The 1,153,433-nt window shown below is 43.1% G+C and overlaps 3 protein-coding genes and 2 long non-coding RNA genes across 28 annotated transcripts; 2 read left to right on the forward strand and 3 right to left on the reverse strand.

Moving 5' to 3' along the window:
* Positions 1–13,725: 13,725 nt before the first annotated feature.
* On the forward strand, positions 13,726–96,172 carry LOC130273368 (uncharacterized). The gene is made up of 7 exons (XR_008843970.1): positions 13,726–13,863; positions 22,997–23,066; positions 23,146–23,226; positions 25,283–25,310; positions 32,198–32,248; positions 52,654–52,754; positions 96,049–96,172. It is a non-coding gene; the product is annotated as an uncharacterized LOC130273368 (long non-coding RNA).
* A 26,315-nt stretch (positions 96,173–122,487) lies between these two features.
* NEK10 (NIMA related kinase 10) lies at positions 122,488–454,869 on the reverse strand. Of its 9 annotated transcripts, none has more exons than XM_056520053.1 (37): positions 454,818–454,869; positions 430,603–430,715; positions 411,398–411,458; positions 379,859–379,974; positions 379,175–379,273; positions 378,522–378,606; positions 368,080–368,121; positions 363,600–363,678; positions 344,741–344,808; positions 343,557–343,636; positions 343,255–343,341; positions 339,959–340,183; positions 336,474–336,613; positions 334,970–335,031; positions 309,484–309,567; positions 302,319–302,383; positions 291,739–291,841; positions 291,514–291,642; positions 288,928–289,065; positions 284,341–284,386; positions 282,140–282,261; positions 269,233–269,335; positions 258,448–258,523; positions 230,449–230,578; positions 227,881–227,951; positions 224,225–224,438; positions 187,429–187,606; positions 184,394–184,456; positions 154,472–154,523; positions 151,238–151,275; positions 151,010–151,150; positions 133,609–133,709; positions 131,841–131,951; positions 127,563–127,662; positions 126,778–126,830; positions 126,640–126,695; positions 122,488–123,063 (listed from the first exon to the last, which is right to left on the reverse strand). In XM_056520053.1, exons 2-37 carry the CDS (start codon positions 430,674–430,676, stop codon positions 123,012–123,014), a joined length of 3,444 nt encoding a protein of 1,147 aa, XP_056376028.1. In that variant the 5' UTR covers positions 430,677–430,715; positions 454,818–454,869; the 3' UTR covers positions 122,488–123,011. The 9 variants fall into 9 exon arrangements, with proteins under 9 accessions (XP_056376028.1, XP_056376026.1, XP_056376027.1 ...); XM_056520051.1 differs by lacking the exon at positions 454,818–454,869 and adding an exon at positions 454,630–454,778; XM_056520052.1 differs by lacking the exon at positions 454,818–454,869 and adding an exon at positions 454,429–454,556.
* On the forward strand, positions 454,590–505,585 carry LOC130273367 (uncharacterized). The gene is made up of 4 exons (XR_008843969.1): positions 454,590–454,687; positions 469,801–469,871; positions 484,718–484,763; positions 505,449–505,585. It is a non-coding gene; the product is annotated as an uncharacterized LOC130273367 (long non-coding RNA).
* Positions 480,399–634,481, reverse strand: SLC4A7 (solute carrier family 4 member 7). Of its 16 annotated transcripts, none has more exons than XM_056520039.1 (28): positions 634,318–634,481; positions 562,862–562,943; positions 547,665–547,808; positions 545,654–545,792; positions 543,937–544,097; positions 542,208–542,357; positions 535,980–536,297; positions 532,689–532,804; positions 530,429–530,491; positions 529,617–529,774; positions 525,818–525,905; positions 525,176–525,322; positions 522,335–522,438; positions 518,997–519,171; positions 517,240–517,373; positions 506,767–507,012; positions 506,043–506,148; positions 505,410–505,571; positions 505,026–505,139; positions 504,551–504,712; positions 495,341–495,592; positions 494,974–495,042; positions 488,570–488,743; positions 488,357–488,488; positions 488,135–488,155; positions 486,984–487,084; positions 484,496–484,603; positions 480,399–480,876 (listed from the first exon to the last, which is right to left on the reverse strand). In XM_056520039.1, the coding sequence occupies exons 1-28, from the start codon at positions 634,363–634,365 to the stop codon at positions 480,795–480,797; spliced, it is 3,756 nt and encodes a 1,251-aa protein (XP_056376014.1). In that variant the 5' UTR covers positions 634,366–634,481; the 3' UTR covers positions 480,399–480,794. The 16 variants fall into 16 exon arrangements, with proteins under 16 accessions (XP_056376014.1, XP_056376009.1, XP_056376008.1 ...); XM_056520034.1 differs by having other exon boundaries at positions 530,429–530,488; positions 542,169–542,357; XM_056520033.1 differs by having other exon boundaries at positions 542,169–542,357.
* Positions 634,482–830,726: 196,245 nt separating this feature from the next.
* EOMES (eomesodermin) lies at positions 830,727–838,399 on the reverse strand. Its single transcript, XM_056520061.1, has 6 exons — positions 837,390–838,399; positions 836,521–836,675; positions 835,471–835,592; positions 832,410–832,568; positions 832,260–832,321; positions 830,727–832,079 (listed from the first exon to the last, which is right to left on the reverse strand). Exons 1-6 carry the CDS (start codon positions 838,151–838,153, stop codon positions 831,341–831,343), a joined length of 2,001 nt encoding a protein of 666 aa, XP_056376036.1. The 5' UTR covers positions 838,154–838,399; the 3' UTR covers positions 830,727–831,340.
* Positions 838,400–1,153,433: the final 315,034 nt, after the last annotated feature.

Genomic DNA, 1,153,433 nt, shown 5'->3' on the forward strand with positions numbered 1-1,153,433 from the left:
CCAGAGGGGGAGGTGGCTTGTAATACAAGATAATGCAGTTAAAAACATAAACAGTAAATCCATCATAACTAGTTACATGGAGTGCTACAAAGAATTACAAAACACACTAAGATCTAAGCGGTCATTTAACCCTAAATTTCCCTGGGTGTTCAATTTCAGAATTAGCCTGGCTTCTCGTTGTAAAAGGGCTCTATAGCGATCTACTCCTTAAAATTAACCCTTTCTATGTCTAAAAAGTTTAGACTGGTAGGGTCTCCATTATGCTGTTCTAAAACATGTTCTATTAATCTGGGGCTACCATGACCGTTTTTTAATGAATGTACATGCTCCCTAAAACGGATGTTTAATGATCTTTTTATACAGCCTACATAAAACCTTTTACAGGGACATATTATGGTGTACACGAATAAACTGGTTCTACAACACATAGTGTCTTTAAACTGTATAAATGTGCCACCTATATTTACGCTTTTATCTGTGCATAAATATCTGCACCAGTTGCATGTATTACACTTGTAATTTCCTTGTGGCAAAGTTTTACACAGCCAATCACTATTAGGTTTCTTTTCTACAAACTTACTTTGAACCAGTTCGTCCTTAAGGTTTCTGGATTTTCTAAACGCTATTAAGGGTTTATTTTTAGTAAATTCCCTCAGATTCACATTATTTTGCACCAGGAAATAGTTATCAATTTGCCTAAATTGCCTTTTTAATTTTCTCTGCCATGGGGCTGAAACGGAAAGAAAAAGCAAAAGAGGGGGTATCAGCTTGTTGTTTTTGCTTTTTATAGTGTTTTTTCCCCTTTAACAAATCCTTCCTCTGCTGTTTAGAGGCTCTATCTAGAGCCTGATCCAAAACTTTTGCTGGGTAACCCCTGGCTATAAGGCGTCATTTTAAGTCTAGTGCCTGCAATTTAAAGTCCTCATCTTTACTGTTCACTCTTCTTAGTCGCAAGAACTGTCCAATAACTATTGGAAGGATTAAGATTTTTTTAATAGAAGTAGTTTACAAATCTGTTTAACTTTCCGGAGCCAGTTGATATTTAAAAAAAAAGTTTTTGCCTGGAATACCCCTTAAAGGACGAACTGGTTCAAAGTAAGTTTGTAGAAAAGAAACCTAATAGTGATTAGCTGTGTAAAACTTTGCCACCAGGAAATTACAAGTGTAATACGTTTAACTGGTGTAGATATTTATGCACAGATAAAAGCGTAAATATGTGTGGCAAATTTATACAGTTTAAAGACACTATGTGTTGTAGAACCAGTTTCGTCATGTACACCATAATATGTCCCTGTAAAAGGTTTTATGTAGCTGTACAAAAAGAGCATTAAACATCCGTTTTAGGGAGCTTGTACATTCATTAAAAACCGGTCATGGTAGCCCCAGATTAATAGAACATGTTTTAGAACAGCATAATGGAGACCCTAGCAGTCTAAACTTTTTAGGCATAGAAAGGGTTAATTTTAAAGAAGGCGTAGATCGCCATCGAGCCCCTTTACAACGAGAAGCCAGGCTTATTCTGGAATTGAACGCCCAGGGAAATTTAGGGTTAAATGACAGCTTAGATCTTAGTGTGTTTTTGTAATTCTTTGTAGCACTCTATGTAACTAGTTATGATGGATTTACTGTTTATGTTTTTAACTGCATTATCTTGTATTACAAGCCACCTCCCCCTCTGGTGACGTCACGCAAGGTGAAGGTACTTACCTGTGTGAAGATCCAGAGGCGGGTTAGTCTGAAGAAATGCCCGGAGGGGTGTGAAACAATTGTCACTAACAGCTTTGCATCCACCGCTCTGGCGTCCCACGCCGCTGTCAGCAGACTGCCGCATCCACAATAAAGAAGCCGTGATCCACAAACTAAATGTGAGTGCCTCCTGATTTCTTCTTTCCTTATGCATTATATGTCCTGATTTGGAGAGGATTGAGCTCCGCAGAGATTAGTGGACACATGGGTGTGAACACTGCCTAAGCTCCTGTTGTCAGTGCACATAGTGCACTTAATTGCTATACACAGCAGCTGTGCCGGTTCTGTGTCTCGGTTTCAGTCAAAATTTACATTATAGTTTATAGTACACGTCATTTCGGACGTGGCAATACCTATTATGTATATGATTTGTGTTTTTGATTATTTTTTACACTTCATACTTTTATTGAAGAACTTTTTATTTTATTTTTAAACAGTTTTTACAGGTTATACTATGCTGCAATACATTTGTACTGCAGCACAGTATAACCTGATGAGCTGCAGACATTACAGCCTGTGCAATCCAGCCCCTGGCTGGATCTCACAGGTTTCCGTAGCAGGCAGACAGGAGGTCACGATGTGACCTCCTGCTGCCATAGATTGTATCGCGGCGCTGCCGTTGGAGGGGGGGAGAGTGTTCCCCCTGTCAACACCATAGATGCCGTGATCAGGATTGCTCACGGCATCTAGGGGGTTAATGCTGCCGGGACCAGCACGATCGCGGCTCTGGCCGCTGCGACGGGACTCCGGCTGTGATTAACAGCCGGGTCCCGTGGCCGATCTCCTGCACTGCCCGCGGCAGTGCCGGAGTTCGATAGGACGTATGCATACATCCAAATGCGCGAGCATGTCGGATGATTGGACGTATGTATACGTCCTATAGCGGGAAGGGGTTAAGGATCTGTCTGCCAATCAGAACATAATTATTAAGCCAGCTGATAAAGGCGGCACGGTAGTCGTGATGGACACCGCAAAATTTGTTGCTGAAATTATGCGCCAACTGGCAGACAGAGATAAGTTCAAGAAATTGGAAAGAAACTCATTTCTAGAGATGAGCAAATTTTTAAAAAATTTGATTCGGCCTATTCGTCGAACTTTCCGGATAAAATTTGGTTCGATCCAAATTTATTCGGGGTGAATCGCTGTAAAAAATGGCTATTTCTGGCCTACAGAGAAGCTCAATAGGGGTGAAGAACACTTTGCCTTGTCCTACAAAGCATAGGGAGTGTGCTGTGTTAGTAAAATAATACTGTTATTCAGTATGACATGCAGATTACAGTCATCGCTATTAGAATCACTAACTCAGAGGGTCTGGATGTGGTAGATTTTTAATGTAATTTTTATCTAATTTTTTATCTTACTCTGGCGCTTAGACATCTTATCCCCTATCCAAAGGATAGGGTATAAGATGCCTGATCGCGGGGGTCCTGCCGCTGGGGACCGCAGTGATCTTGCACGCAGCACCCCAGTTAAAATCAGTCCCTGGTGCATGTTCGCTCCGGGATTGATTACCGGCGAGCATGGGGCAGGCAGCGTGTGATGTCACGCCTCCGCCCCCGTGTGATGTCACACTCCGCCCCTCAATGCAAGCCTTTGGGAGGGGGCGTGACCGCTGTCACGCCTCCTCCCATAGGCTTGCATTGGGGGCGAAGCGTGACATCACACGGGGGCGGAGAGGTGACGTTACACGGGGCGGAGGCGTGACGTCACACACCGCCTGCCCCTTGGTCACCGGAAATCAGACCCGGAGTGAAGATGCTCTGGGGACTGATTTTAACTGGGGTGCTGCGTGAAAGATCACGGGGGTCCCCAGCGGCGGGACCTCCACGATCAGGCATCTTATCCCCTATCCTTTGGATAGGGGATAAGATGTCTAAGCACCGGAGTACCCATTTAATTTAATTTTCATTTATTTTAATTTTTTGATTACTCATTCTGGTGAGCATCGTGCTGGCGGGCCACCATGAGGCGAGCTACCACCTGTTCCACCCCCTGCTTCTCATTGCACCCCCATACTCTGAGTGTCCACTTGAAAAGGGAAGGATTGCAGTACCAGAAACTTGGACAGGAGAACATTCAGCTTCTGTGCCATTGGATAAGTGGGCGCAGAAAGCTAGAAGTGGCTGCAGTGAAAAAGCTTTACATGTATCTTAAAATCAAGCTGGAGGTCCTCCGCCAGGCGAAATACCACCTGTTCCAGCCCCTGCCTTTCAGCGCCCCCCTGACTGTGAAAGTGCGAATGTTTCATTTAATCAGTTATGCTTCATTGTTATCGCTCTATCGATTTTTTGAAATTTTTATTTACATTTAACCCCTTAAGGACCATGCCATTTTACACCTTAGGACCAGAGCGTTTTATGCACATCTGACCACTTTCACTTTAAACATCAACAATTCTGGGATGCTTTTACCTTTCATTCTGATTCCGAGATTGTTTTTTCGTGACATATTCTACTTTATGTTAGTGGTAAAATTTTGTCAATACTTGCATCATTTCTTTGTGAAAAATTAAAAAATTTGATGAAAAATTTGAAAATTTTGCATTTTTCTAACTTTGAAGCTCTCTGCTTGTAAGGAAAATAAACATTCCAAATAAATTATATATTGATTCACAAATACAATATGTCTACTCTATGTTTGCATCATAAAGTTGCCAAGTTTTTACTTTTGGAAGACATCAGAGGGCTTTAAAGTTCGGCAGCAATTTTCCAATTTTTCACAAAATTTTCAAAATCTGAATTTTTCATGGCCCAGTTCAGGTTTGAAGTGGATTTGAAGGGTCTTCTTATTAGAAATACCCCACAAATGACCCCTTTATAAAAACTGCACCCCTCAAAGTATTCAAAATGACATTCAGTAAGTGTGTTAACCCTTTAGGTGTTTCACAGGAATAGCAGCAAAGTGAAGGAGAAAATTCAAAATCTTCATTTTTTACACTCGCATGTTCTTGTACACCCAGTTTTTGAATTTTTACAAGGGGTAAAAGGAGAAAAATCATCTCAAAATTTGTAAACCAATTTCCCTCCCTTCTACAATGCTCAGAAGAGGAGGAGCGCCATTGAGCTTTTGAAGAATAAATTTGTTTGGAATGGTAGTCAGGGGCCATGTGCGTTTACAAAGCCCCCCATGGTGCCAGAACAGTGGACCCCCCTCATGTGACCCCATTTTGGAAACTACACCCCTCACAGAATTTAAAAAGGGGTACAGTGAGTATTTACACCCCACTGGCATTTGACAGATCTTTGAAACAGTGGGCTGAGCAAATGAAAAATTTAATTTTTCATTTTCACGGACCACTGTTCCAAAAATCTGTCAGGCACCTGTGGGGTGTAAATGCTCACTGTACCCCTTATAACATTACGTGAGGGGTGTAGTTTCCATAATGGGGTCACATGTTGGCACTATGGGGGCTTTGTAAACACACGTGGCCTTCAATTCCAGACACATTTTCTCTTCAAAATCCCAATGGCGCTCCTTCTCTTCTGAGCATTGAAGTTCTCCCACCGAGCACTTTATATCCACATTTGGGGTATTTTTCTTACTCAGAAGAAATGGGGTTACAAATTTTGGGGGGCTTTTTTCCTATTTTCCCTATTTAGGGTAACACCAGCATTTTTGTGAAAAAAAAAATATTTTTTTCATTTTCCCATCCAACTTTAATGAAAAATTGTCAAACACCTGTGGGGTGTTAAGGCTCACTATACCCCTTGTTACATTCCGTGAGGGGTGTAGTTTCCAAAATGGGGTCACATGTCGGTATTTATTTTTTATGCGTTTATGTCAGAACCGCTGTAAAATTAGCCACCCCTGTGCAAATCACCAATTTAGGCTTCAAATGTACATGGTGCGCTCTCACTCCTGAGCCTTGTTATGCACCCGCAGATCATTTTATGCCAACATATGGGGTATTTCCGTACTCATGAGAAATTGCGTTACAAATTTTGGGGGTCTTTTTTTCCTTTTACCTCTTGTGAAAATAAAAAGTAAAGGGCAACACCAGCATGTTAGTGTAAAAAAAAATTTTTTTACACTAACAGGCTGGTGTAGACCCCAACTTTTCCTTTTCATAAGGGGTAAAAGGAGAAAAAGCCCCCCAACATTTGTAGTGTAATTTCACCCGAGTACGGAGATACCCCATATGTGGCCCTAAACTGTTTCCTTGAAATACGACAGGGCTCCGAAGTGAGAGAGCACCATGCGCATTTGAGGACTAAATTAGGGATTGCATAGGGGTGGACATAGGGGTATTCTACACCAGTAATTCCCAAACAGGGTGCCTTCAGCTGTTGCTAAACTCCCAGTCTGTGGCTGTCCAGAAATGCTGGGAGTTGTTGTTTTGCAACAGCTGGAGTCTCCGTTTTGGAAACACTGCCGTACAATACGTTTTTAATTTTTATTGGGGGGGACAGTGTGAGGGGGTGTATATGTAGTGTTTTACCCTTTATTTTGTGTTAGCGTAGTGTTTTTAGGGTACATTCGCACTGGCGGAGGTTTACAGTGAGTTCCCTGCTAGGAGTTTGCACTGCGGAGAAAAATATTCAAACCTCCAGCTGTTTCAAAACTACAACTCCCAGCATGTACTGACAGACTATGCAGGCTGGGAGTTGTACTTTTGCAACAGCTGGAGGCACACTGGTTGGAAAACCTTCAGTTAGGTTCTGTTATCTAACTCAATATTTTCCAATCAGTGTGCCTCCAGCTGTTGCAAAACTACAACTCCCAGCATGTACTGATCACCGAAGGGCATGCTGGGAGATGTAGTTATGCAACAGCTCGAGGGATCGCAACTACAACTCGCAGCATGCTGGGATTTGCAGTTTTGCAACATCTGGAGAGCTGCAGTATAGAGACCACTGCAAACTGTGGCCCTCCAGATGCTGCAAAACTACAAATCCCAGCATGCCCAGACAGCAAACAGTTGTGTGGGCATGCTAGAAGTTGTAGTTTTGCAAGATCTGGAGGGCTATAGTTCAGAGACTACCATATAGTGGTCTCAAACTGTAGCCCTCCAGCTGTTGCAAAACTACAACTCCCAGCATGCCCAAACAGCTGTCTGGGCATGCTGGGAGTTGTAGTTTTGCAACATCTGGAGTGCTACAGTATAGAGACCACTATATAGTGGTCTAGGACTGCAGCCCTCCAGATGTTGCTAGGCAACTTACCGACCTCCGTCGGATCCAGCGAGCCTGCTGCAAGTCATCGCCACCCGCCAATCTCCGACACCGATCATCGCCCGCAGCCTCCGCAGATCGGTAAGTGGACTCCGGCTCCGGTCCTCTGTCGTTTCCCTGGCACCGGACGGTGAAAACGAAAGGTAACCCCCCCCCGCCCCCGATCTGCTATTGGTGGTCGCGTCTAGACCACCAATAGCCAGGATAGGAGGGGTGGCACCCCTGCCACCTCACTCCTATCTCTTCAGGGGGATTGTGGGTGTCTTAGACACCCGCGATCCCCCTTATATTCCGGGTCACCGGGTCACCATAGACCCGTAATGACAATTTTTATGAAGCCCTGGGGTCTCTTCATGCTTCAGCCAACTCCAGGGTGTGCCATTCAGACACTATATGGTCTCCTCCTGCTGATGTCACCTCCAGGCTCTGTCATTGTGCTGACATGTGACATGGGACTCCCAGGCCACTAAAACTTGGGAGTTAAAAGTTCTATTTAAAAATCATCAATTTCAATTTAAAGATCTTAGATTTCTATTAAAAATTCTTGTATTTCAATGGTCTCCTCATGCTTCAGCCACCTTCAGGCTGTACCATTCAGACACTACATGGGCTCCTTATGGTTTCCCCACCTCCAGGCTGTGTCATTCAGCCAATATATATAGTTTTCTGATGCTACTGGGACTGGGATATTAACTCCAAATATGTTCTGGTAGTACTAGCTAACATAAATGCTTAATTGAGATTTCAAGATTGATCTTTCAATATAAGGGGTTATGAAACCCTCTGGTGTACTGTGGATGCCTGCTCCTGACTGCTCCTGCGTCTTTCAGGAATTACTTGGCTTACTGCTGCTTCTGGGCTTGGGCCTTACATTTTTGGATGTTTAGCACTAGCTAAATAAATGCTTAAAGGGGTATTCCAGGCAAAAAAAAATGTTTTTATATATCAACTGGCTCCAGAAAGTTAAACAGATTTGTAAATTACTTCTATTCAAAAATCTTTATCCTTCCAATAGTCATTAGCTTCTGAAGTTTTCTGTCTAACTTCTCAATGATGATGTCACGTCACGGGAGCTGTGCATGATGGGAGAATATCCCTTGCATGATGGGAGAATATCCCCATAGGAGCTGGACAGCTCCCGGGACGTGAGTCATCAGAAAGCAGTTAGACAGAAAACAGCAACTCAACTTCAGAAGCTAATGACTATTGGAAGGATTAAGATTTTTTAATAGAAGTAATTTACAAATCTGTTTAACTTTCCGGAGCCAGTTGTTATGTAACATGCATCTTCAATAGAGATTTCAACATTCACCTTTTAATGTTAGGGGTTATGAATCCCTCTTGTATACTCATGCCACTGCCTGCTCCTGTATGTGTCATGGTTTAGTGATGCTGCTGAGCCTAGGACATTACCTATATATGTTTATGGTAGCACTAATACAATACAGGAATATGGGTGCACTACTGTGTTAGATGTATACAATGACATTGGCTATCCCTCAACACTGATGTTAAAATTGAGACATTCGCCAGTATATCCTCATATGAAGGACATACCAGAGCCCGCACACCAACGCCAAGGTTTCTCAAAATGGTGCGGGACCTATCGCTGATCCTACCTGTGCGTGATAAGCAAAACAGGGGCCGGTGGGCAATTACGGCAGCATTCGGACGACTCACAGCCTGCTCCCAGGTACCCTCCAGTGTGACTGAGAACACATATAATGGGAGGGGGAGGCAAGCCCCACCTGAGTTAGCTAATATAGGTGCATAGTCTCACAGGTGCTACCCTAATGCTGCCTGGAAGATATTCAAGGCGCATCAACTATGGAGTTTACACACCTCCAAGTATAACATTTAAACAAACAACAAAAAACGTGGTCTCAAATGGCTGGAGGTGCTCAACCCCAAATGCGGTTGTGCATTTATACTGGGGGAGCAGATCCTGCCCTTGTAGTCCGTTGCTAGGGGTGATCCCCAGCATAAAAATGCATACAATGGAGGATGCCTGCAGTGGACTACAAGTGCCACAATAGAATCCTACACCAGATAGACAGTGTGGATGTGTAACAATTAGAATAATACAATACAGGAATATGGGTGCACTACTGTGTTAGATGTATACAATGACATTGGCTATCCCTCAACACTGATGTTAAAATTGAGACATTCGCCAGTATATCCTCATATGAAGGACATACCAGAGCCCACACACCAACGCCAAGGTTTCTCAAAATGGCGCGGGACCTATCGCTAATCCTACCTGTGTGTGATAAAAGCAAAACAGGGGCCAGTGGGCAATTACGGCAGCATTCGGTTGACTCACAGCCTGCTCCCAGGTACCCTCCAGCGTGACTGAGCACACATAAAATGGGAGGGGGGAGGCAAGCTGCAAGCTCCACCTGAGTTGGCTAATATAGGTGCATGGCCTCACAGGTGCTACCCTAATGCTGCCTGTAAGATATTCAAGGCGCATTAACTATGGAGTTTACACACCTCCAAGTATAAAATTTAAACAAACAACAAAAAACGTGGTCTCAAATGGCTGTAGGTGCTCAACCCCAAATGCGGTTTTGCATTTATACTAGGGTAGCAGATCCTGCCCTTGTAGTCCGTTGCTAGGGGTGATCACCAGCATAAAAATGCATACAATGGAGGATGCCTGCAGCGGACTACAAGTGCCACAATAGAATCCTACACCAGTTAGACGGTGTGGATGTGTAACAATTAGAATAATACAATACAGAAATATGGGTGCACTACTGTGTTAGATGTATACAATGACATCGGCTATCCGTCAACACTGATGTTAAAATTGAGACATTCACCAGTATATCCTCATATGAAGGACATACCAGAGCCCGCACACCAACGCCAAGGTTTCTCAAAATGGCGGGGGAGTATAAATGCACAACCACATTTGGGGTTGAGCACCTCCAGCCATTTGAGACCACGTTTTTTGTTGTTTGTTTAAATTTTATACTTGGAGGTGTGTAAACTGCATAGTTAATGTGCCTTGAATATCTTCCAGGCAGCATTAGGGCAGCACCTATTAGCCAACTCAGGTGGGGCTTGCAGCTTGCCTCCCCCTCCCATTGTATGTGTGCTCAGTCACGCTGGAGGGTACCTGGGAGCAGGCTGTGAGTCGACCGAATGCTGCCGTAATTGCCCATTGGCCCCTGTGTTGCTTATCACGCACAGGTAGGATTAGCTATAGGTCTCGCTCCATTTTGAGAAACCTTGGCGTTGGTGTCCGGGCTCTGGTATGTCCTTCATATGAGGATATACTGGTGAATGTCTCAATTTTAACATCAGTGTTGAGGGATAGCCAATGTCATTGTATACATCTAACACAGTAGTGCACCCATATTCCTGTATTGTATTATTCTAATTGTTACACATCCACACCGTCTATCTGGTGTAGGATTATATTGTGGCACTTGTAGTCCGCTGCAGGCATCCTCCATTGTATGCATTTTTATGCTGGGAATCGCCCCTAGCAACGGACTACAAGGGCAGGATCTGCTCCCCCAATATAAATGCACAGCCGCATTTGGGGTTGAGCACCTCCAGCCATTTGAGACCATGTTTTTTGTTGTTTGTTCATGGTAGCACTAGGTACCATACATCTTCAATTGAAATTTCAAAATTCATCTTTTATTAATTAGAGATTGTGAGGCCCTATTGTCTCCTCATCTGCCATCACCTCCAGGCTGTGCCATTCAGACACTATATGGTTTACTGATGCTGCTGGGCCTGGGTCTGGGAATAAAAATGTTGTTATGGTAGCACTAGATACCCAAAATCTTTGGTTTAAAATTCTGAATTCATTTTATAATCTTAGGTGTGAAGACCTAGTGTCTACTCATGCTGCTGCCAACTCATGGCTGTGCCATTCAGACACTATATGGTCTCCTCATGCTGCTAACACCTCCACACTGTGTCATTGAGCCACTATAGGGTCTCCTGATGATGCCAACACCTCCATGCTGTGTCATTCAGCCACTATATGGTCTCCTCATTCTTCAGCCTCATCCAAGCTGTGTGATCCAGCCACTATATGGTCTCCCCATGCTGCCACCACCTCCATGCTGTGTCATTCAGCCACTATATGGTCTCCTCACGCTGCCAACACCTCCGCACTGTGTCATTCAGCTACTATATGGTCTCCTCATGCTGCCAACACATCTACGCTGTGTGATTCAGCCACTATATGGTCTCCTCATGCTGCCAATACCTCCACGCTGTGTCATTCAGCCACTATATGATCACCTCATGCTGCCAACACCTCCACACTGTGTCATTCAGCCACTATATGGTCTCCTCATGCTTCAGCCTCATCCAAGCTGTGTCATCCAGCCACTATATGGTCCACTCATGCTGCCACTGCCTCCACGCTGTGTCATTCAGCCACTATATGGTCTCCTCATACTGATGCCACCTCCAGGCTCTGTCATTGTGCCGCTCTCCGGCAGTGATTCTAAAAGCGATGCCGGTAATCTACATGTTATTCTGAATAACAGTATTATTTCATTACCCCATCACACTCCATATGCGTGTTAGAACACAGCAAAGTGTTCTACACCCCTATTGAGGCTCTCTGTGGCCAGAAATAGCTGTTTTTAATATAGATTCACAGCAAATAAATTTGTATCGAAACACATTTTTTCGAAAAATTCGGCGAATTGGCAGAATCAAATTTTTCAAAAGTTCGCTCATCTCTAATTATGAAGAGGAGTAAGTTGAACAGGGACTGCAGTGACTATGACCACCAAGATGTCTACAGGTGGCAACATAGGGGTAATCGCAGGTATTGGAAGAGAGGTCATTCTAGCAACAATAGAAGTGAAGAACAGGGAGAGAGGAAGTTAGCAGTAGTGATTTTTTATCAACAGAGGCAAGCGACACAGACGGAGGACCAGGCAAAAGCAAACCCCATAAAGAGAGGCCCCAGACATCAGGGACCTACTCCCACATACCGCAAGAAACACAAGTGAATATTACAGAAGTGGGTAATGAATCACCCTGTCCGTCTACCTCACAGGAACAGCAGAATTCATTACAAATCATTAATGTTTCTATGCACATACTTACGGACACAGAAAAGTTAGTACTCAGTAGACTTGTGCACAAGAAAAATTTTCGTTTCGTTTTTTCGTTTTGGACAAAATTTTCGGTTCGGTAATATTTTCGGTTTTGATTTTTCGGATACATTCGGTATTCGGGTGTTTGGTTTGATTTTTCGGATACATTCGGTATTCAGGTTTTTATTTTCTTTAGGATACATTTGGTATTCGGGTAAATCTTTTTTAAGCAGAGGACCATTATCGGGAGTGTGTTAGTGCAGGAAAAGAGGGCAGCCGCAGAGATCGGAACATTGGAAGACAGGTAAGATGATATAATTTTATGTGATTTATTATTAATACATAATGTAATGTTGAATGAATGAGTAAATGAATGAATGAATGCTGTATGAATGATTGATGTGTTTGATCGATGTGTTTGATTATCGGGTGATTTATGTATAACATGTCCTGTCACTTGCGCTAACACTGTTACTGTTACCAGGGTGCCTCCAGCTGTTGCAAAACTACAACACCCACCCAGCATGCTCTGACAGCCAAAGGCTGTCTGGGCATGCTGGGAGTTGCAATTTTGCAACAGCTGGAGGCACACTTTGGCAAACATGCGCAAAACTTTTTAATTCATTTTCAAATTCCGCTCGCTTTTTTCAGAAACGGTTAGTAGGTCAATGACATGCATAGTAATTGCCTTGGGAACATTTTTTATTCATAAAACCGCAGGCTTAATTGGATAATTGGTGGTCCCAACGTTCTAAACGGCAATTATCCAATTAAGCTTGCGGTTTTATGAATGAAAAATGTTCCCACGGCAATTACTATGCATGTCATTGACCTACTAACCCATTTCTGAAAAACGCGAGCGGAATTTGAAAATGAATTAAAAAGCTTTGTGCGTGTTTGCCAAAGTGTGCCTCCAGCTGTTGCAGCCTTTGGCTGTCAGGGCATGCTGGGTGGGTGTTGTAGTTTTGCTACAGCTGGAGGCACCCTGGTAACAGTAACAGAAAGAGTGTGTAGCGCAACAATGTTAGCGCAAGGACCAGTAAAAAAATTAGAATTAATTCTTTACTTTCGTTTACGGATAACGAATGCATTCGTTATTTACCACATGCATTCGGTAAATAATGAATGCATTCATCATTTTGCTATTGATATTATTGTGGCTATTCGGGAATGTTCAAAATATGTTTTCGTGCATTCGGATCGGTCTGAATGCCCGAAAACTGTAAATTTGACATTCGTGCCGAAACTAATTGCACATGTCTAGTACTCAGCAGAGGACTCACTTTTTCACCTATGAGGACTCTTGACAATTTGAATTTGTTAAGGATACTTATCTATTTTGCAGGAAGATAGTCTTGAAACTTCTACATGAACAAACCCCTACAGTCACCAACCAGGAACAGACCGACCAGAACATCATACGGGACCTCATGGCATTATTGGAGGAAAATTAATCAGATACGTCACCTCAGAATCGATGCCCATGTAGAACTCCTTCTACCACGGCCCCCCCCCCCCCTCTCTCTCTCCACAGTACAGGCATTTTTCCAGACAGTCATGCACGCTATGCATGAACTACCTCCGAACTCTGTTTCAGGACAGAATCTTACGCATGCAGAAAAAAGACAGATCAGTGACTTAAAAACAGCAAAGAATTTATAATAAAAGAAGCAGATAAAGGAAGGAATGTCATACTGTGGCCAGTTGAACAATATATACAAGAAGCAATGAGACAGCTGAATGACCGCAAATGTTACCAAAAATTGCCGTCTCACCCCACAAACTATTTTCAGCGGAAATTCTTTTTGGACTCAGCCCTGGAGTTGTGGATTATCTCCAAGAAGGAACAGAACTACCTAAAGGTAAAAGACCCATGTACTGCTACTTTTTACATGTTACCCAAGGTCCACAAAAATAGGGTGGACCCACCAGGACGACCAATCATTTCTGGGATTGGAAGTCTTTGTGAAAAAGCCAGTACTTATGTTGATTTTGCATTACAGCCTTTGGTAATTACCTTCCCTTCATACGTACAGGACTCCATGCACTTGATGAAAGAGATACAGTATATGATAATACCAGCGAGAACGCTACTTGTGACTTGTGATGTGCAGTCACTTAATTCTAACATCAGTCATGGAGATGGCAAGTGAACAAGGATACCAATTTTGACTCTTTTGTTGTTAAACTACTGGATTTTGTTTTACATCATAACTTTTTTACTTTTGACAATTATTTTTATTTACAGGTCTCCGGTACGGCGATGAGTGCGCGTTGCACCCCCCTCCTATGCCAACCTTTTTTTAGGTTGGTCGGAGGCGCTGCATGTGTATCCATCACCGTATTTAAACAAGGTTCTTAAATGATTTCACAGTATCTAGGCCCTTGAGACTTTAACAGGAACAAAATAGTACACAACTTAGTTGCATGTATGTGGTATGCACTTATGAGGGCAGAAAAAAATGATACAGTACACTTAAAAAAGTATTTGTGTATAATAGTAATAAGCGGCAAAGGCCATATTCAAATTCACAATATTTTTGCGAATATATGGACGAACATTTGTCTTATGTTCGTGAAATTTGCATTTTCGCTATGTTCATTCTCTTTCTCTTTTTTCCATGCAAATATTTGTAATGAAATTTGCATAGTGCTTATGTGCAATTATATGTTTCACCTAAAAGAAACGAGGGATCAGTGTACAGTCTGGAAGTGCCGATATTCGCATAAATATTCGCAAAAAAGAAATGAATGTTCGTGATTACAAATATATCACTATATTCTAAATATTTGCGAAATCACAAAGTGCTGATATTCACGGCAAAAATTCGAATTTCTAATATTCGCGCTCAACATTAGTGTATAACACCGGCGGTGTGTCCTTTCGCCTGGCCTTTCACACTATCTAGGCCCTTGAGACTTTAACAGGAACAAAATAATACACCACTTAGTTGTATGTAAGTGGCATACATTTATGAGGGCAGAAAAATGCGCTACAGTATGCTTAAAAAGTATTTGTGTATAACACCGGCTGGTAAGTACTTTTGCCTGGCCTTTCACAGTATCTAGGCCCTTGAGACTTTACCAGGAACAAAATAGTACACCACTTAGATGTACATATAGGCTATGTACTTATGAGGGGAGAAAAATGAGCTACAGTACGCTTAAAAAAGTATTTGTGCACAATACCAGCAGCAGACACCAGTGCTGCAGCACACAGTCGCTGTATACTACACCCAAAATTGCGTGGCTGTCATGCCCCCTCCCATAGATTTGCATTGAGGGGGTGGGGTGTGACATCATTAGGGGGCAGGGCTATGATGTCACGAGCTCCCGGCGCCGGCTCCAGCGTTCGGAACAGTTTGTTCCAAATGCTGAGCAGCAGAGTAACCCTTTAAGGTTTCAGGTATTGGATGAAGTGTTACCACCCAGAAATTAATAAATTACTGACGTGCAAAGAAGCTTTCTGGAACCATTGTTTAAATATCCTGGAACTATGGGGTCTTACTTGGGTTTATGAGCTTGCACAATTGTCGTGATTATTGTATTCTGCCATAGGGCTGAATCATTTTTAACAGCTGAAGTTGCTGGCTGATTTAGTTTTTAGTTTTTTTACTTTTATATTAAGACTTCTTTGTTTTAGCAGGTCTATAATGCTGAGTTTCTGTTCATATGTTTTTTTCTTCCTACTGGATTTACCTCCTATGTGTATGTGCATGTGCATCCGGTGGCTCTGCCATCCATCTGCATAGCTATGCTCCTGTTGGTGGCAGTTTTTTTTCCTGTCAGTCGCTTGACTGACGGTAGCCTATCAGCTTACTTCAGCTATGCCGAGTCTAGAGTTGCACGCTAGTGACATCACTTCCCTTACCTCTCCACTCGGTCCCTGCTTAAAATAAGGATTTTCTTTTTAGAACCGAGCAGTGGAGGCATTCTCATGCAGTTACCTCAATTCAGTATACTTTTAGTGGAATTTTAACTCCATTACATTTATTTTTCTTTGTTCAGTGTGATCTCCGACTGGACTGGGCGAAGTCTATACTTTGGTGCCAAATTTGTATTTAAGCGTCTTCTATGTTGCACTCTTTCTCTTAGAGCGCAGTTCTGGAGATCGCTCCCAGCTCTGTTCCTTAGAATAGCCTTGTTAATATTTCCAGTTACTTTGCTAGTCTGTTTTCTTACGAAAACTCCTTGCCTTATTTCTCTGGTATTCTGCTAAAGTTTGCTATCAATCCAGTTTCGACCATGTCTACCAGTGAAGGCCTAGATAGCTCAGTAAGTAGAGCATCATTATAGAGCTTTATAAGGATTCAAACGCCATGATGATTTTAAAGTCCACTGACCGTGATGCTGCTGGAGAGAGAGTAAGACATGCGCCCCCTCAGAAACCCATGCAGACATCGGTGGATCCTGAAGGCACTCGGAAGGAATCTAAATCTTCCTCCTCTGATGATGAGGAGCCTTACTCCAATTTTTTCCCACTGGAGAAAACTCAGCGCTTATTGAATAACATCCAGTCAGCGGACTAGAATGTTGACACCCCATCTGCAGGACCCCATGGATAGAAAGGCCGATTGTGCTTTTAGACGCACTTATTTGGTGGCTTTGCCATCTGCCTCAGTGGCAATAGCTTCCTCGGAAGTAGCTAACTTCCTTAAAGCCCGTCTTAATATAATCCAGACGAATACAGATCAGGGGGTCTCTAGGACTAATATTTTGGCTTCATTCAAAACTGCCAATTTAACCATGGATTTCCAGAGTGATGCTGCCCCTCAGCAGCTCAAGTTAGCATCTAAACCTGGCCCTAGCCTCCGCTCGCCAACGACCTCTATGGGTGAATCCATGGAAGGTGGATACTTAGTTCAAACATAGCCTGTGAAGTTTTACCTTTGAGCCCAGCAAAATATTCGGCACAGTGCTTAACCGCATCATAGAGAGCATTTCGGACAAGAAGGGAAAGTCCTCCCCAACAGTCCATTCACGGTCGGGGCATTTTGGGGACAGGTCTGCTCCCCATTCTAGACCCAAAAGAGATTGGGGCAACCAACACTGAGGCGCAAAACACTCCAGTGGCTCCAAGGACATAAAATTGCTCTGACTTTTGACCTCCTTGGGGCTTTTGGATTCCAGCCAGTGTGACCCTACCTGTTTTTCATCCTGCCCCTCTATTACCAGTAGGCAGTCGCCTGCACCACTTTCTAGATGCCTGGACTCTGCAACTTTAGGCCCCTTGCATCCTGAGAATAATTTCGTATGGCTCGTCGATCTTGAATTAATCCCGCCAACAAATTTGTGGAGACAAGAGTTCTTCCTACAGTCAAACAGAGGGCGCTAGAATCTTATTTTCTGGAGTTCCTCTATCCGAACGGGGCAGGGATCTATTCCCCAGTATTCCTGGTTCCCGAGGTAACAGGGACTGGAGGATGATTATAGATCTGAGATTTTTCAATCAGTACATAAAGCACAAACACTTTTGAATGGAAACCATCCAATCTGTGGCAACATCTTATCACCAGGGCATTACCTGTCTACTCTGGATTTGAAGGATGCATATCTCCATATTCCAATCCATCCTGCTTCCAGAAAATATCTTAGGATTGCAGTACAGGTTGAGGGAGTCCTTAAACATCTCCAGTTTGTAGCCTCCCATTTTATATTTCTTCGGCCCCACATATTTTTATCAAAGTTGTGGCAGCAGTAGTAGCTACTCTAAGGCTTCAAAGGCTAAGCATTGTACCTTATGTGGACGATTGGCTTCTGAGTGCTCCGTCCCAGGCGATCCTGTTTCAACATCTGCAGCTAGCAGTGTCCTTTCTCTATCAGCTAGGATGGATAATCTATTGAAACAAATCCAATATTCTTCCAACAACCTCAGTCAGGTTTCTTGATTTCATAGTCGATTCAGTCAAAATGACTCTTCACCTCACTCCCGAGAGGAAAGCTCGGGTCATGGAATCGGTTCATTACCTTTCTGTACCCTGAAGGGTAACCATTCACACTCTCATGTGGATGTTGGGACTTATGTCCGCTACCACGGAAGGGGTTCCTTGGGCTTTCTGGCATCTACGCCCTTTTTAAACAGAGGTTCTTTCCAATTGGAATCACCGGCCCTCAGACCTAAACAAGTGGCACTCCCTGTCTTATCCAACCAGGTCCTCTCACAGTTGGGGGTCCCATCTAGAGGATAGGAAGTCCTTTATACAGCCTTCTTGGATCATACTTACTGCCAACGCTTCCCTTGTAGGTTGGGGAGCACTTCTTCTGAACCAGACAATACAAGGCTCCTGGTCTCCTCAGGAGAGATTAACAATTTCCTAGAGATCCAAGCTATTAAGCTAGCCCTGCTTAACTTTGCTCCCCTTATTCAAGGAAAAGCAGTGAAGTTTCAATCTGACAGCATGAGAGCTGTCCTCTTCATCAACAAACAGGGAGGCACACGATCACAAAGTCTCTTCAGAGAGATAGGTCTGATCTTGGACTGGGCAGAGAAAAACCTCCCCCATCTCCCTCAACATGATTTCTGATCACCTGAGCCAAGGACATCCAATGGGAGAGTGGTCTCTCCGCCCAGATGTATTCAAGGAAATTACGCTCGGGTAGGGTCATTCAGAGATCCATCTCAAGGCTATGAGGTTCAACACCAAGTTGGAGACATTCTGCTCTCTGTACAGGTAGGACAATCTGGTGGCAATAGATGCTCTCTAAATCACATGGAGGTTCAGGCTGGCCTACATCTTCCCCCCAATTTCCCTGATACCGAGGGTCTTGATGAAAATCAGGAAAGACCAAGCATCAGTCATAGCCATAATACCATTTTGGCCCAAAAGAGCTGTGTTCATCCAACTCATTCTGAGTCAGGGGCAATATTGGAGGCTTCCCCAAGAGAAAGCACTAGTGTTGGGGAACACTCACAGCTGCTCGATTCTTCAAATGTTCAACCTGACAACCTGGAGGTTGATCAGTCCCTTCCACAGTTAGAAGGGTTTTCTAGGGTCTTGAGAACTATGTTGCATTCTATGGCTGACTCTACCAACAGAGCATATTCAAGAATCTAGAAGATCTTCCAAGCATGGTGTGCCAGAAGACAGGTATCCGAAACCGATTCATCTCTTTCTACTATTCTAAACTTTCTTCAGGATGGTCTGGATAAGAATTTATCCCCTTCTACCCTGAGTGCAGACATCGGCCATCTCTGCCTATATGAATAGGTCAATACTCAAAAGAAAAAATGTCCCTGAGAGTGTTCAGGGCAAAATTGGCAATAAACAACCTATAAGGGGTGACCCCCTTATGGGGACAACCCTCACTAGAACCCTCCCTATAAAATTAATACTTTATTTGGCATTAGTTAAAATATGTGACCCCAAGATAGTTAAAATCTGCAGTGGTATGGGAATATTTACAGTCAGGTGTAAAAGAATTCACACACTAGGGGGTGTTCTGGGCAGCTGCGCATTAATTTGATTTCACTCTGTGGACCACTGGTGATTCCGGTGTCCACTAGTGCACAGCTATCCCTCACTCCTTTATTACTAGAATTCCCCTGTAACCACGTTAACTAAAACGTAGACCGTAGGCCTCCCCGACATTTCGGTGACGAATCACCTTTGTCAAGGGTTGCGAGGCTACTGTGCTTCCAAACGCCCGACAAGTGTTTATATAAGCTCGGGTGGCCGATACTTCCTGTCCCTGGAGTAGCCAATCAGCGGGCGGAACGTCATATTCACAATTCTCGCGGTATTGCCACAGCCAATCCTATGCCAATCTTGGCATATGACTGTTGTTTACTTCCCATATCTCGCGAGAGCTCTATCCTTAGTCCCGCACTTGTGCGTTGTTTCGCGCATGTAGGAAAGCTTCACCGGCAGTACCCGTTCAAACCTACTCTGCGCATGTCAGAGGACTCCACTCCCGTGACAGGGTAAGTGGGACTAATTGTTTGCAGTTGCCATGTGAACCGCTGGGTTAATTCTGCATATGCCGGTCAGGCTGATCTCTAAGGCTATGCCTGGTATGAGGTGGTAATCAGTTCTGCCGATCTGGCTGTTATTGAGACCTGTATCTGGTGCAGGCTACATGAAGCTTCTAATCATACAGTTGAACCAGGTAAATATGTGGTCCTGATGATGTATCCTCACCATAGGTGCATACCTACATATGTCAACTACTTGTCTAATTGATTACCATTCTATCTATTATTTGATTCCTATGGTAATTCAACAACCTAAAAAAGAGTCCAAAAAAGGGCTCCTCAAAATAAGTAGAAAAGGGGTCTAAAAAGACAGAAGACCAAATATGTAAACCTACAATACGCTACAGAAGAGCGTAAACCTTGTGCCCCAATAATGAAGTACAAACAGTATAAAAATATATATGTAAATTTTATTAAGTACCGAAACATAAATTAAAAAAATATAATATAACATATATTATATAATATAACATTGCCGTGCCCTGGAGCTGTAGGTAGAAGGCATCCTTAAAAGTAAAATAATTGTGTGACAAAATGAACCTGAGAGCGACAATCAAAAAATCACACAGTGCTGGGTCCAGGGAGCTAGAAGAAAGAAAAAAACTTACCGCTTCAATACCATCGCAGTGTCTTATGGAGGTATATAGAGCCTCGACGTCGCAGGTAGCCAAGATCATGTCAGGTTCCAATTGGAGGTGATCTAATTTTTTCAAAATGTCATTTGTGTCCTTAAGGTAAGAAGGTAGCGTCTCTACAAAAGATGACAAGTAGTGGTCAATAAAGTGGCACAATGATTCGCATAGATTTCCACAGCCTGAAACTATCGGTCTACCAGGTGGGCAAATAGCATTTTTATGCACCTTCCTTTTTTCTTCCTTTTTTCTTCTTTTTTTTTCTTTTTTACTTTGTATCCACATCTGCCCCACATATTTTCTATGTATATTCCTTTTTGTTTGGTACATCTATATTCTAATTATCCAAGTGCACAATATTATATATATTTGAATTATTAATCATTGTTCTAATTATAATATGATAATTGATTTTTTTGTGTTCGCCTCTCCGCTGTTATTCTATATACCTCTTTAGTTCTACATTCATATATTATGTGTTGTATACACATTTTTTTGCTTGTGTTTCCAATATTAATTTTTTAATGTGTATTCATACACATTATTCTTCCCACATATTTTTCAAATTTTCTCCACTTCCATGTCTTGGTTCTTTCTTCACCCTTTTTTCACTTTTTCACCATTCATTCTTCATATCCTTTTCATCTCTGGTTACATTGTGGTTTGTTTTCTTTTCTTCTCTATTGTATTAATCCACTATTATTATTTTTCATTTGTATATTGTTGTATCTATACAATTTTTGCCCCTGTCTTTCACCATTCTTTTTGTCTTTGCAGTTACTTAGAACCTCCGCCTATATTGATTGATGTCTATTCACCATTCTTCGGACTATAATTTTTCTTCCTTCCCCCCCCCCCCCTCCTTTCCCCCCCCCTTTTTTCTTTTTTATATGTTTGTCATTATTACTACTTTTATCTGTCTTTTACCTATATATATAATTCTTAGTTCTGTATGCCTGTCATGTGTGCAATGACTTTTGCGCACATGTACGTGCTATGATATTATTATTACTCTCTGTATTTCATTGGGGGGCCCCCCTAATTATGTATGAATATATGGATTTGTTTGCACATTTCCCTATTGTATGTGCACTTATGTATTGTATTACACATCTTTTGTGGTGTATTACCTTCAATTATGGGACACACACATTTTTCTATTATGTCACCATGTATACTTGTCAGTATCTTCACTATTTTCATTTCCTATTCACACATCCCTTTTCCTTTTATTTTTCTCAACCAGTCCATTTTCCCCCACTTTCACTTACATTCACTCTTCCACTCACATATTTTTTTCCCCCCTTTCTCAATATATACAGGCGGGTGGTTCCGTTTATATACTTTTATATATATGTATATTTTATTTTTCTGTTTAGTTACGATCGCGGCCATCTTTGTGTAGCCTTATTCCCCTCTTGTGCCGAAATCGCCGGTGCACATGCGCAGTATGCGCTGAGGCAGCCATTTTTAAAGAGTTTATTATCCTTTGACAGAGGCGCCATTTTTATGTAGCCCTGCACTCTAGAACTTAGACTATTAGCCTCGTTCTTTACATCTCCAGCGCCGCGGCGTCCTACCTCACTTCCGGTTCACGGCACTTCCCCTTTATACATAACAGGTGCGTTACTCTGTTTTTATTGGTTTACATCCATATAAATAAACTAGTTTTTGATCACAAACCACACTCCTCGAGAAAGCCCGGTTGCGGGCGAAACGCGTCGGAGACTCATAGCAGGTGTAGGGTCCAGTCCGGTATCTATATGTCTTCTGCCTTCTATTTCATCTAACTGTCACTTCTATTGTGCTCTTTTGTTTTTGTATTTAACACATTACATGTTATGTTGCTTAAGCACCACTGCTTTCCTAGCACGTTGCACTTTGCTTAGTTATTCACTGTGTGATATATTTTTTCACTATGTAAGAAGTGTTTACAGTTTTTTAGCACTTGCACTTTATTCTTAGTTCCTTCTGTACACTTATCCTATCCCCTGTATGTACATATAGATTTAATACATATATATATATATATATATATATATATAAATATATATATTTTAATCTATCTACCGGACCCAACTCTCCCTTTATATATACCTTTTTTATCCTGCTTTTATTACTATCAATTATTACATGCTGTAAATTGAGATTAATTTTTTATATTAACTTATATCTATGGATTTATATTGATTGTGTACGAATTTTCCTGTTCCTATTTGATATTATATTTTTTTTAATTTATGTTTCGGTACTTAATAAAATTTACATATATATTTTTATACTGTTTGTACTTCATTATTGGGGCACAAGGTTTACGCTCTTCTGTAGCGTATTGTAGGTTCCTATGGTAATTCGTAGGTTCTAATCTCCTACATGCTCTTTTCCTTGCAGTCAGTATGATGCTCCGGTGGTCTCCATCTCCGCCCCATCCCCCAATATCCCACCTCCAGAAGCCACCAGGGTAAGTATTGGTCAGCTGTAGTGGGACTATACGGTTAGCTCCAAGATTCTATAACCAGCCAATGATATTGTCTCTACAGGTATCAGAGCAACTAACTATGCTCCAACCATGACGCTCCACTCCAACCCACCATTCCACCCCAACGGACGGCCATCCACAGGTAAGTAACTATGTAGTTGTCAGTGTCACAAGATTTGTTTAATTAAAGTATCATTATAAGAAAATTGTATCCAATAAGGATATCTAACCTATATACCTAAATAGTATTGGGGCGTCTGGAAGCGTCCATCCAACGGGGTTTCCTAAATAACACAGTGTTGCTATTCATAATATCACTCAAGGAACGCTGTATATGTAAAGTCCTCATTCAGACCGAATGGATTCTTAGTATTGAGGCGGTAAATCCACCTCGCCTCCTCTTGTAGCAATAATCTATCAACGCTCCCCTTGCGTGGGCCAAGCTTGAGTTGGCGAAGGCCCCAAAATTTCACTATGTCAGGTTTGTTCGCATGTCTCAGCCTAATATGGAGGGCTAATGGGCTATCAGCCCCCGTCCTGATTGTACTGATATGTTTGCCAACTCGTTTTCTTAGCTCTTGTGTAGTCTTCCCTACATATAACATAGGGCAAGTGCACGTAGCTACATAGACTACATTGCGGCTGCTGCAATTTAGAAACTGCCTCATGTCATATTCCCTACCATCGCTCGGGTTGCGAAATTTCTTAATCCTGGGCATGTATCTGCACATGGTACAATGACCAAATGGGTATGAACCAGGGGGCGGACTCGGTATCCAGGTTTGACTTGTTACTGTCTCCTCTTTCTTATGATGACTATGAACTAGTATGTCGTTGATGTTAGCCCCTCTCCTATACGTGATACTTGGTCTGGTGCCAATGACCTCTTGTAGGTCGGCATCGAGCCTTAGCACATGCCAGTGCCGATTGAGTATCTCTGTAACCCGTGAGGCATAGCCATCAAAAGTGCCAATGCATCTTATCACTTTAGGTGTGAGATCAGCGCTCTTCTGTGAGTTTAACAGTTCAGTCCTATTCAGAACTCTGACTCTATTATATGCTCGTCGCATGTGTTTCTTAGGGTAGCCCCTATGAATGAACCGTTGCATAAGATTCTTACTCTCAGCTTGAAAGTCTGCCTCTCGTGAGCAGTTCCTTTTTGCTCGTAAGTACTGGCCATACGGTATACTCTACTTCAGAGGTCCTGGATGCCAGCTATTCCACTGAAGGAAGCTGTTGGTTGAAGTAGGCTTCCTATATATGTTGGTCTGGATCCTCCAATTGTCATCAATGGATATCGTGATATCCAAAAAATTGATACTCTTGCCACCTTCCTCCGAGGTAAACTTCATTCCTATGCTGTTTTCATTGAGTTTGCCTACAAATTCCCTAAATAAGGTAATGTCCCCATCCCAAAAAATCAAAATGTCGTCAATATACCTCCCCCAAAATAAGATGTGCTCAGTGAAGTGTTGATGATGTTCCCACCACCCCAAAAAAAGATTAGCAAAAGAAGGTGCACATGTGGTCCCCATGGCGGGACCCTTCACCTGTCGGTAAAGGGTACACCCAAAGAGAAAAAAATTGTGAGTGAGTACAAAATCTAAAAGTGAGGTGACAAAGTCATTATGCCTCTGAAAGTGTGTACTCCATGTGGTTAAGAAAGTGCTAACTGCTGTGATACCCAATTGGTGCTCAATATTGGTGTATAAACTTTCAACATCGAGGCTCATTAGTAAGGTGCCAGGTGTGACACTCAAATCATTAATCTTAGTCACCGTGTCCTTCGTGTCCTTTAAATACGATGGGAGGGAGGTAACAAATGGGGCCAGGATCCTATCCACGTATACACTGGCTCCCTGTGTAAGATTATTCGTGCCTGAAACTATCGGGCGTCCTTTTACTGGATTAATTGGCTTATGGGTTTTGGGGAGGGCATAAAAGGTGGAAATCACAGGATGAGGGTTGAAGATGTATTTCATTTCATTCTCAGTGATCAATTCCTCTGCTCTGGCTCTATCGAGCAAGGACTTCAGATCCGAGAGGTACTGTTGAGTCGGATCACTGGGTAGAATGTTGAATGTTTCCCAATCGTCTAACAAACGATGGACCATGTGCTCATAGGTCTCTCTGTCTAGCAACACAGCATTACCACCCTTATCTGATGGTTTAATAATCAAGTTATCATTCCTTTGCAGGTTCTGCAGGGCTTCCTGTTCTTCAGAGGTAAGGTTGGAATGAATACGTTTTCTCTGTGGTCTAATGCACTTAATGTCATTGGTCACTAAGTTAACAAACGTGGCGATGTTGGGGTATTGTGCCAGAGATGGAGTCATTACTGATCTCGGTATCAAATTTGTAAAAGGTGCATTTACCGACACCTCTTCTCCTTCATTCTTACATAAGAGATCGTACAATGTCTCAACCGTGGCTGAGTCTCTCCTTCTCTCTTCAAATGCCACTTATGGAGGGCCAATTTCCTCGCGAAGAGGTTAATGTCCTTCACCCACCCAAATTCATCGAACCTGGGTGTAGGGGTGAAGGCCCTAATGCTATCTGGGTATCTCCCCCCTGATAGGAGGAAGCTGCAGAGAAGGAAGAACCAGGTCCAGGGTTCATTTCCCATCCTTGTGTATGTTTGTTAGGTCTAGGATTATATGAGCGTTGGTAGGGGTTTTTCTTGTTGCCTGTACTGTTGTAGTTGGCTTTTTTAAGTTTTCTTTTAGTACCAGCACCCCGATTACCGGAGTCTGACAGGTATCCTTCTGTCCCTGAAGTTTCCGTTTCTGAGTTATCCCTCGTCTCTGTGTTGTACGGTGAATACCTTGCTCTAAGGTTCTGTTCCTTATATATATAAACCTTCCCTGTTGAGAAATCAGTATAATCACAAATGTACTTTTTGTGTTTCCTTTCCTTGATCTCATTCTTATAGGTTTCTAAATTCTTCTGTAATTTAACTTCCAGGTTTTGATACTCCTGGTTATTCGTGAACCTTTGGATCTGTTGGATTTCTGATTCTAACCGGGTACTCGTTTTTTGCAGGAAACCTTTTTCGTACTCTAATAGGTAACAGAGGAGACGTAGGGAATTCTCTGTCTGGAGGGCTCCCACCCTCTCATAAAATTCTCGTCCTCACTATGAGAGTTGGAGAACACGTGGGTGGCCTCTGTCATGAAACCATCCGTGTTAATTGGCTGAGACAAAAAACCTGACATAGTTGTGCGTGGGACAAATAATGCTGTTACCAGCTGCCATATATGGTCACTACTCAAAAGAGAAAATGTCCCTGAGAGTGTTCAGGGCAAAATTGGCAATAAACAACCTATAAGGGGTGACCCCCTTATGGGGACAACCCTCACTAGAACCCTCCCTATAAAATGAATACTTTATTTGGCATTAGTTAAAATATGTGACCCCAGGATAGTTAAAATCTGCAGTGGTATGGGAATATTTATAGTCAGGTGTAAAAGAATTCACACACTAGGGGGTGTTCTGGGCAGCTGATTACCACCTCATACCAGGCATAGCCTTAGAAATCAGCCTGACCGGCATATGCAGAGTTAACCCAGCGGTTCACATGGCAACTGCAAACAATTAGACCCACTTACCCTGTCACGGGAGTAGAGTCCTCTGACATGCGCAGAGTAGGTTTGAACGGGTGCTGCCGGTGAAGCTTTCCCGCATGCGCGAAACAACGCACAAGTGCGGGACTAAGGATAGAGCTCTCGCGAGATATGGGAAGTAAACAACAGTCACATGCCAAGATTGGCATAGGATTGGCTGCGGCAATACCGCGAGAATTGTGAATATGATGTTCCGCCCGCTGATTGGCTACTCCAGGGACAGGAAGTATCGGCCACCTGAGCTTATATAAACACTTGTCGGGCGTTTGGAAGCACGGTAGCCTCGCAACCCTTGACAAAGGTGATTCGTCACCGAAACGTCGGGAAGGCCTATGGTCTAAGTTTTAGTTAGCATGGTTACAGGGGAATTCTAGTAATAAAGGAGTGAGGGATAGCTGTGCACTAGTGGACACCGGAATCACCAGTGGTCCACAGAGTGAAATCAAATTAATGCGCAGCTGCCCAGAACACCCCCTAGTGTGTGAATTCTTTTACACCTGACTGTATATATTCCCATACCACTGCAGATTTGAACTATCTTGGGGTCACATATTTTAACTAATGCCAAATAAAGTATTAATTTTATAGGGAGGGTTCTAGTGAGGGTTGTCCCCATAAGGGGGTCACCCCTTATAGGTTGTTTATATGAATAGGTATCTGTCTCAAATCTAAAACCTACAGTTGTACAAACAGTCCCTGCGTGGGACCTTTCTATTGTGCTCAAGGGGTTATCATCTCCCCCTTTTGAGCCTATGGAGGACATGGATATGAAGTATGTTACTATCAAGATTACTTTTTTTGCTGGCAATAACATCTGCAAAAAGAATTGGGGAATTGCAAGCGTTGTCTGCTTACGAACCTTACAAGCATGATCGAGCAGTCTGAGTTGGTAAGAGCTCACTCAACCAGGTATGTATCTACTTCCTTTGCGGAAAGGAATTTAGTTCCTTTGAAACATATCGGTAAATAACAACAAGAGAGAAATGTAGCCAGCACTACTACACCCCTCTTCCTCTGGCAATATTACTAGTTACTCTCGATGCTCAATAAACAGCTTCCGCTAGATCCGCTAATGCCCTGCCGCTGTGCTCAGTCCTCCACAAGCATAGGAGATATACACAACAGTAGAAGCAAGAATGGACGGCAGCTCATTGTAAAAAAGAAAAGTCAGATGCTTCTTCATTTTCACGGAACAAGTGCAAATACAGACAGGTGCATTCAAACAGATCGATGTTTCACGTAATATGCTTCTTCCGGTGCGGCTGAAATACGTCAACAGTGCTCGGCACCATGACAGCCAGCATACAAATTCTGGCGCTTGTGCAATTCAGCGCCGCCGCCGGGTAGGTAAGTGAAACATATAAATACCTAAAAATAATAGAAAAGAGGAAAGAGAGCACACTAATGTAGTAGTGAAAAAGACACGGATCATAAAAAGACACTAAAATCATTTAACTCTGACAGGCCGAGGGCATTCGTTCTCAGGAACCAGGCTGAGTCTTTTTGTAATAGCGGCTTATGGCGATCTCTGCCATCTTTGGGTATATGCACTACCTCCAATCCTGAGAACGGTAGCAAATCTGCATTACCTTACCTGCATGGACGCTCCTGACATGCTCAATCAGTCGGGGGCAACCTTGCCCCGTTCTGATGGAGCGTATATGCTCTTGAACCCTGACATACAAACAACAGATTGTCTTCCCAATGTAAAAAGACCCACATGGGCACAGGATCACAAAAATAACAAATTTATTTCTGCAGGTAATGAGATGAGGAACTTTCCACTCCACCCCTCCTAATTTACAATATTTTACTTTACCATTGAGTCTACATACCGAACATTGCCTACATTTGAAATTACCTGTAGGGGGCACCTTATCTAACCACTTCTCATTATGCTCTGTTTCCTCTTTTCTTTTGTTTTTCGGTATTTATATGTTTCACTTACCTACCCCGCGACGGCACAGAATTGCGCACGCGCTAGAATTTGTATTCTGGTTGTCATGGTGCCAAGCGCTGCTGATGTATTTCCGCAGGTACCGCGTCACAGCATGTGAGCTGGAAGAAGCTTATAACGCGAAATGCCGCTCTGTTTGAATGCAATTGTCCCAGAAAGTTAAAGAAGCATCAGACCTTTTACAATGAGTTGCCATCCGTTCTTACTTCTACTGTTGGGTATATCTGTAAATAGGCATCTTGGAGTTCTCACTCCACACTAACTAACGATATATAGTTTTGCTTTAGTCCTAACAGCAGCACACAAATATCCCTTCCTAAGTTATATCTATTATAATTTTTGTTGTTATTATTATTATTACGTTTATTTTACACAAGGGCTGAGGGTGTTCCCCTCATTTATAGGGGCTAATGTGGTTGTGTTTTCACTTTAATTCAATTTATCATTCAATAAAAATTCCATCAGTCCTACCAGTTTTTGGGGGGTGGAATACCCCATCTGTGCTGCTGTTAGGACTAAGGGAAAACAAATCATCATTAGAAATTAATGACTCCACACTATTCCTGAGGAAGTAGTCTTAGGATGAAAGCTTGGAGGTTTCAGCTGGGCGCTCACCTACTGGTGCACTTTTTGAACTCCCCGTACTGGTCTGATGTCTACTATTTTGTGACCCCCTGCAATTGTGAGGTTGCATATCATTAGTAGTTATTTAACTGTGACTGGGTTCTAATAGGCAGGAATTGGATTTACATAGAACTGCATAATAAACAGGCAGTTTATTGGGGACAGTTGCACACACAGTATTGGGGTTTGAGCACCCAGTAGGTGGGATCTATGGCCCCCATCCCATGTGGAGTTTTTTGCCTTTCATGGGCATATTTTAACCCCACCAGGACGAAGGCTGTACAGGTATGCCCTCACGTCCAGGTACTGGGTTCTCCGGTGCTTAGACATCTTATCCCCTATCCAAAGGATAGGGGATAAGATGCCTGATTGCGGGAGTCCCACCTCTGGGGACCCACGTGATCTTGCACACGGCACCCCGTGTGTAATCAGTCCCCGAAGCGTGTTCACTCCGGGACTGATTACCGCCGACCACAGGGCGGGCGGCGTGTGACGACACGCCCCCTCCCCTGTGTGATGTCACGCTCCACCCCTCAATGCAAGCCTACGGGAGGGGGCGTGACAGCTATCCTTTAGATAGGGGATAAGATGTCTAAGCACCGGAGAACCCCTTTAAGGACCAAGGGCATACCTGTATGCCCTGGTCCAGTTAACAGGGTTTAAACTGTTCCCATGAGCAAATAACTTTTAAAACCCGGTGGGTCCCGGTTGCTAAGGGCAGGCACCGCCGATCGGGCCAATGCACAGTATTAATCCTTTAGATGCCGCAATCAAAGTTGATCGTGGTGTCTAAAATGCAGGTTTAACTGTGTCGGTAGCTCAATGGAGCTGATCGGGACATCCACGGTGACATTAGTATATGTAATCAGTAGATTGCATGTTATAGCCCCCTATGGGGGCTAAAAAATAAAAAGTGAAAAAATAAGTTATAAAAGTGGAGAATGTTTAGAAATGGAAGCCCCCAAAAGTTACAAAATGGCATTTGTTTTTTTTTTTATTCACCCCACAAATATATTTTTTTGGTTTTGCGGTAGATTTTGTTATTAAATAATTGGTGCTGCAAAAAACAAGCCCTTATAGGGGTCTGTAGGTGCAAAATTGAAAGTGTTATGATTTTTTAGAAGGGGAGGAAGAAAAAAAAGAAATAGCAAAAATGAAAATTGGCCTGGTCCTTAAAGGGGTACTCCGGTGAAAACATTTTTTCTTTTAAATCAACTGGTGCCAGAAAGTTAAACAGATTTGTAAATTACTTCTATTAAAAAAATCTTAATCCTTCCTGTACTAATTAGCTGCTGAATACTACAGAGGAAATTATTTTCTTTTTGGAATGCTCTCTTATGACATCACGAGCACAGTGCTCTTTGCTGACGTCTTTATAATAATACTAACTCTTTATTTATTGTTGTCCTTAGTGGGATTTGAACCCAAGGCCCCAGCACTGCAAGGCAGCAGTGCTAACCACTGAGCCACCATGCTGCCCTCAGTGTACATCTGCTATGCACGGTTGCTAAAATGGACAGAGATGTCAGCAGAGAGCACTGTGCTCCTGATGTCATCAGTGTTCCAAAAAGAAAGGAATTTCCTCTGTAGCATTCAGCAGCTAATAAGTACTGGAAGGATTAAGATTTTTTAATAGAAGTAATTTACAAATATGTTTAACTTTCTGGAACCAGTTGATTTAAAAGAAAAAAGGTTTTCACCAGAGTACCCCTTTAAGGGGTTAATTGATTTTAGAGGGTTTTACGTGTATTGTGTAGTGTTAGGATTCGGCAGGCTGGATGTGGATCCTCTGTGTCAGCGAGGGATTGGCGTGGACCGTGTCGGTGGACCGGTTCTAGGTTGCTAATGGTATTCACCAGAGCCCACCGCAAAGCGGGATGGTCTTGCTGCGGCGGTAGCAACCAGGTCGTATCCACCGGCAACGGCTCAACCTCGCTGACTGCTGAGAAGGTGTGGGACAGAAGGACTAGACAGAGGCAAGGTCAGACGTAGCAGAAGGTCGGGGCAGGCGGCAAGGTTCGTAGTCAAGGGATATAGCAAGAGGTCAGGAACACAGTAATGGCAAACACAATAAACTCTTTCTCCAGGCACAATGGCAACAAGATCCGGCAAGGAAGTGAAGGGGAAGTGAGGTAAAATAGACAGGGAGCAGATGGAGGCTAATTAGACTGATTGGGCCAGGCACCAATCATTGGTGCACTGGCCCTTTAAATCTTAGAGAGCTGGCGCGAGCGCGCCCTAAGGAGCGGAGCCGCGCGCGCCAGGACGAGACAGCCGGGGACCGGGACAGGTGAGTTACCTGGGATGCAATTTGCGAGCGGGCGGGTCCCGCTATGCGAATCGCATCCCCGCCGGCAGTGTCAGTGCAACGCTCCCGGTCAGCGGGTCTGACCGGGGCGCTGCAGAGAGAGGAACACCGCGAGCGCTCCGAGGAGGAGCAGGGACTCGGAGCGCTCGGCGTAACATGTAGTAAGTGCAATTAATAAGGTATTGCATTTTTTTATTATAATTATTTGCCCCATTCACTTCAATGGAACTGAGCTGCAGAACCACACCCAACCTGGAGACAGACGGGGAGTGGTTTTTAAAAGAAAGTAGCTCTGTTTTTTTTCATTCCAGGATTTTATTCCTTTATGTATAAATCATGTATACAAAGCCTGTGATGTCACAGATTTTAATGGAAAATATCTGGATTTTTTCCTCCAGAATAAGGTATTTTGCTTGGTGTTATACCTAGACTAGATTGATGTTTGCTGCTCAGTTTTCCTGCTATTGCATGTTTGCATACAGATGCTGTATCATTTTTCTATTTTTTTACATCAAACAATTTCTGTTTTCTGCCAATGTAATAGCCTGCCAAACTGCTATAAAAAAAGCATGGTTCATGAATTCATTTTGTGCTTCCACAGATTTCTCATGGGAAAGAAGAAACAAAGCTGTATGTTCTATACCAAGAAGGGGTCAGTGCACTACAATACAGCTCTCTGTTTTATCTAAGCACACTCTTTAAGATCTGACATATTGGCTATAATAACGTGTATGTAATTATTACATTTACATCAAGAAAATATCTCCAAAAAGTACAGAACAGATGGAGTGACATATATATTGAAATGCCTAGTAACAGCTAAAAAGTTAAAGAATTCTATAGAAATAAAAAAAAAAGATCCTCCTCCTATCCTACCCCTCCTTGGCAATCTCCTAGGTATGACAATTTGTGGAAGTGAGAGAATAAAAGACTGCACGCCTACGCCTCGTGTATTACCCAAGAGTACAGTAGAAAATAGATGGCCGCTTACCTTAAGTGAGTGATAAATGCGCTTATCACCCCTATGTCCATGTTGAGGTACTCAGTGGAGGAGTAGCTGCTAAGCCTGGAGGTTAACAGGAAAACAGGAGCAACCTGTCCTGTAGAAATTCATAATTAATAATGCAAAAGGACTGCTACTTATGGTTGATGAAAGGAGGATTCAAAGGCTCCAGATGAAGTTCTAAAGGGACTTATTTAAAGACAATAATGAATAATGAGCACAATGACGTGTCTCAGGGGACAATACCTCCTTCTTCAGATTGATGAGGTACAAACAGTAAAACAGTACAATATATGTGGTAGATGTGCACGTGTAGTAACTCGACAGCTCCACTCTCCCGCACCTGCTCTCGGACGGGCCAGCAGCGTACCTGGCCGAATGGAACCAACAGGAAATAATGGAAATGTCCAGCACTTTAGGATGCAAAAATTCTTCGGCTTTATTAAGTCATAAAAACATGCAGCATAGGGACAAGAACGCAGATGCGTTTCGGATCTGTGCGAGCCTTAGTCATGGCATCAACATTATGTCAGGATCACATATATATAGTAGTTAATGTATCAGCTCTATCCAGGCATTTTAGATCCATTCAAAATAGGAATACATCTACACTACGCGTTAATGCCATAGAGAGAGTGGTTAAAAATGTTAGAGGAGGAGATATGAAGAGGCTGTTATTCAATAGAGAATCCTATTGGATTTTTGTGTTGAATACGAGAGAACCGAATGGGATTAATCAAAGACATGATCTTATCTGCACATATTAAATTTAATTACAGATACATACACATATATTTCTTTATCTGCATTGTTTTGTTCTGCATTGCTGCCACCGCATCTCTCTAACTACTTGTACTGTATATATGCCTTTGCTTGTTATATAAAAGAACTTGTCTTGTAACATACTGTTCAGCTTCCGGAGCTCTTCTGTTGTTACCCACTTCCAGTGGTATCTCCAGGTTTTTAAGATTACCTGTTTTTATGCATGATGTCATGTGGTCATGTGATGTAAAAAAAACAAAAAAAAACTACTATATATATGTGATCCTGACATAATGTTGATGCCATGACTAAGGATCGCACAGATCCGAAACGCGTCGGCGTTCTTGTCCCTATGCTGCATGTTTTTATGACTAAGGCTGGGTTCACACCACGTTTTCTTAAATACGGTTCCCGTATACGGTTTGGAGGAGGGGGTCGGCTCATAGACTTGCATTAAATACGGTTCTCAAATATGGCTGAGTGCGGGCGCCGCAATTAAGCCCCGCCCCCCTCCTCCAAACCGTATACGGGAACCGTATTTAAGAAAACGTGGTGTGAACCCAGCCTTAATAAAGCCGAAGAATTTTTGCATCCTAAAGCGTTGGACATTTCCATTATTTCCATATGTGGTAGATGCCACCAAACAAGCTAGTGGGTGGAGTCACACAAGTCACAAGTACATCAAAACATACTACAGATGCATAAAATAAGAATGTAATGAGATGTCATATAAGATGAAACTAGCATAAATAAAAAAATGATGTATATGCAGACAAGAAATGAACACAATCCTGCTAGATACTAAACATGCCCAGGTTATATTCAAAGAAAGGCTTGGAATAGGTGAGAACAAGGTTTTGCCCGCAGTAGCAATAGAGGGGAAAAAAAACTCTACAATCCCACTGAAAAACGGAAAAACAAAATATTATATTGAAAAAGAGGCTTAGAATAGGTAAGAATGAGGCTTGGTTCGCAGTAGCAATAAACAAAAAATAAAAAGGGCTGAACAGCATGTGTAGATAAATACAGCAGAAATAAAAAGGCTAAAACAGCGTCTGCACTTGCAAACTAATTATTAAGCATATGACCATAATATACATAAAAGGTCCTACACAAACATACAAATACTATAAGGTAAAAATAATATGTATAATTATAGTGGAAGGTTCAGAAAAATAAGAATATGGTAGACATGGTAATCCATAATATCATTATAGAATGCATTTAATTAGCTCATTCAGACCAGAGGGGGCTAAAGTCAGTAGCTTATTTATCCAGCATTTCTCAATCTTCCTTAAAGGGGTTATCCCGGAATCAAAATTTCTTTCAAAGACCGCAACTTGTCTGTCCCCACTTTGGGTGTGGTATTACAACTTGGCTCCCTTCACTACAATGGAACTGAGCTGCAGAACCACACCCAACCTGGAGACAGACAGGGAGCGGTCTTTGAAAGAAATTACCTCTTTTTTCGATTCCTGGATAACCCCTTTAACCTGTTGGGGACCAAGGCCATATGCATACGCCCTTGCGTCCTGGTACTTAAGGACGAAGGGCGTATCCATACGCCCATGGGAATTTCGGTTCCCGCCGCGCGCCAGGCGGGGACCGGGGTGACCCCGTGCACCCCGTGCAAATGCCCAGGGGGGTCATTAGACACCCCCCCATGTTGGCGATCAGCGCAAATCGCAAGTGAATTCACGCTTGCGATTTGCACCGATTCCGGGTCATTACGGGTCTATGGTGACCCGGTGACCCAGAATTTAAGGGGGATCGCGGTTGTCTAAGACACCCACGATCCCCCTGAAACGATAGGAGTGAGGTGGCAGGGGTGCCACCCATCCTATCCCTGCTATTGGTGGTCTAGACGCGACCACCAATAGCAGATCGGGGGCGTGGGGCCTTTACTTTCGTTTTCCCCGTCCTGCCCACCCACAATAGCCGGGGCAGAATGGGGAAAACGAAGAGGACCGGGCGCCGATGTCAACTTACCGGTCCGAAGGCTGCGGAGCGATGGTGATCGGCGGGCGGCGACGGAGATCTGGCGGCGTCGTGCGGCAGAAGAGGACGGCTCCCTGGATGCGACGGAAGCCCTCCAGACTGTAGCCCACTGAACAGTGATCTCCAAACTGTGGACCTCCAGATGTTGCAAAACTACAACTCCCAGCATGCCCAGACAGCAATCAGCTGTGTGGGTATGCTAGGAGTTGTAGTTTTTCAAGATCTAGAGGGCAGTATAGAGATCACTGTGCAGTGGTCTCTAAACTGTAACCCTCCAGATGTTGCAAAAATACAACTCCCAGCATGCCCAGACAGCTGTTTGCTGTGTGGGCATGCTGGGATTTGTAGTTTTGCAACATCTGGAGGTCCACAGTTTGGAGATCACTGTTCAGTGGTCTCTAAATTGTAGCACTCCAGATGTTGCAAAACTGCAAATCCCAGCAAGCGCCAACAGCTGTCTCGGCATGCTGGGAGTTGTAGTTGCATACCTCCAGCTGTTGCATAACTACATCTCCCAGCATGCCCTTCTGTGATCAGTACATGCTGGGAATTGTAGTTTTGCAACAGCTGGAGGCACACTGGTTGGAAAATACTGAGTTAGGTAACAGAACCTAACTGAAGGTTGTCCAACCAGTGTGCCTCCAGCTGTTGCAAAACTACAACTCCCAGCATGCACGGTCTGTCAGTACATGCTGGGAGTTGTAGTTTTGCAACAGCTGGAGGCACACTGGTTGGAAAATACTGAGTTAGGTGACAGAACCTAACTGAAGGGTTTCCAACCAGTGTGCCTCGAGCTGTTGCAAAACTACAACTGCCAGCATGCTCAGTCTGTCAGTGCATGCTGGGAGTTGTAGTTTTGAAACAGCTGGAGGCACACTGGTTGGAAAATACTGAGTTAGGTGACAGAACCTAACTGAAGGGTTTCCAACCAGTGTGCCTCCAGCTGTTGCAAAACTACAACTGCCAGCATGCTCAGTCTGTCAGTGCATGCTGGAAGTTGTAGTTTTGAAACAGCTGGAGGTTTGCCCCCCCCCCCCCCCATGTGAGGGTACAGGGTTTACAGTAAGTTTCCTGCTTCAAGTATAAGCTGCGGCAACTTTTTTGCCGCAGCGCAAATTCCTAGCGGGAAACTCACCTTAACCCACCAGTGTGAATGTACCCTAAAAACGCTACACTACACTAACACCTAATAAAGAGTAAAAAACTACAAATACACCCCCTTACACTGTCCCCCCCCCCCCCCCAATAACAATGAAAAACGTATTGTACGGCAGTGTTTCCAAAACGGAGCATCCAGCTGTTGCAAAACAACAACTCCACGCATTTCTGGACAGCCACTGACTGTCCAGGCATGCTCGGAGTTTAGCAACAGCTGGAGGCACCCTGTTTGGGAATCACTGGTGTAGAATACCCCTATGTCCACCCCTATGCAATCTCTAATTTAGTCCTCAAATGCGCATGGCGCTCTCTCACTTCGGAGCCCTGTCGTATTTCAAGGAAACAGTTTAAGGCCACATATGGGGTATTTCTGTACTCGGGAGAAATTGCACTACAAATTTTGTGGGGCTTTTTCTCCTTTTACCCCTTAAGAAAAGGAAAAGTTGGGGGCTACACCAGCCTGTTAGTGTGAAAAAAAAATTCCACTAACATGCTGGTGTTGCCATTTACTTTTTATTTTCACAAGAGGTAAAAGGAAAAAAAGACCCCCAAAATTTGTAATGCAATTTCTCCTGAGTACGGAAATACCCCATATGTAAGCGTAAAATGCTCTGCGGACGCACAACAAGGATCAGGACTGAAAGCGCACCATGTACATTTGAGGCCTAAATTGGTGATTTGCAAAGGGGTGGCTGATTTTACAGCGGTTTTGACATAAACGCAAAAAAATAAATACCCACATGTGACCCCATTTTGGAAACTACACCCCTCACGGAATGTAACAAGGGGTACAGTGAGCATTTACGCCCCACAGGTGTCTGACAGATTTTTGGAACAGTGGTCCGTGACAATGAAAAATTTAATTTTTTTGTTTGCACAGCCCACTGCTCCAAAGATCTGTCAAACGCCAGTAGGGTGTAAATGCTCACTGTACCCCTTATTATATTCCGTGAGGGGTGTAGCTTTCAAAATGGGGTCACATGTGGGGGGGGGGTCCACTGTTCTGGCACCACGGGGGGCTTTGTAAATGCACATGGCCCCCGACTTCCATTCCAAACAAATCATCTCTCTAAAAGCTCAATGGTGCTCCTTCTCTTCTGAGCATTGTAGTTCGCTCGCAGTGCACTTTATGTCCAAACGTGGGGTATTTCCATACTCAGAAGAAATGGGGTTACAAATTTTGGGGGGCATTTCTCCTATTACCCCTTGTAAAAAAAAAGTAACATTTGGGGAAAAACCAGCATTTTAGTGAAAAAAATATTTTTTTCATTTACACATCCAACTTTAACAAAAAGTTGTCAAACACCTGTGGAGTGTTAAGGCTCACCATACCCCTTGTTACGTTCCTTGAGGGGTGTAGTTTCCATAATAGTATGCGATGTGGGGGGGGGCTTTGCTATCCTGGCACCATAGGGGCTTCCTAAATGTGACATGCCCCCCAAAAAACATTTCAGAAAAACTCACTCTCCAAAATCCCATTGTTGCTCCTTCCCTTCTGCGCCCTCTACTGCGCTTGCCAAACACTTGACATACACATATGAGATATTTTCTTACTCGAGAGAAATTGGGTTACAAATTTTGAGAGGATTTTTTTCCTTTCACCCCTTGTAAAAATTCAAAAACTGGGTCTACAAGAACATGCGAGTGTAAAAAATGAAGATTTTGAATTTTCTCCTTCACTTTGCTGCTATTCCTGTGAAACACCTAAAGGGTTAACACACTTACTGAATGTCATTTTGAATACTTTGAGGGGTGCAGTTTTTATAATGGGGTCATTTATGGGGTGTTTCTAATATGAAGACCCTTCAAATTCACTTCAAACCTGGTCCCTGAAAAATTCCGATTTTGAAAATTTAGCGAAAAATTGAAAAATTGCTGCTGAACTTTGAAGCCCTCTGTCTTCCAAAAGTAAAAACATATTAACTTTATGATGCAAATATAAAGTAGACATATTGTATATGTGAATAAAAATATAATGTATTTGGAATGTCTATTTTCCTTTCAAGCAGAGAGCTTCAAAGTTAGAAAAATGCTAAATTTTCAAATTTTTCATCAAATTTTTTAATTTTTCACCAAGAAATGATGCAAGTATCGACGAAAATTTACCACTTACATAAAGTAGAATATGTCAAGAAAAAGCAGTCTCGGAATCAAATTTATAAGTAAAAGCATCCCAGAGTTATTAATGCTTAAAGTGACAGTGATCAGATTTGCAAAAAATGCTCCCGTCCTTAAGGTCATAATGGGCTCCGTCCCCAAGGGGTTAAAGGTACTGAACCTTGCGTTATCCTTGGCTATAAATTCAATAGGGATTACGGTCACACAACTAAAATATAATTTATGATATCAACTGAAATGACGGGACACGGTGTGCAAAAGAAAATCATTTATAGCATTATGCCTGTTTGTTGATCTACTCCCTCAGACAATGTATCGTGCAACCAATATACTGCAGTCCACAGGGACAATCTAACAGTTATATATGGCATATTATGAGGCACAATTTAGGAGGGATTTAATATTAAAGAATTCAAGTGTTTTATTTGAGGTAAATTGTTTACACCGGTAAATAGGGATCCTTCAGTAAGATCGTCCAGTGTTTCAATAAAAATTCCCAGATTTATCAATAATCCTGAAACCCTAATTGTCTTTTTTTTCCCATAACAACCAATCACAGCTCAACTTTCATATCTTAATGATCACCTATAAAGTGAAAGTTGAGCTGTGATTGGTTGTTATGGGAAAAAAACAGAAAATTAGGGTTTCAGGTTTATAAATAAATCTGGTACAATATGTATAATCTGTTTATTTTTCCTGGAGAAGATAGTAATACAATTTTAAACATACTAATTTTGGTGCATGTAGTTATAATTTTTTTAAAGTAGTAAAATAAATAAAACCTACAGACACATTCCAGCCAATCAGCAGCAGACCCTCCCTCCCAGACCCTCCCATCTCCTGGACAGCATTTTAGCATTTTAGCATTTTAGATTCATTCGGAAGCTGCATTCTTAGTGAGAGGAGGGACACTGTATCTGCTGCTGATTTAATAGGGAAATCGATTGCTAGGCTAGTGTATTCAGTGTCCACTACAGTCCTGAAGGACTCATCTGATTTCTGCTGTAAGGACAGCACCCCAAAAAGCCTTTTTTAGGGCAAGAACATCAGCGTGTGTGTCAGGCTCCCAGCGTATACTGTGCCAACTTGCCCAGTGCCACCACTCATATCTGGTGTCACAATAGCTTGCATTAAAAAAAAATAATAATAATAATAATTTTTGGACTGTAATATAATAGCAGTCAGTTTCCTTCACACGTGTGCGTTTCAGGGCCTGCTAGGGCACAGTGTCACACCAGTGCAACTCATATCTGGTGTAACAGTAGTGTACATTAAAAAAAAAAAAACACTTGGTGACAGGGGAGAAGTTAGAAATTGCAGGAACCTACCTAAAAAGTAAGAACATTGCTTCTCTCATTAGAAGTTTAAAGGGTTGTTCTGGTTCCTGCAAATAATTATTCTGTATTGTACAATTATAAGTTGCTATTGATTTTTAAAAATAAGTTGTGTATCAATTTACATGGTTACCAAGATTTCTGCATATTAAAATAAGTAAAACAAAATATAGCCTTTTTAATTTGGGTATCGCTTTAATCATATCGACCTCATTTACTAAGCTAAAACTGACTAGTTTTTGTTATTCTGGCGCATAGAGTCTGCAACATGTCTGCTCCAGTCTGTAACAGTGTGCGCCAGGAAAACTTGACAAATCCAACTGTGCATTGTAAAAAGCTGAAAAAGGGGAGTGATCCGTCACAAATGGGGTGGGGTTCCACAACTCAACCTATTGACTATTGAATTCACAGAAAATTCTGTGAATAAATGGCTGGATATTTCAACCTAGAAAAAGCTGGTCAGAAAATGTTCCTGACTTGTAAATTTGTTAATCCCCATAGTAAATAGAGTATAATCCTGCAATTCAAAAACAAAATTTCCCACTAGTAAAAACTCAACACTCTTAGTAAATGAGGGCCTGTGTGTAATTTTTTCCAAAAAGGGCACTCAAACTGAAGCCCCAAAAGTTACAAAATGGCGTGCTCTCATAGATTTTGTGGTGAAGGGATTGATGTCATTACAATGAAAAATTGGTGGCCCAAAGCCCTCATATGGGTTTGTAGGTAGAACATTTTAAGCGTTATGTTTTTTGGAAGGACAGGAGGAAAAAACGAAAGTGCAAAAATCCCTGAGTTCTCCCAGGGTTATCCTGTTCATGGCATCAGAAATATGTGGTGGTTGTAACAAGGACTGATCATACCTAAGGTTGAGCGAATCAAATCTGGTGAATCCAAATTTCTTCCCTCATAAGTGCATACCACATACGTACATCTAAGTGGAGTACTATTTTGTATGTGTTAAACTCTCAAGGGCCTAGATACTGTGAAGGGCCAGGCAAAAGTACTCACCGGCTAGTGTTGTACATAAATACTTTTTTAATCGTACTGTAGCGCATTTTTCTCCCCTCATAAGTGCAAACCACATACGTACATCTAAGTGGTGTACTCATTTTTACCTGTTAAACCCTCAAGGGCCTAGATACTGTGAAAGGCCAGGCAAAAGTACTTATCAGCTGGTGTTGTACACAAATACCTTTTTAAGCATACTGTAGCACATTTTTCTCCCCTCATAAGTGCAAACCACATACGTACATCTAAGTCGTGTACTATTTTGTACCTGTTAAACTCTCAAGGGCCTAGATACTGTGAAAGGCCAGGCAAAAGTACTCACTGGCTGGTTTTGTACACAAATACTTTTTTAAGCGTACTTTAGTGCATTTTTCTCCAGTATAAGCACATACCCCTCATAAGTGCATACCACATGCGTACATCTAAGTGGTGTACTATTTTGTACATGTTAAACTCTCAAGGGCCTCGATACTGTGAAAGGCTAGGCAAAAGTACTCACTGGCTGGTGTACACAAATACTTTTTTAAGTGTACTATATTGCATTTTTCTCCCCTCATAAGTGCATACCACATACGTACATCTAAGTGGTGTACTATTTTGTACCTGTTAAACTATCAAGAGCCTAGATACTGTGAAAGGCCAGGCAAAAGTACTTACCAGCTGGTGTTGTACACAAATACTTTTTTTAAGCGTACTGTAGCTCATTGTACTCCTGTCATATACGCACTAAGTATGTCAGGCAGAGAAGTGCCAGGACGTGCACAGAGGAGTGGCAGAGGCCTAAATTTATCAAGCAGAGTTCACAGCAGACTAGGGCCGAGTGGCAGCAGAAGTCGAAGCAAGAGGCCTGAGCTCCCGGTATTAGCTAGCGATCGTATCTTGATCAGCAACCCATCTGCCGTCATCACAAGTGACATCTGACACCCCCAGTCAACAGTAGCAATCAATTAGTGTGGACTGTTGATCGCAAAATCAGCTACTCGGCGGTGTGGCAGTTTTTCATCAAGCATCCGGAGGAGGTTAACCTGGCCACATGCAAGATGTGTCAGCAGAAGGGGAAGCGTGGCCAGGGTCCCAATTTTGGCACCATGGCCCTGTGTCAACATATGCAGTTTCACCATAAAGCGGCCTGGGAGAACCGTGGCTCCGATGTGTTGGTACAGCCTGCTGCATCCCCCAGTGGCATGCCGCCCCCTGTTTCAGCTAGCCAAGGCTTCACCATCTCAGCCAAAGGGAGCTGTGTGTCATACCCATCTTATGTCACTCCAGATGATCCTGCTCCTCCAACTCATCCAACGGCGCAGAAACTGAATGTGCTCCTGTCCAAGTTGCTGGTGCCGCAGTCCCTCCCTTTTCAAGTGGTGGACTCTGCACCTTTCCGACAACTGATGGCTTGTGCCGAGCCGAGGTGGAGCCGTCATTTCTTTGCAAAGAAGGCAGCACAGGCCCTGCACAATTTTGTGGAAGAGAAGGTGGGCCAATTCTTGAGCCTGTTGGTGTGTACCAAAGTGCACGGCAGCGCCGACATGTGAAGCTGTAACTACGGTCAGGGACAGTACATGTCCATTACAACCCACTGGGTGAATGGGGTTTCTGCACAGACACAACAACAGCAACTTGGACAGGTCATGCCGCTTCTGCCTCCACCTTCTCAGGTCATTGGTCTTGTGACAGTGTACGACTTGGCCTCCTCATCCTCCACCGTGTCCTCAGCCTCAACTGCACGGACAAGTCTTAGTACCCCTCCAACATACCATGCGTGCAGGGCACGGCAGTTTCACGCTATTCTTCACATGGTTTGCCTTGGCAAGTCGCACAGGGGAGGAACTGCTAAAAGTCATTCATCAAGCAATTGAATCATGGCTTACTCCACGAAAACTGGAAATGGGAACCATGGTGACCGACAACGGTAAGAACATCTTGTTTGCGCTGCAACGAGGAAGCCTGAGACATGCGCCCTGCATGGCACATGTTCAATATGGTTGTCAAGCGGTTCCTGAAGTGATCCCCCCCATTTCCAAGATATCCTAACAATGGGAAGGAAACTTTACATGCATGTCAGCCACTCGTAAACCGCAAAGCACACCCTCCTTGAGCTGAAGCGTCAGAACGGCAGCCCCCAACACAGTCTGATTTGCGACGTTTCCACATGTTGGAATTCCACCCTCTATATATTGGACCGTCTAAACAGAGAAAAGCCATCACCGATTTCTTGATGATCCAAGCGAATAGGGGGACTCCCATGTGTAACTTCAATGTCAATCAGTGGCGGCTCATATGTGACACCTGCTGTTTGCTCAGGCCCTTTGAGGAAGCCACATTATTAGTCAGGCGCCAGGATTACAGGAGGAATGACGTCATTCCACTGCTTCATCTACTAAACACGTGTTGGAAATGATGGCTGGTCAGGGCACTGGAGACATGGCGCCAACATCTCACAGCCACATGAACCCTATGGGGGCTGAACTGGAGGAGGAGGAGGTGGGGGAGGGGCACAGTGGAGCACAGTTTTGGTTTCGTGAGATGGGCGGTTTTTCTAGTCATCTGACAGGAGAGGAGAAGCAGGAGCAGCTAGAGGAACTAGAGGTTTATGAGGAAGGTGAGACACAGGACCAAAACACACTGTGGCAGTATGCAGTGGAGATGGAGGCAGGGAGTCCCTCAAAATCACTTGCACAAATGGCACGATGCATGCTCGCTTGCATGTGTAGTCACAATTTAGCAGCGGGATGACTTCTGGCTCTCCACCTTATTGGACCCTCGCTACCGGCACAAAATGAGAGGGAGGACAAACTGACCTACTGCAGAGACATCCTACGTAGTCAGTTGGCCAATGCCTATCTGCTCCATCGTCCATCCTCTCGCAGGTCTGACTCAGGGGGCCCTCTGCGCTCACCTTCCACTGCCATGGCTACTGGGGAGGGGTAGGTTGGCAGAAGCACCTAATGCCACACATCTGATGCCAAGTTCTTCTTTTTTCACCCACCTTCATCACCGGGTACTGGTATTTCCACCCACCGCACCACTCTGTCACCGGGTCACTTTCAGGATCTTGATGCTGCTGCTGCCACCTCCAAGTTATCTTATTCTGCCACCATATGTTCTCCTCATGCTGCTGCCAACACCAAGCTGTGTCATTCAGCCACTATATGTTCTCCTCATGCTGCCGCCACCTCCATGCTGTGTCATTCAGCCACTATATGGTCTCCTCATACTGCCGCCACCTCCACGCTGTGTCATTCAGCCACTATATGTTCTCCTCATGCTGCCGCCACTTCCACGCTGCTTCATTCAGGCACTATATGGTCTCCTCATACTGCCGCCACCTCCACGCTGTGACACATGCTGCCGCCAACACCAGGCTGTGTCATTCAGCCACTATATGTTCTCCTCATGCTGCCGCACCTCCACACTGTGTCATTCAGCCACTATATGTTCTCCTCTTGCTTCCGCCACCTCCACGCTGTGTCATTCAGCCACTATATGTTCTCCTCATGCTGCCGCCACCTCTACGCTGTGTCATTCAGCCACTATATGTTCTCCTCATGCTGCCGCAAACTTCAGGCTGTGTCATTCAGCCACGATATGCTGCCACCAACTCCAGGCAGTGTTATTCAGCCACTATGTGGTCACCTCATGCTGCCGCCAACTCCACGTTGTGTCATTCAGCCACTATATGGGCTCCTCATGCTTCCGTTACCTACAAGCTGTGTCATTCAGCCACTATATGGTCTCCTCATACTGATGCCACCTCCAGGCTCTGTCATTGTGCTGCTCTGTGACAGTGATTTTAATAGCAAAGCCTCTGATCTGCATGTCGTACTGAATAACAGTATTATTTCACTAACCCAGCACACACCCTGTGTGTGTTACAGCAAGGCAAAGTGTGTTACACCTCTATTGAGGCTCTCTGTAGGCCAGAAATATCAATATATCATTTTAACCCCTTAAGGACCGGGGGGTTTTCCGTTTTTGCACTTCGGTTTTTTGCTCCTTGCCTTTAAAAAATCATAACTCTTTCAATTTTGCACCTAAAAATCCATATGATTGCTTATTTTTTGCGCCACCAATTCTACTTTGTAATGACGTCAGTCATTTTGCCCAAAAATCTACGTTGAAACGGAAAATAAATCATTGTGAGACAAAATTGAAAAAAACAAAATGCCATTTTGTAACTTTTGGGGGCTTCCGTTTCTACGTAGTACATTTTTCGGTAAAAATGACACCTTATCTTTATTCTGTAGGTTCATATGATTAAAATGATACCCTACTTATATAGGTTTGATTTTGTCGTACTTCTGGAAAAAATCATAACTTCATGCAGGAAAATTAATACGTTTAAAATTGTCATTTCTGACCCCTATAACTTTTTTATTTTTCCGCATATGGGGCGGCATGAGGGCTAATTTTTTGCGCCATGATCTGAAGTTTTTAACGGTACCATTTTTGCATTGATAGGACTTATTGATCGGACTTATTGATTTTTTCATGATATAAAAAGTGACCAAAAATGCACTATTTTGGATTTTTTTTGTGCGTACGCCATTGACCGTGCGGTTAAATTAACAATATATTTTTATAATTTGGACATTTTTGCATGCGGCGATAGCATATATATTTATTTTTATTTTTATTTACACTGTATTTTTTTATGGGAAAAGGGGGGGGATTCAAACTTTGAATAGGGGAGGGGTTAAATGATCTTTATTCACTTTTTCTTTTTCACTTTTTTTTGCAGTGTTATAGCTCCCATAGGGACCTATAACACTGCACACACTGATCTTTTACATTGATCACTGGTTTCTCATAGGAAACCCGTGATCGATGATTCTGCCGCTTGACTGCTCATGCCTGGATCTCAAGCACTGAGCAGTCATTCGGCGATCGGACAGCGAGGAGGCAGGTAGGGACCCTCCTGCTGTCCTGCAAGCTGTTCGGGATGCCGCGATTTCGCCGCGGGTATCCCGAACAGCCCACTGAGCTAACCGTCACTTTTTAATTTCACTTTTAGCCGCGTGGCTCAGCTTTGAGCGCACGGCTAAAGGGTTAATAGCGCGTGGCACCCCGATCAGTGCCGCGCGATATTAACGGCGGGTCCTGGCTTCACTATGACACCGGGCCCGCCGTGATATGATGCGGGGTCAACGTGGAACCCCACGTTATATCATGGGAGCGGGACCAAGGACGTACTCATACGTCTTTGGTCCTTAACAGGTTAATAGTGATTTTGCGCAAATAAATTCAGATAAAAAAAATTGGGGGGAAAACTCAGTAAATCAGCAGAATCAATTTTTTTTTTAAATGTGCTTATCTCTAATCATTCCATCTGCGAAATTGTTGTGGTCTGATCGGTAAAAATGGCTGCCAGAGCTCCACTTACCAGCTCCTAACTGGCTTCTGCAGTCTTCTTTTCTGGTCTGCCTTCTAGTAGACCAAGGAAGCAGATCTCAGAGAGCACTGATCAGTGCTATGTCTATGCATAGCACTGATTAGTATTGGCATTCTAAAGATTGCATCAAATAGTACAAGACCAGAGAAGCAGATCTCAGTATTTTCAAACTAAAGATTGCATTCAATAGTCCCCTGTGAGCACAAAAAAAAGTGTAAAATAAAAAAGTGATGAACGGTTTTACTATTAAAAATTTTTAAATTCCCTTCTTTTCCTATTTAAAAAAAAATAATAATAAAAAGTAATCAAAAAGTCCCATATACGCAGGGGAACCAATCAAAACAACAGTTCGCGGTAAACGGAAAAATAAAAAAGTTATAGGGTGTCAGAATAGGGCAATTTTAACCCCTTGGGGACAGAGCCCATTATGACCGTAAGGACGGGAGCATTTTTGCAAATCTGACCACTGTCACTTTAAGCATTAATAACTCTGGGATGCTTTTACTTATAAATTTGATTCCGAGATAGTTTTTTCGTGACATATTCTACTTTATGTTGGTAAATTTTGTGGTAAATTTTCGTCGATACTTGCATTCTTTCTTGGTGAAAAATTCAAAAATGTCATGAAAAATTTGAACATTTTGCATTTTTTTTAACTTTGAAGCTCTCTGCTTATAAGGAATATGGATATCCCAAATAAATTATATATTGATTCACACATACAATATGTCTACTTTATGTTTGCATCATAAAATTGATGAGTTTTTACTTTTGGAAAACATCAGAGGGCTTGAAAGTTCAGCAGCAATTTTCAAATTTTTCACAAAATTTTCAAAATCTGAATTTTTCAGGGACCAGTTCAGATTTGAAGTGGATTTGAAGGGTCTTCTGGTTAGAAATACCCCATAAATGACCCCATTATAAAAACTGCACCCCTCAAAGTATTCAAAATGACATTCAGTAAGTGTTTTAACCCTTTAGGTGTTTCACAGGAATAGCAGCAAAGTGAAGGAGAAAATTCTAAATCTTCATTTTTTACACTCGCATGTTCTTGTAGACCCAGTTTTTGAATTTTTACAAGGGGTAAACGGAAAAAAATCCTCTCAAAATTTGTAACCCAATTTCTCTCGAGTAAGAAAATACCTCATATGTATATGTCAAGTGTTCAGCGGGTGCACTAGAGGGCTCAGAAGCGAAGGAGCAACAATGGGATTTAGGAGAGTGAGTTTTTCTGAAATGGTTTTTGGGGGGCATGTCCCATTTAGGAAGCCCCTATGGTGCCAGGACAGCAAAAAAAACACATTTCACACTATTATGGAAACGACACCCCTCAAGGAATGTAACAAGGGGTACGGTGAGCCTTAACACCCCACAGGTGTTTGACAACTTTTTGTTAAAGTTGGATGTGTAAATGAAAAAAATATATTTTCCACTTAAATGCTGTTTTTTCCCCAAATTTTACTTTTTTTTACAAAGGGTAATAGGAGAAAATGCCCCCCAAAATTTGTAACCCCATTTCTTCTGAGTAAGGAAATACCCCATGTTTAGACATGAAGTGCACTGCGAGCGAACTACAATGCTCAGAAGAGAAGGAGCGCCATTGAGCTTTTAGAGAGATAATTTGTTTGGAATGGAAGTCGGGGGCCATGTGCATTTACAAAGCCCCCCGTGGTGCCAGAACAGTGGACCCCCCACATGTGACCCCATTTTGGAAACTTCACCCCTCACGGAATGTAATAAGGGGTACAGTGAGCATTTACACCCTACTGGCGTTTGACAGATCTTTGGAACAGTGGGCTGTGCAAACAAAAAAAATTTACATTTTTCATTTTCATGTTCCACTGTTCCAAAAATCTGTCAGACACTTGTGGGGTGTAAATGCTCACTATACCCCTTATTACATTCCGTGAGGGGTGTAGTTTCCAAAATGGGATCACATGTGGGTATTTATTTTTTTGGGTTTATGTCATAACAGCTGTAAAATCAGCCACCGCTGTGCAAATCACCAAATTAGGCCTCAAATCTACATGGTGTGCTCTCACTCCTGAGCCTTGTTGTGCGCCCGCAGAGCATTTTACGCCCACATATGGGGTATTTCCGTACTCAGGAGAAATTGCGTTACAAATTTTGGGGGTCTTTTTTTCCTTTTGTGAAAATAAAAAGTAAAGGGCAACACCAGCATGTTACTGTAAAAAAATTTTTTTTTACACTAACAGGCTGGTGTAGACCCCAACTTTTCCTTTTCATAAGGCGTAAAAGGAGAACAAGCCCCCCAAAATTTGTAGTGCAATATCTCCCGAGTACGGAGATACCCCATATGTGTCCCTAAACTGTTTCCTTGAAATACGACAGGGCTCCGAAGTGAGAGAGCACCATGCGCATTTGAGGACTAAATTAGGGATTGCATAGGGGTGGACATAGGGGTATTATACACCAGTGATTCCCAAACAGGGTACCTCATGCTGTTGCTAAACTCCCAGCATGCCTGGACAGTCAGTGGCTGTCCAGAAATGCGTGGAGTTGTTGTTTTGCAACAGCTGGATGCTCCGTTTTGGAAACACTGCCGTATAATACGTTTTTCATTGTTATTGGGGGGGGGGGTTAGTGTAGTGTAGTGTTTTTAGGGTACATTCACACTGGCGGGTTAAGGTGAGTTTCCCGCTAGGAATTTGCGCTGCGGCAAAAAAGTTGCCGCAGCTTATACTTGAAGCAGGAAACTTACTGTAAACCCGTCCCTGTGAGTGTACCCTGTACGTTCACATGGGGGGGGGGGGCAAACCTCCAGCTGTTTCAAAACTACAACTTCCAGCATGCACTGACAGACTGAGCAGAAATGCTGGGAGTTGTTGTTTTGCAACAGCTGGAGGCTCCGTTTTGGAAACACTGCCGTACAATACGTTTTTCATTTTTATTGGGGGGGGGGACAGTGTAAGGGGGTGTTTATATAGTGTTTTACTCTTTATTAGGTGTTAGTGTAGTGTAGTGTAGTGTTTTTAGGGTACATTCACACTGGCGGGTTACGGTGAGTTTCCCACTAGGAATTTGTGCTGCGGCGAAAAATTTGCCGCAGCTCATACTTGAAGCAGGAAACTTGCTGTAAACCCGCCAGTGTGAATGTACCCTGTACGTTCACATGGGGGGGGGGGGGCAAACCTCCAGCTGTTTCAAAACTACAACTCCCAGCAGCATGTACTGACAGACTCTGCATGTACAGTCAGTACATGCTGGGAGTTGTAGTTTTGCAACAGCTGGAGGCACACTGGTTGGAAAACCTTCAGTTAGGTTCTGTTACCTAACTCAGTATTTCCCAACCAGTGTGCCTCCAGCTGTTGCAAAACTACAACTCCCAGCATGCACGGTCTGTCAGTACATGCTGGGAGTTGTAGTTTTGCAACTGCTGGAGGCACACTGGTTGGAAAACCTTCAGTTAGGTTCTGTTACCTAACTCAGTATTGTCCAACCAGTGGGCCTCCAGCTGTTGCAAAACTACAATTCCCAGCATGTACTGATCACCGAAGGGCATGCTGGGAGATGTAGTTATGCAACAGCTGGAGGTACGCAACTACACCTCCCAGCATGCCGAGACAGCTGTTTTCTGTGTGGGCATGCTGGAATTTGTAGTTTTGCAACATCTGGAGTGCTACAATTTAGAGACCACTGAACCACTGAACAGCAAACAGCTGTGTGGGTAGGCTAGGAGTTGTAGTTTTGCAAGATCTAGAGGGCAGTATAGAGATCACTGTGCAGTGGTCTCTAAACTGTAGACCTCCAGCTGTTGCAAAACTACAAATTCCAGCATGCCCACACAGCAAACAGCTGTCTGGGCATGCTGGGAGTTGTAGTTTTGCAACATCTGGAGGGCTGCAGTCTAGAGACCACTATAGTGGTCTCAGACTGTAGCCCTCCGGATGTTGCTATGCAACTCACCGACTTCCGTCGCATCCAGGGAGCCGTCCTCTTCTGCCGCACGCCGCCGCAGATCTCCGTCGCCGATCGCCGTCGCTCCGCTGCCTCCAGACGGGTAAGTGCCTCCGGACGGGTAAGAGGCGCCGCTCCTCTTCGTTTTCCCCGTTCTGCCCCGCCTATTGTGGGAGGGCAGGACGGGGAAAACAAAAGTAAACCCCCCCCCCCCCCCGCCCCAGATCTGCTATTGGTGGTCCCGTCTAGACCACCAATAACAGGGATTGGAGGGATGGCACCCGTGCCACCTCACTCCTATCGCTTTAGGGGGATCGTGGGTGTCGATCCCCCTTCTATTCCGGGTCACCGGGTCACCATAGACCCGTAATGACCCGGAATCGGCGCAAATCGCAAGTGTGAATTCACTTGCGATTTGCGCTGATCGCCGACATGGGGGGGTCTAATCTCTCCCCCTGGGCATTTGCACGGGGTGCTGGCTGAGATATATCAGCAGTCACCCCGGCCCGGTCCCCGTCCGGCGCGCAGCGGGGACCGAAATTCCCACGGGCGTATGGATACGCCCTTTGGCCTTAAGTACCAGGACGCAAGGGCGTATGCATACGTCCTTCGTCCCCAACAGGTTAAACATACTAATTTTGTTAAAAATGTTTGACTTTTTTAAAAGTAGTACAATAATAGAAAAGCATGGAAAAATAAGCATAATTTTAGTTGTATTAACCCACAGAATAATGAGAACATTTCAGTTTTACCATACAGTTTTACAGCGTAAAAACAAAAAACCCCTACAAGTTGCAAAATTAGTTTTCTTTTCAATTTCCCATTATAAATAATAATTTTGTGCCATAGATTTTATGGTAAAACGAAAGGTGTCTTTACAAAGACAATTGGCCGTGCAAAAAACAAGCCTCCATATGGGTCTGTGGATAGAAAAAGAAAAGAGTTATGGCAAAGAGGAAAAAACAAAAGCAAAAATGAAAATTTTCTGTGTCCTCAAAATGGGCTGTGTCTTTAAGGGGTTAAAGGGATATTCCAGGGAACACAATTTAGGCAATGTAATCTGCACAAAATGATTTAACGCTTGCGAGAAGGTAGTGATTTAAGCACGGGCACACAGTCACGCTGAATCTTTGTAGAGGCGTGCACCTATACAAAGATCCAGAAATCATGTGCACTAGCAGGAGATTTAGATATCCGAGAAGCTGGTCTTGGTAATTCCCCTACTTTTGTGTGCTTCAATATTATATGTTTCTATTGATTAACTAAATATATAGGTTACCAAGATAAATAAACATTTCCATTAGGGCAGGGTCACACGTGTCATATTTTGCTGCATATTTTCTGCAGCTAATTTTGCTGCCTATTGATTTCAATGGGTAGCAAAATATGTGGCAGCAAATACGCAGCAAAATATGGCACGTGTGACCCTACCCTTACAGTATATTTAATTCTGCTGTATTCAAAAACATTGACAACTTAATTATTGTTTACTGTGAAAAAGAAAAACTAGCACATTGCAATTCCGTTTTTTTTTTATGTAATGTCAATGGAAAAGGATTCTACTATATAGCATACAGCAGCATGTCTTTTTTGCAGCCGTTAATGTATAATTTATTTAAAATATTTTTCAAGTGTATAGAGTGTATCACTTAAACAAAAAAATGCAGTTTGACCCCACCCTAAGATAAATTTGAAAAATATATATATATATATTAAATAAAACTTACAGATTTTCTATTCCTTCTGAACACTTCCTCTCACTTGATGCATGGTAATAGGGATATTATGGCGGGAAAGCCAGCACGTACTTAAAATGTTAATGTAACAAATTGTAGATTTATGTTATATTACGATTTCTAACTGTCGTGGACGGTACCTTGACAGAAATGTCCTCTTAGTGCAGCACCGCTATAATGGAAACAGTGCACAGACAGTTATACATTAGCTTATGGCAGATATTTTGCATACTGGAGAAGATTGTGATTTGTACCTGGAGAGGTATTATATGAATTTAATTTGAGAATGCTGCTCTAAGCATGAATTTAGTATGCAGTGTCATAGAAGCAATTTAACTTTTGTGTTGATTTCATTTGTGAGATAACTAAATGTCATTCGAGAGCCTTATCATTTGGAATTCATTTGCACACTCTTCTGTTTCCAGCCAGAGCTCCTATGTTTTCTTACCTGAAGTCAAACTTTTTCCTGTTGAAATTAATTAGCTGTCTTTTTGTTTAACTTTCTTTAATTAAAACAGGATTCCACAAAATGTTATCAAATGTGTTCTAAAAAGAGGCATTGGGAATTACTTTGTATAGCAGACATTTCTATTCAAGAAGGCTCATAATATCCTTTACTTTCTTCTTTAATAGGATGTCCTTTTAAAAGAGAACTTATCTTTACATGGTATGAAGTGAGACAGTCTTCATTTTCAACAGATTTTTGGAATAATTAAATTTGACTGTGAGACAAAGTAAGTTAAAGGCTGTGTTTTTCTCTTTTTATTGTCTCCTTGTATCTTAAATGACAAAAGAAGCAACTTTGCAAATAATCGGAATTAACAATGTTCACTTTTTAATCATTGGTATATTCAGCTCAAACATAGGCTTTCATATTTTAGTAACAATGCCGTGTCTGATCCTGCAGTTATATTGCCTGAATACGACTGGATGATGGTCATTGTAGTCCCACGATTTTACTGCAATGTGCATAACTGCAAAAAGCTGTTTATCCAGGGCCTTGTCATACTAATAAAATAAACAGAAATTATAATCAGTACATTGAAATGTATACACTTTTTCTCATCCCTTGTGAATCCCAGGATAATTATCAATTATCAATGTCCTTCGGAGGGAATCCCCCCTCAGGAACAAGCCCTCTTAATGGGGGAATCACTAAAAGTTAACTTTTATTATTTGTAAAATGTAAATGATAGAAAAACACACACGTGAATTTTAAAACTTTCAGCACTGCTCACTTTCTTGAGTATGCACTCAGTTGGGTTACAACTTATATGGGTATTTTGTCCAGTAGATGGAGGTCTCTCACACCTTCCTCATATGTGCACTCTGTGTACTTTTTCACTGGACACTCATCAAGTGTATCCCACTGTGTCTTTATCTGTGGTATGTCTCTGATGATATCGCTATGAAAATTTTAGGATGCTTTTCTCACACACTGTCACGATGCCGGCTGGCAGGAGGTGGATCCTCTGTGCCAGAGAGGGATTGGCGAGGACCGTGCTAGTGGACCGGTTCTAAGTCACTACTGGTTTTCACCAGAGCCCGCCGCAAAGCGGGATGGTCTTGCTGCGGCGGTAGTGACCAGGTCGTATCCACTAGCAACGGCTCAACCTCTCTGACTGCTGAAGATAGGCGCGGTACAAGGGAGTAGACAGAAGCAAGGTCGGACGTAGCAGAAGGTCGGGGGCAGGCGGCAAGGTTCGTAGTCAGGGTGGATAGCAGAAGTTCTGGTACACAGGCTTTGGACACACAAAACGCTTTCACTGGCACAAGGCAACAAGATCCGGCGAGGGAGTGCAAGGGAGGAGATCAGATATAGCCAGGGAGCAGGTGGAAGCCAATTAAGCTAATTGGGCCAGGCACCAATCATTGGTGCACTGGCCCTTTAAGTCTCAGGGAGCTGGCGCGCGCGCGCCCTAGAGAGCGGAGCCGCGCGCGCCAGCACATGACAGCAGGGGACGGGAACGGGTAAGTGACCTGGGATGCGATTCGCGAGCGGGCGCGTCCCGCTGTGCGAATCGCATCCCCGACGGCCATGACATTGCAGCGCTCCCGGTCAGCGGGACCGACCGGGGCGCTGCGGAGAGAGAGACGCCGTACGCGCTCCGGGGAGGAGCGGGGACCCGGAGCGCTAGGCGTAACAGTACCCCCCCCCCTTAGGTCTCCCCTTCTCTTTGTCCGGTAACTGCCTCCCCTGGGATGAGGACACCGGGAAAGGATGGAGGGATTCCTCAACGGCAGGCAGTACAGCAGGAGTGGGAATGGGGAGGGAGGGCAGAGGGCGAGGCCTGGCAAGGGGCAGTGTGACACCAGGACGAGGGCCATGAGGAGGCACCGAGGCTTGCCTGACTGGACTGGGAGGGGGGGAGAGGCACTTCTTATGGCAGGCAGAGTCCATAAAGACCTTAGGGAGACCGGATACAGGGGGAACCACAGGGTCACGGCAGGGAGTACTGGGAACCGGTTTAAGGCAGTCCTTGAAGCAAGAGGTACCCCAACTCTTGATCTCCCCTGTGGACCAATCCAGGGTTGGGGAATGGTGTTGAAGCCAGGGTAGTCCAAGGAGAATTTCGGAAGTGCAATTGGAGAGGACCAAAAACTCAATTTTTTCGTGATGAGTTCCGATGCACATTAGAAGGGGCTCCGTGCGGTAACGCACGGTGCAATCCAACCTGGCTCCGTTGACCGCGGAAATGTGGAGTGGCTTGACGAGACGGGTCACCGGGATGCGGAATTTATTCACCAAGGACTCCCGAATAAAATTCCCAGAGGCACCAGAGTCCAGGCAGGCCACGGCTGAGAGGGAAGAGCTGGCTGAAGGAGAAATCCGTACAGGCACCGTGAGACGTGGAGAAGCCGACTTAGCATCAAGAGACGCCACACCCACGAGAGCTGGGTGCGAGCGTGCGTTTCCCAGACGTGGAGGACGGATAGGGCAATCCACCAAAAAATGTTCGGTACTGGCACAGTACAGACAAAGATTCTCTTCCTTACGGCGATTCCTCTCTTCCAGGGTCAGGCGAGACCGATCCACTTGCATGGCCTCCTCGGCGGGAGGCCTAGGCGCAGATTGCAATGGAGACTGTGGGAGAGGTGTCCAGAGATCTAAGTCTTTTTCCTGGCGGAGCTCTTGATGCCTCTCAGAAAAACGCATGTCAATGCGAGTGGCTAGATGAATGAGTTCATGCAGGTTAGCAGGAGTTTCTCGTGCGGCCAGAACATCTTTAATGTTGCTGGATAGGCCTTTTTTAAAGGTCGCGCAGAGGGCCTCATTATTCCAGGATAGTTCAGAAGCAAGAGTACGGAATTGTATGGCGTACTCGCCAACGGAAGAATTACCCTGGACCAGGTTCAGCAGGGCAGTCTCAGCAGAAGAGGCTCGGGCAGGTTCCTCAAAGACACTTCGAATTTCCGAGAAGAAGGAGTGTACAGAGGCAGTGACGGGGTCATTGCGGTCCCAGAGCGGTGTGGCCCATGACAGGGCTTTTCCAGACAGAAGGCTGACTACGAAAGCCACCTTAGACCTTTCAGTAGGAAACTGGTCCGACATCATCTCCAAGTGCAGGGAACATTGCGAAAGAAAGCCACGGCAAAACTTAGAGTCCCCATTAAATTTGTCCGGCAAGGACAGGCGGAGGCTAGGAGTGGCCACTCGCTGCGGAAGGGGTGCAGGAGCTGGCGGAGGAGATGGTTGCTGCTGTAGCAGAGGCAGAAGTTGCGACTGAAGTTGCTGCACCATGGTGGACACTTCCGACAGCTGGTGGGTTAGATGGGCGATCTGTCGGGATTGCTGGGCGACCACCGTGGTGATATCAGAGATATAAGGCAGAGGGACCTCAGCGGGATCCATGGCCGGATCTACTGTCACGATGCCGGCTGGCAGGAGGTGGATCCTCTGTGCCAGAGAGGGATTGGCGAGGACCGTGCTAGTGGACCGGTTCTAAGTCACTACTGGTTTTCACCAGAGCCCGCCGCAAAGCGGGATGGTCTTGCTGCGGCGGTAGTGACCAGGTCGTATCCACTAGCAACGGCTCAACCTCTCTGACTGCTGAAGATAGGCGCGGTACAAGGGAGTAGACAGAAGCAAGGTCGGACGTAGCAGAAGGTCGGGGGCAGGCGGCAAGGTTCATAGTCAGGGTGGATAGCAGAAGTTCTGGTACACAGGCTTTGGACACACAAAACGCTTTCACTGGCACAAGGCAACAAGATCCGGCGAGGGAGTGCAAGGGAGGAGATCAGATATAGCCAGGGAGCAGGTGGAAGCCAATTAAGCTAATTGGGCCAGGCACCAATCATTGGTGCACTGGCCCTTTAAGTCTCAGGGAGCTGGCGCGCGCGCGCCCTAGAGAGCGGAGCCGCGCGCGCCAGCACATGACAGCAGGGGACGGGAACGGGTAAGTGACCTGGGATGCGATTCGCGAGCGGGCGCGTCCCGCTGTGCGAATCGCATCCCCGACGGCCATGACATTGCAGCGCTCCCGGTCAGCGGGACCGACCGGAGCGCTGCGGAGAGAGAGACGCCGTACGCGCTCCGGGGAGGAGCGGGGACCCGGAGCGCTAGGCGTAACACACACCTTCCTTTTATGGTGGCAAACCTATGGACTTTCCATGCATTTTTTGGATGCTCATCAGTTATTTACATTTTCCTTTTGCAATTCTATTCTTTTAGATTAGTGACAGCACTGTCTAATATCCTAACACCAGCCTCCCCGATGTTTCACCACTTAGTGGCTTTGTCAAGGGATACTGAGGCTTATGGCAGCTTGAATGCTTGTTTGATACTTCCAGTTTCGGAATTCTCTAATACTAACCAATAGGTCTTCTGTTTACAGTTTCTTACTCCTATCTACCAATGGGCTTCTATTTACTATTTCGTTCTTGCTGTCAAGTGACCATCACATGACTGCCTCCATCTTCATATGATTTGCTCTCTTACGTCTGCGGTCTCGTGATCTCCGTACTGTCTCTCACAATATTTTGTGCATCTTCCTCACTTCCGTGCATGAACACGGACTTTAACTATTCATCCCGTGCCTTGCTGTCTGTGCATGCCCACGGTCTTAAACTTTGGGGATTCATTCTTCCTTGATTTGCGCATGAACATATACCAATCTCTTTTCTATGCAGGCTTCTGTATGGAAATCTCTTTCTGTGTATCCTATCTTGGATTGGGTTCTTTATGTCTACCTTTTAAACCTATGCCCTTTCCGTGCATTTTTTGGATGCTAATCAGTTATTTACATTTTCCTTTTGCAATTCTAGTCTTTTAGATTAGTGACAGCACTGTCTAATATCCTAACACCAGCCTCCCCGACGTTTTGCAACTAAGTGACTTTGTCAAGGGTTACTGAAGCTTATGGCAGCTTGAATGCTTGTTTGGCACTTCCAGTTTTTGGATTCTCTAATACTAACCAATAGGTCTTCTGTTTACAGTTTCTTACTCCTATCTACCAATGGGCTTCTATTAAATATTTTGTTCTTACTGTCATGTGACCATCACATGACTGCCTCCATCTTCACATGATTTGCTCTCTTACGTCTGTGGTCTCGTGATCTCCGTACTGTCTCTCACAATATTTTGCGCATCTTCCTCACTTCCGCGCATGAACGCGGACTTTAACTATTCATCCCGTGCCTTGCTGTCTGCGCATGCCCATGGACTTAAACTTTGGGAATTCATTCTTCCTTGATTTGCGCATGAACGTATTTGCAGGCTTCTGTATGCCAATCTCTTTTCTATGCAGGCTTCTGTATGCCAATCTCTTTCTGTGTATCCTATCTTGGATTGTTTTCTTTATTTCTACCTTTTTGAAAGTTCTCCTTTTCTTCTGTGTGGCAATCTCTTTTCTATATGTACTTTATCTTAGATTGCATTCTTTGCATCTACCTTTTTGATTATTCTCCTTTCCTTTGTGTCACAAAAATATCACATGCATATTTGCTTGTATGTTGGTAAATGTGTAACCCCATATCTAAATTATTGATATAACTGCACATTTCTTTGCCATTGTATGGGCTATGTATATTCTATATATGGGGGTAAATGGGTTGTTATATATTTACATGATTGCCTCCTAATATATAAACAAATGTTTTATTGCAGGTTTTCCTGCCTCTATAGGAGCCATACATGATTCTTTTTTATAGCTATGCACATTGTATACCAGTTAGTGATTTCCTATGCTATTAGTGTGTTATACTCCTATTCATATCTTTTTCCTAAAGCCTGTATGTTATGTTAATTATATTAGTAGTTCTTCAGTTTCTAAAGCTTATATGCTCATAGGAGCATAGGACGATGTTCTGTAAGGATATGCATTATCTGTGCTGGGCCATTCAGTTCGGGATGAACATTATTCATCCATTTACTAGCGATTATTATAACCTGCTTGTTATTATATTACTGGAGCAATTTTTGGATGGGGCTATATTAATCTTTTCTTGTTTTAATTTTTTCATTTAGGAGTCATCGTCTCATCTCCTCCGTTGAAGCCTCCATCTTGGTATCAAGTCTCCAATTTCCCTGATATCTCCATAGGTGAGTATTAGAGATGAGCGAACTTACAGTAAATTCGATTCGTCACAAACTTCTCGGCTCGGCAGTTGATGACTTATCCTGCATAAATTAGTTCGGCTTTCAGGTGCTCCCGTGGGCTGGAAAAGGTGGATTCAGTCCTAGGAAAGAGTCTCCTAGGACTGTATCCACCTTTTCCAGCCCACGGGAGCATCTGAAAGCTGAACTAATTTATGCAGGATAAGTCATCAACTGCCGAGCCGAGAAGTTTGTGACGAATCGAATTTACTGTAAGTTCGCTCATCTCTAGTGAGTATTTATTCTTGATCTTACTGTACATTTATTTGTAGCTTAAGTTTTTCTCTGTTTTTTGAGCGTTCTCGTATATTTATATTTTTCTATCCTCTTCTTCTTCATTCTTATTCTTGTCTTACGTCAGGAATGCAGAGCATGAAAAGCCTTCGTTCGTTCCAAGTGGTTGCTTGCAATTTAGTCTGAATATCCATTTCTTTAATGGGATACGGCAGGGGGTGGATCCTTTAGGCCTGTGTGGATGATGACGTGAGCCGTGCCAGGGAGTCTAAGGTGCCATTGGTTTTTACAGAGCCCACAGCAAAGCGGGATGGTCTTGCTTTGGCAGGCGGCCCCCAGGTCACTACACCTGACACGACTCGTCCACACAGGACAGGAGACTGGCAGGACGTGGCAAGATGGCAGTAGGTCAGGGCAGGTGGCACAGGTGCAGGGTCAGGGCAGGTAGCAAGGAACAGGTACACAATAACAGGGACACAGGACTTTCACTATGGCAATAGACAATTAAAGATCTGGCAGGGAACTAAGGGAGGAGCTGATATTTAAGGACCAGGGTGCAGGTGTAGACACTTGATTAAATGAGCACTGGCCCTATAAGAGTGAGATCTCTGGCGTGCCCTAGGAGGCGGGGGCACGCGCGTCGGGGCTGCGAGGACACAGAGAGTGGAAGATGAGGCAGATGAGTGACGGGCTGGGATTCACATGTGGGCACGTCCCGCGATGCAAATCCCAGCCCCACCAGCAGCGGGGACATGAGCAAAGAGCACTCACTGTCAGCGTGTCCGGTCGGAGCGCAGGCGTTACACATTTTGCTTCTTCTTGCAATAGGACCTTATCTAGGTCTCCTTTTCTGGTGCCTATTTTCAGTTGACATAGCCCCCGAAATTACATTGCCTCTATGCTACTATTATGAAAGGTATTTGCATGTCTTGCTATAGTTGTATCCGCAATGTTTTGAATGGTACTAAGATGTTTATTTACTCTTTCACTTAATTCTTGAGTAGTTTTTCCCACATAAATCCTGGGACAGGGACATTGTGCTATGCAGACCACATTCCGACTACTACAGTTAATAAACTGTCTTATTGTGTATTTCCGTTTGTCAACTGGATTTTGGAAAGTCTTAATTTTTGGCACCACTTTACATATAGAACAATGCCCACATGGGAATGATCCTGTAGGAGGTTTAGGTAACCAGGTCTCACCTTGTTCTTGATCCATCTTCAGGTGACTATGTACCAAGATGTCTCTTAGTCATAGTTACATAGTTACATAGTTAGTATGGTTGAAAAAAGACATACGTCCATCAAGTCCAACCAGGGGATTGAAGGGAAGGATGTAAGGGGATAAGGGAAAGGGATGTAGTTTTATAATTCTGCATAAGCTTTAATGTTATTTTGTTCCAGGAATGTATCTAACCCTGTTTTAAAGCTGTTAATTGTTCCTGCTGTGACCAGTTCCTGAGGTAGACTGTTCCATAAATTCACAGTCCTCACGGTAAAGAAGGCGTGCCGCCCCTTTAGACTAAACCTTTTCTTCTCCAGACGGAGGGAGTGCCCCCTCGTCCTTTGGGGGGGTTTAACCTGGAACAGTTTTTCTCCATATTTTTTGTATGGGCCATTAATATACTTATATACGTTTATCATATCCCCCCTTAAACGTCTCTTCTCAAGACTAAACAATTGTAACTCCTTTAATCGCTCCTCATAGCTAAGATGTTCCATGCCCCATATTAGTTTAGTCGCGCGTCTCTGCACCCTTTCCAACTCTGCAGTGTCCCTTTTATGAACAGGCGACCAAAACTGAACAGCATATTCCAGGTGAGGCCGTACCAATGCTTTATAAAGGGGGAGTATTATGTCCCTGTCCCTTGAGTCCATGCCTCTTTTGATACATGACAATATCCTGCTGGCTTTGGAAGCAGCAGCCTGACATTGCATGCTATTCTGAAGTCTGTGATCTATAAGTACACCCAGATCCTTCTCTACCAGTGACTCTGCCAGTTTAATCCCCCCTAAGACATACGACGCATGCAGGTTATTAGTACCCAGATGCATAACTTTACATTTATCCACATTGAACCTCATTTGCCAAGTGGATGCCCAGACACTTAGTCTATCCAAGTCATCTTGTAACTTATGCACATCCTCTATAAAGCTTGGTGTCATCTGCAAAGATAGAAACAGAGCTGTTAATACCATCCTCTATATCATTGATAAATAAATTAAACAGCAGCGGGCCCAGTACTGAACCTTGGGGTACACCACTAATAACCGGGGACCAATCAGAGTACGAATCATTGACCACCACTCTCTGGGTACGATCCATGAGCCAGTGTTCAATCCAGTTACAAACTAAAGTTTCCAAGCCCAAGGACCTTAACTTACCTGTCAGACGTCTGTGAGGGACAGTATCAAACGCTTTGGCAAAATCCAGAAACACTATATCCACAGCCATTCCTCTGTCAAGGCTTCTACTCACCTCTTCATAAAAGCAAATTAGATTGGTTTGACAACTTCTATCCTTAGTAAACCCATGCTGGCTATCACTTATAATACTATTATCCCCTATGTATTCCTGTATGTAATCCCTTATAAGTCCTTCAAACAATTTACCCACAATGCACGTTAGACTTACCGGTCTATAATTGCCTGGCGAAGACCTAGAGCCCTTCTTGAAGATTGGTACCACATTAGCCTTGCGCCAGTCCCTTGGCACAATACCAGACACCAGATAATCTCTAAATATCATGAACAAGGGTACAGATATTACTGAACTTACCTCTCTAAGAACTCTTGGGTGTAGTCCATCCGGCCCTGGAGATTTGCTCACATTTACTTTACTTAACTTACCTTGTACCATCTCTACATTAAGCCAGTTCAGTACATTATATGATGTGTTACCAGCACTGACCTTGCCAATGTCAGCTCCTTCTTCCATAGTATATACAGAACTAAAGAACCCATTCAGTAGCTCCGCCTTCTCTTGATCGCCCGTGACAACCTCCCCATTATCATTATTAAGGGGTCCTACATGCTCTGTCCTTGGTTTTTTTGTATTTATATATCTAAAAAAATATTTAGGATTAGTTTTGCTTTCTTCGGCCACCTGTCTCTCATTTTGAATTTTTGCTGTTTTTATTACATTTTTACAGATTTTATTAAGCTCCTTGTACTGTTTAAATGTTATAGCTGACCCATCAGATTTGTATTTTTTGAAGGCTATTTTTTTGTTGTTTATTGCTCTTTTAACCTCATTTGTCAGCCATGTAGGATTTAGTTTTAATCGTTTATATTTGTTCCCCTTTGGTATATATTTAGCTGTATAGTTATTTAGAGTTGATTTAAAGATGTCCCAGTTACCTTCTGTATCAGTATTTGAGAACACCTCCCCCCAGTCTATGTCCTGTAGTGCAGCCCTCAACCCAGGGAAGTTTGCCTTTTTAAAGTTATATGTTTTTGCTTTCCCCGTCTGTCTTTGTTTTCTACATTTTAAGTCAAAAGTAACTATATTGTGGTCGCTATTACCAAGGTTTTCCCGCACAGTTACATTACCAACCAGCTCTGCGTTGTTGGAAATGATCAGATCCAACAAGGCATCACTTCTTGTTGGGTCCTCCACAAACTGGCCCATAAAATTATCCTGCAATAAATTTAGGAATTTTCTCCCCTTTGTAGTTTTAGCCAACCCCCGGCCCCAATCTATATCTGGATAGTTAAAATCTCCCATTATTACCACTGTACCTGCCCGGGCGGCCCTCTCTATTTGTTTATACAGCCGACCTTCTATCTCTTCAGTGATATTAGGGGGTCTGTAGATTACACCAAATATTATTTTTTCAGTATTTCCCTCCTTTTGTAATTCTACCCACAATGATTCCACATCCTCAGAATCATCACACACTATGGCATCGTTCACATTGACTTTTATACCACTTCTTACATACAGACAGACTCCACCACCTTTTCTGTTCATTCTATCCTTGCGAAACAATGTAAACCCCTGCAGATTGACAGCCCAGTCATGCGAGGAGTCCAGCCATGTCTCAGTGACCCCAACTATATCAATATGTTCCTCCAGTATCAAGGCCTCAAGCTCCCCCATTTTATTTGCTAGGCTTCTGGCATTTGTGAACATACACTTTACATTTCCATTAAGTTTTACACATGTAGTCTCACTAATGGGATTTTCAGAGTTATTGGGGTTAATGTCATTTTTTGAGTTATAAGGGCTAATTGTACTATTTAAGTTATTGGGGCTAATGGGATTTTTTGAGTTATTGGGTCTAACGTTATTATTTAAGTTATTGGGGCTAATGGGGTTTTTTGCGTTATTGCGTCTAACGTTGTTATTTAAGTTATTGGGGCTAACGGTATTTTTTGAGTTAATGGGGCTTATTGTAGTTATTGAGTTATTGGGGCTAATGGAATTTTTTGAATTATTGGGATTACAATTTTTCGGGCTACATTTATTTTTACAGCTGGTTTGTAACGCATGAATCTCCTTATCCACTGCTCTTAACCTCCCCCCACAGGACTCCTCTCCACCCGCCATTATGTCCTGACCCCTCTCTAACCTATCCATCCCACTGTCTGCTTTCTTTGCTTTATTATCCTCCCCCCACTCACCTAGTTTAAATACTCAGCCACCCCTTCCAGGATTCTCTCCCCCAGCACAGCATACCCCCTTCCATTCAGGTGCAAATTATCCGTAGAATAGAGTTTGTACCCCAATGAAAAGTCAGCCCAGTGCTCTAAAAACCCAAACCCTTCCCCCTCACACCACGACTTAAGCCATGCATTTAACTCCCTAAGCTCCCGCTGTCTTTCCTGCGATGCGCATGGCACAGGAAGTATTCCAGAGAACACAACCTTAGAGGTCCTTCCCTTCAGCTTGGCACCTAGTTCCTTGTAATTATTCTTCAAGGACCTCCACCTACCATGTATTCTGTCGTTGGTTCCCACATGGACCACGACAGCTGGGTCATCCCCAGCCCCCCCTAGTAATTTGTCCACCCTTTCCACCACATGCCGAACCCTGGCACCAGGGAGACAGCAAACCATTCGGTTGAGGTGGTCTTGGCGACAAATTATTCTATCCGTCTTCCTGATTATAGAATCCCCTACCACAACTAACTGTCTTGGCCTACCTGCGTTACCATCCCCCACACTACTAGTTGAGCTGTTCCCCCGGCTGTTAGGGAGAACAGTATCCACTAGGGTTGCCATCTCTGATACTGAGGCCCTCGCATCATCGCCCAACTTGGCAATTTTACTTGGGAGATCAGAAGCAGAAGTGACCTTCCTTTTCCTTGCCCCCTTTCCAGTCCCTCTAACTACATTAACCCAGCTCCCTACTTGGGCCTCCTGGCTAGTTTCTCCAACCTCCATTTCTACCCCACTAACTGCTTGCTCTGTAAGATTGTCAATCGCCCAAACAAGTGCCGATGCATCTTATTATTTTGTTGCATTCTTCTTGTGGTTTTACTGCATTACCTAATAACATGTGACGCTCACTGTGTTTTTCTCTATGGAAGGCTTTATTCATCCATTTCTTTGGGTACCCTCTTTAATGATTTCTTGTCATCAGATTACTGCTTTCTTTCATAAAATTATTATCTTCTGAACAGTTCCTCCTGGCTCTCAGATATTGTCCTATTGGAATACTACGTTTTAGAGGAGTAGGATGCCAGCTCTTCCAGTGTAGGAAGCTGTTTGTCGCTGTCAGTTTTCGATAAATGTCCATTTTTATATGATTGTCATTGTCTACTGTATATTGTTAGATCCAGAAAGTTCAAAGCTCTCCTACCAATTTCTGCTGTAAATTTCATGCCAATAGTATTGTTATTCAATACTTCCACAAAATCATGAAATAATGTGCCCCCTATCCCAAAAAATGTAAATATCATCAATGAATCCATCCCAATGAAGAATGTGCTGTGTGAAGTGCCAAAAATCCTCACCAAAAACATTTGTGTTTTCCCACCACCCTAAAAAAGCTTCACAAACGTAGGTGCACACTCTGTCCCCATTGCCGTACCATTTATCTATCAATATAAGGTACCCCCAAACAAGAAGACATTTTGAATGAGTATACAATTAAGTAGAGTGATTACAAAATTATTGTGCGCTAGAAAGTGTTTACTGCGTGTCTTCAGGAAGGTGCCAATTGCTTTAGTGCCCAATTCATGTGAAATATTACTGTAGCTAAACTCATAAGTTGTGTCTCTTCATTTGCAATCAAATCGCGGATTTTGTGAACAGTGTCCTTAGTATCTTTTAAGTGGGATGGAAGGGTAGATACAAAGGGTGTCAGTATTCTGTCTATGTAATTACTCGCTCCTTCTGTCAAGTTGTTATTTCCAGAGACGATGGGGTGATCCTTCTATGGGATTTGTCTTTTTATGCGTTTTTGGGAAAGTATAAAAAGTTGCTATTGTTGGGTGTGCATTGAATATATATTTCTGTTCTTCCTCTGAGATTAGGTTTTTGCTTTTTGCTTCACTTAGAATGCCTTGCAATTCCTGTAGATATTAATTTGTTGGATCTTTACTTAAGACATCATAAGTATCTATGTAGTCTAGAAATCTTCTTACCATTGCTGTGTATTATTGAGTATCTAACAAAGCTATATTTCCGCCCTTATCCGAGGGCTTTATTACTTTAGTTTTGTCTTCTTGTAATTTTTAAGGGCCTGTTGTTCATCCGAAGATAAATTCGAATAAATAGTGGTTTGCTTTGGTTTCAATTTCCTCAGGTCTTGTGCTACTACATTGACAAAGGTTTCTATATTAGCGAACTGCAAAAATGGTGGGGTTGTTTTTGACCGAGGTTTCAAGTTGGTAAATGGTCCTTTCATTTCTACTTCATTCCTCTCATTTTCATCCAATAAACCACAAAGTGTCTCTAAGATGGTTGGCTCTTGAATTTTGGATGCTTTTCCCTCTCTTTCCCTAATCGCATGTACCTTATGCAGTGCCAACTTTCTGGCGAACAGATTTACATCTATGGCCCATTCAAAAGAATCAAATCTTGGTGTTGGCGTAAACATGAGGCCCTTCAGTAGTAGGGATCTTTCTGCTTCTGTTAGTATATGTGATGCGAAGTTAAATATTTCCATGCTTGGATTCATTCTTCTGCATGGACTCTCTCATCACTATTGAGGTATTCTCTCTCAGGAGTTCATTGTCAACGATCCTGTTATCGGATTCGGTACTGATTGCGTCATCATTGCTTGGGACCCTAAAAAAAGGGAGGGAGTAGGAGCCGAAAAAATTGGCATTGTTGTGGTACTGGTGTGTGTTGGCATCCTATGCTGTACGGAGAAATTGAGATTCGTACCCATATGGGTAGCACTTGGTTGACTCGTAAGAGGTTTCGTCATACTCATTATTGAACCTTTTTGGAAAGTCTGGGGTCCTGGAGGTAACTTCCCAGAGGATTGTACATATTGTTGTCCATATTGCATATTGCATTTTGTTGTGTTCAGGTGTTCTCTCGACTCTAATTGAGGTTTCTCATAAGGTGTTTTTTTTTGTTGGGTATATCTTCCTCCTTTCCCTTTTCTCTTTGTATCAGTTTCTGCTGTATGGGATTTTGTAGAAGTATTGAATAACAATACTATTGGCATGAAATTTACAGCAGAGATTGGTGGGAGAGCATTGCAGTTTCTGGATTTAACAATATACATTGACAATTAAAATCATATACAGACGGACATTTATCGAAAATCGACAGCGACCAACAGCTTCCTACACTGGAAGAGCTGGCATCCTACTCCTCTAAAACGTAGTATTCCAATAGGACAATATCTAGGAGCCAGGAGGAACTGTTCAGAAGATAACAATTTTATGAAAGAAAGCAGTAATCTGATGATGAGAAATCATCAAAGAGGGTACCCAAAGAAATGGATGAATAAAGCCTTCCATAGAGCAAAACACAGTGAGCGTCACATGTTATTAGGTAATGCAGTAAAACCACAAGAAGAATGCAACAAAATAATGATATGCATCGGCATTTGTGATGCTTATGCATCACAGGTGATGAGAATTCTTAGATCTCACTGGCATCTACTGATACTAGATCCAGATCTAGAAGAAGTATTAGGAGAAAGGCCAAACATATCATATTGGAGAGGACAAAACCTAAGAGACATCTTAGTACATAGTCACCAGGAGATGGATCAAGAACAAGGTGAGACCTGGTTACCTAAACCTCCTACTGGATCATTCCCATGTGGGCATTGTTCTATATGTAAAGTGATGCCAACAATGACGACTTTCCAAAATCCAGTTGATAAATGGAAATACACAATAAGACAGTTTATTAACTGTAGAAGTCGGAATGTGGTCTGCATAGCACAATGTCCCTGTCCCAGGATTTACATGGGGGAAAATTACTCAAGAATTAAGGAAAAAAGTAAATAAACATCTTAGTACCTGTAATTTCACTTTATTTGTTTTTGCATTTTTCTGTATTTTTGTGTTTTTGCATTCTGGTGCTGATTATTGAGTCCAATACCACTACGCATGTTTGTACTATATTCTGACTATGTCTGCTTGAGCATTTACCTTGTATTTATCTTGCCATTTTATCTGGGTTTTTAGCCATGTTTATATAGCATGCTCCTTGTATTTTAATTTGTGTTACATTAGTTTTAGGGTTTTAGGATTATGTTTGTTCATTCTGCTCGGTCTGTGTTCACACTGTGTCTGAGTCTAGCTTGTACCCTGCGCTCTGTATGTTATATTCTTGTCCGGTATTCTGGAGTCTGTTTAGACTCATCCGGTTCTAGTCTAGTGTTTCATGTATTATATTACCGTTTCCTACTGGGTCAGCATTTTGTCCACACGGTGGAGTGTGTCCGCCGGCCAGTAGCCAATTTGGCTTTATTATTAATGGCTACTCCTATAGTGAAGTAGGGAGTCCAGTTTGTATGTTCTGTGTCACAGTGTGAACAGTGTCCTATATTTATATCCTGTTTGGTTCATCTGATCTTTGTCCTTTGTACTTGTACCTGTTTGTGAACAGTGTTCTATGTTACCTGTTCAGTTTAGTGTTTTTAGTGCTCTCAGTTCTTCTGTTTATCCCCTTTATCTCCTGGATTTTGCTGTATCATGCCTAGTCTTGTTCATTTTTTCATGTCAGCCGTTTATCTGATATCCGGTTTATGAACTGTTTGTTAATTCACTATATTCTGCTCTTTTTGTGAGTTTATATTCTGCCCTATTAGTATGTTTATTCTGTCTGGTATATCTGGTTGTCTAGTAGTTTAATGTTTCTGTTCTGGTTTGTGACCGACTATATATATTATGTGTTTTTACGTCACTGCACTTTAGCGCAGGAAGGGACCAGCACCCAGTTGTCGATCCATCGTTTAGATTGGACGGGCAAGTAGGCAGGGAGAGTTTTTTAGGGTCCTTGACAGTACCATTCGGACCAGAGCATATACACCAATAGCGAGACATGTAAATACCATTCATAATATTAACATAGAGGCAATGCAATTTTGGGGGCTGTGTCAACTGAAAATAGGCCCCAGAAAAGGAGACCTAGATAAGGTCTTATTGCAAGAAGAAGCAAAATGGATATTCAGAATAAATAGAATGCAACCATTTGGACTGAACGAAGGCTTTTCATACTCTGCATTCCTGATGTAAGAAAAGAATAAGAAGGAAAAAGAAGGAGAGGATGGAAAAATATAAACATTCCAGAATGCACAAAAAACTGAGAAAAACTTAAGCTACAAATAAATGTACAGTAAAATCAAGAATAAATACTCACCTATGGAGATGTCGGGGAGATTGGAGACTTGGGGGGAGATTCACCAAGCTGTTCCCGTCGTTATTCTTACTGTGAATGGGCGCATCTGTGCGATTCTCTTCATTTTGCAAATTTTTTCGCGCCTTTTTCTTATATGCCATTTTAGCAAAAATGACTGTGAGAAGGCGAATTCCGTTTTGACTTAGGCCATGGAAGATATTTACTATATGCGCCTTTTTAAATAAAGCACATTAATCGGCGTATATCATTAAAAAAATGAGCAAATATAGACCAGGGTAGAGGCAATCTTTTGAAAATGTTGGCAGACCCTTCCTACAATTTAGTCCCTTGCTACGTGCTATTGAGACCTGTTCTAACGACCGCCATTTTAACACTTCTGCTTACAGACTCCCACAGCTGGGACTACTACTACTCCCATCATGGAAAATACTTGTTTCTATGATGGGAGTTGTAATTCCCTGGCTGCCGGAGTCTGCAGACAGCTAGGGAGGCTACATTAGTGTTTGTACTACAACCCCCATCATGGATCAACTGATGGGGGTTGTAGTACAGGGGCCGAGGGATTTCTGAGACCCGATCTGATCAGAAGTTATTAAGCAGGGAATCGGGCGGCATGGTCCGCAACCCTGCGATCATGATGTATTTTTTACTTTCACTTTCAAATTCCCTGCGGGGAGCTCTGAGTGGCCGGTGCTGAGGAGCCAATCAGGGCTCCCTGCGGAGATTTTAAAAATGAATGATGTGAGGGGACATATGTATATTAAAAGTGTTGTGGGGGGACATAGTGCGCTATATATCTAGCCCCCCAGCGCATTAATAAAAATATGACCCTCGCCAGCGCATATAAATGTATATATCTATAACCCCTGCCAGCGCATAATATGACCCCGCCAGCGCATATAAATGTATATATCTATACCCCCGCCAGCACATAATGTGACCCCTGCATAATGCATAATTTTCTATTGCAGTGCTATAGGTGACAAGTGTATCTATCAGATCGCATCCAGCAGCCGCCGGCCAGATGATCCTGATAGAAATACTATTCATTCATAGCGCGGCAGCTGTATATGTATATGGATGTGCTGGGGGGGGGGTAGACATATAGCATTATCTGCCCCTCACAGTGCTTTTCTATATATGCAGCAGCCTTGCTATGAATGAATAGTATATCTGTCAGCATCATCGGCCGGGCGGCTGCTGGATGCGCTGCTGACAGACATACTTGTCACATATAGCGCATTTGCGCAGCGCTATATGTGATATCTGTCAGATCGTATCCAGCAGCCGCCCGGCCGATGATGCTGACAGATATACAATTCATTCATAGCACGGCTGCGGCATATGTATATAGAAGCGCTGTGGGGGGCAGATAACGCTATATGTCTGCCCCCCCAGCACATCTATATATATATGCAGCCTCTGGCACTATGAATGAATAGTATATCTATCAGGATCATCTGGCCGGCGGCTGCTGGATGCGATCTGATAAACCATTCCCATATAGCTGCAATGTAAAATTAAGACAAATGCGCCGGCGGGGTCACATTATGCGCTGGCGGGGGGTATAGATATATACATATTGATAGGATCCGGACTGGTAGCAGGTAGCGGGTACTGGTGGTGGATCCGCTGTACTAGAGAGGTGATGACGTGGGCCGTACCAGGGGAACGAAGTCTAAGGGATTACTGGTTTTCACCAGAGCCCGCCGCAAAGCGGGATGGACTTGCTGCGGCGGTAATCCCCAGGTCATTCCACCCGGTAGCAACTCAACCTCTCTGGTAGCTGAGATGGGCACGGTACAGAAGGGTCAGGCAGAGGCGTATTCAGACGTAGCAAAAGGTCAGGGCTGGCAGCAACAGTTCACAGGCGGTAGTCGTTAGCAACAGGTTCGGCAACAGGCAGGGAATACACTATAAACGCTTTCTCAAGGGCACTATGGCAACAAAGATCCGGCAAGGACAGGAAGGGGCTAGACAAATTTATAATTTGGCGCTTAATTAACACTTTGGGCCAGGCACCAATCATTGGTGCCCTGGCCCTTTAACTTGATGCAGCCAGGGCGCACGCACCCTAGAGAGCAGGGACGCGCGCGCCGGGACACATGGCCGGCTTCCACCGGAGCGGGGAGCGGTAAATGAGACTGGGATGCGGATCGCGTGCGGGGACGAGCCGCCACGCGACCCAGGAACACTGCGCCCCCGGTCAGGTTGAAGGACCGGGGCGCGCAAGGGAGCAGCAGAGGGCGAGCGCTCCGGTCCAGAGGCAGAGACCAGAGCGCTCGTCATGACACATGTAAATTCACTGGCGGGGGTCATATTTTTAGTAATGCACTGGCGGGGGTATATATATATATATATATATATATATATATATATATATAAGCACCAGCAGGGGTATATACATATATATAAGCGCCAGCGGGGGTATATATAAGCGCCAGCCGGGGTCATTACTTTATTAATGCGCTGGCGGGGGTAATACTTTATTAATGCGCTGGCGGGGGTATATATATATATATATATATATATAAGCGCCAGCGGGGGTCATAACTTTATTAATGCGCTGCTTTACATTTACTAAATTCTTCCATCTTTTTACCAAATTAAATGTAAAAAATCTTGTTTATTTCTAATTTACAAATCTGCATTTTTGTTAAAGAACAGTTTTGCTTTAATATCTCCACCTGGCCGCAGCTTTTTAAATTGAATCAAATTTTCCATGTAAAAAGCCAAACCCTTTTTTGTTGTTTTTTTTTCCTATAAATAGCAACATGTGGCTGAATTATCTAACCCTTTGACAAGGAAAAATTGCTGTGTTGCCCATACTGTTTCCTTATTTTAGATTGTGGTGTCCTTTAAAAAAAATGCTATGTGGAAAATGCCTGTGCTTTTGGCGTCTCCAATCGCTTTCTTAGGTAATAAAAAAAAATGCAATATTTATCAAGTCTGTGCGCCTTTTTTGTAAATAAGGCGCACAGCCGTCGAAAAGAATGCAAAAAAACTGCATAAAAAGCTGCTTCTCACAGACAATATTGATGAATCCCCCCTTGATACCAAGATGGAGGCTTCAATGGAGGAGATGAGATGATGACTCCTAAACAAATTTTTTTTTATTAAGATTAATATAGCCCCATCCAAAAATTGCTCCAATAATGTAATAACAAGGAGATTATAATAATCGCTAAATGGACGAATAACGTTCATCCCGAACTGAATGGCCCAGCACAGATAATGCATATCCTTACAGAACATCGTCCTATGCTCCTATGAGCATATAAGCTTTAGAAAATGGAAAACTACTAATATAATTAACATAACATACAGGCTTTAGGAAATAAAGGGAAAAAATATGAATAAGAGAAGAACACACTAATAACATAGGAAATCACTGACAGGTATGCAATGTGCATAGATATAAAAAAAACAATCATTTATGGCTTCTATAGAGGCAGGAAAACCTGCAATAAAACATTTGTTTATATATTAGGATGCAATCACGTAAATATATAACAACCCATTTACCCCCATATATAGAATATACATAGCCCATACAATGGCAAAGACATGTGCAGTTATATCAATAATAAGTAGTGATGAGTGGCATAGGTCATATTCGAATTCACGATAGTTTGCAAATATATTCGCGAAATTCGCATATTCGTTATATTTGCTTTTCCCGTATATTCCCGAATATTGAGCCCTCACTTCTTTATAGGGAACATATGGGCTAGTGCATTAACACTGTGATTTTTTGCCTGTTGAAACCAATAGGCCTATTGTGGTCTATGGGGATCTCACGGTATGTAAAACTGTAAGATAAGCAGGCGGGTCTTGGCAGTACAGTGTATGGGAGACCGTGCGGTGAGTCGAGTCCCGGGTTGGGACGGAGTGTTACAGTGTTGTGGTTAAACTTTACTTTCCAGGAAAATCTCCTGAGTTGCCCATAGCAACCAATCAGATCGCTTCTTTCATTTTTCACAAGGCGTCTGCATAATTAAAGAAGCAATCTGATTGGTTGCTATGGGCAACTCAGCAGATTTTTCTGGAAAAGATGATGAGTTGCCAATAGTAACCAATCAGATCGCTTCTTTCATTTTTCACAAGGCGTCTGCAAAATCAAAGAAGCAATCTGATTGGTTTCTATGGGCAATTGGACAACTTTTTATTTGCACAAGTTTTGATAAATCTCCCCCTATGGGGAAGATTTATCAAAACCTGTCCAGAGGAAAAGCTTCTGGGTTGCCCAATCAGATTGCTTCTTTCATTTTTGAAAAGGCCTCTGAAAAATGAAGGAAGCGATCTGATTGGTTGCTATGGGCAACTCAGAAACTTCTCCTCTGGACAGGTTTTGATGAATACCCAGCCTTACACATTACATCCAGTTTCAATTAACCCCAATACCCATATTTGGTACCCCATTAACCTAGTTCCCACGGTTCAAACATTCAGTTAATTGCCAATTGATCTAGTTCCCACAGTTCAAAGGCTTTCCTAAATACCAATTGACCTGCATTTGTCAATCACGAGTGAAAAAGTTAAACCACAACACTGTAACACTCCGTCCCACGAACCATTTCACAGTCTCCCATACACTGTACTGCCGAGACCCTCCTGCTTATCTTACAGTTTTACATACCGTGAGATCCCCATAGGCCACAATGAGCCTATTGGTTTCAACAGGCAAAAAAATCACCAAGTTAATGCACTAGTGCAGTGGTCTCCAACCTGCGGACCTCCGGATGTTGCAAAACTACAACTCCCAGCATGCCCGGACAGCCAACGGCTGTCTGGGCATGCTGGTAGTTGTAGTTTTTCAATATCTCGAGGTCTGCAGGTTGGAGACCATTGCACTAGCCCATTAGTTCACTATACCATTAAAGAAGGGAGGGCTCAATATTCGCAAATATGCGCATATGCGAAAAGCAGCGAGGGATGATTGTGATCACTGTGATGTGTACTGTGAACAAAAAAAAAAGCAAATATTCATAATTGTGAATATATAGTGCTATATTCGCAATATTCGGGAATTTGCGAATATGCGATATTCGCGATTAAAATTTTAATTGCCAATATTCGCGAGCAACACTAATAATAAGATATGGGGTTACACGTTTACCAACGTTCAAGTGAATATGCATGTGATATTTATGTGGATATATCATGTGACTACATGATATATCCATATAAAAATATAACACAGAATACTCACATCCATGTAACAATTGGATGACAAATGAGGAAATATAAGCAAACTCCCATGTAGATATAATGAATGTATATATAATCAGAAATAAGACATAAAGGAAAGGAGAATAATCAAAAAGGTAGATGCAAAGAATACAATCTAAGATAAAGTACATATAGAAAAGAGATTGCCACACAGAAGAAAAGGAGAACGTTCAAAAAGGTAGAAATAAAGAACACAATCCAAGATAGGATACACACAAAGAGATTGCCAGATAGAAGCCTGCATAGAAAAGAGATTGGTATACGTTCATGCGCAAATCAAGGAAGAATGAATCCCCAAAGTTTAAGTCCGTGGGCATGCACAGACAGCAAGGCACGGGATGAATAGTTAAAGTCCGTGTTCATGCACGGAAGTGAGGAAGATGCACAAAATATTGTGAGAGACAGTACGGAGATCACGAGACCGCAGACGTAAGAGAGCAAATCATATGATAATGGAGGCAGTCATGTGATGGTCACATGACAGCAAGAACGAAATAGTAAATAGAAGCCCATTGGTAGATAGGAGTAAGAAACTGTAAACAGAAGACCTATTGGTTAGTATTAGAGAATCCCGAAACTGGAAGTGTCAAGCAAGCATTCAAGCAGCCATAAGCCTCAGTATCCTTTGACAAAGCCACTTAGTGGTGAAACATCGGGGAGGCTGGTGTTAGGATATTAGACAGTGCTGTCACTAATCTAAAAGAAAAGAATTGCAAAAGGAAAATGTAAATAACTGATGAGCATCCAAAAAATGCATGGAAAGTGCATAGGTTTACCACCATAAAAGGAAGGTGTGTGAGAAAAGCATCCTAAAATTTGGATAGCTATATCATCAGAGACATACCACAGATAAAGACACAGTGGGATACACTTGAAGAGTGTCCAGTGAAAAAGTACACAGAGTGCACATATGAGGAAGGTGTGAGAGACCTCCATCTACTGGACAAAATACCCATATAAGTTGTATCCCAACTGAGTGCATACTCAAGAAAGTGAGCGGTGCTGAAAGTTTTAAAATTCACGTGTGTGTTTTTCTATAATTTACATTTTACAAATAATAAAAGTTACGTTTAGTGATTCCCCCATTAAGGGAGCTTGTTCCTGAGGGGGGATTCACTCTGAAGGACTTTAATACAATGAAATGTAGACTTATGAGGATGTCCCCTGCCATGAGAAGCCAGATGTGGAGAAAAGCGCTTCTAGCACTTTGTTCTAGAGATTGATGGGGGTCTGCCTTATTCATCATTATCCCTGTTCTACCCACCAAGTTTTACTTTTATTCTTGTATAAAAATCCATTACAGCTTTACAAATGCTTCAGCTTTACAAGCTGTTAGAATTCTTTCTAGTGTTTATTTGCTGTGCATGTTGGCAAAAGCTCCTGACACATAAGGAAAACATATCCATAGACCTTGTCACCCGGCAGAGGTCAAAAGAATGTCATTTTGGCTTCTTTATGAGTGGTTTCCTTCAAAGTTTCCATACTCCATAGAGCAGGATGCAGAGAAATGAAAGTGTGAAAAGTCAACATTTAAAACTTTACATGGGATAGCACAGCATCTCTACTTTTCTCCACAGGCCATATAGTAAAACATTACTGTTTACTGTACAGAAGCCCAGCCTCCTGTCAAAATGACAGAAGTCCCAACTCTTTACAGGGTTTTCCCCTCAAGAGCAGATGGTGTTACAGATTTAAGCTGGGCCCGTGGTTACAGAGCAGCTGGACCGCCTGGTTCTGAGCAGTTGGCATAGGTATACAGTATATGTCCAGGAACAAGTTAAGTATTTGGGGTCAGACACTTAGCAGAGATCTATATACATCACTGCTTACTGCCCCCCCTGGTGCTGAGTGCTCTGCACCCATTACACAAAGGGAGTTGTTAAATGTTGATGCACAGCATTGCCATTTAACTCTTTCAGAGAAAGACAGTAAACATTAATCTATTGAAATCGCTGCTTACTGTAGAGAAGCAGAACACCAGTCAGAATGATGAGTGTTCTGCTCCTCTATGAGCATTAACACTTACTCCTCCCTGCTCCTGGCTTAGTCCTGGCTGATATCTTCATCTGTACTGCAGCCTCTAGGGTTCACCTACAAAAGAAAATACTAGCCAGGAATGGGAATGCTTGAGTGTTAAGGCTATGTTCCCACACTGTGTTTGTAGTTTAAAATGTGTTTTTCAGAAAACACACACTAAGTACACATTGTGTGAGGACAGCCTTCCAGCACTTTTTGAGCACCCTTCCCTGCTCCGCTAGTATATGCAGTAGTTCTTATGAACAGCAGGAGGGACCTGTACTTGTCACTGGTTAAATCAGCAAGCCAAGGTCCCCCCTGCAGTTCACAATCTCATGTGCTAGTTGTGGTGGCAATTGCAGCAGGGAAGAGTGCCCCTCATTTACAACATATTTAACTTTTTACTCTTTTTTAGTTTTTTAGATTACTACATGCAGAGGACATGTCAGATTCTTGTACCACAAGTCTTTAGGTTTTTTTCCCCAAGCTAGTAATGTAAAAAGAAAGGGGACCCCACACATGTTTTAAATATTTATTTATTTACCTGAAATATTATCACATTTCTCATAAAGAGGGGGACCCCAGTGACAACAATGGGTGGCAAATCTGCAGCAGATTTCACAAATCTGTGTCTTTGAGTGTCGGAGAGTGAGGTTGGGGAACACCATTCAGCTGTTGTACTTGCACTTTGGTTGGTATAGTTGGATACATGTTTTGTTCAATTCTGCAACATAGATGTGTGAATTCATTATTATGTGCACCATTGCACTAAGTTGCAAGCGGCTATATGAAGTGTTTTGTCCTGTTCATTCTCATGTTATTTATAATCACTGCTTGCATCATCTCTTTACTATTTTTGTAATCTGCATGTTATTTATTTATACCCTTTTTTCATGTACATTAGATCACATCCCCTACTTAGCATTTTTTATTGCACATGTATCATTTCTTTGGTCTTTATTAACCCCTTAAGGACCAAGCCATTTTACACCTTAGGACCCGTCCATTTTTTGCACATCTGACCACTGTCACTTTAAACATTAATAACTCTGGAATGCTTTTAGTTATTATTCTGATTCCGAGATTGTTTTTTCGTGACATATTTTACTTTAACTTAGTGGTAAAATTTTTTGGTAACTTGGATCCTTTCTTGGTGAAAAATCCCAAAATTTGATGAAAAATGTGAACATTTTGCATTTTTCTAACTTTGAAGCTCTCTGCTTGTAAGGAAAATGGATATTCCAAATATTATTTTATTTTATTCACATATACAATATGTCTACTTTATATTTGCATCAGAAAATTGATGAGTTTTTACTTTTGGAAGACATCAGAGGGCTTCAAAGTTCAGCAGCAATTTTCCAATTTTTCACAAAATTTCCAAAATCACAATTTTTCAGGGACCAGTTCAGGTTTGAAGTGGATTTGAAGGGTCTTCATCTTAGAAATACTCCACAAATGACCCCATTATAAAAACTGCACCCCCCCCCCCAAAGTATTCAAAATGACATTCAGTCAGCATTTTAACCCTTTAGGTGTTTCACAGGAATAGCAGCAAAGTGAAGGAGAAAATTCACAATCTTCATTTTTTACACTCGCATGTTCTTGTAGACCCAATTTTTACAAGGGGTAAAAGGAGAAAATGTATACTTATATTTGTAGCTCAATTTCTCTCGAGTAAGCACATACCTCATATGTCTATGTAAAGTGTTCGGCGGGCACAGTAGAGGGCTCAGAAGGGAAGGAGCGACAAGGGGATTTTGGAGCGTACGTTTTTCTGAAATGGTTTTTGGGGGGCATGTTGCATTTAGGAAGCCCTTATGGTGCCAGAACAGGAAAAAAAAAACACATGGCATACCATTTTGGAAACTATACCCCTTGAGGAACGTAACAAGGAATAAAGTGAGCCTTAATACCCCACAGGTGTGTCACAACTTTTGCATATGTAAAAAAAATTTAAAAAAATGTCAATAAAATGTGTGTTTCCGCCCAAATTTCACATTTTTGCAAGGGTTAATAGCAGAAAATACCCCCCAAAATTTGTAACTCCATCTCTTCTGAGTATGGAGGTACCCCATAAGTTGACATGAAGTGCACTATGGGCGAACTACAATGCTCAGAAGAGAAGGAGTCATATTTGGCTTTTTGAGAGCAAATTTTGCTCGGGGGCATGTCGCATTTAGGAAGCCCCTATGGTGCCAGACAGCAAAAAATACCCACATGCCATACCATTTTGGAAACTAGACCCCTTGAGGAACGTAACAAGGAATAAGGTGAGCCTTAATACCCAAAAGGGGTTTCATGACTTTTGCATACGTAAAAAAAAAAATTTTTTTCACTAAAATGTGTGTTTCCCCCCAAAATTTCACATTTTTGCAAGGGTTAATAGCAGAAAATACCCCCCAAAATTTCTAACCCCATCTCTTCCGAGTATGGAGGTACCCCATAAGTTGACCTGAAGCGCACTACGGGCGAACTACAATGCTCAGAAGAGAAGGAGTCATATTTGGCTTTTTGACAGCAAAATAACCCCCACATGGCATACCATTTTGGAAACTAGACCCCTTGAGATACGTAACAAGGGGTACAGTGAGCATTTACCCCCCACTGGTGTCTGTCAGATCTTTGGAACAGTGGGCTATACAAAATTTTTAATTTGCGCAGCCCACTGTTCCAAAGATCTGTCAGACACCAGTGAGGTGTAAATTCTCACTGCACTCCTCATTACATTACATGAGGGGTGTAGTTTCCGAAATGGGGTCACGTGTTTTTTTGTTTTTTTTTGCGTTTGTCAAAACCGCGGTAACAACAGGCAACCAAGTGCAAATCGCCTCAAATGTACATGGTGCACTCTCCCTTCTGAGCCTTGTTGTGCACCCCCAGAGCACTTTGTGCCCACATATGGGGTATCTCCGTAGTCAGGAGAAGTTGCATTACAAATTTTGGGGGGCTTTTTTCCCTTTTACCTCTTGTCAAAATGAAAAGTATAGGGCAACACCAGCATGTTAGTGTAAAAATTTTTTTTTTTTTACACTAACATGCTGGTGTAGACCCCAACTTCACCTTTTCATAAGGGGTGAAAGGAGAAAAGCCCCCCAGAATTTGTAAGGCAATTTCTCCCGAGTACGGCGATACCCCATATGTGACCCTAAACTGTTGCCTTGAAATACGACAGTGCTCCGAAGTGAGAGCGCCATGCGCATTTGAGGCCTGAATTAGGGATTTGCATAGGGGTGGACATAGGGGTATTCTACGCCAGTGATTCCCAAACAGGGTGCCTCTAGCTGTTGCAAAACTCCCAGCATGCTTGGACAGTCAACGGCTCTCCGGCAATTCTGGGAGTTGTTGTTTTGCAACAGCTGGAGGCTCCATTTTGAAAACAGTGGCGTACCAGACGTTTTTCATTTTTATTGGGGAGGGGAGGGGGGCTGTGTAGGGGTATGTGTATATGTAGTGTTTTTTACTTTTTATTTTATTTTGTGTTAGTGTAGTGTAGTGTTTTTAGGGTACAGTCACACGGGCGGGGGATTACAGCGATTTTCCCGCTGCGAATTTGAGCTGCCGCGCAAAATTTGATGCATCGCAAACTTGCAGCCTGATACTCACTGTAAGCCCCTGCCCATGTGAATGTACCCTGTACATTCACAAGGGGGGGACCTCCAGCTGTTGCAAAACTACAACTCCCAGCATGCACAGTCTATCAGTGCATGCTGGTAGTTATAGTTTTGCAACAGCTGGAGGCACACGGGTTGGGAAACACTGAGTTAGGAAACAGACAATGTTTCCCAACCAGTGTGCCTCCAGTTGTTGCAAAACCATAACTCCCAAACATTCTCAGGCATGCTAGGAGTAGTAGTTCGGCAACATCTTTAGAGCCAGATGTTGCCGAACTACAACTCCCAGCATGCTTGGAGTTGTAGTTTGCAACATCTGGAGGACTACAGTTTGCAGACCACTAATACAGTGTTTCCCAATCTGTGCCCTTCCAGATGTTGCAAAACTACAACTCCCAGTATGCCAAAACTGTCCAGGCATGCTGGGAGTTGTAGTTCTGCAACATCTGAAGGGCCAGATGTTACAGAACTACAACTCCCAGCATGCCTGGACAGTAAGGGCATGCTGAGAATGTGTAGTTTTGCAACATCTGGAAGGGCACAGTGGTCTCCAAACTGTGGACCTCCAGATGTTGCAAAACTGCAACTCCCAGCATGCCCAGATGCCAAGGGCTGTCTGGGCATGCTGGGAGTTGTAGTATACAGGGTCCCAATACAGCAATGCATGTCGCTTTACGGCGACGTGCATTGCTGTAAAGGGCGCGACCGCGGCTGAAGATCTACTCACCTGTCGCCGCCGCCATCTTCCTCGCCGGGATCCGCATCTTCAGGGACAAGGTAAGTACCGGGGCCGGTCCCCAGCACTCCCCCGTCCCCTGCCGCGTCCTCCGGTCTTCCTCCCGTCCTCTCCGGACATCCAGGGGCTGGGCAGGACGGTAGGAAGTAACCGCCCCCCCCCCCCCTGCGATTGGTCGGTTAACTAACCGAAGAATCGCAGGGGATCGGAGGAGGTGGCAGGCTTGCCACCTCGTTCCTAGTCTTCAGCATGGTCCTGGCTGTCTGTGACAACTGGGATCATGCAAAATTACCGGGCGGTCGGGTCCCAGAGACCCGATCAGCCCGGTATCGCCACAGATCGCAAGGGCGATTTCCCTTGCGATTTGCGGCGATCGCCGACATGGGGGGCCTACATGGCCCCCCTCGGCGTTTGCCCTGGATCCCTGCTGAAGGATTTCAGCAGGGATCCGCTTCCGATCTCCGCCGGGTGAGCGGCGGAGACCAGGAAAAGACATGACGCATGCATACGTCATGGGTCCTTAAGACCCAGGGTGTGATGACGTATGCATACGTCATGGGTCCTGAAGAGGTTAAAGGGGAATTCCAGGATTTTTTTTTATTTGACTATGCTACACGGGTTGTAAAGTTAGTGTAGTTCATAATATAATGTCTGTACCTTTGTGTGACGGTTTTCTCACTATTCTTCTGGGATTTTCACTCCAATATTTATTTTTACCAGCATACAAAATTATTGTTGTCTCAGATTTTTCCCAGGTTGCAATGCGGCCGTGACCTAACTCACTAGTCAGATGATGACAGGGAGCCTGTCTGCTTCAGTGGGTGGATCGCTTGGTGGGAGAGAGATAAATCTGCAACTAATGTCCCAGCTATAGGCACCTTGATTGAAAACCACAGGTTTTTGAATGGATGTAGCTCATTTATGTTTCAATGGGTGGGGTGGCTGATGTGTGGGAGGGAGGAAAATGGAATTGTGGGATTTGTAGTCAAAAAAAGAAAAGTCAAACAGGAAATACCAGTTCACAAAAAGCTAGCCACAGTGTTATGGTAATCTCACAACATAGCCATTTAGCCCCAAGACAAGCGCAGATCCTTCCTAAGCATGTCCATTACTGTCTGGCAGGTACATACTAAAATCACCTTATGGTGAATAACCTCTTTAATTTTCATCAGCTTCCTATAGGTGGCAGTGCATTAGGCTGCAATTTAATATCACTTTCAATTTGTGGGTACATATTCATGACAGGTGGTTTTCCCCCACTAGGTAGTTTTTAAAGTGTCCTATGTTTTGATGTGTTTAGGGGGGATTCCTTAGTTGCTTTATGTATATCATGATTTTTTTCAATAAAATGTATTAATTATTTACTATTGGTGACTTTGTGCATTTGTTGGTTAAGAGACTAAAGAAAGTGGCTGAGAAAGTTAGGCTGCGCTCCACTTTTCTATTTGTCAGGTGACAGCCCTGGGTCCAGACAACTGGCATCTATGGTCTGGATTCAGAAGACTGCCATCTGCTAGTTGAGAACCCCTACTCCACATTTTTTTTTCTAATAACAGCTTATGCTGCAGTGTACAAGCAAAGAAGCATCCCCATGTTAAGACCCCCACCGATCGCTAGTGTGGTGTTCCAGTTCAGAATGTTGTTCTGTCTAGCAAACGTTGCCTTAGGCACTTCTAGTGTCTCTGTTCTGGGCTCACTACTCTGGGGTATATCTTGTTGTGTTGTAATTTGATTTTGTGTGATGTGATAATGATCAGTGTTACTGTCACCTTAAGGGAAACCCTTCAGAGTAGACCAGGCGATCCTGTTGCCCCAATGGGATGCCCCTACCTTAGCCCTATATGGAGTAAGGGGGAGGAGCTGTTCAGTGTTGTGGGAGGAGTTGGAGGAGAGGAGAAGTATGAAGCTCCGGGGGAATATTCTTCAGTCAGATAGTCTAAAAGTCAGCGTGGGTTTCAATCGGTCACAAATCCCAATTCAGCTAAATTCAAGTGACTACAAGTCCAACAAGGCAAAAGGCTCCTCAAGGTTACTCTGCACTTCCCCTTCTCTAATCTGTACTGCAAATGAATAACCATCTATCCTACCTCAGTAAAGACAGTGTACCGTAACCCTGCGTCTGTGGTCATTATTGTCCACAGTGCTTGGCCCAGGTGAATTGTCTAAACCTTGGAACATGGTTGGTTAACATTTCCCCGGCATCACAAACTGTGCATTACATCATTCACAACGCACCCACCACACTAGGCTAAGTGCTTCTCACCCCATATGCGATATGTAAGACAGGCGCCATAGACTTTCTTTAAAGTATTTTCCTTTCTTTTCTTTAGAGTATTATTTGTTAAATGAAAGAAGAAAAGTAGGGATTCACTAAAAAAAATTCAAAAATAATTTTCCTTTAGAATGTAGTATTCCAAAATGGGAAATTGTGTGCAATGAAAAAATGTTCATGAAAGGGTTAACAATATATCCCAGATTTCATAGTCATCTTTTTTTTCTGTTGCAAAAAAACACATGGAGGTATGTCCTGCTATTTAGGGAAGCTGCCCACTCAGGACCTGTAAGACATCTTTTTCTTAAATTGCAAACTTTGACCTCTTTTGTAGTTGCACATCTGTGCCTTCCGCTTCCATTCTTATGCTAGTTAGATCCAGCATCCTATCTTCTTTTAAGACATTAATGGAAACCTTTAGATAAAATCTTCACTTTCTTGGCAATCTGACACATAGAATATTTGTCATTTCAATTTCACGAGCCAACAATAGACTCATGTGGTTATTAAGAAGTCTGTTTTGTTTGGGTCACTTTTGAAGCTGGGATAAAGCTAAGCTGAGAGGTGCAGGACCTACTGGTTTTCTCCTTGCCTGACATTTCACTTTATCTTTAATAATACCCAAGTAGAACAGGTATACAGACAATAATGTTGCTTTCTTAGCCCCAGGATGACTATTATAAACATAAAGATTAAATCATGAAGAAGTGCTATGATTAGTCAGACTCCCAGCATTAGCTCCTTGATGATGAGGCAGGTCGCTTTTCCTCTGATGCCCAGAGCAGTGTCCTATTTCGGCCAATGATCGTTTTAATGGGTCAGTCCTGTTCTAGGCATTTAGCTTGGAAGCAGCCAGAATACAGGAGCAGCGGAGGACCAGAAGCAGAGCATAAGGGAGCTGTAGCTGCACTTGAGGGGGACCAGAGGTAAGTCTGATTTTCTTTATTTATACAGTCCTAGCACTGTAACAATGTTTTTTAAACTCTGGTATACCCTCTAAATTTGTTTCTCTAGCCCAGACGCTTGGGGGACCAAGCATATCTGCCAGTACTTTTTGCTTGGGGGACCAAGCATATCTGCCAGTATTTATCAGCTGCATTATACCACAGAGGAAGTATTTTTCTTTTTACATTTCCTTTCTGTATGACCACAGTGCTCTCTGCTGATACCTCTGTCCTGGTTAGGAACTGTCCAGAGCAGGAGAGGTTTGCTATGGGGATTTGTTCCTGCTCTGGACAGTTCCTGACATGGACAGAGGTGTCAGGAGACAGCACTGTGGTCAGACAGAAAATAAATTTGAAAAGAAAATAACTTCTTGTGAAGCATACAGCAAAGTACAAAAGGATTAAGATTTTATTTTTAATAGAAGTAATTTACAAATCTGTTTTACTTTCTGTCACCAGTTGATTTGATAAAAAATAAAAAAATAAATTCCACCGGAGTACCCCCTTTCACCCTGTACAATAATAGTGACCCTTAATAGCCTCTTTACAGTAATAGGGCTCCCTTACTGCTCCTCTTCAGCAATAGTGCACTACTCAAAGTAATAATGCTATCTTAGTGCCACACACATACTTCCCCATTTTTTACCCTCCTAACATTAATATTGCCCCCCTGAGTAGAAGTTACTCTGCACAGTTAAGGTTCACTCTAAGTACCCCACACATTGTTGAAATACCCTCTTAGAATCACCATACAGGAAGGGGTGGCACCCCAAAAAACACTTATCAAACCTCAATTTCATGAAGAGAGAAGCAATTTAGGCTATAGGTCCATTCTGGCTTGTTTCCTGTATTGTAAGTTGCACATCATAGATAGGTGTAATGACATCTCTGCATTGTGCTATTCTTCATTGAGTCTTACTCCACAATAGTATTGAACTGTATTAGTGTTGTCAGGACAGTAATATAGTTAAAAAGATTGCAAGGGGGGGGGGGTAGATTTACCTGTGTAACATCTCCTTGAACATTCCCCTGATACCAGCCCATCAGTAACTTAAACTGAGTATTCTTTTAGGCACTGCAGATGGAAGCCTTCGCAGCCTGTTCCCAAAAATGTTTTCGCTGTGTCAAGGAAATTTGGGTATACAGAACCTCCTCCCAGCAGCTCATGTACTTATGATAGGGAGCAGCGCCATCCACAGCTGAGTTTAAAAAAGAGAATTCCCTTGGCCATCAGGCTGTTAAATCTGGTTGGCACCGACAGAACAGTTGAGCATAATTTGGAGACACCTAATTTGGAAACACCGTTTTGTCAATTCATTCTTAAAATTCAAGGAGGAATAGCTGAGGAACAGCACAACAAATTATTCTATGAATAGGTGCTCCTGAATTATTTTATGAGCAATAAAATGATTTACTAATAAAAAAAATGTTTATTTATATAGTATCTTCATATTACGCAGAACTCTGCAATGTTGAGGGGACATGTACAAGCATAAATCAGACGTCACAGAACTAATTATTCATACAAAAGGAGTGGGAGCCCAGCTTCCAAGAGCTTACAATCTATGCCAATTAACAAATATCCAGTGACTACAACAGCCTCCCTTAATCCCTTAAGGATGCAGGGTGTACAGGTACACCTCCATTCCCCAGTCCTTTAGGACGGAGGGCGTACCTGTATGCCCTGATCCCGCTAATGGGGTTTAAACCATTCTCAGGAGCAGAGAACGGGTTAAACCCCATGGATCCCGGTTGCTACTGGCAGCCAGGACCCAGGACTAATGCCGGGCACTGCCGATCGGGCCAATGCCCGGCATTAACCCTTCAGATGCCGAGATCAAAGTTGATTGTGGCGTCTAAACTGAAAGTGAAACTATCCCAGCAGCTCAGCAGAGCTGATCGGGACTATCGCGACAGAATTGCGATGTCCTGATCAGCTTACTGGACAACGGGAGGGTCCTCACCTTCCTCCTCTTCCGATCGTCAATCTACTGCTCCATGCCCTAGCAGGCTAGAGCAGCAGAGCACCAGTACCACTAATCAATGCTATACCATGACCTAGCATTGAGCAGTGTATGTCATCAAAAGATTGCATGGTATAGCCTCCTAAGGGGGCTAAAAAAAAAAGTAAAAAGTGGTTAAAAAAAATAAGAGAATAAATGTGAATAAGCCCCCCCCCCCCCCCCACAATAAGAATTTAAATCACCCCCTTTTCCTATTTTTTTAATAGAATAATGTAATAGAAAAAATAATCATGGTACCGCCGCGTGCGTAAATGTCTGAACTATTAAAATATAAGGTCAGCTAAAGCGCACGGTCGATGGCGTACACGTAAAAAAATACCAAAGTCCAAAATTGAGAATTTTTGGTCACATCATATACAATAAAAATATTAATAAAAAGTGATCAAAAAGTTCCACCAAAGCTAAAATTTTACCGATAAAAACTACAGACCATGAAGCAAAAAATAAGCCCTCACATAGCCCCATACGTGGATTTTTTTTTTTTTTATAGGGGTCGGAAGATGACAATTTTAAACATACTAATTTTGGTACATGTAGTTATAATTTTTTTTAAAGTAGTAAAATTAATCAAACCTTCATAAATATGGTATCCCTGTAACTGTATGGACCTACAGAATAAAGATAATGTGTCATTTTTACAGAAAAGTGCACTGCGTAGAAACGGAAGCCCTAAAAATTAGCAAAATGACATTTTTCTTTTCATTTCCCGCCACAAATGTATATATTTTTTTCGCAGATTATGTTATAAAATAAGTTATATCATTACAAAGTACAATTGGTGATGCAAAAAACAAGCCCTTATATGGGTACATGAGTCCTGAAAGGAGAACTCCAGAATATAAAAATTGTCCCCCATACTGCCGGCAGTAAAAAAATAAAGATGTACATACCTTCCTCCGCTCCCCCGGGGCCTCCGGTAACCCGCTCCGGCCTCCCGTGATCCTCTTCCTGGTTGTCGGTGGTCGGAGAGTCTTACTGTGCTCAGCCAATCACCGGCCGCAGTGAAGTCCCGACTCGGCCGGCGATAGGCTGAGTGGCAGTGTGACGTTTTCGGCCCCGGCAGCAGGTGCCGGTGTAGTGAAGAATTTTGTGTCCTGAAGCGTTTTCACACTGCCGCTCAGCCTATCGCCGGCCGAGTCTGACTTCGCTGCGGCTGGTGATTGGCTGAGCGCAGTATGATTCATCCGACCACCGGCAACAAGGAAGTGGATCGCGGCGGAGACCGGAGCCGGCTACCGGAGGTATGTACATCTTAATTTTTTTACTGCCGGCACAATGGGCGACAATTTTTATACTCCGGAGTTCTCCTTTAAGGTGAAAATGGGCTGAGTCCTGAAGGGGCCTGACAGTCTGACAGTGGAGCTTTGTATGCCATATTTCTCTGTGCAGTAAGGGCTCTGGCTGTTTGTTATCAAGGTAAAAAAAAAAAAAGCCCTGCCTGAAAAGGCTCAGACGTTCATAGGAGCCCATGATAATGAATCATTCTTCCTCTTATTATTTTTTTACATAAAGGATGTCTTTGACTTTTGTTTATATCTAAATGTTAAAATACTGAAAGCACTCTAAATTCCAAGCAGAGATGACTTATTACATTGGAGAGTTTTTAAAGTAAATAGTGATACATCCAGGTCTGATTATACATGTAATAAACAAAACATGATGAAGCAACAAATCTTAGGCAGCCTTTCTAAGAACCATCAGGGTGTCATGAATTAGAACATGGCTAAGCAATTCTACACATCACACAAAAATAACTTTCAAGACAAATTGTCAAAACCTGTCAGCAGTAAAACTAAAATAAGATAAGTGCTATGTACAGAAGAAATAATCCTGTTGAAAGGTTTCTTGTTAGTGCTTCCTTAGAAGATATATCACCACTAGAGTTGAGCGAACTTTTGAAAAGTTCGATTCGCCAGACTCGCCAAACTTTTCGGAAATCTCAAGTTCGGGTCGGCTTGGTCTGACTCAAATCAGCAATGAAATAAGCCCCTAAACACATTTATAACACTGCCTAAGAGCTCTAAACCCATCTTACACTGTTAGGAGTGCATTCTTGTAGTTTTAAAGTGTTTTTAAGGCTGTTATAGCCACATGCGGTAACCCATGGTAACTATTCCAGCTTGCCTATTTTTTAGGCTTATTCACACTAAAATAAAGTGGCATAAAGTATCCCTGGTTGTTGGTAGATGTATGCCAGTGTTAATATGCACATGGAGGCATGGGTAGACGCCATGGCTTTATCCCAGCATGCCAAAAATGATCCCTTTTTTGGCAGTAGTAATAGGTTCTTAGTTTAGCAAGTGAAGAAAATGGCATGGGTTTTTTCCCAGCATGCCAAAAATTATCCCTTTTTTTGGGAGTTGTAATAGGTTCTCAGTCTAGCAAGTAAAGGAGATGGCATGAATTTTTCTAAACATGCCAAAAAAATATTTTTGGGAGTAGTAACAGAATTGGCATTCTAAAATAGTGCAGACTAAAGAAGAAATAGCGGAAAAAATTATCCAATTTCTGAGGATGATTGGTTGTGTATGTGTAGGGCACATGTTAGAAAGGTAAAAGTAAGCTGGCTGAAAGTAGAGTGATGGTGGATTGGTGTTACCAGTAGCAGCCTGCATACAACAGGTGGTGGCTGACTGATATAATAGCATACAACATGAGATGGCGGACAGATGTCACTAGTGTACAGTATGAGATGGCGGACATATGTCACTAGCGTACAGCAAGAGATGGCGGACTGCTAGTGGCAGGAAGGTGGTGGAGTGGTGGCTAACTGATGTTACTATTGTACAGCATGGGATGATGGACAGATGTCGCTAGCGTTCAGCATGAAAGGGCAGACACATATTACTAGCATACAGCATGCGATGGCAGACAGATGTCACTAGCGTACAGCATGAGATGGCAGACACATGTCCCTAGCATACAGCATGAGATGGCTGACAGATGTCACTAGCGTACAGCATGAGATAGCGTACTGGTAATGGCAGGAAGGTGTTGGGCTAGTGGCTAACTGATGTTACTATTGTACAGCATGTGATGGTGGACAGATTTCGCTAGCGTTCAGCATGAAATGGCAGACAGATGTCACTAGCATACAGCATGAGATGGCAGACACATGTTACTATTGTACAGCATGAGATGGCTCACAGGTGTCACTAGTGTACAGCATGAGATGGCGAACTGATGTTACTAGCATCCAGCAGGAGTGGTGGTAGGATTACCTAATCAGTAGCATCTAGCAAAGGAGGTTTAAACTCCTCACTGATCCATGCCTGATTCATTTTAGTAAAAGTCAGTTTTTCCACACTGCTGGCTGACAATCTCGTTCGCTTCGGGGTGACCAAGCCGCGTACTGCGCTGAACACTCTCTCCAAAGCTGCACTAGAGGATGGACAAGACAGAACACTCATGGCAAACTGGGCAATTTCTGGCCAATGGTCTTATCTAGTGAGCCAGAAGTCCATGGGGTCTGGGCTTATGGTGTCTGTCAGAGAAAGGGCACTGCTCAGGTAGGCCTCAACCTTGTTGTCAAGGTGTTGGTTTACATCCCTTTCATGTCAGGGAAGCATACAGGATACAAAAAGTTTGCCATCATGTGCTCAAACGTCAAGATGCCATCACTTCTACTGCTGCTGCTCCTGCCTCTTGCTGGGGTTGTTACGCCGAGCGCTCCGGGTCCCCGCTCCTCCCCGGAGCGCTCGCTACACTCTCGCTACTGCAGCGCTCCGGTCAGATCCACTGACCCGGTGCGCTGCGATACCGCCTCCAGCCGGGATGCGATTCGCGATGCGGGTGGCGCCCGCTCGCGATGCGCACCCCGGCTCCCGTACCTGACTCACTCTCCGTCGGTCCTGTCCCGGCGCGCGCGGCCCCGCTCCCTAGGGCGCGCGCGCGCCGGGTCTCTGCGATTTAAAGGGCCACTGCGCCGCTGATTGGCGCAGTGGTTCTAATTAGTGTGTTCACCTGTGCACTCCCTATTTATACCTCACTTCCCCTGCACTCCCTCGCCGGATCTTGTTGCCATTGTGCCAGTGAAAGCGTTTCCTTGTGTGTTCCTAGCCTGTGTTCCAGACCTCCTGCCGTTGCCCCCGACTACGATCCTTGCTGCCTGCCCCGACCTTCTGCTACGTCCGACCTTGCTTCTGTCTACTCCCTTGTACCGCGCCTATCTTCAGCAGTCAGAGAGGTTGAGCCGTTGCTAGTGGATACGACCTGGTCACTACCGCCGCAGCAAGACCATCCCGCTTTGCGGCGGGCTCTGGTGAAAACCAGTAGTGACTTAGAACCGGTCCACTAGCACGGTCCACGCCAATCCCTCTCTGGCACAGAGGATCCACCTCCTGCCAGCCGGCATCGTGACAGGGGTAGTGTTGGCAGAGGTAGTGGAGCATTGACTCTGTGGAGAGCAGGTGTTTGTTGCTGGAAAGCTGTGGAAAGCTGACTGCATAGTTTCTCCTTTTACAAATCCAATTTATCCTCCTTCTCTGAAGGTGCGAAAAATTCCCCCATTTTGGGTTTATACCAAGGGTCTGAGAGTGTGGCTATCCAGTACTCCTCTCTTCCCTTCAAACCCACAATATGTTTGTTATCGTGCAAGATGGAAGGCATACCTAGCTTGTTCCACCTCCGTTCCATACTGCCAAGGTTGCTCATACTCCTCCTTGTCCTCATCAGTGTTGCCCTGAGTAAGGTCCTCGTCCTCTCTCTCTTCCATAGAGTCTCTCTCTAAATCCTCCTCCTCAGGCCCTATTACCTCCCCATCCACCTCCTCCTCAAGGAGAACATCCATACTGCTGGCATCAAGATGTAAAGTATTCTCTTTCCATCCTTCTACCATCATCGCCTTCAGCGTCTGCTCCAAAAGGAATATCAGAGGCATGAAAGTTTGACCACAAGGTTAAGCACATATGCCACACAGGGAGAGTGTGTCATGCCACCTACATGCAGAGTTTTGACGATGATTGTGCAGTTATCAGCGACAACGTGTCTCAATTTAAGGCTTTTCATGCCCAGGCTCAGCAGGTGTAACACAGCTTGATTTTTGCAGCAATAAAAGAAGGGAGGCGAAGGAGGAGAATAAGCTAAACTCATCCCAGTGGGGTGCAAGATGTCCTTGGAGGAGGATAGGCGGGGGGTGTCTGCAGTTGAACCTGATTGGCTCGGCTGTGGAGGTCTGACAACAATTTCAAGGCCTTGTCACGGTGGAGCCTCATTCTGCAGGATGTTGACCCAGTGGGCCGTAAAAGACATGTATTGCCCCTAGCCGTAGCTACTACTCCCTGTATCAACCGTGGAATGCACTGCACTCCACACAGCCAAGTTCCTAGAGTGGCCCACCCTCTCTGCCACATGATTGTGCAAAGCGGAGACAGCTTTCTTTGCAAAGTAATGTTGACAAGGTACTCTCCACCTGGGCTTGGCACACCCAATTAGTTACCTGAAGACCATGGAGTCAACAAGATAGTATGGGAGAGCTTGTGCCACCAACAACTTGGACAGGTAGGAATTGAGGCTCACTACAACAGGGTGACTGGTATAATACTGTTGTCTGGAGGACATGGATTCCCCAATACAGAGCTGACGGGATCGAGGAATGGGAGAGCACGACACAGATGAGGCAAGTCCCGAAAATGTGCTGCCTGTGGAAGAGGCCTGGCTGTTAGACAGTTGGGAGGGATTTGGAGGAGCATCAGTAGCAGCAGCACTTTCTTCTCATTGTGGGGTGTCTTGACTGTCCTAATCTGCCTTGGGGTGATGCTTCCTATGTCTGCGTAGAAACATAGGGGGAGATTTATCAAAACCTGTCCAGAGGAAAAGTTGATGAGTTGCTCATAGCAATCAATCAGATTGCTTCTTTCATTTTTCAGAGAACTTTTCAAAAATGAAAGAAGTGATCTGATTGGTTTCTATGGGCAACTCAGCAACTTTTCTTCTGGACAGGTTTTGATAAATCTCCCCCGTAGTCCCTACACTCAGACCCAAAGCTTACTTTCTGTTTGCAGATTCGATATATTGCAACGTTCTCCGCATCAGATAAGGTGGAGAAGTTTAATACATCAGAATATCGGACAGAGACTGCGCCACCTGACTGAGCCCCTCCTCGGGATAGTTTCTCATTAGAACAGTGTCGCTGTCATCTGAGCTCATCAGACCAGCAGCCCTATGCCTGTCATGTTTCACAGGTTTTCTTCCCCTACCTCGGCTATGCTCTTCTTTGCTGACAGTGCCACTACCCTCCTGCTCTGAACACGTTGGGTCATGCTAAGGTGGTTCCCACATCCTGTCCAACACCACATCATTGTAAACGTCAAACTCCTCATCCTCCATGCCACTCCTCTCTGCATGGACTTCTTGGGCTCCTTGCTCCACTCAGCATAGCCACCTTGACATCTTACAGTTTCTACACCACACCTACCACCACCAATCCTGCTTGTGCTGGGTTCAACCACTGATTTGACTTCAACCACAACCATCTCGCCAAAACACTCCAAATCTTGACTGTCCCCACACAACTCCTCGTGGCTAGTACTATCCTTCTGCGTAGCAGTAGGGAGGGGGAAGGCAAAGCTAGAGACGAGGAAGCACAGCGTCTAGGTTGAACCTTTCCACTTCCACATGTGAGTGTAGACGCACAGGAATCCACTGACCAGTGGCTCACTATTATATTGTCTTCCTCCTAAGAAGTCGTATGACAGAAATATTGCAGTAAAGCCGATCATCCTGTGAAACCACATAACCTCTCGGAGGCAGTGAGAACACTACTACCAAACAACACCTGGCTGCTGTATCCACTAACTGTACTAGGGTTGCCACGAACATTCTTACTGGCAGAGAACATGGCAGGGATCTTCTGCCCTCTACCCTGCCCACCAACTCCTTTTTCAGACATGGTTTTTGGGTTACTTTTATCCTCTTTGGGTGATTTTTCACCAACCTACTTGTCAAATCTAAGTTTTAATGCTTTGAACGCTTTTTGTGTTGCAGAGTTGACAGCACAATGAGTACTGACTGTGTTTGCAGAACAATATGAAATGCAACAGACCTGTATTAATACTACAGGCTGCATACGTGTAACTTCAACACGCTTTTTGACTGGCAGAGATGACTGCACAATTAGTACTGACAGTGTTTGTGTAACAATATTAGATGCACCACAATACTACATGCTAGATACGTGCAACTTCAACACGCTTTTTGGGTGGCATAGGAGACAGCACAATGAGTACTAAAGGTATTTGCGGAACAATATTAAATGCATCAAAACCGTATAACACTACAGGCTAGATACGTGTAACTTCAACATGTTTTTTGGGTGACAGAGGAAACAGCTTAATGAGTACTGAAGATGTTTGTGGAACAATGTTAAATGCACCAGAACCGTATAATAATACAGGCTAGATACATGTAACTTAAACATGCTTTTTGGGTGGCAGGGGTGACAGCATAATGCATACTAAAGGTGTTTGTGGAAATCTATTATATTCACTACTGTGTTGACAGGCCCTATAGGTATATAGGTTCCACTTGAACATGCTTTGTGGGTGGGTGGCACAGATCAATGCACCTCACTGGAGCTGGTTCAGGAACACTATTCAATTCAGGTATATGCAGGTATGAGCCTTGAGAAAGGATTTGTGGTAGCAAAATATTAGCCCTTCCTTCAGAGGCTGTGAATAAGGAGTCCCCTCCTTATATGCTGTTTTGGTGTAGAGGAGCCCATATAGGATGATTCTTGTATGGGGATTGAATCCTGTTCACACACACATACACACACACACAAAAGGTCTCTCTTTCTAATCTTTATTTTTCTTTTCTAATCGCTTACTGTCCCTATGTCTCCTCTCTTTGTAATCTGTATATCAGTCTCTATCTTTCTAACCACTATATGTCATAGGGGATAAGATGTCAGATCGCCGGGGTACCGCTGCTGGGGACCCCTGGGATCGCTGCTGCGGCACCCCACTATCATTACTGCATAGAGCGAGTTCGCTCTGCGCGTAATGACGGGTGATTCAGGGGCCGGAGCATCGTGATGTCACGGCTCCGCCCCTCGTGATGTCATGGCCCGCCCCCTTAATACAAATCTATGGGAGGGGGCGTGGTGGTCGTCACGTCCCCTGCCATAGACTTGCATTAATGGACCGGGCCATAATGTCATGAGGGGTGGAGCCATGATCTCACGCTGCTCCGGCCCCTATATCGCCCGTCATTACTCGCAGAGCTAACTCTCTCTGTGCAGTAATGATCCAGGGGGTCCCCAGCAGCAGGACCGCGGCGATCTGACATCTTATCACCTATCCTTTGGATAGAGGATAAGATGTCTAGGGGCGGAGTACCCTTTTAAGGGGTTAAAAGTCTCCATGGTTTCCTTGGTGTGGTCTTCCACTGGTCACTAGTTCGTATCATTAAGAAGAATCCAAAACAACGGACCAATATTCACATAAAAATCCTCTTTATTACATATCTACAAACTACAAATGCAACATTTTGGCCTATATGGCCTTTGTTAAGCAAAGGGAAAATTACTAGGAGAAGGATAAAGAAGAATTTTAAGCAGAAATCCTAATAGTTCAGAATTTACAAATAATAGTCCAGAATGTTTTTCATCCGAATTGCCCCTATTTTTATTGTCTAAAAGCCTGAAACAAAAAAGGGTAATTATAGGGAATATTGTATAAAACAAATAATAATGCATTTATGGTATTTTTGTTTTTTTTTAAATACTTCTAAATTATTTGTTTTGTTGTAATTCTGTTTTTGTATATATATTTTTTTTAGTTGGTAGTGTAATCGCCTTATAACTGCAGGGCACCAAATCATAATGCAAAGGAGGCTACTAAAATTGAAATTATGGGCTAGACTGCTAATAAGGCCCGACTAAGTAATGTTTTCAAAATGAAACAGTTTTTTTTTTTCCTGTGGAGAATTGTGTAGATATTACTGTTAAAAATAATTGGCTGCAGATAAAAGGAGCTGAGTTCACCAAGTTCAATTTATTTGCTGTTTGCTTGTTACAGTGTCATGTACCACAGAGATCATTAAACAGAAAACAACACACATTGCCTTATCAGTATTAAATGTATGCACAATGTTCCCAAAACATAAATGTATCCAGTTTGGATCCACTTTTTTTTTATTTATGAGTATATGCTTCATATTCAGCATGTTGTATATAACTCATAGGAAAAAGTGACACTTCAGGGAGTTGTGTTGCCTTTCATCAGGCACATTGTAAGTCTCCTTTGAACTAGACCAAACAGATACCTCGGCACCACTGTAGCTACCATTTCCGGACCCACAGTGTCCTGTCTGGCTGCTTACCCAACATTAAATAACCTTTACTGGGTGCTCATGTGAAAGGCAGGTAATCTTCAATAATGTAGACAGTAGAAAATACGGAGCACTCACTCGGTTACTTGCTTGAATCACTTGAAGCACCACATCACATGATATGGTCCGTTGGCCACCCACACTACCGCTTCTGTCCGCTCCCTTGCATGAATGTATGTTAATATGAAATAAAGCATCAAGTGATTCAAGCAAGTAACCAGAGGAGTGCTCCGTATTTTCTATTGTCTACATTTTTAAGAAAAGTAAGTCTCATTTACCGTATTTTTTGTCCTATAGAACGCACCGGCGTATAATACGCACCCAATTTATAGGTGCAAAATCTAAAAAAATAAAGATTTTGAACCCAATAGTGGTCTTCAACCTGCAAACCTCCAGATGTTGCAAAACTTCAACTCCCAGCATGCCCAGACAGCCGTTGGCTGTCCGGCCATGCTGGAAGTTGTAGTTTTGCAACATCTGGAGGTTCGCAGATTGAAGACCACTGCATAGGAGGTAATACTCACGTGTCCCCGCCGCTCCGGACCCATCACCGCCGCCCTGGATGTCGCTCCATCGTTGTCGCCGTGTCCCCGTCGCTCCCGAACATCTCTGCTGCTGGCCTGGTATCCTCGCTCTCCGTCGCAGCCATCACGAAGTTACGCACGCCGACGCACGTATGCGACGACGTGATGACGAGGAAGGAGAGCGCCGGCCATACAGGGGATCCCTGAATGGAGAAGACACCGAGTAGGCAGGTAAGGTCCCTCCCGGTGTCCTGTAAGCACTAACCCGGCTATTCAGTCTGGCTGTTCGGGACCGCCACGGTGAAACCGCGGCGGTCCCGAACAGCCCGACTGAACAGCCAGGTTAGTGTCACTTTCCCTTCAGACGCGGCGGTCAGCTTTGATTGCCGCATCTGAAGGGTTAATACAGGGCATCACCGCGATCGGTGATGTCCTGTATTAGCCGCGGGTTCCGGCCGTTGATGGCCGCAGGGACCGCCGCGATAGGGGTGTATTCGGCGTATAAGATGCACCAACTTTTTCCCCCCAGTTTTGGGGAAGAAAAAGTGCGTCTTATACGGCGAAAAATACGGTAACTTCCTGTAACTGCTTTCACCCAAAAATTACGGTGTAAAACAAGGCACAAATTTGTGCTTGCTCAAAAACCTACACAAAACTTTTGAAATAATTTTTCCCATTTACATTTTCTGGAGACAATAATTCCTTTTTCTTAAATCTATCTTTAGATCATGTTGATACCTACTGGAGGAGAGTGTCTGATTTATTTTCCTGCATCATTTTGGTTGTGCATTTGTTGCCACTGGACATAAAAGTAGAAAGATAGACACCTGCCTTTCCCCTTTGTGACCGATCGTGTCTAGATTGTGGCATAACCATGTGAGGTGAGTGATCACCCCCTTTTATAAGCATCTGACCATTTCATACTGAGTTTCATGTAAACATAGCAACTTGACTATGGCTTCAGCCTGAGTTACATTAATCTACTTTGAAGCATCTATTATCATATAAACCAATAGGATAAATTGTATTTCATACCAAAAAAACATGGCCCAAGCATAGTCACTAGTTAACTAGATTAAGGCCACTAGTGCATGGGGCAAATGCCATTACATGCCAATAAAACAAGTGGACAAACTGTCATATAAAAACCAAACCTTACCTTAACCATATAGGATAATCTGTTAGCACTTTTTGCACTGCTGGGCTTGATAAGTCTGAAACAGCTGAACTCGAGCAGGCCCCTTGACATAACAATGTGAACCTGGTAAGGTAATGACCTATAGGGAGTGTTATAAGTACGCTGTGTGCTATGTTCAATATAAAAAGGGAAGGGAGGAGGAGGTAAATTGTAGCTACCACCTATTGTGAATGGTGTGATCTTGTGCTATCTGCCTGCAGCTTTATAACAGAGATTCCTTTTCATTGTAATCCTGATGTCAGATGACAATGATGTGACAGCTGGCCCAGACCTCTAACTTACTGCTCTCTGCAAAATACAATACAGAAGGCCTATTACTATATGTATGCTTACTTCTCTACATGTCTACTAAGTATGTTTAAAGGGTAGCTCCCACCATCCTATTTTTTTTTTTTGCTAGCCCGTTTCCCCCACCCCGCTACGACACTATCCAGTTCACTCCTCCCCCCCCCCGCTACGGCACTAGCCCGTTCACTCCTCCCCCCCCAACCCCCCCCCCCGCCCCGCATACCCCGTTCCCTCATTACACTTGCAGTTACTGCGGAGTCCGGCAGCGGGCGTGCAGGGACAGCGGCGGCAACGAGGCGGCGGCGGCGATGTGCGGGAGGAGTGGCCTTCCAGCCAGTGGCCGGGGAGCCAATGCGCTCGCTCCCGCCTGTCTGATTGACAGGCAGGGAGCGAGTGCAGCCTAACTGAAAAAGAACTGATTGCCACTCCAAAATCAGTACTTTTTCAGTGGCCTGTTTTTAAATGTAAATTAAACCTTTTTAATGAAAAAATATATATAAAAGTATATTAGAGATATGTTGTAGTACATAAGTACTACAACATATCAAAAAATAAAGTTGGTGACAGTGCCCATTTAACAAATATTTGAATGAGACAACATTTTTCATTTATAGACTCCCTTTAAAAACCTAGCATAATCCAGTCATTACAAAAAGTTGACAGAACACATAAAAGATAATCTAACTGAAAAGTGAAAACTACTACTTATTTGTCCCCAAATATTTTAAACATCAAGATTGCTTTAGCTTTTACATCTTACACATTAAACAGTGGTTACAGTTTCTCATGTCTGGAGAAATCAATGTTAATTGTATTAGCTTGAGCGCTTACCATTTTGAAAAGGAGATGGATATAGCATTACAATGCATAATATGTTCTACTGTAAAGCAATATTCAATATACACTGTATGTGGTATCCTGTATAACTGAGCTATTACAACATTGCAAATTGACTGGGAATGTTGTGTGGTTTTGAAATCTCTTTGGCTTTCATGACGATGTTTAGAAATAATGATACATTCATCAGAATATTTTATTTTGCCGTTGTCAAGCTGTGCTGTGGAATGGAGGACACAAAAGCATACAAATCAAGAAACTATACTGCTAAAGTCAAAATGTGGAATAAGCAGAAGTCATGGAAGCCAAATGAGATTCTAAAGGGGAAAAAATGTGAGACAGTCTGTGAAATAAAAATAAAATTAACACATATGGGCAAAACTTATTGTCATCTATAATAGCAGTACTTATAATAATGGGCAATAATTATTGTCAACTATAATAGCAGTGCTAATAATAAATATACATTAGGGTGTTTCATTTTGTAAGGCAAAAAATGTAATGTAACATTTTTGCAGACTTTGCTTACACCCCGAGTCTCAGTGATGTAAAAGATATATATTATATATATATATATATATGCCAAATTTCAAGAAGATTGGATAATATTTAGAGGTTGCACATTTTGATCAGTTTTGTAAAAGTTGGCAACAAATATGATTTTTCAATGTTAATAACTTTTATTGGGAGAACTAGAAATCACAAACTTAAAATAATATTAAAACCAGACACTAAGATTAAGATCCTCCATAAGGTGATTTTAGTACGTACCTGGAAGACAGTAATGGACATGCTTAGGAAGGATCTGTGCTTGTCTTGGGGCTAAATGGCTATGTTGTGAGATTACCTAAACACTGTGGCTAGCTTTTTGTGAACTGGTATTTCCTGTTTGACTTCAGTTTTTTTTACTACAAATGCCACAATGCCATTTTCCTCCCTCTCACACATCAGCCACCCCACCCATTGAAACACAAATGAACTGCAGACCTGTGGTTTTCAATCAGGGTGCCTCCAGCTGTTGCATTGTTGAAGATTGATCCCTCCACCCATTGAAGCAGACAGGCTCCCTGTCATCAGCTGACTAGTGAGTCCGGTTTTGGCTGCATTGCAAGCTGGAAAAAATCTGAGACAACAGTCATTTTGTATGCTGGTAAAAATAAATAGTGAGGTGAAAATCACAGAAGGATTGTGAGAAAACCGTCACACACAGGTACACTATATTATGAACTACACTAACTTTACAGCCCCTGTAGCATAGTCAAATAAAAAAAAAAATCCGGAATACCCCTTTAATAGGTAGTATGATAAGCAAAACATGAGTTGATTAATCAACTTTGAATGATGCGATCCCTTCTTTTGCTCGCTTGGTGACGATTTTTCTGTGATGCTCGACTACCCTCAACAAGAATTGTTTTTGTTGTTCGTCCCTGACCGATTTGTTAAACTTTTTTTATCAGAGCAATTCCTCTTTCTGTGGTATCATTGACCACTTAAAAGTGTTCACATGGCTGTTCTCGATCCCAAGTAGACGTGAGTGTCCGATCAAGAGGTTTTAATCTAGGATTTCAACATAATTTTTTTGTTGCTGGAAGCGAAAACTCGGCCTCTTCGTCACTAGGTGCTGATGATGATGGAGATGAGTCTTCCAGTATAACTGTCTTTTTTATGTTTATTTTTAAATGAATCATTTCTTCTTTTGAACACTTAGGGCGAGATTTATCAAAACCTGTCCAGAGGAAAAGTTGCTGAGTTGCCCATAGCAACCAATCAGATTGCTTCTTTCATTTTTAACAAGGCCTTTGAAAAATGAAAGCAGCAATCTGATTGGTTGCTATGGACAACTGGGCAACTTTTTCTCTGGACAGATTTTGATAAATCTCCTCCTTAGTTCTTATCTTCAAGGCAAAAGCCGTGTCTACTCCACTCATTGAGGCACTCGTACGATTGTCTTATTGAGACCTTAGAAATTCTTTATCTTCTTGTGATACACAAGTCATGTCCATCACATTTTGCCCAGAAATGTCAAATAACTCGACGAGATCACCTTTCCAAATCTGCCGTTTCACATTTGCTTTATCCATGTTTCTCGATTTCTCTTTACCCAGATTTTGGTACTCTATGTGCAGCTTCTGTATACCAGAACAGATATTCTTCTCCGTCTTAACAGGGATATTTGCTTTCCTCCACACTTCCTGTAGTTTAGTACTGGTTGATTTAGCAGCATCCAAAAGTGTTTCTTTCATTTCTTTGTATAACTAAAGTAACTAAAAGTACTTGTTCCTTTGAAGGGAGCAGAGTACCTAAAAACTCCCCACTAGGCACCTTTTCTAGCAGTCAAATTCCTCTTTTGGTTCCCATTGGTTTGGTTGAAAGAAATACATGAGAAGCCCATTAGTACAAAGCATTTCAATATTAGAAATGTCACTAGTTTGAGATAAAAGTGATCAATGTGTGCAACCCCTAAATATTATTCAATCTTCTTGAAATTTGGCATATATATCTTTGACATCACTGAGACTCAGGGCGTAAGCAAAGTCATATGAAAATCACATCTTTGGAAAAATGAAACACCCTAATATACATGCACACACTTTATAATTATATTGATTATATATCTAACATTCATGAAAGATAATATTAGTAACCAACCATATGTGTTTACATGCCGACCCCTTAAGGGACTTGGGCTATACTGCCACTCTTTCATGGCCTATGATTGCAGGGCTCCAATGCTGCCAGGACCAGAGAATCCTCCAATCCTGGCAGTTTAAGTCCTTACATATCATGGTCAAATTGTGATTGCAGCTGTAATGTCTCCTCTGGTCACTTTGTGCATGTTGCACTCTGGCCAGCTTTCTGTCAATTATTCTGGCCAATATCAGGCCTCCAGCTTCCTGCTGATTTGATATGAATTCACTTCGCATTTTGTCTCTGTGTGTACACATGCACTTTGTATTGCCATGGTTTTCCGTCCTGTTATGTTTTTGCTCTGTTATATATATTCTGCAATTCTTGTTATTATGTGTACCTGTCCCATTAGTATCTTGTTTAGTAATCTCTGTTGATATGTGTTCAGGGTACCTATCATTAGTGTTGCTCGCGAATATTCGCAATTCGAATATTATTCGCGAATATCGCATATTCGCGAATTCGCGAATTTTGCGAATATAGCGCTATATATTCGTAATTACGAATATTCATTTTTTTTTTTTTTTTTTTCTTCACAGTACACATCACAGTGATCACCCCTCTCTGCTTCCAGCTTGTGTGGTGTAAAGAAGGCTATAATACTACTGTGTGAGAGTGGCGTGCGAAAATTCGCATATAAGAAAATTAGCATATGTTAATTTTCGCATATGCGAATTTTCTCATATGTTAATTTTCGCACGCGCGAATTTTTGCGTGCGCGAAAATAAAACGAGAATATAACGAATATGCGAATATTCGCAAATATATGACAAATATTCGTCCATATATTCGCGAATATTCGCGAATTCGAATATGGCCTATGCCGCTCAACACTACCTATCATATAAGGTAGACAAAGAATATGTCAGCCAGCACTTTAGTTGATACCAAACTATAATATGGACCTGGCCTGCAGGTGCACGCTACTAGGCTAGATATACAGCAACAGAAGAATGCAGCAGCACACTGCCAGCACAAGGACATAGGTGAAACATGAACATGCAGATAAAACATGGAGAGCTATACAGCTATGGTGTAATAGATGCAAATGTGAAACTATGAGATAGTGAGGCACTTAGCTCGCAAATTTGTCTCTGCCGGCGTTCAAATAGCTTGGACCGTCCCACCGCGATAAGGTGGCCTCATTGGGACGGACCCTACACTGTGAATATGCCTCTGTGTGAACAGTTCAGTAAGCATGGCAGGATCTGGAACATCCAAGACACCTTATATACACACCTGATAGAGGTGGGTGGGGTGCAAAGCCAACATGGGGGTAGCCACTCCCCCGTATGTGTAATACAGACAAAGAATAAGTCAGCCAGCACTTTAGTTGATGCGATTTAGTTGTTATCATATAAGGTAGCTATGAGGAAAAATCTGACATATTATAGTAACCTCAGTTGCTTGTACCACTGGGGTTCTGAGTGTTGAGACAAAAAAATATCAAAAACTCATTAAATGTACCTGGTATTAAAAAAAAATAATAATTATGATGTCTCACAGATACATTTTGATTTGCCAGGGTAACAGTGCTTAGATCTCCTCTGGTAAACAGAATGTGTAGGGAAAAAGTGTTTCTTAACACTTTACTCTCCGGCTCATAGCGATCTCTGTTTAGCTTCACTGGAAGATCATTAGACTTATAATAAGAGCTGTTTTGCGAAGCTGGAAGGAGATCACTGCCAGTTCATTTCTCTTTGCTCATTCTAATGGTCAGTGGTGGTCCCAACCTTCTCTATGACATGTCAAGGGTTTTGGTAAATAAAATGGATCTTTGGCTTGGATTTTCTTAAAGGGGTATTTTTTTTTTTTTTTATCAACTGATGCCAAAAAGTTAAACAGGTTTGTAAATTACTTCAGTTAAAAAAATCTTTACCCTTCCAGTACTTTTAAGCAGCTGTATGCTACAGAGGAAATTCTTTTTGAATTTCTTTTTTGTCTTGTCCACAGTGCTCTCTACTGACATATCAGGAACTGTCCAGAGCAGTATAGGTTTGCTATGGGGATTTTCTCCTGTTTTTGACAGTTCCTGTCACCGGCATCAGGTGTCAGCAGAGAGCACTGTGGCCAAAACAAAAAATAAATTAAAAAATAAAATAATTTCCTCTGTAGCATACAGCTGCTTAAAAGTACTGGAAGGGTAAAGATTTTTTCATAGCAATAATTTACACATCTGTTTACGTTTCTGGCACCAGTTTATTTAAAAAAAAAAATGTTTTCCACCAGAATACCCCTTTAAACCCTTAAGGACGCAGGGTTTTTCAGTTTTTGCACTTTTGTTTTTTCCTCATCACCTTCTAAAAATCATAACACTTTCAATTTTGCACATACAGACCCATTATAAGGGCTTTTTTTTTTTGCACTAGCAATTTTACTTTATAATGACATCAATCATTTCACCACAAAATTTACAGCAAAATCAGAAAAAAAATATTTGTGGGGCAGCATTGGGAAAAAAAAAAAAACACCATTTCGTGACTTTTGGGGCCTTCTGATTCTATGCAGTGCACTTTCTGTAAAAATGACACATATCTTTATTCTGTAGGTCCATACGGTTACAAAAGAAACAAAAGAGACCAACAAAAACAATCAGTGAGGATGTGACAGGAGGCGTCACCAGACACAGAGTGCCCTTAAGTAGTGGCCGCTTACCAGAAGCAAATAGGACATTCGAATATCAACCCACACAGGGGTTTCTCAAGGGGGTGAAGAGCCAGCTGCAGAGCCCAGGTCACAGGAAACGGAATGATCCAATCCTGATGAGAATCAATGTTAGAAGCAGAAAAAAACGACCCTTCTGATGGCGCTGCTGGTTCAAATAAGAAGTGGATCCAAGCCAGGAGTATAATAAAAAATAATAAAACATGCAGGGATGATGCGTTTCGGGAGAGCCACCCCCTTCCTCAGATCAGTCTGGGGACATCAGGTACATACAGAGTTTAAATAGAAGGACAATTGGCGCCAAAAACTAAATAAGGGGGCAGAGCCAGAGTCCCACAACATAGGCAATATTCACAGTAATTGGTGTTGAATTGGTGTTGAATTACTGTGAATATTACCTATGTTGTGGGACTCTGGCTCCGCCCCATTTTTAGTTTTTGGCGCCAATTGTCCTTCTATTTAAACTCTGTATGTACCTGATGTCCCCAGACTGATCTGAGGAAGGGGGTGGCTCCCCGAAAAGCGTCATACCTGCATGTTTTATTATTTTTGTTTATGTTAATAAACCACCACAGTGTTTTCTAATACTCCTGGCTTGGATCCACTCCTTATTTGAACCAGCAGCGCTATCAGAAGGGTCATTTTTTTCTGCTCCTAACATTCATACGGTTACAAGGATACCTAACTTACATAGGTTTTATTTTATTTTACTACTTTAAAACATTTTTTACTGCATGCACCAAAATTAGTATGTGTAAAATTGTCTGACCCCTATAACTTTTTTATTTTTCCGGTTTGAGAGACCATTTTTTTTTTTGCCGTGATCTGAAGTTTTTATCAGTACCATTCTTGTTTGAATGGGACTTTTTGATCGCTTACACATTTTTTTAGGGTATACAAAGTGAACAAAATTACACAATTTTAGACTTTGGATCTTTTTTTTTACGTGTACGCCATTGACCGTGTGGTTTAACTAATTCAGACATTTACGCACGTGGCGATACCACATATGTTTATTTCATTATGTTTACATATTCTTTATATGGAATTTGGGAAAAGGGTGGTGATTCACACTTTTACTATGGAAGGGGCTAATGGGTGTTTTTATAAACCTTTTATTTCACTCTTGTTTTAGGGGACTTTTAGGAGGAATCAATAGATTCCTCATACAGATCAATGTGCTTCCAAAAAACCACATTGATCTGCATGCTCTGCGCCTGATTGATAAAGCCTGGTTCAGCCAGGCTCTATTAATCACAGAGGACAGCAGCAGCAGGAGAGGTAAGCCCTCTGTCTACCTCCACAGTGGGGAGGGGATCCACCACACTGGACCACCAGGTATGGTTTAAATGTCCTTTTAGACGCCGCTGTCAACTTTGACATCGATGATCTAAAGGGTTCATAGCTGGTCGTGGCGTTTGCCGCATGTCGGCTGTTAACGCCGGCCCCGAGCTACAGGAATCAGCTGGTTGCCGGCCGATATGGTGTGGGCACGAGTCGGGAGCCCGCACCATACACTGCTTGCTGTGTCAGAACGAGCTGGCTCATCCCTAGACAACAATCGGTTAACCTCTTCGGTACGCCGGGCGTATGCATATGCCCTGCATCCTGAGTCCTTAAGGACGTGGGGTGTATGCATACGCCCGTGGGAATTTCGGTCCCCACCGCTAGCCGGTTGGGGACTGGACCTGGATGCCTGCTGAAAACATTCAGCAGGCATCCCTGCACATCGCCCAGGGAGGTCCTATGTCGGCGATCGCAGAAAATCGCATGCCAATTCAGACATGCGATTTTCTGCTATTCCGGGCTGATCGGGTCTCTGGTGACCCGATCACCTGGAAAATAGGGATGATCGGAGCTGTCAGTGACAGCCCCGATCATCCTGAGGGCTAGGAGCGAGGTCGCAGTGCTACGATCTCCTCCTATTCCCTGCCATTGGTCAGAACTGATTCTGACCAATGGCAGCACAGGATATCGTGGCATGCCTGGATATCGTGGGAAACGTGGGGAGAAGATAGAGGCCGGCACCTGGAGGAGAAAATGCCTGGGGACCCTTGACCATCGCTGGAGACAGGCACGGGTATGGAAACGACGCGGGGGGGGGGGGGGGGAATGAAAGTGAAAGTAAAGTGATCTTTACTGTGGCAACCCTAGGAAGGCCAAACTGGGCATGCTGGGAGTTGTAGTTTTGCAACATCTGGAGGGACACAGTTTGGAGACCACTGTTACAGTGGTACCCAAATGGTAGCCCTCCAGATGTTGCCAAACTACAACTCTCAGCATGCCTAGACTGCCCAGGCATGTTGGGAGTTGTAGTTCTGTAACATCTGTCCCTTCAGATTTAGCAATTTTCATGAAATTTTTGAAAATTGCTGCTCTACTTTGAAGCCCTCTAATTTTTTCAAAAAGCAAAAATATGGCCATTTTATGATGCCAACATAAAGTGGAGATATTGTATTTGTGAATAATTTTTTTTTTTTATTGGGAATATCCATTTTCCTTACAAGTAGAGAGCTTCAAAGTTAGAAAAATGCAAAATTTTCAAAATTTTCATGACATTTTGGGATTTTTCACCAAAAAAGGATGCAAGTAACACCGAAAATTTACCACCAAAATAAAGTAGAATATGTCACGAAAAAACAATCTCAGAATCAAAATATTTGGTAAAAGCGTTTTCGAGTTATTCATTCGTAAAGCGATGGTGGTCAGAATTGCGAAAAAGGGCTCAGTCCTTAAGGTGAATAAGGGCTGCGTCCTTAAGGGGTTAAAGAACCAATCCATTTTAAAGGGGTTCTCCGGTGCTTAAACATCTTATCCCCTATCCAAAGGATAGGGGATAAGATGCCTGATCGCGGGAGTCCCGCCGCTGGGGACCCCCGGGATCATGCTCGCTGCACCCCGTTTGTAATCAATCCCCGGAGCGTGTTCGCTCCGGGAATGATTACCGGCGACTACAGGGCGGGCGGCGTGTGACGTCACGCTCCGCCCCTCAATGCAAGTCTACGGGAGGGGGCGTGATAGCTATCAGACCCGGAGTGAACACACTCTGGGGACTGATTAGAAACGGGGTGCCGTGTGCATGATCCCGGGGGTCCCCAGCGGCGGGACTCCCGCGATCAGGCATCTTATCCCCTGTCCTTTGGATAGGGGATAAGATGTTTAAGCACCGGAGAACCCCTTTAAAGAAAGAAGATTGTACCACAACACAGGAACCACAACCATACATGAAAGTATAAAGTGAATGTCAACCTTTTAACACTATTATGTTTAAGGCCCAAAATTCTGTGATGATTGATTTCATAATACATTTTTATAAAGGTCAAAGCTTTATGTTTCTAACAGATCTACAAATCACTTGTTTCGCTTCCCAAACAGTCATTGAGCCATATGCATTATATTTCTAAACCATGTATAACAACACTTACCACGCTCCTCTGCTGCTTCTTCCTCTGCCTGTTAGCTCCGGTGTGCGCGTTCCCTAGGGCACGCGCGCCGGAGCTCTGAAATTTAAAGGGCCAGTATGCCCATAATTATGGAAAACACTTGACACTATTCTATAAGTCCCTGCACCTCCCACTCTTCCCTGCCGGATATTCAGTGCCATTTGCCTCAGATTAAGCATTCCATACTGTCTGTTTACCTTGCCCGTGTTCTGACCCTTCTGCTACGTTATTTGACTACACACCTTTGCCACCTGCCATGACCGTCTGCTAAGTCCAACTACACCTCTGCCTCATCCTACTGTACTTCGCCTCGCTCAGCTACCTGTGTGGTCGAGTCATATCAGGGGTAGTGACCTGGGTGTCGCCTGCCGCTCCCCGATACAGCCCGTGTCAACAGACACTCAGGTCAGTGGATCCCCATCCAGCATCGTTACACCCATTTTTATAACACTACAGACACTATTTAATGTAATGTACATCTTCCTATAAATCACAATTTTTTTTATCATCTTTACCTTTATGACGTTATTTTGGCTTTTGATAACATTACAGAAAAACTAATTGTGTCATGAAAACATTCACTAGGTACCAGATTATTGTATATTCTGGGTTATTTGACAGTCAGAGAAAAGCATATTAAACTCCTGTAAGAATTGTAAATGTTTTGGTAGACAACTCAAAATAAAATGTGTTAGTCCTGTCTTTGAACCATAGGAAATCTTCTTAATGGTTTGCTCCTCTTGGTCTGAAATACCACTTTCTTGGTTATTGGTTTATGGAATATTACTGAAGGTAAATTTTCTAATAATGTGTTTTATTTATTTCTCAATTCTGTGATAAGTAAACAATGGAGAAAATGAATATAAAGTAAACTATGGCAAAAAACAAGCACCATATTATAAGGATAAACAGTTATGTACCATTAATTTTACTAGAAATATTATCTAAACGACAATCACTGGTTCAATTCCCCAAGTAGAAAATGTCAGCATGATTTTAGAACGAGAGGTCATTAAACTGCCCGTGCAGGATCAGTCAAGAGGAAATGAATACTGCCAAATAATTCCGATCAAACTGGCATGCAGACTGTGCACGACACAGGCATCCAGATCATTAGGGAAGCGTTAAATTGGTTTTATAGAGAAACAATGCACTTAGAAACAAAAGATGCTACCAGCATAAATGCCCAACATATGACCCAGGGGTAACAGAAGCCACTTATGTCTGATGCAGCATAAAACACTAGTGGTTTGGTGATTTGTGTAAAAAATTACATTATACATTCACTGCTCATTGTGTAAAGAGATATAACAAAATGCATAATAAAACTGTGGCATTAGAAACAAAGGGGCTGATATATCAGTTGGTGCACAGTGGTGGTTTAGGCTGTCTTACATGTGTGCACCTCATGTAAGAAGCAAATTTTACTGGTGTAGATGCCTTTCCTTGCCAAGTATGCAAGTGGTGTGTTTGGGGTGTGGTTTCACTGGCTTATTGATTTTTACATCATGTATGCTTTGCAAAAGTCACACAGTTTTTAACAAAGGCCAATCCTACCAAGCCACTGCAGCTGCCCGTGCCATGCTAACTTAAAGTGGTATTCCGGCTTTTTACATCTTATCCCCAAAGGATAGGGGATAAGATGAATGATCGCAGGGGTCCCACCACTAGGTACCCCCGTGATCTTGGTGCAGCCCCCCGGCATTCTTTGCCAGGCATTGCCTTCGAGACAGGGACGTGACTTCACGGCCATGCCCCCTAGTGATGTCCCACCACGCCCCTCCATTTATGTCTATTGGAGGGGGCGTGGCGGCCATCATGCCCCTCCCATAGACATGAATAGAGGGGCATGGCGTCACGTCCCCGTTTCGGAGGCAACGCCTGACACAGAATGCCTGGGGCTGCACCGAGATCACTGGGGTGCCCAGCGGCTGGGCCCCTGTGATCATACATCTTATCCCCTATCCTTTGGATAGGGGATAAGATATATAAAGCTGGAATACCCCTTTAAAGTGCACACCAAATGTATCATGTCTCACATGATACAGCGCACCCAGCTCACAAAGTGTTTGTAAATAAATAGTGATCAGTAGAATTGCTATTTATTTACTATGCATAGAATGCATAGAGCAGGAATACTATAAAGCCACTCTAAAAGAATACCTCTTTTAAAACATCAACAACATTGGATGTGTATTTATGTCCATTGCTGGCTCTCGCTGTATGACGCGCGTTTAAGAGCTGACCGTGCTTCATACCCGGTGGGTCTCAGTTGCTTTCAGCAACCAGGACCCACGGCTGATGTCCAACATTAACCCTTTAGACAACACGATCAAAGCTGATCATGGCGTCTAAACGTGGGACAGTGTTGCTTAATAGCTCAGTGGGCCAATTAGGATAACCGCTGTAAAATCGCAGGGTCCCAATCAGCTGAGAGGATGGTGGGAGATCTATTACCTGGCTCCCTGAATTCTGATTGGCACTCCAAAGCTCCAATCAGCCATGGCAAGCTGGAGCAATGGAGCTCTGATAACCCTGATCAATGCTGTGCAACGGCATAGCCTTGAACAGTGCATGGAATCCAATGATTGCATGTAATAGTCCCCTATGGGGTCTTAAAACAAAAAAAAAAAGGAAATAATTGTGAATTAAACCCTTAACTAATAAAAGTTTGAATCACCCCCCTTTTCCAAATTTTTTAAATAAAATATTGTGAACAAAAATAAACATGAACATATGTGGTGTTGCCAAGTGCATAAATGTCTGAACTATAAAAATATCATGTTAATGAAACCATGGTCAATTAAGTACATGTAAAGAAATACCAAAGTCAAGAATTGTGCATTTTTGGTCACTAAATCTATCATAAAAAATTAATAAAAAGGGTCAAAAAGTCCCATCACAACAAAAATGGTATAGATAAAAACTAAAGATCAAATAATGAGTCCTCATATAGCCCTATATACAGTAAAAAAAAAAAAAAGTCATAGGGGTCAGCAGAGGACAATTTTAACCCCTTAACTCCTTGGGGACGGAGCCCATTATAACCCTAGGGACGGGAGCATTTTTTGCAATTCTGACCACTGTCACTTTAAGCATTAATAACTCTGGGATGCTTTTACTTTTCATTGTGATTCCAAGATTGTTTTTTCGTGACATATTCTACTTCATGTTAGTGGTACATTTTTGTCGATACCTGCATCATTTCTTGGTGAAAAATTCCAAAATTTCATAAAAAATTGAAAATTTAGCATTTTTCTAACTTTGAAGCTCTCTGCTTGTAAGGAAAACAGGCATTTCAAATAAATGATATATTGATTCACAAATACAATATGTCTACTTTATGTTTGCATCATAAAGTTGACATGTTTTTACTTTTGGAAGACATCAGACGGCTTCAAAGTTCAGCAGCAATTTTCCAATTTTTCACAAAATTTTCTAAATCTGAATTTTTAAGGGGCCAGTTCAGTTTTGAAGTGGATTTGAAGGGCCTTTATATTAGAAATACCCCATATATGACCCCATTATAAACACTGCACCCCTCAAAGTATTCAAAATGTCATTAAGAAAGTTTGTTAACCCTTTAGATGTTTCACAGGAATAGCAGCAAAGTAAAGGAGAAAATTCAAAATCTTCATTTTTTACACTCGCATGTTCTTGTAGACCCAGTTTTTGAATTTTTACAAGGGGTAATATTAGAAACCCCCCCAAAAAAATTTGTAACCCAATTTCTCTCCAGTAAGGAAATACCTCATATGTGGAAGTCAAGTGCTCTGTGGGTGCACTATAAGGCTCAGAAGGGAAGGAGCGACAATGGGATTTTGGAGAGTGAGTTTTTCTGAAATGGTTTTTGGGGGGTATGTCACATTTAGGAAGCCCCTATGGTGCCAGAACAGCAGAAAAAACCCACATGGCCTACTATTTAGGAAACTACACCCCTCAAGGAACGAAACAAGGGGTCCGCTGAGCCTTAACACCCCTCAGGTGTTTGGCGACTTTTCGTTAAATTCAGATGTGTAAATTTAATTTTTTTTTTCACTAAATGCTGGTTTCCCCCCAAATATTACATTTTTACAAATGCCCCCCAAAATTTGAAAACCCCATCTCTTCTGAATATGGAAATACCCCATGTGTGGACATCAAGGGCTCTGCTGGCGCACTACAATGCTCAGAAGTCACATTTGGCTTTTGGAAAGCAAATTTTGCTGAAATTGTTTTTGGGGGGCATGTCGCATTTTGGAAGCCCCTATGGTGCCAGAATAGCAAAAAAGAAAACACATGGCATACTATTTTGAAAACTGCACCCCTCAAGGAACGTAACAAGGCCTACAGTGAGCCTTAACACCCCACAGGTTCTTGACAAATTTCTACTAAAGTTGGATGTGAAAATGAAAAATTAGATTTTTTTTCACTAAAATGCTTGTGTTACCCCAATTTTTTCATTTTCACAAGGGGTAATTGGAGAAAAAGCCCCCCAAAATTTGTAACCCCATTTTTTCAGCGGCATACCCCATATGTGGATGTAAAGTGCTCTGCGGGTGAAGTACAATGCTCAGAAGAGGAGGAGCGCCATTGGGCTTTTGGTGAGAGAATTTGGTTGGAATAGAAGTGGGAGGCCATGTGTGTTTACAAAGGCCACCGTGGTGCCAGAACTGTGAACCCCCCCCCCCACATGTGACCCCATTTTGGAAACTAATTTACACTGTTCCAAAAATCTGTCAGACACCTGTGGGGCGTAAATGCTCATTGTACCCCTTATTACATTATGTGAGGGGTGTAGTTTCCAAAATGGGGTCACATGTGGGGGGAAAGGGGGTTCACAGTTCTGGCACCACGGTGGCCTTTGTAAACACACATGGCCTCCCACTTCTATTCCAACCAAATTCTCTCACCAAAAGCCCAATGGCGCTCCTCCTATTCTGAGCATTGTAGTTCACCCACAGAGCACTTTACATCCACATATGGGGTATGCCGCTGTCTCCTACACTTGTGCCTGCCGCCGGTCCCCACTGCCGTGCCGGTGCAAGGTATGTGCCGCAGTCTCCCCCCCCCCCTCTGTAGCTCTCGGGATCCCCTTCCCCCCCTATACCCCTTGTTACATTCAGTGAGGGGTGTAGTTTCCAAAATAGGGTCAGAACCGCTGTAAAATCAGCCACCCCTGTGCAAATCACCAATTTAGACATCAAATCTACATGGCACGCTCTCACTTCTGAGCCATGTTGTGTGCCCACAGAGCACTTTACGCTCACATATGGGGTATTTCTGTACTCAGGAGAAATTGTATTACAAATTTTGGGGGTCTTTTTTTTCCTTTTACTGCTTGTGAATATTGAAAGTATGGGGCAACACCAGCATGTAAGAAACTCCTAGAAGCAGCAGTGAAGATCACTTTACAGCGATCTCCACTGCTGCTTCTGATGCCGCCGCCGCTGCCCTCTCCACTTGCCTGCCGCTGTCTCCTACACTTGTGCCTGCCGCCGGTCCCCACTGCCGTACCGATGCAAGGTATGTGCCGCAGTCTCCCCCCCCCCCTCTGCAGCTCTCGGGATCCCCTTCCCCCGCTCTGCCCAACTTCTAGCCCCCCCCAGTCAGCTGAGACACTGTGACTGGTCTACAGGGACCATTCACAGTGATTGCTGACCAGGACCATCCACAAGTGGTCCTGGAGGGGCTTGCAGAAGTTGTCTCCTGCTGGTAACAGCAGGACTTCTGCCAGTTAACCCGTGTGATGCCGCGCATCGCCGGGTTAACTGAATGACTTATATAAACGTCATGATGCCAACTACCAACATAACATGACATTTATATAAGTCATTCTGCGGGAAGGGGTTAAGCATACTCATTTTCAGACAAAAAGCTATAATTATTGAGTATCATTATAATCGTATTGACCTACAGAATAAAGATAATGTGTAATTTTTACAAAAAAGTGCACTGCGTAGAAACAGAAATCCACCAAGTGGCAAAATGTTTTTGTTTTTTTATATTTTGACCGCTCTTTTTTGTTTTAACATAGATTTTGTGGTAAAATGAGTGATGACATTGCAAAGTACAATCAGTGGCGCAAAAAACAAAGCCTCACATGGGTCTGTAGGTGGAAAATTGATAGCGTTATAATTTTTAGAAGGGAAAGAGGAGAAATAAAAAGTGTAAAAATAAAAAAAGTCCTTAAAGGGGTATCAGAAAGTTAAACAAATTAGTAAATTACTTCTATTAAAAAATCTTAATCCTTCCAGTACTTATCAGCTGCTGTATTATCCAAAGGAAAATTTTTTTCTGTCTGACCACAGTGCTCTCTGCTGACACTTCTGTCCATGTCAGGAACTGCCCCGAGCAGGCTAGGTTGCTATGGGGATTTGCTCCTGCTCTGGACAATTCCTCACATGGACAGAGGTGTCAGCAGAGAGCACTGTGGTCGGACAGAAAAGAAATTCAAAAAGAAAAGAACTTCCTCTGGATCATACAGCAGCTGATACAATGGAAAAATTTAGATTTTTTTTTAAATAGAATAATTTATAAATCTGTTTATCTTTCTTGCACCAGTTGATTAAAAAAAATTGTTTTCCACCAGAGTAACCCTTTTAAGACAACCCCTGATCTAGACCAGATACTTAAAATATTCTCCTTTCAGAGGGCCAACCTCCTGGAACTATTTCACTGGGATTTTAGGTGATTATCTTTATTTTAAGTGGCTTTAACATATATTTATTATAACAAATCAAATATTAGGCAGATTTATAATAAAGTGAGGCACTTAAAAACATGGCTTCTCCTGCTGTGAGGTGCTTAGATGCTATGCTGTAAAGTTGCCAATACAGTTTTATGGTTTCTTCACTTAGGAGGAGGGCTACCAATGGTTGGCCAATGAGCACATGCAGAGGTATCCAAAATTACCAACAATATAACCCTGAGGGGTTAGAAAAAACCTCTAAATAAAACATGTGCTCGATTAAAATATAACTTTTAATGTAAACCATATAAAAGGTGAGAAACACAAGACTAAAAACACTATCTCAATTGCATCACTGTAGTGCCCAATTCTGACTTATCACTCTCACATAACCACAGGTCTGTACACTGGTCAGATGATTATACACTAGTCGGGTGGTATATTGCCAACCCTAGTGTGTTTATGTAAACACACGTCTGATTATAAGTGCGGAATGCCAACTCAAGTGCTGCCAAAAGATTGACTCTAGGGGGACACAGACACCAGGGTCTGTGCTCGACTATTAGTACTGTTTACTGGAGTGACCCTGTATACTGCTGGTGGCTCACTACACTATCTGTTATTTCCAGCCCACTACAGAGGGTAAAGCCACCAGTGAACAGACCATGTAGTTCATACAGTAATATGGCCAAAATATGTCTCTTATCTCTGGCCGCTGCCACGCTGTGCACTACAGGTGTGGACCTGTACCCTGGGCTAAACAGCATCCGTATAGCGATACATATTAAATACACTAATATTGGATGCAATGGAAAAGCTATTTAAAAGGTTAAACTGTCACACCCGACATGTTTCACCACTCAGTATGACTTTATCAAGGAGAATACAGACAGCATCGAATGCGGTTCCAAAATACGCCCCTTTTATATGCAATCAGAATGACCTCAACATCAGGTTAGCCAATAAGGGATATTCCGTGTAATTCCTGGCCAATCCTGATTCAGCATGATACCACCTTCATTATAAGATCCAATCCAGTATCCAGATATTCAATGACATCACCCGTTACATACTAGTGTACTCACCCCAATAAGAATAGTCTATTTATAGACCAATAAGCTGCTCCAATGATGTAGCTGTGATAGCCTGGGGGAGTAGGGTATATGGGGTGTAGCTGTGCAGTGACTAAAGGGTGTCTGGTTAACCCTTTCTATTCGTGAGGCCAGGGTGAGGGCTCCTCTGTAATGCATGTCCTACCGCCACCCTTCCCAAGAGCGATAGGGAGGTATAGAATAATTGAATGTCCACAACTGGAGAGTTTGCTGAAAACAGTTGGAACGTTTACTGAAGATTTTATGCAAGCTTCATAACAGGAACTGTCTCTATACTATGTAACTATGTAACTATGTAACTATACAGGCAAAGTCTCTCGGAGATTGACAAAGGTTGGGACCTCAAGCGTTTTAGAGTCCTTATTCGCTGTTCCACTGGATTTAGGGGAATTAGTTACGGCGGGGTGTGTGGCGGATGCGCGGCAATCCGGGTGTCCGGCAGAGGCGATCCGGAGGTCTGGCAGCGGCGATAGTGGGGGTAAGTGCCCCCGCCATTGCCGCTGCCGGACCTCCGCCCACATGTGTGAGTCCGGGGAGAGCGGGGCACAGCGGGGTGAGGGGGAATAAGAAGTCCTTGCTTACCCGGTGGCGGTGGCGGATCCTGCAGGCTGCGGCGGGATCTGACTGGCCGGTGAGTGATGCTCCAGATGTTTCAAAACTACAACTCCCGTCATGCCCAGACAGCCCTCTGATGTCTTCCAAAAGTAACAACATGTCAACTTAATGATGCAAACACAAAGTAGACATATTGTATATGTGAATCAATATATAATTTATTTGGGATTTCCATTTTCCTTATAAGCAGAGAGTTTCAAAGTAAAAAAAAAATGCAAAATTTTCAAATTTTTCATGAAATTTTGGACTTTTTTTTACTAAGAAATTATGCAAGTATCAACGAAATTTTACCACTAACATAAAGTAGAATATGTCACGAAAAAACAATCTCAGAATCAGAATGAAAGGTAAAAGCACCCCAGAGTTATTAATGTTTAAAGTGACAGTGGTCAGATTTGCAAAAAAGGCCTGCGTCCTTAAGGTGAAAATGAGCTGTGTCCTTAAGGCTAGGTTCACACTGTGGAATTTCTGGGCAGAATTTCTGCCGGAGATCGAGCCGACGGCACTAGGACCAAGCGGACTACATTGCCATCCCCATAGATGGCAATGCATATCTGAGCAGATCTCCCAAAAGATCCACCCAGAAATGCATTGCAGTCTATGGGGGCAGCAATGCAGTCTGCTTGGTCCTAGCGCTGCCTGCTCGATCTCTGGCAGAAATTCTGCCCAGAAATTCTGCAGTGTGAACCTAGCCTAAGGGGTTAAAAATACACATTATTATTAAATATGTATATATATACACATCACAGAATTAGAATAGAGGAGAGGCGACTAGGGGCTGTCCCACCTGGGGGACCTTACCTGAGCGTAGTTACTCTGACTTTGGGGACCACCATACAAGGTACCGTATGCAATACGGTACCGGGACACCACATAAACATCCGTCTACGTCATCTCAGACATGTGCTGACAGTAACCTCCTTTTCAGTCGCTCCATCTGGATTAATGTAAAGCATCTGAATGGTTTACATTAAAAGTTTTATTTTAATACAGCACATGTTTATATACAGTGGGGATCAAAAGTTTGGGCACCCCAGGTAAAAATTTGTATTAATGTGCATAAAGAAGCCAAGGAAAGATGGAAAAATCCCCAAAAGGCATCAAATTACAGATTAGACATTCTTATAATATGTCAACAAAAGTTAGATTTTATTTCCATTATTTACACTTTCAAAATAACAGAAAACCCAAAAAATTATGTCTGCAAAAGTTTGGGTACCCTGCAGAGTTAATATCTTGTACTGCCCCCTTTGGCAAGTATCACTGCTTGTAAACACTTTTTGTAGCCAGCCAAGAGTCTTTCAATTCTTCTTTGAGGTATCTTTGCCCATTCTTCCTTACCAAAGTCTTCCAGTTCTTTGAGATGTCTGGGCTGTCTGTCACACACTGCTCTTTTAAGGTCTATCCATAGATTTTCAATTATGTTGAGGTCAGGAGATTGTGAAGGCCATGGCAAAACCTTCAGTTTACTCCTCTTGATTTAATCCCCCGTGGATTTCGAGGTGTGTTTGGGATCGTTATCCATTTGTAGAAGCCATCCTCTCTTTAACTTCAGATTTTTCACAGATGGCATCAAGTTAACATCCAAAATTTGCTGAAATGTTATTGAATCCATTTTTCCTTCTTCTCGTGAGATGTTCCCTGTGCCACTGGCTGCAATACAACCCCAAAGCATGATTGATTCACCCCCATGCTTAACAGTTGGACAGAGGTTCTTTTCATTAAATTCTACTCCCCTTCTTCTCTAAACATACCTATACTCATTCCAGCCAAAATGTTAAATTTTAACCTCATCGGTTCACGACTTGTTTCCAAAATGCATCAGGCTTGTCTATATGTCCATTTGCAAAGTTCAAATGCTGATTTTTGTGGTGAGGACGTAGAAGAGGTTTTCTTCCGATTACTCTTCCATGAAGACCATATTTGTACTAGTATCTCTTTATAGTGGAATAGTGTACCACAACTCCAGTGTCTGCCAGATCTTTCTGGAGGGATTGTGCAGTCAAACGTGGGTTTTTAGTTGTTTTTCTCACAATCTTGCGAGCTGTTCTGTCTGATATTTTTCTTGGTCTTCCAGATCTTGCTTTAACTTCCACTGTTCCTGATGACTGCCATTTCTAAATTACATTCCGAACAGAGGATATTGACATCTGAAAACGTTTTGCTATCTTCTAATAGCCTTTTCCAGCTTTGTAAGCGTCAACTATTTTCAGTTTCAGATTTCTAGACAACTGCTTAGAAGAACCCATGGTGCTGATTGTTGGGGCAAGGTCAGATGAGTCTGGGCATTTAAAACCTTTGAGATTGACTAACCTGGTCTTCCCAGATCATGATTGAGAACAATCCATGACACTGGCAGGTCTCAACTTTTCAAAGGGGACAGTGCATGCTATGAATTCTGCAGGGTGCCCAAACTTTTGCAGACATCATTCTTTTATTTTCTACTATTTTGAAAGTGTAAATGATGGAAATAAAATCTAACTTTTGTTGACATATTCTAAGAATGCCAAATCTGTAATTTGATGCCTTTTGAAGATTTTTCATCTTTCCTTGGCTTCTTTATGCACATTAATACAAATTTTTACCTGGGGTGCCCAAACTTTTGATCCCCACTGTAGAGTTTTTTTCTAACCCCTCAGGTTATATTGTTGGCCACTTAAATAAATGTGGCACTATGTGCACAATTTCTAATATAATGTAAAGACATACTCCCTAATAACACAAATGTAGAACATGCACATTTTTTGCATCCATACTACTAAAGTACTGGCTTGGTCAGCTTGGGTCATCAGAGCCACAGTTCCCTTATAAACCAGCCTTAGGTATACAAAAAAGGGATGTTACACATGTACAAATCTAATAAGACCACCAAACAAAAACACATATCAGTGTGCACACCCCAAATAGAGTAAAACATTATTTAATGGTTTACAGTCTATACATTTAAACAGTAAACCATAATTTAAATAATAATGGTACCAATGTGGCACAAAACCCCTGGCACAAAGGGCCAAAATAGAGGGGACTTTAATAAAAACAAATTACACGTACTAATATTATCAAATGTATCCCCCACAGGGTGATAGACATCCCCAAAGACAGTGTGTGTTATATTTAGATAAAAAGTAAAGAGAAATACATGTGTGTGCAAAATATCACTTAAAAGAAAATATAAGCCATAACTGTTTGTCTATCATTTCTGTAGGACATGTTTACTTATTAATTCAATACCAAAACCTTTATGAAATGCTATAAAATTTTAAACACAAAAAATATGTGTACATGACCAATAAAGCATATGACATAACAGTTAATCCTGCAATATCCAAATGTATTACACAAGAGTTATAATTAGGAACATGTGAAAAAACTGTGGAAAGATGGGTTATCCCGTCAGTACCAGAGAAAAGTAATCTTCATGTGTACAGTATCCTACATAAATGAATACATCCCTCACATTTTTGTAAATATTTGATTACAATCTTTCCTGTGCCAAACTGAAGAAATTACACTGCTAGGAATGTTAAGTAGTGAGTGCACAGCCTGTATAACAGTATTTAATGTTGTGTTCCCTCTAAATAAATCAACACACAGCGATTAATGTCTAAACCTTGTTAACTCTTCTGTAAGTGGAAATGTCCAAATTGGGCCCAAAGTGTCAATATTTTGTGCGGCCATTATTATTTTTCAGCACTGCCTTAAAGGGTACCTCTCATCAATAAAACTTTTGATATATTATAGATTAATGTATGCAGAATAACTTTACAATTGCATGTTATTAAAAAATATGCTTCTTTCTATTTAATTATCCACTTTGAAGAAATGACCACTAGGGGTCTCCCTACCAGTCCTGGCAGCAAGCATTTCAGACTCATGCTGGAGTCCTAAACACTACGAGCTGCCAGCCTGCTTTGTTCCCAGCCTGTTTGGCTGTTAACAAAGCAGGCTGGCAGCTCTGAGTGTTTAGGACTCCAGCATGAGTCAGAAATGCTTGCTGACAGGACTGATCGGGAAAAATACAACAGAAAGAAGCATATTTTTCATTAACATGCTATTGGAAAGTTATTCAACATTCATTAATCTAAAATATATCAAAAGTTTATTTGATGAGAGGTACCCTTTAAGCCTCTTAGGCATGGAGTTCATCATTGCTTCACAGGTTGCCACTGAAGTCTTCTTCCACTCCTCCTTGACGAGATCCGGAACATTTATGGCATATCCACAGGATATGCCATAAATGTTCCCTAGATGTGTGTTCCAAATCTGGGACCCCCCATCTATCCTCAGATCAAGGGCTGTCTGGCTCTCTCTGACCTGCTTGCTGTTGCAGTTTGCAAAACTCTTACCGACTATTAGGAGTTGCAACAACAGCGCAGCATTGTAAGTTACATTGTTTATGTCATTCAAGATATTATGGAAACCGCGTAGCATCTGGTGCTTCCTAAGCAGGACAGAGGGGGCCAATAAGCCCTTATTCCCAGATATAAATACCCCTTAAAAAATAGACAAAAGAAGGAACAATGCATGCAGGCAATTTTATTTCTTTTCACAAAGTCAACAAATGTAAAAAAAATAAAAGGGAAATAACATTTAAAAACATAAAAGCACCTCCACCCCCTTCCCCTATATGAGCTTTGGGTTTAACACTGCTACATATGTCAATTACTAAACCATGAACATCCCCTTTGCATTGACATCAGGCACTACACTAGGAAAGTTTATAGAAGAACATCATAGCTACCGTGCAAAATGTATAAATGTAGACATTTGTAAGGACACAAAACAATCATGTTTTTCTTTTTAGCACAAATATAATACAAAAAAATATATATTAGCAAAGGGTAATAGGATTGAGGAACACAACTTTTTTGATTTTGAATATATACATTTATATATATATATATATATATATATATATATATATATTATAGTTAAACCTCTTTGAGAAGACCATCCAAAATTGTATAGATATGTGGTCTTCTAGGGGGTAGTCTTCTCTAAATAGGCACTATGCATTATATCTGGTGGACTGAAAATCCATCATACACAAAATGTGGTCTAGATAAGGGGGTGGTCTTCTCAAAAAGTTCGTTTTTTGGGAAGGTTTCACTGTATGTATATGAGTATTCAATATCATAATGGCGGGTGGATATCACCTGAGAGAGGTAGGAAAGACAACACTTCCCACGAGTAAGGGAAAAATGCCAAACTGGTCTCACAGATGTAGGAATAGTTTTAAACTAAATAAAATATTCAGAATGCTTATTATGATTTCATTTTTTTGTTTCACATAAATTAGTAGAACATGTGAATACAATACAACCTATCCAGCAGCTTGTACGTTTCTTGCAGGAGCTATAAAAATGTTCTGAAACCTTTTCAGTCAGTAAAAAGATGCAGGGTGCAGGCACAAAATGCAAGTTAGACATAATAAAAAAAGGGGAAGGGAGAAGAAGGTAATCATGTCTTTCAAACTGTCTTTCTGCCACAGCCTGTGCGTGTGGGGCTTCTGTTGTGAGGGGGAGGGGCAACAAGGGGTGGCATATTGACTGGCTAGAGCAATGGTTCTTAACCTTGTTGGAGGTACTGAACCCCACCATTTTCTTATGAGCATTCACTGAACCACTCTTAATTGGAAAAATAAAATATGCTTTTTTCAAATTCAAAACATAGATATATATTTAAGTATATATTTATACATAAGTGCACAAAATGAACAAAACCATTAAGAACATAGAACAAAACCATGAAAACATGATTTTCACACAAAAACAAAATGAATATTTACTGCAAATCAGTGTGACTTCTGCTGTTGTCTTTCAGAGACCAGTTCAGAAATGCGCAGCTTTACCTTGGCAAGTGCCACTCTCGCAACAATGGCAGTGTTCCCCCACATTAAGCAGGCAGTGTTCCCTCACATTAGGCAGGCAGTGTTCCCCCACATTAGGCAGACAGAGTTCCCCCCACATTAGGCAGGCAGTGTTCCCCCCACATTAGGCAGGCAGTGTTGCCCCATATTAGGCAGACAGAGTTCCCCCACATTAGGCAGGCAGTGTTCCCCCACATTAGGCAGGCAGTGTTCCCCCACAGTAAGCAGGCAGTGTTCCCCCACATTAGGCAGACAGAGTTCCCCCACATTAGGCAGACAGTGTTCCCCCACATTAGGCAGGCAGTGTTCCCCCACATTAGGCAGGCAGTGTTCCCCCACATTAGGCAGGCAGTGTTCCCGCACATTATGTAGGCCAGTGGTCTTCAATCTGCGGACCTCCAGATGTTGCAAAACTACAACTCCCAGCATGCCCGGACAGCCGTTGACTGTTCGGGCATGCTGGGAGTTGTAGTTTTGCAACATCTGGAGGTCCACAGGTTGAAGACCACTGATGTAGGCAGTGTTCCCCCACAGACATACAGCCTCCAGCTATATACAGTGTATGGCTGGAGGCTGTATGCCTGTGTACTGCCCACTTCAGTGCTCCGACCACCGCTATGGCTATAGCAGTAGGTCTCGGAACCGGTGGTCAGAGCACCGAGGATGACGTGCCGCTGGTCACTTACCAAGCTGGCCAGTGCGCGTCTTCCTCCTTCTCTATCCTCCGGTCCTCAGCGCCTTTGTTTCCATGGGCGCACGCACGGGACATCAGTGACATCCCGGCGTGCGCTATGTCCCGGCGGCCCTGAGTTAAGTTTAAAAACGCAGGGCCGCCGGGACATAGCACACGCCGGGACGTCACTGATGTCCCGTGCGTGCGCCCATGGAAACAAAGGCGCTAGAGAGTTAATAGTGATTGGGGAATTGCCCCGTCGCTACAGGACGGACAAACAACGGCTCTGCTCGGGGTCCCAAGCAATTGCTTGGTTTGCCTGTCCTGTTGCGACCACCCCCGCCGAACCCCTGGGACTGACTCACCGAACCCCTGAGGTTCGATCGAACCCAGGTTAAGAACCACTGGGCTAGAGCATACATCTCTACACCAGGAAGATATTGCTCATTCATAAAGAAAATAAACATTTCCACAAATGATGCACAAGTATTAAAAAAAACTTAAATATACAGGGTAGACAGATTTCCTGTTCCACTATATCTAATACACAGTGGCCACAAGAAAATTAAATGATGAAATGATGATTGAAATTAAGAGTAAGAGGAGGAGCTCACAAAGGAGGTGTCAAATCTGCAGGAGGTGCTACTCCATGCAATTGTATGAGAGAGACAGTATCAGCCATAGGAAGCGAGAGGTGATTTTGCAGTGGTAAAATAGCGTCCATCTAACATTTACAAACTATGCCGTGAAATTGGCTTTAATACACCTTAAAAAATAGAGAATTAACAAAAATAGCAGAAATCTACTTGATGTCTACTCAACTGATGTCTACTCAACTAAGTCATGTGCCATTATACCTTCTATATAAAGTTTAAAATTATTGCTTAGGAAAAGTTGGTAAATCTTTACCTACCTGTTGGTAATTTTTTACCTACCTGTACTTTGCCCCTCTTCACTTTGTGACAATTGCTAAAAACTTAGTACAGCAGATCTTTCATCCATTTACTAATGGTAAACTGCAGCCACACATTATCACACAATACACAAGACAGCATATAAATAAAAACATACCACATTCCAATAAAAATAATGTAATATTTTATTTGCATTGTTCTTCTGTGCAAAATATTTGTTCAGATACCATCAATTTGCAGTAAAGCTGTATTGTACGTTATCACAGCGGGCAAAGAGTAAAATAAAGGAAGTCTTTACATTATAATATAAAAGATATAGGGAGGAGGGGTTATTCAAAACCTGTGCAAAGTAAAAGTGGAACAGCTACCCATGGCAACCAATCAGATTGTGCCTTTTATTAAATTTTTTGGTTAATTTTTACAAATTTGAGAAACAATCTGATTAGTTGCCATGGACAACTGGTCAAATTTTCTCTGCTCAGGTTTTGATACATCTTCCCCATATTATTCTAGTTATAGAGCATTTCAAAATGCAAGCATCTCATAACAAGTTCAGCTCCTCTGATAATACAGTCACTTGCATCTTCAGAAGTTTTCTCCTGAGATTTACATAGTCCTTATTATCTTATTTTGTGTATGTTAAGCAGCTTTCAGTTAACCAACGATTACAGTTGGGAGAAAACACAGCAACATTGAGTCTAGCAAAGGTTAAAGCCATCATCGTTTTATTGTTAGAAGGTTCTTGACTCCCACTGGGAATGAGTAGTATCTAGAAAAAGACAGATATGATAACGACAAAATATAATTAAGTGTCTTTGTAAACAGGATAAGCCATGCGTTCAATAGTCAGGCTCCTCTCAAATGGCAGAACTAAGTTTGCAATGACCTCTGTCAGATGTAAGCTATCTACTTTGGCTGATTGATTGATAACAGAAAAAGCTATATGTTACTAAATGAAGCCACCATCAGCTTTATTTCCATGATACAAGATGTCAGCTCCATTGCAGGTTGCAGAACATTTAAAGATTGCTATAATAAAGGAGTGGAAAAATTATTCTTTGTCATGCTTCTGCAGATAAAGAATAAAGAAGGTTTCACACACGCCCTTTCATACTGTAGCCAGTCAGATGTATCCTCCATAGGATTAATGGCTGTCCATGTAATACAAAGATGGCTTGAGTACACTAAATTGCCTACCCCCCTGACCTCAGGGTAGTCCAGCACACCTTGCAGCTATCAGAAAGATCACATGACCCCAGGTTACCTAATCTATGCATTACATTTTTTGCCGTACAGCTACCAGGCGAAGGACGGCACTGAATAGGGGTGGGTTTAAGATGCTAATAATGGTCTATTTACTGCATTGCAGCCACCATTTTGGAGAGAGAAAGAGAGAAAGAGCAAGAACTATTGATTACAGTATGCCCTCAAAAATCAAACTAAATTTCAAAGCAAGCTGAACAGAGCAATAATCCGTGGGCTGACCTCAGACTTTTATCCCCTGCAGTGCTGTGTCCAATTGGTGCACTACAAATTCATGCTAGAATTGAAAAAGTTCATAAAAGTTCATAAAAGCTATCTATGCATTTAAAGAGAAGTTACATGTATTCTTTGGGTTTTATCAAACATACAGTATTTTTACCTGGGTTTAACATAAGTATGAATTTAAAAGCATTGAAAGTGAGTGTAGCATAGCAATCTTAAGACAAGTTATTTGTAATTCCTGGGTTTAATTGAACCTAAAGTATTTCTACCTGGGTATAACATAACTACGCATTTAGAAAAATTGAGAGACAACACGGCATAGCCATCTAAGGACCAGTTACATGTATTTTCTGGGTGACATCGAACATAAAAGTATTTCTGTATAAGAGGGAGAGAAAACAGCTCACCTGTCCAAGCAAATGGACATATCCAGCTTCCAAAAAAGTCCACGCAGTAAGTCCACAAGCTTTATTATAATCTATTAAAATCAACATGATTTTGTCTTAGCTGTCTACACCCTTAGTCCTATCTACCTACTAAGGAAGAATATCCTACATTTATATTAGAAACATGGATGGATACCTACACCCATGTTCCTAATAAAAATGTAGGCTTTTTGCCACCCATGTTTTTTCAATAGTTTATAATAAAGCTCATAATTTTAACCAATGCTTTATTACTGGATTATATACCTTATTGGATTTACTGCATGAAGTATTTAACCTGTTAAGGACCCAGGGCGTATGGGTACGTCCCGACACCCTGGTACTTAAGGACCCAGGACGTACCTGTATGCCCGCGTGAATTCACACCGGCGATTTGCGCTGATCCTGGGTCATACGGGTCTATGGTGACCCAGAAAATAAAGGGGATTGGGGTTGTCCAAGACACCCACGATCCCCCTGAAGGGATAGGAGGTGGCAGGTGTGCCACCCCTCCTATACCTGCTATTGCTTGTATAGACCCGACGACCAACAGCAGATCAGGGGCAGGGGGGTTAACTTTTGGTTTCCCCGTTCTGCCCACCCACAATAGGCAGGGCAGAACGGGGAAACCAACAGGGACCAGCGTTGACGTCCACTTACCCATCGGCGGAGGCTGCGGGCGGCGATCGGTGGGCGGCGATATCGTGCGGCTGGCTCCCTGGATCCTACAGAAGCTGGTGAGTTGCCTAGCAACATCTGGAGGGCTACAGTTTGAGACCACTATACAGTGGTCTCTAAACTGTAGTCCTCCAGATGTTGCAAAACTACAACTCCCAGCATGCCCAGACAGCTGTTTGGGCATGCTGGGATTTGTAGTTTTGCAACAGCTGGACGTCTAAAGTTTAGAGACCACTGCACAGTGATCTCTAAACTGTGGCCCTCCAGATGTTTCAAAACTACAACTCCCAGCATGCCCAGACAGCTGTTTGGGCATGCTGGGATTTGTAGTTTTGCAACAGTCCTTAAGGGGTTAAACCATAACTATGCATTTAAGAACATTTGTGAAGATGGCATAGCCTTCTACGAACAAGTTACATGTACTTTGTGGGTTTAAACAAACATATAGTACTTCTACCTGGGTTTAACATTACTACGCATTTGAAAGTGTTGAACCTGGAATAGCTATCTAAAGCTAAGTTAAATTTATTTTCTAAATGTAATTTAAAAAAATATAGTATTTGTAGCTGGGTTTAACAAAAATACGCATTGATAGCATTGGGAATTAAAGTTGACTAGTAGATGAGTGACAAATCACCCCCAAAACATAGAAACGATCTCTCAATCTTTTTCAATAGAAAATACGTCTGGTAAAAGACTTGTTGAACAGGGTAGAGGACAAAGCACCCCTGTGATGCCCTCCGCCATTAAGAATTTTGTGGCAGTATCAGCACCAGTACAGATGGCATAAGCAGTCAAGTGCCTGGTGGTAGTAGTAGCAGCCACATGAGCAAGTAAAAGTCCTCACTGTCTTCCAGGATTTGTGTGGTTTTAGAGGAAAGTATGGCCCTTGTGGCCTGGTTTACTTGTTTGAGGTTTTCTCAGTAGAAGAAAAAAGAATCTGACAATATAATCTTTAGCCCAGTGTCAGAGGATTCCTCCTCATCTAGAGTTACATTGCCCAGTGGCCCAGGTGACAGTGACATTGCTGCATCTGAAGGCTCAAGATAAACACCTTCCAGAGGGGGCCCATAGGTGGTGGTAAAACTGTCCAGTATTCTGATATGTGAAAATTCTTTTCTACCTTATCAGATACAGAAAATGTGGAACGGTTCTGTCTTTGTTAACATATAGTAAGCTGTGGCCAGGCTACGAGTATTGGAACTACGTGTGTACATAGGCCCATGGAGCAACATCACAGGCTACATGGGACAGTGTAGACGCCCCATATTTTGAGGAAAACCTTACCCTTGCTGTTATTGCAGATCCCACTAAGCTGTCTAGCAGCCAGGCCATATCCACAGGCAGTGCATTCTCTGTATTGTCCTCATTCATTTTGCATCCTATCTATTGGGCAATGTATGTCATCCAAACAACAGTATTCCCCCAGACACCCTGTTGTAGTGGGCCTTAATGTGCACTTGGCAAAGTTATTGGTGGTGCAAGCTACCATACCATCTTGTTAATTCCACAGCCTTAAGGCAACTTATGTGGTGTGCCGAAGCCAGGTGGTGCATGCCTAGCTGCCATTATTTTGCTGAAAAAGATCCCTCCCCCACACACACTTCATGCAGTTGACAGTGTGCAACAGATTGCATACCATGGTAGATACTTGAAGTATTAGCAATGGACAGGGCCAATACATGTATTTTTTACAGCCCACTTGGTCAATACCCTGCAGAGTTCAAATTATTTAGATTCGCCTATAAGGAACTTACCTGTCTGAAGTTAAATTATAGTAGCCACTGTCCTCTAAAATGTCTTCAATGATTGTCTATATAATAGGAACAACATAACTTTAGAATATATTTTGGACATGGCCTTACACTTAATCAAGAAACAAATTATTAACAAACCTGCAGTTGCTCGTAGGTTATTCCCCCATCAAATTCAAAGGTGTTGGCATTACCTAAAACCATGAAAACAAATATGTTTTACTCACATGCATGTTTGCTGCATGTTTTTCCAATTACAATTTTTTAAAACCTCAATTTTTACAATTTCAGAAAACATCGCCACTCAAATTGTATTCAGGTACAAACAAGACAAGCAACAGCCAGCTGTCATATTGGTACCCATTCTAATAGAAGATGCATTTAGTTAGATTATTTGGCCTTGTAGTGGGAACACAAATAGGCTATGTACGCAAGAACAGCAGATCAAAGCATTCATGATTGTGTGCATACACACAGACCTCCCTGACAGAGTATTCTTTCAAAACTACTGCTTTATGCCATCATTTATGATTTCCATTTTTATTGTGCCTTTCTTATATAGCGGCACTTTGATCTGCTCAGCTTTGATTATGACAAATCTGCAAATAAAATGTTATATGAGCACTAATAGCTTTCAATCTAATATTTTTCACATTTTATCTTGAGCATGATAGCTTAGGCTTTTTATGAGATTATGAGTCCCCTATCCCTGTTAATACCTGTGTATGTATATCATCTCAGTGGCTTTATCAGATCAACTAAGAGGTAAGAAATTTTCCCTGAATTGTTAACCTTGTGGATAATTTAATAACCATAATTTAATCATCAAGGGGCCAGGAACCTTAAATAAGTTACAATTTACTTTAAATGGAGGTAAGCAAAGTTCAAGATGCTATTTTATGAGGATCTATTTCTTTTAAGCAAACCTGTCCTGTCGTCAGACATCAGTGACTTTCCATACGACTGCAGCAATCCATGGCAGTCATCAGCAAAGAATTCTATTATCTCAGGAGATCCCTGTACAACCTAAAAATACAGAAATTACCCAGCTAAATATATAAAAACAGATTTGTATCATGACTAAATAGAGGATTAATGCACTGTTGACATTCTAAGGCATTATGAATTCTCACATCACTGCCATAAAACAAACAACAACAACAAAAAAAACATAGAAACAGGGTTTGTGGCATCTGTTGGAGCATAGAAAAATATAGCAACAGTGTTTGTGGCATCTGTTGGAGCATAGGAAAACAACATCAGGATGCTGTTCTCCACATCTGAGGCAAGTGTGAGGGGGTCCAGGGACTTCACAAATTCCCTTTAACCCCTTCCTTATATTGACGGTTTAAAGAGCAGGTTCAATAGCGTTTATGGCATCTAGGCGGTTAGGTGTCAGGCGCCACACCCGTCCATCCAGCATAATATGATATAATATAATTAAAAGGTACAACGTGTCCCACAAGCAATAACCCCTCATGATGGGGTTAATGTAAAACATTGTTACAGTTTACAAAAAGAACAATCAGTGGAGACCAGGCACCACTGGGACAGCAGTGGCAGGGAACCTGGCAGGTAAGTATCACATATTTAACTATTCGTTTTTTAAACCAGCCAGAGACCTTAAAAATGTTTTTAGCACTGTAAAAACCCTATAATAAAGAGAAAAGTTCTTGTAAAATGCAGATCCTTTAATAAAGCTTTCCTTTAACTGCATCTCCCCAGCAGGCAGAGTATCAGGTTCTAGATTAAGGTAGGAAAGCGGTAGGCTTAGAAATAGAGATTTACTGTGTAAACTACTGCTTTTGGTGCTCAAGCTCTATGTTACCCTGCAACATAAATTAATGAAACCTGCCTATAGGTATAATATCAACATTTTCAGACTGAGGAAAGGGAAATTAGGTGAGCATTTAATTTTTAGAACTGTAACATGCCTCTGTAAAATGTGTTTATTATATTTATATTTATTTTTTTTCAAAGAAAATCAATCTTTTTAAAGGTTCAGAGATAGAAGAATAATATATGAAGAGCAGCTACTTGGGACAGCGAGAGGAAGCTGTCATTAATAATGAAGGTGTTGCTGACTTTGCTAATGGAGTGACTAATGGTGTCAAATTGATTGAGTATGTTCTTCATAGGACAACCGGATGATATTAATTATGGAAGCTGAATATTTAGCACTACATGGCACAAAGGATGCTGATGTGAGTAAATACTATTGGAACAGTATCACAGGGTCACACGTTTTATAGCTGATGTTACACTTGGGAAGTTATAGTTTTTTTGTTTTATAACATTTCTAACTGAAAAAATATTAAGGATTCTATAAGTGTGAAATATAAATGAATATTATATATTTATTATAACATGTATGCCCAAAGAGTTTCCCAATTTTTATATAACAGAAAAACTGTCTAATTTGCTCATAGCAACCGTTCATACATTCTTAACAAGTTCTGGGACAAAGAAAGCTGAGTTGTGACTCATTGCTACAGGCATAACCAGACTTTTTTCAGTTTCATATACATATTATTTTGATATATATAGTATAAAGACCTATAAGGTGCTATGTATATTGGTTCAAAAGAGTAAAAAATAGATTTGTATATCAATGCATTATTAAATGAAAAATAAACGGTGCGGTAAAACAAATCGCAACTGACCAGAAGGTGATGTATGAACACGATTTAGAGAAAAAAATGAACTACAATAACTAGTGCGGTATTGAATACAGCACCCGGCGAAAACGCAGGGTGTGAATATTCGTAAAGATCCAAATATACAAACATTATATAAATAAAAAATGCAAAAGTTTCTGTATGCAGAAAGCAAGGAAAAGCAAAAAGCGGAACATGAATAATAAAACATAAAAAATAAAAAATGAATACACAGTGGGGCGCTCTAGGGTGAACAGCACAGAAGGAACAACGAAAAAAATATATCAAGATATAATATTTTGGTAATTAGTCCATTGAAAGAAATGGAAAGTTTTTTAGACCCTAATTTATCAGATTATTTAACTGTATCGATACATTCATTAAAACCTTGAGGGTGCAAAGTATGTAGTTTGTGGATCCAGAAGGATTCACGATTATTTAATCTTTGTATTCTGTTAGGTAAATGAATGGGGATAGTTTCTAAAATAATTAATTTCAAAGTTTCATTAATTAATGAAATTAATTATTTTAGAAACTATGTCCATTCATTTACCTAACAGAATACAAAGATTAAATAATCGTGAATCCTTCTGGATCCACAAACTACATACTTTGCACCCTCAAGGTTTTAATGAATGTATCGATACAGTTAAATAATCTGATAAATTAGGGTCTAAAAAACTTTCCATTTCTTTCAATGGACTAATTACCAAAATATTATATCTTGATATATTTTTTTCGTTGTTCCTTCTGTGCTGTTCACCCTAGAGCGCCCCACTGTGTATTCATTTTTTATTTTTTATGTTTTATTATTCATGTTCCGCTTTTTGCTTTTCCTTGCTTTCTGCATACAGAAACTTTCGCATTTTTTATTTATATAATGTTTGTATATTTGGATCTTTACGAATATTCACACCCTGCGTTTTCGCCGGGTGCTGTATTCAATACCGCACTAGTTATTTTAGTTCATTTTTTTCTCTAAATTGTGTTCATACATCACCTTCTGGTCAGTTGCGATTTGTTTTACCGCACCGTTTATTTTTCATTTAATAATGCATTGATATACAAATCTATTTTTTACTCTTTTGAACCAATATACATAGCACCTTATAGGTCTTTATACTATATATATCAAAATAATATCCAACTTGCGTTGTTGAATGCCGCACCGGAGACTAGGCGGTGTGATTGCTTGAGTCGCTTGTGGTGGTATATTCACACCACATGCGATAATTATATTATATATATATATATATATATATTTGTTTATATGATTACATTGTGTTATTATTGTTTCATTATTATTGTTGTGATTTTTGTCTGTCTATTTATATTTATTTATATCTATTTATATATTTTTTACACATTGTCACATTTTTATGTGGATTTGTAATTTTATGTAACAACCCTTTCAAAAAGTACTCTAATGGTTAATTCCTGGATGTATATATACCTGTTACAAGCCTTCTCTTGTCATGCCTGATGAAGCTGCGCATGCGCAGCGAAACGCGTTGCATCTAATAAATCCATTGATTTTACTTGGCTGCCTGATGGTTCCTCTCTGCGCCAGACAAACTCCTGACTCCCTGGTCTTTTGGTTTTGATTTTACTCTTACCCAGGAGGGCTGCAGTGGACCTTCTTCCTTACTCCTTCTGCACTTTACCTTGTTGTGTGTGGGCGCACAACCAACTTTGGTAAGCGGCTTGGGAATTACCGTCCCCTACCCCCACCAACAAGATCTGCTGATCCCGCACATGAGGCGCCTTCCTCCCTCTCTCTTGATTGACAGCTGTGAAAAATCCTCCCACTGTCAGCTTGTGTCCCGCTACTGTCAGGGAGGACAAGCTGGGAGTTGTAGTTTTGCTAATGCTAGGGGAGATGTGAGCAGACAGCATACTGAGGGAGGGGGCGAAGACCTGCACAGTGAGGCCTCACCCCCTCTGAGAGGAATTCAGACTAGTGAGCTAAATTAAAAGTGTAATAAAAAAAAAAAAAAAAGGTGCTAGACACATAAAAAGTAGATGTACATGGTCAGGATAAGGTACTGAGTGATATATTAAAATAAATGTTTTTTTGTTGGATCTGACGGGTACGGCTTTAAACAGGAATGCAATACTATAAGTGCATACAGTTTTCTGTGCATACTAGAGGCTCAAAACATAGTTGTCCAGAAAGCTGAGATATGGTGTTAATAATTTAAACACATCAAATGAAAGGAAATCCTTTTGAAAGATCTACAAGTACATGGGGGGAGGGGGGGGTCTAGGAAAGTGCTGTAGGTGAACGTCTTTTTACATTAATTATTACTTTAACATTAATTATTGTGGTGGAAACTGTGCACCTGCACCAAATTTATTACATGGAGCAGGAAATGTGATAAACATGGGGCTGATCACATTTCTTACTTCATTTATCAACTGAAATCACAACTTCATATGTTCTTTTTAAAAAGCCTTCTAATGCCTTCTAAACAGCATCTGAGACAAACTCGGCACTATGCCTCTCACTAACCAGAAAATCTATAAATATCATGAACAATGGCATACCTTTTGAATTTCTGCTTTAAGGTTGTAAGGATTGCTCTGGAGGCTGAAAAGAGATTTCTTGTATCGCTCGACAACCCTCCTTTTCAGGTTATCATGAAGAGCAGGCGGAAGCTGTAGAACACACATGAAAAATGTTTATGCTTTACACCATTATGATAGAACCTAGGAAATCACTAGATGGAATACTGACTTCTGTTTCTCATGATCTAACATCTTCATATTGTGAACCATAATTTATAACAATTAAATTACAATAAAAATAATAATACATATGTTAAATACAATATTATTTTGATAGTTTGTCATCCACTAGACCAATGTGATATTGTGCTCCTAGATTAACTGGAATTGTTAAAATACAGGAAAGTTAGATTTCTTTGGCCATCACCTTTAGAGAAGAGAAGTCTCAAGCTAAATGTTATTAAAAAATGTATCCCCTAGAGCGGCGCGTCACAACCCACGCCCATAGAGGGTGCCGCCACATCCCCTCCATATATCTCTATTAGAGAGATGAAGATTACCAAAGGGATCTCCCATAGAGATATATGGAGGAGGCGTGACGGCCCCCGATTCGGACGGGGATCGTGACGCGCCGCTCTGGGGGAGAGCCAGGGCTCTGTACAGGTGATCGTGGGGGGACCCAGCGGTCGGACCCCCCGCAATCTAAAACTTATCCCCTATCCTGCGGCTTCTCCTTTAAAGGGGTACTCCGGTGAAAAACTTTTTTATTTTAAATCAACTGGGGCCAGAAAGTTAAACAGATTTGTAAATTACTTCTATTAAAAAATCTTAATCCTTCCTGCACTTATTAGCTGCTGAACACTACAGTGGGAATTCTTTTCCGTTTGAAACACAGATCTATCTGCTGACATCATGAGCACAGTGCTCTCTGCTGACATCTCTGTCCATTTTAGGAACTGTCCAGGGTAAAAGGAAATCCCCATATCAAACATATGCTGTTCTGGACAGTTCATAAAATGGACAGAGATGTCAGCAGAGAGCACTGTGCTCGTGATGTCAGCAGACAGTTCTGTGTTTCAAAAAGAAAAGAATTTCTGCTGTAGCATTCAACAGCTAATAAGTACAGGAAGGATTAAGGTTTTTTAATAGAAGTAATTTACAAATCTGTTTAACTTTCTGGCATCAGTTGATTTAAAAAAAAAATTAAAAAAAAATTTCACCGGAGTACCCTGAAGTTCCATGTTGGCCAACTTGAGGTCTTTGGAAGGAACTTTACATGGACGCTGTACTTTTAGGAGACAAGTCCTGGATTAAAAGAATTACTGACCCATAATTATAATCATCAAGATGTACTTGAACTGAAAATGTAGTACTTCTTAAAGAGGTACTCCGGTGGGAAACAATTTTTTTCATATCAACTGGCTCCAGAAAGTTAAACAGATTTGTAAATTACTTCTATTAAAAAATCTTAATCCTTCCAGTAATTATCAGGAAGTTGAGTTGTTCTTTTCTGTCTGATCACAGAGCTCTCTGTCCAGAGTAGGAGCAAATCCTCATAGCAAACCTCTCCTGCTCTGGACAGTTCCTGACACAAACAGAGGTGTCAGCAGAGAGCACTGTGGACAGACAGAAAAGAACAACTCAACTTCCTCTGTAGTATACAGCAGCTGATAAGTACTAGAAGGATTAAGATGTTTTAATAGTAATTTACAAATCTGTTTAACTTTCTGGCACCAGTTGATCTGAAAAATTGCTTTCCACCGGAGTACCCCTTTAAATACATAAAATGAATCATGACAATCCGTACCTGTGTAATGTAGATAATTTTGTGGAGCTGGATTAATATCTGTTGAATAGGGTCACTGATCTGTCGAACTTTTCTCTGTGACACTGCAATGCCTGCAGATGCTGTTGTGTGGGAAACAAAAAGTTACCACAGGAGGTGAATAGAAACAAAATACACCATTTTAAAAATATACATTCTTTTTAAATTAGTAGCTATGTTTTTTGTTATGTATGTACTGTACAACCACTGATACATGGTCATGTGTAATTACCACAAAATTACATAGATTTGTTTAGTAATTTAAAGACTCATGAACAAAGTCTTGACAATTCTGGTAGAATCTACATTCATCAAATGTTTTAAGCATCATCATTGCAATAAATACATGCTGTATTGTTGTTCAAAATATGTACCTACTACATTAGTTTCCAATGTTTGTAGCAAATACTGGTTTTCAGTAAATACACAGTATAAAAGTGCACCCACTCTATAGATAATAAACATTGTACTATATCCTGCTATTACTGTCTCTTCCTCTATACCTGGACACTGCATTCAATGCAAACAACTTCTAGAAGACCTTTAGTGATCCATCTAGTGATTTCATAGGTTCTATCATAATGGTGTTACACAAGACACATTAAAGGGGTACTCTCTTGCTCAGCATTTGGAACAAACCGGGAGCCCTCCTTATGACATCACCCCCTGCCCTCTCAATGCAAGTTTATGGGAGTACTGTAGTAGCGGAGTACCCCTTTAAGATGTAAAAGGCCATGCAGGTATTGATAAAGACCTGGGTATACAGTCCACAGTGAGACAAGTTGTCTATAAATTTAGGATTATTTGTAAAGAAGACTCTATATACTACAATAAAAATCTCTGTTTATGTTTTCACTTTTAGCAAAACATTAAGAAAGACTTGATGTTCATAGACGAACAATATAATGGAAGCTGCTGCAGTATAAAAAAAAAAAAAGAAATACATTGCAGTAATCTCAAGTTTCCAATCTTCATGTTTAATGCTTGCAGGAAAATATACTCTGGATAGATGAGACAACAGTTAAACTTGCACAAAAAAATAAAATACTATGGTTTGGAGGAAGACAACCAACACCAAAAGTTTCTGTGAATGGTGGAAAGAACATCACAGTTAGGGGCTGCTTTTCTGCCACAGGGCCTGTAAGCCGTGCGACCATTAGGGTAAAAAAAAAAAGTTGTATAAAAACATTTTACAAGAGAATGCAAGGCCAGCATTCTGTGACCTGAAGCTGAAGTTAATTGACTAAACGAGATGAATGCCAAAAGTACATCAATTAAAGAATGGTTGGAAATATGTTATGTGTTTTGGAATGGCTTAGGTAGAGTCCTGACTCTATCCAGATGCTATGGCACTAGCTGAAGAGGGCTCCACACATAAAACATCCCAGAAATTATAATGATCTAAAAACACATTTTCAAGGAGAAATGGTCTAAAAATCCTCCTTAGGCTATATTCACACAGCAAAATTTCCGCATGCGGAATTCCACATGCGGATTCCGCATCAAATTAAAGCCCAATAGACTTCAATGGGATTCCGCACTACCATTCAGACTTCAGAAATTCAGCATGCGGATACCACACGGTCCGCACCGATTACACGTGAAATCCACACAAGCCAGAAACCACCCAAATTAATGCGGACTCTGAATTGGTGCGGAAAGCCTGCTGTTTGAATATAAACTTAAAGGGGTACTCCGCCCCTAGACATCTTATCCCCTATCCAAAGTAAAGGACATAAGATGTCTGATGGCGGGGGTCCTGCCACTGGGGACCCTCACGATCTTGGCTGCGGCACCCCGCTGTCATCACTGCACAGAGCAAACTTGCTCTGTGCGTAATGACGGGCTATACAGGGGCCGGAGCATCGTGATGTCAAGGCTCCGCCCCCTCAATACAAGTCTATTGGAGGGGGAGTGACGGTCACCATGCTCACTCCCATAGACTTGTATTGAGGGGGCGGGCTGTGGCGTCATGAGGGGGCAGAGCCATGACATCACGATGCTCCGGCCCCTCTATCGCCCGTCACTACGCACAAAGCGAGTTTGCTCTGTGCAGCGATGACAGCGGGGTGCCGCAGCTGAGATCGCAGGTTAACAAGTTTATAAAATTGCCTTTTTATTTCTCAGCCAGGTATCAAGGAGGTATCAAGGGCCAAGCTGCTAAAGTGCTGCAGCATAGCACACCTCCACACTTAGGCTAGGTTCAGACTACGGAATTTCCGCCTGCAATTCCGCTTTGAAATTGCAGGTGGAAATTCCACTTTCTAAAATGCATAGTGTAGTAGTTCACAAATTCACACTTCGAAATTTGTGAAGCGGAATTGGAAAATCCGCTTGGAAATTTGTGCCTGAAGAATGGCGGTGCTCTTTCTTCAGGCGGAAATCCGCCTGGTTCAGTCAGCGCTGGCCGCACTCGAAATCTCCGGGCGGAAATTTTCTGCCCGGAGATTCCATAGTCTGAACCTAGCCTTATACTTACTTTCCTAGACGCTCCTTGATCAACATTAAAGGACATATGCAGCCTAAATACACTTATCCCCTATCCGCAGGATAGGGTATAAGTGTTTGATTGCAGGGGGTCCCACTGCTGGGACCCCCCACAATCTCCTGTAAGGGGCCCCGGGTCTGCTGAGGCTCTTCCGTGCAGGAGGCGTGCTGGCCACAGTTGGTGTGTAAAATTCATCATTCACCAGTCAGTTATTGAAGTACACCATATTTGCGCAAATGATATATTCAGCACACTAACCAGCACATCTGCACATGCACAGCAGGAAAAATTGCAAAGCCAGTGCAGACAACATGAAAATAGAGCAAAATATAACCTGATGGTGCAAGTCAATGCATAAAATAAAAACAGCTCACGCAATTTAGCAGGTGTATGCCAGTTGATCCCTCCCATTGTAAATAAGCAAAGACCAAATCCTAATGAATTTGAGTGTGGGTTATATCACCAAACTGTAAACCATAGTTATATTAATTCACCCTGGTTGTCAGTGCTGATACTATGTACAATAAGTAAAATAAAATATAGTAGTGTAGTGTGTGTAGTGTTCAGTCTTTTAGGCACTTCATGCTGATTTGTTTGGAATGTACAGGTAGAATAAAGATCAATTTAGTAAAGCACTTTTGAGTGATTAGTATTCTGTAGTGAATGAAGGACAGTGCAGAGGTAAGGAGAAGGTTAAGCACGAAAGTTCATTTTACCCTGCTAGTATGCTTTAGTTAATTACCACCACCATACAAGTGCTTGCTTGGAGAAGAAATACCACTGCATTTCTTAATCACTGCAGTGTTGTAACTGTTCACTGGCCCCCATTTATAAAAGAATTTATACCAGTTTTTGGAATAAACGGTTTTGCTGAAGTTAATCCGTGTGACATTTTAGTGACGTTTCTCGCCCGTAATTATAGATAAGAGGAATATAAAAAAAAAATGTGGCTCTCCCCCTCCCTTTTCCCCCACTCCTTCCCTCCCCTCTCCAGTGCTACCTGGTGTGGTCTCATAGGCCTAAGGGGACATGCCGCCATGCAGTACTAGTGGACTGTCTAATATGATTGTTATGTGATGCTCTGAACCTTGATTCCTAAAAGTGGTACTGCTCCCCTGCTGCATCAGGGAATAATCTGCCTTTCTCTGCACACCATATCCTTGTGCATTGGACTGCCTATCCCTTGCCCCTGTTGTTTGTATCCCCTGGTTTTGCATAATAAAATATGCTTGAATAATAAATAAAAAAAATGTGGCTCTCTAAGCACCCAAACTTTGTTTGGCTTGGCTCACACGGGCCTGGCAATGCCCCTATTATTAGCAAAAAGTATAAGAAAACAGGGCGTTTTGGCACCTGAATGAATGAAGTACTAGGAACTCTGAGATAATGTCAGGGTAGCCCAGCATACCTAGCAGCTAGCAGCAAGATCACATGACCCCAGGTTAGCCAATCATTACTTGCGTTATGCCAATCATTACCGCATTACTGTTAGCCAATCATTACTGAATCCAGTTGGTGCATTACAAGTCCCAGTAGTGTCACTGCAAAAGGAGCCCATAAAAGCAATCATATTACAATACAAAGTAAGCCGAGCTAAGCAGTAGGCAGCTTGCCTGTATTTTAATATAAATATGCATTAAAAGTGTTAAAAGTTAAAGGGGTATTCCAGGCAAAAACTTGTCTCAGGAACTGCACAGAGTAGAAGAGGATTGCTATGGGAATTTGCTTCTACTCTAGACACTTCCCAAGACAGGGGTCATCAGAGAGCACTTAGACAGAAAAGAACAACTCAACTTCAGCAGCTCATAACTCCTGAAAGAATTAAGATTTTTTAATAGAAGTAATTTACAAATCTGTTTAAGTTTCTGGAGCCAGTTGATATATAAAAAAAAGTTTTCCCTGGATAATCCCTGTAAAATGGAATACGCATTGTAGGCCAAGTTGCCTGTATTTTCTGGTTTTAGTCAAACAGATGTAATTTCTACCTGGGTATAATAACAGAGATCTGCATAAAAATTATTTTTATAGTGAACGTAGAACAAATTTTTGGCCAAGTTGCCTGTATTTTCTGGAATTAATCAAACAGATAGCAGTTGTACCTGTGTTTACCATAGATACGCATTAAGATCTTAACGATGCAGGACTTACATGTTTGTCTTGTGTCCGCTCCCGCCATATGAAGCAAGCTCAGCAGTTAAGCATGCTTCATACCACGTAGGTTCCGGTTGCAATCAGCACCATGATCTGTCCGACATTAACCCTTTACACGTCACTATCAAAGTTGATGCAGGGTCTACATGCAGTAAATGTTGCTCCCTGCTAGCTAAGGGAGTTGATCAGGACCAATGCAACAAAATCATGGAGTACCAATCAGCTGAGAGGGCGACGGGAGGGCCCTTTCCTGCCTCCTTGCTGTCCGATCAGCGCTCCAATGCTGCAGGAAGCCATGGCAGCCTGAAGCAATGTTACACCGATAACACTGATCAATGCATGTAATAGTCCCCTAGGCAGACAAAAAGATAGCGGAAAACAAGGTTAAAAAATTTTCATAAAATTTAAATTAACCACTTGCCTAATAGAGGTTAGAATCACTTCCTTTTTCCATTTTTCAATTAAAATAATGTAAACAAAAAAAATGTGGTATCGCCGCATGCGTAAATGTCCAAATTATTAAAATATTTAAGTAAACAGTCAATGGCGTAAACTTAAAAAATCCGAAGTCAAGAAATCTGTATTTTTGGTCACTTCATATACTAGAAAAAAGATTAACCCCTTAACGACGCAGGATGTAAATGTACGTCCTGTGAGCTGGTATTTAACGCACCAGGACGCACATTTACGTCCTATGCTGATAGGGACCCGCCCATAATGTCCGCCATTAACACCTCAGATGTCGTGATCAATACAGACCACGGCATCTGCAGCATCGCGGTACTTTGAATGGATGATCGGATCGCCCGCAGGGATCGGAGGGCGTCTCCCGGTCGTGTCCCGGGTTCTTCTGCTCTGGTCTGCGATCAAGATGACCGATAATGCTGATCAGTGCTGTGTCCTATACATAGCACTGAACAGTATTGAATGATTGCTATTAATAGTCCCTTATAGTCCCTTATATAAAGTGTAAAAATAAAAGTAAAAAAAGGAAAAGATAAAAGTAAAAAAATGTGAAAAACCCCCTCCCCCAATAAAAACGTAAATTGTCCCATTTTCCCTATTTCTACCCCAAAAAAAGTGTAAAAAAAACCCATATATTATATACATATTTGGTATCACCGCATGCGTAAATATCCCAACGATTAAAATAAAATGTTAATGATACCGTACGGTGAACGGCGTGAACGTAAAAAAAAAAATCCAAAATGGCTGCTTTTTTTTATAACATTTTATTTTAAAAAAAGTTAATTAAAAAAGTATTAAAAGTTTTATATAAGCAAATATGGTATCAATAAAAAGTACAGATTACGGCGCAAAAAATGAGCCCTCATACTGCCGCTTATATGGAAAAATGATAAAGTTATAGGTCTTCAAAATAGGGGGGGTTTAAATTTGCTAAATTGCGGTTTTCTTTTTAATTTCTCCACACAAATAGTAGTTTTTTGGTTGTGCCATACATTTTATGGTAAAGTAAGTGATGGCATTACAACGGACAACTGGTCACACAAAAAACAAGCCCTCATAATAGTCTGTGGATGAAAATATAAAAGAGTTATGATTTTTTTGAAGGCGAGGAGGAAAAAACGAAAACGTAAAAATAAAATTGTCTGAGTCCTTAAGGCCAAAATGGGCTGAGTCCTTAAGGGGTTAAGGACACAGTCCATTTTGGCCTTAAGGACTCAGACAAATTAGTTTTAATGCATTTTCGTTCTCCCCTCCCCCTCATTTTCTAACATTCCCACAGACCTATATGAGGGCTTGTTTTTTGCGCTACCAGTTGCACTTTGTAATTTCAAAATTTATTTTATCATAAAATGTATGGCGCAATCAAAAAATTATTTGTGTGGAAAAACCACAAGTTTTTACACTGTACACTTTATGGTAAACAGACATGTTTTCTTTATTCTGTAGGTCAATACGATAAAAAAAATGCCCATGGTTACATGCTTTGCTATTATTGTACTGCTTTAAAAAATCAATATGTTTAAAATCACTCTATTCTGACAACCTGTAACTTTCTCATGTTTCCGTATACAGGGATGTATGATGGCTCATTTTTTGCGCCATGATCTGGTGTTTTTATTGGCACATATATGTGACTTTGTGATCACTTTTTATTCCATTTTTTTAGGATGTGATGTGACTAAAAGCAGCAATTTTTCACTTTTTTCTTTTCTTTTTACGTTTATGCCATTCACTGTACGGGAGCATTAACACGCAAGGTCACTTCCGGTTCAGGTCCAAAAATGATAGAAGGAGAAAATACGTCAAAGTTAGAGCGAGAGGCCGAATATAGGGGAAAAGTATAGGCAAGAATGCGAGGAAGTGACATAAGAAGGTAGAAATCAGTGAAGGAGTAAGTAGGGAGAACAGGAAGTGGATGTGATGTGTTCCACTGTGGCGTGGTGACGTCACGTGGAATGCAACGTTGGATTCATTGGGGGCTAATGGCCAATGGCTGAAAGGAAAACAGATTAGGTCACAAAAAGGGATAGTGTGGGGAATAATAAATGAATGACATAAGGAAAACCTGTATGGAAATGAATGATGATTAGGCATAATGGATATAATGGGAAAACAGAGAATATGAATGTGTCACAATGAAAGGGGCAACAGAGAGTAGGATGTTATAAAGGAGCCAGAGATGGGATCTATAGATGATAGAAAAGGAGGCAAAAAGGGAAAATAAAGGTGGAGAAAAGAACAAGATAGTTTCAAAGGGGCCAAATGAAAAGGGGGTAGGGGCAAGAATATATAGCATAATCTTAGGGTGGAAAAAGAGAAAGGATCTAAAATGGAGGGTAGTACTGAGAAAAGGCATCACCATTAACCATGAGGTCCCGGCTGCTGATAACAGGAGCCGACTGGTTCCGATCACCTTGTTGGGCAAAGGACTGATCGCGCAACAGTGCAGCATTCACGTATGCCCCTATGCGCTAAGTACCAGGGCACCAGGATGTACATGTGCCGCGTGCCCTCTAGGGGTTAAAAAAATGTGATCAAAAAGACTCAAAACAAAAATTTGTACCAATAAAAATGATTCACCATGCAAAAAAATGAGCACTCATAGATCCCTGTATAAGGGGGGGGGGGGGGAGGGGAAGGGTTATAGGGGTCAGAAGAAGTCAATTTTAAGAATACTAATTATCGCACATAAAGTTATAATTTTTAAAAGGAGTAAAATGAAAAAAAAAAACTATATAAGTTGCACTGCATAGAAAAGGAAGCATCCAAAAAGTAGCAAAATAGCTTTTTTTTTTATTTTGCTCCACAAATATTATTATTTTTTGTTTCACAGTAGAATTGATGGTAAAATAAGTGCTGTAATTGCAAAGAACAATTGGTAGTGCAAAAGAAAAACCATATGGGTCTGTAGATGGAACATTGTAAGTTTTATGAGTTCCTCTTACCAGGCGAGGAAGAAAAAACAAAAGTGCAAAAATAAAATAAAAAATTTGTCCTCAAGGGGTTAAAAGCATTTATAGTGAATGTCGAATAAGCATTTTAGGAAGATGTTGGCTGTATTTTCTGGGTTTAACCAAACAGATAGCATTTCTGCCTGTGCAAAAGTGCAAAAATTAGTCCTCAAGGGGTTAAAAAGCATTTATAGTGAATTTGGAATAAGCATTTTAGGCAGATGTTGGCTGTATTTTCTGGATTTAATCAAACAGATAGCATTTCTGCCTCTGTTTAACATAAATACACATTAAAAGCATTGAGAGAGAACGTAAAATAGGCATTGTACACCAAGGTACGGTATATGTTTTATCAAACATATAGCATTTGTAGCCAGGATTAACATAAATCCAAATTTCTAGCATTGAGAGGGTTCACTGGCAGTTTCTCTGCTACCTGACCAGCTGGGGAGTAATAAATGACGCCAATATAACAATAACCACATTTTTTATTTAAAAAAAACAAACAAAAACGGTTGGCCAAAGACGGAGTAGAGGAATGAGCTACCCTGCCATGTCCTCTGCCAGTAAGCATGTTGGTGGCAGTACCAGCACTGTGGGCAGCACCCATTGGCTCAGGCCCAGTACATGTAGCAACAGCAGCCCATGCCTTGTGGTAGTAGTAGCAGCAGCAAGCAAAAGTTGTCCGTGTCTCCCAGGGGTTGTATTGTTTCAGATGATAATGCAGCCATTTTGGACTGGTTGGCTGCAATATCCTTACTATAGAGCAGGAAGGTAATGGTAGGGTCAGCAAAGAAGAGCAGTAGGCCAGAACATCTGCCAAAAATACCAGGCATAGATCTTTTGGTTTGATCAGCTCAGGTGATAGCATCCCTGCTGCATTTGTTGGCTCAAGAACAAAACCAGAGGAAGGCCAGTGTCAGGTGGTGGTGAACCTGTACAGCATTCTAATAAGTGGAAATTCTTTTCTACTTTACCAGATGCAGAAAACGTGGCACTGTAGTTTCTCTGCAAACAAAGTAAGCCTCGGCCAGGGTACCTGTCTAAGAACTATGTCTCTACATAGGCACTTGAAGCCACATCACAAGGCCAGTTGGGACAGTTGAGGCGCCCTGCAATGTAAAGAAACCTGTGTGCCTGCTTCTGCTGCTCCTCCAAATCCCTCTTATCTGTCTAGCAGCCATGCCTCTTCCATGTCTTGTGCCCATCACTGTTGTGTCCTCGTCCTCTATCTCGTCAGTTATCGGTTGGCGAATATATATTATACATCAAACAGTATTTGCCCATTCCCCCTGCTTTAGTGCACCTTAATTTACCCCTGTTCAAATTGTTGGTGGTGTAGGCACTACTGTATCATCTTGTTGACTACACAGCCTTTAGGCATCTAATGGTGTGTGTGCTCAACCCAGGTGGCACATACCTAGTCTATATTATTTTGCCAAAAAATGCTGTTCCTGCTTTGTACAATGATGTGGCAGAGAGGGAAGGCCACTCCATGCAGTTGCCGATGTGTAGCACAGTGCACACCATGGTAGATACTTGGAGAAGTAGCTATAGCCAAGGCCAATACAGGTCTTTTAAGGCCTAATGGCTCAAGATCTTGCAGAATGAGGCCAGGAAATAGTAGTGACTCCTCCACGGTTGCACTGATCCAGTTCAGATTTAATACCTTCTGCCTAACCTCCTCCTACCCAAGATCTCCTCAATGCACCGGGAAAATAGAAAAAGGAGTACGCGTCCCTAGTGAAGTACATCAGAATTCACTATGTGGTGTCCCGGTACTGTATTGCATCCAATACTTAGTGCAGAGGTCCCCAAAATCAGAGTAACTACGTTCAGGTAGGGTTCCTCAGGTGGGACAGCCCCTAGTCACCTCTCCTTAAGTCTAACTTTAATATTGGTAAATGTATATATTTACTAATTATAGCTATATTCTATAGAAATGTATAGTACTTACCTTGTTCAGCGTCGCAGGAACTTCGGTCATGTGACCATGCAAGTAACCGCTATGGTATGTTGCAGGACCTTAGGAGGTCCTTGGGTCACATGTTACCCACAAATCTCTGTAATGGCAATTGACATCCGTATGGCCCAATTAGCTTTAGTCCAGCCCCTGCCCATATAAGGGAGCTGCATCCAATTATCGCTCAACCATTGTCAATCTCCAAAAGAAGCTGTTGTTATGATAAGAGACTGTTGTGTTGATGAAGTGTACAGAAAATCTTCAGTAAAAGTTAACGCTGTTTACAGAAGCTTTCCAGTTGTGGAAAATCCATTATTATCTACCTCAAACCTATTATCATCTACCTCCCTATGGTTCCTGGGTAGGTCGGCGGTAGGAAAAGCTTTATTGAGGGGCCCCACCCTGGCATCACGAATAGCAAGGTTTAACAAGCACCCTTAAATGCCCGCACAGCTACACCCCTTAGGCTACCCTACACCCCTTAGGCTATCACAACAATATATATGATAAGTGGAATTACACTCACCGAGTAGGGTTGCACTCAGAGCACAACACCTCAGAAGACATCTAGTAAAAGCAATAGCAGCTTAGGACCTGCAGCTGTGGCTCATCTGGTGTTAGCACTGCTAGTCCGGTAAATAGACACTGGTAGAAAACAGGAAAAATTCCAGCTTCTAGGCGCTGGTCCAATTGGTGTAAAATAGTTAGGACACAAGGTTCACGTCCTAAAATATGATTTATTAGCACTGCAGCGATGTATTTCTGGTCCGTAATGGACCCTTTATCAGGCAAGGTGCATACACATAGACAGCAAGACTGACAATAAATATCCTCATGGTGTATGACATTAGTACTGTGGACCCTATTAAGTGATGTAGCTGGTTAATTCAGTTTCTCTGTGAAGAGAGGCTACGCCTGCTAATGCCGTAGTCAGCAGAAGTTCTGCAGCTGGAAGATGCCGGGCAGGAGTAGTTCAGATGGTGTTCAAAAGCGATATAGAGCCGGCGCGATGTTGCAAAGGGGCGGGACTCATATACACAGATGTTGATGACTTAGAATACTCTCAATGGTAATTGGAGTAGCGTGGATGGGAAGAGAAACAAGGGAAGCCTCAGCTCCCCGTAGTAAGATTCCATCTGCTTGCACACAGTAGCGATATGTAGCAGTGGCGATGTTGAGAAGGGGCAGAGCTAACTCCCATTGAGATGTTAGACTCAAGCGATCTCAGGCAGTGGCAATGTTAAGAAGGGGTGGGGTTAACTCCCTTTAGGAAGTTGGACCTAAGTGATATGCAGCAGTGGCGATGTTTAAAGGAGGCAGGGCCAGCTCCCATTAGGAAGTTGGACTGATCAATATGCAGTAGTGGCAATACTGAGAGAGAGTGGAACTAACTCCTGTTAAGAGGTTAGACCAGTATGGTCAGGGGTCACTAAAGGCTCATCGCAAGCCTCTAACTACCTGCATGTAGGAGTGATACAGGGCAGTAACATTGTTTATAAGGGGCAGACCCAACCCCTTTTCGGAAGCTGGACCAGTATAATTGTGCGGTATATTGTGGATTCAAGTGATTCAGGTACATTTAGTGGATCGGTATCTGGCCAGGATCATTCAATTGTATGGGTGGTTATCAAATCAGGACATTATATAATGTAATTTGTTTTAGAATCTTATGTGCAGAGGAGAGTGTAGCATTTAAAATATGGGCTGCATGGCATACAGTTATGGCTTAAAAAGGGTTAATAATATATAAATATAAATGTACATAATTTTAATATAAATAATAATGTGCCCACACATATAATGTGGGATAGTTTACCCTCCTCCTTCTCCTCCAGTGATACCATGCTGTTTTATATCTGCTAAGCCTGGGTGAGAAAAGCAAGACAGCGGAGGACTTGCTGCCTTGCCTAGAGCAGGAAGTTTTACAATGGTTCTCTGCATGCAATCTGAGATTGGTAAACGTGATCACCAATAACTACGCATCATGGCTGCCCTAAGTCTAGGTCAGGACACTCTCCCTGTATGGCAAATGTGCTAAATCTTGTCGTCAAATGTTTCATGAAAAATCGTGTCGTGTCAGTGATGTGCTGGCTATGTGCAGGAAAGTTTGCGCTTGGATAAACTGTTTTTCATATTTTTAAACATACCCTCCTAGACCTGCAGTGCCAAAATAATCTTCCGCAACACTATCTCATTTGCAACGTTTCAACAAGATTGAACCTAAAATTACAAATGTTGGCCCACCTGTACCAGCAGCACAAATGGGTGACAAACTATCTAATGATACAGACAGACAGTTTTTGGAGCCAGTGTAACTTTCAGCTTATGCATTGGCAGTTAATCAGAGACACCTGTTACATATACCATTGTTATCCTCGTCAGCAAGGATAACAATGGAATTAGTGATGTTCTGCTGATATTCCTTCTGGAACAAATGCTCACGGTGATGGAGGAAGATTTACATCAGGCTGGCAGCAGTATGGATGTTCTTCTTCAGGAGGGGCTGGATAAAAAAGTGGGACCTGAGGAGGATTTGGAGATGGAATCTCCAAGGAACCTATTCATGTACAGTACAGATCAAAAGTTTGGACACACCTTCTCATTCAGAGTTTTCTTTATTTTCATGACTATGAAAACTGTAGATTCACATTGAAGGCATAAAAACTATGAATTAACACATGTGGAATTATGTACATAAAAAAGTGTGAAACAACTGAAAATATGTCATATTCTAGGTTCTTGAAAGTAGCCACCTTTTGCTTTGATTACTGCTTTGCACACTCTTGGCATTCTCTTGTTGAGATTCAAGAGGTAGTCACCTGAAATTGTTTTCACTTCACAGGTGTGCTGGTGAGGAGGAGGAGGTGTGATGGTGTGGGGGTGCTTTGCTGGTGACACTGTTGGGGATTTATTCAAAATTGAAGGCATACTGAACCAGCATGGCTACCACAGCATCTTGCAGCAGCATGCTATTCCATCCGGTTTGCGTTTAGTTGGACCATCATTTATTTTTCAACAGGAAAATGACCCCAAACACACCTCCAGGCTGTGTAAGGGCTAATTTACCAAGAAGGAGAGTGATGGGGTGCTGCGCCAGATGACCTGGCCTCCACAGTCACCGGACCTGAACCCAATCGAGATGGTTTGGGGTGAGCTGGACCGCAGAGTGAAGGCAAAAAGGGCCAACAAGTGCTAAGCATCTCTGGGAACTCCTTCAAGACTGTTGGAAGACCATTTCAGGTGGCTACCTCTTGAAGCTCATCAAGAGAATGCCAAGAGTGTGCAAAGCAGTAATCAAATCAAAAGGTGTCTAGAACCTAGAATATGACATATTTTCACACTTTTTTGTTATGTATATAATTCCACATGGGTTAATTCATAGTTTTGATGCCTTCAGTGTGAATCTACAATTTTCATAGTCATGAAAATAAAGAAAACTCTGAATGAGAAGGTGTGTCCAAACTTTTGGTCTGTACTGTATGTTTTCTTGCTTGTGCAGTGACAAGCATATTGCATGCTTGTAGGAAAGAGAAAAGTATTGGATAGCCACACTCTTAGACCATTGGTATAATGCCAGAATGGAGGATTTTTTTCACCTCCTGAGAAGTAGTCAATGCTCCACTCCCTCTGCCAGCACTACCCCTGCCATAGGCAGGAGCAGCATCTTCCCATTGGAGTACATGATGTTGAAGTTCTTACATCTGGTATTCCACTCTCACATGAATCATCACTAGTGATGAGCGGCATTGGCCATATTCGAATTTGCGATATTTCGTGAATATATAGACAAATATTCGTCCTATATTCGTGAATTTCGCGTATTCATTATATTCGCCTATTTGCATTTGTGAATATTTGCATATTCGCGTATTCGAGGAAGAAAACAGTGAGGGGGTGGGCAACTTTACTATTGGTTGCTAGGGATGTTGTTGATAACCTCTGACAAGTGTATTTGCATCATTCTAATTGTCCCACAAGTGAAAAGAAGGAATATGTGAATATAGGCATATGCGAATATTCACATATGCGAATATGCGCATGTGCAAATATTCACATATGCGAATATGAGCGTATGTGGAAAAAACAAATATTCACAATTTCGAATATATAGCGAATATGAACACCATGAGCTAAGATCCTATGGACTTCTGGGTCATCAGATTAGACAATTGGCCAGAACTTTCCCAGTTTATCATGGATGTTCTGTCTTGTTCACCCTCCAGTGTAGTATCAGAGAGAGTATTCAGCGCAAGAGATGGCATCCCCCCTAAGCAAAGAAGATGGTCTGCCAGCAACATGAAAAAACTCACGTTAGCTTAAATGAATCAGGTATAGATCAGTGAGAAATGAACCACAAACCCTTGCTGTCCACTAGCTCCAAAGTCTTCCAGTCCACCACTGCCTGCTGTCTACTACAACTCCCACCAGTCCAACACTGCCTGCTGTCTGCTGGCTACTGCAACTCCCCCCAGTTCAACACTGCCTGCTGTATACTACGACTCCCACCAGTCCCCCACTGGCTGCTGTACACTGGATGCTACAACTGTCACAACTCCACCACTGCCTGCTGTCTACTACAAATTCCTCCAGTCCACCACTGCCTGCTGTCTACTGGATACTACAACTTTCACAACTCCACCACAACCTGCTGCCACTGGCTACTACAACCATCTCTAGTCCACCACTTTTTGCTGTCCACTGGCTACTACAACTACCACCAGTCCCCCACAGCCTGTTGTCTGCTGGCTACAACTACTACCATACATCACCCTTGCTGCTGCTGCTGCTACTATAAGCCAGGCCCACACATATACAACTTTTAACCCCCCTCCCCCCCCCCCCCCCCCAAAAAAAAAGAATTATATTTTTGGCTTTTTATACAAAAGCTTATTCTTTTTCACTATTTATGGAAAGCATCCAGAAGGGATACTTTTTGGAATGCTTGGAAAAATTCATGCTATCTTCACTTGCCACACTCAAAACCGATTGCTAGTCCCAAAAAGAGGGAATTTTTGGAATACTTAGAAAAAGCCATTACTTCTTCTAATACTTCTGTGTGCATTTTAACAACAGCAGGAATCTGCCAACAAAAAGGGATACTTTATGCACCTTTATTTTAGTGTTTAAAAGCATATAAAATCTGTGTGGTGTGTTTTAAACAAGCTGTTAGTTACCATGGGTTACAGCATGTTGTAACTTTGACATTAACTTAGCATTTAAACGACTTTAAAAATACTTGAATACATTCCTTGGCGACCCTAGCAGTGTTACACGTGTGTTTTAAGGCTTATTGCACTGCCAGTTGATGATGAACCTGTTTACTGCAAAATAAACTTTTTCAAAAAGTTTCTCGGGCCCGCCTAGCCAAACTTTTGAAAAGTTTGCTCAACTCTTATTCTAATATACCTAATTTACATTTTTCCTGTTGGGAGCACCATAGATATTTCTGTCACTCAAAGCAATATTCCTTCCTAGGCAGGGAAAACAATTGTGTTGTATTCTGACTTTATAAATAATGATTTAGGTTTTAAATAAACCTTTATCCAAATACTTTAAGCCTCAACCAAGTATAACTTGTATATACTTGAAGAATGTGAAATATATATATATATATATATATATATATATATATATATATATATATATATATATATATTTATATATACGTCATGGCCGTAAATGTTGGCACCCCTGAAATTTTTCTAGAAAATGAACTATTGCTCACAGAAAAGGATTGCAGTAACACATGTTTTGCTATACACATGTTTAGTCCCTCTGTGTGTATTGGAACTAAACCAAAAAAAGGGAGGAGAAGCAGCAAATTGGACATTAATGTCACACCAAACTCCAAAAATGGGCTGGACAAAATTATTGGCACCCTTTCAAAATTGTGGATAAAAAAGATTGTTTCAAGCATTTGATGCTCCTTTAAACTCACCTGGGGCAAGTAACAGGTGTGGGCAATATATATATATATATCATGCCTGAAAGCAGATAAAAAGGAGAGAAGTGCCACACTAGGCATGGACAACAGAAAGAGGAGAAGAGAACTGTCTGAGGACTTGAGAACCAAAATTGTAAAAAAAATATCAACAATCTCAAGGTTACAAGTCCATCTCCAGATGCACTGTGCCTTTGTCCACAGTGCACAACATTATCCAGAAGTTTGCAACCCATGGCACTGTAGTTAATCTCCCTGGGTGTGGAGGGAAGAGAAAAATTGATGAAAAGTGTCAACACAGGATAGCCCGGTTGGTGGATAAGGAGCCCCAAACAAGTTCCAAAGATATTCAAGTTGTCTTGCAGGCTCAGGGAACATCTGTGTCAGTGCGAACTATCCGTCGACATTTTAGTGAAATGAAACGCTATGGCAGGAGACACAGGAGGACCCCACTGCTGACACTGAGACATAAAAAAGCAAGACTACATTTTGCCAAAATGAACTTGAGTAAGCCAAAATCCTTCTGGGAAAATGTCTTGTGGACAAGATAGAGCTTTTTGGTAAAACAAATCATTCTACTGTTTACCAAAAACGGAATGAGGCCTACAAAGAAAAGAACACAGTACCTACAGTGAAATATGGTAGAGGGTCAATTATGTTTTGAGTTGTTTTGCTGCCTCTGGCACTGGGAGCCTTGAATGTGTGCAAGGCATCATGAAATCTGAAGATTACCAACGGATTTTGGGTTGCACTGTACAGCCCAGTGTCAGAAAGCTGGTTTTGCGTCCGAGATCTTGGGTCTTCCAGCAGGACAATGACCCCAAACATATGTCAAAAAGCACCCAGAAATGGATGGTAACGCTGGAGAGTTCTGAAGTGGCCAGCAAGGAGTCCAGATGTAAATACCATTCAACACCTGTGGAGTGATCTTAAAATTGCTGTTGGCAAAAGGCGCCCTTCCAATAAGAGAGACCTGGAGCAGTTTGCAAAGGAAGAGTGGTCCAACATTTCAGTTGAGAGGTGTAAGAAGTTTATTGATGGTTTTAGGAAGCAACTGATTTCAGTTATTTGTTCCAACGGGTGTGCAACCAAATATTAAGTTAAGGGTGCCAATAATTTTATCCAGCCCATTTTTGGCATTTCGTGTGACATTATTCCCAATTTGCTTTTTTTCCTCCCTTCTTTTTGGTTTAGTTCCAATAGACGCAAAGGGAATAAACATGTATATAGCAAAACATGTGTTACTGCAATCCTTTTCTGTGAGAAATACTTAATTTTTTATTTTCTTGGAAAATTTCAGGGGTGCCAACATTTACGGCCATCGCTGTATATATATATATATATATATATATATATATATATATATATATATTATGTTCAAAAGCAAAAAGAAGAAAATTTTATTTTACTAAAACATATACCAGAATGTTTCAGACTGTGAAGAACCACAGTAGAAAAACTGTGTGCAGGCCATTCTGCCCCTAACGAAGTCGCTAGCTTCCTACTTTGAGACCTGTACACCAGTGAAGGAACTTTCAGAAGAAGATCAATAGGCAGCAAAGCTGAAGGAAGAAAGGAAGAGATAGTATTTCATGTAATATCCTAAAAGAAATGTTCAAGCTGCAATGTTTAAAAAGAAAAAAAGTTACCTGGTCTTGGTTTAGAACCTGTGCTGCCTGTATGCTCTCTGAAAAATATATAGTGCAACATTTTTGAGTAAAACCAAGATGAAAGCAAGATGAAAGTTTTATTAAACATAATAGAAAAATAGTGCTTAAAAAGACAAGATTGATTTAGCAACCTTATTTAATGTATATGTTCCACTTTGGATACAGTTTTCCAATACACTTTCTAAATCAACTGCTCACAGTTTTCAACATCTCTGCTTGCAGTCATTTAATAGTAAGTTTCACTGTTTAATTCCAGGGGTAAGAAATCTGTCATAGACATGTAATGGACACACAGATGCACAGCTGGTTAAATTTACAAATAACAGAGCTGTGTCCTCTATCAAGCAATGCCATTGGATGACTAGAAAAGACTATTGGGTAAAATGAAAAATTATGCTATATACAGCAACTTCAGGGTGTGTTTCCCGATACAGGTTTTTTTCATTTCTATTTTGATGCCAAAGCATGGAGGTCAAGTATAAAGAAAAGGTAGGTAAAGGAATCCCGGCACTCACGGATAAATGCTGAATCACTTTGTGTTTTATTCACACATAAAGCAAAGTATTGCGACTCGCAGGACGCGTTTCGACCAACAAATGGGCTTTGTCAACTGATCAGTCGCAATACTTTGCTTTATGTGGGAATATAACACAAAGTGATTCAGCATTTATCCGTGAGTGCCGGGATTCCTTTACCTACCTGTATTGATTATTGATCCGCTGGCACCACAATACAAGGACGAGTGCCAACTCTCCGCTACCTTTACTGGAAAGTATAAAGCAAAGACTGGGATGTCCACACTTTTTTATTTTTTTGTCTATTCTGGATCTGGCTTCATAAACAACACCACAAAACCTGAATGAGTGATAATACTTATCATCTCTGTGGCTATTATCTATTGTATTCATCCAGTTTACAGCAACTAGTATTACCTACCCTTCTTGCCTCTGGTTCTTCTTAGATGTAGGTGTCACAGCACTGGGTACCGATGTTGTATGCCCAGAACCCTGTGTGCGTCAGTGCCTAAAGATGGAGACAATTCCCAGAGTTCTACAATAGCTAGGGTAAGGGGCCTGATTTATTTATGAAGCCAAGTCTGTGGTCTGTATTCATTTAAGAGTCTGAGCTGACATTTAAATACAATACAATATTTTGTACTCCACCCGCCCATCAAACTTTGATACATTCTTTCTATACAGTAGAAGTAAACAATGAAGGTTCCTATTGAATGACTACAAGTAAACACCTTGAAAACTTTAAATTAATTTAATACAAAAAAAAAATTTGCAACTTTTCAGAATACAATACACTTTATTCACCCACAATATTCTTATTTTGTTGTGAAAGTTTCACTATCTATCTATCTATCTATCTATCTATCTAATGGTTGTTATATTTCCTTTTATCAGGGGTCAGGTCCTGGGAAGAAAGTGCGGGAACTTAAGAAAGTGTGGGAACCCAATATTTCCACTCAAGGGCTGGTCCTGCAGGACTCCTGCAAATGGGAACAGTGTTCCTTCTGTGGATAAAGTCCATGACTTGAGCCCTGCCTATTATCAATGCATTTATTCTTTTCCACATTCCACAGAACTTGGCAACACACATTTTAACACAAGAACCCAATTTGGATTGTCTACCATAATCTTTCGTTACTCCAGGGAGCATCTTCTTACCAAGGCAAACACAAAAGATTGTATCAAATGTGTACACTGGCTAATAGACCTACAGACAATGAATAACAAGGTGCATTGTTCAATCAACAGAATGGAGTGATAAATGATCAATAACAAGCTTAATCCAATGTTCCCATTGCGTGATGGAATGTCTAAAGTCATGGGTTGCTCCCTCTTGGCCTCATTAGTTGCTACATAAATAATTTATTTTCAGAGTTCTGTCAGCAAATATGTAAAGACAAACATAGGCAGCAAAAAATTGTGAAAAATGTTTATAATTTTCAAAGAATTGTGGCTCACTGGGTGTTGAATGACAATGCACATTTAATTATTTATTATTGTTTTATTTCCATATTATTAGGGCTTTTGGCATGAAATGTGAACTATTGTGCAGCCCCTTATCATAAGTACATGAATTATAAAAAAAAGAAAAATAAATAATAAAAATTAAAAAACAAAAACAATAGGAAATTCAGTTACACTAATTAAAACAAAAACTGTTTACATTAGGAAAAACAAATGAAATTGAATTGTCTATACCTGAACCTGATTCTAGATTGATTAGAAAATCATCCTTACAATGCCAGATAATTGTTACAGAAGACTGGTTCAGTGTAGGAATATGTATTCTTAAACGGATATTAGAGATTTTACAAATACTGGAATTAATTTTATATATTGCAGGGGCCGCTAAAGAAAATAAAGCAAAAAAAAAACTCAACATACTATACTACCTCATTCCTTTGGGGCTCCTCCAACAACATCTTCCAATCCCTTGCTGATCTCTATGGCTGCTATTTTTGAGTCATATTGGCAGTGACAACCTGCTCAGCCAATCACTGCAATGGCCAGTGATTGACTGAGGTTAGTCTGTTATGAGAAGAAGCAGCCAGAGCGACCAGTGGTGGATTAGAAGACATCACAGCCCTGAGGAAGCGAGGTAGGTTTTTGGTTGTGGAATCTGAAACCTACACACATAATAGGGGGATATTTATCAAAACCTGTCCAGAGGAAAAGTTGCTGAGTTGCCCATAGCAACCAATCAGATCACTTCTTTCATTTTTGAAAAGGCCTCTGAAAAATGAAAGAAGCGATCTGATTGGTTGCTATGGGCAACTCAGCAACTTTTACTCTGGACAGGTTTTCATAAACCTCCCTAATACATTATATATCTTTGCAGCCGATTCTAGAGATGCTGTGGGTTTTTCAATTCACCAAATGTTGTGTAAATGTCATAGGTTGCCATTATGGGTTTCATGTCGGATTTTTTGTAGGCAATTAAAATAGCACACATTTTACTTTCTGGGGGAAATATATATAGGGGCGTATGCAGACAGATAACACGGAATATATTTAGAGGTGACTGCTGAAGTTGAAGCAAAGGTCTGCCATCTTGCAACTAGCCATCTTTGCTATACTGATATCACATTCAGAAACGTCATTGCCATCTAACATTAATAGAAGCAAGTTTTTAGAAAATATAAGCAGGTATAATAAAAAAAAGTTAATATGTCTGCTATACCAAAAACAATATGCCTACCCTGTTTGAGATATTTCACCTCCAGAAGCACTGATACTTCGTTTTAGTGTTCCTGCAAAAAAAAATGTTATGAGTTACCTCGCTGTGCAAACCAACTTTAACCCCTTAAGGACCAGGCCATTTTTCACTGTAGGACCAGAGCGTTTTTTGCACATCTGACCACTTTCACTTTAAGCATTAATAACTCTAGGATCCTATTACCTTTCATTCTGATTCCGAGATAGTTTTTTCATGACATATTTTACTTAATGTTAGTGGTAAAATTTTGTCGATACTTGCATCATTTCTTGGAGAAAAATTCCAAAATTTAATGAAAAAATTTAAAATTTAGCATTTTTCTAACTTTGAAGCTCTCTGCTTGTAAGGAAAATAGACATTCCAAATAAATTATATATTGATTCACAAATACAATATGTCTACTTTATGTTTGCATCATTAAGTTGACATGTTTTTACTTTTGGAAGAGATCAGAGGGCTTCAAAGTTCAGCAGCAATTTTCCTAAAAATTTTCTAAATCAGAATTTTTCATGGACCAGTTCAGGTTTGAAGTGAATTTGAAGGGCTTTCTTATTAGAAATACCCCACAAATGACCCCATTATAAAACTGCACCCCTCAAAGTATTCAAAATGACATTCAGTAAGTGTGTTAACCCTTTAGGTGTTTCACAGGAATAGCAGCAAAGTGAAGGAGAAAATTCAGAATCTTCATTTTTTACACTCGCATGTTCTTGTAGACCCAGTTTTATTTTTATTTTATAAGGGTTAAAAGGAGAAAAATCCTCTCAAAATTTGTAACCCAACTTCTCTCGAGTAAGGAAATACCTCATATGTGTATGTCAAGTGTTCGGCAGGTGCAGTAGAGGGCTCAGAAGGGAAGGAGCCACAGTGGGTTTTTGGAGAGTGAGTTTTTCTGAAATGGTTTTTGGGGGGCATGTCACATTTAGGAAGCCCCTATGGTGCCAGAACAGCAGAAAACCCCCCACATGGCATACCATTTTGGAAACTAAACCCCTCAAGGAACGTAACAAGGGGTCCAGTGAGCCTTAATAACCCACAGGTGTTTGATGACTTTTCGTTAAAGTTGGATGTGTAAATGAAAAAAAAAATTTTTTCACTAAAGTGAATATTTTTTCCCAAATTTACCATTTTTATAAAGGGTAATGGGAGAAAATGCCCCCCAAAATTTGTAACCCCATCTCTTCTGAGTATGGAAATACCCCATGTTAGGACGTAAAATGCTCTGCGGGCGAACTACAATGCTCAGAAGAGAAGGAGACACATTTAACTTTTGGAAAGCAAATTTTGCTGAAATGGTTTTGGGGGGGGGGCATGTCAAATTTAGGAAGCCCCTATGGTGCCAGAACAGCAAAAATACCCACATGGCATTCTATTTTGGAAACTACACCCCTCAAGGAACGTAACAAGGGGTACAGTGAGCCTTAACACCTCACAGGTATTTCACAACTTTTTGTTAAAGTTGGATGTGTAAATGAAAAAAAAATTTCACTAAAAGGCTGGTTTTTCCCCAAATTTTACATTTTTACAAGAGGTAATAGGAGAAAATTACCCCCAAAATTTCTAACCCCATTTCTTCTGAGTATGGAAATACCCCATGTGTGGACGTCAAGTGCTCTGCGGTCGAACTACAATGCTCAGAAGAGAAGGAGCGCCATTGAGCTTTTGAAGAGTGAATTTGTTTGGAATGGAAGTCAGTGGCCATGTGCGTTTACAAAGCCCCCCGTGGTGCTAGAACTGTGGACCTCCCCACATGTGACCCCATTTTGGAAACTACACCCCTCACAGAATCTAATAAGGGGTGCAGTGAGCATTTACACCCCACTGGCATTAGACAGATCTTTGGAAGAGTGGGCTGAGCAAACGAAAAATTAAATTTTTCATTTTCACAGACCACTGTTCCAAAAATCTGTCAGACACCTGTGGGGCGTAAATGCTCACTGTACCCCTTATTACATTACATGAGGGGTGTAGTTTCCAAAATGGGGTCACATGTTGGGGTATCCATTGTTCTGGCACTATGGGGGCTTTGTAAACACACGTGGCCTTCAATTCCGGACACATTTTCTCTTCAAAATCCCAATAGCGATCCTTCTCTTCTGAGCATTGTAGTGCGCCAGCAGAGCACTTTACATCCACATATGGGGTATGTTCTTACTCAGAAGAAATGGGACTACAAATTTTGGGGGGCTTTTTTCCTATTTTCCCTTGTGAAAATGAAAAATTTAGGGTAACACCAGCATTTTAGTGCAAAAAAATATTTTTTTTTCATTTTCCCATCCAACTTTAACGAAAATTTGTCAAACACCTGTGGGGTGTTAAGGCTCACTATACCCCTTGTTGCATTCCGTGAAGGGTGTAGTTTCCAAATTGGGGTCACATGTCGGTATTTATTTTTTTGCGTTTATGTCAGAACCGCTGTAAAATCAGCCACCCCTGTGTAAATCACCAATTTAGGCCTCAAATGTACATAGTGCGCTCTCACTCTTGAGCCTTGTTATGCGTCCGCAGATCATTTTAAGCCCACATTTGGGGTATTTCCGTACTCAGGAGACATTGCGCTACAAATTTTGGGGGTCTTTTTTTCCTTATAAAAAGTATGGGGCAACACCAGCATGTTAGTGTAAAACATTTTTTTTTACACTAACAGGCTGGTGTAGACCCCAACTTTTCCTTTTCATAAGGGGTAAAAGGAGAAAAAGCCCCGAAAAATTTATAGTGTAATTTCTCCCGAGTACGGAAATACCCCATATGTGGCCCTAAACTGTTTCCTTGAAATACGACAGGGCTCTAAAGTGAGAGAGCGCCATGCACATTTGAGGACTAACTTAGGGATTGCATAGGGGTGGACATAGGGGTATTCTACGCCAGTGATTCCCCAACAGGGTGCCTCCAGCTGTTGCTAAACTCCCAACATGCCGGAACAGTCAGTGGTTGTCCAGAAATGCTGGGAGTTGTTGTTTTGCAACAGCTAGAGGCTCAGTTTTGGAAACACTGCCGTACAAGACGTTTTAAATTTTTATTGGGGGGGGGGGGAGACAGTGTAAGGGGGTGTATATGTAGTGTTTTACCCTTTATTTTGCGTTAGTGTAGTGTAGTGTAGTGTTTTTAGGGTACATTCGCACTGGCGGAGGTTTACAGTGAGTTCCTGCTAGGAGTTTGCGCTGTGGCGAACAATTTGCCCCAGCTCATACTTGAAGCAGAAAACTTACTGTAAACCTGCCCGTGTGAATGTACCCTGTACATTCACATGGGGGGTCAAACCTACAGCAGTTTCAAAACTACAACTCCCAGCATGTACTGACAGACCGTGCATGCTGGGAGTTGTACTTTTGCAACAGCTGGAGACACACTGGTTGGAAAACCTTCAGTTAGGTTCTGTTATCTAACTCAATATTTTCCAACCAGTGTGCCTCCAGCTGTTGCAAAACTACAACTCCCAGCATGTACTGATCGCCGAAGGGCATGCTGGGAGATGTAGTTATGCAATAGCTGGAGGGATCGCAACTACAACTTGCAGTTTTGCAACATTTGGAGAGCTACAGTATAGAGACCACTGCAAACTGTGGCCCTCCAGATTTTGCAAAATTACAAATCCCAGCATGCCCAGACAGCAAACAGTTGTGTGGGCATGCTAGGAGTTGCAGTTTTGCAAGATCTGGAGGGCTATAGTTCAGAGACTACCATATAATGGTTTCAAACTGTAGACCTCCAGCTGTTGCAAAACTACAAATCCCAGCATGCCCAAACAGCTGTCAGGGCATGCTGGGAGTTGTAGTTTTGGAACATCTGGAGTGCTACAGTATAGAGACAGTATAGAGTATGGTCTCGGACTGTAGCCCTCCAGATGTTGCTAGGAAAATTACCGGCTTCTGTCGGATCCAGGGAGCCTGCTGCACGACATCGCCGTTCTCCGACACCGATCGTCGCCCGCAGCCTCCGGAGGGGTAAGTGGAACTTCGCCGCCCGGTCCCCTTCGGTTCCCCATTCTGCCCCGCCTACTGTGGGTGGGCAGGACGTGGAAAACAAAAGTTAACCCCCCTGCCCCCGATCTGCTATTGGTGGTCACGTCTAGACCACTAATAGCAGGGATAGAAGGGGTGGCACCCCTGCCACCTCACTCCTATCCCTTCAGGAGGATCGTGGGTGTCTTGGACAACCGCGATCCCCCTTATATTCCGGATTACCGGGTCACCATAGACCCGTAATGACCCGGAATCGCGCAAATCGCAAGTGTGAATTAACTTGCGATTTGCGCCGATCGCCGGTATGGGGGGGTCTGATGACCCCCTGGGCATTTGCGCGGTGAATGCTAATCGATATCAGCAGTCACCCCGGTCCCCGCCCGGCGCGGGATACGCCCTTGGTCCTTAAGTACCAGGGAGCAAAGGCGTACCTGTACGCCCTTGGTCCTTAAGGGGTTAAAAAGTCTAATTGTATATTTCTGTCATTGAATGAGTGTGTCAGGCACAAGCATTTATCACTTATCCACTAATCCGTAGTGATGAGGGGCATACGTTATATTCAAATTCACTATATTTCGCGAACATATGGGCGAATATTTGTCCTATATTCGCAAAAATCGCATATTCGCAATATTTGCGGCCTTTTTTTTCCTATGCGAAAATTCATCATAAAATTTGCATGCGCACTCGACATAAAATTTGCATGTACAATATCGTGTGATCACAAATACCACCACAAGAAACTGCAAGGAGCTGCTACTGGGAGGAATCCTATATAGTGAAGGGGTGGGACACTTTCCTATTGGTTGCTAGGGATGGTGCTAACCTCTGACAATTGTATCTGCATCATTCTTATTGGCCCACAAGCTAACAGAAGGGAGGCATCAACAATATTAGTGAATATTCGCATATGTGAATATTCGCGTGTCAGTCTTTCTCAGTAAATAGTATTGGAGCCTTCTTTAGACCACAAGCTGGAAGCAGGAGGGATGATCACTGTGATGTGTACTGTGAAAAAAAATTTGAATATTTGTAATTGCGAATACATAGCGCTATATTCGCGAATCCGTGAAGTTACGATATTTGAATTGCGAATATTCGCACGCACCACTACTAATCAGATGACAAATATTAGATCGGAAGGGCTTGACCACAGGGATCCCCATGGATTGCTAAAAAAAAATCCGTGCAGCTGGGAAAAACAGAAATTAGTTTCCAATAATCCGTTAAAGGGGTACGCCGGTGGAAAACTTTTTTTTAAATTAAAACTGGTGCCAGAAAGTCAAACAGATTTGTAAATTACTTCTATTAAAAAAAAAGCTTAATCCTTCTAGTAATTATTAGCTGCTGAAATTCTTTTCATTTTGGAACACAGAGCTCTCTGCTGACATCACAGTATTCAGCAGCTAATGAGTACTAGAAGGATTAAGATTTTTTAATAGAAGTAATTTACAAATCTGTTTAACTTTCTGGCACCAGTTGATTAAAAAAATAAAAAGTTTTCCACCGGAGTACCCCTTTAGGGTCCCGGCAATTAGACCAACACCAATCTAAGATTTATCATTGGGTGGCCAATAAATGCTTATGGCTTAAATATATACATGTAGCTAACCTTTAACCCCTTAATGACCAAGGAGGTATATTTATGTGACCCCGTGTCATATCGGGTCAGTCCCGGCATGTAACTGAAGCCGGGACCCGGGGCTAATAGCGCGCGGCAGTGATTGCGGTGCCGCACGCTATTAACCCTTTAGGCGCGGCGTTCAAAGTTGAATGCTGGGTCTAGAACGAATGTAAAAGCTTCCTGGCTGCTCAGTGGGGCTGATCGGGACTACCGCAGTGAAAATGCGGTGTCCCGATCAGCTAGGACGCGAGCAGAGGTCCTCTTACCTTCCTCCGGCGCGTCCAATCGGCGATTTATTGCTCCAAGCCTGAGATGCAGGCTTGAGCAATCGACCACCGATAACACTGATCAATGCAAAGCTATGGCTTTGCAGTGATCATTGTAAAAGATCAGTGTGTGCAGTGTTATAGGCCCATATGGGAGCTATAACACTGCAAAAAAAGTGTAAATAAAAAGTTAATAAATGTGATTTAACCCTTTCCCTAATAAAAGTCCAAATCACCCCTCTTTTCCCATTAAGAAAACATGTAAATAAAAATAAATATAAACATATGTGGTATGGCTGCCTGTGTAAATGTCCGAACTATAAAAATATATAATTAATTAAACCGCATGGTCAATGGCGTATTATATAACGCATTTTTGGTCACAAATAACGTATTTTTGGTCACTTTTTATAGCATGAAAAAATTAATAAAAAGTGATCAAAAAGTCTGATCAATACAAAAACATCAGATCAGTGCGCAAAAAATGAGCCCTCATACCTCCCCATATGCAGTAAAATAAAAAAGTTATAGGGGTCAGAAGATGACAATTTTAAACATATACATTTTCCTGCATGTACCGTAGTTATGATTTTTTCCAGAAGTACGACAAAATCAAACCTATATAAGTAGGGTATCAGTTTAATCATATGGACCTACAGAATAAAGATAAGGTGTCATTTTTGCCGAAAAATGTACTGTGTAGAAACGGAAGTTACAAAATGGAGTTTTTTCTTCAATTTCATCTCGCACAATGATTTTTTTTCCCATTTTGCCATAGATTTTTGGGTAAAATTACTGATGTCCCTGCAAAGTAGAATTGGTGGCGCACAAAAATAAGCCATCATATGGATTTTTAGGTGCAAAATTGGAAGGTTTATGATTTTTAAAAGGTGAGGAGGAAAAAACGAAAGTGCAAAAACGGAAAAAAACGTGGTCCGGGGTAAAAATTATTTTTTATTATTATTAATATTATTATTATTTTGAAATTTTTGGCTTGAAAATGATGCATTGAGATGTTATCTGAAAGTAAAACAATGGTTTTCATTTTTTTATGTTTTTTTTGTGGGGGGGGAGGGTTTTTCTACACTTGAGGTGCATTTTTTTGAGTAATTTTTTTTCAAAATGTAGCATGCTCAAGAAGAGTCTCTTTTTTTAAAGGCCTCTGCAAATAAAAGAAGCAATCTGATTGCTATGGGCAACTTGTCAACTTTTTCTCAGTACAGGTCTCCCCCATAATTCTTAAATTTTTAATCCACATGATCCACATGAGGGCTTGTTCTTTGCAAGGCCAACTGTACTGATACCTTTCATTCATTAAATGTACAGCAAAAAAAAACTAAAAAAAAATTTCAAGGAAAATTGAAAAATGGAAAATATTTTTTGCACTATGAGGTTTTAACTATACCATTTTTTGTTGTGAAGGAACTTTTTGATCACTATATGATGCGACTAGGGTTGAGCGAATCGAATCTGACTAATTCGAATTCATTACAAATTTCAGGAAAAATTCAATTTGGCAACGAATGCGAATATCGCTGCGATTCGCTTAAACTGGTGGATCCATATGTGAAGACATGGGGCAAGGAATCTTGGGAAGGTGAAAAAAAGGGTAGGCGGGATGACCCTGGATCACATGCAGCATGCCAGTCACCCCTGTGATGCTACAGCCCTATATAATCGGAAGCCATATTGCAGCCAGTCGCTTCAGCCTTTCACTGCAGAGAGAAAGACAGCACTGTGTGTTGCACAGAAAAGCTTTTTTCGAGCAGCGGTTCACCTCCTAGTCAAGTCAGCGTTCTGTTGCACAAAGAGAGGGACAGAGAGCAGTGTATTTTGCACAGAAAAACATTCCTACTGCAGGGATTCCCCTCCCAGTCACTGTCTACAGCGTTTTATTACAGAGAGGGACAGAGAGCAGTGTGTTGAACAGAACAGCAGCGATTCAGCTCAAGCACAAATCCTGCCTTTAAGCACTGAAAGGGAAGGGAGTGAGTTTGAGAGAGAAAGTGCAATTGTGGGTGTAGTACACAGCGAGTGTGTGCTGCAGCACTGGCGTGTACTGCTGGTGTTATGCATAAATACTTTTTTAAGTGTACTGTAGCGCATTGTTTTCCCCCTAATAAGTGCATACCCCATACATACATCTAAGTGGTGTACTATTTTGTACCTGTTAAAGTCTCAAGGGCCTAGATACTGTGAAAGGCCAGGCAAAAGTACTCGCCGGCATGTGTTCAACACAAATACTTTTTAAAGCTTACTGTAGTGCACTTTTCTTCTCTCATAAGTGCATACCACATACGTACATCTAAGTGGTGTACTATTTTGTACCTGTTAAAGTCTCAAGGACCTAGATACTGTGAAAGGCCAGCCAAAAGTACCGGCTGGTTTTGGACACAAATACTTTTTTCAGTGTAGTGGAGCGTATTGTCCTCCCCTCATATACACACTAAGTATGTTAGGCAGAGAAGTACCAGGAAGTGCACAGAGTGGCAGAGGCCTAAATTCATCAGGTAGAGGTCACAGCAGACTAGGGGCGAGTGGCAGCAGGAGTCGCAGAGATAGGCCTGAGCTCCCAATATCAGCTAACGGTAGTGTCTCGACCAGCAACCCATCTGCCGTCATCGATTGGTTACCACGGTCATTCACTTCATCACAAGTGACATCTGACACCCTCAGTCAACAGTCGGTGGGTTCCTCAATTGGAATGGCCCGTGAGCAGTCCCAGTCATTGCCTCTGTCATATGCTGTTCCCTCCCCCACAGAAGTATCTTATGCTGTGGGTTCAGCTCCACTATTTAGTGAGGACGATCTAGAGGACAGTCAGTAGCTACTGCCCATCCAAGAATTGGAGGAGACATCCGCCGCTTCCTAAGCTAGGCGAGCAAGTAGTGATGAGGATAATAGCATGGGAGATGGTGTCGCGAGCATTCAGGCTCCTGGAGCAGACACTGTTGAGGAACCTGAGGAAGACATCAGCGACGTGCAGACACAACACGATGATGATGAAGCCGATTGCACTTGGGAGCCGGGTGCAGAAGGGGCTTCATCATCATCAGAAGAGGGTTGCAGTTTGCCCATGAGGCAGCAGCTGAGCCAGCAAGGTGGTAGCATGGTTGGCAGTCAGCATGGTGGCAGAAGTGGAAAGTCTGGAGGTAAACGTGAACAGAGTAGAACACCTGCTTTGTGGCAGCCTACCTTCCCATGAAGTTGTGAAACAGGTGTTCCTAGAGTCGGCGGCAGTAGCATTCAAACAGTGCAGATTGTTGGTGGGAAAATCAGCTACTCGGCGGTGTAGCAGTTTTTCATCAAGCATCCGGAAGAGGTTAAACTGGCCACATGCAAGATGTGTTGGCAGAAGTTGAAGCATGGCCAGGGTCCCAATATTAGCACCACGGCCCTGCGTCAACATATGCAGCGTCACCATAAAGCAGCCTTGGAGAACCGTGGCTCCTAAGTGGTGGTCAAGTCTGCTGCATCACCCTGTGGCACGCCACTCTCTGTTTCAGCCAGCCAAGGCTCCACCACCTCAGCCGAAGGAAGCTGTGTGTCATACCCATCTTCTGTCGCTCCAGATGCTCGTGCTCCTCCTACTTGTAGTCATTCCGCCAGCAATCCATCGGCGAAGCCATGTCCAGGAGACAACAGTATGTGCCCACCCATTTAACGGCGCAGAAGCTGAATGTGTTCCTGTCCAAGTTGCTGGTGCTGCAGTCCCTCCCTTTTCAAGTGGTGGACTCTGCACCTTTCAGAGAACTGATGGCTTGTGACAAGCGGAGGTGGAGAGTGCCAAGCCGTCATTTCTTTGCGAAGAAGGCAGTACCAGCCCTGCACAATATTGTAGAACAGAAGGTGGGCCAGTCCTTGAGCCTGTCAGCTTTTTTACGCCCACTGAGAGGGAGGACAAACTGACCTACTACAGAGACGTCCTACGTAGGCAGTTGGACGATGCCCATCTGCGCCATCATCCATTCTCTCGCAGTAACACTTGCCAAGAAGGGAATTAATAGGGCGAGAGTAGGGCCTTACAGGGGAAGTGTTTACCCCCACCAGTTACAATGGACCATATGTTGTTCCCTTCCACATTTTAGAAGTGTTTGCATCACATCAATACTTGGTGGTGTAGGTTGCACATGGTGATTTTTGCACACCTTTCCTTTGGTTTGATAAAAAAAACAAAACACTTTTGGGACCATACATTTTATCCTAAGCATATTATTAAAAGTTAAGTTTTACGTAAGGCAGATCCTCATTACTTACTTGTGCACACTAACACGTTTACAAAAGAGACATTTTCTTCTGCCTACCTGCCTCAACTACTATTCTGATCCTGCCAACCACCTGATGCCACACATCTGATGCCAAGTCCTCCTTTTTTCACCCACTTTCGTCACCGGGTACTGGTATTGTCACCCACCGCACCACTCTGTCACAGGGTCACTTTCAGGACTCCTGATGCTGCTGCTGCCACCTCCAGGCTGTCTCATTCTGCCACCATATGTTCTCCTCATGCTGTTGCTACCTCCATGCTCTGTCAATAAGCCACTATATGTTCACCTCATGCTGCCGTCATCTCCACGCTGTGTCATTGAGCCACTATGTGGTCTCCTCATGCTGCCACCAACTCCAGGCTGTGTCATTCAGTCACTATATGTTATCCTCATGCTGCCGCCACCTCCATGCTGTGTCATTCAGCCACTATATGGTCTCCTCATGCTGTCGCCAACTCCAGGCTGTGTCATTCAGCCACTATGTGGTATCCTGATTCTGCCGCCAACTCCATGCTGTGTCATTCAGCCACCATATGTTCTCCTCATGCGGCCGCCACCTCTACGCTGTGTCATTCAGCCACTATATGGTCTCCTCATGCTGCTACCCACTCCAGACTGTGTCATTCAGCCACTTTGTGGTCTCCTCATGCTGCCGCCAACTCCTGGCTGTGTCATTCAGCCACTATGTGGTCTCCTCATGCTGCTGCCACCTCCAGGCTGTGTCATTCATCCACTATATGTTCTCTTCATGCTGCCGCCACCTCCACGTTGTGTCATTCAGCTACTATACGGTCTCCTCATGCTGTCGCCAACTCCAGGCGGTGTCATTCAGCCACTATATGTTCTCCACATGCTGCCGCCAACTCCCGGCTGTGTCATTCAGCCACTATATGTTCTCCACATGCTGCCGCCATCTCCACGCTGTGTCATTCAACCACTATATGTTCTCCTCATGCTGCCGCCACCTCCACGCTGTGTCATTCAGCCACTATATGGTCTCCTCATGCTGCCGACACCTCCAGGCTGTGTCATTCACCCACCATGTGGTCTCCTCATGCTGCCAACAACTCCAGGCTGTATCATTAAGCCACTATGTGGTCTCCTCATGCTGCTGCCAACTCCAGTCTTTGTCATTCATACACTATATGTTCTCCTCATGCTGCCTCTCACTCCCGGCTGTGTCATTCAGCCACTATGTGGTCTCCTCATGCTGCCGCCACCTGCAGGCTGTGTCATTCACCCACTATGTGATCTCCTCATGCTGCCGACAACTCCAGGCTGTGTCATTCAGCCACTATGTGGTCTCCTCATGCTGCTGCCCACTCCAGACTGTGTCATTCAGCCATTTTGTGGTCTCATGCTGTCACCAACTCCTGGCTGTGTCATTCAGCCACTATGTGGTCTCCTCATGCTGCTGCCACCTCCACGCTGTGTCATTCATCCACTATATGTTCTCCTCATGCTGTCGCCACCTCCATGCTGTGCCATTAAGCCACTAAATGGTATCCTCATGCTGCCGCCACCTCCACGATGTGTCATTCATCTACTAAATGGTCTCCTCATGCTCTCACCAACTCCAGGCGGTGTCATTCAGCCACTATATGGTTTCCTGATGCTGCCGCCAACTCCACGCTGTCATTCAGCCACTATATGTTCTCCTCATGCTGCTGCCAACTCTCGGCTGTATCATTCAGCCACTATATGTTCTCCACATGCTGCCGCCATCTCCACGCTGTGTCATTCAGCCACTATATGTTCTCCTCATGCTGCCTCTCACTCCCGGCTGTGTCATTCAACCACTATGTGGTCTCCTCATGCTGCCGCCACCTGCAGGCTGTTTCATTCACCCACTATGTGATCTCCTCATGCTGCCGACAACTCCAGGCTGTGTCATTCAGCCACTATGTGGTCTCCTCATGCTGCTGCCAACTCCAGTCTTTGTCATTCAAACACTATGGGGGACATTTATCAATGTTGGCTTATGTATTCCTTTTTTAGTTATTTTTTTCTTACAATTTTTTTTGCCTATGTGTGACTTATTTATCAACTGCTTTCAGCCTGTTGATAAATTTCTTTCACGTAAGCAATTTTTCTTTTTCTGCTTTGGTAGTGGCTTTTTCTGCTCCATGTCTGAGCTGGAGTAAATTTAGTAGCTTTTTTCATGTGATGCGACTTTTTTTGCGACTTTCGCATTTGATAAATCTCTGACCATTGCAAGTCAAACATAATTTTTTGCTTTGGTAAGGTATTTTTTGCTTAGGACACTGAACAAGTAAAAAGTATCAGAAAAAAGAGCATAGGCACACGTGCGACTTTTTTACGACAATTTTAAGCTAAAAAAAACTACTAAATGCTTTGATAAATGTCCCCCTTTATGTTCTCCGTATGCTGCCTCTCACTCCCGGCTGTGTCATTCAGCCAGTATGTGGTCTCCTCATGCTATCGCCAACTCCAGGCTGTGTCATTCAGCAACTATATGGTCTCCTCATGCTGCTGCCATCTCCACGCTGTGTCAGTCACTATATGTTCTCCTCATTCTGCCTCCAACTCCAAGCTTTCATTCAGCGACTACATGGTCTCCCCTAGAGACTAGGAAACTTTTGAAAAATTCGATTTGGCCGATTCGCCAAATTTATTGAAAAAATTTGGTTGGATCTGAATTTATTTGTGGTAAATCTATATTGAAAACTACTATTTCTGGACTACAATAGGGGTGTAGAACACTTTGCTTTGTTCTAACACGCATATGGAGTGTGCTGGGGTAGTGAAATAATACTGTTATTCAGTATGACATGCAGATTACAGGCATCATTTTTAGAATCACTGCCACAGAACTGCAAAATGAGACCATATAGTCGCTGAATGACACAGCGTGGAGGTTTTTTTTTTATTTAAATTGAAGATTTATGGTAGCTAGTACTACCATAAACCCTTTAAGATAAGGCCCCAGGCCCAGCAGCATCATTAAACCATATAGTTGCTGAATGTAACAGCCTGGAGCTGGCAGCAGCATGAGTAGACACTAGGGCTTCACAAACCCTTAGATTAAAAAATGAATTTTGAAATTTAAATTAAAGATTTATGGTATCTAGTGCTAGCATAAAAATTTTTAAGCCCAGCAGCATCAGTAAACCATATATTGGCTGAATGACACAGCCTGCAGGTGGCTGAATCATGAGGAGACCCTATAGTGGCTGAATGGCACAACCTAGAGTTGGCTGAAGCATGAGGAGACCATATAGTGTCTGAATGGCACAGCCTGGAGGTGGCTGAAGCATGAGGATACCATATAGTGGCTGAATGAGACAGCCTGGAGGTGGCAGCAGCAGCATGAGGAGTCCTGAAAATGACCCTAATGCAGAGGAATTTCTAAAACTTGGGACCAGCACCTTAATTATGTTTTGCAGTATCCATGGCAGCAAAATTAGACAGCCTGGAGGTGGCAGCATCAACATGAGGAGACCATATAGTGGCACAATGACAGAGCCTTGAGGTGGCAGCAGCAGCATGAGGGCCATGCCAATTTAGGGTTGAGTCTGAGGAACCCACCGACTGGGCATGTCGGATGTCAATTGGCATGAAGTGGATGACCGAGTGAACCGATCAATCATGGCTGCTGAGTTGCTGGTCGAGACATCACCGCTAGCTGACACCGGGAACTCAGACCTCTTGCTGCGACTCCGGCTGCCACACGCCCCTACACTGCTGCGACCTCTGCCTGCGACTAATGAATTTAGGTCTCTCCCACTCCACTGTGCATGTCCTGGCAATACTCTGCCTGACATACTTATTGCGTATATCAGGGGAGTACAATACGGTTCACTACACTTAAAACAGTATTTGTCTAGAAGAGAAGCAGGTGTGTACTATTAGCTGTCCTTTCACAGTATATAGGCCCTTGACAAATTAACAGGTACAAAATAGTACACTACTTAGATGTAGGTATGTGGTATCAGGTATGAACTTATTAGGGCAGAAAAATGCAGTACAGTACGCTAAAAAAAAGTATTGTAGTAAATTGCCAGCCGGTGATTACTTTTGCCTGGACTTTTACAGTATCTAGGCCCTTGACAGATTAACAGATACAAAATAGTACTCTACTTAGATGTACGTATGTGGTATGCACTTATGAGGGGAGAAGAATGCGCTACAGTACACTTAAAGTATCTGAGTAAAAACACAAGCTAGTGAATACTTTTGCCTGGTCTTTCACAGTATCTAGGTCCTTGACAGATTAGCAGGTTTAAAATAGTACACTACTTTATTGTAGGTATGTGGTATGCACTTATGAGGGCAGAAAAAATGCGCTACTGTACGCTCCAAAAATTATTTGAGTAAAACACCAGCCGGTGATTACTTTTGCCTGGACTTTCACAGTATGTAGGCCCTTGACAGATTAACATGCACAAAATAGTACACCACTTAGATGTAGGTATGTGGTACGCACTCATGAGAGCAGAAAAATGCGGTAGAGTACGCTTAAAAAATGTATTTTAGTAAAACACCAGCCGGTGATTACTTTTGCCTGGACTTTCACAGTATCTAGGTCCTTGACAGATTAACAGGTACAAAATAGTACACTACTTAGATGTACGTATGTGGTATGCACTTATGAGGGCAGAAAAATGCGGTACAGTACGCTTAAAAAAAACTTATTTTTGCACAACACCAGCAGTACACAACAGTGCTGCAGCACAAAAAAGCAGTGTACTAAACACAAAATTGCACTCTGTCAAAGTATATTAGGAATGGACTGTTGGGTATTATACCGCCTACAGACTAGTATAACCAGCAGATGATTTGTTGTGGAACAGACACAGAATTGCGCTGAAAAATGATTCCTGGCTCCTCTGCTAAAGTTTATGAAGTTGAGGCAGCTTGTTGAAATGTATGAGGCAACAGACAGCTATCTGTCCCTTTCTGTAATACAATGCTGAAGAAAGTGACATGGAGGTTAATGGCTGCAGTGAAAATCCTTTTCAAACAAAATAAAAACACTGCTCTCTGTCCACCAGAACGCTGATGTGACTAGGATGTAAAACGCTGCTGGAATGAGCTTTTCTGTGTAACACACAGCGATGTCCTTCCTATCTCTATGCAGTGTAATGAATGATATGACGAGCCGCAAAATGGCTGCCGAATATACAGGACATCACATGGGTGACTGGCTGCTGATAGGCTGCATCCTGAATGTGATTCAGGGTCATCCCGCCTACTTCCTTTCCCGCCTTCCCAGCATTCTTTGCTCCATGTACTGACATGTGGATCCGCCATTTTAGATGCCCTGGAGCTTGGGACATAGTAAATGGAGTTTAATGAAGCGATTTGCCCGATAGAATTGCGGCGATATTTGCATTCGTTGCAAATTGAATATTTCATGGAATTCGTAACAAATTCGGGTCCGTCAGCTTCAATTCGCTCATCTCTAGTCTCCTCATACTGTTGTCACCTCCAGGCTCTGTCATTGTGCCACCATGTGACATGCGACTCCTTGTTAGATTTGGTCTTTTGTAACCACACTATTTATTCAAAGTAAACACCGAGGCCAAAGACATTAAACTTGAGAGTGTAATATTAACTTAAAATTTCAAAATCTTAAATTAAAATTTCAAAAAATCGATGTAGTCTTTTCAAGACTGAGGCCCTATGGTCGTCAACATCATATATTAGCTGTGGAATTACCACAAGAATCCAATAAAACAGGTTGGAGCGATAACAATGAACCATAACTGATTAAATGAAACATTTGCTGTTCCACAAAGAGTAAGACAGTGGTGGGGGGGCAGGGTCGATGAGAGGTACGGGTTGAATCTCTTTATTCTCTTCAATTTTGACGCCATATGGTCTCCCTGCTGCCACATCCAGACGCTCTGCAGCAGTGATTATAATAGCAATGCCTGTAATCTGCATGTCATACAGAATAACAGTATTATTTCACTAACAGAGCACACTTCCTACGCATGCTAGGACAAGGTAAAGTGTTCTACACCTCTATTGAGGCTCTTTGTAGGCCAGAAATAGCCATTTTTAATAGCAATTCGCTGTAAATAAATGTGGAACAAAAAATTGTGGGGGGGGGGGGGGATTTGGCGAATCGGCCAAATCGAATGTTTCAAAAATTCGCTCGTCTCTAGATGCAACCAAAAATCTGCAATTCTGGCATCTGGAATTTTTTACTTTTACGGCATTCACTGTGTGGGATCATAAACTATGGGGGAGATTTTATCTAAACCTGTCCAGAGGAAAAGTTACTGACTTTCCCATAGCAACCAATCAGATTGTTTCTTTCATTTTTGAAAAGGCCTGTGAAAAATGAAAAAAGCAATCGGACTGGTTGCTATGGGCAACTCAGCAACTTTTCCTCTGGGCAGGTTTTGATAAATCTCCCCCATTATATTTTAATAGTTCAGACATTTCTGTATGCAGCAATACTAAATATGTTGTGGTGTGGTGTGGTGTTTTTATTTATTTATTTATTTTCCCCCATCTTTTATGAGAAAAATTGAGCTAATTTATATTTTTATTAGGGTGGAAGCTTTTATATATATTTTAAGTTTTTTTTATTTATTTTACAACTTTAATATTTATTTACACCTTTTAAAGAAGTACTCCAGTGCAAAATAACTTATCCCCTATCCAAAGGATAGGGGATAAGTTATAGATCACGGGGGGTCCGAGCGCTGGGGCCCCCCGGGATCTCCTGGACTGGGCCGTGACACGCTTTCTCCATGTATCTCTATGGGGTACATGGAGGGGGCGTGTCGGCTGCCGCGTCATGCGGGGACGGAACGCCCCCTTTCCTGTACATTGCCGAGGCCCTGTACCGAAGATTGCGGGGGTCCCCAGCGCTCGAACCCCCCGCGATCTATAACTTATCCCCTATCCGAAGGATAAGTTATTTTGCACTATAGATGTCCTATAAGTCTATTAATAGTAATTGCTATGTACAGTTCAGTACTATCGTCAATCCTCTTGTATAGTCTAGCTATGTGGGCTGCACGAAAAGATCAGCCATCCTGCATGGGGAGGTGCGTAGCAGACCTCCGGACGCCATTTGAGCTCATTAGACCTCCATGATCACATAACAGGAATCTGTTATTAGGGTTGCTGATGTATCGCTAATAGCCACCAAAATCCACCAGCTATGAAGCAGGTGCAGATTTTGCATTCTCTACATAGCTGCACCATAAATGTACATCGTTGTGCACAAAGTTACTTGCCATAGCACTGTACGGGATGCACGGCGCTTGTCCATAAGGGGTTTAAATAAACATGCTTTTTTGTGCCATCTTCCCACATTCTTTAAGAGGAATGCTTAAATCAGATGTTTTGTAATAGGAAAAATGTGACAGAAAAAAAGGCAACCAAAAAACGCAGATACCATAAAACACACATAAGCAATGCCAGATTAAGGCTGCCTGGAAGACGGAGCACTTCATTACGATGGGCGCCCCCCCCCCCCCGACAGTTCCCCCACATTAGGTGCAGTATAGTTCCCCCACATTAGGTGCAGTATAGTTCCCCCACATTAGGTGCAGTATAGTTCCCCACATTAGGTGCAGTACAGTTCCTCAACATTAGGTGGAGTATAGTTCCCCCACATTAGGTGCAGTATAGTTCACTGCATTAGGTGCAGTATAGTTCCCCCACATTAGGTGCCGTATAGTTCCCCCACATTAGGTGCAGTATAGTTCCCCACCTTAGGTGCAGTATAGTTCCCCCACATTAGGTGCCATATAGTCCCCCTCATTAGGTGCCGTATAGTTCCCCCACATTAGGTGTAATATAGTTCCCCAGATTAAGTGCAGTATAGTTCCCCGCCATTAGGTGCAGTACAGTTCCCCCAAAGACATACAGCCTTCAGCCATATACAGTGTATGGCTGGAGGCTGTATGCCTGTTTACTGCCCCACCTCAGTGTTCCGACCACCGCTCCCCCGGTCCGGGGACCGGGGTCACGATCTACTGCTATGGCCTATGGGCCATAGCGTAGGTCCCGGGACCGTAGGAGCGGAGGTCGGAACACTGGAGATTACGTGCCACCGGTCACTTACCATGCGCGCACGTCCTCCTCGATGCTCCTCTCTGCTTTTCATCTATGGGTGCATGCACCGGACGTCAGTGACGTCCCTGCGTGCGCCACCTCTCGGCGCCCCTTGCGTTTTTAAAGTTGAGGCGGGGGCCGCCGCAGAGAGGTAACCGCCGGAACATCCTTGTGTCCTGAAAAGATTTTTTGAGACACAAGAATGTCCCATGAGCGCCAATGATGATCCGGCCCTGCACATGAGGGAAATTTAATTTACAGAAAAACACGATTTACTATTAAATGGGTATTCCAGGAATTTTTTTTATTTGACAATGCTACAGGGGCTGTAAAGTTAGTGTAGTTAATAATATAGTGTCTGTACCTGTGTGTGACGGTTTTCTCACAATTCTTCTGTGATTTTCACTCCAATATTTATTTTTATCAGCATACAAAATAACTGTTGTCTCAGATTTTTCCCAGCCTGCAATGCGGCTGAGACCTGACTCACTAGTCAGCTGATGACAGGGAGCCTGTCTGCTTCAATGGGTGGAGGGATTGCTTTGTGGGAGAGAGATCAAACTGCAACTAATGCAACAGCTGTAGGCACCCTGATTGAAAACCACACTGATTTGAAGGGATGCTGCTCATTTTTGTTTCAATGGGTGGGGTGGCTGATGTGTGGGAGGGTGGGAGGGAGGAAGATGGAATTGTGGGATTTGTAGTCAAAAAAAGAAAAGTCAAACAGGAAATACCAGTTCACAAACAGCTAGCCACAGTGTTAAGGTAATCTCACAACATAGCCATTTAGCCCCAAGACAAGCGCAGATCCTTCCTAAGGATGTCCATTACTGTCTGCCAGGCACATACTAAAATCACTTTATGGTGGATAACCCCTTTAATGTACACTGGGTGACACTTTTTGGTGTCCTATATTGGGTGTCCATATTTGGAGTTTAGTTCTAGAGGGGTGTAGCTAGAGGGTGTTTGTTTAATTAATAAATTTATTGATGAAAAAGGCTCATTTCTGGTGCAATTTTTGGCACAAGCTACATAAAACGTTGAAGGCATAAATTACTGTGCATGCTGCACCCCTTCCCTTCAATTCCTTGGTTGAACTTGATGGACGCATGTCTTTTTCAACCATACTAACTATGTAACTATGCATCTCGTCAGGGGTTTACTTACCAACGTGAACCAAAACTGTAAATACCACATAAATATACCTCACATAATGCAGTTGGCATGTGGGACACTCAGTAAACAATGGAAAATTCGCCCTCAGTAAGCAATGGAAAATTCGCCCTCAGTAAGCAATGGAAAATTTGCCCCACTATTTTAGAAAAAAAAACATCACAAAAACTCACCAAAAAAGTGTGTGCAAAGGAAGCCTTACAATTAAAATTATTAAAATTAATTATTATTTACCCTTAATACTTATTATAGTAATCAATGTATGATTATTTTCACATACAAAGAGGGATATTAAAGCTGTGTTCACATGTGTTGAAGCAGCCACCTGGTACCATTAAGGGTTTGGCACGATTTTCCGACATTGCAGCACAAAACGATGCCATTCTTCAGAACATTACAAAAGAGGTGGACCCAAAACACAACTTATGAATACAGCCTTAGTGATTGAACAATTTGGCAGTGGTGAGTGGTTGTATAGAGACAGCCCCTGGGTCCCAGTCCTCTTTTGACGTTGCCTCATTCACCAAGTGATCACCCATTCAAATTTATCTCCAGGCTAGTACATATATGAAGTAACATGTCTCTGTTTACTATATAAACTCACAGCAATTATAGTGCTAACACAGGCATCGAAAAAGGATTTGTTCATCATAGAGATATGGTTTTTATAAACAAACAAATTTGGTTCCATTTCTAATAGCAAGTGTACAGAACTGGTTAGTAAGGTTAGAGAACATAGCATGAGAAGCCAGGAAACCTTTGGAACTGTGATAATGCATCTATTACAAAAAGATATACTATATTACTACACACAAAATAAGTTTCTTCACTATGTGGCAGAGGGAGACTCTTGATGCATTTGTAAAAGCAGTTATATTCCTCAACCGATTACTCTCCATCTAATTAAACAGTCACAGTTGATAAATTGGATTGTATTATTGTGTTCTGATGCCTCCATTTAAATAATGGGCCTCATGGTGTTTTAGCTTTAGAAACCTATTCATTTGCACACTCTTCTGCTTATTTCTCCTTTTTAGAGGAATCTGCATCAGTGTCTAACTATCTGTAAATACTGCACAGTGTCGGTCATTTCATAAAAAACTAGTAAACAAAATAGCAATTGGAGCTTTAGCTGCCACTGGACAGGTTATGACTAACAACAGTTTCAGTCTGAAACAAGTTAGTCCATTATATGAGCATTTCTCCAGTACCTTTTGGAATATTCTTCATGTTTTAAGGATGTGCTGACTCAAGTATCCCTTTGTTAACGATAACTGGCCCATTTAAAAGGGCCAGTGATCAGCTGACAAACAAGAAAACACTTGTTTTCCAGCTGATCGGATCTTTTAAGCAGGCATTAAAGAAAATTTGTCATCAGTTATACCTGCACTAACCTGTCTATACAGAGAGGTAATGCATGTGACACTGATGACAACCATACTTACCTGGTCCCGTTCTGTGCTCTGGTTCTCCCGCACTCTTTAACCATATCTTCCATTCAGGGGCCAACTGGGAGAATGGGCAGAGCTTCGTAATGTCACTGCTGCTGTTTGCTAGCAGCTGGACCCAGCAGAAAGCAGCAGCGGTGACGTCACTGATGACAGCCATACTTACCTGATCCCGTTCTGTGCTCTGGTTCTCACGCACTCTTCAACCATATCTTCCATTCAGGGGCCAACTGGGAGAATGGGCAGAGCTTCGTAATGTCACTGCTGCTGTTTGCTAGCAGCTGGCCCCACAGAAAGCAGCAGCGGTGACGTCACTGATGACAACCATGCTTACCTGATCCCGTTCTGTGCTCTGGTTCTCCCGCATCTCCCGCATTCTTTCACCATATCTTCCATTCCAGAGCCGACTTGGAGAATGGGTGGAGCTTCTTGATGCCAGCAGGACCCAGCAGAGAAGCAGCAGCGGTGACATTACGAAGCTCCACCATATCTTCCATTCCAGAGCCAACTTGGAGAATGGGTGTAGCTTTGTGATGCCAGCAGGACCCTGCAGAGAAGCAGCAGCAGTGACATTATGAAGCTCTGCCCACGCTCCAAGTAAGCCCACTGAGGAAGATACAGCGGAAGATTGAAGGAGAACCAGGGCATGGAACGGGACCAGGTAAGTATGGTTGTCATCAGTGTCACCTGTACTACCTGTCTGTACCAACAGGGTAGTGCAGGTGAAACTGATGACTGATGACAGATTTCCTTTCATACCGTCATTATGACAATATGTGTTGGACAATGATAACATGGATCAACAATGGATGGTTTGTGTGGCCCAGCATGCAGATAACTGAGCTATTTGAAGGATCATGTATATTTTCTAAACTAAATAACCCTAATTCTGATAATCTTTCTGGATACCGTAGCCCTCCCATTCCCCGTATTACCCTGGTTGCCCATCTTTGAAACCTCTACAGCTCTACTATATCTTTCTTGTACACTGGTGCCCAGTACTGTACACCATATTCTATGTGTGGTCTGATTAGTGATTTGTACAGTGGTATAATTTCCTTGTCGTGGGCATCTATTGATGCACCCCATGATTTTATTTGACTTGGCAGCATCTGCCTGACACTGGTCACTACAGCTAAATTTACTATTAACTAAGACTCCTAAGTCCTTTTCCCCGTCAGTCGTCCCAAGTGTGTTCCCATTTAATACATAATCCTCCCCATGTGCATTACCTTACATTTATCAGTGTTGAACCTCATCTGCCACTTCCCAGCCCAAACCTCCAACCTATCCAGATCCATTTGTAATAGTGCACTGTCCTCTATTGTGTTTACCACTTTACAGAGTTTAGTATCATCTGCAAAGATTGCTACTTTACTATTCAACCCCTCTACAAGGTCATTAACCACTTAAAGGGGTATTCCGCCCCTAGACATTTTATCCCCTATCCGAAGGATAGGGGATAAGATGTCAGATCGCCGCGGTCCCGCTGCTGGGGACCCCTGGGATCCCCGCTGCGGCACCGTGCTATCATTACAGCACAGAGCGAGTTCGCTCTGCACGTAATGATGGGCGGTACAGGGGCCGGAGCATCGTTACGTTACGGCTCCGCCCCTCGTGACATCACGGCCCACCCCTTTCAATACAAGTATATGGGAAGGGGTGTGGCAGCCATCACGCCCCCTCCCATAGACTTGCATTAAGGGGACGGGCCGTGCTGTCACGAGGGGCGGCGCCATGACGTCACGTGGCTCCATCCCCTGTATCGCCCGTCATTACGCACAGAGCGAACTCGCTCTGTGCTGTAATGAAAGCGCGGTGCCGCAGCGGGGATCCCGGGGGTCCCCAGCAGCGGGACCGTGGCGATCTGACATCTTATCCCCTATCCTTTGGATAGGGGATAAAATGTCTAGGGGCGGAATACCCCTTTAAGGACTCAGGACATACCTGTACGCCCTGTGTCCGCTCCCTTTCTATAACGCGGGGCCACAGCGGGTCCGCCCTGGCCTCTAACAACGGCCGGAACCCGTGGACAATAGAGTGCGGCACTACGATCAATTAACCCTTTAGATGTGGCGTTCAAAGTTGATCGCGGGGTCTAAAGTGAAAGTAAACTACTCCCGGCTTGCTCAGTCGGCTGTTTGGGAACGCCATGGCGAAATCTCGGCATTCTGAACAGCTGAAACACACAAGGAGGACCCCTAACTATAACCTTGCAAAAAAAAAGTAAAAAAAAAAGTTAATGATGATCATTTAACCCCTTCCGTAATAAAAGTTTGAATCACCCCCTTTTCCCATTTAAAAATAAAAATAAACATATGTGGTATTGCCGCATGTGGAAATGTCCGAATTATAAAAATATATAGTTAATTAAACCGCACGGTCAATGGCGTATGCGCAAAAAATTTTCAAACTCCAAAATAGCATATTTTTGGTCACTTTTTATATCATGAAAAAATGAATAAAAAGTGATCAATATAAAAATGGTACTGCTAAAAACTTCAGATCACGGCACAGAAAATGAGCCATAATACCGCCCAGTACGCGGAAAAATAAAAAAGTTATAGGGGTCAGAATATGACAATTTTAAACGTATAAATTTTTGTGCATGTAGTTATAATTTTTTCCAGAAGTACGACAAAATCAAACCTATATAAGTAGGATATCATTTTCATTGTATGGACCTACAGAATAAAGAGAGGGTGTCATTTTTACCAAAAAATTTACTGCGTAGAGACGGAAGTCGCAAAATTTACAAAATGGTGTTTTTTTTCTTCAATTTTGTTGCACAATGATTTTTTTTTCCGTTTTGCTGTAAAATTTGGGGTAAAATGACTGATGTCATTACAAATTAGTATTGATGGCGCAAAAAAAAAGGGCCATCAAATGGATTTTTAGGTGCAAAATTGAAAGAATTATGATTTTTTTAAAGGTAAGGAGGGAAAAAACGAAAGTGCAAAGGAAATTCCCTGAGTCCTTAAAGGGGTATTCCAGGCTAAAACTATTTTTATATATAAACTGGCTCCGGAAAGTTAAACAGATTTGTAAATTACTTCTATTAAAAAATCTTAATCCTTCCAATAGTTATTAGCTTCTGAAGTTGAGTTGTTGTTTTCTGTCTAACTGCTCTGTGATGACTCACGTCCCGGACATCATTGAGCAGTTAGACAGAAAACTTCAGAAGCTAATAACTATTGGAAGGATTAAGCTTTTTTAATAGAAGTAAATTACAAATCTGTTTAACTTTCCGGAGCCATTTGATGTATAAAAAAAGGTTTTGCCTGGAATACCCCTTTAAGCATTATTTATGAATTTGATTCAGAGATTTTTTTTCGGGACATATTCTACTTTATGTAAGTGGTATATATATGACGCCACATCTCACCGCACTAGGTGAGAGTGTCCGGACACTTCCGGCACCCAGCGGAGAGCGGGGACACGTCTAAGCACTCTGCTTACAACTAACCGTGGAGATCACGGAGGCAGATTGCCCCAGACCGCAACTTTATACCACGTGTGACTGTTAGGGAAAGCCTATGTTATTTCTCCCCACAGGTTTTTAAGCTGTATAAGCTCCGAATGAGCAAATACTGTAGGGATAAAAGAAACATTCTTTTTTACAGGCACCCAGGTCAATTTATGTGGTATTATTGTCTATCATGATAACGGTCTGATTATTGAGCTATAATTTTCTTTTAGCTGTGATTGTGGAGCTAGAAGGGATATGATAATCCTCTAGCCAACTATTTACTTGATCACTTTCTATACCTCCTGAGGACACCTGCTCAGTACCAGCAGGTAGAAACGCGTTGTGGTTTAAAACTATTATCACCTTGTGGTGTGCATCTGCCGCCTAGGGTGATTGGTTGCACTGGACTGGCTGGGCCTTGCAGAGGCCAGTGTAAACCAATGATACTAGTGATCTAACAAATATCATTTATTCATCACTAAACACAATTATATCTTTTTTATTAGTATTTTGATAAATTAAAAGCTAAGTTTTATATGCACATCCCTGGCACTAAGTAACTGCCCTTTATACTTTATGTAAGTGGCAAATTTTCGTCGTTAATTTTACATTTTTATAACTTTGAAGCTCTCTGCTTGTAAGGAAAATAGACATACCAAATAAATTATATATTGATTCACACATACAATATGTTTACTTTATGTTGGCATCATAAAGCTGACATGTTTTTACTTTATGAAGACACCAGAGGGCTTCAAAGCTCAGTCAATTTTTCAAGTAAATTTCAAAATCTGAATTTTTCAGGGACCAGTTCAGTTTTGAAGTGAATTTGAGGCTCTTTATGTTAGAAATACCCCATAATGGACCCCATTATGAAAACTGTGCCCCTCAACGTATTCAAAATGACATTCAGAAAGTTTGTCGACCCTTTAAGTGTTTCACAGGAATAGCAGCAAATTGGAGGTGAAAATTCTAAATCTTCATTTTTTACACTAACATATTCTTGTAGACCCATATTTTTTATTTTTACAAGGGGTAAAAGGAGAAAGAGCCCCCAAAATATGTAACCCAATTTCTTTCAAGTAAGGAAATACCTCACATGTGGATGTAAAGTGCTTTGTGGGTGCACCAGAGGGCTCAGAAGAGAAGGACCGACAATGGGATTTTGGAAAGCAAATTTTGCTGAAACGGTTTTTGGTGGGCATGTCACATTTAGGAAGCCCCCATGGTGCCAGAACAGCGAAAAACACCCCACATGGCATACTATTTGGGAAACTACCCCCTTTAAGAAATGTAACAAGTGGTACAGTGAGCCTTAACACCCCAAAGGTGTTTGCCGAATTTTCAATAAAGTTGGACGTGAAAATTAAAAATCTTATTTTTTCACTAAAATGCAGATGTTACCCCAAATTTTGCATTTTCACAAGGGGTAATAGGTGAAAATGTCCCCCAAAATTTGAAACACCATTTCTCTCTAGTAAGGAAATATATCATATGTGGATGTAAAGTGATCTGCAGGTGCACTAGAGGGCTCAGAAGGGAAGGAGCGACATTGGGCTTTTGGAAAGCGAATTTTGCTGAAATGGTTTTTGCGGGGTATGTCTCATTTAGGAAGCCCCCATGGTGCTAGAACAGCATAAAACTCCCCACATGGTATACTATTTGGGAAACTACACCCCTCAAGGAACGTAACAAGAGGTACAGTGAGCCTTAACATGCCACAGGTGTTTGACGACTTTGTGTTGAAGTTGGATGTGAAATGCTGATGTTACCCCAAATTTTTCATTTTTACAAGGAGTAATAGGTGAAAATGTCCCCCAAAATTTGAAACCCCATTTCTCTCGAGTAAGGAAATACCACATATGTGAATGTATAGTGATCTGCGGGTGCACTAGAGGGCTCAGAAGGGAAGGAGCGACATTGGGCTTTTGGAAAGCGAATTTTGGTGAAATGGTTTTTGGGGGGCATGTCACATTTAGGAAGCCCCCATGGTGCCAGAACAGCGAAAAACACCTCACATGGCACACTATTTAGGAAACTACACCCCTCAAGGAACGTAACAAGGGGTGCAATGAGCATTTAAACCCCACTGGCGTTTGACAGATCTTTGTATCAGTGGGCTGTGCAAAAGAAAAATTACATTCTTCATTTTCACGGACCACTGTTTAAAAAATCTGTCAGTCACCTGTGGGGTGATAAGGCTCACTATACCCCTTGTTACGTTCCATGAGGGGTGTAGTTTCAAAACTGGTGTCACATTTATTTTGTGTTTATGCCAGAACCGCTGTAATCAGCAGCCACCCCTGTGCAAATCACCAGTTTAGGCCTCAAATGTACATGGCGCTCTCACTCCTGAGCCTTGTTGTGCGTCTGCAGAGCATTTTACGTCCACATGTGGGGCATTTACGTACTTGGGAGAAATTGTGTTACAAATTTTGTCTCCTTTTACTTTTTATGAAAATGAAAAGAATGGGGCAACGCCAGCATGTTAGAGTAAAAAAATAATAATTTTTTACACTAACATGCTGTTGTAGACCCCAACTTTACCTTTTCATAAGGGGTGAAAGGAGAAAAAGGCCCCTAAAATTTGTAGCGCAATTTCTCCCGAGTACGGAGATACCCCATGTGTGGCCCTAAACTGTTGCCTTGAAATATGACAGGGCTCTGAATTGAGAGAGAGTGTCATGCGAATTTGAGGCCTAAATTAGGGATTTTCATAGGGGTGTACCCTGATGCAAGCGTGACACTTGCCTCCTACACCAAAAATACTGTACGTTAGGTTTCCCCAAACAGGGTGCCTCCAGCTGTTGCAAAACTCCCAATATGCCTGGACAGTCAATGGTTGTCCGGCAATACTGGGAGTTGTTATTTTGCAACAGCTGGAGGCTTTGTTTTGGAAAAACTGACGTTTAAGATGTTTGTTTGTTTTATTGGGGGGGGGGCGACAGTGTAAGGGTGTAGTGTATATGTAGTGTTTTACTCTTTATTTAGGGTTAGTGTAGTGTAGTGTAGTGTTTTTAGGGTACATTCACACGGGCTGAGATTTACAGTGAGTTTCCCGCTGCAGCGGAAAATTTGCCGCATCTCGAACTTGAAGCGAGAACCTTACTGTAAACCCCCGCCCGTGTGAATGTACCCTGTTCATGTGGGGGAAGGGGTGGGGGACAAAACTACAGTAGTAGTATGTAGTATGCAACAGCTGGAGGCACACTGGTTGGGATTGGGAAACACTGAGTTAGGTAACAGACTACCGCAGTGTTTCTGCACAACTGTCGGTTTCCTAACTCAGTGTTTCCCAACCCATGTGCCTCCAGCTGTTGCAAAACTACAACTCCCAGCATGAATGGTCTGTCAGTGCATGCTGGGAGTTATTGTTTTGCAACAAGATGCACAAAATGAGTTAGGAAACAATGTTTCCCAACCAGTCCGCTTCCAGATGTTGAAATACTACAACTCCCAGCATGCCCAGACAGCCAAAGGGCATGTTGGGAGTTGTAGTTATGCAACAACTGGAGGAGAACAGTTTGGAGACCACTGTGTAGTGGTCTCCAAACTGTAGCCTTCCAGATGTTGCAAGACTTCAACTCCAAGCATGCCCAGACATGCTGGGAGTTGTAGTTCGGCAAATTCTGAAGGGCAAGATGTTGCCGAACTACAACTTCCAGCATGCCTGGACAGTCTCGGCATGCTTTGAATTGACATCTTGAGCGCTACAGTTTGGGCACCACTGTATAGTGGTCTCCAAACTGTGCCCATCCAGATGTTGCAAAACTACAATTCCCAGCATGCCGAGACTGTCCAAGCATGCTGAGAGTTGTAGTTCTGCAACATCTGAAGGGCCAGATGTTACAGAACTACAACTCCCAGCATGCCTGGACAGTCTGGGCATGCTGAGAGTTGTAGTTTTGCAACATCTGGAAGGACAGTGGTCTCCAAACTGTGGCCCTCCAAATGTTGCAAAACTACAACTCCCAGCATGCCCAGACAGCCAAAGTTGTAGTTTTGAAACTCAGATATAGCAGTGAAGATCACTTTACGGCGATCTTCACAGCTGTATCTGGGAAACCGCCGCCGCCTCCACTTTGCCTGCGCCTTCTGTCAGCCGCTGGTCCCTGGTCCTTGGTCGTTGCGTGAGCCCAGGTAATCGGCACTGGTGGTCCCTGTAATACCCCCCCCCCCCCCACACACACATAGCCGCCATCTTCCCCTGCTCTGCCCTGAAATCCAGGGGTGGGCAGAGCAGGGGAAATTAACCTTCCCCCCTCGCCCCTGCCTTGCGATTCGCCGATTGGCCGCATCGGCCATTCCCAGGGGATAGGAGGAGGTGGCACCCCTGCCACCTCACTCCTATCCTTAAGGATGATCGGGGCTGTCTCTGACAGCTCCAATCATCCCTATTTTCCGGGCTATCGGGTCATCAGAGACCCGATCAGCCCGGAATAGCCACGTATTGCCAATCTGAAATGATCGGCGATTTGTGGCGATCGCTGACATGGTCTCAGGACCTCCCCAGGCATTTGCACGGGATGACTGTGTACAGGTACGCCCTTGGTCCTTGAGTACCAGGACGCAAGGACGTATCCATATGCCCGTGGTCCCCAACAGGTTAATAACCACCCTCTGTTTCCTATCACTGAGCCAGTTACTTTCCCATTTACACACATTCTCCCCCAGCCCCATCCTTTTTGATTTATGCACCAACCTTTTATGTGGCACCTTATCAAATGCTTTGGAAAAATCCAGATATACGACATCCAGCGATTGCCCCTGGTCCAGTTTGGAGCTCACCTCCTCATAAAAACTGATCAGATTAGTTTGACAGGACCGATCCCTCATAAAGCCATGCTGATATGGAGTCATACATTTATTTTTATCAAGATACTCCAAAATAGCATCTCTTAGAAAACCCTCAAACAATTTACATACAACTGAGGTTAAACTAGCAGGTCTATAATTCCCGGGGTCACATTTTGACCCCATTTTAAATATTGGCACCACATTTGCCATGCACCAGTCCAAGGGAACAGTCCCTGTTACTATAGAGTCCCTGAATAATAAAAATAGGGATCTGTCTATTACATCACTTAATTCCTTTTGAACACAGGGGTGAATGCCATCTGGAACATTTTGGGGTTAGTTTTACTCTCTTTGGCAATGAGTCTTTCTGTCTCTATTTTTGGGCCTTTATCTGTTTTTTTTTTACATATTTTACATTTTTCTCTATAGCTTTTTAATGCTTCTTCACTGCCGTCCTTTTTTTAGTAGTTTAAAGGCTTTATTTTTGTCATTTATTTGCCCCCTTAACATTTTTATATATTTAGCAAATATATAAGCCAATTTGGGTCTTGATAAATGACCCCCTATCTATGTGCATAGAAGTTTCTGGTGAAACACACATGGTTTTGCCATGTTTTAATAGGCTGTACAGTACACTACCACTACATTTGGTTTCAGCCTTACCTCTTCTTCACTTTTACCACAAGTCGACCATGCTGGATTGTCAGTAAGGTAGCTCTACATGGTCAGAACAATATATGTCTGACAACTGATGGTCGGAATTGTATTATGATCACAGTAGAAATGTAAGTCTACATATTTTACATTCGAAGTAATACTTTTATAGATTGTCAAATGTATTATACTGCTTATACCTGTAGTTGGTGCTTTAAAATAGATTGAATTATCTAGTTCATCTTCAACTTCAGAAAACACATCTGTCAGAAAGAAAAGACATTGTAGACTAAGCATGCAATAATTTAAAATTTATAGTAGTGACAGGATACATATATCAACAAGGGACTCTATCAGGTTAGAACATCTTAAATGGGCACTATCAGATATAAAAACTTTTTATATGTTGTACATCTTTTTATATGTTGTACATCTTTCTAATATACTTCTTTAAAAAAATATTCACATTTTATTAAAGAAAACTGCCTTTGAAAAAAAAAAATCTCACCACTAGGGGTCCCCATACCTCCCAGGACACTGATGAGTCCCACGGCAGCATGAATGTGTCTAAAGGTTATGGACACAAGATGGCTGATTGACAAGGCTGCAGGAGGAACACTGCTGTAACACAGAGTTTTACCAAACATGTGCCTCCAGCTGTTGCAAAACTACAAGTCAAAGTCAAAGAATGTCTGGGAATTCTAGGAGTTCTAGTCTTGCAAGAGCTGTAGACACACAGCTGAAGGCAACACTGCTGCAAAAAAAGAGTTATCCAAACACTGTACCACCAATTATTGCAAAACAAATACAAGTCCCAGCATTAAAGGACTGGCAAAGGTGCAGACTATTCCTAAGGGGTAAAAGGAGAAAAAGCCCCCTAAAATTTGTAGTGCAATTTCTCCCGAAATACACAATATGTGGTCCTAAAATGTTTCCTTGAAATACGACAGGACTCCAAAGTGAGAGAGAGCGCCATGCGCATTTGACGACTAAATTGGGGATTTCATATGGGTGGACATAGGGGTATTCTACGCCAGTGACTCCCAAACAGGGTGCCTCCAGCTGTTGATAAACTCCCAGCATGTCTGGACAGTCAGTGGCAGACCTCCAGCTGTTGCAAAACTATAACTGACCGACTGTGCATGCTGGGAATTGTAGTTTTGCAAAAGCTGGACGCACACTGTTTGGAAAACCTTCAGTTAGGTTCTGTTACTTAACTCAGTATTTTCCAACCAGTGCGCCTCCAGCTGTTGCAAAACTACAACTCCCAGCATGTACTGATTGCCAAAGGGCATGCTGGGAGATGTAGATATACAACAGGTGGTGGTACGCAACTACAACTCCCAGCATGGCGAGACAGCCGTTTGCTGTTCGTGCATGCTGGGAGTTGTAGTTTTGCAAGATTGCACAGTGATCTCCAAACTGTGGCCCTCCAGATGTTGCAAAACTACAAATCCCAGCATGCCCAGTTGGATTTGTAGTTGTGCAACATCTGGAGGGCTACAGTTTGGAGACCACTGTATAGTGGTCTCAAAACTGTAGCCCTCCAGATGTTGCTAGGCAACTCACCGGCTTCTGTAGTCTGCAGGATCGCCGCACGCCGCACCAGGGAGAGGAGCGCCGCAAGCCACCACCGATCGCCGCCGTTAAGTGAGCTCCACCGCCGCCACAGGGCACACTACAGTTCCCCCGTTCTGTCCCTACCACCATGGGTGGGCAGAACGAGGGAACCAAACTTTAACCCCCCCGCCCCCGATCTGCTATTGGTCGGTCACTATCCCTTCAGAGGATAGGCGATTTGCGGCGATCGCCGACATGGGGGAGTCTCAGGACCCCCCTCGGTGATGTGCCAGGATGCCTGCTGAATAATTTCAGCAGGCATCCTGGTCCCCGACTGGCTATGGGCGGGGACTGGAATTCCCATGAGCGTACCTGTACGCCCTACGTCCTTAAGGACTCATGATACATGGCATATGCGTTGCATCCTGAAGATGTTAAAAAAAATTATGTTTGTAAGTCGCCATATTCTGTGAGCCATTTTGTTTTTTCTCTGACGCAATTGTGTGAGGACTCTTGTTTACATGTTGATGTTTTTTGGGGGAATACTTTTGGGTCTGTTTTGGGGGTATATAACATATATACATATATATATATATATATATATATATATATATATATATATTTTTTTTTTTTTTTTTCATTATTTTTTTTTCTATTTATAATTTTATCATTATTTTATAATTTTTTTTTATAAATGCAAATTTTTTTTTTCACATTTTTTACACTTTACATTTCTTTTTTATTATGATACACATAATTAAATGGAGTACACATCTGTATTACATTGAATCATACCTATGTTTGACACTATGTTTGACAGATCAGTCTCTACCTTAGGTAAAGACTCATCTGCTCCTGTTGCCATGACAACGGAGGCCACTGTCAGGCCTCTGGTTGCCATGCCCTTTGCAGAGCGCCGATCGGTGACAGAGGGAGCTCCCTCCCTCTATAATCCTAATAGACCCTGCGGTCTGTATTGATGGACCAATAGCAGGGATCGCTGGCTGGGGACTGCTGCGATTGGTCCCTGGCTGGCTTCAGGGAGGCTTGGCTGTGCACACATCCAAGCTCAATAAACTGTCACAGCGCCCGACGGCGCTGTGAGATTTTATTTCTATAAGGTACATGTACGTGGTGATGCGGGAAGTCAGCCCTAATCACCACGTACATGTACCTCCCTTTGGGTAAAGAGGTTAATGTTTGCATCTGCTTCAGTTTTTTGCAGTCTGGAGAAGGCAGCCTTCAAACCTGAGACAGCTGCAGCAGTATCAGATGAGAACTGGGCCAGTATATCTGTAGACAAGTACAGCAGTCTCATCGAGAACTACAGAAATTGCTTGATAATAGTGACTGTGATAAATGGTAACAAAATAATAAGCTTAAGGTACCATGATTTTTCTCCAGGCCAGTTTCAATAATTTGGTTTTCTAAATGATTCTGTTGAACCAAAATTCTAAAGCAATGTCTGATTTTCATTTTCAATATTTTTGAAATTAATTATTACTTTTGTCAATGTGGGTTTTTCTGTATTTCTGTAAATAATTATTTTGACTACAGCTGCCTTTTAGTAAATTTACCTTAATTCAGTTTAACAAATGTCTATGTTAATAGATTCAATCTCTCAAAATAGCCATTGCTTGACCAACAGCAAAAAAAAAAAAAAAAAAACAATTACCTTTGCCAAGGCTGTCTAAGGAGTAGCTATGGTCTGGAAGAAAGACATCAGAACCTTTATCATTGTTTGTTTGCAATAGCCCCATGGGAATGAAAGCACTCTCTGAAATGTCACTCTTGCAGCTTGCAATTCCACTGCTACTACTGCTACTGCTCATGCTGGATTTCTCATATTGGTCCTGGGACAAAATGGAAAAAATAAGGTAAACACAAATCACTAAATAAATGAATAATAAAAACAATATTAATAATCATTGTGAAGACAATCTAAATAAAGTTTATCACAGAATGTGTCTCCGGTACTGCTCTAGTTTAACTGCATGTTATGCTTAAACTATGGGTTTAACCGCTTTTAAGCCTGCTTGCTGCAAGATTTGTGGTGCTCATCCGATTGCTGCAAACAGTGTCCATATAGCAAAACAATCTCAAGGAGGTGAGGAGTAAATTGTGGCACTCACCATCGAAATGTAGTAAAAATCTTCTTTATTAATAGAACATATCTTTCACTGCAGGTAATGCCGACAGCAGGGAAGTGATATGTGCAGGGGTGCTCAGGAGACACCCACACATATCACTACCCTGCTGTCGGCATTACCCGCAATGAAAGATATGTTCTATTAATGAAGAAAATTTTTACCGCATTTCGATGGTGAGTGCCACAATATACTCCTTACCTTCGGGATTGTTTTACAACATAAATAAAACTGATGTTTGTATACAGTCAATGGCCATTGGAAACAAATTTTGGGGAAATAATCCAGGCAAAATTAACAGATTTTGCCACCCATATAAATCAATGGGTAGAAAACCTGCTGCAAAACACGCACAAATGAACATACCCAGAGCAGTTTTGCATACATAATGTAATTTAACATACTCAGTGTATATTATACAGTGACCCCCCCGACCTCCGATGACCCCGACATACGATAATTTCAACATACGATGGCCTCTCAGAGGCCATCGTATGTTGAAGGCAGCATCAACATACAATGCTTTTGTATGTCGGGGCCATCGCATAAACGGCTATCTGGCAGCGCAGACTGCTTCAGCTGCTGCCGCATAGCCGTTTAAGGTGCCCCGTGTGGTCTGGTGATGGTCACTCACCTGTCCCCGGTGCTCCGGACCATTCTGTTTAGGATCCCCTGCATCGCCGTCGCTCTCCTTCATCGTCATCACGTCGCCGCGCACGCCGTCCCGTCATCCAATAGGAGCGGCGTGCGCAGCGACGTGATGACGGCAATGAAGAGCGACGATCCCAGGCAGCGGTGACGGCCCAAGCGGCGGGGACAGGTGAGTATAATTTCCTATACTTAACATTGCACGGATCCCTTAACATATGATGGTTTCAACTAACGATGGATCATTTGGAACAAATTACCATCGTATGTTGAGGGACCACTGTATACCATTTCCTCTGCATTACTTTAGAAATATTTCCCTTTCCCAATGAATGTATTTCTACAACATCACATACAATATATGATCCAACATGTAAAGGTCATTTTTATTGGAAACAAATACACAATGCTGTGGCTGGAAAGTACTCAGGTATCAAAGTGCCTCAAGATTTTTTTGTACCTTACATCTGCAATTGTTTGTATATCTATATAACACATTACTATTTTGCTCTATGTACAGTCAGGCGACCTCACCTTGTAATGGTACCTCAGGTTTGAGCTACGGTTAGCACTCCTTTAAATTCTTTAGTTATTTGCTAACAAAAAACACTTTCATGTACAACAAGGCATAACATCAGCACTTTTTCATTGTGTTTACAGTACAATGCAAACACTTACTAAGAACTGCGAAAGTAAGTGGATTATTTGATGTCCTAAAGGAACTAACTGTTTAACATGGCAAACCATACACCTTATAGTTGAAAGTTTACATACACTATATAAAAAGACACATATGCCTGCTTTTCTCACTGGCTGACATGTTATCAGAATAAACCTTACTCATTTTAGGTCAATTAGGATAACCAAAACTATTTATATTTGCCAAATGCCAGAATAATGAGAGAGATCATTTTTAAGGCATTTTTTTTTCTTTCTGCAAAGTTTACAAACATTTCATTAGTATTTGGTAGCATAGCCCTTAACCCCTTAAGGACCCAGCCATTTTACACCTTAGGACCAGAGCGTTTTTTGAACATCTGACCACTGTCACTTTAAACATTAATAACTCTGGAATGCTTTTAGTTATCATTCTGATTCCGAGACAGTTTTTTCGTGACATATTCTACTTTAACATAGTGGTAATTTTTTGTGGTAAATTGCATCCTTTCTTGGTGAAAAATTCCAAAATTTGATGAAAAAATTGAAAATGTTGCATCTTTCTAACTTTGAAGCTCTCTGCTTGTAAGGAAAATGGATATTCCAAATAAATTGTATTTTTATTTACAAATACAATATGTCTACTTTATGTTTGCATCATAAAATGTATGAGTTTTTACTTTTGGAAGACACCAGAGGGCTTCAAAGTTCAGCAGCAATTTTCAAATTTTTCACAAAATTTTCAAACTCACTATTTTTCAGTGACCAGTTCAGTTTTGAAGTGGATTTGAAGGGTCTTCATATTAGAAATACCCCACAAATGACCCCATTTTAAAATTGCACCCCCAAAAGTATTCAACATGACATTCAGTAAGTGTTTTAACCCTTTAGGTGTTTCATAGGAATAGCAGCAAAGTGAAGGAGAAAATTCTAAATCTTAATTTTTTACACTCACATGTTCTTGTATACCCAAATTTTGAATTTTTGCAAGGGGTAAAAAGGAGAAAATTTTTACTTGTATTTGAAACCCAATTTCTCTTGAGTAAGGACATACCTCATATGTCTATGTTAATTGTTCGGCGGGCGCAGTAGAGGGCTCAGAAGGGAAGGAGCAACAAATGGTTTTTGGGGGGCATGTCACCTTTAGGAAGCCCCTATGGTGCCAGAACACCAAAAAAAAAAAAAAAAAAAAACAACATGGCATACCATTTTGGAAACTAGACCCCTCCCTCGGGGAACATAACAAGGGATAAAGTGAACCTTAATACCCCACAGGTGATTCACGACTTTTGCATATGTAAAAAAAATGTAAACAAATTTTTACCTAAAATGCTTGGTTTCCCAAAAATTTAACATTTTTAAATAGGGTAATAGCAGAAAATAACTCCCAAAATTTGAAGCCCAATTTTTCCAATTCAGAAAACACCCCATATGGGGGTGAAAAGTGCTCTGCTGGCGCACTACAGGTCTCAGAAGAGAAGGAGTCACATTTGGCTATTTGAAAGCAAATTTTGCTCTGGGGGCATGCCGCATTTAGGAAGCCCCTATGGTGCCAGAACAGCAAAAAAAAAAAACCCCACATGGCATACCATTTTGGAAAGTAGACCCCTCGGGGAACTTAACAAGGGGTAATGTGAACCTTAATACCCCACAGGTGTTTCACGACTTTTGCATATGTAAAAAAAAAAAAAAAAAGTTTTTACCTAAAATGCTTGGTTTCTCAAAAATGTTACATTTTTAAAAAGGGTAATAGCAGAAAATACTAGGGATCGACCGATTATCGGTTTGGCCGATATTATCGGCTGATAATCACGATTTTGGGCATTATCGGTATCGGCAATTATCGGTACCGACCCCCCCCCCCCCCGACCCGCCGCACCGCGACCGCCCCCCCGACCCGCCGTACCCCCCACCGCACTGCCCCGGCCCCATTGCCTCCCCCATCCCCATTTTTCCAATTACCTGTTCCCGGGGCCCGCGCTACTTCTGGCTCCTGCTGCGTCCTGCGTTACGCTGTGCGCAATGACGAGTGACGTGCGCGACGTGACGTCACCGTCAGTGCGCACAGTGACAGCTCAGGAGGACGCCACCGGAGCCAGATGTAGAGTGGACCCCGGGAACAGGTAATTATAAAACCGGGGATGGGGAAGGCAATGGGGCCGGGGCGGTGCGGTGGGGGGTGCGACACGGCGGACGCGGTGCGGCGGGTCACGAGGGCGGTCGCAGTGCGGTGCGGCGGTCGCGGAGGGGCAGTCGCAGCGCGTTGCGGCGGTGGGGGGAGCGGTGGCAGTGATAGGACTCAGGACCCCCGGACAGGCAGAGGGAGAGAAGCGGGTGGCGGCAGCGGCCTATGGCACCACAAAAGCCACTGCAGTGCATTGATTTAAAGTGCCCGCTTTAAATCAATGATCTGCAGCGGTGTCGCAGGAGGATAAATAGCCGATAACTTATACCGGAATATCGGTATAAGTTATCGGCTATCGGCCCTAACCTCCACCGATTATCGGTATCGGCCCTATAAAAAACGATATCAGTCGATCCCTAGAAAATACCCCCCAAAATTTGTAACACAATTTCTCCCGAGAACGGGGATAGCGCATAAGTGACCCTAAACTGTTGCCTTGAAATACGACAGGACTCCAAAGTGAGAGCGCCATGCGCATTTGAGGCCTAAATTAGGGACTTGCATAGGGATGGACATAGGGGTATTCTATGCCAGTGATTCCCAAACAGGGTGCCTCCAGCTGTTGTAAAACTCCCAGCATGCCTGGATAATCAGTGGCTGTCTGGCAATACTGGGAGTAGTTGCTTTGCACCAGCTGGAGGCTCCGTTTTGGAAACAGTGGCGTACCAGATGTTTTTCATTTTTATTGGGGAGGGGAGGGGGGCTGTGTAGAGGTATGTGTATATGTAGTGTTTTTTACTTTTTCTTCTATTTTGTGTTAGTGTAGTGTAGTGTTTTTAGGGTACAGTCACATGGGCGGGGGTTCACAGTAGTTTCTCGCTGGCAGTTTGAGCTGCGACAGAAAATTTGCCGCAGCTCAAACTTGCAGACGGATACTTACTGTAAACCTCCGCCCATGTGAGTGTACCCTGTACATTCACATTGGGGGGGGGGAACATCCAGCTGTTGCAAAACTAGAACTCCCAGCATGTATCAGTGCATGCTGGGAGTTGTAGTTTTGCAACAGCTGGAGGCCTACTACTTTGGCTGGGAATGTTGGGGATTGTAGTTATGCAACAGCTGGAGACACACTGGTTTGCTACTTAACTCAGTGTTTCACAATCAGTGTGCCTCCAGCTGTTGCAAAACTACAACTCCCAGCATGTACGGTGCATGCTGGGAGTTGTAGTTTGCAACAGCTGGAGGCACACCGGTCGTGAAACAACTCTCAGCAGTCACCGACAGCCAACGGGCATGCTGGAAGTTGTAGTTATGCAACCAGCAGATGCACCACTACAACTCCCAGCATGCACTTTAGCTGACTGTGCAAGCTGGGAGTTGTAGTTATACAACAGCTGAAGGTACACTTTTCAATAGAAAAAATGTGCCTTCAGCTGTTACAAAACTATAAGTCCCAGCATGCCCATAAGGGAATGCTGTGAGTTGTGGTGGTCTGCCTCCTGCTGTTGCATAACTACAGCTCCCAGCATGCCCTTTTTGCATGCTGGGAGCTGTTGCTAAGCAACAGCAGGAGGCTGTCACTCACGTCCAACTGCTGATCCACGCCGCCACTGCAGGTCAGTCCCTCGTTGTCGCCGCCGCCGCTCCTGGGGCCCCGATCCCAACAGGGATGCCGGGGATCGGGGTCCCCAGCTGCCAGCGTCCACGTCCCGCACCCGCTCACGTCCTCCAGAAGAGGGGCGGAGCGGGTTGCGGGAGTGACACCCGCAGCAGGTGCCCTGATTGGTCGGCCGGTAAACCGGCCGACGAATCAGGGCGATCGTGTGGTGGCACCAGTGCCTCCTCTCTCCTGCTGGCTATGGTTGTTCGGGGCCGTCAGAGACCCGATTGACCCGGAATCCGCTTAAGATCACTGGGCTGAATTGTACATCATCATGACCACCGTGGGTGATATGCCGCGATGCCTGCTGAACGATTTCAGCAGACATCTGGCACCGGCTCCGCTCCAATTGGCTGCGGGGGGCTGGGAAAGCACATGACGTTCTCATACGTCATGTGTCCTTAAGGACTCAGAAATGGAGATGTATGAGAACGTCATGTGTCCTTAAGGGGTTAAACTGTATGACTTGGGTCAGCCTCTCTTTGCCCATAAATTTTCAATAGGATTGAGATCAGGGCTTTGTGATGGCCACTCCAAAACATTGACTTTGTTATCCTTAAGACACTTTGTATTGGCAGTATGCTTCGGGTCATTGTCCATTTGAAAGACCCATTTCTGCCCAAGCTTTAACTTCCTGGCTGATGTCTTGAGATGTTGCTTTAGTATTGCCACATATTCTTCTTTTCTCATGATGCCATCTATATTGTGAAGTGCACCAATCCCTCCTGCACCAAAACAACCCCACAACATGATGCTGCCACCCCCGTGTTTCACAATTGGGATGGTGTTTTTAGGCTTTCAAGCTTCTTCCTTTTTCCTCCAAACATATTGATGGTCATTACGGCCAGACAGGACAAGTCTCCAAAAATGTAGGTCTTTGTTTCTGTGTGCATTTGCAAACAAGAATCTAGCTTTTATATGTTTCTTTTGGAGTAGTGGCTTCTTCCTGGAAGAGTGGCCTTTCAGCTCATGTTGATACAGTACTCGTTTCACTGTGGATAATGACACAATCTTACCAGCTTCCGCCAGCATCTTCACAAGGTCTTTTGCTTTTGTTATTTGGTTGATATGCACATGCTGGACCAAAGCACATTCATCTCTGAGACACAGAACCCTTCTCCTTCCTGAGCGATAAGATGGCTGGTCAATCCCATCTTGTTTGTATTTGCGTATAATTGTTTGTACAGATGAATGAGGCATCTGCAGGTATCTGGAAATTGCACCCAAGGATGATCCAGACTTGAGCAAGTCCACAATTCTCTTCCTGATAGCTTGGCCGATTTCGTTCCCATGATGTTACATACAGAAGCAGTGTGTTTCTGGCATGCATTAAAATACATCCACAGGCTTGTCTCTAATTAACTCTAATTAAGATGTTGCCAATAAACCTCTCAGAAGCTTATTTGGTATCCTGGATGAGGAGGTGTGGCCCCATCATGTCCGTACCTTTCTTAGGGACACTCTGGGTCCACTCTTCCTTTGCAAACTGCTCCAGGTCTCTCTTATTGGAAGGGTGCCTTTTCCCAACAGCAATTTTAAGATCCTTCCACAAGTGTTCAATGGGATTTAGATCTGTTGCTTCTCCCCCCTGTTGCTTCTCTCCCCCCCCCCCTAGCTCCTGTGGCGACATACTAATCCATATTGTATTACTAGTCTTCTTTTTCATTTTACTCAGTGATAGTGTTTGCTTGATACAGCTGTATGTGACGGGATGGCGGGCCTATTTTGCTGTTCTTTTGGCACAGGGTGCATGTTCTTTGTTAATGGTTCTGTTATCGGCTAGATTTTGATTATATGCTTACTCTGATGCTAGTTAGACTGGTACTTTCTAGTACATTTCTTTTATTTTCTGAAGTGATATTGTACCATTGTATGTCTTTCTTGTAATGCAAATAAAAAAACAAATAAAATAAATAAATAAAAAACTGATCAGAAAAAATCTAAGGATTTTTAAGAAATCAATGAAATTGCATCATCATATGGGCTGTCCCAAATTGACACTATCACTGACAAAAGGGACTCTTGTGTCCAACCTAGCTAGTTCAATCCTATAATAATTACCAAAAAAGTAGCTAAAAGTTCAAATCTTTATTACAAAATCTTGTTAAAACCCTATTACATAAGGTACATATTCCAAAAGCAATATTTACAAATACATATAGATCGATAAGTATACACAAAAAGGAGGGCTCCAACTTGGAGATCCTCCCAAAAGTCAATCCCAAAATACCCAATGCATTTCCTCGTATGTCTGATTATACTACGGTTCATAAGGGGATTCTCTAGGGTGTGTGGAGATATTAAATGTACATGCATAAGATTATTTCCAATTATGCAAGCATAGGCAAAATTACAGACAGCAAATTGTTAATTAGAAACAAGGCATAACAGTTCAATACAATACAATGCAGTGGTACAGAGCCTCAAAGACACTTCATGGTAGATAATATAAACAAAGCTTGAGGTGTGTCTTCATATTGATGTAGTAATTCCTTACAATATTATGCAGATGAATGCAAGATTTTATAAAATAAGGAGCAAGTGTCTGATTGAGATCACAATGAGAAGTTTTCCATATGAATATTCTTCCTGATGTGCCAACCATAGTAATTAGACACAAGATGATTTTAGGTCTGTAAATATACCAAAAGATCCCTTGTCCTAAGATAGCTCACATCCAGGAGCACCTCACTTGATAAACAGAAAAATTCCAATGCCCCCCCCCCCTCATGTCTTTCAACAGATAAATAAATCCATGAGGATGGCCAATAGATTATCTTGTACAAGCAAACAGCCGACTCTCCACTGCTGAAATCACAACACTAATGGTGAGGACAACTACTGATCCATGTTGCTGGCCAGCAACATGACACCACAACTACCGATCCATGTTGCTGACCAGCAACATGACACAACAACTACCGATCCATGTTGCTGGCCAGCAACATGACTCAACAACTACTGATCCATGTTGCTGGGCACAACACTAACGACCACGACAACTACCGATCCATGTTGCTGACCAGTGTTGTGAATAGAGCAGTGGAGAGTCGGTTGTTTTCTTGTACAAGATTATATATCTATTAGCCATCCTTATGGATTTATTTATCTGTTGAAAGAAATGAAGTAGAGCATTGGAATTTTTCTGTTTATCAAGTGAGTTGCTTATCAAGTGATGTGCTCCTGAAAGTGAGATATCTTAGAACAAGGGATCTTTTGGTATATTTACAGACCTAGTATCATCTTGTGTCTAATAACTGTGGTTGGCCCATAAGGAAGAATACTCAGTAAGGACTCAGTAGGGACTCATTAAGGTTATAGGTTGAACCTGATGGACTCTTTTTTCAACCCTCTGAACTATGTAACTATATGGAAAACTTCTCATTGTGATCTCCATCACTTGCTCCTTATTTTATAAAATCTTGCATTCATCTGCATGACATTGTAAGGAATTACTACATCAATATGAAGACACATCTCAAGCTTTGTTTATATGATCTACCATGAAGTGTCTTTGAGGCTTTGTACCACTGCAATGTATTGTATTGTACTGTTATGCTTTGTTTCTAATTAACAATTTGCTGTCTGTAATTTTGCCTATGCTTGAATAATTGGAAATAATATCTACACATACACACCATAGAATCCCCTGATGAACCATAGTATAATCAGACATACAGGGAAACGCGTCAGGAATTTTGCGATTGACTTTTGGGAGGATCTCCAAATTGGAGCCCTCCTTTTTGCGTATACTTATCGATCTACTGTACATGTATTTGTAAATATTGCTTTTGGAATATGTACCTTATGTAATAGGGTTTTAATGAGATTTTGAAATAAAGATTTGAACTTTTAGATACTTTTTGGTAATTATTATAGGGCTGTCCAAAATTTTTAAGGGCATAGTAATCCTAGTGTATGTAAAAGTTTTGACTTTGCAGAAGGTAATAAAAATGCCTTAAAAATTCTCTCTCTCTCATTATTCTGGAATTTGCCAAATATAAATGATTTTGGTAGTCCTAACTGACCTAAAATGGGTAAGGTTTATTCTGATTCTGAAAGATGCATATGACCTAAAATAAAAAAAAAATAAAAAAAAATCTAAACATGTGTGGTATTGCCACATGCGTAACTGTCCGAACTATTAAAATATAATTGCATATTTTAATAGGCCATCGTATGTTGAAATTTTCATATGTCGGGGCCATCGTAGGTCAGGGGGGGGGGGTCTCTGTACTAGAAAAAATATATATAAACCCAATCAAAAGGTGCCATCAAAATAAAAATGGTCTCATTAAAAACTTCTGATCAAAAATGAAGCCCTCATAATCAATATATATGGAAAAATAAAAAAGTTATAGGGGTCAGAAGTGGACAATTTTAAACATACTAATTTCGGTGCAAGTAGTTATAATTTAGAAAATTATACTAAATTTAGTCAAATTAAAAAAAGTAAAATAAAAAAAAGTTAAATAAAAAAAACTATATAAATTAGGTATCCTTGTAACCATATGGACCTACAGAATAAAGATAAGGTATCATTTGTACTTAAAAGTGCACTGTATAGAATCGGAAGCCCCCAAATTTTACAAAACGGTGTGTTTTTTATTTTAAATTTTGCCCCACAAATATTTATTTTCTGGTTTTGCCGTAAATTTTGCCCCACAAATATTTATTTTCGGGTTTTGCTGTAGATTTTGTGGTGAAATTATTAATGGTATTACAAAGTAAAATTGTTGCCCACAAAACAAGCCCTCATATGGATTTGTAGGTGGAAAATTTAAAAGTGTTATGATTTTTAGATGGTAAGGAGGAAAAAACAAAAAGTGCAAAAAGGAAAATTGTCCCGGGAGGGAAGGGGTTAAAAAAACAAACAAAGGCAGTGTAACCATCTAAAATGAATTCTCTAATTTGGGAATTTTTTAATTATTAGCCTAATATTAAAAACATGTTCACAAAATGTGGTAAAGATAACTGTGGATATGAATACTTTTCATGTAATGCTGGTCATAAAGATTTTCTATTGGTTTTACAAGCATTTATTTACAAATAAACTGATGTATTGAAATACATTTCTATGAGGGGCTGCTAACTTGAACAAAGCATAATTACTTCAAAATAATGTCATACAAATTGTGCTATATTATTACATTTAGATGATGGGCAAAGTGATATGTGAATTCTCTTCAATAAAAAAAAAAAAACTATCCAAACTAGTTAAATGCTTTCAATAATAGTGACAAAATCTATTTCTTGTTATAGAGGGTCTTATTTTATTAAAAATATGCAGTACCATCCTCTGCATGAGCAGGATACATTATTGGCCCAGTGTTTTTTCAGGTTAGCCCTTTCTTTGTGGTAAGTGGCTTCTGGGCATTTATGTTATCCATTTTCTGTGGCTTATTTGATTTTTCTTGTAGTTACTGAAGGATATCTTCATATATATATATATATATATATATATATATATCTTCAGGTTCTTGTATCTGTATTTACGGTCTCTATCATGGGCCCATCAGGCCTTTGCCTGATAGAATTTTGAGTTTGGTTGCCATATCCAAAACAGCTTGCGACGATGGGTAAGCCCCCTTCTCCTGTCACATTATTTCATCTGCAGTTATATATTAGTCTTGTGACATTGGTGCTTATTTTTCTACAGTGGGCATGAACATATCTCAGGAATCCAATCAGGGCTACGACTACACAAGGCTCCACTATATACACTACTTTTTTGTCTGTCTACTATGCTATAAAATTATTGATATTTGTGAATATATGTAAACAACCCTACTCTGCTCCTGATGACCTACTTTTGTGACCCAGTGACATACCCTGACAAAATACTGACTCTGACTGTAGTCTACATCTTAATAGACTGGCTGACACCTACTAACCCAGCATTCTAACGCTGCATTAAAATCATTAATATTAGTATCTTGTGTGCTATTATATTTTGTGCTCTGTAAAGTCACTGTCTTGTGTACCCCATTGTAGTCTCCTCTTACTCCCTGATGATCACTTGCAACCAACGGGCGAAACGTGCTGGCAAGAGAGGTCCGCCACTTTAATTGTGTATATATGTATTAACGTTTGTAAATCAGATTTTCCTACCCTCATCCACACTTAGTGATAGGAGTTCCCTCCCCTATTCAGGCAGGGTCACTAGTGTAGGTACTCACCTGTACCCTTCTTCCCCATCCCAGCACTTTTTGTTGTACACTATATCATTTTTGTACCAGTCTATCCCTTTGAAGTAAAGGCTAAGTTTTAATATATCAAGAGCCTAATTGGTGACTTTCTACTATTATTGATATTGAAATTGTCTCACCAAAGGACACCTTATCAAACTAGCTTTGGGCACCTGACATCACTTACCCAAAGGTTGTGTTATTTGTTTAATTTAAGGCCTTTAAGGCCTTTCTCTGTTTGTATCTGCTTTATTTGGATATGGCAAGCAATTTTCTGGACTCACTCAACACGGATAGTTGGATTGAAGAAGCCAGGGAGGTGTTCTCTGATAGGGAGCTCATCCAGACCAACAAAATTATTCACACCATCACTACTGTATTTAAGGAACTGCATACTACCTACAAAGACCAGGTCAAATCCTGGTGGGAAGTCAAGTCTTTAGAAAACTACATCTCAAATAATATTTTCCCGAAAGTATCACTATGATACCTGCCGCACGCTCAAGAACCCCACAATTAATGACGAGGTGGGAGAAAGAGGCAACTAATTCTTCTATCAGGTTTATGCAACTCCTTCTATAAGAAGAAAAAAATTATTTGGAAAGCATTACCAATAAACTGCAGGAACTCATTAAAACAGCAAACACCCTGAGAAGCTAATCTGCTTTCACCAAAAAAGAGAGTGACAAAATAATATTAAACAATACAAATTCTTCCTAAAAGAAAGGAAGCATAAGCAATTCAAGAAGGACTTCACTGAATTAAAAGATAATAAAGCATACACCTTCATAGGACAAGATACAGACAGGGTTACTGACACAGACATCTCTTCTTCTGAAACTGAATTCTTGGACTCAGATAAATCTAGGAACCAGGGCCACAGGTCAGCATACCAAACCAGACATGGGGGACAAAGATGGAACAACAATCCATGTGGCAGGGGCAGAAAAACACGAGGAAGAGGGAGAGGAAGAGGATAAGAAAATCAAATTGGGTCTGGTCCTTACTTACCTTCCTCCTCTTCGCAAACTCACTCGGCTGCTCAGCCCCCATCTTTTTTACACAGGGGACCACAGGAACAAGCACCCCAGAATAAGTAACCGCTATACAAGACAACCAAATTATTAAAGGGGTATTCCAGGCCAAAACTTTTTTTATATATCAACTGGCTCCGGAAAGTTAAACAGATTAGTAAATTACTTCTATTAAAAAATCTTAATCCTTCCAATAGTTATTAGCTTCTGAAGTTGAGTTGTTGTTTTCTGTCTAACTGCTCTGTGATGACTCACGTCCCGGGAGCTGTGCAGTTCCTATGGGGATATTCTCCCATCATGCACAGCTCCCGGGACGTGACATCATCATTGAGCAGTTAGACTGAAAACTTCAGAAGCTAATAACTATTGGAAGGATTAAGATTTTTAATAGAAGTAAATTAATATATAAAAAAACGTTTTTGCCTGGAATACCCCTTTAACCTTTCTAACCATACTTTAACCGAATGTGAATTATCCCTTCTTAAGAAAGGACTAGATATGAGCAAACTTTTCAAAAATTCGATTCGGCCGATTCGCCGAATTTTCCAATAAAGTTTGTTTCGTTCCGAATTTTTTCGCGGCGAATCTATATTAAAAAAGGCTATTTCTAGCCTACATACAGCCTCTATAGGGGTATAGAACACTTTGCTGTGTTCTAAAACACATATGGAGTGTGCTGGGTTAGTGAAATAATACTGTTATTCAGAATAACATGCAGATTACCGGCATCGCTTTTAGAATCACTGCCGCACAGCAGCACAATGACAGAGCCTGGTGGTGGCATCAGTGTCAGGAGACCATATAGTGACTGAATGACACAGCGTGGAGGTGTTGGCAGCATGAGGACACCATATAGTGGCTGAATGACACAGCGTGGAGGTGTTGGCAGCATGAGGAGACCATATAGTGGATGAATGGCACAGCCCGGAGTTGCCAGCAGCATGAGTAGGCACTAGGCCTTCACAGTCCCTAAGATTAAAAGATGACTTAAGAAATTTAAACAGAAGATTTTGGATAGCGGGTGCTACCTATGAGAAAATTAAAATTCCCAGACCCAGGCCCCATAGCGGCATCAGTAACCCATATATTGCCTGAATGACACAGCCTGGAGTTGGCTGATGCACGAGTACACACCAGGGCTTCACAATCCCCCCCAAAAAACACCACAATTTTAGAAATTTTAGAAAAAGATTTTGGATAGCGGGTGCTACCTAAGAGAAAATTTGAAATTCCCAGACCCAGGCCCCACAGCGGCATCAGTAACCCATATATTGCCTGAATGACACAGCCTGGAGTTGGCTGATGCATGAGTACACACCAGGGCTTCACAATCCCCCCCCCCCCCCCACCAAAAAAACACCACAATTTTAGAAATTTTTGAAAAAGATTTTGGATAGCGGGTGCTACCTATGAGAAAATTTGAAATTACCAGACCCAGGCCCCACAGCGGCATCAGTAACCCATTTATTGCCTGAATGACACAGCCTGGAGTTGGCTGATGCACGAGTACACACCAGGGCTTCACAATCCCCCCCAAAAAAACACCACAATTTTAGAAATTTTTGAAAAAGATTTTGGATAGCGGGTGCTACCTATGAGAAAATTAGAAATTACCAGGCCCCACAGCGGCATCAGTAACCCATATATTGCCTGAATGACACAGCCTGGAGTTGGCTGATGCTTAGCAGCGCCATCATTTTTTGAATTGAAATTTAAAACAACCTTTGCGTGTCCCGGACCCCAGCGTGTGGTTACGAAGGACCAAATCCAACAAGCCCCCACAGGGCTCATGTGGCCGTGAGATTTAGGCGCAACGTCTCCATTGCCCTGACCGGCCATTGTTTCCAAGACTTCTCGCCAAGGCAAACCATGTGAAGAACAACGTGACACCGCCGTGACCTGCACACATGGTATGCTGAAGGGCCACTGAGACTTGTCCGGGCAGTGGAGGCTTAAGACACAGTGGAGAATGTGGAGGCGGAGTAGCACACTGTCGTAGGACCAACGGGCTGACAGAGTGTAGCAGGAAGCAGCATTGAGTACACACCAGGGCTTCAGAATCCCAAAGAAAAAACAAAAAATTTTAAAATAATTTTAAGAATATTTAGGACAGCGGGTGCTACCTATATATTGCCTGAATGACACAGCCTGGAGTTGTATGTATGTATTTCAAAAATCCTAAAATTAAAGGCCCAAGCCCAGAAGCATCATGAAGTCAAGTAGTTCCTGAAAGACACAGGAGCAGTCAGGACTAGGCATCAGCAGTACCCAAGAGGCTTTAATAACCCCTTACATTGCACGATCACTTGCGAGATCGAGCAATAACAGGTGTGTTATGCCCTCAGATGTCCGGGGCTGCACGCGCGCTACACTGACGGACCAGCTTGTGTCTATCTTTCACCGGCAGGTGCGGGTAACCCGCAGAACCCCGTTCGCGATAGGGATCAGGGATTGGAATTATTTGCCAGAAAAGCGCGGGTCATAAGCTTGGGTTCATTAAGTCCCTGCCCTTTGTACACACCACATGTCTCTACTACCGATTGGATGGTTTAGTGAGGTCCTCGGATCGGCCCCGGCGGGGTAGGAGAAGGCCCTAGCAGAGCGCCGAGAATTTAAAGATCATAGTTGAAATTTGCATTAAGCATGTATAACCTACTGCTAAACTTCCAAAAATTGAAGGCCCAAGGCCTGAGGCATCAGGGAGGCAATTATTTCCTGAAAGACAAAGAATGAGTCAGGAGCAGTCAGGAGCAGTACCCAAGAGGGTTTCATAACCATCCCCTTACATTTAAAGATCAATGTTGAAATTTGCATTAAGCATGTATTTAGCTACTGAAAAACATCCAAAAATTGAAGGCCCAAGGCCTGTGGCATCGGGGAGGCAAGTAGTTCCTGAAAGACATAGGATGAGCCAGGAGCAGGCAATCGCAATACCCAAGAGGGTTTCATAACCAACCCCTTTCATTTAAAGATGAATGTTGAAATTTGCATTAAGCATGTATTTAGCTACTGCTAAACATCCAAAAATTGAAGGCCCAAGGCCAGAAGCATCAGTGAGGCAAGTAGTTCCTGAAAGACACAGGATAAGCCAAGAGCAGGCAATCGCAGTACCCAAGAGGGTTTCATAACCAACCCCTTACATTAAAGATGAATGTTGAAATTTGCATTAAGCATGTATTTAGCTACTGCTAAACATCCAAAAATTGAAGGCCAAGGCCTGAGGGCAGGGAGGCAAGTAGTTCCTGAAAGACACAGAATGAGTATGGAGCAGGCATTCGCAGTACCCAAGAGGGTTTCATAACCCCTTACATTTAAAGATCAATGTTGACATTTGCATTAAGCATATATTTAGCTACTGCTAAACATCCAAAAATTAAAGGCCCAAGGCCAGAAGCATCAGTGAGGCAAGAAGTTCCTGAAAGACACAGGATGAGCCAGGAGCAGGCAATCGCAGTACCAAAGAGGGTTTCATAACCCTAATTGATAACCCAAGAGGGTTTCATAACCAACCATAATTGGGAAATGTTGGTGTAGCAGTATGGTCAATCTACTCTGAGGCATCTGGCATTGGTGGCTGGAAATCCTGGCTGATCCATCCCTGATACATCTTGACAAACGTCAGTCTCCCCACATTTTTAGTGGACAGACGAGTTCGCCTTGGTGTGACTATGGCCCCGGCCGCACTAAACACCCGCTCTGATGGTACACTGGCCGGGCAGGACAGCTTTTCCAGGGCAAACTCTGCTAGTTGTGGCCATAAATCAAGTTTGGCTGCACAGAAGTCCAGCGGATCTTCAATGGTTGTTGGCATGGCCATGTCAAGGTATACCACAACCTGCTGGTTCAGGTCCTGCTCCATGTCTACCTGCTGCTGATGAGTTGCTTCACTATGCGGGTGAAGAAAGCTACTCATCAGCGACTGTAGACTCAGGCTGCTGCTGCTTTAGCTGGTACTGCTCCTGCCACCCCTCCCCTCCCCAGCCGCCATGGCAGTGGAAGGTGAGCGCAGAGGGCCCCCCGAGTCAGACCTGCGAGTGGATGGACCATGTGGCAGATAGGCATCAGCCAACTGACTACGTAGAATCTATCTGTAGTAGGTCAGTTTGTCCTCCCTCTCAGTGGGTGTAAAAAAGGCCCCCATTTTGGGACGGTAGCGAGGGTCTAATAAGGTGGAGATCCAGAAGTCATCCCGCTGACGAATTTTGACAATTCGGGGGTCACTACGCAAGCAACTGAGCATGCATCGTGCCATTTGCGCCAGTGACTTGGAGTGACTACCTGCCTCCATCTCCCCTGCAAACTTCCACAGTGTGTCTGGGTCCTCTGTCTCAACTTCCTCATAACCCTCCAGCTCCTCTGGCTGCTCCTGCTCCTCCTCTCCTGTCTGAAGACTAGAAACACCGGCCATCTCATCCAGCCTAAATTGTGCTCCGCTCTGCCCCTCATCATCCTCCTCCTCCAGTTCTGCCCCCACAGGGCTCATGTAGCCTTGAGATGTAAGTGCAATGTCTCCATTGCTGTGACCAGCCATGGTTTCAATCATTTGTTGTAGGAAAAGTAGGAGTGGAATTACGTCGTTCATCGCGTAATCCAGGCAACTCACAAATAATGTGGCTTACTCAAAGGGCCTCAGCAAACGGCAGGTGTCACGTATGAGCTGCCACTGGTTCACATTGAAGTTACACAGGGGAGTACTCCTATCTGCTTGGATCATCAAGAAATCGGTGATGGCTTTTCTTTGTTCGTATAGTCTGTCCAACATATGGAGGGTGGAATTCCAACGTGTGGCAATATCACAAATAAGACTATGTTGTGGGATACCGTTCTGACGCTGCAGCTCAAGGAAGGTGTGCTTGGTGGTGTACGAGTGGCTGAAGTGCATGCACAGTTTCCTTGCCATTTTCAGGATGTTTTGCAAATGGGGTGAAGACTTGAGGAAGTGCTTGACAACCAGATTCAACACGTGTGCCATGCAGGGCACATGTTTCACACTTCCTTGTCGCAGCGCGGACACAATGTTCTTCCCGTTGTCGGTCACCATGGTTCCCATTTCCAGATTTCGTGGAGTAAGCCATACTCGGATTTCTTTACGAATTAACTTTAGCAGTTCCTCCCCTGTGTGACTCCGTTCGGCAAGGCAAACCATGTGAAGAACAGCTTGACCCTGCCGTGCCCTACACACATGGTACGATGAAGGGCCGCCGAGATTTGGACGTGCAGTGGAGGCCGAAGACACGTTGGAGGATGAGGAGGCAGCGACGCATGCTGTAACAGGACCAACTGCCTGGGAGCGAGATCGTGGAGGAGGAAGCGGTGTGACCTGTCCAAGTTGCTGTTGTGGCTGTGCAGGAACCACATTTACCCAGTGGGCCGTAAAAGACAAGTATTGTCCCTGCCTGTAGTTACAGCTCCACACGTCGGTGCTGCCGTGCACTTTTGAACACACCGACAGGCTCAAGGACTGGCCCACCTTCTCTTGTACAAACTTATGCAGGGCTGGTACTGCCTTCTTCGCAAAGAAATGACGGCTTGGGACTCTCCACCTCGGCTCGGCACAAGCCATCAATTCTCTGAAAGGTGCAGAGTCCACCACTTGAAAAGGCAGGGACTGCAACAATAGCAACTTGGACAGTAGCACATTCAACTTCTGCGCCGTTGGATGAGTGGGCGCATACTGTTGTCTCTTGGACTTGGCTTCGCCGATGGATTGTTGGCAGAATGGTTGACTAAAAGCGGGAGAAGCAGGAGCGACAGAAGGAGGGTTTGACACACAGCTCCCTTCGGCTGAGGTGGTGGAGCCTTGGCTGGATGAAGGAGGGAGCGGATGGCCACTGGGTGATGCAGCAGGCTGGACCACTACATCGGAGCCACGGTTCTCCCAGGCCGCTTCATGGTGGTGAAGCATGTGTGGACGCAGGGCCGTGGTGCCGACATTGGGACCCTGGCCACGCTTCACCTTCTGCCGACAGATCTTGCATGTGGCTACGTGAACCTCCTCCGGATGCCTTATGAAAAACTTCCACACCGCCGAGTAGCTGATTTTCCCGCCCGCAGTCTGCACTAATTGACTGCTACTGGCGCCATCTCCAGGAACCCCTGTTCCACTACCTCCCGGAAAGGTAGGCTGCCGCGAAGCAGGTGGTCTTCCCCGGGCACGTTTGGCTCCTGAATTTCCACTACTGCCACCACGCTGACTGCCAACTGTGCTACCGCCTTGCTGCCTCAAGGGCAACCTGCAACTCTCTTCTCCTGATGATGATGAAGCCCCTTCTGCACCCGGCTCCCAATTGCGATCGGCTTCATCATCATCAACAGTTGTGTGCACGTCACTGATGTCCTCCTCAGGTTCCCCAACAGTGTCTGCTTCAGGACCCTGAACACTTGCAACACCGCCTCCCACGTCACTCTCCGCATCACTACTTGGCCGCCTAGCGGAGCAAGCAGCGCATGTCTCCTCCCCTTCTTGGCTGTCCAGTAGCTGCTGACTGTCCTCTATTAGATCGTCCTCAGTAAATAGTGGAGCTGAACCCACAGCATAAGATACTTCTCTAGGAGAGGGAACAGCATAGGACAAAGGCAATGGGAGGACAGGGACTGCTCCCGGGCCATGCCAACTGAGAGTTGTGTCTGAGGAACCCACCGACTGTTGACTGGGGGTGTCAGATGTCACTTGTGATGATGTGGATGAGCGTGTTAACCAATCGACGACGGCAGATGGGTTGCTGGTGGAGACACGACCGCTGGCTGATAACGGGAGCTCAGGCCTCTCACTGCGACTCCTGCTGCCCCTCGCCCCAAGTCTGCTGCCAACTCTGCCTGAAGTATTTAGGCCTCTGCCTCTCCTCTGTGCACGTCCTGGCACTTCTCTGCCTGACATACTTAGTGCGTTTATGAGGGTATTACAATACGCTACACTACTCTTGTCTTGTATTTGTCTAGAACAGCAGCAGGTGATTACTTACGCCTGTCCTTTGACAGTATGTAGGCCCTTGACAGATTAACAGGTACTAGATGTTACAATACTTGGATGTACCTATGCAGTCTACACTGATGAGGGCAGTAATAAGCGTAACTATACGTAGAAAAAACTCAGTATTTTTGTAAAACACCAGCCGGTGAATGCTATTGTTTGGACTTTGACGGTATGGAGCACCTTGACAGCTTAACAGGTACTAAATGGTACAATACTTGGATGTACCTATGCGGTATGCACTGATGAGGGCAGTAATATGCGTAACTATACGCAGAAAAAACTCTGCATTTTTGTAAAACACCAGCCGGTGGATACTATTGTTTGGACTTTGACGGTATGGAGCACCTTGACAGATTAACAGGTACTAAATGGTACAATAATTGGATGTACCTATGCGGTATGCACTGATGAGGGCAGTAATATGCCTAACTATTAGCAGAAAAAAATCTTAACAGGTACTAAATGGTACAAATGCACTACAGTCCACTGAAAAATCACGTATTTCTGAACAGCAGGAGGACCCAACAGTGCAGCACCACCCAAAAAAAAAAAAAAACGAGGGATTAAACCCTAAATTGCACTCTGTCACACAATTCTGAGCAGCAGAAGATTTGTGGAGCAAAAAAAAAAAACTCAATTGGGCTGAGAAATGTGGAGATAAGATGCTTCAGAAAGTTCAAGCAGCTTGGAGATCTGTATGAGGCAGCTGACAGCTATCTGCCCCTCTCTGCTGCAATGCTCAATAACGTGAATAGGAGGTTTATCTATCAATGATCCTTCTCAGAGTAACAGCACAGCACTCTGCACTCCTGTCTTTCCCTAATGCTGATGCGACTAGCAGTTGCAGTGTAACGCTGTGGTATGAGCTATTCACACACACAGTACCGTCCTCTCCATCTGAGTGCATAGATGAAATGAAGAGAGGCAAGATGGCCGCCGATCATATAGGGGCTGTGACATCACAGGGGTCAGTGAACACTGATAGACTGCATCTCACATGTGATTCAGGGTCAGCCCGCCTACCTTCATTCCCGCCGCTGTTTCCCACCCTCCCATAATCCCCTTCCCCATGTACTCACATGTGGATCCACCATCTTAGGTCTCCAATAGCCTGGAACGCTGTAAAATGGAGTTTAATGAAGCGATCCCGAGCGATCAAAGCGATATTCGCATTCGTCGCAAATCGAATTTTTCATGAAATTCGTAACGAATTCGGGTTTGTCAACTTCGATTCACTCATCTCTAGAAAGGACTGTCTTTCGTCCCCAGATCCACACCAAAATCTTTTGATCGGATCAAAGATATCCACCTCTTTGGTCGCAAGCTAAAATGGAAAAGAAAATCAAATCACAGGACACACACACTTGATCCATCTTCATTACTCCTGAAGACCTAGAAGGTGTTTCAGCTCTGAGTTCCCTCCTCTCAGACAACGAAAGGAACCCAGAAAAAGGTCCCTTTACCCCCCTTAAACCCCAAAATATCGATGTTGAGGCCCTATCTAAAAAGCAGAAGTGTTCACTTAGTGAATTTACCATGTCACTACTCACGTTCATCTAATAGCACAATTTCTTTGTCTTTAAGGACGCAGCTTATTTTCACCTTAGGGACGCAGCCCTTTTTTGAAAATCTGACCACTGTCACTTTATATATTAATAACTCTGGGATGCTTTTATCTTTCATTCTGATTCCGAGAATGTTTTTTCATGACATATTCTACTTTAACATAGTGGTAATTTCTTTTCGTTACTTGCATCCTTTCTTGCATTTTTCTAACTTTGAAATTCTCTGCTTGTAAGGAAAATGGATATTCTAAATAAATTATATATTGATTCAAATATATAAATATGTCTACTTTAAGTTGGCATCATAAAGTTGACATGTTTTTACTTTTTGAAGACATTAGAGGGCTTCAAAGTTCAGCAGCAACTTTCCAATTTTTCACGAATTTCAGTTTAAAGTGGATTTGAGGGGATTTCATGTTGAAAATACCCCATAAATTACCCCATTAGAAAAACTGCACCCTCAAAGCATTCAAAATTACATTCAGAAAGTTAATTAAGCCAGAAATAGTACCAAAGTTAAGGAGAAAATTCAAAATCTTCATTTTTTACACTCGCATGTTCTTGTAGACCCAGTTTTCAGAATTTTTACAAGGGGTAAAAGGAGAGAAATCCCCCCAAAATTTGTAACCCCATTTCTCTCGAGTAAGGAAATACCTCATATGTGTATGTCAAGTGTTCGGCGGGTGCACTAGAGAGCTCAGAAGGGAAGGAGTGACAATGGGATTTTGGAGAGTGAATTTTGCTGAATTAGTTTTTGGGGGGCATGTCACATTTAGGAAGCCCCTATGGTGCCAGAAAAGCAAAAAAATAAAATAAAAAAAGAATACTATTTTTGAAACTACACCCCTTAAGGAACTTAACAAGGGGTCCAGTGAGCTTTAAAACCCCACAGGTGTTTGACGACTTTTCGTTAAAGTCAGATGTGTAAATGAAAAAAAAAAAATTTGCTCACTAAGATGCAGTTTTTTCCCCAAATTTTACATTTTTTACAAGGGGTAATAGGAGAAAATGCCCCCCAAAATATGTAACCCCATTTCTTCTGAGTATGGAAATACCCCATGTGTGGACATCAAGTGCTCTGCTGGCGAACTACAAAGCTCAGAAGAGAAGGAGTCACATTTGGGTTTTGGAAAGCAAATTTTGCTGAAATGGTTCTTGGGGGGCATGTCACATTTAGGAAGCATAAGAGACATGGAGCTCACATTAAAAGGCATGAGGTTAACTGATTACCTTCACTCAAAGGATAGACAAAAATAGAAACAATGTAAAAAGATCAGTCCTCAGTGTCTCACTCACAATAGTGAGTGTGTAATGGATATTTGGTAAATTAATTCTTGAAATGCCAGTTACTAATTAAATATGTGTTATTTATTACACAATAGCCAAAAGTACATATAATAAAAGTATCTCTAGAAGTCTGCCTCTGCAGGGCCCTTGCGGTGTGTAGGCTGGCTTCAGAGAAAAATTCAAATTAAAAGTAACAATTAAAACTATATAGTATAGCGGTTCACCCCTATCACATTAATTATAATGTGACTGAATAGACATACATATGGTCCTAAAAAATCCCGCAACAAAAAAATCCTGCTACAGAAAATAATCCTGTAACATAAGATGATCCTAAAACAAAAGTCATATAGCAAGGATAATGTCCTGCAATGCAAATCCTAAAACCGACAAAATATAATATAATAAAGAAATATAATATAATAAAGAAAAACTGATCCGAAGTATATCCTATAAATGATGAATATTATGTGAAGTCCGATTTTTGACAGAATGAAAAATTTGTGGATCCTGTAAAAATATAGATTCCTTCAAACACTCCCATTGTATCTGTCAATCAAGTTATATGTACTTTCAAGTCTCTAGTCAGATGTTACCATGTAGTTGATCAAGTGATACAAGGTAGTTCATGCAATATAGTTCATGCCAAGCAGAACCTATGTTGTAAATGTAACGTATTTATATTTGTAGTGGAAGTCCTGTTGGGAAAGAGGTTTTGGCACACTATGCCACTCACTGCCCTTTGATGGTTTGATAACTCTCCGGGATGATGGCTTTCTGGCTGGAGGTGGTGACACCCGGTATCGGGGTCTAGCCCCTTCTTACAGCCTGGAATCGCTGCCCGCCGTTAGTTGCCATGAATGCTCGCTCCGATGTAGAAATGTATGGCGATCGGCATAAACAGCGTGTGATGCTGGCGGCGTGTGATGTAATCGGTCAGCTGATTGCAGGTCAGCTGACCTTGACTGTGTTAAGTCCAAATATGCCTCAGAGTTTTCAGATTCACTTGGCGGGAGACTTGGAAATAATGCAGAGTCCGGTCATGATCATACAACTCACGCCCCGGACAAAATGAACCACAAAGGTCTGCTGGCAGTTATAGTCCTTGTTTAGAAGTTATCCAAGGTATTTTGCATATGGATATTCCTTTTGATCTGGATATAGTATATGTATAGTCCTTTTTGCAATGCTGAGACAGAAAAAATAATATATAAAAAATATATTTAGAAAACGCAGGTGAACCGCAGGCTAAATGTGAACTTGTAGCAATCCCAAACGCATTTCGGGGTACCCGTAGGTGGTGTCCTGACCCCTTCCTCAGTGGTACATACAAGAAACTGAATACCTGTGAGGTTACAATACTGGCTATTTATGTGTTTGTGATTAGAACACCTGTGGGCTTTCAATAGTCATCAGAAAATGTGGTCTGGATCGATGTGATCCAGTATTTATAGTGGGAAAAACAGAAATCTAATATGTTAGGGCCAGTATCCACAATGTGAACACTGACATTGAATTATAATTAGTGGTTTATACATATTTGCTACCTAGTATGTATTAGTTAAGAGTGATAAGTGTCTATCTATACAATTGTGTATATTAAATAAATAATAATAGTGAAGACAGAAAATATCTATATGATAAAAAGACAATTGAGAAAATAAAATGTAATAAAATAAAAATAGATAGAATAAATGAAAATAGATGAAGATAAAAATGAAAATACAAAAATAAAAATAAAAATAGAAATAGAGATGAAATAAAGAATGAAAATGAAAATAAAAATGGAAATAAAATTGAAAATACATTTAGGAAGCCCCTATGGTGCCAGAACAGCAAAAAAAAAAAAAAAACACAAGGCACACTATTTTGGAAACTACAGCCCTCGAGGAACGTAAAAAGGGGTAAAAAAGGGGAGCCTTAACACCCCACAGATGTTTGACGACTTTTCGTCGGATGTGTTTTTTTCCGCAAATTTTACATTTTTACAAGGGGTAATAGGAGAAAATGCCCCCCAAAATTTGTGTATGGAAATACCCCATGTGTGGACATCAAGTGCTCTGCTGGCGCACTACAATGCTCAGAAGAGAAGGAGCGCCATTGGGCTTTTGGAGAGAGAATTTGTTTGGAATGGAAGTCGGGGGCCATGTGCATTTACAAAGCCCCCATGGTGCCAGAACAGTGGACCCAACCCCATGGGAACCCCATTTTGGAAACTACACCCCTCACAGAATTTAATAAGGGGTGCAGTGAGCATTTACACCTCACTGGCGTTTGACAGATCTTTGGAACAGTAAAATTACATTTTTAATTTTCACAGACCACTGTTCCAAAAATCTGTCAGAAACCTGTGGGGCGTAAATGCTCACTGTGCCCTTTATTACATTATGTGAGGGTGTACTTTCCAAAACAGGGTCACATGTTGGGGGGGGAGGGACCATTGTTCTGGCACACTGGGGGTTTGTAAACACACGTGGCTTTCAATTCCGGACAAGTTTTCTCTCCAAAAGCCCAATTGCGCTCTTTCTCTTCGGAGCATTGTAGTTTGCCCGCAGAGCACTTTACATCCACATATGGGGTATGTTCATTCTCAGAAGAAATGGAGCTACAAATTTTGGGGGGCTTTTTTCCTATTTTCCTTGTGAAAAATTTGAGTAACACCAGCATTTTAGTGTAAACATTTTTTTTTTTTCTTTTTTGTCAAAATTCGTCAAACACCTGTGAGGTGTTAAGGCTTACTATACCCCTTGTAGTTGTGGGTGTAGTTTCCAAAATGGGGTCACATGTGGATATTTATTGTTTTGCGTTTATGTCAGAACCACTGTAAAATCAGCCACCCCTGTGAAAATTGCCTATTTACACCTCAAATAGTGCACTCTCACTCCTGAGCCATGTTGTGCTCCCGCAGAGAATTTTACGTCCACATATGGGGTATTTCCATACTCAGGAGGAATTGTAGTACAAATTTTGGGGGCTCTTTTTATTTTCTTTTACCTCTTGTGGAAATGAAAAGTATGGGGCAATACCAGCATGTTAGTGTAAAATTATTAATTTTTTTACACTAACAGGCTGGTGTAGAACTCAACTTTTCATTTTCATATGGGGTAAATAGAGAAAAAGCCCCCCAAAATTTGTAAAGCAATTGCTCCCGAGTATGGAAACACCCCATATGTGGCCCTAAACTATTTTGTTGAAATACGACAGAGCTCCGAAGTGAGAGAGCGCCATGCGCATTTGAGGACTAACTTAGGGATTGCATAGGAGTGGACATAGGGGTATTCTGCTCCAGTGATTCCCAACCTGGGTGCCTCCAGCTGTTGCTAAACTCCCAGCATGCCTGGACAGTCAATGGCTGTCTGGAAATGCTGGGAGTTGTTGTTTTGCAACAGCTGGAGTCTCTGTTTTGAAAACACTGGCGTACGATACGTTTTTCATTTTTATTGGGGGGGGGCAGTGTAAAGGGGTGTATATGTAGTGTTTTACCCTTTAATATGTGTCAGTGTAGTGTAGTGTTTTTAGGGTAAATTTGCACTGGCAGGGGGTTACGGTGAGTTTCCCGCTAGGATTTTCTGCTATGGCGGAAAATTTGCCGCAGCTCAAACTTGAAGAAGGAAACTCACTGTAAACCCGCCCATGTGAATGTACCCTGTACATTCACATGGGGGGCAAACATCCAGCTGTTGCAAAGCTACAACTCCAAGCATGCACTGATCGCTGAAGGGCATGCTGGGAGTTGTAGTTATGCAACAGCTGGAGGCACACCAGCAGTTTGCGGTTCATGCATGCTGGGAGTTGTAGTTCTTCAAGATTTAGAGTGCCACGGTTTAGAGACCACTGCACAGTGATCTCCAAACTGTGGCCCTCCAGATGTTGCAAAACTACAAATCCCAGCATGCCCAGACAGCAAACTGCTGTTTGTGCATGCTAGGAGTAGTAATTTTTGCAAGATCTAAGGGGCCATAGTTTAGAGACCACTGCACAGTGATCTCCAAACTGTACCCCTCTAAATTTTGCAAAACTACAAATCCTAGAATGCCCAAAGAGCTGTCTGGGCATGCTGGGAGTTGTAGTTTTGTGACATCTTGAGGGCTACAGTTTAGAGACCACTGCCCACCGATCGCCGCCCGGTAAGGGACCTCCACCGCAGCTCACATCACAGTTCCCCTGCTCTGCCCGGACTACCGTGGGGGGGCAAAGCGGGGAAACTGAACTTTAACCCCCCCCCCCCCTGCCCCTGATCTGCTATAGGCTTTTTCAGCACCGGACATGCGGCATGCTTTCAGCGGCCATCTTCCTGTGATTCCTCCCTCCTCTTCAGCACCAGGTAAGTACAATGCGATCTAGCAACACGTGGGCTGTACTTATGCTAGTATCATTAATCTAACGGCATTATATTAATGGTCGTTCCATTATTTCCAGCCTATCAGACCCAGTCTATTGGTCTGCTGGATGCCCCGGCTGTATCTGTATCCTCATCACCCTCTCCACACCAGGTCAGTAAGCCCTAGTTGTCTACTTATGACACCTCAAACTACATCTATTGTTATAGAGGGCTTTCCTCTGTTGTTTTAGAAGGTCTTATTTTATTACAGTCTGCAGTACCATCCTCTGCATGAGCCGGATACATTATTATACTCTTTTCATGTTAGCCCTTTCTTTGAGGTAAGTGGCTTCGGGACATTTATGTTATCCATTTTCTGTGGCTTATTTGATTTTTCTTGGAGTTACTGAAGAATATCTTCTCTGAGATATATATATATATATATATATATATATATATATATATATATATAGATAGATAGATAGATATATATCTTCAGGTTCCTGTATCTGTATTTACAGTCTCTATCATGGACCATTGCCTGATAGAATATTGAGGAACAGGTTTGGTTGCCACATCCAAAACAGCTTGCCACGATCGGTAAGCCCCTTTTTCCCGTCACATTATTTCATCTGCAGTTATATATTAGTCTATCTTGTGACATTGGTGTTTATTTATTTTTCTACAGTGAGCATGAACATATCTCAGGAGTCCAATCAGGGCTAAGAATACACAAGGTTCCACTATATATACTACTTTTTGATCTGGCTACCATGCTATAAAATTACAAATATTTGTGAATGTATGTAACAACCCTACTCTGCTCCTGATTACCTACTTTTGTGACCCAGCGACATACCCTTACAAAATACTGACTCTGACTGTGGTCTACATCTTAATAGACTGTCTGACACCTATGAACCCAGCATACTAACGCTGGATTAACCCCTTAAGGACCAAGCCCATTTTCACCTTAAGGACCAGGCCAATTTTATTTTTGCGTTTTCGTTTTTTCCACCTCACCTTCTAAAATCCATAACTCTTTTATATTTTCATCTACAGACCCATATAAGGGCTTGTTTTTTGCGTGACCAATTGTAATTTGTAATGAAACCTCTCATTTTACAATAAAATGTACGGCGAACTCCCCCCCCAAAAAATTTTTAGGGAGGAAATTTAAATGAAAACTACAATTTTGCACATTTTGAGGGTTTTGTTTTCACACTGTACACTTTATGGTAAAAATGATATGTGGTCTTTTTTCTGTGGGTCAATACGATTAAAATGATACCCATGTCTAGATACTGTGTACTGCTTAAAAAAAATCTAAAACTTTTTGTACAAAAACAGCAATCTAAAATCGCCCTATTTTGACCACCTATAACTTTTTTATTTTTCGATATATAGAGCGGTATGAGGGCTCATTATTTGTGCCATCATCTGTACTTTTTTTTATCAATACCACATTTGCATATATAAAACTTTTAGATAATTTTTTATTAATAATTTTTTTTATAAAATGTGACAAAAAAGCATTTTTGGAATTATTTCATTTTTAACGTTTATGCCATTCACCGTACATGATCATTAACATTATATTTTGATAGTTTGGACATTTACACACGCGGTGATACCAAATATGGTTTTAAAAAAATTATGCTTTTTGGGGGTAAAATGGGAAAAATTGACAATTTTAATTTTTATTGGGGGAGGGGATTTTTCCCTTTTTTTTACATTTTATTTTTACATTTTTCAACTTTTTTTTACAGCGGCAGCGCTGCGGGTGATCTGATCATCCATTTTAACTTGCAAATTGCCGCAGATGCCGTGATCTGTATCACGGCATCTAAGGGGTTAATGCAGTGTATGACGCGAGCACCGTTCCAATGCTCGCGGTCATACACAGGACGTAAATGTACGTCCTGGTGCGGGAAGTACCGCCAAACCAGGACATACATTAATATTAGTATCTTTTGTGTGCTTTTATATATTGTATTCTGTAAAATCACTGTCTTATTTACCCCATTGTGGTCTCCTCTTACTCCCTGATGAGCCCTTGCAACCAACAGTCGAAACACGTTGACAAGAGAGCTCCGCCACTTTGATTGTGTATATATGTATTAACTATTGTAAGTCACAGATTTTCCTACCACCATCCACACTTAGTGATAGGAGTTCCCTCCTCTATTCAGGCAGGGTCTCAAGTGTAGGTACTCACCTGTACCCTTCTTCCCTATCCCAGCACTTTTTGTTGTACACTATATCATTTTTGTACCAGTCTATCCCTTTTGAAGTAAAAGCTAAATTTTAATATATCAAGAACCAAATTGGTGATTTTCTACTATTATTAATATTGAAATCTCTCATCAAGGGACACCTTATAAAATTGGCTCTGTGTACCAGACATCACTTACCCAACGGTTGTGTTATATATTTTTTTTTTAAATCAATTTGACAGATTCCTAAGGTCAAACACTTCTTGTAACACTTCTTGTAACATGGAAAAAAAAGTGTAAAAGTAATACACTGTTCAAAAAAATAAAGGGAACACTAAGATAACACATCCTATATCTGAATGAATGAACTAATCATATGAAATACTTTCGTCTTTACATAGTTGAATGTGCTGACAACAAAATCACACAAAAATTATCAATGGAAATAAAATGTATCAACCCATGGAGTTCTAGATATGGAGTCACACTTAAAATCAAAGTTGAAAACCACAATACAGGCTTATCCAACTTTGATGTAATGTCCTTGAAACAAGTCAAAATGAGGCTCAGAAGTGGTGTGGCCTCCACGTGACCGTATGACCTCCCTTCAATGCCTGGCATGCTCCTGATGAGGTAGTGGATGGTCTCCTGAGGGATGTCCTCCCAGACCTGGACTAAAGCATTTGCAAACTCCTAAACAGTCTGTGGTGCAACGTGGCATTGGTAGATGGAGCGAGACATAATGTCCCAGATGTGCTCAATCGGATTCAAGTATGGTGAACGGGCGGGCAAGTCCATAACATCGATGCATTCCTCTTGCAGGAACTGCTGACACACTCCAGCCACATGAGGTCTATCATTATCTTGCATTAGGAGGAACCCAGGGCCAACCACACCAGCATATAATCTCACAAGGGGTCTGAGGATCTCATCTCAATACCTAATGGCAGTCAAGCTACTTCTGGCAGGCACATGGAGGGCTGTGCGGCCCTCAAAGTAATGCCACCCCACACCATTACTGACCCATCGCCAAACCGGTCATGATGCTGGAGGATGTTGCAGGCAGCAGAACGTTCTCCACGGTGTCTCCAGACTCTGTCACATCAGTCACATATGCTCAATGTGAACCTGCTTTCATCTGTGAAGAGCACAGGGCGCCAGTGGCGAATTTGCCAATCTTGGTGTTCTCTGGCAAATGCCAAACGCCCTGCACGGTGTTGGGATGTAAGCACAATCCCCACCTGTGGACGTCGTTTCCTCATACCACCCTCATGGAGTCTATTTCTGACGTCTGAGTGGACACATGCACATTTGCGGCCTGCTGGAGGTCATTTTGCAGGGCTCTGGCAGTGCTCCTCCTGATCCTCCTTGCACAAAGGCAGAAGCAGTGGTCCTGCTGCTTGGTTGTTGCCCTCGTACGGCCTCCTCCACATCTCCTGATGTGCTGGCCTGTCTCCTGGTAGCGCCTCCATGCTCTGACACTACTCTGACAGACAAAGCAAACCTTCTTGCCACAACTCGCATTGATGTGCCATCCTGGATGAGCTACACTACTTGAGCCACTTGTGTGGGTTGTAGACTCCGTTTCACTAGAGTAAAAGCACTGCCAGCATTCAAAAGTGACCAAATCATCAGCAGGGAAGCATAGGGACTGATAAGTTGTCTGTGGTCCCCACCTGCAGAACCACTCCTTTATTGGGGTTGTCTTGCTAATTGCCTATAATTTCCACCTGTTATCTGTTCCATTTGCACAACAGCATATGAAAGTGATTGTCAATCAGTATTGCTTCCTGAGTGGACAGTTGATTTCACAGAAGTGTGATTGACTTGAAGTTACATTGCTTTGTTTAAGTGTTCCCTTTATTTTTTTGAGCAGTGTACTATAACTATTCAAGCAGAAAAGTTAAAATGACAAATGGCACCTTATTGAACTAACATTAAAGTCCACTTTTTAGATGAAAAATGTGAAAATCTGAACTGTGGAGCCTCTTCCCCTAGAGAAAACTTGATAACGTACATCAACTCTGGCATCACCTTTGTGTTGTATAAAAAGGTTTCAGTGCTTTCTTACATTAGATTTCACTTTACACATTTGCCCAGACTTCTCTATCAGCCTGAAACCCTAATTGTCTGGTTTCTCCAATAGCAACCAATCACGGCTCAACGTTCTAATCTTAACAAGCTCTTATGGATTGAAAGTTGAGCTGTGATTGAATGCTTTGGGAAAAACCAAACAATTAGGTTTTTAGGCTGACTGATACATATGGGCCATTATCTAAGTATCCTGGATTTAGAAAACCTTCCTTAATTCTCAGCATTGTCCCATGCTTTGTTAACAAGCATTTGTCTTTAAATATGGACTTATAGGGAATGTGTCAAAAGAAAATGACCTATAGTTTAAATCAAGTTTTCATATTAAACGTCTTTTTTTTTTTTCTTAATTTTCGGAGATAATCCTGCAGAAACTTTCGCAGAAAGGTACCATTAAAAGTAACTGTGCATAAAACTAAAGCAAAAATAAATCACAAAGAAACAATGTTAACCTACAAATATGTATGGGTAAGCAAGAGGTATACCAAAACACACTTCAAGGAGGAAGGACAGACCTGAATAGGCAAACAAGAGAAAGTCATACCTGTGTGCTAAACAATACCACAAACCAAAGATACAATAGGGTAGATTCAACAAAACTTGAACAGAGGAAAAGTTGACCAATTGCCCATAGCAGCCAATCAGATTGCCTCTTTCATTTTTAAAAGGCTTCTGAAAAATGCAATAAGCAATCTGATTGGTTGCTATGGGCAACTGGTCAACTTTTCCTCTGCACAGGTCTTAGTGAATCTCCCCCAATGTGACAAATAGTACACCAATCAGCAAGAGCAACATAACTAAAGTGACAAGCTACCTTTAAAGTAGCAGTGCCACCTTATCTGCAGATCCCTGTGTAACTGATATATGTCATGTCTGCATTTGGTGTAAGTGCTGTTGATATGAGTAAACTGTGACTGCCAGTTCCACAATAAAAGATTGAAAGGAATATTATGAAGTGTTGTATTTGTTTCATTGAAATTTATTATTGGAATGACGTTGCGGTTAACCAAATAGGGGGGAATAAAACATTTGAGAGCAAATTGACTCTGAAACAAATAATGCTCTAAACCATGAAAATACATTAGAATGATGGACTTGTGCCTTTCATACAGCAAGCATCTGGGTAACACTATATAAGTACAAATCAAATATGCGGATTTTGTTACTCATTGACTTTAGTGGGTAGGACAATACATATTGGCAAATACGCAGAAAAATACGGCATGTGTGACCCTATCCTTAGGGTATATTTACACACACACCAGATCCGCAATTACGGATCAGCAGTTGTAAAATTTGCAGTTGTGGATTTTACAAAGCAGTGAAAAAAACATAAGAATTGCCTTGTAAAATCTGCAGCTGCGGATCTGCAATTGCATATTTCAGACTTCAAATAAACAGTGAATCCTGTGTGTGTGTGTGTGTGTGTGTGTGTGAATGCACCCTTAATAACTATTGCAACGCCATCTCCTGCCTGTCCCACCCGCCCCTCCATTAATATCATTAACTCCTTTCTCTGGTGATGTTGCTCTCAGCAGCCAACAGAGAGATGCCTCATGGCTCCTGCTGTTACATTTGCGGCTTCACGGCTGAATCGCTAGACACTTCTTAGGTGTGGTGGTGTGTCTCCTTCTTGGCTGCCGAGAGTAGCGTCACCAGAAGGATTAAAAAAAATTAAAGGGTCTAGAAGTGCTGTGGTCATTACAGAGGGTGTCAGTTTCCCTTTAACTTCTTCTAAATATCGTTAATTGGGCACTGTAACTTATTTAAAAAAACAACACTGTTGTGATGGCTATGGGAGACAGATGATATCCATCATGGCATCTGTTGGACATATACATTTTTCCAATTGTACTATGCAGATCAGGATACGCCGCTCTACATACATACACATACAACTTTCTGGCACCAGTTGACTAAAAAAAAAAAGTTTTCCACCGAAGTACCCCTTTAGCAACCTCCTAGTCACATCAGCGTTCTCGTGGATGGAGAGTATTTTTTTTTTTTCACTGAAAAGGATTTTTACTGCAGCTGCAGGCATTAACCTCCCAGTCACTTTCTTCAGCATAGTGTTACAGAGAGGGGCAGATAGCTGTGTGTTGCCTCATACATTTCAACAAGCTGCCTCAACTTCATAAACCTTAGCAGAGGAGGCAGGAATAATTTTTCAGTGCAATTCAGTGTCTTTGTTCAACAAAAAATCATCTACTGGTTATATTAGTCTGTATATGGTATTATACCCAGCAGTCCATTCCTAATAGTCTTTGACAGAGTGCTATTTTGTGTTTAGTACACAGCTTTTTTTGGCTGCAGCACTGTTGTGTACTGCTGGGTTTTTACAAAAAAATTTTGTTTAGGCGTACTGTAGCGCATGTTTCTGCCCTCATAAGTGCATACCGCATATGCACATCTAAGTAGTATACAATTTTTTTACCTGTTAATCTGTCAAGGGCCTATATACTGTGAAAGTCCAGGCAAAAGTACTCACTGGGTGGTGTTGTACTCAGATACTTTTTTAAGTGTACTGTAGAGCATTTTTGTGCCCTCGTCAGTGCATACCACATACCTGCATCTAAGTAGTGCACTATTTTGTTCCTGTTAATCCGTAAAGGGCCTAGATACTGTGAAAGGCCAGCCAAAAGAGCACACCTGCTGCTGTTCTAGACAAATAATGTTTTAAGTGTAGTGAAGCGTATTGTACTCCCCTCATACTAAGTATGTCAGGCAGAGAAGTGCAAGGACGTGCACAAAGGAGTGGCAGAGGCCTAAATCCTTCAGGCAGAGGTCACAGCAGACTAGAGGCGAGTGGCAGCAGGAGTCGCAGCGAGAGGCCTGAGCTCCTGTTATCAGCTAGCGGTCGCGTCTCGACCAGCAACCCATCTGCCGTCATCGATTGGTTAACATGGTCATCCACTTCAGTGGTGTTCTGAATAGCCTTTTCAATGTCTATGTATACTTGATACACTTTTAACTTACATACTGGGAACATAAGTAGTCATGTTTTAAATACTGCATGACACAAAATGGGATAAAAGTACACACTTCATATGCCATATTTACTGTCATATTACTTTATTTCTTCCGTCTGATACAGACAGGTGGTGTGTCATGCTAAAACTTCTCTCATTCAATCACACAGTAATAAGAAATAGAAGCAGGAAAAACTTCCGACTGAAGTTCCTTTTTACTTCAAAATCTAAAAGCTAACATTTAAAAAGAAACATGATTGCAAAACTGAAGAAAAAGATACATTTAGTTCCGCTTGTTAATTTCATTGAGTGTAAAAGCAGAGCACAATTTTTATTACAATAAAAAGTGTGATGGACTGCAGTGAAAACTAATGGCAAAAGAAGAACAGAGTAGAGATGAGCGAGCCGAATCCGGAGAAGCCGGATTCGACCTGAACTTTAGGATTTTTCCCTCTCGGCAAATTCCCGAGCTTTTCCAGTTTGGCTTGCGCAAGCCTGTAAATAGACCATGAAAGCATGTTTTTTGGGCGGATGGAAGAAGCAGGACGGCCAGGGGGTGGTGAGATGATGTAGGGAAAGCAGCAGATCACATGATAACCAGGTCTATTATGTGATTGGCTGCTTTCATGTGTCAATCAGCACAAAGGCCAATAGGACACAGCCACAGTTAAAAGGCCAGTGACATCACTCAAGGTGTTAACAGCACTAGGAAGTTGTGCAGCGAGCAGGCACAGAGAGGGAGAGAGACACAGAATATATTAGCCAAAAAGGATAAAAGTAACCGAAAAAAATGTGTGAAAAAGGAGTTGGTGGACAGGGTAGAGGGCAGAAGACCCCTGCTATGTTCTCTGCCAGTAAGAATGTTCGTGGCAGTACTAGCACAGGTAGCAGCAACAGCAGCCAGGTGTCCTGTGGTAGCCACGTCAGCCATCCCAAGCCTCAGAGAGGTTATGTGGTTTCACAGGATGATCCAATTTTATTCTGTCATATGACTTCTGAGGAGGAAGACTCTGACAGTATGAGCCACCAGTGGATTCCTTGGCATCTACACTCATATGGGGAAGTGGAAAGGTCCATTCTAGATGCTGTGCTTCCTCATCTCTGGCTTTGCCTCCCCCCTACTGCTACACAGAAGGATAGGACTAGCTTTGGAGTGTGTTGGCAAGGTGGTGGAGGTAGAATCAGTGGTCGAGCCCAGCACAAGTGGGACTGGTGGTGGAAGGCATGGTTGGGATACTGTAAGGTGTCGAAATGGCTATGCCGAGGGGGAGCAAGAAACCAAGAATTTCATTCAGAGAGGAGTAGCGTGGAGGATGAGGCATTTGATATTGATGATGATGTGGTGTTGGACAGGTTATGCTGCGGTGCTAGTTTACAGGGTATGTTTAGGTGACAGATGCTCTTTAACCCTTTACATCCCAGGTCGGTAGATTGCAAATGGGTACCAAACAGATGTGGCCTAGGCTACCCCTTTTGTTTAGTGAGCTAGTGCAGCATTGAGCTAAAAATGGTACACTGAAGGGGAGAATTTTTTAAGGCCAATTTTTCACTCGCTTACAAAAGATTTACCAGATGCAACTGAAGCTGCCAAAGATTTAGGCCATACCCCCTTCTCATTCACACCAAGCCTCCTTCGAGGATGGCACATTTTTCTATTCTTTTTTGGGCACACAGAACAGAAAACTGCTGTTCGCCCAAAATTTGCCATATGTGGAGCCAAAATTCTGGCACATTAGGTATAGTTAATGGTCTGTTTGATTATTCCCTTATTGTAGGCAACAGTCAATGATGACATTCAGATTTTGCTATAAATAGTGTTGCCCTGATGGCTCTGTTAATAAAGCCTTCTGGCAGCACTCTAAATGGAAACACCCTGATGGTATTCTTACCTACAGAACTCTACAACTACTATTGGTGGTACTTTAAAAGGATAGTAAAACGTAAAAATAAACTGGTCGATGTGGAAATTTTGTTGGTACAGATTATGACTGAGAAGTGCTAGTTTGCTGAAAATACTTTTTATAATGGTAGATCTTCAGAACCTTCCATAAATCTCTGCATCTGCAGGATTGTAATCAAAGCTTGATTCAGAACTCTGAAAGTGCATCCTATAAATAACTATGCTAGTGTGAACATGGGATTCATTGGACAAATCCATAATTAGTCACATGACTCATAGCAGAAGCTTACCATGTCCCATACCAAATACGCAATGACAAAAGTGTGAACTATGGTTCAATCCGCTGCTATCTCAGTTCTGTTAAGATGGGCTTACACAATAAATGAATGTCAGGGACCTGAGAACCATCTGATGTGTATAGGGTAGTTCTGATTCACCCCCACTGGTAGATGCCAGGGGAATGTAGAATCACACAGTTTGATTTCAATATGCAGTTGATTCTCTGGCATGTTTGGAAAAAAATCATCACATAAAAAATAATAAGTAAGCTAAACACGACAGGCCCCTAAAAAACCCCAGAAGCCCGGAATTTTTTTTTTAAAGAAATATTCTAGCCCAAGTACACATATTAGGAACATACCCATAAAACAATGCATACCCACAAGTGTTATAGTCCCCAATTATACTTACATAAGGTAGTGATGCATGGCGATGACCATATTTCACAGTATTTTTGTTAGCTTCTATGAAATATTTTTGGGCACGTTTTCTTTCTCTTTCCAGTTTTTTCTCCAAAGCAATCTGACAAGAAGATAAGCTGTCCATGTATCTCATCATAACATCTGAAATTAAAGCGCAAACTTCTACTATGTCAGGCCGTAGATCTGCATCTGAAGTCAAGCACCTGTGGGTAAGTATATTGAGTTAGTGATATGTATAATAATTAGATTGTTCCTGTATTTTGTTAATGGTATAAGATTCAATAAATTTGATTTCCAAGCCATTGCTATGCACTTTATTGGAATCTTTGACATTAGAACCCTTTCCCACTAATGGATACCATTATATCCCAACTTTGATCTGAAAAAGAAAGCCTGAAGGCATAATTATTGGATTCCAATGGATTACCGAGAAAGGCCCTCAGGTGCACCATTGGTATATGCCTATTACATCCAAAGCATAATAATTTTCACACAGCAATCACAACTTTAAATCCCTTGGTGTGCCTTAAATAAAATTGCTATCTCCACAATTATAACCACTCGTAAAATAAAGTTAATATATAATTATGCACGTGTAAAAAAGAAACACACAAAGGGGTACGTCAAAAGAAAAGCTAACATTGGATCCAATCAATAAGCCACTATTCTTTCATTGCTGTTCAAATTTAAAGGGGCAACTCTATGTTAATCTCCAACAATATATGTCATAATCTGCACCAACCCAAAATAAAACTCTATTGGACCAAAAAGCCCAGAGTCTGATAACAGTATTTACACCAAATTAATTTAATCAGGGTTTCAATGGGGGTTTTAAAAATATGTCTCTGAGTTTCAAATTACAAAAACTTATTTTGAGGTTTATTAAAAATCAATAAGAATACAATAAAAAATGAACAATGCATTTCAACTTGGTTCACACATCTGAATCAGGTTCTTAAGTACTCTTGGTGGGGATCCTAAATACCAAGACACAGAAAAGAGAAACCAGAGGAGCAATATTAGAATTTCATTACACCTAGTTATTTCTATTTAATGAAAAATAACTAACTACATTACTTTATTGAATTGTTTTTCATTTCCATTAGAACATCTCTAATTTTAATTTAGAGATCATTTTTCATGAAACAATAATTGTGGCAATTTTACAGAGTAGCCTGTTACAGAAAGGACCCATGTAAATGAAACACCACCTGATTATTGAATTAGCATGTAAACACTTTCAATAACTCAGGTACTCGAACACATTCTTGTTCTAATGGCATATGCTTAGCCACAATAAAAAAAAGTCATTAGGATAATGGTAGCCAGCACTGCTAAACAATTAATTGAGAAGTTAAATATAATAGGTATTATCAGGAAAAATACTATGGCTAAAGTATGAAACAGAAAGTTGACATGTACATGGCAAATAATATCAGTTTTATAGTGCTGCTTTCCATTGCTCTACTTTGTTATATGTTAATATATTAATTGGGGTGAGCAATAGGGCCTTTGGAGCTTTTTAGTGTGGTACTTTCGCTGTTAGGTAGAGTCAGCTAGCAGGGTGGAAATTTGAGGGAAATAATTTATTGCTTGGGGATGTTATATCAGCCAAAGTTTTCCCCCAAACAACTGTTTGCTGCTGCTTGGAGATAGATATCCAATACTCTTCTATTGTTCCTACACCTCTGATATGCGAGTGACCAATGGTTATTACACTAGAAAATCATTGCTGCTGTTTGGCATATTAAATGCATTGGCTGTATTGATTATAAATGATTGGACTCTATATGCATTTAACAGAGTAGGATAATTTACCCATAATTCCCTGGAGGTAGCAGTATTTCATGACTTCGCTATTCATACTTTGTCGATTCACACTTCGTTATTCACACTTTTTCATTGTATTTACCTTACAACATAGTAACATAGTCCATAAGGTTGAAAAAAGACCAGAGTCCATCAAGTTCAACCTATTATCCTAATAAGTCCCTAGTGAGTTGAGTTGATCCAGAGGAAGGTAAAAAACCCTCATACTAGAGGTAAAAATTCCTTCCTGACTGCAAATATAGCAGTCAGAACAAATCCCTGGATTTGTACACTACTTTGTATACTTTGTTCTGTCCCTATAAATATAGTATACATAAAGAGCGATGTTATTATTCTCCAAAAATACATCTAGCGCCTTTTTGAACTCTTTTACAGAGTTCACCATGACCACTTCCTCTGGCAGAGAGTTCCATAGTCTCACTGCTCTTACAGTAAAGAACCCCCGTCTGTGCTGGTGTAGAAACCTTCTTTCCTCAAGACGTAGAGGATGCCCCCTTGTTATAGATACAGTCCTGGGTATGAATAGATTATGGGAGAGATCTCTGCATAAGTTTACTTCAAAGCATATCCAGCAAACCTTACATTTTGAGAAGGTGTTTTTGCTTTGTTGTATAAGACACATATGGCAATACATTACAATAATGTCTTAATATTGGTCAGAATTCTTTTTTGTACAACAGAATCCCCTGCATTGTAATAAACTTGAATGATAAACTTCTGGTTACCTGAGAACACCATTGGGAAGAGCCAGAAGTCTACAATTTATGGTTATGCAGGTTGATATAGAGCAGATTTGGAAATGAATAGTGTTACAAGATATATTTAAAAAATACGACAAAATTTAGCACATTTATAAAGGAATAACTGAACTCGGTCCTCTAGAAAGTGTTTGTCAGCTAGCATGTGTCTATTTTCACGGTAGAGCTACAAAAAAAAAGCTAAATCACAGCAGTCAGCTCTTTTTGTAACTTGCATAGATTTAATTGGTGTAAACTGTATGCAGCCATAACCATTACTCCTTTTAAACCATAGGGCAAAAGCAGACAGTGCTAACCTTGTTTCTTTATTCCTGTGACCCCCCCTTCCCCATAAAGATCAAACAGGTTACACCTGTACCTTTTTTGACATACCAAGCATATGTGCAATAAACACTGAAGAATGGAATACCTATTTAAAGTAACACTCTGGCTAAAAGGTTATTCAATTCTTCCAGCATAAGAATGATGAGGATAGATGGCTGCACTGCTCCCCCCTCGCGCTTGCTATGTGGACCATAAGTAACATTGTCAGTGTAATTCTATGGGACTCAGCGAGTTTTTCACAGGGTACGTTCACACATGCAGGATCCTGCGAAGATTTGATGTGCAGGATTTGTAACTGCCAATTAGAAGCTGTGCTCAGTCATTTAGTTTACATTGAAATCTGCAGCAGAAAATCCTGCGCATCAAATCCTGCGCATCAAATCTGCGTACGTGTGAACGTACCCTTAAGAAAGTGACTGCCGGTACACACACAAACCCCAGAATTGGCTGCTCACACTTTGGAGCATCAGGGACTGTAAAATATGTCCTATCGGGAAAGGTGGAGTGGGTTAGTGGTTTACCATCACCATGCTTATGCTGGTAAGGGAATATAACTTTTTGCTGGAGTGGTCCTTAAATTGTTTTACAATAAAACTATTTTATACAAATACTTTTGTAAAATATGCTAAGACATGGCTTTATCCCTTCAATTAGCTGTTGCTTGCTTAGTATTAATGGTGCTACCACGTTACCTACTTGTTAGTTAAACATACATTTTAGATAATGAAATTACCTTTTAATTGTATTTGAAACTTTTTCTGAATACAAACCATCAGGGACTGGAACATACACAGCTTCCACTATCTAAAATAAAAACCCAAAAAAATTACTGTAGCTTTACTTTTGATATGGTAGTGGGAAAATTCTGATGGTGTTAAGTATAAATGACTAGCACATAGGACACAATGTATAGAAGCTGAAACAAATGTGTTCAAACATTTAATTCTGTAGACTTATATGTACTGTGCATATATATATATATATATATATATATATATATATATATATATACAGAACTGAGATCAAAGTTGATAAACTGTAATTTGGTACAGTATGCTGCAGCTAGAAAAGCTGGAACATAATGCTGTATTTTAAACTCTCCTAAAATAAATATTGTCACTTATATGTTACTCTTTTTTGCTTAGATGCATTTAAAGGGAATCTGTCATCTATATATTATGCTCAGAGCTGCAGACATGGTCAAATAGCTAATAAAATGAGAGAGCTAAAATAAATGATACCTTTATCAGAACCCTGAACGGGACTGTTTTCTTAATCCCACTCTCGCTGGATTTCTGATCCTCACTGCCCGCTCCCGCAAGGTGTGTGTTCCACTCCCGCCTGGTCCCGCAACATATGTGTCCAACTCCACCCACTCCTACAAACATTTTGTTACATCTTTTTTTTTATTACCCTGTGCCATTTTATCACCCCTTGTGCAATTTAATCACCCCCTTGTGCCATTTCATTTACCCCTTGTGCCATTTCATCACCTCCTAGTGCCATTTCATCAGCCTCCTGTGGCATTTTAGAGGTCTGCAGGACAGCACAGGATTTTGCAGGACCCTTTGTTTGTGCTGTGATGGCCTGCAACAATCTCATTACCACCCGCAAGTTTTTTATTAGGTCCCGCAGGATCCCAATCTCGATGCAGGGCTCTAACCTGTGTCTTAGCTGATGGCTATTGGCAAACTTAGAAAATCCTTGTTTTCCTTCTAAGCTCCAGGTTGTAGATGCTAGGTTGAATTGCAGCATGCATATCTAATCGATTTAGAGGGTTTAACCTCCAGCACTGAAGCTTGTATATGAATTGAGCAAGGCAAAAAAGGGTAGGGGAGGAAGGAGGCAGAGCTCTGCCTGGCCTCTATGACTCTTGAGATTAGTAATAAAACCTGATTTTATACAGAGCCCTCCCATGCGTAACTCATTTAGAAATTGCCATAAAAACTAGATACCGATGGTACTATACCCCAGCAAAACTAAATACTACATATTCAGACGCCTCATCAAATTGCTGGAGAAAGTGTGGTAAAGTAGGCACAATAACGCATATTATGTGGAGCTGTCCTAAATTAATATCTTACTGGTCTCAAGTTGAGACGCTACTAGTTCGATTAACGGGCATTCCGATCCAACTTACTTTCCAGAGGGCTTTGTTATTACTAGATACCCACATATATTTGGGTACATCACGACTATTAATATTCAAAATTTTAACGATGGCCAAGTTGGCCATTACCAAGCAGTGGAAATCTGAGAACATTCCTAAATTCGAAGATCTTATCAACCTTATTAAGCAATCATATGTTTGTGAAAAAACCTTAGCTTATAATAAAGGCAAAATAGCTCTTTTTGATAAGATATGGAATCCGTGGATAAATGTAATAGAACATAAACAATAGGTAGTAGAAATAGATATAAATAACCTTTATAAAAAGATCAGGAATAAAAAGGAGACCAGAAATAAGGACTTTCACAGACGAAATGTAATGCTCTTTTCCCTTTGTGCTTGTTTATGTGTATGTTTTTATTTTTTATTTTTATTTTTTTATTTTTTATTTTTTTATTTCCATGTTTCCTTTTCTGTTGTTTATGTTGCTGTTTGATGTGAATATAAAATCAAATAAAAAATAATGAAACGAAAACCTGATTTTAGAATTTTGCAAACATCCATCAGCTAAGAGACAGGTATAGTTTGTCTGATTTCCCTTTTACCTATCTGTCCATGTTTGCAGCTCTGAGTGTGATATAGAGCAGAAAGATGAATACATGAACATGTATTGTATTCATAGCAGGTAATTAGTTTATAGTCAAGGGGAAAATAAGTCAAATTAGTCTATTTAAGCCATTTCAAAAATAGTAGCATTTTTTATTGTCTCATACAAGACTACAATTCTATACAGTAAAGTTGTGTGGGATATGTGACAAAAGACAATATTTTTTTAATTTGTTTGATGGGCCAGAGGGAATCTAACAATAGGACAGAATTTAGGCATCTAATGGGTGTCTGAAGGAAGCACAACAATGCTGGTATTCTTATGCCCAATTAGTAACCCCCATCTGCTTAGCTGAGTTAGACTGTATTGCTGCATCCATACATTACACCTTACATACTAGCCCAGTGGATGTAGCCACATGGTCCTGTTCAACTGAGCACTAAGTGTACTATATAGGGCACTCTTTCTTGCAGTGTCTTGCATTTGTGGGCCACTAGGTGGGTGCAAGAGGATTTACTGTCTTGTTTTTTAAAGGTTTTTCTAGGTGAAAAAAACACAATGGTTAACCATGCAAACCTGCGTACTTTGGTTGCTAGGGACAGCATGTTGGTGCTGTGGAAAGGGGGATTCAGAGTTGCCATCTGATAGAGTATACAGCCTGCTGCCCACACATCAGCCTTTTCTCCATATGGTACACTTTTTACAACTTCTGGGCTGTTAATAAAACAAATAAAATAAAATATTACAATATTACAAAATTGATTGATTTTCAAACTAGCATTGGCACAGCCATGGCAAAGCTCTTCTAGACTTTTTCTGTATTTCAAGTGTTATGGCAGAAGTATAAGGATGTCACAAAAATGGGAGGTTTAAGACCGAGGAAAACTTAGAGGTAAGAGCACTACATTAAAATATATGGTATTGATGAACAAATTAGGGAGTCATGTAATAATTCCAATAGTTAATAATTTAGTAGAATTCCATATCCAGCTTGCATTCTTTTTAACAGTAGTGCTCATACTGTACAGATCTTGTGCATCAGATGTAACCACTGGCTATTCACGTGTCACTTCATACCTCTTTGTGAAATACAGCAATGAGGGAGAATACATAGCAGTCACTTTCCTATTCTGCTATTATGCTGCAATGGTTATATTAAGTCATGAAGCCAATTGCGATCATGGATAAATGTAGATTACATGTAAATTCTCTAAGACATTTAATAGGCAAATAATTTACAGTTCTTTTCCAGCTTCTTCATAAGCTTGTGCTTTAAATATACCATGATTGATTGTTTCAGTAACTACTTTATGAGGAACAGTATGATCAGGTCAGGTTAAAAAGTACTTGGAGAACACTGTCCTGTCAGTAAGTATGTAAATTACCATGTTAAATCTCTTTAGTGGATTGCTTTGAAAGCAATGAGGTTCCTATAAATTTCTAGGTTTGAAGAAGCATCTGGCAACTCTCTATAAGCTGAAAATTATTTATTAAATGTGTTGTGTGGCACTGCCAACTCTTGTAATACATTTAATAAATAATTTTAAGCTTGTAAAGGGTTGCCAGATGCTTCATCCAACATGCTTCATCCAAATTATAATTCCATGGCCACCTCAATAAAAAAATTTAAAAAAAAAGAGAAAAAAGAAAAAAAGCTTTACACATAGTTCAACAAAAAATGTTGAATTGCAGAGTGATTTGTGCATACATTGCAAAGCTCTATTGGCAATAACTTCTACAGACAACATTGCTTAAAAATTGTTATTCATAATCAATGTTCAATTACTGGAATTTAATAAGTGTATTATGAATTATGCTCAATTACTAGGAATGAGCGAATCGAATCTGAGGAATCCGAATTCGTTATGAATTTCCGGAAAAATTGGATTCGCAACTAATGCGAATATTGCCGCGATTCTATCGCTTCATTAAACTCCATTTAGTGTGGTGCAGGCTCCAGGGCATCTAAAATGGCGGATCCACATGTGAGGACATGGGGCAAGGAATCCTGGGAAGGCGGGAACAAGGGTAGACGGGATGACCCTGAATCACATGCAGAATGCAGCCTATCAGCAGCCAGTAACCCTTGTGATGTTACAGCCCTATATAATCGGCAGCCATATTGTGGCCAGTCACTTCAGCCTTTCACTGCACAGCGACAAATAGGGACAGACAGCGCTGTGTGTTGCACAGAAAAGTTTTTTCCAGCAACGATTCACCTCAAGTCAGCATTCTGTTGCACAGAGAGAGGGACAGAGAGCAGTGTGTGTTTCACAGAAAAGCATTCTTACTGCAACAATTTACCTCCCAGACACTGTCTACAGCATTCTATTACAGAGAGCAGTGTGTTGCACAGAAGAACAGCAGCGATTCAGCTCAAGCAAAAATCTTTCCTAGAAGGACTGATAGGGAAGGGAGTGAGATTGTGCAATTTTGGGTGTAGTACACAGCGACTGTGTGCTGCAGCACTGGTGTGTACTGCTGGTGTTGTGCACAAATACTTTTTTAAGCGTACTGTAGCGCATTTTTCTTCCCTCATAAGTGCATATCACACATGTACATCTAAGTGGTGTAATATTTTGTTCCTGTTAAAGTCTCAAGGGCCTAGATACTGTGAAAGGCCAGGCAAAATTACTCACTGGCTGGTGTTATACACAAATACTTTTTTAAGTGCACTGTAGCACATTTTTCTGCCCTCATAAGTGCATACCACATACGTACATCTAAGTGGTGTTCTATTTTGTTCTTGTTAAAGTCTCAAGGGCATAGATACTGTGAAAGAACAGCCAAAAGTACACACCTGCTGCTGTTCTAGAAAAATACTGTTAAGCGTAGTGGAGCGCATTCTACTGCCCTTATAAGTGCATACCACATACGTACATCTAAGTGTTGTAACATTGTGTTCCTGATAAAGTCTTAAGGGCCTAGTCACTGTAAAAGGCCAGCCAAAAGTACACACCTGTTGCTGTTCTAGACAAATACTGTTTTAAGCGTAGTGAAGCATATTGTACTCCCCTCATATACACACTAAGCATGTCAGGCAGAGAAGTGCCAGGACATGCATAGAGGAGTGGCAGAGGCCTAAATTCATCAGGCGCAGGCAGAGGTTGCAGCATGCTAGGGGCAAGTGGCAGCAGGAGTCGCAGCAAGAGGCCTGATCTCCCGGTATCAGCTAGCGGTCTTGTCTCGACAAGCAATATATCTGCAGTCATCGATTGGTTAATACGGTCATCCACTTTATCACAAGTGACATCTGATACCCCCAGTCAATAGTTGATGGGTTCCTCAGACACAACCCTTAGTTGGCATGGCCCGGGAGCAGTCCCTGTCCTCCCATTGCCTTTGTTCTATGCTGTTCCCTCCCCTACAGAAGTATTTTCTGCTGTGGGTTCAGCTCCACTATTCAGTGTGGACGATCTAATAGAGGACAGTCAGCAGCTACTGCCCAGCCAAGAAGTGGAGGAGACATCCGCCACTTCCTCTGCTAGGCGGGCAAGTAGTGATGAGTAGAGTGGTGTGGGAGGTGCTGTTGCCAGCATTCAGGGTCCTGAAGCAGAGACTGTTGAGGAACCTGCGGAGGACATCAGTGACGTGCAGACACTTGTTGATGATGATGAAGACGATCGCAATTGGGAGCTGGGTGCAGAAGGGGCTTCATCATCATCAGGAGAAGGTTGCAGGTTGCCTGTGAGGCAGCAGCTGAGCCAGCAAGTTGGTAGCATGGTTGGCAGCCAGCATAGTGGCAGAAGTGTAAATTCTGGAGCCAAGTGTGGGGGAGACCACCTGCTTTGAGGCAGCCTACCTTCCCGGGAGGTAGTGGAACAGGGGTTCCTGGAGACAGCAGCAGTAGCAAATTAGTGCAGACTGTTGGTGGAAAAATCAGCTACTCAGCGTTGTGGCAATTTTTGATCAAGCATCCGGAGCATCCACAAGATGTATCGGCAGAAGGTGAAGCGTGGCCAGGGTCCCAATGTTGGCACCATGGCCCTTCGTCAACATATGCTGCACTACCATAAATCTGCCTTGGAGATTCGTGGCTCCGATGTGGTAGTCCAGCCTGCTGCATCACCCAGTGACATGCCACTCCATGTTTCAGCCAACCAAGGTTCCTCCTCCATGCTCTCAGGCCGTTTGTCCTGTGACAGTGTGCGATTCTGCCTCGTCATCTTCTAGCGTGTCCTCAGCCTCCACTGCATGAACAAGTCTCAGTGTCCCTTCAGCATACCATGTGTGCAGGGCACGGCGGTGTAACGCTGTTCTTCACATGGTTTGCCTTGGTAAACGGAGTCACACAGGGGAGGAACTGCTAAAAGTCATTCATAAAGAAATCGGAGCATGGCTTACTTCACGAAAACTGGAAATGGGAACCATGGTGACTGACAATGGGAAGAACATCTTGTCTGCGCTGCAACAAGCAAGGCTGAGCCATGCGCCCTGCATGGCACACGTGTTCAATCTGGTTGTCAAGTGGTTCCTGAAGTGTTCCCCGATTTGCAAGACATCATAACTATGCGAAGGAAACTTTTCATGCATTTCTGCGACTCGTACACCGCGAAAGCACGTTATCCCCCCAACATAGTCTGTTTGCGACGTTGCCACACGTTGGAATTCTACCATCCATATGTTGGACCGACTATATGAACAGAGAAAAGTCATCACCGATTTCTTGATGATCCAAGCGGATAGGGGGCTACCCTGTGTAACTTTGATGTCAACCAGTGGCAGCTCATACATGGCACCTGCCGTTTGCGGAAGCCTCGTTATTAGCCATTCCACTGTTTCATTTCCTACAACACGTGTTGGAAACAATGGCTGGTCAGGGAACAGGAGAGGAGGAGCCAGAGCAACCAGAGGAGCTAGATGGTTATGAGGAAGGCAATATTTGATTTGTGGCCGCAACTAGCAGAGTTTACCCTGGAAAAGCTGTCCTGCCCGGCCAGTAGTGTGCCATGAGTGGGTGTTTAGTGCGACAGGGGCCATAGTCACCCCAAGGAAAAGTTGTATGTCCACGAAAATGTGGAGAGACTGACCTTTGTGAAGATGAATCAGGCATGGATCAGCAAGGATTTCAACTCATCTATACCTGATGCATCAGAGTAGATTGACCATGGTGCCACACCAACACTTCACAAATATGGATAGTACAAAACAGATTTAAGGTACTGCTCCCTAATTACAAACATTCCTCCGCATCAGACCTTTTTTCACCCACCTTCGTCACCCGTTACTGGTATTGCCACCCACTGGACCACTCTGTCACGGGGTCACTTACAGGATTCCTGATGGTGCTGCTGCCAACTCCAGGCTGTTTCATTCTGCCACCATATGTTCTCCTTATGCTGCTGCCATTTCCAGGCAATTAGTTGTCCTTTATCACATTTTGTAGACCTTTTTTTTTTACAGCAATATGTATGTCTCTTACCTTCATATCTCAGAGATTCCACCCAGCTCCTTTATGATTTACAATTATTTATGAGTGAGCAATTATTTATTTTTAACCCTGGATGTTAATGCATTATATTCCAACATTTTGAAGGACAAGGGCATTTGTGCAATTAAACACTATCTAGAAAGTGATGAAGCTACCAGTTCCACACAACTTGAGTTTTTATTAAAATGTATTGATTTTATCTTGGAGCACAACATTTTCTCCTTTAATTGACACATTTTTAGGCAGACACGTGGTTGCGCAATGGGGACTCGTTTTGCCCCAAATTATGAAAATTTATATGAGTCCTTATATATTATGAACCCTCACATCAGGTTTTTTAAGCATTATATAGATGGCTTTTTAATCCTTTGGAGTGGCACTGAGAAGGAGGCTTTGGAGTTCGAAGATAAATTGCAATGATTGGGGATTAGTTTTTACACCCAATATTTCCTCCACCGCATGCGTGTTTTTAGATTTGGAGATTTTTTAAAACAACACCAAGCACCTTCAAACATGCACCCATTTTAAGAAAGTTGGTGTTAATAGTTTCCTTAATTTGAATAGTTGCCGTTTTGCTAAATGATTTTTTAATGTCCCTTATGGGCAATATCAACGCATCAGAAAAAACTGCAGCAATGAATCAGATTTTTGTGAACAATCTAGGATCCTTCAAGAAAGGTTCCTGGAAAAAGGATATCCTATAAGAGTCCTAACTACAGCATCGGCTTATACTCGAGTGAACTCTCCGTCCTCAGTGGTTTTCAACCTGCGGACCTCCAGATGTTTCAAAACTACAACTCCCAGCATGCTGGGAGTTGTAGTTTTCAAACATCTGGAAGTCCGCAGGTTGAAGACCACTGCGGCCTTTGTCATCATCCAGACCCCCCTCCACCCCCTTTAGTTTTGTACTCACCTCCCCTCGGCGGGATGGAAGGGTGAGCTAGTCCGGGCCATCTGTGCTGCAGTGCTGCAGAGACCGTCCGGTGGGGAGGGATAGTCGTTCCGGGCTGTCCATCTTTACCTATAGGGAAGGGGGGGAGAGGGGGGGTGCTCTGCATTTACCTATAGGGAAGGGGGGAGAGGGGGGTTGCTCTGCATTTACCTATAGGGAAGGGGGAGGGGGGGTGCTCTGCATTTACCTATAGGGAAGGGGGGAGAGGGGGATGCTTTGCATTTACCTATAGCGAAGGGGGGGAGAGGGGGGTGCTCTGCATTTACCTATAGGGAAGGGGGAGAGGGAGGGGTGCTCTGCATTTACCTATAGGGAAGGGGGGGAGAGGGGGGGGGGTGCTCTGCATTTACCTATAGGGAAGGGGGGAGAGGGGGGTGCTCTGCATTTACCTATAGGGAATGGGGGAGAGGGGGGTGCTCTGCATTTACCTATAGGGAAGGGGGGGGGAAGAAGGAGGGGGTGCTCTGCATTTACCTATAGGGAAGGGGGGAGAGGGGGGGTGCTCTGCATTTACCTATAGGGAAGGGGGGAGGGGGGGGTGCTCTGCATTTACCTATAGGGAAGAAGGGGAGCTCTGCATTTACCTATAGGGAAGGGGGGAGAGGGAGGGGGTGCTCTGCATTTACCTATAGGGAAGGGGGGGAGAGGGGGGGTGCTCTACATTTACCTATAGGGAAGGGGGGAGAGGGGGGTGCTCTGCATTTACCTATAGGGAAGGGGGGGTGCTCTGCATTTACCTATAGGGAAGGGGGGAGAGGGGGGTGCTCTGCATATACCTATAGGGAAGGGGGGAGAGGGGGGTGCTCTGCATTTACCTATAGGGAAGGGGGGGAGAGGGAGGGGGGTGCTCTGCATTTACCTATAGGGAAGGGGGGAGAGGGGGGTGCTCTGCATTTACCTATAGGGAAGGGGGAGGTGGGGTGCTCTGCATTTACCTATAGGGAAGGGGGAAGAGGGGGGTGCTCTGCATTTACCTATAGGGAAGGGGGGAGAGGGGGGTGCTCTGCATTTACCTATAGGGAAGGGGGGAGGGAGGGGGTGCTCTGCATTTACATATAGGGAAGGGGGGGAGAGGGGGGTGCTCTGCATTTACCTATAGGGAAGGGGGAGAGGGGGGTGCTCTGCATTTACCTATAGGGAAGGGGGGAGAGGGGGGTGCTCTGCATTTACCTATAGGGAAGGGGGGGAGGGGGTGCTCTGCATTTACCTATAGGGAAGGGGGGAGAGGGGGGGTGCTCTGCATTTACCTATAGGGAAGGGGGGAGAGGGGGGTGCTCTGCATTTACCTATAGGGAAGGGGAGGGGGGGTGCTCTGCATTTACCTATAGGGAAGGGGGAGAGGGGGTGCTCTGCATTTACCTATAGGGAAGGGGGGAGAGGGGGGGTGCTCTGCATTTACCTATAGGGAAGGGGGAGAGGGGGGGTACTCTGCATTTACCTATAGGGAAGGGGGGGAGAGGGGGGTGCTCTGCATTTACCTATAGGGGAGGGGGGTGCTCTGCATTTACCTATAGGGGAGAGGGGGGTGCTCTGCATTTACCTATAGGGAAGGAGGGGAGGGGGGTGCTCTGCATATACCTATAGGGAAAGGGGAGGGGGGTGCTCTGCATTTACCTATAGGGAAGGGGGGGAGAGGGGGGTGCTCTGCATATACCTAGGGCTGGGCGGTATGACCATATATGTGTATCACGGTATTTTTTTTAACTTACGGCGGTTCCACGGTATATAACGGTATTCCCACCCCTATCATGTGACCCGCGTGCGGTGTTCGGCTCCCCCCCCCCCCCCCCCAAAATCATGTGACCCGCCAGCACTGTTCTGCTCCCCCCAATTAATGTTCAGCCCAGCGGGGTACTACTCACATATATCAAGCACTGCCCTCCTCCTCTTTGTTGGGGGCCGCCGGCGATGGAACTCACTGTACGCCAGTGGTCTCCAACCTGCGGACCTCCAGTTGTTGCAAAACTACAACTCCCAGGATGCCCGGACAGCCGTTGGCTGTCCGGGCATGCTGGGAGTTGTAGTTTTGCAACAGCTGGAGGTCCGCAGGTTTGAGACCACAGCTGTACGCTCTATACCTATGCCCGGGCTGCAAAAGATACAGAAAATAAACTCTAAACTCACCCATGTCGGCCGCACGCTGGGGACGGGAACGCCGGACAGCCGTCAGCCTATCACCTGCCAGAGCGATGCCCCACCCCTGCCAGTGATAGGCTGAGCCCATTGTCATGTAAGAAGCCGGCTTCATACATGACAGTGGGCTCAGCCTATCACTGGCCAGTGCGGGGCATCGCTCTGGCCGGTGATAGGCTGGCGGCTGTCCGGCATTCCCGTCCCCAGCGTGCGGCCGACGTGGGTGAGTTAAGTTTATTTTCTGTATCTTTTGCAGACCGGGCATAGGTATACAGCGTATAGCAGTGGTCTCAAACCTGCGGACCTCCAGCTGTTGCAAAACTACAACTCCCAGCATGCCCGGGAGTTGTAGCTTTGCAACAACTGGAGGTCCGCAGGTTGGAGACCACTGGCGTACAGTGAGCTCCATCGCCGGCTGTCCAGGCATGCTGGGAGTTGTAGTTTTGCAACATCTGGAGGTCTACAGGTTGGAGACCACTGGCGCACAGTATAGAGTTCCAGCTCTCGGCAGCCCCCAACAAAGAGGAGGAGGGCAGTGCTTGACATATGTGAGTAGTACCCAGCTGGGCTGATCATTAATTGGGGGGAGCAGAACAGTGATGGTGGGTAACATAGAATTAGTTCCCCTATGTGGGGACAGCGCTGTGCTAGGCTGATAATACATTCCCGAGGGGGAGGGGCCCAACCGGTATTGCGGTATGGGGGAAAATTCATATCATGCAGCCCAAAAAATTTGGTATTCGGTATGAACCATTATACCGTCCAGCCCTAGATATACCTATGGGAAGGAGGGGGGTGTAGCTCTGCATATACCTATGGGAAAAAGGGGGGGTGTAGCTCTGCATATACCTATGGGGAAGAGGGGGTGGGAGGTTTTAGCTCTGCATATACCTATGGGAAAGAGGGGGGGGTGTAACTCTGCATATACCTATAGGAAAGATGGGGGGTGTAGCTCTGCATATACCTATGGGAAAGAGGCGGTGGTGGTGTAGCTCTGCATATACCTATGGGAAAGAGGGGGTGTAAATCTGCATATACCTATGGGAAAGAGGGGGGGTGTAGCATAGCTCTGCATATACCTATGGGAAAGAGAGGGGGGTGTAACTCTGCATATACCTATGGGAAAGAAGGGGGTGTAACTCTGCATATACCTATGGGAAAGAGGGGGTTACCTGGCTACCTACCTACCTGCCCTTTAACTGTGCAGGACACCAAGGAGGGCATTATTACAGTTCGTGGGTCTATAGATGGAAAGATTGTGTAGAGGAGGGGGGGGGGCACTGAATATATGCAGAGTCTGACATGTTTTTCCTGCAGATGTTAAGAGATCCACATGGCGGTCTTATTCGGACGGAGAAAAAAAGAAAAGAGGACGCCGCTGATCAGAAAAGACGTAATTGTGAGTCCCAAAATGTAACTGTTATCACTTATATGGTATACACATCCTGTGTGCAGCTCATATCTACCGCCATATGGTCTTGTATATAATCACTTATATTGCATACAGATTCTTTATAGTATACTGGTCTATATATAGTGGTTTTATTCAGTACAGTATGTCAGTATTATCCAGTTATTGTGTGGTGGTATATATTTACTCCTTGTATACCAGTATTATTGGTATTAGAAATGTACCTACGTTAAAGTGTTTCTTACATATATAAATTTTAGTTTATTGTGTGTGGGATTTGGGTGGAATAGGAGCGTGGCCGAAGATTGACGAGCTGCAGAGCCTAGCAGGGGCCCTTGCCTTTTTTTTGGTCCAGGGCCCCGAGTGTTGTCAGTCCACTCCTGGGGGGAGGGGAGGGGGTGTAATTAAGGGGGGGGGGGAGTGCGTGTGTGTTTGTGTTGCCAACAAACAAAGGGTCCGCCCCAGGTGCCAAATGCTCTAGGTACGCCCCTGCTCAAGGCTGTGTCATTCATCCACTATATGTTCTCATCATGCTGCCACCACCTCCACGCTGTGTCATTCTGCCACTGTATGTTCTCTTCATGCTGCCGCCACCTCCACGCTGTGTCATTACGCCACTATATGGTCTCCTCTTGCTGCCGCCAACTCCAGGCTGTGGCATTCAGCCACTATATGGTCTACTCATGCTCCTGCCAACTCCAGGCTGTGTCTTTCAGCCATTATATGTTCTCCTCATGCTGCCGCCAAGTCCAGGCTGTGTCATTCAGCCACTATATGGTCTTCTCATGCTGCCGCCAACTCCAGGCTGTGTCATTCAGCCACTATGGTCTCCTCTTGCTGCCGACAACTCCAGGCTGTGCCATTCAGCCACTATATGGTCTCCTCATGCCGCTTGTACATTTCTTAAAAAATTTTAAGGTAGCACTTGCTACCATAAAACTTCAATAAGAAATTGAAAATTCTTCTTTTAAGCTTTGGGATTGTGAAGCCCTATTGTCTCCTCATGCTGTCACCAACTCCAGGCTGTGTCATTTAGCCCCTGTATGGTTTGCTCTTGCTGACGCCAACTTTAGGCTGTGTCATTCAGCCATTAAATATGGTCTTCTCATGCTGCCGCCATCTACCAGCTGTGTCTTTCAGCCATTATATGTTCTCCTCATGCTGCCACCACCTCCAGGCTGTGCCATTCTGCCACTATATGTTCTCCTCATGCTGCCGCCACCTCCACACTGTGTCATTACGCCACTATATGGTCTTCTCCTGCTGCCGCCAACTCCAGGCTGTGTCATTCAGCCACTATCTGATCTCCTCATGCTGCGGCCAACTCCAGGCTGTGTCATTCAGCCACTATATGGTCTCCTCTTGCTGCCGCCAACTCCAGGCTGTGGCATTCAGCCACTATATGGTCTACTCATGCTTCTGCCAACTCCAGGCTGTGTCATTCAGCCACTATATGTTCTCCTCATGCTGCCGCCACCTCCACGCTGTGTCATTCACCCACTATATGTTCTCCTCATGCTGCCGCCAACTCCAGACTGTGTCATTCAGCCACTATGTGGTCTCCTCTTGCATGACGACAACTCCAGAATGTGCCAATCAGCCACTATATGGTCTCCTCATGCTGCCGCCACCTCCACGCTGTGTCATTCAGCCACTATATGTTCTCCTCTTGCTGCTGCCAACTCCAGGATGTGCCATTCAGCCACTATATGGTCTCCTCATGCTGCTTGTACATTACTTAAAAAATTTTAACGTAGCACTTGCTACCATAAAACTTCAATAAGAAATAGAAAATTCTTCTTTTAAGCTTTGGGATTGTGAAGCCCTATTGTCTCCTCATGCTGTCACCAACTCCAGGCTGTGTCATTCTGCCCCTATATGGTTTGCTCTTGCTGACGCCAACTTTAGGCTGTGTCATTCAGCCATTATATATGGTCTTATCATGCTGCCGCCAACTACCAGCTGTGTCTTTCAGCCACTATATGTTCTCCTCATGCTGCCACCACCTCCACACTGTGTCATTACGCCACTTTATGGTCTCCTCATGCTGCCGCCAACTCCAGGCTGTGTCATTCAGCCACTATCTGGTCTCCTCATGCTGCTGCCAACTCCAGGCTGTGTCATTACGATACTATATGGTCTCCTCTTGCTGCCGCCAACTCCAGGCTGTGGCATTCAGCCACTATATGGTCTATTCATGCTTCTGCCAACTCCAGGCTGTGTCATTCAGCCACTATATGTTCTCCTCATGCTGCCGCCAACTTCAGGCTGTGTCATTCAGCCACTATATGGTCTCATCTTGCTGCCGCCAACTCCAGGCTGTGTCCTTCAGCCACTATGTGGTCTCCTCTTGCGTGACGACAACTCCAGAATGTGCCATTCAGCCACCATATGGTCTCCTCATGCTGCCGCCACCTCCACGCTGTGTCATTCAGCCACTATATGTTCTCCTCTTGCTGCTGCCAACTCCACACTGTGGCATTAAGCCACTATATGGTCTACTCATGTTTCTGCCAACTCCAGGATGTGCCATTCAGCCACTATATGGTCTCCTCATGCTGCTTGTACATTACTTAAAAAATGTTTACGTAGCATTTGCTAACATAAAACTTCAATATGAAATTGAAAATTCATCTTTTAAGCTTTGGGATTGTGAAGCCCTATTGTCTCCTCATGCTGTTGCCAACTCCACGCTGTGTCATTTAAACCCTATATGGTTTGCTCTTGCTGACGCCAACGTCAGGCTGTGTCATTAAGCCACTATATGGTCTTCTCATGCTGCAGCCAACTACAAGCTGTGTCATTCAGCCACTATTTGGTCTCCTCATGCTGCTTGTACATTACTTAAACATTTTTAAGGTAGCACTAGCTACCATAAAACTTCAATTTAAAATTCATCTTTTAATCTTAGGGATTGTGAGGCCCTAGGATCTCCTCATGCTGCTGCCAACTCCAGGCTGTGTCATTCAGCCACTATATGGTCTCCTCCTGCTGCTGGGACATTACCTAAACATTTTTATGGTAGCACTAGCTACCATAAATCTTCCATTTAAATTTGAAAATTCATCTTTTAATCTTAGGGATTGTGAGGCCCTATGGTCTCCTCATGCTGTCACCAACTCCAGGCTGTGTCATTCAGCCACTATATGGTCTCCTCTTGCTGCCACCAATTCCAGGCTGTGTCATTCTGCCAGATTATGGTCTCCTTATGCTGCTAACACCTCTAGGCTTTGTCATTGTGCCGCCATGTGACATGTGAGTCCTTGTTGGATTTGGTCTTTTGTAACCACACATTTTATTATTAAATCTTAAATTTCAATTTAAAGAAACCGATAGAGCAATAACAATGAACCATAACTGATTAAATGAAACATTTCACTTTCACAGTCAGGGGGGCGCTGAGAGGCATGGGCTGGACCAGGTGGTATTTCACCTGTTCCACCTGGGGCTGGGGGAGAATGCGTGCAAGTGGGTAACTGGCTCAATGATAGGAAACAGAGGGTGGTTATTAATGATACTTATTCTGATTGGGTGACTGTTACTAGTGGGGTACCACAGGGGTCCATCTTGGGTCCTGTTCTATTTAATATATTTATTAATGACCTTGTAGAGGGGTAGAATAGTAAAGTAGAAATCTTTGCAGATGATACTAAACTCTGTAAAGCGGTAAACACTATAGAGGACAGTGCACTGTTACAAATGGATCTGGATAGGTTGGAGGTTTGGGCAGAGAAGTGGCAGATGAGTTTCAACACTGATCAATGCAAGGTAATGCACATGGGGAAGAAAAATCCGGGCTGGGATTATGTATTAAATGGGAGAACACTTGGGACAACTGACATGGAAAAGGATTTAGGAGTCTTAGTTAATAGTAAATTTAGCTGTAGTGACCAGTGTCGGGCAGCTGCTGCCAAGGCATATAAAATCATAGGGTGCATCAATAGGGGCATATATGCCCACGACAAGGAAATAATTCTACCGCTGTACAAATCACTAGTCAGACCACATATAGAATACTGGGTACAGTACTGGGCACCAGTGTACAAGAAAGATATAGGGGAGCTGGAGAGGGTTCAAAGACGGGCAACCAGAGTAATACGGGGACTGGAAGGACTACAGTACCCCGAAAGATTATCAGAATTAGGGTTATTTAGTTTAGAAAAAAGAAGGCTTAGGGGAGACCTAATAACTATGTATAAGGGGACCGTACAGTGATCTCTCCCATGATCTATTTATACCCAGGACTGTATCTACAGTATAACAAGGGGGCATCCTCTATGTTTAGAAGAAAGAATGTTTCTACACCAGCACAGACGGGGGTTCTTTACTGTAAGAGCAGTGAGATTGTGGAATTCTCTGCCTGAGGAGGTGGTCACAGTGAACTCTGTAAAAGAGTTCACAAGGGATCTGGATGCATTTTTGGAGAGTAATAACAGTACAGGTTATGGATTCTAGATCTATAGGGACAGAACATTGATCCAGGGATTTATTCTGACTGCCATATTTGGAGTCGGGAAGGAATTTTCACCTCTAGAGGAGGTGGTCATGGTGAACTCTGTATAAGAATTTAAAAGGGTTCTGGATGCATTTTTGGAGAATAATAACATTACAGGTTATGGATTCTAGATCTATATCAACTCAGTAGGGACAATTAGGGTTATAGGTTGAACTTGATGGACTCTGGTCTTTTTTCAACCTTATGAACTATGTTACTATGTTAAAAACAAATAAAAAATAAAAACATGTTTGTCAGTATCTGATCAGTAAAAAAAAAGAATAGTTACATAGTTTATACGGTTGATAAAAGTCCATCAAGTTCAAGCTGCCCCCCTACTTTATTAATCCAAGGAAAGGCAAAAAAAACAAAACAATGAGGCAGATGCCTATTGTCCCATAACAGGAACATTTCTTTCTGACTCCAATATGGCAATCAGAATAAATCCCTGGATCAACATTATATCTCCATAAATCTAGTATTCATAGCTTTTAATATTTATGGGAATAGAACAAATCAAATAAATTAAATAAAAGTTAAAAATTTTCTTGAAAGTAAAGGTTGTTTTACAATTAAAAATGAAATCTTTGGGGGGTAGGTTAAAAAATAACTAGACTTTTAACAAGTGCATTAGTTGCAATCTTTTTCAAGATAGTTCCTCAAAAAATTCAAAAATTACAGTTTTGTTGGTGTTCATTTCTATGGTATGTGTCACAAACATATCCCTCCCCATGTTGTGTGGTAACTGTCTCATCACAGCTAATTGTTTTCTGCCATATGCTGCACAGCCTATGGAAGACAACTGACAGTAAACAGTAAATTTAACAGTAGATTTAGCAGTAGTGACCAGTGTCGGGCAGCTGCTGCCAAGGCATATAAAATCATGGGGTGCATCAATAGGGGCATAGATGCACACGACAAGGAAATAATTCTACCACTGTACAAATCACTAGTCAGACCACACATGGAATACTGTGTACAGTACTGAGCACCAGTGTACAAGAAAGAAATAGTGGAGCTGGAGAGGGTTCAAAGACGGGAAACCAGGGTAATACGGGGAATGGGAGGACTACAGTACCCAGAAAGATTATCAGAATTAGGGTTATTTAGTTTAGAAAAAAGAAAGCTTAGGGGCGACCTAATAACTATGTATAAATATATCAGGGGGCAGTACAGAGATCTCTCCCATGATCTATTTATACCCAGGACTGTATCTATAACAAGGGGGCATCCTCTACGTTTAGAGGAAAGAAGGTTTCTACACCAGCACAGACGGGGGTTCTTTACTGTAAGAGCAGTGAGACTGTGGAATTCTCTCCCGGAGGAGGTGGTCATGGTGAACTCTGTAAAAGAGTTCAAAACGGGTCTGGATGCATTTTTGGAGAGTAATAACATCGCTGGTTATGTATACTAGATTTATAGGGACAGAACTTTGAACCAGTGATTTATTCTGACTGCCATATTTGGAGAAGGAATTTTTGCCTCTAGTATGAGGGTTTTTGCCTTCCTCTGGATCAACTCAGCAGGGCTCAGTAGGGATATAGGTTGAACTTGATGGACTCTAGTCTTTTTTCAACCTCATGAACTATGTTACTATGTTACAACTGATGTGCAGGCTTAACATTAACGTCAATTCTGACTGGCGAATAATGGCTTTTCCGGGCCAATCGGGTCTCTGGCGACCCGATAGCCTGGAAAAATACGGTAATTGGTGCTTTCCGAGGCAATCGAGGGTGCCACCTCACAATCGCCCTGATTGGTTGGTCGGGATAGGCCTACCAAATGAGGGCTCCTGCTGGGAGGTGTTATGACGGCACCCGCTCCGTCCCTAGTTAGACGGGAAAGAGCAGGTGCCTCTCAGTGTGGTGGGGCGGTGGGAGCACCTTATCTGTGGCAGCAGAGTCCTGGCAACGGCGGGATCGTGACCACGGCAGGACCCATTGGCAGCGGAAGCAGAAGGAGGTGAGGCCTGTTTGCCTCCTGCTGTTGCATAAGTACCACTCCCAGCATGCACTGCCAAAGGACATGCTGGGAGTTGTAGTTATGCAACAGCTGGAGGCATACAACTACAACTCCCAGCATGTCCTTTGGCTTTCTGTGCATGCTGGGAGTTGTAGTTATGCAACAGCCAGTGGCCCTCTTTTTCGTGTGGCTGGCGCATAACTACAACTCCCAGCATGTACCCACAGCCAAAGGGCAGGCAGGGAGCTAAAGCTGTATGCCTCCAGCTGTTGCATAACTACAATTCATTCGGCTGTCCGTGTATGTTGGAAGTTGTAGTTATGAAACAGCTGGAGGCAAACAATGCCTCCAGCTAATGAATAACTACAACTCCCAGCATGCACAGAAAGTAAAATGACATGATGGTTGTTGCTGTTATGCAACAGTTGGAGGCAAAAAGCTACAACTCCCAGCATGCCCTTTGGCTGTATGCTGGGAGTTGTAGTTAGGCACTAGCTAGTGGCACTTTTTTCCTCTGGCTGTTGCATAACTACAACTCCAAGCATGCACCGAGAGCCAAAGGGCATAATGGGAGTTATAGTTGTGTGCCTCCAGCTGTTGCATAACTACAACTCCCAACATGCCCTTTGGCTGACCGTGCATGCTGGCAGTTGTAGTTATGCAACAGCTAGAGCACACGGGCGGGTTTACAGTAATTTTACCTCTCATGCTCAGAGTGTGAGTTCTGGAAAATCCACCATGGCTCAGATTTGTAGCAGGAAACTTGTTGTAAACCTGATCGTGTGTATTACAGTTAAAGCACCAAATACTGCACAAAACTAGTCTCATACATCACTGTTTCCTAAACGGTACCTCCAACTGTTGCAAAACAACAGCTCCCAGCATGACCGAACAGGTATTCTGCTGTAGGGTATTTTTGGTGGAGGAGGCAAATGCGATGTTTGCATCCTAGTCTGTCCGTCCCTATGCAAATTCCTAATTTAAGCCTCAAATGAGCATGGCACTCTCCCTCCTGAGCCCTGTCGTATTTCAAGGCAACAGTTTACGTCTACATATGGGGTATCTCCGTACTCGGGAGGAATTGTGTTACAAATTTTGGGGGGCTTTTGCTTCTTTTACCCCTTATGAAAAAGAAAAGTTGGGGGCTATTCCAGCATGTTAGTGACTGCATGGGTGCAGTGAGCATTTACACCCTACATTTGTCTAGAAGATTTTTGGAATAGTGGTCCGTGAAAATGAAAAATTTAAAAACCACTGCCCCCCCTGTTACATTCCTCGAGGGGTTTAATTTCCAAAATGGGGTCGCTTGTGGGGGGTTTCCACTAGCACCATGAGGGCTGTGTAAAGATGACATGGCCCCTGACCAATTCCAGCCAAATCCTCTCTCCAAAATCCCAAAGTTCCTCCTTCCCTCCTGAGCCCTGTTGTGCCCGAATGACACTTTAGGTCCACAAATGGTGTATTTCCAGAATCGGAAGAAATTGGGTCACAAATTTTTTGGTGCTTTTTCTCAGTTAAAAATTAGGGGTTACACCATCATTTTAGTGTAAAAATTAAAATTTTTCATTTTTATGACCCACTGTAACCAGAAATTGGCAAACACCCTGGGGGTGTTAATACTCACTGTTACATTCCTTGAGGGGTGTATTTTCCAAAATAGTGCAACATGTGGTGTTGCCGCTGTTCTGGCCCCAACAAAATACGCTCTCCAAAATCCCAGTTGTTGCTTCTTCCCTCTTGACCCCTGTTGTATGCCCACATTTTATGTCCACAAATGGGGTATTTCCACAATCAGGAGAAATTGGGTTACAAATGTTGTGGTGCTTTTTCTCTGTTAATCCCCTGTTGCCCCAAAATGAAAAATTTGGGGCAACAATGACATGCTAGTGTAAAAATGGAGGTTTTGACTTTTCTCCTCCAATTTGCTGCTATTACTGTAAAAACACATAACAAGCTTTATGAATGTTTACTTTAAGGGGTGCAGTTTTTATAATGGGGTCATTTATTGGGGATTTCTAACAAAAAGCACCCTCAAATCTACTTCAAACTGAACTGGTACTTGAAAAATTCAATTTTCGTGAAAATTAAAGTACTCTAATGTATATTTTATGATGCCAACATAAAGTAGACGTATTGTATATGTGAATCAATATGTAGTTTATTTTGCATGTCCATTTTCCTTATAAGCAGAGCATGTCAAATTTAGGAGATGCTAATTTTTCAATTTTTTTCACAAAGAAATTAAGCAAGTATCAACAAATTTTTACCACTATCCTAATAGCGGTACAAAAAAAAACAAATCTCAGAATGATAAGTAAAAGCATCTCAGTTATTAATGCATAAAGAGACACAGGTCAGATTGATTTAAAAAAAATATGGCTGTGTCCTTAACGGAAATCTGCAGCGGAAAACAACTTATCCCCTATCCACAGGACAGGGGATAAGTGTTTGATCGCGGGGGTCCAACCGCCAGGACCCCCCTTTATCTCCTGCACGGGGCCCCCGTATTAGAGCTCAGTGTGAGTGCTAATGCGCGTAGCGTCGACCTAGAGAGGTCGACTATTACGCCTCCTCCCCATACAGTTCTATGGGAGAGGCGGGGAGGCGCAGACGCTGCCTCCCCACCTCTCCCATAGGACTGCATGGAGGAGGCGTGTCGGCCGGCACGCCTCCTGCAAGGGATAGCCGCGGCCCCATGCAGGAGTTCGTGGGGGTACCAGCGTTCAGATCTGTGGATATGGGATAAGTTGTTTTTGGCCGCAGATGGCCTTTAAAGGGGTACTCCGCCCCTAGACATCTAATGATGTCTGATCGCAGGGGTCCCACCGCTGGGGACCCCTGCAATCTCGGCTGCAGCACCCCAGACATCCGATGCACGGAGCAAACTTTTCTCTGTGCCGGATGACTGGCGATGCGGGGCAGAGGCTCGTGACGTCAAGGTCACGCCCCGCTCGTGACGCCACGGCCATGCCCCCTCCACAGCCGCCATGGGACGTGACCGTGACATCAAGAGCGAGGCACGGCCGTGACGTCACAAACCTCTGGCGCTGCACCCGATGCTCTAAACCAGGGGTCCTCAAACTTTTTAAACAGGGGGCCAGTTCACGATCCCTCAGACTGTTGGAGGGACGGACTATAGATAAAGGAAAAAAAAACTACGAACAAATTCCTATGCACACTTATATATCTTATTAGTGGACTACCCCTTTAAGTACGCAGCACAGTTCCCCCCACATTAGGTAGGCAGCATAGTTCCCCTCACATTTGGTTGGCAGAATAGATCCCCCACATTAGGTTGTAGTTCCCCTACATTAGGTTGGCAGTATAGTTCCCCCACATTAGGTTGTAGTTCCCCCACATTAGCTTGGCATTATAGTTCCCCCACATTAGGTTTGCCGTATAGTTCCCCCACATTAGGCTGGCAGTATAGTCCCCCCCCCACATTAGGTTGGCAGTATGGTTCCCCCCACATTAGGTTGGCAGTATAGTTCCCCCAAATTAGGCTGTAGTTCCCCCACATTTAGTTGGCAGTATAGTTCCCCCACATTAGATTGGCAGTATAGTTCCCCCACATTAGATTGGCAGTATAGTTCCCCCACATTAGGTGAAGGTAGTTTCCCTACATTAGGTGCAGTATAGTTCCCCACATTAGGTGCAGTATAGTTCCCCACATTAGGTGCAGTATAGTTCCCCCACATTAGGTTGGCAGTATAGTTCCCCCCACATTAGGTTGTAGTTCCCCCACATTTAGTTGGCAGTGTAGTTTCCCACATTAGGTGCAGTATAGTTCCCCACATTAGGTAGGCAGTATAGTTTCCCCACATTAGGTTGTGGTTCCCCCACATTAGGTGCAGTATAGTTCCCCCCCACATTAGGTTGTAGTTTCCCCATATTTAGTTGGCAGTATAGCTCCCCCACATTAGGTGCAGTATAGTCCCCCACATTAGGTGCAGTATAGTTCCCCACATTAGGTGCAGTACAGTTCCCGCACATTAGGTTGGCAGTATAGTTCCCCCCACATTAGGTTGGCAGTATAGTTCCCCCCACATTAGGTTGTAGTTCCCCCACATTTAGTTGGCAGTGTAGTTTCTCACATTAGGTGCAGTATAACTATACAGCTAAATATATACCAAAGGGGAACAAATATAAACAATTAAAACTAAATCCTACATGGCTGACAAAAAAAGCAATAAACAACAAAAAAATAGCCTTCAAAAAATTCAAATCTGATGGGTCAGCTATAACATTTAAACAGTACAAGGAGCTTAATAAAATCTGTAAAAATGTAATAAAAACAGCAAAAATTCAAAATGAGAGACAGGTGGCCAAAGAAAGCAAAACTAATCCTAAATATTTTTTTAGATATATAAATGCAAAAAAAACAAGGACAGCACATGTAGGACCCCTTAATAATGATAATGGGGAGGTTGTCACGGGCAATCAAGAGAAGGCGGAGCTACTGAATGGGTTCTTTAGTTCTGTATATACTATGGAAGAAGGAGCTGACATTGGACAGGTCAGTGCTGTTAACACATCATGTAATGTACTGAACTGGCTTAATGTAGAGATGGTACAAGGGAAGTTAAGTAAAGTAAATGTAAGCAAATCTCCAGGACCAGATCGACTACACCCAAGAGTTCTTAGAGAGGTAAGTTCAGTAATATCTGTACCCTTGTTCATGATATTTAGAGATTCTCTGGTGTCTGGTATTGTGCCAAGGGACTGGCACAAGGCGAATGTGGTGCAAATCTTCAAGAAGGGATCTAGGTCTTCACCAGGCAATTATAGACCGGTAAGTTTAACGTGCATTTTGGGTAAATTGTTTGAAGGACTTATACGGGATTACATACAGGAATACATAGGGGATAATAGTATTATAAGTGATAGCCAGCATGGGTTTACTGGAGGATAGAAGTTGTCAAACCAATCTAATGTGCTTTTATGAAGAGGTGAGTAGAAGCCTTGACAGAGGAATGGCTGTGCATATAGTGTTTTTGGATTTTGCTAAAGCATTTGATACTGTCCCTCATAGACGTCTGACAGGTAAGTTAAGGTCTTTGGGCTTGGAAACTTTAGTTTGTAACAGGATTGAACACTGGCTCATGGATCGTACCCAGAGAGTGGTGGTCAATGATTCGTACTCTGATTGGTCCCCGGTTATTAGTGGTGTACCCCAAGGTTCTGTACTGGGCCCGCTGTTGTTTAATTTATATATCAATGATATAGAGGATAGTATCAACAGCTCTGTTTCTATCTTTGCAGATGACACCAAGCTTTGTAGCACAGTACAGTCTATAGAGGATGTGCATAAGTTACAAGATGACTTGGATAGACTAAGTGTCTGGGCATCCACTTGGCAAATGAGGTTCAATGTGGATAAATGTAAAGTTATGCATCTGGGTACTAATAACATGCATGCGTCGTATGTCTTAGGGGGGATTAAACTGGCAGAGTCACTGGTAGAGAAGGATCTGGGTGAACTTGTAGATCACAGACTTCAGAATAGCATGCAATGTCAGGCTGCTGCTTCCAAAGCCAGCAGGGTATTGTCATGTATAAAAAGAGGCATGGACTCGAGGGACAGGGACATAATACTCCCCCTTTATAAAGCATTGGTATGGCCTCCCCTGGAATATGCTGTTCAGTTTTGGTCGCCTGTACATAAAAGGGACACTGCGGAGTTGGAAAGGGTGCAGAGACGTGCGACTAAACTAATATGGGGCATGGAACATCTTAGCTATGAGGAGCGATTAAAGGAGTTACAATTGTTTAGTCTTAAGAAGAGATGTTTAAGGGGGGATATGATAAACGTATATAAGTATATAAATGGCCCATACAAAAAATATGGAGAAAAACTATTCCAGGTTAAACCCCCCCCAAAGGACGAGGGGGCACTCCCTCCGTCTGGAGAAGAAAAGGTTTAGTCTAAAGGGGCGACACGCCTTCTTTACCATAAGAACTGTGAATTTATGGAACAGTCTACCTCAGGAACTGGTCACAGCAGGAACAATTAATAGCTTTAAAACAGGGTTAGATACATTCCTGGAACAAAATAACATTAATGCTTATGCAGAATTATAAAAGAATTATAAAACTACATCCCTTCCCCTTATCCCCTTACAATTCCCTGGTTGGACTTGATGGACGTATGTCTTTTTTCAACCATACTAACTATGTAACTATGTAACTATAGTCCTCCACATTAGGTGCAGTATATTTCCCCACATTAGGTGCAATATAGTTCCACCACATTAGGTTGACAGTATAGTTCCCCCCACATGGCTGTTTGCCTGTGCACTGCCCCACTTCAGTGCTCCGACCACCACTCCTCCAGTCTGGCCATAGCAGTAGGTCCCGGGACCAGAGGAGCGGTGGTCGGAGCAACGAAGCTGACGTGACGGTGGTAACACTTACCAACTGGCCAGTGCACTTCCTGCTCACTGTTCCGCTCCTCCACGCTCCGTTGCTATGGGCGAACGCACAGGACGTCAGTGACGTCCCTGCGTGCGCTACCTCCCGGAGGTCCTCACGTTTTTAAAGTAAATGCAGGGCTGCAGAGAGCGCATCCTTGTGTCTCGAAAACATCTTTCGGGACACAGGGATGTCCTTAGGCAGCGGCAGGCCGGATAAATGTCCTCGGCGGGCTGCATGTGGCCCGTGGGGCGTATTTTGAGGACCCCTGCTCTAAACGAACGTTGGGTGCCGCAAAGAGATCGCAGGGGGGCGCCAACGGCGGGACCCCCACGATCTGACAATTTATTCAGAATTTAATTTGATCAGAATTTAAAAGAAATATATTCAAAAATAAAAAATAAACATATATTCATGAAACTGTTCTTTTAATAGCAGGATAATACATGGTGCTTATAAAAAGAAACCTAATTCAAGGGCAATTACTCAGAAAAGAAGGAGCACAATTTATTAGACATTCTGGGAAAGCTCTTATTTAAACTGTTCAATCTCATTTCAAGTAGTTCATCTGAAGCTAATAATCAAAGTTGAGATGTTAAGTGGAGTTGCTTTTGTCCCAAGGTTTATTTTTGTACAAAATTTTATATATCACATATTTATGATTGCGACCATAAAGGTTAAAGCATATTTCAAGTGAAAAATAAAAACTTCATGGATGTGCAGTACCTTTGTAAAGACTTTGGGGGAGATATATCAATCTTGTGAAAACAGAAAAAGTTGCAAAATCTTTGCGCGAACACCAGTCTGGCGCAAATATTTTGCCACTTTTTGTCACTTTGTGCAATGCTTGCTAAGTAGGCTGGAGCACAGGACAAAGTAGGCCCCCTGTGTGTGGTGTCATGGACACGCCTGAGTTATTTCAGTTTACTGAGATATGTCCTTCAGTGCATGCTCGTGTCATCTGCATCTCAAAAATATCTCCAAGATCTGCTCTTTCATTACTGCTGAATCAGCTAAACTGTTACTCTTGCCCCGATTCATTCTCTCATCTTGACTACTGCAACTCTTTACTAATCGGCTTTCCCGTTTCCTAATTCTCCATTCTTCAGTCTATTCTGAATGCAACAGCCATGCTTAACTTTCAGTCCAGCTGCTACAGCTTCAAACCCCCCCCATGTGTTTCCCTACGATGGTCGGCCATTCAGCTTAAAATACAACTATACTCCATGGGGGACATTTATCAAAACCTGTGCAGAGGAAAACTTGAACAGGTTCCCAAACAACCAATTGGCTTCTTCCATTTTTAAAAATGCCTCTGAAAAAAAGAACTGACTAATTGCTGTGGGCAACTGGTCAACTTTTCCTATGCTCAGGTATCAATAAATATTATTCTGAACCACAAAGGTATCTACAGCACCCTTCTACATCTGCTCCCTCTGTCCATCACTATACCCAGTTTGCACATGCTGCTCTTGAGCTAAGATTAATATCTTCCATAATTCAAACCTGTCAATCTAATCTCCAATACTTTTCTTGTACCCTTGTACCACACCATTTCTCTGGAATGCAATACCCCAATCACACTTATTACCAACATGATGTAAAAACAAATATTTGTAGGCAAGCATACCACATTTCCTATTTGATGTCTCTTTCTGTTATCATCCCCCCTGTAATTCTGCATTGTTCCCATTCTCCATGCACTTCATATCCGCACATACACATATTTCGGCATCAAGTTATTATTTTTAAGTCTACTAGCTCACATGGCTGTGCCCACCCCCACACCCCTTTAACCCTCTTTCAGTTCAGAAAGGCCCAGTTGCTAGCTGCTGTGATCACAGGACTTTGTTCCTTCAGAGAACACAGACAAACTTTCACAAAACATTTCTAAGGCCACAAGTGATTAAGAGGCCACACATAAGTCCATAAAACAAAAATATAATAATGTATGGAGTTAATATACTGTATCATGATAAGGACCCAGCCATGGAATGCAAGACATTACTTTTTCATGACTGAAAGTCAACAAACAACTTCAATGGGGTAATGGAGGATAATCATAAATCTAATATTTCATCTGAAATCATAATTCTAATATTTCATCTGAAATCATAAATCTAATATTCTTGCTAATATGTTAAAACTATATAAAATATTAGGAGGCTTATTTTCAACTGTATATAAAGCAAACTATACATTAAAGGAGTCAAAAAAGCCTAAGCCCAAGAAATCCATTGTTACTCTATTAAACAGGCAAAGTCACCAGAATGTTATTTGTATATTATTAGGGTAAAAACATTTAAGCTGTAGTAAAATATGATAAAGTAACATCTTGGAAGAAAGAAGTTTTGGATTTGCACTTAATAGAATATATACCTATAGATATTTAAGAAGTGAATTATGTAATTATAAGACTCTTACTTTGAAATGTATATAACAAAGATTTTGCTTACATCATTTTCCATTTTGTCTTTGAGTTTATGATGTCCCATTATTGCTTTTAAATGTGATAATGTATTTTCCATGTCAGCAATCTGGCACAGAGTCACATAAGTGTTATTGGAGGTCAGCATCATCCGACCTTCATTACTATCTGTTATTTTGTGTTTTATTTACCTTTTTGAGCAAAGAGTTCTAACAGCAGAAATCAAAGGAAAAAACACTCAAATAAAGCTGAGGTAATATAACTAAAACCAACTGAGCATCAGGCATATGATCAGAATGCTGGGATAAAATAATATTTATCATTAAAATAAAAAGGGGACTCTTTTTCCCACTCCATATGTATGCCACAAAAAAAAAAGAGTACAAGTGAAGTATAAGAATCTTTGTAATATATTACCAGAGAAAACTGCAGATTTGTTCCCTTATCAGTCTCCTTTCGCTGTGCTGCCTCCACCCTAAATCATTATTTACTCTAAAAAAGTTCTCAAAGTCAAATCCAGACAGATCAGCTCACTATGGGATCAATTTACAACTGATTCCATAGTAAGCTGATCTGTCTGGATTTGACCTTAAAGGGGTACTCCGGTGGCGAACACATTTTTTTTTTTAAATCACCTGGCTCCAGGAAGTTATACAGATTTTACTTCTATATAAAAATCTTAAATCTTCCAGTAATTATCAGCTGCTGTATGCTTCACAGGAAGTTGTATTTCTTTCTGGAGTTATTTTCAATCTGACCACAGTGCTCTCTGCTGACACCTCTGTTCATGTCAGGAACTGTCCAGAGTACAAGCAGTCCTCATAGCAAACCTATGCTGCTCTGGACTGTTCCTGATATGGACAGATGTTTCAGCAGAGAGCACAGTGGTCAGACTGAAAAGAACTCCAGAAAGAAATACAACTTCCTGTGAAGCAGAGCTTCCTCTGTAGTTTACAGCAGCTGATTTTTAAATAGAAGTAATTTACAAATCTGTTTAACTTTCTGGCACCAGTTGATTAAAGTATTCCTTTAAGATCTTTTGAAAGAATAATGATTTAGGAGGGATGTAGCAAAGGGTGGAAGAAAGGGAATTGCTGGAGGGAAACAGATGCCGAGAGATGTCTTACCCTAGTGCTTAATTTACTGCCTAAACTTCTATAATGTCCTCCATTCTGCTGTTGCTTCTGAGGGTGTGCTATACAGATATAGGGGAACAGGATTCCCTCTGCTGTGGTGCTGTATGGGTAACATTATAGAGGCAATGCTCCTCCCACTAACTCAGAGACAAACAAAAATGGATGAAGCCTAGAGGTATGTAACAGAAAGTCCCATCTCCTAACACTAGTTTTAAAGTGCCAGCATATAGTATTCTGCATCACTGTACAGAGCCTGTTATCACTTTGTACAGTTCCCAATGGGGCTTACAATCTAAATTCCAAATTAACCCATTAATATGTGTGATGTCCCGGTACCGTATTGCATACCGTACCTTGGTTAGTGGTCCCCAAAGTCAGAGTTCCTAGTAACTGTGGGATTCCGCTTATTTAGTCATCCCCTAGTCACCCCTCATATAGTTAATATATTACTAAAATAAATGTAAATAATGTATAGAAAGTGTATACTTACCTTGCATAATGTCGCAGGGCCTGCGGGTCATGTGACTGTAGTTTAGTCTCTATGGTAGGTAAAAGGACCTTTGGAGGTTCTGGGTGATGTGATACCCACAATGCCTTGTAAAGCTGATTGACAGATGGTTTGGACCAATCCTAAAACGGCCAGCCCCTGCCTATATAAGGGAGCTGCAGCCGATAGATGCTCTCTTCTCTTCTCTTGTTCCTGCGCTGCAGAGCAAGCAGCACATCTCTTCTGCTCTTGGGTTGCTGACACTTCATGAGGTAGGACCACCGCAACTTGCAAAGACAAATACTAGGCCAAAGCCTGCCGGCCTTGACCTGAAACGAAACAGTGAGTTCTTACAAACTTCCCCGCTTATGCTAGCGAGACCTCTGGACCTAAACATAACCCTAAACCCAGCGGATCTACGCATACTAAATCCTACTAAGCTAAAGAACTTACAAAAGTCCCAACCATACGTCAATCTCAGCTAAGCTGTACATAGACTCTGTTATAAAGACTGTTCCTGTATTGGCATGTTACAGAAAATCTTCTGTAAAGTTAACGCAAGTTTTCAGCAAAGCTCTGGTTGTGGACAATACTTTATTCTACATCTACCTATCGCTCTTGGGAAGGGTCAAGCCATACAGTATTTAACCATCACCCTGGCGTCACGACTGACAAGAGTCAATTATAATCGTGATATACCTCACAGCAACACCACAACTGCCATACATCCCCCAAGGCACCACATATGCTCTTAGAGTGAGGAAGATAACCAGAGTGCCTAGAGGAAACCCACACAAATATAGGACATGCAAACCAACACAAATATAGAACATGCAAACTCTCTGCAGATGTTGCTTTTGGTTTTGACTGCAATGTTTCAAGGCAAAAGCCAATGTGCTGCCTCAGGTAACCATGAAATCCCATTTTAGTAGACAATTTCACAAAGTTATGTAGTTAACACGTTATCACTGTAACTTTATAATGCACATTGGCCGTAAAAACCCAAGGCCAGAGTATAGAATATGTGACACAGTCCTAACCTCAGTCATTATTTCAAAAGACTTAAAGGTAGGCAGACAATGTCATAGAGCTGCAGGAAATGCTAGCAGAATGTATAGGGAGAGGTATTAGCAGTAGAAACTGGGAAGTGTTCATGCCGCTGTGCAGAGCACTGGTGTGACCTCACTTGGAATATTGTGTGCAGTACCTCCAGAAGGATATAGATATTTTGGAGAGGGTTCAGAAAAGAGCCACTAAACTAGTTCATGGATTGCCGAATAAAACTTATCAGGAAAAGTTAAACGACTTGTATACACTAACATGTATAGCTTAGATGAAAGAAGAGACAGAGGGGATATGATGGAAAGTTTTAAATACATAAAGAATGTAGACACGGTAGAGGAGGAGAGCATGTTTAAAAGAAGAAAAATTACCCCAAAAGGACATAGTTTTAAATTAGAGGGGCAAAGGTTTATAAGTAACATCGGAAGTATTACTTTACTGAGAGAGTAGTGGATGCAGGGAATAGCCTTCCTGCAGAAGTGATAGCCACAAATACAGTGAAGGAGTTTAAGCATGCCTGGGATAGGCATAAGACAATCCTTCATATAAGATCGGGCCAGGGAATATTCATAGTATTTAGGATATTGGGCAGACTTGATGGGCCAAATGGTTATTATCTGCTGACACATTCTATGTTTCTATGTTTTCAAAACTGTTAAACAACAGTGAGCTTACCACGAGTACAGTATAGTTCCAACAATAGATGTTAGCTTGCTGTTTTCTTGCTTCTGTTTGGCAAGTCCAAAATCCGCTGCAAAATAACAAAAGTAGTTAACTTTGATATATACCCACCAAAAAGTCTGTCATCTATTTATAGAGTAAAACAATTTATTTACATTCCAGTAGCTGTGGAGTCTTGTCTGTTCCATTTGCACGTTTTACTAAAGCGCCATCTGTGTATTTTTTACACCTATTAATGCACCAGTTGCCATGCATTTTAATAAGCATTTCCCATATTAATAAGAAAAAAGAAATCCCAGTCAGTTCTTCAGCTTTCTGCACCAGCCTGTTTAGCTCTATATGTTTTGATAGTTGGCTATAATTAGTTGTTTTCAAATTAGTCAGCAACTAATAACTAACAGCAAATATAGCAGTTTATAGAAATGATACACAGATGCATAAGACCTGCATATCTCACAATCAGAACTAGTGATTAAAAACAAACTATGCATCTGTCTGTGAGAAAAAGCATAATTACACCGGCCTAAACCCAGTCTTCCTAATATAACCATCTGTCTAGTATTTATATAAAAAAATATCTTGCTGTATTTCAGCCTTAATTGGGTTATTAGAGCTTCGATACCTTAAGCTGCTTTCTTGCACTGTTGTTCATAAGTCACTTTTAGAATTGCAGGCACAGCTCAATGCCAGATACAGACTAGGGATATGAGTGACACTATTTCCAAAAGAAAGCAGCCATGTTTATGGTGGTAGAACAAGATGCTAGGGTGGAAAAAGAAAACACCATCACACCACAAATCTCAGGTGATGATGGATGACAAAATCCACCCTTGCAGAAGAAAATGTTAGCAGGTAGTTTGCTATTTGCTAAAGTTTTGTTTAAGATAATGTAACAAATTAATCTAAACATTGGCAGTTTCAACTTAGTTAGCTCATGTCTATGGCAAGCAAAACAAAGTAGATCAATACCCTGAAAGAGGCATGTCCTTTTATTTAGGGTGAGTATCTACATTCAGGTTTTTTTGATGCAGTTCCTAAAGCCAAAGTTAGAAAAGGATCTGGCGGGTGCAAGGAGCGCTCAGAAATGCGCAGTGTCATTGACGGCAATGTATTTCCGAGGAGAATCCACAGAAAGAATAGGCAAATTGGAATTACCGTGTCAAAAACATCTGCTGTGGAAACCTTACCATGTGCACAGAGCAGCAGAATCCCATTGAAATCAATGGGACTCTGCTGGAGCAGAATGTCCGTGCGGAATATTCTGTGTAAACATAGCCTCAGACTTCACCTCTTTTCAAATTAATTCCTGGCCTAGCTTAAGGGTTTAGGGTTTGGATTTGGGTCATCCCAGAATTTAAAAACAGACCTATTTTCTTTCAAAGACCGCTCCCTGTCTGTCTCCACTTTGGGTGTGGTATTACAACCTGGCTCCATTCACTTCAATGGAACTGAGCTGCATTACCTCACCCAACCTGGAGACAGACAGGAAGCGGTCTTTGAAAGAAAATTATCTGTTTTTGGAAGTAGTGAAGAGGGCATACCTTTCTTCAAACCACCCATCGGAAGAAAGGTGACAGGTGCCACGCCCCCTTTTCTAACAGAGCTTCACTAGGCCACACCCCTTCCAATCACTAGTTAATGCGCCCTTCCCTCCATAGCTTCGCCCCCTTTTCTCCCACATTCACTGACATAGTCTCCTAAATGGCAGTAAATGTTAATAAGTATAATACGTTGACATGTCCAGCAGCAGACTAAAATGCTTCTACGGCAGCTGTTCTCGCTTCTGTCATTTTTCACAGTATACAATGAATGCTTGATGCTATACTACGCGCCTTGTGCTAGAATTAACAAACATCTGGTATGCATTTAGCTCTCTGTCATATCTTACCATACATTTTACAATATGCCCCAATCCTAAAACTAGATAAAAAGTTAAAGAAGGTAAACATTGCATTTATACTATAGAGCCCTAATTGAAAAAGAGATTTGCGGCACGTTGCATCTCTTGATTTCTATAATACGTTATAACACTTCCTATTCAAGTTTCAACCTGCAATTTACTGTTTACAGGAGATTCAAGCCACTAAAGAACGTTTGTATATATTCGATAATCTAGGTTTTCAGGCAGCATATCATGCTATGGGTACTAATTATTCAAGTGGCGTCAGCGTCCTGGTTCACCAGAACATACCGTTCAATTGTCTTAACGTATATATTGATGTCCGAGGTAGATATATATGTTTGTTGTGCACTATATACAATGACAAAAGTTTTCTAATTAATATATTTATCCCTCCACCTTATACTTTACTTATAATTCATAACATAATGGCTATAATATCACTGTACCCAGATATTCCAATAGTGATGCTCGGTGACTTCAATAATGTAGTAAATTTAGGTTTAGATAGATGTTCACCGAAACAAACTGGTATGGGGACAAAAAATATGCCATTTGGGGATTTAATGGAGAAGACAGGCTTGTTGGATTTATGGAGACTGAAACATCCAAATGTAGTTGGTTTTTCGTGTTATTCCCCTACCTTTAACTTCTTATCCAGAATAGATTTGGCATTTGGGAATACTTTGGCACTTCCATATGTAAAGGAAATTGCCTATAATGTCAGAGGTCTATCAGATCATTCTCCATTACGTTTAAAATGTTGCTGTTATAATGATGGACCCACAAAACCAGGTTCGAAACTAAACCCAAATTGGCTCTCAATTCTGGATGAGGAAGTTAGTTAATCTTCAGACACAACTTGCAGAATATTTTTTATTTAATGAAAATAGCGCCCCCATTTGTACTGTATGGGAAGCTATGAAAGCTTTCCTCAGAGATATACAGATAAAATATATTGCAGTAAAAAAAGCAAAATATCTGAGGTTAAAATTAGATTAACTAAGGAGGTAGTGAGGTTGGAAGGGCTGTTTATTGAAAATGCTTCGGTACAAACAGGCGAGAAGTTGCATTAAGCGCAGAATAACTTACGACTTCACCTGCTGGAAGATGCCAAGAATAGAAGGATTCAACAGAAACAGGCTTTCTTTGTAGAAGGGGAATCTGTGGGAAATATGTTGTCAAAAATGTAAAAGGCTCAGGACCCCCCCCCCCCCCCCCTCCTACATTGTGTAATTGAAAAATTAACAGGGTGAGGTTGTATATTCTGACACTGATATCCTCAATGTATTACAAAGGTTTTATTCTTCTTTATATATGTCAGGCTCCAACTCATCTACTGATGAAATATTGGCTTTTCTGAGAGAGGCGGACCTACCCAAATTATCTAGAGTGGATAGTGATACATTGGAAGCACCATTGTCGATAGATGAGTTGGAGATTGCTGTGGCCTCAACTTCCAATAATAAAGCACCTGGAGTGGATGGCCTCCCTTCAGAAACCTCTAAATTTTTCACTAAGTTACTTTTAACTAAACTATTAAAGGTTTTTAATAATGCTCTGGAGATGTGGATATTTCCTCCCTCAATGAGAGAGGCAATAATTGTTGTCATACCCAAAAAAGGCAAGGATCCGCAGGTTCCGGATTCATATAGACCCATCTCTCTATTATGTAGTGATGTTAAACTCCTTGCCAAAATATTAGCTGTCAGGTTAAATAAAGTCATTATTTCTGTAATTCACCCTGACCCAGGCAAGGTTTATGCCCTTCAGATCTACCTTGATTAATATTCGAAGATTGTTTTTGAGTCTCTAGGTTCCGTCGGATTCTGACGGAGAAAGGGCCATCTTCTCACTGGATGCTCAAAAAGCATTCGATTGTGTGGAATGGCCCTATGGCTGACTCTGAGAGAAATGGGTTTTGGCCCTAAATTTATATCTTGGATTCAATTCTTATATGTTAATCCTACAGCAAAAAATTTGAGCGAATGTAGTATTATCAGAAGGTTTTTCATTATATAGAGGAACTAGACAGGGGTGTCCACTATCGCCACTTTTATTTGCGGTGGCGATGGAACCCCTTGCAGCACGTGTTCGAGCTACTGCAAATATAAGAGGTTTTGAGTACGGTCAATATTCTAACAAGATCGCTCTATATGCTGACGATGCTTTGATTTTCTTAACCAATTAAGGACCAAGGGCATACAGGTACGCCTTCCTCCCTGGTACTTAAAGGGGTATTCCAGGCCAAAACTTTTTTTTATATATCAACTGGCTCCGGAAAGATTTGTAAATTACTTTTATTAAAAAATGTTAATCCTTCCAATAGTTATTAGCTTCTGAAGTTGAGTTGCTGTTTTCTGTCTAACTGCTTTCTGATGACTCACATCCCAGGAGCTGTGCAGCTCCTATGGGGATATTTTCCCATCATGCACAGCTCCCGGGACGTGACATCATCATTGAGCAGTTAGACAGAAAACTTCAGAAGCTAATAACTATTGGAAGGATTAAGATTTTTTAATAGAAGTAATATACAAATCTGTTTAACTTTCCGGAGCCAGTTGTTATATAAAAAAAAGTTTTGGCCTGGAATACCCCTTTAAGGACCAGGGGCGTACCGGACTGAAACTGGACTGGGGTGACTGCTGATATCTATCAAAAGCAAAGGGGGTCCTAAGAATTCACACTGGCGATTTGCGGCGATTCCGGGTCATACGGGTCTCCGGTGACCCCGAAAATAAGGGTGATTGGGAGTTTCCAAGACACCCACGGTCCCCCTGAAGGGATGGGAGTGAGGTGGCAGGGGTGCCACCCCTCCTATCCCTGCTATTGGTCGTACAGAAGCGACGACCAATAGCAGATCGGGGGCGGGGGGGTTAGCGTTTGGTTCCCCCGTTCTGCCCGCCCACAATAGGCTGGGCAGAACGGGGAAACCAATGGGGACCGGCGCCAAAGACCACTTACCCATCGGCGGCAGCGGGCGGCGGCAGCAGAGGACAGCAATGTAGCTCCCTGGATCCTACGGAAGCCGGTGAGTTACCTAGCAACATCTGGAGGGCTACAGTTTGGAGACCACTAGCAACATCTGGAGGGCTACAGTTTGGAGACCACTATGCAGTGGTCTCTAAACTGTAACCCTCCAGATGTTGCAAAACTACTACTCCCAGCATGCCCAGACAGCTGTTTTCTGTCTGGGCATGCTGGGATTTGTAGTTTTAGAACATCTGGAGGGCCACAGTTTGGAGATCACTGTGCAGTGGTCTCTAAACTGTAGCCCTCCAGATGTTGCAAAACTGCAAATCCCAGCATGCCCATACAGCAAACAGCTGTCTCGGCATGCTGGGAGTTGTAGTTGCGTACCTCCAGCTGTTGCATAACTACATCTCCCAGCATGCCCTCCGGCGATCAGTACATGCTGGGAGCTGTAGTTTTGCAACAGCTGGAAGCACACTGGCCGAAAAATACTGTGTTAGGTAACAGAACCTAACTGAAGGTTTTCCAACCAGTGTGCCTCCAGCTGTTGCAAAAGTAGAACTCCCAGCATGCACGGTCTATCAGTACATGCTGGGAGTTGTAGTTTTGAAACAGCTGGAGGTTTGCCCCCCCCACCCCCAGTGTGAACGTACAGGGTACCTTCACACGGGTGGTTTACAGCGAGTTTCCTGCTTCAAGTTTGAGCTGTGGCAAATTTTTCACCACAGCGTATCGTATAGTGTTTTCAAAACGGAGCCTCAAACAACAACTCCCAGCACAGCCACTGACATCCACTGACTGTCCAGGCATGCTGGGAGTTTAGCAACAGCTGGAGGCACCCTGTTTGGGAATCACTGGCATAGATACCCCTATGTTCACCCCTATGCAATCCCTAATTTAGTCCTCAAATACGCATGGCGCTATCTCACTTTGGAGCCCTGTCGTATTTCAAGGAAACAGCTTAGGGCCACATATGGGGTATTTCCGGTCTCGGGAGAAATTGCCCTACAAATTTTGGGGGACCTTTTTCTCCTTTAACCCCTTACGAAAAGGAAAAGTTGGGGTCTACACCAGCCTGTTAGTGTAAAAAAAAAAAAATTTTACATTAACATGCTGGTGTTGCCCCATACTTTTTATTTTCACAAGAGGTAAAAGGAAAAAAAAGAACCCCATAATTTGTAACACAATTTCTCCTGAGTACGGAAATACCCCATATGTGAGTGTAAAATGCTCTGTGGGCGCACAACAAGGCCCAAGAGTGAGAGTGCACTATGTACAGTTGAGGCCTAAATTGGTGATTTGCACAGGGGTGGCTGATTTTACAGCGGTTCTCACAAAAACACAAAAAAATAAATTCCCACATGTGACCCCATTTTGGAAACTACACCCCTCATGGAACTTAACAAGGGGTATAGTGCGCCTTAACACCCCACAGGTATTTGACGAATTTTCGTTAAAGTTGGATGGGAAAATGAAGAAAAAATTTTTTTTTCACAAAAATGCTGGTGTTACCATAAATTTTTCATTTTCACAAGGGAAAATAGGAAGAAAAAGCCCCCCAAAATTTGCAACCCCATTTCTTCTGAGTAAGATCATAGCCCATATGTGGATGTAAAGTGCTCTGCGGGTGCACTACAATGCTCAGAAGAGAAGGAGCACCATTGGAATTTTGGAGAGAGAATTTGCCCAGAATTGAAGGCCACGTGTGTTTACAAAGCTTCCATAGTGCCAGAACAATGGACCCCCCCCCCCCACATGTGACCCCATTTTAGAAACTACACCCCTCACAGAATGTCATAAGGGGTGCAGTGAGCATTTACACCCCCCACAGGTGTCTGACAGATTTTTGGAACAGTGGTCCATGAAAATGAAAAATGTAATTTTACATTTGCACAGCCCACTGTTCCGAAGATCTGTCAAACACCAGTGGGGAGTAAATGCTCACTGCACCTCTTCTTAAATTCTGTGAGTTGTGCAGTTTGTAAAATGGGGTCACATGTGGGGGCACCATGGGGGGTGTAGTTTCCAAAATAGTAGGCCATGTGTTTTTTTTTTTTTTTTGCTGTTCTGGCACCATAGGGGCTTTCTAAATGCGACATGCAACATGCCCCCAAAAACCATTTCAGCAAAATTTGCTCTCCAAAAGCCAAACTGGGTTACAAATTTTGGGGGGCATTTTCTTCCATTACCCTTTGTAAAAATGGTAAATTTGGGGGGGAAAAAACAGCAATTTTTTTTTTTTCTTTTTACACATCCGACTTTAATGAAAAGTCGTTAAATACGTGTGGGGTGTTAAGGCTCACTGGACCCCTTGTTACGTTCCTTGAGGGGTATAGTTTCCAAATAAGTATGCCATGTTTTTTTTTTTTTTTGCTGTTCTGGCACCATAGGGGCTTCCTAAATGTGACATGTCCCTCAAAAACCATTTCAGAAAAACTCCCTCTCCAAAATCCCATTGTTGCTCCTTCCCTTCTGAGCCCTCTACTGCGCTCACCGAGCACTTCACATACACGTATGAGGTATTTCCTTACTCAAAACTGGGTCTAAAAGAACATGCGAGTGTAAGATTTTGAATTTTCTCCTTCACTTTGCTGCTATTCCTGTGAAACACCTAAAGGGTTAACAAACTTTCTGAATGTCATTTTGAATACTTTGAGGGGTGCAGTTTTTATAATGGGGTCATTTATTGGGTATTTCTAATATGAAGGCCCTTCAAATCCACTTAAAAACTGAACTGGTCCCTGAAAAATTCTGATTTTGAAAATGTTGTGAAATATTTGAAAATTGATGCTGAACTTTGAAGCCCTCTGATGTCTTCCAAAAGTAAAAACATGTTAACTTTATGATGCAAACATAAAGTATATGTTGTATTGTATATGTGAATCAATATATAATTTATTTGGAATGTCTATTTTACAAGCAGAGAGCTTCAAAGTTGGAAAAATGCAAAATTTTCTATTTTTTCATCAAATTTTGGAATTTTTCACCAAGAAATTATGCAAGTATCGACAAAAATTTACCACTAACATAAAGTAGAATATGTCACGAAAAAACTGCCTAAGAATCAGAATGAAAAGTAAAAGCATCCCAGAGTTATTAATGCTTAAAGTGACAGTGGTCAGAATTGAAAGAAATGCTCCCGTCCTTAGGATTATAATCGGCTCTGTCCCCAAGGGGTTAAGGAGGTGTCTTTAGAAAATAACCAATGTTTTTTTCTAATTTTCAATTTTACTTTTTATCCTTTAAAATAATCATGAAATCTTTTCCCTCCATTTCATCACAGACAGGATTACAGTAAAAGGTGGCATCAGTATACACCTAAGACACCATTCATAACAGTTAAAGCTTAGTGTCCCCACCCTCATAAAATGACCTCTGCACATGTCACAGAGCATGTGAAGAAAACTCTTCCAGTCTACTGAATAGGTTCTGCTCCAAACCACTGTGTCTTTGTCTGTGTCATATTTCTAAATGTTGTTAAACAAAGCACAGGCAATATGGATGACCTTATAATAATATGCTTAAAATAAAACAAAAAATCAGTTAGAAAATAGATTTAAAAAGAAAGAACATGTTTCAGTATCTAATTCTAATCAGTAAAAAAAATCTAGGCACATTATTCACTTTAAACATATTGAGAATATTCTAAATAACCACATAACATTGTTCAGTGTTACATATGTAGAACAACAGCACCATACAGTGGCAACATAAGAGAACTGTCTCTATTACTTTAGATCAGTGCTTCCCAATCAGGGTGTCTCCAGCTGTTGAAAAATTACAGCTCCCAACAGGCTGGGAGTTGTAGTTTTACAACACCTAGAGTCACCCTGGTTGCAAAAAACAGCTTGAGACACTAGACCTTCATGACAGATTGGTCACATTGTGGGATCCAGTAAAAGAGGCTAACACTGATCTACACAATGAAAACATGTTATTCCATATTTTTAAGGGAGATGTAGCTCTACATTTAAGTATATGGCTGTGAATCACAGTCAAATGTACCTGAAAAATCAGGAGGTACACTCATGTATTGTTAAAGGGGTTATCTGGGTACTAGAAAAAATATATATTTCGCTGGGCAGTATGACAAAGAAAAAAAAATACTATCCTATCCTTGGTTCCCTGCAGCTTCCAGTGTGACATCATCCTGTTCTCTGCAGCTTCTGTTACTTTATGCTGTCAAAACAGCAGTGACATCCCACGTAGCCAATTAATGAGGGGGACAGGATGTGTCTTCAGTCAGTGATTGGCTGAGCAGGATGCAAATGCTATGAGCACTCCATTTACGAAGTAGGAAGTAGCAGGAGCTTTGTAGGATCGGATGACATCACACCAGGAGCTGCAGAGGACCAAGGTAGGTATGTCTTTTTTTCTATGCTCCCTCCATCCACCAAAATACAGTTTGTATATTTTGTTTACTGCCCGGATAATCCCTTTGAGATCAGTAGTAGTCTGGCATCCTTGTTCATATCTAATTATAATAAATGTAATGATGTACTTCTTGCAAATTTGACCTACAATTATACTGATATGTCAATTTCATATTCTAGCATGGGATGATATTGCTACAGACAACTGCATTACAGCCCAATGTAGAGTACTGTCAAAATAAGATCAGATTTTTCTGGCTGGAATTTCCCTTCTCAAAATTAGGAACAGCTGTGAAATATCAATAAGGGCCCTGATGAGTGATATATTTTCTACCGAGCGTTCGTTGTCAGTAGATGAATGTTGGTGTTGCTGTTTTCTAAGTATTGTAACTCAATTTTAGGAGAGCTAAATATTAGTCTGTTACACTCAGCTGTGAATTATAGATAAAACGTTGTTGGGGGCAGTAGATTGCAGGAAGGGCGTGATCAGTTGCACGCAGTACTTACTGGCAGAAACCCCATAGGAGTGGTAGTGCATTCTTGCAAGAGTTGCTCACATTCTGTCTCGGATTCTGCCTGAAGACTGAACATGTTCAAGTTTCTGCAAGAATTTAGTTCCTCATCAAAAACTCTGTGATGGGACTTCCATCATTTGAACTTAGCGGTAGAACTGGGGCAGATGCAAGCGGAATGCGTGTGGAATTTCCATTGTGTTTACCAGACACATTGGCCCTGATTTGCTATTGTAAACCTGACATGTTTTGTCGGGTTGTGCGCCAGATTGTGGCGTATTGTGCCAGAATTTCTGTCTGCGCAAGAATTTGTGCCAGAATTGGGAACACCGGACCAACTCTCCATTTTACTTAGAAAACCGTCAGGGCGTGGCCATCAGGAAAATGGGCGTGGTCAACAGGGAAGGGGCATGTCCACTGAAAAGGAGAATGTCTCCGGCATTTTCACAAAAACCCAACATATTTACTAATGTTTCCACAGAAAATGTGTTGGATTTGAGCTGAGGAAAACCAGACAGATCAGACCATGTGGGAAAGAAAGCAAAATGTAGGGAAAAGTGTAAAATGTAGGGAAACCTTAGTAAATACCGTGGAAAAAAAAATGTAGAGAATTGAAATCCACAAAGAAAACTCCACTCCACTGTTAGTAAATCAGGGCCCTTTTGTACATTCTGTAATGACTGCCTGATACTGTATATCTCTGCAGCTCACTCCAATTCAAGGGAATGAGACTAAGCTGCCGTACTAGATACAGCCCCTACAGAGCATGGGGAACTGTGCCTAATAAACAGAGGCCACAACACTTTCAGTAAGCTGATTGGTAGGAAGTTCCTAGAGTCAGGCCCCACCGATCATAATACTAAGGCTAGGTTTCCACTTGTTTTTTTTTCTGGCAGTTTTTGAGCCAAAGTCTGAGCCTTAAGCCTATTATAGTTATGTAAGGATGATATTTGTATGTGTTTCATTTTCTGCTGCTAGGTTAGAAAATAAATAAAATAGTAGATTTTGTAAAAATACTTACTGACTGTTACTTTATCTTTTTCTCCCAGCATGATGTTGTTTGGTGATAAGTCTCTGTGAACAATTCTTTTTTCTTTATGTAAATATCTCAGTGCTAAGCATAACTGAAAGAAAAATGGAGAGTATAGTGTAAGACATACACTAACAAGAACACATGAGCTGTGTAGACTTGTAAAGGAAGATGGATAATAAGAAAATACAGTGACCCCCCGACCTACGATGGCTCCGACATATGATGAAATCGACATACGATGGCCTCTCAGAGGCCATCGCATGTCGATGTCAGCATCGTCATACGATGCTTTTTTATGTCAGGGCCATCGCATTAAGTGCTATACGGCAGCGCCAAATGCTTAAGCTACTGCCGGATAGCAGCTTAATGTTCCCCGTGTGGTGCGGTAAGTATTACTTACCCCTCCACGATGCTCCGGGGTGCCCTCCGGGTCCAGCGCTGGTCTTCCGGTGTCTTCTCGGCCCTCTCTGATGACGTCAATACGCTGCTGCGCACGTCATCCAATAGGAATGGCGTACGCAGCGGCGTAATGACGTCGCTACGCAGGCCCAGTAAGGCCTTGCGGAAGAAAGCAGAGGACCGGAGAAGACAGTAGAGGACCGGAGAAGACAGCAGAGGACCGGAGAAGACAGCGGAGAGCCCAGCGGAGGCCCGGCGACACCATCTCGAGCGGCGGGGACAGGTGAGTACAGCTTCCTATACTTTACATTGCACGAATCCCTCAACACACGATGGATTCGACAAACGATGGCTCGTTTGGAACGAATTACCATCGTATGTTGAGGAACCACTGTATTGGTAGTAAAATTGGGGCATTTTTCAACTGTTTGGGGCAATTGGGGCATTTTTCAGTCCATGATTGCTTATTGTTCATTTTTTTTATCAGAGATTGATAGCCTATCAAACATTCCAGTTTGGAAAACCACATTGAAGGATATTTATCATTGTTGCTTTGGTAAGTGAGTTCTGTAGTCATTTTTATAGTTTTTTGCTTTAGGTTTTGCTTATATGTGACATATTTATCATACTATCACAGGGGGTTGATAAATTCCATAAGCAAAAAACAATAAATCTTTTTTGAATACCATTTTTATTTTTTTTTGCAAACATAAGCAAAAAAAATCATAAATGACTTCAGAACACCAATTTGTAACCCCCACCTCAAGTCGCAGCTGTCAAAAAAAATGTGCGAAATATATGTGTCTACAATTTTCTTATCACTTTTTTCACACTAAATGTACTAACCCATTTTTTTGTTTGTTTGTTTTTTTTCTTCTCATTTCAGATCCGTGTATCCTGTGGACTACTTCAGATTCGGTGAAAGGGCCAGTTTTAGGCTTAGCGTGGCCCTAGGCAAAATCAAAAGAGGGGCCCCAAAAGTCGAAATAGTACACTAACCAGATTTGCACATTTTTGGTCACTTTTATATACCATAAAAAATATCTAAAAAGCAATTGAAAAGTCCCATCAAAACAAAAATGGTGCCGATTAAAAATTACAAATCACAGCGCAAAAAATGACCCTAATACATCCCCATATACAGACAAATAAAAGAGTTATAGGGATCAGGATACTACAATTTTATATTTTTGTATAGTTCCCCCACATTAGGTTGGCAGTATAGTTCCCCCCACATTAGGTTGGCCGTATAGTTTCCCCACATTAGGTTGGCAGTATAGTTCCCCCACATTAGGTTGGCAGTATATTTCCCCCACATTAGGTTGGCAGTATAGTTCCCCCACATTAGGTTGGCAGTATTGTTCCCCCACATTAGGTTGGCAGTATAGTTCCCCCCACATTAGGTCGGCCGTATAGTTCCCCCACATTAGGTTGGCAGTATAGTTCCCCCACATTAGGTTGGCAGTATAGTTCCCCCACGTTAGGTTGGCAGTATAGTTTCCCCACATTAGGTGCAGTATAATCTCCCCCCACATTAGGTAGGCAGTATAGTTTCCCCACATTAGGTTGGCAGTATAGTTCCCCCACATTAGGTGCAGTATAGTTTCCCCACATTAGGTTGGCAGTATAGTTTTCCCACATTAGTTTGTAGTTCCTCCACATTAAGATGGCAGTATGTTCCCCCACATTAGTTTGCAGTATAGTTGCCCAACATTAGGTCCCTTCTTTTCTATTTTTCATATTTCCTTACCTGGCTGTGCACGGCAGGCTCAGGTAATGTGGCGGGTCTTGTGGGCTGTGTGGATAATATGATGATTGACGTCCTCTGTGGGCATCAGGGACGTCACCCATCTATTCCTGCGGCTGCGGCCGGACTGCTAAACTTAAGCAGCCGCGGCTGCAGGAAATGATGAGTGATGTCCCTGATGCCGTGCAGAGGAGCCGCAGGAAACGTCACTCGTCATATTATCCACACAGCCCACAAGACCCGCCGCATTACCTGAGCCTGCCGAGAGTGTCCAGGTAAGGAAATATGAAAAATAGATAAATCAGGATGCTGGTCACTGTTTTAAAGTGGCCGCGGCCGGGCTGCTGATGTTTAACAAGCAGCCAGCGCTGTGGTCACTTTAAAAGCAGCCGGCAGGGGGCCCCCTGGGGGATGGGGGCCCTAGGCAATTGCCTGGTTTGCCCTGCCCAAACGCCGGCCCTGTTTGGTGACTACCGTGATAATCAGCGTTTAAAAAAAATAAATTTTATTAGTATTAATAAAATGGTTCCCGAGGGCTTGATGGGGAGTGTTGTTTTTTTTTAAATAAAAGTTTTATAAACGTATTACTTTTTTTAAAATTTACTTAACAGGCTTTGTAGTGGAAGCTGTCTTATAGAAGGAATCCATTACTACAACTCCCAGCATGCCCTTGCAGTAAGTATATGCTGGGAGTTGTAGTCGTAAGGCGTGGGCGGGAGATGTGCAGACGGGTGACAAGCTTTTCACCTGGCCCGCCACATAACTATAACTCCCAGAATGCCTTTACAATAAGGACATGCTGGGAGTTGTAGTCTTGTGACACAGGCAGGCTAGAGATGTGTCTGTCACCCACCACGCCGCACGACTTCAACTCCCAGCGCTGGGAGTTGTAGTCGTGCAGTGGGGGCAGGTGACAAGCTTGTCACCCACCTGCCGCATGACTACAACTCCCAGCATGTCCTTACAATAAGGGCATGCTGGGAGCTTTAGTGGTGCAGCGCGGGCAGAAGATGTGCGGGTGGGTGACAAGCTTGTCGCCCGCACATCACACGCCCACCCGCCGCACAGGTGACAAGGAAGCCAGCTTGTCACCCGCCCGCACATCACCCATCTGTGCCGCAGGACTACAACCCCCAGCATGCCCTTACATTAAGGGCATGCTGGGAGTTGTAGTGGTGCAGCGCGGGCAGGAGATGACCCGCCCGCACATCTTCCGCCCGCCCTGCACCACTACAGCTCCCAGCATATCCTTACTGTAAGGGCATGCTGGGAGTTGTAGTAGTGCGGGGGGGGGGGGGCAGGTGACAAGGAAGCCAGGGAAGCGGGTAGCTTGTGCTCTGCTCCCTGGCTTCCCAGCGGGGAAAATGAAGTTACAGCACTGTAACTTCATGTTTCCCTCTGGCAGCTGTGATTGGCCATGAGGCCTGGACCAATCACAGGTCTGCCCAGGAAATATGAAATTACAGTGCTGTAATTTCATATTCCTGTTGGCCAGCTCTGCTCCCCGGCCATCTGCCCGCAAGCTGTTCAGACTACAACTCCCAGCATGTCCTCATTGTAAGGGCATGCTGGGAGTTGTAGTCCTGTAGTAGCTAGCGGGTGGGTGGTAGATGCGGGCGGGTGACCTGGGAGCTGAACTTTACAAAAAGTTGCACGAAAAATCGCACCTGCGACTTTTTGTGCGACTTTTTAAAAATGTTGTCTAAGGGTACGTTCAGACGCGTGGATTTTCGCAGAGTATTTATCTGCGGATCCGCTGGTGAAGGCCCCGCTCTATGCTGGCTTTACATGTGCCTAATGGTAGCTACGAGCAGACACAATGCAGCGATGTGCGCGGCGTACTCGCACATCGTGGCCGCTCTCCATGCTCTGAGCTAGGCAGAGAGCTCCCGTGATGTGCGAGTATACTGTGACTCGCACATCGCAGTGTGTATGCTGGTAGCAGCGTATTGCCACTACGAGCAGGCACATATAAAGACAGCATAGAGCGGGCCTTCACCAGCGGATTTGCAGCGTAAAATACGCTGCAAATCCGCGCGTGTGAATGTACCCAAAAAAAAGTTTGTAAGCCAGGTCTGACCTAGCTTACACTTGCGACTTTTAGAAGGGGGTTTGCAACTTTTTTTTTGCTTACGTGCGACTTTCGTACTTAAATTCCCGACCACTGCAAAGTGAAAATTTGAATACTGTATTTCCCCAAAATTACTATATTTGGTAGCTCGTTAATGGGCTTCTGACATCAAGTCCATAATATATCAGATATTTCTGAAGCTGAAGAGCATGGGTAGTATGTTGTCTTTTATGTCTTTTTTTTTCCCCATCATTTTCCATACTGAGCTGCCACAATGGGGCTTCTCTTTTATACACTTTGGCCCTAATTTACTAAGAGTGGAGTGTAGTTTTCTTTGTGTGTTTTAATTCCCTACAATTTTTTCCCATGGTATTTACTAAGGTTTCCCTACACTTTGCACTTTTCCCAACATTTTTTTTTTTTTTTACACATGCTCTAGTCTAGGCTTTCTTTCACACATGCTCTATTTTGGGTTTTCCTCAACTCATATCCACCAAATTTTCTGTGGAAACCTTAGTAAATATGTTGGGATTTTGTGAAAATGTTGCGGACAAGCCCCCTTTTTGGGTTTTCTCAGTAAAATGGAGAGTTAGTCGGGTTTATTCAGTTCTGGTGCAAATTGTGACACAAATTCTGGCGCAGAATCTGGTACACAACTCGACAAAACATGTCTGGTTTACAATAGTTTATCAGGGCCTTTATCTGCTGCTTACTGGTGTAATGTGTGTATTTCTGACATTTTTTTAGAGCCCAGCACTAGCGGCTCAATATATGCATTAAAAACAACCAAGAAGAAGTTCTGAGAGTTTATTCTACTGCACTTGATTTTATATTGAGATGTCTCATACTTTCTCTCTCTCTTTTCACATGTTTTGTACTTGCCACAGCAGCATGCACCCGTGTATTGGGTTTAGGTGCTGGCAGCATTTTAGTTTTTTTGTTTTCACTGTGCAATTTGGGGGGAGTGGCTCCTTCTGTAGCCGTGCATCCCCTCCTCTATTTCACAGGAGGTGGTTTGGATTGATAGTGGATCTAACATGTCACCCAGTCAGAGGCTGTATGCCCAGCAGAGGTGAGTTAGTGTTAGGGTCCCATCCGATATGAGGCCACCTCCGCGTGGTGGATGGGGGGACACGTTTTGATCAAAAAGTGTGCAAAGAGCCTCTATTTTGTTGACCAAGTGTGCTGCTGCCATTTTCTTTTTTTACATGTTTTGTACTTGTCACAGCAGCGTGCACCCGTGTATTGTGTTTAGGTGCTGGCTACATTTTAGTTTTTTTGTTTTTGCTCATGCTTTAAGAAGTATTAGTCGAGACCATTAAGTAAAGCTATAGTGCACAGATAAATATACTGTGTGCTGCAAACATATATGGACAACAGCTAGTATTAAGTTTAACTATAGTTAAATGTGATGTCCCAGTTCGGGATGTGGCCCCGTACTGTCATTCTCCCCAGTCAGGCAGAGTCTCTGAGTGTCCCCAGGGCTCCCCTGCAGCATAACCCCATAGTGTATATAGGTTTGCCTCATTTAATGTACTGTTGTTTTAATGTTTGTACCACATGATTGTTACCCAGAGGGCTCCAGTGACCAGGTGACTAGTGTTGCTCGCGAATTTTATTCGCGAATATCACATATTCGCGAAATCGCGAATATTCGCGAATATAGCACTATATATTTGGAATTACGAATATTCGTATTTTTTATTTTTTTTTTATCCTTTTTTTTTTTTTTTTTTTTTTACAGTTCACATCACAGTGATCATCCCTTCCTGCTTCCAGCTTATGTGGTGTAAAGAAGGCTCTAATACTATTGTGTGAGACCGGTGGCATATGTTAATTTTCGCATATGTGAATTTTCGCTTATGTTAATGTATATGCTAATTTTCGCATATGTCAATTTTCGCATATGCGAATGTGCGCATATGCGAAAATAAATCGCGAATATTACGAATATGATGAATATTCGTCCATATATTCGCGAATATTCGCGAATTCGAATATGGCCTATGCCGCTCAACACTACAGGTGACCCCCCAAGTAACCTATGGGCTCCTTGCACAGCCCCACTATATAACCAGCTGCAATCTCTCTCTTTCCTGCGGAGGTCCAGTGCAGTCAAGTTGTTCCAGTGTCTGTGTCCAGAGCATTGGAGGCCTCAAGCCTAAAATCCTGCAGCCACAAGTTGGTCATCAGTAAGTCAAGTCATCTTATTGTCAGTTACCATCTTTGTCAAGTAAAATTCATCTGAAGTCACCATGGCCTGCACTAAAGTCAGTCTAACTACTGCAAGTCTCAGCAAGCCTGTGGGGTCCCCCTGTGTCAATGGTCACCTCCCTGGGATATTTGGCTGTACTGCAAATACTAGATCACCTGTCATGCCTTAGTAAAGATGCTGTTATCCTTAATGGAGCGTTGGTGACTTAATTGCCCCTGCCTAACCCAGGGTCAGTGGTATTACCTTCAGGTTTAAGGCTAAACCACACCCTGGTGTCCTGACAAGAAGGGGTTAATACCATCTCTGCCCCTTGGGCCATAACATCTGCCCTGCATCTACCCTGCATTGCACCCCAACTCCACAACTTTTTGGCATCCTACAAACAGGATAAGGGTGTGTGCCATATGCCACAAGTCCTCCCCCCTAGTCTGAACCGTGTCCGAGACTGTCTGTAATAGTCACATGTCGTTGCGACAGAAAAGTGTACGGAACTGTTGTTCCGCCCCATGTAATCCCAGTTCAGTTACTGTGCTCCTTCACCCACTAGATATTCTGGGAGCAATATACCCTTCTGTACCCGTTGTAACAAGTCTGGGCACTGGACAATGCACTGGTGGGGTTTAAATGGAATTCCCTTTGATGTCAAGGACCGGCCCCCAGGAAAACAGCCAGCAGTCACAACTCCCAAACACCCTAAGTGAGGACTATCACTTTATGTCGCCTCTTGCCCCTATGTAAAAATTATTGTGGAAGATGTACAGTTGGAGTCATTGATAGATAATGTGTCACAAGTGTCTACTATACCTAAAAATGTTTTCTATAAGTATTGGGGTGCTTCGTGTATTGTGTGAGCCTGATGACATTGACCTGAGAGTAGTGGCGGGTAACGGGCAACCAATACTCAGATATGGATATTGGGAGCCAATCATTCAGTTGGGAGAGCACGAGGGCAGGGAGTGATTGTAACTAACGTGTCAAATAAGGGGTCTGCTGAGTTTATATTGGGGATGAATACCATGAAAAACTGTTTTGCTGAGATAGTAGATTCCTTGCATGCCTCTCTCCCCTACATGTCCCCCTCAGGCCAGGGGGCTGCGCAGCACCACTTGAAAATTCTACAGGCGGAGCAGAGTACGAGTCCAAGATATCAGGTCGGTGACACTACAACCCAATACAGACACCATCATATGGTGCCGTGCACGTCCTATAGTAAGGAACAAGGACTATCAAGCCCTGCTGGAGCTTATGCAGCTGGAAGATCATCCCCTTGTACAAGCTACAAGAAGCCTGGTCACAGTTACCAACGGGAGAGTCCCAGTCCGGTTAGTCAATCTGTCAGATGTTGCTGCTATATTGCCTAAATACACCTAGTCGCCCAGCTGGATCTTCTAGAGTCAAGGGACATCCTAACAAAATGCAAGGTGGCCCAACAGCGTGCAGCCAAAGTAGCGGAAGGATCCGGTGCGAGTACTCCTGAGCCCTGGTGGGCACAACTCCAAGCAGGAGACGAGACTACCCCAAGGGATCAAGTCAAGGGAGTCGTCAACATTGCCAGAAAGTACCACAAGGCTTAACACCCCACTGACTTTGGGCGTACGTCCATGATCCAGCCCAGAATTCTCACTGGCGACAGCGCACCTATTAAAGAAAGACACCGTCCGGTCGCGCCAGGCATGTATAAGACTGTTAAGAAGATGCTGGCCAACATGAAAGAGGCAGATGTCATTCAAGTGAGTCAGAGTCTCTGGACAATACCCCTCGTGTTGATCAAGAAAAAAGATGGAACTATTCACTTTTGTGTCAACTACAAGAAATTGAACAATGTCACCCACAAAGATGCTTATCCTCTATACAGAATTGAAGAGTCACTTACAGCCCTCGGGTCAGGTGCTTACTTCTCCACTCTGGACTTAACCAGCGGATACTGGCAAGTTCCTATGGCCGTGGAGGACCATGAGAAGACCGCCTTTGCGATACCCTTGGGACTGTTTGAGTTTAAGAGTATGCCGTTTGGGCTATGTAATATCCCTGCTACATTCCAGCGTCTGATGGAGCTATTTGAATTTTCAAAGTGTCCTATTTTACCTGGACGATGTCCTCGTGTATTCCAAGTCCTACCAGGAGCACCTCAGTCATCTCTCAGACATCTTCCAAGTCCTGATCAAGCATGGGCTGAAGATCAAACCGTCAAAGTGCCATCTGCTTAAACCTCAAGTACACTACCTAGGTCATGTTGTCAGCGCTGATCCAGTCTAATCCTGCAAAGGTGGAGACTGTCAAGAACTGGCCTACCTTGCGCACAGTGATAGATGTCAGGAACTTCCTGGAATTTGCTGGCTACTACCGCCGCTTCGTTCCCCACTTCGCTTAGAAGTGGAGAACGATGCTCTCAATGCTCTCCTCAGAGGTACGGCAAAGGAGAACTACAGTGGAAGACTACCTTTTGAATGGGCTGAAGAGCAAGAGAGCTCTTAAACATCTGTTGACAGAACCACCCATCCTGGCGACTGCAGATTACAGTCAGCCGTTCCGGTTGAATACTGATGCCAGCTTTGAAGGTCTGGGAGCTGTCCTGTCCCAAGTCAAAGAAGGGCAAGAGCAAGTGAGAGCCTATGCTAGTCGTAACCTGAGAGGAGCAGAGAAGAACAATACAAACTACAGCTCCTTCAAGCTGGAACTCCTCACCCTTGTATGGGCCGTGACTGAAAAGTTTAAGGACTATTTGGCTACCACGCCATTCACCGTCTACATGCATAATAACCCATTGGCCCATCTCAATACTGCCAAATTGGGTGCCATCGACCAGTGTTGGGCCTCCAGATTGGCCAACTACAACTTCATCATCAAGTACAGAAGCGTAAAGTCAAATGCCAACGCCAATGCACTCGGATGACCCCCGGCGAAGAACCATCTGTCGAAGACGAGTAGGGAGACATGGAGATGCCCCAATTTTACCAGAAGTTTGTGTTTCAGAATGTTGTGACCACCCTAGAGAACGGTGAACCAGGTCCAAGAAGGTCGGAGAAGACCTATATACCTGGAAGACTCTACAAGATGAAAGTCGAGTCATGGGGAACTGTTGGACTACCTTCTGATGAAAAAGGTACCAACCCGTCTACTCCGGGCCCTGTGTGATTACGAGTTGAAGTGTCTGTGGCAACAGAAAAAGCGACTGTTCGTGAACAAGGGACTGTTGTGGCAGAATTCTTTGGTTCCGGTCTCTGGTGACAGACTTCATCAGATTCTGGTTCCCCGAAGAGACGCAGTGATGGAGTCCACAAGACTGAGGCTACTGTCAGATGAAGGTTCTACTGGATTGGGATACAGAGCGACATCGAGAAATGGTGCAGGGAGTGTGCAGTCTGCAACGTCACCAAGAACGTGTGCAAAGACACATCCATTCCATCCAGAGTGAAAGGCCTAACCAGTTGGTCACGCTAGACCATGTCAAGTTGTCTCCTACCTGGTCCGGGTACACATATGCTTTCACTCTAAGTGAGTTGTTGTAGTGCCTGTCAAAGACCTTACAGCCAGAACAGCAACTCAGATATTCTATTCCAATTAGGTGCAAACCCTTGGCTGCCCGGAGTCTGTTCTGACGGACCGAGGAACGGCCTTCAAGGCCCAACTCTTCCAGGAGCTGTGTCATTTCCACGTCTGTAAGAAGCTCTGGACTACCACCCTTAAGGGAACAGACTGTGAGTGCATCAATCAAGTTTTTATCCACATGCTGCGATCAACGTCTGTGTCAAAACACGAAGAGTGACCTCGATTGTTGCCAGAGTTGCTGGAAATTTATAACAATATGGTCCATTTTTCCACAGGATACACCCCTTTCTACCTGATGATTGGGTGGCATGGGCAGCTGCCAAAGGACCGAACGTTTGGACTTCAAACTCCCATCAATAACTCTCTGCAAACTTCCGTGGAGTGGGTCTCTGACCATCAAAGAAGAATCCAGGAAGCAAAAGAGATTGTCAACAGAAAGATGGACGAGGCTCAGCAAAAGCAACAGCAAGACTATAACCATCATGCCAAACCCCTTCAGTTAGGTGACAATGTCTGGCTGCGGAAATTTCCGAGGTCCCACAAGCTGGACTCCATCTGGGAAATGGAGCCATACACAATAACGTCCATACCCTACCCAGACTCTGATGTGTACGAAAAAACTGGGTAATAATGTCATGTCTCAAGGAAGACCTGCCTGAACCTCCTGTACCTCCTCCACCAGCTGTCAGACCTGCGAGGGAATACGTGCCAGGAGAGGGGATCCACCCATCCATGGATGTCCCCATGTTCTCTCCCAGCAAACATGCAGTCTTTTGTGTCGTGCCATCCCAGGGGCTGATGCAACCAACCCTAGTCACCTCAGCAGCTCCAGTTTTGTCACCATTGGCACCAGTCTACACTTCGGTTTTCAGGTCTCCAGTGTCTCTGCCAACCAGCCCGTGTCGTAATAGTCGAGAATAAGCTCCAACTCTGGAATTTTCTCATCAAGAATTCCCTACAACTCCAGTCATGACAAGAACTCCCGAAGAGGGAAGTGTTCCTGGTTCACAAGAAATGGTGCTGCATAGGTCCCAAAGGTTTACACAGGGCTGAGTCACTGAGTACATTTATATATATATATATATATATATATATATATATATATATACATGTGTGTGTGTGTGTACATATACTTGTCATTTCACTAGGGCTGTAGCACTAACTATTAAACAGTCCATACTAATGTCTCTATAAATTGTCATATGTCTAATGTATTTTCTCGTGTATCCATGTGCTCAGGATACTTTCCTGGCCAGAAGGTATTCCTGTAAACTGCTACACATGTACCTAAAGTAAAGGTAACAAGTGTCAAGTGTTAGCTAGTAATGTCTAGTCTAATTTACCTCTATAGTGTTCTGGGGAGAAGTGTGATATGCCAAGGGACCCCAGTAGCCAAGGCATTTGGAAGAAAGCCTCAGGCAACTCAATTTGCCACTATTTTGTGTCTAAGGTCATAGTCATATGTATAAAAGTTGTTGTCATATGCATAGTCATAGTCAAGTGATATGTTAGTAAGTTCCTAAAATAGTCATTAGTATGTTGCTATAAGCATATAGCCTTATTTTCCAGTAGTTCTAAAGTTACTAAGTTTTCATAAGTCTTCAGAGCATGTATGGACATTTATACAAGGACTCTTTTCATCATTGTCTTCTCTACAGCCTAGATATGGACGTTAAGTGTAATGCCCCAGGACTGCATGCGGCCCCGTGGCCATTTTGCTCCTCCCGCCATCCAGGACTAGGATTTGAGGACAACTTCATTTAAGTGGGGTAGTTTGTGATGTTTCATTACGGAATGTGGCCCCATACTGTCATTCTGTCCTGTCAGGCATTAGTCCCTGCATGTCCCCAGGGCTCCCCTGAAGCATACCCGCATTATGTATATAGGTTTGCCTCATTTAATGTACTGTTGCTTTAATGTTTGTACCATATGATTGTTAATCAGAGGGCTACGGTGACCAGATGACCCCCCAAGTGATCTATGGGCTCCTTGCAAAGCCCCCTATATAACAAGGGGAGGGGCTGCAACCTCTCTTTTTCCTGCTGAGGTCCAGTGCAGTCAAGTTGCTCCAGTGTCTGTGTCCAGAGCATTGGAGGCTAGGAAGGGGTTAATACCATCTGCCCCTTGGGCCATAACATCTGCCCTGCATCTACTCTGCATTGCACCCTGACTCCACATAAACAAATGCAATGCCACACTTGCTGCATGATGCTAAAACACAATACATTATCAGACATCTAATGTCTATGTTACTGTACCCATAGATATAAGTATATCAGGGGACATTTATCATGGTATTTAGAGCCTTTTTTTGCGTACTCAGAACACACAAAAAGTCGCATGTGAGCCTAAGTGCTTTTTTTGCGATTTTTGTGGGTATGCATAAAGTTAAAAACAGCCTTACCTAAGCAACTTTCAGTTTGAAATGTACGCAAATTAATGATGTGTGAATGTTGCACATACGCAAAAAAAAAAAAATGCAAACCCCAACAAAATGTTGCACGTTAAAGTCAGGTCAGACCTGGCATATAAAAATGGCTTTTGTGAACACTTTTAAAAAGTCGCAAAAAAGTCGCAAAAAGACTCAACTGCGGCTTTCATGTTTTGCTCATGTGCTCCAAATTTATTAGCCCCCTGTCTAAGTATGATAAATATGAAGCACATAAGCAAAACTACAGCAAAAAAAAAAAAATTACTTCAGAATGCACTTACTAAAGACAACAATGGTGGAGACAAAAACCTGTGCAGAGGAAACATAGACCAGTTACCCATAGCAACCAATCAGATCGCTTCTTTTATTTTTCAGTCCTGAAAGAAGCGATCTGATCGGATGCTATGGGCAACTGGTCAACTTTTTCTCTGCACAGGTTTTGATAAATCTCTCTTTATGATAAATGCCCCCCAAAGTGTTTACCTGTATAAAAATGTTCCAAAGCCGTTCCTCTGTAAACTGTTGCTGTTTTTCCTTAAGAGACTTTAAATGTTCTCCCAGAGGTGCACCTTCAATGAGCTCCATAACAATATACAGTTTGTCATCTGAAACATACATAGGAAAACATAACTTTTTAACCATCATACATTAGTTCAAGACAGTGTATATGGAAGATGCTTTGTAGTAAGTGTAGATCAGTTGTGGTTGTCATAAATTGTTGTTATTATTCATGCGCTTTTCAACGCCCTGTCTTAACCATTTTATACCCAGTTACATTCTGTGTCTCAATGAATTGCTTTTGCAAATGAATTGACCAAGCAAAATGCTATAAAGGCAATCTTATTGTGTTGGTAAAATACCAGTTTCCGGAGCGCTGTGGCCAGCTTCTTACAATTACTGATGGTGGCGAGCTGGCTGGTGGGCAGCCCTGTGGGGGGTTCCGGAGTGCTGCGTCCGGCTTCTTACAATCATTGGTGGTGTGGTTCCATAGCACCAGATGTTAAAATCACTGGTGGCAGGGGGGGGGTGCGGGGGGGGGATTGATGGGATGCAGGGCAGCGCTGCACTGACATGTGGCCATGTCAGCATTGCACCCTGCTGTGGTATGAGCACAGCGCTCGATCCCACCTATCTGATTGAGCTGCGCTGGGCTGGTACGTACGTGGCTGCAGTGTGATTTCGAACTCATGCCATGAGTCTGAAATCAATAGAAAGGCTTGCGCCCAGGACTGCTAGGGAGACCCCTAGTGGTGACTTTTTTAAAGTGAAAATACACATTAAATAAAGCAAACTTTTGAATTACAACCACTTACAAAGTGATTCATTAGGCATTTATCTTTAACCCCTTAAGGACCAAGGACGTACCGATACGTCCTTGGTCCTGCTCTCCTGATATAACGCGGGGTTACACAATAACCCTGCGTTATATCACGGCGGGCCCGGCGTCATAGTGAAGCCGGGACCCGCCTCTAATAGCGTGCATCGCCGATCGCGGCGCCGCGCGCTATTAACCCTTTAGCCGCGCGCTCAGAGCTGAGCCGCGCGGCTAAAAGTGAAAGTTGCCGGCTAACTCAGTCGGGCTGTTCGGGATAGCCGCGGCTAATCGCGGCATCCCGAACAGCTTACAGGACAGCGGGAGGGCCCCTACCTGCCTCCTCGCTGTCCGATCGCCGAATGACTGCTCAGTGCCTGAGATCCAGGCATGAGCAGTCATGCGGCAGAATCGTTGATCACTGGTTTCTTATGAGAAACCAGTGATCAATGATGAAGATCAGTGTGTGCAGTGTTATAGGTCCCTATGGGACCTATAACACTGCAAGAAAAAAGTGAAAAAAAAAGTGAATAAAGATCATTTAACTCCTCCCCTATTAAAAGTTTGCATCACCCCCCTTTTCCAATAAAAAAAAAACACAGTGTAAATAAAAATAAAAATATATGGTATCAACGCGTGCGGAAATGTCCAAATTATAAAAATATATCATTAATTAAACCGCTCGGTCAATGGCGTGCGCGCAAAAAAATTCCAAAGTCCAAAATAGTGCATCAATAAGTCCTATCAATGCAAAAATGGTACCGTTAAAAACTTCAGATCACGGCGCAAAAAATTAGCCCTCATACTGCCCCATACACGGAAAAATAAAAAAGTTATAGGGGTCAGAAGATGACAATTTTAAACGTATTAATTTTCCTGCATGTAGTTATGATTTTTTCCAGAAGTCCGACAAAATCAAACCTATATAAGTAGGGTATCATTTTAATCGTATGGACCTACAGAATAAAGATAAGGTGTCATTTTTACCGAAAAATGTACTACGTAGAAACGGAAGCCCCCAAAAGTTACAAAACTGCGGTTTTTTTTTCATTTTGTCGCACAATGATTTTTTTTTCCTTTTCACCGTAGATTTTTGGCAAAATTACTGACGGCATTACAAAGTAGAATTGGTGGCGCAAAAAATAAGCCATCATATGGATTTTTAGGTGCAAAATTGAAAGAGTTATGATTTTTTAAGGCAAGGAGCAAAAAACGAAAATGCAAAAACGGAAAAACCCCCGATCCTTAAGGGGTTAAAATATAAAAAGTTTTTTTGATGATAGGTACCCTTTAATTTTTTTCTTTGACACAATTTCTTACAATGAGTCAATTGACATACTATTTACTATTGTCTTTAATGGGAGTTACTTACTTTCTAAAAAAGTCCTATAATAGTGCACAATGTTTGGATGGCAAAGCTGTAAGACAAAACAAGATGAATACAACCAATTGCTTGCATAGTAGCTACTGCAACAGTGTCACAATCATGAAAATATCCTGGAAGATGGAATAAGCATTAATGGGAAGAAAAAAAAAAGATGAATTAGAAAGAAAAAAAAAAGAAGGTATTAAAGTGAAAAGATACATAGAAAGATCACATGTTATGGGGGCTAAGTACCATATGGGGGCACTATTAAGGGGTAAACTACTGTGTGGGGCACTACTAAGGGCACTAATGTCCTATTCAAAAGGCATTATCATCAATTGGGGCACTATGAATGGGGAGTTCATACAGAAATGGGGGGTTGTAAAAGTGAAAAGCCTTCGATTTTTGTTTAACAAATTGTGATAAGATGAGTTTTGACTGGAGAAGTCATCATGGTGGCCTGGAACGAATTGGAAAGCTGTCAAAAGAGGATGCCTTAATGTAACTGCACTGTAATCACAATGAAGTCACTGTGTGGGGGTAATGTTAACTTGTTTTGTATGCGATATGGTGGTATTATTCAGTTATTGGCACAAGGTAATAGGTGGTCATAGTGTAACTGCACTATTTGTCTCTTATTTAGTGGATATATTGGTAATAGTGGGCATGGTAATACTTGGTTTTATTTAGTAAGAGTATGGTGGTAATACAGTCATGTAATTTTTCAAGAAAATTAAGTATTTCTCACAGAAAAGGATTGCAGTAACACATGTTTTTCTATACACATTTATTCCCTTTGTTTGTATTGGAACTAAACCAAAGAAAGGGAGGAAGAAAAGCAAATTGGACATAATGTCACCAAACTCCAAAAATGGGCTGGACAAAATTATTGGCACCCTTTCACAGTTGTGGAAAAATAAGATTTTTTCAAGCATGTGATGCTCTTTTAAACTCACCTGGGGCAAGTAACAGGTGTAGGCAATATAAAAATCACACCTGAAAGCAGATAAAATGGAAAGTTCACTTAGTCTTTGCATTGTGTGTCTGTTTGTTCCACACTAAGCATGGACAACAGAAAGAGGAAAAGAGAACTGTCTGTGGACTTGAGAACCAAAATTGTGGAAAAATATCAACAATCTCAAGGTTACAAGTCCATCTCCAGAGATCTAGATTTCGTGCGCAACATTATCAAGAAGTTTGCAACCCATGGCACTGTAGCTAATCTCCCTGGGCGTGGACGGAAGAGAAAAATTGATGAAAGGTGTCAACGCAGGATAGTCCAGATGGTAGATAAGCAGCCCCAAACAAATTCCAAAGATATTAAAGCTTCCTGCAGGCTCAGGGAGCATCAGTGTCAGCGCGAACTATCTATCGACATTTAAATGAAATGAAACACTATGGCAGGAGACCCAGGAGGACCCCACTGCTTACACAGAGACATAAAAAAGCAAGACTACATTTTGCCAAAATGAACTTGAGTAAGCCAAAATCCTTCTGGGAAAACATCTTGTGGACAGATGAGATCAAGATAGAGCTTTTTGGTAAAGCATATCATTCTACTGTTTACCGAAAATGGAATGAGGCCAACAAAGAAAAGAACACAGTACCTACAGTGAAATATGGTGGAAGTTCAATGATGTTTTGGGGTTATTGTGCTACATCTGGCACTGGGTGCCTTTAATGTGTGCAAAGGCATCATGAAATCTGAGGATTACGAACGGATTTTGGGTCGGATTTACAGACCAGTGTCAGAAAGTTGGGTTTGCGTCCGAGATCTTGGGTCTTCCTGCAGGACAATGACCCCAAACATACGTCAAAAAGCACCCAGAAATAGATAACAACAAAGCGCTGGAGAGTTCTGAAGTGGCCAGCAATGGGTCCAAATCTAAATCCCATTGAACACTTGTGGAAGGATCTTAAAATTGCTGTTGGGAAAAGGCACCCTTCCAATAAGAGAGACCTGGAGCAGTTTGCAAAGGAAGAGTGGACCAACATTCCAGCTGAGAGGTGTAAGAAGCTTATTGATGGTTATAGGAAGCGACTAATTTCATTTATTTTTTCCAAAGCGTGTGCAACCAAATTTTAAATTAAGGGTGCCAATAATTTTGTCCAGACCAGAGTTGGAGGGATAAACATGTATATAGCAAAACATGTCTTACTGCAATCCAAATACTTAATTTTCTAGAAAAATTTCAGGGGTGCCAACATTTACGGCCATGACTGTATGGTCTGATTATGTCCAGAATGTGATTACATGTGCAATTCTTTTAGAAGAAAAAACACCCCCACTAAATGTAACAACCAAAGGGCACCTATCTTAAATGAGCCTGCCCCACTCCCTTCCCCCAGCTTTACTTGAAGCTGTACAAGGTGAGAGATAACAGTAAGGGTAAGTGAGGAAATTCAGCAAGGAAAATTCCCTCACTGAACTCTTCTGTGGATCAGTGATTTTTCTGCTCCAGCAGAAATGATCCTGAATCAGTGCTTATTGCCATGGACATAAGCACAGTCCCATTAACAAATGGGATTTCTCTGGCAAATTCTGTGGGAAGACTGAACAGATTCAATCTCTCGCCAGAATCTAATTCCTAATTGGAAGTTCCGTCAAGTGCCAAGTGAAATCCATAACGCATTCCACACTGATTCTCTGTAGTGTGAACAGGGCTTAAATGGGTACTCTGCCCCTAAACATCTTATGCCCTATCCAAATGTTAGGGGACAAGATGTCTGATCGCAGGGTTCCTGGGGCTGGGACCCCCCACAATCTATGTGCAGCACCCAGCATTCTAAACAGTATGTTTAGAACACTGGGTTCCCGCGGCTGGAGACGTGATGTCACACCATGCCACCTCCATTCATGTCTATGGGAGGGGGCATGACGGCTGGACCACAGCGATCAGATATATCATATATATCTCCTATCCTTTGGATAGGGGATAAGATGTCTAGGGGCGGTGTACCCCTTTAACTTGTACCCCTTTTTTCCTGTTATCACTTGCAGTTTTCCTCCTGCTACCGAATGATTATACAACCAGAAAAACAAGAAGTAAAACTTTTCATGTTGCTTCCAGAGTTAACGCATTGAACGCATGATGGCATGTACAGATGGGCCGTACACGGCTTGTCAAGGAAAACAAGAAGAATCCAAGCCCCCTATGATCAGCTGTTGTCTCGGGCTGCACAGGAAGAAAGGAAAGGCTGGAGATGACAGTAATCCATAGGGCACAAGAATGCTGAACCCATAGAGGCCATAAAGATCCATGCCATGCAAGCAATTCACGTACAGTGACACCCTACATAACTTAGCATCCGGGGCACATAGGTTTAAAGTTCCAAAATCCCAGAATACCCATTTAAGATTCTGGGTAAAGATCAAAGCTCTAGCCCTAGTATTCTACTTACAATAAGCATAAAGTAATGATGAATTACACACACCTAGCCAATAAAGAGTTAATTTTATCCTATTATTATTATTGTTAGAAAAATGTGTAATATTTTTCTTGGTGTGGTGAACAGAAATAAGCTTATAGGTTAGGTTCCTTGATGGAATATGGTGGTTGTAGATATTAGTCACATCTTGCAAATTTCATTTATACTGTGTTCAAATATTAATCGATTTATATTCATTTTAGGAAAGGTCACAATTAAAATGCAATTAAGTGAAAAAGTAGCTTAAGGAGAAGTAGATTTTCAGTAATAGAAGAAACATACAACATTAGCCATAACAGTAATTTCTCGCTACATAATTTTTGCCCCCAACATTCAAGTGAGATATTGGCCCTCGTTTACTAAAGTCCAACCGACTCTTTTTCTCGGTTATTGCACCTAAATTTTAATCGCAACGTCTGTGCGACTATTTATGCGACCAAATTTTTGTCGCACAACCAACACTTTTTATGCAAAAATGGGTGTTTTACCGACAAAAACTCAAAATTACTCGGAGTACTTCCAAAATCACTCTAGAAAAAGTGTGAGTTTGCCTCACACAATAACCGACAGCCAAGAGGCCGATTGAAATTCAAAGAATTGAGTGATTTCTAACAAGGGATTGTTTTCCATTGTGTTTTGTGTGAAAGTAACTTGTTTTATAACCTGAAAACATTTTGTACAGTTCAACACTTTTATGAATAAATATATTGAATGCTTTTATGATAGTTAATGCTTATTTTTTTTTTATTTTTAACACAATTGCAATATTAGGTTTAAATCAATTTAACTCCAAAGCTGATAAACAAGGATAATTGTTGTAATGTTTTAAAAATTATAACACATGAATACTTTTGATTCATGAAAACATTTTTAAACAGTCTAAACCATTTTGACTCACACAACTAATTTATTTAGCTCTGAGTTTGTGCGACACAATTGACTAGTGCGACACAAAAAAACGTGCGACACAAAAAAAATGTGTGACAGAATAGTAAATAAGCCTGAAAAAAAAAAAGACGAGTGATATTGAAATCACTCCAGAATAAACACTCCACTACATCAGGGCCATTGTGTTGCTATAATTGATCAATTACTTTTTGTATCTCCTTGACTAGTGCAGCGATGGAAAGTGAATCATAGGTCATAAACCTAAAGGCAAGTTACCTGCTCCCTGATTATTGTTAGTTCAGACACAATGTTCTCAGCACTGCTATCCCGGTCTCTTTTGTCTTTACCAAATGCTGGGTTGTGTAAATTAATTTCTTTCATTGCAAAGAGATTCTGTCCGCTACGTTTCTTGACCTACATAGAATATTATTATACATGATTAATGAATTAAACCTAAAAAGGCTAAAAAATGGTGAGTGTACATTTAACAATAAATTGTATCAATACCTCACAGAAATGAATTTAGAGAAAATGTTATTAAAAGCCTTAATGGGATATTCTAGCCTATCCACAGGATAAAGTTTGAGCATCTTCTCACGTGGGGTCCGACTACTGGGCTGGGGCCCAGGCAAGGGCGGACACAGACAGCAGAGGGGCCCTGTGCAAAGAATCTGCCTGGGCCCCCCTCCCCTCATAGGTCAATTGTTCAGGAACCCCCCTCCCCTTCATATGTCACATACTCAGGTGGACCAGTTGCTCAGAAGGACCCCCCCTAATATCAGTTGTTAATAATTTATTAAGGACCCCCATATGCTGCAGCTCCCGGGATGTCCCGAAGTGAGCGCCTTCCCTGCTGGTCTCCAACAGCCCGTGCTGCACAGTCACATGACCTAACTGCGTACAGCGTGAGGTCATAGTGCGCACTGTACGCAGTCAGTCTGGAGGGGTAAGTAGCACTTCTCAGAGCTGTAGTTAGTTCCTTTTGCAGGCAAGCCCAGAAAAATGCGGGGAAAAGTGGGGGAAGGAAGGTAGGTGGCTGTTCTGTGGAGATCCTAAGCTTTCCACTTTTTACTGTTTAAATACCTACAGTATATGGTGGCACTGGCAGGTGTTAGCAAAAAAAAAAACAGAGGCCTAGAGCATCATGCGACATTCAGCAGCACATGCAGTCAGACAGTTACACCACTATACAAGGGACAGATAATACCGCAACACTATGACCACTACCATTAACACCATATAATGACGGGATAATATTACCATACTTATACTAAATAAAATTACAACACAGAGACATTAGCGCCACTTTACAAGGAACAAATAGTTTCACCATACCATGAACATTATCATTACAACCAGAGGGGCTGATGCAGGGCCGGATTTTTGTCTACGCAGCAGTTGGCATTATTTTAGTAGGCCACACCAAAGCACTAAGATGGACATTTATCAATGGGTTTAGCGACTACGTGTGTTTTCGTGTGACAATTTACATGAAGAACAAGAAAAGCAAGAAAATTCAAACTTGCTTACGTAGTAAATTTTTCAAAATGGATTTGCTTTAGTCGGGTATTTATCAACTGCGACAGTCACAACTGCGCAAAAAAAGGTCGCAACAAGGTTAAAAATTGACTAAATTTACTCCAGCTCAAACATGGAGCAGAAAAAGCTACTACCAAAGTAAAAAAGGAAAAATTGCTTACGTGAAAGAAAATTATCAACAGGCTGAAACCAGTTGATAAATAAGTCAAACATAAGCAAAAAAAAGTAAGGAAAAATTTACTTAAAAAAAAGAATACATAAGCAAACATTGATAAATGTCCCTCTAAGTGAGTACCATCGGAGCACAAAATAAGTTTTCAGCCCACATTTTTTTTATCCAAATCAGAGGTGGCGAATGTAAGATAACGGTGATGCGTACAATGTATATATCACCACTCACCAGGTATGATGCGAGAGGATTTTCTCAGGGATTGGGGTTTATTAGCATAAATTAATGCCTCCATAACAGGACAACAAATTATTACTGCAGTGAATAAATAATAACAACCACTTTACACAGATTTAGATCACAATTTCACCACAAGTAGTTGCACCACACTATGACCACTACAATCACCACCATAAAGTGATAGGATAACACTAAAATACGGATACTGAATAAAGCTGCTGTACACAGACCAATTTCCCACATGCAGATCTCATTAGTGTTTCTCAAGCTGGGTGCCCCAGCTGTTGCAAAACTACACCTCCCAGCATGCCCAGACAGAGAACTGTAGTTTTGCAACAGCTTGAGGCACTCTGGTTGGTAAACACTGTTTAACAACCAGGGTGATAAAATTGCACATTGTATCTCTGACAGAACCAGTGATGGAGGCACTTGATGCAAGTGTGAACCCAGCTTTGAAATTATAGTACCATGGATGTTCAAAAAACAATTACATGTTTTCTCAAAGACACACACATCCATGTGCTTGTATGTATATACATATACACACACCTATACACAAGATACACACACAAACCTATACACAAGATACACACACACCTATACACAAGTTTTGAGCTTGCAGAAGCAAAGTACATAAACTTATTTGTTGATCACAATGGGGGAGATTTATGAAAACCTGTGCAAAAAAAAAGTTGCCCAGTTGCCCATAGCAACCAATCAGATTGCTTTTTTTTTATTTTGTAGAGGCCTTGTTAAAAATGAAAGAAGCTGATTGGTTGCTATGGGCAACTGGACAAATTTTTCTCTGCACAGGTTTTGATAAATCTCCCTCAATATCTCTCCATAAGGAAAAGAGTAGGTTATATAGCAACATTGTGCTTCAACTGGCAGATCAAAAACTGTACAAATATTACCTTATATACACTCCCAAATGCTCCACTCCCCAGGTGGTCTAAAATTGCATAGTTGCCGATAAATTTTGTGGGTGTTTTATTTTGATTGATGCTTTCAATACTATCGGCAACTTGTTTCATATTATCTTCCTGGAAACAAAAAAAAAAAAAAAAACTATCAACATTTGCCCACATTATAAACAAATTAGATGTTTTTATTAATAGGATTTTAAATAAAGTACTTACTGGTAAAGAATTTAATTTAGACACAAGGTCTTCATAGGCACTGATCTCTCGAATATAATGCCCAATATCAATAAACATCTCAAATAAATCTGGAGGAAAAAATCTGTAACAAATGCAAATGATATACAGTGAATGAAAACTTGAATCACAAAATGAATCTAAAAAGGAGTAGTTTAACCCACATCCATAAATTAGGACAGGCATAGGCAACCTTCGGCACTACAAATGTTTTGGACTAAATCTCCTGTGATGCTCTGGCAGCATTTTGGCTGTAGGTGTATCATGGGAGATGTAGTCCTAAACATCTGCAGTGCCGAAGCTTGCCTATGCCTGAATTAGTATATCAAAAGTTACAACAGTATGCAAAGTTTAGTTATCATGTTTTTTGTTTTTTTTTATTACAGAGCTTTATCAATTACAGCAATTCTTTATCAAAGGTGACAACAGAGAGTAAAGCCATATTGGTCATCACTTTTCAATTAGCTTGTCAGCTATGAATGTTAGAACCTTGTCATTGATAGAACATACATAATAAATGTCATTTTGTCATCAGTTACTGAGAAGTTAATTATAAGAGACAACCAATATGGCTGCACTTTCTGATATTATAAAATGTACACACAAGTATTATAACCAGGTATATTTATATACATATATTTATTTATACAGTCATATACACACACATATATATATATATATATATATATATATACACACACACACATTGGGGCAAAAAAGTATTTAATCAGCCACCAATTGTGCAAGTTCTCCCACGTAAAAAGATGAGAGAGGCCTGTAATTTTCATCATAGGTATACCTCAACTATGAGAGACATAATGAGAAAACAAAAACCATAAAATCATTGTCTGATTTTTAAAGAATGTATTTGCAAATTATGGTGGAAAATAAGTATTTGGTCACCTACAAACAAGCAAGATTTCTGGCTCTCACAGACCTGTAACTTCTTCTTTAATCTCTTAAGAACCCAGGGCGTACCTGTACGCCTTGAGTCTGCTCCCTTTCCATAATGCGAAGTCAACGGCCGGGACCCGTGGCTAATAGCATGCAGGACCCTATGGGGGCTATAACATTGCCCAAAAAAAAAGTAAAAAAGAGAAGTTAATAAAAATCATTTAACCCCTCCCCTAATAAAAGTTTGAATCACCCCCCTTTTCCCATAAAAAAAAAAGGTGTAAATAAAAATAAGTATAAGTGGTATTGCCGCATGCAGAAATGTCCGAATTATAAAAATATATCATTAATTAAACCGCATGTCAATGGCGTACACGCAAAAAAATTACAAGTACAAAGTACAAAATAGCGTATTTTTGGTCACTTTTTATATCATGAAAAAATGAATAACAAGTGATCAAAAAGTCCAATCATTACAAAAAAATGGTAAGTAGGGTATCATTTTAATCGTAGTGACCTACAGAATAAAGAGAAGGTGTCAATCATTTTTACCGAAAAATGTACTGCATAGAAATGGAAGCCCCAAAAAGTTACAAAATGGCGTTTTTTCTTCAATTTTGTCGCACAATGATTTTTGTTCCCGTTTCGCCATAGATTTTGGGGTAAAATGACTAATGTCAATACAAAGTAGAATTGGTGGCGCAAAAAATAAGCCATCATATGGATTTTTAGGTGCAACATTTTTAAGAATTATGATTTTTTTAAAGGTAAGGAGGAAAAAAACGAAAGTGCAAAAACGGAATAAATCTCTGGTCCTTAAGGGGTTAAGAGTCTCCTCTGTCCTCCACTCATAATGATTGTATTATGTATTAATGTCCCCTGTTTCAGTATAAAAGACACCTGTCCACAACCTCAAGCAACACAGGACTTTCGGCGCTGACCATAGAGAAGGTATCAGAGCCCAGGTAGGAGAATGAGGTTTATTAGCAACGCGTTTCACCGAGCTTGCGCGGCTTCTTCAGGCTTAACACACGGCAGTTGTACCAGGGTTATATACCCACACGGGATTAACCCATGAAGTGCATAATTCAAATATATTACAAACCATAACAAATGGACAATATAAAATGTATAAATAAGAATAATCATACATATACATTTATAACACTTAGCACTGATCATAGAAACATATTAATTACAACCGTAAATATCAGAGAACATGTAAATAAAACAAAAATAATAATAAAAAATCCGATTTAACCAGACGATTTATAAAGTGAGCTGCATGGTTTGAACAGGGAACATCAGACAGGGGAGAAAATGTTTTATAGGAGTCAACAAGAAAACATAAGCAGGCCAGAAAAACGCACAGTATGAACAGGTTCCCAAAAGCAAAATTCATCATTAACCTGTATATCCAATTTTAACCAGAGGGTGTAAAAATAATAATAATCTGTACGGTTTGGATAAGAATTATCAAAAAGAAACAAGTAATATATTAAATATAGATAAAAATATTACAAAAAATATATAATGAAAATGATTAATAAAGTCAACGAGTATTTTCAATTGTCTCATTCAAACCGTACGGAAATAAAGTCGCTAACTTATGAATCCAAAAACTCTCACGGTTAATTAAACATTGGAACCTATTTGAAGTACCTTTAGGAATCGATTCCAAAATGATCAAATTTAGAGAATCTATGCAGCTATTGTGTTTTAATAAAAAATGTTTAGAAATACTGTGCAGCATATACCCATGTCTGATATTCCATCTGTGACGATTCATACGTGCCCGAACTGTTTGTACAGTGCGGCCCACGTATTGCAAACCGCACTGACAAGACAGTAGATATATGGCAAAATTGGTGTCGCAGGTGAGATTACCTTTGACTTTCTATTCTTTAAGTGTATACGTTGATTTGAATATAGTTGTAGGTTTAATTAAATCATAGCACATGCAGCGAGATCTGCCGCATGGAGAGCTGATAGCCACCGTCTGAACTGTGTCCATAAATCTAGATTTCAATTTACCAGGGGCAATTAAATTCTGTAAATTACGGGATCTTCTGAATGTGATGTTAGGAGTGGTGGGGAGGACATTTTTAAGTATTGGGTCATTACACAAAATGGGCCAATGTTTAGATAATATTTTTCTAATGTTAGTGGCTTCATTATTAAAATTGGTAATAAAATTACATTTATGGTTAAATGTTTTGGAAGATGATATATTATTTGTGAACGGTAATTTAGGAGTGACCAATTCCACTTGAGTTTTTCTTTTAACTTTTTTGTAGGCATCGGAGAGCAATTTATTGGGGTAACCTTTTTCTCGAAATCGCCCCCTAAGGACAGCAGCCTGGCCGTAAGGGACACGACGGAACCAGATGGGATAATATGCACTTTCATAGCTCAGAAAACTATTAATATCTACTTTTTTTTTTAAAAAGTTTTAGTACTTATGTGTCCAAGATCCGATCTGGATATTTCCAGATCCAAAAATTGCATTACGTCCGTCGAATATTGCATAGTAAAATTGAGCCCCCAAGAATTTTGATTTAATTCACCAACAAATTGTTCTGCCTGTGAGAAAGAGCCACTCCAAATTATGAATAAATCATCAATATATCTCCGAAAAAAACAAACAAACTCAATAAATGCAGGGGACTGTGCCATAACTAGGGACTCGGGAGTGTGTTTGTTTTTTTCGGAGATATATTGATGATTTATTCATAATTTGGAGTGGCTCTTTCTCACAGGCAGAACAATTTGTTGGTGAATTAAATCAAAATTCTTGGGGGCTCAATTTTACTATGCAATATTCGACGGACGTAATCCAATTTTTGGATCTGGAAATATCCAGATCGGATCTTGGACACATAAGTACTAAAACTTTTTTTTTTAAAGTAGATATTAATAGTTTTCGGAGCTATGAAAGTGCACATTATCCCATCTGGCTCCGTGGTGTCCCTTACGGCCAGTACCTGCGAATCAGAATGAACTGTACATCAGATGACAGTTTTGATGCGCAGGCTGCAGTTCTTAGGGGGCGATTTCGAGAAAAAGGTTACCGCAATAAATTGCTCTCCGATGCCTACAAAAAAGTTAAAAGAAAAACTCAAGTGGAATTGGTCACTCCTAAATTACCATTCACAAATAATATATCATCTTCCAAAACATTTAACCATAAATATAATTTTATGACCAATTTTAATAATGAAGCCACTAACATTAGAAAAATATTATCTAAACATTGGCCCATTTTGTGTAATGACCCAATACTTAAAAATTTCCTCCCCACCACTCCTAACATCAAATTCAGAAGATCCCGTAATTTACAGAATTTAATTGCCCCTGGTAAATTGAAATCTAGATTTATGGACACAGTTCAGACGGTGGCTATCAGCTCTCCATGCGGCAGATCTCGCTGCATGTGCTGTGACTTAATTAAACCTACAACTATATTCAAATCAACGTATACACTTAAAGAATATAAAGTCAAGGGTAATCTCACCTGCGACACCAATTTTGCCATATATCTACTGTCTTGTCAGTGCGGTTTGCAATACGTGGGCCGCACTGTACAAACAGTTCGGGCACGTATGAATCGTCACAGATGGAATATCAGACATGGGTATATGCTGCACAGTATTTCTAAACATTTTTTATTAAAACACAATAGCTGCATAGATTCTCTGAATTTGATCATTTTGGAATCGATTCCTAAAGGTACTTCAAATAGGTTCCAATGTTTAATTAACCGTGAGAGTTTTTGGATTCATAAGTTAGCGACTTTATTTCTGCACGGTTTGAATGAGACAATTGAAAATACTCGTTGACTTTATTAATCATTTTCATTATATATTTTTTGTAATATTTTCATCTATATTTAATATATTACTTGTTTCTATTTGATAATTCTTATCCAAACCGTACAGATTATTATTATTTTTACACCCTCTGGTTAAAATTGGATATACAGGTTGATGATGAATTTTGCTTTTGGGAACCTGTTCATACTGTGCGTTTTTCTGGCCTGTTTATGTTTCCTTGTTGACTCCTATAAAAAATTTTCTCCGCTGTCTGATGTTCCCTGTTCAAACCATGCAGCTCACTTTATAAATCATCTGGTTAAATCGGATACGCCCTGTTGGAACCTTATTCTCAGTCTAGATTTATTACCTAACCCACACCATGCGGTTATTGGATTTTTTATTATTATTTTTGTTTTATTTACATGTCCTATGATATTTACGGTTGTAATTAATATTTTTCTATGATCAGTGCTAAGTGGTATAAATGTATATGTATGATTATTGTTATTTATACATTTTATATTGTCCATTTGTTATGGTTTGTAATATATTTGAATTATGCACTTCATGGGTTAATCCCGTGTGGGTATATAACCCTGGTACAACTGTCGTGTGTTACGCGTTACTAATAAACCTCATTCTCTTACCTGGGCTCCGATACCTTCTCTATGGTCAGCGCCGAAAATCCTGGCTTCTCTTTGAAGTCCTGTTTTATTCCACATATTCCCCAGGATCCTTAAAATCACATGCATTCAGCATAGTTGTGTATGTCCTCACACAACTCAGCAGGGTGAGCACAGATATTTTGGTTTTCCTCCTCCCCACCCTCGTGCTGGCTTTACTCCACAGGGAGCGCCTTTCCTCTTTTCTTTTACAACCTCAAACAGTCACACTCCAAACTCCACTATGGCCAAGACCAAAGAGCTGTTGAAGGACACCAGAAACAAAACTGTAGACCTGCACCAGGCTGGGAAGACTGAATCTGCAATAGACAAGCAGCTTGGTGTGAAGAAATCATAGTTACCTAGTTAGTAAGGTTGAAAAAAGACATATGTCCATCATGTCCAACCAAGGAATTGATGGGAAGTGGTGTGGTGGGATGAAGGGGAAGGGATGATATTTTACATTTCTGCATAAGCATTAATGTTATTTTTTTCCAGGAATTTATCTAACCCTGTTTTAAAGCTTTCAACTGTTCCTGCAGTGACCAGTTCCTGAGGTAGACTGTTCCATAAGTTCACAGTTCTTATGGTAAAGAAGGCGTGAGACCAAACCTTCTCTTCTCAGGATGAAGGGAGTGCCCCCTTGTCCATTGAGGGGGTTTAACCTGGAACAGTTTTCCTCCATATTTTTTGTATGGGCCATTTAGATACATTGATCATATCCCCCTTTAACGTCTCTTTACAAGACTAAACAAATGTAATTCTTTTAACCTTTCCTCAAAGCTGAGATGTTCCATGCCCCATATTAGTTTATTTGCGCGCCTCTGCACTCTTTCCAGCTCCATAATGTCCCCTTTATGGACTGGTGACTAAAACTGAACAGCATATTCCAGGTGAGGCCGTACCAATGCTTTATAGAGGGGTAGTATTATGTCCCTGTCCCTTGAGTCAATGCCTTTTTTAATACATGACAATATCCTGCTGGCCTTAGAAGCAGCTGCCTGACATTGCATGCTATTCTGTAGTCTATGATCTACAAGTACACCCAGATCCTTTTCTACCAGTGACTCTCCCAGTTGAACCCCCCCCCCCGTGCGGCAGCATTATATTCAGGGGTACAGCATGTGTCAGTATTGTATTCAGGGGTACAGCGTGTGTCAGTATTATATTCAGGGGTACCGCGTGTGGCGGTATTATATTCAGGGGTACAGCGCTTGCCAATATTATATTCAGGGGTACAGCGCGTGGCAGTATTTTATTCAGGGGTACAGCGCGTGGCAATATTATATTCGGGGGTACAGCATGTGGCAGTATTATATTCATGGGTACAGCGTGTCGCAGTATTATACTCAGGGGTACAGCGTGTCGCAGTATTATATTCAGGGGTACAGCGTGTGGCAGTATTATATTCAGAGGTACAGCATGTGGCAATGTTATATTAAAGGGTACAGCGTGTGGCTGTAATATATTCAGGGGTACAGTCTCTGGCAGCATTCAGAAAATACAGGAAACAGTACATTTACATCCTCCAGACTTCAGTCATTTGCTATTTCCTTCATGGCAATGCGGCCAATAGGTGTGAATCATGCCTCAGTGCTTTGCCTGGACCTTTACCAGTAGCATACCTAGATAAGTGGACCCTCACTAAGAATAGTTGAGTAACCCTACTTTATATCATTAATAAATAAAATAAAGAAGAGCAGGCCCAGTAATGAACCTTGGGGTACACAACTAATAACCAGGGACCAGTACTCTCTTGGTACGATCCTTAAGCCAGTTTTCAATCAAGTTACAAACTAAAGTTTCCAAACCCAAAGACTTTAACTTGACATCTCAGACATCTATGAGGGACAGTGTCAAATGCTTTTGCAAAATTCAAAAATACTATATCCACAGCCATTCCTCTGTCAAGGCTTCTACTCACATCTTCATAAAAGCAAATTAGGTTGGTTTGACAACTGTGGGAGATTATTAGAAAATGAGAGAAATATAAGACCACTGATAATCTCCCTCGATCTGGGGTTCCACGTAAGATCTCAGCCTGTGGTGTCAAAATGATCACAAGAATGGTGAGCAGAAATCCCAGAACCACACGGGGGACCTAGTGAATGACCTGCAGAGAGCTGGGACTAAAGTAACAAAGGCTACCATCAGTAGAACACTACTCCGCCAGGGACTAAAATCATGCAGTGCAAGACGTGTCCCCCTTCTTAAGCCAGTACATGTCAGGGCCTGTCTGAAGTTTGCTAGAGAGCATTTGGATGATCCAGAAAAGTATTGAGAGAATGTCATATGGTCAGATGAAACCAAAGTAAAACTTTTTGGTAAAAACTCAACTCGTTGTGTTTGGAGGAGAAATAATGCTGAGTTGCATACAAAGAACACCATACCTACTGTGAAGCATGGGGGTGGAAACATCATGCTTTTGGGGCTGTTTTTCTGCTACGGGACCAGGACGACTGATTTGTGTAAAAGAAAGAATGAATGGGGCCATGTATCGTAAGATTTTGAGTGAAAACCTCTTTCCATCAGCAAGGGCATTGAAGATGAAACGTGGCTGGGTCTTTCAGCATGACAATGATCCCAAACACACCGCCCAGGCAACAAAGGAGTGGCTTTGTAAGAAGCATTTCAAGGTCTTGAAGTGGCTTAGCCAGTCTCCAGATCTCAACCCCATAGAAAACCTTTGGAGGGAGTAGGTATACCTATGATGAAAATGACAGGCCTCTCTCATCTTTTTAAGTGGGAGAACTTGCACAATTGGTGGCTGACTAAATACTTTTTTGCCCTACTGTGTGTGTTTGTGTGTATATATATATATATATATATATATATATATATATATACACATATATATATATATATATATATATATATATACATATACAATTTACTCTACACTGGCACTCCTGACGAAGCCACTGGTGGGTGGCGGTACGCATGGAGTCCTGACCCCCCTGTTCTTTTGGAATTTTACGCCACTCTCAAAACTATGCTTACCAATGCCTTCCTTACCATTTGGATGTAGGTATATTGTTTACAGACATTATTTTCTCACTTTTGTAATGTGCAACTATTTTTTTTAATGGAAAGAAATGGAGTTGTCCAGAGCAGGATGTCAAGCAATACGATGTTTATTCAGCGGTAACTGTGGGTGATGACAAGGTGACGCGTTTCAGCCGCACTCAGCAACCTTAGTCATACATACTGTATGACTAAGGCTGCTGAGTGCGGCTGAAACGCGTCACCTTGTCATCACCCACAGTTACCGCTGAATAAACATCGTATTGCTTGACATCCTGCTCTGGACAACTCCATTTCTTTCCACTATTATATGGACTGAGGTCCGGTCCGGTCCGTGAGCGGGAGGGGCGATCGAGTGAGCTGTGCCGCACCTGTTGCACCTATTTTTTTTAATATATAATACTTTGGCATGTGGTGTCTCACATTAGTGTCAAGCTCTTATTTAACTCAATACAAGCTTATACCCAGAAATCAAAAATTTATTTCACTACACAAGTAAATAAAACTAATTACAAAATCAATTATGTAAATCTAAATATATCCATTCAACATGTACATGTAGATTTAAAAATGTATAAAATTTATTTTGGCTATTCAAAAAAATGCTAGCATGTTTTGGTCTGAGTTTTATTCTGTGATATAAGTATATTTTTATGGAATAAAAAAAAAGTGTATTTAAAGTTGTATTCATAGTGTAATTTAAGTTTTAAATTATCTTTTTAATAGGTAGGGTCATACAGGGCACATCCACAGCATATTTCACGCTGTGGATGTGCTGACGGCAGTCACAGAGGGATTGCAGATTGGGCTCCTAGCTGCGGCCGAGTAGCTCTGTGTGTCTGCTCATCACTGCAGATTTCTAATTCCGTCAGCACATCCATAGTCTGAAATGGGCTGCAGATGCGCCCCATATGACCCTGTCCTAAAGGGGTATTCTGGGACTTTTATTTTTAACTTGACTGTGCTACAGGGGCTGAAAAGTTAGTATTGTTTATAATATAGTGTCTGTACTTGTGTTTGATGGCTGGTTTTGCAATTCTTAAGTGATTTTTGCCCCGTATGTTCATTTTTAACAGCATACAAAATTAGTGTTGTCTCAGGATTTTCCTGGATTGCAGTGCAGCCTGAGATAATGCATTACTACCACTGGGTAGGAGGGAGATTATTCTCCACAGGGCTGCATGGAATTGTAGTTTTAAGCACAGTATGTAAGGGAGCCTAACTGTTCTGCAATAGGTGGGGTGGTTGCTGTGTGGAAGGGATATAGTCACATCCCACCTAGAAACAGGAAATAGCCAGTTCACACCAACAAGCAAGCAGCTTGATGGAGGAAACAGGACATGACCATTTACCACCAACACAAGCACAGATCCTTGGTAAGCGTGTCCATTTCTGGTTGACAGGTCATTAGTAAAGTCACCTTATGTTGGATAACATCCTTAACCAGCACAAATCGCCACTAAAATACTTTTTAACAATTTGTATCCTTTTCATTATGGTTGTTTCCATATAAGGGATACATAGCGAGTGGGGCCAGAAGCTGTTGCTTGAGCAATATGTTTGTTTTTTATATTTAATTTATTTTTTTATTGCCTTATTTATTTTGTATTCACTCTATTTTTTAAATGGCCACTGTCATTTGGAAGAACTTTTGACATGTCCTAGCAACATGTCAAAAGTTTTAATCAGTGGGGTCTGAGTGTTTAGACCTCCACCGATCATGAGGTAAGTCTATGAGCGTGTCTTGATCAAGTGACACAGAGGCAGGGAGAGAAGTGTGCGGCAGTGCAGACTTTCCTAGTTCGCTCTCCTGATCGGCAGAGGTCTGAACACTCGGCCCCCTGACAATCAAAACTTTTGAAATGTTGCTAGGACATGTCAAAAGTTTTTCCAAATTAGAGGTTCTCTTAAAGTTTAAATACTGTACTGAAGTCAATCACAGTGACTCTTAAAGCATAGGCGTCCATGCAGAGTTACATTGAAGGCTGTCCGGTCTTTCAACAGTACAGTATCACTTTCCACATGGAACCCTGACTGGGCTCCATGAAACTGCAAGGTTTTTGTAAATCACAGTTGTGCATAATTCTACACAGATTTTACATTTGATACTGATTTCCTCTTCATTATTACCTTTCTTGTAACTATATTTTAAGTATGCATACTATACCTTTTAAACAGATCTCGATTCCTTTCCATGCTAAACAGAAATCTTAATGCTCTGAATGCATAACACTGTAGGACAAAAAAAAAGGCAGAGAAGCTAAAATATTTATGCCTCAATAACGAATGCTATCACCCAGCAGGATCATGCATAATAATTCATTGCTGCCAAGTATGGCTTTCATTTCCCATAGACTATGATCTTAGGCCATCTGGCTGTACATCCTTATTTTAGAGATCTGCTACCATCTGGAAGTATGTACTACAACTATCATATTTAGTAAAATTAAATTACATGCTAAATATTTTGAAATGTCTGTGGCTATGATGAATTTAATGTGAACAGCTTTTCCTGCTTGTACTCTCATGAGACTATCCATGAAATGTAAAACTGTTGTAGAATTACAAACATTGTCTAATGAAATAAAAGTAGTATACTCTAAAAAAAGCTTTGTTCCTTAAAAATGAACCTAATGTGTCAAGACTTCTACAAAACACCTCAAACCCGTGGACAACAAAGAAAAAACCCAAAAGGAGGCATTAATTTAGGGTGACACGATTGTGCAAAACTTTTACTGCATTCACAGTTCTGTTGAAAACAGCCAAAAACTTTACATATAGGAAGAGGCAACTGAGGCCACTGATTGCCCTAGAGCATTCCGTTCACAGTTTACAGGGACGTCACCACAGCACTTTTGGAAGGGTCTCTGGAATACCCCTTAAATAACACCCACACCTACTCCTATTAACTTACACCACCGCACATGTGCATAAGCTACTAAAACCATTAAATACATTACATTAAATGTACATTGTATGAAACTGCTATAACTCCCATGCTCACACTTGGCCCTGGCACTAGTTTAAAGGAAATCTGTCATCAGTCTCACCTGCACTAGCCTGTCGGTACAGACAAGTAGGGCAGGTGACGCTGATGACAACCATACATATCTGATCCCATTCCACGCCCCGGTTCTTCTGCTATTTTCTTCTGTTTCTTCTGTTCCGAGGCCAACTTGGAACTTGAGTGGAGCTTCGTGATGTCACCAGCGGAGAACAGGAGTGGTGACATCATGAAGCTCCGCCCATGGTCCAAGTCAGCCCCGAAACGGAATATACCAAAGAAGAGAGCGGGAGAATCTGAGCACAGAACATCAGGTAAGTATTGTTGTCATCAGTGTCACCTGCACTACCTGTCTGTACCGACAGGTTAGTGCAGGGGAAACTGATGACAGGTCTCCTTTAAACTAGTGCCAGGGCTAAGTGTGAGCATGGGAGTTGAGTTATGGCAGTTTCAGTATTTTTGGGTGTGATGTTTTTGATGTATATTATAAAAAGCGTTTGGTGTGATATTGTACATAAAAAATCTATATACATATATATATATATATATATATATATATATATATATATATGTTTACATTTGTATTTAGTAGCCTATGCACATGTGTGGTGGTGTAGGTTAACAGAATTAGGTGTGGGTGTTATTTAAGGGGTATTCCAGAGCCCCTTCCAGAAGTGCTGTGATGACGTCCCTGTATGAATAAAGTATTGTATGGATCCAAATCACATGAATGTAAAAACAAATCTGCTAATGTCGGCTACTATTATAGCTAGTTGATGTAGATGATGACACCTTTTATTAACCCCTTAGGGACCAAGCCCATTTTGACCTTAATGACCAGGCCAATTTTTGTTTTTGCACTTTCATTTTTACCTCCTCCCCTTCTAAAAATCATAACTCTTTCAATTTTGCACCTACAGACCCATATAATGGCTTGTTGTTTGCGCCACCAATTGTATTTTGTAATGACATCAATCATTTAAAGGAGATCTGTAGTGCTCTGAACTTTATCCCTTATCCGAAGGATAGGGGATAAGTTTTAGATTGCGGGGGGGGCCGAGCGCTGGTACCTTCCGCGATCTCCTGTACTGGGCCGGGGCAATGTATAGGAAAGGGGGCATTCTGTCCCTGCATGACGCAGGAGCCAGCACGCCCCTCCATGTATCTCTATGGGACTCATGGAGGGGCGTGCCGGCTGCCGCATCATTCGGGGACGGAATGCCCCCTTTCCTGTACATTGCCGCGGCCCCGTACAAAAGATCGTGGGGGGCCACAGCGCTCGGACCCCTCACGATCTAAAACTTATCCCCAATGCTTCGGATAGGGGATAAAGTTCAGAGCACTACAGATCTCCTTTAATAATGATATCTACTGCAAAACCCAAAAATATATATTTGTGGGTTAAAATTGAAAGAAAAAAAATGCCATTTTGTAAATTTTGGGGGCTCCCATTTCTACGCAGTGCACTTTTTTTTGTAAAAATGACACCTTGTCTTTATTCTGTAGGTTTATTTATATAGGTTATATTTTATTTTAATACTTTAAAAAAAATTATAACTACATGCACCAAAATTAGTATGTTTAAAATTGTCATCTTCTGACCCCTATAACTTTTTTAATTTTCTGCATACGGGGCTATATGGGGCTCATTTTTTGTGCTGTGGTCTGTAGTTTTTATCAGTACCATTTTTGTTTTGATGGGACTTTTTGATCGCTTTTTATTAGTTTTTTATGGTATATTAAGTGACCAAAAATGTACAATTTTGAACTTTGTTTTTTTTTTTTACGTGTACGCCATCAACCGTGCGGTTTAGCTAACCTTATATTTTAATAGTTCGGACATTTTACGCATGCAACGGTACCACATTTTATAATTAAAGTATGCATTGGTCTCTAAGTAGGTTCTACAAACTAACTGTAGTAAAGCAATATTTTTTTGCAGTGGTCCGGTCTGGTTTTTCTTACATTACTTACATTTTTGCAAAATCAACAGTCTTCTAACATTGTGTAGGACACCCTCAAATATTATTTTATAACAGAAGACATGCAACCATCTTTCCAGTTTGCCAAAGACCACCCTCTTAAAAAAGATCAAAGCAAGCCTTCAACAGAAGAATTGTTATGACTTGAGTGGATCTATAATTCTTGTTTTCAACTGGTCATTATTGTTAAAAATATATACGGTAATCTATATATATATAAAACTCAATGTGTGTGTGTATGTATGTATGTGTGTATATATGTTCCAGCATCACGTCCAAACGGCTAAAGATATTAACATGAAACCTGGCACATATGTTACTTATATGTCAACAACAAACATAGGATAGGTGATTTAGCTCTTACTCACCCCCATTTGTCAGGGTCGGGATAGGAGGTCGAGATAGGAGGACGGGAAAGGAGGTCGGGATAGGAGGTCAAGATAGGAGGTCGGGATAAGAGGTTGGGATAGGAGGTCGAGACAGTAGGTCGGGATAGGAGGTCGGAATAGGAGGTCGATATAGAAGGACAGGATAGGAGGATAGGATAGGAGGTCGAGATAGGAGGTCAAGATAGGAGGACGGGATAGGAGGACGGGATAGGAGGTCGGGATAGGATGGCAGGATAGGAGGGTCGAATTAGGAGGTCGTGATAGGAGGTCGAGATAGGAGGTCGGGATAGGAGGACGGGATAGGAGGTCAGGATACTAGGTCGGGACAGGAGGTCGGGATATGAGGTCAGGATATGAGGACGAGATATGGGGTTGGGATATGACAACAATATATGAGGTCGGGATATGAAGTCAAAAGCTTCCTCTGTTGATTTTCCTCCACAACAAGGATTAGGAAGGAAAAACCGGGCAACGCCGGGTACTCAGCTAGTATATATATATATATATATATATATATATATATATATACACTGTATATAAAACTCAACGTGTATATATGTGTGTATGTTACACAAAAACTTCCAAACGGCTAAAGATATTAACATGAAACTTGGCACACATGTTTTTTATATGTCAACAACAAACATAGGATAGGTGATTTAACCCTTACTCACCCCCATTTGCCAGGGGCGGGGTTTATGTTTAAAGTCCTATACAAGTCTATAAGAAATATATGTTACTGCATAACTTCCAAACGGCTGGAAATATTTCGATAATACTTGGTCACATGTTACTTATATGTCCACTTAAAATATAGGATAGTTAATTTAACCCTTAACTACCCCCATTTTTTAGGGTCGGGGTTTTTGTTTAAAGTCCCATGCAAACCAATGGGAAATGTATGTTGTCACATAACTTCTGTACGGCTGGAGTTATTTCAATACCTGGTACACATATTACAGGTCGGGATATGAGGACGCGATGGGAGGTCGAGAGAGGAGGTCAAGATAGGAGGATGGGAGGGTCGGGATACGAGGTCGGGATAGGAGGACGGGATAGGAGGACGGGATAGAAGGTCGGGATAGGAGGTCGGTAAAGGCAGTCGGGATAGGAGGACGGGATAGGAGGTTAAGATAGGAGAACAGGATAGGAGGGATGAGATAGGAGGACGGGATAGGAGGACGGGATAGGAGGACGGGATAGGAGGACGGGATAGGACGACGGGATAGGAGGTTGGGATTGGAGGTCGGGATAGGGGGTTGGCATAGAAGGACAAGATAGGAGGAAGGGATAAGTTGTCGGGATAGGAGGATGGGATAGGACGGGATAGGAGGTCGAGATAGGAGGTTGAGATAGGAGTTCGGGATAGGAGGTCGAGATAGGAGGTCGAGATAGGAGGTCGAGATAGGAGGACGGGATAGGAAGATGGGATAGAAGGACGGGATAGGAGGTCGGGATATGTGGTCGAGATAGGAGGTCGGGATGGGAGGTCGGGATAGGAGGTCGAGATAGGAGGACGGGATAGGGGTCGGGATAGGAGAACGGGATAGGAGGGATGAGATAGGAGGACGGGATAGGAGGACGGGATAGGAGAACGGGATAGGAGGTCGGGATAGGGGGTCGGGATAGGGGGTCGAGATAGGAGGACGAGATAAGAGGACGGGATAGGTCGTCAGGATAGGAGGTCGGGATAAGAGGATGGGATAGGAGGTCGAGATAGGAGGTCGAGATAGGAGGACGGGATAGGAGGTCGGGATAGGAGGTTGGGATAGGAAGTTGAGATAGGAGGACGAGATAGGAGGACGGGATAGGAGGACGGGATAGGAGGACGGGGTATGAGGAATGGGATATGGGGTTGGGATATGACAACAATATATGGGGATGGGATTTGAAGTAAAAAGCTTCCTCCTTTGTTGATTTTCCTCCCCAACAAGGATGAGGAAGGAAAAAAACGGGCAACGCCGGGTATTCAGCTAGTATATACATATATATATATATATATAAAACTCAATGTGTGTATGTATGCATGTGTGTGTGTATGTTCCAGCATCATGTCCAAACGGCTGAAGATATTAACATGAAACTTGGCACACATGTTACTTATCTGTCAACAACAAACATAGGATAGGTAATTTAACACTTACTCACCCCCATTTGCCAGGGTCAGGGTTTTTGTTTAAAGTCCCATACAATTCTATGGGAAATATATGTTACTGAATAAATTCTAAACGGCTGGAGATATTTCGATAATACTTGGTCACATGTTACTTATATGTCCACTTAAAATATAGGATAGTTAATTTAACCCTTAACTATTTGTGAGGGTTGGGGTTTTTGTCCCATGCAAATCAATGGGAAATGTATGTTCCCAAATAACTTCTGTATGGCTGGAGATATTTCAATAATACCTGGTACACATATTACTTATTAACCCTTACCTACACCCTTACATAAAAGATGGGTTTTTGTTTCAAGTCCCATGCGAGTATATGGGACTTCCAGTACCTTACTCCACAAGCTCCGCTCTGCATCTCCTGGTGAATGTGACAAACCGGCTTACAAGCCACACCCCATCTCACAAAGAGAGGAGGTCAGGATAGGAGGTCGAAATATGAAGATGGGATATGAGGACAGGATATGAGGACGGGATAGGAGGATGGGATAGGAGGACGGTATAAGAGGTCGGGATAGGAGGAAGGGATATAAGGTCGGGATATAAGGTCAGGATATGATGACGGGATATGAGGATGGGATATGAGGACGAGATATGAGGACAGGATATGAGGTCAAGATATGAGGATGGGATGTGAGGACGAGATATGAGGACAGGATAGAAGGATGGAATATGAAGACGGGATAGGAGGTCGGGATAGGAGGTCGAGATATGAGGACGGGATAGGAGGTCGAGAAATGAGGACGGGATAGGAGGACAGGATAGGAGGTCGATATATGAGGTCGGGATAGGAGGACGGGATATGAGGTTGAGATATGCAGACGGAATAGGAAGATGGGATAGGAGGATGGGATATGAGGATGGGATAGGAGGACAGGATATGAGGTTGAGATATGAGGTCGAGATATGAGAACGTGATAGGAGGTCGGGATAGGAGGACGAGATAGATATGAGGTCAGGATATGAGAACGGGATAGGAGGACGGGATAGGAGGTCGGGATATGAGGACGGGATATAAATAAATAAAGGGAATCAACACGATAAAGGAGGAGAGCATATTTAAAAGAAGAGTGTGAGAGTGAGAGAGTAATGGATGCACTGAATAGCCTTCCTGCAGAAGTGGTTGCTGCAAATACAGTGAAGGAGTTTAAACATGCCTGGGATAGGCATAAGGCTATCCTTCATAAAAGATATGGCCAGGGACTATTCATAGTATTCAGATTATTGGGCAGACTAGATGAGCCAAATGGTTCTTATCTGCCGACACATTCTATGTTTCTATGGGATGTGGGGTTGGGATATGACAACAATATATGGGGATGGGATTATGAAGTCAAAAGCTTCCTCCTTTGTTGATTTTCCTCCCCAACAAGGATGAGGAAGGAAAAACCAGGCAACGCCGGGTACTCTGCTAGTAATAAATAAATTCAGGTGAAAGTCAGGCAGAGAGAGAGTGAGGAACCTATTGGAGTAATACTAAGGGTTTGTGGATTCTAACCAAAATTTGTAGTGGATGATATATAGAAAAGTTTTCCTTTAACCATATATCAATACACCCTATAATTGAACCATATGCCTATACACCCTATGATTGACTTTGGGAAAAAGAAGGGGGCTTTAGGCTTTTACTATTGCTTGTTTTGCAGGATATGTGTTCAGAATTTTTGTTTCCCAGTCATTCTTCATTCTATTAAGACCTGTCTAAACCCAAATCATTTAAAAGACTCAATCTAAATTGTTAGGACAGTACAGCCACTAAGTGTCAAAAGGAATGACAATCTTACCTGTAACATAGTACTTTTGCTTTTAATACAGTCGTTTTGTCTGCTTGGTAAAATCAGCATACCAATAATGTAAACACCATTCTCCTACATAGAGTACACAATCACAAACATATTCGCTTAGAAACCAATATTTTTTATTGTAACATGAAGCACTATACTGTGTTAACTAAAATAAATATTCACTGATCATTAGAATAAAGGAGTTGCAGCACAAGCCTATTTTGTAACCCTTTCCTTCATTTAAGGAGAACTCCAGACTTTTTTTCTAACTATGGTCATTGTGAGGGACATAAAAAAATAAATATCTACTTACCTTCAGTGCTCCAGCGGTGCCTCCAGTGTCCTGCTTCAGTCCCCTGATGCGATCTTCTTCATAAGCTGCAGCATGGAAGCACCAGGGCCCAATGCATACTGCAACTCAGGGAATCGCTTGCTACAGCAATGTCCCGCCGCGACCAGCAATATAATGAGCTGCATTTCGTGGGTAACAGCCACGCTGTGCTCAGGAAGGCGATTGCATTTAGGGACCAGAGCAGGACACTAGAGGCACCAAGGGAGCACTGGAGGTATGAAGATGTTTATTGTTTTAAATCCCACATAATGCCCATTGTAAGGAAAAAACAACCTCTTGCCAGAGTTCTACTTTAAGCCATTAAACTTTATCACTTCAGCAACATTTTGATCCTTTTCTTAGCAAATCAATAATTTGTAATAAATCTCAGCTCAATGTGCTACTATTTGAACAATAATTCTGATAACTGAGCATTTAGGCTTGACTTATCTACCTATGCGGCAATACACTGGTGGAAACTAAGTCTTGTATAAAGTAACCTGCAGATTTAGGTTCTAAACTGTATATTAAAACAAAAAAGCAAGAAAATGTCAACTATGGACAACACTAGTATTTCTCATAAGCACAGTAAAACAAGGCACACAACATACAGTATAGGAATGTCCTGGTAGGATCTTTATACGAGAAGATATTTGGGATCTCCTTATAACTTCTTTTAGTTCTTTCTCTTTTTATAGTTTGGTAAATGTATGGTCCAGTTTATGGTTTGGTAAAAATAAAATGATAGGTAAACATAAACTCTAAATTGCCAGAAAGATATTTTCAGGCTAATCTCCTAATATATTTGAACAGGGAGTCAGAGATCATTCAAAGGAGTGCTCCAGATTAAAACTTTTTTGTTCCATTATCCCCGAGCTGAAAATAATCTAGCGCAATAAATTTGTTTGGTTTATGCGTATGAACCAGGTTTTTAAGAACTCACCAAAGCATCAAATTATAGTAATAAAGCAACTATCATGTGCTCAAAAAATGGTGTGCCTAATACTTAACTTTTACTCACAAATTAAGATAAAATTAGATCCAAAGAAAATGTGTCTGTGTGAACAATCACCAATAAAAATTATATTGTGAAAGTCATAAAGTCATCACTATTAGTAACCACACAGGTAGAGCTCTGCTGGGCCCTGCCAGCTCACCCGTGTTAAACAAGTAAACCGCCGACGTGTTTCTACCGCACTTTTTAGAGCGGAGTCATCAGGGAGGTAATAACAATGGTATATCCAATAATATGACCACAAACAAAGACTTAGAACTGCATATACATTTGCCGTTTCTTATAGCATTATACAGGTTTTATCCATAGATAGAGATTTCACTAAAACAGACATATACTGTCCCTAGTATTCCTGTAGGAAAAAAGAGCGGTCCCATCTGGTGTACTGTAAGAAATGCTATCCCTTTTTCCGGTCCAACTGTCAAGCGGTTCCACCTGTAAAATACAGAAGACAGGCAAAAGAACCTGTTCAGTATATATTCCTGCAAAGCAAACCAGGGAACAGTTTACTCCCTGTGGTGTACTTACGGTTTGGAGTATACTAGGTCGGGCTCTGTAAACCTGCTAGTGCGCAGGGAGCCGGAGACTGGTCTGGCTCAACTCGCCTGGTGCGGCGAGGTGCCGGTGTCTGACGTCACTACCGGAACTGAGCGGAAGTCTTATGCGCGATCAGGCCCGGCGCTACAGGACAGGCAAACCAAGCAATTGCTTGGGGCCCCAAGCTGGCTGGGGGGCCCCGAGCACAGCCAGTGCTTGCCTGTCCTGTAGTGACGGGGCAATTCCTCCCATTACCAGGGCCAGATTAACAATCGTGCTCTTGGAATTTGAGCTCCGGGCCCCAGGCACCCAGTCAAAAAGAGGGCCCCGAATGTCTGACATTTTTTTTTAAATAAACTCATTTGCAGCTTTGGAGTTCTTCTAACCTCACTACAATCATGCTCCCCCCACTCCCACTGCCCTTGGTATGTTCCCTCAGCCCGGACTCTTCTCTCAGCCTTCAGAGCAGGAGGAGGGGGAGGGGGGATGAGAGAGCTGTGAGGAGAGGACATCACCGCAGAGGCTGTATAACATGGGGCCTGACTAAAGTAGGTGTCCTGCATGTATTTATATGTGTATAAGCATGCGTGTGTGGATATATATATATATATATATATATATATATATGTGTGTGTACATATATGTATGTCTATGTACTGTGCCTGTGTGTGTGTTACTACTGTGGATGACTATATGTAAAGTGCATGTGTGTATCTATATCAGTGTTTCCGAACCAGGGTGCCTCCAGTTGTTGCACAACTACAACTCCCAGCATGCCCAGACAGCCAATGGCTGTCTGGGCATGCTGGGAGTTGTAGTTTTGCAACCTCTGTAGGCATCCTGGTTGGGAAACACTGATCTATTCTATCTGTGTGTGTATGATGCATGTATAGTATGTAATGTGTACAGTATGTGTGTGTATGAAGCATGCATGTACAGTATGTAATGAGTACAGTATGTGTGTGTGTATGAAGCATGTACTGTATGTAATGTGTACAGTGTGTGTGTGTGTGTGTATGAAGCATGCATGTACAGTATGTAATGTGTACAGCATATGTGTGTATATAATGCATGTACAGTATGTAATGTGTACAGTATATGTGTATGAAGCATGCATGTACAGTATGTAATGTGTACAGTGTGTGTATATGAAGCATGCATGTACAGTATGTGTGTATACAATGTATGTACAGTATGTAATGTGTACAGTATGTGTGTGTATAATTCATGTACAGTATGTAATGTGTACAATATGTGTGTATATAATGCATGTACAGTATGTCATGTGTACAGTATGTGTGTGTGTATGAAGCATGTACACTATGTAATGTGTACAGTGTGTGTGTGAGTGTGTGTGTGAAGCATGCATGTATAGTATGTAATGTGTACAGTATCTGTGTGTATGAAGCATGCATGTACAGTATGTAATGTGTACAGTGTGTGTGTATGAAGCATGCATGTACAGTATGTGTGTATACAATGCATGTACAGTATGTAATGCGTACAGAATGTGTGTGTATAATTCATGTACAGTATGTAATGTGTACAGTATGTGTGTATATAATGCATGTACAGTATGTAATGTGTACAGTATGTGTGTGTGTGTATGAAGCATGTACAGTATGTAATGTGTACAGTGTTTGTGTGTGTGTGTGTGTGTGTGTGTGAAGCATGCATGTATAGTATGTAATGTGTACAGTATCTGTGTGTATGAAGCATGCATGTACAGTATGTAATGTGTACAGTGTGTGTGTGTGTATGAAGCATGCATGTACAGTATGTAATGTGTACAGTGTGTGTGTGTGTAGCATGCATGTACAGTATGTAATGTGTACAGTGTGTGTATGAAGCATGCATGTACAGTACGTAATGTGTACAGTATCTGTGTGTATGAAGCATGCATGTACAGTATGTAATGTGTAAAGTGTGTTGTGTGTATATGATGCATGCATGATGATGATGCAATCGCCCTGTCCCGTGCGTGCGCCCATTGGAAAGCAACGCGGAGGAGCGGAGCAGCGAACAGGACTTGCGCTGGCCAGCATGGTAAGTGACCAGCGGCACATCAGCTTCAGTGCTCCGACGACCACTCCTCCAGTCCCGGGACCTACTGCTATGGTGACCGAACCAGATGAGCAGTGGTCGGAGCACTGAAGTAGGGCAGTAAACAGGCATACAGCCTTCAGCCATACACTGTATGGCTGGAGGCTGTATGTCTGTGGGGGAACATACTACACCTAATGTGGGGGGACTATACTGCACCTAATGTGGGGGGACTATACTGAACCTAATGTGGGGGAACTATTGCCTAATGTAGGGAGAACTATACTGCACCTAATGTGGGGGGACTATTCTGCACCCAATGTGGGGGAACTATAGCCAAATGTAGGGAGAACTATACTGCACCTAATGTGGGGAACTATACTGCACCTAATGTGGGGAACTATACTGCACCTAATGTGGGGAACTATACTGCACCTAATGTGGGGAGAACTATACTGCACCTAATGTGGAGAACTATACTGCACCTAATGTGGGGGAACTATACTGCACCTAATGTTGGGGGACTATACTGCACCTAATGTGGGGGAACTAGAGCCTAATGTGGGGGAACAGTACAGCGCCTAATGTGGGGAACTATACTGCCTAATGTGGGGGAACTATACTGCACCTAATGTGGGGGACTATACTGCACCTAATTTGGGGAGCTATACTGCACCTAATGTGGGGAACTATACTGCACCACCTAATGTGGGGAACTATACTGCACCTAATGTGGGGACCTATACTGCACCTAATGTGGGGGAACTATACTGCACCTAATGTGGGGGAACTATACTGCACCTAATGTGGGGGAACTATACTGCACCTAATGTGGGGGAACTATACTGCACCTAATGTGGGGAGAACTCTGCTGCACCTAATGTGGGGGGAACTCTGCTGCACCTAATGTGGGGGGAACTCTGCTGCACCTAATGTGGGGGGAACTGTGCCGCACCTAACGTGGGTGGAACTGTGCCGCACCTAACGTGGGGGGAACTGTGCCGCACCTAACGTGGGGGGAACTGTGCCGCACCTAACGTGGCGGGAACTGTGCCGCACCTAACGTGGGGGGAACTGTGCCGCACCTAACGTGGGGGGAACTGTGCCGCACCTAGCGTGGGGGCCTCGTATCGACGTTCGCTCACGTTGAGCTCCCAGCATTCAAGGGCCGGCGATACTACATTGTGACGCCGGGGGGGGCTCCATGTCCATTTTGCTTGGGGCCCCCAAATTCCTTCAAACGGCCCTGTGCGCGATGGTGCCGCCATGCTCTACGACGCCCTCCAAACAGAGCGGGATGCTATGCGCCGCCGCGCATGCGTACAGGCTCCGCTCAACAATGCCGGTGTGTTGAAGTAAACAGGGTTTGATTGACAGGTAAGGGACTTAACGTGTGCAGATTAGACATGACTTTTACAGTGTACCAGGGTATGTATATTACAACTATTCATCATCCATGAGGTATGTGTATCAAAAATCACACTTTGTGTAGTTATTTGTTACAATTCAGGGGATCTCAATATATTGCGCAGATTCAAATACACATTGTCCCACCAAGAGACCCTATAAATATAAAAAGAATTCTTGATAAAACAAAAAATATTGATAGCTTATAGGGTGGGGAGCCTCAGAGGAGATAAAAGGAGGGGGGAGTTGAAGAAAATGGGGAGTTAACCCTAAAGGGGATAGTGGCAGGGGTATGACAAGGCTCTAGGGATACCTGTCCTGTCCCTATTATGCCCTAGAGATTAGATCCCTAATCCTAGGCGGGGGGGGCGCACTGAAAAGGGCAGTCCCGCTCTGGAACCTCCTGTTATTATCTATTAACCCTAGATAGGGTGACCTCTTGTCTAGTTCAGGTCGACTACGACATCCCCATTCTGCCTAGATGGTCACCTGTCTTCAAAACCCCCCATTCCTCCGAGGCCTACCCCATGCAGCAATGGTCATTAAAAAAAGCCGAAATTCAGCTATTCGTTTAGACCCTGTGGTGACACTGTCCCTAATTTGTGAATCCACCTACACTCTACTAGTGTTGAGCGGCATAGGCCATATTCGAATTCGCGAATATTCGCGAATATATGGACGAATATTCGTCATATATTCGCGAATATTCGCATATTCGTTATATTCCCGTTTTATTTTCGCATATGCGAACATTCACGTATGCGAAAATTATCATGTAAAAATTAGCGTATACAAAATTTACATTTGCGAAAATTCGTATATGCGAAAATTAGCATATGCTAATTTTCGCATATGCGAATTTCTGCATGGCAGTCTCACACAGTAGTATTACAGCCTTCTTTACACCACACAAGCTGGAAGCAGAGAGGGGTGATCACTGTGATGTGTACTGTGAAGAAAAAAAAAAAAAAAAAAAAAAAACGAATATTCGTAATTACGAATATATAGCGCTATATTCGCGAAATTCGCGAATTCGCGAATATGCGATATTCGCGAATAATATTCGAATTGCGAATATTCGCGAGCAACACTACACTCTACATTGTAACAGTATTCTGTCCAAATTGCCCCCCTTTTGAGAGGGCATAAGACATTCTATTCCAACAAATCGTATGTCAGATAAATTGCCATTATGTTGACCATTAATGTGGTTGCCCAAAGATGTATCTCTGTGATTCCTTACATCTCCAATGTGTTCTAATACTCTGCGTTTTAACTCCCTCAGTTTTTCCCACATAGAGGAGCGGGCAGGTACAGACACCAATATAAATAACCCACCGAGATGAACAATTAATGAATTGTCTAATCTGCATAGATTGTTGTTGACATGGAATGGTGTAGGTTTTCATAATATATTGACAAGCACGGCATTTTCCACATTTGAAACAGCCAGAGATATTAGTAAGCCTGTCAAGCCAGTTCTGAGAGGATGTGTTGTCAGATGGAAGGTGACTTTGAACTACAGTGTCCCCAATGCTTCGTCCCCTTCTAAACGTAATTTGAGGGGAGGCACCAACAAATTCTTTGATATCAGGGTCCATTCTTAAGATATCCCAATGTTGGGAAACTATTTCATGTATTTTCCTCAACTGTCTATCGAATGTGCCTAATATTCTTGCTAGTTGGGGGGGATGTGTCTCTTGGTTTTGGTATCAGTAGGTCATCTCTTGGCTGGGTCAATGTGCTATGATACGCCTGCGACAATATATCATCGGGGTATCCCCTGTTCTTAAATCTTTCCCTCATATTCATAGCCTCTTGTCTAAATTCCCAGACAGATGAACAGTTCCTCCTGAGGCGGAGGTATTGGCCTTTTGGATCCCCCTTTTTAGGGGGCCCGGGTGGCAACTCTCTCACCTCAGGAGGCTGTTCGTAGCAGTTTTCTTCCAGAAAATCGTACTCTGTAGGGTTCCTTCCCTATCCTTGTAAATCTTAATGTCCAGAAAACTTAATTCATTTGCATGGGTTTCAAACGTAAAAAACAACCCCAGGTTATTAGTGTTAATGGCCTTTACCAACTCCTCAAATTCAGTTTTACTTCCGCTCCAGAGTACAAAAACGTAATCTATGAAGCGGAGCCATATCATGGCTTTTTCACAGAAGTACTCCCTTTCATCATTAAATAGTTGTGTCGCCTCCCACCAGCCCAGGGTGAGGTTTGCATAGCTGGGCGCACAGGGGGACCCATTTCGGTCCCTTTGAGCTGGTGGAAAAGGCAACCATTAAAAAGGAAGTAGTTCTTAGTCAGAATGAAATTGAGAATTTGTAAAACAAAGTTTGTAAAGCATTTGTAAAGCATTGTGTTCACAGAATTCCAATCCCCTGGTTTTCAGGTAGTATTCTACTGCTCCCAAACCAACCTGGTGGCGTATTGAGGAGTAGAGTGCCTCCACATCAATACTTGCGAAGATCGTATCCTCGCTGACACTCATGCCCTCAATACGCCATAACAGGTCCACGGTGTCGCACAGGTATGAGGGTAGGGCAAGTACAAATTGTCGCAGTATTCTGTCAACATATATATCTAGGTTTTGGATAATTCCAGAATAATGTAGGGACAAAGGTTAGACCCTTTAACAATACTGATTTCTGTGTGTCTGTGAGATCAAAACCTGAGAGGTTTATGATCTGAGAATTTTCAGAGTTCACCGGTTCTGGGGATTGCCTGGGTTGGTATTTAAGTTGTGAGGTGGTAGGCGAAGTTGGAATGGATCCCTCTGCCCCCCCTCTAAAAAAGGAGAAGAATAGGAGGATGAGGGTGCACTACATGATGTGGTTTGGTTATTGTTCGCACCCCTATATTTCCCTCTTCCTCTTCTTCTTTTGTTTCTCCCGGTTCCTCTATTACCCCCTCTTGTGGAAGGGAGAACTCTGTCTGACACGTCCATGTCGGACGAGGAGATCTCAATTTCCGTTTCCTTTAGGGGGGGACCTTTTTCCTAAACACTGCATACTCTGTTTTCTTTGAAATCGGCCAAGTCCCTAATGAACTGGTTATGTTTACGTAGTTTTAGTTGATACTGGAATTTCTCCACCTGGCTTTGAAACTCTGAAAACTCTCAGATCATAAACCTCTCAGGTTTTGACCTCACAGACACACAGAAATCAGTATTGTTAAAGGGTCTAACATTTGTCCCTACGGTCAATTTTGATTTATTTACTTGGATTAAAGACTTGAATTTATTTGTGCGGAAACTAAAGTGGCACAAGTTCTTCAAATTGAGAGACAGACGTGAAGGCCAACAATTCGGTCTCTCGGATGAAGAACTTGAGGCTACTAGAGACTTAGTCTCATTACTGGACGACAGTGAATGCCTGGTGGGAGAAGGCCCTTTTACGACCTTGGACCCACTAGCAAATCTTTCCCTCTATTAGGGGATGCTTCTTGCATAGATGTATTTTTGGAATTGACCACTAAGGACCTTGGGCTACTAGATAAGTCTCGGCATGGCCTACCAGATAATTTGACATATGGAGAAATACAAGCCCTCACACAATTACAAAACACTAAACAACTAATTATTAAGGCCTCTGATAAGGGCGGAAAAATTGTATTGATGGAAAGACAGAAATACATACGGATGTGTAAGAGGCTGTTGGACGATGCCGATACTTATGAAACTTTATAAGCAGTATGTAAAATACTGTATAGACCTACAAGGGGTCAATTTGCCTCCCAGCATAAACAATATGAAAAAAACCTCTAAATAAATATAAGGTGTAAGGGAAGTGCTATTTAAGACATAACTTTTAATATATGCTTACTAAAACACACCAATATGTGCCAAGTGATTATACCCACATAAGAATAAGATCATGCGACACAGGATCTGTTAGGATCACCACCCATCTGGTGGATTTATCATGAATCTAATGTGTAGATACACATATTCAGATATGCATCTCTAATAGAAAATATAATTCTCAACGCGTTTCTACTCCAATCAAGAGTGTCCTCAGGAGAATATCAGAATAATAGAGATAATAGAAGTATCACATTTAAATAAACATGGTATTACTGAGTGACCCACGATACGGGGTATCACTCAGAGGGTGTGATCTTTCCCAGCTGTAACAGGAGAATGTCGGCACGACCTAAAAAGAAAACCAACAGTACAGTCAGCCCAATATACAGACTTGCACTAAATGTAGTTTTTGTAGGGCTGAAAGACTCACAGTCCTTGCCGTGGTTCCGGACACCTATAAATAAAATAATACATTCCTATCAATAAACAAGGTTCCGCTGTACCTGTAATATAAATCTAGCATATTGCCGCTAGTGTGCTGTACTCACTGTCAGCTGGTCTAGGTTGCGATCACAGGATCCCGGGAGGTGCGCAACCCGCAGTGGCGGGGAGCCGGAATGATTCAAACCGGCTGCGATGCGCTCACCTTCCGGGTCCCTCGGCGTCTGGCGTCATATCCTGGCGCCTACGTGTGACGTCGGCAGTACCCGCCCCGCTCTGACGCCCACAGGGGGCGGGCAGAATGCCGAACTCACTACTATAGTTCAGGGCCGGATTCAGGTATGTATGGGAGTGATTTATTGCTAGTAATAGAGTATACTAACTCTCGTGTGACTGGTTATATATTATTGAATGAACCAATGGGAATAGTAACAATAATTGGTGTAAAAACACTAAAATTGCAAAGAATTCCTAAGAAGGGGTATATAAACAATAATGATCGTGAGCATACCGCAGTGTAAACGTGCCATTTAGAAATGAAATAGGCACATGGTCCCTAAAGATAAGGGTACACATGCCGAATGATCACGACCGTATAAACCCCAAATAAAGGACCACATTATGCATGATTAAAATGCCCTAATTGGTCATATCTGATATAAATAAATTAATCCCAAAGGTTAGAATAGGATAACCCCCAACCAAGAGCAGCCCATATACTCCTATATTGTACTTCTTATTATATGTATTTACATGTATATGAAATAAGCAGACGGATGTAGGGGACAACGCCCGAGAGAGAATATATATATGAAATATATAATTAATGGTCCCCCTTCCGACACAGGAGTGGTCCCCCTGGGATTCTAACAGAAAATACGGAGGGATAAGGGTAATGATAGGGGCCTAGGGATCCTAAACTTGCCCTGCACTAACTCAGGCCCTATGTCCTAGGCGGTGTTATCTCCCTAATAAGGGCGGCCCCGCTCACGTACCTCCTACTTGGCCTAGCTCTTACTAAGTAAGTATGGTGACACTAACTAGAAGACCCACTAGGGTCTCACCTAACTACCTATTCGTCACCAATGGGGGGGACCACATCACTTGCTGTAAGGGGACATCACAAAAAGGGAGCAAAACTTAATTGGTCATTGAGACCTCTAGGGTTCAATGTACCCATCTCAAAAATCCATCTACTCTCCCTTTGAAGGAAGAGTCTATCAAAGTTACCCCCTCTCGGGGACGGACGAATGAGCTCCAGTCCTAGGAACCTGAGTTGTGTGCAACAACCACTATGGACCAAATTCATGTGGCGGGCCAGGGATGTGTCCCTCTTATGTTTGACATCGCCAAGATGTTCCAATATCCGTTTTTTAAAAGGACGAAACGTTTTCCCAATGTATCTCATATGACATGGACAAATAACAAGGTAGATAACACCACTAGTATTACAATTAATTAAGTCACGAATCCTGTGCATCTTTCCTGTTCTCTCATTGAGAATCTCCCTAACTCTCAAAATGTTAGGACAGGCCTTACATCGTCCACAAGCATAAGTACCCTTCAAATTCGCCCTGTCCAACCAGGTGTTTCCTCCAGCGGTAGTTGGTGATAAGTAGCTGTGTGTAACCAGATCACCTATATTTCGCCCCCTCCGATAGGTGATCTGTGGTCCAAGTGGTATAGAATCACTCAAATCAGGGTCCATATGTAGGATCCTCCAATGTTTTACGAGAATGCTCCGTATTAACGGGGCTGCATGATCAAATGTAGCAATAACTCTTAAGGGCTGTGCCCCCTCATCCGTCTGCTTCGGTGTCAATAAACTTTCCCTAGGAGTATGCAAAGCATGTTGATAGGCTGATCTTAATATGTGATCAGGGTATCCCCTGTTTCTAAATCTCTTTCTTAGGTCTTGTGCTTCTCGTAGGAAGTCCTGTCTGTCAGAACAGTTCCTCCTGAGGCGGAGATACTGCCCCCGCGGGATACCCCTTTTAAGGGGTCCCGGGTGGCAGCTCTCCCACCTCAGGAGGCTGTTCGTGGACGTACCCTTCCTATGAATAGTGGTACGTAAGTTACCTCCAGTTGTCTTATGAATAGAAATATCCAAAAAAGGAATATGTGCCTCATGGTACTCATGTGTAAATGATAATCCTAAATTATTCCGGTTGAGCAATCTCAAGAATTCCTCGAATTCATTGGCAGAGCCCTGCCACAGGATGAAAATATCATCGATGAATCGTGCCCAGATAAGGGCACGTTCACTGAACCATTCCCTCTCCTCGACAAAAACCTGGGTGGCCTCCCACCAGCCCAGAGTGAGATTCGCATAGCTGGGGGCACTAGGGCTCCCCATAGCGGTCCCTCTGAGCTGGTGGAAGTATTTTATGTCGAAGAGGAAATAGTTGTGTGTCAATATAAAGCGCAAAAGTTCCAAAACAAACTCGTTATGAGGTCTCAGCTGTATACCCCTCTGTGATAAAAAAAATACGAGACTGCTGCCAAGCCGATGTCATGTGGAATAGAAGAATATAGTTATATAGTTCTATACTTGACAATAGTACACCAGTCTCAACCTGCACCCCCTCAATTTTGTTGAGGAGATCCATTGTATCACGTGTGTAGGACGGTAGCGTTAATACAAACTGCACACAACTCAGGTTCCTAGGACTGGAGCTCATTCGTCCGTCCCCGAGAGGGGGTAACTTTGATAGACTCCTCCTTCAAAGGGAGAGTAGATGGATTTTTGAGGTCTCAATGACCAATTAAGTTTTGCTCCCTTTTTGTGATGTCCCCTTACAGCAAGTGATGTGGTCCCCCCCATTGGTGACGAATAGGTAGTTAGGTGAGACCCTAGTGGGTCTTCTAGTTAGTGTCACCATACTTACTTAGTAAGAGCTAGGCCAAGCAGGAGGTACGTGAGCGGGGCCGCCCTTATTAGGGCAATAACACCGCCTAGGACATAGGGCCTGAGTTAGTGCAGGGCAAGTTTAGGATCCCTAGGCCCCTATCATTACCCTTATCCCTCCGTATTTTCTGTTAGAATCCCAGGGGGACCACTCCTGTGTCGGAAGGGGGACCATTAATTATATATTTCATATATATATTCTCTCTCGGGCGTTGTCCCCTACATCCGTCTGCTTATTTCATATACATGTAAATACATATAATAAGAAGTACAATATAGGAGTATATGGGCTGCTCTTGGTTGGGGGTTATCCTATTCTAACCTTTGGGATTAATTTATTTATATCAGATATGACCAATTAGGGCATTTTAATCATGCATAATGTGGTCCTTTATTTGGGGTTTATACGGTCGTGATCATTCGGCATGTGTACCCTTATCTTTAGGGACCATGTGCCTATTTCATTTCTAAATGGCACGTTTACACTGCGGTATGCTCACGATCATTATCGTTTATATACCCCTTCTTAGGAATTCTTTGCAATTTTAGTGTTTTTACACCAATTATTGTTACTATTCCCATTGGTTCATTCAATAATATATAACCAGTCACACGAGAGTTAGTATACTCTATTACTAGCAATAAATCACTCCCATACATACCTGAATCCGGCCCTGAACTATAGTAGTGAGTTCGGCATTCTGCCCGCCCCCTGTGGGCGTCAGAGTGGGGCGGGTACTGCCGACGTCACACGTAGGCGTCAGGATATGACGCCAGACGCCGAGGGACCCGGAAGGTGAGCGCATCGCAGCCGGTTTGAATCATTCCGGCTCCCCGCCACTGCGGGTTGCGCACCTCCCGGGATCCTGTGATCGGCACCTAGACCAGCTGACAGTGAGTACAGCACACTAGCGGCAATATGCTAGATTTATATTACAGGTACAGCGGAACCTTGTTTATTGATAGGAATGTATTATTTTATTTATAGGTGTCCGGAACCACGGCAAGGACTGTGAGTCTTTCAGCCCTACAAAAACTACATTTAGTGCAAGTCTGTATATTGGGCTGACTGTACTGTTGGTTTTCTTTTTAGGTCGTGCCGACATTCTCCTGTTACAGCTGGGAAAGATCACACCCTCTGAGTGATACCCCGTATCGTGGGTCACTCAGTAATACCATGTTTATTTAAATGTGATACTTCTATTATCTCTATTATTCTGATATTCTCCTGAGGACACTCTTGATTGGAGTAGAAACGCGTTGAGAATTATATTTTCTATTAGAGATGCATATCTGAATATGTGTATCTACACATTAGATTCATGATAAATCCACCAGATGGGTGGTGATCCTAACAGATCCTGTGTCGCATGAACTTATGAAACTTTGCCAAATGATCCAACTTCCAAATACATTCAAGAATTGACACACATTCTAAAACAAGCTTTGGACAAAAGATTGATAAGCAAGAAGGAGCTTCAATTTCTCATGCCTACCACACCGACTATACCAACCTTTTATGCCTTACCCAAGATACACAAAGGCCTGGTACCTCTGAAGGGCCGCTCTATAGTCTCCGGCATTGGTGGAATTATCCAGAACCTAGGTATATATGTTGACAGAATACTGCGACAATCTGTATTTGAATTAGAATTTCGGCTGTTTTTTATGACCATTGCTGCATGGGGTAGGCCTCGGAGGAATGGGGGGTTTTGAAGACAGGTGACCATCTAGGCAGATAGGGGAGGTCGTAGTCGACCTGAACTAGACAAGAGGTCACCCTATCTAGGGTTAATAGATAATAACAGGCGGTTCCAGAGCGGGACCGCCCTTTTTAGGGCGGCCCCCCCGCCTAGGATTAGGGATCTAATCTCTAGGGCATAATAGGGACAGGACAGGTATCCCTAGAGCCTTGTCATACCCCTGCCACTATCCCCTTTAGGGTTAACTCCCCATTTTCTTCAATTCCCCCCTCCTTTTATCTCCTCTGAGGCTCCCTGCCCTATAAGCTATTAATATTTTTTGTTTTATCAAGAATTCTTTTTATATTTATAGGGTCTCTTGGTGGGACAATGTGTATCTTAATCTGCGCAATATATGGAGATCCCCTGAATTGTAACATATAACTACACAAAGTGTGATTTTTGATACACATACGTCATGGATGATGAATAGTTGTGATATACATACCCTGGTACATTGTAAAAACCATGTCTAATCTGCACACGTTAACTCTCTTACCTGTCAATCAAACCCTGTTTACTCCAACACACCGGCATTGTTGAGCGGAGCCTGTACGAATGCACGGTGGCGCATAGCATCCCGCTCTGTTTGGAGGGCGCCGTTGAGCGGGGCGGCGCCATCGCGCATAAGACTTACGCTCAGTTCCGGTAGTGACGTCAGACTCCAAACCTCGCCGCACCAGGCGAGTTGAGCCAGACCAGTCTCCAGCTCCCTGCGCACTAGCAGGTTTACAGAGCCCAACCTACGAGAATCCGAACCGTAAGTACACCACATGGAGTAAACTGTTCCCTGGTTTGCTTTGCAGGAATATATACTGAACAGGCTCTTTTGCCTGTCTTCTGTATTTTACAGGTGGAACCGCTTGACAGTTGGACCAGAAAAAAGGGATAGCATTTCTTTTACAGGACACCAGACGGGACCGCTCTTTTTTCCTACAGGAATACTAGGGACAGTATATGTCTGTTTTAGCGAAATCCCTATCTATGGATAAAAACTGTATAATGCTATAAGAAACGGCCAATGTATATGCGGTTCTAAGCGTTTATTTGTAGTTATGTTATTGGATATACCATTGTAATTACCTCCCTGATGATGCCGCTCTAAAAAGTGCGGTAGAAATGCGTCGGCGGTTTACTTGTTAAACACGGGTGAGCTGGCAGGGCCCAGCAGAGCACTACCTGTGTGGTTACTAATAGTGATGACTTTAGGACTTTCACAATATAATTTTTATTGGCGATTGTTCACACAGGCAGATTTTCTTTGGATATAATTCTATCTTAATTTGTGAATAAAAGTTAAGTATTAGGCACACCATTTTTTGAGCACATGATAGTTGCTTTATTACTATAATTATCCCCGAGCTGCCAACATTTAAAACAACAAACTGGACTTACCTGCTGCCGCTCCCTTGGTGTCCCGGTATCGCCGCTCCAGTCCTCCAGGACTGCTTCGGTGGTCAACGTGTCACACTGCTGATCAGCTAATTGTCGACTGAGGCAATGTCCGGACTCGGCCAGTGAAAGGATGAGAGGCAGTGTGATGCATTAAGCTCAGCCACTGGTCTTCTTCCTGGTGCCAGGTTTGAGACATCACACTGCCATTTGCCGGTTGAGGTGGGACATCGCTGTGGTCGGTAATTAGCTAGTCAGCAGTGTGAGGCATCAACCACCGGCAAATAGAATAGAAGACGGGACTGGAGCTGCGATTTTGAGCACCGAGGGAGTGGCAGCAGGTAAGTCTATTTATTTTTTTTTATATGATGGCAGGCCAGGGATGATGGCACAAAAGAGTTCTAAGTTGGAGTGCTCCTTTAACAAGCACCAAACTCCCAGTTGCACTGTATGTGCATTTTTCTAACCAATTTTTCTTCAGTTACATAAATATACATGTTTGAATAGCTGTATCATAAATGAAGCCTTATTAACATACTATGAAATTATTCAGAATGAAAGTTTGGACATTTTGTGCACTTTAACCCCTTAAGGACCCAGACAATTTTCACTGTAGGACCCGGCCATTTTTTGCACATCTGACCACTGTCAGTTTATGCATTAATAACTCTGGGATGCTTTTACTTTTCATTCTCATTCCGAGATTGTTTTTTCGTGACATATTCTACTTTATGTTAGTGGTAAAATTTTGTCGATACTTGCATCATTTCTAGGTGAAAAATTCCAAAATGTTATGAAAAAGTTTGAAGCTCTCTGCTTATAAGGAAAATGGATATTCTAAATAAATGATATATTGATTCACATAAACAATATGTCTACTTTATGTTGGCATCATAAAGTTGACATATTTTTACTTTTGGAAGACATCAGAGGGCTCCAAATTTCAGGAGCAATTTTCCAATTTTTCAGAAAATTTTCAAAAATCGAAATTTTTCAGGGACCAGTTCAGTTTGAAGTGGATTTAAAGAACCTTCTTATTAGAAATACCCCATAAATGACCCCATTATAAAAACTGCACCCCTCAAATAATTCAAAATGACATTCAAAAGGTTTGTTAACCCTTTAGGTGTTTCACAGGAATAGCAGCAAATTGAAGGAGAAAATTCAAAATCTTCATTGTTTTACACTGACATGTTCTTGTAGACAAAGTTTTTGAATTTCTATAAGAGGTAAAAGGAGAGGAATCTTTCTAAAATGTGTAACCCAATTTCTCTCGAGTAAGGAAATGCCTCATATGTGTATGTCAAGTGCTCTATGGGTGCAGGGAAGGAGCAACAGTGGGATTTTGGAGAGTGAGTTTTTCTGATATTTTTTTGGGGGGTCATGTCACATTTAAGAAGCCCCTATGGTGCCAGAACAGCTAAAAAAAAAATACACATGGCATACTGTTTTGGAAACTACACCCCTCAAGGAAAGTAACAAGGAGTACAGTGAGCCTTAAGACCCCACAGGTGTTTGACAACTTTTTGTTAAAGTTGAATGGGTAAATGATTTTTTTTTTCACTAAAATGCTAGTTTTCCCCCAAATTTTACATTTTTACAACGGGTAATAGGAGAAAATCCCCTCCCCCCAACATTTTTTAACCCCATCTCTTCTGAGTATGGAAATACCCCATGTATGGACGTAAAGTGCTCTGCTGGCGCACTGCAATGCTCAGAAGAGAAGGAGTCACATTTGGCTTTTGGAAAGCAAATTTTTCTGAAATGGTTGTTGGGGGGCATGTCGCATTTAGGAAGCCCCTATGGTGCCAGAACAGCAAAAAAACACATGGCATACTATTTTGGAAACTACACCCCTCAAGGAACGTAACAAGGGGTACAGTGAGCATGAACTCCTCACAGGTGTTTGACGGCTTTTTGTTAAAGTTGGATGTGTGAATGAAAAAAAAAACTTTTTTCACTAAAATGCAGTTTTTTCCCCAAATTTTACATTTTTACAAGGGGTAATAGGAGAAAATGATCCCATAATTTGAAACCCTATGTGTGTATGTCAAGTGCTCTGCTGGCACACTACAATGCTCAGAAGAGGAGAAGCGCCATTGAGCTTTTGGAGAGAGAATTTGTTTGGAATGGAAACCAGGGACCATGTGTGCTTACCCCCCGTGGTGCCCAGTGGACCCCTCCCCCCACATGTGACCCCATTTTGGAAACAACATCCCACACAGAATTTAATAAGGGGTGCAGTGGGTATTTAAACCCCACTGGCATTTGACAGATCATTGGAACAGTGGGCTGTGCAAATCAAAAATAAAATTTTTCATTTTCACGAACCACTGTTCCAAAAATCTGTCAGACACCTGTGGGGCATAAATGCTCACTGTATCCCTTATTACATTACATGAAGGGTGTAGTTTCCAAAATGGGGGGGGGTCCATTGTTCTGGTGGCACTATGAGGGCTTTGTAAACACACGTGCCCTTCAATTCCGGACTAATTTTCTATTCAAAAGCCCAATGGCGCTCCTTCCCTTCTGAGCATTGTAGTTCGCCAGCAGAGCACTTTACATCCACATATGGGGTATGTTCTAACTCAGAAGAAATGGGGTTGCAAATTTTGGGGGGCTTTTTTTTTCCTATTTTCCCTTGTGAAAATGAAAGATTTTGGGTAACACCAGCATTTTAGTGAAAATTCTTCAAACATCTGTGGGGTGACAAGGCTCACTATACCCCTTGTTACATTCCGTGAGAGGTGTAGTTTTCAAAATGGGGTCACATGTAGGTATTTATTTTTTTGCATTTATGTCAGAACATGTGTAAAATCAGCCACCCCTGTGCAAATCACCAATTTAGGCCTCTCACTTTAGTGCGTTCTCACTCCTGAGCCTTGTTGTGCACCCACAGAGCATTATACGCCCACATATGGGGTATTTACATACTCAGGAGAAATTGCGTTACAAATTTTGGGGGTCTTTTTGGGGCAACACCAGCATGGTAGTGTAAAACTTTTTATTATTTTTACACTAACAAACTGGTGTAGCCCCCAACTTTTCCTTTTTATAAGGGGGTAAAAGGAGAAAAAGACCCACAAAATTTGTAGTGCAATTTCTCCCGAGTACGGAAATACCCCATATGTGGCCCTAAACTTTTTCCTTGAAATATGACAGGGCTCTGAAGTGAGAAAGCGCCATGCGCATTTGAGGACTAAATTAGGGATTGCATAGGGGTATTCTATGCCAGTGATTCCCAAACAGGGTGCCTCCAGCTGTTACTAAACTCCCAGCATGCCTGGATAGTCAGTGGCTGTCCGGAAATGCTGGGAGTTGTTGTTTTGCAACATCTGGAGGCTCCGTTTTGGAAACACTGCCGTACGATACGTTTTTCATTTTTATTGGGGGGGACAGTGTAAGGGGTGTATATGTAGTGTTTTACCCTTTATTATGTGTTAGTGTAGTGTTTTTAGGGTACATTCGCACTGGCGGGGGTTTACAGTGAGTTTCCCGCTAGGAGTTCGCGCTGTGGCGAAAAATTTGCCGCAGCTCAAACTTGAAGCAGGATACTCACTGTAAACCCTGCACATTCACATTGGGGGGGGGGGGGGGGCAAACCTCCAGCTGTTTCAAAGCTACAACTCCCAGCATGCACTGACAGACCGTGCATTCTGGGAATTGTAGTTTTGCAACAGCTGGAGGCACACTGGTTGGAAAACCTTCAGTTAGGTTCTGTTACCTAACTCAGTATTTTCCAACCAGTGTGCCTCCAGCTGTCGCAAAACTACAACTCCCAGCATGTACTGATCGCCGGAGGGCATACTGGGAGATGTAGTCATGCAACAGCTGGAGGTACGCAACTACAACTCCCAGCATGTCGAGACAGCTGTTTGCTGTTTGGGCATGCAGGGATTTGAAGTTTTGCAACATCTGGAGGGCTACAGTTTAGAGACCACTGCACAGTGATCTCCAAACTGTGGCCCTCCAAATGTTGCAAAACTACAAATCCCAGTATGCCCAGACAACAAACAGCTGTCTGGGCATGCTGGGAGTTGTAGTTTTGCAACATCTGGGGGGCTACAGTTTAGAGACCACTGTCTCCAAACTGTAGCCCTCCAGATGATGCTAGGCAACTCACCGGCTTCCGTAGGATCCAGGGAGCCATATCGCCATCCTCTGCTGCCGCCAATCGCCTCCGCCGATGGTTAAGTGAACTTCAGCGCCGGTCCCTGTCGGTTTCCCCGTTCTGCCCAGCCTACTGTGGGTGGGCACAACGGGACACCGAAAGTTAACCCCCTGGCCCCGATCTGCTATTGGTCGTCGCTTCTTAACAATCAATAGCAGGGATAGGAGGGGTGGCACCCCTGCCACCTCACTCCTATCCCTTCAGGGGGATTGTGGGTGTCTTGGACAACCCCGATCTCCCTTATTTCCCGAGTCACCGGAGACCGGTATGACCCAGAATCGGCGCAAATCACTGGAGTGAATTCACAGGACCCCCCTGGGCATTTGCACGGGGCCCATACAAAAATAGAGTGATAAACCATATTAGCACTGGGGTAATATGTGTGAGTAAACGGAGGCTCCACTCCGTCTCAAATAGTGTCCATATAAGAAGTAATTCACACTTGACAAGCATATGCGTTTTTTAGAAAGTGCTTTAGTAATTTACAACTTTTTGTACAAAATCAGAGAAATCTCCACTTTTCGAAAGCATAAAACACAAAAAGTTCAGCCACAGTGCTCGCTAATAAACGTCCAACATTTCCTGATCCAGCAAACGATGCAATTTCCCCCTTTCACGGGCATAATGGAGCTGAACCTCCTTCCTCTCACGCAGGAGTAGCGAGCACTGTGGGTGAAGTAACTTTTTGCATCTTATGCTTTCGAAAAGTGGAGATTACTCTGATTTTGTACGAAAAATTTGAAAATTACTAAAGCCCTTTCTAAAAAACCCATATGCTTGTCAAGTGTGAATTACTTCTTATATCGACACCATTCTCTCAGGGTGCCTGCTGATAGATATCAGCAGTCACCCTGGTCCGGTCCCCACCCGGCGCGCAGCGGGGACCGAAATTCCCACGGGCATACAGGTACATCATGGGTCCTTAAGTACCAGGGCGTCATGGCGTACCTGTATGTCCTGGGTCCTTAAGAGGTTAAATTGAAAATAGTTAAAGGGGTTCTCCGGTGCTTAAACATCTTATCCCCTATCCAAAGGATAGGGATAAGATGCCTGATCCCGGGGGTCCCCAGCGGGGGTCTTTTGGATAGGGGATAAGATGTTTAACCTCTTAAGGACCAATGACGTCTTGGGACGTCATGGCACCCTGGGCCTTATGGACCAATGACGTCCCAGGACGTCATGGCGTTTTCCGGTCCCTGCCGCTCGCCGGGCAGAGATCAGAACCGGATGCCTGCTGAAATGCTTCAGCAGGCATCCAGGGCAAACGCCGAGGGGGGCCATGTAGGAAATCGCCCTTGCGATCTGCGGCGATACCGGGCTGATCGGGTCTCTGGGACACTGATCGGGTCTCTGGGTCGCAGACAGCCAGGACCATGCAGAAGACCAGGAGCGAGTTAACCGACCAATCGCAGGGGGGGGGGGGGGGGGGGGGCGGTTACTTCCTCCCGCCCTGCCCGGCCCCTGGAAGTCCGGAGAGGACGGGAGGAAAACCGGAGGACGTAAAGCGACATGCATTGCTGTATTGGGACCCTGTATACTACAACTCCAAGCATGCCCAGACAGCCCTTGGCGTCTGGGCATGCTGGGAGTTGTAGTTTTGCAACATCTGGAGGTCCACAGTTTGGAGACCACTGTGCCCTTCCAGATGTTGCAAAACTACACATCCTCAGCATGCCCTTACTGTCCAGGCATGCTGGGAGTTGTAGTTCTGGAACATCTGGCCCTTCAGATGTTGCAGAACTACAACTCCCAGCATGCCTGGACAGTTTTGGCATACTGGGAGTTGTAGTTTTGCAACATCTGGAAGGGCACAGATTGGGAACCACTGTATTAGTGGTCTGCAAACTGTAGTCCTCCAGATGTTGCAAAACTACAACTCCAAGCATGCTGGGAGTTGTAGTTCGGCAACATTGTCTGTTTCCTAACTCAGTGTTTCCCAACCCGTGTGCCTCCAGCTGTTGCAAAACTATAACTACCAGCATGCACTGATAGACTGTGCATGCTGGGAGTTGTAGTTTTGCAACAGCTGGAGGTTCCCCCCCCCCCTGTGAATGTACAGGGTACATTCACATGGACAGGGGGCTTACAGTGAGTATCAGGCTGCAAGTTTGCAATGCAGCAAATTTTGCACGATAGCTCAAACTCACAGCGGGAAACTCGCTGTAATCCCCCGCCCGTGTGACTGTACCCTAAAAACACTACACTACACTAACACAAAATAAAATAAAAAGTAAAAAACACTACATATACACATACCCCTACACAGCCCCCCTCCCCTCCCCAATAAAAATGAAAAACTACTGGTACGCCACTGTTTTCAAAATGGAGCCTCCAGCTGTTGCAAAACAACAACTCCCAGTATTGCCGGACAGCCGTTGACTGTCCAGGCATGCTGGGAGTTTTGCAACAGCTGGAGGCACCCTGTTTGGGAATCACTGGCGTAGAATACCCCTATGCAAATCCCTAATTCAGGCCTCAAATGCACATGGCGCTCTCACTTCGGAGCCCTGTCGTATTTCAAGGCAACAGTTTAGGGTCACATATGGGGTATCGCCGTACTCGGTAGAAATTGCCTAACAAATTTTGGGGGGCTTTTTCTCCTTTCACCCCTTATGAAAAGGTGAAGTTGGGGTCTACACCAGCATGTTAGTGTAAAAAAATAAATTTTTTACACTAACATGCTGGTGTTGCCCTATACTTTTTATTTAGACAAGAGGTAAAAGGGGAAAAAAAAAAACCAAAATTTGTAATGCAACTTCTCCCGACTACGGAGATACCCCATATGTGGGCGCAAAGTGCTCTGGGGGCCCACAACAAGGCCCAGAAGGGAGGGTGCACCATGTACATTTGAGATGATTTGCACAGGGGTGGCTGATTGTTACAGCAGTTTTGACAAACGCAAAAAAAAAATCCACATGTGACCCCATTTCGGAAACTACACCCCTCATGGAATGTAATGAGGGGTGCAGTGAGAATTTACACCCCACTGGTGTCTGTCAGATCTTTGGAACAGTAGTCTGTGCAAATAAAAAATGTTGTACAGCCCACTGTTCCAAAGATTTGACAGACACCAGTGGGGGGTAAATGCTCACTGTACCCCTTGTTACGTTCCTCAAGGGGTCTAGTTTCCAAAATGGTATACCATGTGTTTTTTTTTTTTGCTGTCCTGGCACCATAGGTTCTTCCTAAATGCGACATGCCCCTGAGCAAAATTTGCTCTCAAAAAGCCAAATATGACTCCTTCTTTTCTGAGCATTGTTGTTCGCCCGTAGTGCGCTTCAGGTCACCTTATGGGGTACCTCCATACCCAGAAGAGATGGGGTTACAAATTTTGGGGGGTATTTTCTGCTATTAACCCTTGCATAAATGTGAAATTTGGAGGGAAACACACATTTTAGTGAAATTTTTTTTACATATGCAAAAGTCGTGAAACACCTGTGGGGTATTAAGGCTCACTTTATTCCTTGTTACGTTCCTAAAGGGGTCTAGTTTCCAAAATAGTATGCCATGTGGTTTTTTTTTCCTGTTCTGGCACCATAGGGGCTTCCTAAATGCAACATGCCCCCCAAAAACCATTTCAGAAAAACGTACTCTCCAAAATCCCCTTGTCGCTCCTTCGCTTCTGAGCCCTCTACTGCGCCCGCCGAACAATTTACATAGACATATGAGGTATGTGCTTACTCGAGAGACATTGGGCTACAAATATAAGTATACATTTTCTCCTTTTACCTCTTGTAAAAATGCAAAAATTGGGTCTACAAGAACACGCGAGTGTAAAAAATGAAGATTGTGAATTTTCTCCTTCACTTTGCTGCTATTCCTGTGAAACACCTAAAGGGTTAAAATGCTGACTGAATGTCATTTTGAATACTTTAGGGGGTGCAGTTTTTATAATGGGGTCATTTGTGGGGTATTTATAAGATGAAGACCCTTCAAATCCACTTCAAACCTGAACTGGTCCCTGAAAAATTGTGATTTTGGAAATTTTGTGAAAAATTGGAAAATTGCTGCTGAACTTTGAAGCCCTCTGGTGTCTTCCAAAAGTAAAAACATGTCAACTTTATGATGCAAACATAAAGTGGACATATTGTATATGTGAATAAAAAAAATGATTTGGAATATCCATTTTCCTTACAAGCAGAGAGCTTCAAAGTTAGAAAAATGCAAATTTTTCCATTTTTTCATCAAATTTTGGGATTTTTCACTAAGAAACTATGCAAGTATCGACAAAATTTTACCAATAACATAAAGTAGAATATGTCACGAAAAAACAATCTCGGAATCAGAATGATAGGTAAAAGCATTCTACAGTTATTAATGTTTAAAGTGACAGTGGTCAGATGTTCAAAAAACGCTCTGGTCCTAAGGTGTAAAATGGCCTGGTCCTTAAGGGGTTAAGCACCGGAGAACCCCTTTAAACATGATAAAATAACATTCCTAGGATACGCCATTACTATCAGATTGGTAGGCATTTGATTGGATTAACTGAGCCAATGACCCTCTTGAATTGAACTAAGCAGCAAGAAGCTACAAAATCTATAGAGCTGTGTCTGGTACACAATGAAAGGGTGGTGGCAAGTTCCTGAGTATCATGGCCCCTTCAATCAGCTAATATTGATTTATGGTCTATTCACACGTACAGTATTTTGCGCATCAGATTTGATGCGCAGGATTTTCCTCTGCAGATTTCAATGTACACTGATTGACTAAAAACAACTTGAAATCCTGCGCATCAAATCTGCGCATAATATTGTACGTGTGAATAAGGGTGAATTCATACGTACGGTATTCTGTGCATATCTGATGCACAAGATTCGAAGCTGCAGATTTAATGCAGTGTTCAGTCATTTAGTTTACAATGAAATCTGTGACATAAAATCTGCAGCTTCAAATCCTGTGCATTAAATGTGTGCAAGATACTGTATGTTTAGACCCTAAAAAGGATATCCGTTCCTGAGATATAGGGATTTTATTAACTGGTTAACTGCATCTGCGCTTTTCTCTGAATAGTCAGATAGGTGTGAACTTCAAAATGGGGTGTAAATGCTACACTCAGGGGGGGACATGTATCAAAGATTTTACCCCTGTTTTGTGAGTATTTTTTAGCGCAAAATTTTGCGCAAGCCCTTTTTTTCCGCATTTTTTTGCGCACGTTTTGGTAGAGCATGTCCTCCAGATGTGGCTGAATCAGGGTACCTTGGAGTGACATCTATAGTACACATGGATTTATTAACTGCGTACTTTTTTTTTACACCCAAAATTTTGCCGCAAGAGCTGTTTTTTTGGCGCAAATATAAGCCATCTTGGACTTAACGTAGCAAGATGCTCTAAATCATTGATTCTATTTTCCAAAGAGTGGATTTAGGAGATGACTATATTTACCCGCAATTTATGAAGCTCATTGCGCTTAAATTTAGTGCTTCTGCTCATAATTTAGAGTTCGGGAAAAGGGGTAAACTGCTTCTACCATACACAAATAATGATACATGTCCCCCAGGGAGTGTGAGCCACATCACACCCCATCGGCCTAATACTCCAATCTTCCAGAGCCTGATTAATGCTCTAAGTCTTGCATTCGCACACACACACACCCCTTTGGACAGGAAAAAAGTAAAGAATGTGCTGTGTTTATAGAGAGAAATAAAATATATTAGTCTTCCTTCCTGTAAACATACAAAGAAATATAACTGTACCTGAACTACTTGATGAGCATTTGTGTCATTGAGCACAAGCTCAGTAAGAGCTGCACAGCAAGCTAGAATGAAAAAGACGGTACAAATCATTTACATTCAGCATTGTTGTAATATGGCTCAGTATTTTGGCAGGGAGACAATAACACATATCACTTAGACAGACTTATATATATTTAGATCAATGTTATAAAAAAAATTCACAGCAGCTGATCAGATATAGGTGATAAATTCTCTACATTTGGCAATAAAATACCTATTAATAAAACCACAATTAATGATCACAGTGCTTTACTATATGAATCAATATAAAGTAATGTCAGAGCTCAAAGGGGGACATTTATCAATGTTTGCTTATGTATTCCTTTTTTTAGTTATTTTTTTCTTATTTATCAACTGCTTTCAGCCTGTTGATAAATTTCTTTGACGTAAGCAATCTTTCTTTTTTTTGCTTTTGTAGTGGCTTTTTCTGCTCCATGTCTGAGCTGGAGTAAATTTAGTAGGTTTTCTTATGTGATGCGATTTTTTTGCGACTTTCGCACTTGATAAATCTCTGACCACTGCAAGTCAAAAATAACTTTTTGCTTTGGTAAGCAAGATTTTTATTTTTTGCTTAGGACACTGAACAAGCAAAAAGTCACAGAAAAAAGAGCGTAGGCGCACGTGTGTCTTTTTTGCGACAATTTAAAGCAAAAAAAACCTACTAACTGCTTTGATAAATGTCCCCCAAAGAGGTTATCCAGCAAAAAAAAACAAAAAACTTTTGACTAATTTGCCTAGGCTGTGTTTTAACATAAAAGGTGCAGCGAAGATCGGGCATCGATACCAGAGGCTTCAGGGTGGATCATGGAAGGTAAGTAGAGGCTTTTTTTTTTATTATTTATTTAAAAACACAGCCTAGGCATATTAGTTTAAATTATTTTGCTGGATAATCCTTTTATCTATAGGGGACAGAGGAGGTTTTGTTTCTTTACAACTGTCCAATAATGCACATTTCATTTTGGCAATATACTTATTTAAAGAAGAAGTCTATGGATGTCTTCAATATGTCGCGCGATGCCCACCATCTGATTAATATTCTAAATTATTTACTCTCATGTTCTAGTGACATTGTATAGGTGAGGCAGGGGAGCTAGGCAAGCCGGCTCCCTACCTCCTTTGTGCATAGCAGCAATATAACAATGACACTACCGGGGGGACAGTTTTTTATCTGCTGGACAGAACTATGTAAGTAACCCCTCTTTTTAATGTTGGTCATTTGTACTATAAGCCAGTTTATTGGGTTTAGTGTGGGTGAACAGGATGTCAGTTTCCCTTTAAGATCTAGGCAGGCAAATGACAGCTTCAATCGTGACTCTAAAGTGTTATTTAACTTATACTGCCACTTACTACATAGATTTCTTAATTGTTAGTTTGTGTAAATTATGTTATAAACTGAAAACAAGAATGTTTATTTAGTGCCAATAATATTATTTACTGACAATTTAAAATAGGCTAGTGATAATACCTGCTTGGAGTGAAATGGTATTCTCTTGTATTTCCCTTGGGCTCAAATCTTCAGATAAATAAAGATGCCGAATCCGGCCTGCAGCATTTGCACTTGACAAGCTCCCGATGGAGGAACGATCAGAAACTAAATACTGTTCCCTGGAAGTATGCAAAAGTGAAACAGTCATGGCCGTAAATGTTGGCACCCCTAAAATTTTTCAAGAAAATGAAGTATTTCTCATAGAAAAGGATCGCAGTAACACATATTTTGCTATACACGTTTATTCCCTTTGTGTGTATTGGAACTAAAGCAAAAAAGGGAGGGAAAAAAAGTAAATTGGACATAATGTCACCCCAAACTCCAAAAATGGGCTGGACAAAATTATTGGCACCCTTAACTTAATAATTGGTTGCACACCCTTTGGAAAAAATAACTGAAATCAGTTGCTTCCTATTACCATCAATAAGCTTCTTACACTTCTCAGCCTGAATGTAGGACCACTCTTCCTTAGCAAACTGCTCCAGGTCTCTCTTATTGGAAGGGCGCCTTTTCCCAACAGCAATTTTAAGATCTCTCCACAGGTGTTCAATGGGATATTGATCTGGACTCATTGCTGGACACTTCAGAACTCTCCAGCTCTTTGTTGCCATCCATTTCTGGGTGCTTTTTGACGTATATTTGGGGTCATTGTCCTGCTGGAAGACCCAAGATCGCGGAAGCAAACCCAGCATTCTGACACTGGGCTGTACAGTACGACCCAAAATCCATTGGTAATCCTCAGATTTCATGATGCCTTGCACACATTTAAGGCACCCAGTGCCAGAGGCAGCAAAACTACCCCAAAACATCATTGAACCTCCACCATATTTCACTGTAGGTAGGCCTCATTCCATTTTTGGTAAACAGTAGAATGATGTGCCTTACCAAAAATCTCTATCTTGGTCTCATCAGTCCACAAGATGTTTTCCCAGAAGAATTTTGGCATACTCAAGTTCATTTTGGCAAAATGTAGTATTGCTTTTTTATGTCTCTGAGTCAGCAGTGGGGTCCTCCTGGGTCTCCTGCCATAGCGTTTCATTTCATTTAAATGTGGATGGATGGATAGTTCGCTCTGACACTGATGCTCCCTGAGCCTGCAGGACAGCCTGATCATCTTTGGAACTTGTTTGGGGCTGCTTATCCACCATTGTAACCTTGAGATTGTTTATATTGTTTCCACAATTTTGGTTCTCAAGTCCTCGGACAGTTTTCTTCTCCTCTTTCTGTTGTCCATGCTTAGTGTGGCATACACAGACACACAATGCAAAGACTAAGTGAACTTCTCTCCTTTGTATCTGCTTTCAGGTGTGATTGTTATATGGCCCACACGTTACTTGCCCCAGGTGAGTTTAAAGGAGCAGCACATGCTTGAAACAATCTTCTTATTTCCACAATTTTGAAATGTGCCAATAATTTTGTCCAGCCCATTTTTGGAGTTTGGTGTAACATTATGTCAAATTTGCTTTTTTTCCTCCTTTTTTGGATTAGTTCCAATACACACAAAGGGAATAAATATGTGTATAGCAAAACGTGTTTTTGCAATCCTTTTCTGTGAGAAATGTTTCAGGGGTGCCAACATTTACGGCCATGACTGTGTATTACAAATCTTATGTTAAGTAAAAGCTTTCACATATACCATTATGAATAACTGTGCAGAAGTAAAATTTTAGTTTTTAGTGTATTGTTAAATTTTGAAAAGTCAGAATACGTATGCTTACTTTAGTATATTGGATAACTTTGCATCTTGTGATATTCTATGTAACTGCTTAAAGGGGTTATCCAGGAATAGAAAAACAGAGCTACTTCCTATAAAAAAACGCTCCCCGTCTGTCTCCAGGTTGGGTGTGGTTCTGCAGCTCAAATTTACTGAAATGAATGGAGCCATGTTGTAAAACCACACCAAACCTGGAGACATGGAGCTGTTTTTGAAAGAAATTAGCTGTGTTTTTCTATTCCTGGATGACCCCTTTAACACAATAACAGCAAGTAAGGTAGAAATTTGTCACGTGCAGTAGGGAGGGTAATTCTGAACCATGATTCCTATTATTGTTAATTCTCTTCTTTTTAACTTTTAAGCTTTTATTTTTCACTTTTATTTCAGGTACACATTCCACTCTCTCTCTCTCTCTCTCTCTCCTGCACATAGCACTAGATAAGCCCCGCCCCCAGCTCCTGTGTTCAGCATTGGTCACCCTCTGTTACTAAAGACAGACAAAATCTAACAACAGACAGTGAACAGCAGATTGCTGTTGGCACCTAGTTAACAAGATATTAGAGCTTTTTTGGGTTAAGGAGTCATTTTGGTATATTCAATGATTTACAAGTATGTTAGGAATCACATAGGTTAGGAATCAAATCAATAGGAGGGAAATTGATTAAAACGAGAGTGATCACTTAAAGGCTATGGACACCTTTTTATTATTGCAATGCACTAATTATGATGTAAAACATATTTCCAGAACAATTTTTGACCAGATTTTCTTCTGCAGCCTGCATGTTTTCATATACAGTGCAGGTTTTTTTTGTCAGGATCACAGTGAAATCCATGATGGCTCAGTCGGCAGACGCTTTTTTTTTGTCTGGATCACAATGAAATCCATGATGGCTCAGTCTGCAGATGCTTTTTTTGCTCTCCTGGATGATCTAAGCTAATTTAGAATTAGAATAAAGGTCACATTTGATCTGTTCATCAGTTTAGAAGATCATTCAGGAGAGCAGAGAGCAAGGCAGAGCAGCCTTTACTATGTGCAGCAAAATTTTTAATTAAGACCTATATAAAAATATTTTTAGATATAAACTGCAACAAATACTAAATAAGGGTTTAGTGTTATGTTAAAATGGCAAAGGCTAAACACCCATTTTAACCCAGTACCCCCCAGCACTGGGGGTACTTGGAAGAGACAGTTACCAGCAGGCCCAGACTAAGAAAAATGACGGTCTAGGGCAGTAGCAGGCTGGTATATTTAGGTTGGGAAAGGCAATATAAATTACCCTTGCCACCCTTGTAGACTGCTGCTTTGTTTTGTACCTGGCTGGTTATGAAAATTGTGGGGAATCCTAATAATTTTATTCATAAATAAATAATCTTAAAACAAAAAGCATGAAGCCCCACCTTTTTTATATATAATCCACCAAGGGCCCTTCATCAACCCTTTTTCTCCCTTAGCTTACAGACCCTGCTGTGCAAACTGTACAGAGCTGTGAACTAACCAGAAGAAAAGATGTTGCGGTGGTGCGCTGTAGCAACAAACTGTTGTGCCAGTACAACATCTTTAACATTGGCTACATCAGTTTAAGTTTTTTCTCTTTAAAGTCTAAAGTTTAAAATTAAATTGCCAGAGCTGCAGATGCAAATAAAATTTACTATAATGTAGAAAATAACTCAAGTTCCCAAAGTGTCTTGAGTATTTTCACCTGAACACACTGTATTGCAGTTTGACGATTGTGAAACAAGATGGACATACCCTTTCAAAATATGGAGCAGCTGTTTGATTCCTCCCCATATCCGAATTTCCACACTGATTTCTGGGTCTGAACAGATCTGAACCAATATCCATGCAACACTCCATAGCAGCTTTAGGTGGTCAGAGTGAAGCAAGCTAAGCAAAGTGGGAACACCATCATAAATCTTCACTTGTTCCTTTACATCAGACTCTGAACAGAGAAGACGTAGGAGCTCTGCTGAAAGCCTGGAGAATAAATAAACATATTAATCATGCCATGATTGCAATTATTATTTCCATAGTCTCAGAAGTAAAGCTAATATGTAATGTTTACATTTCTTGACACAAAAAAATGGAGATATAAAAAGGTAATACTATGATAATCCATACATACAAGTAAGGATCATGTAGATACAAAACACATCAGATTATGTGTTTCTCCTGCAGTTTTTATTGAATTTGCTATGTGAGGTTTCTGTGTGTCAAAACACTGTTTTAATGGATATTTAATAAAGAAAATTTTATAATCAAGCTCTGCCTATTGAAAGCATTTGTCTATCCATCTGGAGGATTTGCCGTGCACCACGTCCAAGGTGAGCCGACATAAACTTTGTCTTTTGAAATAATTTTTTACCATGATACATTGGTCCCTCATGTAACAATATTAATTGGCTCCAGGACGACCATTGTATGTTGAAACCATTGTATGTTGAGACCATAACTCTATGGAAACCTGGTAATTGGTTCTGAAGCCCCAAAATGTCATCCAAAAATTGGCAAAAGTGAGTGATTGAAAGTGATTAAAGAAAAATAAGTAGATAAATAATATAGAAATGCAAATCCTTACATATAAAAATAAGAAAAAACTGCTGGGAGCTGTAAATCACTGTCTATGTAGAGGACAGGAGCTTCTTCAGGGCCCGGTACAGTACACGCAATGTCCTAAAAAAAATAAAACGGAGCCGCCCTCACCTGGTGTCTAAAGGAGCAGCTAACTGTGGCATAGGTTAAGAGTAGTATACAACATGTAATAACTCCTTGAACTGTAGGGGGCGCTACCAGAGAGCCAGTCAGTGCATGCACTTCAGTAATACAGGGGTTTTACCAGTGAAATGCCCATTCTAATTCTTCCAGCCAGTGACACGTTTTGCAGATCTGGACAGTCTGTGCCATTTTATGTTGAGCATGGTTTCAAGTTACAAAGATCCAGAAAAGACCATTGTATGTTGAAACTATTGTATGTTGAGACCATTGTAAGTTGAGGGATCACTGTATAGAGTAAAACATTGTGTGTCACCTAAATGGTATCTTGTTGTAAAGTCTAGTTTGGAACACTGTTGTTAGAAGGCAAAGCGCAGGGCTGTTGTTAAAGGGGTACTCCGGCCCTAATACATCTTATTCCCTGGGTACCGCCGTTGGGGACCCCCTGCAATCTATCATTCAACACCCACCTTTGCGAGCTCTGAGCAGCGCTGGAGGGCAGCGCTGGAGGCTCCGAGTGTGCAGCATGATGACCACACGGCCGGAGTATTGTGACGTCACGCCTAACCCCCTCAATGCAAGTCTATGGGAGGGGGCGTGACACCCATCATGCCCCCTCCCATAGACTTGCATTGAGGAGGCGGGGCATGATGTCACACAGGGGCGGAGTCGTGATGTCACGATACTCCAGCCCCGTGGTCGTCACACTGCACACTAGGAGCCTCCAGTGCTGCGAAGAGCTCGCAAAGGTGGGTGCTGAATGACAGATTTGGATAGGAGATTAGATGTATTAGGGCCGGAGTACCCCTTTAAAGGGGGACATGGGCAACCATGACAATTTCCCAGGGCCACCATCCCCAAGGGGGCCCTGTAAACAGCTAAAGGACCAAAGGCATACAGTTGCAAGAAAAAGTATGTGAACCCTTATTATATGGATTTCTGCACAAATTGGTCATAAAATGGGATCTGATCTTCATCTAAGTCACAACAAAAGACTATCACAGTCTGCTTAAACTAATAACTCACAAAAAATTTAATGTTACCATGTTTTTATTGAACACACCATGTAAACATTCTCATGGTCCTGTAAAGATGACTGCAAGAGCACAGCACAGACTGCTCAATGAGGTGAAGAAGAATCCTAGAGTGTCTGCTAAAGACTTACAAAAGTGTTTGGCATATGCTAACATCCCTGTTAGCGAATCTATGATACATAAAACACTAAACAAGAATGGATTTCACGGGAGGATACCACAGAGGAAGCCACTGCTCTCCAAAAAAACATTGCTGCACGTTTACAGTTTGCTCAAGAGCACCTGGATGTTCCACAGCAGTACTGGCAAAATATTCTGTGGACAGATGAAACCAAAGTTGAGTTGTTTGGAAGAAACACACAACACTGTGTGGAGAAAAAGAGGCACAGCACACCAACATCAAAACCTCATCCCAACTGTGAGGTATGGTGGTTGGGGCATCATAGTTTGGGGCTGCTTTGCTGCGTCAGGGCCTGGACGGATTGCTATCATCGAAAGAAAAATGAATTCCCAAGTTTATCAAGACAATTTGCAGGAGAACTTAAGGCCATCTGTCCACGAGCTGAAGCTCAACAGAAGATGGGTGTTGCAACAGGACAACGACCCAATGCATAGAAATAAGTCCACAACAGAATGGCTTAAACAAAAGAAAATACACTCATTCAGGAGACAATGTGGCCAGCACTAATGGAACTAAGCCCCAGGGAGGAACGCAGAGATGCAGCAAGGCGGACACTGACAGTATAGACATGTAGCGGTAATTCCAAAGGGTTCACATACTTTTTCTTGCAACTGTATTACTGCAATCTGCTGAGATTTTGCACAAAACTGAGTTAAAAAAAAATTACACCATGACTTGTTGCACATTGTGGAAGACTGCAGTAATGTGATTGTTGTGCCACATAAAGGTAGGGTGATAAGGTTACCTAATCTATTTATTGACAGTAAAATCTAAATTTTGGGGGGATTGGCCACAGGTCCTCTTTCCATGAACTGGCAGCCATGAAATACATGATTTTTCATTGTCCTTTATACGCTTTCTAGCAACTCTCCACTCTACAGGAGGTTAGAAGCAGGGGAGCTTCTGTCAGAAAGCGAGTGTTCAGTGACTCACCTAGCATTGGGGAGGGGGGTTGACCCAGACCCCCCAACAACAGCGTTTTTTTTTTTTTTTTTTTAAGTAGAGCAAATGATAGTGTTCTATATTATATACACACACATACACACACACACACACACACACAGAACCCCCGAATTCAGGGTCTATAGGGTAATCTTTCTGCTCATGATCAACAAACTTACCTTTTGGAGAGCAGATCATATTCTTGCAGTATCATCATCAGACTTTCTACAATGCTGAGTCTACTAATTGTAGTTCTGCTTTCTGGGCTGAAAAAAAGGGAGTTTGTTTTGTACTGATTCATACTGTGCCATACATGTCTATGTACGTGTCTGCAGCTGATTAGTCCATTCATGTGAATGAGGTTTTTTCTGCAGCATGTTTCCCACCATTCAAAACAGGACACAGTTGCATAAAATAATGATACTAGAAGAAAAAAAATATTAGTCTCAAGGACTCAGATTCGCTGTTACCAGTAACCCACCTTTCGGCCAAACTTGTAAGAGCAAGGAGAGTGCCCAGTAATACGTTACTGTCTCTTGCAGCTAAGAGTTTCACTAGGGTCTGAAAGTACAAAAAAAACAAATAAAGATTGTACATAAAGGTAACAGGGGAAAGTGAAAGTCAAATACCAAAGATAATGAATATCTTAAGCAGTTTCTGGCAGTTAACCTGTTATATGACACGGTCAAAAAATTACCCCCTGGCAGGTAACGGAACTGAAGGGTCTTCTGTCTTATCTGTAGTTCAGCGACAAGATCGCCGGTTGTAGACAGGTCTCCATGGCCGATTCTTCCTAAATGACCCCAGCCTTGCATGGCTGTACAGATTGCCTTTCAAGATAGTGCTGCACTGTAATACACTGCACTACAGTAGTTTCTGCACAGCGTATCGGGTAAAAAATATTTCTCCATTGACGGACGTAAGCTTGTTTCTTCTTTAAATATCAAAGACGTGCGACTTTTTGATAAATACGATGCACAAAATTGTAGCCCTAAAAAACCTCACAAAAAATCACATACGTGGGGGACTTTTGATAAATCCCTGTCTACAAGTTTTTCTGCAAAAAAAACAAGCCCCCAATCAGCTCTAAAAAAATTTAAGTTATGGGTCTTGAATTGTGGCAACACTTTTTTCTTTTTTAATATATAGTGTTTCTATTGTGCCAAAGGAATAAAACTTAAAAAAAGACCTATGTAAATTTGGTAATGCTGTAATCGTAATATTTAAACAGTAAAATATTAGTGTTATTTTTAGAGCACAGTGAATAGTGTAAATTTAAAACACAAAAAAGAAAAGACAAAACTTCCTTTTTTCTTTTTATTCTCCCCTTAAAAAAATGTTTATAAAATAAAATCAATTAGTTATATGGACCCCAAAATAGTTTAATCAAAAAGTACAACTTGTGCCACAAAAAAAAACTTATGTGACCATATCGACAGCAAAAATGAACAGTTTTAGTTCTTACAATCTGACAATAAAAAAATTATTTGAACAGTACAGTAAAAGCTGGCTTCGTCACTAAAGGATTAAGAATTACACTCAGTTAGTAAAAACACAAAAAATCATGGTTGTAAACTAAAGTAAATAAATTATTTTTGTCCCTAGACAACCCTTTTAGACGTCTATGGATTCATGATACATATATTGCTGTCCATCATCTCTTACTTCATGTGCTCCACTCTGTATCACCCACTCTCTTTGGTCTTTAGCGGCAGCAAGTTTTTGAAAGATATCTGTAAGATGAAAAAAGTTTGTGTTTTAGTTACAGTACTACATTGAAAATCCTTTTGATAACTTTGTTCCCCAAAACTGTAAACATTATAAATAAAAGTCTTCTCATACAAAAGGTGTCAATGTTACCCCTAGCAACCAATCAGATCCTGCTCATGCACCAAACCTGCTTAGAAAAACAAGAACCAATTGGTTGGATACACAGCAAAACTATAGAAAGACCCTATCTATGCTACTTTTTGTCAACTAGTATTTAAATTCTTAGTTATAAAATTATGTACATATAGGAATACATAAACACTCCAATTTGTTCAGGAACAAGACCCCTGTTATGTATAACAGAAAAAGGTACATAAAAATGAAATATGTCACATACGTACAAGACACTATGCTTAGAGGTGATTTAAGGGTTACTATTATTCCAAAAAAGTTTGACTTGTTGCCCATACATGCCCAAATATTTGATCGCACTTACACCTGAAACCCGATATGATCATTAGATATAGGCCAGGGAAGTGTGTGGCATCGTGCTCGACTTCCCGATTTGCCGTCAGATCGGACCTTTTCACTGCATAGACATATATAGTGAAAAGGTCAATACCTTTTTGATATACACTTAACAACACAGGGTGTAAATGAACATCCTGTTTGCGCTGGAACTTTTAAGCGAGCTCAGGAGCTGAGCTTGTTTCATACTTGGTGAGTACTGGCTTCTATCATTCGCCAATGTCTGTCATTAACCCTTTAGATGTGGATCAATAACAGTGGTTGGCTAGCTCAGTCAACCCATTGCCCCAACACCCAGTTAAAATGGTGTCTGATGACAGACTGATTGCATAAGCAGAGCACCAATATCACTGATCTAGTGATTGCCTTTGGTGGAAGTGTAAATTATATATATATATATATATATATATATATATATATATATATATATATATATATAGATAGATACATACACAGTCATGGCCGTAAATGTTGGCACCCCTGAAATTTTTCAATAAAATGAAGTATTTCTTAAAGAAAAGGATTGCACAAACACATGTTTTGCTATACACGTCTATTCCCTTTGTGTGTATTGGAACTAAACAAAAAAAGGGAGGAAAAAAGAAAATTGGACATAATGTCCACTAAACTGGGCTGGACAAAATTATTGGCACCCGTAACTTAAAGGGGTATTCCAGGCAAAACCTTTTTTTATATATATCAACTGGCTCCGGAAAGTTAAACAGATTTGTAAATTACTTCTATTAAAAATCTTAATCCTTCCAATAGTTATTAGCTTCTAAAGTTTTCTGTCTAACTGCTCAATGATGATGTCACGTCCCGGGAGCTGTGCATGATGGGAGAATATCCCCATAGGAACTGCACAGCTCCCGGGTCGTGAGTCATCAGAGAGCAGTTAGACAGAAAACCACAACAACTCAACTTCAGAAGTTAATAACTATTGGAAGGATTAAGATTTTTTAATAGAAGAAATTTACAAATCTGTTTAACTTTCCGGAGCCAGTAGATGTATAAAAAAAAGTTTTGGCCTGGAATACCCCTTTAACCCCTTCCCGACCTATGACATACCTGTACGTCATGGGTGGCAAGGTGTTCCCGACCCATGACATACAGGTACGTCATGAACATTACTGCCGCTACTCGCGGCACCCCGCAGCGCCCGGAAAGATGGTGGCTATCACTGATAGCCAGCCATCTTACCGTGCTACCACGGGGGGTTTCATCCCCCACCCCCAGCGATCGCTGCTATCAGCTTGTCAAATCTGACTAGCTGATAGCAGCGTTTCGCTATCAGAATACTTAGCAGCGCGGTGTGTGAGTCCGGATCACGGGGATCGGGACACACACCGCTCTGCTAAGTGTCGCTGATCCGTCCCCCGGCGTCACTTACCCGTCCGAGCGGTGTCCCGAGCGGTCCCTGCGGTCCCGGCGTCCTCCATGCGGTCCTGGCTGCGCTGCGTCCCGGAGGTGAGTTTCCGGCAGCAGTGCGGCATCTTCATTGGCAGCAGTGAGATCGCCGTAAAGCGATCTCACTGCTGCCTCTGAGAGTTTCAAAACTGCAACTCCCAGCATGCCCAGACAGCCTTTGGCTTTTTGGGCATGCTGGGAGTTGTAGTTTTGCAACATCTGGAGGTCCACAGTTTGGAGACCACTGTATAATGGTCTCCAATCTGTGCTCTTCCAGATGTTGCAAAACTACAAATCTCAGCATGCTCAGTCTGTCCAGGCATGCTGGGAGTTGTAGTTCTCTAACATCTGGAAGAGCACAGATTGGAGACCATTATACAGTGGTCTCCAAACTGTGGACCTCCAGATGTTGCAAAACTACAACTCCCAGCATGCCCAGACTGCCCAAGCATGCTGGAAGTTGTAGTTCGGCAACATCTGATCCTTCATGCTGGGAGTTGTAGTTTTGCAACAACTGGAGGCACACTAGTTGGGAAACATTGTCCGTTTCCTACCTCAGTGCCTCCAGCTGTTGCGATTGTTGCAAAACTATAACTCCCAGCATGCACTGGCAGACCATGCATGCTGGGAGTTGTAGTTTTGCAACAGCTGGAGGCACACTGGTTTGGAAACACTAAGTTTGGTTGCAAAACACTTGAAAGTTTATTACTTAACTTAGTGTTTCCAAACCAGCGTTCCTACAGCTGTTGCAAAACTACAACTCCCAGCATGCACGGACAGCCAAAGGGCATGCTCGGAGTTTGCAACAGCTGGATGTTTGCCCCCTCCCCCCAATGTGAATGTACAGGGTACACTCACATGGGCGGAGGTTTACAGTGAGTGCTGCAAGTTTGAGATGGCGCAAATTTTGCGCTGCAGCTCAAACTTCCAGCGGCAAACTTGCTGTGAACCTCTGCCCATGTGACTGTACCCTAAAAACACTACACTGCACTAACACTAACCTAAAATAAAAAGTAAAAAACACTACATATACACATACCCCTACACAGCCCCCCTCCCCCCAAAAAATGAAAAACGTCTGGTACGCTACTGTTTCCAAAACGGAGCCTCCAGCTGTTGCAAAATAATAACTCCCAGTATTGCCGGACAGCCATTGACTGTCCAGGCATGCTGGGAGTTTTGCAACAGCTGGAGGCACCCTGTTTGGGAATCATTGGCATAGAATACCCCTATGCAAATCCCTAATTCAGGCCTCAAATGCGCATGGCGCTCTCTCACTTTGGAGCCCTGTCGTATTTCAGGGCAACAGTTTTGGGACACATATGGGGTATCGCCGTACTCGGGAGAAATTGCCTTACAAATTTTGGGGGGCTTTTTCTTCTTTAACCCCTTATGAAAAGGTGAAGTTGGGGTCTACACCAGCATGTTAGTGTAAAAAATTAATTTTTTACACTGACATGCTGGTGTTGCCCTATACTTTTCATTTTCACAAGAGGTAAAAGGGAAAAAAGACCCCCAAAATTTGTAACGCAATTTCTCCCGACTACGGAGATACCCCATATGTGGGCGCAAAGTGCTCTGGGGGCGCACAACAAGGCCCAGAAGGGAGAGTGCGCCATGTACATTTGAGGCGATTTGCACAGGGGTGGCTGATTGTTACAGCAGTTCTGACAAACGCAAAACAATAAATATCCATGTGTGACCACATTTTGGAAACTACACCCCTCACGGAATTTAATAAGGGGTGCAGTGAGCATTTACACCCCACTGGTGTATGACAGATTTTTGGAACAGTGGACTGTGAAAATGAAAAATAAATTTTTTGATTTGCACAGTCCACTGTTTCAAATATCGGTCAAACGCCAGTGGGGTGTAAATGCTCACTGCACCCCTTATTAAATTCCATGAGGGGTATAGTTTCCAAAATGGGGTCACATGTGGGGGGGGTCCACTGTTCTGGCACCATAGGGGCTTCCTAAATGGGACATGCCCCCCAAAAACCCTTTCAGAAAAACTCACTCTCCAAAATCCCATTGTCGCTCCTTCCCTTCTGAGCCCTCTACTGCGCCCGCCGAACACTTTACATACGCATATGAGGTATTTCCTTACTCGAGAGAAATTGGGTTACAAATTTTAGGGTGATTTCTCTCCTTTTACCCCTTGTAAATATTCAAAAATTGGGTCTACAAGAAAATGCGAGTGTAAAAAATGAAGATTTAGAATTTTCTCCTTCACTTTGCTGCTATTCCTGTGAAACACCTAAAGGGTTAAAAAACTTACTGAATGTCATTTTGAATACTTTGGGGGGTGCAGTTTTTATAATGGGGTCATTTATGGGGTATTTCTAATATGAAGACCCTTAAAATCCACTTCCAACCTGAACTGGGCCCTGAAAAATTACGATTTTGAAAATCTTGAGAAAAATTTGAAAATTGCTGCGGAACTTTGAAGCCCTCTGGTGTCTTCCAAAAGTAAAAACTTGTCAATTTTTTTATGCAAACACAAAGTAGACATATTGTATATGTGAATCAATATGTAATTTATTTGGAATATCCATTTTCCTTTCAAGCAGAGACTTTCAAAATTAGAAAAATGCTAAATTTTCAAAATTTTCATGAAATTTTTTGATTTTTTACCAAGAAAGGATACAAATATCAGTGAAATTTTACCAATAACATAAAGTAGAATATGTCACGAAAAAACAATCTCGGAATCAGAATGATAAGTAAAAGCATTCCAAATTTATTAATGTTTAAAGTGACAGTGGTCAGATTTTCAAAAAATGCCCAGGTCATGAAGGTGAAAATGGGCTGGGTCATGAAGGGGTTAATATTTGGTTGCACACACTTTGGAAAATATAACTGAAATCACTTGCTTCCTTTACCATCAAAAAGCTTCTTACACCTCTCAGCTGGAATGTTTGACCACTCTTCCTTTGCAAACTGCTCCAGGTCTCTCTTATTGGAAGGGCGCCTTTTCCCAACACAAATTTTAAGATCTCTCCACAGGTGTTCAATGGGATTTAGATCTCTCCAGAGCTTTGTTGCCATCCATTTCTGGGTGCTTTTTGACGTATGTTTGGGGTCATTGTTCTGCTGGAAGACCATAGATCTCGGAAGCAAACCCAGCATTCTGACACTTGGCTGTACAGTACGACCCAAAATGCATTGGTAATCCTCAGATTTCATGATGCCTTGCACACATTCAATGCACCCAGTGCCAGAGGCAGCAAAATAACCTCAAAACATCATTGAACCTCCACCATATTTCACTGCAGGTACTGTGTTCTTTTCTTTGTAGGCCTCATTCCATTTTTGTTAAACAGTAGAATGATGCGCTTTACCAAAAAACTCTATCTTGGTCTCATCTGTCCACAAGACGTTTTCCCAGAAGGATATTGGCTTACTCAAGTTCATTTTGGCAAAATGTAGTCTTGCTTTTTGATGTCTCTGTGTCAGCACTGGGGTCATACTGGGTCTCCTGCCATAGCGTATTATTTCATTTAAATGTCGACAGATAGTTCGCGCTGACACTAAGGGTGCGTTCACACGGAGTAAATGAAGAGTAATTCACGCAGAAAAATTTACGGGCGGAAAAAATAAAAAACAAAACTTTGCACGCAATTCGCGCGCAAATTGCGCAGAATTGCATGCGGACATGGGGGATAAAGAAGTGAAGTGTTTTTCAGCCATTTCTGTGCAAATTGCGCACAAATTGTGCGCAAATTGCCTGCAAATTCCGCAAGAAAACTATGTCGGGCGGAATTTTTTTTTACCATTGACTTCAATTGATTTCTGCTAGCGGATTCCGCTTGAAGAATGAACATGTTCTTTCTTCAAGCGGAACAGAATTCAGTGTCGGAATTCTGCTAGCAGAATTTCCACAGTGTGAACAGGCCAGCAGAAATAACATTAAAGTCAATGGGCAGAGGAGATGTGCATTAGCTTGTAGCGGAGAATTCAAGAGGAATTACTCGAGTAAATTCCTCTTGAATTACTCCGTGTGAATGCACCCTAATGCTTCCTGAGCCTGCAGGACATCTTGAATATATTTGGAACTTGTTTGGGGCTGCTTATTCACCATCCAGACTATCCTGTGTTGACAACTTTCATCAATTTTTATCTTCCGTCCACGCCCAGGGAGATTAACTACAGTGCCATGGGTTGCAAACTTTTTGATAATGTTGCACACTGTGGACAAAGGCAAATCTAGATATCTGGAGATGGACTTGTAACCTTGAGATTGTTGTGACAATTTTGGTTCTCAAGTCCTCAGACAGTTCTGTTCTCCTCTTTCTGTTGTCCATGCTTAGTGGGGCATACACAGACACACAATGCAAAGACTAAGTGAACTTCTCTCCTTTTTATCTGCTTTCAGGTGTGCTTTTTTATATAGCCCACACCTGTTACTCGCCCCAGGTGAGTTTAAAGGAGCATCACATGCTTGAAACAATCTTATTTTCCCACAATTTTGAAAGGGTGCCAATATTTTTGTCCAGCCCATTTTTGGAGTTTTGTGTGACATTATGTCCAATTTGCTTTTTTCCTCCCTTTTTTGGTTTAGTTACAATACACACAAAGGGAATAAAGTGTATAGCAAAACATGTGTTACTGCAATCCTTTTCTGAGAAATACTTCAGGGGTGCCAACATTTACGGCCATGACTGTATTATATATATATATATATATATATATATATATATATATATATATATACATATATAAGCCCCCTCCCCTAATATAATTTAAATCACCCCCTTTTCCCATTCACAAATAAAAAGAAAATGAAATTAAAAAAACAAACATGCATATTTAGTATTGCTGCATGAGGAAATGTCCGAACTATTAAAATATAATAATGACCCTGTGCGGTAAATAACATAAACGTAACAAAAATATAAATAAATACCAAAACTGCTGATTTTCGGTCCCATCACATCAAAAAGATGAAATAAAAAGTAATTAAAGGGGTATTCTGGCTTTATACATCTTATCCCCTATACAAAGGATAGGGGATAAAATGTATGATCGAAGGGGTCCCACCACTGGGGCCCCCCGCAATCTCTGTGCAGCCCCCTCCGAGACGGGGACGTGATGTCATGGCCACGCTCCCTAGTGACGTCATGCCATTCATGTCTATGGGAGGAGGCATAACAGCCATCACGTCCCCTCCCTTAGACATGAATGGAGGAGGCGTGGCTTGTCTTCACTAGGGGATGTGGCTATGACGTCACGTCATCGTCTCAGAGGCAGAGTCCAGCACAGAATGTCGGGGGCTGCGCCAAGATTGCATGGGTCCCCATTGGTGGGACCCCTGCGATCATACTTCTTATCCCCTATCCTTTGGATGTATAAAGCTGGAATACCCCTTTAAAAGGTTTTATATATATATATATATATATATATATATATATATATATATATAAAAGCAAAAGTAATGATACAAAATATAGATCATGACCCAAAACACAAGCGTATTATTTTTAGTAGTACATCAATAGAAAAGCTATGTAAATAAAGGTATTGTTTTAATCGTATTGACCTAGAGAATAAGGCTTTCCGAGTTTTTTCTAGAAATTGCTGCAAGCTGCATTTCTCAGTCCGAAACAAATCTTGTATAGGCTCAGAAAATTAGCCTATACGTACATTTTATGATAAAAGGAGTCATTTTAAAGTACAATTGGTCATGCAAAAAAATAAGCCCTCTGTGGTCTGTGGACGAAAAAAAGAGTTATGGCTACTAAAATGCAAGGAGGAAAAAAAGAAATTGCTAAAATGAAAATTGGTCGAGTATTTAAAGGGGAACTTCGCTACTACACATCTAATCCCCTATACACAGGATACCAGATAACATGTCTGATTGCGAGGGATCTGACCACTGGGACCCCCGTGATCTCCGGGTCGGCACCAAGGCATTCTGAAAATTTATGTTATGAATGCTAGGCTTCAGAGCAGCCATAGTCGACACGCCCCTTCATAGGAGAGACGGAGATACAGCGTTCGTGGGGAGATATATAACGTATTGGGCGTATTGACCACAGCTTTGTGCTGTGGTCCACAGTAATCTAGCAAGGAAATTGCTTAGTGCACGCAGATTAGCGATGAGCCGGGCAGGAGATTACAGGGGATCCCAGTGGTAAGACTCTCCGTGATCAGACACTTATCCCCTATGTTTGAATAGGGGATGAGATGTCTGGTACCTGAGTTCCCCTTTAAGACTAAAACCCACTGAGTCCTTAAAGGATTAAATATATTGGTCTGGTCATAACAGAATGCTAATAAATTTATATAAAAGCCTACCCTGGATCTCAATTTTCTTTCCCCACCAACATCATCATTCTAGGACAGAAGGTTTAATTCACCCCAATTCTTAATTAGGAAAATAACATTGTAACCCATGTGAAGACAGCAAAGGTATTGGAAAATGCCGGGATATGTAGGCGCGATCCGCATGAACATATGACAATATGGTTCTAGCAGTGTTCAGTTGCTTCTTTATTCAGCCAACAAATGCGTTTCGGGACACATGTCCCTTTCTCAGTGACACAATGGTTTGACAAACACAAGTAACATGTCCACTATTTAAAACTGATAAAAGGCGCACAAACTAATTCTGATTGACAGGTCGCCTAGTGTGAATGACGCTTCTACACAGGAAGCATATGTCATTGATCTGTATACAGAAACATAATATAGAAACATCGATAAAAAAAATAACGTTACAAAAGTGCACAAAGCAAGCTAATAAAATTCCATGTTTGTCTGTCTTCTTACTATGTAGCATCGGTACATTGCTATTCATTACGTATATGGTTGCTCTTAATAACCTCAGTGAATGGAGACTTCGTAATCTCTGTTTTCTTTGTTCTAATATGCAATGAACCTGTGTTTTTCTGCAGGAAAGGTTGGATAAAATAAAATATTTATAATGTTTCAATGTTACCTTGTACAGTATGTTGGAAGACCTCGGCTGCGGTCTGTCTGGAAGATAGTGGGGCACACGCAGTGAAAGCGCGAGGTCCGGGACTATGACAGTTCGTACAGGCTACGCGCAAGCGTGTTATGCTGCTACTGTGATGTGATACTCAGGGCATATGATGAAGCAATCTCTTAGAGGTAATGCATACTAATAGTATAGGGGATGGTATGGAGCGGTATAGGAATTCTGAGCAGTACTTGTAGCTAGAATGCAGTCTCACATCCTCCCATGTGTGGGACATAATATATAGGACTATATCCACGAAAACATGAAGGATGGGGATTCATAAAAATGTGATATGTAATGTAATTTCCATTGCTTCTGGAGAGTGACTATGACAGTTCGTACTGGCTGTGCACATGCGCATTATGTTGCGATAGCTGTGATGCGATATTCAGGGGTAGTGATGAAGCAATCTTATAAAGGTAATGTATAGTAATGGTATAGGGGATGATGTAGAGTGGTTTAGGAATTCTGGATGATAACTAATAGTTAGAATGCAGTCTCAAATTCTCTCATGTGTGGGCCACTGTATAAAAATGTGATGTGTAATGTAGTCTCCATTGCTTTTAGGAAGAGAAGGGGGGGGGGCAGATGGAGGTAGTATGCTATTATGAGGTTTAAATTATAGTAGGATGTTCAGGAATAATATCATTGTATGAGTTTCAGAAATTATTAGAATGGTGTAATGGGAGATATTATGTGTTGATTAATAGATAGCTGATATATGAAGGTAATAAATTAGGTCTGAATGGGTATGTGGACTGGTGGTGCATATATTGTTAAATAGTGTGAAAAGATAATGCAGAGTGATAGTGAAATGCAGAGTGTTCAAATAGGTAGGTCAGCTGGTATTAACTATACATTATCCAGACATTCATTCAATCCTGACGGGTATAAAGTATCCATCTTGTATATCCAGTAGGATTCGCGTTTGCAGAGTTCGCTGAAGCGATCATCCGTGTCAGCGGATATTTGTTCTATTGCGGTCACAGTGAAATCTTGGATCGTGCTATTATGTCTCACCATCGCATGTCGTGAAACACTGTGTTTTATAAATTGATGAGTGATATTATATCTGTGTCCATTTATCCTGCTTCTCAGCTGTTGTGTGGTGCGTCCAATGTACTGTTGTTGACAGGTACATTCTATTAAGTATATTACATATGCAGAACTGCAATCCATTCATGTTTTGATTTGGAAGGTTTCGCCGGTCTGTTTACTGGTAAAGGTGTTTGTATCATTTTTTATGTTATTACATAACTTGCAGGTTTTGTTACGGCATTTAAAGCATCCTTTGGGCAGAGATGTGACAGTTTTTTTCTGTTGGATTTCCTTCTTTAGACGACTCTGGGCTACACAATTTTTTAAGGTTTTAGCCCTTCTATATAGGAACCCAGGTTTAGAGGGTAATACTTTTTTCAGGATTGGATCATGTTTCAGTATGCTCCAGTGATAAAGATCTGTCTGATGGTTTTGTAGCCAACTAAATAGTACATTATAAAATTGTATTTATATTCAACAGTTTTTTTCTTCTTTTCTTTCACTTCAGTTGGTTCTGCTGTGCGGGATGTTAGTGCTCTTGTATATGCTGAGTCTACAATTGGTTTTGTGTACCCTTTCTCAGCCAACCTCTTCTTTATCTACTTTATCTACTTTGCGTTTTAAAATTCGTAGTTTTTGTACAGTTGCAGCTCACTCTGTGGGATTGGCCGTATGGAACACTCTTCTTCCACTTTTGTTCTTCTGTTCCATCCCAGATGAACAGAAGGTCGTCAATGTATCTTTTATATAAGACAATGCACTGACTCCAAGGATGGGTATTGTAGACATGTTCCTTTTCAAATGCCCCCATATATAAATTACCGAAGGCCGAAGCGAATTGCATGCCCATCGCAGTCCTGGTGGCCCGCAAGTAGATTTTCTGTTCGAAATTGAAATAATTATAGGACAGAATTAATGTGATGCTATTGATAATAAAATCATCTTGTTCTATTGGCATTGAGGTGTTGGTGGTAAGAACGGATGAGATCACTTTGATTCCAAGTTGGTGCGGGATGTTCAAGTAGAGTGCAAATATGTCATGTGTTTCGCATTTGTAGCTGGATTTCCAGATGAGGGATTAAAGCAATTCTATGAGGGTAGGTGTATCCTTAAGGTAAGATGAAAGCTGTACAACATATTTCTGCAGGAGTATGTTGACATAATGGAAATTCCTTTGTACTATTGTTGTTTTTTTGGACCAATTAGAGTGTCAGCACTCAAAATGGTGTTGGCAGTCTTTTCTTGACCTTGAGGGTTCTTCTTAGTTCTGTTGGGGGTCACTGTAGCTCTGTTGTTGTTATTGGGTATTTTGAATGTACTGTCATGAAGAATCGTCCATTCTGGGATCTGGCTGACCCTCTCTCATTTTTCCTTCCTGGAGCGGTCTCTTTATTTGTAGGTACTATAGGTAGCTGTTTGCCTGTGACAGGGATTTCTGATTTCTCTTTCCTCCAGTATTTGACATTATCAGTGAGATAATAATTTTTGTCCCTGTTTAGTTTCTGAGTCTTTTTCCCCAGTGTGTCCTTTTCCAGATCCATCTGGATAAAGTCATGGCTATTTTTGTAGTTGTTCAATACTGCAGTTGCCTGTGCAATCCTATCATCCAGGGAGACACACAGTTCCCCACATTCTACCCCACACACCATAAAGGGGAGTTTGTAAAAACTGTTTATGCCCTAGTGGCAGGGGAATTTCGTAACATTAACAACAACAGTCGTTACAAACGAAATCTCACAATAACTCAAGAAAAAGCTATGAAGGGGCTGGCAGAAAACACAAAAATTGTTATAAGAAGTACAGACAAGGGGAAGGGATAGTCATCCAGGATCATTCTGTGTATATAGCTAAAGCACTCAAAATCATATCCGACCAAGACTACTACATCCAACTACCCACTGATCCTACTGACAGTTATATGTGTGAATGCAACACTCTTATTGATCATGCATTCGATTTGGGAGTCCTGAACAAGGATGAATGCAACCCAAGAATACCGACATTTTATCATTTATCCAAGATTCATAAAGATCCCGTCAATCCCCCTGGCCGTCCAATTATTTTCGGAATCAATTCAATTACCATCAATCTCTCAAATGATGTCGACATACTCCTGCAGAAATACATTGTACAATTTTCATCTTACCTTAAGGATACACCTATCCTCATAGAATTGCCTAAACCCCTCATCTGGAAATCCACCTACAAATGGGCAACACTTGACGTATCTGCCCTCTACTCGAACATCCCGAACAAATGTGGAATGGAAGAGATCTCATCCGTTCTTACCACCGACACCTCCATGCCAATAAAACAAAAGGATTTTATTATCAATAGCATGACATTCATTCTTTACCATAAGAATTTCAATTTCGAAAAGAAAATCTACTTGCAGGCCACCGGGACCGTGATGGGCATGCGATTCGCTCCAGCCTTCGCTAATTTATATATAGGGCATTTGAAAATGAACATGTCTACAATAACCATCCTTGGAGTCAATGCATTGTCTTATACAAAAGAAACATTGATGGCCTTCTGTTCATCTGGGATGGAACAGAAGAACAATTTACCGTCTTCACAGATTACCTAAATACTAACAACTGGAATCTGACACTGACTGGGAAATGCAGAGGACAGAATCGAATACTTGGACCTGGAGCTCACCTCAGAAGACAAATCGATTATCAATAGAACGTACTTTAACCCCTTAAGGACGCAGGACGTAAATGTACGTCCTGGTGAGGTGGTACTTAACGCACCAGGACGTACATTTACGTCCTAAGCATAACCGCGGGCATCGGAGCGATGCCCGTGTCATGCGCGGCTGATCCCGGCTGCTGATCGCAGCCAGGGACCCGCCGGCAATGGCCGACGCCCGCGATCTCGCGGGCGTCCGCCATTAACCCCTCAGGTGCCGGGATCAATACAGATCCCGGCATCTGCGGCAGTTCGCGATTAAAATGAACGATCGGATCGCCCGCAGCGCTGCTGCGGGGATCCGATCATTCATAACGCCGCACGGAGGTCCCCTCTCCTTCCTCCGTGCGGCTCCCGGCGTCTCCTGCTCTGGTCTGTGATCGAGCAGACCAGAGCAGGAGATGACCGATAATACTGATCTGTTCTATGTCCTATACATAGAACAGATCAGTATTAGCAATCATGGTATTGCTATGAATAGTCCCCTATGGGGACTATTCAAGTGTAAAAAAAAATGTAAAAAAATGTAAAAGTAAAAGTAAAAAAAAGTGAAAAATCCCCTCCCCCAATAAAAAAGTAAAACGTCCGTTTTTTCCTATTTTACCCCCAAAAAGCGTAAAAAACATTTTTTATAGACATATTTGGTATCGCCGCGTGCGTAAATGTCCGAATTATTAAAATAAAATGTTAATGATCCCGTACGGTGAACGGCGTGAACGAAAAAAAATTTAAAAAGTCCAAAATTCCTACTTTTTTAATACATTTTATTAAAAAAAAATTATAAAAAATGTATTAAAAGTTTTTTATATGCAAATGTGGTATCAAAAAAAAGTACAGATCATGGCGCAAAAAAATGAGCCCCCATACCGCCGCTTATACGGAAAAATAAAAAAGTTATAGGTCATCAAAATAAAGGGATTATAAACGTACTAATTTGGTTAAAAAGTTTGTGATTTTTTTAAGCGCAACAATAATATAAAAGTATATAATAATGGGTATCATTTTAATCGTATTGACCCCCAGAATAAAGAACACATGTCATTTTTACCAGAAATTGTACGGCGTGAAAACAAAACCTTCCAAAATTAGCAAAATTGCGTTTTTCGTTTTAATTTCCCCACAAAAATAGTGTTTTTTGGTTGCGCCATACATTTTATGATATAATGAGTGATGTCATTACAAAGGACAACTGGTCGCGCAAAAAATAAGCCCTCATACTAGTCTGTGGATGAAAATATAAAAGAGTTATGATTTTTAGAAGGCGAGGAGGAAAAAATGAAAACGTAAAAATTAAATTGTCTGAGTCCTTAAGGCCAAAATGGGCTGAGTCCTTAAGGGGTTAAGACTGTAGACTGCAACAGTCTGTTAGACTTCAACAGCTGCCACTTCCAAAAGTGGAAGAAGAGTGTTCCATACGGCCAATTCCACAGAGTGAGCCGCAACTGTACAAAAACTATGATGTAGAATTATAAAGAAGAGGTTGGCTGAGAAAGGGTACCCAAACCTATTGTAGACTCAAGCATATACAAGAGCACTAACATCCCGCACAGCAGATCCAACTGAAGTGAAAGAGAAAAAGGAAAAAACTGTTGAATATAAATACAATTTTATAACTGAATATTCAGTTGGCTACAAAACCATCATACAGATCTTTAACACCCACTGGAGCATACTGAAACATGATCCAATCCTGAAAAAAGCATTACCCTCTAAACCTGGTTCCCATATAGAAGGGCTAAAATAATAAAAAATTGTGTAGCCCAGAGTCGTCTAAAGAAGGAAATCCAACAGCAAAAAACAGTCACCTCTCTGCCCAAAGGATGCTTTAAATGCCGTAAAAAAAAAACCTGCAAGTTATGTAATAACATAAAAAATGATATAAACACCTTTTCCAGTAAACAGACCGGCGAAACCTTCCAAATCAAAACAAGAATGGATTGAAGTTCTGCATATGTAATGGAATAGAATGTACCTGTCAACTACAGTACATTGGATGCACCACGCAACAGCTGAGAAGCAGGATAAATGGACACAGATATAATATCACTCATCAATTTATAAAACATAGTGTTTCGCGACATACGATGGAGAGACATAATAGCAGGATCCAATATTTCATTGTGACCGCAATAGAACAAATATCTGCTGACACAGATGATCGCTTCAGCAACCTCTGCAAACGCGAATCCTATTGGATATACAAGATGGATACTTTATACCTTTCAGGATTGAATGAATGTCTGGATAATGTATAGCCAATACCAGCTGACCTACCTATTTGAGCACACTGCATTTCCCTCTGCATTATCTTTTCACACCTCAAAACAATATTTAACAATATATGCACCATCAGTCCACATTCAGACCTAATTTATTTCCTTCAAATATCAGCTGTCTATTAATCAACACATAATATCTCCCATTACACCATACTAATCATTTCTGAACCTCATACAATAATATTATTCCTGAACATCCTACTATAATTAAAACCTCATAATTGCATACTACCTCCATCTGCCCCCTCCCTCCCCCCCTCTTTCCCTTCCTAAAAGCAATGGAGACTATGTTACACATCACATTTTTATTCAATGCCCCACACATGAGAGAATGTGAGACCGCATTCTAAGTATCAGTTATTGTCCAGAATTTCTATACCACTCTACATCATCCCCTATACCATTATTATACATTACCTTTATGAGATTGCTTCATCACTACCCCGCATCACAGCTATCGCAACATAATGTGCCTGCGCACAGGCAGTACAAACTGTCATAGTAACTCTCCAGAAGCAACCCGCTTTCTCAGGCGATGCTCTAGGTGTGCTGAATGTCTGTGGAGGAAAACTAAGACTTCTTCAGACTATCTGCACTATAAATTCATGTTTAAATCCTATTACTCCGCTATTCATCTCGCCAAACAAACATATTTTACCTCCCTCATCTCCTCTCTGTCTAACAACCCAAAACGCCTTTTTGACAAGTTCAACTCTCTCCTTCGGCCTAAAGTACAGACCCCAATCACTGATCTCTGTGCTGAAGACCTGGCCAAATACTTCAAAACTAAAATCGATGACATTCATGATTAAATCCTCTCCCAGACCCCTAAAAGTTCTGATCCAATTCCCAGCCACATCTCCACTTCATCACTCTCAGGTTTTGAGCCTGTAACAGAGGATGAGGTTTCCAGGCTCCTCTCCTCCGCCTGCCCCACTACCTGCTCTAGTGACCCCATGCTTTCACACCTCATCCGGTCTCTCTTTCCTGCTATCAGCTGTCACCTAACTAAAATCATTAACCTCTCCCTCTCTTCTGGGGTCTTTCCCTCCTCTTTCAAACACTCTATCATAACCCCACTATTGAAAAAAACATCTCTGAACCCATCCTGTGCAGCCAACTATCGACCCGTGTCAAATATCCCCTTTATCTCCAAACTCCTGGAACGCTTGGACTACTCCCGCCTTATCTGCTATCTCTCCGAGAACTCTCTCCTTGACCCCTTACAGTCTGGTTTCCGCTCCCTTCACTCCACAGAAACCGCCCTAACCAAAGTCACTAACAATCTTCTGACGGCCAAATCAAATGGCAATTTCTCTTTACTGATTCTCTTGGACCTCTCTGCGGCTTTTGACACTGTGGATCACCAGCTCCTCCTCAGTAGTCTCCGCTCCATCGGTCTCAAGGACTCTGCTCTCACCTGGTTTTCCTCCTATCTCTCTGACCGCTCCTTTAGCGTATTGTTTTCTGGCTCTACTTCTTCTCCTCTTCCAATTGACGTCGGGGTTCCCCAGGGATCGGTCCTGGGTCCTCTACTCTTTTCACTCTACACATCCCCCATTGGAAAAACAATAAGTAGATTTGGTTTCCAGTACCACCTCTATGCTGATGACACCCAACTCTATACCTCTTCCTCCAACATCACCCCTGCACTCCTACAGAATACCAGTGACTGTCTCTCTGCTGTCTCAGACATCATGTCCTCTTTATATCTGAAACTAAATCTTTCGAAAACAGAACTTCTTGTTTTTTCTCCATCAACTGATACTGTACCTAACCCTGACATTTCCATCTCGGTATGTGGTACTACCATAACTCCCGGGCAGCAGGCTCGCTGTCTTGGAGTTATACTTGACTCTGATCTGTCTTTCACTCCCCATATTCAGTCTCTTTCACGTTCTTGTCACCTGCATCTCAAAAACATTTCCAGAATCCGCCCGTTTCTCTCTACTGAAACTGCTAAAACTCTCATTATTGCTTTGATTCACTCCCACCTCGACTACTGTAACTCTTTACTAATAGGCCTTCCTTTCTCCAAACTCTCTCCTCTTCAGTCCAACCTTAATGCCGCAGCCAGGCTCATCTTCCTCTCCAGCCACTACACCGACGCCTCCTCTATGTGCCAGTCACTACACTGGTTACCAATTCAGTCCAGAATACAGCACAAAATCCTCAGTCTCACACACAAAGTTCTCCACAATGCTGCACCTCCCTACATCTCCTCGCTCATCTCCGTCTACCATCCTACACGTTCTCTCCAATCTGCTAATGATCTCACACTAACATCTTCTATAATCCAAACTTCTCACTCCCGTCTCCAAGACTTCACTCATGCTGCACCGGTTCTCTGGAATGCTATCCCTCAATCCCTCAGACTCAACAACAACATCCATAGTTTCAAATGTGGCCTGAAAACACATCTCTTCAGACAGGCCTATAACATTCTCTAACTGGCCTCAACATATCCTCAACATATCCCCACACCTCTTGTTTGAATAGTTATTGTGTAATATTATGTCTGATACTTGTCTTTGTTTGTACCCCATAATTGTAAGCGCTGCGGAATCTGTAGGCGCTATATAAATAAAATTATTTTTATTATTATTAATAATGGAAATTACATTACACATCACATTTTTGTGAATCCCCATCCTTCATGTTTTCGTCCTATATATTATGCCCCACACATGAGAGGATGTGAGACCGCATTCTAGGTACCAGTACCGCTCCATACCATGCCCTATAATATCAGTATGCATTACCTCTAAGTGATTGCTCCATCATAAACTCTGAGTATCATATCACGGCTATCGCAACATAACACGCATGCGCGTAGCCAGTACGAATTGTCATAGTCCCGGACCTCGTGGCTTCACTGCATGTGCACCACCCTCCTCCAGCACCCGTGACAGCCTGCGGCTGAGGTCCTCCAACATACTGTACAAGGTAACATTGAAACATTACAAATATTGTATCCAACCTTTCCTGCAGAAAAACGCAGGTTCAATTGCATATTAGAACAATGGAAATGGAGGTTACGGAGTCTCCATTCACCGAGGTTATTTAGGGCAACCATGTACGTAATGAATAGCAATGTACCAATGCTACATAGTAAGAAGACAGACAAACATGGAATTTTATTAGCTTGCTTTATTCAATTTTATCAGATGTAACATTATAATTTTATCAATGTTTCTATTTTATGTCTGTGTATACACGTCATTGAAATGCACTTCCTGTGTAGAAGCGTCTTTCATACTAAGCGGCCTGTCAATCAGAATTAGTTTGTGCGCCTTTTATCAGTTTTAAATAGTGAACATGTTACTTGTGTTTGTCAAGCCATTGTGTCATTGAGAAAGGGACGTGTGTACCGAAACGCGTTTGATGTTGGATGAATAAAGAAGCAACTGTACAACACTGGAACCGTATTGTCATATGTTCATGCGGCTCGCACCTACACATCCCGGCATTTTCCAATAGCTTTGCTATCTTCATATGAACCTTGATCAGCTGGGACTATCCAGGACCTGATTCCCAGGTGGCTGCACAGCATACTACATCTAAGGCGTTATAAAGTGGTTGTGTCTCTTTACACAACCCGGAGAGGTAAGCATAAAATCTCACCATCCTGCTATAACTTATCGGCTTATATATTGGTTTGGACGTACTGTCCCATGGAAGGCTCTGCTTTTTATTGTTTTTTCTATTAGTGTTGAAACCCATGTATTAGTTCTCTACCTGTTGTTTACATATGGTGATTCTAGAGAGCCCAGTGCAAGTCAATTGGGCAATAGAGCAGTGTCAACAACTGCAACTATACATGCACCCACCTACACACTGCAGTTACAATAAAATATTCCTTAGCAAATATTGATACTTACATGTCATATTGACCAACTTGTCAACATTAAATTCATCCTCTCCAGATGAAAGGTAAGTATTACATGTTGTCTGCATGTACTAAAAATAAAAATTGTTATTCAACAAATGTCCAGCAGATGGCACCCCAGCATTAAAATAAAAATAGTACTTGTGTAAATCTAAAGAAAAGTTTGGTCACTTCAAAACTTACATGTGTGAACTTAGATCAAGTTTATTTTGTACATGTTTAAAGTCACAAAATGCCTTTTTCTAATGTTGTTTTTTCTTTTTTCTTTTTAAACAAAAAGGCAACAACACCTGTGTGTCAAAATTTATTTGAATGAAATGCATAAACAGTAGATAAAAAAAAGTTCTCATTGCTTTTATTTCAGGTAGTTTGCTTCTCAAAGTCTGTCCTGTAAGCTGAATTAGTTGAACACCCTCAACTCTTAAGTGATGTGACAAGTTTAGACACAAATTTTTTTCACAATACATCATTGCAATGACAAAAGGGCACAGAATGGGTGATTAGTGGCATGAGAAAAGCTCCAAATTTAAAGAGGTTATCAAGAAATAGAAAAACAGAGCTACCGTATATACTCAAGTATAAGCCGAGTTTTTCAGCACGATTTTTCGTGCTGAAAACGCCCCCCTCGGCTTATACTCGAGTGAACTCTCCGCCTGTCAATCCCTTCTCAGTGGTCTTAAACCTGCGGACCTCCAGATGTTGCAAAACTACGACTCCCAGCATGCCCGGACAGCCATCGGCTGTCCGGGCATGCTGGGAGTGGTAGTTTTGAAACATCTGGAGGTCCGCAGGTTGAAGACCACTACGGCTTTCATCATCATCCAGACCCCCCTTTAGTTTTCTACTCACCTCCCCTCGGTGGGAAGGAAGGGTGAGCTGGTCCGGGCAATCTATGCTGTAGGGACCGTCCGGTGGGGAGGGTTAGTCGTTCCGGGCTGTCCATCTTCACCGGGAGGCCCTCTTCTCCACTCCGGGCTGGCCCCAGACTAGTGACGTTGCCTTGACGACGAAGAACAGGGACGTCCGTGCGCATGAACGTCCCTGTGCGTCGTCATCAAGGCAATGTCACCAGTCAGGAGCCGGCCAAGAGCGGAGAAGAGGGCCTCCCAGTGAAAATGGAAAGCCCGGAACGACTAACCCTCCCCACCAGACGGTGCCTGAAGCATAGATGGCCTGGACCAGCTCACCCTTCCTTCCCACCGAGGGGAGGTGGGTAGAAAACTAAAGGGGGGTCTGGATGATGACAAAGGCCACAGATGGCTGTCCAGGCACGCTGGGAGTTGTAGTTTTGCAACATCTGGAGGTTCGCAAGTTGAAGACCACTGATGAAGGGATTGACAGGCAGTGATGATGAAGGGGGGGGATGATGACGAGGGGGATGACAGGGTGATGATGACGGGGGGGGTTAATGACAGGGGTCTGGAAGATGACAGGGGGGATGATGACATGGGGGGATGATGTATTTCCCACCCTAGGCTTATAGTCGAGTCAATAACTTTTCCTGGGTTTTTGGGGTGAAATTAGAGGTCTCGGCTTATATTCGGGTCGGCTTATACTCGAGTATATACGGTACTTTTCCGAATAACAGCTCCAATACCTGTCCTTGAGTTGTGTGTGGTATTACAATTTGGCTCTATTCTCTTTACTGGAAACAGGCTTAAACAAGACAAACAAACCGGGGAAAGGTGTAGTGCTGTTTCTGGAATTTCTTGTATTCTAGAGAGCACTTTTTTTTTTTTTTTTTTAATTGTGCACCATTTATACTCCCGGGAATATCCCTTCAAATTATTAAAGGTGCACTCCACTGGAAAACATTTTTCTTTTAAATCAACTGGTGCCAGAAAGTTAAACAGATTTGTAAATTACTTCTATTCTATTAAAAAATCCCAATCCTTTCAGTATTTATCAGCTGCTATATACTACAGAGGAAGTTCTTTTCTTTTTGAATTTTCTTTCTGTCTGACCACAGTGCTTTCTGCTGACACCTCTGTCCATTTTAGGAATTGTCCAGAGCAGGAGCAAATCCCCACAGCAAACCTATTTTGCTATGGGCAGTTCCTGACACAGACAGAGGTATCAGCAGAGAGCATGTTGTCAGGCAGAAAGGACATTCGAAAAGAACTTCCTCTGTAGTTTACATTATCTAAAAAGTACTAGAAGGATTGGGATTTTTTAATAGAAGTAATTTACAAATCTGTTTAACTTTCTGGCACCAGTTGATTTAAAAGAAAATGCTCTCCAGTGGAGTACCCCTTTAAAGGGTTACTGTCATTAGTCTGACAGAGAAAATGTGATCATACAATGGATTTGGGTACCAACAGGCTAACACAGTCGTTAGCCCGTTACTGTCAGTAGTAAAAACTTTTGACACGTTGTCCACACACACATTAAAAGTTTTGAACGCATCGGGTCTCACTCGATAATTATCAGGAAGTAAGCGAAACCGCACTACTCACACCATGGTCAGCGAGCAGATCCGACCTTTCTTCTGTACGAGTTTATATGCAGACTTATACAGAGAAAAGGTTGGATCAGCCAGCTGGCCGGGGAGTAGGTGGCACACTGCCGTTCACTTGCACGGCTAATAAACTAGCCATCGTAGTGGGTCTCAGGAGTGAAACCCAGTGCATTCAAAACTTTTGACATGTGTGAGCAACATGTCAAAAGTTTTTACTAATAACAGTCATCTTTAAATGTGCACTGTCAGATATAAAAACTTTTTATATGTCGTACATCTTGGCAAAACATTAACCTTCCTAATATACTTCATAAGAAATTTTATTTCCTTTTTATATAAATCATGGCTTATAAAATCATGGCTTTGTCCAAGCTGAAGTAGAGGCATGGACAAACTCCAGTAAGTGAGGGGGCTAGCACTCATCTGTGCTCTCTCCCATCTGATAGTACTCCTCTGTGGACTCTCCTGTCTGATAGTACTCCTCTGTGCTCTCTCCTGTCTGATTGTACTCCTATGTGGTCACTACTATAGGATAGGACTCCTAAGTGCTCACTCCTGTCTGATAGGACTCCTCTGTGCGCTCTCCTGTCTGATAGCACTCCTCTGTGCTCACTCCTGTCTGATAGGACTCCTCTGTGCGCTCTCCTGTCTGATAGTACTCCTCTGTGCTCTCTCCTGACTCTTCTGTGTCTGATAGAACAGAGGAGTGCTATCAGACAGGAGAGAGCACAGAGGAGTACTATCAGACAGGAGAGAGCACAGAGGAGTACTACCAGACAGGAGAGAGCACAGAGATGTACTACCAGACAGGAGAGAGCACAGAGGAGTACTATCAGACAGCATTCCTCTGTGCTCTCTCCTGTCTGAGAGTACTACTTTGTGCTCTCTTCTGACTCTTCTGTGTCTCATAGAACAGAGGAGTGCTATCAGACAGGAGAGAGCACAGAGGAGTACTATCAGACAGGAGAGAGCACAGAGGAGTACTATCAGACAGGAGAGAGCACAGAGGAGTACTATCAGACAGGAAAGAGCACAGAGGAGTACTATCAGACAGGAGAGAGCACAGAGAAGTACTATCAGACAGGAGAGAGCACAGAGGTGTACTATCAGACAGGAAAGAGCACAGAGGAGTACTACCAGACAGGAGAGAGCACAGAGACGTACTACCAGACAGGAGAGAGCACAGAGGAGTACTATCAGACAGGAGAGAGCACAGAGGATTACTATCAGACAGGAGAGAGCACAGAGGAGTACTATCAGACAGGAGAGAGCACAGAGGTGTACTATCAGACAGGAGAGAGCACAGAGACGTACTACCAGACAGGAGAGAGCACAGAGACATACTACCAGACAGTAGAGAGCAAAGAGGAGTACTATCAGACAGGAGAGAGCACAAAGGAGTACTATCAGACAGGAGAGAGCACAGAGGAGTACTATCAGACAAGGGAGAGCACAGAGGAGTGCTAGCCCACCCTCACTTACTGAACTTTGTCCATGCCTGTGCTTCAGCTTGGACATAACCATGATTTTGTAAGCCATGATTTCTATAAAAAGGAAATAAAATTTTCTTATGAAGTATATTACAAAGGTTAATGTTTTGCCAAGATGTACAACATACAAAAAAGGTTTGAATCTGACAGTGCCCATTTAAATATACCCTTGTCGGAATACCCAGTGATTCCCATCCCCTTAATAGCAGATGTATGGTCTGCCTCTGGACGGTAACCCACTGATATAAACTTTCAAGGCTTGTGAAATTGCCGAACAGCAAATACCACATACCCACAAAAGAATTCAGATACATGTACATACTTTTAGGGTGAATTCACACAAAACAGATTTTGTTGCAGAAATTTTTGTGACAAATTCAGTTCCATTCGTCTGAATGAGGCTGTTTGACATCAAGCTCATAGATATCTGCAGGTTCCTTTTACATAAATGAGACAGCTGCAGAAATTTTTGCCACAAAATTAGTGATTTGAATTTTAAGCTGTAAAAAAAAAAAAACAAGTACCTGTGCAAGAATGTCAACTCCTTTAATTTGTTGAAGAACCCCCTATTTATAAAAAAAAATTAATAATAATACATTACATTTAATAATTAGAACAATAACAACAAATAAAAGAAAAATAGCTAGTATAAGGGTGGATTTATATGTGGTATAAGGCCCCGTTCCCTCTCGTCTGGCAGTCCGATTTAGTTTCTCTCTGGTGTAGTACTAAAATGCAGATTTCTAAAAGGGTTATCTGCCACTGTGTGAATTCATGCTGTGCAAAATCTGCAGAAGCAGCGGAAAATACGCTGCGTATCCCTCACTCACCATTCACACAGGGCTTTCCGGCGGCAGCCCTATGTGTGCAGTGAGTTTTGGAGGCGGGGCCGTGAATGTGACGCGCGGCTCCACCTCCAAAACTCACTACACACATATGGCTCCTGCCGGAAAGCCCTGTGTGAATGGTGAGCGAGGGATACGCAACATATTTCCTGCTGCTTCTGCAGATTTTGTGCAGCGTGAAATATGCTTCGTATACGCCAAGTGGGAACGTGCCCTTAATGTATCATTTAATTTGGTGCAAGAATAGGCATTTCAAAGCAAGGCTAAGAGAGGTCTGCCACGATTATATTTTATTCACTTGTATATAATTTTCCTTTCCCCAGTCCACACTTAAGTCAGGGAGGGTTATGTCCGTCAGGTAGGGACAGAATCATTGTTAGATTAGGTACTCACCTGTACCCTATTTCCCTTTCCCCCTCACTGTTTTTGGTGAAGTCATTATTTGTATACTATACACTTTTTTCAATTTTGTAATATCAATCTTAAATTATCGAAGTAAAGGTTAAGTTTTATTTTATAAAATACCTTATTGGTGTGTTCTTTATGTGATCTAATTTTAATTCAACTGGTGCTAGAAACAGATTTGTATATTACTTCTATTAAAAAATCTTCATTCTTCTAGTACTAAGCTTCTGTATGCTCCAGAAAAAAGTTATTTTCTTTTTGAATGTCTTTTCTGTCTGACCACAGTGCTCTCTGCTGACACCTCTGTCCATTTTAGGAACTTTTTGGAATAACAAAAACAGGGGACAACAACACCTTGTGTATTACCCAGGGTACCGGTGCCCCAGCAGGGACAGGACAAGGTCGTCTCTTCAAGATGGCTGCTCATCTGGTCAAGAAGATAATGCACACATCAACCTAATAATGGGGTATCGAAGATCCTCTGGAAACAAACTGCTGAGCCCAAGGTAGGAAATGGGAAGGAAGGAAACTTCTCCCATATAGGACGTGAAGAGTATAATGAAGAAAAAAAAAGAAAGAAAAAATACCTTTTCTGCAGGCACTGTTCTTGATTCCAGAGATATCAGACCGCATGCTGAAGTATGGTTAAAGTGCAATATAGCACTATCACATGTAAAAGGAAAATTACTTCTACCAGGCACTGCTGAGTGTGAATTGACTCCAAAGGAAAAGTCTAACGGTAGGACACCTGCTGCAGAATGTGGGATGAAGGGAGGTGCGGCTTCAGCACGGCATGTGCTAACAAACACAGTGGTAACTTTAATGGCAATAGAAGTAAGAAAGAATCGCACTCACCACAGCAATGATCCCAAGAATGACGTTCTTTATTCCAAAGAGCAGACAAAGCAGCAGAATATAGGAATAAGGCTATTCCAAAGTGCGGAGAGTGAGAGCAACCGCTCTTAGGACGCAGGTGCACACAGTAGGAGTGGCAACTAGTTTCGCGTCAGCCGACGCTTCGTCCGGCCAGGTGTATGCGTCTCCTCTCACAGGTAGTAACCATTTTACAGACAGAAAATACACATCATGTGAACAGTGTCTTAAAAAAACACAGTGCACAAAAAAGTGAAAAAATTTGATTAAAATAATTAAAACCAAAGTAGAATGAAAGAGAAAATACACATAAAATACAGATTCACAAAAAAGCAGAAAAGTAATTTTGTTCATTCAGCCCGAGAGGACCAGTAGCATCCAACTTAATAATCCATAATGCTTTTTGGCATAAAAGATAAGTATGGAGATCTACTCCCTCTGTGGCTGTTTCTATGCTCTCCAAGCATGCAAATTTAACTCCTTCGGTTATACCTCCATGATATTCAATCATATGAGCGATAAACCGTGGGGAACCTTTTTTAGTTTTTAACTAATAAAAATGTTCACGAATACCATAGAACAATTTTCTTTTAGTCTTTCCGACATAAAAAATTTGCAAGGACAAATGATGCAATAGATAATTAATGTAGACTGACAAGTGATAAATTGGTCAAGGAAGGTGTTCATGCCACCCAATACAAAGTTTCTCTTTGATATATTGTAATTGTAAAATTGCAATTTTTGCAAGGGAAATTTCCCTTCAGTAAACATCCCTTTAACCAAGTTGTATTTTTCTTTTGTAGCTTGCATTTACCTTTCTTTATAAAGTCACCGATAGTTCGGGATTTACGAAAAGTGATAATCAGCTTCTCCTTTGCAAATGCCCCCAAATCAGCATCCTGTTCGATCATGAACCAATTTTCTAGTATTACTTTTTTGATCATGTCGTTCATGGGGGAATTTGCAAAGGAGAAGACGAAACGGGAATCGGCTGAGTTTCTGGTTTGTTTCTTTTTATTACTATATCTAAGTAATTCCTCACAGGATTTTTTCGTTGCCCTAGTGAGAGCTTTGTCGAGAATAGTGGGAGGATACCCACGTTCGAGAAACCGAGCGGTGAGTGTTTTAGCTTCTTCAAGAAAATTATTGTTATCACTACTAGCTCGTTTTAATCTCAAGTATTGACTAAAAGGTATGTTATCTTTAATGTAATTGGGATGCGAGCTCTGATAGTGCAAGGAGTTAGTTTCTAAACGACTGTCTAAGAACTCAAGCGTTTTGCCACCAAAGTGGCTAGTAAAGAGCATATTAACAGTATTAATATTGTTTAGGAAAGTCACAAATTCATCAAAAGCGTCAGGTGTGCCCTCCCATACAATTAAGACGTCGTCGACATATCTCAAGTAATATTTAATACATTTAATGAAAGGATTAATTGAGGAAAAAATATACTCCTGTTCAAAAATAGAAAGAAACACATTTGCATAGGTGCATGATAGAGGTGTGCCCATGGCCGTGCCATGGGCCTGTCTGTACCAATGCTCCCCATGCAAAAAAGTGTTATTCTGTAAAACAAAATATAGGGATTCACTGACTAAATCGATGAGGTCACGAGACTTATTGGGGCCACGTAGGAAAGTAGACATCGAAAGCCTGCGGGTGTACAGGCTTTCGATGTCCAGAGATACCAATTGGAAGGAATCCTGCCAGTGAAAATCATTGAAGGCAGTAAGGAGTTCACTAGTGTCCTTTAATAAAGTGGGTATGCCTCTTAACAGGGGGAAATGAGCCACTCTAAGTAACTAGAAAGTGCTTCAGTCGGTGAAGCAATGCCAGCAATAATTGGCCTGCCGGTTGGATTAATCAGGTTTTTATGCACCTTGGGTAGAACATATATTTTGGCTGGCTTTAGATTAGGGATCGACCGACTATCGGTTTGGCCAATATTATCGGCCGATATTCATGATTTTGGACGTTATCGGTATAGGCAATTACCTTGCCAATAATCTGATAATGACCCTCCACCCCCCCCCCCCCCGCCTCCCGCACAGCCCCCCACCGCACCGCCCCCCCCGACCTCCCAGGCCTGAGACCGCCACTGCCCCATTGCCTCCCCCATCCCCGGTTTTATAATTACCTGTTCCCGGGGCCCGGGGTCCGCGATACTTCTAGCTCCTGCGGCGTCCTGTGTTACAGCGCAGGACGCCGCCGGAGCCAGAAGTAGTGCGGACCCCGGGAACAGGTAATTATAAAACCAGGGATAATGGGGCAGCAGTGGTGGTTGGACTAAGGACTGGCAGGGGGAGAGAAACGGGCGGCGGTCTCTGGCTAGAGGATAGGGGGCGGTTGGGTTGGACTTAGGAGGACCCCAGGACAGGCAGGGGGAGAGAAGCGGGTGGCAGCAGGCTCTGGCCCCGCAAAAGCCGCTGCAGTTCATTGAGTTAAAGGACCCGCTTTTAATCAATGATCTGCAGCCGCTTCTTCGGGGACAGGGGGGGGGGGTGGAGAAATAGCCGATAAGTTATACCAGAATATCGGTATAAGTTATCGGCTATCGGCCTGAAAGGCCACAGATTATCAGTATCAGCGCTAAAAAAATCGATATCGGTCGATGCCTACTTTGGATGGGTAGGAAGGAGTTTTTTTGCCGTTTAAAAACTGATGATGGATTTCTCAGCATGATCTAAAATACGTTTAGTGGGATTAGAAGAAAGTTTAGTATAAGTAGAACTATCGTTGAATTATCACTGTAACTATTATTGTAAGCTGTGCTGGACCAAACTACAGTAGCACCCCCCTTGTCAGCCTTTGTTATATGCAGGACTTCATTAGAACTAAGCCATTTTATGGCTTAAATTTCCTTGTCGGTTAAATTAATAGTAGGAGCTGGATAAATTAGGGCTTGCATTTAGGGCTTGCAAGCCCTAATTTATCCGGCTCCTACTGTTAATTTAACCGACAAGGAAATTTCAGCCATGAAATGGCTTAGTTCTAATGAAGCCCTGCATATAATAAAGGCTGACAAGGGGGGTGCTACTATCGTTTGGTCCAGCACAGCTTATAATAATGATTTACAGCGACACCTCAACGATAGTTCAACTCATACTAAACTTTCTTCCAATCCCACTAAGCGTATTTTAGATCATCTTAGATCCCTGTTACAGCGCCATGCTGCGAAATCCATCATCAGTTTTAAAACGGCAGAAAAACTCCGTCCTACCCATCCAAAGCCCGCCAAAATATATCTTCTACCCAAGGTGCATAAAAACCTGATTAATCCAACCGGCAGGCCCATTATTGCTGGCATTGCTTCACCGACTGAAGCACTGTCCAGCTACTTAGACTGGCTCATTTCCCCCCTGTTAAGAGGCATACCCACTTTATTAAAGGACACTAGTGAACTCCTTACTGCCTTTAATGATTTTCACTGGCAGGATTCCTTCCAATTTGTATCTCTGGACATCGAAAGCCTGTACACCTGCATTCCACACGATGCGGGTGTACAGGCTATGTCTAATTTCCTACGTGGCACCAATAAGTCTCGCAACTTCATCGATTTAGTCCATGAATCCCTATATTTTGTTTACAGAATAACACATTTTTGCATGGGGAGCATTGGTACAGACAGGCCCATGGCATGCCTGTATCATGCACCTATGCAAATGTGTTTCTTTCTATTTTTGAACAGGAGTATATTTTTTCTTCAATTAATCCTTTCATTAAATTTATTAAATATTACTTGAGATACGTCGATGACGTCTTAATTGTATGGGAGGGCACACCTGACGCTTTTGATGAATTTGTGACTTTCCTAAACAATATTAATACTGTTAATATGCTCTTTACTAGCCACTTTGGTGGCAAAACGCTTGAGTTCTTAGACATTCGTTTAGAAATTATCTCCAATAATTTACATACATCTAGTTTTCGGAAAAGTACAGCCAACCATTCTCTCTTGCACTATCAGAGCGCGCATCCCAATTACATTAAAGATAACATACCTTATAGTCAATACTTGAGATTAAAACGAGGCAATAGTGATAACAATAATTTTCTTGAAGAAGCTAAAACACTTACCGCTCGGTTTCTCGAACATGGGTATCCTCCCACTGTTCTCGACAAAGCTCTCACTAGGGCAACGAAAAAATCCCGTGAGGAATTACTTAGGTCTAGTAATAAAAAGAAACAAACCAGAAACTCAGCCGATTCCCGTTTCGTCTTCTCCTTTGCAAATTCCCCCATGAACGACACGGTCAAAAAATGAATACGAGAAAATAGGTTCATGATTGAACAGGATGCTGATTTGGGGGCATTTGCAAAGGAGAAGCCGATTATCACTTTTCGGAAATCCCGAACTATCGGTGACTTTCTAAAGAAAGGTAAACGCAAGCTACAAGAGAAAAATAAAACTTGGTTAAGGGGATGTATACCGAAGGGAAATTTCCCTTGCAAAAATTGCAATTTTTGCCACTACAATATATCAAAGAGAAACTTTGTATTGGGTGGCACGAACATCTTCCTTGACCAATTTATCACTTGTCAGTCTACATTCATTATCTATTGCACCATTTGTCCTTGCAAATTTTTTTATATCGGAAAGACTAAAAGAAAATTGTTCTATCGTATACGTTAACATTTTTATTAGTTAAAAACTAAAAAAAAGGTTCCCCACGGTTTATCTCCCATATGATTGAATATCATGGTGGTATAACCGAAGGAGTTACATTTGCTTGGAGAGCATAGAAACAGCCCCAGAGGGAGTAGATCTCCATACTTATCTTTTACGCCGAGAAGCATCATGGATTGTTAAGTTGGATGCTACGGGTCCTCTCGGGCTGAATGAACGAAATTACTTTTTTGCTTTTTTTGTGAATCTGCATTTTATGTGTATTTTCTCCTTCATTCTACTTTTGTTTTAATTATTTTAATCAAATTTTTTCTCTTTTTTGTACGCTATGTTTTTTATGACACTGGTCACATGATGTGTATTTTCTGTCTATAAAATGGTTACTACCTGTGGGAGGAGACGCATACACATGGCCGGAAGAAGCGTCGGCTGACGCGAAACTAGTTGCCACTCCTACTGTGTGCCCCTGTGTCCTGAGAGCGGCTGCTCTCACTCTCCGCACTTTGGAATTGCCTTCTTCCTATATTCTGCTGCTTTATCTGCTCTTTGGAATAAAGAACGTCATTCTTGGGATCATTGCTGTGGTGAGTGCGATTCTTTCTTACTTCTATTGCCATTGAAGATATATAGCACTATGTTTATTGAAAGTACATAAAACCAAGGACGCATTTTGGAGGGACAATCAATGGCATCAATTGGCATTTTTTTTCTTCATTATACTCTTCACATTATAGGAACTATGCAGAGTAGGAGCAAATCCCCATAGCAAACATATCCTGCTCTGGACAGTTCCTGAAATGGTCAGCAGAGAGCACTGTGGTCAGGCAGAAAGGAAATTCAAAAAGAAGAGAACTTCCTGTGGAGCATACAGAAGCTTACAAGTACTAGAAGATTTTAAGATTTTTGAATAGAAGTTATTTACAAATCTGTTTAACTTTCTGTCATCAGTTGATTTAAAAAAAAAAAGTGTTTTCCAGTGGAGTACCCCTTTAATGTTATAGTTTTATATATATATATATATATATATATATATATATATATATATATATATACATAGTGTTTTTTAAATTAAGAACCCGTTTTAAAGGGTTATATGAGTAGTATTGCATATTTGCTTCCATTTGCAGCTTGAATAGAACAGCCGAGTGGAATGTTGTGAGGCCTACTTAGAGGGCGGAGAGTGAGAGTTGCCCACGAAGTAAATTCAAATGTGGGGATACTATATACCTATTTATGTTGATTGAAAGTTGTTTATTCTCGAGCATTTGCTATTTGTTTTTTCCTTTTCATGCCTAAAACTGTCAAGATGATACACACAAATAACTAAGATCGGTTTGGCAGGTTTACTAAACTTTGGTCTAAACCTGAACTTCATTAATAAGGGAGTATGGTGCGCGTTATGGAGCCGTATCCCCGACATTCCCACAAGTGCTGGCTTCTATTTAAAGTCAGCACCAGATTGGTAGTGACAGACATCGGAGATAACTCCTATGCTGGTCATTTAACTGATTTATGAGCCATGCATCAATCACTAGATCAGGGCAGCCTAAGGCCTGTACTAGGCTTTGTGCCTGCTGTGACTCGGATATTGATATAGCTTGCCTATGGAAGGCTGTATGAATCAATGTAATGCATATGCATTACAATGAGCTATATAAGCAATCAAATGATAACTTACAAAAAGCCTCATGAAGGCAAAATAGTGTTAAAATAAACAGAAATAATATTTTAAAAAAATCTCCCCAAAAGCAAGATCCATTAACGTATAGTTATGCAATGAATATCACAATCTTTATTACATAATGCACATAGTAAACATAATACAGTCACATAAAAGTATACAAAAACCACAGCAAAGATATACTGAAAAGACAGACACTGGGGTGAAAAAGACCTGGCTTATAATAAATAGCAGTTCACACTGTGTGCATAGGTTGCAAATACATGGCCAAAAAAGAACCCTTTAAGGGTAATGTCCCACATGCCGTATATTGCTGTGTATTTTTTTCTGCCATTTTTTTGACCAGAGTATTAGTGCAGATTTTACAAAAAAAGCGAGTCATGCCATTTATTTTTCTTTGCCACTATTCCCCTGCATTTTTATCATGACAGGTCATGATTCTTCCAACATGTAACAGGTTTTTTCTATTGAGGAAATGAGGGGAAAAGACCAGGAAATGGCAATGCTAAATCCACATAGTGTTTTTATGGCTTTTTTTGTTCCCATAGACATTTATGGGAAAGAAACGCCAAGATTTTGTCCCAAAAAAATGCCATAGTCTCAACATGCTGTGAATTTGGAAAACTGCCACTGAGCCCAAAACTGCATAAAAACACCAAAGATGAGCAAATAAATGCCACAATAAGCTTTTTCATCAAAAAATCTCTGTGCAGCATTTTTGCAAAGTTACAACATTTATGGCTATGGGAAAACTAATGGTACCTGGCATGACAAATATACTACTCCAAGCAAACCTGTAACCTAATGTGGGTGATATGGCAATTTCTGAGGTCACTATTGGTCTACACTAGACTGGAAATAATAACAAAAATTTCCATTTACACAACTTAAATATTGCTACCACTACCGGCCATTTCTGCAGACAGGACGCCACTAATCCAATATGGATTACAATTTCCCAACATAATCTACTATCCCCAATATAACCTACTATACCCAGTAGCTTAAACACTTAAAGGGGTACTCCGGTGGAAAACCATTATTATTATTATTTATTTTTTTATCAACTGGTGCCAGAAAGTTAAACAGATTTGTAAATTACTTTAAAAAAAAAAAAAAAAACTCATCCTTTCAGGTACTTACCAGCTGCTGTATGCTACAGAGGAAGTTCTTTTCTTTTTAAATTCCATTTCTATCTGACCACAGTGGTCTCTGCTGACACCTCTGTCCATGTCAGAAACTGTCCAGAGCAGGAGCAAATCCCCATAGCAAACCTATCCTGCTCTGGAGAGTTCCTGACATTGACAGAGGTGTCAGCAGAGAGCACTGTGGTCAGACAGAAAATAAATTAAAAAAGAAAATAACTTCCTGTGGAACATACAGCAGCTGATAAGTACTGCAAGGATTAAGATTTTAAATAGAAGTAATTTACAAATCTGACTCCCCCCTTATTTGGTGTAGATACGGATATAATAGGAGATATCTTCCTGGCCCCATATATTGCTAGATATGGCATTTTTAAGCAATTCAAACACATTTCTTTTATCTCGAGGTAGCATAGCTCTAGAGATTGTGTGGCTAAAACAGTGTCACATTTACAACCAAGGAAAACAGCATTCTCTGTGTAGTGTTAACAACCTACTGCTCAGCTGTGTTAACAACCTACTGCCATAACTATCCTCACCTATATAGCTGTATTCATTGTTCTCAACTGGCCAACTATACACAACAGGCCACTTACAGAAAAAAATACTTAAATGGCATCTCATTCTTTCTGAAGTCTTAGTTCATGAAATATCATGATATCCATCTCATATATGGAAATTAATTCTTAACTGTACTAGGGATGGGTTTGAAGACTATCTGCACCTCAGACGCTGTCCCCTGGGTCCAGTTCATGTTGCCCCGCTTATCATCTCATCAGTAGATGAATATTGATAAGCAGTGCAGATAGTATTTAAACCCCGCCCCTGGAGAAGTTAAGAGTTAATTTTCAGAATGCAAGATTGGGCTTCATCTTTAAAGCAGCTGAACGTAAGGAACACAGTAACTGTCACTGTAACACACAGTAACACGGACAATAACAGAGGCAGAACATTGCTGCTTTTATTACAAATTGTGGTCCTACTCCTATCTTTGTTGTTCACTGCTCTGTTCCTCACAGAGATATTCACCTGCTATCTTGAAAATAACTGCTAAAGCTACTTGCATAGGCTTTTATAATGGGTCTGACAACACCTCTATACTGCCTTCTGACTGGCTTTGTAATGTCACTCGCCCACTCATTCAATCCCAAGCCTTTTGAGACCACAGTGCTCTCTGCTGACACCTCTGTATAACTTTCTGGCAGCAGTTGATTTAAAAAAATATATTTTCCACCGGAGTACCCCTTTAAGTACTATTTTTTTGAAGTCTCAAAACCTGCTACTCTGCGAGTGTGAATGCCTAAAATAATCTTAATAACTATGAGATCAATAGTCCTTGATGTGTTTACACGAAGTGATATGTATAGCTATTGAAAAGGTAAGTCCATACCTGATAATATGGGTCCCGGATTAATAATCTCAAACAGATCAATACTCGCAATAAGTGAACAGATGTAGCTCTATCAATCCATTCTCTGTGTTGAAAAAAAAAATAAAGAAAACAATAACTGTGAGTAGCAACATATTTCTGAACAAGAAGCCTTGATCTAATTGTTAAACTTCCATATTTAATTAGATCATTATGCATTAATGGTCTTCTGTGTAATATTTTGCTGCTACATTGCCAGCTGATGCTTTGTGGAACATACCGTGTGTGGGAGATCAGCGTGGGCTATTTTACTGTTTGTCTATGGTTATTAACGTCTGAGCTGGGAGTGAGGCCAAAAAGGATAATAAAATTTACTTAGGCTTGAAAGAAATGAAAGACTGTCACACAGTAAAACTTGACAATAATGTCTGGAATCCCAGCTCTTTAGAAATAAAGAGATTTTTGCAATTCCATGCAGTTGCACTTTTTTTTATTGGGGGGGGGGGGGGGGGGAATAAGATATTTGAAAAGACAAATGGTGCAATGTTATATGAAATGAATCTTATAACAATCATACACTTGTTATTAATATTAATAATTACTCAATAGCAAAAATAATGATTGTCTAAAGTTACAAAGTATATAAAAACATAACTAAATAAAATGAGTTTTACCTGCATCCAAGCCTGTTCTTTACCAGTGCCGTAAATACGTCAAGGAATAAGTTATGTTGAGAGTGCTGGCTAAAATTTCTTTCATTTTTGTAATTAATGCTAAAAGAACAAAAAACAGTGTACACTTTGGTGATAAACAGTAATACAAGTATTATGTAAAACACAACATTAGTCATGCATCCTGTTCACAAAGTAAAAAAAAATTATAATTTAAAGGGGTATTCCGGGCAAAATCATCTTATCCCCTATCGAAAGGATATGAGGACAGGATACGAGGATGGGATACGAGGACGAGATATGAGGTCGGGATACGAGGACAGGATATGAGGTTGAGATAGGAGGATGGGATATGAGGACGGGACATGAGGTCGGGATATGAGGTCGAGATAGGAGGATGGAATATAAGGACGGAATATGAGGACAGGATGTGAGGTCGAGATATGAGGATGGGATAGGAGGTCAGGATAGGAGGTCGGGATATGAGGTAAAAATATGAGGACGGGATATGAGGTCGGGATATGGGGTTGGGATATAACAACAATATATGAGGATAGGATATAAAGTCAAAAGCTTCCTCCTTTGTTGATTCTCCTCTCCAACAAGGATTATGAAGGAAGAACCGGGCAACGCCGGGTACTCCGCTAGTACTTTATAAGTACAAGAGTTAAAGATTGTTTTACTTACCTAAACTTTTCAAGTTCTACTGATTCAGTAGATTCTTGCCACTGATTTTTAGGCATGTGGTTTCTTCCAAACTTCTGCTGAGTCTTTGGCGTGCCAATGGGTTTTAAAGCCGGGAGCTTTAAATTAAAAATTAAAAATCTGATGAAAGATTTGATCCACAGAATCATTGAGCAAATTGTGGCATGCAAGAGAATTGTTGACTAGTTTCATCTTTCTTTCATGCTTTTTTCATATCCTTATTTGCACTATAGGGCTGGAATCCTACCTACACAGCAGTAGCAAGCACTTATCAGTAGTATTATGCTACAGTCACATTTGCAATGAGGATTCCAAAATTCTCTGCTTGATATATCATATTGATTTAAATTAGTGAGTGGCTGCTTTATTGAACAAAAAACTGTAACAACCTGTTTTGTAGACATGTGATCTTGCGCTGAAAGTTCTCAACTAACATGTTAAAAGGGGTTGTCAGGTAAGAAAAAAATGATATTAATCTGAAGGATTTTTTTTTTTAAGTTATCCAATTAGACATTGCCTTAAAATCTGCCATTACAGCCCCCTTCCCCCTTAATACAACTGTTAATACATTAATATATATTTTTATACCTAAATTATTATACCTATATGGTCAGTATAAAAATGGTTTTACCAAAGAAATTTGTAGCATATCCACTGGACCCAAAGAACTTATGCATGTAAGCAAAGTGTCAGTCTCATTGAGATTTCTTACATGCTATTCAAAATTCTATAATGTGTTCTTTAGTTTCTCCTTAGCAATGGACTAATAACTGAAATATTGTCAGATTTCAGTGCTATTGGTAATATTTAGAAAATTTAGCAAAGCGCATGTGTAATTATTGTTAATATATTTTCTAAATGAAGCAATCGTGGAGGCAGTAGAAATGTTCCAATTCAGGCTTCAAAATAAAAATAGTAAATATTTTAGATTATGAAAATTGTATCATTTATTTATGAAACACATAGTTTGTTGCATACTTACCATTATAGGAGTTTAGTCAACTTTAGACATGTTAAAGGGATTGTTCTACCATAACAACTTACCCCTTATTCACAGTACAGCGCTTGGTATATGCGTGAACACCATCAATCCATTCTGATGGGAGACTTGGATACCGGTAGAAAGATTGCATGGGGTCCCAGCAGTCAGATCCCCCGTCATCAGATACACATCCCGTATCCTTTGCGTAAGGGTTTAAATGAGCACTGTCAGATCCAAAAACTGAAGTCCGTCATTCACCCCTCAGATGTCGTGATCAATACTGATCATGGCATCTGAGGCAATGCGGGCGCTCTAATGGAGGATCGGATCGCCCTCAGTAGAGATGAGCGAAGTTACAGTGATTCTATTCGTCACAAACTTCTCGGCTCGGCAGTTGCTGACTTTAGCCTGCATAAATTAGTTCAGCTTTCAGGTGCTTCAGTGGGCTGGAAAAGGTGGATAGAGTCCTAGGAGAGAGTCTCCAGCCCACTGCAGCACCTGAAAGCTGAACTAAATTATGTAGGCTAAAGTCAGCAACTGCCGAGCCGAGAAGTTTGTGACAAATCTAATCACTGTAACTTCGCTCATCTCTAGCCCTCAGAAATGCCGCAGGGATTAAATCATCCAAGATGGGGGACAGAGGTCCCCTCACCTGCTCCGGCCGTCATCCCGGGGTCTTCCTTTCTGGTCTGACATCGAGCAGACCAGAGAAGATTGACAATAATACTGACCAATTAGTGCCTAGAAGTAAACAGTATTAGCATAGCACTGAACAGTATTCGCAGAGTGCAATTTTGTATTTAGTACACAGCTTTTTTTGTGCAGCAGCACTGTTGTGTACTGCTGGTGTTGTGCAAAAATAAAAAAATTTCAAGCGTACTGTACCGCCTAGATACTGTGAAAGTCCAGGCAAAAGTAATCACTGGCTGGGGTTTTACTAAAATAAGTTTTTTTAAGCGTACTGTACCGCATTTTCCTGCCCTCATAAGTGCATAACTATATACCACATACGTACATCTAAGTAGTGTACTATTTTGTACCTGTTAATTTGTCAATGGCCTAGATACTGTGAAAGTCCACGCAGAAGTAATCAACTGATGTTTAACTAAAATATGTTTTTTTAAGCGTACTGTACCGCCCTCATAAGTGCATACCACATATGCACATTTAATTTGTGTACGATGTTGTACCGGTTAATCTGTCAAGGGCCTAGATACTGTGAAAGGACAGCTAATAGTACACACCTGCTGCTGTTCTAGACAAATACAGTTTTAAGCGTAGTAAAGCATATTGTACTCTGATATACGCAATAAGTATGTCAGGCAGAGTAGTGCCAGGATGTGCACAGTGGAGTGGAAGAGGCCTAAATTAATCAGGCGCAGGCAGAGGTCGCAGCAGTGTAGGGGCGTGTGGCAGCTGAGTCGCCGAGAGAGGTCTAAGCTCCCGGTGTCGTCTCGACCAGCAACCCAGCGGCCGTGATTGATCGGTTCACTTGGTCATTCACTTCACTGCTCTGTCATTGTGCCACCATATGCTCTCCTCATGCTGATGCTACACCTCCAGGCACTTTCCCTGTGCTGCTATATGGTCTCCTCATGTTGATGCTGCCACCTCCAGGCTCTTTAATTGTGCTGCTATGGTGTCCTCATGCTCATGCTACACACAAAATAATTATTAGACCTAAAACCAAACCCCATAGTTATCACTCCTTAGACCAGACCCCATCATTATCAGAACAAAGACCAGACCCAGTACTTTTCAGACCTAAGACTAGATCCCATAATTATTTGACCTAAGACGAAACCTCACAATTATAAGACCTAAGATGAGACCTCATAATTATCAAAACTAAGACCAGACCCCATTATTATCAGAACTAAGACCAGACCTCATAAGTATCAGACCTAAGACTAGACCCCATGATTATAAGACCTAAGACCAGACTTTATAATTATCAGACCTAAGACTAGACCCCATGATTATCAGACCTAAGACCAGACTTTATAATTATCATAACTAAGACCAGACCCCATAATTATAAGATCTTAGATAAGATTTCATAATTATCAGACCTCATACCATACCTCATAATTATCAGAACTCAAACCAGACCTCATAATTATCAGACCTAAGGCTAGACCTTATAATTATCAGTCCTAAGACCAGACCCCATAATTATGAGACTTAAATTACAGTTAGCAAACAGATCAGACCTGGTTTGCGCTGCCCAGCTCATTAATATTAATCTCCTTATGAGATGATGCGTAGGGTCGCACAAGCAGGACCCAGGGGGATGGCGTCAGAAGTGCAGATAGTCTTTAACCCTGCCTCCAGTGCAGTTAAGAGTTAATTTGCATGTTGCAAGATTGTGCTATATCTTGGGAAAAGATGAACAGATTGGGGTAAGGAATACATTATTTTACTCAGGATCAACCACACTACTCACCTTTATATTCTGGTTAGTGGAGTTGGGGAGGAAATCTACAACAAAGAAGGGATAGATAGTGTAGACAGAGATCAGGGGATAGGTAATAAAACCGGGGGTGGAGCGGAGGGAGGGGTTAGAACAGTCATAAGTGATAAAAGGAAAATTAAATGCATGTATACTAATGCCAGAAGCCTCAATAATATGATGGAGGAACTGGAACTATTAATGTTGGAGAAAGACTATGATATAGTGGGGATAAGTGAGACATGGCTGGATGCAATCTAAGACTGGGCAGTTAATGTACAGGGCTACATTCTGTTCAGGAATGACTGTACAAGTAGGAAAGGGGGAGGGGTTTACTTATACGTAAAATCTTAACAAGAGGTGGGGTGCTTCTGGACCTTATACTAACCAATTGGCCAGACAAAGAATCTGAAGTAGAGTAGAGCTTGGCGGCCCGACCGGTATTGTTGTAAATGAAAAATTGATATTGTAAAGAAGAGACAAACTGGTATGAACCGGTATACCGCCCAGCACTAGGTAGGGGTCATCTTGGCAATAGTGACCATAACATAATAAGTTTTTTTCATCCTATAACTATAAAACCAAGTATATCTAGTGATTGTGAGAGTGATTGTGTGTCTGTATACAAGAGTGTGATGTATACAAGTGAGTGTAAGTATAAAAGTGAGAGAAACTTAAAATTTAAAGGACTTAAGGGGGAGGGAACCTACAATGTAGAAGGGGAAGATAGTGTAGATAGAGAGGGGGGACTTAGTAATATACCTGAGGGTGGAGCGGAGGGAGGGGTTAGAATAGTTAATAGGTATAGGCTTCATAGGAAGAAAAATCATACAATTGTATTGCATGATGACTAATGCCAGAAGTCTGTCCAATAAAACAGAGGAACTGGATTGGTTGATGTCTGAAGAAAATTATGATATAGTGGGTATAACAGAGACTTGGTTGGACGATAGCTGTGACTGGGTGGTCAACATACAGGGATATAGTCTATTCAGGAAGGATCGGACAAAATGGAAAGGGGAAGAAGTTTGTCTTTATGTGAAATCGAGTCTGAAAGCCGCACTGCGGGAGGATATATGGGAGGGAAACGATAATGTGCAGTTATTATGGGTAGAAATATATGGAGATACAAATAAAAAAATTCTGGTAGGGGTTTGTTATAAGCCACCAAACATAATGGAAGAGGCAGAAGATACACTACTGAGGCAAATAAACAAGGCAGCAAATCAAAATGAGGTGATAAGAATGGGGGACTTTAACTATCCTGATATAAACTGGGAGACTGAGACCTGTGAATCTCATAAAGGAAACAGGTTTCTGACTAGGGATCGATAGATTATCGGTTTGGACGATATTATCGACCAATAATCACGATTTTGGGCATTATCGGTATCGGCAATTACCTTGCCGATAATCCGATAATGCCCCGCACCGCCCCCACCGCACCGTGACCGCCCCCCCACCGACCCGCCGCACCGCATCGCACCCCCCAGCGCACCGCCCCGGCCCCATTGCCTCCCCCATCCCCGGTTTTATAATTACCTTTTCCCAGGGTCCACGCTACTTCTGGCTCCTGCTGCGTCCTGCGTTACGCTGTGCACAATGACGAGTGACGTGACGCGACGTCACCGTCAGTGCGCACAGTGACAGCTCAGGAGGACGCCACCGGAGCCAGAAGTAGAGTGGACCCCGGGCCCCGGGAACAGGTAATTATAAAACCGGGGATGGGGGAGGCAATGGGGCCAGGGTGGTGCGGTGGGGAGTGTGACGCAGTGCGGTGGGGCGGTAGGTGGCACGGTGCGGAGCGGTGCAGCGGTGGGGCAGTCGCGGTGATAGGACTCAGGAGGATCCCCGGACAGGCAGGGGGAGAGAAGCGGGTGGCGGCGGCAGCCTATGGCACCGCAAAAGCCGCTGCAGTTCATTGATTTAAAGCGCCAGCTTTAAATCAATGATTTGCAGCGGTGTCGCAGGGGGATAAATAGCCGATAACTTATACCGGAATATCGGTATAAATTATCGGCTATCGGCCCTAACCTCCACAGATTATCGGTATCGGTCGATCCCTATTTCTGACTATAGCTAAAGACAAATATCTGTCCCAAATGGTACAGTGTCCGACCAGAGGGGGTGCCCTACTAGACTTATTATTAACCAACAGACCTGACAGAGTAACTAATGTGCAAGTAGAAGGACACCTAGGAAAAAGTGATCATAATTTAATACATTATAATTTGTTCTTCAATAAGGGAATCTCTCGAGGGGCCACAAAAACAATGAACTTTAGGAAGGCAAAGTTCGATCAACTAAGAGAAGCCCTTAACAATATAAAATGGGATAATGTCCTCAAAAATATGAACACTGACACTAAATGGGAGACTTTTAGGAATATCTTAAATTCTCACTGTAAGATGTACATACCCTATGGGAATATAAGGGTCAGAAATAAAAGAAAACCAGAATGGATGAATAAAAATGTTAAGGGGGCAATAAATGACAAACATGAAGCGTTTATACTACTAAAACTGGATGGCAGTGAAGAAGCATTAAAAAGCTATAGAAAAAAAGTTAAAATATGTAAAATACAGATAAAAGTAGAGACAGAAAGACTCATTGCCAAAGAGAGTAAAACTAACCCCAAAATATTATTTAACTATATAAATAGCAAAAAGGTCAAAAGTGAAAGTGTAGGCCCTTTAAAAAATGTGGAAGAAATTATAGACGGGGATCAGGAAAAAGCAAATATACTAAACAAATTCTTCTCCACTGTATTCACCAAGGAAAATGAAATGCCAGGTGAAATACAGTGTGATAAGGTAAACTCCCCAGTACAGGTCACCTTTCTAACCCAGGAAGAAGTACAATGCCGCGTACAAAAAATCAAAATAGAAAAATCACCAGGTCCAGATGGCATTCACCCCCAAGTTCTGAAGGAATTAAGTATTGTGTGGTGTCCCGGTAGCATATTGCATCCAGTACCTAGTGTAGAGTCAGAGTAACTACATTCAGGTAGGGTTCCTCGGGTGGGACAGCCCCTAGTCGCCTCTCCTTAAGTTTAACTTGTATATTAATAAATGTATATATTAGTAATTCTATCTATATTATATAGGAATGTATAGTACTTACCTTGTTCAGCGTCGCAGGACCTTCGGTCATGTGACCAAGCTAGTGACCTCTATAGTATGTTGCAGGACCTTAGGAGGTCCTTGGGTCACGTGTTACCCAGCATTCTCTGTAATGGTGATTGACATCCGTATGGACCAATTAGCTTTAGTCCAGCCTCTGCCCATAGAAGGGAGCTGCACTCTCTTGGGTTGCTGCTCTCCTGGATACCGGACTAACAGGACGGTGTGCTACGCAACTTTCAATGACACGCTAGGCCTCAAAACCTACGGCCTTAGCTGAACCAAAAATCGTGAGTCTTATACTAATTCCTGCTAATACTAGCCTGACTACTGGACCGCAACTAATTCTCTAAATCCAGTGGAGCAGCACAATAGTCTAGAGACTCTTAAAGCTAAAGTCCCAACCATTGTCAATCTCCAAAAGGAAGCTGTATTGATGAGAGACTGTTATGTTGATGAAGTGTACAGAAAATCTTCAGTATAGTTAACGTTGTTTACAGAAGCTTTCCAGTTGTGGACAATCCATTATTACTCACTACTTAAACTAAGTATCATCTACCTCCCTATCCTTCCTGGGAAGGGCGGCGGTAGGAAAAGCTTTATTGAGGAGCCCCTCACCCTGGCGTCACGAATAGCAAGGGTTAACAAACACCCCTTATTACCTGCACAGCTACACTGCCCATACCCTACACCCCCCAAGCTACCACAATTGTAATAGACAGACCTCTATTTTAAATATTCTCGGACTCTATAGTAACAGGGACTGTTCCCCAGGACTGGTGCATGGCAAATGTGGTGCCAATATTTAAAAATGGAACAAAAGGTGACCTCGGGAATTACAGACCTGTTAGTTTAACCTCCGTTGTATGTAAATTGTTTGAGGGTTTTCTAAGAGATGCTATTTTGGTATATTGATAAAAATAAATGTATGACACCATATCAGCATGGCTTTATGAGGTCCTGTCAAACCAACCTGATCAGCTTTTATGAGGAGGTGAGCTCCAGACTGGACCAGGGGCAATCACTGGATTTCGAATATCTGGATTTTTCCAAAGCATTTAATACGGTGCCACATAAAAGATTGGTGCATAAAATGAGAATGCACAAGCTGGGGGAGAATGTGTGTAAGTGGGTAAGTAACTGGCTCAGTGATAGGAAACAGAGGGTGGTTATTAATGGTACTTATTCTGATTGAGTGACTGCTACTAGTGGGGTACCACAGGGGTCAGTCTTGGGTCCTGTTCTATTTAATGTATTTATTAATGACCTTGTAGAGGGGTTGAATAGTAAAGTAGCAATCTTTGCAGATGATACTAAACTCTGTAAAGCGGTAAACACAATAGAGGACAGTGGACTGTTACAAATGGATCTGGATAGGTTGGAGGTTTGGGCTGAGAAGTGGCAGATGAGGTTCAACACTGATAAATGTAAGGTAATGCACATGGGGAGGAAAAATCCGGGACGAGGTTATATATTAAAAGGGAGAACACTTGGGACGACTGACGTGGAAAAGGACTTAGGGGTCTTAGTTAATAGTAAACTTAGCTGTAGTGACCAGTGTCGGGCAGCTGCTGCCAAGGCAAATAAAAATGAATCAATAGGGGCATAGATGCCCATAACAAGGAAATAATTCTACCATTATACAAATCACTAGTCAGACCACACATAGAATACTGTGTACAGTACTGGGCACCAGTGTACAAGAAAGATATAGTGGAGCTGGAGAGGGTTCAAAGACGGACAGCCAGAGTAATACGGGGAATGGGAGGACTACAGTACCCAGAAAGATTATCAGAATTGGGGTTATTTATTTTAGAAAAATGAAGGCTTAGGAAAGACCTAATAACTATGTATAAATATATCAGTGGACAGCACAGTGATCTCTCCCATGATCTATTTATACCCAGGACTGTATCTATAACAAGGGGGCATCCTCTACGTTTAGAGGAAGGAAGGTTTCTACACCACCACAGACGGGGTTCTTTACTGTAAGAGGGAGGGGACAAAGTAAATTCTTCTTCAATTCTCACCTTTTTAAACCAAGAAATAGTAACAGTAACATAAAAACACACAAATCACCAGGCCCACAGACCTTTATTTCTAATATTAATATCAAAGATTCTATAATGACATGGATTGTTCCACAGGACTGGCGCTTAGTTAATGTTGTACAAATATTAAAAAAGGGGTCAAAAATAAATCCTGGGAATTATAGGTCAGTAAATTTAACATCAGTCAGGGTAAGATTTTGGGGGTTTTTCTGAGAAATGCTATTCTGGAATATCTTAATAAAAATAACCTTCTGACACAGCACCAACATGGGTGTTACGCCGAGCGCTCCGGGTCCCTGCTCCTCCCCGGAGCGCTCATGGCGTTCTCCCTTCTGCAGCGCCCCGGTCAGACCCGCTGACCGGGAGCGCTGCACTGACATTCGCGATGGGGATGCGATTCGCATAGCGGGACGCGCCCGCTCGCGAATCGCATCCCCAGCCACTTACCCGTCCCCGGCTGTCATGTTCTGGCGCGCGCGGCTCCGCTCTCTAGGGCACGCGCGTGCCAGCGCTCTAAGATTTAAAGGGCCAGTGCACCAGTGATTGGTGCCTGGCCCAATCAGCCTAATTAGCTTCCACCTGCTCCCTGTGTATATTACCTCACTTCCCCTGCACTTCCTTGCCGGATCTTGTTGCCTTGTGCCAGAGAAAGCGTTAGTGTGTCCAAAGCCTGTGTTCCAGATCTTCTGCTATCCACTTTGACTACGAACCTTGCCGCCTGCCCCGACCTTCTGCTACGTCTGACCTTGCCTCTGTCTAGTCCTTCTGTCCCACGTCTTCTCAGCAGTCAGTGAGGTTCAGCCGTTGCTGGTGGATACGACCTGGTTGCTACCGCCACAGCAAGACCATCCCGCTTTGCGGCGGGCTCTGGTGAAAACCAGTAGCAACCCTAGAACCGGTCCACCGACACGGTCCACGCCAATCCCTCGCTGACACAGTGGATCCACATCCAGCTAGCCGAATCATAACAGTAGATCCGGCCATGGATCTCGCTGAGGTGCCGCTGCCAAGTCTCGCTGACCTATCCACGGTGGTCGCCCAGCAATCGCAGCAAATTGCCCAACAAGGACAGCAGCTGTCGCAGTTGACCGCCACGTTACAGCAACTTCTTCCACTGCTACAGCAGCAACCATCTCCTCCGCCAGCTCCTGCACCTCCTCCGCAGCGAGTGGCCGCTCCTAGCCTCCGCTTGTCCCTGCCGGACAAATTTGATGGGGACTCTAGACTCTGCCATGGCTTCTTGTCTCAATGTTCCCTACATATGGAGATGTTGTCGGACCAATTTCCTGCAGAACGGTCTAAGTTCGTAGTGAGTCTTCTGTCTGGAAAGGCCTTGTCTTGGGCCACACCGCTCTGGGACCGCAATGATCCTGCCACAGCCACAGTCCAGTCCTTCTTCGCTAAAGTCCGTAGTGTCTTCGAGGAACCAGCCCGAGCTTCTTCTGCCGAGACTGCCCTGCTGAACCTGGTCCAGGGTAATTCTTCAGTAGGCGAGTACGCCATCCAATTTCGTACTCTCGCCTCCAAATTATCTTGGAATAACGAGGCTCTCTGCGCGACCTTTAAAAAAGGCCTATCCAGTAACATCAAGGATGTGCTGGCCGCACGAGAGATTCCTGCCAACCTGCAAGAACTTATCCATTTGGCCACCCGCATTGACATGCGTTTTTCTGAAAGACACCAGGAGCTCCGCCAGGAAAAAGACCTTGATCTCTGGGCGCCTCTCTCACAGTATCCTTTGCAATCTACCCCTGTGCCTCCCGCCAAGGAGGCTATGCAAGTGGATCGGTCTCGCCTAACCCATGAAGAGAGAACTCGCCGTAGGGATAAAAATGTATTTCTGCACTGCGCCAGTACCGAACATTTCTTGGTGGATTGCCCTATTCGTCCTCCACATCTGGGAAACGCATGCACGCACCCAGCTCACGTGGGTGTGGCGTCTCTTGGTACAAAGTCTGCTTCTCCACGTCTCACTGTGCCCGTGCGGATTTCTCCTTCTGCCAACTCCTCCTTCTCAGCCGTGGCCTGCTTGGACTCTGGTGCTTCTGGAAATTTTATTCTGGCCTCTTTGATGAATAGGTTCTGCATCCCGGTGACCCCTCTCGTCAAGCCGCTCTACATTTCTTCGGTCAACGGAGTGAAGTTGGACTGCACTGTGCGTTACCGCACAGAGCCCTTGCTTATGAGCATTGGACTGCATCACGAAAAAATAGAATTTTTCGTCCTTCCCAACTGCACCTCTGAAGTCCTCCTCGGTCTGCCATGGCTCCAGCATCATTCTCCTACGCTTGACTGGACCACCTGGGAGATCAAGAATTGGGGAAATGCCTCACGTCTGCTCCCAGTCCTGTCTGTCGGGCCTCAGTGTCTCCTCCTGTGCCTGGTCTCCCCAAGGCCTATGAGGACTGTGCAGTGCCTCCTCATAGCCCCCGTCCTGGTGACACTCTGCCCCGTGACAAGCTTCACCCTCTGCCCCCCCTCCCCATTCCCACTTCTTCCGGATTACCGGCCGCTGATGTAGCTACCCAGGACTGTTTTTTGTTCCGGAAGGAAACTCAAGAGACGCCCCCTATGTTCTCTTCTCAGTTAAAGGGACAAGGAGACAAAGAGAGGGGGAGACCTAAGGGGGGGGTCCCTGCTCGTCCCCGGAGCGCTCGCGGAGTTCTCCCTTCTGCAGCGCCCCGGTCAGACCCGCTGACCGGGAGCGCTGCACTGACATTCGCGATGGGGATGCGATTTGCATAGAGGGACGCGCCCGCTCGCGAATTGCATCCCAAGCCACTTACCCGTCCCGGTCCCTGGCTGTCATGTTCTGGCACGCGCGGCTCCGCTCTTCAGGGCGCGCGCGCGACAGAGCTCTAAGATTTAAAGGGCCAGTGCACCAGTGATTGGTGCCTGGCCCAATCAGTCTAATTAGCTTCCACCTGCTCCCTGTGTATATTACCTCACTTCCCCTGCACTTCCTTGCCGGATCTTGTTGCCTTGTGCAAGAGAAAGCGTTAGTGTTGTCCAAAGCCTGTGTTCTAGATCTTCTGCTATCCACTTTGACTACGAACCTTGCCGCCTGCCCCGACCTTCTGCTACGTCTGACTTTGCCTCTGTCTAGTCCTTCTGTCCCACGTCTTCTCAGCAGTCAGTGAGGTTGAGCCGTTGCCGGTGGATACGACCTGGTTGCTACCGCCGCAGCAAGACCATCCCGCTTTGCGGCGGGCTCTGGTGAAAACCAGTAGCAACCCTAGAACCGGTCCACCGACACGGTCCACGCCAATCCCTCGCTGACACAGTGGATCCACATCCAGCTAGCCGAATCATAACAATGGGTTTATGCAAGATCGGTCCTGTCAGAAAAATCTGATCAGCTTCTATGAGGAGGTCAGTTATATATTGGACCGGGGTGAAGCTGTAGATGTTATATATCTGGATTTTTCTAAGGTGTTTGATACACACAAAAGGTTAGCACTTAAAATGAGGATTCTGGGACTACGGTAGGATATATGTAAATGGCTTGGCAACTGGCTCAGTGATAGGAAGCAGAGGGCAAGTATCAATAGAACTTACTCTGGTTGGGTGACAGTGACAAGTGGGGTACCACAGGGGTCAGTAGTTGGTTCACTTCTTTTAAATATGTTTATTAATGACCTTGTAGAGGGATTACGAAGTAGAATTTCTATATTTTCAGATTACACTAAACTGGGTAAGGTGATCACCACAGAGGATGATAACATAATATTACAGATGGATCTGGGAAAGCTAGAAGCTGGGGAAAGCTAGAAAGCTTTCTCATGTCCCCCTGAAGTTAATGCCCAGTAGTTTGGCCTTGTGATCCGCCCTTATGACCTGGGCCTACACCGGAACCTCCTTTTTGTTCCTTGGCTAGGTCAAGGATACAGATAATGGGTCTAGCGCGCAGGTATAGCTTGGCTGCATAAATTAACAATTCCATAGATTGACAAATATTCATACAAAACGCACAAGGTAGATTGCATACAAGACAGTAACATGTCATAGATATAATGACAAACAAAACCTGTGGGTGTTCCCCAGGGGTAATATCCAGTATTCATTAATATAGACATACATGTATATATATATATATCAGTGCATAACCTTGGATACCATTTATGCATGTACAGGTAATACCATACACATCCAACGCGTTTCGCTACTCTGTAACATTACAGGTAGCTCCTCAGGCATTCGTAGGAATACTTAGAGGGGGGGTCATAGATGGACCCATGCACAGTAGTCAGTGTGTGTTCACATGTATAGCTAGAAGATACTTGGATGGTGTGCGTATAGAAGGTAGTCCTCACTTTGGTTATAGAAGAGGACAAGTGGAAGACATATGGACAGTTGCTAATAAGATGAGTATCATAGGGATCTAGAATGAGAAATATAGGTCTAGTGAGTGTATTTATATTAACCCCTTAAGGACCAGGCCATTTTACACCTTAAGGACCAGAGCTTTTTTTGCAATTCTGACCACTGTCACTTTAAACATTAATAACTCTGGAATGCTTTTAGTTATCATTCTGATTCCGAGCTTGTTTTTTCGTGACATATTCTACTTTAACATAGTGGTAAAATTTTATGGTAACTTGCATCCTTTCTTGGTGAAAAATCCCAAAATTTGATGAAAAAAATGAAAATTTGGCATTTTTCTAACTTTGAAGCTCTCTGCTTGTAAGGAAAATGGATGTTCAAAATATATATTTTTTGGGTTCACATATACAATATGTCTACTTTATGTTTGCATCATAAAATGTATGAGTTTTTACTTTTGGAAGACACCAGAGGGCTTCAAAGTTCAGCAGCAATTTTGAAATTTTTCCCAAAATTTTCAAACTCACTATTTTTCAGGGACCAGTTCAGTTTTGAAGTGGATTTGAAGGGTCTTCATATTAGAAATACCCCATAAAAGACCCCATTATAAAAACTACACCCCCCAAAGTATTCAAAATGACATTCAGTAAGTGTATTAACCCTTTAGGTGTTTCACAGGAATAGCAGCAAAGTGAAGGAGAAAATTCAAAATCTTCATTTTTTACACTCGCATGTTCTTGTAGACCCAATTTTAGAATTTTTGCAAGGGGTAAAAAGGAGAAAATTTTTACTTGTATTTGAAACCCAATTTCTCTCGAGTAAGCACATACCTCATATGTCTATGTTAATTGTTCAGTGGGCGCAGTAGAGGGCTCAGAAGGGAAGGAGCGACAAATGGTTTTTGGGGGGCATGCCGCATTTAGGAAGCCCCTATGGTGCCAGGACAGCAAAAAAAAAAAAAACACATGGCATACCATTTTGGAAACTAGACCCCTCAGGGAATGTAACAAGGGGTAAAGTGAACCTTAATACCCTACAGGTGATTCACGACTTTTGCATATGTAAAAAAATATATATTTTTTTTTTACCTAAAATGCTTGGTTTCCCAAAAATTTTACATTTTTAAAAAAGTAATAGCAGAAAATGCCCCCCAAAATTTGAAGCCCAATTTCTCCCGATACAGAAAACACCCCATATGGGGGTGAAAAGTGCTCTGCTGGCGCACTACAGGTCTCAGAAGAGAAGGAGTCACATTTGGCTTTTTGAAAGCGAATTTTGCTCTGGGGGCATGCCGCATTTAGGAAGTCCCTATGGTGCCAGGATAGCAAAAAAAAACCACATGGCATACCATTTTGGAAACTAGACCCCTAGGGGAACGTAACAAGGGGTAATTTGAACCTTAATACCCTACAGGTGTTTCACGACTTTTGCATATGTAAAAAAATATATATTTTTTTTACCTAAAATGCTTGTTTTCCCAAAAATTTTACATTTTTAAAAAGGGTAATAGCAGAAAATACCCGACAAAATTTGTTAGGCAATTTCTCCCGAGTTCGGCGATACCCCATATGTGGCCCTAAACTGTTGCCTTGAAATACGACAGGGCTCCAAAGTGAGAGCGCCATGCGCATTTGAGGCCTAAATTAGGGACTTGCACAGGGGTGGACATAGGGGTATTCTACGCCAGTGATTACCAAACAGGGTGCCTCCAGCTGTTGTAAAACTCCCAGCATGCCTAGACAGTCAACGGCTATCTGGCAATACTGGGAGTAGTTGTTTTGCAACAGCTGAAGGCTCCGTTTTGGAAACAGTGGCATACCAGACGTTTTTCATTTTTATTGGGGAGGGTAGGGGGGTTGTGTAGGGGTATGTGTATATGTAGTGTTTTTTACTTTTTATTTTATTGTGTGTTAGTGTAGTGTAGTGTTTTTAGGGTACAGTCACACGGGCGGGGGTTCACAGTAGTTTCTCGCTGGCAGTTTGAGCTGCGGCAGAAAATTTGACGCAGCTCAAACTTGCAGCCGGATACTTACTGTAATCCTCCGCCCATGTGAGTGTACCCTGTACGTTCACATTGGGGGGGGGGGGGGAACAATCCAGCTGTTGCAAAACTACAACTCCCAGCATGTACGGTCTATCAGTGCATGCTGGGAGTTGTAGTTTTGCAACCGCTGGAGGCTCCGTTTTGGAAACAGTGGCGTACCAGACCTTTTTCATTTTTATTGGGGAGGGGGGCTGTGTAGGGGTATGTGTATATGTAGTGTTTTTTACTTTTTATTTTATTGTGTGTTAGTGTAGTGTTTTTAGGGTACAGTCGCACGGGCGGGGGTTCACAGTAGTTTCTCGCTGGCAGTTTGAGCTGCGGCAGAAATTTTGCCGCACCTCAAACTTGCAGCCGGATACTTACTGTAATCCTCCGCCCATGTGAGTGTACCCTGTACATTCACATTGGGGGGGGACATCCAGCTGTTGCAAAACTACAACTCCCAGCATGTACGGTCTATCAGTGCATGCTGGGAGTTGTAGTTTTGCAACAGCTGGAGGCACACTGGTTGTGAAACAACGAGTTTGGTAACAAACTCAGTGTTTTGCAACCAGTGTGCCTTCAGCTGTTGCAAAAGCTACAACCCCCAGCATGTACGGACAGCGGAAGGGCATGCTGGGTCTTGTAGTTATGCAACAGCTGGAGGCATACTACTTTGGCTGGGGATGCTGGGGATTGTAGTTATGCAACAGCTGGAGACACACTGGTTTGCTACTTAACTCAGTGTGCCTTCAGCTGTTGCAAAACTACAACTCTCAGCAGTCACCGACAGCCAACGGGCATGCTGGGAGTTGTAGTTATGCAACCACCAGATGCACCACTACAACTCCCAGCATACACTTTAGCTGATTGTGCATGCTGGGAGTTGTAGTTATACAACAGCTGAAGGTACACTTTTCCATAGAAAGAATGTGCCTCCAGCTGTTGCAAAACTACAAGTCCCAGCATGCCCATAAGGGAATGCTGGGAGTTGTGGTGGTCTGCCTCCTGCTGTTGCATAACTACAGCTTCCAGCATGCCCTTTTTGCATGCTGGGAGCTTTTGCTAAGCAACAGCAGGAGGCTGTCACTCACCTCCAACGATCCTTGACGCACAGGTCAGTCCCTCGTCGTCGCCGTCGCTCCTGGGGCCCCGATCCCAACAGGGATGCCGGGGATCGGGGTCCCCAGCACCCGGGGTGCACGTCCCGCACCCGCTCACGTCCTCCGGAAGAGGGGCGGAGCGGGTTGCGGGAGTGACACCCGCAGCAGGCGCCCTGATTGGTCGGCTGGTAATCCGGCCGACGAATCAGGGCGATCGTCAGGTGGCACCAGTGCCACCTCACCCCTGCTGGCTATGACTGTTCGGCCCCGATCAGCCAATAATTCTGGGTCACCGGGTCACTGGAGACCTGATTGACCCGGAATCCGCCGCAGATCGCTGGACTGAATTGTCCAGCGATCTGCGGCCATCGCCGACATGGGGGGTCATAATGACCCCCCTGGGCGATATGCCCCGATGTCTGCTGAACGATTTCAGCAGGCATCGGGCACCGGCTCCGCTCCAGATGGTTGCGGGGGGCCGGTAAAACACATGACATTCTCATACGTCATGTGTCCTTAAGGACTCGGAAATGGAGACGTATGAGAACGTCATGTGTCCTTAAGGGGTTAAATAATATGGTAGGGGTGCAGGGACATAAGGGATATAGATGGTGATTACCTTGTAGATAGGGTAGATAGCCCCTACATTATCCAAAGATATAGGTACTGGGTAGAGGTATAGGCAGATAATCTGCAATAGGATAGAGAAGAGGGGAATAATGTCATAGAATACAAGACAGAGTGTAAGGGTGGGTCTATCTGCATCGGTGTAGGTAGTGATACCTTATGGTAGCGTCTCCTGAATGTAGGCACTTGGTCTGGCCGGGTGTTCCCTGGGGATGATCAGGGAAAAGATCCCACCCTAAAACTGGTATAATGAAATTATTCATGAGAAAATATCCCTGAGTACTGTTAGCAGTTAACTAAGGCAGTTTAAGTAAACGTGGTTAAGTGTGTCAACATAGAAGTATTAGGATAGTCACTAGAACAGTGTACCATTGTCACGATGCCGGCTGGCAGGAGGTGGATCCTCTGTGCCAGAGAGGGATTGGCGTGGACCGTGCTAGTGGACCGGTTCTAAGTCACTACTGGTTTTCACCAGAGCCCGCCGCAAAGCGGGATGGTCTTGCTGCGGCGGTAGTGACCAGGTCGTATCCACTAGCAACGGCTCAACCTCTCTGGCTGCTGAAGATAGGCGCGGTACAAGGGAGTAGACAGAAGCAAGGTCGGACGTAGCAGAAGGTCGGGGCAGGCAGCAAGGTTCGTAGTCAGGGTGGATAGCAGAAGTTCTGGTACACAGGCTTTGGACACACAAAACGCTTTCACTAGGCACAAGGGCAACAAGATCCGGCAAGGGAGTGCATGGGAGGAGGTCAGATATAGTCAGGGACCAGGTGGAAGCCAATTAAGCTAATTGGGCCAGGCACCAATCATTGGTGCACTGGCCCTTTAAGTCTCAGGGAGCTGGCGCGCGCGCGCCCTAGAGAGCGGAGCCGCGCGCGCCAGCACATGACAGCAGGGGACGGGAACGGGTAAGTGACCTGGGATGCGATTCGCGAGCGGGCGCGTCCCACTGTGCGAATCGCATCCCCGACGGCCATGACAGTGCAGCGCTCCTGGTCAGCGGGACCGACCGGGGCGCTGCGGAGAGAGAGACGCCGTACGCGCTCCGGGGAGGAGCGGGGACCCGGAGCGCTAGGCGTAACAGTACCCCCCCCCTTAGGTCTCCCCTTCTCTTTGTCCGGTAACTGCCCCCCCTGGGATGAGGACACCGGGAAAGGATGGAGGGATTCCTCAACGGCAGGCAGTACAGCAGGAGTGGGAATGGGGAGGGAGGGCAGAGGGCGAGGCCTGGCACGGGGCAGTGTGACACCAGGACGAGGGCCATGAGGAAGCACCGAGGCTTGCCCGACTGGACTGGGAGGGGGGGAGAGGCACTTCTTAAGGCGGGCAGAGTCCATAACGACCTTAGGGAGACCGGATACAGGAGGAACCACAGGGTCACGGCAGGGAGCACTGGGAACCGGTTTAAGGCAGTCCTTGAAGCAAGAGGTACCCCAGCTCTTGATCTCCCCTGTGGACCAATCCAGGGTTGGGGAATGGTGTTGAAGCCAGGGTAGTCCAAGGAGAATTTCAGAAGTGCAATTGGAGAGGACCAAAAACTCAATTTTCTCATGATGAGGTCCGATGCACATTAGGAGGGGCTTCGTGCGGAAACGCACGGTGCAATCCAACCTGGCTCCGTTGACCGCGGAAATGTGGAGTGGCTTGACAAGACGGGTCACCGGGATGCGGAATTTATTCACCAAGGACTCCCGAATAAAATTCCCAGAGGCACCAGAGTCCAGGCAGGCCACGGCTGAGAGGGAAGAGCTGGCTGAAGGCGAAATCCGTACAGGCACCGTGAGACGTGGAGAAGCCGACTTAGCATCAAGAGACGCCACACCCACGAGAGCTGGGTGCGAGCGTGCGTTTCCCAGACGTGGAGGACGGATGGGGCAATCCACCAAAAAATGTTCGGTACTGGCACAGTACAGACAAAGATTCTCTTCCTTACGGCGATTCCTCTCTTCCAGGGTCAGGCGAGACCGGTCCACTTGCATGGCCTCCTCGGCGGGAGGCCTAGGCGCAGATTGCAATGGAGACTGTGGGAGAGGTGTCCAGAGATCTAAGTCTTTTTCCTGGCGGAGCTCTTGATGCCTCTCAGAAAAACGCATGTCAATGCGAGTGGCTAGATGAATGAGTTCATGCAGGTTAGCAGGAGTATCTCGTGCGGCCAGAACATCTTTAATGTTGCTGGATAGGCCTTTTTTAAAGGTCGCGCAGAGGGCCTCATTATTCCAGGAAAGTTCAGAAGCAAGAGTACGGAATTGTATGGCGTACTCGCCAACGGAAGAATTACCCTGGACCAGGTTCAGCAGGGCAGTCTCAGCAGAAGAGGCTCGGGCAGGTTCCTCAAAGACACTTCGAATTTCCGAGAAGAAGGAGTGTACAGAGGCAGTGACGGGGTCATCGCGGTCCCAGAGCGGTGTGGCCCATGACAGGGCTTTTCCAGACAGAAGGCTGACTACGAAAGCCACCTTAGACCTTTCAGTAGGAAACTGATCCGACATCATCTCCAGGTGCAGGGAACATTGCGAAAGAAAGCCACGGCAAAACTTAGAGTCCCCATTAAATTTGTCCGGCAAGGACAGGCGGAGGCTAGGAGTGGCCACTCGCTGCGGAAGAGGTGCAGGAGCTGGCGGAGGAGATGGTTGCTGCTGCTGTAGCTGAGACTGAATCTGCTGTAGCTGCGACTGGAGTTGCTGAGTCATGGTGGTCAAGTACGACAGCTGGTGGTCTTGTTGGGCAATCTGTTGGGCTTGCTGGGCGATCTGTCGGGCTTGCTGGGCGACCAGTGTGGGAAGGTCGGCGACAACTGGCAGAGGAACTTCAGCGGAATCCATGGCCGGATCTACAGTCACGATGCCGGCTGGCAGGAGGTGGATCCTCTGTGCCAGAGAGGGATTGGCGTGGACCGTGCTAGTGGACCGGTTCTAAGTCACTACTGGTTTTCACCAGAGCCCGCCGCAAAGCGGGATGGTCTTGCTGCGGCGGTAGTGACCAGGTCGTATCCACTAGCAACGGCTCAACCTCTCTGGCTGCTGAAGATAGGCGCGGTACAAGGGAGTAGACAGAAGCAAGGTCGGACGTAGCAGAAGGTCGGGGCAGGCAGCAAGGTTCGTAGTCAGGGTGGATAGCAGAAGTTCTGGTACACAGGCTTTGGACACACAAAACGCTTTCACTAGGCACAAGGGCAACAAGATCCGGCAAGGGAGTGCATGGGAGGAGGTCAGATATAGTCAGGGACCAGGTGGAAGCCAATTAAGCTAATTGGGCCAGGCACCAATCATTGGTGCACTGGCCCTTTAAGTCTCAGGGAGCTGGCGCGCGCGCGCCCTAGAGAGCGGAGCCACGCGCGCCAGCACATGACAGCAGGGGACGGGAACGGGTAAGTGACCTGGGATGCGATTCGCGAGCGGGCGCGTCCCGCTGTGCGAATCGCATCCCCGACGGCCATGACAGTGCAGCGCTCCTGGTCAGCGGGACCGACCGGGGCGCTGCGGAGAGAGAGACGCCGTACGCGCTCCAGGGAGGAGCGGGGACCCGGAGCGCTAGGCGTAACAACCATATTTAGTGATATACATTGGAATCATGTGGTTGGTATATTTCTATAAGCGTGTAAACACTATAGTATTAGGATAGTAGTGTACTGATGTTTAAGACCTAGTGGTATTAAGTGTGACCATGTCTACTTAAATAGGGTGACAATTTATGCATACTGTAATTAATCACTAACCAAATTAGGACCAGGCTATGTTGGTGGTATAATGTGTAAGCCTGTCTGGTGCCCCTATCATAGGGATAAGGTGCCGGGGGTAAGTGCAAGATAATTACGAGTGCGTGACACAGGGTCTGTTGAAGAAAAGAGGTACCATAGCATTGATGGTTCAGTGTACTTACAGTTATGGAAGGAGTAGTCTGTTAGGGGACTGTCCGCAATCTGTGCAGGGAATATGGGCGAGTGGGCGCATTAAATGGGCCGAAACTGGAAGTGCGTCACAGGACGGCGCGTCGGTCATGTGTGTGTATCACTGGGGAATGCAGGCCGATGCCTGCGCTACTGAGGTGGTGCCATTATCTTTGGATAATGTAGGGGCTATCTACCCTATCTACAAGGTAATCACCATCTATATTCTGTATATCCCTGCAACCCTACCATATTATTTAGTATAAATACACTCACTGGACCTATATTTCTCATTCTAGATCCCTATGATACTCATCTTATCAGCAACTGTCCATATGTCTACCACTTGTCCTCTTCTATAACCAAAGTGAGGACTACCCTCTATACACACATTATGCAAGTATCTTCTAGCTATACATGTGAACACACTGTCTTCTGTGCATGGGTCTGTCTAAGACCCCCCCCCCCCCCCCTAAGTATTCCTACGAATAATTGCAAGACTGATTTTTTTTTCTCTCCGAGAGATTTTTTTTTTTTCATCTGGCTAACACTTTTTGACCATCTCAGTGAATGCCCTAATATGAATGCATCCAAGGGCAACAGGACAAAACAAAGCAGGCACATGGGGATTAGTATATCTCTCAAATAGTACATTTTCGAAACTGCCTGTACATTTTGTTTAATTTCCCATAATACATCAGTTTAGACCTATTTATGTTCGTGGTAATTCCACTTTAAAAGGGGACCTGTCAAGTTGAAAATGCAGTCCAATCCACGTTCAAGTGACAAGCGATAGTGATATATTTTAATCCACTCCTCCCCTCCTGCTCTATAACATACTGCCTACACATTGGACTGCATTTTTAATGTGGCAGGTTCCCATTAAGTTACCGCCCATCTGACGATTCCCAGAATCTTCAGACAAATTATAAATTCACATAGCTCAGGAACGGGGAAGCATATTAAGAAACTGTAAAAGGTGTGTGATCAGGGCACCATAAGCTATTTCAGGACTGTAAAATCTAATTGGCTTGGGATGCCCACAGGTCCTCTGTAAATATTAAACATGTGTAAAGATAATTGGCAAAAATAGTATAAATAACAAACTAGGCAAAATTGGCAACTTCCTAGAAAGTATAGAAAAAAATTATACAATTTGAATGTGAATTCTAATTTTTTTAATAACAGTAATTATTGTCAGCACAGAAATATACAAATCGGGGAACAGCTGATTAGCTCCCAGGTTCTAGCAGACTATGTTGTCTGTGCAAGGATGCCAAGAACATTTTTAACAGGTAAACAATGTACAAACTAATTCTTAGGTGAATAACACCAGGCTGTTGTGTTTACTAGCTAATTTGTCCCTGAAGTATAATTTACTTGTACAATCTTAATGGTCTTTAAAATTTGGGGTTTCACAAAAACTAATTAAAGCATTAACAAGAATAAAGCCACAACAGTAAGAGCAAAGGAATTGGTCCTACATAGCTTTAAACATATATGTATATATATATATATATATATATATATATATATATATATATATATATATAAATATATATATATATATATATATATATATATAATGTACAAAACCAAAGGGAGACTGTCACCAAGACACCAATGCATTCCGCTGCTTACCTTAGCCGAGCTATACGCTCAGTTCCTCCTCCCTGCTGCAGACTCTGTACTGTCGCAGCCTGCGACAGTTTCTGGCACACCCCATAGAGCCCACATAGAGGATCACTTTAAGGATCCGCGGGTGCCCCCGATTCCTGTCCTCCTCCAATCCCTACCAGGCACCATCTTTATTAGAGCACTCCTATCTGCTGCTCAACTGCTGTATTCCTGCATTCCAGACCCAGTTTGTACCTGACTCTGCCACTGTCTGATCCTGTTTGTATCTTGCTGATTCACCAGTGCATGACCCGGACTCTCAACCATGCCTCTATATACTGAGCTAGCTAAAACACTACCTGGCTGGTTCAGAGCTACTCAGCTCTGCTGCTAACACCAGCTCAGCTTACTGTAGTTGTCAGTTACAAAAACAACTACAGAAAAATAAACTGGGGAAAAAAATGCAATAAAGAGAAAAGGAGGAAATACAGATTAAGTTAGGGCTCTGCCTGAATAAAAATATACTTTTATGTGTGCTTAATTAAACCCTTAAGGACTGCAAACATAAAGTAGACATATTGTATATGTGAATCAATATATAATTTATTTGGGATGCCCATTTTCCTTATAAGCAGAGAGTTTCAAAGTTAAAGGGGTACTACCGTGCTGACAACTTATCCCCTATCTAAAGGATAGGGGATAAGTTGCCTGATCACGCGGGGTCCCGCCGCTGGGGACCCCCGTGATCTCGCACGCAGCAGCCCGCTCTCATCAGGCCCCGGTGATTGTGACATCACAGCTCCGCCCCCGTGTGACATCACGCTCCGCCTCCTCAATGCACATCTATGGCAGGGGCGAGACAGCTGTCTCGCCCCCTGCCATTGACTTACATTGAGGGAGCGGAGCGTGATGTCACATAGGGGGAGGGGCCGTGACGTCACTATACTCCGGCCCCGTGATCGGCAGTCATCAGACCCGGAGCCATGTTCGCTCCGGGGCCTGATGAGAGCGGGGTGCTGCGTGCGAGATCGCGGGGGTCCCAAGCGGCGGGACCCAGCGCGATCAGGCAACTTATCCCCTATCCTTTAGATAGGGGATAAGTTGTCAGCACGGTAGTACCCCTTTAACTTTGAAACTCTCTGCTTATAAGGAAAATGGACATCCCAAATAAATTATATATTGATTCACATATACAATATGTGTACTTTATGTTTGCATCATAAAGTTCACATGTTTTTACTTTTGGAAGACATCAGAGGACTTCAAAGTTCTGCAGCAATTTTCCAATTTTTTACAAAATTTTCCAAATCTGAATTTTTCAGAGACCAGTTCAGTTTTGAAGTGGATTTCAGGGGCCTTCATATTAGAAATACCCCATAAATGACCCCACTATAAAAACTGCACCCCTCAAAGTATTCAAAATGACATTCAGTAAGTGTGTTAACCCTTTAGGTGTTTCACAGGAATAGCAGCAAAGTGAAGGAGAAAATTAAAAATCTTAATTTTTTTACACTCGCATGTTCTTGTAGACCCAGTTTTTTTAATTTTTACAAGGGGTAAAATTTGTAACCCAATTTCTCAAGCAAGGAAATATCTCATATGTGTATATCAAGTGCTCTGTGGGTGCACTAGAGGACTCAGAAGGGAAGAAGCGACAATGGGATTTTGGAGAGTGAGTTTTTCTGAAATGGTTTTTGGGGGGCATGTCACATTTCGGAAGCCTCTATGGTGCCAGAACAGCCAAAAAAAAACACATGGCATACTATTTTGGAAACTACATCCCTAAAGGAACATAGCAAGGGTAACAGTGAGCCTTAACACCCCACAGGTGTTTGAGGACTTCTCGTTAAAGTTGGATGTGTAAATAAAAAAAAAATTTCACTAAAACACAGTTTTTTCCCCAAATTTTAAATTTTTACAAGGGGTAATCAGAGAAAATGTCCCATAAAATTTTAACCCCATCTCTTCTGAGTATGGAAATACCCCATATGTGGATGTCAAGTGCACTGCGGGCGCACTACAATGCTCAGAAGAGAAGGAGTCACATTGGGCTTTTGGAAAGCAAATTTTGCTGAAATGGTTTTTGGGGGGAATGTCACATTTCGGAAGCCCCTATGGTGCCAGAACAGAAAAAAAAAATAACCATATGGCATACTATTTTGGAAACTATACCTCTCAAGGAACATAACAAGGGGTACAGTGAGCCTTAACACCCCACAGGTGTTTGACGACTTTTCGTTAAAGTCAGAAGTGTAAAGGAAAAAATTTTTAAATTTTTACAAGGCGTAATAGGGGATTATGCCCCACAAAATTTGTAACCCCATTTCTTCTGAGTATGGAAATACCCCATGTGTGGATGTCAAGTGCTCTGCTGGCGCACTACAATGATTAGAAGGGAAGGAGCTCCATTGAGCTTTTGGAGAGAGAATTTGGGTGGAATGGAAGTTGGGGGCTTTGTGCGTTTACAAAGCCTGCAATGGTGCCAAAACAGTGGAACCCCCCCCACATGTGACCCCATTTTGGAAACTACACCCCTCACAGAATGTAGTAAGGGGTGCAGTGACCATTTACACTCCACTGGCGTTTGACAGATCTTTGGAACAGTGGGCTGTGCAAATGAAAAATAAAATTTTTCATTTTCACGGACCACTGTTCCAAAAAATCTGTCAGACACTTGTAGGGTGTAAATGCTCACTGTACCCTTTATTACACTAACTAGGGGTGTAGTTTCCAAAATGGGGTCACATGTGGGGGAGGGGTTCATTGTTCTGGCACTATGGGGGCTTTGTAAACACATGTGGCCTTCAATTCCGGACAAATTTTCTCTCCAAAAGCCCAATAACACTCCTTCTCTTCTGAGCATTGTAGTTTGCTCGCAGAGCACTTTACATCCACATATGGGGTATGTTGTTACTCAGAAGAAATGGGGTTACAAATTTAGAGGGGCTTTTTTTCCCCTATTTTCCCTTGTGAAAATGAAATATTTAGGGTACCACCAACATTTTAGTAAAAATGATTATTTCTTTTTTTTCCCCATCCAACTTTAACGAAAATTCGTCAAACACCTGTGGGGTGTTAAGGCTCACTATACCCCTTGTTACTTTCCGTGAGGGGTGTAGTTTCCAAAATGGGGTCACACGTGGGTATTTATTTATTTTTTGCGTTTATTTCAGAACCACTGTAAAATCAGCCACCCCTGTGCAAATCACCAATTTAGGCCTCAAATGTACATAGTGTGCTCTCACTGCTGAGCCTTGTTGTGCGTCCACAGAGCATTTTATGGGGCATATGGGGTATTTCCGTACTCAGGAGAAATGCGTTACAAATTTTGTTTTTTGTTTTTTTTCCTTTTACCTCTTGTGAAAATAAAGAGCATAGGACAACACCAGCATGTTATTGCAAATTTTTTTTTTTTTTACACTAACAGGCTGGTGTAGATCCCAACTTTTCCTTTTCATAAGGGGTAAAAGGAGAAAAAGGTCCCCAAAATTTGTAACGCAATTGCTCCCGAGTACGGAAATACCCCATATGTGGCTCTAAACTGTTTACTTGAAATACGGCAGGGCTCCGAAGTGAGAGAGCACCATGTGCATTTGAGACTAAATTAGGGATTGCATAGGGCTGGAGGCTCCGTTTTGGAAACACTGACGCATGATACGTTTTTCATTTTTGTTGGGGGGACAGTGTAAGGGGGGTGTATATGTAGAGTTTTACCCTTTATTTTGTGTTAGTGTAGTGTAGTGTTTTTAGGATACATTCACACTAGCGAGGGTTTATGTATTTTCCAACCAGTGTGCCTCCAGCTGTTGCAAAACTACAACTCCCAGCATGTACTGATCGCCGAAGGGCATGCTGGGAGATGTAGTTATACCACAGCTGGAGGTAGCAACTACATCTCCCAACATGGTGAGACAGCTGTTTGCTGTTCATGCATGCTGGGAGTTGTAGTTTTGCAAGATTTAGAGGGCCACGGTTTATAAATCACTGGACTGTGATCTTCAAACTGTGGCCCTCCAGCTGTTGCAAAACTACAAATCCCAGCATGCCCAAACAGCAAACAGCTGTCTGGGCATGCTAGGAGTTGTAGTTTTGCAACATCTAGAGGGTTACAGTTTAGAGACCACTGTATTGTGGTCTCCAAACTGTAGCCCTCCAGATGTTGCTAGGCAACAACTCACCAGCTTCAGTAGGATCGCCGCACCAGGGAACCGCATGTCATCGCCGCCCGCCGCTGGTAAGTGACCTCCGGTGTTGGTCACTGCCGGTTACCCCATTCTGCCCGGACTACAGTGGGTGGGCAGAGCGGGGGAACCGAACTTTAACCCCCCCGCCCCTGATCTGATATTGGTCGGTCACTTCTGACCAACCAATAGCAGGAAAAGGAGGGGTGGCACCCCTTCCACCTCACTCCTATTCCTTCAGGGGGATCAGGGGTGTCTTGGACACCCCCGATCCCCCTTATTTTCCAGGTCACCGGAGCCCCGTATGACCCGGAATCGCCGCAGGGGGGGTCGCCGACATTCAGCAGGAATCCCGGTCCGGTCCCCGACCGGCGAGCTGCGGTGACCGGAGAAACGCAGGGTGTACCTGTACGCCCTGAGTCCTTATGGACTCTGGAACGGGGGCGTGGTTAAGTGGTTAAGATGTCACTATGGCAACTCCAGCAAGGATAATTGATCACTAACTATTGAACTGACCATATACACTACATTTTTGTTTATGGTGTTGTTAATTTCGATATGATATAAATGTTGCCTAGCAAGTTCCTAGTATTTGGAATGCAAGTAATATATTCAGTCCAGATATTCAACTTGTGCAGTATCAATAACATTACAGAAAGCATTTATTTTATTTTAAAACCTAATTAAATCATGTTTTACTTCAGAATTTACTTACAAACTACCAGGACTGCAATGGGGACACAGTTCCCTTCCTCATTTTCAAACTTATATGTATGGGCTTTTAAAAAAGGTTTGTTACGTACAAGAGATACATCGACAATTTGCTATTTTTAGGAGTCTGAATGGGAAAAAAAAGTGAGAAATTCACTTTCTACTCCAATGGGTGGAATTTATTATTTTCCAGTAAATGTTCTGAATACTCTGCTTTGTAGAATATCTAGATTTGGAACTATCTGCAGAGAGTAACATTTTTTAAACCGGTAGACTGTAACAGTCCATTGGACTATGGGATTTACTTCTATGTCCCTTAGGCCTGTTTCATAGATTGCGGCGCAACTGCTCTAAGATATCAGACTTTAACATGAGGAGTTGTATCGTAAGAAAATGATTGAAAGAGAAAGAATAACCCTATAAGATAATACACTCTGCATACAAAAAGGCACTAATAAATCTCAACAAAGATGTAAGAGAAAAACCAATAGTGAAGCACTCTTGTTCATATCAATTTAATTTAATCACGGTATACCCTAACTCCCATAACAAAATTTGAGAAATATTACGTAAACACTAGAATGTGCTTTTACACAACAAAATTTAGAAAAAAGTTATACCTAGAATTACATTAAAATGGGCACACACTTTAAAAACACCTTAGCCCCTAATCACTGATGTGACACCAACTCAAATAACAATAATATCCCATAAAAAGTGTGCTATAGGTGTAATAATTGGCCATGTAAATGTTGTTCGAGTATAGTAAATGGTTCTTGCAATTTTACCAGTCATAGAACAGGAGAGTCTCTTTCCATCAAATTAAGAATGGATTGTTCATCTGCATACATAATTTATTTGATGGAATGCAAATGTAAACTGCAGTATAGAAGAACTATGCAACAGCTAAGGAGCAATACGAACATAAGTTCAATGTCAACCATAGCTTTGATAAACATAGTACCACTGCTGCCAATGACAGAGATTTTTTGGAATTAAAAATATTGGCGTATCGAGTAGACATTAGATAAGGTTCATGACAGGTTTAAATGGGTACTCCGCTGGAAAACAACTTTTTAAAAATCAACTGGTGCCAGTAAGTCAAACAGATTTATAAATGACTTCTTTTTAAATAAAATGTATCCTTCTAGTACTAATCAGCTGCTGTATGCTCCACAGGAAGTTCTGCACAGGGTGCCTCCAGCTGTTTCACCACTACAACTCCCAACATGCCCTGACAACCAATAGATGTCAGTGCAAGCTGGGAGTTGTAGTGGTGAAACAGCTGGAGGCACCCTGTGTAGATGAACTAAGGGTGGAAGTTCCCCCCCCCCCCCCCCCCTCCAGCAGGCATCAGTGACGTCTGCCTGCTGGGGAAGTCTGCCTGGTAGTGAGCACACTACCAGGCAGACAAAAAGGCATTTTTATATAGTAAAAAAAATAAATTAAAAGCAGGGAGGGGGTTAGGGAGAGATGGACAATAGGCAGGGACAGAAGGAAGAAAAGGGTGGTGGGATCTACCCTTTAACCTTCTGGCCTCAGTTGATTTAAAAAAAAAAAATTCCAGCGGAGTACCCCTTTAAGGCGTGAATCCTATTAGATTTTTAAGCTTAATACAATGGTTTCCCTATACCATTGAGCAAAGACAACATTTCAAGTTAGTTTCTTTTCAAGGAAACAAATATATACAAATGTGTTGTATAACACATTTTTAAATAAATGATCTAGGTGTTACCTACAACCGTTTTAACACCACAACACTTCACATCCACCAGTTTGCCAGTTTATAAATTTGCATAAGATCCTAAATACTAAAGATACTACCCACCCGTTTGTGTCTTTATATAAGATCACAATATTATTTGCATTAATAGGTTAACCTCAGGGGCACTGTCCAGACATTGAACTGCATATTATTTAACCCATGAGGCATATGCAGGCACTTCAAACACACACTTGGTTACCGGGCAACCTGTTCATTTGGTAGAATTTCTTATTAGAAATAAGTCACAGTGTAATCATAAATATGGCAAATACAACTGACAGTCACCCAGCTTGGCGTAAAAGTGCCCTTAGTGACGATATTCCCAGCTCAGCTACTATGGTCTTTATATAGGTCAACAGGTAGAGCGCATGTGCTCATTTTCTACAGCACCCACACATATCCAGCTTGGCTTAGTGACTACGCCATTTGCGTGGCTCAGTATGAACTAGTAGAAGCTTAAGCTTGTGCATAAGTATTGATGCAGTTATAACCTTTAGCGTATATAGTAGGGATCGACCGATATCGGTTTTTTAGGGCCGATACCGATAATCGGTGCAGGTTAGGGCCGATAGCCGATAACTTATACCGATATTCCGGTATAAGTTATCGACTATTTAACCCCCTGCGACACCGCTGCAGATCATTGATTTAAAGCGGGCGCATTAAATCAATGATCTGCAGTGGCTTTTGCGGGGTCATAGGCCGCCGCCGCCGCCACCCGCTTCTCTCCCCCTACCTGTCAGGGTGGTCCGGGCCATCCATCGTTCCTGTAGTGTCAGGGGGCGTTCCGGGTGGAGGGTGAACCGGTCCGGGCTGTCCTTCTTCTCCGGCGGTCATCTTCTCCACTCCGGGCAGGCTCCGGCCTAGTACGCTGCATAGACGCCGCTGCGCAGTGACGCCCGTGCGCAGCGACGCACCTGACGTCTATGCAGTGTACTAGGCCGGAGCCTGCCCGGAGTGGAGAAGATGACCGCCGGAGAAGAAGGACAGCCTGGACCGGTTCACTCTTCACCCGGAACGCCCCCGGACACTACAGGAAAGAAGGATGGATGGCCCGGACCACCCACATTACGGGTAAGTTAAATTTTTTTATTGACTCGGAGGGTGGGGGAGGGGCCCGACCGGTATAGCGGTATGGGCAAAAATCGATACAGGTATACCGCCCAGCATCACGGTGGGGGGTGCGACGCGATGCGGTGGGTCGGGGGTGCGGTGCGGCGGGTCGGGGGGGTGGCGGTCGCGGTGCGGTGGGGGCAGTGCGGGGGGCGGGGCATTATCGGCTTATCGGCAAGATAATGCCCAAAATCGTGATTATCGGCCGATAATATCGGCCATACCGATAATCAGTCGATCCCTAGTATATAGTAACAATTATGAACACACAGCAAACACTTACACCTAGTATATTGGTGTTGAAATGTGCTTAGTTTACATGTTTGTATTCATGTACCAAGGTTTTGCTGTTTTAAAGCCCCATTGTGTAAGATACATTTAGAATTTGGGCTTAACTCCACCCCCTTTTTTCTATGTAACAGGAAGCTGTGGAATGTTTCCAGATGTTGGAAAAAATACAACACCCAGCATGCCCGGACAGCCATTGGCTGTCCGGGCATGCTGGGTGTTGTAGTTTTGCATCATCTGGAGGTCCACAGGTTGTAGACCACTGTTAGAGAAAGTTGCACTCATGTGTCCCCACGGCTCCGGACCATCACCGCTCGTCACCGCTGCCTGGGATGTCGCCGTCCATCGCTGTCGCCGCGTCTCCGAGGTGTCCCTGACGCTCCGGCAAGGCCTCTGTTTCCCCGGCAACCGCGCTCTCCATCGCCGCCATCACGTCGCTATGCACGCCGCTCCTATTGGATGACGGGACGTGATGACGTCGATGGAGAGCGCCGGCGATGCAGAGGATCCCGAAGAGGACGCTCCGGAGCCCCGAGGACAGGTAAGAGACAACACCGGAGCTCACGGGGCACCGTAAACGGCTATCCGGCGGCAGCTGAAGCAGTCAGCGCTGCCGGATAGCCATTTATGCGATGGCCCCGACATAAAAAAGCATCGTATGTTGATGCTGCCTTCAACATGCGATGGCCTCTGAGAGGCCATGGCATGTTGAAATTATCGTATGTCGGGGCCATCATAGGTCGAGAGGTCACTGTACTCATTGGTGGAGTTCTAGAGGAGGATTTTTCTTTTATAACTCTGTATTCATTTGCTCCTTTGTTATTCCCCCTGAAATTGAATGAGTAAACTGACAACTGGACATGCTATCAACTTCCTTTATCAATCCGAATTACCAACAGTAAATGTTGTCATAGTATATAGAGGTGAGTCTTAATGCAATTATAGTATAGTAATAATAAGTAAGTAATAATAACAAGGATTTTCTGCTGCACATTTCAATGTAAACTAAATGACTGAACACAGCTTCTAATCAGCAGTTACAAATCCTGTACATCAAATCTGCGCAGGATCCTGTACGTGTGAAAACACCCTTTCAGGAACATTGACACAGGAAAGAGGCAGTGCAGAACCGTGTGATGCTCAACAATTGTTATTTCACACAAATATTTACTAAACAGCGATCTCAAAAGAGCTGATTCTTTTTAAAGTTAATTTTACAGAATAATATGAAAAAAAAAGACCAGACCAGAAGAAAGAACTTCAAATGAAATTCATTTTACCTGCTGTTTGCTACCTTGCACATTTAAGAGGGACCAAAGTCTTTTGACGTCAGAACATTTCCTGCAAATGAATAATTACAGATGTAAAAATGTAGATTGAAAGAACATTTCATGAAGACCACTCTATTTGTTAGTCACCTGCACATTTTATAATAATCATTTTTGAGTATCTTGAAGGCATTTTAGAAAACATTATTTCTTGTGAGACATACTAAAGAAATGTTAGCTCATAGTGAGAAATAAGTAAGACTATACAGTCCAGCGGTGGGATTAAAATTTTTAAAAACAGTTTCCCTTTGCATGACAGATTCTAGCAGTGCCGCATGTCACTGGGATAATTTATTTTCAAATAATCAAATAAATATACCATACCAATTGCCAGATCAGCTACGATGGTTACAACCATTTCAACAAACTTTGAAAAGCATAAAGCAATAGTATAATTGAATGTAAGAAACTGAGGAATTTATGTTATCAGAGAAAAATACTTCTTTTATTCTCTTTCCCCGTTAAGCTGTCATTCACTTTGAAAATCCAGCTCAATTCTGTATGATGTTTAAAATAAAAACCCACAGCTCATTTATATAGGTCTCTCTTTCCTAGATGAGGTAACCATTACAATAAATAGAGCATTATAGTTGGGGTTCCTGTTACAAATTGTGCATAAGTTGCTTCTACAAGCTGCCAATTCAAGTCTATGGAGAGGAAGATAGAAATGGAAATGGAGTCAGCAAAGAGATTACACAGGAGCTACTGTAAATAGCAGATCTCAATCCATGGCTTGTTTCATGTCTTAGACTATTTACTAGGTCTCTACAATGTCCTCCATGGTGCTGCTACTTCTTAGAGTGTGTATACAGACAAAAGAGAGCAGGATCCCCTTTTCTGTTTTATGTAGTGTATGGAACACATCATAGAGGTTAGGCGTCACCCACTAGCTGAGGGACAACTGAAAATTACAGATCTACAAATGCCACATACATGTTATATAGCGATCAAAATGAGTTTATCCTGAAATGGTACCTGAAACAACAGCAATGATAAGGATATGTTGGGAGTGGTTGTTTCAACCATCATTGCTGCAGACTTTAAAGGAAATCTGTCTTAAGTGTTACCTGCCCTAACCTGCGGAGGTAAGAAAAAAAAAATACCGCACAACAGCGCCTTGTGTATTATGTAAGGATACAGTAAAAAAAAGACATAGACATCCGTCTCTAATAGATCGTCACTCACCTCCAGTGAGTGATAAATGCGCTTATCACCCCTATGTCCATATTGGGGTACTCAGTGGAGGTATAGCTGCTTAGCCTGGAGGGTGACAGGAAGACAGGAGCAACCTGTTCTGTAGAAATACCATCTAGTAATGTAAAAAGACCCTTATACCTGATGCTAATACTTCTAGTTGATAAAAGGAGGATTCAAATGCTCCAGATGAAGTTCCAAGGGATTTATTCAAATAAAATAATGAATAAAAAGCACAAATTACGATTTTCAAGGGGACACCTTCCCCTTCTTCAGATTGATGAAACATGTCATTGTGCTTGTTATTTATTATTTTGATTAAATTAGGTATTACCCGATACTATTTTTTTAAGACCCAGTACGAGTACCGATACTTTAATTCTAGTACTCGCCGATCCCAATTACGAGTACTTTTATTTTAAAGGGAATCTGACACCAGGGTGATCGGGTTTCTGTCGCTGCTTACCGTGCTAGTATGTGGGTTCCTTGTTGTTTGCAGCTGAGGTGGGATCAAGCAAAGATAAGCAAAGATTTCTCTCTTCTCCACTGGGCAGAAAAGGGAATTTGCATTGGCGGCGAGATCGATGTCTCCGGAGCGATTGCGCTCATGTTCACATGGTGAGAAGTGTTAGAAACCGGGTCATCTGTACTATCTACCTATAAATTCAACTTAGTGGAGGTGACTCTGCTGTAAGATTGTCTTTAATAGTAGGTAGTATCCCCTTGTAGGTAGTATCGATAGTTGCAGACATTAGCAGCAGCCCCCTGTAGACCACAGCCCACCCTGTAGACCGCAGCCCCCCTTGTAGACAGCAACCCCCCTTGTAGACAGCAGCCCACACCTTGTAGACAGCAGCCCCCACCTTGTAGACAGCAGCCCCCACCTTGTAGACAGCTACCCCCCCTTGTAGACAGCTACCCTTCCCCTTGTAGACAGCGCCCCCCCCCCTTGTAGACAGCAGCCCCACCACCTCACTCTCGGTAGTGCCCCTGGGATGTGCTCACCTGCGGCTGTCCTATGTCGGGTGTTGCTGCTCCGCTGCCCTGTTCTCCTGTCCATCTCATGGCATCCTATGGAGGAGCATGTGACATAAACGTCACTCTGCTTCCTCCATAGTGTTACACTGGACGCAGTGGAGGAGGTGGAGTGACATGTGTGTCACATGCTCCTCCTTAGGACATCATGATGCAAAGGGGAGAACAGGGCAGCGGAGCGGGGCATTTCATTTGACAGGGAGATGGCACTGCAACAGGTATCGAATTTGGTATCGGGGACATTAAACGAGACCATGCAAATGTCTGGTAACGGCCCCAATACCTATACTAGCATTGGTATCGGGACATTCCTAGTTTAAATACATCCCTTGGAACTTCATCTGGAGCATTGGAATTTTCCTTACATTGACCAGAAGTAGCTGCGCCCTATATAAGGGTCTTATTACATTACTAGTTTGGACCTGAACACAGCATTTCTAGGTAATTCTACTTCGTTTGTGTATTTCTTTATCTGGTCCAGACTACCAAGATGTCTTTCACCTACCTCTTACCTTTGCAGAGTTTGCAGCTCAAATATCTATGGTTCCTTATCTTTGAATGCTTTTAAGATTGTGTGACTGGCTGCCATAGGTCATAGCATGATGTGCAGGAGCATGGGCACGGTGCAAGGCGAGGTAGTTAATGAAGGGCAGTGTGTTGGGCAGAACCACCTGCTGAGGTTACATCAAGCACCAAAGCAGGAAAGGGGGCAGTACAGAGAAGTCTACTGGAGTGGTGAGTAATTGGATGCATGGGATATACCATACTCCCTGAAATTCCATATAAAACTCACCATACCTCCTGAAATTCATTATGATGCACACTGTTTCCTAAGGCATTGAATACAATACACATTGTGCCCCCTGAACCTCATTACATTACACTCCATGCCCTTGAAAATGTATTAAAATAAACACCATGCCCCCTGAAATGCATTATAATAAAAACACTGCCCCCTGAAATGCATTACAATACACACTGTGCCACAAGAAGGCGAATACAATACAAACCATGCTCCCTGAAATTCATAGCAATATACATTGTGCTCCCTGAAATTCATTACAATTACAATTCATTATACTACATTGTGGCTTCTGAAATTAAGTATATTGGACACTATTTCCCCCAAAATACTTTATAATACATACCATTCCCCTTGAAATTCATTACAATGCAAACTGTGCACCATGCCACCTAAAATTCACACAAATACACACTGTGCCTCGAGAAATTGATTGGAATACATACCATGCCCACTAAGATGTATTATAATACACACCATGCCCCCTGAAATTAACTGCAATGCACTCCTTACCCCAAATATCTGTCACACACTGTACCCTGAAATTTATAATGAACACCATGTCCCCTAAAAATCATTACCCACTGTACCCCCAGAAATGTATTACAATACTGATTGTGCCTACAAAATCTGTTTAATACAAAGTGTCCTTTTGAATTAATTACAATACAATTACACACCATTCCCCCTAGAAATGTACTATGTTTCACCCCCTGTGATACGATTCTGACAAGTCTGTGTGAGTGTCTGATTTAGCATAGCTAGAATCATGATGAATTGTATAAAGAATAGTAATGGCTCTTGTTCTTGTCTGAAACTGTATAAAAATAAGGGTTACTAAGTTCAGAATAACGAGTTCCATATCTTATCTGCACATGAGGAGGATGGATGGTGATTGGTTTAACAGTACTGTTCACACGCCACTCCTTCTGGTAAACAACTACTGAGCATGCGTGATATGTCACACTTATATAACGTGTATATATGTTGTGTACAAGCCGCATAACCATAAGCGGGCACAAACGAGACTTAACCCTAACTAGTAGCACACGTGATCACCACGTGAATGCGCAGTGGGTACGTGAACCAATTATTGAGCATATACGGGACTGCGCAAGGCGAGGTAAATCAGGGACAAAAACTCTGGTAACTCCCCGAATCATTGGGATTTTCCAGCCACAGCGGATGCGTTGAGTGATGCAGACATAGACGGGTACCTCCTACGATCGATGATGAGTCCCCCGATCACGGAGTGATGATACAATATCCGGTAAATGTATTGTTTCTTACTTCCAAGATTCATTGTTTATATTTCTTTATGTTTAGATTTTAGCAAATAGGTAAATAAAATATGTCTCATGCTTAGAAGTGTGCCTGTTTTGTATAATATTGAGGGTTTTGAGGAGTTTCAAACTAGTTAGCAAGACATTAAATTGGTGTAGTCTGCATTTTTCTGATATGTGATGGTTACTTTTGAACGGGGATAACTTTTTCTAGGAAAGTCCTTCAATTATAATATTTTAAAAGGCAGGTATACTGATCCCCTGTGTTAGTTTCGCAAATTGGCAGTTTGCTCAAATTTACGATCATATTTAAGAAAAAAGACAAATTAAAATCTGAAAAGAAAGTGGAAGTTCCCGACTGGACTGAGGCTCCATATAATATTTTGGCTCATGAATTGGCCACTCATGGGTTAGCTGAATCATGAGAAGGTAAGCTTAAGGATTGTGAACCCCTTAATGTTGTTAAAGTACTTGGATCCCTGCAAAGGCAGGTGATGTAGTTACTCTAGCTAGGCGTAGCTGGGTGCTGTTGTACGCATATCGCGGAATACAACAGACTTTACAGAAAGTTATCAGCGATCGTCTCAAAGCAGAAAAATTACTGCTTGAGTCTGAAGGACGTCGTCTGGTATTAGAATGTAACAGTAAATTGCTAAAGGATAAATTATAACATTATCAAGGAGTTGCAGAAAAGGCGGCAGTGAAAGTAGCCCAAATGAAATATAAAAAGAGAAAAGGGCGTATAAACAAAGGGAAGGTTCACAAAGTAATTGCCACTGCTTCTGTAAACTGGGATCTGGATGTATGGGATGGGGATGTATGGGACACTTCTTCATCTGAAGGGGAGGATTTTGATGATCTTCCTCCTGACCCTCCGATAGATCCTCCCACCAGACATGCCCAGCCAGTCACTAGAAGAAAATAAACCACTAAATACGGCCCTGATGTAAGGGAAAAAGTGGGTCCAGATGGGAAGCGCATTCCAGTTCTGGACAGTGATGGGAACCCTTTTTTGCGGGATAATGGTGATCCAATATATGAGACAGAATTGGTCCCACATGTGGAAGGGCGTACAAATATAGAGGATTTCACACAAACCGAAGTAGACGATATCCTTAAAAGGTTTCATCAGAAACCTGGGGAATCGGATATGAAATGGTTGTATGAGACGGGAGCAGCTGGGGTACAGTTGGATAAACAAGACGTTACGCGTTTCATAACCATCAGTAGGGATGCTCAAATTGTTCGAACTTTCAGGCATTATTTCTCTGATCATCCAGAGCAGGGTTATATCTCCCTGTTGGGGTTAGTTGCATACGGTTTACAAGAAAAATGCCTCAGTGAGGAAGATATACCTACTAATGACAAGCCTTGGTTTGCTCTACGGGATGGGATAGAACGAGTAAAAGAGGACGCTATGAAACATAGTTTGGGTTTTTTGGAAGCTTTTGATGATCCTTTTATGATAAAAATATCACCTAGTATTCGGAATCGAATACTGAAATATACTCCTCAGGCATATAAGGCAGTAATGATGACATTGCTTTTGTCCCTTATGGATCAACCTATATCCACTTTGATAGATCGAATGAATGAGTTGCAGGATATGGGGGAATGGGGGCCATGGGAAAAGAGAGAGAGAGGAGAATCACGGACTAAGCGTCCTCCTCCGTATAATGATAATCAAGGATCATCAGGACAGGAGAATCCTCGGGTATCTAGGAAAGATATGTTTCAGGCATTACTCAAAGCAGGAGTTTCCAAGGAACAGATAGATGGGAAGAATACAAGTGTGTTGTGGAAACTATACAAACAGAAAGTGTTGTCTAATAGAAAGGTGAGCAAGGGAAAGGAAAGAGAAAAGAAAGTGACTGAAGAAATCACTCCCAAAAAGGAAAAAGAAGGTTATCTGGGATGGGAGGATTATCAGAAGTTGTATCCTTGCGATGGTAGCTACTCAGGTCAAGGAGAGCCTCCGTCCTACTGCCCCACCAGATGATAGTGATTCAGCATAGGTAGCCAGCCAAGCCCCCATATGGATAAAAAAAGATGAAAGATCGTATGTACAATTAGGTATCCATTGGAAAGGGGGCAATGTTCAAAGAGTCCCTGTTCTAATCTATACGGGGGCAGAGGCTACATTGATTTATGGAAATCCTAACAAATTTAAAGGACCCAGAGTTCAAATAGCAGGATTAGGAGGAAAAGTGACAGAAGGTGTACAGGCCATGATCACTTTAAAAACAGGAAATTTACCTTTGCGAAAATACTCAGTGTTGATTGTCCCCATTCCAGAATATATTATTGGCATAGATATATTAAAGGGGATGACATTAAACTTGAAAGGGCGAAAATTTGCTTATGGAGTTAAGAAAACACAAATAGAATGTTTTCCTGTAGTGGTAGGTAAAGTAAAAATGCCACCAGTACACATTGCTCCAGCTAAAAAATTGGTTGCTATGAAGCAATATCGGATACCTGGAGGACATAAGGAGATAGGAGATACAATCAGAGACTTAGTGGAGGCGGGTGTGGTGAGGCCTGTGACCACTGCCAGGAATAACCCTGTCTGGCCAGTAAAAAAAAGTGACGGGTCCTGGAGAATGACAGTGGATTACAGGGAGCTAAATAAACACACTCCACCGCTTACAGCTGCAATACAGGACACGATTCAGATCACAGAGCAGATTCAGGTACATAAAGGCACATGTTATAAGCTTCATGTCTCTGATGTGGGGTCTTCCCCGGATACTCACAGAGCCGACCTGAAATAATCTGGACTATACAACATCTTTACAGCCGGATCATATTGTAACCTGGTCTTATTAATATGTAATGACTCTGTTTATTATTCTATGTACTTTTATTTTCTTTTTATATCTGTTTTAAAGAAAAATTATTTAATAAAAAAACAGTTATCAAAAAAAAGGCACATGGTATGCAGTCATTGACTTAACCAATGCCTTTTTCACCATTCCCATAGAAGAAAAGGCTCAAGATCAATTTGCCTTTTCTTGGTTGGGAAGACAGTACACCTTTACAAAACTACCTCAGGGTTGGTTGCATAGTCCCACGATCTGTCACCGGACGGTGGCAGCACATTTAGATGAATTTCATCTACCATCAGATATGCAAAATGCTCATTATATCGATGATATAATGATACAAGGGTCGTCAGAAGAACAAGTAAAGGAACAATTAGCAAAACTTCTCACTCACATGAGATCAAAAGGGTGGGAAATTAATGAAAACAAAATTCAAGGACCGGCTCAGACAGTGAAGTTCCCGGGGATCCAGTGGAACAAAGGTCATAGGGAGGTGCTCCCAAAAGCTAAGCAGAAAATACTGAATTTTATAACACCAAGGTCTAAACAGATAACTCAATCTTACATTGGACTGTTTGGGTTCTGGAGACAACACATTCCCCTTTTAGGACAATTGCTAGCGCCCTTGTACAAAGTGACTAGGAAAAAGTATGAGTTTACCTGGGGAGAGGAACAGCAAACAGCTTTTGAACAAGCAAAAGAAGCTATACAGCAAGCGGAAGTTCTCTGGCCGCTTAACCCCTTAAGGACGCAGGACGTAAATGTACGTCCTGGTGCGGTGGTACTTAACGCACCAGGACGTACATTAACGTCCTGTGCATAACCGCGGGCATTGGAGAGATGCCCGTGTCATGCGCAGCTGATCCCGGCTGCTGATCGCAGCCAGGGACCCACCGGCAATGGCCGACGCCCGCGATCTTGCGGGCGTCCGCCATTAACCCCTCAGGTGCCGGGATCAATACAGATCCCGGCATCTGCGGCAGTGCGCGATTTAAATGAACGATCGGATCGCCAGCAGCGCTGCTGCGGGGATCCGATCATTCAGAACGCCACACGGAGGTCCCCTCACCTTCCTGCTTTCGGCTCCCGGCGTCTTCTGCTCTGGTCTGTGATCGAGCAGACCAGAACAGAAGATAGCCGATAACACTGATCTGTTCTATGTCCTATACATAGAACAGATCAGTATTAGCAATCATGGTATTGCTACGAATAGTCCCCTATGGGGACTATTCAAGTGTAAAAAAAAATGTAAAAAAGGTAAGAGTAAAAAAAAGTGAAAAATCCCCTCCCCCAATAAAAAAGTAAAACGTCATTTTTTTCCTATTTTACCCCCAAAAAGCGTAAAAAATAAATTTTATAGACATATTTGGTATCGCCGCGTGCGTAAATGTCCGAACTTTTAAAATAAAATGTTAATGATCCCGTACGGTGAACGGCATGAACGTAAAAAAAAAAAAAAATCAAAAATTGCTACTTTTTTAATACATTTCATAAAAAAAAATTATAAAAAATGTATTAAAAGTTTTTATATGCAAATGTGGTATCAAAAAAAAGTACAGATCATGGCGCAAAAAATGAGCCCTCATACCGCCGCTAATACAGAAAAATAAAGTTATAGGTCATCAAAATAAAGGGATTATAAACGTACTAATTTGGTTAAAAAGTTTGTGATTTTTTTAAGCACAACAATAATATAAAAGTAGGTAATAATAATATCATTCTAATCGTTTTGACCCTCAGAATAAAGAACACATGTCATTTTTACCGTAAATTGTACGGCGTGAAAACGAAACCTTCCAAAATTAGCAAAATTGCATTTTTCTTTTTAATTTCCCCACAAAAATTGTGTTTTTTGGTTGCGCCATACATTTTATGATATAATGAGTTATGTCATTACAAAGGACAACTGGTCGCGCAAAAAACAAGCCATCATACTAGTCTGTGGATGAAAATATAAAAGAGTTATGATTTTTAGAAGGCGAGGAGGAAAAAATGAAAACGTAAAAATTTAATTTTCTGAGTCCTTAACCCCTTAACGACGCAGGACGTATATTTACGTCCTGCGCCGGCTCCCGCGATATGAAGCGGGATCGCGCCGCGATCCCGCATCATATCGCGTCGGTCCCGGCGCTAATCAACGGCCGGGACCCGCGGCTAATACCACACATCGCCGATCGCGGCGATGTGCGGTATTAACCCTTTAGAAGCGGCGGTCAAAGCTGACCGCCGCTTCTAAAGTGAAAGTGAAAGTGACCCGGCTGCTCAGTCGGGCTGTTCGGGACCGCCGCGGTGAAATCGCGGCGTCCCGAACAGCTGATCGGACACCGGGAGGGCTCTTACCTGCCTCCCCGGTGTCCGATCGACGAATGACTGCTCCGTGCCTGAGATCCAGGCAGGAGCAGTCAAGCGCCGATAATGCTGATCACAGGCGTGTTAATGCACGCCAGTGATCAGCATTAGAGATCAGTGTGTGCAGTGTTATAGGTCCCTATGGGACCTATAACACTGCAAAAAAAATGTAAAAAAAAAGTGTTAATAAAGGTCATTTAACCCCTTCCCTAATAAAAGTTTGAATCACCCCCCTTTTCCCATAAAAAAAATAAAACAGTGTAAAAAAAATAAAAAATAAACATATGTGGTATCGCCGCGTGCGTAAATGTCCGAACTATAAAAATATATAATTAATTAAGCCGTACGGTCAATGGCGTACGCGCAAAAAAATTCCAAAGTCCAAAAAAGCGTATTTTGGTCACTTTTTATATCATTAAAAAATGAATAAAAAGTGATCAAAAAGTCCGATCAAAACAAAAATCATACCGATAAAAACTTCAGATCACGGCGCAAAAAATGAGTCCTCATACCACCCCATACGTGGAAAAATAAAAAAGTTATAGGGGTCGGAAGATGACATTTTTAAACGTATAAATTTTCCTGCATGTAGTTATGATTTTTTCCAGAAGTGCGACAAAATCAAACCTATATAAGTAGGGTATCATTTTAACCGTATGGACCTACAGAATAAAGATAAGGTGTAATTTTTACCGAAATATGCACTGCGTAGAAACGAAAGCCCCCAAAAGTTACAAAATGGCGTTTTTTTTTTCGATTTTGTCGCACAATGATTTTTATTTCCGTTTCGCCGTGCATTTTTGGGTAAAATGACTAATGTCACTGCAAAGTAGAATTGGCGACGCAAAAAATAAGCCATAATATGGATTTTTAGGTGGAAAATTGAAAGGGTTATGATTTTTAAAAGGTAAGGAGGAAAAAACGAAAGTGCAAAAACGGAAAAACCCTGAGTCCTTAAGGGGTTAAGGCCAAAATGGGCTGAATCCTTAAGGGGTTAAAACAGGTGAAGTGGAACTACATGTTTCGGTACAACATAATTATGCTAACTGGTCTTTGTGGCAAAAACAAGATGGGAAAAGAGTGCCCCTGGGGTTTTGGAATAGAAAACTCCCTGATGCAGGTCAAATGTATTTGCCATTGGAGCAACAGCTACTGGGCTTTAGTAGAAACAGAACAATTGACCAATGGTCATATCTTCTTGTTAAGGCCACAAATACCTATCATGCAGTGGGTCCTGTCAACACCTAAATCTAATAAGATAGGACATGCACAGGAACAGAGCATTATCAAATGGAAGTGGTACATTGGAGAGAGAGCAAAAAAGGGAGAGGGAGGAGTTGCTACACTACATGAGAAGATAGCAGACATCCCTCCCGAAGAGGTCAGTCCTCTTGAGTGGACACCAAATGGAGGAATCACCAGTGAAGTGGGGAAAACCTTATGCAGAGTTGACAAATGAGGAAAAGAAACATGCATGGTTTACCGATGGGTCTGCCAAATATGTCAGTGGTCACCGGAAATGGAAAAGTGTAGCGTTTAACCCAAAACTGGAGAAAACATTGGTGATGGAAGGAGATGGCAAGAGTAGTCAATACGCTGAGTTGAATGCCGTTTTTCTTGCCCTCAGACAAGAACAGAGTAGTGAATGCCATCTGTATACCGACTCATGGTCGGTGGCTAATGGCTTGGCTACTTGGATCATGGGCTGGAAAAAACATGATTGGTTGATTCACGGTAAAGAAGTCTGGGGTAAAGAGATATGGCAAGACATCGAGTCTATTGTACACAATACAAAATGCGCTGTTTTTCATGTTGATGCACATGTACCTCTTGACTCATTGGAACGATTGTTTAAATCTCAAGCAGATGCGGCAGCAGCCATATCCGTATCATCTACTGAGTCGTATGCCTCAAAAGAAGAGCAGCAGTCATGGCTTCAAGGTACAGACATTTCGGCTCACCAAAAAAGTGGACATCTTGGAGAAAAGGCCACTTACAGGTGGGCACAAGAAAGAGGCATCCCAATAACTACAGATATGGTTAAACAAATAATAGCAAAATGTCCAGTATGTCAACACATTCAAAAATGAGAAGTACCACACACAGTAATGGGACATATTGGTAGAGGTAAACTTCCTGCACAAATCTGGCAGATGGATTTCATAGGCCCTCTTCCAGAGAGCAGATGCTGTAAGTATGTATGTACGGCCGTGGATACATACTCAGGACTGATGGTTGGCTTCCCGTGTCGTTCAGCGACTCAGTGGAGTAGGCTGAGGACATTGGAAATCATCATCCAATACCCATGGGATGCCTTTACAAATTAAGACAGACAACGGTTCACATTTTACTGGCCAACAAGTCAAAAATTATGCCCTGGAGCATAACATTGAGTGGGTATATCATATGCCCTTTTATCCACAAGCCGCAGGGTTAGTGGAAAGGATGAATGGCATCCTAAAGAGCACACTGAAAAAACTAACAGGTACAGATGGGTATGGGCAGTGGAGAGATAATCTCACAGAAACATTACAAATAATCAATAATAGACAGAGTCCACCACCTAATTTATAGGTAGGAGTAGTCAAAATTGACACAATTGTTTTTTGGAAAACACACCCAGATGCAGTAGCACCATACAGAGGCACGCCTGCCTCAGCTGGTTTAGATCTACACTCTTTGGAGGTGACTGTAATTAATCACAATCAGGTATCTATCTTAAATACGGGAATAGGGTGTAGGATACCTGATAAGCACTATGGGCAAATTGCTTCCAGATCAAGTCTTGCTCAGAAGGGAGCTGTGGTTATTGGAGGGGTGATTGATTCAGATTACCAAGGAGAGTTAAAGGTAATCATGATAAATTTAGGCCCAAATGATATAATCATTGGTAAAGGGGAACGTATGGCCCAATTGATTCTAATACCCATCTACCTTGCTGAATTAAAAGAGGAATCCCCACCTACCGAATTAACAGTCAGGGGGATAAAGGGTTTGGTTCCACTAACACTCTAAATGTAGGGGCCAAAATATGGATACAGAATGTCCAAGGACAGCCTTTTCCTGCTGAAGTGATAGCAGTAGGGAAGGATAGAACTCTGCTGGTAATGAGGCCAGGGCAGGAAAAATTAGAATATATCCCACAGGAAAAATGTTACTTACGAGAATAAGTCACACTGTTTTGGGTTTATTCACAGATCAGAAACGTAATTATCCTTGGAATCCTTGGTATCGTGTTATTGGTTGCTTCTGGTAGTGAAGGTACCTGTTACGCCGAGCGCTCCGGGTCCCCGCTCCTCCCCGGAGCGCTCACGGCGTCTCTCTCCCTGCAGCGCTCCGGTCAGACCCGCTGACCGGGAGCGCTGCACTGACATGGCCGTCGGGGATGCGATTCGCACAGCGGGACGCGCCTGCTCGCGAATCGCATCCCAAGTCACTTACCCGTCCCGGTCCCCTGCTGTCATGTGCTGGCGCGCGCGGCTCCGCTCTCTAGGGCGCGCGCGCCAGCTCTCTGAGACTTAAAGGGCCAGTGCACCAATGATTGGTGCCTGGCCCAATTAGCTTAATTGGCTTCCACCTGCTCCCTGGCTATATCACATCACTTCCCCTGCACTCCCTGGCCGGATCTTGTTGCCTTGTGCCAGTGAAAGCATTTAGTGTTGTCCAAGCCTGTGTTACCTGATCTCCTGCTATCCATCTTGACTACGAACCTTGCCGCCTGCCCCGACCTTCTGCTACGTCTGACCTTGCCTCTGCCTAGTCCTTCTGTCCCACGCCTTCTCAGCAGTCAGCGAGGTTGAGCCGTTGCTAGTGGATACGACCTGGTTGCTACTGCCGCAGCAAGACCATCCCGCTTTGCGGCGGGCTCTGGTGAACACCAGTAGCCTCTTAGAACCGGTCCACCAGCACGGTCCACGCCAATCCCTCGCTGACACAGAGGATCCACAACCTGTAAGCCAAATCGTGACAGTAGATCCGGCCATGGATCCCGCTGAGGTGCCACTGCCAAGTCTCGCTGACCTTCCCACGGTGGTCGCTCAGCAATCGCAGCAGATTGCCCAACAAGGACAGCAGCTGTCGCAGTTGACCGCCATGTTACAGCAACTTCTGCCTCTGCTACAGCAGCAACCATCTCCTCCGCCAGCTCCTGCACCTCCTCCGCAGCGAGTGGCTGCTCCTAGCCTCCGCTTGTCCCTGCCGGACAAATTTGATGGGGACTCTAGACTCTGCCGTGGATTTTTGTCTCAATGTTCCCTGCATATGGAGATGTTGTCGGACTTGTTTCCTACAGAACGGTCTAAGGTGGCGTTCGTAGTGAGCCTTCTTTCAGGAAAGGCCTTGTCTTGGGCCACACCGCTCTGGGACCGCAATGATCCAGCCACAGCCACAGTCCAGTCCTTCTTCGCTGAAGTCCGGAGTGTCTTCGAGGAACCAGCCCGAGCTTCTTCTGCCGAGACTGCCCTGCTGAACCTGGTCCAGGGTAATTCTTCAGTGGGCGAGTACGCCATCCAATTTCGTACTCTTGCTTCCGAATTATCATGGAATAACGAGGCTCTCTGCGCGACCTTTAAAAAAGGCCTATCCAGTAGCATCAAGGATGTGCTGGCTGCACGAGAGATTCCTGCCAACCTGCAAGAACTTATCCATTTGGCCACCCGCATTGACATGCGTTTTTCTGAGAGACATCAGGAGCTCCGCCAGGAAAAAGACTTAGATCTCTGGGCACCTCTCCCACAGTATCCTTTGCAATCTACGCCTGGGCCTCCCGCCGAGGAGGCCATGCAAGTGGATCGGTCTCGCCTGACCCAGGAAGAGAGGAATCGCCGTAGGAAAGAAAATCTTTGTCTGTACTGTGCCAGTACCGAGCATTTCTTGGTGGATTGCCCTATTCGTCCTCCACGTCTGGGAAACGCACGCACGCACCCAAGCTCACGTGGGTGTGGCGTCTCTTGGTTCAAAGTCTGCATCTCCACGTCTCACGGTGCCCGTGCGGATTTCTCCTTCAGCCAACTCCTCCCTCTCAGCCGTGGCCTGCTTGGACTCTGGTGCCTCTGGGAATTTCATTTTGGATTCTTTGGTGAATAAATTCTGCATCCTGGTGACCCGTCTCGTCAAGCCACTCTACATTGCCGCGGTCAACGGAGTTAGATTGGATTGCACCGTGCGTTACCGCACAAAACCCCTCTTAATGTGCATTGGACCCCATCACGAAAGGATTGAATTTTTCGTCCTTCCCGACTGCACCTCTGAGGTCCTCCTCGGTCTGCCATGGCTTCAGCTTCATTCTCCCACCCTTGACTGGACCACCGGGGAGATCAAGAACTGGGACTCTGCTTGCCACAAGAAATGCCTCTCCCCCCCTCCCAGTCCCGTCAGGCAAGCCTCAGTGCCTCCTCCTACACCTGGTTCCCCCAAGGCTTATCAGGACTGTACCTTGCCTCCTCATGGCCCCCGTCCTGGTGACACACTGCCCCGTGCCAAGCTTCACCCTCTGCCCTCCCTCCCCATTCCCACTCCTGCTGTACTGCCTGCCTTTGAGGAAACCCTTCAATCACTCCCGGTGTCCTCATCCCATGGGAAGCAGTTGCCGGACAAAGAAAGGGGGAGACCTAAGGGGGGGGGGTACTGTTACGCCGAGCGCTCCGGGTCCCCGCTCCTCCCCGGAGCGCTCACGGCGTCTCTCTCCCTGCAGCGCTCCGGTCAGACCCGCTGACCGGGAGCGCTGCACTGACATGGCCGTCGGGGATGCGATTCGCACAGCGGGACGCGCCCGCTCGCGAATCGCATCCCAAGTCACTTACCCGTCCCGGTCCCCTGCTGTCATGTGCTGGCGCGCGCGGCTCCGCTCTCTAGGGCGCGCGCGCGCCAGCTCTCTGAGACTTAAAGGGCCAGTGCACCAATGATTGGTGCCTGGCCCAATTAGCTTAATTGGCTTCCACCTGCTCCCTGGCTATATCACATCACTTCCCCTGCACTCCCTGGCCGGATCTTGTTGCCTTGTGCCAGTGAAAGCGTTTAGTGTTGTCCAAGCCTGTGTTACCTGATCTCCTGCTATCCATCTTGACTACGAACCTTGCCGCCTGCCCCGACCTTCTGCTACGTCTGACCTTGCCTCTGCCTAGTCCTTCTGTCCCACGCCTTCTCAGCAGTCAGCGAGGTTGAGCCGTTGCTAGTGGATACGACCTGGTTGCTACTGCCGCAGCAAGACCATCCCGCTTTGCGGCGGGCTCTGGTGAACACCAGTAGCCTCTTAGAACCGGTCCACCAGCACGGTCCACGCCAATCCCTCGCTGACACAGAGGATCCACAACCTGTAAGCCGAATCGTGATAGTACCACGCCTGGAATTCGGGTTACCAACACAGGAAATTCAACGACACAATGGGGATGGAAAAATGCCAATATCGAGCGGAGTAAAGATAATTACACATGCCAAGCAAACAACATTTGTCCTTTTTTTAACTTGACCATAAATGGTACATTATGGTCTGGGTATCCTATTGAAAAAGGAGGGTACCGACCTACCTATGGAATGAGCTTGGGGCGAGGAAAAGTTGTAATTTCTTCAGAAGTAAAGGTGAAATGTTATGCCCAAGAAGCAAACTTCCCTTATTTAGAACGGCTAACTAGAGCAAGGATCATTAAGAACTGCTCGGCAGAAGCTAATCTCACATTCCAATTTGATTTGGCAAATCTTAATGTTCTCACCTGTGCCAATGGTTCAGACATTACAGGCCGACCCGCTTGGGGTCAATTTCTGATCTTTGAAAATATAAACACTGCACGGTTAGACTCGGGACATATCAAAAGACTCCCTTCTACTTGTGAGAGGGTTGGACAACATGCACAAAAAACTATTATTCATGCCCACGTGATGTTCCCTTCGACTAAGAACTGTCCTATGAGTCGAGTAAAAAGGGCATGGTATGATACGTTGTTGGGGGGATATGGAACTATCACAGTATTAAATGGCTTTGATATTGAAACTTTGGCAAATAGATTGCATAGTGCTGGTAGTAAGATTAATGATGCCCTGACTTTGCAAGCCCGGTGGATGCCCACAATTTGGACACCATTGAGAATGCAGGTCAGAGAAGATGAAATAATGCTCAATTTAGTTAATGCTTCAAATAATTTTAATTTAGGGTTTGATAAAAAAAAGTAATTACATTTATAAATTGGACTATCTGTTCATTGCAAACCATTTACCAGCAACAACAAAAGTCGACATTCCAGACGATGTTGATGACTGGGAATGAACAAGTGTGGAGGAATGTGTTAATTCCATCCACGACTTGGTTGCATTTAGAGCCTCAGAAAATGGTTTGTAATGATACAGTTTGTTCTGGAATGATAGTCATGTATAATGTCACTAAATCAAGTATTATGTGTAAATTTGTGGTATTGCCTTTACTAGTGGGACCACCCAATCAACAGCATTTTTGGGTCCGACAGTTTAAAGGTCAATATGTGGATGAACAAAATAAGACTCATGATCTCACATTTTGTCATTCTACTCTAGAAGGAAAAATATGTAAATTGCAGTCTTCTGTCTATGAACCTTGTTTATTACAGAACACTGTAAGTCAATGTGAGTGGGTCGTTATGCCCATAGACTACCGATGGATGGTAGAAATTGAACCACAGGTGGTCTGTATGGCAACAAACATACCCGCTGTTCCAAAAATGAAGGTGCCTTTCTCTGGTTGCTTACACAACGTCTCGGTATTAACATGGGAGAATTAAATATTTGTGTTATCACGAGACAAATTTGTGTCCACAAATGTAAATTGGAGTCCAGAATACTTAAATGTACCAAATTGGGATTTCAATTTAACTCAACTGCACAAATTGCTCAATGATTCTAATGAAGTGAAAAAATTGATTACACAATTGAATAGGAGTGTGAATATGCACATGCTCAGTACTACTGTGGTGGCAGGAAAACTGGTAAAGGTGGGTTCTGCTATAGCAGATGCCACCTCCCATCATTGGTGGGATGTGCTTATGGGATGGTCGCCTTCTGCGACTCAAGCCCTGAACTTCTTTATCCATCCTCTTCTAGTGGTGATGTGCATAGTGGCAATTTTATCTGTATGGAATTGTTATATGGCCTACAGAATATGCTGTAAAAAGCAAAAGGTTGTTATGGTTTCATATGTGAATAAGAGTCATTAAGGACCGATTGTAATACGATTCTGACAAGTCTGTGTGAGTGTCTGATTTAGCATAGCTAGAATCATGATGAATTGTATAAAGAATAGTAATGGCTCTTGTTCTTGTTTGAAACTGTATAAAAATAAGGGTTACTTAAGTTCAGAATAACGAGTTCCATATCTTATCTGCACATGAGGAGGATGGATGGTGATTGGTTTAACAGTACTGTTCACACGCCACCCCTTCTGGTAAACAACTACTGAGCATGTGTGATATGTCACACTTAAATAACATGTTGTGTACAAGGCGCATAACCGTAAGCGCGCGCAAACAAGACTTAACCCTAACTAGTAGCACACGTAATCACAACGTGAATGTGCAGTGGGTACGTGAACCAATTATTGAGCATATACGGGACTGCGCAAGGCGGGGTAAATCAGGGACAAAAACTCTGGAAACTCCCCGAATCATTGGGATTTTCCAGCCACAGCGGAGTGATGATACAATATCCGGTAAATGTATTGATTCTTACTTCCATGATTCATTGTTTATATTTCTTTATGTTTAGATTTTAGCAAATAGGTAAATAAAATATGTCTTATGCTTAGAAGTGTGCCTGTTTTGTATAACAGTGAGTGTTTTGAGGCGTTTCAAAGTAGTTAGCAAGACACCCCCTAAAATTTATAACGCACACGATATCCCTTAAAATTCATGACAATACACAGTCATCCAGAAATGTATTATAATACACACCATGCCTCCCAAAATTCATTATAATGCAAATCACACCTCCCAAAATCTATTATAATACACATAGTGCTCCATAAAATGAATTATAATACACAACGTGCCCCCTGAAATACATTATAACACACACCATGCCACCTAAAATTTATTGTAATACACACCATGCCCCCTGAAATTCAGAACACCAGAGGGACAACCAGATATGACAGCTGTAGCTCTACAAAAGCGGATAAGTGTGCAGGCTTTTGTTGTTTTAAAGCACTGGAAGGCCACGGGTTACCTATTGTATTTTCTTGGCAAACACTTTTATGTCCAGTTTCACACTAACCTCATACAGATGCATTTCTATGTCCATAATAGGTCCACAAGTGAGACCTAAACAAGGGTGTAATTATACAAACAGACAGCATCATAGAGATCTATCATATATAGGGATCTATAATGCTGTTACTTCAGGACATAAGGCTGGGACTTTTCACTATAAAATAACTATAGAAATGGACATTAATACGTTTGCGTGAAATTTGATAACTTGAAGTAACTACATGCATCAATGCATTTCAATGGTAAGATAACACAAAGTTTAATACGATATCACTGTAAATTCCGCTCTTCATCCCTAGACCACCAAAGTTCATGACATTGATCCATCCACCTACTTGGACCACCATGGGAGTTTATTAGTATAAAAGATTTTCTGTCTTCAGTCTAAACCAGGGGTGCGTTATCTATGTTAAAAAATTATTTAAAAATCAAAATTACAAACCTTGAAGCTGCTCCTTGACCTTTCTTTTCAGAACTTTTTTCAGCTTTTTTGCCTTTCTCATCCTGATCCGGCATTATAAAATAACTCAGTTCAGGGAACTGAATTTTCTATTCCTGAAACAAAAATGATTTATTTCAGTCATGAAGATTATGCAAAATGATTAATAAAAGATGCCTGAGCCCATTCAATGCCTATACATTTCATTCAAACTGTTCTGTCAGTTTGCCTCTCTGTAACAAAAAACTACAAACTGTAATTTTAGCATTGACAGTGTGAGAGATTGGTTGCTATGGACATCGTGAGGATGCTCTGACAGAGTATTAAATATCATGCAGCAAACCTCAATCAGTCTATGTCTGAAGATGGCAGATGTACATCTGCAGTCATCTTACACATCTTTAGACTTCCTAATGAGAAAGTACTCATTTGCACTCAAGTTCCAGAAGGAAAAATATGACATTACTTCACAGCATTGAGACAGGGGTATCTTAGAGCATTCATGTTTCATTTTCCTCAAAGGTGGAATATCAATTTAAATTTACAGAAACTATGGCAGATTTTGCAGATGTTTCACACTTAGGAGAAGTGTAATGTATCACAAGCTTGTCACATGACCTTAGTCTAAGTTTATTCTTCTGCTGTTTATACCTTTAGATATGGTAATGAGATGTCTGCTGAAAAGGGATAGGCATTGTGTACACAGTATAGCCATGCTGAGATCCTGAGCAACTATTTATTTAAGGTGGAATTGTTTATTTAAATGGGAAATAAAATATGTTTATGTAAGGCGGTCCAGTAAAAGCTTATGGACATTGTTGGTCAGTGAGTAACTTCTATAGGGTCCGCTCAGCTTGGAACAAAAGGGTCAATGTGAACAGTTGAGAACTCCAGTAATGAGAGTCAAAGACCGCTCTTGCCATGGAGTTAAGAGATACCAGATAGTTATCATGTTTTTAATATGTGGAAGATGCAGCTCTGAAACATGTTGTATATAATACAGGTGGAAGCTCCAATCTCTACTTAAAGAAAATATGTAAGCCGTTTTGGGCTATTAAAACTGCTGACAACCAATCAAGACACCAGAGTGAAGAGTGACAGCTCCCAGTGAGGGCTCTTGCAGTCTTCTGATTCAAGATGAGAGGAGTGGCTGTGAAGACTCTTAATGCAGAGAATTATCTTGGCCATGCGAGCTGCATGACTGAGATCCAAAGTCTGATTCCACTACTTTTCCCGGTGTGCATCAGCAGTTTTGATTCCCTTTTAAGAGAATCTGACAGCTGGTTCACCCTCACTAAACCCAATGAACTGGGTAATAGTGCGATGAAGGGTCACTTACTCAATTTGGTGGCTTCTGTGCTCATCATCCTCTATTGCGCTCCAGCCGGGGTTGGATGATGAGCAATCTGCTCCTTGCTACACCTGACTTCCAGACTCTCGGAGCAGAGGGCTCATCATCCCCTCCCACTACCCAGGCTCTTACGTCAAGGAAGGGGGCAGTGTAACTTTTATTAATATGGAGCATGTCTCCTGCATTAAAGGGATATTTCTGTGTTTGCTAAAAAAAAAAAAACTATATGCTGCTGTGGGGGGGGGGGGGGGGGTATAGGAAAAAAAGGCATACTTGCTAAGCTACAATCCCCAGCAACTCCCATTTACTTCTTCCAGCAGAGACACCACTGCAGCAAGTGATTGGCTGAGAAGGCAGGTCCCGTACCAAGCTCTCATCTCAGAAGCAGAAATTAGAGAGAAGATCGGGGGACTGGGCAGACGTGAACCAGGGCAGTGGGGGACTAGCAGAGGACTGGGGCTAGATAAGAATTACTTTTTTCTAGTTTCATACGGCCCTAGCAGCACATTTTAAAAAATTTTTTTTTTTCAAAAAAATGCTGGAATACACCAATGGCACCAAGCCAGGGAGTGAAGTGCATTTTTACAGCATTATTGGTAATTTAAAGGATAATAATGCTTAAAGGAAAACATTTAAAAAAGTTATAATTTACAGAACTCAAAGATAGCAAACAGAATGTCTCCAGCTTTTAACTTATTAATATGGTTCAACTTAAAGGGAATGCTTAATCAGAAAATGACCTATAGTTTAAATCAAGTTTTTATGTTAAATGTATTTTTTTGAGAATTTGTTGTGATATTTTTTTCTAATTTTTCATTTTACTATATAGAAATATATATATTACAAAATAAGCTTGCAGTCTTCATTCTGGCCACTAGTCCTAAAACTAAGATGAGATGTATTGTTCTTCTGTTCTGTACAGATTACATTCCGGAGGGGGGGCCTTGTCATCACCACATACAGGATTACAATGAAAGGTGACCTGTAGATAGATCCATACGGCTTGCTGTAAAGAATTTCTCTGAAGGTTGTTAAAAACAGCTCAGGCAAGATGACTTCCCTTATAATAATGTACTAAAGATGAAAAACTTATGCTCAGAAAATTATAACAGATAAAAAAAATGAAATCGTGTTTCAATATTTGTCTCCAACCAGTAAAAATAAAAATAAAAATCTAGGCAATGCACTCACTTTTAACCCCTTAAGGACCCAGCCAATTTTCACTGTAGGAACCGGACATTTTTTGAACATCTGACCACTGTCACTTTAAGCATTAGTAACTCTGGAATGCTTTTACCTTTCATTCTGATTCCGAGATAGTTTTTTCGTGACATATTCTACTTTACGTTAGTGGTAAAATTTTGTCGATACTTGCATCGTTTTTTGGTGAAAAATTCAAAAAATTTGATGAAAAATTTAGCATTTTTTTTTAACTTTGAAGCTCTCTGCTTATAAGGAAAATTAATATTCCAAATAAATTATATATTGATTCACATATACAACATGTCTACTTTATGATTGCATCATAACGTTGACATGTTTTTACTTTTGGAAGACATCAAAGGGCTTCAAAGTTCAGCAGCAATTTTCCAATTTTTCACTAAATTTTCAAAATCAAAATTTTTCAGGGACCAGTTCTGTTTTGAAGTGGATTTGAAGGGCTTTAATATTAGAAATGCCCCACAAATGACCCCATTATAAAAACTGCACCCCCCAAAGTATTCGAAATGACATTCAAAAGGTTTGTTAACCCTTTAGGTGTTTCACAGGAATAGCAGCAAATTGAGGGAGAAAATTCAAAATCTTCATTTTTTACACTGGCATGTTCTTGTAGACCCAGTTTTTGAATTTTTACAAGGGGTAAAAGGAGAGAAATCTTCCTAAAATGTGTAGCCCAATTTCTCTCGAGTAAGGAAATACCTCATAGGTGTATGTCAAGTGTACGGCGGGCGCAGTAGAGGGCTCAGAAGGGAAGGAGCGACAATGGGATTTTGGAGAGTGAGTTTTTCTGAAATGGTTTTTGTGGGGCATGTCGCATTTAGGAAGCCCCTATGGTGCCAGAACAGCAAAAAAAAAAAAAAAACACATGGCATACTATTTTGGAAACTACACCCCTCAAGGCACGTAACAAGGGGTCCAGTGAGCCTTAACACCCCACAGGTGTTTGACGACTTTTTGTTAAAGTTGGATGTGTAAATGATTTATTTATTTTTTTCCACTAAAATGCTAGTTTTCCCCAAAATTTTACATTTTTACAAGGGATAATAGGACAAAATGCCCCCCAAAATTTGTAACCCCATCTCTTCTGAGTATGGAAATACCCCAAGTGTGGACATCAAGTGCTCTGCTGGCGCACTACAATGCTCAGAAGAGAAGGAGTCACATTTGGCTTTTGAAAAGCGAATTTAGCTGAAATGGTTTTTGGAGGGCATGTCGCATTTAGGAAGCCCCTATGGTGCCAGAACAGCAAAAAAAAAAAAAAAACACATGGCATACTATTTTAGAAACTACACCCCTCAAGGAACACATCAAGGGGTACAGTGAGCCTTAAAACCTCACAGGTGTTTGACGACTTTATGCTAAAGTCGGATGTGTAAATGAAAAAAAAAATGTTTCACTAAAATGCTGGTTTTCCCCCACATTTTATATTTTTACAAGGGGTAATAGGAGAAAATGACCCCCAAAATTTGTAACCCCATTTCTTCTGAGTATGGAAATACCCAATGTGTGGACATCAAGTGATCTGCTGGTGCACTACAATGCTCAGAAGAGAAGGAGCACCATTGAGCTTTTGAAGACAGAATTTGGTTGGAAAGCGTTTACAAAGCCCCCTGTGGTGCCAGAACAGTGGACCCCCCCCCCACGTGACCCCATTTTGGAAACTAAACCCCCCACAGAATTTAATAAGGGGTGCAGTGAGTATTTACATCCCACTGGCGTTTGACAGATCTTTGGAACAGTGGGCTGTGCAAATGAAAAATTACATTTTTCATTTTCACGGACCACTGTTCCAAAAATCTGTCAGATACCTGTGGGGCGTAAATGCTCACTGTACCTCTTATTACTGTTACGCCGAGCGTTCCGGGTCCCTGTTCCTCCCCGGAGCGCTCGCGGCGTTCTCCTCTATGCAGCACCCCGGTCGGGCCCGCTGACCGGGAGCGCTGCACTGACATTCATGATGGGGATGCGATTCGCATAGCGGGACGCGCCCGCTCGCGAATCGCATCCCAAGCCACTTACCCGTCCCGGTCCCCGGCTATCATGTTCTGCCGCGCGCGGCTCCGCTCTCTAGGGCGCGGGCGCGCCAGCTCTCTGAGATTTAAAGGGCCAGTGCACCAATGATTGGTGCCTGGCCCAATCAGCCTAATTAGCTTCCACCTGCTCCCTGTCCATATAACCTCACTTCCCCTGCATTTCCTTGCCGGATCTTGTTGCCTTAGTGCCTAGAGAAAGCTTCTACTGTGTTTACCATTACTGTGTTCCTGACCTCATGCTATTACTATTGACTACGAACCTTGCCGCCTGCCCCGACCTTCTGCTACGTCTGACCTTGCTTCTGCCTAGTCCTTCTGTCCTACGCCTTCTCAGCAGTCAGCGAGGTTGAGCCGTTGCCGGTGGATACGACCTGGTTGCTACCGCCGCAGCAAGACCATCCCGCTTTGCGGCGGGCTCTGGTGAAAACCAGTAGCAACCCTAGAACCGGTCCACCGACACGGTCCACGCCAATCCCTCGCAGACACAGAGGATCCACATCCAGCTAGCCGAATCATAACAGTAGATCCGGCCATGGATCCCGCTGACGTGCCGCTGCCAAGTATCGCTGACATATCCACGGTGGTCGCCCAGCAAACCCGACAGATCGTCCAACAAGCTCACCAGCTGTCGCACATGACCACCATGTTACAGCAACTTCAGTCGCAGCTACAGCAGCTGCAACAGCAGCTATCATCTCCTCTGCCAGCTCCTGCACCTCCTCCGCAGCGAGTGGCAACTCCTAACCTCCGCTTGTCCCTGCCGGACAAATTTGATGGGGACTCTAGACTCTGCCGTGGTTTCCTGTCACAATGTTCCCTACATTTGGAGATGTTGTCGGACCAATTTCCTACAGAACGGTCGAAGGTGGCTTTCGTGGTTAGTCTCCTGTCTGGGAAGGCTTTGTCATGGGCCACACCGCTCTGGGACTGCGATGATCCTGTCACCGCCACTGTACAGTCCTTCTTCTCTGAGGTTCGCAGTGTCTTCGAGGACACTTGTTAAACCTGGTCCAGGGTAGTTCTTCTGTAGGCGAATACGCCATCCAATTTCGTCCCCTCGCCTCTAAATTATCCTGGAACAACGAGGCTCTCTGCGCGACCTTTAAAAAAGGCCTATCCAGTAATATCAAAGATGTGCTGGCCGCACGAGAAATTCCTGCCAACCTGCATGAACTTATCTATTTGGCCACCCGCATTGACATGCGTTTTTCTGAAAGACACCAAGAACTCTGCCAGGAAAAAGACCTTAATCCCTGGGCACCTCTCTCACGCTATCCTTTGCAATCTACCCCTGTGCCTCCCGCCGAGGAGGCTATGCAAGTGGATCGGTCTCGCCTGACTCTTGAAGAGAGGTCTCGCCGTAGGGATAAAAATCTATGTCTGTACTGCGCTAGTACCGAACATTTCTTGGTGTATTGCCCTATTCGTCCTCCACGTCTGGAAAATGCACGCACCCAGCTCACGTGGGTGTGGCGTCTCTTGGTACGAAGTCTGCTTCTCCATGTCTCACTGTGCCCGTGCGGATTTCTCCTTCTGCCAACTCCTCCTTCTCAGCCGTGGCCGTCTTGGACTCTGGTTCTTCTGGAAATTTTATTCTGGCCTCTTTGCTTGATAGGTACTGCATCCCGGTGACCCGTCTCGTCAAGCCGCTCTACATTTCTTCGATCAACGGAGTGAAGTTGCACTGCACTGTGCGTTACCGCACAGAGCCCCTGCTTATGAACATTGGACTGCATCACGAGAAAATAGAATTTTTGGTCCTGCCCAACTGCACCTCTGAAGTCCTCCTCGGTCTGCCATGGCTCCAGCATCATTCTCCCACCCTTGACTGGACCACCGGGGAGATCAAGAATTGGGGTCCTGCTTGCCGCAAGGAATGCCTCACGTCTGCTCCCAGCCCCGTCTGTCGGGCCTCTGTGTTTCCTCCTGTGCCTGGTCTCCCCAAGGCCTATCAGGACTGTGCCGTGCCTCCTCATAGCCCCCGTCCTGGTGACACTCTACCCTGTGACATGCTTCTCCCTCTGCCCCACCTCCCCATTCCTTCTGAACTCTCTGCCGCTAGTGTAGCTACCCAGGACTTCTTTTTCCAGAAGGAGACTCAAGGGACAAGGGACAAGAAGGGGGGGAGACCTAAGGGGGGGTACTGTTACGCCGAGCGCTCCGGGTCCCTGCTCCTCCCCGGAGCGCTCGCGGCGTTCTCCTCTATGCAGCGCCCCGGTCGGGCCCGCTGACCGGGAGCGCTGCACTGACATTCATGATGAGGATGCGATTCGCATAGCGGGATGCGCCCGCTCGCGAATCGCATCCCAAGCCACTTACCCGTCCCGGTCCCCGGCTATCATGTTCTAGCGCGCGTGGCTCCGCTCTCTAGGGCGCGCGCGCGCCAGCTCTCTGAGATTTAAAGGGCCAGTGCACCAATGATTGGTGCCTGGCCCAATCAGCCTAATTAGCTTCCACCTGCTCCCTGTCCATATAACCTCACTTCCCCTGCACTTCCTTGCCGGATCTTGTTGCCTTAGTGCCTAGAGAAAGCTTCTACTGTGTTTACCATTACTGTGTTCCTGACCTCCTACTATTACTATTGACTACGAACCTTGCCGCCTGCCCCGATCTTCTGCTACGTCTGACCTTGCTTCTGCCTAGTCCTTCTGTCCTACGCTTCTCAGCAGTCAGCGAGGTTGAGCCGTTGCCGGTGGATACGACCTGGTTGCTACCACCGCAGCAAGACCATCCCGCTTTGCGGCGGGCTCTGGTGAAAACCAGTAGCAACCCTAGAACCGGTCCACCGACACGGTCCACGCCAATCCCTCGCAGACACAGAGGATCCACATCCAGCTAGCCGAATCATAACAATTACATTACGTGAGGGGTGTAGTTTCCAAAATTGGGTCATATGTGGTCCATTGTTCTGGCTCTATGGGGGCTTTGTAAACACACGTAGCCTTCAATTCCGGACAAATTTTATCTTCAAAATCCCAATGGCACTCCTTCTCTTCTGAGCATTGTAGTTCGCCCGCCAAGCACTTTACATCCACATATGGGGTATGTTCTTACTCAGAAAAAATGGGGTTACAAATTTTGGGGGGCTTTTTTCCTATGTTTCCTTGTGAAAATGAAAAATTTTGGGTAACACCAGCATTTTTGTGAAATTTTATTTTATTTTTTTCATTTTTCCATCCAACTTTAATGAAAATTTGTCAATTACCTGTGGGGTGTAAAGGCTCACTATACCCCTTGTTACTTTCCGTGAGGGGTGTAGTTTCCAAAATGGGGTCACATGTGGGTATTTATTTTTTTGCGTTTATGTCAGAAGCGCTGTAAAATCAGCCACCCCTGTGCAAATCACCAATTTAGGCCTCAAATGTACATAGTGCGCTCTCACTCTTGAGCCTTGTTATGCGCCCACAGAGCATTTTACGCCCACATATGGGATATTTCCGTACTCAGGAGAAATTGCGTTACAAATTATTTTTTTTTTTTTTCCTTTTAACACTTGTGAAAATAAAAAGTAAAGGACAACACCAGCATGTTAGTGTAAAATTTTAAATTTTTTTACACTGACAGGCTGGTGTAGCCCCCAACTTTTCCTTTTCATAAGGGGTAAAAGGAGAAAAAGCCCCCCAAAATTTGTAATGCAATTTCTCCCGATTACGGAGATACCCCATATGTGGCCCTAAACTGTTTCCTTGAAATACGACAGTGCTCTGAAGTGAGAGAGCGCCATGCGCATTTGAGGACTAAATTAGGGATTGCATAGGGGTGTACATAGGGGTATTCTACGCCAGTGATGTTGTTATAAATGTTATAAAAGTCCCCTAGAGGGACTAAAAAGGGGTTAAAAACTGTTTTAATTGATACAAATTACTACCCTAAAAAACTTCAAATTACCCTGTCTTTCCCATTTTTTTATAAAAAAAATTGTAATACACTGCAAAAAATGAGCCCTTGAAAAGCTCAGTAGGAGGAAAATTTAAAAAAAAGTACTAGAGGTTAGAACATCACACAGCACAGATTTATTTTTTATTAAAAATATTTTAAATTACGGTATTCAAATTTGGAACCATACTGATCCCCAGAATAAATTTACCATGTCAGTTTTACTTAATGGTAAGCTCCCCAAATTATTGCCCCACAACATTGCGCACTTCAATTTATTTATTGAGTTGGTACTTTCTCTAGAAATCGATGTAGATTGTTTCCTAGCAAAATCCTTGTATTATAGCAGGGTGCCTGCTACTGTCATCCAGGCACCCCATGTGTGATGCTAAAAACTGTGTTATTTCTTTCTTACTTTGTCATTCATTAAAATAGAATTCAATGAAAATATATAGCAGTGTTAAATATAGCTGTGCCTATATAACTAAATTGTATCATCCTTGGACAAATATAAAAGAAGATTTTAAAAAAGTGTGCACACAATGATCTGTATGCAGCGGTTTTATTTTTGACAATCTAATCTCAGAGGGTGTCACACTGCCTCTTGTAAACTGCCATCACATCTCATCCTGATTTCACACCACGCATCCTACTTTACACATTGCATCTGTGCTCTATTTTTACACATTTCATTTGAGACATGACATCAGTCCATACTGTATATATATCACATTCCCCTGCATAATACAATGGAAGTCACATTACAGACAGGTGTTAGATCAGATTCCAACACAGGTTCGTATTCCTGGCGCAGCATACCTTGGATATCCTGTAGACATAGGCAAAGCACAGAAATGGACACATCAGAGTGTCACGCCTCATTCTGTATAACATGCAGAGAAGAATTTCTCCATCATCCGGGGGGTGTAATCTCCTGCCGCGTGCTAATCCCTTATTAGTTGCAATCACATTTTCATGTATTTAAAGCAGTGCCTGGGTGTTGTATTGTGTAAGTAATTGCACTGGATTATTGGTGACAGAACACATTACAATACTTTTAATCCTTTGACATGTTTTATGGGCAATCATCTGGTCCGATATTTTCCAATACAGTGCATTTGGAAAGTTTTAAAAACCCTTTCATTTTTTTCATATTTTGTTATGTTGCAGACTTGAGGTAAAATAAAAATCAGTTTTTGTCCATGATTCTGCACTCAATACCCCATAATGACAAAGTGAAAAAAGAATGGTAGAAATCTTTGTCAATTTATTAAAAAGGGAAAACTAAATATTGCAGTAACATAAGTATGTACTCCACGATTTGGGAGGTTTCTTCAATTCTTCTCTGCATTTCCTCTTAAAGGGGTTATCCACCATAAGGTGATTTTAGTATGTACCTGGCAGGCAGTAATCGACATGCTTAGGAAGGATCTGCACTTGTCTTGGGGCTAAATGGCTATGTTGTGAGATTACACTGTGGCTAGTTGTTTGTGAACTGGTATTTCCTGTTTGACTTTTCTTTTTTTGACTAAAAATCTAACAACTCCATCTTCCTCCCTCCCACACATCAGCCACCCCACCCACTGAAACATAAATGAGCTGCATCCATTCAAATCAGTGTGGTTTTCAATAAGGGTGCCTACAGATGTTGCATTAGTTACAGATTGATCTCGCTCCATCCATTGAAGCAGACAGGCTCCCTCTCATCAGCTGACTAGTGAGTCAGGTCTGAGCCGCATTGCAAGCTGGGAAAAATCTGAGACAATAGTCATTTTGTATGCTGGTAAAAATAAATATTGGAGTGAAAATCACAGAAGAATTGTGAGAAAACCGTCACACACAGGTACATACACTATATTATGAACTACACTAACTTTACAGCCCTTGTAGCATAGACAAATAAAAAAAAATCCTGGAATACCACTTTAAGCTCTGTCGGGATAGATGGGGACTGTCGGTGGAAGCCATTTCCAGGTCTCTCCAGAGATATTCAATTGGGTTCAAGTCAGGGACTTGGCTGGGCCACTCAAAAACATTCACAAAGTTTTCCGAAGGCCACTCCAGTGTTGTCTTGGCTGTACTTGGGGTCATGGCCTTGCTGGAAGGTAAATTTTCAGCCTAGTCTGAGGTCCAGAGCACTTTAGATTTCATTTCATTAAAGGAGATGTCAGGTACGGACTATTCTTATTCCATCCTGCTCGGGCTGCAAAAAAAGAGTAAACAAACTTTCATTTACCTTCCTACGTTCCCCCGGAGCTCAGCTGCAGCTGATCGGTCAGCCAGGCTGCCTGCTTCCTACTTCCTTTAGCCCAGGACGTCACACGGCACTTCAGCCTATCACCGGCCGCAGCGACGTCCCGCCTCGGCCAGTGATAGGCTGAAGCGTCGTGTGACGTCTCGGGCTAAAGGAAGTAGGAAGCAGGCAGCCTGGCTGACCGATCACCTGTAGCAGAGCTCCGGGTGAACCTAGGAAGGTAAGTGAAAGTTTTTTTTCCCTTTTTTTTTGCAGCCCGGGCCGGATGGAATAGGAATAGTCCGTACCGGACATCTTCTTTAAAGGGAACCTATCATTTGTTTATACCCTTTACACCTGGTGGCAACATGTTATAAAGTTTCTTACCAGGTCCTGATGTCTTCCAGCCAGTCCTCTATAGTGTAGAATTTTTTTTTAAACTGTCCCGCACCAAATGCCAATGCCCCATAAGTAGTCATCGGGGCATGCAGCATACTGAGGTAGTCACAGCACTCTGGGCTCTAATCATGCCTAATCACGTGTAAATACAGTGGGGCAAAAAAGTATTTAGTCAGCCACCAATTGTGCAAGTTCTCCCACTTAAAAAGATGAGAGAGGCCTGTAATTTTCATCATAGGTATACCTCAGCTATGAGAGAATGAAAAATAATGAGAACAAAAATCCATTAAATCACAATGTCTGATTTCTAAAGAATTTATTTGCAAATTATGGTGGAAAATAAGTATTTGGTCACCTACAAACAAGCAAGATTTCTGCCTTTCACAGACCTGTAACTTCTTCTTTAAGAGTCTCATCTGTCCTCCGTTACCTGTATTAATGGCACCTGTTTGAACTTGTTATGAGTATAAAAGACACCTGTCCACAACCTCAAACAGTCACATTCCAAACTCCACTATGGCCAAGACCAAAGAGCTGTCGATGGACACCAGAAACAAAATTTTAGACCTGCACCAGGCTGGGAAGACTGAATCAACAATAGGCAAACAGCTTGGTGTGAAGAAATCAACTGTGGGAGCAATTATTAGAAAATGGAAGACATACAAGACCACTGATAATCTCTCCACACAAGATCTCACCCCGTGGTGTTAAAATGATCACAAGAACGGTAAGCAAAGATCCCAGAACCAAACAGGGGGACCTAGTGAATTACCTGCAGAGAGCAAGGAACTCAAGTCATGCAGTGCTAGACGTGTCCCCCTGCTTAAGCCAGTACATGTCCGGGCCTGTCTGAAATTTGCTAGAGAGCATTTGGATGATCCAGAAGAGTACTGGCAGAATGTCATATGGTATACAAGATGTGGTAATTAGTGAGAGGTCCACACTGCCTCAAATATAAACCCCACAGACAGAATTAATCAAAAAGAATATTGGGATTGTCGCTAAAAAAGACAATTTATTTCATATTATGAAAAACCACCAGAGAGAAGAAGTGCTTCCCAACCCAGTGTGTAAGCAACAAAAATGCTGACAGACAGCCGAGGAGTGACATCCAAAAAATATTTCTGTCATGAGTCACAAGTCCTCAATACATGTACAAAACGTGTATGCACTCCTGTGAGATACACGTGTGGTATACAGTAATATTTTCCCCAAATTCTGTTCATACAGTCTATAGATACAAAAGAGCATATATATATACATATCTCACATACTCACAATCTACGCCGAGCAGCTCGCCGACTTCACCACGAGCCAAACCAGCACGCCGGGAGCATCTCCCGTCCTCCTGCCACTGCAGGAGCGCTTTTGCTAATACCACTCGGCGTAGATTGTGAGTATACACCGGAGCGGTTATTCTGATCTGTAAGTTACAATATAAATGCTATATCACCCCGCTATTTTCGTTCCAGGGCTACACTCCACACTTATGTTTTGTGAGTATAACCTTCCATTACTATGAGAGAAAAATAGCCTCTGGAGGGGTAAGAATATTTACTATCTTACTTTATTCCCTTTTGTTGCAGGGGCTTTGGCCTGTGTAGAATATCTATACATAACTGCATTGGGCTATTGTGTCTATCTACAAGAACTTTACACTTTGACCAGTATACTATGTGATATAGGTTCCCCTGAGGACGTCCATGCATAGTATTTAGCATGTAGGACAGAAACCAGTTGGGAACGCATGTGTATATATATGCTCTTTTGTATCTATAGACTGTATGAAGAGAATTTGTGGAAAATATTCCTGTATATTACACGTTGTGTATGCACCCGTATATCCATCAGGAGTGCATACACATTTTGTACATGTATTGAGGACTTGTGACTCATGACAGAAATATTTTTTGCAAGTCACTCCTCGGCTGTCTGTCATCATTTTTGTTGCTTACACACTGTGTTGGGAAGCACTTCTTCTCTCTGGTGGTTTTTAATAATATGAAATAAATTGTCTTTTTTAGCGACACTCCTAGTATTCTTTTTGAAAATGTCATATGGTCAGATGAAACTAAAGTAGAACTTTTTGGTAAAAACTCAACTTGTCGTGTTTGGAGGAGAAAGAATGCCGAGTTGCATCCAAAGAACATAATACCTACTGTGAAGCATGGGGGTGGAAACATCATGCTTTGGGGCTGTTTTTCTGCTAAAGGACCAGGACGACTGATCCGTGTAAAGGAAAGAATGAATGGGGCCATGTATGATGAGATTTTGATTGAAAACCTCCTTCTGTCAGCAAGGGCATTGAAGATGAAACCTGGCTGGGTCTTTCAGCATAACAATGATCCGACAATGTGATTTTTTTCTCATTATGTCTCTCATAGTTGAGGTATACCTATGATGAAAATTACAGGCCTTATCTTTTTAAGTGGGAGAACTTGTACAATTGTTGGCTGACTAAATACTTTTTTGCCCCACTGAAAAAGCCTGAGCACAACCCGATGTCACTGCTCTTCTCCCTCTGCTCACTGAAGTCTTGCACATGCCCAGAAGCAGCGCTATTCCCTGGACTCAAAGCTGCTTTTGGGCCTGCGAGAGTTCAGTGAATCGCACATGAGTAGGCCTTATTAGAGCACGGATCGCTATGACTTCCTCAGGATGATCCTAACTTTTGTACACTATACAGGACTGGCTAGAGGACATCGGGACTAGGGATCGACCGATTATCGGTTTGGCCGATATTATCGGCCGATATTCACGATTTTCTAAGTTATCAGTATCGGCAATTACCATGCCGATAATCAAGGCGCTTTAAATCAATGAACTACAGCAGCTTTTGCGGGGCCATAGACCGTCGCCCGCTTTTCTCCCCCTGTCTGTCCTGGGGTCCTGAGTCCAACCACCGCCGCTGCCCGAATGCCTCCCCTCTGGCCAGAGACCGCCGCTGCCCCATTGCCTCCCGCATCCCCAGTTTTATAATTACCTGTTCCCTGGGTTCGTGCTACTTCTGGCTCTGGCGGCGTCCTGAGCTGTAAATGTGCTACTAACAGTGACGTCGCAATGAGGACGTCACTCGTCATTGCGCAGCGCACAGCAACAGCGCAGGACGCCGCAGGAGCCAGAAGTAGCGCGGACCCCGGGAACAGGTAATTAGAATTATATCCCCAGGCCGGTGAGTCTGGGCAGCAGAGTGCAGGGCCGGGGCAGGGCTGTGGAGGGGCGGCTGGGGCTGAACTCACTCAGCAGCTTCTCCATCTCCATTGTGCAAAGCGGTGGGGTTGGGCTCAGGACCCCAGGACAGACAGGGGGAGAGAAGCGGGTGGTGGCGGCAGGGGTCTCTGGCCCCGCAAAACCCTCTGCAGTTCATTGATTGAAATCGCCCGGGGGGGGATTGAAATGCACGGAATATCGGTATAAGTTATTGGCTATCGGCCTGAAAGTTCACAGGTTATCAGTATCGGGTCAAAAAAATCAATATCGATTGATCCCTAATCGGGACCTAGTAGAAAACATTATTTTACCCTATATATAACATTTTGCCACCGGATATACAGCTTTATTGAGCTTTCCCGCAACCCTGACCAGCCTCCCTGTCCCAGCCAGAGAAAAAAAAAAACACAGCCTGCCACCACCATGCATTCATGAAAGGATGGTAGTGAGCAGGTCATGAGTAGTGCCAGAAGAGATTTGCTATGGGGATTTGCTCCTACTCTGGACAGTTCCTGAAATGGACAGAGGCGTCAGCAGAGAGCACTGTAGTCAGACAGAAAAGAACCATACAACTTTCTCTGTAGTATACAGCAGCTGAAAAGTACTGAAAGGATTAAGATTTTTTAATAGAAGTGGAAAACATTTTTTTTTTTTTTTATCAACTGGTGGCAGAAAGTTAAACAAATTTGTAAATTAAACTAAAAAAGTAGCCAACCCCTCTAGGCTAGCATCAGTTGTCTGATACAGTGATGTAATGGTAAAAATGACTGGATCGTGCTTCAATTATAATATGAAAGTGCAAATTTATTACACAATATAAAATACATATAAAATATAAACAATAACTCCTCGAAACACAAGGGCCCTTGTGCCGAGGAAAATTACAATATAAAACTTATAAAACTTATACACACACCAATAGCTAGCATTGAGAATTTTTTGAGAATTTTTTAACAATGCAATAGTACTTTAAATCCGGCCTCCGATATTTCAAATGGGTTAAATGTCCCTTAAAAGGTATGGATTCCAATTATACGTAAGGTAAAGTCCCATATAGGATATAGATTCCAAATTTTAAACGTAGAATAGGTAAATTATAGTTACCAGTCTGCAATACATCCCGATAGAAAGTCACCTTGAGTTGAAAATGTGGAGTCCGCACGGTTAGGTGGTACCAGACGCTGGCATGCGTCCTCGCGGCGGTCTGCCTGCCACAGACCAGCTGTAATAATAACCGCTTGCTGATGTTTCGCTGCAGATGGTAACCACACGATGAAGCAGGTGCGGACTTCTAGGTAACTAGATGGTGGGTGACGTCACAGGCGCTTGGGCAATGCTGCCTGGAAGATGATTCCAGGAATGGTGTACTGCTTAGCAGAACTGGATCGGAGTTCGCCTTTGAATAGTCAGGTAGCGGTGATGTATAATATTCTTATCACCGCTACCTGGCTATTCAAAGGCGAACTCCGATCCAGTTCTGCTAAGCAGTACACCATTCCCGGAATCGTCTTCCAGGCAGCATTGCCCAAGCGCCTGTGACGTCACCCACCATCCAGTTACCTAGAAGTCCGCATCTGCTTCATCGTGTGGTTACCATCTGCAGCGAAACATCAGCAAGCGGTTATTATTACAGCTGGTCTGTGGCAGGCAGACCGCCGCGAGGACGCATGCCAGCGTCTGGTACCACCTGACCGTGCGGACTCCACATTTTCAACTCAAGGTGACTTTCTATCGGGATGTATTGCAGACTGGTAACTATAATTTACCTATTCTACGTTTAAAATTTGGAATCTATATCCTATATGGGACTTTACCTTACGTATAATTGGAATCCATACCTTTTAAGGGACATTTAACCCTTTTGAAATATCGGAGGCCGGATTTAAAGTACTATTGCATTGTTAAAAAATTCTCAATGCTAGCTATTGGTGTGTGTATAAGTTTTATAAGTTTTATATTGTAATTTTCCTCGGCACAAGGGCCCTTGTGTTTCGAGGAGTTATTGTTTATTTTTTATATGTATTTTATATTGTGTAATAAATTTGCACTTTCATATTATAATTGAAGCACGATCCAGTCATTTTTACCATTACATCATTGTATCAGGCAACTGATGCTAGCCTAGAGGGATTGGCTACTTTTTTAGTTTTGTTTCCCTTATCACAACACCAGGTGTAGGTGTACAGCCCTCTTACCTCGGCTAGTTAATTGTGAGCTGCACATCCCCAGTTTTTTTTACAAATTTGTAAATTACTTCTGTTAAAAAATCTTCCAGTACTTATCAGCTGCTGTATAATACAGAGGAAGTTCTTTTCTTTTTGAATTTCTTTTCTGTCAGTCCACGGTGCTCTCTGTGGACACCTCTGTCCATGTCAGGAACTGTCCAGCAGGATAGGTTTGCTATGGGGAATTGTTCCTGCTCTGGACAGTTTCTGACATGGACAAAGGTTTCAGCAGAGTACCATGGACAGACAGAAAAGAAATTCAAAAAGAAATGAACTTCCTCTGTGGTGGGAGTGTAGAGAAATGTGAGGCCCCCATTTTAATTTAATTTGTTTAAATTAAAATTCTAACACTTTACTTCTACTTCTCATTATGCAATACATTTTTTTAGATTTATTTTTGAACAAGTCCACATGATAAAGTGAGAATAAAGTGGTTTGAAAACATCTTTTTTTAAATTATGCAAAAGGATCATTTTGGCTTTCATTTTCCAGCCTTGGACCTTGATCCAGATAGGATATTACAATGTTCCAAATGCAAAATACTAGCAGCTGACTTTTGCCATGGTATTTGGACCTGTAGCTCCTCTCAGGCCTTTTGTTCTTTGGTGCTTGACTATACTGCTAGGCACTGGGGAGTGAGTCTACCTCTGACACCATTACCTCTACTTTTTATTGATGTGTTTTTTTGAGGCTCTAGCTCCTACCAACAGCTCTGACCATAGATCAAATCATTGGTGATCTTAAGTTATTCTTTGGGGTAGACAGGCGTGACATTGAGCCCCAGAAAGAATGTTTTGCTGTACGTTTTTTCCTTAGAGGAAGACTTTCTTGGTGGCCCACTATTCGCTTGCTCATCTGCAGGATTTAATCTATCCATTCCAGCACAAGACATGGTATATGTGGGCGACCCTTAGGGGGTCTTTGGGACCATTGCAACTGAGGACATAATATGGGGTTTTCCTTTTCCTACTATTCTACCTTTCTCTTTCTTATGTTTCTTTATCTTTGTGTTTCTGGTTTTCCAGTTTCTATTTAATTGAGTCCTTGAAATTGAGCTATGGCCTTGTTGTTCTTATCTCTGTGTTTGATAATGCATAAAGTGTTACTATGTGTTTACACTGGTTCCTTATACTTTATATTGTGGTGCTGTGCCACCCAGATTTACTTTCATAAAAACTATAAAACTGCTGATTCGGCAAAATAAACCAAGTGGAGAAATGGAAGGGAACTACCTACTAGGGTGGAACCTACCTAATAGGGGAACTGTCTATCTACTAGAGTGACCTACCTACCTACCCAATACAATACACAGCATGTTCTAGGTATGGTGGTGTGTTTCAGGAATTTTTCTGTATGTTTTTCTCTGGAAAAAAAAAAAGTTAAAAATGTTTGTCTAAAAAACATTTAGCATGTTTTCCATGCAAAAAATACAAAAGTGCCCAAAAAAATGTGAAGGAGGTTTTCGATTCTGAAAAGTAAATAAAAAAATGCTAAACTACCTCCTCAATAACTTTGTGGTGACCCAACTTGGGGGCAATATTTGCTTGTCAACATGTGACCAGAAAGCAGTGAGTTCCAACAGAACAACAGTGGCAGTAACTATTGAATATTTTTTATTTATCATTAGGGTACACTGACATGTTAAAAAAAAAAAAAAGGAATCCCTCCCAAGAAAAGCCCTGTGTGTTTGTTATTTTTTTTTTCCTTCGGTTTTTCTCTTACATGCATTTTAGTGGCATTCTTATTTTGTGTTATTGTTATTTAGGCTGGGTTCACAGACAATATTTTGGTTAGTATTTTGCTCATTATAATGAATAGACTATAATGGAAAGATTTGCACCTTTTGGACCTACTTCTGATTTTGGTTTAAAGGGGTTATCCAGGAATCAAAAAACAGAGATAATTTCTTTAAAAGACCACTCCCTGTCTGTCTCCAGGTTGGGTGTGGTTCTGCAGCTCAGTTTTCAATGGATAAAAAAAAAAACAAGCCACTTAAATGACACGAGTTAAACGTACAGTAAGCGTACAGTATTTAGAAATTCTACTTTATTACGATATACTAGCAACTAGCATCTGACTGCAGGGTAAGAAATTTCTTATAACAGCACCTCATTTCTCCTCAGGTTGTATGTGGTATTACAACTCAGTTTCATTCACTTCAATGGAACTGAGCTACAAAAAAAAAAAATCAGCTTTGTTTTTGTAATCCTGGATAACCCCTTTAACCCCATAAGGACCCGTGCTATAAATGTACAGAACTGCAGCGAGTAACTGCACAGTGCCGCAAATTTAAAGGCGTGGCTATGAAGAGAGTGTAGGAGCAGCGCTCGCTATATAGCACATGAGTTCCGGCTGCTATCACCAATAATGTTGGATATTGGTGATCCTGCTGATGACCACCATTAACCTCTCAGATGCCGTGATGAATGCTAAACACAGCATCTGAAGTATCTGCGGGGCTCGGGGGGATTTATTAGACCATCCACAGTGCAATCTTGGGTGAATGATGATTTAAGATGGCCACCGGAGCGTTTCTTACTTGCCTCCAGCTGTCATCACAGAGTGTTGTCCTCTGGTCTGTCTTCCAGCAGACCAAAGAAGTAGATCACTGATAATGCTGATCGGTGCTATGCATATGCATAGCACTGAATGGTAAATGCAATCAAAAAATAAATAAATAAATAGTCCCCTGTGAAGAATAAAAAAGTGCAAAAGTTCTATGAAACTAAATTAATCTGTATGAGAAATCAAATGATTCCTTCTAAAAGTCCCCTAAGGGGACTAAAAGTGTAAAAAATAAAAAATAAAATAGTTTAAAAACACACACATTTACCTGTTCCTTTCCTTTAAATCCCCCCCCCCTTTCCCAAATTCCATGTAAAAAAAAATGTATAAACATAATAAATATAAACATATGTGGTATCGCTGTGTGTGTAAATGTCCGAACTATACAAATATTAGTTCATTTAACTGCACGGTCAATGGCGTATAATTAAAAAGTCCAAAATAGCGTATTTTTGGTCACTTTTATACTATTAAAAAAAAGGAATAAAAAGCGATCAAAAAGTCTGATCAAAACAAATATGGTACCAATGAAAACTTCAGATCACGGCGCAAAAAAAGAGCACTCAAACCACCCCGTACGCGGAAAAATATATAAAGTATAGGGGTGAGAAGAGGACAATTTTAAATGTATAAATTTTCACGCATGTATTCATGATTTTTTCAAAAGTACGACAATATCAAACCTAGGGTATCATTTTAATCTTATGGACCTACAGAATAAAGATAAAGGGCCTCATTTACTACGCTGAAACCGTTTTGGTCTGGTTACTTTGGCGCAGAGTGCCTGCGACATGTCTGCGCCAGTGTGCGCCTGGAAAATCCGACAAACCCAACATTGCACTGTGAAAAGCCGAAAAGGGGCGTGGTATGTCACAAAGGGGAGTGGTCAGACCAACAAGGGGAGTGGTTTCGCAGCTAGACCGATTTACTATTGAATTCACAGAAAATCCTGTGGATAAATAGCTGGAAATATCCACCTAGAAAAAGCTGGTCAGAAAATGTTCCCGACTTTTCCCAATAGTAAATAGAGAGGAATCCTGCAAGTCTGAAATAACTTTTCTCACTAGTAAAAACCCAAAGTGTCATTTTTACCGAAAAAATTTACTGCGTAGAAACAGAAGCCCCCAAAATTTACAGAATGGTGTTTTTCTTCATTTTTGTTGCACAATGATTTTTTTTCCTGTTTTGCCGTAGATTTTTGGGTAAAATGACTGATGTCATTACAAAGTAGAATTGGTGGCGCAAAAAATAAGCCCTCATATGGATTTTTAGGTGCAAAATTGAAAGGTTTTGATTTTTAAAAGGTAAGGAGGAAAAAATGAAAGTGCAAAAACAGAAAAACGCTTTGTCCTTAAGGGATTAAAGAAGATATCCAGCGGTAATTAACTTATCCCCTATCCGCGGGGCCCTGACTCTGCTCTGTTAGATCGCATTTAATACCCAGCACAAATACACCTCCTCTATTCATCTCTATGGGAGAGGCGGAGACACACAAACACTGTGGGGGTGATTTATCAAAACCTGTGCAAAGGAATATTTACCCAGTTGCCCATAGCAACCAATCAGATTACTTCTTTCATTTTGCAGAGGCCTTGTTAAAAATGAAGGAAGCAAGGGGGGGGGGTCCCAGGGGGGGGGGGGGTCCCAGCAGTCGGACCCCCCACGATCAAACACTTATGCCCTATCCTGCTGATAGGGGATAAGTTGATCACCGCTAGACATCTTCTTTAAGGGGTTAAAACCCTTTCTCCCGCCATGAAAAACGAAAACATAGCCTAAAACATGTGAGAGGAACGAATAGCCATCTGATCTTAGGATTAGCAGGGGGAATTCAGACAATGTAGCATAAGATGTCATTACTGACCACTTCAGCTGACGCAGAACTAACTATGTACAAAGAACAAAATTATTTCTCCTGGCGTTTCATTGAGACCTTTTTAAGGATTTATCAGCGTCTTTATTGTACTGTATTGTAACTATAGTGTTAATGACAGAAATATATATCTTTTGCTTGTGAGGACCCTTAAAGTAGAACACTAGTACTTTTCTTATCCACTAACCAAAGGATATGGGATAGGTGTTTGACTGTGGTGGGTCCAACCGCCTGGACCTCCCGCAATCTCCTGCCCTGCACCCCAGTGTTCTGAACACCGGCTATCTTTGCGCGACACGTCCCCTCCATGTACGGTCTATTGGAGAGCAAGATACACAAGCCAGTCAATATGTAAATGACAGGTATAGCATACAGCAGTACAGATCATGGAGATCAGACAATCACAGGTTCAAGTTCCCTAAGCGGACTACAAAAGGAAAAAAAAAAGGTTTTTTTATACAACAAATAAATGAATAGTAAAAAAAATGTCATCCTGCAAGGCTGCTTGGTCAGCCTGCAAATAAAAAAACATTATAGCTGTCAGAATATGGCAACATAAAAAAGTCAAAATATGTTAACTTAAAACGGAAGAAAAAAAAAAAAAAAAAAAAACATAAATTGGGCATTGCCATAACTGTACTGACCCATAGAATACAGGGGCATTTATCATTGTATGTGTAGGTGAAACATATTTGTACACCTTTTTTGTGTGATGGTAATGCCTACGGGCAGCAAATGTATTAAATGGTCGCAGGGCAGGGTACACATTTTCTGAAATTTCACCCCACACACACCAAAAACTAATCTAAATCTGGGCTGGTGTATTTTTGGTGGTTTTGCTCTAAAATGTTGCTCTAAAAAAAACATGATAGCGCTCCCCATCTCTACCCGCCCGAGCCCTGATAATGCTGGAGAAGCGTGGCATCCCCCCCCCCCCCTGCTGCATTCTACCCTACTGGAGGAGCGCTGCTTGCACTGCATTGACTGATACATCCTCCCCCCGTTCTCATACTGGAGGAGTGCAGCACTGCTTGCGCTCCCCTGACAGACACCCCCCCCCCCCCCATCTCCTCATCATACTGGTGTGTCTGCTCCTAGGGCCTGAGGTGATGGGCGCCGAGTGGCCATACCTCACTGGGGTGAAGAAATGGAGGCTGGAGAGGAGTCGGCGCACTTTAGTTGTAAGCGCTGCCTCTGGCCTCTGGGCATGCCCAGCACCTCACCAGCAGCAGGCCGTGAGGGAAGAGGTAAGGAGACTGAGGATACTTAGCGCTACTTTCACTCAGGGACACCACCCCTCTCCCTCCACCTGGGCTGGTAAAAGAGCGCTCCACCCTACTACTTTTAATAATGCGCCAGAGTGCCGACACCCCCAGACTGGCCAGGCTGGGCTAGATTCTGGATACCGCGAGCAGGGCCCCCACACAGTGCCAACACATCCACCCTCTGGTATGGTGGTATTGTTCTGTTCTGGTATGGTGGTGCTTCTCAGTCACAGCATGGCGGTATTGTTCTGTTATAACATTGTTATTCAGTCATGGTATGGCATTATTGTTATGCTCTGGTATGGCATTGTTATTCTCTCACAGTATGGGGGTATTGTTTTTTTCTGGTATGGCGTTGTTGTTCAGTTATGGTATGGCGGTATTGTTTTGTTCTGGTATGGTGTTGTTATTCAGTTATGGTATGGCGGTATTGTTTTGTTCTAATATGGCGTTGTTATTCAGTCATGGTATGGTGGTATTGTTTTGTTCTGGTATGGCGTTGTTATTCAGTCAAGGTATGGCGGTATTGTCTTGTTCTGGTATGGTGGCTTTATTCAGTCACGGTATGGCGGTGTTGTTCTGGTATATGGCATTGTTATTCATTCACGGTATGGCAATATTGGTCTGTTCTGGTATACCCTAGATATGATATATATATATATATATATATATATACATACATATATCTTATTACAATATTACAGCAGGGGGGGGGGGGGGGGACTGGGGAAAACTGTTATTCAGTCACAGTATGGGGGTATTGTTCTGGTATGGTACGGGGGTGTTAATCATTCATGGTATGGGGGTATTGTTCTGTTCTGTTATGGCGTTGTTATATAGTCACAGTATGGGGGTATTGTTCTGATATGGTACGGGGGTATTAATCATTCATGGTATGGGGGTATTGTTCTTCTCTGTTATGGCGTTATTTAGTCACAGTATGGGGGTATTGTTCTGGTATGGTATGGTGGTGTTTTCAGTCATGGTTTGGGGGTATTGTTGTTCAGTCATGGTCCCATAGACTTGCACTGAGGGGGCGTTGCGTGACATCATGAGGGGCATGGCCGTGACATCACGCCCCCCGAAGCCCGCACCCAGCGTTCGGAACAAAACATTCTGGACACTGGGGCAGAGGAGAACCCCTTTAACAGTGGAAGACTATGTACCATCCCTTCTATTAGGCTAGACTCACACGAAGGACATTTTGATTTGGAATTTCTGCACAGAATTTTAAGTGTATTGCATTTTGTACCAGTTTCAATGGGGATTCTGCTTTGTCATGCAAACTGTGGAAACTTTGCCATCATTCTGCACGGAAACCCAAAAATTCCAATAAAAATGCAATGCACCCGGAATTCTGTGCAGAACCTCTGTCCTGTGAACCCAGCATTGGGAGGGGTATATCCCCTTTAATTCCAATATAATATATGACATAAACCAGGGCAATGGCGGGAGGGACCAAATAAATGTAGAGGGACTTACTGGACATAATTCCCATGGGTGACCATTCACACTAATATTCTGCTGCTGAACATTTTGCAGATCTATAACATATAAGCTCCTTGTATTATTACTCACAAATGTTCCTAATGTCCCCTGTATGAAGGGCAGGAAGGTCCTGTCATTCCTGAGGAGTCTACAAGTGATCGCCCAGAAACTGGTATGAGGGCACGTGACAGGTACTGTGCACTACAACGCCCAGCATACACCAGGACAGCCAGAGGTTGTGAAGGGTATAGCTCTCACCCACTCCCGCCCGGTAAACCCCCGTGTACTCACATTCTGCGGTGCCGGTGCTCGGTGGCCGCGCTGCGGGTCCCGGCTGCCGGTCTCCCAGGTAACGGTGTAAACAGTGATGACGGGACGAGAGGAACAAAAAAAAAAAAAAAGGCAAAATGACGCAGAGGAGAGGGCGGGGCGAGACAGGAGCACCCCGCCCACACACAGAGCACCTGCAGTCTCCTCACCTGGGTCCCGCTGTATCAGTGCTGCCCTCTAGAGGGAATGTCCTGACACACAATTCATCACTACACCGGTCGTCCCCCTATGTGAAGCTGGAAATCAGTCAGGGAAAGCTGTGTGACAACTCCAGAGGAATAGTGTGCAGCAGTCTGCCCAACCTGTTGCTATCCAGCTGTTGAAAAACTCCCTGTCTGGCTGGTCAAGGCATGATGGGAGATGTAGTTCTCAACAGCTGGAGAGCCACAGGCTGGGGAACACTGGTATAAGATAATGCCTACCTTCTGGGTCTAGCAAGATATAACAAATCTATCCCTCACCATGGGCTCTGTAGGTAGGGTGCCAATGGGTGGGGATTATCATCATCTGTATCAATCAAGTTCTTATTACCCTTTTCCTGGGCATAAGTACAGTAACCCCCTGACATGCGATGGCCCCGACATATGATGAAATAGACATACGATGGCATCTCAGAGGCTATCGCATGTCGATGTCAGCATCGACATACGATGCTTTTATTTGTCGGGGCCATCGCATTAACTGCTATCCGACAGCGCAAAATGCTTAAGCTGCTGTTGGATAGCAGTTTAAGCATCCCGGACAGGTTCACTTACCTATTGCCGCTGCTCCGGGTCCACTTCGCGATCTTCCGCATCTTCTCCAGGGTCTGGGCCTCGCTTTCCGGCGTCATAATTACGTCGTGTGCACGCCATCCCTGCGCACCAACGTAATAACGTCACCAGAAAGCGAGACGGAAGGAGCCGGAGGATCTCGAAGAAGACGCCAGAGCAGCGGGACAGCATCGGGAGCCCCTGGGACAGCATCGGGAGCCCCTGGGACAGCATCGGGAGCGGTGAGGACGCGGTCCGGAGCAGCGGGGACAGGTGAGTATTAAATGCACTTTTTATGTTGCACGAAGCCCTCAACATACGATGGATTCGACAAACGATGGGTCGTTTGGAGCAAATTACCATCGTATGTTGAGGGACCACTGTATCTTGTGCTTCCCCCAAGTTTATCAAAGAGATGTGTTCATAAATAGCTAACAGTTCAATTTTTTACTTACTGAAATTCTGTGAATGGCTTCTTCTTAAAGGACAAGGATGTAGCTCTGTCCTGATTCCTACATCTTGGTTGCTGTGCTCTTGTACCTCATTGCCTAAACAGTCTTCCTGTAGGCGGCTGGCCATCTTGATTCCTTAATCCATAGGTCCCTTCTGGCAGTGGTATTCAAGAGTATCTCTCATTAAGCTAAACTTTTAATATATTGTTCCTTATGTAATTATAAGACACTTTGCTATTTACTTGCTGTTAAAATTCCCAGCCTTTATATGTTTTTAATGTGATTGAAAAAAATGGCCACTAGGTGGCTCTGCTCTGTTTTCTGCACAAGTCAAACAGTTAGTTTGGTCTCCACCCGGCCTGGCAGGAGACCAAACTCAGGAAGTGCATGGCGAGGCACAGCTGTCAGTGATGTCACGCCTGCTGGGGAACGTCCATTTTCTCCTGCTGGGAGCTCACACAATGTAAGTAGGGGGAAAGGTATAATACAGAGCTTTTTAATGCTCGGAATTTTTTTTTTAAAGCGTACCTGTCAGATCACACACAAAAAAAACTCTTATATGTTACTCAGTGCCTCATCCAGATCATGTACATGAAATTTTTATGTCCCTATCAGGGCCAAACTGGCCATCGGGCATTTTCCTGGTAGGCCGGACTGTCGCTCTGCATAACCAGGAGCTGCAGCCCAAGGCTGCTGCCTTAAGAGCTCCGCACAGAGAGTGAGGGAGAGGCCTAATCTCCACGTTCCTCAGTGAGCACAGAGCTGACAGAGAGGGAAAGACAGCCCGCCGCTGAGGAAGCAGGGCCGTAAGTTATATCTTAACTTTTTTTTTCTACTTGGAGAGAATCGTTAATTCCTAACGATAATTTGTTTTTCCTTAGTCCTAACAGTAGCACAGATGGGGTATTCTACCCCCCACGAACTGGTAGGACAGATGGAACGTTATTGATAAATAAACTAATTGATTTATGAAGCACACCCACAATACCAAGTATAAGGGAGGGGTCACCTTCTGTCCCCTTGTGTTATAATAAGAAGAACTAATGGAAAAAAATAATAAAATAACTAATAGGGAGGGAAAGTTGTGCTACTGTTAGGACTAAGGGAAAACAAATTATCCTTAGAAATTAATGAATCCCTTACGTCCTAACCAGTAGCACAAATGGTGATATGGCAAGCAGAATATCCTATGAGGGAGGGCTCTCATGCCTGGCGGTGGATAATACTGGCCGCCCAAAGGAAGAGTAATCGGCAACTTTACTATCAAGTTTGTAGTGGGTGATGAAAGGGGAGAGAACTCCAGGACGCAGCCTTGCATATATGTTCCAAAGGAACTGAACTCCTTTCCGCAAAGGAGGTGGATACAGACCTGGTTGAATGAGCTCTTACAAACTCAGGACGCTTCATATTCTAAGATACCATGGCTTGACGAATGGCATCTTTTACCCATCTACTGATGGAGGGTTTAGAGGCCTTGTGACCCTTCTGGGTCCTGCAAAAAGACTTCTTTCCTCAGAGTTCTCACCTTAGTAGTGAACGTTGCTCTCTTCGCCTTAGGTGCATGATCTGCTTGATAGATGGCAAATTTCAGATCTTCTCTAAGGCCTTGGGTCCTGCAAAAAGAATTAGAAGATTTTCATCCTTCCTGAACTCCTTAGATGTTTCTAGGTAGATCCAGAGACATCTCGAGATATCGAGGCACCTTTCTTCGTCAGTGGATGGACGTGGAGCCAGGACTGGAAGAGATATTACTTGATTTATATTCTGGAAAGATGGTACTTTAGGGATAAAATATGGAATAAATCTTAACAATACCCTATCTGGTATTTTGTGTACAGTCCAAACGCAGAGAGCACTTGCAATTCACCAATCCTTTTAGCAGATGTTATAGCCAATAAAAAAGTAATTTTTATGGTAATGAACTTCATTTCCACGTCTTCCATAGGCTCAAAGGGAGGAGATGATAGTCCCTTGACCACAACTGACAAAGTCGGGACAGCTTGCAAGACTGTAGGTTTCAACCTTGAGGCACCTCTCAAGAATGTTTGGTTCAGCGGGTCTTGAGAAAAAGGCTTATTAATATAAGTAGAAATGGCCGATGCTTGAACCTTTAGAGTGGAAGGAGATAGATTCTTGTCTAGTCCATCTTGTAGAAAGCTGAGGATGGTAGGAACAGCTGAATTCTGTCCGAAAATTTGTTTTCTGGAGCACCAAGATTTGAAAATTGTCCAAATTATCTTATAAGCTTTGTTCGTTGATTCTGCTCTAGAATGTGAAAGTGTTCTCAAGGCCGCACTGGAAAGCACTTCTAAATGTGGTAGGGGCAGATCAACCTCCAGGCTGTCAGGTTGAACATTTGAAGATTCGAGCAGCTGTGAGTGTCCCCCGACACTAGTGCTTGCTCTGGGGGAAGCCTCCAATATTGTCCCCGACTGATCTGAAAAAATTGGGTGAACCAAGCTCTCTTGGGCCAAAGTGGGATGATGGCTATGACTGACGCTTGGTTTTGCCTGATTTTCATCAATACCCTCGGGATCAATGAAAATTGGAGGGAAGATGTAGGCCAGCCTGAAACTCCAAGGGATTGAGAAAGCATTGAATTCCACCGGGTTGTCTTCCCTGTAGAGGGAGCAGAACCTCTCCAATTTGGTGTTGAACCTTATCGCCATGAGATCTATCTCTGGCACACCCCACTTGAGCGTTATCTCTTGGAATATGTCTGGGTGGAGAGACCACTCTGCGGTTAGAAGTCCTCTGCTCAGGCGGTCGGCTATCATATTGAGGGACCCCCAAATATGAACTGCGGACAGATGGGTGAGGTTCCTCTCTGCCCAATCCAAGATCAGATCCACCTCTCTGAGGAGGTTTTGTGATCGAGTGCCTCCCTGCTTGTTGATACAGCAGTCATGCTGTCGGATTGGATCTTGACATTTGAACATTTTGTTACCTTCCACTTTTTGTTGTGTGCTTTTGTGGGTAACAGGAATACCTTCTGGCCAGCAAAGTATCCTGAGCAAGAGGACACAAGCGATATCACATTTGACATTTTAGACATATGATAAGCAATTTGACCGTGTAGTAGGAGATGTCGGCGCTGGATAGAGGAACCAGGAGGAGTGCAGCATAAAATCAAGTTGGGTTTATTAGATGCAACGCGTTTCGCTGCGCATGCGCAGCTTCATCAGGCATGGCAAGATGAGGACACAAGCATTTACAGGCGCTTCCCATTGTTGTGTGTGTGCACACAACCAACTCTGGTAAGCGGCGTGGGATAGATCGTTTCCCTTCCCTATGGGCCTGACCTGCTGATCCCGCACATGGAGCGCCTTCTGCTTTCCTTTTAGATTATTTTAGACATATGACATTTGTATGGACTGTGTGGTTGTGAGTGTTACAGTCCTACTGTACATGAAACGTGTACATGACTTCATGTGTACTTTATGGGTACTTATGACTGTGTAGTACACGACTTTACTGTTTACTGTACTTGATGTTGGTGATGGGGTAAAATGTTGCTTCTCCTGATTAGTGCAGGACAACCCCTACAAGAAAACTACCAAATATCAGAGAATACGGTACAGTATGACTGTTTGGTGTACAACAAATTATATACATTTTATTACACTGCAACAATTATAGGGCAGGACCGCAAATATTTCCTTTGCGCATAACGGTGAGCAAAATATATTACTATGGCATAGTTACACAAATGTCCATGTATCACTCAGTAGTCCAGATACACTATAGAGTTCAGGTTCCTGAGAATCAAGGCCGTAGCCAGGCACAACACTTACAAGAATTGTTATTGCAAAAACTTTCTTGATAAGTTTGTCAGGCACTGTGCTTAAATGTTGCTGTAGAAACCTGTAACAAGAAAAATTGTGCTCGCACACAGCAGTCAGTCATACGACCAAGTCTGGTGAAGTTACTGCACACGAGTACACAAATAGGACAGTTTTCACATAGGTACTGTTCCACTCCAACCTCGTCGGTCAAACCGCTTTCTAGGCTGTGACATAAGCCTAGGACCACGAGACTGGGCCCCCTCCATGGGGTTGAAATGTGTGTTCCATGAGACATGGGACAAATGGGAGTCAGTGATGGTCGGATTCACAGTGACCACCACTTGTACAGCAGCAGCTTGTGCCACTGGGAAATGAACTGTTGGTGCCTGTTGGTCCGGCGAAACCTCCACAGCAGTTGGAGTAGGCCGAGGCACTTTGGGTGGTACCTGCTGGTTAGGCTAAACCTCCTCAACAGCAGGAGTAGGCCTGGTTACATCTGTTGGTGCCCGATGGTCAGGCCAAACCTCCTCAACAGCAGGAATAGGCCTGGGCACATCTGTGGGCGCCTGTGGACCTGGCCACAGCTCTGTGGCTGCAAGAGTGGGCCGGGTGGAGGCTTCAGGCAAATTTAACTTTGAGTCTTTCAGCATCTTGACCCTTGGAACATATGCGCCGTGGAGAGGATAGATAGATTGAAAGGCCTTTTCAATATCTTGGCCTATGGTGCCAATAGTACTAAATTAGGGTGGTGCTAGCTTCTCTCTCTTGGAGCTTAGAGCTCTTGCTTCCTGCTGAGGTCCAGTGCAGTCGTGCCTAGTGTGTGTGTGTCTCCAGAGTGTTGGAGGCCTCAAAGTCAAGTCCTTCAGCCACCATCAATTCAAGTAAGCTAGTCACAGCTTTACGTGTCAAGTCAGTCCCTGTCATCTGTCAAGTCAGCGTGGTCTGCATTCAATTGTCCAGTCCTACTACAAGTCTCAGCAAGCCCTTAAGGTCTCTGAAGTCACTGGTCACTGGGTTTGGCTACACTGTATAGACTGTACCATCTGTCACTCAGTAAAGCTACCATTGTCCGTAACTTGGCATCGGAGTCATAATTGCTCCCGTGCCTAGCCCAGGATCCAGCAGTATACCTTCGGGTGGTATTGAGGATAAACCACACCCTGGCGTCACGAATACAATGGGTTAATGCTATCTGTCCCTAGGGTAATTCCATCTGCCCTGCATGTCACATCCTCTACCACAACTTGTTTTAAGGACATTACATCAAAGTTGGATTAGCCTGTAGTGTGGTTTTCCACTTTGATTTTGAGTGTAACTCCATATTCAGACCTCCATGGGTTGATAAATTTGATTTCCATTAATAATTTTTGTGTGATTTTGTTGTCAGCACATTCAACTATGTGAAGACAAAAGTATTTCATACGATTAGTTCATTTATTCAGATCTAGGATGTGTTATCTTAGTGTTCCCTTTGTTTTTTTGAGCAGTGTATATTACATTACTTATCCTGTACTGATCCAGAATTATATGCTGTATTACACTCCAGAGCTGTACTCACTAATCTGCTGGTAGGGTCAGTGTGTACATACATTACTTATGCTGTACTGATCTTGAGTTATATCCTGTATTATACTCCAGAGCTGTACTGCTGGTGGGGTCACTGTGAATATACGCCACACTGTGGTCCACTTTGCTGTTACAATGTGCTCCGCTGACTGCCAGAGCTGCCACTGACGTAACAAGGAAGGGGAGAGAGCTTGCAGCAAGCACAGATTTTGAGGTACCACTACTAGATAGAAGTGTAACTTTGTTGTAGAATGGTGTGCAGGACACTGCTGCTATACACTTTCTGCACTGACTAAAAAACTATGAAGGTAATATATTTGGTGATAATATTCCTCCTTGTATACTGATAATATTGGTAATATTCATCTCAGTATACAGGATTTGGTCAGTAAGAATATGATGGTAATATGTATGGTGAAGTCACCGAAGAAAACACATACATAACTTTTATTAGATTTAATCTAAAAATGGGGAAAATGTGCCCCAAGACCATCAAAAAAAGCAATAGAAAAAAATACACACATCAAAAATATGAAGTGACAAATATGACCCCGGTGCAGGTTCAAGTCGGTTCATACAAAAATTATGATAAGTAAAATATTAAATCCCTATCAACATCACACTCGGTTATAAATTTAAATATCCACAACTCCTAGATAAAGGAGGGGGTATAGGTGGGGGTAGAAAAGGGGAAGGACCTAGGGAGACAATAGGCCGATTGTGGTGGTAGGCCACTACCTGTCATAACCCTGATAACCCCTGTTCTATACCTAACCCTAGGCGGAGTAGACACCCTGATAAGGGCGGCCCGCTCCGGAACCTAGTCTATTCTGTCACTTAATCACCCTGATATAAGACAATAAGGGAAGGTGCTAACTGTCTCACTGGGGAGCCCTGTGTAGCTAAAAGGAAAGGGATGGATGGCCCTACCTTTTGTATAGTAGATATTCACATTTAATGTGAGACTTCACCCTAGGGTGAAAGGAATAATAGACAGTCTCTATCAGATTGATGTTAGACTTAATATAGTATAGATGGTACTGCTTCACACCAAAATATCTGTGTTTCTTATATATACAACTATATCTCTATAGTCGAGACATACTCAATGTACTGTATATACAGTGGCCCGCAGGGCCTAGTGGATGGCAACACAATTGGAGCAGTTGTAGTACCTCCGGAGGATACATATAAACCACAGCTTATTCACTACAATCCGTCCACAGAATGAATAATATCAAAAAAGATACATCTTAGTTGTAGATGCACACATATAGAAAGTCACACATGAATCTGAGTACAGATAAAAATGTACTTATCCGATAGGAGTTGAATAGGGACATCCCTTGGATGTCCAAGAGACAACAGTATGCGCCCACTCATCCAACAGCACAGAAGTGGAGTGTGCTCCTGTCCAAGTTGCTGATGCTGCAGTCCCTCCCTTTTCAAGTGGTGGACTCTGCACCTTTCAGAAAACTATTGGCTTGTGCCGAGCCGAGGTGAAGAGTGCCAAGCCATCATTTCTTTGCGAAAAAACCAGTACAAGCCCTGCACAATTTTGTGGAAGAGAAGGTGGGCCAGTCCTTGAGCCTGTTGGTGTGTACCAAAGTGCACGGCAGCGCCGACGTCTGGAGCTGTAACTATGGTCAGGGAAAATACATGTCCTTTACAGCTCACTGGGTGCCTGTGGTTCCTGTACAGCCACAACAACAACAACTTGGATAGGTCACGCCGCTTCCTCCTCCACGATGTTAAGCCATTGGTCCTGTTACAGTGTGCGACTCCGCCTCCTCATCCTCCACCGTGTCATCAGCTTCCACTGCCCAGACAAGTCTCAGTGCCCCTTCAGCACACCATGTGTGCAGGGCATGGAGGTGTCATGCTGTTCTTCACATGGTTTGCCCTGGCAAACGGAGTCACACAGGGGAGGAACTGCTAAAAGACATTTGTAAAGAAATCGGAGCATGGCTTACTCCACGAAACCTGGAAACCATGGTGACTGGCAATGGGAAGAACATCTTGTCTGCACTGCAACTGGGAAGGCTGAGCCATGCACCCTGCATGGCACACGTGTTCAATCTGGTTGTCAAAGTGGTTCCTGAAGTGTCCCCCCCCATTTACTAGACATCCTAACAATGGGAAGGAAACTTTGCATGCACTTCAGACACTCTTACACCGCAAAGCACACCCTTCCTTGAGTTGCAGCGTCAGAACAGTATCCCCAAACATAGTCTGATTTGCAACGTTGCCACACGTTGGAATTCCACCCTCCCGACTATACGAACAGAGAAAAGCCATCACCGATTTCTTGATGATCCAAGCGGATAGGGGTACTCCCATGTAACTTCAATGTCAACCAGTGGCAGCTCATACGTGACACCTGCCGTTTGCTCAGGCCCTTTGAGGAAACCACATTATTAGTAAGCCGCCAGGATTACAGGATAAAAAAAAAGTCATTCCACTGCTTGATTTATTGCAACACGTGTTGAAAACTATGGCTGGTCAGGGCAATGGAGACGCGGCACCTACATCTCTCGACCACATGAGCCCTGTGGGGGCTGAACTGGAGGAGGAGGGGGAGGGGCACAGCGGAGCACAGTTTAGGTTTCGCAAGATGTGCGGTTTTTCTAGTCATCTGACAGGAGAGGAGGAGCAGGAGCCGCCAGAGGAGCTAGAGGGTTATGAGGAGGGCGAGACAAAGGACCCAGACACACCGTGGCAGTATGCAGTGAAGATGGAGACAGGGAGTCCCTCTGAGTCACTTGCACAAATGGCACGATGCATGCTCACTTGCTTGCGTATTGACAGCCGAATTGTCACCATTCAGCAGCGGGATGACTTCTGGCTCTCCAGGCCAATTTTCACTGTAGGACCGGAGCGTTTTTTGCACATCTGACGACTTTCACTTTAAGCATTAATAACTCTGGGATGCTTTTCCTTTCATTCTGATTCAGAGATTATTTTTTCATGACATATTCTACTTTATGTTAGTGGTAAAATTTTGTCGATACTTGCATCATTTCTTGGTGAAAAATTCCGAAATTTTATGAAAAAATTGAAAATGAAGCATTTTTCTAAATTTGAAGCTCTCTGCTTGTAAGGAAAATAGACATTCCAAATAAATTTTATTTTGATTCACAAATACAATATGTCTTCTTTATTTTTGCATCAAAAAGTTGACATGTTTTTACTTTTGGAAGACAGCAGAGGGCTTCAGAGTTCAGCAGCAATTTTCCAATTTTTCACAAAATTTTCTAAATCTTAATTTTTCATCGACCAGTTTAGGTTTGAATAGATTTGAAGGGCTTTCTTATTAGAAATACCCCACAAATGACCCCATCATAAAAACTGCACCCCTCAAAGTATTCAAAATGACATTCAGTAAGTGTGTTAACCCTTTAGGTGTTTCACTAGGAATAGCAGCAAAATGAAGGAGAAAATTCAAAATCTTTTTTTTTTTTTTACACTCGCATGTTCTTGTAGACCCAGTTTTTTTTATTTTTACAAGGGGCAAAAGGACAAAAATCCCCTCAAAATTTGTAACCCAATTTCTCTTGAATAAGGAAATACCTCATATGTATATGTCAAGTGTTCGGCGGGCACAGTAGAGGGCTCAGAAGGCAAGGAGCGACAATGGGATTTTGGAGAGTTGAGTTTTTCTGAAATGGTTTTTGGTGGGCATGTCACATTTAGCAAGCCCCTATGGTGCCAGAACAGCAAAAAAAAAAACACATGGCATACCATTTTGGAAACAACACCCATCAAGGCACGTAACAAGGGATCCATTGAGCCTTAAGACCCCACAGGTTTTTGACAACCTTTCGTTAAAGTCGGATGTGTAAATGAAAAAAAAAATTTTCACTAAAGTGCAGATTTTTCACCAAATTTACCATTTTTATAAAGGGTAATGGGAGAAAATGCCCCCCAAAATTTGTAACCCCATCTCTTCTGTGTATGGAAATACCCCATGTTAGGACGTAAAATGCTCTGCGGGCGAACTACAATGCTCAGAAGAGAAAGAGTCACATTTGGCTTTAGGAAAGCAAATTTTGCTGAAATGGTTTATGGGGGGCATGTCGCATTTAGGAAGCCCCTATGGTGCCAGAACAGCAAAAAAAACTAACATGGCATACTATTTTGGAAATTACACCCCTCAAGGAACGTAACAAGGGGTTTAGTGAGCTTTAACACCTCACAGATATTTCACAACTTTTTGTTAAAGTTGGATGTGTAAATGAAAAAAAAAAATTCACTAAAATGCTGTTTTTTCCCAAAATTTTACATTCTTACAAGGGGTAATAGAAGAAATGGAGTTACAAATTTTGGGTGTAATTTTCTCCTGAGTATGAAAATACCCCATGTGTGGACGTCAAGTGCTCTGCTGGAGCACTACAATGATCAGAAGAGGAGGAGCGCCATTGAGCTTATGGGAGAGAGAATGTTTGGAATGGAAGTCGGGGGCCATGTGTGTTTACAAAGCCCCCTATGGTGCCAGAACCGGAGTCCCTTTAAATGTTTTACTGTTATACAGTCATGGCCGTAAATGTTGGCACCCCTGAAATTTTTCAAGAAATTTAACTATTACTCACAGAAAAGGATTGCAGTAACACATGTTTTGCTATACACGTTTATTCCCTTTGTGTGTATTGGAATTAACCCAAAAAAGCAAATTGGACATCATATCACACAAAACCAAACACCAAATGGGCTGGACAAAATCTTTGGCACCCTTTCAAAATTGTAGAAAAATAAGATTGTTTGATGTGATGCCCCTTTAAACTCACCTGGGGCAAGTAACAGGTGTGGGCAATATAAAAATCACACCTGAAAGCAGATAAAAAGGAGAGAAGTTCACTTAGTTTGCTAGTCTGCATTGTGTGTCTGTGTGTGCCACACTAAGCATGGACAACAGAAAGAGAAGAGAACTGTCTGGAGATGGAATTGTAGCCTCTTCAGAGATCTATATTTGCCTTTGTCCAATGTGCGCAACATTATCAAGAAGTTTGCAACCCATGGCACTGCAGCTAATCTCCCTGGGCATGGACGGAAGAGAAAAATTGATGAAAGGTGTCAACGTAGGATAGTCGAGATGGTGGATAAGCAACCCCAAACAAGTTCCAAAGATATTCAAACTGTCCTGCAGGCTCAGGGAGCATCAGTGTCAGCACGAACTATCCATCGACATTTAAAAGGAAAACTGTCAGCTTGCTCCTAGTGAACTAACCAGTGGTACTGGCTGGTAGTGCGGGGGACACAGATCAGTTTGATGCTTACCGTTCCCGGATCTGCCGCACCGTTCGGACGTAGTGTTGGATTTTCAGTATTTGCTAATGAGGTGCTAACTGGCATCGGCCGGGCTAACTGGCACTCTGACGTCAGATCATCAATATTCCTCCGCCTCTCCCCGCTCAGTAATGAAGAGAGAGGTGAGGAATATTGATGAGCTGGGCGTCGCTGCGGACCTGATGTCAGAGTGCCAGTTAGCACCTCATTAGCACATAACGATAATTGAAGATTACGGCGGATCCGGGCACAGTGAGCATCAGTTTTCCTTTAAATGAAATGAAACGCTATGGCAGGAGACTCCGTAGGACCCCACTGCTGACACAGACATAAAAAAAGCAAGACTACATATTGCCTAAATGAACATGAGTAAGCCAAAATCCTTCTGGGAAAACGTCTTGTGGACAGATGAGAGCAAGATAGAGCTTTTTGGTAAAGCACATGTTTCTACTGTTTACCGAAAGCGGAATGAGGCCTACAAAGAAAAGAACAGTACCTACAGTGAAATATGGTGGAGGTTCAATGATGTTTTGCTGCCTCTTCCACTGGGTGCCTGGAATGTGTGCAAGCCATCATGAAATCTGAGAACTACCAATGGATTTTGGGTCGCACTGTACAGCCAGTGTCAGAAAGCTGTGTTTGCGTCCAAGCTCTTGGGTCTTCCAGCAGGACAATGACCCCAAATATAGGTCAAAAAGCACCCAGAAATGGATGGCAACAATGCTCTGGAGAGTTCTGAAGTGGTCAGCAATGAGTCCAGATCTAAATCCCATTGAACACTTGAGGAGAGATCTTAAAATTGCTGTTGGGAAAAGGCACCCTTCCAATAAGAGAGACCTGGAGCAGTTTGCAAAGGAAGAGTGGTCCAACATTCCGGCTGAGAGGTGTAAGAAGCTTATCGATAGTTATAGGAAGCGACTGATTTCAGTTATTTTTTCCAAAGGGTATGCAACCAAATATTAAGTCAAGGGTGCCAATAATTTTGTCCAGCCCGTTTTTGGAGTTTGGTGTGACATTATGTCCAATTTGCTTTTTTCCTTCCTTTTTTGGTTTAGTTCCATTACACACAAAGGTAATAAACATGTGTATAGCAAAACATGTGTTACTGCAATCCTTTTCTGTGAGAAATACTACATTTTCTTGAACAATTTCAGGGGTGCCAACATTTACGGCCATGACTGTTGGTACATACCTTATAGAAATAAAGCGTTCGAAAACAGGAGAAAACAAATGTGGTTGAAAAAAAATTGGCACTGAAGGCACACAAAAAAGTTGTAGGGGAAATTTTTTTATATGTTTAAAAAACAAACAAAAAAAACAAAACAAAAAAAAGCCACATAGCAGCAAAACTGGAGACAGAGACTTATTGCCAAAGAGTAAAACTAACCCCAAAATGTTCTTGAAGTTGTACTCCAGGGGAAAACTAATTTTTCTAATAAACTGGTGGCAAAAAGTTAAAACAGATTTGTAAATTACTTCTATTTAAAAATCTTAATCCTTCCAGTACTTATCAGCTACTGTATGCTCCAGAAGTAGTAGTTCTTTTCTGTCTGATCACAATGTTCTCTGCGGACACCTCTGTCCTGGTCAGAAACTGTCCAGAGCAGGAGAGGTTTGCTGTGGGGATTTGCTCTCTTTCTCTGGACAGTTCCCGATATGGACAGAGGTGCCAGCAGAGAGCACTGTGGTCAGAAAGAAAAACTATACAACTTCCTCTGGAGCATACAGAAGCTGATAAATACTGGGAGGATTAAGATTTTTTTTAAATAGAAGTAAATTTACTAATCTGTATAAAACTTTTTGGCACCAGTTGATTTAAAAAAATGTATTTTCCACTAGGGTACCCCTTTAAAATTGATAGTAAAAGTAATGAGGTAGGAATTATATAGAGGGAGATGAGGAGAAGAAAAATATATTAAACATTTTTCTCCACTGTATTCAAATTAAACTACAGTAGGATAAAGGTAAACTCTGCCTTTACATGCCATCTGTCTGTCTAACCCAGGAAGAAGAAGTGCAGCACTACCTAAAAAGGAGTTAAGTAACGTAGACAGACCCTAATTTATAATATTTAAGTGACAGGGTCTGTTCCCCATGACTGGTGCATAGCAAATGTGGTGTCAATCAAAAGGGGTCAAAAATGACTCTGGTAACAATAGGCCTGTTTATTTACCCCCTAAGGATTTGTTTAGCTTTAAAAATCTTAATCTTTCCAGTACTTAGCTGCTGTATACTACAGAGGAAGTTCTTTTGTTTTCTAATTTCTGTCTGTCTGACCACAGTGCTCTCTGCTGACACCTCTGTCCATGTCAGGAACTGTCCAGAGCAGAATAGGTTTGCTATGGGGATTTCCTCCTACTCTGAACAGTTCCTGAAAAGGACAGAGGTCAGCTGAGAGCACTGTAGTCAGGCAGAAAATAAATTAAAGAAAATAACTTCCTGTGGAGTATACAGCAGTTGATAAGAATTGGAAGGATTAAGATTTTTTAATAGAAGTAATTTACAAATCTGTTTAACTTTCTGGCACCAGTTGATTAAAAAAAAAAAAATAAAATAAAAAAGGGGGTTTTCACCGGAGTAATCCTTTAAGGACCAGGCCAATTTTCGCTTTTGAACTTTTTTTTTTCTCCTCCTGTTCTAAAAATCATAACTCTTTAAATTCTGAACCTACAGACCCATATAAGGGATTGTTTTTTGCGTCAACCGTACTTTATAACTTTATAATGACATCACTTATTTTATAACAATCTGTGGCGAAACAAAAAAAAATTAATAAAATTGTTGGGTCAAATAAAAAAAAAAACAACAATTGGGGGGGGGGGGGGCTTCCGTTTCTACGCAGTGGACACCATATCTTTAGGTCCATATGATTACAAAGATACCCTATTTATTTAGGTTTTATTTTATTGCTTTAAAAAAGTTAGTATGTTTAAAATTGTCATCTTCTGACGCCTATAATTTATTTTTATTTTTTCGCCTACAGGGCTATATGAGGGCTCATTTTTTGCGCCATGGTCTGCAGTTATTATTGGTACAATTTTTTGCTTTTTATCGCACAATTTTGGACTTTGGAATTTTTTTTACATGTACGCCTTTGAATGTGCGGCTTAACTAACCTTATATTTTAATAGTTCTGACATTTACGCATGCAGAAATACCACATTTAATTTTTATTACATAATTTTATTTAAAAATGGAGGGTGATTTAAACTTTAATTAGGTGAGCAGCTTATTCACATTTATTAACTTATTTGTTAACTTTTTTGTTTTTACTTTTTTTTTTAGTCCCCATAGGGAGCTATACCATGCAAGCTTGCAGAGCCCGCTGGGGACATCAGAGCATCAATCGGACAGCAAGGAGGCAGGTAAGCAGGCCTGGCTCTATAACTAGGCGGCCAGGTCCGCAGACCGGGGTGGGGGTTTTGAAAATTTGCTGCCCTCTCCGGTCTGTGTCCGCCCGCTCTGTCTGACACCCATCCCCCCCCCCCCCCCCTGGCGGCGGGCACGGCAGAGTACCTTGGTGGGTGCATCTGGTCAGGTGGCAGCGGGATTGGCCGCAGCAGCACAGCAATCATCTTCATTGCTGCCTGCGGCTGTACTGCTTCTCCGTAGCCCTTGGAGCGCAGGGGAGTCACGTGTGATGTCATGTGCGGCGTCATTCCCCCTGCGTCTTCACGCTGTAAAGCTGGGAGCCCGGCACTGCTGCTGAGCGCGGGACGGATCTGCGTGTGATTAAGGTAAGCATGGGCTGCGGAGTGTAGGCTGAGGAGAACAAAAGAATAAAATTGGCGTGCGGGGGGGGGGGGGGGTTAGGAGACTGAGGAGAGGTGGGTGTTGTATATGTATTATTGATGGGGGGGTAGGCTGGGGGTGACCAACAAGGAGGAAGGGGTGTATAATTATGATTGATGGGGGAGGCTGGGGGGTTACGACCAAGGATGAGGAGGGGGGTGTGTGTATATTTATGATTGATGGGGGGGGCCTGGGGGGTTAGGACCAATGATGAGGAGGGGGGTGTATATTTACGATTGATGGGGGAAGGCTGGGGGGGGGGGTTGGGACCAAGGATGAGGGGGGGTGTATGTTTATGATTGATGGGGGGGAGGCTGGGGGGTTAGGACCAAGGATGAGGGGTGGGGTATATATTTATGATTGAAGGGGGGGAGGCTGGGGGGTGTTTGTGAGGATAACAAGGATGGGGGGGGGGGGTTTGGGGAGGTGTGAGGCTGAGGAAACCAAGGATAAGGGGGAGGTGCATATGCATGATTGATAGATGCAGGGTCCAAAGAATATGGTATAAGTTATAGATTGTGGGGGGGGTCCGAGCGCTGGGACCCCCGCGATCTCCAGTACAGGCCTTGGCAGTCAGCTGGAAAAGAGGTATGCCGACCCCGCACGAAGTGCCGGTCGACACACCCCTCCGTATACTCCATAGAGATACATTGAGGGAGCGTGCCGACCATGGCTTCCTGTGGGGGTCAGACGTTGGCTTCTGGCATACTGACTGGGCCCCCGTGCAGGAGATCGTGGGGGGTCTCAATGCTTGGACCCCCCCCGCAATCTATAACTTATCCCCTATCCAAAGGCTAATCCAAAGACTAATGGCAGTATTATGTTTAGGGCATAGTGCATGGTAGAATTATATTCAGGGCACAGTGTATGGCAGTATTATATTCAGGGCAAAGTGTATGGCAGTATTATATTCAGGGCGCAGTGTATGGCATTATTATATTCAGGGCAAAGTGTATGGCAGTATTATATTCAGGGCGCAGTGTATGGCAGTATTATATTCAGGGCGCAGTGCATGGCATTATTATATTCAGGGCGCAGTGCACGGCAGTATTATATTCAGGGTGCAGTGTATGGCAGTGTTATATTCAGGACGCAGTGTATGGCACTAATATATTCAGGGCACAGTGCATGGCATTATTATATTCAGGGCACAGTGCATGGCATTATTATATGCAGGGCACAGTGTATGCCAGTATTATATTCAGGGCGCAGTGTATGCCAGTATTATATTCAGGGCGCAGTGTATGGCACTAATATATTCAGGGCACAGTGCATAGCATTATTATATTCAGGGCACAGTGCATGGCATTATTATATTCAGGGCGCAGTGTATGCCAGTATTATATTCAGGGCGCAGTGTATGCCAGTATTATATTCAGGGCACAGTGCATGGCATTATTATATTCAGGGCACAGTGTATGCCAGTATTATATTCAGGGCACAGTGTATGCCAGTATTATATTCAGGGCGTAGTGTATGGCAGTATTATATTCAGGGCAAAGTGTATGGCAATATTATATTCAGGGCAAAGTGTATGGCAGTATTATATTCAGGGTGCAGTGTATGGCAGTATTATATTCAGGGCGCAGTGCATGGCATTATTATATTCAGGGCACAGTGCATGGCATTATTATATTCAGGGCAAAGTGTATGGCAGTATTATATTCAGGGCGCAGTGTATGGCAGTATTAAATTCGGGGCGCAGTGTATGGCATTATTATATTCGGGGCAAAGTGTATGGCAGTATTATATTCAGGGCAAAGTGTATGGCAGTATTATATTCAGGGCGCAGTGCATGGCAGTATTATATTCAGGGCGCAGTGCATGGCAGTATTATATTCAGGGCACAGTGTATGGCAGTATTATATTCAGGGCGCAGTGTATGGCACTAATATATTCAGGGCACAGTGCATGGCATTATTATATTCAGGGCACAGTGTATGCCAGTATTATATTCGGGGCACAGTGTATGCGAGTATTATATTTGGGGCGCAGTGTATGCCAGTATTATATTCAGGGCTCAGTGTATGGCAGTATTATATTCAGGGCTCAGTGTATGGCAGTATTATATTTGGAGCTCAGTGTATGGCAGTATTATATTCGGGGCGCAGTGTATGGCTGTATTATATTCAGTGGGTTCAGTGTGTGGCAGTATTACATTTAGTGGGTGCAGCGTGTGGCAGTATTTTATTTAGGGCACAGTATATGGCAGTATTATAATGATTATTGTTGTCATACAGAGGATGAGGATCTGCTGACATAGTGAGGAGACAATGAAGTTTGGGCCTCAGACTCTGCAGAGAAGATGGAGTTGGAAGAAGACCTGGCGTCTGGACCAGAGAAAAAGGAACGGCAACAGAGAAGACATCACTCAGGTCAGTGTTATCATTGTGTATTCTCCTGACTGTCCCATCACTGCTGTAATTTGTAAGTTCTGCAGTGATGATGGGGACACCGTACTCCAATCTGTGGCCTTCAGCTGTTACAAAACTGCATACTATAATGCCTGAGGCTCCAGTCATGATGGGAGTTGTAGCTTTTCAACAGCTGGAGAGCAACTTGAAGCGAGGTGATTGGTGGAGGTCCCAGCATTCAGACCCCACCAAAAAAAAAAAAAAGATGGACTGCGCATTCTTAAATGTCAGGGTGTATTTTTGGCCCTAGTCCAAACCCCCTTAAAAAAAGTCGCAAATTAAAGCCAGGTCAGACCTGGCTTACAAAACGTGCTGTAGCATTTTAAGAAAGGTGCGCAAAAAGTCGCAAACTGCTACTTTTTGTACAACTCTTTGTGAAGCTCCGCTCCCCGGCCAGCTGCCTGCATCTACCTCCCACTGGCTAGCTGGTAGAACTAAAACTCCTAGCATGTACTCACTGTGAGAGCATGCTGGGAGTTTAGTCTTCCAACAGCTAGCTGGCAGGTGGGAGATGCGGGCGGGGGGGTGTGGCTTTGTTTTTCTACTTGAGGATTGGGGGGGCGCCAAAATGGAGCTTCGCTTGTGTAGCAAGAATTCCTTGCACCGGCCCTGCAGGTAAGGGCCCCCCCCTTCAGCTGATCGGGACATTGAGATTTCAATGCAATGGTCCAGTGATTTTTTTTTTTTTATATTTCAGACTCAACGATCCACTGATTGTGGCATCTAAAGGGTTAATGCCAGGCATCTGCCCAATCAGCGATGTCCGGCATTAACCCTGGGTCCTGGCTGCTGATAGCAGTCAGGACAACTGCATATGTTGCATATGCAACAGCGGTAAACGGACCAGGGTGTACAGGTAAGCCCTGCGTCCTGAACGGGTTAACCTTTATCGTATGTAAATTGAGTGTTTTCTAAAAGATGCTATATCGTAGGACTATGGCAATACAGATTTTTTTTTTTTATATATTTATCAAAAAAGGTCATATGTAAAGAGAACCTACAGCTTGTCCCACAAAAAAATACAAGCCCTCACACAACATGGTTGGCCGAAAAATAAAAGCATTATGGCAATCAAAATATGGCAACACAAGTTGTGAAAAGGAATAAAAACAATAAAAATTGTGTGATCTACATAATTGTACCAAACTGCAACTGCAAAAATGTATAAAAACTGATCAACAAGTCATATGTACCCCACAATAGTATCAATACAGCTCGTTCCGCATAAAACAAGACCTAACACCAAATATGGTGCTTGATAAGCAACCTAATAATAATAATTAAAAAAAAGCCCCAAAATCTATGTAGCGCTCCTTTTGCTGAATTTGAATATTCATTGGTGCTGGTCACGTGAGCGCTTGCGCCTGCTGAGCGCTCACATGACCAGTGCCAATGAATATTCAAATTCACCCGGTGCGCGTGCCTCCTGTGTGCAATTCAGCGGGGACAGAAGAGGATCTTCGGAGGGACACAGCTCCAGACTACAGGTACGTATTTAACTTATTGTTCCCTCATCAGTCTCTTGTTCACCCACACTGTAACCCAGTGTATTGGGTTAAGCGTTGGTGAACAGAATGATTGTTTTCCTTTAAATCATCATTACTGTATGCCTTTTTCATAAGTCATTTTGTACCTTATGATCTGTTGTAATTAAAGCGGTATTCTTCCTTCCGAAAGTTGTGTTTAAAGGGGTTGTGTGCTGCCCTGACTTTCGGAGCTCCGCTCACAGCGTCCGGAAGTTCATTACTCCGAACGCTGTGTGCGGGCCTCCGTGTTCTCGGCCGCCAGGCGTGACGTCACGCCCGGCCCCTCGTGACGTCTCGCCCGCCCCCTCTACCAAAGTCTATGGGAAGTGGGCGGGCCTCTGAGGCCGGATGAAGTGGGTTGATCCCGCGAAACTACCGATGTAGCCTCCAAGCGCTCCTAGAAGATGCCGATCCCACCCGTGTCCCCGGACTCCAAGGATGAATGACCGTAGCCCAGCGATGAGTGCATACTACCTTTTTTCTTTGTATAATAAATTTAACATTTAACAATGGAAACGGATGACCCTTTAATGTCATCCGTTTGCATCTGTATGTTTTTCAATCCGTTTTAGATTTTTTGACCCATTATTACTTCTGAGCATGCTCAGAAGAGGTGTAAGCCACCAGGAAGTAGCCAGACAAAAATAAAAAACAGACAGTAAAGGACACAAAGGAATGAAAAACTGATGCAAAAGAATGACACTTAAATGGCATCCTTTTGTTAATATTGTCCGTTTAGCAGCAATGACAGGAGATTAACCTAGCCTCAGTAAGCAAACCCCTGTAAGGTTTTGAAATGCAAACCCACCCCCGACACCCTGTTAACTGTGGCATATCATTATGGTGTATGTAAAATAAGATCCTATCCACAACACCTCTCTACCACTCTATGTTAGTGCTAACAGAAAAACAGAGGCACGACCAAGAGAAATTTCAGTAGACTTTTATTGCTTTCAATTAACTTTTTTCTTTTTAACATTACAAAATATAGTTTGTATTTGTTTCTAAGTTTTAAAACAGATTATAAAGGCAGGGTTTTCACATCCCGGAACAAGAAACTCACATATTTGTCATAAAAACTAACAAAATATAATTTATGGTTTTGGAACTTGCTTTGGATTTTGTTACAAAAAGAAAGAAAAAAAAAAAAAAAAAAAACTTTTTTCAATACAAAAAAACAGGCATAAAAACCTGGTACTGTGCTTTGATAAAGTTCATCAGTATAATAATTACTAAAAAATATCTGGCTATGTTCAGTTAAGTTAACCAAACAATGGAAGATAACACAGTCATATTCAAAATATTAAAGAGAAAAATGGGGGGGGGGGGGGGGGGGGGAAAGGAAATTGTCTTGTTTTTACTGTTATGTGAAATAGACAGAAGCTGCAAATAAATTCTTACATGTTTCAAGTTCAGAACATATTAAATGCATCAAGTCTCGTACAAACTCATATATATCACCCATTTAATCTGTATGCTAAAAATATAAAAAATACTTAAAATAAAAACCGTCTTTAGTCTCCTAACATACAAGGGGCGTTGTAAAGTGTAAACATAACACATTATGTATTATTCCAACCAGGAAAGAGTACAGCCATTCACCTACTTCATGTAACCATTAGGGACCATTAACTTTAGATTGGATGTCTAAATATAGGAACATAAATGCAAATACTTCTACATATGAATGACTGAAGTCAGCAGCCTTTTTGGCTTACATTTTATATACGATATTGCAAAACAAAATGCCCATCTAGCAATCTTGTGAACCTTGTGAATATTATTTTGTTTTGGGCATCAGTGGAGCACAATATATTAGATCCATGTCTCAAGTTACAAAAAGGAAATAACTTCACTTACTGAGTTGAAAGGTTAAAAAAAATAATATCACAAAGCCAACATAAAACCTTACAATATAACAACAATTATAGCAAAGATACATAATCAACTATTTTCCTGCACAAAGTACAGAACATTTATATGGACAGAAGAAAAAGAAAAGAACTCTAACTGAACAAAATAAAAAGTCATTACACTCATTATAATGGAGAATAATCACTGAAAAACGTTATTGTATTTTACAGATCAGTTATGTCATTAATTTTACCATTGTTACTTTTTCATCAATAAGACAGTGGCTGAGGTGCAGTATGTAGGTTACAAAAATAATTAAAAAACTTTGCTACTTTTCTAGGAAATTGCATAAACTTCTATGAGTGAGATGTGATGGAAACAGACAACGTGGTTTGTCCACAATAGCACTAGCCCAAAACCTTTTTAAACCGGGTTACAGTGAATGTCCAATATAAGACCATTATTCCTTGCATCTGAATAGGTCCATAACTATGTGCTGAATAATTTCTTTATATCTTAATAGTGAATAATATACAGAGGGAGCGACGAAGGCTCTGTTTTGCGGTATCACCAATCGGTCATGCCAGGCTTGACTAAGCAGTGATACCGCGAAACAGAGCAGTCGTTGCTCCTTTGGTTCTGGAGGAACCCTGGTTTGTTTCTGTCTCCACGTACCTGATGTTTGCCCCAAGATGTACAGTAAATAATCGCACAAGAACTGGGGTGAGTGCTATGTTCATTTTTGTCCTCTCTGCCATATGTTTCAAGCTGCCGAACTGTACTTTTGAACACCTCGCAGGTATTGTTTCACAAGGACCAAGCTGACATCAAATGTATGTGTCTCCCAACTCTTATCCCTAGTGCCCAGAAGCTGTCATCTGTCTTTTTGGTATTTATAGTGAATAAAGTGGTCTTTTTTCCCCCCCAAGATAAAGCACTACAATTTATCTGCATTGACAAAGAATGAAATGACAAAATTCTGTCGGCATGTATGTGAATTCCAAGAACTTACAAGATATCATTTATACAATAAGCTCCATAATAAGACGAGAGGTAGTAAGTGCCAAATCTTCCCTTATATGACGGCTGCAGACCGCCAGAATGGTATCATAATCTATGTCTATGCAGAGAAGTTAAAAAGTTGTTCAGCACTAAATGTTGGACCTTAAAAAATGACAATGATAAATGGTGGAGCTTACCTTTTGCTGACCATAGACATATCATGGTTGTCAGACAAAAAGAGCTGGGTTCAGCAACTAATGTCAATGAGCCCCTTAACCAATAAGCATACTTCTACAGTTTTGCCTCATCCACAGCTGCAAGATACCTCTTTTGCCAGTTATACAGAAGGGAATTTATTTAACAATTTACTTTAGTTTTGTGTGTTAAGTGTAGGGTCACACGTAGCGCATGTCACAGTTCGCAAAATCCACTGCACAGTAGGAAATACGCTGCATATTCTCCTATGAACAGACACACAGAACTACCCGGTGGCAGACCTGTATGCGCAATGAGGTTTGGAGGCGAGACAGCGCGTCAGTCACATTGGAACGATGGCCCTGCCTCCTAACCTCACTGCGTACACAGGGCTGCCGTAGCACTGTATCTACTTATAGGAGAATACGCAGCGTATTTTCCACTGCACAGCATTGCACTGCACAGGTGTGTGTGACCCATCCCTAAAAAGTCACAACATTTCCTGCATCTAACATTTTGCAACCTTTTGTAACTTTTTATAACTTTTAAATAGTGATGTGAAAAGTAGATGATTAACTCTGAGGCAAGTGAATGGGATAAAGAAATTAGATTCCATCTTCATTAAATAGCTTAGGGTACCCTAATAACCCACCTTTTTTGCAGTATCTTGATACAACCTTCCATTCCTGATATATGAGTGTTTATAATTTGTCTGACAATTGAGGGAACCTGTGAGATGGGCGTGAACTCAATTTTAATAAAGGGAGTGAAGGGCGGGATTATACAATCAGGGGGTGTGTATTAGGCATATGTGCTCCTCAATGTACAACATTCACACCCCCTGACTGCATAATCCCACCTCTCATTCAAACAAGTTGATACTCATTTGACTGATTCCCAGAATGGTCAGAAAAACTATTATCCCTCATCTCTCAGGGACAGATCGGTTTGTCAAGAAACTGCAAAAAGGTGTGTGATCAGGTCACCCTAAGCTATTTAATGATATTTTACTGCACACTAAAAGGTACAATGCAATAATTAAATAATCAAAATGTCATTCATAAGGTGTCCACAGCCATTCATTTCTACAGTCACATGTGGGGAAAATGCAACAGAATTGCTGTGCAGAAGATCGTCAGCATTTACAGTACCAGCAAAGTGGATGATAGTCCATAAATCTCAACCATACACTGCGAACAAACCTGCAGCAGAAAGTGATCTGCAGAAAAAGTATCATCCACAGGTTAGGAGGAGATGAGTTTAGATCAGGGGGGGGGGGGGGGGGGGGTGGCGGGGGGTGGAGAGCCGGAGATCATCAAAAAATTACCTATTATTTCAATAAAGATTTTCCCCCCTAATTTTCCATATTCCATCTATATTTTAAAATAGTCTAAAAACTGGCAGTTTTATTTTTGCTACTACTTTTTATACTTGCATATACTTCCTGTTCCCATAAAAATGTACCGAAATAAGAAAAGAAAAAAAAATATATAAAAAAAGGAAAGAAAAAACAAAAAAGGAAAACAAAACAAAACACAAAAATTTTTGAATCCCTTTTAAATCATCACAATGTCAATTGTAGTATAATTTCTGCTGCAGATTTATCAAAGATTCAAAATCTACAATTTCTGCAGAAAAACTGGATCTGCATCACAATCTGCAAACGGATTACTATTTGTTTCCCCCCAAAAACTTAAAGTAACGCACATACAGTAGCAGGGATTGTATGCATCACTGCTCATTACTATACAGGATCAGATAATTTATTCCTGTATTTCCTTTATCTAGTGCGCTTTTCCACCAGGTGTGGCTGTAGCCTAATGTTAAGCTGCAACATGTCCCCATAATGTGTTTGGAAAGGAGGGAGCCCACTGTTTAATACACGGGCACGTCTTTTACACAACCTACAAGACACATGATAACACTTATTCACGAACATGTAAATAGCCCTCTAAAAGCAACAAGATTTTCTGAGCAAAAGTCTCTATAGATGCATTGTTGACAGGAAAACTACAATTAAACTATTGAATGCATAGTAACCTGATAGCCACATCCTGAATCCATACAGATAACACTGTCAAATCAGTAAAGGAAATAAGGATTCACCTATGTAGAGTGTGTGTTCTTTTTTTAAACACAGAGTTAAGTGCCAGTAAGGTCCAGCATTGATTGTTTTGTTACAAACATGCTTTCATCTTTGTCCTCCAAATTGGAGAAAACAAGATAGAATGAAAAGTGAAACCACTGCTCCAATGCCATTAGAGGTTTCGCTCTTAAATTGTTACTTATAAGACATTTGGAAAAGGAAGATCTCGTTGTCCACAGAAGTACCAGCATAATTGCTAAAGCATCAGAGTTTCTTCAACTCTGAGTTCAGAATGCAGCCAAACTCACGAAAAGGTGCAGTGGAGTTTTCAGATTGAAACGCAAATTTTATCATGTTACTTCAAGACTAACTAAGGGTTGCACTATACAATGCCCATCATCTCCGCATCCTGTGAAAGCATTACACATGAGCAGCTGAAATTAAATGGCCACATCATTTCTTTGTAGCAAATTTGGCAAAAAGAAAGATTATAGGTCATAAAATGGGACCTACGAAGCACTGATGTGGCTTATTGCACAAACATCCTGAGTTAACCGACTCATGTCAAACATTGGGATATAGCAAAGTGTGTGCGCCTGCCTACCCATTAGTTGTATCAGACATACAGGGAAAGGCTGCTTTATTACAGCTATTCTATCAAAGGCAGGAAACTAAAGAATGAGAAATATTCTGCATCTCAAATACTTCTTATGGCACTAATTCACAGAGTGACCAGGTGGTGATTATCATGTGTCTGAGGTAACTGGCATCTTACAAATGTGTGTACGGGTGTGGAACGCCAAAGCGTGTTTTATAGGCAGTGACTTCTACTTTGTCAGGAACCATTTTTTTTTTCTCCAAGTGGGGAGAAATTAATTTTCCTATTATGAAGACTACTTGCTAATGACATGAAAATATTAAAATATTGAAAAAAAAAAAATATATATATATATAAATATATATATATATATATATATATATATATATATATATATATATATATATATATATATTTAAAAAAGTAAAAAGCAAACAGATTTGCATTATTTTTCAACATAGTAAAATGGGATTTCTTTAGGGAACGTATGGGAATGACAAATGGAGAACTTTCTGATGGCTTTGTTCTAATACTATTGCTTGATGACAGGTTATTAAATATACAATAAAATCAATTAAAATAGGTTTATAAAATTCCTATTGAATAAATAATTGCAGAGTGATCATCCTGTGCCATATTACAACTGAGACAGTTGCTTTAGATCCTATACAGTATTTACAGTGCTAATAATTTAGGAGGTGCACGTACAGTATTCTGGAAATGTCTTTGCACTCTGATGGTCTGATATACACGTGTGGTACCATTCATACACATGTCACACACACACACACACACACTCTCTTCTTCTTCTTGACACAGCTCTATAGGGAGGTTTCAGCATCCACGTATTTTCGGAAACTTTCATCTTCTAGGGTGATTTTCACACTAACTGGTTTGTCAGGACTGAAAAAAACAAGAAAATATAAAGTATAATACATTTCCATGACAAAAAAAAAAAGTCTGTCAGTTAAGTTGTCACTATTAAAAGGGGGTGTTCCCATTTGGAAACAAGGACCGCCATCCGCCTAATGGTCTGTCTGTGGCTGCTGGAAGTGGTCAAGCTGAAAACAGCAGTTTAGCAGCCCTATACAATTTGCATAACTCAGATTGACTTTAATGCAGGTTGCAGAAACTGGGTAGCAACAATATTTATGCTGTTTACGTAACTCCTATTGAGTCCGGGAATTACAGAAACTGTGTAGAACAGCTGTTCAGACTGTTTTTGGCTTCCTGACCACCTTTAGCAGCCATAAACAAGCCAGAGGGGTCCAGTAAGCCCTTAAAGGGATACTCCGCCCCTAGATATCTTATCCCCTATCCAAAGGGGACCCCCGGGATCTCCGCTGCGGCACCCACCTGTCATTACTGCACACGACATACTACATACAGGGGCCGGAGCATTGTCACGGCCCGCCCCCTTAATGCAAGTCTATGGGAGGGGGCGTGATGGCCACCACGCCCCCTCCCATAGACTTGTATTGAGGGGGCGGGCTGTGACAGCTCGATGGGGTGGAGCAGTGACATAACGGCAGCAGGAACCCAGCGATCTGACATCTTATTCCCTATCCTTTGGATAGGAGATAAGATGCTAGGGGCCGAGTACCCCTTTCACCTAAAGGTAAATGAGAATCTCAGAAGTGGGACCTGCCTAGAGCAGTGTTTCCCACGTGCAGTCCTTAAGTATCCCCAACAGGTCATGCTTTAAGGGTTTCATTAGGTGAAATAATTGTGCTGATGCATTGACCTGTGAAAGACTAAGGATATCCTGAAAACATGACCTGTTGGGGGTGCTTGTGGACCACGCTTGAGAAACACTGCTCTAAAGGATATTTATGGCATATCCTATGGACATTCCATAAATGTCCCAGATGGGAATACCCTGTTAACACAATAACCAGTGTGACCAAATATAATCAGTGTCCTTCATATACAAACGGACCATGTATCGTATTACATTAGAAATAAAGACAGTACTGAATAGATCATTAACGGTTAAAAGTCACAGTATAGTGGCACATGCAATATTTATTTTATTTTTAGGTTGAGAAAAAAGTTACCTTTAAGAAAACATCAGAAAATTACCCATTGTTTAAATCTTATGTTAAAATATTAAACCTGTTTTGGTTAAAAATACTGACCAAAATGAGGACCAAATACTGACTGAATTATTATGTGTACACCCAGCTTGACAAAGAATTTTTGCTTCCAACTTCCTGGCAACAGGTTGGAAAAGTTCCTTTCCTTCAGTAACACAAAGCCCTTGTGCAAAAAGCAAGGTACAATAGCCTCCCAAGCTTTGTGTTAAAGAACTGCACAAACAAAACTGCATAAAATCAGGAGTGCAAGACAATAAGAACCATTGTTACGTATCTTAGTAGAGAAAGCCTTTTTCTCCACTTACTCACCATGTTCACAAAGCAGAATTTCTAAGTGAAATTCCTCCGCAGCAGTGTCCCATTAATTTCAATGGGATTCTGCTATGCCATGCAGAAACCTCTGCCCCCAAAATCCCAATTTCAGCATCCGCCGAAACGTGTTCAATGTTTTTGCAAGTTCCACTTTGGTAAGCATTGCCATCTATGAAGACTGCGCATTCCTGAGCAGTCCTAGTGCTGCCAGACAATGCAAATGTGCAGAATGTCCGCCTTGAAAACAGGGCAGACAGATGGCCTTTCTCCACCATGGCAGCCAAAATATAATCCTCAGAAAGACAATCGATAATAACTTCATATAGTGTCATGGGCAAGTACTATATATATTTTTCATACGGTAGGAATAAAACATGTTTTAATATGACCGTGAAGGGTAGTGTATTTAAAACTAGATCTCATAAGATTTTTGTATGCACAAAGAATGTTTTAAATACACTACACAGCTGGTTAACACATGTGGCATTGTTAGAGAAGTTTTGTTAGTTGTGAAGAACACATACATTTCATGCATAAATAGGTTTTTGGCTATAAAACCCAGTGTTTCATATGTGGAAGGCTACTAAGCCATACTATGAACATACAGAGAAACACAGCAATATTTGCCTTCAATGACATGAAAGTCCATGCCAGTGCAAACAGGTACTCTGCATGCTAAGAACAATTGTATCGATGTAGAACACTGAGGAACATGTATATAATTTCCTATACCATAAAATAGGTGCGTTCGACCTTATACGTCATGCTGTATTTGGTGTATTTAAGATAATTGTACAGGTTTACGCACGTACGTACTTAACGATCCCAAATCCAATGACACTCTACATTCCACTGCAGAAAGATTGCTTTTATGTACAGACATGCAGTATTTTATGGACAGTTAAGGGCCCATGGAATTGTGTGTGCTGTGGGCACCACCAAAATAAATTGGCGCTGTAACCGGGCAAAATAAATTGGCGCTGTAACCGTGCAATGTTCCCACAGACGTCAATGTTGTCCACACAGAATTTGAAAGAATGAAGAATTCTTCTGGTGAATCTTGGAATCTGAAATTTCTGCAGTCGGCACAGTACAACAGAATCCCACAAATGGGAGGATGCTGCAATGAAATTTCCAGAAATTCTAATGGGAATGGGCCCTAAGAGTATGTTCAAACACTGATTTTCCACCATGAATTTCAGCAGCAAAATAAGCATGATTTATATGCACAGATTTATACATGTCCCTTTGTGTTCAACAAACGGTTTCACTTACCCATACTTTACATCATTGACAACACATGAAGATTTTACATTACTTTGACAACCTGTCAGAGACAATTTTTTGTTAGCCTAACTGTCGGGGTGATCAATATAGGAACCAAACTAATCTGCAATAAAAATGTAATATACCATGTGGTTTTCCATAATGTAAAATCTTGTCAAAATCAGTTTTATCCTCAAAACAGATTTATCTGTATCAGAGTAACTCATACTTGTGAGTTTTGTTAACCTCTCATGAACACTGCTTTCAGTAGCCACACAAGCCTTTTATGCAGTGTGCATGCAGAGAAACAGTTTTTTTTGGACTTTATCTCCACTTATAAAAATGTATTTAGGTACAGTACCTATTAAAAATAATAGAAATAATAAAAGTCTGATAATATAAACAACAAGGCAGGAACAGTGCTCGGCACAGCTGAACATCAGCAACACTTGTGCAGGCAAGATAAATGGATACCGATGAGTAGGTTCATGCCAGTGTGGGGAGCTCAATTCTGGAGTGTAAGTCCATCAGTACAACAAATGAAAGAAAGTTCAAGAATGGCACTCACCCATGGGGCGAAACAACGGTGAAGTTTATTGTGCAAAAGTAGACATACAGCGATGCAGCATTGTGGGAGAGGGATGCCGAGAGGGACGCCGTGGCAGAGGGACGCTGTATATCTACGTTTGCACAATAAACTAAGAGTGCCATTCTTGAACTTTCTTTCATTTGTTAAAAGTCTGATAATGATTGCACATCATATATATGACTCGATCATGATCCTGTGCCTCAACATTTGCTGCCCTACTAATAAGAAGAGCTGTTATTAATGGATAGGTGATAGCTACCTCTGGTTAGGCCTGGTTACTTTGGCATTTTCAGGATTCATTGAAAGAGCCTTCCATTGTGCAGTTTTTGCCATCTCATCTGATATGTTTACAACCGACGGGTCAAGGCTAAAGAATAAACATAGGTTGTGGTTAGTCGCTGCTTCTGCAAAAGCATTAATGTAGTTACTTGGTCATCCTAACTGAAAGCAACATTGGTTTTTTTCTGCTTCACTTTTTCAGTAGCAAAGAAAATAATTAGAAGAATTTTCCAGCATAACAAGGAAAGGTAAAAAAGATTATGCAAAATGAAACAAATGCTTAGTATTGGTCAATTTGAATGTATGAACTTTCCCACAATATACCTTAAAGGGGTATTCCGCCCCTAGACATCTTATCCCCTATCAAATGATAGGGGATAAGTTTTCAGATCGCTGCGGTCCCGCTGCTGATCGCTCTGCACGTAATGATGGGCAGTACAGAGGCCGGAGCATCGTTACATCACAGCCCCACCCCTCGTGACGTCACGGCCCGCCCCTTTCAATACAAGTCTATGGGAGGGGGCGTGGCGGTCGTCACGCCCCCTCCCATAGACTTGCATTAAGGGGACGGGCCGTGATGTCACGAGGGGCGGCGCCATGACGTCTCGCTGCTCCGTCCCCCGTATCGCCCGTCATTACGCACAGAGCGAACTCGCTCTGTGCCGAAGCGGGGATCCCGGGGGTCCCCAGCAGCGGGACCGCGGCGTACTGACATCTTATCCCCTATCCTTTGGATAGGGGATAAGATGTCTAGGGGCGGAGTACCCCTTTAATAGTGTATTCAAAACACACAGGATCAGCTGGAAATTTGAAGTTGTAAAATTTGCAGTTACGAATCCGCAATTTCTGATTTTACTAGGCGATTCTTATGTTTTTTTGACTGCTTTGTAAAATCAGCAACTGCGAATCTGTGTGAATACACCCTTAAAGGGGTATTCCGCCCCTGGCATCTTATCCCCTATCCAAAGGATAGGGGATAAGATGTTAGATCGCCGGAGTCCCACTGCTGGGGACCCCGGGGATTGACGCTGCGGCACCCCGCCATTATTACTGCACAGAGCAAGTTCGCTCTGTGCGTAATGACGGGCGATACAGGGGCCGGAGCAGCGTGACGTCATGGCTCCGCCCCTCATGACATCACGGCCCGTCCCCTTAATGCAAGTCTATGGCAGGGGGCGTGACGCCCGCCATGCCCCCTTCCCATAGACTTGTATTGATGGGGGCGGGCCGTGACGTCACGAGGGGCGGAGCCGTGACGTAACGATGCTCCGGCCCCTGTATTGCCCGTCATTACGTGCAGAGCGATCTCGCTCTGCGCAGTAATGATAGCGGGGTGCTGCAGCAGCGATCCCCGGGGTCCCCGGCGATCTGACATCTTATCCCCTATCCTTTGGATAGGGGATAAGATGTCTAGGGGCGGAATACCCCTTTAAGGCATATCAGGCTTATTTATGAGAAAAAAAAATGGAATAGATGACAATCAGTCAGGTCACTGCAACTATCTGATGTCTGCACTGAAATCATGTTCATAGGAATCTGTTTACTGGAATAGAGCTGGCATGTTTCCTTGCTTTACATGTTGGAAATCAGCTGTATTTTTGTATAAAGAGCTGGATAACACAAAGAACATCTTTTTCGTCGTGAAAATTAGCAAAGATCAAGTCTTATTAATCTTGTATTAGCTAAAATGTATCGGACGCCATAAGCTGAATTCAGCATGCAATACAGTCCTATGTGTCAGCAGACTGAAGATTTGTCTGTGAGCTAATACCAAAAACCAGTCAACTTTACTTACACCATACAAAGATTTCATCATCACTCAAAGTTTATATTGAAAGATGACAAATTCCATCAAGTGCAATATGCAGTACTAACATAGGAATGACAATTTGTACACGAGAGTGAACATCCACAATTTAACCAATAAAATCCTGCAATTAAAAGGGAATCTGTTAGCTTTAGATCATGCTCTGAGCTAAAGAGTCAAAGAGGCTGTGCTGAGCTGCAGGATGCATGACACCTCCCTCTCCCACCCCTCCATGCCTTGATTGATTGACATGCCACTGCTCATTGCTGAAAGACTAATCCTGCACGTCAAATCTGTTAAAGCAGGGAGGGGTGGGGGAGGAGTCAACATCCTGCAACTCCGCACAGCACAGCCTCTTTGACTCTTGAGCTCTGAGCATGACCTAAAGCTATGGATTTCTGAGAGAGCTTCAAAGCTACTACATGGACAGGGTTAAATCATAAATGCGGTGGCTTTAGAGATTTGGATCTCTATTAAAACACAAAGCTTTAATGTTAAAATCTAGAATATAATATTGAACGTATAACAGCATGGCCTCAAAGCTCGTTTTATAGACTTGTACAGGTATTATTACAATACCCGCAACATGGAGTACCAAAAACATGTTTTTTGTAATATTTATATTAAAATGCACTCCCACAAAGACCATTACACTTCATACCTGTATTTCAAGCTCTTCACTGGGATCTGGAGAAGGTTTCTGCCCTCATAGGCAAGCTGTACATTTTCACCATCATCGACTTCAAGCATTCGCTCAGCTTCCTAAAAACCAAGGACATGAAACTTACCATTTCTTTAGATTTCTCAGCCCAGTAGCATTGCAGATATTTTAGCATGACAATGCATTGGTTTGTCTAACACAGCTTGTTGTGGCATGCTTTAATGCAAAATGTTCAAAAACATGCTTTAAAAAAAAATGTGAACATCGAAAACCAGGAACATACAAACCCCAAACATAAATCAAAAACAGACTAAACATACCATGATTCCTAAGGTCTTCCTATAAGATGCCATACTCATTATATAAATTAACAATTACCACTTAAATAATCTAATTTTGCGCTACATTAATGATTGCTGTGCTACATAAGTTACAAGAGTTTTCTGGAATTTAGTACAGAACTTTTCCTAACCCCAGCAGCCACCTTACTCCAGAGAAAAGTGCTATTCCTGACAGTGCAGCTTTAAATAATACTGCACCTGAATGCCATTCACTTAACCCTTTAAAGGGAACCTGACAGAGTTTACCATATATAATGTGTGGCAAAATTCTATGTATGGTAAAATCTTCTTCCTTAACATGCCTGGGAGACTTTCCTGCCGGCATTGATGGTAAAGATATGAAAGTAGACAAAAGATGTATTCCAAAATATATGTATGTAAATTTACAACAAAAAGAATTATATGAGGCTAAGTCGCTTTATTATAATATATTTATTATAAGCCCTTCAGTCATTTTTTATTTTTTTTGCTAAAAAGGGAGTGTGGCCTTTTACAATTGGTATTCTGTCAGCCTTTTAATGACTACTTGACTTAATGCTGCACCAAAACTTGCATACTGCACATTGATATGTGAAAATTGGTACATACAACCCAAAGTGTCTAAATGACAAGTTTTATGGCTTTAACAGACCAAAAAGGTTTAGGCTAAAAACCCACAGATTATAATAATAATGATTCGCAAAGCACATTTACCCAAAGTACTCAAAATTACAAAAATCATACATTTTTTAAAGTACATTAAGAAAGCAAGTTAATTATCCACGACTACTTAGCAATTCTCACACATTACTTGTCATTCATATTACATACCTCGGCTGAATCATCTTCAATCTTCAAGTTTTGTAAAGGAGAGAGGAAAAGGAAGGTCAAAGCCAAATCACTCCTTTGCAAAACTAATAAAATACCTATAGTACAGATGCAGCATACTAGACCGCACAATATCCTAGGGAATTACAGCTAACAACTTCAGAGGAAAGCCCGGTTTTTAGTATGGGGCACACAAGTTAATGTTTTCATTATTTAGATTTGTACCTCCTTCTCTTTTTTCTTCTTATCATCTTCTTTCTTTTTCTTACTTTCTGGCATCAGATCATCCAGCCAGCTCAATTCACGCTTAGTAAAACAGAAATCTAAAAGTTTGCGGATAAAGACCAGCGCAAGAACCTTGCAAGGAAAAAAAAATAAATGGAAAATTAGAGAAAAAATTATAAATAAAGTAGTTAAAATACTGAAAACAACACTTACCATCATAGGGAATACTACAGCCGCTGCAGATGCTTTGATCACCCACAACAACACAAGACATGTCAGCTGTATGACAGTAAACACGTGGACTTTCCAAAGGGGAACATAACGCAGATAGATCAGGTCTGGCTGATGTTTGGCAGGCATTGCAAACAGCTTGATACGATCGAAAAACTGCAAGTCAAATGTTGACAGATTGGTTTAGTATTCAACAGATAGATTAAGAGAACTTTGTTTCATCATGTACATTATATGGCCAACATGGGTCCTTAGTATTATGGCACAAGAAGTACAGTAGTCCCTCAAGTTACAATATTAATTGGTTCCAGGACGACCATTGTATGTTGAAACCATTGTATGAGACCATAACTCTATGGAAACCTGGTAATTGGTTCTGAAGCCACCAAAATGTCATCAAAAAATAGGAAAAAGTGAGGATTAAAAGATAAATAAGTAGATAACTAATATAGATAAAGCAAATCCTTACATATAAAAGAAAGAAAGATCTGCTGGGAGCTGTAAATCATTGTCTATTTCAGTGTTTCCCAACCAGGGTTCCTCCAGCTGTTGCAAAACTACAACTCCCAGCATGCCCAGACAGCCGAAGGCTGTCCGGGCATGCTGGGAGTTGTAGTTTTGCAACAGCTGGAGGCAACCTCTTTGGGAAACACTGGTCTATGTAGAGGACAGAAGCTTCTTCAGAGACCTGTACAGAACACGCAATGTCCTAAAAAAAAAAAAAAAGGAAAATGGAGCCGCCCTCACCTGATGCCCAAAGGAGCAGCTAACCCTGGCACAGGTAAAGAGTACAGAACATTTAATACCTCCCTGTACTGTAGGGGGCGCTACCAGACACCAGTCAGTGCATGCACTTTAGGAATACACAGGTTTTACCAGTGAAATATCCATTCTGATTAATCAATTCTTCCAGCCATTGATACATTTCGCAGATTCCATAGCATTGTATGTGGAGTCTGGTTTCAAGTTACAATGGTCCAAAAAAGACCATTGTGTGTTGAAACTATTGTATGTTGAGGCCATTGTAAGCTGAGGGATCACTGTATAGCTGTGTTCCCATATTTGTGTTTTTACTGTGTTTCATTGTTTACATAATGATATCCTGAACTGTCTGTACGGGCTTTACAATGTGTTAGCATTGCCTGACCGCATCAAGTCGTTTATAACAAATGCAGACAAAATCATGTTGTGCTGGCTGCTGCTCATAAATCTAAAAAACGCATGCACTTTTCTAACTGCATTTATGACTGCAGTTCACAAACGCAAAAGCGAAAACACAGCCTTGAAATAGATGATGGAATTAAAAACACTTATGCTCTGTCAATTTAAATGCTAAAAATAAAGATCTAGTAATAGATTTGCCAATTATGCACTGGCGGCAGCAGCTTCTGTTGGCAGGTGATGTTAGGAACCAAAGCTCAACAAGAACAGGAGAAACACAGAACATCCCTCACTTTGTAAGAACTGCTGAACAACATTACTAAACAGTAGTAACTCGTATATAACCTGCTCCTTTCTTACATTAAAGTTTTTTTTTTACAATAAGCCTAATGGAGGGACAGCATACCCCAAGGTTGCCCTCTGAAAAACACTGAGACCTTAAGGGGTTAACAGTTTTTGCACTTTCGTTTTTTCCTCCTTTTTAAAAATCATAACCCTTCAAATTTTCCACCTAAAAATCCATATGAGGGCTTATTGTTTGCACCACCAATTCTACTTCGTAATGACAGTCATTTTACCCAAAAATCTAGGGCAAAAAAAAAATAAAATCATTGTGCGACAAAATTGAAGAAAAAACGCAATTTTGTAATTTATGGGGGCTTCTGTTTCTACGCAGCGCATTTTTTGGTAATAATGACACCATCTCTCTTTATTCTGTAGGTCCATACGTTTAAAATGATACCCTACTTATATAGGTTTGATTTTGTCTTACTTCTGGAAAAAAATCATAACTACATGCAGGAAAATGTATATGTTTAAAAAATTGTCATTTTCTGACCCCTATAACTTTTTTATTTTTCCGCGTATGGAGCAGTATGAGTGCTCATTTTTTTGCGCCGTGATCTGAAGATTTTAGTGGTACAATTTTTGTATTAAATCAGGCTTTTTGATGGTTTTTTTATAAATTTTTTCAGGATATAAAAAGTGACAAAAAAATACGCTATTTTGGAATTAGGAATTTTTTTTCGCGTACGCCAGTGACCGTGCGGTTTAATTGTCGATATATTTTTAGAATTCGGAAATTTCCGCATGCGGCAATGCCACATGTTTATTTTTACTTACAGGGTTTTTTTTTTTTTTTAAATCCCTTAAGGACGCAGTCATTTTTTGCAAATCTGACCACTGTCACTTTAAGCATTAATAACTCTGCGATGCCTTTACTTTTCATTCTGATTCCGCGATTGTTTTTTCGAGACATATTCTACTTTATGTTAGTGGTAAATTTTCGTCGATGCTTGCAACATTTGTTGGTGAAATTTGATCAAAAATTTGAAAATGTAGTATTTTTTTTTACTTTGAAACTCTCTGCTTATAAGGAAAATGGATATTCCAAATAAATTATATATTGATTCAACAAAAAACAAACACGCATGGCATACTATTTTGGAAACTACACACTTCGAGGAAAGTAACAAGGGGTACAGTGAGCCTTATCACCCCACAGGTGTTTGACGACTTTTCGTTAAAGTCGAATATGTAAAATGAAAAATTTTTTGCACTAAAATGCTGTTTTCCCCCCCAAATTTTACATTTTTACAAAGGGTAATAGGAGAAAATGCCCCCCAAAATTTGGAACCCCATTTGGAAATACCCCATATGTGGACATCAAGTGCTCTGCTGGCGCACTACAATGCTCAGAAGAGAAGGAGTGCCATTGAGCTTTTGGAGAGTAGGGGGCCTTGTGCGTTTACAAAGCCCCCATGGTGCCAGAACAGTGGACCCCCCCCCCTACATGTGACCCCATTTTGGAAACTACACCCCTCACAGAATTTAATAAGGGGTGCAGTTAGCATTTACAACCCACTGGCATTTGACAGATCTTTGGAACAGTGGGCTGTGCAAATGAAAAATTACATTTTTCATTTTCACGGACCACTGTTCCAAAGATATGTCAGACACCCGTGGGGCGTAAATGCTCACTGTACCCCTTATTACATTACGTGAGGGTTGTAGTTTCCAAAATAGGGTCACATGTGGGGGGGGTCGGGGGGGGGAATGGAGGGGGTCCATTGTTCTGGCACTATGGGGGCTTTGTACACACCAGGCCTTCAATTCCAAACAAATTTTCTCTCCAAAATCCCAATGACGCTCCTTCTCTTCTGAGCATTGTAGTTCACCCGCAGAACACTTTACATCCACATATGGGGTATGTTCTAAGAAGAAATGGGGTTACAAATTTTGGCAGGCTTTTTTCCTATTTTTCCCTGTGAAAATGAAATATTTAAGTTAACACCAGCATTTTAGTAAAAAAAAAAAAAAAAAAAAAGTCTCTAATTTTCCCATCCAACTTTAATGAAAATTCGTCAAACACCTGTGGGGTGTTAAGGCTCACTATACTCCTTGTTACGTTCCGAGAGGGGTGTAGTTTTCAAAATGGGGTCACATGTGGGTATTTTTTTGCGTTTATGTCAGAACCACTGTAAAATCAGCCAACCCTGTGCAAATAACCTATTTAGGCCTCAAATGTACATGGTGCGCTCTCACTCCTGAGCCTTGTTGTGCGCCCACAGAGCATTATACACCCACATATGGGATATTTCCGTACTCAGGAGAAATTGCATTACAAATTTTGGGGGTCTTTTCTTTTACCTCTTGTGAAAATAAAAAGTATGGGGCAACACAAGCATGTTAGTGTAACATTTTTAACTTTTTTACACTAACAGGCTGGTGTAGACCCCATCTTTTCCTTTTCATAAGTGTAAAAGAAGAAAAAGCTTGAAATACGACAGGGCTCCGAAGTGAAGTGAGAGTGCGCCATGCGCACTTGAGGACTAAATTAGGGATTGCATAGGGGTGGACATAGGGGTATTCTACGCCAGTGATTCCCAAACAGGGTGCCTCCAGCAGGGAGTTTTTGTTTTGCAACAGCTGGAGGCTCCGTTTTGGAAACACTGCCATACAATAAGTTTTTCCTTTTTATTGGGGGGGCAGTCTAAGGGGGGTGTATATGTAGTGTTTTACCCTTTATTATGTGTTAGTCTAGTGTAGTGTAGTGTTTCTAGGGTACAATCACACAGGCAGGGGTTTACGGTGAGTTTCCCGCTAGGAATTTGCACTGCGGCAGAAAATTTGCCACAGCTCAAACTTGAAGCAGGAAACTCACTGTAAACCCGCCTGTGTAAATGTACCCTGTACATTCACATGAGAGGGGGGGGGGGGGGGGGCATGCCTCTAGCTGTTGCAAAACTACAATTCCCAGCATGCACTGACAGACCATGCATGCTGGGAGATGTACTTTTGCAACAGCTGGAGGCACACTGGTTGGAAAACCTTTAGTTAGGTTCTGTTACCTGACTTTTCCAAACAGTGTGCCTCCAGCTGTTGCAAAACTAAAACTCCCAGCATGAACTGATCGCCGAAGGGCACGCTGGGAGATGTAGTTATGCAACAGCTGGAGGTACGCAACTACAACTCCCAGCATTGCGAGACAGCCTTTCGCTGTTCGTGTGTGCTGGAAGTTGTAGCTTTTCAAGATTTAGAGGGCCACGGTTTAAAAACCACCGCACAGTGATCTCCAAAATGCGGCCCTCCAGATGTTGCAAAACTACAAATCCCAGCATGCCGTGACAGCAAACTGCTGTGTGGGCATGCTGGAAGTTGTAGTTTTGCAAGATCTAGAGGGCCACAGTTTAGAGACGACTGTATAGTGTTCTCCAAACTGTAGCCCTCCAGATGTTGCTAGTAAACTACTCACCGGCTTCCGTAGTCTTTACCAGGGAGCCGCACGTCAGAGCCGCCGATCAGGGACTGCCACCACCGCTGCCGGTCACAGAACGGGGGAACCAAACTTTAACCCCTCCGCCCCTGATCTGCTATTGGTCTTTCTCTTCTGACCGACCAATAGCAAGTATAGGAGGGGTGGCACCCCTGCCACCTCATGCCTATCCCTTCAGGAGGACTGGGGGTGCAGCGGGGACCGGAATTCTCACGGGCGTACCTGTATGCCCTACGTCCTGAAGAGATTAAATGGGAAAAGGGGGGTGATTCAAACTTTTATTAGGAAAGGGGTTAAATGATCTTTAACTTTTTTTCCAACTTTTTTTTGCAATGTTATAGCCCCCATAGGGAGGGGCCCCCCCATCCTTTACATTGATCATTGTTATCCCATAGAATAACACTGATTAATGATTCTGCCACTTGATTGCTGATGCCTGGATCTCAGGCACCGAGCAGTCATTCGGCGATCGCTTGGACACGAGGAGGCGGGTAGTGGCCCTCCTTGTGTGTTCCAGCTGTTCGGGATGCCGCGGTGGTCCCGAACAGCCAACTGAGCTAGCAGGGACTGGTTTACTTTCACTTTAGATGCGGCAATCAACATTGAACGCCACATCTAAGGGGTTAATAGGGCACGGTACCGCAATCAGTGCTGTGTGCTATTAGCCACGGATCCCATGTTATAGAAAGGGAGTGGACTCAGGGCGTACAGGTATGCCCTGAGTCCTTAAGTGGTTAATCAGAAGTGCTGTTCTGCCACTTTGCCTGGCAGGCAGGTGATCCCCTTTGTGTTTCCATTCTTTGATGGCTAGTGATTATGACCACCAGTGCCGATACCATGGCCCTGAACATGCCTCCAGTAATTGGTGCATAACAGGGCAACATGATCATAATATACCTCCTACACAGCATTTCTCCCAATGCAAGGCCATGTGACCCTGCAGCCCTGTTTACCTCTGTGCATCACAGGGCTCTATGGCTTTACTCATTGCTTCTAAACAGCAGGGAAGTGACAGGCTTCTTTGCTAAGAATGACAGGCTTCTTCGGTAGGTTATCTGTGGCATCCTATGCACAAAGAGTTATCTTTGATGAAGTTGGACAGGCCACAGTTGTCAGCTATGTTGGAGTGGTAGGTTCCAGCTCGTTCCCGCCTGGGAGATCAGCAACTAAGTGCACTCAGGAGGGCATTGTGACCTGGGCAGAGGAAGATGCAGGAGCATAGGCCATATTCCTTGTGTCGTCACCTTCACTTAGTTGACTCAATCATCAAGAGAGCTCTCTAATAGCTGTTCTGTAACCAGTCCTGCGCCTTTGTGCACTGGCTTGCCACCTTGGTAAATATGTCAAAGCTAGTATAACGACATTGACAAACATTGTCTATACTGTTAAAAAGTCCTCTATAAATGATGGCCCTAAAAAAAATTAAAAAAAATAATATATATAAACTAACCTGGATACCCTTCAACGAAGAAGCGCCCATATACAGAAACACACCATACAGAACCGGCATTGGAATAAACTGGAAATGAACGCACAAATTGCATAGTGTTAGTTGAATACATGCACTATTTTATATTCTACAGTTTTACTTTGTGAAAAGGAGACAAGCATTACAAATTCATAAAAAAACAAGAGATCTAAAGTATCATTTTTAAGTGTGCACTTTAACGTTTAAACATGATTTTAATATGTGCACCAGCTCAGGCTTGGGTGTAATTGTAGAACAAATTCTTGCCTTGGGTAGCATATGTGATGCAGGCATCTAAGACATTCAAATACATTTGTCAAGGCATCAGTAACTCTGCGCCTTGTCTTACCTTCAATACAGAGGTCATAAATACAGATAGTCCCATCAGAACAAAGATCAGAAGACCTGTCACTCGCTGCTCTCTGATGCCCAGGAATTTTGGCTGTTCTCCTGGAGCAGAACATTCAGATTCCACTTTCAAGCTATTAACATGGCTGATAGATAGAACAGTTGCAGCCACAAACCACGGTAATCCCATGACTGAACATATTCCCAGCATGATGGCGACCATGAACAGGTCAAGATGATAGCCGCACCCTTTCTGGAAAGCAAAATAAAGCATATAAAGTATCAGGCATCTAGCTCAAGACCTTAATGCACTAAAATGTTTGGACCAGGTGTAGATGCCCTTACATGTAAACAGAGTAATATCCTAATATAGTTTATAGACTCTCCCTCTCTTATCATGGGTTTTCTACACTTGAATGTGTTACCCATTTTAACCCCTTAAGGACACAGGGTTTTTCTGTTTTTGCATTTTCATTTTTTCCTCATCACCTTCTAAAAATCATAACGCTTTCAATTTTGCACTTAATATTCCATAGTATGGCTTATTGTTTGCGCCACCAATTCTACTTTGCAGTGACATTAGTAATTTTACCAAAAAACACACAGCGAAACAGAAAACAAAATAATTGCGTGACAAAATTGAAGAAAAAAATGCCATTTTGTAGATTTTGGGGGCTTCCGTTTCTACGCAATGCATTTTTCGGTAAAAATGACACCTTATCTTTATTCTGCAGGTCTATACGGTTAAAATGATACCCTATGTATATAGGTTTGATTTTGTATTACTTCTGAAAAAAAAATAACTACATGCAGGAAAATGTATATGTCCTATTCCTTTTGAATACACTTCTGGTTTCGGCTCAAAAACTGCACTGGCAGTTTTCCAAAAACTGCCAGAAAAAAACCCCTAAAAAAACAAACAAACAAGTGGAAATTTAGCCACAGATGGGGTATTACACCCCCCTGCAAACTGGTTAGGACAGAAGGACGTTTTATTGATTAAAAAGTAATTGATTAAACAAACACACCCACATAGCCCTGTATAAGTAGGAGGGTCACCCTCTGTCCCCTTGTGTAAAAGCAAAAAGAACCAAAAAAGAAAATGATAAGTAATAATTAACAATTCGTAACAGAAAACTTAGTCCTAACAGTAGCACAACTTTCCCTCCCTAGTCTAAGGGAAAACAAGTTATCCTTAGAAATTAATGATTCCCTTACATCCTAACCAGTGGCACAGATGGGGATATGGCAAGCAGAAGACCCTATGAGGGAGGGCTCTCATGCCTGGCAGCAGATAATACTGTCTGCCCAAATGAAGAGAAATTGGCCACTCTACTATCAAGTCTGTAGTGGGCGATGAAAGTGGAGAGTAAACTCCAAGATGAAGCTTTACATATATATTCCAAAGGAACTAAACTCATTTCCACAATGGAGGTTGATACAGACCTGGATGAACCAGCTCTTACAAACTTAGGAGGCTCCATACCTTAGGATGCAATACGGATAGCATCCTTTACCCATCTACAGATGGAGTGTTTTGAAGCTTTGCGACCTCTTTTGGATGCTGCGAAAAGAATTAAAAGATTTTCCTTCTTCCTAAACTCCCCAGATCTCTTTAAGTAGATCTGGGGGAATCTCAAGATATCGAGGCAATGAATACCCCTGTCTTCATCAGAGGATGGATGTGGAGCTAAGACTGGAAGAGATATGCCTTTGTTTATATTCTGAAAGGATGGAACTTTGGGATAAAAGATGGCATAAATTTTAACACCTGATCAGGCAAAAATTTAGTGTATGGTTCATGCGCGGAAAGCGCATTAAGTTCCCCAATTGTTTTGGCCAATGTAGTCGCCAGTAAAAACGTTATTTTGATGGTGACAAATTTCATATCCACATCCTCCATAGGTTAAATCTAAAGGGGGAGATGACAACCCTTTGAGACCAACTGATACGTCCCATGCAGGGCCTGGTTGCACAATTGTAGGTTTTAATCTTGAGGTGCCCCTCAAGAATGTTTTGACGAGTGGGTCTTGAGATAAAAGGCTTATTAACAAAAGCAGAAATGGCTGATACTTGAACCTTCAGAGTGGAAGGAGACAGGTTTATGTCTAGTCTGTCTTGAAGAAAACTGAGGATGGTAGAAACAGCTGCATTTTGTCCGAAAACTTGCTTCCTGGAGTGCCAAGACTGGAAAATTGGCCAAATTCTTCTGTAAGCTTTATTTGTGGATGCCACTCTAGAATGCGAAAGAGTATTCAAGACCACACTAGAAAGCCCTTCTAAATGTGGAAGGGACTGATCAACCTCCAGGCTGTCAGGTTGAACAGTTGAAGATTTCCCCCGACACTAGTGCTTGCTCTGGGGGAAGCCTCCAATATTGTCCCTGACTCATCTGAAAGACTGCAAGAGTTGGGTGAACCAAGCTCTCTTGGGCCAAAATGGAATTATGGCTAAGCCAGAGGCTTGGCCTTGCCTGATTTTCATCAGTACCCTCGGGATCAAGGAAATTGGAGGGAAGATGTAGGCCAGCCTGAACCTCCATGGGATTGGGAGAGCATCTATCGCTTCTGGGTTATCCTCCCTGAACAGGGAGCAAAATCTTACCAATATGGTGTTGAACCTTGCTGCCATGAGATCTATTTATGGCACACCTCACCTGAGCATTATCTCTGAATATTTCTGAATAGAGAGACCACTCTCCGGTTGAAAGTCCTCTGTTCAGGCAGGCGGATATCACATTGAGAGACCCCCGAATGTGAACTGCCGACAAGTGGGTTAGGTACCTCTCTGCCCAATCCAAGATCAGACCCACCTTTCTGAGGAGGCTTTGTGATAGAGTGCCTCCCTGCTTGTTGATATACATTACATCTGTCATGCTGTCGGATTGGATCTTTACTGCTTTCCCTTGAAGAGGAGAAGCAAAGTGGAGGAGTCCTAACCTGATTGTTCGAATCTTGAGGAGATTGGAGGTTAACACTCTCTCCTGTGGAGACCAAGACCCCTATCTGAACCGCAATCTTTAGATATTTCCTGGACACAGGATGAATGGGTATATGAAGGTAAGCATCCTTTAGATCCTGGGTAGCCAGGTAGTCCCCTGGTGAAATAAGGTTGACCACAGATTGAATAGTTTCCATACGAAAGTTTGTGCTTTACGTACGGCTTAAAATATCTCAGATCTATAATCATTCGCCAGTCTCCCATTACCTTGGGAACTAGGAATACTGGGGAATAAATTCCTGACCCCCAATCTGAAAGAGGAACTTCCTCTAGAGCACCCTTCTGGATATACTCCAGAATGTAGGTTTCTAGCGCAGCTTGCTTGTTTGGTGGAAGAACTCTTGTCTCACCATACTGGGATGGGGGAATTGATTCAAGGTCTATCGAATATCCATCCGAGATTATTCTCAGGACCCAAGGGTCCTGAATGTGGAGAGACCAAGCGCTTAGAAAATGATCAAGGTGACCACCTACAGGAATATAGGGGAATATATTGGGAAACTGGAAGGGTCAAACCGGCAGTGAACCCAGAGCTTCCTGGAAGGCCGTATTTAGCGTTTCTTATTTTTTGAGCCACGGGAGCGTTTACCGCCCACCCTGGTGTTGATTGCCTCAATCTTTTTGAGGTTTGGGCTAGGAGGCTGATCTTCCCCCTAAATACCGGCCCCAACCACGAAAGGATGAGTAAGGAAGGGACTTCCATTATGTGGTCTAACTCTGCACCAAATAAAATGCCGGGTTCATAAGGCATGGCAGAAAGGTTATTCTTGGAGGAGGTGTCTAAATTCCAAGGTTTTAACCAAGTAACAAGAAAAAAGCAAAGTTGGGCCGTTTGTGGCGCTGGTCCTGATGGAAAGAAAGCTCTGTAGACCCTTCTGTGTCTAAAACGTGGTTTTATTAGCACAGAAAGAAACGAGTTTCTGGTCCGAACTGGACCCTTCGTCTGGCAGTGTGCATACAACATAGTGAACAGATGCGGTTAAAATACATTCCTTACGCAACCATAAAGGTTACGTTCATTTGGTAATTCAAAAACATGGTTTACACAAGTAGCGTAGGTAAGTGGAACATCTGCAGCTGGAACCCGGTGCCGTACGAGTGCATTCCTGTATCTATTCCTGTATTCCTGTATCATGTTTTTTTCGTAGATAGTAGTTTCGGGGGATATTTTTTGGCCGTGAATCTTTTCTTGAGTATGCCAGCCTGAGTGCAGAAATCTCTTTGGTTGGAGCAGTTTTTCCTTATTCTCTTGTATTGGGAGTAGGGGATATTCTCAAGCCACTTCTTGTGATGCCCACTGGAGAAGTCAATATAGCTGTTAGTATCGACTTTTTTGAAAAAGGTGGAGGTGATGAATTTGCTGTGATCATGTGATATGATCAGGTCTAAGAACTCAATGGATGTATTGCTGGCATGTATAGTGAAGTTAATACCCCAGTGATTAGCATTTAGGTGTTCTAAGAGGTAGTTGGTAGATGATTCTGGACCTCACCAGATGAAGATCAGATCATCGATGTACCTCCGATAGAGAACGATGTTCTCCATGATGTTACTGTGGCCCCATATATGTTCCATTTCGAACGCCCCCATGAATAGATTGGCGTAGGCCGGCGCCACCTTGGCCCCCATAGCGGTGCCCTTCTGTTGATGGTATATGCCGCCGTCATACAAAAAGAAGTTGTTTTCCAGTATAAACTGGAGACCTTCCAATAGGAACTTTCGCTGGGGTGTAGTAACCAGAGGTTTTAACCAAAGAGGACAACGTCCAGAGGAAGAAAAGGCCATGGACTTTGATTTGAGCTTCAGATGCTGTGTGGTAGCATCGCACAAAAAAATCAACGGTCAAATTGGCTGTTTTAAAAGATGCCAGGATCTTGTCACTGGGGCCCCCTGTTCCAGATCCAACTGGATATTAGAAAAACGGCTCTTCAAAAAATTTGCTACTTCAGCACAAGCTATCGCCACCAAAGCTGTAGCCGTAGCAGTGAAATAAGAATGCCTAAATTAGTTAGCTTTCCTATCCATCGGATCCTGCAAGGAAGACCCATCCTCGGCAGGAACAACAGTCCTTTTGGACAATTTGGAGACAGCCATGTCGACCTTAGGGACAGGGCCCCAAGAGGAAAGCTGATCTTCCTGAATAGGAACCATGGTCTTGAACCGCTTAGTTAAGACCGGAGCCTTCTCTGGCTTCCTTCATTCCGTTTTGAGTACGGATAAAAGGGTCTCATCCGCTTTAAAGACCTTGGGTCCCTTAGAGGCGGAGGTAGAGGCTTCCCCGGGATCAGCATCCTGGACCCCCGACGGGATGGATCTTAAAAGGCGCTGGTTTTTTTCCCAGAAGATGACAATCTGGAATCCTCCTTATCAGGCTCCGCAGATACTTAAATTCTTGGGGGGTGACTCAGGTCTAGAACGCTTATGGGCCACCACTTGTTTTAGTTCTTCAATAGAAGCCTGCATTGTAGACACATTGGAGGACACCCAGACGTATATATCCTGTACAGTGGGCTCCACTTGGATTTTGCTCTGCAAGGTGGGCACCTAGAAAATTCAGTTGCCTTCCAGAGGAATATTGCATTCATGACATGCAAGATGTTTTCGCTTAGACGTTCTCTTCCCAGGACCCTCACGGTCAGCAGAGCCTTCCGTAGACATAATCTAAGGAGATATAAAATTGTTATATAAAGCAAGCTCAAAAATGGAAGCAAAAAATAAAAAATAAAAAAAATAAAAAAAAAAGAGCAGACGCAAAATTGGGAACAAGAAAAACGCCATCAAGGAACACAGAGTACTCTCCGCAAGGATAGCACAGCAGCTTAGCTTCAAGTCTCATAAAGACAGTACTGCTGGAAAACCAAACAGCACTGCGCTCAAAAAGACTGAGGGCAGCACTGAGGAAGTTTAAATACCCTCCTCAATTGGTGCCACAAGAGGCCCCACCCCCATGGGCGGAGCCAAAACTTAGAAAATTAAGTATATTAAAAAGTGTTTAAAAAGTAAATTTTAACTTTACAGAGGGTTTAGTGGTGCAGAGAAAAGTGCCCTTGCTCGATTTCGCTCACTTATGCCTTAGAGAAAGGCTTAAAAAATGAGCGGAGGGCAGAAGAAAGAGGCGGAAGTGACGTCAGACGCTGCTGACGCACTTCCGGCAAGGGACTGTGGAGAGAGATGCGCGTCCAACACAGAGATCAACTCCCGAGGTGATAGCACAGGCTTGAGTCAGAGAAAGGAATCAAACAGATTCCTTAAGCAAAAAAGGACCCCTAAACAAATGAAAACAATAAACATGATAATCCCAAAGTGGGAGGAAAAAACAGAGGCAAGTTTCGCCAGACTTTGCTGAAAAAAAGGAACAACAAGTAAAACCCCGAGCATGGAAGGGGGGCCACCATCTGTCCCACTGTCCGGGATGACATAAAAAAAAACACAAGTGGACAGAGGATGACCCTCCTACTTATAAAGGGCTATGTGTGTGTTTAATTAATCAATTAATTTTTAATCAATAAAACTTCTATCTGTCCTAACCAGTTTTCGGGGGGTGGAATATCCCATCTGTGATACTGGTTAGGACGTAAAGGGGAAGAATACATGTATCCATTTGTGTTCCCTGTATACACCAGTTCTAGTCTTACTCCATGCACAGGATAAATTACTGAGGTTCTGCTTTTACAGCAAGCAATTACTCCCACTAGGGAATCGTACAGCTACTCAACTTACATGATCTGAAACTTATTGTCTTAGCTTATGCAAACAGCCTATTCATATTTTTACAGTATAATCTACATCACGCCTACCTACCAAGTGTGCATGTGTGTGTATATATATTTATTAGGGATGTCCCGATATTTTTTTTTTTTTTTAAGTACTCGCAGATACCAATTACCGATACTTTTTTCATTGTGACGTGAGTTTTTTTTCCTCAAAAAAGGAAAATATATATATATTATATACACACACATACACACACATTGTTATTTAAACTTTTTAAAAGGGGGGGTTAACATTTTTATTAGGGAATCTGTAGATTGCATACACTGATCAATGCTAAGCCAAAACATAGCATTGATCAGTGTTATCGGTGCTCCTTTACTACTGCCTGCCATCGCTGGCTGCAATAAAGAAGCAATGATTGGACAGCACAGTAAGGGACCTCCAGCCATCCTTTCAGTTGATCGGGACACTGCAGTGTTCCTGATCAGCATCACTGAGCTAATTGGCAGGACTTAAAGATGCCGCAAACAACTTTGATCACAATGTCTAAAAGGTTAATGAGGGTCCCGGCTATGACGCTCCGTTGCTCGGTGGTGGGCGCAGGGAAGTTGATCCGTGCGGAGAGTGCAGGCAGCTTACCGAACCTCCATGATACCTGCCGGCGGGAGTCCTGCTGGCAGGTATCAGGGACATGAGTACAAGTACTCGTGTAAATGTAAATCTGTCCCAGTACCAACCCTTTCTTTAACAAGGACCAGAGTCTTCAGTCAGCTTCTACAATAGCTGTTGGCTAGAGATGAACAAAGTTACAGTGATTAGAACCTCGTGGCTCGGCAGTTGCTGACTTTAGCCTGCATAAATTAGTTCAGCTTTCAAGTGCTCCGTTGGGCTGCAAAAGGTGGATACAGTCCTAGGAGACTGTCTCCTAGGACTGTATCCACCTTTTCCAGCCAACCAGAGCACCTGAAAGCTGAACTAATTTATGCAGGCTAAAGTGAGCAGACGCCAAGCCAAGAAGTTCGTGACTAATCGAATTTACTGTAACTTCGCTCATCTCTACTGTTGGCCAAATGAACATTCTCTAGCTCTTCTGATGTCTGTTACACATGAATGTTCAGCAAGGCCAAACCTTTACATGCTTCCAGTGACGAGAGGAAAGGTAAACTGCTGCAATTGAAATTCAGCATGCTTGATCCTTTCCTCCCCCAACATCATCTGTCAGGGAAGAGTTGGGAGGCCCCCATATACTATAGACAATTGGCTGATCCCGCTAAATTGAAATTACATGCAGCTTTGCGTGAACCCAGCCTTTCAGCGTTTTTTTTTCTTTTTCATCTGCATGATACTATGCATGTAAAAACACAGGTGTATTAGAAATAACATGTATTTTGGTGCAGCTCAATGCTTTACATAGAGATATTAGTAATAGTATTATCCTAGTTCATTGAAATAACTATATCCCAGGAGTAGATAATTAAAGGGGTACTCCGGTGAAAAACAACATTAACTGGCTCCAGAAAAGTTAAACAGATTTGTAAATTACTTTAAAAAAAAATATTAATCCTTCCAGTACTGCTTCTGAAGTTGAGTTTTTCTTTTTTTTTTTCAGACAACAGTGCTCTGTTGACAGACAGACCTGTATCTGTCTGTCTCAGGAACTGTCCAGAGTAGAAGCAAATCCCCATTGCAAACCTTTCCTGCTTCGGACAGTTCCTGAGACAGACAGGGGTGTCAGCAGAGAGCGCTGTTGTCAGACAGAAAAAACATATTTGGTATCTTCACGTGCGTAAATGTCACAACTATATAAATATAAATGTTGATGATCCCGTACAGTGAAGGGCATAAATGTTTAAAAAATATATATAAATAAAGAAAAGTCCAAACTTTCAGCTTTTTGGTCACGTCACATTGCAAAAAAATAAAATAAAATAATAATAATAATAATAATAATAAAAAGCAACCAAATAGTCACATATACACAAAAGTGGTACAAAAAAAAAATAATCCAAAAAATCATGGTGCAAAAAGATGAGCGTTAACATTGCCGTATATGGAAAAGTGAGAAAGTTAGACGTGATCCTTTTAAACATACTGGTTTTGTAAAAAAAAAAAAAAAAAAGTTTGAGATTTTTTAAAAGCAGCACAATAGAAAAGTATGTAACCATGGGTATAATTTGAATTTTACTGACCCAGAAAATAAGTAATTTTTACCGTAAAGTGTACAGGGTGAAAACGAACCCCCTTAACACACACACATTTGCAAAATTGTGATTTTCTTTAAGTTTCCTTACACAAAAATTGGTCGCACAAAAAACAAGCCCTCATATGGGTCTGTGAATGGAAAGAGAAAATGAAAATGCAAAAATAAAATTGCCTGCGTCCTGAAGGCCAAAATGGATGGTGTGGATAAGGGGTTAATGGTATCTAATACATACACCCACCAACTTACATGCTTCAGGTGAATTTTACAGCCAATGTGTAAGAAAAGTATTATTACCTTTAGCTTGTGTTCCTTCCGGTTAATAATCACAGCAGTGATTTGCTGATCCATGAAGATCAGAATGGTGCATAGCAAGGCTGGGATGGCAGCAGCTAGTAATGTCCACCAAGGATTTGTCCCAAGAGGATCTATGATCCATCCTCTATCTTTTAGTGTGGGCTTGAAAGGAAAAAACAAACAAACAATAATGTATAATTGGTGATCCAAGCCATATTTAATAGAATGTAAAAGATTATATAAACATAAAATGTATCTAGTATTGTTTATATAGCATTTTTTGTGTTACCACAAAATAAACAGCCCTAATTTCAGTTAATAAAGACCCTACAGTCTTTAAAAGGTTATACTTTACACGGGCATTTTTGACCGTAATTGGCAAAACACAGACAAAATTGGGCATGAAAATAAAAGAGGCCAGCTAATTTTATGCTGCGTAAACATACCCTTAAAGTAAAGTGTAATATTTATTTACCTCAAACTTTTCAGGAACATGAAGTTTTGGTGATGGAACACCGACAAGGTAGTCAATAAGGACCATAATGACTATAGTCAGGAAGACAGCAAAATCACTGATTGTAGAACGTACCTACAAAATACAAAGTTAGAAAGTTGCTAAACCTTTATGCTATATTCATTCACTGTGGTCTGAAATATTGAGCAATGTCTGTATGCCAAGGATGAATTCATAGGGCATACTTTACATTTGCAGTGTATTTCAAAATGAATCTAGAACTTTTCTGCGGTATGTCAATGAAGGCGTAGTGTACCATATATTTGGTGATAAACTTGCAAATATACTGTATGTCTGAATAGCCATTTTTTTTTTTTTAATAAAACACACAAACGTTTTTCATACCTTGGTTGGAAAATAATTCTTGGTCTTAAATTGCTTTAGGAAGGATGAAAGGAAGAATGTTGTGAAAAATAATATTACACACCAGAAGAAAACATCTGGTATATATGGACCATGATGACCACAAGCTGGACCCTCAAATGAACCATGATGTGCGATACACTCCTAGGAGGTCAAAAGGAGGAAGTCAAAATTTAGAATGAGTAAAAAAAATTAAAAAAATAAAATCACTTTGTACAAGAAAGCGCTCTAGACAAGCTGTATACCAGAAATCTTAAGAAATGAAAACACAAGCTGCATCAAAAAGTTTCAGAATATATAATATAATGATTAAGCTTTGTGAAGCTAAAGGCGCAGCAGCCTCCCGCGCGGTGAACATTCATTATGCTGCAGAAATTCAGGACCCTAGACTCCAGCGAAATAATAAACATGTTCATTCTTTCGGTGGAATCCGAATTGTTCTAGCACCGGCCTGTTTTGCCGGCATCAGCTCCACAGGAAACCAGAAGATGAAGGCAAACCAATATGCCTCCTGTAATCTATATGCCTCCTGTAATCTAGGGAATAGTGAATTAGATGTATATTGTTTGTGTAGTAATGAGAACACTGCTGACTAAACAATATATGAACACTTACAGAGACTGTGAGATTTCTCCAGGATACGTCGCTTGCAGTGATATTTTTTGCCTGCCACATAGAAAGAGTGTTATTGTTGGGGATGGCTGGCTCTGCGCACACACACCTACATGTTAACAGGAAAGATAAAGGAGAATAGTTAAACACAGATGCAATGTTACAGCTTCAGTTATTATAAACTATTCAGCATATTAACACTGCATGTACTGAATGCCAGATTAAATTCTATAGTTTGCACTGTGTAGCAGAATTTTTATGCAGAAGTAATGTGAACCCAGCCTTACTCTTCTGTGTTCTTGAATGTTTTGGTGGGGAGAGGGGAGGGTGAACTACTCAAGCCTGGCACCTGTTAACACGAGTGGTGCTGCCTGATCACACGCCTATAATTTTGACGAGGGGGCGGACTCTCAACACCCCTACTATCATTTGTTTGACGAGAAAGTACGCGTTTAGGCGAGCACTGTGGTCTCTATTCTTACATGGTTCCATACACCTGCACACTTACATTTTGTATTAGCTGTGCCCCTATGGATAGGCCATAAATATCTTGATTTTTGAAAATTCCTTTAAGGGTATGTTCACACATACAGCGGATTTTATGAAAAAATTTACACTGTGTAACTCAATATAAATAAATAAACACTGCATAAACTCAGTGCAGTATGTAGATGTGAACATAAACTAAAAGCACCAGAAAGCATCTTTATTAAGAAAAAATACTCACGAGTATCTTGTCAGCAAGTCAATATCACTGTGCATATTAAAAGCATATTTTTCTCCCAAATGGTACAGTTTCTCCAGTGCTTCATAAATAAATATAATACAAATGAGAGCAGCAAATGCTTCTTCAGTAAACCGTGTAATGTAGCAGACCAGACTACTTGCATCCGTGGCCACGAGCATTAAACACAAGAAGGCCGTCCACAGACCAATGCTGGTGCGCAGAGACAGGTAGGACAGGTTATAGTCCCTATGAATAGGAAAAAGCAAACAATTTAAAACAGGCATATCCCATGACAGCACAAAATATTTAAGGTTTACTAAGATACTACATTTGATTTATGTAAATCTTGTCTTAATAGATTTGTTAACCTTAATTTTTTTTCCTCATTTGCTGCGTTTCTCCCCAAAGTTTCCTAGCATCAATGATTATGCAAGTCTACATAGGAACTATTTAACCCCTTAAGGACCAAGGCCATTTTGACCTTAAGGACCAGGCCAATTTTATTTTTGCATTTTCGTTTTTTGCTCCTCGTCTTCTAAAAATCGTAGCACTTTATTTTCATCCACTTACTATTTTGAGGGCTTGTTTTTTTGCACGGCCAGTTGTCCTGCGTAATGACATCACTCACTTTATCATAACATGTATGGCGCAACCAAAAAAATACTATTTGTGTGAGGAAATTAAAGAGAAAACCGCAATTTAGCAAATTTTGGAAAGTTTAGCTAACTTTTTAACCAAATTAGTATGTTTAAAATCCTATTTTGAGGACCTTTAAAACTTTTTCATTTTTCTGTATAAGCGGCGGTATGAGGGCTCATTTTTTGCACCATGATCTGTACTTTATATTGATATAACATTTGTGTATATAAAACTTAAATTTTTTTTATATTTTTTTTATATAATGTGACAAAAAAGCAGCAATTTTTCAAATTTTTTTTAATGTTCACCGTACGGGATCAAGAACATTATATTTTAATAGTTCGGACATTTCCGCACGTGGCGATACCGAATATGTGTATAATTATTATTATTATTTTTTTTAACCTCTTAAGGACTTAGGGCCTACCTGTACGCCCTAAGCCTGGTCCCAGTGTGAAAAACGGGTCACGCCGTGACCCCGCATCACACCGGGTCGGTCCTGGCTGCTAACGATAGCACTGATCGTTGTGCCGCGCGCTGTTAAACCTTCAGATGCTGCGATCAAAGTTGATCGCCACGTCTGAAAAGGAAAGTAAATGGTTCCCGGCAGCTCAGTCGGGCTGATCGGGACATCGCGATAAAATCGCGATGTTCCGATCAGCTGGGACACAGGCGGAGGTTTCCTTACCTCTCTCCGCGGCGTCTGATCGGGGATTGATTGCTCCAAGCCTGAGCTACATTCTTGAGCAATCGAGCCCCTATCTGACTGATCCCTGCAAAGCTATGGCTTTGCAGGGATCAGCATAGGAGATCAGTGTGTGCAGTGCTATCGCTCCCTATGGGAGCTATAACACTGCAAAAAAAAAAAAGTTAACAAAAGGTCATTTAAATGGGCACTGTCACCAACTTTATTTTTTGATATATTGTAGTACTTCTGTACTACAACATATCTCTAATATACTTTTATTATTTTTTTTTTCATTAAAAAGGTTTAATTTACATTTAAAAACCGGCCACTGAAAAAGGACTGATTTTGGAGTGGCAATCAGTCCTTTTTCAGTTAGGCTGCACTCGCTCCCTGCCTGTCAATCAAACAGGTGGGAGCGAGCGCATTGGCTCCCCGGCCACTCCTCCCGCACATCGCCGCCTAGTTGCCGCTGCTGTCCCTGCACGCCCGCTGCCATACTCTGCAGTAACTGCAAGTGTAATGAGGGAACTGGGTATGTGGGGCGGGGAGGAGGGAACGGGCTAGTGCCATAGCAAGGGTGGGGGGAACGGGCTAGCTAAAAAAATAAAAATAGGATGGTGGGAGCTACCCTTTAACCCTTCCCTATTAAAAGTTTGAATCACTCCCCTTTTCCCATTAAAAAAAAACTGTGTAAATAAAAATAAACATATGTGGTATTGCCGCATGCGAAAATGTCCGAACTATAAAAATATATCGTTATTTAAATTGCACGGTCAATGGCGTGCGTACAAAAAAATTCCAAAGTCCAAAATAGTGTATTTTTGGTCATTTTTTATATCATGAAAAAAATGAATAAAAGCGATCAAAAAGTCCGATCAATACAAAAATGGTACCGTTAAAAACTTAAGAACACGGCGCAAAAAATTAGTCCTCATAGCGGGCCATACGCGGAAAAATAAAAAAGTTATAGGGGTTAGAAGATGAGAATTTTTAACATATAAATTTTCCTGCATGTAGTTATGATTTTTTTCCGAAGTACGACAATATCCAACCTATATAAGTAGGGTATCATTTTAACCGTATGGACCTAAAGAATAAAGATAAGGTGTTATTTTTACCGAAAAATGCACTGCGTAGAAACGGAAGCCCCCAAAATTTACAAAATGAAATTTTTTCTTCAATTTTGTCGCACAATGATTTTTTTCCCGTTTCGCCATGGATTTTTGGGTAAAATGACTAATGTCACTGCAAAGTAGAATTGGTGCAAAAAATAAGCCATCATATGGATTTTTAGGATCGCAAAATTGAAAGCGTTATGATTTTTAGAAGGTCATGAGGAAAAAATGAATATGCAAAAACGGAAAAACGCTGCGTCCTTAAGGGGTTAAACTTTATGGGGTAAAATGGGAAAAAAGTACATTTAAATTTTTATTGGGGGAGGGGATTTTTCACATTTTTTAAACCTTTTTTTTTACTTTCATTTTTACACTTTAATAGTCCCCATAGGGGACTAACTATAGCAATCCTTTCATTGCTAATACCGTTCAGTGCTTTGCATAGGGCATAGCACTGATCAGTGTTATCGGTGATCTTATCTCAATCTCAGACCAGAGCAGAAGTCCCCGGGAGATGGCCGGAGCCAGGTGAGGGGACCTCCGGCCGCCATGCTGGATGATCGGATCCCCGCGGCAGCCCTGCGGGCGATCCGGTCATTTATTCAAAGTACCGCATTGCTGCAGATGCCGTGATCTGTATTGATCACGGCATCTGAGGGGTTAAATGGTGGACATACGCGCAATTGCGGATGTCCGCCATTACCGGTGGGTCCCTGGCTGCTGATAGCAGCCGGGACCTGCCGCGCATGACGCGAGCACCGGTCCGGTGCTCACGGTCATGACGGAGCTTAAATGTATGCCATGGTGCGTTAAGTACCACGGCACCATGACGTACATTTACGTCCATTGTCGTTGGGAATATTCAGATGCAAGAGATTTAGTGCAAAAATAATAGACCGTTCATCCAAATGGGGTTGTTTTGAGGTCAAGCACATGGATTTCTTCAAGCCCCATTTAGATGAATTGGACAGCTGCTAAAACATCTGCAGCAAACCTACTGTTTTTGTTGTATCATCTAGTCCTTACATAGAAGTATCATTCATTTTGCTCAAGGAGTTATTGGCTTTTTTTTTTAAGTTTCCGTGGCCAGCTGTAATAAGTTCTTAAATACCCGAGTATTTTTTTTTTTTTTTTATCTGTGGACGTGTTTAATGTAGAACAATCCAGCTCTAGAGAACATGGATGTCTGGCCACATCCTGTGCTCATTTTAGTTAACTATTTGGACAAATTATTATTAGTATTTCTTACTAGGCATTGTGGGGCACAGACTGCCCTTTGTAGACATCTTACAAATGCCCTTGTTCAAAATGGCACAGTATCATGGTAACTGGGGAGTGTACATACATTTTTTTACATATGCACATGAGTGGTAGAGGTAGAACAAACTATAAAAGTTTAAAAAAATGGCTTATTCAAACTTCTATATATATTGGTGAGATAAAGCTGTGCCATACATAGGCTTCGGTGCGCAAATGAGCATTGCTATACCTTCAAATGTGAATTTCTGCTTGTTTTTTCATTACTGAACTTTTTGTATCAACGGTGTACCACAAAGTTGCAGGCTGCAGAACTTCTGTGGCTCTTTCAGACAGCTGAAAGGAGAGTGTAGAATAAGGAGATTTTTTTTTTTACTCACTGTAAAATCTCTCTCGTATGCCTTCATTGGGGGACACAGACCATGGGTATATGCTGCTGTCCACTAGGAGGCTGACACTAGGCAAAAAAAGAAGTCGGCTCCTCCCAGCAATATATACCCGCCCACAGTCACAGAGCTAATCAGTGGTGTCACAAAGCAGTAGGAGAAGCCAAACCACAAAAGGAGAAAAACGTAAGAACATCAAAAGTAAGAACAGGCAACAAACAACCTGACCAGGTAACCGATGCTATGCGCCCCAATGAAGGCTACGAGACACAGACCATGGGATGTCCCAAAGCAGTCCCTGGGGTAGGAAAACCAACTGCCAGAGAAGGGAAGGTCAGGCCAGAGACTGAGCCATAACCATTCGCCCAAGAAAGTGGACGAAGCTCAGAGGAAACCGGAATCCGGCAACCAACCACCCGGAAGCCCCCGCAAAACATGAGGAGCGAGCTAGCTAGGACCCAAAAGGAAGGAACCAAGCAGAGACAAAAAGAGCACAAATGGTCATCCTGTAGACCTACTGGGCCGAACCCATCCTGGCAGGAGAGCAGAAAACACCTCTGATGAAAAAAGACCAAAGACGCAGGACCACCGAGGACTGGCCAAACCGCAGAAGTGAGAGATATACAAGAACCCTTAATGCAGAGATTGGTCCAAGCAAGGCAAAAATGGTGAGGAAACACTACTCCCGAAGAGGCTTGAAGGGATAGCCCTGACAGGAGTCCAACCGCAACCATAGGACAGAGGCTGAGGAGAGAGAACGACAAGAAAAAAAAAAGAAAAAAATAGCTGAGCACGCCTAGCAAGAAGGCAAGACTCAGAAGGCGGATACCAGAGCCGCTAGAATCAGACGAAGAGAGAAATAAAGCAAAACTCTCGTACAGTCCCGAGCGCACAAAGAAATCGGCCAGGAAGAAGGCTAGATCAAGGTGCAACTGCCGATCACCTGATCAGAGGCCCCGACTCAATCCACAGTCCCAAGACCACCCCGAGAAAAAACGGGTGGAAGAGAACCCAAGAGTATGCCGCATAGCTGAGAGCGCAAGAGCGTTCGACAAGGGACTACGCCCGAAGACGTGCTAATCTGCCAGACTGGGCAACCAGGATGACCAGCAGGCCCTCTACCCTATACTCCAACCCCTCCTACACCAGAGGGAGAAGAAGAAATGCAAACAGGCCAGAGGGGAGAGCAGAGTAAGCAGGAACACCAGAGCCCCCGTCCAGATAATCCCAGATCCAGGAAGAACTGGAGGGACCCTGTAGTCCTAAACCAGGAGAACCTCTACTTGGAGGGAACTCTCCAGCTGACAAGAACCTAGGCCGGGGCAGGACATGGAGCAGCCAACAAAGACCGCCTCTCAAAAGGGAAAAGACAGAAGAGCGGGACCGGAACCCTGCCAAGGCCAGAGACAAGAACCCCCGGAAGGGTGGAAGCAACACTAAACCACCCCGGAGAACGAGGCATGGAGAGGCCATCTGGAAGAGAGCCCTAGGCAAGAAGGGCCTGCAAGGCAGAAAACCGAGGGAGAGGGACCTGAACGAACTGGGGGCTACCAGGGATGAATGAATAGCCCTAGGGGAAAATAGCGGGCAAGATAAAAAGGCACCGCTACCCCTGAGGCCACCATGCCACCCGACACTCGAAGACACAAGAAACCAGGGGATAGACAAGGGTGATCAAGCAGGGGATCACAATGGTCAGAATGGACTGCATGATCGAGAGAGTAAAATGCCACAATGACCAGTCACCGAGAGGAAGAAAGAGGGGACGAAGAGAACTGTCAACCCAGCTGAAGCCACAAGGCGAGGTAGCAGAAGACTTGACCAGTGCATGGGAGGGCGCCCACCCAACCTGGCAGCAGACACTGTGCAAATGACACACTCCAGAAAAGGAGAAGTGACTTGCCACAGCAGAGACTGTTGAGGAACCGCAGGGAGCCAAGGCAGCCCGAACAGAAGGGCCACCAGGGGAAGGCCTAGAGACACTCAAAGCTGAAAGAGCGCTGGAGAGTAAGAGCAGAGAACAACAGGGAATAACAGAGAGCCTTTACATTCAGAAGGAAGCACACAGACTGCCAGGATGGCTGCAAAGCAAGACATACCCAGATAGGGAGAGAGGGCAGCGCAAGGAGCTGGAGAAGCCAGGGTATGGACCTGGCAAGAACCGATAGAACCCCACCCAGAGGAAGAGGGGAGAAAACAGGAAGTGGCCCAGCAGTACAATCACGTGCCCAAGAGTGTCAATGCGAAAAATAGGATGGCAATGGCCGAAGGCTACAACTATGCAAATCTAGCAGAACTCTGCCAAAAAGTTGGAGCATGAGGGCAGGAACGAACAAAGAAACCCTGCAAGACCGGGAGGCCAAAAGACAATGGCTGTAAAAGCAAAAGGCAGGAACCATACAAGGACCACACAGTCCGTTAGTAGACCCCCACTAAGCTCTCCAAAGCCGGGAGTGGAAGGGGTCAACGAGATGGCTGAACCAGCCACAGGGAAAAGTATAGCATACTGACAGCACTTCGGCTAGAAGAGGAGAAATGCAAATGCGCCCCAACCCCAGGGAGGGCGAGCTAAGACTGCATGAGCAATGATTGGTATCCCATTAGTAGGCAACAGTAGTGAGTAGCCGGACCACTAATACTCCCTTTACATAGAAGGAAGAATGAGATGGATAAGATAGCCAGAGCAGAAGACTTACCAAGCCCACTCAGCGCCTCTGGGGAGGGGAAAGTAAACTCTGGACGAGCCAGAGTCGGAACCAACCAAACCCTGACATGAGTGTACCACAGCAAAGGCAGAGACACTGCAAACAACTCCCCCCATGAAAGGGGGAAACAGCTGTACTGGCCAGAGTAGCTTCCCTGCCACGACCCCTCAAATAGGGGGGGGGGGGGGGTTGGGATAGTGCGCTGGGTAAACTACAGTAGGAAACACGCAAATCACTGGCACTGGAAGGCCATAGATAACATCCCCCCCCCCCCCCACTTGTGTGTGTGTGTGGATGCCACCACCATAGAGGGCCCTAGGAATACGCAAGGTTGGCCACTGGTTCCCTTGAACTAGAAGCCCATACCACTTAAAAAAAAAAAAAAAATGGGACATCACCCATGTAAGCAGATGTACCCACAGAGACACAATGTTTGGTTGTCTCCGACTGGTAGCGAGGGTCCGGAATCCAGCTACACATGTGGCGGATGCATGGAGGGACACCCTCCCAGCAACACCCACATGCAGTGATGCACCAGGGCTGCAGCCGTGGGCGCGGCAGACATTACGTCCTCCATGGGCAATTCAGAGGTCCAAGATCAACAGGCAACTGACATAGCAGGGTACCAGAGCCGCAGACTTCACAACCTCTATGGATGGAGTAGAGGGTCCATGGTACACCAGTCAACTCTCACCCACAGTGGAGAACCGTAATAGCAGCTGTGGCAGACATCCCAACCTCTATGGATGGTGTAGAGGGTCCATCGGTCAACTCTCACCCACAGTGGAGTACCAGAATAGTAGCTGTGGCAGACTGCACGTCCTCCATGGGCGGTGGCCACATCACAGGAAACTACCCACGAGGAGGCTGCAGAGAGTCCATTACCCACACAGGGGCACCCCCTTCGGTCACTTAACACATGAAGTGTGGCATCGGGACTGCAGTAGCGGACGTGGCAGACTCTGTAAGGGAAGTAGGTGGTGAAGGGAACAGTCAGACCGCTGCCAGGCTGAATGTTACTCCCTGAGGGAGGGTAAGGCCAGAGTGGCGAGCAATGCTGGTTACTACACAATAGAAAAGCTTGCACTGAACAAAAAGTGACATTATAAATAGTAACATGAAAAATCTGAGGGGAGCCTTACACTCTAAAAGAGAAAACAGTGCTGACAACAATGGAGTATTCAGCCACTGGAGGGCGCCTGTGAGAAGTGTTTTTTTTTTTTTACACTATTCTCCCCTCAGAGCGCATGGCTCCCCAGAAGAAAAGGTGCGCTATAAATCCACCCCCCCCCCCCTCCGATGTCGCCGAAAGCCGGCCTAAGTAAATGATGAAGCTGGGGGCAAAATTCACAGAGCGCACGTGGGCCGCACGGACGGGGAAATGGCCACATGAATGCAGCGCCGGCCGCCTGGAAAAATGGAGGCACACTAGAAACCGCGCCTCTTCCCAGCTGCCGTTTCAGAGACCAGGCCAGGAACCGATGTATGCTGCGGCTGTTCGCACCCGCTTGGCAGTGCAGCAGTTGGGACGAGAAGACCCTCTGCTAAAGATGGTCCAGCCGGCAAGGTAAAAACCATGTGGCCAGCTCACTGAGCCTGGCCGCAATATGGTCTGACAGGTGGGGCGTATACAACTAGCCAGCCACGATCGCAGCAGCCACACGGGGTGCGGAGACCAGCTTCCCTAGAGACCCCGGGGCAGCAGACAGAGTCTTCGGTCAGCAGATAAACTCGCTGCCAGGACACTGAACCTGGCCACAAAATAAGTGCAGCAAGGGTTAGATTAACAGACCACCAGACTGTCCCCTTCACGTGGCGCTAGAGGCCATGAGGGGACCGGCCCAGCACAGACATGTATAATGGCGGATAAGGAGCTATGCATTATAAGAAGGGGGACCCCAGGGATGAGCACAGGGGAGAGAGGGGGAGGGTAGAGGATGAAGTTCATACTAACCAAGGGACTCCATCTTCCAATACTCACCCAGAAGTCTTCAGTCAGCTAAGGCCACGCTGCATCACGCCAGGCTGCCATAGCGAGGCGGGCAGGGGTAAGTGGAGAACCCCGACCCAGGGTTCTACCGCCAGGTGCTGACTGTTGGCGAGAAGGGGTTCACTGCCCATACTTCTATGCACCGTTCCCCTTTGTTGCATGTGGGCGATCAGGTAGCGCCATGCTGCTGTTGCCCAACCTAGAAAAATAACAAAGGAAAAAAAAAACTATCCCTAACTAGAAAACAACAAACAGAAAAGACCAGGTCTGGAGACAGCTCAAGACCTGTGTCTGCCTCCTACTGACACTAAGCTAAAACTGATAAGCTCTGTGCCTGTGGGTGGGTATATCCTGCTGGGAGGAGCAGACTTCTTTTTTGGCTAGTGTCAGCCTCCTAGTGGACAGCAGCATAATACCCATGGTCTGTGTCCCCCCCAATAAGGTGACAGAGAAAGGTCACAAATTTAAATTAAAACCAATATAATCCCTTTAAAAGGCAATGAGTCACCTAGATCTATTTTTCCTGAACAGAGCCAGATACTGAAACCTGCTTTTTTTCTAATCTGTTTCTATTTTTGGATCATAATTTATTTTATACATTTTTGGTACATAATTATGGGGGTTGCCATCTTGCCTGAGCGGTTTTTAGTGATAAGCTTTATTGCAGGACCCATGGACATAGACAGGACCTGTCCCATTCAGACGAAACACTACTGTGACCTTTTAAGAGGTCATTCTATGGGGAGTGGGGGGTGCTGATCTCTGCAGTGACTGGAGGTGGATCCAGTGTTATCTATATACTAAAGTCACTTTTCACTGTGCTCTTAAGAAAGGATCTGTACAGAACAGTCTCTGCTTAGTATTAGACCTTGTGGCCAAAATGGAAACGGACGGATTTGAGGATTATTTTTGAAAATGTAGATTGCAAAAAAAGTGGGGGGGGGGGGGAAAAAAAAAAATCAACTAAAATTCTTATGGTTCATGGTTAACTTAAGTGCACTTTGTAAAAACTGAACACCCCCCCCCAAAAAAAATAATAATAATAATTTGCTAAAAATTACCACTCCTCACACACAAATATAAATAGTTTTTTGTTGCACCATATATTTTATGATAAAATGAATAGCGTCATTACAAAGTACAATTGGTCCTGAAACAAGCCATTATATATAGGTCTGTCAATGTAAAAAAAAAAAAAAAAATCAAGAGTTTTGTCTCTTCAAAAGACAAGAAAAAAAAAAAGGAAAAACATGTAAAAGGAGGAAGTTTGCTTTGCCCTAAGGGCAAAACTGGGTTTGCACATAAGGGCTTTAAGGTGAGTTAAAGGGGTACTCTGCCCTTAGACATCTTATCCCTTCTCCAAAGGAGGGACCCCACGATCTCTGTAAAGCACCCAGCTTTTTAAGCAGTATGTTTAGAATGCTGGATTCCAGCGGCGGGTGTTGTGACATGGCATGGTGTGACGTTACAACCCCTGCCCCAGGACCTCCTCGTTCTTAGCATACTGTTTAGAATGCCCGATGCTGCATGGGGATCATGGGGGTCCCAGCGGTAGGACCTCTAATCAGACATCTTATACACTATCCTTTGAATAGGGGATAAGATGTCTAGGGGCGGAGAACCCCTTTAAGCATTCTCATCATTTTTATTAATCAATTTTCTGTAGTCAAAGATAATCCCTTTCCATACGTACCTGCAGAATTTAAACAGTATCTTTTCAAACACTAAGACTGGACCTGTGCTTCCCAATATTGTAAGGGGTTGTCCAGCAAAGAGAGAATAGGCAATGCCTGTTAATGATGCTCCAAAAAGAGACTCTATTGCACTCTGTTTGAGAAAAACAAAATACAATTATATTGTGTATATAGTAAAAGTTCAACACACAAAACAATAACAAAATGAAAGTCAAATTAAAAATTTTTTTACCACAATTTAAATTTAAGTTACACAAAGCACACATTTATGAACCTGAAAATAAACAGAATATATTCTCAATTTGTGAACCACAGAACAAAAACAAAATTAAACTAAAATGATATATTATATAAAATAATTTTACAAGAAAATTTCTGATCAAGACGCATAAAAACACACATTTTCCCAACAAGTAAACCAATAACAGAACACAAATACATGGATACAGGTCACAACTGTTGTCTCACAGCATTCCAATAAAATTCTGTTAAGATTCGTAGTTCAACCCATGACCTCTTTACTTACAACTGACTATACACCCAATGGCATTTATTAAATAAATGTTCACAATCATTCTATTACCAGTTAGGCCTGGGCTACACTGAGACTTTTTCCAGTGCTACAGATTTTAACTACTGAACTAGATTTGCAGCCCAAAGCAGTACAATGAGCCATAAGCAATCTTGCTGACTGCAGCTGTCAATGGAAAGTTAAAATCTGTAGATTGAAAAAAATGTTAAAGCAATAGCTCTAATGTAACAAGCCGCCATTATGAAGCATTAAATAAGTCACGGCCATTATTATGATTAAAGGATATATAACCACAACACCACCTAATAGAAGCAGCCATTAGTTTAAAGGGGTTGGATAATTTACTGCATAATTGTGAAATAGTACTAGTGAGGTGTATCTATCACCTCAGATTATAGTGATTCAGTGGGCTGCATTCTCATCTTTGATAAGTGAAAGGTATATCTTCCTCATTCATCATACTAATAAATATCTACAGTATTCAGCTGTCACTTTTTTCTTTTTCTGTTTGCTCTATCTTTCCAGAAGTGACAATGACAAATGTCTGACATTAATATCAGGGACTGAATTGTCGCCTTTGATTGTTTTTTTTTTGTAATGAAAATACTGCTATGTGATTTCACATAGCAATAATATAACTGAAATATAATATTCCTATTATGGCGATAAAACCTAACCCCCACAGCTATACTTATATGACCATAGGGCGGTCTAGCGGCAATCAAAGTGCAGTGTAGAAGGTCAGGTGTTGCAGACATAATATGAATGCTACAATTTGGGTGTGTGAATATCACAATACCTTATGCCTGAAACAAAAAGCTGTGTGGGGGAAAAATACTGTGCAGGTTAGCTTATTTAGTTAAGAGAGAAATTTCCAAAAATTAATGACATAATCCAAACATCAAACATGACCTGGTTGTAAAGAAATATACCAATAAAAACTTTGCCTGTTGTAGTACTCTCTGCAGATCGCTGTGGCCCCATTTCTTGTTTATGGACTCTCTGACGTCAGGGATAAAACTGTTTTACCTTAAAACCTTGCATCTTCTGTTCACTTGGTCTCCCCCAAACTGTCAGAGCTGTGAGCAGGGGGGGGAAGGTCAAATACTGTGGGGTAGACTCTTTGGATCAAGCATGAACACGTAAGACAAATGCACAAGGACACCTTCCTGAGAAGGCCTAATAAAAAGCCTGGGCACTACCAATCTTTCTTTTTGTACTCACTATTCTGTTTTGTGTGGCTTCTCCCAGAAGACCTCCAAAAGTGATTACAGGAGACATACAGGCACAGTATAGGAAAAGAACGGAGGCCAGGCACTGCAGGCTTAATGCATCCTTGAAGTCACTCAAGAAAAAAGGTGCTTTCCTTTTGATGTCAAGCATCAAACCACCAAAAAGCCTAAATAGGTGAGATGAAACTTGTCAAACTGTACACTGCAGGAGTCTAACTACTTGCTTAGTTACTGTTCCGCTTTCCTTTCTAATATAGGGGATGTCTACCCATATAAAAGTATATAAACACACTAAGGCCCAGGTAGCAATATGAGGGTTATGTGTCCTGTGCAACTCCTGTTCAGGACATACTAAATCTTCTGTGTTTCAGTTTATGAAATTCATGGCTTTTGACTGGAATCCAACTAGTACACACAGTAATACTCAATGTTTCCCACACAAAAAAAGGAAGCCTTTAGTATTCCAATGAAATAAATTAGTAAAACCTGAACAAAGTTCCCAGTCATCATAACCCTTGTAAATAGTCAACCATCTCTAGGATATCAGTTCTCCTATGGGCAGTGAAGTTTATCTTTAATATGGGTATACCTCTCCATAAGTCTCACTTGTCTTCCCTCACTTGAAACCAATAGGTTACCATTTTTGGGATGTCATTGTATTTAAATTTGGCAAAAGCCACTTTATTCCCACAAATGACTATACTGACTGCAAAAAGGAAAATCTATGCAACAATTAAACAATTATGCAATATCATACAATGGCTGCAAAGGAGTATCATGAAAGCTATCAGTTAACAAAATGCATCACAATATTGTACTATATGTGAAGATGTTCTTGGGAAAAGTCATGCAGTGTTTTAACAAGGAACAGATAAAGACAGACAATAAGACAATCCACAGTATTAAGAAAATCTCTGTCTGTGCACATTTACTACTACATGGAGAAATATGTTGTGGCGCTACAGTTGTATATATTATTCCTTTAAAAAACATAAGGTTTTCCCAAAAAACTTTTTTTAAGTTCTCAAGAAAAGGACTGTGGTCTTTGTCAATATAATCTACACCTTTTAATTGTTCTCATTTGCAAACTAGTCTCCAAAACTGGGAAGACCAAGTAAGCATTGAGTGTCAGTTCACATAAACACAAGGAGCCTTATGTTGGATGTAAATGCCATGAGGATCTCCTGATGTATGGAATAGCATAGTCTTCTATGTTATTTCCTACTGCCAAATATAGGGCCAAAACAAAATGTGAACAAGCCCTAAAGTTGGCCATACAGATGAAATGTTTATCTGCAGATCACAGACAGACAGGCCATATTTTAGTAGCATCTACTGCTAGTCTTATGTGCTTGACCACTACAAACATTAGACTTGTCAGATCTTACTAAATTCAGGCCCCATTCGTACCACATTTTGAAGGTTCCATAGCTGGTATACATCGGGACAATCTCAAAAAGGTACACCAACATACACCAAGGCATAGCTACAGGGTAGCCATAGACTTTAAAAGGCCAAACAGTCTACTAGTGACCACATTTGGTCTATTTTACAAAGGTATATCTTTTGTTTACAGGGCACAACAGTGTAGTCTATTGAGCTTGTGTGTCCTGAAAACAAAACATTTTTTTTAAAACCATTTGAATGTAGTCACTAGTATACAGCATTTAGGCTATGAAAGTCTATGATGGCGCGGTTGGTTACTCATAGTATGTTACAATACCTTAATGAAGGTATACCAGCGACTGAGCCCTGAAATGTGATGTGACTAGGGCAATACCTGGATCTCTCAATCATCTGAAGATATACATCTCATGTTTACAGCCAGCTTACAATAAAATTAGAAATATTTTAGAAATATACGGTACTTGGAAAATACAGTACTATTTCTTTACTTCCAATGCCACTGGTCCAGCAATGAAGGAAACTATGGCCGGTTTGATTTTTTAGGTCTCAGACACTGATCTACCAGCACTACATATACACTTAGTCACCACTTATTCAGTGTCCGTCAATATTATGCACAAAATCTCCACACACAATTGCTGGAAACAAATAAAATCAAGGTCTGTCCCCAGACCAGCCTGCAATAGGAGTGTAATGGAGATATATCAATAGATTAAACAATCCTTTGGTTAAAATATGAATATCACATATAAATACATTTGAGTTTGTTTTGTTTCAGATTTTATTATCTGTTAAAAGGGAAACTCATCAACTAATATATTCCCCTATTAAAATAATTAATTGTTTTTATGGTAAATGGTGTTTTCTTTTAAACAGAAATTAACTTAATCTGTTTTTTTATACAAATTTATCTTCCACCCTCCCGCTACCGATTAATGCAGTTAGTGCAATTTTGTGCTTAGAGCTTTTTTTGTCAGTAATGAAGCCCCCACCCGGAAATCAATACCTGAGTGACTCCTACGGGTCAGATGGATTAGCTCTAAAAGGAGCATACTACAGTTGCTACTATACTAAAAGGGAGTCCTGAAGTGAATCTACTTATTTATTTTTATTTAAAAAGAAAGGCTGTAGAGCAAGAAGGTTCTGCTGTAAGATCAGGTGAGACCTATCAGTATAGAGCAAAGGAAAACATGAAAGTAAAATATCTTTTGCTCTTTATTGTGCATAAGGTGCGTGTCATTTACACAAAATGTTGACGTGTCCTAGATAAGTGTCAAAAGTATTGATTGCTTGAGGTCTGGGTGCTGAGACCCCCCCCCCCCCCCCCCAATCAAACACTAGAAGAAGAGCTAAAACTAAGCACTCCTCTCCCTGTCTCGCTGCATAAGATGGATTCTATAGAAAGAGTATGGAGCCTGTCTTATGCAGCAAACAGCAAGATGGGGCGAAAAGCTTTTAACTGAGCACTTCTCTCAATCAATGGGAATCAGAGCACCATGACCCCAATGGATCAAACCCTTTGACGTGTCTCTAAGACATGTCAAATTTTTTTTTAATCTAATTCTTCCAGTTAAACTGATCGTGTCCCTTTAAGTGCAGGCTTACTGTATATGTAGACATTTTTTTATATATTGCATGTTTGCATTTTGTTACAAGAGTTTCATGATTTCCTTTGTTAATATTTTACTAATAATGCCACTATAAAGATATGGATTGCAAATGTATTCATAACATTTATAGTAACTGCAACAGCATAATCCTGTAGATTCTCTCAATTAAGGCTGCCATCAAAGAAAAAGCTCACTTTGGCTGCAATGTCAACCAGCACTTATTTGAGAAATCCTACAGGTATGTCCTCCTCACACTATAAAAACACACAGTACAGGCACTGTAATTCAAATAAAATATGTTCTAAATACACACCTTCCAGTTCTCTGAAGCTCAGGGCCAGCATGATGATCCTCCTCCTTTATCGTCTCACCTGTTGGGGTGGAACCATTTGGTATAGTTGGGATCTTACGTTTTTCCTGATTGAGTACAAAGAAATATTTAAGCTGGCACTTACAGTAAATATATGTAGATTAATTATTTAAAAAAATTAAATAAAAAAAAAAAGAATATGCAAGGAAAACCTCTTTTACACCTGAGCACAAAACATGTTTTGGTCTGTCAGATCAGTATACTTCATGAGCTGCAATAAAACTAAAAAAGACTGCAACAAAATAAATCCAGTAAGGGCACTATAATGGTGGGAACTATGGATGGCACTATTAATACCGAGGGCATCATTACTTCTATAATACACATTTTAACCTTTGGCTTTCTCATCTTGCCAATCCTACACACCTACCTGAAGATTATTTTTTCCTTCATTACAGAGAATAGTACTTATTGGTTAATACGGTTAATACAGGTGTCTGTCTTGGATACAGGCTACATATGCCTGTGTACAAGGCTCTGTTAAGCCAGGCTGCCATAAAGAATTATTGGGTCCCATAGAACAAAAACATCCACGCCATTTCCTCCAAAGTGAGGCAGAGAAGTTTGGAGGTGGGAGACAGGCAGGTATAAAAGGACAGGTGTTCTGTAGATGGTTTCCATCTTTGGCTGTGACATGAGGCTTATGGTGGCCACTGGAAGTTTACATTACTCCCATGGAAGTTAGTGAAAGTTGCATGAAAAGCATCACACTGCTAGCAGCTGTTTCAAAAGCTTAGAGAGTTACAGAAAAAGCATAGCTGACTGTGCTAAGATGTTTGCGCAACATGTATTAATGTTAATCTTTGGCAAACAGTAAAAAACAAAGAAAAGAAAAAAAACAACCAGCTATTTCAACTTGTTGACAACCTCAGGCAGCTCCAATCAAGCAGAAGGGGGGCAGGGAGGGCGAAAGGTGGAATTTACATCTATAAAGGCATTTGTGGTATATCTTGTGGACCAGCCATAAAATGTTCAGATGGTAATAACCCTATAAAAAAGGTACTGCATCCCCCCGCAGAGCAGAACCCCTAATAAGGTGAAATTCATTTGGTCACACATGCCCGATATGGTAACATAAATAGGTATTGGAATATGCTTCCAAGGCACTTGTTATGGAATTTGTTTCTAAGCTCTGACCAAATAAGTCTCTGTTCACACTAGAGTTAATGGGGTCCACTACGGTTTCGATCAAGTTTTCATATATTTATTTTTGTTGAGAAACCTGGAATTCTGTCAGCATTCATTTGTATTGCTCACAGTACTCATGGCTCTGCGCTAGTGTGCATTTTATCTACCGCATTTATCTCAAGTTTTGTTCTCTTTAATATTTTCATTTTAGAGCACACATTAAAAATGAAGATGTGGTTAACAAAAGTAAACATTTCTAAGTCTGAACCATTACCCCTTCACCAACTCCAAGCCCCTCAGACATACAAAGCCTGGGAATCCCTCTAGCGAAGTCATACCTCACATATCTGAACATCAAAATAGATACAACCTTAAAGGGGTACTCCCACCCTAGACATCTTATCCCCTATGCAAAGGATAGGGTATAAGATGTCTGATCGTGGGGATCCCGCCGCTGGGGACCCCCGCATTATTGAACCCGTGTTCTCACCGGAACCACTGGAGGGTCCGAGTCGCGACTCCAGGAACGGAAGTCAGCGACGTCTGGACCCCACCCCCGTGTGACGTCACGCCCGTCCCCTCAATGCAAGTCTATGGGAGGGGGAGTCTATGGGAGAGAGAGAGGACATCTTATCCCCTATCCTTTGGATAGGGGATAAGATGTCTAGGGTGGGAGTACCCCTTTAACTTTTTCAAAATTCAATCCCCACTTCCCACCTTACCAATCTCCTTGTTGGACACATACTATCTAATTAAAAGGGGTACTCCAGTGTAAAAAAAAATAAAAATTCAAATCAACTGGTACAAGAAAGTTAGACAGATTTCTGAATTACTTTTATAAAAAAAAATAAAAAAAAATGTTTTTAAAAATAAAAAAAAAAACAATCTTAAGACTTCCAGTACTTATCAGATGCTGTATACACCAGGAGAAGTTGTGTAGTTCTTTCCAGTCTGACCACAGTGCTCTCTGATGCCACCTCTGTCAGTGTCAGGAACTGTCCAGAACATGAGCAAATCCCCATAGCAAACCTCTCCTGCTCTGGACAGTTCCTGGCATGGACAGAGGTGGAAGCAGAGTGCATTGCTAGCCCTTTTAAACAATTCCTCTTTTTTGAGCATAATGATTTGAACACCATGAATTCCACCTTTGCCAGGTTCATTTGGGTTGGTAAGAATTAAAAAATTGTCCTGCCTAGACTAATGCTCAAAAAAGGAGGAAGGAGGGGTTAATCCCCCAATATTAGGGGCTGTAACATCGCCTGCCTCTTTAAACAGATTCTTGATTAGAAGCATATCATCACTTTTTATTCCAGTGCTCCCCTGGAGAAACATCTGGCCCCTCCATGGGACCTTATTGCCCCAGTGCATAGTTCCATGTCCATTTTCCCCAACTGTCAATCACTGTGTATTAAGAGACATGATAGTCACTTGAAAAATGCTCTGCAAGCAATGCTGCCTTTATACTGTGATAATTCTAATAATATGTTTATTAAAAAATAAGCCATTTGTGAGAACATTCGGGTTAACAATCTTCAAATAAATGTTGAATAGCAAATTTTAGAACATCCAAAACAAAGCAAAGTTACCAAATACCTAAATGAAAAGACATTTACTCACTGGGTGCACACAAGGGCAGAAATGACACAGAGCTCCTACCTGCGAAGGAACACTTTTTGGTGGCTCAATACGAATGGATGGATCCCACTCTCCTGGAGGTAGGACTGTTACTTGGTCTAAAAATTCATCTATCCCTGCAAGAAGATCATTTCTATCTTTTGCCTTATAGGCTACATCATGGAATATCTGTAATAGAAGTAAAGAAATAATGGGTATTAAAAAGGGTTCTATCACAATCTCAGAACACAACTCTTTGGCTAGGGCTATATTTTATAGATGAAGCCATCTGTAGCTGGAGCTTATAAATATCGTGGACCACAGGGTGCGAGTGCATTCTGTAGTCTCATCTAACAAAAATACTTGTTTTACAAAAAACAATGCTATCAAAACAAGAAATGAAGACTGATCCCAAATCAGGATCTCTGTCCCCAGGATTATACTGCCCTCGGATAAGACAGCATAACCTTAGTGATGGATTCAATTTAAAGAGGTTATCCAGGGTTGGAAAAACAGAGCTAACCGCACCACACCTGTCCTGTTTTGTTTGGCATTGCAGCTCAGTTCCGCTGAAATGAATGGAGCAGAGTAGTAATACTGCACACATCCTAAATATAGGTGTGGTGCGTTTTTTAAAGAAATTCCAACCCTAAATAACATAGGTATATACTAGAAATCACTTACTTCATCTGTCATTAAAGTAGCAATGGATCTTCCTATTTCATGGTATTGCGCTGCCTTTCCAGTTGGACCCAATAATACAAACAAGAATCTGGTAAAAAAGGAAATGCATAAACAGTTACCCGATTCTTAATCACAGACAATAAGTTAAGTCAGTTTAATACTATTAACACTAAACTAGTGGAACTTCCACAAACTAAAAAGGACCCCAAAAACACTGATAAGGAAGGCTAAATAAGTTGACTTTTTTTTTTTTTTTTTTAAATATATCACTCAGTACCTAATCCTGACAATGTATAATTTTTATGTGTCTAGCACCTTTATTTTTTGTATTACAATTTTAATGTAGCTCACTAGTCTGAATTCTCTCAGAGGGGGTGTGGCCTCACTGTGCAGGTCTCCGCCCCCTCCCTTAGTATGCTGTCTGCTCACATCTCCCCTAGCATTAGCAAAACTACAACTCCCAGCTTGTCCTCACTGACAGTAGCGGGACACAAGCTGACAGTGGGAGGATTTTTCCTTCAGCTATGAGCCCTGCGCTCACAGCTGTCAATCAAGGAAGTGTGTCCATGACATAGGTGATGACGCATGGACACAGCAGGACTAGTATGTGTCCAAGCAGGCAGGGGGGGCAGTTGTTTGTCTTTCAGTATGAAATCCTGAAAATGTTCTAATGAAAGCAATTGCAAAACCTAATTGGTTTTGCATGCTTTACAACATATCAACAGTTTTTGTATCTGATCGTGCCGTTTAACCCATTTCTACATAGTACAACCATGAACAGCTCTATCAGAGTGAATTTACTACAATCACCATGAGGGTTGTCAGAACATCTACATGCCTACTGATAAGGAGGGAAAAAGACACCTTTTCAGCAGATTAGGATCAGTCTGTTCATTAAAAGGAACCGGTCACTAGTTTCATGCTTTCTGAACCACGGATAACATGAAAGTGACACTGACTTCCTCATCACAGTGATATAGGATTCACTCTGAAAGGTTGTGCTGCTTTAGAGAAATTATTGCTATAACTTTGGTTGGGATCAGGGTCCTGATTTATTGGGGGTTCTGTCCACCTTCTTTGATAGATCTATTCCTTTATGCAAAATAGGGAGAGATCTATCGTTCAAACAGCTCGTTTACAGACATCATCTAATAGTCCAGGTGGAGTTGAATAGATTGATATACAGTTTTGTGGAAAAATCTGTTCTTTCTAGGAGATCGACGCCCTTTACTTCTAGACTTTACATATAGATAGCTGTCAGTCACTGATTAGGACCGCCTGCTGGACCCCTAAGCCCAGAATAAGCAGAGATTTAGATGAATGATGTATTAAAAGTTCAATTGAATGTTCCCACAAAACTACATATCAATCTGCTAAGCAACTTTTGTTCTATAATATGCTGCCAGCAGACTGGATTGTACTATCAATGCGATAGGCTCCCTTTAAAGGTGCATTCCCATGCTTCAGCTGCTGCATGTAGACAAAACCAAGAGCACGTGAGGTAGGCAATGACCACCCAACTTGGAAAGTAAAACTGCAATATTACCTCCAAAATTGTGCATCCATTGGCCTTTGTATGCGGATTTAGCTACTTTCGTACATGGTAGCATCCTTCTGCCTAGCTCAGGGTACTGGACAAAAGATGTGCTACTGTGATTAAAACTGAGAGTGAGAACTCTATCAATGTACAACTAGCAACAAATGAACTAGGCGTAAAGTATACTTTGACTTTGGAGACTTGTGTTCTCACTAAACAAACTGTGTGGACAGAATTCAGTACTGCTCAGCATAAATGTATCAAATGGAAGTCTATTCTTTTGTACAGGGGATATGACCAGAACACAAACTGCTTTTGATTTAATAAGTTCATTGCTTGGACACTATACATAGATAAAAGGCCTGAATTATTGATTTATGGATTAGAGCTGCTGATAAAAGTCCACTTGACTGGGAAGGCACATAATAGAAATGTGAAATGCTCAATTGATTTTACATCACAGATTCCTTCAGCAATGAAGCAGAAGTGACAAACTTCTTTCCCACAGTAAAACATCTGAAAGTTTGTTAAAGCGCAACTGTCATGAAAGGTTAGTGTAATAACCTGCACACAGCCTTTGTACTGTATGCAGGTGTTGTGTACAGCAAGTATTTTACCTCATATTTGCAGGCTTTCGTGACGCTAAAAAGTGCTTTTAACCAAAGCCACTGATAGGCGTGGTGCGAGGTACGCGATGCACCACCGCCGCCACGCCCACCCACACGCCCACTTTGTATCTCTGATAGGCGTGGTGCGAGGTACGCGATGCCCCGCCGCCACCACACATGCCCACTTTGTATCTCAGTGCTGGGACCGCTGTGTGATTGACACACAGGTCCCAGCGCATGCGCCCTTCAACTAATGTAACGTGTGCGCTGCTGCGTGTCATCCAGCAAGCGCTCGCTCCTCCAGCGAGCGCTTGCTGGATGACATGCAGCAGCGTGCACGTTACATTAGTTGAAGGGCGCATGCACTGGGACCTGTGTGTCAATCAAACAGCGGTCCCAGCACTGAGATACAAAGTGGGCGTGTGTGGTGGTGGCGGCGGGGCATCACGTACCTCGCACCACGCCTATCCGACTGTCAGTGGCTTTGATTAAAAGCACTTTTTAGCGTCACGAAAGCCTGTAAATATGAGGTAAAATACTTGCTGTACACAACACCTGCACACAGTACAAAGGCTGTGTGCAGGTTATTACGCTAGAATTTCATGACAGTTACGCTTTAATGCCCTAATGAAACTGAAGCATTCTTACAAAAACAACCAAAATAGAACAGGTCAACCCAAAGGTGAGTAACCCATACACACTCATACAAAACAAGCATGTCTAAGAAAAAACTACTTAAAAAATCTGTACACTCATTCTATCAGAAAATAATAAAATCATCAAACAACCAACATGTGTCACTGCATTCATTCCTAAATGGATATGAATAATCAAAGGCAAAATATCAGTATATTCATAATAGAATTCTATGTATATCGTTGCCCAGACATGTCAAAAGTGGAAATCATACCAAGTGGCAGCAAGCTCCCCTAACTGGCAGATCCAATCATTTCTCTGCATAGACTTATGCAGAGAAAAGGTCAGATTTGATTGACAGCCAAGGCGTGAGGAGCACGCTGCCATGTACTTCAATGGCTTATACTTCACGATCGCAGCTGGTCTCAGGAGTAAGACCCTGTGTGATCTAAACTTTTGACATGTCTGGATAATATATCAAAAGTTGTTTTAAACAACAGTAATGCTTTGAAGGGAATCTGTCAGTTGTATTTTCTGCTAAGAGCCGTACACTTCGTTAAATTCCTGTTAGGGTATAAACACAAATTGTACTTTACCTTGAAACATATGGTAGTTACCAAACTTATAAAAAATTGTCTTTTTATTTTTTAGCCAAGTAAGTGTCAAGGAGGCAGAGCCAAGCTGCCATAAACTGGAATGCCTCCTTGCTCGCCCTCACAACCCAACCCCTCCTTTACTATAGGCTACAGAGGAGAAAACCAAGGGTATCTGATATGAAGGCGGCAATAGCAACACACGTTTTCTAAGCTATTAAAATATTGAATAAATTAATTAAATAGTTATATTTAGAATGATACTGTATCATCTTTAAAGCAATATATATTGTACATAAGTGTTCCCCAACTTGTAGTTCTCCATCTGTTGCTAACTACAGCTCCCATGTTGCTGTGTCATTGGAGAGCCACTGGTTGGGGGAAGACTGCAGTACATTAATAAATAGGAAGTAGATATCAGTTACCTTGTTGGGATTGGTACTTCTGTTAGACCTGAGAGAAGAACTGCTGGACTTAATCTCACAAAGGCAATAATGGGCCGATCCAAAAATTCCACTTCTCCCACCAAGACATTTGATGCCTCAGCTCCTGGAGGTATTTTCCTCATGAAATTCATATCAACCTGAATGTAAAACATATTCAAATATATTTATACTCCAACAGGTATATGAATTATTTAGAACACCATCCAAGATACCTGTGGCAGGAGGAAGACCTCAAGGTCTAACCAAATACATGAAAACCATGTAAATCTGAGGTGGTAATGAATTTCCATAGGGGGCAAATCTGTCAACCGTAAGTCTTTTCAAGCATTTTAGAAGTTTTTAAGTGAAGGTTATTAATTTATTAAAATAAAGTTACACTGCTAATTAGAAATATTTCTGGACAAAAATACTACATTTTTATTGGGCAAATTAGAATAGAACTAAAAAGATAATACAGTGACAGACTTACTCACTGATCACATATGGAAAAATAGACTTACTATGAAATTAAATACTGAAATTAATGATATTTAATAAATAAAACACAGCTTTGGTATTATACACAATATGCATACTAATATTGATATCTTTGCCACAAAAAATGTGGCTAAAGAAATTGACTTTATAGATTAAAGCTATTAAAAATATAAAAACAAAAAAAAAACGTAATGAATGGGTCATATGTGTATAATAACAGGGACTACGGCACAAATGAATCTTCACCAGCAGACAATGTGACATGATTTGCACTGTAGACTATATCACCGACATGGTTATCTGCAGCAACTTACACCAGACCTCTTGCGTCCCATTACAAACGTGCCACAATTACAGTGCCAGGAGTCATAATTCTGCTTGCGGATGGGGAAGAAAAAAAAAAGGGCCAAGCAAAAAAATAAATAAAATCAACACTATTATTAAAGTGTATTGTCAGCTCAATGACAATACGGTCATCCAACCCATAAACAGAAAATATTTATCACATGCAACTGAAATTAAGCTTCTAATGCTAAAAGTATTATCTAAAGACAACCTAGTGGTAATACATCATATTAGCTCATAATCCAAGACTACACAGGGTCAAGAGGACAGTACATTAAATGCCAATAGGTTGTGAATTTACTTTTTCACACCTCTACCCTTCAATTCCCTGGTTGAACTTGATGGACGTATGTCTTTTTTCAACCGTACTAACTATGTACCATTTGTTTTTCACAGCATATTGTGCCACAAACAGGATTTCAAGGAACAGACCCGCATAGTTACACCCACACCAATGTCAGGCCTATGCAACATTTAGGGTACGGTTGGGAGCACTTTTTTTTTTTTTTTTTTTAACTTGGTTACCCTTAGATTGAATACAAGTGACCTCTAATAAATCACCAGGACCGATAAAATGTAACAAGCTGGCTTGACACACACAGTTACATGGTATATGTATTTCTGTGTAATATATTCACCTGAAAACAGTGTGACCACAGCGTTTCCTAGTGCTACTCCATACACAATTTACCAAATTGTTTAGCTTTTTATGAAGCTTTATTCTAGATGTTAACTGAAAAGTGAGCATAAATACCATATTTATCAGGGTATAACAAGCATCGGCCTATTAAAGGAAATTTGGGTTAAAAAAAAAAGTTTTTTACCCAAATATCCTTGTTGAAATAAAAGGTGCATGTAAATGCATGTATACTCCGATAAACTCTTTCTGGCCCCAGCAGAAGTCGCTGCTGTTTAAAGATTTGAAGCAGTCGCTTTAAATCATGCAACTCCAGCGGCTTCTGCGGGGCCAGAGCCCCTCCCCTTCCCTGGCTTTCATATTAACCTGTGGGCACGCTCCTGCAGGTTCCGGCAGTGTCCTGCGCTGTCATTGCGCACTGACGAGTGACGTCGTGTTGAGGACGTCACTCGTCAGTATGCAGTGCGCAGGATGCCGCCGGAGGCTGCAGGAGCATGCCAACAGGTAAATATGAAAGCCAGGGATGGGGAGTGACATGGGAATCTGGCTGTGTGACTCTGGCCCCGCAGAAGCATCTGCAGTTAAAGGATTTAAAGCGGCTGCCTTAAATCATTGAACCGCAGCAGTTTCTGCGGGGCCAGAAAGAGTTTATCAGTGTATAACACTTAGATCAACTTTTAGCTTAAAAATTTTGTTTAAAAAATGTGTGCTATATGCCGATAAATACGGTAATTTGTTTTTGACAACATGAAAGGTCACCATTATCTTATTCTTCATAGTACCATTGGTATACATTACACTGGTGTTTTATGTATATACCGCTTACTCTTGAAGCATTGTCAGGCCTATAAGTGTCCTTGTCAGGCAGCATTCACAAATAGTATTTTAGTCTGTATCTGGTCCTCACTTTGGTAAATATTTTTACCAAAACCAAAAGTGGTCCAAAACACAGAAAAAGGGTGCAAATTTCCACTTCTGTTACTGCCACTTCCGGATGGAATAAAAATGCTGACCAAAATGAGTATCTGAATATAATATGTGCACATAGCCTTAATAGCTGAAATGTTCTGGTCAGTTCATAGGAGATGCCATCCCTCGATCTGTGATTTATAATCATTCCCAAGCTGGAAGCTACTAGCATGGACATATTGGGGGAGATTTATCAAAGGATTTAGACTTTTTTTTTCCCAGTCTAAAATTGTCACACAGAAAGTCGCAGTCTAAATACGTGTGACTTTTTCACGACTTTTGCTTTAAAGGATTTTCAGAACATGATGCATTCTAGTCTATTTTAGATGGAAAAATGCATTGGTGCTGAATCTATCAATAGCGACTTTTTGGCAAAAAGTCGCATTGGCCGAAAGTACGCTGAAATGTCAGACCATACTGAAGCAGGTTTAAATACAGTCTAAACCATAGATCCTGAAGTCTGTGTGCAGAATCTATCAAGAGCCGTGCAACTTTTGATAAATTAAGCGCACAATAGACCGACCTTACACACTGTAGGTTGGTCTATATTGATGTGGGAAATAGACCGCTTTGATAAATCTCCCCCCATTATTACCAGATATATAATGACAAAGAAACCATACCTTGCTAAAGTCCACAGTGCTGTTCTCCTGACTGCCCCCATTTCCGTTCCGTTTCAGCTCAGATGATTTGCTAAGATCTAAATTTGCTGGTGTTGACTGTGGTGAAGATAGAAGCCCTAAGGACAAACACATAATATTAGAAAGGGGTTTATATTGTCTGTCCCCATTTGTGGAGGAAGTTGGTCGGGTGATCTTTTAGAATGTTATATATGTATTAAAGACTGGTTATTAGTAGTGATATGCATAGTCAAAAATGAAGTGAATATTTTCAGATTGTTTCTAGCAGTTAGCTTGGCAGTTTGTATGCTCATACTAGTTAACTCAAAAACATTGGTATTAGCACTCACACTTTCACAAAATAATAAGACACAAGACCAGGAGGGGTCTACTACACTACAATGGCCAGACCTAATGTCCTCTTCTATTTTAAATAAAATGGTCTTTTGAAGCGATCAGACAAAATACAGCACATCCTAGGGATCAAAGGTTTATAACCTACAATGACATACAAAGAACAGTCTTCCTTAAAAATCTACCCCTGTCTCAAACTTCCAATGGGAGGCAGATAAGCATCTCTGAAAACATGAGGACCAAGTTATTTGTTCATATACCATGAAGGTAAGTAATGGCTATAAGAAGCTGACCAATTTATAGTATATAACTGCATTGTTTAGGAACCTGAGTGCTGATAAAAAAGATGGACAGATATTTCCCATCCCTAGGTGAGGAATGAGACCTACTTCCCTATAGCAGAAGTGGAGTAGGGCTTCTAAATGGCACTTTGGAAACAATTGTAGCCACCAGTTGTAATGGTGCCAGCATCTCCCTTTGCTTATTGTTTGCACATAGATACACAACAGATCTTATAAACCTCCTTCAATACCAAGTATTATCCAAACATCCAGTCTAATCTAGGAGAGAGTGTCCCTAGCAGGTATTTATCTGATTCTGGACTACTGAGTCAAGACAATGGCGATACGCTGCATAAATATATAAAAGGGTTTTCTTTCTACAACATAGTATAAGTCTTGTTATGCTCCTGCACAGTCACTGCCCTGGTTTGCTAGTTGCACACATGAATTTGAGATATAACACTGCACAGTAATGGACAGATGCATGCATTTCACTGTGAAAAACCAGAAGCAAGTGCTGTCTTTGCCTTTATAACAAGTGGTCCTCTCAAGTAGACAAATGCTTTATGATGACCCAGTGATAGGAGATTCAAAAGGAGGATCAGGTCCATAAAAGCATAGCTTCCTTTTCCTTGCCCCGTAGTGTAAGGTGTATATATAGATCATTTGTCAAGGAACATACATTGTATACTGAGTAATATTAGGAAATAGTGTAGGTATGTTCATAGACTGGTTCTGTGTGTTCCGCATCTAGACCTAGCAGCATTCCTGAGCATGACTTGAGAGGAGCACATACTACCTACAGCATAGCAGCTGCATGCCCTGTGACGACAGCCCGGTGACATCTCCACACAAATGCAATGTGGTTAGGATAACAAGCAGAAAAACCACACACATTCCAACATTGGCCAATATATATATATCATACTGTGGCATCATATATGAGAATGTAATACCTGTATCAGATGAACATCAAGAGTAACCATCAGGCTACTCAAGGTCAATATTGAGGCAGACACTCTACAGCCCATATGGGCCATTCAATGCTTTAGCCAAGATTCCAAGCTTTTCTAAGTTAACAAGCTATGACAGATTCTTAGATGGCAAACATGTGCAAGAGCTAAACATGTCTGGCAAGGCCAACATGGAAACAAACTGCAAGCCTGAAGAATATCCCCATACAATACCATCCATAGCTCCACATAGAGTATATTTATCCTTGTGTACATAAGCTAACTCAAGAGATGTCTGTCCCTAGCCCCATCATGTCTATAGACATCCAGTGAAGTTTAAAAGCCTATGGCATGTTCTCAATACAGCACTGGCACATTATCACAGTATCTATAAGGATAGGGCTTATGTCTTATTACACAGACGCTGTCTGTAACATGACCGATAAAAACTGCAGCTGGACAATGAAATTCTCACACCCTATAGACATAAATCCCCATTGCAATGATCTCTTCCCTATGCACTCCATATGGGAGACTAATTAACTACTTTATGTAAATTGCCTTACCCAAGATATAGTGTCCACAGTGCTAAGAGAAAAACACTATGGGGCACCGGTCGGGTGGAGAAATAGAGTGTACAGCATACATATAACTAGAAGGGACTGAAAGAGAATGGATGACGTAGTCTGTTATTACCCAATGCAAACCTGAACTAGGGCATACAATGCCCCACACAAATTCCAGCAGATATCCTATAATGCCAGGAGAACATCACTCAGTTCAGACATGATTTCTAGTAAAAATTCACATTATAAACTCTAGTTTTAAACAGGATGTCCAATGATAAAATATTACAAATCTTTGTTAGTTCAGGCACAATATATTACCATTACATACTTACTATGGTGCCCCCTGGTGGGGTTTTATTTTTTTTCTTAGAATGTCTACCCAGTATTGGTGGTCACACACACTCAGTCCTATTTCCCAGACCCATTTATGCACAGGCAAAGGAGTAATTCTTGTTCAGTCCAGCCAATAAGAATTATTGCACTAGATAAGAGCTGGACATATTAGATTTATGTTCTGTAATGAAATGAGCAGAACACTAGGAGGCACTGTAACAAGTATGTAACACTATTTAGACTCAGGAGAAATCGTTCCAGTTGAACAATTATTGTTCATGAGGCTGTACTTCACCCGAAAACACCAACAGGAAACAGTGTAGCAATCTACAAGTGTCACTTGCAGGATGTAATAATTGCTTAGATCATCATTTTGCCACTAAGGAATTTCCTAATAAATACTTACAATGGGAAGTCCTAGTTGTCAGTGTAGTTTACATGTAAGTTTAGAAACCGCCTTCTTTTATGACTTCTCTTCCTATTCATTTCTTGGGCGTACCATAGGTACTATTGCTACATAAATAAATTACTCAGCATCTCCTGCTTTAGAGGTCACCGTATCTGAGCTGACTAAAGTCACAGGCATGCTTCTAATGGAATAAGCTAAACTGCTTCGAGATCAGAATTTGATCATATTATGCACTGCAGAAGAATATAAAATTCATGCACATTGAAGCAACCTAATAAATGGACAAATGAAGCCAATGATATATGCTAAAGCAATGTGATTAAACGCATTCCAGTGAGAGAATTTCAGCAGCAAGGTGCACCACACAGGTAGAGGAACAATAGTTGCCATATCACCATGTTCTTCATTCTTTATGACGGAGACATCACTGTTTTCACCATCGTCTTCTGGTGGATGAACTATTACAGTGGGGATAACATCTGCAGTAATAAGCTGTGCCTCTGGGACCCACTGCTCAATCTGCTGAGAACTTGAAGACTCCAGCCGACTGAATTTAGGGCTGGAAGGAGGTGTGTTTTGCGGGGTTGGCACAGGGGTGGTTTGCCTGGAGCCAGCTGGAGTTCCGACTCTCGAGGGAGGAAGAAGATAATTGAGGAGAAGAGAAAGGCGAGATTCTGCTCGCAAAGAGTTACGGGAGGCTGAAAGGCCTTCCCCTGAGGTAAAACAAGAGAAGGGAAGAGAAAAAAAAAAAGGTGTTTGCTCTCTCGGTTACAGAATTTCCTTATTTGAACACTGGCAAGTTCATGTTAAACGTCAAACAATATTTATTTTCAGAATAGACGTACATTATTAAGCAGAGTGGAAAATTTAGAAAGACAAGTATAACTTTATTGAAAATCACATATAAAAGCAGAAAAAACATGAAGAATGGCAAAATGGTGGCACAGGAGACCAAAGGGAGAATGAGAGGAACGGTTGTATCCAGGATGGGCGTGCATAAAAGATACTATATATAACATATAAATTCGTCAGGGCGAAGCAGTGTGCGAAAACATACGTTCGGGGTGGAGGCATCCAGATTAGGTGCATGCTCATTGTAAATTGCTTTCTGTGTTACATGCTTTTACTTGTACATGTGCATTTTTCTGTCTGTTTGCCATGTATCTATATACTTCCCCATGTGGTTAATTATTTTTCATACCTGGCCAGCATCTATTATATACTTACCATTTATATGTTATATATAGTATCTTTTATGCACGCCCATCCTGGATACAACAGTTCCTCTCTTCCTCCCTTTGTTCTCCTGTGCCACCATTTTGCCATTCTTTATATGTTTTTTATGTGTTTTAATATGTGATTTTCAATAAAGTTATACTTTTCTTTCTAAATCTTCCACTCTGGTCTTTGATTAGGTGTTGATATTGGTATGTGACCATAGTAGTGCCATACTCGTTAGCTTATTGTTTTGGTAAGTACATTATTAAGCCTTGAAAGGACCCTGTCACCAGCTTTATGCTGTCCTAACTGCAGGCACCATAAAACTGGTGCAGGCAGCATGATCCTGGTACACTATGATTTACTCAGGCATTTTAGAGAAATCATAGTTTAGTTTCCTGGGACCTGACCGAATTTTTAATCTCTGGGGGTAGGTCATCGCAGGTGCTCCCTGCCTAACAAGTACTGACTGACACATTCCTTTCCCTATACACAGATATGAAGGGACGTGTCACTCAACAATTGCAGAACTGAGAGCCGCCACGGGGACTGACCCCTGTGACTAGTTACTTGGGACCAGGCAGAATTTTAAAACTATGATGTCTCTGAAAGGCTGCAGTCTATCAGAGAGTAAATCATCCAACCTGCATTTTAAGCTGCCCACGGGGAGAAAAACCAAAAAACAAAACTGGTGACAGGGGCCCTTCAAGTATCAAAATGGTCTCAGAGCAGTTTCACTATGGCAACCAAGCAGAGTCCAGGTTTCATCTTTAGTCTTGAAGAATTAAAGCTGAATTCTAATTGGTTTATATGCAACAAAGCAATGTTTTCCTCAGACAATTATAAGACTCGATGAGTAAACTACAATGTACAAGGAAAGGATTAAAGTATCACATCTACTACTTTCAAAGTACAAGGAACTTGTGTTCAACATTAAATTATATTTTATTTAAACTAGAATATTGGATACAAAAAAGCAATCACATTAAACTTTAGTTCATGGGCAACAGACCTCGGCTTGATCTGTTGCATCACATTGAAATTCTAAGATGGAAGCTGGATAACTTCACGTGTTACAGAAATATCCATAGAAATACACTTAGGGAGTATATGATAAAGACAAGACAACTGGACATGTGGTCTCCCCATCCCCTGATTTAGTGTTGGACCAATGGATTCGCTGTATGGTATAACATAACACTAACATTAAGAACCCATTGGAACAAAGATTTGGCTAGAAAATGACAGTACATTCCCAAAGTAAAGTGGATAACTCTTCACTTAGAGTACCATTTGCAAAAAATAGGACTTTTAGAAATAAAGTTCTGGTATTCTCTTGACCCATGTTTTTTCTATCATAATTTTGAAATATTTTATCGGATCCACATTTCTGCTCATTGACTGGTAAAAAAGCAGATCTGCTCATTGACTCATCACTGCTCAGGGCCAATAGACAAGTATCGCACATCCATGTAAAGCCAGACCCCTAGACAAGACAGAAACCACGTAGTGTTTGCCTTCCAGGAGAGTGGGGGCTACTTAAGGGGTAGTGGGGGATTTGAACAAAGACAAGGTGGCTCTGATAACGTCTTTCTCTCACTCCCGGCATGTAAGGGACAACTGAAAGAAGGGAAACTGCTCTATATAGCTAATGAGTGATATTTAGATAAAAAAAAAAATAAATAAAATTGGTTGGTGAGAGTGAAAGAATGGGCTATGGGTCTAGTTCCCCCGGAGGACCCCTTCAAGCAGATAAAAAAAATAATATCATATGTTATCATATTAAGGGTACGTTCCCACAATGTATTGTAGCTGAAAAGTTGGCTACTCTACAGCAGCACATGACTTCACTGCTGTCATGAAGTATAATTGGGGGGGGGGGGGGGGGGGATTAAAAAACGAATGCCAAGACACAGGTACCCTAAAAGCGTTAATAACTGATTGCTGGATGTAACAAAATCCAGACCTGCTGAAATCTGCTGATCACTGAGCCAGATTTTTTTTAATCTGAATTGGTTCTTTAAACATGAAGAAAATTATGCCCCCATATGGGAGCATGTTTTATGCTGGACCAATTGTACTTTGCAGTGAAATTCATTTTATGGCTTCACCATAGATTTTGTAGAAAAAATTATTTGTGAGGCAAAGGAGGTTGACTATAACTCCTGAGGCATCCATTGACAGCACGAAGGAGGATAAGTGACCTCCTGCTGTCATCCCTACTGATCAAGAACCCAGGATTTCCCCACGGTGGTCCTGATCAGCTACCCTGAGCCCACTGGCACCAGATATTTTACCCTTTTGATCCGAGAATAAACTTTTAGCATGGGATCTAAAGGGTTATTGTAACTACCAGCATTAGAGGAGAGTCCTGGCTGCTTATAGCAGCCATTTCTCACTGTCTCTGAAACAAGAGCAGCTCCAGTGTCCGCTTCAAAGACCAGTAACTCGAAATTATGTAATTGTGCATCATTTGGATTTAACATATTCCTGCCCATGAAGTAACTATATGTCATAGGGCAGAAATGGGTTAAAGGGATCCGATGGCAATAAGTCACAGACGTGGATACCTTACTGTAAGAGCAGTGTGACTATGGAACCACTGCCAGAGGAAGTGGTCATGATGAACTCCAAACAGTTCTGGAGAATAATATTACAGGTTATAAATACTAGATTCAAAAGGAAAAAAACATTAAACCAGAGCTTTATGCTGATATTTTGAGTTCGGATGGAATTTTTCACCTAGTATGGGCAATTAAGATCAGCCTCATTAGGGGTTTATTGCCTTCCTCTGGATCAACACAGTAGGGACTAGAGATGAGCGAAGTTACAGTGATTTGATTAGTCACGCACTTCTCAGCTCGGCAGTTGCTGACTTTATCTTGCATAAATTAGCTCAGCTTTCAGGTGCTCCGGTGGGCTGGAGACTCTCTCCTAGGACTGTATCCACCTTTTCCTGCCCACCGGAGCACCTGAAAGCTGAATTCATTTATGCAGGCTTAAGTCAGCATTTGCAGAGCTGAGAAGTTCGTGACGAATCGAATCGCTGTAACTTCGCTCATCTCTAGTAGGGACACAATAGGTATTAGGGATCGACCGATATCGTTTTTTAGGGCCGATACCGATAATCGGTGGAGGTTAGGGCCGATAGCCAATAACTTATACAGATATTCCGGTATAAGTTATCGGCTATTTATCCCCCCTCGACACCGCTGCAGATCATTGATTTAAAGCGGGCGCTTTAAATCAATGCACTGCAGTGGCTTTGCGGGGCCATAGGCCGCCACCACCACCACCCCCCACTTATCTCCCCCTACCTGTCAGGGTGGTCCGGGCCATCCATCCTTCCTGTAGTGTCCAGCGGCATTCCGGGTGGAGGGTGAACCGGTCCGGGCTGTCCTTCTCCGGCGGTCATCTTCTCCACTCCGGGCAGGCTCCGGCCTAGTACGCTGCATAGATGCCTCTGCGCAGTGACACACTGCGCAGCGACACACCTGACGTCACGGCGTAGCGGCGTCTATGCAGCTACTAGTATGACCGCCGGAGAAGAAGGACAGCCCGGACCGGTTCACCCGGAACGCCCCCGGACGCTACAGGAACGATGGATGGCCCGGACCACCCCCATTACGGGTAAGTTTAATTTTTTTTTATTGACTCGGAGGGTGGGGGAGGGGCCCGACCGGTATACCGCCCAGCATCACGGTGGGGGGTGCGACGCGGTGCGGTGGGTCGGGGGGGGGGGGGGGGGGGGGCTGGATGGTTGTCAAGATAATTGGCGACACCGATAATCCCCATAATCGTGAATATCGGCCATACCGATAATCGGTCGATCCCTAATAGGTATATAAGCTTAACTTTATTTACACTTGTCCTTTTTCAACTATGAATTATGTTACTAAGTCACAATAATCTGTCCAGACAAAGTAAAAATCTGGTTTGCGTTGCCAATTAAAAATCTAAAGTTTTTGGTATATATGGACATTGGTGGTTATTGTGATGCTATAAATTAGAACACTTTTCAACCTTCCTGGTTAGAGAAGTGATATTTAAGAAAAATTAACCCTGTATCTCATAAGTCCCTTGTTGCAAATGATTGAAGGGATTCGGAGTAAACTTGCAACTGTACGAACCAAAGGTCATAAAACTAACATGCCATAAACAAATAAGGTCTATGGCCAGGTGAAATGTACAACAGTAACTTATGTGTCTGAATTACAAAAAAATAATAATGTGAAGCATTTGTGTAATCTTCTCCACTTTAAAATGACAGTCATGCATGGTAACCTGCTAAACCAGACATATCACTGATAAGTGCTGAATCACTGATGACAAATGGAAAAAGGAAAAAAAAACAAAAAACAAACTCACATTTAGTAAAAACATTTTAAAAGAAAAAACTGTCAGAATAGTCACCCGCACAAACCAGTGGTACTGCCTGGTAGTGCGGGTGATGCTAGGAAAACTATTCTTACAATGCCTGGATCCGTTGCTCCATTCGTCTGATATCTCCTTCTTTCTGAATATGCAAATTAGCAGTAAGTGCCAGCTTTCGGGCACTGTCACGTCAGCTGTTTCTTCAGCTCTCAGCCCGGATAATCATTATTCACTCCCCCCCCCCCCTCTGCCTCTCCCCCTTCTCCCCGCTCTGTTATCGCGTTTACAGCTTCCTGGCTACACCCACAAGCGGCCTCGGCGCGGTTATGAAGCCTGTTATGAAGCCGCTCTGATGCTGCTTCCATGTGTAGCCAGGAATCTGCCCATGCGCAGTAAATATGATTGCAGAGCGGGGAGAAGGGGGAGAGACAGAGGGAGGCAGTGAAATAATTAACTGGGCCAAGAGCCGAAGAAACAGCGCTTACGTCACACTGCCCGAAAGCTGGATTGCAACCCCGCCCGTGCCACTTACTACTAATTTGCATATTCAGAAAAAAGGGGTCATCAGACGAATGGAGCAACGGATCCAGGCATTGTAAGGATCGCTTTTCTCAGCGTTAACCGAACTACCACTGGTTTGTATGGGTGACTATTCTGGCAGTTTTCCTTTAAGAAGAAAATGCATTAAACAACTGAACAGAAGATAAAAGCCAAGGGAAAAGTAAAGCAGTAGCAAATGAATGATGTAAGTAAGGCAGAATCTTGATTATAAACCACAGAGTATCATTATCCAACTGCTTTGGGCAGAAAAGTTCCCATTCTGAATTTGTTTCCCATACAACAGATAGAAAAGTGACAGCGCCTGTAGACTGTTAATTTTGCAAGCAACTGCGCAGATTAGGATTCAAGCTAAATTTAAGGGCTGCTGCTTTACGAGAGGAAAGAAATAGCGAATTAGGTTAGAATAAGCTGCTTGCGACAACTTATCTCACCGTTTCGTTCAAGCAAGTGAGGATCAGAATGTTTCTTGCCTATGTCAGCGAAGGACCGCACCAGGGGAATACGGTTACTCAACTTCTTCTCGTTCTGGTGGTGATGCCTTCTCAGGAGAGCTTCTCTGACCAACTCCCTCATGGAGTCATCCAGCTGACCTGATGCAGTCATGTTATCCAGTACCATATCTGTGGAGAAAGGATTAACATTTATAATTGGGAAAAAGCAAGTGAGAAATTTAGATGCCACAAAAATCATAATACACCCAAATCAAGAATTTATAGGAGTTTTCCAGTCAATTTAAATTTGATGATTTGTTTGTCAGAGCCACGGTGCCTATATACACAGTGAACAGTGCTGGAAGCAGAGAGCGAGAGAGGTTAATGCAGCATAGGCTATTATATAGATATCTGTTACTTCAATAGAAGCCAAGGATAGGACATTAATGAAAATACTAGAAAATCTAGGTCTTAAAAGAACAATATATAGGGTTTTCAGTTGAGGAACATACAGTGAACTTTCCATTTAAAGAATGAAGTTGGCTTTTAAGTCAACAGATAGACAGGTGCAAATTCACAAACTGAGTAACACAGCAAACACCTAACACACCCTAAAAGAACAATGAAGTCATTACCCAAGTTTATACTAGAGGAATAAATGTAAATTATTATTTCCTCTTTGCAAGTTTAACTTCCCTATATTTATTGAACACCAACGTATTATACAACAGCAACGCATATATATGATGGATTTATCACTATGACTAATCCCAGAAACAAACAATTAAAGGTATAGCCCAATGAAAATAATAGCTGGTGATACTGGTGCTCATCTGAAACCCCTAACACTCCAATTAATTCGTGGGGGAAGCTATGGGCAGTTGCTCATCCTTCCAGCAGTCACTAATAGGTTAATGCAGATGTCTCATCAGGACAACCTTTTCACATATGTCCACTTTCAGAGATTTTTCCTTCTTCTAAAACAACAGTGCTAGTCAATTGTCACATAAATGGCAGGACCAGGCAAGGGTCACTGTCTGGTTCAGTGAGACCCAGTTTATGTCTGCCATGCCATAAAGAAATTATAATAGAACATGACATAATAAAAAGAACACTTGTTATTGGTATACTATTCATTTGTTCATGTATTAACAGCAGAGTTCTACAAAGCCAGCGATAAAACAACAAGCCTTTATATTGGGTGCTGCAAACATTTGCTTAATAGTTTTAATAATTATTTGTGCAGATTTTATTACAGGAAAGTGCCTAAGAATCTGCTGGTCCACACAGAATGTTACGTGTTCAAGAACTAAAATGTAAGGCATGGTGTACTTTCACAGAGTTTATTAGTTTCACATGCTTGAGGCATTGCAATGTTCATAATACTAGGCTTTCCTAATGAATACAAAGATTTAAGGGTGGGAGAGAGAGGGGGAGAAGAAGAAAAAAAAAAAGTATATTTGTATAAGAGCTTTGTACAGTAAATGTAATGAGTCAAGTTTCATTGTGCATTTAGCTTGGATAAACAGGCAAATGTATCCATTGCATTGCTTTCTGCCTCTCAAAAAGGAAGTAGGGGAGTGTGGGCATTAAAAATTATTGATCTCTAAGAGAAAAACATGCAGTGCATTCTGGCATAGTATAAGAAAAGAGAAGAGATACAAAACTGCTGGCACCCCTACTGATCATGAGAACAGACAAGACCTGTTCTGTGGCTTTGCATTAAATACATGGGATCTGTAGGTGTCCAATTTTAGTAGAGATGTACCTGCAATTTCCTCGATAGTACTGGCTCTCATGTCCAGCATCACTGTGCCATTGAGTATGCAGCTTCGCAGCTCAAATAGGCTATGTAGAGAGAGTGTGGCCACATACGGTTTACTCCACCTGTCTCCGCCATCTTCAACATCCTCTTCAAACTTAAGCCACCTTTTCCAAAGAGAAGAAAAAAAATTAATAAAAATAGTGCATGAAAGAAAACTGGAAACTGATGAAGAACATTGACCAATACTATAAACATTGGGGGAGATTTATTAAAACCTGTCCAGAGGAAAAGTTTCTGAGTTGCCCATAGCAACCAATCAGATTGCTTCTTTCACTTTTCAGAGGCCTTTTCAAAAATGAGAGAAACAATCTGATTGGTTGCTATGGGAACTCAGCAACTTTTCCTCTAGACAGGTTTTGATAAACCTCCACATTAGCCTTATATAATCCAATGTGTTTCACAACCATGTACTATGGTGTAAGTGTATTTGTAGATTGCTCTATACATTTTGCAGCACAAATGACAAGCATATGCTTACAGCACAGTAATACCCAGTATTCATACACAAACTATGTTTGTAGGGTATAAGGATACCATAAAGCCTTTATACAACCCATATTGGCCAAGGGACTCAATAGAAACACTATGGAAATATTGCTCTGGTCAGCTGACCAAAATTGTTCTGAAGCTGGGTGGGGGTCTGGTCTTCTATAAGCATGTAGTCTTGTGTGTGCCAATCACATACCAGATCATAAACCTAGAGAGCTCAAAGACCTCTTTGGCTTGGAAATTTTAGTTACTGGAAATTTCTGAAAAAAAAAAAAATACAAGAAAAACACAGATCTGAATGGACCTTTATAAAGCATGTTGTGTCGGACTTCCAGCGAAGGAAAGCAAAGGAGAGCTATAAATATCAGACAGTCTGACGGTTGGGATATCAGACAGGTTAGCAGTCACAAACGCCACAGGAGTACGGCACTAGTCTTCCTACAGCAAAAGAAGGTTTATGGCCCAAGTGCTGATCCATGTGTCTACATTACAGAGGTGAGATGAAGATTGTTCCATTCTGTTTGAATAGTCCTACAGTAGGGCAAGGAGTTCAGCAGCACTCTGTCCCTACATATAGCCAGTTAACCTTGTAATATGTAAAGAACTGAAAGCCGCCTCTCCTCTGAGTATACGATGAGAGGTCAAGTTACAAAAGGTCATGCTACTTATATACTGCCCTGTCACCACTCATTACCAGCTTTCTAGGACAACTCCATCCTATATGGCCTTAAACAGAATAAAACCTTTTTCTTCCAACCATTCAGGTCTGCTATTATTTAACATTTTCCGTAATTGTATACATTTAGCTCTATGTTAGGTTACATTATACTAGCAGTGTTTCTGCAGATTGTTTTCAGTGCAGCCTATTTATAGAGTGGAGGGAATCATGGCATGCCTTTTTGCTGCTACATTATATGGGAGCATGCAAACCTTTAGAAGAATGTCTTCCATGTAGACATCAGACAACATGTGCATCTCCAGGTGTTAGGAAAATGCAAGATACAACATGTCCAGAAGTAGAAAACTATTTACCTTACAGAGCAGATTGTAATGCCTCATGTTAATAAAATAATAATTATTTTTTATATTGTTCAACAGGAAGGCGATTTAGAACACTCCTGACCTCCATTTAATTGTAAAGTAAAAAGTAGGAAAAATAGAGGCCCCTCACCTTGCAGTCTCCTTCCATTCACATTCCTCTCCACCCCGAAAGCATAGCTCATCCATTTCTGTAAAGAGGTCATGTGGGATGTGTTCTTCATCATCATCCTCAGTGCCCAGAATAAACTGAACACGTTGGGATGGGGTGTCTGCACAAGGTCAAAGCAAAAAGGTGGCAGCTTAGAATAGAATTACAGATGAAGTCCTGACATAAAAAAAGGAACTCTTCCACATTTTTTTGTAAGATATACTTAACACTTTTATGACCGGGGTATTGTTGTGGGCCTCAACCACCCAAAAAAACGGTCACCTTTTGAAATGTTACATTCTAAGATCACTTTCACACAGCACAGGGGCAAAATTGCTGTAAAATTTTTTTTTTATAAAACAGTTTACATCATTAGCATAATAAAAAAAAAGGCTGTTAAGGCTGTGTTTACATGTTGCAGTGCCACAACTAAACGCCTTGATTTATCAGTCATTTAAAATTCATAACTATTGGCCGCACATCCCGTTTACACAGGGAGATGTGCAGCTGATCATTTTATTGCCGCACAAAAGATGTGATCAGCTGCCGAATAAACATTTTCTAGTTCATTGGCTCATGGCTGGTGCTTTTGTGTAATATCAAGAACAAGCATTTGTAGAAGTGCTCATTTGCCCAATAATTGGCAAGTGTAAAAGGGCCTTAAAGTCTCCTCCTGCCAGTGCGGAGGGATGCAGATCACTTTGGGTGGTAGTTGCCAAGACAACTGTACAATGCCCAGCAGGTTCCATTTACAAGCTCTTTTCTGATCAACAGGACTCATGCATGGAACAGCGGGGTTGGGGGGGCGGGTGTTTATCCACTCCACTAGCCCACTAGGGAGCATTCACAGGTCCCTTTAGACGCCGCTGTCAGCCTTGACAGCGGCGATCTAAAGGGTTAAATGCTGGCTTTTAGCAACGGCCCCCGGCTACTGAAAACAGCTGGGGGCTGCAGAGTATGGAGTGGGCAGGAGTCTGGAGCCCGCTCCATACAGACTGCTGAGCGCCGCATGCTGGCCCCGGGTACTGAAATCAGCCGGGGGCTGCGGAGTACGGAGCAGGCACAATTCAGGAGCCCGCTCCATACACCCAGAGCGCCGTCGCGCTTGTCCGGTCCGGCCCTGCTTGCACTAGACGGAAAAATTCACCCTGCCATTCACATGTCCCAAGCGTCGAGAGATACGAATTCCACATCACTTAAAAGATCGATTCAAAAATATTTTTTTCTTACACCCCTAGTGCACGTTATGCAGAATTGCTGAATGCTGGTTTCTGTCTTCTAAACTTTGTTACAAAATGTACAAGTAAAAATGTGGAATTTCCAACAGGTTTCACATTCGAGAACAAAAAGGGTAGAAGAAAAACAGCCTCTCCTTGCTGCTTTACATAGCACTGACATGCAGTAAATCATCACTGAACAGATAGAATGGGTCATTAGGGCACAGGTCTCATCGCAACCTGCAAATAGTTATATTTGATAGCACACTAAAATATTGTGGCTTTGGTGCACAACATTCATTGATGAAGTAATACACCAGTAAACCTGTATAACTAAAAATATGTACTAGGGTATTTAGGTTATTAGATTTATATTTATATAATCTATACAAAATAATATAAATATATATATATATATATATATATATATATATATATATATATCTCTATCTATATCTATCTATCTATATCTAAATCTATATCTATATCTATATCTGTTTCCAGTAGTCCTTCACATTTCTGGTCATAATAAGCAGAGTTAAAACAGAATGTGGCTATACTGCCATTCCCAGCACTGTCAGTAGTCAGGAGCATAACTGTGGAGGAAAAAGTTGGAAGAAGAGACAACAGTAAGGCAGCACTATAGCCACTTCATTCCTAAGATTGGTGACAGTCCGTGCCATAAGCCATTATTTTCTGAGAGAGTTAACTCTTTAACATCACAGGAAAACAAGGCTAAAGGGTAATTTAGATTAATTTAGAAATCAACTGTTTACCATGGTTTGGAGACTCCCGGCCATCATCTTTGTCATTTTCTTTTTCTCTTCTTCTCCGATGATGTCGGTGGCCACGATGTCTATGGCGCCTACGGCTCTGTCTGCCTAGAGGTACATGAACTCCAATATAAACTGCTCTGTGACCTAGATGATAAGAAGACGACATTAGAATATATGTAATGCTTCAGCCTTAAATTTTTTTTTTTACATACATACACACTATACAAACAAACACTAATAATATATCTATATCTATATCAGTTACATTTATGAAGCCATTCTTATTGGAGATTCTTACAAGTGAAAAGAAGCAAAATAAAATCAGTAGTCATGGGGCAAAAGATTGCATTCACTCAGTGTAATAGGATCAGCCAATAAAGCATTAACAGGAAATAGATTTTTTTTCACTGTCCAGTACCCAATCTAAATACAAATATGTTCCTGGGTGTTGCTTCTCCCTACAACTTCATACACAAAGTAACTGATGCAATTGCCCTTTCAAAAGAGGGATGTTAAGGGCTATTAATAAACCAACCACAGACCACATGGCCGGCTATAGATTAAGTAAACAGGCCTATGGTTGCCATTATGTCAACACCTAGGTGATTATAGTCATTGTTGTACTTCAATACATCAATCTTTGCTTTGCAGAATTTCTTTAAGACATATGTGGAAATAAAAAAAAAGCTAATAATACAAATGAGAAGAGGCTACGGAGAAGGTCTCCATCAAGACAGAAACTCGAAATCTAAAAAGCCATTCTTTTCTTAATTTTCAAATATAAACATCTATAACCATTTCCTGTGCAATCACACATGAAACTATTGTTCACTGGTGACAGTTCTTAAATAGCTAATGCTACCTGGGGACAAGAATCTATTAGTTTTCCTCCAGGAGGAAAAAAACTTCTTCAGCAGTGAAATCAAAGTAGCTCTCCTAGAGAACTGAATTGTCCATCCATTGACATGCACATCATCTACACATACATGAGAAGTATACCACTTATTCCTCAAGAGGGTTATTGTATTATTTAGGTAGATGTGCTTTGGTGTTTACAAAAACAGGATACCTGGGTTGTCATGAGGAGCAAGGTCTATTCATTCTACTAACTTGTTTTCAAGCACCTTATTCAGATTTGTTGCTTCATAAAGTGTAAGCAGAGGTCAGAAAGAACATGATGGCGTAGTGTAAACAGGCCTTTACCCTTTCAGGAATATTCCACTTGTTAGCATAGGTCAATGATCTCAGTGATCCTGAAAAGCTAAAGACTAGAGAGTAATTACATTAATCCCTTAACCCCTTAAGGACTGAGCCCTTTTTCACCCATTTTTTGCAATTCTGACCACTGTCACTTTAAACATTAATAACTCTGGAATGCTTTTAGTTATCATTCTGATTCCGAGATTGTTTTTTCGTGACATATTCTACTTTAACGTAGTGGTAAAATTTTGTGGTAACTTGCATCCTTTCTTGGTGAAAAATCCCAAAATTTGATGAAAAATTTGAAAATTTTGCATTTTTCTAACTTTGAAGCTCTCTGATTGTAAGGAAAATGGATATTCAAAATAATTTTTTTTTTTATTCACATATACAATATGTCTACTTTATGTTTGCATCATAAAATTGATGAGTTTTTACTTTTGGAAGACACCAGAGGGCTTCAAAGTTCCGCAGCAATTTTCCAATTTTTCACAAAATTTTGAAACTCGCTTTTTTTCAGGGACCAGTTCAGGTTTGAAGTGGATTTGAAGGGTCTTCATATTAGAAATACCCCATAAATTACCCCATTATAAAAACTGCACCCCCGAAAGTATTCAAAATGACATTCAGTAAGCGTTTTAACCCTTTAGGTGTTTCACAGGAATAGCAGCAAAGTGAAGGAGAAAATACACAATCTTCATTTTTTACACTCGCTTGTTCTTGTAGACCCAATTTTTGAATTTTTGCAAGGGGTAAAAAGGAGAAAATTTTTACTTGTATTTGAAACCCAATTACTCTCGAGTAAGGACATACCTCATATTTCTATGTTAATTGTTCGGCGGGCGCAGTAGAGGGCTCAGAAGGGAAGGAGCGTCAAATGGTTTTTGGGGGGCATGTCACCTTTAGGAAGCCCCTATGGTGCCAGAACTGCAAAAAAACCCACATGGCATACCATTTTGGAAACTAGACCCCTCAGGGAACGTAACAAGGGGTAATGTGAACCTTAATACCCCACAGGTGATTCACGACTTTTGCATATGTAAAAAAAAAAAAAAAATTTTTACCTAAAATGCTTGGTTTCCCTAAAGTTTTACATTTTTAAAAAGGGTAATAGCAGAAAATACACCCCAAAATTTGAAGCCCAATTTCTCCCGATTCAGAAAACACCCCATATGGGGGTGAAAAGTGCTCTGCTGGCGCACTACAGGTCTCAGAAGAGAAGGAGTCACATTTGGCTTTTTTGAAGGAAATTTTGCTCTGGGGGCATGCCGCATTTAGGAAGCCCCTATGGTGCCAGGACCGCAAAAAATACCCACATGGCATACCATTTTGGAAACTAGACCCCTCGGGGAACGTAACAAGGGGTTAAGTGAACCTTAATACCCCACAGGCGTTTCACGACTTTTGCATATGTAAAAAAAAATAAAAAATTTTACCTAAAATGCTTCTTTTCCCAAAAACTTTACATTTTTAAAAAGGGTAAAAGCAGAAAATACCCCCCAAAATTTGAAGCCCAATTTCTCCCGAGTACAGCGATACCCCATATGTGACCCTTAACTGTTGCCTTGAAATACGACAGGGCTCCAAAGTGAGAGCGCCATGCGCATTTGAGGCCTAAATTAGGGATTGCATAGGGGTGGACATAGGGGTATTCTACGCCAGTGATTCCCAAACAGGGGGCCTCCAGCTGTTGCAAAACTCCATGCATGCCTGGACAGTCAACGGCTGTCCGACAATACTGGGAGTTGTTGTTTTGCAACAGCTGGAGGCTCCGTTTTGGAAACCATGGCGTACCAGATGTTTTTCATTTTTATTGGGGAGGGGAGGGGGGTTGTATAGGGGTATGTGTATACGTAGTGTTTTTTACTTTTTATTTTATTTTTTGTGTTAGTGTAGTGTAGTGTTTTTAGGGTACAGTCGCACGGGCGGGGGTTCACAGTAGTTTATCGCTGGCAGTTTGAGCTGTTGCAGAAAATTTGCTGCAGCTCAAACTTGCAGCCCAATACCTACTGTAATCCTCCGCCCATGTGAGTGTACCCTGTACATTCACATTGGGGGGGACCTCCAGCTGTTGCAAAACTAAAACTCCCAGCATGCGCTGACAGACTGTACATGCTGAGAGTTTTAGTTTTGCAACAGCTGTAGGCACACTGGTTATGTATCACAGAGTTTGTGACCTTACTCAGTGTTTCAAAACCAGTGTGCCGCCAGCTGTTGCAAAACTACAACTCCCAGCATGTACGGTGCATGGTGTAAGGTGACTGCTGGGAGTTGTAGTTTGCAACTGCTGGAGGCACACCGGTCGTGAAACACTGAGTTAGGTAAAAAAAACACTAAGTTTCACAACCAGTGTGCCTTCAGCTGTTGCAAAACTACAACTCTCAGCAGTCACCGACAGAAAACGGGCATGCTGGGAGTTGTAGTTATGCAACCAGCAGATGCACCACTACAACTCCCAGCATGCACTTTAGCTGTTTGTGCAAGCTGGGAGTTGTAGTTATACAACAGCTGAAGGTACACTTTTCCATAGAAATAATGTGCCTCCAGCTGTTGCAAAACCATAAGTCCCAGCATGCCCATAAGGGAATGCTGGGAGTTATGGTGGTCTGCCTCCTGCTGTTGCATAACTACAGCTCCCAGCATGCCCTTTTTGCATGCTGGGAGCTGTTGCTAAGCAACAGCAGGAGGCTGTAACTCACCTCCTGCTGCTGCTCCATCGCAGGCTGTCCCTCGCCGCCGCCGTCGCTCCTGGGGCCCCGATCCCAACATGGACGCCGGGGATCGTGGTCCCCAGCACCCGGGGTCGTCTTCCCGCACCCGCTCACGCCCTCCGGAAGAGGGGCGGAGCGGGTGCGGGAGTGACGCCCGCAGCAGGCGCCCTGATTGGTCGGCCGGTAATCCGGCCGATGAATCAGGGCGATCGTGAGGTGGCATCAGTGCCACCTCACCCCTGCAGGCTCTGGCTGTTTGGGGCCGTCAGAGACTGCCCCGAACAGCCAGTAATTCGGGGTCACCGGGTCACTGGAGACCCGATTGACCCGGAATCGCCGCAGATCACTGGACTGAATTGTCCAGCGATCTGCGGCGATCGCCGACATGGGGGGGCATAATGACCCCCCTGGGCGATATGCCGGGATGCCTGCTGAACGATTTCAGCAGGCATCCGGCTCCGGTCCCCAACCGGCTAGCGGTGGGGGCCGGAATTCCCACGGGCGTATGGATACGCCCTGCGTCCTTAAGGACTCGGGATGCAGGGCGTATCCATACGCCCTGCGTCCTTAAGAGGTTAAGGACCCAAGGTTTTTCCATTTTTGTTTTTCCTCCTTACCTTTAAAAATCATAACTCTCAATTTTGCACCTAAAAATTCATATTATGGCTTATTTTTTGCGCCACCAGTTCTACTTTGTAATGACGTCAGTCATTTTACCCAAAAATCTACAGCGAGATGGGAAAAAAAATAAATAAAAATCAGACAAAATTTAAAAAAAAACTAAACAAAAACACAATTTTGCTAATTTTGGGGGCTTCCGTTTCTACACAGTAAATTTTTCGGTAAAAATGACACCTCTTTATTCTGTAGGTCCATACGATTAAAATGATACCCTACTTATATAGGTTTGATTTTGTCGTACTTGAAAAAAAATCATAACTACATGCAGGAAAATTTATACGTGTAAAATTGTCATCTTCTGACCCCTATAACTGGTTTGTTTCATGATATAAAAAGTGCGTACGCCATTTGTGCGTACGCCATTGACCGTGCGGTTTAATTAACGATATATTTTTTATAATTCGGACATTTCCGCACGTGGCTATACCACATATGTATCTCTATTTACACTTTTTTTTAAATGCCGTGGCCGTGCGTTATAGGACGGGAGCGGACTCCGGACGTACCAGTACATCATGGGTCCTTAACCCCTTAACGGCGAAGGACGTATATGTACGTCCTCCGCCGGCTCCCGCGATATACCGCGGGGTCATGCGGTGTCCCCGCGTCATATCGGGTTGGTCCCGGCGGCTATCAACGGCCGGGACCCGCAGCTAATACAGGACATCACCGATCGCGGTGATGCCCTGTATTAACCATTCAGACGCGGCGATCAAAGCTGACCGCCGCATCTGAAATGAAAGTAACCCGGCTGCTCAGTCGGGCTGTTCGGGACCGCTGCGGTGAAATCGCGGTGTCCCGAACAGCTTACAGGACACCGGGAGGGCCCTTACCCTGCCTCCTCGGTGTACGATCGACGAATGACTGCTCCGTGCCTGAGATCCAGGCAGGAGCGGTCACGCGCCAATAACACTGATCACAGGCGTGTTAATACACGCCAGTGATCAGAATGAGAGATCAGTGTGTGCAGTGTTATAGGTCCCTATGGGAGCTATAACACTGCAAAAAAAAAAAAAAAAGTGTTAAAAGGTAATTTAACCCCTTCCTTAATAAAAGTTTGAATCACCCGCCTTTTCCCATAAAAAAAATATAAAACTGTGTAAATAAAAATAAACATGTGGTATCGCAGCGTGCGTAAATGTCCAAACTATAAAAATATAGCGTTAATGGCGTACACGTAAAAAAAATTCCAAAGTCCACAAAAGCTTATTTTGCCACTTTTTATACCATTAAAAAATTAATAAAAAGTGATCAAAAAGTCTGATCAAAACAAAAATGGTACCGATAAAAACTTTCGATCACGGCGCAATAAATGAGCCCTCATACCGCCCTGTACGTGGAAAAATAAAAAAAAGTTATAGGGGTCAAAAGAGGACATTTTTAAACGTATAAATTTTCCTGTATGTAGTTATGATTTTTTTCCGAAGTACGACAATATCCAACCTATATAAGTAGGGTATCATTTTAACCGTATGGACCTACAGAATAATGATAAGGTGTAATTTTTACAGAAATATGCACTGAGTAGAAACGGAAGCCCCCAAAAGTTACAAAATGGCGTTTTTTTCTTTGATTTTGTCGCACAATGATTTTTTTTTCCATTTCGCTGTGCATTTTGGGGTAAAATGACTAATGTCACTGCAAAGTAGCCATAATATGGATTTTTAGGTGGAAAATTGAAAGGGTTATGATTTTTAAAAGGTAAGGAGGAAAAAACGAAAGTGCAAAAACTGAAAAACCCTGCGTCCTTAAGGGTTTAAAGGGTTAATAAAAAGGAAAAAAAAATACTGTCTCATAATAAAATATATATAAATAAATACACACACACACGAAAAATAACACTTTGCTACAATGTAAACTAGTGAGTGCACAGCCTGTATAACAGTGTATAACATTATGTCCCCTAAAAATAACAATACACAGCAGTTAGCCATTACCCCCCCCCCCCCCCCCCCCCCCCCGGATGTCAGGCAAATCATTAGGGTTACAAGGCCTCAGCTGTGAATAGGGAGCAGGTGTCTAGAGTGTGAGAGTGATAACACCAAATTCAAAAGTATTGGTCACTGGATGTTCAACATGGAACTCATGGAACTAGGAAGATCTGAAAAAAAAAAAAAAAGAAATGTTGCTCTACGTAAAGATGGCCTAGGCTATAAGAAGATTGCCAAGACCTGGAAACTAAGCTGCAGCACAGTGGGAAAGACCATACAGCAGTTTCACAGGACATGTTCCTTTCAGAAGATGCCTTGCCAAGCTCAACCAGAGAAGTTCAGTGCACATGCTTAGTGTCAAGTCTTTGGAAAAACAGACGTAACATTTCCGCAGAGGTTGAAGAGGTGTGGGGTGTCATCCAGAATTTCCGAGGCGGCAAATCCTTCACAGAAAATCCAGTGTGAATGGGCCCTAAAGGTAATAGGCCGGCCAAGCAAGTCTGCAGACCTATACCCTATTGAGCATCTGTGGGGCATTCTAAAAAGGAAAGTGGGTGAGTGCAAGGTCTCTTACATTGACCAGCTCTGTGACGTCATACACGAGTGGAAGACTACTTCAGAGGCAAACTGTGAGGCTCTGGTGAACCCACTTTTATTGCCAAGGCTTAGACATTATTGGCTGTGTGTAGAGTTATTTTGAGGAGGCCGCTAAATTTTACATGGTTATACAAGTTAAGAGTCTCATTTCTTCAGTGTTGTCACAAGAAAAGATCAAATAAAATATTTATAAGAATGCTTGGGATGTACTCACTTATGTGACATACCGTATTAGTATATCTTTTTTCTATTATAACTATTATATGAAAGCAAAATAAAAGAACCAATTGTATCTCTTTGTAATCACAGCTCCTGTCCTTAGGCCAATAGTTACTACATTACTCATTTTACATTCAGGCTCTAATTTAGGCTAGACTCGATTAAATTGAACATATTCTGTATCCTGTGAAATTCCAGGACAACCCACTTAACTAAAGTAGTTTATTAGAGTCAAACATCTATTATATTCTCTTAGGATTTTGCTAATAGTATTGGTTTCTGAGCAATGGTGACTTTTTTTTGTTTATTTTTATTAGTAGACAGTTAAAACTAAGATGGAATAACTATGTAAAAGGTCCAAAGGATGTACAGCTGAGTCCAGCCGCCCACATTATCCAAGGGGCAAATGTGGCCTCCAGCAGGGGTGATTGGGACTTTTTTTTTTCATCCACGGACCCATATGAGGGCTTGTTATTTTTTTGTGCAAACAATTGTACTTTGTACGGTGCAATTAAAATATTTTACTTGTGGGGAGGAAAACAGCAATTTTGGGGAGGTTTCATTTCTACACCATGCACTTTTTATTGAGGGAGGGACTTATTGATATTAAAGGAGTACTGTAGTGGGGGGGAAAAAAAAAAAAACACAACAACTTCCAGTCCGCAGGAAGAGGGCATGCAGACCCCAGCATGAATCAGCAACATAGAGAAATTAGGGGGCGTGTCAGCTGCATTTTCCGTGAGAGGTCTGCACGCCCGCTTACTTCGGACTGCCAGGTCGCAGTGGTCAGATATCCTGCAGATAGTGAATTTATTTTTTTTCACTACAGTACTCCTTTAAATCTTTTTTTTTTTTTTTTTTTTTTTTTTTTTTTTTTATTGAAATATTTTACTTAGCAATACTGATCAGTGCTATGCATAGGGCTGGGCGGTATACCGGTTCCTACCGAATACCGAAATTTTTGTCCTGCACGATATGAATTTTTCCCCATACCGCAATACCGGTTTGGCCCCTCCCCCTGGGTAATGAATGAATTATCAGCCCAGCGCTGCACTGTCCCCACATTGGGGAACTCATGTGACCCGCGAGCGCTGTCCCGCCCCCTCCCCCCAATAATTCGCCCAGCGCCGTCACCCTCGTCCTCCTGTTTGTTGTGGTCGCCGGCGCTGACACTCTACATCAGTGGTCTTCAACCTCCAGATGTTGCAAAACTATAACTCCCAGCATGTCCGGACAGCCCTTGGCTGTCCGGGCATACTGGGAGTTGTAGTTTTGCAACATCTGGAGGTCCGCAGGTTGAAGAACACTGCTCTATACTGTATCCCTATGCCCGGGCTGCAAAAGGTAAACAAAGTAAACCACCTTCCTAGAGAATGGAACGTCGAAAAGCTGTCAGCCCATCACCGGCCACAGCGATGTTACGCCTCGGCCGGTGATAGGTTGGGCCCACTGTCATGTAAGAAGCCGGCTTCTTACATGACAGTGGGCTCAGCCTATCACTGGCCGAGGCGGAACATCGCTGGGGCCGGTGATAGGCCGACGGCTCTCCGACGTTCACGTCCCCAGGAAGAGCGCAAGGCCAACATAGAAACATGCGTTAAAGTTTATTTTTGTTTACCTTTTGCAGCCTGGGCATAGGGATAACAGGAGAATGAGGAGTGCAGCAATTGCGGCTGACGCAAGTAGTACCCCGATGGAGACAGCACAGCGCTGGGCTAATACTTAATTGGGGGGGGGGGGGGGGGGGGGAAATACCGTTATACCGTAGAACCGCCATAAGTTACAAAAATACCCCGATACACATATTTGGCCATACCGCCCAGTCCTAGCTATGCATTTGCACAGAAATAATTAGTGTCATCAGTGATCTACTTCTCTGATCTACTAGAAGAGCACAGCAGCAGGACAGCTTAACCCCTTAAGAACCCGGGCTTTTTCCGTTTTTTCATTTTCAATTTTTCCTCCTTAACTTTAAAAAATCATAACTCTTAAAAATTTTCACCTAAAATTATATATAATGGCTTAATTTTTGCGTCACTAATTCTACTTTCTAATGACAGTCATTTTACCCAAAAATCTACGGTGAAACGGGAAAAAAAAATCAATGTGCGACAAAATTGATGAAAAAACACTATTTTGTAATTTTTGGGGGCTTCTGTTTTTACGCAGTACATTTTTTGTCAAAAATGATACCTTATCTTTATTCTGTAGGTCCATACAGTTAAAATGATACCCTACTTGTATAGGTTTGAATTTGTATCACTTCCGAAAAAAATCATGAATACATGCAGGAAAATTTATACGTTTAAAATGGTAATCTGTTGATCCCTATAACTTTTTTATTTTTCTGTGTTCAGGGCACTTTGAGGACTCATTTTTTGCGCCGTCATCTGAAGTTTTTAGCGGTACGATTTTTGTTCTGATCAGACTTTTTGATCACTTTTTATTCACTTTTTTGTGGTATAAAAAGTGATCAAAAATGCGCTATTTTGGACTTTGGAATTTTTTTGCGCGTACGCCATTGAACGAGCGGTTTAAAAAGCGGTATATTTTTATAATTCGGACATTTCCGCACGCGGCGATACCACATATGTTTATTTTTATTATTATTTACATAATGTTTTTTTTTTTTGGAAATGCCGGGTGATTCAAACTTTTATTAGGGGAAGGGATAATTGAAAGGGTTAATGATTTTTTTACACTTTTTTTAATGCAATATTATAGCTCCTATAGGGGGCTATAACTGATCTTTTACTCTGATTGATCCATTCCTATGGAGATGGATGAATCAGGGTTTTCGGAGATTGAATGCTCAAGCCTGGATCTCAGGCTTGAAGCATTCATTCGGCGATCGGACAGCACAGGAGAAGGTAAAAAGACCTCCTCCTGTGCTACAGCTGTTCGGGATGCCGCGATTATACCGCGGCGATCCCGAACAGCTCCCTGAGCTAGCCAGGCACTTTTACTTTCGTTTTTAGTCGCGCGGCTCAGCTTTGAGCGCGTGGCTAAAGGGTTAATAGCGCGCGGCACAGCGATCAGTGCCGCGCGCTATTAGAGGCGGGTCCCGGCTTCACTATGACGCCGGGCCTGCCGCGATATGATGCGGGGTCACCGTGTGACCCCGCGTTATATCGCAGGACCGGGACTCATGACGTATGCATACGTCATGGGTCCTTAAGAGGTTAAAAGGGGTTTTCCAGGGAAAAACTTTTTAGAGATATATCAACTGGCTCCAGAAAGTTAAAACAGATTTGTAAAATCACTTCTATAAAAAAAAATCTTAATCCTTTCAGTATTTATGAGCTTCTGAAGTTGAGTTGTTCTTTTCTGTCTAAGTGCTCTCTGATGACCCCTGTCTTGGGAACTGTCCAGAGTAGAAACAAATCCCCATAGCTAACCTTTTCTACTCTCTGCAGTTCCCGAGACAAGCAGAGATGTCTGCAAAGCCCACTGTTGCCAGACAGAAAAGAACAACTCAACTTTAACAGCTGATAATTATTGAAAGGAAGGATTAAGTTTTTTTTTTTTTAATAAGTAAATTACAAAATTTGTTTAAACTTTCTGAAGCCAGTTAATAATAATAATTTAAAAAAATTTTAAAAAAAACTGGAATACCCATTTAACTCATCAGACCACCACGATTGCACCACAGTTAGACTGATGAGTCCCCCTGGACACCAAAGATACTTCAGATGTTGTGTTCAGTATTGATCACGGCATCTAAAGAGTTAATGGTGGACATCAGCAGGGTCACTGTGCCTGCCATTATCCTTGAGGTCCTAACAGCAGCCAGCTGACTCTGACCACCTTGTCGGGAGACGCGGTCATTGGGAAACCCCACAACGTAAATGTACGTGTGTGCAAAGTACCAGGGCAGTGTTCTACAGGTACGCCACATATCCTTTAATTTGAGGTCTTTAGGACTGCATTTGAGGTCTTTTTTTACTGCATTTTGACTGCTTCTGCTCCATTTTTCAAAAATGGATGTTAAAATTACACGATTTTGCTGCAATTTGCCCAATTAAGTGAAATAGCGCTAATTTTGCTATGGTTTATGGAAAATTACAGCAGCTTTAAAAAAAAAAAAAAAAAAAAAAAAAATTGTTATTTTACACCATGAGACTCAAAAGGTAAGAGAACGTACCACGGAGGTTGAGAACAGAGTCTCTACAGTGGAGAATACCCTATGCCCTATCCCTCAGCAGAGACAGTTTCAGGGTATGGTGGATAGAGCTGATGACTTTGAGAACCGACTGAGGCTTAACAACGTTAGGCTGGTGGGTCTTTCTGAGAAGTCGGAGGGTGCTGATCCTGTGGCGTTCTTAGAATCCTGGCTGAGGGAGCTGCTGACGGCGGATAACTTCTCTCCCTTCGCTGTGGAGCGGGCCCATAGGGTCCCTGCCAGACCTCATCGGACGTTTCTAGCAAGGTTCTTTCACATTAAAGGACAGAGAAGCTATCCTGAGAGCGGTGAGGAAAAAGGGAGAGGTGCTCTTTGGTGAAAGCAGGGTCTCTTTCTATCCGGACTTCTCCGCGGAATTGAGAAAACAACGAACCCAGTTTACAGAAGTAAGAGCCAAACTCCGCTCCAAGGGTTTTAGCTATGCCATGTTGTATCCGGCTCGACTGAGGGTGGTAGATTGTCACACCACCAGATTCTTCACCTCACCTGCGGAGGCGATGCTGTGGGCGGAGGCCGCCCCTGGAGCAGCTCAGCTGCCGGACGGATGCTCCTGAAGGACTGCCTGTTCTTAGTTAGAAGTAGGCTGTGGAAGTTAGTTGCCCGAGGTTCAAGTTTCCCCCTAGGCATGAGTGGGTTAGGGGTTATTGACCCTAGTTTACTGGGGGGAGGGAGACTGTGGTTGGTGGATTTTACGTAGCTCTTGCACTCGCCTGATACGAATTTTAGTTTGGGGTATAGGTCTGCACTGGTTTAGTTAGTGTTCGACGGGGATTTGTTGTTGTTGTTTTATGGGGATGTTTTCCTGTTCCTATCTGTTTTTGTTGCTTGTTGGTGTTTTGTCCTTGTTGTCTGTTTGTGTTGGTTGTTTGTATGTGGTGTGCATGGGAGCTCCTATGGTTGCTGGGTTCTTGTACAACGAGGTAGGCCCTGTTAGAGTTACATCTTGGTTTCATGATGGTGTCCCTTAGGATATTGAGCTGGATTGTACGTGGCCTTAATTCCAAGTTTAAGAGAGCGATGTGCCTAGATTTTGTTAAGAGACATTCCCCGCATATTGTTTGACTGCAATAAACTCACCTCACGGGTCAAAAGGTCCTGGCCCTAAAAAGGGCATGGGTTGCTAAGGGTTACCATTCTTCCTACTCATCTCTGGCTAGAGGGGTCTCCATTCTTGTCTCTAAATCCCTTCCTTTGGTAATATCCCAGGTTTCCTGTGACCATTTTGGTAGATATGTGATCTTGCATTGTGCGTTGTCCTCCTTTTGCTTTAATCTTGTTTCTTTGTATGTCCCTCCTCCCTTTCATTTGACTCTCTTGGACTTTATTGTAGATAAGCTGACTTACTTCCCTACTGACCCTGTTCTTTTTATAGGAGACTTCAATGTTGTTCCTGATCCCCGGCTCGATCGCACCAGTGCTGTGGACCCCGGATCTTCTGCATTAGCTTCTTGGCATTTGGGGTTAGGCGTTACTGACCTTTGGAGATGGAATGCCTCCTCCTCTGGGGTGGCCCCTGAGATTAATGTCCTTCTTGACGGAGCTTCCCCTTGTCCCGCTGACCTCGCTCCAGTCCTATGGTATGGAGGACCCGTTGACGGCTGAGGTGGTGACTATAGTTATCAGAGACCTACCCATGGAACGGGACCAGGTAAGTATCGTTGAAATTAGTGTCACCTGCACTACCTGTCTGTACCGACAGGATAGTGCTGGTGACACTGATGACAGATTTCCATTAATTGTTCGAACAAATTATGCACTCGGAGATACCGAATAGGTTTCTTTTTTTATCTTTTTGGCAGTGTTTTATTTTAAAAAAATGGGACAAGAGGGGGTTATCTAAATCTTTATTAAGGGGGTATTTTTTATATTTAAAAAAAATTTTATCACAAAATTTAACCATTCAATGACAGACATCCGGGCCAGCTCAGATGTCAGTCATTACCAGCAGACCCGCACCATATTCCCCATGTATTTTTTTTCAAAGCTACCTTTTTCTGGGAAAAAAAAAAAAAAACACAATACAAAAAACAAGTAAAAATAATATTTTCTTTTGTATTTGACCTATAATCTGTTTATAACATGGCATTTAAACCATGTAAGATTAAGATCCTCTTGGCAATCTCACTTCTCATCTCCATCTCGCCTAAAGAAAAGCAAATCTTAAAATGCATTCTCAGTATTTAAATTGTATTCCATTATATGCATTTCTGTCTTCGGAGGCACTGCAGAAAAATAGGTTAGTTTCATTTGGTTGTGGCTGGGCTCCATCTTGTAGGCATTACAGTAGTTGATGTTTCTGTTCTGCCAGATCCAATATAATTGACATTTATCTATTTTCTGGCTTACTAGTAAATGGCTTTTATTTTCCTCCTCTCAGTAAAATGGTAAGACCAACACCCAGCGCTAAAATAATTTTTCAGTTTATGAAACTACTCCACTCTGCATTTTGTCCAGTTTTTCAAAAAAAAATTCCATTTCTTTCCACAGAAAAAAAAATGTTTTTTTTTTACCCCATGGCCTTAAAATTTCCAGAAATCTTACAACTCTAGTCACAAACAGGCTGGGGTGGCTCTCAATCTTAAGATATATGTGGATCAAGGAGTAGAAAAAAAAAAAAAAAGTGTTTTTACGCTGCATTGTGCCATTTGTTAGGTACTTCAGAGAGGTATTTTTTTTTTACTACATTGTAGTATGCAGCGGTATTGGGGGTATTTTGTACTCCAATGTGGTATATGGTGTTACTTGGGAAGTTTTATGTGCTGCACAGTGGTAAAATGAGTTCTACATGGTGGAATTTTAGGCGTACTTTACTGGTGAGGCCTCAGGATCACCTTGGGCTGGCTGGTGAGTCCTGCTGTAATGTCTGAAAAACCCAGGCATCTGAAGCCTTTTATCACTCCACCTAGCAGCAAGAACAAAAATGTATATTGGTGGCTGCAATTCATTACTACATTACACTTTTTAAAGAAGCCTATGCATACTTTACAGCCATTTTTACTATTGGTACAAGGCAGATAACACACTGTCATAGAATGTGGTCATGATTACATTTTTCTTACTGTTTTGCCTGATACTGCCGTCAAGCTACGCCTTCCACTTTTCCTACTTTTTGTTAATGTAAATTAATAGGTTAGCGAGCCATTTAAGATGCCTGCAAGATCAGGCTAAACAGGTTGGTTTATAATCTCTAACAAATTTAACAGCACTGGAGCTGTATACACACACAGCAATATTGGAAAATATGCTGTCATTGTTTTATGAAGGGGCATATATGTCTATGGAAAAACTTCAGTAATTTGAAATAGGAGTACAACAAATGTAATGTTGAACTATGAGTACAACAAAATCAGCAAGAGAAACCGTGAAACAGAACTTTCATATCACATCACCACCAAACAGCTACAACAACAAGTTCCACAAATTGATATTCAAAACTTTTCTAATAGCAGATCTGAAGTGACTAAATCCTAGACTGGAGAAGATCGAGTACACTTCCAAGGGTATGGCATCAAGACAGAGGACAATTCATATTACACTTATTGGTAAGCAGCTTTAAAAAGGGGCAGTGCTCGTGTTGCCACACAGCTGCTGTATTATCAACACATTCATATACACAAAATGACTTTATGAATTTCAGTCACACACACGGAACCAGCCGCACACATTGACACTCACTTTCTAGTTCTTCCTTCTCATAGTTTGTATTGACCGTAGAGCTGGTTTTCCCCAAATCAACCACTGCTTCTTCATCGTGACCCTTGGGAGGAAAAATAAAGAAGTTCATATATTATTATTCAAGTTGACTGCAGTTGAAGTCATATATGTTGGAGAAATTACAACTTTATGGGCTCTCACGTAGACAGCAGTCACATTGTAATATAAGGAACACTGAGCCCAGAAATGAATTGGTATTCTATAACCTACTGTGGTCAAGCATTGCGACTCCCTTTAGGGTTCATTCACATGGCAGCGACTCAGTCAATGCTAGGACAATGGTAACAATGCATGTTCACTCCTTTCAGCCCAGAATTTGAATTTCCGTGGCAGAATATTGTGTCATGTGCACAATGCAGCAGATACCAACTGAAAACAATGAAAGGAGCTGCACCGGAATTTCCACGGGGGATTTTCCAGCTGGATTCAGCTTGGATATTCCACCGTATGACTAGGCCCATAGGCTTATACATTATTTATAATTAATAAGGCTGTTTTTACACTCCATTGTTGCTTCTATTGTTCTGTCAGAACAACTATAACAAAAGTGTCTGTTATTGTTGACTTTAATGGTAACTATCAGATTTCAGTAATTTTACGGTCCAAAATAGTACTGCATGCTATGCTATTTTGTCGAGGATTTTTGACAGTGCCTCCATTTCAGATTCTAACACAGATGTTAATGAATCTATAAAGCCTTCTTTCTTTATTTTTTTTTATTTTTTTTTGGGGGGGGGGACCTGATTCAGTAAAAAGAAAAAAAAAATTGGTTGCAGAAAAGTAGGTCTACAGGAAAAAGGACTAATTGTTTGCCATATGCTTAAATGAATAATAACAACGTTATAACCCTACCATAAACAAGAGAGCGGATGTTGGTTTCAAGCGAGAGGCAAATAGGTTTGGTAAAAAAAATCCAACTCTGGCACTGTTTATCTTGCAGGAGAAAAAAGGATCAGGCATGAAATCCCCCCCACCTCCTCTCGTGTTCAGCAATTCTCCTATTCATGTTAGATTGTTGACAAGCTTTAGTGATTGAAGGCCGGTGCTCCCCTCCATAGATACCTTTGTTATTTTACTCTATAGGGGAGAGTTATCAAGCTGTCCTATAATAAGATTCTCTTTGTTGTCCAACAACCAATCACAGCTCAGCCTTAACGAAAATCTGTCACCAGTGTCACCTGCAACTAACCTGTCGGTACCGACAGATCATGCAGGTGACACTAATGACAAGAGTACTTACCTTGTCCCGTTCCGTGGAGGGGATCTCCAGTAATCTTGTCCGTTAGCTCCAGCTCCGGGCACCCGGCCTACAGGCGGAGCTTAGTGACGTCACCGCGAGACCCAGCAGAGAGCAGCAGCGGCTTGGAGCATGGGCGAAGCTTAGTGACATCACCGCTGCTGCTCCCTGCTGGTGACGTCACTAAGCTCGGCCCGTGCCCCAAGTCGGGTACCTGGAGCTGGAGCTAAAGGCCAAGGTTGAGTACCGCCATGGCAATGAGTACCGTTGTCAGTGTCACCTGCACAAGCTGTTGGTTAGTGCAGGTGACACTGGTGACAGATTTAATTTAATGGTAAAATTAAAGTTTTGATCTGAGAACTTATTGAAAGAGGGAGGAGGGAGGGAATTTACCAATAAATATAGGAAATGCAACAAAAGCCTACAGTGTGAACACAACCTTCAAAAAGGTACTTCCAAATGTACACTGCCAGTCTGCAGCCAAATCTTCATGTTACATGTGGATTTCACTCTATGCTTTTGACAATGAGAATCCGCTGCATTTCACATCACAATGGGCACGCTCCAGATAATCCATTGCTCACTCAGATTTTAGGAGATTTTTACTGCTACATGTGGAAGGAAGCCGCACTAAAGATACACAATGCTTTAGGCCAATTCTTCAAACGTAAAAAAAAGTTAGAGAACCATAAGGGAATATTTATCAAACTAATACTGAATGTACCCCCAAATTATTTTCTATATGACTAATAAAAACACACAATACATACTATAACTTTAAAGGAAAACTGTCAGCTTGCTCCCCCCCGAACTAAACAGCGGTGCTGGCTGATGCGGGGGACGCCAATCAGCTTTATACCTACTGTGCCCAGATCCGCCCGGCCGATATCTTTTCCCTATATGCTAATTAAGTGCTGACTGGCAGAGGCGGGGTAATTGGCACTCAGACGTCGCCACCGCAGCTTCGCGCAGCTGATCAATATTCCTCCCCTCCCTCCACCTCTTCATTACAGAGTGGGAAGAAGAAGGAGAGGCGGAGGGAGGGGAGGAATATTGATGAGGTGGGCGGTGCTGCAGCCGTCGGCGGTGAGATCAGAGTGCCAGTTAACGCCACCTGTGCCAGTTAGCACTTAATTAGCATAAAGGGAATAACAAAGATGGCCAGGCGGATCCGGGCACAGTAGGCATCAAACTGATCAGCATCCCCTTCATCAGCCAGTGGTTAGTGCAGGGGGAACAAGCTGACAGTTTTCCTTTAACATTAACACCTAGAACTAGGGATCGACTGATATATCGATTTTTTAGGGCCGATACCGATAATACGTGACCTTTCAGGCCGATAGCGGATAACTTATACCGATATGCCGGCATAAGTTATTGGCTATTGAACCCCCCACCCCCATAAGAGCCGCTGGAGATCAGCGATTTAAAGCGGGCGCTTTAAATCAATGAACTGCTGCGGCTTTTGCTGGGCCAGAGACCTGCTGTCGCCCGCTTCTCTCCCCCTGTATGTCCTGGGGTCCTCTCTAGTCCAACCACCACCGCCGCCGCCCCATTGCCTCCCCCATCCCCGGTTTTATAATTATCTGTTCCCGGGGTCCGCTCTACTTCTGGTTCCGGCGTCGTCCTGAGACGTCACTGTGCGCACTGACGGTGACATCGCATTGAGGACGTCACTCGTCATTGAGCTGCGCAGGAGTCAGAAGAAGCGCGGACCCCGGGAACAGTGAATTATAAAACCGGGGATTGGGGAGGCAATGGGACAGCGGCGGCAGTCTCTGGCCGGGGCGGTGCATTTTCGGCATATTGGCAAGTTAAAGGGGTTATCCATGACAAGTGTCTCGGGAACCGCCCAGTTTATAAGAGGTTTGCTATGGGGATTTGCTTCTAAACTGGGCGGTTCCCGAGACACGTGTCATCAGAGAGTACTTCGAAAAGAACAACCTTAACTTCAGAAGCTCATAACTACTGAAAGGATTAAGATTTTTTAATAGAAGTAATTTGCAAATCTGTAACTTTCTGGAGCCAGTTGATATAGATATATAAGATATATACGATATATGAGATATATAAGATATATGAGATAGAGAGAGATATGAGATAGAGAGAGATATAAGATAGAGAGAGATATAAGATAGAGAGAGATATAAGATAGAGAGAGATATAAGATAGAGAGAGATATAAGATAGAGAGAGATATAAGATAGAGAGATAGATAGAGAGATAGATAGAGAGATAGATAGAGAGAGATAGAGAGATAGAGATAGAGATAGAGATATATATAAAAAGTTTTTTCCTGGATAACCCCTTTAATTGCAGATACCCATAATGTCCAAAATCGTGAATATCGGCCGATAATATCGGATAAACCGATAATCAGTCGATCCCTACCTAGAACACACAACGTACACAATGGCCCTGATTTATGAAGAGTGGAGTGTAGTTTTCTTTGTAGTTTCCCTAAAGTTCGCAATTTTCCCCACATTTTGCTTTTATCACACATGCTCTGATCTGTCGGGTTTTCCTCAGCTCAAATCCACCAAATTTTTTGTGGAAACCTTAGTAAATATTTTGGGTTTTTGTGAAAATGTCGGGACATGCCCCCTTTTTGGTGACTACGCCCACTTCCCCCAATAGTCACACCCTTTTTGGTAAAATTGAGAGTTAGTCTTTTTTTCCCCTCAAGTTCTGGTGCAAATTCTAGCGCAATGTGCCAAAATCTGGCACACAGCCCGACAAACCATGTCGGGTTTACAGTAGTAAATCAGGGCCAATGTACGTCATGGATGCTCTAGGAGACCTTGAAGTGAGCTCAGAAGCTGAGTGAAAAATTGCTGCTATTTACCACTAATGCCAGACAATGGTAATCACACCACTGTCCAGCATTAACCCTTTAAAACAACAACACCTGACAGTTGTCTGCTGGGGCTAATCAGGTGAAATCGCAGGTTTCCAATCAGTTAAGAATATGGGGAGATTTATCAAAACCTGTCCAGAGGAAAAGTTGGCCAGTTGCCCATAGCAACCAATCAGATCGCTTCTATCATTTTGCAGAGGCCTTGTTAAAAATGAAAGAAGCGAGCTGATTGGTTGCTATGGAGACCCCCCCCCAGCGATCTCCCGTACAGGGGCCCTGGCTCTCCGGCCAGATAGCACGTGTCGACCACCGCATGAAGCAGCGGCCGACATGCCCCCTCAATACAGCACTATGGCAGAGCCGGAGATTGCGAAGGCAAAGTTCCGGCTCTCCCACATAATTGTATCGAGGAGACGTGTCAGCCGCCACTTCGTGCGGTGGTTGACACACCCCCTCTCCGCAGAATTCCAGGGCCCTGTACGGGAGATCACGGGCGTCTGACCCCCCGTGATCTGAAACGTATCCCCTATCCTTAAGATAGGGGATACGTTTTCCAATACTGGACTACTCATTTAACCCCTTAAGGACCCTTGACGTACGCGTACGTCATGACACCCTGGTACTTAAGGACCCATGACGTATGCGTACTTCATGGGGAATTCCGGTCCCCGCCGGGCGGGGATGGGACCGGGATGCCTGCTGGGGGTATTTTTTCAAAAAGATTGGTCATGGGTCACTGAGTCACTATCATTGGGGACTTTTTATGTTGCCTCAAATGCGCAGCGCTCTCTCTCCACCTGAGCGGGGTGCGCATTTGAGGCAACAGGTTAGGGACGGCCACACACATCACATTCCCAGAATGATGATTCCGAGCATAGGGTTTGGGGTGGGCATATTTTTTAGTTTTGGCTATGCTCTGGGTCATCATTCTGGGAACATAACCTGTTTTATAATTGTATGTCCCACTGTACCCCATTTTAGTGTACCCCAGTTATTTACCCCCATGTAATGCCCCTTGAGGGGGGGGGGTCCCGCTGTTCTGGCTCCTTAGGCAGCAATGCAAAGCTCAAGGCCCTGACTGATCTCCTGCACCTCTGAGACAGGTGTGGACACTGTTTACGCAAAAATATGAGGTATGTCCTTACTCCATAGAAATGTATTTACAAATTTACAATGACATTTTCTCCTAATATCACTTGTGAAAATGAAAAATTTGGGGTACCCCAGCATTTTAGTGTAAAAAATAAAATAAAATTTACACATCCAAATTTAACAAAAAGTCGTGAAACACCTATGGGGTGTTAAGGCTCACTGAACCCCTTGTTACGTGCATTGAGGGGTGTAGTTTCCAAAATAGTATGCCATGTGGGTATTTTTTCTGTTCTGGCATTAGAGGCTTCCTAAATGTGACATGCCTCCCAAAAACCATTTCAGAAAAACTCACACTCCCGCCTTCCCTTCTGAGCCCTCTAGTGCACCCACCGAACACTTGACAACACATATGAGGTATTTCACAAGGAAGATTTCTCTCCTTGGGTCTACAAGAACATGCCAGAGTAAAACATGAAGATTTTGAATTTTCTCAATTTGCTGCTATTCCTGTGAAACATCTAAAGGGTTAACAAACCTTTTGAATGTCATTTTGAATACTTTGAGGGGTTTCGTTTTTATAATGGGGTCATTTATGGGGTATTTCTAATATGAAGGCCCTTCAAATCCACTTCAAAACAGAACTGATCCCTGAAAATTTTGTGAAAAATTGCAAATTTGCTGCTATACTTTGAAGCCCTCTGATGTCTTCCAAAAATAAAAAAACATATCACCTTTATGATGAAAACATAAAGTAGACATGTTCTATATGTGAATCAATATATAATTTGGAATATTCATTTTCCTTATAAGCAGAGAGCTTCAAAGTAAAAAAAAAAAAAAGCAAAATTTTAAATTTTTTCATCAAATTTTGGAATTTTTCACCAAGAAATGATGCAAGTATCGACAAAATTTTACCACTAACAAAGTAGAATATGTCACGAAAAAACAATCTCGGAATCAGAATGAAAAGTAAAAGCATCGCAGAGTTATTAATGCTTAAAGTGACAGTGTTCAGATGTGCAAAAAAATGTCCGGGTCCTACAGTGAAAATTGGCTGGGTCCTTAAGGGGTTAATGAGCTCCTTCCCTAAACAAAAATGAACATATTTGGTGCTGTCGTGTGTGGAAATGTCCAAACTATTAGAATACAACATTAATGAAACCTCGTGGTAAATGACGTGAACATAAAAATAAATACTTAAGTTGAGAACTTCTGATATTTAGTCACTTCACAAAAATGAATAAAAAAGTAAAAAAAGAAAAAAAAAAAAAAGCCCTCATATGGGTTTGTAATGTGGAAAAATTGAAGACTTATGGCTATTAAAAGGAAAGAAGGAAGAAGTGAAAACTTTGCTGTGTCTGGATTAAATGGAACGTAACAATGTACCGTAGGTTTTACTATATCTTATTTGTAGGATATAATATGATTTAATAGTACTCCTGGCATCACTGCAGGTTTACCATTTCCTTTTTTGCACTCAAACTTTCAGAGCAAACTTATTCAAATTTGGAAATGAGGAGCCACAATGTGCCAACCTATAACCTTGTGCAGTAGTTGGCATTGATGCTATTCTGAAGCCAAGGGAAATGGGAGTAAAAAAAGCTGTTCATAACAATCCTGTCCAGAAGGTGCACAGAACCTGAGGTTACATAAGATCAGATGCCACAGAGCTCAGATTTAAAATAGCTTACTAGCCGAAATTATAGCAACAATCAATGTGGCCTGCAGATATGAACAGGTAATTGTGTACTCTGAAAGTAATACCAGATTTTTTTTTTTTTTTTTTTTTTTTTTTTTTTTTTTTAACATGGGCCAATTGGTTGATCTCTTATTACACCCAAAACTATAATGCCTGAACATATTGCCCATTCTGTGGAGGGCTGTGGAGTCGGTAGATAAATGTTCCGACTCCTCAGTTTTTTGTACTTCCGACTCCCCAGCTCAGACTCCTCTGTATTAATATGCGAATGTATTTATAAACACTTACAGTTGAATCCAAGAAGCTGTTCCAAGTTCTTATGAGCTCTTCTAGCAGAGAGACGAAGTTGGGCAGAAGCTGCTGCCTTCTCCTTCTCCTCTCTGCTGCTGAAGATAGGGCAGTGGGAGGATCCAGGAAGGGGCATTTATTTTAAAACATGATTTCCCTAGTAGAATCCCATAGTCATGTTTAAAGTTTAAGCTAACAATAGGAGTTTACAAGTTTTTATAGCCTTAGCTGAATGGCAGCAGTTTTTCCAATGGTTTACAGCTTCAGTCTTGAACTATTGACCCTCTATTCCCTTCACTTATACAAGTGTCTCTAGTCCTGCAAAAAAACATATTTACTTAATCCCTTATCAGTGAGAGGCTAGGTTACCTATGGGTTCCCTGTAACAGCAGAACACAACACTATGGAAAGTATAAGTATTGCCGCTCCTAATTGTGTGTTGCGTGCCATATATGAAGAACATGAAAAGCATGCTTCTTCATGGTCACTTAACGTGTTCGTTTTGCGGTTACACTGCATGCATTGGTGTTCATTCTTACAGTAGAGAAGTCATTATAACTTTTTGTTAATTGGGACATTTAAACTTGCTTTTTTTATTCCAATCTAAATTTAGCAGGAGTCGGAGTCTGTGCATTGTTTGCCGACTCCAACTCCAGGTACCCAAAATTTCTTCCGACTCAGACGTCTCAGCCCTGATTCTGTGTATGTGGCTTTTTTTTCTGGCACTTTTTGGAAAACTGCCACTGCAGTTTCTGAGCCAAAGCCAGATGTGCATTAAAAAGGAATATAAAGGAAGGACATATAAAGGAAGAACTTACACTTCTCCCCTTGTGGATCCACTTGACTTTGGCACAAAAATTGCAGTGGCAGTTTTCCAAAAACTGCCAGAAAAAAAAATAAAGTGGAAACTTAGCCCTAGTGTTTTTTTTATTTTTTTATTTACTGTTTTCTTTTTCCTTTTTTTTCTCTTTTTTCCTTTTCCTTTTTCGTATTTTTTTTTGTTTTTCTTTGAGTTTTCTGTGTTTCCTTGCTCCTGTTTAAATGTGTTTGTATTGTGAAAGATAATAAAAAAAAATTATTGAAACAAACTGCTTACTAGAATTATGGACTCCCTAACTTATGGTACATTTCAGCACTGATGAGTATACTACACTGCTCAAACAAAATAAAGGGAACACTTAAACAACACAATGTAACACCAAGTCAATCACTAGTCTGTGAAATCACACTGTCCACTCAATTTCACATGCTGTTGGGCAAATTGAACAGACAACAGGTGGAAATTATAGGCAATTAGCAGGACACCCCAATAAAGGAGTGGTTCTGCAGGTGGTGACCACAGACCACGTCTCAATTCCTATGCCTCCTGGCTGATGTTTTGGACACTTGAATGCTGGCGGTGCTTCACTCTAGTGGTAGCATAAGACGTAGTCTACAACCCACACAAGTGGCTCAGGTAGTGCAGCTCATCTAGGATGGCACATCAATGCAAGAATGTGGCAAGAAGGTTTGCTGTGTCCGTCAGCGTAGTGTCTAGAGCATGGAGGCACTACCAGGAGACAGGCCAGTACAGCAGGAGACATGGGAAGAGGCCGTAGGAGGGCAACAACCCAGCAGCAGGACCGCTGACTCAGCCTTTTTGCAAGGAGGAGCACTGCAAGAGCCCTGCAAAATGACCTCCAGCAGGCCACAAATGTGCACGTGCCCACTCAAATGGTCAAAAATAGAACCCATGAAGGTGGTATGAGGGCCTGATGTCCACAGGTGGGGGTTGTGCTTACAGCCCAACACCATGCAGGATGTTTGGCATTTGGCAGAGAACACCAAGATTGGCAAATTCGCCAATGGTGCCCTGTGCTCTTCACAGATGAAAGCAGGTTCACACTGAGCACATGTGAAAGACCAGACAGAGTCTGGGGATGCCGTGGAGAACATTCTGCTGCCTGCAACATCCTCCAGCATGACCAGTTTGGCGGTGGGTAAGTTATGGTGTGGGGTGACATTTCTTTGGCTTGCCAGAGGTAGCCTGACTGCCATTAGGTACCGAGATGAGATCCTCAGACCCCTTGTGTGACCATATGCTGGTGCGGTTGGCCCTGGGTTCCTCCTAACGCAAGACAATGCTAGACCTCATGTGGCTGGAGTGTGTCAGCAGTTCCTGCAAGAAGGCATTGATGCTATGGACTGGCCTGCCCGTTCCTCAGACCTGAATCCCATTAAGCCCATCTGGGACATCATGTCTCGCTCTATCCACCAACGCAACGTTGCCCCACAGACTTTCCAGGAGCCACTTCATCAGGAGCATGGCCAGGTGTTGTAGGGAGGTCATACGGGCAAATTGAGGCCACACACACTACTGAGCCTCATTTTGACTTGTTTTAAGGACATTACATCAAAGTTGGATCAGCCTGTAGTATGGTTTTCCACTTTGATTTTGAGTGTGACTCCATATCCAGACCTCCATGGGTTGATAAATTTGATTTCCATTAATAATTTGTGTGATTTTGTTGTAAGCACATTCAAATATGTAAAGACGAAAGTATTTCATACGATTAGTTCATTCATTCAGATCTAGGATGTGTTCTTAGTTCCCTTAATTTTTTTGAGCAGTGATTATGAGGAAGTGTTCCTAGGAGTTCTAGACCAACACGCACATCTCTCCAAACTTGGGGTCAACATAAGTGCTCTCTCATCAGCTTTCACATCCACCAGTACAGTCCAACAAGACACAGCTACAATTGCTATAGGCAAACAAAAAGAATAGGCCAATACAGAAATATCAGCCATCTTATCTGCAGACACAGCAATATGTTCTGCATATGAATGCAAACTGAACCACAAACTCTAAACTCTTTGTATTCTCCTTCAGCAGCTATTTCCTGTTGATTGTCAGACATGAAAGCTGCAGGGTTTTATTTTGGAGGACACGTTTCCCTACAGAAGCATAAAGGGGACAAACACATGCTTGCTGAGACGAAGCAGTCATGCCATATTTTTGCAATGATGTAAAATTGCAGCAAAATGGTTTACATCAATTTCAAGAAAACAGACATCATGACATGACCGCTACATCTGAATATACACTTTGAGAAAGGAGTCTCCAAGCATCAGATGCCTCTTTACCCACTACACCTGATTACTGCCTCTTCTATTTGCTTAGAAACTCTTCATTTAGGCCTTGTCCACACTCCTTAAATTCAGCAGCTTGCAGCATTGTTTTTAATGGGATTCTGCTGCTCTGTGCACACTTTGGAATTTATTAAGCGTAATTCCCAGCGGTACAGATATTTGCACAAGAGAATGCATATGTTCATACTTTGGGCGGAATGCTCTTGACTGCATGGCAGTCTATGGAGAAAGTGAAAGCACTGCACGCTGTCGATTTCAGCGGTGCTCACTCCAGACAGAATCTCCACGGCAGATGTTTAGCAGTGTGGACAAGGCATTTCTGCAACACGTCCTGGGGCATGAAAGCTGCTCATTCTTAGTGCAAGTCCCCAGCAGAGCAGCTAGTGAGCAAAAGAGCACAGTGAGAAAACGAGATCCTGTTTGCACTTTTAGTTCTACTGCTTTACACATCCTCTAAGTAAGAAAAAGACTAAGCATACACATGTGGCATATACATGGGGGGTAGGGACAGACCGATAGATTTTTTTTTAGAGCCGATACCAATAACTTTCAGGCAGATAGCCGATAACCTATACCGATATTCCATGCATTTAAATCCCCCCCCCCCCCCCCAAATATCCTTGGTAAAATGAGGTGTGTGGGTATACCCTGATAAAACTGTTTCTGGCCCCGCAAAAGCCGTTGGCGCTTTAAATAAATGAACTGCAGCGGCTTTTGCAGGGCCAGAGACTGCCGCCCGCTTCTCTCCCCCTGCCTGTCCTGGGGTCCCGAGTCCAACCACCGCCGCTGCTCTGCAGCAGCTGTTGCGGGGCCAGAGACCGCCGCCGCCACCCGCTTCTCTCCCCCTGCCTGTCCTGAGTCCAACCACCGCCGCTTGCCTCCCCCTGCCTATCCTCTGGCCAGAGACCACCGCCACTGCCCCATTGCCTCCCCCATCCCCGGTTGTATAATTACCTGTTCCCGGGGTCCGCGCTACTTCTGGCTCCTGCGACGCGTTGAGGATGTCACTCGTCATTGCGCAGGACGCCGCAGAAGCCAGAAGTAGCGCGGACGACGGGAACAGGCAATTATAAAACCAGGGATGGGGGAGGCAATGGGGCAGTGGCTGCGATCTTTGGCCAGAGGATAGGCAGGGGGAGGCAAGTGGCGGTGGTTGGACTCAGGACAGGCAGGGGGAGAGAAGCGGGCGGTGGCGGTCTATGGCCCCGCAAAAGCCGCTGCAGTTCATTGAATTAAAGCGCCCGCATTATCGGCAAGGTAATTGCCGATACCGATAACTTAGAATATCGGCCGATAAATACCGGCCAAACCGATAATCGATCCCTTATGGGGAGGAACCATCATTGTGTATGTAAATCAAGTTTATTTTTACCCTGTTTGCCTGGGCATACATCATGCACATTTAGCAAAGTGGTGCACATTCTTCATCAATAGTAAAAATGTTTGTGTTTGCACAAACATGTTGCAACAATTTAAAAAACTTGCAGCTGATAAATCCAAGATCCCTGCAAAAAGCTAACAACTTCACACGACATTCATATTGGTTTCTTGAAAGAGTCTAAACAAGTTGCGGAAAAATTTTGCAACTTTTTCACTCATTGCGCAAAAATGTGCGATAATTTACCACCAAAAAACAAAGTTAAAAACTAAATTCCTCCCATGGTTTCTAAAACTGCAAAAAAAGAAGAAAAAAAAAGGAAAAAAAAAAAAGGTTATTGCGGATTGGTCTCAAACTGGGAACAGACAACTTGTTTGGCTTTTTTGGCCTAAAAATAAAATCATTAGTTTTTATTGGTACCATTTTGACATTAAAGGGGTACTCCGGTGCTTACACATCTTATCCCCTATCCAAAGGATAGGGGATAAGATGCCTGATCGCGGGAGTCCCGCAGCTGGGGACGCCTGTGATCATGCACACGGCACCCAGTTTGTAATCAGACCCCGGAGCGTGTACGCTTCGGGACTGATTACGGTCGACCGCAGGGCCGGTGGCGTGTGACGTCACGCCACGCCCCCTTGTGACATCACGCTCCGCCCCTCAATGCAAGCCTACGGGAGGGGGCGTGATAGCCATCACGCCCCCTCCCGTAGGCTTGCATTGAGGGGCGGAGCGGGCGTCCCCAGCTGCGGGACTCCCGCGATCAGGCATCTTATCCCCTATCCTTTGGATAGGGGATAAGATGTGTAAGCACCGGAGTACCCCTTTAAATCAGACTTTTTGAACATTTTTTGGGGGGATATGATTTGATTTAAAAAAAAAAATCAACTCTGGAGTTGTTTTTTCCATATAAGCTATACAGGCATGGTGTAACTGCCCTTAGCAACCAACCAAATTGCGATTTTTTTATTTATTTTAATTTTATTTTAAGTGTTTATTTTTTATGATCTCTCTATTAAATAAATTTTTTTGTTTTGTTTTTTTTTAGCAAACAAAAGGGAAATCTTATACAACAACACTAACTCCAAGTCAAATCACATTTCTGTGAAATCACACCGTCAGTGTTGCTTCCTGAGTGGACAATTTCACATGCTGTTGTGCAAATGGAACAGACAACAGGTGAAAATTATAGGCAATTAGCAAGACACCCCAATAAAGGAGTGGTTCTGCAGGTGGTGATATGAGACGGAGTCTACAACCCACACAAGTGGCTCAGGTAGTGTCCAGAGCATGGAGGCACTACCAGGGGACAGGCCAGTACAAAAGGAGACGTGGAGGAGGCCATAAGAGGGCAACCACCCAGCAGCAGGACTGCTACATGTCCGTCTTTGTACAAGGAGGAGCAGGAGGAGAACTGCAAAATGACCTCCAGCAGGCCACAAATGTGCCTGATGTCCACTCAAACAGTCAGAAACCGAATCCATGAGGGCCAGACGTCCACAGGTGGGGGTTGTGCCTACAGCCCAACACCATGCAGAAAGTTTGGCATTTGCCAGAGAATGCCAAGATTGGCAAATTTGCCACTGGCGCCCTGTGCTCTTCACAAATGAAAGCAGGTTCACACTGAGCACATGTGACAGACCTGATAGAATCTGGAGACACCGTGGAGAACGTTATGCTGCCTGCAACATCCTCCAGCATGACTCGTTTGGCATTGGGTCAGTAATTGTGTGGGGTGGCATTTCTTTGGGGGGCTGCACAGCCCTCCATGTGCTTGTCAGAGGTAGCCTGACTGCCATTAGGTACAGAGATGAGATCCTCAGACCCCTTGTGTGACCATATGCTGGTGCGGTTGGCCCTGGGTTCCTCCTAATGCAAGACAATGCTAGACCTCATGTGGCTGGAGTGCTTCAGCAGTTCCTGCAAGAGGAAGGCATTGATGCTATGGACTGGCCCGCCCGTTCTCCAGACCTGAATCCGATTGAGCACATCTGGGACATCATGCCCATCCACCAATGCCACGTTGCACCATAGACTATCCAGGAGTTGGCGGATGCTTTAGTCAAAGTCTGGGAGGACAACCCTCAGGAGACCATCCGCCACCTCATCAGGAGCATGCTCAGGCATTGTAGGGAGGTCATACTGGCATGTGGAGGCCACACACACTACTGAGCCTCATTTTGACTTGTTTTAAGGACATTACAGCAAAGTTGGATCAGCCTGTAGTGTGACTTTCCATGTTGATTTTGAGTGCTACTCCACATCCAGACCTTCCATAGGTTGATAAATTTGATTTCCATTGATCGTTCTCTCTATTTTGTCAATCCATTCCAAGTTCCTGAAGATTGTCTATAAGAGACCCATAAAGCAAACAAAAAAGCTTTTCTGTAATGTATAAATAGACACTGCAGAATGTACACTGGGTACATTCACACCACACAATTTCTGAGTGGAGAAATTTCGATGCAGCAGCCTCTCATTGTTTACGATTCTGCTGTACTGTGCACTCTGCTGAATTTCCACAACTGAATAGACTCTTGTTCATTCTTGCAGCAGAATGTTCTTGGTTTTGCATTGCCATCTATGGAGAAGGAACATATTCAGTCGGTTTTAACGACAATCGATCCAGTCCGTGCCCAAAACAGATGGAATCTCTGCCAGGAGTAATTAATAAAGTGAACCGGCTCATAGAATGAATCAAGAGAAATATTTCCAATGTCCCTTCATACCATATATAAGTTGAGGTCGTCCTCTGTCACACCATTTTCTGCACGGATAAACATATATTTAGTATAGAACTGTATTACAACACAAGCTAATATAAACCAAACATAGTAACAGCCCGGAAGAAGTGCTAATTAGCAAGATGAGTGCGGGATTTTCATATCTTATTTACTGTCAAACATAGTAACATACTGTATGTTAGGCTAAGTTGTGCTCCTTACTGTTCTGGACCCTTTCAACTCTTGTCAGAGCAAAAAAAAAAAAAAAAAACTGACACTACCGGGTTCCATCGGATCCCATTGACTGGAATGGGGGCTGTTGGGAGTCCAGTATTTTATCAAGTTGTATTGCAGCATAGCGTAACCTATAAAAAGTGTAAAATAAAATAAAAAAGTTCTTCAATAAAAGTATGAAGTGTATAAAAAAAAATATATAAAAAAAATAAAACCCTGTATCAAAAAACATAATCATATATATTATAGGTATTGCCACATCCGTAATGACGAGTACTATAAAACTATAATGTTAATTATCCCGCATGGTGAACGCTGTAAAAAATAAAACACACAAACAAAAGAGCACAAAATTTGAGAAATTTGGTACAAACAGCGCAATAAAAAAAGATCAAACATGTATAGCAAAAAGGTTACCAATAAAAGAAGTACAGCTCATCCTGCAAAAAATAAGCCCTCACGCAATTGCGTCGGCGGAAAAAATAAATAAATAATAATTACGGCTGTTGGAAAATGAATGGCTGAAGAATATTGCTCGGAAAAGGAAAAAGAAAGCTATATAAAACTGGTATCGCCATAATTGTACAGACCAACAGAATAAATAAAACATCACTTTTACTGCACAGTATACGCAAAAAAAAAAGTTATAAAAAAAGTTTTTAAAAAAAGCCAGAAATTTTCCAGTTTTTCACAAAAAATGCTGCATGCGTCAACAAAAATGCACCACTTATACACTGCTCAAAAAAAAAAATATATATATATATATAATAAATAATAATAGGAATACTAAGATAAACACATCCTAGATCTGAATGAATGAACTAATCGTATTAAATACTTTCATCTTTACATAATTTTTGTGTGATTTTGTTAGCACATTCAACTATCAATGGAAAATCTAAATTTATCAACCCATGGAGGTCTGGATATGGAGTCGCACTCAAAATCAAAGTAGAAAACCACACTACAGGCTGATCCAACTTTGATCTAATGTCCTCAAAACAAGTCAAAATGAGGCTCAGTAGTGTGTGTGGCCTCCACGTGACCGTATGACCTCCCTACAACGCTTGGGCATGCTCCTGATGAGATGGCCAACTCCTGGACAGTCTGTGGTACAACGTGGCATTGGTGGACGGAGCGAGACATGATGTCCCAGATGTGCTCATTCAGATTCAGGTCTGGGGAACGGGCAGGTCAGTCCCTAGCATCAACATCTTCCTCTTGCAGGAACTGCTGACACACTCCAGCCACATGAGGTCTAGCATTGTCTTGCATTAGGATGAACCCAGGGCCAACCGCACCAGAATATGGTCTCACAAGGGATTTGAGGATCTCATCCCAGTACCTAATGGCAGTCAGGCTACTTCTGGCAAGCACATGGAGGGCTGTGCGGCCCCCCAAAGAAATGTTCTCTGGCAAATGCCAAACGTCATGCATGGTGTTGAGCTGTAAGCACAACCACCACCTGTGGATGTCGGGGCCTCATACCCCTCTCATGGATTCTGTTTCTGACCGTTTGAGTGGACACATGCACATTTGTGGCCTGCTGGAGGTCATTTAGCGGGACTCTCACAGTGTTCCTCCTTGCACTAAGGTGGAGGTAGCAGAACTGCTGGGTTGCTGTTGCTGGGTTGTTTCCCTCCTAAGGCCTCCTCCACGTCTCCTGATATACTGGCCTGTCTCCTGGTGGCGCCTCCATGCTCTGGACACTATGCTGACAAAAACAGCAAACCTTCTTGCCACAGCTCGCATTGATGGGCCATCCTGGATAAGCTGCACTACTTGAGCCACTTGTGTGGGTTGTAGACTCTGTCTCATGCTACCACTGGAGTGAAAGCCCCACCAAAATTCACAAGTAACCAAAACATCAGCCAGGAAGCATAGGAACTGAGAAGTGGTCTGTGGTCACCACCTCCAGAACCACTCCTTTATTGGGGGTGTCTTGCTAATTGCCACCTGTTGTCTGTTCCATTTGCACAACAGCTTGTGAAATTGTGAGTGTCCCTCACTGAGTGGACAGTGTGATTTCACAGAAGTGTGATAAAGTACAATATGTCATGAAAAAACAAGTCTCAGAATCGCTCCGCTCAGAAAAGGCATTCTCAAGTAATTGCCATTTAAAAAAAAGAGACCCAGTTAAATAAAAAAAATTAAATAAAATAAAAATAAAGGGTCTGTCCTTAAGGGGTTAAGAGGGGGAAAAAAATGACTTCACTTATTTATTTCCCTTACTTTCCATTTAGAATGTGTACTTCTCTATGCAACTCAAAAAAAAAAAAAAAAACCCTGTCTCCTCTAAGAAAATACACATTGAAGCACCCACCCAGACACCCTAGACATGAAAGCCCTTGTGTTTTACCTGTCAAAATAAAAAGGGGTCAGGAATCCTAACATTTAACTTCCTAAAATAAAGACACTTTTGTATACATTGTATTGTCCTTAAAAAAAAAAAAAAAAAAAAAGAAATACGGTAATAATAAATATTATTAATAAATGTCATTTACTTACATTATACCAGGAAAATGGTAACCTCAGTGCCCTGTTCCAAGCAGAAGCCTTCATTCACGTGGAGGCTGCATGATTGTTTGGGTAGTGTTACAGACACACATGCCCCAGTAAATCTCTGTTACATTATATTGCAGTTAACTAAAAAGGAACGCAAGAGACGATCTAGGAATAAACCACTGGCAACCAAAGAATCTCAATGCGTAGAACAGGCCCATTCATAACCGGCACATGATAACAACCCAACCCTCTTACATGTGTAATATCAACCCCTTAAAGCGTACCTGTCATAGTGCAAAAAAAAAAGGGATATGTTACTCAGGACCCAATCCTGATCATGTGCATATAATTTTTGTGTGTCTCGGACCTATATATCCAGAGATGTAATCATTTATCTGCTGGTGAGTTACTTTTTCATTGTGCAGGCTGAAGGGGGCGTGTCAGTCCGTCTCCCTCACAGGAACAAGCCTGGGCAGTCAGCCAATCAGTGCTCTCTACTCTGTAACCCTTTCCTCTCTGGTTTTACGCTGTGTCATGTGTCAGAGGAAGATACTTGGAGCTTGCCTGCAGTAATCAGAAGACATTATGGTGAATTCATAACAGGATAAAATGTATAAATATAAGAATAGATCTTTATAAAATTAGTGCAAGGATTTTTTAAGATAAAAGTACAGAATTTTTACGAATACATGTTCTATCTGTTTTATCTTCTCCTACTAAAGCTGGATGTTAATCAGCATAGCTGTCACTATGTGTGTCATTCATCTTTCACAGACTCCTGAATGTCTGATCAACTTCTTTGTCATTCAGGAGTCCGAGAAAGCTTAGACTATTTCAGCATGCTGGGAGTTGTAGTTTAGTAACAACTGAAGCTGCAATGTTTGTAAATAACTGTGTTAGAGCAGTGTTGCCTCCAGCTGTTTTAAAACTACAGCTCCCAGCATGTCTACACATCCTTTGTAGTTTTGCATTACACAATAGAAATCTCCTATAGTGGATACCGGTATGCTTTACGGCAGGTATCCAGTATGCTGTAAAATCTAGACTAGTCTGTCTGGCTAAAAGACAGGCGACCCCTAGTGGTGGCTATTTTGAGTTCGAATTTCAGGTGAAAATTTTTTTTTTTTTTAACAGGTGTATATATTGCGAATGTCATCTGCAATATATGAAAAGTTTTTAACAATGACAGTGCCTCTTTAACCCCTGAGGGTTTTCCGTTTTTTTTTGCATTTCCGTTTTTTGCTCTTTGCTAGAGATGAGCGAATTTACAGTAAATTCGATTCGTCACAAACTGCTCGGCAGTTGATACTTATCCTGCATAAATGAGTTCAGCTTTCAGGTGCTCCCGTGGGCTGGAAAAGGTGGATACAGTCCTAGGAGACTCTTTCCTAGGACTGTATCCACCTTTTCCAGCCCACCTGAGCACCTGAAAGCTGAACTAATTCATGCAGAATAAGTCATCAACTGCCGAACCGAGAAGTTTGTGACGAATCGAATTTACTGCAAATTCGCTCATCTCTACTCCTTGCCTTTAAAAAATCATAACTCTTTCAATTTTGCACCTAAAAATCCATATGATTGCTTATTTTTTGCGCCACCAATTCTACTTTGTAATGACATCAGTCATTTTGCCCAAAAATCTACGGTGAAACGGTAAAAAAAAATCATTGTGAGACAAAACTGAAGACAAAAAAACGCTGTTTTTTAATTTTGGGGGCTTCCGTTTCTACGTAGTACATTTTTCGGTAAAAATGACACCTTATCTTTATTCTGTAGGTTCATAAGATTAAAATGATACCCTACTTATATAGGTTTGATTTTGTCGTACTTCTGGAAAAAATCATAACTTCATGCAGGAAAATTATTACGTTTAAAATGGTCATCTTCTGACCCCTATAACTTTAAATTTTTCCGCGCATGGGGCGGTATGAGGGCTCATTTTTTTGCGCCGTGATCTGAAGTTTTTAACTGTACGATTTTTGCATTGATAGGATCGCTTTTTATTAATTTTTTCATGATATAAAAAGTTACCAAAAATGCACTATTTTGGACTTTGACCGTGCGGTTTAATTAACAATACATTTTTATAATTCGGACATTTCCACACACGGCGATACCATATATGTTTATTTTTATTTACACAGTTTTTTTTTTGTTTTTTGTTTTTTTGTTTTTTTATGGGAAAAGGGGGGTGATTCAAACTTTTAATAGGGGAGGTGTTAAATGATCTTTATTCACTTTTTTTTTTGCAGTGTTATAGGTCCCATAGGGACCTATAACACTGCACACACACTGATCTTTCACATTGATCACTGGTTTCCTATGAGAATCGATGATTCTGCCGCTTGACTGCTCATGCCTGGATCTCAGGCACTGAGCAGTCATTCGCCGATCGGACAGCGAGGAGGCAAGTAGGGACACTCCGGCTGTCCTATAAGCGGTTAGGGATGCCGCGATTTCACCGCGGTTATCCTGAACAGCTCCCTGAGCTAACCGGCATGCTTTCACTTTACTTTAGATGCGGCGTTCAACTTTGAACGCCACATCTAAAGGGTTAATAGCACGCGGCACCGCGATCCATGCCGCGCGCTATTAGCCAAGGGTCCCGGCCGTTGTTAGAGGCCGGGCCCGCCCCAAGTTATAGATCGGGAGCGGACACATGATGTTCCAGTACATCATGTGTCCTTAAGGGGTTAAGGACCAAGCCCATTTTCACCTTCTGCTCTCCTTCTAAAAATCATACTGCCTTCAATTTTGCACCTACAGACCCATATAAGTGCTTGTTTTTTGCGCCACCAATTGTAATTTGTAATTACATCAATCATTTAATAAAATCTACCCCAAAACTAAATATATTTGTGGGGTGATATTGAAAAACAAAAACAAAAAAACGTTATTTTGTAAATTTTGGGGGCTCCCGTTTCTACACAGTGCAATTTTTGGTAAAAATGACCCCTTATCTTTATTCTGTAGGTCCGTACGGTTACAAGGATACCCAATTTATGTAGGTTTTTATCTTCTGACCCCTATAACTTTATTTTTCCGCGTACGGGGCTATATAAGGGCAAATTTTTTGTGCTGTGGTCTGTAGTATTAATTGGTACCATTGTTGTTCTGATGGGTCTTTTTGATCACTTTTAAAAAATATTTTTATGGTATATGAAGTGACCAAAAATGCACAAATTTTGGACTTTGGTATTTTTTTACATGTACGCCATCAACTGTGCGGTTTAGCTAACCTTATATTTTAATAGTTCGGACATTTACACACGCGGCGGTACCACACGTGATTATTTATTACATTAATTTATTAGAAAAAATGGGAAAAGGGGGGGCGATTTAAACTTTAAATAGGGAAGAGGTTTGCTAAAACATGCAATCTTCTGATTGCATATACTAATCAATGCTATGCCATAGCATAGTGGAACCAGCTGCGGCATGCTAGCAGATCGCCAATCGGACAATCGGACGGAGGTGAGGACCCTCTAGTCATCCGGTAAGCTGATAGGGACGTCGCGATTATGTTGCAATAGTCCCAATCAGCTCCGCTGAACTGCTGGGACAGTTTCACTTTCTAGACGCAGCAATCAAAGTTGATCGGCATCTAAAATGAGAGTTAATGCCAGGCACCAGCTCGATCTCCGGTGCCCAGCATTAGCCATGGGTCCTGGCTGCCCATAGCAACTGGGACCCACAGGGTTTAACCCGCTGGTGAGAGCGGTTTAAAACCAGTTAATGGGACCAGGGCGTACAGGTATGCCCTTGGTCCTTAGGAACCAGGGTCCGAGGGCGTACCTGTACGCCCTTGGTCCTGTGAGGGTTAAAGGGGTACTCCGGTGGAAAACAACCTTTTTAAAATAAACTGGTGCCAGAAAGTTAAACAGATTTGTAAATTAGTGAGGCTGGAAGAAGAACGCATTCACGTGTGACACAACCAGCGTAGCCTCAGAGCACCATCACACCTGTGCTGATGCTGATCCAGCTACCCGTTTACCGGACTTCTACACCTAATTGTCTCCACTGAACGGTGAGTGCATACACCCTTTCTCCATTGTATCAGATTTGTAAGTTACTTCTATTTAAAAGTCTCAATTCTTCCAGTACTTAGCTGCTGCATGCTGCAGAGAAAGTTCTTTTCTTTCCTGTCTGACCACAGCGCTCTCTGTTGACAGCTCTGTCCAGAGCAGGATAGGTTCTTATGGGGATTTGCTCTGAACAGTTCCTGACATGGACAGTTCCATGGACAAAGGTGTCAGCAGAGAGCACTGTGGTCAGACAGAAAAAAAATTCTAACAGAAAAGAACTTCCTGTGGAGCATACAGCAGCTGAAAATTACTGGAAGGATTAAGATTTTTAAATAGAATTTACAAATCTGTTGAGTTTCAAAAAATTGTTTTCCCACCAGAGTACCCTTTTAATTGCATCAGACTCAGGTGGAAACACAAAAGGATATAACATGCTGCAGTACGGAGACACATTATTGATCGATCGGGGTCTAATCTCCTGAAAATGCGATAAATTTCAGATACTTAAATGGGCACTGTCAGATCCAAAAACTTTTTTTTTATATATGTTATTGATGAAAATTAACCCTTTTAAAAAAAAAAGGACCACAGGTTTTTCCGTTTTTGCACCTTTGTTTTTTCCTCATCCCCTTCTAAAAATCATAGTGCTTTCAATTTTGCACCTACAGACTCATGAGGGCTTATTCTTTGCGCCACCAATTGTACTTCAATCATTTCACCACAAAATTTACTACGAACCCAGGAAAAAAAAAATGCCATTTTGGCACTTTTGGGGGCTTCCGCTTCTATGCAGTGCACTTTCCGGTAAAAAGACACCATATATTTATTCTGTAGATCAATACGGTTACAAGGATACCCAATTTGTATAGGTTTTTCTTAATTTTTACATGCAGCAAAATTAGTATGCTTAAAATTGGCCCCTTTTGACCACTATAACCTTTTTATTTTTCCGTATATGGAGTGGTAAGAGGGCTCATTTTCTGCGCCATGATCTGAAGTTTTCATTGGTACCATTTTTGTTTTGATGGGACATTTTTCAGAGTATACAAAGTGACCAAAAATACACAATTTTGGACTTTGACTGTGCGGTTTAATTAAAGACATTTTTATAGTTCGGACATTTATACACGCAGTGATACCACATATGTTTATTTTTATTATGTTTTTATATTTTTTATATGAAATTTGGGAAAAGGGGGGTGTTTTAAACTTTTAATAAGGAAGGGGGTTAATGTGTGTTTTTTTAAACTAACTTTTTTTCTTCTTTTTTTTTTATATTTTATTAGTTCCCTTAGGAGACTTTTAGGAGGACTCATTAGATTCCTCATGCAGATCAATGAGGTTCCATAGAACCACATTGATCTGTGTGATCTGCACTCCATTGATAAAGCCTAGACCAGCAAGAGATAAGCCCTCCGGCTACCTCCACAGTGGATCACCCCCTCCCCCCGCGATCCAAAAGGAAGCATTTACAGGATGCCGCTGTCAGCGGCAATCTAAAGGGTTAATAGCCAGCAGCCGCATGTTGGCTATTAACGCCGGCCCTTAGCTACAAGAATCAGCTGAGGGCCGGCCGGTATGGCGCGGGCTCCAGTCGGGAGCCTGCGGAATACCCAGTTAATGGCACAAGGACGTGTAACACATGTCCTTGGTCGTTGACCAGTTAAAGACTTCGTTATATGGTTGTAAAAATTTTGGGGAATATTTAATTGAGAAAACTGCTCTTGAAAATCCCACCACTAGGGGTCCCCATTCCTACTGAGACACTAACCAGTCCTGCAGCAGCATTAGCTTGTCCATGAGTTATGGACAAGGCTGCATGAGCAGAAACGCCAAATCACCTCCCACCACCACAATAGAGGGATACGCCCCCTCCCCCTGAGAGGATTTCTAACACAGAGCTAATAAAAAAAGTATTTTTTATAAAAAAAATAGAAAAAAAATATTGGTGATAGAGACATAAAAATTAGATGTGCATGGTCAGTTAGGTACTGAGTAACATTTTATTGTGGCATCTGAAAGGATAGCACATTTTAAAGCGTACCTATTAAAAGGGATATTTATCACCTATCAACAGGATAAAAAAGGTCTGATTGTTGAGCCCCCATAATCACAAGACCTGAGCGCAACGCACCATAGCCAATAAATGTGGTGGCAGGACGTATGCTGGAACACTGTTTCATAGAAACAACTCCTCCAAGCATGACCTGGTAACTTCATACTCCCCTTCTAGAGATCAAATAGTTTTTCAAATGGTCAGAAAATACATTTGAAACACAAAAAGGCATCTTTAAAGTCAGCAACAGAGTAGTCCCAAAGATCACAGGAGTGAAATGATAAAGTCAATGGCCCCATAAGTAGCTGATCCATGTGGGTTTGACAACCATATGGGTATGGGGGGGGGGGGGGGGGTCACTTGTCCCACCGAGTGAATGAAGCGAACATACCGGTACATGCTTGGGCTACCAATCCATTCACTTGCTATAGAAGAAGATGGCCAAGTACAGAGCTCAGCTAGCTTCAGAAGCTCCATAGTGAATGAATGGAGCAGCAGCTGAATGTAAGTATGAATTATGGGGGGGGGGGGGGGGGGCTGGGTATGTGCAGACAGTGCACATGCTATTGCATGGTACTGAACAGAGTAAGAGATCGGTGTGTGCAATTTTATAGTGAATATAAAGTGTTAATAAATATGATTTAACCCCTTCCCTAATAGTCAGAATCACCCTCTTTTCCCATAAAAAAAAAACCTAATAAAAACTAAGTAAAAATAAAATCTAAACACATGTGGTATCTCCGCGTGCGCAAATGTCCAAGCTATAAGAATATATTGTTAATTAAACTGCAGAGTCAATGGCGTTCATGTAAAAAGATTCCCAAGTCCAAAATATATTTTTGGTCACTTTTTATACCATAAAAAAATATATATATATCAAAAATTCCAATCAAAACAAAAAATGGTACCGATAGAACCGTCAGGCGCAAAAAATGAGCCCTCATACATCCCCATATGCAGAAAAATAAAGTTATAGGTGTCAGAAGAGGACATTTTTAAACGTATAAATTTTCCTGCATGTAGTTATGATTTTTTCCAGAAGTATGACAAAATGAAACCTGTATAAGTAGGGTATCATTTTAATCGTATGGACCTACAGAATGATAAGGTGTCATTTTTTCCAAAAAAATGCACTTTGTAGAAACGGAAGCCCCCAACATTTACAAGGCTGCATTTTTTATTCAAGTTTATCCCACAATGACTTTTTTTCTTTTCCATTTCGCAGTGGATATTTGGGTAAAATGACTAATGTCACTGCAAAGTAGAATTGATCGCAAAAAAAAGCCATAATATGGAATTTTTGGTGGAAAATTGAAAGGGTTATGATTTTTAAAAGTTGAGGAAAAAACGAAAATGCAAAAAACTGAAAACGCTGAGTCCTTAAGGGGTTAAAGGTTTGAGTTTTGAATTTTTCTGCCAAAATACATGCTTCTTGGAAGTAATAGTAGTAGTATAAGCTGTGAACAGCTCCCAAAAAAACATAGCTACTATTATTACCAGAGACTGACAGAGGAATAGTGTTAGTTACGGCATGACCAGTGGAACTGAAAAATGATGGAGAAATTATTCAGTAAAACTTGTGTGAATATCTATTTTGTAATCTTAGCATGTGTCATGTAATTCTACCTGCCCTAACACATCTGCTGAAGGGTAAATGTGAAGAAACACAAGTTGGTCTTTCATGCAGCAGCTTTACACCGACAGCCATGTGCGAGCCAAGCTCGGGATGAGCCTCTAATCCTGACCTGCAGGATACAAGGCCGTCTGTGCTAGAAATTGAACTTTCATCATTTTATAGACTAAAAAGAAATAAGAAAAGTAAACAGACGTGTTTATGGACTAGAGACCCAGAAGAACGCCCTGTCATGTGTCATTCTTTGGGGGGGGGGGGGGGGGGTCTGAGTTGCACAGGGGACTGATAAAAGAGAAAAAGGAAATCCACCACAACCTGTCAATAGGGAGATGAATATTTGGTAAAAAAAGAGAAAGTTACCCAAGTTTTTCTGAATGTCTATATTGTTTATGCTGTGCTAAAATGCCCTGGCGTTCTGGAGAAGCTGAATTTAGTGGCAGATTATTGGAAGATATTTGGTGCCAACCATGTACAATCTAGACTAGTCCATCTCCACAGGCCATGTCCATACTTTGTCAGCTCTCCCCACTTCTGGACCATACACAAAGCAGATAGTCTGAAGGATGGAACCAGCTGCATAGAGTACATTATCATCCTGTGTGTGCCAATGAAATCTGTGAAAAAAACATGCTTGTATACAACCCAGGGGTGTGCAAAGTAAAAAAAAAAAATTAAAAAAAAAAAAAAACACTAAATTGTCCAAGGGACTAAAACGGGAGCACAATCTACTTGTCCACTTGTCCTGGTGGTAAACAAAATAATTGCAACCAAAATAGTATGTTAATAAATCTTAATAGGCAGACCAGTATGTCACCCCATTAGGTGGACAGGGCCCCTGATAAACAATTCCCCCCCATTAAGTAGGTAATCCCCCTTCATGTAGGTATGTCCCATCATCAGGTAGGCAAATACGGCTTCCCCTGTAGGTAAATAATGTCCCAGATTTGTTCCCCCTTGATAGAATGGTATGGCTTCCTCAGTAGTTAGAGCCCCAGATAGATATGTCACCCATCAGTAGGTGGGAAGGACTCCCTAGGAAGTAGATATGGCACCAGATAGATATGATCCCTATTAGGTAGAGCTCCCCCAGTAGGCCAGATAGATGTGCACCATGTTTCCCCCTTAATCCTCCCCCGTGCCCTTATATGCCAGCCTCTGATCCCCCTGGGCAATCATATGCAAGTCTCTGATCCCCCTGGGCAATCATATGCAAGCCTCTGATCCCCTTGTGCCATTATATGCCAGCCCCCCCCCCCCCCCTTATCACCTCTCCTGCCACATTTACTTATTAATTCACCAAAGCAATCTTCTTTATCCAATCCCCTGCTATGCATTACCCGTTACTGTGTCCCCCGGTACGGTCAGGGGCTGAACATTTCGGCGGGCCTGGTGCTGGCTGCTGTTGCGGGACCACATCCTCTGTTCTGACTAAAATCCACGAATTGAGTGATGTCATAACACGCACCTACGCCAGGACACTAATGTTCTGCACGGCTCACTATTGGCTGCAGCATACAGCTACAGTTTATCGGAGTTAAGTGCATGTCCTGGGCGTCGGGCGATACGATTTCCACACCCCCGCATCCAATGTATACAGGAACACTTCAGTTACCTACTATATTTAAAAAAAGCGCTCCTTGACCTGAGAAGACAAAGACAAGCTAGACAAGATATTTTTCTACTAATTTAACATTCTGACTATTTTGGATGAATAGTACTACTGACCCAATTATCCAACGTAATATTACTGTATAGTCAAAAAACATATTATACAGAGACCAGAGAGGTTTAAGACACGTATGCAATACAATATGCAGTATTTGCAATTGTATTTTGAGGCTACTTAAAATGCACTTTGTTCTTATGAATAATGACTATAGTGCAGTGCTATGTAGGGTAGTCATTTTTCTAATGCATTTATAATTTGAATTTGGCACCTAAAAGCCTCAACATAGGCTCTGTTCTCCCCACAGCTTGTAGCTAAGCAAACCCCATCCCCAGTGCGAACACAAGCGCAGTGCGAGTTTTTTTTGCAATGGGTCTTGGGCTGGAGAGGGTTGTTAGTTGTCATAGAAACATTAAATGTACACTTTAAAGGAAATTTGCAGTGCTATAAAACAGCATAAAATGGTTTTGTTCCTTCAAGACAACCATTCCCAAAGGAAAGTCTCCACAGTGATTAGCAGATCTTAATGGGCCAGCTTCCGAAACCACTGAAAATCAGCTGGTATTACATGTTGTATGTATTCACAAAAATGTATTACATGGATGCCCTCCAGGGTGGGAGTTCTGCTTATTCTGGCTGTTACATGTGGATACTCACAAGGGTACCCACCCTCCTGTTGTACACATAGATTAACATTACAATGCATATAATGAGGAAAATGCACTAATGTATTTTGTTTTCAGTTCATCACCTTCAAGACTACATTCACATGAAATTCTGGCGATACATTCAGCGTATACTTTAGCATACTGCCAAACAGGTATGACATTGTATACCCAAGAATACTTGTGGCAAGCCTATTGCATTTAATTGATAAGACCATCTACTAGTGACTACATTGGTCCATTTCCTGAATATATAGTGGGAACCGTGCAGACAGTTACTATATTACATCTATTTCCTGAATATATAGTGAGAACCGTGCAGACAGTTACTACATTACGTCTATTTCCTGAAGTATACTAACAGACATTATAAGCAACAGTCCCAAACAACACTTACCAATATTACCACGTAACAAACATGGTATGGTCATTCTCAAAGTACTGAGGTTTGAGCGCCCAGGGGGTGGGTTCCATTGCCTCTTCATAGCATGTTTTAATTGATTTTATAGGGATTTTCTGTGTATTGTGTATTATGTGTAATTAATAAAGTATTGTATTTTTCATTATTTAGTGTGCGCCATCTTGGAGTGTTTTATTTTTTATTTTTTTTGAATTGTGGAACTCTTTAAAGGGTAGCTCCCACCAACCCTCTCTTTTTTTTTTTTTCTGTCCCTGCCTATTGCCCTTCTATCCCTAACCCCCTCCCTGCCTTTATTTTCATATTTATTGACTAATAATTGCCATTTTGTCTGCCTGGTAGTGTGCTCACTACCAGGCAGACTTCCCCAGCAGGCACCACGTCACTGATGCCTGCTGGGGGGGGGACTTCCGCCCTTAGTTCTAACAGGGTGCCTCCAGCTGTTTCACAACTACAACTCCCAGCATGCCCTGACATCTACTAGCTTACAGGGCATGCTGGCAGTTGTAGTGGGGAAACAACTGAAGGCACCCATTTGTACCAACCTTCCGCCCCCACCCCCCTCACCTCCGGTCGCTCAGATGGATAGAAGAAGCCGGGACCGCGAACTCTGCGCTGCGCGGCGAGCTGCGGAGAAACGGGAAATCCAGATGCAGGACGTGCCGGGGAATCCAATTCAGTTACCGGAGTCTGCAGAGAGAGTGCAGACTCCATCTGGGCTGAGGTACAGGCTGCGTGCATTGTGCGGCCAGGGCGGCTGCTCCTGGACTTTACTGCGCTGGCTTCCTGCCTGTTTGATTGACAGACAGGAAGCCAGCGCGCAGTGAATGAATTTCGACTCATTTGCCCGGCTGAAAGGAGTCGAAATTTTGTAGTGACGTCACTGCAGAATGCATTCGGCCACTAGGAGGGCGACCCCTAGTGGCCGAATTTAAAAGTGATTTTAAACTGTTTTAAAATCACTTTTTTTTATTAAACTATATTAGAGATATGTTGTAGTACTTAAGTACTACAACATATCAATTTTTTGTTTTCATGACAGTGCCCATTTAATCACTAGGGCAGCACACAAGTTTTTTATTTGGTTGAACCTCCCAATTTTTTATTTTATTTTTTTACAGTTTGGACCATCAAAACATGTCACAAGTATTTGTAAACTTAATGCCTATATGTTTTTGATGTATACCATGAACATAACACAATGGTGGTCCAACATGGCATCTTAACCCCTTAAGGACCACAGGTTTTTCAGTTTTTACCTCCTCACCCTTTAAAAATCATAACCCTTTCAATTTTGCACATATAAATCCATATGATAGCTTCTTTTCTTGCACCGCCAATTCTACTTTGCAGTGACAGTCATTTTACCCAAAAATATACTGTGAAACGGAAATAAATTAATAAATCATTGTGCGACGAAAGTGAAGAAAAAAAAAAGCCATTTTGTAAATTTTGGGGGCTTCCGTTTCTACACAGTACATTTTTCGGTAAAAATGACACCTCTTTATTCTGTAGGTCCACACGATTAAAATGATACCCCACTTATATAGGTTTGATATTGTCGTACTTCTGGAAAAAATCATAACTACATGCAGGAAAATGTATACATTTAAAATGGTCATCTTCTGACCCCTATAACTTAATTTTACCATGTATAGGGCGGTATGAGGGCTAATTTTTTGCGCCATGATCTGAAGTTTTTAGCGGTACCATTTATTGATCTGACTTTTTTATTCATTTTTTTCATGATCTAAAAAAAGTGACCACAAATAAGCTATTTTGGACTTGAATTTTTTTGCACGTACGCCATTGACTGTGCGGTTGAATTAAGGATGATATATTTTTATAGTTTGGACATTTACGCACGTGAAGATACCACATGTTCATATTTATTTTTATCTACTTTTTTTTAATGGGAAAAGGGGTGTGATTTGGACTTTTATTAGGGAAAGGGTTAAATCAGATTTATTAATATATTTTTATTTATTTATTTATTTATTTATTTTTTACACTTTTTATTTGCAGTGTTCTAGCTCCCATAGGGGGCTATAACACTGCACACACTGATCTTTTACACTGATCACTGCAAATCCATAGCTTTGCATTGATCAGTGTTATCGGTGGTCGATTGCTCAAGCCTGAATCTCAGGCTTGGAGCAATCAATCGACGATCGGGCGCGCCGGAGTAAGGCAAGAGGACCTCCGCTCGTGTCCTAGCTGATCCGGACCACCGTAGTGAAAATGCGGTGTCCCGATCAGCCCCCCTGAGCAGCCGGGAAGCTTTTACTTTCGTTTTAGACGTGGCGTTCAACTTTGAACGCAGCATCTAAAGGGTTAATAGCGTGTGGCACCGCGATCGCTGCCACGCGCTATTAGCCCCGGGTCCCTGCTTCATGCAGGAACTGACCAGATATCACACGGAGTCACCACATGACCCCGCGTTCTATCGCGGGAGCCGGCCAAGGACGTAAATATACGTCCTTTGTCGTTAAGAGGTATTCCATGATTTTTAAAAAAAAAATTATTTGACTATGCTACAGGGGCTGTAAAGTTAGTGTAGTTCATAATATTGTGTCTAACTTTGTGTGACTGTTTTCTCACAATTCTTATGTGATTTTCACTCCAATATTTAAACAAAATGACTGTCTCAGATTTTTCCCAGGTTGCAGTGCAGCTGAGACCTGACTCACTAATCAGCTGATGACAGGGATCCTGTCTGCTTCAATGGGTGGAGCGATCGCTTGGTGGGAGAGAGATCAATCTGCAACTAATGCAACAGCTGTAAGGCACCCTGATTGAAAACCACAGGTCTTTTGAATGGATGCAGCTCATTTACTGTATATACTCTAGTATAAGAGTTTTTCGTGCTGAAAACACCCCCCTCTGCTTATACTCGAGTGAACTCTCCACCCTCAGTGGTCTTCAACCTGCGGACCTCCAGAGGTTTCAAAACTACAACTCCCAGCATGCCCGGACAGCCGATGGCTGTCCAGGCATGCTGGGAGTTGTAGTTTTGGAACATCTGGAGGTCCGCAGGTTGCAGACCACTGTTAAATCAGACATTGACAAGCGGTGATGATGAAGGGGGTGGTGTGGGATGATGACAGGGTAATGATGACAGGCGGTGATGATGAAGGGGGGGTGTGGGATGATGACAGGGGGATGATGACAGGCGGGGATGATGACAGGCGGGGATGATGACAGGGTGATTATGATGAGGGTGTTGATGATCTGGATGATGATGGGGGGGGGATGATTTATTTCCCACCCTAGGCTTATAGTCGAGTCAATGACTTTTCCTGGGTTTTTGGGGTGAAATTAGGGGCCTCGGCTTATATTCGGGTCGGCTTATACTAGAGTATATACGGTATATGTTTCAATGGGTGGGGTGGCTAATGTGTGGCAGGGAGGAAAATAGAATTATGGGATTTGTAGTCAAAAGAAAACTGAAACAGGAAATACCAGTTCACAAAAACTAGCCACAGTGTTATGCCAATCTCACAACATAGCCATTTAGCCCCAAGACAAGTGCAGATCCTTCCTAAGCATGTCCATTATGGACTGTCAGGTAAGTACTAAAATCACATTATGGTGGATAACCCCTTTAAACATGGAATGAAAACAAAATGTATATTAAAAGGTTGCCTAGGTTTTGTTTGTTTGGAAATTATATCAACTGTGAAGTAGCTGCCTCTGCCTGAAGGTGTGCAAGTATATGCCATCACATTGTCTCCACCAGATGGATGACAGCACGACCGCCATAGTTCAGAACTGTGGATACTCCGGCACAATCTTTGTACCTCCATGAGTTTCCTTTGACACACATACCAAACTTTTCCAAGCAGGCTTGACTGAAGGGAGCACAGCACTGACTGCAGCCAAGAAACTGGATTTAGCTGTAAGCACTCGTGCTCTACCACAACAATACTATATGGCTAACATTTACATAAAAGGCATCAAATGGGGGAGGTCAGAGGTGCCCTGCACCCAGAAAGGCAGACATTTAGCTGTAAACTGATTACCTTCAGGCATGGAATCAGCTTAGCCTAAACCTAAAGCGGATCAGCGTCATGCTGCAGCACACTTAGATGACAGTGACAGGGTGTCACTATATTTTATGCTTCTTACTTACAATATTGTTAAACTACAATAACATTCTTACTGCTTTATTAGTCTTTTCTCGACTGTCACAATGTGTAAAGATATGTACAATTGGCAATACAATATACTATTACCACTACTACTCCAATTTCCTATCACTCATAGGAGAAAAGATAGCATGAAAGGATCTCAACCTACCTCACGTATCTACCTAGACAGTGCAAACATTTGTTGCAGTCAGAAAAGAATCAGTAATGTGGAACAGAAAAGACATGACAACGTGCGTAGACACAAAAGAAGCGCCTGCTGAACGCATACTGCAGCCTGGTGTCCTTAATAAGACATTTTCTATCTCCAATCAATAAACAGTCATATTAAACTTACAGCCATCATATCCTTGCGGGCACGGCTTCTCTCCATGCTGGTTTTTCTAGGTATAAAGCATGTCCTTGACGTGAAGCTGTGTAATGCAATCCAGCCAGAGCTGATCTGTGCAGCAGAGTACGTGACTGCTTTCTGATGGTGCTGTCATACTGACACTCCAGCCTCCATCCAATCCGCAGAGAGGGCAGTCACCTCTGCATCACACTACTGAAGATTTGGGGAACAGACCTTCACAGTTTTTTCTTCTGCTAATAAAAAAAAAAAAAAAAAAAAAAAGGGAGGTTGCCCCTATCCAGATACTATACACACACACACACACACACACAAAACACTGGTAACCCTGAGGATACCTGGTTTCATGGTTATTACAGAAACTTTCTCAGATGTATTCATTTTTTGGGGGCCTGTAAACATAGAGCACATCTCAAATATAGCAGCCAAGCCATTTCATGGGAAAACACACAGCAGGGATACTCTGCTTCCAAGTTAGACTCAAGCGTCTGAAAAAGGTCTGTACCCAGAAAATGCTATATTTATAACAGAGTGGAAAGACTTTATGGTGAATGCTGTGTCTATTACATTTCCCACAAAAGCAGCTTTCATAATGCTGTTGTGCCTCGTCCTAAAATGATAAAGGCTAAAAATCTATATGAAATAAAAGTTATCCTATTCATAGAATACTGAAAAGGGAGCAGGGTTCCTTGCAACCATGAATTAAAAAAAAAAAAAAAAAAATCCATTAAAAAAAAAAAGTGCTCTTCAGACATTAGCACAATAATCTGCTTAGCAGACTTTTTTTTATTTTAGCAACAATGATGAATAAAAGGGTATGTTTACAACTAGCACGAGTATAAGTGTCCAAATTAGGTCCAGTTCCAAGGCATATATAGTAATTTTGCAGGACCCAAAAGTGCTGCACACTATTCACACAAAAATATAAACCAACCACACAAAATCGACTGAAATGATTCCAGTTTAGGTACACAGTGGTATGTGTCAGCATACCAGTCTGTCGATTTGGTGACAAATACCACAACATACTTATGGAAAAGTTAAAAAACATGCCCCAAGGCCAGGTTCACACCACGGAATCTGCTGGAGTCCCTGAGGCCAGTGCGGATTACGTTACCATCCCCATAGACAGCAATGTATTTCTGAGCTGATCCACTGAAAGAATGTTTATGTGCACAAATACTTTCTGCAGATTGTAGTCTATGAGGAGAGCACTGCAGTCTGCGCAAACCTGGCGGCACCCATTGGGATTGTCGGTGGAAATTGTTGCTGCTGTTGATAAATCTGGGCCATGGTTGTTGCCCATGTGAACATACCTGGGCGTTAATTAATTAATTAATAGTAAAGTCATTGGAAAGTAGACCAGTCAGCTGTACAGACATTTCTATAAATGCTTGGATTATTTTATGGGGAATATGACCTCTCTATTGTGCCATTCTTTTCTTATTTTTCCCTGAAGAATCTAAGTAAATTTCCCACTGGGCAGTACCACTCTCCTTGTTATAGGGTGCGTCCCTTCACAGTCTGACAACATACAATCAAAGTGTATAGAAGTGTTTGTGTAGTGTCAGAAGGGAAATGTATGCTTTAACTATTAAAATAAAAAAAGTAGATATCCGTGTCCTTTCATGCTTCTGTCCCATAAATGGTTTGGCTCACTTGTGGGCGATCAGCTGATCATTAGTGGGTGCCTGGAGAGAGGGAAGCACCATGCAGCAAGTGTAGCAGGTGCAAAAGCACAGACTCTAGGGCAGGTACATTTAAAAAAGGGCAGGTACATGTAGAGCTGGGCAGTATCACAGTATTTTTGTAAGTTATGGCGGTTCCACAGTATTTAACATTAATTTAATCCCCCCCACCCCATCATGTGACCTGTGGGCGCTGCTTCTCCCCCCTGGTTTATCAGCCCAGTCCCTTTAAAGGAGATATTCAGTGCTAAAAACATATCCCCTATCCTTGAAATCTAAAGGAAGATTAGGTAGTGAAGTCAGAGTGTGTGTTCTATAAGAGTGTACCAAACAAAACGCAAGCCTCATATTTTAATACCATTTTATGGAAGAAGTTTACTTTTATCTTAGAACCAGCACACTATTTTTGGAAAAGGGTCATCCAGGTGTTTGCCACTTCTCCTTCCTGCTCTTATGTAATACATCCTGTACCATCAGCAGATTCTCAATACTTTACTCATTTCTGTCTGTGCAGAAAGGAAGAGGTGTTCATTACACACATCTATGTAGGAGGCCGGAGATCACTACAAAAGGCCCTTCAGAACATCCCCACACAGAACAAGATCAGTCACACTTCTACAGCTTAGGTTTCATAGTGGATCTAGCATTTCCAAAATAATAGTAATAATGACCCAGATTTATCAAACTGTGTGAGAGAAAAAGTGAGGGATTTTTTCAACAGCAACCAATCACAGCTCAGCTTTCACTTTACCAGAGCTGTGATTGGTTGCTGTGGGGAAATCCCTCCACTTTTTCTCTCACACAGTTTGATAAATCTGGGCCAATGTTTTTAAACAATTTGGATCTAAAGGACACCTCATTTTCTTTTGGTAGCTGTCAAACCATCTTACGCCTGCTGTTAATGAATTGGTCATGCCATTTAATGCATAGGTCAAAATTGATGAATTATGTGAAATTAAAAACATTTCAAATGTATAAGCATGTCCTGCTTCAGAGATCTAGACTAATCCTCCACATAGAAGATATATGTAATCCAGCTTCCTAACTTCAATTCTTTCAATTCTTCAATCCATTAAAACTTAACAAAAAAGTGCAGGATAAAAGCCAAATGAAACACTGACGCGTTTCGGTTTATAAGAAAACCTTATTCATAGAGATATTTTACAGAGGAGAGTGTTCAGTATCTATACCTTCTCAAAGAGATCAGTTTGGATAGGACACACCTTCCATAGGGCGTGAATTCCAACAGTGCAAATTATACTAAGTAGTTGCAGGTATACGAGCAGGTGTATATGTTACGAATGCATAGAAAAAAAATTTATTCAAAGAACAGTTTCAAATAAATATATGCATAGGTACAGGTAGGTACGTGTATTTAACAAAGTTAATAGATATAAGAAAGATTGTTTTTATAGTTCAATCCTCGTGGGTATCTGGTTAAATATATATTAGATGCCCTGTCATTCCTACTCGCACACAATTTTTTCTGCTTTGATTTACAATACTAATTACAGACAACTGGATGCCCTATGGGAGCAAAATTCTCCTCATCGCTGGCAAACCTTTATATGGCCCACTGGGAGGAGGTGGTCCTATTTAATACCACCAATCCATTTTTCCATCTAATTGGATGGTATGGAAGATACTTGGACAACCTCCTCCTAGTGTGGCTTGTTGAATTCAAAAAGTTTCTCACCCATAACCAATACTATCTATGATTCACTACCCAATGTGATAATCTCAATTACAATTTTTGGGATGTTACACTAATGCGTAACCCACAATCAAAAAAAAATCAGAACTAAACTGTATTGAAAGCAAACTGCAGGCAACAGATTGTTACATGAAGAAAGCAGTCATCCATGGCAGGTTATTAAAAAATCTACCTTTAGTGGAGTTGTGCGAGAGAGAAGGACATGCTCAGAAAACCATGAATACTTGAGAGCCTGTACAGATTTATCCAATCGTTTAATATCGAGAGGATATACACAAACTGATAGTCAACGAGCTATAAATATTGTCAATTCTAAAACCACAAGGACATTACCTAAAAAATAAACCATATTCACTTCAACAGAATTGCAAATCTCTACAGCCTGACTTTCTTACATTTAGTACAGCGTATAGCACGGACTTTGAACAAATAAAACAAATTTCTTTGAAACACTTACCTGTCCTTCACCATGAAACTGTCAAAAATATTGCATGGAGGAGTCAGAATAGTCCCCCATAAGGGAAAATCGTTCTACAATCAGTCGTCCCCAAGTGATCTTTGGCTGAATTGTACAGGAACCTACAGATGTGGCCACACACTATGCAACTTGTGCAATTATATCTATAGTTCCAATACATTTAAATCTTCATCTACTGGGACCAGTTACAATATTAAATCATTTATTAACTGTCATACTACACATGTCATCTATCTTGCTACATGCATTTCCTGTAATCTACAATATATCGGTTGCACAACTAGAAAATTTAAAAAACAAGAATTTCCGAACATCTCACACTCGGCAATCAACTCCTAACCCCTCACCGAACTATGTCTGGACTCACAAAACATCTACTAGAAAAACATGCTGCAGATCCATCTAATCTGTGCATACAAGGAATCGAAAGAGTTAAACCACCTAGACGAGGTGGCGACTGGAGTAAACTGGTGTTTAGATGGGAGGCATTTTGGATCCCACAAGGACTGAACTATAAAAAAAAAAAAAAAAAAAAAAAAAACCTCTCTCTTATATCTATTAACTTACTTTGTAAAATACACATATCTACCTGTATGTATTTATTAGTTCATGCATATATTTGACACTGTTCTTTGAATACATTTTTTCTATGCATTCTTAGCATATACACCTGCAACTACTTAGTATAATTTGCACTGTTGGAATTCACGCCCTATGGAAGGCGTGTCTTATCCAAACTGATCTTTTTGAGCAGGTATATATACTGAATACTCTCCTCTGTAAAATATCGCTATGAATAAGGTTTTCTTTAAAACCAAAATGCGTCGGATTTTCATTTGGCTTTTATCCTGCACTTTTGTTACGTTTTAATGGATTGAATAAAGAATTGAAGTTTTAGGAAGCTGGATTACATATATCTTCTATTATTGAACATCTGGGATCCGGCCCATTACTCCGTGCTTCCTTGGAAGGATCCTCCAGAACTAGAGGACTGATTACAACACATTCTGAGCTGACTCTTTGCTTTTTCTACTCTTTAATCCTCCACATGCCTGCATTGCTTGAACAACTGTTGCCCTTGGTTTCGACCCACTAAAGTGGGTCACACATGCTCAGGTTAAAGGACAACTGTAGTGGTACACGTTTTTATGTGCCCGGGCCTAAAAAAAAAAAAAAAAAAAAAAAAAAAAAAAAATGTATACATACCTTCCTACAAGCCCCCGTTGGTCCGGCACAAGCCCCCGTTGGTCCGGCATAAGCCTCACGGTCCAGCAGTGCTGACGTTAATCCACTTCCTGGGGACGGGGACGCCGCAGAGCCGTCGGTGCATCACAGGCTGTAGCGATGTCACGCCCCGGCCTGTGATAGGCTGAGCCCACTGTCATGTAAGAAGCTGGCCAGAGCTCCTTACATGACAGTGGGCTCAGCCTATCACAGGCCGGGGCGGGACATCGCTATGGCTGGTGATACGCTGACTGCTCTGCGGCGTCCACGTCCCCAGGAAGTGGAATAACGTCATCACTGCCGGACCGTGAGGCCTGTGCCGGACCAACGGGGGCTTGTAGGAAGGTATGTAGGAGTTTATTTTATTTATTTTTTAGGCCCAGGCATATATAAAAGTGTACCACTACAGTTGTCCTTTAACTTCTGTAATGCCTGTTAAGCCACGCCTCTTCCTAGCAACAGACAAATCACACCCCCTTTCTAACATCATCCCCCCCCATATCATAGCTCATCAAGACACACACCCTACTGATGCCATCCCCTCCTACACCATCTGGAATAAAAAAAATAAACCCTTTTACACACTCAAAATACACATATATGATTTTCCTGTAGATAGTATTTAATGACCACATGAGCTTTTCTGCTGTTCTATACAATTCTGTCCTCTTATACATAAAATTTATATGTAAGGGTACAGTCACATTCAGTATATTTATAAATCATTGGACAAGAGATGAAAAGATGTCTGTTCCTGGTGGTAGCAGAAGACCATAAACAAGGCTCACGTATACCAAGTACACTCGGTATGTAGCCCATCTGTAATTTCACATTACTTGGTCTAAATATAGAATGATGTATCTGCAGCAATCCTTCCAAGCTACATGGTCCTTAATAAATTATACTAGGGTTTCTTAATAAAAAGGGAGTGTGAAGTAGCATCTGGAATCAGAAACCAATGTAGATATACATTAGGCGTTTCTGTATTGTCTATAACCGCATATGTATCTTTTTACCTATATTCGTAAAAGGGACTTGAGACTGTATTGTCTCTACCATTTGAGTATTCAATCTGAGGTGACTTAATACTAAAAAATATAAATGGGGGTGAATTTAGGCACATGGAAAAGCATTCCAGTAATGATTTAAACAGCCATGAAATGAATAAGGGAATACTGTAAGGGTATATTCACACAAGTCAGCCGTGTGGACAGATATTTTGTTCTATTCATTAGAATGGGGTTGTTTTGGTGGTTTTGTTGAATTGAATAGACCCTCATAGGAATCCAAACTTGGCCACTTTAAAGCAAGATGGGGGAGATTTATGAAATCCTGTGCAGAGGAAAAGTGGAGCAGATCGCTTCTTTAATTTTTAAAAAGGCCTCTGAAAAATGAAAGGAACAATCTTTGCTATGGGCAACTGGTCAACTTTTCCTCTGCAGCGGTTTTGATAAATCTCGCCTCATATCCCTGCAAAATATAGCATTATATGGTAAATGACGCGTCTCTACCCTGGATAACAGTTCACAGGGACAGCTTGATTTTACTTCATGACTACCACATACCTGCATCCACAGGACAAAACAGGACCCTGGGAGGGCACAATGGGAAGAAATCAGCACAAACTGGAAAAGGTGCATTTTAAGCTCCTAAAAGATCCAAGATTAAAGGGGTACTCCGCTGCCCTGTGTCGGAAGCTCCGCTCGCAGCATCCAGAAGTTTATTGATCCGAACACTGTGTGCAGGCTTCTGTGTTCCTGGCCGCCCCTCGTGACATCACGCCCGCCCCCTTCGTGACGAAAGTCTATGGAAGGGGGGCGGGCGTGACATCATGAAGGGGGCAGGCGTGACATCACGAGGGGCGGCCCTGAACACTGAAGCCTGCACACAGCGCTCGGAACAATAAACTTCCGGACGCTGCGAGCGGACCTTCCGACACAGGGCAGCGGAGTACCCCTTTAAGAACCTGAAGAATTTGAAATGTGTTGCAATTTTATTGTGGTTTTATGCAACACATTGACATTGTATTTTAAAACACCTTAATAAAACTTGTATCCATGGGGTATGCCATATACGTCAAACGAAAACCCACCTCTGTGACCTGTAACTATCTTTAGATCTAATTTGCTCAACTTTAACTGGTAAACATTGTAGCACCACAAGCTATATACTGTTTCCATAACACCAAGTGCTACACTGTTTACACAACTTCCATTAAAGTCACTGGGAGTTATACAAACTGTAGAACAACTTCCTCGCCACCACAAAGACTGGAAGAGGCCTCAATCTTCAGAATTTATCAGACATAAATGTTCTAGGTCTGATTCCCTTCATTCTTGTTGACTCTAGAGCCAGGTTTACACTGGGAAATTTCTGTTCAACACACAAAGCAGAAAAAAATAAAAAATTTGTGAAGCACACAATATGAGTACAACAGACACACCTACCCTTAAAGCAAGATCAATAGTCCCAAACAGTGCAGAGAAACCGGATCAACAGACCCTGTAGTATCAGTATCCCTGTAGTATCAGTATCCCTGTAGTATCAGGTGGCTTAGCAGCGCTTACATGCCTGAACACCCCTCCAGTCATTTCACTGCTGGTTAACTGCGATTCTGAGAACAAAGCACTGGCCAGATTGAGGATCAGTGTTGACAAAATACATGTTACAAATACAAAAACAGCACGGGATGAGATCTATAATGGTGACTCATTTTATTTCTGATCTAAAAAAAAAAAAAATGATATTAAAACTGAACAACAGCTGGTTTTCCAGCCCCTTTTAGAAGATATATATGAAACAGAGCAGATGACCAGAAGCATGTGCCCTGCACCTATGACTAACTTCCACAGGCGGGAAACTGCAACAGTGACATCTCTTGGATGCAAGTAGGTATTGCACCACCTTTAAATAGCCTTTTGAGAGATAGATATGGTATATACTTTACTGATCAGCTTTTATGAGGAGGTGAGCTCCAGACTGGACCAGGGGCAATCGCTGGATGATTTTTCCAAAGCATTTGATACGGTTCCACATGAAAGGTTGGTGCATAAAATGAGAGGGATTGGGCTGGGGGAGAATGTGTGGGTAAGTAACTGGCTCAGTGATAGGAAACAGAGGGTGGTTATTAATGGTACATATTCTAATTGGGTGACTTACTAGTGGGGTACCACTGGGGTCAGTCTTGGGTCCTGTTCAATTTAATATATTTATTAATGACCTTTATAGAGGGCTTGAATAGTAAAGTAGCAATCTTTGCAGATGATACTAAACTCTGTAAAGCAGTAAACACTATAGAGGACAGTGCACTGTTACAAATGGATCTGGATAGGTTGGAAGTTTGGGCTGGGAAATGGCAGATGAGGTTCAACACTGATAAATGTAAGGTAATGCATATGGGGAAGAAAAATTCGGGCTGGGATTATGTATTAAATGGGAGAACACTTGGGAAGATTGACATGGAAAAGGACTTGGGAGTCTTAGTTAATAGTAAATTTAGCTGTAGAGACCAGTGTCTGGCAGCTGCTGCCAAGACAAGTAAAATCATGGGGTGCATCAATAGGGGCATAGATGCCCACGACAAGGAAATAATTCTAATGCTGTACAAATCACTAGTCAGACCACACATGGAATAATAATGTGTACAGTACTGGGCACCAGTGTACAAGAAAGATATAGTGGAGCTGGAGAGGGTTCAAAGACAGGCAACCAGGGTAATACGGGGAATGGGAGGACTACAGTACCCAGAAAGATTATCAGAATTCGGGTTATTTAGTTTCGAAAAAAGAAGGCTTAGGGGAGACCTAATAACTATGTATAAATATAGGGGAAATATCAGGGGACAGTACAGAGATCTCTTCCATGATCTATTTATACCCAGGACCTATATCTATATCTTATGTATCTATAACCAGGGGGCATCATCCTCTACGTCTTGAGGAAAGAAGGTTTCTACACCAGCACAGACGGGGGTTCTTTACTGTAAGAGCAGTGAGACTGTGGAATTCTCTGCCTGAGGAAGTAGGTGGTCATGGTAAATTCAGGGGCTGAATGCATTTTTTGGAGAAAAAACACCATCGCTGGTTATGTATACACTAGATTTATAGGGACAGAACGTTGATCCAGGGATTTATTCTCACTGCCATATTTGGAGTCAGGAAGGAATTTTTACCTCTAGTATGAGGTTTTTTTGCCTTCCTCTGGATCAACTCAACTCAGTAGGGACTTATTAGGGGTATAGGTTAAACTTGATGGACTCTGGTCTTTTTTTTTTAAACCTTATGAACTATGTTACTATGTTAACGTTTAATGACACTAAAAGGAATTGTTGCAGATGTTCACTTTATTGAAAGAAATTGAGAAAACAATTATTTGTTTGTCATTTGTAAATTATTCAGTTTGACTTTACTCATGGTAGATTTCTCAAAACCTGTGTAGAGGAAGCGTGGCACAGTTGCCCATAGCAACCAGATTTCTTCTTTCATTTTCAAAGAGGCCTCTTAAAAATGAATGAAGCAATCCGATTGGCTGCCAAGAGAAACTGCACCACTCTTGCTCTACACAGATTGAGAAATCTGAGTATTTCCAATAAAAATAAAAACGAAGAACGTAAAAAAAGATAAAATAATGAAAGACAGATGCAAAAACAGCACAAACCTATTGTAACATATAGAGCCATTAGTTGGCCTTGTGAAGTTTCAGGGCATGTTCACATGGCAAAGTTCAGTGCCAATTTCTCCACTGAATACATCCAAATCCATGTCTTTTCACCATTAAAAGCCAGCTCTCCTTGACTTTAAAAGGGGTACTCCGGCCCTAAGACATCTTATCCCGTTCCCAAAGGATAGGGGATAAGATGTCTGATTACGGGGGTCCCGCCGCTGGGGACCCCCGCAATCTCTCATGCAGCACCCCCTATCATCAGCCTCACGGAGCAAAGCTCTGAGTCAAGCCTATTTGGGGGGGGGGTTACAGCCCCCCCCCCCCCTATAGGCTTGCATTGAGGGGGCGGGGCGTGATGTCACAGGGGAGCGGAGTCGTGATAGAGAGTCATCAGGCACGGAGCGATAGGGGGTGCTGCATGAGAGATTGCGGGGGTCCCAAGCAACGGGACCCATGGAATCAAACATCTTATTAAGATGTCTTAGGGCCGGAGTACCCCTTAAATAGGAAATGGCTTAACTGTCAGTGTGCTGGTTTTCTTAGCTTCTAAAAATGACATTTCCCTATTCACTGTTCACTATTATCACACTAATTTCTCCCACTGGGTAGAATGGGAAATTAAAGAGGCACCAGACTCATTGTGCGCATTTTAATGCTGTTTTCATCACGGATCAGCTTGATAATCTACATCAAAAATGGCTTGCTAATTTTAAAGACGAGAAACTATGCACACCCCAAAAAAAAGCATTGTAGCTTAGTAAGACCCAGCAGCCATTTTAGGCACTTAGACCACAGGCCAGCAGCAAAAGGCAGAGCCTTCACAAAGTCGACACCCATTAAAGGGGTACTCCGGTGAATTTATTTATTTATTTTTTTTTAAATCAACTGGTGCCAGAAAGTTAAACAGATTTGTAATTTACTTCTGTTAAAAAAATCTTAAACCTTCCAGTACTTAGCTGCTGTATACTACAATTTATTTTCAGTCTGACCACTGACCTCTACTGACACCTCTGTCCATGTCCTGAACTCTCCAGAGCAGAAGAGGTTTGCTATGGGGATTTGCTCCTACTCTGGACTGTTCCTGAAATGGACAGAGGTGTCAGCAGAGAGCACTGTGGTCAAACAGAAAGGAAATTCAAAAAGAAAAGAACTTCCTCCGTAGTATACAGCAGCTGATAAATACTGTAAGGTTTAAGATTTTTTAATAGAAGTAATTTACAAATCTGGTTTAACTTTCTGACACCAATAGATAAAAAAAATAAAAATAAAAACAAATTCCACCGGAGAACCCCTTTAACCATTTCAGAACCAGAGATTCTATGTTAAAATTAGAGGTGCACCGAAATGGAAATTTCAGAACCGAAACGAAACCGAAATAAAACAAACATGTCCGGCCGAAACCGAAAATGACTTCTCCCCGTCTTCTGGTAAAATGCAGCGCTCCGCTCATTAGATTACCCCACATTAGATTGCCAGCTCCCCCACATTAGGTCGGGAGTTCCCCCACATTAATAGGCAGCTCCCCCACAACAATATTAGGCAGCTCCCCCCCAACAATATTGGGCAGCTCCCCCCCACAATATTAGGCAGCTCCCCCCCACAATATTAGGCAGCTCCCCCCCACAATATTAGGCAGCTCCCCCCCCACAATATTAGGCAGCTCCCCCCCACAATATTAGGCAGCTCCCCCCCACAATATTAGGCAGCTCCCCCCCACAATATTAGGCAGCTCCCCCCCACAATATTAGGCAGCTCCCCCCCACAATATTAGGCAGCTCCCCCACATTTGTAGGCAGCTCCCCCACCACCATTAGGCAGCCCCCCCCCTCCCCCCACATTTGTAGGCAGCTGCCCCCCAACAATATTAGGCAGCTCCCCCACAATAGTAGGCAGCTTCCCCCCACCCCACAGACATACAGCTTCCAGCCATATACAGTGTATGGCTGGAGGCTGTATGTCTGTACTGCTGCCCCCACAGTGATCCGGTCACCGCTTCTCCGGCCCGGGGGATACATCTACTGCTATGGTCCATGGACCATAGCAGTAGGTGCCGGGACCGGGGGAGCGGTGACCGGAACACTGAACAAGATGACGCGGTCACTTACCAGGCCCCGGCCGGCGTGCATTCTCCTGCGACGATCCTGCGGTCCTCCTGCGTCTCTATGGTTGTACGCACGGGACGTCATTGACGTCCCGTGCGTACAACCACAGAGGCGGAGAAGCGAGGGACCGAAGGAGGATCGCAGGAGGACGCCGAGGAATGGTGAGTGACAGGCGGACATCCTTATGTCCCGAAAAAAGATTTTTCGGGACACAGGGATAGGAATACTTCTTTTTATGTGCCCGGGCCGGCTCCCGTGTGTGGCTGCAGGCGGGGGCCGACCAGAGCATATAAAACCTAATACTGTATACTAAAAACCAGGGGGCCTCGAGCTGTTGTGAAACTACAACTCCCAGCATGTCCGGACAGACTTTGCCAGTCCGGGCATGCTGGGAGTTGTAGTTTTCATCTCTTCCCAGGTGAACACGACCTCTCAGTTATATGTACTGTGCAACCGCACAGATACAAGCAGCATAAAGCTAGAAATACACAACTATTTTGGCCACAACCACATGTAAACATCTCAGTTTTACCTGCTTGTAGCAAATAGTTAACATGGTTGAATTGTGATGCAACATACAATAACTCCACTATCTACATTACAGCTGGATCAGTACCACTTCCTATAAAACAGCCAAGGTGCAGGCTACACAAGCACAAGTTAAATCTACACGAAAGCAAAATAAAGATCAGGCCTTAAAAAAAAAAAAAATGTAATTTAATGATGTGGCCTGTAATCATGGGCTAAATTTGTAATATGTGCAGGATGTCAATCTTCCTTGTAACATTATTTATTAAGGGAAATGTTTACATCGCTGAAACAAGTGTCTATGGCTGTCCTCAGCCCATGTGACGGGGACATAATGCAGCTGCCGGGAACTAAATCAAGGAAGATTAAAAACTCAAGTATCTGAACATCTGGAGACACTCTACAGACAAGGGTAACACACAGGCAGTGCCAGGCTTCAACAAGCTGGTATATTGCTGCTAATCTCTACAAAGAAACACACAGATCCTCATATAGCAGTCACGTATGTGTGTTACTGGGTAAGAGGGGGGGCTGATTTCTGAATTCATGGTGTAAATACAATACAACAGTGAGATTTTCCAGTATATAAAACAAACATGTACGTGGACGGCTCAGTGATCTAGCTGTCTGACAATGTGCTAACCCAGCTCTAACAATTCAACGGGAGAAATCCGAGTAACAAAGTGGAAATCGCTGTCATCTACTGCTCTAGTGTCAGAAATGGCAAGTATATAGAATCTAAGACATAATCCACAACAGACCCCAGTACATTGCAAGTAGATGAGGTATTCCAAAACCCTCTTTTAACAAAGTACGGTTTGAAGAAAAGGGAGAACCCTCTTCGTCGGCGCTGCTCGGATGGTACAGTAATGTGGATGGAACCCAGAGTATTATGTAACAATATTTTATTGAAACCTATGATTGACTTGAATTATATGTTCTCTCACATTCATAATACCTATTTTTACCGCCACACAACCACCCTTCAGCTCATTGATTGGCTGAACAGCTGGTTAACTTTATCTCCCATTGGTTGGAAACGCGCACCACGTGACTAAACAAAAAGAAGCGCTCTTAACATCAACACAATACGTCACCCCAATCTCACAATCTGATTGGTCGCCGACTTTGCATTGAAATAAGCGGCACATACAAATCCCGAGTTACCCGTAAGGACGGTATAGTACGTCATCGCGTATCTATACTCTGATTGGCCGCCTTTTTCACATAGACAAACAGCGGCAAGCTTTAACCACGGCCATTGAGACCATGCCTCACTATCAACACTAGCCAGCCCAAGCCTCGTTCCGAGTCCGTGGCTACCATGACTAGTACATAACTGTTAGACTCTGTAAAAGTGGATTTGCAATGAATGAAGCGAATTCCAATATTTTTCAAGAACTAAACACAATATTCTCTATATTGTTTTCTAAATATGACCATTTTTATTGAAAATGAATATGCAGCATCACTTTTTTCTTATGTTGAACCTTTGACCTGTGCCGGAATGTTTTTGGCGCCAGATTGTAAATGTATTTATGTGTACCACATGCCCTGTCACTTCAGACTGCATATGTCCACAATTGAGAAAGGGAGGGCTCACTCCCGAAACGCGTCTTGTCCTGTCTGTACCCCCTATTGTATGTGTTTCAATAAAATATTGTTACATAATACTCTGGGTACCATCCACATTATTGTACCATCCAAGCAGCGCCGACAAAGAGGGTTCTCCTTTTTCTTCAAACCGTACTTTGTTCCAAGACTTCTGCCGATCCCTGCGAGGACATCGGCCGCAACCCGCAGGCTGCAGCTCCGGACAATCGCTCACTACCCCAACACGGAGGGGTTACATGCATGAACCCAAGGTTCACCTAAGGTGAGCATACTACTTAATCTTTAGCTTTAACACATACCATCGGAATTACACGAGGCACCGTCCTCCTTTTTTTTGCTTTTCTATTTTAAAACCCTCTTTTAGACCTAAATGTCACGCAACCTCTGATGGGTCATAGTGACAAGTCAGAAGCTGTGATCGGTGGGGGTACAGGTGCTGCATCTCCCACCGATCACTAGGACAAAAAGGGGGGGGGGATTGCCTAATTGCCTTGTCCTGTCATTGAAATCAGATGACAACCCCTTGAGTGCTGTGAGAATGAGCCTATAAGTGTGTTAAATCCCACAGAAATCTAAGATAAGAGGGAAGTTGTGTATATTCAAGAACTAAACACAGTTTTCATAGTATTTACCACAAAAATATTTTGAGGGCAGGAGGGGCAAGAGGAGCAGTCAGGGAACACCTCCATGAATGCTTACCTGGGTCTTGGGGCCTTTTTTAAACTAGGATTTCCCTGAAGAACTCAAGCCTTGTTCTGGGACCCCAATTCATGCATCTGTGTCTTCACCTTGTGCCATCAAAATAGTTTTAACCAGGGGTCAAGTCCTTGGGGAAAAAAAAAGTCTGGGAACCCACCCATGATTTTCAGTCAAGGGCTGGTCCTGCAGGACTCATGGGAACAGTGTTCCTACTATGGAAAAAGTGCAGGAACTCCAATACCATGCATTACTGCAGGACTTGAGCCCTGGTTTTAACCCATTAGATGTGGACTGCTCAAGTCCTCTGATGATGTCATGTGGTATCTGGCTCCAACACAGTAGCAGTGTATAATTTTAGTCCAATAAATTGTGGGGGTGAAGTCCTCGTGGGTGGTTATTTTTTTCCCCAGCATATCCTACAGATACTCTAGGACATGTCAAATTTTCTTCATTTTTTTTTAAAAGGACAGTGACACTTTAAAACACAACTGTCACCAGTTTATCAACCCAAAAATCCTATTTTTATATTGGTCAGCAACACTCGGATAGGCGTGGCTGGAGTCCGCAATGCCCCGCTGCCACACTTATCCACTGTCAGCGCTGGGACAGCTGTGTCTTAGACACAGAGATCCTCAGCGCATGTGCCCCTTATGTCCCGGACTTGCCCACAGGCCGGCATGACTTCACAGAGTGAGTGCTTGCTCCCACAGTCTGACGCCTTAGTGTGAGGCGGAGGCATCAGACAATGGGAGCAAGTGCTTGCAGTGTGAAGTCACACCGGGCTGCACACAAGTCCGGAACATAAGGGGCACATGCGCGGAGGATCTCTGAGACAAAGTGGTCCCAGAGCTAATGTAGAGAGATTAGGCATGGCGGCAGAGCATTGGGAACTCCAGGCACACCTATCCGACTGTTTCTGACTGGCAAAAAAATAGGATTTTCTGGCTGATAAAAAGTATGAAAAAGTGCAGCTAAAAAAGGTATGGCTGCATTGCAATGGTTTTCAACAGTAATATGATAGTAGTCTGGAAGGGGGTGGGGGAATAAATTGGTGACAGTTGCGCTTTAAAGGCAATTTTCAATACTAAAGACCTTACCCATCAAGCACCTACGAGAGACAGTGTAAAGAGAGGGAAAGTTTATCAAAACCTATATAGAGTGGTGCATTTGCCCATTGCAATCAAATTTCTTTCATTTAAAAAAAATAAAATAAATAAAAAAAAACTGCAATCTGATTAAAAAACAATAATTTTTTTTTTAGTTTTCAAATCAACCTGTGCCAGTTATATAGTTACTAAGCTGCTGTATTCTCTTTTCTGTCTGACCACAGTGCTCTCTGCTGACACCTCTGTTTGTATCAGGATCTGCCCATAGCAGGATAGGTTAGCTATTAGGGATCGACCGATGTTTTTTTTTTTTAGGGCCGATACCGATAATCGGTGTAGGTTAGGGCAGATAGCCGATCACTTATACCGATATTCCGGTATAAGTTATCGGCTATTTATCCCCCCCGCAACACCACTGCAGATCATTGATTTAAAGTGGGCGCTTTAAATCAATGCACTGCAGTGGCTTTTGCGGTGCCATAGACCGCCGCCGCCACCCGCTTCTCTCCCTCTGCCTGTTCGGGGGTCCTGAGACCTGAGACCTATCAGAAGCAACCCCCCCCCCCCCCAGCCCCATTGCCTCCCCCATCCCCGGTTTTATAATTACCTGTTCCCGCGGTCCACACTACATCTGGCTCCGGTGGCGTCGTCCTGAACTGTCCCTGTGCGCACTGACGGTGACGTCACGTCGCGCACGTCACTGCGCATAGCGTAACGCAGGACGCAGCAGGAGCAAGAAGCAGCGTGGGCCCCGGGAACAGGTAATTATAAAACCGGGGATGGGGGAGGCAATGGGGCCGGGGTGGTGCGACGCGGTGCGGGCGGTACAGGGGGTGGGGCATTATCGGCAAGGTAATTGCAGATACCGATAATGCCCAAAATCGTGATCATCGGCCATACCGATAATCGGTCGATTCCTATTAGCTATATGCATTTGCTCCTGCTCTGGACAGCTCATGACACAGACAAAGGTGGCAGCAAAAAGCACTGTGGTCAGACTGGAAAGAACTACACAACTTCCTCGAGCATACAACTTTCTGGCACCAGTAGATAAATTTTTCTCCGGAGTACCCTTTTAAGCTTACCGGTCTATAGTTACTCAGGGAAGACCTAGAACCTTTTTTAAAATATAAGCCCCACATTTTAGGTAGGTCTCAGAGTGATGTCCACATAAAATGTCAGAACCCATGGCTTCCCAACAGAACAATGCCCAAAGAGTCGCACTGCATCCACTGCCTTGCTTTGTGATTTATTAGACCAGGACATCATCTTCCATTGCTATATGGTTCAGTTCTGATGCTTACATGCCCATTGTAGTTACTTTTAGAGATAGACAGTAGGTCAACATGGGCAATTCACTTAGCCTCTGGCTGTGCAGTGAGATACTGAGCACTGGGGTGGTGATTTATTAAGACTGGAATTTCACAAGCCTTTAGTAATGTCCCAGCAGCTGTAGGCTAGGGCCTCTTAAAGGGGAACTATGAGAAATATGCAAATGTACACAGCATGTGTAGAATAAAAGTCCCACCACTATCATTCATGTTATACACACACGCAATAAATTATTGTAATAATAATGTTTATTATTAAAAAACCTTGACTATCCATCCGACACGAATATTTTTCCTCAGTCTGAGGCATACAAGCCTTTCCCATTTCCTTGAACAAACTAAGACATGAACTATGCCTGATGATATTTTTTTCTTGGAAACAAAATGGAGGAGGTGGCACAAACGCTACTTCTACTGACGTAAAACATTCTTCCTCCCAGAATTTATTCACAACTCTGTTCCTCGTCATGTTATTTTTAGTTACAAGCCGTTATTCATCAATATGGCCACCAGACGACTTTCACAGCCACGATGAAAATAGGCGGATAGAATGCTTTCTGACTGAGAGGCCTAGCTGTTATCTGCCAGATGAATCTGAGGGACGCGCTCGTGCTTCGTGCTTGTACTTTCATGCATGAACATGCCGAGCAGAGTCTGGTGCAGGGTCACCGGCATCACATCTGTGTCTTCATACTTTACATGGTCAATAATTCAGCATAAAATTCCATATACATCTGACAAACAAGCTCAGTAAAAAGCCCTGATATAGTTGAGGCATGTTACAAGTGTCTTGTCCAGGCAGGGGAAACAAAGTTAAGGGAAACTGACAAAAAAAATAAAAAAAATAAAAAATAAAACCGAATCGGGAACATTGACTTAACTGCTTCAGGGTGTTCTGTATGTCATGTAACATAAAAGGAATCTACTAGAGACAGATAAATCCCATTAAAGAGACAGAAATGTACTCACTACATGAGTATGTGTTACTAAATACAAGGGTAAGTCTTGTTCCTATAAGGTGCTATACCATCTACTAGGCCCGTTTCCTTTACATACAGACTATTTCCTGTGTGTAAAACAGTAGCAGTGCTAGCTTGTCTGTTAGGTACCGTACACTTTTTATTTTCTAACTAGACAATGATTTAGGAAAATATCCTAGAAAAACGAGACAGTCATGTCTTGAAAAAACAGGATTAACATGTCAAAAATATTCGCAGACAACAAATAACACCGAGACATGCCAAAAACAAGTCACAAAGATGAAAAAAAAATAAAAATAAAACAGATCTGCAGAATGCTTTAAACAAAAAAATAAATAAAAAAATAAAATAAAAAACACGTATTGCATGAGGGCTTCAGGTGAAAAACCTAAATACTGTGTACATTGTACCTTGCTGCATTTGTGTAAAGAGTATTTGTTACCACCAGCAGTAAAGAAAAGGCACTAAAAAGGGGGAAAAAAAAGTTTTAAGTGCTTGAGCGGGCCTGCACAACAGAGAGAGTCGGTTGCCCCAACTGGAGACAGGAGATGTTTTTAATAGCTGGATAACCCCTTTAAAGGAGTACTCCGGCACGCACTTTTATCCTTTTATCCCGTCCGGGCTGCAAAATAAAAGAAAACACACTTTCTCTTACCTGCCAACGAGCCCCGGAGCTCCGGTACAGGTGTTCGGTCCCCGGGCTGTATTCTTCTTACTTCCTGTTAGGCTGAAGCTCCGTGTGACGTGCCGGGCTAACAGGAAGTAAGAAGAATAAAGCCCGGGGACCAAACACCTGTACCGGAGTGTACCGGAGCTCTGGGGGCTCGTTGGCAGGTAAGAGAAAGCGTGTTTTCTTTTATTTTGCAGCCCGGACAGGATAAAAGGAAAAAAGTGCGTGCCGGAGTACTCCTTTAAGGACCCAACCATTTTTTTGCACATCTGACCACTCATTTTAAGCATTAATAACTCTGGGATGCTTTTACTTTTCATTCTGATTCAGAGATTGTTTTTTTCCTGACCTATTCTACTTCATGTTAGTGGTAAATTTTCGTTGATACTTGCATCATTTCTTGGTAAAAAATTCCAAAATTTGATGAATTTTTTTTTTTTAACCCCTTAAGGACACATGACGTACTGGAACGTCATGTGTCCACTCCCGATCTATAACGCGGGGCCACGGCGTGGCCCCGCGTCATAGCGGGTCGGGCCCGGCCTCTAACAACGGCCGGGACCCGTGGCTAATAGCGCGCGGCATTGATCGCTGTGCCGCGCGCTATTAACCCTTTAGACGCGGCGTTCAAAGTTGAACGCCGCGTCTAAAGTGAAACCGAAAGCATGCCGGCTAGCTCAGTGGGCTGTTCGGGATAGCCGCGGTGAAATCGCGGCATCCCGAACAGCTGACAGGACAGCGGGAGGGCCCCTACCTGCCTCCTCGCTGTCCGATCGCCGAATGACTGCTCAGTGCCTGAGATCCAGGCATGAGCAGTCATGCGGCAGAATCATCGATCACTGGTTTCTTATGAGAAACCAGTGATCAATGTAAAAGATCAGTGTGTGCAGTGTTATTGGTCCCTATGGGACCTATAACACTGCAAAAAAAAAGTGCAAAAAAAAAAGTGAACAAACATCATTTAAACCCTTCCCTATTAAAAGTTTGAATCACCCCCCTTTTCCCATAAAAGAAAAAACACAGTGAAAATAAAAATAAAAATAAATGGTATCGCCGCGTGCGGAAATGTCCGAATTATAAAAATATATTGTTAATTAAACCGCACGGTCAATGGCGTGCGCGCAAAAAAATTCCAAAGTCCAAAATAGTGCATTTTTGGTCACTTTTTATATCATGAAAAAATGAATAAAAAGCGATCAATAAGTCCTATCAATGCAAAAATGGTACCGTTAAAAACTTCAGATCACGGCGCAAAAAATGAGCCCTCATACCGCCCCATACACGGAAAAATAAAAAAGTTATAGGGGTCAGAAGATGACAATTTTAAACGTATTAATTTTCCTGCATGTAGTTATGATTTTTTCCAGAAGTCCGACAAAATCAAACCTATATAAGTAGGGTATCATTTTAATCGTATGGACCTACAGAATACATATCAGGTGTCATTTTTACCGAAAAATGTACTACGTAGAAACGGAAGCCCCCAAAAGTTACAAAACAGCGTTTTTTTTAAAATTTTGTCGCACAATGATTTTTTTTCCCGCTTCACCATAGATTTTTGGGCAAAATGACTGACGTCATTACAAAGTAGAATTGGTGGCGCAAAAAATAAGCCATCATATGGATTTTTAGGTGTAAATTTGAAAGAGTTATGATTTTTTAAAGGCAAGGAGCAAAAAACGAAAATGCAAAAACGGAAAAACCTCCGGTCCTTAAGGGGTTAAATATTGCATTTTTTTCTAACTTTGAAGCTCTCTGCTTGTAAGGAAAATAGACATTCCAAATAAATGATATATTGATTCATTGATATACAATATGTCTACTTTATATTGCATCATAAAGTTGACATGTTTTTACTTTTGGAAGACATCAGAGGGCTTCAAAGTTCAGCAGCAAGGACCAGTTCAGTTTTTAAGTGGATTTGAAAACGCCTTCATATTAGAAATACCCCATAAATGACCCCATTATAGAAACAAGTGATTGACCGATATCGTTTTTTTTTTTAGGGCCGATACCGATAATCGGTGGAGGTTAGGGCAGATAGCCGATAACTTATATCGGTATAAGTTATCGGCTATTTATCCCCCCTCGACACCGCTGCAAAGCATTGATTTAAAAGCGGGCGCTTTAAATCAATGCACTGCGGTGGCTTTTGCGGGGCCATAGGCAGCCGCTGCCACCACCACCACCCGCTTCTCTCCCCTACCTGTCAGGGTGGTCCGGGCCATCCATCCTCTCTTCCTGTAGTGTCCGGCAGCATTCCCGGTGGAGGGTCAACCGGTCCGGGCTGTCCTTCTCCGGCAGTCATCTTCTCCACTCCGGGCAGGCTCCGGCCTAGTACACTGCATAGACGCCGCTGCGCAGTGATGCCCGTGCGCAGCGACGCACCTGACGTCACGGCGTAGCGGCGTCTATGCAGCGTACTAGGCCGGAGCCTGCCTGGAGTGGAGAAGAGTGCCCCCGGAGAAGAAGGACAGCCCGGACCGGTGCACCCTCCACCCGGAATGCCGCCTGACACTACAGGATGGATGGCCCAGACCACCCCCATTACGGGTAAGTTTAATCTTTTTTCATTGACTCGGAGGGTGGGGGAGGGGCCCGACTGGTTTACCGCCCAGCACTACGGGGGGCGGTCGCGGTACGGTGGGGGCGGCGCATTATCGGCTTATCGGCAAGGTAATTGCTGATACCGATAATGCCCAAAATCGTGATTATCGGCCGATATCGGCCATACCGATAATCGGTCGATCCCTAATAGAAACTGCACCTCTCAAAGTATTCAAAATGACATTCACAAAGTGTGTTAACCCTTTAGGTGTTTCACAGGAATAGCAGCAAAGTGAAGGAGAGAATTCAAAATCTTCATTTTTTTACACTCATGTTCTTTTAGACACAGTTTTTTTTAATTTTTGCAAGGGGTAATAGGAGAAAAAGTCCCCCAAAATTTAACGATGTGTAAATAAAAAAAAATTTTTTCACTAAAGTGCAGTTTTTTCCCCAAAAATTTACCATTTTTACTAAAAGTAATGGGAGAAAATGCCCCCCAAAATGTGTAACCCCATCTCTTCTAAGTATGGAAATACCACATGTTATGACATAAAATGCTCTGTGGGCGAACTACAATGCTCAGAAGAGAATGTGTCATATTTGGCTTTTGGAAAGCAAATTTAGCTGAAATGATTTATTTTTTTATTTTATTTTTTTTTGGGGGGGGGGGGGCATGTTGCATTTAGGGAGCCCCTGTGGTGCCATAACAGCAAAAAAAAAAAATAATAATAATAATAATAATTTTTATTCAATAAAAAAAAATAAAACACAGCATATGGCATACTTGAGTGCGCTCTCACTCCTGAGCCTTGTTGTGCGCCCGCAGAGCATTTTACAATTTTGTTGTTTTTCTCCTTTTTTACTGCTTGAGAAAATAGCAGGCTGGTGCAGCCCCCAACATTTCCTTTTCATAAAGGGGTAGTGCAATTTCTCCCGAGTACGGAGATACCCCATATGTGGCCTTAAACTCTTTCCATGAAATACGACAGGGCTCCGAAGTGAGAGAGCCCCATGCGCATTTGAGTACTAAATTAGGGATTGCATAGTGGTATTCTACGCCAGTGATTCCCAAACTGGGTGCCTCCAGCTGTTGCTAAACTCCCAGCATGCCTGGACAGTCAGTGGCTGTCCGGAAATCCCCCCCTGGGCATTTGCGCGGCGTGCCTGCTGATCGATATCAGCAGTCACCCCGGTCCGGTCCCCGCCTGGCACCAAAATTCCCATGGACGTACATGTACGTCATGGATCCTTAACTACCAGGGTCCCATGACGTACCGGTAGGACATGTAGGACAGGTTAAAGCATGCAGACCTGTAATTTTTATAAACTCTGTAGCACTTTATATCTCAATATCAGGAAGAGCAGTGGTCCTTCCTTTTTGTAGTACCAAACTTTAGATGTTATAAGGCCAGGTTCACACTACAGAATTTCCATTTGCAATTCCGATTTGAAATTGCAGGCTGAAATTCCGCTTACTAATATGTATAGTGTAGTGAATGGGTTTCCGTTCACAAATTCACACTTTGGAATTTGTGAACGGAAACGCCACTTAGACATTTCTGCCTGAAGAATGGCGTTGCTCATTCTTTAGGCGGAAATTCTCGCGGAACACATTGCAGTCTATTGGAGTGTCCTCACCGTCCTAGCCCCGACTGATTCAGTCGGCGCTGCCCTGCCGCACTTGGAATCTCTGGGTGGAAACGTTCTGCCCGGAGATTCCGCAGTGTGAACCTAGCCTAATAGGTCCTCTCAAATTCCGGGGAAAAATAAATAAATAAAAAATAAATAAAAAACACGGAAATTCTGCTGCGGAATTTTTAAACGAGAGTTCCGCACAAATTCCTCAGTGTGAACATGCAATCACACTGAGCACTCCCAGGCTGCATTATTCAGGCCCTCAGACACCAAAGGCAATGAAAGAAACATTGTTACAGATATTATCTCTTGGCTTATGTACCTAAGGATGCAAAGGATCGCATGTAAACAACAGCTTTTACATCTCACAACTGACTAGCGTGCATAGAGATAGGAGTCTGTATTCAATTTCTGCCCGTAGCACAAGTACTGAGGAGTGTAGGTTTCCAGAACCATTGCCATAATCTCTGCTATACTGGAACGTCTTAGGACTGTTTACAGTCTAGTAAAAGGCAAACATTGAGGGCTACAGGAAAATGACGCAGGTTCCCAGGACAGCAGGTACACAGGGGATCCTCCAAGCTTCCTCCTCCATAACTACAAGCATGTAGGAATGAAAATTACACCTTACACTAATAAAACACCTGTGAAACAATAGAGCCCTGCCCGGTGACATCACCAAACCGGTCTGCGTGGGTTCACATCATGATTTTCTATACAGTTTTTGGATACTTAAAAAAAAAAAAAAAATTTATAAAACGTATGCAACCGTACAGCAAACCATGGCCATAGACTTTCCATTCAAAACCGTATGCACCATATTGCATACGGTTGTCTCCGTTTTTTCACACCAAACGGTTTTTTACTTTTTTTTTCTGGACAGAAAACCGTGGTCTACCACGGTTTTTGGTCCAGGTGAAAAACCGTATTGACCCGTATACGTTTTTTCTTTTTAACATGGGAGTCAATGGGAACCATACAGAACTATATGTGCGTACAGTTTCATCCAGTTTTTACCATACGGTTTTTGACTTTGCACAGTTTTTTTTCTTGGAATTTCAAACAAACAAGTGAAACTTTATTCATAATTGAGTGAAAAGTTCAAAACGTATACTTTTTTTCCTAAAAAAACGGATGCAACCGGACATCACTTTTCAAACCATATACGGTTTTCAACCGTATACAGATCAAACTTTGTACACACGTTTTGATACAGTTTAGTCAGGTTTTGAGGAATCCGTTTTTTTTTTTAATCAAAAACCTGGAAAAAAATAAAAAACTGTATTGCAAAAACGTGGTGTGAACCCAGCCGTACACGAACAGGTTAAAGAGGAATAGTTGATCAGTTGTCCATAACTAACCAGATTGCTTTTAATTTTAAAATGGCTTTTGTAAAATAAAAGAAGCAATTTGACTTGTTCCTATGGGCAATTTGTTTCCCTGCACAAGTTTTGAGACATTTCTCCTTTTGTGTTTTCACAATGTTTTTGGCAAAACCTATAGAAAAGTGAGCACAACATGCCAATGGAGAGAGAGTATACACCAACAAGGCAACACTCCTAGTATTCTTAAAAATTCATATATTATGCATAAAATCTTTCCAGCAAAATCAGGTTATCCCCCACTTTCATCTATACAAGAACTGTGGCCCCTGAAATAAATGATCTGCAGGGGTGCCCCTGTGCCTGTCAAAGAAACAAAGAGTGGATATGTTCAGGTCCTTTTAGATGGCCAAATCGGAGACAGCAAATGAGCACGGATCCAAGTCTTTACAAGGCACAATCGTGCAGCCCATAAATTCGTTAATCGCCAACAAATCACCAGTGCAATGTGTGACCGAGAGCTATGATTTTATTGGTCGATCAAAAAGATTCAATCACATGCTTATTCGACGGCCCCGTTACATTGGCCAATTATCAGGAACGATCTTTCCTAGGAATACTCTTATGCCCAATAAGCTGCCTAAATAAAAGGGCCTTTAGATTTCTGATCCTTTGGTTGTCCTGCAGAAAACCCCCACATGGCAGATTACGGTTCCAATTAAACATCAGAGAACTAGGTAAGAGACAGAAGTGGTGCGAAATCTATCACTGTGGCACACTTGACGTGATATGAATTTTGCACAACCTACAACAGGCTTCCCTCTTCTTTACACCATTATTAAAACTGGGGCATTTTAAAATTCTTAAAGCATCACTTCTAGTACATAGCACACGATGGACATATATTCTGGTGCATGTCACTTAGTAATCCTCCATCTTGTTTCACTGCACACTGAAATACACGAGGAAGAAATAGCCATAAGCCAAGCACTCGGCTGACAGCTATATCGTGTGTACGGCCATCCAAAGTCAGCCCCAAGAGACGGTATGGTAACAGAAGCTACAATAAAGATTACTGCAGTTATTCCAGACATATTTACTGACAACATGTGACAACACAAGTTCTACAGTGTTCAGATCCTATGAAAGAAGTACTAAGTGATTTCTATTAAGAGTTGTACTGCTTTTCTACGTGGCTAACTTTAGCTGGACTCTTTCTGTAAATGTTTCTCATCTCCCTGGCAATGGGTTCACAGCGAGGTTACAGTATCTAGTAAAGTCACAACATTCCCTTAAAAGTGAATAAAATGAATATATTCCCATAAACCAAATAAGACACAGGATCTAGAAATGTAAAAGGAATCAGAAGGCATTCCATCTACAGTCACTAACTATAACTCGTAAAAAAAAAAACACACAACACAGAGTTTGGTTTAAAAAGGTCTTCACAATGAACAATAATAAAGGGGTCTTCCAGGGTAACAGATAGAGCTGCTCTCTTTCAGAAGCAGCACTACACCTGTCCTTAGGCAGTCTGTGGTCCACTCAGTTTACTTCAATTGTAACCAAGACGCAATACCACACACAAACTGACTACAAGAGCAGCGCTGTTTCTGGAAGAAAGAGTTTAATTCTGGATAACCCCCTCCATTCATGTCTATGGGAAGGGGCGTGGCGTTACATCGCGTCTCCAGTCCCGAAAACTTCCGGTTCCTGGAGCCTGGAGATGCAGCTCCGCACATAATGCAGGGAGATCGTGGGGGGGGGGGTCCCAGTGGCAGACCCCCCCGTGGTCAGACATCTTATTCCCTATCCTTTGGATAGGGGATAAAATGTCTAAAGCCGGAATACCCCTTTAACAATCTTACAGTTCCAGATCTATATTCCCTAAAGATTCAATCTCAGCCACTGTGTAGCAACTGGTGAAACCTGAATCAACATCTTGCCAATTTTTGCATAAGGATTTATGGCAAAAAATAGGCATAGTTTAAGAAAAAAAAAGCTGTCATTTTGTGATGCCCTCTTTATCACTGGGCAGCTGGCTCTGGTCACATTTGGAAATTTTAACATACAAATATCAAAATATAAAGAAGGGGGTCCTTTTTTTTTTTTATTATTTATTTATTTTTATCAACTGGAGCCAGAAAGTTATACAGATTTGTAAATTACACTTCCAAATGTAGAGAAGAAGACAGCTCCGGCAGAGCTCAGTGCAAACGTCGCGTTCACACTGCGGTATCGCTCACTGCTGGAAAAACACAGTCCAATGGTGAGTCTTAATAAAAGTTGCATCTGTGTCCGCAATTTGGAGGGGAGTGCTCCGTTTCTTTGTTCTTTGGAGAAGATCAGATTTGTAAATTATTTTTATAAAAAAAAAAAAATCTTAATTCTTCAAGTACTTATCAGCTGCTGTATGATCCACAGGAAGTTCTTTTCTTGTTGAACTTTTTGAATTTCCTTTCTACCTGACCACAGTGCTCTCTGCCGACACCTCAGTCTATTTTAGGAACTGTCCAGAACAGGAGAGGTTTACTATGGGGATTTGCTCCTACTCTGGACAGTTCCTAAAATGGCCAGAGGTGTCAGCAGAGCGCACTGTGGTCAGGCAGAAAGGAAATTCAAAAAGAAAAGAACTTCCTGTGGATCATGAGTCAGCTGATAATCCTTCCAGTACTTAAGATTTTTAAATAGAAGTAATATACAAATCTGTTTAACTTTCCGGCACCAGTTGACCGCTGCATCTGAAGTGAAACAAAGTATCCCAGCAGCTCAGTCAGGCTGTTCCGGACAGACAATGAAATTGTGGCATCCTGAACAGCTTAAAGGGCACCGGGAGGATCCCTACCTGCCTCCTCGGTGTCCGATCGGTGAATGACTGCTCCATGCCTGAGATCCAAGCAGGAGCAAAGGATAGGGGATAAGATGCCTGATTGCGGGAGTCCCGCCGCTGGGGACCCCCGTGATCTTTCACACGGCGCCCAGTTTGTAATCAATCCCCGGAGTGTGTTAGCTCCGGGTCTGATTAGCGGCGACCACAGGGCCAACGGCGTGTGACGTCACGCCTCCGCCCCTCAATGCAAGCCTACGGGAGGGGGCGTGATAGCCGTCACGCCCCCTCCCATAGGCTTGCATTGAGGGGCGGAGCGTGAGGTCACACGGGGGCGGAGGAGTGACATCACACACCGCCGGCCCCGTGATCGACAGTAATCAGACCCGGAGTGTATATATACACACACACACACACGTGTTAAATACTCATCCCGAATATATATATATATATATATATATATATATATATATATATATATATATATATATACGGGATGAGTATTTAACACGTGTGTGTGTGTGTGTGTGTGTGTGTGTGTATATATATATATATATATATTTTTTTTTTTTTTTTTTTTTTATACCACACCCACACACACACACACTAGGGATCGACCGATATCGATAATCTGTGAAGGTTAGGGCCGATAGCTGATAAGTTATCGGCTATTTATCCCCCGCAACATCGCTGCAGATCATTGATTTAAAGCGGGCGCTTTAAATCAATGAACTGCAGCGGCTTTTGCGGTGCCATAGGCCGCCGCCCGCTTCTCTCCCCCTGCCTGTCCGGGGGTCCTCCTGAGTCCTATCACCGCGACAGGGAGTGTCAACCCCAGCACGAAGAGGCTGCCGACACGCCCCCTCCATGTATCTCTATAAGAGAGCGGAAGATACAGTGTTTGAGTATCATTGCTTTGTGCAGGGGTTCACACGCTCCATTCCTGGGGACTGCCAGGGTGCTATGCCAGAGATCGCGGTGGGTCCCAGCAATTGGAACCCCATGAGAAGACACTTATCCCCCTATCCTTTGGCTAGGGGATGAGTTGTCCTGCATGATAGTTTTTCTTTAAAGCATTACTTGCTTTAAAGGGGTACTCCGGTGGTTAATTTTTTTGACTATATGGCATCTTCTTTGTAAGTTGTTTTTTTGCAATATACATGTGTTATGTGTTTTGGCAGCATGTGTGTGTTTTTCTTACCTGTTTGTTGGGCAGGAAGTTCTGTAGTTCAGAAGGTTTTCTTTTACTGTTGTCCACAGTTCTGAGTCTGTTGTGGACAAGTCTGTTGTGGACAAGTCTGTTGTGGACAAGTCTGTTGTGGACAAGTCTGTTGTGGACAAGTCTGTTGTGGACAAGTCTGTTGTGGACAAGTCTGTTGTGGACAAGTCTGTTGTGTCACAGCTTTTTTTTCCCCTCTCTCTGTAAGATAAAAATAAGCCACGCCCCCTCATCTCATCCAGCTGAGTACACAGCTCCTCGCCACCCCTCCCCCCTGCTCTGTATTCTAAGGACACAGGTCTGCACCGGAGAAGGACCTCACAGAGAAGATAAGTGTTATCTGAAGGGGAGGATGAGAAGGTGCACGGGCTGGGGATGTATGGACTGCAGGGGAATAAATCTCATACTGGGAATGATCTCTATATGTGAAGGGGGAGGGGCGACTCCTGAATGACATGCTGGGAGTTGTAGTCCCTGGTGTGTGTGTGTGTGTGTGTGTATGCTAACAAACCAGTGTGCCTCCAGCTGTTGCAAAACTACAACTCCTAGCATGCCCAAAGGCTGTCAGGGCATGCTGGGAGTTGTAGTTTTGCAACACCTGGAGGCAGCCTGGTTGGGAAACACTGGTGTATGCCCTACAGAGGTGTGGTGAACTACAACCCCCAGGACACTACAGAGGCAGCATGCTGGTGTTCTACCACAAACTGAAGACTCCTGAATGACACATGCTGGGAGTTGTAGTCCCTTTTGTGTATGACAGTGTATCCCAACCAAGGCTGATTATATTGGTGAGCTGTGTATAAGGGGGCTGACCCGGGAAAATAGGGTGGGTAAAGGGCGAAACAAAAAATTAAAAAAATTTTTTTTAAAAAGGAGCCGCCCCAATCCAGCAAGGCATGTGGCATGCTGGGATTTGTAGTTTTCAGCACAGAAAGAAACAAGAAATAGAAGCAAAGATAGGAAAACAAAGCGGGGGATAAAAAGACAACAAAGAACGGAAATAGAGCAGGCTAAACAAGTCAAAAAACGGAAAAACACGTTGACCACCGGAGTACCCCTTTAAAGCATTCTATGCAGAGAAATGTAGGGATCTCTTGGATGGCGGAATGCAATCTCACAATAGCAACTGGTCTTAGCAATGAGACCCAGAGCTAGCATCAACTTTTGTCTTGTCTGATCGACATGTCTAAAGCCTTTTTTTTTTTTTTTTTTTTTTTTTTTTATGACTAACGTTTTAAGCTACAGAGCTCCCTTTAGCAGAGCTCAGTGGCAGCGTGAACTTCTAGTTTCACATCATCTTTTCTTATCCGTTCAGGCATGATCAGTTTATGTAGTTGAAAGGATCACATATTGAATGGATGATAAACTGATCCTGCACAGACTAAAAGCTGCAAAGAGCCTCACTGAAATATACACCGACTGAAAGCTGCTGCACAGAGCTTGAGGTCTTCTATTCATCACAGCACTGCTGAAGTGGTCCCCCAGCAGGCTTCAGTGATGTCATGCCTGCTGGGAAACTCCCCTTTCTCCTGCTGGGAGATTTCACTATGTGAGCAAGAATTAAAAAAAAAAAAAAAAAAAAAAAAAAAAAAGTATGATACACAGCTTTTTAAAGGTCTGAATTCTTTTCTGAAGGGTAGGAGGGGTGTTAGGAAACATAGCCCGAGTTACTTTAGAAAAGTTTATTTAGTGACAGGTACTCTTAATAGACAATGCTCCCTGGGGAAAGTATGCAAATTAAATCTTATTTAGAGATATGAAACCTGTATCTTTATTACCACCTATAGATAGCTACCCTGAAAGTCAAGGTCTGACCTATTGAAGAGCCTTCATAAATCATTAGGGATATATGCTAGAGGCTAAATAGCAACAACATGAACAATTACTCCAGAAATCAATGCACAGAAAATGCATGTTCAAGCTAGAAAGACACAGCAAACTGGACAGCACAGAATCTATATAGGACACCAAATCCATTAGTCCTGCAAATATTTAAATGTAGTTATGGATTGATCAGCTCATTATTTCAGTAAGGTAAAGGAAATATAAGGGAAATTTATCATTGGTCCCTGCGTGTAGTTCCTTTTCTCTACATTTATTTTTCCCGCAGAACTTTGTTGAGTTGAGAAAAAAGCTATTAAAATGTTTGCGTGGAACTTAGCAGAAGTAGATTAGAAATACAAAACTCCTTAAAAAGCTATAGACACTTTTGCACAAAATTTCCTTATGGTGGATTTGTTTCCTGAATGCACAATAAAGAACATCCTGCCATTTAGTTCAGATTCTGCCTCCTCAAAGTGACGTCACACGGGGGCGGAGTCGTGACGTCACAATCTCACGTCACCGTGGTCGGGAGCCGTTAGGATGAGAGCCTCCAGCGCTGCCGGAAGCCACAACAGTTGGGTGCTGCAGCCATGATCCCGGGGGTCCCAGTGATCGGACATCTTATCTCCTATCTTTTCGATAGGGGATAAGATGTCTAGGGGCGGAGTACCCCTTTAACGAAAAGTCGTCAAACACCTGTGCAGTGTTAAGGCTCACTGGATCCCTTGTTACGTTCCTTGAGGGGTGTAGTTTCCAAAATAGTATGCCATGTTGGGTTTTTTGGCTGTTCTGGCACCATAGGGGCTTCCTAAATGGGACATGCCCCCCAAAAACCATTTCAGAAAAACGTACTCTCCAAAATTCCATTGTCGCTCCTTCCCTTCTGAGCCTTGTAGTGCACCCACAGAGCACTTGACATCCACCTATGAGGTATTTCCTTACTCGAGAGAAATTGGGTTACAAATTATTTTTTTTCCTTCTCCTTTTACCCCTTCGGCCCCCGTTCACACTATGGAATTGCCGCGGAATTTCCGGGCAGAATTCCGCGGCGTGAACTTTAACATTAGTGTGGACGGGTCTCCGCGAGACCCGTTCACACTGCGGAATTTCAGCGGCGGACATTTCCGCCGCCGAAAGTGTTCCGCGCAAAGAAAGAACATGTTCATTCTTTGTGCGGATTCCGCGAGCGGACCATAGCCGTCAATGGTGACGGCTCAGTGCCCCGCGGCCCTAGTGCCGAAGCATTTTCGGCGGCGGCCGCTAGGCGGAATCTCCGCCCGCGGAATCCAGTCGCGAGAATACCGTAGTGTGAAAAAACTGGGTCTACAAGAACATGCGAGTGTTAAAAATTTTTTTTTTAATTTTCTCCTTCATTTTGCTGTTATTCCTATGAAACACCTAAAGGGTTAACACACTTACTGAATGTCATTTTGAATAGTTTGGGGGTGCAGTTTCTATAATGGGGTATTTCTAATATGAAGACCCCTCAAATTCACTTCAAAACTGAACTGGTCCCTGAAAAATTCGGATTTTGAAAATTGTGTGAAAAATTGGAAAATTGCTGCTGAACTTTAAAGCCCTCTGGTGTCTTCCAAAAGTAAAAACATAAGGCAAATATAAAGTAGACATATTGGGGGAGATTAATCAAAGGATTTAGACTGGTTTTTCTTGTCTAAATTTGTCGCACAGAAAGTCGCAGTCTAAATATGTGCGACTTTTCCGCGACTTTTGCTCTAGAGGATTTTTAGAACATGATGCATGCAAGTCTATTTTAGACTGAAATGCATTGAAAAATGCATTGGTGCTTAATTTATCAAAAGCGACTTTTCAGCGACAAGTCGCATTGGCTGAAAGTACGCCGAAATGTCAGACCATGTTGGAGCAGGTTTAAATATAGACTAAAGCATAGATCATGCAGTCTGTGCACAAAATTTATCAAGAGCCGTGCGCCATTTGATAAATTAGGCGCACAATAGACCAGCCTAACCCTCTGTAGTTTGGTCTATATTGATGCGGGACATAGACAACTTTGATAAATATCCCCCATTGTATATGTGAATCAATATATAATTTATTTGGAATATCCATTTTCCTTACAAGCAGAGAGTTTCAGAGTTAGAAAAATGCAAAATTTTCAAAGTTAAATGTTAAAGTAGAATATGTCACGAAAAAAAAAAAAAAAAAAAAAAAAATTTAAAAATCTCTGAATCAGAATAATTGGTAAAAGCGTCCCAGAGTTATTAATGCATAAAGTGACGTGGTCAGTATTGTAAAAAAAGGGATGCATCCTTAAGGTGAAAAAGGGCTCATTCCTTAAGGGGTTAAAGAGGTACTCCGCTGGAAAACATTTTTTTTTTTAATCAACTGATGCCAGAAAGTTAAACAGATTTATAAATAACTTCTATTAAATACTGGAAGGGTTAAGATTTCTTATCAGCTGCTATTTGCTCCACAGGAAGTTTTTCTTTTTCGGATTTCCTTTCTGTCTGACCACAGTGCTCTCTGCTGACACCTTTGTCCATTTTAGGAACTGTCCAGAGCAGGAACAAATCCCCATAGCAAACCTATTATGCTCTGAACATTTCCTGACTTTGACAGAGGTGTCAGCAGAGAGCACTGTGGTCAGACAGAAAGGAAATCCAAAAAAGAAAAAACTTCCTGTGGGGCAAATAGCAGCTGATAAGTACTGGAAGGATTAAGATTTTTAAGAATTAATTAATGAATTAATAAATTAAGAAATCTACAAATCTGTTTAATTTTCTGGCACCAGTTGATAAAAAAAATAAAAATAAAAAAGATAAAAAGTTTTCCAGCAGAGTACCCCTTTAAGGACCAGGACCAACGGCTCCTGTGTTTCACCTGATTGAGTCCAGTGTGGTGCAGCCCCTCCAACGTACGGCCCACTGTTTCTCCTCCCCAGCAGTGCCTAGGAAATTGCTAAGTTTTGTGAAAGGGGAAAAAAAAAAAAAAAAAAAAAGAGACAAATTGCAAACTGCAAAAATCACATAGGGGGAGATTTATCAAAACCTGTGCAAAGGAAAAATTGCCCAGAGCAACCAATCAGATCCCTTCTTTCTTTTTGCAGAGGCCTTGTTAACAATGAAAGAAGAGATCTGATTGGTTGCTATGGGCACCTGAACAACTTTTCCTCTGGACAGGTTTTGATATATCTCCCCCTATGTGATGGTGATATATTGTGCAGTATAAAAAGCCTCTTTACCAACAGTTCTGAGACATGACTGATTTCCAATGATGAATTTGCTTCACCTTTAGGAGACTAATCCTTACATACAAAAGCCCTCAAAGCAAAAGGTGGGTCAGCAATCTGACAGACAGCAAAGTCAGAGTTCCCAGCCATCCCACACACTTCAAAGCTCCAAGTTAAGCGCTGATTTGGGAGTTCAGACGGGCGCACTACACGCATCCCAGCAGATCAGCAATTTTCAGCAGCCTCTATGTTGTATCTATTTTCATAAACCAGCAGATTAAAATGAGCTTCATATGGCTCAGACAGGTTTTTAGTTTTATGAAAATATCAAGGGTTAATAAAATAATTTTTTAGATTGCACCGTTCAAGTCACATCAGTATGATAAAGAGAAATATGGAATCAATGTACCAGTCACTTTATCTGCACAGGGGCACTTTGTGGAGACAAAAGGGGAGATTTATCAAAACCTGTTCAGAGGAAAAGTTGCTGAGTTGCCCATAGCAACCAGATTTCTTCTTTCATTTTTGAAAAGGCCTCTGAAATATGAAAGAAACAATCTGATTGGTTGCTATGGGCTTCTCAGCAACTTTTCCTCTGGACAGGTTTTGATAAATCTCCCCCAAAGTGCTCAGCTGTTTCCATAAATTCTTTGCACAGCCACTGTCCATTGTCTCACCAGGGGGGCCATGGGACCCCCATTCTTCACATAGTTCCAGAGAAGGGACTACTTCAGCAAATCCTGCAGAAACGCTGTAAACGTGGGAATACCCATGAATGATTTTGTTTTATCACTGATGCACCCTTGGACCGTTAATGCTGAGCTGTACATTATACATGGTGAAAACTGTGCCCTATACACCTCTGTGTGTGTGTGTTTGTGGCATTTTTTTTTACTGCAAAAAAAATTTAAAAAATAAAATAGGAACACACAACATTTCATCACATGTCTGCATAAATACAGACAGGGTGTTGACCTTTCCAATGTTTCAAGTCAAATGTCACTAAACAGGCAGGTAATCCCTTTAAAAGCACAGCAAAAGTCAGTAACAATATCCTAAAATGCCCAACAAACACAGTAATCCCAATCCACATAAGATGATCCCTCTTAACGTCTTTGTGACATTATTTTTAGACCTAAAAATTGTCTCATGGTTAAACAAGGCCACGGCAGATCACACACCCCTAAGCTCAACCCGTATAGTAGACACTGGAGCCACTATGGGAGCAGACACTGGTGCAGTTGATCGCTTATTGTTAAATGAGTACTCCGGCCCTGAGACATCTTATCCCCTATCCAAAAGATAGGGGATAAGATGTCTCACTGCAGGGGTCCCGCCGCTGGGGACCCCCTCAATCTTGTATTCAGCATCCACCTGTTTGTTTGTGGTGCACGCTCACAGACAGCCGGGTGGCGACCACGGGGCCCGGAGTATCGTGATGTCACGTCTCCGCCCCTGCTATGCAAGTCTATGGGAGGGGGCGTGACGGCAGTCACGCCCCCTCCCATAGACTTGCATAGCGAGGGTGACGTCACTGTACTTCGGGCCCCGTGGTCGCCATCGGTCTATTTGTGAGCTGGCACCGCGGCGTGCACCTCAAACAGGTGGGTGGCGAATACAAGATTGCGGGGTCCCCAGCGGCGGGACCCTCGCGGTGAGACATCTTATCCCCTATCCTTTGGATAGTGGTTAAGATGTCTCAGGGCCGGAGTACTCACTTTAACTTCAATAGGGATTTCTCTGTCCCATTCACACAGCAGAATTTTTGCGGCAAACAAACATTATACAATTTAGAGGAATTCCGTTCGGAGCCCCATTGAAGTTAATAGGACTTCCAAAAATCCGGTCTGCTTTTCTGTGTGTAATTTGAAGGGAACAACAAATTCCACCATGTGAACATAGCAGGCATAGACATTGGGGGACTTTGTGTGATTTTTTGTGAGTAAGCAAAAAGTTACAAACAGACTAAGCAAATTTCAGTTTTCACTTTGCAGTGGTCAGGTATTTAAGATGTGGGAAAGTAGCACATAGGCAAAAAAAAAAGTCGCAGACCCCTTACAAAAAGTCACAAGTCTACTCCAGGTATGAGCTGGAGTACAAAATTCCCATATGGGAGCAAATAAAATAAAACATTTTTTTTTTTTTTTTTAAAGTCTCACCTGAGACTTTGTTTTGCTTATCTGCTCCAAATTTATCAACCCCCTGTGATAGTATAGTAAATATGTAGCACATTAGCAAAATAAAATAAAAATTTTATATTATATCATAAAATAATAATATAAAAATAATAATAATAATAATAATAATAAATTACTTCAGAACTTGCTTACCAAAGCAGACAATACTAAAAGGCCCCCAATATCTAGGAGACCCTGCCAGACTTTTGCTTACCGTATTTTTCGCCCTATAGGACGCACCGGCGTATAAGACGCACCCAATTTTTAGGGGCAAAATCTAAAAAAATAAAGATTTTGAACCCAATAGTGGTCTTCAACCTGCGGGCCTCCAGATGTTGCAAAACTACAACTCCCAGCATGCCCAGACAGCCAACGGCTGGGAGTTGTAGTTTTGCAACATCTGGAGGTCCGCAGATTGAAGACCACTGCATAGGAGGTAATACTCACGTGTCCCCGCCGCTCCGGACCCGTCACCGCTGCCCTGGATGTCGCTCCATCGCTGTCGCCGTGTCCCCGTCGCTCCGGAACGTCTCTGCTGCCGGCCGGGTATCCTCGCTCTCCGCCGACGCGACGACGAGGAAGGAGAGCGCCGGCCATACAGGGGATCCCTGAACGGAGAAGACACTGAGGAGGCAGGTAAGGTCCCTCCCGGTGTCCTGTAAGCACTAACTTGGCTATTCAGTCGGGCTGTTCGGGACCGCCGCAGTGAAATCGTGGCGGTCCCGAACAGCCCGACTGAACAGCCGGGTTAGTGTCACTTTCCCTTCAGACGCGGCGGTCAGCTTTGATCGCCGCATCTGAAGGGTTAATACAGGGCATCACCGCGATCGGTGATGTCCTGTATTAGCCGCGGGTCCCGGCCGTTGGTGGCCGCAGGGACCGCCGCGAAAGGGGAGTATTCGCCATATAAGACGCATAGACTTTTTCCCCCCAGTTTTGGGGAAGAAAAAGTGCGTCTTATACGGCGAAAAATACGGTAAATAGCCAATATTTCATCTATACAGTGGTGTTGTGGAGATCTAGTAAACACGTAAAGTTGGGGAACAATTGAGAGTCTCAAATGCCTGAAATAACCTTGGGAAATATGTATACAATCGCTAGAATAGAAAAAAAAAAAAATAAAGTAAAAAATTATAAATATAATATATATATATATATATATATATATATATATATATATATATATATATATATATATATATATATACACACACATATACATATATATATTATTATTTTTTTTTAAATAGCATATAATACTTGCAACAAATTAACACCTTCCTGTCTGGTAGCTGACGTCTAGAGATGAGCGAACTTACAGTAAATTCGATTCGTCACGAACTTCTCGGCTCGGCAGTTGATGACTTATCCTGCATAAATTAGTTCAGCTTTCCGGTGCTCCGGTGGGCTGGAAAAGGTGGATACAGTCCTAGGAAATAGTCTCCTAGGACTGTATCCACCTTTTCCAGCCCACAGGAGCACCTGAAAGCTGAACTAATTTATGCAGGAAAAGTCATCAACTGCCGAGCCGAGACGTTCGTGACGAATCGAATTTACTGTAAATTCGCTCATCTCTACTAACATCCTAAAACCTAGGATTTTTTTTTGTTACTGATCAGACCCAGGTTCTTTTTTTTTAATATGTTTCTATTTTTAGAATAGTTTTTTTTTTATTGTATCTATTACAAACTTTTCAAAAATGTCAAAAGTTTTGATCGGTGGGGGTCGGTGTCAATCGAAACTTTTGACATGTCTCTAGGACTAAAGTTTTTCCAAATTGCAGTGCTCAATTATTTTCATTTTGTGTGTTTTATTATGGAAGCAGCAATCCTGCCTGAGCATTTAGAAAAAAATAGTCTGGACCAGACCCTATTCACCAGCATGGGAGTATTTTCTCAGCATTCTCTGTGACTTGTGCAGAGGTCATTCCACAGGGCAGAGAAGCTGACCTCTGAACATCAGCTATTGTGAATGGTGGTAGATCCTGTGCCATCTATACACAGCTGTTACTGTAAGGGTATGTTCACACGTACTTAATTCACTGCAGATTTCGGCTATTTCTTTATACTGATTAAATCCGCTGTACAATAAACATACTCTAATCCTATCTGTGATGATAAGGAGGAGACTGCTGGAAAGTTATCTGCAGCTCAGCATATCACTGGCCGCAGTGGTGTCCCTTCTCACCCCATGATTGTTTCTCAGGCAATGTAATGTATTGAGCTCAGTGTTCCTCCTAGTGCCGATGCTCCCTACCCTCAGGTGTAGCAGTGCTTGCACAATGGTGGGGGCCATTTGTGCTGGGGATGACACAGCATGTACAGGTGACATAAGTCAGTGCAGCACAGGGGCAATGTGGGTGGGCATGACCGTGCACCAAGGGGCTAGGAAACCCCTCAAGTACACTAAAGAAGGTAATAGACATTTGTATTTCAGTCTATATGTCAGGAACAATGCAACCAATCCAAAAAAGGTAAATAGGGTTGGAGTCAGTCCCTATAGAATGCTATACAAGGTTAGTTCAGATGACACTGCTGTCTCTACATTGCTGAACATTACAGTGCCCATGTACATTTACATATTGTGCCAGTCTAATGTCCATGTAAAGTACTTCATATAGTGCCAGTACCTTAGTGCCCATATACCATACTTCATATAGTGCCAGCACAATGGTGATGTATCGTACATCATATAGTGCCTGTACCGTAATTCATATAATACCAGTACCTTTTCATGCCCATGTACAGTTCTTCATATAGTGCCAGTGCAATGTCTATGTATATTACGTCATATAGGACCAGCACCTTAGTGCCCATGTACAGAACCTCATATAGTGCCAGTACCCTATTGTGCCAATGTACAGTAGTTCCTAGTGCCAGTGTATTACAATGCCCATGTACAGTACATTACAGTGCCCATGTACAGTACTTCATATAGTGCCAGTACATTACAGGTGCCCATGTACAGTACTTCATATAGGGCCAGTACATTACAGGTGCCCATGTACAGTACTTCATATAGTGCCAGTACATTACAGGTGCCCATGTACAGTACTTCATATAGTGCCAGTACATTACAGTGCCCATGTACAGTACTTCATATAGTGCCAGTACATTACAGTGCATTACAGTGCCCATGTACAGTACTTCATATAGTGCCAGTACATTACAGTGCCCATGTACAGTACTTCATATAGTGCCAGTACATTACAGTGCATTACAGTGCCCATGTACAGTACTTCATATAGTGCCAGTACATTACAGGTGCCCATGTACAGTACTTCATATAGTGCCAGTACATTACAGTGCCCATGTACAGTACTTCATATAGTGCCAGTACATTACAGTGCTTCATATAGGGCCAGTACATTACAGTGCCCATGTACAGTACTTCATATAGTGCCAGTACATTACAGTGCCCATGTACAGTACTTCATATAGTGCCAGTACATTACAGTGCCCATGTACAGTACTTCATATAGTGCCAGTACATTACAGTGCCCATGTACAGTACTTCATATAGTGCCAGTACATTACAGTGCCCATGTACAGTACTTCATATAGTGCCAGTACATTACAGTGCCCACGTGAGCAGTGCCCGTTGTTATAACTCTGCTCTAGTCCACAAACTAATGATGAGCAGACACCGGGCACCACACATCTGGCACATCCCCGGCCGGCATCACGGGGCACCACACACCGGGCACATCCCCAGCCGGCATCACTCGGCGCAGACAATGAGGGAAGGCGCAGGGCTCGTACCGTGGTGAGTAGCGGTCTCATCTGCTCTCCGGCGCGGTCCTCGTCCATGACCTCCCGGGAGATGTACACGTGTATCCCGCCTGGAGCTCCCGGCGATCACCACATGAGATTTCCTCACACAACCCCCGGTTGGCAGTAGGATCTTTATCGGAAGGAGAGCCGTGTCGTCGGGTTCCTCCGCCCCTCTTCCTCCCCGCTATCCCGCCCTCCGCTCTTTCTTTTGGCATGGCCCCTTGTGTCTGTCCTATTGGCTGGGCCCTCCTCTTCCCTCTATCTCTCCGGTGTCTGCTGCAGCCTCTCTCCCTCCCCCTCTCTGCTTTGTGCTCTATCCCTTGAGGTGGTTTTCTGCTCTGGTGACGATGATGGGCACGCCATTATTTTCCAGGCTGAGGTGACTGTATTATGTGTCATCACTGTAGGACTCCCTCCTTATTCATCACCTATAGCACCTCATATACCACAGCGCAGCACGTAGAGTGCACTCACATCTGTACACAGTCTGATTTTAGCAGAGAAAATCATCTGGGGAAAGTTTATTGTTCGTAAGAGGACACTACAGTCATTCTTTTCGAGTCACTCCATCTACAATGAATGTGCTGGGGTCTCATCTCCAAAAGACAATTGGACATTACAGCAGTATCTAATGCTGCACAGAAGACTTCACAACACTCAAACAAGCACTCCTCACCTTCAAGTCTGCACTCACTTCTGCTAGACAAGACTTCACTACTCTCATATCCTCTCTATCCCACACGCCCTAAACGAAGGACGTAAATGTATGTCCTGGTGCGGTGGTACTTACCTGACCAGGACGTACATTTACGCCCTATACATAACCGCGAGCTTGCGCATCAGGTCCCGGCTGCTAATAGCAGCTAGTGTTGGGCGCAAATATTCGCATTTCGAATTTTCATCACAAATTCACCATATCCGCTATATATTCGAAATTGCAAATATTTGCTTTTTCCCCGCATATTCGCAGATGTGAATATTCACATATTCCTTCTTTTCACTTGTGGGCCAATTAGAATGAAGCAAATACACTGGGCAATGCCGCTCATCACTAATAGCAGCCAGGGACCCGCCCGTAGTGGCAGACATCTCCGATCGCGCGGATGTCCGCCATTAACCCCTCAGATGCCGTGATCAGTACAGATCACGGCATCTGCAGCATTGCGGACACTAAAATGGATGATCGGATCGCCCACAGCGCTGCCGCGGAGAACGGATCATCCTGAACAGCAGACGGAGGTCCCCTCACCTGCCTCCGCTGCCTTCCACGGGTCTTCTGCTCTGGTCTGAGATCGAGCAGACCAGAGCAGAAGATCACCGATAATACTGATCAGTGCTATGCCCTATGCATACCACTGAACAGTATTAGCAATTGAATGATTGCTATAAATAGTCCCCTATGGGGACTATTAAAGTGTAAAAATAAAAGTTTAAAAAATTTGAAAAACCCCCTCCCCCAATAAAAACGTAAATTGTCCCATTTTCGCTATTTCACCCGCAAAAAGTGTAAAAATAAATAAGTAATAAATTTCAATATGCATATTCGGTATCGCCGCATGCATAAATATCAGAACTATTTAAATATAATGTTAATGATACCAAACAGTGAACGTAAAAATAACATTTTATAACATTTTATTCCCCCAAAAATTTATAAAAATGTAAGTTTTATATTAGCAAATATGGTATCAATAAAAAGTACAGATCACGGCGCAAGAAATGAGCCCTCATACCGCTGCTTATACGGAAAAATGAAAAAGTTATAGTTCTTCAAAATAGGGGGATTTTAAACATACTAATTTGGTTAAAAAGTTTGCTATTTTTTTTTAAGCGCAACAGCAATAGAAAAGTATGTTATCATGGGTATCATTTTAATCGTATTTACCCAAAGAATAAAGAACACATGTAATTTTTACCGTAAATTGTACAGCGTTAAAACGAAACCTTCCAAAATTAGCAAAATTGCGGTTTTCTTTTTAGTTTCCCCACACAAAGAGTATTTTTTTGGTTGCGCCATACATTTTATGGTAAAGTGAGTGATGGCATTACAACGGACAACTGGTTACGCAAAAAACAAGCTCTCATACTAGTCTGTGGATGAAAATATAAGAGTTATGATTTTTTGAAGGCAAGGAGGAAAAAATGAAAACGCAAAAATAAAATTGTCTGAGTCCTTAAGGCCAAAATGGGCTTAGTCCTTAAGGGGTTAAAGGAGTACTCTAGCGCTGATTTTCTTTATGTTATTGTGCCCGGGCTGCAAGAAACTAAACAAAAAAAAAAACGTAACTTACCTTCTTCTGTTCCCCTGTTGCGCCGCTATATGTCTTCGGTCCTCCGGTCCCCGTCTTCTTCCTGCTTCCTTGTGCACAGATTGTCACACTTTGGTTAGCGTATCGTCGGCCGCAGCAATGTCCCACCTCAGCCGATGATCGCAGGCTGTGCGCAGTGTCATGAAATGAGTCCAGGCAGCAGGGAGAAGGCTGGGCCCGGGCTCCTTACATGACACTACGCTTAGCCTATCACTAGCCAAGGCAGGACATCGCTGCGGCCAATGATACGCTGAGCACAGTGTGGGGATCTGTGCACACCGATAGCGGTGTAACGGAGAAACAGAGAAAGGTGAGGTAAGGATTTTTTCTCTTTTTTTTTTGCAGCCCGGGCACAATAGGATAAAGCAAAGCGGCGTTGGAGCACTCCTTTAAAAATTTTTCCCTTTTAAGTCCCCTGCTGCCACCTACTACATCTTTCATTTCAGAAGACCATTGCCACATACTTTATACACAAGATCAACACCATCAGAGGAAAAGTTTAAACCCAATCTAATCCCAGCCCACCTCATCCCCAACCTTCCTACAATCCTAATCCCAGCCCTAACCCATATCTTCAATCTATCACTGGCACTTTTCCTTAATCATTCAAACATGTAACCATCACACCCATCCTCAAAAAGATTTTATTCTACCTTTTCATGTGACATCACTGAAGACATTACACTCTGCTACAATGTAAAGTAGTGAGTGCACATCCTGTGTTTAACCCCTTAAGGACCCAGCCTAAATATACCTTAAGGACCTGGCCATTTTTTGAACATCTGACCACTGTCACTCTAAGCATTAATAACTCTGGGATGCTTTTACCTTTCATTCTGATTCCGAGATTGTTTTTTCGTGACATATTCTAGTTTATATTAGTGGTAAAATTGTGTCGATACTTGCATCATTTCTTGGTGAAAAATTCCCAAATTTTATGAAAATTTTTTAAATTTTGCATTTTTTTAACTTTGAAGCTCTCTGCTTATAAGGAAAATGGATATTCCAAATAAATTATATATTGATTCACATATACAATATGTCTACTTTATGTTTCCATCATAAAGTTGACATGTTTTTACTTTTGGAAGACACCAGAGGGCTTCAAAATATAGCAGCAATTTTCCAATTTTTCACAAAATTTTCAAAATCAGAATTTTTCAGGGACCACTTCAGTTTTGAAGTGGATTTCAAGGGCTTTCTTATTAAAAATAACCCATAAATGACCCCATTATAAAAACTGCACCCCTCAAAGTATTCAAAATGACATTCAGTAAGTTTTTTAACCCTTTAGGTGTTTCACAGGAATAGCAGCAAAGGAAAGGAGAAAATTCAAAATCTTCATTTTTACACTCACATGTTCTTGTAGACTCAGTTTTTGAATTTTTACAAGGGGTAATAGATGAAAAATCCCCCCAAAATGTGTAACCCAATTTCTCTCGAGTAAGGGAATACCTCATATGTGGATGTCAAGTGTTCGGCGGGTGCAGTAGAAGGCTCAGAAGGGAAGGAGCGACAATAGGATTTTGGAGAGTGAATTTTGCTGAAATGGGGGGCATGTCACATTTAGGAAGCCCCTATGGTGCCAGAACAGCAGAAAACCCCCACATGGCATATCATTTTGGAAACTACACCCCTCAAGGCACGTAACAAGGGGTCCAGTGAGCCTTAACACCCCACAGGTGTTTGACGACTTTTCGTTAAATTCGGATGTGTAAATGAAAAAAAAATTTTTTCACTAAAGTGCAGTTTTTTCCCCAAATGTATCATTTTTACAAAGGGTAATGGGAGGAAATGCCCCCCAAAATTTGTAACCCCATCTCTTCTGAGTATATAAATACCCCATGTTAGGACGTAAAATGCTCTGCGAGCGAACTACAATGCTCAGAAGAGAAGGAGTCACATTTAGCTTTTGGAAAGCAAATTTTGCTGAAATGGTGTTTGGGGGGCATGTCGCATTTAGGAAGCACCTAGGGTGCCAGAACAGCAAAAAAAAAACACATGGCATACCATTTTGGAAACTACACCCCTCAAGGAACGTAACAAGGGGTACAGTGAGCCTTAACACCTCACAGGTATTTCACGACTTTTTGTGAAAGTTGGATGTGTAAATGAAAAAATATTATTTTTTCACTAAAATGCAGTGTTTTCCCCAAATTTTACATTTTTACAAGGGGTAATAGGAGAAAATGACCACCAAAATTTGTAACCCCATTTCTTCTGAGTATGGAAATACCCCATGTTTGGACGTCAAGTGCTCTGCTGGCACAATACAATGCTCAGAAGAGGAGGAGCGCCATTGATCTTTTTGAAAAAGAATTTGTTTGGAATGGAAGTCGGGGGGCATGTGCATTTACAAAGCCCCCCGTGGTGCCAGAACAGTCGACCCCCGCACATGTTACCACATTTTGGAAACTACACCCCTCACAGAATTTAATAAGGGGTGCAGTGAGTATTTACACCCCACTGGCGTTTGACAGATCTTTGGAACAGTGGGCTGTGCAAATGAAAAATGTAATTTTTCATTTTCACGGATCACTGTTCCAAAAATCTGTCAGACACCTGTGGGGCGTAAATGCTCACTGTACCCCTTATTACATTACGTGAGGGATGTAGTTATCCAAAAGGGGGTCACATGTGGGGGGGTCCATTGTTCTGGCACTATGGGGGCTTTGTAAACACACGTGGTCTTCAATTCCGGACAAATTTTCTCTTCAAAATCCCAATGGCGCTCCCTCTCCTCTGAGCATTGTAGTTTGCCCGTAGAGCACTTTACATGCACACATGGGGTATGTTCTTACTCAGAAGAAATGGGGTTACAAATTTGTGAAAATGAAAAATTTAGGGTAACACCAGCATTTTAGCTAAAAAAAATGTTTTTCTCATTTCCCCATCCAACTATTTTGTCAAACACCTGTGGGGTGTTAAGGCGCACTATACCCCTTGTTACGTTCAGTGAGGGGTGTAGTTTCCAAAATGGGGTCACATGTGGGTATTTCTTTTTTTGTGTTTATGTCAGAACCGCTGTAAAATCAGCCACCCCTGTGCAAATCACCAATTTAGGCCTCAAATGTACACACTGTGCTCTCACTCCTGAGCCTTGTTGTGCGTCCGCAGAACATTTTACGCCCACATTTGGGGTATTTCCGTACTCAGGAGAAATTGCGTTACAAATTTTGGGGGTCTTTTTTTGCTTTTACCGCTTGTGAAAATAAAAAGTATGGGGTAACACCAGCATCTTAGTTTAAAAAATAAAAAAAATGTTACACTAACAGGCTGGTGTAGACCCCAACTTTTCCTTTTCATAAGGGGTAAAAGGAAAAAAAGCCCCACAAATTTGTAGTGCAATTTCTCCCGAGTGCGGCGATACCCCATATGTGACCCTAAACTGTTTCCTTGAAATACGACAGGGCTCTGAAGTGAGAGAGCACCATGCGCATTTGAGGACTAAATTAGAAATTGCATAGGGGTGGACGTAGAGGTATTCTACGCCAGTGATTCCCAAACAGGGTGCCTCCAGCTGTTTCTAAACTCCCAGCATGCCTGGACAGTCAGTGGCTGTCCGGAAATGCTGGGAGTCTGTGATTTGCAACAGCTGGAGGCTCCGTTTTGGAAACACTGCCGTACAATACATTTTTCATTTTTATTGGGGTGGACAGTGTAAGGGGGTGTATATGTAGTGTTTTACCCTTTATTATGTGTTAGTGTAGTGTAGTGTTTTTAGGGTACGTTCACACTGGCGGGCGTTTACAGTGAGTTTACCGCTAGGAGTTTGTGCTGCGGCGAAAAATTTGCCGCAGCCCCAACTTGAAGCAGAAAACTATCTGTAAACCTGCCTGTGTGAATGTACCCTGTACATTCACATGGGGGGGACAAACCTCCAGCTGTTTCAAAACTACAACTCCCAGCATGTACTGACAGACCGTGCATGCTGGGAGTTGTACTTTTGCAACAGCTGGAGGCACACTGGTTGCAAAACCTTCAGTTACCTAACTCAGTATGTTCCAACCAGTGTGCCTCCAGCTTTTGCAAAACTACAACTCCCAGCATGTACTGATCGCCGAAGGGCATGCTGGGAGATGTAGTTATGCAACAGATGGAGGTACACAACTACAACTCTCAGCATGCCCACATAGCAGTTTGCTGTCTGAGCATGCTGGGATTTGCAGTTTTGCAACATCTGGAGAGCTATAGTTTAGAGACCACTGCACAGTGATCTCCCAACTGTGGATCTCCAGATGTTGCAAAACTACAAATCCTAGCATGCTCAGACAGCAAACTGCTATGTGGGCATGCTGGGAGTTGTAGTTTTGCAAGATCTGGAGAGCGACAGTATAGAGATCATTGTGCAGTGGTCTCAAACTGTAGCTCTCCAGCTGTTGCAAAACTACAAATCCCAGAATGCCTAACCAACTCTCTGGGCATGCTGGGAGTTGTAGTTTTTCAACATCTGGAGGGCTACAGTTTAGAGACCACTCTATAGATGTCTCAGACTGTAGCCCTCCAGATGTTGCTAAGCAACTCACCGGCTTCCGTAGGATCCACGGAGCTGCGTCGCCGTCCTCTTCCGTCGATCGTCGCCTGCTGCCGCCGTCGATCGTCGCCCGCTGCCGTCGCCGATGGGTGAGTGGATCTTCGGCGCCAGTCCTGTGTCGTTTCCCCCTTCTGCTCCGCCTATTGTGGGTGGGCAGGACGGGGAAACCGAAAGTAAAGCCCCCCGCCCCCGATCTGCTATTGGTCATCGCGTTTTGATGACCAATAGCAGGGATAGGAGGGGTGGCACCCCTGCCACCTCACTCCTATTGCTTCAGGGGGATCGTGGGTGTCATGGACACCCGCGATCCCCCTTCTATATCGGGTCACCATAGACCTGAATCGGCGCAAATCACAAGTGTGAATTCACTTGCGATTTGCGCCGATCGCCGACATGGGGGGGTCTTATGGGGTCTGATCGATAACAGCAGGCACCCCGGTCCGGTCCCCGCCCGGCGCACGGCAGGGACAGAAATTCCCACGGGCGTATGGATACGTCCTGGGTCCTTAAGTACCAGAAAGCCAGGGCGTATCCATACGCCCTAGGTCCTTAAAGGGTTAAGTAGTAAAATAAAACTTATATAAATTGTGTATCCTTGTAATCATATGGACCTACAGAATAAAGATGTCATTTTTAACTGAAAGGTGCACTACGAAGAAACAGGAGCCCCCAAAAGTTACAAAATGGCTTTTTTTTTATTTTACCCCAGAAAATTTTTTTTTGGGTTTTGCCACAGATTTTGGTATATAATAAGTGAAGTGATGTTGTTACAAAGTACAAATGGTGATGCAAAAAACAAGGCCTTTTATGATTCTGTAGGTGCAAAATTAAAAGCGCTATGATTTTTAGAAGGGAAGGAGGAAAAAAACAAAAGTGCATAAACAAAAATTGGCCTGGTCCTTAAAGGGGTACTCCGCCCCTAGACATCTTATCCCCTATCCAAAGGATAGGGAATAAGATTTCAGATCGCCGGGGACCCCCGGGATCGCTGCTGCGGCACCGCCCTATCATTACTGCACAGAGCGAGTTCGCTCTGCGCGTAATGATGGGCAATACAGGGGCCAGAGCATCGTTACGTCACGGCTCCGCCCCTCGTGATGTCACAGCCCACCCCCGCAATACAACTCTATGGGAGGGAGCATGGCGGTCGTCACACCCCCTGCCATAGACTTGCATTAAGGGGGCGGAGCCATGACATCACGCTGCTCCGTCCCCTGTATCGCCCGTCATTACGCACAGAGCGAACTCGCTCTGTGCAGTAATGATAGCGCAGTGCCGCAGCGGCGTTCACAGGGGTCCCCAGCAGCGGGGACCGGCAATCTGACATCTTACTCCGCCCGTAGACATCTTATCCCCTATCCAAAGGATAGGGGATAAGATGTCTAGGGGCAGAGTACCCCTTTAAGGCCAAAATGGGCTTGGCCCTTAAGGTGTTAAAAATAATAATTAAATAGAAATCTATTCACTAACATCAGAATCCATGAGCATAATATTCAGGGCTGGTGCAAGGATTTTTGTCACCCTAGGCAAAAGCCAATTTTGTTTTGCTTATAGATGTCAGTGCAAGTAGAAAGTGAAATATTGCATACATAAGTTTTAGGGTGCTAATTGGTTGCTATAGACACCTGATTAGACACCTGACATAGACACCTAACACCTGCACAAGGTTTGATAAATCGCTTCCCAATATGTTGACAAACAAAGGATGTGTGATTCCAATGTTAGGTGAAAAGTGTAGACCCTGCAAATAAGCTTAAAGGGGTACTCCGGCGCTAAGACATCTTATCCCCTATCCAAAGGATAGGGGATAAGATGCCTGATCGTGGGGGTCCCTCTGCTGGAGACCCCCGTGATCTTGCATGCAGCATCCCGTTATAATCAGTCCCCGGAACGTGTTCGCTCCGGGTCTTATTACTGGAGATCGGGACGGAGCATTGTGATGTCACGGCTCCGCCCCCGTGTAATGTCACGCTCCGCCCCCTCAATGCAAGCCTATGGGAGGGGGAGCTAACTGGGTGCTGCGTGCAAGATCAGGGGATAAGATGTCTTAGCGCCGGAGTACCCCTTTAAGATACCAAGTCAAATATTGACAGATGAGAACTTACAAGCCATAGAGAAGATAACTCCATTTTGGACATTTTCATTTATCTAGAGATCAAGGACCTTCCCCCAACCTAAAAGTGGACAAGAAGCTGAAATTGGGCTGTTTTATGCAGTTTAGGTAACTCCCATTGAGGATGATATTAGTTGCATAAAGAAACCTATCAATACAAGCTACACGATTTCTCTAACTTGGGAGGTACCCAAACCACGTATAACAACCAGGGGGCCCTCCATGTTAAAGGGGTTATCCAGCATAAGGTGATTTTAGTACGTACCTGGCAGACAGTAATGGACATGCTTAGGAAGGATCTGCACTTGTCTTGGGGCTAAATGGCTATGTTGTGAGATTACCATAACACTGTGGCTAGCTCTTTGTGAACTTGTATTTCCTGTTTGACTTTTCTTTTTTTACTACAAATCCCACAATTCCTTTTTCCTCCCTCCCACACATCAGCCACCCCACCCATTGAAACATAAATAAGCTGCATCCATTCAAAGACCTGTGGTTTTCAATCAGGGTGCCTACAGCTGTTGCATTAGTTGCAGATTGATCTCTCTCCCACCAAGCGATCCCTCCACCCATTGAAGCAGACAGGCTCCCTGTCATCAGCTGACTAGTGAGCCGCATTACAAGCCGGGAAAAATCTGAGACAACAGTCATTTTGTTTGCTGTTAAAAATAAATATTGGAGTGATAGTCAAATAAAAAAAGATCATGGAATACCCCTTTAAGTGTGGATATGCTATAAACATCCAGAATGTAATACCCCTTTAAGTTTGGTTAAAGGAGTACTGTAGTGCAATATCATTTATCCCGTATCCAAGGAATAGGGGATAAGTTATAGATCGTGGGAGCTCCGACCACTGGGACCCCCACGATCTCCTATACGGGGCTGTGGCAGTCTGCAGGAAGGTGGCGTTCTGTCCCTACATGACGCGGCAGCCGACATGCTCCCCCCATGTAACCCATAGAGGAACATGGACGGGTGTGTCTGCCTCCGCTTCCTGGTGTGGTCAGCACGGCGCTTCCTGCAGACTTTCGCGGCCTTGTTCAGGAGAACGCAAGGTCCCGGCGTTCTCCTTTGGATAGGGGATAAGTTATATTGCACTACAGTACTCCTTAAACACAACTGCAGTTATTAATTCATTTAAAGGGGGTCAATTTAAATGGGGGGGTTCCTTTTTTTTTTTTTTACACTTTTTTGCCCACCTAAGGGCCTATTACAGGTCACCAGGCAACGGCTTACAAAGATTAATGTAATGCTATGGAATTATATTGATCTATGTGATTGGCACTCTATTTTCATAGGTACAGGCTTTAACAATTACTGAGCCATTACAGACGCTCAGGCCAAGGTAAGGCCTTGAGCTGCCCTATCAACCCATGGGCACCCTGATCAGCTGAGAGGATGGGCAAAGGTCAATGTATGCAATCGAAAAATTGCATGTAATAGTCCCCCCATGGGAACTATAAAATAGAGAATAAAATGTTTAAAAAATTTTTAATAAATGTGAATTAGCCCCTTCCCTGATAAAATTATTAATCATTCCCCTTTTCCCATTTTAAAATAAAATATTGTGAACCAACATAAACATATTTGATATTGCCACATGTGGATGTCTGTACTATTAAAATATAATGTTAACTAAACCGCATGGTCAATGGCGTATACATAAAAAATGCCAAAGTCCAGAATTGCTGATTTCTGGTAATTTCATGTACAAAAAAAAATAAAAAATAATAATAATAAAAGGTAATCAAAAAGTCCCATCAATAACAAAAATGGTACTGATACAAATTTCAGATAAATGGCAAAAAATATCAGCCCTCATACAGACCAGTATACTTAACCCCTTAAGGACTCAGGACGTTTGAGTACGTCCTGTCAAATCCCGGCCCCCCGCCGCTAGCCGGAGGGGCGCCGGAGCCGGATGCCTGCTGAAATCGTTCAGCAGGCATCCCGGCATATCGCCCAGGGGGTTCATGATGTCCCCCCCATGTCGGCGATCGCAGCGCATCGCTCGTCAATTCAGACGAGCGATGTGCTGCGATTCCGTTCCCCTCCTATACCGGCGATCGCTGCAGGACGCCGGTAACTACTTACCGGCGTTCTGCAGCGGTTCCGGGTCATCAGGGTCATGTGTGACCCTGTCACCCGGATATAGATGGTGACTGGTGGTGTTGTATACAGCAACAATCACCATCCATGCTGTACTGGGGGCTGGCATTGTGGCCACCCCCCTCAGTACAGTTGTGATTGGGTGGCCAAAGTGGCCACACCAATCACAATGTAATGGGAGGGGATTGGGTGGGCTAGGAGCATGTTGCTCCGTTCTGCCCGCCATTTCAGAGAGATCTGGTGTGCAGGACGGAGCCCCGTGCTGCCCACCATCCCCTCAGTTAAAAAAAAAGTGCCCCTTGCCCCCTTTCTGTGGCCCCTTGGCACAGAAATCCCCAGGGATAGCTTTAGATTAGGTAGGGACAGGTTAGGGTTAAAAAAAAAAGTCATTTTTTTTTTCTTTTCTTCAGCATACCTCAGTGGGTGTCCGTGGGTCCGTAGCACCTTTAGCTGCGTGACCCCGGCCCTGCTGGGTCGCTGCGGTGTGCCGCCAGCGTTTTTTTTTTTTGGCGCAGATCTTTTTTTTTTCTCCTAAGCGTGTGTGCGGACCCTCTTAGTTATAAAAGAGCGGTCCGCCACCGTTTGTTAAAGCCCACCCGCCGCTGATCAGTCCCGTAGTACTGATCAGCGTTTTTTTTTTTGTGGTGCCGACGCTTATTTTCGGGTTTTCTAGCATGTTTTTGCACCCATAGGTGGTCCATGCCACCAGTAGCAGGCGTGTACTGTGTGGACGGACCGTACCTGTGTGTGCAGCCTGTCCCACCTCTGTCGGTGATTTATCACAGATCAGCGTTTTTTTTTGGTTCAGGCGGGTGCATTTTTTCGGGGTTAAGCGTTTTTTTAATTAAATTTTTCTGTTTTTTTGTGTGGGGGTCTGTGTACAAGCCACCAGCCACTGTTCTGGGCTGAGTGGCCGGCCCCCCACTGACTTCTGCACCCCCTGCCACCACAAGCGCTAATCAGTGCGCACACCATTGATTAGATAAACGCTTTTTTTTGCGCAGGGCTTTTTTTGCATTAGAAGTCCCCTTTTTTTTTTATAAAAGTCCCCTTTTTTATATTTTTTTTCTTTCTGTTAGGGCGGGTTAGTTTAGTTTAGTTAGGTTAGGCTAGGGCACATACACCAATAAAGTTTTTCCCCCCACACACACACCCCCCGTATCCACATTAGAGTAGGGAAATGGCCCGCAGAGAGTTTTCGGCAGAGGAGGCATATGCCATAATTGCCTCCGACACCGAGAGCGGCTCAGAGGACGATGATGACCCCACCTTCCTTATTTCATCGTCCTCCTCATCATCTAGTTCAGATGATGAGCCACCAAGGCGGCGGAGACACCGCTGTGCAGTGCCGCAAACCTCCTCTGCCCTTGACCCTGTGCCCTATGCTAGTATGAGTCCCCCTGGCGCTCATACTAGTGAAGCCCCCCAGCCAAGTTCACTGGTACATCGTGCTGGAGAACTTGTCTGGACTCAGCCAGCGGACCACGAGCCCGTGATTCCTGAGTTTGTTGGCAACTCAGGAATCAAAATTAACATTGTCGGGTTCACTGAAATTGACTTTTTCGGTCATTTTTTCAGTGACGACTTTGTTAATTTGATGGTTACACAGACGAATCTGTACGCCCAACAGTTCCTCGCCGCTAACCCAGGCTCATTTTTAGCTAGACCCGGCGGCTGGACTCCAGTCGATACAGCCGAAATGAGGACCTTTTGGGGCCTCGTGCTGTATATGGGTCTAGTTAAAAAACCCAGTGTCAGGCAATATTGGAGTGGGGACGTCCTTTACCAGACACCCCTCTACAGTATGGCCATGACACGTCCCCGGTTCGAGGCCATTCGGAGATGTTTGCATTATGCTGATAATGCGGCATGTCCCCCCCCGAACTGATCCTGCATATGACCGCCTGTATAAAATCAGGCCGGTCATAAATCACTTCGGGGCCAGATTTTGGGAGGCCTATGTCCCGGGGCGGGAGGTCTCTATTGATGAGTCGCTCATGAGCTTCAAGGGGAGACTCAGCTTCCGGCAATACATCCCGACCAAGCGAGCGCGGTATGGCGTGAAGATGTATAAACTTTGCGAGAGTACCTCCGGGTACACTTGCAAGTTTATAGTGTATGAGGGACGAGATTCCCGTTTTGAACCCCCAGAATGTCCCCCCACTCTGGGTGTTAGCGGGAAAATCGTTTGGGGCCTTTTGCACCCATTGCTAGATAAAGGTTACCACCGTTACGTGGATAACTTTTATACTAGTATCCCTCTCTTCACATCCCTCGCCGCCAGATCCACGGTCGCTTGTGGGACAGTCCAGAAGAATCAAAGAGGCCTTCCCCCCATCCCCTACATGCTCCTATCCCCCGGGGTGAGTCCCGTGCCTTTTCCCATGAGAACCTGTTGTTGGTCCGGTATAAGGACAAGAGGGATGTCCTTATGCTCACCACAATTCATGGGAATGGCAGCACCCCTGTCCCTGTGCGAGGTCCTGCGGGACCAGTCCTCAAGCCCGATTGTATTCTGGACTACAATCGGTATATGGGGGGAGTTGATCTTTCTGATCAAGTCCTCAAGCCATATAATGCAATGCGGAAAACACGTGTATGGTATAAAAAGGTTGCGGTCTACATGGTACAAGTTACCATGTACAACTCTTATATACTGTACAAGTACGCTGGCAACACAGGGACATACCTGCAGTTCCAAGAGGTAGTTCTAAGGGCCCTCATCTTTGGTGACCGCCAAGGAGCGGGTCAGAGCACCTCTGGAACTTAAGGTCCCCGGATCGTCCCGGGCCAACACTTTCCTGGTGTGATCCCCAACACTAGAAGGTCGGGACGAACCCAGAAGAAATGCAGAGTGTGTCACAAGAAGGGGAGACGGAGGGAGACCACCATTCAGTGTGACACTTGCCCAGATAATCTGGCCCTCTGCATAGGCTGCTTCAGGGAGTATCACACTTCCATGGAGTACTACATTTTCCATCCTTTGCCCTAATTTTCATTCCCCAGAATTCGGCTCCAATGTACCAGTCCAGGGTACATTGATTTCCAAATTTTATACCAAAATACCCTGACCCCCCCCCCAAAAAAAAAAATAAAACTTTTTCCCAATACCCCAATATTTTTTTTTCTTCCCCCTAAAAAATGGGTCATGGGACACAGAGTCAACAGCATTGGAGGTTTGCAGTTGCCGCAAATGCGCAACGCTCTCTCTCCACCTGGGCGGGTTGCGCATTTGAGGTAACGGAATAGGGACGGCCCCACACATCCCCTTCCCAGAATGATGATTCAGAGTATAGGGTTTGGGGCGGGCATCATTTTTACTTTTGGCTGTACTCTGGGTCATCATTCTGGGAAAATAATTGGCATATCAGTACTAAAATTTTCTTCCCCCCATAGTACACTTCATCCATTCCTGGAAAATAAATGAAGGGAACACCCGTCTGTTCCAAATCTCCACTTCACCCTATACACCTTCCCTAGGAGGTGTACTGTTTGTAGTATTCTCACATGTGGGTGTTCCTTTCTTGTATTTTCCTCTGAATGTATGTAACTGTTAGGTCCGTAACAATGCGAAGAGTTCTCGCTGAGCTCTGTCGTATTTCCAGGCGACAATTCGGAGTCACATATTAGTTAGATGAAGCAGAGTATAGGTTGAAAATTGCAATTTTCAAAAGCTACCCTTCATCCATTCCTATTTATAAATTTAGGAAACACCTGTGCGTTAGAAATGTCCTCTTTACCCCTATACCCATTCCTCAGGGTGGGTACTTTCTGTAATGGTGTCACATTTGGGTGTTTCATTTTTGTATTTTTCTCGGAATGTATGTAACCGTCAGCTACTGATATGCCATAGGTCACAAATACAAAGTGACCTCTATTACTTCTGAGCCTTGTTGTGCGCCCGCCCAGCACGTTACCCCATATGTGGATGTATTTTTATAGTCAGGGAGAAAGCCCTCAAAAATTTGTAACCCAATATCTCATATTACCCCTTGTGAAAATGTTACAAAATTGGGTAACCCCAGCATTTTAGTGTAAAAACATCTTATTTTTCAATTTATGGCCCATTTTTCAAAAAACCTGTGAGGTGTTATTTCCCACTGTACCCCTTGTTACGTTCATTGAGGGGTGTAGTTTCTAAAATTGTGTCACATGTGGTTTTTTTTTTTTGGCTGTTATTGCACAATGGGGGCTTTATAAATGCACATGACCCCCGACTTCGATTTCAACAAAATTTCACTCCTTCTATTCTGAGCATTGTAGTGCGTCCACAGAGCAATTTACATCCACATATGGGGTATTTTTTTTGTTTCTCAGACGAAGTTGTTCTACAAATTTTGGGGGCCTTTTGCCCTATTACCCAATGTGAAAACGAAACATTTGGGATAACAATATCAATATAGTGCAAAAAAAATAAAATTTTTCACTTTTACGGCCCACTGTTCAAAAAACCTGTGAGGTGTAAGTACTCCCTGTAACACTGTTACGTTCCCCGAGGGGTCTAGTTTCCAAAATGTAATGCCATGTGTTTTTTTTTTTTTTTTGCTGTCCTGGCATCATAGGGGCTTCCTAAATGCGGCATGCCCCCAAAGCAAAATTTGCTTCCAAAAAGCCAAGTGTGACTACTCCTCTTCTGAGCCCTGTAGTGCGCCAGCAGAGCACTTTTCACCCCCATATGGGGTGTTTTCTGAATTGGGAGAAATTGGGCTTCAAATATGGGGGTGTTTTCTGCTTTAACCCTTTGTAAAAATGTGAAATTTTTGGAAAACCAAGCATGTTAGGTAAACATTTTTTTGTTTTTTTAACATATGCAAAAATCGTGAAACCCCTGTGGGATATTAAGGTTCACTTTACCACTTGTTACGTTCCCCAAGGGGTCTAGTTTCCAAAATGTAATGCCATGTGTTTTTTTTTATTTGCTGTCTTGGCACCATAGGGGCTTCCTAAATGCGGCATGCCCCCAGAGCAAAATTTGCTTCCAAAAAGCCAAATGTGGCTATTCCTCTTCTGAGACCTGTAGTGCGCCAGCAGAGCACCTTTCACCCCCATATGGGGTGTTTTCTGAATCGGGAGCAATTGGGCTTCAAATTATGGGGGGTATTTTCTGCTTTAACCCTTTGTAAAAATGTGAAATTATTGGGAAACCAAGCATTTTAGGTAAAATTTTTTTTTTTTTTACATATGTAAAAGTTGTGAAACCCCTGTGGGGTATTAAGGTTCACTTTACCCCTTGTTACGTTCCCCAAGGGGTCTAGTTTCCAAAATGTAATGCCATGTGTTTTTTTTTTTTTTTTGCTGTCCAGGCACTATAGGGGCTTCCTAAATGCGGCATGCCCCCAGAGCAAAATTTGCTTCCAAAAAGCCAAATGTGACTACTCCTCTTCTGAGACCTGTAGTGCGCCAGCAGAGCACTTTTCACCCCCATATGGGGTGTTTTCTGAATCAGGAGAAATTGGGCTTCAAATTTTGGAGTGTATTTTCTGCTTTAACCCTTTGTAAAAGTGTGAATTTTTTGGGAAACCAAGCATTTTAGGTAAATTTTTTTTTTTTTTTTTTTACATATGCAAAAGTTGTGAAACCCCTGTGGGGTATTAAGGTTCACTTTACCCCTTGTTACGTTCCCCAAGGGGTCTAGTTTCCAAAATGTAATGCCATGTGTTTTTTTTTTTTGCTGTCTTGGCACCATAGGGGCTTCCTAAATGCGGCATGCCCCCAGAGCAAAATTTGCTTCCAAAAAGCCAAATGTGGCTATTCCTCTTCTGAGACCTGTAGTGCGCCAGCAGAGCACCTTTCACCCCCATATGGGGTGTTTTCTGAATCGGGAGAAATTGGGCTTCAAATTATGGTGGGTATTTTCTGCTTTAACCCTTTGTAAAAATGTAAAATTTTTGGGAAACCAAGCATTGTAGGTAATTTTTTTTTTTTTTTACATTTGCAAAAGTCATGAAACACCTGTGGGGCATTAAGGCTCACTTTATCCCATGTTACATTCCCCGAGGGGTCTAGTTTCCAAAATGGTATGCCATGTGGGGGATTTTTGCTGTTCTGGCACCATAGGGGCTTCCTAAATGCAACATGCCCCCCAAAAACCATTTAAAAAAAACGTACTCTCCAAAATCCCCTTGTGGCTCCTTCCCTTCTGAGCCCTCTACTGCGCCCGCCGAACACTTTACATAGGCATGTGAGGTATGTGCTTACTCGAGAAAAATTGGGCTACAAATACAAGTAAAACTTTTCTCCTTTTAAACATGCAAAAATTCTAAAATTGGGTCTACAAGAACATGCAAGTGTAAAAAATGAAGATTGTGAATTTTCTCCTTCACTTTGCTGCTATTCCTGTGAAACACCTAAAGGGTTAAAACACTGACTGAATGTCATTTTGAATACTTTGGGGGGTGCAGTTTTTATAATGGGGTCATTTGTGGGGTATTTCTAATATGAAGACCCTTCAAATCCTCTTCAAAACTGAACTGGTCGCTGAAAAATATCGAGTTTGAAAATTTTGTGAAAAATTTGAAAATTGCTGCTGAACTTTGAAGCCCTCTGGTGTCTTCCAAAAGTAAAAATTCATAAATTTTCTGATGCAAAGTAGACATATTGTATATGTGAACCCAAAAAAATGTATTTTGAATATCCATTTCCTTACAAGCAGAGAGCTTCAAAGTTAGAAAAATGATACATTTTCAATTTTTTCATCAAATTTTGGGATTTTTCACCAAGAAAAGATGCAAGTTACCATAACATTTTACCACTAAGTTAAAGTAGAATATGTCATGAAAAAACAATCTCGGAATCAGAATGATAAGTAAAACCATTCCAGAGTTATTAATGTTTAAAGTGACAGTGGTCAGAATTGCAAAAAACGTCTGAGTCCTTAAGGTGAAAAAGGGCTCAGTCCTTAAGGGGTTAAAAAATAGAAGAGTTATAGGGGTCAGAAGAGGACATTTTTAAGCATACTATGTTTGTACAAAAAGTTGTAGTCATATAGACCTACAGAATAAAGATAATGTGTCATTTTTACCAAAAAGGACACTGTGTGGAAACTGAAGCCAACAAAATTAGCAAAATGGTGTTTTTTTTCCAATTTCACGCCACAAGTAATGTTTTGTGGCCTTCACCGTAAATTTGTTGGTGAAATGTCATAATGATGCAAAATGGTCCCTGAAAACAAAAAGCCCTTATATGAGGCTGTAAATGAAAAATGGAAAGAGTAGGCGAGGAGGAAACATTTTTTAAGCAAAGCGGTAATTAAGGGATTAAAATAAAGAGGAGCCTACAATCATACAATACACATCAGCAAATCATTTCAAAGAAACTTGATTCTATTTGGTTTGGCTGCAGCTGTGCCTGACATTAAACCCCAGCACACCCTCTATTAAGGTTTACTCTCATGCAGGTAATGGTGTGTGTGCATGGGGTATACTGGATCAGTTTGACTGTGGAAATGATAGTGGACAGAGATAAAAGGTTTGCTGGCCAGCAGGTGAAGTAAACCAGGGAGAGAAAGATTCAGTGAAGGAAAAAAATATTTGATTTTGTGTGAAACAGCTCTCACCGAACAGAGCACTACACCCTAGCATCTATGCCCACTTTGTTTAGTTTCCATGTATAGATTGATTGAATAAACAAAGAAGTAAAACGACCAGGCAGACATTGGAAAAAAAAAAGACCTCTACTTACCTCCCACTGCTCTCCCCGATTCCTCTGTCAATGCTGCTTTGGCCTCCTCTGCCATCCTTGATGTGTCAGACTAGAGATCGAGACTAGAGAATTACTGAGTAGTTAAAGGGGTATTCCAGGCCAAAAATTTTTTTTTTTATATATATCAACTGGCTCCGGAAAGTTAAACAGATTTGTAAATTATGTAGAAATTATAAATAAAAAATATTTATGTGAACCAGTCCTCAAAAGCACAGGGGAGAGAAAAAGGAAAAGACTAGTGGAGATGGGATCCAAGAAATGGTCTTTATTATATAAAAAGGATATATATGACCAATCGCCTAGCAGGGCCCTTGCTAAAGGCGAATGGAATATACTGGGTAAAAAATAGATATAATAAAAAATACAGAATATAGTAGGATTAAAATGAGATAAATATGATGGGTAAGTAGCACCAAAGAAAATTCATTAATTAAATGTCTGCTGCATATATCAGGAGAAAACGTTCTCAGTCCATATAATTCATAGGGATATTTCAATGAAAAATCCACAAGAAATGTCCAGAATGAAAAGTCACAATTAGTTTGGGTGTGTCCGGAGTAACGATATATGGTAGTGAGTGTAGCGACAATAGCTACAATAGGAAATTCATGGACAGGTAATGCAGACAATGTGGAAAACACTGTCAGCGATGAAGATGTCAAGTCTCGGTGCACAGCACCACTCACCTTCCTTTGGAGTCCTCAGGTCCGGGCTGGCACGGCTGAGTCCGGCACTCTGGATATCAATGCCCGCCTGGGTGGTATGCTGGGTGAATGGCTGAATCTCCGGGGGTCCGAGTGTCCTGGGCTGGCACGGGAGGCGTCCGGCCTTGGGGAGGATGATGTCCAGGAGTAACTCTGCCGACCGGGGCTGTGAGAGGATGCAGGTAACAGGTGGTGCGGACTGCACGTATGAATAAGGTGCTAACAGCGCGCATGCAGCAGTGGTCCCGGAAACGCGGGCATCCAGCTGTTGCAATTGGAATATGGCAGATACAGTCTATTTGAAGTGATATACACTTATGGATAAGGTGCAGATAATGGGCTAGACGCGTTTCAAGGCCGCGGGCCTTTTCTTCAGTAGCTATAGTGAGCTACACATATTTTACATTACAGATTTGTAAATTACTTTGATTAAAAAATCTTAATCCTTGCAATAGTTATTAGCTTCTGAAGTTGAGTTTTTTTTTTTCTGTCTAACTGCTTTCTGATGACTCATGTCCCGGGAGCTGTGCAGTTCCTATGGGGATATTCTCCCATCATGCACAGCTCCCGGGAGGTCACATCATCATTGAGCAGTTAGACAGAAAACTTCAGAAGCTAATAACTATTGAAAGGATTAAGATTTTTTAATAGAAGTAATTTAAAAATCTGTTTAACTTTCCGGAGCCAGTTGATATATAAAAAAAAAAGTTTTTGCCTGGAATATCCCTTTAAAGAATGCCATGGGGACCAAGGTAACTAATCTGCAGGGATCCTGGTGGCTACTCTTTGCCCCGCCAGTCCTGAGTGATGTCCCTCCCTATACACAGTTAGTAGTTGCATCGCTCAGGCCAACCGGGCGGGTAATAGCTGCCAGGACCCAGTTACGTGGTTCCCGTTGGCATTTTTTTAAATGATTACTCTGAAACAACCAAGCTTATCAGAGTAGTTCATAGTGTCCCGACATTGCGGTGCATGCACCAGTTTTATGCCGCCTGCAGCTTGGGCAACATAAAACTGATCACAGGTTCTCTTCATATCTGCCACACCCTGTTCACAGATATGCATATATATTTTACGTCCTATGTATGACCATCGGAAGGGTGCTCTCGTCATACACTGCAGGTTCTGGCTGCTAGCAGCAGCCGGGGACCCGCCCGTAATGGCCGACATCCGCGATCGCGCGGATGTCCGCCATTAACCCCTCAGATGCCGTGATCAATACAGATCACGGCATCTGCGGCATTGCGGTACTTTGATTGGATGATCGGATCGCCCGCAGCGCTGCCGTGGCGATCCGATCATCCAGCATGGCGGCCGGAGATCCCCTCACCTGGCTCCGGCCGTCTCCCGGGGACTTCTGCTCTGGTCTGAGATCGAACAGACCAGAGCAGAAGATCACCGATAATACTGTGTCCTATGCATAGCACTGCACAATATTAGCAATCAAAGGATTGCTATAGATAGTCCCCTATGGGGACATAAAAAGTGTTAAAAAAAAAATTTGAAATAAAAAATGAAAAATCCCCTCCCCCAATAAAAATGAAAATTGTCAGTTTTTCCCATTTTACCCCCAAAAAGCGAAATTTTTTATTTTTAATAAACATATTTGGTATTGCCGTGTGCGTAAATATCCGAACTATCAAAATATAAGGTTAATGATCCCTTACGGTGAATGGCGTAAACGTAAGTAAAAAAAAAAAAAATCCCAAAATTTTTTGTCACATTTTATAAAAAAAATTAATAAAAAATGATCTAAAAGTTTTATATAGATGTGGTATCTAAAAGAAAAGTACAGATGACGGCGCAAAAAATGAGCCCTCATACTGCCCTATATATCGAAAAATGAAAAAGTTATAGGTGGTCAAAATAGGTCATGCAAAAAACAAGCCCTTATATGGGTCTGTAGATGGAAATATAAAAGAGTTATGGATTTTAGAAGGCGAGGAGGAAAAAATGAAAACGCAAAAATAAAATTGGCCTGGTCCTTAAGGTGAAAATGGGCTTGGTCATTAAGGGGTTAAAGCATAAAATCATCTTATTGGACCCCCAATACTTGATCGCGGGGGTCCAATAAGTTTCCTCCTGCCGCCTGCTCCAATATAAAAACTTCCCAGATAAAAAAAATGAATAAAATCACTCTTACTTTCCCATTAAATAATGTTTTTCATAAACATTTTTTGTATCACTGCATGCGTAATTGTACAAACTATTAAAATATAATGTTTATGGCACGGTAAACTGCAAATGTAAAAAAATACCAAACGCCAAAAATACAGATTTTTAATCCCATCATATATCAGAAAAAAAAGAATAAAAAGCTATCAAAAAGTCCCACCAAAACAAAAATGGTAGCGATAAAAATAGCCCTTTAACCCCTTAACGTCCTGCGCCGGCTCCCGCATATGAAGCGGGATCGCGCCGCGATCCTGCATCATATCGCTTCGGTCCCGGCGCTCATCAACGGCCATGACCCGCGGCTAATACCACACATCGCCGATCACGGCGATGTGCGGTATTAACCCTTTAGAAGCGGCTGTCAAAGCTGACCACCGCTTCTAAAGTGAAACTGAAAGTATCCCGGCTGCTCAGTCGGGCTGTTCGGGACCGCCGCGGTGAAATCGCGGCGTCCCGAACAGGTGATCGGACACCGGGAGGGCCCTTACCTGCCTCCTCGGTGTCCGATCGACGAATGATCGTGCCCGAGATCCAGGCAGGAGCAGTCAAGCGCCGATAATGCTGATCACAGGCGTGTTAATACACGCCAGTGATCAGCATAGGAGATCAGTGTGTGCAGTGTTATAGGTCCCTATGGGACCTATAACACTGCAAAAAAAAAGTGTTAATAAAGGTCATTTAACCCCTTCCCTAATAAAAGTTTGAATCACCCCCCTTTTCCCATAAAAAAAATAAAACAGTGTAAAAAAAATAAATAAATAAACATATGTGGTATCGCCGCGTGCGTAAATGTCCGAACTATAAAAATATATCATTAATTAAACCGCACGGTCAATGGCGTACGCGCAAAAAAATTCCAAATTCCAAAAAAACGTATTTTGGTCACTTTTTATACCATTAAAAAAATGAATAAAAAGTGATCAAAAAGTCCGATCAAAACAAAAATCATACCGATAAAAACTTCAGATCACAGCGCAAAAAATGAGTCCTCATACCGCCCTGTACGTGGAAAAATAAAAAAGTTATAGGGGTCAGAAGATGACATTTTTAAACGTATAAATTTTCCTGCATGTAGTTATGATTTTTTCCAGAAGTGCGACAAAATCAAACCTATATAAGTAGGGTATCATTTTAACCGTATGGACCTACAGAATAATGATAAGGTGTAATTTTTACCGAAATATGCACTGCGTAGAAACGGAAGCCCCCAAAAGTTACAAAATGGCGGTTTTTTTTCGATTTTGTCGCACAATGATTTTTTTTTCCGTTTCGCCGTGCATTTTTGGGTAAAATGACTAATGTCACTGCAAAGTAGAATTGGCGACGCAAAAAATAAGCCATAATATGGATTTTTAGGTGGAAAATTGAAAGGGTTATGATTTTTCAAAGGTAAGGGGGAAAAAACGAAAGTGCAAAAACGGAAAAACCCTGAGTCCTTAAGGGGTTAAAAGGACAAAGGACAATTTTAGACATACTGATTTTGTTTAAAAAAAAAAAGTTTGTGATAGCACAATAATAGAAAAGCTATATAAATTAGGTACTATATTAAAATAAAGTGTACTGTGTAAAATAAAATCCAAAGCCCCCCAAAAGTTGCAAGATTTTCGGTTAGGTGGGTCTGTGAATGAAAAACTGAAAGAGTTATGGCTCTTAGAAGTTGAGTAGGAGGAAATGAAAACGCAAACATTTTAATTTCCTGTGTTCTCAAGACCAAAATGGGCTGTGCCCTTAAATAGTTAAGTATTTTGATATAGTTTAAAAGTAAAACAGTGGCTGAACTAAAAGATTAGATTATTACACATTAACAAATTAATTTGTTTATTAAGCAGCTGTGATCTTAATGATTCTATCAAATGAGAACCCTATTCAGCAACATTAAACGTGCTTATCTTACATCTATTAGAGAGGATACATATAGCCAAATACGATAATAAGCTGTTTACTCCTGCTGTTATCCATTAATAGGAATAATTCAAGTGCAAGTACAAAGTTTTCAAGTATGATACAGTAAGATTAGGAAAACATGAATAATTTATTGCTGCTCAATCATTACTACAGCTGAAAGTTCTATTTATCTATCGATAGCAGATAGGGTAGATCAGAAGCTGGCAGAATATTATCACAGCTGCTGGAATATTTCCTAGTTGGTCTTGGAGTGCTAGAGGCCATATTGCTTGATCGAGGATTAGTATGTGACTGTTACACACTTGGAAGTACTATATAATAACATACAATACTTATAATTAGAAAAAAAAAATCCTAAGGATAGGTTATCAATATCTGATTGGTGGGATGCCCACACCTGACAGCCCACCAATTAGCTCCATGTCAGGAACTGTCTAGAGCAGGAACAGATCCCCATAGCAAACCTCTCCTGCTCTGGACAGTTCCTGACATCGACAGAGGTGTCAGCAGAGAGCACTGTGGTCAGACAGAAAAGAAATTCAAAAAGAATAGAACTTTCTGTGGAGCATACAACATCTGATAGGTACTAAAAGGATTAAGATTTAAAAAAAGAAGTAATTTACAAATCTGTTTGATTTCAAAAAAAAAATTTCCACCGGAGTGCCCCTTAAGGACCAAGGACGTACCGGTACGTCCTGAGTCCTCTCCCTTACTGTAACGCAGTGGCCACGGAGTCTAACGGGGGGTCGGCCCGGCCTCTAACAACTGCTGGGACCCGTGGCTAATAGCACGTGGCACTGATCGCGCTATTAATCCTTTAAACGCGGCGTTAAAAGCCAGGTCTAAAGTGAAAGTAAACCAATGCATTGTTATAGCCCCCTATGGGGTATCGCCGCGTGTGGAAATGTCCGAATTAGGGATTGACCAATATCGTTTTTTTAGAGCCGATACCGATAATCGGTGGAGGTTAGGGCCAATAGCCGATAACTTATACCGATATTCCGGTATAAGTTATCGGCTATTTATACCCCCGCAACACCACTGCAGATCATTGATTTAAAGCGGGTGCTTTAAATCAATGAACTGCAGGGGCTTTTGCGGTGCCATAGACCGCCGCCGCCACCTGCTTCTCCCCCCTGCCAGTCCGGGGGTCCTGAGTCCTATCACCGCCACCGCGCCCCCCACCCCCGCGCAGCGTCGCACCCCCCACCGCACCACCCCGGCCCCATTGCCTCCCCCATCCCCGGTTTTATAATTACCTGTTCCCGGGGTCCACTCTACATCTGGCTCCGGTGGCGTCCTCCTGAGCTGTCACTGTGCGCACTGACCGTGACGTCAAGTCGCGTCACATCACTCGTCATTGGGCACAGCGTAATGCATGACGCAGCAGGCGCCAGAAGTAGCGTGGACCCCGGGAACAGGTAATTGTAAAACCGGGGATGGGGGAGGCAATGGGGCTGGGGCGGTGCGTGGGGGGTGCGACGCGGTGCGGCGGGTCGGGGGGGGGGCGGTCACAGTGCGGTGGGGGCGGGGCATTATCGGCTTATTGGCAAGGTAATTGCCGATACGATAATGCCCAAAAACGTGATTATCGCTCGATAATATCAGCCAAACCGATAATCGGTCGATCCCTAGTCCGAATTATAAAAATATATTATTAATTAAACCGCACGGTCAATGGCGTACGCACAAAAAATTGTGTATTTTTGGTCACTTTTTATATCATGAAAAAATGAATAAAAAGCTATTAACCCCTTAAGGACTCAGCCCATTTTGGCCTTAAGGACTCAGACAATTTAATTTTTACGTTTTCATTTTTTCCTCCTCGCCTTCTAAAAATCATAACTCTTTTATATTTTCATCCACAGACTAGTACGAGGGCTTGTTTTTTGCGCGACCAGTTGTCCTTTGTAATGACATAACTCATTATATCATAAAATGTATGGCGCAACCAAAAAACACTATTTTTGTGGGGAAATTAAAACGAAAAACGCAATTTTGCTAATTTTGGAAGGTTTCGTTTTCACGCCGTACAATGTATCATAAAAATTACGTGTGTTCTTTATTCTGAGGGTCAATACGATTAAAATGATACCCATTATTATATACTTTTCTATTATTGTTGCGCTTAAAAAAAATCACAAACTTTTTAACCAAATTAGTACGTTTATAATCCCTTTATTTTGATGACCTCTAACTTTTTTATTTTTCCGTATAAGCGGCGGTATGGGGGCTCATTTTTTGCGCCATGATCTGTACTTTTTTTTGATACTACATTTGCATATAAAAAACTTTTAATACATTTTTTATAATTTTTTTTTAAATAAAATGTATTAAAAAAGTAGGAATTTTGGACTTTTTTTTTTTTCGTTCACGCCGTTCACCGTACGGGATCATTAACATTTTATTTTAATAGTTCGAACATTTAGGCACGCGGCGATACCAAATATGTCTATAAAAATTTTTTACGCTTTTTGGGGGTAAAATAGGAAAAAACGGACGTTTTACTTTTTTATTGGGGGAGGGGATTTTTCACTTTTTTTTTACTTTTACATTTTTTTTTACACTTGAATAGTCCCCATAGGGGACTATTCATAGCAATACCATGATTGCTAATACTGATCTGTTCTATGTATAGGACATAAAACAGATCAGTGTTTTCGGTGATCTTCTGCTCTGGTCTGCTCGATCACAGACCAGAGCAGGAGACGCCGGGAGCCGGACGGAAGAAGGAGAGGGGACCTCCGTGCGGCGTTATGAATGATCGGATCCGGGCGTCGGCCATTGCCGGCGGGTCCCTGGCTGCGATCAGCAGCCGGGATCGCCCGCGCATGACACGGGCATCGCTCCGATGCCCGCGGTTATGCACAGGTCGTAAATGTACGTCCTGGTGCGTTAAGTACCACCTCACCAGGACGTACTTTTACGTCCTGCGTCCTTAAGGGGTTAAAAAGTCAGATAAATACAAAAATGGTACCGCTAAAAACTTCAGATCACGGCGCAAAAAATGAGCCCCCATACCCCATAAAAAAGTTATATGGGTCAGAAGATAACAATTTTAAACGTATACATTTTCCTGCATGTAGTTATGATTTTTTCCAGAAGTACAACAAAATCAAACCTACTGTATATAAGTAGGGTATCATTTTAATCTTATGGACCTATAGAATAAAGATAAGGTGTCATTTTTACCGAAATGGAGTAGAAACGGAAGCCCCCAAAATTTACAAAATTGTGTTTTTTCTTCAATTTTGTCTCGCACTTATGTTTTTTTTTCCATTTCGTCATAGATGTTTGGGTAAAATGACTGAGGTCATTACAAAGTAGAATTGATGGCATAAAAAATAAGCCATCATACAGATTTTTGGGTGCAAAATTTAAAGAGTTGTGATTTTTTAAAGGAGGAAACAATGAAAGTGCAAAAACTCCTGGTCCTTAAGGGGTTAAACCACCACAGTCACTACTCATTGTGCATAGCTATCTGCTTAACTTTGTATAGCTGTATCAACTGAAATGTTTGACCAAATGGAGTAGAGTTGGCATCTGTTGTCCCAGTCTTAGGTTGTGAACAAAAGAAGAGGATTTTTGTTCTATCTAGGTTGCCTGTTCGGGGGCTACAATACCTCTCTTGATGTAATATGTATTGATGCACAAAGCTGTGTCATGGTGCTGATCACAGAGAAAAGAGCAGCTGTCATATAACAGCTTCTTCATTGACTTTCGTGGCCATTTCTGTACTCATTAATAGAGATCAGATAGAGTACAGAAAGATAAATCTGATTGGAGTGTGATAGTCTTTCACAGGGAGAGAGGCTGAGGCGGTAGCAATGACTATTCATATCTTCATATTTGGTCACTGGGATCTCTAAACTATAGTACTGTATTTCCACAGATTACCCTGTTTCTTATTTGATCTTTATTATCTGGATTCATGTTTTTGGTCGGTATCTCATGCCTGTTATAGCAGCAGGGGGTTGATACATTCCTTCTGGATTATCAGGCAGATGCCAAAAAAGTTAAAGAAGTTAAGACATTACTCATATTAGCCACAACATCATTGTAGAGTTTGCATCATTAGAAAAACCACTTCTGCTGCTGTTTCTCTGGCCCACATTTAGTTGGCAGAGATTTCAGCCAGCTCTGCTCACAATAATGTGATGAATGAGCTGCTGGACAAGATATTGGGCATTTTTACTCTGGACCAATAACAGTTTTTTTTTATAACAAGTACCTAATTTAGGTTCATTTCTAGCAGAGAAAATTATAGTGATTGTCAACTTTTCATTTTGGAAAATACAGTTTCTTTACCTTGCTGTTGCATTATCTTTCTCAATACAGGGCCTCATAACACCCACATAATATGCACTCCCTAAAGTGCACAAGGGGATATCCTCTATACATGGCCTCTCCATTGTATCTGGTTAGAAGAAATGTTAACAGTAAGTTAACAAGCTTGAAAAAGAATAAACAACATGACAAACAGTTCCGTGAAAGCCTCAAGAATATTGTCATTCCATAACTCTCTGCCACAGAAAGACTTTACTAGTCTGAACATAGGTGCTGTAACTCCAGCTACTTCTTGGATTCTGCTGTTGCACACCATCCTTGCTTCTGGGTCTTTGTTTGTCCTAGAAGACAATGCTATTGTTCATGTCACTACCAACAGTACTAATTTCAATGGGCACTGTCAGATACAAAAAATTGTAATATGTTGTAAATTTTGGCATATACTGCATAAGATAATTGTCTGATAGGACAGGAGAGCACAGAGTAGTACTATCAGACAGGAGAGAGCACAGAGGAGTACTAGCAGACAGGAGAGAGCACAGAGGAGTACTATCAGATGGGAGAGCACAGATGAGTCCTATCAGACAGGAGAGAGCACAGAGGAATCCTAGGAGAGAGCACAGAGGAGCACTATCCCAGGAAGTAGTGGAACAGGGGTTCCTGGAGTCAGTGGCAGTAGCAGTCAATCAGTGCGCACTGTTGTGGGAAAATCAGCTACTCGGCAGTGTGGCAGTTTTTCATCAAGTATCGGCAGGATGTTAACCTGGCCACATGCAAGATGTGTCGGCAGAAGGTGAAGCGTGGCCAGGGTCCCAATGTTTGCACCACGTCCCTCCATCAACATATGCAGCGTCACCATAAAGCAGCCTGGGAGAACCGTGGCTCCGATGTGGTGGTCCAGCCTGCTGCATCACCCAGTGGCACGCCGCTCCCTGTTTCATCCAGCCAAGGCTCCACCACCTCAGCCGAAGGGAGCTTTGTGTCATACCCATCTCCTCTCGCTCCAGACGCTCCTGCTTCTCCTACTTCGAGTCAGTCATTCCGCCAACAATCCATCGGCGGAGCCATGTCCATGAGACAGCAGTATGTGCCCACTCATCCAACGGTGCAGAAGCTGAATGTGCTCCTGTCCAAGTTGCTGGTGCTGCAGTCCCTCCCTTTTCAAGTGGGGAATTCTGCACCTTTCAGAGAACTGATGGCTTGTGCAGAGCAGAGGTGGAGAGTCCCAAGCCGTCATTTCTTTGCAAAGAAGGCAACACCAGCCCTGCACAATTTTGTTGAACAGAAGGTGGGCCAGTCCTTGAGCCTGTCGGTATGTACCTGTTACGCCGAGCGCTCCGGGTCCCCGCTCCTCCCCGGAGCGCTCGCTACACTTCCCTCACTGCAGCGCCCCGGTCGGTTCCACGGACCCGGGGCGCTGCGTTACCACCTCCGGCCGGGATGCGATTCGCGATGCGGGTAGCGCCCGCTCGCGATGCGCACCCCGGCTCCCGTACCTGACTCGCTCCCCGTCAGTTCTGTCCCGGCGCGCGCGGCCCCGCTCCCTAGGGCGCGCGCGCGCCGGGTCTTTGCGATTTAAAGGGCCACTGCACCGCTGATTGGTGCAGTGGTTCCAATTAGTGTTTACACCTGTGCACTTCCCTATATCACCTCACTTCCCCTTCACTCCCTCGCCGGATCTTGTTGCCCTAGTGCCAGTGAAAGCGTTCCTTGTGTGTTCCTTGCCTGTGATTCCAGACCTTCTGCCGTTGCCCCTGACTACGATCCTTGCTGCCTGCCCCGACCTTCTGCTACGTCCGACCTTGCTTCTGTCTACTCCCTTGTACCGCGCCTATCTTCAGCAGCCAGAGAGGTTGAGCCGTTGCTAGGGGATACGACCTGGTCACTACCGCCGCAGCAAGACCATCCCGCTTTGCGGCGGGCTCTGGTGAAAACCAGTAGTGACTTAGAACCGATCCTCTAGCACGGTCCACGCCAATCCCTCTCTGGCACAGAGGATCCACCACCTGCCAGCCGGCATCGTGACAGTAGATCCGGCCATGGATCCCGCTGAAGTTCCTCTGCCAGTTGTCGCTGACCTCACCACGGTGGTCGCCCAGCAGTCACAACAGATTGCGCAACAAGGCCAACAGCTGTCTCAACTGACTGTTATGCTACAACAGTTACTACCACAGCTCCAGCAATCATCTCCTCCGCCAGCTCCTGTACCTCCTCCGCAGCGAGTGGCCGCTTCTGGAATACGACTATCCTTGCCGGATAAATTTGATGGGGACTCTAAGTTTTGCCGTGGCTTTCTTTCCCAATGTTCATTACACTTGGAGATGATGTCGGACCAGTTCCCCACTGAAAGGTCTAAGGTGGCTTTCGTAGTCAGCCTGCTGTCTGGAAAAGCCCTGGCTTGGGCCACACCGCTCTGGGACCGCAATGACCCCGTCACTGCCTCTGTACACTCCTTCTTCTCGGAAATTCGAAGTGTCTTTGAGGAACCTGCCCGAGCCTCTTCTGCTGAGACTGCCCTGTTGAACCTGGTCCAGGGTAATTCTTCCGTTGGCGAGTATGCCGTACAGTTCCGTACCCTTGCTTCAGAATTATCCTGGAATAATGAGGCACTCTGCGCGACCTTTAAAAAAGGCCTATCCAGCAACATTAAAGATGTTCTGGCCGCACGAGAAATCCCTGCTAACCTACATGAACTCATCCATCTTGCCACTCGCATTGACATGCGTTTTTCCGAACGGCGTCAGGAGCTCCGCCAGGATATGGACTCTGTTCGCACGAGGCGTTTCTTCTCCCCGGCTCCTCTCTCCTCTGGTCCCCTGCAACCTGTTCCTGTGCCTCCCGCCGTGGAGGCTATGCAGGTCGACCGGTCTCGCCTGACACCCCAAGAGAGGACACGACGCCGCATGGAGAATCTCTGCCTGTACTGTGCTAGTACCGAACACTTCCTGAAGGATTGTCCTATCCGTCCTCCCCGCCTGGAAAGACGTCCGCTGACTCCGCACAATGGTGAGACAGTCCTTGATGTCTACTCTGCTTCTCCACGTCTTACTGTGCCTGTGCGGATGTCTGCCTCTGCCTTCTCCTTCTCTGCTGTGGCCTTCTTGGACTCTGGATCTGCAGGAAATTTTATCTTGGCCTCACTCGTCAACAGGTTCAACATCCCGGTGACCAGTCTCGCCAGACCCCTCTACATCAATTGTGTAAACAATGAAAGATTGGACTGTACTATACGTTTCCGCACGGAGCCCCTTCTAATGTGCATCGGATCTCATCACGAGAGGATTGAACTGTTGGTCCTCCCCAATTGCACTTCTGAAATCCTTCTTGGACTTCCCTGGCTTCAACTCCATTCCCCAATCCTGGATTGGTCCACTGGGGAGATCAAGAGTTGGGGGCCCTCTTGTTTCAAGGACTGCTTAAAACCGGTTCCCAGTAAACCTTGCCGTGTCCCTGTGCTTCCTCATGTAACCGGTCTCCCTAAGGCCTATATGGACTTTGCGGACGTTTTTTGCAAAAAACAAGCTGAGACTCTACCTCCTCACAGGCCTTATGATTGTCCCATTGACCTCCTCCCGGGCACTACTCCACCCCGGGGCAGAATCTATCCTCTGTCCGTCCCAGAGACTCTTGCCATGTCTGAATACGTCCAAGAAAATTTAAAAAAGGGCTTTATCCGTAAATCCTCCTCTCCTGCCGGAGCCGGATTTTTCTTTGTGTCCAAAAAAGATGGCTCTCTACGTCCTTGCATTGACTACCGCGGTCTTAATAAAATCACGGTTAAGAACCGCTACCCCCTACCCCTCATCTCTGAACTCTTTGATCGTCTCCAAGGTGCCCATATTTTTACCAAACTGGACTTAAGAGGTGCTTATAATCTCATCCGCATCAGAGAGGGGGATGAATGGAAAACGGCATTCAACACCAGAGATGGACACTTTGAGTATCTGGTCATGCCCTTTGGTCTATGCAACGCCCCTGCCGTCTTCCAAGACTTTGTTAATGAAATTTTTCGTGATCTCCTATACTCCTGTGTTGTTGTATATCTGGACGATATCCTGATTTTTTCTGCCAATCTTGAAGAACACCGCCAGCATGTCCGTATGGTTCTTCAGAGACTTCGTGATAATCAACTCTATGCCAAAATAGAGAAATGTCTGTTTGAATGCCAATCTCTTCCTTTTCTAGGATACTTGGTCTCTGGCCAGGGACTACAAATGGACCCAGATAAACTCTCTGCCGTCTTAGATTGGCCACGCCCCTCCGGACTCCGTGCCATCCAACGTTTTTTGGGGTTCGCCAATTATTACAGGCAATTTATTCCACATTTTTCTACCATTGTGGCTCCTATTGTGGCTTTAACAAAAAAAAATGCCGATCCCAAGTCTTGGCCTCCTCAAGCGGAAGACGCCTTTAAACGACTCAAGTCTGCCTTTTCTTCGGCTCCCGTGCTCTCCAGACCTGACCCATCTAAACCCTTCCTATTGGAGGTTGATGCCTCCTCAGTGGGAGCTGGAGCTGTCCTTCTACAAAAAAACTCTTCCGGGCATGCTGTTACTTGTGGTTTTTTTTCCAGGACCTTCTCTCCGGCGGAGAGGAACTACTCCATCGGGGATCAAGAGCTTCTAGCCATTAAATTAGCACTTGAGGAATGGAGGCATCTGCTGGAGGGATCAAGATTTCCAGTTATTATTTACACCGATCACAAGAACCTCTCCTACCTCCAGTCTGCCCAACGGCTGAATCCTCGTCAGGCCAGGTGGTCTCTGTTCTTTGCCCGATTTAATTTTGAAATTCACTTTCGACCTGCTGATAAGAACATTAGGGCCGATGCTCTCTCTCGTTCCTCAGATGCCTCTGAAATTGAACTCCCTCCTCAACACATCATTCCTCCTGACTGCCTGATTTCCTCTTCTCCAGCCTCCATCAGGCAAACTCCTCCAGGAAAGACCTTTGTTTCTCCACGCCAACGCCTTGGGATCCTCAAATGGGGTCACTCCTCCCATCTCGCAGGTCATGCGGGCATTAAGAAATCTGTGCAACTCATCTCTCGCTTCTATTGGTGGCCGACTCTAGAGACTGATGTGGTGGACTTTGTGCGAGCCTGCACTATCTGTGCCCGGGATAAGACTCCTCGCCAGAAGCCCGCTGGTTTTCTTCATCCTCTACCTGTCCCCGAACAACCTTGGTCTCTGATTGGTATGGATTTTATTACTGACTTACCCCCATCCCATGGCAACACTGTTATTTGGGTGGTCGTTGATCGATTCTCCAAAATGGCACATTTCATCCCTCTTCCTGGTCTTCCTTCAGCGCCTCAGTTGGCTAAACAATTTTTTGTACACATTTTTCGTCTTCACGGGTTGCCTACACAGATCGTCTCGGATAGAGGCGTCCAATTTGTGTCTAAATTCTGGAGGGCTCTCTGTAAACAACTCAAGATTAAATTAAATTTTTCTTCTGCATACCATCCTCAATCCAATGGACAAGTAGAGAGAATTAACCAGATCTTGGGTGACTATTTACGACATTTTGTTTCCTCCCGCCAGGATGACTGGGCAGATCTTCTACCTTGGGCCGAATTCTCGTATAATTTCAGAATCTCTGAATCTTCCTCCAAATCTCCGTTTTTCGTGGTGTACGGCCGTCACCCTCTTCCCCCCCTCCCTACCCCCTTGCCCTCTGGTCTGCCCGCTGTGGATGAAATTTCTCGTGATCTTTCCACCATATGGAAAGAGACCCAAAATTCTCTCTTACAGGCTTCTTCTCGCATGAAGAGATTCGCAGATAAGAAAAGAAGAGCTCCTCCCATTTTTTCCCCTGGAGACAAGGTATGGCTCTCCGCTAAATATGTCCGTTTCCGTGTCCCGAGCTATAAGTTGGGACCTCGCTATCTTGGTCCTTTTAAAGTTTTGTGTCAAATTAATCCTGTCTCTTACAAACTTCTTCTTCCTCCTTCTCTTCGTATCCCTAATGCCTTTCACGTCTCTCTTCTTAAACCTCTCATCCTCAACCGTTTTTCTCCTAAATCTGTTCCTCCCACTCCTGTTTCCGGCTCCTCGGACATCTTCTCTGTTAAAGAAATCTTAGCCTCTAAAAAGGTCAGAGGAAAAACTTTTTTTTTAGTGGATTGGGAGGGTTGTGGTCCAGAAGAGAGGTCCTGGGAACCTGAGGACAATATCCTGGACAAAAGTCTGATCCTCAGGTTCTCAGGCCCCAAGAAGAGGGGGAGACCCAAGGGGGGGGGTACTGTTACGCCGAGCGCTCCGGGTCCCCGCTCCTCCCCGGAGCGCTCGCTACACTTCCCTCACTGCAGCGCCCCGGTCGGTTCCACGGACCCGGGGCGCTGCGTTACCACCTCCGGCCGGGATGCGATTCGCGATGCGGGTAGCGCCCGCTCGCGATGCGCACCCCGGCTCCCGTACCTGACTCGCTCCCCGTCAGTTCTGTCCCGGCGCGCGCGGCCCCGCTCCCTAGGGCGCGCGCGCGCCGGGTCTTTGCGATTTAAAGGGCCACTGCACCGCTGATTGGTGCAGTGGTTCCAATTAGTGTTTACACCTGTGCACTTCCCTATATCACCTCACTTCCCCTTCACTCCCTCGCCGGATCTTGTTGCCCTAGTGCCAGTGAAAGCGTTCCTTGTGTGTTCCTTGCCTGTGATTCCAGACCTTCTGCCGTTGCCCCTGACTACGATCCTTGCTGCCTGCCCCGACCTTCTGCTACGTCCGACCTTGCTTCTGTCTACTCCCTTGTACCGCGCCTATCTTCAGCAGCCAGAGAGGTTGAGCCGTTGCTAGGGGATACGACCTGGTCACTACCGCCGCAGCAAGACCATCCCGCTTTGCGGCGGGCTCTGGTGAAAACCAGTAGTGACTTAGAACCGATCCTCTAGCACGGTCCACGCCAATCCCTCTCTGGCACAGAGGATCCACCACCTGCCAGCCGGCATCGTGACAGTACCAAAGTGCACGGCAATGCCGATGTGTGGAGCTTTAACTATGTCAGGGACAATACATGTCCTTTACGGCCCACTGGGTGAATGTGGTTCCTGCACAGCCACAACAGCAGCTTGGACAGGTCACGCCACTTCCGCCTCCACGCTCTCAGGCCGTTGGTCCTGTGACAGTGTGCGACTCCGCCTCCTCATCCTCCATCGTGCCCTCAGCCTTCACTGCATGGACAAGTCTAAGTGCCCCTCCAGCATACCATGTGTGCAGGGCACGGCGGTGTCACGCTGTTCTTCACATGGTTTGCCTTGGTGAACGGAGTCACACAGTGGGGAACTGCTAAAAGTCATTTGTAAAGAAATCAAATTATGGCTTACTCCGCAAAAACTGGCAATGGGAACCATGGTGACTGACAACGGGAAGAACATCTTGTCTGCACTGCGACAAGGAAGCCTGAGACATGCGCCCTGCATGGCAGACGTGTTCAATCTGGTTGTCAAGTGGTTCCTGAAGTGTCCCCCCCCCCCCATCTGCAAGACATCCTAACAATGGGAAGGAAACTTTGCATGCACTTCAGCCACTCGTACACTGCAAAGCACACCCCCTTGAGCTGCAGTGTCAAAACGGTATCCCCCAACATAGTCTGATTTGTGACGTTTCCACACGTTGGAATTCCACCCTCCATATGTTGGACCAGCTATACGAACAGAGAAAAGCCATCACCGATTTCTTGATGATCCAAGCGGATAGGGGACTCCCCTGTGTAACTTCAATGTCAACCAGTGGCAGCTCATATGTGACACTTGCCGTTTGCTCAGGCCTTTTGAGGAAGCCACCTTATTAGTCATTTGCCAGGATTACTTGATGATTCCACTGCTTCATTTACTACAACACATGTTGGAAACGATGGCTGGTCAGGGCACTGGTGAAGTGGCGCCTACATCTCATGGCCACATGAGCCCTGTAGGGGCTGAACTGGAGGAGGAGGAGGGGCACAGTGGAGCACAGTTTAGGTTTCGTGAGATGTGCGATTTTTCTAGTCATCTGACAGGAGAGGAGGAGCAGTCAGAGGATCTAGAGGGTTATGAGAAAGGCGAGACAGAAGACCCAGACACACAGTGGCAGTATGCAGTGGAGATGGAGGCAGGGAGTCCCTCCGAGTCACTAGCACAAATGGCACGATGCATGCTCACTTGCTTGCGTAGTGACCGCCAAGTTGTCACCATTCGGCAGTGGGATAACTTCTGGCTCTCCACCTTATTGGACCCTCGCTACCGGCACAAAATGGGGGCCTTTTTTACACCCACTGAGAGGGAGGACAAACTGACCTAATACAGAGACATCCTATGTTAATATCAGGTTCAGGGAGTATGTTAATTCCCTTAAAACGGGAAAAGGCTCCCCTAGATTGACGCAACATGTTAAAGAGGTGCATAATAATGACCTGAAAACAATGCAATATTTAGGGATTGAACGGGTAGCTGCGGCGGCTGGCATGGACATACGGAATAGTCTTATGATGAGAGAACGTATCTGGATACTAAAGACCAATGCCCTAGGTAATCTTTGGCTTAATGACAGATTGGAAATGAATGCATTTTTATGATCTACTGTAGAAGGCTTGTAGAAAGTTGTACATTGTTTTTAAACTACTGTTTATATGGACGAAGTGTAACACCCTTTTCCGTGACGTGGAGAAAGTAGGTGTATTTACCTGCTTCCAGGTAACGGAAGGGGTTGGTCAGAAGAAGCATTGCATGTTCTGCGCGAAAGCAGCTGTTTAACTGTCTTGCCTGCGGACCCCTGGTGTCCCGCTCCATGGAGTTACTGCACTGCACCGACTATCAAGAATAAAACTTGAAACTACTCCCTAATCGTGAGTGCTCCCTCTGTTCTTTTACATATCCTATGTAGTAAGTTGGTTACCTTGACATGACCATGCCAACACACCTTGAAGATCCGTTGGACTTCTGGGCAGCCAAACTTGATTTGTGGCCGCAACTAGCAGAGTTTGCCCAGGAAAAGCTGTCCTGCCCGGCTAGTAGTGTGCCATCAGAGCGGGTGTTTAGTGCGGCGGGGACCATAGTAACCCCAAGGAGAACTCATCTGTCCACGAAAAATATGGAGAAACTGACCTTTGTGAAGATGAATCAGGCATTGATCAGCCAGGATTTCCACCCACCAATGCCTGATGCATCAGAGTAGATTGACCATGGTGCCACAACAACAGTTCACAAATATAGATTAAATATGGAATATATTTAATATGGGATTTAAGGTGCTGCTCCCCAGTTACAGACATTCTTCCGCATCAGACCACAAGTAAGTATTGAGGATATGCATTAGCTAAAACTTAACTTTTCTTAGGATAAAATATATGTACCCAATTTTTTTTTTTTTAAATCAAACAAAAGGAAAGGTGTGCAAAAAACACCATGTGCCACCTATACCACCAAGTATTGATGTGATTCAAAGACCTCTAAAGGGTGGAAGGGAAAAACGTATGGTCCATTGTAACCGGTGGGGGGAAAAACTTCTCCTGTAAGGCCCTACTCTCACATTATTAATTCCCTTCTTGGCAAGTGTTACTTGCCCTAAAAAGTACAGCCCCACACAGGAACCTCTCCCTATTTCCACCTACAAACACTACCATTTCCCAGGGTTTTTAGGTGGAAATAGGGAGAGTTTCCTTTGTGGGAGCGCCCTTTTTAGGGCGAGTAACACTTGCTAAGAAGGGAATTAATGTTACGTTATGCGCTCTGGCCGCACACACTGGCCGTGAGCGAATGGTCCCCTTACCTGCTGTAGCCCCAGTCTGTCACTCTCCGGGTGTTTTTCAAGCCTCTGCTTCTCAGCTCCGGCGCACGTGTCCCCGTCCCCTAGGGCGCGCGCCCGAGCTTTAAGATTTAAAGGGCCAGTACACTCATTAGTGTAATACACCTGTGGCTCATTTATAAATTCCTCCACCCTCCTCAATTTCCTGCCGGATCTTTGTTGCCTTGAGCCTGAGAGAAAGCATTCCTGTTTTTGCCTTGCCCTGTATCTGATCTCTTGCTTTGGGACTCGACCTTGCTCCACTGCTGCCTGCCTACTGACCTTCTGCTACGTCTAGACTACGCTACTGTGCTGCCTGCCCTGACCTTCTGCTATCCAGACTAGGAGCTGCCTTATCCCTCCTTTGCCTCGCATCTCCTCAGCCGCCTGTGTGGTCGAGCCGTGCCAGGGGTAGCGACCTGGGTGTTGCCTGCAACAGCAAGTCCATCCCGCTTTGCGGTGGGCTCTGGTGAAAACCAGTGACACCTTAGACTCCGCTCCCTGGTACGGTCCGAGTCATCTGCCACACAGGTCCAGCGGATCCACATCCACCGTGGTTCCTGTCTTCAGAAACGTGAGTGTTACAATTAATAATGAGACAGCAGGGCCTTACGGGGGAAGTTTTTACCCCCACCTGTTACAATGAACCATATGTTGTTCCCTTCCACCTTTTATAGGTCTTTGCATCACATCAATACTTGGTGGTGTAGGTGGTACATGGAATTTTTGCACACCTTTCCTTTTGTTTGATTTAAAAAAAAATGGGTACATTTATTTTATCCTAAGAATATTATTAAAAGTTAAGTTTTACGTAATGCATATCCTCAATACTTACTTGGGCACACTAACACTTTTACAAAAGAGACCGTTTTCTTCTGCCTACCTGCCTCAGCTACTATTCTGATCCTGCCACCCGCCTGATGCCACACATCTGATGCCAAGTTCTTCTTTTTTCACCCACCTCCGTCACCGAGTACTGGTATTGCCACCCACCGCCCCACTAAGTCACCGGGTCACTTTCAAGACTCCTGATGCCACCTCCAAGCTGTCTCATGAACCATATGTTCTCCTCATGCTGATTCCAGAAAGGAAATCCTGTGGAGCTTACAGCAGCTGATAAGTACTGGAAGAATTAAGATTTTTTAATAGAAATAATTTACAAATCTGTTTAACCATCTGGCACCAGTTGATTTGAATTTTTTCCACAGGAGTACCCCTTCAACCCTTCCCACAAATGGACGTGTATACATGTCCATTTTTCCTGTGAGTTAGCGCAAATGGACGTGTATACACGTCCAATACATTTTCTATCACCATGTCCATTGGCATGGTGATAGAAACGTAATCTCAGCTGTTCTGGACAGCTGACCGATGACACTATGCAGCTGGGGACCAATCAGACTGGTCCCCTGCTGCTGATCGTTGTCATTAGTCAGTCAGTCAGTGACTGACTAATGACAAGGACTTGCGGGGTTCCGGGCTGATCGGGTCTCTGGTGACCCAATTGCCCAGAAAATAGGGATGATCGAAGCGGTCAGAGACAGCCCCGATCATCCTAAGGGATAGGACCGAGGTGGCAGCTGCCACCTCGCTCCTAAACCCCTGCCATTGGTCGTTAGGGCTAGCGACCAGTGGCAGGAGGGGGGCGGGAGGTTAAAGGTGAAATCCCCGCTCTGCCCGCCCCTGAATGTCGGTGCAGAGCGGGAGGAAGATGGTGGACGGGCTCGGAAATCTCACCTCACACCCGGACCGACGATCGCAGCGGGACTGGTGGCAGGATCGGGAAAGGCAGCGCGGGGCCGACGGAGGCAGCGGCGGATGCAGCAGTAAAGATCTTCACTGCTGCATTCCAGGAGTTGCCAAACTACAACTCCTAGCAAGCCCAGACAGCCAAAGGCTGTCTGAGCATGCTGGAAGTTGTAGTTTTGCAACATCTGGAGGCCCACAGTTTGGAGACCACTGTTCAGTGGTATCCAAACTGTAGCCCTTCCAGATGTTGCAAAACTACAACTCCCAGCATGCCAAGACAGTCCGGGCATGCTGGGAGTTGTAGTTCTGTAACACCTGGCCCTTCAGATGTTGCATAACTACAACTCCCAGCATGCCTTGATAGTCTGGGCATACTTGGAGTTGAAGTTTTGCAACATCTGGAGGGCTACAGCTTGGACACCACTGCACAGTGGTCACCAAACTGGGACCCTCCAGATGTTGCAAAACTAACTCCCAACATGTCTTTTGGCTGTCCGTGCATGCTGGGAGTTGCAGGTTTGAAACAGCTGGAGGCACCCTTTTTGGGAAACACTGAGTTAAGTAACAAACTCAGTGTTTTGCAACCAGTGTGCCTCCATCTGTTGCATAACTACAACCCCCAGCATGCACGGACAGCCAAAGGGCATGCTGGGAGTGTTAGTAGTATGCCTCCAGCTGTTGCATAACTACAAGTGCCAGCATGCCCTCAGTTGTCACTGCATGCTGAGAGTTGTAGTTTTTGCAACGGCTGAAGGCACACTGGTTGCGAAGTTTGTTACCTAACAGTGTTTCGCAACCAGTGTGCCTCCATCTGTTGCAAACTACAACTTCCAGCATGCACTGATAGACCGTACATGCAGGGAGTTGTAGTTTTGCAACAGCTGGAGGCACACTGGTTGTGAAACACTGAGTTAAGTAACAAACTCTGTGTTTTGCAACCAGTGTGCCTCCAGCTGTTGCATAACTTCAACCCCCAGCATGCACGGACAGCCAAAGGGCATGCTGGTATTGGTAGTTTTGCAACAGCTGGAGGTTTGTACAGGTTACATTCACATGGCCGGGGTCTACAGCGAGCTTCTTGCTACAAGTTTGAGATGCAGCTCAAACTCCCAGCGGGAAGCTCGCTGTAGACCCCGGCCGTGTGAGTGTACCCTAAAAACACTACACTACATTACACAAAATAAAAAGTAAAACGCTACATACACACATAACCCTACACAGTCAACTCCCCCCCCCCCAAAAAAAAATATTCTTGTATGACACTGTTTCCAAAACGGAGCCCCCAGCTGTTGCAAGACAACTCCCAGTATTGCCGGACAGAGATTGACTTTCCAGGCATGCTGGAAGTTTTGCAACAGCTGGAGGCACCCTGTTTGGGAAACACTGCTATAGGGTATTTTTGGTATCGGAGGCAAGTGTAATTCTTGCATCCGGTTCCGTCCTTATGCAAATCCCTTTAGTCTTCAAATGCGCATGGCGCTCTCTCACTTCGGAGCCCTGTCGTATTTCAAGGCAACAGTTTAGGACCACATATGGGGAATTTTCGTACTCAGGAGAAATTGCCTAACAAATTTGGGGGGGGGCTTTTTCCCCTATTACCCCTTGTAAAAATTTAAAATTTGGGGGAAAACCAACATTTTTGTGAAAAAATAAATGTATTTACACATCCGACTTTAACGAAAAGTCGTGAAACACCTGTGGGGTGTTAATGCTCACTGGACCCCTTGTTACGTGCCTTGAGGGGTGTAGTTTCCATAATAGTATGCCACGTGGATTTTTTTTTTGCTGTTCTGACACCATAGGGGCTTCCTAAATGTGACATGCCCTCCAAAAACAATTTCAGAAAAATTCACTCTCCAAAATCCCATTGTTTCTCCTTCCCTCTGAGTCCTCTACTGCGTCCGCCGAACACTTGACATACACATATGAGGTATTTCCTTACTCGAGAGAAATTAGGTTACAAATTTTTTACCCCTTTAAAAACTGGGTCTACAAGAACATGCGAGAGTAAAAAATGCAGATTTTGAATTTTCTCCTTCACTTTCCTGCTATTCCTGTGAAACACCTAAAGGGTTAACATACTTTCTGAATGTCATTTTGAATACGTTGAGGGTGCAGTTTTTATAATGGCATCATTTAGGGGGTATTTCTAATATGAAGGTCCTTCAAATCCACTTCAAAACTGAACTGGTACCTGAAAAATTCAGATGTAGAAAATTTTGTGAAAAATTAGAAAATTGCTGCTATACTTTGTATTCCTCTGATGTCTTCCAAAAGTAAAAACATGTCAACTTTATGATGGAAACATAAAGTAGACATATTGTATATGTGAATCAATATATAATTTATTTTGTATGTCTATGTTACCTTACAAGCAGAGAGTTTCAAAGTTCGAAAATATTCAAATTTTTCATGAAATTTTGGAATTTTTCACCAAGAAATGATGCAAGTATCGTCGAAATTTTACTGCTATGTTAAAGTAGAATATGTCACGAAAAAACAATCTCGGAATCAAATTCATAAGTAAAAGCATCCCTGAGTTATTAATGCTTAAAGTGACAGTGGTCAGATGTGAAAAAAACGCTCTGGTCCTTAAGGTGAAAATGGGCTTGGTCCTTAAGGGGTTAATGTCATCCATTTGCATCCATTTTTTCCAATCCATTTTTGATCCGTTATTACTATTGAGCATGCTCAAAAGAGGCGTGAGCAACCAGGAAGTAGCCAGATGGGGGGAAAAAACAGACACAAATGGACAATAAAGGATTTAAACGGATGAAAAACGGATGCCACTTGTCCGTTATTTTTTTAAACAGTCTGCTAAAAAAACACAAATGGCATCCGTTTGCAATAGTTTGCATCTGTTTGTTAGTAACAAACATGATCAGTTAGTAAAATGTTAGTTAACAAACATGATATGTCGGTAATTTGTTTGTTAGTAACTCTCTGTATTTTATTTTAGTATGGTTCGTTTAGCAGCAATATCGGGAGAATAGTGGGACGGTAGAGAACGGTCATGGGAACCTAGCCTTACCAGAAACTTGACACTTTTCCATTGGGTCTTTAAGGTATTAAAAATGGTCTCACAGTAACTTGTCACTAATACGGTATATGAATTACCAGAAGCCACGCAAAAGTTAATAAGGTGACAGGGACTCAACACTAACTCACTCAAGATTAAGCACAACAGTGTTACACCCTGGGATCTTTTTTTTATATTCCAGATGCTACAGCTCCCAGCAAGCATTGGGCACTAATAAACTAAACATAGTGGGTGGCACCCACTAATTCTTTTAATCCAGAGGTAGCTAAAGTGGAGCTCACTAGATCTGAACCACCTCATACTATGCCCTATAGGTGGGTATGTCACATTTATTAGTCTTGTGTTTTAGATTCATGTGTAACATACAATGTACATTAAGTTTTGTGAGCCATGGTACACTAGATGTATTTAACCAATTGGTACATCTTGTTGTAGTCATACTCCATGTGATATACTTCATTTTTGTTTTTAATTTAAAGATTCTAACCAAATCATCCTTTATAATCGTGTATATAAATGTAATAGGAGTACAATTCTGACATCTAGTGGCCATGGTCAGTAATCTATATACATACTGTATTATCTCGGTAACCTTTGGTTGATGGCTATTTTATATTTCAAAGATCTGGCACAGACTCTAGACCAAACACTTGCATGAAAAATGACTGGATCATTGGATATCAATAAATTACTTAGCTCATTTAATGCTATACTAAGCAATTTCAGGTTTATTCATACTATGATCTTTGAACTCCGCTTTCTTAGCATTTAAAGGCTACAAAACCTTTGAACCTTTTATAGTTTATTAGTCTTCTGAATACAAAGTTAATAAGCTTTCATTTTACACCATAATATGTACCAAGCAAAAATAAAAATAAAAGGTGTTTTTTTTTAAGTTGAGTTAACAATATGCTGAAAAATTTTAATATGTACTTTTGCCTTGTCCATGCGGCCTTTTGCTGCCATGAGTCATCTCCTATTACACGGGGAAATGTGTGGCTGATGGCCGATTTTTTTTTTTGACCAGTCAAAATTAATGGATCAGCTGATTTGCCTGTTTGATGGCTGATCACTGGCTCTATTAAATGACCCACATAATAGGCCTGTGCTCACATTTCCAGCATATACGCTTGACAGGTAGCAGAATACTATGATCAGTGCAGGAAGGGGATAGAGAGGACTGTGCGGCTATGCTTGAACAATACTTCATGCCTGGTTACTAGGTGGGGAGATCAGGGAATATGCACAGGTGTTTAGAAGGGGACAGTGAGTGGGGTAAATCAACAGCTACATATACAGTAGACATAATGCCAAACAAAGCAAGCAATCAAAATATGTAATCTAAGGGGTGCACAGCCTGATAAAATATAACTTTTAATAGAATAATCAGTAAAATACACAAGACCCGACAGACATAGAAGCCAATCTAAGGCAAAGCTACTACAGGAGCCATAAGTATCCAAATGATCAAGATAACACGGATCCCCGATGAATTTATACACAATAGTATATAATGTACTGCAAAAGAACCAGTGCCCAGTGTAAAAATGAAGGGTTCTCACATTGGGCCAGTAGTTGCAATCAGGTCTGGAAGGTCTGTGTGGTCAAACAGCAATGTATAGATCCAGCAGGTGTTGTAAAGAGGCACTGAAATTAACGGGTAGAGGACGAGTATGTAGAGGCCCTGGGTGTCAGTGGTCTGAGACTGGCCTTTCGGCACAGGGAGCCAGTGGGGCACTCGCCCTAAAAAGAGCGTCCCCTGCCCCGATCTACCCCCTTTGAAAACGACCTTAGAAAGACCTATTTATTAAATACCTATTTATATAGTTCAACACCTGCTGGACATTGCTGTTTGACCACACAGACCTTCCAGACCTGATGCTTTCATGTACAGGCTGCCTAAGAGTGACAGGAGTGTGATTAGAGAAACAACAGTACTATCACCCTCAGCACACTATACAGGAGGAAAAATAAATTGTATGTGGGTGTCAGTCCACCCCTGATGTAATCCAACTTACCTGAGGAAATACTGATGCACATACTGTACATGAGTGAGAATTTATTGTGGAGAAGTAGGGGGGCATTTTGCAGCGGCTAGCTTTTTTCTCTTTTTTTTCTCCATTAAATTGGCTAAACAGCTGAGACTACGAAGCAGCACAGTTGACAGAACAATGGAGTTGGGGACACCTAGTGGAGGAGAAAAAGAAAAAAAAAGAGTCCTTTTTTAATACTCAGGGGGACTCTTAAAGGAGTAGTCTAGTGAAAAGTATGTTCAGTCTGTTGTGCCCGGGCTGCAAAAAAAAACAGGCCTAATTTCTTTCAAAGAACGCTCCCTGTCTGTCTCCACTTGGGTGTGGTATTACAACTTGGCTCTATTCACTTCAATGGAACTGAGCTGCAGAACCACACCCAACCTGGAGACAGACAGGGAGCCGTCTTTGAACAAAATTATCTTTGTTTTTTGATTCCTGGAAAACCCCTTTAACTCACCGTCCTCTGTTCCCCCCGTAACGCCGCTACAGCTGTTCGGTCCTCTGGTCCTGTCTTCTTCCTTCTTCTGTGTGCATGGATCGTCACACTTCGCTCATGAGAAATGAAGCATGAGAAATTTGTACCCTTCACCCTGTATACTATACGGCCGGAGGAGGTGAGTAATGATGCTCTGCACCCTGTATATGCTAAACATCACTCCTCACCTCCTTACATTCCGTGGGCCGGGCCCTCTGCATCCAACCCATGGAGTGGTACCTGAAGGCAAGGCAGTGAAAAAAATCGCCACGGTACAAAAATGATTGTTTTCACACACCAGCAAAAATGCAAGAAAAACTGAAAAAAGGCAGGAAAAAGCTGTGACAGTTTTTTCTGACGTTTTTACTGGTGGACAGAAAAAAACTCAGTGGAATCCTGGCCTCAAAACAACAGAACAAAATCCCTGTGTCCACTTTTCCTGTCAGGTGCAGCTCAGGTGTACAAATAGTGGAGCTTTAGAACATTGCACGAAATTTATCATGTGGCTTGCACAAGTAGCTTGCACAACCAAAATGATCTACAAAAAACATCTACCTACACCAACATTGATACATGTCCCCCTTTGTGCTGACTGACTGAAGACTATTTTTCTCCACTAGGACTCTGTGCTTACTACCAGGCTTTGACTTTCCCCTGTGCGCTGGGGTTTTCCTGAGACTGGCATGGCTGCAGACTTAAGGTTCCTATATTCAGGTCTTCTCACTCTGTTCCTCAGCTCTCTCCCTTCAACTCCTAGACTCTCCTTACAGGAAAACATTCACCCGTTCACCACACAAAACCCAATACACCGGCTTATAGTGTGGGGTTTCTAACTCTTATACATACCTGCAGTCCGGTGCCCAGTCCCCCTTAAGATCCTCTTCTTTCTGCACCAAATTGCATGCTGGAGGCGGGACTGCCAGCTGGATTTGAATATTCATGGGCGCTGGTCAGTAGGCACAAGTGCACACGTGGCCAGCGAACATAAATATTCAAATTCAGCCATCGGGCCCGCCTCCAGCATGAAATTCAGCGCAGAAAGAAGAGGATCTTCAGAGGGACTAGGCGTCTGCAGGTATGTATATGAGTCAGACGCCCCGCATCGGTCTCCTGTTCACCCCCACTATAACTCAGTGTATTGGGTTTAGTGTGGGTGAACAGAATGACCGTTTTCCTTTAAACTCTCCTCTCATACTAGACTGAACAGCTCCTCCCCCCCCCCCCCCACACACACTATGTAAAGGTCAATGTTGGGGGGCTCTCATTGGGGCATCAGGGTCACCTGGTCACTCTGTAGCATTCCCTTTAAGGTACAGTACATAATTTAACACAACATAACATAAGAATACAATACAGTATAAAAAAAATTACACTATGGAGCAGTAGGCCCAACACAGAGACAGCAGGGATGTCCGAGGCATTTGGTGCTGGGACACCACATTTTGTGACAACACTTTGTGCATTAGTCACATACTGTGATATGAGCAATGATGTGTGCTGTTACCATTTTCTTTAACATTGCTGTGATTATCCAGATACTGCGGCAGGGATAAATTGAACAGCAAAAAGTGCTCCAGTGTCAACATGGCATACCTTTTGGACATGCAGACCTGAGGTGTTGGCCACTATTTTAGCAAAAGTGATCCGAACACAAAATAAGGAAAAATCAACTATAAACTTTGCGTAAAAATAAAACATTATTGCCTACGTTATGTAGTTTGGTCATGTGCCCAAACACTCATTGTTTTCTTGTGTATAGTGAGCTTGTGAAGACTACCAACATGCCTCACATCCAGTTGGATAATAATGAATGGTTGGGCGACACTGGCAAGTGATGTCACTGATGTCCTCCTGCACGGCTCTTCTGCATAGCTTCACTTGTCAGTCCTGGCAGCCTTGGCCTCTTTAGAACAGTCACCATTGGCTGCTGTTTTCTGCAGGACTGGACAGGCGGCAGTGGCACACAATTTGGATGTGACAACCTATATTAAAAATACCGGCCATTGCATTGCTGGTAATTTTAATATACTGATACCAACAGGCAGGGGTGTTGCTAGGTCTTCAAATGGTTGGGGGCTAGAGCTCATAGCCCAAGCCATGCCCCTAATGACAGCCTCAGTCACACCACTAACCACACCCTCATTCACGCCCAATTGCACACAGCCTCCTCCTTCAGTATACTTCTATGGCAGCGGGCTACTGTACAGTGTGGTTTTAGCAATCACACTCCTATCAAGATCATACTGTTACCAAATCCTGTATCCTGAGAATTATAAATCCTTCTTTTATATTTCCCATTCCTTTAGAATACACCCTCTGTCTCTCTCCTGTAGCACCCGCAAAGATCGTGGGGTGCTGCTGGTTACCTGGGCAGCTGGGTGTCTTTACAAGGACCCCCTGGTCTGCCCCGGTTATTGCCAGAGGCACATCCTGATATGCTGCCTGCCAGTGTAAAACTGGCAGACAGCACATAACTGCAATGCTTTGGAATACTAAGTATTCCAAAGCATTAAAAAAAAACTGAAAAAAATATAAAGTAAATAAAAGTGTATAAAAACAATAAGTATAAAAAAAGTGTAAAAGAAATTTGTAAAAAAAGTGTAAAAAAAAGTATAAAAATATTATAAAAATACATTTATTAAATAAATATAATGAAAAATAAAAATGTATAATGTGACACAATATAACACGGCGCGCATGTAATATGCTGCGGATGCCTGCCAACAGTCACAGTAATGAGCTCCCTGCTGTGGCTGTCCATGGTCCTTAAGGTGTTAAATACCTTTGCGACCAAAAAAACAAAATCCTCCATTATACAAGAAAATCTCGTAAAGTGGCGTGGCCACTGGAGAAAGGAAGCATGATCCCGAAAAAAGTGGCGTGTCCCCGACAGTTTTGAAAAATTTCAACATATTTACTAAGGTTTCCACATAAAATGTGGTGGATTTGAGCTGGGAAAAACCTGAAAGTTCAGAACAGTTGTAAAAAATAAAAAATAAATTAGGGAAAAGTGCAAAATGTAGGGAAATATTAGTAAATACCATGGGAAAACTACATTCCACTCTTAGTAAATAACCCCCACTGACTTTTTCTCCACCTTTTTTCTTGGAGAGAGCTCACAGAGTTCCAGGTCTAAAAAAAAACCCTGCTGGAAAGCCCCCAGGGACCCTGCTGAAACAACATCAGGGTTGCGGTATACCAGAGGCCACAGGTCCCCAGGATCTGATCCCAACACTACAAGGTATTTTCAATGGCTTGTTAGGGAATCGGCCTACTGAACTGCTGGTCCTTGACAGCGCCCTCCGCATTTTTGTTCTGCTGAGTAGGGATTCAAATCAGCCACGCAACATTTTTTGTCCATTTCTTCCAGATTAAGGAGGACATTATGAGATAGGCCACTGAGCAGGGTCCTATTGATTTTGACGGGGCTTCCGTACAGTTATTGCCACATCTTTCCTGCACTACTCTGGTCAAGTGCCATGCTGGGAATGGAATCCCCCCTACTCCTGGGGATTCCCTTGTAAGCTACAAATCCATTGTGTCTTTACCGCTGCTCTGGATCTACCAAAAATCTCCACATCGGATTGGCTGTTCCTTCCGCCCTTGCCTCAACGATATTTCCACCAGGAGGATTGACCATGCATCTCATCCAGCTGGACCTCGTCGGATGGTCCCCACCAAGAGCTACAACTGACCAGGAGCTGTGATTGTGGCCCTTTGCACCTGGAGATTTTGTGTTTTGTTGCTGTTGCGATGCACAACCATAACTTTCTTTTCCACCCTGTCGTCCTGCATGCAGCTGCCGTTTAGTAAAGATGGACTGTTTGGGACTGTCTCATTCGTCACATTTGTAATGTATCTTCTCTGTGTGTGAAGGGGTCTTATGGGGAATGTCTGGGGGAGGGGGTTTGTACCCAGAGTGAAGGGGTAAGAAATATGTAGCTTAGGCCCATTGTTTTCCCATGTTTCTGATTTTTTCTGTTTCTATATGTATTCATGTTCGCATGTTGGTGCTGTCCATTTAATATATACCCCTTGCTGCTGTACTTTTCTTGCTCCATCCTTATTAGCAGGATCTCTTTCGTGGTTTGCAAGTGGTGGGTTATCCCTACTGGGGTTACTTTCTGCTTGCTAAATGATCAGGTGGCCGGGTTGGGGATTTTTCTTCTCCTTCTGGCCCTTGTTTCTCTTATTTCTGTGCCGACCACCTGGTTCTTGGCAAGGAGGTTTAGTCCTCTTTTGTTTTGCATCGCTTCTCTGCCTTTTGGCTACAACCAAGTGTCGTATCTGTTCTGTTAGTTGGCAGTGTGGGAGACCACCAAGGCAGGATGTAGAACCACACAGAGTGGTGCAGGTGTACCAGGGTCTGCTGTGTGTCACGGCGGCGGAACATTAAGCAACCTGTACTCTCTGAATCTCACCCTAAGGTTTGGGTAGGGTAAGAGCTGAGGTGCAAAAGTGGTGACCCCAGGGTGCCGGAACTCACTTGGGAGTAGCGACCCCACTTGACTGATAGCACCTAGCACGCACTTTATCTCTCACTCTTCTGAGCACTCACCTCTAGCGTTCCAGCCTTCTAGCTGTTGATCTGCAGAGGAATTTTTATAGATCCAGCCAGATGTCCAGGCAGTATCACACTGTGCACATCCACTTATTTATTTTGGTATCCACTTATTTACTTGTTTAATACCTAGTTGTTCGCCAGGAACACTTTTCGGTCCCTGAGTAGCTTCTGGAAAGGGGACATCATACCTGGAACATTGCATGTGCCTTCTGGCCCAGAAGTGAAGGGTTTGGTTTGATGGGGGGCCTCTCTCCTGTTGGAGAAGGGATTGCGATGGACCGCATCCTCGTGCACTTTTATTTTGTGTGAACACTTTTCACTTTTGGGTTTAGTCCTCTTTATTAGACGGGGTTTTATTATGGTTTGCCTTTTTTCTGTTTTGGTTTATGTGTCGGTTGTTGGGAAGTTAAGCTGCGCTGAACATGCTTCTCTATTGTCCATTCATCCCCCATTTTAGGTGGTGTTTAGTGGAACATGGTTAAATGATTGTTTATTTATCTTTATCTTTTCATTTCTACTCCCAAGAGCTATGGCTTTGTTTCAGCTTTGTTCTGTTAATGTGCTGTTTTTTTTATATACCTATGAGAAGCATAGGAAACAATTCCATATTTTAATATTGCAGGAGACTCATTCCAAATGTGATCATGTTCCAGCTCTGCCCCATTGCTATTATAATCAATTGTTCCATACACTAACCCTGAGTCTAAGTCCAAAGATGTCAGCATTACAATTCACAAATCCATGCCGGCTTCTGTCTTCGCAACCTAGTGTGACTCTTCTGGTCGCTATATGTTGTGCGTAACTGTGTATTTATGATAAGCTCTTTAAATTTGCAAACTTTTATCTTCTGAACCAGGACCAAGCTTGTGTGGGCAAGAAAATGAAACATTTAGGGTAACACCAGCATTTTAGTAAAAAAAAAAAATTCCAATCCAATCCAACTTTAACGAAAATTCGTCAAACACCTGTAGGGTGTTAATGCTCACTATACTCCTTGTTGCGTTCCGTGAGTGGTGTAGTTTCCAAAATGGGGTCACATTTGGGTATTTATTTGCGTTTATGTCAGAACTGCTGTAAAATCAGCCACCCCTGTGCAAATCACCAATTTAGGCCTCAAATAGTGCGCTCTCACTCCTGAGCCTTGTTGTGCGTCCGCAGAGCATTTTACGCCGCACCAGGGAGCCAGCAGCACGTCACTGCCGCCCGGCAATTACCATCGCCGATCGTCACCGCCGATGGTAAGTGGACCTCTGGCGCCAGTCACAGGACAGTTCCCCCGTTCTGCCCGCACTATTGTGGGTGGGCAGAACGGGAGAACCAAACTTTAACCCCCCCACCCCGATCTGCTATTGGTCGGTCGCTTCTGACCGACCGATAGCAGCGATAGGAGGGGTGGCACCCCTGCTACCTCACTCCTATCCCTTCAGGGGGATCGTAGGTGTCTTGGACACTCCCAATCGCCCTTATTTTCCGGGTCACTGGAGACCCATATGACCTGGATCGCCGCAGATCAGATTTGCGGCGATCGCCAACATGGGGGGGTCTCAGGACCCCCCTGGGCATTTGCACGGGATGCCTGCTGATAGATATCAGCAGTCATCACGGTCCCCTCCTGTCATGCAGCAGGAACCGAAATTCCCACGAGTGTACAGGTACGCCCTGGGTCCTTAAGTACCCCTTAACCCCTTAACGACCACGGACGTAAATGTACATCCTGGTTTGGTGGAACTTCGCGGACCAGGATGTACATTTACGTCCTGTGTATGACCGCGAGCATCAGAACGGTGCTAGCAGCCGGGGACCCGCCGGTAATGGCTGACATCCGCGATCTTGCGGATGTCCGCCATTAACCCCTCAGATGCGGCGATCCGATCATCCAGCATGGCGGCCGGAGGTCCCCTCACCTGGCCCCGGCCGTCTCCCGGGGTCTTCTGCTCTGGTCTAAGATCGAGCAGACCACACCAGAAGATCACCGATAATACTGATCAGTGCTATGTCCTATGCATAGCACTGACCAGTATTAGCAATCAAATGATTGCTATAGATAGTCCCTTATGGGGACATAAAAAGTGTTTAAAAAAAAGTTGAAAAATGTAAAAATAAAAAGTAAAAAAAAGTGAAAAATCCCTTCCCCGAATAAAAATTTTAATTGTCAGTTTTTCCCATTTTACCCCCAAAAAGCGTAAACATTTTTTTAATAAACATATTTGGTATCGCCGCCTGCATAAATGTCTGAACTATCAAAATATAATGTTAATGATCCCGTACGGTGAATGGCGTAAACTAAAAAAATTAAAAAAGTCCAAAAATGCTGCTTTTTTGTCACATTTTATTCAAATTTTTTTTATAAAAAATGATTTAAAAGTTTTATATATGCAAATGTGGTATTGATAAAAAGTACAGATGACGGCGCAAAAAATTTGTCCTCATACCGCCCTATATACGGAAAAGTGAAAAAGTTATAGGTGGTCAAAATAGGGCGCTTTTAGATTACTGATTTTGTACAGAAAGTTTTAGATTTTTTTTAAGCGGTACAAAAATATAGAAGTATCTAGCCATGGGTATCATTTTAATAGTATTGACCCACAAAATAAAGAACACATGTCATTTTTACCATGAAGTGTATAGTGGGAAAACAAAACCCTCCAAAATGTGCAAAATTGTGGTTTTCATTTAAATTTCAGTTATCGACCCATATCTTTAATTAATGCAGATATCAATGCTGAAAAAGCCACTTATATTGCTCTTTTCAGTTTGCACTTCGACAGGTGGGACTGAGCCCTTCTTTCCTATCTAAGGCTGCTTTCACACTATAAAAATTCATCCGTTACAAACGTCCGTTAGAAAAGCCCTGGTAAATGGCCATTAAACAATCCCATTAAAGTCTATGGGATTTTTTGATTATCCTTTATGACCTGTTATAGTCCGTCATGAATAACGGCCGTTAGTTGTGACGGAAGAAATAACGGCACATGCACAAATTTTTCTTCCGTCACAAGAAACGGGTAAATTAACAGCCGTAATTTTTAACATTGAAGTCTATGGCTGACGGATGAGCCTTTATGTCATCCGTTTGCACACAGTTTATTATATCCGTTATTACTTCTGAGCATGCTCAGAAGAGTTGACATCAGCCAACTCCTGCAGTGCTGAGGGAGGACTACTACTCCCATCATGGAACAGACTTGTTTCCATGATGGGAGTAGTAATTCCCCGGGGCTGCGGGAGTCTGCAGACAGCTGGGGAGGCTACATTAGTGCTTGTACTACAACCCCCATCATGGAACAGAGTCTGTTTCATGATGGGGATTGTAGTACAGGGGCTGAGGGATTGATCGCACTGGGTTTCACTTCTGAGACCCAATGTGATCAAAAGTTATTAAGCAGGGGAGCGGGCAGCATGGTCCGCAACCCTGCGATGTATCAGTGTGTTTTAACTTTCACTTTTGAATCCCCTGCGGGGAGCCCTGAATGGCCGATCAGGGCTCCCAGCGAGAGATTGAAAAATGAACTTTTGAGAGTAGCAGGGGCCAAAGAGCACTGTGGGGGGCAAGATATATAGCGCTGCAGAGGGGGGGGGGCAGACATATAGCCTATATATCTAGCCCCCCCAGCAGCACATTAGATATGACCCCCGCCTGCGCATTAAATATATACCCGCTGGCGCATTAAATATATACCCCCGCCGGCGCATTAAATATATACCCCCGCAGCGCATGTATATGTGCCCCCCACAGCTCTTCTATATACATATTCCCCTACCGCCGTATGAATGAAAAGTATTTCTATTAGCAGCGCATAGAGCTGGCTCCCGGCACTATGCGCTGCTAATAGAAATACATTTCATTCATATGGCAGTAGGGGTATATGTATGTAGAAGCACTGGGGGGGGGGGGGGGGGGAGATAACGCTATATTACTATAAACTGGCATTTTATGCTGATGGAGTCTTGCTCTTTATAACTTGCTCCCTTGTTGCTTTCTAGGGATTTATATGGTAATTTGATACTCTCGACCAGGTGGACAATTATTAAGTGAATTATTCCAAAATGGATGCAGTGGATATTACTCTCCCTTATGATACAGTTTATCTATTGCACCAAAAAGAGAACCATACCACAAATAGAACAGAAAAGTAATAGAATGTAAAAAGTAAACTTTATTAATGCAATTTAGTAATAAAGAATAGAATTAAAACAAAAAAGTAATAGCAATGAATAGGCACTAATAGACATACAAAGATATAGGACAATGGTAGGACCCAAATACATAAAAATATACAAGTATAAAGAGTAAATGCCACAGTAGCTGGTAGGATACAAGAATAATACCTGCCAAAAGTATACAATAAAGGGTGCCAAACCATACCTACACCTGAACCCCAACGATCATTTCGCTATTATGCTTCATACCTGCCACAGAAATTCCGCTGTCTGAATGGGGCTGCGAAATCCCATTGAAATCAATGTGCAGTAAATTCTGGCAGAATACTTCTTCAGAATTCCGTATGGAAATTCTGCCATGTGAACATAGCCTTAGCACTTCTTAATACACATTCATAGGATTCCGCAAGGAAATACATTACCGTCTATGAGATGGCGCATTTCCAAACAGTCTTAAATGGGCCAGTCCCTTTTTTTTATTTCAAGACTGTTCTTTTTTTTGTTAAAAATTTAGATTTTGTCCCATTTTAAACAAAACGAGACAAAACTGATATTTGTGAGGTTTTGTTGCTGCAGCAGCCACTGGTCATTATTCTGAAAGTGGCCATGGCCGTGCTGCCTAATCTCAAACTGGCACCGCGGCCACTTAAAGGGGAACTCCGGTGGAAACAAGTAGAAAACAAATGATTTCAAATCAACTGGTGCCTAAATGTTAAACGTAAATTACTTCTATTAAAAAAAATCTCAATCCCTCTAGTACTTATTATCTGCTGTATAACACAGATAAATTTGTGAATTTCTTTTCTGTCTGACAACAGTGCTCTCTACTGACACCCCTGCCCGTGTCAGGAACTGTCCAGATTAGAATCATATCCCCATAGAAAACCTCTCCTGCTCTGGACAGTTCCTGACACAGACAGAGGTGTCAGTAGAGAGCACTGTGGTGAGACTGGAAAGAACTTCACAAATTTCTTTGTAGTATATCTGTAGTATACAACAGCTGATAAGTTCTAGAAGGGTTAAGATTTTTAATCAGAAGTGATTTACAAATCTGTTTGACTTTCTTGCACCGAAGTTCCCACCGAAGTTCCCCTTTAAAAGGACTCAGCCCATTTTATTTTTAAGTTTTAGTTTTTTCCTCCTCGTCTTCAAAAAATCATAACTCTTACATATTTTCATCTACAGACTAGTATGGGGGCTTGTTTTTTGTGCAACCAGTTGTCCGTTGTAATGCCATCACTCACTTTACCATGAAATGTATGGCGCAACCAAAAAAATACTATTTTTGTGGGGAAATTAAAAAGAAAACCGCAATTTAGCAAATTTTGAAGGTTTCGTTTTCACGCTGTACAATTTACGGTAAAAATGATGTGTTCTTTATTCTTTGAGTCAATACAATTTAAATGATACCCATGATAATATACTTTTCTATTACTGTTGCACTTAAAAAAAAAATCACAAACTGTCTAACCAAATTAGTACTTTTAAAATCACCCTATTTTGAAGACCTATAACTTTTTCATTTCTCTATATAAGAGGTGGTATAAAGGCTCATTTTTTTGCGCCGTGATCTGTACTTATCTGTACTTATTGATACTATATTTGCTTATATAAAACTTTTAATACATTTTTTATAAATCTTTTTTGGAATAAAATGTTCTAAAAAAGCAGCTATTTTGGCAAAAAAAATGTTTACGTTCACGCCGTTCACCATACAGTATCATTAACATTTTATTTTAATAGTTCAGATATTTAAGCACGCGGTGATACCAAATATGTATATCAAATATTTTTTTTACACTTTTTGGGGGTGAAATAGGGAAAATGGGACAATTTACGTTTGGGGGAGGGGGGTTTTCAAATTTTTATTATCTTTTTTTTAAAAACTTTTTTTCCTTTATTTTTACACTTTAATAGTCCCCATAGGGGACTATTTATAGCAATCATTCGATTGCTAATACTGTTCAGTGCTATGCATAGGACATAGCACTGATCAGTGTTGTCGGTCATCTTCTGCTCTGGTCTGCTCTATCGCAGACCAGAGCAGAAGACCCGTGGAAGGCAGCTGAGACAGGTGAGGGGACCTCCGTCTGCCGTTCTGGATGATAGGATCGCCGCGGCAGCGCTGCGGGCGATCCGATCATCCATTTTAGTGACCGCAAGACTGCATATGCAGTCCCATAGGGGACTATTTATAGCAATCATTCGATTGCTAATACTGTTCAGTGCTATGCATAGGACATAGCACTTATCAGTGTTATCGGTCATCTTCTGCTCTGGTCTGCTCGATCGCAGACCAGAGCAGAAGACCCGTGAAAGGCAGCTGAGGCAGGTGAGGGGACCTCCGTCTGCCGTTCTGGATAATCGGATCACCGCGGCAGCGCTGCGGGCGATCCGATCATCTATTTTAGTGACCGCAATGCTGCAGATGCCGTGATCTGTATTGATCACGGCATCTGAGGGGTTGATGGCGGACATCCGTGCGATCACGGATGTCCGCCATAACCGACGGGTCCCTTGCTGCTATCAGCAGCCAGGACCTGCTGCGCATGACCCGAGCATCGCTCCGTTATGTTTAGGACGTAAATGTACGTCCTGGTGCATTAAGTACCAGCTCACCAGGACGTACATTTACATCCGGCGTCGTTAAGGGGTTAAAGTCAGTGAGCAGTGGCTGCCAGTACTTGTGATGAGTGATGCCCCCAAGCCTGTAAGTCCCTGGAGCATAGACACAATGGAGCATGGGAGACAGAATGGCTGGGCCACTGGGAGCAGTATGTCTGAGGGGTCCGCCTACCTACTACTATATACAGTATGAGGTTATAGATATAAGCGGGCCTACAACAATTTTTAAGGCACAGTAGAGATATATGTGGGGACAGTATAGGGACCTACAAATTTATATAGGGGCATTAGCCCTTTTCCCATTTTTGTTATCCCATTCCCAATGTCCCATTTTTTGTCTCAAGGAAATATGGTCAGCCTTATACTACAAGGATTTGTAAGTGAGTACAATGAAAAAATATGGAATGATTTAATGCCCATGTCTTTTCTGAAATGTCTTGTTTACAGCCATACCGATATGATTCATAAAATATTACATCTTTCCTGCTTACATCCCTGGAGGTCTTAACAGGCTATAGCCACAGTTCTGATCTAAATAGACAAAGCAGGCAGTTTTAGGAGCTAACTTTGAAATCTTCAGGTGCATGTAGGAAGCCACAGGGTATATGTCTGTTGCCGAATGATCTTCTGTGACATCAAGGAATAGTGTTTGATTTTCCTGCAGGATGAAGGAAATTTATGATGCCTAAGGGTGCCACAGAAATCCAAGGTGTTAATGCACTCACTTGACTTATAACATCAAGTCATATGTGGAACAGCAGTAGGGTTGTTGTTGTTTTTTTTTTGTTTTTTTCCCTTTTTTTTTTCAAAACAAAGTTGTCAGGAGCAATTATCAGTGCATCAAAAGTTATTTATAATGTATAGAAACTGCACTATCTGCTGCTCATCTGGACAGGTGTGAATCTGTCAACTCAGCTTAAAATAGTCTTACAGCTGCAATGGACTCCTATATTCATGGGCATTTTGAGAACAGATGGGAAAAAGTTTTGAATACCAAACTTCTAGGTGTCATGTGCGCTGTGTGCTGAATATACACATGTACATAGCTGTTTGTAATATATTATGCTTTTAAGTATAAAAAATTAAATAAACCTGTAAGTCTAGGTTTTCACACAGGTTTTTTCTGGCATTTTTTGGAAAACTGCCACTGCAGTTTTCAAGCTAAAGCCAGATGTGTATTCAAAAGGAATGGGAAATATACAGGAACAACTTAGGCAAAGTTTCCACACAAGTTTTTTTATGGTGTTTCTTGGAAAACTACCACAGCAGTTTTTGAGCCAAAGTCACAAGTGGACCCATGAGGAAGGAAAAGTATAAGTCCTTCCATTTCCTATTCCTTTTAACTACACTTCTGTAGTGTGGCAGTGGCAGTTTTCTATATATAAAGAAAAAAAAGCCACAAAAAACCTGTGTGGAACTTAGGCCGGGTCTCCACTGAGTAATTTTTCGCAATAACGCTGTTAAAAATGCCCATTTTGCCGCATGGCGTTTTTTTTTTTTTTTTTGCGAAAAAATGCTGCGGCCAGATGTTAGGTGTAAGTCTATAGGAAACTGCAGAAACCCTTATCCACTTGGCGTTTTTGAGTTTGGTGTTTTTTTAATCCTTTTGGCGTTTTTTAGTGATTTTGGTCAAAAATGCTGGATTTCAAAAACGTCTGCTTGGCGAGGGTCTGGCGTTTTTTTTCGCAAAAACGCTGCGTTTTTCCCCCATAGAAGTTTATGAGAGTGAAAAAACACAAAGAAAAACGCTATGTGGGTTTTAACTTTGGCGTTTATGCAGGCGGTTTTTAATCTTTTTGGGATTTTAGCGATCCAAAAAAGTGAGGGAGATACCTTTTTTATTTAAATTTCATAGGGTAACATAAAAAAAATTATAAAAAATATACATTAGTGTTAGAAAAAATTGTATCTAATGAAATGTATATTTTTTTTATAAAGAAATTTTATTTAATTTTGAAACAGTAAGCAATTTATGTGGGCAGGCAGGGCACTAAAATGAATCCGACAATTATAAAAATTTAGTGTATGTGAGTGTCTGTAACTTTTTTTTTTTTCAAAGTAAAAGATTTTATTAGTTTTCAAAACAGGAAGATAAGAACAGTGACAAAAATCATTCGTAGTAGACACCAAGAACAACAGCAATATGGGCAACGTAATAGTACAGCAACGCAGATGATGCAATTCCGCAATCAGTTGTAACAGGGATATCGGTCTAGTACAGCAGCAATCTAGCATAGTGTCTAACCGCAACCACAATGACCATAAGGGTCTTTTAACTATGTTATTAGTCCCATGAATCACCGGTGACAGAGTAGAGTCAAGTTCAGAACATTCAGGGCTATAGCGATATATGTGATAGATCCGACTCATACTGGTGGGGACATCGCTATAGTATGGGGTCACCAGCAGCGAGGAAAAGGAAGAACAAGGAAAGGAGAGAGACAGTAGAGGTGAAAGAGGGGAAGACAGGCAAGGTAGGACAAGGAGCAAAAGCACTTACCCTGCGGATCGAACGGACACGGTTCATCTCCAGGCCCAGATGTCTGTAACTTTTTAAATCATTTTTAGGTAGTACTACTACTCCCAGCATGGACCACACTGTTCCATGATAGGAGTAGTAGTACTTTGACTCACTTTTGTCAGCCGCGGCGATCCTCCAGTATACTGTATAGGCTGGCCGCTCTCCTCTGGTCTCCTGTACTGCCGTATATTCACAAATATTCATATTTCCCGCTGAGATGTGATTGGCCAGAGGGTTCTAGCCAATCACAAATGTCTGGGAAATATGAATATTAGGAAATATACGGCAGGGACCTTAGAAGAGCGGCCGGCCGGATCTATACTTTAAACAGGATGATCGCAGCTGGTGTCTAGAGTGACATCAACTGTGATCATTTCTACTACTACCCCCAACATGAAGCACACACTGCTCCATGATGGGAGCTGTAGTACCTGCATTAATAGATCGCAACAAGTGTCACCTCTGACACCTGTTGCGATCTGTAAAAGTATGTGTGCTCCATGTTGGGAGTAGTAGTAGAAATGATCACAGCTGATGTCACTCTAGACATCAGCTGCGATCATCCTGTATAAAGTATAGATGCAGCAGGCCGGCCGCTCTTCTAAGGTCCCTGCCATATATGTCCTAATATTCATATTTCCCAGACATTTATGATTGGCTAGAACCCTCTGGCCAATCACATCTCAGCGGGAAATACGAATATTAGTAAATATACGGCAGTACAGGGGACCAGAGCGGCCAGCCTATACAGTATACAGTAGGATCGCGATCTGACTTTGAGTCAAAGTACTACTACTCCTATCATGGAACAGTGTGTTCCATGATGGGAGTAGTAGTACTACCTAAAAAAAATTAAAAAATAAAGGTTAAAAAGTCAAAAAAACACAAATACACTTTATTAAACACATTATTAAAAGCATACTTTTTTTTTTACATCCCTACAGCATCCCTTTTTTTTTTTGGTAGCCAACAAAGGATACCAAAAAAAACGCCAAAGTGCAAAAAAAAGCTATTTCCACATAAAGGCTCAAACGCAAGAATAAACGCCAAAAAAAAAAAAGCCAAGAACGCAGGGCAGTTTTTCTGGAGTTTTTTCTGGCATTTTTTTGGACAAAAAAAAACCACTGCAAAAAACTCAGTGGAGACCCAGCCTAATACTTCTTGCTTTGGCTCTAAAAACTGCAGTGGCAGTTTTCCAAAAAACACCAGAAAAAAACCTGTGTGGAAACCTAAATTCCTGAATTAAAAGTTATGTAGAGGTCGGTTAAGTGCTGAACTGGGATGCCGTAGGTTTAGATTTCACATACATTGGCTCAGATTTACTACTGTAAAAAACTAAAGTTTCTCGTGTTTTAGCATTTCAAGCATCTTCACACTGTTTCTGATGGATTCATCATGACTTTCTGTTGGTTTTTGCTGGATTTTACACCTACCTGGAGAATTCTGCTCAGAGACACAAAAAGTGAGTGTGAGATTGCTATGTTCCCATTAGATTTAATGTAGGTTTCCCTACAAATTCTGATGCTTGGTGTTTTTACTTTTCTGATCAAGTTTAATTTGGTCAGTATTCACATTAGTGATGTGATTGGTGCGCATATTGGTCTGGAACAAAATGGTGCACAGTTACATAAATAGACACACAGAGGGAGATGTATCAGATCCTGTGTAGAGGAAGTGCACAGTCCAGAGTCTGCAGCGAGGAGGATTTGTGCGAGTAGTTTGGTCGAGGTAGGCAACAAGATGTGGAATACGCTGGTGGCTGCCCACTGCCAAAGTTACAGGTCCCCTCCCTCACGCCCCCTCTTCTTGGTCCTAAACGCTCTACTGGACCATAATTCTTCCAGTCCACAAGGTAGTGCCTCTTACCACCAACAACCTTGCAGTTGAGGATGTTCTTTCTCTCAAATTCGGACTCTTCGCCTGCAGGAACAGAAGTAGTGGTGGAAAAAGGTCTGGAGTATGAGTTCAGGTCTAACGGTTTAAGAAGAGACACATGTAATGAATTTTTATATACTGAGAGTAGGAGGACACTGGAGCTTGTAGGATACGGTATTGATTTGCTCCACGATCTCATGCAAACCCAGAAACCAGAGGGCAAATTTGTAACATGGAACCTTCATGCGGATGGTCCGGGAGGAAAGCCAGACCTTGTGGCCATTTGATAACTTAGGAAGCGGTCTTTGCTTAGTGTCTGCATTCCTCTTCATATGGGACACCATCTGTTACCGTAGATGATCTGACTCCAGATGTCAAGGAAGTCTCTGAATGAAGAATTGGCAGCTGGTAAAGGCAAAGGGGATGCAGACCATCCACGATGTAGAAACTAGAATACTGTACAGTGGATTCTCCAGAGTGGCTGTTATAAGAAAATTCCACCAAGGTAGGAAATGGACCGAGTCATCATGCTGTGCAGAGACATAGTGTCGGAGGTAGTTCTTCAAGATCGTGTTTACATGCTCTTCTAGCCCATTAGTCTGTGAGTGGTAACCAGATGAGAAATCCAACCTGAAAGCAGGCCACAAAGTCCACTCCAGAATTGGGAAGTGAAAACAATCCCAGAAGTAAGGAATGAATTGTGGCACTCACTATCAGGATGCGGTAAAAATCTTCTTTATTGATAAAACATTTCTTTCTTTGCGCATGTTGCTGATGGCAGGGAATTGATATGTGTTCAGGAGACAACGACCGTTTCCCGCTGCTAGGGTGTTTTAGTTCCATAGAAGGACTAACGGAGGAAGAATTAAAATGTGTTAGATTTTTAGCAGGGGCAGAAATAGAGGAAAGAGTCAGTGAAGATCCACAACATCAGAATTTTTCAGGAGGTATTACATTCAAATTTAACTCCCAGTTCCCCCTGGGAGCTCTATAGATTTATTTACTGAAGCTGTTATGAAAGACATTAAAGGGGTACTCCGGTGCTTAGACATCTTATCCCCTATCCAAAGGATAGGGGATAAGATGCCTGATCACGGGAGTCCCGCCGCTAGGACCCCCGGGATCATGCACGCGGCACCCAGTTTGTAATCAGTCCCTGGAGCGTGTTCGCTCCGGGTCTGATTACCGGCGACTACAGGGCGGGCGGCGTATGACGTCACACCCTCGCCCCCGTTTGATGTCACGCTCCGCCCCTCAATGCAAGCCTACGGGAGGGGGCGTGATAGCTTTCCCGTAGCTTGGTTTATTTTAAAGCAGGACAAAGATTTAATAGAAATAGCAAAAAAATAACCCAGTAATAACATTTAAGAGAAATAAAGCTATAGGAGATCAAATTAAAATGAAGAAGAGCAGAACACAAAACGTAAAAAAAAAAACTGGCTGACAAAACATACGCCCATAGGTAATTTTAGCTGTAAGAATTGCAAATATAATTTAGCAAAACAAAAAAATACTGATTAGAAGGTGTACAAATACAAGTAAAGAAGCTACCGTAATAACTTGTAAACCTAAATCTGTAGTATATTGTATGACCTGCCCGTGCAGAAGATTTTATTTCGGAAAAACTAAAAGAAATCTCTGAACTAGAATTAGGGAGCATATATACTTTTTCAAGTCTGGCAAAGGAGCACCCAGGTTCATTGAACATATGAATAATGAACACGGAGGAGATATTGCAGCTCTAACATTTGCCAGCATTGAAAGGGTAGATTTTTCAGCTCCCGGAGAGGAGATTCATATGACTCTATCAAAATGAGAAATTATATGGATATCGAAAACTGAGGCATTAGGCATTGGGGCTGAATAATAAAAGTGATTACAGCATGTTTGTATAAAGTTACAGTCATGTTACCAGTTATAAATGTTTGTACTCACATATCTATTTAAGTCACTCCCCCTTTTGCAAGGATATTAGCACTGGTGATGTCAGCACGTTGTCAGAGACCAGAAGAATTTTTTCCACAGTGTACTATTTAGTAAAACTGATACAGGATCTTTAATCTGTGGGTCATTATGATAAAAATGATACCAATATTTAAAGTATCTCACATAAGTGAGTCTACCCCCTCATTTTTGTATGTATTTATTTATTTATATCCTTTCTTATGACAACACTGAAGAAATGACACTGAGTGACACTGTAACGAAGTTAGTGTACAGCCTGTATAACATTGTTTCATCTTGCTTTCAAAATAACTCAACAACAGCCATTAAAGGGGTACTCCACTGAACAACATTTATTTTAAATCAACTGGTGCCACATAGTTAACCCCTTAAGAACTCAATGTTTTTCCGTTTTTGCACTTTCGTTTTTTTTCGTTCCTCCTTACCTTTAAAAACATCATAATTCTTTCAATTATGCACCTAAAAATCCATATGATGGCTTATTTTTTGCACCACCAATTCTACTTTGTAATGATATCAGTCATTTTACCCAAAAATCTACGGAGAAATGGAAAAAAAATCATTGTGCGATAAAAAAAAAAAAAGCCATTTTGTAATTTTTGGGTTCTTTCGTTTCTACGCAAGTAAATTTTTTGGTAAAATGACACCTTCTCTTTATTTTGTAGGTCCATACGATTAAAATGATACCCTACTTATATAGGTTTGATTTTGTCGTACATCTGGAAAAAAACATTACTACATGCACAAAAATTATTACTTTTAAAATTGTCATATTCTGACCCCTATAACTTTTTTATTTTGGAGTGGTATGAGGGCTAATTTTTTGCGCCGTTATCTGAAGTTTTTAGTGGTCCATTTTTTGTATTAATCTGACTTTTTGATTCCTTTTTATACATTTTTTCATGATATAAAAAGTGACCAAAAATACGCTATTTTGGATTTTGGAATTTTTTTGTGCGTACGACATTGACCGTGTGGTTTATTTAATGATATATTTTTTATAATTTGGACATTTCCGCACACGGCGATACCACATATTTTTATTTAAACAGTTTTTTTTTTTAAATAGGGTGATTCAAACTTTTATTAGGGAAGGGGTTAATATACCGTATTTATCGGTGTATAACACACACTTTTTAGGCTAAAATTTTTAGCCTAAAGTCTATGTGCGTGTTATATGCCGATACACCCCCAGGAAAGGCAGGGGGAGAGAGGCCGTCGCTGCCCGCTTCTCTCCCCCTTCCTTCCCTGGGGTCTAGAGCGCGTCTGCCGGCCCTTCTCTCCCCCTGGCTATCGGCGCCGCTGCCCGTTCTGTCCCCCTGACTATCGGTGCCGGCGCCCCATTGCCGGCGCCTATAGCCAGGGGGAGAGAAGCGGCGCCGACAGCCAGGGGGAGAGAAAGGGCAGCGGAACCCATTGCCGGTGCCGCTGCCCCGTTGCCTCCCCCCATCCCCGGTGGCATAATTACCTGGGTCGGGTCCGCGCTGCTGCAGGCCTCCTGCGTGCGTCCCCGGCGTCGTTGCTATGCGCTGCACGGCGCAGCGCATGACGTCAGTGCGCCGCGCCGTGCATAGCAATGACGCTGGGGACGCGCGCCGGAGGCCTGCAGCAGCGCGGACCCGACCCAGGTAATTATGCCACCGGGGCAATGGGTGCCGCTGCCCCTTCTCTCCCCCTGGCTGTCGGCGCCGCTTCTCTCCCCCTGGCTATCGGCGCCGGCACCGATAGTCAGGGGGACAGAACGGGCAGCGGCGCCGATAGTCAGGGGGAGAGAAGGGCCGAAAGCAGGGCTCTAGACCCCAGGAAAGGCAGGGGGAGAGAAGCGGGCAGCGACGGCCTCTCTCCCCCTGCCTTTCCTGGGGGTGTATCGGGGTATACACGCGCACACACGCACCCTCATTTTACCATGGATATTTGGGTAAAAAACTTTTTTTACCCAAATATCCTTGGTAAAATGAGGGTGCGTGTTATAGGCCGGTGCGTGGTATACCCCGATAAATACGGTATTAACTTTTTTAAAACTTTTTTTATGCAATGTTATCGCCCACATAGGAGCAGTCATTCGACAATTGGATACACAGGAGGAAGGTAGGGGCCCTCCTTGTATGCTCCAGCTGTTCGGGACGCTGCAATTTTGCCACAGTGGTCCTGAACAGCCCACTGAGCTAGCTGGGAGTAGTTTACATTCACTTTAGATGCGGCGATCAACTTTGAACGCCGCGTCTAAAGGGTTAATGGCCGCGATCAGTGCCGCCCGCTATTAGCCACATGTCCCGGCCGTTGTTAGAAGCCGGGCCTGACCCGCCGTGGCCCCGCGTTATAGAAAGGGAGTGGACTTAAGGGGTTAAACAGATTTGTAAATGACTTCTATTTAAAAATCTTAATCCTTCTAGTATTTATCAGCTTCTATATGCTCCACAGGAAGTTCTTTTCTTTTTAAATTTATTTTCTGTCTGACTACAGTCCTCTCTGCTGACACCTCTGTCCATTTTTGGAACTGTCCAGAGTATAAGCAAATCCCCATAGCAAACCTATCCTGCTCTGGACAGTTCCTGACATGGACAAGGGTGTCAGCAGAGAGCACTATTGTCAGACAGAAAGGAAATTCAAAAAGAAAATAGCGCAAGAAGGCGTTCTGGTCTGATACCTCTATTACCTGCTATGTCGCAATAAAAAAAACCTTTTATTTGCAACATATACCCAGTGCCACATTGTTTTCCTATCTGAGGATTTCTACATGCTGTTGTTTCTTCCGCTGAGCATGGGATTGCTGGATTCAGCCTCTTACTATATCCAAGATCCTATTGGAACGTGAGTAGTGCGGGCGAAAGCTCTCTCCACTGTCAAAAAGAAAATTACTTCCTGTGGGTCATACAGCAGCTGATGAGTACTGGAAAGATTAAGATTTTTAAATAGAAATAATTTACAAATCTGTTTAGCTTTCTGGCAATGTTTTCCAGTGGAGTACCCCTTTAATGTCTAAACATTGGAAACGAAGTGAGTACACCCCTAAGTTAAAAAAAAAAAGTCCAAATTGGGCCTTATTAGCCATTTTTCCTCCCTTTCTGGGGATCTGAAAAAATTAATTGTTGCTCTACATGAATATAGCCTAGCCTATAAGAAGATTGCCAGGACCCAGAAACTGATCTGCCACATGGTAGGCAAGACCATACAGCAGTTTCACAGGACAGGTTCTACTCAGAACAGGTCTCGCCATGGCCGATCACAGAAGTGAAGTGCACATGCTCAGCATCATATCCAGAGATTGTTTTAGGGAAAAAGATGTATGATGCTGCCAGCATTGCTTCAATTCAGTTTGGTTGAAGGGATGGATTACTGAAACCATGTCCTGGGGTCCAATGAGACCAAAGTAAACTTGTTCGGTAATAGACTGGCCATGCATGTCTCCAGACCTTAACCCTGTTAAACTTCTGTGGAGCATTCTCAAACGGAAAGTGGGGGAGCGCAAGGTCTCCAACATTCAACAGCTCCTTGATGTCATTATGAAGGAATAGTAGAGGATTCCAGTGGCAACCTGTGAAGCTCTGGTGAACTCATGCCCAAGAGGCAAAGTTAAACAGATTTGTAAATTACTTCTATTAAAAAAATCTTAATCCTTCCAATAGTTATTAGCTTCTGAAATTTTCAGTCTAACTGCTCAACGATGATGTCACGTCCCGGGAGCTGTGCATGTTGGGAGAATATCCCCATAGGAACCGGGACGTGAGTCATCAGAGAGCAGTTAGACAAAAAAACAACAACTCAACTTCAGATGCTAAAAACTATTGGAAGGATTAAGATTTTTTAATAGAAGTAATTTACAAATCTGTTTAACTTTCCGGAGCCAGTTAATATATATAAAAAAGTTTTGGCCTGGAATACCCCTTTAAGGCAGTGCTGGAAAATAATGGTGGCCACACAAAGTGTTGACACATTGGGGGAGATTTATCAAAATCTGTCCAGAGGAAAAGTTTCTGAGTTGCCCACAGCAATCAATCAGATTGTTTTTTTCATTTCTGAAAAAGCCTCTGAAAAATTAAATAAGACATCTCATTGGTTGCTATGAGCAACTCAGCAACTTTTCCTCTGGACAGGTTTTGATTTGATTGGTTTTGGGACCAATTTGGACATTTCCATTTAGGATCCATCATTATGTACTAATTTTTGTTGGCAAGGTTTAGACATTATTGGCTGTGTTGAGTTATTTTGAGGGGACATCAACACACTATAATACAGGCTGTGCACTCACATTGCAGGGATGTGGAATTCCTATTGCCCGATGCCCGGGACATGCAGTTCTGGGCTTCGGGCAGGTGAATTCTGCTGACATTTATCCCTGCTTTGGGCTAGTAGAGCCGGCCAGACAACAGCGGCACTTAGGGTGTATGGAGCGGGCTCCTGACTCAAGCCAGCTCCATACCTGATGGCCTCCAGCTGATTTCAGCCGCGGGCAGCTATTAACTCTCTAGATCGCCACTGTCAAAGTTGACAGCGGCATCTAAAGGGACCTTTTAACCATCTCTGGTGGTCTAGTGGGGTGGATTGGAGTGGAGGTAGCCAGAGGGCTTACCTCTCCTTCCCTGGCTGCCGTGGATCTGTATTTGATTGAGCCTGCCTTGAGCAGGCTCAATCAAATGAGCACAGATCACGCAGATCAATGAAGTTCTATAGAACTGCATTGATCTATATGAGGAATCTAATGATTCCTCCTAAAAGTTCCCTAAGGGACTTATAAAGTTTATATAAAAAAAAGTTTGATAAAAGTTCAAAAAACACACATTAACCCCTTCCATATTAAAAGTTCACATCACCCTCCCTTTCCCATTTTCCATACAAAAAACATGTAACCATAATAAAAATAAACGTATTTGGTATTGGCGCGTGTAATTGTCCCAACTATTAAAATATAACATTATATATCCCGTATGGTCAATGGCGTTAACATAAATAAAAATACCAAACCACAGAATAGCATTTTATATAACATCATATACAGAAAAAATTAAATAAAAAGCTATTAAAAAGTCCAATCAATCCCAAAATTGTACTGATAAAAACAGCAGATTACAATGCAAAAAATTAGCCCTCATACATTTTTTTTTATAGGGGTCAGAAAATGGAAATACATTTTTTTTTTAATTTTAGAAATAAAAAAACGAAACAAATATTGTATTGCTGTAATCAGGGTAACCTAAAGTATCAAAATACCATGTAAGTCAGACCACAAGGTGAATGGCGTAAAAAATGAAACAATTTGCAATTTCACCTCACAAATTATTTTTTCTTTGTTTCGGAGCATATGTTATAGAAAAATAAAAGGTGTCATTACAAAGTACAATTGGTCCCACAAAATACAAGCCCTCATATGGGTCTCTAGATTGATAAATAGTAGTTATGCGAGGAGGGAAAAACAAAAGTACAAAAACTATATAAACTTTTTTACAGACTATTTTAATTAAAACTATTTTGTATACCAGGAAAAGTGGATCGTCATGAGGGACAAGTAGATTTTCCTCCGTTTTAGTCCCTTGGACAAGTAGTTTTTTATTAAATTTCCACACCCCTGCCTTGTAGCAGAGTGTCTTTTTCTAACCATGACTCATCGCCATAGAACTGACAGACAACAAACATCTTAGGCCCAGCACTTTTCCAGATCATTCCCTACCATTTTCCCTACCCTTAGTGTCCAAAATAATGCCTTCCTTGGTGCCCTGTATAGTATGTGGGAATGAGTAAATGTGTTAGGGGGAGGGGGATTGGGAATATGGTGGGTAGATAATTTCCCTCCATTAGGTAGAAGTAGAGATGGCTCTAGACTTTGTGAGGCCTTAGGCAAAACTCAACTCAATCGTCTCCACATAACCTGCTAGACAAACATTTTAGACTCTGTACCTTTCCAGCACATATAGCGCTCTATACAATACAAAAGTGGGTTGGGGGAAGAGAAAGTTAGGTGCAACCCCCTATATGTAGTTGAAGCAGCCGCCCTGCTTATAGTTGTAGCAGTTGCCCTTTAGGTAGTAGTAGCAGCCCCCTTTAAGTAGTACTAGTAGTAGCAGCAGCCTCTTTCGGTGGTAGTAACCACCTTTAGGTAGTAGTAGCAGCAGCCTCCTATAGGTTGTAGTAGCAGCAGCCCCCTTTAGGTAGCAGCAGCAGCCCCCTTTGGGTAGGAACAGCAGCAGCCCACTTTCTGTAGCAGCAGCAGCCCCCTTTAGGTAGCAACAGCACCCCCCTTTAGGTAGAAGCATCAACCCCCTTAGGTATCAGCATCAACCCCCGTTAGGTAGCAGCGCCAGCCCACTTTAAGTAGCAGTAGCAGCCCCCTTTATGTAGCAGCAGCCGCAGTCCCCTTTAGGTAGCAGCAGCAGCAGCCCCCTTTAGGTAGCAACAGCAGCCCCCTTTAGGTAGCAGCAGCAACCCTTTTAGGTATCAGCAGCAACCCCCTTTAGGTAGCAGCACCATCCCACTTTAAGTAGCAGCAGCAACCCCTTTATGTAGCAGCAGCCGCAGTCCCCTTTAGGTAGCAGCAGGAGCAGCCCCTTTAGGTAGCAGCAGCACCCCCTTTAACCCCTTAACGACGCAGGACGTAAATGTATGTCCTGGTGAGGTGGTACTTAACGCACCAGGACGTACATTTACATCCTATACATAACCGCGAACATCGGAGCGATGCCCGGATCATGCGTGGCTGGTCCCGGCTGCTGATAGCAGTCAGGGACCTGACGGTGATGGCCGACATCCGAGATCGTGCGGATGTCTGCCATTAACCCCTCAGATGCCGTGATCAATACAGATCACGGCATCTGCAGCATTGCGGACACTGAAATAGATGATCGGATCGCCAGCATGGCTGCCGCGGCGGTCCGATCATCCAGAACGGCAGACCAAGGTCCCCTCACCTGCCTCCGCTACCTTCCACGGGTCTTCTGCTCTGGTCAGCGATCGGGCAGACCAGAGCAGAAGATGACCGATAACAATGATCAGTGCTATGCTCTATGCATAGCACTGAACAGTATTAGCAATCGAAATGATTGCAATAAATAGTCCGCTATGGGGACTATTAAAGTGTAAAAATAAATGTAAAAAAGGTTAAAAAATAAATAAAAAAAATGTGAAAACCCCCCTTCCCCAATAAAAACGTAAATTGTCCCATTTTCCCTATTTCACCCCAAAAAGGGTAAAAAAAAAAATGTAATATACATCTTTGGTATCGCCGCGGGCGTAAATATCCGAACTATTAAAATATAATGTTGATGATATGTACAGTGAACGGCGTGAACATAAAAAAAAAAGTCCAAAATTGCTGCTTTTTTTTAATAACATTTTATTCCCCGAAAAAATGTATAAAAAATGTATTTAAGTTTTATAGAAGCAAATATGGTATCAATAAAAAGTACATATCACGGCGCAAAAAAATGAGCCCTCATACTGCCGCTTATACGGAAAAATGAAAAAGTTATAGTTCTTCAAAATAGAGGGATTTTAAGCGCAACAGTAATAGAAAAGTATGTTATCATGGGTATCATTTTAATCGTGTTGACCCAAAGAACACGTCATTGTTACCGTAAATTGTAGGGCGTAAAATAAAACCTTCCAAAATTTGCGGTTGCGGTTTTCTTTTTAATTTCCCCACACAAATAGTATTTTTTGGGTTGCGCCATACATTTTATGGTAAAGTAAATGGTGGCATTACAACGGACAACTAGTCGCGCAAAAAACAAGCCCTCATATTAGTCTGTGGATGAAAATATAAAAGGAGTTATGATTTTTTGAAGGCAAGGAGATAAAACGAAAACAAAAAAATAACCCCTTAAGGACCAGGCCAATTTTCACTGTAGGACCAGAGCGTTTTTTGCACATCTGACCACTGTCACTTTAAGAATTAATATCTCTAAAACGTTTTTACCGAATATTCTGATTCTGAAATTGTTTTTTCGTGACATATTCTACTTTATTTTGGTGGTAAATTTTCGTCGTTACTTGCATCCTTTTTTGGTGAAAAACCCCCAAATGTTCTAACTTTGAAGCTCTCTACTTGTAAGGAAAATTGATATTCCAAATAAATTTTATTTTTATTCACAAATACAATATGTCTATTTTATGTTGGCATCATAAAATGGACATATTTTTGCTTTTTGAAAAAAATTGGAGGGCTTCAAAGTAGAGCAGCAATTTTCAAAAATTTCATGAAAATTGCAAAATCTGAAGGGACAGATGTTACAGAACTACAACTCCCAGCATGTTTGGGCAGTCTAGGCATGCTGAGAGTTGTCGTTTGGCAACATCTGGAGGGCTACAGTTTGGGCACCACTGTAACAGTAAAGATCACATTACTTTCACTTTCATTCCCCCCCCACGTCGCTTCCCTACCTGAGCCCGCATTCAGCAGTCTGCAGCGACGATCAGCTGTTCCCAGGCATCTTCTCCTGCAGTAACCGACCTCCATCTTCTCCCCATGTTCCCCGCGACATCCAGGGGTGGGCAGAAAGGGTGGTTGCCATGGGGCAACCCACTGTCCTGCTCTGCCATTGGTCAGAATCAGTTCTGACCAATGGTAAGGGATAGGAGGAGATCGCTGCACTAAGACCTCACTCCTACCCTGCAAGGGGATCTGGGCTGTCACTGACAGGTCAGATCATCACTATTTTACGGGCTGATCAGGTCACCAGAGACCCGATCAGCCCGGAATAGCAGAAAATCGCATGTCTGAATTGACATGCGATTTTCTGCGATCGCCGACATGGGGGGGTATCAGGACCCCCCTCGGCGTTTGCCTTGGACGCCTGCTGAACTATTTCAGCAGGCGTCCGGTTTCGCAACCCGGCCGTTGCGCGGCGGGATGCGAAATTCCCACGGACGTATGAGTGCGTGCCTTGTCCTTAAGACCCAGGGCGCAGGGACGTACTCATACGTGCCTTGTCCTTAAGGGGTTAAGGCCCAAATGGGCTGAGTCCTTAAGGGGTTAAGTGTCATCAGCACCCCTCTTTAGTTAGCAGTAGCAGCAGCCACCTTTAGGAAGCAGCAGAAGCCCCCTTTAGGTAGGAACAGCAGCAGCCCCCTTTAGGTAGCAGCAGCAGCCCCCATTATATAGGAGTAACAGCAGCAGCCCCCTGGGCACTAGTAGTACTGAATCCCGAAGCTCCTCTTGACAATGGTAATAAAAAATAAATAACAAAGATACCCACATGGCTCCTGTAGTCTGCAGCGTGTTCTCTCTTCTTTCTTCTCCCCCAGATGCATGTAGCAAAAAAATTCTCACATTACACATGTATACACATTGGCCCTCATTTACCATTGCAAACCTGACATGTTTTGTCGGGTTGTGCGCCAGATTCTGTCGCATTGTGGCAGAAATTCTGTCTGCGCCAGAATTTGCGCCAGAATTGAAAATACCCCGACTAACTCTCCATTTTGCAAAGAAAACCCGAAAGGGGGGCGTGGTCTCGGAAAAGGTCGTGTTCTCGACATTTTCACAAAAAAACAACATATTTACTAAGGTTTCCACATTAAATGTGGTGGATTTGAGCTGAGGAAAACCAGACAGATCAGAGCATGTGTAAAAAAAAGCAAAGTGTAGGTTAAGTGGAAAATGTAGGGAAACCTTAGTAAATACCGTGGAAAATAAATTGTAGGGAATTAACCCCTTAAGGACTCAGGATTTTTCAGTTTTTGCACTTTCGTTTTTTCCTCCTTACCTTTTAAAAATCATAACCCTTTTGATTTTCCACCTAAAAATCCATATTATGGCTTATTTTTTGCGTTGCCAATTCTACTTTGCAGGGACATTAGTCATTTTACCCAAAAATGCACGGCGAAATGGAAAAAAAAATCATTGTGCGACAAAATCGAAGAAAAAATGCAATTTTGTAACTTTTGGGGGCTTCCGTTTCTACGCAGTGCATATTTCGGTAAAAATTACACCTTATCATTATTCTGTAGGTCCATACGGTTAAAATGATACCCTACTTATATAGGTTTGATTTTGTCGCACTTCTGGAAAAAATCATAACTACATGCAGGAAAATGTATACGTTTTAAAAATGTCATCTTCTGACCCCTATAACTTTTTTATTTTTCCACGTACAGGGCGGTATGAGGACTAATTTTTTGCACCGTGATCTGAAGTTTTTATCGGTATGATGTTTGTTTTGATCGAACTTTTTGATCACTTTTTATTCATTTTTTAATGGTATAAAAAGTGACCAAAAATGCGCTTTTTTTGACTTTGGAATTTTTTTGCACGTACGCCATTGAACGTACAGTTTAATTAATGATATATTTTTATAGTTCGGACATTTACGCACGTGGCGATACCACATACGTTTATATATATATTTTTTTACACTGTTTTATTTTTTTTATTAAGGAAGGGGTTAAATGACCTTTATTAACCCTTTTTTTTTAAATTTTTTTTTGCAGTGTTACAGGTCCCATAGGGACCTATAACACTGCACACACTGATCTCTCATCCTGATCACAGGCGTGTATTAACTCGCCTGTGATCAGTGTTATCGGCGCTTGACTGCTCCTGCCTGGATCTCAGGCACGGAGCAGTCATTCGCCGATCGTACACCAAGGAGGCAGGTAAGGGCCCTCCCGGTGTCCGGTCAGCTGTTTGGGACGCCGCAATTTCACCGCGGCGGTCCCGAACAGCCCGACTGAGCAGCCGGGTCACTTTCGCTTTAGAAGCGGCGGTCAGCTTTGACCGCCGCTTCTAAAGGGTTAATACCGCACATCGCCGCGATCAGCGATGTGTGGTATTAGCCACGGGTCCCGGCCGTTGATGAGCTCCGGGACCGACGCGATATGATGCGGGATCGCGGCGCGATCCCGCTTCATATCGCGGGAGCCGGCGCAGGACGTAAATATACGTCCTGCGTTGTTAAGGGGTTAAAACCCACAAAGAAACCTACACTCCACTCTTAGTAAATGAGGGCCATTATATCTACACACTAGATATAGATATACTCAATTTTATTAAATGCTCGCTGGGTGCAGGGAATAATTCAGCACCCTGTGCTTCCTAGTGCCTGCAGACTATCTCCCCCATCGGTCGACAGGTAGACAAACTGTGCAATATCATACAACTGGCAGGAGGGCGGAGGAGGAGCTGGGAAGGCGGTTGTTAAAGGAGCCTGGTCTCTACCTGCCAGCACTATGTGCCCTATTACCTCCTCTTCCTCTCTACACTGTTACAGGACCTGATGATGTCATCACAGTTCCTAAAAGGTCCTATAACATTGTTTGTGGTGCTCTATAGGATTTGTACAGCCCAAAGAGCTACATGTATAGGAAAAAATTGATATTATTGCAGTCTGCCACATTTGCCCAATATTGCGTTGATTTTTCGCAAATCGTGCCAAAATCCAATAACATGCCTGTTAATAGGGCATCTAAGGGTAGGTGCTGAGAAGGGACCGGGGCTCTAGCCTCCTTAGATGCTCTTTGTTGGAAGGGACACAGTGGCATCATTACGTGTTTCAAGGAGCACATTGGCATAATTACTTGGTTCAGGGCATGGTGTGTGGTAATATTATATTTAGGGGCCCAGTGTGTGGCTATATTCTGAGCTAGTATAAAGGATACAAATCTAAAGATCTCTGGGCAGCATAGCTGAGACACAACTGGAAGATGTCTCGACCAAATTAAAAAAGGAAAGGAAAAGTGAACAACTCCAATTAGAGAATACATCACCTATGAGTACCTGAATGTAAATTTTATTCTGTCTCAGACTGGATGAGTGCTGTAGACTCTGTATGATCTGCAGTGAGATGATAGGTGGCACCTTTCTAGTATTGTAGCTTCATCTCCCAGCATATCCTTATCATTGTTTCGGCCACACTGGGAGCTGTAGATTTCACATCCTGCACACTTCAGGAGCATGTTTTATCCTGTGACTTTTAATCAGGGTATAACTAAATTTTTTTTGCAAATGCCTCTTTTTTACATGGCAGTATAGCCACTAGGTGTAAATCTGGCCTTAGCATTCAGCTAGCACCTTCCCCTTTAATTAAGGTTCGCTTATCCAAGCCTGCTGTCAGGTGAACTCCGGTGGAATTTTTTTTTTCAAATCAACTGGTGTAAGAAAGTTAAACAGATTTGTAAATTACTTCTATTAAAAAATCTTAACCCTTCTTGTACTTATCAGCTGCTGTATAGTACAGATATACTACAGAGAAATTTGTGAAGTTCTTTTCTGTCTGACAACAGTGCTCTCTTCTGACACCTCTGTTCATGTCAGGAATTGTCCAGAGCAGGAGAGGTTTTCTATGGGGATATGATTCTAATCTGGACAGTTCCTGACACGGACAGGGGTGTCAGCAGAGAGCAATGTTGTCAGAAAATAAATCCACAAATTTCTCTCTTTTATACAGCAGCTAATAAGTACTGAAAGGATTAAGATTTTTTTAATAGACGTAATTTACAAATCTGTTTAACTTTCAAGCACCAGTTGATTTGAAAACATTTGTTTTCTACTTATTTCCAACAGAGTTCCCCTTTAACCCCTTAACAGCCGAGGACATAAATTTACATCCTGGTGCTGCGGTACTTAGCGCACCAGGACGTATGTTTACGCCCTGTACATGACCGCGAGCATCGGAGCGATGCTCGGATCATGCGCAGCTGGTCCCGGCTGCTGTTCACAGCCGGTAATGGCCGACATCCGCGATCGCACAGATATCTCCAATTAACCCCTCAGATGCCATCATCAATACAGATCACGGCATCTGCGGCAGTGCGGTCATGGATTATCAGATCGCCCGCAGCACTGCCATGGCATTCCGATCATCCAGAACGGTACACGGAGGTCCCCTCACCTGCCTCCGCCGCTTTCCACGGGTCTTCTGCTCTGGTCTGCGATCGAGCAGACCAGAGCAGAAGATGACAGATAACACTGATCAGTGCTATGCCATATACTGAACAGTATTAGCAATCAAAGGATGGGGACTATGGGGGCTATGAAAGTGTAAAAATAAAAGTAAAAAAAAAGTGATTTAAAAAAAAAAATGTTACCAAAAATTTGAAAAATCCCCCCCCCAATAAAAATGTAAAATGTCATTTTTTACCATTTTACCCCCATAAAGTGTAAAAAAAAAAAAAATGTATACACATATTTGGTATCACCGCGTGCGTAAATGTCCGAACTATTAAAATATAATGTTATTGATCCCGTACGGTGAACGGCATGAAATTGCTGCTTTTTTGTCACATTTTATTAGTTACATAGTTACATAGTTAGTATGGTTGAAAAAAGACATACGTCCATCAAGTCCAACCAGCGAATTGAAGGGAAGGGTGTAAGGGGATAAGGGAAAGGGATGTAGTTTTATAATTCTGCATAAGCATTAATGTTATTTTGTTCGAGGAATGTATCTAACCCTGTTTTAAAGCTGTTAATTGTTCCTGCTGTGACCAGTTCCTGAGGTAGACCGTTCCATAAATTCACAGTCCTTACGGTAAAGAAGGCGTGTCGCCCCTTTAGACTAAACCTTTTCTTCTCCAGAAGGAGGGAGTGCCCCCTCGTCCTTTGGGGGGGTTTAACCTGGAACAGTTTTTCTCCATATTTTTTGTATGGGCCATTTATATACTTATATACATTTATCATATCCTCCCTTAAACGTCTCTTCTCAAGACTAAACAATTGTAACTCCTTTAATCGCTCCTCATAGCTAAGATGTTCCATGCCCCATATTAGTTTAGTCGTGCGTCTCTGCACCCTTTCCAACTCCGCAGTGTCCCTTTTATGAACAGGCGACCAAAACGGAACAGCATATTCCAGGTGAGGCCGTACCAATGCTTTATAAAGGGGGAGTATTATGTCCCTGTCCCTTGAGTCCATGCCTCTTTTGATACATGACAATATCCTGCCGGCTTTGGAAGCAGCAGCCTGACATTGCATGCTATTCTGTAGTCTGTGATCTACAAGTACACCCAGATCCTTCTCTACCAGTGACTCTGCCAGTTTAATCCCCCCTAAGACATACGACGCATGCAGGTTATTAGTACCCAGATGCATAACTTTACATTTATCCACATTGAACCTCATTTGCCAAGTGGATGCCCAGACACTTAGTCTATCCAAGTCATCTTGTAACTTATGCACATCCTCTATAGACTGTACCGTGCTACAAAGCTTGGTGTCATCTGCAAAGATAGAAACAGAGCTGTTAATACCATCCTCTATATCATTGATAAATAAATTAAACAGCAGCGGGCCCAGTACTGAACCTTGGGGTACACCACTAATAGCCGGGGACCAATCAGAGTACGAATCATTGACCACCACTCTCTGGGTACGATCCATGAGCCAGTGTTCAATCCAGTTACAAACTAAAGTTTCCAAGCCCAAGGACCTTAACTTACCTGTCAGACGTCTGTGAGGGACAGTATCAAACGCTTTGGCAAAATCCAGAAACACTATATCCACAGCCATTCCTCTGTCAAGGCTTCTACTCACCTCTTCATAAAAGCAAATTAGATTGGTTTGACAACTTCTATCCTTAGTAAACCCATGCTGGCTATCACTTATAATACTATTATCCCCTATGTATTCCTGTATGTAATCCCTTATAAGTCCTTCAAACAATTTACCCACAATGCACGTTAGACTTACCGGTCTATAATTGCCTGGCGAAGACCTAGAGTCCTTCTTGAAGATTGGTACCACATTAGCCTTGCGCCAGTCCCTTGGCACAATACCAGACACCAGAGAATCTCTAAATATAATGAACAAGGGTACAGATATTACTGAACTTACCTCTCTAAGAACTCTTGGGTGTAGTCCATCCGGCCCTGGAGATTTGCTTACATTTACTTTACTTAACTTACCTTGTACCATCTCTACATTAAGCCAGTTCAATACATTAAATGATGTGTTACCAGCACTGACCTGGCCAATGTCAGCTCCTTCTTCCATAGTATATACAGAACTAAAGAACCCATTCAGTAGCTCCGCCTTCTCTTGATCGCCTGTGACAACCTCCCCATTATCATTATTAAGGGGTCCTACATGCTCTGTCCTTGGTTTTTTTGTATTTATATATCTAAAAAAAATATTTAGGATTAGTTTTGCTTTCTTTGGCCACCTGTCTCTCATTTTAAATTTTTGCTGTTTTGATTACATTTTTAAAGATTTTATTAAGCTCCTTGTACTGTTTAAATGTTATAGCTGACCCATCAGATTTGAATTTTTTGAAGGCTATTTTTGTTGTTGTTTATTGCTCTTTTAACCTCATTTGTCAGCCATGTAGGATTTAGTTTTAATCGTTTACATTTGTTCCCCTTTGGTATATATTTAGCTGTATAGTTATTTAGAGTTGATTTAAAGATGTCCCATTTACCTTCTGTATCAGTATTTGAGAACACCTCCCCCAGTCTATGTCCTGTAGTTCAGCTCTCAGCCCAGGGAAATTTGCCTTTTTAAAGTTATATGTTTTTGCTTTCCCCGTCTGTCTTTGTTTTCTACATTTTAAGTCAAAAGTAACTATATTGTGGTCGCTATTACCAAGGTTTTCCCACACAGTTACATTACCAATCAGCTCTGCGTTGTTGGAAATGATCAGATCCAACAAGGCATCACTTCTTGTTGGGTCCTCCACAAACTGGCCCATAAAATTATCCTGCAATAAATTTAGGAATTTTCTCCCCTTTGTAGTTTTAGCCAGCCCCCGGCCCCAATCCATATCTGGATAGTTAAAATCTCCCATTATTACCACTGTACCTGCCCGGGCGGCCCTCTCTATTTGTTTATACAGCCGACCTTCTATCTCTTCAGTGATATTAGGGGGTCTGTAGATTACACCAAATATAATTTTTTCAGTATTTCCCTCCTTTTGTAATTCTACCCACAGTGATTCCACATCCTCAGAATCATCACACACTATGGCATCGTTCACACTGACTTTCATACCACTTCTTACATACAGACAGACTCCACCACCTTTTCTGTTCATTCTATCCTTGCAAAACAATGTAAACCCCTGCAGATTAACAGCCCAGTCATGCAAGGAGTCCAGCCATGTCTCAGTGACCCCAACTATATCAATATGTTCCTCCAGTATCAAGGCCTCAAGCTCCCCCATTTTATTTGCTAGGCTTCTGGCATTTGTGAACATACACTTTACATTTCCATTACGTTTTACACATATAGTCTCACTAATGGGATTTTCAGAGTGATTGGGGTTAATGTTATTATTTGAGTTATAAGGGCTAATTGTACTATTTTAGTTATTGGGGCTAATGGGATTTTTTGAGTTATTGGGTCTAACGTTATTATTTAAGTTATTGGGGCTAATGGGATTTATTGTCTTATTGCGTCTAACGTTGTTATTTAAGTTATTGGGGCTAACGGTATTTTTTGAGTTAATGGGGCTTATTGTAGTTATTGAGTTATTGGGGCTAATGGAATTTTTTGAATTATTGGGATTACAATTTTTCGGGCTACATTTATTTTTACAGCTGGTTTGTAACGCATGAATCTCCTTATCCACTGCTCTTAACCTCCCCCACAGGACTCCTCTCCACCCTCTTAAAATAAAATTGATAAAAAAAATTAATCAAAGTTTTATATACACATATGTGGTATCAATAAAAAGTACAGATCATTGCGAGAAAAAAAGGAGCCCTCATACCGCCGCTTTTACGGAAAAATGAATATTTTAAAACATTATGATTAAATGTCATGGTAGTATTCCTTTAATAATACAGTATAGGTATGAGAAATAAAATATCATGGTATCTGCTGTCAGAGGAAAGAAAACATCTCTGTTGACAGTTGTGCCTTCTATAAATTGTCTGCAAAATACAAACAGATTTCTGTTTTGTGAAATACATGGGTTTTCAGGCTGCTTATCACGGTGTATGTCCCAAAGCAGTTGAAATTTGCTTCCCTCTTTCACCGGCCAGTGCTCCTGACTCATGATACATGTAGTGATTGCAAAAAAAAATACATATGTATTACAAAACTTGGGGAATCACATTGTGACAATATATTTGTCATTCCTTATACTCTGCTGAGTCTCAGTAATCATCATTGCCTGTCTATTGTACACCTGTCAACTGTTTACAGGAAATTGTTTCATAATGTAACCTTCAGACCCTTTCACTTTTTTCACATTTTGTTATGTTGCTGCCATTTTCTGAAAAAAATTTTTTTTCCTCTCTGCACTCAGTACCCCATATTGACAAAGTGAAAACTACATTTTAGCAAATTTATTTAATAGGAAATTGAAAAAATGTTCATAGACATAAGTATTCACACCCTTTAGCTTGGAGGCCTCCCATTTCTCTCAATCATCCATGATCATTTTCTACACATTAATTGGATTCACCTTTGGTAAATTTGGTTGATTGGACAGGATTTAGAAAGACATATCCCTGTCTGTATAAGGTCTCACAGCTAACAATGCACATCAGAGCAGAAACCAAGCCTTGAGGGAGAGAGGACTGCCTGTAGAGCTTAGAGACAGGATTGTATGGAAAGTGCTCCGTAGTGTGATAACGTTGATAAAATATAAATTGAAAGACCAGTAAAACTGGTGCTCACCAACAGTGGCTGTACCAGCCACGTACAACAATGTTAAAAGTGTGATGAGATAAAACATGCAAGACCCTACACCTGCTCCTGGCAAAATAGACAGCAATCCAACAAACACCCCCAGCAAATCGTCAGGATCAAGTAAGGTGCTGGGACTCTTCCAAGATTAACCTGTTAAGGACCCAGGGCGTACCTGTCATAGCGGGTCGGGCCCGACCTCTAACAACGGGCGGGACCCGTGGCTCATAGCGTGTGGCAGTGATCGTGGTGCTGCACGGTATTAACCCTTTAGACGCGACGTTCAAAGTTGAACGCCGCGTCTAAAGTGAAAGTAAACCTATGCCAGTTAGCTCAGGGGGCTGTTCGGGATCGCCACGGCGAAATCGCGGCATCCCAAACAGCTTACAGGACAGCCGGAGGGTCCCTACCTGCCTCCTCGCTGTCCGATTGCCGAATGACTGCTCAGTGCCTGAGATCCAGGCATGAGCAGTCAAGCGGCAGAATCATTGATCAATGGTTTACTATGAGAAACCATTGAACAATGTAAAAGATCAGTGTGTGCAGTGTTATAGCCCCCCATGGGAGCTATAACACTGCAAAAAAAAAGTGAAAAAAAAAGTGAATAAAGATAATTTAATCCCTCTCCAATAAAAGTTTGAATCACCTCCCTTTTCCCATTTAAAAAAAAAACAGTGTAAATAAAAATAAACATGTGGTATCGCTGCGTGCAGAAATGTCCAAATTATAAAAATATATAATTAATTAAACCGCCCGGTCAATGGCGTCCACACAAAAAATTCCAAAATAGTGTATTTTTGGTCACTTTTTACATCATGAAAAAATGAATAAAAAGCTATCAATAAGTCCGATCAATACAAAAATGGTACCGCTAAAAACTTCAGATCACGGCGCGGAAAAATAAAAAAGTCATAGGGGTCAGAAGATGACAATTTTAAACGTATAAATTTTCCTGCATGTAGTTATGATTTTTTCCAGAAGTACGACAAAATAAAACCTACATAAGTAGGGTATCATTTTAATCATATGGACATACAGAATAAAGAGAAGGTGTCATTTTTACGAAAAATTTTACTGTGTAGAAACGGAAGCCCCCCAAAGTTACAAAATAGAGTTGTTTTCTCAATTTTGTCTCACAATTATTTTTTTTTCCATTTTGCCGTAAATTTTGGGTAAAATGACTGACGTCATTACAAAGTATAATTGGTGGTGCAAAAAATAAGCCATCATATGGATTTTTAGGTGCAAAATTGAAAGAGTTATGATTTTTCAAAGGTAAGGAGGAAAAAACGAAAATGCAAAAACGGAAAAACCCCAGGTCCTTAAGGGGTTAAAAGGATTTATTACCCATAATGCAACACATTTTGCGATATTCCGCTTCATCAGGCATATTGGGAACAAGGGAGGTCAGTGGTATTTATATAACACTATTAACCCTTATATAGACATACAAAAGTATATAAACAATACAAAAAAGCATAAATATACAAAAATGTTAACAATGAAAACCACAGTGTTTTAACATACATAAGGCACATAAGGCACAAGAACCGTCACATGCTAACGTGCATTTTCAATGATTTCATTTAAACCGCTCGGAAAGAGTGTGTATAGTTCGCAGCACAATTAAAATTAGTGATAAAATTATATCCATATTTATTACAGTTTTCCTGTCCATTATTCATGTTCTGTGGTGAAGACTGGGGTTTAGGGGATACCAGGTAAGATTGTTGTTTGTTCTTTACTTCATTAAAAGCCTGTGAAAGTATAGTCTTGGGGTAACCCTTTTCTAAAAAACAGTCACGTAGTATTAGAGATTGTTTGGAAAAATCTTCAGAGTACAGTTATTCCGGATCCGCAAATACTGGCTGTAGGGCACATTGTGGTTCCATTTTGGATCATTTGAGCTGTTGAATTTGAGTAGACTATTAATATAGACTGGCTTAAAAAAGTATGAGTATTGATTCCCCAAAAAAATCCTTTCTAATCAGCAAGTCTAAAAATTCTATCTCAGTAGATAAACAATGGAGAGTGAATTTAAGGCCCCACTCATTTTTATTGAGCAAATCTACAAAATCATAAGCCTATTGTAATGATCCAGTGCAAATAATAAACAAATCGTAAAAAAAATCGCCTATAAAATGCGATAAATTTACTAAAACTGGAAGACTGTGCGATATGTAGGGACTCAAAACGCCCCATCACCAAACAAGCATAGCTAGGAGCAAATTGAGTCCCCATCGCACAGCCTCTCATCTGCCTGTAAATAATGTCATTAAACAAAAACACATTGGGGGAGATTTATCAATACATGTCCAGAGGAAAAGTTGCCCTAAGCAGCCAATCAGCTTGCTTCTTTCATTTTTAACAGGGCCTCTGCAAAATGAAAGAAGCAATCTGATTGGTTGCTATGTGAAAGGATAAAGGGCATAGCATTAATTTAAAATGTTGCCTGAACAGAAGAAAAAATAATATCCATAGAAAAAGTGTCTTTGATAGCCTGTAACCCAATAGATGTGATAATGTTAGAATACAATGCGAAGACATCAAGGGTGAGAAATAAAAAATCAGGTAGGAAGGTGACACTTCTAATTTCCCTAATCAACTGTGTAGAATCTTTGAGATAGGAAGGTAACTGTAATAAATATGGATATCATTTCATCACTAATTTTAATTGTGTTGCGAACGTTATCAAGCGAATCCTTGGAAAATACTGGTCCATTTTAAAGGATGACCTTGTATTGAGTGATCTTCTCCCAGCTCAGCCTGGGGTTACATTTCGCATGTCTATGAACCTGCAAAATGTAATTGCCCCCAGTAGATAAAAAAAATGACAGTTTGAGTAACACAACTGATACAAGCAGTGCCGTCGAGAAGGGTACCTTCTCATGCAACAAAACTAGGTGTAAATGTTGCTCTATAATTGGGTGTGCCAAATATTCTTTTATTTCCAATATTTCTAAAAAAAAATATATATTCTATTAATGTTTTTAGTAACTTTGACAGTATGTATGCAATTTATCTTCTTTCTTGTTCATGCGGTCTTCAGACTTTGCGGTCCCTCATGAATAAGCACAGATCAAGTGTGAAGAACCGTTACATGCTACACAGCGTGTCCCGCCACTTATCACTTAAACATGATAGCAACTTTGATGTTTTAAATTTATTTATCAGTGAAACTATACCTTCTTATGTATCTAATAAATTCCAAAAATTGATCAATAGAGAATCTTTTTTGATAGTTACACTTGACACACTCTTTCCAAGCGGTTTAAGTGAGACCATTGAAAATGCACGTTAGCATGTGATGGTACTTGTGCTTTATGTATGTTGAAATGCTGTGGATTTCATATATTTTCAAATTTTAGTATTTATATGCTTTTTTGTATTGTTTATATACTTCTGTATACTTTTGTATGTCTATGTAAGGGTTAATGGTGTTACATACATTCCACTGACCTCCCTTGTTCCCAATATGCCTGATGAAGCAGAATTCCGCAAAACGGGTTGTATTATGGGTAATAAATCATTATAATCTTGGAAGAGTCCCAGTGCCTTGCTTGATCCTGACGATTTGCTGGAAGTGTTTGGAGGATTGAATGGAGGTACAGAACTGGAGAAGTACAAAAACATTTTTGCTGCCCTGAAAATTCCCAAGACACAGTGGCCTCAATCATTTTTAAATAGAAGAAGTTTTGAACAACCAGGACTCCATCATGAGCTGGCCACCTGAGAAGGGCCATGCTAAACTTCCTGAATGCACTGTATATCATATTAGCTAATTTTTTTTATCATATTTAGTTATTATTAACAGTATTCACAGCACTGTACAAAGTTTGGAGGATTTCACGGCCTATAATCTATGCCAGCCTATAATGTATGTGCTAGCAATTCTTTTCCCTTACTCCATCAGAAGTATGTACGTGCATTGATCAATTGGGTACCTATATTGAGCTCTGAGTTTGTCTCTCTGTTATGCCTGTAATCAGTTTGACAGGAGAGACTATGTAAAGAACTATGCACAGATTGGGATCCAACATAGTTCCCATAAATTCGTCTCAGGCTCTCTGCCGCTAGACAATGAACAGGGAACACTGTCACTTGTGGTAAATGTGGTAAAATGGCATTTTGGGATAATTAAATGCATTTTGATTACACAAGTTTATTAAATAACAGTGCCTATAAATGACCAGGCCTGTGTAGGCCTAATGACTAAATAATTGTTGTCATTTTTTTTTTTTGTTGTTGTTCACGCTTATATTCTAACAACCTAAACTTTTATTTTTCTGTCAATGTAGTTGTATGAAGGTTTTTCTTTTGAAGGATCAGTTGCATTTTTCACTGGTACTACACTCTCCAAAAAATAAAGGGAACACTCCAAGTATCTCCAAGTCAATCACACTTCTGTGAAATCACACTGTCCACTCAGGAAGCAACACTGATTGACAATCAATTTCACATGCTGTTGTGCAAATGGAACACAAGTGGCTCAGGTAGTGCAGCTCATCCAGGATGGCACACCAATGTGAAATGTGGCAAGAAGGTTTGATGTGTCTGTCAGCGTAGTGTCCAGAGCATGTAAGCGCTACCAGAAGACATGCAGTACATCAGGAGACATGGAGGAGGCCAGAGGAGGGCAACAACCCAGCAGCAGGACCGCTACCTCCGCCTTTGTGTAAGGAGGAGCATTGCCAGAGCCCTGCAAAATGACCTCCAGCAAGCCACAAATGTGCATGTGTCCACTCAAACGGTCAGAAACTGACTCCATGAGGGTGGTATGAGGGCCCGACATCCACAAATGGGGGTTGTGCTTACAGCCCAACACTGTGCAGGACATTTGGCATTTGCCAGAGAACACCAAGATTGGCAAATTCACCACTGGCACCCTGTGCTCTTCACAGATGAAAGCAGGTTCACATTGAGCACATATGACAGACATGACAGAGTCTGGAGACCCCGTAGAGAATGTTCTGCTGCCTGCAACATCCTCCAGCATGACCGGTTTGGCAGTGGTTTAGTAATGGTGTGAGGTGGCATTTCTTTGGGGCCGCACAGCCCTCCATGTGCTTGCCAGAGGTACCCTGACTGTCATTAGGTACCGAGATGAGATCCTCAGACCACTTGTGAAACCATATGCTGGTGCAGTTTGTCCTGGGTTCCTCCTAATGTAAGACAATGCTAGACCTCATGTGACTGGAGTGTGTCAGCAGTTACTGCAAGAGGAAGGCATTGATGCTATGGACAGGCCTGCCCGTTCCCCAGACCTGAATCCGATTGAGCACATCTGGGACATCATGTCTCGCCATCCACCAATGCCACGTTGCACCACAGACTCTCCATAAGTTGGCAGATGCTTTATTCCAGGCCTCATTTTGATTGGTTTTAAGGACATTACATCAAAGTTGGATCAGCCTGTATTGTGGTTTTCTACTTTGATTTTGAGTGTGACTCCATATCCAGACCTCCATGGGTTGATAAATTTGATTTCAATTGATAATTTTTGTGTGATATTGTTGTCAGCATATACAACTATGTAAAGACTAAAGTATTTCATACGATTAGTTCATTCTTTCAGATCTAGGATGTGTTAACTTAGTGTTCCCTCTATTTTTTTGAGCAGTGTATTTTGGGGTACATATGTATTTATTTTGAGGGAATGCTAAAGTGCTACAAATCTGCCAATGTTTATTTTTTATTTTTTATGTCTCTCTTGCCTACAATGTGGAAAAATCAGTGTTTAGTTTATTCCACAGTCAGTATGAATGTGACAATACCAAATATGAATGTATTTGTACATTCTGGTATATCTTTGTCTATACTGGTTCTTTTTAACTCTGCTTATGTTTTTGCTTGGTGTAGATAAATCATGTATATTCCTCTAAATTAAAGTTATAGCTTTTTATGTTACTTCACAGCTTTATTCTTTTATTCTTTTATGGGGACGGAGGGCGTACAGGTACGCCCTCGCGTCCTGGTACTTAAGTATTTATGATCACCACCGCTCGCCAGGAAGTGATCATACCGTGATGACTGCTGATATCTATCAGCAGACATCCCGTGGCAATGCCTAGGGGGTCCTGAGACAGACCGGCGATTTGCGGCGATTCCGGGCAAATCGGGTCACTGGTGACCCGATAGCCTGGAAAACAAGAATGATCGGTGCTGTCAGAGACAGCTCCGACCATCCTAAAGGATCGGAGCGAAGTGGAAGGGGTGCCACCTCCTCCTATCCCCTGCCATTGGTCGCTCAGGATTGACTGACCAATGGCAGTTGGAGGCGGGGGGTTAAAGTTCATTTCCCCCGCTCTGCCCACTGATTGAAGTCCAGGCAGAGTGGGGGGAAATGGCCAGCTTACTGGAGCAGCAGTGGTACAATCCAGACATCGATCGGCGGCGGCATGGAGGTGCGGCAGCAGTAGGAGTGCAGCAGGAAAGTGCAGTGGTGGAGGAGGCTGCAGTGAAGATTGCCAGCATTCTAAAAGTTTCAAAACTAAAACTCCCAGCATGCCCAGACAGCCAAAGGCTGTCTAGGCATGCTGGAAGTTGTAGTTTTGCAACATCTGGAGGGCCACAGTTTGGAGACCACTGTGTCCTCCAGATGTGTCCTCCAAACTGTGGTCCTCCAGATGTTGCAAAACTAAAATTTTCTGCATGCACTGACTGTTTGTGCATGCTGGGAGTTGTAGTTTTGCAACATCTGAAGTGGCACTATATGGTGGTCTCCAAACTGTAGCCCTCCAGACGTTGCAAAACTACAACTTCCAGCATGCCCAGACAGTCAGGGATGCTGGGCAGTGTAGTTCTGCAATATCTGGCCCTTCAGATGTTGCAGAACTACAACTCCCAGCATGCCTGGACAGTCTGGGCATGCTTGGAGTTGTAGTTTTGCAACATCTGGAGGGCTACAGTTTGGAGACCACTACTTAGTGGTCTCCAAACTGTTCTTCCCTAGTTGTGCATAACTACAACTCCTAGCATGCCTTTCGTCTGTCAGTATATGCTGGTAATTGTAGTTTTGTAACAGCTGTAGGCACACTGGTTGGGAAACACAGAGCTAGAGTCTGTTTCCTAACTCAGTGGTTCCCCGACAGTGTGCTTACAGCTGTTTCAAAACTTCAACTCCCAGCATATACGGTCGGTCAGTGCTTTCTGGGAGTTGTAGTTTTGCAACAGCTGAAGGTTTGGAGTGCTCCCCCCCCCCCCCCCCCCCATGTGAATGTACGGGGTACATTCACACGAGCGGGGGTTTACAGTGGGTTTCCTTCTACAAGTTTGAGCTGTGGCAAATTTTCTGCTGCAGCTCAAAACTCCCAGTGGAAAACGCACTGTGAATCCCCTCCTGTCTGAATGTACCCTAAAAACACTATACTACACTACCACAAAATAAAAAGTAAAACAAAAACACTACATACACACCCTTACACGTCCCCCCCCCCCCCCCCCCCCCAATTAAAATGAAAAAAGTTCAAAAGGCAGTTTTTCCTAAACGGAGCCTCCAGCTGTTGCAAAACAACATTGACTGTCCTGGCAGGCTGGGAGTTTTGCAACAGCTGGAGGCACCATGTTTGGAAAAAACACTGCCATAGGGATTTGGTGGAGACAAGCGCCATCCTTGTACCCTATTGCAAATCCCTAATTAGCCTCAAATTCGCATGTGCTTTCTCACTTCAGAGCCGTGTCGTATTTCAAGGCAACAGTTTAGGGCCATGTATGGGGTCTCTCCATACTCAGGAGAAATTGCATTACAAATTTTGGGGGGATCTTTCTCCATTTACCCCTTATGAAAAGGTTAAGTTGGGGGCTACACCAGCATGTTAGTGTAAAAAAAACAAAAAATTTTACACTAACATGCTGGTGTTGCATCATACTTTTCATTTTCACAAGAGGTAAAAGGAAAAAAAAGACCCCTAAAATTTGTAACGCAATTTCTCCTGAGTAAGGAAATACTCCATATGTGGACATAAATTGCTCTGCGGATGCACAACAAGGCTCCGGAGTGAGAGCGCACTATGTACATTTGAGGCCTAAATTGAAGATTTGCACAGGGGTGGCTGATTTTACAGTGGTTCTGACATGAACGCAAAAAGAGAATCACCCACATGTGACCCCTATTTGGAAACTACACCCCTCAAGAAATGTAACAAGGGGTATAGTGAGCCTTAACACCATACAGGTCTTTGACGAATTTTCGTTAAAGTTGGACGTGAAAATAAAAAAAATAAAAATTTCCCCTGAAATGCTGGTGTTACCCCAATTTTTTCATTTTCACAAGAGGTAATAGGAAAAAAGCCCCCCAAAATTTGTAACACCACTTCTTCTGAGTATATAAATACCCCATATGTGGATGTAAAGTGCTTTGCGGTCGAAATACAATGCTCAGAACAGAAGGAGCGCCATTGGGCTTTTGGAGAGAGAATTAGACTGGAATTGAAGGCCATGTGCGTTTACAAAGCCCCCATAGTGCCAGAGCAGTGCCCCCCCCCCACACACACACATGTGACCCCATTTTGGAAACTACACCCCTCACAGAATGTAACAAGGGGTACAATGAGCATTTACACCCCATAGGTGTCTGACAGATTTTTGGAACAGTGGTCCGTAAATATGAACAATTACATTTTTCATTTGCACAGCCCACTGTTCTAAAGATCTGTCAAACGCCAGTGGGGTGTAAATGCTCACTGCACCACTTATTACATTCCGTGAGGAGTGTAATTTCCAAAATGGGGTCACATGTGGGGGGGGGGGGTCCACTGTTCTGGCACCACAGGGGGCTTTGTAAACGCACATGGCCCCCGACTTCTATTCCAGCCAAATTCTGTCTCCTAAAGCCCAATGGCGCTCCTTCTTATCTGAGCATTGTAGTTCACCCGCAGAGCACTTTATATCCACATATGAGGTATTTCTATACTCAAAAGAAATGGTGTTACAAATTTTTGGGGCTTTTTTTACTATTACCCCTTGTGAATTTTTTTTTTTTACATCCCACTTTAGCGAAAGTTCGTCAATCACCTGTGGGGTGTTAAGGCTCACTTTACCCCTTGTTACATTCCTTGAAGGGTCTAGTTTCCAAAATAGTGTGCCATTTGTTTTTGTTTTATTTTTTTTACTGTTCTGGCACCATGGGGGCTTCCTAAATGCGACATGCTGCCCAAAAACCATTTCAGCAAAATTCTCTCTCCAAAATGCCATTGTCCCTCTTTCCCTTCTGAGCCCTCTAGTGCACCCGCAGAGCACTTCACATCCACATATGAGGTATTTCCTTACTTGAGGGAAAATGAATTACAAGTTTTGGTGCCCTTTTTACCCTTTACCCCTTGTAAAAATGAACAAAATGGGGCTACAATAACATGTTAGTGTTAAAAATTGAGATTCCAGAAGCCCAATGTCGCTCCTTCCCTTCTGAGCCCTCTAGTGCACCCACAGAGCACTTTACATCCACATATGAAGTATTTCCTTACTCGAGAGAAATGGGGTTACAAATTTTGGGGGGCATTTTTTTTTTACTGTTCTGGCACCATGGGGGCTTCCTAAATGCGACATGCCCCCCAAAAACCATTTCAGCAAAATTCTCTCTCCAAAATGCCATTGTCCCTCTTTCCCTTCTGAGCCCTCTAGTGCACCCGCAGAGCACTTCACATCCACATATGAGGTATTTCCTTACTTGAGGGAAAATGAATTACAAGTTTTGGTGCCCTTTTTACCCTTTACCCCTTGTAAAAATGAACAAAATGGGGCTACAATAACATGTTAGTGTTAAAAATTGAGATTTTGATTTTTCTCCTCCATTTTGCTGTTATTCCTGTGAAACACCTAAAGGGTTAACAAACTTTTTAAATGTCATTTTGAATACTTTTAGGAGTGCAGTTTTCATATTGGGGTCCATTATAGGGGATTTCTAACATAAAGACCCTCATATTCACTTCAAAACTTAATGGTCCCTGAAAAATTCAGATTTTTAAATTTTTGTGAGAAATTGGAAAATTGCTGCTATACTTTGAAGCCCTCTGATGTCTTCAAAAAGTAAAAACACGTCAACTTTATGATGCTAACATAAAGTAGACATATTGTATATGTGAATCAATGTGTAATTTATTTGACATGTCCCTTTTCCTTACAAACAGAGTGCTTCATAGTTAGAAAAATGCAACATTTTCAAAATTTTCCTGAAATTTTTGAATATTTCACCAAGAAATGATGCAAGTATCGACAAAAATTTTCCCCTAACATAAAGTAGAATATGTCACTAAAAAACTTTGTTGGAATCAAATTTATAAATAAAAGCATCCCAGAGTTATTAATGCATAAAGTGATAGAGGTCAGATTTGAAAAAAATGCTCCCATCCTTATGGTCATAATGGGCTCCGTCCCCAAGGGATTAAATACATTTTTTTTTAATTGGTCTGAATAACCCTTAGTAAAGCACAAAAAGAGTATGGGGAGTGACTCTATTAAAACATAACTTTTACTAGATCAAAGTAAAATATCAAAAATAAGTGCTGCATCCAGTGTGGATGACTCAGTGCAAATACCGGACAAACATGAAAACAATCTTCTCAATACTCATTATGGGTTTATGGATTGAATATGCCCCAATTAGAAAAAGTATGAAGAAATATAAAATAGTATTAAATCCTGTCACAAATGTTGTGAACTTGCTCATACACTAATTATAGAACAAAGGTTTCTCGAAGCGTTTCTGCCGAAGTGCCTCGGCGTCCTCAGGGGAAACCCTTATAGATTATTATTTTAAATCAAATAGGTAATAAAAGTCAAATACAGCCCTCACAGACTAATGCAGGTCTCATGCTTATAATGTCAAGCATACCCAGACCTATGATACTGTAGGGGTGACCACAGGACATCAGGTACCTAGAAAAAAGAAAAGGCACATGATAGTGTATAGTGGGGGAAATAGTTTCCATTTTTTAGAGAGATAATTCCCCACTTCCTCTACTTACATACAGACATTGCTGCCTAGGTTTACCTGGAAAAAAGCACAGAGGAAAAATAGTCTTTTTACTAACTCTCCTGGAAAGGCCGACTGTGGAGAAAACTGTACGCTCGACAGATAATCTACTCATGGTTACGATGTCCGGGCAAAGAATAGATGCGGTGATGTGCAAACCTGCCGGGGACTGTCATTTGTGCCGACCGCCCAGTTCGATGCATTCAATTGGACTAAAGATCTCCATCTTTTCATTAGGAAACTAAAATGGAAAAAGTTCTTTAAGCAGAGGGATAGAGAAGAATGCATGGAATTGGGGATAGGCATTAATGAATTACCCGCCATCAGAGACCTGACATCGTTGCTGGATGATAATGAACAATCTAGAGGTGAGGGCCCATTCACTACCCTGAAATTAGCTTCCAAAACTTTTCCACCGGTTTCTGAAACATCCTGTTTGGATGTTTTTTTGGAGCTTTTTCTCCGAGATATTAGGAGTTTATCTTCCTCCCCCTTACCGGCACTTAGGCAGAATCTATCTAGACCTGAAAGATATTGAAACAACTTCAGGGCAATCAAGACCTTGTCATAAAACCTGCCGATAAGGGGGGGAACATAGTACTCCTAGACCGACCCCAATATGTCACCATGTGCTATAAACTCTTGATTGACAAACAAACATATGAGATTCTGCCACATGATCCTACAAATTTATATAAAAGACAACTTGTAGAGATTGTTACTCAAGCCAAAAGTGACAAACTCCTTAGTGACTCTGAGTGTGATATCCTTGTTCCTAGATCTCCGGTAATAGCAACCTTTTACGCCTTGCCGAAGATTCACAAGGGGACGACCCCACCAAAGGGCCGCCCCATTGTGTCAGGGATAGGAAGCCTCAGCCAGAACATCGGAATCTATGTTGATAAGGTACTGCGTGAGTTTGTAGTAGCTCTGCCCTCATATACACGAGACACTATGGACCTTTTACAAAAACTGGAAGGCCTTACTGTTGAGAGTGGGACACTATTAACGAGTATTGACGTTGAGGCATTGTACTCCTCGATCCCACATGAGGTTGGACTCAGAGCCATCGCGTACTATTTGTCATTTAGAGGCGTTCATCTAGAAGCACATAATAGACTGATCTTAGATCTATTGGAATACATTCTTACACGGAACTATTTCTTTTTTGAAGGCAGGATCTTCCACCAGCTCAGGGGCACGGTGATGGGGAGCCCTTGTGCCCCCACTTACGCCAATCTGCTCCTGGGCTGGTGGGAGGCCACCTGCATTTTTAATGATGAGAGGGAACACTTTAGTGAACTGGCCCTCTTTTGGGCCAGATTCATTGATGATATCATGATTCTTTGGGATGGCTCTAGAGAACAATTTGTAGCATTTGTGGATTCTCTTAATAGAAACAGCATTGGACTTTACTTCACCTATGAAATAGGAACTACACAACTCGCATTCTTGGACATCCTTATACAGAAGGAAGCGGATGGGAGCATTAGTACCAATATTCATAGAAAACCTACTGCCACCAATAGCCTCCTGAGGTGGGAAAGCTGGAAGCCCAGAAACTTAGAATGCAGTTTAGAGATAGGGGTTATCCGGAACAGGTGCTCACATCTGCATATAAAAAGGCACTTGACACCCCAAGAGAGACACTACTACTCCCTAAACATCATGAAGAAGTACAGCAAATTACCAGAATCATAGCTACATATGACGAATGTGCACCACAAATTAGAGAGATCTTAAACAAGTACTGGAGTATTTTAAAGATGGACAGTGATCTCTCAGAGGAAGTACCTGATAGGCCACAGATCACCTATAGGAGAGGGCATAATCTAGGAGACATTCTAACACATAGTCATCTAGCCCCAGATGAGAGATTGCGAGGAACTTTGCTAGATAGAACCCCCAAGCCTGTAGGAACATTTTCTTGTGGTCGTTGTAAAGCTTGCCCCCATGTTTCCAAGACTAATCATTTTTTAGGATTAGGTAATAGTAGGATAAACATCAGACAGTTTATTAATTGTAATTCTCGCCACCTGGTCTATATGGCCACATGTGAATGTGGCCTTAGATATGTCGGTAAAACGATAAGAGAGTTCAAGAAACGCATGCTGGAACATTTGGGGGACATTAGGCACCATCGGGATACCCCCCTAGCTAGACATGTGAACACTGAACATGCAGGGAATTATAAAAATCTCAAATTTATTGGTATTGAAAAAGTGATACCATCAGCTAGGGGAGGGGACCTTGATTGATTACTTCTTCAAAAAGAGAGCAGATGGATACATAGACTTGATACGACATTTCCTAGAGGTTTAAATGAACAACTTAACTTTGCTTGTTTTTTGTGACACGGTCATAGTTCGGTGACTATTAGGCAGTTAGTGAGGGTCTTAGATGATCCTCGGAGCTAGTGTCACCATTCCATATAGTTAGGGTTTGTAGGGAACCTTAGGAAGTTGGTGAGCGGGACCGCCCTTTTTAGGGCTGACCATCCTGCCTAGGGTTAGGGCCTGTTAGTTAGTGTAGGGATTTACAGGCTCCCTTAGGCCCACTCTAATCCCAGTCACTATTCCCTCCTAGGGACTCCCACCCCTGGTAGACCGTGTCACTCTCCCCCTTTTATATATCTTAAATTGTCGCCCCTTTCTCTATTTTGAGTACACATATGACGCCTACCACTCCATGGTCCCAACAGTCACCTTAGTGGCTCTGTGCCCAACTCAAATACAGGGCACCTTTTGGTATCCGTGGAGTGCTTGGCCTCATATGTGCAAAAAATAATATATGGACATCACATGTCCACAAATCAATATTGGCCCCCCTAGTAATTGTCCAAAGCTGTTGTGAATCCACATATGCGTGGTTCTGCCTTGAGCATCTCATACTTCTATAAAACATGGATTTTGGGTACGGTGTTGTTCTTACATCCCCAACATTCACTCTATATTCCTATAATCCATATTGTTGCGCCCACTGACAAGACTGAGTAACATTGAGCCCATGCAAACACTTTTTTGAGATCGGGATCGCCGCCATCTGCGCACGCGCATAGAATATCTTAGCCGCGCCTCTCAGAGGCGTCTGACGGGGCGCGGCCTTCTGACGCGTGTGTCTGGGCGACCGGATATAACGTCAGACGCCGTCGCTATGCGGTATGTGCAGTGTAGCCGAGGATCGCGGCTCCCTGCTTCGGCAGGTTTGCACATCACCGCATCTATTCTTTTCCCGGACATCGTAACCGTGAGTAGATTATCTGTCGAGCGTACAGTTCTCCACAGTCGGCCTTTCCAGGAGAGTTAGTAAAAAGGCTATTTTTCCTGTGTGCTTTTTTCCAGGTAAACCTAGGCAGCAATGTCTGTATGTAAGTAGAGGAAGTGGGGAATTATCTCTCTAAAAAATGGAATCTATTTTCCCCACTATACACTATCATGTGCCTTCTCTTTTTTCTAGGTACCTGATGTCCTGTGGCCACCCCTACAGTATCATAGGTCTGGGTATGCTTGACATTATAAGCATGAGACCTGCATTAGTCTGTGAGGGCTGTATTTGACTTTTATTACCTATTTGATTTAAAATAATAATCTATAAGGGTTTCCCCTGAGGACGCCGAGGCACTTCGGCAGAAACGCGTCGAGAAACCTTTGTTCTATAATTATTGTATGAGCAAGTTCACAATATTTGTGACAGGATTTAATACTATTTAATATTTCTTCATACTTTTTCTAATTGGGGCATATTCGATCCATAAACCCATAATGAGTATTGAGAAGATTGTTTTCATGTTTGTCCGGTATTTGCACTGAGTCATCCACACTGGATGCAGCACTTATTTTTTATATTTTACTTTGATCTAGTAAAAGTTATGTTTTAATAGTCACTCCCCATACTCTTTTTGTGCTTTACTAAGGGTTATTCAGACCAATTGTTTATTGTTGACTGGGAGCTAGAGGTCTTCTGCCAGACCTGCATATCCTGCATATTTTTTTAATGTAATTTTTACGTTTGTCTGAAAAAACACAGATGGTTATAAAAGTTCTCAACACTAATTTTTTTCCACCATTGTATGCAGTCTGGACAATCCTCTATAAGCTACCAGCAACTTTTCTCTTTACCATTCTGACAATATTCTTCAATGTTTAACTCTGCAGTACAAGCTGTTTATCCCACAGAGGAATTCCTAGACAGCACTGTAGCAAACCCTCAGACATGAAAAGTGTTAGGCCTGGGATAAAAACCTTTTTCAGGCTTCCAAATTCTGTGAGCACAATGTGTAGTTTGAGTCTTATAATGTTTCCCCACTCACATTCCATGGAGTTGAAAGGAAAAAGTTGTACAGCATGTGTCTTGGTCTTGGCTTGACTTGTAGTATGACTGCTGCAATAAAGTTTATAAAAATATGCTTTTATGAAAAGGGCTATTTTGTACCCCACCATGAATGATATATTGGGTTTATTTAGCTAGTATTGAAATATAACATTTAGGGCAGTAAATCTATACAACTGTGCTATTTTTAAAATGGATTTGATTACTTTTCATGTCATCTTAAATACCTTTTGGAGGATGTAAATCTGTAGTTTGGACACTAGATGGTGCAGTAGTCATGTATGACCTAATTTAAAAGTCTAACAGTTATAAACCCCACTAAAAATAAGTTTAAACCCAAAATGTTAATTAAAAGTAAAGAAGCCAATAAGTTTATTTTAATTTCTACCATTTTTTTTCATGATTTGGCATGACATGGTATTGCACACCATCTTTGTTTTATTGTATATTATAAAATAAATTGTACAGTATACGTTCATGAGACAAAAACATTTTGGACAAGCATGACTGTATTGTCCATAAATTTGAGTGGCCTATGCACACAATATGCATAGCCATTTTTACCTTCAATCCTTCTATTACCTTCAGTCATTTGCAGTAGCTTTTCTGTATGTTTGGACCAGACAGGCTAGACTTCACTGTCCACACACATCAATAAGCCTTGGATGGCTGAGGTTCACCTGTTGTCCTTCCTTGGACCACTTTTGGTTGGCACAACTAGTGCATACTGGGACTATCCTACAATGCCTGATGTGAAAGACTACATGTAATTTCCCCCAAAACAAATGTTTTATGTTTCTCAGTACCTAATGCTAATCATGTCCATGTAATTTTTATGTGTCTAGCACCTATATTTCTCCAACAAATACCATTTTTATTATGCTTGTTTTTTTATCCTGTGCTCTGAAGGGAGTGTGTCCTAAATTTGCATGACTCATCTTCCTCCCTGGGTTTGCTGTGCTGTGCTGGGTCTCTTCATTCTATCACTGCAGGCAGCTCTGTAACCCCCTCTTCTCTGTTTTCAGACAGGAGTCTGATAGACAGGACAGGAGTGAGCACTCTCTTACTGGAGTTTGTCCCAGCCTGGGCTTCAGCTTGGACAACTTTGTCCCTGCCTGTGCTTCAGCTTGGACAAAGTTGATACTGCAACCGGACAATATTATGTTATGTATTGTATGGGGACCCCTAGTGGTATTTTTATAAGCCATGATTTCTATAAAAACGTAATACAATTCTCTTAGTATATTATATTATATATTAATATAGTATATTAGAAAGATTGCCAAGATATACAACATGTAAAAAAATGTTTTATCTGACAGTGCCCATGTAAGGAGATGTTGAGAGCCAGTTGTCTTGCCATTAAAATTTTGCTCAGATCCTTACATTTGCCTATTTTTCTTTACTCAACACATCATAAAACTGACCCTTCACTTGACTTGTTGACTAATATATATGTTTTTGCGGGAACAGTTTAAAGCTATTGACTTAGACAGAAGAAGGATTAAAAATGGCCACCAGCATGAGACATATAATGGAATGATGGGCTACTTTAAGGGCTACCAAGAGTGTTAGGGGCAGTGCATATGTATAGGGGGAGGCAATTTCATTGCCCTTTTTGTATTCTATTGTCTACTTGTCTTCTGTGTACTGATTTTTCCTGCCTGTATATGCCAATGATGTGTGTGCAATTTACATTCTGTATGATGTTTCATCTGACTAGTGGCAGCAGCTTCAGCTGGTTGCTAAAAGACCAGTCTCATAGTAACTGATGTAGAGAAGAAAATAAAAAGGTTGTGTGATCACAAGCTCACTCTGGAAGGAGTAGGTGGCAGAATGTGGCAAAGACAGTGTTGTGTGTCACCGAGAAAGCTGCTGACCACAGAAAGGGGGCCTGTGAATTGCAAGTTGCCTTCTATGTATACCCGAACAAATATAGGGTTGTGAGTAGGAGTCCTTATAGACATCCACAGCACTTAAAACTAAGAAACTGAGCTCCACACTAGCCTCCAAACTCTTTACATGAGGTATACTTAGTGTTCTCCTGAAATGGAATCCATGTATGAGTTTGATTTAAGGGCCTAAAACTTTATTGGCCTGGATTGGAAAAGGAATTGATGTGTATATTGATAATCTCTGAACACCACTGCAAAGCAAGTTGGCACTTTGTGAGCAACTAAATAAATAAATTGTTGATTCTCAAGATCTGGCCCTAGTATAATGGAAATTTGCTAGAAAATATTCACAAGGAACTGATTTAGTAATCGCTAAAATACCAATGCTGTGGGTAAAGGGGACCTGAGAGTTCTCTTTACATGTTTATTTCAGTATATACATGCATTCAAGTAACAACTCAGGGGCATCTATTCACACAAGAAAACGCTGTGCTATTCCTCCATTGACTACTAGGTTTTACCACTCTGCTTGTCAGTGGAATGACAAGAACTCTCTGATACTGTCCGAACAGTGATGATGCAACCTTTGCACAGTCATAGCCTGGGATAAACACCAACTAGGAAGATAGGCCTTGCAGTTCCACAGCCAGTCATGGTCAGGCAGACTCACGGAGTCCCACAGGTACAAACAAACTAATGACTGTGATCTTTTTATTACTCTCTTGGGTGGTGCTTAGTGATGGTCTTGGCTTTCCTCTAAAGTAAGTGCCAGGTGTAATAAAGGTCAGGGTGCCCGGATGCTAGCATGTGAAAAGATAATGCCAGACACATGTAACAAAGATCAATTTACAATTTTGTAGTAGTGCATAAACAGAAAAGATGTCTGGCAGTTAGAGCAAGGAAGCAGTAATAATACTAAGGTATGAGATGGATTCCTTACCTTCCTTCTGCTCTGTATTTTTGTACATCTAGGTAATCACAGTCCATTCAATTCATGACTAGGCCTGACCTGAAGCTCAACAGGTCCTTTATTGCAATGAGGCCCTTGTGAGGCTTTTTCATTTCTAGCTAAAGAGCATAAAAAACATAGTTTGTAAGGTTGAAAAAATACAAGAATGTTTCAAGTTCAACCTAAAACCAAACTGTATTGATCCAGAGGAAGGCAAAAATAAAATAAAAAAGGAAAAATTCCTTCTCAACTCCAATATGACGATCAGAATAAATCCCTGGATTAACATTCTGTCCCTATAAATCTAGTATCCATAACCTGTAATATTATATTTTTCCAGAAAAACATCCAAACCCCCCTTGAACTTGTTTATTGAGTCAGACATCACAACATCATGTGTAAGAAGGTGTAGTCCTCTTGGCTACTGGCACTCTTAAAAAGGTATCCTCTTTGGATGTGGACTGGTAGACTTGGATAACTGTAGACTCTGCAAGCAACTATGGCTCCATGCAGGCCCAGAGTAGCTTAAGGCCTTGAGTACAAGAGGGGCATCTGAACTTCTCCTGATCACCTCAATTTGAATATTAATTGTCGTGGGTCATGTGAGTGCTGCGCCAACTGAGTGCTCACATGACCCGTGACAATGAATATTCAAAGCGCACAATACACGGATGATGGAATAAGATCTCCGGAGTGCAGGTACTTATAGGAGTCAGTTACTGTCACAAGCGGAGCTCCGGCCGAACATTCCGGCCGTGAGTGCATCTTCCCCCATGTCCCGGCCCTCGGCGGGGCTGAGATTCGCAATACGGGATGCGCCCGCATGCGAGTCCCAGCCCGTCACTCGCCTCTGTCCCCGGCCTCTGCCCCTCAGCTCCGACGTGCACGCCCCCGCCTTCTAGCGCGCGTCGGAGACTCAGGCAGACAAAAAAAGAAGATCTCCTTCATCCTTCTCTCCTGGTAATAAAGTTTACAACTTACAAACTTTGTCCTCATTTCCTGGGTCTATTCGAGGTATTACAAAAAATCAATCCAGTTTCATACAAACTCCCCTTGCCACCTTCTTTCGCATTCCTAACTCCTTTCATGTTTCTCTCCTCAAACCTCTGGTTATCAACCGTTATTCTCAAAGAAAAAAATTCCGCTCCAACTCCTGTCTCCGGTTCCTCTGATATTTTTCAAGTTAAAAGATTGTACGTGGCAAAAACATTTTTTGGGTTGACTGGAGGGGTTTTGGTCCTGAGGAGAGGTCCTGGGAGCCTGAGGAAAACATCTTGGACCGTAATCTCCTCAAAAATATTTTATCCCACAAGAAGAGGGGGAGACTGGGCCCGCATGTGAGTCCCAGCCCATCACTCACCTCTGTCCACGGTCTCTGTCCCTCAGCTACGACGCGCACGCCGGAGCTGGGAAATTTAAAGGGCCAGTGCGCCCGTAATTAGTAATTGCACCTGCACCTTTTTTATAAGCTCTAGCTCCTCCTTAGCACCCCTGAGGGCTGATCTTTGTTTGCCCTGCGCCTTAGAGAAAGCACTTCTAGTTATTTCCTTGCCATGTACCAGACCTCTGTATTCCGTGACCCGACCGTGTTTCTAGCCGCCAGCCTATTGACCTTCTGCTACCCTACTGACTACGATCCTGTGCCACCTGCCCAGATCTCTAGCCTGCCCAATTACGTCTTGCCTATTCCTTTGGTACCACGCTTCACCTCAGCCGCCTGTGTGGTCGAGTCGTGCCAGGGGTAGTGACCTGGGTGTCGCCTGCCACAGCAAGTCCAACTCGCCTTGCGGTGGGATCTGGTGAAAACCAGCAGCACCTTAGACTCCGCTCCCTGGCACGGCACGCGTCATCTGCCACACAGGTACAGCAGATCTACTACTTCACCTGCTCCAGACTACCGTGGCATTACGGGTCATCTACTCCCTGGGTACCTGCCGTCTGCGGTGAGTCTTACAGTTACCCCCTATCATTCTCCTGTTCACCTGCACTATAACCCAGTTGATTGCGTTTAGTGTGGGTGAACAGGTTGACTGTTTTCCTTTAAAATTGCACTCTAAGCTCCCCATTACAGGTACCATTGGGGAGCAGTGAATTCAGGAGACACCAATTCAGGCAGGACTGTGGAAGGTCAGGCTCTTTACAGCCTGTGTAGGCTCCATTAAGTCATGCATTGCTTATCCTGTACTGATCCTAAGTTATATCCTGTATTGTATTTCAGAGCTGCACTCACTATTCTGCTGGTTGGGTCACAGTATACATACATTACATTACTTATCCTGTATTCATCCGGAGTTATATCCTGTATTATTATTCCGCCGAGCGCTCCGGGTCCCTGCTCCTCCCCGGAGCGCTCGCGGCGTTTCCCCTCCCTGCAGCGCCCCGGTCAGACCCGCTGACCGGGAGCGCTGCACTGTCACTGCCGGCGGGGATGCGATCCGCGTAGCGGGACGCGCCCGCCCGTGGGTCACATCCCAATCTACTCACCTGTCCCGTTTTCCGGCTGTCACGTCCTGGCACGCGCGGCTCCGCTCTCTAGGGCGCGCGTGCCGGCTCCCCGCTTTGTGGCGGGCTCTGGTGAAAACCAGTAGCAACTTAGAACCGGTCCACGCCAATCTCTCTCTGACAGAGAGGATCCACGATCAGCCTGCCGAATCCTGACAGTAGATCCGGCCATGGATCAGTCTCGCTGACTTCGCCACCGTGGTCGCCCAACAAGGACAACAGCTGTCGCAGTTGACCGCCATGCTACAGCAGGTTCTGCCTCTACAGCAGCAACCATCTCCTCCGCCTGCTCCTGCTTCTCCTCCGCAGCAAGTTGCCACTTCCAGACTCCGCTTGTCCCTACCTGACAAGTTCGATGGGAACTCTAAATTGTGCCGTGGGTTCCTGTCCCAGTGTTCCTTGCACTTGGAGATGATGTCGGACCAATTCCCCACTGAACGGTCTAAGGTGGCTTTCGTTGTCAGTCTCCTGTCTGGAAAGGCCTTGTCATGGGCCACACCGCTCTGGGACCGCAACGATCCTGCCACTGCTACAATTCAGTACTTCTTCACTGAAGTTCGTAGTGTCTTTGAGGAGCCAGCCCGGGCCTCCTCAGTCGAGACTGCTTTGCTGAACCTCGTCCAAGGGAGTTCTTCCGTAGGCGAATACGCCATCCAGTTTCGTACCCTCGCCTCAGAGCTATCCTGGAACAATGAGGCCCTCTGCGCGACCTTCAAGAAAGGCTTATCCAGTCACATCAAAGATGTGCTGGCCGCACAAGAAATTCCTGCTACCCTATCTGAACTTATCCAGTTGGCCACCCGCATTGATATGCATTTTTCTGAAAGACGCCAGGAGCTCCGCCAGGAAAAGGACCTTGATCTCTGGGTACCTCTCTCCCAGAATCCTCTGCAATCTACTCCTGTGCCTCCCGCTGAGGAGGCTATGCAAGTGGATCGGTCTCGCCTGACCCAAGAAGAGAGGTCTCGTCGCAGAGATGAAAATTTGTGCCTGTACTGCGCTAGTACCGAACATTTCCTAGTGGACTGGCCTATTCATCCTCCGCATCTGGGAAACGCACGCACGCACCCTGTTCACGTGGGAGTGGCGTCTCTTGTTATAAATTCTGCTCCTCCACGACTGACTGTACCTGTGCGGATTTCTCCTTCCGCCAACTCTTCCTTCTCAGCAGTGGCCTTCTTGGACTCAGGTTCTGCAGGAAACTTTATTTTGGCCTCTTTTGTTAATAGGTTCAGTATCCCAGTAACCCGTCTCGTGAAGCCGCTCTACATTTCTTCTGTCAACGGAGAAAAATTGGACTGCACTGTGCGTTACCGCACAGAACCCCTGCTTATGAGCATTGGACTGCATCACGAAAAAATTTAATTTCTTGTTCTGACCAACTGCACCTCTGAAGTCCTCCTCAGTCTGCCATGGCTCCAACGTCATTCTCCTACCCTTGACTGGACCACCGGGGAGATCAAAAATTGGGGTCCTTCTTGTCACAAACGATGCCTCACATCTGCTCCCACTTGTCTAACTCCTGAGGTTCCACCCTTACCGGGTCCTCCCAAGGCTTACCAGGACTTGTCTGATGTTTTCTGCAAAAAGCAAGCAGAGATCTTACCTCCTCATAGCCTCCTTCCTGGTACCACTCTGCCCCGTGGCAAGATTCACCCTCTGCCCCCCCTCCCCATTCCCACTTCTTCTGGAGTTCCTGCCGCAGATGAAGTAACCCGGGACTTCTCCGTTATCTGGAAGAAGACTCAAGAGTCGCTCCCCCTGGCCTCGTCTCGTATGAAGGGACATGCAGATAAAAAGAGGGGGAGACCTAAGGGGAGGGTACTGTTCCGCCGAGCGCTCCGGGTCCCTGCTCCTCCCCGGAGCACTAGCGGTGTTCTCCTACCTGCAGCGCCCCGGTCAGACCCGCTGACCGGGAGCGCTGCACTGTCACTGCCGGCGGGGATGCGATCCGCGAAGCGGGACGCGCCCACCCGCGGGTCGCATCCCAATCTACTCACCTGTCCCGCTCCCCGGCTGTCACGTCCTGGCGCGCGCGGCTCCGCTCTCTTGGGCGCGCGCGCGCCGACTCTCTAAAATTTAAAGGGCCAGTGCACCACTAATTGGTGCCTGGCTCAATCAGTGTCTATTAGCTTCCCTGCTCCACCTGTATATAAACCCACTTCCTCTTCCTGTCCTGGCCGGATCTTGTTGCCTCAGTGCCTAGTGAAAGCGTTTTGTGAGTGCCCTTACCAGTGTTATTAGACCTTCTGCCATTGCCCTTGACTACGAACCTTGCCGCCTGCCCCAACCTTCTGCTACGTCTGACCTCGCCTCTGCCTTGTCCTTTTGTACCGCGCCTGTCTCAGCAGTCAGTGAGGTTGAGCCGCTACAGGTGGAAAAGACCTGGTTGCTACCGCCGCAGCAAGGCCATCCCGCTTTGCGGCGGGCTCTGGTGAAAACCAGTAGCAACTTAGAACCGGTCCACCGGTACGGTCCACGCCAATTCCTCTCTGACACATCAGCCTGCCGAATCCTGACAATTATACTTCAGAGCTGTGCTCACTATTCTGCTGGTGGGGTCACTGTGTACATATATTACTTTACTAATCCTGTACTGATCCTGAGTTATATCCTGTAGATCTTTTATTTAAAATATAAAACATTACAATAATTATAAACGACATCATAACAATAATACAAACATACAATATATACAAGCAATGAGTCCATATAAGTCCTTAAATGTCTATCAAAGTATTTCCTGGCCCAGCCACATTCTCACCAAACACACCACTATGATAAAAAACCCACAAATGTAAACTGCTAAACACTACTTAATAATAATAATAATAATAATAACAAATAATAATCATAATAATTATAACCTTAGTACTAATAATTAAACTAAAAATCCCTGGCCTGGTTGCATTTCTCTCACCCAAAATAAATAAATAATTAATTTGTGTCACAAACCACCAAACACCACAAACGGAAAATACATTTTACTTTTATTTTTTTAGGCCCTGAGCTGGTCCTGCATGCCATTCCCCGAGTACATGATAACAGACATCCATGAACCAGTCCAGGATTTTTTGTATATATAGAGTCCCATAGAAACCCCCCTCCCCCATTTTTCCCACCACCCAACCTAAACTAAACCCCAACACAATGTGATAAACCAACCCCTAGAAAAAAAATGCTAATATATACAAACACTAAATATATAAACACAAAATATATATAAATACATTAACAGAAATATACACAAAAATAGTACAAACTATACAAACCAAACAACAATGAGGCTTTCCAGCCGCACAAAGCCCAAGTTCAGCAGCTGCAAGCCCTATATTACCATATACCTACAGCACAAAAAAAAGACTAATGTGTCAGCATCAGCCCACCATCAGGGAAGGAGACAACAGGCTAAGGCACTTTAGCCTCTTAAGGACCCAGGGCGTACCTGTATGCCCCTAGTCCGCTCCCGTTCTATAAAGCGGGGTGACGGCGGGACCCGTGGCGCCTCTAACAACGGCCACAATTTCACCGAGGCGGTCCCGAACAGCCCCCTGAGCTAACCGGCATTAGTTTACTTTTACTCTCGACGCGGCAATCAACTTTGAACGCCGCGTCTAAAGGGTTGATAGTGTGCAGCACCGTGATCAGTGCCGCATGCTATTAACCCTTTAGACGTGGTGTTCAAAGTTGATCGCCGCGTCTAAAGTGAAAGTAAACTAATGCTGGTTAGCTCAGGTAACTGTTTGGGACCGCCACGGTGAAATTGCGGCATCCCAAACAGCTGTAGGACATGAGGAAGGTCCCCTTACCTGCCTCCTGGTGTCCAATCGGCGATTGACTGCTCAGTGCCTGATATCCAGGCCTGAGCAGTCAAGCGACAGAATCATCGATCAATGTTTTCCTATGGGGGCTAGAACATTGCAAAAAAAAAGTGGGAAAAAAGTGAATAAAGATCATTTAACCCTTTCCCTAATAAAAGTTTGAATCACCCCCATTTCCCATTTAAAAAAATAAAACATGTAAATAAATAAACATATGTGGTATCGCCATATGCGGAAATCTCCGAATTATAAAAATATATGGTTAATTAAACTGCACAGTCCATGGCGTACGTGCCAAAAAAATTCCAAAGTCCAAAATAGCGTATTTTTGGTCCCTTTTTATATCATGAAAAAAATGAATAAAAAGCCATCAATAAGTCCTATCAATACAAAAATGGTACCGCTAAAAACTTCAGATCACGGCACAAAAAAATGAGCCCTCATACCACCCCATACACAGAAAAAAAAAAGTTATAGGTGTCAGAATTTGACAATTTTAAACGTATAAATTTTCCTGCGTGCAGTTATGTTTTTTTTCAGAAGTACGACAAAATAACAAAATCAAACCCACATAAGTAGGGTATCATTTTAATCATATAGACCTAAAAAATAAAGAGAAGGTGTTATTTTTACCAAAAAATGTACTCTGTAGAAACAGAAGCCACCAAAGTTTACAAAATGGCATTTTTTTCTTCAATTTTGTCCCACAATTATAATTTTTTTCTGTTTTGCCGTAGATTTTTGGGTAAAATGACTGATGTCATTACAAAGTAGAATTGCTGGCGCAAAAAATAAGCCATCATATGGATTTTTAGGTGCAAAATTGAAAGGATTATGATTTTTTAAAGGTAAGGAGGAAAAAACAAAGTGCAAAAACGGAAAAACCCCGGTCCTTAAGGGGTTAAAGGCAGAGCCCCTCCACAGACGACAAGTCCTGCCTCTCGGACACTGAACACAACACTAAATGTACTACAGCCCGGAACAGAGCAATGCTGAGCCCCCGAAAGGAGCCAGGGTGCAAACTCCACCAGCCGATTAAACAGTACTTTTGCCAGAATCTTTCTGTCCGCATTGAGAAACGCTATGGGATGCCAATTCTCAATGCGGGATGGGTCTGTACCCTTTGACAAGTAGTGTTGCTCGCGAATATTCCCAATACGAATTTTATTCTCGAATATCGCATATTCGCAAATTCGCGAATATAGCACTATATATTCGTAATTACGAATATTCGTTTTGTTTTTTTCCACAGTACACATCACAGTGATCATCCCTCTCTGCTTCCAGCTTGTGTGGTGTAAAAAGGCTCTAATACTACTGTATGAGACCGGCGTGCGAATTTTCGCATATGCGAAAATGTTCGCATATGCTAATTTTCACATATGCAAATTTTCAATTATGTTATTTTTTGTATATGCTAATTTTCGCATATGTAAATTTCCGCATGCGCAAATTTTCGCATATGCAAAAATAAAACGAGAATATTACGAATATGCAAATATTCGCGAATATATGACGAATATTCGCGAATTCGAATATGGCCTATGCCGCTCAACACTATTGACAAGACGATCAGTGCTGACCTCCTCATTGAGTTCGGCAGAGTGCCCGAGGATAGACACTCATTAAATACCTCACTCAATTTTCCTCCTCAGGCCCTGGTACAAGCGGTACCTGTTTATGCTTCTGAGGCCTGAATCTCGCAAACTTTTTTTGAAGATCTCCCACCACTCTGACTTACTGCTACAAAGGCCCAGCAATGGTACCTGGCTCTGAAGAAAATCCTCAAAGGACTGACTTATCTCCGCTTCTTCCAAGAGAGACAAATTGAGCTTCCAGTAGCCTTTGCCCATCCGGGGGGTCTCCGTGACACTCAGAGAAAACAAAATTGAACAGTGATCGGAGAACTTCACCTCAACAACAGACACTACTGAAGAGACATCTTCCTCCTTTAAATAAAACCTGTCTATTCTGGACCTACAAGTACCCCTATGATAGTTGAATCCCGCGTGGCCTGAGGTGTACCGGATGTGGACATCCACAAGGCGAGCCTCATTCGCTACGCTATTAAGTGTGACGCTATCATAAGTCAGCTTGTCTCTGGAACCTACCCTGTCTTGGAGCCTTGTGACAGCATTAAAGTCCCCTCCAAAGACCACCTGCTGACTTGTAGAAAGATAGGGCTTAATCCTCATAAAGAGACACTTCTGGTCCCACTTAGACTGTGAGGCGTAGATGTTAACAAGGCAAAGTTCTCGTCCCTTCATGAGGACATCTAAGATCAGGCACCTCCCCATTTCTAACTCGATAACCCGTCGAAATTCTACCGCTGCGGTAAAAAGGATTGCCACTCCGCTATACGGCTCAGCCGCAAGCGACCAGTAGGAGGGCCCATACCTCCATTCCCTTCTGGGTTTAACCCCTTGGGGACTGAGCCCATTTTGACCCTAAGGACCAGAGCATTTTTTGCAATTCTTACCACTGTCACTTTAAGCATTAATAGCTCTGGGATGCTTGTACTTATGAATTTGATTCAGAGATTGATTTTTCGTGACATATTCTACTTTATGTTAGTGGTAAATTTTCGTCGATACTTGCATAGTTTCTTGGTGAAAAATTCCAAAATTTCATGAAAAAATTTGAACATTTAGCATTTTTATAACTTTGAAGCTCTCTGCTTATAAGGAAAATAGACATACCAAATAAATTATATATTGATTCACATATACAATATGTCTACTTTATGTTGGCATCATAAAGTTGACATGTTTTTACTTTTTGAAGACATCAGAGGGCTTCAAAGTTCAACAGCAATTTTCCAATTTTTCAAGTAAAAATTTCAAAATCTGAATTTTTCAGCGACCAGTTCAGTTTGGAAGTGAATTTGAGGTTCTTTATGTTAGAAATACCCTATAATGGACCCCATTATGAAAACTGTACCCCACAATGTATTCAAAATGACATTCAGAAAGTTTGTTAACCCTTTAGGTGTTTCACGGGTATAGCAACAAAGTGGAGGTAAAAATTCTAAATCTTCATTTCTTACACTAACGTGTTCTTGTAGACCCATATTTTTTATTTTTACAAGGGGTAAAAGGAGAAAAAAAAACTAAATATGTAACTCAATTTCTCTCGAGTAAGGAAATAATTCATAAGTGGATATGTAAAGTGCTATGTGGGCGCACTAGAGGGCTCAGAAGAGAAGGAGCGACAATGGGATTTTGGAGAGCGAATTTTTCTGAAATGGTTTTTGGGGGGCATGTCACATTTAGGAAGCCCCTATGGTGTCAGAACAGCGAAAAACACCCCACATGGTATACTATTTTGGAAACTACACCCCTCAAGGAACATAAAAAGGAGTACAGTGAGCCTTAACACCCCACAGGTGTTTGACAACTTTGCGTTGAAGTTGGACGTGAAAATTAAATGTTTTTTTTTTTTTACTAAAATGCTGATGCTGATGGTTTTTGGGGGGCATGTCACATTTAGGAAGCCCCCATGGTGCCAGAACAGCGAAAAACACCCCACATGGCACACTATTTGGGAAACTACACCGCTCAAGAAATGTAGCAAGGGGTGCAGTGAGCATTTACACCCCACTGGCGTTTGACAGATCTTTGTAACAGTGGGCTGTGCAAATGAAAAATTACATTTTTCATTTTCATGGACCACTGTTTCAAAAATCTGTCAGTCACCTGTGGGTTGTTAAGGCTCACTATACCCCTTGTTACGTTCTGTGAGGAATGTAGTTTCCAAAATGGGGTCACATGTGGGTATTTATTTTTCTTGCGTTTATGTCAGAACCCCTGTAACCAGCAGCCTCCCCTGTGCAAATCACCAGTTTAGGCCTCAAATGTACATTTCGCTCTCTCACTCCTGAGCCTTGTTGTGCGCCCGCAGAGCATTTTACACCCACATATGGGGTATTTCTGTACTTGGGAGAAATTGTGTTACAGATTTTGTGGGTCTTTATTTCCTTTTACCTTTTATGAAAATGAAAAGTATGAGGCAACATCAGCATGTTAGTGTAAAAAATAAAACATTTTACACTAACAGGCTGGTGTAAACCCCATCTTTACCTTTTCATAAGGGGTAAAAGCCCAAAAAATTTGTAGCGCAATTTCTCCCGAGTACGGAGATACCCCATATGTGGCCCTAAACTGTTGCCTTGAAATAAGACAGGGCTCTGAAGTGAGAAAGCGCATAAGCATTTGAGGCCTAAATTAGGGATTTGCAATAGGGGTGTACCCGGATGCAAGCGTTTCACTTGCCTCCTCCACCAGAAATACTGTACGTCAGTTTTCCCCAAACAGGGTGCCTCCAGCTATTGCAAAACTCACCACATGCCTTGACAGTCAATTGTTGTCCGGCAATACTGGGAGTTGTCATTTTGCAACAGCTAGAGGCTCTGTTTTGGAAAAACTGACGTACAAGACATTTTCAATTTTTATTTGGGTGGTGGTGCGGCGGGGGAGGGCGACAATGTAAGGGTGTAGTGTATATGTAGTGTTTTACTCTTTATTTAGGGTTAGTGTAGTGTAGTGTAGTGTATTTACGGTACATTCAGACGGCCAGGGTTTACAGTGAGTTTCCCGCTGCAGCGGAAAATCTGCCGCATCTCAAACTTGAAGCGGGAAACTTGCTGTAAACCCCCGCCCATGTGATTGTACCCTGTACATTCACGTGGGGGGGGGTAATACTACAACTCCCAGCATGCACTGACAGACCGTGCATGCTGGGAGTTGTAGTTATGCAACAGCCTAGAGGCACACTGGTTGGGATTGGGAAACACTGAGTTAGGTAACAGACTACATAGAAACATACATAGAAATATAGAATGTGTCGGCAGATAAGAACCATTTGGCCCGTATAGTCTGCCCAATAATCTGAATCCTATTAATAATCCCTGGCCCTATCTTATATGAAGGATATTCTTATGCTTATCCCATGCATGTTTAAACTCTGCAGGAATGCTATTCCTTGCATCCACTACTTTCTCAGTAAAGTAATACATCCTGATATTACTTTTAAACCTTTGCCCCTCTAATTTAAAACTATGTCCTCTTGTGGTAGTTTTTCTTCTTTTAAATATGCTCTCCTCCTTTACCGTGTTGATTCCCTTTATGAATTTCAAAGTCTCTATCATATCCCCTCTGTCTCTTCTTTCTTCCAAGCTATACATGTTAAGGTCCTTTAACCTTTCCTGGTAAGTTTTATCATGCAATCCGAACTCTCTCTAGAGTATCTATATCCTTTAGGAGATACAGCCTCCAGTACTGGGCACAATACTCCAAGTGAGGTCTCACCAGTGTTCTGTACAGCGGCATGAGCACTTCCCTCTTTCTACTGCTTATACCTTTCCCTATACATCCAAGCATTCTGCTAGCATTTCCTGCTGCTCTATTACATTGTCTTCCTACCTTTAAGTCTTCTGAAATAATTACTCCTAAATCCCTTTCCTCAGATACTGAGGTCAGGACTATGTAAAATATTCTATATTCTGCCCTTGGGCTTTTATGCCCCAGGTGCATTATCGTGTACTAATCCACATTAAATTTCAGTTGCCAGAGTTCTGACCATTCTTCTAGTTTGCCTAAATCCTTTTCCATTTGGCGTATCCATCCAGTGTTTCCGCACCCATGTGCTTCCAGCTGTTGCAAAACTACAACTCCCAGCATGCATGGTCTGTCAGGGCATGCTGGGAGTTATAGTTTTGCAACAGCAGGAGGCACATGGGTTAGGAAACACTGAGTTAGGAAACAATGTTTCCCAACCAAACTGTAGATCTTCAGATGTTGCAAGACTTCAACTCCAAGCATGCCCAGACTGCTCAGGCATGCTGACAGTTGTAGTTCGGCAACATCTGAAGGGCCAGATGTTGCCGAACTACAACTCCCAGTATGCCTGGACAGTCTCAGCATGCTTTGAATTGACATCTGGAGTGCTACAATTTGGACACCACAGTATAGATGTCTCCAAACAGTGCCCTTCCCGATGTTGCAAAACTACAACTCCCAGCATGCTGAGACTGTCCAAGCATGCTGGAAGTTGTAGTTCTGCAACATCTGAAGGACCAGATGTTACAGAACTACAACTCCCAGCATGCCTGGACAGTCTGGGCATGCTGAGAGTTGTAGTTTTGCAACATCTGGAAGGACAGTGGTCTCCACACTGTGGCCCACCAGATGTTGCAAAACTACAACTCCCAGCATGCCCAGACAGCCAAATACTGGGAGTTGTAGTTTTTAAACTCCTAGATACAGCAGTGAAGATCACTTTACAGCAATCTTCACTGTTGCAGCTGGGAAACTGCCGCCGCTGCCTCCGCTTGCCTTCACCTCCTATCCATGGTCCCTGCGTGAAGCCAGGTAAGCGGCGCCGGCGGTCCCCGCCGCATCCACAGGCCCCCCTACATCGCTACCATCTTCCCCCGCTCTGCCCCGACATCCAGGGGCGGGCAGAGCGGGGGATATGAACGTTCACCCCCACCCCTGCCCTGTGATTTGCCGATCAGTCCTGATCCGCCAATCGCAGGGATTAGGAGGAGGTACCCCTGCCACCTCGCTGCTATCCTTTAGGATGATCGGGGCTGTCTCTGACAGCTCCGATCATCCCTATTTTCCAGACTATCGGGTCATCAGAGACCCGATCAGCCCGAGAATCGCCGCGAAGCGACGATCTGAATTGATCGGCGATTTGCGGTGATCGCCGACATGGGGACCACCCAGGCATTTGCACGGGATGCCTGCTGAATGATTTCAGCAGGCATCCTGTTCCGATCCCCGTCCAGCTAGCGGCGGGTATCGAAATTCCCTCTGGCGTACAGGTACGCCCTTGGTCCTTAAGTACCAGGACGCAGGGGCGTCTCCATACTCCCGTGGTCCCCAACAGGTTAAATATAGATGACATATCTGTTAACCTGGTCTCCTGCAAAAATAAAATGTTGGCATTCATACGGCTAAAAAAAATCAAAGGCCGCAAATCGAGCTGTATCTGACTTAATGTTGGCAACATTAATGGACGCCAGTGTCAATGGAGAGGGTTCCGCCATCGGGGGTGATTGAGTTAGGCTGGGTTCACACTACGGTTTGTACTTACGGTTCCCATATACGGCTGGGAGGAGGGGTGGGTGGGGCTTAACCGCGGCGCCCGCACTCAGCCGTATTGGGGAACCGTAGTTAATGTATGTCTATGAGCCGACCGGAGTTAACCGCAGCCTCCGGTCGGCTGCTTTTTCGGCCGTATGTGGTTTCCCGACCGCAGGCATAAACGCATACGGCCGAAAAAGCAGCCGACCGGAGGCTGCGGTTCACTCCGGTCGGCTCATAGACATACATTAACTATGGTTCCCTATACGGCTGAGTGCGGGCGCCACGATTAAGCCCCACCCACCCCTCCTCCCAGCAGTATACGGGAACCATAATTACAAACCGTAGTGTGAACCTAGCCTTAGATGGCTTTCTTTTTCCCACTCCCATTCTCACCCTCCTCATCAGAAGAACTCTTTACTCTCTTAAGAGATACTGAAGTATTCATCACACCAGTGTCACGATGCCGGCTGGCAGGTAGTGGATCCTCTGTGCCAGAGAGGGATTGGCGTGGACCGTGCTAGAGGATCGGTTCTAAGTCACTACTGGTTTTCACCAGAGCCCGCCGCAAAGCGGGATGGTCTTGCTGCGGCGGTAGTGACCAGGTCGTATCCCCTAGCAACGGCTCAACCTCTCTGGCTGCTGAAGATAGGCGCGGTACAAGGGAGTAGACAGAAGCAAGGTCGGACGTAGCAGAAGGTCGGGGCAGGCAGCAAGGATCGTAGTCAGGGGCAACGGCAGAAGGTCTGGAATCACAGGCAAGGAACACACAAGGAACGCTTTCACTGGCACTAGGGCAACAAGATCCGGCGAGGGAGTGAAGGGGAAGTGAGGTGATATAGGGAAGTGCACAGGTGTAAACACTAATTGGAACCACTGCACCAATCAGCGGTGCAGTGGCCCTTTAAATCGCAAAGACCCGGCGCGCGCGCGCCCTAGGGAGCGGGGCCGCGCGCGCCGGGACAGAACTGACGGGGAGCGAGTAAGGTACGGGAGCCGGGGTGCGCATCGCGAGCGGGCGCTACCCGCATCGCGAATCGCATCCCGGCCGGAGGTGGTAACGCAGCGCCCCGGGTCCGTGGAACCGACCGGGGCGCTGCAGTGAGGGAAGTGTAGCGAGCGCTCCGGGGAGGAGCGGGGACCCGGAGCGCTCGGCGTAACAGTACCCCCCCCCTTGGGTCTCCCCCTCTTCTTGGGGCCTGAGAACCTGAGGATCAGACTTTTGTCCAGGATATTGTCCTCAGGTTCCCAGGACCTCTCTTCTGGACCACAACCCTCCCAATCCACTAAAAAAAAAGTTCTTCCCCTGACCTTTTTAGAGGCCAAAATCTCTTTGACAGAGAAGATGTCCGAGGAGCCGGAAACAGGAGTGGGAGGAACAGATTTAGGAGAAAAACGGTTGAGGATGAGAGGTTTAAGAAGAGAGACGTGAAAGGCATTAGGGATACGAAGAGAAGGAGGAAGAAGAAGTTTGTAAGAGACAGGATTAATTTGACACAAAACTTTAAAAGGACCAAGATAGCGTGGTCCCAACTTATAGCTCGGGACACGGAAACGGACATATTTAGCGGAGAGCCATACCTTGTCTCCAGGGGAAAAAATGGGAGGAGCTCTTCTTTTCTTATCTGCGAATCTCTTCATGCGAGAAGAAGCCTGTAAGAGAGAATTTTGGGTCTCTTTCCATATGGTGGAAAGATCACGAGAAATTTCATCCACAGCGGGTAGACCAGAGGGCAAGGGGGTAGGGAGGGGGGGAAGAGGGTGACGGCCGTACACCACGAAAAACGGAGATTTGGAGGAAGATTCAGAGATTCTGAAATTATACGAGAATTCGGCCCAAGGTAGAAGATCTGCCCAGTCATCCTGGCGGGAGGAAACAAAATGTCGTAAATAGTCACCCAAGATCTGGTTAATTCTCTCTACTTGTCCATTGGATTGAGGATGGTATGCAGAAGAAAAATTTAATTTAATCTTGAGTTGTTTACAGAGAGCCCTCCAGAATTTAGACACAAATTGGACGCCTCTATCCGAGACGATCTGTGTAGGCAACCCGTGAAGACGAAAAATGTGTACAAAAAATTGTTTAGCCAACTGAGGCGCTGAAGGAAGACCAGGAAGAGGGATGAAATGTGCCATTTTGGAGAATCGATCAACGACCACCCAAATAACAGTGTTGCCATGGGATGGGGGTAAGTCAGTAATAAAATCCATACCAATCAGAGACCAAGGTTGTTCGGGGACAGGTAGAGGATGAAGAAAACCAGCGGGCTTCTGGCGAGGAGTCTTATCCCGGGCACAGATAGTGCAGGCTCGCACAAAGTCCACCACATCAGTCTCTAGAGTCGGCCACCAATAGAAGCGAGAGATGAGTTGCACAGATTTCTTGATGCCCGCATGACCTGCGAGATGGGAGGAGTGACCCCATTTGAGGATCCCAAGGCGTTGGCGTGGAGAAACAAAGGTCTTTCCTGGAGGAGTTTGCCTGATGGAGGCTGGAGAAGTGGAAATCAGGCAGTCAGGAGGAATGATGTGTTGAGGAGAGAGTTCAATTTCAGAGGCATCTGAGGAACGAGAGAGAGCATCGGCCCTAATGTTTTTATCAGCAGGCCGAAAGTGAATTTCAAAATTAAATCGGGCAAAGAACAGAGACCACCTGGCCTGACGAGGATTCAGCCGTTGGGCAGACTGGAGGTAGGAGAGGTTCTTGTGATCGGTGTAAATAATAACTGGAAATCTTGATCCCTCCAGCAGATGCCTCCATTCCTCAAGTGCTAATTTAATGGCTAGAAGCTCTCGATCCCCGATGGAGTAGTTCCTCTCCGCCGGAGAGAAGGTCCTGGAAAAAAAACCACAAGTAACAGCATGCCCGGAAGAGTTTTTTTGTAGAAGGACAGCTCCAGCTCCCACTGAGGAGGCATCAACCTCCAATAGGAAGGGTTTAGATGGGTCAGGTCTGGAGAGCACGGGAGCCGAAGAAAAGGCAGACTTGAGTCGTTTAAAGGCGTCTTCCGCTTGAGGAGGCCAAGACTTGGGATCGGCATTTTTTTTTGTTAAAGCCACAATAGGAGCCACAATGGTAGAAAAATGTGGAATAAATTGCCTGTAATAATTGGCGAACCCCAAAAAACGTTGGATGGCACGGAGTCCGGAGGGGCGTGGCCAATCTAAGACGGCAGAGAGTTTATCTGGGTCCATTTGTAGTCCCTGGCCAGAGACCAAGTATCCTAGAAAAGGAAGAGATTGGCATTCAAACAGACATTTCTCTATTTTGGCATAGAGTTGATTATCACGAAGTCTCTGAAGAACCATACGGACATGCTGGCGGTGTTCTTCAAGATTGGCAGAAAAAATCAGGATATCGTCCAGATATACAACAACACAGGAGTATAGTAGATCACGAAAAATTTCATTAACAAAGTCTTGGAAGACGGCAGGGGCGTTGCATAGACCAAAGGGCATGACCAGATACTCAAAGTGTCCATCTCTGGTGTTAAATGCCGTTTTCCATTCATCCCCCTCTCTGATGCGGATGAGATTATAAGCACCTCTTAAGTCCAGTTTGGTAAAAATATGGGCACCTTGGAGACGATCAAAGAGTTCAGAGATGAGGGGTAGGGGGTAGCGGTTCTTAACCGTGATTTTATTAAGACCGCGGTAGTCAATGCAAGGACGTAGAGAGCCATCTTTTTTGGACACAAAGAAAAATCCGGCTCCGGCAGGAGAGGAGGATTTACGGATAAAGCCCTTTTTTAAATTTTCTTGGACGTATTCAGACATGGCAAGAGTCTCTGGGACGGACAGAGGATAGATTCTGCCCCGGGGTGGAGTAGTGCCCGGGAGGAGGTCAATGGGACAATCATAAGGCCTGTGAGGAGGTAGAGTCTCAGCTTGTTTTTTGCAAAAAACGTCCGCAAAGTCCATATAGGCCTTAGGGAGACCGGTTACATGAGGAAGCACAGGGACACGGCAAGGTTTACTGGGAACCGGTTTTAAGCAGTCCTTGGAACAAGAGGGCCCCCAACTCTTGATCTCCCCAGTGGACCAATCCAGGATTGGGGAATGGAGTTGAAGCCAGGGAAGTCCAAGAAGGATTTCAGAAGTGCAATTGGGGAGGACCAACAGTTCAATCCTCTCGTGATGAGATCCGATGCACATTAGAAGGGGCTCCGTGCGGAAACGTATAGTACAGTCCAATCTTTCATTGTTTACACAATTGATGTAGAGGGGTCTGGTGAGACTGGTCACCGGGATGTTGAACCTGTTGACGAGAGAGGCTAAGATGAAATTTCCTGCAGATCCAGAGTCCAAGAAGGCCACAGCAGAGAAGGAGAAGGCAGAGGCAGACATCCGCACAGGCACAGTAAGACGTGGAGAAGCAGAGTAGACATCAAGGACTGTCTCACCTTTGTGCGGAGTCAGCGGACGTCTTTCCAGGCGGGGAGGACGGATAGGACAATCCTTCAGGAAGTGTTCGGTACTAGCACAGTACAGGCAGAGATTCTCCATGCGGCGTCGTGTCCTCTCTTGGGGTGTCAGGCGAGACCGGTCGACCTGCATAGCCTCCACGGCGGGAGGCACAGGAACAGATTGCAGGGGACCAGAGGAGAGAGGAGCCGGGGAGAAGAAACGCCTCGTGCGAACAGAGTCCATATCCTGGCGGAGCTCCTGACGCCGTTCGGAAAAACGCATGTCAATGCGAGTGGCAAGATGGATGAGTTCATGTAGGTTAGCAGGGATTTCTCGTGCGGCCAGAACATCTTTAATGTTGCTGGATAGGCCTTTTTTAAAGGTCGCGCAGAGTGCCTCATTATTCCAGGATAATTCTGAAGCAAGGGTACGGAACTGTACGGCATACTCGCCAACGGAAGAATTACCCTGGACCAGGTTCAACAGGGCAGTCTCAGCAGAAGAGGCTCGGGCAGGTTCCTCAAAGACACTTCGAATTTCCGAGAAGAAGGAGTGTACAGAGGCAGTGACGGGGTCATTGCGGTCCCAGAGCGGTGTGGCCCAAGCCAGGGCTTTTCCAGACAGCAGGCTGACTACGAAAGCCACCTTAGACCTTTCAGTGGGGAACTGGTCCGACATCATCTCCAAGTGTAAAGAACATTGGGAAAGAAAGCCACGGCAAAACTTAGAGTCCCCATCAAATTTATCCGGCAAGGATAGTCGTATTCCAGAAGCGGCCACTCGCTGCGGAGGAGGTACAGGAGCTGGCGGAGGAGATGATTGCTGGAGCTGTGGTAGTAACTGTTGTAGCATAACAGTCAGTTGAGACAGCTGTTGGCCTTGTTGCGCAATCTGTTGTGACTGCTGGGCGACCACCGTGGTGAGGTCAGCGACAACTGGCAGAGGAACTTCAGCGGGATCCATGGCCGGATCTACTGTCACGATGCCGGCTGGCAGGTAGTGGATCCTCTGTGCCAGAGAGGGATTGGCGTGGACCGTGCTAGAGGATCGGTTCTAAGTCACTACTGGTTTTCACCAGAGCCCGCCGCAAAGCGGGATGGTCTTGCTGCGGCGGTAGTGACCAGGTCGTATCCCCTAGCAACGGCTCAACCTCTCTGGCTGCTGAAGATAGGCGCGGTACAAGGGAGTAGACAGAAGCAAGGTCGGACGTAGCAGAAGGTCGGGGCAGGCAGCAAGGATCGTAGTCAGGGGCAACGGCAGAAGGTCTGGAATCACAGGCAAGGAACACACAAGGAACGCTTTCACTGGCACTAGGGCAACAAGATCCGGCGAGGGAGTGAAGGGGAAGTGAGGTGATATAGGGAAGTGCACAGGTGTAAACACTAATTGGAACCACTGCACCAATCAGCGGTGCAGTGGCCCTTTAAATCGCAAAGACCCGGCGCGCGCGCGCCCTAGGGAGCGGGGCCGCGCGCGCCGGGACAGAACTGACGGGGAGCGAGTAAGGTACGGGAGCCGGGGTGCGCATCGCGAGCGGGCGCTACCCGCATCGCGAATCGCATCCCGGCCGGAGGTGGTAACGCAGCGCCCCGGGTCCGTGGAACCGACCGGGGCGCTGCAGTGAGGGAAGTGTAGCGAGCGCTCCGGGGAGGAGCGGGGACCCGGAGCGCTCGGCGTAACAACCAGACATATTTTTACTTTCCTTGTCTCCGGACTCTAGGCCAGTCCCTTCTCCCAAGGACATAACCTCTCCAGAAGAAAAGGACTCGGTGCCCCCTGGAAGCCCCACTGTCACCTTCAGCACCTCACCGTCAGTCTCCCCTTCCTAAGAAGAGGAAGAGATGTCCTTGAGGAATCTGAAACGATTGGAAAGGCCAATCAGAGGGGAGTCAGTTTTGCCTTCCTTTGGCACCTGGACCAGGGTGGGAGAAGATCTCAAATCTCCCCTTTTTCTCATTAGTGTGATTCATCTGTAGCTCATTTATATATTTCTCCACCCTCCTCACTCCCCTGCTGGATCTTTGTTGCTTTGAGCCTGAGAGAAAACATTCCTGTTTCTGCCTTGCCGTGTATCTGATCCTTCACTTTGTGACCCAACCTTGTTTCTCTGCCTCCTGCCTATTGACCTCCTGCTACGTCCTGACTATGCAACCGTGCCACCTGCCCTGACCTTCTTCTATCCAGACTACGAGCTGCCTTATCCCTCCTGTGCCTCACATCTCCTCAGCCGCCTGTGTAGTCGAGCCGTGCCAGGGGTAGCGACCTGGGTGCCGCCTGCCGCAGCAAGTCCATCCCGCTTTGCAGCGGGCTCTGGTGAAAACCATTGTCAACTTAGACTCCGCTCCCTGGTACAGTCCGAGTCATCTGCCACACAGGTCTTCTGAAACGTGAATGTTACAGTAAGATCCAGCCATGAATCCCGCTGAGGTACCCCTGCATGAAGTCGCGGATCTTCCCTCCGTTGTGGTACGTCAGTCACAGCAGTTGCCCCGACAGGCACAGCAACTTTCTCAACTTTCAGCTATGATGCAACAGCTTTTTGCCTTGCAACAGGTACCGCAACCTGGCCCACTCCCACCACCAGTTCCTGCAGTGTCTTCTGGCTGCCAGCTATGCCTGCCTTTACCTTCCAAGTATGATGGGGATTCCAAGTCATGCAGAGGCTTCGTTACACAGTGCTCCATGCACTAGGAGCTCATGTCTGAACTGTTTCCGACAGAACGTGCGAATGTGGCCTTTGTAATTAGCCCACTGTCCGGCAAAGCCCTGGCCTGGGCTACACCCCTTTTGGACCGCGGTGATCCAGTAGCTTCCAACTTAACGGCTTTTCTGGCGGAATTTCTTTGAGGAACCCGCACGTGCCTCTTCTGCTGAGTCAGCTTTGCTGAACCTATGTCAAGGGAATTCTTCCGTTGGTGACTACGCAATTCAATTCCGCACTCTAGCCTCAGAACTGGAATGGAATGATGAGGCCTTGTGTGCCACATTCAAAAAATGATTAGCTAGCAGGATTAAAGATGCCCTTGGTGCTCGTGATCCTCCTTCTTCTCTGACTGAACTTATCCACATGGCCACACCTATTGATGTGCGTTTTGCTGAGAGGCAGGAAGAATTGCGCTTAGAGATGGCACCTGCCTGAACATGAAGATATCCTCGCCTGGCACCCGTGTTTCAGCATTCACCTCTACAGTTTCCTGCGCCTCATGCCAAAGAGGCTATGCAAGTGGGTCGTTTCCATCTTACGCAACAGGAGAGATCATGACAACGCAGTGAGAATTTGTGCTTGTATTGTGCTGGCACCCTTGTTTCAGCATTCACCTCTACAGTTTCCTGCGCCTCATGCCAAAGAGGCTATGCAAGTGGGTCGTTTCCATCTTACGCAACAGGAGAGATCATGACAACGCAGTGAGAATTTGTGCTTGTATTGTGCTAGCCCTGAACACTTCCTCAAAGACTGTTCTGTTCTACAACAGTATCTGGAAAAACGCTTGCTCTTCAACGCTTTCTGGGGTTCGCAAACTATTATCATCAATTTATCCCACATTTTTCATCCTTGGTTGCTTCAATTGTGGCTCTCACTAAGAAAGCATCTAATCCTATGTCTTGGCCTCAAGAGGCTGAAGAGGTCTTCTCTCGTTTAAAGTCTGCATTTGCATCTGCTCCCGTGCTTACAAGACCTGATCCGGAGAGGCCCTTTGCTTTGGAGGTTGATGCCTCATCTATTGGAGCGGGTACCAAGGGCAAGACTGTTACTTGTGGGTTCTTCTCCAGGACCTCCTCTCCTGCTGAGAGGAATTAGTCCATTGGAAATCGTGAACTCCTCGCTATCAAGCTAGTTTTCAAGGAATGGCGAACTTTATTGGAAGGTTCTTCTCATCCGGTCAGCATTTACTCCGACCATAAAAAATCTTCTATACCTTCAGTCTGCTCAGCGTTTCAACCCCCGCCAGGCAAGGTGGTCACTATTCTTTTCTAGGTTCAACTTCTTCATTCACTGCCATCCAGCAGACACGAACATCAGGGCTGATGCTCTCTACAGGTCCCCTATCACCTTCGCCATTGGACCCCACGCCTAGGCATATTATTCCTCCTGACCGTTTGATTCCTGCAGCTCCTGCCGAGATTCAGCAAGTTCCTCCAGGAAAATCCTTTGTGCCCGCCAGATTGAGACGCAAGGTCCTGAAATTGTGTAATTTTTCCTTGACAGCAGGACATCCTGGAATACGCTAGACTCTACTTCTTATCTCCCGGCATCTGGTGGCCCCATCTTGAACGTGATGTTTCTGATTTTGTTTGTTCCTGTCAAACTTGTACCTGCGACAAAACTCCACGACAGAGACCTGCAGGACTCTTACTGCCTTTACCCATTCCAGAGACTCCCTGGTCCCATATCACCATGGATTTCATCACTAATTTGCCACCATCTCATAATAAAACTGTAATCTGGGTCGTTGTAGATCGGTTTTCCAATATGGCTCATTTCATTCCTCTACCAGGTCTTCCTTCTGCCCCGCAGCTGGCGAAGTACTTCTTGTTGCATGTCTTTCATTTACATAGGATCGAGGTGTGAAGTTTGTCTCTAAGTTCTGGCGAGCCCTTTGTAACCGTCTGGACATCAATCTGTACTTCTCCTCAGCCTACCACCCTCAGTCCAGAGGGTTAATCAAATCCTAGAGACTTTTCTTCGGCATTTTGTTTCAGCTCGCCAAGACGATTGGGTTGACCTTCTTCCATGGGCTGAATTATCATATAATCATAAGGATTCCGAGTGCACGAGGTCATCTCCCCTTTTTGTTGTCTACAGACTCCATCCCCGTCCTCCTCTTCCTCTCCCAGTCTCCTCCGGTGTGCCTGCTGTTGATGAGCTGGTCTGTGACTTCTCTACCATCTGGCAACAGACCCGACAGTCGTTATCTCAGGCTTCTTCACGCATGAAGGTACAAACTGATAAAAGTAGAAGACCTCCTCCGTCCTTCTCTCCTGGTGACATGGTGTGGCTTTCATCCAAGTACATCCGCTTCAAGATCCCCTGTTACAAGCTCGGTCCTCGCTACCGTGGTCCCTTCCAGATTCTACAAAAAATCAACCCTGTCGCCTACAAACTCCATCTACCTGCTACGTTACGTATTCCTAATTCCTTCTACGTCTCTCTCCTCAAGCCTCTTGTCATAAACCGATTTTCTCAGAAGAATCTTTTCCCCACACCTGTCTCTGGCACTTCTGACATATCCAAAGTTAAAGAGATTCTTGCTACAAAGACTGGGAGGGTTACGGTCCTGAGGAGAGATCTTGGGAGCCTGAGGAGAATATCCTGGACCGTGACCTTCTCAGAAGTTTTCTGAGTTGAAAATGGAGGGGGAGACCAAAGGGGGGGTACTGTTACGTTATGCGCTCCGATCGCACACGCTGGCCGTGAGCGCATTGTCCCATTACCTGCTGCTGCCGGTGGGGCTGGGACTCGCATGCGAGCCCCAGTCCGTCACTCACCTGGTGCTTCTCCTGCCCCAGCCTCTGCCGAACTGCTCCAGAGCGTGTGTCCCCATCCCCTAGAGTGCGCACGTGCCGGCGCTTTAAGATTTAAAGGGCCAGTGTGCTCATTAGTGTGATTCACCTGTAGCTCATTTATATATTCCTCCATCCTCCTCACTCCCCTGCCGGATCTTTGTTGCCTTGAGCCTAAGAGAAAGCATTCCTGTTTCTGCCTTGCCGTGTATCTGATCCTTCGCTTTGTGACTGGACCTTGCTGCTGCTTTATCCCTCCTGTACCTCGCAACTCCTCAGCCGCATGTGTGGTCGAGCTGTGCCAGGGGTAGCGGCCTGGGTGCCGCCTGCCGCAGCAAGTCCATACCGCTTTTGCGGCGGGCTCTGGTGAAAACCAGGGGCACCTTAGACTCCGCTCCCTGGTACGGTCCGAGTCATCTGCCACACAGGTCCAGCGGATCCACATCCACAGGGGTTCCTGTCTTCTGAAACGTGAGTATTACACCGTCCTAATATCCCATTTTCATATGCTGTCCTCATGTCCCGTCCTTATGTCCCATCCTCATATTCCGAGCTTGTAAGCCGACCTCATATGCCATCCTCATATCCCGTCCTCAGATGGGACTGATTTGCGATGAAGATATTGTAAGCTGAAAATAGAAGGGGACGTGGCTTTGTGGGAATGAGCGTGATTTGCAAGCCTGACCAATGCACAAAAAGGGTAGAGAATAACAGGGGTAGGGCTTAAACAGTGGGCGTGTCTTTGTCAGGTGGGGTGTGGCTTGCAAGCCAGACTGACACATTCACCAGAAGATGCAGAGCAGAGCTTGTGGAGTAAGGTACTAGAAATCCCATATACTTGCATGGGGCTTGAAACAAAAACCCATCATTTATATAAGGGTGTAGGTAAGGGTTAATTTAACTATCATATATTTTTATTTGACATATAAGTAATATGTGTACCAGGTATAATTGAAATGTCTCTAGCCGTATGGAAGTTATGTGGGAACATTTATTTCCCATAGAGTTAAATGGGACTTTAAACAAAAGCCCTGGCCCTCACAAATGGGGGTAGTTAATGGTTAAATTAACTAGCCTATATTTTAATTGGACATATAAGTAACAAGTGACCAAATATAATCGAAATATCTCCAGCCGTTTGGAAGTTATGCAGTGACATATATTTCCCATAGGAAGCGAGCGGAGGCCCCCTTACCTTGCTCCGTTGATTCCGATCGGCGTTTGATTGCTCCAAGCCTGAGCTACAGGCTTGAACAGTCCAGCCCCTAGAACGCTGATCCATGCAAAGCTATGGCTTTGCAGGGATCAGGGTGAAAGATCAATGTGTGCAGTGTTATAGCACCCTATGGGAGTTATATCACTGCAAAAAAAAAAGTGGAAAAAGAAAGATCATTTAACCCCTTAATAAAGATCATTTAACCCCTTCCCTAATAAAAGTTTTAATCACCTCCCTTTTCCCATAAAAAAAACTGTGTAAATAAAAATAAGCATATGTGGTATCGTCGCGTGCGTAAATGTCCGAACTATAAAAAATATATCTTTAATTAACCTCTTAAGGACCAATGACGTCCTGGGACGTCATGGCACCCTGGGCCTTAAGGACCAATGACGTCCCACGACGTCATAGCCTTTTCCGGTCCCTGCCGCTCGCCGGGCAGAGATCGGAACTGGATGCCTGCTGAAATCCTTCAGTAGGCATCCAGGGCAAATGCCGAGCCCTTGCGATCTGCGGCGATCTGCGGCGATACCGGGCTGATCGGGTCTCTGGGACCCGATCGCCCGGTAATTTTGCATGATCCCGGCTGTCACAGACAGCCAGAACCATGCTAATGTATAGGAGTGAGGTGGCAAGCCGGCCACCTCCTCCTATACCCTGCGATCTGTCGGTTAGTTGACTGACCAATCGCAGGAGGGGGCGGTTACTTCCTCCTGTCCTGCCCGGCCCCTGAAAGTCCGGAGAGGACGGGAGGAAGACCGGAGGAAGCGGCGGGGGACGGGGGAGTGCTGGGGACCGGCCCCGGTCCCTGAAGACCCGGATCCCGGCGATGAAGACGGCGGCGGCGGCGACAGGTGAGTGGATCTTCAGCCGCGGTCGGGCCCTTTACAGCAATGCACGTCGCCGTAAAGCGACATGCATTGCTGTATTGGGACCCTGTATACTACAACTCCCAGCATGCCCAGACAGCCCTTGGCATCTGGGCATGATGGGAGTTGTAGTTTTGCAACATCTGGAGGTCCACAGTTTGGAGACCACTGTGCCCTTCCAGATGTTGCAAGACTACACATCCTCAGCATGCCCTTACTGTCCAGGCATGCTGGGAGTTGTAGTTCTGTAACATCTGGCCCTTCAGATGTTGCAGAACTACAACTCCCAGCATGCCTGGACAGTTTTGGCATACTGGGAGTTGTAGTTTTGCAACATCTGGAAGGGCACAAATTGGGAACCACTGTATTAGTGGTCTGCAAACTGCAGTCCTCCAGATGTTGCAAAACTACAACTCCAAGCATGCTGGGAGTTGTAGTTCGGCAACATCTGGCTCTAAAGATGTTGCCGAACTACTACTTCCAGCATGCCTGAGAATGCTGGGAGTTGTAGTTTTGCAACAACAGGAGGCACACTGGTTGGGAAACATTGTCTGTTTCCTAACTCAGTGTTTCCCAACCCATGTGCCTCCAGCTGTTGCAAAACTATAACTACCAGCATGCACTGAGACTGTGCATGCTGGGAGTTGTAGTTTTGCAACAGCTGGAGGTTCCCCCCTCCCCCCTGTGAATGTACAGGGTAAATTCACATGGGCAGGGGGCTTACAGTGAGTATCAGGCTGCAAGTTTACGATGCAGCAAATTTTGCGCGGCAGCTCAAACTCGCAGCGGGAAACTTGCTGTAATCCCCCGCCCGTGTGACTGTACCCTAAAAACACTACACTACACTAACACAAAATAAAATAAAAAGTAAAAAACACTACATATACACATACCCCTACACAGCCCCCCCTCACCTCCCCAATAAAAATGAAAAACGTCTGGTACGCCACTGTTTTCATAATGGAGCCTCCAGCTGTTGCAAAACAACAACTCCCAGTATTGCCGGACAGCCGTTGACTGTCCAGGCATGCTGGGAGTTTTGCAACAGCTGGAGGCACCCTGTTTGGGAATCACTGGCGTAGAATACCCCTATGCAAATCCCTAATTCAGGCATCAAATGCACATGGCGTTCTCAATTTGGAGCCCTGTCGTATTTCAAGGCAACAGTTTAGGGCCACATATGGGGTATCGCCGTACTCGGGAGAAATAGCCTAACAAATTTTGGGGGGCTTTTTCTCCTTTCCCCCCTTATGAAAAGGTGAAGTTGGGGTCTACACCAGCATGTTAGTGTAAAAAAATAAACTTTTTACACTAACATGCTGGTGTTGCCCTATACTTTTCATTTTGACAAGAGGTAAAGGGGAAAAAAGCCCCCAAAAATTTGTAATGCAATTTCTCCCGACTACAGAGATACCCCATATGTGTGCGCAAAGTGCTCTGGGGGCGCACAACAAGGCCCAGAAGGGAGAGTGCGCCATGTACATTTGAGGTGATTTGCACAGGGGTGGCTGATTGTTACAGCGGTTTTGACAAACGCAAAAAAAACAAAGCCCCACATGTGACCCCATTTCGGAAACTACACCCCTCACGGAATGTAATTAGGGGTGCAGGGAGAATTTACACCCCACTGGTGTCTGACAGATCTTTGGAACAGTGGGCTGTGCAAATAAAAAATTTTGTACAGCCCACTGTTCCAAAGATCTGACAGACACCAGTGGGGGGTAAATGCTCACTGTACCCCTTGTTACGTTCCTCAAGGGGTCTAGTTTCCAAAATGGTATGCCATGTGGGGGTTATTTTGCTGTCCTGGCACCATAGGGGCTTCCTAAATGCAACATGCCCCCCGAGCAAAATTTGCTCTCAAAAAGCCAAATATGACTCCTTCTCTTCTGAGCATTGTAGTTCGCCCATAGTGCACTTCAGGTCAACTTATGGGGTACCTCCATACTCAGAAGAGATGGGGTTACAAATTTTGGGGGGGTATTTTCTGCTATTAACCCTTGCATAAATGTGAAATTTGGGGGGAAACACACATTTTAGTGAAATTTTTGTAAACATTTTTTACATATGCAAAAGTCGTGAAACACCTGTCGGGTATTAAGGCTCACTTTATTCCTTGTTACATTCCTCAAGGGGTCTAGTTTCCAAAATGGTATGCCATGTGGGTATTTTTTGCTGTCCTGGCACCATAGGGGCTTCCTAAATGCAACATGCTCCCGAGCAAAATTTGCTCTCAAAAAGCCAAATATGACTCCTTCTCTTCTGAGCATTGTAGTTCGCCCATAGTGCACTTCAGGTCAACTTATGGGGTACCTCCATACTCAGAAGAGATGGGGTTACAAATTTTGGGGGGTATTTTCTGCTATTAACCCTTGCATAAATGTGAAATTTGGGGGGAAACACACATTTTAGTGAAATATTTTTTGAATTTTTTTTACATATGCAAAAGTCGTGAAACACATGTGGGGTATTAAGGCTCACTTTATTCCTTGTTACGTTCCTCAAGGGGTCTAGTTTCCAAAATGGTATGCCATGTGTTTTTTTTTCCTGTTCTGGCACCATAGGGGCTTCCTAAATGCAACATGCCCCCCAAAAACCATTTCAGAAAAACGTACTCTCCAAAATCCCCTTGTCGCTCCTTCGCTTCTGAGCCCTCTACTGCGCCCGCCGAACACTTTACATAGACATATGAGGTATGTGCTTACTCGAGAGCAATTGGGCTACAAATATAAGTATAAATTTTCTCCTTTTACCCCTTGTAAAAATTCAAAAATTGGGTCTACAAAAACATGCGAGTGTAAAAAATGAAGATTGTGAATTTTCTCCTTCACTTTGTTGCTATTCCTGTGAAACACCTAAAGGGTTAAAATGCTGACTGAATGTCATTTTGAATACTTTGGGGGCTGCAGTTTTTATAATGGGGTCATTTGTGGGGTATTTCTAATATGAAGACCCTTCAAATCCACTTCAAATTGCTGGTGAACTTTGAAGCCCTCTGGTGTCTTCCAAAAGTAAAAACACGTACATTTTATGATGCCAACATAAAGTGGACATATTGTATATGTGAATTAAAAAAAAATGATTTGGAATATCCATTTTCCTTACAAGCAGAGAGCTTCAAAGTTAAAAAAATGCTAAATTTTCTATTTTTTCATCAAATTTTGGAATTTTTCACTAAGAAACGATGCAAGTATCGACAAAATTTTTCCAATAACATAAAGTAGAATATGTCACGAAAAAACAGTCTCGGAATCAGAATGATAGGTAAAAGCATTCCAGAGTTATTAATGTTTAAAGTGACAGTGGTCAGATGTTCAAAAAACGCTCTGGTCCTAAGGTGTAAAATGGCCTGGTCCTTAAGGGGTTAAACCGATTTGAAAGTCCAAGATAGTGTATTTTTGGTCACTTTTATATCATGAAAAAATTTTATAAAAAGCGATCAAAAAGTCCGATCAATACAAAATGGTACTGATAAAAACTTCAGAACACAGCGCAAAAAATTAGCCCTCATTCCGGCCCGTACGCGGAAAAAAAAAAAGTTATAGGGGTCAGAAGATGAGAATTTTTTTATGTATGCATTTTCCTGCATGTAGTTATGATTTTTTTTCAGAAGTACGACAAAATCAAACTTATATAAGTATCATTTTAACCGTATGGACCTACAGAATAAAGATAAGGTGTAATTTCTACCGAAAAATGCACTGCGTAGAAACGGAAGCCCCCAAAAGTTATAAAATGAATTTCCGCAAATGAACTTCCGCAAATGTTCGCGAACCGGCGAACCGCCATTTACTTCAATGGGCAGGCGAATTTTAAAACTCACAGGGACTCTTTCTGGCCACAATAGTGAATTAAAAGTTGTTTCAAGGGGACTAATACTTGGACTGTGGTGTGCTGGAGGGGGATCCATGGCAAAACTCCCATGGAAAATTACATAGTTGATGCAGAGTCTGGTTTTAATCCATAAAGGGCATAAATCACCTAACATTCCTAAATTCTTTGGAATAATGTGCTGTAGCTCCCCTTTTGGCAGCACATAGAGCCCCCTGTCACGATGCCGGCTGGCAGGTAGTGGATCCTCTGTGCCAGAGAGGGATGGCGAGGACCGCGCTAGTGGACCGGTTCTAAGCCACTACAGGTTTTCACCAGAGCCCGCCGCAAAGCGGGATGGTCTTGCTGCGGCGGTAGTGACCAGGTCGTATCCACTAGCAACGGCTCACCTCTCTGGCTGCTGAAGATGCTGAAGATAGGCGCGGTACAAGGGAGTAGGCAGAAGCAAGGTCGGACGTAGCAGAAGGTCGGGGGCAGGCGGCAAGGATCGTAGTCAGGGGCAACGGCAGGAGGTCAGGAACACGGACTAGGAACAGACAAGGGAACGCTTTCACTAGGCACAAGTGCAACAAGATCCGGCAAGGGAGTGCAAGGGAAGTGAGGTAATATAGGGAAGTGCACAGGATTACCAATTAAGCTAATTGGGAAGATTGGGCCAGGCACCATCATTGGTGCACTGGCCCTTTAAATCGCAGAGACCCGGCGCGCGCGCGCCCTAGGGAGCGGGGCCGCGCGCGCCGGGACAGGACCGAGGGAGAGCGAGTCAGGTACGGGGGCCGGGGTGCGCATCGCGAGCGGGCGCTATCCGCATCGCGAATCGCATCCCGGCTGAAGGCGGGACCGCAGCGCACCCGGTCAGTGGATCTGACCGGGGCGCTGCAACAACGAAGATGAGGCGGGCGCTCCGGGGAGGAACGGGGACCCGGAGCGCTCGGCGTAACAGTACCCCCCCCCTTGGGTCTCCCCCTCTTCTTGGGGCCAAAGAACCTGAGGAAAACAAACTCAATTTTTCCGTGATGAGGTCCGATGCAAATTAGGAGGGGTTCTGTGTGGAAACGTACGAGACAGTCCAATCTTTTATTGTAAAAACAATAGATGTAGAGGGGTCTGGCGAGACTGGTCACAGGAACGTAGAACCTGTTGATGAGAGAGGCCAAAAAAAATTTTCCTGCAGATCCGGAGTCCAAGAAGAGCATAGTAGAGAAGGAGAAGGTAGAGGCAGATATCCGCACAGGCACAGTAAGGCGTGGAGAAGCAGAGTTGACATCAAGAACTGTGTCACCTTTGTGCGGAGTCAGCGTACGTCTTTCCAGGCAGGGAGGACGGATAGGACAATCCTTCAGGAAGTGTTCGGTACCGGCATAGTACAGGCAAAGATTCTCCATGCGGCGTCGTGTCCTCTCTAGAGGTGTCAAGCGAGACCGGTCAACTTGCATAGCCTCCGCGGCGGGAAGCACAGGAACGGATTGCAGAGGACCAGAGGAGAGAGGAGCCGGGGAGAAAAAACGCTTCGTGCGAACAAAGTCCATATCCAGGCGGAGCTCCAGACGCCATCCGGAAGAACGCATGTCAATGCGAGTGGCAAGATGAATGAGTTCATGTAGGTCAGCAGGAGTCTCTCGTGCGGCCAGAACATCTTTAATGTTGCTGGATAGGCCTTTTTTAAAGGTCGCGCAGAGAACCTCACTATTCCAGGACAACTCGTAAGCAAGAGCACGGAACTGAATGGCGTACTCGCCAACGGAAGAAACACCCTGTTCCAGGTTCAGCAGGGCAATCTCGGCAGAAGAAGCTCGGGCAGGCTCCTCGAAGACACCACGGACCTCAGCGAAGAAGGACTGGACTGTGGCTGTGGCAGAATCATTGCGGTCCCCATCAAACTTGTCCGGCAGGGACAAGCAGGGGTTAAGAACGGCTGGTTGCTGCGGAGGAGTTGCAGGAGCCGGCGGAGGAGATGGTTGTTGCAGCTGTAGCTGTGACTGAAGTTGCTGTATCTGCGGCAGCAGCTGCTGTGACTGAAGTTGCTGTATCTGCGGCAGCAGCTGCTGTAACTGTGACTGAAGACGCTGTGTCTCGGAGATCAAGTATGCCAGCTGTTGATCTCGTTGGGCGATCTTTACGCCAAATTTGTCCGGCAGGGACAAGCAGGGGTTAGGAAGGACCGGTTGCTGCGGCGGTAGTGACCAGGTCGTATCCACTAGCAACGGCTCACCTCTCTGGCTGCTGAAGATGCTGAAGATAGGCGCGGTACAAGGGAGTAGGCAGAAGCAAGGTCGGACGTAGCAGAAGGTCGGGGGCAGGCGGCAAGGATCGTAGTCAGGGGCAACGGCAGGAGGTCAGGAACACGGACTAGGAACAGACAAGGGAACGCTTTCACTAGGCACAAGTGCAACAAGATCCGGCAAGGGAGTGCAAGGGAAGTGAGGTAATATAGGGAAGTGCACAGGATTACCAATTAAGCTAATTGGGAAGATTGGGCCAGGCACCATCATTGGTGCACTGGCCCTTTAAATCGCAGAGACCCGGCGCGCGCGCGCCCTAGGGAGCGGGGCCGCGCGCGCCGGGACAGGACCGAGGGAGAGCGAGTCAGGTACGGGGGCCGGGGTGCGCATCGCGAGCGGGCGCTATCCGCATCGCGAATCGCATCCCGGCTGAAGGCGGGACCGCAGCGCACCCGGTCAGTGGATCTGACCGGGGCGCTGCAACAACGAAGATGAGGCGGGCGCTCCGGGGAGGAACGGGGACCCGGAGCGCTCGGCGTAACACCCCCCTTTAGGCATAACACAGTTAGATCCCCCCTTTAGCCATCACATAGTTAGATCCCCCTATAGGAAGTACATAGATTCCCCCATGTTAGGCAGCACATAGTTAGAGTCCCCCTTTAGGCAGCACATAGTTAGAGCCCCCCTTTAGGCAGCACATTGTGGGATTTGAACCCAAGGCCCCAGCGCTGCAAAGCAGCAGTGCTAACCTCTGAGCCACCATGCTACCCTTAGCATACATCTAATATGCACGGTTGCTAAAATGGACAGAGATGTCAGCAGAGAGTACCAGAAAAATTAGGCATGTACACATGGCTCAAAAAGTTGGTATTGTCGCAGCCGCTGCTGTAGCAGCGGCCAGAAAAATTGCAGCAGCAGAAAAAGTGCAGCATCAGAGGCCAGAAAAATTAGGCATGTAAACATGGCTGAAAAATAAGAACAAGCGCATATCCAAGAGTCTAGAAGACTCTATAATGCAGGACGAAGAAACACATAAAGAAATTATTTTCTAAATAAAATTTTTCATCAAATAAAGAGTTCTTCCCTTTCTGTATTTTACTTTTGAAAATTTAAGTTAAAAAATCACACGCAACAAGCGTTCCTTTGTGTAATGGTTAGTACTCTTGAAAATTCAAGTTTAAATTATCATAAAGTCCAGAAGACTCTATATTGCAGGACGGTGAAAAACACAAAGAAATCCTTTTCAAAATAAAAGGGTCCCTCAACAGGCACGACAGCATGAAAGACCCCATTTGCTCAAGGTTGGATGCCGCGCTACTAATGTCCCGTTCCTCGTCCTCAGTGATGTCAGGGAAGGTATCATCTTCTTCCCCCCAGCCATGTACAACACCACGGGAACCAGATAGGTCACAATGAGCACCCTGGGATGCCTGTTGTGGTTGGTCTTCCTCCTCCTCTTCAAAGCCACATTCCTCCTCTGACTCTCCTCTTCCTCACAATCCTCTTCCAGCATTGCCACAGGTCCAGCAAGCGATTCTGATAAGGCTGTTTCTGGTGGTGATGGTGTCCACAACTCTTCCTCTTCACGCTCATCTATTGCCTGATCCAACACTCTTCGCAGGGCACGCTCCAGGAGGAAAACAAATGGTATGATGCCGCTGATGGTGCCTTCGGTGCGACTGACTAGGTATGTCACCACCTCAAAAGGATGCATGAGCCTACAGGCATTGCGCATGAGCGTCCAGTAACGTGGCAAAAAAATTCCCAGCTCCGCAGATGATGTCCGAGCACCCTGGTCATTCAAATATTCGCTAACGGCTTTTTCTTGTTGGAGCAGGTGGTTGAGTGTTGAATTCCAACGTGTTGGGCTGTCGCAAATCAAGCGCCTCACTGGCATGATGGACAGAGATGTCAGCAGAGAGTACCAGAAAAATTAGGCATGTACACATGGCTGAAAAATTTGGTATTGTTGCAGCCGCTGCTGTAGCAGCAGCCAGAAAAATTTCTGTTTGTTTCCCAGACAGAAAGTGCCCTAAAACATTGCGGCTTGAACCATAGTTGGTGGCGGATAAGTCATGCAAGTCCTCCTTGGTCGCCACCTTACCCAAATTGGTCGGATTCTTCAAAAAAGAGTTGCCGCCGATGCCTCTTGGAATCCTCCAAAGAGGAAATACACGTCTCATCCCTGATTGGTCGCCGCCCGGACCTGCCCAGCAGCGATTGGTCGAATTCTTCAAAAAAGATTTGCCGCCGATGCCTCTAGGAATCCCCCAAAGAGGAATTATACGTCTTTAACCTGATCGGACCTGCCCAGCAGCGATTGGCTGAAAGATTTGAAAGACATCCTGCCACCACCAGCGGCAAAGACTTGCAACCTGAACTCATACGTCCTCTCTGATTGGCTCACTCGACATCCCGAACAGCCAATCAGAGTTAAGCCAATCATCCCCATGCCCATGTTTGGATGACATCCCCTCACCGACTTTTTCCTATGACAGCGTAACTGTACACAGCCATGTATGGCACGTTCCTGATTGGTCGCCCTCATACCATCCAGCAGTGAGCGACCAATCAGCTTTAAGAGGCCCGTCTTCATTCAAAATCCACCGCGGCAACCCTGCACAGTGTCACTAGGTTTACCCAATGCGCAGTGTAGGTGATATACCTGCCCTGACCATGCTTTGCAGACCAGGTATCAGTGGTCAGATGGACCCTTGCCCCAACACTGTGTGCCAGACATGCCATTACTTCCAGTTGCACAATCGAGTACCGGTTGGGGATTGCCTTTTGTGCAAAGAAATATTGGCCGGGTACCTTCCACTGCGGTGTCCCAATAGCTAAAAAAAAATGTTGCTATTTTTTGTTTTGTATTACATTTTTTAAATTTTTTTAAATTAATTTTTTAAAAGCTGGCAGGCTATGAGTTCAGACAAGCCAGCTGTCAGACGCCGGGCTAGGGGGTGACCTTGTGACATTGGTATCTTACGCTCAAACATGTCCTTGACAGACGTGGAGTAGACGCTGTAGGCCTGACACACGCTTGCAGACAACTAACTGCTATTCAACCCATTACAGTCAAAATAGTTTTTTTTTTTGTTAAATTTACACAACTGCCACACCACATATGATTTGCACTAGTGTGACAATGAGCCCAGCAGGCCCAAAAACTCCCAAGTGTGAAGTGAACTGACTGATTTTATTTCACAGCCTAAAAAGTTTTTTTTTTTTTTCAAATTTACACTACGGTCACACCACATATGATTTGCACCAGTGTGACAATGAGCCCAGCAGGCCCAAAAACTCACAAGTGTGAAGTGAACTGACTGATTTTATTTCACAGCCAAAAAATTTTTTTTTTTCAAATTTACACTATGGTCGGTCACCCCAAAGATGATTTGCACTAGTGTGACAATGAGCCCTATGGGCCAAAAGACTCCCAAGTGTGAAGTGAAGTGACTGATTTTATTTCACAGCCAAAAAAGTTTTTTTTTTTTTTTTTTGCACAAGTGTCACACCAAATGTGATTTGCACTAGTGTGACATTGAGTAAAAAAGCTTGCCAGCGGAGTTCCCCTTTTAAGCAGTGGTCCCCAACCAGGGTGCCTCCAGCTGTTGCAAAACACACGGACTGATATATTTCAGCACTTTGAATACTGTAGTAGTTAGTTGCTTTAAAGAAAAAAAGCTTGCCAACGGAGTTCCCCTTTTAAGCAGTGGTCCCCAACCAGGGTGCCTCCAGCTGTTGCAAAACACACGGACTGATATATTTCAGCCCTTTGAATACTGTAGTAGTTAGTTGCTTTAAAGAAAAAAAGCTTGCCAACGGAGTTCCCCTTTTAAGCTGTGGTCCCCAACCAGGGTGCCTCCAGCTGTTGCAAAACACACGGACTGATATATTTCAGCCCTTTGAATACTGTAGTAGTTAGTTGCTTGAAGGAACTTAAGTTTTATTCCAAAGTACCCCTTTTAACCAGCGGTTCCCTCCAAGCCAGGGTGCCTCCAGCTGTTGCAAGACACACGGACTGATATCTTTCAGCCCTTTGAATACTGCAGTAGTTAGTTGCTTGAAGGAACTTAAGTTTTATTCTGGAGTACCCCTTTTAACCAGCGGTTCCCTACCAACCAGGGTGCCTCCAGCTGTTGCAAGACACACGGACTGATATTTGAGCCCTAAAAAGGGCTATTTTGGGTGCTGTCCTTAAAGCAGATGTTACACTAGTGCTTTAGGAGTAAACTGGACCCTGAATAAGCAGCAACCTAGCTATCGCTTTCCCTATACAGCAGGAGCAGCTTCTCTGACCTTCCACTTCCCAAGCCTGCAGCATGCCGAATGAGGGTAAAATGGCGTCGGTGCTAGAGGTAGGAGGGTCTGGAAGGGAGGGACTGCTGCTGATTGGCTGTAATGTGTCTGCTGACTCTGACTCACAGGGTCAAAGTTTACCGCAATGTTAAAGTATAGGGGCAAATCGAACTTCACATATGTTCGCCCGGCGAGGCGAACGCGAACATACTAAATTCGCCGGGAACTGTTCGCTGGCTCACAATTCGCTACATCTCTAGTTAGGACTACTACTCCCATCATGGACATACTCTGCCCATGATGGGAGTTATAGTCCAGGGGCTGAGGGGCAGATCGCACTGGGTCATTCTCCAGAGTACGCTGATATCTGCAGTTATTAACTGTAAAAGCCGGTGGCACATGCGGCTCCGCTGCGCTCCCGGGGGAATACTGTATACGCTGTTACAATTCATAATCCCCACCGCCGGGAGATGGGAGCTCTGATAGGTGGAAAGCTATTCACTAATCAGAGCTCCTGTCTCCCGGCGGGGATTATGAATTATGAGAGCTGTATACAGGAGCCGGCAGGGAGCGTAGTGGAGCCGCATGTGCCGCCGGCTTGTACAGCTAATAAATGCGGATCGCAGCGGGTCTCTGGAGAATGACCTACTGCAATCCCCAGGGGAGAGCGCAAAAAATGTACTGACCCATATTTCTTGTTTTTCTTTTCTTCTCATTTCAGATGCGTGAATGCGGAGGACTACGTCAGATTCGGCGGATTGCGATGATGAATAGTGTTTTTTTTTTTTATTTCATTAAAATGGCTAACAAGGGCTGTGGGGGAGTGTTTTTTTATAAAAATTTTTTCCATGTGTCGTGTTTTTTATAATGGAATTTTCAGGCTTGGTAGTGGAAGCTGTCTTATATCCATTACTGTCTTATATCCATTACTATGCCAGGGCTTAGCGTTAGCCCCAAAATCAGCTAGCGCTAACCTCCAATTAGTACTTCGGTACCCACAGGCCCGGAGCATCAAAAATGGTGCTCCTGGACTTAGGCAGTAACAGGCTGGCATTATTTAGGCTGGGGTGGGCCATTAACAATGGTCCTCGCCCACCCTGGTAACGTCCGGCTGTTGCTGCTTGGTTGGTATTTGGCTGATACTGAAAAAAGGAGGAGCCCTATGAATTTTTTTTCTTTAAATAAAAAAAACGTGTGTGGTTCCCCCATTTTTTCAGTATCAGCCAGATACCAACCATGCAGCAATGGCTTGACATTACCAGGGTTGGTGAGGACCATTGTTACTGGCCCTCCCTAGCCTAAATAACGACAGCCTGTTACTGTCTAGGCCCAGGAGCGTCATTTTCGACGCTCCAGGCATGTTGGTACCGGCTCTTCCCAGAACCCCTGTGGTGGTGGGTACCGGGGTAATAATTGGAGGTTAGCTCTAACTGATTTTGGCGCTAACGCTAAGCCAAGCTTAGTAATGGATTCTGTCTACAAGACGGCTTCCACTACTAAGCCTGAAAATTAAATTATAAAAAACACAACACATTGGAAAAAAAATTATTTAAAAAACACTCCACCACAGCTCTCGTTAACCCTTTTATTGACATTTAAAAAAATGCTGTTCATCATCGCAATCCACCGAATCTGACGTAGTCCTCCGCATTCACATATCTAAAATGAGAAGAAAAAAAACAAATAAAAAGGTTAGTACATATTTGGCGCTCTCCCTCGGGGTGTTCCTAAACAGGGAGCCTCCAATTGTTGATGTCTGCCTACTGTATCCTGTATATACAGTCATCTATAGACAGCTGTGTATACAGGACAATACACGTCAACAATTGGAGGCGTCGGTTAACTCTTTCCTTGCTGGGCTCCTGTATAATATACATGGGTACACTATGCACTCCAGTATACTATACACCCGGTGGAGGTAAGTAGTGATGCTCTGCACCCTGTATATGCTATACATCACTCCTCACCTCCTTACACTCTGTGGACCGGGCACTCTGCATCCGACCCATGGAGTGGTATCCTGAGGCAGTAAAAAAAATTCCACAGGGTACAAAAATGACTGTTTCCACACACCAGCAAAAACGCAAGAAAAAACACAAGAAAAACTGACAAAACGCAGGAAAAAGCTGTGACAGTTTTTTGGCGTTTTTGTGTCCACTTTTTCTGTGAGGTGCAGCTCAGGTGTACAAATAGAACTGTGTGGAGATTTACAACTTTCTACAAAATTTATCATGTGCCTTTCACAAGTATGGTAAATTTGGTGCAATTGCACAAAATTTAGACCAACCAAAACGATCTACAAAAACTTCTACCTACACCAACATTGATAAATTTCCCCCATTGAGTTTTGTATATATATATATATATATATATATATATATATATATATATATATATATATATATATATATATATTATACTCCAGAGCTGTACTCACTATTCTGCTGGTGGGGTCACTGTGTACATGTATTACTTTACTATTCCTGTACTGATCCTGAGTTATATCTTAATTATCGATAGTACTGTATCTGGTACAATCAATTAGTATCTTCTATCAGTACTGCACCATGTAGATTCACCCAGAGTACACAGGTCTTGAGCGGGGTGGGCACACTGTTGTGGTGCACCAGCACGTTACTGCTGGTGCACACTGACAGCCGGTGATCCTCCGACCATGACAGCGGCTCCAGTACTGTGACTGTGAGGCAGATGTTTGGTCGTGGCTCCTGCTCCACATTTGGCAGTTGCTGGGCTTCTAAAATCTTCTCCCATTACTGTCTATACATGGAAAGATCATCACAACGTGCCAGGAATTCAAACAGATAAGGCTTCTGTCTCGCTGCCTGATCAGAGTCCCCTAGATCGTTCTGTACCCCAGACCCCTCTGTCTCCTCCAGACCCCCTCTGTACTACTGACTGCTCATAGACTCTTCTGCATCTCAGACCGCTCCATACCCCAGACCCTTCTATCTTCTCCAAACCCCTCTGTCTTCTCCAGTCCCCTCTGTACCTCCAGAACCCTCTGTACCCCCCAGCCCCCTCTGTCCTCTCTAGACCCCTCTGTCCCTTCTGTACCCCCATAACATTCTGTATTCCAGGAACCTGTCCTCCCCAGACCACTTTGTTCTCCTCAGACCACTCTGTACAGTCTAGACAATTCTATCCTCCCCAGACCCCTTTGTACCCCAGACCCCTCTGTCCACTGCAAGACCATTATGTCCACTCCAGACCCCTTTTTCCTCTCCAGACCCCTCTGTACTCCAGACCCCTCTGTCCTTCCCAGATCCCTCTGTACCCCTAGATCCCTCTGTCCTCTCCAGACCCCTCTGTGCCCCCAGAACTCTCTGTATTTCAGACACCTGTCCTCCAGACTCTTCTGTCCTCTCCAGACCACAGTGTCCTCTCCAGACCACTCTGTCCTCCCCAGACCACTCTGTACACTCCAGACCACTATGTCCTCCTCATAATCCTCTGTACACCAGACCCCTTTGTTCTCTCCAGACCTCTCTGTCCTCTCCAGACCACTCTGTCCTCTCCAGACCACTCTGCCCTCTCCAGACGACTCTGTCCTCTCCAGACCATTTACAGTCCAGACCCATCTTTCCACTCCAGACCCATCTATCCACTCCAGACCCCTCTGTCCACTCCAGACCCATCTGTCCACTCCAGGCCTCTCTGTCCTCCTCAGACCACTCTGTACACCAGACCCCTCTGTACACCAGACCCTTTTGTCCTCGCCAGACCCCTCTGCACCCCAGACCTCTTTGTCCTCTCCAGACCCCAATGTACCCCAGACCCTTCTGTACCCTAGGCCTCTCTGTCTTCTCCAGATCCTCTGTACATTAGACTGCTCTGTATGCTCCAGACACCTTTGTACCCCAGACCCCCTGTCCTCTCCAGATCCATCTGTACCCCAGAACCCCCTGTCCTCTCCAGACCACTCTGTACTCCAGAGCCCTCTGTCCTCACCAGACCACTTTGTCCTCCTCAGACCCCTCTGTACCCCAGACCCCTCTGTACTCCAGACCCATCTGTTCACTCCAGACCCATCCGTCCACTCCAGACCCCTCTGTCCTCCCCAGACCCCTCTCTCCATTCCAGACCACTCTTTACCCCAGACCCCTCTGTACACCCGACCCTTTTGTCCTCTCCAGACCCCTCTATACCCCAGATCCCTTTGTCCTCTCCGTACCCCAGACCATTCTATATGCTAGACCTATCTGTCCTCTCCAGACCCTCTTAGACTGCTCTGTAGGCTCCAGACCCCTTTGTACCATACATCCTCCTGTCCTGTTCAGACCCCTCTGTCCTCCCCAGACCATTCTGTCCTCTCCAGACCCTTCTGTCCTCCCCAGACCCCTGTGTACACCAGGACTATCTGTTCACTCCAGACCCCTCTTTCCACTACAGACCCATGTATCCTCCCCAGACCACTCTATACACCAGACCCCTCTGTACACCAGACCCCTTTGTCCTCTCCAGACCCAATGTACCCTAGACCCTTCTGTATCCTAGACCTCTCTGACCTCTTCAGACAATCTGTACCAGACTGCTCTGTAGGCTCCAGACCCCTTTGTACCCCAAAACCCCGTCCTCTCCAAACCCCTCTGTAACCTAGACCCCCCTGTCCTCTTCAGACCATTTGTCCTCTTTAGACCTCTCTGTCCTCTCCAGACCCTCTGTGTCCCAGACCCCTCTGTACACCCGACCCCTCTGTCCATTCTATCTGTCAGGAACTTTGTAACAATTTAATCGCAGATCTTGGCAGATAGAATGTAAGTTCCTCTGCTTTGTGCTGTCTGGACAGGGTAGGGCTCACATTCACACAACTGCATTTTGCAGCGATTTGGCTAAAAATTGTGTTAAAACTGCAAACCGCGGAAAAATTTACGCGATTTTACCGCAATTTATGTCAAATTTGGAAGTGTAAGTGTGGACCTAAAGCTGTCCAGGAGGCCCTCTTTGGATTGCCCAGGTTAAAGTCCCCCCCCCCGCCCCCAACACCTGCCATGAGCTTAATACTGGCCACTAAAGTCTCCTATGACTGTCCCTGCCACCTTCTCCTCTTTAGCATGCAGGGATTAGATTAGAATATTCATAATATCGAGTTAAGTATATACATATTTTTTGAATATTTCTTCTAATTGTTTTTCCTTTCATTACTATTTGCAAAACATACAATTTAAAGAGGAACTACTTAATTTATCATGTTTTTTTCTCACTTAATGTAACAGGATGTATATGGTCAATATTGTAGTAAGGAAAGTTTTAGTTTCAATATTTTGACCACCTTTCTTTTAATATTGGCAAAATTGAAAAAAAAGAAAGTATAGAATCTGTTTTAACCCCTTAAGGACCAGGCCAATTTCCACTGTAGGACCAGAGCGTTTTTTGCACATCTGACCACTTTAACTTTAAGCATTAATAACTCTGGGATGCTTTTACCTTTCATTCTGATTCCAAGAATGTTTTTTCGTGACATATTCTACTTTAAGTTAGTGGTAAATTTTTGGCGATACTTGCATCATTTCATGGTGAAAAATTTCAAAATTTGATGAAAAAATTGAAAATTTTGCATTTTTCTAACTTTGAAGCTCTCTGCTTGTAAGGAAAATGAATATTACAAATAAATTATATCTTGATTCACATATACAATATGTCTACTTTATATTTGCATCATAAAGTTGACATGTTTTTACTTTTGGAAGACATCAGAGGCCTTCAAAGTATAGCAGAAATTTTCCAATTTTTCACAAAATTTTCAAAAGCGGAATTTTTCAGGGACCAGTTTTGAAGTGGATTTGAAGGGCCTTCTTATTAGAAATACCCTACAAATGACCCCATTATAAAAACTGCACCCCCCAAAGTATTCAAAATGACATTCAGTAAGTGTGTTAACCCTTCAGGTGTTTCACAGGAATAGCAGCAATGTGAAGGAGAAAATTCAAAATCTTCTTTTTTTACACTCGCATGTTCTTGTAGACCCAGTTTTAGAATTTTTACAAGGGGTAAAAGGAGAGAAATCTTCCTAAAATTTGTAACCCAATTTTTCTCGAGTAAGGAAATACCTCATATGTGTATGTCAAGTGTTCGGTGGGCGCAGTAGAGGGCTCAGAAGGGAAGGAGCGACAATGGGATTTTGGAGAGTTGAGTTTTTCTGAAATGGTTTTTGGGGGGCATGTCCCATTTAGGAAGCCCCTATGGTGCCAGGACAGCAAAAAAAAAACACATGGCATACTATTTTGGAAACTACACCCCTCAAGGAACGTAACAAGGGGTCCGGTGAGCCTTAACACCCCACAGGTGTTTGACGACTTTTCGTTAAAGTTGGATGTGTAAATTATAATTTTTTTCTGTAAAATGCTGGTTTTTCACCAAATTTTACATTTTTACAAGGGGTAATAGGAGAAAATGCCCCCCAAAATTTGTAACCCCATCTCTTCTGAGTATGAAAATACCCCAAGTGTGGGCGTCAAGTGCACTGTGGGCGCACTACATTGCTCAGAAGAGAAGGAGTCACATTTGGCTTTTGGAAAGCACATTTTGCTGAAATGGATTTTGGGGGGCATGTCCCATTTAGGAAGCCCCTATGGTGCCAGAACAGTAAAAAAAAACACATGGCCTACTATTTTGGAAACTACACCCCTCAAGGACCCTAACAAGGGGTCCGCTGAGCCTTAACACCCCACAGGTGTTTGACGACTTGTCGTTAAATTTGGATGTGTAAATTATTTATTTTTTCACTAAAATGCTGGTTTTCCACCAAATTTTACATTTTTGCAAGGGGTAATAGGAGAAAATGACCCCCAAAATTTGTAACCCCATCTCTTCTGAGTATGGAAATACCTCATATGTGGACGTCAAGTGCTCTGCTGGCGCACTACAATGCTCAGAAGAGAAGGAGTCACATTTGGCTTTTGCAAAGTAAATTTAGCTGAAATGGTTTTTTGGGGGCATGTCCAATTTAGGAAGTCCCTATGGTGCCAGGACAGCAAAAAAAACACATGGCATACTATTTTGGAAACTACACCCCTCAAGAAACGTAACAAGGGGTCCGCTGAGCCTTAACACCCCACAGGTGTTTGACGACTTTTCGTTAAAGTTGGATGTGCAAATGATTTTTTTTTTTTCACGAAAATGCTGGTTTTCCACCAAATTTTACATTTTTACAAGGGGTAATAGGAAGAGTATGGAAGTACCCCATGTGTGGATGTCAAGTGCACTTTGGGCACACTACAATGCTCAGAAGAGAAGTAGTCACATTTACAAATTTTGCTGAAATGGGGGGGGGGGGGGCAGGTCGCATTTAGGAAGCCCCTATGGTGCCAGGACAGCAAAAAAAATTAAAACCCACATGGCATACTATTTCGGAAACTACATCCCTCAAGGAACATAACAAGGGGTACAGTGAGTCTTAACACCCCACAGGTGTTTGATAAATATTCATGAAGTGGGATGTGAAAATGAAAAATTTGATTTTTTTACACTAAAATGCTCGGGTTACCCCAAATTTTTCATTTTCACAAGTGGTAAAAGGAGAAAATGTCACCGTAAGTTTGTAAATACATTTCTTTGGAGTAAGGACATACCTCATGTCTGGGCGTAAACAGCTTGCACACTGGTTACAGAGGAGCAGGTCGTATTCAGGGGCCTTGAACTTCTGCGTTTCGGCCTATGGAGCCAGAACAGTGGGACCCCCCCTCAAGGGGCATTACATGGGGTAAATAACTGGGGTACTCTAAATAACTAAAATGGGGTACAGTGGGACATAAAATTATAAAACAGGTTATGTTCCCAGAATGATGACCCAGAGCATAGCCAAAACAAAAAAATATGCCCACCCCAAACCCTATGCTCGGAATCATCATTCTGGGAATGTGATGTGTGTGGCCGTCCCTAACCTGTTGCCTCAAATGCGCACCCCGCTCAGGTGGAGAGAGAGCACTGCACATTTGAGGCAACAAAAAAAGTCCCTGATGATAGTGACTCAGTGACCCATGACCCAGAGAAAAAAATACCCCAGAGGTCTTATCAGTTTTTTTGTTTTTTTTTTTAGATTAGTTTTTTGGGCAATTTAGTGGTTTTATGGTGTTAAAATTTGGAATGTACTCTGGACTTGGTACATTGGTGTCAAATTATGGAAAATTAAAATGAAAAGGGAAAATTTAGTACTGCATGGAAGTGTGATACTCCCTGAAGCAGTTTTTAATGCAGAGGCCCGGATGATCAGGGCAAGTGTCACATTGAATAATGGTATCCTTCCGTATCCCCCTCCTGTTACACACTCTGCCTTTTTTCTGGGATCGTCCCTTCTTTCCAGTGTGGGGGACCTCACCTGGAAAGTGTTGGCCTGGGACGATCCTGGCACCTATAACTCCAGTTCCTTGGGAAGTCCGGCCTGCTCTTTCCCGGTCGCCAAAGATCAGGACCTTTAGGACTTCTTCTTGGAACTGGAGGAATGTCCCTGTGTTGCCAGCGTACTGGGACAGTTCAAAAGCGTTGTACATGGTAACCTGTACCAAGTAGACCGCAACTTTTTTGTACCATACCCATGTTTTCCTTATGGCCATGTATGGCTTGAGGACTTGATCAGAAAGATCAACTCCCCCCATATACCGATTGTAGTCCAGAATACAATTGGGCTTGAGGATCGGTGTTGTGGTACCTCGCACAGGGACAGGTGAGCTGCCGTTACCATGAATAGTGGTCAGCATAAGGACATCCCTCTTATCCTTATAACTGACCAGCAACAGGTTTTCATGGGCAAGGGCACGGGACTCACCCTTGGGCATATGTGTCTGCAGAAAATTTAGAGGGAGGCCTCTCTGGTTTTTCCGCACGGTCCCACAAGCAGATGTGGATCTGGCAGCAAGGGATGTGAACAGAGGGATGCTGGTATGTACACGTGGTAACCCTTATCCAGCAATGGATGCACAAGCTCCCAAACGATTTTCCCGCTAACACCCAGAGTGGGGGAACAATCTGGGGGTTCAATACGGGAATCTCGTCCCTCATACACTCTAAACTTGTAAGTTTATCCGGAGGTACTCTCGCAAAGATTATAGAGCTTCCCGCCATACCGTGCCCGCTTCGAGGGAATATACTGGCGGAAGATGAGTCTTCCTTTAACCTCTTCAGGACACAGGGCGTATGGATATGCCCTGCATTCCGAGTCCTTAAAGGGGTAGTCCAGTGGTGAAAAACGTATCCCCTATCCTAAGGATAGGGGATAAGTTTGAGATCGCGGGGGGTCCGACCGCTGGGGCCCCCTGCGATCTCTCTCCGCCACGAAGCGGCGGCCGACACGCCCCCTCAATACATCTCAATGGCAGAGCCGGAGATTGCCGAAGGCAGCGCTTCGGCTCTGCCATAGAATTGTATTGAGGGGGCGTGTCGGACGCCGCCTCGTGCGGAGGTTGACACGCCCCCTTCCCGCGGGCTGTCGGGGCTCCGTACCGGAGATCGCAGGGGGCCCCAGCGGTCGGACCCCGCGATCTGCAACTTATCCCCTATCCTTAAGATAGGGGATAAGTTGTTCACCACTGAGTCACCACTGGACTACTCCTTTAAGGACCGAGGGCGTATCCATACGCCCGTGGGAAATCCGGTCCCCACCGCTAGCCGGTGTGGGACCGGAGCCGAATGCCTGTTGAAATCATTCAGCAGGCACCCCGGCACATCGCCCAGGGGGGTCCTGAGACCCCCCCATGTCGGCGATTGGAGAAAATCGCATGTCAATTCAGACATGCAATTTTCTCCAACTCCGGGCTGATCGCGTCTCTGGTGACCCGATCACTCGGAAAATAGGGCTGATTGGAGCTGTCGGCAACAGCCCCGATCAGCATAAGGGATAGGAGTGAGGTCGCAAAGCTGCAATCTCCTCCTATCCCCTGCCAGAGTTCTGACCAATGGCAGCACAGGACAGGGGGTTGCCATGGTTCTGCCCGCCTCTGGATGTCGAGGGGATCTGGGAAGAAGATGGAGGCCGTACCTGCAGGAGAAGATGCCTGGGGACCTGGGATCTTCGCTGGAACCTGCTGGATCCTTGCTCAGGTAGGGAATCGACGGTGGGGGGGGGGGGGGAATTGAAAGTGAAAGCAAAACGATCTTTACTGTGGCAACCACTAGGAAGGCCAAACTGCAACTCCCAGCATGCCCAGACAGCCAAAGGGCATCCTGGGAGTTGTAGTTTTGCAACATCTGGAGGGTCACAGTTTGGAGACCACTGTTACAGTGGTGCCCAAACGGTAGCCCTCCAGATATTGCCAAACTACAACTCTCAGCATGCCTCGACTGCCCAGGCATGCTGGGAGTTGTAGTTCTGTGACATCTGTCCCTTCAGATTTAGCAATTTTCATGACATTTTTGAAAATTGCTGCTCTACTTTGAAGCCCTCTCATTTTTTCAAAAAGCAAAAATATGTCCATTTTATGATGCCAACATAAAGTGGACATATTGTATTTGTGAAGAAAAATAAAATTTATTTGGAATATCCATTTTCCTTACAAGGAGAGAGCTTCAAAGTTAGAAAAATGCTAAATTTTCAAACTTTTCCTGAAATTTTGTGATTCTTCGCCAAAAAGGATGCAATTAACGCCGAAAATTTACCACCAAAATAAAGTAGAATATGTCACGAAAAAACACTCTCAGAAACAGATTATTCGTTAAAAGCGCTTTCGCGTTATTAATTTGTAAAGTGTCGGTGGTCAGAATTGCGAAAAAGGGCTCATTCCTTAAGGTGAAAAGGGCTGCGTCCTTAAGGGGTTAAAACTGATAAGAGACTAATTGACCGAGAGCTCCCTGAGGGGTACGTAGGCCTCCAAAAATTTTGTAAAGCCGGTCATAGGTGGGATCACCTGGGGTGGACATGCCTCATTATCTGCATAATGCAGGCATTTCCGAATGGACTCGAACTGCCTCCGTACCATGACCATACTGTAAAGTGGGGTCTGGTAGAAGATATCACCGCTCCAGTACTGCCTGACACTTGCTTTTTTGACCAGGCCCATATGCAGCAAGAGGCCCCAAAATGTCCTAATTTCTGCTGCATCAATGACGTACCATTCATTGGGCCTGGCCAAAACAGAATCTGGGTGGTGGGCGATGAACTGCTGGGCGTACAGATTCATCTACTCCACCATGTGATTGAAAAAACTGTCACTGGTGGGTGTGTGTGTGGGGGGGGGGGGGTGAGTATGTAGTGTGTGTGATTGGTGTAACTGTAACTGTATGGGGGGAAAAAAGCGCTGCGGCAAAAAAAAAAAAATGGGGAGGCCGAATGCAGCACCCTGAACCCCTAACAGGGCCCGGGTCACACAAAAAAAAAATTGTGGAGGACCCTTTAGGTCCTATTAGGGGGTCAGGGGGGAAAAAATAAAAAACAATTTTACACTTTTTTTTTAACTTTACTTTAACCCTACCTGTCCCTGGGGCTGTACTCTCTCCCTGCTCTAACAATCGGTCTTTTTCTGTGAGGAGCTCTCCGATCTTCAACGAGGGGGGTCCCTGGCTCCTTCTCGCCATTAACCCCTCCCCTGCCGGCTGCCATTGGCCGGACGATCGCAGCGATCAATAGCAGCGGCCAATAGTAGTGATCCTGGGGGGGTGACGAAATCGCCACCTCCCCATAGATACAGTGGGTGATAGGGGGTGTATCCTACACCCCCGATCGCCGTGTATCTCCGGGTCAGCGGGTCATACGTGACCCGCATTACCGGAATAGCCGAAAATCGCCGAAATAGCCAAAATGAATTCACTTGCGATTTTCGGCGATCGCCTACATGGGGGGGTCTGATGACCCCCCTGGGCATTGGCACGGGGTGCCTGCTGATCGATATCAGCAGTCACCCCTGTCCGATCACCGTCCGACATGCGGCGGGGACCGAAATTCCCACAGGTGTACAGGTACGCCCTTGGTCCTTAAAGGGTAGCTCCCACCATCCTATTTTTTTTTTTTTTTTGCTAGCCCGTTCCCCCCCCCGCTACAGCACTAGCCCGTTCCCTCCTCCCCCCCGCCCCGCATACCCCGTTTCCTCATTACACTTGCAGTTACTGCAGAGTCCGGCAGTGGGCGTGCAGGGACAGCGGCGGAAACGAGGCGGCGATGTGCGGCAGGAGTGGCCTCCCAGCCAGTGGCCGGGGAGCCAATGCGCTCGCTCCCGCCTGTCTGATTGACAGGCAGGGAGCGAGTGCAGCCTAACTGAAAAAGGACTGATTGCCACTCCAAAATCAGTCCTTTTTCAGTGGCCGGTTTTTAAATGTAAATTAAACCTTTTTAATGAAAAAAAAAATAATAAAAGTATATTAGAGATATGTTGTAGTACATAAGTACTACAACATATCAAAAAATAAAGTTGGTGACAGTGCCCATTTAAGTTCCAGGGAGCAAAGGAGTACCTGTATGCCCTTGGTCCTTAAGGGGTTAATTGAAGCTGTCTAAGAGTATATATGTATAAAGCTTTTTATGTGGAATATGCATGTCAGAAACTATAGTGGCCAGTATAATATTTTGTCTCAATATTTACTTTACATACTAATCACATATCAATAGAAATGACCATTTAAAAACATGGGCCACGGTCATGCAGTTGCCATATGCTAACATGTATACCAACAAAATAAAGGTCAATGGGAGGGAATTTATCAAGCATTTTACATGTCTGTTGGTGTGTAAAAAAGGCGTTAATTTGGCGCATCAATCATTTTTCGATTTTTCGTCCTGAAGTGATTTTTGCCAAACTTAAATGATTTGGCCCTTTGACTTTTCAGTGATTATAAAGTTACACCCTGTTCCAAATTATTATTATGTCTGCTCCAGTAAGGAGGGAGGGAGGAGTGCAGGGCAGGCCAGACAGGTACTGGTAGTGGAGGACTCAATTATTAGGGGGACAGACAGGGCGATCTGTCACAAAGACCGGGATCACCGAACAGTGTGTTGTCTTCCTGGTGCTCGAGTTTGGCACATCGCGGATCAGGTTGACAGGTCGCTGGCTGCGGCTGGAGAGGACCCAGCAGTCATGGTACATATTGGCACCAATGACAAAATAAGAGGTAGGTGGAGTGTCCTTAAAAATGATTTCAGGGACCTAGGGTGCAATCTTAAGGCAAGAACCTCCAAGGTAATATTTTCAGAAATATTACCTGTATCGCGAGCCACACCAGAGAGGCAGCAGGAGATTAGGGAGGTAAACAAGTGGCTCAGAAGCTGGTGTAGGAAGGAGGGGTTTGGATTCATGGAGAACTGGGCCGACTTTGCTGTCGGACTCTACCGGGACGGGGTGCACCTCAATGGGGAGGGTGCAACTGTGCTTGGGGAGAAGATGGCTAGAAGGGTGGAGGAGTGTTTAAACTAGGGACTGAGGGGGGAGGGAACCTACAACATAGAGGGGGAAGATAGTGTAGATAGAGAGGGGGACTTATTAATGTACCTGGGGGTGGAGTGGAGGGAGGGGTTAGAATAGTTAATAGGGATAGGCATCATAGGAAGAAAAAAAACATACACAATTGAACTGCATGTTGACTAATGCCAGAAGTCTGACCAATAAAACTGACGAACTGGAGTTGAAAATGTCTGAGGAGGATTATGACATAGTGGGTATAACAGAGACTTGGTTGGACGATAGCTGTGACTGGGCGGTCAACATACAGGGTTATAGTCTATTCAGGAAGGATCGGACAAAATAGAAAGGGGGAGGGGTTTGTCTTTATGTAAAGTCCAGTCTGAAGGCCGCACTGCATGAGGATATACGGGAGGGAAACGATAATGTGGAGTCACTATGGGTAGAAATATATGGAGATAAAAATAAAAAAAATTCTGATGGAGGTTTGCTATAAGCCACCAAACATAATGGAAGCCAGAAGATCAATAACTGAGGAAAATAAACAAGGCAGCAAATCAGAATGATGTGATAATAATGGGGGACTTTAACTATCCTCATATAAACTGGGAGACTGAGTCCTGTGAATCTCATAAAGGAAACAGGTTTCTGACTATAGCTAAAGACAATTATCTGTCCCAAATTGTGCAGGGCCCGACCAGAGGGGGCGCCCTACTAGACTTAATATTAACCAACATACCTGACCGAGTAACTAATGTGCAGTGTAGAAGGACACCTAGGAAATAGTGATCATAATATAATACATTATAACTTATTCTTCAATAAGGGAATCTCTTGAGGGGCCACAAAAACAATGAACTTTAGGAAGGCAAAGTTTGATCAACTCAGAGAAACCCTTAACAATATAAAATGGGATAATGTTCTCAAAAACAAGAATACTGACACTAAATGGGAGACTTTTAAAAATATCTTAAATTCTCACTGTAAGATGTATATACCTTATGGGAATAAAAGGGTCAGAAATAAAAGAAAACCAATATGGATGATTAAAAATGTTAAGGTGGCAATAAATGACAAAAAGAAAGAATTTAAACTACTAAAACAGGATGGCAGTGAAGAAGCATTAAAAAGCTATAGATAAAAATGTAATATATGTAAAAAACAGATAAAATCTGCAAAAATAGAGACAGAAAGACTCATTGCAAAAGAGAGTAAAACTAACCCCAAAATGTTCTTTAACTATATACCAAAACTATAAAAACTATATAACAAAAAGATCAAAAATGAAAGTGTAGGCCCTTTAAAAAATGGTGAGGAAGAAATTGTAAACGGGGATCAGGAAAAAGCTAATATATTAAACAAATTCTTCTCCACTGTATTCACCAAGGAAAAGGAAATGCCAGGTGAAATACAGCGAGATAAGGTAAACTCCCCAGTACAGGTCACCTGTTTAACCCAGAAAGAAGTACAGTGCTGCCTACAAAAAAATCTAAATAGACAAATCACCAGGTCCAGATGGCATTCACCCCCATGTTCTAAAGGAATTAAGTAATGTAATAGACAGACCCCTATTTTTTATATTCAGGGACTCTATAGGGACAGGGACTGTTCCCCAGGACTGGCGCGTAGCAAATGTGGTACCAATATTTAAAAAGGGAACGAAAGGTGACCCAGGGAATTATAGGCCTGTTAGTTTAACCTCCGTTGTATGTAAATTGTTTGCGAGTTTTCTAAAGGATGCTATTTTGAAGCATCTTGATAAAAATAAATGTATGACTCCATATCAGCATGGCTTTATGAGGGATCGGTCCTGTCAAACTAACCTGATCAGCTTTTATGAGGAGGTGAGCTCCAGACTCGACCAGGGGGAATCGCTGGATGTCGTATATCTGGATTTTTTCAAAGCATTTGATATGGTGCCACATAAAAGATTGCTGCATAAAATGAGAAGGATTAGACTGGGGGAGAATGTGTGTAAGTGGGTAAGTAACTGGTTCAGTGATGGGAAACAGAGGGGGGTTATTAATGTTACATATTCTGATTGGGTGACTGTTACTAGTGGGGTACCACAGGGGTCCATCTTGGGTTTTATCCCATTTAATATATTCATTAATGACCTTGAAGAGGGGTTGAATAGTAAAGTAGCAATTTTTGCAGATACTAAACTATGTAAAGCAGTAAACACAATAGAGGACAGTGCATTGTTACAAATGGATCTGGATATTTTGGAGGTTTGGGCTGGGAAGTGGCAGATGAGGTTCAACACTGATAAATGTAAGGTAATGCACATGGGGAAGAAAAATCTGGGCTGGGATTATGTATTAAATGGGAGAACACTTGGGACAACTGACGTGGAAAAGGACTTGGGAGTCTTAGTTAACAGTAAATTTAGCTGTAGTGACCAGTGTTGGGCAGCTGCTGCCAAGGCAAATAAAATCATGGGGTGCAGCAATAGGGGCATAGATGCCCATGACTAGGAAATAATTCTACCACTGTACAAATCACTAGTCAGACCACACATGATATACTGTGTACAGTACTGGGCACCAGTGTACAAGAAAGATATAGTGGAGCTGGAGAGGGTTCAAAGACGGGCAACCAGGGTAATACGGGGAATGGGAGGACTACAGTACACAGAAAGATTATCAGAATTAGGGTTATTTAGTTTAGAAAAAGGCTTAGGGGAGACTTAATAACTATGCATAAATATATCAGGGTACAGTACAGAGATCTCTCCCATGATCTATTTATACCCAGGACTGTATCTATAACAAGGGGGCATCCTCTACGTCTAGTGGAAAGAAGGTTTCTACACCAGCACAGACGGGGGTTCTTTACTGTAAGAGCAGTGAGACTGTGGAATTCCCTGCCTGAGGAGGTGGTCATGGTGAACTCTGTAAAAGAGTACAAAAAGGGGCTGGATGCATTTGTGGAGAATGATAATATCACTGGTTTATGTATACTAGATTTATAGGAACAGAACCTTGATCCAGGGATTTATTCTGATGCCATATTTGGAGTCGAAAAGGAATTTTTACCTCGAGTATCAGGTTTTTTTTTTTTTGCCTTCCTCTGGATCAACTCAGTAGGGACTCATTAGGATTATAGGTTGAACTTGATGGACTCTGGTCTTTTTTCAACCTTTTGAACTATGTTATGAACTATGATAACAGTATTTTTTTTTAAACATAAAAACTGACAATTCACTGTTACAAATTATTACGCACAGTAAGTTTTAAAACAATTTATTGGTTGTAAAGAGCTATTGTAATTTGTTGAGTTTGCAGCATATTTACTGAAATCAAAAGCTATTTCAATCAAACTTTTAACAACATTTTAACTTTTTAAACATTTTAACAGGTAATGTTACATTTTAAAGGATTACTCCCATCCTAGACATCTTATCCCCTATCCAAAGGATAGGGGATAAGATGTCTGATTGCGGGGGTCCCGCGGCACCCACCTGTTTCTTGTCCGGAAGCGCTGGGGGGTCTCGGTCGCGACCACGGGAACGGAAGTCTGTGACGTCAGGACTCCGCCCCGTGTGACGTCACGCCCCGTCCCCTCAATGCAAGTCTATGGGAGGGGGCGTGACATGCGACAAATTTGTCATATCTTTTGATAAATTTGGCCCTCGTACACATAACTGGAATTCTGGATTGGAATTACATGTGGTAATTCTGCAGAAGCAGAGTCCCATTCAAGTTAATGGGATTCTGCTGTGCTGTGCACTCGGCGCAATTTCCGTGCCAGATGTTTATAGCGCAGAAATTCTGATTCCACTGTCCACAGAAAGAATGCACATGTCCATTCTTCCTGTTAACTCCGCACAAAATGCATTGCCATCTATGAGACGGTGCATTCCTGTGCGATCCTAGGTCCGGCATGTTATGCCAGCATCAGCAGTCTGCAGAATGTCAGTACAGAGATGTTCTGTGCGGACATTCTGCTGTGTGAACCGGGCCATACAGTACCTGCTTCATTAACAGTCAGGTGGAAGCTAATCCCTGTTCCAAATCTCACACCTGCACACAATTTATGTGTACAGCGCAGGAATGAGATTTGGAGTCTAAGGGGGAGATTTATTAAAACCTGTGCAAAGGAAAAGTTGCCCAGTTGCCCATAGCAACCAATCAGATCGCTTCTTTCATTTTGTAAAGGCCTTGTTAAAAATGAAAGAAGTGATCTGATTGGTTGCTATTGGCAACTGGGCAACTTTTCCTCTAAACAGGTTTTGATAAATCTCCCTCTAAGACCTGACTGTCAATCAAGCAGTGACAGGAAAGGGAAGGGGAGTGAGGAGGGATCCAGTCCTCAGCACTTCAGAGACTTGGGAATGCCTCTTTGACTCCAGAGAATAAAAGCATTTTGCACCAGAGAATAAAATCATTTTTGTAAGTCTGGAAACACAGACAGACAGATATATGAAATATGTTGTGTAGTATGTCAGCAGTTTGAAGGTGACGCTGATGACAATTGTATTCACAGTTTTCCGATGCGTGCCTCTGTTCATCTGTTATTCCCAGTTTTCTTATTATGCAAATAAAGTAGTTTGGTACATTGGGGGCATTCTCAAGCCCCGAGTGCACTGTGACGTAAGTCCTGGATCTTCAAAGTAAATGCCCTCCTCCCCTGTGCTGATCCTTCTCCCCAATGAACTCTCTTTTACAAACAGAGAGATTTTCTTTTATATTGTTCAGACCTCCACCGATCAGGAGAACGAGCCGAGAGAAGTTCACGCTTTATTTGGAATTAAATGCCAACAGCCATATAACCCCTAGCAGTGCCAAATAAATACCACCATGCAGCACACATAATTTCCCCTAGCAATACCAAATACCTAATATTAAAATGCAGTTCAAATACCTTCTTAGAAGGTATTACCACAATGCAACAGAAAATACCATCCCAGAAGCTGCCAAACACTGCAATACAAAACCCACCCAGCCTGAAAAAACCCACATTGCAGAAAAAAAAATTATCAAAGAAGGACAAAATACCAACTATCACTGTGTAGCACAAAACATGTCACCATATCTGCCAAACACACCACAGTACAGCACAAATTTTATCCCCAGAAATGCTGCAGCACAAAATATAAGCCCATGAAGCACCAATAATCTTAGTTCAGAACAAGACACCTCCACAGTAGTGCTAAACATACCGCAATGCATCAAAAAGTATCTCCCCAGAAGTACCAAACCCCATAATGCAACACCATGGGAGCAACATTGTTACCATTCTAACCCCCCCCCCCCCCCCCCCGATAGAAGAAACCACCACGCAGAACCCATAGTACTTTTCTATTTTTTTTCCCTCCTCCACCAAGAGCAACATTGACTCCCTAACTGCCTTTTCTTGGTAGCAGAAACCAAACACCACCACTACCACCACTTTAGCAGTGGCAACCTTGTGCACTCATAGTCCAGGACTTGTGGGCTCATGATCTGACACTATGATGTAATTGCGGTCCTGTACCCCTGTACAGTTTCTGCTTTTGAGTTCTTCTGCTTTTGTGCTATTGCCTGGCATTGGCAAGAGGAACCTTGCATCTCATGGGCCTCACACTTTGAAGTGCTGATATTGATACTCATATATTATATAACATTTTCTATAAAACACAATTTTTTCATCCATTGCAATTGCTACATGCGTATTTTTAAATACTTAATGCTGCGATCACAAAACCATGTGACATGCATTATACTGTTATGTACCAACAATTATTATGGGGGCAGCTCTATTGCCTGATTTTCCTGCACAGAATTTAAAGGAGTACTGCAGCGATAGACAACTTATCTTCTATCCGCATGTATCTCTATGGGAGAGGCGGAAATGCAGTGTTCGTGCATCCCTGCCTCTCCCATAGAGCTGAATGGAGGGGGCATGTCTGTCTACCTCAGTGAGGTCAACAACACGAGCATTGAGTGAGGTACTGAATGAGCTGCTGAAGGAAAGACCTACGGAGGTCTTGAAACGCGTCCAGCCTATACCTGAATATATGTATCATCATATACTGCTGCTTTGAGATTGGTTATATTGATTTTCAGTGCCCAGTCAATCAAACAACTTCCTACGTGGACACACAAGGACATCGCAACTACTAATCCCCGTTACATCACCTGAGTCCGCTTCAGTTGAAGTTTCCATCAGGACAACCGCCGGCAGAACGATTTCTGCACATATCTCCGGCCAGAGCGGCAGGCTGTCTGCTTATTACAGTACAATCCAGTGTGAGTTGTGTAGTAAACTCTAGGACCAGCGCCCAGCAGAGTCTCACTGACCTGCTATCTCCCGAACTGCGAACACTACCGGGATAGGTGAGAGGTGCAGCGCACCATTTGACTTTCATTATCTTGTTGTATATGCGGAGGAGTGAGTAGCTTTTTCATTCTATTAAGGATCTACGTTCAATACTTTAGTATCTACAACGGCATCGTAGGATTACAATATGCATATTAATGATTAACTACTACGGCGACTAAAAGTCCCATACTGCCTTATAAAGGCATTTTCTTTCAACTAACTACTACTTTCAACTAACTACAAGGCGCATAATGCCTTTCTAATCATCTGTGAATATCACTATGCACTTTTGATCACTAGCAGCAGTATTGTTATGTTCTTTTTTATTATTATTTTAATTATTTTACTGTAAATAGCCGGAGGGTGTTCACAAGGGCCCTGTGACATACCCAAGGAAATTTTACTATACAATTTTCCTATAATAAATATCTTGCTTTAATTTGAGAAGCAAATCTATTGTATTTTATACTGTATCACTCCTTATTTACTTGTATGGTACATACCAATATTATTCTATTAAAATATACAATATCCATGACATTAAGCCCCAAATCCATATAGTGGGTATAGGTGTCAGTTAGGCATCTCAGGTCTTTGTGGTAACTATTCTGACAAGAGACTCTCCGATTTTATCTATATATGTTTATATCTGCATATGAAATTTTATTTGGGACCTTCATCTCAGATTCCCCAGATTCTATTCAATTTTGTATGCTTAACCCAATAATGACCATGGACGTCTATACTCGTCCAATGGCCGTTACCGGGGTATGACGTGGGCTCCCGACTCAATCCCGCGTCATACCGGCCAGCCCCCAGCTGATTCCTGTAGCTGGGGGCCGGCGTTAATAGCCGACATGCGGCGATCGCCGCGGCCGGCTATTAACCCTTTAGATCGCCGCTGTCAAAGTTGACAGCGGCGTCTAAAGGTGCCTGTATTAAGTCCCTGGTGGTCCAGTGGGGTGTATTGCCCCCCGCAGTCCGTGGTATCACGCGCGTGTGTAAATGTCTGAACTATAAAAATATATCATTAATTAAACCGCACGGTCAATGGCGTCCACGCAAAAAAATTCCAAAGTCCAAAATAGCGTCTTTTTGGTCACTTTTCATACCATAAAAAAAGGAATAAAAAGCGATAAAGAAGTCCAATCAAAATAAAACTGGTAGCGATTAAAACTTCAGATCACAGCGCAAAAAATGAGCCCTCAAACAACCCTGTACGTGGAAAAATTAAAAAAGTTATAGGGGTCAGAAAAGGACAATTTTAAATGTATAAATTTTCCTTACTTTTCCAGAAGTAAGACGAAATCAAACCTATATAAGTAGGGGATCATTTTAATCGTATGGACCTACAGAATAAAGATAAAGTGTCATTTTTACCGAAAAATGTACTGCCTAGAAACAGAAGTCCCCAAAATTTACAAAATTGTGTTTTTTCTTCAATTTTGTCGCACAATGATTTTTTTTTCCGTTTCGCCATAAATGTTTGTGTAAAATGACTGATGTCATTCCAAAGTAGAATTGGTGGCGCAAAAAATAAGCCCTCATATGGATTTTTAGGTGCAAAATTGAAAGGGTTACTATTTTTAAAAGGTAAGGAGGAAAAAACGAAAGTGTAAAAACAGAAAAATGCTTGGTCCTTAACTGGTTAAGGGTGCGTTCCCACCTGGCGTATACGCAGCGTATTTAATGCTGCGCCAAATTTACGAGAGCCGCGGTAAATACGCTGCATATTCCTCACTCATTTTACACACAGGGCTCTCCGGTGGTAGCCCTATGTGTGCAGTGAGTTTTGGAGGCGGAGAAGCGCGTCACAGTCACGCCATCACACGGCCCCGCCTCCAAAACTCACTACACGCATAGGGCTGCCACCAGAAAGCCCTGTGTGTATAGTGAGCAAGGAATACGCAGTGCATTTCCCGCGGCTGCCGTAAATTTTGCGCAGCATGAAATACGCTGCGTATACGCCAGGCGTAAACGCACCCTAAAAATGTATTGTTCTGACCCCTTTGACAATTAAATTTTTACGTATGCAGGGCTGTTTTTTGTGTCTGCATCTGTAGTTTTTATTGATCTTATTTGTTTTGTACAACGTTTTTATCATTTTTTTTTATCATTTTTTTTCTGCTATGGTCACTTTTTTTGATTTACGCAATTTACCATGTTTCATCATTGTTATATTTTAATAGTTCAATATAGAAAAAAGAGACATACTCTGGGAATTGCAGCAATGTTCACTTTTATCTCACTTATTCATAAAGTCATTACAATACAGAAAGGAACATATTCACCCAGTGCAAAATACAATGCAGCGCGGTGTCTTAAGAGCGGTTCATCCTGTGCTTGCTGTTGCAGGACGATTCACTCCTGGCCGCATGGAGATGCTGATCCCGAGGGCATGGAAGAGCTTGCTGGTGTGTGAGCAACTGGAGGAACGTTTCAGGAGTCCCCTCCCTTTCTCAACCTAACTTCCGTGAACCCATCTTCTACTAATACAGGTGAATTCTCGCGAGATTTCTTTTCTATATAAAATAGTACAAAACATATAAATATACATATACCAAAAAACATACATATAAAAGATTCAGGATAGCAGCATTATTTCATAAGAACACATTAAAGATACATTGTTCATTAAAGGGGTTCTCCCTTGCTTATACTGTTTTTTGTTATTATGTTTGTGTGTTATGTGTCTATAAGTATGTGTTTTTTTTATGTGTGTTGTAATTATGTATATATGTATTTTCTTACCTTTTGTGAAGATCCAGAAGCTGGCCCCTTTTTCTTCCAGTGGCTTGCTGTGCACCTCGGCCTCCGCCATGTTGTGTTCGGTAAGTGGGATGTCGGGGGGTGTGTTCTTGCTTCTGTCCTTCCTATCTTCTGACGTCCGAGGCAAATCTTTTCTTCCTGTTTCTTCCGTGGCTCAGCGACGAATCTGCGGCCTCTTCCGGCGCATGCGCAGGTAGTCTTTTTTTTTTTTATCAATAAAGTTTTTTTGTCTAATTGACAAACTGTCTGCGCTTGTGAGAAGCTACGCTATTAGCGTAGACCTAACGTACGCTACGCTGTTAGCGTAGCACTTGCGTACTGACGCATGCGCAGACAGTTTGTCAATTAGACAAAAGAAAACTTTATTGGTAAAAAAAAAAATACCTGCGCATGCGCCAGAAGAGGCCGCAGATTCGTCGCTGAGCCACGGAAGAAACAGGAAGAAAATATTTGCCTCGGACGTCAGAAGATAGGAAGGACAGAAGCAAGAACACACACCCCGACATCCCACTTACCGAACACAACACGGCGGAGGCCGAGGTGCACAGCAAGCCACTGGAAGAAAAAGGGGCCAGCTTCCGGATCTTCACAAAAGGTAAGAAAATAAATATATACATAATCACAACACACATAAAAAAACACACATACTTATAGACACATAAGACACAAACATAATAACAAAAAACAGTATAAACAAGGGAGAACCCCTTTAACCCCTTCAGGACGGAGCCCATTTTGGCCTTAAGGACCGGAGCGTTTTTTGCACATCTGACCACTGTCACTTTAAACATTAATAACTCTGGAATGCTTTTAGTTATCATTCTGATTCCGAGATTGTTTTTTCGTGACATATTCTACTTTAACATAGTGGTAAATTTTTGTCGATACTTGCATCCTTTCTTGGTGAAAAATCCGTAAATTTGATGAAAAATTTGAAAATTTAGCATTTTTCTAACTTTGAAGCTTTCTGCTTGTAAGGAAAATGGATATTACGAATACATTTTTTTTTGGTTCACATATACAATATGTCTACTTTATATTTGCATCATAAAATTGATGAGTTTTTACTTTTGGAAGACACCAGAGGGCTTCAACGGTCAGCAGCAATTTTCCGATTTTTCACAAAATTTTCAAACTCAGTATTTTTCAGGGACCAGTTCAGGTTTGAAGTGGATTTGAAGGGTCTTCATATTAGAAATACCCCATAAATGACCCCATTATAAAAACTACACCCCCCAAAGTATTCAAAATTACATTCAGTCAGCGTTTTAACCCTTTAGGTGTTTCACACGAATAGCAGCAAAGTGAAGGAGAAAATTCACAATCTTCATTTTTTACACTCACATGTTCTTGTAGACCCAATTTTTGAATTTTTACAAGGGGTAAAAGGACAAAATTTTTACTTGTATTTGTAGCCCAATTTCTCTCGAGTAAGCACATACCTCATATGTCTATGTAAAGTGTTCGGCGGGCGCAGTAGAGGGCTCAGAAGGGAAGGAGCGACAAAGGGATTTTGGAGAGTACGTTTTTCTGAAATGGTTTTTGGGGGGCATGTTACCTTTAGGAAGCCCTTATGGTGCCAGAACAGCAAAAAAAAAACCACATGGCATACCATTTTGGAAACTAGACCCCTCGGGGAATGTAACATGGGATAAAGTGAACCTTAATACCCCACAGGTGTTTCACGACTTTTGCAAATGTAAAAAAAAAAAAAATTTTCCCTAAAATGCTTGTTTTCCCAAAAAAATTTTATTTTTAAAAAGGGTAATAGCAGAAAATACCCCTAAAAATTTGAAGCCCAATTTCTCCCGATTCAGAAAACACCCCATATGGGGGTGAAAAGTGCTCTGCTGGCGCACTACAGGTCTCAGAAGAGAAGGAGTCACATTTGGCTTTTTGAACGCAAATTTTGCTCTGGGGGCATGCCGCATTTAGGAAGCCCCTATGGTGCCAGGATAGCAAAAAAAAACACATGGCATACCATTTTGGAAACTAGACCCCTCGGGGAACGTAACAAGGGGTTAAGTGAACCTTTATACCCCACAGGTGTTTCACGACTTTTGCATATGTAAAAAATTTTTTTTTTTTTTACCTAAAATGCTTGTTTTCCCAAAAATTTTACATTTTTAAAAAGGGTAAAAGCAGAAAATACCCCCCAAAATTTGTAACACAATTTCTCCCGAGTACGGCGATACCCCATATGTGACCCTAAACTGTTGCCTTGAAATACGACAGGGCTCCAAAGTGAGAGCGCCATGCGCATTTGAGGCCTAAATTAGGGATTGCATAGGGGTGGACATAGGGGTATTCTACGCCAGTGATTCCCAAACAGGGTGCCTCCAGCTGTTGCAAAACTCCCAGCATGCCTGGACAGTCAACGGCTGTCCGACAATACTGGGAGTTGTTTTGCAACAGCTGGAGGCTCCGTTCTGGAAACAGTGGTGTACCAGACGTTTTTCATTTTTATTGGGGAGGGGAGGGGGGCTGTATAGGGGTATGTGTATATGTAGTGTTTTTTACTTTTTATTTTATTTTTTGTGTTAGTGTAGTGTAGTGTTTTTAGGGTACAGTCGCACGGGCGGGGGGTTCACAGTAGTTTCTCGCTGGCAATTTGAGCTGCAGCAGAAAGTTTGCGGCAGCTCAAATTTGCAGCCAGATACTTACTGTAATCCTCCGCCCATGTGAGTGTACCCTGTACGTTCACATTGGGGGGGGGGGGGGGGACATCCAGCTGTTGCATAACTACAACTCCCAGCATGCCCGTTGGCTGTCGGTGACTGCTGAGAGTTGCAGTTTTGCAACAACTGTAGGCACACTGGTTATGTATCACTGAGTTTGTGACCTAACTCAGTGTTTCACAACCAGTGTGCCTCCAGCTGTTGCAAAACTACAACTCCCAGCATGTACGGTGCATGGTGTACGGTGACTGCTGAGAGTTGTAGTTTGCAACAGCTGGAGGCACACCGGTCGTGAAACACTGAGTTAGGTAAAAAAAAACTCTGAGTTTCACAACCAGTGTGCCTTCAGCTGTTGCAAAACTACAACTCTCAGCAGTCACCGACAGCCAACGGGCATGCTGGGAGTTGTAGTTATGCAACCAGCAGATGCACCACTACAACTCCCAGCATGAACTTTAGCTGTTTGTGCAAGCTGGGAGTTATAGTTATACAACAGCTGAAGGTACACTTTTCCATAGAAAGAATGTGCCTCCAGCTGTTGCAAAACCATAAGTCCCAGCATGCCCATAAGGGAATGCTGGGAGTTGTGGTGGTCTGCCTCCTGCTGTTGCATAACTACAGCTCCCAGCATGCCCTTTTTGCATGCTGGGAGCTGTTGCTAAGCAACAGCAGGAGGCTGTCACTCACCTCCAACGATCCTCGCCGCACAGGTCAGTCCCTCGTCGTCTCCGCCGCCGCAGCTGCTCCTGGGGCCCCGATCCCAACAGGGGCGCCGGGGATCGGGGTCCCCAGCACCGGGGGTCGTCTTCCCGCACCCGCTCACGTCCTCCGGAAGAGGGGCGGAGCGGGTGCGGGAGTGACACCCGCAGCAGGCGCCCTGATTGGTCGGCCGGTAATCCGGCCGACGAATCAGGGCGATCGTGAGGTGGCACCAGTGCCACCTCACCCCTGCTGGCAATGGCTGTTCAGAGACGGCCCCGAACAGCCAGTAATTCCGGGTCACCGGGTCACCGGAGACCCGATTGACCCGGAATCGCCGCAGATCGCTGGACTGAATTGTCCAGCGATCTGCGGCGATCGCCGACATGGGGGGGCATAATGACCCCCCTGGGCGATATGCCGGGATGCCTGCTGAACGATTTCAGCAGGCATCCGGCTCCGGTCCCCAACCGGCTAGCGGTGGGGGCCGGTATTCCCACGGGCGTATGGATACGCCCTCGGTCCTTAAGGACTCGGGATTCAGGGCGTATCCATACGCCCTATGTCCTGAAGAGGTTAATGCCTCTTGGTGTCACAGTATTCAGGTGGTGTATGCAATATACCTCCTTTTGATCTAATCTCCTTTTTATTTCATCTGAATTCGAACCCTCAATCTCCTCTAATATTAATCACCTCAGATCACTAGTATGATGTCTGTTTTCAATAAAATGCCTGGCGAGACTGGTTTCACCATATTTATCCATAGCTACATTTTCTTTTTCTTCTAACTTTTTCTTGTAAGTCCTGATGGAGCTTCTATGTTCATTTAATCTTACTTTAATCATACGGCATGTCTGGCCAACATATGACATGCCGCATGGGCATTTTAGCATGTAGATGACCTGTTTGGAATTGCAGGTATGAAACCCTTTGAGTTTAGTTTTATTACCTTGGGTCGGGTGTGTGACATAATCCCCTTTTATAATACTACTACAATTTTGACAGGACATACATGGGAATGTCCCTATTTTTTGTGTTTTCAAGAACTTTTGTTTGGACTCTTTTTTCTCTGTGATGTCTGCTCGTATCAAATGGTTAGCTATTGATTTATTCTTTTGATAAATGAATCTTGGCTTCTGTTTAAACAAATGCCCATATTTTTCATCAGCTTTTAATACACTCCAATATTTGTTCACTACTCTCCTAATTAATTTCGCATGACCATCATAAGTTGACAAGTATGTAAATGTCACGATGCCGGCTGGCAGGTAGTGGATCCTCTGTGCCAGAGAGGGATAGCGAGGACCGTGCTAGTGGACCGGTTCTAAGACACTACTGGTTTTCACCAGAGCCCGCCGCAAAGCGGGATGGTCTTGCTGCGGCGGTAGTGACCAGGTCGTATCCACTAGCAACGGCTCACCTCTCTGGCTGCTGAAGATACTGAAGATAGGCGAGGTACAAGGGAGTAGGCAGAAGCAAAGTCGGACGTAGCAGAAGGTCGGGGGCAGGCGGCAAGGTTCGTAGTCAGGGGAGATAGCAAAGTTCTGGTACACAGGGTATAAACACACAAAAACGCTTTCACTAGGCTCTAGGGCAACAAGATCCGGCAAGGGAGTGCAAGGGAGGAGACTAGATATAAGGAGGGAACAGGTGGGAACCAATTAAGCTAATTGGGCCAGGCACCAATCATTGGTGCACTGGCCCTTTAAGTCTCAGGGAGCTGGCGCGCGCGCGCCCTAGAGAGCGGAGCCGCGCGCGCCAGCACATGACCGCAGGAGACGGGAACGGGTAAGTGACCTGGGATGCGATTCGCGGGCGGGCGCGTCCCGCTGTGCGAATCGCATCCCCAACGGCCATGAGAGAGCAGCGCTCCCGGTCAGCGGGACTGACCGGGGAGCTGCAGGGAAAGAGACGCCGTGAGCGCTCCGGGGAGGAGCGGGGACCCGGAGCGCTAGGCGTAACAGTACCCCCCCCCTTAGGTCTCCCCTTCTCTTTATCGGGTAACTGCCTCCCCTGGGATGAGGACACCGGGAAAGGATGGAGGGATTCCTCAACGGCAGGCAGAACCGCAGGAGTAGGAATGGGGAGAGAGGGCAGAGGGCGGGACCTGGCACGGGGCAGTGTGACACCAGGAGGAGGGCCATGAGGGGACACAGAAACTTGCCTGATGGAACTGGGAGGGGGGGAGGGGCATTTCCTGTGGCAGGCAGAGTCCTTAATGACCTTAGGGGGACCAGATACAGGAGGAACCACAGAGTTACGGCAAGGGTTACTGGGAACCGGTTTTAGACAGTTCTTGGAACAAGAGGACCCCCAACTCTTGATCTCCCCAGTGGACCAATCCAGGGTTGGGGAATGAAGTTGAAGCCAGGGAAGTCCAAGGAGAATTTCCGAGGTGCAATTGGGGAGGACCAAAAGTTCAATCCTCTCGTGGTGAGATCCGATGCTCATAAGAAGGGGCTCCGTGCGGAAACGTATGGTACAGTCCAACCTGGCTCCGTTGACCGCGGAGATGCGGAGTGGCTTGACAAGACGGGTCACCGGAATATGGAATTTATTCACAAAGGACTCCCGAATAAAATTTCCAGAAGCTCCAGAGTCCAGACAGGCCACGGCTGAGAGGGGAGAGCTGGCTGAAGTGGAAATCCGAACAGGTACCGTGAGACGTGGAGAAGCCGACTTGGCATCAAGAGACGCCACACCCACGAGAGCTGAGTGTGAGCGTGCGTTTCCCAGACGTGGAGGACGGATTGGGCAATCCACCAGAAAATGTTCAGTACTGGCACAGTACAAACAAAGATTCTCTTCCTTACGGCGATTCCTCTCTTCCAGGGTCAGGCGAGACCGATCCACTTGCATGGCCTCCTCGGCGGGAGGCCTAGGCGCAGATTGCAGTGGAGACTGTGGGAGAGGTGGCCAGAGATCTAAGTCTTTTTCCTGGCGGAGCTCTTGATGCCTCTCAGAAAAACGCATGTCAATGCGAGTGGCTAGATGAATGAGTTCATGCAGGCTAGCAGGAGTCTCTCGTGCGGCCAGAACATCTTTAATGTTGCTGGATAGGCCTTTTTTAAAGGTCGCGCAGAGAGCCTCATTATTCCAGGAAAGTTCAGAAGCAAGAGTACGGAATTGTATGGCGTACTCGCCAACGGAGGAATTACCCTGGACCAGGTTCAGCAGGGCAGTCTCAGCAGAAGAGGCTCGGGCAGGTTCCTCAAAGACACTTCGAATTTCCGAGAAGAAGGAGTGTACAGAGGCAGTGACGGGGTCATCACGGTCCCAGAGCGGTGTGGCCCATGACAGGGCTTTTCCAGACAGAAGGCTGACTACGAAAGCCACCTTAGACCTTTCAGTAGGAAACTGATCCGACATCATCTCCAGATGCAGGGAACATTGGGAAAGAAAGCCACGGCAAAACTTAGAGTCCCCATTAAATTTGTCCGGCAAAGACAGGCGGAGGCTAGGAGTGGCCACTCGCTGCGGAAGAGGTGCAGGAGCTGGCGGAGGAGATGGTTGCTGCTGCTGTAGCTGAGACTGAATCTGCTGTAGCTGCGACTGGAGTTGCTGAGTCATGGTGGTCAAGTACGACAGCTGGTGATCTTGTTGGGCAATCTGTCGGGCTTGCTGGGCGACCAGTGTGGGGAGGTCGGCGACAACAGGCAGAGGAACTTCAGCGGGATCCATGGCCGGATCTACTGTCACGATGCCGGCTGGCAGGTAGTGGATCCTCTGTGCCAGAGAGGGATAGCGAGGACCGTGCTAGTGGACCGGTTCTAAGACACTACTGGTTTTCACCAGAGCCCGCCGCAAAGCGGGATGGTCTTGCTGCGGCGGTAGTGACCAGGTCGTATCCACTAGCAACGGCTCACCTCTCTGGCTGCTGAAGATACTGAAGATAGGCGAGGTACAAGGGAGTAGGCAGAAGCAAAGTCGGACGTAGCAGAAGGTCGGGGGCAGGCGGCAAGGTTCGTAGTCAGGGGAGATAGCAAAGTTCTGGTACACAGGGTATAAACACACAAAAACGCTTTCACTAGGCTCTAGGGCAACAAGATCCGGCAAGGGAGTGCAAGGGAGGAGACTAGATATAAGGAGGGAACAGGTGGGAACCAATTAAGCTAATTGGGCCAGGCACCAATCATTGGTGCACTGGCCCTTTAAGTCTCAGGGAGCTGGCGCGCGCGCGCCCTAGAGAGCGGAGCCGCGCGCGCCAGCACATGACCGCAGGAGACGGGAACGGGTAAGTGACCTGGGATGCGATTCGCGGGCGGGCGCGTCCCGCTGTGCGAATCGCATCCCCAACGGCCATGAGAGAGCAGCGCTCCCGGTCAGCGGGACTGACCGGGGAGCTGCAGGGAAAGAGACGCCGTGAGCGCTCCGGGGAGGAGCGGGGACCCGGAGCGCTAGGCGTAACAGTAAAGCTTATTTTATTTTCATTCTTCCTACTTCTTTTTCTTAACACTTCCCAAGGAATCTTTTCTACTTCTTCCCCTACTTTTATTAATTCCGTTCTTTCATAACCCCTTTCCACAAATTTCTCAATGATTTTTTCTTTATTTTTTTTACAAACTCTTCCTCTGTACTACAGATCCTCTTTGCTCTTATTAGTTGACCTTTCAGGATCCCTTTAAATGTTTGGGGGGCATGTCCACTCTTTTTATGTAGCAAGTTATTTCTGTCACTTTCTTTTGAAAATAAGGTGGTCTCGAATTTCCCGTTTTTAACACTGACGTCTACATCTAGGTAATGGATAGAATTAGCATCATACTCACAAGTGAACTCTATCAATGGATGGCAACCATCCAAATACTGTATATACACCAAGAGATCATCTGTTGTACCTGTCCATAGAACAAAACAGTCATCCACATATCTCAACCATTTTTTTTACATATTTAGATAATGGATGTGCTGGAACGAATTTATTCTTAAATCTATTCATAAAGATATTCGCTAGACTTTGTGCGACAGGGGACCCCATCGAAGTCCCCTGTTGTTGCAAAAAGAAATCCTGTCCAAACCTGAAATAATTTTTATATAATATAAGTTCCAGCAGATCCATTGTAAATCTTATTTGTGCATTGTCCAACGTATTATCTTTAATCAACTCTTCCTTAATTGCCAACATCCCTTCATCTGACGGAATGTTAGTATACAGACTCTTGATGTTGAGTGTACACAAAATCATTGTTCCTTCTATATTAATATCTGTAACATGATCTAGAAATTCATTTGTATCTTGTAAACAGTTTAGCAACTTTTTCACAATTTTCTGTAAAAATGTATCCACATATACCGCCAATGGGTATAGGACTGAGTTGACCCCCGAGACGATCGGTCGTGCCGGGGGTCGACTCATGTCCTTGTGGATCTTAGGTAGCAAATACATTAAAGGAACCTGGGGACATTTATTAATCAGCATTTCTTTAACCTCACCCGAGATTATACCTTGATAGAAAGATTCCTCTATTACATTATCATCCTCTTTCTTGATCTCTCTGGTCAGGTCATTTTGTAACCTCTTATAGACAGTATCAACATTAAGCTGACTGAACGCTTCAGACATGTAAAGTCCTCTATCCTGCACACCCGTCGATCCGCCTTTATCCGCTTTCTTCACTATAATTGCGTATCATTTTTTTATTCATATAGAGCGTTTTTTTCTTCTTTTGATAAAATGGGTTTCATTTTAAATTTCTGATTTTCCCACTCATCTGTTATTTCTTTAATAACTACCTTTTGAAAAGTATCCAAAGTGTTGCAGATTACATTCGGATCAAATGCACTTCTTTTTTTAAGTTTATTTCTCAGCACATCAGATACATTACCCTCCTTTTCTTTATCCTTATCACCAAAGTGCATTTTTAGCCGAATGAGCCTGCAAAACTTATAGAAATCTAACATAAAATCAAATTTCCTCAGATCTTCAGAGGGCACAAATCCAAGTCCTTTATTAATAACCATTTGCTGGGCTTCGGTTAATTCTACAGATGAAATATTGACTAATAGCTCACCGTTTTCGGATACTGCTTTTTGTTGCGAGCCCTTGTATATACTCCTTCTGTACTCCCGGTATCTCTTTTTTCTTTTCTTTTTGGTTTTTGATGAGCACCTAAAAAATCTTGTCTAGGTCCCTGTTCAGATAAATCATTCAGCTCACTATCTGTAGACCCGTAATCAAAGGCATCATGCTCACCTCTTTGTTCTCTCTGGGTACACCGATATTTGTGTTTTTCGTCCGCCCATGTGTAGACTCTGTCCATTACATAATCCTTAGTGTCCCTTTTCGAATTTAGATAATTTAAATGGGTATTCCAGGCAAAAACTTTTTTATATATATCAACTGGCTCCGGAAAGTTAAACAGATTTGTAAATTACTTCTATTAAAAAATCTTAATCCTTTCAATAGTTATTAGCTTCTGAAGTTTTTTGTCTAACTGCTCAATGATGATGTCACGTCCCGGGAGCTGTGCATGATGGGAAAATATCCCCATAGGAACTGCACAGCTCCCGGGACGTGAGTCATCAGAAAGCAGTTAGACAGAAAAAAACAACTCAACTTCAGAAGCTAATAACTATTGCAAGGATTAAGATTTTTTAATCGAAGTAATTTACAAATCTGTTTAACTTTCCGGAGCCAGTTGATATATAAAAAAAAGTTTTGGCCTGGAATACCCCTTTAACCTGTAAAATAGAAGTTTTTAATCTATCCACATTATCCTTGATCTCTTGTTGTGTTTTATCGACCACTTCTTGTTTTTCTTGTTTTTTAAAATCTTCAGTGACTACCAAAATTTCCTTTTGTACATCAATTATTGTTTGTTGTAGATGCTGAACTGTAAGATACATAAGATCCAAGGAATGTTGATTACAAAGTGCAAACCATTTTTGTTGATAATCCAGGTCATCTTGGAGTAACACTGGTGTGATCGGGCTCCTAAGCCCACGCGGGATTCTCTGCACTTTGAGGTACTCGGTCAATGTCGAGGCATGTAGGGTTAAGCTTGTTTCTCTCTTGTTTAGTTGGTTTAACTTCTCAGCGTCTCCATGCGGCCAGTAGTGAATCGTCCTGCAACAGCAAGCTCAGGATGAACCGCTCTTAAGACACCGCGCTGAGAGGATCTCTGCATTGTATTTTGCACTGGGTGAATATGTTCATTTCTCTGTTGTAATGACTTTATGAATAAGTGAGATAAAAGTGAACATTGCTGCAATTCCCAGAGTATGTCTCTTTTTTCTATATTGGATTTTTGGTTCAGGAGAAGGAGCCCTGAATGAGACATAGGGAAGACACCCATATGTGCACACCTGTGGTCTAATTTGTTGCTTTATGGACTTGCATATTTTTATAGTTCGCACATTTCTGCGCGTGGCGATACCGCAAATTTCTGTGTTTATGAAATGTCTATGAAAAATAGGAAAAGGGGGGGGGGTGATTCAAACTTTTATTAGGGAAGGGAATAATTCACATTTATTAACATTTTTTATTAATCATTTGATTGCATATACCAGGGGTACTCAACTATTTTTAGTGAGGGTCCACTTATTCAGGTCTTCCACTAGTAAAGGTCCGAGAAAAGTGCTGAGGCCTGGTTCACAACTAGTGGCCGCATTGCCATGAAGGAAATAGGTAAAATGACTGGAGTCTGGAGGATGTAAATCTACAGTTACCTGTATTTTCTGAATACTGCCAGAGACTGTACCCCTGAAATTAATACTGCCGCATACTGTACTCCTGAAGATAATACTGCCGCATACTGTACTCCTGAATATAATACTGCCGCATTGTGTACCCCCTGAATAAAATACTGCCGCATACTGTACCCCCTGAATATAATATTGCCGCATACTGTACCCCCTGAATATAATACTGCCGCATTGTGTACTCCCTGAATAAAATACTGCCGCATTGTGTACCCCCTGAATATAATACTGCCGCATTCTGTACTCCTGAATAAAATACTGCCGCATTGTGTACCCCCTGAATAAAATACTGCCGCATACTGTACTCCTGAATAAAATACTGCCGCATTGTGTATCCCCCGAATAAAATACTGCCGCATTGTGTACCCCCTGAATAAAATACTGCCACATGCTGTACTCCTGAATATAACTGACACATGCTGTAGCCCTGAATATAACTGCCACATGTTGTGCCCCTGAATATATTACTGCCACATACTATACCCATGAATATATTACTGTTACACACTGTGTCCCTGGTATATTACTGCCACATGCTATTCCCCTGAATATATTACTGCCACACGCTGTGCCCCTGGCATATTTCTGCCACACATTTTTCCCCCCACAAAAAATTATGACACTGTGCCCCCAGAATACATAATGTCACTGTGCACCCACAAACTGTGCAACTGTGACTCTTCAGCTTCTGCAAACTACAATTCCCATCATGCACAGACAGACGGTCGCGATGGGAGTTGTAACTCTGTAACAACTGGAGAGTCACAGGTGGGGGAATGACTGTTCACTTGGGAAATTAGGAGTAGTGTGGGGGATGGGAGGCTGTAGGAGTGTGGAGGGTGGGGGGCTGTAGGAGTGTGGGGGATGGGGGGCTGTAGGAGTGCGGAGGATGGGGGGCTTCAGGAGTGTGGAGGATGGCGGGCTGCAGGAGTGTGAATGATGGGGGGCTGCAGGAGTGTGAGGGCTGCGGGAGTGTGGAGGATGGGGGTCTGTAGGAGTGTGGAGGATGGGGGCTGCAGGAGTGTGGAGGATGGGGGGCTGCAGGAGCGTGGAGGATGGGGGGCTGCAGGAGTGTGGGGGCTGCGGGAGTGTGGAGGATGGGGGGCTGTAGGAGTGTGGAGGATGGGGGGCTGTAGGAGTGTGGAGGAATGGGGGACTGTAGGAGTGTGGAGGATGGGGGGCTGCAGGAGTGTGGAGGATGGGGGGTGCAGGAGTGTGGAGGATGGGGGGCTGCAGGAGTGTGGGGGGCTGCAGGAGTGTGGAGGATGGGGGGCTGTAGGAGTGTGGAGGATGGGGGGCTGTAGGAGTGTGGAGGATGGGAGGCTGCGGGAGTGTGGAGGATGGGGGGCTGCGGGAGTGTGGAGGATGGGGGGCTGAAGGAATATGGAGGATAAGGGGCTGCAGGAGTGTGGAGGATGGGGGGCTGCAGGAGTGTGGGGGGCTGTAGCAGTGTGGAGGATGGGGGGCTGTGGGAGTTTGGAGGATGGGGGGCTGTAGCAGTGTGGAGGATTGGGGGCTGTAGCAGTGTGGAGGATGGGGGGCTGCAGGAGTGTGGAGGATCGGGGCTGTAGCAGTGTGGAGGATGGGGGCTGCAGAAGTGTGGAGGATGGGGGGCTGCGGGAGTGTGGAGGATGGGGGGCTGTAGGAGTGTGGAGGATGGAGGGATGTAGGAGTGTGGAGGATGGGGGCTGCAGGAGTGTGGAGGATGGGGGCTGCAGGAGTGTGGAAGATGGGGGCTGCAGGAGTGGGGGGTCTGCGGGAATGTGGAGGATGGAGGGCTGCAGGAGTGTGGGGGGGCTGCAGAAGTGTGGAGGATGGGGGGCTGCGGGAGTGTGGAGGATGGGGGTCTGCGGGAGTGTGGGGGGCTGCAAGAGTGTGGAGGATGGGGGGCTGCGGGAGTGTGGAGGATGGGGGCTGCGGGAGTGTGGAGGATGGGGGGCTGCAGGAGTGTGGAGGATGGGGGGCTGCAGGAGTGTGAAGGATGGGGGGCTGCGGGAGTGTGGGTGGCTGTAGCAGTGTGAAGGATGGGGGCTGTGGGAGTTTGGAGGATGGGGGACTGTAGCAGTGTGGAGGATGGGGGGGCTGTAGCAGTGTGGAGAATGGGGGGCTGTAGGAGTGTGGAGGATGGGGGGCTGTAGCAGTGTGGAGGATGCGGGCTGTAGCAGTGTGAAGGATGGGGGGGCTGTAGCAGTGTGGAGGATGCCGCACCCCCCCCATCTTCCACACTGCTACAGCCCCCCATCCTCCCACAGCCCCCCATCCTCCACACTCCGGCAGGCCCCCATCCTCCATACTCCTGCAGCCCCCCATCCTCCACACTCCTGCAGCCCCCCATCCTCCACATTCCCGCAGCCCCCCCATCCTCCACACTCCCGCAGCCCCCCATCCTCCACACTCCCGCAGCCCCCCCATTCTCCACACTGCCACAGCCCCCCATCCTCCACACTCCCGCAGCCCCCCCATCCTCCACACTCCTGCAGCCCCCCATCCTCCACATTCCTGCAACCCCCCCATCCTCCACACTCCTGCAGCCCCCCATCCTCCACACTCTTGCAGCCCCCCATCCTCCACATTCCTACAGCCCCCCCATCCTCCACACTCCTACAGCCCCCCATCCTCCACACTCCTGCAGCCCCCCATCCTCCACACTCCTGCAGCCCCCATCCTCCACACTCCCGCAGCACCCCATCCCCAACACTCCTGCAGCCCCACATCCTCCACACTCCTGCAGCCCCCCATCCGCCACACTCCTGCAGGCCCCCCATCCTCCACATTCCTGCAGCCCCCCATCCGCCACACTCCTGCAGCCCCCCATCCGCCACACTCCTGCAGGCCCCCCATCCTCCACATTCCTGCAGCCCCCCATCCGCCACACTCCTGCAGCCCCCCATCCGCCACACTCCTGCAGGCCCCCCATCCTCCACATTCCTGCAGCCCCCCATCCTCCACACTCCTGCAGCCCCCCCATCCTCCACACTCCTGCAGCCCCCCCATCATCCACACTCCTGCAGCCCCCCCATCCTCCACACTCCTGCAGCCCCCCCATCCTCCACACTCCTACAGCCCCCCATCCTCCTCTTCCCCCGTCGTCCTCCACACTCTTACAGTGCTCCCCACCCCTCTGCCATAATAAACTACACATTTCATCCCCAGCGGAAACCAGCACTTCCCCACCTTCATAGTGTCCGTACTTTGTATGAGCTGCAGCTCTCGGCGGTGGCGTTATCTCCTTCTGCTGCTTAGCAGCCGGGGCTGGGACACGTCCGGGACGTCAGGCGTGCATACGCGCAGACGTTTTAAAGCATCAACGTCCCTGCCCCGGCTCAATTAACTTGCCGAGGGACCAGCCAAAGGGGGGCATTACTCAAGAGGGGGAGTTGTTGAGAGTGGCCTGTGACGCATTTTTGTTGAAAAAATTGCATCTGGGCAGATGGATGGCCCCCCTGTGAAGCCTACACAAGTGATGGAGGAGGAAGTCGGCGGGTGGTCCGCATTACTGGCGGCCGCCAGTTGAGTACCCCTGGCATATACCGAATAATGCTGCGCTGTAGCACAGCATTAATCAGTGTTATCAGCTCTCCACTTGTACAGGCTCCTGAGGCTTCCTGCGCTTTTGGAGCACCAATCAGACTGGATGGAGCAAGGTAAGGGACCTCTGCCTGTCCTCTCAGCTAATTGGGATTTCAGCTACCCTGAGCTAACTGGCAATGTAATTTGAAGTCTTTAAGACACTGCGATCAACATTAATTGCAGCATCTGAAGGGTTAATGCCGGACATCACCCTGATCGATAATGTCCAGCATTAGCCATGGTTCATGGCTTCCTGGAGACCGGGAGCAGGTGCAGGGCATGCATGTATGCCCTGCATCATCTAAGAGTTAAAAGCTGTCACTCTGATATCAGAGTAATATTTTTCACGCTTTCTAGGATAGATTATATTCACACAAAGCAGATTTCAGAATAATATGACTGTCCATTTCAGATTAATGTAACTGATTTCCAGTTTTGTAAATGCCTGCAACAAATCTGCCCCATTTTAACATAGTTAAGTTGTCTTATGGCCATCTTTATTCCTAGCCAGATAGATTATAATCATTTTTCACCTCCTCCATAACATAATGTACCCACTTGGTTGAGCATTTTATGAATCTTAAAAAGTGTTCAGTTTGTACTACAAAGACATTTTTTTTTTAATTAACAGCAGAAAGGAGAACCCCGTTGTTTGGCCCTTTTGAAATCACTTTTAAGCAACTAATAGTGAAACTGTCACATTGTTATTGATAGAACTTGCTGATAAATGATAGCTGTTTTCTCCATTTCTGAGAAGTTAATTCAGTAGTTACAACCAACATGGCTGTTCTTCCTATTTTTACTTTTACTAATGTACCCACCACATTATGACAGAACAGAACAATCCCAAATTATAAGTACCAACCTAAATAACGGTGAGAAATAACTTTTTATTTTTTTAACTTAAACTGTTTAAATATTTAATTGTTTTATTCTACAAGCAGTAGAATAAGAGAATTGTGATTACCATAGTAACTTTACAGTATCTATAGATAAAGAGAATATTGTTTCAGGCGCCCTATTGGGGCATTTTGAGTTTATAGGGAAAAGTCTCTTAGGGTACGTTCCCACACGGCGTATTTTGCTGCGTATTTGCTGCGTATTTGCTGCGTATTTAGTGCTGCGTATTTTCCTACCCATTGACTTCAACAGAGAAAATAAAATACGCAGCAGCAAATACGCAGCAAATACGCCGTGTGGGAATGTACCCTTATTCTGGATGATCATTTGATCAGGGAAAGGAGCAGCCAGAATGATTCTGACATATCTGTGCATTATGTGAGTCCATTTTTTATTTACGTTGTTATTTATTTATTATGGGTACAATGTAATGCCTAATTGCATCTGTGATGACATTGTAGGAGAATGAAATACGTACTGCCTTCTTTTTTCACAAATTACTGTCGACCCCTGACAGTTCTAGCAATGGGACACTACGTAATTACCTTATTGTCAATCAAAACTTCTTACAAAAATAAATTATCAAAAGCTAGTGCCACGTGCTAGGGACTATACTATTAGGGGCATAGGATATGGTTGCACATAGGTCCTGGAAACTGAGGTGAGCTGAAACGTGATGACTGAATGAAAGTGATATTCAGTAATAAGTCATCAACCTGCCCTGGCGGAAGGCCATTTACAAAGACTGATTATTGTGTAATTAATTTCCTAGGAATGCTCATTTCAGATTATTATCCCATGCTAAAGGACCAGCAATCCTTAAATGCAATAACAAATGCACGATATTCGAGCCTTTAAAGGGGTTCTCCGGTGGAATTTCTTTTTTAATCAACTGGTTCCAGAAAGTTAAACAGATTTGTAAATTACTTCTATATTAAAATCTTAATCCTTCTAGTACTTATCAGCTGCTGTATGCTCCAGGGGAAGTTGTATAGTTCTTTTCTGTCTGACAACAGTGCTCTCTGCTGACACCTCTGTCTGTGTCAGGAACTGTCCAGTGCAGGAGAGGTTTGCTATGGGGATTTGCTCCTGCTCTGGACAGTTCCTGACATGGACAGCAGAGAGCACTGTGGTCAGACAGAAAAGAAATTCAAAAAGAAAAGAACTTCCTGTGTAGCATACAGCATCTGATAAGTACTGGAAGGATTAAGATTTTTAAATAGAAGTAATTTACAAATATGTTTAAATGGGCACTGTCATGAAAATTTTTTTTTGATATGTTGTAGTACTTAAGTACTACAACATATCTCTAATATACTTTTATTAAAAAAATGCTTTAAAAACATTTTAAAAGCAATTTGAAATTCGGCCACTAGGGGCCACCCTCCTAGTGACCGAATGCAGTGCGGAGTGATGTCACTGCAAAATTCCGACTGATTCCGGCAGGGCATCATTCGAAATTTTGCGCTGGCGCAGTAACAGCCAGGGCTGCGCATCGGCTTCCCGCACTCCGCACTCGCCGACGGCCCTGCTTCAAGGTGCGGGCGGCACGGGGGGTTGGCTGCTTCAGCAAGGTGCAGGGAGTGCTGCTGCAAGGTGCGGGTACGGGGGGGGGTTGTTTGGGTTTACTTACCGAGCGGCAGGAAGAGTCTCCCCCGCACCCGTCCCTCCCGCATCGGCTCCTGGCTCACTCCTTCCCCCATGAAACTCCTGTCCTGGGTGCCTCCAGTTGTTTTACCACTACAACTCCCAGCATGCCCTGACAGCCAATAGATGTCAGGGCATGCTGGGAGTTGTAGTGGTGAAACAGCTGGAGGCACCCTGTTAGGAGAACTAAGGGCGGAAGTGCCGGCCCCAGCAGGCTTCAGTGACGTGGTGCCTGCTGGGGAAGTCTGCACACTACCAGGCAGACTAAATGCCATTTTAAAAATAGTAAAAAAGTAAATAAAGGCAGGGAGGGTGTTAGGGATAGAAGGGCAATAGGCAGGGACAGAAAAAAAATCATCATGGTGGGAGCTACCCTTTAACTTTCTGGTACCAGTTGATTTAACAAAAATTGTTTTCCATCGGAGTACTCCTTTAAAGGGGTACTCTGGTGGAAAACTTTTTTTTAAATCAACTGGTGCCAGAAAGTTAAACAGATTTGTAAATTACATCCATTAAAAAATCTTAATCCTTCCAGTACTTATTAGCTGCTGAATACTACAGAGCAAATTATTTTATTTTTGGAACACAGTGCTCTCTGCTGACATTACGAGCACAGTGCTCTCTGCTGACATCTCTGTCCATTTTAGGAACTGTCCAGAGCAGCATATGTTTGCTAAGGGGATTTTCTCCTACTCTGGACAGTTCTTAAAATGGACAGAGATATCCGCAGAGAGTACTGTGCTCGTGATTCAGCAGAGAGCTCCGTGTTCCAAAAAGAAAATAATTTTCTCTGTAGTATTCAGCAGCTAATAAGTAATTTACAAATCTGTTTAAATTTCTGCCACCAGTTGATAAAAAAAAAAAAAAAAAAAAGTTTTCCACCGGAGTACCCCTTTAAAGTCTCTGACCAAGCGTCAATCACTGAGATCAGGTCTCGGTTTCTCCAGCCCATCGGCCCCTGTAAAATGGCACTAAGGAGATGATAATGGAACTTTTGCCTGCTGCTGTTCTAATAAATCATTAATCGATCACATTTTCCCACCCAAGTCAAGTAAGGTTGAGTTCACCTATGTACTGCAATCAAGCACCATCCACATTGAGAATGGATAGAAATGCTGTAAGCCACAAGTTTTGCTCTGTCATTTTAGCACCATGCCAAAAATGTAGCCAGATGATGATACATTATGAGAGAATTAAGGATGCATTTAACAGGGTCAGGATCTAATAGCACACAAGTATTGGAACTAGCACTGATGCTGCTCATTCATGGTAGGGTCACACAGAGTGTATCCGCAGTGTATTTGAGCTCCCTGCTGCAGCTGTAGACACAGTGCCTGCTTGTAGCAGAAGCCCAGCGGGAATACTGCCTGTAATGTCCATTTACTTGTTTTTGTATTTTTCTGTTTAGGTGTGTGTTCACACACTAGGATGTTTAGAGCACTTTTCTATTCTTCCTAGGTAGGGAATGGTTAATGCTCTGAACAAATGAAAACTCGGGTGTGTCTATTTTAAGCCAGCCTTAAAATTCAGTGCTGTTTATTCAGTGAAATACTATGATGTCTGTTAGTTTAATGCCACTATGTCTGTTTGTGCATTATTCTGGCTATGTCTGCTTGAGCATTTACCTTGTATTTATCTTGTCATTTTATCTGTGTTTTTAGCCATGGTTATATAGCATTCTCCTTGTATTTTAGTCTGTGTTACTTTAGTCGGTTTTAGGATTATGTTTGTTCGTTCTGCTCTGTCTGTATTCACAATGAGTCTTGCTTGTACCCTGTACTCTGTATGTTATATTCCTGTTTGGTATTCTGGAGTCTATTTAGACTCATCCGGTTCTAGTCTAGTGTTTCATGTATAATATTTCCGTTTCCTACTGGGTCAGCATTTTGTCCACATGGAGGAGTGTGTCCGCTTTGGCTTTATTATTAATGGCTACTCCTTTTGTGGAGTGGGTTGTACAGTTTGTTTGTTCTGTGTCCCAGTGTGAAGAGTGTCTTGTGTTTCCTTATCAGTTTGCCTGTTTATATTCTGCCTTGTTAGTTTTTGTATCCTGTTTGGTATATCTGGTTATCTAGTAGTTTTCCGTTTCTGGCCTATTACCGACTATGTATATTATGTGTTTTTACGCCACTGAACTTTAGCACAGGAAGGGACCGGCGCCCAGATGTCGATCCATCATTTAGAGTCAGTTAGGGCTCACTCTTCCTGTCCCTTAGTTGGTCATGACACCGCCGCTACCAGAAGGCACACAGAGCTACCCAGCCGCAGTAGGGAGCTCGATCTTGTGACTGCCGTTGGTGCATCCGCATCATGGTATATGCTGTGAATGTGCTTCCTGTGAGCCTTCCCATAACACGTTAAGGACCAAGGGCATAGGGGCGATCAAAGTTGATAGCGGCATCAAAAATGTGGGGTTAATTTGGCGCTTGCTGAAGATGGCCGCTTAGGCTGAGAGTTCAATGCACCTACAGCAACTACAATGACTTGTGGCCCAGCTACAGCTCTTATTTCTGCCTCCTGTCTACACACTAACATTCCTCATGTCTCACCTGTTGAGGAAACGCACTAAAACCGGCAGCAAAATGAGAAAACTCACTGATTTCTAAATCGCTGCAGATTCGCCTGGCTTCCAAGATGGTGCTCAGCCATCTTCTCTGGCTGGATCCTACTCCTCAGCCTCGCGTTCATCCTTGCTGCCTCCAACACCTCCGCACATGAGCACAGCTTCTCCTCTCAAGGACCCTGACCGGCTAACCGATGTCGGGGATAGAATGGCAGCCCCTGCTCCGGGCTCTCTCACATCCAGCAGCCCGGCCAAACAATGCCAGCAGCTGCAGGCCGATCATATTGACGACACTGATCTGGGGTGAGTGCATCAGACATCCCTGTAATTGCTGACAGTCTTGCCAGACATCCCACCTCTGGGTCCCCAGTGTCTGATTTAACTGAAAAATATGCTCCTGGTCGTCCAACAGTCTATACACCTAGATGTTCGCCCCAGTGAGAGCTGACATAGAAGAGGTTCAGCAAAGAGTACATCATGCTGAGCAGAAGATGGGGGAATTTGACTCTTACAATAAGGAGTTACTAGTTGCTCACTATGATTTGGAAACTGAAGTTACATCCTTGAGCGCCAAGGTGGCGGGCCTAGAAGATAGGTCATGCCGGAATAATGTGAAATTCCGATGGATCCATGAAGCTGTGCAGCCCAGCGCATTGACACCATTTCTGGAAGAATATATTAAGTTGCTACTACCACAATTTTCCACTATGGACCTCACCATTGACAGGGCCCACAGGGTCCCTAAGCCTACCCACGTGGCAGACAAGATCCCACGTGATGTTCTTGCAAGGATCCACTACTTCCACATTAAAGAAGCCTTAATGTCAGTTGCTCTTAAGTCCCCTGACATACCTGGTGACTTTGGAAAGATCTCTCAGCAGTTACCCTTCAACAAACCAGGAGCTTCGGCTTTGCGGGAACACAAGATCCCATACCGTTGGGGCGTCCCAGTGTGTCTCCTCATACAACAATAGGGCGCTGTGCATGTTCCTAAGATGAACATTTCTGCCACTGGGAAACACTCTTCCTCTCCTCGAGCATCCTGGCACCGTGTGACACCCGAATGGCAGGTAGTAGGCCCCGTCAAATGAGGCCTTTAGTCTCTACCTTGATAGGTGTGCGTCTCTGCCTGGGTGGTTAAGTAAGCTCAAGTATACTATGCTCCCAGCTCCGTATTCTTCATCTGCTTCTGTGTGCAGGTTTTTCCGTTTGTTTACTTCCTTACTGTTATGTTTGCTGTTTTTCAATTTGTTTACAGGAGGGCTATATGCACTTAATCCAATAATGCACGCGGACTTCAACATCACGATATGTAGGTACATGTGTTGGTCACTTAGCGTTGTTATGCTTATGCCATGTTGTTAAAGTTTTACTCCATGAATGTCAACGGCCTCAATAGCCCACATAAACGGGCTCACTTATGGGCCACTGCCAGAAGCTTATGGGGTGATGTCTTTAACATACAGGAAACGCATTTATTGGATAAGGATGCCTGTAGAATTAAACACCCAATGTACCCACATATATTCCATGCACATGCTAATACTAAAGCTAGAGGTGTGATGGTGGCCATCAAAAACTCAGTGGCTTTTCAACTGGTCTCATGAGGTATTTAGTGGTAATAGGCCTCTTCAACAATGTAAGGTACACCTTAGCCTCAGTATATGCCCCCATATGCGAAAGAAAGTAAATAAATGTTGCCAGGAAAACTTATTGTTTGTGGAAATGTTAACATGGTTTTGGACCAGAGCACAGATTGCACAACTGTCTGTCGCGCAGGGTCCTTAGATATCACTAACATTGTCCGTGAGGCGGATCTCTATGATGTGGGGAGGGTACAGCAAGGCAATGAGAAAGATTTTACCTTCTTCTCACCAGCTCACAATAGTTATTCTAAGATCGACTTCTTTGTTTACAGAGACATTTTATATGGCACAATCTCCAGCTCTATTGAACAACTTGTTTGGTCAGATCATGCAGCTGTAACCTTCTCTGTCAGAGAGGAAGACAACATTCCTCCCACGTATTTATGGCGTGTGAATCAATTTATATTGAACCACCCTGTTCATTCTAAGACTCTAGAAGTGGATCTGTCTGAATATTTCTGCTATAGAACTAAATCTACTGCTTTGCAGTATGCGCACAAAGCAGTTATCAGGGGGACAGTTATCAGATTGGGTGCTAGGGTAAAGACAGCTAGAATGGCTGAGCTAAATAGACACAGAGATTGGTCCTATTGAATCTTTAAATAAAGCTAACCCATCATTGAGAACTTCCCTTAGGGAAAAGCTCTTCATGGATCAGGAGAAAAGGCTGCGTAGGGTCAAAGCACAGAATTACACTTGCTCTGATAGGGTGGGTAAACTTTTGGCGGCAAAGCTTAAAAGAAGAAAATTGAAATCCAAAATCCCATTCTTAAGGTCAGCAGATCACACGGTAAAGCTTATTGACTCAAAAAATATTGCTAATAGGTTTAAGGATTACTATGTTCAATTGTATAACTTACGAGATGATAGAGATACTCTGCAGCCTGTCCTGACCTCCATAAACAGCTTTTTAGACAAATACCATCTCCCCACACTTGCGTCCTCTGAGCTAGAACTGTTCAACACCCCGATTACAATATCTGAATTGAGAAAACCCTGTCTTTTCTCCCATCGGGCAAATTCCCTTGACCTGGTGGCCTAACTAACGAATATTACAAATGGTTTAAACATTTTGTCGGGTCCCCCATGATGACCTTTTTCCAACATACTATGACCTCAATATCCCTCCCTAAAGAAAATCAAGTTAGTATTTGCCCTAATCGTAACCCTACCAAAAGCAGGTAAAGATCCAAAATTACAGGCCTATATCACTTCTTAATTATGATATAAAAATGTATGCGAAACTCCTGGCATCCCGCTTAGCACAAATACTACCTTCAGTCATAGATGCTGACCAAACTGGATTTGTAAGACAATCCTCTGATAATACCTGGAGGGTTTAGAACCTGATCCATCATATTAACACCAAGAAAGTACCCGCGGTTCTGGTGGTGCTAGATGACGAGAAGGCATTCTGCCGCCTGCATTGGAATGATGCTTTTGCAGTGTTGCGCAGAATTGGTTTCAGTGGGTCCACAAAGCTATTTATACATGTCCCTCAGCCCAGATAACCTCCAATGGTGTGTTATCTGATTCTTTCTGCCTGACCAATGCCACCCATCAAGGTTCTTTAATTCATTCTCTCGCTGGAGCCCTTGGCTTAGGCAGTCAGAATGGCGGAGGACATTTCAGGCCTTTTAGTAGGTGAGAGATCACACTCTATTTCCCCGTATGCGGACGATTTTATCCTCTCCTTAGCCAACCCTTCCCACTCCCTACTCGCAGCTTTTGGCTGCATTCACATCACGATTTCTCCAATATCTGTATCCGACCTGAGTACACGATCTTTATAACTTAAAATCGTATAAAATCGTATATAAAGTCGGATCCATTGTACTCCATTAAAAAATCGGAACCATTACACACATCCGATTTGATCCGCATCCGATTTCACACGATTTTTGTTCAGGTCTGAAATCGTGGTCAACCCCGATTTCAGACATGAACAAAAATCGTGTGAAATTGGATGCGGATCAAATCGGATGTGTGTAACGGATCTGATTTTTTAATGGAGGTCAATTGATTCGACTTTATATACGATTTCATACGATTTTAAGTTATAAAAATCGTGTACTCAGGTCGGATGGAGAAATCGTGATGTGAATGCAGCCCTCCTGGATACATTTAGTTCCATACCCTATGTGAGAAGGTGAAAGGGGCCATCGTGGATGGTCGGTATGTGTCACTGAGGTTCCTGGCCTCAGTGGAGTATAAGCCGGTATTTTTCCAGTGTCTGCGCTGCAGTTTGCAGACTGACACTGCAGTCATAGTTAGCTGCAAAGCTAACCCGGGACGGCTCTTACTGGGATTGGCCAAGTGTTGGGTGGGGGCCATTCCCCACAATCCAGGTCACCTTTTGTTGGCCTTAAAGGCAGCTTGCTCCACCAGCTGGGGTGGGATTGCATGTTTGTAGCTTACTCTGTGTGAGTAGTGAGCTGAAGTCCTCCATGCTCTGGCTCTTGTCTTAAAGGGGTACTCCGCCCCTAGACATCTTATCCCCTATCCAAAGGATAGGGGATAAGATGTCAGATCGCCGCGGTCCCGCTGCTGGGGATCCCCGGGATCCCCGCTGCGGCACCAAGCTCTCATTACAGCACAGAGGTGGTTCGCTCTGTGCATAATGACGGGCGATACGGGGGACAGAGCAGCGTGCCCCTTTAAAGGCAGCTTGCTCCACAAGCTGGGGTGGGATTGCGTGTTTGTAGCTTACTCTGTGTGAGTGGTGAGCTGAAGTCCTCCATGCTCTGAGTCTAGTTTATTATTCTTTATTATTGCCACACGGTATGGACTCTAATGTGAGCCAACACCTAAGGAACGCAGGTGTATGTTGTTTTCTTTTTCTGCACTAAGACTGTTTTGTTATTGCCAAGTGTGAATAAAACACAGAACTTTGATTTGAAAATCATGATTCCTTGACTCTGCAACTGCAACTGCAACCACATCTGTCTACAAGAGTGAAACATCACACCTATTATAAATTAAATCAACAACATTTTCAAGTCCTCCCCTTCAACATATCAAATTATCTAATTAATAGTTTGAAATATCAATATCCCTTAGATTGGCAGTTGAAAGGCATTAAAGGGGTACTCCTGTTGAAAACTTTTTTTTTTTAAATCAACTGGTGCCAGAAAGTTAACTGGACAGTTCCTAATATTGACAGCAGAGGTCAGCAGAGAGCACTGTGGTGGTGACAGAAGAGAAATCCAACAAACTCCAGTTGATGTGAGGCTATATATATATTCATGCCCCACTATAAAATGCCACTAAGTCAATGGACACTATATGTTTAGGGTGACTCTTAATATACTTGTATACCGAGAGATGAGTCAACTACCACAATAGTATTAAAACAAATATCTTTAGTATAACCTTTAAAAATACATAGTACTTAAAATACTGTGAGATTGGCAGAAATCTGGGTGGCCAGCAGAAATTGCATGTAGTAATAATAATATTAAATTAGTATGAGAGGGTATACAGAACATGGGGTATGCAAGAGAAATAACAATGACAATATATGCAAACGATTGTATTATCACACACTATAGTAAATCTTCATAGTCCCTAAAAAGTACTGGAAGGATTAAGATTTTTTAATTGAAGTAATTTACAAATCTAGATAGAGAAGGGCAGTTCGGCACAGCTTAATATGTGATCCCTGGGTAGTAAGCACTGTAGCGGCATACACTTTAGAAGCTGGTGGTGCTCAGACCATTAAGAAGATAAATCCAGATATATTTGCAGATATGTAGAAAAAAGTCGGCCACTCCCCATTCTTCTTGTTTCAGCAAATTTATTTTATTGAGCACATACTCACAACCATGTTGCCCAGGGAGAAGACATAGATGGTAACAAACGAGGGGGGGGGGGGAGGGAGGGGGTACCACTGAGAGGCGACAACGCTGTTTCGTACTGAATAAGTGCTTCAACTGGCCTAACACAGAACCGGAACTGCTCACCTTATATACAGGTGGATAATCACTATCACCTACTTAACACCTTGTGACGTAAACCACCATGGGAGGGGAAAAGAGGGGAAGAAGTGGATATCTGATTATTTGACACGTTTAGCAGTGATCTCATTGATCAAGAGCATACACTTCGTATATTCAAAAACAAACTGAAACATCCACCTTATCATTGAGTCCCAGAACCCTCAGGGCATCAGTTGACAGTATCCAGTGTGTTTCTCTTCTAAGGAGATTCTTCTCTGTCTTGATGTCTGGTTGTGCTGTGACTCTTTCCATACCAGCAAAACGCAGTGTTTCAGGGCTTCCTCTGTGTGTCTCTATTACATGTGAAATAAATCTAGGTGCACTGCTTTGCGGGCTCTTGTGCTCCCATGTACGCAAACTTGCTCCTGGGCTGGTGGGAGGCGTCTTGGATGAGTGTGGGGGTGGGGGGGTGGGGAGGGGGGCACTGTGGATATAAATCCCTTTTATGGCCTCATTTTATTGACAATGTCTTTGGCTTGTGGTCTGGTAGTGCATATGACTTCTCTACTTTTGTTGCTTCACTTAATGTGAATAACATTGGATTACATTTCATGTTTTAAACTAATGAAACCTCCCTACCCTTTCTTGACATCCAGATTACAAAACAGTATTATGGTAATTTGCATACTACAATACTCAGGGGGAAAAACAGCAGCCAACAGCTTTCTGACATAGGAGAGAGTTCACCTGGTTCCCCTCGAGAGGGGGATACCGAAGGGACAGAATCTCCGCTTCAGGCGGAACTGTTCAAATGCAACTGAATATTTTGGGCTTATCATCTCAAAAAATGCTTTGTCAATCCAGAGTTTCTGAGAAAACCTTTACAGACGCCTTTACGGGCCCGTTCAAACTGTGTAATTCAAGAGAAATTTACTCAAGTAATTCCTCTTGAATTCTCTGCTCCAAATTAATGCACATCTCCTCTGTCCATTGACCTTAATGTTTTTTTGCGCTGTCCTGTTCACAGTGCGGAAATTCCGCTAGCAGAATTCTGACGCTGAATTCCTTTCCGCTTGAAGAAAGAACATGTTCATTCTTCAAGTGGAATCGCAAACAGAATCCAATAGAAGTCAATGGTAAAAAAAGAAATACGCCCCACATCGTTTTCGAGCGGAATTCAGAAGAGTTGAATTAAATAACCTCCTCCTTCATTCCTCTTCATTTCTGCATGGAAATTCTGCTAGAATTCCGCTTGATGGATAAAATGACAGAAGGTAACAATTTCCTGACCGAAATTATTCCTTGTGAATTCCTCTTGAATTCCTCAGTGTGAACGCATCCTTAGCATCGGAAACATCTTTAAGACATTAAGGAGACATATCCACACATCACTTACAGACAGGCCATAATTAAGGTAACATGGCTAAAGAAAATTCTGTGCAAAGGGAGCTATGGCAAGAAGAAACACCCAGCATCCCAGTGTGCAGTGAATCAGAAGCTTCTTTATTCTTTCTTAGTGCAGTAAAAACAGCAGAGCACAAAGACGCCAACGTGTTTCAGGTTATACACTCATAATTAAGGGAGCTATGGAATTTGCAGACTGCAAACTTTATCATATTGAGGGATTTATCAACTGTGGCACAAAATCCATTATTTATTAAGCCAGTTATACCTGCATGATGCAATACATCTGAAAAACTATCAGGGAAAGCTGGTCATGGAGCACTTGGACGATGTCGAGAACAAAGCCTTGGCAAAACACATGAACACGTATCATGGAGGTTCTGCTTCTTCTCTTCCACCAAGAAGAGGTGATATTTATTGCCTACTGCTACAGAAAGAGAGATGCTGGATCTTTAACCCCTTGGGGACGGAGCCCATTATGACCCTAAGGACTGGAGCATTTTTTTCAAATCTGATCTCTATCACTTTAAGCATTAATAACTCTGGGATGCTTTTACTTATAAAATTGATTCCGAGATTGTTTTTTCTTGACATATTCTACTTTATTTCCGTCGATACTTGCATCATTTCTTCCAAAATTCCAGGAAAATTGTGAAAATTTAGCATTTTTCTAACTTTGAAGCTCTCTGCTTGAAAGGAAAAGGGAAATGTCAAATACATTACATATTGATTCACATATACAATATGTTAACGTTATGTTTACATCATGAAGTTGACATGTTTTTACTTTTTGAAGGCTTCAAAGTACAGCTGCAATTTTCCAATTTTTGCCAAAAATTTCCAAATCAGAATTTTTCAGGAACCAGTTAAGTTTAGAAGTGAATTTGAGGGTCTTTATGTTGGCATTAAGGAGACATATCCACAAATCACTTACAGACAGACTCCTATGATGGATCCCATTATGAAAACTGCACCCCTCAAAGTATTCAAAATGACATTCAAAAAGTTTGTAAACCCTTTAGGTGTTTCACAGGAATAGCAGCAAAATGAAGGAGAAAAATCAAAATCTCCATTTTTTTTACACTGTTATTGTAGCCCCATTGTTAAAGGTAATAAGAGCTGCAGTGAGCATTTACACCACACTGGCATTTGACAGATCCTTGGAACAGTGGGCTGTGCAAATGAAAAATAAAATTTTTGATTTTCACGGACCACTGTTCCAAAAATCTGTCAGACACCTGTGGGTTGTAAATGCTCACTGCACCCCTTGTTACAATCCATAAGGGGTGTAGTTTCCAAAATGGGGTCACATGTGGGGGGGGTCCACTGTTCTGGCAGCATGGGGGCTGTCTAAACGCACATGGCCTTCAATTCCAGCCTAATTCTTTCTCCAAAAGCCCAATGGCGCTCCTTCTCTTCTGAGGCCTGTAGTGCACCAGCCGAGCGGTTTACCTCCATATATGGGGTATTTCCATACTCAGAAGAAATGGGGTTACAAATTTGGGGAGTCTTTATTCTTATTACCCCTTGTCAAAATGAAAAATTTGGGGTAACATCAGCATTTCAGGGGAATGTTTTATTTTATTTTCACGTCCAACTTTAACGAAAATTCGTCAAAGACTTGTGGGGTGTTAAGGCTCACTATACCTCTTGTCACATAATGTGAGGGGTGTAGTTTCCAAAACGGGGTCACATGTGGGTGTTTTTTTTTTTTTGCATTCATGTCAGAATTGCTGTAAATCACCCTGTGCAAATCACCAATTTAGACCTCAAATGTACATGGCACTCTCTCACTCCCCAGCCCTGTTGTTTGCCCGTAGAGCATTTTGCGTCCACAAATGGGGTATTTGTCATTTCATTTCACATATGGGGTACTCAGGAGAAATTGCGTTAGACATTTTGGGGGTCTTTTTCTCCTTTTACCTCTTGTGAAAATGAAAAGTATGGGGCAACACCAGCATTTTAGTGTAAAAATGTTTATTTTTTACACTAACATGCTGGTGTAGCCCCTAACTTTTCCTTTTCATAAGGGGTAAAAGGAGAAAAATCTTCCCAAAATTTGTAAAGCAATTTCTCCTGAGTACGGAAATACCCCATATGTGGTGCTAAACTGTTTCCTTGAAATACGACAGGACTCTGAAGTGAGAGAGCGGCATGCGCATTTTGAGGCCTAAATTAGGAATTTGCAATAGGGGCGGACCCGGATACAAGGATGGCGCTTGTCTCCACCAAAACACTACATCAGTGTTTCCGAAACAGGGTGCCTCCAGCTGTTGCAAAACTCCTATCCTGCCAGGACAGTCAATGGCTGTCCATCAATACTAGGAGATGTTGTTTTGCAACAGCTGGAGGCTCTGTTTAGGAAACACTGCTGTATGAGACGTTTTTCATTTTTATTGTGGGGGGGGGTGGCAACTGTGTAGGGGTATATGTAGTGTTATACTTTTTATTTTGTGTTTGTGTAGTGTTTTTAGGGTACATTCACACAGGCGGGGGTCAGTTTTCCGCTGGGAGTTTGAGCTGCGGAAGAAAATTTGCCGCAGCTCAAACTTGTAGAAGGAAACTCACTGTAAACCCCCGCCCACGTGAACATACATTCACATGGGGGGGGGTGAGCGCCCCAAACCTTCAGCTGTTGCAAAATTACAACTCCCAGAATGCACTGACAGACCGTACATGCTGGGAGTTGTAGTTTTGCAACAGCTGTAGGCACACTGGTGGGGAACCACTGAGTTAGGAAACAGACTCTAGCTCAGTGATTCCAACCCTTGTGCCTCCAGCTGTTGCAAAACTTTCCAGCCGCACTCCTCCAGATGTCTCTGCTGCCGCCCGATGGTCTCTCCCGCCACCGCTGCTTCAATGCCGCCGCTTCAGTAAGGCGGCGCTCCCCCCCCTCGTCGCACTCGTTCCCCCCGCTCTGCCCAAACTTCAATCAGTGGGCAGAGCTGGGGAAATTAACTTTAACCCTCCCACTCACAACTGCCATTGGTCAGTCAGCCTGACTGGCCAATGGCAGGAGATAGGAGGAGGTGGGGCCCTGCCACCTCGCCCCTATACTTTAGCATGGTTGGAGCTGTCTCTGACAGCTCCGATCACTGTTATTTTACGGGCGATGGGGTCACCAGTGACCCGATTGGCCCAGAATTGCCACAAATGGCCGGTCTGAATTGACCGTTAATTTGCGGTGATTGACCGTCAATTTGCCAACATGGGGGGTCTCAGAACCCCCCTAGGCATTGCCACGGGATGCCTGCTGATAGATATCCGTCCTTAAGTACCAGGACGCGAGGGCATACCTGTACACCCTCCGTCCCCAACAGGTTAAACATCAAGATATATTGATACAGTTCATGGCGCTCACCCACTGTGTCGGTAAAAACAAGTAGTTTATTTCAGCTTGTTTAAAAATATTGGAGCTATACTGTTTGGCTATTCCTAGGTCCTACCACTGCTTTATTCTACTGTAGTGCCAGCTGACTCCAATTTGTTTCTATAAGCTGGATCTTTAGTCTGCATAGTATCTCCCCCAAGTATTTGAATAACAATTTAACTATATTTGCTTTATTAGACTCTTCTTGACAGAAGACACGTGCTTTCTCAGTTCTACCACATCAGTTAGACATGTTCTTACAAGCTCTTAGGGCTATGTTTATTCATGTTTGAATTCTTATTTGGGTACTGTACTCACTCACTGACCTGGTTAGGTAATGGGGGAAGACCCTAGAGTATTCTACAGGTCAGTAGGGGTCAGTGTTAACTAGGGTGAAATAGGGTACAATAAATAGGTTCCTATGTGGGACCATCCTTTTAAAGATGGCCACCCCACTTAGGATCAGGGCCACTTGGGCAGGGTTCCTTACGGAATTCATAGAAAGAGGCCCCTCCAAATTGCCTGCACCCTACAGTCTGGTGGTAGGGAGTGATTTACCTTTGCAACATCACACAACTATATGTGTGGTCATGTGACCACAAGACACCAGATGACATCAGATGCCTCCCAGCTCTTGGCTCATTAGCGACAGCCGGTTGACTTGCACGTCAGGAATTGCCTCAATGTGTGAGGATAACGAGTCTCAAGTAGCCACTGATAGCAGTGGGGCAGGGGATACTTGCTGACTCCACCTTTAACAAATACCCTCCAGTACTCTAGTGGTGGGTTAGATCTGCCTTGCAGTGTTGCAGTCACAGCTTATATCCAGAGGTTCCCACTCATTACTGTATAGTGGGTGGTTGGTCTCATTCTTACTTTTGTTGATTTAGTGATATTTTATCATATTTATTAAAAGTTACATTTTAGGTACTTCAAGGTCTATCATTTTTGCTTTTATACAAGAAATCAAGTAATTGTGTAAAGTAAAGTAAAGTGCCCTGGGAGACTTACAGGGGTACTCCACCCTTAAACATCTTATCCCCTATCCAAAGGATAGGTGATTTGATGTCTGATCGTGGTGGTCTCGCTGCATGGATGGGGTGTGTCAGCCACCGCTTTGTGCGGTGGTCAACACACTCCATTTACAAGCAGAGCCGTTGGACCCCTGCAATCTGACACTTATCCCCTATCCTTAGGATGCGGATGGATTTTTTCTTCATCTTGGAGTACTCCTTTAGGTTGGAATTCCACTTGTTTTTTTTTCCAGCATTTTTTTCACTGGAAAAAACGCCAGAAAAAACATCAGTGCAATTTCCTGCATCTGATGTTTTTTCTGGCGTTTCAGTTGAAATAGCATTTTTGGCCCCTTTTGCGTTTTTTTTTCAAAATGTGTTGGGTACAGTAGGGATGGGAAAAAATGTATTTAAGAAAATTTGTATTTTTAATAATGAACTTTTAATTAATTTTTAATAAAGTGTGTGGTTTTCACTTTTTTTTCTCTATTTTTTTTTTTTGTACATTTTATAGGTAGTACTACTACTCCCAGCATGGAACAGACTGTTTTGGCCAAAAAAGGTTATGCGGCAGAATTGGCATTTTTCTTAGCATTTTTCCCCAAAAAAAACATGTGGAATTCCAGCCTTAGGGTGCGTTCACACGGGCGTATTTGTCAGCGGAACCGCTGACAAAGGCCCCTAAATTGCTGCCCTCTTTGTGCCTGCTAATAGCGGCAATCCGCCGCTACCAGCAGACACACTGCGATGTGTGAGTTACCCTGCAGTGTACTCACACACATCGCGGCCGCTCTCTGTGTAGCTCAGGGAGCCGGGGGAGCGGCCACGATGTGCGGATACATTGCGACTCGCACATCAAAGTGTGTCTGCTGGTAGCGGTGGATTGCCGCTATTAGCAGGCACAAAGAGGGCAGCACTTTAGGGGCCTTTGTCAGCGGATCTGCAGCTGCGGATCTGCTGACAAATACCCCCGTGTGAATGAACCCTTAAGCTGAGATTCCACTTGGTTTTTTTCTGGCAGTTTTTGGAATACTGCCACTGCAGTTTTTGTGCCAAAGTTAGAAGTGGATCCATAAGGAAGGAGAAGTGTAAGTTCTTCCTTTATATGTCCTATTCCTTTTTAATACACTTCTGACTTTGGCTCAAAAACTGCCAGAAAAAAAACCAAGTGGAAACTTTGCCTTAACACGTTAACAACCATGGACGTGTATACACGTCCAGGCTGAATGCACGGTCCCGCACCAGGACGTGTATATTCGTCCATGGTTCTCGTGGGTGCTGCCCAGTGCTCCCACGAGATCGCAGCAGGGACTCAGCTGTATCACACAGCCGGGACCCTGCTGCACTGCCAGGACTGAAGTAAACTTCAGTCCCGGCAGTATTAACCCTTCCGACCGCGGCTGTAAGTGTTATGGCAGAGGGAGGGGGCTCCCTCTGTCTTCCCTGCAGCACACCGCATCGCGATCGCGGGGTGCTGTGTCTAATACGCGGCTGGCCGGGACCTGCCGCACTGCCGAGAGTGAAGTGCACTTCACCAGCATGTAAGTTGAAAATGCAGTTTTACTTTTTATCTGGCTCTGAACTTCTCTTCAGAGAAAGGGTGAGGCTAAGTTTCCACTTGGTTTTTACTTGGCAGTTTTTGGATAACTGTCACTGGAGTTTTTGAGCCAAAGTCAGAAGTGGATCCATAAGGGAGGAAAAGTATAAGTCCTTCCTTTAGGCTAAGTTTCTACTTGCTTTTTTGTCCTGTGTTTTTTGAGTTGAAAAAAAAACGCCTGAAAAAAACAACAGTGCAATTTCCTGGGTCTGGCGTTTTTTCTGGCGTTTTTTCATTTGTGTGGAAATTGCAACTTGGCAGTTTTTTTTTTTTTACCCAAAATTTGTTGGCCGTGATGGAAAATTTTTCATTTAACAAAATGTATATATTTTATAACAAAATTGTAATAATTTTTTAATTAAGTGTGTGTTTCACTTTTTTCCTCAAATTTTTTCATTTTTTAGGTAGTACTACTACTCCCAGCATGGAACAGACTGTTCCATAATGGGAGTAGTAGTACCTGTACTAATAGACATATCGCCCTGGGTGTCAGTCGTGACACCCGATGCGATCGTCCATAATATAGCAGATATGCAAAGCAGCTCTATACAGCGCTCACATCTCTGCACTACTGTATACTCCGGCCAGTGATGGGAATAGAACATCACTCATTCATATTTTCTGCCCAGAATGGGGATTGGCCGGATGGTTGCAGCCAATCACGGCTCTCAGAGTGAAATATGAATGAGTAAGTGGCCGGCCGCAGTTTAGTGCAGAGATGCAGAGCGCAGGCAGGAGAAAGCCGCTCCATCTCTGCTATAGATAGGACGATCACATCGGGTTTCAGTAGTGATACCCGCTGTGATCTGTTCGCAGGTACTACTACTCCCAACATTAAGCACACTCTGCTCCATGCTGGGAGCTGTAGTACCTGCATTAATAGACAGATCGCAGCGAGTGTAACTTCTGACACCCTCCATGTTGGGAGTAGTAGTACCTGCAGCTAAGGAAAGATCACAGTGGATGTCACTCCGGACACCCGCAGTGATCTTCCTGTATAATGTATAGATGTGGGTGGCCACTCTTCTATGGTCCCCTGCACTGACCTATATATACACCTATTCATATTTCCCACAGAGAGCTGTGATTGGCTGGAACCATCTGGCCAATCACAGCTCCATGCGGGAAATATGAATAGGTGTATATATACGGCAGAGCACCACAGAAGAGCGGCCGGCTGGCATCTATACATTATACAGAAGGATCACAATAGGCGATCTGTCAATTAGTACAGGTACTACTACTCCCATCATGGAACAGTGTGTTCCATGCTGGTAATAGTAGTACTACCTAAAAAAAAATTAAAAAAAATTAAGAAAAAAGTGACAAATATACACACACTACATTTTTTTTATTGTCAGCTACATTTTCAGGTCCCCACCTGCCCACATAAATTGATCCCTGTTTAAAAATGTATAAAAATGTTGTTATAAAAAAGATACATTTCGTTAGATACAATTTTTTCCTTCACTACTGTATCTTTTTTTTATTTTTAATGGTACCCTACGAAATTTTATTAAAAAAAGGTATCTCCATCACTTTTTTGGGATTGCTAAAGTCTAAAAAAGAATTAAAAACGCCTGCAAAAACGCCAAAGTTAAAACCCACATATCATTTTTCTTGCCCTTTTTTTAATCCCATAGACTTCTAGGAGAGAAAAACGTCACGATTTTGACAAAAAAATCGCCAGTGGCTCAACATGCTGCGATTTTGGAAAACCACCAAGGAGCTGAAAAACGCCAAAATAGAGTGAAAAAACACCAAAAGGATTTAAAAAAAAAGCCATAGTGAAAAATGGCAAGTAGAATAAGAATTTTGCAATTTATCATTGAGTTACAGCTAACATCTGGCCGCAGCGTTTTTTGGCCAAAAAAACGCCATGCCGCAGAATTGGCATTTTTCTTGGCGTTTCCCAAAAAAAAAAAAGAAAGTGGAAACTTAGCCTTATATGTCCTATTCCTTTTGAATAAATTTCTAGCTTTGGCTCAAAAACTCCAGTGGCAGTATTCCAAAAACTGCCAGAAAAGAAACCAAGTGGAAACTTAGCCTGAGAAGACCAAATGCATTTCTGCATAGGTTGAGGCATCAGGTGTGGTTTTTGTTTTAGGCTAAGTTTCTACTTGTTTTTTCTTTTTTTTTTTTTTTTGGGGGGGGGACGCCAAGAAAAATGCCAATTCTGCAGCATGGCGTTTTTTCGGCCAAAAAACGATGTGGCCACATGTTAGCTGTAAATCAATGAGAAATCGCAAAAAATCTTATTCCACTTGGCATTTTTCCCTTTGGCATTTTTTAAATCCATTTGGTGTTTTTTCACTCTTTTTTGGCATTTTTCAGCTCCTTGACAGTTTTCCAAAATTGCAGCATGTTGAGCCAATGGCGTTTTTTTTCCCTGAAATAGTGGCGATTTTCTCCCATAGAAGTATATGGGAGTAAAAAAATGCCAAGAAAAACACCATGTGGGTTTTAACTTTGGCGTTTTTTCAGGCGGTTTTTATTCTCTTTTGTACTTTAGCGATCCATAAAAGTGATGGAGATACCTTTTTTAATAAAATTTCACAGGGTACCATTAAAAAAAAATAATAAAAAAGATACAGTAGTGATGGAAAAAATAGTATTTAACAAAATGTATCTTTTTTATAACAACATTTTTGTTCATTTTTAAACAGGGATCAATTTATGTGGGCCGGCAGGGAACTAAAAATATAGCCGACAATAATAAAATGTAGTGTGTATGTGTTTTTCACTTTTTATTCTTTATTTTTAAGGTGATACTACTACTCCCAGCATGGAACACACACTGTTCCATTATGGAAGTAGTAGTACCTGTATTAATTGACAGATCGCCCCTGGTCCATTGCGATCCTTCTGTATAATGTATAGATGTGGCCGGCTTATCTTCTACAGTCCCCTGCACTGCCTTATATATTCACCTATTCATATTTCCCGCAGAGAGCTGTGATTGGCCAGATGGTTCTAGCCAATCACAACTCTGTGGGAAATAGGAATATGTGTATATATATGTCAGTGCAGGAGACCATAGAAGAGTGGCCGGACGCATCTATACATTATACAGGCGGATCACAGCGGGTGTCAGGAATGATATCTGCTGTGATCTTTCCTTAACTGCAGGTACTACAGATCCCAACATGGGACAGAGCATGCTCCATGATGGGAGTAGTAGTACCTGCAGTTAAGGAAAGATCACAGCGGGTATCACTACTGACATCCGATGCGATCATCCATAATATAGCAGAGATGTGGAGCGGCTCTCTACAGCGCTCGCATCTCTGCACTATACTCCGGCCAGTGATGTGAATAGAGCATCAGTATAGGGCAGAGATACGAGCGCTGTATAGAGCCGCTCCACATCTCTGCTATATAATGGAGGATCGCATCAGGCGATATGTCTCTTAGTACAGGTACTACTACTCCCATCATGGGAGTAGTAGTACTACCTAAAAAATGTCAAAAAATTTAGAAAAAAAGTGAAACACACAAACTTTATTAAAAATGTATTAAAATGTCATTATAAAAATGTTATTTTCGTTAAATAAATTTTTTTCCATCACTACTGCATCCTTTATTTTTTATTTTTGGTACCCAACAATTTCTACACAAATGAAAAAACACCAGAAAAAAATGTCAGAAAAAACGCCAGATGCAGGAAATTGCACTGGCGTTTTTTTCAGGCGTCTATTCTTGTGTTGTTGTTTTTTTTTTCAAACCAAAAAACGCAGGACAAAAAGTAGAAACTTAGCCTTAAGGGTGCGTTTACACTGAGTAATTGAAGAGGAATTTGCTCGAGTAATTCCTCATGAATTCTCCTCTCCAAATGAATGCACATCTCCTCTGCCCATGTTCATTCTTCAAGCGGAATCTGCAAGCAGAATCCAATAGAAGTCATTGGTAAAAAAAAATATTCTTCCCTACATTGTTTTCAAGCGTAATTCAAGCAGAATTTGGGCAGAATGCAAGCGGAATTCAGGCGGAATTCAAGGGGAATTCAAACGGAATTCAGAAAAGTAGATTAAATAGCCTCCTCCTTCATTCCTCTTCATTTCCGCATGGAAATTCTGCTCGAATTCCGCTTGATGGATAAAATGACAGAAGGCAACAATTTCCTGACCGAAATTATTCCTCGTGAATTCCTCTTGAATTCCTCAGTGTGAACACACCCTTAAACTGATAAATGTAGGCCTAGCTTTTGCCAGTTATTAAGAAAATGATGGTGTACGTGCACAAAAGACTAGATTAGTCATACAGAAATTCAGCACAATTAAAAGTGTAGCAGAGATCACCAGATTACTGTGTCATTTACATATTTGAGCATGTGCAGTATATTGCATTGCTTTAACCTGGAATGATATCTGCTATCAGGAAATTCTTATGCATACATTCTCAGTAATATGGAGTCCCCCTTGAAGTATAATTAGTGACTAACAGAGTCTAACTGTGCTGCACTACAGAGCTTGTGTGCTTAGTTAAATAGCATTATATCCTCTATAAAGGGGAAAGCTGGCTACTTAACCTTCTCTGATCAGGAGAGTAAACAAACAGACCACATCCCCAGGCTTGATCTCCCTTTAAATATAGACGTGTTTATCAGTGTCATCCTAGGAGGAATAATTAGATACATTTATTCACAATTTGGTGTCTGACACCACAGCTTAGGAATGCCTTATAATCACAAGGTGTTAATTGGGGCCAGGCAGGCACTTATGTTTCTATTAAACAGTGTGATGAGGAGAACTTCTGCACGGCTTATTGTACATTTCTTCTTCTAGATACAGTCCATGGACTTCTGTTATGTTGGTCTAAACAGGTTTCAGATAGGAATAGCGACTAATACAATAATCTAGTGTTTCCCAACCAGTGTGCCCCCAGCTGTTGCAAAGCTACAACTCCCAGCATGCCCGGACAGCCTTTGGCTGTCCGGGCTTGCTGGGAGTTGTAGTTTTGCAACAGCTGGAGGCACACTGGTTGGGAAACACTGCAATAATCAGAACAAGATGACTGTTGCGCAGAAGACACCAGAGCGCAATGTAGCTTTGCCAGATCCAATCTCAGTGTTGTCATAAATGTAGCTGGTGATGAGACAGAAGGAATAAAGGGTCCTGTAAGGTATGTGTATTGCCTACCTATCTGCCTTTCCTCTCCCCTCTCTCTTACCACAAGCGGTTTAATCTCTTTATTGTTTGCATTTCCTGCAAGAGAACAGGGTTGTCTCTAAACCAGAGCTATGCAAAGAAAGCGAAGAGTGAACAACAGGGGCCTGTAATGTCATCTCACCGCAACTGCATCTCACATACAACAGAATGCAAAGCAGAAGCAAGTGTTTGCCCTAGAAATTAACATTAACCCCTCGTGGAGAGAATTGGAGTACCTAGATAGATAGATAGATAGATAGATAGATAGATAGATAGATGATAGATGATAGATAGATGGATGGATGGATGGATGGATAGATAGATAGATAGATAGATGGATAGATGATAGAGAGAGAGAGAGAGAGAGAGAGAGAGAGAGAGAGATGATAGATAGATAGATAGATAGATAGATAGATAGATGATAGATAGAGAGAGAGAGGGGGGGAGAGATAGATGGATAGATAGATAGAGTGAGAGAGGTAGATAGATAGATATATAGATAGATAAATAGATAAATAGATAAATGATAGAGAGAGATAGATGGATAGATGATAGATAGATAGATAGATAGATAGATAGATAGATGGATAGATGATAGATAGATAGATAGATAGATAGATAGATGATAGAGAGAGAGAGAGAGAGAGAGAGAGATGGATAGATAGATAGATAGATATAGATATATAGATGATAGAGAGAGAGATAGATAGATAGAGAGATAGATAGAGGGATGATAGAGAGATAGATAGATAGATAGATAGATAGATAGATAGATACAAAGCAAGGAAGTTGTCCCACAGCAATCCAAAATGGTGGATAACAAAGTGTTTATTGCCTTATGGTAGGATACCTCCTTTACCTGTTGCTAGATAGAGAGATAGATAGATAGATAGATAGATAGATAGATAGATAGATAGATAGATAGATGGATGGATGGATGAATAGATGATAGATAGATAGATAGATAGAGAGAGAGAGGGAGATATATAGATAGATAGATAGATAGATAGATAGATAGAGATATATATATATAGATAGATAGATAGATAAAAGATATGCGTGTGCAGGACAGTATAGTATAAAATAATGAATAAGTTAATGTCATATATAGCGAGGGAGAGAAATATAGAAAACAATAAAAATATAAGTAGATGGATATATGACTAATAGTCATGCCAGTAATTTGCAATCGACGTGTATCCTCTGCATTCATTAACTGAATAATAATAATAATAATGATAGGGCTAATAATACAAATACCTATAAGGCTAAGTTTCCACTGTTTTTTTTTTTTTTGTTTTTTTTTTTCTGGCAGATTTAGTAAAACTGCCATTGCAGTTTTTGAGCCAAAGCCAGAAATGTATTCAAAAGGAATAAGAATTATAAAGGAAGGACTTAGACTTCTCCTCCCTTATGGATCCACTTCTGACTTTGGCTCAAAAATTGCAGTGGTAAATTTCCAAAAACTGCCAGAAAAAAAAAAACAAGTGGAAACCTAGCCTTATAGGAATAATAATAATAATAATAATGCACTATGATCCTATCACATTTACAGATTACTGTGTAATCTTTGTATTAGCGACAGCACTACTAGATATTTCTATCTTTCTATCTAACTTTCGTTTAAATTACATATGGTCTATCTGTCTGATTTTCATCTATCCATCTATCTATCTATCCATGTAACAAAACCCATCCCCTTTTTTTTATTTAATTTAGTATTTTATTGAATTCTCTTTAATTGTACTTCTATTTATGAAAGCCGTTTTTAAAGCAGAAATAAATAGATAAATATATTTTTATTGTGACTGCCGTTTGTGAAATGTTGCTAAAATGTCTTCTCCCTGAAATAATATTATAGTTGTTAGAAATCTACATACCTTTCAATATTATTTAAAATACATATTAAACGTTTTCATAATAGTAAAACTAGACTCCGACAGGAGAGAGATCCCAAACTTCATAGCTGGTGGTCGCTATCTTCATGACCACCCATTAAATAAATAAATAATATTAATTAAAAAAAAAAAATTAGTGAATACAAATAGAATATCCCGGAGCTAAGACATTTATTAAAAATGACCAAGCACTATATACAGAAAATAATTAAACTGACAATTTCTTCCAGATCCATAATGCACTTTATACATTTTTACAATATTCCTTTATTGGTAGCATTTCCAAGACATGGTAGAAATACATTCTGGAATGGCTATTTTTATAGATATTTTTTGTGTACTACCAATACAAATTGTACAACAGATGAGTGCAGTTAAAATGTATTTGTGATCAATCAAAACAAAGACACATAGATGCATACAATATATTAAACTCCACAATATGCAATATCTACACGATCTGTACAAAGGTCTCTCCTCATAAATAAATCACATAAAAAAAAGGAGTAGATTTTTTTTCACTTTTCAAATAAACCAAATACTGTCAAGTTTAGAGTTCAGGATGTGACAGGTTGGATCTTGCAGCACTCAGAGGTTTCGGTACCATCGGTCCAGAGAACATTGGGCATCAGTTCTTGTTTTTTTTTATTTATTTTTTTTGAGTTCTCTGGATCAAAGTCAAAGCCACACTTTTTGGCATTAAACACTATGGTCCACTGTGTGATCAACAACATAACTTACAACCTTTACATATAGTAATACAGATAGGAATTATTTATGAACTAGAGTAGAATGAATAGTAGCCTAAGCCTTTAGAGGAATCTTTATAGTCTTCGCTGGCAATGTCCTCACACTTTATCGGGGGAGAATTTTCATTGCTTGAAGTGCTAGGAGATAGTCTTCTTCTTTTGCATGCCCCTGTGTACACCCCAGAATCGTTTGAGTCTAGAGACTTTATTGAAGGGGGAGTTTCCACCCAAGAAGAGCCCATTTCTTCCTTGACTTTGTCTTTAGTTAGAAGGTCTTCTGGGAACCCTGATGGACTTGACCTTGAGGACCAAGGTAGACCTGTGCTCATTTTCCTCTGATATGGGGAACTTCTGCTCCCCCAACTTGTCATAGAGGCAAAGGCAGCGTCTGGGTAATATGCCATGGGGTGTGAAGTTTGGATAGGTAGAGACTTTATGCCATAAGTGAGAAGAGAGCTAGAAGAATAGTCTGTGTCATAGGGACCCATGTCCAATTTGTTAGCCCCTGCTTGTTGAACCGGGGTTACAAACCACCTTTGTGGGGGGGCGCTGGTCACTTCTTCATTGGCCTGTGGTGAAAGAAGACCATTGGTCTGGGGTACAGTCCTCTCCCCGCTGTAGTACCTGGTGGGGGGCAGGTTGTTGACAAATTGTTCCTGGAAGAAAGGCTGGACGCTGTATCGGGCCCCGGGGACTATCTGGTGGGATCTAGGAGAATCCGCAGGAGATGGAGTTAATCGGTCATTTTCTGAAGCGGTGTACATGCTACAAAAAGAATAAGAGCCAAGGGTGACTATCACATGATCCATGACTGGACAGGGCCCATCTACAGTTACCTATTGCTACATTCCACCATATATGTAAAGAGGGGTTGACATTACTGACATACAGATATCCTAATAAGAAGTCACATTAATAAAAATAGAATATTGGCAAGTTACTTACGAGTCATAGTTGTCTCTGAAGCCTTTTGCAAAGGGGTTATGGTCAATCTTTAACTGTGTAATCTATGCAGGGGGAAAAAAGGATTAGATTTTATTTGTTCTATTGTATATGGGGTAAGGGAAATTCTAACACATAGGTGTCTGCTCTTACATCTGTATTCTGGTAGGCTGTGACAGCAATGAACTGGGTTTCTGGGAAAGTGAAAGTCTGGGTTTTGGCAGAGTCGTTCAGGTCTTCTACTCCATCTTCACTCACTTCTACTATATGGAGACGGGGCTGATACTTGTGAAGAGACTGCAGGACTATCATCTAACAAAAAATAGACGATATTGTTACAAAGATTATTGAAGAAAAAATATATGAAACAGAATATATATATATATATATATATATATATATATATATATATATGTAAATTTGGGTAGCCCTATTAGTCCAGTGATGCAGATGCAAATCATAAAAATTTGCAGTATCTTGTAATACCTTCTTTATTGGACTAACAGTATTTTGTAGAGACAAGCTTTCGGGATTCCTCCCTTTATCAAGTCCAAAGCAAATCCCTTGATAAAGGGAGGAATCCCGAAAGCTTGTCTCTACAAAATACTATTAGTCCAATAAAAAAGGTATTACAAGATACTGCAACATTTTATGATTTGCATCTATATATATATATATATATATATATATATATATATATATATATATGTATATATATATATATATATGTATATATATATATATATATATATATATATATATATGAAACAATGCGGATGGGAGAACTGTAGAGTGAATGTATAGAGCAGTGGTATTCAACCTGCGGACCTCCAGATGTTGCAAAACTACAACTCCCAGCATGCCCGGACAGCCTACGGCTGTCCGGGCATGCTGGGAGTTGTAGTTTTGCAACATCTGGAGGTCTGCAGGTTGGAGACCACTGGTATAGAGCATTGGGTGGTGGAAGATTGCATTAGTACAGATCTCTGGTAAAGAGCCAGTGCTAGTACTGGGTGCAGGTAGAGAGCACTGGTGGACAGAGGTAGTAAAAAAGATTTGAGAGTGAGTGAGTGAGTGAGTGCAGGCAGAGTGACTACTATAGGGAACCTGTAGGTAATGGGAGCTGGCAGAAAACCCTGATGGAGAGGGAATTGTAGTGTGGAGCTGGCAGAGAACCCTGATGGAGAGGGAATTGTAGTGTGGAGCTGGCAGAGAACCCTGATGGAGAGGGAATTGTAGTGTGGTGCTGGCAGAAAACCCTGATGGAGAGGGAATTGTAGTGTGGAGCTGGCAGAGAACCCTGATGGAGAGGGAATTGTAGTGTGGTGCTGGCAGAGAACCCTGATGGAGAGGGAATTGTAGTGTGGAGCTGGCAGAGAACCCTGATGGAGAGGGAATTGTAGTGTGGAGCTGGCAGAGAACCCTGATGGAGAGTGAATTGTAGTGTGGAGCTGGCAGAGAACCCTGATGGAGAGGGAATTGTAGTGTGGAGCTTGCAGAGAACCCTGATGGAGAGTGAATTGTAGTGTGGAGCTGGCAGAGAACCCTGATGGAGAGGGAATTGTAGTGTGGAGCTGGCAGAGAACCCTGATGGAGAGGGAATTGTAGTGTGGAGCTTGCAGAGAACCCTGATGGAGAGGGAATTGTAGTGTGGTGCTGGCAGAGAACCCTGATGGAGAGGGAATTGTAGTGTGGAGCTGGCAGAGAACCCTGATGGAGAGGGAATTGTAGTGTGGAGCTGGCAGAGAACCCTGATGGAGAGGGAATTGTAGTGTGGAGCTGGCAGAGAACCCTGATGGAGAGGGAATTGTAGTGTGGAGCTGGCAGAGAACCCTGATGGAGAGTGAATTGTAGTGTGGAGCTGGCAGAGAACCCTGATGGAGAGTGAATTGTAGTGTGGTGCTGGCAGAGAACCCTGATGGAGAGTGAATTGTAGTGTGGAGCTGGCAGAGAACCCCGATGGAGAGTGAATTGTAGTGTGGAGCTGGCAGAGAACCCTGATGGAGAGTGAATTGTAGTGTGGTGCTGGCAGAGAACCCTGATGGAGAGGGAATTGTAGTGTGGAGCTGGCAGAGAACCCCGATGGAGAGTGAATTGTAGTGTGGAGCTGGCAGAGAACCCTGATGGAGAGGGAATTGTAGTGTGGTGCTGGCAGAGAACCCTGATGGAGAGGGAATTGTAGTGTGGAGCTGGCAGAGAACCCTGATGGAGAGGGAATTGTAGTGTGGAGCTGGCAGAGAACCCTGATGGAGAGGGAATTGTAGTGTGGAGCTGGCAGAGAACCCTGATGGAGAGTGAATTGTAGTGTGGTGCTGGCAGAGAACCCTGATGGAGAGGGAATTGTAGTGCGGTGCTGGCAGAGAACCCTGATGGAGAGGGAATTGTAGTGTGGAGCTGGCAGAGAACCCTGATGGAGAGTGAATTGTAGTGTGGAGCTGGCAGAGAAACCTGATGGAGAGGGAATTGTAGTGTGGAGCTGGCAGAGAACCCTGATGGAGAGTGAATTGTAGTGTGGTGCTGGCAGAGAACCCTGATGGAGAGTGAATTGTAGTGTGGTGCTGGCAGAGAACCCTGATGGAGAGGGAATTGTAGTGTGGTGCTGGCAGGTGGAGAATGAGTGGTAGGAGAGATCCATAAGCACTAAGCAGAGTGTAGGCAGAGACTGAGCGGTGAAGGTAACAACTGTTGGTAAAGGTGGAGGTGTAGTAGCCGCAGACCACCTACATTCGGGAAGAGCAGAGGTTATAGAGATCAAGGTGGGCGTAGAAGCGGAGGCAAAAGTAAAGTCATAAAAGACCTTTGTGAAAAGTAGGAGGTGGGGGCTGATGTGAAAAGGTGATGTTTACACCACATCAAAAGAAGTTCAAGCAGACACAATGACAATAGAAACATCAAATTATCTGTGTATCTATCTATCTATCTATCTATCCATCTATCCATCTATCTATCTATCTTTCAGTCTGTCATCCAGTATACAGTATTTATGTAATTTATCATCTCTCTATCTATCATCACTAAATCATCTACCTATCCATCCACCTCACTCACACCTAGATTATCTACTGGAATTGACTTCAATAAAATGACTAGAGCGCTGAGCGTTGTATTGCAGTACATTGTCTCTGCATGCAGTGCCCCTCTGTCCCGTTATAACGCTCCTTTCTATCCCGTTACATTCGCTGTCCATGGTATTGTATATTCCCACAGCTTTTACCTGTGTGTTGTTATTGTTGGCTCCTTTGTTGTTGGTGAGTTTCAGTTTGCCAAATGAGATCTCCTGCCTCATCCAGTGAGCCCCGGTGTTGGGAGATTCGGGGTGTACGTACACCTTGTTACCTGGAAGTGTAAGATCTTGGTGAGACAGGGAGCACAGCAGGGTCTGCTACTCAATGTGGGAATGACTAAAGAAATAGTTAAAGAAATTTAGAAGATTCGATAGATTTATAGATAGATAGATAGATTTATAGACAGATTTATAGATAAATGTATAGATAGATAGATAGATTTATAGATAGACAGATTTATAGATAAATGTATGTATAGATAGATAGATAGATAGATAGATAGATAGATAGATAGATTTATAGATAGACAGATTTATAGATAAATGTATGTATAGATAGATATATTTATAGATATATTTATAGATAGATAGGAGATAGATAGATAGATAGATAGATAGGAGATAGATAGATAGATAGGAGATAGATAGATAGATAGATAGATAGATATGAGATAGATAGATAGATATGAGCTAGATAGATAGATAAATGTATAGATAGATAGATAGAAAGATAGATAAATGTATAGATAGATACATATCAATACAAGAAAGAGTTTTTTCTGTTGTGCACGATTGAGACAAACCAATTAAGATTAACTTAATTTGTCATTAACTTTGGGGTTTAGCATTCCTTTGAGAGAGAGAGAGAGAGAGAGAGAGAGAGAGAGAGAGAGAGAGAGAGAGAGAGAGAGAGAGAGAGAGAGAGAGAGAGAGAGAGAGAGAGAGAGAGAATGATAGATAGATAGATAGATAGCTAGATGCGGATTTATTACGGGATATCTACAGATTGATTTTTGAGAGATAGATATATGCAGATTTATTGATAGAAACATAGACATGTAGATAATAGATACATTATAGATAGAAAATCTTTGCGTCAAGACAAGACTCTGAACATGTTGAGATTAAAGTCCGCAAACATGTATATAATAGAATAGTATATAATATAATAGAATAAAGATATAAAGTCCCCAGCCTCACCTTGCATGTTGTTGTCCGCTTTCCCACACGTCACCCATTTGCCCCCCTGAAATCGCCAATGATTTGGATCTGCCAGCACCACTTCTACGAACACATTATAATGGGATGTGGGGTTCAGTCCTGTGATGTTGAAGCTCAGGAAAGGAAACATCCTCCTATACAGTGATAAGAAGTAACAATCTCATCAATAAGTGGTATATAGATAGTGATAGATATACACAGAGGACAGGGCACATCAGGGGTGGCAGGACTGAAGCAGTGCCCTCATACACACTGTCATACAGGGCACATCAGGGGTGGCAGGACTGAAGCAGTGCCCTCATACACACTGTCATACAGGGCACATCAGGGGTGGCAGGACTGAAGCAGTGCCCTCATACACACTGTCATACAGGGCACATCAGGGGTGGCAGGACTGAAGCAGTACCCTCATACACACTGTCATACAGGGCACATCAGGGGTGGCAGGACTGAAGCAGTGCCCTCATACACACTGTCATACAGGGCACTAGAGCATTAGACTGAGCACAACAAACACTTCTTAAAGTACAGAAGAATAATTAAACTATAGTCCATGGCCTGCAAACTAGCAGATCCGACATGATGTTCTGGAATACGTGTAGACAAATATTTGTAGGAATGTTACCTTGTGATAATACTTTTCCAATATGTTTCATTGTGATAATACTTTTCCAATATGTTACATTGTGATAATACTTTTCCAATATGTTTCATTGTGATAATACTTTTCCAATATGTTACATTGTGATAATACTTTTCCAATATGTTACATTGTGATAATACTTTTCCAATATGTTACATTGTGATAATACTTTTTCACTTCATTACATCATACTTCGAGGACTTACCTGCCCTGCTTGGTGATGATCATCTCGGTCTGGTGCCGGTGAAATTTGAGCCATAGGGGGCGATTACAGAGGTAGATCTGTGCCCTGACCCCAGACCCGCTGCCCGGCAGCCCCAGTGCACTGAGCCCACTGCCAGAGCCTGCAGATGGGTACGGGCTGTACATGGTGCCAGGCGCCTGGCTGTACTGATAACCGGTGGAGTACTGAGGGCGAGAAGGGCACACTGGAGGGGAGAACCCTGCGGGGGGCAGCATGCTGCTGTAAGGGGGGTATCTAGCGGCTCCTCCAGGTGGGTACACCGCGCTGTGCTGTGGTGGAGCATAAGGGAAGATGGAGCAAGGGGAGCCCAGCTCTGCCCCTGTTTGCTGGGGCTGTTGCCCCTGGGATGGAAGGTAGTAGCGCTCAGAGGGGGGCTGTAGAGAGTTGTCCAGGTATCGTGGAGCCGAGGTTGGAGGTGCAGAGCTCAGGTCCTCTTCTCCTACCGGGGATCCCTTCCTCCCGGTGTCCGGTAAAGCCTTGGTGGCTTGGAAGCCCTCAGTGGCCTCGCTGAGCATTGCGCTCCCCGGGGTGGAGGTGCCTGGATCTCTGGGGCTGTCTAGGTGAAGGCCTCTGGAGGAGAACTTCTTCTGTTGGCTTTTATGTTGTCCAACGCTGAAGTCCAAGCCTGGGCTCTGAGCGGCGCTACTGGGGTCTCCAGGCAAAGGGTAAAAAGTGTGAGGCAGGTTAGGAGCAGAGCTGGTCAGGATCTGTTCTCCTAGCTGCATCCTCTGTCCTAAGAAATCTTCTTAACCTCTGCAGTGCTGGGCAGACCCTTACTTAGTAAGGGAAGTGGCTCTCCAACAAGTGCTGGGAGGGCTTCACAAGATCAGAGTGTCCTTTCTGCTTACTGTGTGATCCATAGGTGTCCCCACTTCATGTGGCTGCAGATGATGAGGATTTAGGAACAGCCCCCACAAGTCATTCACTGCGCTCCTCTCCTAGAAATGTGTCAACAAGCAGCCTCTGTGACTTTTATATATGGTCGTTCTCTTCACACCTCCATTAGGGCTAATGATTCCAGGGAGGGGCTTGCTGCCTCTTTCATGGCACAGCTCAGAGAGAAGGACACAAGAGGAGCCCCCTCCCTCAGCCCTCTGCCTCTGGATTATTGGCTGCTTTATGTGACACTAATTTAATTAGACAATTCCTAATTGGAACATGTCACCTGTGCCTCCTTCTCTGGCTACTTAGCGGTGAAGATCAAATGCATCGCTGCCCATTATTATTTCATCCTAAATTCTCTGAAGCAGAGGGGTTGGGGGTTTCAACTTTTTATGGAAGCTACACGGAAGACCTGCTATTGTAGGATCACTTGGGGAAGCAGGGTGCATCCTTTGGGAAACATCCTATGTGCAATGTATGTATGTGTGTGTGTATATATATATATATATATATATATATATATATATATATATATAGAAAACCAAGAGAGGAGCAGCACACCTGTAGATGTGGGTGCTATCAGTACAAATCCCTGGTCACTGGATAATAATTAATACATCCACTGGATATATATATATATATATATATATATATATATATACATTTCTCCGCATACCGCAAGTATATGCACAAACTTATTTTCACCTTTGAAGATATGTCTCATGTTTGATGTGAAAATTCTAAGTATTCAAACTTATTTTTATGAATTGGCAAAGTGATAAGTATTCATGGTCTAGGTTTATCCTCCTTTACATTATACATCACAGTACAGACCAGTACAGAGGAAGACTATGAAAGTACATAAATAATACAGTAGAATCATAGTCTTGTATGCTAAAAACTCCCTAATATAAGTGTGAAAAGTTTATGAAAAGTACAACACACAGGAAGGTCTTACTGCAAATTATATATATATATATGTATATATATATATATATATATATATATATATATATATATATATTTACAACCCTCACTGGAAATCTTTCGATCTATATATATATATATATATATATATATATATATATATATATATATATACACACACACAGTTGTGGAATGCAAAAAATGCCACATTTAGTAGATACTAACTGGTTTGTCACAATTGTACAAAACACAAAAAAAATCTATCTATCTTTATATTATCCTATTCACAGTATCGTTTTCATTTCATTTTAAAGGCAATGATTGCCTATCTTTTGTGTTTTTAATAATTAATCCGACAAGAACCCATGACAAGTGATGATGATGAGGAGCCTGATGGAATCTTGGATGCTATTGGCTCAATCAGAAATCTTCACATTTTAGTTCTGAATATCTCACTTTTCTATAGCTGATAACATTGAGCACTTGAGGGAATGACACTAGGCTATTGGAGCCAAGAATCCCGGCATACTGGCTGGCGGTGGCAGCAGACCGTGCAGGGAGTCGGGCGGTAGCAGTTGGGTTTCTCAGGGTTTTTATTGTTTGGGGAGCACAAGGAAAAAGGTTCTTAGAAATTATTTTCACAGACTTACAGGTGATAGTGACGATCACATAGGACCATATGGAGGCTTCCTTCACTGCATCTGATCGCTCCCCAGTAAATAGATATTTAATGTAGGCTAGAAGGAATCCTGGCTAGGAGAGGACCTCATTCAATTCTCAGTTTACATGAGAGTGGTGTTGGTGGCACTCCAGGGCATCTCATATAAGTGTAAGTCCCTGGGTAGAAGAACTGAGGAGCTATGAGGCTGCCAAGCCAGAGAGCAAATATCCCATGTGCTTTCCACATAAACTCATGATGCCTTATCCGCTCACCTTATTTCAAAATAAATAAGTAAAAATTATATATATATATATATATGTATATATATATATATATATATATATATATATATATATATAAAAATAGTCATACTAGTTATATAATTCATTAGTAATATAATGCAATATAATTTAGTATAACACTTGACCTCAAATTTAAATAAAGGTTGTTCTTACTGTATTTGAAATACTGGTTACTGTAGTACAGTGGTCTTCAACTTGCGGACCTCCAGATGTTGCAAAACTACAACTCCCAGCATGCCCGGACAGCCGTTGGCTGTCCGGGCATGCTGGGAGTTGTAGTTTTGCAACATCTGGAAGTCCGCAGGTTGGAGAGCACTGCTGTAGTATTTAGGCCAAATAATTTAACCTAAATTATTCTAAGATTTGTATATTAAAAATTTGGCACAGTTTAACGCATGGAACTAAGGATCCTCTGGAGACAATCCGATTGTTATATCAGATCACAACGTGAGCCATAAAAACTAAGCATTGAGATTTTGACCTAGACAGTGGGGGCATAATAGACCTAGTGAGATACCAGCCCCCCTTATTATCTTCTACATGTGCAACATCCAGGGTCCCTTTTCACAATCAACAGGGGGGGACACAAATCTGGAAATATCGATGAGAAACAGACTGAGCTGTAATGATGTCTTCTGATTAGTTTTTATCATGGGGTTGACAGGGGCCATATTGTAATGTATCGAGCGCCAGATAGAATACAAAGAGCTGGAAGTGTGCTAGAGATTGCTGTAAATGTCACAGATGTGCGACAATATTATATATATATATATATATATATATATATATATATATATATATATATATATATATATATGTTTGTACCCCATAATTGTAAGCGCTGCGGAATCTGTAGGCGCTATATAAAGAAATTATATATATACATGTTTTTTATTTTTATTTTTTTGCGGTATAAAATGTGACACACAGATCTCCACTACAGATGCAGGAAAACTGAGTTGGTCTTTGTTGCGTTTTTTTCTACCTCTGCTGCTGCGGTTTTTCCATCGCTGTGCGGCAATGCAATGAATTATCAGGAGCAGAAATAAACACTTCTATTCCCTTCAGTGTACAAGACAGAGAATAGAGATTTTATATCAATATCTGGGATTTTGTATAAATAATAACGCAGTAAATAAATACCTGTTTTCGTACAGGGTAATATCTATCTATCTATCTATATATATATATATATATATATATATATATATATATATATATATACTGTGCTGTGGCAACAGAACATTTGTATTATTTGACTCAGCCAACAAATACTTTTACATAGAAATGAATTGCTATATACATTAAATAAAAGATGTGAACATAAACACAAACTATTCACATCAAACATTTATATATTTCTTTATTCATCTGCCTAATTATCTACTTGTTTGTTTATTTATATATAATCTATCTTCTATCTATCTATCTATCTATCTATCTTCTATCTATCTATCTATCTATCTATCTATCTATCTATCTATCTTCTATCTATCAGTCCTCTAATACCGCATCAGCCGCACTACACCTCGGTGTGATCTAGGCGATAATAGCGCTGTCACCTGCTCATCACTGCTTTCTACAGGGTTAATTTACAGGCAACGCCAACATTTTAACAAGCAGCAGCCACATCATTCATGTGCACATAAGTGATCCCCGATGAGTTTACACTGTTGTCACCTCCTACTCCTCACCACCGAGCGGTATGGGGGAAGACATATCAGTAATTGGCATAATAAATGATTATTGCTGGACCAATAGCTCACCGGCAGCCATGGAGGGGTTAATTGTGACATAATGCTTGTTTTATAACAATTCATTATCGATAACACTGGCTAATGGGAGGACTACTGATCTCCTCTCTATAAAATCACAGATAAGGGATAAGAAGCCTCTTCTAATATTGACAATACTAAATATGTAATAAAGGAGCTACCAATAGTCAACTATACTCTATCTATCTATCTATCTATCTATCTATCTATCTATCTCATATCTATCTATCTATCTATTTATCTATCGATCTATTTATCTATCTCATATCTATCTATCTATCGATCTATTTATCTATCTCATATCTATCTATCTATCTATCTATCTATTATACTATTTACAATATCTATCTATCTATCATCTATCTATCTGTTTATTATACTATTTACAATATCTATCTGTCTATCTATTATCTATCTCCTTTCTATATATATATCTATCATCTATCTATCTATCTATCTATCTATCTATCTATCTATCTATCTGGTATCTATCTCGTATCAATCTATCTATTATCTATCTATCTATGTATTATCTATCTATCTATTTATCTATCTATTATCTATCTATTTATCTATCTATCTGTCTGTCTACTACACTATTTACAATATCTATCTAATCTATCTGTCTATTATACTATTTACAATATCTATCTATCTATCTATCTATCTATCTATCTATCTATTATCTATCTATCTATCTATCATCTATTTATCATCTATCTATCTATCTATTATCTATCTATCATCTATTTATCATCTATTTATTATCTATCTATCTATCTATCTATCTATCTATCTGGTATCTATCTATCTATTATCTATCTATCTATTATCTATCTATCTATTATCTATCTATCTATCTATCTGTCTGTCTATTACACTATTTACAATATCTATCTATCTATTTATCTATCTATCTGTCTGTTATACTATTTACAATATCTATCTATCTATCTATCTATCTATCTATCTATCTATCTATGTATCTATCTTCTATCTGTCTGTTTGTCTTTCTATTATCCTATTTACAGTATCTGTCTATTTACATTTCTATGTATTAATCTTTTTACCTATTGTCCTATTTACAGGATCTCTATAATCTATCTATCTATCTATATATCTATCTATCTATCTATCTTATCTATCTATCTATCTATCTATCTATCTATTGTATCTATCCTATCTTTCTATCTATCTATCTATCTATCTATCTAATCTTATCTATCCGTCTGTCCATATTTTGGACTAAATCTGTTTGACCTGCGATCTTTAGTTCGCCATTATCTGGTGCAGACATACGGATTTCGAGCATTTAGTGTTAATATTCCCACCAGGTACATCTAGAATGATATAATTTTATTTTCTCGGGTACATTTAACACTGAAATGGAGTAGTACGAACTATGAATTCATCTACATGCAAGCACAGTGTTACATAGGCTTAATGAAAGATAACTTTATATCTTTATATGGACAGTTCTGCATGAGAAATATACTTTCACTCTGTCTATGCACAGTGACCCCCCCCCCCCCCCAATCCCATAGTACCAGAAATCCCAGCATGACCTTCTGGTGACATTCAGTTCCAGTATTTGCACTTCTGCTTCTGCATTTTAGACACATGACTTGAACCTCGTTTACAGATAATGAAAAGCCATTGATCTTTATCGGTGTTAAATAAATGTAAAGAGAGAAGAAATATGGACGGCATCTAAAAGTATCACAATTCTAAGAACTCTGACAGCTTTATTTATTTTTATTTTTTATACATAAATTGTCTTATTACCTGTAATTACTATGGAGCCAGCATCCTTATCCCCCTCACTCCATATTGTAGAGATGCATGGAGATTATGGTAAGGGGAATGCCCAAGAAGCAGACAGTTGGCACCATTTTCTCATGGTAATGAAGCATACTCAACACAAAGAGGGATGGGCTGCAATAAGCACAATACATTCAGACTAATCTCTTCTTTGTTTGGCTGTCTGAAACCATTTCACCTTTACTACCCATTAACAAGGCCTAGTGGAAATTAAAGTGTCCGACCTTACAGACCCTCTGTCCAGTATAGGTTCCTCTTATGTAGTTCACTAATACATTAATCCTATTGAAGACTGTTAGGTGATAGTTCGTTTTCAAGACTTTACTCTGAAATCCATTACTTATTAATAAAGAAACAAGTTCTCTCTGTCTTCTTATCCTTAGTATTCTACAACCTGGAGCAAATATTCAATTCTACCTGCATGTTAGGAGTTGTAGTTGGAAACAGCTGGAGAGCCATAGGTTGGAGACCACTACTCTAATAACAAACCTCATATAAATGGTGTCAATTATTTAAATTACATGTCAGAAAATGTTAAGGGATCCATCCTAAAGACTATTAATCTAGATGCAATGATTTTCCGATATCATATAAATAGATATGTAATACTATGTAACCCAAATCATCTATTATATATACTGTATATATATATATATATATATATATATATATATATATATATATATATATATATATATATATGTATATATATATATATGTCAGAAGCTTCCTGGCAGCCTTTCCTGCACTTCCTGTGGATTGCTCGGTTTATTCACATCCCGGGTGGAAATAAAAGAAAGCCAGGTGGCGCTAATGAGGTGTTTTATTGATATGCAGGGATTCAGGGGTGTGACTCCTCCCCTCTCCTGGTAGGGGGCAGTGTGTCTCGTTTCTGCCGCCATGTTTAGTGCACCGAACTAGCACCTACAGGTCGTTTACATGAATGACAGACTATTATTCTTACACTTCCCTTTATCAGTGGGGATGAAGCTTTTAATATGTTGATTTTATTGGCCACCTCGGGCCGGGACAAGACTAATGTTTGCATCAACTGGTCAATACATATAGCAACAAAGCCCAACAAGGAGAAACAACAATACAACAAGTCTGTACAAATGTAATAGTCAAGACAGGTAATTCACTTGGATATGAAGGATGAGATGTTAGGATGCCTTTGTTGGACTGGCCTAAACAATATGTCATATTAATATATCTGGAAGTGCCTTAGTAATAATATATAAATATTATCTCTGGTGTATAAAAATAGCAAACTACTAGATTTTTCTCTATTAAATAAAAAGTATGTTTATTTAAATGTTTAAATGTGTGGAATTGACATCCTTGTATACACAGCAGAAAGAGCTACATTTTGTTTTGTATTTACACCCTGCGTTAACTTTTTATTTTAATATAATTAATACTACTACTACTAATCATCATCATCATCAAAAGAATAATAATTAAATTATTAATAATAATAAAAAAATAGTGCATAATAATATAGTGCAGCAGTATACAGAACTTGTCCTTACACATTGATATCTATTCTCAATGGGGCTCACAATCTAAATTCCAAATTCCAGTATGATACCTCTAAAGTCTATGAAAAAAAAACGTCACCGACCATTATGCAATTGCATGTGGGATTATGCAGGTTTTCTATCACAGAGACACCATATAATGACACACACAATATTTTTGAAGTATATTGCTTATATTAATGTGACATTACTATAGTTTAGCTATGACATTGAAAGGGTTTTACAGTTTAGAAAACCAGTTTTTTTTATATACTATATTAAGGAGTTTATAAACTTGGATCCTCATCTCAGGAAAAGCCTTTAAAAAGATTGTCTCTCACTTTGAAGGACCTGTCCTGTCTTACACAGTCTATTCATATGAATGAACACTGTACAATGTTTCATTGGTTCTGTAGCCAAAACATGTAGACTAGGTTCCACCATGGATTCTCAGGCCAAAATAATTCCACCCAAAGATTTAAAGTGTGACAGGTGTCAAAGCAGAATTTCAAGATGGAATTCTACTTAGAAATCCCATAGTGTGAACCAAGCCTTCCTGCCATATTTCCCAACAGATCACAGCTGTTCTCTGGGAATTTCAGTAAGGGGACACTTAGTGAACATCTTTTTGTCAATAGAGCCTTTTAATCAATCTAAATGTCCAAAGTGGAGAACCCCTTTTACCCAAACTGATTTGAGAGCATATTAAGGGTACGTGCGCATGCTCATATTTAGCAGCAGGTTTCCCAGTGTGGCAAATCCACAGTAAATTACACTACCAATCACTTGTATGGGTCCACGGACAGTCTGGAATAGTGGCAGATTTCCAGCAGACCAGTTGAAATGAATGGTAGCATAACTTGCAGCGGATTTCCCATAGTGGGAAACCCACTGCTAGTTATGAGCATGTGAATGTACCCTTAAAGGGGTACTCCACCGCAAAGGATAGGGGATAAGGTGCTAGATCGCGGGGGTCCTGCCGCTGGGGACCCCTGCGATCTCCAGCGGTGCACCCCGCAAACTCCGCTCCGTGCCCGTTGACTGGCATGTGCGGAAGCTGCAAGCTTTTGCGACGTTCTTGTCAATGGGAGGAGGCGTGACAGCTATGATGTAGCCGTCACGCCTCCTCCCATACAAGTGAATGAGGGGGCGTTGCAGCCATATCGCCAGTCATCAGGCACGGAGCGGAATTTGCACCGAATGGCGGGGTGCCGCGCCAGAGATCACGGACGTCCCCAGCAGAGGGACCACAGCCATCTAACATCTTATCCCCTATGCTTTAGATAGGGGATAAGATGTTTGCGGCAGAGTACCCCTTTAAGGGACTGTACAAGAGTTTAGGAAAGAAAACAAGCTGCAGAAAATGCTATAAAATAGAAAAACAAACACTATGCAGTTGTTATACAGTCAAATCCCCAACTGTACCATTACTGATTTTATTTATTTTCCTGAAACTATAACTTTCTGTATATCCATGTCACAGTGGAGCCAATCACTTACCTTAGTGGTAGTGTTGCTCGCGAATATTCGCAATGCAAATTTTATTTGCGAATATTGCATATTCGCGAATTCACGAATATTCGCGAATATAGCACTATATATTCGTAATTACGAATATTCGTTTTTTTTTTGTGTAGAGTACACATCATAGTGATCACCCCTCTCTGCTTTCAGCTTGTGTGGTGTAAAGAAGGCTCTAATACTACTGTGTGAGACAGGCATGCGAATTTTCGCTTAGGCTAATTTTTGTATATGCTAATTTTCGCATATGTTAATTTTCACATACACGAATTTTCGCATATGCGAAAATAAAACGAGAATATTACAAATATGCGAATTTAGCGAATATATGACGAATATTCGTCCATATATTCGCGAACTCAAATATGGCCTATGCCGCTCAACACTACTCAGTGGTCAAGTGCTGTAATGTGCGTGCATCACAATGGAAGCCAGAGCTGTGGAAGCTGTGGAGGTACAGAATATCAGTGATGCAGAAAAATAATATACAGCTGCTTTCTTCTTTTAGGGTAGATTCACATGTGCTGTATTTTATTTCATCTTTTGTGGCGTATTTGCTGCTATGTATTTTCCTACCCATTGGGCAGCAAAATCAGCTGCAGAAAATACGCAGCAAAATGCGGCACAAGTGACCCTACCCTTAGAAACAGTATCACACATGCCCTTAGGTACTTTGTGTTATTATAACTCAGCTACTTTTACTTCAGTATTGCAATGGAACTGAGCTGCAATAAAACACGCAAACTCGATGAGTGGCGCTATTTCTGGGAGAAAGCAGCTATGAATTTTTTTTATGTATTTCTGCCTCACAACATGCCAGGAGCCATCATTTCTTATTTCATATACATTTGGGTGTATTTCTTCTATTGCATACATTTTCAGTAAATAAAAATTAGCAATATATATATATATATATATATATATATATATATATATATATATATATATATAGACACACATACATATGATTAGCAGAATGTAAAAATATTCAGTTACGCCACTATTTTTATGTGATTTTCTCAAGGCTGTAAATTTTGTGTGGAAATTATTGCGTTTTTATAGGATACCTCATTGTGTAATTTCCATAATTTCGTATGACCATCATGTAATAATTAAAAAACATGTTGGGCTTCATTTATTTATACTGTCTAAATTAAAATTGCTTAAAAAAGGTGCAATGTTATTGATTGCTATGGGAATCAAATACATTTTTTTCTTCAACAGGTTTGACAGATCTGTCACATTGGGGGAAATGATCAAAAAGTATCTAGATGGAAAAGGTATGTTCACTCTGCAGAATGTCCGTGCAGAATTCCACAGGAATATTCCGCATGGACATTCAGCTGCTGCAGAGTCCCATTGATTTCAATGGGATTCTGCTGCTCTGTGCACTCTGCGGAATTTCCGGAAATCCTGATTCCGGCCTCCGCAGAAAGAATAGCCTTGTATATTCCTTCTATGGATTCCACTTGGACGACGCATTTCCAAGCGGTCCAAGAGCCTGCTGAATTATTCAAATGTGTGTAATGTCTTTCTGTGTTTTCTGGGCAGACGTTACGCACATTTTCGGCTCTGTGAACCTGGCTTAAGTGTCTTTATTACCCATAGCAACCAATCAGTACAGCTCTTTTTTTTTTTGTTAAAGAGAAGAATATGAAAGCTGCACTGTATTTAGTTACTATAGGCAATATACAGTTTCTTTTTAAGACAGTTTTTAATTATCTCCACCAAATTTTTTCTGTTTGTGAGTTTTTCACACATTATTTATGTTACATTTATTTTTATTATTTTACATACAACACAACTTAATGTTTTAAACCTCTTTATTGCACTAAACAGAAGCACCCAGCATGACAGAATTCCTTTATTTCCAGAAAAAGAAAAAATGTCTGACGTGTTTCGGCCTCACTTGACCTTACTCATAGTTATATTTATTCCACTATTTAAACCAACACCAGCTATTACTTCTGGTATGCACTAACAAGAAATTTCATTTTGTCAGGACAATGGCTCTCCCATAAACCATCAGCCTAAATAATGCAATTGTGGGCTGGAAAGTTGCAGTGCGCTAGCTTGTGATGCTTTCCTCTGTCTAAGCCATCATCATGGAGTGGTATCTTGAAATCACAGCCTACCCACATAGTGCTAGGAATAAAGCACTATCTCAGAGCCACAAACATCTTTACTGCAAAAAAGAAGCCCTCATATGGGTCTGTGGGTGGAAAATTAAAAGGGTAATGATTTTTAGAAGGTGAGGAAGAAAAAATGAAAGTGCAAAAATGAGAATACCTGTGGTCCTTACGGGGGTTAAACATGGGGGGAGGGGGGGAGGGGTCTGTAGCTTGCGCTTAAATGGGTACTCTGGGCCTAAGACATCTTATCCCTTATCCAAAGGATAGGGAATAAGATGTGTGATCATGGGGGTCCCGCTGCTGGGGACCCCCGCAATCTTGCATTCAGCACCCACCTCTTTGAGCTGCACGCCGCGCTGCCAGCTCACAAACTGCTGGATGCCGACCACGGGGCCGGAATATCGTGACAACACGACTCCGCTACCATGTGATGTCATGCCCCGCCCCCGCTATGCAAGTATATGTGAGGGGGCGTGATGAATGCAAGGTTGCGGGGGTCCCCAGCGGTCAGACATCTTATCCCCTATCCCCTTATCCCTCCGTGTGGCTGCTCGTAGCGGTGGATTTCCGCTGCGAGTAGGCCAGGGGCGGGACAAGGCAGGGGGAGGGGGTGTCAACAGCTGGAGGCACAAAATGGGTCGGGTCACTGGTGGATCTGCAGCGTAAAATACGCTGCAGATCCGTTATGTGTGACCCTACCCTTAAGAGTCTCCTCTGTCCTTCACTCGTTACCTGTATTAATGGCACCTGTTTTAACTTGTTATCAGTATAAAAGACACCTGTCCACAACCTCAAACAGTCACGCTCCAAACTCCACGACCAAAGAGCTGTCAAAGGACACAGAAACAAAATTGTAGACCTGCACCAGGCTGGGAGCACTGAATCTGCAATAGGCAAGCAGCTTGGTGTGAAGAAATCAACTGTGGGGACCCCCGGAATCTCTCATGCAGCACCTGCCATCATGCTCCCTCCCATAGACTTGCATTGAGGGGGTGGGGCGTGACATCACAAGGGGCGGAGTTGTAATGTCATGATACTCTGGCCCTGTGGTTGTGAGTCTTTAGACACAGAGCTATCGTCACTCCGTGCAGCTGAGACAGGTGGGTGCTGTATGAGAGATTGCGGGGGTCCCCAGCAGCGGGACCCCCGCGATCAGACATCTTATCCCCTATCCTTTGGATAAGGGATAAGATGTCTTAGGGCCGGAGTACACCTTTAAATAGCTCCATTGATAAGCCAGCCCTGCTTGCAGCCTGCAGTCTGTGCTGACTGTACTGTAGGTACTGTGTATGCCAGGAATCAGGTCAGTGTGGAGCAAGAGTTCAGTAGGGGTTTCCCTAAAGGCCAGATTATTGACAGCAATATACTCTGGTAGACTGCAGAACACTTCAACTTGCTCTCATTGACCAGTTGTGTTGAACAGGTTTAAGGCTGTGGCTACATTAGAGATGCGTCACCATAATGTAGGCTAAATGACTCAAAACCACAACTCTTCATGATCTCAGCTCACTCCTGGTTTGGGCTTTGCTTGAAGGTGAAATATTGTAGTGACAATGCTGTTTGTTATACAGTCATGGCCGTAAATGTTGGAACCCCTGAAATTTTCCTAGAAAATGAAGTATTTCTCACAGAAAAGGATTGCAGTAACACATGTTTTGCTATACACGTTTATTCCCTTTGTGTGTATTGGAACTAAATCAAAAAAAGGAGGAAAAAAAGCAAATTGGACATAATGTCACCAAACTCCAAAAATGGGCTGAACAAAATTATAGGCACCCTTTCAAAATTGTGGAAAAATAAGATCATTTCATGCATTTGATGCTCTTTTAAACTAACCTGGGGAAAGTAAGAGGTGTGGGCAATATAAAAATCACACCTGAAAGCAGATAAAAAGGAGAGAAGTTCACTTCGTCTTTGCATTGTGTGTCTGTGTATGCCACACTAAGCATGGACAACAGGAAGAGGAGAAGAGAACTGTCTGAGGAATTGAGAACCAAAAATGTGGAAAAATATCAACAATCTCAAGGTTACAAGTCCATTTCCAGAGATGGAAATGGACTTAATAAATGGATACACCTTAATAAAATGGGAATGGTTGCTGATATTAACATCCTGTTTCTGGCACATTAGTATATGTGAGGGGGGAAACTTTTCAAGATGGGTGGTGATCATGGCGGCCATTTTGAAGTCGGCCATTTTGAATCCAACTTTTGTTTTTTCAAAAGCAGGAGGGTCATGTGACACATCAAACTTATTGGGAATTTCACAAGAAAAACAATGATGTGCTTGGTTTTAATGTAACATTTTTCTTTCATGAGTTATTTACAAGTTTCTGACCACTTATAAAATGTGTTCAATGTGCTGCCCATTGTGTTGGATTGTCAATGCAACCCTCTTCTCCCACTCTTCACACACTGATAGCAACACCACAGGAGAAATGCTAGCACAGGCTTCCAGTATCCGTAGTTTCAGGTGCTGCAGAATGGGCAAAACAAAAATTGGAACAGGACCCTCAGTTTACGCAGAAGATTTTGTTCAGTGATGAGGCAAACTTTTATCTGAATGGTGAAGTTAACAAACAAAACCACCACTATTGGTCTGACACTAACCCACATTGGATAGATTCCTCCAAGACTGTGTGAACCCAAAAATGCATGATATGGTGTGGTATATGGGGTACAAAGATAGTGGGGCCATTCTTCATCAATGGAAACCTCAAGGCCACTGGATATGCGAAATTGCTACATGATGATGTGTTTCCCTCTTTATGCACTGAAGCTGGCACGTTCCAGCAAGATGGTGCAAAACCACATTATGGGTGTCAGGTCCGAGCATTCCTAGATTAACAGTTTCCTGGAAAGTAGATTGGTTGTCGTGGGCCAGTTGAATGGCCCCCAAGGTCTCCCGATCTGACCCCCTTAGACATTTATCTTTGGGGTCATCTGAAGGCAATTGTCTATGCTGTGAAGACACGAGATGTGCAGCACCTGGAACTACGGATACTGGAAGCCTGTGCTAGCATTTCTCCAGCGGTGTTGCTATCAGTGTGTGAAGAGTGGGAGAAGAGGGTTGCATTGACAATCCAACACAATGGGCAGCACATTGAACACATTTTATAAGTGGTCAGAAACTTGTAAATAACTCATGAAAGAATAAAGTTACATTAAAACCAAGCACATAATTGCTTTTCTTGTGAAATTCCCAATAAGTTTGATGTGTCACATGACTCTCTTCCTATTGAAAAAACTAAAGTTTGATTCAAGATGGCCTACTTCAAAATGGCCGCCATGGTCACCACCCATCTTGAAAAGTTTCCCCCCTCACACATACTAATGTGCCACAAACAGGAAGTTAATATCACCATCCATTCCCATTTTATTAAGGTGTATCCATATAAATGGCCCACCCTGTAGATTTGCCTTTGTCCACAGTGCGCAACATTATCAAGATGTTGTCACCGATGGCACTATAGCTAAACTCCCTGGGCATGGACAGAAGAGAAAAATTGATGAAAGATGATAAGCAGCCCCAAACAAGTTCCAAAGATATTCAAGCTGTCCTGCAGGCTCATGGAGCATCAGTGTCAGCGAGAACTATCCGTTGACATTTAAATTAAATGAAACTCTATGGCAGGAGACCCAGGAGGACCCCACTGCTGACACAGAGACATAAAAAGCAAGACTATATTTTGCCAAAATGAACTTGAGTAAGCCAAAATCCTTCTGGGAAAACGTTTTGTAGACAGATGAGACCAAGATGAAGCTTTTTGGTAAAGCACATCATTCTAATGTTTACCGAAAACGGAATGAGGCCTACAAAGAAAAGAACACAGTACCTACAGTGAAATATGGTGGGTTTGCGTCCGAGATCAGCAAGACAATGACCCCAAACATACATCAAAAAGCACCCAGAAATGGATGGCAACAAAGCGCTGGAGAGTTCTGAAGAGGCCAGCACTGAGTCCAGATATAAATCCTATTGAATGCCTGTGGAGAGATCTTAAAATTGCTGTTGGGAAAAGGCGCCCTTCCAATAAGAGAGACCTGGAGGAAGAGTGGTCCTACATTCCGGCTGAGAGGTGTAAGAAGCTTATTAATGGTTATAGGAAGCGACTGATTTCAGTTATTTTTTTCCAAAAGAGTGTGCAACCAAATATTAAGTTAAGGGTGTCAATCATTTTGTACAGCCCATGATTGGAGTTTGGTGACATTATGTCCAATTAGCTTTTTTTCCCTCCCTTGTTTAATTTAGTTCCAATACACACAAAGGGAATAACCATGTGTATAGCAAAACATGTGTTATTGCAATCCTTTTGTGTGAGAAATACTACATTTTCTTGAAAAATGTCTGGGGTGCTAACATTTACGGCCATGACTTTAGCTAAAAAAGAGAACAAAGTCATCATGAAACTTTTATTGAAGTCATTAATGATTTTTGGGGAATTTGTGCTTTGCCTCTTGCAAGAAAGACAAAGCAATAAAATCTGTTCTAAAAAAAAGTGTCAGTGCTGTTTATAGCAAACTATTATATCACCTCTTTAATTCCTGAATATGAAAGTGAAAACTAGAAACTGATTGGTTGCTGTAGCATATATGTAGATTCTTTTTCTTAGAATAGAAACAGAAAGTGATGACGATGACACAGTAATATTGGATGTCACCATGATAAATGATCATCAGTTATTAAAATGACTATTGATATGGCAGCACTTCCTGTTGTCACTATGTGAAATGGTAAGGAAACATGCTTAATGAGATTTTACCTCTCTAACATTTGCTTTATTACTGTGATTTAGATGTAAACTCTCACCAAGAAAATACAGCTAGATCTGCTGGCATCGTGATATAGAGCAGGAAGGGCTGCACAGACTGATATGTAAGTGTATGTATTAATTATAAATGATCATTTATTCATTTATAGGTTGGGTCACACATAACGGATCCGCAGCGTGTTTTATGCTGCAGATCTGTGGATGACCAGACCCTACAGTGAGCCTCCAACTGTTTTCCCCCCTGTGTCCTAGATGTAGCAGTAATCCACCGCTATGAGCAACCACACGGACCTGCGATTTGCGGTGGACACGCAGAGCAGTCGCAATGTTTGAGTACACTGATCATGTGTGCGGGGACTCGCATGTCCCTGTGTTTGTACTGGAAGCGCAGCTTTGAAAAATGTATCCCCTCCCTTCACAATCTCCTGCCCAGTGCCCTGGCTCTTCTCCAGCCCAAAGCTGTGTTGTTCACTGCACCTCACTTTGTAGCCATTTATTTGCTTAACGACAATTGACTTGATTGTACATCCTGGTGCTCTGGTACTTAAAGGGGCACTCCAGTGGAATTTTTTTTTTAATCAACTGGTGCCAAACAGATGCTATTTACTTTTATTAAAACATTTTAACCCTTCCAGTTCTTATCAGCTGCGGTATGCTCCAGAAGAAGTTGTATTTCTTTCTGGAATTCTTTTCAGTCTGACCACAGTGCTCCCTGCAGATACCTCTGTCCATGTCAGGAACTGTCCAGAGCAAATCCCCATAGCAAACCTCTCCTGCTCTGGACAGTTCCTGACATGTTCAGAGGTGTCAGCAGAGAGCACTGTGGTCAGACAGAAAAGAAATTCAAAAAGAAAAGAACTTCCTCTGTAGTATACAGCAGCTGATAAGTACTGGAAGGATTAAGATTTTTTTTTAAATGGAAGTTGATTTAAAAAAAATGTTTTCCACCAGAGTACCCCTTTAAAGCACCAGGACGTACATTTATGAAGCGAGGACACAGGAGACGCGCACATGCAAAGCAGGTCCCGGCTGCTAATGGTGGACATCAGTGATCACATTGACACCCACCGTTAACCCTTCAGATGTCATGATCAATACTGATCACGCATGTTATCTAAAGTATCTGCGGGACGCGGAGGTGGACACATTGGACCAACAGCAGTGCAATTGTGGGGTCTGATGAGCAAAAAAAGCCACCAGAGCTCCTCATAACTGTTCCCAGTTGTCTTCTACGATCTCCTCTGGTCTGCTTTCTGGCATATCAATCCGTAGCACTGAACATTATTATCAAAAGATTGCTATAAATAGTCCTCTATGGGGACATGCAAATGTAACATAAGAGAAAAAAAAGTAAAAAAAAAAGAGAATAAGCCCCTCCCCCCATATAATGTTAATACTCCCATAGGGTGAGCTGCATAAACGTAAAAAATAAGTAAAAAATTGCTGCATTTTGATTACGTCAAATTCCCCCCCAAAATTAAATGTGATTAAAAAGTCACGTATACACAAAAAAGTTACTGATAAAAACTAAAGATAACGGCACATAAAATGAGCCCTTATACAGCCGTGTATATGGAAAAATTAGAAAGTTATAGCGGATCACACTAGGGCAATTTTAAACATACTTATTTTGTTAAGAAAGTTTTAGCTTTTTTTTTTCCCTTTTTTTTAAGCAGTAATAAAAGTAATAAAAAAGCATCTAACCATGGGTATCATTTTAATCATATTGACCCACAGAATAAAGATAACATGTCAGTTTAATCATAATGTGCACTACGTAAAACGAAATCCTCCAAAAGTTGCAAAATTGCGGTAAAAATTTCCCACGCAAATAATATTTTATTGGTTTTGCCATACATTTTATGGTAAATTAAAAAGGTGTTATTACAAAGTTAATTTGGTCACGCAAAAAACAAGCCCTCATATGAAGATAGAAAAATAAAAGGCTGTCCAAAGGCAAGGAGGGAAAAACAAAAATGCAAAAATAAAGCTGGCTGCATCCTTGACTCCTTCCGGCAAATGGACGTTTATGAACGTCCATTTTTCCTGTCACTTACCGCAAATGGACGTTCATAAACGTCCAGTACGTTTTCTATCACCATGTCCGGTTGCATGGTGATAGAAATGTAATCGCAGCTGTTCTGAACAGCTGACCAATGACACTATGCAGTTGGCAACCAATCAGAATGGTCCCCTGCTGCTGATCGTTGTCATTGGCCAGTCAGTAAGTGACTGATTGACAAGGGACTTGCTGGGTTCGCAGCAGTTCTGGGCTGATCGGGTCTCTGGTGACCCGATAGCCCAGAAAATAGGGATGATCGGAGCTTTCAGAGACAGCCCCGATCATCCTGAGGGATAGGAGCGAGGTGGCAGCGGTGCCACCTCCTCCTATCCCCTGCCATTGGTCGGTTAGAACTAACTGACCAATGGCAGTTGGGGGCGGGGGGTGAAAGTGGAAATCCCCACTCTGCCCGCCCCTGGATGTCGGGGCAGAGCGGGGGGGGGGGGGGGGGGGGGGGGTAAGATGGCGGCGGGTGGTGCCGGGACCGGACCTGCCGGGACCGGAGATCGCGTAAGGACCGGCGGCCTTCCAGGAGTTGCTAAACTACAACTCCCAAAGGTTGTCTGGGCATACTGGGAGTTATAGTTTTGCAACATCTGGAGGGCCACAGTTTGGAGACCACTGTGCAGTGGTGTCCAAACTGTAGCCCTTCCAGATGTTGCAAAACTACAACTCCCAGCATACACAGACACTCCAGGCATGCTGGGAGTTTTAGTTCTGTAATATCTGGCCCATCAGATGTTGCAGAACTACAACTCCCAGCATGCCTGGACAGTCTGGGCATGCTTGGAGTTGACGTTTTGCCCATCTGGAGGGCTACACCACTGCACAGTAGTCTCCAAACTGTTCTTCTCCAGTTGTTGCATAACTACAACTCCCAACATGTCTTTCGGCTGTCTGGGCATACTGGGAGTTGTAGTTTTGCCACAACTGGAGGCATCCTGGTTGGGAAACACTGAGTTGAGTAACAAACTCTCTATTGTTTTGCTACCAGTGTGCCTCCAGCTTTTGCACGAACAGCCAAAGGACATGCTGGGAGTGTTAGTAGTATGCCAACAGCTGTTGCATAACTACAAGCCCCAGCATGCCCTTCAGCTGTCAATGCATGCTGAGAGTTGTAGTTTTTGCAACGGCTGAAGGCACACTGGTTGCGAAACACTGAGAGTTTGTTACTTAACTCAGTGTTTCGCAACCAGTGTGCCCCCAGCTGTGGCAAACTACAACTCCCAGCATGCACTTATAGACCATACATGCTGGGAGTTGTAATTTTGCAACAGCTGGAGGCACACTGGTTGCGAAACACTGAGTTATGTAACAAACTCTGTGTTTTGCAACCAGTGTGCCTCCAGCTGTTGCATAACTACAACCCCCAACATGCACGTACAGCCAAAGGACATACTGGTAGTGGTAGTTTTGCAACAATTGGAGGTTTGCCCATCTGAATGTACAGGGTACGTTCACGGGCAGGGGTTTACAGTGAGTTTCTCTCTGCAAGTTTGAGATGCAGAAAATTTTCCGCCACAGCTCAAACTCCAAGCGGGAAACTCGCTGTAAACCCCCGCCGTGTGCGTGTACCCTAAAAACACTACACTAACACATAATAAAGGGTAAATCACTACATATACACATACCCCTACAGAGTCCCCCCCAAATAATAAAAAAAAATGTCTCGTATGGCACTGTTTCCAAAATGGAGCCTCCAGCTGTTGCAAAACAACTCCCAGTATTGCCGGACAGCCATTGACTGTCCAGGCATGCTGGAAGTTTTGCAACAGCTGGAGGCAACCTGTTTGGGAAACACTGCCGTAGGGTATTTTTGGTATCGGAGGCAAGTCTAATTCTTGCATCTGGGTAGTCCCTATGCAAATTCTTTATTTAGGCCTCAAATGCGCATGGCACTCTCTCACTTCGGAGCCCAGTCGTATTTCAAGGCAACAGTTTAGGGTCATCTACGGGGTATTTCTGTACTCGGGAGAAATTACCTAACAAATTTTGGGGGGCTTTTTCTCCTTTTACCCCTTATGAAAAGGTTAAGTTGGGGTCTACTCCAGCATGTTAGTGTAAAAAAAAAAATGTTTTTACACTAACATGCTGGTGTTGCCCCATACTTTTCATTTTCACAAGAGGTAAAGGGAAAAAAAAGACCCCCAAAATTGGTAACGCAATTTCTACTGAGTACGGAAATATCCGGAAATATGTGGACATAAAATGCTCTGCGGGCGCACAACAAGGCTCAGGAGTGAGAGCGCTGATCGTTACAGCAATTCTGACATAAACACAAAAAAAGAACACCCATATTTGACCCAATTTTTTAAACTACACCCCTTACGGAACGTAACAAGGGGTACAGTGAGCCTTATTTTCATTAAAGTTGGACGTGAAAATGAAAATTTTGTATTTTTTCACTAAAATGCTGGTGTTAACCCAAATTTTTCATTTTCACAAGGGGTAATAGGAAAAAATCCCCCCAAAATTTGTAACCCCATTTCTTCTGAATATATAAATACCTCATATCTGGATGTAAAGTGCTCTGCTGGTGCACTACAGGGCTCAGAAGAGAAGGAGCGCCATTGAGCTTTTGGCGAGAATGTGTCTGGAATTGAAGGCCATGTGTGTACAAAGCCCCCATGGATTGTCTGACTAATTTTTTGAACAGTCGTCTGTTAAAATGAAAAATAAAATTTTTCATTTGCACAGCCCACTGTTCCAAAGATCTGTCAAAGGCCAGTGGGGTGTAAATGCTCACGTCACTGCTTATTACATTCCGTGAGGGGCGTAGTTTCCGAAATAGGGTCACATGTGGGGGGGTCCATTGTTCTGGTAGCACTGGGGCTTTGTAAACGCACATGACCCCCGACCTCCATTCCAAACAAATTCCCTCTCCAAAAGCCCAATGGCGCTCCTTCTCTTCTGTCATTGTAGTTTGCTCGCAGAGCACTTTACATCCACATATGGGGTATTTCCATACTAAGAAGGAACGGGGTTACAAATTTTGGCAGGCATTTTCTCCTATTACCTCTAGTAAAAATGATAAGTTTGGGAAAAAAACTTTAACTGCAGTTTCCAAAATAGTATGCCATGTGTTATTTTTTATTTTTTTTGCTGTTCTGGCGCCATAGGGGCTTTCTAAAAGCGCTATGCCCCCCAAAAACCATTTCTGCAAAATTTGCTTTCAAAAAGCCAAATGTGGCTCCTTCTCTTCTGAGCATTGTAGTGTGCCAGCAGTGCACTTGACATCCACACATGGGGTATTTCCATACTCAGAAGAATTGGGACTACAAATTTTGGGGGGCATTTTCTCCTATTACCCCTTGTAAAAATGTAAAATTTGGGGGGAAAACCAGCATTTTAGTGAAAAAAAAACAACTTTTTTTTACACATCCAAATTTAACAAAAAGTCGTCAAACACCTGTGGGTTGTTAAGGCTCACTGTACCCCTTGTTACGTTCCATGAGGGATGTAGTTTCCAAAATAGTATGCCATGTGGTTTTTGTCTGCTGTTCTGGAACCATAGGGGCTTCCTAAATGCGACACACCCCCAAGAACCATTTTAGCTAAATTTGCTTTCCAAAAGCCAAATGTGGCTCCTTTTCTTCTGAGCATTGTAGTGCGCCCGCAGTACATTTGATGTCCACACATGGGGTATTTCCATACTCAGAAGAGATGGGGTTAAAAATTTTAGGGGGTATTTTCTCCTATTCCCCCTTGCAAAAATGTTAAATTTGGGGGAAAATCAGCATTTTAGTAAAAAAAATTATTTACACATCCAATTTGATCGAAAAGTCGTAAAAAAAAACCTGTGCGGTGTTAAGGCTCACTGTACCCCTTGTTACGTTCCTTGAGGGGTGTAGTTTCCCTAAAATAGTATGCACGTGTTTTATTTTTTTTACTGTTCTGGCACCATAGGGGCTTCCTAAATGTGACATGCCCCCCCCAAGAACCATTTCTGAAAAACTCACTCTCCAAAATCCCATTGTCGCTCCTTCCCTTCTGAGCCCTCTACTGAACCCGCCGAACACTTTACATCCACAAATGAGGTATTTTCTTACTCGAGAGAAACTGGGTTGCACATTTTGAGGGGATTTCTCTCCTTTTACCCCTTTGAAAAATTCAAAAACTGGGTCTACAAGAACATGTGAGTGTAAAAAAATGCAGATTTTTAATTCTCTCCTTCACTTTGCTGCTATTCCTGTGAAACACCTAAACGGTTGACACACTTACTGAATGTCATTCTGAATACTTTGAGGGGTGCAGGTTTTATAATGGGGTCATTTATGGGGTATTTCTAATATGAAGGCCCTTCAAATCAACTTCAAAACTGAACTGGTCCCTGAAAAATTCAGATTTTGAAAATTTTGTGAAAAATTTTAAAATTGATGCTGAACTTTGAAGCCCTCTGATATCTTCCAAAAGTAAAAACATGTCAACTTTATGATGCAAAAATAAAGTAGACATATTGTATATGTGAATAAATATATATTTTATTTGGTATGTCTATTTTCCTTACAAGCAGAGAGTTTCAAAGAAAAATGCTAAATTTTTTAATTTTTCATGACATTTTGGAATTTTTCACCAAGAAATGATGCAAGTATTAACAAAAATTGACCACTATGTTAAAGTAGAATATGTCACGAAAAAACTTTCTCGGAATTAAATTCATAAGTAAAAGCATCTTAGAATTATTAATGCTTAAAGTGACAGTGGTCAGATATGAAAAAACGCTCTGGTCCTCAAGGTGAAAATGGGCTTGATCCTTAAGGGGTTAAGGCCCAAATGGGCTGTGTCCTTATGGAGTTAAAGTTCGATGTAAAAATTAACAATTAAGATCTTAGTGATAATATGACCTGTGTATGCAATAATAGCAACACAGATTACAATGAAATAAGAACTATCATGTTCTGTATAGATGGAGGTTGGGCCCTCAAAATTATTTCCTCTGATGGGCCCAAGGAATCGCACTTTGTTAATGGGAATGAGGAATGATATGAATCATATGTAAATTTCTACATACCCTAGGCTGCTATATTGTCAGAAGCTTACCTTACTGTGGTCTAGCGGTATCCCCGTCCCCCCCACTCTTTAATGCCAAAAGGGGTGCTTTGTTGATATGACTGTCAGCCCTTCTGGCACTGGATCTGGCTAGCCTATCAGACACCATGGACATCGGGCGGTTCATGTGCCTTGCTGGAGTTGCATGCTGTCTGACAAGACTTTGTTGTTTGTGCCGTCACTAGCATTCCTTAACAATTATTTTAAAATCAACTGGTGCGAGAAAGTTAAACAGATTTGTAAATTACTTCTATTTAAAAATCAGCTGCTGTATGCTCCAGAGGAAGTTCTTTTCTTTTTAAATTTCTTTTCTGTCTGACCACAATGCTCTCTGCTGACACTGTCAAGGTTGGCTGCAGGTTAGGCCTTAAAATGTGAGTGACTGCCGCTGTATACTACTGAGTGTCGACACAAGAAATAAACACCCGACAAAATGTTGGTTTATATCTCCTTCTCAGCATACTGGCTAAAGAGCTGTCCCAAGGAGTTCTGTTTATTATATTTTTTTTTTACAGTTGACAAAAAGGGTATCATGTCAAAATCATCATGTTATATTTTGATTGGTTATTTGAGTATTGCGTCTGTATATATTAGCATTTTAAGCATTCATTTGTTTCTGAACCATAAGTCACTTATGTTGCCATTTCCCTATTCTACCAGAAAATTCCGGATGTAGCCGTCCTTCTGCATAGTCTATATTTCTTCAGATGCTTTGTCTCTAACTTCCAACTTCTTCTTTGTCTTGCATCGTTTGGCCTCATCCCAAGGTCTTTATCTTAGCTACAAGCAAATAGCAAGCTGATATGTCTCATAAGGAAAATAATGTTTTTCTGCAGCATATTAGCATACATATCTATTTTTTACATATCTATCTATCTATCTATCTATCTATATATATATATATATATATATATATATATATATATAGATCAGTAATCAAAATCATAATGGTCATCCTTGTCTATGTCAGGAACTTTCCAGAGCAGGAGCAAATCCCCAAAGCAAACTTATCCTGCTTTGGACAGTTCCTGTCATGGACAGAGATGTCAGCAGAGAGCACTGTGGTCAGAGAGAAAAGAAATTCAAAAATAAAAGAGCTTTCTCTGTAGTATACAGCAACTAAGTACCGGAAGGATTAAAAATTTTAATAGAAGTAATTTACAAATCTGTTTAACTTTCTGGCACCAGTTAATTTGAAAAAATAAAAAAATTAAATTGTTTTCCACTGGAGTACACCTTTAATCCCTAGGGGACTCAGCCCAATTTCACCTTAAAGGGGTAATCCGGTGAAAAACTTTTTTTTTTAAAAATGAACTGGTGCCAGAAAGTTAAACAGATTTGTAAATTAGAAAAAAAGGAAAATGTGTGCAGCTCACAACCAAGTCTCCGAGGCTAAATGCGGTTAAAGGATCGATCCCCACCGATCGAAAATTAGATAAATAATAAATACAAATTAACCACACCTCAAGGATACTGCCCTACTGGGCACACAATGAAAAATGAGTGGAGACAGTTTGTGTGAAAAAATGTGGAACATTTATTAAAATAAAATTTGAGATTTTCCTACCCTTGGGGACGGAAAATATGGATTTTATTAAAAACAGGAGGTGAATATTAATGCATTATCTTTCTTTTACTGACATCCAGCAGCAAGAGAGTCAACAAAGAAAAAATGTTCACAGAGTAGGTATGCAAATGAACTTAGGTAGATAGTCCAATCAGGTGTCAGATAGAGGTTATAAAGGTGAGGTACAGGTGATTCTCTTCCTCTTTCTTGATGTCCAAATGTAATAACCGGAACATAACTTGAACTGAACTTAGACTTTAACCAGTCATGAAACTTGAAATAACAAATTTGAAGGGTAGGGTATTAGGGTGGGATAATATTCGCCTCCTGTTTTTAATAAAATCCATATTTTCCGTCCCCAAGGGTAGGAAAATCTCAAATTTTATGGCAAACAGGAGGCTCATATTAATGCTTGTTCAAAGCTGCGTAAGAAATACTAATAAAATACATAAATAATTCATAAAACAGACATAGAAATGTGAGATTCAGGTTTAAAGTAGAAGTTTTTAAACATGGATTCTGAAGACCAGTTTGCGGTTTGCATTAAATCTGATAGGGATCCACCGGTTTGGAAAACTTTAGTTGCCATAGCACCTCTGGTGGAATGGGCACCAAAAATGGATATGTCAATACCTGCCATTTCCATGGTTTGCCTTACCCACCTTGCTAAGGTAGGAAAGGAGACCGGCTGAAATGGTTTGGATCTCTAAATGATAGAGTCTTGTTCTCGTAGGATTTTAGACATTGGACCACACAAAGGTTTGGATTAAAAGGAAAAGCAGGATGAAAAACAGAATGTAGGTTAGTTTTTGTCCGTCTGAAAATAGAAAATTGGACTCCTTGAGGTAAGTACTGTCTACGGGATATATCCAGGGCTTTGACATCCGCAACTCTTTTAAGAGAGATTAAGCATAATAACACTGTCAGTTTGTAGGATAGATGTTTAAAGACAAATTCTCATTATCCCCCCAATTATTGATAAAATTTAAAAGGATGGATACATCCCATGTACATTGATATCTGGGTTTTGGAGGTCTTTTGAATTTTATGCCCTTCATTAACTTACAGACTAAAGGATGTTTTCCAGCAGGTAATGAATCTATAGGGAAATGTTTAGATGAAATCGCTGAACGATATACGTTAATGGTCCTGTATGCCTTCCCGGAAGAAAATGCGTCCGAGAGGAAATTCAGGATGTGGGGGAGAGGTGCATGTAAGGGTTCCAAATCCCTTTGCATGCACCAATTAGACCAAAGCTTCCAGGCTGATCTGTAAGCTGTTTTGGTTCCTGGTGCCCAGGCCTCTGACAGTATGTCTCTAGATGTCTGCGAAAGTTCAGAGCTAATTCCTGATTGCCCGAAATGATCCATGCTACTAATGATAGAAGTCCCGAGGTCACGAGAGGATGAGGGTTCTGAGAAGGATCCAGTAGAATGGATGGAAATATTGGGAGGATTCGTGGGTAGTCTATGCTCATTTCCAAAGCTTGGGGGAACCAAGTTTGTGATGGCCAATAGGGGGTTATCAGAACCATCGTTGATTCTTGATAACGAGTCAGAAGAAGAACTCTTGATATTAGGGTAAATGGAGGGAAGGCATATAGCATTCCTTTCGGCCAGATTTGTAGAAGGGCATCCATCCCCAGCGCTTCTGGGTCCGGACGCCAACTGAAAAATGTTGGGATTTGTCTGTTTAGGCGGGATGCAAAGAGGTCCACCTGAAAGGGGCCCCAGAGGGTATTCAAAAGGCCAAAGATTGTCTGATTCAACATCCAATCGCTGGAATCTGTTAGATACCGGGAATACCAATCCGCGATTGAGTTGGATAGACCTGGGATGTACTCTGCTTTCAATACAATGTTTTTGTTCAAGCAAAAATGCCAGAAATCCTTTGCGATGTTTGCTAAAGGTTTCGATTTGGTACCTCCTAAACGATTGATGTATTGAACTGCGGAGATATTGTCCATACGCAGTAGAATACAACAATTGGATCTGTCTCTCGCAAAACTCTTGAGAGCAAAAGATCCTGCCAAGAGTTCGAGACAATTGATATGTAATTGAGATTCGTTTGGAGACCATTTCCCTCCTGTTGAAAGGGGACCGCAGCAAGCACCCCACCCTGAGTTGCTTGCGTCTGATTCTATTATTAAATCCGGATGGAATATGGTCTTCCCGTTCCACATCTGGATATGAGAGAGCCACCAAAGAAGTTCCTCTTTGGTATCTGGGGTTAGGGATATCTCGTCTGAGTATCCTAACCCGTCTCTCAGATGTTGGGCTTTTAGTCGCTGCAGGGCTCTGTAGTGTAGCGGAGCTGGGAAAATCGCCTGAATGGAGGCTGATAATAAACCGACAATCCTCGCAATCGTTCGCAATGATACCTGACTTTTGTTCAAAACTGAGCGAATCTCTCTTCTGATTGTCTTTAGTTTCCTGTTTGGAAGACTCAGAAGGGTCAGTTGGGTATTGACTAGAAAACCCAGAAATTCTACCTCCTTTGAAGGGGTCAAAATGGATTTTTTGTAATTGATTTTGAATCCCAACATAGTCAAAAGGGATATCGTCCATTGGATGTGTAAATGTATGGTCTGTAATGATTGGGCCATGATCAAAATGTCGTCTAGATATATTATTAGACGAACGCCCCTGCTCCTCAGAGTCACTATTACTGGTTTCAGTAATTTCGTAAAACACCAGGGGGCAGAAGACAGACCGAATGGAAGACTGGTGAATTGCCATTTTTTGTTTTGCCACCGGAATTGAAGGTAAGGTTGGGAGTTCTCGTGCATGTGGATTGAAAGATAGGCATCCTTTAGATCTATCTTTGCTAACCAGTCTCCCTGTAGTAACAGATCCTTCAACAGGTGAATACCTTCCATTTTGAAATGGTGGTAATGCACGAAATTGTTGAGGTATTTGAGGTTTATTACTGGTCTGAAGCCTCCATCCTTCTTCTTGACCAGAAACAGGTTGCTCACAAAACCTGGTGCTTGTAAGGGAACTTGTATTATGGCCCCTTTTGAAAACAGATCTTTGATCTCTAGTGATATTAGGTTTTGGTCCTCTAATGAGAACGTTATCGGTTGAGGATCCTGACTTTGCGTCGGTAAAAAGGTGAAATCTATCTGGTAACCTAGTACGGTGTTCAGAATCCATGCATCTGAGGTTATCATATTCCAGTTTTGGAAAAAATGCATTATCCTTCCTCCTAAGGGAAGTTGGGAAAAATACCTAGGATGGGGACTTACCAGAAGAGGGTCTTGATCTGGGGAAACCACGTTGGCCTCTCGCCCTCCAAGGTCTGCCTCGTTGTGGGAAGAATGGAGATTGATGGTATGTATTGACTGGATGGGTAAAGTGTCCTGAACGGGGAGGGCCTCTAGAGAATTGACTTTCGTTAGAAGGTCTGCTGGGAAATCGTCCCTTGCGTTTCCCAGCTTTTGGAAAAATTTTTGGTTGGAAAACCTTTTTGAGTGAGGATTGGGCTTTGTCTAGTGATGTAAACAGGGATACATATTTATTAATCTCTTTGATGAAAGAGCCACCGAAGAGGAGGCCTTCAGTAGATGAGGTTTTTGAGATGGTTGAGGTGGTTGAGATGAGGCCAAATGCATTAGTTGGGGATCTGGCTTCATCAAAATCGACCTTCTCCTTTCACTAGAAATGGCTGTATTAACATTGCCAAACATTACTATGGCTCGTTGGGCCCATCCTTTGAGTACATTTAAATCTATGGGGGTATTTGAAGAGACCGCCTCTTCCGTTAGATCTAGAATTTTTGCCAGGGGACCCAAAAGGTCTAGAAGTTTGTCTTGACAGAATCTATAAGATCTGTCAACTCCCTTCTTCGGATGTTTCCCTGACTATAAGAGGAACTTTACTAGGGTAGGATCTAATTCTGGAGTATTAGCTAATTTTTTGGGAAGGGACGGTCTCGGACATTCTGATCTCAATTTACTGGCGTCATTTTTGTCTAGAGGTTTATGGATCCAAAGACTCAAAAATTTTGTAACAAGAGGATGTGTGACCCATTCCCATGAGCGAGGGTGTTTTATTTGTCCTGGATCAAAGTATGGATCACCAGATCCGTCAATAAGAGTGTCAGTGGATTCCTCCATTTCAAGGGGTGTATTTCCCTGTGTGTCAACCACCTCCTCACACTCAGAATCTGCATCCTCTCCCGATGGAGCCTCCTCGTCAGAGGAAGAGTCACTGGACGAGGTGCGATAGGAATCTGGTTTCTGCCTTTTTGAGGCCAATTCAACCCGTTGCAATATCAACTCCTCCCGGGCAGAGGGTATTTTTAGTGATCTCTTATCACAAACAATAATCTTTTCCTTATTAGGTGGCATGGAATGTTCACCCTGGTCCTCCACTAAAATAACTTTTTTAGAATGGGAGGGACCGGTATGATGAATGTGATGCCTTTTATGTGATGGTTTACCCGATTTCCTTAACCCCTGCATCATCTGGAAAGTAGAATCCTCCGCTGACCAATAAATGTCAGATGGGGTAGTAGGTAAAGTCTGGGAAGGATTTTGTGGTTTGTTCTGGGTTAAGGCTGTAACCACCGATTTTGTTATGGATTCCTGCATAGATGACATGGCAGTCTGCATTGCAGATTGAATGGACCTGTCTACTAGAGACTGAATTTTTTGGTTTTCCTCAGGATTTTCTGAGGGTAGGTCAGTAACATTATCTTTATTAGACATGGTGTCAAAGTGTATAGAATGTTGAAACTGTGCAGAAGATATACACTGAAAGAGAAAAGCAATAGAACGCAATAAGCATAAATGCTGCAGCAGAAATATATCTGTATCAAAATTCACACATATGTTGAAAAAACAGCATATGTATAATAAAGCATACACATATATTTCTATATATATATATATATATATATATATATATATATATATATAGTCCCAAAATAATGCAGCACTACTTATCCAGTCCAGCAAACAATGGTGGTGCCAGCGTCCAAAAAAAGACTCGATCAAAGTCCTCCATAGACAGAAACCAAAAACAGGCGCAGCACTCACAGTGTGATTTAATATCTCATGTCAGCATTACAACGTTTCAACTCCTCCTGGAGCCATTTTCAAGCATAGTGATATACAAACACCACAGGGCTTTTATGCCCCAAACAATTAATTAGTGCAAATCAATTCATAAAGTGCCAATCATATAAACATCATATAAAAATATAAACAGTGCGTTACATAATTATATAGCACATAGTGCATCAGTGTAGATAAAGTGCTATGGTGCATATAGTGCATAAGAATCATACAAAAAGTTAAAATACAGCTTGAAAATACATCTCAAGATATGATTGCATATAATCATACAATCATAAACACCTGTGTATATAATGAACATCATAAAATAGTACATACTGCATAGTGAGGAGGAAACATCCACCTGCTCCATACAATGGCGCCGTAAGCGTGGGCTACTAGCTATTGCGCCTGCGCAAACAGGCTGTGAATACTTCCGCAAACACACTCGCTGAATCTGTGTAACTTTATTTAATTCACCACATCAGATAGTAATAATACAAAAAATTAATTTATAAATATTCGCCACAGTGTAGAAATTTATCTTAATTCACATATGTTGGAGTAGGTGATGTCTCCTCCTATGGTTGTAGAAATCTAAAAAATAAAGAAATATATTATTAGAATTATGACATTGTATTTGTATATCACATTACATATGTATAGAGGAGGTAAGTATAGCAACGGATAAATGGAATTCAGGGGCTGTTTATAGGCCACCTCTGTATACAAGTTTTCTACATAATATTGAAATCCGCATTAAGACCATAGGGACGTAGTGTTTTAAGTTTATGTATCCACCACAATTCACGTCGTTTCAAGATTGCTAATCTATCACCCCCTCTCACAGGATGTGGTATATGATCAATTGCCATAAAACGTAGGTCCTTCTCCAAGTGGCCAAGCTCAGTGAAGTGCTTGGACACCGGGAGGTCCAACCGACGTTTACGTATACTAAACCTATGGTTATTAATTCTAGTTTTCAAATTCAAAGTAGTTTGCCCCACGTAGACCAAATTACATGGGCAAGTCAGAATATAAATTACCCAGGTTGAGTCACACGTGAGGTAAAATTTAAGAGGATATTCCATCCTGGTCCCTGGGTGTCTAAAGCTAGATCCCTTTATCATAAATTTACAATCCACACATGTTAAACATGGAAAAGAGCCAAAATTACGTATACTGAGTACAGTCTGTCTAAGGGTTTGGGGTGAGTCAATAGTAGATTTTACCAGTTTATCCCTCAAATTTCTTGATCTTTTATAGGACATCAAGGGAAATGTGGAAAACTCCTCAATTCCCTTGAAACTTTTTTGTAATATGGTCCAGTGTTTGTTGATAACACCCGCAATTTTACCACTATGGTTATTATACACTGATGTGAAGGGAATTCTTCTTGTTTTTTGTGTCTTACTAACTTTTGTCAAAGTAGATTGTCTGTCAAGAGTCTGTAATTTATTTAGCTGTCTGTCAATTATGTCTTTGGGATACCCTCTCTCCAAAAAATTGGAAGAGATGGTGTCCAAAGTAGAGTCCAGAGTTAATTCGTCACTTACTATTTGTTTTGCTCTAAGTAGCTGACTGTACGGGAGTGATTCGATCATCCTTCTAGGATGACAACTTTTGAAATGCAATAGCGTATTTTTATCTGTTGGTTTAGTATACAATGACGTGAAAATCTGTCCATCCTTTTTACCCACCCAGACATCAAGAAAACTGATGCCCTCTAGGGAAAAAGTCATAGTAAATTCAATGTTGGGGTCAATTGAGTTTAGAAATTGGTGGAATAGATTTAATTCATCCACAGAACCATTCCACAGGAGGAAGATGTCATCAATATATCGCCACCATGCCAGACAATGTCTGGCATGGTGGGACGGGTAGATGACATCCTCCTCCATTGTGGCAACATACAAGTTGGCATACATGGGCGCGACATTCATCCCCATAGCGGTCCCGACTAATTGTAAATAAAATTTTTCTTCAAACATAAAATAATTGTTGGTAAGTATAAGTTCTAATAAATCTAACATAAACTGTCGGGCCGCTATGGGGAATTCAGATGTCGCCAGTACTCTAGAAATTGCCATTAGGCCTCGTTCATGACTAATCGAGGTGTATAGACTCGTGATATCAAATGACACCAAAATGGTGTCTTCTCGAGTCTGTACATCTTGAATCTTATTTAGAAAATCGGTAGTGTCTTGTATATAGGACTGAGTCCTAAAAACAAAAGGTCTAAGAACCCTATCGAGGAAAATGGAGGCATTACTGAGGAGTGAATTACGCCCAGAAACTATAGGGCGGCCTGGTGGATTAACCAAAGATTTATGTATTTTGGGGAGAACATAAATGACAGGTGTAACCGGATTCTTAACTACAAGAAATTCTCTAAGGCTCTCATCAATGATGCCTTCCACAAATGCTTGTTCTACAATAGATGTAAGTTTCCCCAATATAACTTTTTTAGGATCAAACTCTAATACCCTATAGGTCCGTATATCTAATAATTGTCGATATACCTCTTTCTTGTAATCTGCTAGGTCCATAACCACGACCCCACCTCCTTTGTCCGCGGGTTTAATGGTGAGGCCGTGGTTATGGACGAGCAGATCAATGGCTTCTTTCTCCTTTAAGGAGAGATTATGCTGCACATTACCAGTTTGTAAAAATTTTTCTTTCAGTAACTCCATATCATTCCGTACTAATGTGATAAATGTCTCCAATGGATGGGAGACAAGCGCTGGGTTAAAATTACTTTTGTTATATAAATCAAACTTCTTAAGTTGTAACAAACCACCAGCTACTTGTTCTCCATGCATTGTCTCCCCACTATTTCTTACATCATTAAACCAAATTTTTAATTTAATACGTCTGAAAAAATCTTGTAAATTACACTCCAGTTCAAACCAATTAACAGGAGATATAGGACAAAACGACAACCCTTTAGCTAATAAAGCTAATTCGGCATCAGAGAGTACATGGGAAGATATATTTACCACAGTCTGAGTATCTTTCAGGTCTTTCTCTTGTTGTCCTGGAATAGGGCAGGTGTTAATTTCCCTTGTTTCTGTCTTCTGGTTCTTCCTTGACCGATGTCTTTTTCGACCACCTCTTCTGGTGGGTTTCTTGTGATGTTCACAGATGGACCCTCTCCTAAAAAATCTTTGAAAGAAGCAGGGTTATTTGTAACATTCCTAGAAAAAGATTTATTAGATTTGCCCCGACGGGGAGAAAAAAACTGACTGTCCGTATTATTGGACCACTGTTGGTTCCACGTGTAAACTCTGCCTTTAGTATAGTCCATCTGATCACGATACCATTTCCTTTTCTTTACATCCATTACTTCACTTTTAAATTTATCCAAGATTTTCTTATTGCCATCCATATATGTAGAATACTCCTCTCCAGACAACATTTTAGCCAAACTTTGTTCCAACTCAGTGACTCTTGTTTGTACACCAATCAACTCATTCTGAAGATGATCCAAATTCAAAAGAATAATATCAAAAGCATATCTATCCGAAATCTCCTCAAACCTCTTCTTAAACTCTGCACTTTCAGTGTATACTGTAGGTCGCAACCGTGACCTCATTCCTCTAGGGATACGTTTGCTCTTATAATATTCTCCCAAGGTGGTTGTTACGCCGAGCGCTCCGGGTCCCCGCTCCTCCCCGGAGCGCTCGCTACACTTCCCTCACTGCAGCGCCCCGGTCGGTTCCACGGACCCGGGGCGCTGCGTTACCACCTCCGGCCGGGATGCGATTCGCGATGCGGGTAGCGCCCGCTCGCGATGCGCACCCCGGCTCCCGTACCTGACTCGCTCCCCGTCAGTTCTGTCCCGGCGCGCGCGGCCCCGCTCCCTAGGGCGCGCGCGCGCCGGGTCTTTGCGATTTAAAGGGCCACTGCACCGCTGATTGGTGCAGTGGTTCCAATTAGTGTTTACACCTGTGCACTTCCCTATATCACCTCACTTCCCCTTCACTCCCTCGCCGGATCTTGTTGCCCTAGTGCCAGTGAAAGCGTTCCTTGTGTGTTCCTTGCCTGTGATTCCAGACCTTCTGCCGTTGCCCCTGACTACGATCCTTGCTGCCTGCCCCGACCTTCTGCTACGTCCGACCTTGCTTCTGTCTACTCCCTTGTACCGCGCCTATCTTCAGCAGCCAGAGAGGTTGAGCCGTTGCTAGGGGATACGACCTGGTCACTACCGCCGCAGCAAGACCATCCCGCTTTGCGGCGGGCTCTGGTGAAAACCAGTAGTGACTTAGAACCGATCCTCTAGCACGGTCCACGCCAATCCCTCTCTGGCACAGAGGATCCACCACCTGCCAGCCGGCATCGTGACAGTAGATCCGGCCATGGATCCCGCTGAAGTTCCTCTGCCAGTTGTCGCTGACCTCACCACGGTGGTCGCCCAGCAGTCACAACAGATTGCGCAACAAGGCCAACAGCTGTCTCAACTGACTGTTATGCTACAACAGTTACTACCACAGCTCCAGCAATCATCTCCTCCGCCAGCTCCTGTACCTCCTCCGCAGCGAGTGGCCGCTTCTGGAATACGACTATCCTTGCCGGATAAATTTGATGGGGACTCTAAGTTTTGCCGTGGCTTTCTTTCCCAATGTTCATTACACTTGGAGATGATGTCGGACCAGTTCCCCACTGAAAGGTCTAAGGTGGCTTTCGTAGTCAGCCTGCTGTCTGGAAAAGCCCTGGCTTGGGCCACACCGCTCTGGGACCGCAATGACCCCGTCACTGCCTCTGTACACTCCTTCTTCTCGGAAATTCGAAGTGTCTTTGAGGAACCTGCCCGAGCCTCTTCTGCTGAGACTGCCCTGTTGAACCTGGTCCAGGGTAATTCTTCCGTTGGCGAGTATGCCGTACAGTTCCGTACCCTTGCTTCAGAATTATCCTGGAATAATGAGGCACTCTGCGCGACCTTTAAAAAAGGCCTATCCAGCAACATTAAAGATGTTCTGGCCGCACGAGAAATCCCTGCTAACCTACATGAACTCATCCATCTTGCCACTCGCATTGACATGCGTTTTTCCGAACGGCGTCAGGAGCTCCGCCAGGATATGGACTCTGTTCGCACGAGGCGTTTCTTCTCCCCGGCTCCTCTCTCCTCTGGTCCCCTGCAACCTGTTCCTGTGCCTCCCGCCGTGGAGGCTATGCAGGTCGACCGGTCTCGCCTGACACCCCAAGAGAGGACACGACGCCGCATGGAGAATCTCTGCCTGTACTGTGCTAGTACCGAACACTTCCTGAAGGATTGTCCTATCCGTCCTCCCCGCCTGGAAAGACGTCCGCTGACTCCGCACAATGGTGAGACAGTCCTTGATGTCTACTCTGCTTCTCCACGTCTTACTGTGCCTGTGCGGATGTCTGCCTCTGCCTTCTCCTTCTCTGCTGTGGCCTTCTTGGACTCTGGATCTGCAGGAAATTTTATCTTGGCCTCACTCGTCAACAGGTTCAACATCCCGGTGACCAGTCTCGCCAGACCCCTCTACATCAATTGTGTAAACAATGAAAGATTGGACTGTACTATACGTTTCCGCACGGAGCCCCTTCTAATGTGCATCGGATCTCATCACGAGAGGATTGAACTGTTGGTCCTCCCCAATTGCACTTCTGAAATCCTTCTTGGACTTCCCTGGCTTCAACTCCATTCCCCAATCCTGGGTTGGTCCACTGGGGAGATCAAGAGTTGGGGGCCCTCTTGTTTCAAGGACTGCTTAAAACCGGTTCCCAGTAAACCTTGCCGTGTCCCTGTGCTTCCTCATGTAACCGGTCTCCCTAAGGCCTATATGGACTTTGCGGACGTTTTTTGCAAAAAACAAGCTGAGACTCTACCTCCTCACAGGCCTTATGATTGTCCCATTGACCTCCTCCCGGGCACTACTCCACCCCGGGGCAGAATCTATCCTCTGTCCGTCCCAGAGACTCTTGCCATGTCTGAATACGTCCAAGAAAATTTAAAAAAGGGCTTTATCCGTAAATCCTCCTCTCCTGCCGGAGCCGGATTTTTCTTTGTGTCCAAAAAAGATGGCTCTCTACGTCCTTGCATTGACTACCGCGGTCTTAATAAAATCACGGTTAAGAACCGCTACCCCCTACCCCTCATCTCTGAACTCTTTGATCGTCTCCAAGGTGCCCATATTTTTACCAAACTGGACTTAAGAGGTGCTTATAATCTCATCCGCATCAGAGAGGGGGATGAATGGAAAACGGCATTCAACACCAGAGATGGACACTTTGAGTATCTGGTCATGCCCTTTGGTCTATGCAACGCCCCTGCCGTCTTCCAAGACTTTGTTAATGAAATTTTTCGTGATCTCCTATACTCCTGTGTTGTTGTATATCTGGACGATATCCTGATTTTTTCTGCCAATCTTGAAGAACACCGCCAGCATGTCCGTATGGTTCTTCAGAGACTTCGTGATAATCAACTCTATGCCAAAATAGAGAAATGTCTGTTTGAATGCCAATCTCTTCCTTTTCTAGGATACTTGGTCTCTGGCCAGGGACTACAAATGGACCCAGATAAACTCTCTGCCGTCTTAGATTGGCCACGCCCCTCCGGACTCCGTGCCATCCAACGTTTTTTGGGGTTCGCCAATTATTACAGGCAATTTATTCCACATTTTTCTACCATTGTGGCTCCTATTGTGGCTTTAACAAAAAAAAATGCCGATCCCAAGTCTTGGCCTCCTCAAGCGGAAGACGCCTTTAAACGACTCAAGTCTGCCTTTTCTTCGGCTCCCGTGCTCTCCAGACCTGACCCATCTAAACCCTTCCTATTGGAGGTTGATGCCTCCTCAGTGGGAGCTGGAGCTGTCCTTCTACAAAAAAACTCTTCCGGGCATGCTGTTACTTGTGGTTTTTTTTCCAGGACCTTCTCTCCGGCGGAGAGGAACTACTCCATCGGGGATCGAGAGCTTCTAGCCATTAAATTAGCACTTGAGGAATGGAGGCATCTGCTGGAGGGATCAAGATTTCCAGTTATTATTTACACCGATCACAAGAACCTCTCCTACCTCCAGTCTGCCCAACGGCTGAATCCTCGTCAGGCCAGGTGGTCTCTGTTCTTTGCCCGATTTAATTTTGAAATTCACTTTCGACCTGCTGATAAGAACATTAGGGCCGATGCTCTCTCTCGTTCCTCAGATGCCTCTGAAATTGAACTCTCTCCTCAACACATCATTCCTCCTGACTGCCTGATTTCCTCTTCTCCAGCCTCCATCAGGCAAACTCCTCCAGGAAAGACCTTTGTTTCTCCACGCCAACGCCTTGGGATCCTCAAATGGGGTCACTCCTCCCATCTCGCAGGTCATGCGGGCATTAAGAAATCTGTGCAACTCATCTCTCGCTTCTATTGGTGGCCGACTCTAGAGACTGATGTGGTGGACTTTGTGCGAGCCTGCACTATCTGTGCCCGGGATAAGACTCCTCGCCAGAAGCCCGCTGGTTTTCTTCATCCTCTACCTGTCCCCGAACAACCTTGGTCTCTGATTGGTATGGATTTTATTACTGACTTACCCCCATCCCATGGCAACACTGTTATTTGGGTGGTCGTTGATCGATTCTCCAAAATGGCACATTTCATCCCTCTTCCTGGTCTTCCTTCAGCGCCTCAGTTGGCTAAACAATTTTTTGTACACATTTTTCGTCTTCACGGGTTGCCTACACAGATCGTCTCGGATAGAGGCGTCCAATTTGTGTCTAAATTCTGGAGGGCTCTCTGTAAACAACTCAAGATTAAATTAAATTTTTCTTCTGCATACCATCCTCAATCCAATGGACAAGTAGAGAGAATTAACCAGATCTTGGGTGACTATTTACGACATTTTGTTTCCTCCCGCCAGGATGACTGGGCAGATCTTCTACCTTGGGCCGAATTCTCGTATAATTTCAGAATCTCTGAATCTTCCTCCAAATCTCCGTTTTTCGTGGTGTACGGCCGTCACCCTCTTCCCCCCCTCCCTACCCCCTTGCCCTCTGGTCTGCCCGCTGTGGATGAAATTTCTCGTGATCTTTCCACCATATGGAAAGAGACCCAAAATTCTCTCTTACAGGCTTCTTCTCGCATGAAGAGATTCGCAGATAAGAAAAGAAGAGCTCCTCCCATTTTTTCCCCTGGAGACAAGGTATGGCTCTCCGCTAAATATGTCCGTTTCCGTGTCCCGAGCTATAAGTTGGGACCACGCTATCTTGGTCCTTTTAAAGTTTTGTGTCAAATTAATCCTGTCTCTTACAAACTTCTTCTTCCTCCTTCTCTTCGTATCCCTAATGCCTTTCACGTCTCTCTTCTTAAACCTCTCATCCTCAACCGTTTTTCTCCTAAATCTGTTCCTCCCACTCCTGTTTCCGGCTCCTCGGACATCTTCTCTGTTAAAGAAATCTTAGCCTCTAAAAAGGTCAGAGGAAAAACTTTTTTTTTAGTGGATTGGGAGGGTTGTGGTCCAGAAGAGAGGTCCTGGGAACCTGAGGACAATATCCTGGACAAAAGTCTGATCCTCAGGTTCTCAGGCCCCAAGAAGAGGGGGAGACCCAAGGGGGGGGGTACTGTTACGCCGAGCGCTCCGGGTCCCCGCTCCTCCCCGGAGCGCTCGCTACACTTCCCTCACTGCAGCGCCCCGGTCGGTTCCACGGACCCGGGGCGCTGCGTTACCACCTCCGGCCGGGATGCGATTCGCGATGCGGGTAGCGCCCGCTCGCGATGCGCACCCCGGCTCCCGTACCTGACTCGCTCCCCGTCAGTTCTGTCCCGGCGCGCGCGGCCCCGCTCCCTAGGGCGCGCGCGCGCCGGGTCTTTGCGATTTAAAGGGCCACTGCACCGCTGATTGGTGCAGTGGTTCCAATTAGTGTTTACACCTGTGCACTTCCCTATATCACCTCACTTCCCCTTCACTCCCTCGCCGGATCTTGTTGCCCTAGTGCCAGTGAAAGCGTTCCTTGTGTGTTCCTTGCCTGTGATTCCAGACCTTCTGCCGTTGCCCCTGACTACGATCCTTGCTGCCTGCCCCGACCTTCTGCTACGTCCGACCTTGCTTCTGTCTACTCCCTTGTACCGCGCCTATCTTCAGCAGCCAGAGAGGTTGAGCCGTTGCTAGGGGATACGACCTGGTCACTACCGCCGCAGCAAGACCATCCCGCTTTGCGGCGGGCTCTGGTGAAAACCAGTAGTGACTTAGAACCGATCCTCTAGCACGGTCCACGCCAATCCCTCTCTGGCACAGAGGATCCACCACCTGCCAGCCGGCATCGTGACAGTGGTAAGATGTAATTCCATATTAATAAACCGCTTAGACTCATACTCAAAACTGCTTTTAACATCAATGGTAGTAGGTGTAGCTAAAAAGGTGGCGTCCCCTTTAAGACCTCCCAAAATCCTGTCGACCTCCTCCTCAGCATATGAAGAGACATGAGAGTTAGTATTTCTATTCAAATTCTCCATAATATTAGTGTGCCAGCAAACAAATCTTCACATATAGTCCCAAAATAATGCAGCACTACTTATCCAGTCCAGCAAACAATGGTGGTGCCAGCGTCCAAAAAAAGACTCGATCAAAGTCCTCCATAGACAGAAACCAAAAACAGGCGCAGCACTCCGAAAAAACTGTGTGATTTAATATCTCATGTCAGCATTACAACGTTTCAACTCCTCCTGGAGCCATTTTCAAGCATAGTGATATACAAACACCACAGGGCTTTTATGCCCCAAACAATTAATTAGTGCAAATCAATTCATAAAGTGCCAATCATATAAACATCATATAAAAATATAAACAGTGCGTTACATAATTATATAGCACATAGTGCATCAGTGTAGATAAAGTGCTATGGTGCATATAGTGCATAAGAATCATACAAAAAGTTAAAATACAGCTTGAAAATACATCTCAAGATATGATTGCATATAATCATACAATCATAAACACCTGTGTATATAATGAACATCATAAAATAGTACATACTGCATAGTGAGGAGGAAACATCCACCTGCTCCCCAATGGCGGGGTGATAGATTAGCAATCTTGAAACGACGTGAATTGTGGTGGATACATAAACTTAAAACACTACGTCCCTATGGTCTTGATGCGGATTTCAATATTATGTAGAAAACTTGCATACAGAGGTGGCCTATAAACAGCCCCTGAATTCCATTTATCCGTTGCTATACTTACCTCCTCTATACATATGTAATGTGATATACAAATACAATGTCATAATTCTAATAATATATTTCTTTATTTTTTAGATTTCTACAACCATAGGAGGAGACATCACCTACTCCAACATATGTGAATTAAGATAAATTTCTACACTGTGTAAATTAATTTTTTGTATTATTACTATCTGATGTGGTGAATTAAATAAAGTTACACAGATTCAGCACTGTTGTGGTACTACTTGGACCGTGGTTGGTGGATTCCATCATGTGGGGTATATAGTTCGGTCCGGTCGGCTCATTTTTGCGCCGTATGCGCTTTTACAACCGGACCTAAAACCGTGGTCAACCACGGTTTTAGGTCCGGTTGTAAAAGCGCATACGGCGCAAAAATGAGCCGACCGGACCGAACGTTTCACTCCGGTCGGCTCATTGAAGTGAATGGCATACGGGAGCGCATACGGTCACATACGGGAGCGCGAGGTTTTAGCTCCCTCCTGCCGTATGCGCTCCCGTATGGGACAAAACGTAGTGTGGACCCAGCCTTACTCTGTGATGCGCCTTGTAACCCCCATGTTCTGGCATCTGAACCCATGGTCCTGTTTGTGCCCTCTTCTTTGCTGATACCTGTGTTCTTGTTTTCTTCATTTCTATATATACACATCTCGCGGCCTGGATTGTCGCCTGAGATCGTGCTCCGGCTGCCTCTGTACACTGCCTCGCAGATAGCGATGGCCGTTGCCGGGGTAGCGGATCACGTGAGCGGGTGAGTCACATGACCGCGAGTGTGTTTGCGGAAGTATTCACAGCCTGTTTGCGCAGGCGCAATAGCTAGTAGCCCACGCTTACGGCGCCATTGTATGGAGCAGGTGGATGTTTCCTCCTCACTATGCAGTATGTACTATTTTATGATGTTCATTATATACACAGGTGTTTATGATTGTATGATTATATGCAATCATATCTTGAGATGTATTTTCAAGCTGTATTTTAACTTTTTGTATGATTCTTATGCACTATATGCACCATAGCACTTTATCTACACTGATGCACTATGTGCTATATAATTATGTAACGCACTGTTTATATTTTTATATGATGTTTATATGATTGGCACTTTATGAATTGATTTGCACTAATTAATTGTTTGGGGCATAAAAGCCCTGTGGTGTTTGTATATCACTATGCTTGAAAATGGCTCCAGGAGGAGTTGAAACGTTGTAATGCTGACATGAGATATTAAATCACACAGTTTTTTCGGAGTGCTGCGCCTGTTTTTGGTTTCTATATATATATATATATATATATATATATATATATATATATATATATATATAATGATATATCAGCTACCTGTATATATATGTGCACCAATCCTATACCAGGTTCAGAGAATATCATATGGTGTGCACATACATAATACTATATACATATATGCTAGTGTGCAGGAAGTCTGTATTCAACAGATAGGGATTTAGTTTCCTGCCTGTGCGCTCTGACAAGATTCCTGTCAGTTCAGGCGGTAATGCAGAGTTGTGTGTGACCGCCCTGAGGAGATTCACGCGTCGTCTGAGGTAACAGCTGATCACCAGCTGTGAGGGGACTCGATGTCTCGGACTGCCGAGACACCGCCGAAGCAGCCGCTCGTGAGGGGAAGGCGGCTGCTCTCGGTACGGAGAAAATACAAAATGAACCGGAAATAGACCGGGGCAATACTGAATAAAACACAAGGTAAGAGAGTGAGGGGCTAGACACCAAAAGCTATGGGGAATATGAGGAGACAGATACTGGCTGTATAATGAAAAAAACAGAATAGGATATATATACACCTACAGCCCTATGAGAATTATAGGTCTTGCGGTGTATGCATATATGAATGAATGGTATATAACTACACACATATATATATATATATATATATATATATATATACACTATATATATGCTAAATATAAGAATTCTAGATGCACCTGAGAGAAAATTACACTTGTACTTATATGGCTGGAGCAGCAAGAAAGAGGAAGAGAATCACCTGTCCCTCACCTTTATAACCTCTATCTGACACCTGATTGGACTATCTACCTAAGTTCATTTGCATACCTACTCTGTGAACATTTTTTCTTTGTTAACTCTCTTGCTGCTGGATGTCAGTAAAAGAAAGATAAAGCATTAATATTCGCCTCCTGTTTGCCATAAAATTAGAATTAAAAATTACCTAAAATGAATATAAGTTATAACATAGTTAGAGCGAGAAATTTAATTACAATTCTTATGCCATTGGGCCCTAATGGCAAGGAAATGTATAAAATAGTAGATATAGTGCTGCCGATATTATGAAAGTCTGCAATTCTATTTGATGCAAGAAGCCGATAATCCGGAGAAAGCTGATAATCCGGCAATTTGGATGTTATATGTTTTTAACTCTCTGCAGAGGTTGAAATATGCTGACAATAGTCATTATATGAATGAATGGATTGCTCACCGTGTCCAGAGCCGCTGGTCCCATACTGCGACGGGCCGATGTTGGCAAATCCTGCGATTACTGTGAGGTCACTGGCAGTTGTTAGATATAGAGATCCTCACGAACCTGCGGAGCTCTGGCAGGAAACTCCTCTGTGTGGGGTCCGTACTGGCAGTATGCCCATGTTGGTGTGTTGGACCCTCGCTGCAGATCTTGTGGCAGGATGCTCGTGGTGAAAGCGGACAAGCTGGAAGTATACCCGGTGAGGAGAACAGCTGATTTGAAAAAACAGGTGCAATGGACGGCCTCCTTCTTTTTGTGTCAGCAGTGATAGAGTTGGCAGTGCTAAATTATATCGCTCAGTTCAGATTTGAATATAAGCCTAGACGCGTTTCAGGGTGCTAAGAATGACCCCTTCCTCAGTAGACAAATGATGTCACAGATTTGTCAGCTGTTCTCCTCAATGGGTATACTTCCAGCTTGTCTGCTTTCACCACGAGCATCCTGTCACAAGATCTGCAGCGAGGGTCCGACATGCCAACACGGGCATACTGCCAGTACGGACCCCACACAGAGCAGTTTCTTGCCAGAGATCCGCAGGTTCGTAAGGATCTCTATATCTAACAACTGCTAGTGACCTCACAGTGACCACAGGATTTGCCAACATCTGCCCGTCGCAGTACGGGACCAGCGGCTCTGGACACGGTGAGCAATCCATTCATTCATATAATGACTATTGTCAGCATATTTCAACCTCTGCAGAGACTTAAAAACATATAACATCCAAATTGCCGGATTATCAGCTTTCTCCGGATTATCGGCTTCTTGCATCAAATAGAATTGCAGACTTTCATAATATCGGCAGTACTATAGCTACTATTTTATACATTTCCTTGCCATTAGGACCCAATGGCATAAGAATTGTAATTAAATTACTCGCTCTAACTGTGTTATAACTTATGTTTATTTGAGGTAATTTTTTATTCTAATTTTGTTTTAATAAATGTTCCACATTTTTTCACATGAACTGTCTCCACTCATTTTTCATTGTGTGCCCAGTAGGGCACTATCCTTGAGGTGCGGTTAATTTGTATTTAAGATTTGTAAATTACTTCTATTAAAAAATCTTAATACTTCAAGCTGTATGCTACAGAGGAAATTCTTTTCTTTTTGAATTTCTTTTTTGTTTTGTCCACAGTGCTCTCTGCTGACACCTCTATCTGTGTCAGGAACTGTCCAGAGCAGCATAGGTCTGCTATGGGGATTTTCTCCTGCTCTGGACAGTTCCTGATATGGGCATCAGGTGTCAGCAGAGAGCATTGTGGACAAGACAAAAAAGAAATTCAATTTCCTCTGTAGCATACAGCTGCTAATAAGTACTGGAAAGGTAAATATATTTTAAATAGAAGTCATTTACAAATCTGTTTATATTTCTGACACCAGTTGATTTAAAAAAAATGTTTGCCACCGGAGTACCCCTTTAAGGACTTAGCCCTTTTTTGCAATTTTGACCACTGTCACTTTATGCATTAAAGGGGTACTCCGGTGGAAAACATTTTTTTTAGGTCTTTATAAGTCAACTGGTGCCAGAAAGTTAAACAGATTTGTAAATTACTTCTATCAGGAACTGTCCAGAGCAGCATAGGTTTGCTATGGGGATTTTCTCCTGCTCTGGACAATTCCTGATACGGACATCAGGTGTCAGCAGAGAGCATTGTGGACAAGACAAAGAAGAAATTAAAAAAGAACAGGATTTCCTCTGTAGCATCTGCTAAAAAGTATAGGAATGATAGAGATTTTTTTTTATAGAAGTTATTTACAAATCTGTTTAACTTTCTGGCACCAGTTCATAAAATTTTTTTTTTTCCACCGGTGTACCCCCTTTAATAACTCTGGGATACTTAAACTTTTCATTCTAATTCCGAGATAGTTTTTTTGTGACATATTCTACTTTATGTTAGTGGTAAATTTTCGGCGATACATGCATAATTTCTTGGTGAAAAATTCCAAAATTTTATGAAAAATTGGAAAATTTAGCATTTTTCAACTTTGAAACTCTCTGCTTATAAGGAAAGTGTCTAAAAATAGCAAAGGAATAGAATGCAGGCCATTCACTAGGTCCCCCGTGCGGTTCTGGGATTTTTGCTCACCGTTCTTGTGATAATTTTGACACCGCGGGGTGAGATCTTGTGTGGAGCCCTAGGTCGAGGGAGATTATCAGTGGTCTTGTATGTCTTCCATTTTCTAATAATTGCTCCCACAATTGATTTCTTCACACCAAGCTGCTTGCCTATTGTAGATTCAGTCTTCCCAGCCTGGTGCAGGTCTACAATTTTGTTTTTGGTGTCCTTCGACAGCTCTTTGGTCTTGACCATAGTGGAGTTTGGAATGTGACTGTTTGAGGTTATGGACAGGTGTCTTTTAAACTGATAACAAGCTCCAAACAGGTGCCATTAATACAGGTAATGATTGGAGGACAGGGGAGACTCTTAAAGAAGAAGTTACAGGTCAGTGAGAGCCTGAAATCATGCTTGTGTGTAGTTTGACCAGTTGTTTATTTTCCACCATAATTTGCAAATAAATTCTTTAACCCCTTAAGGACCAGGGTTTTTCCCCTTTTTGCACTTTCATTTTTTCCTCCTTACCTTTAAAAAATCATAACTCTTTCAATTTTGCACCTAAAAATCCATATGATGGCTTATTTTTTGCGCCACCAATTCTACTTTGAAATGACATTAGTCATTTTACCCAAAAATCTACAGCGAAACGGGAAAAAAAAAATCATTGTGAACCAAAAAAAAAAAGCCATTTTGTAACTTTTGGGGGTTTCTGTTTCTATGCAGTACATTTTTCGGTAAAAATGACACATTCTCTTTATTTTGTAGGTCCATACAATTAAAATGATACCCTACTTTTATAGGTTTGATTTTGTCGTGCTTCTGAAAAAAATCATAACTACATGCAGGAAAATGTATGCGTTTAAAATTGTCATATTCTGACCCCTATAACTTTTTTATTTTTCCGCATATGGGGCAGTATGAGAGCTCATTTTTTGTGCCCTGATCTGAAGTATTTATCGGTACCATTTTTGTATTGATCGGACTTGTTGACTTTTTATTCATTTTTTCAGGATATAAAATGTGACCAAAAATATACTATTTTGGACTTTGGAATTTTTTTTGCGTGTACGCCATTGACACTGCACACACTGATCTTTTACATTAATCAATGGTTTCTCATAGGAAACCAGTGATCAATGATTCTGCCGCTTGATTGCTCATGCCTGGATCTCAGGCACTGAGAAGTCATTCGGCGATCGTACACCAGGAGGCAAGGTAGGAGACCCTCCACGTGTCCCAGAGCTGTTCGGGATGCCGCGATTGCGCTGCGGACATCCCGAACAGCCCCCCGAGCTAACCGGCAGTGATTAACTTTGACTTTTGACACGGCGTTCAACTTTAAACGCCGCATCTAAAGGGTTAATAACGCGCAGCACCGTGATCATTGCCGCGCGCATTAAGCCACGGGCCCAACCCGCTATGACGCGGGGCCACGTCATGGTCCCGCGTTATAGAAAGGGAAAGGACTCAGGATGTACCGGTACGTCCTTGGTCCTTAAGAGGTTAAAAATCAGACAATGTGATTTTATGCATTTTTTTTCTCATTATATCTCTCATAGTTGAGGTATACCTATGATGAAAATTACAGGTCTCTCTCATCTTTTTAAGTGGGAGAACTTGCACAATTGGTGGCTGACTAAATACTTTTTTGCCCCACTGTATATCAAGGTAATTTCCTAAAATATACAGGGTGGGCCATTTATATGGATACAAGATAGGGGGGAACCTTTTCAAGATGGGTGGTGACCATGGTGGCTAATTTGAAGTTGGCCATTTTGAATGCAACTTTAGTTTTTTCAATAGGAAGAGGGTCATGTGACACATCAAACGTATTGGGAATTTCACAAGAAAAACAATGATGTGCTTGGTTTTAACGTAACTTTATTCTTTCATGAGTTATTTACAAGTTTCTGACCACTTATAAAATGTGTTCAATGTGCTGCCCATTGTGTTGGATTGTCAATGCAACCCTCTTCTCCCACTCTTCACACATTGATAGCAACACCGCAGGAGAAATGCTAGCACGGGCTTCCAGTATCCATAGATTCAGGCGCTGCAGAATGGGCAAAACAAAAATTGGAACAGGACCCTCAGTTGACGATGACGAACAAAACCACCGCTATTGGTCTGACACTAACCCACATTGGATAGATCCCTCCAAGACTGTTGGAACACAAAAATTTATGGTATGGTGTGGTATATGCAAAGATAGTGGGGCCATTCTTCATCAATGGAAACCTCAAGGCCCCTGGATATGCAAAATTGCTACATGATGATGTTTCCCTCTTTATGCATTGAAGCTGGCACGTTCCCTGAGCAAGATGGTGCACCACCACATTATGGGTGTCAGGTCCGAGCATTCCTAGATGAACAGTTTTCTGGAAAGTGGATCGGTCATTGTGGGCCAGTTGAATGGCCCCCAAGGTCTCCCGATCTGACCCCCTTAGATTTTTATCTTTGGGGTCATCTGAAGGCAATTGTCTATGCTGTGAAGATACGAGATGTGCAGCACCTGAAACTACGGATACTGGAAGCCTGTGCTAGCATTTCTCCTGCAGTGTTGCTATCAGTGTGTGAAGAGTGGGACAAGAGGGTTGCATTGACAATCCAACACAATGGGCAGCACATTGAACACATTTTATAAGTGGTCAGAAACTTGTAAATAACTCATGAAAGAATACAGTTAAGTTAAAACCAAGCACATCATTGTCTTTCTTGTGAAATTTGATGAGTCACATGACCCTCTTCCTATTGAAAAACAAAAGTTGGATTAAAAATGGCCGACTTCAAAATGGCCACCATGGTCACCACCCATCTTGAAAAGTTTCCCCCCTCACATATACTAATGTGCCATAAACAGGAAGTTAATATCACCAACCATTCCCATTTTATTAAGGTGTATCCATATAAATGGCCCACCCTGTAGAAGTAATTTACAAATCTGTTTAACTTTCTGGAGCCAGTTGACACATAAAAAAGTTTTTTTTTCCTGGAATACCCCTTTTAAATAAATGTACAAAGAAAACACAGCTGTTTGCGATAGAGAACAGATGCAGTCATGTAGAATTTTAAAAGTTGTTAGTATTTATCTTTTTATTTACTATATTAACAAGCAACCACAGATCAGATCGGATCAGATACAACTACAAAGATCTTACAGACAATCATAAACTGAAATCCTATATGCGTGTCTCAACAAGATAACTATATTTTCTAAAGTTTAAACCTGAAAAAGAATACTCAAGCCTAACCCCAATATGCGCTGCAGCTGCCAAAGGAGAAAAAAACGCATATACATACATTTAAAAAGTTAATGACCTATGAATTATATTTTAATTATTACCCTTGGAAAATTATGTATCTATTTATTCCTCTTTAACATCACACTTGTTTTATATATTATCCTTAATGGTGATCCAAACCATGTCATACAGTATACCTTGATTTAAGTTTGTAAATAAACTACCCTCAGTGTGACTTCACTTTGCAACATTTTTGTGTATATATCACAGCGTATCTTATCTATTATATAATATATTATGAATATAATTATACTTTCCTATTTTCGGATACTTTAAATAGGGAGGAACTGAAAGCCGAACATTCAACCTGTATCACCTCTAGCTTTAATGTAGTATTACATGGCAGCCATTTAGATGCTTGTTTTGAATGTTGACCCCCCCCATGACATTGATATTCCATTAATCCCTTTAAAGGGGTACTCCACTGGAAAACATTTTTTTTTTAAATCAAAAGATTTGTAAATTACTTCTATTAAAAAACCTAATCCTTCCAGTACTTATCAGCTGCTGTATGATCCACAAAAAGTCCTTTTCTTTTTGAATTTCCTTTCTGCCTGACCACAGTGCTCTTTGCTGACACCTCTGTCCATTTTAGGAACTGTCCAGAGTAGGAGCAAATTCCCATAGAAAACCTATCCTGCTCTGGACAGTTCCTAAAAGGGTTAGAGGTGTCAGCAGAGAGCACTGTGGTCAGGCAGAAAAGAACTCAAAAAGAAAAGAACTTCCTTTGGATCATAACAGCAGCTGATAAGTACTGGAAGGATTAAGATTTTTTAATAGAAGTAATTTACAAATGTACCAAAACAAGAGAATGTAGCATTCACTCACCGCATAAACGGCTACTAAGTTCCCGGCTGGAAGGGGTCACGGGTCAGCGTCCTCAGGACTTCAGGAGCACTCAGAGGCTACAACCGGTAGTTTCACGCACTGTTGCGCGCTTCGTCCGGCCTCGTCCGGCACTTTGTCCGGCCTCATTGAGGCCGGATGAAGCGTGCAGCAGCGCGTGAAACTACCGGTTGTAGCCTCTGAGTGCTCCTGAAGTCCTGAAGACGCTGACCCGTGACCCCTTCCAGCCGGGAACTTAGTAGCCGTTTATGCGGTGAGTGACTGCTACATTCTCTTGTTTTGGTATATTGATACTTCATCTGGTCGCATGCACCCCGCAGGTACTACGGAGTAACTGGACCCTGACAACTGCTGCAGTCCCCCAATTTTGGTATCACTTGTATACAGAAGTTGCTCTCCCTCGTTTCTCTTTTCTCCTAAACCAGTGTAATTTACAAATCTGTTTAACTTTTTGGCACCAGATGATTTACATAATTTTTTTTACAATGGAGTACCCCTTTAACGTTTTCATCAGTTTTCATCGATACCAAAATCAAGACAAATGGTAAAGCATAAAAATAATGTTATTTTGGATGTTTACTGGTTAACTGTATGTTTAGGCTTAATACTGAAATGTCAGTATAATAATCTGGAAATAATTATTTATCGTGTATGCCCACATAATACTCTTTTTCCTATTGAATACTCTGTGCTTTGGAACTGAAACGATTCATGTTTAAAACTGCAATAGAGATTGTTGTCTGATTTCTGACCTTTTTGGTTATTATGGTAAGGTACATTGGTTACAAGACGGTTACACATGTGGGAGGTATTTTGTATATGATGTGGCCTCTGTAGATCTTTCATTCTTCAATAATGTGGGTTGCTTTAGGTTACATTAAAACCTCTACAAAATATTCTACTCACCCCCAATAACTGTTGTGTCTTTACAAACGGTGCCAACAAGTTAAAGGGGTACTGCCGCGGGAAAAACATGTTTTCAAATCAACTGGTGCCATAAAGTTATACAAATTTGTAAATTACTTCTATGCTTAAGCCTTCTCGTACTTATCAGCTGTTACGGAATGAGGTGGCAGCAGAGAGCACTGAGGTCAGACTGGAAAGAACTACACTACTTCCTCTGGAGCATACAACAACTGATAAGTACTGGAAGATTTAAGATTTTTTTTAACCCCTTAAGGACTCAGCGTTTTTCCGTTTTTGCATTTTCATTTTTTGCTCATCACCTTCTAAAAATCATGACGTTTTCAATTTTGCACATAAAATTCCATATGATGGCTTATTTTTTGGGCCACCAATCCTACTTTGCAGTGACATTAGTCATTTTACCAAAAAATCCACGGCGAAACAGAAAAAAAAAATCATTGTGCGACAAAATTGAAGAAAATATGTCATTTTGAAATTTTGGGGGCTTCCGTTTCTACGCAGTGCTTTTTTCAGTAAAAATGACACCTTATCTTTATTCTGTAGGTCCATACGGTTAAAATGGTACCCTACTTATATAGGTTTGATTTTGTCGTACTTCTGAAAAAAATCATAACTACATGCAGGAAAATGTATACGTTAAAAATTCTCATCTTCTGACCCCTATAACTTTTTTATTTTTCCACGTATGGGGCGGTGTGAGGGCTCATTTTTTGTGCCGTGATCTTACGTTTTTATCGGTTTCATTTTTGTATTGATTGGACTTTTTGATCGCTTTTTATAAAAAATTTTCATGATATAAAAAGTGACCAAAAATACACTATTATGGAATTTGGATTTTTTTTCCGCGTATGCCATTGACCGTGTGGTTTAATTAATGATATATTTTTATAGTTCGGACATTTCGGCACGTGACGATACCACATATGTTTATTTTTATTTACACAGTTTATTTTTTTTATGGGAAAAAGGGGGGTGATTCAAACTTTTATTAGGGAAGGGGTTAAATGACCTTTATTAACTTTTTTTTCCCTTTTTTTTGCAGTGTTATAGCTCCCATAGGGGGCTATAACACTGCACACACTGATCTTTTACAATGATCCCTGCAAAGCAATAGCCTTGCATGGATCAGCGTTATAGGGGGTTGATTGCTCAAGCCTGTAGCTCAGGCTTGGAGCAATCAAACGCCGATCAGACATGACGGAGCAAGGTAAGGGTACCTCCGCTTGCGTCCTAGATGATCGGGACATCACTATTTCATCGCGATAGTCCCGATCAGCCCGACTGAGCTGCTGGGAAGCTTTTACTTTCGTTTTAAATTGCGGCAATCAACTTTGATCGCCGCGTCTGAAGGGTTAATAGTGCGCGGCACAACGATCGGTGCTGCATGCTATTAGCCCAGGGTCCTGGCTATCATTAGCCGTCGGGACTGACCTGGTGTGATGCAGGGTCATGGCGTGACCCCGTTTTAAATACCGGGACCTTAAGAGGTTAAATAGAAATAATTTACTAATCTGTATAACTTTCTGGCACCAATTGATTTAAAAACATTTGTTTTCCACCAGAGTACCCCTTTAATGGAATTAACATATACAACATATATAAGTGTATCACACATAGGAAGTCACAACACATAAACAACAAATTAGGTCACAGGTATAAATTGTATTTAAGGTGTGCTCAATCTGATCGCTCACCGAGAACTACAGTCAGGGTGTGGTCCCCAGTGCACCCAGAAAAAAGGTATTGTGTAAAAAATATAGAAATGACAGGCTCTCTAGGTCATAGAATCAAAATGGGTATGTAATGAATATAGGATGTGGAGAAGGAGATGTGTGTTGAGGGGGGGGGGGGCGGTGGAATGCATAAAAGTTAGGCTCTTGTCTGGAAGGTGTGAGTAAAAAATTGATAATGGATCTAATGGTTATATCTGTATTTAAATACTACTTGGAAATGTGTACAGTATGAGGGGTATATACAATGTGAAAAGATGGAACTAGTGGTTGGGCTTGTACTGAACAGTAGTATATGGGTAAATGAAGAAATGTAGTTGAAATTGAACAAAAGATGGAGAAAAAAATGCATAGCCTAGGTTGTATATGAGGAAACAATCACCCAAAGTAATATGGTAAATACAATATTATTTATTGAAAGTTGTAAACTAAATGAAAAGCTAATAAAATCTTTAGGGAGGATGCTGGGCCCTAGTATTGCACTTCCCCTTTGTTATGCAGGCTCTGCAATACAGGTGTATAATACGTTACAATACACTTTATCAATAATAAAAATCAAAGATAAAGTTGCAGTCCCTGTAGATAAAAGTGAATGCAGTGATGCAATAAAAAAGTAAATTAAATAATTATTGCACATAAATCAAGCTTTGGCACATATAGTCATAGTTTGAGCTGGGCAATGTGGAGGAGAGAAACGTCACTGTTAGTATAGATTAAGCGGCGGGCTAAGTGTACCGCTGATCTGCAGCGAGGATCGGCTGTGGAGAGAAAGTTCTAAGTTGATGCCAATCCTGGATAGAAGGAAAATACAACATGTGTCGCGCTATGCGCCTGTCTTTAGGTTGGCTAAGTGGCTGGAGATCGCGATCCTCTGTCACTCTGTGCTGTGGGAAAGAAATTAGCAGTACTATGTACCACTCACCCTTGTCGCTGGGGATTTCTTGAGCTCCGACGAAGAAATCCCCAGTGTAAATACAGGCACATAGAGCTACACATGTTGGATTTTCCTTCTGTCCAGGATTTACATAAACTTATTCTCCACAGCCGTAATAATTATTGAATTTACTTTTTTAATGCATCTGCAGGGTCTGCAACATTATCTTTGATTTTTATTGTTAATAAAGTGTATTTATTGTATCTTATTATACCACTGTATTGCAGAGCCTGCATAACTAAGAAGAAGTGCAATGCTAAGGCCCAGCGTCCTCCCCAGAGGTTTTATTAACTGTTAATTTAATTTACAACTTTCAATAAATAAGATTGTATTTACCATATTACTTTGGGGGCCTCTTTCCTCATATACAGCCTAGGCTATCCATTTTCATTTTCCCCTTTTTTCTCCATCTTTGCTTTTTTTTCTCCATCTTTTCTTCAGTCTCAACTACATTTCTTTATTTACCCATATACTACTGTTCAGTACAAGCCCAACCACTAGATCCATCTTTTCACATTGTATATGCCCCTCATACTGTACACATTTCCAAGTAGTATTTAAATACAGACATAACCATTAGGTCCATTATCACTTGTTCACTCACACCTTCCCGACAAGAGCCTAACTTTTATGCATTTCCCTCCCTTATCACACATCTCCTTCTCCACATCCTATATTTATTACATACCCATATTGATTCTATGACCTAGAGAACCTGTCATTTCTATATTTTTAACAAATTAGTTCACAGTAGTGGCTTTTTAAGGATTCAGGTTTGTGGTGACTTGCTTTAGACACAATGTTGAAATGGTGCTATCCTCTGCAAACAGAGTGTCTCAGGCTAAGTTTCCACTTGGGTTTTTTTCTTGCAGTTTTTGAGCCAAAGTCAGAAGTGGATCCAAAAGGGAGGAGAAGTGTAAGTTCTTCCTTTATATGTCCTATTCCTTTGGAATACACTTCTGGCTTTGGCTCAAAAACTGCAGTGGAAGTTTTCCAAAAACTGCCAGAAAAAAAAAACAAGTGGAAACTTAGCCTTATAGTTCTCACCTCAGTATAATGCAATGGTTACAATCAAAGCCTTGCTGGAAACATTGTAGGGCTGGAGGGGAGACTTTCTCCTCTTCCAGAGGTCAAGTCTGGAAACCCTGGTCTAAGCTTGGTACTCACTTAAAAATACAGCAACTTGGCAAATTTATTTGTTGGAGGTTGGAGAATAGTAATGGACTTTAAGAAATAGGAACCACAATTAACTCAAGAAGTGAGGAGAAAATTTTTAAATACAGTAAAACCCCTTTGAGAAGACAATACAAAATTGCATTGAAAAATGGTCTTCTACGGGAGTGGTCTCCCTAAAAGAAGTTGGCCATTATGCATATTGTTTGGTGAACTGAAAATCTGTCACACAATCTGGTCTGGTTTAAGGGGGTTCTCTTCTTAAAGAGGTGCTCTTTTGGAGACACACATTTTTTACCATTTTGATTGGCACAGTTCTGTGTTTAGAATATGTCTGCAATTTGGTCAATTTAGTGCATAGTCATAACTTAGTGCTCCCATAGTGAGTCACATAGCAAGGAGTTTCAAGTCACATGTGGCACTTGAGGCATTGGTTAATCATGGGTTTACTCACTTCTTATTGTAAAATAAGACTTTACACTGGGATCCAGCCTGGGACTTCAGTGTTTAGATGTGAAGATGCAAATGTAATGGGAGGCAGGATCTTCTGAGGTGGACTAGGGTACTGTGGGTGACTCTTGGGAATCTGGTTAATTTTCAGAAGTAAGTGAGCAGGCAATCTTTTGTATCTAATTTTGTGTCTCTTGCCTCTGTCCTCTAGTGTAGGACTTTATTTTTTAAATGAACACCACCAATAAATCCTTGCAGTCAGTATTTTTCTCTGATGCTCCTTCTTCTCCAGATATACAAAATCAGAAGGTGCTGACAAATGTAGTCCAGGATCCTCTGCTAACAATGTTCCCTTTTGAGAAGTTGCAAAAACTATACAAAAAGGCAAAAACAGCTATTTTGCATAATAAGCATGCACAAAGATCTTGTTATTTCTACCTCACAGATTCAGAATTCAAAGGTAATGCATGTATCAGCAGAAGTCCTTCTTGCTTTACATGGTGATCATGGAACATTTAGCAGTGGTCAAGATCTAATTTGAACATCAGAGGAATTTTAACAGCAATTTGCTCTCACAGCTCCTTGCAACAGTATTCACCCACCTTGACGTTTTTCGTATTTTGGTGCCTCACAACCTGGAATTAACATGGATTGTTTGAGGATTTTGATCAATTAATTTACAGAACATACCCACAACTTTGAAGATGTTTTTTTTATTTATTGTGAAGCAAACAACAAATAGGACAAAATAACAGAAAAAGTCAATGTGCATAACTATTCATCTCCCTAAAGACTAAAGTCAATACTTTGTAGAGCCACCTTTTGCGGCACTCACAGCTCCAAGTAGCTTTGGATATGAGCTTGCCAAATCTTACCACTGGGATTTTTTTGCCCCTTCCTCCTTGCAAAACTGCTCCAGCTCCTTCAAGTTGGATGGTCTGCGCTTGTGAGCAGCAATCTAGGTCTGACCACAGATTTTTGATTGAATTGAGATCTGGACTATGACTAAGCCATTCCAACACTTTTATATGTTTCCCCTTAAACCACTCATGTGTTGCTTTAGTGGTGTCTTTTGGGTCATTGTCCTGCTGGAAGGTGAACCTCCGTCCTAGCCTCAAATCATGCACAGAGTGGTGGTACAGTTTTTGCTTAAGAATATCCCTGTATTTAGCAGCATCCATCTTTTCCTCAACTCTGAACAGTTTCCCAGCCCATACATGTAATGACAGGTCATGTGACACTTAGATTGCACACAGGTGGACATCATTTCACTAAGTATGTGACTTTTGAAGGTAATAAAACCAGAGATTTTTATGGGCTTCCTAAGAAAGGGGGTGAATACATACGCACATGCCAATTTTCTGTTTTCTATTTCTAAACAATAGTTTTATTTATATATTTTTCTCATTTCACTTCACCAACTTAGACTATTGTGCTCTGATCCATCACATAAAATTCAAATTAACTAAACATTGAACTTAAGGCTGTAATGTACCAAAATACGAAAAAAGTCAAGGGGGTGAATACTTTTGCAAGTTGCTGTATTTATGCATTTATCTCATCCTATTCTCTTTAAGATTTTGAAAGGTCTGGCCCCCATTGTAATTTTAAAGTGAACTATCAAGGGTTTCATATTCCAGTAGGCCTTTAGTCATTATTTTATATGAACCCCCTTCAGGATTTAGATTTCTATCACAAAAAAAACAAAGAAAAAACTTACACTACATTTATTATGACTTTAAGAGATTTTTTTTTAAACACTTTTATCCTGCGTCCAACACAAAAGGGGGGAAGGGGGTGGCTACAGTACATGCTGTGGGGTTTGATTTACAGATGTTAAAATGCTAAATTCTTTTCCCACTTAGCGTTTTTCAGTTTGGCGGTCATTATTATTATTTTTTTTTATCCTTTTGGAGTTTTTCCCTCTTTTTTGGCGTTTTTCAGCTCCTTGGCAGTTTTGAAAAGTCTCCTCATGTTGAGCCTATGGTGTTTTTCCCCCTGAATTTGTGGTGTTTTTCTCCCATGGGAGTAAAAGAGCACCAAAAAAAAAAAAAAAAATGTGAGTTTTAACTTTGGGCAGCCCACATGGTTTTTTTGTCATTGAAAAAATGCTGCAGCTAGATGTTAGCTGTAAATCAATAAAAAAATGCTAAATTCTTTTTCCACTTTGCGTTTTTCAGTTTGGTGGGTTTTTTTAAATCCTTTTGCCGTTTTTCCCTCTTTTTTGGTGTTTTTCAGCTCTTTGGCAGTTTTGCAAAGTCTTCTCATGTTGAGCCTATGGTGTTTTTCCCCCCTGAATTTGTGGCGTTTTTCTCCCATGGGAGTAAAAGAACACCGAACAAAAAAACCATGTGAGTTTTAACTTTGGGCGGCCCCCATGGTTTTTTTGTCATTGAAAAACGCTGCGGCCAGATGTTAGCTGTAAATCAATTAAAAAAATGCTAAGTTCTTTTTCCACTTTGCGTTTTTCAGTTTGGTGTTTTTTTTTTTTAAATCCTTTTGGCGGTTTCCCCTCTTTTTTGGGGGTTTTTCAGCTTTTTTCAGTTTTGCAAAGTCTCCTCATGTTGAGCCTATGTGAGTTTTAACTTTGGTGTTTTTGCAGGCGGTTTTTATTCTTTTTTTGGACTTTAGAAATCCAAAAAAGGGATGGAGATACCTTTTTTTAAATAACATTTTTGTAGGGTACCATTAAAAAAGATAAAAATAAAAAAGATAACAAAATTTGAACGCATTTTTAAACAGGGATCGATTATGTTGGTGAGCAGGGAACTAAAAATGTAGCCGACAATAATACATTTAAATGTAAAAATTATATATTTTTATAATTAACCCCTTAAGGACCAAGGGTGTACAGGTACGCCTTTGCTCCCTGGTACTTAACCCCTTAAGGACGGGGGTTTTTTCCGTTTTTGCATTTTCGTTTTTTGCTCCTTGCCTTTAAAAAATCATAACTCTTTCAATTTTGCACCTAAAAATCCATATGATGGCTTATTTTTTGCACCACCAATTCTACTTTGTAATGACGTCAGTCATTGTGCCCAAAAATCTACGGTGAAACGGGAAAAAAAATCATTGTGAGACAAAATTGAAAAAAAAAAACGCCATTTTGTAACTTTTGGGGGCTTCCGTTTCTACGTAGTACATTTTTCGGTAAAAATGACACCTTACCTTTATTCTGTAGGTCCATATGATTAAAATGATACCCTACTTATACAGGTTTGAATTTGTCGCACTTCTGGAAAAAATCCTAACTTCATGCAGAAAAATTTATACGTTTAAAATTGTCATCTTCTGACCCCTATAACTTTTTTATTTTTCCGTGTATGGGGCGGTTTGAGGGCTCATTTTTTGCGCCGTGATCTGAAGTTTTTAACGGTACCATTTTTGCATTGATAGGACTTATTGATCTTTTTATTCATTTTTTCATGATATAAAAAGTGACCAAAAATGCACTATTTTGGACTTTGGAATTTTTTTGCGCGCACGCCATTGACCGTGCGGTTTAATTAACGATATATTTTTTATAATTCGGACATTTCCGCACGCGGCGATACCATTTATGTTTATTTTTATTTTTAATTACACTGTGTTTTTTCTTTTATGGGAAAAGGGGGGTGATTCAAACTTTTAATAGGGAAGGGGTTAAATGATGTTTATTCACTTTTTTTTTGCACTTTTTTTTTGCAGTGTTAAAGGTCCCATAGGGACCTATAACACTGCACACACTGATCTTTTACATTGATCACTGGTTTCTCATAAGAAACCAGTGATCGATGATTCTGCCGCATGACTGCTCATGCCTGGATCTCAGGCACTGAGCTGTCATTCGGCGATCGGACAGTGAGGAGGCAGGTAGGGGCCCTCCCGCTGTCCTGTCAGCTGTTCGGGATGCCGCGATTTCACCGCGGCTATCCCGAACAGCCCACTGAGCTAGCCGGCATGCTTTCGGTTTCACTTTAGACGCGGCGTTCAACTTTGAACGCCGCGTCTAAAGGGTTAATAGCGCGCGGCACAGCGATCAATGCCGCGCGCTATTAGCCACGGGTCCCGGCCGTTGTTAGAGGCCGGGCCCGAACCGCTATGACGCGGGGCCACGCCGTGGCCCCGCGTTATAGATCGGGAGTGGACACATGACGTTCCAGTACGTCATGTGTCCTTAAGGGGTTAAGGACCAAGGGCGTACCTGTATGCCCGTGGGAATTTCGGGTCCCGCCACGCGCCGGGCGGGGACCGGGCCGGGGTGACTGCTGATATCTATCAGCAGGCACCCCGCGCAAATGCCCAGGGGGGTCATTAGACCCCCCCATGTCGGCGATCGGCGATTTGTGCCGATTCCGGGTCATTACGGATCTATGGTGACCCGGTGACCCGGAATAGAGGCAGAGGTGCCACCCCTCCTATCGCTGCTATTGGTGGTCTAGACGCGACCAACAATAGCAGATTGGGGACGGAGGGGTTTACTTTCAGCTTCCCCGTTCTGCCCACCCACAATAGGCGGGGCAGGACGGGGAAACCGACAGGGACCGGCGCCGAAGATCCACTTACCCATCGGCGACGGCAGCGGGCGACGATCAGCGGCGGCAGCGGGCAACGATCGGCGTAAGAAGAGGACGGCGACGCAGCTTCCTGGATCCGACGGAAGCCGGTGAGTTACTTAGCAACATCTGGAGGGCTACAGTCTGAGACCACTATAGTGGTCTCTTAACTGTAACCCTCCAGATGTTGCAAAACTACAACTCCCAGAATGCCCAGAGAGCTGTTTAGACTTGCTGGGAGTTGTAGTTTTGCAACAGCTGGAGGTCTACTGTTTGATACCACTGCAAAGTGATCTCTATACTGTGCACCTCCAGATCTTGCAAAACTACAACTCCCAGCATGCCCACACAGCAGTTTGCTGTCTGGGCATGCTGGGAGTTGTAGTTTTGCAACATCTGGAGGTCCACAGTTTGGAGACCACTGTGCAGTGGTCTCTAAACTATAGCTCTCCAGATGTTGCAAAACTGCAACTCCCAGCATGCCTAAACAGCAAACAGCTGTCTCTGCATGCTGGGAGTTGTAGTTGTGATCCCTCCAGCTGTTGCATAACTACATCTCCCAGCATGCCTTTCGGCGATCAGTACATGCTGGGAGTTGAAGTTTTGCAACAGCTGGAGGCACACTGGTTGGAAAATACTGAGTAAGGTAACAGAACCTAACTGAAGGTTTTCCAACCAGTGTGCCTCCAGCTGTTGCAAAAGTACAACTCCCAGCATGCACGGTCTGTCAGTACATGCTGGGAGTTGTAGTTTTGAAACAGCTGGAGGTTTGCCCCCCCATGTGAACGTACAGGGTACATTCACACTGGCGGGTTCACAGTAAGTTTTCTGCTTCAAGTATGAGCTGCGGCGAATTTTTCGCCGCAGCGCAAACTCCTTGCGGTAAATTCACTGTAAACCTCCGCTAGTGTGAACGTACCCTAAAAACACTACACTACACTACACTTACACATAATAAAGGGTAAAACACTTCATTTACATCCCCTTACACTGTCCCCCCAATAAAACTAAAAAACGTATTGTACGGCAGTGTTTCCAAAACAGAGCCTCCAGCTGTTGCAAAAACACAACACACAGCATTTCCGGACAGCCACTGACTGTCCAGGCATGCTGGGAGTTTAGAAACAGCTGGAGGCACCCTGTTTGGGAATCACTGGCGTAGAATACCCCTATGTCCACCCCTGTACAATCCCTAACTTAGTCCTCAACTGCGCATGGCGCTCTCTCACTTCAGAGCCCTGTCGTATTTCAAGGAAACAGTTTAGTGCCACATATGGGGTATCTCCGTACTCAGGAGAAATTGCACTACTAATTTTGCGGTCTTTTTTTTCCTTTTACCCCTTATGAAAAAGAAAAGTTGGGGTCTACACCAGCCTGTTTGTGTAAAAAAAACTTTTTTTTACACTAACATGCTGGTGTTGTCCTTTACTTTTTATTTTCATGGGAGGTAAAAGGAAAAAAAGACCCCCAAAATTTGTCACACAATTTCTCCTGAGTAAGGAAATACCCCATATGTGGGCGTAAAATGCTCTACAGACGCACAACAAGGCTCAGGAGTGAGAGCGCACCATGTACATTTGAGGCCTAAATTGGTGATTTGCACAGGGGTGGCTGATTTTACAGCGGTTCTGACATAAACGCAAAAAAATAAATACCCACATGTGACCCCATTTTGGAAACGACACCCCTCACGGAACGTAACAAAGGGTATAGTAAGCCTGAACACCCCACAGGTATTTGACAAATTTTCATTAAAGTTGGATGGGAAAATGAAAAAAAAATAATGTTTTCACTAAAATGTTGGTGCCACCCTAAATTTTTCATTTTCACAAGGGAAAATAAAAAAAAGCCCCCAAAATTTGTAACCCAATTTCTTCTGAGTAATAACATACCCCATATGTTGGATGTAAAGTGCTCTGTGGGTGAACTACAATGCTCAGAAGAGAAGGAGCGCCATTGGGATTTTGAAGAGAAAATTTGTCCGGAATTGAAGGCCACTTGTGTTTACAAAGCCCCCATGGTACCAGAACAATGGACCCCCCCCATATGTGACCCCATTTTGGAAACTACACCCCTCATGTAATGTAATAAGGGGTACAGTGAGCATTTACGCCCCACAGGTGTCTGACAGATTTTTGGAACAGTGATCCGTGAAAATGAAAAATGTAATTTTCCATTTGCACAGCCCACTGTTCCAAAGATCTGTCAAACGCCAGTGGGGTGTAAATGCTCACTGCACCACTTATTAAATTCTGTGAGGGGTGTAGTTTCCAAAATAGGGTCAAATGTGGGGAGGTTCCACTGTTCTGGCCCCACGGGGGGCTTTGTAAATGCACATGGCCTCTGACTACCATTCCAAACGAATTCTCTTTTCCAAAAGCTCAATGGTGCTCCTCCTCTTCTGAGCATTGTAGTTCGCCCGTAGTGCACTTCAGGTCAACTTATGGGGTACCTCCATACTCAGAAGAGATGGGGTTACAAATTTTGGGGGGTATTTTCTGCTATTAACCCTTGCAAAAATGTGAAATTTGGGGGGAAACACACACATTTTAGTGAAAAAAAAATACATATACACATGCAAAAGTCGTGAAACCCCTGTGGGGTATTAAGGCTCACTTTGTTCCTTGTTACGTTCCTCAAGGGGTCTAGTTTCCAAAATGGTATGCCATGTGTTTTTTTTTGCTGTTCTGGCACCATAGGGGCTTCCTAAATGCGACATGCCCCCCGAGCAAAATTTGCTCTCAAAAAGCCAACTATCACTCCTTCTCTTCTGAGCATTGTAGTTCGCCCGTAGTGCACTTCAGGCCAACTTATGGGGTACCTCCATACTCAGAAGATATGAGGTTACAAATTTTTTGGGGGTATTTTCTGCTATTAACCCTTGCAAAAATTTGAAATTTGGGGGGAAACACACATTTTAGTGAATTTATTATTTTTTTTACATAAGCAAAAGTCGTGAAACACCTGTGGGGTATTAAGGCTCACTTTATTCCTTGTTACGTTCCCCAAGGGATCTAGTTTCCAAAATGGTATGCCATGTGTTTTTTTTTGCTGTTCTGGCTCCATAGGGGCTTCCTAAATGCAACATGCCCCTCAAAAACCATTTCTGAAAAACGTACTCTCCAAAATCCTCTTGTCGCTCCTTTGCTTCTGAGCCCTCTACTGCGCCCGCCGAACAATTTACATAGACATATGAGGTATGTCCTTACTCGAGAGAAATTGGGCTACAAATATAAGTATACATTTTCTCCTTTTACCCCTTGTAAAAATTAAAAAATTTGGTTCACAAGAACATGCGAGTGTAAAAAATGAAGATTGTGAATTTTCTCCTTCACTTTGCTGCTATTCCTGTGAAACACCTAAAGGGTTAAAACACTTACTGATTGTCATTTTGAATACTTTGGGGATGTAGTTTTCATAATGGGGTCATTTGTGGGGTATTTCTAATATGAAGAACCTTCAAATCCACTTCAAACCTTAACTGGTGCCTGAAAAAAAGCGAGGTTCAAAATTTTGTGAAAAATTGGAAAATTGCTGCTGAACTTTGAAGCCCTCTGGTGTCTTCCAAAGGTAAAAACACATCAATTTTATGATGCAAACATAAAGTAGACATATTGGAAATGTGAATAAAAAAAATATTTTGAATATCCATTTTCCTTACAAGCAGAAAGCTTCAAAGTTAGAAAAATGCAAAACTTTCTAATTTTTCATCAAATTTGGGGATTTTTCACCAAGAAAGGATGCAAGTTACCACAAAATTTCCCCACTATGTTAAAGTAGAATATGTCACGAAAAAATTAATCTCGGAATCAGAATGATAACTAAAAGCATTCCAGAGTTATTAATGTTTAAAGTGACAGTGGTCAGATGTGCAAAAAACGCTCTGGTCCTAAGATGTAAAATAGCCTGGTCCTTAAGGGGTTCATTTTGTTAAACTTTTTATTAGTAATGTATTTTAATAATGTGTTAAATAAAGTGTGTATGTGTTTTTAACTTTTTTTTTATTTTTACAGTTTTTTAGGTAGTACTACTACTCCCAGCATGGAACAGATTGTTCCATTATGGGATTAGTAGTACCTGTACTAATAGACAGATCGCCCCGGATGTCACTTCTGACACCTGTTGTGATCCTCTCTATATAATGTATAGAAGCGGGTTGCACTGCCCTATATATACACCTATTCATATTTCCCGCAGAGAGCTGTGATTGGGAAGATTGTTCCAGCCAATCACAATTCTCTGTGGGAAATATGAATAGGAGTATATATACAGCAGTGCAGGGGACCAGAGAAGAGCGGCAGTGCCGCCCGCTTCTATATATTATACAGGACAATCGCAGCAGGTGTCTACAGTGACACCTGTGGTGATCTGTCCTTAACTGCAGGTACTACTGCTCCCAACATGGAGCACACTCTGCTCCATGCTGGGAGCTGTAGTACCTGCTTTAATAGACAGGTCGCAACAGGTGCCAGAAGTGACACCCGCTGCGATCTGTCTATTAATGCAGGTACTACATCTCCCAGCATGGAGCAGTGTGCGCTCCATGTTGGGAGCAGTAGTACCTGCAGTTAAGGACAGATCACAGTGGGTGTCACTCCTGACACCCTCTGCAATCATCCTTCTGAGATGCGAAGCGGCTCTATACAGCAGTCGCATCTCTGTTCTATACTCTGGCCGGCCAGTGATGTGAATATAAATTCACATCACTCATTCATAAGAGCGGTGATTGGTTGCCATCATCCAGCCAATCACCACTCTTGGCGGAAAATATATATCAGTGATGTGAATTTCTATTCACATCACTGGCCGGCACAGAGTTCATAGCAGAGATGCGGTGCACTGTATAGAGCTGCTCCGCATCTCTGCAATATAAAGGATGACGCATCGGGTGTCTGTAGTGACACCCGGGCGATCTATCTATTAGTACAGGTACTACTACTCCCATCATGGAACAGTCTGTTCCATGCTGGGAGTAGTAGTACTAACTAATAAAATGTAAAAAAATTAAGAAAAAAAGTGAAAAAAGTAAAAAAAAACTACAAAAAGAAAGTAAAAAAATATATACATTTCGAATGAAAAGTTTTACAAAATTATTATTTATTTTTACATTTAAATGGTTCCTTTCTACCTTTTTATTATTGACGGCTACATTTTTAGTTCTCTGCCTGCCCACATAAATTGATCCCTGTTTAAAAATGAATTAAAATTTTGTATAAAAAATATAAATTTCGTTAAATAAATTTTTTTCTCATCTCTACTGCATACTTTTTTATTTTTTTTGTACCCAACAAATTTTTGAAAAAACGCCAAAGGGGCCAAAAAAGCTATTTCCACTCAAAGGCAAAAACGCCAGAAAAAACATCAGATGCAGGAAATTGCCCTGGCGTTACAAAAAAAATTTAGCCTTGAATCACACCATGATTCTTTCATGTACGGTGACCGTATCGTACCTCATTCATTTGGTATACTACGGTTTTCAGTCCGGTCACAAAACCGAATACTGAGCCAGTTACTTACTCATTTATACACATTTTCTCCCAGCCCAAGCATTCTCATTTTATGTACCAACCTTTTATTAGGCACAGCGTCAAATGCTTCAGAAAAATCAAGTTACATGGCATCCAGAAATTCACCCCAGTCTAGTCTTGAGCTCACCTCCTCATAAAAGCTGGTCGTGTTAGTCTGACAGGACTGATCCATGCTTATTTGTAGTTATGCCTTTATTTTCATTGAAACACTCTGATAGTATATCTTAATGTAAATTAGTTTAGGGCATGTAAAACAATTTACATACAATGCAGGTTAAACTAACAGGCCTATAATGCCATATAATTCCCTTTTTGAATATTGGCACCACATTTACCCTGTCACTATAGAGTCCTAAACTCCCTTAGAACATTGGGGTGAATGCCATCTGGACCTGGCAATTTGTCTATTTTGACTTTTTTAGGTGGCACAGCACTTCTTTGTATTAATCTCATCTACTTTTATGCTAATGTAGTCTCCTGTTTATTTATGTACTGTAAAATCCACAAAAATTGTCCACCAAAAATTTGAATTGATGCTTAACCAGAAACTATGGGTCATAGATATCAATAATATTACAGGGATAGTGATGTCTTTACCATTGACATGTATAAGAAACACTTAATTTCACAGGGACCATCAGTTTCCAGCACTGGAGCTTCAGTTATCAGATAAATATACTTTTTACCTGTATGGTAATTTTACTAGATTAGCTGTGTCTGCTATGTGTCAATCTATGACACATAATTAATTTTTATTCTTGACATTTAGTTAAGAATAAACAACAAAAACAAACGGAAAAAAAACAACAACAACAACAAAACCAATGAAAAACTAAAAGAGGTTAAACTGTTGCTGGGGATCTGGTATCACAAAAGTGAAGGGATACCACACCTGTTGTTTGTGGAAATGTTTTTGAGAAATATTCAAAAGTAACCTATATCAATCCACATTTATCATATTATTGTATTTTCTATTCTATTTAAATGGTATATTGGTCATTTACACAGGTCATGACGAATATATTTTGTTCATTGTGTATTATATTGGTCTTAAGGTCAATGTTAAGTCTTCTAAGAAGCATATTTCTTATTAAAAAGGAAAGCTAGTTACACTGTAGTTTCATGAGAAGAATTAAAAAGTTCACATTACTGTGTTCTTAGTTTTCTTTTCCTTTGCCTGTGCTTTATTAAGGGTATGTGGTTTTGCATTACCTGGTGTCAAATATCCTGTGTAGTAGATGCCTAATGATAAAGCTTCTGATTTCTAAAATGCATTGGTACCAGTATATTTAAAGTTCAGCTTTGGTTTCAAAATTGTATTAAAGAAACTGGTTGATTTGTGCAACAAGCCTTCCACCTTTGTATACAGGTTTGTTATATAAAGTGGTTGTTGCAACGTACACATTAACTTAAAATATAAATGTATGTATTTATGTATATAAAACAAGAAATAGGTAATTAGCTAGGTTTCCATTTCCATAGGGTAAAGACTAAATTCGGACCACTCTTATAGGACCATCTGTTCACCATCTTCTGACTGGTGCTACCCAACACCTTCCAGCACCCAGGCAACATACAGTCATGGTCATAAATGTTGGCATCCCTGAAATTTTTCAACAAAATGAAGTATTTCTCACAGAAAAGGATTGCAGTAACATATGTTTTGCTATACACATGTTTATTCCCTTTGTGTGTATTGGAACTAAAACGAAAAAAAGGGAGAAAAAAAAGCAAATTGGACATAATGTCACACCAAACTCCAGAAATGGACTGGACAAAATTATTGGCACCCTTTCAAAATTGTGGAAAAATAAGATTGTTTCAAGCATGTGATGCTTCTTTAAACTCACCTGGAGCAAGTAAAAAGGAGACAAGTTCACTTAGTCTTTGCATTGTGTGACTGTATGTGCCACACTAAGCATGGACAACAGAAAGAGGAGAAGAGAACTGTCTGAGGATTTGAGAACCAAAATTTTGGATGACACCCGTGGTGATCTGTCCTTAACTGCAGGTACTACTGCTCCCAACATGGAGTACACTCTGCTGCATGCTGGGAGCTGTAGTACCTGCTTTAATAGACAGGTCGCAACAGGTGCCAGAAGTGACACCCGCTGCGATCTGTCTATTAATGCAGGTACTACAGCTCCCAGCATGGAGCAGTGTGCGCTCCATGTTGGGAGCAGTAGTACCTGCAATTAAGGACAGATCACAGTGGGTGTCACTCCTGACACCCTCTGCAATCATCCTTCTGAGATGCGGAGCGGCTCTATACAGCAGTCGCATCTCTGTACTATACTCTGGCCGGCCAGTGATGTGAATATAAATTCACATCACTCATTCATAAGAGCGGTGATTGGCTGCCATCATCCAGCCAATCACCACTCTTGGCGGAAAATATATATCAGTGATGTGAATTCCTATTCACATCACTGGCCGGCACAGAGTTCATAGCAGAGATGCGGTGCACTGTATAGAGCTGCTCCGCATCTCTGCAATATAAAGGATGACGCATCGGGTGTCTGTAGTGACACCCAGGCGATCTATCTATTAGTACAGGTACTCCTACTCCCATCATGTAACAGTCTGTTCCATGCTGGGAGTAGTAGTACTAAGTAATAAAATGTAAAAAAATTAAGAAAAAAGTGAAAAAAGTAAAAAAAAAAATACAAAAAAGTAAAAAAAAATACATTACTAATGAAAAGTTTTACAAAATTAATTATAAAAAATATTTTATTTTTACATTTAAATGGTTCCTTTCTACCTTTTTATTATTGACGGCTACATTTTTAGTTCTCTGCCTGCCCACATAAATTGATCCCTGTTTAAAAATGAATTAAAATTTCTTTATTAAAAATATACATTTTGTTAAATACATTTTTTTCTCATCTCTACTGCATCCTTTTTTATTTTTTTTGTACCCAACAAATTTTGAAAAAACGCCAAAGGGGTCAAAAATGCTATTTCCACTCAAAGGCAAAAACGCCAGAAAAAACATCAGATGCCGGTAATTGCCCTGGCGTTACAAATTTTTTTTAGCCTTGGGGTCACACTATGATTCTTTCATCTACGGTGACCGTATGGTACCTCATTCATTTGGTATACTACGGTTTTCAGTCCGGTCACAAAACCACTTTACCTTTGAAGTATGAGGGAAATCTCAAGCTGTGTAGAGGCTTCATGACTCAGTGCTCTATGCATTTGGAGCTCATGGTGGATCAGTTTCCTACGGAGCGAGCTAAAGTGGCCTTTGTGGTCAGTCTATTGTCCGGTAAAGCCCTGGCCTGGGCTCCTTCTCTCTGGGATCGTAATGATTCGGTGTCTTCAAACCTGCAGGACTTCCTCTCAGAATTCTGCAATGTCTTTGAAGAACCCGCACTGGCCTCCTTGGCCGAGATGGCACTTTTGAACCTCAACAAAGGGAACTCCTCTGTTGGTGACTATGCAGTTCAATATCTCACTTTTGCCTCTGAACTGGCTTGGAACGATGAGGCCTTGTGTGCTACATTTAAAAAGGACTGTCAAGCAGAATCAAGGATGCTCTCGCTGCTCATGATCCTCCGTCTACCCTGATGGAGCTTATACATTTGGCCACTCAAATTGATGTGCGTTTTGCCGAGAGGCAGGAAAAACTTTGTCTGGAAAGAGAACCTGTCCGAACACGGTGATTTCCTCATCTGGCACCCGGTCTCACTTAACCCAGCTGATCCCGGCGATGCAATGAGAATTTGTGCCTATATTGTGCTAGTCCGGAGCACTTTACTATACGTCCTCCGGGAAATGCTCGCACCTAGGACACGTGGGAGAGGCGTCCCTGGGTGTGAATACTACCTCTCCTGGTTTGACCATGCCGGTTCTACTTTATATTCCTGCCAAGACATCTTTCTCCGCTTCTGCCTTTTTGGACTCTGGCTCCGCAGGAGATTTTATTGATGAACTGTAAGGTGCTATTCAGACGTATTCTGTGAAAAGCAGGCCGAGACTCTTCCTCCACATTGTCCCTACGACTGTCCTATTGACTTACAGCCTGGGAACACGCCTACCCATGGAAGAATCTATCCATTGTCAGTTCCTGAGACACAAGCCATGGCAAAATATATCCAAGAGAACATCCAAAAGGGCTTTATCCGAAAGTCCTCATTTCATGCTGGAGCTGGATTCTTCTTTGTAGGGAAGAGGGATGGTTCTCTCCGTCCTTGTATTGACTACAGGGGTCTAAACAAGATTACGATTAAAAAAAACTTGATCCTCTTCCTTTTCATTTCTGAACTTTTTGATCGTCTACGAGGTGCCAAGGTCTTCTCCAAGTTGGATTTGCGGGAAGCATATAATCTTATCCCTTATCAGTATCCGTGAGGGAGACAAATGTAAGACAGCCTTTAATACCCGAGATGTACCCTTTGAGTATCTCATGATGCCTTTCAGTCTCTGTAATGCTCCAGCTGTCTTCCAAGAATTTGTCAAAGATATCTTCCAAGATCTTCTCTTAATGTGTGTTGTTGTGTACCTTGATGACATCTTGATCTTCTCGCCCACTTTGGAGGAGCATCTCTCTCATGTCCGTCAGGTCGCTCGCACCTATGGCACGTGGGAGAGGCGTCCCTTGGTGTGAATACTACCTCTCCTCGTTTGACCATGCCCGGTTCTACTTTATACTCCTTACAAGACATCTTTCTCCGCTTCTGCCTTTTTGGACTCTGGTTTCGCTGGAGATTTTATTGATGCCTCCCTGATCCATAAACATAATCTTCCAGTGACTCAGCCTTTGTACATTTCTTCTGTCAAACGATATTTTCCGAGATCTTCTCTTAATGTGTGTTGTTGTGTACCTTGATGACATCTTGCAAGAGATAGGAGACAGAAAAAAAGAGGACGGCACCTCGCGTAATACTGTGGGCTGAAAACCTGAGTGCCCTTTGAAATGATGCTCACCTTTCGTAAGTCTTGGTATCAAGCATATCACTCCTCACAGGGGGTAGGATGAGGTGGAGATGTGGTACCGCTGGCTGCAGCCCGCAGAGACGGCCGGTCTCCCGTCGGGAATCGGCAAAAGTCTTGCACACCATGTAAAAAGGTTAAATGTGTTTAATAAATACATTGTTACTTTTTTACACGGTCTCCTCCGTGACTGTGATATCCACAAGGCAGCGCCATAAGCAGAACCATTTTTCCTGTACTGATCCTGCTTGATGACATCTTGATCTTCTCGCCCAATTTGGAGGAGCATCGCTCTCATGTCCGTCAGGTCCTACAGAGTCTTCGGGAGAATCATTTTCACGCCAAACTTTAAAAATGCCTATTCGAGAGATCTAGTCTGCCGTTCCTGGGTTACATTGTTTCCAACCAAGGTCTTCAGATGGATCCTGACAAACTGCTGTGTTGAATTGGCCTCATCCTACTGGTCTTCGGGCTATTCAACGCTTTCTTGGGTTTGCCAATTATTATTGTCAGTTCAGCCCAAATTTTTCTCCCTTGGTTGCCCCGATTGTGGCTCTTACTAAAAAGAACTGTAACCCCAAGTCTTGGCCTCCTGAGGCCGAAGTGGCCTTAACTCACTTAAAGTCTGCATTTGCTTCTGCACCCATCCTCTCAAGACCAGATCTGGAGAAACTGTTCTCTTTGACGGTAGCAGCTTCATCCGTGGGAGTGGGAGCCTTTTTAACTCAGAAAACCTTCAAGAGCAAAATTGTAACCTGTGGATTCTTCTCCAAGACTTTTTCGCCGGCAGAGAGTAACTACTCTATTGGAGATTGGGAACTCCTTGCTATTAAACTTTCCTTAGAAGTGTAGCGACTTTTATTAGAAGGTTCTTCTCATCCGGTAAGCATATATTCTGACCATAAGAATCTCCTATACAGTCTGCTCAGAGTCTAAACCCTCGGCAGGCTAGATGGTCTCTTTTCTTTTCCAGGTTTAATTTCTTCATAAATTTCCACCCTGTGAACAAAAATGTCAGAACTGATGCTCTTTCTAGGTCCTCCGATGTGGTAGGATTGGACTCCAGGCATATTGTTCCTCCAGGGCATCTGATTTCTGCAGCTCCTGCCAATCTTCAGTAAGTTCCACCTGGAAAATCTTTTGTGCCTATTCAACTGAGACATAGAGTCTTGAATTGGGAACATTCTTCTTTGCTGGCTGGCCATTCTGGAGTACGGAAGTCCATTCAACTCATCTCTCGACATTACTGGTGGCCGCACCTTGAACTTGATGTTAATAATTTTGTCCCTTCGTGTGTTACCTGTTCTTGTGACAAAACTCCATGACAGAAACCAGCGGGTCTCTTACAACCTTTGCCCATCCTGAAGACTCCTTGGTCTCACATAGCTATGGTCTTTATTAACGATCTTCCATCTTCCTGCATTAATATGGTAATCTGGGTGGTGGTCGATCGATTCTCTAAAATGGCTCATTTCATTCCTTTACCTGGTCTTCCATCTGCTCCACAGCAGGCAAAACATTTTCTTCAACATATTTTTCTCCTTCATGGCCTTCTGACTCACATCTCAGATCGTGGAGTACAATTAATTTCCAAGTTCTGTCATGCTCTCTGTTCCCATCTTAACAGCAAGCTGGACTTTTCCTCTTCCTATCACCTTCAGACCAACGGCGTAGGTGGAGAGAGTGAACCAGATTCTGGGAGACTATCTTCGTAATTTTGTCTCAGCTCAACAGGACAATTGGGTCGATCTTTTGCCTTGGGCGGAGATTTCTGACAATCACAAAGACTCTGAGTCCACGAAGACATCTCAATTTTTGTGGTCTATGGACATCTTCCTCGTATTCCTCTTCCTATTCCAGCTGCTTCTAGAGTGCCAGCCGTTAATGATCAAGTACAGGATTTTATGTAATCTGGCAGTAGACCCACCACTCTCCGTTTCGCGCCTCTTCCCCTTTGAAATCCCAAGAGGTTAAGAAAAGAAGACCTTCTCCAACTTTCTCTCCTGGCGACAAAGTCTGGCTCTCCTCTAAGTATGTTCATTTTAGGGTTCCCAGTTATAAGTTGGGTCCTCGCTTCCTGGAGCATTTGAAGTTTTGCACAGAATCAATCCTGTGTCTTACAAGCTCTGTCTGCCTGTCTCCTCACGTATCCCAAATTCTTTTAATGTCTTCCTCCTCAAACCAGTTGTCTTTAATCGGTTTTCACAAAAACACATTGTTTCCTCTCCAGTCTCTGGTTCATCGGATAGTTTTAAAGTCAACGAAATTTTGGTGAATAAAACCGTGAGGGGGAAACTATTTTTTTTTAGTAGACTGGAAGGGGTTCGGTCCTGAAGAGAGGTCATGGGAGCCAGAGGACATATTCTGGACCACAATTTGCTCCGAAAAGACCCAAAAAGAGGAAGAGACCAAAGAGGGGTACTGTCGCGGTTAGCGCTCCGGGGACTCACTCTGGCCATAAGCGCTCTCCTCCTCCTTCCTCCGGTGGGTCCAGGATTCGCACCGCGGGACGTGCCCGCATGCGAATCTCAGGCCTTCACTTAGTGCTCCTGTTGGCTTCTCCGCTGGTTCTGTTCCCCGGCGCGCGTGCTCCCGCCTCCTAGTGCACACACGCGGTGGAGCTCTGAGATTTAAAGGGCCAGTGCGCCCTTAATTAGTGCTTGCACCTGCCTCTTCCTTATAAGTATGTGCACCTCCCTCTACCTCTTGCCAGATCTTTGTGAGCTTTGTGCCCAAGAGAAAGCATTCCTGTGTATAGCCCTGCCTGTGTTCTGACCTTCCGCTCCGTGACCTTGCTTCTGTGCCACCTGCCTGCTGGCCTCCTGTTATGTTTCCTGACCACGCATCTGTGCCGCCAGCCCTGACCTTCTGCTAGTCCTGACTACGAGTTGCCTCATCCTTCCTGTGCTACATTTCATCTCAGCAGACTGTGTGGACGAGTCGTGTCAGGGGTAGCGAATTGGGTGCAACCTGCCGCAGCAAGTCCATCCCGCTTTGCGGCAGGCTCTGGTGAAAACCAGCAGCACCTTAGACTCCGCTCCCTGGTATGGCCCAAGTCATCTTCCACACAGGTACAGCGGATCCCCTACCTCTGTGAGTGTTACAAAAACTCTGGCACTAGACAAAAAAATTTCTTCCTTGTTGGAGAGGGCTCATTTACATACTTTTTTCCCATGATGCATTGCTTGTAAAACTCCATACCTTCAGCTGGATATGCTCAATGAGAACACATTTCTCCAACCCCAGAAATCAAAGATAAAGCAGAAGCTAACAAATGTTACCTTATATTGGCAACAAATCATTTGATGACCACAATAATAACATCATCATAGTTATTAATATCAAGCAGATTTCTTCCTTTATCAGACATCCCCAAAAGTTAAACTCAGAGATGTCTTTGCATGTAGAAAAAAAGGTTCCATATTTATGGAAACTGCAAATCCCTGTGGAGTTCCTATCTCAAAGCAAGTAAAATGGCCAATTATTTTTCTGTCTCAAAGAATATGTGATGTGGCAGAGAGTGACAGCTCCGAGAGACTAGACAACACTTCATTAAAATGGCTATTAAATGTTTTGAATGCAATTTCATAGATGCCATAGTCCATATACTTCCAAACAAAAAGAAAGGTGTATTTCTGGCCTAGAAATAAATTATGTACTATCCAGTTATGTAAGTAAAATATAAATGCATATACTTTGTCTTTCATTTCTATACCCAGGTAGAACATCAACGTTGTAATCCTACTGTGCATCCTGCTAATTAGCCTAATTGCCTTAGGTGAAACGGTAAAAAAATGGTCCCCTTATAGTACATGGGCTGGATTGTCCGCTGAATATAAATCTAGACAAACAAAGAGACATCTTATTCATTATATCAATATGAATGTCAATACAAATGAGGAACATCTCATTCTTTTATATCATCCAGCTATTGAAGAGGAACCTTTGTCCGACTTCACAAATGCCTAAAATGAAGAGACAGTCCTCATTACAGTTTCCTTATTAAATTGAAAATGTCCAGTGAGAGAGAAAAGCAATGCCAGGACGCTGTTTATTAAGAAGCACATGTATACGCTGTAGAACGGCACCACAGTCAATGCTTTTAAAAGCTGTAAAATAGTGCCCTGGTCTGGAGAAAAACATGATAAGGGAAATATCAGGTTTATCTTTTTAGCATATAGAGTTCTAAATAAAGGATGTATGTATTAACTGTACTGTGGTTTTATGTATTTTTCATGTAGCTTATTAACTCTATGGTACTTGCAATTTATTTATAGAACTATATTGTATTTAGGTAGTTAAAGAACCTAAAATAATAAAAAATCACAATGAAACACATATACAAAGTATCTATTAATTAATTAATCCAAAGCTATTTTATGCAGCATATATTGCAGCTGGCTGTCTCTGGTGGATAATTTCGATTTCCATTAGATATTGCTGCTTGTAAATTTGGTCAAACCTGCTTTTTGTTAGTACAGACTTCCATTCCTGATGGTCACACAGGCAACAGCAGTAGGGCAATCCACCTGCACAGTTTATTGCCAATAAAAAGTGCTTTCATTGAGTAAAAGTAATGTACACTTAATTTATAACTCATGGTAAAAAGAATTTCATTTCCAATAGTGAGTGGAAAAAGAAAAGTCATGTCTTCCAAATATTATGATGAATAAAGAAAAGAAACCACGTACTTCCAAGATAAAATGTATCCCCCATCCACAGGATAAAGTGTCTGAATGGTGTGGGTGAACGTTCTGGGACCGCATTCTGTCTCTTTGAGATTTCTAAAGATAGCTCTGGGGTATCTTCAGAAATCCCATAAAGAGTGAATGGGTCAGAAGCTGAGCATACATACTGTGGTTTTATTATTTAATGTGGTTACAATGTAATGATAGTTTTCGGGGTTAAGTTTTAATCTTGCTATACCCCTTTAAAGGGGCATTCCAGAACTTTTAAAAAAGAAGGTTGCAGCAACACTCTTGGTCAAAAAATGTAAGGCTCACACTTTTTGATCAAAATATGTGCCCCATCTACCATGTGGAGGTGGCCTCACGTTTTGATCAAAAGTACACTAAGAGCCTTACATTTTTTGACCAAGAGTACTGCTTCAACCTTCTTTTTGTATATTGTGTATTAGCCACAGCAGTGTGCACTCATGTATTTGGTTGTTGTGCTGGCTTTTTCGGTAAGAGGAAGTGGCAACCCTCCTGAGATATGCAACCCTCCCTTTACACAGAAGAATTTTAAACTGATAGTAGATTCTGCATTCACCCAGTCAGAGGCTATATGGCGACCACAGGTGGGAATAGTGAGCGTGTTAGGGTCCCATCCAAAGTGAGGCCACCTCAGATTGTGGAAAGAGCCTTACCTTTTATGTCCAAGAGCACTGCTGCAACCTTCTTTTTGTATATCCAGTATTTTAGAACGTATCCCCTATCCACAGAGTCTCAGTAGCCAGACCACCTGCGATGTTCAGAACAAGTCTGTAAAGTCAGCGCCCCGGCCAGACATGCTGGCCGTGAGTGCTCTGCTCCCATGTCCCTGCTGCAGGTAGGTCTGGGATTCGCATCGCTGGACGTGCCCGCATGTGAGTTCCAGCCCGTCACTCACCTCCCTGGTCTTCCGTGTTCTCAGTACTGTAAGGGTCACGGCAGGTAGTGGATCCTCTGGGCCTGTGTGGATGATGACGTGAGCCGTGCCAGGGAGTGGAGTCTAAGGTTCCGCTGGTTTTCACCAGAGCCCGCAGCAAAGCGGGATGGTCTTGCTGCGGAAGAGTTGCTACCCCTGGCACGCACGACTCGTCCACACAGGTTTCTGGGATGAAGCATGGTACAGAAGGATAAAGACAAGACGTGGTCAGGATAGCTGAAGGTCCGGGCAGGTGGCACAGTAGCAGGGTCAGGTCACAGAACAAGGATCAGGTACACGGATAAACAGGAACACAGTAGCTTTCTCTCAGGAACAAAGGCAACAAAGATCCAGCACAGGGCAGGGGGAGGTGCACACGCTTATAGGGAGGTGAGTGACAGGCTAGAACTCGCATGCGGACGCGTCCCGCGATGCGAATCCCAGCCCCGCTGGCAGCAGGGACATGGGAGGAGAGCGCTTCCCAGCCAGCATGTCTGGCCAGAGCGCTGACGTTACAAGTCCTTCTTTCACAGCTCTCCCTGTACATGGAGTGGTATGTTGGCACGTGCTCCATGCACGGTCTTTGGGAGTGCCGAAGATACTTGGGTTCTGCTCTATGCACAGGGAGAGCTGTGGCCCCTTGTAGAGATCTTTATGGGTCTCGGGGGTTAGACTCCCCATGATTAGACACTTATCCTGCGGGGATAAGTTTTAAAGTACCAGCTTATCCCCTTTAAGAACTAACAAGGTTGCATGCTTAAAGGGGTATTCCGGTGGAATATATATTTTTTTTTTTAGGTCTTCTTAAGTCAGCTGGCTCCAGAAAGTTAAACAGATTTGTAAATTACTTCTATAAAAATGTTTTAATCCTTGCAGTACTCGTTAGCAGCTGTATACTACAGAGGAAATTCTTTTCTTTTTGGATTTCTTTTCTGTCTGTCCACAGTGCTCTCTGCTGACACCTCTCACCATGTTAGGAACTGTCCAGAGCAGGAGAAAATCCCCATAGCAAACCAATGCTGCTCTTGACAGTTCCTGACATGGACAGAGGTATCAGTATAGAGCACTGTGGACAGACCGAAAAGAAATTCAAAAAGAAAATAATTTCCTCTGTAGTATACAGCTGCTAATAAGTACTGAATGGATTAAGATTGTTTAATATAAGTAATTTACAAATCTATGAACAGCACATAGAAGAATAGCGCTGACCGGCACTTCAGATAGACATATGAATATAGCTCAATGCATGGAAATCAGATGTGGATCAGGTGAATGGAGTAGGAACCATGAATAGGACCTGCTGCGGTGCTAACATATATAGAGCAAGGAATGTCTTGTATATGTAGAAGCAAAAAAATGTCCGGTTAAAGACTTTTTCATTGAAGTTTAGTCAGTGGGTGTACAGGTCAGTATAGTGGGAGAGTCTACACGGGTTAGATGGTATCCGTTTTATGTGCTGAGCACACTTTGTCTGCCAATGCTCGGAGTTTGGCGTGGGGGAGGAGACTATATCCACACCTAAACAGGTGGTGCTAACAGCACATAATAAATAGGGTAAATAGGTGTCAGATGTCGGCGACATAAAAGAATCCACAAGGACACAGTATAGCATATACCAAATAAGTAGACCCGACAAGTTATAAATTCATTAATCACATGGGCATACCCTCCCAATTTCAGTGCTCGAGACTAGATGTATATATATATATATATATATATATATATATATATATATATATATATAAACAAAAATTACAGTGGCCACATGCAAAGTTTCCTTTGGGGGCTTTTTTCCAACCACGTGGAGGATTTATTAGTCTCTATAATCTGTAATGAAAGGGCATCACCCAGAGTGGTCCTTCGACGATGGGTAACCAGGGGTCTTCTAACGGCTATGTCTCTGATTTCTGGGTCATATTCAAGAATATACCAGAACCTGCGAATAGCTGAAGATTTCCTGGCATTAAGGTTTGAGTTGACAAAAGAAAAGGAGAATATAGATGTACTATCTGTATTAGGTTTGCGTATAATTTTTTTAGGTTGAATTAATTTCTCACAGGGGACCAGTTCACTGCGTGCAAAGGCATCATTAATAATTTTTCTCAGGGTAATTTCTAGCTCTAAGTCTCTCTTTAAGATCTTGACACTGTAAAAAGAAAAAGTCTCTACTACTGTTTATTCTTTTTAGTCTAAGAAATTGTGAATTAGGGTATGCTCTTTTTTGTATAGGTTGGATGAGAGCTATTGGATTCTAGTAATGTATTTTTTCCCCGATTATTTTGTGAAAACCTTGGATAGTTATAGAATTGTCACTAATTTTTATTAGGACATCAAGAAATTCGAGCTGTTGGTCACCAAAATTGAATGTGAAAAGCATTTTAACATTATTAAAGTTTATGAATGAGACAAATTCTTCAAACCTGTTACGAGTGCCCTCCCATACAATGAGAATGTCATCGACGTATCTGATGAAGAGCTTGATGTTCTAAGCGAAAGGATTTGCCTCAGAAAAACATAATTATTCTCAAAAATAGAAAGGAACAGATTAGCATAAGTACAGGAGACCGGCGTGCCCATTGCAGTGCCAGTCTCCTGTCTATACCATCTGTCTTAAAGTCATTATGGGGAAAAATAAGCATAAGGGCATCATTGATTAAGGAAACAAATTCGGGGATTTTACCTAGCTCAAGGAGCAGTTTGCAAGTCGCCTGTACACCCGCATCATGGGGGATGCAGGTGTACAGGGGCTCGATGTCAGTAGAAGCTAGATGGAAACTATCACTACAAGAAAAAGAATGTAGCTGTTGCAAGAGGTCTCCTGTATCTTTTATGTACATGTGTTATGGAACTGAGTTATGGTTTGAGTAACCTCTCGAGGTTCTGGGAAAGGGGTTGAGTCGCAGAGCCGATCCCCTTGTCAATAGGTCACCCAGGGGGTCAGCTCTGCGACTTATGAACTTTTGGGAGAAAATACCACTTAGGGTGGCGTTTTTGTATTGTTTATTCTTTGTATTATGTGCTGTTAGCCTCACCTGTGCAGGCGTAGATATAGTCTCCTCCCCCACACCCACCTTCGAGCATCGGCAGACGAAGTGTACTCAGCACACAAAATGGATACCCTCCATCCTGTGGAAATGCTCCTGCTATACTGACCTGTACACCCGCTGACTAACCTTCAATAAAGAAGTCTTTAACGGGACCGATGAGTGCGACATTCTTTGCTTCTACATATGCAATCATTTACAAATCTGATTAACTTTCTGGCACCAGTTCATTTAAAAAAAAAAAATTCCACATGAGTACCCATTTAGGCGTTAGCTACATTATAACTCGGAAAATGGAAGTTTGACTGAAATTAATCGTGTTGTGTATAGATATGTTTTTATCTATGGGATGCTGCATTGAACACCCCTTTGGGAATCACCATGGGATACATTTACTAATAACAGTAAAATGCCTATCACTACTACATTGGGTAGTTACAGTGGGTAGTTAAAATGACTTCAACTAAGAATGCAGCACAGCTACAGAATTATGCATAGGTGTGTGCAGCCTATTGCATTTGGGTGTGCACCCATAAAGCCACACCACTAACCACACCCTTTTTCACACTTAATCACATACTCAGTCACGCCCCCTAACCACAACCAGCCTCCTTCATTATTCTTTCACTGCTGTTCAATAACACACCACACATGCATGGCCAACACTCTATTCATTGTATATAGAGCAGTGCCTCTTCATAGAGAAACAGTGAAATACTGGTCCACTCCTTTTATTTGAGAGAATATTTCAATTCCATTCTGGTGATTGGTGGGAGCCCCAGCAGTCAGACCCCCAATGATCACCAAGTCACCTAGCTCTTTAACAACAATAACGTTGTCAGCCTGTAATTTAGGAAGAACTGGCATGCTGACAGACTGACAGTATAGGGGGTAGATAGGTGGATTGGGGAAGATTTGGTAGGTTTCCCTCATTAGGTTGCTACCCCTAAAGGTCATTCCTTTGTAGAAAGTTGCCCCCTGTAGGTAGACCCCCTGAAGATCATTGCTCCCTGTAGGTAGTTTGCCCCCCAGTATATAAGACCTACTGTAGGTAATTTTCCTTCTGTAGGTAGTTTGCCTTCTGTAGGTAGTTTGACCCTGTATATAAGACGTCCTGTAGGTAATTTGCCCCTTGTTTGTAGGAACGCCCTGTAGGTAGTTTGTCCTCTGTATATATGATCCCCTGCCCCCTGTATATAGGACACCCCTGTGGGTAGTTTTCCCCCTGTATGTAGGACCACCTGTAGGTAGTGGGCTTTCTGTTTGTAGGACCTCCTGTAGGTAGTTTGGTAGTTTGCCTCCTGTATATATGACCTCCTGTAGGTAGTGTCCCCGTTTAGGTAGTTTCTCCTCCCCTGTTGATAGTTCCCCCTGTATATAGGTCCACATATAGATAGTTTCCCCATCTATAGATAGCTCCCCCTATATACAGGTGCCTCTATAGGTAGTTTTACCATACCACCCTGTAGGTGGTTCCACCCTACATATGTTGGTGGTTCCACCCTACATATATTGGCAGTTTTCCCCCTGTAGGTAGTTGCCACCTGGATATAAGTCCCCATATAGATAGAGTCTCCCCATTCTAGGTTGCTCCCCATGTATAGAAAACCCTATATATATGTGGTATCCCAGTACCGGAGTAGGTCCTGACAGGTAAATATTGCTTCAGGTTCCTGCGCTAGGCCATGTTGCTCAGGATATGCTTTAATATTCATTATGACCTTTGTCTGTTAATTTATTCTTTGCACTGTACCTTTAAGAAATGTAAAGGACATCTGTTAGGAGGCATGATGCAGAGTACCCATGTGACCCTTATTGCCCAATGGGAGGCCCCCCTAGCTAGGCCATACAAAGTGTAGGGGGGTATTTGGAGAGTTTAGGAGTTTGGAGAGTGTGGAGTGCAGAGCTCAGTGTAAGCTGCAGTGTGGAGAAGAGACAGCAGGAGTGTGAGGTGATCCAAGGGAAGTCTAAAGTAAATCTTCAAGCAACTAACCACGCCATTCTGTAAGTGTTCCCCGCCCAGGATGGGTCGGAAATTCCCAACTGTGAGCTTAATTCCTGATGAGTCGACGGGCCACACAGTGTTAGTTTATACCCTGGCAGTGTAGCGTTAATTGGACACTATCAGAACCCTAGTCAGCGTGGGGGGCCTCAGAGTTAAGTCTAAAGTCCCAAGCCTGCAACAAGTAAAGTCATGTGGGTGAACAATACTACAAGGGATACGGATGATGAGGAAAAAACCTTTGCCAGCAGGCGCTCAGAGGTCCATGGAAGATATCACACTTGAGTCACGTAGATAAAGTATAGGTAACTTTATTGATGTACAGCAATGACGCGTTTCAGGGTACACACTACCCCTTCTTCAGATTGATATAGTACATCAGAGTACAGAGTACATCTGAAGAAGGGGTAGTGTGTTCCCCCGAAACGCGTCATTGCTGTACATCAATAGAGTTGCCTATACTTTATCTACATGACTCAGGTGTGATATCTCCCATGGACCTCTGAGCGCCTGCTGGCAAAGGTTTTTTCTCCTCATCTGTATCCCAGTTATCTACAGGACACCGGCTGGTACTCCTGGACCTTGGGCTGCACAGGATCCACATTCATTCCATACCCCTATACTTGATGATATGCATATTTCCTATATGCCTAAGGTGAGCGGCCACTCTATAGAGCCTGCACCTCCGTCCTGCTACCAGCAGGGGGGGGAAGTAATATCCCCACCCCCCCACTGCTATCTGGCAACGTCCTTCGGTCTTTTCCTTTTTCTAATTTTATACAGACACACAATACTACAAGTCACAGCATGTCCACAGGGATCCCAAGGGTTACTCTGCATCTCCTGTACGCTAATCTGCGATGTGAGGATGGTAACATCCTCCTGCCTCAGTAAAGACAGTTATCCGTAACCTGGCATCAGTGTATTTATTATCCCGTACCTGGATAAGAAGAAGCTGGACCATGTAGGTTAACGGTGCCCTGGCGTCACCAATATATCCAAACACCCTGCACACAGTATTGCATAATTGGGCACCACATATGGGAAGTGTCTTCCCTATGTAGGTAGTTTATTATTATATATAGGTCCCCATATAGATAGACCCCCCTGTATATAGGTTCCCATAAAGGTAGTTCCCCACCCACAGGTTATTTTCCGCTGTATTTAGGTTCCCCTATAGGCAGTTTGTCCCCACCTTTCCAAGGTTAATAAAAAATAAAAACAAAACATACTCACTAAGGCTCTTCTGGCTCCCATGGTGCGGCTACTCTGCTTTCTTCGCTGCTCTACAGGCGCAATATGAGGACATCATTGTGCACTGGTGTGCAGGGGAAGACATACTACAGACCTCTAGTGATGAAGAAAGGATCCAGGGGCTCTTCTCTCTGTTCTGTCAATGCAGAATGAATGACACAGCGTGGAGGTGGTGGCAGCCTGAGGAGACTATATAGTAGCTGAATGACCCAGCCTGGAGGTGGCAACAGCCTGACGAAACCATAGGGCCTCAAAACTGAGAAGATTAAAGATATTTTTTAACATTTAAATTGAAGATTTCAAACAGATGAACCTAAAAAGTTTTATTTAATGTGCTAGCAGCATGAGGAGACCACATGGTGCTACAGTGACACAGCCTGGAGGTGGCGGAAGCATGAGGAGACCATATAGTGGCATAACGACACAGCCTGTAGTTGGCAGAAGCATGAGGAGACCATACAGTGGCTGAATGACACAGCCTGGAGTTGGCGGCAGCATGAGGAGTCCATATAGTGGCTGAATGACACAGCCTGTAGTTGGCGGAAGCATGAGCAGACCATATAGTGACTGAATGACACAGCATGGAGTCTTCACTTTGAATAATATTCTTATGAAAAAATGTATGTACCCCCCAATTTTTTCAAATCAAACAAAAGGAAAGGTGTGCAAAAAACACCATGTTCCACCTACACCACCAAGTATTCATGTGATGCAAAGACCTGTAAAAGGTGGAAGGGAAAAACGTATGGTCCATTGTAAACAGTGGGGATAAAAACTTCCCCTGTAAGGCCCTACTCTCACATTATTAATTCCCTTCTTGGCAAGTGTTACTCGTCTTAAAAAGAGCGGCCCCACACAGGAACCTCTCCCTATTCCACCTGCAAACACTTCCATTTCCCAGCATTTTTAGGTGGAAATAGGGAGAGGTTCCTGAGTGGGGCCGCCCTTTTTAAGACGAGTAACACTTTCCTTGAAAAGGTGGAAGGGAACAACGTATTGTCCATTGTAGCAGGTGGGGTTAAAAAATCCCCCTGTAAGGCCCTACTCTCGCCCTATTAATTCCCTTCTTGAAAAGTGTTACTCAACCTAAAATGGTTGGTCCCACACAGGAAACTCTCCCTATTTCCAACTAAAAACCCTGTGAAATGGCAGTGTTTGTAGGTGGAAATAGGGAGAGGTTCCTGTGTGGGGCAGCCCTTTTTAGGGTGAGCAACACTTGCCAAGAAGGGAATTAATAATGTCAAAGTAGGGCCTTACAGGGGAAGTTTTTACCCCCACCGTTTACAATGGACCATATTTGTTTTCTTCCACCTTTTAGAGGCCTTTGCATCACATCAATACTTTGGTGGTGTAGGTGGCACATGGTGTTTTTTGCACACCTTTTCTTTTGTTTGATTTCAAAAGATTTTGGGATACATATATTTTATCCGAAGAAAAGTTAAGTTTTAGCTAATGCATATCCTCAATACTTACTTGTGGTCTGATACCGAGGAATGTCTGTAACTGGGGAGCAGCACCTTAAATATGTTTTGCACTATCCATATTTGGGAAGTGTTGGTGTGGCACCATGGTCAATCTATGTCAACTATGTCAAGGTATGCCACCACCTGCTTGTTCAGGTTCTGCTCCAGGTCTACCTGCTGCTGATGAGTTGCTTCACTATGCGGGTGAAGAAAGCTACTCATCAGCGACTGTAGACTCAGGCTGCTGTTGATGGAGCTGGTACTGTTCCTTCCACCCCATCCCTCCCTAGCACCCATAGCAGTGGAAGATGACTTCAGAGGGCCCCCCGAGTAAGACCTGTAAAAGGATGGACGATGGCCCAGATAGACATCGGCCAACTGACTACGTAGGATGTCTCTTTAGTAGGTCAGTTTGTCCTCCCTCTCAGTGGGTGTAAAAAAGGCCCTCATTTTGTGTCGGTAGCAGGGGTCCAATAAGGTGGAGAGCCAGACGTCATCCCGCTGCCGAATGGTGACAATTTGGCGGTCACTACGCAAGCAAGTGAGCATGCATTGTGCCATTTGTGCAAGTGACTTGGAGGGACTCTCTGCCTCCATCTCCACTGCATACTGCCACGATGTGTCTGGGTCCTCTGTTTCGCCTTCCTCATAACCCTCTCGCTCCTCTCGCTGCTCCTGCTCCCCCTCTCCTGTCAGATGACTAGAAAAAACACCCATCTCGCGAAACCTAAACTGTGCTCCACTGTGCTCCTCCTCCTCCAGTTCAGCCCCCACAGGGCTCATGTGGCTGTGAGATGTAGGCGCCAGGTCTCCAGTGCCCTGACCAGCCACATGTTGTAGTAAATGAAGCAGTGGAATTACATCGTTCATCCCGTAATCCTGGCGACTGCTTATTAATATGGCTTCCACAAAGGGCCTGAGCAAACGGCAGGTGTCATGTATGAGCTGCCACTGGTTGACATTGAAGTTACACACAAGAAATTGGTGATGGCTTTTCTGTGTTCGTATAGTCGGTCCAACATATGGAGGGTGGAATTCCAACGTGTGGAAATGTCGCAAATCAAATTATGTTGGGGGATACAATTCTGATGCTGCAGCTCAAGGAGGGTGTGCTTTGCGGTGTACAAGTGGCTGAAGTGCATGCAAAGTTTCCTTCCCATTGTTAGGATGTCTTGCAGATGGGGGGAACACTTCAGGGACCGCTTGACAACCAGATTGAACACGTGTGCCATGCAGGGCACATGGCTCAGGCTTCCTTGTCGCAGCGCAGACAAGATGTTCGTCCTGTTGTCGGTCACCATGGTTCCCTTTTCCAGTTTTCGTGGAGTAAGCCATGCTTCGATTTCTTGATGAATGACTTTTAGCAGTTCATCCCCTGTGTGACTCCGTTCGCCAAGGCAAGCCAATAGAAGAACAGCGTGACACCGCCGTGCCCTGCACACATGGTATGCTGGAGGGACATGGAGACTTGTCTGTGCAGTGGAGGTTGAGGACATAGTGGCGAATGAGGAGGCGGAGTCGCACACTGTCACAGGAGCAAAAGCCTGAGAGCGTGGAGGCAGAAGCGGCGTGACCTGTCCAAGTTGCTGTTGTAGCTGTGCAGGAACTACATTTACCCAGAGGGCCGTAAAGGACATGTATTGTCCCTGCCCGTAGTTACAGCTCCACACGTCAGCACTGCCGTGCACTTTGGTACACACCGACAGGCTCAAGAACTGGCCCACCTTCTGTTCCACAAAATTGTGCAGGGCTGGTACTACCTTCTTCGAAAGAAATGATGGCTTGGGACTCTCCACCTCGGCTCGGTACAAGCCATCAGTTCTCTGAAAGGTGCAGAGTCCACCACTTGAAAAGGGAGGGCTGCAGCACCAGCAACTTGGACAGGAGCACATTCAGCTTCTGTAAGATGAGTGGGTGCATACTGTTGTCTCTTGGACATGGCTTCGCCTAGCGGAGGAAGTGGCGGATGTCTTCTCCACTTCTTGGCTGGGCAGTAGCTGCTGACTGTCCTCTAGATCGTCCTCACTAAATAGTGGAGCTGAACCCACAGCATAAGATACTTCTGTGGAGGAGGGAACAGCATAGGACAGAGGCAATGGGAGGACAAGGACTGCTCCCAGGCCAACCGACTGTTGACTGTGGGTGTCAGATGTCACTTGTGATTGATGAAGTGGATGTATGACCATGTTAACTAATCGATGATGACAGATGGGTTACTGGTCGAGACACGACCGCTAACTGATACTGGGAGCTCAGGCCTCTCACTGTGACTCCTGTCGCCACTCGCCCCTAGTCTTCTGTGACCTCTGTCTGATGAATTTAGGGCTCTGCAACTCCTCTGTGCACGTCCTGGCACTTCTCTGCCTGACATACTTAGTGCGTATATGAGGGGAACACAATACGCTCCTCTATGCTTAAAACAGTATTTGCCTACAACACCAGCAGGTGTATACTTTTGCCTCGCCTTTCACAGTATCTAGGCCCTTAAGACTTTAACATGAACAAAATGGTATACCACTTAGATGTACGTATGTGGTATGCACTCATGAGGAGAGGACAATGCCCTCCAATACGCTTAAAACAGTATTTGTCTACAACACCAGCAGGTGTGTACTTTTGCCTGGCCTTTCCAAAGGATAGGGGATAAGATGTTAGATTGCGGGAGTCCCGCAGCTGGGGACCCCCGGGATCTCTGCTGCAGCGCCCCGCTATCATTACATCATAGAGCAATCTTGCTCTGTGCGTAATGACCGGCGATACAGGGGCCGGAGCATCGTGGCGTCATGACTCTGCACCCTCGTGACGTCACAGCCCGCCCCCTCAATACAAGTCTATGGGAGGGGGCGTGATGGCCGCCACGCCCCCTCCCATAGACTTAGATGTACGTATGTGGTATGCACTTTTGAGGGGAGGACAATGCGCTCCAATACACTTAAAACAGTATTTGTTAGATGTATGCACAGGTTATACTTAATAGAGGACAGTTTGCTTTTAGTGCTCTGCTCACCCTAATTTGCTGGCTACTATTAGCTTTTCAGTTGTTGTACACACCAGTGCTGCAGCATACAGTAGCTGTGTACAAACACCCAAAATTGCACTCTCTCTCTATCTCACTCCCATCCCCATCAGTGATTCTAGGCTGGATTGGGGCTTGAGGATAATCGCTGCTGTAAAAAAGATTTTCTGTGCAACACACTGCTCTATGTCCCTCTCTGCAATAGAACGCGGATGTGACTGGGAGGTGAATCGCTGCTGTAAAAATGCATTTCTGTGCAACACAAACTGCTCTCTGTCCCTCTCTCTCTGCAATAGAATGCGGATGTGACTGGGAGGTAAATCGCTGCTGTAAAAATGCTTTTCAGTGCAAAACACACCGCTGTCTATCTCTCTCTCTCTCTGTAATAGAACGCTGATGTGACTGGCTGAAAGATGGTTGCCGATTATATAGGGCTGTGACATCACAGAGGTGGCTGGCTGATGATAGGCTGCATGCTGCATGTGATTCAGGGTCATCCTGTCGACCCTTGTTCCTGCCTTCCCAGGATTCCTTGCTCCATGTCCTCACATGTGGATCCACCATTTTAGATGCCCTGCCCCTGGAGCCTGGACCGCACTAAATGGAGTTTAATGAAATTCGTAACACATTTGTAATGAATTTGGATTTGTCAGATTCGATTTGCTCATCCCTAGTTGCCACGAAAAAGCTCTCAACAGTTGATCTTCCCAACGTGTTGATGTCTACTGATTAGTTAGTGTTGTAATCAAGAGCAGTAAGTAGCTAACACACCATGCTAATACCTTTCATATCAAAGTATTAGCCATTGTCCTATTTTTATCATTAATGTCCCTGTGTAAATCACATCATCTGTACCATTGGGAGAAAATAGGTTTCTGTTTTTTTTTGTTCTACTGTGGGAGGAAATGGGAATCTGGGATTACTCTTTCCATTGGTAAAATCCATTACAGCTCATGCTTCTACATTTAGAATTTTAACAGTTTGCTGGTGTGAACAATAGCCTTAGTCACGGCAATTGAGCTTCCTTCGTTATAGCTTTTACCAAAGAACCTATCAGGCATAGAAAGATACACATTAGTTTTAATTGTACTAATAGAGAACCGAGGAAGTTGTCGCTGTTTCATATAATTCTAATACTTGTTTTTTTAGTTAAAAGTTCCAGTACAAAAATCATATATGTTACCTAATAAAATAAATAAATGTGTGTATATATATATATATATATATATATATATATATATTGTTGTTGCTTTAAAACCAGTAAGGTGTCAGTGGACCATGATCTAGGTGCCGGAAAGTTATATAGACATGGCACAGTTTTACCAGTGATTTCCTTTATCCTTTACAAATGGATTCCCAAACCTTCAAGGGATATGAGAGTTGAGGCAGGGTAACTCAAAATCAATATTTTGCTTTTAAACTCTTAAGGGGAGGCCCATAGGGGAAGCACTTATTTCTTACTCCTTATCCTCAAAGGATTGGCTAAAAAGTGGCAAGATGTCTCCATTCTTTCTATTGCATGGACATTCCAGGTTAACAAGCCACTTGTTAACAACTGGTGTTCTCGATTCTAACACCATATTCTTGTTTGTTTTACAAACTTTACTGCCAACTCACAAAACTAAGCTGTAAAAGATACTTAAATGCAAAATATTCTTAAGAAAAAAGGTTTTGCTTTATTTCAGAGCCCAAGTCTCTAAGGAATAAAGAAACTCGGGTGATTAGCAGTGTTTTCACATTACATTTTTAGTGTACGTCAGAGGCATACGTAAGAAATATTTTTAGAAATATTGGATGCCCTTGTAGAGGTATAAAGTAGCATAAGTAGCCTATAGGCGGCTATGTTAAAAAAAAGGATACCACACAGGTTTTTTTTTTGTGAAATGCTTCAAGATAAAATACTAAAGATGACTGCAAAATGAAACATACCACAGATGTTTTTATATCTAGAAGAAAATAGATACTGTTCTGACAAAGACCAAAAGAAGCTTTCCCTGCATGTACATTCAACATAAACTGCAAAAGAAGTGTGAACACATCCTAATTTATGTGGAACTGTTAGGAGATATTAACCTGCACTGCTAGAATTACAGTAAAGTTGGCATTAAATATGATTCAAAGTGGCATTGGTACAAGCTTCTTTTAGGAAATTTTTACATATAAAGGGCTTAACTGAAGGGGAACCCTTCTTACTGGACTAGCTATATCTAAATATAAAAACAGAGCATTTTAACTAGTAATGTAATCAGTACCTAGACATGTATTGTCCTAAGTTAGTGCCCTAGTTATACTCTCATCATGCACTTAAGGATCCTTCTTCCTCTGTCACCAAGTTCTGATCTCTTTTATTAATAGACTTATTTGAAAATTCAGGTATACATATTCTTTCTAAGGGTATGTGCACATGGGAATAATCTTGCCTTGATGCAGCACTGTGCCACAATCCCTTCTCAACTGTAATCAGAGCTAATCCCCCAAATGGGACTGTGAAAACAAAGTGGCATATCACTTATTTTTTTTGGAGGTACTACATCTGTCATCAATGGCATGTCCATCAAATTCAACCAGGGAGGTCAAGTGATAGGGGTGGATCCCTTAACCCTATTTTGTTCTAGGAATGTAACTGCTGTGACCAGTTCCCAATGTAGGTGTTACGCCGAGCGCTCCGGGTCCCCGCTCCTCCCCGGAGCGCTCGCTACACTTCCCTCACTGCAGCGCCCCGGTCGGTTCCACGGACCCGGGGCGCTGCGTTACTACCTCCGGCCGGGATGCGATTCGCGATGCGGGTAGCGCCCGCTCGCGATGCGCACCCCGGCTCCCGTACCTTACTCGCTCCCCGTCAGTTCTGTCCCGGCGCGCGCGGCCCCGCTCCCTAGGGCGCGCGCGCGCCGGGTCTTTGCGATTTAAAGGGCCACTGCACCGCTGATTGGTGCAGTGGTTCCAATTAGTGTTTACACCTGTGCACTTCCCTATATCACCTCACTTCCCCTTCACTCCCTCGCCGGATCTTGTTGCCCTAGTGCCAGTGAAAGCGTTCCTTGTGTGTTCCTTGCCTGTGATTCCAGACCTTCTGCCGTTGCCCCTGACTACGATCCTTGCTGCCTGCCCCGACCTTCTGCTACGTCCGACCTTGCTTCTGTCTACTCCCTTGTACCGCGCCTATCTTCAGCAGCCAGAGAGGTTGAGCCGTTGCTAGGGGATACGACCTGGTCACTACCGCCGCAGCAAGACCATCCCGCTTTGCGGCGGGCTCTGGTGAAAACCAGTAGTGACTTAGAACCGATCCTCTAGCACGGTCCACGCCAATCCCTCTCTGGCACAGAGGATCCACTACCTGCCAGCCGGCATCGTGACAGTAGATCCGGCCATGGATCCCGCTGAAGTTCCTCTGCCAGTTGTCGCTGACCTCACCACGGTGGTCGCCCAGCAGTCACAACAGATTGCGCAACAAGGCCAACAGCTGTCTCAACTGACTGTTATGCTACAACAGTTACTACCACAGCTCCAGCAATCATCTCCTCCGCCAGCTCCTGTACCTCCTCCGCAGCGAGTGGCCGCTTCTGGAATACGACTATCCCTGCCGGATAAATTTGATGGGGACTCTAAGTTTTGCCGTGGCTTTCTTTCCCAATGTTCATTACACTTGGAGATGATGTCGGACCAGTTCCCCACTGAAAGGTCTAAGGTGGCTTTCGTAGTCAGCCTGCTGTCTGGAAAAGCCCTGGCTTGGGCCACACCGCTCTGGGACCGCAATGACCCCGTCACTGCCTCTGTACACTCCTTCTTCTCGGAAATTCGAAGTGTCTTTGAGGAACCTGCCCGAGCCTCTTCTGCTGAGACTGCCCTGTTGAACCTGGTCCAGGGTAATTCTTCCGTTGGCGAGTATGCCGTACAGTTCCGTACCCTTGCTTCAGAATTATCCTGGAATAATGAGGCACTCTGCGCGACCTTTAAAAAAGGCCTATCCAGCAACATTAAAGATGTTCTGGCCGCACGAGAAATCCCTGCTAACCTACATGAACTCATCCATCTTGCCACTCGCATTGACATGCGTTTTTCCGAACGGCGTCAGGAGCTCCGCCAGGATATGGACTCTGTTCGCACGAGGCGTTTCTTCTCCCCGGCTCCTCTCTCCTCTGGTCCCCTGCAATCTGTTCCTGTGCCTCCCGCCGTGGAGGCTATGCAGGTCGACCGGTCTCGCCTGACACCCCAAGAGAGGACACGACGCCGCATGGAGAATCTCTGCCTGTACTGTGCTAGTACCGAACACTTCCTGAAGGATTGTCCTATCCGTCCTCCCCGCCTGGAAAGACGTCCGCTGACTCCGCACAAAGGTGAGACAGTCCTTGATGTCTACTCTGCTTCTCCACGTCTTACTGTGCCTGTGCGGATGTCTGCCTCTGCCTTCTCCTTCTCTGCTGTGGCCTTCCTGGACTCTGGATCTGCAGGAAATTTCATCTTAGCCTCTCTCGTCAACAGGTTCAACATCCCGGTGACCAGTCTCGCCAGACCCCTCTACATCAATTGTGTAAACAATGAAAGATTGGACTGTACTATACGTTTCCGCACGGAGCCCCTTCTAATGTGCATCGGATCTCATCACGAGAGGATTGAACTGTTGGTCCTCCCCAATTGCACTTCTGAAATCCTTCTTGGACTTCCCTGGCTTCAACTCCATTCCCCAATCCTGGATTGGTCCACTGGGGAGATCAAGAGTTGGGGGCCCTCTTGTTCCAAGGACTGCTTAAAACCGGTTCCCAGTAAACCTTGCCGTGTCCCTGTGCTTCCTCATGTAACCGGTCTCCCTAAGGCCTATATGGACTTTGCGGACGTTTTTTGCAAAAAACAAGCTGAGACTCTACCTCCTCACAGGCCTTATGATTGTCCCATTGACCTCCTCCCGGGCACTACTCCACCCCGGGGCAGAATCTATCCTCTGTCCGTCCCAGAGACTCTTGCCATGTCTGAATACGTCCAAGAAAATTTAAAAAAGGGCTTTATCCGTAAATCCTCCTCTCCTGCCGGAGCCGGATTTTTCTTTGTGTCCAAAAAAGATGGCTCTCTACGTCCTTGCATTGACTACCGCGGTCTTAATAAAATCACGGTTAAGAACCGCTACCCCCTACCCCTCATCTCTGAACTCTTTGATCGTCTCCAAGGTGCCCATATTTTTACCAAACTGGACTTAAGAGGTGCTTATAATCTCATCCGCATCAGAGAGGGGGATGAATGGAAAACGGCATTTAACACCAGAGATGGACACTTTGAGTATCTGGTCATGCCCTTTGGTCTATGCAACGCCCCTGCCGTCTTCCAAGACTTTGTTAATGAAATTTTTCGTGATCTACTATACTCCTGTGTTGTTGTATATCTGGACGATATCCTGATTTTTTCTGCCAATCTTGAAGAACACCGCCAGCATGTCCGTATGGTTCTTCAGAGACTTCGTGATAATCAACTCTATGCCAAAATAGAGAAATGTCTGTTTGAATGCCAATCTCTTCCTTTTCTAGGATACTTGGTCTCTGGCCAGGGACTACAAATGGACCCAGATAAACTCTCTGCCGTCTTAGATTGGCCACGCCCCTCCGGACTCCGTGCCATCCAACGTTTTTTGGGGTTCGCCAATTATTACAGGCAATTTATTCCACATTTTTCTACCATTGTGGCTCCTATTGTGGCTTTAACAAAAAAAAATGCCGATCCCAAGTCTTGGCCTCCTCAAGCGGAAGACGCCTTTAAACGACTCAAGTCTGCCTTTTCTTCGGCTCCCGTGCTCTCCAGACCTGACCCATCTAAACCCTTCCTATTGGAGGTTGATGCCTCCTCAGTGGGAGCTGGAGCTGTCCTTCTACAAAAAAACTCTTCCGGGCATGCTGTTACTTGTGGTTTTTTTTCCAGGACCTTCTCTCCGGCGGAGAGGAACTACTCCATCGGGGATCGAGAGCTTCTAGCCATTAAATTAGCACTTGAGGAATGGAGGCATCTGCTGGAGGGATCAAGATTTCCAGTTATTATTTACACCGATCACAAGAACCTCTCCTACCTCCAGTCTGCCCAACGGCTGAATCCTCGTCAGGCCAGGTGGTCTCTGTTCTTTGCCCGATTTAATTTTGAAATTCACTTTCGGCCTGCTGATAAAAACATTAGGGCCGATGCTCTCTCTCGTTCCTCAGATGCCTCTGAAATTGAACTCTCTCCTCAACACATCATTCCTCCTGACTGCCTGATTTCCACTTCTCCAGCCTCCATCAGGCAAACTCCTCCAGGAAAGACCTTTGTTTCTCCACGCCAACGCCTTGGGATCCTCAAATGGGGTCACTCCTCCCATCTCGCAGGTCATGCGGGCATCAAGAAATCTGTGCAACTCATCTCTCGCTTCTATTGGTGGCCGACTCTAGAGACTGATGTGGTGGACTTTGTGCGAGCCTGCACTATCTGTGCCCGGGATAAGACTCCTCGCCAGAAGCCCGCTGGTTTTCTTCATCCTCTACCTGTCCCCGAACAACCTTGGTCTCTGATTGGTATGGATTTTATTACTGACTTACCCCCATCCCATGGCAACACTGTTATTTGGGTGGTCGTTGATCGATTCTCCAAAATGGCACATTTCATCCCTCTTCCTGGTCTTCCTTCAGCGCCTCAGTTGGCTAAACAATTTTTTGTACACATTTTTCGTCTTCACGGGTTGCCTACACAGATCGTCTCGGATAGAGGCGTCCAATTTGTGTCTAAATTCTGGAGGGCTCTCTGTAAACAACTCAAGATTAAATTAAATTTTTCTTCTGCATACCATCCTCAATCCAATGGACAAGTAGAGAGAATTAACCAGATCTTGGGTGACTATTTACGACATTTTGTTTCCTCCCGCCAGGATGACTGGGCAGATCTTCTACCTTGGGCCGAATTCTCGTATAATTTCAGAATCTCTGAATCTTCCTCCAAATCTCCGTTTTTCGTGGTGTACGGCCGTCACCCTCTTCCCCCCCTCCCTACCCCCTTGCCCTCTGGTCTGCCCGCTGTGGATGAAATTTCTCGTGATCTTTCCACCATATGGAAAGAGACCCAAAATTCTCTCTTACAGGCTTCTTCTCGCATGAAGAGATTCGCAGATAAGAAAAGAAGAGCTCCTCCCATTTTTTCCCCTGGAGACAAGGTATGGCTCTCCGCTAAATATGTCCGTTTCCGTGTCCCGAGCTATAAGTTGGGACCACGCTATCTTGGTCCTTTTAAAGTTTTGTGTCAAATTAATCCTGTCTCTTACAAACTTCTTCTTCCTCCTTCTCTTCGTATCCCTAATGCCTTTCACGTCTCTCTTCTTAAACCTCTCATCCTCAACCGTTTTTCTCCTAAATCTGTTCCTCCCACTCCTGTTTCCGGCTCCTCGGACATCTTCTCTGTCAAAGAGATTTTGGCCTCTAAAAAGGTCAGGGGAAGAACTTTTTTTTTAGTGGATTGGGAGGGTTGTGGTCCAGAAGAGAGGTCCTGGGAACCTGAGGACAATATCCTGGACAAAAGTCTGATCCTCAGGTTCTCAGGCCCCAAGAAGAGGGGGAGACCCAAGGGGGGGGGTACTGTTACGCCGAGCGCTCCGGGTCCCCGCTCCTCCCCGGAGCGCTCGCTACACTTCCCTCACTGCAGCGCCCCGGTCGGTTCCACGGACCCGGGGCGCTGCGTTACTACCTCCGGCCGGGATGCGATTCGCGATGCGGGTAGCGCCCGCTCGCGATGCGCACCCCGGCTCCCGTACCTTACTCGCTCCCCGTCAGTTCTGTCCCGGCGCGCGCGGCCCCGCTCCCTAGGGCGCGCGCGCGCCGGGTCTTTGCGATTTAAAGGGCCACTGCACCGCTGATTGGTGCAGTGGTTCCAATTAGTGTTTACACCTGTGCACTTCCCTATATCACCTCACTTCCCCTTCACTCCCTCGCCGGATCTTGTTGCCCTAGTGCCAGTGAAAGCGTTCCTTGTGTGTTCCTTGCCTGTGATTCCAGACCTTCTGCCGTTGCCCCTGACTACGATCCTTGCTGCCTGCCCCGACCTTCTGCTACGTCCGACCTTGCTTCTGTCTACTCCCTTGTACCGCGCCTATCTTCAGCAGCCAGAGAGGTTGAGCCGTTGCTAGGGGATACGACCTGGTCACTACCGCCGCAGCAAGACCATCCCGCTTTGCGGCGGGCTCTGGTGAAAACCAGTAGTGACTTAGAACCGATCCTCTAGCACGGTCCACGCCAATCCCTCTCTGGCACAGAGGATCCACTACCTGCCAGCCGGCATCGTGACAGTAGGCTGTTTAATAAATTTACAGTTCTTATGGTAAAGCAGGTCTGTTGTCCCTGAAGACAAAACCTTTTGTTCTCCAGATGGAGGAAGTGCCTCCTTGTCTTTTAAGGGTTTTTACCTGAAACAGTTTCCCCCATATTTTTGTATGGGCCATTTATGAGCTTAAATACATTGATCATATCTCCCTTTAAACATCTCATCTGAAGAATTCACATATATCTATATTTGATCCTTTTCTCATAGTTAATATGTCCTAATGACATGTCAAAAGTTTTGATTAGCAGGTGTCAGAGTGTTCAGACCTCCACTAATCAGGAGAACAAACTGGGAAAAGACCGTGCTGCTGTGCGCTCCTCTCCCTGCCTCCTCCCCCCTGCCTGTGTCATGTGATTCGAGTCACTCTCATAGACTTACATAGCGAGTTTCAATCAAGTGACATGGAGCACAGAGAAATACACACTGAGCACAAACGTATTCCGGCTGGTTCTCCTGATTGGTGGAGATCTTAATACTCAGACCCCCGATCAAAACTTTTGACATGTCACTAGGACATGTCAAAAGTTTGTCCTAATTACAATGGTTATTTAGGTACTGTGTGTATTTTTATAAACTCTATTTATTTGGGAGGTTCATACATGTATACATTTCAACCATTCATTTTCAATAAGAATAAGATATGGCCTGTTTGCTGACCATGTTATATAACATAGTTAGCATGCCTATCCTGAAGAAAATATTTAACATGCTTTGTTATGTGGCCAGATACATTATCATCCTGAATAATTTGTATCGTCACTAAACCTATTTTACGTAGATTGCAGAAGAAACTGGTTCTTTTCTAGTAAAAATGTCTAATCAACCTGGTGACAACTGAAGTATTTTTGAGTAAGTGTATGCATCAGTTGTGGTCAGTATTTACATTACAAAGATCCTGATGGAATTCATGTGACCCCAGACTGAGCTTTTATACTTAAAGGGATATTCCTGTGGAATTTTTTTTTCAAATCAACTGGTGCCAGAAACTTTTAATAGATTTGTAAATTTTATATTTTTATTACTTCTATAAAAAAATCTTAACCCTACTTAGCTACTGTATGCTTTATAGGAAGTTGTGTAGTTCTTTTCTGTCTGGCCACAGTGCTCTCTGCTGACACCTCTGCCCAGGTCAGGAACTATACAGAGTAGGAGCAAATCCCCATAGCAAACCTCTCCTGCTCCGGCCAGTTCCTGACCTGGATAGAGGTGTCAGCACAGAGCACAAACAACATTTTTTAAAATAAAGTGGTGCCAGAAAGTTAAACAGATATTTAAATTAATTCTATAAAAAAAATCTTTACCCTTCCAGTACTTTGTAGCAGCTGTATGCAACAGAGGAAATTCTTTTCTTTTAAAAATTTTTTTTTGACTTGTTCACAGTGCTCTCTGCTGACACCTGATGCCTGTATCAGGAACTGTACAGAGCAGGAGAAAATACCCCTAGCAAACTTATGCTGCTTTGGACAGTTCCTGCGCCCTGTGCTCACAGCTGTCACTCTAGGAAGGTGATCCATGACATAGGTGATGACACATGGACACAGCAGGACTTGTATGTGTCCATGCAGTCAGGGGGGGGGGCAGTTGTTTGACAGTTTTTTTCAGTAGGAAATACTGAAAATTTTCAAATGAAAGCAATTGCAAAACCTATTCGTTTTGCATGCTTTACAACGTATCAAAAGTTTTTGTATCTGACAGTGCCCATTTAAGCATTAATAACTCTGGGGTGCTTTTATTTATGAATTTTATTCCGAGACAGTTTTTTTGTTACATATTCTACTTTAAAAAAATGGTAAATTTTCGCCAATACTTGCATCGTTTCTTGGTGAAAAAATCCCAAATTTCACATATACAATATGTCTACTTTATGTTTGCATCATAAAGTTGACATGTTTTTACTTTTGGAAGACATCAAAGTTCAGTAGCAATTTTCCAAAATTTTCAAATCAGAATCTTTTGAAGCACCTTCATATTATAAATACCCCATAAATGACCCCCTTGAAAAACTGCACCCCTCAAAGTATTCAAAATGACATTCAGTAAGTGTGTTAACCCTTTAGGTGTTTCACAGGAATAGCAGCAAAGTAAGCAACAGAAAGCATGTTCTTGTAGACCCAGTTTTTGAATTTTTACAAGGGGTAAAAGGAGAGAAATCCCCAAAAATGTGTAACCCAATTTCTCTCGAGTAAGGAAATACCTCATATGTGGATGTAAAGTGTTTGGCGGGTGCAGTAGTGGGCTCAGAAGGGAAGGAGCGGCAATGAGATTTTGGAGAGTGAGTTCTTCTGAAATAGTTTTTGGGGCGCATAACAGCAAAAAAATAAAAAAAAAAAAACACATGGAATACTATTTTGGAAACTACACCCCTCATGGAATGTAACAAGGGGTACAGTGAGCCTTAACACCCCAAAGTGTTTGACGACTTTTTGTGTGTTTTTTTTTTACAATGCTCAGAAAAGGAGGATTCACATTTGGCTTTTGGAAAGCAAATTTTGCTGAAATGGTTTTTGGGGGGCATGTCGCATTTAGGAAGCCCCTATGGTGCCAGAACAGCAACAAAAACAAACAAACCACTTGACATTCTATTTTGGAAATGACACTCCTCAAGGAATGTAACAAGCAGTAAACCCCACAGGTGTTTGATAAATGTTCATTAAAGTGGGATGTTAAAAAAAGGAAACATTTTTTTTTACACTAAAATGCTGGGGTTACCCAAAATTTTTCATTTTCACAAGTGGTAACAGGAGAAAATTCCCCCTACAATTTGTAAATGCATTTTTTGGAGTAAAGACATACCTCATATTTGGATGAAAACAGCTCTGCGGGTGCACACCAGGTCTTGGAAGAGCAGGAGCGCAGACAGGGGCCTTGAGCATTTACACGGAGCCTGAACAGCGGGACCCCCCCTCAAGGAGCATTACATGGGGCACATTGAGTTAATAAAGCGGGGTACAGTGGGCCGTAAAATGATAAAATAGGTTATGTTCCCAGAATGATGACCCAGAGCATAGCCAAAACCGAAAAATATGCCCACCCCAAACCCTATGCTCTTGAATCATCATTCTGGGAATGTGATGTGTGTGGCCGTCCCTAACCTGTTGCCTTAAATGCGCACACTGCTCAGGTGGAGAGAGAGAGCTGCGCATTTAAGACAACATAAAACCCCCCGATGATAGTGACTCAGTGACCCATGAGGTCTTATCAGGTTTTCAGGTACTCCATGGAATTGTGATACTCCCTGAAGCAGTTTTTACTGCAGAGGCCCGGATGATTGGGGCAAGTGTCACACTGAGTGGTGGTGTCCTTCCGTATCCCCCTCTTGTGACACACTCTGCATTTTTTCTGAGATCGTCCCTTCTTTCCAGTATGGGGGACCTCACCTGTAAAGTGCTGACCTGGGACGATCCTTGCACTTATAACTCCAGTTCCTTGGGAACTCTGGCCTGCTCTTTCCTGGCCGCCAAAGATCAGGACCTTTAGGACTTCTTCTTGGAACTGGAGGTATGTCCCTGTGTTGCCAGCATACTGGGACAGTACAAAAGAGTTGTACATGGCAACCTGTACCAAGTCCTGTACCTGGACTTCATCAGAGAGATCAACTCCCCCCATATACCGATTGTTGTCCAGAATACAATCGGGCTTGAGGACGAATTGTGGTCAGCATAAGGATATCCCTCTTATCCTTATACCTGACCAGCAACAGGTTATCAAGGGTAAGGGCATGGGACTTACCCTTGGGCATAGGTGTCTGGATCAAATTTAGAGGAAGGCCTCTCTGGTTCCTCCGCACGGTCCCACAAGCGGATGTGGATCTGTCGGCATGTGAACAGAGGGATGCTGGTATAAAAGTTATCCACGTAAAGGTGGTAACCCTTATCCAGCAATGGGTGCACAAGATCCCAAACAATTTTCCCGCTAACACCCAGAGTGGAGGGACATTCTGGGGGTTCAACACGGGAATCGTTTCTCATATACTCTAAACTTGTAAGTGTACCCGGAGTACTCTCACAAAGATTGGAGAGTTTCACGCCATACCGCGACCGCTTCGAGGGAATATACTGGCAGAAGATGAGTCTCCCCTTAAAACTGATAAGAAACTCATCTACAGAGAGCTCCCTGAGTGGTACGTAGGCCTCCAACAATTTGGCCCCAAAGGGATCTATGACCGGCCTCACTTTGTAAAGCGGAATCACTTTGGGGGGAACATTCCGCATTATCAGTGTAATGCAGGCATTTCCGAATAGCCCTGAACCGCTTCCGCGTCATGGCCATACTGTAAAGCGGGGTCTGGTAGAGGACATCCCAGCTCCAGTACTGCCTGACACTTGGTTATTTGACTAGGCCCATATGCAGCATGAGGCCCCAAAATGTACTCATTTTGGCTGCATTGATTGCGTACCATCCATTGGGCCTAGCCAAAAACGAACCAGGGTGGTGGGCAATGATCTGTTGGGCTTACAAGTTTGTTTGCTCCCCCATTAGATTGACAAAGTCGTCACTGGAAAATAAAAACACAGATAAAAACTAAAAAAGCCATTCAGTGTAGCCAATTATGTCAGTCTGGATTCCTGAGTCGCCAACAAACTCAGGAATCCGTGGCTGATATCCCTCTGGGGGGCTCCAGACAGGTTCACCGGAAGGGGGCTCCAGTACGCTTGTCTGGGGGGTCGGACTCCTATTACGAGCGTCTTGGCCATTCATACTAGTGTCAGCCACTGGGTCACTATCATGGGGGTGTGTGGCCTTGCCTGGCGGCGTCTCCGCCACCATGCAGGTGTCTCATCATCAGCGATAGATGAGGATGAGGATGAAGAAGAACACAGGAATGTAGGATCTTCCTCGTCCTCACTGGCAGATTCGGTGTCGGAGGCAAGTGAAGCATATGCCTACTCCACCGAATATGCCCGGCAGGACATCACTTTTTTTTCTACGGTGTGTGATTGTAAGTCACACACCGTTATATTATAACGCTGCTGCCATAAAAAAGGGTGGCAAATCACAGCACCCCCAAAGCCCTAATAGGGCCCAGGTCACGCTAAAAAATTGGACACTTCGGGACCTATTAGGGGGTCGGGGGGATTATTATTATTTTTTTTTACTTTTTGTAACTCTTTCACCTACCTTTCCCTCACTTAAGCTTTCCCTGCACTAAGGGTGGCAGGAGGCTTCGTACTTTGCCCTGAGGGACACAGATCTTGGCAGAGGGAGGGTTCCTGGCTTCTTCTCTCAGCTCATCCTGCTGACTAAACTCGGCGGGTGAGTAGAGCTGAGAGAAGGGGACATTAACCTCCTCTGCCATCTGATATTGGTCAGATGATCATACGACCAATAGCAGCACTCCTGCGGAGGTGACGGAATCGCCACCTCCCTCTAGCTACAGGAGGTGATTGGTGGTGTATAGAACCTTCTTTTTTTCCTGGGTCATCGGGTCACACGTCTCAGGACCCCCCCAGGCGTTGTCACGAGATGCCTGCTGAACAATTTCCGCAGACAGCCTGGTCCGGTCCCCGCCCGGCGAGCAGCGGGGACTGGAATTCTCATGGGCGTACAGGTGCGCCCTGGGTCCTTAAGTACCAGGGACCAAGGACATACCTGTACGCCCTGTGTCCCTAAGTGGTTAAGAGTCTCCTCTGTTCTCTACTCATTACCTGTATTAATGGCACCTGTTTGAACTTGTTATCAGTATAAAAGACACCTGTCCACAACCTCAAACAGTCACACTCCAAACTCCACTATAGCCAAGACCAAAGAGCTGTCGAAGGACACCAGAAACAAAATTGTAGACCTGCATTATGCTGGGAAGACTGTATCTGCAATAGGCAAGCAGCTTGGTGTGAAGAAATCAACTGTGGGAACCATTATTAGAAAATGGAAGACATAATCTCCCTCGATGTGGGGCTCCACGCAAGACCTCACCCCGTGGTGTCAAAATGATCACAAGAGCGGTGAGCAAAAATTCCAGAACCACATGGGGGGACCTTGTGAATGACCTGCAGAGAGCTGGGACCAAAGTAACAAAGGCTACCATCAGTTACACACTACTCCACCAGGGACTCAAATCATGCAGTGCCAGACGTGTCCCCCTGCTTAAGCCAGCACATGTCTGGGCCCATTTGAAGTTTGCTAGAGAGCAATTGAATGATCCTGAAGAGTATTGGGAGAATGTCAAATGGTCAGATGAAACCAAAGTAGAACTTTTTGATAAAAACTCAACCTGTCTTGTTTGGAGGAGAAAGAATGTGAGTTGCATCCAAAGAACACATACCTACTGTGAATCATGGGGTTGTAAAGGAAAGAATGAATGAGGCCATGTATCATGAGCTTTTGAGTGAAAACCTCCTTCCATCAGCAAGGGCATTGAAGATGAAACATGGCTGGGTCTTTCAGCATGACAATGATCCCAAACACACCGCCCGGGCAATAAAGGAGCGGCTTTGTAAGAAGCATTTCAAGGTCCTGGAGTGGCCTAGGCAGTCTCCAGATCTCAACCCCATAGAAAACCTTTGGAGGGAATTGAAAGTCCATGTTACCCAGCGACAGCCCCAAAACATCACTGCTCTAGACGAGATCTGCATGGAGGAATGGGCCAAAATACCAGCAACAGTGTGTTAAAACCTTGAGAAGACTTACAGAAAATATTGTTATTGACCAAATACACTGCTCAAAAAAAAATAAAGGGAACACTAAGATAACACATCCTAGATCTGAATGAATGAACTAATCGTATAAAATACTTTCATCTTTACATAGTTGAATGTGCTGACAACAAAATCACACATTAATTATCAATGGAAATCAAATTAATCAACCCATGGAGGTCTGGATATGGAGTCACACTCAAAATCAAAGTGAAAAACCACACTACAGGCTGATCCATTAATGTAATGTCCTTAACCCCTTAACGACAATGGATGTAAATGTACGTCATGGTGACGTGGTACTTAGCGCACCATGACGTACATTTACGCGCCGACATGATCGTGAGCACCAGAGCGGTGCTCGCGTCATGCCCGGCAGGTCCCGGCTGATATCAGCAGCCAGGGACCCGCCGGTAATGGCGGACATCCGAAATTGCGCGGATGTCCACCATTAACCCCTCCGTTGCCGTGATCAATACAGATCACGGCATCTGCGGCATTGCGGTAGTTTAAATGGACGATCGGATCGACCCGCAGCGCTGCCGCGGGGATCCGATCATCCAGCATGGCGGCTGGAGGTCCCCTCACCTTGCTCCGGACATCTTCCGGGGTCTTCTGCTCTGGTCTGAGATCGAGTAGACCAGAGCAGAAGATCACCGATAATACTGAGCAGTGCTGTGTCCTATAAATAGAACTGCACAGTATTAGCAATCAACTGATTGCAATGAATAGTCCCCTATGGGGACATAAAAAGTGTAAAAAAAAAAAGTCAAAAAATGTAAAATAAAAAAGTCAAAAAATGTGAAAAATCCCCTCCCCCAATAAAAAGTAAAACGTCTGTTTTTCCCCATTTTACCCCCCAAAAAGCGTAAACATTTTTATACACATATCTGGTATTGCCGCGTGTGTAAAAGTATGAAATATTTAAATATATTGTTAATTATCCCATACGGTGAACGGCGTAAACGTAAAAAAAAAATAAAAAAAGTCCAAAATTGCTGCTTTTTTGGTCACATTTTATTCAAAAACATTTTTTATAAAAAAATGAATAAAAAGTAAAACCTAAGCAAAAGTGGTACTGATAAAAACTACAGATCATGGCGCAAAAAATGAGCCCTCATATCGCCCCATATATGGCGTTTCCTCCTCCCCCTGTTCTTCTTACTTGCCAGCAGGGGATGTTCTCCTGATGTCCTCTGCACTGCACTTACTGAGAGCAGCAGCGGTGGCTGCGGACACTGACGAGTGATGTCAGGAACTTCAGTTGCCACAGCTGGCAGCCGCCACTGCTCACAGCCTTTCAGTGAGTGCAGTGCAGAGTATGTCAGTAGAGCATCTGAGGGGGAGAAAAGAAGGAGGAAAAGTGATGTGGCACAAGGGGTGAGAGGAGGAATGAAATGGCACGGGGGATGAAGGGGGATAAAATGGCACAGGGGTGGAAAAAGAGGGGGTGATGAATTTGCACAGAGGGTAATAAAGGGGAATAAAATGGCATAGGGGAAATTATGTGGCACAGGGGGTAATGGGGGATGATTTGGCACAGGGGGTTCATTGGCAGGATCAAGTATTGATAAGGGGTGATTGAATGGCACTGGAGATTCTACTGTAATATGGTGTTTTATCATGTTTTATAGGTCATTTCCCTCAGAAGTATGCCGTCATTTAGAAAGATTTTAAACAGGGCTAAGTGCTAGAAGCTGAGCCCTTACTAACAATTAAGCAGGGACAGGGATGGGAGGGGAAGTGAGGAGGAGTTCAAGCCCTAAGCACTTCAGGGTCTGTTTGACACTTGGCACCAGAGTATAAAAGCATTTTTCGATGCTAAGGAAGCGAAGACTGACATATGAAAGGTATCATGAGCCACCTTATCCTTACAGCTACCTAATAGTGTCAGCAGTTTGGAACGTGAATTGCAGCTGACAGATTCCATTTAAACAAACAGACTAAAGTGTGATATCTGTGATTTGTCTCCTATTTCTGATTAAGTAAAAAATGCTGGGTAAACATCCTTTAAGTGTGGTGATTCCCTAATTTTTCCAAGGATTGCAATCTGGTAGAAATATTTGCTTTGTCGTGAACATTAAGCCATCAGCAAGTTTTATTTGCCAGCAATACGTAGGAACAAGTGAACACATTAACAGAAGATAACATATTGTTTTCTGTTGAGCATGTTGAATGCCGTATGGGATCACAAAATATGAATTATTGCAGAGCAATTATTTACAATGCGAGCCCATATGGTTTGCTCCATCTGCATCAGGCATGGGCTGTTATTTACTAAAATGTGAATTAATTGATTACAATTATTCACACAACATCCAGTGTTTTGCATTCCCTGAGGATCACAGGACTTTCTAAGCCAAGTGGTTAAAACATGCGCAATCTGACCTAACAGAAGTGAAATTACAGTATGCAAACATATGTTTAGTTTTTACAGAAAATGTTGCTGTTGTAAAATTTTATTAGGGCAACACAGAAATCAAATGGAGTAAATAAATATAATAGAATGCAATGAATTATTTATGTACACACTTTTTTCTTCCTTTAATTTTACTACAAGTGCTTTGTGACCATTACATATTTTATTTCGCAAATGCGACCATATGAAAAACTTAGAAAGGATATTAAAATCACTGCCTTTAAAAACAGATAAGATTGGAAGAAGGTTGTTGGTGGCCTCTTGGCAAAAAGGTTTGTGGGCACCTTTTAGTTGGGAATGTCCCTATAACTGTCTTAAAACAATCTTAAAATGTAGTTATGCTAGGCTTAACATGAAAATAAGATCTTTGTCAGTAAATCTGAATTTTCCAGGGGCCTGAACTCCAGCCAAAACTAATTTATCCACTATGCACAGGATATAAGTATTAGCTGATTGGGGGGTCCGACCGCTGGAAAACCCCACAATCTCCAGAATGCGATCCCAGCTGTCAGTGAAGGAGCTTGTTTCGTCTACTGGTAGATGGCACATGCTTTATTTACTTCTATGGAAGCACCTGAGATTCCCGAGTGCTGTACTAGGGTCCCTTCGGCGCTCCCGGAGAAATGAGAGTGAGAGCTCTTGATTTCTGCTCTATGCAAGGAGACTATCATTCCCCGCATAAAGCGGGGCACAACACCCCCTCCATTTATCTCTATTAGAGAGAAGCAGAGATACAGGAATGCTGTATCTCCTCCTCTACCATAGAGATACATGAAGGGGGAGTGTCGGTCACTGCTTCTTGCCATGGCTGTCACAGCTCCTTACCTGCAGAGAGCCTGTGCGCCATGCAGGAGATCTGGGGCCCCTGTGATCAGACATTTATCCAAAGGATAGGGGATAAGGGTCCTGCACCACATAACTCCTTCAACTCCTTAACGATATAGGACGTAAATGTATGCCCTGATGCCCTGGTATTTAAAGGGGTACTCCCATGGAAAACTTTTTTTTTTTAAATCAACTGGTGCCAGAAAGTTAAACAGATTTGTAAATGACTTCTATTAAAAAATCTTAATACTTCCAGTACTTTTTAGGGGCTGTATACTAAAGAGAAATCCAAAAAAGAAATGCATTTTCTCTGATGCCATGACCACAGTGCTCTCTGCTGACCTCTGCTGTCCATTTTAGGAACTGTCCAGAGCAGCATATGTTTGCTATGGGGATTTTCTCCTGCTCTGGACAGTTCCTAAAATGGACAGTAGAGGTCAGCAGAGAGCACTGTGGTCATGATCTCAGAGTAAATGCATTTAGTATACAGCCCCTAAAAAGTACTAGAAGGATTAAGCTTTTTTTTTATAGAAGTGATTTACAAATCTGTAACGTATAGATGAGTAGTTCGGCACTGCTAACTTCTGAACCTGAAAGCGGGTGGACACTAAGTCGCTGTAGCGGAGTGGGGGTTCGGTGGTGCTCGGACTCACGTAGAATATACCATCAGTGCATGAGAAGATAAAGAAAAGTCGGCACTCACCGGATTTCCAATTCAGCAGATTTTATTGCACGTTACTCACAGCCGTAGTACAATTCTCAGGGAGAAGACGGATGGTACAAGGGGGGTACCACAGAGAGGCGACACCTGTGTTTCGCACTTAGTAGTGCTTCAACGGGCCTAACTCTTTACCGCAACATGTCATCTTCTTATACAGGTGAGTTTAGTAATTGGACCTATCACCATCTAACACACCTTGTGACGTTAAAAGAAGAGGAGGAGGTTGCTTAGTTAAGCTTGTTCCTACTTAGATCTAGCTCATTGTTCAGACTGTCAAGACTAGTTTCGTAAAAAACATTCTTAGAAGCAAACTGAGACATCAACTTTATCATTAAGCCCTAAGACTCCCGTTGCGTCAGTAGCAATTATCCATTATGTCTCTCTTCTGAGAAGGTCTTTATCTGATCTTAGCCCCGGTCGTGCAGCTACTTTTTCTATTCCTGCAAACCTTAAGGATTCGTGACTTCCTCCATGGGCTTCCACTACATGGGAAATAAATCTGGGAGCTCCCTTTTTGGTGCGTAGAGAGTAAAAGTGTTCTCTAATTCTTGCGCACATTTGTCTGATTGTTTTTCCTATATAGTAGAAGCCACATGGGCAAAATATAACATAGACCACGTTTTTTGTTCTACACGTAATAAGTTCGCTAACCGTATGGGTGATTGGACCTATTCTGAATGTTTGCAAGCCGAGATTATATTTACAAAAATTACAATTTTTACATTGAAAATTCCCTGTTGGTACATGACTAGTTAACCAGTCTGTTTTACTTTTCTTTTCTTTATCTTTTTGTGTATTATGTGCACATTTCAATACTTCTCCTATTGTTTTCGTTTTCCTATAGGAGATTAATGGTTTCTTTCCTGCCATTTCTTTGAGGTCTTCATCTGTCTCAAGTATATACCAATTCCTCCTAATTGCTCTCTCTATCATTTTATTTACCGGTGAATTCTGAAATGTGAACGTGAACCTATTCAAGGGCGCGTTTTTATGTTTTTTTCTGCATAATTCTTCTCTATTCTTCTCTTCTCTATTATAATACCGAATCCTATGGATACAGGAAGAAAACCAACCGAAAATTTCCTAAAACCGCTACAGCACTCTATAATGAGCAGAAGTCTGAACAAGTCTCTAATCCATCTGCAATCAATATCCCTTTAGAAAAGTCCACACGCGACGTTCAAGGAGAAAAAGTTATAAAGGAACAAAAGAAAAGAAAAGTGAACCCATAGATGACCTAGCAACAGTTACTACTAGTAACGTAATCAACGTAACTGAACATGAATTGGATAACAGTACCATCTCACTACTATCAAGAGGACTGAATTTCGGACTATCAGAAGACTTCAATCCCACAACGTTCGAAATAGATCTGGAACGGGCAATTAGGAACATTAATCTTAAGAAATATTATGCTAACAGACCATCAATTGAATCCGATTTATACCCAGGAGAATTACCCGTGAGGACTGACAATCTGGGACTTGTACCCACGGAATTCTCCGATCAAGAAAAGAAATGTATCGAAATGATGGTCACAGAGTTTGGGACATTGAGTGATGTACCGAGTCCAGACAACTTAACCTATAGGTTTAATAAAGGGAAGAGGTCGACATTCTCACCCCCAGTGGCACCGGGTGGGTGTGTCGACCTGTTCCAAAAAGCAGTTCAAAAAGATGTGAAATCTGTCTTATACCCTCTAATAGTTAATAATTTACCTGTTAAAGAACAAGAAGCTCTAACCGAATTAAAGAAACGAAGTGATATCGTTATAGTTAGAGCGGATAAAGGAGGGAGTGTAGTGGTGGTCTCTAAGACACAATATAATGAAGAAGCCGAAAGGCAATTGTCAGACCATACCACATACACTCCCCTCTTGAGTGATCCGACTAACAAGATATTAGAGAGTCTGAAAGGTTTTTTGAGTAAATCTGTGTTTGAAGGCATTATCTCGAAGAAAACCGCTGATAGGTTAACTCCTGATTGTCCATGCCCCGCAAAATGGTATAATTTACCAAAAGTGCACAAGTCACTGAGCCGACCCCCTGGGCGACCTATAGTCGCGGGGATCGGCTCAGTGACCGAGCATTTGTCTCAGTATATAGATTTTTTGCTCCGCCCTATTTTGCCCACAATTCCAGCGTACATTAAGGACACTAGTCACCTATTATCTATAGTTAATGACTTACCATGGGAAGAAGGTTGGAGTTTATGTTCCATTGATGTCACTAGCCTGTACACCCGTATCCCCCACGATACGGGTGTGCAGGCAGTGACCGAAATTTTGAAAAGAACTGAGAACTCCAAACAATATATTAGATTTGTACAAGAAGCCCTCAAATTCGTCCTACAGAACAGTACTTTTGAATATGAAGGCAGGTGGTATAGACAGGACACCGGGACCCCGATGGGGACACCGGTGTCCTGTACATACGCTAATCTGTATCTAGCTAATTTTGAGAATAACATAGTATATACTACTGCTAATCCATTCATAAAATATATAAGAACTTATGTCCGACTTGTGGACGATATTTTGTTAATATGGTCAGGAACTAGAAACCAATTTTATCAGTTCGTAGATTACCTTAATGATGCTAAGGGTTATAATATGGAGTTTACACACCAATATGGCGGAGATACGCTAGAATTCCTAGATATTAAATTGCTAGTGAAAGAAGGGAAACTAATAAGTGAAGGTTACAGGAAAGAAGTGGCAAAGAACACGATACTTCACTATCAAAGTTCCCATACACAAGCAGTTAAAAACGGTATTCCATACGGACAGTTTTTACGTTTAAAAAGAAATAACACTCAAGATTCAACATATCAAAAACAGGCAACAGAGTTAGAAAGAAGACTAATAGAACGTAACTACCCAGTAGATCTAATTAAGAAAGGGAGACAAAAAGCAGATGAGAAAAATAGAGAAGAATTATGCAGAAAAAAACATAAAAACGCGCCCTTGAATAGGTTCACGTTCACATTTCAGAATTTACCGGTAAATAAAATGATAGAGAGAGCAATTAGGAGGAATTGGTATATACTTGAGACAGATGAAGACCTCAAAGAAATGGCAGGAAAGAAACCATTAATCTCCTATAGGAAAACGAAAACAATAGGAGAAGTATTGAAACGTGCACATAATACACAAAAAGATAAAGAAAAGAAAAGTAAAACAGACTGGTTAACTAGTCATGTACCAACAGGGAATTTTCAATGTAAAAATTGTAATTTTTGTAAATATAATCTCGGCTTGCAAACATTCAGAATAGGTCCAATCACCCATACGGTTACATAGTTACATAGTTACATAGTTAGTATGGTTGAAAAAAGACATACGTCCATCAAGTCCAACCAGGGGATTGAAGGGAAGGGGATAAGGGAAAGGGATGTAGTTTTATAATTCTGCATAAGCATTAATGCTATTTTGTTCCAGGAATGTATCTAACCCTGCTTTAAAGCTGTTAATTGTTCCTGCTGTGACCAGTTCCTGAGGTAGACCGTTCCATAAATTCACAGTCCTCACGGTAAAGAAGGCGTGCCGCCCCTTTAGACTAAACCTTTTCTTCTCCAGACGGAGGGAGTGCCCCCTCGTCCTTTGGGGGGGTTTAACCTGGAACAGTTTTTCTCCATATTTTTTGTATGGGCCATTTATATACTTATATACGTTTATCATATCCCCCCTTAAACGTCTCTTCTCAAGACTAAACAATTGTAACTCCTTTAATCGCTCCTCATAGCTAAGATGTTCCATGCCCCATATTAGTTTAGTCGCGCGTCTCTTCACCCTTTCCAACTCCGCAGTGTCCCTTTTATGAACAGGCGACCAAAACTGAACAGCATATTCCAGGTGAGGCCGTACCAATGCTTTATAAAGGGGGAGTATTATGTCCCTGTCCCTTGAGTCCATGCCTCTTTTAGCGAACCTATTACGTGTAGAACAAAAAACGTGGTCTATGTTATATTTTGCCCATGTGGCTTCTACTATATAGGAAAAACAATCAGACAAATGTGCGCAAGAATTAGAGAACACTTTTACTCTCTATGCACCAAAAAAGGAGCTCCCAGATTTATTTCCCATGTAGTGGAAGCCCATGGAGGAAGTCACGAATCATTAAGGTTTGCAGGAATAGAAAAAGTAGCTGCACGACCGGGGCTAAGATCAGATAAAAACCTTCTCAGAAGAGAGACACAATGGATAATTGCTACTGACGCAACGGGAGTCTTAGGGCTTAATGATAAAGTTGATGTCTCAGTTTGCTTCTAAGAATGTTTTTTACGAAACTAGTCTTGACAGTCTGAACAATGAGCTAGATCTAAGTAGGAACAAGCTTAACTTGGCAACCTCCTCCCCTTCTTTTAACGTCACAAGGTGTGTTAGATGGTGATAGGTCCAATTACTAAACTCACCTGTATAAGAAGATGACATGTTCCGGTTAGTTAGGCCCGTTGAAGCACTACTAAGTGCGAAACACAGGTGTCGCCTCTCTGTGGTACCCCCCTTGTACCATCCGTCGTCTCCCCGAGAAATGTACTACGGCTGTGAGTAACGTGCAATAAAATCTGCTGAATTGGAAATCCGGTGAGTGCCGACTTTTCTTTATCTTCTCATGCACTGATGATTTACAAATCTATTTAACTTTCTGGCACCAGTTGATTAAAAAAAAAAAGATGTAAGCAGAGCGGAGCAGTGAGGAGGACGCGCGCACGGTAAGCATCCAGCACCAGCACGTCATGTTCAGAACACTGAAATGGGGCAATAAACAGGCATACAGCCTCCAGCCATACACTGTATATGGCTGAAGGCTGTATGTCTGTGGGGGAACTGTACTGTCCTTAATGGGAGGGGGGGGGGGTGGGTGGACTCTACTGCACCTAATGTGGGAAAACTACACTGCAAGTAATGTGGGGGAACTATACTGCACCTAATGTGGGGGAACTGTACTGCACCTAATGTGGGGGGAACTATACTGCACCTAATGTGGGGAACTATACTGCAACTAATGTGGGGGAACTATACTGCACCTAATGTGGGGGAACTATACTGCACCTAATGTTGGGGACCTGTACTGCACCTAATGTGGGGGAACTGTACTGCACCTAATGTGGGGGAACTGTACTGCACCTAATGTGGGGGAGCTGTACTGCACCTAATGTGGGGGAACTGTACTGCACCTAATGTGGGGGAACTGTACTGCACCAAATGTGGGGGAACTATACTGCACCTAATGTGGGGGAACTGTACTGCACCTAATGTGGGGGAACTGTACTGCACCTAATGTGGGGGAACTACAACCTAATGTGGGGGAACTATACAGCACCTAATGTGGGGGAACTGTTGGGGGGGGGGGGGCATCATAATGAAGTGGTCCGTCTTCCAGGCAGCCTTAATCTGGCCCTGTAGGCAACCCAAAGCCTGCCTGGTTCACATGTCTCCGGATTCCAAACTGAAATCAGTTAATCACTTGGGGCATTCACACATGTAACTCACCGCACTCCAGGGACAGGTTCCTCTTAACCACGCACGGCAAGTCAACCCCTAAGTAAGAATATAAAAGAGTTAAAAACAGATGTTGGATTTAGCACATTCATCACAACCTTAACTTTTCCATCTACTAAGGAACACCCAATGAGACTGTATTTCACACAATTTTGTGGTTACTTTAAAATATAAATAACAATGAGTGGCTACTTTGCAAAGTCCATCCATTTTTTGCATTCAAGGTGTCATTATTATGCACATTATTAAAACCAAACCATTTGATACATGAATCACTGAGAAAATGGATTCAATAAAATTTCAGCAAACTTTGGATGCTAATTTGATGCCATCTGTAAAAAAGCTGAAGTTAAAGAGAGGATGGCTTCTACAAATGGATAATGATCCTAAACACACCTCAAAATCCATGGGGGATTACATCAAGAGGCGTAAACTGAAGGTTTTGCCATGGCCTTCACAATCTCCTGACCTCAACATAATTGAAAATCTATGGATAGACCTTAAAAGAACAGTGCGTGACAGACAGCCCAGAAATCTCAAAGAACTGGAAGACTTTTGTAAGGAAGAATGGGCATAGATACCTCAAACAAGAATTGAAAGACTCTTGGCTGGCAACAAAAAGCGTTTACAAGCTGTGATACTTGATAAAGGGGGCAGTACAAGATATTAACTCTGCAGGGTGCCCAAACTTTTGCAGACACCATTTTTTTGTTTTCTGTTATTTTGAAAGCATAAATGATGGAAATAAAATCTAACTTTTGTTGACATATTATAAGAATGTCTAATCTGTAATTTGATGCCTTTTGGAGATTTTTCCATCTTTCCTTGGCTTCTTTATGCACATTAATAACATTTTTTACCTGGGGTGCCCAAACTTTTGATCCCCACTGTAAATGATAAAATATTTGCTTATTGTTAAAGGGAAACTGTTATCAGCATCACCCGCACTAATCTATTTTTATCAGCTTGTGCGGGTGAGGCTGATGACAATCGTACTTACCATTTACTGATGGATGACTCCATTGCTCTGTTATTCCCAGTTTTCTCATTATGCAAATGAAGGGCCGTGGTGTGTTCATGGCGTTTCCAAGCCCCAAGTGCACTGTAACGTCCTGCTAGGATCTTCAGAGTAAACACCCTCCTCCCCTGTGCTGATCTTCCTCCCCTGTAAAATCTAGCAAGCAGAGACATGTCACTCCATACTGCCTGTGGCCATGGCTGTGCATGCACAATCATTGGTGACAGGAGACATGCTCCTACTTCAGCATGATTGAGAGCTCGAGCACTTCTGATGTCAGAGCTCTTCAATTTTGCGCAGGCCCAGAAGCAGTGCTATCCCCGTGAAACAAGTGGCTTCTGAGCTTGCCAGACTTCAGTGAGCAGAGGGATCAGAGTGGTGACATCAGAGGTGCCGGAGCTGTCAATCACGCTGGAGTAGAAATGTATACAGCTCATAGTGCTGTGACTATCTCATGATTCAGAAAGCCCCAGGGACTACTTACACATGGTAAGGGACAACTTTCAAACTTATTGTCTCCAGTATTGCTTTGAGCCCTAAAGACATCCGGATATGGTAAGCAAGCTGATTTTACCCTATTTAAACTGTTGTTAACAGATATATAAGGTCAAATCTGATGACAGGAGGAAGATAACGAAAGAAATGGAGCACAGAGCGGGACCAGGTAAGTATTGTTGTCATCAGTGTCACCTGCACTACCTGTCTGTACCGACAGGGTAGTGCAGGTGAAACTGATGACTGATTTCCTTTAATAGCTGCCAAAGGTGCCTCAACTACTGAGTAAGGGGTCTGAATACTTATGTCAATGCAGGATTTTAGTTTCCCCTTTTCAATAAGTTGACAAAGGTTTCTAACACTCTATTTTCACTTTGTCATTATAGGGTATTGAATACAGAATGATGAGGGACCTTTTTTTTTTTTGAAATCTTAGTTCAAGGCTGCAACATAACAAAATGCAAAAAAGTGAAAGGGTCTGAAGACTTTCCCAATGCATTGTATAGTTTAGTCTTCTGCTGTAAGGGATTCAGGAAACTGTAGTTATGCATGCTTGTAAATGACTGTAAAGGAAGCACAGCCAAGTGAAAGACGTGTTGTAAGTTTTGGGATGTTAATGATATTAAGACAATACCAATTGTGACTTTATTTGAATGTCTATAGAGCCTTCCCCATCACTAGTCCATTTTTGGCATACTTTTACTTAGGGTCCACTATTTCAATCCACTTTTTTTTCCTTTATTAGAAGTCCCAATGACTTTACTGGATTCCTGCTTTTATAGCAGTTTAGATATTAACAGTTTTTCCAGACAGGTTGGTTAGTTTCTTTTGTTTTGAGACAGTGTGGCATCGTAGAGGTATGATTCCCATGACAAGACTCATGAGTAAAATGAATTTGCTTACTGACACATAACACAAAAGAAAAGTATTCTTGCTCATTCATTTACTATCTAACAACCAGAAACCTACGATGGAAACATATTTGTTCATATGTTTTCGGGAAATAGAGCTAACAAGAAATGTAATATAATAATAAGCAGTTTTTTTATTTGACTTTTTGATGTGTTGTTTGTATACCACCTAGCCAGCGGAAAGGAATTGTGCAAAAATGTTGCCACTATTGTCGCATATACGTATATAGGTGGCAAAACCCACTACACTTTAACGACTACCTTTTTATACTGAAGCAACACCCTTTTTGTACAGGAGGTTCAAAAGTGACTAAAACAGAAAAGTCACTCATTTTTACTTACGTAAAAAATGTTGAAAATTTTCTCGAAAATTTTTTACACCAGGAAATGACATACAAGCCTTAATATATTTCTCCTTAAGTGTTTAATAAAATATAGGGTGAGATTTACCGAGACTGGAATTTTTATATATCCACACCCTTCCCACCCCCCTTGGCATCAGTGGCACAGGCTATAAAAAGCCGCAGAATTTTAGCAAAAAGAGTTTGTGATTTTTTCAGTCTGTGCCTGGCTTGCAGATTAATCCCCCTACAGTGTTTTCACAGGCTAATCCCTTTAACTGATATTGTTTTATTTTACCAAAATTCAATTCTGCCATTTTTTTGGTTTGTGTTGTTTTATCAAAGCGACAACCTTTTAGAATTGATCGGCACGTAGCCATGTTAAAGTACAGCATTAAAAAAAAAAAAGATTTTGAAATAACTATATTTAGTGTTTTGTTAATATTAACAGGCAGGGCACTGTGATACGTCAGCTGCAGATGCTATGCTCTGCCGCTCCAAGAAACACAGTGTCCACCTGATTCCTGAGCATGGTGGGGAGCGAGGGAAGTATGTTTAAGCTTTTTTACTTAATTACCAAGCCTTGTTACATAGCGTAAAAAAGAATATAGGATAAACCCTTTAGAGTGATATTTGATGGGGCAAAAAAGTATTTATTCAGCCACCAATTGTGCAAGTTCTCCCACTTAAAAAGATGAGAGAGGCCTGTAATTTTCATCATAGGTATACCTCAACTATGAGAGACATAATGAGAAAAAAAATCCATAAAATCACATTGTCTGATTTTTAAAGAATTTATTTGCAAATTATGGTGAAAAATAAGTATTTGGTTAATAACAAAAGTTCATCTCAATACTTTGTTATATACCCCTTGTTGGTAGTGACAGAGGCCAAACGTTTTCTGTAAGTTTTCACAATGTTTTCACACACTGTTTTCACACATTGCTGGTATTTTGGCCCATTCCTCCATGCAGATCTCTTCTAGGGCAGTGATGTTTTGGGGCTGTTGCTGGGCAACACAGACTTTCAATTCCCTCCAAAGGTTTTCTATGGGGTTGAGATCTGGAAACTGGCTAGGCCACTCGAGGACCTTGAAATGCTTCTTACAAAGCCACTCCTTCGTTGCCCGGGCAGTGTATTTGGGATCATTGTCATGCTGAAAGACCCAGCCACATTTCATCTTCAATGCCCTTGCTGATGGAAGGAGGTATTCACTCAAAATCTCATGATACATGGCCCTATTCATTCTTTCCTTTATACGGATCAGTCATCCTGGTCCCTTTGCATAAAAACAGCCCCAAAGCATGATGTTTCCACCCCCATGCTTCTCAGTACATATGGTGCTGTTTTCGCTTTAAATTTCTCTTTATTAAGCCACAATTCTTCATTTTATACATACAATATGCAATATTTATAGTTTTCTAACACACAACAGCCTCTTGATAATAAAACAAGATGGATACAACAATGTCCTTATTGTCTACCTATACAAATCTCAGTATAATCCCACAAATAGTCCCTGAATGCCTCGGGAAAAGAAAAAAAAATGGTGTTCTTTGGATGCAACTCAGCATTCTTGTTACGCCTAGCGCTCCGGGTCCCCGCTCCTCCCCGGAGCGCTCACGGCGTCTTTCTCCCTGCAGCTCCCCGGTCAGTCCCGCTGACCGGGAGCGCTGCACTGTCATGGCCGTCGGGGATGCGATTCGCACAGCGGGACGCGCCCGCTCGCGAATCGCATCCCAGGTCACTTACCCGTCCCGGTCCCCTGCTGTCATGTGCTGGCGCGCGCGGCTCCGCTCTCTAGGGCGCGCGCGCGCCAGCTCTCTGAGACTTAAAGGGCCAGTGCACCAATGATTGGTGCCTGGCCCAATTAGCTTTATTGGCTTCCATCTGCTCCCTGACTATATCTGACCTCCTCCCATGCACTCCCTTGCCGGATCTTGTTGCCTTGTGCCAGTGAAAGCGTTTAGTGTGTCCAAAACCTGTGTACCTGAACTTCTGCTACCCATCCTGACTACGAACCTTGCCGCCTGCCCCCGACCTTCTGCTACGTCTGACCTTGCCTCTGCCTAGTCCTTCTGTCCCACGCCTTCTCAGCAGTCAGCGAGGTAGAGCCGTTGCTAGTGGATACGACCTGGTTGCTACTGCCGCAGCAAGACCATCCCGCTTTGCGGCGGGCTCTGGTGAAAACCAGTAGCCTCTTAGAACCGGTCCACTAGCACGGTCCACGCCAATCCCTCGCTGACACAGAGGATCCACTACCTGGAAGCCGAATCGTGACAGTAGATCCGGCCATGGATCCCGCTGAGGCGCCGCTGCCAAGTCTCGCTGATCTTCCCACGGTGGTCGCTCAGCAATCGCAGCAGATTGCCCAACAAGGACAGCAGCTGTCGCAGTTGACCGCCATGTTACAGCAACTTCTGCCTCTGCTACAGCAGCAACCATCTCCTCCGCCAGCTCCTGCACCTCCTCCGCAGCGAGTGGCCGCTCCTAACCTCCGCTTGTCCCTGCCGGACAAATTTGATGGGGACTCTAAACTCTGCCGTGGATTTTTGTCTCAGTGTTCCCTGCATATGGAGATGTTGTCGGACTTGTTTCCTTCAGAACGGTCTAAGGTGGCGTTCGTAGTAAGCCTTCTTTCAGGAAAGGCCTTGTCTTGGGCCACACCGCTCTGGGACCGCAATGATCCTGCCACAGCCACAGTCCAGGCCTTCTTCGCTGAACTCCGGAGTGTCTTCGAGGAGCCAGCCCGAGCTTCTTCTGCCGAGACTGCCCTGTTGAACCTGGTCCAGGGTAATTCTTCCGTTGGCGAGTACGCCATACAATTCCGTACTTTTGCTTCTGAACTATCCTGGAATAATGAGGCTCTCTGCGCGACCTTTAAAAAAGGCCTATCCAGTCGCATCAAGGATGTGCTGGCCGCACGAGAGATTCCTGCCAACCTCCAAGAACTCATCCATTTGGCTACCCGCATTGACATGCGTTTTTCTGAGCGACACCAAGAGCTCCGCCAGGAAAAAGACTTAGATCTCTGGGCACCTCTCCCACAGCATCCTTTGCAGTCTTCGCCTGGGCCTCCCGCCGAGGAGGCCATGCAAGTGGATCGGTCTCGCCTGACCCAGGAAGAGAGGAATCGCCGTAGAGAAGAAAATCTCTGTCTTTACTGTGCCAGTACCGAGCATTTCTTGGTGGATTGCCCTATCCGTCCTCCACGCCTGGGAAACGCACGCACGCACCCAGCTCACGTGGGTGTGGCGTCTCTTGGTTCCAAGTCTGCTCCTCCACGTCTCACGGTACCCGTGCGGATTTCTTCTTCAGCCAACTCCTCCCTCTCAGCCGTGGCCTGCTTGGACTCCGGTGCCTCTGGAAATTTTATTTTGGAGTCGTTTGTTAATAAATTCAGCATCCCGGTGACCCGTCTCGTCAAGCCGCTCTACATTTCCGCGGTCAACGGAGCCAGATTGGACTGCACCGTGCGTTACCGCACAGAGCCCCTCCTCATGTCTATTGGACCCCACCTTGAGAGGATTGAGTTCTTCATTCTCCCCAACTGTACCTCTGAGGTCCTCCTCGGTCTGCCTTGGCTCCGGCTTCATTCCCCCACCATTGATTGGACCACCGGGGAGATCAGGAACTGGGACTCTGCCTGCCACAGGAAGTGCCTCTCCCCCCCTCCCAGTCCCGTCAGGCAAGCCTCTGTGCCTCCCCATGGCCCCCGTCCTGGTGTCTCCCTGCCCCGTGCCAAGCTTCACCCTCTGCCCCCCCTCCCCATTCCTACTCCTGCTGTACTGCCTGCCGTTGAGGGAACCATCCATTCTGTCCCGGTGTCCTCATCCCAGGGGAGGCAGTCACCGGACAAAAAAAAGGGGAGACCTAAGGGGGGGGGGTACTGTTACGCCTAGCGCTCCGGGTCCCCGCTCCTCCCCGGAGCGCTCACGGCGTCTTTCTCCCTGCAGCTCCCCGGTCAGTCCCGCTGACCGGGAGCGCTGCACTGTCATGGCCGTCGGGGATGCGATTCGCACAGCGGGACGCGCCCGCTCGCGAATCGCATCCCAGGTCACTTACCCGTCAAGGTCCCCTGCTGTCATGTGCTGGCGCGCGCGGCTCCGCTCTCTAGGGCGCGCGCGCGCCAGCTCTCTGAGACTTAAAGGGCCAGTGCACCAATGATTGGTGCCTGGCCCAATTAGCTTTATTGGCTTCCATCTGCTCCCTGACTATATCTGACCTCCTCCCATGCACTCCCTTGCCGGATCTTGTTGCCTTGTGCCAGTGAAAGCGTTTAGTGTGTCCAAAACCTGTGTACCTGAACTTCTGCTACCCATCCTGACTACGAACCTTGCCGCCTGCCCCCGACCTTCTGCTACGTCTGACCTTGCCTCTGCCTAGTCCTTCTGTCCCACGCCTTCTCAGCAGTCAGCGAGGTAGAGCCGTTGCTAGTGGATACGACCTGGTTGCTACTGCCGCAGCAAGACCATCCCGCTTTGCGGCGGGCTCTGGTGAAAACCAGTAGCCTCTTAGAACCGGTCCACTAGCACGGTCCACGCCAATCCCTCGCTGACACAGAGGATCCACTACCTGGAAGCCGAATCGTGACAATTCTTTCTCCTCCAAATATGACGAGTTGAGTTTTTACCAAAAAGTTCTACTTTGGTTTCATTTGACCATATGACATTCTCCCAATACTCTTCTGGATCCTTCAAATGATCTCTAGCAAACTTCAGTCGGGCCCGGATATGTACTGGCTTAAGCAGGAGGACATGTCCGGCACTGCAAGATTTGAGTCCCCGGCAGCGTAGTTTTTTACTGATCCTTTGTTACTTTGGTCCCAACTCTCTGCAGGTCATTCACTAGGTCCCCCCAGTTTGGTTCTGGGATTTTTGCTCACCATTCTTGTGATCATTTTGACACCATGGGGTGAGATCTTGCGTGGAGCCCCCGATCGAGGGAGATTATCAGTGGTCTTGCATGCCTTCCATTTTGTAATAATTGCTCCCACAGATGATTTTTTCACACCAATCTGCTAGCCTGTTGCAGATTCAGTCTTCCCAGCCTGGTGAAAGTCTACAATTTTTTTCTGGTGTCCTTTCGGCAGCTCTTTGGTCTTGGCCATAGTGGAGTTTGGAGTGTGACTGTTTGAGGTTGTGGACAGATGTTTTTTCTACTGATAACAAGTTCAAACAGGTGCCATTAATAGAGGTAACGAGTGGAGGACAGAGGATACTCTTAAAGAAGAAGTTTCAGGTCGGTAAGAGTCAGAAATCTTGCTTGTTTGTAGGTGACCAAATACTGATTTTACAGAGGAATTTACCAGAGATGAGCGAACTTTTCAAAAATTCGATTCGGCCGATTCGCCGAATTTTCCGAAAAGGTTAGTTTCGATCCGAATTTTTTTGCGGCGAATCTATATTAAAAAAGGCTATTTGTAGCCTACATACAGCCTCTATAGGGGTTTAGAACACTTTGCTCTGTTCTAAAACGCATATGGAGTGTGCTGGGTTAGTGAAATAATACTGTTATTCAGAATAACATGCAGATTTCCGGCATCGCTTTTAGAATCACTGCCGCACAGCAGCACAATTACAGAGCCTGGTGATGGCATCAGTATCAGGAGACCATATAGTGACTGAATGACATAGCGTGGAAGTGTTGGCAGCGTGAGGAGACCATTTAGTGGCTGAATGGCACAGTGTGGAGGTGTTGGCAGCATGAGGACACCATATAGTGGCTGAATGACACAGCTTGGATGAGGCTGAAGCATGAGGACACAATATAGTGGCTGAATGACACAGCGTGGAGGTGTTGGCAGCATGTGGACACCATATAGTGGCTGAATGGCACAGTGTGGAGGTGTTGGCAGCATGAGGACACCATATAGTGGCTGAATGACGAAGCTTGGATGAGGCTGAAGCATGAGGACACCATATAGTGGCTGAATGACACAGCCTGGAGTTGGCTGATGCACGAGTACAAAGCAGGGCTGCACAATCCCCCCCCAAAAACACCACAATTTTAGAAATTTTTGAAAAAGATTTTGGATAGCGGGTGCTACCTATGAGAAAATTTGAAATTCCCAGACCCAGGCCCCACAGCGGCATCAGTAACCCATATATTGCCTGAATGACACAGCCTGGAGTTGGCTGATGCACGAGTACACAGCAGGGCTTCACAATCCCACCCCCCCAAAACACCACAATTTTAGAAATTTTTGAAAAAGATTTTGGATAGCGGGTGCTACCTATGAGAAAATTTGAAATTCCCAGACCCAGGCCCCACAGCGGCATCAGTAACCCATATATTGCCTGAATGACACAGCCTGGAGTTGGCTGATGCACGAGTACACAGCAGGGCTTCACAATCCCACCCCCCCAAAACACCACAATTTTAGAAATTTTTGAAAAAGATTTTGGATAGCGGGTGCTACCTATGAGAAAATTTGAAATTCCCAGACCCAGGCCCAGCAGCGCCATCATTTTTTGATTTGAAATTTAAAACAACCTTTGAGTGTCCCGGACCCCAGCATGTGGGTACGAAGGACCAAATCCAACAAGCCCCCACAGGGCTCATGTGGCCTTGAGATTTAGGCGCAACGTCTCCATTGCCCTGACCGGCCATTGTTTCCAAGACTTCTCGCCAAGGCAAACCATGTGAAGAACAGCGTGACACCGCTGTGACCTGCACACATGGAATGCTGAAGGGCCACTGAAACTTGTCCGGGTAGTGGAGGCTAAAGACACAGTGGAGGATGTGGAGGCGGAGTAGCAAACTGTCACAGGACCAACGGGCTGACAGAGTGTAGCAGGAAGCAGCATTGAGTACACACCAGGGCTTCAGAATCCCAAAGAAAAAACAACCATTTAAAAAAAAAATTCAGAATATTTAGGACAGCGGTTGCTACCTATATATTGCCTGAATGACACAGCCTGGAGTTGGCTGATGCACGAGTACACAGCAAGGCTTCACAATCCCCCCCCCCCAAAACACCACAATTTTAGAAATTTTTGAAGAAGATTTTGGATAGCGGGTGCTACCTATGAGAAAATTTGAAATTCCCAGACCCAGGCCCCACAGTGGCATCAGTACCCCATATATTGCCTGAATGACACAGTCTGGAGTTGGCTGATGCACGAGTACACAGCAGGGCTTCACAATCCCCCCCAAAAAACACCCCAATTTTAGAAATTTTTGAAAAAGATTTTGGATAGCGGGTGCTACCCCTGAGAAAATTTGAGATTCCCAGACCCAGGCCCCACAGCGGCATCAGTAACCCATATATTGCCTGAATGACACAGCCTGGAGTTGGCTGATGCACGAGTTCACACCAGGGCTTCACAATCCCCCCCAAAAAACACCACAATTTTAGACATTTTTGAAAAAGATTTTGGATAGCGGGTGCTACCTATGAGAAAATTTGAAATTCCCAGACCCAGGCCCAGCAGCGCCATCATTTTTTTATTTGAAATTTAAAACAACCTTTGCGTGTCCCGGACCCCAGCGTGTGAGTACGAAGGACCAAATCCAACAAGCCCAGGCCCCACAGTGGCATCAGTACCCCATATATTGCCTGAATGACACAGTCTGGAGTTGGCTGATGCATGATTACGCACCAAAGCTTCACAATCCCTAATAAAAAAGACAAACATTTTTGACGAAAAATTTTAACGAAAATTTAGGACAGCGAGTGCTCTCTATATATTACCAGAATGACGCAGCCTGGAGTTGGCTGCAGAATGAGGAGACCATTGATTTTTTTATTTGAAACTAGCTGAGTACCCGGCGTTGCCCCGTTTTTCCTTCCTCATCCTTGTTGGGGGGAAAATAAACAAAGGAGGAAGCTTTTGACTTCATATCCCGTCCTCATATATTGTTGTCATATCCCGACCTCCTATCCCGTCATCATATCCCGACCTCCTATCCCGACCTCCTATCCCGTCCTCCTATCCCGCCCTCCTATCCCGTCCTCCTTTCCCGTCCTCCTTTCCCGTCCTCCTTTCCCGTCCTCATATCTCGACCTCCTTTCCCGTCCTCCTTTCCCATCCTCCTTTCCTGTCCTCCTATCCCGTCCTCCTATCCAGTCCATCCATCCCATCCTCCTATCCCATCCTCCTATACCGACCTCCTATCCCGTCCTCCTATCCCATCCTCCTATCCTGTCCTCTTATCCCGACCTCCTATCACTACCTCCTATCCGTCCTCCTATCTCGACCTCCTATCCCGTCCTCCTATCACGACCTCCTATCCCGTCCTCCTATCTCGACCTCCTATCCCGTCCTCCTATCTCGACCTCCTATCCCATACTCCTATCCCGACCTCCTATCCCGACCTCCTATCCCATCCTCCTATCCCGATCCTCCTATCCCGGTCCTCCTATCGCGTCCTCCTATCGTGTCCTCCTATCCCGTCCTCCTATCCCATCCTTCTATCCCGTCCTCCTATCCCGACCTCCTATCCCGACCTGTAATATGTGTACCAGGTATTGAAATATCTCCAGCCGTGGAGAACTTATTTGGGAACATACATTTCCCATTGATTTTCATGGGACTTTGAACAAAAGCCCTGACCCTCACAAATGGGGGTAGTTAAGGGTTAAATTAACTCTCCTATATTGTAAGTGGACATATAAGTAACATGTGACCAAGTATTATCAAAATATCTCGAACCGTTTGGAAGTTATGCAGTAACATATATTTCACATTGACTTGTATGGGACTTTAAACATAACCCCCCCCCCTGGCAAATGGGGGTGAGTAAGGGTTAAATCACCTATTCTATGTTTGTTGTTGACATATAAGAAACATATGTGCCAAGTTTCATGTTAATATATTTAGCCGTTTGGACGTGATGCTGGAACATACACAAATACATACATACAGACACACACACACACACACACACACACACGTTGAGTTTTATATATATGTATATATATATATTTAAATCAAAATTTGTGTCCCGGACCCCGCCGTGTGGGTACAAAGGACCTAATCTCACAAGAACCCACAGGGCTCACGTGGCCGTAAGATGTAGGCGCAACGTCTCCATAGCCCTGACCGGCCATTTTAGTTTTTTGTACCTTTGTTTAAGAACAAGTGCATAGCCAAGAGTCCAGAAGACTCTATAATGCAGGACAATGGACCACCAAAAGACATTATTCTATAAAATAATTTTTTATGAAATAAAGAAGCAGAGTTCATCCCTCTGCGTATTGTTTTTTGAAAATTTTACTTAAAAAATCACATGCAACAATCGTTCAATGGTGGTTATTATTGTGGAAAATTCAAGTTTATTACTTGTAATTATCAGAAAACTTCTAATTATCAGAAAATTTGAAAAAAATACTACCCAAGAGTGTTTAATAACCCCATACATTGCACCATAAATGTTGAAATTTAAATTAAGCATGTATGTATGTATTTCAAAAATCCTAAAATTAAAGGCTGAAGCCCAGAAGCATCATGAAGTCAAGTAGTTCCAGAAAGACACAGGAGCAGTCAGGAGTAGGCATTAGCAGTACCCAAGAGGCTTTAAAAACCCCTTACATTGCACGATCACTCGCGAGATCGAGCAATAACAGGTGTGTTATGCCCTCAGAGGTCCGGGGCTGCATGCGTGCTACACTGAACTGACCAGCGTGTGTCTATCTTTCACCGACAGGTGTGGGTAACTCGCTGAACCCTGTTCGCGATAGGGATCAGGGATTGCAATTATTTGCCAGGAAAGAAGAATCACAACTAAGTGCGGGTCATAAGCTCGGGTTCATTAAGTCCCTGCCCTTTGTACACACCGCATGTCTCTACTACCGATTGGATGGTTTAGTGAGGTCCTCGGATCGGCCCCGGCGGGGTAGGAGAAGGCCCTGGCAGAGCGCAGAGAATTTAAAGATCATTGTTGAAATTTGCATTAAGCATGTATTAGCTACTGCTAAACATACAAAAATTGAAGGCCCAAGGCCTGAGACATCAGGGAGGCAATTATTTCCTGATAGACACAGAATGAGTCAGGAGCACTCATTCGCAGTACCCAAGAGGGTTTCATAACCAACCCCTTACATTTAAAGATCAATGTAGAAATTTGCATAAAGCATGTATTTAGCTACTGCTAACAATCCACAAATTTGAGGCCCAAGGCCTGAGGCATCAGGGAGGCAAGTAGTTCCTGAAAGACACAGAATGAGTCAGGAGCAGTTATTCGCAGTACCCAAGAGGGTTTCATAACCAACCCCTTACATTTAAAGATCAATGTTGAAATTTGCATTAAGCACGTATTTAGATACTGCTAAACATCCAAAAATAGAAGGCCCAAGGCCTGAGGCATCAGGGAGGCAAGTAGTTCCCAAAAGACACAGAATGAGTCAGGAGCAGACATTCGCAGTACCCAAGAGGGTTTCATAACCAACCCCTTACATTTAAAGATCAATGTTGAAATTTGCATTAAGCATTTATTTAGCTACTGCTAAACATCCAAAAATTGAAGACCCAAGGCCTGAGGCATCAGGGAGGCAAGTAGTTCCTGAAAGACACAGAATTAGTATGGAGCAGGCATTCGCAGTACCCAAGAGGGTTTCATAACCCCTTACATTTAAAGATCAATGGTGACATTTGCATTAAGCATATATTTAGCTACTGCTAAACATCCAAAAATTAAAGGCCCGAGGCCAGAAGCATCAGTGAGGCAAGTAGTTCCTGAAAGACACAGGATGAGCCAGGAGCAGGCAATGGCAGTACCAAAGAGGGCTTCATAACCGTAATTGATAATCCAAGAGGGTTTCATAACCAACCATAATTGGGAAATGTTGGTGTAGCAGCATGGTCAATCTACTCTGTGGCATCTGGCATTGACTCACAAATAATGTGGCTTACTCAAAGGGCCTCAGCAAACGGCAGGTGTCACCTATGAGCTGCCACTGGTTCACATTGAAGTTACACAGGGGAGTACTCCTATCTGCTTGGATAATCAAGAAATTGGTGATGGCTTTTCTTTGTTCGTATAGTCTGTCCAACATATGGAGGGTGGAATTACAACGTGTGGCAACGTCACAAATAAGACAATGTTGTGGGATACCGTTCTGACGCTGCAGCTCAAGGAAGGTGTGCTTGGCGGTGTACGAGTGGCTGAAGTGCATGCACAGTTTCCTTGCCATTTTCAGGATGTTTTGCAAATGGGGTGAAGACTTGAGGAAGTGCTTGACAACCAGATTCAACACGTGTGCCATGCAGGGCGCATGTTTCACACTTCCTTGTTACAGCGCGGACACAATGTTCTTCCCGTTGTCGGTCACCATGGTTCCCATTTCTAGATTTCACAAGTAAGCCATACTCGGATTTCTTTACGAAAGAACTTTAGCAGTTCCTCCCCTGTGTGACTCCGTTCGCCAAGGCAAACCATGTGAAGAACAGCTGGACACCGCCATGCCCTACACACATGGTACGATGAAGGGCCACCGAGATTTGGACGTGCAGTGGAGGCCGAGGACATGGTGGAGGATGAGAAGGTGGCGTTGCACACTGTAACAGGACCAACTGCCTGGGAGCGAGAGCGTGGAGGAGGAAGCGGTGTTACCTGTCCAAGTTGCTGTTGTGGCTGTGCAGGAACCACATTTACCCTGTGGGCCGTAAAAGACAAGTATTGTCCCTGCCCGTAGTTACTAGTGTTGCTCGTGAATATTCGCAATGCGAATTTTATTCGCGAATATCGCATATTGGCGAATTCATGAATATTCGCGAATATAGCGCTATATATTCGTAATTACGAATATTCGTATTTTTTTTTTCACAGTCCACATCTCAGTGATCATCCCTCTTTGCTTCCAGCTTGTGTGGTGTAAAGAAGGCTCTAATACTACTGTGTGAGACTGGTGTGCGAATTTTCGCATATGTTAATTTTCGCATACGCAAATTATCGCATATGCGCAAATAACACGAGAATATTACGAATATGCGAATATTCGCGAATATATGACGAATATTCGTCCATATATTCGCGAATATTTGCGAATTCGAATATGGCCTATGCCGCTCAACACTAGTAGTTACAGCTTCACACGTCGGCGCTGCCGTGCACTTTTGAACACACCGACAGGCTCAAGGACTGGGCCACCTTCTCTTGTACAAACTTATGCAGGGCTGGTACTGCCTTCTTCGCAAAGAAATGACGGCTTGGGACTCTCCACCTCGGCTCGGCACAAGCCATCAATTCTCTGAAAAGTGCAGAGTCCACCACTTGAAAAGGGAGGGACTGCAACACCAGCAACTTGGACAGGAGCACATTCAACTTCTGCGCCGTTGGATGAGTGGGCGCATACTGTTGTCTCTTGGACATGGCTTCGCCGATGGATTGTTGGCAGAATGGCTGACTAAAAGCGGGAGAATCCAGAGCGACAGAAGGAGGGTTTGACACACAGCTTCCTGAGGTGGTGGAGCCTTGGCTGGATGAAGGAGGGAGCGGATGGCCACTAGGTGATGCAGCTGGCTGAACCACTACATCGGAGCCACGGTTCTCCCAGGCCGCTTTATGGTGGCGAAGCATGTGTTGACGCAGGGCCGTGGTGCCGACATTGGGACCCTGGCCACGTTTCACCTTCTGCCGACAGATCTTGCATGTGGCTACGTGAACCTCCTCTGGATGCCTTATGAAAAACTTCCACACCGCCGATTAGCTGATTTTCCCAGCCGCAGTCCGCACTAATTGACTGCTACTGGCGCCGTCTCCAGGAACCCCTGTTCCACTACCTCCTGGAAAGGTAGGCTGCCGCGAAGCAGGTGGTCTCCCCCGGGGACGTTTGGCTCCTGAATTTCCACTACTGCCACCACGCTGACTGCCAACCGTGCTACCGCCTTGCTGCCTCAAGGGCAACCTGCAACTCTCTTCTCCTGATGATGATGAAGCCCCTTCTGCACCCGGCTCCCAATTGCGATCGGCTTCATCATCATCCACAGGTGTGTGCACGTCACTGATGTCCTCCTCAGGTTCCCCAACAGTGTCTGTTTCAGGACACAGAACCCTTGCAACCGCCAGCCACGTCACTCTCCGCATCACTACTTGGTCGCCTAGTGGAGCAAGCGGCGCATGTCTCCTCCCCTTCTTGATTGTCCATTAGCTGCTGACTGTCCTCTATTAGATCATCCTCAGTAAATATTGGAGCTGACCCCACAGCATAAGATACTTCTTTAGGAGAGGGAACAGCATAGAACAAAGGCAATGGGAGGACAGGGACTGCTCCCGGGCCATGCCAACTGAGGGTTGTGTCTGAGGAACCTACCGGCTGTTGACTGGGGGTGTCAGATGTCACTTGTGATGATGTGGATGAGCGTGTTAACCAATCGACGACGGCAGATGGGTTGCTGGTGTAGACACGACTGCTGGCTGAGAACGGGAGCTCAGGCCTCTCACTGCGACTCCTGCTGCCACTCGCCCCAAGTCTGCTGCCAACTCTGCCTGAAGTATTTAGGCCTCTGCCACTCTTCTGTGCACGTCCTGGCACTTCTCTGCCTGACATACTTAGTGCATTTATGAGTGTATTACAATATGCTACACTACTCTTTAAACGGTATTTGTCTAGAACAGCAGCAGGTGATTACTTACGGCTGTCCTTTCACAGTATGTAGGCCCTTGACAGATTAACAAGTACTAAATGGTACAATACTTGGATGTACCTATGCGGTATGCACTGACGAGGGCAGTAATACGCGCACCTATAGGCAGAAAAAACGTTGTATTTTTTAAAAACACCAGCCGGTGGATACTATTGTTTGGACTTTGATGGTATGGAGCACCTTGACAGCTTAACAGGTACTAAATGGTACAATACTTGGATGTACCTATGCGGTATGCAATGATGAGGGCAGTAATATGCCTAACTATACGCAGAAAAAACTCTGTATTTTTGTAAAACACCAGCCGGTGAATACTATTGTTTGGACTTTGACGGTATGGTGCACCTTGACAGCTTAACAGGTACTAAATGGTACAATACTTGGATGTACCTATGCGGTATGCAATGATGAGGGCAGTAATATGCCTAACTATACGCAGAAAAAAATCTGTATTTTTATAAAACACCAGCCGGTGGATACTATTGTTTGGACTTTGACGGTATGGAGCACCTTGACAGCTTAACAGGTACTAAATGGTACAATACTTGGATGTACCTATGCGGTACGCACTGATGAGGGCAGTAATATGCCTAACTATCCACAGAAAAAACTCTGTATTTTTGTAATACACCAGCCGGTGGATACTATTGTTTGGACTTTGAAGGTATGGAGCCCCTTGACAGCTTAACAGGTACTAAATGGTACAATACTTGGATGTACCTATGCGGTATGCACTGATGAGGGCAGTAATATGCCTAACTATCCACAGAAAAAACTCTGTATTTTTGTAATACACCAGCCGGTGGATACTATTGTTTGGACTTTGAAGGTATGGAGCACCTTTACAGCTTAACAGGTACTAAATGGTACAATACTTGGATGTACCTATGCGGTATGCACGGATGAGGGCAGTAATATGCCTAACTATACGCAGAAAAAAAATCAGTATTTTTGTGAAACACCAGCCGGTGGATACTATTGTTTGGACTTTGACGGTATGGAGCACCTTGACAGCTTAACAGGTACTAAATGGTACAATACTTGGATGTACCTATGCGGTACGCACTGATGAGGGCAGTAATATGCCTAACTATACGCAGAAAAAAATCGGGATTTTTGTAAAACACCAGCCGGTGGATACTATTGTTTGGACTTTGACGGTATGGAGCACCTTGACAGCTTATCAGGTACTAAATGGTACAATACTTGGATGTACGTATGCGGTATGCACTGATGAGGGCAGTAATATGCTATACGCAGAAAAAACTATATATTTTTTAAAAACAGACGGTGAATACTATTGTTTGGACTTGCACAGTATGTAGCCCCTTGACAGATTAACAGGTACAAAATGGTACAAATGCACTACAGTCCACTGAACAATCACGTATTTCTAAACAGCAGCAGGACCCAACAGTGCAGCACCACAAAAAAAAAAATCCAGGGATTAAACCCTAAATTGCACTCTGTCACACAATTCTGAGCAGCAGAAGATTTGTGGAGCAAAAAAATAAACTCAATTGGGCTGAAAAATGAGGAGATAAGATGCTTCAGAAAGTTTAGGCAGCTTGGAGATCTGTATGAGGCAGCTGACAGCTATCTGCCCCTCTCTGCTGCAATGTAGTGTTGAGCGGCATAGGCCATATTCGAATTCGCGAATATTCGCGAATATATGGTCGAATATTCGTCATATATTCGCGAATATTCGCATATTCGTTATCTCCTTGTTTCATTTTCGCATATGCGAAAGTTCGCGCATGCGAAAATTAGCACATGCGAAAATTAGCATATGCGAAAATCCGCATATGCTAATTTTCGTATATGCGAATTTTCGCACGCCAGTCTCACACAGTAGTATTAGAGCCTTCTTTACACCACACAAGCTGGAAGCAGAGAGGGATGATCACTGTGATGTGTACTGTGAAGAAAAAAAAAAAAAAAAAAAAGAATATTCGTAATTACGAATATATAGCGCTATATTCGCGAAATTCGCGAATTCGCGAATATGCGATATTCGCGAATAATATTCGAATTGCGAATATTCGCGAGCAACACTACTGCAATGCTCAATAACGTGAATAGGAGGTTTAGCTATCAATGATCCTTCTCAGTGTAACAGCAAAGCACTCTGCACTCCTGTCTTTCCCTAATGCTGATGTGACTTTATCGGGGACTTTATAACTTAATATCTGCACCATCCCTCGGGGCACAAATGTCCCTCGGGGATGGTGAGGATAATGATTTTAGCATATATATAACGCATTGCAAAGCATTATATGTGCTAAAATCTGCTGATTGGTTACCTTTAAGAAAAGTTTTTAGACCCTTTTACTTTTTTTTAACGTATTCTGTCATGTGAATTAGTGTGCACTGGTTTCTGCATGGAGAAGTAGAAGATTTCAGCTTTTCCTGGTCATTTTCCTGGTCATTTCCTTAGTGTGAAAAGATCACTGACCCACAGAGGAGATTTAGCTTGGAAGTTCAACGCTGAATTTTCTATGTGTGCATAGGCACCCACCCCATATACTGAAGGGGGATCCCCGCGATCAGGCATCTTATCCCCTATCCTTTTGATAGGGGATAAGATGTCTAAGCGCCGAAGAACCCCTTTTATATTGTCCTGTGACTGCAAAATATTAGATTAGCCTTGGTACATTAGATACTACTGCTGTACAGCACAGGTAACTGTTATTAAATAATCTCTATCCATATGCACAGAATTGTTGTTCCAGAAAACATTTTAGATATATGCCAGCCACCTTAATATTAAAGATGCAGTTCAGTAATGGACTATATAAAATTCATACTGCAGGAAGGCAAAGCCCTTAGCATGGCACAGGAATTTTCTCTACCATGAAGCCTTCGAGTATGTGCACTGTGTCATGCCAAGGATGTAGGAGCATCTGTTCTCACAGAATAAAGTTTTTTCTTTACATAAATGTTGAGTGATAGTCATTCCTTGTTAAACTTGGCAGCTTGCAGATTGTTAAATTATACAGCTCCAAGGCTTCACTCCCGATGGTGGAACAATTTAGCTAGAGGTGTTTCATAGCCTACCATAGGCTATTTCTTTAGTAGCATGCAAATGATCTCATACTAGCCTGTCTCATCTTATCTGAGGTATTAGGCTATCTTAAATAATCGGACCTTAATTACCGAGAGCAAGGCAGGTGGTTTAGCTCCTCGACCAGAAAAGAGTGCATACGCAGTGGTCAAGTTTAAGAAAATTGCATTTACTATAGATTAGTAAAGGCAGGTTAATGGTGAGATAACAGAGGTAAAGACAAGCAAAACCTTCAGAATAACGTAAACAATTCAAGTAAAATCATGCAACAGTTTTCATCTCCTTCATGTCCGTATTTGCAGTGTGGACACTCAATAAACAATAGTCCCACAAACTGTCCCTAACTGACCCTAATTTTCACAATTGGGTGTGCTCCCTCCTTATCCCAGTGATCCAAGTGTACCTCTTACAGTTCGTATAAGTGCACAGGGGGGCTTGATGTCGTCCTTCTCTGTCAGTAACACAAGATCCACAACAATGAAGTCCTCCCCAGCAGGCGGGAAAACCAGTTGGATTTAATAGAGTTCAATAGCAAATGTTCCTTGGCAATCTGTTCGTCCTTCAGAGTGTATATACTGGAGTGTGATGTAATCCAGGATTTTACCGTTACTGTCCAGTACCTCGACAGCACTGTGAGTCTCTTACTGTTGGTAGTAAGTCACACAGTCCAATGTCTATCTCACAAAGTATCCCAAAGGGTTTCCCAGGGTTAAGTTAATTAATCACAAATTCCCATCTGAGCCTAAGCCCAGATGGGACTAGTTCCCAATACTCGGGATCCCCCCTAAATATAAAATTCAACTTTTATTTCAGAACTCTTAAAATACTTATAAGGTGAACACATATACAAATATAATATTAAAATTACATTTTACATTACAAATTACAAAATTACATTACATTTATATATGCCCACTTTTGATGAGGAGTCACTGTTATTTCTTATTATTTTCTTTCTTTATTTGTGCAGTACTGCCACTTTATTCTGGCCACTCCACAGTCCAATGTCAGCTCTAGTGTTGAGCGGCATAGGCCATATTCGAATTCGCGAATATTCGCGAATATATGGACGAATATTCGTCATATATTCGCAAAATTTTCATATTCGTAATATTCTCGTTTTATTTTCGCATATGCGAAAATTCGCGTATGCGAAAATTAACATATGTGGAAATTAGCATATACAAAAATTAGCATAAGCGAAAATTCGCATATGCGAAAATTCCCACGCCAGTCTCACACAGTAGTATTACAGCCTTTTTTACACCACACAAGCTGGAAGCAGAGAGGGGTGATCACTGTGATGTGTACTGTAGAAAAAAAAAAAACAATATTCGTAATTACGAATATATATAGTGCTATATTCGCGAAAAAAATTCGCATTGCGAATATTCGCGAGCAACACTAGTCAGCTCCTCTGATCAGTTGTTGCACAAATTCCTGTTCAAACTCGCTTTACTAAATGTAACCATGATACTATTGAGCACGTTAGTATTTAACGTTAGTGCAGGGGTCACTGCGCAGTGAATGTACAGAGAGGAAAAGCCGGTAAATTCTTTTAAGTGCCCACACAGGGGTTACAGCACAGACACATAAGTGGACACGTGTACCTATCACTGGATGTTTACATCAGGTCAGATCTGATTAGCTTGATACAGACTTCATGATAGGTGAGTTCTAATGTCAGCTTGATTGATGGGATGCGACCCCTGCTGGAAGCATCAGGAACAGGAACAGCTGCAGATGTCACAGATCTTAGTCTGCAGCGAGCAGGATGAGTAGTGCATGCTGCATGTCCCGGGAAGATGGTGGATCGAGATACATGTCGGCGGAAAGTTAAAGGGGTTATCCACTATAAGGTGATTTTAGTACGTACCTGGCAGACAGTAATGGATATGGTTAGGAAGGATCTGCGCTTGTCTTGGGGCTAAATGGTTATGTTGTAAGATTACCATAATACTGTGGCTAGCTTTTTGTTAACTGGCATTTCCTGTTTGACTTTTCTTATTTTTTTTTTACTACAAATCCCATAATTCCATTTTCCTCCCTCCCACACATCAGCCACCCCACCCATTGAAACATAAATGAGCTGCATCCATTCAAAAAGACCTGTGGTTTTCAATCAGGGTGCCTACAGCTGTTGCATTAGTTGCAGTTTTATCTCTCTCCCACCAAGTGTTCCCTCCACCCATTGAAGCAGAGAAGCTCCCTGTCATCAGCTGAATAGTGAGTCAGGTCTCCGCCGCATTGCAAACTGGGAAAAATCTGAGACAACAGTCATTTTGTATGCTGTTAAAAATAAATATTGGGGTTAAAACCACATAAGAATTGTGAGAAAACCATCACACACAGGTACAGACACGATATTATGAACTACACTACACTTTACTGCCCCTGTAGCATAGTCAAATAAAAAAAAATTCTGGAATACCCCTTGAAAGAATTCTAATAATTCTTTAACTTTAACTATGACAAAGGCAACAAGAACAACACAAAAAAAACTCAATTTCACTTGGTAATAGCCTCACAGCCCTCATGTTCATAGCTTATACATTCAAGGTGGTAAAAGATATGGACGATGCTGTAACAATACCAGAAAAATAACACTGTTAGCAAGGAAGCAGGATTTCAAATTCCGACTCTTCCCCTGCAGGTACAGAAGTAGAGGGAAAAGATTTGGAGTAGGAGTTCAGGATCAGCAGAGAAACTTCAGCAGAGAAACATGAAAAGAGTTGGGTATCCGGAGAGAAGGAGGTAAACAGAGCTTGTAGGAAACAGGATTTATTTGCTTCAAAACATTAAACAGACCCAAGAACCGAGGAGCACATTTATAGCATGGTATTTTCATTCGGATATTCAGGGAGGAAAGCCAGACTTTGTCACCTGGAGAGAACTGAGGAGGCATTCTTCGCCTCGTGTCAGCATTCTTTTTCATATGAGATACCGCCCGAGAGATTGCATCTTTAGTTTGGTTCAAGATGTTGATAAAGTCTCTGTAAGAGGAATTGGCAGCAGGAACCACAGAACTTGGAGACATAGGCAGAGGAGCATGAGGATGAAGGCTGTACACAATGTAGAAAGGAGAAGACCCTGTAGACTCTCCAGTATGGCTGTTATAGGAGAATTCTGCCCAGGACAGAAGACAAACCTAGACATCATTCTGTGCAGAGACGTAATGTCGCAGATAATTCTCCAGGATCTGATTCACACATTCCACTTGCCCATTGGTCTGTGGATGATATGCAAAAATCCAGTTTGATTTCAAGTAGTCCACAGAGAGCACACCAGAAACGGGAGGTGAATTGTACTCCACGGTCAGAGACAATATGCAGGGGTGGGCCAAGCAAACAGAATATGTGCTCCACAAATAGATGAGCCAGACGACTTGCAGACGGTAGTCCAGGAAGTGGGATGAAATGTACCATCTTAGAAAACCTGTCGACCACCAACCAGATAGTAGTACAGCCAGCAGAGAGTGGAAGGTCAGTAATAAAGTCCATAGCGATGTGCTGCCAAGTAACTTTAGGAATGGGCAGAGGCTGAAGTAGACCAGCTGATTTGGCTCTGGAAGCCTTGTTGTGGGCACAGGAGGAACAGGCAGCCATGAACTCGCAAACATCTTTAGGGAGAGTGGGCCACCAGTAATGACAACTCTCAAAGCCAAGAGTTTTATGCTCCCCAGGATGACCAGCATATTTGGAAGAATGTCCCCAAGACAGAAACTTCTTTCTCTTGGCTGATGGGACAAAGATTTTTCCAGGAGGAATGTCTCTTACTTGGATGGGAGCCACCGACACCAACCGTGCAGGATCCACAATGTGTTGAGGTTCCTCACACTGGTCTGTGGAATCAAAGGAATGGGAAAGGGCATCTGCCTTCACATTCTTGTCTGCATGCTTAAAACACAGACAGAAGTTAAATCTGGCTAAGAAGAGTGCCCACCAGGCCTGTCGAGGATTCAGACGTTGTGCAGACTGTAAATAAGTAAGATTTTTGTGGTCAGTATAGATTACCATAGGATACAGCACCCCTTCCAGAAGATATTGCCATTCTTCTAAGGCCATCTTGACAGCTAACAACTCTTTATCGCCAATGGTGTAGTTCCTCTCTGCGGAAGAAAACATTTTAGAGAAAAAACTACAAGTGATAAATCTTCTTTTAGGATTTTTCTGCTACAGGACTGCTCCAGCACTGACAGAAAAAGCGTCCACTTCAAGGAATAATTGTTTGAAAGTGTCAGGATGATGAAGAACTGGTGAAGCATCAAAACAGTCTTTTAGTTGCAAGAAGGCAGATTCCACCTCAGAGGTCAACTTTGTAGCATCCACTCTTTTCTTATTCAGGGCTGAAATAGGAGCAATGTGAGAAGAGAAGTTGGGGATGAACTGCCCGTAGAAGTTGACAAAACCGAGGAATCTTTGGATTGCACGGAGACCTTGTAGACGAGGCCAATTCAGGACAGCAGAAACTTTGTCAGGATCCATCTGCAAACCGGAGTCAGAGTTGATGTATCCCAGGAATGGCAAAGAAGACTGTTTAAAGATACATTTCTTGAATTTAACATACAGTTTATTCTCCCTCAGTCGCTGTAGACCTTGACAAACCTCTGATGATATCATTTACGAATTCCTGGAAGATTTCAGGTGCATTACAGAGGCCGAAGGGCATGACCAAGTATTCATAATGGCCATCATGAGTGTTGAAAGCCGTCTTCCACTCATCACCTTCACGGATTCGGATCAGGTTATAAGCCCCTCGCAGATCCAACTTGGTAAAGATCGGTGCCCCACGAATGCCGTCAAAAAGTTCAGAGATTAGTGGCAGAGGATACATATTCTTTACAGTAATCTTATTTAGTCCATGATAGTCTATGCATGGTTGCAGAGAGCCATCTTTCTTTGCCACAAAGAAGAAGCAGGCTCCCGCCACAGAAGTGGACTTTTGGATAAACCCCCTCTCAAGGTATTCGGACATAGACTGAGTCTCGGGTAAAGACAGTGGGTAGACTCTTCCTAAGGTCAATGAGGTGAGTCTCAGCTTTTTTCTTGCAGAATACATCTGCATATGCCGCATATTGCGGGGGAAGTCCAGACAGACTTGAGGGCACTGGAAGAGGAGATGCTGGCTGAACCTCAGACAGAGAGGTAGTATGGGATTGAAGTCCCAACAAAGTATATTCCCAGTGTTCCAATCGAGGACAGGAACATGCTGTCGAAGCCAGGGCAGTCCCAGAAGTACAGAATCTATGGAGTCAGGCAGAACATAGAAGATGATCTCCTCGGAGTGAAGCACCCAACCTGCAACTTGATTGCAGTAGTTGCATACTGCACATACTGTATAGGTTTAGACAGAGACAATCCATTTACAATAGTTGCAATTACTGGTTTCGCCAGACGAGTGGTAGGTATCTGGTACTGAGACACTTGAGCTTCACTCACTAAATTCCTAGAGGCACTGGAATCCACGAAAGCAAATACAGGAACACTAGACTTGCCAAAGGACAGGACAATTAGAACCAGAAGTTTGGGAGAATTGTCATTTTTGCCTAGGGTCACTTCTCCCAACAAACCCAGGTGCTGAAGTTTTTCACCTTCTGGGGACAGGTACGAACTATGTGACCTTTTCCGCCACAGTACAGACATAAGTTTTCTGCTCAACGTCTTTGACGCTCCAACTCTGTAAGCTTTAGATGTTCCACCTGCATTGGCTCTTCAGGCGGTATCCCAGGAACAGTCTGAACAGGCTTCTGAAAAACTGGAGCTAGTCTTGGAATTCTCTTCGCTCTGATACTTGAGAAAACCGCTTCCGGAAACCTACATCAATGCGGGTAGCCAGGGTGACTAGAGAGTCCAGTGAGACAGGAAGATCCCTTCCAGCAAGCTCATCTTTTATGCGCTCGCTGGGTCACTGAGACCCTCCCAGAAGACCTCATCATTCCAGGACATCTCAGCAGCCAAGGTGCAGAACTGGATTGCATACTGTCCCATAGTCATGGAGCCTTGTCTGAGGCGGAGGAGAGCAGAGGCAGAAGATGAGGCACGGCCTAGTTCTTCAAACACAGTGTGGAAAATAGACAGGAAAGTCTGTGGGATTGTAGTCTCTGGACCGCTATGATCCCATTTCGGATTAGCCCAGGCTAGAGCCTCTCCCGAAAATATTGAGACAATGAATGCGACCTTCGCTCGTTCAGACCAGAACTTGTCACACTGCAGTTCAAAGTGGATCAGGCACTGGTTCAGAAATCCACAGCAGGACTTTGGATCTCTGCTGTAGCGAGGAGGCAGTGGTAACTGAACGCTGGATCAGCCATGCTCTGAACATGTTGCTACGGGAACCACAGGAGTTGCTGGCACTCCTAAAGTATGTACAGCATCCAGACAGGTAGAGATTGTGTTCATTAACTGCAGCAGTTGCTCCTGGCGATCACTCTGATGTTGCAGCTGCAGATATAGTCCTTGCAGCGCAGACTGAGGCTTGCCAGCGGGGTCCATGGCCTGAACTTACTGTAATGCTTCACGGGGTGTGAACCCTCTGTGTCACTTACTGAGTTCGTTTTAGCCGATCCTAATGGTAGAACGGCCTCACATATGACAGCTGGCTTTAGCAGATCAGTTACTTGGAAGTAGAGATCACTGCAGAAGGAGCTGGCTGACACCAGATGGCGCTGGTGAGCACAAGGTCTGGGAACCTGGAACAGCAAGATGTAGCAGAACTGTAATTGTTCAGGTGTTGGAGAAGTAGCAGCTCCAAACAGCAACAGAATGGTCAGGTAGTCCGAATCAATCCAGGAGAGGCAAAACAGCAACAGAGGATAAAGCAGGAACGAAGTGAGGAACAAGCCAAGGTCAATAAACTGGAAACAGCAAGTCAGATAGCAGGTGCCTAGCTCAAGGTGTAAACACTAGAATATCAGGCAATGACTGGAAGTTCAGAGGCCTGGCTGCACAGGGAAGTCCTTTAGTAACTCCACACACTCCTAATACAGCACAAAACCTGTTCTGTGTCTTGCCAATATGGCAGCAACTGATGCTCAAGTCTCTTCACTTCCTCCTTCTCTCTGCCCGCATCATCACTTTTACACTGAGCTGCTCTGTGTGCTCTGTTGCATAGCAACAGTACAGTCAGGTAGGAGAGAAAACAAGGAAGTGATCAGAGCAACACAGAAACACATATACATTAAATTTTAACACAGTTTAAACAGAGTAATGAAACTTGGCGACATTACACGACTGTTTCTAACATATTCCCCCCACTTTTGGCAGTCCCTGTCAATGACTGAAATAGAGTGGTAACAGTTTGTTGTATGACAGGCCAAACAAATTCATCCTGCGCATACCGAACTGGGGGAGTATAAGCATTTGGTCTGGTGGTAAGTCTGAGAAACTCTGGTATACCTGGGGTGCTGCAGCCATGGCTGAGAAGGACCAGCAGATTCCGCACTAGAGGGAGCACAGGCTAGAGGCACAGTAGTCACAGGTGGGACATTCACAGGAGCAGGGATTGGCCAGCAATCATCCTCATCGTCATAGGCCCATCCCACACCACTAGTCTCTGTGGGAGCTCATTGACATTAGGAGTTCTGTCACAATTTATTTCTTCAGACAGACACGGGTGCAACATATTTCAGTGAAGGACTCGAACACAATCAGTTCCTTCCTTGTAGACTTCGTACACTGGCCCATTCGCATACTTGAGGCCAATAACACGGTACGGTTCAGCCTCCCATCTGCTGTCCAATTTCCCTTAGGGCTTCTTGACATGCACTAGCACCAGGTCGCCTGGCTGCAATGGTGCTCTTTGCATTGGGGTCCTATCAGGATTAGAATTTTCTTGCAGACGCTGCCGCACCAATCGATGAACCATCTCAAGCCTCTGCCGGAGGTTGGATCTCTTGGGGGAAACCCATCCACATCATTCAACTGTAATTCCTTGACACTTTGCTCAGACTGCCCAAAGAGGAGAGTATAAGGAAAATACCCTGTTGTAGAATGGACCTGTTTGTTATAGGCCCACACCATCTCAGACAAGAACTGAGGCCACTGTAACTTCTTGTCCTTCTCCAGAGTCTGTATCATCTGCAGCAGAATTCTGTTAAATCTTTCACTGGCCCCGTTTCCCTGGGAAGGTATGGAGTCATATGCCTTAGATACGTTGAACCTCTTTCATTATATATCCCTCAAAGAAGGCCCCTGGGTCGGAGTAGATGCGTTTTAGACATCTGTACACTCTAATGAAATCGTGGCATAGAGCTCAAGCTGCAGATTCAGTGGTCTGGTCCCTGGTGGTGGTCACCACCGCAAATTTAATTAATTGGCCCCCATTACGAGGCAATACTGGTGCCCACTGTTGGATGGCCCACCATTAGGTAGTCTACCATGACGATCTCCAAAGGTTCCTGGGTCACTATGGTTTGCAGGGGAGCTCTCTGTTCTCTTGCTTTGTTGATCTCACAAGTTCGACAGCCATGGCACACTTCTTCAACCATTTGACGGGGACCAGGGCAGAAAATCAGCTGCTGTAACCAGTGAAAGGTCTTCTTATGCCCAAAATGTCCATTTTTATTATGAGCCTCAAGAGCCAATGATTGAGCCAATCCACTAGGCATCACAATTTGGTAACAAATGTCGATTTCAGAATGTTTCAGCATTTTACTCCATTTTTCATCTTCAATTTTTCCCACTGACTCAGGACTGATAACATTTCACTTGTCAGTCGTTCTCTTTCCTCTTTACAGGGCTTCCTGCCTTTCTCAACACACTTGATCATCTTCAACAGCCCCTCATGGGCCTGCTGTATCTGTGCCCATTCCTGTCGTGAGGAACCAAAGAAATTAGCCATTTTGGTCCCTACCACCGCACACTGAATAGCAGCGACCAAGGCCTGTGAAAATCTGCTGAAGTCAGGCACCTCCACATGCTTTAACACATGATCCATGTCTCTGGTGGGGGTCTGAATAGTTACCCTAGAAAGTCCATCAGCATTCTGATTTTCTGTCTTGGACTGATACTTAGTGCAGTAATTGAACTTAGACATTGGGGCTATCCACCACTGCTCCAAAGCCCCAAGCTTGGCCCCTTGCAGGTGAGCTAGTGGGTTGTTGTCAGTCAGTACTAAGACTTCAGCCCCAGTCAAATACTCAGAGAATTTCTCAGTCATGGCCCATACCAGTGCCAACAGTTCCAACTTAAATGAACTATAATTCTCGAGGTTTCTTTCAGAATTTTGCAAAGTCCAACTAGCATACACTATGACATGCTCGTGGCCATCCTGAAACTGAGAAAGCACTGCTCCGAGACCATACAGCCTTGCATCCGCATATAGCTGGAAGGACAAGCAGTAATCAGCACATGCCAAGATTGGGGCCGTTGTCAGAGCGTCCTTCAATTCCTGGAAGGAGTGTTCTTGTTCAGGGTCCCATTTCACGAACCGGTTATTCAAACCACCGGATGTGCCCCACAGGAGAGAATTTTTTTTTTCTACTAGTACCACCGGAGCTGCCCAGGGACTTTGATCCCACCCTGAAGCATCTTGGTCAACCGTTCTTTCACCTCCTGATACATCAGTGGAGGAATTTGACGGTAGCGCTCTCTGATTGGAGGGGTGTCTCCTGTGGGACTCTCATGGTAGATCCCTGTCGTACATCCAAAATCTTCAGCATAACGCGTAATTCAATTCAGCATAACGCGCAAGGTCAATTCGGTAACAGATGAAGATGGAGACTTCTTCGTGTTCTCTGGAACAGATCCCAAAACAGTTCATCTACCTTCCGGATCTGTTCCAGAGAACACAAAGAAGTCTACATCTTCATCTGTTCTCGAATTTCTCTGCCATTCCATTCAGGGGTGGGATTCTTGTCTTCTCCCATTTACACAGTTATGGTCCACTCATCCTGTTCAGCCGGCTCCAGCTGCATCTGGGACTAGATCTACACTCTGATCCTGGGTGTTTACACATCGGAATGGTATTCTCCCATTATGAACTACTGCCAAAGAACGGGCTACTAGCGGATCAACACTCCTTTCTGCTGTCTGCACTGGGTCTATCAACACAGCTATGCCTTCTAGTTTCCGACAGGTGCCTACAGGCATGGACACTATTGTCTCCCAACTGGGTGGTAATGTAACTTTTGTATGCAGAGGGACCGAAATTCTGATCCAATTCCTTTAACACATTAATCACCAAAATGACAGGGAACTTTACTTAATGCCTGTACCACCTTAATGCCTTTCTTGCCTAGATCTTGCCCACATAACCGGACATTCATCCAGGCCACTCCCACCACTGGTAATGGTAATTGGTTAGCTGCAACCACTCGTACGAATGTATGGCGATCATATTTCACATGTCGCTGGAAGTATCGTTCATAACAGTCTCTACTCAGGGTTGTTACTTGGGAACCCGTGTCAATCATCCCGGTAACCGGAATACCTTCTAATTCCATCTGCATGGTCTTCATTAGGGCACTCCCTCATCTCGGTTGGGGCCCCTTTGGTAAGCACTGTCGGTCTCTCCTGAGAGTTGTACTAAATTATTTGGACTCCTTCAGTAAGTCTTATTCTCATTCCTCCAGCGGAGTTATGGGTGATTCTGACCTTCTTGATATGAACGGCCTGCCCCATCATCTCTAGTTTTCTCGAGGCCTGCAATTCTCATTGCATGTACATTACAGCTGGTTTGCAAGTGTTACATTTGCTGTTGCAATCTCTGCAGTACTGTGAGTCTCCAAATGGGCACTCTCATTAAAACCCATTTTTGCTATTGGTAAATAAAAAAAAACTTTCTAATATACTTTGTTTAATAAAATGAAGTTTTCTATGTTTTATATGTGTTTAAAAAAGGTGTATCCCTACTTGTCCAGAGCACATTTCCCCCCCATCTTTTGCACACACATTGGACTCCTGCTGGCCTGGCAGAAGTCCAAACACAGTGTGGTGTCCCGGCACCGTATTTCATACTGTGCCATGGTTATTAGTCCCCAAATTTAGAGTCCCTAGGACTGTCGGGGTTCGCTTTCCTCATTTAACCCCTAGTCATCCCTTAGTAATTTAATATTTGTAAAGATTATCTATCTAAATAAATGTATAGGGTATTACTCACTGTTTTAGCATCGCAGGACCTGCGGGTCATGTGACTGCGGGTCATGTGACCTTTTGCTAAAGGACCTTTGGTGGTTTTGGACATGTGATCACCCACAATCCATTGTAACGGTGAGTGACAGCTGATTGGACCACTCCAAAACGGCAAGCCCCTGCCCATATAAAGGAGCTGCGCCATATTGTCGCTCTCTTGGGTTGCTGACTTTGAACGAGGTAGGACCTCCGCAGCTTATAAGACAAATTACTAGGCCCAAAGCCTTGCGGCTTAGGCTAGCACTAGAAACAGATAGTTCTTACAATTCCCCGCTATCTCAGCAAGACCTCTGGACCTAATCTAACCCCTAAATCCAGCGAATCTATGCAAATACAATCCTCAAAATCTAAAGGAAACTTTCCGGTCCTAAGCATCTGTCAATCACTGCTGTGCTGTTTGTAAAGACTCTGTTATCTGGACTGTTATCGTTACTGCATATACAGAAAATCTTCAGTAAAGATTCCTGCAAGTTTTAAGTTCAGCACTGCTGTGGACAATCTATTTATTCTACACTCACCTATCGCTCTTGGGAAGGGTGGCGATAGGCCCAGTATCACTACAGAGTTAAGTTCAGCACTGCTGTGGACAATCTATTTATTCCACACTCACCTATCGCTCTTGGGAAGGGTGGCGATAGGCCCAGTATCACTACAGAGTTTAACCCACACCCTGGCGTCACGAGTGACAAGGCTTAACAGCGCCCTTTATTATATTGAACAGCAACACCCCTACTACCCTACACCCCCACAAGGCTTTCCACCCCTACTACCCTACACCCCCACAAGGCTTCACCACAACAGGAAAGGCAGTCTGGAGTGCTGAGGGGTGTGTGTCCATCCTTATCCAATCATAGCTCCTCTCACACTTAACTGTTGTTTGCTGTTGGTTGCGAGGAAGTTCTCCCCTGTATGGCTTCAGATGATGTCATGCCTGCTGGGGAATGCCCCTTCCCAGTCTGTGAACCTGAACCCGAGACTGAGCAGAGAATACAGAGCAATATCAAGGTAGATATCCCTTTTTCCACTGTTTCTGGGCCAGAGCTGGCTCCCTGCGACAAAGTGACCCACACTTTGGTCTGAGGCTTCAGGACCATACTATTGGCATGTGAGATGGCCTCTACCTGCACATCATGAAATTTAGCATCAGTCTCTTGTCGTATAGAGTCTTGCATGGCAACAGTCAAACTGCCGTCACGGATCCCCAGGGCAAACTGGTCACAGAGAGCCTGATCAGGGTTACAAAAGGCCGGTGAGCCCCCTTTTTACTTTCCTTGAATATCTCGGAGTAATTCCTGTAGTGCATTTGCATATTTGGGGAGACTTTCATTCTCCTGTTGTACCCTCTGAAAGAACCGAGCCTGCAGGAACCCCAACAATGCAGTTTCTCCATAAATGGCATCTAGAATCTGGACCACTTGCTCAAATGTCTGTCTTTGTTCAAATGGCTGCAATATCACTGAAGTCTTAGCATCCCCTTGTAATATCAATATGGCTAGCTCTACTAGTACTTCTGGTGCGGTATGGTACATGCGCTGTACCATTCGTATCTGCTCCGTCTACACACTCACAGACATATTATTGGCATCAAATTTAGCTAACTGACTCATTACAGCCCCTGCTGGCATTCTTCCTCCAGCACATCCCTACTAGCGGATGCGTCGCCGTCCATTCTGGTAGGCAGATCCTGCCGACTACGCCAATTTGTGAACTGAGAGCAGGGTAGGTGGTTTGGCTCCTCGACCAGAAAAGAGTGCATACGCAGTAGTAAAGTTTAAGAAAATTGCATTTACTTAAGATAAATAAAGGCAGGTTAATGGTGAGATAACAGAGGCAAAGACAAGCAAAACCTTCAGAATAACATAAACAATTCAAGTAAAATTGTACAACAATTTTCACCTCTTTCATGTCCATATTTGCAGTGCGGACACTCAATAAACAATAGTCCAACGAACTGTCTCTAACTGACCCTAATCTTCACAATTGGGTGAGCTCCCCCCTTATCCCAGTGTCACCCCCCTTATCCAACTTATGCAGTTTGTATAAGTGCACAGTGGGGCTTGATGTCGTCCTTCTCTGTCAGTAACACAAGATCCACAACAATGAAGTCCTCCCAAGCAGGCGGGAAAACCAGTTGGATATAATGGAGTTCAATAGCAGATGTTCCTTGGCAATCTGTTCGTCCTTCAGAGTGTATATACTAGAGTGTGATGTTATCCAGGATTTTACAGTTACTGTCCAGTACCTCAACAGCACTGTAAGTCTCTTACTGTTGGTAGTAATTCACACAGTCCAATGTCAGCTCCACTGATCAGTTGTTGCACAAAGTCCTGTTCAAAGTGGCTCCAATAAATGTACTATTTCTTTGTACTCCGTCCGCCTCTAGAACGAAGTTCACACAGCCTGGCTGCACAATGAAGTCCTTTAGTATCTCCACACACTTCTAATACAACACAAAACCTGTTCTGTGTCTTGCCAATATGGCGGCAACTGCTGCTCAAGTCTCTTCACTTCCTCCTTCTCTCTGCTCGATTCGTCACTTTTACACTGACCTGTTGAATGTGCTCTGTTGCACGGCAACACACAGTCAGGAAGGAGAGAAAACCAGGAAGTGATCAGAGCAACACAGTACTCCTTTTACACCAAGTTGTTATTGAGATTACATCATGAATATTTAGGCCCTGGGTTAAAGGATGTATTCGATGATTCTTATAGACAAATGATTAGGAATTGAACTGGAGCACATAACTTAATGGTTTTATCAATTCTTTGTCTATGACAAAACTGCAAGATTTTATATTCAAATCTGAGTTGTGGACTTTTTCAATTACATTACAATTACATACACAAAATGTTTTGTGCATTTCTGTTCATGGATGGTCATAAATATGGTCAGAAAGTATTTTACTTATCAATTAAATATTACCAATTTTACAGTGACAAAACAGTTATCAAATATTTTTTTTAAGTATAAGCAAAGCAATAAAAATAACAGAAAAATGTTCTAGAACTAACCTGTAAAATTTGTAGAGGAATATTTATGGTTAACAATAGTTTTGATATTGCCAATGGTAATGGTATCAACCCAATTTATATTCATGAGTCTTCATGGTATTCCTTCATCTAATAAAGAAGGTGATAGATACAAGATTTTTTTCATAATTTGAAAAGCCTGATAGATCTCAGAAATTTCTTCTACATAGGATTATAATTACACAGTTGAATTACCTGTTCAATAATATTCAATATAACCATGGGTTCTATCTTTCTTTGAATGATTGTAGCATTGCTACTGTACTGTGTAATATATTTTTCAAGAGAATAAAGATTACATATCTAATTTTCAACCTGGAACATGTTTTTACAGGAAACCTTAGTAAAAATGTCAAAAAGTGGAATTTAAATGGGCACTGTCAGATACAAAAACTTTTGATGTGTTGTAAAGAATGCAAAACCAATAGGTTTTGCAATTGCTTTCATGAGAACATTTTCAGTATTTCATACTGAAAAAGACAGTCAAACAAATGCCCCCCTGCCTGCTTGAACACATACTAGTCCTGCTGTGTCCATGTGTCATGGACACATTTCCTTGATTGACAACTGTTAGTGAAGGCTCACAGCTGGAGGAAAAATCCTCCCACTGTCAGCTTGGGTCCCGCTACTGTCAGTGAGGACAAGCAGGGAGTTGTAGTTTTGCTAATGCTAGGGGAGATGTGAGCAGACAGCATACTGAGGGAGGGGGTGGAGACCTGCAAAGTAAGGCCACGCCCCCTCCCTTTTAGAGGAATTCAAACTAGTGAGCTAAATTAAAAGTGTAATAAAAAAATAAATAAAGTTGCTAGACACATTAAAATAGATGTACATGGTCAGGATTAGGTACTGAGTGATGTATTTAAAAAAAACGTTTTTTTTGTTGGATCTGACGGGTACGCTTTAAGTTGAATATTGACTGTCCCATTTAGTCTCACACTTGTAATGAAAAGGCTAAGGCTGTCTATGATTGGCCACAACATGGTTAATTTCTAGACAAAAGATAATAAACCCTTGAAATTAACCAAAGTAGCCTTGAATTTATAGTGTATGTTTGAATGTTCTGGAGTCTGTACTATAGTTTATTCCATGACCTTTATAGGCAATCTGTCAGCTTTAATTCAAGTTTGGAGTTGAGTTAGTTGCTGAGCCATAGTATTGATGCCTCCTCCTCTGCCCTTCCAACATTGGTTGATTGATTGGTTGATTGATGATTGATTTAGTGTTGGTAGGTGAGGCCTGTGTGTCAAACAATGAAGGCAGGTTTCCTTTAAAGGTTCCTTGCATGAGATTTTTCCATATATAATGCGTGTAATCACCCCCCCTCAGCGTAATTGACAGCCCGGACATGGCCCGCGTAATTGCTCTGCTCCGTCTGCATAGGGAGCAGAGTGATGACATGGGCGGTGGCCAGGATGTCAATCATGCTGAGGAGGCATGATTACAGTCGGAGAAGACTGGACTAGGTCAGTATAGCTCCCTGCCCAGGGAACTACTTTTGGGCCTGCGGGAAACACTTTCTAACTTAATATCCTCACCATCCCTGTGGCAGGAACGTCCCCCTGGGATGCTGAGGAAGAAGACTTTACCATATATAAAGGATTGCCACGTATTAAATATGGTAAAATTTCATACTAGGTTCCATTTAATACCTAGACTTGGTTTCTGCAACCTGAAAAGATAGATATTCTAAATAATAGCACAACAAGACACACCAATAAGTAATTAGTGTATAGACACAAATTTTTATGATTTCATCCAAAGATAAAAGCAAATTAAGAACAATAAAAATTATGTCCACAAGAAAGAAGGTGGGTGCACTGGGTGCTGGAATAAATAAAAAAATATGCAACTGACACTAGGTTTTGTGAATCAGTACCACATAATTAAATGGAATAAGAGGATATGTTGTTTTATGCTAATGAAGGGACATTATAATACTAAAGAATAAATAGTTGAGTTGGTGAAATTTAATTCACTCAAAGTGATATAGTACAAACCCTAATCGAGCCAGAGCCAAATGAATGTCACATAAATATTCATATAAAGTAATAAAGCATACTGACACAATTTGCTAAAACATATGATATAACACAACAGTAGCCACCTACACCCGACATATGTATCACACAAAGTGCCTCATCAAGCAACATCTCTTCGTCCATTGTATTCTGCTCTTAGGTCAGCAAAAATAATCTGACAAGTTTGTTCTGAAGAATACATGACCTTTAGGTTTTCTCGGACTTTTTTTTTTAACTGTGCTACAGGGGCTGTAAAGTTAGTGTAGTTCATAATATAGTGTCTGTACCTGTGTTTGTTGGCTGGTCTCACAATTCTTATGTGATCTTTGCTCCAATGTTCATTTTAAGCAGCATACAAAATGACTGTTGTTTTGGGCTTTTCCCAGGTTGCAATGTGGCCCAAGACATTACATCAGGTAATACAGGTATCCTCCATAAAATAAATATTAACAATTTTACCATCACTTTAACCAATACCAGTATCCTAGACATTCACTTTTCCATTTAAAAAAAATGGGAATCTGAACTTAATAATACCATACCTTTAACTATGTTGGAAAAAACCTTTATTTGGGCCAAGAAATCCTCTATGTGTATTAACCACTGGGAACAATATATAAAAATTCGAACCAATTGGTATTATACACCAGCTAAATTATTCAGATTTTATGACAACATCTCTAATAAATGATGGAGAAATTGTAATGAGACGGGAACATTGAAATATCTTATATGGAATTGCCCTATTATTGCACCATTTTGGTTAGAGGTTGAAAAACTTATCAATGACCTAACCGGAAAATATTCCACTCTTACACAAGAAATCGCTCTTTTATTATTGGGCATTCATAAGATTCCAGAAAAATTTTGTATTCCCATTTGTCACATAATTTTTATCACCCACCGATTACTTACAAGAATATGGAAATCTTCCAATGTCCCAACAATTCAAGAACTTATAGCAAATGTCACTACCAACTGCAAATATGAGATCACATTAGCGAATCAGAATGGTTTTGGTATAAAAAAAAAGAAATGATTGGAATACATGGTTACATAAATTCCCTAGTTTCACATCATCCCTTCTAGATACATTATCACAATTACTTTTAGATCTTTTATTTAATTTTTAATTTTTAGTGTCTAGTTTATTCCTACTGTAAAGAGGAGTGTGAAAGCAATCCGACCATTAAAACAATAACACTACTATACCTTTAATTTAATCACATCTCTGCTATCCTTTGCTGCAAATGTTATGACTTTTTATAGTTAATTCGTTATTATTTATAACTATGCTGTTGTACTTTATCAGTAGGGATGAGCAAATCGAATCTGACGAATCCGAATTCGATACGAATTTCAGGAGAAATTAGATTTGCAATGAATGCGAATATCGGCGCCATTCGATCGTGAGAATCACTTAATTAAACTCCATTTAGTGTGGTCCAGGCTCCAGGGCATCTAAAATGGCGGATCCACATGTGAGGACAAGGGGTAAGGAATCCTGGGAATGCGGGAACAAGGGTAGGTGGGATGACCCTGAACCACATGCAGCATGCAGCCTATCAGCAGCCAGTCACTCATGTGATGTCACAGCCCTATATTATCGGCAGCCATATTGCGGCCAGACACTTCAGCCTTTCATTGCAGAGAGATAGATAGGGACAGACAGCGCTGTGTGTTGGCCAGAAAAGCTTTTTTCCAGCAGCGATTCACCTCCTAGTCACGTCAACGTTCTGTTGCACAGAGGGACAGAGAGCAGTGTGTGCTTCACAGAAAAGTATTCTTACTATAGCAATTCCCCACCCAATCACTACAGCGTTCTATTACAGAGAGGGACAGAGAGCAGTGTGTTGCACAGTGTGTTGCACCGAACAGCAGCGATTCAGCTCAAGCACAAATCCTGCCTAAAAGCCCTGATAGGGAAGGGAGTGAGATTGAGAGAGAAAGTGCAATTGTGGGTGTAGTACATAGCGACTGTGTGCTGCAGCACTGCTGTGTACTGCTAGTGTTGTACACAAATACTTTTTCAAGCGTACTGGAGCGCATTGTCCTCTCCTCATAAGTGCATACCACATACGTACATCTAAGTGGTGTTCAATTTTGTTCCTGTTAAAGTCTCAAGGGCCTATATACTGTGAAAGGCCAGGTAAAAGTACACACCGGCTGGTGTTTGTCATGATCACACCCTATTGGTCCAGCCAAGATGCTAGAGAGAGTGTGATGGTGCAAGGATTAAAGCTACTAGACCTCCGGGTATCCACTACTATTCCCAGCAAGTCACCAAATTAACCCTTTGGTAAACGTGTTTCACCAGAGCTTCCTTCAGAAAGGTGGACTTCTATGTTTAGAGATCAAACACCAAAGCTGGTTAATGAAACATTTAGTCTAAAAAAAGCTATCACAGTGCTATGTATAAAATAAACAAATGACATACAGGTACAAACATATATAAAAGAGTTCAGCAAGACAAGTTCAGAAAACAAAAAGAATGTCCTTAAAGCATAATGGTATAGCAGTCCTTGTGAGTGAGAGTCCAGCTGTTCTTATGATCTTGTCAGCTTTTGCCACAGGCTTGACGAAAGGTTTGTCCAGCATCTTAGTTTTATAGTGGCTTTTTAGGAGGGAAAACCCCATTCCCTCCCCCCCCCTCTGATCCCACCAGTTGGGGGGCAGCTCTCTTCCTGTTAAAGAATTAAGGGCCTAGATACTGTGAAAGGCCAGGCAAAAGTACACACCTACTGGTGTTTTAGACAAATACTGTTTTAAGCATAGTGGAGCGCATTGTACTCCCCTCATATACACACTAAGAATGTCAGACAGAGAAGTGCCAGGACGTGCACAAAGGAGGAGCAGAGGCCTAAATTCATCAGGCAGAGGTCGCAGCAGACTGGGGGCAAATGGCAGCGGGAGTCACAGCAAGAGGCCCGGGGTAGACCACCTGCTTTGTGGCAGCCTACCTTCCCGGAATGTAGTGGAACAGGGGTTCCTGGAGTTGGTGGCAGTAGCAGTCAGTCACTGAGGACTGTTGGTGGGAAAATCAGCTACTCGGCGGTGTGGCAGTTTTTCATCAAGCATCTGGAGGAGGTTGACATGGCCACATGCAAGATGTATCGGCAGAAGGTGAAGCATGTCCAGGGTCCCAATGTTGTCACCACAGCCTTGCATCAACATATGCAACGTCACCATAAAGCGGACTGGGAGAACCGTGGCTCCGATGTGGTGTTCCAGCTTGCTTCATCACCCAGTGGCACACTGCTCCCTGTTTCAGCCAGCTAAGGCTCCGCCGAAGGGAGCTGTGTGTCATACCCATCTTCTGTTGCTCCAGATTCTCCTGCTCCTCCTACTTCGAGTTGTCATTCTTTGAGCAATCCATCGGCGAAGCCATGTCCAAGAGACAACAATATGCGCCCACTCATCCAATGGCGCAGAAGCTGAATGTGCTGCAGTTCCTGCCTTCTGTGCTCACCTTCCACTGCCATGGCTGCTGGGGAGGGGTGGGGTGGCACGAGAAATATCAGCTCCATCAGCAGCAGCCTGAATCTACAGTCACTGATGAGTAGCTTTCTTCACCCTCATAGTGAAGCAACTCATCAGCAGCAGGTAGACCTGGAGCAGTACCTGAACAAGCAGGTGATGGCATACCTTGACATGACCATGCCAACACACCTTGAAGATCCGCTGGAATTCTGGGCAGCCAAACTTGATTTGTGGCCGCAACTAGCAGAGTTTGCCCTGGAAAAGCTGGGCCATAGTAACCCTAAGGAGAACTCATCTGTCCACGAAAAATGGGGAGAAACTTTGTGAAGATGAATCAGGCATGGATCAGCCAGAATTTCCACCCACCAATGCCTGATGCATAAGAGTAGATTGACGATGGTGCCACACCAACACTTCACAAATATGGATAGTGCAAACATGTTTAAAGGGCTGCTCCCCAGTAAGTAGTGAGAATATGCAATAGCAAAAACTTAACTTTTCTTAGGATAAAATATATATACTCAAATTTTTTTTTAAATCAAACAAAAGGAAAGGTGTGCAAAAAACACCATGTGCCACATACACCACCAAGTATTGATGTGATGCAAAGACCCCTAAAAGGTGGAAGGGAACAAAGTATGGTCCATTGTAACCGGTGGGGGTAAATAATTCCCCTGTAAGGCCCCACTCTTGCATTATTAATTCCCTTCTTGGCAAGTGTTACTCGCCCTAAAAAGGGCCATTCCCTATTTTCCCCTACAAACACTGCCATTTCCCAGGGTTTTTAGGTGGAAATAGAGAGGTTCCTGTGTGGGGCTGTCCTTTTTAAGGTGAGTAATATTCGCCAAGAAGGGAATTAATAGACCTAGAGTAGGGCCTTACAGGGGAAGTTTTATTCTATATGAACAGAGAAAGCCATCACCGGTTTCTTGATGATCCAAGCAGATAGGGGGATTACCGTGTTTAACTTCAATGTCAACCAGTGGCAGCTCATACGTGACACCTGCAAATGGTTCAGGCCCTTTGAGGAAGCCACATGATTAGTCAGTCGCCAGAAGGGCCTTAGAGGGAAAGATTTTATCCCCACCGGATACAATGGACCATACGTTGTTCCCTTCCACCTTTTAGAGGTCTTTGCATCATATCAATACTTGGTGGTGTAGGTGGCACATGGTGTTTTTTGCACACCTTTCCTTTTGTTTGATTTAAAATAAAAATTTGGGTCCACATATTTTATCCTAAGCATATTATTATAAGTTAAGCTTTACGTAATGCATATCCTTAATACTTACTTGTGCACACTAAAACTTTTTCAAAAGATAGTATATACAGACCTCTAGGTATATAATGTTTGAAATGTATTGGATATGAATGAGGAGGAGAAAAAGATTAAGAAAGGGTTTAGGCAATGTGATATAAGTTATGATAGGATAGGTGTAAATTGGTATTGTATGAATGAAAATGTGCAGGCTAGTTATGCATAATCAATATTATTTATTTGTGGTAGTTTAATCATAGTAACAAATATAGATAGTCCCAGCAGGGCCCTTGCTGGGAACTAACAACTTGTGTCAAACAATAATATGTAGGTTAAAACATATATTTAAAACATAATTAATTAGTCCATATACATGACCACCTGAGTATATAATAGTATTCAGCGCTGTAGGAGATAGCTCTATAGGTATATCTGAGCTAAGAGAATTGAATAGCAGGAATGAATGTATTCCAGATAGTAACGTTCCACAAATGGTAACAAAGTAGCAATGTGCAATGTTCCGCAAATAGTAATAAAGTAGCAATGTGCAATGTTCCGCAAATGGTAACAAAGTAGCAATGTGCAATGTTCCGCAAATGGTGCCACAGTTGTTTGAATGCTGGTGCTTAAGCACCACTCACCCCTTCGTTGATGTCAAGATGGAAGCCCCTGGTGTGCTGGGCTCCGTGTCGCTGACTGGTTCGATGGTTCGTCTGCATGAGTTCCCGAATTTTCTTCAGGGGGGCACAGCAGGGTGTCCAGCCGTGGTGAAGAAGGTAAGGTGCGTGAGATGGTGCAGGCAAATTACAGCTGGTGCGCGGTATCCTCATGTCCAAGTGCGCACATATGTGGCAGTGGTCCCAATTGTGGGTGATTGCAGCTGTTGAGAGGTATTGGCTGTTTTATCCTAGGAGGTGGTCTGTATAATGCAGGGTATTGCTAGACGCGTTTCGGGGAGACCCCTTTATCAATAGCTATTGTTGTGTGGGAGGGAGAAAAGTGACCTCACACTTACAAACAAGGGATCCTAGGACTTGTAGTTCAAGGGAACTCCAAGAAGGAACAGCCATTTCACAAAAAGAAAGCAGCATCATTATGGTGGACTCACAACACAGCCATTTAGCCTCAAGACAAGCACAAATCCTTCCTAAGCATGTCCATTACTGTCTGGCAGTTACTGTAAGTATTAAAGTCACGTTATTACGGACTTGCAGAACAGCAGATATCTGATTTAGATTTATTTAAGTAGTGTACATAATGCATTTACATTTCTAGAGATTATTGGTTTCTTAGTGTATACGGTGGCCACCAGTGTATGTGACCTTCTCTCCATATATGCCTTCATTTGTTGATCAGCCCAATTTTGTAGTTTCCCTTTTTATACCCTTGTTAGTGATTTCATTCCTTCAAGTCATTAAAATGTAATATATCCTACAAGTTACTATAGTGCCATTATTGCAAGTCATTCCTTAGTTACCAGTTAATTAATGATCGTATGGTTGGTTGCGAGCGTGTTCTGTGAATCCTTATTTGCATAAATAATATCAAATGACTCTTTAATTATCACCTTTTCACTTCTCCAATTTGTTCCTAACTAGTCCATGAGCACTTGTCCGTTTTCATGAAACTATAAGACAGTAAGGAAATCAACATTTACAATGCTAATAACGCTGAAGTTTAACAGATAATTTATTTTATAGCACAATCATCAGAAATATTATCAAAATCAGGAAAAATCTTTTTTCCACCATGCAAACAAAATTGAATTGCATCATAAATTACCAATTGTATATGTACAACCTATAGAAAATATATTGTACCAACATACAGTAAATGTTGACCATGTGCATATGCAAACCAAGCAAGTGTGGATTTCACATTTTAAATGTAGATATCCTATATGTTATGATGGAAATTGTATCATAAAGCAATAATTATAAAAAAAAATACCTTAGGATATTACTGCAGCAGAAATCTGTTTGTCTGGAATGCATGGACATCACTGAATACTTGATGGTTTCTCTCTTGAGATGCTTTGCCAGTCCTTTACTGCAGCTACATTCAGTTACAGTTTGTAAGAATTTTTGCTTACAGTTTTGCCTTTAGCTGGTATAAAGCATGCTATTGGCACCATTACCCATCTATACTGTGCAGTGCCTTTCGGGAATTTTTTCAGCATCTGACTGAATCTGAGCAAACTTTCTTGCTCTTATATACTTTCACATCACTACATCAGCTATATGCAGTCACATCATCAATAAACAGCAGAGGCTCATTCCATTGGCAGTTATGCAGGCCCATGTCATAAAACATAGAAATATAAAATGTGTCGGCAGATAAAAAACATTCGGCCCCTCTAGACCTCCTAAAACATTGTTCTCTAGCCTGCTTCTTACCATGTTTGACAGTTGATGTGGTATACTGTTCAATTTCTATCCTTCTTGTCATACAAAAAAATCTATCCTCTATCCGCAGGATTGGGAGAGGGTTGTGACGCACTGCTCCAGGGGAGAGCTGAGGCTCCGTACAGGAGATTGCGGAGTTTCTCTTAATCAAGGAAAATTTCCCTTCTGTGCTCTTCTGTGCATTTTGGTGTTGCTGAGCTGATGTCAGGTTTTTCATGTTTCTTCAACCATGGGCAGCTATAATTTATTCTGGAACACTGCAACATTTTAGAGAAATCATACTTCTAAGAATGGGCCCTAAAACCAAGGAGCCTGGATTTGTGCTTGGACCCACCCCACTGGACTTGATTTACAGGTCTCTCCTTATATATACATTGTAGAGACCTGTCAATCAAGCCCATCAGATTGGGTACAAGCTAGTGGAGAACTGTCCCCTTTGACTTTATGCCTTGTACCTGGATTACAGGGTCCCTTTTATTAACATACCAATTTGTTGATTGTCAGCTGTCTGATGCTTCTTTTTATTGCCTCCTTGGCTTGCATTATTACCTCACCTTATTTCAAGTCAACTCCAGACCTTCAATCCCTTTATTCTGACATAAACTAATGAGGCAACAGACAACAACATATCAAGGCATACTTTTGGTCTGTGAAAATGCATGGGCAATGTAAAAACTCCTAAAGAGTTAATGCAGTATTTTTGTTAAACCCCTTAAATTAAAGCTGAAAGTCTACTACTTAGTCACATATTGATGGCTTTTAGAGATGAGCGAATTTTTGAAAATGCAATTTTTTCGCCCAATTTTCCACACAAATTTGTTTCGGTCAGAATTTATTTGCGGCAAATCACTATTAAAAATGGCTATTTCTTGCCTACAGAGAGGCTCAATAGGGGTGTAGAACACTTTTCCTTGCTGTAACACGCATAGGATGTGTGCTGGGCTAGCGAAATAATACTGTTATTCAGTATGAAATGCAGATCAGAGGCGTCACTATTAGAATTACTGTCGCAAAGTGGCACAATGACAGAGCCTGGAGGTGGCATCATTATGAGGAGGCCATATAGTGGCTGAATGACACAGTGTGGAGGTGGTGGCAGCATGAGGAGACCATAGAGTGCCTGAATGTCACAACGTGGAGGTGGTGGCAACATGAGGAGAACATATAGTGGCTAAATGACACAGCCTGGAGTTGGCAGCAGCATGAGGAGACAATATAGTGGCTGAATGACACAGCGTGGAGGTGATGGCAGCATGAGGAGAACATATAGTGGCTAAATGACACAGCGTGGAGCTGGCAGCAGCATGAGTAGACACCAGGGCTTCACAATCCCTAAGATTAACAGGTGAATTTTTAAATTTAAATTGAAGATTTATGGTAGCTACTGCTACCATAATTTTTTTAGGCCCAAGCCCAGGCCCAGCAGCATCAGAAAAACCCTGGGAAATGGCAGTGTTTGTAGGGGGAAATAGGGAGAGGTTCCTATGTGGGGCTGCCCTTTTTTGGGCGATTAAAACTTGCCAAGAAGGGAATTAATAATGCTAGAGCAGGGCCTTACAGGGGAAGTTTTACCCCCACCGATTACAATGGACCATACGTTGCTCCCTTCCACCTTTTAGAGATCTTTGCATCACATGAATACCTGGTGGTGTAGGTGGCACATGATGTTTTTTTCACACCTTTCCTTTTGTTTGATTTTAAAAAAAAATTTGAGTACATATATTTTATCCTAAGAAAAGTTAAGTTTTAGCTAATGCATATCCTCAATACTTACTTGTAGCCTGATGCAGAGGAATGTCTGTAACTGGGGAGCAGCACCTTAAATATGTTTTGCACTATCAATATTTGTGAAGTGTTGATGTGGCACCATCGTCAATCTACCCTGGTGCATCAGGCATTGGTGGGTGGAAATCCTGGCTGATACATGCCTGATTCATCTTCACAAATGTCAGTCTCTCCACATTTTTCGTGGACTGACGAGTGGGGGTTACTATGGCCCCTACCATAGTAGGGGTTACTATGGCCCCCGCCGCACTAAACACCTGCTCTGATGGCACACTACTGGCCGGGTAGGACTGCTTTTCCAGGGCAAACTTGGCTCGTTTCGGTGACAAATTTGGCTGCCATGAAGTCCAGCAGAACTTCAAGGTGTGTTGGCATGTATGCCATCACCTGCTGATTCAGGTCCTGCTCCAGGTCTACCTGCTGCTGATGAGTTGCTTCACTATGTGGGTGAAGAAAGCTACTCATTAGCGACTGTAGACTCAGGCTGCTGCTGATGGAGCTGGTACTGCTCCTTCCACCCTACCCCTCCCTAGCAGCCATGGCAGTGGAAGTTGAGTGCAGAGGCCCCATGAGTAAGACCTGCGAAAGGAAGGACGATGGCGCAGATAGGCATCGGCCAACTGACTACATAGGATGTCTCTGTAGTAGGTCAGTTTGTCCTCCCTCTCAGTGGATTTAAAAAAGGCCCTAATGTGGAGAGCTAGAAGTCATCCTGCTGCCGAATGGTGACAATTCAGCGGTCACTTAGCAATCAAGTGAGCATGCATCGTGCCATTTGTGCAAGTGACTAGGAGGGAGTCCCTACCTCCATCTCCACTGCATACTGCCACGGTGTTTCTGGGTCCTCTGTCTCGCCTTCCTCATAACCCTCTAGCTCCTCTAGCTGCTCTTACTCCTCCTCTCCTGTCAGGTGATTAGAAAAACCACCCATCTCGTGAAACCTAAACTATGCTCCATTGTGCCCCTCCCCCTCATGCTCCTCCAGTTCAGCCCCCACAGGACTCATGTGGCGATGAGAAGTAGGAGCCATGTCTCCAGTGCCCTGACCAGCCATTGTTTCCAACATGTGTTGTAGTAGATGAAGCAGTGGAATGATGTTGTTTATCCTGTAATCCTGGCGACTGACTAATCATGTGATTAGTAAAGGGCCTGAGCCATTTGCAGGTGTCATGTATGAGCTACCACTGGTTGACATTGAAGTTACACAGGGGAGTCCTCCTATCCGCTTGGATCATCAAGAAACCGGTGATGGCTTTTCTCTGTTCATATAGTCAGTCCAACATATGGAGGTTGGAATTCCAACATGTGAAAACGTTGCAAATCAGACTATGTTGGGGATGCCGTTCTGATGCTGCAGCTCAAAGAGGGTGTGCTTTGCGGTGTACGAGTGGCTGAAGTGTATGAAAAGTTTCCTTCCCATTGTTAGCATGTCTTGCAAATGGGGTGAACACTTCAGGAACCGCTTGACACCAGATTGAACACGTGTGCCATGGCGCATGACTCAGGCTTCCTTGTCGCAGCGCAGACAAGATGTTCTTCCCGTTGTCGGTCACCATGGTTCACATTTCCAGTTTTCGTGGAGTAAGCCATGATTCCATTTCTTGATGAATGTCTTTTAGCAGTTCCTCCCCTGTGTGACTCCGTTCGCCAAGGCAAACCATGTGAAGAACAGCGTGACACCGCCGTGCCCTGCACACATGGTATGCTGGAGGGGCACTTAGACTTGTAAGTGCAGTGGAGGCTGAGGACACGGTGGAGGATGAGGAGGCGGAGTCGCACACTATCACAGGACCAACGGCCTGAGAGCGTGGAGGTGGAAGTGGCATGACCTGTTAAAGTTGCTGTTGTGGCTGCGCAGGAACCACATTCACCCAGTGGGCCGTAAAGGGCACATATTTTCCCAGTTCGTAGTTACAGCTTCGCACGTCAGCCCTGCCGTGCACTTTGGTACAGGGAGGGAGGAAAGTGATCTCACACTTATAAACTATGGAACTATGGGACTTGTAGTTTGAGAATGAAATCCAACAGGAAATACACAATTCACTAAAAGCTAGCCACAGCATAGCCATTTAGCTCCAAGACAAGCACAAATCCTTCCTAAGCATGTCCATTACTGCCTGGCAGGTAGGTTCTAAAACACCTAATAGGGGATAACCCCTTTAAGCTGCGCCACCATATGCATTTAATGCTCCAGAATTACAGCACAAAATTATGGCATAATTTAAATTAAGTAATATTTGTTCAAAACTTAGACTAGTCAGTTTAAGAATGTGACACAGTTTAAGAATGTGATTCACTTTTATATAGTCTGAGTTTACACTGTCTAAGAATTGGAAAGGTTTAGCAAATCTTGGTCATTGACTGTTATCACAATGGTGAGGTCTGTTAAGTAAGTCAGGAAGGGATGTCACTTGAATAACCTACTTATAGGAGTACTCCAGTGGAAAACAATTGTTTTTAAATAAACTGGTGCCAAAAAGTTAAAACACATTTGTAAATAATTTCTATATAAAAATCTTAATCCTTCCAGTACTTATCAGCTGCTGTATGCTCCAGAGGAAGTTGTATAGTTCATTTTCTATCTGACCACAGTGCTCTCTGCTGACACCTCTATCCGTGTCAGGAACTGTCCGGAGAAGAAACAAATCCCCAGAGCAAACCTCTCCTGCTCTGAACAGATTCCTGACATGGACAGAGGTGTCAACACAGAGCACTGTGGTCAGGCAGAAAAGAACTATACAACTTCCTCTGGAGCATATAGCAGGTGATAAGTACTGGAAGGATTAAGATTTTTATATAGAAGCAATTTTCAAATCTGTATAACTTGCTTGCACCAGTTGATTAGAAAAAAAAATAGTTTTCCATCGGAATTCCCTTTAAAGACACATAACTCCATATTTTTCCATCTGTAGACCCGTTAGAGGGCTTGTTTTATGCACAACCAATTGTAATCTGTATTAACACCATTCATTTTACCATAACATTTTAACATCTGGAAACTGCTGGAAGACTCAGAAAACATTAGACTATGTTAATTTATAGACGGTAAACTGTTATCCTTCCCCAATTGGTAATCCACGGTTTGCACCACCAATTTTACTTTGTATTGACATCGATAAATTCACCCAAAAATCTACAGCGAAACCATATGTCCCTCTCCCACTGCTTGAGCTTCTTACCCTGTTTCCTTACCCTTTTACTACCTGTCATTTACTCTGTTCTCCAATTGATTGTCCGCTTCCTATTTTTGCAAAGGGTGTGTTCTTTGCATTTTTGACTATTTCAGTGTTTTGCCTTTATGTTGCCTGCTTATGTTGTTTTTATAGTTTGGACTATATCTTGCTTCCCTTTTGCACATCTTAGCGTGTGTTACGCCGAGCGCTCCGGGTCCCCGCTCCTCCCCGGAGCGCTCGCTACACTTCCCTCACTGCAGCGCCCCGGTCGGTTCCACGGACCCGGGGCGCTGCGTTACCACCTCCGGCCGGGATGCGATTCGCGATGCGGGTAGCGCCCGCTCGCGATGCGCACCCCGGCTCCCGTACCTTACTCGCTCCCCGTCAGTTCTGTCCCGGCGCGCGCGGCCCCGCTCCCTAGGGCGCGCGCGCGCCGGGTCTTTGCGATTTAAAGGGCCACTGCACCGCTGATTGGTGCAGTGGTTCCAATTAGTGTTTACACCTGTGCACTTCCCTATATCACCTCACTTCCCCTTCACTCCCTCGCCGGATCTTGTTGCCCTAGTGCCAGTGAAAGCGTTCCTTGTGTGTTCCTTGCCTGTGATTCCAGACCTTCTGCCGTTGCCCCTGACTACGATCCTTGCTGCCTGCCCCGACCTTCTGCTACGTCCGACCTTGCTTCTGTCTACTCCCTTGTACCGCGCCTATCTTCAGCAGCCAGAGAGGTTGAGCCGTTGCTAGGGGATACGACCTGGTCACTACCGCCGCAGCAAGACCATCCCGCTTTGCGGCGGGCTCTGGTGAAAACCAGTAGTGACTTAGAACCGATCCTCTAGCACGGTCCACGCCAATCCCTCTCTGGCACAGAGGATCCACTACCTGCCAGCCGGCATCGTGACAGTAGATCCGGCCATGGATCCCGCTGAAGTTCCTCTGCCAGTTGTCGCTGACCTCACCACGGTGGTCGCCCAGCAGTCACAACAGATTGCGCAACAAGGCCAACAGCTGTCTCAACTGACTGTTATGCTACAACAGTTACTACCACAGCTCCAGCAATCATCTCCTCCGCCAGCTCCTGTACCTCCTCCGCAGCGAGTGGCCGCTTCTGGAATACGACTATCCTTGCCGGATAAATTTGATGGGGACTCTAAGTTTTGCCGTGGCTTTCTTTCCCAATGTTCATTACACTTGGAGATGATGTCGGACCAGTTCCCCACTGAAAGGTCTAAGGTGGCTTTCGTAGTCAGCCTGCTGTCTGGAAAAGCCCTGGCTTGGGCCACACCGCTCTGGGACCGCAATGACCCCGTCACTGCCTCTGTACACTCCTTCTTCTCGGAAATTCGAAGTGTCTTTGAGGAACCTGCCCGAGCCTCTTCTGCTGAGACTGCCCTGTTGAACCTGGTCCAGGGTAATTCTTCCGTTGGCGAGTATGCCGTACAGTTCCGTACCCTTGCTTCAGAATTATCCTGGAATAATGAGGCACTCTGCGCGACCTTTAAAAAAGGCCTATCCAGCAACATTAAAGATGTTCTGGCCGCACGAGAAATCCCTGCTAACCTACATGAACTCATCCATCTTGCCACTCGCATTGACATGCGTTTTTCCGAACGGCGTCAGGAGCTCCGCCAGGATATGGACTCTGTTCGCACAAGGCGTTTCTTCTCCCCGGCTCCTCTCTCCTCTGGTCCCCTGCAATCTGTTCCTGTGCCTCCCGCCGTGGAGGCTATGCAGGTCGACCGGTCTCGCCTGACACCCCAAGAGAGGACACGACGCCGCATGGAGAATCTCTGCCTGTACTGTGCTAGTACCGAACACTTCCTGAAGGATTGTCCTATCCGTCCTCCCCGCCTGGAAAGACGTCCGCTGACTCCGCACAAAAGTGAGACAGTCCTTGATGTCTACTCTGCTTCTCCACGTCTTACTGTGCCTGTGCGGATGTCTGCCTCTGCCTTCTCCTTCCCTGCTGTGGCCTTCTTGGACTCTGGATCTGCAGGAAATTTCATCTTAGCCTCTCTCGTCAACAGGTTCAACATCCCGGTGACCAGTCTCGCCAGACCCCTCTACATCAATTGTGTAAACAATGAAAGATTGGACTGTACTATACGTTTCCGCACGGAGCCCCTTCTAATGTGCATCGGATCTCATCACGAGAGGATTGAACTGTTGGTCCTCCCCAATTGCACTTCTGAAATCCTTCTTGGACTTCCCTGGCTTCAACTCCATTCCCCAATCCTGGATTGGTCCACTGGGGAGATCAAGAGTTGGGGGCCCTCTTGTTCCAAGGACTGCTTAAAACCGGTTCCCAGTAAACCTTGCCGTGTCCCTGTGCTTCCTCATGTAACCGGTCTCCCTAAGGCCTATATGGACTTTGCGGACGTTTTTTGCAAAAAACAAGCTGAGACTCTACCTCCTCACAGGCCTTATGATTGTCCCATTGACCTCCTCCCGGGCACTACTCCACCCCGGGGCAGAATCTATCCTCTGTCCGTCCCAGAGACTCTTGCCATGTCTGAATACGTCCAAGAAAATTTAAAAAAGGGCTTTATCCGTAAATCCTCCTCTCCTGCCGGAGCCGGATTTTTCTTTGTGTCCAAAAAAGATGGCTCTCTACGTCCTTGCATTGACTACCGCGGTCTTAATAAAATCACGGTTAAGAACCGCTACCCCCTACCCCTCATCTCTGAACTCTTTGATCGTCTCCAAGGTGCCCATATTTTTACCAAACTGGACTTAAGAGGTGCTTATAATCTCATCCGCATCAGAGAGGGGGATGAATGGAAAACGGCATTTAACACCAGAGATGGACACTTTGAGTATCTGGTCATGCCCTTTGGTCTATGCAACGCCCCTGCCGTCTTCCAAGACTTTGTTAATGAAATTTTTCGTGATCTACTATACTCCTGTGTTGTTGTATATCTGGACGATATCCTGATTTTTTCTGCCAATCTTGAAGAACACCGCCAGCATGTCCGTATGGTTCTTCAGAGACTTCGTGATAATCAACTCTATGCCAAAATAGAGAAATGTCTGTTTGAATGCCAATCTCTTCCTTTTCTAGGATACTTGGTCTCTGGCCAGGGACTACAAATGGACCCAGATAAACTCTCTGCCGTCTTAGATTGGCCACGCCCCTCCGGACTCCGTGCCATCCAACGTTTTTTGGGGTTCGCCAATTATTACAGGCAATTTATTCCACATTTTTCTACCATTGTGGCTCCTATTGTGGCTTTAACAAAAAAAAATGCCGATCCCAAGTCTTGGCCTCCTCAAGCGGAAGACGCCTTTAAACGACTCAAGTCTGCCTTTTCTTCGGCTCCCGTGCTCTCCAGACCTGACCCATCTAAACCCTTCCTATTGGAGGTTGATGCCTCCTCAGTGGGAGCTGGAGCTGTCCTTCTACAAAAAAACTCTTCCGGGCATGCTGTTACTTGTGGTTTTTTTTCCAGGACCTTCTCTCCGGCGGAGAGGAACTACTCCATCGGGGATCGAGAGCTTCTAGCCATTAAATTAGCACTTGAGGAATGGAGGCATCTGCTGGAGGGATCAAGATTTCCAGTTATTATTTACACCGATCACAAGAACCTCTCCTACCTCCAGTCTGCCCAACGGCTGAATCCTCGTCAGGCCAGGTGGTCTCTGTTCTTTGCCCGATTTAATTTTGAAATTCACTTTCGGCCTGCTGATAAAAACATTAGGGCCGATGCTCTCTCTCGTTCCTCAGATGCCTCTGAAATTGAACTCTCTCCTCAACACATCATTCCTCCTGACTGCCTGATTTCCACTTCTCCAGCCTCCATCAGGCAAACTCCTCCAGGAAAGACCTTTGTTTCTCCACGCCAACGCCTTGGGATCCTCAAATGGGGTCACTCCTCCCATCTCGCAGGTCATGCGGGCATCAAGAAATCTGTGCAACTCATCTCTCGCTTCTATTGGTGGCCGACTCTAGAGACTGATGTGGTGGACTTTGTGCGAGCCTGCACTATCTGTGCCCGGGATAAGACTCCTCGCCAGAAGCCCGCTGGTTTTCTTCATCCTCTACCTGTCCCCGAACAACCTTGGTCTCTGATTGGTATGGATTTTATTACTGACTTACCCCCATCCCATGGCAACACTGTTATTTGGGTGGTCGTTGATCGATTCTCCAAAATGGCACATTTCATCCCTCTTCCTGGTCTTCCTTCAGCGCCTCAGTTGGCTAAACAATTTTTTGTACACATTTTTCGTCTTCACGGGTTGCCTACACAGATCGTCTCGGATAGAGGCGTCCAATTTGTGTCTAAATTCTGGAGGGCTCTCTGTAAACAACTCAAGATTAAATTAAATTTTTCTTCTGCATACCATCCTCAATCCAATGGACAAGTAGAGAGAATTAACCAGATCTTGGGTGACTATTTACGACATTTTGTTTCCTCCCGCCAGGATGACTGGGCAGATCTTCTACCTTGGGCCGAATTCTCGTATAATTTCAGAATCTCTGAATCTTCCTCCAAATCTCCGTTTTTCGTGGTGTACGGCCGTCACCCTCTTCCCCCCCTCCCTACCCCCTTGCCCTCTGGTCTGCCCGCTGTGGATGAAATTTCTCGTGATCTTTCCACCATATGGAAAGAGACCCAAAATTCTCTCTTACAGGCTTCTTCTCGCATGAAGAGATTCGCAGATAAGAAAAGAAGAGCTCCTCCCATTTTTTCCCCTGGAGACAAGGTATGGCTCTCCGCTAAATATGTCCGTTTCCGTGTCCCGAGCTATAAGTTGGGACCACGCTATCTTGGTCCTTTTAAAGTTTTGTGTCAAATTAATCCTGTCTCTTACAAACTTCTTCTTCCTCCTTCTCTTCGTATCCCTAATGCCTTTCACGTCTCTCTTCTTAAACCTCTCATCCTCAACCGTTTTTCTCCTAAATCTGTTCCTCCCACTCCTGTTTCCGGCTCCTCGGACATCTTCTCTGTCAAAGAGATTTTGGCCTCTAAAAAGGTCAGGGGAAGAACTTTTTTTTTAGTGGATTGGGAGGGTTGTGGTCCAGAAGAGAGGTCCTGGGAACCTGAGGACAATATCCTGGACAAAAGTCTGATCCTCAGGTTCTCAGGCCCCAAGAAGAGGGGGAGACCCAAGGGGGGGGGTACTGTTACGCCGAGCGCTCCGGGTCCCCGCTCCTCCCCGGAGCGCTCGCTACACTTCCCTCACTGCAGCGCCCCGGTCGGTTCCACGGACCCGGGGCGCTGCGTTACCACCTCCGGCCGGGATGCGATTCGCGATGCGGGTAGCGCCCGCTCGCGATGCGCACCCCGGCTCCCGTACCTTACTCGCTCCCCGTCAGTTCTGTCCCGGCGCGCGCGGCCCCGCTCCCTAGGGCGCGCGCGCGCCGGGTCTTTGCGATTTAAAGGGCCACTGCACCGCTGATTGGTGCAGTGGTTCCAATTAGTGTTTACACCTGTGCACTTCCCTATATCACCTCACTTCCCCTTCACTCCCTCGCCGGATCTTGTTGCCCTAGTGCCAGTGAAAGCGTTCCTTGTGTGTTCCTTGCCTGTGATTCCAGACCTTCTGCCGTTGCCCCTGACTACGATCCTTGCTGCCTGCCCCGACCTTCTGCTACGTCCGACCTTGCTTCTGTCTACTCCCTTGTACCGCGCCTATCTTCAGCAGCCAGAGAGGTTGAGCCGTTGCTAGGGGATACGACCTGGTCACTACCGCCGCAGCAAGACCATCCCGCTTTGCGGCGGGCTCTGGTGAAAACCAGTAGTGACTTAGAACCGATCCTCTAGCACGGTCCACGCCAATCCCTCTCTGGCACAGAGGATCCACTACCTGCCAGCCGGCATCGTGACAGCGTGTCTCCCTGTGTGGAGTCTCCATGCCTATATTTTACAAAGTATTGGTTGCATATGTTTTATTTTCTTTTCTTATGATACCTCTGTGATTCTGTTGTTGTAGTTTCCTCATCAATAAACAGTTTTATTTTGAAAAAAATATATATATGTGGGGCAAAATTTAAAAAAACGAAAACAAATGCCATTTTGTCACTTTGGAGGTTCCAATTTTACGCAGAGCCCTTTTAGGTAAAAATGACACCTTATCTTTATTCTGTAGGTCCATACAATTAACCGCTTAACCCCTTAAGGACCAGGCCAATTTTCACTGTAGGACCAGAGTGTTTTTTTCACATCTGACCACTGTCACTTTAAGCATTAATAACTCTGGGATGCTTTTACCTTTCATTCTGATTCCGAGAACATTTTTTCGTGACATATTCTACTTTATGGTAGTGGTAAAAATTTGTCGATACTTGCATCATTTCTTGGTGAAAAATTCCCAAATTTTATGAAAAAATTAAAATTTTGCCTTTTTCTAACTTTGAAGCTCTCTACTTGTAAGGAAAATAGACATACCAAATAAATTATATTTTGATTCAAAAATACAATATGTCTACTTTATGTTGACATCATAAAGTTGCCATGTTTTTACAGAGGGCTTCAAAGTTCAGCAGCAATTTTCCAATTTTTCACAAAATTTTCTAAATTGGAATTTTTCATGGACCAGTTCAGATTTGAAGCGGATTTGAAGGGCTTTCTTATTAGAAATACCCCATAAATGACCCCATTATAAAAACTACACCCCTCAAAGTATTCAAAATGACATTCATTACGTGTGTTAACCCTTTAGGTGTTTCACAGGAATAGCGGCAAAGTGAAGGACTAAATTCAAAATCTTCATTTTTTACACTCGCATATTCTTGTAGACCCAGTTTTTGAATTTTTACAAGTGGTAAAAGGAGAAAAATCCTCTCAAAATTTGTAATTCAATTTCTCTTGAGTAAGGAAATACCTCATATGTGTATGTCAACTGTTCGGTGGGCGCAGTAGAGGGCTCAGAAGGGAAGGAGCAACAATGGGATTTTGGAGAGTGAGTTTTTCTGAAATGGTTTTTGGGGGGTATGTCACATTTAGGAAGTCCCTATGGTGCCAGAACAGCAGAAAAAAACCCACATGGCATACCATTTTGGAAACTACACCCCTCAAGGCACGTAACAAGGGGTCCAGTCGGATGTGTAAATGAAAAACCAATTTTTTTTTACTAAAGTGCAGTTTTTCCCCCAAATTTACCATTTTTACAAAGGGTAATGGGATAAAATGCCCCCCAAAATTTTTAACCCCATCTCTTCTGAGTATGTAAATAACCCATGTTAGGACGTAAAATGCTCTGCGGGCAAACTACAATGCTCAGAAGAGAAGGAGTCACTTTTAGCTTTTGGAAAGAAAATTATACTGAAATGGTTTTTGGGTTGGATGTGTAAATGAAAAAAAAATATTTTATTCACTAAAATGCTGTTTTTCCCCAAATTTTACATTTTTATGAGGGAAAATTACCCCCAAAATTTGTTACCCCATTTCTTCAAGTGCTCTGTGGACGTCAAGTGCTCTGTGGGCAAACTACAATGCTCAGAAAAGGAGGAGCACCATTGAGCTTTTGGAAAGAGAATTTGTTTGGAATGGAAGTCAGGGGCCATGTGTGTTAACAAAGCCCCCCCGAGGTGCCAGAACAGTGGACCCCCCCACATGTGACCCCAGTTTGGAAACTAAACCCGTCACAGAATTTAATAAGGGGTGCAATGAGCATTTACACCCCACTAGCGTTTGATAGATCTTTGGAACAGTGGGCTGAGCAAATGAAAAATTGCATTTTTCATTTTCACGGACCACTGTTCCAAAAATCTGTCAGATACCTGTGGGGCGTAAATGCTCACTGCATCCCTTAATACATTACTTGAGGGGTTTAGTTTCCAAAATGTGGTCACATGTCCATTATTCTGGCACTATGGGGGCTTTGTAAACACACGTGGCCTTCAATTCCGGAAAATGTTTCTCTTCAAAAGCCCAATGGCGCTCCTTCTCTTCGGAGCATTGTAGTTCGCCTGCAGATCACTTTACATCCACATATGGGGTATGTTCTTACTCATAAGAAATGGGTTTACAAGTTTTGGGGGGCTTTTTTCCCTATTTTTCTTTGCGAAAATGAAAAATTAGGGTAAAACCAGCATTTTAGTGACATTTTTTTTTTTCATTTTCCCATCCCCCTGTGGGGTGTTAAGGCTCACTATGCTCCTTTTTACGTTCCATGAGGGGTGTAGTTTCCAAAATGTGGTCACATGTGGGAATTTTTTACTTCGTTTATGTCAGAACCGTTGTAAAATCAGCCACCCCTGTTCAAATCACCAATTTAGGCCTCAAATTTACATAGTGCGCTCTCACTTCTGAGCCTTGTTGTGCGTCCGCAGAGCATTTTACGCCCCATATATGGGGTATTTCCGTACTCAGGAGAAATTGCGTTACACATTTTGGGGCTCTTTTTTCCTTTTACCTCTTGTGAAAATTAAAAAGTATGGGGCAACACCAGCATGTTAGTGTAATGTTTTTTTTTTTTTACACTATCAGGCTTTTCATAAGGGGTAAAAGGAGAAAAAGCCCCCCAAAATTTGGAGTGCAATTTCTCCCTGAGAACCCCCCCTGGGCAATTGCATGGGGTGCCTGCTTATAGATATCAGCAGTCACCCTGGTCCGGTCCACGCACGGCGTGCGGCGGGGACCAAAATTCAGGAATAAATACATGCAGGAAAATTTATATGTTTAAAATTGTCATCTTCTGACCCCTATAACTTTTTTATTTTTCCGCCCACGGGGTAGTATGAGGGCTCGTTTTTGCACTGTGATCTGAAGTTTTTAGTGGTACCATATTTGTATTGGTCAGACTTTTCATGATATAAAAAGTTACCAAAAATACGCTATTTTGGACTTTGGAATGTTTTTGCGCGCACGCCATTGACCATACTGTTTAATTAACTATATATTTTGATAATTCGGACATTTGCACACATAGCGATACTACATATGTTTATTTTATTTACATTGTTTGTTTTTTTTAAATGGGAAAAGGGGGGTGATTCCAATTTTTATTAGGGAAGGGGTTAAATGATCTTTATTCACTTTTTTTAAAATGCTATAGCTCCCATAGGGGGCTATAACACTGCACGCACTGATCTTTTACATTGATCAATGGTTTCTCATAGGAAACCATTGATCAATGATTCTGCCGCTTGACTGCTCATGCCTGGATCTCAGGCACTGAGCAGTCATTCGGCAATCGGACACCAGGAGGCAGTTAAGGGGTCCTATGGCAATCCCGAACGGCCCCCTGAGCTAACCGGCAATGTTTTACTTTCACTTTAGATGCAGCGTTCAACTTTGAACGCTGCTTCTAAAGGGTTAATAGTTGTGGTCCTGCGTTATAGAACGGGAGCGGAATCAGGACGTACAGGTACGCCCTGAGTCCTTAAGGGGTTTAAATAATACCCAATTTATATAGGTTTGATTTTGTTATACTTCTGTTAAAAAAATTATAACTTTTTGCACAAAAATTTGTATGTTTAAAAATGTCCTAGTCTGACCCCTATAACTTTTTTAAATTTTTCCATATAGGGGGATAAGTGATGGCTCATTGTTTTTCACCATTATCTGTAGTTTTTATTGGCACCATTTTTTTTGATGGGACTTTTTGATTCCTTTTTATACATATTTTTAGGGTATACAAAGTGACCAAAAATACGCAATTTTAGGACTTTGGTATTCTTTTATGTATATGCTGGGCGGATTAATTAACATTATATTTTAAGATTTTGGACATTTACACATGCGGCAATACCACGTATGTTTATTTTTATTATGTTTAAATTTTTTCATATGGAATTTGGGAAAAGGGGAGTGATTTAAACTTTTAATATGGAAGGGATTAATGGGTGTTTTTTAAACTTTTCTTTTTTAAATTTTTTTTTACCGTTTATTAGTCACCTTAGGGGACTTTTAATAGGAATGATTAGAGTCCTCATACAGATCAATGTAGTTCCATAAAACTACATTGATCTGTGTGTGTGCTCTGTGCTCGATTAATAAAGCCTGGTCCAGCCAGGCTCTATCAATCACAGAGCTGGGACTGGGACAGAAGCAGAGGTAAGCCCTCTGGCTACCTCCATAGTGGATTGCCCAGCTTTGACAGCGGCGATCTATAGGGTTAATAGTTGGCCGCAGAGTCCGCCGCATGTCGGCTATTAACGGCTGCCCTCAGCTACAGGAATGGCGCAGGGTCGAGTAAGGAGCTCGCACCATACACTGTTACCGACACAAGGACACAAGTATACATGTCCTTGGTCGTTAACAGGTTAAGGATTGCTGGCAGAGGTAGGGTACAATAAGGCCATGTTCACATGCCAGAATTTCCATGCCGGATTCTGCATTTGGAACAATGGACACCGGATGCCATATATCTGATGACAACATATGCACAATGTCATCATTTGCTGCACAATTTAGGCTGAGTTCACCTATGCCAGATGCTGGACATATGTAAACCCAGCCTAAAAGCCCTCATAGAGAGGCGCTCCCAGAGATGGCTTCATCATGCTGACAAGTTTTTGGTTTGCAGATAAAGAGAGGAGAAAGCAAGTGCATCTGTCGTAGAGCAAGCATCTGAATGTGGAACAACAAGGCCCAGAAGTTACTACCTAATATCTGGATGATATGTAGAAATTATAAATAAAAAATATTTATGTGAACCAGTCCTCAAAAGCACAGGGGAGAGAAAAAGGAAAAGACTAGTGGAGATGGGATCCAAGAATGGTCTTTATTATATAAAAAGGATATATATGACCAATTGCCTAGCAGGGGCCTTGCTAAAGGCGAATGGAATATACTGGGTAAAAAATAGATATAATAAAAAATACAGAATATAGTAGGATTAAAATGAGATAAATATGATGGGTAAGTAGCACCAAAGAAAATTCATTAATTAAATATCTGCTGCATATATCAGGAGAAAACGTTCTCAGTCCATATAATTCATAGGGATATTTCAATGAAAAATCCACAAGAAATGTCCAGAATGAAAAGTCACAATTAGTTTGGGTGTGTCCGGAGTAACGATATATGGTAGTGAGTGTAGCGACAATAGCTACAATAGGAAATTCATGGACAGGTAATGCAGACAATGTGGCAAACACTGTCAGCGATGAAGATGTCAAGTCTCGGTGCACAGCACCACTCACCCTCCTTTGGAGTCCTCAGGTCCGGGCTGGCACGGCTGAGTCCGGCACTCTGGATATCAATGCCCGCCTGGGTGGTATGCTGGGTGAATGGCTGAATCTCCGGGGGTCCGAGTGTCCTGGGCTGGCACGGGAGGCGTCCGGCCTTGGGGAGGATGATGTCCAGGAGTAACTCTGCCGACCGGGGCTGTGAGAGGATGCAGGTAACAGGTGGTGCGGATTGCACGTATGAATAAGGTGCTAACAGCGCGCATGCAGCAGTGGTCCCGGAATCGCGGGCATCCAGCTGTTGCAATTGGAATATGGCAGATACAGTCTATTTGAAGTGATATACACTTATGGATAAGGTGCAGATAATGGGCTAGACGCGTTTCAAGGCCGCGGGCCTTTTCTTCAGTAGCTATAGGTGTGGATAAAGGGTGGAAATGCTGGTTTTATATAGTCTCCATACAGTGATGATGTAATACTAATTGGAAAAGAGGAAAAAGTGGAGACTGGAAGTTTCAGGTATGTTGTAAAATGGGTAATGGATCCAGATAGAAAATGGGAATAGGGAAGAGAAGAAAGAAAAGAAAACATAGGGATAAAGATGGTGAATTAAATAAGAGTGTGAGTCAGGAGAAAAAATAAATAGATAAATAAATAAAAATAAAAATAATGGTCATTGGGTATGTGTAGAGATGCACTATGGATCAAGACTATAGTGGAAATCATGAGAAAAAATATGAATAGTAGAATTCTTAAAAGGTGTGTGAAAAAAATAAATAAATAAATAAATATTTTGATAAAAAAGTGAACTGCAATGCAAGATATGATAATGTATTGATAATGATGTAAATGGTACATATGTAGTTTATGGTGTGTATAGAAATTAAAATTATATAAAGTTAAGCCACAGTGGGAATGGATTAATTGATGAAATTTAGTAAAAATGTATATAAAAATTAATTGATAAAAGATAGAAATTAATTAATAAAAAATATGAAAATGGATGAATATGATATAAAAAAATATAAAAATGTAAAAAAGCAGGAGGAGGGCACTTCAAAGGAGAGGTCCATAGACATGTTCTGTGGATAGTCTTGGGGAGGCTCACCCCCAAGGGCCGTCACTGGGTCAATAAACGGCCAGCCAGTGACGGGTCATGAGGGAGAGCCACGCCACAAGATAAGATCAAAGGAACCCAAAGACTTCAAGCTCTGCGTTCAATCCTCTTGGAATTATGGTGTCAAAATCAAAAATCTTTCTTGATTCTGCTTTGGACATCTTCATAATGTAGTCACCACCTCGCCAACATCTTCTTACATTTTGGATGGCTAGAAAAAAGAGATCTGATGGATTTTGATTATGATGTTCAATGAAGTGGAGGGATAATGGATGTGTTTTTAACCCTTTTTTTATATTGTAGATGTGTTCTGAAATGCGTATTTTTAATTGTCTCTTTGTGCGGCCTATGTATTGTTTTCCGCATGTACACTGGATTAGGTAAATTACTCCCTTGCTGTGGCAGGTAAGACATTCAGATATTTTGTGTGTGTAGTTGTTGGATGTAGAAGTTATTTCAGTGATTTTTTTGGGAAAGTTGGTGATTTTACAAGCTGAGCAACTTCCACATCTGTGGAATCCTTTAGTTTGTAGCCATGTGGATGATGTTTTGGGATTGGTTGGTTGTCTGACAGTGGGGGCGACTTGGATGCCCAAATTTGGGGCTTTGGTGTAAACTATAGGTGGGTGTAAGGGGATATTTTGACCGATGATTTTATCCTTCATTAAAAAATGCCAGTTGTTTTTGATGATCCTCTCAATTTTTTTATAATCTTTGTTAAATGGTAAAATTATTTTTGGATCATCGGTTTGTGATAGTGGATCTCTTTCTTTAGGAATAAAAATTGATGATCTGTCTAAAATACGAATTTGATTAAAAGATTTGTCTAAAATGTTTTTTGGATAGTTTTTCTCCAAGAATTTGTCAGTAAGGGTTTGTGCTTCTTCTTCGAATTTAGTCTGTGAAGTGCAGTTTCTTTTAAGCCTGCGGTACTGGCCCATTGGAACGTTTAAAAGCCACCTGGGTAGGTGGCAACTATTAAAAAGAATAAAACTATTTTTGGCTACAGGCTTATGGTACGTACTGCAGGTTAATTTAGGTATATCTATAGTGATTAAAAGATCAAGGAATTCTAAAGTGCCTGTGCTTATATGGGGGGTAAAATTTAGGTTCAAATTGTTAATGTTAATTTCTTGGATAAAATCTTCCAACAAACATTTAGGGCCTTTCCAAATAAAAACAATGTCATCAATGTAGCGCCGCCATAGTACGAGATCCGCGCCGATCCTGGGAGTAATGTATCGTTCCTCCCAGGCTGCCATAAACATGTTTGCATAACTGGGCGCGAATCTCGTACCCATGGCGGTGTCGGTGGCCTGTAGATAAAATTCGTTTTCAAAATAAAAATAATTGTGGGTTAAAATGAAATTAATGGCTTGAAGGATAAAATCTATCTGTTCTGGTAAAATGTCATCTTTAGTTAAAAAATGTTGGACTGCTTTTAGGCCATCAGTGTGTTTGATAATCGTATACAGGGAGATCACATCCAAAGAGATTAGAGTGTATTCAGGTTCCCATTTGATGTTTTCTAATATCTGTATGGCTTGAGTAGTGTCTTTAAGATAGTATTCTGTAGTTTGGACGATAGGCTGAAGCAAACGGTCAATGAGTTGGGACAAGTTGGATGTTAATGAATTTATCCCTGATACAATGGGGCGGCCAGGGGGGTTGGTGGAGTCTTTATGGATTTTGGGGAGACAGTAAAAGACAGGTAGTCTTTCCTGTGTCCCTAGAATAAAATCATATTCTTTTGATGAGATAGTGTCAGATTGTAGTGCATTATCGCATAACGTTTTCAATTCTTTACTAAATTCAGTTGTGGGGTCTGACTTCAATTTGGTATATGTTTTGGTATCTGATAATTGTCTTATGCATTCATTTGTATATTTTTCTGTATCCAATATCACGATACCGCCCCCTTTATCTGCCGGGCGGATCGTGATGTTGTTGTTGTTTTGTAATTCTAAAATAGCTCTTTTTTCTTTAACCCCTTAAGGACACATGACGTTCTCATACGTCTCCATTTCCGAGTCCTTAAGGACACATGACGTATGAGAACGTCATGTGTTTTACCGGCCCCCCGCAACCATCTGGAGCGGAGCCGGTCCCCGATGCCTGCTGAAATCGTTCAGCAGGCATCGGGGCATATCGCCCAGGGGGGTCATTATGACCTCCCATGTCGGCGATGGCCGCAGATCGCTGGACAATTCAGTCCAGCGATCTGCGGCGGATTCCGGGTCAATCGGGTCTCCAGTGACCCGGTGACCCGGAATTATTGGCTGATCGGGGCCGTCAGAGACGGCCCCGATCAGCCAGAGCCAGCAGGGGTGAGGTGGCACTGGTGCCACCTCACGATCGCCATGATTCGTCGGCCGGATTACCGGCCGACCAATCAGGGCGCCTGCTGCGGGTGTCACTCCCGCAACCCGCTCCGCCCCTCTTCCGGAGGACGTGAGCGGGTGCGGGACGTTGGGATCGGGGCCCCAGGAGCAGCGGCGGCGGAGACGACGAGGGACTGACCTGGTGCAGCGAGGATCGTTGGAGGTGAGTGACAGCCTCCTGCTGTTGCTTAGCAACAGCTCCCAGCATGCAAAAAGGGCATGCTGGGAGCTGTAGTTATGCAACAGCAGGAGGCAGACCACCACAACTCCCAGCATGCCCTTATGGGCATGCTGGGACTTGTAGTTTTGCAACAGCTGGAGGCACATTCTTTCTATGGAAAAGTGTACCTTCAGCTGTTGTGTAACTACAACTCCCTTGCACAATCAGCTAAAGTGCATGCTGGGAGTTGTAGTGGTGCATCTGGTGGTTGCATAACTACAACTCCCAGCATGCCCGTTGGCTGTCGGTGACTGCTGAGAGTTGTAGTTTTGCAACAGCTGAAGGCACACTGAGTTAAGTAGTAAACCAGTGTGTCTCCAGCTGTTGCATAACTACAATCCCCAGCATCCCCAGCCAAAGTAGTATGCCTCCAGCTGTTGCATAACTACAACACCCAGCATGCCCTTCCGCTGTCCGTACATGCTGGGGGTTGTAGCTTTTGCAACAGCTGAAGGCACACTGGTTGCAAAACACTGAGTTTGTTACCAAACTCAGGGTTTCACAACCAGTGTGCCTCCAGCTGTTGCAAAACTACAACTCCCAGCATGTACTGATAGACCGTACATGCTGGGAGTTGTAGTTTTGCAACAGCTGGATGTCCCCCCCCCCCCAATGTGAACGTACAGGGTACACTCACATGGGCGGAGGATTACAGTTAGTATCCGGCTGCAAGTTTGAGGTGCGGCAAAATTTCTGCCGCAGCTCAAACTGCCAGCGAGAAACTACTGTGAACCCCCCGCCCGTGTGACTGTACCCTAAAAACACTACACTACACTAACACACAATAAAATAAAAAGTAAAAAACACTACATATACACATACCCCTACACAGCCCCCCTCCCCTCCCCAATAAAAATGAAAAACGTCTGGTACGCCACTGTTTCCAAAACGGAGCCTCCAGCGGTTGCAAAACTACAACTCCCAGCATGCACTGATAGACCATACATGCTGGGAGTTGTAGTTTTGCAACAGCTGGATGTTCCCCCCCCCCCCAATGTGAATGTACAGGGTACACTCACATGGGCGGAGGATTACAGTAAGTATCCGGCTGCAAGTTTGAGCTGCGTCAAATTTTCTGCCGTAGCTCAAACTGCCAGCGAGAAACTACTGTGAACCCCCGCCCGTGCGACTGTACCCTAAAAACACTACACTACACTAACACACAATAAAATAAAAAGTAAAAAACACTACATATACACATACCCCTATACAACCCCCCTCCCCAATAAAAATGAAAAACTTCTGGTACGCCACTGTTTCCAAAACGGAGCCTCCAGCTGTTGCAAAACAACTACTCCCAGTATTACCAGATAGCCGTTGACTGTCCAGGCATGCTGGGAGTTTTACAACAGCTGGAGGCACCCTGTTTGGGAATCACTGGCGTAGAATACCCCTATGTCCACCCCTGTGCAAGTCCCTAATTTAGGCCTCAAATGCGCATGGCGCTCTCACTTTGGAGCCCTGTCGTATTTCAAGGCAACAGTTTAGGGCCACATATGGGGTATCGCCGTACTCGGGAGAAATTGGGCTTCAAATTTTGGGGGGTATTTTCCGCTATTACCCTTTTTAAAAATGTAAACATTTTGGGAAAACAAGCATTTTAGGTAAAAAATATATATATTTTTTTACATATGCAAAAGTCGTGAAACACCTGTAGGGCATAAAGGTTCACGTTACCCCTTGTTACGTTCCCCGAGGGGTCTAGTTTCCAAAATGGTATGCCATGTGTTTTTTCTTTTGCTGTTCTGGCACCATAGGGGCTTCCTAAATGCGGCATGCCCCCAGAGCAAAATTTGCTTTCAAAAAGCCAAATGTGACTCCTTCTCTTCTGAGACCTGTAGTGCACCAGCAGAGCACTTTTCACCCCCATGCGAGGTGTTTTCTGTATCGGGAGAAATTGGGCTTCAAATTTTGGGGGGTATTTTCTGCTATTACCCTTTTTAAAAATGTAAAATTTTTGGGAAACCAAGCATTTTAGGTAAAAAAAATATATATTTTTTTTACATATGCAAAAGTCGTGAATCACCTGTAGGGTATTAAGGTTCACTTTACCCCTTGTTACGTTCCCTGAGGGGTCTAGTTTCCAAAATGGTATGCCATGTGTTTTTTTTTTGCTGTCCTGGCACCATAGGGGCTTCCTAAATGCGGCATGCCCCCCAAAAACCATTTGTCGCTCCTTCCCTTCTGAGCCCTCTACTGCGCCCGCCGAACAATTAACATAGACATATGAGGTATGTGCTTACTCGAGAGAAATTGGGTTTCAAATACAAGTAAAAAAATTTTCCTTTTTATCCCTTGCAAAAATTCAAAAATTGGGTCTACAAGAACATGCGAGTGTAAAAAATGAAGATTTTGAATTTTCTCCTTCACTGTGCTGCTATTCCTGTGAAACACCTAAAGGGTTAATACACTTACTGAATGTTTTTTTGAATACTTTAGGGGGTGTAGTTTTTATAATGGGGTCTTTTATGGGGTATTTCTAATATGAAGACCCTTCAAATCCACTTCAAAACTGAACTGGTCCCTGAAAAATAGTGAGTTTGAAAATTTTGTGAAAAATTTCAAAATTGCTACTGAACTTTGAAGCCCTATGGTGTCTTCCAAAAGTAAAAACTCATAAATTTTGTGATGCAAACATAAAGTAGACATATTGTATATGTGAACCCCAAAAAAATATATTTTGAATATCCATTTTCCTTACAAGCAGAGAGCTTCAAAGTTAGAAAAATGCAAAATTTTCATTTTTTTCATCAAATTTTGGGATTTTTCACCAAGAAAGGATGCAAGTTACCATAAAATTTTACCACTAAGTTAAAGTAGAATATGTCACGAAAAAACAATCTCGGAATCAGAATGATAACTTAAAGTATTCCAGAGTTATTAATGTTTAAAGTGACAGTGGTCAGAATTGCAAAAAACGCTCCGGTCCTTAAGGTATAAAATGGCCTGGTCCTTAAGGGGTTAAAAGTGATATTGTTTTTTGAATAGGATTTTAGGTTTAATTTTCTGATGTCCGTCTCTACAGCTTTTTTGAAAGTGAGGATATCTGGACCTGCTTCTTGTTTTGGGTAGAACTTGGATTTTAAAGTGCAATTAGTGCGGGTATAGATGGTGGTGGGAGTGGTAGGGTTAGTTATGGGTTGTTTGATAAAATATTTTTTAAGACAGAGTCTTCTTATGTATTTTTCTACACCAATAAATGCATCAAATTTGTTTAGTGGTTGGCTTGGTGCAAATTTTAAACCTTTATTAAGTAGTTTAGTCTGAGTATCAGTGAGAGATGTTGTGCTAAGGTTGAATATGATATTGGATTTGTCTAGTTGGTTTTCCCTATTTTTTGTGGGGGTTGTGTTCCTCGTAGTGGCTCGTTTCTGTCGTCTTCTAACCCTCTTTTTTTTGTTGGGGTGTTCATATGAAATGTGGGAGTGGGGGGAATGGGATGAATCTCGGCTTGTATCGATTGTGTTTTGAGGGAACAGTGTGTTGGATTGTGTGTGGGTAAGTGACGTGTTGTGGGAGGGTATCGTGTTGTGTTGGGTGTCCTGGGTGGTTGATAAGATTGATGTGTGTGGTGAAATCTGTGATAATTTCTGTGGGGTTGTGGGGAATAGTTGTGTGAATGATATTGGTTGTGATATTGTGAAAAGTGTCTGTGTGGATGGTACTGGTTGTGGTAGTTGTGTCTACCTCTCCTTTGAAGTGCCCTCCTCCTGCTTTTTTACATTTTTATATTTTTTTATATCATATTCATCCATTTTCATATTTTTTATTAATTAATTTCTATCTTTTATCAATTAATTTTTATATACATTTTTACTAAATTTCATCAATTAATCCATTCCCACTGTGGCTTAACTTTATATAATTTTAATTTCTATACACACCATAAACTACATATGTACCATTTACATCATTATCAATACATTATCATATCTTGCATTGCAGTTCACTTTTTTATCAAAATATTTATTTATTTTTTTTTTTTTTTCACACACCTTTTAAGAATTCTACTATTCATATTTTTTCTCATGATTTCCACTATAGTCTTGATCCATAGTGCATCTCTACACATACCCAATGACCATTATTTTTATTTTTATTTATTTATCTATTTATTTTTTCTCCTGACTCACACTCTTATTTAATTCACCATCTTTATCCCTATGTTTTCTTTTCTTTCTTCTCTTCCCTATTCCCATTTTCTATCTGGATCCATTACCCATTTTACAACATACCTGAAACTTCCAGTCTCCACTTTTTCCTCTTTTCCAATTAGTATTACATCATCACTGTATGGCGACTATATAAAACCAGCATTTCCACCCTTTATCCACACCTATAGCTACTGAAGAAAAGGCCCGCGGCCTTGAAATGCGTCTAGCCCATTATCTGCACCTTATCCATAAGTGTATATCACTTCAAATAGACTGTATCTGCCATATTCCAATTGCAACAGCTGGATGCCCGCGATTCCGGGACCACTGCTGCATGCGCGCTGTTAGCACCTTATTCATACGTGCAATCCGCACCACCTGTTACCTGCATCCTCTCACAGCCCCGGTCGGCAGAGTTACTCCTGGACATCATCCTCCCCAAGGCCGGACGCCTCCCGTGCCAGCCCAGGACACTCGGACCCCCGGAGATTCAGCCATTCACCCAGCATACCACCCAGGCGGGCATTGATATCCAGAGTGCCGGACTCAGCCGTGCCAGCCCGGACCTGAGGACTCCAAAGGAGGGTGAGTGGTGCTGTGCACCGAGACTTGACATCTTCATCGCTGACAGTGTTTGCCACATTGTCTGCATTACCTGTCCATGAATTTCCTATTGTAGCTATTGTCGCTACACTCACTACCATATACCGTTACTCCGGACACACCCAAACTAATTGTGACTTTTCATTCTGGACATTTCTTGTGGATTTTTCATTGAAATATCCCTATGAATTATATGGACTGAGAACGTTTTCTCCTGATATATGCAGCAGATATTTAATTAATGAATTTTCTTTGGTGCTACTTACCCATCATATTTATCTCATTTTAATCCTACTATATTCTGTATTTTTTATTATATCTATTTTTTACCCAGTATATTCCATTCGCCTTTAGCAAGGGCCCTGCTAGGCAATTGGTCATATATATCCTTTTTATATAATAAAGACCATTCTTGGATCCCATCTCCACTAGTCTTTTCCTTTTTCTCTCCCCTGTGCTTTTGAGGACTGGTTCACATAAATATTTTTTATTTATAATTTCTACATATTACATTAGGCCTTTTGGGTGAAGGCAACACCTTTAACCTCAAGCACATTATTTCTTTTATCCTAAGTGAGCTACACATATTTTACATTTAATATCTGGATGAGCCCGAGTGACAACAATAACGTATGTTGTGAGTTCTGAAACTCAAAAACTGTCTCCCCCATCTTGGGAAGGTTAGATTCTGCTTTTGTTATTTGGTTGATGTTGGTTATATCTGTTACATGTTGTTTAATAAGAATTGTGATTTACTATTTTCTCTGCAGTGGTATGTGATATATTTTACATGTTCTCAATATAAATAAAACCTTATGCAGGCTATCTAACGCTCAAGACTTTTAAATATATGTAAATTACTACTTTTGTGCAACATTTTACTTCTGGCAATTCAGTGTTTTCAATGAGGCTACATAAGGCATATTTCTGATTGGTCCTAGCGTTGGCATGTTCTGCTGGCAGTCCGCTGAAATTTTATGTGCGGAAATTCTACTGTGTGAACATAGCCTTAGAGAGCAGTTATCTATTACCACTGCATTAGCTGCATTATCTTATATGAGGCTGTTATAGTCTGAAATATTCCTCTTGCCTCATCAAAGGTTTAGGATACTGCTCTATTCCTCCTCTGCAGATCGGCTTGTTCAGCTTGGCTTCTGTGCATAAACCCAAGCCCACCAGAAGCTCACTAAGAAATCAGGCTAGAGAGCGTTATTGTACAATATGGATGAAATGATAATATGGTACACACTGCTAACCTACCAGTAAAAACACATATGGGGGGAGATTTATCAAAACCTGTCCAGAGCAAAAGTTGCCCAGTTGCCTATAGCAACCAATCAGCTCGCTTCTTTCATTTTGCAGAGGCCTTGTTAAAAAATGAAAGAAGTGATCTGATTGGTTGCTATGGGCAACTTTTCCTTTGCACAGGTTTTGATAAATCTCCCCCATAGTCAGGCATTTGCCTCACTTATACAGTGACCCCCCGACCTACGATGGCCCCGACATTCGATCATTTCAACATGCGATGGCCTCTCAGAGGCCATCGCATGTTGAAGGCAGCATCAACATACGATGCTTTTGTATGTTGCTTAAACGGCTATCCGGCAGCACTGACTGCTTCAGCTGCCACCGGATAGCCGTTTATGGGGCCCCGTGTGGTCCGCTGACAATCACTTACCTGTCCTCGGGGCTCCGGTGCGTCCTCTTCGGGATCCCCTGCATCGTCGGTGCTCTCCATCGTCGTCATCACGTCGCTGCGCACGCCGTCCCATCATCCAATAGGAGCGGCATGCGTAGCGGCATGCGTAGCGGCATGCGTAGCGGCGTGATGGTGGCGACGGAGAGTGAAGATGCCGGGGAAGCAGAGGCCTTGCCGGAGCTTCGGGGACACCCCTGGGACGAGGCGATGGAAGGCGACATCCAGGGCAGCGGTGACAAGCGTTGGCTGTCCGGGCATGCTGGGTGTTGTAGTTTTGCAACATCTGGAGGTCCCCAGGTTGTAGACCACTATCCTATACTTTACATTGCACGGATCCCTCAACATACGATGGTTTCAACAAACGATGGTCCGTTTGGAACGGATTACCATACTATGTTGAGGGACCACTGTACTGATGAAAATGAAACTCAATAAGGGGGGAAGCCTGAAGTACCTCTTGGTATACTCAAGTCAAGAAGGAATTTCTATATTACCTACAGTGTTATGATTGTTCCAGTGCCCTTACGTTCCTATAAACCTTACAAAGAAATGATCTAATACATAACATCATATATTCAATGATTCACACATATATTATATTGAAAACTATCTGTATACACTTCTCAAGTATCTCTTCTCTCCCTTTCACACATGTCAAACAAATCTGCTATGTCTCAGGTGTCACAAATCTGTTTGTAAGTGCTGTCAGCTGACGGTGTGAACCAGTGCTGCACAGACGTGAGAGCCAAGTAACACAATTCTTTTTCTAAGTGATGTTCAATAAATTAAACTAGTTATTGAAGTTCAAGCCGGTGTATCAAGCATCCACAAAAAAGACAAATGAAATTATCAACCAGTTTTTTGTTGTTGTTGTTTTTTTTTTAACTTCGCAGCAAATATACAACTGACAGATATGACCGAGAATAATATTTTATAGCTGAATATTCTGGCTTTGTCAATCGTAACTTGAACAAATGACATAAAATCATTTTGTCAATAGAATATGTTTTCCAGATGAAGTGAGAATTTTTTTTTTCGAATACCTCAATGCTGCATAAGAACTTATTAAATCAGTTTCTTATTTGCATTTTTGGAACAAATTCCAGGAGCAAGTTAAAGGGGTACTCCGGCACATCTTATTTTCTATCCAAAGGGGGACCTCGGTGATCTTGCACGCCGCACCCCGTTAAAATCAGTCCCCGGAGCATGTTCGCTCCGGGTCTGATTACTGTCGATCACTGGGCCGGAGTGTTGTGACATCACGGCTCCGCCCCCGTGTGACATCCGCTGCGCCCCCTCAATGCAAGCCTATGGGAGGGGGCGTGACGACCGTCACGCCCCCTCCCATAGACTTGCATTGAGGGCCGGGGCGTGACATCACATGGGGGCAGAGTTGTGACGTCACGCTCTTTCGCTCGCATGGTCGGGATCCGAAGCCTGCAGTGTTGCCGGAAGCCGTTGAAGTGGGACCCCGCGATCTGTCATCTTATCCCCTATCCTTTGGATAGGGGACAAGATGTCTAGGGGCGGAGTACCCCTTTAAAGGCCCTGTTTACACAATCTGTATGGCTATTATTTTCAGCTGTAAAAAATCATCCGATTTTCATGAGGAAACGGCTGGGAAGAAAATCTGTAGTTTTTTCGGCTATGTTAGCATGCTTGGTTAAAAGATACCAATTAGAAAAAGGCATGATCGTTTAAAAAAAGAACACGCCAATTAATTTTAAAGCTGTTCAATAGTATCCAATAGTTTAAAAAAAAACTGCTGATTTTCGGGCAGTATCATTTATGGGCATTTTATTGCCAAAAGAATGGGAAAAATGGCCTGAAAATTTTAATGAATCTGCTGTAAAAAGGGAAAGAACATGTGAGCTGTTGGAATTGGGGAATGGAAAAAAAAACATGGTCCCAACATGAAAGTTGTCAATCAAAATAGTGAAAAATATTATAAAACTCCTTGGAGATGCATATCCAGCACACACTGTGGAAAAATATGTTGGCTGTTCCCAGCTGTGTGTAGTGAACGAATGTTATAGCAACAGTTTTACTTACAACTTGAAAATAGCAAATCTTACTGTGCCATGCTATGTCCATAGCACCTATTCACTTTTATGGAGTTATGGAATAAGTGAAATACAAAATGCTTGTCTGTTTGTGTAATTCTGCCCCCTTCTGAAAATTGTTAGTGGAAATGAAAATAATGGGTCTATGAAAAAGATTTATCTTACTCCATTATCTGTCATCAACTAGGCAGAAAGCTGGAAGCAGCTTGATGTTGAATATTGATTATTATTGGTGAAGCCTATGACTCATTCAGGCCATCATACACGTCTATGGAGGATCTACAAAGTATTATTTGGCATAAAAAAGCGGGATAGGGTTTGGGTGCCACATCAGACCATGCTTAGCGTAAAAGGTCACCCAGCAATTAGTACAACCAAAAACAGAGAATGATGATGTGCTCAGGGTGTGATTAAAATGTAACTTTTAATAGTTATCCTCTAAAAACTCCAAAGAAAATAAGTGTCAAGAAAATGTGATTCCAACACAAGATAATGAAATGATGCCAAGGATCAAATAATATGCAAATCAAGTGGTGTGCACAGATCAGGCTCTGCAGGGCCCTGCCAGCCGACTAGCACACCACCTGTATACTTAAAGGAGTACTCTGCTGCCCTGCTTCTGGAGCTCCGCTCCCCAGAATCCGGAAATTTATTGTTTTGAACGCTGTGTGTGGGCTTCCGTGTTCAGGGCCACCCATCGTGATGTCACACCCGCCCCCTCGTGATATCACGCCCGCCCCCTCAACGAAAGTCTTGCAGAAGGGGGCGTGACGCCCCTTCCCAAAGAATTTTGTTGAGGGGGCGGGCGTGACGTCACGTGGGGCCGCCCTGAACACGGAAGCTCGCACACAGTGTTTGGAACAATAAACTTTCGGATGCTGGGGAGCGGAGCTCCGGAAGCAGGGCAGCGGAGTACCCCTTTAATATACCACCAATGCATTTCTACCATTATGTAATAAATGGTGTAATCAGGGAGGTATAGTTTGATTTATCCACAATAGAAAAAATTACAAATTATTAATCGACTTAGATATTACAGATAGACACTCAAATACAAGGGCTTCCCCAACAGTCCTGAAAAATAAATGCATATGAGGGGAAATGAGTGCCATATTGTGCAAGGATCGTACATAATCCAATTCACCTGTAAAACAAAAGGGCACAGGCAGAGATCATCCATTCACTATGCTGCCTTTAAAAGAAAAGCCACTGTACAAGATTGTACAGGTGTTCTACTGACGATTCTGTAGTTCAGAGCAAAGCCTGCATAACTATGGGAGCTGTAGTTGTCCGGCTCAGTGAAGAGAGGTCCCAGCGTCTGACGTAGTTTCCATTTAGACAAGCAGGGATATGCTGTTGGCCATGCCCCCCGCTGACGTGCTCAGAAGGGCGTGTGAGTGCTAATAACAGCTGATTACCCGTTTGCTGTCCTGGGATGACAGTGATGTGGATAAATCAAACTATAGCTCCCTGATGATGCCATTTATTACATAATGGCAGAAACGTGTTGGTGGTATATTGAGTACACAGGTGGTGTGCTAGTGGGCTGGCAGGGCCTTGCAGAGCCCGATCTGCGCACATCACTTGATTTGCATATTATTTGATCCTTGACATTATTTCATTATCTTGTGTTGGAATCACATTTTCTTGACACTTACTTCCTTTGGAGTTTTTAGAGGATAACTATTAAAACTTAAATTTTAATCACACCCTGAGCACATTAATATTGTTCTCTGTTTTTTGGTTAAAGTGTTATTTGGGAATATATTTATGTTAAAGGGTAGCTCCCACCATCCTATTTTTTTTTTTTTTTTGCTAGCCCGTTCCCCCCCCCTGCTACGGCACTAGCCCGTTCCCTCCTCGCCCCCCCCCTCCCCGCATACCCCATTCCCTCATTACACTTGCAGTTACTGCAGAGTCCGGCAGCGGGTGTGCAGGGACAGCGGCGGCAACGAGTGGCCGGGGAGCCAATGCGCTCGCTCCCGCCTGTCTGATTGACAGGTAGGGAGCGAGTGCAGCCTAACTGAAAAAGGACTGATTGCCACTCCAAAATCAGTCCTTTTTCAGTGGCCGGTTTTTAAATGTAAATTAAATCTTTTTAATGAAAAAAATAAAATAAAAGTATATTAGAGATATGTTGTAGTACATAAGTACTACAACATATCAAAAAATAAAGTTGGTGACAGTGCCCATTTAATGATTTCATTATTTGAGTCAATTTTTAATGAAAGGTTGAAAGGAAACTGCTATAACGTAATATAAGGTAATGGCTGTCCAGGAAGGCCAGACAGCACTGATGCCAGGCACCACAGATACAGGCTGAGTTCAGATTGGTGCAACAGGTCGGCAGCCTTGTGGTTATGGCAGGAGACACAGCACTGTTCAATGTGGGTTTAATAGTCGGTAGCAAAAAAAGACAGCTGCACTAGGTAGTGCTGGTCAGCAGTAGGAGATTCAGCCCAGCAAGGGTTAATCAGCCTAAAAGTGTAGCAGAGCTTAAAATGTTCTAATAGCAGCAGGCGGAATTGCTGGTTAGACACAAGCACAGAATATGTGTTGACCATCCAGGTCATGCAAAGGGAAGTCAGCAAGGTACACAAAGGTCTGGCAGTGGCAACCAGGTAAACATGCACAGGTCAGATATAGAATAGCAGATCAGGAACACACACACCTTTGCTATTTCAGAACCCCAATATTCCTCAGAATATGACTGTGACTGGGTGGGGCAGCCTTAAATAGGTAATGCCAGGTAGGGATAGGTGGAAGACATATTAGAAAAATACACACTGGCCCCTTAAATTGCAGCTAGTGCCCCTAGCAGGCAGCCCACGAACTGAGATACCAGATTACAAAGCATAGAGCAGAGAGCAGGGAGGGGCAGTAGAGAATGCAGCCTGGTGGCGGTGAGTGCCAATGCCCCCCTTACACTTCCTCTTTTGTGATCCAAAAGAAGAACAGAATGTTTTCAGGAGGGCAGGGACATGGATATTATCCTCTGGTTTCCATGATCTTTCTTTGAAGGAGAAAAAAGAAAACAGAGCGCTCCAATGTGTAGAATAAAACATGATGAGGGGGAGCCCCTTACATGTGAAAAAGACTCATCAGGTGGTGTTGTGCTAAAATGGAGGCACAACACTCGTGAGCACAATCTCCTTCTGGAGGTAATGATGAATCGATAGTGGACTGCAGCTTATCCCGCCCAGGCAACAGCGTGGGACAAAACAATGGCAGATATTCACAACAGATGGATGTGAAGAGGTGGTGGGATATATCACAGCGCTGTCCACAAGCCGGGTAAAAGAGTATTCTTTTTATTTTAGCATATAACGAGTTTCAAGGACCCTCCGTCCTTTTCCTCAGACATGCTCAACATACATAAAAATCGCACATATATACTCATATACTCATTTGGGCATGACCGTAGCAAACGGAAATTACCTCACAATTCTAAAACGTATGTTTTAGAATTACCAGCGTATCTTAAAGATTCCACGCAGCTCATTAATGAAGTATCCACTCTAAATATTGAAGGAGATTTAGCATTTTTAACATTGGATGTCAGTGCATTATACTCGAATATTCTTGAAAATAAGGGGCTGGGTGCAATAAAATTTTTTTTAGTTAAGGATGAATTTTTATCTGACATCCAATCCCAATTTTTATTAGACTCTATTAAATTCATTTTAAATCATAATATTTTTTCTTTTGATAATGTGGTCTATCGCCAGACGCACCTTGTTATGCAAACCTTTATATGGGTTTATTTGAGAGTATGTCCATCGCACAGTCTCCCTGGTTTTTTAATGGTAATATTTTTTATTTCAAGAGATTCATAGACGATTTATTTATTTTATGGAAGGGATCACAGGAAGAAGCCTTGAAATTTGTTGAATTTTTAAATAATAATGATTGGGGTCTTCATTTCACCATGAATTTTTCTTTTAATTCTATAGTTTTTCTGGATTTAGAAATTTAAAAAAATGTGGATTCTAAAATATGCACAAAAATGCACTTTAAAAAGTAGACGTAAATAGTTTTCTTGGTTTTGACAGCTGTCATTATTCAAAGTGGCTTACAAACATCCCCTACGGACAATACTGGAGGATAAGAAAAAATTGCACTTTCCCCGAGGATTTTAAGGAACAATCTAAAATTTTATATAAACGTTTTAAGGAAAAAAATTACCCCCAAAAAATTTTAACCAACACATATAAAAGAGAAGAGGGGTTAAAACAGATTGATTTAATTAAATATGAGGTAAAACAAAAAGAGAATAATGTACCCAAATTAAATTTTATTACCACTTTTAATAATGCCACAAATAAAATAAGAAATATACTAAAGAAACATTGGCCGATTATTTTGATGGATCCCATTTTAAAATCACTAATTCCAAAACGCCCAACCTTGACATTCAGGCGAGCTAAAACTTAAAAAAATTATTTAGCCTTAAGTAAACTGAAAAACATAAGTAACAAACAAAACACCTTTAAACCTACTGAGATTGGCACTTTCCGCTACGGCAAAAAACGCTGCCTGTGCTGCGAATGGATTGCGTTTCCCCTTTGTGATGCGGTAACTTCTTTTTCCACAGGTGAAGTTTTTTCTTTGAAAGAAAAATTTAATTGTTCTGACTCTTTTGTCATCTATCTCCTCACATGTGAGTGTGGGCTACAGTATGTGGGCCGTACGATGAAAACTGTACGTGCCCGCATAAATAAACATAGACACAATATTAAAAATAATTTTATACTACATAGTGTATCAAGACACACCATGGCCCTACATAATAGTGATCATAAATGCTTGAAACTTACTATTTTGGAGAGAATCCCTTCAGAATATGACGATCGCTTCCAAAAACTAGTGAATAGGGAATCCTTTTGGATCTACTCCCTTAACTATTCATGGCCCAGAGGATTAAATGTGACAATAGAAGAAACCTTTCAATGATAGTTTTCAGAGAGTCTTTTTTTTATAAGTGTGTTATTTTATGAGAAGTGTCACTATATGTATTATATTTTATGTATCATATTGAATTATATATAATATATACAAAAACGTAATTTTATGTAAATTAACTTGCTACTGTCATGCCCAAATGAGTATATATGTGCGTCCTTGAAATGCATTATATGCTAAAATAAAAAGAATACTCTTTTACCCGGCTTGTGGACAGCGCTGTGATACATCCCACCACCTCTTCACATCCATCTGTTGTGAATATCTGCCATGATCTTTCTTTAGCCAACAATTTTTCAAGTTCACCAAGAAATACTTCTTTCCACAACTCTTTTTCTATCAAGGGTGCTCTTCAGCTAATGTTCAAGCTCAGCTCCCGCAGGAACAGATGTTGAGGAGGAAAGAGACTTGGAATATCTGTTGAGGATCGGAGACTTCAGAAGCAACACATGAAAACATTTGGGGAAGAAGAAGGATGGAGTTTGTAGGAGATTGAGTTAATCTGCCTCAGGACTTCATACAGCTCAAGAATACCGGGAACAAACTTGTAACAGGATATTCTTATTTCTTAAAAAGGAGAATTATCAACTGAGCCCACCAAGAATCCTGAGATGGATAGTGGAACATGTGGATGAAGACCATATGTAATGTAGAAAGAAGTGCCTGTAAATTTACCAGAGTGGTTGTTGTAAGAAAACTCATGGCAGAAGATGTACCCAATCAACATGATGAAAGGAAACAAAGCAAATTAGTAAGGATTGCAGCAGCCTGCTCTGGAGACCCTTTTGTGGGCACAGATGGTACAGGCTGATACAAAGTCCCAGACATGTTTAGGCTGGGTAGGACACCAATAACGGTAAAATGGCTGGTCAAGAGTCTTATGGACCCCTGGATGGCCAGCATACTTTGAACAATCCCAAATAAGTATTTTTTTTTGCAGGAAGATAGCATCTACCTTCACATTATTGTCTGCAGGACAGAAGAGCAGGAAGAAGTAGAATCTTGTTAAGATGAGTACCCACCTGGCTTGATGAGGATTCAAAAACTGAGCATAATGAAGGTAGAAAAAACGCTGAAAAGAAGGACATAAATCACTCAAAAAATTTACAGAAAAAAGGCCACACTTACTGATTAAAGATTACTGATACAAGGGCAGGCTCGGCTCCTATTCCCATTGTGATGCAGATCAGCCACAATGCTACGGTGTATAAGGGGAGGCTGCACTGGTGCAAAATACTGATGAACAACCACACACATGTCTTCTCCCAAGCTCGCAACCCACGTCAAGGGTCCTCATGAGGGGGGTAGTTGCCTAGTATTAAAATTGCACACAGATAAGGCTTCTTTCACACTGCTATTAGCACACAGCAATGTGAGGGCCAACGGGGGAGCCTGAGGGAATAGCAGGAGAAAAATTAATGCATGTGCCATCTTTTTCTCCCGCTATTCCCGTCAAAAAATAACAGCGTCCGGTGACCCCCATAATAGTAAATGGGAGCCGCCGGGACCCGTTGTTCCCCTTTTCTCCCAGGCACAAGAACAGCCGTTAAAGTCACACACAAAAAATTGAGACTTTAACGGCTGTTCTCAATGAGGAGAAATGGCAGTGTGAAAGGGGCCTAAGGCATATACAGGGGTGGCAGTGACATGATAACCTGTAGTGCACCATGCTAGCTTACAACTTATTGGTGACGCCCATACTATTCGATCAGGCGGGTTGCCTAGCATCTTCTATGTGCACCCCACATTGCCCATACAGCAAAATGAAGAATGAAACGGCACTCTAAAGGATTCAATAAAAAAATGTTGTATTATTCACCCATCAGTACAAGATGCAATGTTTCGATCCACAGTCAGGATCTTTTTCTAGCATAGTGAATCAGTGTATACAACATACATATATATGGTAGCAAGTGATGACATTATCTCCTTAGGGGGTGTGTCCACCCATATAAACAATTACTTTCAAACATCCAAAATAATGCAGAATATACAGTGCAATAAGTTCCATATTCATACCCACATGTGTAAAGTGCATATTCATCACAGATCAGGATACATATATCATTCTGAACACTTGATCACTTCATTCACTGGTGACTCCACTTACCCCCGTTGTTCATACATCATCATCTGGAAACAAGCGGCTAGTGTTTGTAAACAAATGAGCTGCCGTCCTACACCCACATAGCGTACAAGATGCTAGTCACATGGGAATGATCACATGACCACCTTCTCGTGTTCACACTCATGTGTTTGATCATGTGACCAAAACAAAAGTCATGTAAACAGTTACGGACCTGAATAGCTGAATGACAGTCCTAAAGAGTAAGTATAATGAAACAATAAAGGAAGATTGTACTGAAGAAACAGAACAGTATGGCAATTCATGTGTGGACTTTCATTTGTAACACTAAATCATTTTTAATAAAGTACCAAGTACCTACAAAAGATGATAATTTTATTTAGCCCGTGGTAGTGATTTCAGAGACAAAGAGATTCATTCTTCTTTTCCATGAAGGAAAAGCCAGTTCAGACAGGCAAAGTAAAGTTCCTGTTCAGCTCTGGCGTAGAAGAAGAGAACAGACGGAGCGACACTCACCAGGCAGGTACTTCTTTATTCACGGAGCTGTGACATCAAACGGGATACAGGTGGGGGAGTGGGATGGAGGAGGGGCCGCCGGAACAAGTTGTTTCGTGCGCGTTGTTTCGTGTACTTCCTCAAGCCGGATGTGACGGCTGCGGTGCGCCGCCTTGACAATACATAGAGGCGGCGCCCCGCGGTCGCCAGGCAACCAGACAACACCAACATCATGTGACAATGAGGTTAGGTCACGTGAACTGTCACGTGAAAAAACACATATTCATTCCTATCATTGAGACTAATGTTGCCTGTTGCATTCAGCCGCGCAATCCAGCGGGCTTCTTTCTGTAGGAGAATTATGTGCCTGTCTCCTCCATTGCGGAGGGGAGGAACTTTCTCCAATCCTAGAAATTGCAGGGCATTCGGGTCATCTTCATGTGTCTCTTTCATGTGGGCAATCAATCTTGGAGCCCCAGTTCCGGTTCGAAGAGAACGAACATGTTCCCGGAACCGGACCTGAAGCTGCCTGATAGTCTTGCCCACATAAATGCGTCTGCAGGGACACAGTAAAACGTAGACCACGAAGGTGGACCTACAAGTAATTAAATCTTTGACTGTGTGAGTAACACCACCTAATGTTACATGGTCACACCTGTGGAAGTGGGCACAGTGTGGACAGGATCGACATGGTCGATTTCCTGTAAGAGCTTGACTGGAGAGCCAGTTGGAAATGGGCTTGGATTGAGCCTGAGTCAATTTTTTCAATTTATCACTGATTTTTACGATAAGTGATTACTGGGGGATTAATAGCCACCTCTTGAAGATCAGGATCTGACTCCAACAGGAACCAGTTGTGGCGTATGGCATTAGCCACAGCCTGATTCATGTTGGAGTTGGCTAGAGAAAAAGTAAACCTTTTAGAAGGAGCCAGCTGTTGCTTTCTAGGAGATAAAAGTTGATTTTTATTGAGGGTTTTGACTCTGTTAAGGCTGGATTCTATAACTTTAGGAGGATATTTCCTTACCAGAAGACGCTGCTTTAGGTCATTCGCTTGACTCTCGAAAGTATGATCATCACTCTTGTTGCGGCAAAGCCTGAGAAACTGGGAATAGGGAATACTGTGCTTCACGTGCTGGGGGGGTGGGAGCTATGACAATGGAGGAGAGCATTCTTAGCTATTGGCTTGCGGAAACCCTCAGTCATGAGAGTACCGTCAAATACCTTAAATGGGCACTGTCATGAAATCAAAAAATTGATATGTTGTAGTACTTAAGTACTACAACATATCTCTAATATACTTAGAGCAGGTAGAAAAAGTACAAGTCCGGCACTGCTATGCAGGTGAAGGCAATATACTGAGTGATGTGGTATCCGCTATATTAGGCATAGGTAGAGACTAAACGGTGTGTGCTGTGTCGGGGTGCTGGTATGGAAGGCACATATCGCTTGACTGAATCGGAACAATGTAGAAAGAAACCGCACTCACCCGATCAACGTGCACAGGTTACTTTATTCCGTTGAGCTTAAAACGTAGAACACAGGAGGACAGGTGGTCGGCAGGGATGCCGGGGAACAGGAGGTGTGGTTACAGCTGTTTCACGGGAACACAGCCCGCTTCGTCAAACAGTTTAAAATCACTTTTAAATTCAGCCACTAGGGGTCGCCCTCCTAGTGGCCGAATGCATTAGGCAGTGACGTCACTAATGAATTTCGAGTCGGAACTCATTCACTGCGGTGCTCGCGCTTTGAAGGAAGAGGTCGCGCGCAGGCTCCCTGGCCTTGCACGCCGGCCCGGCTCCCGGGGACAGGTAAAATTCCTGTTCTCAATGCTTATGCTTTTTCGGGGGGGGGGGGGGGAGTGGGTTTACCGGCGCAGCGGGGCCAGGGGGGTTGCAGGCTGCACGGCGGGAGCGGGATGTGCGGCCATCACGGTGTCCACCTATACAGTATGCCTCCAGTTGTTTCCCCACTACAACTCCCAGCATGCCCTGACAGCCAATAGATGTCAGGGCAAGCTGGGAGTTGCAGTGGGTAAACAGCTGGAGGCGCCCTGTATAGGTGAACTATGGGCGGAAGCGTCGGCCCCAGCATGCATCAGTGACGTGGTGCCTGCTGGGGAAGTCTGCCTGGTAGTGAGCACACTATCAGGCAGACAAAAAGGCATTTTTAATGTGTAAAAAAAAAATTTAAGGCAGGGAGGGGGTTAGGGATAGATGCGTAATTGGCAGGGACAGAAAAAAGAAAAAAGTGATGGTGGGAGCTACCCATTAAGCTTAATGTCCAAAAAGTCAAGCTCATGACCACCGAAGACAGCCGTGAAGAACATGTTCTCCTCATTCACAGTATTCAGGTGTGCAACAAAGTTGAAAAAGTCAGTTTCCGTAGAGTCCCATATGACCAAAACGTAGTCTACATAAGGAACAAAGAGCTTAATGTATCGACAGAAGGGATTGGAAAGGGAGAAAACGTGTCGGCGTTCAAGGATGGTGAGGAAAAGATTGGCATATGTACAGGAGACCTGCGTGCCCATAGCCGTGCCGGTCTCCGGCCTATGCCAATTGTCGCCATCCTTGAACGTATTATGGGTCAAAATAAAAAGTAAAGACTCACAGACAAAATTGGTAAAATCATCACTCTTGCCAATCTCAGTGAGAAACTCACGAACAGCCTGTACACCCGCATCATGCGGGATGCGGGTGTACAGGCTTTCAACATCCACCGAGGCGAGACTGTAGGTATCGCACCAGTGGAAGTCGGAAATGGTCGCGAGCAAAGCACCAGTATCTTTAATATAAGTTGGGGTGCATGACAAAAGAGGATTCAGGAGCCACTCAAGATATTGCGACAGGTACTCGATCGGTCGGCCGGGAGGGTGGCTCCGTGACTTATGGACCTTAGGTAGAAAGTATCACCTAGGGTGGCGCGGAGCCCTAGGTAGTAGTCTCTCAGCAGTTCTGATGGAAATAACACCCTTCTCGCAGTATGTTCTGAGGAGGGTGTGAAGTTTGTTTAGGGTTTTTGACGTGGGATCAGAAGCGATGGGTTTGTAAGTGACGGCATCATCTAATAGGCGCTGGTCTCAGCGTCATAGGCGGAGGAGGACATCACGACCGTCCCACCGCCTTTGTCAGCTTTAACTATATTCAAAACAGGCCTAGCCGCAAGCCACTTCAAAGCCCGCTGTTCTCCCGCAGTAAGATTGGCCTTGGTCTGGGGGTAAACTAGGGCTTTTACATCCTTAGAAACCGCTCTGGCGAACAGCTCAATTGAACTGCCCGGCAGAGTGGGAGGGGAAAACCTAGAAGGGTTACCGCCCTTGAAAGGCAACGGAGCTACTGGGGTATCACAACCTGGGGGTGAGGTAATGTCAACCCCAACAGCCAGGTCACACAAGGTGTGTAACGCTTCATGGTCAGAAGGAGACAAATCAAGAATGGGAGAAAAACCCAAAAAACCCAACACGTGCAGGAATTTCCTTAGTAGATGCAAAGGAAGGGTTTTTATTAAACATTTTGTGCAACCCCGTTTTTCTAGTTGTCTTGTATAGATCAACTTTGAACTGGGTATAGTCAAAAGACTGGCAAAGGCCAAAATTAAGCCCTTTAGATAGGAGTGACATGCACTCGTCTGTGAGGGGGACACCAGAAATGTTGATAACGTTGTCCCTGTCAGACCCTATAGTCAGTCCTTCCGAGAACATGTTCGTTCCCTTCGAACCGGAACTGGGGCTCCCAGATTGATTGCTCACATGAAAGAGGCACATGAAGATGACCCGAATGCCCTGCAATTTCTAGGATTGGAGAAAGTTCCTCCCCTCCGCAATGGAGGAGGCAGGCACATAATTCTCCTACAGAAAGAAGCCCGCTAGATTGCGCGGCTGAATGCAACAGGCAACATTGGTCTCAATGATAGGAATGAATATGTGTCTTTTCTTTGATTCGGCCCCTCTTTTACTGTCAGTTTGTGTTATGCATATTTTTTGTGTTGTACTTGTATGTATTTTTCACAGTTCACGTGACCTAACCCCATTGTCACATGATGTTGGTGTTGTTGTCTGGTTGCCTGGCGACCGCAGGGCGCCGCCTCTATGTATTGTCGAGCCGTAATTTTTTTTTTAAAAGCAGTACAATAATAGAAAAGCATTTAACCATATGTATCAGTTTAATGGTATTGACCTACAGAAAAAGAAAACTTGTCAGTTTTACCGTGAATTGTACAACGTAAAAACGACCCCCCCCCCCAAAAAAAAAGTTGTAGAATTGATGTTTTTTTAAATTTTCCCACACAAATATGTAAGGTGTCAATACACTACCACAATTGGTTGCACAAAAACAAGCCCTCATATGGGTCTAAAGATGGAAAAATAAAAAAGTTGTACCTCTTAGAAAGCGAGGAAAAAAAGAAAATGCTAAAATATAATTGTGTCCTTAAGGCCAAATGGGCTGTGTCCATGAGAGGTTAAGGGGTTAAAGGAAATGCAAAATCAGTAAATGAACTTTTGTTTACATCAAGTTTTTATGCTACCTATATTCTTTAAGATTTTTGGTAATGTTCAAATTATCCATTTTCCATTATTATAAAACAAATGCTGAACTCTTGCAGTTTTCATTCTGACCAATAAACCAAATAAAAAGTTGACAATTCCTGTTCTTTACAGATAACTTTCCAGCAGACTTCTCCTCATCATCCCAGACCGGAGTACAGTAAAAGGTGACTCCTAAATGGGAATATAAGCGGATATGCAAATATTCGCAAATATGCAAATATTCACAAATCTCTCCACTTCCAGTCAGATGACATTGATCCCTCTCTTCTTTTAGGTGAAAGATATAATTGCGTATGCGCACTATGCAAATTTCATTACGGATTATGGAAAAAAAAAGAGGACGAACATAGCGAAAATGCGAATTTTGCGAACATAGGTTGAATATTCGTCCATATATTCACGAAAAATTGCAATTCAAATATGGCCCCTGCCGGTAATCACTATGGCTGATATTTATAGCTTAGCTTTGTCTGCCTGTGGGATTACCTCTGCACAAGTCACAGAGCATGCTTAATAATGCTCTTATTCTGGGGGGGGGGCGGGGGGTGGCCTGATGCCACAAAGATGGCTGACTGAGAGCTGTGGTCCCGCTCCTCGAGGCCTAAAAATTCGTACCCACCTGCAGTGATTGTCTCCCACTTAATAGGGAGTACCTCCCGCCGATCCTCCCAGCGTCGTGCTTCTGCCCAGTCGTCTTCCGCCTCCTCAGGAGGAATCCAGCGTTACCTCCAGGCGCCTGCAGTACGTGCCGCGAGACGGCATTACAGGCCCAGCCTTCGCTCATGGTCTGCCGGATCACTGCTTCTTCATGCAGACTGCGCTCCCTCTGGCACACAGCAGACTCTGGTGTGTGCACGGCCTGCCTCACATTACAGGGAGCCTGAGGACCCAGCGCTGCTCTCTCCAGATCCCTGCATCAGCAAGGTACGGGCGTCATCTCATCTCCCTCTCCCCCTCCTCTGGGACCCCACTGGTGGCCCTCTCGCCCGGTCTCCCTCTGCCTCCTCCTGTGGACTCTCTGAGCCCTATGCTGCCGGGGCCCGTTCTCTTGAGCTCTGGGGTGCATAACCCAGCAGCTCTCCAGCCTCCTACACTGTTGCAGCCCACAGCACCTACCCCTCCTGCTGTCCACCCTCCATCTTGGGCGGCTCTCCACTCCTGCTTCTGGAGTATCCTCTACCCAGCAGACTGCTCCTGGATCCCTGGCCCTGCCTTCTCCTGGCTCTGTGGACTGGGCCTTACCATCTCCCTCACCTTCTCCCCTCCTGCCTGGGGATTTCTCTGGGGTCTCCCCTGAATTAAATCCTGCTGCGCCTGCCTATATACCTATGTCGCAGCGCAATTTGTCTCTGACTGACTCAGCGTCCCCCCTCTCAGAGGGCCTCATCTGCCTCTGCCGGAGCTGCACCCACTTCTTCTGTTGTACCAGATAAGTCCCACTGGGACGCTTTTTCTAAGGCTGATTTGGACTACTCGGGTGTTCCCATCCCATAGGATCAAGCTGGACAGAGCTCATCGGGCGTTACGCCCTAAATCCTCGACTGGTCCCCCTAGCGATGTCATATGCTGCGTCAATGACTTTCAGCTTAAGGAGTGCATTATGTATAAAGCTCACTCCCTCTGGAACTTCAACGGCCCCCACCTTCAGCTGTTACAGGACTTATCATGGATCACTTGAGGAAGAGATGGATACTACAACTATTGCTTCCTGTCCTGCGAACCAATCAGGTGCCATGCTCGAAAGGATGGGCACTCTGCTGTACTACGGTCCTACACAGATGTCTCCACCTTCTGTTCTACCCTGGACATTCCTAGTCCTCAACTGGTGGACTAGGGTCTTACCCCTCCTCCCCCTCCTCTTCCCCGGTCTGGCAACTGGTTCGCAATTGGCAATCTGGTGGGGGTCAAAAATCTTCAGTGCCTGGCCAGTCTGGCCCTCCTCCTGCCCCTCCTTGAAGGGATCCATGTGGACTGTGTGTCTCCTTGCTGTAATGCTTCCTGGGGGGTCTAGTGGTTCTTGGTTCTCCCCGAAATAACTGCATTTCCTATTATGTTGATTGTTTGCCTATAGCTTAGAACTGTTTATTGTTGATGTGTTTTCTTTTTTTCAACTTGACAGTCACTGTGTTGTTTGCCGCTTCACATCGTGTGGCCTTGGGTTGGGGCTGTTTTTTATTGGATGCTCCTTACTGGTGATGTTATCCATCTCCCCTCTGAGGCAGTACCCTCTGAAAGGATACATTTATGGTGCTTCGTTAACTGGATTTAATTGTATTTACTTGCCTCTTCATTGACCGTATGGTCTTTGGTTAACTACTGGATGTGTTGTTTCTATGTTTTGTTCTCTGTTGTCTTGTTCCCTCTTTGTCGTTTTTTTTTTTTATCCTCCTTGTCTCCTTTTTTCCCTGGTGGTCCCCCCTTCCCTTTTTTGTTTTTTCTCCTTAGGTCCAGCGGTCACGGCTTTCCTTTCCCTGGCTGCTCCTGGTGGCTAGCTGTCGCTTTGTTCTCCTCTGACTCTTTTGTGGGAATGGGTGAGTGCCTCTGTTTATTAGCTGTCTCCTTTTGCTGTCAGGATGGTTAAGTGTGTTTCTTTGAACGTAAAGGGTCTCAACTCCCCCCATAAGCTGTGCCTTTTTGCAGCGGAAGTTGGTGATGCTGCAGGCAGATTTTGTTTTCCTTCAGGAAACACATTTTGATCATTCGGGCTTTTTTCAATTCCTTCATCACCTTTATCCCCTTGCTTTTTCTCTTGTCTCTGATAGGAAGGTAGCGGGTGTGGCTATCTTGATCTCACGTTCCTGTCCCCTTCAGGTTTCTTCCTAATTTTTGGATCCCCTGGGTCGGTATGTGATTGTTGAAGACACACTTGGAGGAAAATCACTTCTCTTGAATAATATTTATGACCCTAATACCTATCAGATCCCTTTCCTGTGGCGGTGTCTTGGCTAAACTTCGGCCTGGCTCTTTGGGGGGGACATTAACTTATTTTTTCTACTTCTATGGACCGTCACTCATCTGTTGCTTTTCCTCTCTCTCCTGTTCAATTGCGTCTGGCTTCTTTGTTTCGTAAGGGGATTTGCTCCTCCTCTCTGTTTGACCTCTGGAGGATCAATCATCCGACTGATCGTTCTTTTACTTTTTACTCTCATCCGCACAAATTGCATACCCATATTAACTATTTCTTTTGTAATCCTCCTATGCTTCGTTTGCTTTCCTCTGCTTCTTTGGAACGTACCTCTTGGTCGCATCACAGTCCGGTTTTGCTTCCTTTTGCCGCTTTTTTGGCTTTCCCTCACTGCTGTCACTGGCATCTTAATGACTCCTTGCTTAAATCTCTGCCCTCCCGGGTATCGATCCAAACCTGTATTACTGAGTACTTTGCACATAATGAAGGATCAGTTTCTTCCCAGGCTGTGCTTCGGGAAGTGTACAAATCTGTGGTACAGGGTCACTGTTTTGCTTTGGCCTCTTGCCGGAAACGGGACTCTCCCGGGAGCTCCGCGCAGAGATTCTCTGGCTGGAGTCCCTTTTACTGGTTTCTCCCTCTCTTTCTGTTCTGAGATGCTTGGTGCCTATGTGGGCCCGGTTGGGGAACCTGGCTCTTTACAAGGTTGAGCGACAGCTCCTGTTTGCTAAGCAGCATTTTTTATGAAAAGGGGAATAAAGCCCATACGATGTTAGCTGGGCGCTTGCGGGACTGTGCAGCCACCCAGTCCCCTTCAGCTTTGAAGCACTCTTCTGGTCCTCTTCATTACCATCCTGATACTATCTCACGTCTTTTTTGGGGGACTTTTATTTCACCCTTTACTCCCTTCCTTCTCAACTTCCATCCGACCCAGTGGAGCGTGATTTTGCCATAGACTGCTTCCTCTCGCAATGTAATTTGCAGACTCTTTCAGCATCTGACTGACCTATTACTCATGAGAAATTGTCGGAGGTCCAAAAATCCCTTCCTGCGTGGTGCTCCATTGGTCCGGATTTAGTTATCTGTACTATAAAACTTATTCCTCTCTATAAAACGTATTCCTCTCTTCTTCTCCCTAAGTTAGTTTTACTCTTTTCAATGATGTGTACTGTGTAAATAAAAAGTGATCATCCCTCCCTGCTTCCAGCGAGGGAGGGAGCGAATATCAGCACTTCCAGAGGACACTGATCCCTCCTTTCTTTTAGCTTGTGGGCCAATGAGAAGGATGCAAGTACAGTTGTCGGAGGTTAGCAAAATCCCTAGCAACCAATAGGAAAGTAGTTAGTTGAAAAATATAATCGCGCATATGCATTTTGTGAATTTCATTACAAATTTTGCATGAAAAAAAAGTTAACGAATATGCCAAATTTGCGAATATAGGAGATATTCTTAGGTGTTGAGTTTTATACCATAAAAACCCACTGACAGGTCTTCTTTAAGAAGAATGTTTAACTTTGTTGATATCAAGTAAATAAGTAGAAAATAAGGAGGTTTTGATGAGGGGGGCATTTATTAAAGTCTAGAACAGGCACAGATTGGGGAAAAGTCAAACTTTTGAAACTTTTTGCCTGCTTTGTGCCTTGTGCAGTGGCGTTGCGTCTGGGGTGCGGGGGGTGCGGCCCGCACCGGGTGACACCATCCTGATGGGGTGACACCAGGTACGCAGCCGGTCCTCAGTTGCGCTGCCTGTCTCCATACTAGCAGCACCCCCCCGGCCCCCACTTGTGCTGTCTCTGTAATAGCATCCCCGCCCCCCCCCGGTCCTCACATGTTGCGCCTCCGTACTAGCACCCCCCAGTCACCTGCACAGTGAACCGGCCTGTGCCCCCACGTCTTCTGTTCAGCCGGTCTGACGTCCCTCCGCAGGGCCGGCGGAGGAGGACGTGACGTCACTCGCAGAGCGCCCGGAGAGAAGGAGCGCTGCGCTGGATGGGTGAGTGAGTGTGTGTCTGTCTCACTCTCTCTGTTTGTGTGTCTCTGTCTGTGTGTGACTGTGTGTGTGTGTGACTCTGTGTGTGTGACTGTGTGTGTGTGTCTGTGAGTGTGTGTCTCTCTGTGTGTGTTTGTATGTGTGTCTGTCGCTATCTCTGTCTGTGTGTGACTCTCTGTCTTTGTGTGACTCTGTGTGTGTGTGTCTCTCTGTGAGTGTGTGTCTCTCTGTGAGTGTGTTTCTCTCTAACTGTGTGTGTGGGTGTCTCTGTCTCTCTCTTTATCTATCTGTGTGTGTGTGTCTCTGTGTTGTGTGTGTGTGTGTTTTTTTGTGTGGGGGTTTGTTTGAACCAGCGATCTAATGTGGGGAGACTTTGACCTAGTGTGCGGAACATGCAAGGGAACCTGTGGCCTAATGGGGGGAAACTACTACCAAATGTGGGGAATCTAGTCTACCTAATGTGGGGAAACTGCTACCTAATGTTGGAAAACTGCTACCTAATGTGCAAAGGCTGCTACATAATGTGGGAAAACTGCTACCTAATGTGGGGAATCTGTGCTACCTAATGTGGGGAAACTGTGCTACCTAATGTGGGGAAATTACGACCTAATGTGGGGTAACTGGTACCAAATGTGGGAAATCTATGCTACCTAATGTGGGGGAACTGCTACCTACCTAATGTGGGGGAACTGCTACCTACCTAATGTGGGGAACTGCTACCTACCTAATGTGGGGGAACTGCTACCTACCTTAAGTGGGGGAACTGCTGCCTACCTAATGCTCCCCCCCTGGCAGTAGCACCCTCATCATCCCCCAGCAAACCCCCCCAGCAGCAGCACCTTCATCAGAAGATCCTGATGGTGGATGATGGGGGTGCTCCTGCCAGGAGGATGATCCGGCCAATGGATGATGGGGGTGATACTGCCAGGGGGGATGGCCAGTAGCACCCTCATCATCCTCCAGCAACACCTCCCCAGTACTAGCACCCCCATCATCAACTAGCAACACCACCATATTTATATTCAGAGGGTACAGTATATGGCAGATTTATATTCAGAGGGTACAGTGTGTGGCGGTATTATATTCAGAGGGTACAGTGTGTGGCAGATTTATATTCAGAGGGTACAGTATGTGGCAGATTTATATTCAGAGGGTACATTGTGTGGCGGTATATTCAGAGGGTACCGTATGTGGCAGATTTATATTCAGAGTGTACAGTATGTGTTGGTATTATATTCAGAATGTACAGTGTGTGGTAGTATTATATTCAGCGGGTACGGTGTATGGAAGGTTTATAATCAAAGAGTATAGTGTATAGTAGTATTATATTTAGAGGATACAGTGTCTGGCAGGTTTATAATAATACTTGTTTTCATATAGAGGATGAGAATGCACTGACATAGTGAGGAGACGTCTGGGTGTCACATTCTACAGAGAGAAGTTTTAGCTGGAACAAGTCCAGGCGGTATGTACCATCTGAATTAGATAAGGGAAGACTATAGAGAAGACGTCACCTGTAGTCACTGATATCATTGTACATTCTCCTCACTATAGAGAAGACGTCACCTGTAGTCACTGATATCATTGTGTATTCTCCTCACCATAGAGAAGACGTCACCTGTAATCACTGATATCATTGTACATTCTCCTCACTATGTCCTATCAGAGCTGTAGTCGCTTGTCAGTTCTACAGTTATGATGAGTGAAACTACAACTCTCAGCATAACCTTACCACTGCATAAAGGGGTACTCTACTGAAAATTTTTTTTTTATCAACTGGTGCTACAAAGTTAAACAGATTTATAAATTACTTCTACTTAAAAATCTTAATCCTTCCAGTATTTATTAGCTGCTGTATAAGTGATTCACAGGAAGTTCTTTTCTTTTTTAATTTATTTTCTGTCTGACCACAGTGCTCTGTGCTCACACCTCTGTCCATGTCAAGAACTGTCCATAGTAGGAGCAAATCCCCATTGCAAACCTCTCCTGCTCTGGACAGTTCCTAACATGGACAGACAGAGCACTGTGGACAGACTGGAAAGAACTACACAACTTCCTGTGGAGAATACAACAGCTTATAAGTACTGTAAGGATTAAGATTTTAAATAGAAGTAATTTAAAAATCTGTTTAACTTTCTGGCACCAGTTGATATAAAAGAAAATGTTTTCCAGTGGAGTACCCCTTTAAGTAATTCTGGGAGCTGTATATTTAAATGGTGAAAACTTCTTTAACACTTTCCCATTCTGTGGCAACTGGTATATCTGATTATTATACTGGAATTTCTCACAATGCGCTACAACAGTGGTGTCTGTCACAACAGGCTAAAAACTTACTGGGGGGGGGGGAAGGTATGGGGTGACACCATTTTCTACCGCACCGGGTGACACCAACCCTAGCAACGCCACTGGCCTTGTGCACCAAGTTTACATCAATTTAGGCCTGCTAGCAGTTGTAAATTGTAGTGAAGATCTCTACCAGCTTGGAGTTTGTGTAAATTTCTGAGGCTGCCACATGGGGTGTGTTTGTATTTGTTAAATCCCCTACAATCCTACTCATGAGCAGTAGTTTATGAAATCTCAGTCTTGGTAAACAACCCCCCCCCAAAATATATTAAGTCGTATAACTTTTTATTATCTGATGATTTATGAAAAAATAAATCTGGAACAAAAAAAGGATGACATTAACAATGACATAAATGAGGAGAAAAAAATTAAGAAGTTTTAGAGATGTAGCTACTAGTTGTACTACCATCTGCCCACAATTGCACAACAGCGGTCCACATCTAACATATGGTTAGAGAATTTTCGTCATCTTCTGCTTTTCTTTTCCAAATAAAATATATAAAAAAAGACAAGTAATTTTCTCACCTAATTTGAGTGTAGACCTGATAATTAAGTGTTGTTGGTTGCATCACCAGAACACATTTGTGAGATTCTTGCTTTACTTTCTCTGCATATTTAGTGACTAGAGCTTTTCTTGAAAATAGTAAAACTGACTTTTATATTTGTCTCAGTAATTGTAATAATATTACCTCTACCTGATGTGAATGTTGTAGCTTTTCGACATGTAATGAATACTTAACACTTTGTAATTTCACATTGTACTATTATTTTGAGTAGTTGGAGAAGTAAATTACATAATCATCAGTGATGTTATTTACTACCTTAAGGACCAAGCCCATTTTCATCTTAATTTTCACCTTAAGGGCATTTTTTGCACATCTGACCACTGTCACTTTAAGCATTAATAACTCTGGGATGCTTTTACTTATGCATTTGATTCTGAGAAAGTTTTTTCTTGACATATTCGACTCATCATGGTAAATTTTCGCTGAATCTTGCATAATATCTTGGTGAAAGATTCCAAAACTTCATGAAAATTTAGTATTTTTCTAACTTTGAAGCTCTCTGCTTCTAAGGAAAATAGACATTCCAAATAAATTATATATTGATTCACATTTACAATATGTCTACTTTATGTTTGAATCATAAAGTTGACATGTTTTTACTTTTGGAAGACATCAGAGGGCTTCAAAGTTCAGCAGCAATTTTCCAATTTTTCATAAAAATTTCCAAATTTAAAAATACCACATAAATGACACCATTATAAAAACTGCAACTCTCAAAGTATTCAAAATGACATTCAGTAAGCATGTTACCCCTTTAGGTGTTTCACAGGAATAGCAGCAAAGTGAAGGAGAAAATTCAAAATCTTCCACATCACATGTTCTTGTAGGCCCAGTTTTTGAATTTTTACAAGGTATAAAAGGAGAGATATCCTACCAAAATTTGTAACCCAATTTCTCTTGAGTAAGGAAATACCTCATATGTTGATGTAAAGTGTTCGGCAGGCACAGTAGAGGGCTCAGAAGGGAAGGAGCGACAATGGGATTTTGGAGAGTGAGTTTTTCTGATGTTTTTTGGGGGGCATGTCACATTAGGAAGCCCCTGGGGTGCCAGAACAGCAAAAAAAAAAAAAAAGAAAAGAAAAAAAGAAAACACATGGCACACTATTTTGGAAACTGCACCCCTCAAAGAACGTAACAAGGGGTACAGTGAGCCTTAGCACCTCACAGGTGTTTTTCGTTAAAGTTGGATGTGTAATTATATATTTTTTCACTAAAATGCTGGTTTTCCCCGGAATTTTACATTTTTACAAGGGGTTATAGGAGAAAATACTCCCCAAAATTTTTAACCCCGTCTCTTCTGAGTATGGAAATACCTAATGTGTGGACGTCAAGCGCACTGCAGGCGAACTACAATGCTCAGAACAGAAGGAGTCAGAAAGCCAATTTTGCTGAAATGGTTTTTGGGGGGCATGTCGCATTTAGGAAGCCCCTGTGGTGCCAGAACAGCAAAACAAAAACAAAAAAAACCACATGTCGCACTAATTTGAAACCTACACCCCTCAAGGAACGTAACAGCAGTACAGTGAGCCTTAACACTCAACAGATGTTTGATAAATGTTGATTACATTTTTTACACTAAAATCACAATTTTTTACACTAAAACCAAATTTTTTATTTTCACAAGTGGTATTAGGAGAAAATGGCACCGTAAATTTGTAAATACATTTCTTTGGAGTAAGGACATACCTCATATCTGGATGTAAAATGCTCTGCGCGTGCACACCAGGTCTCGGAAGAGCAGGAGTGCAGTCAGGGGCCTTGAGCATTTACTGAGCTACCTATGGAGCCAGAAAAGCGGGACCCCCCTCAAGGAATGTTACATGGGGTACACTGAGTTAGTAAAGTGGGGTACAGTGGGCCGTAAAATTACAAAATAGATTATGTTCCCAGAATGACCCAGAGCATAGCCAAAACTAAAAAATATGCCAACTCCAAACCCTATGCTCTGAATCATCATTATGGGAATGTGATGTGTGTGGCCGTCCCTAACCTGTTGCCTCAAATGTGCACCCCACTCAGGGGAGAGAGAGCGCTGCGCATTAGAGGCAACGCAAAAAAGTCCCCGATGATAGTGACTCAGTAACCCGTGACCCAATTTTGGAAAAAATACCCCCAGAGGTCTTATGTTCTTATCAGGTCTTTTTTTTTGATAGAAGAGTTTTTTGGGCAATTTAGTGGTTTATGGTGTATGTGGTTTATGGGAAATTAAAAGGAAAAGGGAAAATTTAGTACTCCATGGAAGTGTGATACTCCCTGAAGCAGTTTTTAATGCAGAGGCCTGGATGATTGGGGCAAGTGTCACACTGAGCGGTGGTGTCTTTCTGTATCCCCCTTTTGTGACACACTCTGCATTTTTTCTGGGATCGTCACCTCTTTCCATTGTGGGGGACCTCACCTGGAAAGTGCTGGCTTGGGACAATCCTGGCACCTATAACTCAAGTTCCTTAGGAACTCTGGCCTGCTCTTTCCCGGTCACCAAAGATCAGGGCCGTTAGGACTTCTTCTTGGAATTGAAGGTATGTCCCTGTGTTGCCAGCGTACTGGGACAGTACAAAAGAGTTGTACATGGCAACCTGTATCAAGTAGACTGCAACTTTTTTGTACCATACCTGTGTTTTCTGCATGGCATTGTATGGCTTGAGGACTTCATCAGAGAGATCAATTCCCCCCCCCCCCCCCCCCCATATACTGATTATAGTGCAGAATACAATCAGGCTTGAGGACAGTTGTTGTGGTACCTCGCACAGGGACAGGGGTGCTGCCTTTACCATGAATTGTGGTCAGTATAAGGACATCCCTCTTATCCTTATACCTGACCAGCAACAGGTTTTCATGGGTAAGGGCACGGGACTCACCCTTGGGCATAGGTGTTTGGAGTAAATTTAGAGGGAGGCCTCTCAAGGTCTTCCGCACAGTCCCACAAGTGCACGTGGATCTGGCGGCAAGGGATGTGAATAGAGAACGCTGGTATAAAAGTTGTCCAGGTAGAGGTGGTAATCCTTATCCAGCAATGGGTGCACAAGGTCCCAAACAATTTTCCCGCTAACACCCAGAGTGTGGGGGGGGGGACATTTTGGGGGTTCAATACGGGAATCTTGTCCCTCGTCCCTCACGCCATACCGCGCCCGCTTCGAGGGAATATATTGGTGGAAAATGAAACTGATAAGAGAATCATAAGAGCTCCCTGAGGGGTACATAGGCCTCCAAAAATTTGGCCCCAAAGTGATCGATGACTGGCTTCACCTTGTAAAGCCGGTCATAGGCAGGATCACTGGGGGGACATTATCAGTGTAATGCAGGCATTCCGAATGGCCTCAAACTGCCTCCATGCCATGACCATACTGTAAAGCGGCGTCTGGTAGAGGATGTCCCCACTGTAGTACTGCCTGACACTTGATTTTTTGACTAGACCCATATGCAGCACGAGGCCCCAAAAAGTCCTAATTTCAGCTGCATTGATGGCTTACCATTCATTGGGCCTAGCCAAAAGCAAATCTGAGTGGTGGGCAATGAACTCTTGGGCGTACATGTTTGTTTGCTCCACCATATGATTGTCGTCATATGATTGAAGTCGTCATTGAAAAAATAGCCATGTCAATCCGGATTCCTGAGTCGCCAACAGAGGGGAAGTGTATATTGTATGTGCTTGGTGTATACTACATATATAACGGTATGTAATTAGAAATCACACACCGTTATAATAATAAAAAAAAAATGCTGCAGCCAAAAACAAAAAGGGGGGCTAAATGCAGTGCCCTGAAACCCTAATAGGGCCCAGGTCACGCTGCAAAATCTTCTTTTTTAGTGGTAAGGGGGGGGGGGGGTTACTTGGTTTTTGGTCCGAAGTGGTTAAAAGCTAGGAAATGTAAAACTACCTCCCAAAATGTATATTTACAATGATAATATATCAATTGTGAAAAAGTGTTAGTTTTAAATCCACTACTTTATTTTACATTTGATAAGTTACTATGAATTGAAAATAGTTCCAGTTTGACTTAAGAAATAAATGAAACATTTAATATAAGTCTTACATATAGATGCAGAAATTGAATGAATGAGATAAGAAGACTGTAAAATCTATCTATTTATGTGAATGTATAGAATACAGATTTTGCTGTATATTACACAGTGGATTCACCACAGGTTTCAAACCTGCTGCATTAAAAGGAGACAAATCAGTATAAAAATCTGTTAAATAATTGTTAAAAAATATGCATGCTCAATTTTTTGAGAAGAAAATGTCCATAACATGTGGAAAGGATTTGTAAAATATCAATCAAATGTATTGTACCATAATCTGCGGCAGATTCTACCTGCAAAAAAAAAATGTGTTATTTTGCTGCTCTGGGATTAGTTACCACCCAGGAACACAGGTGACATTTTCAAGTAACTTTAACCCCTTCCCGACCTATGACATACCTGTACGTCATGGGTGGCAAGGTGTTCCCGACCCATGACATACAGGTACGTCATGGACATTACTGCCGCTACTCGCGGCATCCCGCAGCGCCCGGAAAGATGGTGGCTATCACTGATAGCCAGCCATCTTACCGTGCGACCACGGGGGGTTTCGTCCCCCACCCCCCCCAGCGATCGCTGCTATCAGCTTGTCAAATCTGACTAGCTGATAGCAGCGTTTCGCTATGAAAATACTTAGCAGCGCGGTGTGTAAGTCCCGATCACGGGGATCGGGACACACACCGCTCTGCTAAGTGTCCCTGTCCCGTCCCCCGGCGTCACTTACCCGTCGGAGCGGTGTCCCGAGCGGTCCCGGCGTCCTCCGTGCGGTCCCGACGTCCTCGGTGCGGTCCTGGCGGCGCTGCGTCCCGGAGGTGAGTTTGCAGCAGCAGTGCGGCATCTTCATTGGCAGCAGTGAGATCGCCGTAAAGCGATCTCACTGCTGCCTCTGAGAGTTTCAAAACTGCAACTCCCAGCATGCCCAGACAGCCTTTGGCTTTCTGGGCATGCTGGGAGTTGTAGTTTTGCAACATCTGGAGGTCCACAGTTTGGAGACCACTGTATAATGGTCTCCAATCTGTGCTCTTCCAGATGTTGCAAAACTACAAATCTCAGCATGCTCAGTCTGTCCAGGCATGCTGGGAGTTGTAGTTCTCTAACATCTGGAAGAGCACAGATTGGAGACCATTATACAGTGGTCTCCAAACTGTGGACCTCCAGATGTTGCAAAACTACAACTCCCAGCATGCCCAGACTGCCCAGGCATGCTGGAAGTTGTAGTTCAGCAACATCTGATCCTTCAGATATTGCCGAACTACAACTTCCAGCATGCCTTGGCAGTCTGGGCATGCTGGGAGTTGTAGTTTTGCAACATCTGGAGGCACACTAGTTGGGAAACATTGTCCGTTTCCTACCTCAGTGCCTCCAGCTGTTGCAATTGTTGCAAAACTATAACTCCCAGCATGCACTGACAGACCATGCATGCTGGGAGTTGTAGTTTTGCAACAGCTGGAGGCACACTGGTTTGGAAACACTAAGTTTGGTTGCAAAACACTTGAAAGTTTATTACATAACTTAGTGTTTCCAAACCAGTGTTCCTCCAGCTGTTGCAAAACTACAACTCCCAGCATGCACGGACAGCCAAAGGGCATGCTCGGAGTTTGCAACAGCTGGATGTTTGCCCCCTCCCCCCAATGTGAATGTACAGGGTACACTCACATGGGCGGAGGTTTACAGTGAGTGCTGCAAGTTTGAGATGGCGCAAATTTTGCGCTGCAGCTCAAACTTCCAGCGGCAAACTTGCTGTGAACCTCTGCCCATGTGACTGTACCCTAAAAACACTACACTACACTAACACTAACCTAAAATAAAAAGTAAAAAACACTACATATACACATACCCCTACACAGCCCCCCTCCCCCAAAAAATGAAAAACGTCTGGTACGCTACTGTTTCCAAAACGGAGCCTCCAGCTGTTGCAAAATAATAACTCCCAGTATTGCCGGACAGCCATTGACTGTCCAGGCATGCTGGGAGTTTTGTAACAGCTGGAGGCACCCTGTTTGAGAATCACTGGCGTAGAATACCCCTATGTCCACCCCTATGCAAATCCCTAATTCAGGCCTCAAATGCGCATGGCGCTCTCTCACTTTGGAGCCCTGTCGTATTTCAGGGCAACAGTTTTGGGACACATATGGGGTATCGCCGTACTCGGGAGAAATTGCCTTACAAATTTTGGGGGGCTTTTTCTTCTTTAACCCCTTATGAAAAGGTGAAGTTGGGGTCTACACCAGCATGTTAGTGTAAAAAAATAAATTTTTTACACTGACATGCTGGTGTTGCCCTATACTTTTCATTTTCACAAGAGGTAAAAGGGAAAAAAGACCCTCTAAATTTGTAACGCAATTTCTCCTGAGTACGGAGATACCCCATATGTGGGCGCAAAGTGCTCTGGGGGCGCACAACAAGGCCCAGAAGGGAGAGTGCACCATGTACATTTGAGGCGATTTGCACAGGGGTGGCTGATTGTTACAGCAGTTCTGACAAACGCAAAACAATAAATATCCATATGTGACCCCATTTTGGAAACTACACCCCTCACGGAATGTAATAAGGGGTGCAGTGAGCATTTACACCCCACTGGTGTATGACAGATTTTTGGAACAGTGGTCTGTGAAAATGAAAAATAAAATTTTTGATTTGCACAGTCCACCGTTTCAAATATCTGTCAAACGCCAGTGGGGTGTAAATGCTCACTGCACCCCTTATTACATTCCATGAGGGGTATAGTTTCCAAAATGGGGTCACATGTGGGGGGGTCCACTGTTCTGGCACCATAGGGGCTTCCTAAATGGGACATGCCCCCCAAAAACCCTTTCAGAAAAACTCACTCTCCAAAATCCCATTGTCGCTCCTTCCCTTCTGAGCCCTCTACTGCGCCCACCGAACATTTTACATACGCATATGAGGTATTTCCTTACTCGAGAGAAATTGAGTTACAAATTTTAGGGTGATTTCTCTCCTTTTACCCCTTGTAAAAATTAAAAAATTGGGTCTACAAGAAAATGCGAGTGTAAAAAATGAAGATTTAGAATTTTCTCCTTCACTTTGCTGCTATTCCTGTGAAACACCTAAAGGGTTAAAACACTTACTGAATGTCATTTTGAATACTTTGGGGGGTGCAGTTTTTATAATGGGGTCATTTATGGGGTATTTCTAATATGAAGATCCTTAAAATCCACTTCCAACCTGAACTGGGCCCTGAAAAATTAAGATTTTGAAAATCTTGAGAAAAATTGGAAAATTGCTGCGGAACTTTGAAGCCCTCTGATGTCTTCCAAAAGTAAAAACTTGTCAATTTTTTTATGCAAACACAAAGTAGACATATTGTATATGTGAATCAATATGTAATTTATTTGGAATATCCATTTTCCTTTCAAGCAGAGACTTTCAAAGTTAGAAAAATGCTAAATTTTCAAAATTTTCATGAAATTTTTAGATTTTTTACCAAGAAAGGATACAAATATCAGTGAAATTTTACCGATAAAATAAAGTAGAATATGTCACGAAAAAACAATCTCGGAATCAGAATGATAAGTAAAAGCATTCCAAAGTTATTAATGTTTAAAGTGACAGTGGTCAGATTTTCAAAAAATGCCCAGGTCATGAAGGTGAAAATGGGCTGGGTCATGAAGGGGTTAACAATATGGTTATTATTACTCTTATATTCTGTACACTAATTTCAAAGCTGATATATATAAATCTATATATATAAAACTGAACGTGTGTGTGTGTATGTTCCAGCATCACGTCCAAACGGCTAAAGATATTAACATGAAACTTGGCACACATGTTACTTATATGTCAACAACAAACATAGGGTAGGTTATTTAACCCTTACCCACCCCGATTTGTCAGGAGCAGGGTTTATGTTTAAAGTCCCATACAAGTCAATGGGAAATATATGTTACTGCATAACTTCCAAATGGCTTGAGATATTTTCATAATACTTGGTCACATGTTACTTATAAGTCCTTATATAGGATAGTTAATTTAACCCTTAACTACCCCCATTTGTGAGGGTCAGGGCTTTTGTTTAAAGTCCCATGCAAATCAATGGGAAATGTATGTTCCCACATAACTTCCGTACGGCTGGAGATATTTCAATACCTGGTACACATATTACGGGTCGGGATAGGAGGTCAAGATAGGAGGTCGGGATAGGAGGACGGGATAGGAGGTCAGAATAGGAGGTCGAGATATGAGGTTGCGATAGATGGACTGGATAGGAGGACGAGATAGGAGATTGGGATAGGAGGTCAGGATAGGAGGTCGAGATAGGAGCAGGGGATATGAGGATGGGATAGGAGGTCAGGATAGGAGGTCGAGATAGGAGGTTGGGATAGATGGATTGGATAGGAGGACGGGATAGGAGGACGGGTTAGGAGGTCGGGATTGGAGGTCGGGAGAGGAGGTCTGGATAGGAGGTCTGATAGGAGGTCGAGATAGGAGGTCGGGATAGGAGGTCGAGATAGGAGGTCGAGATAGGATGACGGGATAGGAGGGCAGGATAGGAGGACGGGATAGGAGGATGGGATAGGAGGTCAGAATAGGAGGTCAGGATAGGAGGTCAGGATAGGAGGTCGAGATAGGAGGACGGGATAGCAGGATGGGAGAGGAGGTCAGGATAGGAGGTCGAGATAGGAGGTCGAGATAGGAGGACAGGATAGGAGGTTAAGATAGGTCGAGATAGGAGGACGGGATAGGAGGACAGGATAGGAGGATGGGATAGGAGGTCGGGATAGGAGGTCGGGATAGGAGGACGGGATAGTTGTTTGGGATATGACAACAATATATGAGGACGGGATATGAAGTCAAAAGCTTCCTCCTTTGTTTATTTTCCTTCCCAACAAGGATTAGGAAGGAAAAACCGGGCAACGCCGGGTACTCAGCTAGTAAGTATGCTTTATAAAAAGCATAATATTTTTAACTTATGAAAAATAATGCATTAAATGGGTACTCCACTGTTTCCAGAAAGTTTAACAGAATTTTTAATTACTTCTATTTAAACAGATTTGTAAATTACTTCTATTTAAATCCTTCTAGGACTTATCAGCTGCTGTATAGTACAGAGGAAGTTATTTTCTTTTTGAATTTCCTTTCTGTCTGACCACAGTGCTCTCTGCTGACACCTCTGTCCATTTTAGGAACTGTCCAGAGTAGGAGCAAATCCCCATAGCAAACCTATCCTGCTCTGGACAGTTCCTAAAATGGTCAGAAGTGTCAGCAGAGAGCACTGTGGTCAGGCAGAAAGGGAATTCAAAAAGAAAAGAACTTCCTATGGAGCTTATAGCAGCTGATAAGTACTGGAAGGATTGAGATTTTTAAATAGGAGTAATTTACCAATCTGTTTAACTTACTGGCCCCAGTTGATTTAACCCCTTAAGGATTTTCTCACGGTTTTTCTGTTTTTGCACTTTCGTTTTTTCCTCTTTACCTTAAAAAATTCTTTAAATTTTGCACCTAAAAATCCATATAATGGCTTATTTTTTGCACCACCAATTCTACTTTGTAAAGACATCAGTCATTTTACCCAAAATTCTACGGTGAAATGGAAAAAAAATCATTGTGCGACAAAGTTGAAGAAAAACGCCATTTTGTAAATTTTGGGGGCTTCCATTTCTACGCAGTAAATTTTTCGGTAAAAATGACACCTCTTTATTCTGTCGGTCCATACGATTAAAATGATACCCTAGTTATGTAGGTTTGATTTTGTTGTACTTCTGGAAAAAATTCTAACTACATGCACGATAATTAACCCCTTCACGACGAGCGACGTACATGTACGGCGCCGCGAAGTGTCACTTGGCGCGCGGCGACGTACATGTACGTCGCGGGGTTCCGGGAGCGTCGCGTCACCGATAGCGGTGATCGGACGGGGATGACTGCTGTTATCTAACAGCAGGCATCCCGGCACATCGCCGAGGGGGGTCCTGAGACCCCCCCATAACCGCGATGCACGCAAATCGCAGGTCAATTCAGACCTGCGATCTGCGCGATTCCGGGTCATACGGGTCACTGGTGACCCGGTGTCCCGGAAAATAAGAGGGATCGGGGGTGTCCGAGACACCCTCGATCCCCCTTAAGGGATAGGAGTTTGGTGGCAGGGGTGCCACCCCTCCTATCCCTGCTATTGGTCGGCCAAGCGACCGACCGATAGCAGACCGGAGGAGGGGGGGGGGGTTTAAAGTTCGGTTCCCCCGCTTTGCCCACCTATCGGTGTCCGGGCAAAACGGTGGAACCGGCCAGGGATGGTCGACGCCGAAGGTCCCTACCTGGATCCCGGAGCGCGATCCTCCATGCGGGGATCCCCCACGTGCGGCGGCGGCGGCGGCTTCCGGGTCCTGCTAGGTGAGTTGTTGCCTAGCAACATCCGGAGGGCCACAGTTTACAGTGGTCTCTAAACCGTGGCCCTCCAGATGTTGCAAAACTACAACTCCCAGCATGCCCAGACAGCTGTTTGCTGTGTGGGCATGCTGGGACTTGCAGTTTTGCAATAGTTAGAGGGGTTCAGGTTGTAGATCACTAAGTGGTCTCAAACTGTAGCCCTCCAGATGTTGCAAAACTACAACTCTCAGCATGCCCAGACAGCAGTTTGCTGTCTGGGCATGCTGCGAGTCGTAGTTTTGCAACATCTGGAGGGCCACAGTTTTGAGACCACTGGACAGTGATTTACAACTTGAACCCCTCTAAATATTGCAAAACTACAACTCCCAGCATTCAGGAGCAGCATAAGGCTGTCTTGGCATGCTGGGAGTTGTACTTGCGTGCCTCCAGCCATTGCATAACTACATCTCCCAGCATGCCCTTCCGCAATCAGTACATGCTGGGAGTTGTAGTTTTGCAACAGCTGGAGGCACACTGGTTGGAAAATACTGAGTTAGGTCATAGAACCTAACTCAAGGTTTTCCAGCCAGTGTGCCTCCAGCTGTTGCAAAACTACAACTCCCAGCATGCATGGTCTGTCAGTGCATGCTGGGAGTTGTAGTTTTGACCCCCCTCCCGTGTGAATGTACAGGCTACATTCACACTGGCGGCAGATTACAGCGAGTTCCCCGCTACAAATTTGAGCTGCGGGAAATTTTTCGCCGCAGCTCGAAACTCCTAGCGGGAGACTCAGTGTAATCCGCCGCCAGTGTGAATGTAACCTAAAAACACTACACTACACTAACATAAAATAAAGAGTAAAACACTACATATACACATGTACACTGCCCCCCCACCACCACCCTTCCCCAATAAAAATGAAAAACGTATTGTATGGCAGTGTTTCTAAGATGGAGCCTCCAGCTGTTGCAAAACAAAAACTCCCAACATTTCTGGACAGCAATTGACTGTCCAGGCATGCTGGGAGTTTAGCAACAGCTGGAGGCACCCTGTTTGGGAATCACTGGCATAGAATACCCCTATGTCCACCCCTATGCAAGTCCCTAATTCAGGCCTCAAATGCGCATGGCGCTCTCACTTTGGAGCCCTGTCGTATTTCAAGGCAACATAATAGGGTCACATATGGGGTATCGCCCTACTCGGGAGAAATTGCCTAACAAATTTTGGGGGGCTTTTTCTCCTTTCACCCCTTATGAAAAGGAACAGTTGGGGTCTACACCAGCATGTTAGTGTAAAAAAATAATTTTTACACTAACATGCTGGTGTTGCCCTATACTTTTCATTTTCACAAGAGGTAAAAGGGAAAAACGCCCCCCAAAATTTGTAATGCAATTTCTCCCGAGTACGAAGATACCCCATATGTGGGCGCATAGTGCTCTGGGGGCGCACAACAAGGCCCAGAAGGGAGAGTGCGCCATGTACATTTGAGGTGATTTGCACAGGGGTGGCTGATTGTTACAGCGGTTCTGACAAACGCAAAAAAAAAAAAACACCCACATGTGACCCCATTTTGGAAACTACACCCCTCAAGGAATGTAATAAGGGGTGCAGCGAGAATTTACACCCCACAGGTGTCTGACGGATCTTTGGAACAGTGGTCCGTGAAAATGAAAAATTTTGCACAGCCCACTGTTCCAAAGATCTGTCAGACACCAGTGGGGGGGGGGTAAATGCTCACTGTACCCCTCATTATATTCTGTGAGGGGTCTAGTTTCCAAAATGGTATGCCATGTGGGGGTTATTTTGCTGCTCTGGCACCATAGGGGCTTCCTAAATGCGACATGCCCCCCGAGCAAAATTTGCTCTCAAAAAGCCAAATATGACTCCTTCTCTTCTGAGCATTGTAGTTCGCCCTTAGTGCACTTCAGGTCCACTTATGGGGTACCTCCATACTCAGAAGAGATGGGGTTACAAATTTTGGGGGGTCTTTTCTGCTATTAACCCTTTAAAAAATGTGAAATTTGGGGGAAAACCAACATTTTAGTGCACAGAGCCCTGCTATCACGCCCCCTCCCGTAGGCTTGCATTGAGGGGCGGAGCGTGACGTCACATGGGGGCGGGGGAGTGACGTCACATAAGGTGCTTTTGATAGGGGATAAGATGTGAAAGCACCGGAGTACCCCTTTAAAGGAAAACTGTCAGCCTGTTCATCCACACTAAACCCAATACACTGGGTTATAGTGTGGGTGAACAGGAGTCCAACAAGAGGTCACTAACTTAAGCATCTCCAGTAGGTCCTGAGATATGTTCCCCAGAAGATCCTCTGCTGAATTCAGTGAATTCCGCACAGGGGCAGGGCTTCGCTGTCTCAAGTTACATATTCATTGTCTGTGACTCCACATCCTAGTGAAGTAAAGTGGCATGGGCGGGGCTTTGTTGGCTTAATTTATATTGTCTGTGACTCCACTTCACTAGGATGTGGAGTCACAGACAATTGCACGTACACCATTGACCGTGGGGTTTAATTAACGATATATGCACTGAGGACAAGCAGGACTATGGGCACTGAGGACAAGCAGGGCTCTGTGCCCTGAGGACAAGCAGGGCTCTGTGCACTGAGGAGACAAGCAGGGCTCTGTGCACTGAGGACAAGCAGGGTTCTATGCACTGAGGACAAGCAGGACTATGGGCACTGAGGACAAACAGGGCTCTGTGCACTAAGGACAAGCAGGGCTCTGTGCAGTGAGGACAAGCAGGGCTCTGTACACTGGGGACAAGCAGGGCTCTGTGCAGTGAGGACAAGCAGGGCTCTGTATACTGAGGACAAGCAGGGCTCTGTGCACTAAGGACAAGCAGGGCTCTGTGCAATGATGACAAGCAGGGCTCTGTGCACTGAAACAATCAGGGCTCTGTACACTGAGAACAAGCAGGGCTCTGTGCACCGAGGACGAGCAGGGCTCTGTACACTGAGGACAAGCATAGCTCTGTACACTGAGGACAAGCAGGGCTCTGTACACTGAGGACAAGCATGGCTCTGTACACTGAGGACAATCAGGGCTCTGTGCAGTGAGGACAAGCAGAGCTCTGTGCAGTGAGGACAAGCAGGGCTCTGTACACTGAGGACAAGCAGGGCTCTGTGCACTGAGGACAAGTAGGGCTCTGTACACTGAGGACAAGCAGGGCCCTGTACACTGAGGACAACAGGACTCTATGCACTGAGGACAAACATTGCTCTTTACACTGAGGACAAGTAGGGCTCTGTGCACCGAGGACAAGAGGGGCTCTGTGCATCGAGGACAAGCGGGGCTCTGTGCACTGAGGCTCTGTCACACACTCCAGGCTCACACAGCAGGATGATTGACAAGCCAGGAGCCTGCACAGAACCCTGCTTGTCCTGCCCTCACTTCCTGTATGTTGTTGCTGCACAGAGATACACAGGCAATAGCTGCAAGGACAGAATAGATTCACCAAAAAATAAACAATTTCTTTTTAGCCAATGTATACTACAAATATACATAAAACATTATTATTTACATTGTATAAAAAGTTATTGCAAATGACAGGTAAACTTTAATATCATTAGTAGAACACGTTGCCTGTACACTTTGTATGCTGTTAAAATAAAAAATAATAAAAATGTGAATACATATAGACCTATTGGTTTTAAATTAAAGATCTTTTGTTCACCAGGATAGAATAATCTCTGGCTTAGGTAGATGCAGCTAAGTGTTCTTGGGCTAAAGAGACATGAAGTGTTTAACCTTTCTATAACATGTATATATAGGTCTTTGATTTAGCCTGGTCAGGGTAGCATTAGACATGCACAGGGAGACAGGACTCAAGACATTAACCTTATACTTATGTTTTAGGGTGATCTTTAAGAAGGGTTGGCTGCAGGTACTGAGAGGCAAGATGTATTAATCTTTCTCCCAATGGCTTCAGGGGTGTTAAAAGGAATTTCTGGGTGTCTTTATGTGTGACTCCTGGAGAGGTGCTAAATTGCTGAAGGAAATTAAAAGCAGTCATATTTGGGTAAAAAGAGTAAGTCATGCTGAAGATAAAAATGCCAGTTGCTCTTTTCTGTGTGACTTTGCCCAAGAGTGTTAAAATCAAATCCTATGATAAAAAGATTCTAGACACACAAACTTGACCAAGAGAAAATAATCTTCCATTTGATTCTTTGATAGATATATAGTATTTTCGATGTGTAAACATAGAATATATCGATCCATACTTTGAGAGAGTACTCTGATAAGTATCTGACACTCATCTGGATTACAATTTACACTTATAACATTCTTCATTTATTTTAAAACAGAGGGCTAATAAATGATAAATTATGGATTTTAACTTTTTAAAACATATTGATTTGCAATAGAAAGTACAAGCTGGCACAATCTGTGTAATGTAATTCATAATTTAGTTTTTAGGGGGCTCAATAATTTTGCTACAAATTTTGCACTGTATAAATATTCATGCATTTAAAGGGGTACTCTGCCAAAAAACATCTTATAAGATCTTATAAGATGTCTGATCGCGGGTGTCGAGCAGCATGGGACCCCCACAATCTCTGGGCCGGCAGTGGAGGCGTCCGAAACACGGGAGCTTGGAGCTTATGCGTTCGTGACGCCCCATCCCATCTATTCATGTCTATGGGAGGGGGCATGATGGCTGTTGTTGTCACCAGTCATCCGGCACAGTCTCACCACTGGGATAGGGGATAAGATGTTTTTCGGCGGAGTACCACTTTAATGGAATTTACTGACATAGGGTATTTTTGATGTATCAATCACACATATTAAAAAGGACAGATAGGTTGGCAGCTTGGACAAGCACCAACAAGCAAAAGAATATCTGGGCACTCAATGAGAGGCCCAGGAAAGCTCCTATTAGTTATAATTATCTTTCAAATTATGATTATAATTTTTGTCATTGCAATGAAGAATTATAGTCTATTCACAGTCACCAACAAGGTTCTATTTTCCTTAAGATTTAATAAATGTCAGTTGCTGAACAATGACACTGTAGCACATTTTTCTGCCCTGTTTGTTCCACCACAAATGGTCTGCTGGTTATACTAGTCTGTAGACGGAATAATACATACCCAGCAGTCCATTCCTAATAGTCTGTGAGAGAGTGCAATTTTTTGTTTAGTACACAGTGACTGTGTGCTGCAGCACTGTTGTGTACTGCTGGGGTTGTGCAAAAATACGTTTTTTAAACATACTGTAGCGCATCTTTCTGCCATTATACCACATAACTACATCTAAGTAGTGTACTATTTTGTACATGTTAATCTGGCAAGGGCCTAGATACTGTGAAAGGACAGTTAAAAGTACAAACCTGCTGCTGTTTTAGACAAATACTGTTTTAAGCATAGTGAAGTGTTTTGTACTCCCCTCATATACACACTAAGTATGTCAGGCAGAGAAGTGCCAGGAGTGGCAGAGGCCTAAATTCATCAGGCAGAGGTCACAGCAGATTTGGGGTAAGTGGCAGCAGGAGTAGCAGCTAGAGACCTGAGCTCCCAGTATCATATAGTGGTCATGTCTCGACCAGCAACCCATCTGCCGTCATCGATTATTTAACACGGTCATCCACTTCATCACAAGTGACATCTGATACCCCAAGTCAACAGTCGGTGGGTTTCTCAGACACAACCCTCAGTTGGCATGGCCCGGGAGCAGTCCCAGTCCTCCCATTTCTTTTGTCCTATGCTGTTCCCTTTCCTAAAGAAGTATATTATACTGTGGGTTCAACTCCACTATTAGGTGAGGACTATCTAATAGAGGATAGTCAGCAGCTACTGCCCAGCCAAGAAGTGGAGAAGAGATCTGCCGCTTCCCCCACTAAGCGGGCAAGTAGGGATGAAGAGAGTGATGTGAGAGGCGGTGTTGCCAGGGTTCAAGGTCCTGAAGCAGACACTGTTGAGAAACCTGGAGGAGGACATCAGTGATGTGCAGACTTTTGATGATAATAAAGCCGATCGCAATTAGGAGCTGGGTGCAGAAGGGGCTTCATCATCATCAGGAGAAGAGAGTTGCAGATTGCCCGTGAGGCAGAAGCTGAGCCAGCAAGGTGGTAGCATGGTTGGCCATCAGCATGGTGGCAGAAGTAGAAATTCTGGAGCCCGGTAGGTAGTGGGAAAGGGGTTCCTGGAGACGTCAGCAGTAGCAGTCAATTAGTGCAGACTTTTGGTGGGAAAATCAGCTACTCGGCGGTGTGGCAGTTTTTCATCAAACGTCTGGAGGAAGTTCACGTAGCCACATGCAAGATATGTCGGCAGAAGGTGAATTGTGGCCAGGGTCCCAATGTCGGCACCACGGCCCTGCATTAACATATGCTTCTCCACAATAAAGCGGCCAAGGAGAAACGTGGCTCTGTTATGGTGGTCCAGCCTGTTGCATCACTCGGTGGCATGCTGCTCCCTCTTTCAGCCAGCCAAGGCTCCACCACCTCAGTCAAAGGGAGCTGTGTGTCATACCCGCCTTCTGTCGCTCCAGATGCTCCTGCTCCTCCTACTTTTAGTTTCACCAACAATCCATCGGCAAAGCCATGTCCAAGAGACAACAGTATGCGCCCACTCATCCAATGGTGCAGAAGCTGAATGTGCTCCTGTCCAAGTTGCTGGTGCTGCAGTCCCTCCCTTTTCAAGTGATGGACTCTGCATCTTTCAGAGAACTGATGGCTTGTGCTGAGCCGAGGTGGAGAGTGCCAAGCTATCATTTCTTTGCGGAGAAGGCAGTACCAGCCCTGCACAATTTTGTGGAAGAGAAGGTAGGCCTGTCCTTGAGCCTGTCGGTGTGTACCAAAGTGCACGGCAGCGCCAACATCTGGAGCTGTAACTATGGTCAGGGACAATACATGTCCATTACGGCTCACTGGGTAAATGTGGTTCCTGCACAGCCACAACACCAACTTGGGCAGGTCACACCGCTTCCTCCTCCACTCCTCAGCCGTTGGTCCTGTTACAGTGTGCGACTCCACCTCCTCATCCTCTACCGTGTCCTCAGCCTCCATTGCCAAGACAAGTCTCAGTGGCCCTTCAGCATACCATGGGTGCAAGGCACGGCAGTGTCACGCTGTTCTTTACATGGTTTGCCTTAGCGAACAGTCACATGGCGAGGAACTGCTAAAAGTCATTCGTAAAGAAATTGGAGCATGGCTTACTCCACGAAAACTGGAAATGGGAACCATGGTGACTGACAACGGGAAGAACCTCTTGCATGTGCTGCAACTGGGAAGGCTGAGCCGTACGCCCTGCATGGCACACGTGTTCAATTTGGTTGTGAAGCAGTTCCTGAAGTGTTCCCTCCATTTGCAAGACATCCTAACAATGGGAAGGAAACTTCGCATGCACTTCAGCCACTCATACACCGCAAAGCACACCCTCCTTGAGCTGCAGCGTCAGAATGGTATCCCCCAACATAGTCTGATTTGTGACGTTGCCACACGTTGGAATTCCACCCTCCATATGTTGGACCGACTGTACGAACAGAGAAAAGCCATCACCGATTTCTTGATGATCCAAGCGGATAGGGGTGTTCCCCTGTGTAATTTCAATGTTAACCAGTGGCAGCTCATACATGACACCTGCCGTTTGCTTAGGCCCTTTGAGGAAGCCACATTATTAGTAAGTCGCCAGGATAACAGGATGAACAACGTCATACTATTGCTTCTTTTCTTACAACAAGTGTTGGAAACTATGGCTGGTCAGGGCACTGGAGACGTAGCGCCTCCATCTCACAGCCACATGAGCCCTGTGGGGGCTGAACTGGAGGAGGAAGGGGAGGGGAACAGTGGAGCACAGTTTAACCCCTTAAGGACCGGAGGTTTTTCCGTTTTTGCATTTTCGTTTTTTGCTCCTTGCCTTTAAAAAATCATAACTCTTTCAAATTTACACCTAAAAATCCATATGATGGCTTATTTTTTGCGCCACCAATTCTACTTTGTAATGACGTCAGTCATTTTGCCCAAAAATCTATGGTGAAGCGGGAAAAAAAATCATTGTGCGACAAAATTTTAAAAAAAACGCTGTTTTGTAACTTTTGGGGGCTTCCGTTTCTACGTAGTACATTTTTCGGTAAAAATGACACCTGATATGTATTCTGTAGGTCCATACGATTAAAATGATACCCTACTTATATAGGTTTGATTTTGTCGGACATCTGGAAAAAATCATAACTACATGCAGGAAAATTAATACGTTTAAAATTGTCATCTTCTGACCCCTATAACTTTTTTATTTTTCCGTGTATAGGGCGGTATGAGGGCTCATTTTTTGCGCCGTGATCTGAAGTTTTTAACGGTACCATTTTTGCATTGATAGGACTTATTGATCGCTTTTTATTCATTTTTTCATGATATAAAAAGTGACCAAAAATGCACTATTTTGGACTTTGGAATTTTTTTGCGCGCACGCCATTGACCGTGCGGTTTAATTAACGATATATTTTTATAATTCGGACATTTCCGCACGCGGCGATACCATTTATGTTTATTTTTATTTTTATTTACACTGTGTTTTTTCTTTTATGGGAAAAGGGGGGTGATTCAAACTTTTAATAGGGAAGGGGTTAAATGATGTTTATTCACTTTTTTTTTGCACTTTTTTTTTGCAGTGTTATAGGTCCCATAGGGACCTATAACACTGCACACACTGATCTTTTACATTGATCACTGGTTTCTCATAAGAAACCAGTGATCGATGATTCTGCCGCATGACTGCTCATGCCTGGATCTCAGGCACTGAGCAGTCATTCGGCGATCGGACAGCGAGGAGGCAGGAAGGGGCCCTCCCGCTGTCCTGTCAGCTGTTCGGGATGCCGCGATTTCACCGCGGCTATCCCGAACAGCCCACTGAGCTAGCCGGCATGCTTTCGGTTTCACTTTAGACGCGGCGTTCAACTTTGAACGCCGCGTCTAAAGGGTTAATAGCGCGCGGCACAGCGATCAATGCCGCGCGCTATTAGCCACGGGTCCCGGCCGTTGTTAGAGGCCGGGCCCGACCCGCTATGACGCGGGGCCACGCCGTGGCCCCGCGTTATAGATCGGGAGTGGACACATGACGTTCCAGTACGTCATGTGTCCTTAAGGGGTTAAGTTTCACCAAATGGGTGGTTTTTCTAGTAAACTGACAGGAGAGGAGGAGCAGGAGGAGCTAGAGGGTTATGAGGAAGGCAAGATTTCACAAAAAAGGATATTGTATCAGCTCACCACTTGTAGTTCTGATCGTTCCCGATGGTATCACCCAACACACCTCTCCAGCGGAAGCTACGGAGGAAACACAGTGGCCGAGTCCCCAGGTGCAGCAATCACAGAAGAAGGAGGAGATTCCGGCTCCCGAACTGGATAAAATTCAAACTTTATTCCTTACATGTTAAAATCCAGTGCACGAAAAATGTAAAAACATGAAAAAAGCAAGACACAAACGCACCGACGCGTTTCGACTTAACAGTAAGTCCTAGTCATGGAAACTACAAATCACAGCATAACTTCCTTATATATCGTAATATCCTGTATCGTCACTAGGTCAGGATACTCCACCCACAGGTAGGCGGTATGCTCAGGTGCAGAATGAATGGATAACAAATAAGGGTCAGAGGTGAACAGAATATATGAAAAACATATATAAATACGAATAAATAATGCGTGACAGAATAGTGACATAGATAAAAGATAAAAACCTATGTCATAAATTAGTAACTGGTATATATATGTAAAATCATGTCTATAGTTTAGCCCGGACGGGAAGCGTGAATCCAAACACAGGATCCAAAACGCTTCGCGTCTGAATAGTGCCTTGCACCAATCTCCGCCCCTGCGTAGTGGAGACACCCTTTCCAGACCCGTAACTGAAATCTTGGGGATAGTGCCACCATGTTTCTCAACTATATGTTTTGTAATACCTGACATAGATCTATTTGTAAATGAACCAGATGATGGTATACGTAAGTGTTCCTGTATCCTGACTTTGAGTTTTCTACTAGTACAGCCAATGTATTGTAGAGTACATTCCAGACACGTAATGCTATAGATGACATGGTGTGTTTGACAATTTATATAGCTTTTAATATTATGGCCATTGTTAGTAACACATGATTTAAATGTATTGGTGTTGGTCATGTACTTACAAATACTGCACCTGTTGCGGCCACATTGGTAGCTGCCTTTCACAGACAATAAGGTACTTTGTCGTGTATAATACGTAGCTATGTCGCTAGGTGATAATTGATTATGTAAGGACCGTGCTTTACGAGGAATGACCTTGACATTGTTGTTTTCCAAAATATGTGACATGGTAGAATCATGATGTAGTATAGGTAAGTGTTTGTAAATGACATTACGAATGTGATTGAATTGATTAGAAAAAGCAGTAGTAAAAACAAGTGAACTATCCATGTCACAATGTGTAGTTTTGGATCTATCTCTCAGGTAGTATCCTGGTGGCTTAGAATTAACAATACCCTCCGCCCTCGTTATTATATGAGTGTTCTATCCCCTATCTCGGAGTCGCTGTTTGATCTCCTTACATGTTTCCTGATAGGTGTGTTCCTGTGAAGAGGCACATTTGGCCCCGAAAAAACTCAACTATAGGGAGATTTTGTGTAATATGACGGGGGTGAAAACTAGTAGAGTGTAAAAGGCTGTTGCCTGAACAGGGTTTACGGTAAAGTTTGGTATGTATACAATGTTCTTCTGTATCTCCTGTAAGGGTGACATCCAAAAAATCTATGCTTACAGGATCCGTATTGACAGTAAAAATTAAAGATAAATCATTGTCATTAAGAAAACTAGAAAAATGTCTAGCTTGTGTAGGTATACCTCGCCAAACTAGGACAACGTCTATGTAACGCCCATACCATCCGATAAGATGGCAAAAGGGATTAGCGGGTGAAAAAAAGACAACCTCCTCCCAATAGGCCATATACAGATTGGCAAGCGATGGCGAAAATTTGGAACCCATCGGGCAACCAGTAATCTGCAGATGTTATTGAAACAGAAAAAATTGTACTGCAACAAAAAATGCATAACCTGTAAAATAAATTCCTGCAAATTATAATTGCTATACTTTTTAAGATGGTGAGATACCACCACCACGGCTCCATCATGTGGAATACATGTGTATAGAGCCGTGATATCGCAACTCATCCAACTTTCCTGCTCCGTCCATTGTAAATTGCCAACAACTTGTAAAAGAGATTTAGTATTTTTAATGTAACCTGTAGTCCTAATAACCAAGGGCTGTAATAATTCATCCAGCCATGAACTAAGTCTCTCCAGCAGTGAGTCGATTCCTGCCACAATCGGCCTCATGGGTGGAGGGAATGTGTCTTTGTGAAGTTTAGGAAATGCGTGAAATACAGGGCATTTCACACACTGCGGTATTAGATATTCCATCAGTCTGTCCGTAATAATGGATAACATTACACCCTCTTCCACGAGTTTGGTCAGCTTCATTCTCACTGTTTCTGTGGGATCCGCATCTAGTTTTCGGTAGGTGTTATTATCTTGAAGCATATGTAAAATAGATTTTTCCTAAAGTGCTGTGTCCATAACTGCAATGGATCCTCCCTTGTCTGACTGACGAATGACAAGTGTCTTGTTATCCGATAACTCCTTTATAGCTTTTCTTTGGAGTGCAGTAAGATTAGGTTTAGAATGAGTATTATTCTGTTGTAAATATAATGTTTTCAAGTCCTGCTCGACTCTCTGTGTAAATATGTCCATGCTTTCAGATCTGGAGTTAATCGGGTAGAATTCTGGATTTTTAGTTTTAAAGGTTCTGGCTGTACTGGAGAATTTCTCGGCACTGTCAGGAGCATATTGTAAATCCAAAAGAATACGTGTAGCAACTTGTTCTTGAAAAGTGCTACATAATGGCATCTGGCTGAGTCCTTTAGTATTTAATACTGGTGTATCTATGGAATCCACATTGTTGCTAGACTCACTGTCAGAAAAGAAATGTCTCTTGATGGTCAAAAGACGAACAAGTTTATTCACATCAAGGATCGTGTGATAGAGGTCGAAGTCACAGGTGGGAACAAAGGTAAGGCCTTTTTCTAATACTTCAATCTGTGCTTTGCTTAGAATCTGAGCAGATAGATTGATTACTGAAATATTCATTATCTGTACTTGAGTTGATATATGTTCTTCCTTGTGTACACGGTCCTGATATTTAGAGGAAGGCAAGACCTGAGAACCCAGACACACTGTGGCAGTATGCAGTGGAGATGGAGTCAGGGAGTCCCTCCGAGTCACTTCCACAAATGGCACGATGCATGCTCACGTGCTTGCATAGTGACAGACGAATTTTCTCCATTTGGCAGCGGGATGACTTCCGGATCTCCACCTTATTGGACCCTCACTGCCGCCACAAAATAGGGACCTTTTTTACACCCACTGAGAGGGAGGACAAAGTGACCTACTACAGAGGCATCCTATGTAGTCAGTTGGCCGATGACTATCAGCGCCATCGTCCATCCTCTCGCACGTCTGAATCGAGGGGCCCCCTGCGCTCACCTTCCACTGCCATGGCTGCTGGGGAGGGGTGGGGTGGCAGGAGCAGTACCAGCTCTATCAGGAGCAGCCTGAGTCTACAGTCGCTGATGAGTAGCTTTCTTCACCCGCATAATGAAGCAACTCATCATCATCAGCAGGTGGTATCATACCTTGACATGCCAACACACCTTGAAGATCCGCTGGACATCTGGGTAGCCAAACTTGATTTGTTGCCGCAACCAACAGCGTTTTCCCTGGAAAAGCTGTCCTGCCCGGACAGTAGTGTGCCATCAGAGCGGGTGTTTAGTGCGGCGGTGGCCATAGTTACTCCAAGGAGAACTCGTCTGTCCACAAAAAATGTGGAGAGACTGACCTTTGTGAAGATGAATCAGGCATTGATCAGCTAGGATTTCCAACCACCAATGCCTGATGCATCAGAGTAGATTGACCATGGTGCCACACCAACACTTCACAAATATGGATAGTGCCAAACAGATTTAAGGCGCTGCTCCCCAGTTACAAACCTCCCTCTGCATAAGACCTTTTTTCACTGACCTTCATCACCGGGAACTGGTATTGCCACCCACAGCATCAGTCTGTCACCAGGTTACTTTCAGGACTCCAGATGCTGCTGCTGCTACCTCCAGGCTGTCTCATTCAGCCACTATATGGTTTCTTCTCATGCTTCAGACACCTCCAGGCTGTGTCACCTGTGTCATTGCCACTATATGGTTTACTGATGCTGCTGGGCCTGGGTATAACATTTTTATGGTAGCACTAGCTTCAATTTAAATTTCAAAATTAATCTTTTAATCTAAGGGATTGTGAAGCCCTAGTGTCTGCTCATGCTTCTGCCAGATGCAGACTGTGTCATTCAGCAACTTTATGGTCTCCTCATGCTGCCAACACCTCCAGGCTGTGTCATTCATCCAATATATGGTTTACTGATGCTTCAGCCAGCTCCAGTCTGTGTCATTCAGCAACTACATGGTTAAGTGGTGCTGCTGGGCTTGGACATTACCTATATATGTTTATGGGGGCACAAGCTATCATACATCTTCAATGGAAATGTCAAAATTCATATTTTATTCTTAGAGATTGTGAGGCCCTATTGTCTCCTCATCTGTTGCCAACTCCAGGCTGTGCCATTCAGACACTACATGGTCTCCTCATGCTTCAGTCAACTCCAGGCTGTACCATTCAGCCACTATATGGTCTCCTTATGCTTCAGCCACCTCCAGGCTGTGTCATTCAGTCAATATATATATATTTTTTTTTTTCAAATAACTTTTTATTGTTTTCACAAAATAACAGATAAATGAGGCATTACAACGCCCAGAACACAAAATCATAAGGTAATCAAGAATGATACAAAATCAAGATCATAAAGCAGTTTAACATAATAGACATACGTGAAGGAAAGGAGGGGAGGGGCAGGGAGGGAGGGTAGGTGAGACGAGGAGAAAAAGGTGGGGGAAGGGGGTGTAATGGACAACAGTAGTCATCAGTAATCAGTAAGCATCTCTATCTTTACAATATTTAGAAAGCAACCATGAGTTCCAAATCTTGAGAAACTTATCATGCGACCTAAGTGTTCTATGATGTATTTCCTCAAACCTACACACCTGGTGGACCTTAGTTAGCCATTCCTCCGTAGTTGGTGGTTCAGATTGCAGCCAATGAATTGGTATTAATGACATACATATGTGAGATCAAGGCTTCTTTCCCCGGTGAGTATCCCAGACACAGTAAACCCAAAAGGACCGCTGCTGGCAACAAAACAAGCAAGGAACCTAACACTTCCCCGGTTATTCTGTTCACCTCCCTCCAGTACCTCTCTATGGCAGGGCAGGTCCACCAAATGTGTGCATGAGTACCAACGTGTGCCTTACAATGCCAACACAAATTTGTTTCGGAGATTTTATGTGTGTATAGGAATTCAGGTGTTTTGTACCACCTGGATAAGATTTTATAGTGAGATTCCTGTAGACGTACACACCGCGAGAATCAATGAGAAGAAGAGAGTATGAGATCTATATCGGCAGTCGATAAAGAGAGCCCCAATTCTGCCCCCCATGAAGCAACAAAGTGAGGTGGTGACTTTGTTTCCCTGTCAGTGATGAGGGACAGGCACTTGGACAACCTTCCCCATCTAGGACAATCAGCCACGAGTAACTCTTCAAATGTGGTCAGCTGTCTCAATGGGCCATATTGTTTCACTAAATTCTGAACAGCAAGTAACGAAATGATTAGTATGAAAAATAGAGAACCGATGTATGCAAAGTCGGTATACCTCCATCCTTGAAGAGTTGTGAGATGGTCATATTACTGAGTTTGTTCCACATCGGTTAGAATGTGGGCGACTTCCTCCCCACAGCCGCAGGCAGCACACAGACAGGTAAAAGAGGTGAAATCAAAGGGGTGAGAAAAGAGGAAAGTTCGGACCAGGTTGAGAAGACTCCTAGCAAAAGTAAGTTGGAGGCACCTGACGTGTACCTAACTCTATGGGGCATCCACAAGTGCCTCAAAAGATCCCAATCAAGATTCCCATGCGTATCATGTAACGCCGTTAGTATTTCAATACAAAAAATACAAATCTCTAACATCTGGAAGACCTATCCCTCCGTCTCTGGGTTTTCTGATTAAGATCCGATGAGCTAGTCTGGGTTTTTGATTTTTCAAAACATATCTGGAAAAGAGGGACCTAATCTGTTTAAAGAACATTTGGGGGAGTGCTATCGGCAACATCCGCAGATTATTTAGAAGCTTTGGAAGAATGTAACACCATAAAACATTTTTCCTGCCAAACCAGGATATCATGGGCAAATCATATTCCACCAGTAGGTCAGTCAGTGTCTTAAGGAGAGTTTTGTAGTTTAAATCGAAAATATTCGTTATCCTTTTGGGAATGCGCACACCCAGGTATGTCAATGAGCTCTTCGCCCACGGAAAAGGAACCAACTCAGATATCTTAGCTTCCAACCCCTTAGGTATGGATATGTTCAATAACTCAGATTTTGTAACATTAAATTTATAGTTTGAGATGGAGACCAAAAGATTGAAAAGACGTGCTAAATGTGAGAGACCATGTAAGGGATCACTCAATAGAAATAACAAGTCATCCGCAAAGGCTAGGAATTTAAATTCTCTACCTCCAACCACCAGACCTCTGATCTCTGTCATTTGTCGTACTTTTTGCAATAAAGTTTCAATCGCTAAGTCAAACAGTTTGGGGGAAAGGGGACACCCCTGGCGCTTGCCATTGCTTATGTGAAAGGGCGTGGAGATTGTCTCATTTACCAGGACAGATGCTGTAGGTGCGGAGTATAGGGAAAAAATATCACTAATGAACTTGTCTGGTATATGACACTTTTCCAAAACTGCTCTCATGTAGCTCCAACTGACCCTATCGAAAGCCTTTTCGGTGTCTACTCCAAAAAGAGTCAGAGGATAACCACGTGAGTGAGCGACATGCATCCCCGTCAGTAATTTCCATGTGTTCATACAACCCTCCCTTCCCGGTATGAATCCAGCCTGTTCCACACCTATAAGGTAGAATCAAAAGCGAATGACCAGGGAGTCAGGAGTTTGTCTGGCGCAGAGAGGAACCATCAGACAGCCAAGTAAAATCAATGGATTTATTAGATGCAACGCGTTTCGCTGCGCATGCGCAGCTTCATCAGGCATGACAAGGGAAGGCTGGTAACAGGTATATATACCTCCAGGAATTAACCATTAGAGTGCTTTTTGAAAAGAGTTGTTACATAGAATTACATATCCATATGACAATGTATGAAAAAAATATATAAATAGATATAAATAAATATAAATAGATAAACAGAAATCACAAAAATAGTAATAAGACAGCAATATGAAAGCACAATGCAATCCTATAAACATATATATATAAATATATATAATATAATATAATTATAATTATCGCATGTGGTGTGAATATAACACCACAAGCGGCTCAAGAAGTCACACCGCTTAATCGCCGGTGCGGCATTCAACAACACAAGTTGGATATTATTTCAAAAAATGTATATGATATAAAAAGTTATGTCTATTGATTCAAGAGATAGAAAAATTATTTAATTGTATATCGCTGCCTTATTAAAAAATAAAAAATAAAAATAAAAATAAAAAATAAAAAATAAAAAATAAATGACAGTGCGATAAACCAAATCGCAACTGACCAAAAGGAAATATATGAATACTACTTAGAAAATAAGATGAACTCGATTAACTAGTGCGGTATTGAATACAGCAACCGGCAAAAACGCAGGATGTGAATATTCGTACAAAAAAATCCAAATTAACAAACAATAAATAAATAAAAAATACAAAAGTATTTATATGTAGAAAAGAAAAAAACAGAACTTAGATAATAAAACATAAGAAATAATAAATACACAGTGGGGCGCTCCAGGATGAACAGCACAGAAGGAACGAAGAAAAATCAAGGTATAATATTTTCGAAATTAATCCATATGAAAAAATGGGAAATTTTTAAACCCCAAATTATCAAATTATTTAACTGTATCGATACATTCGTTAAAACCTTGAGGGTGCAAAGTATGTAGTTTGTGAATCCAAAAGGATTCGCGATTGTTTAGTCTTTGTATTCTATTAGGTAAATGAATGGGGATAGTTTCTAAAATAATTCATTTTAAAGTTTCAGTGTTTTTTGATGATGAAGAGTGGTGTCGGGACAAACTATGCAACAAAAAACCATGTTTTATGTTCCATCTGTGTTTGTTCATCCTGGAGCGCACCGTTTGTGTAGTACGGCCAACGTATTGGCGGTCGCAACCACAGGTTAATAGATAGATAGCAAAAGTGGTGTCGCAATTTAGTGAATCCTTAATTTTAAATGTTTGTTGTGTAAAAAAGGAAGAAAAAGTATCAGTTTGGATGATCCATTCACAACAGAGGCAGCGACTTTTTTTTACAAGGAAAACAATATGGTTTAATAGAACAGGAATTCTGTGGTGTACGATGTTCAGAAAATCTGCTGGGGGCTAATAAATTGCTGAGATTTTTGGAACGTCTGTAGGTGACATTAGGGACTGGGGGAATTAATTGGTTTAGAATTTTATCATTTTGAATAATGGGCCAATTTTTAGTTAATATTTTTCTAATATTAGATGCCTCAATATTGAAATTCGTAACAAAATTATATCTAAAGGGGTTATGAAGCTGATTGGAACTGGATTTTTTAGAAATAGATGTAACCAAATCAGATTGTTTTTTATCTTTTACCTTCACATATGCCTTGGTAAGAAGCGATTTAGGATAGCCCTTTTGTATAAAGCGTTGTTTTAAAACCTCAGCTTGAGAAATAAAATCTGAATCAGAGGTGCAATTTCTACAAATTCGTAAATATTGGCCGAATGGCACCCCTCTTAGCCAGCTTGGATAATGTGTACTATGGCTAAGAGGGGTGCCATTCGGCCAATATTTACGAATTTGTAGAAATTGCACCTCTGATTCAGATTTTATTAATATGTTTTATTATCTAAGTTCTGTTTTTTTCTTTTCTACATATAAATACTTTTGTATTTTTTATTTATTTATTGTTTGTTAATTTGGATTTTTTTGTACGAATATTCACATCCTGCGTTTTCGCCGGTTGCTGTATTCAATACCGCACTAGTTAATCGAGTTCATCTTATTTTCTAAGTAGTATTCATATATTTCCTTTTGGTCAGTTGCGATTTGGTTTATCGCACTGTCATTTATTTTTTATTTTTTATTTTTATTTTTATTTTTTATTTTTTAATAAGGCAGCGATATACAATTAAATAATTTTTCTATCTCTTGAATCAATAGACATAACTCTTTATATCATATACATTTTTTGAAATAATATCCAACTTGTGTTGTTGAATGCCGCACCGGCGATTAAGCGGTGTGACTTCTTGAGCCGCTTGTGGTGTTATATTCACACCACATGCGATAATTATTATTATATTATATAATATATATTTATATATATATATGTTTATAGGATTGCATTGTGCTTTCATATTGCTGTCTTATTACTATTTTTGTGATTTCTGTTTATCTATTTATATTTATTTATATCTATTTATATATTTTTTTCATACATTGTCATATGGATATGTAATTCTATGTAACAACTCTTTTCAAAAAGCACTCTAATGGTTAATTCCTGGAGGTATATATACCTGTTACCAGCCTTCCCTTGTCATGCCTGATGAAGCTGCGCATGCGCAGCGAAACGCGTTGCATCTAATAAATCCATTGATTTTACTTGGCTGTCTGATGGTTCCTCTCTGCGCCAGACAAACTCCTGACTCCCTGGTCATTCACTTTTGATTCTACTCTTACCCAGGAGGGCTGCAGTGGACCTTCTTTCATATCTCTTCTGCTCTTAACCTTGTTGTGTGTGGGCGCACAACCAACTTCGGTAAGCGGCTTGGGAATCACCTTCCCCTACCCCCACCTGCAAGATCTACTGATCCCGCACATGAGGCGCCTTCCTTTCTTTCTCTAGATTACACCTATAAGGTGTGACAGATGTTGTTTCAAACGGAGGGACAACAATTTAGCCCATATTTTCAAATCAAGGTTAAGTAAGGAGATCGGCCCTTAGCTACTGCACTCCACCGGGTGTTTCCCCTTCTTAGCTAAAAGAGTGATGTGTGCCTCCAGTGTCTGCTTGGGTAGAGTGTCACCCTGAAAAACTGCTGTGCAAAAAGAGGTCAGTCTCGGCAGGAAGGAAGACATAAACCTGTCTACCTCCTCTACCGTGATAGGTCTGGAGAGGTCTTGCACCATCTCCGGAGTGAGTGTGGGCATATTCAAATCATGTAAAAAGGCCTCATTGAGTGACTTCCACTCCCTTAAAAGTGTCTCAGAGTCACCCTCTCTCAGATTATACAAAGAATGATAATATTCCTTAAAAGAGAGTGCCATGTTAGCTGACAGCCTATGTGTTTCCCCAGTGGTAGATTTAATGGCATGTATGTGATTCTTAGCTCTCGCCTTTTTAAGTAGCGTAGACATAAGCTTGCCCCCTTTATCTCCGTGGGCATATATCTTATGTCTGAAGTGTAAGTAAGCCTTGGAGGATTTTTTCTGTAAGTACGTCAGTAGTTTCTCACGTAGAGCAAGCAATTCCGCCTGTGTTGCTATTGCCTTCGTGTGTTTATGTACCGTTTCCAGTTTTGAGATATCAGAAAGTAGTGTACTAATATGTTTCTGGTGTTCCTTTTTCAATATAGACCCCCAGGACATGAAGACACCCCTCATGTACGATTTGTGAGCTTCCCACACCACTGGTATCTGCGGTCCAGAGTCCGAATTGACATCAAAGTATAGATTCAAATGTTTCTTAATATCAACTCTAGCACTTTGGTCCTTCAATATACTTTCATTTAGTCTCCATCGGAGAGGGGAAGGGGAAGAAGGAGCAAGAGAAAGAGAGAGGTTGTCACGATTCGGCTTCCAGGTAGTGGATCCTCTGTGTCAGCGAGGGATTGGCGTGGACCGTGCTAGTGGACCGGTTCTAAGAGGCTACTGGTGTTCACCAGAGCCCGCCGCAAAGCGGGATGGTCTTGCTGCGGCAGTAGCAACCAGGTCGTATCCACTAGCAACGGCTCTACCTCGCTGACTGCTGAGAAGGCGTGGGACAGAAGGACTAGGCAGAGGCAAGGTCAGACGTAGCAGAAGGTCGGGGGCAGGCGGCAAGGTTCGTAGTCAGGATGGATAGCAGAAGTTCAGGTACACAGGCTTTGGACACACTAAACGCTTTCACTGGCACAAGGCAACAAGATCCGGCAAGGGAGTGCAAGGGAGGAGATCAGTTATAGCCAGGGAGCAGATGGAAGCCAATTAAGCTAATTGGGCCAGGCACCAATCATTGGTGCACTGGCCCTTTAAGTCTCAGAGAGCTGGCGCGCGCGCGCCCTAGAGAGCGGAGCCGCGCGCGCCAGCACAAGACAGCAGGGGACCGGGACGGGTAAGTGACCTGGGATGCGATTCGCGAGCGGGCGCGTCCCGCTGTGCGAATCGCATCCCCGACGGCCATGACAGAACAGCGCTCCCGGTCAGCGGGACCGACCGGGGCGCTGCAGGGAGAAAGACGCCGTGAGCGCTCCGGGGAGGAGCGGGGACCCGGAGCGCTAGGCGTAACAGTACCCCCCCCCCCTTAGGTCTCCCCTTTTTTTTGTCCGGTAACTGCCTCCCCAGGGATGAGGACACCGGGAAAGAATGGAGGGTTTCCTCAACGGCAGGCAGAGCAGCAGGAGTAGGAATGGGGAGGGAGGGCAGAGGGTGAAGCTTGGCACGGGGCAGGGTGACACAAGGACGGGAGCCATGAGGAGGCACAGAGGCTTGCCTGACGGGACTGGGAGGGGGGGAGAGGCACTTCCTAAGGCAGGCAGAGTCCCAGTTCTTGATCTCCCCGGTGGTCCAATCAAGGGTGGGAGAATGAAGCCGGAGCCACGGCAGACCGAGGAGGACCTCAGAGGTACAGTTGGGGAGAACGAAGAGCTCAATCCTTTCGTGGTGGGGTCCAATACACATCAGGAGGGGTTCTGTGCGGTAACGCACGGTGCAATCCAGTCTGACTCCATTGACCGCGGAAATGTAGAGCGGCTTGACAAGACGGGTCACCGGGATGCGGAATTTATTAACAAACGACTCCAAAATAAAATTTCCAGAGGCACCGGAGTCCAAGCAGGCCACGGCTGAGAGGGAGGAGTTGGCTGAAGGAGAAATCCGCACGGGCACCGTGAGACGTGGAGGAGCAGACTTGGAACCAAGAGACGCCACACCGACGTGAGCTGGGTGCGTGCGTGCGTTTCCCAGACGTGGAGGACGGATAGGGCAATCCACCAAGAAATGCTCGGTACTGGCACAGTAAAGACAGAGATTTTCTTCCCTACGGCGATTCCTCTCTTCCTGGGTCAGGCGAGACCTATCCACTTGCATGGCCTCCTCGGCGGGAGGCCCAGGCGTAGATTGCAACGGATACTGTGGGAGAGGTGCCCAGAGATCTAAGTCTTTTTCCTGGCGGAGCTCTTGGTGTCGCTCAGAAAAACGCATGTCAATGCGGGTAGCTAAATGGATGAGTTCTTGCAGGTTGGCAGGAATCTCTCGTGCGGCCAGCACATCCTTGATGCGACTGGATAGGCCTTTTTTAAAGGTCGCGCAGAGAGCCTCGTTATTCCATGATAACTCGGAAGCAAGAGTACGAAATTGGATGGCGTACTCGCCCACTGAAGAATTACCCTGGACCAGGTTCAACAGGGCAGTCTCGGCAGAAGAAGCTCGGGCTGGCTCCTCGAAGACACTCCGGAGTTCAGCGAAGAAGGCCTGGACTGTGGCTATGGCAGGATCATTGCGGTCCCAGAGCGGTGTGGCCCAAGACAAGGCCTTTCCTGAAAGAAGGCTTACTACGAACGCCACCTTAGACCGTTCTGAAGGAAACAAGTCCGACAACATCTCCATATGCAGGGAACACTGAGACAAAAATCCACGGCAGAGTTTAGAGCCCCCATCAAATTTGTCCGGCAGGGACAAGCGGAGGCTAGGAGCGGCCACTCGCTGCGGAGGAGGTGCAGGAGCTGGCGGAGGAGATGGTTGCTGCTGTAGAGGCAGAAGTTGCTGTAACGTGGCGGTCAACTGCGACAGCTGCTGTCCTTGTTGGGCAATTTGCTGCGACTGCTGAGCGACCACCGTGGTAAGGTCAGCGAGACTTGGCAGCGGCACCTCAGCGGGATCCATGGCCGGATCTACTGTCACGATTCGGCTTCCAGGTAGTGGATCCTCTGTGTCAGCGAGGGATTGGCGTGGACCGTGCTAGTGGACCGGTTCTAAGAGGCTACTGGTGTTCACCAGAGCCCGCCGCAAAGCGGGATGGTCTTGCTGCGGCAGTAGCAACCAGGTCGTATCCACTAGCAACGGCTCTACCTCGCTGACTGCTGAGAAGGCGTGGGACAGAAGGACTAGGCAGAGGCAAGGTCAGATGTAGCAGAAGGTCGGGGGCAGGCGGCAAGGTTCGTAGTCAGGATGGATAGCAGAAGTTCAGGTACACAGGCTTTGGACACACTAAACGCTTTCACTGGCACAAGGCAACAAGATCCGGCAAGGGAGTGCAAGGGAGGAGATCAGATATAGCCAGGGAGCAGATGGAAGCCAATTAAGCTAATTGGGCCAGGCACCAATCATTGGTGCACTGGCCCTTTAAGTCTCAGAGAGCTGGCGCGCGCGCGCCCTAGAGAGCGGAGCCGCGCGCGCCAGCACAAGACAGCAGGGGACCGGGACGGGTAAGTGACCTGGGATGCGATTCGCGAGCGGGCGCGTCCCGCTGTGCGAATCGCATCCCCGACGGCCATGACAGAACAGCGCTCCCGGTCAGCGGGACCGACCGGGGCGCTGCAGGGAGAAAGACGCCGTGAGCGCTCTGGGGAGGAGCGGGGACCCGGAGCGCTAGGCGTAACAGAGGTGAATAGGAGCATGGTCAGATACAGTAATAGATGCTATGCCTGCGGCTTTGAGGTGAGGAAGAAGGGATGAATGTACCATTAGATAGTCTAACCTTTGATACGAGTTGGGCACCGTGGAGAAGTATGTGAAATCTTTTCCCAAGGGATGGAGGTTTCGCCAGGATGGAGGTTTTGCCAAGTTTCGATATCGGCCGTTGAGATACATGAGATTTGCCAGTGGTAGAATCCGAGATCGGATTTAAGGTAATATTCAGGTCACCTCCCAACACAATAGGACCCTCCGCATATAAGGATAGTCTGTCCAGGGCGGAGAGCAGCCAAGATACCTGTCCCTGGTTTGGAGCATATAAATTGGCCAGTGTGAAAACATGTGTCTGAGTTTGCACCTTGAGAAAAATAAATCTACCCTCAGCATCTCTAAGGACATCTAAAACTTTCAAGTTTAAATTACGATGTAAGGCAACAGATACCCCCCTAGAAGCCGATTCTAGGTTGCAAGAATGGAACCATCTGTCGTAGCATCGTGTAGGTAACTTCGGTATTTTACTAGTCTTAAAATGTGTTTCTTGCAACAATAATATAGATGCTTTCTGTTTTCTAAGTACTTCCATAACATGACTTCTTTTATTTGGGGAGTTGAAACCCCTCACATTAAACGAGACGATAGTCACATCTTCCATACTGAATAACTCTAGTCTAGTAGGGTATGGGAAAGAAAAAAGAAGGGTAAAGAAGGGAAAGGGAAAGGTGATAAAGGGAGAGAAAAAAGAAATAAAAATATACAATAAAAGGTAACTGAAAATTTAAAGGGAGTTTAAAAAAATTATAAGATGTAATAGTCACTCAAATAAGGTAATTAAAGAGAAGAAAATAAGAAACCTTGATCAGAACAGTTAGGGGAAGGAGAATCAGTTAACTGTCAACTTTAGTCCTAGCCCGTGAGACACGGACCTAACACCCATTTATCAGGGCCTAATTTGTAATCTAAGTAGGTACTAATATAATGAAACCGCCTGCAAACAAAAACACAACTGGGTGAGGCGGAGTGTTCACAACCTGAACATAGCGGTGGATTTCAAACCAACCCCCCCCACCCCCCTCCAGCAAGTACAATAAATGTCCAGGGCCCCCCAGCCATCATGACTTTGTTAAACTATAGCCTCCTCAACCGGCATGGATCTCACCACAGCGTCCCCTCCAGCCGCTACATCTGTCCATCGCACTCAGAATGAAGAATCTGTAAGAAACCGGAACAGGTCCAATAACGGGCTTTTCCATGGTACCGTCCACCGAAAATTCAACGGGGAGGCGGCTTACTCTTCATTGGCGTCTTCCTTGCCTTGTTCGATTTGTTCTTGAACACTTGATTCCACTCCTCTTGTCGGGGAAGCGATGGGAGCATAGGTAGATCCGACACCGGTAGCCAATCAGGAATGTCCACTAGCTCAATGACCAAGGCTGACAACACTGCAGCGAGGTCCTCTGGTGAACGAACTGTATGCCTTCTGCCTTGTAGGTTCACAGAAAGACCAAAGGGGAAAAGCCATGCATATGTTATATTTCGCTCTCGCAGCTTTTCTAACAAAGGTCTCATGAGTCGCCTTTTCGCCAAAGTAGTAGGTGAAATGTCCTGATAAAGAACAATCTCGTCCTCCCCCAGCACGGGAGGCTTGTGGTCTCTTGATGCCTGTAGTATGGCAGCCGTATCCACGTATGAAAGCAGCCCACATATAACGTCTCTGGGGGGCTTCGAGGGACGAGGTTTAGGGCGCAGGGCATGGTGAATCCTTTCTATAACAATTTTAGCAGCCCTCTCAGGGCCCAGCAGAGCTGTGAACAGTTCCAGGGATGCATCTCGTAGCGAGTCTGGGGCCCACGCTTCAGGCACCCCCTTGAGTCTTACATTCTTGCGGCAACTCCTGTTTTCCTGGTCTTCGATTTGCACCAAGGCAGAATTAATGTGAGTCACCAACCTGTTTTGTCTGGCAGTCATCACGTCGGGGTGCGCAGCAATGCCGAAGTATGCTTCTTCCAGGGCCTCCGTTCTATGGCCTATGGCATGGACTTCAGACTTGATCTCCGCAAGGTCAGTCATAACAGGCTTCAGGGCATCAGACAGTGCTTTCTTCATGAAAGTGAAGTGAGAGTGGCAGGCTCAGCGGTAGTGTCTTCTCCCTCCGAGCCCTCCTCATCTCCACACAAGCGCTGCAGTGAGGTAGCCGGCGCCATCTTGAGTTGTCTCGCTGGCGAGACGGTGTCTTTCTTTTTGAGGAATTGCGCCATGTCCCCTTGATTTCTCCCCAGGCAAGGAGATTCGCCAGGTTCCTGGAAGGTTCCTCTTCCGATTTTGCCCATTTTTGTGCTTGTAACAAGGCAGTTATAGGTGATAGGAGCGTGTGAGAACGGAGAGCGGCAGGCTCACGCGTCCATCTCTATCAGCAGCTAGGCTCCGCCCCTCAATATATTGTTTTTCTGATGCTGCTGGGCCTGGGGTTGGGCCTAAAAAAAATTATGGTAGCAGTAGCTACTATAAATCTTCAATTTAAATTTAAAAATTCACCTGTTAATCTTAGGGATTGTGAAGCCCTAGTGTCTACTCATGCTGCTGCCAACTCCACGCTGTGTCATTTAGCCACTATATGGTCTCCTTATGCTGCCAACACCTCCACGCTGTGTCATTCAGCCACTATATGGTCTCCTCATACTGATGCCACCTCCAGGCTCTGTCATTGTGCCACTCTGCGGCAGTGATTCTAAAAGCGATACCTGTAATCTTCATGTCATACTGAATAATAGTATTATTTCACTACCCCAACAAAGCAAAGTGTTCTTCACCCCTATGGAGGCTTTCTGTAATCCAGAAATAGCTGTTTTTTAACATAGATTCACCAGGAATAAATTTGGAATGAACCTAATTTTTTCTAAAAATTAGGTGAATCGGCCAAATAGAATTTTTGAAAAGTTCACTCATCTCTACTCATAATAACACTGTCATTTTGGTCGTTGTAGATTGTTTTTCCAAGATAGCTCATTTTATTCCTCTACCAGGTCTTCCTTCTGCCCCACAGCTGGATAAAATAGTCACCAGTATACAGTAAGAGGGATACTGGACCCCTATAAATGTAATCCTTGCATTAATATTAAACACACTCTCTATTGAGGAATTGCATGAAATCATAAAATTAAACTTTTAATAATCCAGTTAAAAAGTCCTTGGACCAAATAAGCAGGTTTAATTAATATAAGTATGTGCTAATCAAACTCGAAGTGCAGTGTGAACACAAAAAAAGTGGGTACAGATATGTGTAGAGATAAGGCAGTGGGTGTGGACCGTCAGTGGATGATGACCTATCTCTGAACTGGCCCTATCACTCACCCTAGACCTCCCTTCTTGGCAAGTGTTTCTTCGCCCTTACAAGGGCGGCCCCACACAGGAACCTGACCCTAGAATTCCCTTATATACCCCTATATTCCCTACGCGTTTCTTCTGCTTGTGTGAGCAGAATCATCAGGGGAAATATATGGAGATAATTTAGCTTAGAGTATACATAAAGAGCAAAAAATGAATAGATATAAATGGGAGTTAATCCACAAATATTAATTGAGGTCCAATGATTAATTGCGGATTCACTATTCCACATCGGTGCATCAGACGCAAATGAAGCAGTCTCTGTTATTACTGTTCCATTTTATATATGAAGAAAACAGACGAATAGATCTCTCCTGATGTCAACCAGTTTCTAATTATGCCCTTGGTGGTGGGACACTGCAATATATTTTTTACATGCATAAGAAACTTATGGTTAAGACACTAATTTATAACGTTCCAATGACCCCCCCAAGGTACTCACAATACCCAAAATTTCAGGGTCCAGGTACCCATAGTTTAGGGGGACTTGAATATCCAGCCTGGCTGATGGTACCTGAAATAAAGCAGTGTAGGGGCAACCGCATTAATTCCCAGAGTAAAGAGTAATTCACCCCTTCACTGTTAAAATAACCAACTATTCAAGTATAGAAGAATTTACCTTATGCCTGGTCTGGAGATAGGACACAGTGAGCACAGTGATGCTCCCGGTGGAGAGATCACTGCTCTTGCCAGCTCAATGGTAGCGGGCTGAGCGGTAACTACTCGGAGACTCGCTCCGAGTTAAATGGAGTGCGGCGTCTGACGTCACATCCTGGTTGGAAGGTCAGGTGCCGCGCTCCAGCCGCCGCGTCATAGCTGGGCGCGGCTAACTCCCGTGGGTAGTTACACCCTCGGGAGTAACTGATCTTCCGTCCTGTTAACCCGTACAAGTGCCGGTTGCTATTCAAAGAATAAGGTATGTATATGCAAACATATGCAGGGTCATCCGTGATCAAGTAATTAGACCTAGCCTCCTGGCAAGCATGATAGGAGAACAAATATTGATGCGGGTGGATCTGAGTACTTATGAATATATATATACTGGTGATTGGAATGATAGAATGAAGGTCCAATATATACTATAGTATGTTTGTTAATGTGAATGGATCCCAGAAATGGATACTCTGCATAATTTTCTTAGTGGCACATTAAGGTCATCAGGAAATATAAAAGAAAAATTATATATAATGATGATAAAATGATTAAACTAATATCCCTAAATGACCTACGTGACCCAGAGTGGCACATGATATATGCCACATATGGCACACAATGTCGGGTGGTAGGATATATGTCTACCTGGTCTACCTAGTATATGCATAGTACAGACAGCATTATTATAATTTCCTAAATATACAGAAATAAGTCGATCCACATAAGAACATTTTATGCTAAGACCTAGTAACACAAATGCATACTGCGACGTCCCATTCATACAGATTTCATGCACCTTATCAGATCAACCCAAATTATTGTACATTAAATGAGAGAGTATAACCAAGTCATCTACCTGGACTATGACCCTTCCTTCCAAAAATTAAAAAGGTAGGAAAAAATTAATGCCCCACAGCTGGCAAAGTGCTTCTTGTTGCATGTCTATCGTTTACATAGTCTTCCTCAGCATATCGTTTGGGATCGTGGTGTGCAGTTTGTCTCTAAGTTCTGGCGAGCCCTTTGTAACCATCTGGATATCAATCTGGACTTCTCCTCGGCCTACCATTCTCAGTCCAATGGTAAGGTGGAGAGGTTTAATCAAATTCTTGAGACTTATCTTCGGCATTTTGTTTTAGCTCTCCAAGACGATTGGGTCGACCTTCTCCCCTGGGCTGAATTCTCATATAATCATAAGGATTCCGAGTCCACGAGGTTGTCTCCCTTTTTTTTATTGTCTACGGACTCCATCTCAGTCCTCCTCTTCCACTCCCAGTTTCCTCCGGTGTGTATGCTGTTGATCAACTGGTCTATGACTTCTCCACCATCTGGCAACAGACCCAACAGTCGTTATCCCAGGCTTCTTCACGCATGAAGGCGCAAGCTGATAAGAGTAGAAGACCTCCTCCGTCCTTTTCTCCTGGTGACATGGTGTGGCTTTCATCCAAGTACAAATTCGGGTAGAAAAACAGACATGGTGCACATCTACAATCTTGTATAATGATCTGATTGCTTCTCAGCATAATATCAAAAACTAACAGGTTGTTAGTATACATTTTTGATCAAAAAGTACAAGCCCACTCGCCACGTCAAGGCCACCTATCCAGAGTGGGTCCCTAAAGTCCCTAGCATAAAATGGCGCAGCACCGGGCGGCGATCAATACCACTGCGACACCAATGCCCACAGGGGGGAACGACCCACTGGCAGAGCGGCCCCAATGCCACTCAAACCAGTCTATGGGCCGTACCCCCCTGCAGACACGGCACCACACCAGTGTGAACAAGGTGTAATGGCTCACTTACCATGCTCTCCCAGTCAGACTGGGAGGCTGCTAGGAAAGAAATGGCCCATGTGTAGCTAACTACTACTTATATAGGGTTGGGCTGAGGGGGTGGGGAAGAGTGCAGCACATGTTCAAACAAAAAAAAAGGAGGGGATAGAAATCACAGTGTGAATTTGGGTAGAAAAACAGACATGGTGCACATCTACAATCTTGTATAATGATCTGATTGCTTCTCAGCATAATATCAAAAACTAACAGGTTGTTAGTATACATTTTTGATCAAAAAGTACAAGCCCACTCGCCACGTCAAGGCCACCTATCCAGAGTGGGTCCCTAACATCCCTAGCATAAAATGGCGCAGCACCGGGCGGCAACCACCACCGCCGCGAAACCAATGCCCACAGGGGGGAACGACCCACCGGCAGAGCGGCCCCAATGCCACTCAAACCAGTCTATGGGCCGCACCCCCCCCCGCAGACACGGCGCCACGGCAGCAACGGACTCCGCACGGCACCACACCAGTGTGAACAAGGTGTAATGGCTCACTTACCGTGCTCTCCCAGTCAGACTGGGAGGCTGCTAGGAAAGAAATGGCCCATGTGTAGCTAACTACTACTTATATAGGGTTGGGCTGAGGGGGTGGGGAAGAGTGCAGCACATGTTCAAACAAAAAAAAAGGAGGGGATAGAAATCACAGTGTGAATTCGGGTAGAAAAACAGACATGGTGCACATCTACAATCTTGTATAATGATCTGATTGCTTCTCAGCATAATATCAAAAACTAACAGGTTGTAAGTATACATTTTTGATCAAAAAGTACAAGCCCACTTGCCACGTCAAGGCCACCGATCCAGAGTGGGGCCGCTCTGCCGGTGGGTCGTTCCCCCCTGTGGGCATTGGTGTCGCGACTGTGGTGGTCGCCGCTCGGTGCTGCGCCATTTTATGCTAGGGACGTTAGGGACCCACTCTAAATAGGTGGCCTTGATGTGGCGAGTGGGCTTGTACTTTTTGATCAAAAATGTATACTAACAACCTGTTAGTTTTTGATATTATGCTGAGAAGCAATCAGATCATTATACAAGATTGTAGATGTGCACCATGTCTGTTTTTCTACCCGAATTCACACTGTGATTTCTATCCCCTCTTTTTTTTGTTTGAACATGTGCTGCACTCTTCCCCACCCCCTCAGCCCAACCCTATATAAGTAGTAGTTAGCTACACATGGGTCATTTCTTTCCTAGCAGCCTCCCAGTCTGACTGGGAGAGCATGGTAAGTGAGCCATTACACCTTGTTCACACTGGTGTGGTGCTGTGCGCTGTCCGTTACTGCCGTGGCGCCGTGTCTCTTGGGGGTGCGGCCCATAGACTGGTTTGAGTGGCATTGGGGCCGCTCTGCCGGTGGGTCGTTCCCCCCTGTGGGCATTGGTGTCGCAGCGGTGGTGGTCGCCGCTCGGTGCTGCGCCATTTTATGCTAGGGACGTTAGGGACCCACTCTAAATAGGTGGCCTTGACGTGGCAAGTGGGCTTGTACTTTTTGATCAAAAATGTATACTAACAACCTGTTAGTTTTTGATATTATGTTGAGAAGCAATCAGATCATTATACAAGATTGTAGATGTGCACCATGTCTGTTTTTCTACCCGAATTCACACTGTGATTTCTATCCCCTCTTTTTTTTTTTTTTAACATGTGCTGCACTCTTCCCCACCCCCTCAGCCCAACCCTATATAAGTAGTAGTTAGCTACACGTGGGTCATTTCTTTCCTAGCAGCCTCCCAGTCTGACTGGGAGAGCATGGTAAGTGAGCCATTACACCTTGTTCACACTGGTGTGGTGCTGTGCGGTGTCCGTTACTGCCGTGGCGCCGTGTCTGCGGGGGGGGTGCGGACCATAGACTGGTTTGAGTGGCATTGGGGCCGCCCTGCCGGTGGGTCGTTCCCCCCTGTGGGCATTGGTGTCGCGGCGGTGGTGGTCGCCGCTCGGTGCAGCGCCATTTTATGCTAGGGACGTTAGGGACCCACTCTAAATAGGTGGCCTTGACGTGGGGAGTGGGCTTGTACTTTTTGATCAAAAATGTATACTAACAACCTGTTAGTTTTTGATATTATGCTGAGAAGCAATCAGATCAGATTGTAGATGTGCACCATGTCTGTTTTTCTACCCGATTTCATCCATGTACATCCACTTCAAGATACCCTTACAAGTTACAAGCTTGGTCCTCACTACCTTGGTCCCTTCCAGATTCTACAAAAAATGTATCCTGTCTCGTAAAAACTCTGTCTACCCACTACATTACGTATTCCCAATTCCTTCCACGTCTCTCTCCTCAAGCCTATTGTCATAAACTTTTTTCTCAAAACAATCTTTTCCCCACACCTGTCTCTGCCTCTTCTGATGTCTTCAAAGTTAATGAGATTCTTGCTACTAAAATCGTGAGAGGTAAACTGTTTTTTTCTGGTCGACTGGGAGGGTTACGGTCCTGAGGAGAGATATTGGGAGCCTGAGGAGAATATCCTGGACCGTGACCTTCTCAGGAGTTTTCTGAATCGCAAAAGGAGGGGGAGACCAAAGGGTACTGTTACATTATGCGCTCCGGCCGCAAACGCTGGCCGTGACCGCATGGTCCCATTACCTGCATGCAAATCCCAGCCCATCACTCACCTGGTGCTTCTCCTTTCCCCGCCTCTGCCTCTCTGCTCTGGCGCATGTGTCCCCATCGCCTAGGGCTAAGATTTTAAAGGCCAGTGTGCCTATTAGGGAACTAACACCTGTGGCTCATTGATAGATTCCTCCACCTCCCACACTTCCCTGTCTGATCTTTGTTGCCCTAGAGAAAGCATTCCTGTGTATTGCCTTGCCATGTATCATACCCTTGCTCTGTGACCTGACCTTGCTCCTTTGTCACCTGCCTACTGACTATTTGCTACGTTCCTGACTATGCTACTTTGCTGCCTGCCCTGATCTTCTGCTATCCAGAGCACGAGTTGCCTTATCCCACCTGTGCTTCGAATCTCCTTAGCCGCCTGTGTGGTTGAGCAGTGCCAGGGGTAGCGACCAACTCACTTTGCGGCGGGCTCTGGTGAAAACCAGCGGCACCTTAGACTTTGCTCCCTGGTACGGTCCGAGTCATCTACCACACAGGTCAAGCAGATCCGCTATCATCAGTGTTCCACTCTACTGAAACTTTAGTGTTACAGCCTGGAGTTTGCTGAAGCATGAGGAAACCATATAGTGGCTGAATGGCACAGCCTGGAGGTGTTGAAGCATGAAGAGACCATATAGTGGCTGAATTGCATAGCCTGGAGGTGGCAGCAGCATCAGGAGTCCTGAAAGTGACCCGGTGATAGAGTGGTGTGGTGGGTGGCAATATCAGTACCCGGTGATGAAGGTGGTTGAAAAAAGGTCTGATGCGGAGAATGTTTGTAACTGGGGAGCAGCACCTTAAATGTTTGGCACTATCAATATTAGTGAAGTGTTGGTGTGGCACCACGGTCAATCTACTCTGATGCATCAGGCATTGGTGGGTGGAAATCCTGGCTGATACATGCATGATTCATCTTCACAAAGGTCAGTCTCTCCATATTTTTTGTGTACAGATGAGTTCTCCTTGGGGTGACTATGGCCCCCTCCGCACTAAACACCCGCTCTGATGGCACACTACTGGCCAGGCAGGACAACTTTTCCAGGGCAAACTCTGCTAGTTGAGGCCACAAATCAAGTTTGGCTACCCAGAAGTCCAGTGGATCTTCAAGGTGTGTTGGCATGGGCATGTCTAGGTATGCCACTACCTGCTAATTCAGGTCCTGCTCCCGGTATACCTGCTGCTTATGAGTTGCTTCACTATGCGGGTGAAGAAAGGTACTCATCAGCGACAGTAGACTCAGGCTGCTGCTGAAGGAGCTGGTACTCTTCCTGCCACCCCACCCCTCCCCAGCAGCCATGGCAGTAGAAGGTGAGCGCAGAGGGCCCCCCGAGTAAGACCTGCGAGTGGATGGATGATGGCGCCGATAGGCATCAGTCAACTGACTACGTAGGATCTCTCTGTAGTAGGTCAGTTTGTCCTCCCTCTCAGTGGGTGTAAAAAAGGCCCCCATCTTGTGCCGGTAGCGAGGGTCCAATAAGGTGGAGAGCCAGCATCCCGCTGCCAAATGTTGACAATTCGGCGGTCACTACGTAAGCAACTGAGCATGCATCGTGCCATTTGTGCAAGTGAGGAACTTCCTGCCTCCATCTCCACTGCATACTGCCATGGTGTGTCTGGGTCCTCTGTCTCGCCTTCCTCATAATCCTCTAGCTCCTCTAGTTGATCATGCTCCTCCTCTCCTGTCAGGTGACTCAAAACACTGCCCATCTCATGAAACCTAAACTGTGCTCCACTGTGCCCCTCATCCTCCTCCTCCAGTTCAGACCCCACAAGGCTCACTTGACCGAGAGATGTAGGAGCAACGTCTCCAGTGCCCTGACCAACCATGGATTTACAACACTTGTTGTAGGAAATGAGGCAGTGGAATGACGTCGTTGATCCCGTAATCCTGGCGACTTACTAATAGTGTGGCTTCCTCAAAGGGCCTGAGCAAACGGCCGGTGTCACATATGAGCTGCCACTGGTTCACATTGAAGTTACACAGGAGGGTACCCCTATCCGCTTGGATCATCAAAAAATCTGTGATGGCTTTTCTCTGTTTGTACAGTTGGTCCAACATATGGAGGGTGGAATTCCAACATGTGGCAACATCACAAATCAGACTATCTTGGGGGATACCATTCTGACACTGGAGCTCAAGCAGGGTGTGCTTTGCGGTGTATGAGTGGCTGAAGTGCATGCAAAGTTTCCTTCCCATTGTTAGGATGTCTTGCAAATGGGGGAACACTTCAGGAACTGCTTGACAACCAGATTTAACACATGTGCAATGCAGGGCGCATGGCTTACCCTTTCTTGTCGCAGCATGGCCAAGATGTTCTTCCCGTTGTCGGTCACCATGGTTCCCATTTCCAGTTTTCGTGGAGTAAGCCATGCTCTGATTTCTTTACGAATGACTTTTAGCAGTTCCTCCCCTGCGTGACTCCGTTCACCAAGGCAAACCATGTGAAGAACAGTGTGACACACCGCCGTGCAGTGCACACATGGTATGCTATTGAGACTTGACTGGGCAGTGGAGGCTGAGGACATGGTGAAGTATGAGGAGGTGGAGTCGTACAAAGTCACAGGACCAATGGGTGTGGAGGAGGAAGCAGTGTGTCCTGTCCAAGTTGAGATTGTGCCTGTACAGGAACCAAATTCACCCAGTGAGCTGTAAAGGACATGTTTTGTCCCTGACCGTAGTTACCCGTGCACTTTGGTACACATCGACAAGCTCAAGGACTGGCCCACCTTCTCTTCCACAAAATTGTGCAGGGCTGGTACTGCCTTCTTCGCAAAGAAATTACAGCTTGGCACACTCCACCTCGGCTCGGCACAAGCCTCGGCACAGTTCTCTGAAAGTTGCAGAGTTCACCACTTGAAAAGGGAGGGACTGCAGCACCAGCAACTTAGACAGGAGCACATTAAGCTTCTGTGCCGTTGGATGCGTGGACGCATACTGTTGTCTCTTCGACATGACTTCGAGGATGGATTGTTGGCGGAATGGCTGACTAAAAGTGGGAGGAGCTGGAGCATCTGGAGCGACAGAAGGAGGGTATGACACACAGCACCCTTCTGCTGAGGTGGTAGAGCCTTGGCTGGCTGAAAAAGGGAGCGGCGGGCCACTGAGTGATGCAGCAGGCTTGACCACTAAATCGGAGCCACGGTTCTCCCAGGCCGCTTTATGGTGGCGAAGCGTATGTTGACGTACGTCACGATTGACCTTCTGCCAACATATCTTGCATGTGGCTATGTGAATCTCCTCCGGCTACTTGATGAAAAACTGCCACAACGCTAAGTAGCTGATTTTCCCACCAACAGTCCGCACTAATTGACTGCTACTGCCGCCGTCTCCAGGAACCCTGTTCATACCTACCGGGAAGGTAGGCTGTCGCAAAGCAGATGGTCTCCCCCGGGCATGTTTTGCTCTAGAATTTCCTCTTCGGCCACCATGATGACTGCCAACCATGCTACCGCCTTGCTGGCTCAACTGCTGCCTCACGAGCAACCTGCAACTCTCTTCTCCTTATGATGATGAAGACCCTTCTGCACCCGGCTCCCAATTGCGATCGGCTTCATCATCATCAACAAATGTCTGCATGTCACTGATGTCCTCTTCAGGTTTCTCAACAGTGTCTGCTTCAGGGCCCTGAACCCTGGCAACACCCCCTCCCACGTCTCTCTCCTCATCACTACTTGCTCACATAGCGGAGAAAATGGTGGATGTCTCCTCCACTTCTTGGCTGGGCAGTACCTGCTGACTGTCCTCTATTAGATTGTCCTCAGTGAATAGTGGAGCTGAACCCACAGCATAAGATACTTCTGTAGGAGAGGGAACATCATAGGACAGAGGCAATGGGAGGACAGAGACTGCTCCCGGGCCATGCCAATTGAGGGTTGTGTCTGAGGAACCCACGACTGTTGACTGGGGGTGTCAGATGTCACTTGTGATGAAGTGGATGACGGTGTTAACCAATAGACGATGGCAGATGGGTTGCTGGTCGAGACATGCACGCTAGCTGATAATGGGAGCTCAGGCCTCTCGCTGCAACTCCTCCTGGCCATTGCCACTCCTCTGTGTATGTCCTGGTACTTCTCTGCCTGACATACTTAGTGCGTATATGAGGGGAGTACAATACGCTTCACTAAGCTTAAAACAGTATTTGTCTAGAACAGCAGCAGGTGTGAACTTTTGGCTAGCCTTTCACAGTTTCTAGGCCCTTGACAGATAAACAGGAACAAAATAGTACACTACTTAGATGTAGGTATGCGGTATGCACTGATGAGGGCAGGAAAATGCTCTACAGTACACTTAAAGTATCTGAGCACAACACCAGCCGATGAGTACTTTTGCTTGGACTTTCACAGTATGTATGCGCTTGACAGATTAACAGGTAAAAAATAATACACTACTTATATGTACGTATGTAGTATGTACTTATGAGGGCAGAAAAATGCGCTACAATATGCCTAAAAACTCTGTATTTTTGTAAAACACCAGCCAGTGATTAGTTTTGACTGTCCTTTCACAGTATGTAGGCCTTTGACAGATTTACAGGTACAAAATAGTAAACTACTTACATGTATGTATGCGGTATGTACTGATGAGTACAGAAAAATGCGCTACAATATGCCTAAAAACTCAGTATTTTCGTAGAACACCGGCAGGAGATTACTTTTGACTGTCCTTTCACAGTATGTAGGCCATCGACAGATTAACAGCTACTAAATAGTACAGTACTTAGATGAACATATGCGGTATGCATTTATGAGTGCAGAAAAATGCACTACAATGCACCTAAAAACTCTGTATTTTTGTAAAACACCAGCCGGTGATTACTTTTGTCTGTCCTTTCACAGTATGTAGGCCCTTGACAGATTAACAGTTACAAAATAGTACACTACTTAGATGTATGTATGTGGTATGCACTAATGAGGGCAGAAAAATGCGCTATAATATGCCTAAAAACTCAGTATTTTTGGAAATCACCAGCCAGTGATTACTTTTGTCTGTCCTTTCACAGTATGTAGGCTCTTGACAGAATGAGAGGTACAAAATAGTACACTACTTAGATGTATGTATGCGGTATGCACTGATGAGGGCAGAAAAATGCACTACAGTACCCTTAAAAAAAGATGTTTTTGTAAAACACCAGCAGTACACAACAATGCTGCAGCCAAAAAAAAGCTGTGTACTAAACAAATTGCGCTGAAAATTATTCCTGCCTCCTGTGCTAAGGTTTATGAAGTTGAGGCATCTTCTTGAAATGTATGAGGCAACACACAGCTATGTTCCCCTCTCTGTAATACTATGCCGAAGAAAGTGACTGGGAGGGTAAAGCCTACATCTGCAGTAAAAATCCTTTTCAGGGAAAAAAAATGCTTTCCATCCACGAGAACGCTGATGTGACTAGGAGGATGTTAAGTGGAATGCACTTTTCTCTGCTGTAACACACACACAGGCTGTCCGTCCTATCTCTCTGCAGTGTCATGAATGAAGTGGCTGTCTGCAATATGGCTGCAGATTATATAGGGCTGTGACTGCTGATAGGCTGGATCATGCATGTGATTCAGGGTCATCCCGCTTACTTCCCTTCCCGCCTTGCCTTCCCAGCGTCCCTTGCCCCATGTACTGAAATGTGGATCCGTCATTTTAGATGCCCTGGTGCCTGGAACGCTGTAAAATGGAGAGTTTAATTAAGTGATTCACACAATAGAATGGCGGCGATATTCGCATTCATTGCGAATATTTCCTGAAATTCGTAATGAAATCGGGTTCGTTCGATTCGCTCATCTCTAATCATCATCAAAAAGTGTCTGCCCATCACTGATGTCCTGCTCAGGTTCCTCAACAGTGTCTGCTTCAAGACCCTGATCTCTGGCAATACCGCATCCCGCATCACTCAGGCAGATGTCTCCTTCACTTGTTGGCTGGGCAGTAGCTGCTGACTGTCCTCTATTAGATCGTTCTCACTGAATAGTGGAGCTGAACCCACAGCATAAGATACTTCTTTAGGGGAGGGAACAGTATAGGACAGAGGCAATGGGAGGACAGGGACTGCTCCCGGGCAATGCCAACTGAGGGTTGTGTCTGAGGAACCCACCGACTGTTGACTGGGGGTATCAGATGTCACTTGCGATGAAGTGGATGACCATGCTAACCAATCGATGATGGCAGATGGGTTGCTGGTCGGGACACGACCTCTAGCTGATACCGGGAGCTCAGTCCTCCTGCTGCCACTCACCTCTATTGTGCTGCTACCTCTGCCTGATCAATTTAGGTCTCTGCCACTCTCTGCACATCCTGGTACTTTTCTGCCTGACATACTTAGTGCGTATTTGAGGGGAGTACAAAACGCTTCACTACGCAAAAAAAGAATTTGTCTAGAACAGCAGCAGGTGTGTACTTTTGACTGTCCTTTCACAGTATCTAGGCCATTGACAGATTAACAGGCTTAAAATAGTACACTACTTAGATGTACGTATGTGGTATGCACTTATGAGGGCAGAATAATGCGCTACAGTACACTTAAAAAAGCATCTGAGTACAACACCAGCCGTTGAGTACTTTTGCCTGAACTTTCACAGTATCTAGGGCCTTGACAGATTAGCAGGTATAAAATAGTACCCTACTTAGATGTAAGTATGTGGTATGCTTTATGAGGGCATAAAAATGCACTACAGTACGTGCAATAAACGTATTGGAGTAAAACACAAGCCGGTGATTACATTTGCCTGAACATTCACAGTATCTAGGCCCTTGACAGATTAACAGGTGCAAAATAGTACACTACTTAAATGTAGATATGTGGTATGCACTTATGAGGGCAGAAAAATGCGCTGCAGTATGCTTAAAAAGGGTATTTTTGCACAACACCAGTGTTACACTCCGCGCTCCGGCCATAAGCATGGCCATGAGCGCAGAGTCCCTGTGTCCCCGTCTGCCGGCGGGGCTGGGATTCACATCTCGGGACGCACCCGCATGCAAATCCCAGCCTGTCACTCACCATGCTCTGCTGCTGCCTCCTCCTCTGTGTCTCAGCTCCGTCACGCCCGTCCCCGTTTCCAAAGAAATTTAAAGGGCCAGTACGCCCATAATTACTGTCACACCTGTCACTACATTATAAAGTTCCTGCACCTCCCCCACTTCCCTGCCGGATCTTCAGTGCCTCTAGCCTGAAATTAAGCGTTCCCTATTGCCTGTTTGCCTTATCCGTGTATCCAGACCTTTCCTCTACGTTATTTGACTTCGCACCTTTGCCATCTGCCTTGACCTTTTGCCAAGTCTGACTACGCTACTGCCTTATCCTTTGGTACCTTACCTTGTCCAGCTACCTGTGTGGTTGAGCCGTGTCGGGGGGTAGTGACCTGGATGTCGCCTACCGCAGCAAGCCCATCCTGCCTTGCGACGGGCTCTGGTGAAGACCAGCGTCATCTTAGACTCTGCTCCCCTATACGGACCCAGATGTTGTGGAACAAAGACACAGATTTGCCCTAAAAAATGATTTCTCCATTCTCTGAAAACATTTCTGCAGTTGAGGCAACACACAGCTCTCTTCCCCTCTCTGTAATACAATGCTGCTCACAGTGATTGAGGGGTTAATTGCTGCAGTAAGAATACATTTCTGTGCAAGAATGCTGTGCTCTGTGTCCTACAGAAGCCTGAGGTGACTAAGAGGTGAAACACTGCTGCAACAAGCTTTTCTGTTTAACACACAGCGCTGTTTGTCCTATCTCTCTGCAGTGTAATGAATGAAATGGCCGCTGAAGATATAGGGCTGTGACATCACAGGGGTGACTGGCTGCTGATAGGCTGCATCTTGCATGTGATTCAGGGTCATCCCGCCTACCTGACTTCCGGCCTTGCCTTCCGGCCTTCCCAGCGTTCCTTGCCCCATGTAATTACATGTGGATCTGCAATTTTAGATGCCCTGGAGCCTGGACCGCAGTAAATGGATTTTAATGAAGCGATTTTTTGCGATAAAATCGTGGCTATATTGCTATTTCTTGCATATCAAATTTTTCATGAAACTCGTAACGAATTCGGGTTTGTCAGCTTCGATTCGCTCATCTCTAATGGTCTCCTCATACTGATGCCACCTCCAGGCTCTGTCATTGTGCTGCCATGTGACATATGACTCATTGTTAGCTTTGGTCCTTTGTACCCACACGCCGAGGCTGGGGACACTAAAACTTGGTAGTTAAAATTTCAATTTCAAAATCCTCAATTTCAAAATCTTACATTTTTATTTAAAAATCTTACATTTCAATGGTCTCCTCATGCTTTTGCCAACTCCAGGCTGTGCCATTCAGACACTATATGGTCTCCTCATGCTTCAGCCAACTCCAGGCTGTGCCATTCAGACACTATATGGTCTCCTCATGCTTCAGCCACCTCCAGACTGTGCCATTCAGACACTATATGGTCTCCTCATGCTTCAGCCAACTCTAGGCTGTGACATTCAGACACTATATGGTCTCCCCATGCTGCCACAAACTCCAGGCAGTCATTCATCCACTATATGGTCTCCTTATACTGATGCCACCTCCAGGCTCTGTCATTGTGCTGCCATGTGATATGTGACTCCTTGTTTGATTTGGTCCTTTGTACCCACACGCTGGGGCCTGGGACACTAAAACTTGGGAGTTAAAATTTCAATTTAAAAATCCTCAATTTAAAAATCTTAAATTTCAATGGTCTCCTCATGCTTCTGACAACTCCAGGCTGTGCCATTCAGCCACTATATGGTCTCCTCATGCTTCAGACACCTCCAGGCTGTGCCATTCTGCCACTATATAGACTCCTCATGCTTCAGCCACCTATCAGCCAATATATGGTTTACTGATTCTGCTGGGCTTGAGCCTAAAAAATTTTTTATGATAGCACTAGCTACCATAAATCTTCAATTTAAATTCACCTTTTAATCTTAGGGTTGTGAAGCACTAGTGTCTACTCATGCTGCTGCCATCTCCAGGCTGTGTCATTCAGCAACTATATGGTCTCCTCATGCTGCCAACACCTCCACGCTGTGTCATTTAGCCACTATATGGTCTCCTCATGCTGCCAACACCTCAACGCTGTGTCATTAAGCCACTATATGGTCTCCTCATGCTTCAGCACATCCAAGCTGTGTCATTCAGCCACTGTATGGTCTCCTCATACTGATGCCACCTCCAGGCTCTGTCATTGTGCCGCTCTGTGGCAGTGATTCTAATAGCGATGCCTATAATCTGCATGTCATACTGAATAGCAAAGTGTTCTACACCCCTATTGAGGCTCTCTGTAGGCTGGAAATAGCCGTTTTTAATATAAATTAGCCACAAATAAATTCGACCCAAAACTAATTTTTTGGGAAAATTCTGCGAATCATCCGAATCAAATTTTTCAAAAGTTCGCAAATTTCTACCAAGGACCTTATATATCACCTTATCCCCTTTTAAGTGAATGGGGTATTATTTACCATAATTTCTTCATCTATATTTTCTTTAAAGTAAAAGCCTATAGAAGCATTTATAAGAGACATGTACCCTATTAATTTTCAGCTCGTCACTACTCACCAAAAATTAGGCACTCCCTCTCACCCCATTTAAAATGGAGAGTTGTGTGGAGAACCCAATGTTCATCTGTGAACCTCACAAATATCTATTTGGATGGGCCAACCATCAAAAATGACCCTTTTAAAACCCTAAAACCTAAATATATATATACAGTGGTCCCGCAACATATGATGGTAATCCGTTCCAAATGAACCATCGTTTGTTGAAACCATCGTATGTTGAGGGATTCGTACAATGGAAAGAATAGGAAGCTGAACTCACCTGTCCCCGCCGCTCCGGACCGTCACCGCTGCCCTGGATGTCGCCCTCCATTGCTGTCGCCGCCTCCCTGTGGTGTCCCCGAAGCTCCGGACGTCTCTGCTTCCCCGGGATCGTCGCTCTCACATCGCCGCCATCACGTCACTACACACGCCGCTCCTATTGGATGACGGGATGGCGTGCATGGCGACGTGATGACGACGATGGAGAGCACCGACGATGCAGGGAATCCCGAAGAGGAGCTCCGGAGCCCCGAGGACAGGTAAGAGACCATCACCGGAGCACACAGGGCACTTTAAACGGCTATCCGGCGGTAGCTGAAGCAGTCAGCGCTGCCGGATAGCGGTTTATGCGATGGCCCTGACATACAAAAGCATCGTATGTTGATGCTGCCTTCAACATGCGATGGCCTCTGAGAGCCCATCGCATGTTGAAATTATCGTATGTCGGGACATCGTAGGTCGGGGGGTCACTGTATATACATGCAGCAAAGTCTACATCCCTACTAACGGCACCAAATGGCAGGATACCCTAGACGCGCATGGTGAAGGCTCATCCCCAGTGTCTACTCTATTGGACTGTGCTTTCCGCTGCAAGGCGAAAGGACCATGCTACGAGAAGTCCAGCCTCTATTCATGGCTTCTGCTATTCATGTACTCCCAACTATCATATACTTTCTTTGCAACTGCCTGTGAGATCACTGCTCTACAAGCATCGCAACATACGGTGTGGAAAGAGCCATGCCAGTAGCAGCTGCATGCTGACCCTAAATTATATGTCCTTCTTTGGTCCTCCCAAGTCCTACAGTGCTGCAGGCAGAGCCAGCAGGCAGGAAGGCACAGTCTTAGTAAAACAAGGATACTCTAGACCTGCTGAAACACATGCAACCTTCTCACCTTTACACATGTAAAACAAGCAACTTCCACCAAACTTCCAGCCACTCCAGCTTGCAATGCCTGAAAACAATAGGACAACGTCACCCGGGAAATCAATTTTGGACCTTAAGAAGCAGTGTGAGTGCACTGTACCCTCCTACAAACAGGGCTTATCAATTAGCCTAACACTTTTTAGAAAAGGAATGAGGCTTTTGATGCTAGGATTCTGCAAAACAATACCTATAAAATGTACTTAACACTAGGATTTCCGGGAAAATATAGTTGCTTCAATATAGCTTTGTTAGATTCAGCTTTAGAGTCAGACAAATTAAAATTTGGTCAAGGTCCCACATAGATAGTATATCTTTAGCAGCTTAGCTGAATTGAGAAAACTTTAAGTACTCAGAATTTGTACGTTGTCTGCTGCAGATGTATGTGTAGATCTAAGTTCAAATTACTGAAACTACTAACAAGAATCTACAGGGGTTGGTATATCGTGGTACAAGGTGCAAAATAGGACTCCATTTTACTCACTTTTTGGTGGCACATCCAGGGAAAGCACCGATCTAACTGTTTGGCCCAAAATAAAGATCAGTGTAAGGCACATGCACAGCTTTTCCCCTCTTGAAAGATGAAATTCTACCTCATGGGAGCTGAAATTTAGTAAAGCATATCCTCGCAGCATGGACTGGATTGCAGACTAGACAGGTAACATGTGGCCTATATGTAAGGTATGCCTAGCATAAGCATACCAAGGACCATTTAATGTTGTCTATTCTGACTGGTTTAGGTCCTCCCATTATTTTGGGAGAGGAAGGCTGGACATTCTCCTGTAGATATTGGTTAGGAGAAGACATGTGATGAAATTAAAATTTAACTGTTTACATTGCTGCCAGTTGGCCATTTAAAGCAGCCTTAATCTAGTGGCAAGTGGTGTCAAAAAGAATGACAAACCATAGAGAAAAAACATCATAGAAAATTGGACAAAACCCAGGAAATACAAGGGAAGGTTAAACTCTAATTCCCACCATGATGAAGACCAGCCACAATGGTATATGGGGGAGGTTGCACAGATACGAAAGCATAAGCTGGGGGGGGGGGTATGGCTATTGCACCCTGAAGTGATTCCTATGCACATCGCATCCCAGAAAAAAATGCTATCAAAGCTGTATGGGCAGCTTATTGCTAAGTTCTCATATAGCAGTCACATTGTGGCTGAAAATTTTTTGGCTTTGTGGTTAATTCTTGTGTCACTGGAAAATTGTGTGGCTATGTGTGGTTAGGTTCACATGGAAGATGTTTTGGGGTATACATCAGCAGCGGTAAAAGGGTTACTGTCAGTGGCCCCATTCACTTTAAGGCACAGATTAGAGTCAGCTAATTACAATGTGTGGTCCATGTTTCAAACATATACTATTTGTGGACTGTAAAGTGCGGCAGATATGTACAGGATATGTTTGAAAAATGACTCTAACATAGTCACGAGTTGACGAAGATCAAGTCATTAAAGTCAAAAGTCATTAAAGTGAATGGGGTCGATGCCAGTGCATGGCAATATACTTATAAGTTAAAGGGGTATTCCAGGCAAAAACTTTTTTTTATATATCAACTGGCTCCGGAAAGTTAAACAGATTTGTAAATGACTTCTATTAAAAAATCTTAATCCTTCCAATAGTTATTAGCTTCTGAAGTTTTCTGTCTAACTGCTCAACGATGATGTCACGTCCCGGGAGCTGTGCATGATGGGAAAATATCCCCATAGGAGCTGCACAGCTCCTGGGACGTGAGTCATCAGAAAGCAGTTAGACACAAAACAGCAACTCAACTTCAGAAGCTAATAACTATTGGAAGGATTAAGATTTTTTAATAGAAGTAATTTACAAATCTGTTTAACTTTCCGGAGCCAGTTGATATATAAAAAAAGTTTTGGCCTGGAATACCCCTTTAAACTTCTTGCAGCCAAATTCAGTCTTAAAATGAAGTGACTTACACATCAGTGCGATTTTGCTTCACCTGCCTCCCTGCCTTCATATACGAGGGCATGAGCACTAGGAGTCTAAATACAACTCTGGGTGTGGGGAAACAGAAATGTAAATTATTATAGTCTAAGTGGGAACTAAAGGTATCTTTATTATAATGTGGGGGCACAGAAATGGGAATGGTGGGACTATGTGATATAGTGACAGTATATGATTAATTCAGAATGTGGTGGTATAATATGCGGTCATAACTTGACAGTATAATTATCTGTCTCTTGTATAGAGCTATTATTGGTATTTTTTGCCCAGGTTTACTCGTTTTCATGTATTTTTAGGATAATCTTTTTTTTTCTTTTTTTTTTGTAAATAGTTTTTATTGGGTTTTTCATATTACACAAATATTAACAATAGCATCCTGATATGCAAACATTTGCATACAATGAATGACAGATCATAATGGGAAGCTGTTGAATGTATGCAATGAACAATAATATAACTGTAACTCAACACAATAACTTACATCAGTACTCCTGATTCAAATATTAAATCGATGTCTATCGTTATAACCTTTGGCGTCCACAAACAAAGCATAATAAAGAAACAAGATATGCATGTGCTCAAAGGCGTGATTATTTGTGCATGGACCAAGATAAATCTAATTGGAGCTAGTGGGTGAACGGTTGATGAAGTGGTTGGTGATATGGTATCTTTACATAAAGGAGAGAAATACATGGCAATATCCCCTGGAACACATAGTGGATAGTTTAAATGTCAATGCAATGGGGGGACAATTTCCACCTGACCCATCTGTTCTCAAAGCCCTTGAACCTATTAGAGCCCAAAGCAATACTTTTTTCGTAATAGTAGGAGGTATTTATTTTAGCTATTAAGGATGTCAGTGAGGGGACAGTAGTAGAGCTCTCGGTCATGACTTGGCATTTGAGATATTGATAAGAATAATAGGACAGAATGAGGTGACCATGGGATATGTCTACCCAGTACTGATCTGAATAAAGTTGCGCAATCAAACCAATATTGCTGTATATGTGGGCAGGTCCAAAGTATGTGGTATAGTGAACCTACCATGCCACATCACCTCCAGCATTTTCCTGAAACATCGGGATATGTGGAGGCTAATTGGTCTGGTGTATAATACCAACGCAAGGCCGTTTTGATTGCCGATTCAATGTAGGAGGAACATTGTAGGGCTTTGTGTGTTTGAAGAAATGCTGCTTGCCAGGAATCCATAGTGAAGGAGCTACCTACCGTATTTTTCGCCGTATAAGACGCACTTTTTCTTCCCCAAAACTGGGGGGAAAAGTCTGTGCGTCTTATACGGCGAATACACCCCTATCGCGGCGGTCCCTGCGGCCATCAACGGCCGGGACCTGCGGCTAATACAGGACATCACCGATCGCGGTGATGCCCTGTATTAACCCTTCAGACGCGGCGATTAAAGCTGACCGCCGCATCTGAAGGGAAAGTGACACTAACCCGGCTGTTTAGTCGGGCTGTTCGGGACCGCCGCGATTTCACCGCGGCGGTCCCGAACAGCCCGACTGAATAGCCGGGTTAGTGCTTACAGGACACCGGGAGGGACCTTACCTGGCTCCTCGGTGTCTTCTCCGTTGAGGGATCGCCTGTATGGCGGGCGATCTCCTTCCTCGTCATCACGTCGTCGCATGCGTGCATCGGCGTGCGTAACGACGTGATGGCGGCGACGGAGAGCGAGGATACCCGGCCGGCAGCAGAGACGATCCGGAGCGATGGGGACACGGCGACAACGATGGAGCGACATCCAGGGCAGCGGTGACGGGTCCGGAGCGGCGGGGACACGTGAGTATTACCTCCTATGCAGTGGGCTTCAATCTGCGAACCTCCAGATGTTGCAAAACTACAACTCCCAGCATGCCCGGACAGCCAATGGCTGTCCAGGCATGCTAGGAGTTGTAGTTTTGCAACATCTGGAGGTCCGCAGGTTGAAGACCACTATTGGGTTCAAAATCTTTATTTTTTTAGATTTTGCACCTATAAATTGGGTGCGTCTTATACGCTGGTGCGTCTTATAGGGCGAAAAATACGGTAAGTCTCTTCCCCTCAAACATAATGGGTATGGTTTAGAATTAAATTGAGTCTGCAGTAGTGTTTGATAAAGGGGCTTTAAGCCTTTACATGGAGAGATAAGTAAGCGAAAAACAGAGTTGTCTCTTATTTCAATACTAGGGGTCAGATATTGAATGAAATGCCTCACTTGCAGGAATTTGTAAAAATCCTGGCGTGGAAGGTCACATTAGTATGTCGTCTCGGTGTAGGTGGCTGACTAGCTGGATTCCCTTTGAAATCCAGTGGGATAAATCAATGTCAGGAATGGCAGCTTGCAGGAAAGAGATAGGGATGCTGCTAGGGTGCATAGATGTGGGGACTGCCACGTGTGACATGAAAAAAGTCCAGGCTGAAAGGAGTGCTTTAATTATGGGATTAGATATAGGTGGGGGAGGCACATTCCAAAAGGGAACTAAGAGGAGATTCCTTACAGAGAAAGGGGCCACATAGTGGCTTTCCATACTTATGCAGGGGGTAGTCTGTCCGCCGCAACACCAACACTTCACCATGGAAACCATAGATGCTATATAGTAGTATTTTAGGCTCAGAGAGCCCAGACCCCCCATAAGATTCGATCTAGATAATATAGCAAAAGACAGCCTGGGTTTGCCACCAGCCCAGATAAAGGAGGAGAGTGCTGATTGCGATTTTTGAAAGAAGGAAGAGGGAAGACAGATAGGTAAAGTGCGAAATAAATATAGAAATTTAGGTAGGAGGAACATTTTAAAGGTATTTACCCTTCCCACCCACGAAATTTCCAATTTGGACAACCTATCCAGTTCAGTCTTAATAGTACCCAAGAGAGGGTCATAGTTGTCAGCATATAGATGTTTAAGAGGATATGATAACTTAATGCCTAAGTATGTTAGATTCTTAGACTTCCACTCAAAAGGGAAGGTCATTTGCAAGGAAGCCAAGATGTGCTGAGGAATGTTTATAGGAAGGGCCTGAGTTTTTGTGTCATTAAGATAATAAGACAAGTGGCCATATTCCGTGATATTGGACATCACCGCTGGAAGGGACGTGACAGGATCTGACATAGACAGAATCACATCATCAGCGTAGAGTGCTATAGAGTGGTTTTCCTTACTTATGGTAACTCCTGAAACCTTCAAATCCAGTCTAATAGACTGGGCCAGGGGCTCCATCGAGAGTATGTAAATCAAGGGTGAAAGGGGGCAACCCTGACGGGAGCCATTAGAAATATTAAACGGGTTTGATAGTGTACCGTTCGCTAGGACTTTGGCAGAGGGGCAGGAATATAAGGAGGAGAGTACCATCATTATACTGCCCGAGAACCCCATGTGTGTGAGCACCGAGAAGGTGAACGACCAGCGGTCAAACGCCTTCTCAACCTCAGGGGCCAGCATCACTGCCGGAATCGCGTGAGACTCAAGGTGATTAAAAATGTGCAAAAGCCTCCTCGTGTTGTCAGAGCCCTGCCTTCCAGCCACAAACCCTGACTGGTGGTTCATGTGAAATAGTGAGAGCAGGACCAGGGACAGTCGACAAGCTAGTAGTTTTGCAAATATTTTTAAATCTTGATTCAAGAGGGAAACGGGCCTAAAATTTTGCGGCCTATCTGGGTCTTTCCCAGGTTTAGGCAAAGTCGTAATGACTGCTTGAAGATTTAGTTTGGGGAATGTTCACTTAAGAGTGGTTGATCGGCAAAACTCTGCAAGTCGCGGGGCTAGGAGGTCACTGAAATACTTATAATAGGCAGACGCAAATCCGTCCGGACCAGGGGCTTTACCTTTAGGGAGGCACCTTATTATTTTAAGAAACTTTGGGAGCGTAATATCTTGGTTGAGTGTTTCAACCTGAGAAGGAGCCAAAGTTGGGAGATATAGGCGGGAAAGATATCTTTGTATAGAATGAGGGAGATCTGGGGGCTCTGGGGTCGAGTCGTGTAAATTATAAAGATGTGAGTAAAAAGTCGCAAAACCGATGGGGGGTGTGGTCTGGCTGCCTGGCTGTATGCACGCGTGAGTGCTGAGCTCCTGGTTTAGCACTGCTATAAAGCGACATTTCTAGCATCCAGCTTCAAGATTTATATACCCTGGGGTGTCGGAGCGTTCCTAGCATGCCTACCACGAGAAAGAAGAGACTTGCACAGCAGGCAAAGTTATCGAAATTCTACTTTGTGTGGAGAAAGGAGACCTGCCAAGATGGCGCCGGGCACGGCTTAAGGGAAACTTCGCGCCGCGCTCCTTCACCTGACTCACCTCGCAGCCCTGCAAATAATTCACTACGCAGATCTACTTCTGACCCTACCTTGCTGACAGGGTCAACACGGGAGGAGACACTGGAGGACCGGGATGCCACCCGACGATCCGAATCTCCTGAAGCAGTGAACCGAGCGGTGAGTGACACAGAGCGAGGTAACAGGGAGGCCTCGCACTCAGATGCTTCATCCCCCTCTCAGAGCCCGCTCAGACAGAGAGTGCGATTAGACTCAGCAGATAAATCAAAGCTCTCCTTATCTAGAAATGACAGCTTACCATCTGGAAACACAGGAGAGGCAGCTTTATTAGCTCTACCAGTCTCTAATGTTACATTGACTGACACTGCTATGAAAGAGATGCTGCTTTTGCAGCACGGATCTATGCTGCTGGACATGCAAACTTTGATTAACCCCATAAGAGGTGACCTAACAGATCAAGGAACAGAGTGGATCATGTGGAAGGAAAATTTGGGGACTTTGCAAACTCCCATAACACCTTAATAGACGCTCACAACACATTAGAGGATGAAGTACTCACTCTGAAAGCAAAAATGGCTGATCTTGAAGACAGAGGCAGGAGAAATAATATTAAGCTACGAGGAGTGCCTTAAACAGTCCAGACGCAGGACATACATGCTTATGTGCGTGCATTAATTAAAACCACCCTGCCTGAATGCTCTGATAGCGACCTGGAAATAGATCGTGCACATCGTGTACCGCGACCCAGACACCTGCCGGATACTATTCCTCGTGACATTTTTTACCGAGGGTTCATTTTTTCTGAGTCAATTAAGCTCTCATGACTTTCTCCAGGAAAAATGGGGGCCTCCCTGCCCCGTATCATGGCGTACTACTATTTGCAGATCTATCAGCAGTGACTTTACAGCTTTGCCGGGGCTTATCCTGTATTACAAGTGCTCTGAGACAAGCAAAGATACCATACAAGTGGGGTTTCCCGATGCGTCTGCTAGATCACTACAAGAATGAACATCACCTCATTAGATCGGCAGAGGAAGGAAAGAAGCTCCTTAACACTTGGAAAATTGCAATTCCGGATCCACCTGCCAAACCTCCATCCAAACTAAGAGAAGAATGGGCTACAGTTCGCTGAAGCTGGACTTACAGGCGGAATTCTGCTATAAGGTGCAGAACTGTGTAACGGATTGACGTTTTTCCGGTGTGTGCAGCTATAGGCTGCAGCATGGACAGTTACCCCCTGTTCTTTGACAGACCTCAGCCTGTCACAACTCATATGCATAAACCAACAGGTTATGTTATGCATTAGTTTTAGTTTCATGTGTCTGTTTTTATGTTTGTTTGTTGTTGTATGTCCAAACTATTTCTTTTATTGCATTGCTGTGTCTATAGAGGGGCAGGCGCCCTTGCTGGGAGGTGCCAAGTCTCTTATACATGATTTGTTCTATTTTACAATGCATATGATTTTTTTACTATTATACAATGGTACTACAGTTTGCTAGTCTCAATACCAATGGCCTAAATAGTCCTATGCGTAGAGCACATTTGTGGAGGGAGGCGAAAGCTTTAAAATGTGATGTCCTGTGTCTCCAAGAGACACATTTTTTGCAACAGGATGCCGTCAGATTGTCTTACAGAGCATTCCCACATATTTTTCACTCACACTATCATTCTAAAGCAAGAGGGGTGGCAATTTTAATTAAAAACAGGGTAGCATTCTCTAAAATCGCAGACCATGTGGACCCACTAGGGCGGTTCTATATATTGATATGCTCCCTTAACAATGTTACATATACAATTGTATCGCTATATGCCCCCAAAACAGCACAACTGTCCTTCTTTCGTAGAGTGGCTCGGCGGGTTAGATCAGTGAGACAGGGTTATGTGATTATGTGTGGAGACTATAACTTGACTGTTGATCCGCAGGTAGATACTACTTCACATGTGATAAGATCCTCCCCATCCTTAGCGACGTCTCTGTGGAAGGAGGAGTATTATGACATAATGGCGTATACATCATATACATCATGGTGGGGAGCGTGATTACACATTCCATTCTGGGTACACAATGTCTACTCCCGTATAGATCTTATACTGATTGACAGATCCCTGTTGTCACTGGCGAAGGAATCTTCCATAGGTTTGATCAAATGGACAGATCATGCAGCTATAACTTTAACAATATCAGAACAGTATGATTCTACCCAGACATATTTTTGGAGAAGTAATTCCTACCTACTCTCAATACCACAGCACAGGGAAATTATTAATTCAGATCTGACTGAGTTTTTCCAATATAATGCACCTTCTTCGCCAATACCCAGTATACTATGGAATGCACACAAGGCTAGCATTAGAGGCTCTTTCATCAAGCAGGGTGCGATACTAAAGAAACAAAAAGAAAAACGCATTGCAGACTAGCTGCGTTCCATCCAGGAGACGGAATCTAAAAATAAATCCTCACCCTCCTCTACTTTAGCGGATTCCCTTAGGAACCAAAGTCTAGAACTCAGGGGTCTGCTATTAGAGTCTTATGAATGTGCCTTTCGTAAAACCAAAGCAACTTATTACTCACAGAATAACAAGGCAGGGAAACTACTTGCAGCACGTCTTAAATCGCGGCAACTAAAAAGCAGACTCCAATGTATCATTCATCCGCAAACTAACCTAAAATTGCAAGCACCAAAGGATATAGCAAATGGGTTTCAATATTATTATTCCCGCCTCTACAATCTTAGAGATTCTATATATATTACCCCGCCAAATTTAGAAGCAGAAACTAATTCCTTCTTGTCATCCTTGGACCTTCCTAAATTAACACAGGCACAATTAAATCTACTTAACTTACCTATTACACTATCTGAAGTAGAAACAACAATAAAATCCCTCCAAAAAGATAAAGCTCCGGGGCCTGACGGGTTTGCCAGTCATTATTATAAACAATTTAGGGCCATCCTTTCGCCATATTTGAGAGATTTTTTTCAAGCAGCGCTAGAAACTGGTACCTTTCCAACTGAAAAATCCCAAGCGTTAATTATTACCTTACCCAAACCTGGAAAGACCCCTGATGTGCCCCAAAATTTTAGGCCTATCTCATTGCTTAACCAGGACATAAAAATCTACGCAAAAATATTGGCGTCCCGTATAGCTAATATACTTCCTCATCTGGTCCATGTGGACCAAGCAGGATTTGTCCCATCCAGACAAACATATTTCAACACCAGAAGGATGCTGGGAGTACTACACCATGTTTCCGTTAGAGGGACGCCCATGTTGGCTTTGGCCCTAGACGCGGAGAAGGCGTTTGACCGCCTTCGGTTGTCGATCGCCTTCTTCGTCCTCCAACATATGGGGTTTGAGGGGTCAATTGTGACGGCCATAGAGTCGCTGTTTCATAATCATACGGCTAAGACCTTTGTGAATGGGGCATTATCGGATAGTTTTTCCCTAACAAACGGCACTAGGCAGGGGTGCCCCCTGTCCCCCCTCATATTTGTGTTGGCCATGGAGCCTTTGGCTCAAGCGATACGAAGGGATGCACGGATTAGAGGGGTGGAAATAGGGGGAAGGACACATACTATTTCTCTCTATGCAGACAATGTTTTTCTGTCCCTAACAGAACCAGAGAAGTCGTTGGAAGCAGTAATGGAAATAATCTCCAACTATGGTAGACTCTCCTATTACCATTTAAACTCATCTAAGACCAGGGCCTTCCCAATTAATATGTCCCCACAACAAATTGTCCTTTTTAAATCCACATACCATTTTGACTGGAGAGATAAGGGGATTGATTATCTGGGCACTACATTAGCAGCATCTCCATCCTTAATATACAAACTAAACTATGATTCTCTCCTGGAGGAAGTGCAGGAGGAGTTGGAGGATTTCTCTAAAAGTGAGATTTCATGGACCGGCAGAATAGCCACTTTTAAAATGTTCGTTCTCCCGAAATTTTTGTATTTGTATCGCACCCTGCCTGTTGCTCTGACAGACAAATTCTTCACAAAGGCCCACTCAATTCTTTCTCAGTTTGTCTGGGGTTATAAGAAACCACGAATAGCACGACATATTATGACAAAAACTAGAGACACAGGAGGATTGGCTATGCCAGACCTAAAACTATATTACATAGTGACACTAGTATCTATGCTTAACCCCTTAAGGAGCGTTTTTTTTTCCGTTTTTGCATTTTCGTTTTTTGCTCCTTGCCTTTAAAAAATCATAACTCTTTCAATTTTGCACCCAAAAATCCATATGATGGCTTATTTTTTGCGCCACCAATTCTACTTTGTAATGACCTCAGTCATTGTGCCCAAAAATCTATGGTGAAACGGAAAAAAAAATCATTGTGAGACAAAATTTAAAAAAAACGCTGTTTTGTAATTTTGGGGGCTTCCGTTTCTACGTAGTACATTTTCCGGTAAAAATGACACCTGATATTTATTCTGTAGGTCCATACGGTTAAAATGATACCCTACTTATATAGGTTTGATTTTGTCGTACTTCTGGAAAAAATCATAACTTCATGCAGGAAAATTAACACGTTTAAAATTGTCATTTATGACCCCTATAACTTTTTTATTTTTCCGTGTATGGGGCGGTATGAGGGCTCATTTTTTGCGCTGTGATCTGAAGTTTTTAACTGTACAATTTTTGCATTGATAGGACTTATTGATCGCTTTTTTATTTATTTTAATGATATAAAAAGTGACCAAAAATGCACTATTTTGGACTTTGGAATTTTTTGGCGCGCACACCATTGACCTTGCGGTTTAATTAATGATATATTTTTATAATTCAGACATTTCCGCACGCGGCGATACCATATATGTTTATTTTTATTTACACTTTTTTTATGGGAAAAGGGGGGTGATTCAAACTTTTAATAGGGAAGGGGTTAAATTATATTTATTCACTTTTTTTCACTTTTTGTTTTGCAGTGTTATAGGTCCCATAGGGACCTATAACACTGCACACACTGATCTTTCACATTGATCACTGGTTTCTCATAAGAAACCAGTGATCGATGATTCTGCCGCTTGACTGCTCATGCCTGGATCTCAGGCACTGAGCAGTCATTCGGCGATCGGACAGCGTAGAGGCAGGTAGGGACCCTCCTGCTGTCCTGTAAGCTGTTCGGGATGCCTCGATTTCACCGCGGCTATCCCGAACAGCCTACTGAGCTAACCGGCATGGTTTCAGTTTCACTTTAGATGCGGCGTTCAACTTTGAACGCCGCGTCTAAAGGGTTAATAGCGCGCGGCTCAGCGATCAATGCCGCGCGCTATTAGCCACGGGTAACGCCGTGGCCCCGCGTTATAGATTGGGAGCGGACACATGACGTTCCAGTACGTCATGTGTCCTTAAGGGGTTAAGGGGTGGGTACAACCTGATAGTGACATTCCTTGGATACATCTTGAACAGTCCTTAGCATCACCTTATGTGTTGAAGGATCTACTATACTTATCGTTTTGGAACTTACCTTTACCTAGAGGCCTGGGTCCAACGGTGACAACAGCACTTGGGACATGGCATTCATTTCACAAAATATCTGATTCGGGCACCATACCCAACATCTCATGTCTTTCATTAACCCTCATTCAAGCATTACTACCACAAACTGACATGAGTGGTTGGATAGCAAGTGGTATAGCTTCAATAGCAGATATTTTTCTCAACAATACACTATTACCCTTCCAGGACATTTGCAGGGAATGTCATTGTCGGGTCTCAGGATGGATAGACTTGCCTTCCTATATATAACACAGGCCCACAGGGGCCTTAAGCCCTTCTATAATGCCTTAATACACCATACCTCCTTTGTAAAATCCCACCCTCTTAGAAGCTGGGAGAGGGACCTACAATCCTCATTTACTGCAGAGGAATGGCAGGGAGCCTTTAAAATTGTCACGCTTACTTAAAATGTTTTTCACATGTAGAGTCTGTTATGAAAACGACTTTGAGATGGTATTACACCTCAGATCGTTTGGCCCTTATATACCCATCGATTTATTATAACTGCTGGAGGGGCTGTGGTTGCAGAGGGTCTCTGCTGCATGTATTGTGGATGTGTCCTAGCATTCAACAGTACTGGTTGCATTGTAAGAAACAGTTGAGAGAAATATTCCCCTGGCCAACCTTATGGTCTCCCCAATTGGTACTCCTCTTGATAGGGGTGGATAATATTCCTCTAAAAGGAAGGGCATCGACTTGTATAATACGTGCAATTGCTAAAACTGTATTACTCTGAAATTGGAAATCAGCCGAAGTCCCGAACTCAGAAGACCTACTTGCGGCAATTGGACTTACATGTACATATGAGAAAATTATTTCTTTTGGGAATGACACTTACCATAAATATCTCTCTAAGTGGCACTACTGGCTGGTATCTCCATACGGCCAGAAGACACAATCCAACTCTGTAGTGTGATACGACAACACTTACTAATAGGCCAGAAACAACTATATCTATGCACCTATAGACAATACTATTATAATCATTCACAGCCTTGCAAAAGTTACTTTTCAGTATGATGTTTATCTAATAGTCCTTGTCATAATAATGATAAGATAATAAGTGATTATTCACCAATGTTGATTTCACTGTTTAATGTTATATTATTGTGTACTATTGTTACAGTAACACAACGGTTGCCGGGTATACCTGGCTTGTTTGTACTTTTCTTGAAAAACCCAATAAAAACGAATAATAAAAATATATTTTTTTTAAAGTCGCAAAACCATTGGCTATATCCATAGGGGTATATAGCTTTATTTGGTTTATGGGGTGGATAATATAGGGAATGTGGGATTTGGCTTGATGCTGTTTCAAGCGTGCTCCTTGCAGTTTGCTTGCTTTATTATTTTGGGAGTAGAAATTACCTTGGATTCGTCTATGTGATTTCTCATAAGAAATAAGAAGATGACAGCGAAGGTCTCTTCTGAGAGCCTGAACCACTTCCGCATTAGTAGTGGAGGGATCTGTTTGGTTTGTATGTTCTGCCTCCTTAAGTTTAGTCAAAATGTCGGAAATGCACTGTTCTCTTTGTTTCTTTAGAATTGCGCTGTATTTGATGCAAGAACCCCTTACAAATGCCTTATGACAATTCCATAATAGAATGGGATCATCTACTGAATGCTCTTTGTGAGAGAAAAATTGTGTGATGTCCCTTCCTAGACAGTCACCTTACAGGTAAGGGTTATTACGCCAAGCACAGGGTTGAGGGGTAAAGCTAGTGTCTCTAATTGTTAGCGAGGTGGCAGCGTGATCTGACCATTTAATAGGTGCTGTGTCAGAACTGAGTATTTGGTGAAGTGGTCTATCTACAATGAAGAGATCAAAACGTGAGTATGAGTTGTGTACTCCCGATAAAAAGGTATACACTCTTTCTGTAGAGTGTTGGATTCGCCATTTGTCGTATAGATCCCAGGAAGAGAGAAAGGGGGTCAGAGAAGCAGCAGAAAAACAAGAGGAAGAAGTAGAGTCAAGAGAAGAGTCAGGGACTGTGTTAAAATCCCCGCACAGAATTAAAGGTCCCAGGCTGTCTTGTTTTCTTTCTTCAACAGCTTCCTAAGGAAACTGATTTGCCTTGTGTTCGGGGCATAAAGGGAGACTAAGGTAAGGCGGAAAGCATTAATGGTGCAGCGCAAGATCACGTACCTCCCCTGCTGATCTGTCTCAATGTCCTCCAAGGCGAACGCCACAGTATTTTTACTGGCAATCATGACGCCTCTGGTTTGGAGCAATAGTGAGAATGAAAAACATGTGAGTACATTGGATGGCGTAGACGATGAGCATCTCTAGAAATTAAGTGTGTTTCCTGAGCACACAATATATCACAGTGTTGAGATTGAGCTTCTTTCCTTAAAAAAGCTCTTCTGTGGGGGGGCGTTTAGCCCATTCACATTTAGGCTAACAATTTTTATGGTCATAGTATCCTGTTAAAGTAAAGCGCAAACATAAAAAGCAAGTAATGTGTTAAAGGACAGCAGGGTGCACCCCCCAGCCAGCATGCGCCTGCCTTAGCGACATTGAGCATTATATGTAGACTTAGAAGCAGCAGTACCACTGACAAAAAGGCAAACATAAAACAGGTAACAAGATATCATGCATAGGTAATAAAACAGCAAGGATGGCCTATCAAGAGAAATGCCATCCATCTTCCAGTGGGGGTTAAAGTCCACACTGTAACCGAGCATGGCTGATCACAACACAGGAGCTCGCGTCCAAATTCTGAGAGTCACACGGCATATGTCCTCAGGTTGTGGATCAACTTTTCCTGCCTGCTGTTGAGCTTGATGGTCCGATAGATTCAGGGGGGAACATTGGTGAAATATTCCAGGATTTGAGCAAGTGAAATCCTCCAGCAAGGGTCTGTCACGATGCCGGCTGGCAGGTAGTGGATCCTCTGTGCCAGAGAGGGATTGGCGTGGACCGTGCTAGTGGATCGGTTCTAAGTCACTACTGGTTTTCACCAGAGCCCGCCGCAAAGCGGGATGGTCTTGCTGCGGCGGTAGTGACCAGGTCGTATCCACTAGCAACGGCTCAACCTCTCTGACTGCTGAAGATAGGCGCGGTACAAGGGAGTAGACAGAAGCAAGGTCGGACGTAGCAGAAGGTCGGGGCAGGCAGCAAGGATCGTAGTCAGGGGCAACGGCAGGAGGTCTGGAACACAGGCTAGGAACATACAAGGAAACGCTTTCACTGGCACAATGGCAACAAGATCCGGCCAGGGAGTGCAAGGGAGGAGATCAGATATAGCCAGGGAGCAGGTGGAAGCCAATTAAGCTAATTGGGCCAGGCACCAATCATTGGTGCACTGGCCCTTTAAGTCTCAGGGAGCTGGCGCGCGCGCGCCCTAGAGAGCGGAGCCGCGCGCGCCAGCACATGACAGCAGGAGACGGGAACGGGTAAGTGACCTGGGATGCGATTCGCGAGCGGGCGCGTCCCGCTGTGCGAATCGCATCCCCGACGGCCATGACAGTGCAGCGCTCCCGGTCAGCGGGACCGACCGGGGCGCTGCGGAGAGAGAGACGCCGTACGCGCTCCGGGGAGGAGCGGGGACCCGGAGCGCTAGGCGTAACAGTACCCCCCCCCTTAGGTCTCCCCTTCTCTTTGTCCGGTAACTGCCTCCCCTGGGGTGAGGACACCGGGAAAGGATGGAGGGATTCCTCAACGGAAGGCAGAACAGCAGGAGTGGGAATGGGGAGGGAGGGCAGAGGGCGAGGCCTGGCACGGGGCAGTGTGACACCAGGACGAGGGCCATGAGGAGGCACCGAGGCTTGCCTGACTGGACTGGGAGGGGGGGAGAGGCACTTCTTAAGGCAGGCAGAGTCCATAACGACCTTAGGGAGACCGGATACAGGAGGAACTACAGGGTCACGGCAGGGAGTACTGGGAACCGGTTTAAGGCAGTCCTTGAAGCAAGAGGTACCCCAGCTCTTGATCTCCCCTGTGGACCAATCCAGGGTTGGGGAATGGTGTTGAAGCCAGGGTAGTCCAAGGAGAATTTCGGAAGTGCAATTGGAGAGGACCAAAAACTCAATTTTTTCGTGATGATTTCCGATGCACATTAGGAGGGGCTCCGTGCGGTAACGCACGGTGCAATCCAACCTGGCTCCGTTGACCGCGGAAATGTGGAGTGGCTTGACAAGACGGGTCACCGGAATGCGGAATTTATTCACCAAGGACTCCCGAATAAAATTCCCAGAGGCACCAGAGTCCAGGCAGGCCACGGCTGAGAGGGAAGAGCTGGCTGAAGTAGAAATCCGTACAGGCACCGTGAGACGTGGAGAAGCCGACTTAGCATCAAGAGACGCCACACCCACGAGAGCTGGGTGCGAGCGTGCGTTTCCTAGACGTGGAGGACGGATAGGGCAATCCACCAAAAAATGTTCGGTACTGGCACAGTACAGACAAAGATTCTCTTCCTTACGGCGATTCCTCTCTTCCAGGGTCAGGTGAGACCGATCCACTTGCATGGCCTCCTCGGCGGGAGGCCTAGGCGCAGATTGCAATGGAGACTGTGGGAGAGGTGTCCAGAGATCTAAGTCTTTTTCCTGGCGGAGCTCTTGATGCCTCTCAGAAAAACGCATGTCAATGCGAGTGGCTAGATGAATGAGTTCATGCAGGTTAGCAGGAGTTTCTCGTGCGGCCAGAACATCTTTAATGTTGCTGGATAGGCCTTTTTTAAAGGTCGTGCAGAGAGCCTCATTATTCCAGGATAGTTCAGAAGCAAGAGTACGGAATTGTATGGCGTACTCGCCAACGGAAGAATTACCCTGGACCAGGTTCAGCAGGGCAGTCTCAGCAGAAGAGGCTCGGGCAGGTTCCTCAAAGACACTTCGAATTTCCGAGAAGAAGGAGTGTACAGAGGCAGTGACGGGGTCATTGCGGTCCCAGAGCGGTGTGGCCCATGACAGGGCTTTTCCAGACAGAAGGCTGACTACGAAAGCCACCTTAGACCTTTCAGTAGGAAACTGGTCCGACATCATCTCCAAGTGCAGGGAACATTGCGAAAGAAAGCCACGGCAAAACTTAGAGTCCCCATTAAATTTGTCCGGCAAGGACAGGCGGAGGCTAGGAGTGGCCACTCGCTGCGGAAGGGGTGCAGGAGCTGGCGGAGGAGATGATTGCTGCTGAAGTTGCGACTGAAGTTGGTGCAAAATGGTGGACACTTCCGACAGCTGGTGGGTTAGATGGGCGATCTGTCGGGATTGCTGGGCGACCACCGTGGTGATATCAGAGATATAAGGCAGAGGGACCTCAGCGGGATCCATGGCCGGATCTACTGTCACGATGCCGGCTGGCAGGTAGTGGATCCTCTGTGCCAGAGAGGGATTGGCGTGGACCGTGCTAGTGGATCGGTTCTAAGTCACTACTGGTTTTCACCAGAGCCCGCCGCAAAGCGGGATGGTCTTGCTGCGGCGGTAGTGACCAGGTCGTATCCACTAGCAACGGCTCAACCTCTCTGACTGCTGAAGATAGGCGCGGTACAAGGGAGTAGACAGAAACAAGGTCGGACGTAGCAGAAGGTCGGGGCAGGCAGCAAGGATCGTAGTCAGGGGCAACGGCAGGAGGTCTGGAACACAGGCTAGGAACATACAAGGAAACGCTTTCACTGGCACAATGGCAACAAGATCCGGCCAGGGAGTGCAAGGGAGGAGATCAGATATAGCCAGGGAGCAGGTGGAAGCCAATTAAGCTAATTGGGCCAGGCACCAATCATTGGTGCACTGGCCCTTTAAGTCTCAGGGAGCTGGCGCGCGCGCGCCCTAGAGAGCGGAGCCGCGCGCGCCAGCACATGACAGCAGGAGACGGGAACGGGTAAGTGACCTGGGATGCGATTCGCGAGCGGGCGCGTCCCGCTGTGCGAATCGCATCCCCGACGGCCATGACAGTGCAGCGCTCCCGGTCAGCGGGACCGACCGGGGCGCTGCGGAGAGAGAGACGCCGTACGCGCTCCGGGGAGGAGCGGGGACCCGGAGCGCTAGGCGCAACAGGGTCTTTACTACATGCAAGGAGTTCTCATGGCGTATCAACAAGCGAACCGGAAAACCCCACCAATACAGCACTTTTGCTGATTGTAGTGCCAACGTAATCGGAAGAAGGGTCTTGCAGGCTTGTAAAATAGCTGCTGAGAGATCCACAAACACCAGAACTTTATGGTATGGAGCAGGGAGACCATTATTGCGATGAGAAAATTCCATAAGTTTTTCCTTAACATGGAAAAAAATGTATGCGAGCCAGGACGTCTCTTGGAATGGAGTCCTCAAGATGCTTGGGTCTAGGGTTCCTATGGGTCCTATCTATGATAAGGTCTTGCAGGGTACAATCAGGTAAGGCGGTGTCTAAAAGTGAGCGGACATAGTTAGGTATGTCGGGCGGAGCCAAAGTCTCAGGTATGCCTCGCAATTTCACATTATTGCGACAGCTCCAATCTTCAAGATCCGCAATCTTAAGCTTCTTTGCCATCACTTCATCAACTAAATCATCCCTGAGATGTATAAGGGTATTATGGGATGTTGCAAATTTCCCAAGTTTGTGTTCAATGTGGTCAACTCTACTACTGAGAGAAGACACTGTAGATTGGATAGGTTTAATCAGCTTATGAACGTCCTGCACAAAAGTAGTACGTAGCATTAAAAGCATGTCCTTTAGGGTAGTTTCAGTTAAGGATCTATTGCTGACAGGCATGTCTGCAAGTGAGTCATAAGCAGGGGGAGCCTCCGACTGCAAAGATTCAGAATGTCCTACCACAGTGTCATCAAGCAGGGCTGCAGCTCTGTGGGAAAATGCCTCTCCTCTGTTTATTTGCTGCGTCGATCAGGCCTTGTGCCCCGGACCCTGCCAGGGCATCCTGCACTTCTTCAGACCTGGCGAGAGAGATAGAGGTAAGGAGCGCCGGATCATTGGAGGATCTCCTGTTAAGCCATGGAGGTTGCGGCAGGTTGATGCTTTGTCCCGACGAGGCGCCCATGTCAGAGGCGGCCTCAGAGCCGACGGCGCCATCTTGCCCCTTAACCGTGTGCAGCCGAAAGTGGAACTTGTCCAGAGTACCAACCCTGATGTGCTTTTTTCTTCTTGCTGGCATGTTAGGGCAATCATAGCAGGCTGCCAGGGGAGAAAAGAAGCGGTGGAACGTATATTAGTCGCTTAGCAGGCTATTACACGGAGCCCTCCTAATATGCGACCATGCACCTCGGCTGCCAGGCCACGCCCCCAGGATAATATTTTTTCATTATGTGGTGGTGATAGGTAGTTTTGATGTGGTGGCATTATTTCGCCTTTTTATAAAGTTGGTAAATACCAATAGTATGATAACATTAATATTTCTTGTTTTTTATTTCAAGAGTGGGTGAGCGGGCAACATTTCAATTTTTCCTTAGACAGCCAAAAAACTAAAATCGGCTCTGTATTTGTCTCATTTTCTCACATGAACATTTGGCTGATTCTATACATATATTTAGCTATATATTTTCATTATTGCACATGTTTTTAAAAAGAAGGCTTTTGTAGTATGTACCATTTCAAAATCTCTTCAGGCTCTGTACAAAGGCAAAGTTCAATTGCAGTACACGGCACTGAAATCGTTTTTATTCCCCTAATTCCCCAGCGTCTGGGTAGTAATTAGCAGACACACTCAGGTCTATGTTAGCATTGCTTTATTCCCCCACTGTAATTATCTGTAGTTATTTGTACAGCCTGAACATATCCCAGCACATTATTTTGGGCACTTGTTAATGGAATAGAAATGTATTTGAACATACCTGCCTATGAATGAGAAGTAACAGAAATGTGTAAATGATCTAAACAGTTTTATGTTCATGAGGGCTCAAGTAAGTATAGGAAAATATTTGTCAAACACATGCTATAAATACATTGAATCAACAAATGTGATGGTGTGATGCATGATAACTTGCACTACCATTTATTTATTACTGGACTATATCCTAGACAATTCATCACATTACAAGCTCTTTATTAATAAACGCCTCTGGCCGGTTTACCAGAAAACATATCTTTTGACATAATAGCAGGGGCAAACCAAGAAGGATATGAGCCCCAGGCATTAAAGGGGTACTCCGGTGAAAAACTATTTTTTTTTATGTCAATTGGCTCCAGAAAGTTAAATAGATTTGTAAATTACTTCTATTTCAACATCTTAGTCCTTCCAGTATTTATCAGATGCTGTATACTACAGAGGAAGTTGAATTGTTCTTTTCTGTCTAACCACAGTGCTCCCTGCTGACATCTCTGTCTGTGTCAGGAACTGTCCAAAGTAGGAATAAATCCCCATAGCAAACCTCTCATGTTCTAGACAGTTCCTGACATGGTCACAGTGGCCGGGACCCGTGGCTAAAGCGGACATCACCGATTGCGGTGATGCCCGGTATTAACCCTTTAAAGTAAAAAATAAAAAGGCATTCCGGCAGCTCAGTCGGGCTGATCGGGACCACCGCTGTGAAACCGCAGTGTCCCTATCAGCTGTGCAGACGCAAGGAGGTTCCCTACCTTCCTCCTCGGTGCCCAATTGTCGTTTGATTTCTCCATGCCTGAAATCCAGGCTGAAGCAATCGAGCGCTGAAAACACTGATCAATGCAATGCTATGGCATAGCACTGATCAGTGTCTACAATCAGACTATTGCATGTTATAGTCCCCTATGGGGGCTATAATACAGGGGAAAAAAGTCTAAAAAATTGTAAATAAATGAGATTTAATCCCTTCCCTAATAAAAGTTTAAATCACCGCCTTTTCCCATTTAAAAAAAAAACTATGTAAATAAAAATAAATATAAACATATGTGATATCACCATGTGCATAAATGTCCCAACTATAAAAATATACCATTAATTAAACTGCATGGTCAATGGCAAACACGTTAAAAAATTCAAAAGTCCAAAATATCGTACTTTTTACACCATAAAAAAATGAATAAAAAGCAATCAAAAAATCCGATCAAAACAAAAATGATAGCAATAAAAACTTCAGATCATGGCGCAAAAATGAGCCCTCATACGGCCCCATATGTGTAAAAATAAAAAAGTTATAGGGGTGAGAAGAGGACATTTTCAAATTTATGAAGTTATGATTTTTACCAGAAGTAAAACAAAATCAAACCTATGCGAGTAGGATATCATTTTAATTTTATGGACCTACAGAATAAAAATAAGGTGTAATTTTTACCGAAAAATGCACTGCATATTTTTTTGTTTCACCGTAGATTTTTGGGTAGAATGACTGATGTCATAACAAAGTACAATTGGTGGCACAAAAAACAAGCCATCACATGGGTCTGTAGGTGCAAAATTGAAAGGGTTATGATTTTAAAAAGTTAAGGAGGAAAAAACAAAAGTGCAAAAATGGAAAAACGCTCAGTCCTTTAGGGGTTAAGGACCACGGACCCCTGACCAAGCACTATATCCATAATAGACTGCATTACAGTCTAGAAGAAAAATGAAATTCACACTGAAACAGATTAGTTACACATTTTGGCACCGTACACCAGCACTCAAAATACCTACAAGTCTATTATACAGAATTGTAGGACTGTGTGTGCTGCCACACAGGGTCTGTACTGGTGGCCGTGTGGTGGGTCCTAAATAAAGTTGTTCTGTATTCGATATATATAAATCTATGCTTGAAATCTAAACTAGAAACAAATTGTGAACAGATCAGAAAACAAATTTTGAGCTCTTGCTAAATCAATGCAAAATTAGTGACAGGGACCACCCCCTATCATGAGTTATTTACATTACTTTGCCTTCCTTTAAGTAAAAGAGCCTTTGTGTCTCCTCTAGCATCAGGTCAGGTTGTGACTCCTACTTTTGCATCTATAGATAATCACAGAAACACTGTCTTTGTTGTCCATTACAACTAGAGATGAGCAAATTTTTGGAAAATTCAATTGTGCCAATTCGCCGAATTTCCAGAAAAAATTTGGTTCAGTCCGAATTTATTTGCGGTGAATCGCTATTAAAAACGGCTATTTCTGGGCTACAGAGAGCCTCAATAAAGGTGTTGAACACTTTGCCTTGTTGTAACAAGCATGGGGAGTGTGCTGTGTTAGTAAAATAAACCTGTTTTTCAGCATGATATGCAGATTACAGGCAACGCTATTAGAATCACTGCCGCAGAGCATCCGGATGTGGCAGCAGGGCCGGGAGACAATATGGTGTCATAATTGAAGAGATTAAAGATATTTTTTAATTTAATTTTAATTTAATACAATTTTTTAAAATCCTTTTTTGTGGACCCATTCTGGTGAGCATCGAGCTGGCGGTCCGATGCGAGGCGAGCTACCACCTGTTCCAGTCCCTGCCTCTCAGCGCCCTCCCCCCAACTGTCTTACTCTGTGTGGAACTGCAAATGTTTAATTTAATCAGTCATGGTTCGCTCCAACCGGTTTCATTGGATTCTTGTGGAAATTCCAGAGGTAATATATGACGACCCTAGGGCCTTAGTCTTGAAAAGATTACATAGATTTTTTTAAATTTAAATAAAGATGATTGAGGCTCAGGATCTAGAGTACTGGATAAATGTTTATTAGATTATATATGTGATGTGTTTTGTGATGCACAGGGCCCTTGTGGTTCAGCGGGGACACAAAATACAATAAATTGCTCATAAAATATTAAAAATCACATATAACATAGAATATCATAGAATATATTGAGTTTAAAATATATAAAAATTCAATATAAATTATAAAATGAATAAATCTGCCGCACGTCTGTGGATGCTCCAGTCTATAGGGATTTAAAAATTGTCCTTGCACGTGTCTTAATAAATGGAATAAATAAGGTGCAGCAATGAGATGTACTATGCACTCCTTGTAAAATGAATGGAATCCGTTTGATATTAATGTAACAGTTAGTACGTTGTAACAGTAGCAGCAATGACTGATATATTGACATATTGGCAATGTAGCAAACGGTTGCAATGTTCAGTATATATACTTGCAGTACTGTGGGGCTAGGTCAGGATCGCCGCTTAGAGACTCGGTGGTCTCACAGGAGTAGCGGTGGGCTTCAGTAGTGGGGACTGCAGCTCTTCTATGGACCGTTGTTGTAGCGATTTGTGTTATACTGCTTAGAGACTCGGCCATCTCAGAAATTACAGCAGTGATGGGTGGTCCGGTTTTGGAAGGCTGAAAGTATGTTCCCCGGTGCGGTCAGAGGGTATGTGGCGTCTTTGCGGCTGTACCAATGCGCATAAACTGTTCAAAATTTTAGCGGATGGCGTATATGTGCAATGTCTATATACCTATATCAAGGCTGGATCTTTGTGGCCTTAATCGTGGAGCTGGACACATTTCAAGTCCTCCATAGGACTTTTCCTCAGCAGCTTAAAGCTGTTCCAGCCCCTACCTCTCAGCATAACCCCTCCCCCCTGAGACCATATGGTGTCAGAATGACACAGCCTGGAGGTGGCAGCAGCCTGAGGGCCTCACAATTGAAAAGATTAAAGATATTTTTTTACATTTAAATTGAAGATTTCAAATAGATTAACATAAAAAGTTTTATTTAATGTGCCAGCAGCCTGATGAGACCATAGGGCCTCACAATGGAAAAGATTAAAGATATTTTTAAAAATTTAAATTGAAGATTTCAACTAGATTAACATAAAAAGTTTTATTAAATGTGCCAGCAGCATGAGGAGACCACATGGCCACGATGTGTCTGGGTCCTCTGTCTCATCTTCCTTAATACCCTGTAGCTCCGCAGCCTGCTCTTGCTCCTCCTCTCCTGTCAGATGACTATAAAAACCATCCATTTTGTGAAACCTTGCCTGTACTCCACTGTCCCTCTCCTCCTCCACTTCCAGTTAGGCCCCACAGGGCTCATGTGGCCGTGAGATGTAGGCACCACGTCTCCAGTGCCCTGGGCAGCCATAGTTTCCAACACGTGTTGTCAGAATCTAAGCAGTGGAATGATGTCATTCATTCTGTAATCCTGGCGACTGACTAATAATGTGGCTTCCTAAAATGGCCTGAGCAAACGGCAGGTGTCACATATGAGCTGCCACTGGTTATCATTGAAGTTACACAGGGGAGTCCCCCTATCTGCTTGGATCATCAAGAAATCGGTGATGGCTTTTCTCTGTTCGTATCGGTCCGACGTATGGAGGGTGTAGTTCCAACGTGTGGCAATGTCGCGAATCAGACTATGTTAGGGGATGCCGTTGTGACGCTGCAGCTCAAGGAGGGTGTGCTTTGCAGTGTACGAGTGGCTGAAGTGCATGCAAATTTTCCTTCCCATTGTTAGGATGTCTTGTAGATGGGGGAACACTTCAGGAACCACTTGACAAGCAGATTGAACACTTGTGCCATGCAGGGCGCATGGCTCAGGCTTCCTTGACACAGCGCAGTCAAGATGTTCTTCCCGTTGTCGGTCATCATGGTTCCCATTTCCAGTTTTCATGGAGTAAGCCATGATTCGATTTCTCAATGAATCGCTTTTAGCAGTTCCTTCCGTGTGACTCGGTTCGCCAAGGCAAACCATATGAAGAACAGAGTGACACCACCTTGCCCTGCACACATGGTGTGCTGGAGGGGCACTGAGACTTGTCCGTGAAGTGAAGGCTGAGGACACGGTGGAGGATGAGGAGGCAGAGTCGCACACTGTTACAGGACCAATGGCCTGAGACCGTGGAGGCAGAAACGGCGTGACCTATCCAAGTTGCTGTTGTGGCTGTGCCGGGACCACATTCACCCAGTGGGCCGTAAAGGACATGTATTGTCCCTGACCTTAGTTACAGCTCCTCATGTCGGTGCTGCCGTGCACTTTGGTACACACTGACAGGCTCAAGGACTGGCCCACCTTCTGTTGCACAAAATTGTGCAGGTCTGGTACTGCCTTTTTCTCAAAGTAATGATGGCTTGGGACTCTCCACCTTGGCTCGGCACAAGCCATCAGTTCTCTGATAGGTGCAGAGCCCACAACATGAAAAGGGAGGGACTGCAGCACCAGCAACTTGGACAGGAGCAAATTCAGCTTCTACGTCATTGGATGAGTGGGCGCATACTGCTATAAGTTGCAGCAGTGGAAAAGCTTGTATTTGAATCTTAAAATCGAGCTGGCAGTCCGCCGCAAGGCCAGCTACCACCTGTCCCAGCCCCTGCCTTTAACCCCACCCCCCCATGCTTATGACTGAGTGTAACGGGTCCCCGAAGCATTTACTTTGAAAAAATACTGTCAAACTACAAGCTCAATATAACAAGGGTACCACATGACGGCACAATGTCAGAGCCTAGAGGTGGCAGCAGCATGATGAGACCATAGGGCAGCACTATGATAGAGCCTGGATGTGGCAGCAGTATGAGGCACAATGACACAGCCTGGAGGTGGCATCAGCAGCATCAGTAGTCCTGAAAGTGACCCAGTGACAGGGTGTTAATACCAGTACCCGGTGACAAAGATGGTGAAAGAAGGAGAACTTGGCATCAGATGTGTGGCATCAGGCGGGTGGCAGGATCAGAATAGTAGCTGAGGCAGGTAGGCAGAAGAAAACCGTCTCTTTTGTCAAAGTGTTGGTGTGCACAAGTAAGTATTAAGGATATGCATTACGTAAAACTTAACTTTTAAAATTATTCTTAGGATAAAACATATGGACCAAACAAAAGGAAAGGTGTGCAAAAAACACCATGTACCACCTACACCACCAAGAATTGATGTGCTGCAAAGACCTCTAAAAGGTGGAAGGGAACAACGTATTGTCTAGTGTTGAGCCCAAATATTTGAATAGCGAATTTCATTCACGAATATAGGCAGTTCGCGATATCGCGAATATTTAGAATATCACAAATTATACTCGTTTTGACGAATATTCTTTTTTTTCTTCTTTTTTTTCACAGTAATCATCACAATGATGTGTGCAGTGTAAATAAAAGCTTGTGGTCCAAAGAAGGCGAATATGTGAATGCAAATTTTATATGAAAATTATGCGAATATCGGCACTTCCAGAGGACACTGTTCCCTCCCTTCTTTTATCTTGTGGGCCAATGAGAAGGATGCAAATACAGCTGTCAGAGGTTATCAACATCCCTAGAAATCAATAGGAAAGTAGTTAGTTGAAAGATATAATCGCGCATGCGCATTTTGCAAATTTTATCACGAATTTTGCATGGAAAAAAAGGGAACGAATATGGGAATCTCGTGTATATAGGACGAATATTCGTCATAATATTCGCAAAATATCACAAATTCGAATATGGCCTATGCTGCTCATCACTAGTATTATCCATTGTAGCAGGTGTTGGTAAAATCTTGCCCTGTAAGTCAAGCAGTTCCTGAAGTGTTTCCCCCCATCTGCAAGACATCCTAACAATGGGAAGGAAACGTTGCATGCACTTCAGCCTCTTGTACACCGCAAAGCGCAAAATGGGGGCCTTTTTTACACCCATTAAGAGAGAGGACAAACTAACCTACTACAGAGACATCCTATGTAGTCATTTGGCTTATGCCTATCTGCGCCATCATCCATCCTCTCGCAGGTCTGACTCAGGGGGGGATGGGGGCCTTCTGTGCTCACCTTCCACTGCCATGGCTGCTGGGGAGGGGTGGGGTGGCAGGAGCAGTACCAGCTCCATCAGCAGCAGCCTGAGTCTACAGTCGCTGATGAGTAGCTTTCTTCACCCGCATATTGAAGCAACTCATCAGCAGCAGGTAGACCTGGAGCAGAACCTGAACCAGCAGGTGGTGGTATACCTTGACATGAACATGCCAACATACCTTGAAGATCCGCTGAAATTCTGGGCAGCCAAACTTGGCCGCAACTAGCAGAGTTTGCCCTAGAAAAGCTGTCCTGACCGGCCAGTAGTGTGCCATCAGAGCTGGTGTTTAGTGCGGCAGGGCCATAGTAACCCCAAGGAGAACTCATCTGTCCATGAAAAATGTGGAGAAACTTTGTGAAGATGAATCAGGCATGGATCAGCCATAATTTCCACCCACCAATGCCTGATGCATCAGAGTAGATTGACCATGGTGCCACACCAACACTTCACAAATATGGATAGTGCAAAACATGTTTAAAGTACTGCTCCACAGTTACAGACATTCCTCGCCATAAGACCACAAGTAAGTATTGAGAATATGCATTAGCTAAAACTTAACATAGAATAAAATATATGTACTAAACATTTTTTTTAAATCAAACAAAAGGAAAGGTGAGCCAAAAACACCATGTGCCACCTACACCACCAAGTATTGATGTGATGCAAAGACCCCTAAAGGGTGGAAGGGAACAAAGTATGGTCCATTGTAACCAGTGGGGGGTAAATACTTCCCCTGTAAGGCCCTACTCTCGCATTATTAATTCCCTATTTGGCAAGTGTTACTCGCCCTAAAAAGTGGAGCTGCACACAGGACCGCTCCCTATTTCCACTTGAAAACCATAAGAAATGTCAGTTTTTTAGGTGGAAATTGGGAGAGGTTCCTGTGTGGGGCTGCCCTTTTTAGGGCGAGTAACACTTACAAAGAAGGGAATTAATAGTGCGAGAGTAGGGCCTTACAGGGGAAGTTTTCACACCCACCTGTTACAATGGACCATACATTGTTCCTTTCCACCTTTAAGAGTAGTATTGAGCGCGAATATTCGCAATTCGAATATTTATTGCGAATTTCACATATTCATGAATATGGCGAATTTAGCTCTATATATTCGTAATTATGAATATTCGTAAAATTTCTTTCACACAGAACACATCACAGTGATCTCATCCCTCCCTGCTTCCAGCTTGTTGTCTAAAGAAGGCTCCTATCCTATTTACTGTATTAGACTGGAGAACAAATATTCGGCAATATGCGAATATTCGCGAATATGCGAATATTTGCGAAAATCCTCATATTCGCGAATATCCTCACTAAAATTAGATAGATAGACAGTGACGATATTCGTGAATATGAATGACATGCCGATATTCAAAATGAAAACTGTAATAGACCCATTATCTCTTTTGTATAGACCAAGAATTAGGAGATAGATAGATAGATGGATAGATCGATAGATACATAATATAGATAGATAGGTAGATAGTTATGTGCATGTGCATACACGCATGCGTATATGCGCATGCACATTTACGAAAAGTGAAAATAACCGAGAATATGTCACATATGCAAATTCGAATATGGCATATGCCGCTCATCTCTATTTTAGAGGTCTTTGCATTGCATCAATACTTGGTTGTGTAGATGGTACATGGTATTTTTTGCACAATTATCCTTTTGTTAGATCTCAAAAAAATTTGGGTGGTCCATATATTTTATCCTAAGAAAAGTGAACTTTTAGCAAATGCTTATCCTCAATTCTTACTTGTGGTCTGATGCGGAGGAATTTCTGTAACTGGGGAGCAGCACCTTAATTATGTTTGGCAGTGTCCATGGCAGAACAATGAGAGAGCCTGGAGGTGGCAGCATCAGCATGAAGAGACCATATGGCGGCACAATGAGAGAGCCTGGAGGTGGCAGCATCAGCATGAGGAGACCATATAAGGCGGCACAATGACAGAGCCTGAATGGGGCAGCATCAGCAAGAGGAGACCATATGGAAGCAGAATGAGAGAGCCTGGAGGTGGTAGCGTAAGCATGAGGAGACCATATAGCGGCAGAATGAGAGAGCCTTGACGTGGCAGCATCAGCATGAGCAGACCATATTGCGGCTCAAGGTTGAGAGTCTGGAGGTGGCAGTATCAGCATGAGCAGACCATATGGTGGCACAATGATAGAGCCTGGAGGTGGCAGCATCAGCATGAGGAAACCATATGGCGGCACAATGACAGAGCCTGGAGGTAGCAGCAGCAGCATGAGGGCCATGCCAACTGAGTGTTGAGTCTGAGGAAACCACCGACTGTTGAATAGGGTGTCAGATGTCACTTGGGATGAAGTGGATGACCGAGTGAACCAATCAATCATGGCTGCTGGGTTGTTGGTCGAGACATGACTGCTAGCTGACAACGGGAGCTTAGACCTCTCGCTGCAACTCCTGCTGCCAAATGCCCCTACTCTGCTGAAACCTCTGCCTGCGCCTGATGAATTTAGGCCTCTGCCATTCCTGCATATGATTCAGGGTCATCTCGCCTACCCGCCTTCCCAGAGTTCCTTGCTCCATGTCCTCACATGTGGATCCGCCATTTTAGATGCCCTGGAGCATGGACTGCACTAAATGGAGTTTAATGAAGCGTTTTATTTCATCGAATCGTGGCGATATTCAAATTTGTTATGAATTAAATTTTTCCTGAATTTCATAACTAGGGATGTGTGAATCGAATCTGACAAATCTGAATTTGTTACATAAACTCCATTTAGTGAGGTCCAGGCTCCAGGGCATCTAAAATGGTGGATCCACATGTGAGGACTCGGGGCAAGGAATCGTGGGAAGGCAAGAACAAGGGTAGGGGGTATGACCGTGAATCACATGCAGCTTGCAGCCTATAAGCAGCTAGTCACCCCTGTGATGTCACAGCCATATTGCGGCCAGTCACTTCAGCCTTCATTGCTGAGAGTGCAATTTTGGGTGCAGTACACAGCGACTGTGTGCTGAAGCACTGGTGTGTACTGCTGGTGTTGTACACAAATACTTTTTTAAGTGTGCGTTGTCCTCCCCTCATAAGTGCATACCACATACGTACATCTAAGTGGTGTACTATTTTGTTCCTGTTAAAGTCTCAAGGGCCTAGATACTGTGAAATGCCTGGCAAAAGTACTCACCGGCTGGTGTTTTACACAAAAACTTTTTAAGCATAAAATACTGGAGCACATTGTCCTCTCCTCATCAGGGCATATCACATACATACATCTACGTGGTGTACAATTTTTTTCCTGTTAAAGTCTCAAGGGTCTAGATACTGTGAAAGGCCAGGCAAAAGTAAACACCGGCTGGTGTTGTACACAAATTCTTTTTTTAAGCATACTGTAGTGCATTGTCCTCCCTCATAAGTGCATACCACATACGTACATCTAAGTGTTGTACCATTTTGTTCCTGTTAAAGTCTTAAGGGCCTCGTTACTGTAAAAGGCCAGCCAAAAGTACACACCTGCCCAAAAGTACACACCTGCTGGTGTTGTAGACAAATACTGTTTAAAGCGTACCATCTAACTGGTGTTCTATTTTGTTCCTGTTAAAGTCTCAAGGGCCTAGGTACTGTGAAAGGCCAGGCAAAAGTACACACCGGCTGGTGTTGTACACAAATACTTTTTTATGCGTACTGTAGCGCATTGTCCTCCCCTCAAAAGTGCATACCACATACATACATCTAAGTGTTGAACCATTTTGTTCCTGTTAAAGTCTTAAGGGCCTAGTTACTGTAAAAGGCCAGGCAAAAGTACACACCTGCCCAAAAGATCACACCTGCTGGTGTTGTAGACGAAAATTGTTTAAAGCCTACTGGAGTGCATTGAACTCCCCTCATAAGTGCATACCACATACTTACATCTAAGTGTTGTACCATTTTGTTCCTGTTAAAGTCTTAAGGGCCTAGTTACTGTGAAAAGCCAACCAAAAGTACACACCTGCTGCTGTTCTAGACAAATATTGTTTGAAGCGTAGTGAAGCGTATTGTACTTCCCTCATATACGCACTAGGTATGTCAGGCTGAGAAGTGCCAGGACCTGCACAGAGTAGTGGCAGAGGCCTAAATTCATCAGGTGGAGGCAGAGGTCGCAGCAGACTAGGGACGAGTGGCAGCAGGAGTCGCAGCGAGAGGCCTGAGCTCCTGGAATCAGCTAGTGGTCGTGTCTCGACCAGCAACCCATCTGCTGTCATTGACTGGTTAACTCGGTCATCCACTTCATTACAAGTGACATATGACATCCCCAGTCAACAGTCGATGGGTTCCTCAGCCACAACCATCAGTTGGCATGGCCCAGGAGCAGTCCCTGTCCTCCAATTGCCTCTGACCTATGCTGTTCCCACCCCCATAGAAGTATCCTACGCTGTGGGTTCAGCTCCATTTTTTTTGTCAGGACAATCTACTAGAGGACAGCCAGCAGTCCAGCCAAGAAGTGGAGGAGACATCCCCAGCTTCCTTCGCTAGGTGGGCAAGTAATGATGAGGAGAGTGGAATGGTAGGTGGTGTTGGGAGCGTTCAGGCTCCTGAAGCACACACTGCTGAGGAACCTGAGGAGGACATCAGTGAAGTGCTGACAAAACTCGGTGATGATGAAGCCGATCACACTTGGGAGCAAGGTGCAGGAGGGGCTTCATTATCAGGAAAAGAGGGTGGCAGGTTGTCCGTGAGGCAGCAGTTGAGCCATCAAGGTGGTAGCATGGTTGGGAGTCAGCATGGTGGCAGCAGTGGGAAGTTTGGAGCCAAATGTGCCCAGGGTAGACCACCTGCTTCACGGCAGCCTAACTGCCCAGGAGGTAGTGGAACAGGGGTCCCTGGAGTCGGTGGCAGTAGCAGTCAGTCAGTGCGAACTATAGGGAAAAATCAGCTACTCTGCAGTGTGGCAGTTTTTCATCAAGTATCCGGAGGATGTTAACATGGCCACATGGCAATTTAAAAAAATATCTTTAATCTTTTAAATTGTGAGGCCCTTTAGTCTGGTCAGGCTGCCGCCACATCCAGGCTGTGTCATTCTGTTACCATATGGTCTACTCTTACTGCTGCCACCTCCAGGTTTGGTGATTCTGACACATTTTGGTCTCCCCATGCTGGTGCCACCTCCTGGCTGTGTCATTTTGCTGCCATGTGGTCTCCTTATGCTGCTGGGACCTTACCTAAAAAATGTTATGGTAGCACTAGCTACCATAATTCTTCAATTAAAATTAGAATATGTTTTTTTTAATCTTAGGAATTGTGAGGCCCTATGCTCTCATCATGCTGCTGGGACATTACCTAAAAATTATTATGGTAGCACTAGCTACCATAAATCTTCAACTAAAATTTGAAAATGTATCTTTTAATCTTAGAGATTGTGAGGTCCTATGGTCTTCTCATGCTGCTGCCACTTCCAGGCTGTGTCATTGTGCCACCGTGTGGTCTCCTTATGCTGTTGGCACCTTAGGTTAAACTTTTAAAATGTTCATGTATCTAAAATCTTCAATTTAAATTTTACAAAATATCTTTAATCTCTTCTGTTGTGAGAACCCATGGTGTCCTTGGCAGCTGCCACCTCTAGGCTCTGTCTTTGTGCCGCCATATCGTTCCTTGTTTGATTGGGTTTTGTGGTCATACAGTAGTAGTTCAAAGTGAAATCCGGGACATTATACTTGGGAATCTAATATAAATCGAATTTAAATTTAAAAAAATCAATGAAATCTTTTCAAGACTGAGGCCCTATGGTCGACGACGTCATACATTACCTGTGGAATTATCACAGGAATCCAATGAAACAGGTTGAAGTGAGAGGCAGGGGCTGGAACAGGTGTTATCTTACCTGACTGAGGACCGCCAGCTCAATGCTCACCAGAATGGGTACTCAAATTTATTTTTTAAATTCTAATTAAATTAAATAAAAATTACATAAAAAATCTCTTTATTCTCTTCAATGTTGACACAATATGGTCTCCCTGCTGCCACATCCAGACGCTCTGCGGCAGTGATTCTAATAGCGATGCCTGTAATCTGCATGTCATACTGAATAACAGTATATCTGAACATTTTTTCTTTTCCTTTGGCAACAGTCAGGTGAATAGGTGCATAAATAAAGCCATCAGAAGGAACTGGTTTATCCTTGAAAACAAGTCGGATATATCCAAATTGCTATGAATAATCCGATAATTACTTTTAAAAAATTGTGCAATTGGCGACTTCATCAAAGAAAAAAAAGAAGAAACAAATACTTTATACTAAACAAGAAAATTGGTTAACCTAAGGCTAAGTTTCTACTTGTTTTTTTGTCCTGCGTTTTTTGGGTTGAAAAAAATGCATGAAAAAAACGCCTGAAAAAACAACAGTGCAATGTTGTGCATCTGGCGTTTTTTCTGGCGTTTTTTTCATTTATGTGGAAATTGCACCTTGGCAGTTTTTTTTGGTACCCAAAATTTGTTGGGTACCAAAAAAATAAATAAATACATTTAAAAAAAGGATGCAGTAGTGATGGAAACATTTTTATTTTACAAAATGTATATATTTTATAACATTTAAATTAATTGTTAATAAAATCTGTATGTTTCAAATTTTTTCTCTATTTTTTAAATTTTTTAGGTAGTACTACTACTTCCAGCATGGAACAGACTGTTCCATGTTGGGAGTAGTAGTACCTGTACTAATAGACCTATCGCCCCGGGTGTACACCCGATGCGATCGTCCATAATATAACAGAGATGTGGCTGTATACAGCGCTCGCTTCTCTGCACTATACTCCGACCAGTGATGTGAATAGAACATCACTCATTCATATTTTACACCCAGAGTGGGGATTGGCCAGATGGTTGCAGCCAATCACTGCTCTCTGAGGTAAATATGAATGAGTAGCCAGGCGGAGTACAGAGCAGAGATGCAAGCGCTGTATACAGCTGCTCTGCATTTCTGCTATAGACAGGATGATGACAGCGGATGTCAGTAGTGATATTCGCTATGATCTGTTCTTACCTGCAGGTACTACTACTCCCAACATGGAACACACTCTGCTCCATGCTGGGAGCTGTAGTACCTGCATTAATAGACAGATCGCAGTGAGTGTAACTTCTGACGCCTGCTGTGATCTGTCTATTAATGCGGGTACTACAGCTCCCAGCATGGAGCAGAGTGTGCTCCATGTTAGGAGTAATAGTACCTGCAGTTAAGGAAAGATCACAGCGGATGTCACTCCTGACACCCGCTGTGATCCTCCTGTATAATGTATAGATGCGGGAGGCCACTCTTCAATGGTCTCCTGCACTGACGTATATATATACACATATTCCTATCTCCCACAGAGAGTTGTGATTGGCTGGAACCATCTAGCCAATCACAGCTATCTGTGGGAAATATGAATAGGTGTATATATACATCAGTGCAGGGGACCATAGAAGAACGGCTGGCCGCCTCTATACATTATACAGGAGGATCGCAATGGGTGATCTGTCAATTAGTACAGGTACTACTACTCCCATCATGGAATAGTGTGTTCCATGCTGGGAGTAACTACCTAAAAAAATGTAAACAATTTTGAAAAAAAGTGAAAAACACACACACACTACATTTTTAGTATTGTCGACTACATTTTTAGTTCCCCGCCCACATAAATTGATCCCTGTTTAAAAATTTATAAAAATTTTATTATAAAAAACATACATTTTGTTAGATACAAATTTTTCCTTCCCTAATGTATCTTTTTTATAAAAAATTTTTAATGGTACCCTACAAAATGTTATTAAAAAAGGTATCTCTGTCACTTTTTTGGATCACTAAAGTCCAAAAAAGAATAAAAACCGCCTGCAAAAATGCCAAAGGTAAAACCCACATATCGTTTTTTCTTGGCGTTTTTTCACTCCCATAGACTACTATGGGAGAAAAACGCCACGATTTTGACAAAAAAATCGCCAGTGGCTCAACATGCTGCGATTTTGGAAAACCGCCAAGGAGCTGAAAAACGCCAAAAAAGAGTGAAAAAACTCCAAAAGGATAAAAAAAAACCCCAAAGTGTAAAACGCCAAGTGGAATAAGATTTTTGCAATTTCTCATTGATTTACACAGCTAACATGTGGCCGCAGCTTTTTTGGCCGAAAAAACGCCATGACGCAGCATTGGCATTTTTCTTGGCGTTTTCCCCTCCAAAAAAATAAGCAGAAACTTAGCCTTAGGGTAACCAAAAATGCGGACAATGTTCTTTTTGTAAACATAATACTTCTTCTAACACTTTTATTTTAGGTGGTTACCATCATATCATCAAATAATTAATTACTTGTAGAACCAGATATGTGGTGTACTATATGGAATGCAGCTGTGGTAGATTCTAGGTTGGAAAAACTAAACGTCAACTACAAACTAGAATCCGTGAATACCTTCATTCTATTAAAACCGGCCATGGATCACCAAGATTTATAGCAAATATGCGCGAACAACTCAACATGAACATGGATTCAATCAAGTTTGGAAGCCTTGAAAGGGTTAACTTACCTAAAGAAGGAGGCAACAGAGATCGTATGTTGCTACGTGTAGAAGCCTTCTGGATTGTCCGGCTGGAGGCGCAAGGATCTACGGAACTTAACGAAAGAATAGATTCATCAGCTTTTTTGTAATTTTTCAATAGAGTAGTGTCTTTTATCTTTCCAGTAAGGATATTGGTGCATACATATTATTATTTTTGCATTTAATCACTGTTTTTTCTGTTTGCTCACTAATCATGTGGACTTAAGTTTTCAGATAAAATCTCGGGATGCAATGACGTAAGCATAAGGCCGGAAGAAGTGCTATTGCACGAAACCTACTCGTTTGTAACCTCTGAGCTTCCCCCATGATCCCGGGCATCCATGTTATGTGCTGAACTGCAGATTGCGATGAGTTGCTGGACTTTTCTTTCCTTTGTTATCCAATTATAGTATTATTTCACTAACACAGAAAACTTGCTATGTATGTTAGGACAAGGCAAAGTGTTCTACACCCCTTTTGAGGCTATATGGTCTACTCATGCTTCCGCTAACTCCAGGCACTGTCACTCAGCCACTATATGTTCTCCTGGCATACACAGAAGGTACCTGGACATATGACATTACAGATTAAATTATATGGAAAAGTTCTATAAGCATCCTCTGTGCCATATGCAATAGCCCATTTGTCATGGTGTGACCCTAAACAACTAGGGGTGGAGTACCCCTTTAAGGCAGGGTGGTGATTATAAAATACAGAAAGCACCTGCAAGTGATGTTCAGGTATATAACCAGGGCTTAAGTCCTGCAGGAACGCATGGGAACGGAGTTCCTGCACTTTTTCCACAGCAGGAACACTGTTCCCATAAGTGAAAATCCTGCCGGACTAGTCCTTCAGTGGAAATCTTGGGTGAGTCCCGCGACCAGACATTTTATCCCCTATTCTTTGGATAGGGGATAAGATGTCTAGGGGTGGAGTACCCCTTTAAAGACTATGTTGAGAGACAACTTGAATCCCAGCAGTTTAATCCCTTAGATGCCAAAGTCTATGCTGACCATATAAATGGTTAGGAGGAAGGAAAGGGCTTTCTTGTTCACTAAACCCTTGGCACTGTGACTTAATCCAAATGGGAGGCTTACAGGGTATGGATCTATGTGGTAGAGAAAAAAAGATCCCAGAGTGGCGCCTTGTGTGTTACCATTTTTTAACAAGTTTCCTGAAGGCGATAGCACAGGTTCAGATGATTAAAAATTTACCTTGTGCACATAGATTGTGCACATTTCACCCTAATAGAGGGATAATGTGGGATATAAGGTGCAGGTCAGAGGGTCCCAGGATCCCAAAGAAGATATTCTGTCATAGTAGGGAGTGTGAATGCAGAAAATTACCCTTTAGCAGGAGAAGCTGGTATTAAAGGGTCAATTTTTACCTACATTTGTGGAAAAAAATAATAAAAATAAAAATACATAACTATAAACTGTAAAAAAAACTATGGCACACTTGTTGTTTTCCACCCTCCTCCCAATAACAAAAATAAAAAAGAAAAGCCTTCATTATACTTTATGTACACCAAAATGGTGCAAAATTCAGCTCAACAAGAGACAAGTCTGCAAGCAGTTATGTCAATTAAAAATTTAAAAAGTTCAGTACTGCATCATAAAGGACTAAGGCATGTCCTTAAAGGGTAGCTCCCACCATCCTATAATTTTCTTTTGCTAGCCCATTCCACCCCCCCCCCCCCCCGCCCCCCGCTACGGCACTAGCCCGTTAGGTATATTAACTGGAGGGATAAAACCTATTTATTGTTTAGTCATATTTCTCCATGATTAGACGTATGGATTCCTTTTTTGAACTTTACCATGTTCTTTAATAATTATGACAACAATAGGGATTATGGTGTCAGCATCATGAGCATAAACAAAAACAATATTCAAAATGCTGAGAAAAGTTCAGCAGAGACATCTGGTCTAGAAATGCATTCAATAAACAAAGGTATAAATTAGCATATGAAATGAGCTGAAAGCAGCAGAAGGTGTGATAAGGGAAGCAAGCTCTTTAAGATGCATACTAGTTAAGATGTATGGAGATGATCTAAGAAGCATCATTACTGCTAAAATAATTCTGCGTCAGATCAGTCTTAATTATCTTCATTGAATAATACATTGACTATTGCATGTGCCGCTCATACTTCTACTATAATTTATGATGATATATTCTGAATATACAAAGAGATGTCATAGATCTGAGCTACAAACTATTCATACAAATAAACCTGACTTACATACATGCCTACACAAAAGGTGCAGCTATAAAGTCACCATTTTTTATAGCATAAACTTTACACACTAAACTTAAAGAGGTAATCCAGTTGAAAACAGATTTATTTTTAAATCAACTGGTGCCAAATTTTTTTAAACAAATTTGGAAATTATTTCTGTTTAAAAATCTTATGGGGGAGATTTATCAAAACCTGTCCAGAGGAAAAATTACTGAGTTGCCCAAAGCAACCAATCAGATCACTTTTTTCATTTTTTTACAGGCCTTTTCAAAAATGAAAGAAGCGATCTGATTTGTTGCTATGGGCAACTCAGCAACTTCCAGTACTTATCAGTTGCTGTATGCTCCAGAGGGAGTTGTATAGTTCTTTTCTGTATGACCACAGTGCTCTCTGCTGATGTCAGGAACTGTCCAGAGAAGAAGCAAATCCTCATAATAAACCACTCATGCTCCCCATAGTTCCTGACACGGAACTGTGGAATTCACTTATCAGCAGAAAATGTTTGCATATAGTGCATATAGCAATGCACTATAGACTTTATGGGCCCATTCACACAATTTGTTTCTATCTCCCAGCAGGTTTTGTGCTGCGAGTTTGAAAGGGACGGGCTCTCCGCGGACTTTCCGCAGCTGATTTTATGCATCAGAGTCTCCAACTGGGTGTTACCAGGGAAGACATATATTTACTAAAATAGACAGGTCAGGAAAGGCCACTGATCCATCTCTGGAATTGTGAAATGTACATGCCATGTGATCTGGCAGAAGTTGCAGCCCATGGTGATGTCTTGCCCAACCGAGGAGACTTGGCGGCAGGTTGCAGCAGGCTTTCAGACTGTTGCCAATTTCCCTAATTGCATAGGGGCTGTCGATGGCAAGCATGTGAGAGTACAGCAGCCACCGCACTCAGGATCACTTTTTTATAATTATAAAAAATATTGTTCCATGGTCCTGATTGCCATCGATGTTGGTAACTATGGCAGTACAGGGGATTCTCGGGTGTTGCAAACATCACAAATTGGTAGGCAAATTCTCCTAGCTGGCATGACACTCCCAGCCCCCCAACCTCTTCCTGGGTCCACACTTCCAGTACCCTTCATGATGGTATCGGATGTTGCTTTCCCGTTTCTCCCAAACCTACTGCGCCCATACTCACGAAGAGGCCTTGATGCCAGCAGGAGGATTTTTAATTATCTGTTGAGCAGGGCACTAAAATTTGTGGAGTGAATCTTTGGCATCATGGTGAGTCAATGGAGGATCCTGAACATGGCCATCCAGCTGGAGACCACTATAGTTGATGCAGTAATCAAAGCCTGTTGTGTTTTCACAATTTACAGTCGGACCTTAAATCCGACTTTAGATGTTGGAACACAACAGGATACATTAGATTCTGCCATCAACTGGAGTGTGTCAGACCTGGGTGATGATGGTGGCCCTGTTCGGGAATCCTTCACTGACTACTTCATGTCTGCTGAGGGTGCCGTGCCCTGGCAATATTCCTGTGTCGGTGATGAGCATCCTTACACGGGGTCTGTGGCCCTATGAGAGGCCCCTGAAGGCACCTTTTATGTTATCACAAAAGAAGATGTCAGAGTTGCACCCCGCAAATTTTTGCAACAGGAGACATGCAGTGGACTCAATTGCCCACCCTCATGTTTGTATCCCCTATCACTGTTTACCGTATATACTCGAGTATAAGTCGACACGAATATAAGCCGAGCCCTCTAATTTCACCCCAAAAACCCAGGAAAAGTTATTGACTCGACTATAAGCCTAGGGTGGGAAATACATCATCCCCCCATGTCATCATCCCCCCTGTCATCATCCAGACCCCCGTCATTAACACCCCCATCATCATCACCCTGTCATTTTCACTCCAGTCATCATTATCCCGTCATCATCCCCTTCATCATCCAGCCCTTCATCATCACAGCCTGTCATCATCCAGACCCCCGTCATTAACTCCCCTGTCATCATCACCCTGTCATCATCACCCCCGTCATCATCACCCTGTCTTCATCACCCTGTCATTTTCACCCCCGTCATCATCACCATGACCCTGTCATCATCCCCCCCTTCATTATCTCTGCCTGTCAATCCCTTCATCAGTGGTCTTCAACCTGCAGACTTCCAGATGTTGCAAAACTACAACTCCCAGCATGCCCGGACAGCCACCGACTGTCCGGGCATGCTGGGAGTTGCAGTTCTGAAACCTCTGGAGGTCCGCAGGTTGAAGACCACTGCAGCCTTCGTCATCCTCCAGACCCCCCCCTTTAGTTTTCTACTCACCTCCCCTCGGTGGGAAGGAAGGGTGAGCTGGTCCGGGCCATCTATGCTGCAGGGACTGTCCGGTGGGGAGGGCTAGTCGTTCCGGCCTGTCCATTTTCACAGGGAGGTCCTCTTATCCACTCCGGGCCCAGCCCCGGACTAGTGACGTGCACGGACGTCCCTGTGCATCGTTGTCAAGGCAACGTCACTAGGCCGGGCCCGGAGCGGAGAAGAGGGCCTCCAAACCATATTTCCAAACTAATTATAAATTAATTTATAATGTTTGCACTGTATTGTTCATTGTTGTATGATTATTTTATTTATATTTAGTATTTAAAGCAATTTTTTTTTTTCTAGCTCCCTTATAGGAGCAAGGAAAGCTCAAATCGCAGCATGGACACTGTGTCCAAAAAGTCACAATCCATACCCACAGTGAGTGTACTTTTTTTTTTTTTATATATATATTTTTATTTGATTTTTTATAATGTTTGCACTGTATTGTTCATTGTTGTATCATTATTGTATTTGTATTTAGCATTTAAAGCAATTTTTTTTTCTAGCCCCATCATAGGAGCAAGGAAAGCTCACATCGCGGCATGGACACTGTGTCCAAAAAGTCACAATCAAAAAGGTGATTTATCTATATTATTACTGTCAATGTTTGACATCATGTTTGTTAAATTAATTTAAATACATTTTTTATTAATTATTTCCACAGAAACATGTTCCAGAAAGAAAAGAAACATCAGAGGAATCTGAACAAAGTGAAAGTATTTTTAAAATATTCTATGTTTGTGTGTAGTTTAAAGTCAGTTACCTATACCAATAATCACATTGTTTCTGAAAATATTCAAAAAATATCAGAACCTTTTTATTTTCAGGGTGGTGCTCGGCCCGGTCAGACGACCATTCAATTGGAGCAGGACGAGCCTCAAATCCTGATTGATAATAACCTATTAATTGGGATAATTGAGGCTCGTCCTGCTCTATGGGATTCGTCCGACCCGAATCACGCCAAGCGCCAGTACTCCAAGGCTCTTTGGATGGAGATTTGCAGAGCACTCTGTAAATCCTGGGAGCTCAATATGTAAAAGAAGGTCCTTTGATTACTCACCGCCGCAATCGAACTATAGGTAACTTCATTAAAAGTAAAGGTAATATGAACCAAAAAAGAGAAAAGAACTGTTTAGAAAAATTGCAACCAAAAGGTAATTTCAAATGTCATAACTGCAGTATATGTGATCAAAATTTGGCAGTCTTCCACATTAACATAGAAGGAAAAGACATAATGGTGAAAGAATTAATAACTTGCCATACTAAATACGTATTGTATTTAATGATTTGTCCATGTGGAATGTTTTATGTGGGGAAGACAGAAAGGAAGTTACATATCTGTATTAAGGAACATTTTAGATCTCTAAAAACAAAGGTAGGAGCGACTAGATTTATAGTACACATGGAACAGTTCCATGCGGACAACGTGAAATGCGTGAAGTTCGCAGGGATCGAGTGCACAATATCCCACCTGAGAGGTGGATACAGAAAATAAATAAATAAGTAAATAAAGATCTGCTCTGTCGGGAAGCCAGATGGATCAGCAGACTTGATGCTGTGTGTCCTATGGGCTTCAATGACAGAAACAAGCTAAGTGTTTTTCTCTAAGCAACCAGGTAATGTTGATTTTAACAGGATATGCATGTTTTTGTATATTTGGGATTCCATGGTAACACACCTGTATGTAAGTCATGTACCTGCAGCGGGATGAGATCACCGAGTGCGCCTGAAGAAAAGCCCATCGGCGTGAAACGGCACTGTTGTGCTTCGGTGAACATCCCTGCCCACATTCTGCTCTGCACTGTTTGCACAGGGATTGTATCCAGAACTGTTTTCAGCATGTACACCACTGTACGTTGAAATAAAGAAGTTCTGCAGACCGGGTGAGTGCACTGGCTTCGTTTTTTCTCCGTACTTGATATTTATTTGGACTTTGCCATAGCCACTGTTGCACCCCTGTTACACCCCGTACCTCCATCTACTGCGTCCTACACACTGTAAGGATCCGGACTGGTAGCAGGAAGCGGTACTGGAAGTGGATCCCCTGTGTCAGTGAGGGATTGGTGTGGACCGTACCGGAGGATTGATTCTAAGTAGTTACTGGTTTTCAGCAGAGCCCACCACAAAGCGGGATGGACTTGCTGTGGCGGTAACTACCAGGTCGTGTCCTCCGGTAGCGGCTCCCCGGTCAGTGAATCTGACCCGGGCACTCTGCGGGGACAAATACAGTGAGCGCTCCGGTCCAGGAGCAGGGGCCGGAGCGCTCAGCGTTACAGTACCCCCCCCCTTTGGTCTCCCCCTCCTCTTGGTACCCAGAAACCTGAGGATGAGATTGCAATCCAAGATGTTCACTTCTGGCTCCCAAGATCTCTCCTCAGGACCGCAATCCTCCGTCAACCAGAAAAAATCTTCTCCCTCTGACCAACTTAGAGGCCAATATCTCCCGAACAGAGAAGACATCTGAGGTACCGGATACAGGTGTGGGAGAAAGATTCTTGGGGGAGAAGCGATTGAACACTGCTGGCTTGAGGAGGGAGACGTGAAAACAGTTTGGAATTCTGAGGGAGGAAGGGAGGTGTAGCTGGTAGCACACAGGGTTGATCCTCTTCTTGACTCTGTAGGGTCCCAAGGAGCAAGGACCAAGCTTATAACTAGGGACCCTGAAGCGGATGTACCTAGACGAAAGCCAAACTCTGTCCCCGGGAACCAGGACAGGAGGGGACCGTCGTTTTTTGTCTGCTTGGACCTTCATACGGGAAGAGGCCTGTAGAAGGGAGAGACGCGTCTTGCACCAGATGGTAGCAAAGTCCCGCACCAGATCATCCACAGCAGGTACACCGGAGGAGGAGGACAAGGGTAGAGGCGGCAGAGGATGACGGCCGTAAACCACAAAGAAGGGAGACCTGCTGGAGGAAAAAGAGTCCTTGTGGTTATAGGAGAATTCCGCCCACGGAAGGAGGTCGACCCAGTCATCTTGGCGGGAGGAGACGAAGTGGCGAAGATAGTCACCCAAAATTAGATTTACTCGCTCCACTTGGCCGTTGGTTTGAGGGTGGTATGACGAGGAGAAATCCAACTTGACTTTAAGCTGTCCACAGAGGGCCCTCCAGAATTTGGACACAAATTGTACCCCCCTGTCAGAGACAATATGCGAGGGTAGCCCATGTAAACGGAAGATGTGCCGTAAGAAATGCTTAGCCAACTGAGGTGCAGATGGTAAGGCTGGCAATGAGATAAAGTGCGCCATCTTAGAAAAGCGGTCCACGACGACCCAAACTACCGTTTTGCCGTGAGATGGTGGCAGGTCCGTAACAAAGTCCATAGCGATATGGGACCATGGGGACTCCGGTACTGGAAGGGGCTGGAGAAAACCAGCAGGCCTCTGACGAGGGGTCTTGTCTCTAGCGCATATAGAACAGGCCTGCACAAATTTTGTGATGTCCTTTTCAAAGGATGGCCACCAGTATCTCCTGGAGATGAGTTGTACCATTTTCCGGACTCCAGGATGTCCTGCGAGCCTTTCTTAAAGGTAGCACAGAGCGCCTCGTTATTCCAGGAAAGTTCCGAAGCAAGGGTACGGAAACGAATAGCATAGTCTCCCACAGAAGAACTCCCCTGGTACAAGTTCAATAAGGCAGTCTCTGCTGAGGAAGCCCGAGCTGGCTCCTCAAAGACACTCCGGAATTCCTGGAAGAAACACACTTCCAGTGGCTGGTTCGTTGCGGTCCCAAAGCGGTGTAGCCGAGGCCAGGACCTTCCCAGAAAGCAGGCTAACGACAAATGCCATCTTGGCTCGCTCCGAGGGGAACTGGTCAGCCAACATCTCAAGATGAAGAGAGCATTGGGACAGGAATCCGCGGCACAACTTGGGATCACCGTCATACTTGGCCGGCATGGACAAACGGACTCTATAAGTAGCGGCGGCCACCGGCTGCGGTAGGGAAGCTGGTGCAGGCGGAGACAGCGGCTGTTGCTGTGCTGGAAGAAGTTGCTGCAGCATGGCAGTCAATTGTGCCAGCTGTTGACCTTGCTGGGCGATCTGCTGCGACTGCTGGGCCACAACCATGGTGAGGTCCGCGACATTTGGCAGGGGCACCTCTGCGGGATCCATGGCCGAATCTTACTGTAAGGATCCGGACTGGTAGCAGGAAGCGGTACTGGAAGTGGATCCACTGTGTCAGTGAGGGATTGGCGTGGACTGTACCGGAGGATTGGTTCTAAGTAGTTACTGGTTTTCACCAGAGCCCGCCGCAAAGCGGGATGGACTTGCTGCGGCGGTAACTACCAGGTCGTGTCCTCCGGTACAGCTCAACCTCACTTACTGCTGAGACAGGTGTAGTACAGAAGGGGCAGGCAGAGGCGTAGTCAGACGTAGCAAAAGGTCAGGGCAGGCAGCACGGGTTCAGAGGTGGTAGTCGTTAGCAACGGGTTCGGCAAATGGCAAGGAGTACACAGAAAACGCCCTATAGTGCAGGGACGCGAGCGCAAGGAACCACGTGATCGAGGAGCAGAGGAGAAAGTCGGAGCGGGTGCAGGTAAGTGAAGATGGGACGCGGGACGCGCGCGGGGACATCCCGCAGCGCGGACCGCGTCCCTGCCGGTGACAGAAAGAGAGTGTCCCCGGTCAGTGAGTCTGACCGTGGAACTCTGCGGGGACAAACGCAGGGAGCGCTCCGGTCCAGGAGCAGGGGCCGGAGCGCTCAGCTTTACACACACCTTCCATTCAGACTACACCAGCAGTGCCCAGGTTTCCCGCTACCTTTCTTACTTGTGTTGAAATCCTGGGAGGACCTCTCAAGTCATGAAAGATGGAATGTCGGTAATTATATTTCAAAAATGTTTAAAAAAATGTATTTACTGTTATGTTTATTTTATTAACAATTATTCTTTATTTCAAGTTGAAAAAATAAAAAAATCACTGGCATTCCATCAGGGACCGATGTATGAGGGACCTATGGGAGGAGGAGTCGAGGCCCAGGGGCTCTGGGGCATCCAGGAAGACTCCCTATGTACATGCACCATTCCTCGGATTTCTCCAGAAGTGCCACAATCTGCAGAGATATGTTTATTTTAATAAATTCCTTTATTTAATTTTTTTTGTATTTTTTAATACTTTAATAACCTTTTTTTTCAAATTTTTTGTCTTTATGAACATATTCCAGTGTGCTCCAAAAAAGGACTGAAGCTGCACCACCCTCCTCCATGATGGAAGATGCACCGCCCCCACCCACGACACTGCTGATCAGTGGCAACAACCATCTCCCCTACCAGCTCCCTCATCGTTCAGACCAAGTTGCCAGAGGGTCGAAGCATCCTTTGGAGATTTGGTACGGCCGATGAGGTCTGGTAGGAGACAGCATGGGATCATGGAAGATCTCATTACGCTCACAAAGGAGAGCTTAATGGGATTGTACGATAGAGTAGAACTCTCAAGGGAGGGGTTTCGCCAGTTCAGGCAGGCAAGGGCAGGGCCATCAACTGGTCCCCCTTCGGAGACTCTACTCTATCTCCAGAGCATGGTTCCCATGGTGGAGAGACTGCCCTTTGAGAAGCAGTGTCAGTTCCGCAAGGAGTCAACAGACCTTTTGATTAGACTCTGCTGCCACCCTCCCGTCCCCCCCACAACTCCACCAAACATCCCGACCCCCCCTCCTCACTCACCTTATTTATCAATGTCCCCTGCCCCAAGCACTATTCGTTCCCCTACACGCCACCGTTCCCCTGCCCGCCACCGTTCCCCTGCCACCGTTCCACTGTCTGCCACCATTCCCCTGCCAGCCACCGCTCCTGTCACCGCTCCCCTTCCCATGGCTGTTTCCCTTCCATTTCCACTCCCCATCCAAACGGCTATCACCTTTCCCCTCCCCGTCCACAGCCCATGTTCCACTCCCTGGGACAAACCCAGCATTTGGGCCATTTTTCGACCCCCTGCACTAGCATGGTCCAAATGCTGTCCCAGGGAGAACCATCATCATTCGCATCTCCTAATTTCCCTCTGCCACAAAATATTCCCACCCCTTCCACACTTTTCCAAAAATATTATTTTTCCCACGTCCAATCCTACTCCCTGAATACCCCTATTATTCCCACAGTGTACTCACAAGGTATTATTGACTCCTTGCGGCCCCCGGAGGACCCCAGTTCCCGGGACCCTTCCCAAGCCTCCCCCCCCAGTCATCTTCTCTCACCGAACTATAAAGTTATTTCAGTTTTTAAGAAAAAGTTTGAAAAAAAAATAAAACGTGTATATGGTTAAATTATTTTATTTTAAAAAAAAATTAAGTTTTTTTTGTGAAAAACATTTATTGACTTTGTCTATTATTTATGATATATACATAACACCTTGCTAGCATGATAGGGGAGGTGACAGTCTGTACGCCACAGTGTCAAAGTGAGACACTGGTGCGTACAAATTATCCCCTCCCAAATCATGCAAGCAATTTGGAGCAACACAACATGATATATTCATTAACACCTTGCTTGCATGATTGGGGAGGTGACAGTCTGTACGCCACAGTGTCAAAGTGAGACACTGGTGCGCACAAATTATCCCCTCCCAAATCATGCAAGCAATGTAGAGCAACACAACATGATATATACAATAACACCTTGATAGCATGATAGGGGAGGTGACAGTCTGTATGCCACAGTGTCAAAGTGAGACACTGGTGCGTACAAATTATCCCCTCCCAAATCATGCAAGCAATGCAACATCAAAACTGAAAAAACTGAAAATAAATTCAAAGAAAGTTCAGAACATCCGATCCTGCCAAGACACTCTGCCAGCTTCAGTCAAGAAATAATTTGCAAAGTCGTCTCTGAGACGTATGACGGCCCGGGTAGATCTTCTGGATATCTGCTGTAGTTCAGGTAGAGATGAATCCACTTCTTCTGGATCACTGGGGGAAGGCTCCTTGGTTAGGATGAAGTTGTGGAGAACCACAGTTGCCTTAACAACCATATCAACCACGTCTGGGTGCAGTTGGATTGGCAGCATGAAGATCAGCCATTTGCCAGCAAAAATTCCAAAGGTACACTCCACAAAGCGTCTTGTACGTGACAGTCTGTAGTTAAAAATCCACTGGCGGTGGTCGAGTCCTCGGCTGGAGTAGGGCTTCAGCAAGTTGGTACACATCTGGAAGGCCTCATCTCCAATAAATACAAAAAGAGGTCCATCAGTCCCAGGAAAGGCCCTTGGTTCAGGAAGTCCCATTTCACCAGAGTATATCCTCCTACCCATAACAGAGTTCTTGAAGACACGGGAGTCGTTGGTTCTTCCATATGACCCAATGTCTACAGCAATGAATCTGTACTGCGCATCCGCAATGGCCATGAGTATAGTGGAGAAGAACTTCTTGTAGTTGAAAATCCGTGTGTGCCGGCTTCTGGATCCTGATGTGCTTCCCATCAATTGATCCTACACAGTTTGGAAACTGTGTTGTCTCCTGGAATTTCTCTGCTATGCGAATCCAAAGTTCTGGAGAAGGTTGTGGGAGAAATTCTGCTGCAAGGCAATCCCACAGGGCATCACAAGTGGTCCGGACAATCCTTGAGATGGTGAAAATTCCCAGGGGAATCTGGAAGTGGAGCGATGAAAAACTCTCACCTGATGCCAGGAACCTGAAGAAAGAAAAAAGGGGTTTGAGTATTTTGTAGAACACATTGAATGAAAAATGCACAAAAAACAAACAAAACAATACTACATACCTGAGGGTTATGACGAGGCGTTCCTCTGGTTAAATGCTCCTTCTGAGGTGGGTGTCTTGGCGACGGATGCGTTCACTGATGCGTGCTGGAAGACAATCGAATGTTGCTACTGACGTCCGTAGGTAGTTTGCAAACTTCTCAGGGTGCTGGCGCAGCTCCACATACAAAGTGCTTTGCACACCATGGGTCATCCGTGCCGCAGTGATGGGATGCATCCAAAATCTTCTGCGGTGGTGGTTGCGACGCCTTTCGGCATCTAGATACCTGCTTCATATTCTTCGACACGCCACAGCAGAACATCGAAACTGTAGGAAAGATTGGTGAGAAACATGGTGAAATTCTTCAGACAGCAACAGTACTCTCCCTCGCAAAGCTGAAATTCAGACTGCTGCCAGATCATTGTAGCCCCCTTTTTATATCCCACCCTTGGAGTCGGAGGCGGTGCTTCGAGGTATGAACTGGTAGGAGAGGTGTTAACAGGTAGGAGAGGTGTGAAAAGGATCAGTGTCTTTGTTCCACCAAAAATCCTCTGCTGGTTGAACTAGTCTGCAGACAGTATAATACACAGCAGTCCATTCCTAATAGTCTTTGATAGAGTGAAATTTTGTGTTTAGTACTCTTTTTTTTGTGTTTAGCTTTTTTTGGCTGCAGCCCTGTTGTATTTAAGTGTACTGTAGCACATTTTTCTGCCCTCATAAGTGCATATAGTGTACTATTTTGTACCTGTTAATCTGTAGAGGGCCTACATACTGTGAAAGGACAGCCAAAAGTAATCACCAGCTTGTGTTTTACAAAAATACTGAGTTTTTAGGCGTATTGTAGCGCATTTTTCTGCTCTCATCAGTGCATACCGTATACGTACATCTAAGTAGTGTACTATTTTGTACCTGTTAATCTGTCAAGGGCCTGCATACTGTGAAAGGACAGACAAAAGTAATCACCCCCTGGTGTTTTACAAAAATACAGAGTTTTTAGGCATACTGTAGCACATTTTTCTGCCTTAATAAGTGCATACCGCACATGTACATCTAAGTAGTGTATTGTTTTTTTTTACCTATTAATCTGTCAAGGTCCTACATACTGTGAAAGTCCAGGCAAAAGTACTCACTGGCTGGTGTACTCAGATGATTTTTTTTTGTGTACTGTAGAGCATTTTTCTGCCCTCATCAGTGCATACCGCATACCTACATCTAAGTAGTGTACTATTTTGTACCTGTTAATTTGTGAAGGGTCTAGATACTGTTCAAGGACAGCCAAAAGTGCACAACAGCTGCTGTTCTAGACAAATACTGTTTTAAGCGGAGTGAAGCATATTTTACTCCCCTCATATACGCACTAGGTATGTCAGGCAGAGAAGTGACGTGCACAGAGGAGTGGAAGATGCCTAAATCCTCCAGGCAGAGGTCGCAGCAGACTAGGGGCGAATGGCAGGAATCGCAGCGAAAGACCTGAGCTCCCATCAACAGTTAGCGGTCATGTCTCGACCAGCAACCCATCTGCAGTTGTCGATTGGTTAACACGGTCATCCACTTCATCACAAGTGACACCCCCAGTCAACAGTCGGTGGGTTCCTCAGATACAACCCTCCATTGCGGAATGGCCCAGGAGCAGTCCCTGTCCTTCCATTGCCTCTGTCCTATGCTGTTCCCTCCCCTACAGAAGTATCTTATGTTGTGGGTTCAGCTCCACTATTCTCTGAGGACGATCTAAGAGAGGACAATCAGCAGCTATTGCCCAGCCAAGAAGTGGAGGAGACATCCGCCACTTCATCCACTAGGCGGGCAAGTAGTGATGAGGAGAGTGACGTGGGAGGCCGGTGTAGCCAGGGTTCAGGGTCCTGAAGCAGACACTGTTGAGGAACCTGAGGAGGACACTAGGGAAGTGTAGACACTTGTTAATGATGATGAAGCCGATCGCAATTGGGAGCCGGGTGCAGAAGGGGCTTCATCATCAACAGGAGAAGAGTGTTGCAGGTTGCCCGTGAGGCAGCAGCTGAGCCAGCAAGGCAGTAGCATGATTGGCAGTCAGCGTGGTGGTAGAAGTGGAAATTCTGGAGGCAAACGTGCCCGGGGGAGACCACCTGCTTCGCGGCAGCCTACTTTCCTGGGAGGTAGTGGAACAGGGGTTCCTGGAGACGGCGGCAGTAGCAGTCAATTAGTGTGGACTGTTGGTGGGAAAATCATCTACTCGGCGGTGTGGCAGTTTTTCATCAAGCATCCGGAGGAGGTTCATATAGATACATGCAAGATATGTCGGCAGAAGGTGAAGCGTGGCCAGGGTCACAATGTTGGCACCACGGCCCTGCGTCAACATATGCTTCACCACCATAAAGCGGCCTTGGAGAACCGTGGCTCCTTTGTAGTGGTCCAGCCTGCTGCATCACCCAGTGGCACACCGCTACCTCTTTCAGCCAGCCAAGGCTCCCCCACCTTAACCGAATAGAGCTGTGTGTCATACTCTCCTTCTGTCGCTCCAGATGCTCCTGCTCCTCCTACTTTTAATCAGCCATTCCACCAACAATACATCGGCGAAGCCATGTCCAAGAGACAACAGTGTGCGCCCACTCATTCAATGGCACAGAAGCTGCTGGTGCTGCAGTCCCTCCCTTTTCAAGTTGTGCTCTGGACCTTTCAGAGAACTGAGGGCTTGTGCCGAGCCGAGGTGAAGAGTGTCAAGCTATCATTTGTTTGCGAAGAAGGCAGTATCAGCCCTGCAAAATTTTGTGGAAGAGAAGGTGGGCCAGTCCTTGAGCCTGTCGGTGTGTACCAAAGTGCATGGCAGCGCCGACATCTGGAGCTGTAACTATGGTCAGGGACAATACATGTCCTTTATGGCTCACTGGGTGATTGTGGTTCCTGTACAGTCACAGACGCAACTTGGACAGGTCACGCCTCCTTAGCCTCCACTGCCAAGACAAGTCTCAGTGGCCCTTCAGCATACCATGTGTGCAGGGCATGGCGGTGTCACTCTGTTGTTCATATGGTTTGCCTTGGCGAAAAGAGTCACACGGGGAGGAACTGCTAAAATTCATTCGTAAAGAAATTGGAGCATGGCTTACTCCACGAAAACTGAAAATGGGAACCATGGGGATTGACAACGGGAAGAACACCTTGCATGCACTGCAGCTGGGAAGGCTGAGCCATGCGCCCTGCATGGCACATGTGTTAAATCTGGTTGTGAAGCAGTTCCTGCAGTGTTCCCCTCATTCGCAAAACATCCTATCAATGGGAAGGAAACTTTGCATGCACTTCAGCCACTCGTACACCGCAAAGCACACCCTCCTTAAGGTATAGCGTCAGAACGGTATCCCCCAACATAGTCTGATTTGTGACGTTGCCACACGGAGTTCCACCCTTCATATGTTGGACTGACTGTACGAACAGAGAAAAGCCATCACCGATTTCTTGATGATCAAAGCGGGTAGGGGTACTCCCCTGAGTAACTTCAATGTGAACCATGCAGATGGGGGAGAGAAAATTCTCCTAGAAAGTGGTGTCCTCTCCGGCGCTCTCCTCTTGGAAGGTCTGAAGTATAATTTAAGCAATTAACTGGCAAAATGCAGAATAGAAAATAAAAAATATATTTATTAAGATCATGCAGATATAACGGCGCATTTTGAGGGGCGGGACCCCATCTTCGTCAGGTTTTCTGATTCGGAGTTGAATATGACTCCGGGATGAACAACGTCATTCCACTGCTTCATTTTTTACAGCAAGTGTTGGAAACAATGGCTGGTCAGGGCACTGGAGACATGGCTCCTACATCTCACGGTGACTTGAGCCCTGTGGGGCTTGAACTTGAGGAGGAGGAGGAGGGGGAGGAGCACAGTGGAGCACAGTTTAGATTTCGCCATATGGGCATTTTTCTACTAATCTGACAGGAGAGGAGGAGTAGGAGCAGCCAGAGGAGCTAGAGGGTTATGAGGAAGGTGAGACAGTACTAAAGTAATCACATATCACCTTGCATCCCTTTTTAAATCTTTTGTTAATTATTGTAAGAAATGTGGTATTCTTATATAATTAAAAATTTCTCAAGGGGGAAGGGAATATTGTTCTTGTAAAACAGGGAAGTCCACTAGACCCTCGTCCCTGTATAATTGTTCAATTCTAGTAATACCACACTCCGCCCATCTATGTAGGTCCAAATCAAAGACATTGCAGGAGATAAATTGTATTGGTGTATGTTGTCTTATATCTACCAGGGTTGTATTACTAAACTTATGGTAAAGCTCCCAGCAATGTAGACTAGCTATCGTCAAGGGTAGCAACTCTACTGGTTTACTAATATTCCAAAATTGCAAACGCATATTTCCCTTTTTAGAGTAATACTTCTCAATTTGAACCCAATGTACATTATCTTCTCCCTTCCACCACATTTTTAGTTGGACAACCCCGGAAGCAATATAGTAATGGAATAAATCCGGTAGGCCAAGACCCCCAGCTTGGCACATTTTTGTCATCAGCGAGTGCGAGACTCTAGGTTTATAGTCTTGCCAAATATATTGTGCTATGATAGTCCTTGCTGCACGGAAAAAAGAAAGGGGGATCTGTATAGGCAGTACTCGGAATAGGTATAGGAGTTTGGGAAGCACCATCATCTTAAAACTAGCAACTCTGCCCAGCCATGATATCTCTACTTTCCCAAATCTCTCCAGCTCTTGTTGCATCTTCCCCAAAAATGGGAGATAGTTGGTAGAGTATAAGGTTTTATATGTATTTGTGATGTTGATTCCCAAATATCCCACACCTTTAGTCTGCCAGTCTAACTCATGTTTTGCTTTTAAAGAGGTTGTTGTAGTTGAGTCTAAATTAAGGGGTAGTGCCTGTAATTTTGTTTTATTGAGAGAATAATAGGAAAGATTTCCAAATCTGGTTAATAGTTGAATAACTGTATCTAATGACTTTGTTGGTTCGGCTAAAGCAAGTAAAATGTCATCTGCATACATTGATATAGTATGACTATTAGTTCCTATTTTGATGCCTATGATTTCAGGATGTGATCTTATGGCATGTGCCAGTGGCTCTAATGCTAAAATAAAAATAAGAGGGGAAAGGGGGCAATCCTGGAGGGTACCATTAGTAATCTCTAACTTGTCGGACAATACCCCATTAACAAACACCCTGGCGGTTGGTGCTGAGTATAGAGCCTTCATAGGCCCCAAACTCTGGTCATCAAACCCCATTCTTTGTAACGCCGAGAAGGCGTAAGACCAGAATATCCAGTCAAATGCCTTCTCGGCGTCCACAGCCAAAAAAAAAGCAGGGATGTTATTCCTTTCCACGTGTGAAAGAATATTCATTATTCTCCTAGTGTTATCGGAACCATTCCTCCCCTTTACAAATCCTGTTTGATCTCCAGATATTAAATTTGGTATAATAGGGGCTAGCCAATTGGCAAAGATTTTTGTGTATATTTTTAGATCTCCATTCAGTAAAGATATAGGCCTAAAATTAGCAGGGTCATTCGACTCCTTACCAAGTTTAGGTATTATGACTATATAAGCCATCTGGTTTTCCTCTGGAAAAGTTCCAGTTTTAAAGGGGTACTCCGGTGGTCAACGTGTTTTTCCATTTTTGACTTACTCTATTTGTTTTGTTTCATTTCTATTCTTGTTGTTTAGCCTACTCTATTTCTGTTCTTTGTTGTCTTTTTATCCCCCACTTTATTTTCCTATCTTTGCTTCTATTTCCTGTTTCTTGCTGTGCTGAAAACTACAAATCCCAGGATGCCACATGCCTTGCTGGTTTGGGGCGGCTCCTTTTTGTTTGTTTGTTTATTCCACCCTTTACCCATCCTACTATTTTCCCGGGTCAGCCCCCTTATACACAGCACATTAATATAATCAGCCCTGGTTGGAATACACTGGCATACACACACACATAAGGGACTACAACTCTCAGCATGTGTCATTCAGGAGTCTTCAATTTGTGGTATAACACCAGCATGCTGCTTCTGTAGTCTCCTGGGGGTTGTAGGGCATGCACCAGTGGGTGCCTCTGTAGGGCATGCACCAGTGTTTCCCAACCAGGGTGCCTCCAGGTGTTGCAAAACTACAACTCCCAGCATGCCCTGACAGCCTTTGGGCATGCTAGGAGTTGTAGTTTTGCAACAGCTGGAGGCACAATGGTTGGGAAACACTGGTGTAACATGATGTGTATGCTGAATAGGCTAGAACAGTGTTTCCCAACCAGTGTGCCTCCAGCTGTTGCAAATCTACAACTCCCAGCATGCCCAAAGTCTGTCAGGGCATGCTGGGAGTTGTAGTTTTGCAACAGATGGAGGCACACTGGTTTGTAAACACTAGCATACACACACACACACACACACACACACACAACAGGGACTGCAACCCCCAGCATGTGCCATTCAGGAGTCCCCCCCGCCCCCTTCACATATAGGGGGAGATTTATCAAAACATGTGCAGAGGAAAACTTGCCCAGTTGCCCATAGCAACCAATCAGCTTGCTGCTTTAATTTTTATGAAGGCCTGTGAAAAATGAAAGAACCAATCTGATTGGTTGCTATGGGCAACTGGGCAAGTTTTCCTCTGCACAGGTTTTGATAAATCTCCCCCATAGAGATCATTCCCAGTATGAGATTTATTCCCCTGCAGTCCATACATCCCCAGCCCGTGGACCTTCTCATCCTCCCCTTCAGATAACATCTTCTCTGTGAGGTCCTTCTCCTGGGCAGACCTGCGTCCTTAGAATACAGAGCAGGGGGGAGGGGAGGGGAGGTGTACTCAGCTGGATGAGATGAGGGGGCGTGGCTTATTCCTCTCATGCAGACAGAAAAAAAAAAGCTGTGACATCTTGTCCACAACAGACTCAGAACTGTGGACAACAGTAAAAGAAAACCCTCTGAACTACAGAACTTCCTGCCCAACAAACAGGTAAGAAAAACACACACATGCTGCCAAAACATATAACACATGTATATTGCAAAAAAAACAAAACTTACAAAGAAGATGCCATATAGTCAAAAAAAATTACCACCTGAGTACCCCTTTAACTGCTTCATTAAACATTAAAGAAACGGGTCATATAGGGAACTAAGACCGACTTGAATTGTTTATAATAGTCGTTAGTTAGTCCGTCAGGACCTGGAGATTTACCGATCGGAAGGGTTTTGATACTCTGAGCCACTTCCTCCTTTGTAATAGGTATTTTTTTTTAATACTTTATTTTAAATTTCAAAAGGTAACAGGATAGCCTCCAGAAGGAGACAAAAAAACATAACAATCAAACAGAAACAGGCGTATTATCCGACCCAATATCACATAGATCAATGTTAGTCAGTACATCAAGCAGTAATCAGCAATATGTAGCGAGGGCAACGGAAACAAGAAATCCTAAATCATTGCTTTGAGTGTCGTTCCGTGACTTGGGGAGGCCCAAACGCCTAGCGATAAGCCCTCCATGATCAAGTTGCGTGGCTATCCGGCAAATCTTTAGATCTCCAACATCTAGCTATGGCAGTCCTTGTTACAGTGAGAACATGGAACAGCACAGTCACATAATTAGGTGGCAATATATCTACGTTCAGGGTCAAAAGTGCCACCTCTGGTCCCCAAGCAAATGGCACACAAATCAGGTTAGCTATCAGACCCCTGACCCTTTCCCATAGTGGTTGGATCTGTGGACAAATAAACTGCAGTAGCATCCTCTGGAGTTGAGCTATGTAAGAAGCCGGGACAACTACTGGGAGGTTTCTGAAGTAATAAAGGATCTTGGGCAGGATCATCATTTTTGTCGTGGCTATACGACCAGCCCACGAGATAGGCAGTATGGAGTAACCGTCTAGATCTTTACTAATCTGAGTTTTGAGCAAAGTGAAATTAACAGGGATCAATTTGCGGGGTTGCGAAGTTAGCATTATACCCAGGTAGGGGATCTGATCTATTTCCCAATTGAAGGGGTATCTGGACTTAATATCACGTACAATCTCCTCCGGGATATTAAGAGCTAGGATACTGGACTTCGAAGCGTTTAGTTTATAATAACAAACCCCGGAGAATCTATCAATAATGTCCATTACTGCAGGTAGGGACTTCTGAGGATGGGTGAGAAATATAATGACGTCGTCGGCGAAGAGTCCGATCCGATGGTCCGAACGACCAATTGTTATCACGGAAATCTCCGACGACGCCCTTATATGTTGAGCAAAAGGCTCCATGACCAGGGTGAAAATGAGTGGAGACAGGGGACAGCCCTGTCGTGTGCCATTACTCATAGGGAATCTCTCCGAGAGCGCTCCAGAGGAGAATACTCTCGCCGAGGGGCTCGTATAAAGGGCCATAACAGCCATACTGAAGTAAGAGGGGATGTTGAATTTATGCAGTACCTCTCTAAGATATCCCCAATGTACCCGATCGAACGCCTTCTCCGCATCCAGGGAAAGGAGAAGAGAAGGCGCTCGATCGGATTGGGCCTTGGTTATCAAATTTTGAAAGCGTCTCGTGCCATCTAAAGTCTGCCGTCCTCTGATAAATCCCACTTGGTCTCTTGAGATAAGGGATGGCAAACACATATTCAACCTGTAATAGGTATTTTTAATAGATCTTTTTGAGTCTGAGATATTGTTGGAATTGAAAGGGAATCTAAAAAAGCTAATATTTCTTCTTCAACTGGTTGGGTTGTTTTGTGATCCCTGTTTAAATTGTACAGCTTATCGTAAAATTCACTAAATCTATTGGCTATATCTTTTGGAGATATCAATTTTTCACGATAAATAATGATGGAGAAGTAAAAGAAAACATACTTTGGAACACACATAAAGCATTTATAAGGGGGTCATTCATAAAAATGGGACATCATCTTAAAAAACTAGAATGGCGAGAAATAGATGGACTCCTTCAGAAAATAAAAGAATTGGAGAACCTAAACAAGCAAGGAATAAATAATGGGTAAGGGGTAGAAATAAAAAAAATACTGGATAAACTACGGGAATGTTTATTTGCACTACACGAAGGCCAACTTAGGAGAATAAAAGCCATATTATTCATCAGATAATAGATCAAGTAAAATATTAGCAGCTAAACTCAAGAAAAAATACCTAAAATCTAAAATTCCTTATTTGTGGACATCTGACAAAAAAGGTAAATTGATATCACACATGTATTTTGACTTTTGGGTGTGTACTTTCTCTTCAGTGTTCTGAATGAGAATTTAGGGACAAATAGTTGTCAAACACCTCCAAATATGTAAATTTTTTCATAACAACAAAAAACTGATCAACGAATGACCATGACCTTTCCAAATTTGTAGCTGACAACATATAATTGGGATGTAAGATATATTCTCTAAACAAAGGACCAACCTCAGATCATAAATCAGAACTTAAATCAAGTTAAATTGTGGTGCAACAAACAACAAAAAATTGGTGGAACAACACCTTTTAAAAAGAGGAAAGTAAACATTGCCTGACTTGCCACACTTCACCCATGGCAACACTGATGATTATGCAATATAATAGAAAAAGTAAGGGCACTGTCACAGCTTCCAGCCCAAACTACTTCTAGCGTTGGCCCAAAATTAACCAGCCTAGTTTTTTCTCAGGCCTTGAAACAAGGGTCAGTATGGGAAAAGGTAAAAGTAAACATCAAAAAGTAGTGAGACAGGAAAGGGGAGAGCACACATGAGGCAGGCTTCACCTGTACGGGAATGCATCGCGGTCTCAGCAACCTAGCTCTGTATCTCCTGAAGGGTGCACATAAAACAGTATGAAGTATCAATAAGGATAAATAAAGAAGCACGTACGTGCACTCACCGCTCGGCGGAGATAGCTGTGTTTCGAGTCCGGTTCATGGGGAGCTGGGTCTCAGCAGTGCAGGTAGTATGGCGCTCGGAGGCTACGACGGCAGTTTTGCATGTGAGTGCGTGCTTCTTCCGGCCTCAAAGTTATGTTATCGCGCCCAGGTATTTATCAGCAACGGAATAGAGTGAGGTTACCATAGTCACACATAAACAAAAAACGGGGACGGGAAGTGTATAGGATCAAATAAGAACCACCACCGCATGCATATAAGAAAAAAGGAGATAACCAAACATGTATAAACCTAGAAAAAAACAAATAGAAAATAATAAAGGAGAGACCAAAAACCGGAGAACTATAAAAATATTACCAAGTGCAAGGATTATTAGAACAGAAAAAATGATGAATAAGAGTAAAAATAACTAAATCGTGAATGGTATAAAATATTATTCATCATTTTTTCTGTTCTAATAATCCTTGCACTTGGTATTATTTTTATAGTTCTCCGGTTTTTGGTCTCTCCTTTATTATTTTCTATTTGTTTTTTTCTAGGTTTATACACGTTGGGTTATCTCCATTTTTTTTTTTTTTTTTTTTTTTTCAATAGTAAAGTTTACTAAAGATTTTAAACATACAAAGTAGTAAATGTGCAAGTGACCAAGGGGCCAAAATATGTGGTGCACATGCGCCCAAAAGAAATAGACAGGCAGTATGGCAAACAAATCTCCATTTTTCTTATCTGCATGCTTTGGTGGTTCTTTTTGATCCCATAGACTTCCGGTCCCCTTTTTTGTTTATGCGTTACTATGGTAACCTCACTCTATTCCGTTGCTGATAAATACCTGGGCGCAATGACGTAACTTTGATGTAACTATATAATAAGGAGACTAATGAAGAACTAAATCAGAAAAGGAGACATGTCAACTCGGCCATTGAAGCTCACAGGGCCCCGAGCATTAGTCTTCAGGATCATGCAGGCTTCCTGCTGTAGAAGCAGATTATGTAAATCGCCTCCTGTGTCAGGTGTGACAATTTTTAAGAGGCCACCAAACTTAAGGACATCTACATTATTTCCATGACGTCACAAGATGTTCAGCTAATCTTGGAATCCCTGTACCTTTCTTAAGTGTGTATAGATGTTCCCTGAAGCGTGTGCACAATTGGCGTTTAGTTTGTCCTATATCAAAATGGGAGCAAGGACAAATGATATGGTACACAACATATGTACTTTTACATGTTATAAATTGGGATATTGGGTGAGAAATACCTCCTAAATTACAGAACTTAGCACATGTATTGTAGCTGCAAAATTAGCAATTGCCACATTTATAATTGCCTAACATTTTCGTTTCGCTTAGCCAGGTGGTGGGGCTATCAGTCTTCTTCTGATTTTTCTTTGTTAGATATTTCAGTTGATCCGAAATGGTGACATTCATCCGATATGTTATTAGTGGAGGTCTTTTTGCTATTCCGCAAATATCTTTATCATTTTCTGAGAAATGCCGATATTTACATACGGTAGTGTTAATAATAGAGTAGACTGGAGAATTTTTTAAACGAGAGGGTAAAGCGTTTCTCGTCCTGTTTTTTGTTCTTTTTATTTTTGTAAGAGAGTAGGTCTTGTCTATTCATATTTGCAACTATTTCCTGTGCACTTCTAAGGTATGACATAATATATAATACATAGGACAACTTCTATTAAGAAGGCTATCCTTTTATTCGTCCGCTTGGTGTAAATGCGTGTCTGGGTCACTGTTCAGGCACTTGAGCCTAATGAACTGGCTTAGAGGGATGCCACGTTTGGTGTGGTCTGGGTGGGAGCTGGAAAAATGTAGAATACTATTTTTGGCAATACTCTTTCTAAAACCTGATTAATACCTTGGCGCGATGACGTAACTTTGAGGCCGGAAGAAGCATGCACTCACGTGCGAATCTGCCGGCGTAGCCTCCGAGCGCCATACTACCTGCGCTGATGCTGAGACCCCACTCTGTGACCCCCTGTGAACTGGACTCCGTCACACAGCTGTCTCCGCCGAGCGGTGAGTGCACATACGTGCTTCTTTATTGATCCTTATTGATACTCCATACTGTCGTATGTGCATCCCGCAGGAGATACAGAGTTAGGTTGCTGAGACCACGCTGCATTCCAGTACAGGTGAAGCCAGCCTCTTGTGTGCTCTCCCCTTTCCTGTCTCACTACTATTTGATTTCTATTATTTTGGAGATTGAGCACCTAATTAGAGGCTGTCACCCGGTCCTGTTGTAATTAAATATGAACATGGAGACTCAGGCAGCTGAATTCTCAGGACCCTCTAATACGGGAAGAGACGGCACAGGGGCGTTCTCTACGTCATGCAATAGCTTGGATGAGATTAGAGTTTTAAGTGTTAATGCACTAGAATTTAACCCCTTCAGGACCAAGCCCATTTTGGCCTTAAGGACCAGAGCGTTTTTTGCACATCTGACCACTGTCACTTTAAACATTAATAACTCTGGAATGCTTTTAGTTATCATTCTGATTCCGAGATTGTTTTTTCGTGACATATTCTACTTTAACATGGTGGTACATTTTTGTGGTAACTTGCATCCTTTCCTTGTGAAAAATCCTAAAATTTGATGAAAAATTTTGAATTTTTCTAACATTGAAGCTCTCTGCTTGTAAGGAAAATGTATATTACAAATAAAAAAAAAATGTATTCACATATACAATATGTCTACTTTATGTCTGCATCATAAAAGTGACGAGTTTTTACTTTTGGAAGACACCAGAGGGCTTCAAAGTTCAGCAGCAATTTTCCAATTTTTCACAAAATTGTCAAACTCACTATTTTTCAGGGACCAGTTCAGGTTTGAAGTGGATTTGAAGGGTCTTCATATTAGAAATACCCCAAAAAAGACCCCATTATAAAAACTTCACCCCCCAAAGTATTCAAAATGACATTCAGTCATCATTTTAACCCTTTAGGTGTTTCACAGGAATAGAAGCAAAGTGAAGGAGAAAATTCACAATCTTCATTTTTTACACTCGCATGTTCTTGTAGACCCAATTTTTGAATTTTTACAAGGGGTAAAAGGAGAAAATGTATACTTATATTTGTAGCCCGATTTCTCTCGAGTAAGCACATACCTCATATGTCTATGTAAAGTGTTCGGTGGGCGCAGTAGAGGGCTCAGAAGGGAAAGAGCGACAAGGGAATTTTGGAGAGTACGTTTTTCTGAAATGGTTTTTGGGGGGCATGTTGCATTTAGGAAGCCCCTATGGTGCCAGAACAGCAAAAAAAACTCACATGGCATACCATTTTGGAAACTAGACCCCTTGAGGAACATAACAAGGAATAAAGTGAGCCTTAATACCCCACAGGTGTTTCACGACTTTTGCATATGTAAAAAAATATATATTTTTTTTCACTAAAATGTGTGTTTCCCCCCAAATTTCAAATTTTTCCAAGGGTTAATAGCAGGAAATACCCCCCAATATTTGTAACCCCTTCTCTTCTGAGTATGGAGGTATCCCATAAGTTGACCTGAAGTGCACTATGGGCGAACTACAATGCTCAGAAGAGAAGGAGTCATATTTGGCTTTTTGAGAGCAAATTTTGCTCGGGGGGCATGTCGCATTTAGGAAGCCCCTATGGTGCCAGAACAGCAAAAAAAAAACACATGGCATACCATTTTGGAAACTAGACCCCTTGAGGAATGTAATAAGGAATAAAGTGAGCCTTATTACCCCACAGGTGTTTTACGACTTTTGCATATGTAAAAAAAAAAAAATAAATTCCACTAAAATGTGTGTTTCCCCCCAAATTTCACATTTTTGCAAGGGTTAATAGCAGGAAATACCCCCCAATATTTGTAACCCCTTCTCTTCTGAGTATGGAGGTACCCCATAAGTTGACCTGAAGTGCACTATGGGCGAACTACAATGCTCAGAAGAGAAGGAGTCATATTTGGCTTTTTGAGAGCAAATTTTGCTCGGGGGGCATATCGCATTTAGGAAGCCCCTCTGGTGCCAGAACAGCAAAAAAAAAACACATGGCATACCATTTTGGAAACGAGACCCCTTGAGGAACGTAACAAGGGGTACAGTGAGCATTTGCCCCCCCCACTGGTGTCTGACAGATCTTTGGAACAGTGGGCTGTACAAGTTTTCATTTTCACGGACCACTGTTCCAAAGATCCGTCAGACACCTGTGGGGGGTAAATTCTCACTGCACCCCTCATTACATTCCGTGAGGGGTGTCGTTTCCGAAATGGGGTCACATGTGGGGTTTTTTTTTTTTTGCGTTTGTCAAAACCGCCGTAACAATGAGCCACCCCTGTGCAAATCACCTCAAATGTACATGGTGCGCTCTCCATTCTGGGCCTTGTTGTGCGCCCCCAGAGCACTTTGCGCTCACATATGGGGTATCTCTGTAGTCGGGAGAAATTGCGTTACAAATTTTGCGGGGCTTTTTCCCTTTTACCTCTTGTGAAAATGTAAAGTATAGGGCAACATCAGAATGTTAGTGTAAAAAATTTAATTTTTTTACACTAACATTCTGGTGTAGACCCCAACATTTCCTTTTCATGAAGGGTTAAAGAAGAAAAAGCCCCCCAAACCTTGTAACGCAATTTCTCCCGAGTACGGCGATACCCCATATGTCGCCCTAAACTGTTGCCTTGAAATACGACAGGGCTCCAAAGTGAGAGCGCCGTGCGCATTTGAGGCCTAAATTAGGGATTTGCATAGGGGTGGACATAGGGGTATTCTACGCCAGTGATTCCCAAACAGGGTGCCTCCAGCTGTTGCAAAACTCCCAGCATGCGTGGACAGTCAACGGCTGTCCGGAAATACTGGGAGTTGTTGTTTTTCAACAGCTGGAGGCTCTGCTTTGGAAACAGTGGTGTACCGGACGTTCTTATTGGGGGAGGGGGGCTGTGTAGGGGTATGTGTATATGTAGTGTTTTTAACTTTTTATTTTATTTTGTGTTAGTGTAGTGTAGTGTAGTGTTTTTAGGGTACAGTCACATGGGCGGGGGATTACAGCGAGTTTCCCGGCACAAAATTTGCTGCATCTCAATATGCGAGAAACCCACTGTAAAAGCCTCGCCCATGTGAATGTACCCTGTACATTCACAGGGGGGGGGGGGGGGTGCATCAGCTGTTGCAAAACCACAACTCCCAGCATGCATGGTCTGTTAGTGCATGCTGGGAGTTATAGTTTTGCAACAGCTGGAGGCACACAGGTTAGGAAACACTGAGTTAGAAACAGACGTTTCCCAACCAGTGTGTCTCCAGTTGTTGCAAAACTACAACTCCCAGCATGCCCAGACAGCTGAAGGGCATGCTGGGAGTTGTAGTTCAGCAACATCTGAAGGGCCAGATGTTGCTGAACTAAAACTCCCAGCATGCCTGGACAGTCAGTGCATACTGGGAGTTGTAGTTTTGCAACAGCTGGAAGAGCACGGATTGGAGACCATTATACAATGGTCTCCAAACTGGGGCCCTCCAGATGTTGCAAAACTACAACTCCCAGCATGCAAGGTCTGTTAATGCATGCTGGGAGTTATAGTTTTGCAACAGCTGGAGGCACACAGGTTAGGAAACACTGAGTTAGAAACAATGTTTCCCAACCAGTGTGTCTCCAGTTGTTGCAAAACTACAACTCCCAGCATGCCCAGACAGCTGAAGGGCATGCTGGAAGTTGTAGTTCGGTAACATCTGAAGGGCCAGATGTTGCTGAACTAAAACTCCCAGCATGCCTGGACAGCCAGTGCATACTGGGAGTTGTAGTTTTGC

This window comes from Hyla sarda, chromosome 5 (assembly GCF_029499605.1).
Source record: "Hyla sarda isolate aHylSar1 chromosome 5, aHylSar1.hap1, whole genome shotgun sequence".
NCBI classification, from domain to species: Eukaryota; Metazoa; Chordata; class Amphibia; order Anura; family Hylidae; genus Hyla; species Hyla sarda.

What these genes read in the sequence shown, in the direction of transcription:
- NEK10 (XM_056520053.1), bottom strand. Translation starts at nt 430,676, where the DNA reads ATGCCGGATCAGGATGAGAAAGGCAAAAAAGCTGAAAAAAGTTCTGAA. An exon ending in ATGCTCATCAAGTAGTTCAG is followed by an intron (nt 309,568 to 334,969) that starts GTACAGTTATAT and finishes TACTCTATGTAG; the next exon opens with GAGAATGGTGTTTACATTAT. An exon ending in GCAAAAGTACTATGTTACAG is followed by an intron (nt 302,384 to 309,483) that starts GTAAGATTGTCA and finishes TTTGTCCTACAG; the next exon opens with TGTTATGCATTCAGAGCATT.
- SLC4A7 (XM_056520033.1), bottom strand. Translation starts at nt 634,365, where the DNA reads ATGGACGAGGACCGCGCCGGAGAGCAGATGAGACCGCTACTCACCACG. An exon ending in TGAGAAGGAAGAACTAGAAA is followed by an intron (nt 547,809 to 562,861) that starts GTGAGTGTCAAT and finishes CTTATCATCTAG; the next exon opens with GTCACAGAGCAGTTTATATT. An exon ending in GCACTGTGGACTTTAGCAAG is followed by an intron (nt 530,492 to 532,688) that starts GTATGGTTTCTT and finishes CCCATCCGCAAG; the next exon opens with CAGAATTATGACTCCTGGCA.
- EOMES (XM_056520061.1), bottom strand. Translation starts at nt 838,153, where the DNA reads ATGCAGCTAGGAGAACAGATCCTGACCAGCTCTGCTCCTAACCTGCCT. An exon ending in CCAACAATAACAACACACAG is followed by an intron (nt 832,569 to 835,470) that starts GTAAAAGCTGTG and finishes ATTTTTTGTTAG; the next exon opens with ATGATAGTCCTGCAGTCTCT. An exon ending in CAGCCTACCAGAATACAGAT is followed by an intron (nt 832,322 to 832,409) that starts GTAAGAGCAGAC and finishes CCCCCTGCATAG; the next exon opens with ATTACACAGTTAAAGATTGA.